Raw genomic sequence first — 946,001 nt, 5'->3', positions numbered from 1 at the left:
ATAGTAATTCGGTGTTACAGGTCGTTGCATTGTTAGTTGATAAATCTTAATTATTCTCGAGCAATTCGAAAGTTGGTAATCATGGTAGCTGACATGTTAGAAATGAAGGTTATGGATGTTAATTTTATCGTAGAGTGAACTTTTTTAAATATGGATGACGAGATATCTTAAACATGACTTGAAGAGATAAAGATTACTAAGTAGATAATTTGAAGATAAATGATATATGAAAATCTTTCTTCAAGCGTACGTTTCTATCTACGCCAAGCATATTTTACGATTATGTTTGCAAAACAGGCGTTTTAAATTTCAAATTCGTGAAAACACGTTGTATATTTGTATTTGTTAGTTGTGTTATTTCAACATCGCTTTGTGTAACGCGACGGAAACCTTTGAACGATTTCACTTTTCCCGAAGGGTAGTCATTGACACTCTATTAGCCAATATTTCATTTGCCGAGTGTCCAGTACATAAGCAGTCTTGATTGACGTCCGTCCTTCAATGGGTTTTTAATTAAATCTAATTGACTGCCGAAGTACCACGAATCGATCAGCGTATTGTTTCACCCGTTGGAAATAGTCACGCGCCCACGCAGTTGCCTCCCTTCCATCTTGGACCTCTCGTTGCCCCGTGTTTCACAAGCTTCCTATTCGATTACGTTAATGCGCGTCGCATTAATTTTTAATAATGGTTAGCAATTTCTGCGCAGCTGTACCGTTCCAATCGCATAATGGTCTAGATCGTACGGTTAAGAGGAGAAATGTTCGAAATGGAAGGCAAGGGAATGCAAGTATTAGTGAATCTTCGACGATGAAATTAATCATGAAAATTATGTATACCAGTAAGTTTATTAGTTATGAGTTGTGAGTGTTCTGAGTTGAAATTTCGTTGTATTGCTAGAACTATTAACTTGATTTGAATTTGAATTTAAATTTGAATTTCAGTTTAAAGTTGAAGTTGAAATTGAAGTTGAAGTTTGAGTTTGAGTTTAAAGTTGAAATTGAAAGTGAACTTGAAGTTTGAGTTAAATTTGAATTTGAGTTTGAGTTTAAAATTGAAGTTGTAGTTGAATTTGTGTTTGAATTTGAATTTGAGTTTAAAGTTGAAGGTGAAGTTGAATTTGTATTTGAATTTGAATTTGAATTTGAATTTAAGTTTAAAGTTGAAGTTGAAGTTGAAGTTGAATTCGAATTTGAATTCGACTTTGAACTTGAATTATAATTTGACTTCATAGAAAATAATATATAAAACAGTATCGTCAGCCAGAAAATAATCTTTTCCTTCCAATCCGGCAATCTGAAATCCAGAACGGTTGTTAAGACGAATTACGTTTGATTTCGTGGTAGCGCTCCGAACTAACGAGTTTCATGGCACGATTCGGCCGCGATCCTTTTCGAGAATTCTACGTAGACGCTGGCCGTGAGCTGAAATTCGTTCCAGGATGTATCTCACGATTCGCGGAGCGCAGGAAACGCGTGTGAAGACGACACCGGTAATCTTTCTTAATTCCGTTCCGCGGAGAGGCGTTCAATTAGCGTGCGGTTTTCGTGACGGACACGTGGACGCGTTATTTTGCTTCACGCGAGTTTTCCACGGTTAACAAAGGTCGAGCCACGGACACGCTGGATAAATTGTACCGTACTCCGTCCGTGTCCTTTACAAATGAACCGTTTACGGCGCCGACTCTAGCTTATCGATATCGTCAGTTCACGCAAAAATATGCAAATCAACATCGACAAACAACGTGAACAATGTAATCGAAACTTTTTATTCCACGGTTCATTACCTATCAAACTAATTAACTTGATTCTATCGAAATCCATCCCTTATCTTACCAATATTCCCTCATTATCTCAATCAATTACTATATCAAACACGCTATCGTCAACTCTTACAATTTTATCCTTTACAAATACTACACCTGCGATGAAGATTAACACGTTCACTGCTATAATAATCACCGGTGACCTCTTAATTACTTGAAAACAATTATAATAAGAAAATTGACATTGAATCGGAGTATTTAGTAACACAGGAAGCTAGATAATAGTGTAATATAAATACTGTAATACCAAAACTTTAATAATCATTTCCAATACTATTATCTTCTATCATAAATCTTACTATAACACAACATGTTACCATGTGTGAACAGGTTAATCAAAGAATAGAAGAAAGAAGTCACCCGAAAGTGAACCGAACTCCGACAGTTCACTCGTTTCCCCACTTACCAAGTGAACCCTCTATGGGCCGAATTTTTGTTCATAATCATACCAAAATCTATGCAGCACAAAATTAATAAATATCCACATATGAATACGAATTAACAATGTATTCAATAGTCCCAATAATTTCATCGAACAAATAAACTTTCACGCCTGAGCATATAAAAGTTGAAGTCAACAGGTTACTTAATTTCATTCACCACTTCGAGTGCAAAATGAGACAAATCAAAAAGATGCCGATACACTGATACGTGAGTTCAAAGTCGCATGGGCCTACAGAGAGCTAACGTCGCCGTGAATGTTTTCACGTTGGCCCCCAACAATGGGCGAAGGCAATTCACGTACCGCGTAACATCGAGTATCGTCACGCGGGCCCGGTTGGCAAACGGCATTGTCCGGCGCGGCCATTCATCGCGCGGCGCGCCGGTTGAACCCGCGCGTCCGCGAATGGTAGGATCGGTCGTTCGTTCGTCGAGGTTCCCCGGTCGCCACGGAAGGTCGCCGCAATTACGTTTCCCTGCGGTTCGGCTTTATTGGTCAGGCAATGTCAAGCAATATTAATTCGGAGCGGCGCGCTTCCTAGTGAAAACAGTGTCAGGGCCGACCGGTGACCTTCTTTGCACCGCGCATAACAATATTTCATAGGATTTCGTGGAACGCAACCGACGACGGGATGCAGTTCACCCCATGCGCTCCCCGTTCCAGCCGCTGTTTCACGAACACGTCCGATCCGGCGATCGGCAACGTTCCTTCCGCAGCTTTTCCGCGTGCCCGCGACGCACCAGTAACGGATCACTGGCTGCGACCTCTGTTTGCGGAAGGCGCGTCTGCTCGGCTCATTGTCGGCCGACAATGAGCGATCGATTGTTCCGGATTGGGTGTTCTCGGTTTTTCTAGGTGACCGCGGATCAAACGATCGCGCGATTCCTGTATTCCGGTACTCGGTTATTCAGGCAATGATCCTACTATTAGTTAAACTTGTGACGTTTCGTTGGACGTTAAAGGGAACTGTTCGATTTTCTGGTTTAGGGATCTGCGACCCTTATTCCTATCGCTATTGTATTTAATTAAGACAACGCGTTGACTGCCACGGAGCTCACCAGATAATGGCGTAACGTAAGAATTGAGATAACAAATAGCTAATCATTCTTCTTTATCTTTGCTACAGAGAGAATAATACATACTGTTTTTCATGGCAGTCGACGTGTTAAATCTTGAATTTGTAGAATTCTATGAGAATTAGGTATCCTGCGATAAACTGCGTTATGGTACAACATTAATTATAACAGATCCTATCGTGTAATAGTATAGCAGCGTATGCAGTATATATAGTATATAATGGTATAACAATAATCGATTCGAGTAGATTGAAGTGGCTAAATGAGGAAATAACTACAAACGATTCAGTTTCAACCGCAAGTTCACCGAGAACAATTGTTACCTCAAGCGTCTTTCAGGAACTCCTCTCAACAATGGGACAAGAAGACCGAATAGGTAGAACCCGACCTTGTTACCCCGAAGTGGTGTCAGACAGTATCCTTTGTGTCCCTAGGGAACAGCGGAGCGGAATGAACGGCGCGGACGGCGCCAGTCGTATTTTTAGTTTTAAGCGGTGACGGGCCAGGATGCACTTACGTAGCAGTGCATGCAACACAGCGCGCACACGCTGGAATGAATTCTTTCAGCGCTCGTTTCAGATGGCGACGCGCAACGTCCTAGCACGGGAAGGCGCTCGTTGCAAAACCGTCTCGATTAAGGTCACTGTTGATGAAATGTATTAAGCCAATATCTTTTGAAGAAACCAGCGGTCGCGGTGGCGCGCGCGAGCGCGAGCGCGTTATCAGAAGATAAAAGCGCGAAGCAGCGCCGGAATCCGGCAGAGCCGAAAATAATATCTGGGTCATTTTAGAATTGAAATCGTCGCGGTCGGGATCACCGACGATCCGGTTCGAGGACGAGAAGCGCTACCGGTTCCGAGACACTATCTCGAACACGTCTGATTTCGAAATTCGTCGCTTAATACGACGATCACGGGAGTTTCTGTAAGTCTTTGAGGTAAATACTTTATAATTCAACATGACCCAGATGCGTTCGTCCTGAAAATGTAATTATACGTTTTTCAGTCCGCCTGACATCCCGTCAGAAGAATTGGAGCTCTCGGCGGCCGAAGATAACGAATTTAATCAACTCGTCTCATTTAGGTTCCAAATGTGCGACGAATGACGTTGCATTAAAGAGAGATTACTAAAAATGCTCGGGATTGTTGATTGCAGGAGACAATAAGCGTGATATCCCAAGCGGTTTCTCTCGGCCACGAGGCAATAAACGGTAACGAAGACATCTCGCGGGAGAAAGCTGCTACGATTCGCGTTAAATTGACTTCGACGTTTTAATAATAGACAGCACAAACGCTAACTCGGTGTCGGATGAAGTGCAATCGATCAGCGTAACGCGGGAAGCGATCCTCTTATTATTAGAGCAAAGTAGGAAATCCTATTTGCGATGGAACCTTGGCCTTGCGGCGACGAGACGCGTCTAAGTACGGTAAACACGGGAATTAATCGTTCCGCGCGCAGCGACGTATAATGTTGTCTTATTATTATCATCGTTTAATCTTCACAATGATCCAAACGTGTAGCAAGTGCGAGGATAGATTACTTTCCTCGCAATGCCAGCGATAACGCGAATTCGTCGAGCGATTTCCCGAGAAAGGTTGCAGAGCGAGGGGCCAAGTAGCGCGTCTCGCTCGCCGTGCGTAAAGATGGCGGCGCGCGGCCGGATTTTAACGCGTGCTCCGCGCGCGGCCGGAAGACGGAGTTTTAAATTCTCGGCCGGCAACGTGTGCACGCGCACTGTTTGCCGAAGGCATTATGTAATTCCCGGGAACGGCAAACTTACCGAACCAGAACTGCTCCGTTCCGTCGTGATCGTTTCTAGCCTCCGTCTCGCGAGGGGCGACTATTGTTAACGCGGGGCAGTAACTATTTCTGGCACAGCGACGCGATAACCCCTGGACGGCTGGTTGTGTCAGTGTTCCACCGTCTGCCAGCGTAATCCGACGGAAGAGCTCCGATACAATCGGCCGGCGATCGATCGATTAGGAGATTCCCAGTTTTTCCTTTATCGCGATTCGAAGCACGGAACAATCCGGTGTTTTTCCGATCTTATTGTCAGGTACACATCCAGGTGCACGCGGAATGCTGTTTTTAATGAATTCCCCGTTTTCCGCGGCGCGATAACGCGAACTAGAACCAGATTCGATTATTACGCACCATGTTACGGGGATGGAAGCCTGCCGAGTTAATCGATTGCATGTTTATCGGCAATCTGCCGATGAGATAACACCGGAAACAACTGTCCAGTATTTTACGAATTATTGATTGCTTATTATTTCCGAAGCCGGCTAACAAGGAGCAGGAGGATAAATTAAGTTTCCACGCGAGTGGAACGCCGTTCGATTTGCTTGAACCGATGGAGCTGCTTTGTTACTTGCATCGATTACCTCGCGGTACAATATTTCATGAGCGATTCGAGGTTGGGTTTAGAACAGGATTTGGGGATGGTGAAGACAGTTATTGTATAAGACGACAATTAGGGGCGAAAGTGGAAGCCATCGTTTCTATTATACAAGCTATAGGCCAATATATTATGTTACGATGAATGCTCATTTTTCAATGTTCAGCGTTCTACAGGCTACGTTTGTGAACAGCAATTTGCGCATTAATACCTATTGAATCTTAGTCTCGCAGAACTAAATCTTACGTACCTAGTTAGAAGTATTATTCCGTCTTGTTACTTTCATTGTCCCAGATGTTTCGAAATTATTGTAATAACACGTGTATTAAATGTTTTTTATAATCGCACTGTTCAACCGACGAAGGATTCAGGATATTTCAGTGACACGTCTTTCGATATCTCAGAGATTAAATATAATAGGAGAGGATAATGGACATAATCGATAGCGAGAAATGAAATATAACAATATCCTGTATTACTGAACGATCGCATACCGATCTGCTCGCGTATTAGAGATTACAGTAAGGCGTCACATCGACACGGATCTCGAATCATAGGGAATCCCTATTCCTTCGATCCTCCGCCGAGACGTCATCATCTCCGCCGACATTCTTCGCGTCCGACAAAACGCGGAGACTATGAAACCAAGAGTCCGCGCGGACTAACGAGATCCGAGTGTAACGAGGCTAGTGGAACACTCGCAGAATGGTGTGATACGGCGCGATAGTTATGCCAATTGAGAAAACGAAGTTTCGAATGACTCGCGTGCCATCGACGCGTTTGATCGACGGGCAAACGACATTCCTTTGTGTATCGGTCGATTTCAAACAGCAATTAGGCCGACGGTGCGACGATCCCGGAACGTAATTAAGAACAGAGACGGTTGACGCGACAGCGAAGAAAAAAGAGACAGAAATTACGAAGCGCAATGTTTACAATAGCAGTTGATGCACTTAAAACCATCCGATGCATTCCCGTAATAATCGAGTTAGCAGAACGCCGAAGATTCGACACAAAAACTACCGAGCAATCGAATTAACTCTTCAAAATTCCTGTGGACACAAGACTGTATCTATTGAGACTTCAATTGATTTACAACTCAGAGTTCGTATCGCTAAATCAATTTCTTTAACGCGTTGAACGCCGCACGGTTTCATAGAGCAAAATACGCAAAATGGAAAAGATATAATATTATATAATAATTGCGTTATTATTATTGCGCATTCATCTAGCGGAACATCACCACATTAAGTAGCATTATTTGCAATATAGAAATATTTTTAAATAATCGTTTAGTTGATTGAATTACAGTAATTCGATTTGGTTGGGGGTCACCGGTGGCCCTCTCGACATAACCCTTTGCACTCGAGAGGTCACTCACAGTCACCACTTGATTTGATTTGAAAAATTATAAAATTTATATATGTTTCCTCATTAATTAACTTCAAAGAACATCGTCTGTATCTCATCGGGGAATATTGAATATTTCTAGTGAAAAACTGTTGAGTGTAAAGGGTTAATAATTCCTCAGAGAAACATTCGATATCTTCTTAATAATCGCAAAAATAGGACATCAGAGATAGGAAATTCCTATCACATTTGGTAGCTTTAGCGTTAAACGAGTCAATAATAACATGCTCGTTAGGAAAGCAACGGTAAGACGCAATTGTCGTTAGAGTTCAGATATATCGCGTCTGCATCTCGGTTGGACGTTGAATGACAGATGCTCAGGATCTGGAGAACGGCCACGCCTCGTTTGAAATTCACGGACCGTGGGCTCATTAGAGCACTGTTTCCTCTATTGCAAGGATGCTCGTGCATTATGCAAAGAACGCCGCCGGCCGACGCCGCGAACTCCCCGCGCGACTTTATCCGCCGCATATCTCGGTGTTATCGTGCCGGAAAGCGTTTCGACGGACGTACCGAACGTGCGCCGCTGCATCGCGCCGCGGCCGACGCCGACGGCGATGATCGTCGGATCCCCGTATCTAATTTTTTCATTAGCCTGGGACGCCGATCGGAAAACAAGCTCGCGGCTGACGCGCGAAATCGTTGGGATCGGGCGGTCCGTAAACACCGATGGAAAATAGGTTTTGCAACGGACACCGGACTATTATTCGAGTCCGCGTGGTAAACATAGATAGCGCGAAACGCGTTTTAAACTACTTAGTCACGAATCGACCGCGCGTGCTCGTGTAAATCGTAATTTCCGTGAGCCGATCTGCGAAAATTGGATTTGCACACCGGGAAATTGGAGATCGCAGGTATTGTCGGCGAAATGGTAATACGAAAATTGTTTCGAACCCGTGAATGGCGCGAACGCTGTAATCGGAAGACCAGCGATTACTAATATTGCATTTCTTACGGTGTCGCCTTCGCGAATCGCGGCCCTTCGCGGCAGGAATGTACTTCGTCGCTGTTTTATGAACCTGTCGCGAGCTCTCTGGCGACGAGAAGAATCTGACACTAATTTGATAAGGAACCACCGTACCAAGCGATATTCCTGATGTTTCGCTGCTACGCGAGTGGAGAATTAAGGGAAAACCTAATTATGTCACGGTGTTTCTATTGAAACATGCACAACATTCCAGATGTTACTCGATCGGAGTGCTGTTACATATTATGAAATCCCCGCGCGATGAATATGTATAACGAGCCAGTTTAAAGAGCGTAATTACCGTGTTACGGTGCGGTTATCTTCGCTTCCACGTGCGCGGTGTAACTTACATTCGGAATCGTTAAATGTTTTTCTTCGCCCGGAGATAAGGGATCAGTTGGAACGCCAACACCGCGGAACAGACATCGTCCGCGACGGTGCAGCGGAAGTCCTAAACGGATGAAGATTCCCAGAAATGTTGATAACAACGGCGGAATCGTTGGGATCGATGTGTGCACTGTCAATTCGAGTACCATAAAGGAGATTGGATTCGTTTGTAATTAAGTTTAATAACGGCGATTAAAAGAGGAAGCAGTTTTATCGCTTCTGACATGAAACCACCCAGGTTTCCTCGAGAGTGAGCGTTGTCTGATCCATGACCCCGGAATTAGCAGTCGGATCGTAGATATTTCTGGTGGATACGGGATTACGCAAGACCATCGCCGACGAGCGTTTCAAACGATTACAGATCTGTATTTCGTTCTCACAGGAAACGTTGCATTTATAGATCGAGAATTGAACCTCGGTTATCTAATGGGTGTTTCAGTGGTAGATAGCAGTATCGTTTCGATCGTCTCGCGACGCGACGCTTCGATCTAATTTTTCGAGCACGTGTTGTTCTGTACGAGGACTTTCCGGATTATAGAAATTGTGCATAAACAACGCGAAAATTATGTACTGTTTTGAATGAATTCATCGATCGCGTGACTTCAATGGAGTTTTTAATTACATCCGCGAAGGCTGCACTTTCGTAAGAGGTGGCTTGTTGACAATGAAGATTCATCGAGTGATGTTAAATCAGAGGCGTCTCTTATTAATGGGATATTATGAGAGATATAATCGCTAGGTTCAACCATAATCACAACTATCCGTCAAATGCAAATACAGAGAGAAAGAAAACGTTATATCAGTTTCCCCTCTGTTCGCGTATCAAAGTAAGAATCCTTTAATTAAAAGATAATCGATCGAACGATTTATGAGACTTATGTAGGACACTCAGACCGCAACGGAGGCACGTCATTTTAAAATTCCTTAGGTGATACATCATGAATCTCCGGGTTCGCAATTATTGCAGCCACCGTAACTAATATTTCCGTAAACTTAATGAGACGATTAAAATCAATATTACCTAATGAATGTATAGAATCCGCTGTTAAGAAACGAAGCTTCTATTGAATTGTAATTTTCATTAACAATCTTGATTTATAAATGCACTCCACTTCACAGTACACTTAGTACTGATTATAATAAATTCCTTTTTAAGAGATGTGGAGAATCTTTTGCCTAGTCCGATTACTTCAAATTAAAAGTGATCAATTACTAGAACCCATTGAAAATTGCATTCCAATGTCAAAGGTGGCTGACATCAAAATCAAACTCTGAATTGGAATCGATTTCGAAATGATCAAATCGAAATTCGTTCAATTTCCGATGATCCAACATGATAATAATATCAATCCCTACATTTCCAGCTGTAGATTAGTATCCTTAAGAAGGTAACTAATTTATTCTACAGCAGAACGTGTTGCACCGTTCTCTTGATAGATGGTGTCCCATGCATTTTCTAATCGATGAATAACGCGGAATACGATTTACTATAATCCAATATCCTTCGTCCCCGAACTGTCATTTTTCTAATGAATTGGATCTCTACTATTCGAATTTTGACTCGATTCTATCTAATTACTATCAAAACGCAAATTCCTTTCCATTTGCAAACGACTTTATAAAATGATTCTGGAATATTCCCGCTTCTCTTAATTTCTACATCTCTTCGAGTCCGTTTTTCGTTAAGTCCGTCGCCAATTAGTTCCCTTTCCAGATATTTGGAGATCGCTATAGAACTTCAAAGATTTGCTGACTACCTCTTATGCTAACGATAGGACTTCCAACCAAGTATTATAATTGTTAATTAGTTAAATGATCCAAAGTAACCCGCCGGAAGGAGTGTCGTTCCGGAGAAGTCTACGTGCTTTGTTAGCTCGACAGTTCCGAACTTCCCTTGCCGAGAATATTTATTTCCTCCCGACGATTTCCCTCACCGATGATCTCTCGGTTGATCGTCGGGAACGCGAATTCACGAACGAACGTTACCCGCGGAGTGCCACCGCGCGAAAGTACAGAGAAACGGGATTTTCTTTGAATAAAATCTCTCGCCCGTAAAGAATGACACTCGTTATTTGAACGGAGTCCTTAGAAAATTACAGTAACGCTGCTTGGTTCCCCCCAGAAAAAAAGAATTATAAAGTGAACTCGGAAAATTGACATCCTTTGCTCCACTCACCTGACAAGGGAGCACGTTCATCCCCTAATCGGTACAACTTCACTCCATTCCACGCATTCCTAATTTACACCTGCCATCATTAGTCCAATCATAATCTATTCTTACATGTCCGAAAAATAATCGTAATACTCAACTTATCAGCTTTCATCTCGAAACGTACCAAACATCCGCTGCGTTGAAATAATGAAATCACTCGAACGAACAAGAGAAAAGAATGATATCCTTCCGTTAGAAACATCGAGGCTCAACAAAACTCATTTCCCTAAAATTCTCTATCGCCCCGATAAACCGGTAATGGTGTCAACGAAAACGCGAGGGGCGAACCGACGATTTCCACGGCAGGTTTCGCGCGGACGCGGTCGGATCGTGACGGGGTGCGCGCCGGCCGGCCGCGTTTTATCGTTGGAAAAGCTGCGAAGGGCGGTTATTATTAATTGCTTCCAGAGGGTTTTACAACCTTGCCAGTTAAAGCCTGCAGTCTTTTTACGAGCGTCGAACGGGACGCGTTCGCCCGCCCTCCGACCCTCGCGCCGCCCCCGCTCCTCTTTGGCTCCATCCCGCTGGCTGGACACTCGACCGGAAACTTCATTTACATCGGCAACATCTATAAAATGGATTAATTGCTGCTGGCCGTGCAACGACCACCGGCATGCACGCCCGACGGACCTACGACAGATGGAATTTAACCGCGACGAGACTCGCCGGCGTTCACTTCTTTGCTGATCATGCGATGCGGTTTCACGAGCGACCGCTTATTTCACTCTGCGCGACCGTCTGCTCGCCTATTACGGTGACTAATGCAATTGATAACTAATATTACGCGACCAGTCGTGACCGCTTCGCCGCTACTTATCGTTTCGAACGTTCGCAATCTCCTTTCGTATATTCCTGTATCCATTTTAATGGAAATCTTATCTATCGCTGCGTTATTCGGACCTATACGATATTCTCGCTCTATCGTCGTGACGCCATTTTGTTTGCTTGGTTCTTTCCGAGTTCATTTTGTCCAGGATAGTTTGGATTTGAGAATTTCATGAAGACATTGTCGAGTGTTCATATGTTTTTCGGAATATCTCGAATGTAGGTGAACTGTGGAGTGTAGTTAACCCTTTGCGGACGAATGTCGGCATTTCGGCGAGACGAAACGTTCATATTTGGAATAAGTAGCAGGCAAATGATTTAATTACTCGGATAGTAAGAGTATGTAGTTTCTGTTTTTGATATTATTTAAGCAATGTATAATTTAGCTTCATCTGTTGAAGGTTTTCTACCTTTCAAAGAATCTTCGTAAAGGGTTAATCTGTGGATCTGTAATATTCTTAATGTAATGAAGATTTTGTGTTGTGATTGTTATTATCTCTAGCAATAACTGAAGCAAGTGTTTATGCGAGGTGAATGAAGAGTTCCAAATCGCAGTTCCTTTGTCGGTAGAATTAGGAAACGAAGATCTTACAGGAAAGGAGTGCATCACTCGAGTTCTACCTTGTTTAAGGAAACAAGTGTGTTTTCCCAGTTCAACGGCATCATTACGCGGCGAGCGACCTGGAGATCTGTTTTCTTTTCGACCCCATAAATGGATTCTTTACAAATTTGAATTCCGGCAAACATCTTCGGTGTACAGAACGCATTCGTCGCTATGAAAGACAAACACGCGGCCCGACCGCAGCGACCAAATGCGGCCGTTTTATCGATTCCGCCGGCGGGCGGTCCATCTCGAGATCTCTGCGGGAAGTTTCCGAACAGAGTTTCCCCGTTGATCGACTCGAAGTCGTTCCATGCAAACTGCCAGACTGCGGGATAGCTCGACGAAAGAAATTTCACCGTCGACGAGCTCCGCTGATTTCGTATTGTTACCCTTGTACCGCGAACTATCGCTCTGCCAGCCAATTAAATTATTTTACGCTTTCGAAACTCAACGTCTGCCCGTCAAGAGACACCGACATTTGTCACATCAATCCGTTATTGGACGAGCCAACCCGTGCCGCTGGATATTCTCACCGTCGATGTATGAAACACTGAAATTTAAGTCACCGAATCGTGATTATAATGATACCACGAAGGTAAATATTAACAAAACACAACCGCGAGCAATTATCAGCTACATAATCACAAGTTACACGATATTGTGCTTCAATAATTGCTTAAACCGATGCATCAGTAAACACGAGTGTACTCGTGGTCGATCACCGATGTATTAATATCGGGCATTGTTGACACAGAACCGTGCCTATCTTATTTCTTCGTTCTCCGTCGATATTTGCCTCGTTCGTTATCGGAATTGGTCGCCCGCGTATCGAAAATGATGACCTAACGAGTCATTAACTAGAAGACAAAATGTCTCATCTGAACCTACCATAAACGATACTCGTATCTATTAACCCTCAACAGACCAATGCCGCCACGTAATCGTCATGGCAAACATTTTATTGCTTTCGTCACTGTCATTGTTCACTTATTTACAATGAACACATTAAGTACTGTACTAACTCACTCCTATGAATTTCCTTCCACTTTTTATGAATCTGTTACAGTATTCTTTAGCGCAAGTAAATTTGAAATACTTCCACTCGAGACGTTTCTGTTGCAAAATTGTCTATATTTTTAAATAATCGTTTAGTTGATTGAATTACAGTAATTCGATTTGGTTGGGGGTTACCGGTGGTCCCCTCGGCATACAACGTGTTAACCCTTTGCACTCGAGAGGTGACTCACAGTCACAACTTGATTTGATTTGAAAAATTATAAAGTCTTATATATAATATCAAGCTTTGTACGATGCGTCAATATGTGGAATATTGAAATAAAATAACTATTCTCCTTAATCTATATATGTTTCCCGATGGTTGTTAAATTGGTCTAGAAATCTTCATCACGAGTCTCCCTCGTCATTGTACGGTAACTTCAACTCGCAATGTCCACCACGAGTTCGACTTAGTACACGATATTTCAAGTCCTAGCGACTGGTCGGAACATTATCTGTCCCGGAGCACGCGTGCACAGCGTGACTGGTTCCGCAGCGAAAATCGTTCGCGAGGGCAACAAGGTTGTGACTGTTGGATGCCCGGCGAACATGATCAAGTGTGTCGGGCTATCCGGCTGGATCTCGCGTGTGCGAATCATAACATCGTCGTTAAACGCTGCGGAAAGGTCTTTCCGATGGCTCGAACGCTTCCTTCATCGCGATCCCGGCGCGCTGCGTGCTTCTCAAGGTGATGGATGAGGGGACGCAGACCTCGCCGACAGCGCAATACCAGCCCGTCAACGGACGAGCCGGATGCAACACGTGCAATCCGAAACGTACGGGTACCGCGATATTGCCGGGAACAACCAAGACGCCCGGCGAGGCCAAGTTCTTGGCTGGCTCGACGAGAGCATGGCTGCGAGACCTAAAGGTACCGGGATTTTTCGGATAATTGAGGTTATCAGGAGATTCCTTGCGTTGTTCCCTTCACTACGGCCTTCCTCGTGTAGGTTAATTGATTGCTGCGGTGTGTTGATCGGATAAGGAAGCCACTACTGTATGATTCAATTTGCAGGTACACCGGTTTTAACGTTTACCCTCTTCCTCCTATAACGTGTTACCTTGTAAGACTCGAGATAAACACTTTTATATTGATCGTAATAGAATCGGGTAATGTTGAGTTGCGAACTTGTTATTTTTCTGTACATAGTTTAATACGAATTACTGGAGGTAGGAGATACTTTTTGAAAAATGTTTCTAGTATTACATGGCGATTGACAGGTCATGGGGTGACTTCAACTAAATCGAATTAGTTCAGTCAAGTAAACGATGATTATTGGAAAGATTTCTATGTTATAAATAATGCAGCAGTAATACAATGAAATGATTGAATATTATATTTGTTCCAATTTGTGTATTTCGCTGTATAAAATCGTGCGGCGTTCAACGTGTCGAAGACGAATCGCCACGTTTAATTGACGTCTGGTTTCAATTGGTAGCTTCAAAGAATGTCGCGTGAAGTATCGTCAACCTTCTCCAGTCTCCGGGTTTGATCAGCTGAATGCTGACTGCTTAAAGCATCTCCTCGACAAATATGATGTTTACCTTCAAGTATCGTTGCTAAGTAACTGCGGCCCGCCCGACGGAACGCACCAGAAGACGCTCATCTGCGAGCATTTAGGTGTCAAGTGGTAAATTTCCACTGTACAGTGATACCGTCTGCTCGCTACACACGAAGCATCTTATGTATGCCCGGCCCAGCAAGTATTTTCAGGGATTCTACACAGTTCGAGTATCGAGGAAATCTACCTATTGAAGGGGATTCCTCTAACGTTTTCACTCTCTCGGAACGCCGGTTTCTGTGTCTGTAGGTATCTCTGTTGTCAGTAAGCTCGCATTTTGCTTTGGATCTCCGGGATCTCCGCAGTTTCTGTCGCGCATACTTTCGCGACACCTATTCCAATGGTCAAAAGTGTTTGACCGTTCTTAAGACTAGAAATTCACAGGAGAAGGAAAGAACGACTGCGTCCAATCGTATTACAATTCTATCCTCGCCATTTTCCTTCGCAATGTTGAAATCCCGACGCAACCGAGAAAATTGTAAATCCTACGTGAAAATGTCGGTCCCAGGATAGAATATACCATGGAAAACTTCATTTCTCAAGCAAACCGATTTTGCAAGTTTGCGTCGTACGCAGACGTTGCTATTCAGAAAACTAAGAACAGAACGTGTCAGGAACAAACATCTCCGTTCTATAATTTATTTGTATTATCACACGTTTCCGATCGATCATCTAAACGATCAAGTATATACTTCCCAGTGCCAGCGTGCTATTCAGTAATTCTCATTTCTTTACGACAAACAAGCCAATGATTTTAATCTCTCACACTGGAGAGACTATATTATCTATGCTGGATTGTTCAGAAATACATCACTATATAAAATGATTAATAAACAAATCTAACACGTTCGCTACCAACGCACATTTCGATGACGGTCTCCTCAATCATACTTTCTTCAATCCACTAAATCTAAACAAAATATTAGAAAATTGATACAAAAACGAGTCATAGAGTTCCTAAATACAATGTCGTAGTTTATAATTTCTAATAACGATATCTGTAGGATTACCTTCATTTTCATTACGTAAACTATAGGATTACCACCGTCGCATATATGTGACGGTAGCGAACGTGTCAATGTGCATACCTACGTAAAACAGGTAAAAACAACGATCGCACGTTGCCAAATCTGAAGATTAATTTCCATCGCAAGAGGTTAAAGAGATCAAAAGACATCGAGATCCCTTAAATGAAACTCATCCACGTGCGGCCAGCGAGAAGTCCTCCGGGCGAAAAGGAAAACAAAGGTTGGAAAGGAAAAGAAAAATCACCTTGCCCGAGATACGTGGCCACATAATCCGCTCGAAGGTAATTGCGCGATCAAAAAGACATTCCGCGCGGCGCGGCGGCGGGAATGCAAATGGCGGACGGAACAAATGGAGTCCCCGTTCCTGCGGGCGGCGAGGCAATTGCCAACCGTAGGGAAAATCACATTTTTCACGGTAGCCGGCTAATGTAATGTAATTGATTAAGCCCCGGAGTCCCCCGTCCCGATTATGCGCCGCGCGGATTTCAAGGTATTCATCGTTGGCAAATTCCTCCGCGATTCCGCGCCGGCTCCCCACGCTGCGAAATATTCTAGCCGCTCTCGTCCGCGCCGCCTGTTTATTCTCAATTTACCACGCCAAGGCGGAAACGGTGGCACGAGTTTACCGTGCAATTTTCCGTTCATCCTTTTTTCCTCGTCCGCCGACGGCTCTCGGCCCGACCCGGCCCTCTCTGCACATCCACCGCCTGGAATCCGTTCGTCACCCTCCATTATTTACTACTGCGAAACGTCGAAGACGCTTCTTTCCGCTCCACCGTGTCCGTGAAATTTCGCCCCTCCCCCGGCCCCCCCGTCCCGCTCATAACATTCAACGTGGCCGTCTCCCGTTCCCACCCCTCCGCGGCGTCGCAAGTTCCTGAAACGGAGACGATCGGAACGAGCCCGGTTGGAACTGTTGACGCATAATTCATTAAGAGAACTACAAGTCAAATTAATTTTATACGATTTTCCTGGAGCTCTAACGGCAGTCGAGATTCCGAATGATTCGGAACTTCGCGTATTGCCGAATCATTCAGTAACTTCGTGCAGCGTTTTGCGAAAGGAGTCGGTCGATCGTTTCGATGCTTCCGGTGGTTCTAGTTTTAAGTGTTACGCTCAGTTGATGATGCTGGGAATATCAGCTAGAAACATTATATTAGTAACGTTCATCACATTCTCCTGAAACCATAAGGCATTTAAAACAACCTTCGAAAGATTCGACGAACAATTCCCCAACCGAAAACTTCAACTCACAGTGAAACCAACATCCCCCCTCTCGTCTCTCGAAAAACTGCCAGCACAAATCACGCATCAAGGGATTAAACCTGGATGATCCTCCTCTAATTTCGATCGGCACTGCATATTTCATTTCCGCCGTACATTCCCGAAAGCCCGCCGCAAAGGGAGAGCCCTCCATCAACCATTCAACCGTTGGGAGCCTTAATACAACACACTTCGGTTATAAATGTCGCATAAAACGGGACGGCACGCGGGGACGTCGAAGAATCCGGCGTCGAGTGGGGGATGAGATACGTTCCCCGCGTGTCAGTCCGCTTTCATGGGGCCGCGCGGATATTCCCGAGCAGCCCGGCGAGGGCCGGGCGGGGAGCATTGTCGCGCGCCTCGGTTCGCATGTCGAACTTATGAAAATTAATAAGAAAAATTGCCCATAAATCCGCAGTCTCGTTCCGTTCCCGGGACCCGCGGCGCGTAAGCCGCATCTTCGGTCGGCAATAAAATTAGAATTATGGCAGGCCCCCTTGTTCGGCGGTTCGACGAAGCGCGACAGGCCCTTGGCAGCGTTTGTTAGCGAGGCTGGAATGTGTCGTGCGGATCCTAACGTATGAGTTACCCCGCCAAGATTACATCCATGTCTTAGACGGCGCCGCCCCCGCGTCGGAACCTATGGTTATTAAATTCTACGCTTCTATGCCGCCCCCCGCGCCCCCCCGTTCCCGGGTCTAACCGTTCCCCCGGCGGGTTCCCGGCATCCCCTCGTCGGCGCCCGGTCGATTTTCTTCGTGGAGAGTTGACTTATCGCCCGACGGGGACAAGCCGCGGCTGAGTGACAGCGGTTTTGCTTATGGCTAGACCGACCGTTCCGCGTCCCCGTTTCCATGAATCTTTTAGGGGCGAGGAGTATTGCTCTTAAAGCAGACTCTTCAGACGATCGTAATAGTAAAATTGCGTTTACGGGTGGAGAGCGACTCGTTAAGCGATCGTCGAGATAAAAGGGCGTCTACGTTTACGACGGCGGAATTTCGTTGCGGGGAAACGAACCCCGTCGATTGGTGACGAAAGGTTTATGGGGCAGAAGTAGTTGGATTTCCGCGGGATGTGGGTCAACGGATGTTTGCCGGGATCGGGGAACACGTGTCGATCGGCGGGAATGAGGAACGACGGTGATTGTCTTGGAATATATAGTTTTCGCGAGGATTAAGTATTCTTGAGATTTGTACATTTTATCCTTGTAGAGAAAGTCTTGATGGCATCTTTCGTTGGTCTTCCGATGTCTACTCGTATCACGAATGATCTAATTCCATTGCGACTCTGACACTAGGTTTACGGAACGCGTCAAATTGACGTATATTGGATTTTAGAAATATTATTCTGTAAATATTTACGCCGACTTTGATTGCGATCACAGTGACATGTACCCCAATTACTATCAAATCTCCAGTTTCCACAATCTAAATAAACGAGCATCAATTCTTTTAGGAATAATAGAATGAAGTGTACAATAAATGCCCGTAAACCTAGTGCTAACTACCAATGTCTATTCTACTCATCCGAGCTGTGAACTCCTTATCAAGAATAATCTATTCTACCTTTCCTCGTAACCACGTTCAAAGTGTCTCAAGAACATCCTCTACTCCACTTATTTAATCGGAAACATACTGAAGCCTCGGAAGATATAATCCTCTATCGAACCCCATTCCCGTTCCACTTCCCCATAGTGTCCGTTCTACTTCCACTCCCGCCCTTTAACGCTTCAAGAACGACCATTCTACCTGTCGATCTCACAGGATTCCAAATACCACGTCCACATCCAGGGACAACGTTAATTCTACCCGTACCGCTGAGCGCGGTCGCTGTTCCGGCTACCAGACAAAGGGATATCCCCCCTCAAAACGTCTGACCAAAGACTACCCAATTCCAGGATCCACGAAGCGGACAGCGAAGCCTCCATCAGCGTTCCCAGGTAAACCGAATCGAGCGCTCTTTTGATATCCAGCCCCGTCCGCGGAGGGAACGCCGGGTGCCCACCTAAACCAGACCCCGAATTCGATTTCTCTGTCGGCCGGCGGGAAGATCGGGATCGGTGTAAAACCCCTGTAACCATTTCGTTTCGGTCGGGACGTCGTCCCGGCGTCGATTTCTGTTCCACCTGCCGCAGGTTTCGCGTCGAACCGCGTCCCCCCGCGGCACCGCCGACCGAAACGTCATTCCGCGCGGGGATCGTGTGCACCGGCCGCGCGGCGATGACGAAAAATATGCGGCCCGTGCGGTCTCGGTCCGTGTATCCGGTTGACCACAGACATCCCGGATAGTACGCGCACATATAATGATAACAGCGGTCGAGCATCGAATCGTTGACGGGCTGCCAATCGCGGAACGGCAATTTAGCCGTGAAACGCGGCGAGACGCGACCGCGGCCGCGCCCGGCCGCAGATCCCCGCCGAAATTTCTCCTCGTCCACTTAACCCGTGCGGCCTCGGGACCGGACAGATGAAAAAAGCCACCGTATCTGTGTCAACGTTCGGCCGGAAGGACTTTCATATTTAACGTATTCGATCGCAGCTCGAACGACTCCTCTTTCTGTCGCACGTGGAGAATCGGAATCGGCCCGGAGACGTGTTCTTTTTGCAGAGTGCACGTTGAAATTGTACTTCCGCGGGTTTCCAAGCGAGACACTGTTTCGAGGCATCGGGATAATGTTTTCGTGTTTGATTTCTCGCTGATCTTTTCCTTGCGTAACTTTAGGAAAGGATGTTAGATTCATTAGATTATTGTGTATTAATCTTCTTGCTATAAGGATGCGGAGTAATCGATACGATATCGAGTTTCGTAATTAATTAAATAATAACTGAGGTTCCGTGGAAAGTTTCATTGAAGCAATACGCAGTGGTTCGTAAATAAACTGATCGGGTAACTTCGAATTACCGAACTTTCGCGGTGTTGCGTTTTACGGGTTCGTTAACCCTGAGGCCGGGCATTTTGAATTAGCTGCGTCTGCGAGGGGGTCGCGGGATTCCTATTCGACGTCCTTTGATTGTCCATCGCGGGGCCACTATTACTCCCGAACAGCGTCATTAAAAATTCATGGGCCGGGATAATCCGGACACAGGAAATGACCGACTACTCGGAAAGTGGCGGCGGGATCATTTGGTAGGAAATTGGCAGCGCGGCCCGTCCTCGGTTGATTACTAATACATGAGAAAAGAAAACGAACCGTTCCGTTCTACGGGAACGTTTCGCTCTTCGTTCCGAAGCGTCTACATTGTCATCAGGGGTAAGCTTCTTAAGAGCCCCGCCCCCGCCGCCGTCCACCTTCCCTTATCCGCGATCGTTCTCTGGCAAAATGGTTGCCTCCGCCGTCGCTCTTTCTCTGGACCACTAACCTTCTAATCCGACCGTATCCTTCTTCATAGGAATCTCCTCTCCGGAAACGATGAACATCGGGGATACCCTTCTGCGCGAGGCTTTTCAATAACATTTTACGTATGCTCCGCAATCCCTAGTTACTCTTCCCTCCGCAGTTATCTCGAATGCTGCGCCATGTCCGTCGGTTAAACGATTCCTGACCCGTAGTTCCGCGAGCGGAACGGAAACAAACGGAAATAGACTGTGAAAGGAGCGTAAAACTTGAAATTTTCCGCGTGAATAGCTGCGCGGTGTCAAATTCAAATGTAAAACATATTCGAGAACATTTATTTTCTGAGGAATTCCAGTGATGTTTACGACATTCTTTTATAAGGTAGCACGTTCGCAACACAATGGCCGTCGGTGCTGGGCGCATATGACTTTTCTGCATCCGCTATACACTTCCCTTTTATAAGACGCTTGTGGATTTCAATTGTTGCAGTATCTACACATCGCAGCGTGTTGCCTTTCTAGGTATAATTTATTTTTCCCGGGGAAATTGCAAGACTGCACACTTCGTCCTCTGTGAATACCGACAAACTGATCGTTGAAGCGGAAGTAATCACCACGTGGAGGAATTCGAGAATAAATGTCTCTGCGAATTTGTTGCTCAATAAAATTCATTAAGTATATTGAAGATACGTGTACTGATCTGACGGAGTTTGAGATCACTCGATCCTCCTAGAAGAAAGTCGTGGAAAAAGAAGAAAGACATGGATAGAAAGAAAAATCTAGAAAGAGAGGAAAGCTAAAATTTACTAGAAATCCCCAGATAAAGACTCACAGTGGAAGAACATTGTAAAAGAGAAAGTGAAGAAATTCGCAAGCATCCAGAACAGGCCCTAAAACCATCGTTAGCACTAGAGAAGATTTCACTGATACGCATCCGCAAATCTGCACTTGGACACACTTGACATAGAGAAATGAAAAAGGAAACAGGAAACAATAGAAGAGAAGAAACAGTTTTCCGAGGCGCACGCAGCACCGTAACCGCTGCAATCATATAACAGTTACCATACCGCAACGGATGCCCATCGCGAGCGAGAAATAGAGAGTTTTCATTGGTTATTCCGCTGTAAATCCCTGAATCCGCTAACTTCTCTCCGCGTCGCGAGTGTTTTCTTGCCCCAATTGTTTCCGCGTCGCAAAGGAGGCAATCATTCAAAGCGTCCTAGGGAACGGACGCAAGAAAAATCTCATAATCCGCGGGCCCGGCAAACGGGAGCGGACGTTAAGTAGTCGGCGAAACGTAGCGGCGGCTAATTTTTTCCGAGGAAACGCGATTAAAACGTCGAGTGACCCCGCCCCTTCCCGCCGGCCCCGGTCGCGCGGAACGGTGAAAGTTTCCCGTGGCGGAAAGTCGAAAGAAAAGCGGCGTGCACGCGCGCCGCGTGGCGAACTTCAGAGGAGTCACGAGATTAAACTGATCTTCGAGCTTTGCCCGGAACGGGGAGCTCTTCGACGACGAGGACGACGACGTCGTTAAGAAATTAATTATTAAAACCCACCCGATAATCGCTGCCGAGGACCGAGTAGCCTTTAACCCTTTTTCGGTCGGACTCGCCGGGGAAAATTGTATTGGATTATCCTCAATGGTGTCTCGCGTCTCTCCTTTCTTCGGTGGGAGCACTCCGTCCGCGAAATTAATGGCCGGCAAGATCACAGAGCTTTCGGCAGTTGCTTCTAATTCGATCAGCCGTTGAAGTGATTTCTTGTTGACGATAATCGAGCGATGGACTGGAAGCTATCTTTGCGTGTCCCGGGAATTTTCGAAAATGAATGGAATCACCGTCGGTGCAAATGAAGCGCGGAGAATGAGGGAATCTCGGTACGTTGGGGGATTGAAGAATGTAATTGGGTAAAGTAGTCGATGCAATGCGAAGGTACTCTTTGCGCTTCACGTCGAGGGACGGGGAGGTTCCGGACGAACGGGGACAAATTAAACGCGATAAATCAAGGGTTTCGTTGCCTCTCTCGGATTTCCATTTATGGTGTTTTCTGTTTTCGCGTATGGGCGTAGCTCGCGCGGCAATCGAGTCGCGAGCGAGGATATTAAGGTAATCAACAAGTGAGATTGTTGGAACCGTTTCGTTCTCTCTTCTGTTGTTAAGATATGGGATGTATCGGTTGATTAATTATGTTCACGATATTCCAATGTGAAGTTTTTGAAGATGTCGCATGAGTGATTCGGAGGTGTTATAAACGTGGAACATTGGAATTGGAGATATTAATTTGGAAATATTAAAGGATACACAGGGTTTGATCGAAGTTTCTGACTCTTTTAATAAGCACACCTTTGTTTCCATCAATTAACAGGCCGAATTGTTCATTTAAAACTTTCGGCAGACGACGTAACGGCGAAACTGTTGGGAGATACGAGATGATTGAATTACCTGAAATCGAGTGGAGAGTTTTACCGGGAACAATGAACTGGCACACCTACCGTGCCATCGCAAGAAGTTCGATTCAAATACAGAAACAATTAAGCAGTCCTTTTCCGGTGGTACGGATACGGCGCTAGCTTCCACGGCCATAACGGCGCCATATTCCAATCGAAACTTGCGCGAACGACGCGGCCGGATCGTTTCCCGGACCTCGAGCGACGAAAATTCAATGGTCGACGGATTTTACAGCGTCCTCGCAAATTAATGGTTCATTCCCCATGCCTCCTTCTATGGGTCCTACCGTCGAACGTGAGCATCGTCGCATTTTAAAGTATTCAAGATTATTTAAACAACTCATCATTCGAACTGGTTCGAACCGATGTTGGCCGATGAAATTTTCTGCTAATCATAACACGTTCCAATTATCAATCCCCCTCTCCTTACACTCCAATCCGTTTAATCGTAACATAATAAGGAGACAAAGATTCTACATGACTATACTACTGATACTCCCATATACTGCAACAAAGTTAATACCAACAACACAGATTACAATAAATCACAGTTTATCCACTCCAACAAATTGCCTCGATAAATAAACACTCGCCTCGCCGCGCCCCGAAGTACATAAAATGAATGTCGCAAGGAAACACTCCGCATTCCAGAGACTTATCCCTCCGCGCAGGATCGCGTCGTCCCAGTTGAAACAATCCGGGACACTCTTTCAATTATTCCAGCGAAGGTAAAAAATGTAAAACGCCGTGGGAGGTGCGATACAACGTAACGGGGCCGTTCGGAACGCGATCGCTCCGTTCGGCGGCCTCTATGCGCGACCGGTCGCGAATCTCTCGAAAGCGTCGTTAACCAGGAGCGAAGAAGCGAGGAGTCCCGCCTGCAGGGGCGACCGGCGCGGAACCCGGGGGCTACGACGACGTTAACGGCGTTATTAGTACCATTTCACGGCCGGGAATGAGGGGAAGAGCGCGGCGGAGGGGTCGAACGCCGCGGCGCACGGTGAAATCGAGCTCGATCGTACTCAATCAATCAAACCGGGGCAAATCGAGTTGAGGGAAAGAAAAGGGTAGGCAGGGACGGGTAAAAAGAGGCCGTGGGGCGAAGGGGGGGGGCGGTGTGCGACGGCGAGGGGAGCCGGAAGGATCGAGCGGCAGAGAAAGAGACAAGATGAGGGGGTGGAGAAGCATCACAAATCAAAGAAGCAGTGACAGTTAATTCATAACTCGCAACCCCCTAGCTCTTTCGATGGTCCCCCGCCACCTTTCCTGCTCCACCCTCGCCGTCCCTCCTCCTAACCCCCCGTTTTTCAATCTGCACGCCCTCGGCAGGTTGCGTGCAACGTATGCACCTCGACGAACACCCTCCTCGCATTGATATACACGCCGGAACGGGGCGCATTGTTGCACTTTTGTTCCACGCTCCCTGTCTTTCGACGTGCCCGCGCCGCGCGCGCTCTGCCCGCTTCATCCCTTCTACCCCGGTTTTTTATGCTCCCTACTTCCTCCGCGTTCTTCTGTTGCTTTTTTTACCCCCGGTTCCGTTTTTGTTCGCCGCGTTTTGTTTTCCGGCTTTTATGTCGCCGCCACTACCGCCGCCACCGCCGCCGCCGCCGCTGCGTTTCTGCCGGGACAAATATTATAACGGATACCGTCGCGGCCGTTCCCGTTCCCGGATAGACGAGCCGTGGGAAACCGGCCAATTATTGCTCGCTCCGGAGTCATTCGGCAGCTTCCGGTACGCGAGTATGTCGGGAAACAGGTTTCTCCGGTTGAGATGTGTGCGGATCTTCTTTTTGGTGAGATGTTAGGGGTAAGGATGTTTTTACTCAGGATGCTTGGTTCGTCTTGGTTCTCAATGGATTGTCAGTAGTAGGATTGTCTCTCGTGTAGAATGGAGCGCCGTGCCAAAAGTAGGAACATTAAGCAGTCTTCGGTATTCGGGACACTTTTGTGTAAGAAACGCCGTTGTGACACTGATTTTAGAAGCAAAATGATTTGTGTTCGTAACAATGTGTCTATAGCTTTGTTGTTGTTTATATGTCTTAACTTTTGACCCTATTTTTGTGGTGACTATAGTTACTCGTAGTAACGAAAGGGTTAATGCGCGGCGATGATGCATGCGACGGAAGGAGACGGAAGTATAGAGAATTGTCTTGTCTGTAGTTACTCGGAGGTCTTACAGTCGACCTGACTTCTCACGAAGCTCGGGTTTCGGCGCACAGTGCGACCAAACGGCTGTTTTCTGGACTTAACTCAGTAACTTACAAAGTATGAGTGATAAAAAGATGCTTTAGACAAAGCTTGTAAGGTATAGAGCTAAGCAAAGTAAACTCATCTAGTAGCTAAGTAGAATAGAGGTTATCATAGTCAGCCCAATGGTGCGCAATTTTTGAACACGTTGGTACTGTGATCATTGAATAAATAATGCGAGGTACACTCTATATCTCTGTCATCTTCTATTCTCTAGAAACATGAATTTTCCAATTAACGACGTTATAAACTAAAAACAGCAGATGTTACGTAAATAAATTTCGATTGATTCGAAGGAGAACAAGTAGGTCGGTTAGCGTGTTATGCGTCAGATTTCCGGTGGTCCCCGGTAGTGTTGACACGCCACGAGAGCGCGAAACGTCACCGATAAAAATACCGCATCGTTAAAGATGCAGAAGATAGAGCGGCTGTCGAGCGATCGCGGCGCGGACTCGAGGCAGCAGCTCGCCGAACGACGAAAACGGAATTACAGAAGCGCGTACCGCTGTATCTTTCTGTCGATCTGCCCGACGGCCGAGAGTTTCGTGCGGCGTACGTGCAGCGAATGGGCGTTCGTAACTCATTTACATTAATACGGGGCGAACACGAATGTCTATCCTCGGATATCATCGTCCGCGATAAAAACCGGTGGAAATGAAATATAACAGCCGACGTTACATCGTTCCATACATCACCGTCGCCGGCGAGTTACACGTACCCGCGAAGAAATTCCGGTTTATTACATAAACCGTTCGAAACAGGCCGAAACGACACTAATTATGCTCCTCCGTTTCCCTTCTTTTTCCCGTAATTTTCGGTGCTGCGACACGGAATCGTGATCCTCTACGATCCGGCGCGTTGCTCGCGGCGATTAACGATTAACGGTTCGCGTCGGTAATTAAGGATTAGTTTCGCGAGGCAGGTTAGTTTTGGACACCGACGAAAACAGTGTCGTGTAATCGGTTCTTAAGTTCACGATAAATGAATTTTCTTCGCGAAAGAGTGCACGCGCCTGGAACGTTTAATCTTCATCCGAGCCCAGACGTTACGGGAATTATTTGACAAGATCTCTTATGAGTGACACCTTCTTTAGATTGCTTCCGCTTAATTAACCACTGCGCCGAGAATTTTTCCTCGAAAATTTTTGTGTTATTTCGTTACAGTTTGAAGGTACGCAACGGAAATGTCTTTGAATGAGGTTATCGACTAACTTTCTATGACCGTCGGTGTTAGGAATGAAATTCTGTTTCGTTCCACTTTATATTAATATACTTAACAAGTTTCAAAGAACACATAAGAGAAGAATCTCGACGTTTCGAACGTTCACGCAACCTAAAGCGACTCTGAAAATGAAAGTATAACGCGCTGTGATCCGCGTCGAAATCGTACGTCTTCGAGAAACGCCGCTAATAATCATCGAATAGTCAACGATGCTTCGACGTTCATCCACAACACGAAAGTGTAAACTTATGTAAACATCCGCAGTTCATTAAAAAGCAGCTAACAATCGTATACAAAGAGACTGCTAAGTACCGCGTTAAAAATTGCTTCCCCAATTCTCCCGCATCTCATAGATTGAATAGAATTTGATTTGCATCGTTGACGATCAATTTCGAAATTCATTCAACAGATTGTCCAAATCTACGAATGTTGAAGGGAGAAAAGGAAAAAACGAAATAAACTGTATTTTAGTTCCACAAGAATTTGAACGATAAGCGAACAATGTATCTGACCTATATAAAGGGCATCGCAGACTTCAACGACTATAGAACAGATTGACGAGGGCGAGTTCCCTTCGAGCGAGACGTCGAGCAACTCACCCTGGCCCGCGTAACTTCGGAATTCTCATCTAACGACGCGTTTCCCTGAAACGGAAGTTTGCCTAATCTATGGACCGGTAAGTAGTCAGAGCTAGCGCGCACCGTTGAAATATTTAACAGCCACTCACCAAGACCCCGAGCGCCGAACAACCGCGTTGCCACCTAATTCGTGCCGGATGATGGAAATCGATACGAGCCGCGTCGTTGGACATTCCGTTCGTGTGTCATCGCGTTCGATTTAATGATTTGATTGCGAAACTTTGGACAACTATCGCTCCACCGATATCCGCTACTTACACCTAGCTGCCACAGACGCATCTGCTCTTCGCGTTATTAACCCTTTGCACTCGAGAGGCGACTCTCAGTCATTTGATTTTACGCGAAACTGTGGAATCTGATATATAATGTTGAACTTTGAAAGACTGGAACAAAATAGCTTTGTTCTTCGATGCTCTTGTGATTTCTCTTCGAGTTAGTTTCAAGGAATACCGTCTTCGCCGAGAAATGTTAAAGATTTCTAGTGAGAAACTTCCGGTTCGTAAGAAACTCTTCCAAACTATATACAATTAACCCTAATGGGACCACGATGTGACTTTGAGTCACATTCGAACTTCTCAGATTTTTCGATTATTTCGTATTGCATTTCCAAAGTTTCTTTGGGCCCAACAAAAACAATATTTGAATCATTCCTTTCATTCTCATAAGTGAGTCACATCGTATGATTCGTTATAAAAACACGAGGTACGGTTAAAATCAACAGAAACTATCAACTATATTCACACGTTCCAAGTGACAATCTACTTTCTAGCAACCGAACGATATACTTCTAAAATATCGAAAACACTTTTCCAAAATGTCGAGTTCCATTGGATCACTTCGTTCGACTGCTCCAGAGCGCAACATTCAAAACCGCATCGAAAGTACCTTTCGTCTCCTGAATGCCAGCTCAAAGGGTTCCCTTTGAAGCGGAAGACAATTCCCAACTCCCCGGGTAAGAAGAGATCTCTAAGAGATCGCGGAGACAGTGTTCCTTTCATTCGGCAGCCGTTGACGCGCCGATCCCGCGATTCGAATAATTCCGCTAATGAAGGCTTGCTCGTGGAACGCAGCGATGCGCGATCGCGCGGCGCTTTAAAGAGCCTAATCGATGCTTGATACGGCAACATTATTACCCCGCCGAGGGCTTCCCGGCCGTGTCATTATCTCAGCCGTGCGTCATTACGCACACCGAAATCGCGCGCCGTCTCCTTTCGACACGCGGATTATGCGGCCGGATCACGCCAACCCGCGCAGCCCGTCGGCCGCGAGGCTTAGACTAATAAACGAAATTAAACTTACCGTCGGCTGGATGAATGACAGGAAGGAAGTGGGCGGCCGGGTGGGGGGAGGGCGAAAGGGAGCCGCTCGAGTGAAATTATTGTTGCCCCCAGGCATAATTACCGGGCCGCGCGATTCGAACGAGGAATGAGAAAGAAACGGCAATGGAACTCCCCGGCGAAAGTCGAAAGTCACGACACTACCCCATGAAACGATTAATCCCGGGGCCGGGTTAATACTATGATCGAATATGCACGATAATCTCGCGACAAACTCGGTTACGTTCGGGGGTCAGGCTTAATGACGGAAAATTCTTTCCCACTTCGCCCATTAAGGTCTCGTACGCGTATCTCTTCGTTATCGGGCCTCGTTGTCAACACGCAATCGTGTTTCACTGTTGCCGCTGTGCTCTGCATTCTTTAATAACCGCCCCGTTGCTGCTTTGTGATTCTTAAACGGTTCAAGTGGAAGGTTTATCGTGGAGGTTGATTTTAATGGGGATAGAGTTGAACTGTAACGAGACGCGATTTAAAGGGGGAACGATGCGTTCAGTTAATTAGCGCGATGATTTCTTCATCGGATCGCTGGATTAATTACGCGTCTTCCGTGCGGAATTTTTCACGCGATGCCGGTCAATAATCCGAATATAATCCCGGACAATATGTAGGGCGTTGATAAATAAAATGCTCCACTCCATCGAGTAGCTTGCTCGTCCATATGACAAATGCAGCGGCAGAAAATTTTAACGAATTGGAGCTCATGAATATTCCCGATTTATAGCGATGTAATGATTTATTGCGAAAGTCAGTCAAAATGTCCTGCCTCTGTTCCGCCAATCAAATGTTTTCCCCGTTTGACAAACGCGCGGCTCCCTTCGCTCGCGATAATGGCAAATGTTTGATTTAATCGATTTAATCATACGGAAAAAATGTTGCCCGCTTTATGATGCAGCGCACATAAGCGGCCCGAGCGCCGATCGATATCCGCTTCAACCCTATGTTCGTCACTCGCACGAACTCGGGACAGTAACGGGGAGGTAGCTAATTTGTCCGCGATGTCCCTCAAGATGCGTCTACAAAAATGTTCAGTCAAGATCGCGGAGGAATGCTGGGTATTCGGCTGGAAAATGGCAAGAACGAGCCAGTGTAAATTACTACTTCAATTTCAAGAAAATGAAATTTTTCCCTACAAAAGGAACCACCGAAACGAAGAGTATTTTCTTTCATTAGCACATGCCTTTGAAGATGTTACTCATTATTTCGTTCGCAGCCTTCGAATCAACTAAAAATTCAACGGAGACATTCACTCGTTCGCTTACCATCTTTCTCTTCAAATATACAATCTACTTCAAGTAAATAGTTCAACCCTTTCGCTCTCAACGGGTTATATATGTCTCAGAATTATGTCATACCCAGTGGAACACGCTACGTTATCAACGAGCTTACGAATCCTGAACTGTTCAAACTTTTTAAAATTTTCGTCTTGAAAAGGAGTGAAAGGGTTAACCCTTTGCACTGGCAAGTCATTGACTAGAAATATCACACATTTTCCGATGAGTTATAGGCGACATTCTTTCAGACTGATTGATAGAACACATAAGTTAAGAAGCAAAGTTACTGTCTCTATATTTCACATGTTCATGGATTATACGGAGTTCAACCAGAGGTTTTTCACTGGAAATATTCAGGATTTCTAATGAGATGTAGATAACAACTCATGGAATTAGAAATCGAACGACCATCGAGAAAGAAAGCTATTCTTTCGATGCTTGACATATCGATGAATAATACAAAATTTAACATTAAAAATCAAACTTGACAATTCTCCTGTGTCGAATCAATTAGCAACTAACCGGCGCCTCCAGAGAAAGGGTTGATATTGTATGCAAGGCTTTATAATGCCACTATATCAAACGAAACGGTGCAAAGGGTTCAATTCACCGTTGGTTTCATGTGTACTAAAGGAAACGTCGATTTCATTAATTCCCGCGATGCGAACGAGCGTTGCTGCCATCAAGACACGGAGCACAATGTTTCCGGCCATTCGGTGGTGCGTGAGGAAGGGGAAGACACGCGAAATCGACGCGCGCCAAATGAAAGTGAGGCGACGAGAATTTTCCAGCATTCTCCCGGGGGACTCTTGGCCGCGCGCGGCGAGATCGAATGCTAATTCCTTTAGGCGCCCCGGGACCGGAAATTTGAACGGGATTAGGTCGGGAGAGCGCGTCTCCCCCGAAAATGTTCCCCATGAATAACAAAAAAGCAGACTGTCCTAGCCGGCTCGGGCCGGGATTACCTATGCATCGGCCACTCGGAACGACATTCAATTAAGAGCCTACCTGGCTGTTCGAACCCTCGACTTTCACCGTACGCCACTGGCCCATTGACAATTACTTCGATCCAATTAGAAGCTGAGGGCTATTCTGCGATGGAAGGACATCGGGATCCGGTGTTCCTGGTTGCCAGCCTGTGGCGCAGGTGAAAAGAGACCGGCAAGATTTTATTCGAATGACTACGATTAATCCTTCGGAAACATCGGTGTATGGTATTGATTGTCATGTCGTTCTTAGTGGAGCTATTTAGTTTTTATTGTATAACACTTAGACGCTATGTGTGCCTTTAATTATGAAAATGGTCTAAGTCGAGAAATAATGAATTTATCAGTTATTTCATATCAGCCCTGTACAATGACGAGTAAGACTCGTGAAGATTTCTAGATCGATTTTACGGATCAAAGCAAACAACTATTTCAATGTGATCAATGTATCATCCAAATGAAATTTCCAGTTCAAGTAGAATGGAAAATTTTGTTGCATTTCCGAATTGTCGATAGTAAAATGTTACACGAGCTTAGTGACGAAAGTAAATACTACCGCAAGGGGTTAAATGGAATTGAAATGAAAAGAATATACTATTGAGTATAATTATTGAGTTCAATGTTATGTATATGGTAAGAATTGTTTATTAGTTTTTATCACTGTTATTGGTATGATATTTATAATCAACGCGTTAAGTACTGTGCTAGGTCGCTTCTGTGAATTTGAGTGGTCAACTTGAGAAGATGGCTGTAAGAAATGTTAAAGCATCTGAATTATCAACGAATCATGACAGGATAGCATATACAGAGTCTCTAGACTAAGGTACTCATCTGTGTATTTATTTTTGATACTTGTTTCATGAGAAGCAGTGTCTTTAGTGACTTTGTGCTTATGAATAGTTTAACTGTCTAGTTTCCAAAAGTTGCGTTATTGTCACTACTTTCTTTGTTTGTTGAACTGAGAGATAATTTATATTTATGGGATCCAGTTCAAAGTTGTGACGAGTCTGTCTGGATAATGTTGCGGTGCAACTGGAAATCGATTCTTCAATGCCAATATCGAATACATTAACGACGATACAGAGTTCTTTTCCTTTAATATTCCGAACGAGAGAAATGACATGTTTTTCATACTTTCTAACAGATTATCCCGAGCAGTCCTCTGTCTTCGTAATGTTAAAAGTTGGTTGATCAATGATCGATATTGGAGAGCTTTGTTTTATTTCGTAGGCCGGTCGTGTTTGAATTTCTGTTCATCATTCGCGGACCATCTACCGGATTGAAACTTTTTGTTTCCATTCGCGCAGGCGAAACTTTTGTGACGTTTCCGGTAGTATGGGATTTGGTATTGGTTCGATACAGATGGAGATCATGGAAACCGTGATACATGAAAGATTTTAGTTTTATTTTCGGGATTCGAATGTAATTGTCAATGGGATCAAAATAAAAATGTCCCCATACCAGTATTCGAAAACTACGGACCATCTGTATCGCTAATATCTAGGATCAGAGATAGTCGCAAAATGTAGAATTTGAGTGGCGCAACAATCACGTTTCCCCGTTACGATATGATTCACAAAGATGGTACGGAATGTTAAATAAATTTTCACACGTGGCGTCGGAGTTTATAAAGTAACATTATTGACGAGGATTATCATGTATCACGAAATTTCCATTAAAATTTCAATAACATCATGTATCACGAAATTTCCATTAAAATTTCAATAACTTCAGCAACAGTGTACCGCGATATTATTTTCCATTCCAAGAAAGAGTGAATTATCCCCATATTATGGCTTCTTTAATTCATTCATTTAACATTAACCATCACGCCTCGCACTTAACACAAATTTTAACGAATCACGATCTACTAAAATCAATAATAATTCAGATACCATAAAAACCAAGTAATATCAATTAATATCTCTCTATAACTCCGTCCTGCTTCAACTCTCACCCAATCTGCCCTCAGCGCCATTATCCACTCGTTTTCAAACAAACCGCATCCTTCCGCCAAAGACAACTTCAATCCAAGAATAACATCAAAAAGCTTCTCACCGCTCCACACGCTCCAGCTCCACAAACATCCCGACTACACAGACAAATTAAATAGAGTAGCAGCGAACGAATACCCGCAAACACCGAACCGCGAGATACTTTAATTATCCCTGACCGGCGTAGAGAGGGCGGCAGAGAGCGAAAGAGGAATCCGCGAGAAATCATCCGAAAAGGATAATTTCCGCGGGGCAGCGCGATTAGCATCGGAGCGGCGGCGTCGCGGCCACGAAGAAAGGGGACGCGGGATGAGTCTTCGGAATGCACGTGCCGCGGATTGCGCGCGGAGACTTAGCAGGTCCGGGAGTGGTTGCAGGGGTTTCCGTGCAAAAAGCGTCGCGGGAACACGTGCTTCGTCCTTTTCAGTTACCGCGACGATGAGGCGACCCGGAAAGAGGGAAAAGGGGCCGGCGGGTGAGCGACAATGGAAAGACCAAGATGGTAGAAGCTTTGCCTAATGGCCTGGATCACACACCACAGATCACCGGGTTCTCCTAGCCTCCGCGTCTCCCTTCAACCGAGGATTTCTTCCGATGGATCCTTCCTGCTCCCGCGACCCCCTCCCCTCCCGGCCACCCCCTCCGCCGGATCTTCCGTCGCTCCATCCGCTAACCCTGTCTCCCGATCCCTCAATACCGAGATTCCTGACGACAATTTGAATAATCATTATATGCGCGGTCGTATCTCGCAAACGAATCCGTTACTAGGGTCACGGGGGAGCAGTCCCTTCATCCCGCTCTTTTCTGCAGTCGCTCGCCGGATCGGGAACGGTGAATACGGAATGAACCGCACGAAAGACGCTCGGAAAGATGGACGACTCGTCGAATTACACGGCGTTAGGAAACCGTGTCGGTCTTTACGCGTCCGGCTCGTTCGAATGGATCCGCTTGGTTCTGGAGAGGATCGATGGCCGTTTTATCGCGCGTTCGATGGTTGCGGCCGGAAATTGTTGAGCTAGGGGTTTTCTTTTGCGATGATGTGTTTTATAGACTATGGAACAGTTAACGCTTTGCACTCGAAAGTTTTTTAATAGATATATTCGATATTCTCCGGTGAGATACAGACGATGTCTTTTGAGACTAGTTAGTGAGGAAACATATATAAATTAAGAAGGAGAGTTGTTTTATTTCGATATTCCATATATTGATGCATCATTCGAAGCTTAATATTGTATATAACACTTTATAATTTTGCAAAACGAATCAAGTGGTGACTGAGAGTCACTCGAGTGCAAAGGGTTAATTCACAGATGTCTGAAGGAATCATCTTTATCCTTTTCTTTGTTCTAGAGTTACATCTAGTATAGCAATTCTCTGCTCTCTTTCAATTCAAAGAACATTCATTTAAAACTACTCTTTCACCGATTTTTATTCGATTCACATCTCGGTGTACTAGAATGTTCGCTTCTCTATTAAAAGTTACATATAACAATCTATAATGTTTCTTAAATTCTTGTTTGGCAAAAGAAATGGCGACCTCGAGTTCGTCACTCGTAGATAATCCCCGATTATAAAGCTTCCGAACGAATGGAGCCGAGGTAAACAACGTCCCCAGCAACAGCTACACGAATCTGTGTATCGATGTAGGCGTCTGCGAGTTTATTGGAAAAAATTGGGTAAACGGAATCTTCATACAGCAGTGGCTTTCGCCGGACGACGGTCACACGATGCGTCGACAAAGATGACTGCCTCACCCCGGCGCGGCGGGTGTGCCCGCGCATACTCGCGTAAGCGATCGTGAACAAACAAACTCTTTTTATTTCTCTATTCCTGTTTGCTTCCCCGTCCCACCCTCCTCCGTCTGTAACCGTTCCCGTCACCTTTTTATTAGGCAAACTTACCCTCAGACCGTTTGCACAGGTAAACGGAGGGGCGAAAAACCGTTTCGTGTCTAATGGATACCCAGAGCGCGAATATTACCGCCGTAAATCGCCATATTGGTCGGCCGACGGTGCAGACTCTATCGTCGTCGCCGATACAACCACCGACGCTGACGCTTTTAGGCTCTCCGCTGATGCGACCCCGTTGACATCGCTACGCGCTGGATAATACGGGGATGATAGCTATTTGACGCGTAACGCGTGGAGCGGAGATGATTTAGCGAGTGTTGAATTTGGCTGACGTTTTTATTAAAATGCGAGAGAGAGTGTATTATGGCTAATTTAAAAAATTGAATGTTGTTTTCTTATGTGTGGGGAATTGAACGTTTTTCCGTTGTATTTGATGAATCGAATGTTGTTCTCCAGTGTTTGGAGAATTGGATAGTCTTTCTTATGTTTGAAAAATTGAGTGTTACTTTCCTATGTTTGGAGAATTTAATGTTCTTTTGTATTTGGAAAATTGAATATTTCTTTGTTATATTTGAGAAACTGAATATTCTCTCTTACGTTTATAGAATTGAATATTTTTTAAAAATTTTCTCGCTACAGAAAGGATTCACTAAATCGCAGTCGTTTGAAAGAAGGGAGAATGATTCTAGGTCTTTGATGTGCGATAAGGAAATGGATGGAAAATATGTTGGTTAGAGATACACGGTATTTTCTGAAACACACAAACGTGTCGACGTTGAAGCATCATCAGTTGGATATAACTCGTCCTCTCGTCCCTCTGTTTGCTTTATCTTTAATCCAGTATTTACCCTACCACTTGAACGCACGAAACCAGATTTCCCAGCTAATGAAAATGTGGAACGTTTATTTCATTAGAATTTAATTAGGGATATTAAAATATCAATCTCGTCACATCCTTGTTGAATAACATTTCTCATCATCGTGAATTGTTAGGGAGGCTCTCGTATTTTCCATCGGTACTGTGCACTGTAGCGGTGTTCGTAAGTATTGAAACATACGAAAAACGAAGTGAATAAAAATATTTGTCTTGTTTCAAGATCAAAAGTTAAAGGAATGAAATATATATTTTTTAATATACCGTTAATCAGAGATACTGCTTATAAAGATCGTTGCACCCAGAAGTAACCAGTGACGAACAATCAGGCGAGGTAAGTGCGCACGTGCCGGATAAAGTTGTAAATTCGATTTTCCCAGGGAATGGAAGTTCAAAAGGAAAAAACTTTATTCGACGCCAGCTGTGTCAACTCAGGTAGATATCGTAGTTTAGTCCGTGCAGTTTTTCGGGTTTCTCTCAGGAGCACGGTTGAAATTCGGCATGCTATAGGTTACTCCGACCCATTTCCTGTTTATATGCAAAATTGCGAGTCGATACGGTTTACCGGGGTACGCGCGATTAAATAATAAACAAACAAAGAAAACAGAGGCGCTCCATTCGTATTCGCGTTGGAAATGAATACGTTCGAATTCCAATTACACTTTTCAATTAAACTGAACTACATGATCTCGGAAAATTTCCGACGAAGAAACGTAAAACTGGAAATTACGCAGGTGTCATTGCCGACACAAAAGCTTTAAAGGAACCGACGAATAAAGACCCGGTCCCTCTATATGCCGTTCCCAAATAAAAGAACGTTAACATCCGTGCTTATTTTGAACAAAAGGGGTAGAAATTTAATTAGCCGAGGAGCCGCATTGAAGAGGAATCTGGTTTCCAAAACAAGCAGCAGTCGTTCGTCGAGATTCAAATTACTCATAGTACTCGCAAGTTGTCTGTCACAGAAGAGACGCTTTCATGTAATCATTCCTACGCGCATCTCCGTTAATACGTTCTCCGTTAAAGAACCCTACGCATTATTAAGCAACCACAATTTCATTATTAAAAGCACACATCCCAAACGTCCAAGTGCCGATCGTCGATCCTCCAACTCGTACAATAAGCGAGCCGCATAAAACTGTTTCAAAACATCCGGAAGCCAACGAAAATAATACCAAAGAATCCCAAAACAATCGAACGCTCGACAAAAACCTACCCCCGTTCAATAAAAAACAAGGCCCTCCACGTACGCGAAGTTGCATCCCCCCATTGAACCGCCCATCCCCATTCACCGTCCATCGCGCTCCGTTCTTCGCAACTCCCACCCGCGCCACAATCGACGGCCGGAAATCGATGTCGGCTCTCAGTCACGTGAAGGGTACGTCCCGGGATGCAAGAACTCAGCCGTTTCCCATCCGCTGCGAAATCCTCTTTCCCTGGCGAACGGACTCTTTCAACCGGAGACGCGAGTCGGGGGAACAAGCTTGTTGCTAGAACAGAGCGGTAGGGGGGCGGCATTGGTACTCCGCGAAGAAGGGGAGCAGAAGGGGCGGCTGGCGGGGTCGGAGGGTCGACGGAGGAAATAATGCGGGTGTTGCCGGAGAGCGGTGCCCGACAAAATTACAATTTGGGGGATGTAATTCCGTCCCCGAGAAATGGCTTGCACATACCGAGGCGCCGGTAGGGGAGAGGGAGGGGGTGCTAGGATGGGCCGGCGAGCGTAGCGCGGAGCGTGCACGTGCAGGAGCCGCCGGTGCGAAGCCATAGGTGGGCGAGTCGTAGCGCCGTGGGGTTGTAAAGGGGATGCGCGGGGGACCGCGGGAGGAGCGTAGGTGGGAGAGATTTATCAACAGCTCGTTCCGCACTAACTAGACGCCGGAAACTCGAAAGATATTGCATCAGCGAGGCGATGATAGCGCCACGACGACTGGCATTAAATTGCATCCGGTCGTTGCTGGAATTTAGCCGCCATTACTGCCTCTCTATTGCCGGAGCCCCATACCCGACCAGCTCCTCCGCCGCCAGAGCATACTTAGGCCACCCTGCGGCATCCTTCTCGCGTGTCCGTCCCTCCTTCTTCGCTGTAAGTCACCATTGAAGGGTGCCCCACGTGTACACACGGCCGAACCACGGCCAATCGAGCGTACCCCTCCTCCTAACGCTTTACTCTTCCTCTTCTACCCGTAGATAACGCATCTCGAAGTGGTTTACCGGCGCTCGACCGGATAAACGATCGATGCTGTCCGACCGGGCATTCGAGTGGCCGTTGTTCACCTGTCTTCGAATAGCTTTTCCTTCTCGGCTAGTTTCGCTTTCACGGCTCCCGACGAAGTCGCCGTGTTTCTCTTGTTCGCCCGCTCGGGCTAGGATACTTGAATCATTGAGGGAAGAGCGATGCTTCGACAGCGCTGCTCGATCCCCGTTCCCGCTACGGTGAATGTTTCAGAGCACGCTGGCTTCGGGAGGGTTCGGTGACATTTTTGTGGACCCTGCCGGACGCCGGAAATACTCGAAGTAGTTCGAGGTAATCGTTTCGTTGACCGTAATCGGACCACGATGTGAGTTTGAGTCACAACTGAACGTTTTACTTGAATTTTTTGATTATTTCATATTGCGTTTCCAAAAGGTTCTTTGGGCCTTTAAAATTTGGGCTCTATATATAAGAACAACAACATTTTATTCATTCCTTTTATTCTCATAAGTGACTGAGAGTCACATCGAGGTATGATTCGTTATGAAAACACGTGGTATTAGGGTTAAGGAACCTTCGATAAATTACCTTCAAAATATCTCTACAGAAGTTCGAAATATCTCCATTGCATATAATTCCAACAGAACACAACTCCTTCACACAAGTCTTCTTCAGCGGTTTCATCAAGTTACCATTCAGAAAACCGAAGACACCTCCGAAACCTTCCAATCGCCGCACGCCGGAGATCTCGACGCCCGCGGTGCTGGAACCGCGAGCGTCGCGCGGTCACCGACTTAATTTCCGCGGAACGCGCGATTAAAACCGTCGGCGGGTGTTCGCTCGTGAAACTTCCAACGGAATCGTTACGCTTCGGCCGCGAGTCGCACGGAAACGTAACGTTCGCCCGTTGCTTCGCCGCTGCCGTCGGACGGAAGCCACGGTTGGGTACGGGTCACCGTGAATCTTTTATCGCGTCCCATTTTCCCCGTGCCGTCTCGGCGAAGATGCGGGAGGGCCGCCGGGAAGGAAACGACCGGCAGTGCCTCGGAGTTTCTCACGTGACACACGTGAGCCGCACACTCAACAAGTCCTAGGAGCAACCTCGGAATCGTTCTTCGCTCCGGCTCCCGATGTGGCAGGATAATGTTATTTTTGTTCGGGCGCACCTGCCCTAAAATCGAATCCGGAGGGGTCGCGACCTTTGATCGACGCCGTCACCCGGCCAGCAGGGTCGCTGTAATTTATCCATTTGCGCCCGGGGTTCGATCGGGACGAGAGAGCCCTCCGGGCAACGATGTTTCGACCCCCAGACAATTCCGCTTCCCCTCCCCGCCCACGCCGAGAGCTACTCGCGATCCTTCTGCCACCCTCCCAATAGACACGCACAAACATACCTCGCCCCCACCACCGCCGACACAGCAATCTCCTTAGCTCGCAAACGTTTGCTCGATCCACCCTTCCAGCGTTCCCTTGTCCTTGCCCGCAAAGCAACAACCTGTTATAACGGGCCCGTAATTTACATTCACACGTTGAACAAACACGCGAGCCAATGACGACATCATAGCGACCTAAGGGAGCCCCGAAGACGCAGGGAGTCCTGTTTCCCTTTGTCCCCGGTTCTTCGCGGCTCGCCCCGCGACACGTTTACTTAACCGCGAGCGTCGCTGCGAGCCGACTGCTGCCTGAGATTTCGACGAACTCGACGGAGAATTTGATGAAACGACGAGCGAATCATCTTGCGATCGGAATAATATCAAAGGCGAAGTTCGCTGCGTTTCAAGGTAGCGTTCGATGAAATTTCATCCAGAGTTTTACGATACCACGTGATTATTTCTCGTATGAAACTTCCTCGAGATAACGCAATAAACTTCTAACGAAGCGATACAGCGGTAAACTGTGTTCACCGTATCCCTCGAACGATATCCCGAACGAACAGACGCGAAGAACCGCAACGAGCTCAAGGCGGGTATCTCCGCGAGATTCCACGTGAGGTGATTAAAATTATCTCCGGCTACAAACAACCCCCGCAAAGGGGCGCCGCCTTTTCGACGCGAAGCTGTCCAACTTTTCTACTCGGGGCGGGGCGGAAAAAAGGAAATAATTAAACAGAAGTTCCGCTGGACGAGCAGTCTCAAAGTAATAGAGGATAATTAATCCGGAATCTATTCGGGGAGCCCCGTCCTCTCGAAACCGGGGGCTGATTAATTAACCGGCCGCTTTGTTTACGTAGTCCCGAGACTATTACCGAGTACTTTGCCAGTTAAATTACTTGCGCGATGCTCCGGGTGACGCGACACGGTCGCAGTTTTCTATCCGCCGAAGCTAAGGCCGCCGCCTCCGACGACCCCGCGCGGGGTCGGGAGGGGGGCGGCGGGCGGCAATGGCTGTCAGATAGATTCCGTGAACCGTGAAATTGTCGCGCGGTGTGGCGGCGGGGCCGATAAACCTTTAAATACGAATTAGCGGCATTCGTGCCGCGCGAAACCTGGCGTCCCGCTACGTCATCCCGGCTCGCGCGCCGCGCTGTCTCCCCGGTATAATTAGTGCCCGGTTACCGGTGGTGTCCAAGAGGGACAGCGGTTCGGTCGCTGCCGATACCGTAATTAGTTTTACCCGCGCGGGGGGGGGGGGTCCGGGATTTCGTTGAAAATTCTCCGCGTTGCCGGCACGGCCGTTGGCCCGTTGCCCGCCGCGAATATTTGTCGCGCGCGTGCACGCGGATTACCCGGAAGAAATTAGAGGCCGGCGCGACTTCGATAATTGACCGCCCCTCTCCTAATTACGTATGTATTGGCTCGGTTTTTATGTACGTACGTACGCGAGGCTGATTATGTACCTATCCGTACACCAGATTTTAAGCAGATTGCGCGTCCAACCGACGCACGTGACCGCCATTCCCGAGCGGGGAATTTACAATTGCGTGCGCGATCTGTCGGCGATACGCGGATTCTGGTTCACAGGACGCGCGTGACCTCGTTTCTTTTCCGTCTTTATTCCAGGCTCTTTTTCGGTCGAGACTCGAGGGTTTCGCAGGTTTCTTTCTGTTCGCTTCGATCATTGTCTGCGCTCGTCGACGGCACAGCTCCGGGCACTAATTCATTAACGGCGAGTTCGGAGCACTTCCTCGCGTCTCGATAACAATTGACGTGTCGCGAGCCCGCGTGGACTCGGGACACAGCTACGAGCCGCGTCTTCGGTATCTTCCTCGAGGGGCTCTTCCATTTGAAAAGCGGGAATAATGGGCGGACCTTGCGATTCTCTTTTAATGCGGGAAAATATAAGGCGGTATTTAAGGTGCAATTATTATCGGTACAAGAACGTGTTCTCTTGGAACTGCTCGTGGAAAGACAGTGGGAGCTTCTTGGAGAGCGGATGATTATCGTTTTACTAGTTTCCTTGGGGTTGAGGAATTTAGAATTTTGCTTATAATCGTTGCCATTATAGTGAACGAGAATTTATCATTACGGAATGAATAGTAATCTTTAAAAGAAACTGTATTGTTCCTATTGTTCGACCGAAACTTCATTCGTCTGATTTATGGCGAACCTATACTACTCGTTTAGTCGTATTCCCAGTATTACTCGTCTTCTGTGACATTGCCTTCTCAAGGATTCTACGTAGCTCACCTAAACCCTAGGAATATCCAGAAAAGACCTCATTTTCCAAAATGATCCATTATATACACATTCTATAAAAAGGGAGAAAAGAAACAATTCTAACCTGAAACCCGACATTTTCCTCGATTCGAAGATTCACCACGTCGCCTTCGCGAATGAACGTTTAACCCCTTGACCTATGATTTCTTTCTCAACTATGATCGACGCACCTGCTTCGTTATTAAAAATTTATTGGAAAAAGACAAAAATCCTAGGCATATTCTACATCTGTTTGCTCTAAGCTGCAATAATTCGTAACAGAAGAGTAGTACGCAATTTGTATTAAATTCTGTTTAAAATCTTCACGAATCTGACACGTTGTTATAAGGCAAGGGCTTAAAACAACGCTCCCGCGTCTCGAAATATCAATAAATCAAATGTACAGCATATTTCAGTAATTTCCAAGCCTATCACAGCGCTCGCCCTTCGTCGCGCTTCATCCACCAATTGCAAAGAAACTATTCAATCAATCAACTGAAACTCCCTGAATCACCGATAATCTTACAGAACGAACGCAAAGGAACAACGCTGTCCGGAGCGTTATCTTTTCGAAAACCTTCAGCGGCGGCCTACCGTGTTCCGCCGATCCGCGCGTTTTAGGGTAATACGGTGGGATTCTACGAGCATTTTTCATCGTGGAAGTGTTGTTTTTTACTTGGCCGCTGCTAATTCACACCACCCGCGGTCCCCCCGGCCCGCTTGTTAGATTGCTCCGCTCCCTCCGCCCGCCGTAATCCCCGAGCCCTCCCGGCCGGCGTGGCTGAGGCCGCACTTTGTTCCCTTCCAAGCTGGATGCAATTTTAATCTCGAATTCCGAGAAAATTACCTTGCCGTCAGAGCCGTTTAAGGGGCTACTAGGTGAGATTGCCCCTGCTACCTGTCAGCCGGCTTGACGTATACTATATTATGCAGCGAGATCGGCTTCTCCCGAAACTATTTTCGTTTCGCCTAATTTCGTGTCCATTATCGTTTATCGCGCTCCCCGGTACGCCCGTGCGCCGACGGAACGGATAACCCCGGGCATCGCCGGTCCGTTCTTTCGTCGACGTCAAGAGCATCGGCATTAGCGAGCCAACTCTCCCTCCGTCTCGGTGGAAAAATCTTTCGGCGCCGGCCGAAGGTTCCTCTCCGTCTGCGCTGAATGATCAGGGGTTGAATGAAAATTAAATGACATTTGCTTAGCCTGCTGGGATCCCTTCGGGCGATGTTCGATGAGCGGACTGCGAATTTTTATGCGATTTTCTTTGGCTACAGAGGCAGACGGAAGGTTGGCGAGTGTTTTATACGATAATAGTTATAATCGAGACAGGAAAATCGTGATAAACTGTATAGGTATCTCGTACCGTGATCTCGGTAGATAAAAATCTGCAGTGGAATAAAGAAGAAATGACAGGACACTGCTGGAATTAATAATAATAGTAACAATAACGACTTTATTGCCACATACATAAATAGATGGACATGGCCGATGTACAGCGTACAAGCTGGATCACAACCTGATCCTTTACAATAACTACACACGCTTCTCCCGTTACCGTAACACACGCTCCAAAATAAACCTTTTCTAAACCATCACGCTTCCTCAATCGGCGCTCCGGAAGCGGGCGAACAGACATCGTCGCTGGAAATTCCGACAGGGAAACATAATATAGCTTGTCGAGGTCATTACGCGCGTCTATAATTATTATATCGTATCAACTGAAAATAAGAAGAAAACGTTCAAACGTATACTTATAGACTGCAAAAACGGAGCACAGATGAACAATGAAATATTTTTTCACTTATTGTAAAAATCAAAGTCATCGAACAGATCGGTAGCGACCTCGACAAGCCAACGATTTCCACTTAAGGAGTGTCTCCAGACCGCAAGAAATTACATGGACGCGTGCACACGCTTTCATTCCCGTTCGCTACACGAACGTTCACATTCCGGGCTCAAAGGAACTGCATATCGTTGCCTATCGACTGGCCACGCGAACGTTTGCGCAAAAAAACCAGAAGGCATGGTTAGGAGGGGGGGCAGGGGGGCACCGAGGGGAGAGAGATGGACGACTATAGCTTACGGGCGAGGATAGACAGGAGGTGACGATTCAATGATCAGTCGTTGCCTACCGGTGATCGGACAGTTTTATTGATATACAAGATATACATCACGGAGTAGCGCCGCCGACAATGCTACGTACACACACGATTGGCAGCTCGGAAGATGGCGACTGAAATGGACGTCATACTGGCCAATATCGAAACCTCTACGCGTACTTTTGCACCGTCAAAACTACTAACTGAGGGTATCAATCGATCGACAGTCTCCGGTTTGACGAAACTTAGGAGGCTGCTTCGTTGTAGACAAGACGAGTGTCTATTTGTCACCGCGCTTCTATTGCAGAAGCTCCTTTCATGCTAGTGAAAGCTGGAAATGAATGTTCGAGGTAAGATTTTAGCAATTTGCGTATCGTTCGTTAGTTGCGTTTAGTCACGGATTGATTAGTTTAGGAAAGATATGGATTGTTTGAACTCTGCATCAAGCACGAATCAAGCAAATGATTTTTAATATTTTCTGCGTATTTCTGTTGGGTGATTCATCGGAACGATCAATTGAGTGGTGTCTTGAAAGCGTTTCTGCTGCTTCTGGCGACAGCCGCGTTGACAGTATAAGAATTCTAAGTTCCAGAAGTTCGTATATACCTTCGCTCGTTCGTATATGAAAGTGGATTAACGATTGGATCGAACTGATTTCAGGAGCAACCAAGGAACCCTTGCTTGTACATGCAGACATGAGAAATGCGATCGACTATTATCGTAATGACTACTATTTCATTTCCTCGGAACAACCGTTGTTGCGTTCGAAGAATATCCAGGCGATATTTCTCCTCGACGCTTTACCAAGCGCCACTTAATTAAACCTTGAAAAGAAACAACGTTCCATAGGTAACAAATTCTCGCAGATCTACTGGATAACTAACATCTCGCAGCAACTAATAATTCTCACAATTACCATTAGAAATAAAATGAACTTACTCTTCACAAAATCTTACAAAAGCTTCTACTCTCATGACACAAAATAAAATGAAATCATTCAAGTCCCAATCTAAACTCATAAACCTCGTTCAAGAACCCAATGATCAATCTTTCCACAGTAAATCCATGAAATACACCATATGCAACGTGTTCTCCATCGCCTGTCCTTTCAGACGCCAGCTCGCGAGCTTCCTAGAGTACAAGGGACTCGCGTAGGAAACCTACTCCTCGTTCAGAGTCTGGAGTGTCCTTCGACGAGGCGCCAGCCGGACGCGCGTGCGGGTCCGGCGGGTCCGAAGGAGCACGAAAAGGACAGCACCGCGCCGCTCTAAAACGGAAACACCAGCGAAAAGCGGAAGGCCTCGGGCGATCTCGGGGCTTCGAGCTACTGTACACCGCGCGACCTGCTCGGATTTCTACGACAGTTTCACGCGACCCGGCGGACGCGCGCCCCGCAATCCGCGGACCACGCGGTAGGATTGCACGGGACCGCGGGATACCATTCAGTTCTCGATTAACTCGCGTCTAATTCGGGTCACGGGGTATTAGCAAATCGATTTGTCCGCCAGACAGCTGCCCTCGGACCTGGCTAGAAACAGTTTCCCGTTAGCACAGGCACACAACTGATAGATCGTCGTCTCCCTCTGACTCTGGTGGGAAGACGTCCTCGACGAGTGCTGCTGCTGCTGTTGCTGCTGTTGCTGCTGTTGCTGCTGCTCCCGCGACGGGTGGCCCTGGCCGGGGCTGGCCGTCTTCAGGCCCTTCATGAACACCGTCTTCGCGTCCAGCCTGATCGCGCCGTGCACGCTCTGCAGCTTCAGGTCGGTCAGACACGAGGCCGAGATCTCGTTTGCCCAGGATTCGATGACCACGCGCTGAGGAGCGCTGATCTTTAGGGACCTGGTCGCAGATTCGAGTCTGTTGACATAGGACACATCGTTCCGGTTAGATTTTACGAAGCAGCCGGCACTGGGGATCGTCGGAGAGGTTCTGGAAAGGTATTTTTGTTAGAATGTTGTGCACCGTCGCTAGCGGAGAGGATTCAACGGTGGAATATAATAACGGGTTCGCAGTGTAATATATTTTAATTGTTTAAATTTCACGTAGCAGTGAAGTAGCAAATCTGATTCACCAGGAGTGGACTCTGGCCGATTTAATTAGATTCGCCGGTGTTATTAAATTCTCGGCATTGGAGCACGCTTATACCTCCAGCCGAGCTTATTTGCGTTACTACCTTCAAACGGAATGAACTAATCAAGTGAGTAATTCTTCGAATAGATAGTTTCTTTAGAGACGCTCGAAATTTCGGCTTTTCGCGTCTGACCGGCGACATACAGTAATTAATTTAATTGGACGGATCAACGGGCTCGGCGTCTTGTTCAAATTTTGAATGTTCTTCGATTACTCGATCCCCCTCGGCGTTCTAAATAATCGAAATGCAATTAGTGTAATAACGTTTAAGCCGACTTCGCAATTTCATTTAATAAAGTGCTTCGCGGAGGCGAACTTTTCTTCCGTTTCGAATTAGCCCGAGGAACGTTGCGTGCTCCACAAATATTTGTCGTTCGGTAGTGTCCCGGAATCGTGGTGATCGGCTGGAAATCCGAATGCTTTGAATTATAACGCGCAAGCGGAAAGGAAGAGACCGGCTCGTGACTGTACCTGGAGAGGCGGGAATACCGGCATGAGAACCGGCGCAATATCGCGCGACAAAATAATGCATCCACTCGTTGCTGCCGAGTGACTCGCAATAATCGATCCTCCGTTCTAAGAAGTGGTGAAACGGCGTCTTCGACCATGCCTCTCTTCCAATACTAGCTCCCCCCGCCACCCGTCCCCCGCCGCAACCGCCGATCTATTGCATCGAACCCCATCGGCGTGCACGGGAATCCTCGGTATTTCATATCTGGCATAAATCCAATCCTATGAATATAATTTTCCGCGCGAGCTAAGTTTTATTGTAATCGTAAATCCGTCTGTAAATTGCTCGACACTATATCAATAACCGCGGAAACAGCGCGCCGCTGCCGGCGGTGTCGGGCCGTTTCGCCTTTTTTTCGCCGTGCCTTCGATATCCACCGTCGCGATACACCGATTCGGCATTCCGAGGCGCGCCGCCATTTTCGTTTACGCGCCGGGGCCCCCGCCATGTTTACGGCGACGCGCGCTAACGAAGGAACGAGAAACTGTTTCCTGATAACGGCGGAACGTTCTCGGACAGAACATTCTGCGGGAAAGAAAGTTTGATACGACTGAAGTCTGCCATGTGCGACTTACTTATAGATTTGACATTTTATTGAAATACTATCTCCATACGTAGAAATGTCTTAACAGGCTGTACACACTTTTGGAGAAGATAGAGAACCATGCTTTAATATTTACAGAAGCCTAAGATTCTCTTTAAACAGAAGAGAAAGACAGTTTCCCAACGCATCAACGCATGAAAGTACACGAGATTATTTCTCGAATCGTTCCAGGAGAGGTCTCGGTTGCACTCCGAACAAAACGTAAAGAAGCGTTCAAACTTTCAGGCCGCGCATTAGACGCGAATACCCGCCATTGTTCACCAGCGCGAAATTAAAGGAAGCTCGGTCCACTCCCTGAAATATCCTTCCCCGTTCCAGCCGCGGCGCGGATCGATATCCGAAGGCGGTTCCGATCTTCCGAAATCGTCCGGTGAATCGAGGCATCATCGACGCGAAACTCCGGCCCGATTATTTATAGCGGGGCGAAGCGCATCGGCGGAAAGGGGGGGATGGGGCCGACGAAACAAGCGAGGGAAACACGCCTCGGATCGCCCGGTTATTTGTGCACGTTCCTATCTGTGTCTCCATCAGGAGTGATTACCGAACAGATAGAGAAGCCGGGCCGAAAATGCACCGCAGATTTGTTGAACTGGGTCGAGCCTACTTTCAGTTCCAGAAATAAATGTATGCGGAACAAAGACACGCCGGACTCGTTCGCGAGATACGAGCCGTGCCCGGTTATGTGTAAAGCCGCCGCTTCGATATTCATGCACGGTAAAATATTCAGTGAATCATTACGGTTCCATCGTAGCGAACGGGGGACGGGGGAGGGAAGAATTCTTCTTTTGTCTCCCGATTACCTGAGACCACGGCCCGAATCCCCTCTGACCAGAGGCGTTTGGACGCTGCCCTGGAAAACGGCACCCCCGTCGCCAGTTACCCTCAGCATCTCCGCACCCACCACCACTTGCTCCCTGTCCGCCGAGAAGAGAATCCCTCCTTGAGGGTCAGTTATTCGGAAGCCCCTCGACACGCAGTCCACGCGGTCCTCGCCTGCGAACCAACAAAAGACAACCTTCTTATAGCTGCTCTTTCGAATCGCTTAAATCCTTGCATTAGATCAATGAGCCTCGATGGTTCGCCGTGATCATAACTGTGGATTGGACGAACGTCACGGATTAGACTAGAGGTCAGAGGGTCAGATTGAATATGAATACGAGATACGTTGCGATTGTAGCAGGAATTCGGCGCGGTTAGACGGTAGTAAGTTAAGAAAAATTGAATTAGCTTTCGGTGCATTTGGTTCAGTTTCTCATTTTCGATTGTTTGATCTTTTGTAATATATTGTTTTCGAAGGTTTCGTCGTATGGTTTTGAATTTGAGGATGGCGGGGGAAGATAGTAACTAGAATATGCTGCTTAGTTTGAGGTGTTCAGGGTTAAGAAAGCAAGGAATACAAAAGTTAAGCCAAAATTCACGTACATCAAATCAAACACTTCATCGAACGGACGCCAAAAAGGAACACGAAGCTCAAACACGAAACGGGGAAATGTTGCGAATTTTCATAATTTGGCATACTCGTATATGTACGTTATAAATGTGGAAACTACCGGACGCTTATTAATTACACGTCCATCACGCGAGTGATCTCAGGTCAGCGGTGCATTTCGTACACATAATTAGAAGTTAAACAAGTGTTGTTTATTCAGCGTTCGATGCCGAGTTAAATATATTTGTCCCTCATTACTGACCATCGCGCAACACGGATGCGATAAATAAAGTTCCAGTCTAACATTATGCAATCACTCGTTCCCCTGAAATTCCGTTCCGACTTCGCTGCCTATCTCTTTTTCGCCGTCAATGAAACGTGTCGCGTTTTCGTATTTATTATACGCGCCTCGCATTAATCCTCCGATCGATGTCGAATCTTCGCGCGGAGGACGCGGAATCGTAACGAACCGTTCGAATTCATCGGAATCGCTAAATATTTCCGCGCGAGTCGAAGCGTTCGGAAGGGAACGGTTAAATGTCTGGGAGATTCCCCAGGGACAGCGAGGTTCCAGCAAGGAGAAGCCTCGGGACACAGTGTTCTCGTCTTTCTATTTGTAGCTTGTCCTTTCACCTTGTGAAAGGACGAATCTAACGAGTCCCATTGTTTCGTAAAATTCAAGGGTTTTCTTAACACTAGAACCAATGGATCAAAATGACTTATTTCTGAGTTCATCGACTGAAAAGGCACAACTGGTTTTCTCGGACATTCGATGAGTTGACGCAACGGAAGTGTGAATCTATCGAAATCTTGATAAATACTCTCATGATCTCTATAAAAGAATAATAATTTCGAACAATAACTAATAAATAGAAGCTAAGACTCGAAGTCATGACTTTCAACTTTACTGTACATTACTTGATATCCCGACGAGTCTCATTATGAGTTAGTCTTCCCGAGATTTTAGCTCGAAACCGTTACAAGTTTCTAACTTTGCACTTTCATTAAGTCTTACTAGTAATTATTAAAGTAATCTAGACTTCGCTACTAACTAATAACAGGAATTCATCATCGTTCCACGCACAGCGATCAATCTTTTCGGCTAGGCAGTCCATTACACGCCGAGTGCGTAATTCGCGTGGAATAGGTTAAAATACCGACTCGACCGTCGACGTTAATACGTTTTAACCGGGGTCTCTAACTCGGGGATCGTTAAGCGATTCGATCTCGCCGCGGAACGCGGCACGCTCGCGTCCATTAACGGCCGCATCTAAAAACGTCACGCTGTTGCGTGTTATCGATATTCGAATTCGTCCTTTTGTCCCGTGCGGCGCGAGGACACGAGCCCGGGTGGTGGGGGGGGGGGGGCGGTTGCATTTTAAAAAACGAGCAAAAAACGCGGAAAATAAAATACCCGTTTAGCTCGAGCACTTTGTGTACGGCCGGTAGTCTTGACGGAGACAACCGTGCCGGTTAAAGTGGCGTCGTTGACAAGATTCTCTCGTTAATATTGTCGAAATTAATTTCATAACAGAAGCTTTTTAACTTGAAATTACTCCTTCGGAACGCTTTCAAAACCGAGCCCCCTCTGCGGACGACACTCTGTGATTAACGATCGCCGCGGAAGAATTTCCCCTCCCTTTTTCCGCGCGCACCGCGCGCGAACTCAATTAATACGCAGCTTCGATGCCGGCGAAGTAACCAAATGCACCGTACACTTTCGCACTACCAGCCGCATCAATTGGCTGGTAACCTAGTTTTTCTCTGGCCGTGCTGATTCAATAATACCGGCACTTGCTCCGCGGACTGTTCCACTATTTTCGAAATGGAAAACGGCGGAAAGGCGATCGAAAATTCAACATGAAACCATTTCAAATTGAAACCCCGGAATTTCGGAAAGTAACGCGCAGCGCCGGAACAATGGAACCGGTACGATTAAATATATCGCGTTTTCTTATCAGGAGCCTCCGTCAGTGTCCGCAAATGCATTTCGTACAGAATTTCATCATCGGTGTATAACATGCTACACGCTCCAACCGCATTTGTCCCTCTCGCGGAACTCCGCGAACAATTTCACCCCATTCATTACTTCCAAAGGTACGAATACTCGCGTTACCCGGCTTATGACCGCACCGTAAATGATCATCCGCGTAGCCGCAGAGTTCACGTGACCCGACCCAACGGGGCGTTATCAAAAGAAGCACGCGAAATCCTCACCGACTGTCAATCGCGCGAGCAGTCTGCCGTCGTGTGACCTGGCCGAGGCGGTGAAGTTGCTCCACGACTCCAGGATCAGATTCTTTCCGCGCCTGGATCGCAGGCTGGAGGCCACGAGGGCGTCTAGAATGGCTGCCTGACCTCTGAGCTCGATCCCTCCGGGCACCACCTTCAGGGAGCCGATTCCCTCCTGAAAGAAGAGGAAATGACTGACAGGAAATAAACGGGAGCATTCTGCCGGGCGGTTTCTGGGTCGCCGTCGATCGACGATGAAAGATAGAAGCCATAGGCCTCGGTATTAAAATTCGGTCGGCGAGGCCCCGGCCGCCGCTTCCGTTTCCTTCGCCCCGACCCCTTTTCATCCGACCCTTAACCTCGCCCGCCGCCAGACGGTCCCGCTCATCCATTTCCCGTATTTTTATGGTTTATACCCTTCGGGAAGATACATTTTGATGTAGTTCCCGGCCATGATTCAACAGGGCCGAAATTAAATACCAGCGGCGGACATTATTGCCGTTTCAGGCGGTTGAATAATAAATGCGGCGATGAGGCGAGCGCCGCGTCGCGCCGCGTCGCGCAGTACGCCCTCTACCCCTGGTTCCAGTAATGCCGAACCATCGCGGGCCCTGCTGCCCGTTGAAATATCTCTCGCATAATATTGGAACAGTGGCGTAGGCAGGATTTTATTTCCAAGCGCGGCCGACGTTTGCAACGGGATGTAAAAAGAGAGAGGAGGGTGGTCGATGGAGGACGGTAAGTCAGTCCGAGGGTGTATCGAGCGGAACGATGGGGACGAACGCAGAAACGCGCTATAAAGTTAGACGCATCGCTACTTCCTCGTATTCGTCTCGCGGATATTCTTCTATCGGACAGAAGTCGGATCGTACTCTGTCTCCGGTAGCATCGGGAACGCAATTCCGGTTGTGAAATTGAATTTCGCGTTACATTAATTGCACGCCGACCGTTCACGGTTCGCCGGTTACCCGCAGACCGATCTTTGTTCCTTCCGCCTCCTCTTCTTTCGAGGAAGCCCACGCCTCTGCTCCCCCGTGCCCATTCCGGGCCTTGATCGACCGTTCATTTTTTCCCGCCGGGCTGCCCGATAAACGTCGATAACGCGTAGTAATTGCATTTCAAGTATCGACGTCGAACTTATCGGCAGCGGGCGGGGGCTGGGGTAAAATTGTTGGAGGGCTCGGGCCAACCTTAAAAACCTGCTTGGAAACCGGCTTCCTTTCCGCGGCAACGGCCGGGCACCGGGTCTACATTGGTTTCCGATGATTAGCCACTCGGTTGGAAGCAATCGCCACGCATATACTGTCCCCGCCTCGCCCCGCTCCGCCCCACTCCGTCACGCCCCGGACGTTTCCACTTATTATTACGATTGTTCGGGACGAAATGTTGCAGTTGGGCAGACGCCAGTAGACCCCCGCCGGGTCCGCCCGGACCTCGCCGATGCCGGAGTCGGCCCCGAACAACCGCCTTTACGGTTTTACAGGGGCTGCGGGGGTGGCCGTCGGGAGAGGGCGAAACGTACTGCGCCAGCACCGCGAGACGCTTACAAACGGCCGGGTTTAAGCGGCCGATTCATTTCTCCGACATAATTCCGACCACCGGATCGCCGATCGCGATAGCGGGACACGTGTTACGTACCCGAGTACGTTAATTCGTTCTACTGACGTCGTGGGTTTTTTAATTGAGAGGCTTGTTCGTTTCGGTGACGGGACAGAGACTTTTCTTCGGTTGCGTAATGTTGGAGATGCGGTGATTGGAATGGTAGGAAGATGGATTTAGGTGGAGTTGGATGAATTTTTAGAATTGATTGAGTATGTGTATATTACTATAGATTTTTTAATTAGGAGGCTTGTTCGCTTCGGTGATGGGACAGAGACTTTTCTTCGGTTGCGTAATGTTGGAGATGCGGTGATTGGAATGGTAGGAAGATGGATTTAGGTGGAGTTGGATGAATTTTTAGAATTGATTGAGTATGTGTATATTACTATAGATTTTTTAATTGAGGGGCTTGTTCGTTTCGAAGGTAGAACAAATTTGAGTTTTCTTTGGTTGCGTAGTATTGGAGATACGATGATTGGAGTAGTAGGAAGATGGATTTAGGTGGAGTTCGATGAATTTGTCGAATTGATTGAGTACGTGTATATTACCATAGATTTTTTAATTGAGGGGCTTGTTCGTTTCGAAGGTGGAACGAATTTCAGTTCTATTTGGTTGCGTAGTGTTGAAATTTGGGATGCGAACATTGGAATATTAGAAAGATGGATTTAAATGTAGTTGGATGAATTTGTAGAATTGATTATGTTCGATATGTTACGATCAATTTTTTAATTGAGAGGCTTATTGATTTCGAAAGCGGAACATTAGAAAAATAGATTTAACTGGAGTTGGATGAACTCATAGAATCGATTGAATATATGCAGTGTACGCATTGTGATAGATTTTTTAACTGACAGATTTATTTACTGCGACATGATGACGAATTAAGCTTTCCTCTTTTTGTTTTATTGGAATATAGAATACCCGAATGGAATCCCAAAGGGATGCCAGGGGTACCAGTATTAAAATATTTATATTAATATTTCCTAAAGTTATTGAACAGCTACTGGCTCATGAAATTCATAGAATAGTGGGCGCATATATTTGATACTGTTCTATTGCGCTGCTATTTACTGGTATTGTTCGGAAGAACCACCTCTCGTCTTTATAGGAGCAAGCAGACGCGTTCTCATTGATCCACTGAATATTGGCAAGCTTATTCCTATCTCTGACAAATGATTCATTGATCTATCGTCTCCGACTATTCTCGCGCGAACGAGAAAGCGTCATTAACCGGATCAATAGACTTCTCTTATCAGGACATGAATATCCTCTCCTAAGACCTCGTAAATCCACGTATTACTACCGCAAATCATAATTTCAATACCGATGATTTTCATTGAATTAACAGGTACTACCTTGTAGAACACCGTTCACTCGTAGTATCGTTTCAATTGTTGCTCGTCAGTTTACTCGCGCAACACTCGAAATTCGTAAAATTTCGAACGATATCAACATTATTCCCATTTCCCTCGAAATGAAATTTTCCCAATTCGACACGATAATCCCATAAATAATTCACGAACGCGCCCCGGCGAGAGGAAAAATGTTTCTAAGTGAAAAATAATAATTCATTTCAATTGATACGATCCGGGTAATAATCAGATTTATTAAATCCCCAGTGAACTCTTTGTCGCGGTACGGGGGAAAGGGTTGGAGCCGGCAAGAGCCATTTAAGAAGATTAAATTAACAACCGTTTCTCAGCGTCTCGAGTGCCTGTTTCTTGATTCCGTGCGCGTCGAATGAAGTTCCACGCGCGGCCCAGCAAATTGAAACGGTCTCGGTCATTATCAGAAAAAGCCGGCGTCCTTGGTGGCCGTGGCGCTTGATCCTTGTTTAAATCCTCGCAGCCGGAAGTGCCGGCATTGGCCCGGACGCGCATAGCTGCGGCCGCGGTTGCTTTCCATCGCGCCGCCACTCGATTAGCCAAATCGTTCGGAAAACGATACGATCTCTTTGCCCTGTACTTAACCGTAATCGTAAACCCCAATGGCGTCGAGAGGGCCATAGTGGCGGCTACTTTTTAGGATCGTCGTACGGTCGAAAGGCGAGTCGGAACTAAAATCCGAAGGACCTCGAACAGCCTTCGACCGACCACGTACTACCGTACTTCATCGACCTGGTCGGACGTGATTGGATTTGGATAATAATTTCTGACGTGAACGCGCGTTATAAATCGAAAGATTCTATTAACTCTTTGCACTTGAAACTTTCTCAATGGAAATATTCAACTGTTTGAAACTAATTTAACGATAATTCATAGATAAATTGAACAACAGAGGTGTTTTATTTAATTATTTCACGTAGCAATGCAAACTTTAATTTGAAATATTAAATATTTAACTTCATAGTTTTGTTGAAAACTAAAATAGGGTTAACCCTTTGCACTCGAAAGTCTCTCGCTAGAAATATTCAATATTCTTCGATGAGATACAGACGATGTTCTTTGAAAATAATTAACGAGGAAACATTGGTGTATCATACAAAGCTTAATATTATATATAAGACTTTATAATTTTGCAAATCAAATCAAGTGGTGACTGAGGGTCACCTCTCGAGTGCAAAGGGTTAACTACTTTTATTCGTGATATTTTCTATTGTTCATCGAGTATATTTGTATCTTCCTGATTACTTATCTTTTTTTATTTAAAGTAGATATGAAATGAAGATGAAATTTTCTAAAATGGAACAAACAATCGTTAATCGATTCGATTGATCAGTGTTTACAATAAATTGTCGAATTGTTTTCGACAAGGAAAGCTGTTTAAATCATTTTACATGTTGATTTAAAGGTACCGGCGTGTTATAATAAGACCGGTCTACACATATTGATATGGGCGGGAAATTATTATCAAGATGGAGGTCGATTCGAATTCGTGAGGCGGGAGCAGAACGTTCGATTGAAATCCAAGCAATCGCAGTCGCGAAAATTAACGACCGGATATCCGACAGCGGACCAATTCAGTCGAACTTTCGCTCATCGCCGAACAAAATTAGGTCGGAATCGAATCCAATCGTTGGGACGGCCAGCGCCGATTCGGGACGACGTTATTTTCTGAAGCTTTCCAGCGGCATTATTTTGTGTCTCCTGTTTACTCGCTGATTTATTGTCCGCGTCCAGTTAAAAGGACCGCTTCGAAACTCGAGCGTGGACGCAATCTCGTCGGCGGTCGCTGAAATATACAGCAACCGTCGAATAAAGTTCAAAAAGAAGAGCGCTGCACCGGGTACAGCATTTTTCTGTTCGTCATTCTGAAGTCGATTTATATCGCCGCCGTCTTAGAAGACATTTTTCCTTCGAGAATTTGTCCGGGGATTACAAACAACTCGCGGACTGTTCACCGATTGAATCGTTTAACGCGTTGAATCGGCGCTCATCAAATCAGTCGGGACGGTTTCCTTAACGAAACGAAAAGTCAAGATTCTTCGCATCGATTGGTCTCTTAACCTTCTTGCGTTTCATAGACTCAACGGAATTCAGTTCGATCGGTGTCGTTGAGAAAGTTTATTTTTAAACTGACGCAAAAATTTGTCTCTCGAACCCGAGTGACACATCGAAGCGTTAAAAATCTTTCTCATCAATTTTCAGCGAGCTTTTAATTCATCCCCTGGTAACTTATACGAACGATATTATTCACAGACGATCGCTAAGCTGATTTATAATTTGTCTGTCGCTGATTAGAAGAATTTGGTAATTGATTGCTATTTCTTTATTGTGATTGTAGCACTGGACGTTGTTCTTTGTATTATACGAACAATATTATTCACAGACGATCGCTAATACAAAGAACAACGTCCATTGCTACAATCACAATAAAGAGACAGCAATCAATTATCAAATTTTTCTAATCGGCGACTCCAGAAATTCGCAGAATTCATCAAAGATTATTGCAACGACATTGTAAACATTTTTGTTACTAGAGGGCACAGTAAGAATACTTAAAGAAAAATAAAGGAATCAATCCGAACACCCAATACTAATTTAACAAGCGCTGAATCGCAGTATTCCAAGCCCACGAGCAATCAAGCCCGAGATTTACAGCCCGAAGGATCCCCGAAGAAAGAAAGCCCGGGATATCCGCGATCCTTCCTCAACCCTGGCCAATTCCCGCGCATCTAAATTCCAGGATCGTCCGGCGAGCACACGATAACATCGAGATTACCCTCGTAGTCATTGAAGCGTGGCGCAAACGGATCGCGCGCGTTCGATGCACATGCCTGCGCCCGTGCTTCGCGATCGGCCACGTCTTTTCGGCATCGGAGAGGGGTCGCGCTTCAAAATGGCGCGCATGTAATGCAACGTCGGCAGTCGCACCTACGAATTGTTCGCAGGTCAAACTGATTAACCCGTTCGCCTTACAAGGCAGTCGAGATCGACACAGTTTTCAAATCGAATTCAACTAATACAATACAACGAATTCTAACGCATTCCTCTTCTCTTTCAGAATTTATAATCCTCACCCTTTAATCCTCCATGATTCACGAGAATTCCTTCAATTACAACTTACCCTTCTACCAACACTTAATCTCTGAATGTAGAATTATTTGTCCCGGTTAATCGTTGAGCATAACAGAGCGTCAAAGAGAATAGCGGCGGAGCTAATCGTAGAGGAGTTAACTTGTCCGATCGTTCCCGGATTCCAACGTTGAAATACTTAATTCGTTCGCCTGTCTAAACTCGTCGGCTTCCTCTATTTTTCATTTCGCGTAGCCGGTCACTTTGTCCGGAGTGAACGGCGCATATACACACGCCGGGCCGGGTGGCACGCACACGAACTTAACGCGGCTCACGTAATTATCCCGAGCCGGACAGGAGTCGCCTAACTTTCCGCCGCGAGTAATCCGACTCGCGGCCCTGTCATCACCTACAATCCACCCCGCCCACTCGCCACTTTTCGTTTCACCGCCCCCGACGGTGCCCGAGAGATCAAGCGTCGCGACCCGGCGACATTGCAATTTCGTGTTATTTTACGTCGCGCCGCGGCGCGAGGATTAAATCGCGGAGTGTACTCGTGGCCCGGGAGTCCTGATATCCTGCCGGGGATTTAGGAACGTCGGGAATGCGGCGGCGTCGATGTCCTTCGGCGACAGGGATTAGTTTGTTCCGTTTCCCCGTCGGGAGGGCGCGGAATAAAAAGCTGCCCGGCTCACGGCACCTCGCGGTATACGCTGTTACCCGCCATCTTCCCGGGAGGATGATTCCAACGTATTGCTGCGGAAACTCGCGGATCCGCCGAGCTTTGAGGGTTCCTGGTTTTGCGGTGTTTGCGATTCGATTTGTCTCTGCTCCCCGCGAATGGACTACGTATGATGCAGCGTACGTCGCGGTAATTTGTTAGGGAGCTAATGCTACGCGTACCGGTACTTTGTACGTAATTACTCCTACCGGCAAGTAATTGCTTATGAAATAGGTAAGCGAGGTAGATAATACGTTTAGCGCGATGGAAACGAGAAGAATTGACGAACTGATTTACTGGGAGAATGTAAGAATCGATATCGAGTCGAATGGACGAAAGCAATGCAGAGTTTGTTGCTTGCGAAACTATTGTTTTATGAGTTTCTGTATGATCGATACTATCAGTGATTTAATTAGAATAAGGAAAATTCTAGGTAGAAGAATGTTTAATTTGCATTCAGGATTATGTAATGTTTATTCCGTTGAATTCTGCTTGAAACCTTCGTCCCGAGATTGAGTGTATAGAATTCCAAACGTCAACGTCTGATCTCGATAAAATGTCGACGTCCGTCCGCAAAGGGTTGAAGCTACTAATTTTTCCGCGTTTCCGATGGAATCACTATTCAGGTTTCAGTAGTTTATTTCAGAGGCATTAAAGATACCACGACGACGCGTAGCAGACGGAGGATTAAGAACAGACAAACATTTTATTCTGACGTCCGCGAGATGATTGCAGTTGATATTGCAACGCGCCGGCGGTTCATCTGCAGGAAAACGAGAAACTTCGAGATGGATTAGGTGCCAGTAATACTTGGAAACGTTTATCCTTGACAGGGATGAGCGATTTTTCTGTCGTATCTAAGTATAAATGTTTCGAGCGGCGCGGAGAACTCGAAGTCGAATTAAAATTTTAATCAACCAGAAATGTCATTTTCAAAGCGGAAAATATGGACCGTGGAATCAGTTGTTTTTACAGGCGAGTTAATGCCCGGGATTGGGAAAAAGACAAATCTCGAGGACGGAAGAAGTTCAGCGGAAAGGACGAGGTGTGTTCGAGCGTTAATATACGATTTAATCCTTCACAAACCGGAAATATCAAATCTCCGCGATTTCCATTACCGGTCTCGCGGAAATAAACTGTTAATCTGCTCGCAGGCCAATCGCGCCGGTTAACGGTCGGGAGGTTCCATTTTTAATATTCATTGTATTAGTAGCTCCGCGTTCCCAGCGTTAGTTATGCGCATGCAGTATTCACCGGGTCTCTATAATTTGCATTCAAGACTTTTACGGCGAAGATCAAACATTCAGAATCTGCAGCCGGCTCTCGGAATCATACGCGAATTAAGAGAAAACAGAATAATGTTTCTTAATGCTCGAATTTCGCGGAATTCCCGTCTGTAAAGATAAGCGTCCCAATTAGCACGCCGGAGAGCGATATCCAACATGAAATTTTAATGTTCATAAACATACTCGGTCCATTATTATAACCTTCCTTGTGTTCCTGGATTCATTAACTCCAATGGCTCGCTGAATAATTGAATATCATGTAAAATTACAATTCAATCTCCATTATCACGCTGTACAATTTAATCTGTCAAAAGTTTTTACTTTCATTCTGACGTCATTATTCGTAACTTACGAATATACCCCCATCGTAACTAAAGAAATCAGATGCTCAACGGAAAGTCGTTCGAAGCCGAGCAACGCGTAACTAAAAGTATTACAATTCTCTGCAGAATATTCGGCTCGTGGCGATAAGCAACAGTTATCGCGTGCGGATTACTCCGCTTAACGATGCAAATGGGCTAAGCATCGCCTAAGATTCTCGCGTAAGAATCGCTAACTGCGGGAACGCCAATCCTCGTGGATCTCTGAGCGCGCGTGCGCCATCAAGTAAAAAGAAAACGCGAAAGATAGCCCGAAGGAAAGGGTCGAGCTCTATAATGAGCGGTCCTTGCAGATCATTTTCCTAAGATAACGAGGCGGACGGGTAACCGATAGCTGCCTGTTTTTCGTCTTCATTGGTAACAATACACGCGCACAGTATTCCTGTGTATACGCATACAATTACATCGATACGCACACTCGCTAAAATTGAAAATACACTTTAACACGTACATTGTTTCGTATATACACGGTACGTGTATATATATATATATTATATATATATATATATATATTTTTTTTTTATACTAATGGGAACAATTCTTTATATAATTTACAAAGGAGATGCCAGGGAGACGGGACGCCCTAAGGGCATCATTAATGCCGGCACAGTCTCGACCGTGGCGTCCTCCTTTATAATGCTCTAGCCTTTTCCAGGTGTCTCCCGTTTTCCCCTTCGTCTCGGCCTCATCGGTTTCCATCAACGGCCTTGCCACTTTCTTCTTTCCTCGATATAATCATTTATTGTATTCTTCGCCCTCTAATTAATCTCTGCCTCGAAGGTACCGTCCCCGGAATCGCGGAGACAGAGGCCTCTCCTCCACCTCCGACCGCCCGCGACCGGATTTTACCTTCGAAGCAGCGCCGCGTTCTTTTCCGGAGGATTAAAAATGAGTCAGAGAAAGAGGTATACTCGGTGTTGCTGCTGCTATTGCTGCTGCTGCTGCTGTTGTTGCTGCTGGCCGAATTTTCGAAACGAGCGGCGAACCAAGAGGAACACGGATACACGGAGAAATCGTTGCGGAACGCGTGTTTCTAGGTTTAATGGGAGAAGTGTAACGCTCGCGAGGAACCGGCGGAATAATGGATGATTTTTGAGGGTGGAATCATTAGCGATCCTGCCTCTGAACCGGGATACAGACGGTACTGCTCCAATTTTTGAGAAATTCCTGGCATAATTGCGCACCGGTCGGGAATAAATTCGCGAATGTTTGTCTGCCGGCGCTCAATCGATTGCGAATGTTTGGTATAAATTTTTAAAACGTCGGAATAAGCGGCTTGCTTTCGATTCGTTTGCAATCTGATGAGTTGTGGGCTCGGTGCGTTAACGATGTTGACCGTGGTTTATATTTGAACTGCCGCGGTGTCGTTTTCTGGGGGATTAACCTCTTTTTCGCACGATGCCGTTAACTTTAAGTCAAATATTGGCCTTATTGCCATTCGATGATCAATATGAAATCGTTATCAGCTGATTGCTTGTGACAAAAGCTTCTCGTTTATGCGGAACAAGTAAATCACGGTAGTAGTCTAGCTTAATCCTTTGCATTATAACTGTTTCTCTAATTTATTCTCGTCTTAATTCTGTGGATTTGTTTTAATTCTTCTCGCTCTAATATCTCACGTTGAATACGAAGAAATTGCTTGTGGTTATTTAGAATTCATACTTTCATTAAAGAATCACAGCAAAAATTAATATTGATTTGGGTCCGAAAAGATCTCACGGTCTGATCAAGGTTAACAAAACGATTATCATCGATGACGAATATACAGAGGTGAGCTCGCAGCGCAAAACGGAGGAAAAATCAGAGCACACGGGATTCCGTTGCAACACGATGCCCGGGGTTGTTTATAATTTTCACTAACCCGACTTTGCGCCTACGCCGTCCTTTGATCCCGCCGACTCGTACCGTACTCCGCGCACGGTCCCGGTAATTACAGTATTTCGGAGGGGTTAATAAATTTCGCCGCGGTTAATTGGCCCCACGGTGCAACTCGCGCGGCTTAATGCATCGCGTAATGGCGATACGTCGAAAGCTTTTCTCCTCCTCTTTCTCCGCCGTACGTTCCTTTTTAAACGGATAGCCCGGGAGCTTTTAGCCGCGAGAAATTCGATTGAACCGCTGAAATCGAGAACAACCTACGCCAAGCTCTTTTCTCCCTCGACAAATTGAACAAACTAGGCCTCTGTCATTTGCATATAGTAATCTCACTAATGGAAACGATGACTAAATTCTAAACCGCTTCGGAGGAGCGTGCCCGAAACTTCAAGGTTCACGCGAATCGATGACAAGTAAGCGATAATCCAATAAATGGAAATCGGATACATACCGTCGATCGAATATATTCATTACGCGACCCTGCATTCGGCACATAATGCATAAAGCACGGTCCGCAGTGGACTTATTAGAAACTCTTATTGGAACGACCTATATTACAAGGTATGTCGTGCAGCGGAATATTGCCCAAACAAAAGTCCGCTCGATACCAGAGGCGATCAAGGGAAAATGATATAGAAACTTGAAGCGGGATTCATCCCGAAATCTCCGTAATCGATAAACTCGTTTCCCCGTTGTTTGACCCGGTTCAACCGGGCAACAACTATGGCACCGGTGTACGCTCAAAATTCATGGCGGCGTGCCCGGTATATTGCACTTGCACTTGCACCGGCCGACCGCTATAATAGATATCCATTAATACTAACACACGCACACCGGTTGTGTGTAATGTAGTGTACAGGTAGGCCCCGGCCATTTCTCACGCATTTATTGGCCGGTCCCGGCAACTTTTCCGATGAATCAAAATCGATCCGGCTGGTCCATTGACCTTAAGCCCGGACGGGCACGACGGATCGGCTTCCGTTCGTCGGTTGTTCATTGTTCCGACGACTTCAATCCGTTTCCGCGACGGTCGGGGCCGATCGCCGAGAGACACCCGACAACGTTCACGCGAATTTTTGTTTGTCCTCCGTGAACTATGGCTGGACGGAACGACCGTCGCGCGATCGATTGAATCGATGGAATCGCGCCTCGTATCGGATTCGAACGTTTCCATTTTTCTGGTTCGGTTTCGCTCGCCGCGCCGTATTTCTTCGACCGTGTAAATTTTAATCATTTATTTAATCCGCGGCCGCCGAATTATCGCCGACGCTTTGTTTTCTATTAACGTTCATCGATTCCCGCGACGCCGGTGACGCCGGCCGCCCGATGTTCAGCGGAAAAATCGCGTAACGCTCGCGAGGAATTGTCAGAGTAACGCGTATCGTGTGTTTTAACGATGAAACTAGTATCGCGGCGCTACGCTCCGCGATACAGACGGCGTTGTTCCAGTTTTTCAGGGATTCCGCGCATAAGTCGAGCCGCGCGGGTTACGGGCGTGCGTTCGCAAATATTTGGGAGTCGTTCAATTGATCGCGAATAATTGGCATAAACTTTGGGATCTTGAAAATAAGCGGCGAGCCGCTTGTTCCGAATTTGTTTACAATTCGGCGAATTCTGGTTTCAGTGGGCTAACGATGTTGACTGTGCATTCCTCGGGATCCGACGCGCGTAAATCCAGTCGGAAGCCTGTTTTATTTACGTATTCGTGCGGTTTCTACCCTTTGTTTCATAGTCTATAGGTTACCGATACTTGCTTTATAAAAAGTAACCTATACACACACGTTTATACATAAAATCTACACCAAAAAGTATTAACTATTCAAACAAAACACTTCAAAGAATACCACATTTATAGGATCACCCCCGAATCCTACATGTATTCACCTGCATTTCTTTTTCATTCATAACACAATATTCACATTATACCGTACAATGAACTGATCGAAAATAAATTAGCTAACACAGATATCGAATATTCTCTTCTACTCTACTAATCCTGAATATTCTTGAGAAACCAGTCACAAATACTCTAATTCCCATACTTCCCCAAATCCATACCTTCAACAAACCAAGGACATAAAATCAAAGAACCCCTAAAAACTAGAGCAACGTTAAAGAAATAAGGTGATAATTACGCGACAAAATTCCTAATCGCAATGAAATCAAAAGGTTTCGACGTGTCTAAAAATTCGCGAAATGCAGGCAGCGATCGGTTCTATATCGAAGCACACCGGTAACCGGCGAAACAACAAAACAAGGATATCAAATCAAAGAACCCCAGAAACTAGAGCAACGTTAAAGAAACAAGGTGATAATTACGCGACAAAATTCCTAATCGCAATGAAATCAAAAGGCTTCGATGTGTCTCGAAATTGATTTATTGATTTATTGATTCGAAATTCGCGAAATGCAGGCGGCGATCGGTTCTATATCGAGGCACACCGGTAACCGGCGAAACGAGGCGGAACAGCCGTGATACAGGAAGGGAAGAGAAATATATCGAGGGTTGATGTCGCGGGGGCTTCACCTTGACACACTCGCGAGCGTATGTAACCGGCGAGCGTGGTATACCCATCGCCGGGCAATATGTATACAGGCCGTACATAGGTGGGCCGACGTACATATACAGGTGAAATTCTCTATGGATAGGAGGGTTATAGGGGTCGGTTTCGTGAGCGATATTAGGTAGGTGGAGCATCTGTTCGGTACGGGCTGTATACGGTAAGCCGTTAGTGCCAATATAGTATCTGTATACTGTGCCGTCCGACATAACGTTTCAGGTTGTATTATATATTGTTCGTAATCGAAGATCTCGTAAGACCTCCCGATCCGAGCGAGATATTGGAAATGCTGCTAGTTATGAATTTCGTTCTACTCGGCGAACTTTACGACAGAGTTCGCGCAGTAAATTCTGTTTCGAGCGACGCGAAGATCCGCGATGTAAGGGAGCGAAATTTTACGACTGAATCGGCGGTGGAAAGCCGCGGGACTCGTGAAGACCAAGGAAGGGGTGTGTGTGTGTGTGTGTGTGTGTGCGTGGACGAGTAGGATCGATAAACTTTAACCATCGAATTATATGATTACTCTATCGCGAGATAGAATCTTCCTTGAAAAAAGGTCCCATAGTATCGACCGATGAATTTTGATGCTCGTGAATTAAGGTATAGTTTATATTTTCTCCCGTCGAATCGCGAATGTTAATAATACATTGTTTCGGGGGTGAATGAATATATTGAATGTAACATTGACGGGTTCTTTATGTTCGACTATTATATTCGTATTTTACTTCGGGTGTGTGAGTTTGCTACGAATAATTGATACGTTTCCGAATAGAATTTCATTGCGGACGGATTCATAGTTCATTATCCCGCGAGAATTGGGTTTTGAAAGAAGTTCGTTAATTTGGAGGAAACAATGCCTCGTCCGCCGGTTCGACTGGATATTCGATAAAATGAATAACACGGAATAAAACAGGGTAGACAACATTCGTTCCCCGAGTCACGGAGCTCCGGGCTCGGCGAGCGTTGCAAATTTCCCGGAGCTTCCATCGTCGGTTAACGCGCATTCCTCCATAATCGGTTGTTAATACAGTCCGCGATTTATTCGGCGGCGCGCGACGGAAAAACCGGATGCGGGGGTTCCGCGGTTGAACGGTATTGAATTAGTGGGTCATCAGCGGCGACCGCCGCCGCGACCGACAAGAGAATCTTTCCCGGTGGCCACCTATGCGTCAATCCATGAATCCTCGATTCCATTCGCGCGTTAAAAGCACCCATGGCACTCGTTACCTTAAGCGCGGACAATGATTCTGCCAGGCGGGGAATTCCGTCCGATCCCACTCGTCGTTAATAACAAATACCCGGGCTCTCAATTAATTTCACCGGGACAAAAGTTCCCTGCGTTCGACGATGCCTACGCTTGAAGAGCGTTACGCTCGCTCGCTCGCTCGCACGCTCGCGCGTGCATTCCAAGTTCTTAACCCGAGGAGAACGATTTAATTTCTCGAAGATCTTGCTCGCGATGGGATCGAGCAAATCCGGTGGGATTCGCGATGCCACGGCGAAGAGAGTTCCACGGAAGGAGAGGTCGAGACTCTCTCATCAAATATGAATAGGTGGAAAAGAATGGTGGATCAAGCTGTAGGATGGGAGGGCGGGGCGGAGGGCATAAAATATTTCCCGGGTCTCGCGAGTGCAACGCGCTCCCGCTCGGATAAGACGAGCGGAGAAACATCTGAATGGATATCAACCGCTCGTCTCGAGATACTCCGGGTATACGTGTCTACGCGTTCCGCTCCTCGCTCTCCCATTGTCATTTGTAACGACGCAATTTTTCGAAGGTATTCCGCTCCCCGCGGATAATAATGTCCATTATACGTCGACGACTCGCGGTTGCGCCGCGTTTAAAGGAGACACGCTTGATTTGGGTCAATTTGTAATTTATCGCAGGATAAACTGGGACGAATTCGATCGGTTTCTGCTCGACGGCGAAGAGACGAGAATACCCGAACGTGAATAATACAAAAGAATTTATGTAATTTGCGAGAGGACAAATGTAGGTTATTTTTATTTAATTCATCAGCTTCGGTATACACTATCAATGGACGCTATCTTGGGTATTATAGAGAAGTAAACGAATGCTATATATTTTTGATAATATTGTGTAAGTATATAATGTATATATTAACCCCGGAATGTCGGCATTTTGAGAGTTCATATTTTGAATAGCAAGTCGTGAACGAATGATTAAACTATTAAAACAGCAAATTAGTACAGTTTCCTTATTCTATGGTGTAAGCATTCAGTGTTTAATTCATCAGAATCCGCAGGTTTTTTATACTTTCAACAATCTTCGTTCGCAAAGTGTTAATTAAAGAATTAAAGGGGCAGAATATTCTCTATGCTTCGCCGAGTCTCTATAAATCGTAGGAATATTTAACGATATCCAGAAGCTTTATAGGACAATATTCTCAAGATCTGTTTCCATTGAATCGATATAAACGACGGCTAATGCAAAACCGCGTCGAATACAATAGCGATACCAATGCCCCAGGAAAGTGCCATCAAAACTCGCCGCAACGTCGACACGTTCCCCGCGTTCTTCAATCTAAAATCCCCGGGCAATCGCCTCGTCATTAAATCCCGCGAATCCGAAGCATCCCGGTCGAGTAAGAATCCGCCGTGAAATGAAGTAATAAACATTTATGTTGCCCGTCCGAATAACGAGGACGCGGTCGCGATCCGAATAATTCCAAGCGGACCGTTGCCGCCAGCCAAATCGGCCGGTTTCTCGCTCACCGAGACGCTGACCTCGATCGCGATCGCCGATTTTATTTAACATTCGAGGATAACAATGTAAACTTGTGGCCACGAGATATCTCGCGGCGGAGAGTTTTGGTACACACGCTTACTGCGAGATATTTCGTAGTTGGCAGTGAACGAGTTAAAATGTCCGCGCATCAAATTTATACATCCGGGAGATCTCTCTTTTCCTCGAAACTCGGACGGCTGCAGAGAGATATCATGACTCAAAGAGATAGTCCCTGGAACAACAGCCTTATCTAACCTACTCATCATTGTTCAACAAGAGCTCTGCATGGAATGCAGGTTTAATTACTTACTTTTCATCTTTTCTTGCCTCACTTTGGATACTAATTTGCTATTCGTCAATGCGTCGACACGTATCGAAATTAGGAACAAAACAGAAGACACCTCTTGCTCTACTGTCCCAGGCTTCTTCTGATAAGCAACGCTGATCTACAAGTATGTAGCTCCTTAGTCTTTCGTAACCCCTTTCTCTACCATTAACACGTTCCGCGCCACGTGTGTCATTCGTGGTACACGCGGAATTTTTGTAGGGAAACGTGTTTTGTGAGGCATGTGTCTTAAGAAATAATATTAAAAAATATATATATAAGTCAGTAACAACTTCAATGTAACTGAATATTTCATTTAGAAAATCAGTGCACTTTAAGAAAGATACAACCGAAATTTCCGTGGCACGGAATGTGTTAATGTAGGATTAGATCCCTTAACCCTAATCGTACCACGTGTTTTCATAACGAATCGTACCACGATGTGGCTCTCAGTCACTTATGAGAACAAAAGGAATGATTAAAATGTTTTTGTTTATAGGGCCCAAATTTTAAAAGCCCAGAGAAACTTTTGGAGATGCAATATGAAATAATAAAAAAATTTTAAAAGTTCCAATTGTGACTCAAAGTCATATATGGTCCGATTAGGGTCAAATACTGAAGAAGAACCTACAACAGTCAGTCTTTTGAAGCGATACCGCGACTCTCCGTCACTCCGTGCCCGGAATTGCCCCAATAAAGTCAAATTCAAGCAGTATGTCGAAGTCTTTTCCTCGCGGAGACGCTCTCGCAGAGTTGCTGAACGATACAGAGAACGAAGTCGGCGGGGAACGCGTCCGAAAGAACAGAGGAGAAGAGAGGCGGACGAGGAATCGGCGGCGAGCGTCAGATAGCGCGGCTTGGCTCGGTTTGCCGTCGAAAGACGACACGAGAGGGATGCTGGCAGCGGCTGGGAGGGGCGGCAGATGCGGCCGGGGGTCTTACATTTCCCACGGGGTATCCCCGTTGCTCGCAGACTCTTTACTTACGGATTGATACTCAATTTCCAGCGAGTTTAGCCCCTATCGAGGGATCGTTGCGCCTGATCGCGGAGGGCTCCTTTCGATTTCAAATAAATTCGATAATGGCGGATATAGGCGGGTTCAGTACTCTCGCGGAGGGATATAGAAAGGGATTTCTCTATCGTCTTTACCTTAATCGACAGGGTTAAAGTGGAAGCTGCCGCCGGGCCGGCTCGCCGGTGAATCCGCCGCGCGCGCCGCGCCAGTTATCGACGATTCACGGAGAACCAGCCTCGAACTCGTTGCCGCGCGCGGATTTTTTGATCGAATCCCCCTGGCGGGCTTTAGACACCGCGCTCGGGCATCGCGGGAGAGTGGTGCTCAGCGGATTCCGTTTCACGTTTGCTTTATGTTCCCGACAATGAGGCGCTAGACGCAATAAGGCCGCCGGATGATCGTGTTGCGTTTTACGGGCATCGGCGCGATGTATTATGCATTCGGGGAGATATACTCTCGTCAAACTTTTATTCGCTGATCTTTCAACTTCAAGGAAGGGAACAGCTTTTGTACTGCGAGTTGGTTATTGATACTGTTATTCTTCGTCACTGGTTTCTTCGTTAGCTCTTGATTTTAATTGATTACAGTGTTCTGCTATCCTACTATCGCCACTGTTATCATAGTATACATTACCGCTATAGATTTGAATAATTATGAAACTTATTCGACCCTACTCGAAGCTTGAAATTACCTCTTCACTTCTTCGTTACATTCGTTCGACCTTCTCCGATTCAACTCCATTCCCAAAAACCTCCGAATTCGAAGATACGAAGAAATCATTTATAAAGTGCACTCAGGAAAATTCGAAATAAATCGCAAGAGCAGCAAGGTTAACCATGAAACGCGACCGGTGACGTCCGAGGCGGAAACCGCGAACGATACGGAGAATGCTCGGCGCGCGACGGGAAGAATCGGATAACGGCAACGGTGTCGGAGGGTCGCGTCGCGTTCGATAATCGTTCACCGCGTGAATGAACGTGCAGCCGCGTTAATTACACCCGCGTCGAATTACGGCCGCGACATTCGCGCGCGGCCGCGATAAATCCGCGCGGCGCGGCGCGCAGGGCCAAAAGGTTGCGCGGCTCCCGGCGATATTACTCAACGCCGTTAAATATCGCGTTACCCGCGGCCGGATTTCGGCAATAACGATAATGAAACAACGAACGCCGCCGCGGCCGGCTTTTTCTAACGACCGGCCCGCTCGTTTCGACGCTTGTTATCAACCGGTGCCGCGGTAACGAGTCCTCGCGGCCCACCCCGAAAAGGTTAATTATAACCGTGCCACGAATTAAGCCCCCCACCCACTCGTCGTACACCCTCGCCGCCGACAAGAACCGCGAACTGCGAATAATGATTTTCTTCGGCGCGCACTTCTGTCCGTCGTCGCACCGTCCCGACGATTACGGGGAATCGTATTGTCATCGCGGTAAATAATGTAGTTAGTAAATTTGAATGACACGTTGACTCTCATGGTGGTCACCGGTGACCGGAGCTTCCAAATTGCTCGAAAACAATTGCAATGAAAAAATTGCCTCGAAATATTTAGAAACTCAAGATTCTAGATAATAGTGTAATATGAGCACTGTAATACCAAAACATTAATAATTATTTCTAATACTATTTTCCTATATTATAAAGGGATAAATCTTGCTATAACCAAACGCTCGAAATTCTCGTGGCAGTCAACGTGTTAAACTTCGATTGTATAGTGATCCCGGACGAGACACCAATTTTATAGTGGGGCTACTGTTATTATAGATATCGAAAAGGTGGATCTTCAGTAAAAAGAGAATTAGGAAACAATATGGACAACACGTAAAAATACAACTTAATGCCACGAAGGCCAACACACGACTCTCTATCACGCACAAAAATGTTCTCCGCTGTCTCTCACCAAAATGTCCTCGCACGCATTCCCACTCGCTTTTAACATACACCCCCATTCGCTCTGTCTTTCTCACCCTTGCACCCTTCTCACTCGCATCTCTCGTCCGTAGTCAAAATTCACGCAGTCACGTACACGCTTTTCTCACGGTCCAGTCGCTCAGTTCCAGACACTCTTCCTCGTATTCTTTCGGCCACTCGAGATTTTCTAAACGCATAAATGCATAAGAATCCGTAGTCTATTTATAAGAAAAGACAAAAATTTGCTGTTGAATGGTAGTCTATGTATGTATAGTAGATATCTAGAGATGAAAAACTTTTGTAGATTTTTTATGAGTTTCAAGTTTATGTTATTGTTGAATTATGCTGTGGAGTATAATTATTAATAGTATGGAGAGTGAGACGGCGTACTGCAATGCAGTGGATCAAGGTTTTTGAAAGATAAAAATGATTTTTGTTCAAGTTTTTAAAGGGAAGTCAATTAAAGTTTGCAGCCAAGTTAAATATTGGTTTTCTATTATCAATTGTGATGGTTTAGAGTTAATGTGGATATAGTTAATAAGCATGGGACGTGTTTTTCTCCTTACGAATTGTGAATAATGAAATAGTTCTCTTGAATGCAGCTGGGAAAGGAATCACAGTGCAAATTAACTTCATTTGAATGTATGAGATCTACCTGTACGAACTGGGTAAAATGGGTTATACATGGAAAGACTATTTAGCTTGATAGTGCGTTCCTAATATTGTTCGATGATAATTAATGTTACGCGACAGCTGGAATTATTGCGGTCTGGTGGTTGACTAGAATTTCCCGTTCCGCTTTTGGGAGGACAACAATATTAGCTTTGTCGAATTAAGATTCGTTCAATTATATGTTACTGATTCACATCGATTTATTGTATTCTCGTTGTATTCGTTCGATTATCTGTATTATTTAATCGTTGCATCAAACAATCCAGCTTACAATAGAATGCTTGTTTACTATTTTCAGCGGATCAACCGATATTTACTTTCATTCCCATGTTTATTCTTCACATGTAATAAAATAAGAATAATTTCAAAAATTCTCATCAATTATTATCCAGCAGCTTTCCATTTTCAGACAACAACATCGTTTCCTCGTTAAAATTTTCAGCGGATCAACAGATATTTATCTTCATTTCAACGTTTATTCTTCACACGCAATAAAATAAGAATAATTTCAGAAATTCCCATCGATTATCGTCCAACAGCTTTTCATTTTTAAAGAACAACGTCGTTTCCACGTTTACAATTTTCAGCGAATCAACTGATATTTACATTCATTCTTAAAATAAGAATAATTTCAGAAATTTCCATCGATTATCGTCCATCAGCTTCCCATTTCCAGACAACAACGTCGTTACCTCCTTGTTTCAGCGCGCATCGTACTGACAGCGAGGCAGAATCCGTTCCGTCTCGCGATCACGACGATACAACTCGACATTCCCGAACCTCGCGGCCTACTTTGCTCCGCGCCGCGGAAACTACCGCGAAACTAATTCCGCGCCGCGAGACACGAGTCGATATTAATGGCGGGTGGTTACGCGTGAACTGTGAACTCGAGTTAACGTGCCTGATCGGGAACGTTTCCAGCAATACCGACGGCATTCCCGCTTATAAATTCGATCAACAGATGCGCGCTGCTCGAGGAACAGACGACGACGCGACGCGACGCGGCAGCGGTTACCACCGTGTATTCGACTTGCCACAGTAGATTCAATCGTGACTAATCAAACGAACGGATAGTTGGGTAAGACAGCTTTAAGGTTCCCCGTTTAATGCGTTGCCGAATTTCTTGAATGCGTCTCGTGTATCGAGTAACTTCACTCCTTGCCCTATGATTACTTTCTGATCTGTGACTTATTTAATTACTCTGTTATTAACCGTTTGAGTGCTGAGGAGCGCCATAGCGCTCTTCTTGTGTTGTGCCAAAATTGCGGAGAGTTTATCAGTATCAATTATAATTTTCTTACTATGTTTTTCAAGAAATCAAAGTAAATTTATTTTTCTGTAATAACACAATATTCGTGGTCTCATAAGTACTCTTATTAATTTTTTTGTATACGCACCATGGTAAATATCTACAAAAGTTGTTTAGCGTCCAAACGGTTAACCCTTAGCACTCCAGATTGTTTTGTAATTTAACAACTGCAACTAATTTTTATAGTATTCCTGACGAAAATGAGAAATACTGTAACATTTCTTCAATCTTTTATTCTCCTTCTCAGTACAAAATTTGGATGTGTGGAAAATCTAATAATTTAGGGTATTCTAGGTCAACAGCTCTAACAATTCTTGATAACAGGAATAATATGTAATTTGTATTCAAACGAATTGAATAATATTTATGTATATTAAATACTGTTTGAAATCATTACGAGTCTGATATTATAAGATAAGGGGTTAAGGCTATTGATCGATGAATCTGCGTGTAAAACTCACTGGAAAATAAAGATCCAGATGTATCCTGTTCTCCGCGTGTAAAATTGCTGTCGCTCGCGTGATTTTGCCCATACAAACGGAACAAGTGAAAAATGTCAAATAAAATGTTCCTTAAACGAAGCCTGTTTTCCAATAAACTCGAGATTGGTCGGTTGCAGAGTAGAACGGGTTACTTTCCGTGAAAATACTACTGAAAAAACGTGGAATAAAATTGTTTCATTTCTGGCCTTGTTTTCGGGAACATTAGAGTATGAACATGTTCTGCTGGCAGTTAGCCAAATATAGTTGAGCTCGATAAAGTTTCAAGACGGTCTTTTTACGAGGGAAAGGTTTCAGACGAAGAAATTCGCCCTGTATTAAGTATCTTTGCGACGCGTATTTACTATTAGGGAAAAAAGTCGAGAGGTAGATCGTGGTACTTCAAATGCATTAATTAATTATCTAATTATTTAGATGACTCCTGTAGTTTTTTCCCCGAGTGCTGCATGTTCTCCCGGTTGCTGTGGTTTTCTCGTGCGGATGCGGTACCCAGTTTAAGTGCGTTGAATTATTTCGGCTTCATTTAATTCTTGCGTGCCGCCGAATGAATATTTCGAATTTTAATTGCGTCCTTATTCAACGGAGTTAAATAAATGACGAATAACAGACCGGAATGCTTAACTGTACAACAAACGTACACCGATTTCGACGTTACGCTCTGCAATGCATTAATTAGCCCGGTTTCGAATGCGAGCCTTTTAAAAGTCCGATTTGAAATCAATTAAAATTATTCGAGCCACCTATCGAAGAAGATGTTCCGCGGGATTCGTTCCGAATGGTTACATCCGAAGCGCAACAAGCGCGCACTCGGAATCATAAATATCACGGCATACGGTGCACACGGTAAAACCATAATATTTCGTAAATATCGCACGCCCCCGCGTGTTTGTTATCCGCCGCTACTCCAATTATCGTTCCGCGGCTTAAATTCGCCCTACATTCTCGATCACTTGAAAAGTTCGTTTGCGCAGTTACACGGCTTGCGTTACAGCGAGTCGTACAAGGAAAGAGCGGATCGTTCTGTTTGATAACCCAACTCGGGAAAGAACATTCGAACGTCGTTCGAGTGTTCGTTTCCGAGGCAAGAGAATTCGAAAAAACACCGCCGGCACCGTTAGGAACTTTCGCGATTACAATATTTTATCGAACAGGTACAAGGGGATATAATATTTCGCAAACCGACGCACAGTTCTCGCGAAACACAAAGTCTCAGGAAAAAATCCCAGCTTCGACGTTACGACTTCGAACGCGAGCTACGAAAGTAATTGCAATCCTCTTCCCTTCACACGAAATAAAACCCGATAACTGCCGCGAATACGTGAAACGCGAGCTAGACTCGTTCATTTCGAAGACACTCCGACCACTTGTCCGATACTTCCGTCGCATAGCTCTAACAGGTAAACGTCGTTCGGTATAATTACCCTTGTTTCCGCTTCGCGTTAACACTAAAACTCCCAGACGGGTCCAAACGACCCGTTCCTGGCTTCTGTTCGCAATTATTGAAAAGATAACAGCTGTTTCTCCGAGCAGTTATTAAAGGAATTGATTTGGCAGCGCGCAGATTGAATTCTAAACCAATTAAACTCTCAATAGATGCTAGTTAGAGTCTCCGCGGAGGAATTCCGAAAGGTCAACTTAACTACTCCGTAGTTTCAGCGCTAAATAAGTCCTGATCGGTTCGATCGAATATTCCTCAGTCGTTTAAAACGCGTTCTACTAAATGCTTTGTAGGAAAGAAAAACCGAAACGATGGGGATTCGGAGGATGTATTTTGGGGAACGCGGAAGAAGTGACAGTCTACGGTTTCTCAATCTAATCTTTCAATTTCTAAATGTACAATGAATATACCGGTTGGTCGGTGTACAATATATCTCTCCGCTAGTGGCGGGGAGTGACGGACGCGTGGATAGGATTCCCAAAAATTGGGAAAGCCCTACTTCCCCAGCGATCCGTCGGTTGGTTCCGTCAGCCGGAGACCCGGAAATTTCTAACGACCGTAGCAGCAATAGCCCCAAGGATCGCCTCGACTTTAAATTACATGCAGGTATAAAATTCGTAGCTATTGCCTACCTTGGGCTCAATCCACGGATTAACTAAAAACAAGCAATGGGTCCCTGGGCTTTATTGCTGCTAGGATAGGCTCGCAAAAGGGTTTTTTATATCCAAATGCCTACAGTTTATTCAATTCTGGTTCAAGAACAGAATTCCCAACCAACAGCATTTGAACCTTGTCTCCTAAAAAAACACACCACGAGAGAATTCTCGCCGAACCCGTACCGTGTAACGTATCCAAATGTGCCAACACTCTAGGCACATTCGCGGCGCGTCCTTGTAATCGCTTCGATTAACAGCAACGGGATCACCGAGCGGTGAACGGGAAGATTCGGATACGTCGACGGGTCGAGCTTCATTAACGAACAAAAGCTCTGTCAGGGGATTTTCAGTTACACTGATTGCTGGATTGCGTACTCTAAGCCAGCGTACTCTTGCTTGAATGTGTGCGTGCAGAGAGGGCAGATGTTCGTCGCCGTTTCTGCTTACAGATATCAAAGTCAGCGATCGCGGCGGGATCCCGCCGCGAGCGGCGTGCAGGAAATAACGCGAATGGACACGGCGCAGAGGCGATGCACTTGAAAAACCCGGGAACGGGGCGAACGGGAGTAAGGGAAATGACCGTGGCTGGATTCTACAAAGAACCCGTCGGCTCGCAGTTCCCGGAAATAATTCCGGGCCGGAAAAAGCCCACTTCGCCGCCAGAAGGATGTTGTGGTTATTAATTTTTCGGCGGCACGTGAAAACGAGCGTATAGTTTCATTTCCCTTGTCCTGCGAACTTGCTCCCGGACTCCGAGAGCTGGCCTGAATAAGTATTTACCGGGGAAGTGAGTTTTCCGGGAAGCGAGTTCGCGCGACGCGATTTTCCATCGATGCTGGAGATGATCTTTGATTTGTCGGAAGCCGTTGCGCACTTGAAAAACCAGTTCTGTGGAATCGTTCGAATACATTCTTGTACTTTTTGATTTATTCTGTGTACAAAGTTTTCGAGTGCACTGCCTGTTAGCACTCCAGATGGTTTTGTGATCTATCAGCAACTTATTTTTATAGTATCCATAGCGAAAATGGAAAATGCTGTAATATTTAGATCTTTTATTTTCCTGTTTAGTACGAAATTTGGATGTGTGGAGGATCGAATAATTATAGGGTAGTTTCTTAAGATTCATTGAAATATTTAATATTATAACTGGTGCAATATTGGAGCCTACAGAGTTCAAAGGGTTAATAATTTATTGAAAATAAAAGAAAATTCTAGTCTTATTCTAGGTCAACGTGTGCTCTAACAATCCTTGATAACAGGAATAATTTCTTTAAGATTCCTTGAAATATCTAATATTATTCCTAGTGCAATACTGGAGCCTACAGAGTTCAAAAGGTCAACCCTTTGCGGACGAATGTAGACATTTCGGAGATGAAATGGATACTTAGAAGACTAAGTCGCAAATTATGTCATAATTAGTCTGACAGTAAGAGATCGGCTCGTAGTTTCCTTTTTTCCTATTAATTGATATTTAATTTAACTCTGTACACTTCAAAGTATCTTCGTCCGCAAAAGGGTTGATCTACAACGAAACGTCTTCGATCCTCGCGGAGGTTGTCCTTGTTGCTTTAGCTTTATGTGTCGAAATGTGACAGAAACTGTAATTAGGGCAGTATGTAATGAACTTACGGAACTGAATCCCATGACTTTGAGTAGCCAGACGGTGAGAGCCAGGTTTAGGATCACGATGATCATCAGAGTCAACACTAACGAGTACAGACACCTTTTCCGCCAGCCGTAGACGCCTAACCTGAATCCACCTTTGCAGGTCGCGGAGCCGGATGTCCGGTCTTCGAGGATTGGGGGTGTCGTCCTGGAGGACGGTCCCGCTGACTGTCGCACGATATTTCGGGCACCGGCCGAGGTGCACGGCTCGTCGGACCAACCTCCTTGGCCTCTGGTCATCCTGAAATCGTGAATAAACCAAGATGAGAAACAGATCTCAGCATTGCGATCGATGTTTTAATCACTTCGAAGCTCGAGGTACACTGTATTGTACAAATTGTGTACTATCATGTAAGTTCCAACTGTTAACACATTGCATAGTGGTAACGAGAAATCTCTCATGTAAATACACTTAGCTGTGTAACTTCGCTAATTACAGCATTTAAAAGAATATTAGGACAAACATTAGTTCAATGAATTTGGGGAGGTTTTTCAATTAATAATGCTACCTTAAATCGATTTTATTCATTTCATTTTATTTTACCAATAATTCTTTTATTAATAGTAATTTTACATTTATTTTTTTTATATATTAGAGTTGTTGCGAACTGATTATTTATTTGGAATATATTATACAATATGATACTTGAGGTTATCTGTAGACAGTGATATAAGTTGATCTCACTGAAAATTAGCCGGTAGTGTTAAGGAGATAATTAGAGAGAGTAACGATAGAAAATGATTTTACGTAAAGTAGATATACTTTGAAGTAACGAGTGTCTCTGGTTAATTTGACGATTGAATAAATTACATATGTAACTCGTGGATTTGTTTTTCATTTAATGATGTACGCGTTGGACTGTACGGTGTGCTCGCATGTTCCACAGTGCAAATATTAAGTAAAATAAATATTGATCGACGCGGATAAATTACGGTAAGCGGTTTATCTCATTAAAGTGTTGGCGTAATCTCATTTCACAGCATACAAATGCTCCGATCTCGTGAACAGAGTGTCCGCGGGGACAAGGTCTGGACATTAAGGAATGATGTACGCACGGAAAATACTGCGAAGTACAATTGCCGGCAATTAATAATCCCGTAATTACGGTATCTCCCTGGGCTGACGATTTATACCTAATTCTTGCACGCCGGCTGTACGGAATTGTTCGTGGAAGAAAGAATACGTCAGGTAAGACCGATCTCCTTTTTTTAGCAGGCGCAACAGTCTCGAAACAGCTCGCTTGATACGTGCTCCGCGTTCAAAAGTCTAGTCGCTGAGTTTATACCGGCGTGGCACGACGAAGATACACAACGACGAGAAAAAATGGAAAATCAGTTTCTCGGTGAACAGAGCTGATAGGTAAGTCTTCGATGCCGTAATTATTTACGGTGTAAATTTAATCTTTTACGATAAATAAGTAACACCGAACAATTTCTGTACGGAGACATGAATCAGTAAGTAATTAGACGAAAGAACAGTCATCAATTATTGAATAACTCGTTAGGAAACATTTTCAGAAACGTGCTGTAAATCAATAGAAATAATATATCGATCGATTACTCTTAATCCGCGATTCAAACATTCGTTCCTCCCAAAGCAACATTTCCTCGAACACAACATTGAAAACTCGACGTCAAACAGTCCCCGACACAGACCGACAGAGAGCCAGAGCTAAAAATCCCTCTCCTCATCTATTTCTCATCGAGAAATTAATAGATCACCAACCGACGCGGCAAAAAGGAAACGATTAGAACCGTAAGAGGTCAGAGAGGAGCAAAAGGCACGAGGATGAGGGATGAAACGAATCCAGAATCAGCGAGGCAAATAGAGGACGATGAAATGTCCGCGCGGAGAATGTTGGAAGAGGGAAGATGGGAGGGGGCAAAACCGGAGGATTATCAAATGGCGGATAATTATCGACCGTACGGGGCGCACACATGAAAAATGGACGAACAAGGTGACGCGGGCCGAGGGGAGGTGGGACGATTAAAGGAGCGACGCGACGCGACGCGACGCGGCGCGGCGTTGCGTGGCGCCGGGGAAAAGCGGTCCGGAAAGAAATGCAAAATACCAGACGTAACTTTGCGTCCTAATCTCTAGCCGGTTACGCCAGTTACTCGAACCTCGGGATCGCCTTTTGCTTACGCTACCGCGGTGCTTTACCATCTCTCCGTTTTTCGCCCGGAATGCACTGTTTCTCCGCGCTTTTTATTTTCTCTCCGAGCAAACCGTCCGTGAGCGGGGACAGAGGTTGTAGCGAAAGGGGTGCAAAAGTGGAGGGAAAGTGGGAGGAAGAGAGGAAGAGGTGGAAAGGAGGAGAGCGCTGGCTAAAATATTCAATGCTACCTCTCTGCCTTCTTGCGGATAATTATACCTCTCGCAGATATAAAGAGCTCGGTCGCTCGAAATTAAAAGCTCCGAAGATAAGCCACCGCGCGCGGGTAGGGGACACCGCTGCCTTGCTTTTCAGGACTAGGAAGTGCACGATTTTCAGGGACTGCGACAGAGAGGTCGGCGCGGGAAGGGGAGGGATGTTAGCGGTTAGGTACCGGGTTAGGAACCCGCCGCAGCTGCACGCCTCATCGAAGATTGTATTTAACGGAGGTCTTTAATCCGGACGGCTTTTTCAGATTCCAGCCCGATTTTCGATATTAATTTCTGCCGCCTGTCCGACCCCGTGGGAACGGCTTCAGAGGGCTGCCGCGAAGACGCGGCGTCGGGGATATTTCGTACTTATCGGGGAATATTTTCCGTTGCGGCGACGCCGGCGAGGATAATGAATTATTAGGTCGAGCGGTTTCTGTTTTCAGCCGGAAGCTGTTCGGTATTGCTACGGTTTGCTTGGTTATTGGCTGTTTCTTTTCGCTTCGTTTTCTTTCGCTCTGACCGGTTGACTGTGTTCGACGAGTGTACACGTCGTCTTGAGATTTGGAACGATGCTAATTCTTTTAACGATGAATTCTTTACTTTTTGAGATGAACGTGTAATTCGTTTGCTTTGGTTTTTCAACACGTTCCGTGCCACGGAAACTTAGGGTATATTTTGCTTATGAACTGTATTGAGTTTTTCAATAAAATAATAAGTTATATTCAAGTTTCTGGTCACTTTTATATATTTTGATATTGTTTCTTTATGGTTTCACTGCTTTGTAACGTATACCGTGACCATATATCCATTAAAAATAGTTTCTTACATTGGCGTGTACCACATGTGGTACACGTGGCACGGAACGTGTTAAAATATACACCAGTTGCATTTGCCCCGCGTTTGACAAGTACACACTTCATTTTTCAATTTTATCGGGCGCTAAACAAAAGATTTCTGAAACTAAATTTGGATTGAGGCTGGTAAAGCTGTTATTGGATATTTGAGGAAATATCTTGAAGCTGTCTTATCGGAGATTCAAAGAAATATCTTGAAGACGTGTTATCGAATATTTAGGGAAATAGGTTGAAGCTATATTATTCGAGGAAGGAGAATATAAATTTCACTTTAATTTTCGACGTGACGGAAGAACTATTTTGAGAATTGAAATCTGAAATTAACGAATTCCTTGAAAGCTGTTCGACCTGATTCTTCCCGGGAATCTAGCTATCGTTAAATCGCTGAAACCAATGTAGCACTGTACCTGGGTCAGTTGCATCTTTAACGACCCAGTGATCGATACCTCGAGCAGTTTCTGCTGCTCTCTGTCCATTTTGAACGAATTGCGCACGGATTTGCATCTTTTCCATCGCTGCGACGTCGAGCTGCATAACGAACGAATGCAGAAAACAAAAGTGCTAACCAGTATAGAATGCCGCGATGTTCATACTTTAACCCTTTGCGGACGAATGTCGACGCTTTGCCGAGATCTAACTTTCATGTTTGTAATATTAAGTTGCAAATGATTCAAATACACTACGAAACCAGTACATAATTTCCTTATCTATATTATCTAGGCATTCAATGTGTGATTTGGTAGAATCTACAAAAGGTTTTGTATACTTTAGAGAATCTTCATCCGCAAAGGGTTAAAACGCGGCGTACGTAGCTAATAATATTGTACTACCTATACAAAACACAATTTAGAATTCGAATATTTCAAACGTTTATTCATTATATTTGTTTCGTGTCCGCCAAACGTTCACGTGTATCAGCGGAATCTCCATGGCGGTTATTGTAAATAACAAACGAAACATTCGTATAAGACTAAAACAATAAATACTACACCATCGAATACCATGATTTACTCGCTCGACAACTGAGCACGACAGCGATAAAGAAGACGAGAATGACATAATCCGAGGCATAAAGTGCTAACGCATTCGCGGGTAAACAAGATTCGGCAAACGTTGCGCGCGCTATTCTCCGCGTTCATCGGGGGAAGAGCCGCGGATGTTTAGGATTAGATTGAACATGTTGAATGCGAGCGACGCGCGTGACGGACAGGCGAAAGGAAGCGGGAACGGAACGGTAGCGCGATGGGCTCGGCTTCAAGAGGCAATTACAACGCGGATATATTTCCCGCGGTCGTAAATAGCGCGAGACATATGTTAAACGGTCGCCGGGAAGTTTTGACGTAACGCGAAGTTGCCACGGCCACCGTAATTCCACCGTTTCAACCCCAAAGAGCATTACAAGTTGCGAAATTATCACTGCACTAACGTACGGCCCCGCCGCGCGCTCTTTTTTCTCGTAACGGTCTGCGGCCGACCGCCGTGACGCAACTTCCCTGACAAATGGCCGGCTGTCCAAAACGAATGAAACGAGTATCGTGTTTACGCGAGAATTATTATGGAGCTGCGGACCTCGAACGCGCAGCCCGCCGAAGAGTGTTCCCCGAATTGAATTTCCGAGCGTCTTGTAATCCGTTTACTTACGCATCAACGAATTAAAGCTGTCCGGTGAACTTTCCCCCGCGGTTTTTGGGAAACTTCATTTTCCCGGGCGGCGAATGTTACTCGGTCCTTAATAATTCGCCGGGAATGGAATTAAGTAATCAGGGTAATTTCATTAATGAAATGAATAGAGACGTTTAGGCAAGTTCCCCCGGAAAAACTTGCGCGGACGGCGAGCCGCGACGTTGAAATTGTCCTGCAGGAACGAGTTCGCGGCGAAGCGGGCAGGATGAAAATAAATTAAACCCACAAAAACATAAACCCGTTTTAATGAGGGAATTTACCGAATCAAGACGCCCCGTTTATGAAGAATTAAGTAGCGACCGTTTACCAGAACCCTGCATGGCCGGCTTCGCTCGGAAGCGAACGCAAGCCGTTCCGAAGAATCGCCTGGAAAACCACTTTCGCTGCAAAAAATAAGCGAAAAATAATTTCAATTGCTTCCCTCCTCTCAACTTGAATTACCGAACCGCTGTCTCTTCCATTATACTTTCCTCCAATTTTAACCGTTCCCCGTTACGTTCAGAAACACCTTCGAACTCGACAGAGTAAGCTAACGAAATAATTAAACCAAAGATATCTATCAGCAGTCGAATATTAAACGAGACAAATCTAACCCACGAACGACCAGAGATTCCAAATTCGCTCCCGACTCGATCAGTTGAGCCGTCTCATTCATGAATTATCGAGTACGCTCTTGGAGGCGCTAAGAAAATAACTAAGATATTTATACAGCTGAATTAAGTATACCCGTTGCAGCCGAAGCCTGGAATAAAACAAAATCCGACCTACACCGACCGGAAATTCCAAATTTACTCCTGACTCGATCGACTGAGTTATCGTATCGGAATACCATTTCGGAGGACCTAAGATAATAACTAAGGTATCTATACAGTTAAGCCAAAAATACCTATTCTGACTGAAATTTTAAATAAGACGGATCTACGCTGACTCGCACCGACCAGAAGTTCCAAGTTTACTCCCAGCTAGATCAGTCGAACCGAATTGATCGGTTATCGAATGCGTCCGCGGGCGAGGCTGAAAATATCGTAACTAATGTCCCGGCAGCCCTCCGTCGAGGAGATTCGCTGTCGATTTCGATTCTACGAGAAGCACCGCTCTTCGGCGAGGGCTCGCCGCGAAAGTAACCGCGTATCCCCGCTTCCCAAAGAATTCCACAGACGAATTACCCCCCTCCGCGGCGTGGGTACACACCGTTCGAGTGTTTTAAAAGTTTCCGGACGAACATGCGCCCTCGAGAACGACGCGGATCCCCGGGCCTCGATGGGAGCCGAATGCGGCGGAGCCGCGGAATAATTCCTGCTCGTTGGCGAGCAAAAATTCGAAAGTCTACTTAATTCGATCCGAAAGGTCAATCTGCCCCGGGAACTCGGCCGGAAACGGAGCGGGAACAATGGGGGCTGCCTTTATTTGGCCGATTACGATCGACAGGATTCCCTTCGGAGGGCTTGGCGAGGCTCGAATAGGACCGGGAACGACTTTACCAGGGAATTTCGGCCTCCGCCGAAGTCCCGGAACTAGTTGGCCTGGTCATTGTTGCGGAGGACGCGGAAGAAACTCCGTGAAATATCTTCGGGCTAATGGCGGCTGCCCGATCGGACCTACATCGATATTACCGGTAATATTCGAGCGATTCTGCGACGATTGTTTTAGACATTGGGAATCCGGCTTATTTAGTGGAGAAGTATGATTGGACGGAGGATCTTAACGCGTTGCGTACTAGTAACGAGAAATCTCGTTTTTATATAAAGACACTTGTAATATAATGGTCACCTCTCGAGTGTAAAGGGTTAAAGTTCCATCCAGCTCAGTTACAAAAGAAATCTTAGCACATTGCGTACTGGTAACGAGAAATCTCGTTTTTATATAAAAACACTTATGGGATGGAAAATAGTCAACTAATAAGTATTATATAAAGTGATACGTGAATATTTCATGTATTTGTTGGTTTTATGCGGATTTTGTGTATTTTTGTAGTTTCAAAATTTCTATAAATCAGTGAACATTTGTAGTATATATTACCGATTAATCTATATTTTAAAATCCTGTGTCATTTTCAGTTGTGAATATGTTGAAGCGTTAGTTGGTTTTATAATATACTGAAAGTCTAATGAGAGTGAAATGTATCAATTGAATTGTCCATAAAAAATAATGCGAATCATGTTGCCTCCGGCCTCATTGTGTACAACCTTTCGCCGTGCAGAATGGAGAACCATAGGGTGAAAGTTTTTTATCCACTGGGATTACCTCTTTTAATGAAACCTTAAAGAGTCCAAGAAAATAGAAGAAGTCGAATGTTACGGAGAAAGGTTTTTAAAATGGAAATGTATGATATTTTCGCGTGGATCGATTCTCCTCGGCGCGGCACGTAAAAGCAGAAACTTCAGAGCTTAAACGCTCCTCCATTACTTTCTAAACACTTCGTGCGTCGGCCCAGTATTGTTTTCGTGACCGAATCGAGATTCTACGGTGATTACTGTAAAGTGTACTTTTACCCTGTCCTTTCCGCCGCGGGAAAAGAATAAACATTCGATCGTTTCGTTTGGAAAAGACACTTGTGCGAAACGTCTCGCAAACCATTCACTTTTCGGCCATCCGAGTTCACGTTGTTCCTGGCGAACCGCGAAATCGCTGAATAGAAATTAAATGTATAAAAACATAAACCTATTTTAATGAGCGAGCTCGCTGAATAAAGAAATCCCATTTGTGAAGAACTAAGCAGCGGTCATTTATTGAAATGCTTTATGTGCGCTCTCGCTGGAAGCGGTAAGGAATGTTTTGTTCAAAAAAACTGTTTAAAACCGCTTCGATATTTATTTATTTTCCGAGATTTCAATGAGCTATGTTTGTTTAAAATAACGCAGGTAAATGTTTCAATAATACGCTCACTTGTAATTGATGGCGGAACGCATAAACCACGACCCGTACGTTGATGGAGTGCTCGACGAGCCTAGATCCTCCGAAGCTGACGGACCGATCACGAATTAGATCGTACTGTGTGCAGGATAATCGTGATCAAACGAGATTCACCGATAGTTCAATTAACGGACTCGCTTGTTCGTTTGACCCGCATGCACGCAGTTATTTTTCATCCGCGATTGATCGAGTTACCGCGCCGTGACGTCTCAGAACTGCTGAAAGGAAATAACGAAAGACAGCGAATCACGGAGTGTTAGTCATCCTTAATCGACTGTACCAAAGCAAATCGATTTGACATTTCAAATATAGGCTGCCACCTTCCAGAACGGGAAATGTCATATAATGCAGAAGTATGAGAATATTTGATTTCCACGTTAAAAACGTCGTCATTTTAATGGAAATGTTCCATTACATTATCAATTTGCGCTCCTTAAAAGATTTATATAGTACTAGACTCCTATTATCGTAAGAACTGTGAAGATTGAACTGGAAACATCTCACGGAAATAGATTGTTACGCGTATTTTTGAAACTGAGTTTAGATATAGTATAATCGATGCACAATCAAACACTGAAACTACTTCCATCAATAATTAACACTAGAACTACCGAGCGTTTGATACGATTGATATGTAATCTCAATAAAAATTGTAACAATAGATTATTTTCAGTTTCTCTGGATACTCATACTCAAGTGAAACTATTTATTTCCACAATCATTTCAAATACTCAATGCTTTTAAGGTATTAGTAACTGCGAAACAAATCGAAACCAGTCATTTTACTGGTACGGTAGTTCTAGTGTTAACTCTAAATACAATAATAAAACACAAACTATTTTTGGACGTTCGGTGTCCCAAACTGAAACACTGTTACGTCAACGTTCCTCTAAATCTTTCAAGGGATCGTAGCTCAAATAACTTTATGAAGCCATCGACCATTACCTTCAACAACCACCCTCAGCTGTTCGAGGATTAGCATTTTTACATTTTAGATATTTCCATGACGTCACGCGAAGGTACTCTCGATACCTGCAGGTGACCGATGGACTCGGAGGCGGTCAACTTTCCGGTGACTGTCACCAATCAGGAAAAGCGGCCTCCTCCCTGTCCAAAACTTATAACTCTAGGAGACAACCAATCCGCGTGTCTCATCCCCCGACGCTACCCTTACAGCCACCTATTTAAGGGTAGATCTTAGCGCAAAACGCCGAATTTCTCATCAAGAGTTCCACAACAACATACATCCTCGGAATCTCGAATTCCACAACTTAACGTATCGACATCGATCCAATTACAATCGAAAATCTCATTATTTCATTCAGGCTTAGTATCACTAATCTGAAACTGAGCCAGAGCATCGCCGTAACTAACTGCGAAGTTCAACACTATCAAAACACTATCCAAAAAACACCCAATCCCTTCGCGAGTCCACCAAACATCCAAAACAGCTCCAAAATGCACTTAATTACACAAAGAAGGAAAAGCAAAACTCCAACGTAATCCGATTGCACGATAGCGCGGGCAGCAGACGTCCGAGGGGACAATGGAATCCGAATCCACGGTTTTCCATAATATCAAAGCGCAATCTCGGAGCGCCGGACGTTACGTCGGCCAGCGAGAGTGCCCCCAGGAAAAGGCCATCGAATTAGGTGGTTCGCGAACGAACGTACAGGTTAATTATTTCCCAGCCACCGTTGCTGTTGTTCTTGCTGTCCGAAAGCTCAGGGCTTATCGGGTGGTTAGTCGAAGACCGCAGCTCTGCGGCGCCCCGGGAAGGCCGGAAAGGGTGCGAAAGGGGTGATTTCGGAAGGGTCCGAGTAAGGAGACGGTCGGGCAACGCCGATCGAGGTTCTAACTCGTCCTGCGGTCGTGTCGACCTTGCCGCTCCACCTGGCCACGGCCAGCGGACCAGCCAATTGCCGCAAGCCAAACATAGTTTAGCTCGAATTGCCGCTAATAGACTCGTTCGTCATCGCATCGAGAAACACTCGGCAACGCGGCGGTCTGTGGCGCTAGACCCTTTCTACGTCTCCGCCTTTCCGGCCGTTCGCCGACTCTCTTGTTCTCCCCGTTCTCCCTCTTTCTTTCTTTCGTCCTTTCTTTTCGTCGCCAGCCAGTTCCTCCAGGACAGCGCGGAAATTGCTCGGCAATTTCCATGAAAAATGCCAGAGGTTTACAGTACGACCGCTCGAAGCGGGCTCTAGTTTGCCGCGGAAATTACGCTCCCCGCCCTTTTCAATTTTACCGCATCGGGCACTTCATTGAAATAAAATTGCGCCCCGCTGATATTTCGGCCGCGCGTGGATTATCGTCGCAGCGTAATCGAGCTGATCTCCCGCGTGATGTATTCTACGCTCGCCCTTATTCTTCGCCGCCCTTCACGCGTCTCGCTTTTGGATAATTCTCGGTGCCCTTTTATGACGCTTATGTATCTTTGACGAGCGGGGTTTCCTTGGGTTTGAGGATTAACAGATGAGTGGAGTAGCGTTTTGTGGTTGGGGGATTTTGTGATTAGTGTGATGGTTGAAGTTTGGGTGGTGAGGTGAAGGTTGGAGATGTGAAAAGTTTGGAAAGTGAGTCGTTTGTAGTTAATATTGTGAGATCGTTGAGGTTGTAGTGATTGAAGGTCTGGGAAACAATTGTAAGTTACTTAAGAAGTTAGTGGATTAATGCTCAGTTTCTGGTAATTGTGAGAACAGATTTTAGATTCTAATTTATGCAAGCATCGAAATGAAGCCAGTGGATATTCTGTTGCTGGGAGCTCATCGGAGATTGCAGTCCACGCGATGAGCACCTGATCTTCTCGCAGACTGTTCCAGTCGCGCTTCAATTTTGTCCGAAAATGTAATTCCATGATCAAAGATTAATGGGCCCGGAATGGATCGGAAATTTGCTTGGGTGTCGGTACTCGCCGGGGAATAATAACGTCATTTTTGTCATAAATTATGACATCGTTACAAGGCCAAGGAGAGAGCAAGAGGAAATGGAAGTCGGATTCTGAAAAGCTGATCATACTGTCATTTATTATTCAATAAAGAGAAATATTCACTGAGAATCACCATTGTAGTTTTCGCGATAATACCTTGAAACCATTTCATTATTTTATTAACCAAATCCTCGTGTACTCTTTATTTATAATAATTATCATTCCACAGAACTACTCACAAAACGAGATTTTTTAACACGTTCGCAGACAGTAACAATTTTAATGAGTTATAAATTAGACAGATTATTAAAAATTAGTTATTAAAAATAGACAGGCAATCTTAGTACTCCGAAGATTAAAACTGCATAATAATTTCCACAAACTAAGGATTTACTAAATTTAACTATAATAAATAAATTAAATTAAATTTAACCAGTCAACTGCGTTCGACGAGTATACACGTCATCTTAAAATCAAAATGATACTAATTCTCTCAACGACGAATTCTTTTTCAGATAAGCACGTAATTCTTTTTCGCTTTAGCTTTCCATTAAAATATACCCTAGGTGCATTCGTCCTGCGTTCGACAAATATACACTTCACCTTTTTACTTTATTGCGCGAAGCGAGAATTTTTTTAATTAAATTCCACAGTTAACAGGTTAAATTTACCTAATATTCCGTGACGCGGCAGAAAGAAGAGGAACGCTGATCGCGAATGCATTAAGTAGAACAAGACTCCCCGCGCGGACAGTGCATGCAACTCAACAAGGATACGTTTACACGGAAGTGTTAGCAATTCAATGTCCTTTTATCACTCCGCTCACGAACAGCGGGAAGAACATCCCGGAATCAAGACATCACGGGTCCCCGATATTTCTCGAGGGTCTCGCAAAACCCCTTAAGGGCGGTCAGTTATTGGCTGTGCGATTCAATCATGAGATCAAACATCGACTGGCTACGCGCACCCTACAAGAGAATCCGACGACCGTGATAACCCCTCGATTCACCATTATTCCGAAAATATGTTTTGCTGGATTGCACGGGGTAGACGGACAAATAACGTTTTCTCCCGGAAATCGTTTTCTTGTCAGTGCGATCCTGGAACATCGGTTCCTCTTCCCCCGTTGCTTAAGCTATCATCATCGCCGTAGCTGAATACAAATTTCCGAGCGTACTCTCCTCGCAAAGAAGCTGACGAACAAAACACAGGATACGTTTTAACGCTAGAATTACCAGACGAGTGGAAATCACTCATTCCTGATTTCTTCCTTTTGCAATTATTGAGAAGATAACAGCTGCTCCTCTGAGCAGTTATTAACGCTAGAACTACCGAGCATTTAATACGATTAATATGCAATTCCTATAAAAATTCTACCAATAGATTATTTTCGGTTTCTTCGGACTATTTATTTTCAAAATCATTTCGAATATTCAATGCTTTGAAGATATCAATAATTGCTGAACAAACAAATCGAAATCAGTCATTTTGACTGGTACGTAGTTCTAGTGTTAAAGAAATTGATATAGCGACAGGCAAACTGAATTGTGAATCAATTGAAGTCTCAATACTCAATAAACTCGAAAGTCAATGTAACTGCTTGGTAGTTTGTGTTAGAAAATTCTTGACAACCTGTTTAGGAACTACCAATCACTTGCGCTGGAAATGAATTCAGAAATTTGGCAGTCTCCTGCGATGAATTTTCTTTTTACCTATTTCACACTGATATGTACACTAATTTGTTTGTTAATCATTCTGTATAGACTGATACATTTCGAAGTAATCTAAATCATTGAGAATTTTTGGATAGAAACGTCTCGTGCATGTCACGTCTTTCCAGCGCAAGTGGTTAATAAAACCGAACGATTCCAACAAACACACTTCCAAACATTCACAATTACTTTCACTATCCTCCTACATATAATTACCCAATTTTCTAAAACCAATTTCACTCCGAAAACGAAGAAACACACAAAATATCACCGGTAAACGCAATTCACCAAACACACTACCCATCAATCTTAAACAGAAACGAATACCAGTGTTCAGGAAGCAACTAGAGTAACCGTTAAGAGAAGATCACGAAGCAAAGCGACATATGTGAGCACCGTATCGCGATCTCGAATGCCTCCTCGTCCCGTTCGCGTGCAGGTTAACGAGACCGTCCTATGCGGGCGACACGTTAACGTTCAACGGATAGATAAGCGTCCGCGGTAGGGAGATACGTCGAACGTATCGTCGATTCGTCGTTGAAACGGCCGATTAAGTAAATTAAAAGGGCAGATGCGCCGATTATTAACGCCCGCATATACACGGACGCGGAAACCGGTTCCTCTCGTTCATATCCCGCAAAGAGGCGAACACACAGAGAGAGAGAGGGAGGGAAAGATAAACGTAGAGAGACAGAGGAAGAGGCGCAGCCCCGTCATTAATATCAATCATCGTCATCGGCATTCCGCCGCGTTGTCCACCCGCGATAGTCTCTCCGATGATCGATCGCGGCTCGATACTGTGTCTTCGACAAGCTTGAAATGAACGTCGATTACCGTGCCTCGCTTGATACGTTCTATTTGCGAACGCCGCGCCGCGCCGATACAACAAATAACTCTCCGGTCGGTTTTAATAAACCGTCCGGCTCCTCGTCGCTCCCAACCCTCCGGGGAAGGGAGAGGGAGGATGAATGAAGGATAATGAAAATTATAATATCGCCCGGAGAAACTGCGGAAATCGTCGGAACAGAAGCGCGATCGGGTTAAATTGTTTGTCGTCCTTTTGCCCGGCCCGTCGATATTAATAAACGGGAGCCGCGTGCCGTTTAATAGCGTCGACGTGCTCTTGTACTCCGACAGAAGTAACGCAAGAAGCTTCCCTTACGGAATTGGCTGGGAGAAATCGGCACGGCGAGCCGGATCTGTTTGCCCGCCGGATAACTGAAACAGCGGATCAGCTGGCCGCGGTATTATGAAGTCTCGTTCTTTCCTTGGATTCGATATTTCCTTCCGGTGAATCGCGGAGTCGTTTTATATAACTCTTCACCTTTTCCTCGAGCACGATCAAGAAACCGGAATGATCGCCTATCGGATGAGCTAGTTTCTGCCGTTCGACGTGCTGCTGATTCGATGTGACTTGATATTCGAGTGTTCTTCCCGGATGCGGGGGAATTGTGGGTGTCGGGTTCGCGGGGGTTATTTGTGAATTCGGTTTTGTTTCAATGATTCTGCGTGGAGCATGATTCTTTGTGCTATTTATCGTTGTGTTGTAGATGATTCTTCGATTTTATACTCTTTGTACGAAGTAAGGTGATTGAGGGAGGTTATTTAAATATCTTTCTTCTTTTTGTTAATCGAAGTTTAACACGTTGACTGCCACGAGAATTTCGAGCGTTTGGTTATAGCAAAATTTATTCCTTTATAATATAGGAAAATGGAATTAGAAATAATTATTAATGTTTTGGTATTACAGTGCTCATATTACACTGTTATCTAGAATCTTGTGTTTCTGAATATTTTGATTCAATGGCAATTTTTTTATTGTAATTGTCTTCGAGCAATTTGGAAGCTCCGGCGATCACCGTAAGAGTCGTGTTAAGGTATTCAAATTAGCGTCATTCATTTATAGTGTAAGAGTTACAGTAATCTTTTTCCAGAGAGGTTTCTGGAAAATGAGAAAACAAAGTTTCGAATCGAAAAGAAGTTTCTGACGTAGCGTTCGAACAGGAGATCGTAGGAACAAGTAGAAAGAAACAGAAAATAACTTAACGAGAGTACAGCATTAAGTTTATTACAATGGCAGATAGTATTTCAAGTTTGTTAATCGCCGGCGAAGTGATTCGTAATGACACCGAACAGACAAAAACGTCGGCCGTCCGCCGTCTCCATTACGATTTCACTTTGGCCGCCTACCAGAATCTCGGGCTCGGAGCGTTTTCGAGTTATTGCGCTTCGTCAGATCTAACGACCGTGGGACAGCCCTTTTTTCCTCCGTCCAAAGATCCGGCCGAGCATGAACGAAAGCACGGCCGGAAGTTGCGGCGTGCGAGCAATTTCGCCCGGCGAATAGATCAAAGGGCAAAGGAAGTTTTCAAATTTAGGATCGCGGCGCCGCGGGAAAAAACGAAGTCGAAATGAGAAAGCCGCGCGTCGGACCGTGGAGAAATATCCTTTCTCCGAGCGGCCGCGGGATTAATCAGAAATCCAGAGAATCGATCTCGAGATTATCAATAAACCTGCGAATTGCATCGGCAATAAAGGGAAACTCGTTTAAACAGCGATTCGAATATAAATTTTATTTCATTTCTCGTTGATTTCCCTCGCTTCACTCGTTTCATTCAATTACCTTACATTAATTAACGAGTTGGAAGTCGACGAATACAATGTCCTCGTCCTCCCCGCCATCGCAAACGTCGCGAAATCAAATTATCAAGTGAGAATTCCTTTAGTCACACTCCGCGAACCCCGAGCGTCTAAGCAAGAAAATCGGGAAACGATAATTAGAGCGTCGCCCGCTAAAACGGGGGGGAATCCAAGCAAACAGCGCGGCGGAAATTGGTCAGGGAATGTCAATTAAAACGAAAATAACCGTGTTAACCGGCGATCGCGCTGCGTCCGTTAAAACACGTTCGCAACAATAACGGATTCCATTTATAATAATAATAAAACCGCGATGTAATGGCTTACTCGACAGGATTTCGATTACGCGGGTATTCAAAACGCGTTCTTCGATTAAGAATTAACGGCCGTCGCGTAAATTATCGATTAAACAACGAGCCCGGACAATTATCGATAAACGCAACGGAACGAGATAGCTCGGACCCACCCACACGTTCCCCCGAGCCATGGCGCCCTTCCTCCTCGTCACCCCTATTTCCGAGGTCAGATTTATAGAAAACGTTCATTGGTCGCCGGTTGAAATTTAAAATGTTGTTATCTTTATTCTGTTACATATATCACGGCCGGTCGCGGAGATAGTAAAGTAATTGATAGCAAGTCTTGGATAGGCGAAGGGAAAAGGAAGACGAGGAGGAGGAGGGAGGAAGAAGGGGCGAGAGAGAGAGAGAGAGAGAGGAAAGAGAAACGGACGAGAAGAGTGTTGCGGGCGAGGCAACGGAGAAAGCTCGCGGAAAAAGGAAGTTTCCGGGACGGTAGAAGGAAAATCCATCGACCCACGTGGTAGGTTTCTCCGAATCCAAGGAAATCGGTTTAGAGACCGGAAGGGAGCCGCTTTGATCGCGTTACCGGCTCGATCTCGCGGATTAGGGACGATCCTTTTCCTCCCTCGCCTTTACCCTTTTCCCTCGGCCACCGCCCGCGCCCCTATTTTCTTCTTATCCCACGACCGCCTTTTCTCACCAAACTCGATATTTCGACTTTGACCGTAACCTACCCCAACGAAACCTCCGTTTCCGCTTACCCTGCCCTCTTACAGCAGGAAGGAAATCAAAATAAACTTACCGGCCCTGTTCAATTGATTTCTGAATCCGTTCTACGTGTTACGCGGAAGACTTCTCAAAGATACCGCGGTACGTCACCTCGGTAACGATAATTATTCTTATCGATGAGAATACTAAAACTACAGAACCTGTCAAGTCGATACACTTCATGCTTATTTTGCAAGTGATTTAAGCATTATGGCGTTTCTCAAAAAGATTTTCTATTAACACGTTGAATGCACGATTTCATGGTACAGAATACTTGAAATGGAAAAATAATATTAAATCATTTGATTGAATTGCATTGTTATTATTGCAGGTTCATCTAGCTGAATGCCACCACATTAGCATTATTTATAATATAGAAATGTTTTCAAATAATCATGGTTTAATTGAGTGAACTATATTAATTCGATTTGGTTGGTCACCGGTGACCCCCATGGCAGTCAACGTGTTAAATTCGTGCATTCGCATAGCTGCTAGATATCCTTCGAATCTCTAGAAACTTATCGTAATTTTTATGCAAAATTGAGAATAAGTCACTATAGGTACGTGGTAGTTTTAGTGTGAATATTGTGAAGTGTAAATAACCCTTTTAACTGAGTCACTACTTGATTTGACACAGTAAAACTATAGAACGTGATATTTAATGTTAAACTTTCTATAATGCCTCGACACGTGAATAAAACAGCTTTGTTTTCCAATGTACTGGTGATTTCTCTTGGAATTAGTCTCAAAGAACATCGTCTTCGCCTCGTAAAGAAATATTTCTAAGAAACATCCGAGTGCAAAGGGTTAATGATTTCGATCGTGAACACACTGCTTTATTGTAGATGCGGAGGAATTTTATGTTTTATTAGTTTAGTTCGCAATAGAAGCGAATCAGAAGTTCCAGCGCTAGCTATTCCTAACGATATATCAATAGGACATTTGTCACGCGTACAATGTTATTGAAAATCGGCGAGCGGTCCGAAAGTTCCGGGCGCGGCGTGGTTCATAATTCATGGACCCGCGGAGTTTGGCCACGCGAAATTTCTTGATCAAAGGGAAATGGAATTTCTGAAAAGTCGTATACTTCTGTGAGCGCGGGAATATTTAGACGCGGTACATAAACACTTCCGCGGCCGTATACAGACCGATGCTCTCGAAATTACCTCTTTTCGGTTTACATCAATATTATTTCTTCCAGCGGGAAGCCGGTCGAATAAAAGATGCATGATTCGAGCGGAAAAGTAATTCGAATCGAAAACTTCTTAAGGTAGAAATCCGTCGAAAGTTTCAAACAGATTTTTCCCCGTTCCTCCTGTAAATAAAAGCGCATCAATCTTTCAGTACGAAGTTTACCTCTCCGAGGAACAATTACGGGCACGTCCGATCCAAAAAACATCCGGTTTTCCGAAAAACTTGCGAACTTAAGATCAAAAATACTTTTAACGTTAAAGATACCGGTAGTATGTATACCAATCTCTACCATAATCAGTCAAATAATTGGTTACAAAATTAAAGTAACATTAAACAGTAAATTTTCCTTAACACTAATATTACCGAGTCAAATTGATCTACTTCAGAATTTTTATTTTAAGTATTTAAATGATGAAGGTATTTTTACAAAAGATTTTCTATTAAATTTCTAACCCTTAGAATCTCAAGTATTTTTCATATTTTTATACAAAGTTGGAAATAAGTCATTTTAATTGCTCCGTAGTTTTAGCGTTAATGGAACAGAAGAAGAAATAAAGACAAAAGTGGAAGAACCGATTAATGCAATACTGGAATCGATGTAAAATTCAATGAAGGAAAACGTACAGTTGTAAATATCGAATATTTTGAAACTGGTCATTCGGTCTCGTCGCGTTCAGCGTTAAGCCCGTTTTAATTTATACATCGGTCGTCGCGGAGACGTTTCAGGCAGACGCAACGGCGAAGAACGACTTCAATCTTCGTCGCGGAGACGTTGCGCGCCATGAATAATAAACCGCAAAACCGTACCGCGGGCGACGGGTCCCCAACGCGTCCGTCAGACGAAGTAATAATTTTTGAGTCACGAAACCCGGAGCCGCGAAATACCACTGCGTGCCCCAGTATTCGGCAAACGAAACGCGACGTGTCCCAACACCGCGGCGCGGCAAATGCCCGTTGACTTTTGCCATCGACCTCGTTGACATTTCCCATTGGGCGGCTGGGTGGCCTGGCATTTCCTCTTCAAGACCGCAAATCCCGTGTACCGCGTCTGCGTCTCCCGTGGTATTCACTTGCTACGGAAACCGACTCGTTATCATACTTCAGCGTCAATCCGCGAGAGACTCGTTGTATCCGAACGAACGTCGAGTCTAATCTCCTAACATCGAAGCGTGATTTCTTCTCAGCGACGCCCATTAGATTTTTCTAGATTTCTCAACGTTGAAAACATCCCCACCGTACCAGAACGTTATATAATTTCGAGGAGACTCGAACTTTCCGCTTTGAGAGTTACTCGCGTGTTCATCGCGATAGTTATATAGCTGTTTCCCGGCAAAGTGGCGAGAAGTACAATCGACTCGTTCGAGGGAGAGAATAATTGTCTGTCGTGATCGAACTATTTCTACACGGGCGACTGATACCGCCTGAATGCCGGCGCGTTCAGGAATCCGAACGTAAGTTTCATTGACCGCGCTCGAGCGAGGGGAACTTAATTTATCAGGGATCGCGATTTCCATCGGAGTTAACCGCGTCGTAAACGTTATCTGGAATGTTACAGCTCGGTACGTGTTCGCACATAAGGTTACACGCGCGTGCGGAATTTAATACGGGCCGATCCGAAAGTAGTTCCGCGGGATTTACAGCCGCCGCCGCCGCGCCGGAACGATCGGGAAACGCTCGAACAAACGTAAACTCGTAAAAGTTGCGGACGCCTGAATAATCACGGGCAAAAACGCGATCGTTCCCGTGCATCGGTGTACGCTTCGGCCGGCGCGGCAGCGCTCGCGCGTGGAAAAAATCGCGAACGTGACCCCGCGGGATTCGCGCTCCGCCATGGCGCGCGCCGAAGCGATTTCCGCGAACCCGGGACGCCGTTCGACGGCGGACGCGTGAAATTTTCATAGACACGGACCCCGAGCTGTTTTTATTGCGCGCGGCGGACGAGAGATAAAAAAAATGGCCACCGGGGAACCGATGAGACCGTTTATGCGGAGAAGCGACGCGTTCCGCCGACTTTCGGGCTCTACGCGGAGAGAGCGCAGTTTTATTCGCGCACGATCGTGCGAACTGCGACACGTCGAAGGTACGGTGTGATCGATACCGGTCTCCGTCGCGTGATCGATGTAACCGTTATATTCATTGGGTTTCTATTCTATCAAGAGCTAATTCGGTTAACCTTTGAACGTTGAACTGTTATCTCATGATTTCCCTGTCACTGCTGTTACTCGTGTTAAATTGAAGATGGCATTAGAGGTGCCGGAAAGATCTGTCGAATAATGTCGTCTCGAGTTTCCAAAGATGGCTCATTCAACAGAAATGGAATCCGCAAATCGTCGTCACGCTGGAAAGAGGTTGCGAGCAGCAATGGAGATTCTATTATTTTTCTCTCTTCTGTGTCTTAGACTTCGTGATGCATTGAAAGAAACATTATTCTTTTACACGAAAGAGTCTACGACGTTTCCTTCGTTTCATTGATTATAATGAATTAGGAGGGAATGAGATTATATTCATTGAAATTTCATGTTTGATTCCATTTGAATCGTGGGTATGTTAAGGGTAATTTCAATGGTAACCGGAAGCATCTGGTTCGATCGTTCCGCGGGGCGATAGGAAATCGCTCGGCGAGAATCGTATCGGGCGCACGGAATTTGTCAAAAATGAAAACATCGAGCTGAATTGTCGGCGCGAGGTATTCTTAGTCGTGAGGCGGGCGAGCCGCGTAATTTGCACGTTAATTGAAATTTTAAGGGCGGTGTACCGGTGACACGTAACTTAACCCGCAAACTCACTTTAACTAGCTATCACACTTACAGTTTACGGTTCGCCATGCGGCCGCTCTCCTGCTACCATACTGATGCCTTCCTACGATTCGAGTTACATTACACAGCAAACTTAGGAAGCATTAAAGTATAGATCGTCGCCGTTACGTGCACTTTGCGTGTGTACCGGGTGATACAAACGCGGGGGCTGTTACGGTTAGACCGGGCTTCTGTGCATCTGAAATGGGCGAACCGTACTTAGACTCAAAGGCGAAATTATTTGTTCACTGTTCTACGCGCGCTGTTCGGAGTAACTCGAACGACAAAGTTTTCACACTTTGTCCTTCCTATTGATACACAGCGATAAACATCTCGTGTTTACCGTTACCTCGAACAATTCCCGAAACATTTCGACTTCCGATTGAAGTGATTCGTAGGGAAAATCTAAGATTTTTAAGCTCGGAATGATAATAGAATCGGTTGATTGTAAATTATATGAGAATACTACGGGTACTGTATTAACGCGAATGTTCATCAGTAGGAGAGTAAGTAGAATTCACCCAGTAATAAAATTCCACACGCGACTCGAGTATTAAAATTCCATTTGTCTAGACGAATGAAATATTGAAGCTGCATCGTTGATACATACCTACTCCGCTCTAATTGCTAACCGTGTAACAGTCTATTACTTATGAATCCCAAGATTTCACGAATTAACATTAACCAGTATATCCCAGTAATGAGAATCAAGCGGTTACTCTTTTGTCCCTGAATCATTGAACATTTTCATCGGACTTCGCCTGGGTTCAGACTTGAAACTGGAACGATGACACATCCCGCAACGGTGGCGATATATTTAAGTACTCAAACTACAATATACATAAACCTACAAATAAGAAATACGTAAAAACAAGATCTATTAATTTTCCACAAAAGTTCCCACAAGAAAACACCGCGACTTCCTCACAGCCTAATACCTCGCGATAACGCCTATCGAACCCAGTTCGTCCCACCACCTCCCAAAAGCGTGTCTTCGACCGGCAACCCTTTCTACGCGGAGCATCAATGGGTACTTCTGCGACCTGGCCCCCCGATAACGCTCCGGCAGCCGATCATACGCACACAAATCGGTGGATCGTAGTCGCCGACGCGTCGGTCCTCGTCTCCGGGTCCCGTAGTCAGTTTGGCTGCTCGTGTCCGACGAGGGTTGAATTTATAACGAGCAGCGGCGAATTTATGAGACGGTCTTTCCACCCGAAACGTATAGCGCGAGCCGCGGGACGGAGAGGGGCCGACGGTCGGATCGGAGGGAGCAGGATCGGGTGGCAGTATCGCCGGGGCCGAGAAAGGGGGTGGAGGAAAAGGGCGCGCCGGTGGGCCAGAGTAGGTGCAAATGTAGACTCTAATCCGAGCGGTGGTGAGCCATCGACAGGAAGATTTATCTCGACGAGGCCAACACCACCAGCCGCCCTCTTTCCTCCACCAGCCGGGCCCCTCGCTGCACACCACCCCTTTGAACCCGGCAATCCCTCTGCCGGTCGACGTTCTCCCCCGAGTTCAGCCCGGGGAATTAAATTCGGTCGCGAGGCGGTTAGCAATATTTTATGTTCCGATTCACCTGCCTCCACCTACGCCCCTCCTCTCCTTCTCCTGCTGCTGCTGCTGCTGCTGCCGTTCACCGACGCTTCCAACCCACCCCTACAATTCCATTCGCCCGTGCTACGCGTCGCGGCGAAGTTTACGCGTTAAATCCCAGCCGATTGAACAATCGTGATCTTTCCGGGTGCTAAACGATCGGAACCGAATACGCTGAAGGATCGTTGTTGTACGGAATGATTCGATGTTTTGAGTACGCTCGAACGTACTGTCTTCGCGTGTTAGGATTTTGAAATTTAGGAAACTGTTTTGGCGAACGTAGACATCTAGAGAATTCCGGTCGACAATCGAGCTAGCTACCGCGAGTCAACAGATACGGGCATGTCCCAATGCAAACATCCAAGAAAATTTCATCTCGCTCCGGTGGATGTTTCGACGAGAATTTTACTCGGAGGTTACAATATGCGGAAAAAGTAGAACAGTGGTACTCCGTAAAATCGACAATATCCGGAGCACTCCGGCGAGAGGAGCCCCGCGTCGGATTGCAGCCGAGGCGGCGCGCTATTAATTGTATTCCGAGGCATCGAAAATGGCGTTGCATCCTCGGCGTGTACGTGTGAGCCGGCGCACACGGAAAATCCGGCGTCGTGCCTTTACTCGCCGGCGGAAACTAATCGAATGAATAAAACAGCGGGCGTTAACGAACAGGTTGGTCCCTTTTGGTCATGGCGTCGGTACCCGAAACTTTGCTAATGGAATCGTGTCTGCTCGTAAAGGAAATATTAAATGCTCGTCCTGCGTCGCTCGTCGGCTTCGATCCTTTAGCGGCCGCGCGACCGTGTAGGACGCCGGACGAGGCCGCGGTCGCTGTTGCGCTTCGACGGGACCGGAAGTCCGACGCGCGGGCAAATGTGTATTTTGTTTCGCCGTGAACGTTTCACGGGCCGTCAATGGCGTAGCCGCGGCCGGCCGAGGCTCGCGCCGGCAGCGGACGTAAATTGTCTTCTGGTTTGCTAACTCCGCGACAAGAATGTTCCCGAGTTTCCACGTGCTCCGCCCGTTGTCGCGCCGTGTAAATGTCCGTGTCGCTTCCGACGATTCAGCGAAACTCCAGGTTGTTTGATCTGCGAGGAAACAAGTAGGCACGCACCGTTGGATCGTAAGTCCGCGATGTTTCCGGAATGAAACGCTGCTCGCGATAGGTCGGAATAAAAGGAAACGAAACTTTGTTTACAGCGAGCGGAGTGAAGAGAAAGAGAAGGAAGTTTCGTTTGCTGTGAGTCGGATAGAAAAGGGAGAATGAGATTTTGTTTACGAAGCTGCAGTGAATGATCTTAACTTCCTTCGATCACAAACGAGAAACGTTCGTTTGACAGTCGTCTGCCAATCCGAGCATCGTTTCCTTCCGAATGGCGCCACAATTTCGGACGTATAACGAAAACAATCCGGACCATCCCGACAGGCGTTCAATCGAAACCGGACACGCGTTCCCCGCCGAAAAACATTCGAGCACACGGCCGGCCGTATATAAATCATATAATTGAATTCAAACAAGTTTTAATCCGAGCGGGTCCACGCTCGGAAGCCGGGCGAGGCGAGCCGGGGGGTGGCGCTATCGCGCGCACGTATCCACCGACAGAATTCAATTAACCCGAAGTGAAGAGGCAGAAGATCAACAGTCGGGGAAAGCCAGGCTAATGCTTCTTTGCTCGTCGCGGAGGAAGATTTAGAGAGACTTTCCGCTAAAGGAATCGCGGCGACGCGTTTTCCCACGGATGCGATTATAATTACAAATTTCGCGGGTGCCGGTTGCCGACCGTTTCCCAGGGGAAAGGGTGCGGGCGGGGGGCGGGGAAATTAACTCGAGCGATTGTAATTATAATTCGAACGGGGGAAAGGAGTTGGGAAAGTAGCCGGAAGGGATCGGAGCGGAAGGAAAAGAAGGCGTTCCAGGGAAAAGTTCGCAGGAAGTGGCCGAGCGGGATCTTGTAGGGCGCGCAACAGCGAACCAGGACAGCGTTTGATTAATTTGCCGCGAGTTTACGTTCGCATCCGACGGAATTAGACTAAACGGATTGTCGTCCAGTTGGCGTGGCGGCAACGGCGGCTGATGCACAATGCGAGTACAATTCCGGGAGCACTAACGCGTTGCTGGTCGACGGGTAACGTGATTCGGTGCCGTGAGTCTGGGGTCAGCTGTCTACTACTAACTCGACGCGTCCCGCTCGACTAGCCCACTTCTGGCCCTAACGCCTGGAACAGCCACCGCCGCGCGTTGTACAGCATTATTACGGGACACGCTGCCGAGCCAAGTCGAATTTCAAACTGCTATACCTCGCTGCCACTTTATACACAGCCAACTGTCCGGCGTGGGACGCGCAAACGCCGCGGCGGCGGGAGTCGATAAACTTCGCACGAAAATTCCACGGGAACTTTAATCTTACTAATTACCGGCTCTACCTAATCCGATCGCCGCTTTGTGATTCCACCGATTCTCCAGCTCGAATCCATCGCTCGTTGCTGATCGATGGGCTGAGACGTGTCGAGTGGATCTTTCGACGCGTTCATTGCTACGAGGGTGTTGAGTAATTGATGTATCACGGAATCTTTAGTAATGAGGAATAGAAACTATTTTTTATTCGTTGTGTTTCAAGATTTTAATATTGATGTTGATATGTACTGAGGAGATCGAGTGCAAAGTGTTATTGATTGCTTATTGCAATGATGAATAGAAGCTATTTTTTCGTTGTATTTGGAAATATTAATATTGATGTTAATATGTACTCTCTGAAGAGACCGAGTGCAAAGTGTTATTGATTACTTATTGCAACGATGAATAGCAACTAGTTTTTATTTGTTGTATTTGGAGATTTTAATACTGATATTAATATGTACTCTCTGAGGAGACCGAGTGCAAAGTGTTATTGATTGCTTATTGCAATGATGAATAGAAACTACTTTTTATTCGTTGTATTTGGAGATTTTAATATTGATGTCGATATGTAGCGAGGAGACCGAGTGCAAAATATTGATTACTTATGATAGCAAACATTTTTGTTCGATATTAGTAATCGGCGATTATCATGGTAATCGAAGAATATGTGACTAACGATTGTTGAAGGGATTGACGTGATCTCGATGAGAAGTGGAAACTTTATAACAGGGGAATTGATTCTATGGATTCGTTCTTTTTTTATCTTCGTAAGCGATGCACGCGTGTTGGTCAATAAGTAAATTACTCCTCTTTCTCTTCTCTTTTCTGTGCACAGGAAAACAAGATGAATAAAACAGATGAATCAGTTTTATTGGCGATACATACACAGATTCATGTATTGCCTTTATACAAAGCTACTCGGCATTCGCAAACACTTGTCGTAACGGGAAACCAATTTACGTATTGCGGCGCATAAAAAAAGTTCCCGTACGAGTTTCCAATACTGTGTCAAGGTTGCTTCCGTTGTGGTGTTCGTCGATAAGTTAACATATTCGTCCATAAAATTTGATTTGAAATGGGATTATACGAAAGATACGCGTTGGGGAACGGAGTTTCTCCGGTGAAAGGTGGAAAAATATTGATAATACCGCGTTCGTCGAGTCCGATGCTTAATGAACTCGCTGGAATAAAACATGTTTAATCGATACTGGTATAAGGAGTAATCATCTCGACGGAAAATTAACTTCTATTATTCGCCAGCCTTTCGAATCCGACTTAATCGCCAGTGAAATTCAACTACCGGCGCGTGAATGGCAAGAAGTTGTACTCCATTATGGAAATACTCATCCATTCGGAGGACTCAATAACCAAGTGGAATTCTCGTCAATTTTGTCCTTCGTGGAATAGTAACGGAGGTTACCACACGGAATCCCCGTCTATTCTATTCCGAATTCTCTCGGTTATTCAATAGAACCTAGTATTCCCGCGCTCGCATCTAGAGTAGGTACACACCGGCTGACAAGGAAACATCGCGATCCCTTATTCGCCGATTCGGATGAAGCATTACGGATGCGCAGGCTGATCCGAGACAAAAACACCGAAACTCCCGTTCGTGCTTAATTAAAAACCACTTTCGAAATCAAGGAAGCACTCTCCCCGCTTTTCGTAAACCGTGGCTCCGCGAACCTTATTCGTAATACTGAAAGTACACGGAACAACGAGGAACGTTGCGAATAAAAGTTTTAAGATACAATAAGCATTACAAACTTACTTCGACGAAACTTCGAGGAAAGTCTTTTCCCCTGGGAATACACTTCTTAGGTTATATTTCATATAGATGTTATTATGAAACCGAAAGATCTACAATCTGTTAACAATCCATCCATCCACTAAGAACCGTATTAGAAACCGACGAATTCACCGAGAGTTCATTTAACCCTTGTACTATTTACTCTCGCTACTAAGCTGTAACGTTTTACATCACAATGAAAATGAATGCTACAGTATTCACGTCCGCGAACGTGTTAAATTATAAATCTTCATCACGAGTCTCGTCATTGCACGGCAAGGTTAACACTTTGCAGGCGAATATCGACACTTCGACGAGATGAAATGTTCATATTTGGAACGCTAAGTCGTAAACAGATGATTTAATTACTCGAACAGCGAGAAGTCAGTACGTGGATTCCTTTTCTCAATTATCTAAGCAATCGGTATATAATTTATCTTCTGCTGACCGTTTTCTGTGCTTCAAGGAAACTTCGTCCGCAAAGGATTAACTCTTTGCACTCGAGAGGTGACTCAGTCACCACTTGATTTGATACAGCAAAACTATGAAGTTGAATATTCAGTATTTTAAATGAAACTTTGTATCGCTATGTGAAATACTTAAATAAAATAGCTTTGTTGCTTAATTTATCTGTGGATTATCTTAAATTAGTTTCAAACAATGTCGTCTACATCTCGTCGGAAAACGTTGAATATTTCCAGTGAAAAACTTTCGAGTGCAAAGGGTTAACACTAGGTTTACGGAACGCGTCAATTTGACGCAGATTGAATTTTATAAACATTATTTGGTAAAAATTTCTACATCTGCAATTTCCAAAGTCTAAATGAACGAATATGAATTTATGTTAACACCGTGACTGCTGGATTCTTGGGCCTTCTAACCAAAAACGTCTCCTAAAGAAGCAATCGAGGACTATCAGGGTTGAACTCCTCCCAGCGGGGTCAGGATTTCTGGCGGTCAGATGACTAGGTAAGACAAGCAACCACTGCCGTGGAAACAGGGAAGGGAGGGGGCAGGCGCAGAAAGACAGAACGACAGTGCAGACGAGCAAAGCGACATCCGAGACGGAACTCAAACATTGGTGTAGCCTACGACCCCTACCCATCCTCTTCAGGGTCTACCCTGCGCCGGCTGCTGCTGCGTGTATACACATACTTAGGCACACATTTGCGCGGGCCACCGAAGTCAAACTGTGCCGCCTCTCTGTGCCCCGCAAGCTTATATTATCCAGTTACCCGTGAGGCTTACAAGCCAAACAAACGAACAAATAGCAGTTAGATTTTATGATTACGGGGCATCCTCCTTTCGGTGTACAGGGCTGTGCTGGATATTTCAAGCTCCACGGCCAAAATAGAAATAGCTCTTGGTGCTAATGGATCTCGCTGGCATGTTTAGAAACGGAATTGAAAGGAGATTGTTGCAGGAAATGAAGGGGTATTGTGTTGCGATACGAAGTGTCGATTCGAGCTGCAATCGAGTTAGAGTATTTACCTGGAAGAGGGTACTTGACGTTCTCCATAGAAAATTTGAGACTTTCCCCTTGTCTTGTATTATATTCTACAGCATATAGCCATGCGCGAATAGTGCATAAGTTTCAATATTAATTATTATTGTAACAAATTATTATATTATAGCCTTCGCCGTAAAGGCGCTATTGTATACCTACCTGCAACCAAACTCTGTAAGGCTGGGGGAACATTTTTTTTGGAAATAAAGCGCTTTTATCTAGAATTTTTAGCGTAGGTTAAGGTATTTTTAAGAAGAGCGAATGTAAGAATGAGTGTGAGTGAAGGACAGGCTGTAAAACAGTCGAGGGAAAGTGGCCAGCTTTCCACGGGTGCACCCGAATGTTTATGATGAGAAGTGAGAAGAATGCTTGTGGAGGAGAGAATGATTTTTGGGAGAGAATGTCTGTAAGAGAGTTACCGGAGCAGAGTCGTATCATTCGTCATTGCCTGTCGTGTCAGAGTCGTGTCATGTCAGAGTGTGTTGGCCTCCGTGGCATTGAGTTGTACTTTTTACGTGTTGTCCGTGTTGTTTCCATATTTTATTAAATACATATATTTATTCCTAGCTCTCGATTACTCAAGATCCACCTTTCCATTATCTATACTATAGTAACACTATAATATTTTTGTACGACTATCGTTAGATTACTAATCTCAGTGTGATGAGTATAATGAACGTCAAGGCAAATAGAAAGCTGGACTTTTCAAGTTGAAGTAGCGAAAGTGTCGAGGTTGAAACGTTTCAGAAAATTGATATAGCGTTCAGTGGCTGTCCAGGTTTATAGCATGAAACGTTTCTACAGTTTAATTCGTCGCTCTAATTGGCCGGCGAATCTCGTGAAACATTCGGTGCGGCGAGATCGTTGCCGGTTACTGTAAATAAGCCACGATTACTTACCACGGTGGGATCAATTTTCCACGTGATTCTCAAATTGCGGACTTTTAGATGGAATGCATATCCTCGTGGGCGCGGAGGGAAGTTTCCTTGTTAAAAATTAAGGGGATCCCGCAAGGTAGACCGTCCTTTGCAAAATGCACGACACCGAGAATTCGTTGTGACTTTGAGGAAAACTATTCGCGCTCGGTTCTAACTCGGCTCGCCTTACCTCAGGGGTCATTATCTCTCCACCGCAACCGGCAGTCCCGAGAGTGTCCCGACCGCGTCGTCCGTTGCCATCTTCATGCATTGAACCTTCAAACGGGAGATTAGTTTGGAGTCCGGAGCCTAACTCCGGCACCCGGCTCGTCACCAAGCGCACAGCTCGCCCGTTCTCCAACTAGCTTATCTTAATTCAAGATTACTATGCGAACCAGTCCCTGTCACGGCGCAAAAATCATTCCTGAAAGGGCACGATTGTTCGAAAATGTCCTGTCTCCGGGCTACCTCGATGGAATATTACGAAATACTCGAGCGAAACTTTCGGACTTGAAGATATCTTTCCTGCAAAACTTGCGAATGCAGTGTTTGAAACTTATTTTCGAGTTATTTGAAATTTATTCTTCTCTGAGAAATGGTATGTAATTGTGTAAAGTAATTTCGTAGACAGAGTAGTTTCTCGAGTGATTAATTTGGATTAACAATTTTTCCCTTTGTGCTGCAGTGGAATGTTTATACGTGTACCGTTTGGTGTTTTATTTGTTATTCGGTATAGCATCGATGAAACCGTTGTTTCAATTATTCTTTAAACGAGCGAAACAATAGATTTGTTAGAAGCACGCGCTGTTTTTGTTGCGTTGCCAATACGAAATTCCAATAATTGGTGGTTATTTAATTTTTCATAAACGGCGCGCACTTATCCAACGAGCTCGCTTGTTAAAGTCGATTTATATCGGCGCGCATTCAATTTCTTTGCAGGTCACATCCTTCGCCACGAATACCGCGAATCGTACGTTGAAATTTCGCGGCGAGGGATTGCTCGAATTTTGTAACCACCTTTCAGCGGTGAGTGTATCGATTGAATAATGACATTTCTATATATTCGAGCGTTTGATTGTTCACACATTAACAGGTTGCACCGCCGGCGGTGATTTCGTGTTACTATGGGAACAACAGGCTCGCCGATGGCCATTTCGGTTTTTGCCGTTACTACTGCGTGCCCGCTGCAGGGTCACTTATCTTATCGCTTCGGTCGCACGCGTGAGCTGTTATTTTCTTGTGCGTGCAACGCGTTAACCCGTTTCTTGCTGACCACAGTCGCCCCTTTCATTGAGTGCTCGCTGCGTTCCATCAGTCACTGCAGTTACCATCGAAATTGAAAATATGAATCAAAGTCTCTAGAAAAATAATGAAAAATGGTTAACCGAGTTGGCTACTGCATATGTTTGTTCACTGCTTTGTCACGAAAATTAGGTTTCTCGGAAACAGAAGAAAGTTGTAATATGTAAGTATACGAAAATTTCGTTTTAAAGGTAGATTATACATTGACATTTATAACATTATTTCGCTACAGACTTCTCATTTTCAAGAAGCCTACAAATTTCGCAACATATCTCACATCTAATCACTCAAAGCAATTTTAAAACTTATTTTTGATTATTCTTTAGAATAGTTTGAGGGGTACACTAATTTTTAGATAGTGGTCTGTAGTTTGCTAGCTTCGAAAGATGAAAGGAAACTACTGCGATTAATATTTAGTAAATGACACATACAAAGCTTTATTAACACATTGCGTTTCGGCTAATTTTCAGAAAACTGAATTGTGATGGCAATTTTCAGTGAGATCAACTTATATCGCTGTACATAGAAAAACTCAAATATTATATTGTTATGTAATATATTTTAAATACATAATCAATTCGAATCAAATTTTATATTTTTTTTAAGTGTCTTTATATAAAAACGAGATTTCTCGTTACCAGTACGCAATGTGTTAAGATTTCTTTTGTAACCGAGCTGGATGGAACTTTAACCCTTTGCACTCGAGAGGTGACCATTATATTATAAGTGTCTATATAAAAACGAGATTTCTCGTTATCACACAATGTGTTAACATTAAGCCATAGCTGTTATTAATCACCATGCAGACCTCACGAATACTTTAACACGTCTCCTTAAACATTCCAGTCTCCAACAACCCCCTCTCATCCAATCTTCATTCAAGTATACTTCAACAAAAGATCTCATCGCAAAGACAAGAATCTCCCATTATACATTTCATTCGTATCAACCGATTACCAACCACCTTGACAAACAGCAAATCCCCATCTTTCCTACGATAACTAACCAATCACACCGCCATACCTAGTCGAGCCATCGAGCGATCTCTACAGTGTCCGGCGCAGCTGCGATAGGCGACGGCAGAAGTCCACTCGCGTCGAAGCGTCGACGTAAATACCTGTCCGGCGTGCTTCCGAGCCGTCCAATCGGACGGTCGTCGAGGTGTAGTCGGACGTCGAAACTTCCTATCGCGGGATTGAAGAGGGCCGGCGTGGCTCGAATTACGATCGTCGCCGGTAAGGCAGTTAAAGCAGGTGGGTAAGTGGCGCGCGACGATTCCAGCCCGCGTCGGACCTCGTCAGGAATCTCGGGATTCGACTCGCGTACACGCGAACGCCGTCACGAAGGCTCCGTGGACGGTTCCAAGGACGCCGGATTCCCACGGCCGGGCATAACCCCGGCGCGAGGGTCCGGAGCTCGAGGCTTACGGCCGAGGACGAGCTCCCGCGGAACTTCCGTAATGCGTTAATCCGACAGGCACGTATCTACGGCGGAGATAAGGTCGTGCCGGTTGTTCCGTCGTAACGGAGCGATTCTCTCGCCGCTCCGATGGACTCTTCGTCCCCGTAGACCCTACGCGGCGCGCCGCGCCGGCCAGTTTCGCCCTACGTGACGTCTAGTTTGCTCGAGTCGACCCTTCAGCTGCGGGGAAACTAGATCGTCCTGTGAGAAATGGGACTACGCTGGAACCTGGGTTATCCGGTTTAATTGGGCGACTAACTGTTTCGATGGACATGGAAAAATTGGGAGGCTTCTGGAAGTCGAATATGGCGAATTCGACGGGGCACTGTTCGGGGTGTGTATAGGAATCAGTGAAGGGATTAACGAAGTCGTTAATAATGTGTTAGTAGTGTATTGACCCTTTGAACTCTGTAGCTCCAATATTGCACGTAATATTAAATATTTTAATGAATCTTAAAGGAACTACCCTGAAATGATTAGATTCTCCACACATACGAATTTTGTACTGAAAAGGAAAATAAAAGATCGAGGAAATGTTATAGTGCTAAGGGTTAACGCTGGAACTATTAAATGGATGAAAATGACCGATTTCAAGATTCTTATCTCAAATTATTATGATAAAGCTTCCGTGAGAAATTTCAGAATAAATTATTGCATTTGCGCAAGTGCAATAGGGAGCCCTTCAAGTCTTAAGGAATCTGCTTTCTTAATTCGTCTAACAAATTATATAGCTCAGTCTTATTGCTCGGTGGTTCTAGAGTTAATAATGCGAGTTTAACATTAGAACTACGTACCAGTCAAAATGACTGGTTTCCATATTTTTGTTTAGCAATAACTGATATCTTCGAAGCATTGAATATTCGAAATGATTTTGAAAATAGAAAGTGATGAATGTCTGAAGAAACTGAAAATAATCTATTGTTACGATTTTTATAGGAATTGCATATTAATCGAATTAAATGCTCGGTAGTTCTAGTGTTAAAGATGATTGCGAAGGTATCGCGCTAAAAGGGTTGGAAAAGGTAAACTTAAAGTTTCAGTTTTCTCAAGTAAAAAATTGACAATTCTCTCAAGAATTATTATTCTCGTGGAATATCATGTATGGATTTGTTTAAACAGTGCGGAGAGATATCTTTTCCGGGTTTATATTCTTCTTGGATTCTGAAGTACAAGGACTCGTTTCAAATTGCGAAATGTATCTATTCTCTGCACGTGAGTTGGTATCTCAGTACCTAAAGAGTTAATCGACTCTTTCTCTGTAAATTATACGGGCCGCATCCGTGCCACCGCCGCACCGTGCAACAAGCCTCCCGCCCCGGATCGTCCTTATCTTCATCCCCGTACCGCGGCCGACCTTTTTGCACGTGAACGAACGCCGGCTAACATCCAAACGCCACACAGAATGCGAATTATTCAACGAGATAGTTCATCCGGTAGGTGTAGAATTTAATTACGCTTCGATAATTTTCGCCTCATCCTCGCGGAGACATTCTACAAACGAAACGAGCCTTCGACTCACTTTCGCGATCGCTGACGAATTTCTCGCGTAAAAATCTTATAATTGCTTCGGTCCTGAAGAATTCCATCTCTACAATGACCATCTTCGCCAATTCGTCGAGCTATCATCTTAATCAGCCCCTTTTCTTTATAACTTTTAGATAGTAAAGCGAAAGTATTCATACTGTGCAAAGTAAGAACAGAATCCTGCACACAAGAATACAAACTTTAAATTCTTTCGTCTCCTATTGTAGTTGAAGTGAATTAATATTGCCAAGAGGACGTTGAAAGCGATTTGTTATCTTATGTTATTAGATTGTTACGGTGGTCGAGCGGCTGCAAGACACGCCACTAAAAATTGTCCGGCGCCCTTCTTCCCGTGGCTCCTCGAGAGAGTTTTTGTCGCGTCGGTTGCGCGGCCACGCGTCGCTGAGAACGAATAAACAACAGCGTAGAAGTAATCGAGTAAAATTAACGAGGACCGGCGAGGGACCAGTTTCAATGGACTCGCGGTCGCAATTTCGCGGAAAGAATGACACGGGTGTTGCTAAATTGCGGATCGTTCGCGAATCCTCTTTTTGCCAGGAAGAACTTTCCTCGGTTGCCAAGGGCACCGTATCACGGAGGTCAACCAACTCGACGCTTCCATAAGATTATCGCAATCGTGAACTATTCGAATTCATATTCGCCCATTCACTGAAACGACTTCGCACGCGAACGAATCGTACAAGCGGAAACAAACTGTAAACGAAAACAGTACGTTTCCAGCGCACACAAAAGCGAGGCTCCCGAAGAACCACTTTGCCCCGTGACCCGAGCGAAGAAAGCGAGTTACACACTTATAAATATAAAAAAGATTTCGCCGAGAAAATAACAACGCAGCATCGTCAGGTTGCGCTCCGACGAAAAATAGAAGAGCCGCCCCCGCGTACACTCGAGAGCACGAGACGAGCGGAAGCCGTGGGCGCACCTGAAATAAGTTGGGACCGCGCGCGACTTCCGGAAAATTCATAAAACCATCCCGGGGCGCGTCGCTTTGAAGCTTTCTCGAACAAATTAAGAAGAGCCGACGTGTCCTTAACGGAAGACATTCTCTCAGCTTTGCCGCGGGTAGCGGCATTAAACTACGTAATAAGGGAGCGCAGGGAAACGAAGCAATAAGTTGGGTAACCCATACGTCGCGCGCGCGTTCCCCCGCAGATTAACGACGATAGAGGTCGGAAGGGCGGGAAGGGGAAAGGAGCGGTTCGAGGGAGAACGATTTTAGGTCGGTCGATAGGAAAAACACCGGCCGGATGAAGATGCTCGGAAATGAGAGCGTTTAACCGGCGAGGCAGGTTAACCCGACGGGATGAGCGACGTCGGTTCGGTTTCAGCCGGGATTCGGTGGAAACTTTGTTTGTCACCAGACGCCATCCTGTTGCCTCTTTACTTTATCTTGCCTCTTCTGTCGCCCCCTCTTCCCCGGCTCACCACTCCGCTGTTCAACCCTCTGTCAACCAGCCGCGTTCATTCTTTACCCCGGCGCGGTGTCGCGTCGCGCGCGCACGGTGATTCTATTATCGTGGAGGGCGACGTCTCACGGCGAACCCCGTGGAATACACCTTGGACGAGAGTTCCGAGACAACTGATGGCTTACGTATATCACGCTGAAACTTTGTTACTTAAAGGACTCCCTTTGCGGGATGTAAGTGGCCCTAAACGGGGCCGCGATTCGACCGTGTTTGTTCCGGTCTGCGACGCGACTGCGTCTCGCTGGATTCCTGGGATGCTTGTACCACTGCTCGCGTTATTGCTATCGCTGGGCCAAGTAATTCCATGCTGCCGTCGCATTGTTCGGAAGTGAGGTCATTTGTGTTGTATCTTGTAATTGTATTACAATTAAAACGAACGGTCAATTGCTATCTCGTCGAGGTGAACTATGTTTAATCAAGCTGTAACGCGACACAAACGAGCTGCTGTTTGTACAAAGAAACAACACTTACAGCGAACTTGTCTCCCCTGAAACGAAGTCGCGGATAGAAACATTGCTATCTTGTCAAGCTAAACTATGTTTAACCAAGCTATGACATGACACAAACGAGCCAGTTTCTACAAGCATCGCTTAGAGCGAATTTGTTTCCCCTGACACGAAGTCGTAGAAATATTCCATCGTATGTTTTTGATTTATTCCTAAACTATCACCACTGCAGCGCACTTTCGACGCCGTCAAGTGTAACAGTTATTATATAACAGTTTATATTCGGAACGGCTCGAACCGCCGGCTGCTAGCCGCGCGGATATCGACCGAGGAACCTGCCGATCTGCCGATACCGAGCGCGAGGAGAGCCTTGACAGCCAGGGAAAAGAAGAGTGGCGGTTCGTGATAGGGCTAAAACTACTCCCGGCAAGAAAATACTCGTCCTTTTTCCTGCCGTCGCCAGGATGGAAAGAAACCACGGCCGGAGGGACGGAGGGGGGGCGGCGGGAGAGGATACAAAGCGTGGCTCCTTTCACTTCGCGGATCTCTCTAACGGACGCAAGTAGGAAAGCCCAGAAGAGCCGCTATACGACGTTTCAATTTTCACCCTCGTCCAGCGGGTTCGATCCTCGCCCGTCCGCCCCGGCCCCGTCTCCTCCCTCCGCCTCGACGAACTAATATTCCCGCCTTTGGAAACTTTCTAAAGCTCCTGCGCCTGTTCCACCCTCCTCGCAGCGTTGACGACACCGCCGGCGAGTGACTAAACGCCGTGTGTACACCGGCTCGCCGATGTCACATCGTCGAGATCGGACCCATCGAGTCTGCTGTCGTTCGAGCGCGCCGCTTGCAGGACGCCTGGCGTCGTTGCAGACGCCGCGGCGCTTGGCTGAAGCCTGGTGATTATTCTTCATTGGACGACGGAATTTGGAGAATAACGTTTGGTGTGTCGAGAACTATTTTTTCCTTTTGTGTTTCGTTTTTAGTGTTTTTATTCCTCTATTGCGAAAGACAATTTGCCTCGGTCTATTATTCTTGGACTTCGAATGAAGATTTTTTGACGCAGGCTGTTGAATAGTGAGATCGATAGTTTTATGTTTTTGGTATTACATTCATAGACGACGCAGAATTTCAAACGGAGAATTATAATGTTTATTAGTGTCTGTTTAACACTAGGTTTACGGAACTCGTCAATTTGACGGATATTGAATTTTTTAAACATTATCTAGTAATAGCTTAAGTTGATCTTGATTCGTGCATTAGGCGAATACGCATTGCACTACTCCGGTTTTGAAGCCACAATTTTCGCGATTTACATAAACGAACGTAGTTCTCTAGGAAGAATAGAATAAAGTATAGAATAAATGTCCGTAAATCTAGTGTTGAACGTATTAAACATAACACCGAAGGATCGCCGGGCTTTCAGCTCAGAGGAAGCAAGTTCTCAGCTTCGCAATCTCTTAAAATCTCATCCTCTCCTTTACAACATCAAAGTCCCGTATTCCCAAGCCCACAGCGCAATCTTGCCGAATCTTGCCGCAAGAGTAGACAAAAGACACAAAACGGCTAACTTTCCATTCGTTCAGGACCCCGTTGGAGTTTCCCTCCGGCTCTATTATCCGGAACACTCCGAGTAACCGTTCCCGCTAACAATTTCATGGGTCCGGTTAATTACCAGCCGCGGCGCACTGTCTCGCCGGGTACCGAAATGTTTTCTGCGCCGGCAGGTTCGGGAAGCCGCGAGGAATCCAGCCGTAGTCTCGTGAGTTCCCTGGCTCGCATCGGTGCTAGGAAGGGAAGAAAGAAGACCGGTCAGAGGGGTGGCGGTGGCGAACGCTTGTGGAGCGGGGACACAGGCTGCCGGGAGTACGTAGAGAACACGCAGGAAGGCTCCTATTTAGCCGGGGTCCCGGCAGGTTGCTCCCGGCGAAGGACAGTTTCCGGTCGACCAATTCGTTAGAAACTACCACCCACTCGGACAGTCCATGGTTCCCCCCTCCTTCGACTCTGTGCGGGCGCACAATGAAAATCTCGACAATGGCCATACGGTATCCAGGCCGGGGATGGGTCGGATGAGCGGGATAGTATCCGTGAAGAGGGAAGTTCGTTGTCTCGTATCGACGACGCCCAGAAACGTTTCGGCGGACCCAGGGAAGTCCGTGAAGGCCAGTTTGCCAGGGTGGTCGTCGAAGGTACGCGGGGCTGGGTGGAAGCGGTAGTTCGCCAGGGGATGAAAAGGGGGGCGGGGGAGGGCAGGCAGGCAGGCAGGAGGAGCAGCGGTGAGAATGGTCGACCGGGGGAACTTCATTTCGCAATAAATGCAATATAACTTTCAGTTGGTACGAGCGGAGCTCTTTTCTGTTCCACCCCGGGCCCGCTGAAAATATCTCGTGGTAAATGAAACGGACAAATTCCAGTATCGTCCAGCGAGCCGCGGCGCCTTTTCATGGCCCCGGGAACGCGAACTCTCCGGCGGCCAGCAAAGTGGAGAGACCCGGGGAGTCGTTGTTCGTTCGCGGATAAAGGCGAGTCACAAGCGTTTTTCGGTCGGAACGTTCGAGATGCCGTTTCACCGGTGACGCGATCCTTCCAGCATTCGGTTAACTTGCTCCTCGTCCCCGGCCGACCTCGCCGAGCGCCGGTCCAATGGAGCCCACGGCCGATTAAGTGATTACGAGCCCTCGACCGTTGTAATGTTCTCCTGGGTAAACGTGATAATTATAAGTCGGTTTTCATGGCAGTCGTTAAGCTTAGCCTCGCCTTCCGACAACCGTTTCCTTCGGCTTCTGGGCTTTTAACCTTCTTTGCTCCGTTTTATTATTCCTCTGCTTCTTATTTTGTTCCTTTTGTTGGTTTCTTTTATCGTTTTGATTGTATCGATGGTATTCGATGTTATTCTATGGTGTTCTGGAAAGCGGGTTTGAAATTAGGAATTAGGAATCCGTTGATTGCCATGAACGCGTGTTCGTATGGAGAGGAATATTATAATGTTCTCTTTCGATGGTATCTAATGATGCAATTTTCGGCTGTACACAATCAAAGTAAACCGAAGACGATAAAGCGATCATGTTCCACTTAATAAATTCGAATCGGTTTGCCAATCGTGGACGGGCTCGCGAATGGGGTCGATTTCGAACGCGATTATAGCTACGCTCAGGTTGATTTACATACCGGAGCAAATATTTCAACGATATTTCAATAAGCATACAGTCGATACACATTATTACGAGGGCCGGATGACGGTCGAGGGCTGTTGATACGGCGCAAAATGAATTTATGTTGTTTGCAGGGAAGATGGACGCTGATACTAACGCATAGCGAAAGCGCGCAGCTGTACCGCGACTAGGCGATGTGTGCGTTAAATGTTTAGATAATGTTTATAATCTGTACAATGGATGAATTTATCATTGAGAACTTAATTAAACCATCGTTGCAATCGACGGACGTTTCAAGTATTTCGAGAGTCTTCGAACCTTCTAAATAAAAAAGACAACGCTTGCAACGTTTTACGGAATTGATGATTCTTCTGGAATGAGCTATGATGAGAAATCAAAGTATACTCGCAGCTGAACCATCTCCAATTTTACGATAGTTCGCGAAGATTTTCAAAAATGAATATTAATTCCTCCCAATATTGCAGTAACAACGACAATTCTGTTATAATATTAATATCCCATTTCCACAATCGCGTACTATTTATCCATTCCCATTATGAAGGCAATTAATATATATCTGGTACAAGCAATTACGAAAATGAAGGATAATACGACAAGCCGACACTGCGTGGCATTATGAATTCCTACAAACAGAGTACACATAATAAACACAATCAATTTAGAATATTGTAGAGCTGTAATGAGTTTATGCATTATGCATGTCGATATGTTACACGATCAAAAAAGGTGTTGACAGTATCGAATGTAACGTTCGTTGTTTCAATCACAGCTACACGGTAGTATACACAGTACAGCGACTAACAGTTTCGAAGTTTCGCTTAGACGAGAGAACAAGGAGGATACTCAATGATAAACTAGTAAAAATATTCAAATTCGAATATCAGACACCGAAACTCGAAGATCAAAGCAGTTGGAAGGCTAGGAACACATATTCCTCGTCAATCTAGCACCGACGATGCTCCAAAGGCAAAGTCTCCTCAAGACGAGACCTCCATCTGAGAAACCAAGCAATGGAGAGGAATATTCCTGGTATCAGATAAGTCCAGACTATCAACCTCAATTGTCAAACACGAAAAACCAAGGATCCGAGTGTCCGAAGGGTGGTCAGGATCCGGGTCATCCCCCGTAACGACCATCGATTCCTTCCTACCTCGAATTCTTTCGAAATTGTCCTCGTTTCCGTGAAACTTCAAGACAGTCGAGGGTGTGGACCGTGCGGGTGTGTTTGGCAGTAAATAATTCGATCAGTCCCCGTATTTTTCACGATCGCGGCCGCTGCGTCGATCTTCGGCCGGGTTTTGACAGGAACGGTCGACGGAATCGGATTATCATGGAAAAGCGAAACCGCAGAAAAGAGTCCGTGGCTGCGTAGGACGCCACGGGCATGTGTATTGTTGATCGCGGCCGTTGTTTTTCACCCCACCCCTCCCCCAGCCACGTTCTCCTCACCGGCCATCGTGTTCTGTTTTGACAGGAGGCGATTGGATGGTTGCCGGAGCTGATACCTCAAAGCGGAACAGTTCATCGGGTTTTCTCTTTGCGATGACGTCGAGCGAAAAAGCACTTTTCTATTAGCGCAGCAGGGCCGCGTACCTCCGACGGGAAGGCTCAGGTATTTATTTAATAAAACGCGTCCAGGAAGGTTGAACCATGGAAAACAAGGAGGGCGGAGAGCGGGGGGCGGGCGGAACGGGGCAGATTTTCCAGATAAAGGGAAGCGTAAAGGCGATGCCGGTCACAAGCCCCGGATCCAACACCAAAGAAGTTCTCTGTGTCTTGTAAATTCTCTGCCTAACTCCCCAACCCTTCTCCTCGGTCCCTTGTGAGCCAACACTTCTGTTTTTCATCGTGCAGGAAACTTCGGAACGCGTGTCCCATTAAGGCCGCACTTTTACACGATGAAATTGCTGACTTTCCGCGTACATATTCATAAGGGATGCGGGTATTAATATATATATTCCAGACCGTCGACACGTTGCACGATGTTTAATACCTTTGAGAGATTTACTTGGTAGCTTGCGGATAACAGGTAATGGATGCACTTCCAACTTCGCGCGTTGTTTACGAAATTCTGAACGCCGGAAAGACCGCGGCGAGAGGACCCTTGGAATTAAATTTGTAAGTCCGCGTAAAAGTCGAAAGGCTCGCCGCGTTTCATTCGGAAAATTCCGATGCGCGGATAATTATGTTTCAGGATCGTTGAAGCTCCGGGAAACGAACTGTCGGATCGTTTCATTCTCGCGCTCATTAACGGCTCCGTCAATAATCAATCTCCGGCGTCCATTGAAACCGCGAGAAGTATAATAATTCTCGGGTAAGAGCGAAATCCACTGGCATACCGAGCGTGAACGCAACGTCAAAAACAAAGGGGGATCCTCCGGAGTGGAATCATACTCGAGAAAAGTCTCGGGAATTTCTCGGTCGTAGATCTCGAGGGCTTCTAATTAAGAGATCGCGGTTACCGGGAAAATGGTTACACAAAAGTAGAGGAGCGGCCTCCTCGCGGCTCCTATTGGTAACCGTTGCTTGTCCTCGGCGCATTCAATCTCGTCCCGGCGGCCCTAAATAATTCGGGGGGGGGAAATGAAACGGAATCCCGCGGATGGCGGTCGGTTCTTTGGCGGCGCGGCTTGGACCATTAACCTTTTAATGAGTTAACGAATTTATATACGCCACCTAATTACTGGCTCGCGCTGCGCCACGGGAAAAATAAAACGCGGCTTCCGCGGTAATTGAAAGGTCGACAGGGGGACGCAAAAAAGCACGGGAAACGTTCTCTAATCTGGATTACGAGGCTCGGCCGAATACTTTTTCCTGTCTCGTTTTTATCAGTGCGCGCTCCCTTCTGCCCGCGACTCGCGTCACAAAGTAAAATCGCCCGTCGAATATTAGCATCCGCGATAAAAATATTAATTTTCCTTTTCTACGGGCGTATTATTAACCTACCGAGCAGAACATGTGTACTCTGCACTATGATTCGTGCGGCTAATGATAGATGTAACGCTTTATACTGATCGTTAGATGAACTTTCACTGTAGTTTAAAAGCTGCCTCGAAGCGGGGAACTTTTTTCTCGAGCTTTCATCGATGCATTAATTTTATCAAGAGAACTGGTTCACATCATACAGAGGAAACGTTGAAGGAATAACAACCCTCTTCAACCTGATTACGAAATATTAAACACGTTACGTTTACGATTTAGATTACATTTGCAGAAAGACTACGAAAACCAGAACTGATGAGCAGTTTAAATGACCGACGCGCGAAATGACGTGCACGGTCTATCACAGAGCGCCGTCGACTCGTTAGAAGCTTCGTTCGCGAATCGAGTCGCAACCCACCGAATTAGACTGCTTTGTCGGCGCAGGAGCTGCTCTCTAATCGGCGGATCGCCGATCAATCACACGCCCCGCCGTCGCCCGCCGAGCGAAGGACAATGCCGAGCGTCGTCGCGATGGCGGAGTTGACGTATCGAAGGAAAAAGGAACGAGGCTGGGGGAAAAGGAACGCAGCACGCGGTCTCCGCGAACTATCGCGAAAGAAGGGGTCACGCGAGCCGAGGCGGAACAAAAGGGCGCACAATGGGCGCCTCTAATTTCCGGCCGGCCGCCGGAGAAATGGGAAAAGCGACGGAAAAAACATCGCAATCTCGGGGGACCGGTGTCCGGCAGTCGATCGGGGGCCGTGCATTATTAAAGGATCTCCGGCGCGACGACGGGCCGGGTTTCAAACTGTAGTTTATTTAGTTGAAAAGTTCGCCGCGAGACGAGCGGGATAGGCGGGGACGAGGAAACAAGGAGAACGTTGAAAATCGAGAGGAAAGGGGGCAGCGGCCGCGTATCGCGCGTGCGGCGTGAACCTGACGTATCAGCATACCGTGAAGTTTATCTCGTCTCCTGGTTCTAGCCGGACCAGCGTCGCCATCGACGCCAAAGACGACCGCGAGTCTTCTTTTCTAACTGTGCCGCAACTGGGAAGAGAGAGGGAGATACAGGTGAGACGGAGAGACGCACTCCACGGGGAATACCGGGTACAGATTATCCTCCACTTCCTTCTCGCGGAGATTCGAAAAGTTTGACGCCCACGCGTTACGTCTGCTGCTGACTTTCATTCGGACCTTGCCTAGACGTGGATGGTCTAAATATACGTGGAGAGTATTTCTCAATGAAATTTGAGAGATCTGTAGGGTTTGATTGGTTGTATTTTACAATGAAATAATTTTGCAATTGTGTTTGGTTATTTGGGAATTAGAGTATGTTCATTGGGAGTAGATTTATTATAAAGCTGAAGTGATGGTTGTAAGTTTAATATTAATTACGAGAATAAATATCTCCGTTAATTCTGTGATTTTCTATTCTCTGAGCTTAATCGCGCTAAACTCTAGCTATCTGAACTAAAGCCTGCATCCTCAGTGACGACAGATGTACAAAAAGTTATAACAGACACATCGATCGCTTAAATTTTCCGATTGGCAGTGAAAACACTTGATACAACGGTGTGTGTCTCGGTGGCAATTCGCGGAAATGTGCGAACGCAGGATAGAATGAGCAAACTAGACCATCCCTCGATACCCATGATCGGTTAAAACACGTGTAGCCGAGTATAGCCGATAGTATATCTGTCTTCCCCATCAAATCCGGGTCGTCGGAGCACGACGGGAATCGCGAATGATGGGTCTAGTAGCGGCGGTTTACGTGATCTCATAAAAATGTTAATGACAGGACGGAAACGTGTGCACATTCGGCTGAATCGTATGTATGGCTGGGTCGAATCCCAAGAATACCATTGTCCTCCATCATTAGACGACCCCACACAGGTTCCTTTCAGTTTTATAACGCCTCTTCTTCCACCCACTCTCTTTCCCCATTCGTTTCTTGCATCCTCCTCGACGTTGCTTTCCCCCAACGTCGGTCACCTAGTTCGCCTCCCTCCTACCCCGCCGACCGTGCCATCGCCGGCATCTTCCCGGTCTCCCGGAAACGATAAACTCTTAAACGCCATTTGTCTCGAGTTTATGGGGCCACCGTAAGACCACCGATATCAACACCATTGTTGATAGTGTCCATTTGTGCGCGGCGCATCATGACTCAGGAGCTTAAGCCGACCCTCGACCGGAAGTGTTTCATCGTTCTAGTCATCGCTTCGGGTACGAGCATCCTCGCGCGACTTATTTCTATATTATCCCACGCCCATGAAGCTGTTATTGGGTCGGAATTAATCCATGAATTATGTCTGATAAATGATAAGCGTTATCTTGCGGAAAAAGGTACAAAACATTCGCCATTAACCACTTGTCCTGCAACAACGAGTTAGACACGTGGTGAAGATTTTCAACGTGAGTCAACAAATATATATTACTCGGTTCATTCGAATTCGAAGCAAACATTATTCCTGTGCAATCGACTGTTATACTTAACCAGTTGAGTGTGGAATTTAGTTTGAAAAGTCTTTCATTGTGCACGCAATAAAATCAAATAACGAAGTGCATACTCGTTAAGTGCAGGCGAAATGCACTTAAAATGTATCCTAACGAAAAACTAAAGCGAAAGGGAGAAGAATTATGTGTTTATCTTAAAAAATAAATAATCCATCGTTGAAAAAGTTAGCACCATTAAGAGTCTTAAGATGACGTGTATACTCGTCAAACACAGTTGACTGGTTAAAAGGAAATTAGAATTTTTCTCTTTTCCCGATAAATCATTAGCGACAAAGTAGCCGTATCGATCAGAGTTGAGAAAGAAATCATAGTCAAGGGGTTAACAACAGTGGATGCTATATAAAACTGAGTACCGTTCCTCTAGATCTATATATTCGAAAGAAAAGATAGAATTCATTATATTCGAGTCTGAAATCAATTGTTAAAAGTTCCACAAGGAAATATCCGAGTTTACAATCCTAGAATCTATTCCGAACCAGGAACGAACCGTTGAAACTCCCATTGGATTATCCACTCCTCAAACATCGAGCACAATGTTGCTGCAACATCTTCCGTCGTAACTATGTCACCAGCCATGTCCGTCAAAATTCCGCCATTGTCTCGCCGCTGAAACTTGACTTCTCGATGTCCAAGGAAGCGACTTCCTCCAATCGCAAAATTGCTTCGGGACGGTCGCCGAAGGAACGGCGGCGAGCGAGGCAACAGGCAGCCCGCGATTTCGAGAATGGGCGGCCGGAATAATTGCGCCCGTTCGAAGCTCCCGCGAGTTTGATTCGAAAAGTTCGTTGGCGCGAGAAGCGGGTCGCGCGGGGGGCGGAGAGCCGTTAATGGCGCGGCGAAGAAATGAAAACGAAAACGAAACGCGGGCACGAGCGAGCGGCGCCGCCCGGCCGGTGTACGTATGCGCGTTTACGATGGGATTCGCAGCTGTGTGGAGCTCCGCTTATTTCGCCCGGCAGCCCGAGTACTTTGCAAGCATAATGAGTGGCATTAGGTCGGAACGCGTTTCACCCCGGGACAGCAACGAAGTTCCGTCTTGTCACGACTCGTCTGGCCGCGCGCGGAGACTCCGTTAAACGCCGGCGGAACGCTCGAGAGTTCCGCCGAGCGATTGTTACATCCGGAATCGAATCGACATCGACTGTTCGACGACGAAAATTCGAACAATGCTCGGCTGCAGATTGTTCTTACTTTTGTGCACTTGGTTCTCTGCTGTGTAACGCGAAATATTGTGCGATGCTTCTTGGGAAGTTTGGTTGTTGTAATAATAGGATTTCGAATTGTCTGATGTTTGATTAAGCTTTTATCTACGGCGGGATTAGAGAAGTTATGTGTACAAGGTTTGTAACACTGCGATTTGAGACTGATAGAATCGTCCACTGTGCAATTACGTTAAATCAGATTATAACGTCAGCTATTGATAACAGAAAGAATTGTGACGCTGTAGTGGCGTATCGTAGTAAAAGATGACATCAGCGAAAGCTATTATAGTAGCTAAGAGGTTAAAGACGGAAACATGTATAAATTATTGAGCGCGATGCTTGTGACTCCTTGAACAATGTGTTTAGGATATAAATTGTGGGGTAATTGTCCTTTTCAGAAATTGGTTTATGAATTTACATAGATTTTCCGCGGTCTAGTGATAAGCGAGGGAGGGAAATGCAAGCCACATAATACAGTAGATGGTAACAGCGATAGGTAGTCGACAAAGCGTGGTCATGAGCCGTTGTTACTGCAAATTGGAAGGAAAACACGCCACCGCGTTGTAGCTCATTTTTTGCTTCATTCGAGCCTCCTACCATCCACCGGGACGTGTCTACATATTTCTAAGGCATTCTGTATGTACCCTAATGCATAAAATATAGCGTCAGTGTTCATTAACGCGACTCGGTGTCGGGAAACCGACAGCATTCACATCCGGAATGCTTATAATCCAGCTCGATATATCCGCAAGATGCTTAAAGCATTACTCCGCGTAAACTCCACTAGAAAACTAAGAACTTAATCGATCCACTGACAATCCGCATAAATAGAAACTCAAAACGAAATTCTTTAAACTATAACCTAAGAATCTGAATTACTACCGCTAATCAAAGTCGCGCTGCGAATCGATTTCCTTCAGAATATCAGCGCCCGGTGGCCAATCCTCGCAAGCTCTCTCGAAACGTAGCAACGTTTCACCGAACGGAATATCAACCGGCTAAAGTGGGCAAAGCCCGAAATGCGATGTCCTAAACCGATCGTACGCCGGACAATCGACACTCGATTGTCCGGCGCATTCGGTAGCCCGGCCTAATGGGGATCGTGTCGCGCAAAATCTGCTTCAGTCCCACATGGATTTAATCGGGGCCGCGCGGCTGGGGATCCGCGCTCGGTGACAGTTTCCCCGGGAAATGATTGGCCCGTTGACACGGGGGACGCCGGTAATGCGAGGTGTTTCCGAGAGGTCGGCCGCCGCGAGAGAGAACGGAAGTCGGTGAGCGCGGGAGATAAAGAGGTACGCGCAACGGCAGGGTTCGCGGGACAGGGTGGAAACAGATTGAGACGTAGAAGGGGCGTCTAGGGTTATCTTTCGGATGCAAACCCGCCTCCGCTGGCCGCATTCCCATAGAAATCACACGTAATGCAGCTCGAATACACGTGTACCGGTGAATGCAGGTGCGCGCGCGCGCGCTCGCTCGCTCGCTCGCCTGTTACACACGTACGATCCTCTCCTGGCTCGAACAAGCTACCTAATGCCAGGGGATGATAATGCAGACCCGCGGGAGCCTTTTCGTCTCGCGCACCATGACTGCCGTTTGTATACATCCCTCTCTTACATCGCAACGCGGTAAATGCGTCCTCGCAGGAACACGCGACGGCCGGGAAATAAGGGATTCCTCGTGACCCGGAGATCCACCGTTGTGAATCGTTTTCTAGCCACCCACCCCGACAGGAACTTCTCGATACTCGACTTACAAGTTTACCGTCCCACCGAGGTTACTTAACGATCGACGCGACTTTTACTGCTGTCGTTCTGATTTGTTGCTTGTTCTAAATATGGGGGATGTAGACTGATAGGGGTTTGGAAGATTGCGGATGGTGAATGAGTGTTTTGTGAGAGTTGATTGGGATATGAGTGCGATGGTTGGGTATGATAGTATGTTCGACTTTGATAATTAGTAAACTATTATTTCACTATATCACTGTTTCTAATAGTTTATTAATTACCAAAGTCCAACATATTATTATTTCACTATATTAGAATTTCAAAGATGTACAGTAATTAACACGTTCACTGCCATGAGAATTTTAGGACTTCTATAGAATATTCCTTTATAACAATGACAAATCTTGTAGTAACCCATTCACTGCTAGCATAACATGTGTGATTTGTACTTTCAATTTATTTTGCTTCATATTGCGATACATTTCAGATACAACCAAGATTGTATCAAACTGGCAATCTCTTGCTACGAGTATATTCGTGACCGGCAGTGAATGGGTTAAGCTCTCAGCAGTAATGCTATCCTGATGAATCCTCGTTTCAGATATAAAACATAATAAAATAACGTTACAAAAGAATAGAATCGTAGAAACCAATTTTCCTAAGTTCACATTTGAAACACACCCTTCCACATCGTAGGTGCAATTCATTCCCCTCAAATTTCCCATACATAAAAATCTGTAGTCTATCGATCAGTCAGTGGGAATGTAAAGGAAGTCGTAAAACGGCGCCGAAGCATGCGCAGTTTTTAACGTGAAAGAACTTCGTCAGCCGTGAAAAAAGGCAGGTATTCGAAACGTCGGATACGACGGTCCCGTGTTTTCGTTTCTCCGTGACGTCGTTATGCCGAAGCGACGGGGCCACCACGGAACGAAACGGAACGGATCATCACTGCGTTACCGTCAGACATCAGGAACATGCCTGAGCGTACGTTTCCTGGCACGTCGATCCCGAAGATCGCGCCGTAAGGCGAGCAAACGTTTGAGCGACGCGACTCGAGCCCGGATCGAAGCCGGATTTCTATTTCCGGGAATATAAACGATCGTGTCTCAATAGAGGAGGAGAATAAATCTAACGGAAGCTGCTCTTCCTGGCAATGATCCTGAGCGTGCAGTCTCTCCTCCCCCGTTCCCATGTCATGGCGGTGCTGCGCCCGCTATCCCCCGCCATTTATTCCTCTCGTGTTTGTCGCGGAATGGTTTCACCGATACGGAAATCATTCCACTCGCTACCGTGAAGGGAAACAAATCTCCTAACCTACAGCTCGCCCGTTTATGCGCGTTTGTTACGCCATCTAACAAATTTTGACTCTTTCCCTGACGTTCGACAGGCGATCCCCGCAGAGCTTCGTGCTTCATATACGAAATTGAGAATTGCTTCTCTGCGTTATCACTGAATTTGCAATATTATCGAATATTTATCACTGAAACTTGATTTACTACTGTAATGTTACTACAGTATAGATAATGGAAAGGTGGATCTCAGTTAAATCGAATAACTTAATTCCATAGGATACCTATGCAACATCCCTCGTCCACTCACTTTAGATCAGTGTTTCCCAATGTGAGATCGTCGCCCCATAGGGGGCAATTTGAAACATGAAATATCACTTCATATATTTCATAATATTCAAGCTCGTAAACAAAACAGCAGAAATATTAGAATAAATATTATAAAAATGTTATATATAGTGCTACTACAGTATAGATAATGGAAAGGTGGATCTCAGTTAAATACCCCCAATAACTTAATTCCATAGGGTACCTATGCAACATCCTTCGTCCTCATTCATTCTTCTTAAAAATACCTTAACCTACGCTAAAAATTCTACATACTACATTACCGAAAACATGCAGGTGACAGTCTGAGAAATTAAATTGATACGTACGCATCCGAATTAGAGAACGAATTGAAATCTCTTTAAGTGTACTTCTATAATATTGAAATTTAAGTATTGAAGCATTTAGAGAAAGATATTAGATGGGCAGTTTTATTGTTTGGTAGTTCTAGTGTTACTAATTTGGATGTTTTGGTAAATCATTACGTTTGAGGGGTAACTTCTTCACAGCGATGAATATAGGAGTTACGTGTAGCGTACGTGCAACGTTGAATTTAATTAATTCTATTATCGTACTGGGTTGCAGAGAGTTGTAATATGTTGTAAGTGGATAAAATTCACAGTCTCTTAAACCCCCGTGTCAGAGGACGAAGTGCTTTATCAGAACGAAGCAACTGCAGTAACCACTCTCCGAATTAAACTGTGTCAAAGTTGGGGCCGAAATTTCGGAAACGTATTTATCTGTGTTCAAGTTGTAACGCGAATTAACGGTTAGAATTAAATTAATTCGTAATATTCGCTGGACGTCCGCGGCAGGAATGACGACTCAAATGTGCACTTCCCTGTGAAATATTCGACGAGATGATTAATTCTACGTTACATTAAGCGGCGAACAGCGATAGCGGTCGCGATAATAAAATGAGCGTAGAACAAATGGCAAACCAGGTGACGCGGTGTACAGCAAATACGTTCACGTGTTTGAAAGCATTGATACATTTAGAGATGAACTCCGGGCGTTTCAAACATTTAAGTGCTGTACATCTGGCGGCTACAGTCGCTCGTAGAATGCATAGATCGTTTCGCGGCGGGCGACTATAGTCAGCCGTCCCACTAACGCGACTAATGACGTTCCTAACCAGGCAGTTGTGTACAGGTCGTTTAAAAATTTGTGGTAGGCTCTGTAAATTAACGGTTGGAGGTAAAAACAAAAGTAAATCGAAAATATAGATTGCAAATTCAACGCTTCATTTAAAAAACATTGAATTTCTCTTCGATCACTGTATTTTATAACCCTTTGCATTCGAGACATCTCTCAGTTGCAGCTCGATTTAATGCAACAAAACTATGAAGTTGAATACTTAGTATTCTAAATTAAACTTTCAATTGCTCTAAATATTTAAATATAGCTTTATTGCTTAATTTATCTGTTTATTATCGTTAAACTTCAAACAGTGTCGTCTGTCTCGGAAAATGTTGAATATTTCCAGTGGAATTTCTAGAGTGCACTGGTTTAATTGCCATTTTAATAATTACTTTACTCATCAGTATTAACCCCTTGGCCTATGGTTTCTTTGTCGACTCTGATCGATACGGCTACTTTATCGTTAACAACTTATTGGAAAAGGAGAAAAATTCTAAGCATACGTTATGCCTGTATTTCCTTTCGAGTGTAATAGTTGATTACAGAGGAATAACATTTACTTTGAATTCGAGTGAACTGATATATACATTTGTTGAATCATGTTGAAAATCTTCACCACAAGACTCACTCGTTTGAAATTTTCACAATAATTTTCCTCAAAGATGCATGAAATCTCGTATATCTTCTTTAGAACGTTTCAAACATACGACAGAGCAAGGAGCACGCGTGTTCCGCGGAACATTAGCTTACACGCAAATATTTAAGCACTGTAAAATTTGGTATGTGCAGATTGAATACATTTTCTTGTAAGGTATCCGGTTTACGGGCCGACTCTTGTTTTCCAAATACATACAACGTAAACGTGGCCACGCGTTATGGCTACGTGGGCCTCGTACTGCTTACACAGTAAAATAAGCATTTTCGATCCAGCCGCGTTGTAGCGCAACTTCTCCGCCAGCTGCTCCGAAAAACATTAGGCTAACTCGCGAGCAGCGAGCGTTTTTATAATACACGGAAGAATTCGTTACCATACATTGTCATTTAAAGTGTTTAAAACAAGACCTCTATACAGCCGTTTCATAACTGTTGCCGTTATTATTAATCCCTCACCGGATGATTTATTTCTGATTTATTTCACACGCACATGCCGCACGGACACTCATCACGCGAGCATTCGTGACATCACATTCGTTAAATTCAATTTTAAATCTTCATCATGCGTCGCACTCGACGTTTCAGCGAGGCTGCAGGTTAATATAATTAAATTACGTTATTATCGTGTTAAATTCCCAGTAAAAATCACGAATTCGATAACACGATCGCGCGGGGATCGAGATTTGGCATTAACTCTCCGATGGAGGACGTTTCCGACTCTATGATCAACCGTCTCTGACTGAATTTTGTTTCATTAACAATTTTGGATACTCTACGAGATTCATCTGTCTTCTCATTCGATCTGACGAATGTCAATTAAAAGCGCAAGTTATATTCATCTCAGGAGTTAAACGAAACCTTCAGAAATCTAGATCAAAACGGACCAAAGCATTCCAGGATTAACACTAGAACTTCCAGCAGTCGATCATCTTTGCAAAATTCTCTTATAGAAACCTCAATAGTCCCACTATAGAGACCTCAATCGTTAACAATTCAATTTGTGTACTAAATTTCTCCACTAATTCTGCAGATCATCTATTACCTATTTGTAGTATCTAGAATATTTATTGTAGGATGAATGGTTTGTTGTGCGTGCGTAAGGGCGACCAGGTCGTATTGCGACGGACCGGCGCCGGGATGTTTGGAAAATAGTATGACTGCGTTTAGAAAATCTCGAGTGGCTGAAAGAATACGAGGAAGTGTCTGGAACTGACCGGCTGGACCGTGAGAAAAGCGTGTACGTGACTGCGTGAATTTTGACTATGGACGAAAGATGCGAGTGAGAAGGGTGCAAGGGTGAGAAAGACAGAGCGAATGGGGGTGTGTGTTAAAAGCGAGTGGGAATGCGTGCGAGGACATTTTGGTGAGAGACAGCGGAGAACATTTTTGTGCGTGATAGAGAGTCGTGTGTTGGCCTTCGTGGTATTAAGTTGTATTTCTACGTGTTGTCCATATTGTTTCTTTATCTCATTAAATATATATTGTTTCCTAATTGTCTTTTTACTGAAGATCCACATTTTCAATATCTATAATAATAGTAGCCCCACTATAAACTTGAGGGCTCGTCCGGGATCACTATATATTCAATAACTGAAAAGAAACTAGGCGTCGTTGTGACGCATAAAACATAACAACAACATTAAGAAACACAAAAACCGAACTACAAAGAGGAACGCGATGTTAAAACAGAGAATCCCCGGCTTAGAAGCCGATAGTATCGGTCGACCGGCGGACAACGCGAATTACTCAAGGGAGAAAGAAGTTCGGATCCACTCGGTTCCTCTCGGCGCGTTGTGATCCCCTTTTACGGGGATGCGGTTAGTCAGCACGGGGGAAATATTCAAATCTTCGGCTCGCCGGCGGTGGGACGAAGGAGAAGTTTCCGAGGGTCGGCGGAAGTGCGGCGGGAAAAAAGAAGGTGGATCCTTTATCCGATCCAATTTGTACAATTACGGTGAAATCGAGGAACGCAAATATCGGAGGGACTTAACGGGGGAGCCGGGCGCGGGGTGCAGCGAGTTCCGCGGTGATGGTAAGAGATCGGGAAGTGGATACGACCGGGGAACGTTAATTCGAGATTCCTCGCAGGACGTCTGCCGAGGATTTCGCCGGGATATCCGGTCCCCGCGATATCCGGGAAAAGCCCGGGCCGCAGACGTGCGGTAGGCTGCGCCGCGGAGGCTGTCGCCGAATCCCGAGGGCTAACCGATTTCCAATTCCCTGATATTCATGACGTCTCGACACTGTGTTTGCTGATTGAGGTTTTCCCGTCTCGCGACTTCCTTTTTATTTTCGACGTCTCCTCGGCGGAGGAGAGGCAGACGGGACACGCGACGGCAAAGAAGCAGCCGCACACCCCTTCCGCGCGGATAAGGGAAAGAAAGGGACGAGGGTAGAGAGAGAAAGAGAGAGAGAGTCGACGCTGATCAAACGGGAACGCCGTGCGTCGACTGCGGAACGCGACGGGTTACATAGTGCCTTTCGTTTTCCGCGTCGGGCCCGTTGTGACGTTGAAAGAGGGGAAACATCTGGCGCAACGCGCTCCAGACGTCTCCGAATGGGGAACGTGTCTGTTAACGGGGAACCGGGACTGATATCGTTCGGGTTTTTAGCATTGAGTAGCGTATCGAGTCGTTTCGCGAAGTAACGTCGTTTGTTGACGGCGACTTTCCGTGGGAAATATTTATTCGAGTGTAACGCGACGCCGCATATGGTGGATCCAATGTATCAACAATTGGCAGCTAGGTGCTTCTGTTTCGCACTGAAATCGCGGTAGTGTCGGAGGTCTTTTGACACTTGTTTCTGTCGATTCTTGGGGTCTGTGAAGAATAATCGAAATCTACTAATAGTTAACCCTTTGCACTCCGAAAATTTATCACTGGAAATATTCAATCTGTTTTTACGAGATATAGATGACATTTTTTTACACTAACTTAACGAGAAATCTACTTCATGTTCAATACAATTTTAGAATTTTGATGCACCAATCGTGTGGTGACTGAGAGGCACCTTTGGAGTGCAAAGGGTTAACGATGATCTGTATTCATGAATACCCGGGGATGATTTCAAGTATCAACATTTCGTAGTGAAAGTCGGTGTTAACCCCTTGCCGCACAATGACGAGTGAGACTCGCGATGAAGATTTCTAAACTAATTTAACAAGAATCAATGTTGTTCATTACCCATCAAAGCAAACTATTTTGCTATTATCAATGTGTTATCTTCAAATGAAATCTCCACCTGAGAATGGAACATTTTTTTGTATTTCTTACAAATTGTCGATAAAGTATTACACGAGCTTAGCAACGAAAGTAAATAGTACGCCAAGGGGTTAAGGATATGATTGGTAGGGTCAGCCCGGAGCAAGATTCTTGAAAACAGTCCAAACTCTTTGGCAAGCGAGCGTAGATCCACCAGTTGCCAAGGTATCGAACTCATTCATGGAAACCGAGAAATTCGCTGCGTCGGAATGAACGCGGAACGCAGCCAAGTCCAGGCGAATCTGCTCGCGAGCGGTGAACTCTTCCGGCGGGTCCGCGAAGACATACGTGTGTACGGCGCCCGCGGAAAAAAGGAGAATGTCGCGGCCATGGAAATGGAAACTGGGCTTTATTCCGCGAAGTCGTGGCGCGCATTGTAACAGCGGCGCGCGTAACGCGAAAGTAGAGAAGTATTGCATATTCATAGGGTCGTGAAGCCCTTTTACGCCCCGTCGTCGGATACCCAAATAGCGATCGCGTATTGTGGGTTATCAAAGCGTCAACAGTAAAATGTCGCTTGAATAAACGCCAGGGTTTTGAATGTCCATGCGTCGCGCGGAATGAAAAACTTCTCGCCCGCAACCTTTCACACGGTAGCCGTAAAACTGTGGTAACTTGGCTTTCCGCGTTTTTCGCCGCTCCGCGTTTCCGCAGAGGAACGCGGACAGGTTTGCGATTACCGCTGGCTGCAAGGGAACAGTGTCGATGATACTCGGGAACTGCATTTGACAATGCGCCCAATCCGAGTTACTATCGTAAACTGTGTCCCATAACCTGCAGATAGACGTCTACATGTATTGTAGAATGCAATGCAGAATGACCAAAACAGTGCAAGTCTTCCTGAGTTGATAATCTTCGCTTAACACGTTCAGTGCCACGTGTACAACGTATGGTACGTCAATTTTTGTAAGAAAATATTTTTAAGGGACACAAGGATAGTATACAAAGCAACGAAGACAAAGAAAGAATATCGAAATATATAGAAATGACCAGAAACTTGAATATAACTTAATATTTTATTGAAAAAATCAATGCAGTATAAGGAAAATATGACGTTAACATGGCACGTAACCTTTTGCACTCGGAAGTTTCTCACTAGAAATGTTTAACATTTTTTGACGAGGCGAAGACGATATTCTTGAAACTAACTCGAAGGGAAGTCACAAATACATTGAGGAACAAAGCTAATTTATTCGAATATTCCACGTATCAAGGCATTATACAAAAGTTCAACATTAAATATCAGATTCTATAGTCTTTTAGATTCTATAGGGTTAACTCTTTGAGAGGTGATTCTCAGTCACCACTTGATTTGATGCAGTGAAACTATAAAACATATTTAATATCGAACTGTATATAATGCAATGGTGTGTGAAATATTCAGCTAAAATTTGTTTCACAATTTCCTTGTGATTTCTCGTTAATTTCAAAAAATATCTTAGTGTAGTTAGAAAATGTTAAGTATTCCTAACGAAATACTTCCGAGTGCAAAGGGTTAATAGACTAGTTCTGAACACCTGATCCGATCATTTTCAATACAAGAACCCAAACATCCTTACACTATTACATCTACAAGAAAACTACCCTTCTCTTTCTTCATCCCACCCACTCTCACCCCCCGTTCCCCTCTGAACCCTCCCACAAATCAAACGCGTACGCACGGTTCATGCTCGATCGCGCGAAACATTCGGGGATGTTTGGGTCGGGAGTCATTGATTTCAGGCGTCGGCACACATTTTCTTGTCGTATCGGGAACGCCGTGCAACGAGCCGCCTCCCCCGACCCGTGGCGCGGCGTGTGCATTTGTTCCTGCGCGTAGCACGTCCTTACCTTCCGCCCTCGTGACTTTTTCATTTTCGTACAAAGCACCTACCCCGAGTCCATCTGCGAGTGCAGCCTACGTCGTCTGTTTACCGCGCCGCCTTTGCCCTCATCCCCCGCGCCGTTTCAGCCCCGCGGTTTCGTTAGCCGCGTCCGCCCTCCCCGCCCTATCCCGCCCCGCTCTCTGTATCAGTGTTCTCCTGCGAGGAACCAACGAGGCACGCGAGACGAGGGGAGAGAAAAAGAAAGAGGGACCAAGAACGGATGAACGTTGTTCGGCGCGGGGCTCAATGGGAGCGTGAACGAAGAGCCGGCGCGTTCCCCATTCGCGCGGCGGAAGTTCGAGGCTCGCTTTGCCCGGGATTTGTTTCATGACAAAGCCGAACTTTGATAGCTTGGCTTGGATAGTGGGCCACGCGGCAAACCGTAAATATCCCCGCTTCTTCCGCGGGTAAATGATTTCCTACCCCTTTTCGTGGCCGTTGCGGCGTTCGGAGATCGCGGTGATGAGAAGTGCGTAACCGGGGAGTGAATGTGGTATAGGTAGAATTATGTAGAATATTGAATAGTATGGTGCTACCGTTGAGTGTGATACTATTACACTCTGTTGTATTTTGTTGATATTGTTGCGCTGGGTCCAGGGGTGCTCGCCCGCGACGTAATTATTTACAACGTTCTTTTTACAGTTCTGTTTACAATTATATGCAAATGCTGTACAATGTAGTCTTTGGTTCGATACGTTTTTTACTCTTCGTTTAGTCTGACCAACTCCTTGGCCAGTTTATTTCGACCGCCTTCAGATCCTAAGGGTTGGTTCAGCCGTGCGTGCCGGATGGACGAGTTCGATACATCGCAACAATATTGTTACAGTAATTTGATTCGACGATGTCGAAATTTGTATTAAATCGCAGTTGAGACGTCAATGTAGAAACGAATTGCTCGAGTTGACGCGTGGAATGAAGTTTTGCAGGATTTTCGTAAGAAAGTTGAAAGGTGAAAGGCAACATAATTCTATGCACGATAAAGTAATGTAGTGTCGGTCGGGAAACTTGAAAGGCTGTAGGCGCTTTTTCTCTCAGTCTATGAAAAGACGGCGAAAATGAAATATCCGAGCCGAATTTGAGAACCGATGGTTAAACCGAGGATATTTAACGAGAGTGAAATTCGGTGTTTAATTAGTAGAAAGGATCGTAGAAAATTGAACGTAACCCAGGAATGTTAACTACAATTTTTCCACGGCCGAGCTGTTCTGAACTGCAACGATATCATGGACAGGCGCATGCAACGTGAAATTAATTGAGATACAGTGGCGGTAGCATAAATCTACTTGAACTTCGCGGTAACCACGATATGCACGCTACTTCAACAGCATGCTTTGCCGCCGAAACGAATGGTTGTGAAATTCAACGGGGCACCGGCGTTGCATTAAACAGCGACCCTCTGTTAACCGCACTGAACAATCCTCTGCGGTCTATTAACGCATTCGCCAGCGCGAAATAGTTCGGATTCCCGCCAAAATCTGAATCCTAAGCCACGTCGCGCGATGCTGAAATCGGTTAAATATTATCCGATCGAGGCTGAGAAAGTTCGGTGACTTTCGCTGTACCAGCTCGCGGGGAAATGTAATTCGCGATGATTGTATTCAAGAAGATCATTTTCCTTGAGAATGTTAACCCTTTGCGGACGAAGATTGTCGAAAGTGTACAAAATCTTTCGCAAATTCTGCTGAATTAAACACTGAGTGCTTAAATCATAGAGAATAAGGAAACTGTGCGCTGATTTCTTGCTGTTCGAACAGTTAAATCATCTGTTCGCAACTGGGTATTCCAAACATGGAAGTTTGATTTCAGCAAAATGCCGACGTTCGTCCGCAAAGGGTTAAAGCGTCGACATGATAGTAATGATATCGAATTTAACGCGAATGTTTATGGTTTCGCTAAAACACAACTGTATTGTGGTTTCATTTGATATTTAAATGATGCACGTCGTACGAATGATTTCCTGGTTTTTCGATTCATTTTTTCGAATACGTTTCAGCGACCGAATCCGTGATTTTTTTGAAAATGAAACTTTCCGGTCGAAGTAGTACAAGTTTTTTTTAACAGGTTGAACGCAACGCGATGGAAGTACATTTTCAACCTGCCGCCACATTTTTATTCATGTTCCCGTAAAAGGATACAAAAGAATTACATTCAACTCGCATATAAAATGTTTCTGAAAAATCGCATGCTCGCAAGTTTAAACGAGATTTGAATTCCTCGGGTAACGCGTAACGCAAGTGGCGCGTGGAAAGTGGCATAATAATTACTGACAATTGAGTAATATAATACATTCCGCGGTAACAAAAGTTTTTAATCCGTATTCGGGGCATTCATTACGAACAATTTGTATGGCCAATTTGAAGATGGCGGGTCGTTGTAACGCAATAATTCGAATCGGTTTTGTGCAATTGCATATTTCAAAGCGATCCAGGCATCGGCGTACATATATATATCATTAGTAACGTTTTTGTTTTACTTTATATCGCCGATTTTCTGCTATTCTGTTCAAATTGGATTTATGATTTAAATATGCATGAGTACGATTTTAAGCCGTATTTCAATACGAAAATTACCTTCACGTATTTACATCTCTTACTTAACAATGCTCGTTACGAGGTGTGCGTCCGTAACTGTTAATGCATATCGTTCTAGAATATCATTGTTCCATATTCATTATTAAGTACCGAACTCACTCCGAACTGACCCGAATGCAAATCGCAGTAACGAGTTTATTCTTATAATAAAATAGATCAATCATTTACAACAAATTCCCGTCCCCCCGGCGAGCCGGATAAATTTTATACATTATTGTCTCGCCGCCAGACTCGTCTCGTATTTATACAGAACTACTTTCACAATTCCGATCGCGCCGTGAATTACAAAAACCACTCGATACGCTCGGATATTTTCGCTCCTTTTCAAATATAAATGAAACGCCGGATAAAAGAACGAAACGGCCGAACAAGACATGGCGGCCGTTGTCGCGATTAATTTATAAAAACGTAAATTTGCATAAATATCGGATCGCGCGCGTTTACACAAAACTCGACCGTCCGCGCGACACGGTAATACGAGAATATAAACGAGTTCCGTTGGTCGATTTTATTTCAATTTTAGTACAACGGGACAACCCCGCCACTCAAGAACGACAGAGGGAAATAGGAAATAAATTTCAATTCGATTCCCGCTTTTGCGCAAGTTACTCTCCGGAAGGAACAAAAAAAAAGAGAGAGAAAAAAAAAGTAGTTGAATCCGCGATAGTGGGTAATCAAATCCGTTGACGTGAGCGGGTCGTTTTTAAATTTCCCGATTCGAGAGTGTATTTAACGGTCTCGCGACGGAATCACGCGTACGGTTGACGCTTCAAAAGCGGCCGATTATTCTGGAACGGTCACGATACTGCGCACGGTGGAATAAAATAATGAACCGTGACACGGCATGCAACGCCCGTCGAATTGATAAAGGACAGTTGACGGCGTTAATCGCGGGCGGGGGATGAACGGGGGCGGTGGCCTGGGGCGGGAGAAAACATCGAAAAACATCTGTCGCGGCGGTGGTACTCGAAAATCGGTTGCAGCGAGTCGCTTCGGGAAGCTAGGCTGAAACGAACGCACCGGAGAGAAATAGAATGAAATTCGAAAGAGAAAGACAGAGACAAGGACAGTTGAGAAAGAGTTGACGCGCAAAGCCGAGACTAATGCAATCTCGTCATCGTTTGCTCCCGGTTGTCGCCAGTAATAACGACCGGTTCCCGCGACCTCTTCGGGAAGCCGACTCGAGGATATAAATTGCGGGACGTCGATCGGTCGCGGATCCCGGCCGGGTCGAGTGGATAATAATATCCGCGAACGATTTCGCGGCGATGACGCGGCGGGAACAGGATCGATTAACGGTCTCGCGCGATCGCGGCGCGACGCGACGGCGGTGATTCTCGTCGGGCCGAAAATGCGCGAAGCCGCGACGCGCGAATCGATTAACATCGCCGGGGAAAGTAATTAACATTGATGAATCCGGCCTGTAGCCATGACTGGACGCTGAATACGAAGGAATCTAATTATCCCTCGGCTCTCGACCGAGTGCCGTTGAAAAGATCTCTCTCCCGCTGGCCGGCAGCGACCGAGGGAGGAAGTGGATTCGAGTGTATTCACCGCCGGGGAAGAAAGTTGTTTTCAAGGGAAATCGTCGGACCGATTTTTCCTCTTCTTCTTCTTCCTCCTCGTCTCCTCTTCCACCCCGCCGCTTTTTTCTCTTTTTTTTGTTTTCCCTTCGTTCGCCGGCTCGGAGCCGGGAAAACGGTGTAGCTTTCAATTGTCGATGAATTGGCAAACGATTCGATAATTACCGGCAAACTTTCGCGACAAGTTTTCTGGGACCAGCCGCGAGAGGGGAAAGGGAGAAGGGTGGGGGGCGAGTTGCGGAGAATGGAGCAGCGGGGATGCAGAACCGGATGGGGAACCCGGCTCCACGTTCGGGCGAGTTCGTCGGCTTATTTTCCGAATGCAAATGCCCGGAATAATCCATATTTTACGTCAAGATGACACCGCATCGCCGACCAGACCGACGATAGCTTTTTCTTTCGACTCTCTCTATCGTTCTTCACGCTGTCAGTCGTCCGCGTCCCCCGTTCCGCCCCCGCGGGACCAAAGTTTATTCGGAAAGTTTCCCCGCGGAGAGGTTCGTCGCGCTCGCCGATCGGCGGGAAAATCGACGCGCGGCGATTCACGGCGTCACGGTCGACCTTATCCCCGGACACGTTTGACGAATTTCCTGTTTGCAACGCGCGGATGTTTATGCAAATCTCCCGCGGGCCGAGCAAGTATTTGTACGCTCCGCTCTTTCGCGGCGACCGCCGGGGGACGCGAGCGGGAAATTATCTTTTTTGACACTTTGACCGCTCCATAGGTGATACGGTTTGCTGGATTGCTTTGGAAATTCATTTTTCATGGAATTTTGGGTCTGTCGGAGGCAACACTGTTGGGGCGATTCTCTACTTGACAGTTCTTCCGTATGTTCAACGATCAGTGATTCGAAATATTCGTAAATTAGGGAACGAAGGTATTTTGTTTCAATGTTTCGGATATTGGTGCGTTATAGAAAGCTTAATGTTATAAGTAAGACTTTATAATGTTGCTAAATCAAGTGGTGACTGAGATACTTTTCGAGTGCGATTAAAATTGAAAGTTTCTATGAAAATATTCTTTGGACTCTTACTTTCGATTTTTAAGCTTTTTCAAGTATGTTGAAAAGTTTTTTCATTTGAATCGATTGAAGGTTTCAATAGAGGAGATTTATTTCCCTCCAGTAATTTTCGAATCGCAAGTATCAATTCGGAAAGTATCACTTAAATCGTCGCGGGTGTTTCAATGATTGGAAACTCGACGATGTTCAATATCGCGGAAGTTGTTCGGCTAATCGTCTAAATCTCTCGAGCCGTTCGCGTTACGCCACGAATGAGACGCACTCGTTTTAAGTGTATTTCCTGAACGCAACCGCGCTAACTAAGGCACCATAAAACCGAGTTTTAAACTTTCGCGTTCCAGAAGAATGTACAACTCGGCGAAGTTTCCCGCGATTCATCACGCACTCTTGGAACTCCTCTTTCCACGATAAACTGGGGCTTTGACCCAAGTGCCTCACTCCCCTCGCGTGAAACGCAAAACCGAAAACACACAAGCCTTCAGCGAAGTGGCATACAGCAGTGGAATGTTGGCAGAAAGTTTTGCGAGCATATTCTACTTATCCAGACAAGAGTCGGCCTCTAACAAACACGGCTCGGCTCGGCGTGCAATTTTCTTTTATTTCACCGTCAGACGAATGTTTTCCCCGTGTCGAGTGAACCATTTAGGGTTAATCGGTTACACGACCGCGGAGGAGAAAAGCTTTGTAGAAAAGGTATTAATACACTGCGAGTATATTTTATATTTTACTCCTACGAAACTATATTACTCATTAATCTCCCTGATATACAATAAACGTTCACCCTATCGCTCACACTATAAAACACGTACACGTACGTAAATCACTAAATTGGAAAACTATTAACCCTTTGCACTCGAAAGTATTTCGTTAGAAATACTTAACATTTTCTAACTAGACGAAGATGATATTTTTTGAAATTAACTCAAAGAGAAATCACAAGTAAATTAAGGAACAAAGCTACTTTATCCCAATATTTCATGCACCGATGCGTTATAGACGGTCCAATATTAAATATCAAGTTTTATAATTTTATTAAATATCAAATTTTATAATTACACTTCATCAAATCAAGTGGTCACCTCTCGAGTGGAAGAGGATAACAAGCAAGAATTCGAATCTTAATTACAATCCCCACTACAAACTCATGATTACTATCCACCCCATTGCTACATAATCGAAACTATTACCAACTTAATTAACCCATTACGATAACACATTAATTCTCACAAACAATCCAAGACCACAAACGTCAGCTAAAAATACACCTCAACGATTCAACATGCAAGATCCCATCTCCTGATCCATCAACAACATAAGATACTCCACCTCCCAGTGGCAACATTACAGTATCCAAAGCAATACGCATTTGCGCGGCAACAGTCGTATTGTAAATCCCGGCGCGCCTCGAGGGGGTTGACACAACTACAAGTAGAACAGGTTATCGCGTAATGGAACTGAACAAGCTCAATAGCGCGTGCCCCTGCCCCGCGAGCCGGGGCCGGGCCTAAATTTACGTTTTGTTTATCCACGTATCTGTATTTCGGTCTAGCCCGCCGAACAGCGTAACGCGTCCGTGCTCGCGAAAACGTCTCCGAGTTTAACTTGGAAACAAGCCACGGCGGTCTCCCGTCGAGGGGGTAAATCCGGCGCGGCGCGGCGCGGAGCTTATTGTTCGCGGCAACGGTGCACGTGCACGGACACGTGCCCTTATTCCCCGCGAAATTATGGAGTGCCGTTTGCCGGGCTAATTGCTATTTTAATAATAGAGGGGGAACAACGAGGGGGGTGGCTGCGGGGAGGAAAAACTACTCGGCCGAAAACATAGACCGTTCGAATGCCGGGGAAAGTCGGCGGATTCGGGCTGGCAACGCGCCATCGGACGGTCAAATGCATTTCGAAGCAATATGGCTGATGCATGTACCGAGGCGTGTTGTTTGTTTGATACTTCCGCCGGCAACCCGTTCCCCCGGCGCAATTGGAATCGGAATGTCGCTTGGATGCTGGGTCTTGGTCTTATTAGCTGATGCGCGAGTGTTAGACGGGTTCATTCGGTAACTTAGTATTGTTGACTTTGCGGATCGGTTGGAGGTAGAAGCTAGTGGATTATTAGGGTGCATTGTTGAGTCATCGTCTTGACACGTTACCGGGTAATTTTCGGAAAACTGAATTGTGCGGATGGCAATTTTCACTGAGGTCAATTTATATCAATATACATAGAGAAACTCAGATATTATATTGTTATGTAATATATTTTAAATACATAATTAATTCGAATCAAATTTTATATTTTTTTCAATGCTGTGGTAATTAGCTAAGTTGCATAGCTGAGTGTCTTTTAAAACGAGATTTCTCGTTACCAGTACGCAATGTGTTAACCCCTTGAACTCTGAAAGCTCCAATATTGCATCAGTTCTGATATTAAATATTTTAATGAATTTTAAGAAAACTACCTTAAGATTATTAGATCCTCCAAATATACAAAGTTTGTACTGAGAAGGGAATTAAAGGCCTAAGAAATGTTATAACATTGTTAATTTTCAGTAGGACTACTATCAAAATTGATAGCAGTTGCTGACATATCACAAAACTATGTGAAGTGCAAAGGGTTAACCCTTTGCAGACGAAGATTGTTTTTAGTACACAAAACCTTTCGCAGATTCTGCTAAATTAAACGCTCAATATTTAAACCATAAAGAATAAGGTTGTATACTGATTTCTTGCTGTTCAAATAGTTAAATCACTTGTTTGCAACTTGGTATTTCAAACATGGAAGTTCGATCTCAGCAAAATGCCAACATTCGTCCGCAAAGGATTAATAACTTATTGGTGAAATTAAAGGATTCTATCATTGCTTCAGATAATAGAATACTAATATTAGATTTATATTTAGTGGTTTACTGGATTTATCGAAAGCAGTTTAAAATGTCCGAGTTAGACACGATATTATTGGGAAAGAGGTTAGAGTTGAACGTATTCGAAGAGTCAGCGTAGGAACTGTCGCGGGTGTTGATTATTTCATGGGAAATAATATATTTATAGTATGTGGAATATTAAAGGGAATCATTAAATTTCTGGATCAACGATATTCGCGTTAGTGTAAGCCATAATATTAGATAATAGCGAGTAACAGATTGACAGTGGTCTCCAGCCGCAATCCGATATTCCCGAGGGTCAATCGACTGATGCGGTAATCAGAGCGGCTCCTCAGGATCGATGAAGTATAATTGAAATAACATCGCGGTATTTTCTTTCAATCCGACGGGATAAGGAGCGGCGGAGCGCGCGATCTGTATCCGAGGATCAAGCAGATCGTTTTTCATCGGGACGGAAAATTACGACGACGAAACTCGATTCGGCGACGGGCGGTTTGCTATACAGAAACGAAAAAATACAGCTCTCCCAACCGCATTCACACAAGAATAAGAATTCCAGGAGTTATAATCGGTCACGCTATATCACGTGACTAGCATTATATCATAATATAACCAGCAATATCCAACAAAGAGTTTCAGTAATTCCACATGCGGAAAATATGTCCAGCGTCAACGATATTCGTTATACAGTAAGATCTCGATTAACCCAATCATTATAATTTCCATAAAATTCTCATGTTACAATCTAGATCGTTCAAAGTTTTGCTCCCTCAATTCAATAATTTCGTGCCCTTACATCGAATTTCATTAACACTTCGCCCAATTAAATCGACTACTCGAGACTCTACATTCAACACTCTTCGCGCGAAAGTAATATTTCATTCGATTCGAAAGAAACCGACAAAGAACAGAATTTCAAACCGCGTCGCGAGATCATCCCTTTAATCCTCCGAATAATAATCGCACATGATCCCCGCATTATTCCACCGTATCGTTATCAATAATTCCGCATTAATTGCAAGAGCCGTCGGCATAATTGCCGGAGCAACGGGCAAACCGCTCGCCGACGAGATCGATGCTGTCGATCGAGATAGGCGATCCCGAGCATCGTTTTTCCAGCGACGCGTCGCCGCTGATTCCGGGATTCCGCGACACGAGCTGTCTGCTTATTATTTTTTACGCCGATTCCCGGACGAGCGAAAATGAAAAATCATCGGAGCGTGGAGGGGCCGAGCGCGGCCGAGCGTCCCCGGTGAAACGTATGGCCGGAACCAATTAAAAGTTCGCGGCTGCCAGAGCCAATTACCTACGTCGGCGCGCCGCTAGGAAAGCTACCGGTTGATCGGAGGCGGAAAACGATCGAGCGCGCGTCTTTTGCGACGAATTTGCCGAACGGCACTCACCCCATCCCGAAACCTGTGCTTAATCGCGCGTCCGTAATTAACGCGTATTCTGCGAGCATCCTCCGCGACATCGGCGGAAGCTCGACATTTTTCGCGCAATTTGTCGGACGCTCCGCTTTATACGAGGACAACGTGACTTCCAAGCGATCAATGAACCGTTGATTTTTATGCGTTCATATTTCATCTGAAAATTAAAGACACAATTTAATTACGAACGAATGTACCAAGTGCTTGAAATACAGTGATTTTTATCATATTCGACGAGTAATGTTATTTTCCAGTAATTCTATTTCTCTACTTGTATTCTTAAAAATTTGAATTTACGTATCTCCGTTTTATTATATTTCTTATGAAATGTTCAAGCTTGATAATTCGCTTTGCATCGATTTAGATTCGAACAGAGTGAAAATTATTTATCTACTGTGAGATTCAAATGATGGATTCTCGTCGTTCGACCGGTGTGATTGACTGTGAAATGACGAGTTTTCGTTGTCAGTATTGATACGCGTTAATCGCTTGTCAGATACGTATAGATCGTCGTTGCCCGCTTAAGCATAGCGAACGCGTTCGTATTCCAACGCGTTTCTCTCTCGCGCAGACGAAGACGGAGCTGGCGCCAGTCATTTAAACATCGTTCAGTCATTCGCCGTTTCAAACGGGGGAATTCGGAAAGAAAATCCCCGAACGAGCGTTCGCCGTTAAACGACTCGAGCATCGGGATTCGCACGACTGGGAATTTTGTTTGCGCGCCAGTCAAACGCCGCGAATTCGTCGCGTTTTCTGCATCCCTGTCCCGATTCCGTTGCCTCGCCGCCCTACGAGCCCTCGGCGACTCGCGCGGAAGATTCTTTCGTTAATTTATAGAGCGTTAGAACAAACGGACTCGAAAGTTCGTGAATTCATGATCCGTATTAACGGGAACGAGGAATGTTTAATCGTCTCACTGTGTAATTAATCTCGCGCATTACAACGTCGGATGAAATAACGAAGGTTTCGCGATTTATAATTCAATTAAATTTAATCAAATTCGTGTGCATTTAATACGGCGGGAAAGAGTAAATAGTAAAGTGATATTGATTTTTATTCCTTCTCCGCAACGTCGCACGCTCTTTAATCATTATTTTAGTCGTTTATTATAGTTTAAGTTATTTGTTTCGACACTTTAACCCTTTGCACTCGAGAATATTTTTCTCGAATATTCATTATTCTCCGATGGAATATCAATGATATTTCTTACAACTAACACAAAGAAATGCATAAATTGACAGAACTATTTCATTTTTATGCTACATGTGTCGATACATTATATCAAATTTAACATTGAATCTTAAATTTTATCATTTTGCTCAAATCAAACGGCGACTGAAAGGCGCCTCTCGAGTGCAAAGGGTTTATTTCAAAGAAACGTTTTCGAAGACGCATTCCCTTTCGAAAGAATCTTCAGAAAATCCAGAAGCGAACGCAAAAAATCTTCATTGTTCAAGACAACCTCGGTGAAACGGAAGAATTCGCTTGAAATTATCCGCGGTTTCCATCCTTCCAATTGTTCGGGCGACCCAGTTCCGCCGGCTCCGGGCCGACTGGTTGTTAATAATTATACAAATCCCGACGTTCGGATAAACTGTTTAAAAAGTTCCCTATAATTCCGGTCGTTCCGTAATTAGTATCCGCGGTGCGGTACGTAATAAATCCTTGGCGAAGCCCGATTGTAATTCGTACTTCGGTAGTCGTTACGCTAACTTCCCGAGTTTCGGGATCACCCTGTGAATTAATCACTGTTACCGAAACACGACGCGCCGTTACGATAAAGATTCCGGCTCGAGGAGGGCAGGGCCGGAGGGTGGGGCTCGGGGTCGAACGGGCATCAGCCACGGGGGTAAAACATCGCGGGCGCAACGGCACCGTTGTCTCGTTGCGCCGTCTATTACGTCGTCGTCCGCGTGATAAATGGTCCGGCTGAAAAAATTGTAACGGAACCGCGCGATTCTTTCTGCCGCGGTTTTTTCTCCCTGAACGCTTCTTCCCAGGCAACGTATAATTTTTCCTGCTGCTCGCAAATAAATAGCGCGTCTGTCACCATTATCCTCGCCTAGACGCGTCTTCCCTTCGAATCGTTAATGTTCACGCCGCGTTCACCCGGGGATTAATTCCGTTCGCGGGATAAACCGGGAACCGAATTACGGGAACGGAACGGGCGGGGAACTACTGGCCGTTGAACGCGTATCAAATCGAAAATGATGGAAGAGGAAGATATTTTCTTTTCCAGCGGCGTAACAATTCATGTGGCCGAGTTTATAGGATTCGATGAAGGCGCGAGCAGTTTTATCACCTCCGTTTCCCGGAGATATCCGACGATGGAATGACCGTAGACGTTTCGGAATACGTTCGATTTAAGATATTTATAATTGGAATTTTTCTAAGTGGGAAATAGTTGTTCGTCTCGCGGTTGAGATCCCGTTGGAGAATAGAGAGCTAATGGACGTTAATGCTTGGAAAATACGTACTTCTTAGCTCGAGGTACGGAAACGGTAATTTCATATGGTACCTGATTCTAATAGGTGCTGGTCGATAGTGGTTGCCGCGAGCTGGCTATTTTCTTATGGGTAAGTGCAATGACATTAGACGCAGCACTTTACATTTATTATCTATTTAAGGCACTCGTCGGCGAAGGGAGCCTCGAACAATTTCGACCACGTTCGCGTATAATATCGTTCCCTACGACGCTGTTCCTTTAGAGGCAGCGTCTTCAATGATGTATTATAATAATATTAATAATAGCTGGTTATTTATATCCTTTCGCGAGTCGAAAGCGACGATAAGAATTTCAATGGAAAAGATAGTAATTACATTAAATCGCTATTTTATCGTTAAGACCACGCGTAGAAATATATACGCGGCGAGGAAATTCCATCGAAAAATTCCGACAAACTGATACACAATACGATTCCCGTATTTCGACACCGTCCATCAAATATCAATGAAACGAGCATTAGCGCGATTAATCGTAAAGAGATTCGAAACCCTTTGAAACGCGACACCTCGTGTCGCCATGGAACTTCGCGGAAATTCAATTGATCGCGATAAAATGAAAGATTAAATACGTCTCTGCCGGGGACGTCGGCTTTTTCCCGTGAGAAAAAAAAGGCGGTGGCCGGGTGAAAAAAATCAGCGGGAACTTAAAACAGTCGCGCTTAAATATACACCGGAAATTCAGCTTCATACGTTTCGCACAACGAGCCCGGCCGAATTGAATTCTACAATTTCGCCTACAAACAGCCGGGGCTCGTTAACAATTCTTATTCGGCGAATCGCGGCAGCGTTCCCATTCATTAAAATCCAGCGCGGCCGGCGGGGGCGGTTAAAATATTTTCAGCGTTCCGTCGCCGGAACAAACATTTCGGCCACGGATATCTAATATCTCCCGGAGAACGTCATCGCGCGATGGAAATTTCGCCGGCGCATAATCTACGTAGGCAACTGTCCGATGTTTTATAGCTCCGAAGCGATTTCCTAGCGGCGCGTTCCGAAGCGGCCGTTAACACGCGACAACCGCGTGATCGGCCGTGCACCCTACGTTGCACACGTACACGGCGCACGTGTACGTACCGCGGTGGTGCCCGTGCCAGAAATTATTATCGGCCGGATGAAACCCGACGCCGGGAATTCTATACGCGTATCGCGAGCACGTTTCACTTTTAGCGAATCCCGGTCGGAGCCGAGTCCGTGACCGACGTCCGGGGGTCTCGCAACTTCCGGCGTCTCGTGCCACGCCTGACCAGGCCCGCCGCCACGTCCCCGTGTTCGCGCCGACTCGAAACCCCCGCTAGTTCCGATTAATTGGAACACATTGCACCTGGGAATCGCAGGTGTAATGAAAGATAATCGCCCCCGTCTGCTCGCCCTTTCGCGGCAGTTACATCGCCGTCGACACGGAAGCCCCCGATTCTCTATTAAAAGTATTGCAATCGGCACTGGGAACGGGGACACGCCGTGGAAATCGTTCACGCCTTTGCAACTCTGCGGTGGGGATTATTATATCCGATTGACGCGTTGCAGTCGTGTTGATCGTATGAAGCGTATCACTGTGATCTTAATACTTTAATCAGATCTTAAGGTCTTTAATACTATCTTAATACATTGCTCCGCGATAATGCGGGATTTTCAGTCTATCGTTTAATTGCTAATCCTACGTTCGTGTAAGTTTAGATATGTATAACACAAATCCAAAGTGAAATCACAAGATTGAATTCGTTCTTTTTCGTAAGTTGGAACTTTCGGCTTGACTGATGTTTAAAAATGTATCAGTATAATGATTACCGGTGATTACCGACGCTCGCGTTTTTACTAGCTAATTTAGCCGGTGGACAATGTGTTAAGATTCTCACGTGTGTTCCTTTAGTAGTGTTGTTTTCTTTGGAAATTATACAAAATTAACAAGATAATTAAAATGTATTAGTCCATCTTATGGTGTTCATAAGGATTTTGTTTAATACGTTGACTGCCACGGTGGTCACCGGTGGCCAGAGCTTCTAAATGGCTTGAGAACAATTATAATTCATAAGACATGACGTCGTCAAAATGTTCAGTAGTGTAAATAACTAGATAAGAATGTAACGTTAGAATCGTGGTAGCAGATAATTAATAATTATCCTATTTCATCTTTGCTACAAAGGAATAAGTGACACGTAAGACTATTTTTCGTGGCAGTTAACGCGTTAACCCTTTACGGACGAATGCCGCCATAATGGCTCCGAGCTTTGATATCTAAACTCGAAAGCTGCAAATGAATAATTTAATTGTTCAAATAACCAGAGACAGATACGTGGCTTTCTTTTCTAGTGTTTGAGACTGATACATAACTCAACATTTTCGTGGACAAGTTCTCATAAGTTTCAAAAAGTCCATAAAGGGTTAAGCAGTTGCGAATAAGCAGATATAACTGATATCCGCATAAAACGCAATGGAAATAGAGGTACTGAATGCCAACGTTTATATTCAAGCTACATCGTCCTAAAATGAAATTCATTAGAAAATCAGGTATTCGCCACGACGAATCACCGAAAGATAATCCTTCACTTTCGCCCGCGAGCAAGCCAGTATCACAGCGAGCCGATACCCTAAAAAAGCTACAGGTCTACACATCGACTTCGAATTTTCGTTTCCGACCGGGACCGAGTACTTCCCAGCGCGGTCGTCGATTTAAGAGAACGTCGGGGCCAGCGATATCGCGAAACGGCGGTGCTGGTACTGTATATCGAGAATAGTCCCGGGAATGGGTATCACGGTTACGAGACGCGAATATACTCGGCCATCAGCAGGAACCGATATCGAACGTACAGTGGATGAGATTTCCTCAACGCGCAGGCCAAATCCTTCCGCCGTTCGGGCGAAACGCGGGAACGATGATATTTTTTCCATCCACTCATTCTTATGGGACACCGATCCGGCCCTATCCCGAGTAACATCGCGTCGCGTCGCGTTCCCATTCGCCCGCCGGAACGCGGAAGCAAAATATCAGCCTACCGTCGGAGGATAAAAACGCATTTCGAAAGTTCCGGATAAATGGAAACGGATCCAGGGTAAATTAAAACCACGGCAACTCGGCGCGCGGCTGGTCCGATTCGCGTTCAATTATTCCGCCTCCATGGCTGCTTAATTTCCCGGCTTGTAAATCGGAAATAAAATATTCTTCCGGCGAAATGGCCGCCGCCGGTCGAAACGCCCGCTAAATCTTCCCCGGCTACCCCCCTAATCGCTCGGACAACGAGGACTGACTTTCGTTGTCCAAAATTCATTAGCTTTTAGCGGAACGCGCGGCCGCCGATCGAACTCCCGTTTCTTCTCGGCGAGCAGCGACGCGAACGGAAGCTGATTTCACGGAGCGGCGACTCTCGCGCATATTGTTGACCGTGCAATCGCGCGGCACAATTTCGCGAGCATTCGTCGCGAGGCCGACATCCGCCGAGGCCGAGCGATCCTCAACCGTCGCATTATCCGAGGATCCAGGAGGCCGGCGGATGTTTAACGCGGAATTTCAGCTCGCGCCTCGAGCCCGGATTCTCTTTGAGCGCCGGCCGTCCCCCGTTGAACGTAATTAAACTTCGGTAAGTGTGCCGTAAAAAGCTGGGACTCACCTCAGCCTGGTGTTCTCCGAATGCGGCGACTCCTCGGGCGATTTGTAACTGTTCCCGGTCTGCAACACAAAAGAACCATCGTTCAGAAACCTTTCCACGGCACGCCCCCATTTTCCGTTCGGCTCGGACAAAAACCCGCGGGTTTTCGGATGCGGTGTCTTCTCCTGTGTTTTTCGCCGGCCGTATTGGTTCCGTCTTTCGCGAAGGAAACCCGAGAACGTTGATGACACCGTGCGCGCTATTTATTTCGAATTCTCTGCGAAACGCACGCGGAACACGTACGATTTTACATGTAACCGTTCGGATGCGCCACACGGAACGCATCGAAATTTCCGGCAATTGGGCTGTACTTCGAATTCTGTCGCGGATCGGAAAAAGCTGGTGCAGGATCTATTTTCGTGCGACTTCGCTTTTCGCGTAAGACCGTGTACGCGAAAAGTGCATTTCAATGGAACTGCAGGTGTTTTATGTAAATCGATCATTCCGGATATTCAGGGAGAAACCTGGAATCCGGACGATATCCTTTTCGATTAACTCTGCAAATTATCGCGGAGATTTTCAGCTTACCGGACTCTGATATCGAAATCGACGTGACTCGAGGCAACCGCGGACGAACTTCCGCGGGACTCGATAATCAGAAAACAAACGGCGGAGTTGTTAGTCGAAAATTTCCCGCAATCAAATGAACGACCCCGCGCGGTTACAGACGTCTGTTCCGCATTCGACGATGATTCCCTTCAAACGAAACACACCCGGCTGTGTAAGTCCGTGAGTAATTAGTTCCGTCTTCCGCGTAACCGAATTAATTACCGGTCAGCGCGACGGTATTCTACGGTGACCCGGCGGGGAATGCAATAATCCCGGGGAACGTAACGCTTAATTCCGTCAAAACGACGTTCGTGGGTCGCGACCGTCGCGGAATAACTGTCTCGGCGGCAATATAGTTTGTTCCTCCTCGGCGAGCCGGGCCACCGGAAATCGCGCAATAAATCGCTTTCCGGAGTCGTTGACGGCATCGGCCCGGCAATAAGGCCGCTAAAGAAAATCGACGATATAAATTTCCCTCGTATTTCCGCGGCAATACACGGGCGAATATCGAATTTGTAGTTAACCGGTCGCTGTATAACCGGCATAGACGGCCGGGGAGGAAACAAATGAAATCTAGGAATACCGGCCGGGAATATATCGCGCGGAGGGAATAACGAGAATTTACGCCGATTAAGCCGGCGAGAAAAAGGGGGCGGCTGCACGCCGGCTATTGGGAAGGGTTGGAATTTTTCCAGATGAGAAACGGGGATGGCAAGAATATATTCCTGCGTGTGGCTCCTGGTATTATGACGATAGATACTTATGGCGCAGAGAATTCCCCGCGTACGAATGAATGTACCAATAACGTTTTTCCTAACTTCTGTCTATCGTATCAATTCTCTGTGATTCGAATTCGATTAACGATAGAATTATGGAGATTTATTGCTTAGTTTGTTCTATTGTTCTCAGACGAACGTTTGTCCATTTAAACCTTGGAAATTAGAGGTTACTTAGATAATAAAATAATTAGATTAATAAATAGTTAGAGGTTAATAATTCCTAATAATTATGAATAAGAAATAATTAGAGGTTATATGCGGATGTAATCGTTCAATTAGAATTGACGTGAACATTTATCGAGTGTTTATAACGTCTAATGTATTAATGCGTTAACATCGAATTAAGAGAAGAATGATAATGTATACTACTTAATGTTACTCTCGATTTCAACGTTACACGATTGATCCTTAATTAAACACTGCCCTCGCAATAATCACTCTTCTCTCGTTTCAATCGCAGATCAGTTGCGACCACACATTAGACGATAATTAAAAGCGATGAAAACTCAACAGCAAACCAAATAAAAGCACACACCAGCGGCGAACGCGACGGCGCGGTTCACAGCGTGCGATTCAACGCGCGCAGATGTCTTCGTTAACGCGTGTCCACAGGATGTACGGTTCAACGAGGGGCGGGAGGACGTGTGCGCGAAACCAAACACAGAAGCCCGTGTTATCGACAATGTAATTACATTTCCGATCGACGGTGCGACCGCGCGCCAGTTATTAGCGGAATGATACAATTATCTCCGGAAGCGATTAGTGGGCTCCGATGAACGCGTCGTTCCTCCCTTTCGCTTTGTTCGAACGGAATGTACGCTACGGGCGCGGGTGCACCGTTGAAAACTTCCCCAACCCCCGTCCGGGTGGTCCCGGTTCGCGAGAGGGGCGACTTACGGCCCCGAAAATCCGGCGCGATCGCGTTTTCTAAATCGCGGTAACGACGCGGATCGCGGTAACGCCCATCCCGTATTAATCGCTATGGAAATTTCCGCGATCCGAGCGACAATGGTGGCTGGACGTTGGCGAGCGCGCGAGTCCCGGTGTCGCGGACAATAATAATTGTTTCGATTCATACGGAAATTGAATAGCTTCCCGGCCGGCCGGGCATTATCGAAGGATTGTTCGGCGGCGCCGGTTACGCGTCGTTATTACGAGTTCAATCTTTTTTGCTAATTGGCGAACGGAAGGGACGACCGCGGACACCCGCGGCCGGCGTCGCGGCGTCATTGTTCGCCGGAACTTTCTCGCGGACGGTTACACGGGCGCCGAAGAAAAGAGAGGAAACGTCAGCGACGACAACGCCGGGTGGCGACAGGGGGTCGGGGGGGTGGCACGAACGAGCTGGTATTGACAATTCCGAGTTTGAGTCGGGAGCGCCGAGCCGATTCCCGGCTATTATCCCCGTTCTCGTAACTCGTGCCACCTGGAGCGCAAACATTTACCTTGTAATCCGGCCCGAGCGCGTGGTAACTTTCATCCCCGCCCCCTGGATAGAATCACCACTCAGTCACCGTAAATTCCGCCCCCTGCAGCCTTATCCCGTACGCGTTCACGGAGTCTCCTTCGGCGCGCGCTCCTCCACTCAATTTGTCCTTATTTTCTTCCCGGCCGTCGACTTTCGCCCGGCTCGAGTTAAGCGTTCCCGGCCCGACTCGCCTCGACTTTCACTACGATCCGAGAGAGCCGGTCGAGTCGTCCGACCGACACGACCCGGTCCCGCCCGACCCGGCCCGGGCCGAGTGGCGGCGGCGTCGGTTCTTGGCACGAGATTCACTGTCCTCCACCACCACCACCCCGCGGCAGGAACGAGGAAGAACAAGGAAGCGAGTGGTGGGAGTCGAAGAAGTCGGTGAACCAAGAGGGAAACGTCGCCGGTGTCCCGGTACTGAAATACGCAACGGGAGTAAATGACGAGACACCATCCGAAGTTCGCGGGAGTTCGCGCCGGGAGACTGACGCGTGGAAATAGCAATGGAGATTTCCGTCGCGCTGGTCGTGCCCGTTTGACTTCGGGGTATATAAGTTTCTGCGGCTCGCGCGACTTCGCTTTCTCGTTCCTCGCGGGGTACGTGTCCGCCTTTTGCGGGGATTCTTCGCGTCGAGCGTGAATATTGAAATAACGGTGATTTCATCTATAGTTCTTGTATTTAATTGATCGAAGAGTTTTCTATGATTTTTCTCGATCGCGTATCGTGTTGTTCTAGGATTTATTACGTTGTCGTCGTCTTGCATTGTTTTACTCTTTATCCACCGGTAATTACGGATTTTCAGAAATGATATAATTTCTGCAAGAGTATCGATGCAAATTACAGCGTCGAGTTAAATGAATTAATGTTAATTAATTTGAATTAATTAATTATCGTGTCGTTTCTCCGATTTCAATACGGACTCCACTTCCAATATATTTTCATTCGTTCGCTTTAGTAATTCGATCCGATCCGTGTATTCCCTGTGTCATAGTAAAGTAACAATGAACGTAAGAAGATAACGGACAATCCGCTTGATATTCTTTTGTTCGAATCAACTCGACGCGGAATGCCTTTAAAGGCGTTCACGGATGCTGTTTACCCGGTGTTATGGCGTTGCGCCGCGAATCCGGGTTTGTAAGAAGCCGGGGAATAGACGTTCGCCATATGACAGGGCAAACGGCCAAAGAAGAAGAGTCTCTCTAAAGTGGCGTTGCGTTTACGGCGAAACCCGGGACGAGCGAAGCTCAGAAGAATTCTAGAAATCCGCGCGACAAGGCTGAACAGGCAGAAACTCGCCCGCGCGCTCGCCGCGCGAGTATTTTCACCCGGGATACATTCAACCCCGCTTCTTTCCCAGGAAGACAATTGTCCGGCGTGCGTCGACTGGCCTGAAATTCGTGGACGTCCCGCCGGGACCGGGAGAAATTGAATTTTCACGGTATCACGTCGCGTCCAGAACTTATCGACCGTTTTGAATAAATTCCAGCGCGAGCCGGATAGGTCGGGCCGCGGTGTCGTCGCTCGCGTGGAACGATAATTAACCCCTTGCCTCTGCCGAGCATTTCCCTCGGAAATTACAAGAGTACACACACTCGCCGACGTTTTCGGTGATTTATATTTCGGAATAAATCAATTCGTTTCAAGAATTTCGCAGTGCAGCCTATTTATCTCCGCATTAACCGCAGTAAGAGAAATCGGTAACGCTCCAAGCAGAAAATTTCATGGCATAAAAGAATATCATTCATCACGAAACAATATTCATGCGTTGTCCAGACCGTTCGCGTTACAATGCCAGCGTATGCACGAATAAATCAACACTAAGCACGACTGAAAACTCTGGGATCGGTAAGAATCGCGAAATTTGAAAATAATATCTCGCGTAACGCAGCATGCGCGTTGTAGTCTCAATATTCAGTACCGTAATTCTTCCGTGCCACGAGCTGAAATAAAAATCTCGAAATCCCTGCCTTCGAGTAATCAAGCAGCCGCGTGAATTCCGCGTTAAATCCCTTGCATAAATTAATTTCGATGTAACTCCTCGAATCGATCAACGGACATTCCCGACGTAAAAATCGCTACACCCGGGATCTGTCTTTAATCCGACTTTCAGCTGGGAAACTCGGGTTCAGGGGAGGATGGAAGAAAATGATGGGGAACGTCGAAATCCCGTAGGAAAGTAGATTGAAACCCGCGCAGCAGGCTAATGCGAATTGTACGCGGTGGAGGTTTGGTAGTCCATCGAACGGCAGCGTTGTAAGCGCGGGCTTAGAGTAGATGCGGAATCAGCCTAATCACCCGGAAGTGTCGCCACTGTTCACCGCTAATCCGATCGCAGATGTTTCTCTCTCCATTCAACCCTCTGGCGTTCTCTTCGCCCTTTCTCCGACCCTCCGCTGTCCCTTGCTGTCCGCTAGCGTGCCGCTGTTCGTCCCTGTTGCTCCGTCCGTCCGCTCGGCCACCCCCTCGCCGGCTGCTCCGCTCTCTGCTGTCCGCCATCGTTCCGACCGCAGTGTTTGTTTGCGGCTGCGTTAGCGAATCCTAATCGCGGTTGGCCCGTTTTCACCCTAAATCTGCCGCTGCGTGAGACCGGACCGCTTGAATCGAATAAAACGCGGCCCGCTCGACGAACTGTTCAATCTCGCTTCGTCGGAAGATGTTCGAGTTGAATCTTGCTGTTAATCCTGCGACGCGGAGAATCTAGCTTGTTCGATACTTAGGGGTTGCAATCGATGACAATGTAGCTTCGCGTTGTATGCCGATTATATTAGGTTTGCTAGTTGGTGTTTGTAATTATTCTTTCTTTGCAGTTGTTTCTTCGAGTTCCATTGATTATGTACACGATGAAGGTAACTGTTGCTGAACGGAACAAAGGAATTGTGAACTGAAAACACGAATAACGGATTGATCGAATTTAAGTCTCATTACAAAGGCGTCAATCAGGAATTAATCAGCCTTCCCGCTGACGCGTCCATTCCTACGAGACGGCGGCTTAACAAGAACAAATCCGCGCGGACAAAAAGTATAACCAACCGCCCGTAGAACGTCACCGGGCGAACGACAAATGCTGCTCTGGGGTTGACGTCGTCGCTACGAAATTATCCTGCAAGGCAGGGGGTGGTAATCATCGCGGAAAAGGGCTTCGTCAGACGTCTGCTCGCGCACGATGAGCTTTCGAACGCTCCGAAGGGGAAAGAGGCCGGGAAAAAAATATGCGAGAGGCGGAAAAATGGAAAGAGACGAACAAAAAACCGGGAAAATAGAAGAGAGACCGGGAGAAGAAAGAAATTGAAGGAAAATCCAGCGGTCGCGGCGCGGAAAGCACAGGACGGCGGCGGCGGCGGCGGCGGCGGCGGGATCGCTCTCTCGAGCGAAGAAGCAGGAGGAAAATATTTTTGAAGCGAAGAACGCCCGCCCGCCCGCCCGCTCGGTAAGAGAGAACCACTCTAATTAGCTTGGTATACGGGGTGGCTTTTTGTTTAATTAACACGCTCGTAGTAAACTACCCTTGTACCGTGCAACGAGTCGCACACCCACCGACTACGACCCTCCCGCCCAACGCGGTCCGTCCTCTCACCTACCTTTTCCCTGGCCCTCCCTCTGTCTCTCTGTGTCGAGCACTTTATAGTCCTTTTTTTCCGCTCCGCCCTCTTTGCTTTCCGCTCAGACCATTTTCCCTTCGTTTACCCGTGATACATTCGATAGGTGTTTGTTTGCTTAAAATCCGCGCTCAAGGGTGTCGGATTTAAAAGGCTGCGCGTCCACGGAGGGAAGAGGTGTCGGCGGGCAACGGCGTCGCCGCGTCTTTGTGTCAGATTTTTAGCGGCGTCGCGCGCCGTGCGCCAACCCGCTTTTAATATCGCGCAATGAGCATCGGCCCTGCTTCTCCTTTTTTTCCTTTAGATACCGACGAGTTCCTTTTTCTGTTTTTCTACCTTTCTCTCCCTCTCTTTCTTTCTTTCTTTCTTTCTCTTCCTCGTCACCCGCGAATTTTTGTTTGTTCCTTCACCCTCCTTTTTTCCTCTGTTTTATTATCCTTTTACCAGGACCAGGCGATATCGCGTGTACCACAAGCTTTTGCTACGGCGAGCATCGAGTAACCTTATACCGGTGTCTACCTCGCGATTCTCTCTGTGCCCGCGCTCCACCGATGAATAAAAGAAACCTTGATCCGGTGTCGTGTTGTTCGGCCGCGACGTTGACGCGCGGAACGTCACCCGGCGACCGGCGGAGCACTCGTAATTACCGGGGTCACCGGCGCAGGAAGTCCCGGGGTGTAGCGTGATGGCCCGAAGACTGCGGACGGCGATCGATACCTTGTAAATCGCTGCGATTCGTCGTTTATTTATGTCGCGATGCACGCAGAATCGCTGGTTCCGCTCGGAGAACGGTCGCTCGCCGGGAGAATTGCGAAGCGTTGCAGTTTCGGCGATACGAAGAAAACTGGGTGAGCTGGAAGCCGATTTTCATCTTTCTCCTACTGTTTAATGCGACGCACTCGTAAACATCTGTTCATCTATATCAATCAAATAAATTCGGAAATGTCATCATATAAACATCAAGTCACCTCTATTACCAAATAAGCCATCCTACACTTTCATATTCCATCTACAAACGGATACAAGATTCCCCGAAAACCAGAGTACAAATCGATATCATTCCCGGATGGAAACTAAATTAATAAAACGTCACCGGGTGATTGACGCAAACAGCCCCGAAGAGGGCAGCAAAGAACTGCTGTTTGTTCAAACCGTGGAATCCCGTTTCACGTGACTTTGGCGGATGAACGGGCGCAACATGTCTTTATTTCCGCGCGGCTCGCCCGCTGTTTCGCGGCCTTTAAGAAAGTCTTAAAAACAACCGGTTCGCTCAGGGGTGGTTTCGATCCTGCCGGAGTCGTATAAATGTTCGCCGACGCGCAACGGGCCGGAAGAAAAACAGTTTCATGCATTAATTCGGGGAGGAACGAGGCCGAGGAGCCGAGCCGGGCGAGGAGCAGAGGCGGCGTGTACCGTTCCGTTCCGTTCTGCGCCGGGGCCGAGCAACGAGGCACCACGATTCGGTTCTGTCTGGTCCGTACGTAGGTGGACGTTAGGTGCAGGTGGCGCAGCGTATTTATAGCCGCTCCGTGACTCCTCTTCCTCTTCGCCGAACAACACTCTTGGTCCTCTTGGTTTTCGTGCAGTCCCCCCTTCTTTCTCTTAGCCGGCCTCTCTTCTTCGCACGCGGCGCAGCTCGATCTTTTCGGTGGCTCGACCGGCGACTTTGAGCCTAAGGCTGGCTCCAACAACGTTCAACCGGCTGAAGCTGACTAATTGCGAGAGGAAGATGAATTTTATTGGTCAGCAGTGGACAGTTGGTACTACTTAAAAGATTCAGCGTAGATAAGGTTTATTGAGATCCGCTGCTCGATAACCGAATGAGCGGAGGTAAAAGTTTCAGGGGACAGAAGGAAGATGGTAATAGAGATTTTGGGGAATTTTTAATGGAAAGTTTCTTCTCGCGGGCTTAATGAGTGTAGAAACTAAGATGGATGGAACAGATAGATACTTCAATTTGCATTCGTTACCGGTTGCTCTGTACAATTAACAACAAACACACGATCGATCTGCCAACTAGCGACTAAAACCAGCACGTCACCCGGCGAACCTTTCTCCAATTATAAACCGTGGAACTAACGAGTTCTCTCGCCCTTCGAAATCATGTCCTAACGCAATCACCATTGTTTGATAAAGCAGTGCTCCAGAGGACAAGATACAAAGACGACAAAGTGACGCGCAGATATGACCTCCCGGCGCGGAAGTTTCTTACGCTTGAAATTCCCGGCGAACACTGCCCGGGGAGGTCATCGCGCGGCGGGGAAAATTCTGCTGAAGAAACTCGACGAGATCGACGCGGAGCTCTTGACCTGTTCCCCTCGCAACTTCATTCGGAATTTTCGGAACAGATCCTACTATCCAATTTCGCTGCACATCTTGTCAATGAACAGTTGGAAAACAAAATTTCTGTCGCCTTATAATGAATGAATTTGTGCAACAAACTTATGCACTATTTATTCATAGGCAAATGTTCTATATTATTCTACATTCTTCCAACATTTACAACATTTACCAAGAACGAGTACCAAGCTCGTTTCAATTTCACTTTCATTAAAATATCCAAATCATTGGATCTTTTCATTATTGCACGTTTATCTCGCCGAATGTCACCGCATTAACGTTACCCACAACATAAAACTTCGCAAATAATCACCGTTTACATCCCTGAATTATAATTCTACTTGATCAGTAACCCCCACGGCGTTCGTGTTAAGAACAAATCATTCCTTCAGTCGTTACGAACGCAAGAACGAACAATGGCGGCGAGCATTTACAAAAAATCATACACCTCGGACGCGTCACAATGAAATTTAGCGGCCGAAAGCTGCGGCGCGTCGGAGACGTCATAATGAGGGAAGGGGTTAACGAGTGGCCAGGTATTTACCCGTTCCGAAGAGAGCTCAGCGGCGCCTGGCATCGCGAGGGGCTAAAAGCAGTCGCGTTCAGTCAACACTTTTACACTGGCTCGGTTGCCCGGCATCAGATAACGCTCGGTGAACAGCGGCGCAGTCACTTTCAGCCGGAGGGGCGGCTGAAACGGCGCCCTCGCCCGCCGCAAAACGGTTAAAGTGTTGTCCAAACTCGGCGAAACTCGTTTGCCCGCCACCCGCCGCTATCTGCCGGGCAGGATCTTCCCTCTGTCCCAGCGCGCAGCGCCCTTTGTCCCTTCGCCCGGCTGGCCGGCCGGTCCTATTCCGCGGCGACCGAGAGACGTCGCCGGAGAGTCCTTTCACTTTGTTTCGATCTTGCCTCCGACCCTTAAGTGTTTTCCCCCGTTCTACTCCTCTGACCTTTGACTCGCCCGCCGAGCACCGGGGGTGCAACTCCGGCTCCGCGGGAACACGGTAACTTTTAAGTGTGTTTGATTAGACGCGCACCCCGCAGCGATGGCCGCCCCGGGGATCCGAGGCGAACACGGACCGCCTGGGATTTGTTTCAATGTTATGGGATTAATTGGCGAGCTCCTCTCAGCACGGTGATTTTCTTTTAACAGGGCGGAACGTGAACGAGGAAGAAATAATTGTGGTTTTCAGTGTTTAGGAAGTTTGACAGAGAGAGAATCACGATAATGTCTTTGATTTTGTTTGGTTATCTTGATTGGTCGCTGGTTGGATTGTAATTGATTTAATTGATGGGACGTAGGGATTGAGGCTTTAACTTGTTAACTATGCAGAGGATAAGGTAATAGTTGATGAAAGTTTGTGTTTGCGTAAGAAGCGAGACAGGATTCGAAATATAGGTTGAACGCGTGGTGTGATTTCTACATTAAAAGCGTGTCATGCTTCGCGTTTTATATATGGTCCTTTTTCAGAAATATAAATAAGCGTAATTTGTACCCGGAGAATCCTCGAATAACACGGCTGACTGGGCCCGCGTTATTCGAAAATGTATTATACAAATTTTCTGGAAAATTCCCGTTCTCGCGTGGCACTGAAAACCGTGCGCTAAACCGCCACAACAAATTGTTCGCTGCAGTAGCATTAAGAGCAAAACTAGACTGCGGATGTGTATGCAAATTCTCATTTCTATAGATAAACTCGATGGAAGTGGAACGAAGGAGAATTCTCTGTGATAAAAGTGCCGGTAGATCAAAAATAATTTCGACCTGTATGAAACCCGCCGGGGCTTTACCACTTGCTGTTTTCTGAGAGCTCTAATACTTTTCAGTAATTACGACAAGCATATGATTCTTGAATATGAATCTTTAAACTTGAATTTTCAAATTATAGTTTCTACATTTGAATTTTCAAATTAGAGTTTCTACATTTGAATTTTCAAATTTGATTGTCTAAATTTGTATTTTCAAACTTGATTGTCTAAATTTGAGTTTCTACATTTTAATTCTTAAATTGATTGTCTAAATTTGAATTCTTACATTTGAATTTTCAAATTTAATTATCTAAATTTAATTTCTACACTTTAGTTCTCAAATTTGCTCGTCTAAATTTGAATTTCCAAAGGATCAACGCACGGCAGCCAATTTCAACGCCCCAATTCTCAAATTCCCTTAAACTCACCTTCCCCGAGACGCCGCCCACACATCACCAGACGATAAAAATGATTTCTCAAACACGTCCAATCATTAGCGCTCATATCTCTAACCTAATCCAGCGAGCGATCAGTCCGCCGTTCCCGCGGCGTCCCCTCGAGCGCGAAACAAGCGCGGTTCCGCATTCAGAGCATGAATTCGAGTACGCTAGCGCACAAATCGGCCAACAATAACCATTATCTCGTACCAAACGGCACGACAGAAAAAGCAGAAAACCCCGGGAAATAATTGCACGCGCGTGCACGGCGCTCGCCGAAATTCCACTTTCATACGTGAAGGACATAATTCTTGCCGCGGCGGCCCGGGTTAAAAGTAGGACGTCGGGGACTATATTTACCCGGGATGCAGGGTAACAAGGTATTTGTAAACCGTGCATAGAAAGCGGCGGGTATAATGCCGCGCCTCACACGCGATGGGGGCTGGAAAGGGAGCCTGGAGCATACTTGACTCTAAGCTGGCAGTGACGACGATTTATCTTAGACGTATCCCGTACAGAGTGTCACGATCCCTTTTAAGTAGCGCGCGCCGGGTTGAGCCATTAAAAGGCAATGATCGATGATTTGCCGCGGCCGTGTTACGTGTACGTCTATCCATTATACGTTCTGGCAGTATATCTATCGTCGCGCCGAGGCTCATTCAAACGGGCACACTAAGCGTGGAAATAGCCGCGGCGAACGTTCCGAGTCGCCGCCCGCGCCGCGCCATTTTCGAAATGATGTTCATCGTAAATCTGGAATTCCGAGTCGCGAGCCCGGTTATGAAATACCCGCGAGCGCTGTTACGTTTTCGCGCTATTCATCGCGCGGCGTGTCGTTCGCAACAGCCGCTGAAAGGGGAACTCGCGCGGCGGGGGAAAAAGAACGGGAAGAAAACGCGAGCCATTGCGACGATCGGGAGCGAGAGGAACGCTGTCCGCGAGCGGCCGCGTTGAAACCCGACTTTTGAATGAACGCGCGCGGCGTCTACGCGCGTGTAATAGCCGTCGAGTCCCCCTCCGAGGGGGAGCATCCGGCCGGGTCGTTAAAGGCCAATGATCGACGATTCACCGCAACGGCATCGCTCCCGCGGGGCTACTTCCCGTTGAATTCACAATCAATGCACTTTCACGGACCGCGTCGGAGCGCCGAAACGTATTGCCCTGCGATTCGGACGGCACGCGCGCGTCGTTCGCGATACCGGCATAATTGAATGAGATCGATGCTTCCTTTATCGGTTCTTCCTGTTGCTCCGCCGCTGAGGAACCGCGCTTTGGTTCGCTCTTTTGAAGGCGAACCCTTTGTTCCTGTGATTCCGCGATGGAATTAGTTTTTGTAATTGACCGGAGATGGAGAATCGTATGTTCGTGTACTAATTAGATTTACTTTGAAGCATGAGGATTGATGAGAATAGATTCGAAGTTGAGTGACATTTTCATTTTCTGTTTCAGACCTTCGGGAGTTTAATATATTCGATGAGAGTTCGAGTTACGTGAAGCGTTGACAATTCGATCGCATTCGACGCGTTTCCTCTCGCTGCGACAGGAAATCTTGTAACCTGTGCTACCAACGTTTCCGCAGTCGTTGATGAAATAATTATAATGCGTTTACGTGGAAACATTGAATTCGCCGGTGGAATTATAAAACATCGCCTTAATTGGTATCGCAGTGAAAAATATCATTACATTGGCTAATTGATCAAAGAACATTCCGCCCGACGCAGACCGATAACCGTTGCCCACCGAGATCGTACGTGGTCGTTAAAGAAGAAACAAAGACAGATTCTCACCAAAGCAAACATATTAATAACAAATCCAACGTAATACCGTCTAAAAGGAAACGCGGGCTGTTAACGTCCGAAGCGAAATATTCAACGAAATAAATTCAATAAAGCCACGAAGGTTTCCGGTGCACTCGGTCGAGCTCTACTCGCGGAAGTGGCCGACAAAAATGGACGCGCGCCCCCGTGCCAATTATTTCCCGCGCGAACTCCCGCAAAGAACGTTTAACCCGTGAGGTGGGCGTCGATAAAACGCGATCGCGAAATTAGACAACGGAACGCCGGGCCCCCGGAATTCGCTCGATAATCCGTAGAATCCGGCCGGCTTTTAAAGGCCACGATTCGGCTCCGATAATGGCCGGGGAAACTTCCGCCCCGGTAGCCGGCGTAACGCGTCCATTTCCTAAGACCAACGGATATTGAATCCTTTGTTGCTGCGGCGTAATGATCAAGATAATATCCCGGTGATAACCGGTAAGCTCTGTGCCTGACCACTTTCTTTCTCTCTCTCTCTCTCTCGCTCTCCGTGTGCCTCGTTTTCGTAGAACGCGCCGAGGAGTGACGGGAAAATGGCGAACCATCGACGCTCGACCGGCGAGGGTGGACGGCGAACGACGCAAGCTACGAGCCACATAATCAAGCCCCGCGTCACAATGGTATTCCTCTAATACATTCAGGCGTCCCTCGCATTGGGGAGTCGCGCCCGCTGAATGGGACTATCCGCGCGCCGTACACCGCAATATAGGACGCGCAATATCAATGTTGAGCCCTCAGCTGATTATTCCGGCGACCGGCGCAAAGAGCGCGGGATTATGCCCTTTAACGTGGCGCTTGTGTTTGCACGTCGATCCGTCAGCGCGGTCGTCGCGACTGCTTTGCCGGCGGTCGCCGGATCATTAGGCAATAATCTTTCACGGGAACAAGTATTTCGAGATGTATCCGTGGACGTTGGACATTGGACTAATTGGACTCGGGGTTAGAGAGTTCGGTGAAACAAGGCTCTCAAATCGGTTTTCTACGTTTCTGTTGTGTTCTTCGCGGAGTCGTAGCAGTTCCAATTCGGTCGCGTGTTTCGGAAACAATGAAACAGTGAAGATCGTTAACTCTATGATTTCTTTCAAAATTCTGTTTGATAAACCAGCTTATCGTCGATGATTTAGTAGAAAATGAAAAGAATTTCGCGCTTATTTTGTATCTACGTTCACGCTGGAGATGAAAGGTTGACAGTGTACAAGTAATATTACATTTGTATGAGAAATATGAATAATATCTCAATTTGTCGAATCAGGTCGAAGATTTTCATCTCGAGTCCGACTCGATGTTACAAGAGAAGTTAAAAGATACTATTCATGAATGAATCGGTAAAATCTGATTTATCAGCAGAAACGATCTCATCTAGAGCGACGGTATCGCAAGCGTAATACCGCCCGACCGGTGTGCGGCCGCGTAAGTGGGTTTGAGAGTCGCGTTTCAACCTCCGGAGGTAGTTCTCGTCGCCATGAAAGAATTAGAGGAAACGGGCGCGGAGAAGAAGAAACAAGGGGAAAAACCGGAGGAGAATAGACAAATAATGAAAGAAAGAAAAAAAAAGGAGAAAGCGGTCGGAGGGCGACGGGGCAGCGAGGGGTGTGGGGAGCAGCGACTAGGGCCGACTGGAAAAGCAACAGGTGCCGACGTCTGGATAGCGAGCAACCCCTGCGCCTTCCTACCCTTTTCCATCCCCCGTCGCCGCTTCTGCCGTTCTTCTCTCTTTCCAGCCCTAGCTCCTCTTTCCCGTTTCAGCGTGCTCGCGCCCGCTCGCGCGCGCGAGAGTCTACCCTCGAACAGATCCCGGCGAGATAGCAAAAATGTTTAATGGGGTGAACTCGCCGGAAAATACCGGGCGACCCGCGTCTCCTTGTAACGCCGCCCCTGGAAAGTGTCGTTCTCTCCCTCGATCAGTTTCGCATTAACAACTCTCGCCTGCTTATCGGCGGCCTTTCCCTGTTTACCGAACCACCCCCGCGCCGCATCTCGATTTCCGCGTCTGGGGGCCGTGCTCGGCGCGCACGCCGGGACGCGGCCGGGGTAATTCGAGCGTCGGCTGCGCGTGGCAAACGAGCGCCGAGAAAACCGGGCGCCCCTTGATCCCCAAACGGGAAATGAGAACTGGAACGGCAGCTAGTCGTAAGGGAAATTATTCTGCACGCACGGATCCCGGGCGTCTCGGTGCGGAAAATTGACTTCTTCGGAGCAACCCCGAGCTCCGCCGCTTCCGACCAGACGCCCCTTATCGGCGCCGCCGAGTTTTTCACCGTTCGAGACCGCGCTGACTCACTTTGGACCGTTCGAGCTGTTTGCGGCGAACCCTCCATTAATGCTCGGTGTTTTGCGGGATCGGCGCTTGCATTTTGAGCAGCGTCTCACCGTCGCGTTGCTGGCTTGAGTTTCAGACGGGATATTTCGTTTTCATTTACTATTTCGAATATTTCGAAATCAATTTGAACGCTTCTGTAAATGTTATGTAAGTTTCTATGATTTAATCGACGTGTTTAATCTAGTAACTAGTTACTAGCCTAGGTATATCCAGAATCTACTCGTTCGAGCGACGCTTTAACTTCAACATTTAATTCCGATGATCTCAATTCAGAAGTTCAATTGCAAGTCGGCGCCGTGTATTCGATGGAACTTAATAGACCGCATTAGCGGAACGCGGATGGTTCAGGCGTTAATTAAATTTATAAATGAAAAAAGAATCGCGACACCGGTGCGCGCGGAGTGGCCGACGGGTCTTTTTCATTAACGCGCAGATGAATGGTTAGGCACTCGGTGAACAAGCCCGAACGATGATGAAAAGTAATTATTCCTCTCGCGTTTCCGTTCGCGGGAATCGGACGCCTCGCCCTTCACTGACACGGATATCATACGCGAGGAACACATCCGCGCCGCGGGTAATAAATTTTAATTAAAACAACCGCGATTTCGAAATTTACGTCCGACGTCGGCGGCTCCGCGGACTTAATGACTACGCTTGCTTCGAGTTCCGCGCAAAAGTCGACGGAGCCCCGTTCGCCGGGCAAATTGAAACGCCGGGACGCGTGAAATTTACATCTATAATTAACAATCCCAAACTGAAAACCAGCTGCATTTAAACCGCGCGCGTAATTATTTTCCCCTCGCTCCGGGAGCGCCGCAACTAGTTGCACACCCGGGTTCGTATCACGTACGCGATCGAGATATATTTCTCGCGTATGAATGTTGCATTATCGCCGAAATCGATGCGCCGCGTTACAAAAGCTAAACAACATTATAATCGTCCTCCGATCGCTTCGCCGTGAACGTCGTTTCGCCGGATCGCGTATTTTTCGATCGGATCAACGAATAACGAGACCAGTGATTAGCGATCAATGATTCACGACGCACCCGTGATATCCTCGTTATTGATTCAACGCGGGCACGCGCCGACATTAACGGAATCCTATTAAGTCCTGTTTTTAAATTACATTAGAAGTCGAGAAGACGCGTTCCGAAGCTTTAATAAACAACGAAGCAAGTCGCGAACGTTGCCCGGCACGGTCTCTTAGATGCCTCCATTATATAATTGTCAAAGTTTACCGCTGCAGAAGTTCCGTTGATCGAGCGTTTAAACTTGTTCAATCAATGGCCGCGATATAATTTCACGGATTCGACAGTGCCGAAGTTCCGAGCTTCCGATTTATCGTTCGGAGCTCTTGACTTTATCATTAGACCGGGGGACGGCGGGGATCTTTCGATGCAGCCGATGCCCCGCCGCGCGTCCCTCGTGGCTTACATTTTAAACAACTGACGTGGAACCGCGGTTTGCCAACCCCGAGGCATTCCGTATTAATACGATCTCGCGTGCCGGGCTCGCGAGCCGAGCGTTACGACTTCTTGGCCGCGATTAAACCTTCTTTCGAACCCTGTCCCGAAGCGGCAGTAAATACTGCGCTTCTAATTCAACAGGTACGCTCGCTCGATTAATCATTAATACTCGGCGCACTTGCCGGTTAGATTCTATCGGATCATCCCATAAGTTCACGCCGCGAAGTATTTATTGATTTCGATAGGTTTCGGGCTGGCCATCGATGGCCGATACTCGGTCAGCGAGAATCTCGTGTTACAATTCAACTTTTGTCTTTCATCGTTGTACTCTATTTGAAATTAATTAAATCCTTATTTGAAGACCCTTTCAAAATCAGTGAAACATCAATAACGTGTTAAGCAAATCGTGCAGAAACTCGCAATTCTTCGTTTCCATATGAGAAGTCTCACTTTTAAAGAGGAAAGAAAACAAATCGTTGATTCTAATCATTCCGGACTCGAAACGTGTAAATCAATCGCCACTTCAAATAGACTTCCATTGCCGAATGGGAACAAAAAAGTTGAAGCGTCAACGCGACACTCGGGTTTCCTATGTGCATTCTGCTATCGATTTACAACGCGTTCTCGAAATTCGATTCCAGCCGAACTTTCGAAAACATCCTGCGCTGTTATATAATCCACTCCGTTCCACCGGAGCCAGTGCACCAAGAAAATATGGCCGGCTCTTCCGGCAACAGGAATGTTTTGCCTGTCGCATTTCTCGGCTAATTTCGTTCCCGACGTGAGTCTCGTTCCTCGGAAAAGATCGCGTGGGTGTCGCGCGGCGACGGTGCTGCTGGGAGATCAGTCCGCCGCTACGCCGAGGAATGCGGGTCTGATTGGTTAGCTCTCAATTCGTTTACGACGCTAATTTCCTATTCGTTAGCACAGTCACGCGAAGCTTGTCGCGTTACTTACGATGTCTAGACATCGAGTCACGTCCGAACGTTACGACGTCTCTCACGTCTCGGCCATCTACAATCAAACTGAAGCTGCATAGGGCCAAAGGGAATCGTCCACTGGTAACGCTTGGTCGACTAGTAGCAACTTGTTCTTGGCGGATCCTTGCCATTGGTCGAGTGCAACAAAGAACACGAGCGAAACAAGAGACAAACTAAGATGTGAATCGCTCGAAAGCCAATTAAGTCCACCTTTGATATTCTCTGATTTTATCAATTTCAATGGAATAAGTAATATTCCCTTTATTATTCAAGGATTCATTCTTCGTTTTCGAATATGTAATATAGAGGTGACTCTCGATTTCAGTATGTAAGCCTATAAAATTTTATATTTAATATTACACCTTACATAACGCAATTAGAAACATTGAAACAAAATATCTTTGCTCCTCAATGTATTTCTCTACGAGTTCCACGAAACATCGTCTTTATCTCATCAGTAAATGTTCAATTTCTAGCGAACTTCCGAGTGCAAAGGGTTAATCTCAATTCTTCTCTGGACTTAACCTATTTACCCAGTAGGTACCACTTCCGAGGGATTCATGTAACGATAGAAAACGAACATCGGCGAATCTCATGAATACGATTTTACAAAATCAGATGAGACGAACGGTTCCCCTCGCCCTGCGCGCACTTTCAGCCCGCGAGTAGTCGGAGACGCGAGAGGCACGCCGTAGACCTACGAGCGGCGCGGCGCTCTCTTCCTATGCTAATGCCGGAGAGAGGCCCGACCGCTTTTCATAAAGGCGTCGGTGCTTTTCCCGGTTCGCAAAATAAGATCGTGAGTTTACGAAGAAGACAGGCGCGCACGGGGCGGTTGTAACGGAGGAGAGTCCGTGTTATGCTCGCGGCATCTGCCACCACCGTATCCGATATACGATACTTTGTTTGCCCGCCCTGACAGGCTTGTATACGCCAGACGCCTATATACCGGGCCCGGCTGGATGCGTGCAGCTCGGCCGTGAGGAGAAAGCGGCATTCAGCCGGGCAAGTTCACCGAATAAATCAGAATACGCGAGAGGGGCAGCATCGTCCGCGGACTCCGATATTTTCCGGGCTCGCGGAGAACCATTTCCGCGCGGGCTCTTCCTTCCCCGGCACGCCGCCGCGATTCCTTTCGGACGGACCATCATCCCCGGACACCCGGCATCCCAGCCGCGATTTCCTTAACGGCGCTTCAACGGGATTCCTTCCGTGCGGGAAATTCTAATTCCGGTTTCACTTCGGCTAATTGGGAACGGCGGTTTCCACGTATGGTTCGTTTATTTGCGGACGTTACTCGAAGATTACGCGGATCGATAGCGGATCCTGATGGGCGCGCGATGGGGATTTTACGGGATGAGCGAAGGTGCTGCGCAATTAACCCTTTGCGGACGAAGATTGTTGAAAATATACGAAACCTTCTGCAGACTCCGCTAAATTAAATTCTGAATGCTTGAATCATGGAGAATAAGAAAACTGTACTGATTTCTTGACGAATAGTTAAATCATTTTTTCGCAACTTGGTATTCCAAACATGGAAGTTTGATCTCAGCAAAACGACATTCGTCCGGAAAAGGTTAATCGGTGGAACTGGGGTGAGCGAATGGAAGGCGTTGGACACCGACAAATTGTAGGATTAATTTATTAAAAATAATAGCCGCGTGACATTAAGAGCCACCACAGATAGAGATCTGAAAATAGTGACAGACACTATAGATTTATATTAACTATTTTGCCTTCGCCGTAAAGGCGCTATTGTATATCTACCCCCGGCCTTACAAAGTTCGGCCGGGGAACATTTTTTGAAAATAAAGCGCTTTTATTAATTTATTGAAAATAATAGCCGCGTGACATTAATACGCACGTGATAACTACCTATTGTAAATTATAATTAATTAGCCTTCGCCATAAAGGCGCTCCTGTATAACTACCCCCGGCAAAACTGTAAGGCCGGGGGAGCATGTTTTGAAAATAAAGCGCTTATTTATTAAAAATCCCACGTGTTGCCGTGGTAGTGAATAGAAATAAAAGATACACTCACTGGGTAACAGTAACAAAAATGTGTAGAACACTATTTCAATATAACTCGCTGACTCGCTAAGGGTTACTCGCTAGCTTTCTTTCAAAATGTCTCTCACCGAATGTCTCTCTCGAAAAAGTCACGCTCAACTATCTCCCAGCCACGCATTCCCACTCGCTATTAATGCACACCCCCATTCGCTCTGTCTTTCTTACACTTGCACCCTTCTCACTCGCATCTTTCGTCCATAGTCAAAATTCACGCAATCACGTACACGCTTTTCCTCGCATTCTTTCAGCCACTAAAATTTACGCAGTCACACTATTTACCAAACATCGTGCCGGTCCGTCGCACTATGATCTGGTCGCATGCACGCACAACAAACCAATCATCCCACACTCAGTCACTCATCTGGAGAAATCCTAGAAAATTTACTGGAGATTCGTTGGAAGAAAGGAAATCAGTGGTCAGGATTTGCAATGGTGATTATTCTAGCATTTTTGCGTTTTGGAGGTTGTAGGGAGATATAAGTACACGGGTATGTTGTGTTGCAGAAGAATGAGTGTGGATTGAATAATTTGAGTGAAATTAACCCTTTGACTACGGGAGAATTTTGCATCAACGTGTATTTCTAAGAAAGTGTATTGAAGCTATGAAAACACTGAATTGAACTGAATTAAACCAGTCAAAAATAGTCACATTTATATAACATATGACTAACGGAAGATGTAATTGTTGAATTAAAATTCACGTACGTCAGATTTAAGCCAACTTTGCTGCAATTATTATCAATATTTTTCAAACGCCTTTAGGCGACAACAGTAGCCAAGGGGTTAAGAGAGAACTGAGTGGAATGTGAAAGGGGACGGTTTTAAGAGGAATGTTGTAATGGTCATGAGTAGATTATAGATCCATGACTTACTGTCAGAGAGAGTACTTGCTAACAAGACGGATAATCTATTTGAATGGGTCGAATGCCGGACATGGAACACAGAAGGAAATAGGAGTTCCATAATACGGTCCCAGAGTAAAGGAAGATGCATTAACGCAGGTGAATCATTTCTCTCCGCGTCTAATATTCCGAACGGCTGGAGTCTACGTTTGGTTCAGCATGCATAACGACGTTGATGCCGTGCTAACCTCGAAATTAGAAAATCGAGGAAATCAAGACGAAGTTTGACTCAGCAAACACTATGGAATTCAGGATATTATTAGATGCTAAATGTAGTAGAAAATAAGAAAAATGCTATAAACCTTTAAACCACAGTGGAGGATAACATGACACTGAAGTTTAACCCTTTGCACTCCAAAGGTGCCTCTCAGTCACCACTTGATTTCCTACAGTGAAGCTATAAAGTTTGATATTTAATATTATACTTCATACAATGCATCAGTCTAAGAAATATTGACGTAAAATAGCTTTGACCGTCAATTCACGTGAATTTCTCGTCGAGTTGGTTTTACGAAATATCGTCTTCATCTCGTCAGAAAATGTTGAAATATTTCTAGTGAAAAACTTCGTGCGAAGGGTTAACACTAGAACTACGTACCAGTCAAAATGACTGGCTTCAGTTTTTCTGTTTCGCAATTATTGATGTTTTCAAATTGAATATTCGAAATGATTTCGAAAATAAATAGTTTCACTTGAATACTACAATATTCATAGCGATAACATTTTAATCAAATGCTCGGTAGTTTCAGTGTTAAAGAACTGAAATACGAGTGGCGCGTTATTACCTATCACTCTTCATATTCGAAATCAGTTAATATCTCACGAAGGTTCAACAGAATACCGCCACGTTGAGCGTCTTCGGTGCTGGGAAGGTAGGAGCAAATTAATGGCTCGTTTCAGACCCTTTTGATATGCATTCTCACGGGTTTAGGTTAAACAGCGTTCCACGGTTTCCGGGAGAAACTCGAGCAACGGCTCGAAATCATGGGATCCCAGACGACGTTACTGAATAAGAGAAAGCAAGCCCCGGTGAATTCAAACGAACGCGCGGATCGATACGCGAATATATTGGCCTGCGGAATATGCAACGCGTGTAAATTGCCGTATTTACGGTGGGAAGAACAGGAAAAAAAAACAGTAAATTTTACGGTCGACCAGCCGAAGCATCCGCGCGCGATCGAATTATCGAGCCAGAAGGGGAGCTCGAATAAGGTTTATCAAATTCGGTGCCGGCGAGCTTTCGAAGCCTCTGTTCGCGCGAATTCGCGGGGAGCGTCGTGTCTGTTTATAATGCTTCGTACGGCAACAACCGTATAAGGAACCGCAGGTTCCGTAATATTGCGTAACACGGACAAAATCCGGGGGAAATCCCGGAACAGTGGAACACTTACTCGAATAACTCGAAGCCGGGCTCTGGCCAGATTCTGACAGTCACCGCTGACCGTACAATATCATGTTCCGTGCAATGTAATTTAGTTAGCTTACAACTGCGCGGGGTTTGATATTGGCGATTACAGTTCGAAGTTGATACGCGTCACGCTGCGTTCACGATTATTTCGAAGGAACGCCTCCCGTGGGTAAATGTTTCGAATTTAGTTACGTGCTTCGTGGTAATAAGAAAGAAGGGATATATGGAAAATCGAGCAATGAAAACAGAAAACTTGGGAATGACAGAAACTCTGACGAAAATATCAATTCAACGAGGACAGAGGAATTGCAAAGTTCATTCATCGCAACTGAACATTAAATAAAAGATTCATTTGCAACTCACGAAAAACCACGGATTTGACAATCTATTCCATCTTATTATTTCACCGCTATATATTAATAATAACCCATTACATACATTAATTAACACGTTATTAAGAACTGATTAATAACTAATACATAAAACGCTGTTTCTCATCACAGTCGAAGTGTTATCCAATTAATCACACTAAATAGTCTAAAATCCAAAACCTTCCACTCCCATGCAACAGAAAACACCCCAAAAAAAGCTCATCCCCATCAGTCCATCCCGATTCCTCGCGTCTCACAGAGGCCGAAGCGTCGATTGCGATTCAACCCGGTCGGCGAGCTTAAAAAATGATCGCGACGAGTCCGATGCAGGCGCTAAGACGTCGCTAATATAAATCGTTCATTGTTATCCGACCGGAGGCGAGGACGGTCGGTCGGCCAGCTTAAAAATCCTCGTCACGTTATTCGATACCTTTGGGCATTTCTTTTAGACTCGGTGCGCGGCGCGGAGAGGCGAGCGCGGGTGGCGAAGAGGGCACGATAAAAGATACCTCGAGCGAGATGAAACGAACAGGGGCGGGAGAGGATCAGGTAGACGCGAGAGAGAAATGGATAGAGTTAGGGGAGAGACTGTGCTGTGCCGAAGAGCATCATGCGCAATCTTGTATGCAAATCGTGTGGAACGAGGGGCGGCCGAGGGGAAACAAAGTAAAAGAGCGCGGAAGTAGGGAGGAAAGGGGAAAGGGGATGGAAGACGGAGGTGGTGCCGCAAGAAAAATTTGTTCTCTTAAGATTTCTATATGCAAATGCCCATCCCCTGGCACGGCCGGGGTTTACCGGGCGCCAGCGGCGCAGATTAGATTTGCATTCCGCATCTGCATTCATACACCGGCGACGGCGGGCGGCATGTAGCGTCTCTAGTTTTATTAATGATCCGTAAGTGTCGGCGGGAACGTTATCGCGCGAACGAGGGTCGCCCGGCGAAGGAGAAAAGCGCAAGGCCGCCGCTTCTCGTCGCGGCGCGGCGCGAGCGAGCGAGCGAGAGGCATGACTGCGCTCTAGCGGGCCAATTACCATTAGTCCATTAGGATCCATAATTTCCCTAATCGGACTTCTCTATGCATTACGCTGTTTACTTCAAGCCGTACACGCGATCCTTGCGTACGTCTTACCGCCGCCGCCGCCGCCGCCGCGCGCCGCTCGTTCTACCTCGTTTCAGACTGAATGGATGGAGACGAAGTGACGCTAATTTCCGACGAAACGCTGGCAAGAGGGATGCCGCGGGTAACCGTCGCCGTCGGTTCTATGGCGCCGCGAGAGGGAGACGGAGCCCGCGGATCCTTTTGTTTCGCGGGAACTAGTGTTTCGTGGTTTTGATAAATGGCACCGCGCACGGGGCAAAGTGACTAATTCCGCTTTTGAGTTTTTCGGGATTTTGGCGGTTAGAGGCTTGAATTGTTCTTCGCGTGTGCCATTCAGGGACGACGGTGCGCGTCTCTGTTTGCCGGAGTTAGTCCGTTTGGGAAGTGAAATGTGGATGCGGGTTATTCTGTTCCAGGTGAGTAATTGATCTTTTGATCGAGACTGTTTCGGAGGTTTTGAACATTTCTGCTGTGGTTTCTATGGGTTTGAAGGTACAACTTATTGTCTGATCTATTTTGTTAGAAGTATAGATTTGATAGTGTTGAGTATGTTTATCTGGAAGTAAATATAATAGGAATATTTTAGTTTTACCTTTCCATTGTTTCTTTCTGTAATGAATGTTTGCTCTGGTTTCAATGGGTTTGAAGGTATAACTCATTGTCTGACCTATTTTGTTAGATATATAGAGATTTGATAATGTCGAGTATGTTTATCTGTTAGTAAATATAATAGAAATATTTCAGTTTTACCTTTCCATTGTTTCGAAGTTACGAGCATAGTTTCGCGCGCCGAAGTGGCGGACATTGTAACCCCCATTGATAAGACACTTCTGTGTTTCACTGTCGAAACGCGATTTGTCTGTGACAACTGCCGCGAACGACTTTGTTCGGTAGAACGACGACGGTTGTTATGACGCAAAATGAATAATTGATAATCTCAGTGAACCACTTGTAAAAAACAATAGCACTGGATTGCACGATTTCCAGCAGCCGTCAGGTCGCACCGATTCGATCAGTGATCAATGGTCGCGGCTAAGCGGCGCCACCTGGCGGTGCTTATCGTAAGCGCGGCCAATTGCTACTCGCACGAAGTGGTCGGAAGAAAGTAAAACACAAAACGAGCAAACATTCGTGATAAATAGGTTGCACATTTTTGCGTATACGTATATATATAAAATAGGAGTGCCAGAAAGGCAATCTGATGTAAGAACGACGTTAAATATTGTTTTCGCTTAAATCTGAACGTGAAATTAAGATCGTTGATAGGGAATGTGAAATGTCTCCGTTGGATTAACCCCTTGACCTGCAATATCGTGTCAGGCTCGTGATGAAGACTTTGAATAGAATTTCACATATATAAATGTCACTTAATTCTTCCAAGGCTGACTTGAAGATTATTTTTTTTAATTAATCGTAATGCTTCTGAGTAAACGTAGACCAATAAGCGTACAACTCGACTCTTTTTCTATTGAATTATTAATAATAAAATAATTTGTTGAGCAGATTTGAGAAAGAAGGTCAAGGCGTTAACATTAACTGCACTGGGAACTGATCAAATGACCGGATTCAAAATTCGTTTGTTCATTTGTCACTAAAAGTATGGAGCAATTGAATTTTTTCTAATTTTTCTATAGAAACACCAAGTCTGTTGGGATTTCAATTGATTTATAACTCAATTTGCATATTTTTAAATCAGTTTCACTACTCATTTCCCTAAGAATCATCTGTTCCTTTTCGATAATTGCAAAAGAAGATTCAATAACTGCAAACATCAAATTTCCGAAAACCAGACTCACAAGGCAAGTGAACGAGAGACAAATGAGTATGCGTAATATAATTACAAAAGACAAATTGCATCACATTTTCACGTAGTCAGTGAAACAAGCATTTACACGGTACCATCTTACTCAATCACAATTCCTCCATGATCGACCGCAAGACAGCAGTAAGTCAATGACAACAAAATAGTTTCGCAAGCCCCGGTCGCCGCGGCGGTCCTCCCGAGTCACGCGACGTTACGGGGGGAACGTTGCACCGATTTCTTTAGAATTCCGTACAAATTCCACGGAAACGGAGACCCGCATAGCGTACGGTTCCTCGTACAAAACAATGAGCGAAATTCCTCAAACTAGACCTGCGACAAATTCTCGTCCAGCTTTTTGTCGCCAGACCGTGACGATCCGAGTGTGCTTCAGCGAAAAACTAGTTGTGGTTTTCGGAAACGCGAGGAAAAATGGCGTTACCTGGAGAAAATCCGCTCACCGTCCGATCTGTATCGAACGGAACGAGGATTTTCGAGCCGCGAATTGCCGCATCAAGAAAACGAAGCCGGCTGAGGGACAGGCGAACGAATTCAGGGGAACTCGTCGGGGGCGGGGGCGAGGAGCGAAACGTACGACGGATAATGCAATTCCGCTTCCGCGGATAGAATCACGTGAAAAAGTTTTCCCTGTCGTTGCTAACTTTCATTTCCTGTTCACCGCCCCGGAACCCCCCGCGTCCCGACGCCCCTTTCACCAATTCCGTTCGCATTCGCGGGAGAAGGGTCAACTGCGGGAACAACTCCGCTCGTTGTAAGCCGGCCAGGTTTCTTCCTGACTATACAATTACATGGTTAAACGCTAGAATGCGAGTCCTTGCGAATATTAAAACTCGAGTGGCGCGGTATTGCCTGCGACCCGGATCATTGGAGGAAAGTCCGCCGGAATTACGTCCGGCGGAACAGATTTTATTCACCGGCGGTACTCGCAACTTTCGCCGATTTATTCGACCGTATTGCGGGATTGTGTAGCGATTATTAGATCGGAGATTACGTGCTGTATTGGACTGTTCGAATACGGGGGCGTTCCCTGCTTATTTCGTTCCATTGGCAGCGATAGGCGAAGTTCAGCGTTTCGCAAAACGTCGTAATAGTAACGTTGATTTATCTTACTCGTTGATCCGCGGGCCGTTGTTTTGTCGGAAATACTAATTATCATTGTTTGGGATTAATCATGTACAAACGGAGAACGTAGTTTAATAAAGTACAAAATTAATATCTCCGCCCTCGGGGTAATGGGCGGAATTACTGTACAGTAATGAGGTCATAAGATGGTCGGGATAACGCACAAATAGGTCAATAAAGGGAACGCTGGAGCGAAGTTTACTTCGAGCGAAGTTCACAGTCTTCCCGTAAATAAACCGCATTCGAAAATTGACACGCTTAGAAAGCCGGAGGCGACAGTCTCAATAATGAATATTGTTATAATCACCGCAGAAGAGGTTCGTTTTCGGGACGTTGAACGTACATGTCCGATGCATTCGATAACTGGGTTAATTGCGTCGTGAATATTTCGTTCGGACCTTTTAAATTACGCAATAACCTCCATGCGTTCAACTCTACATTGTTAATGTTGCATAATGACTTTCGACCGTTTTAATCGTATATCGCAAATTCAGTTATTATAATCCGAGTATTAATAACCGATGATAAACCCGACGGAACAGTCGACAACAATGTGCGCCGAACGCGCGCGGAGATCAAGATAGACCGGCGCGATCGAAACGATCGCGGCGACGCGAGATTTCCGCGATTCGAGTGTCAGACGAGACCGAGGAGTTAACGCGTCGCTGGAGACGGCTCTTCATCGTGTAAAACGAGTGAACTCGTCGCAGACATTCGACGCTCTCGCGAAGCACGGTAACGGGAGTCGCGGGAACTCGGCGCGCGACAACAAGCGGCAAGAATTCCCCGCTCGACTTTGCGCGCTAACGCCCATTGACGATCCGCGAGGCTTCCAGGAACGAATCCTCGCGAGCGCGCCGAACGCCGTCGGGATTACGTGCCGTTAATCCCACGGGAACCGCGTAATTCATCCGTCCCCCGCCCTTTGCTTCCTTTCATGCATCACGCGGCGCCGGCATTAAGGGGAAATCGCGCCGGCAAAAGGAGGTCTGGTTCCATTAAAAGCATTTATTTTCAGTGTCTGCACTTAAGGGCGGCGAGACCGGTGTTAGAGGTGATTCCTGCCTGACCCAGATTTCCCTCTCGCCGGCTATTTTCGAAACGCGAGAAACCGGACGCGATCGATCCGTCGTTCGCACTTCTTCCCGGGCCGAGGGACGACGTCCTCCGCGAAGAAGGGAAACAACGAGACGAGGAGAAGGGAGGGAAAAAATTGAACGAGCAACGTTACGGCCGAAACAGATTCGCCAATTAAACGGCGCGAGGGGATGATAATGCGGCGGGCTCGCGCGGCAATATCTCAAAAAGTTCGCGCCGCGAATAAACTTGGGGCGAGACCGACGGGAGGGGCGGGCAGCGAAATTGCCTCGGGCGTGTTGGGGCCGAGCCGCGAGAGTAAGAAATCCTTGTTAATGCCTGTTTTACGTATGCGCGCGTTAGGGGGCGGCTGTTGCGCCGGCCAGCTCGTGCAGCCTCTCGGCCAACCTCCGACCCTCTCCTCGGGGCTCGTCTTTCGTGTAATTCCGAGCCGGGCGAAATTGATAGGAGGAAAGGAAGGGCGAGGTGGCGCGGAAACAGGGGCAGGGTCGAATGCCGGGTAGCCGGCATTGCAGGACACGAAGAGCGGCGAGGGGGGCGAGTTTAATTACGAGTAAAAATCGAGTTTGCTCGATCGGCGTCGAGATTGTCGCCTTGCGAAACGAAGTCTCACGATTATTAGATTTCCAGGTGGCGGCGGCGGCGGGCCCGGGCTCTGCATCTTCCCCGTGGGGAGGTCGACGGAGGAGCGGTCGGTGGTAGGGGGGTTGACTAAACAGTCCACGGTACGATCCGAGAAATGGCTGGTGCCCGGTCGACGGGGGTGGAGGAGGTTCGGCGGGGGTGGGGTTGAAACTATTTCTCTTGCTTCTCCCGGCACGGTCGGTTGTGATTTGAATACATCCAGTTAGCGGCGCGTGCCTCGAATTCTGGATGCTCCACGGAAATGGTTAAAGGAGCCACTCGTTACTTCGTTCCGCCGATATTATGCTTCGCGAGCGTCGTATCCTGTCCCGCGATCGCCGGCGCAGCTCGTTGGGGTCGTGAACGACGCCCGACCCTTTAGGGCGGCTTTCGCATCGTTCTCGCGATTTGTTTATTCGGTTTTTATGGTTTAGCTTTGGAGACGTTGCGTCTTTGTTCTTTCGATTGGTAGTGTGTCGGTGGATATCAACCCTTTGCAGTTGGAAGATTTTCGGTGGGAATGTTCAATATTCTGCGATGAGATGTAGAGGATGTTTTTGAAATAAATTGAGTTCAATATTATACATAAGGATTTATAATTTTGAATTTTTCAAGTGCAGAGTTAATAGAAGAGTTTTCATTTCTTTCGAGTTTGAAGAGGAAAGGGTACGTGTATATGTTACTGGATATTATTGTATTGTAAGTTTATTCTCCATTTTCATATTGTCGAGATGTAAATGTGTTCTCGCTTATAAAACCTGCGAACTACGATAGATGCATCCAATATGAAATTCGTTCCGTGCTCGGCGGTGTATTTAAATAAACCGACAGGCTGGTTATACCCGAGATTACGCGCAACAACCGTTCCCGGCGAACACGCATCTCTCGGGCCGAGACACGCGCGATAATCTTCCCCCCGCCGCCGACATAATTTGATATTTAAATGAGGTTAAAATAGTTGGGAACTGCAATTTGTCTTGCGGAGTTTCCTAGAGAACAGCTTTCTCGCGCTATCCCCCTTTCACACCCCTTTTCTCAGGCTCTTCTAACGCGAGCCGACTCGCCTCTTGGATTCGATCATTATAAACCTACCCCCGGTTGAATTATTTCAAACTGTACTATACCACCATTCTTTCAAACCATAGAAAACTGACCGTCGATCAAAGTATTTCAATGAAGAATCCATTAAACATCCAACGGGGTTATCAAACAATTTCAAAACAGATACGACAGTCTGCAATCAGAAGCCGCTCCGTTCCGCTAAACGCAGACGTCGACGATCATTTTCATCAAAGCCGTTGTAAATAAGATCAACGAACTTCCTCGCGCCAATCCCGGCCGCCCGTGGAGCGTTCCCGTAATACCGAAGGAGTGATTAAAATTTGCTCGACAAAAGGAACTTTCATTTGTCTAGCTGCGTTAATCTCGTTCCCAGCGGCGCGGAAACAGGTTGATCGCCTTAATATCCCCGCGAACGAGTCCGAAGGAACCCGGCCATCGTCTAGATTAACGGCGACGTACCCGAGATTACTCGCGGGAGGCAAAGGGACGCAGACGATCGGAGTAACAGGTTGCGATAATAGTCTCGAAATAGTTACCGGTCCCGTTTGCGTAATAACGGCCGTCGCTACTCGCCGCAATCTCGTAATTGCCACGAGAGCTAGGCGTGACACACGCGCCCGTTCGGGGGCCGGTGATTTCGGCGACGCGTCGCTCGGTTTCGACGGTGCGCACGGGGCGGCGACGGGCGGTACGGGACGGTTCGTCGCGAAAAGCCGGAAGTAAGCGAATTTCAACGGGTACGCTCGACTTTCCGGAATTAGCTAATAAGTCCCGAGACTGCGGCTGCTACTCCCCGTCAATTCCTTCCGCAACTAATCAAAACTTCCTTCCGTTTTCGGGGGATGTCGCGCCGAGATCGCTTTCCAATCTGCGGATGCCGCTCGGGATGTAACTCCCGCTCTGCGACCCGGATATCTGTCTAGCGAATGCACTCCTCGAAATTCGGATACTCCTCTCGGGATCCTTCGACGCGTGTGTCGTGCTCATTCCGTTCTTTCGATAACGCTGCTGACACGCCGTAGCATTTTTCTCTCGATTGATTCTTCATTCGTTTTCGCGACCTCGCGCTTAAATGCAGAATGTTTTGAAGCGATGGTTTTTGGTGTTGTTCGTTTCATTGATTTCCAATGACGCCGTCGAAGTAACTTTTCAGCCATGACTGATGGCGTGAATGCAGATATTGAAATTACAATAATGGAAATATTTCCAATTGCAGAATATTAAAGCGGAAATGTTTCCACGCGTCGATACTTATTCTTTTTACGAAGAGTATAGAAAGAAACGTTACTGTCGCGTTATTGAAATGGTCCGTTCCTCGAGCAAAATTCTTCGGGAACGGAACCCTACGGGAAACAGGCAGAATCATCGTCAGACCTCACTAATCCCCGGTAAACCGGTCTGTCTCCGAGAACCGGGATCGCTCCGTGTTCACGCGCGTAAAATTGGCTGACGCGCGAGAAGCAAACACGGCCGCCCGATGCCCGGTTATTATTAGTTAATAATATTGATTGGCGGCACGCGAGTTCGATCAATAGTTAATATGCTTTGCGTTCCACTTTGTTAACGGACCGGCCCGCCCGCCGGCTGTAATTCCGGCGTAATTTGTTAAAATAATACGCGACGGAAACGGGCAGTAATTTGACGCGCATCAAATTAATAAGTAATATCGCACGCGAAATGAAATATTAATTGCGACCGATTGGAAACTGTTAGAGGGACATCGGTTGGCCGGCCGTGGCCGCGATACACCGTGAATTATGAGGATTCGTTCGGCGGCGTATTTTTCGGTGGCCAGCCCGTAACGGGCCCGGATAAAATATCCACCCCCCGGCCGCCCCCTCTGACCGGATACCTTCGAAAATCCCGCCACGCAATAACAAACGTCCCGGCTATTGAATTATTAAGCGGCACGTGGTATCGACAGCGCATTAAAACGAACGGGCAAGAATGAACCGCGCAGGGATCGGTTACGCGCTGGTCACCGGATCGGTAATTTTTGCTGTTTATCGAGCCTGTCCACGTTCGAACTTTTCAATTAAACTCGATGGGAATAACATTCGCCGCGCCTTTGGACACCGTGTACAATTTTTATCCGTTCTATTTGCCCTCTCCATCGGTACACCTCTCCCCTTTCTCTCGGAAACGCATCAACGTAATTTGCTTGTCAGAGGGATCATCTGAAACATTCATCACCGTGGATTACATTCCAGGGATTTAAGGGCAGCAGTGAAAGGAACGCTTTATCCGGCCCTTTGTCTGCACACTTTCATGCTCGACTAATTAACGAGCGAGTTATTACTTTGCGGTGACTCCGGTATTTTTTGTCTGCAGCTATCGACTGACTTTAAGAAATATATCATTCGTAATATCTATTTTCTTCGGAACATATCTTTCCAATTTTGACAACTGAACATACGTAATAAATTCAATTTTAAATACCACCAGACTATCTCTAATCCTAACATTCTAATGGAAAAGAATTCGCAAGAATCGAATCGAATGCACGCGCCACCGCGAGAACTCCAAAGAAACAACTGAGAGACTCTCCGCTTATTCCAAAGGATGCCCCGGTTAGCTAACAATTAATATTCCGCGCGTGGAACGGGTACGTGTGACGGATGTCGCGACCGGTCGAGTTCCGGATGCGCGGAATAAAACAGCAGGCGTCTTCTTGCGGCGTCGCATGGCGCCGGGTCGACGCGGCGGGTCGCGGCGAGAAGGAAGAACCCGCGAAAGTGCCGCGGCCAGTAGTCGAGTTCGAGAACAAAGTCGATATTAAAATCAATCCAACTGTCGGGCAACGAGTTCGACTGAGTTTGTAACCTTAAAAGTTCCGCCTCCCAGGCCTGTGTAGCAGCCCCCGGTCCCGGGCCGCCCCTTCCGCGACCCCGACGATCCGCATATTGAACTTTAGTCAAGTTCGCGCTCCCATTTGCGTTCCGGCTTGCCGGCGCGGATGGTTAAGAAGGCTCGAACGGGGATGGGAGGGGAAACGAGGAAAGAAACGGTCGGTCCCCTGAACCGGAGTGAACCGCACCGGCGAGAGCAAAGGACGGGACGTCGGATAAATTGGAGAAGGACGGAAAAAACAAAAGGATCAAGGGGCGGGAGCAGAGAGGAAGCCGGAGAAGTGGAGGGGCAGAGAAGAATGGAAGAATGAAAGAAATGGTCGGAACTTGAGGCACTGATCTTCCGCGGCATCCGCTAAGTAGCACTCCCGAGGACGACATTGAAAGACTCCTATTTTATGCGGGCGTTCGTATATTTTTCCCGCGGAGGATGCCGCGGCGATGGAGAGAGAAACAGAGGGAAGGAGAGAGGGAGAGAGAGGGGAGAAGAATAAGGACGACCCGGTAGAGCCGCCGAGTGGAATTTGTACGCGACGCGTCTGCATTATGCATCGATACGCGGTCTTATCTACGTTTTCAATTATGAAACGAACAGTTTCGACGACGCCGTTGCGGCCGTCGGCGGAGGTGGAAGTTTTATCGGGCTCGTACGCCTGTAAAGCTCTCTGAATTCCTCGTAAACTTTTTGATTAAACGGTCCTCTCGTCGTTGTCGACGTCTTAACAATTTTTCTTGCTTTCCCCCGTTGCTTTCCCATTTACCCTTTTCCCTCGTCCGCCGGTTCGCTTCCTTTCCGCTCGCTAACTGATTTTTTCCACCCACGTCCGTCCGACCAGTTGTCGCTTTAACCCGGCCGAAACCAGCGGAACGGGGGTGCATTATAAGCTTCAAGGTAACGGGCAACTACGTTAATTAAAAATAAAGTACTACCGTGACCGGGTTCCCGGTCGTTCGATCGAGGGTGGCGAACGCTCGCCAGGGGTGGCTCGCTAGGATGAGGGAAAGGCGCGGGAACCGGCGGTCGAGGGAGGGCGGCGGGGCGCGCGCCGGGGAAGGGGGAGCTGCGAGGGCCGTCATTAAGGTTATACAAATCGCCGATTACGGCTGGCTGTTTAACGAGCGCCGAGTTTCGCGAATATTCACGACTCGAAACGGAAGCTCGAGACTAGCGGGCTGTAAGGCGGGTAAATTAAACATTTCGCTCGCGCTTTAAGCGACGCCCGGAATCCGCCCCCGTCGCTGAAAGGCTTTTACGCTTCTTATTCCTCTCGGCGCTCGTAGGCCTGGCCGCGGCGCGATCGACGCCGACGGTCTATGACCCCGTAATTATGACGTGACCGGCCAGGGCCCACCGCTCGGAACGCGAGTGACAAATTTCGATCGATGATAGGATCGCTCGTAACTCGCTCCCCTATTTGATACCGAGCCGAGATTCCATCGAGCATTTTTTCACACGAAAAAATGGCGAGTCGGACGATGATTTCGCGCTATCTGGATGACCCGAGTTTACGGGTGTTTCTGAATTTATTTCATTGCTGAGTTTCGTGATCGGAAAACAGCATATCTAATGGGGTGGTAACCAACAATTCTTTTCCTTCGAAAGAAATGTATAAGATATGTTAGACAACGAAGATAAAGGAAGATCTCCAATCGTCCCTTCCGAAAGAAACCACACCAGACAAAGAGATGCGGAGAATATCGGTGAAGGGACAGTAAAAAGGAAGAACAACCGAAAAATATCCTCGACGATAAGTTGAAATAAACCCGTTCGCGTTTTATAATTTCGTCGCGGACAAAAGGAAGCGGGGAAACAGCGTGAACCGTGCGACATACATTAAACCGCTGCGTGTTGTTGGCGTCAAAGCCTTAAACGAGCCCAGTAAGCCACGTTAAGTAATGCGGAAAATAAAAGGGTCCGACAGTTTTTTACGCGCGCCTGGAAAGTGTCCGCTCTCACGGAATTCCGCGCGTATGGGGGCCACGTTGGCTGTCTCCGGCGCGCGTCCCGCCGCCGGGGTCCATACACTGTGCAATTTATGGAGCGCGGTAGGTGCGCGCGGACTGGGAAGAAACCAGGTATCAAAGATGAACAAAAGGAGGGGGCAACGAGGGTTAAGGAGCGGTCGGGGGGGCGCGCGGGGCCGTGCTCGGGCATAAAACCTTTATTCTCGAAAGTCTCTTCTACTTTCAGCCGCGGCGACTCGAGCTGTGCCGTTTAATTACGGATTCTAAAGCCCCTTCGCCTGCTACCGAAACACAGCCGCGTTTTGTTTGTCTCCGGTCTTATTGCCACTTTTACGGCCCACCTTTCGGTGTCCGCAATGAAATCGGTTCGCGTTTCCCCCTCCGCCCCTCGCGCCGCGCGATGATATCGTTTCTCGATGATTCGCCGAGACAGCGGAAATAACGGCGCGGAAGTATTTCGCGAACGACTTTTCTAATTGCCCAATCGCCTCCGTTCCCCTATCGGCGGCAAAAACCGTAGGAATTTCTTAGTTTAAGAGCGAACGGCGATCATCGCGTGGCGTGATCAAGCTTCTAAAACGAGCACGTCGGAGGAATACATTCGCAGCGTTTCACGAGATCTCGGTGACGCGTCGAGCCATTAGATTTTTTAATATCGCAGTTAGGAAGCTTCGCCGTGTTTAGTATAAATCTACGATGCGTCGTTAAGCTTTCAAATAAATTCAACGCGGACCTAAGTGGAGAATGAAAACGCGATATCTCGGGCGAGGAGCACATCGAAATTAGCAATAGAATTTAATCATCCCCGCCTCGCAGCTGAAAACTCGCTCTAATTGAACCGGTGACAGGCCGAGGGTCGACGCTCGATTTCATCGCCACGCCTCGAACAGAGCAGCCAGCCGGCTCTGTCGTATCCCATTTTCGATGCTTGACATAGGAGGAATACATAAATTATGTGGCCGCGCGGCGGGGCCGGGACAACGTGACTACGAGTTGCTTCGTATTAAAGTTATGAATATAAATCACGGGTCGCTCGTTCTCCGTCCTTTCACAGCTCGCGCGACCGAGCGCCGCGGCGCCGATCTCTTTCCCCGTTTTCTTCCTGCCCCGGTCTCTCTCGCACCCTCCGCGAGCCAGCCAGCCCGGCCGGGCATGCATCGTCGCCTCCTTCTCCAACCCGATTTGTCTGCCGCCCTCCCCCGTGGCCGGCCGAGCCGAGCCAACAGCTCGACGGTGTCAAAGTCCCGGCCCATTATTCACCCCCCGTCAGAGTTCATGTCTCTCTGGCACGCACTCCGCTCGACAACCGACGCCTCCCCGCCCCCTAGGTCGCCGAGGTTTCTTGGGTGTTCTTCGAACTTACAATCCCTCTCGATGGTGTTCGAGGATAGGGGCAGCCGTTTATCAGGTCGGCCGGCCGACCGAGGAACGTCTTCGGCCGGGAATTCGCCGGGAAACCACTCCCGGAACGAGCCGGTTGCCGCTGCCCCGCCGGAGGTGGGATAGCACTTTGCGGGCCGATTTCATCAGGCCGATAGGCGAAATTAATTATTTCCGTCGATGCGAATCGCTGACAGACTTTACGATGGCTTTTTATTTGCCGGTTAACGTCCGACGATCTGATAACGGAAGCCACCCCCTCGGCCGAGGGGAAATCGTTTCGGGCGTGCATCGATCGGAGACTCCGCGATTTCGTTGAACCTTTTTTTGTGACACTTGGGGGATAGATGTCGTGTTTGAGTACCGTGTGGTTGAATCGTAATCTTGTGCGTTTTTGGGGATTGAATCTCGTGAAGTTGGTTCGAGTTAAATGTGTATTCTGCGTTGTTACAGCTTAGGGGAACTTTGGATACTCAGCTGCGGTGGGTAAAGTCAACCGAGTATGGACGCTTCGAAAAGTGTTATGATTAATCAGAACATTGCCTAGGAAAGCAGTTTACGGTACAGGGGTTTCTTAAGTCAGCTGGTCTCCGAACGGGCTGGCGATAAACACTGAACGGTGAGCATCCCAAGGCGAGCTCGGAAGCAGTTGCATCTTCCGGGCTTCAGGAGCCGCGCGCCGTGCCGGGTGTCGTATACATCAACGTGAAAAACTAGAATACTCCTCAGAAACATTCCCCTTTTTTTTAAACGAAGATTAACGTCCTCCTTTGCTCTAGATTCGCCGTGTTTGCCGGTGCTGAGTGCCGGAGACGCTCCGCAAACTCCGGAAAATATGAAGACAACTATGGTTTACGGGCAGCCTTTTATCCGGGGAATACAAATCATCGCGGGAATTGCGCGTGTATAGGGGCGGCGATTCGCGTCACGAATTCACGACTCGAAATTCACCCATTAAATACTTGAGAAGATACACTGGTCGCCGTAGAAATTCCGCCACTTTAAGGTACCGACGTTTATGGCCACGTAGGGACATAGCGAAGAAGGTTGAACGCAAACTCAGCTGAATGTCTCCAATTGTTAAATCAAAAGTGACTACTTAATCACAGCGACATTGTCAACCCTAGCAAACTCAGCTGAACAGTACCCAATCAATTCCATCTTCAAACGCAAAGTAACTCTTTCCTCATTGAAACTATCAAACGTAACCAAACCATATCCCAGAATCAATCTTACTACCAAAAGGCATCGAACAAACCCATACGAAACATGCACCATCCCTCTCAAATCCTGTTAACAACTCCGATAATCTCTCAAGCAATCTCTATTAAAAGTGGAACAACGAAGAAACAAAGGAAGCAAAGAAGAAAATGGAACTCCGTCTCGCGAAGGGGGAAAGAGAGAGACGGCAGAGTGACTCTCGACGATAACACCGGAGAGTAGGAGCGCATTCAGGGTCGCAGGCGAGTATACATGCAAGAAAGCCCGGGGGATGCCGGCGATCACGCACGGATGCTTGGCCGGATCCGATACATCGCCGATACGTATCCGAAACGTATCGGTAGCGCGACGTCATACATATCCGATGCCAGGAGCCACGGCGGCGGCCGCCGCCAGGCGTCGTCTCCCGTCGCCGGAGATTTTTGCCTCGGATTTCGCTGCTGCCGTCGCCGTCCCGTCCCCGAAAACCCTCGGGGACCAGCCCGGGGTCGCTCGGTATCATCTCCGGATCGGATTGGTCCTGCGGGCAACGGGAGAGGAAAAAATCGGGCGATCGGCCCCCGGCCCAACGTAAACGGAAGCCGGTGGCAAGCCACGGGCCGAGATTGGCAGCGGGCCGCGTTTACCTGCTGGGAGCGAGGCTTCTCCCCGCGGTAATTTCGCCTCGTCGGGACACGAAAGACTTCCCGACAAGTGTTTGCCGACCTGTAACGCTGCCGGATGGCGAACGTAGACCGATTCCCGATCCGCGGACCCCTGTGTACGCGACAACCGTTCCACGACCGGCTACGATGGGCTCGTGACTTGGCTAACAATACGGTGGACCGGTAAATATTACGGGGGAGTGTTTGAGCGCGTCGCCCTGTGATGGATTCGAGGCGAAAGGAGTGATTGGAATCCTTGGTTTTCGACTGGCTCCCTTCGGACGAGGGTTGTACTTGTGTGCCAGTGTGGAGACGATTGTGGGAATATCATAGTGTTACTATAGTATATAGTCAACTAACAACTGAGTCTCGTCCTCTCCTGGCACTCGTATTTAGCAACATTCACTCAGATTCTTTCATTCTTCATACACCAATCCTTCGCATCTTTCGCCTGTCGCTTTATCCCATTCGTTCTCGCTCATTCGGTACGCATCTCATACTCGTTCAAACATTCACTCGATACATATGTATTTAATAAAATATGGAAACGACACGGACAACACGTAAAGTACAGCTCAATGCCACGGAGGCCAACACACGAGTCTGCTCCCGCAACTCTCTTACGGATATTTTAATATTCTCTGTTAATGGCTTATTTTCTCAGAAGACAGTATCGGTTTCCAAATTAACTCGAAAGATATCGAATAAAATGAAATGCTACGGAAGTATATACTGTTCGATTAGCAAAATTTCCTCTTTTAAAAGCGAACCACTCAGTAACCAAATCCAAGAAAGAGAAATGGCTTTCAGATTCCCATTCAGCGAACGATAATCCACAAGAACTGCCCATTGAACGTTCGAGCGTGTAAAAAAAAGGGTGAGTTACACTTTGTTGGACTTTACAATCGGAATTTGTAATTGTCCCCGTACACGGCCGGCGTTGAACGTGAAACGGTTCCGCGCGAAGGAATTCTCTTTTCTCCTTAATTAACGGGGACTATTACGAACGATCAGTTTCTGGGATCGATCTCATTGCGAGCGGAGAGTGATCCGTTTATAGCGGCGCGAGGTCTCTCCCGTTGGAGTATCGGCATTGAGACGGATAAGAGGGCGGGGAGCAGGAAAAGCGACGGGCGAAGCGTTTCCCGATTTTCCGCTCGGCCGAGCGTGGCCGTTCCGCGGATTAAATTCGAATCGATATTTTTATCGGTCAGTCTCGTTACACCGGTTACAATAATGCCGGGCGCCTGTTACGATGCGCCGAGCCGGCCGGAACCCTCCGTCAGCCTATTCTCACCCTCCGCCTATCTGCGTTAATACCTGGTTTATTACGCTCCATTCACGCGTGAAACTTCATTGACTACTTTTCGCCGACCGGCGCGGGAGACACTCATTTTTAACCTTCACCTGGCAGATGCTGACTCCGAGTCAAACGTATCATTTCTGAGTCGTAACTGTTCGAAACGCAGAAATCTCGAACGATCTTTGAGTAAAGTTCGTCTTACAGAGTTATAGGATAAAGAGGTTTAACCCTTTGCGGACGAAGATTCTTTGAGATATAGAAAATCGTCAGCGGATGAAGCTAAATTATGTATCGATTACTTAGGTAATTGGAAAAGGGAAACTACGTACTGACCTCCAGCTGTTTTAGTAATTAAATCATTTGTTTGCGACTTAGTGTTGCAAATATGAGCATACAGTAAAGTACACGAAATGGAGGACGTATAATATTGACCCTTTGCACTCGAAAGTTTTCCATTAGAAATATCCAACATTTTCCAACGAGATACAGACGATATTGTTTGAAACTAATTTAACGATAATACAACTTCATTTTGTTTTCAACTTCAGTCACCTCTCGAGTGCAACGGGTTAAATTCTTTGATTGAACTGGATTATTGTTGTACGTTTGTATAGCTGAATATCACTGCATTCATTGGTATTATTTATAACATAGAAACGTTTTCGAATTATCGTTTAATTCAGTAAACTATAATAATTCGTGACATTCAACCTGTTAAAGTGGAGCTTACAAAGGTTGAAGTTCTAAATTCGAGTTATAGTAGTACACGCGTGTTAAACGAAATGAGTTTAAATTTTTGTATTTTGTCGTGGTTTTTATGTCGGAGCAGAAGAGGACGAGCTTTGTGAATTATAAGGATTCGAGTTATTGGGATCTGGTGTTACGAACGGATGAATGGTTATTTTTGTAGTATATTAAGAGCAACATTTCATTATGGGTCAGTTTGGAAGCAACATCCGCGCTGCAGGTCGCTAAAACCAGCTGCCGTTCTAGGGTTAATGTATGCGAGATACCATCTCGAGGAAAGCATCTCGTTCCGTTTAATACGACGAGGGGGAGGGCTGGGGTTGAAAAAAGCAGCTGCATGGGAAACGTAAAAGCTGCAAAGGAATCGCAGGAGAAACGAACCTTCGCTCTGGACGGGACGAAGCGAGAATTCGAAAGCGGCGTACAGTAGCCCGCAGAAATTCTCGTAGAAAACGTTATAGTTTCAGACTTCCACCGACAGGGCAACGGTATGTTTATTATAAGTCAGCGGTTAGGAACGCCTGAAATTTCAGATCGAACTATAAGCATCACAGTTTAAAAATGTACTGACAGTACGTCGATCATTATCGTTCTTAATGAACTGTTACTTAAATGGTAGTTACATTTGGAAGTGGCACGTCCGACATAGTTTTTCTCATAAGTAAAAATAAAGACTCGTTAAATATAATCGAATAAAAAGTTTATCGACCGATAGAATTAACCTGCTTCGAAAATACGTTTAAAGTGAACGATGACGTATGCAGGTAGATTCGTTTATTTTCGAATTTCTGCGATTAGCACCTCAACTTGCTGAAAAATCGTCGAAAGAAAATCCGAACTTAGCAAAAGACTCTCCATGCATAGTGTTCCCGAACTCCGGCACCCGAATAATTACCACCACCCTGCACCCTCGAGTATCCAACAAACCCAGCAGCGCGTACGTCGCGCGCTTCATCCCCGTCGCAAACCCGAGAAAAGTATTCTCTTCGAAATTGAAACGAGATTGTATGAATCCCGTAACACGCCGATCCGGCGACTCTATGCCCCAATCTTCCTTCCGGCAACTTCACCCCTATTACGTCTGGCCGTGAACGCGTCCTTCTTCCTCGGCGTTCCGTACGGCCACGCATCCGCCCTAAACTTCCCTCCCATCCTTTTAGCATCGACACGCGCCGGTAAAGTTTCATCTTCATTTCCGCGCAGCGTTCTCGCAATTTTACCGTCGACGTTTCGTTCTTTCCGACCGTTTCCTCGGCGCTTCCTTCCAGCGGGATGCACGTGGCCGTCGCGCCGGTGTCCGGCACGTGCGCGCGTTACGGTCTCGCGCATCAGCGTGGAACGCCGTGAAACCGGCGCGGTTCCGGTCGGTCGTTTATTAAATACACGTACCCTTATTATGCGGCCCGTACATGTTTCATCGCGGCCCGCGGCGGCCGGTCGACACGCGACCCACGACTCTATCGTTAATAATTGAGGGAAAAAGGTTAAGCGGTTCAATTAATGCGGCCGACGGGCCGGGGCGGAGAGAGGGATCGCGATGGAGCGTGGCTACGGCGCCGGCGACAGGAGAGGGCCGGCCGTATTTGCGAGGCCAAATAAATCCAGTGGACTCGTTAACACCGTCGCTGGTCAAATATTTGAGGATTGTTTGATCAACTGCGTCGGTGCCGATGAAAAACAACGCGACCTTGTTTCTCCTCTATCCCGTTTTCTTTCCGCGTTATACCGTTTCCCCGGATATCTCTTTTGCCCGTTTTTCGGTTGTTTTTTCCCGGATCACCGTTGTGTAACGATCGTACACCGGCGGTACCGTATCGGTGATGCTCGTTTGATGGGCGTCTCCGTTAACAAGAACGAGACTCTCCGGCGCACTTTCATCGCGGCGAACGTCAGACCGGCGTGTCACGGCGCGCCGTGCCGGCTCTCCTCCTTCCTTCCAGGTGTCAAACGCTGTGACACCCTCGAGAGGGGTAAGAAGAATAGGAACACGGCTCGCCGATCGTTTCGATACCCGTGACAGATACGTATCACTGGGCGTGCATCTGACGCATTTCCGGCTCGATCGAAATCCAGGCCACGCGCACACCGACCGACGCACACGCGAGCACCTGTATCGCAGGGGCCAGGTACGTGAGAACTCCACCGAAACACGCCGAGGCGCCGCGCCGCGTCGCGCCGCGCCGCGCCGGCCCGCGCGGCTGTAGCTGTACGGAGGCTTGATAATACAGTAGCATAATGCCCGGCAATATAGCATAACGGGGTTGACACGTTGACACTGTCACGTGCCACCGGCGTCCTAGAGGCTATTGACTACGTGACACCGAGCCGCTTTCTATGAAGAGGGCTGCTGCCCTCCCCTCTCTCTCTTCCGCCGCGCACTCGTTAAACACCGCCGGATTACGTCCACCGCGTCACCCTTTGGATTTCGCGACAAATTTCGCTCAAGGCGGGCCACGCCGAACCGCGCCCGCAATCTTCGACTTTGTTGACGGCCGCACGGATGAAAATGTTTTCCGCCGCGCACGGGATTTCGGCTGCGCTCGGAATATTTCGGATCGCTTACTGTTCGTGCACGCTGTCCAGGCAGTATTAGTGGACGTGGCGTAACACTTTCGCACGCCGAATTAACCTTGTGTGAAATAGATGTGATGGAAAAAGGGTTCTCCTTTGCTCGTTCGAAAGTGGACTGTATTTTGTTTAATATCGAGTGAAAGGAATGTGTGTGTTTACAAAGTTAAAGCGTGTGTGTTGTCCAGTGAGTACAGCGTGATTGTTGTGAACTTGTGATGTATGTCTGTCTGTCTCGTCTCTCAATGTCTCTGTATATATACAAAAATACTGAGATAGGGCGGTGTCCTTAGTGACAAATCAGAAGGCTAAAACGCTCGGGGTGTTGTTGGTTGTAGTTTTTTAACCTACGCCCACATTACTAGTAGTGGGGGTCAGGGGTACGTTGTCCCTTCTGACCTGCAAAGGTACCGGTGGCTGTGGGCTCGGGGTTTAGGTCGTTGAGCTGCCGTTTTTTTATGATATGTATCTTAACCAAATAAACCGTGCCGGAACAGATACTGTTCACTGAAAACGAGATTATCAACCCTTTGCACTCGGAAGGTTTTCACTTGCAACATTCAGTACTTCCTGATTAGGTATATAGAAGATTTTTTAAAATCGATTTATCAACTCACATAAATTAACAAAACTACTTTCTTCTAGTATTTGACGTATTAATGCAATATACAAAGTTTACAATTTTGCTGCATCAAATCACGTGGCGACTAGAAGACTCTCCAGTGTAAAGGGTTAAGATTGAACTTTGGAGAAAATTGTAGTTAGCTCGATAATCGGATGCTGTAGAACCGAAAAGGAGTGAAATTGGACGGTACAGTTTTCAGCAGGAATACATTTTGTAATTAGCGTTCATAGATTTTAAGATCTAAATTCCATGCATTTGCGACGAATGATTGATGTAAACGAGCCATCACGCGTCTTTTCTTTGTCGTCATGCTAATGTTTCCATTTCGCGAGCAGCGCAATTGACGCGACGATCTTTCAACATTAAATCTCAAGCATCGCCGGCGCCGATCTCGATAACGAGCGAAGACATCACCGTGGGAATGAATACGAACGCGGAACCGCTTCCGACACGCCATTTTTCGATCCCCATCCCGTCGCGCGGGACAGGACGAGCCGGCTCGCAGTTTTGTACCCCGGGATTGACGGTTTGATGCTCAACTGATGGATGATCCGCTTCTAGTGGTCTCTTTCCGCGGTCGATGGGAAGGGACTCCGCCGGTAAAGAGCGCGGGGGTTGAGCACAAAGAATGATTATATTGCGGCCGGAGCACGTAGTCCATCCTGCCGCCTGCATGAAGTCCGCTCGCGCCCTTCTAATCAAGCCCGGTCGCTTGCAAATTAATTTATCTCTGATAACACGCGACCACTGCCACAAATTGAAGGAGGCGAGTTGTAACTCAGCGATAAACATCGAACGACGTAAACGAACTCGCTTGAATTCGGAACGCGATTTCATCCATCAACGGCAATTTACATACCACGTTTGGAATGCAATTTTCTCAGATATCAGTTTCACTGGCTTTTTATCCTTACGCTACACCTCGCAGTCTATTACGTTTATTAACTTCAAAACACGGTAAACAAGCTCCGGGTCATTTAAAACCGTGTTACACGAGACGTAAAAGTCTCGCAAGACGATAAGAAGCCATACGGATGTAATAACTTAGTTCCGCAACATCGAAAACCATAGGATACTCCATAACCAAAAGAAACCGTGCAATTGCAGTTCGCATTGTACGAAGACTACCGTTTTCAGCCATGTTATTCGAGAGTCTGTAACCTAAACACCGCGTTCTTCGGTTTACTGTCTGTATTCCTCTTCGAGAACCGTTCCAACCTTTGATATAAGTATTAATACAGACATCGATAAAAATACGAAACTAAAACAGACCTTCCGGAGCACGAAAATCATGATAAAACGCGATCCCCGAAGGATTATTCCCCGTTGCACACGAGCAGAGGAATTTTCCGGGGAATTTCCAGTGGCGAGCGCAATTCGAGGAAAGATCGGTACACGTTGTATTAGCGCCGGCGAGTTTCCCGGAAAGATCTCATCGCGCATCCCCCGATAGGGAAACGTGCGCTCGCCTCGGAACGTCTTTAAACCCGCCTCCCGATCCTCCCCGCCGCCCACCCCCCGTTATGTGTATTTTGCGCGGGGGCGAAGATACGAGTGAATTATGGCCGACAATGTGCTCCGGGTACAGCCTGATGAATTACGACATCGAAGCGGCGTTAAATATACATGCAGCTAATGACGACGAAATTTACATAGTCGGCGATGATCGGCTCCATTATGAATGCGCCGGAGCAGCCGCGGGAGCGCGATAACCCGATGCGTACCCGTCCGTCCGCGTACCGTTCATTGTCGTGCGGCGAAACGAATGCCGCTCTGTCACCGGTTGCTCAAGATGCAACGGGGATCGATGACGCGCGACGGCCGCATAACTCCGCGTCGCCGGCGAGCCGGTCGGATTTCCCCGCGACGGCGAAGTTCGGCCGCCGACAAAATGGCGAAACGGTGTCCGCGCGTCCGGCGGCCGTCGGCGGATGAAAAAAAACTGGCCAACTTTCTCCATACATCAATTCGCGCGGCGGGAAACCTTCATCGACGCGGGAGCTGGTCGGCGCGCCCTTCGTTGGACGCAAGAACACCCGCGACGGGCCAGGCGCGAGTTAAATACCGGTAAATACCAATTAGCCCGGGTCAAGGTGATTTTTGTTCAACCTTTTTCCGGGTTTCTCGTGCTGGATGCGCTCGTTACCGGGGGAACACCGTCTCGGCATTGATCCCGTGAATTTACGGGCGCAGGGCCACCGTTAACGAGGACACTCGTGGATGGTCCTTGGGATTTTTATGGCCGTCTAGGGTGGCTCCGCGGAAGCGTTGCCGGTCGACCATATGCAGATGCGACCTTCGGGTCTAACTGCCGAGCGAGATAACTTCGATATTGTGAAATACGAGCGCCTCTATCGGGCTTGATTAGTGGCAACCTATGGAGAACGACGGCGACGCCGGCGTACGGATGCGCCGCGTGCACAGCCCGACCCACGGATACTTAGAGGCGGTCGCATCCATTACCAGCGCCGCCGCGTCATACTCGATTCCGCTTTATCGGGAATTTCTAAAGGCGCCGCGAACACATTTGGCGGCGCGCGGGGGGCGGAAAGCAATACGTACGCCGGAAAAGGTCGGCGCGGTTAATTGCCTCCGACCCGCCTGTTGCTACCCCTTTTGTCTTTCGTTTCGCAAAAGTTCCTTTATCGGGTTTCGTCCGCTCGTAGCGCTATGTCGCGATAGCCCGCGACGCCGCCTCGCGAATTAGACGTGACATTGATTCACTGCGGGAGATATTGCACCGACATTCGGGGATTTTGAAGCGTGGAAAATTTAATATTTAACTTGATATTAATTAACTCGGTATTTGTTTCGGTTAATATTTGACCAGCCATTTATTGTGTGTATCGGGGAATCAACGCGAGCGGGATATGAAAAATAGAATTAAGCGGAGATGTATTGTCAATCGGAATTGCAGTTCTTTTTAGGGAGAAATGGAGAGTACAATGAATTGTGTTATTTTACGAGTGGATTAATCTTTGTACGATAAATTTGAATGTAAATTGTAATACTAATTGGAGTATTATTTCCAGCGTCGGTTTGGTGATTCATTTATGTAGCGATGATAAAATTGTTTGTACAACAAATGCGACGGTAACGAGTTAGCCTCAAACGTGGTAATTACTTTCTTTCGACTCGGCACACTGGTTGCAACACTCCATCAGCACACTTCCCACCTAAAGGCTTACTCTAAAACTCTCTCCACGTTTTCTCAACCCGCTTTACTCGCAGCACTCTGTTCTCACGAAGCACTGACCGCCCTTAAGAACATTCTCACCCCCGCCGCACACGTACAAATACTTTCCGCCGACCCTGTTACCCGGCCATTCTGCAACACGCACGCACTCCTTGAATCCTTATCTTCTGTGTACGTTTCGCACATCTGGCGGACATTCTCGCGGCAACGGATATCCCGTCCGGGGTCATTGCGGCGTTGATAGCGTAATATAAACCATTATTTACACGTTACGGGAAACGTATGTATGTCAGGAATTTATGGAAAAATAGTGTACAGTAAATTTAACGAGTCCCTGCGAGCCGGTGACTATAAAACAGTGTACTTCATAGTGGTTAAACCCTTTATGTCCTAAAAGCACTGATAGCTTGCATTGTCATACTACGTCTTTCGCTTAATATAGACTTAATTCGGCGCTGGGACAGATCAGCTTGATGCACTTGCTATTTATATAAACATCGTCCGTTCTCAATTGCGATAATTAATTTTCAAGCAAACAGCAACTACAATTTCCTGCCGTGACAGCGCTAAAAACACGCGGCATTTAATATAACTGACACGTGATGCTTATAAAAATCATATAAACGGATTCTAAAATTTCCGTTGACTGACATTCGTTACGGCATGCAAATGAAATTATTAATTCCATTATTTAACACCTTCGCGACGCCAGCGGCGTTTGCAAAATAAAACCGGAACCTGTCACTTCGCGCGGGAGCTTCAGCGTTCATCGTCTCCAATCTCCGGATTAAAAAGCATCCCCCTCAAAATTCTCTCAAGCATTCCAAGCAGTCTCGACATCAAACGGACTCGGCCCCGGGTGAAACTGAAAAACAACAACGGGGAAACCGTCGTTTCCGTTTTGTTCACAAAGGTCACGAACAGACCTACTCGAAACGGATTAAGACGCGGCGAACAAGGATCCCAATAATCCAATTATTTCGTTATTCCAGGAGACGAGCTCGAAGTCCCTTTGTTCGCCGGGCCCACGTCACGTTCGACGCGCGAAACTGCGAGCCGGCGAACGGAAGGTGGAGAGGACAGTCGGCGGAGGGGCCGAAAAGAAAAAGGCTGCAAGAAACCCGATTAGGGAGTAGGTGGGAGAGCTCGTGGAAAAGGCGGACGGCGAATCAAAAAGTCAGGAGCCGTGTGTTCCCCGGGATCTTCGTCGAGTTCAGATGATCCCGATTCCCGACGATGAATTTCACTCGAGACCCACGCGGAGTCCCGACTTTATGCAGATTTCCGCTTTAACGTCCGGGCTTCTTCCGCTTTTTAACTTACCACCGTCCGTTGTTTTTTTGTTTCCCCTCGGGATGGGAGGGAGAGAAAGGGTGAGAGAGAGAGAGAGAGAGAGAGAGAGAAGAGTAGCGAAGCAGCGCGAAAAGGTTAAATCGGATTTGGCGCTCGGAGATCTCGACGTCCGGGGATGAAAAGTGCGCCTGGTTTAAATGCGGTTGGTGACCGTAACGAGCTGCTCTCGATCTTAGAACTCGGCTAATCTTTCACCCCTTCGCCTCCTACCCGCCGCCGTACCGAATAACTGTACCCGTGTACGGGTGGAAAAGGGGTTGAAACGCGTGCGGATACTTTAATCGCGAGAAAGCGGACGTAAAACGGCGCGGCCGTGAGTTTAAATTAGCCGCGTCGCCGATTAATTAATGTCGCTGTTCAAAGGGACTCGTTTAAAGCGGAAGTTTGACTAGTTAGTCTTGCGTAAGAAGTTATTTTCTGTATCTCCCATTTGTTCTCGCGTTTCATTCGAGACGAACGTTCACATTCAATTCCGAATTCCTATTTCCGCATGCGCGCGTGCAGGGAAAGTGAGGTTAACGGAGTTACGCGTTTCGCAGTAATGAAGCGCGCGGGACAGAATTAATAGAAAAAATTTCCACCGCTCGCCGGAAATTCCCGTTGAACCGCGGGCGCACGGAAATTCGCGGTTCGCTCTCTGACCTCTGGCCTTCTCGTGGCAGCCCCAGCATCCGGGCGGAGTTAATTCCGAAAAAGAAAGTAATTCAGCGAAATAAGGGGCTAACGGGGAACATTTCGGTGCTCGTGAAACGATCAGCGCAGCGGCTGGGACCTCGTTATCGAGTCAGACTCGAGCCATTACATGCAAATAAGTCACCGATCTGTCTTTACGGGGTCGTCCCCGTCTCCTCAGACCCGTCATCATCCCCCCTGCCCCCGTGTTTTCGCCGTAACCCCAGTTTTCATCGTTCCACCCTCTTCGCTCGGCGTCTCTCTCGTCCGTGAACTATCTATCGTCTGTTCGACTTCTCCCGGCCGGCCCCTAAGATCTCAAAGCCCGGGGTTCGTCTTAATTACAGTTGTCTCGAGTCAATCTCGATGGTAATTAAGGTGGCCGCGCCGGTAGCGTCGGCTCGCCTCAATCGAACGAGGATATGGACGGATCCGAGGAAGCGGTCGCCGTCCGCCCAGGAATCACGGTCCGGCCGTGAATCTCGGAAATCGCAGGCGGCCGGCCTCTCGTCGCTGGACGAAGGAAAAATCCGTCGCCGACTTGCGATCGCCGATGAATATTGACGCAACGGCCGACGTCGGGGCGTTGATTTGCATCCGGAACGCGTTAATTTGAAATTGAAATCAGCCGGCGAAATTGCTCAACATTCCGCGTTAGGCCGTTCGGGATCCGACGCTCAGCCCGGCTGCGAGACTCGGCGCCGCCTCGCGTCCCATTGTTCCGTCCCCGCGAGTCGTCGCGAATTACATTGTAATACGACACGCGAACCGAACAGACGGCGCGCCGCTCGCGCGATTTTCGCGGGGCGATCGTTTCCGTCGGTTTTCGCAGCGGGTCGATCGCGTCTGGCATTGTTCGAGCGGTTCCGCGTTGAAGATCACGCGCGGACACGTGGATCCCGTACAATGGACGCGGTTCGGCGGAAGAAACCGGAAATGTACGGGATACAACGAAATTGGTGTTATACGTTCGTCGCGTTCCCGGTGAATCGGATAATTTCCACGCGTGAATCGCGCAATCTCGCACCGGTGTTCTTCGCGGTTACTCATTAAATAATGATAATACACTTGTTGACGGCGATATCGAACTTCTCGCTTGAACTGTATAATATAGATTGGGAAATAGGAGGGCGGGCGATAATGAAATTGGTAATTAAATAGACGTCACTCAGCGACACACTCGTAGACAATACGAGGTTTAGTGGGAATTGGTTAGTCGTTAATGGGGTATTCAGTTGACGAGTGTGTGCTTTTGCAGACAGCTGTTCGGGAAGCACGTGTAGCTAGAATGCACAACATTCCGGGGAAAATGATGTGTAACCGCTTGCTTAATTCAGATTGGTCGAGTGATGGGCAGTATTAAATGACCGGCGGTTTCCACCTCGAAACCGGCGAACGAGAAGCAATTTTCTTCACAATCGGTTAAATGGTTGATCAATCCTCGCCGGCGGTCGTTTAACAACGTTCAATTAAGAAGATTGAATCCCGAACGAGCGGGTAAGTGACGGGTACACCCAGCAACGCGGACAAAAATGAAAACGATATCCCCGCGATTAATGAACAATTAATTTCACCGGCGAACATAAAGCATCCCATCGTTCGAATGCTTTCTGCGCTGAACGTCGCGTACCCATTCACGAAACGCGGAACGAGCCCCTATGCTCGTTACAATTTCCCGGGATTATTTTACAAATAGGGCCGCGGAATCAGAACCACTCGGATAATCACCAATTAGTCGGCCGTGTACGGCGCTAAATAAATGTGTTTACGCAGCGAATCGCCTGGAAATGAAACACACAGAGGTTTCCCGTCCCGCGTATTACCCGAAATATCCCGGAGGTGCTCGTTTCTCGCGCGTAAATATTCGTTTTTAATTTCTCCTGGCGATGAAACGGGGAGGGGAAAAAGAACGAGCAAGAAGGGAAGAACAGAGGGGAACGGATGTGAAAAAGAGAAGAAAGGGACGAAGGAGGAAAAGGGAAAAAGACCGACAGCCTCGCGTAAGGAACGCGAGAGAGAGACAGAGAGAAGGGGTGGGAAAAAAGGAACGGAGAAACGAGGGGGAAGCCGGTTAAATCATGGAAATTACGTATTTGCGCCGGGATACGTTTAAATTAAAAACTCGTTTTAAAGCTTGCACGCAACGGGCCGCTGATTTATTTTAACCGCACTTTAGTCGGAACTTCTTCGCCGGCCGGGGCGCGGAGCGGCGTGTGTTTCGCGCACCCCCGGCCGCCCAAGAATTCTTCGCCGGCCGCCGGACGCACGGGGACGCGACAGATTTAACGGCAGCGTTCCGTGAACGTCGAAACGAACGCGCTGAAAAGGTGGGAAGCGGTCGCAGCGGGACGCGGACGCGCGGGAGATCCGGCCGGGGGTGGGAAAAAAAGGAACGGGGGAGAGAGGACGAACAAAAAGCGATGAACGAGCGAAAAACTCGAGAACCTCCTTGTTTTTCGCCGGCTGAAATTCACGCGTCACGGGCACGGAGTGGAAGGAACGGGGACCCGCATTGAATTTGAGAAAATTTCGATCGTGAATGAACTTGAACAGGTTTTTTCGGCCGGGCTGCGCCAGCCCTGAAAATATTCGGACGCTAAATTAGTTTGGTTTTTCGGCAACTCGGTTCTCGGTTGATTCCAAAAGGATTGGAACGATTGGAACGGCTCTCTTTATGTAAGTTGTCCTTCGCTGTGGAATTATATGGCGACGCGTTCGGGGAATTACGTTGTGACGTCGACAAATCGTGACGAGATTCGAGATATTTAAGGGTGAGGAATATTAAGATGACTGTATTAAGTCTTTGCGGCCGAATGCCGCAGTATTGGCGACTCTGAGCTTTGATATCTGAATTCGAAGGCTGTGAATGAATAATATATAATAATATATATAATAACAATAATATATAATAATATATATAATAATAATAATATAATAATAATATATATAATAATAATAATATAATTATGTATATATGGTTTTCTTATTTTTTAGTGTTTAAGACTTTGCAAAGGGTAGAGATATATTTATGATTATCATATAAATTCGAGAGGAATATTCCAAATCATGATATATAGCAATGAAATCAAGGCATATAGTACAATATTATATACAATCCATCGCAACCGTTCGACGGAAATACCAATATTTCAGGTCAAAATAGCAAGATATCAAGAGAAACGGTTGAACTTCATATTCCCAACGAAAACGTTCGTTTCACTGTTACTGTTAATAAGGAATAGTTGCATTCCAGCGCAAACGGTACGGATAAAAAATAATAGAGTCCATGGAAGTGTGCGAATCCGGATCGATTTAAATGAGACGCGCGTAGAAAGGAGGAGAAGATGGGTCGGGCACCTACGGAGTCGCCAGAAAATTGATCCCGATCGAAGCTCCGAAGGGTCGCGCGAGTCTCTCGGCTTCGGGTCGTGGAATTGGCCATCGTTCGTACGTGGGGAGCTCGCGTGCCAAAGTACAGGTGCTGTTGCATAGGCCCATACATAATGCATAATATCAAGGCTTCTCTAGTCGTTCCACGGCGAGCTTTCAATCGCGTAAGTCCGCCTTCCGCCTCGTCCCTCCCCCGCGGCAACACGGCTCGGCGGGGATGCCGGCTTGCAGGTCAATAAAATTTTACTCTCGCGCCACTTCCCGTCTTCCTGCGGGATTTCCAACTCTGCGGGGACGGGAAAAAAAGCCAGCGATCGTGTCGGGACAATGAGGAGACGGAGAAACGGAGGCCGCGGAGATGCGAGGAAAATTCCGGTTTCCTTTCGGAAGACAGATTGCTCCCTTCGTTCTTCCGGGAAAAAGCTATTGAAACGATTCGTAAAAAGTTTCGCCGCCCTCCGAAATTTTTATTTGTCCAACAGGATTACGCTCCGACCGATTTCTCTCCTCGCGTCAGTTCGTTCCGCGGAATTTGTACAGTAGTACCTTTAGGTGCGAGCAACGGAATTCTTTACGACTGGAGGACTGAATGTTTCTCGGATCAGACTGTTGAACGTTCGAGAGATTAGGATTTCCAATTAATGCGATTGGTTAATCTTTTGCACTCGGAAGTTTTTCGCTAGAAATATTTCAAGATATCCTAATGAGATAAAGGCAACATTCTATGAAACTCGAAGAGAATCACACGTACATCGAGGAAGCTTTATTTCAATATTTCTCAAGCTGATGCATTATACAGGGTATAATATTAAATAACAAATTTCATAGTTTTACTGTATGAAATCAAATGGTGAGTGAGAGGCGCCTCTCGAGTGCAAAGGGTTAAGAAACCTTAAGGTAATGCTTAGAGGATCGATTCAGCAACGGATTAGTTTCTATAGATAAGGACAATGGAAAAATGAAAGAACTCGACACGAGGACATTTATCACGCGCAATTGGAAGGTCAATATTATGAAAGCCAGAATATTTTGCTCGCTCGTCTACAAGAAATTAATGAGAAATCCAGCCGGAATTTAATTAAGAAAGTTATCTTCCAACGGGCAAACGGAGTCAAAGGAAAATAGAAACTCAGTCGTTTGCAAGCCGAGCGTGGGCAACATTTAATTCATCGGTCATTCGCGGAAGTAGCCAATGTCGTGTGCCGTCTTGATTAGACCGCAAGTTTTCGTTGGGCTTAATGAAGCGGCGCCGGCGTCCGGCGGCTTCTGGCGCGCGACTTATTGGACAAACCGTATTCTAGCGTCTGATTACTTCGGGCGGCTTTCAAAGGAGCCTCAGCCGGTAGTTCCGGAGGCCGAAACTGCGAAATAATTACGCGATATCGCGTTCGCCGGCCGGCGATCCTCCTTTTTCCGCGGCTCGGCTCGGCTCGGCTCGCCGCGGCGCCGGGAAACTTCGGAGCGTCTACGGTGTCGTGATTCCGTAAAATAAACGCAATAATAAAAGTGGTGTTTCACGGCGAGAGTTTACGGCCAGCCTCCCTCTCCCGCCGCGGAAATATTTCAAACGGATGCTTCGGTGACTCGTACATTCTGTCTTATTTCACTTTCATGAGGCTCGAGGAGAGCGTGCTCGCCGCGCAGCCGCACGGGAGCGAGCCGGTCATATTTATTTTCGAAATGGTAATCGAGTTCCGACGGTCGCAACAATACACGGTCTATCCGTCAAATGCATTAAACTATCGGGCTGCACGAGTCGAACGGTTCCGCCGAAGATCATGAATATTTCGACCTAGAACAATATTTCCGGAACCGGGTGAACTAGGTCTTCGCTTTATCCGATGCGCATAGAAAAGAACGGGTACCCGTCGTACGGACGCATACCGATTTCAATGCAATTTGAACAAAAAACCTTACTAAAAGCATCTCACGATACTCCATTTCCTTCCTGGCCCATGTCCGCGTCGTTCGACACAAAGTGTCGAGAGGCGACTTCGGCCGTCAACGTTTCGAGTGGTATCTTCCGGGACACGTCGCGAACTGGAGCGTGAATTGTTAGATTAAAACAAGCCCGGGTAAGAATAAAGCAGCCCCGCTCGGATTCACGGACACGGATCCAATTTCTTTATCCGGCGCTTTTGAATCGGGCCGCTGGACGCGGCGCGGGGGGCGTTTCCGGCGCGGAGCACGGTAAATTTGCCGCGGGGCGGAGAAGTTAGAGGGTGCTCGCCTTTATTAGGTGAAATTCATTGAAATGATGGACGCGAGAGGCGCCGGCTCAATATTTGCATGTTTTCTCGCGCATCGGAATTTACGACTCGAGGGCAAATAGCGCTCGCCGCGGCGACATTCGCGGCTGGCGGTCGAGGCGAGGCGGGGGGCGGCGGGAACGTACAATTCGTCCCGGCGAAACGTTCACGACTCGTTTCTCCGCCGGCGGAACGTCCAACCAGCATTTTACTCTTAAGCGCCATTAAGAGGGATATTATTTTATTTCGTCTTTTTTTGTCATCAACCTCTCGCGCCGTCCCCGTTCAAGCGTCAGGACACGACGAGACTCGTTAATGGCGGCCCCCGGCAAAGATAAGCTTCCCTTTCTATTAACACGTACCGAGTTGTTACAGGAAATTTAATGACCGGGAATATTTGCTAAAATAATTCTGCGCCGCGCCTGGCCCCGCCGCGGACGCCTCGCAACGCGCGCGCGCGCTCGCTCGCGCCCTCGAATTAATACGCGGTACATTGATAACATTTACATGATAACAGCTTTTTCGTTCGTTGCCGGATCGCGCGTCGGCTACGCCTCGTTGTCGAGACTCCGTCGAGCCGCGCTTTTCACCGGAAATTCGGAGCTACCGGAATCCTAGGAGAGCGAACAGAGGCGAAGCTTCGTATCTCTCTCGGTTATCGTAAGAAAAAGCAGCCCGGCTATTGTTTCCGTATTCTTCTCCGCCCGTGGCGTTAACATTTGTTCAGCGCGGAACGGGGTTAACATCGTTGCGAGATAATTTCGCTGATGTTGTATAAGTAACAATTGATAATTTAATCCTCGCCGCTGGCACCGGCGAGAGCGGCCCTTTTACGGACACGTCTGCGAAGCTCTTCTCATTGTCTCCGGCTTACTTTGAATTCAACATACTTACTACGAGTTTGTATGAATTAACAGGGCGCGGGTTCGGTTCGGACAATGAAATCTTAACGACGGAAACGCTGCGCGAGTAACAATTAGCCCCTTGCGCTCGGAAGTTTTTCGATGGAAACACTCATCGCTCCCTAACAAGACGTAGAAGATGCTTAATACAACTTAGAGGAAAATCATATATAAATTGAGGAACAAAGCTATTTTCTTCGATATCTCACATATCTATTCTCTCTATTCTACATTATCCGATAAATCAACTTTTCAGTTTCCGTTTCTTCCTTTTCACTAAGGCAAATTTATTCAACTTGTTTACCTTTGTGTTAACCAATCATTCGACCAGTCACGGTAGGAGTAGGTGCATATAAGAAGCACGTTTAGCGTTAACCAAGAAAATAATTCCACTGGTCTCTTCCTCGCGAAATATTCGTCCGCGAGTCGGTACGCTGGCATCGCGGTTTCACCCTTCGCTGCTCCGTCATCGTTCGTCCATTTGGCGCGGGGTTCGCGGTCGAGCGGGGAAGACGACGGACGGGTAAATGGAAACACGGGATTTCGAGGAACTCGATCAACGGGGTCGTGACGGTCGGCCGCGGGATTGCGGCCCGCGAGCATTCCTCGAGCAGACGCGTCTCCCCGCGGAGGCGTGAACTTCCGAGATTTAGCGTGCTGTTTAAGAGCTCGACCGCTCGTCCCGCGATCCCTTCAAATTAGTTAGCGCCGCGCGAGAAGACAGATTAAATATTCATTTATTGCGGCCGTCCGCGGCGTCGGGATCCCACGCGCGCCGACCTTTTCCACCCTTTCCCTCTCGTTTCCCACGCCGAGAGCCCAGATTCTGGCTTCTTTCTCTCTCCGCGACCCCGAGCCGTTATACTCGCGTGCGTGGTTTATTGGCCATAACACCGGCGCAGCTACAAATCGCCCCCGGCCTCAACCCTGCCAGCCTGCCACCCCTCGCGGCATTAATGCCGGTACAGGGAGAAAGAGAACGGCGAGCGGTGGGGGTGGAAGGAGGGTTAGAAAGAGCGATGGTGAATGGAAGAAGTAAAGGGAAAAGGAGAGAGGGAGAGGTTGGAATGTGGGGCAGTAAGGGGAGGGAGAAAGAAGGGTTAGAGGGAAGAGCGATAGAGGGAGGCAAGAGAGAATAGCGGAAGAGAAGAGCAGGGGAGGAAGTTAGGAGAGACGAGTAGGAAAGAAAATCAAGGAAGGAGAGTAGGAGAGAAAATAAGAAAGGGGAGATAACAGAGGAGTAGAGTAAGAGATAGAGAGAGGGAAGAGTAAGAAAAAATTCAAGGGAGAAGAGTAAGAAAGAGAGAGGGGGAGAAGAGAAAGAAAAAAATTAAGGGAAAAAAGTAAGAAAGAAAATCAAGGGAAAAAAGTAAGAAAGAAAATCAAGGGAAAAGAATAAGAAAGCGAAAGAGGGGAAAAGGAGGGCAGTAGAAAAAGAGAAAGAAAGGTCAAGAGCGAAAGAAGAGCGAAGAAGAAAGGAGTTAAGGGCAGAAAGAATAAAAAACCCAAAATAAAGAGAGAGAAAAGAAATGAGTCTCTCAGAAGCCAACGCAATTAAGCTCAGAAAGCAAAAATCGAGAAAGTTAGAGTTTTGGCTTCTTAAATGATCATACACCTTTAGAAGTTATAAAAGGACTTTCTGACTTAGAAAAGCCAGAAAAACGAGTAATTCCTTAAATAACTAAAAAGAATATTATTTATTCCATCAGAATTTAGAAAAATCAGAAAATATCAAAAAATCGTCTGAACCGCATTAGCTTCTGAGCGACTCGAATAGAGAAAAGTACGAAAAGGAACGCGTGCAACGCGCGCAACACCGTGAACAGCGTTTCGTGCGTAATATTGTAGGCCTGCGAGCGCGCATGTGTCGAAAGGCTGGCTTGACCGGAAGCGACGACGATCGTGGAAATAGTACTGCGGCCACGCCACCCCGACCGTTCTCCTATAATCATATCGTTTTTACAGTAATTACGAGCGCGGCCCTTTAGCCGGCACTTACTGCCGACATTATTTTCCCATTTCGCCCGATGCCAAGATTACGCGCGCTCGCGCTCGCCCCCGTAATGCGTCCTATCTGCACGACAGCAGGATCGCAATACTTTAACGCGATTACGCGGCCCGCTACGTAACTAATCGCTCCCCGACCGTCCCCTAAAGCCGGGAATCGTTCCGCGGCCACTTTTTCTTTCCATTTCTTCCCGTGTTGCTTTTTGAGTTTATTCGTGTTGATTTAAGCGGTGTTCTCCGGAGTCTTCTCCAACTTGATCATACTTTCACTCTTTTCATACTGTCCCGTTTGTTCCGTTCTTCTCGATCGAGTTTCTCTCCCACTTTTTCCAGTATACTTTCCAATTGCAAAAGTACTAACGTAATGTATTTCAGTCTTCTATATGACGTTTCAAAGATATAGATAATCTAAAGACAAGATGAAAAATTTGATACTAAAGAAAACGTCCATATGACGTTTCACAGATATAGATAGTCTAAAGACAAGATGAAAAATTTGATACTAAGGAAAACGTCTATATGAAGTTTCAAAGATATAGATAATCTAAAGACGAGATGAAAAATTTGATACTAAGGAAAACGTTTCAAAGATATAAATAGTCTAAAGGCAAAATGAAAAATTTGATACTAAGGAAAACGTCTATATGACGTTTCGAAGATAATCTAAAGACAAGATGAAAAATTTGATACTAAGGAAAATTACAAACAAACTCTCGTTATTCTACCTTCCTTGAAATACAGACACCATTAAATTGAATGAAAGCGATGCTTCGACAGGAATTAAATCAAATTCGATACCCGCGACGGTTCGCAAGAAACCAGCTTCCGACACTTCAATTCGGGAGCACTGTGTACACCCGATAACGCTCGGTTCGTGTATTGTAAGCTGTTTGTCGTTCAATTAGCGAAACACGACGGGTATATACCTGTCAATGATGTGAATCTGCCTATTTCACATCGATTTTCTTCCCCTAACGAGTCTCGGACCCGCCGAAAGGAGCAATTAGAGAGATAACGCGGGTAATTGGCAACTAGCGATCACGCTGCGGTGAGTTCGGTGAAATGACGGCCTAGTGACGGTTTAACCAGCATCGAGAGACCGGCGGCGGGATGGGGGGGTTCAGGTGTGTTTAGAAAAGTCACGAGACGGTAATCTCGAGCGGACATAACCGTGTTACCCTCGTAGCCGCTTTACTCGCAATTCGGTTAAGCCGTGGTAACCGTAGCCATCCAACCCCCGCGTCCACTGCCACTCGCTTTCTCTCATCACGGGCAAATACGATGCATTTCATCCACGTACACTCGAAACTGCGGGCCGCTTTCATTCAATTTCGTGACGTTCCGAGTAATAATTTCGGTTACGCGGAAGTATCAACCACCCCGGGGCAATTTCGTACACGCGGATGACGCCGCGTTATCAAGATCCTCGGGTTTACTGCAAATGGACGATTAGCTTTAACGATGCTACCGTGATCCTTTGAAAAATCCGCTCGCCCAGCCGGAGACTTGTAAGTATCACATTTTTCGGGAACACTGTGATCCCCGCGCTGTATTCCTCTAAAAATACCTAATCAACCCTCTATTCGGTCTCTGCGGAGGATTTAAAATGCGCGAATCTCAGTGAAGTATAATACACAGATTTGTTATAAATATACCATTGGAATAGCATGTACGTTGTACTTATTACGTCCGTATCACTTTTTATCTGTACGACACGTTGAATGCCATGGTAGCCACCGGTGATCCCTAGTCACATCGAATTACTACAGTTCACTCAGTGAAATGATTTGAAAACAGTTTATTATAAGTAATGCTACCTAAGACGACGTTCAGCTAGATCACCGTGTAATAATAAAATAATACAATTCAACGATTTAATATTATATTCTTTTCATTTTGTGTATTTTACTGTATGAAATCGTGCGGCAAAGTGTTAAATGTCGGATGTATTAATTAACAGTTTATTGGTAGAATGCTTGACTGAAGTATGTTGGAACTTCAATTAATGGGACGTAGGAAGTTTGATGGCAAGTAATATTCTATTTTCGCAGTATTCGTGGTTTAAGTGTGAATAGTCTTGCATTCGCGAAGGTAAATGATCGCTTATCGTCGAATACGGACGAATGAGATCGCACAGTCCGGATATCGGCTGTCGCAGGCACGTTTGCCCGAAAGAAACGAGCGTTAGAAACGGCGAGAGACCGTTCGTTCCGTTACCTTAAAAATAAGGACATTGTTCTTGGAGGATCCGGCCACAGAATAGGAAAAGCATTTTGGTAAGAGGACGGCGTTAGACCGCTCGGCACTTACCCCGAGACCATTCTAAAAGAAAGTTCCTACCCCGACGGTATTCCCTGTAACGTATAAGAAGTTCAAGTGTGTAGGGCCATTCAATTTTTTAAAAGAAAAGATCCAAAGATTGCTTTAAAACGGCGCTCCAGGGCTGGAACGTTCCCTCAAGGGAGCGCGGCCAGCCCGAAACCTCGGGGAGGTACGGTTGTCCGACCGTTTTTACAATGCAACCGTCTTCGTGAATGTTTATCATTCCCGACAACGTTTCGCGACGCGAGCTTAACAAATTTCTCCCTTTCCGCGGAAGTTATAAGTGTATCCGCGAAGTTTGAGCTTCGCAACTGAAAGAACTGGCGGCATGCTAAAACTTATGATTTTCTTAAGGAACTATCCACTTCTTTCGAGTCCGCGATCTTACGAAGTTTACGGGCGGAGCCGACGTTTTAACAACAAACAACGAACAAGTTCTCTGCAGTAAGGGGAACGTTAATGTTTATATTTTCCAAGACTCGTCCACCTGCATCGGAAGATCGGTGGATCGTGGTCGCGCGTCTCAGCGATCAACGGTTCGAAGTCGCGAGCGTCGGAATCGTGCCGCGCCGTCGACGTGACGTTTATGAACCGACGGCCAGAGTATCGTGGAACACGGACGGTTTCATTAACGGCGCCGTGCGTCGAGGGGAAGGTGTGCGCGAATTTTCTGTTTTTTTTTCTCTTTCTTTTTGGAAAAACTTGAACCACCGCCGACGCCGCGGAGAGCTGAACGAGCACGCTGATACGAAAAAAACATTCCGCCCTGAAAATTTCAGAAGGAGTTATAATTACCGCGTTTTCCTTTTTCCTCCCGTTCCCGCGGATTTGTGTTTTCCAACGTGGATCCGCGGATTTCTTGCCGCGGCGTTAATTAAAGTAATAATTGAAAGCTGCCCGAACTTGCCCGCCACAATGGATTGAAATGATTTAATCCGAGCGATGCCTCGGCGTAAGGAAGCGTTGGGCGATTCCGCGGGCAAAAATAACGGGGAACTGTAACAGAAGATCTATCGCGGAGCTATTGTTTCCGGAAACTAGACTTTTCGTGTCGGAGTTGTCTGTGTTGCGACGCGTTCGTCATTCGCTCGTTCTAATTGCAGCGAGATTCTCGGATTTTTAGAGATACGTTAATTACAAAAGGTGATTGCTGTTTTACACAATGACGAGGAAGAGCCAATGCTAGAATAAATCGAAAGAACAAGGGAAAGTATAATTCGTTAAATGAAATATTATTAATTGCCGATGATTTTAATATGAATTCTAGACGCTTCCGCCGTTCTCATAAAACTGTTACATCTTTTAATTAAACCTTTATACTTAACGAAAGATTCTAGAGATAAAAACTAATCTGACACTTCAAACTCACCACCTCGAACAATCTCCTTGCACAAAGATTTCCGAAGGCAATCTGCCTTTACCGTTACACATTTTACTATAAACTTTCGCCGAGCCGCGCGGGATATTTACCATCCCCGCAAAAATAGCCCACAGAAGCAGCCGGAATACCTTACGGGGTAGAACGTCGGATAGACAGCGTCAAAAACTGTCTGAAATTTCCCGACGGCCGCGGGGAGAGCAGTTGCTCGGGGCGGTAAGATACAGGCTTCAATTATGGAAATTAATTATCCCCGTCACCGGTCGCGTAAAGCTTCAAGTGAAATCTTGCTTCCCCGGGATTTCAAGCTGGCACGGCGGCGCGGCGCGGCGCGCGAAGGAAAATGTTTTTCCCGCTCGCTCTACGCCCCGTTGGGAAAGAACGCTCTGTCTTTTCCCCTCCCTCTCTCTTTCCACCGCCCTTTGCTCCCTGGCCGCGTGCAAGGTTGACGTTCACGCTCGCGGAGGAACGCAAACGTCCTGCAGAGATCACCGGAATAGCGGGAAAGATCGCGTGAAGCGCGAATGAGAAGCGACCGAAGCGACGTAGAAGTAACGGAAGAGCGAGTTAATTGGGTTACGTGACTCGTCTCTTCAACTCGATTAAAGCATCCTCTCGCGCGGGCGTAAACATCTTTTGAGGACTGAGTGAGAAAGAGAGAGCAGAGAGAGAGAGAGAGAGAGAGAGGGTGAGAGAGAACAGTGAAGAGGTAAGAAAGACAGAGAGAAAAAGAGGAAGAGAGGGGTGAAAGAGAAAGCCGACGTGTCAGAGGCCGAAGGGTACTCGGAGCTGGTTAATTAGCACCCTCCCAGTCATTTTCCGTGTTCCTCGAGTAAGCGACGATAATCTTCCTCTTCGGCGCCGTCCGACTGCTTTCCAAGCAGTCCGCGCCCCTCGCCGCGTCGAGATTGCGCGCTTCCGATTCAGCCCCGTGATTATCATCAGTCACTTAAAACCCGCTCGCGAAACATTTCTCCTCCGCCCCGTGACTGACTGGCTCCGCGGCCGACCATCGTCGAATAAACGAACGACGACCTTTATTTTTATTCCACGGCTCCGACGTTCCGCGGACGCACGAGAGCTTTTGTCCCGCTCGTGACTCCGGCGATTGGTAGTGACGTGCGCGCGGAACATGTTCCTCCCACCTGGAAACGCTCGTCCGTCAGCGCTGTAGTGGTGCCGAGCGCGAAGTTATTGCATTAACGTGCGCATGAACATTTTTCTCCATCCGCGAGCCGCGCTCACCCCCGGCAGCAACTCGCGAATTGATTCCGTTCGTTCGTGCGAGGGCTTAACGAGGATTTAAAACTTCTTCCATTAGATAAGTCCGCGTAACGGGCAAGTACACAGCGTCATTGACTCCGCGAGGGGCGCGCGGCGGGCGGTCGGGGAGCTGGCAAACGCCCGGAATTTCACCCTCCGCAGCCGGATGGCCGTAACGATCATGACTGAAGCCGGCGGACCAGCTCTAACCACCGTCGGTGGCCCGTGCCATAGTAATTAGTTGGCTGGCGCATGGTTTTGCCAAGCAGCCCCTCCGCGCCGCCGCTCCCTTTCGCCCCTACTATATGCCACCACCGACGGTACTGCTGCTAGATTTCCTCGTGCAGCTAATCCATGATCACTTAGAGCGCGGCCCGCCGCGCTGTGGCCACTGTTAAACCTTCTCTAATTTCTCACTCGCCGCCAAGAACCAACGGTAACTGCCGTCAGAACGTCGCGGTTCCACGAAATCCGGGGAGACCGCGGCCTCTGCGAGAATCACCAGTCAACGGGGCTATCGATTATCGAGGGAACGTAACGGACGAATAGATTAGACCGCGTTTGTCAACTCGTTGTCGTGACTGGAATGCCAGGTTGACGGCCTTAACAGGTATTTACCTTGATAGCCGCTTTGATCTTCGTTGATCGCCAATGTCGCGTGATTACCGGGGAGCGGTGTGAATGTTCACTCTTCCGGGTCGCGTGGTTTTTGGACGTGAGCTTGGAAACATGTTTGCTGGAAGATCCAAGCCACTTACGGTATTACCGGCGAAGCTGGCTGTTCGTGGATATTCTAATTTCCGAGGGAATACGAAGAATGAAATTCGAAAATCGCGGTGCAACGGACAAACGTCTACGATATGGGGAATTTCGACTCGATCTGATTCGCGGTGGTAGCATTTCTGAAAACGATGCTTCTGCACACGATTGTAAAGCTTTTCCGGGCGATACGAATGGAATTTATTTATAAAAGAATTATTTGTACAATAACATCGGTTACTACGATAGTTGAAGGATTACCATGATCTCATGGAAATATATACGTTTGATTGAATGAAAAATGGAACAATTGAACGGCGGCAAAAGAGAGGTCCCGAAACCAATGGCTGTCAGAGAACGTACAAAATATATGAATCATGATAATTGTTGAAAGGTAAATCCAATCACCGTGGATCGACTGTATTGAAACGATCGTTACCGGAGGGCCAATTGTAGCAGCGCGTCGGCTACAAACGCTCCTGAAGTGGAAATAAATGTTAAAACCCGATATTTCCAGCGGCCCCTCGACGTTTCACTTTTTGATGTTGCGAATGCCACGAGTGCGTGTTACTCCAGGCAACGATCGAGAGACAACAAAGCTAACGTCGACGATAGGGTGGCGAGCACGCGAGCGCGCGCGCGCTCGCGGATGGACGGGCTGGGGATGAATTTTCAGCTTCCACCATTTAATAGCAGTGGATTATTGAATCCGCAATCTCGCGTCAAAACTGTCATTGCCACGGATCTTTTACCGGCAGCGCCGGCCTGCTTCCTTGTTTATTTATTTATCTATCGGTGTTCGGACGCTTTTTTATTTCGTGTTTGTTTTTTACGCCGCGCGATCCATCGCAATCACGCGGCGGCTCCCGTTCCTTTTTTTTTTTTTGTATTTTTGCAACCTGTTATTACAAGACGGCTATTATACGTGTAGCTGTAAATCCGCGTCGTCAAACACGACGATACACGAAGAGGGACGGAGAGACACGGCGAGAGGGGTGGGAGAGAGAAAGGGAGATGAAGAGAATCCGCGTACAATAGTCGATCCGTCGATTAAAACAGAAACTATGCGGGCTTGTATGGAAAAAGTTGATAACTTATTGGCGTTCCACTTCTGCTTAATGAGAATGAGTGACGTGTTTCGTTAACATATACAGGATACTCGAGAAATCTGTTGGAATATTTGCTTGGCGAATAGTTTACACCGTATAAAAAAGTAAAATCTTGGTGAATGTGGGTCGAAACAGCGACGCTTTTTCTGGACATCCTGTATATATATATGCATACGGGTATTTGTACGCACGTTCAGAAAGTGGGCATTCGCGCGAATTTCGTGCTTTTATTAATTGGCAAAAAGCGTGTAGCGTTTAAAAATGTATTTCCGCGGAGGTATTTCAATTATTTCCATTAAACCGGGAATGCGACACGATTTTGATTAATCATCGTTAAAAGTCGCATTTCGTTTATAATTCTAATGTCATCTGCATTCTAAATCCGTAATGAGCCGTCGCTTATTTTTAAGAGACGATATGAAATATCTCTTCTACGGTCGCGTTTCTTCTTCCTTCCATTACTGCTAATTTTGCTTCAATTGCGATGCCAGTCTGGAAAGAGGTCACCGTTGTCAGCCTTGAGTGGTTAAACGAGTGATAAAAAATTCGCAATTAAAGTTCGCTGAAATTCCACGGAAAGGGCGGAACCATGACGAGAACCTGACAAGAAGATACAACTGACAATCGCTAATATCGCTGCAAATGTACTCGTTAGCTACAATTTCTGAATAGATAAACTCTCAGCTTTCAAAAGTCTTCAACAACCGACACCACAATTTCATCACACTAAAGAACAACATCACCATAAACACCACCGATCAAATACATCACCTCACAACCTCCATTCCCACGAGATCACCATAATCACCCAATTACAAAATCCACAAAACCGTCGACACTCGACACAATTCACCGCGCGAGCCCACGGAACGTCACAATTTCATTAACCGGCGCGCCGGCAACAAACCGCCGGGAACAAGAAACCAGGAAGGAAGGTTACCTCAATCGAACAAGACACTCGCGGGGTAACGGCGTCGATGCGGCGCGCAGCGGAACGCAAAAAGGAGCGAATTCTCGTTCCGTTTTTCAGCCGGCGACGCTTCTGTCCCCGAGTCGCGAGCCAGACGTTTTATAATTCGCCGGGACGTTTCTCGGACTGATAAGACAAAGCGCGGGCTCGCCGGAGGTCGAAGGAATACCTCCGGAGACAACGGGATGACGGAATGAAGAGGACCGCGGCGGAGGCGAGGGGGTCGCAGGGAAAAAGAGTATCGCCGCAATAGGAGGACGATAATCAAATGCGAGCCGGCGGATACGGGGAGCGAGCTGTTATTAGATTCAAACAGGCCGGGCCCGGCGGAGCGGCGCGCGTCGCGAGGCTAATTGTTCGGGGATTCAAAAGCCCCGAATATTATTATTTTCCTGCCTTCTTCGGGAACCCGGACGTCCGACTCCCACCCCTTTTAACCGACATCTTCTCCGTGTTTTTGCTCACTCCCCTCCGCCGTTCCGCCCCTCGCCGCTTTCTCGCTCGCTCGTTTAGGTATGCCAGGATCGCGCTCGTTTCGGCCCTGCAATAATTCCAGAACCCCCGGGTTCTCGGCGTGTCGTGCACTCGTAATTATGCGCGGTGAACCGTGCATTTCGCATCGCGGCATTATTCGCGAGTGTTTTCCATGCTCGTTTTCCTTTTTTTTTTCGCTCTCCCGCTTTTTTTCCCCTCCGCTCTCCCGCTCTGTCCCGCTCTCGCTCGGTACGCTCGTTTTTTCTTCGTTGCTTTTTGCGTGTGCCGTTAACCAGCGCGCCCCCGGAACGAGAGTGCAGCGAAATATAAGGGCATAATGGATTTTCGGGCGGAGGGGGGATGCGGTTCGCGGGCCGCGATTAATTTGACGCTCGCCTAAACGCAGTTATTCGATGCCCGATCACTATTACGCGGCTGAACACGCCGACGCGTGTCGATTCCGCCACCGAAACCACCCTGCATCACACGCCAATCGTTTCCCTCCTCTCCCTCTAACGCACTCGCTCGCACTCTCCCTCTTTCTCTCTTTCTGCCGCTCTGTTTCCGATCGCTGTGGAAAACTGAACACGTTCGTTCCGCCCTTCGAGCTTGAAACTTTTTTATTTTTCGCGGAGAGTTGCCGCGATTTCTGAACTCTCCTTCGTGCCGCTCGTGGATTGTCTTGTCGTGTAATGGAACGCTTTGTTCCATGGAGATGCTTTTGTGCTCGAGAATTGCGGGACGAGACACTTGAATGTTTTTGTAAATCCTGTCGAATGTTTTTGTATATCGTTTGTTATACGACAGGATGCTCGGAGCGAAGCTTTGACGTTAAATGGATCGTTGAATGCGATAGTTGTAGGTGGATAAGGTTTTGAAAAGTGCTTCGCAAGCGTTGATGGGTTTTGAATTTTGTATAGTAAACGTATGCAGTCGGTCGAACGTTAATTAGATGGGGTAGTTTCCGTATTCTGTGCACCGTTTCGTTGTTACTCTGACGGATGTTCGTAAATGTTACTTTTCTGGGCGGGAAGATCTTCTCCGGAATGTTCCGGAACTTTTCTCTAGAATGATTGCGTCACATCCGTCAAAATAAGTGAAACCGGAGGCAGAATGTCAGGAAACTGCAGCGAGTTCGGTAGAATTTGTCAGGTGCGATTCTCTAGCAGCTTACGTTAGTGAATTACAGCAGTATTTGCGTTTGTTACTTGAACCGCAACACAGAGGAGTAACAAGTTGAAAAATAATTCGTGATTTATTAACGAATAAACGAAGTGTGCGAGTAAAGTTCTATGGCAGAAACTTAGCGTGGCCGTAAAAAGGCAACGAACCTCAGAGAAACGTCAAGCAATCGTTGACACTGAGAATCGCTGACAGTACTCCGTGTTCTCTCAGAAATATTTGATTTTCTCTATCGAAAACAATAGAGGTATTGTTTTCGATATAGAACGACACGGAAATGTTCTATTCTATCGCGTCACGCATTTAGATTTCCCGTCGCACCGTCAGTTCCCCGAATAAACCGAGCAGTCCTCAAAAAATCAGTGCACATGTACGATTCGCTCGCCTCGACAACCATTCAAACACGACTCATCAATTCAAAAAAATACAATTCAAACTTCATATTCCAACTAAGATCACTCCACAATAACTCAAAAACGTTTACAAAAATCCTTCAGAAGTCTATACTAACTACAACTCAAATCAACCCCTTATCCTGCGTTTCCTTTCACAACTGCGCTTGCCGAAGCTACTTCAATAATTAATTAGAAAAACGAATCACTTATTCCACCCATACCTCCACCTCAAAGATCAACTATACAGCTACCAAAAAATCAACACCTAACTCGCATTCGAAGCAATCGTTTCATCGAATTCCTTCAAAATGTTAGTCACGACTCTCGCATAACGAACGGTTAAAAGATACTACTTACAAAAGAAAGTCATAAATCTATTCTGATACGAAGCGAAGCACAGAAAGCCGATATAAAATTTTAGTTCGTAAATCTCCGCAACGCAACGACATCCGCATTTCGAGGAACGAGTCCGCGAACGAGCGTAGAATGGCAAACGCGAGAGGCTAAGGTCAGCCCGCGTGTCCGTTCTCGGATAGGAGAAACTTTCGCAGCGTGCGCGGTCCGTTGTTGCACGGGGAAGACGTTTACAACCGGCCGGGCACCATTGTATAACAATGTCTGATTCAGCTGTCCGGGCGAGCGAGCGGTGCGCCAGCAGCACGCGAATAAAACGGGCCGCGAACAAGCGAGGAGAGTGATGAGGATCAGACACGGTTTACGTTTGCCCGTTACCGTTTCCGGTCGATAGGGGCGAGAGCGGGATCTCCGCGGAAGGAGAACACCGATGCAACCGTGCACCGAGCACACCACGAGGGGCTAAGGCTTGCATCAGCGCTCGCGACGCAGAATATAAAGTGGACGGCCACTCTCTTGCACGGATTCCGAGCGAGCCCGATTGGCCGGTCGCGGCCGATCCGCTTTGACCACGGCCGGATTTTATGCGGCGCGTGGGATTTTTGCATTCGCCGCCGCTGGCTCGATTCCTATCCACGTCATTTACATTCGCGCTGGCCGTTGCTCAAATCAATGGGAAACGCGTCGTTATAAATGGATATGCAAAACCGGTGTCTTTCGGGTACTCGCCGGTGACCCGCGCGACGAAGAAAATTCGCCGGAGGCGACACCGTTGACATTGTTCTTCGGTTTGTAGCGTGCTAGAGATGTTTCGAGCATTGATACGAGAACATTCGTATAGGCGATTCGAATGATAGCTTTTGCGAAGAGACTAGGGGATACTTTAATTCCTTAGCATTATTATTTACTCTCTCGGTTAATCATAGTTGATCTGAAACACTTGGAAGTATTAAGGGATTATCTGAAATAAATACACGCGTAGAGTATGTCAGAGTAATAGTTACATTTATAAAGAGATGTTAAGCGGTGAAGAAACTGTTGGTAGAACTCGGTGGTTACAAGACGGGCGCACAGTTAGAACTGGCTAAGGAAAAAACTGCCACGACAGTACAGATATATTACTCAAATATTTCACATAACAATACAAAGTTTAATTTATAGTACTAAATATTTAACTTCATAGTTTTGCTGTATCAAATCAAATGGTGACTGAGAGTGACCTCTCGAGTGCAAAAGGTTAACTTTCTTAAAAACTGTCTCGACCTTTTCTGGAGTACTCGCAGGCCCCAGACCCTAATTAACCAATAACTGCAAAGGATGTGGGGTTTTCATAAAAACGGTATAAGCATGGTCAATTCAACTTCAACAGGAAGTTTCGAAACAGAAGTATCGTCCCAGTATTCCGAGTTCATCAATAATATTTCAAATTTCTGTACCAAGCAGCACTCAGCAGATGCATTATTTATACCAGCGAGACGCGCAGTTCTGGCGTCACGAAATGGCCTCCGCGATCTAATCATTCGTTCGGTCTCGTCCGCGGCCGAGTTAAATATTTGTCCTCGGTACGGGATCGGTACACCCAGTTTTCCGGCGCGCAATCGGCGGAAAGAAGCTGCGGGGATCGAGTGGAAACCCCGGGGAAGCCGTGAATGAACGAAACCGTAACTCGTCCGCGAATTGTCCGCGCGAGCTTTTCACGGAGAGCTCCTTCCCGCATGCCCGGGCCCTCTTTTCAGCGCGAGCCCCTTCCCCGTGTCTTCGTGTCGGCCGAGCGAGAGGTGTGCTGTCCGACATCGTGTAGCTTCCATGGCACACTCTATTCACGCCCCACCAGATAGGTTAACCGCTGCCACTGCCGCCTTTATACGTCTGTACGTGGATCCGGCACAAAGACGCACGGTAGCCCCGGGTCCGGCTATAACAGGGCTCGGTTACCCTAGCCCCGGCTATCGATGTACACAACGACGCTGGAAATTGCAAGGGACTCTGCCCCTATACAGGGCGCACCGTGGGTCGCGTGGAAATTGGGTCAGTGGGGTCCTACGACTCGGGAAAGACGAAAATTGAAAGCAAGGAATTTAGTTGCGAGCTTCGTTTCGGTGAATATGTATTTGGGAGTAGGATAAAGGTACGATCGAAGTTGATCTTCACTTTGATTCTTTCATGTATTATCTGTGGTTATGAAGAATTGGATGTTTAGAATTATGAAAGAGTTAAGTATATGAAGAACTCATTATTAGGTAATTATTGGAATGTTTACTAAAATTATTAATTTTACAACTGCACGAGCGCTCGATTTTCAAAAGTGTTTTTATCGAATGCTTAACTCTTGCCTTCATTCGCCTCGTGAAATCAGAATCATAATTTGACACGTTGGCTGCCACGTTGGTCTCCGATGACAGGAGGTTCCAAATTACAAGATAATAATCATAGCTCGTAAGAAAACTGATGTCGAACTAAAATGCTCAGTAACTAGGTAATGGTGTAACGTAAGAACTGAGATAAGATGTAATTAGTAATTCTTCCTCTTTGCCTTTGCAGAGAGAATAAGTAATAATGAAACGCTGATGTCTTTCGTTGGAAAAATTATCATTTTGCATTTTAAGATGACGTGTATACTCGTTAGACACAGTTAACTGGTTAACCCTTCGCTCTCGAGAATATTTTTCTCAATAAATATTTTCTACTGAAATGTCAATGATATCTTTGCAATTAACACGAAGAAATACCTTGCATAGATTAAGTGACAGAACTATTTTATATCGATGTTCCATGTGTTCCTACATTATATAAAATTTAATATTGAATTCTCAATTTTACAACATTCTTGGGTCAAATGAAACGGCGACTGGAAGGCGCCTCTCGAGCGCAAGGGGATAAATTCGTGCGCCTCCGTGCGTCCCGCGATCACGCACAGCAGAGAGAACTCCAAAGGATCCGGACCAACACGGCCGGTCCTCGCCGCGGGTACACGTTTAGATAACGCGAACGCACTCCCGCGCGCCGACTATCGTATACGTACTTCGAGGAAACACGGGGAGGTCTCCTCGACTACCGCCGACCCGTTAGATACCAAGTAATACCTCCCTGGCCAAACAACCGACACCTTGGCTCGTGCTCCGACTCTCGTCCCAGAAGTTGCCGATACGAGCGCGCGGCTGTCTCGCCGCGTTTCCGTAGACGCTCGTGACTGCTTAAGTAGAGCTGTTGGGAACTGGTCGTGTCGCGCGACGAAGTTTAATTGTTTCTCGCCCCTTCGATGTTTGATAGATGTTTCTTACGGATTTTCGAGAGACCGGTAGAGATCCGGGGCCGTTCTTCGTCGTTCGAAGTTTATCAGGGATCTCGATTTTATAAAATTCAATCTCGCGAATTTGAAGGTAGAGACTCGGGCGTTGCACCGTTCCGTTCGGTAGAACGGACTCTCGCGTAGCACGCGGTGCCGGAAGCTCGAGCGTAGACTTTGTTTTCTATCGGAACAAATATTTTTGAGAAACTCGAGGTTCAGTGATCCCAATAACGCTCGAATCTGGAAAATTCCGGAAACAACGGACTCTGCGTGTGGTTCAAGTATAAAGGGATGAATGGTGCGCAGACGGTTTCTATAGATTTATAGGAAACTTTGCAGTGGAAAATTCTGCAAAATTCCAACTGCAGTTTTTTGGAATATTTATTAAGAGAAATCTTTATCACAATTCTGTTTTTACAGTTACGTCGCTAAGTACTTGAATTTGAAGATCCCAGTCGAGCGATATACGTAGCCCAACGGCGATACGTCTTCGAACAGCATGATTTCGTTATGCGCGGTAACTCGTGTAATTTTCAATCACCGAGCAACCACGAGCAAACACCGTGGACTCGCGTCGCTAAGGAGAAATATCGGCAGCGATTGTTCGTTTGTTTGTCTACTCGAAGAAGCGTGCAAGCTGTTGCTCCGACGCGGCGCTCGGCCAGACGTTCGAAAAGCAGCGGCCCAAGACTTACCGTGGTTCGATACGTGAAAGCGCCGAACCTCTGAGGCTGTACAAGCATCGCCTCTGTACACCCAACTAAGCAGCTCGCAGAGAAGCAAAGAAGAGAGGAGACGAAGCCAAATGAGCTCGAGGGTTCGGGTTCTTTCGGCCGAAAGCTCTTTTCCTACCGTGCCCGACTATTATCGTTCCTCTCGCGACTCTTTTTCCCTCATATCCGGACTGTTCGCCGACTATTCTCGCTCCCCGCGGTAAAAGCTAAATGTTTTAGCGAGGAGAAGTCTTGCGGAAACAAAAAGAGACGATCGTCGGTGATTCAAAGGCCGCGGTTCCGCGAGCGACCGCGTCGCTCGGCCTCTGCAAATTAAACAATCGCGCGGAACTTTCCTCATAAACGGACGCTCTCGCGAAGATTTAATTTTCCTTCAAAAGTCTGTGAAAGCGCGATAACTTACTTTCCCTTCAACATCATAAATTTACGGAAACAATTGTCTTCCTCGTTTCAATCCCGGAGCATCGTCTTAATAAAAAGCGGTCGCGATACAGCATCGACTATATCCGCGAGCGATAACTTTCATTCGAAGGAACGAACGCCGCGGGGACAAAGTCTCGCGAGAAGACGGAAAAACCGGTATCATCGGCCGGGGCTAATCTCTCCGCGCGAAGCCGGCGTCAAGTTGCGTGTTACCGCGGCAACGCGGCGTTCGCAAGATTATTAATTGCACGCGGGGTGAAGAAAATCAACTGGTGGTTGCCTATCATGATTAAACGGGCGGCCGCGGCGGGCTAATGTTAAGCAAACTGAGACGGTAATCCGATTTCCGCTTTCCGCGGGCATCGCGCCGCGGCGGTCGCGCTCGCCGCTGCGCTGGCCGAATTTCCGCGGGACAAGGGTCAGCCGTGGATCGACTGGCATGTAAATTTTTCCTCGGAGTCGTTAACGCCGGCCACGGACAACGCGCGTCGCGTTGGGTCGAGTCGAGTCGAGTCGGGTCGAGTCGAGTCGCGTCGGCGCGGCGTGTTGTGTTAGGTTTCCAGCGCGGCGCGCGGACAAAGTGCCGGTCGCAGTGCCCGGCAGTTGCAGTTTTCATGCAATTTGTATTACAGCTGCGAGCACTCGGTAATTCGCTGCCGTGCGCGCAGCAGTACGTAGCTGCTCGCTAATGAGGCTACGAACGAACCACGCTACTAACGAATAGTTAATACGTGCAAAGCGACGTCGAAACTCGCGCAAACGAGGCAAACTCCGTCGCGAACGGTCGATCGTGCGAGAAAATTTTGCGGCGCGTTCACCCGGCCGGGGGCCCCGGTTGGCTCGATTAATTAAAGGAAAATTATTTTCATTCGTGCCAAGCGTTACCGTCGTTACCCGTGCGTTTTTCATTTTTTTTTCGCTATTTCTCCCCGGCTCTCGCTCCTTTTTCTCGTCCGCGCGGAATCCTGTCGCGGTCCCTTTGAAGCGACGCTCTACGTGATTCCGGCGGCGATCGTTTATCGACGGGATAACGAAGAAATCGATGAGACGGCAGGGTGCAACGGATTGTTACGAAAGATGGGAGATAGGAGGAAAGCCTCGGGAAGTTTCCACGCGACGACGATGTCGCGTTGACCGGCGAAAACACGGCTGAGTTGCGGGAAGCGAGGATACTGTTCGGTGGAAATGGAATAAAATAAAGACGAGGAGAGAGACTTTCGTTCCGAGTCTGCTAATTGGAGTCGTCAGCGAGGTTACCTAGCAAATCCCGTCTTAGACTCTATTCACGCGATTTTCAACTGCGCGCAGAGGAAAACCGGCCGAGACTAATACTCCGAGACAAGTGTCCGTGGTATTTGCAGAGCGAGTTGCAACGAACTTGAAAATAATACGACGGGAGATTGATAAAACGACAGATGCGAAAGGTGTGATGGAAACTGTAGAGGCTAACTCGATCTTTAATTGTAACTGCATGGCCCGGCAATTTGGCAAGATACTAATTGACGGTTTTACCATTTTCAAAGTCTCGTTACGGTCCAGCGAAATAACGACCGCTTTTATATTCCGATATCGGGGCGATTCCGCGTTTTTCGGTGGAATGAAATTTTCAAAATCAACGGGAATATTTATATAAATTTTTATAGATATCCCTGCTTTTCCGTTATTTCCGTTAAATGTAAACAATCACGAATGACATGCGTACAGTCGGCGGATCACAATAGAATTCTTTCGTTTCCGCGTTATCACTTTGTCAATATTTTAATTCTCCGGCGAAGCGAGCGCTTGAATAAATAAGAGAAATATAGTTGACAGTATTATGCGGCATATTTAATTATCGATTCGGTATGCAATATTAAGCGCGGCTCCCAGTGTGCTCCGTCGAGTGATCGGTTGTGCCTCGGCTAATTGAAACGCGAGTAAATGTAATTAATACAATTACGTCACAAGAATATCGGTGGCGGTGGTTCGACGTTAACCGGGACGCTCGCGCGGAGTCGCAAATGAAAACAGTCACGCGCCCCGGAGATAACCGACCGATAAGCCAAATTGCCAATTGTCGATGTTAATTGCTCGCGTGATTCAATAACTCCCCGGTGACGGTCCGCTAATAAACCATCGAGCACGGAAAAACAGAGGCGCGGCGGCGGGCAACGATTGTTGAAGTTTCCACGACGGAATTCCCTCTGGCGCTCCCATTCTTTTGATTTTCTTTGGAGGGCCGTAAGCATTCCATTCGAGAACAAAATGCTGAATCGTTTGTATCCCGTCCTTCGGAATGAAGAGACAATCGACGGCAACGATGGTATGCGCTTAATTAAAAAATCCTGTTCCACAATGAAAGACGATTCAAACGTTCCGCATTTCCGTACACAACTGCATCCAATATTCGAATAATTAATTCTCATGCATAATAATATATAAAAATAACGAATAAAAACGTTACTCCACGCGAATAATAATTAAACCTCGAATCCTTATCTCTCGATCAAAATGATTCTTCATCCACATTTGTATCCCAATATTATCATAATCACTTCCCAAAACTCCTCGATTTTCACGCAAGAAACACCACGAAAACCACCGAGCAACCTATCTAACTATTTCAATCCGCTTCTTTCATTTACAGTGTATCACCATAAACCACCCGCCAGACGAGGCAGCCGAGTGCGTAATTACACGCGATCATTCCTTCCCGCGTTATTTCCTCCGGCCGCGCGCGACTTCCTTTCCCCTATTTATTCCCCGTGTTCCAGTCGTCCTCTTTCGTTCCGCCTTTCCGCGGCCGGGCCCCGAATCCCGGCCTCCCTCGCCGCGAAGCCAGTGGTTGTTTGTGCGGAAATAAGCGATGAAAATAATGCCCGCGGCGATGAGAGAGGAGGAGACGTACAAAGAAGGACCCGGCCGTAGCGCCGCTAAAAGGGAAGTGAAAAAAGGTGCAGGCGAGCATACATACATCTGTAAGAGGAAATGAGGGTCGTAGAAAGAGGCAGGACAGAGGTAGAATAGACGGCTTAGAGGCACGAGGCCGGAGAGACAGAGACAATGAATGTCCCACGCACAGGCGACGCGAGCAGCCGCGCCGAGAGGGACGGAGACCGAGCGAGGGACACTGAGGGCCAGGTGGGCGGGAGGTCGGAAAGTAGTTTCAAAGGTAATGCGTACAAAGAACCCGATTCACGGGGGAAAGGTGCACGCGAGAAGGGGGCCGGAGTAGGGGGGACGAAACTAGAGCCGCCATAGGATGGAAACCGGAGCGAAGGGGGAGAGAGGAGCGTCGGCGTACAAACGGGACGAGTTATCCGCCGCGAGTAATTAATATCCGCGGCGGTATGGTCGAGCGAAGATGAACTCCGCGAATTACGGGTTAACGCGTCGCGCCACGGTTAAACGGCCGCGATACACGTGCTCAAGCAGCCGGGAAAGTTGCCGGGAACCGGCGCGCGCGCGCGCCGCGCCCGTCACGTACCCCCATGAATCGCGCGTCGCGGTTCAACGACCACGCGAGCTCGAGGGATCTTTTTCCAACGGCGAGGAATGTTTTTCCCCGCGAAATTGCTGCCACGCTTACACGCCCGCCGTCGCGGGAACACGGCTGAGGGTTCAACCTACTGATGGGGTCAAGTGTCCCGGGTGCATAGTCGAGTGATGCCGGTGCTGCGTGGAGAACGGTCGAATCTCTTGATGAAAGGGAGCATCGAGCTGAAGGTCTCGCGGATCGCGCGTGGATCTTTGGAGAGGCCGGTTATTCGTGTCTTGTCGCGGTGTGGATTGAAGTTGGAAGTTGAGGGAAGAATTCTTTGATGTGTTGTTGGGTTTCGTTGTAGTTTAATTGGAAGTTTGAATGGTGGAGGCTGAAGGACTTGCACTGGTGTTGTACAGTGGTTTGTTTGATCGAGATTTATGTGGTTTTGCTCCGGGAGGTTTCGAATCTGTTTTTATCCGTTAAATATGAACGTTAGGAACATGAAGGGAGAATGAATGTTCGTATGATGTGTTGTTGGGAGGGCTGTTTCTCGAAATTTCGTGACAATCTGCTGATTTGCCTTTGACGCGTTGAGGGTAGTTTAACCCTTTGCGGACGAATGTGGACACTTTATCGAGATCAAACTTTCATGTTTGTAATACTAAGTCGCAGACATATGATTCAACTGCTCAAACAGCGAGAAACCAGTGCATAATTTCCTTGTTCCATATTATTTAGGCGTTCGATGTGTGATTTGGCGGAATCTACAAAAGGTTTTGTATAGTTCAGAGAATCTTCGTCCGCAAAGGGTTAATCACCAGTCGTGTTATTCGTGTTATGACGAGTGCACAGCGCGAAAGCAAGGCGGCGCAAACGTAAACGTCGACATATCTGCTTCTAATTAGTTTTTGCTGTCTTCGTCGAGATAAACTTTCGCAATTACCTCATTACCGGCTGCTCTCCGCGTGCCTGGGGGATGGCTCCTCCATTGGTTCCCCGAGCAAGGGGGATAGCGATTCATTTTACAAATTCATATCCCCTCCCCTGGACCGAGGAGAACAAGAATACGCGCCTGTAAGGGGACGCTGATCTTGTAAGAGTCATAATTAATTAGCATTCCTGCTCGAGCGGAGTCCGGGACAATTACTGGTCTCGCTGTTTTCAGCGTTGTTAAACTTCCTTCTGTTCGAATGATACGCGAACGCGGAACACTTGTTTCTTGCTCGACGTTTTCGAGTTATTAGAAACAGTTACTTTCCTATTACGCGAATTTGATATGGTTTGTAGAAGATACATTCCTAGTGTCTCAATGGCTAATATACTATAGGTTAATGATACCTGTACGATTTTCTGCAAGTAATCCATGCAATAGAATAATTGAATTACAAATTACTCAGGAAGAAACTGTCTAAATTGTATGTTCCTGATTTTTCGATTTTCATAATTTCCCATGTACCTAACTAGAATATATTTCAAGACTTCGCAGGAAAAAGAGAGTTACTCGTAAACCCATAAGCCATTTAACAGATCGCCCTTTCACCGAGCACACGTGTAATTATCCCGAGCTTCGATGGATCGATCGGATCGACCGCCGCCTAACGAGCGGCGTTCCCCGCGCGTCGCCTTTAAACCGCGAGCAGCCGCGTCAAACTGACTGCCGACGTTTTAATAGCGGCGGTTTACACGCTCGGTTCGCATAATTGCGACATTGTAAGGCATGTAGGTGGTACATAGGAGAAAGTACTTAAGCTCACGGTCGCCTTCCACGGTCGAGAGTCTGGTAATTGCCTTAATTACGACGAAGTCCGACTTACCCGCTTATGCAAGCCCGTTAGTAAATCCCTTTCTCCGTGCTCATTTCTTTTCGCCGGGCGTGCGCGCGGCCGAGGGGTCGTCGTCGCGTCGCAACGTCAAAGGCGAGAAACAATTTACTGAACCCGAGAGGACGGAACACGCTCGCCTCCCCCGACGTTTGCGGATCGCGTTCGTCTCGTCCGATTTTCAAGAACGGAAACCGGCTCGGACAACGAACATTTTTTTCCGCGTTTCCGACGGCCCCGGCGATTGGCCGGAGAGAAACCAACGGCGAGATCTAACGCTGACCCGAAAGAATAACGCGGGATCGGCCGAGCAAACGACGGGAAGAAAGTTCGCGGTGTTTGCCGATGAGTCGAGCGTACCTAGCTCGAGTTCCTCGGAAATAAAAGCGACGTAATCTGGAAGCAAAAGGGAAGAAACCGGGGGGAAAAAGGAGGAACACCGGGGGAAGGAGCGGGAGGAGCACGGGGGAATGTAAAGTGTCTTCCCCGAGAGATAATGCGGCGATTATTTATGAACGGGCCCCTCGAACGGAAATTAAAACGTTCCGACCGGCCGGATCCTCTAATTTGCAGTGACTGTAACCCAGTGCAAACACCGGACCTCTAGACTCTAGACTCGCCGACTCGAAAATCTGCGAGGCCGATGAATATTTAATTCGACCAGAGGTTACGAATGTGCCCGGCAGGAATGCCACCGGCGAGGGAACGCGGCGATGTGACGATCTCCGATTTTACTGCGACCCTCGCGAAACCTACGTCTTCCGACAATATTACGTCCGTATTTTTGTACATCCACCGGCGTCTCTGTTGGTAGTGTCATTTCGATTGAAGGATATAGAATCCGTTGCGACGAACCATTGAATACAATTCGATTCGACCCTTGATAAATTTGTAAATTATATGTTTTCGTCTTGAACTATGGATACCTGTTTCTATAATGAATTATATTCAGTAACAACTGCATCTACGAATGTTATTCACTCCATTCTATAGTTCCTCGAAAGCAGCCGATTTTAGAAATTACAGCTTCAAAAGCAAAGAAACGCTACGTACATTGCCATAATCAAAATGAAGGAGCTTTTATTACACGAAGTTCATCGAACGTATCTGTGACCTAGTAATTATTTGAAAAAAGTATATGCTCAGCGATTTGATTCGTGAAAGCAAGTATACGAGTATCGTAGAAGGTTGATACCGAAGTTTCGTCATTTGCGCCCTTTATTCGACGAACCGCGCGTTGTAGCGAAACGCGACGACCCGTCGCGTAATAACCGCGGCCATTGAACGACAGCCCGCGGACGGGCGAAAAGTCGCGAGGGAGGAAGTTCATCATTCTCGCGAGCGAATCGGCCGACGAGCCGCGTTATCTTCGACGGAAGGGCATTAGTCCAGCCGGAAGTGACAATTTCCGATCGCGAACGTTTCCGTCGATCGACCGCTCGCTTGCTCGCTCGCATTCATCATCGGCGTCGATCCATCATCTTGCCGGACTGGATTAACGCCTAACCACTTCCATCGGTGACTTTTATTGGCAAACAGAGCGAGCGGAAACGAAATTCCACGGGAGCCCGGGCCGTTTGTAGCCGAAAGCCCGGCACTCCGCGCTGCGAAACGCTGAACGATGAAACATCGCGGAGCCAATTATTACGGAATCGGTCGCGATTATTCGCCCATAGAATTTCGCGTTGACTTCGTTTAATCGAGCCCGGCCCGTTGTAAACGGCCGATTTGAACTTTCACCGATTCATTAATCCTTCCGGTTCATTCGACAAATCGCTCGGTGAACGGGGGTTTTTAACGTATTTCAGCCGTTAATCCAATTTATCTCTTTGTTCGTTCGTGTATTTACGGTGCGAAGTTCAATAATAATTCCGAGCGGGAAGTACGGGGGAGTCGTAATAAAAACGAAATGCGGATGATCGTGTGCGAGAAATGAGGAAAAAATTTGTTACAAGATTTTTTCGCCCGAGGCTCCGTTCCCGGGAGAGCATCGATTTTGAAAATTCATCAGACGTGCGTACGACCGAACACGACTTGGCTATCAATCCTTCCTCTCGTCGGCCGTTACTGCCTGCCCAAAGGTTTTAATTTTCAATATAGACGACGAAGCTGTAAAAATGAAATGGACGTTCGGAATAGAAAGATCTGCTTCACTCGTCTGAATACACGAATCTCATCATTTAATCATAACATGTTATGAGGCGAGCTATTAAATTTCGTTGTAAACTACAGAAGTGCGCCAACATATTTACAGTTAAATACCCCGAATAACTTAATTCCATAGGATACCTATGCAACATCCCTCGTCCACTCACAGTTTAGATCAGTGTTTCCTAATGTGGGACTGTCGCCCCACAGGGGGCAATTTGAAACTTGAAATATCACTTCATATATTTCATAATATTTAAGCTCGTAAACAAAATAGCAGAAATATTAGAATAAATATTATAAAAATGTTATATATAGTGTTACTATAGTATAGGTAATGGAAAGGTGGATCTTGAGTAATCGAGAGCTAGGAATAAATATATGTGTCGCAATCTTTTCTCGACGCGTTATTCTGTTGTTTTTCGCTGGTCAACTAACAACTGACTCTCCTGGCACTCGTATTTAGTAACACTCACTCACATTCTTTCATTCTTCATACACCAATCCTTCGCATCTTTCGCCTGTCGCTTTATCCCATTCGTTCTCACTCATTCGGCACGCATCTCATACTCGTTCAAACATTCACTCGCTACATATGTATTTAATAAAATATGGAAACGACACGGACAACACGTAAAAAGTACAACTCAACGCCACGGAGGCCAACACACGACTCTTCTCCCACAAGTCTCTTACAGACATTCTCTCCCAAAAATCATTCTCTCCCCCACAAGCATTCTTCTCACTTCTTATCATAAACACTCGGATGCACCGCTGGAAAGCTAGCTCTGCAATCTTGGGTCCGCGACGTTGTGCAGGCCACTTTCCCTCGACCTTTTACAGCCTGTCCTTCACTCACACTCATTCTTACATTCACTCTTCTTAGAAATACCTTAACCTACGCTAAAAATTCCAGATACCACATATATGATATTAAAAATTATATATACGTTACATAGGGTGGCATAAGAATTTTAGAAAGGCTCATGGCAGAAAAAAGGTTGGGAAACACTGGTTCAGACATTAGAGCCCGAACCAGCACGAGAGCCGACCATTCGAAAACCTAAAAACCACGCCAAATGAAACCCGCTCCCTTTTCGCGGCTCGCGCGCGATTTCGGTACAGTAGAGCAGAGAAACGATCGAACAGATTGTTTTCAAAACTTTCCCGTCCACTTAGCGGAACTCTATAGAGTAGGAAGGGGGCGGGCGAGGGTGTGGCGCGGCGGAAAGAGGGCGACAAGTTCAAAAAACACCCGGGGGAGCGGCGGGACCCAGATCCTCGCGGGCAACTTTCCTTTCCGCGAGTGGATTATTTAATCAGTTGTACGCATAATTACTCCTTAAACTTGAGATATGCAATTCGGTTAACTTTCACGGTCCTCGTTCCCGGAAAGAGGAGGGCAGAAAAAAACCATGGGGAAAGGGACAGAGAGGAAGAGAGAGAGAGAGAAAGAAAAAGGATGTCCCGGGACTGCTTTCCGCAGGCTTTTTCCTGCGGAACTTTCCCATTAAAATCCCGGCTGAGATTCCTTTGTTCCCGCGGTAACAGCTTTCGGGCGTCTTCTTCGTTCAATTGTGCAACGGGGATCGCCGTGAATCGTGGATCGTGGATCGTGGATCGTGAATCGCTCGGGCGAAAGAGATAGGTCGTCGACGAGGTGGAGAATTGCCGGGAATCAGCTTGAAAACGTTAATAGGAAAATTATTCAGACTTCGAGCCCGCGATGCGAGTGCGATTCTGTGTACGAGGTCCACTCGGCGCCGTTATTAGCATAGTAGCTTAGTTCCGCGTGTACGCCGGCACGTACACCATCGTAAGAACACTAGCCGCACGTCCCAACTTGCCGGAACACGCACCTATGCACCTGTAGGGACCCATAACTGCCTAATAACGTCTCGTTCCTTATATCACGCGTAACGTCGCCCGCCACCAATCCGGAAACTTTGTATCACCCGGTAATTAACCGTGTCTACCGCGATCCTCTCAGCCACGAGCTCATTAACGCCGCTGAAAAATTATTACTCCCGTGGTCCAAGGCTGTTGACTTTCTTGTCACGTGTAATTGAGGCTGGCGTGAATTAACCGGCGATTGTGTTTCCAATTTTATCGTGTGTTCAGGGTTTCATTGCATATTGTAATGATTCCATCTTTGAGTACTTTAATTTTGTTCCATTTGCTGTGATCGTGGTAAAGGATTTGTCGAGTTTCAGTGAATATGAATTTTTGAGTTGGTGTTTCAGAGGAGATAGTATGTATGTGGAATGAAAATCGTATGGACCATAAAATTATGTTTTGTACATTTAACACTAAAATTATCGTGCCAATCGAAATGGCTAATTTGTTTGTTTGGAAATTATTGATATCTTAGAAGCATTCAATATTTGAAATATTCTTCAAAATAAATACTCTCATTTGACTACTATAATGAATATGTAAAGGAACAGAAAATAATCTGTTACAATTTTCATAGATATTTAATACATATTAATCGTACTAAATCCTCAGTAGCTGAAATACCAATAAAAGCAAGACAGAAACGCATACAACGTCCTAATCGCGGATGCTCGAAAGGACTCTCGACACAGATTAGTCGCCTCCGCTTCCCGGCAGTTCCCTGGGACTACGTTAACCGTAACAGCGGAGGAAGAACCGAACGGCGCAAAATCGGTGCTCGCCACCGGAATCAAACAGCCCAAGCAAATCGGGGGGGTCGAAGCTGACTGAACAAGTCCGAAGTTTGAACAGTGGAAATTAGAGTGGCGTAAAGGATCTCCGGAGTGCTATTTAAGCGGGGGGAGACAAGCCGGGCGTTCCTTTAATGACACTTCATCCCCCTCGGGGCAAAGAGATCGTCCGGGAACCACCTAACAGATCATCGTTACCGGGTGCTCGAAAATTTTACGCCGCGAAGGATCCGCCACAAATCATACACCGCTAGGCTACAAGCTGTTCGCCGAAATCCAGTGGAATCAACAGCCGGCCATAAACTTGCCTTAGAGCTGGTTCCCGAGATTACAGACGGTATCGTTATCAGTCTTCATTTATTAGCAACAAGACTCGTCAGGGGCGGGCGGGGCAGCGAAAGAATGCGCGCGTACACAGTCGGCTAACGAGCGGTTAACCGCCGAAGATTCATAACGCGGCCGTTAAGCGTCGAAGGGTTCGCCGTCAGCCGCCGGGGATAAAACCGCACGCGACTCTCGAAGGCGGATACGCGCAGGCACAGCTACTCGGCAGCCGAGCGCCGATGTTATTAAGTACCCGGTAACACAGAGAGAATGGGGAAAGGATGTTTGGCCGGGCGGAACCGAAACGGTGAATAACCGGGTTCCGACGTAGGGATATAGACACCGCGCCGGCGAAATTGGGTTAAGACGGCACCGCCGGGAACAGTTTCGGATTATCCCGCACATGTTGCCCCCCGCGCGCACAGCGTTCGCCGGTTAGAGTACGTTTACGGGGAAGCGGCGATACTCGATCGCGGAGCGAACCGTAGGAATACGTGGTTTTGTTATGCGATAGAGGCGTTAACGCTGCAGCCCGTGGAGGCCGCGTTTAGCAATTGATCAGTGATAGGAATGATAGTGCGATGGGAAGCTTTAGGACTCGACGCTTCGGGGCTCAGCTTTGGAGGCTAAATCTTGGAGGCTTGTAGGGCTGTAAGGTTGGGGTCATTGAACGCTCAAAGCTCCGGCTTCTGGATGAATCTATGAAGCTTCGGGCTCGACTTTGTAGCTTTGGAAGATTGATCTTAATTTTCGAAGGAAATAGCGAACGAGATCTGAAGAAATGAATATTTTTGACTAAAAGGACTTCCTGAAGTTCGAAGTGAGAGTTGAAATTCGAGACCTGTTCGATGTTAGGATTTAGCTTTATGGTGTTAATAGCGACGGACGGCTTAAGCGTAAAAGCTCAAACTTTGAAGAGCTTTCGTAGTTCAAGGTTCGAGTCTCGAGTGCTCGAGGCGCAGTTACAGCTTTCGATGTTCAAGGATCATTTTTACAGCGCTAAATGCAATACGCTTCCTGTTCCTGTTCAGAGTCGCTGGTATTACTCATCCTCGCGACAGTTTCAGTCCATCGGCTTCGCAGCGAACGCGTCAAAGAAAGGCATTTCATCGTCGCTCTGATCGGCGTTCTCTTAGCTTCCGTCGCATCTCCGCTGTAAACGTACCCAGCTAGCTAACGCGTCGCGTCGCGTCGCGCCGCTCGAACGCTCGCTCGCGATCGATGTCGCGGATAACTCGCCAGATGACATCCGGCGGGGGGATACACACGTCGGCCCCCCGGCAAACAACGGGGAAAAGAAATTTCGTGATTTATAGGGGACGGTACTGATTTATCGCGACCGCACGTCTGCGCCGCCTTCTGTTTTATTTCCTCTGTCGTTCACCCCTTCGTTTCGCCACTGAAATACGATCCCGAAAGCCACGATTTATTTGAATTTCGTTTCATTACCGGTCCCCGGCTCCGCGCGACTGCCGGAGGATTTAAACCGATAACGAAGGAATTCGAGCAAGTTTCCCTTTGTTTTTTTTTTTCGTGTTAGCTTCTTCGCTGTTCATCGTCGCGTCGCGCGGCGTAGCTCGTGACACTAGTTTCGGGCGAAATCGCGGGAACAGTGGATTTTTCGTTGGTTCAACGCGTGGCCGATGAATGAAGATTAATTGACGCGGATGATGCGAAGTATATTTTTCGAAGCTGCGAATTCGCTTTTCGAAACGCTGCGCGATAAAGCTTCATTTTTTTGGGGCAACTTTGACGTAGTACCGGCTATAAGTTTTTATTATCCGACTCGAGATTAGTTAGCATTCTCCTCGTGCTTGCCTCCTGAGTTTCGATCTGGTGAGCAACCTTTTTAGTTAGCCGCCGCCTATTAACGTTCCGATAAAATGAAAACGTCGGGTAATAAGTTACCGGAGTGTAACGTATCCGACGTAATTATTATTCAGTACAAGTACGTGTGTAATATATGTTGTACAAAAATTGATGTAGAAAGTTTGTAGTACACGGTACCCGGCACAAATAGTTTCGAACATATTGGAGCCTGTACTAACAATCTGCAACTGCTGAAACCTCGAGTTGACGCTCTCGGGCTTATTAGAGCGGGTAGTTCCCGATCCTGCGCTTGTTAGACCCACTACAGGTATCAGGAAAATTTCGAGACCTTAGTTATTGGTAACTAAGGAATTTCACATGTTTCACGTGAACGTAGGTCTCCGAATCCTCTAAGATCACCCAGAACTCCGGATGTCTTTGAACGTGAAAGGGTCCCCTGGCACTTTAGAATTACCCTTGCAGATAGTGAATACCTTCAGGAACACCCACACCACAAACACTCTCGAGTTCAGGCTATCAATAATGAGGAGCATTCTACATTTCCTGCCAAACAAATTAAACTCCTCGTTTCTCTCTGCGAAATCGTTTAGAAAAATTCCCTCAAATCTCAATTATACAAAATCTGTCTATCGATCGAACAAAACTATAACTTCTTCAGCTAACTAACACATTCGCTATCGCTATTCCTATCAGTACCAACCGTCACCACCAATGTTCCACCAAACACAAATAAAATTTACAAAACAGACTACATGAGCAACTTCCGTAAACGCCCAAAACATTACCGATTACCGATATTACCATGAAAATAATAATTACCCACAGCAAACCAGCTCGTAAAAAAATAATTCACCGTTCAGTTTGCGTGAAGGACACGCTTGCAAACACGTGACACCGGTGGCGAACGTGTTAATAAGCAAGAATCGCGCGCGTTCCGTTGAGAACGGAAACAAGCGACGTCGGTACGTGTACGAGCGTGAAATTTATGCATACTTGAGCGGACAGGTCGTGGGACGAGGGCAAAAAGCGAAGAAAGCCCGGCCGACGTTCTCCGTCGCGAATGAAGACGCGCGCGCCGCTACTCATCCCTCAGTTTGCGCCCCTCGCTCGAGTGAACCCACCCCAGCGCCGAAGTACCCGAAGTCGGGTCTGCGAACAGGCCGGGCGACCGAAAAGGGTGCGAGGGGGTGGGATGCGAGTTTGCTAAATGCGTCGGGCCAACCTATGCATGCTAATGCCTATCTTACGGACTTGGGGGCTGTAAGCTCCGCGACACCTGACCTGCGGATCCCTCCCACGGCTTCGATCGAATCGCCCACGAGCTAGATGAGAGGCTCGTCGTCAAAGAAACCGACGTTTCACCGTCGATTTCGGAGGTTTGCATGAAACGGCCCTCGCTCGGTCACGTATTACCTCGCGTCGCGAAAATAACGGCGATCGAACATGGAATAACTGTTAACCCTTTGCTCTCGAGAGATAACTTCAGCACTTGATTTGATTTGTAAAATTATAAAGTCTTATGTATAATATTAACCCTTTGCACTCCGAGCAATTTTTTATATGAGCTTTCAGCAACTCCGAATCAGTTTTAATATGAACTATCAGCTAGGAGCGTGCCTCTGTAAAAGATTTAAGACCCTGCTTTGTCATTAAAAAAACGCGTGTACATTTTAAAGTTATGCTTGACTAAAAACGAAGTTATAAACTTATTACTAGTATTATTATTATTATTATCTTACGGAGTGCAAAGGGTTAAGCTTTGCATGATGCATCAATATGTGCAATATTGAAATAAAATAACTGTCCTTCTTAATTTATATATGTTTTCTCGTTAATTAGCTTCAAAGAACATCGTCTGTGTCTCATCGGAGAATATTGAATATTTCTAGTGAAAAACTTGTGCAAAGGGTTAAGTTCGACTGCCCTTTGCGGTCGGGTCGTCGAAAATGACTTGTTTACGACATGGAATAATTGGAGGATCCCGTGCCTGAAATAATTAAACGAACCCGAATATCAGGAAAGTATTTGATATTCGATTGGTATCTTCGGTCGGGTGTCTAACGATATTTTTCCTTCGTTCGGAAGGGCGGTCGGCTGATAATTATTGTATGCGAACGAATTTATGGAAATGATGGAGGTAAGATAATATCTGGCATTGTTGCGATGTTGCCGTGGTAACTGTAGAACGCGGAATAGAGGAATTCGTACGGTAAAAACATTAACGAGCGTAGTTTGAATTTGTTTTGATGCGTATCTCGTAATATTCATATTATTTCTGAGCAAATGAATGCGCAAGAATGCAAGCCTCATACTGTGCCGTGCAGCGTTTAACATTCTGCAATTTTCGAAGTTCCCGCAGGTTTTAATTAAAATTTGCGACTGTACGTGCGCAATGAATCGTTGAACAAACGCGCGATGCTAGTTACGCGAACCGTAAAATTGTATAAAAATCAATTTCTCCAATTAGCAGTTACAGATCGTAACCTCGAAAGCGAAATCTCCGGCGATTCCCGGCTGTCCAGGTATCTAACGGATGTCCAGGTAGTCGGGCATCCAAGATACCGGGTTCTCGAGTCGGTAACCCTATCACGAATTCGTCCCTTAATCGTAGGATTATTCTATACGACGATAAGTCAGCGAACAGCTGCTATCTGTTAGAATTAGGGTCATTTGTCATGCGTCAACTGGATACAAATTTCAGGGTTGCAACTGTTCAAGGTGTGGGTGATGGGGGGCAGGGGGAAGTGGCGTCTCGCTATTCTATGGTGCGTGTGTAGCTATTCAAGGTGAGACGGTGAGACGGTTGATCGATAAAAGTACATGGAATCGTGTTACCTTGTACCGACGCTCCTCCTTCCGCGTGGGCGGCCGGAAGTACACGGGTTGGCGGAGCGAATTTTGAAACGGCCCCGGGATTGCGGTATAAGTAATGCGATGCGGGGATTCACGATAACCAGTCGTATTCTGGTAAGCCGGATTAAACGGATTAAGCGGCTGTCTTCGTCCCGGTCGTTCCTTAAGCTCACGCATGGGGTTTTGAGTTACACGGTAAGCATCGTCCCTTACGTCCAATAGGGCGGGACTGCGAGTCGCAACTGCGGTTGAGAAAAGCAGAAAAGAACAAACAACTGTCAGACACGTTATCGTTATCGGGTGTCGCTTCAACAGATTATCTTACCAACGAGTAGAACGGCTGCAAAGGAAGTACTCAGAAAAAAGAGAGAGGCAAGAAACAAGGAGAAAAGAGAGAACGCAGAGAGAAAGTGCAGGGGTAGAAACGCTACTCGAGCTCAACAACAACTAAAGACGCGAGCTACGTGTGTCGTTCATCTAAGAAGTGTTTATTAAGGGGGTGCAGTACTGAATGCAAAGAGATCGCGCCCGAGGTGATCTCTTGTAAAAACGATCGGTGAGTCCCGCTTTGAGATAGTGCACGTACACTTTCATTATTCCGCCGGTGCCGTTATTAATAACGAAACGGCGCGGGGTATTTAACGCTCGAGATAAAAGAACGGGCCGGCACGTTTTGATAGTTAATTCTCTACCGGCGGAATTCCGAAGATCACAGCCAGATCCAGCTCTTCTTGCGATCGTCTTTGTGCCTGGCCCATCAACCCTCCCACGCCATCCTCTTCCTGTCCCTGTCCCTTTACGTGAGAAGATTCTGCCATTTCGATGTCTCTGTCCCTCGACTGGCTTCTATCTTATTCCGTACATACATACATACATACATACATATATATATATATATACATACGTACGTAGCTAGATAAGTACATACATACGTCCTGGCCTGTATGTACGGGTCGAGACTCGAGTCTCGAGAAGAGATTCCCAAAGGACACTGCCGCCTCCTCCACTGTTTCCCTTCCACCCTGTCCCCCTTCCTCTCACGAGATCCCCGGCTAAGGAATTGGAACGCAGGGATTAATGTTTCGCAATTAGAGATCCCGACCGTGGATTCGCCAATGTCTCGGTCGAGGAGTACTCAAGAAAGCTCTTCGCATCGACGCAACCAGCGCCCGCGTGCGCGCGCGCGCTCGCGCCCCCGCACCTTTCTCCAATTCATCCGACCGACCCCGGAACCGGCTTATGCCCCTCGGCTTACACAGTTTCGTAAAATATTCATCGGAACTCCGTCGGAATGTGCCCGATGTTCTTCCAAGGGATGCTGTTATTAAACAAGACGTTTTTGCACCGCGCCCGCCTTCAACCCCCCGCCGCCTCGTCCTTTCGAGTTTTAAAACGAACCTCGCCGACGCTAATAAAAAGATAATAAATATTTCAGCGCAAAGCCCGACGAGGGGGGAAAACGTTTCCGATGATGCTCCGTCGCGGCATAACTCTGGATGTTGCACTTCCTAAAAGTACGTTTGCGACGGAGTTGCGGTGCTCGGTCGAATGACGAGAGAGAACGGTTGGAACGTGTGCTTTTGTTTTTTAATGGAAACGTTCACGTTGGAACGCCACATTGAGATATGTTTAACACGTTCGGTGTACCACATGCGGTACACGTTAATTTTTGTAACAAAATATTTTCAAGGGACATATGATCAAGAATAGCTGTATAAAACATCAAGAAACGATATCAAAATATATAAAATTTAAGAAAAAACTTGAATATAACTTAATATTTTATTTAAAAAATCAATACAGTCCATAAGCAAAATATGATAGAAATTTCCGTAGCACGAAACAGGTTAACGATCGGTTAGCGGTACAAGTGATTCATTTTCAGTTTCTCTGAAGTCACTCGTTACATCATTTGTTATTTTCCGAACAAGTTTAGGGGATGGACTATGCAATTGTTGTAGTTCCACTGTAGGTACATCGAAGCGAGGCATCGCAGTTCTGTTGTAAACGTACTGTATATATTTCACCTTGTTCGGTGTTGTCGAGTAGGTTTTGAAATGGAGATTTAATTGAATGAAAAACGATCGACAGTAAAATGCTCAAGAAGAATTGAGTATAAAGGAGAGTAGAGAAGATGGAGATTCGAGGGGTAGTAATTGTGTTCTACATTTTCCGTATTCAAAAATATTTTTGAAAGAACACAGTGGTGTCGAGGGAATGAGAGTGATTGAAATAAACGAGCCAGCTTGACATCGTCTGCACAGCAGTGTCTTGTGAAATGAATCATCCTCCAGATCGTCTTTAATAATCCATTATTCGTGGACGTTAAACGGGGACCGCGTTTGACCTACTGCCACCGCGTTATTCGTACACCATTAGCTCCTTGCCGTCCGATCGATCCCGACCGCAGATTTAATCGCGTATTCGTGTCGGCCACTGACGATCCACCGGCTAATTATTTTATTCCTTCTACTCTATTAATAATAACGGGTCATCGTCTATTTTTAATACCAGAATGGTCGGAATAATACATGTATTTCGCTTCGGATTTTTTCCAATTCACCCTGTGATCCGATTCGCCTCGGTCCATCCTATGCAAACTTCATGAAAGTAACGAAAAAAAAACATTCAACCAAAGTAACCTACTCATAGAACAGAAACAAATCAAAATCAGAAATATAATCTGCGATACAGACACGCGCTGGATTCTTATCTCAATCCGATTCACCCTGTGATCCGACCCGCCTCGGTCCAGCCTATACGAACTCCGTAGAAGCAACGACAAAGGAACATTCAACCAAAGTAATCGCTCAAACGAAATTCCCCCAGTTGATTACCCAATACTTTTTGTAATTAGCATTACCGTTCAGCGTATCGCGTCAGCCCCGCGACGACAGCGTGTTCGATGCGAAATTACAATTCCGACTCGTAAATTATTTACGAACACTCACGCTCGCGGGGTGATCGTCCTGGATATCTGGGGGGTGGGTTCGGCCGGGGTCAAATTGCAACAAATTAACCGCGTTAATCAAGCCCGCGGCAGGACCAGACTTTTCCCGGCGGTCGGGAGAACGGACGCGGGCCGGCCGCCATTAACGGAAGCGCAATTATTGACCGGTCCGGCGCCGAGGACTCGTCGTTCTTTTTTTTTTTTACATCCGACCGGACCGAACTTCGGCGTAGGCCGGCCGGGCTGAAATTTTTAAGTTTACAAGGCCGAGCCACAGTTACAGCCGCCCGTTAAAATCGGTCGACGGAGACCGCGCGTTCCTGTTCCGCGTCATTATTTCATTCCGCCCCCTTCTCCTACGGTTTTTTTCGTCCGCGAGCCCCGAACTTCCCGGGCTCGCTCTTTTTTCAACCATTTTTACACGGGCGTCCGTGAAACACTAGGCGATATTGAATTCATAAATACATCGGTGTGATATCGGGTAACCGCGTAAATAAAACACAAGGGCGCAAAGTTGCTCGTTCATAGCTCCCTCCGGTAAGGCAAAAACGAGACCGAGGAATTACAATGGTCGAGGAAACCATGATAAATGAAAGATCGGCCGTCCGACCGGCGCGCAACGCGAAATATTTCCGTTCCACTCGATCGTGCCAGACAACGGTCCGCTATTCTCTTTATTAAATAATATAACCCGGATGTAATACGACTCCGTCTGTGTACGGACGAAAATATTTGTTTTGTTTTATACAGTGCGCCGGTACGCGTGCACGCGTGTGTACGTTACAATACGCTGAGCGTGGTTGCAGCGCATACATGAAATTACGGTTTGAATAAAGTCCATTCCTCTCGCTCCCGCTCGCGGTCTCTATCTTCCAATTACATTTCAATAGTGAAACATATTTGAACGACAATCCTTTTTTTTCTATGCGACCGTTCCCTCTCGACCGGAGTATATTGTTAGGTAATTCTGCGCGCGATGACAAAGGGGGAGACGGAAAAATTCATTCGCGGGAAATTTAGTTGTCGACGGTTTTCTATCGAGAGCCCGTGGCGGCGTTGTTTAGCGTTTATTGGGGAGGGCGGCTAAGTACACGGGTTACTCGAGCGTCGAATGTATCCCGGTGCTAATGGCGGATCTACATCAGACGTACTTTGCGCCCGGTGGCTCGATGACGCAGTTTAATATTTTACCGGTTACATCGCCAAGCGACTTCATGTAAAATCGACGATCCTCCGGCCGGTGTCATGGCGTCGCGTCGCGTCGCATAGCGTCGAGTCGAGCCGAGTCGTCGCTCCCCGCCGCCGATGGCGCCGTTTACATCGGCAAATTATTGGCAAGCTGGCGCGGCTTACCAGGCGCGTCAATTGCACGGCAACATCGATAAAATTAACGATTACACGATACACGTACACGCTAAGCGTACCTACCTACGCGCGCATAGCCGTGTCCGCTGGCGAAAACTATTCGGGAAACAATCTTTGTCGCCGGAGAGTTGCACGATCACCGATACACGGTATAGGCAGCGGTTTGTGGTATTCCGGTGATAAATAAAAGAAAGAAAATTACGACGGAGCGTGAGATCAGGTGATACTCGATGGTTTTCATGGGATTTTTGTTAAAGGAAAATGATCGCAGATATTGCCTCGCGTTTGAGTTGTCTATTTTGGAGAGTGGGCGTTGATTTTAGCGCTGCGTTGGAAAATATGTTGGATTCAATGTTTGAGGAAACATCGATTGTAGCGGGGCACTTTTAGCGTATTGATTGTGTGTTTTCAATGACTCTGTTTGTAATTATTTTTCTGATTAAGGTCGCGGAAACGATTTGCTGTATTTTTAACGAACTTCCCGTGGGAGAGGTATTATTTATTCATGGGGAACAGTGTTTTCTTTCAATCGACGCGAAGTAAATGGTATTCGCGCTTGTCTAAAATCTGATTCGACGTTAGAAGACAATAGATTAAGTATTTCGGACTTACCAAATTTAAACCTCCTTCCCTCGAGCCGAAGAACAACCCGCTCTCACGCCGCGAAAAAAACCCCTATGCATCACTCAAATTTAATAAAAAAATCCGGTTACCGCGATAACTTATCAGCAGTCAGCGATTCCCGAATTTTCCGGCGATACTCGCGGCGCAAAATCCGTCGCGCTGCCGCGGGAAATATCCCGTGAAACTGGAACCGCGTAACCGGACGTGTTACGCTCTCGGTGTACGAATGAAATAGCGAGTCGGCTACACCGTGTCGGGGCCGGGGGGTATGACGCGATGGCTGGGTCTTTTCGTACGAAAAAGCGTCGCGATTACTTTCGGTTCGTTTCGCGTATCGAAATATCATGGCAAGGGTGTTCGAAGACTCGTGTGTCGCGACGTCACTGTACCAGTGGAACTGTAGTATCGTGAATAGTACAGTAGTACAGTGAATGCGCGATTGCGCGAGGGAAAGGAAGGGAAAGATAGAGGGAAAATGAGTGAGCGAATGAGCGACCGTGTTAGGGGAGGAAGAGTGAAAAGAATGTAGAAAAAGGGAGCAAACAGAGAAACAAGTGAGAGGAATGAAAGAGAGAAGCGAGTAAGCGAATGAATGAATAAATGAGTGATTAGAAAGATAGAGGTTAACACAAAGGGCAGAAGCGAGAGGGAAGAGAGAAATTAAGAGAATGAAGAGGGAGAAAGAGTGAAAGAGAGGAGAAGCAGAGAGGAAAGAGAGAAGAGAGAAAATGGGACGAGCAGCAGTCGCAGCCTCGTCGTTTGACCGTAAAGCCGGAATCGAAGAATGCGCCACTCCATCAGCAGTAAACTTTTGCGTACTTTCCGCCGCGTGAAACGCCCTAGGTCTCGTGCACATCCAACCGTCGACGGTGTACATCCGGTCGGCGCGCGCAACTACCGCTGCAAAACTTATACCAGAAGTTCGACTTACAGCGGCCGGGGACGAGGGGCCGCGGGGTCGCGTGTATATACACGTACGTACACACCGGCCGTTATTGAAGGGTGGAGAGAGGATCAAATAAGAGAAAGCAAGAAGCTCGGGTTCGAGAAGAGCGTGAAAGGTGCGCGGTGCCGGCCGGGATGGGGGTCGAGGGAAAAAAACCGGTGACAGAGAGGGATCGAGGAACAGAAAGTCAGCCGGGCGGGGTAGGAATGTCGCGGGGGCGATATATCGATAATCGATTCTCGCGAAATCGACTGGCAGGCCTCGCAGCACGGTGAACGACACCGCTTTATTACTTCGTGAACGTTTATATATTATTCAACCGCCTAATTTATCGTCGCGCGTTCTGCACGTTTCCGCCACTCAACCCCCGACCCTCGGAGCCGTTTCTTTCCCGAGTGAAACCGGCGACAAATCGCGCGGAGCGCCGAAACGTTTGTCGTCGGTCCGGGTTAATCGTCGGTGAACGTTTCCGATCACGATTTTCGGGAACTTACGTCGGAAGCTCGTTCCCTCGGCTGGCTACACTTATTCTTTCGCTGATTAATCGATTCATTTCGAAACGTTCCTACTAGGAACCTTGCTACAGATCATTATATCGGTTTAAGAGACACAGGAAGTTATGTTCTTAGTATCGTCGTACGCGAGCATGAAATTTATTAGACTACGGCGAATGTACACCAGAGTGGTTGAAGACTAACGGGTAATTTTAATTAGATTCACGAAGGACTTCAAAAGTTTCGAATTCATCCCCGCGGAAGGGTCCCGCTGGACAAGTCGGCAAAAAATCTGTGACATAGGTCTCGGAGTACTTTTACATTATAATGCGAGTGCATTAATGTGAAACTCGCCGAAGGCGGGAGAGTTGCTTGTAACGTTCAACTTAGGCGCAACACCTTTTACACGCGGCAGTATTAAATTAGGGGGTGGTTCCCTCGAAACGCAACGCGACTAAACAATCCCTTTGCAATTCCGATGCCGGCAACTTCGCAAACTCGTTCAAGTTTTCCGTGAGGTCTGCGGGAAAGTATCGGGGCAACGGTTCTCCCGTTCGAAACCGGCGAAACCTTTTTTTCCGGCGAGATTACGGCCGGTTCCCGTGTTCGCGGGCCCGCCGCGGAAAAACAGTTTCTTACGGAGGGAAATTCACTTCTCCGGCTGGAAAGTTGACGGCGGCGCGGCTTCCACCGGGCAGAAGCGAAATTCGAAGGGAATCAAAGGGACGGGACTCGCCGGTGCATAAGTAATGCGCATCGTTTGCGGATCGCGATGTAAACTGGCGCGCCGATATATCGCTCGCCGTATATCCTTGCTCCCGGGCTTAAAGGTTCTGTGTACGAAATGACTCCGGGGTCCCCCGGGATGATCCACCTCGTATTTTTCCCCGGCGAGGTTGACTCCCATGAATTTCAACAAATCGCGGACGCGAAAGAACTGCCGGCGCATAGGATTATCGCGAACGGAAATCGCATCAATTGGGCTAATGTCATTACGACCCGCTCTGGCGGAAAGGGTGCCAACTAATCGGGGATTACGCGGTAATAACCGCGACAATAATGCGAACATTTAAAATTCAATTAAAATGTTTCCGCGTTTACGCGATTTCACTATCAACCTAAAGGGTAACGGGTATCTATACGTTTCTCTAGATAATCCAGATCATAAAGTTAAATTATGTTTCCGGGTTACGTTGCATCGCGCCGCATTACTCGGGGCAATTCAATTTTGCTTTAATCATTACCCGAGCGTATTTCTCTTGCCCTACCCCCTTCGACAACGGCAATAAAAGCTTCATAACAATCGAAATCACGCTTAAACGACCTTATAATCCGCACCCCCCGTCGTTCCATCATCGCGTGTTCCAGCGCCGCTCAATTTCCGTGTCAACAAGGGTTCGCCCCGAAACGAAACGATGCGCGAATCCGGCGGCGAACTCGATAAAAGAAGCATAATAGCGGGCCGGCGTGGCGGCTAGATTCCGCTCAATTAACCTGCAAGAAACGGCCGGAACGGTAGAGCTAGTTACATAGTACCGTGAACCGGCGAAACAATTCGGGGTATCGGTGTGCCGGATGATCTGCGACAAAGGGAGAAATCAAGAGACAGGGAGAACAGGTGGATTGGGAAACAAATTGTCCATTCCCGATGGATTTTTGTTTCCCGCGATTCGCGCAGCCGTCACCGCCGCCGCGCCCTCGCCGCCCGTCCGCGTCGCGTCGTCTGTCCAATCTTTTTCGGCGACACGCGTCCGGCCCCGGGAAAACGGCGAATACGCTCCCTCGACCGAGAACGAGCGAATATATGTATAATGAAAAAACAAAAAACACGAGAAAATAATAAAACGAAAACCATAAAACGCGATACGGTGGCCGCGCGGCCGGAGGAGCGGAACAATGCCGATGTATACGCGAAGCACCGTAAATTTCGTCGTGGTCTGTATTCGCGCGTTGCGCAATCGAGCCGTTCGACATAATAACACTTGGATATGGTGACCGTAAATTCACTAGCCCGAATAGGCTCCCGTGGGTTAAACCGCTATTGCTATTCCCTTCGAGCAGAATCCCGGCGCGATCCCACTGTTCGTGCGTTTCCGGTTGGACCCGCTTCAAGGGACCGGTCGTACGTACTTAGCTACCGCCGCAGTTCGACGGGATCCCGCGATTTTCCTCCGCTAATCAGACGTTTCTCGGTTTCCAATTACCGCGAGACCGCCGGCGCCGCCGCGCAATGCATTCTTCGCCGCGAAGGATCCCGTCAGGAGGGCGGAACACGGTCGGGTAAATCGTTGAACGGGAACAAACGAGCCGCGGCTCTAATTGTCGACCGCGCGGAGCAATTTGTAAATGCGCGGCTGCCGGCGAAAACTCGGCCACCGTTCTCACTTGCCCGCTCGCGCTGTCTCCGTCTACCCAGCGGCGAGCGCGTGTACGCGTGCAGATTGTAACGAATCGATCGGCGCAATCAAGACCAATCGGGTATTGATTAAACTTCATTGCTCCGGCCCTTTTGGATTACTGGCGCCGGTTAATGCTGATTCGTCTCTTAACGCGCTCGCGAGCTACTTGCTTCGAGCTGTGTGTAAGCTCGAGGAGCTTACGAGAGGTGTCTTAACCCTTTATGATATATTTCTCAAGTGTAATTGGTACATCAGTTTGTAATGAATGATCGACTGAGGAGAGGTGAAAGATTCTGAGCATATTCTATGCATGTATTTGCTGCATAATATAATTATTGATACAGAGAGTAATAAGTCGTTTGAATTCAAAGGAATCGAGTAATAGTTATGTGTATTAACTCTTTGGGTATTCACCCTCGAGAGGTGACACAGTAAAACTATAGAATGTGATATTTAATGTTAAACTTTGTATAATGCCTCGATACGTGAAACATTGGAATAAAACAGCTTTGTTATGTACTGGTAATTTCTCTTCCAATTAGTCTCAAAGAACATCGTCTTTGCCTCGAAAAGAAATGGTAAATATTTCTAGTAAGAAACATCCGAGTGCAGAGGGTTGAACTCCGTTTAACCCTTTGCGGACGAATGTCGACACTACCGAGTTCAAACTCTCATGTTTGTGATATTAAGTTTCAAACAAATGATTTAATTACCAAAACAGCAAAAGATAAATTGTTTCCTGTTTGTCCATTATTTAAGCGTTCGACGCGTAATTCGGCAGGATCTGCCTTAATTTTTGTATATTTTCAGAGGTTATTGTAAGGCAAAGGGTTAAACGATAGTTCGATACTATCACCGGCTACATTAGCCCCACTAAATCACCACGCCACGGAGGTTTTACCGGCGAGTCCTCCCCCGAAAACCAACAGCCACTCGGAACGTCGCTCTCCCAGGGAACTACATCATTTTTTATATTTCTCGAACCCTTAAACCCGGCGAATGCATAAAAGCTGCAGTCTAGTTATAACAGGGGCCCCGTAAAAACGGCGGGGAATGATCGGGCATCGGGGCGGTAAAAGTTGCCGCGCCCCCCGGCCGATCGTCCACGGTGGCAATGATCGTAAACGAGCGGGAGTTGCCCGAACTTCCGCAGCAACACGGTGATTCATGACCGGGAACAACGGCAGCCGACCCGGGACAAGAAATCCGATCCCATCTGGATGAAGGGTTTTCGATGAGCCATTGATCGAACGAATCCTTCCGATAGACCGGTCGGCCAATGGATACTAAAGGCGAGCGAGCGAGCGCGAGCCGGGCGCGCGGTCCAGAAATCCCGAAGTCATCGGCGCCGGGGAATCGTCTTGGCTCTCGAAGACTTTGGTCCCGCTTGGCTAGATAATGCGGGCCGCGTCGTGTCGCCTGGTTAGAATCCCGGCGCAAGTTCTTGCTCGTTCGGTACTCGTAGGGTACTCTCGTACCGGGGCGGAATTCCCAAAATTGCCGGCGTTACCCACGGACAAAGACTCGACCGGCAAAGTTTCGATTTCCGTGCCGGTCGGGGGATTCGGGAACGACGCCGGCGTTCGTCCCCAATTAAGAATCTCACGGACACCGCTGTAAAACCGGATCGTTTTAATTCTACGCGGACGTCACGGTCCGCGGAGCCGGTTACGATATAATGAACGCGCGACGTAATCGACCGCTTCATCGAAGCGGGAGATATATTTCGAGTGGAAGCTGACGATGTAACTTTCGTCGGTGTGTTTATTCCATACATTCAAATGAAGCCGGGCGATATTTAAAATTCAGGCTCGCCGAGTTTCGGGAGAAAAAATCTCTCAGGAGACGGGACGCTTAGCTCCCGTGGCTCAAAAGACAAAGCCGGATTATTAAGGGGTATAAAATTTCCCGGGAGGCTAAGCTTTAAAAATTACAAAGGCAGAGTCCTTTTGGTAAAATAACTACCCCTGAAATAGAAAATCAATTTAGCCCCGCCTTCCGCCGGCGTTCGGTGTCTTTAAAAATACAAATTTTCAGTGTGACGTTTCACTCGATTATTTCAGCTCCTTGGGCGTTGTTTCGATGGCTAATACGGAAATAGTCGGGATGAGAATTTTATTAGGTGTCGGCTGAGCTGAACGACGATCGATTCGAAACGCGTGCGATCTTAACTTGCGCGATCTGAACTTACTAACGCCGAATAAAATGTACTTCTATCTCGCCAAGTGGCATTAGTATTATTTCTCTTATTCGGCTATTTGAAATAAACATGTGTTTCTAAAACTTACTCCAGCTTTTCTGCAGTATTCTATTGTCGTTCACCGTCTTATCACGGCAACATGCTAACTTGAAACTCATTTCCTCCGAAAACGAGGACCATGTCAAAACAACCAGAGTTTCTCATTTCTAGGTATATACTCATAATTATAAAAGTGGTCTAAGTCATACATCTTTCTTCTGTTTCAATTTAGTTTGAAATAACGCGATAACTAGTAAACTCATTTTTCTTAAATTTAGACTTAGACTTCCATAATTATTCGCACATATGTATTGTAACATAGGGATTCATTCGAAAATAAATTTTTGTCTTGCCCTCATTGCGATGGCGTCCGTGCGACGTCAGAGCGAAGTCCGCAAGCGACTCGATGACCTATTCTAAAATGTATCGTGGGAAGAGGAGCTTGACGCAGACGGTCGCAAAAACCGGGATCGATTGTTTTATATTCGACGGGTGAGACCGAGTTCTCATTCTCGCGACACACGAGTCAACATAAATTGAACTCGCTGCCGCCGCGTTTGCTCCCCAACCCCTTTCGGCCGGCCCCATATTGCCGCGTCAGGGATCGATCTACGGGGGGTTCGCGCAAAAGTGCAACACGCACGGACGCACTAGCGCGAAGAAAATTACGCCCCTCTTAACGCCGCCATTACCAACATCTCCGTTATTAGAAAACCGATCTGCCGATCTGCGTCGCGATTGGCCATTCCAATGCGCCATTCTTCATTCCGACGTAATGGAACGCGCTACACAGATCCCGGCTAGATAATCGGCCGTACACGGTCGAGCAATTTTCCTTCGACTTTGCATAAGTCGCGTAACAAAGTTTCAAAACGGCTCATTTCGACGGACGGTTCGTGCCGATTCGTTTCGTCGACCGCACGGGAACGGATTATAAATGTGATCTGGACTAGATACGCTCTTTAAAAGCGGCACTTAAGCTTCTTTCGTGAATTAAACGTACACGTTTTCGATTTTAATTACTTTGATATTCGTCGGCGATTTTTCAACGATTTAACAATTGGAAGCCTGTTAATAAACTTTTCGACGGCGACGCTTAACGAGCCGCAGCTATTAACCGGGTGTCCGATTTCTGAAGCTTATCGACCGATAGCTTGTTAAAATTACACTGTCCTGAAGCAACAGGAAACGGCGTAATGAATATTCGAGCAAAAATATCCGTTTAGACCTTATCGTAGATTCAAGTGATTTCTAAGTTAATCACAGTGGTCAATCTTTTCATAAATTCATATATTTTCTCGTACGCCAGCAGAATTCATAGGTCACCTCCGCTTTCCACAAGCTTCCAGAATATTACATTCCGCCAACGAAAATTTTCTCGCTTAATCTACCGATGGACACACTATCTACTGGAAGCCTATTAATCGATTTTCGATTTTAAATACGTAACAATCGGTAACTTATTAAAAGTACGCAGTAAAACAAAAGAAACAAGATAGACATTACGGGATCCCCGTGTACTTTGGTTTTAAACTATCTGAGCTTTGCAAGTGAAAACACACTTCCTTAACGAAAACCACATTGTCAAGTAGCGAATAGTTGCCTCCATCAAAAATGGTAGGTAAAGTATAAGATAATCTCGGCGAAGGAAAAGCTAACACTAGTCGCCTGCGTTTCGTCAATCGGTGTCTTCCCAACACTACAGCTACCGAGCAGTTAAATCGACTTCCCGAAATTCCTCTATGCAAACGTCAAGAGTGCATCTACCGAGACTTTAATTGATTTATAATTCAAATCAATGCCTTCAATAATTCCTCACAGAAACGTCTGTCATCTTTCCAATAATTTCCAAACTGAAGACATCAGGAATAGATCATTTTGACACATCCGGTAGTTTATTATTAAGCATCCCCAAGTTTTGGAGTGCAACAAACAGATCGAGAGTCACCCTGACAAGAAGATGTCCTCCAACTAAACAGTGCTCTCAGCACAGCCTTCGAGCGAAGAACATAGTATAGGGTTTTTCCAGATGAGTGACTGAGTATGGGATGATTGGTTTGTTGTGTGTGCGCGCAGGCGCGAAGTTTGGTAAATAGTGTGACTACGTTCGGAAAATCTTGATTGGCTGAAAGAATGCGAGGAAGAGTGTCTGGAACTGAGCGACTAGACCGTAAGAAAAGCGTGTACGTGACTGCGTGAATTTTGACCATGGATGAAAGACGCGAGTGAGAAGGGTGCAAGGGTAAGAAAGACAGAGCGAACGATGTGCATTTAAAGCGAGTGGGAATGCGTGGCCGGAAGATAGTTGAGCGTAATTTTTTCGAGCGAGACATTCGGTAAGACATTTTGAGAGAGAGTTGGCGAGTAACCCTTAGCGAGTTATATTGAAATAAAGAGTTCTGCACATTTTTGTTATTGTTACTCAGTGAGTGTATCTTTTCTTTTTATTCCCTACCACGGCAACACGTGGGATTTCGAATAAATTAATAAAAAGGCGTTTATTTTCAAAAAGTGTTCCCCCGACCTTACAAAGTTCGGTCGGGAGTAGATACATTACGCCTTTATGGCGAGGGTGACTTACATTATAATATTAATTTCGTATTCTAGATACTCTTATCAATTTGCTTCCTAAATGAGCGCGGCTATTTTAAATTAATACTACAATAGTAAAAAGAGTACCTGTCAAACAAGTTTCCATTTTATTTTTCACCCACAAAATCCTACGTTACAAAAGTGTTAAGTGATCATCACGAACGACCCGACACCGTTAGCGCGTCCGTCCATCCAGCAAATATTGCAGGGAACCGTCAGTCGGGGGTTCTATAAATGTAAAATGGCGTGGCGCGGTCGGACGAAGTAACACGTGTGGCCATGCGTACGCACGTACCGTGCGGTTAGACAGGAACGTAAGTCTGACGCAATGATACATCACCGTAATGAAACCGCGAGGCGACAAGCCCTCTGCCTCTTTCCTGCCGGCGCCGGTTCCCGCCTCCGGCTTCGCCCTGTGTATACGAATGTGATTTTCCTGCCGCGGCGGCGTTTCCTTCGTTCCCTCCGCGACGTCTGCGTAACCCGTAAACCATTGTCGGAGTTCCGCCGTCCCCGCTACATCTTATAAATCATGGTTTACCTTTGTTTCCGCGAACGGCGTGTCTCGAGGAGAACACGGGCCAATCGGATCCGCCGATACCGCGACGGTAACACGATGGAAATCCTATTCGTTAAAGCAGCCGTCGACTCGACGAAACCGGGGTATTACGGGTAATTGAACCGTCCCCGTGGCTGGGGAAACGTATCGCGGGACGACCAGCAGAATTTCCGCGAGCCCTATCGAGATCGGTTTCTTCGTTGACTAATTGTTGTCTCGGGTAACGTCCGATTCACACGTGAATGACTTGTTTTTGAGATTTCCAGTGAATGGTGGGATTTACAGGAGTGACTGATATGCTTCCGTTAGATGGTTAATCTTATTTAGAATTATTTATAGTAGTCTTCGTGGAGCTTAATGATTTTGAAATATATTATAAAGATATAGTCATAAATGTGAAAGTACATCGATACAGATATGATTTATCCATGAAGTTCTTTAAGGTATCCATTGTCCTGTCATATGCCAGAATCATCGTAAGACTTTTAATTGATTAAATTCGTCGCCGAACTCGATCAAAGATATTTATTTCGAACGAATGAATATTTTATTCGAGTAAAGCTGCCGAGAAGTTTCGCCTAGATTCCCATCCCGCTTCCAATTTAATTGAACATTCCCGAGGAAGTAAATTCCACTTTAATTTCATTTACCGCGACGAAAACGCACCTGAGCGTCGCGCGAGGCGCGAGCAAACTTTCGCCGAATGCCATTAATGAATTATCGCCCCGGCATCAGAGTTTGTCCGATCAAACGAACGTATCGCCGCCAGAGCAACACGGCAACTACGGTAAACCAGTTTTTCGACACCCACGGACGATGTAGATCGTCTTCGGCTCGTACGCGACCGCGACCCGGTTCAAGCGACCGCACAACTCAGCGAAATCCTTCGCAACTGCCGCGCCACAAATCATGATACGCCGGACAATGTTCCAATACACGGACACCTAGGATTCGTCTAGCGAGACCGTGTACAGGAGAATTCTAACCAGCACGCCGACACCGAAAGACCTCCGGAAAAATCAGATAGCCTGACCTTTCCTCTCACACATAAATTTCAAACAAACAACTTGGATAAGAAAACTTCAACTGTAAAAGACTAACCTAACCGTTGGCAACAAGAGACGTTAGAAATATTCAAAGCAAGATTCAGCTTCTAACAGAATCATTTCTAGACAATCGAAATCCCTCGCGAACCTCGATGATCATTTATAAGTGGCTTTCGAGAGCCGTGTCCAGTAGGAATTTGTTCCTGACGTTTCGCCATCACTGCAACTGTCTTCATCAGGCTTAACCCCTTAGGCACGACGTCTACTATAGTGGCTCCGTGGCTACCAATACACCATATATCATACCCAATTGTGTTACTAATTATTAAAGTAAATTGTTAAATTATGTGTATCATATCTTTAAGAAAAATTACAATTTAATCGTCAAAAACTTCATTCCAATGTACTCGCGTAGAAAACAGCATTGTCCGTGCAAAATTCAGCCTAAGAGGTTAAAGACACATACCGATGCGTGCCTAGGAAGACTGTCTTTAATTGTTCAAGTGAGCAATTAAAAGCTACCGGTGATTACTGATCCAGAACATGAACCAGGTACCTAATAAAGAGTCTAATAAAGAGTCTTCCCAGGCACACACCAGTATCAGTACTGAATAATCCCAATTACTCAAGGTCACTCAGGGTCATGTATACACCCGCAACAAGATAAAAGACGCTTGACAATAGACAGAGCACAATAGACCGAAAGCAGCAGGGACGAAAGGTCGAGTGGCAACATTCAAACAAGCGGCAACACTTTAGCCAGCCCGCCCTTCCATATTACAAAACCTTCTATTCATCAACTCGTCGAAGGCGGTCCCGCCGCGGTTGGCGTCGGGCGCACGCGAATCCCGCACGTTTCATCCGTGTAAACACGGGGATAATACGATTCCCCGGCTGCGACTTCGTTCAACCGCGCTGCAACTTCACGCAATAATGAACTCTTGCGATCCCGTAACCAGTCCTCGTTTCGAACTACTTGGAACTTAACAGCCCGAACTTAACCGTGAGGATCCTTTGGAAGTCGAGAGGATCAGCGGCGGGGTAGGGGGCGTGGATCGTCACCGTTCTAACGACACCTGGGTGCGTCGTTAAGAGTTCGCGACTGCGGGGACACCGCCGAATGCACAAACGACCGGAAAAGGACGGGAACCGGCGCGAAGGGTTAGGCTCGAGCCGCCGGCTGAAGCGCGGGGGGTGGGGGAGGAAGGATTGAGAGAATGGGAGCAGGGCGGAGGACGAGATCGAGAGGCGAGCCGGCACGATGGGAGATCCAGGGGCCAGGCTCATGCATATGCCACAATCTCATTTGACTGCATAATCACGTCGGGCCCCGGCGGGATCAGCCGTGTCAACAAGTTACATATTTTTTTCCCGTGCCGCGCGTCCCGCCTTTTCACGCGCACGGCCGCGCGACCCATTGTCCGGCAGCCCGTCGATTTGCTCGCCGCTAATTCGCCACGATTGTTTGATCCCCCTCCAGCCCCATTCTGCACCGAGAATAATCGGTCGCCGCTCGGCACCCGGGGACCCCGTGATACGAGATGCCTGCGGTCGTTTAGCCGTGATCCTTCGCACACCGTGCTGATGGGAGGACTATTTCGGCGGTTTCAAGGTGCGACGGATTCTGTGGCAATGATAAGCGGGAATTGTTGGCAGGAGCGAGGTTTGACAGGGTTTCATTATGGATGTTGATAAGTGTGGGAGGTTCGAGACTCGGAGATTTTGCTGTCGTTGGTTTCGATGGAGTTTTGTTTGGAATTAATATCGACGTGGCAAGCGGAAATCGGTGGTTGTCGATACTGGAGTTAATAGGGTTATTTTAGTAGACTGACGTTTGTTTTAATTAATTTTTAGTAAACGGAAATCTAAAAAAGTTTACTAGAAATTAATTAAAACAAACGTGAGGTGTGTAGAGGTCTATTAAAAGTCTTTGAAACTGTACTGTATTGGAAAAGTGGTTATGGAGTAATTCTTCTTTGGATTATAATTTGAGAAGCAATTATATTATGTCAGTCCAGGTGAGGTGGCGATTTGAAGTGGCAGCGGCTCTTGAGAAATTGATTAAGGAATCTCTGGTAAGGTTCTGAAAGCTGAGATATTAAATATGAGACTGGTTAGTGGTCGAGTAAACCAACATTCGCGAATGTTTCATTAAAAGAACTGGCGACTTAAAACACCTTATGACGATATACATTACGGACGGTAATGATCCCGAGAATAATTCGACACTGACCTCCTCCCTCGTAAAAATATATTAACCCTCTAAAAGAGGCAATTGCTGAAACTAGATGAAGCCTGATTTCCTCGGTCGTAATCGCGACAGCCCGTCCCATCAATTTCATTGTTTTATCGTACAGAATTTATTCACGGCGCGCGTAGTTGAGCGGATCCGGCGGTTTTATTCCGCGGACTGTTCATAGAATTTTCAAGGGGACAAAGGGCGAAAGCCGTTGCTTTAAATCCCTTTCCACTTACACGCGAAACCATTTATCAGGAATTTGAAACATTCATATTGGAACAGTTCCTCGGTGTCTAGGCAACTATCGATTTTCCTGCGAGCCAGATTTACCAGCTTTGTTTGCCGATTTCGAAATCTGACCGGTTGTAGCTTCCGGAAAATGAAGGACGAACGTTATTATTTTCACCGATACTTTCCATTTACCAACATTTGGCCAACAGTTCGCGAGCGATGAAAATTAGACTGTAACGTGTTAATATTAATCAGGTCAATCTCATACTTTTAAGAAGGAAGTTGATTACAATCGACTTTTCATAATCCCGATGACATAAGACGTGAACCTTCCTCAATACTTAGTTCCAAAAATGAGAAATTCTGTCTATCAATGGTTGACCAGTTTATGATCAAAAGAAAATAGATTATGATTATCTTTAATCAAGACCATCTATACAGAGAAAAGGAAGATAGCTCCACGAACTTAATGCCTTCCAGTCTACAGCAAATCGACAAGAAATGACACTTTTATTAAAAAAAAAACTACATCATAAACATCGTTAACACCTGAAAAAAACATATCTATGAAAATAAATACACATGACAAGAATAATTAGATCTCCATACAAGACTTGATAAGATTCAATATACCACTGAAAACAATTGAAGATCTACATATTTGACAATCTAAATAATCTCATTCGGCCGATCAATCCAACCCAGAATTGCCCTACTTTCGGAATAAGAATGTCTATTACCGAGTCACCGGTGTAGATCCAAAAACGTGACACTGTAAAGTCTAAAATCAGTGCACGAGACTGATATACTACCACGGACGATGACAACGGAAGCCTCGGATAACCCAGATCCGAGAAAGATGCAGGAACGGGGTCACCAGCGATCGCAGCGCGACTTTGATTCCGTTCATCCCCCGATGTCTACCATCCGCGCGATCCGGCAGCCGCCTCCTCGACAATCGTATTATCCGTCCGCTCGACTCGGCGCGAGACGCAACGCGATAAAAACACGATCAAACTTTTCTGTCCCCTTCCTTTTTTTCTCGTCCCATCGATCCCCCTGCCCAAGAACTGTGCACGGGAACGATGAATCCGTCGTCTCGGCCGTGTTCATTGAATTGTATTATATTTACAAGCCCCTCCCCCCCTGTATCGGATGGAAGATCGGAGATCCTCTTGTTGACGCGCAGACAATTCACATCCATTCAGAACGAAGAATCCCCTATGTATCGGGGTACTGTTATTAAATCCATATAGGTGAAACGTCGTTTTTGTGCGATACGAATTCTGTTACGTAATAAGCTGAATTCTTCGCGGGTTTTGTACGTTACGCACGAGAAATGATGGTTCGAGGTGTGTGGACTTTGGTTAATTTCATTTGTACGGTTTGTTTTTAATATGCTTTATGATAAATAGTTTTGCAACGGAGCTGATTATCGTGTGTTTGTTGTAGGCGACGGTTTATTGTTGGCGTAACGTTTAAATGAATTATTATTAATAACAGAGATCAGTTTTGGAATGTTCGTGTGTTTGTAATGTGCTTCGCACTGTCGATGATTGCGGTAAATTACAAATTTCGTAATGGTATCTATCAGTTTTCGGAATATACGTGTTGGTAAAACAACTAACGCAACGAATGAATTATCTATAGAGGCGAAACAAATGAATCATGATGTTCGTCTAGAAAACCAGCTCATTACCGGTTACAATAAATATATTATCAGTGATGTTTTATGTAGTCGCGGTGGGTTATTAGTACTTCATATTATTAGTACGTCCTACAATTAAAGGGAAGATCCAGCGAAAGGAATTTCGAAATTTTTGTACACCATACATTATTTACAAAGTAATTTACTTAATCCATATTGAATGCAGTATAAGAAGGATTATAAAAAATCTACTGTGAGTGCGACGCATCGTTTCAGGTTAACTTTTCAATCGATAGTGGCAATTTGAAAGAAATAACTATTATTGTATATTAGTAATACTTGAAGTATTAGTACTACCTACCAGTAATATTAGTAATATTTAAAATATTAGTAATATCTACTAGTAATATTAGTAATATTTAAAATATTAGTAATATCTACCAGTAATATTAGTAATATTAGTAATATTTAAAATATTAGTAACATCTACCAGTAATATTAGTAATATTTAAAATACTGGTAATACCTACTAGTAACATCACTAACGTCATATTTTATTAATATATTATCTACATAATCATCCTTAATTCGCACAGTTCGATAGAAAATTCTGAACCAAAATGGATCTGCGGCTGACGCAGGTTTTGCTCGTGATCGTTCAGTACTTACAGTGTTATTAGATCATCGGTATGTGACGTCTGGCAGATTTCAATACATAAGCAGTTTACACCGGAGGATTGCTGGTTCAGATTCCATTTGTTCCGCCTGTCACTTCATGACGTATGTCCCATCCAGCCCGACGTTCGCTCCACCCTTTCCGTAACGTATTACAACGCTTTATATATTACATGTATTACACGCACCGAGCGTGCTCCTCCGTTCGAGCGGCGCGCACGCGAATGCATATCCACGCACCCATTGCGCCGGACGTCCGGAAATATCGTTCGGGATTTTTCATCGCGACTTCGCCTCTCGCATAATACACGTAAACAGCGCGCGCCGCGCGATCGCGCGAATGTTCTTCGCCCGAGGGTGGTTGAATTGGATCCCGTTTAACTCTCGGTTGCTGCGCACACGGTTTCCACGGTGATGAACAAAAATGCTCGTGCACTGTGGAAATTGTGGAAGAGATCGTTGCGATCCGCAAACGAACGACTCGGCCACGGTGAATTTTCGCGTGATATTTAAAGTAATGTTCAATGGCAAGAAGTTATGTATCTATTTCCATGATTATTGCGTTTCGCTTGTTTCAAAATTACTATAGTAATATCCGACAACGATGCACGAAGAACGTGGATTAACGTTTAACCGGAAGAGTTCGGAATAAACCGTCGTTAACACGTCGAATGCCATGGGGTCAACCGAATCGAATTACTATAGTTCAATTGAACCATGATTATTTGAAAACATTTCTATATTATAAATAATGCTAGTAGATGAACCTGCAATAATAACAATTCAATCAAATGATTTAATATTATATTTTCTCCATTTCAATTATTCTGTACCATGAAATCATGCGGCGTTCAACGTGTTAATTCCGAAAATTGCAATCCTTGCAATTGTCTCAGTTCGCATCGTTTCTCCAGTATATTCCAAGATACTCCTCGCTAAATTCACTATTTTCACAAGCGTGAACATCGAATACGAACGATATAAAATAGAAAGACAATGCTAAACATGCATATGCGAACTGTAACGATCTACATTCAAATTTCATGGAATTCCGCCGATATTCGCACGTTAGAAGGTTTAACGCCAGGATGTAGAATAGCCAGGTTCCAGCCGAGTCTCCTTGCGAGCGGCCTAGTGTAATGAAATTTCGAAGATACTCGATCGGAGACGCCCGGGCGATAGCAGTCTTCCCGAACATCCCTCGTAACATAAACAAGGGTAGCTTCTCAGTCCCGGAGGGTTCCTGCGACACAGCGGCCGAGAGGAGAAGTAGAGTTTACTGGACGCGAGTCCTCCAACGACCTCGTCAAACATCGTTAATTAACCCCACTACATGGCCGGCGTACAAATAGCGTTTCCTACTGATTACGCCACTCCTGTGGAACTTCCAACAATGTGCATTAGACATTCCTTTTCCGAGTATGTGCATACCGTATGAAAGAGGAGCCGGGCGCGTTTGAACCGGAGGCATTAGTATTGAAGCGACGTAACCCTGAACATACACTCGCAGGCGCACGGTGACTCGCGAAAACACGCGACCGCTTACGGTTGCAACTTTTAACTAGCGACGTGCGCGCGCTCGACTGACATGTTCACAACAATGTAATATTAACAGCAACCAGAGGTTATTGAACCGTCCCTGGGAAATTACTAAATGCCTACAGTTACCGCGACAGCGATCACCATTCCCATGATCATCATCGCAATAATCAAATAATTCCGAATACTATTAGCAAACAAATTCGCTGCGAACGTATACATATTTCCATACAAACCAATCACGCTCCGTCGGTATTTACCTGAATTATTCAAACCATACTATCACTCATTAAGTTCGCAACTCGTTCTCGTTACTCGTACATTACTCGAACGAAACTGTTCCTCCTTACGTCAGCTGGAGGCGTCCCATGACCATCAGATTCGGCAATCGCGGTGCGCGAGATTCGAGGCAAAGGGCCACGAAATAAGGAAAAACGAGCAAGAGGCGGCGGCCTCCATTTCCCAGATATCAGCGTCGCGGGGAAGACATCGTGACGGGAAGGAGCGTTTCACTTATCTCGCGATCACTTAGAAAACGATCCCCCCAGCCGCTGTACCGCGGCCCTTCTTCATGGTAAGATTGCATATCTCCGTTGCGCGGCGTTTGCGAGCAAATCCCTTGACGTCGGCGTTAATAACGAACACCGCCGACGAGCGTGTGCTTACGTATGGTTGCCCCGGCTCCTCTTCCGACTGTCTTTCTTCCGTTTTCCCTGGCCGACATCAGGCGAACCGGCTCGAACGGCGCCCTTCCGCCTCCACCCCCCGCGTCAAGCCTTCTTCGTCCACTTCTGTTTCTTCCTCTTCCTTTTCCTCTATGGCGCGCACCGCATATCAGGACGTGAGTGCTCCACGGGCCACGTAGCTAATTATCCCCAAGAGCGGCGCGGCCCTGAAGGTGATCTATTCGCGGTGGGAAATTTCTGCGAGTGAGAGAACCCTGCCACCGTCTAGATGGCGAACCGTTGGAACGAGATAGCGCGAGGACCTGCTGGGAACGAGCGGCCAGGGGGAGCGAGACGGAGGCCAGAGGAGATACTCGTTTTCGCGGAATGCAAATGAGAGGTGGCAAGACGAGGAGGTGGGGGCCTGCCAGATGAAGGACGGAGAGGGAGCACGGTAAAAGGGAGGGATCCCGCTCGTTCTACCCCGTTCTCTCGAAGGACTCGAGCACGGCGAAGAACTAGAATCACTACCACCACCGACACCGCCGCCACCCCTTCTCAACGACCGGGACCCGGGGTACGGCGAGGGAGGAATGAGAGATGTAAGGTAATTAAAGCGAACGTGCACCACCTTGTAGGAGATTTAAAAGCTCGTAACTTTTTATGATTTACATTCCTTTCATTTAGTCGCACGTACCTACGGATAGACTCCTGCCCCCGTTCCGTCTACCTCCCCTCGTCATCCTGCGCTCCTCGACGTTTCTCCTGCGCTTCTCCTTTTTTTTCGCTCGTTCCTTCGTTTTCTCCTTCGTCTTCCTCCTCTTCTTCTTCGCCGGTTCGCCTCGTTTCGCCTCGCAATCTCGAGATTACGCGCGACAAGTTCGCCGGCCGCGCGCTCCGGGATGCGAGTTCTACCAACTTCAGCTCCGTTTCCTTTACCGACGTTGCTCGATTAAGCTTCCCCCGTGATCGCCGATTAATTGAATGTCTTTTCTCTTACCGCGGCGATCGATCGCGCCGCCGCGATGATGAACGTCGTCGGCGGAACCGGCCCGCGATTCGAGAATGAAACCCCGGGCTTCCTTGATATTTTCGCGTCCCGTGACAACGCGGTAGCTCGTTGTTCTACGTCGCGAGACGGGCTAATTAGGGGACCGCGTTTGTAGAATTCGTTATTTCGAACAGCGATTCGGTGAAGAGGAAGTTTCAATTGAATTTTCCTGCTTGCACAAAGGCTCTGTTTTTCGACGGTAATGACAGTGATACCTGTGTACGTCTGTTGGTAAATGTTGTAACCTTTGGTTCTCTGTAACGTCGGTTAAAGGAAGCTACGAACGCAACAGCCGCGATTAATTAAGTATTCAATGCTCAGTTACTGCAAACGGTACATCTAATTGTAAGCAATATTTACACTTCGGGGTTCGTGAACGCTAAATTCTTGTTTTAGAGCGTCTCGGAAACAGTTCGACAAAGAATATTTATTTTTTAGAAATGAATCGTCGACTTTTAATTTCCTGTCTCAGAAAAGTAACACTAAACCTACCGAGCAGTGAAATTGAAATTCTTCCATAGTCGAGACATCAATTATTCGCAATTAAATTTGCATATTGCTAAATCGGTTTCTTGAATAATTTCTCACGGACATATCTATCTTTTTAGTAACCGCGGAAAGAATAAATCATGAATCGATCATTTTTACCCGTCTGGTAGATTTATAGTTAATCACGCGCGAGGAAGATGTACGTTCTGGAAATGTTTCAAGTTCCACGTAGAAATCGTGAACCGTTCTCAAACTCGCTTTCCGAATTCGACAAGCGACGGAACGGCGAACGTAATCGCAGCAGTGAGCAAATTGCAGCTGGGTAGCGAACCCGGCGATATTTAATATCCCCGTGCAACGAAATCCACGCGAAGAGTCGTGAAATGACCTAATACACGTCGCATAAAACGTTTCGCGTCTCAGCAGCATCCCCCCGTTCCGTGATTCAATTTCTCAACTGGGGACGCCCGCCGTCGCGGTGCCCGGGACGTAAATAGGTGCTTATTGCAACGCTTAATCGCGACATCGGGCAACTAACGTCGTCTAACCGGATTCGCCGTCGCAACTCCGAAGTTTACCAACGGTGACGGTTGTCGGCATCGGTCTCTGTATCGCTTCTTCCACCAATACCAGCGAAACTTGGACTGGGGAGTCTCGTGATGATTTCACGACTCCTCCCATACAGCCGTGATTAATCATGAGCACGCTATGTGGCTGGAAACTTAGAGACCAAGACGGTATCGAGTTCTATTATATTATACGAGCGTGTACACAGATAAATCCCGGTGTTTCCCGGTACATGCGCAGTTATATACGGGGTGTCCTTCGCAACTGAAGCGAAGCGTGTCCTCGGAACGGTTGAAAGGGGAAAAGAATGTTCCAAGACGAAATTCAATATCAGGCGAAGAATTTGCAATAGAAACAAATAAAATTCCAGCTGTTCTCAAAGGGAACTCTACAATTCTCACGAAACCCTATAGATTTTTACTTTCTACGAGGAGGTACTAACACTTCTTTAAACTGATTCAGAAATCCTTACGATCTAGCTAGATGATTCACGGATGTTCAAGGTTACGCTACAACAATCCTACCCCATTAAACTTTATCTCGACAGTATCCATCTGATACGATCTAATTCCGTATATTTTATCCTGCCCCCAATCGTTTAAAACACACAACATTCCTTCGTACGGGACACCCTGTATACCTGCACAGGCCGATCCGCACAGTCGCGCGTACGAAATCGGTCGCGGAGTTCCGTCGTTTCACCTATATACACGCGGGGTACATAATAGAACGACACAGGCGAAATTAGGCGGGGACCAACTTCGGATGCCAACCTCCCACTTCCGACCTTGTCTTTTCTATCCCATAGAAAGCCCCCGGTTGTGCGTCGAAGACCAGCCCGGGGTACGTCTGTTCAAAGACAATGGGAATATTAGAGATGCTCTCTGAGCACGATTCGCGGCAGTTATCGATTAACTCGAGCGTGGAGCGGCGCTGACAATAAGCCGGCGCGCGGAACAGTGGCCAAGGGATGTGTGCCCGATCGCCGATTCACAGTATTACCGGCGCTGCCTACCATGTAAATGACCGTGCTAACGAATTTATCGTCTTCGACGGCGCATTGTTAATGCCACTGTGTGTTACGGATCAGAAGACGGCCAGCCCGTTTCTGCTTAATGGCGGCCGGCGCCGCGCGGGGGCCCACGGATGCCCGCGACGAACGCGGACCGCAATAACGGTCCTTGAATATTTAATCCCCGTCTCTATGGCCGGAATGCAGCCGCCCTCTCCTCGTCCTCTTTCGCTCTGCACACCCCCAGCCCCCTCGTTCGCCGGTCCATCAACCGACCGCCGCAAATCTCGTGCTCGCTCGACGGTGTCCCGTTATATAATTTCCACGGGCAACGATTTCACGCGTAATTACCGCGTAATTGTACATTTAAAGCGCGAAGAACAACACCGGCGTTCTTTTGTGGCGTTAATCGCCGTTGATCCACCCGCGTAATCGACTGTCACGCGTTACGATGCCGAGGCTTCGATGTATTACGATGTAATTCGATAATTGGATAGTCTCTATGCACCCGGTGGTTCTAGTGGAATTGGATGTATGGACGTTTGATCGATATTCGATTCGATAAAGGCTGTTTAGTGGAAGTTGTTAAGTAGTTCGGTGATTTTGACTGACGCAGGTATGGGAATGTTTATTCGGGTTCTTCGAGCTATTCCCAGGACCTGCGTGAATGGATAATAGACCTCGGGAAATCGGGTTTGAATTGCTACTTGATTATTGAATCCGGTTTAATCGAAATGGTACATCTAATTTCGACTCAACGGTGGCTACGTTCGTTAGAAATATGTATAGTAGTGACTTGTATAAATATTGAAACGTTCGTTTCAATGGAAAGATCGAGAATAGGCGAAGGTGGGTGACTATTTTTGAATCGGTGATTTGTAACATTTTTAACCCTTTGACGAATGTCGGCATTTTGCTGAGATCAAACTTCCATGTTTGGAATACCCAGTTGCGAACAAATGATTTAACTATTCGAACAGCAAGAAATCAGTACACAATTTCCTTATTCTCTATGATTTAAGCATTGAGTGTTCAATTTAGCAGAATTTGCAAAATACTTTCAACGATCCTCGTTCGCAAAGGGTTAAGAGTTTCCGAGTGAAGAAACAAACTCAGAGAGGAATAAAAGATACATCAGAGAAACGTGAGAAAGAAAAAGGAAGGGGAGAAAATTGGGACCGAGGAAATACGAAACAGGCGGACGGATTTGTCGCGGGGGCCACCGAACGATCCTGTCTTTCCATTCGTCATTAAAATATGCATCGATGCACGCCCGCCTGAATGGATCACCAATCGCGGATCCGTTTTTCCAATTTCCCACGACCCCGCGCGTCTGCCGAGATTTACGCGTGACGTCGGGCTCGCACCGTAAATTCGAGGAGGACGCCGGGAGATAGTAAAGAATGGAGTGACCCCGTCCACGTTCGCGGATATTGTCAGCAATCTTGTCGTGACTTATCGGAACCGATTAAAAAATTCAGCCAATTGCCCGTCCGATATTGTCGATAACTCATCCGCGTTGTTATAAATCGAAAGGCTCGACGAAGGAATAGCGCGATCAACGAAATCTTCGATCCGCGGGATCTTCGACGGAGTTGCGCGTCGGGAAAGGATCCGTCACTGAAATATCATGCCTGTTATTCGTTTCGCGAATGTCAGTCAACGAGGGGATATTAATAACTGCATGAATCCTCGAGAAGCTAAAGAAGCAAGGATCTCGCGAAAGCTTTCTAAAAATATTAACTCGGTTTCAGCGAAAATCGAGTTGCCGCTCTGTTAAGGAGCCTCGCGAAATGAAATGTCACTGGGCTGTACAAATAACAAGTGCCTCGAGATGATATCGAGGGAACATGAGTGATTTATTCAATTTCTCCTTATCGAAACTTATATTGCCATTAACGTGGCTCCTAATTCGATTGGATTGAAAACGATGCCGCGTGCGAGTGGCCGGGCCGAGCCCGCGCGAGCTCTAGCCTCCTCTTAAGGGTATTGGATGATAAATAAAGGAATTTTATACGTCCGTGAAGATACACTATCGTCTCCCGACGAAACGACGTATGACGGCCAACTACTTCGCCGGGGGAAGCCGGGACTCCGCGGAAACAGTTTTTGGAGATCGAACGGATAATAATTGACAGGGTTCCGTTCGAGGCTCGTTTCGAGGTCCTCGACTGTCGGGAGGTCGAGCAACAATCTTCTAACGAAGAGAACTGAATCAGATATGTTGTTGCCTTGTTTCGTCGATGTTCTCTACAATTACAATAATACGTCCAGAAATATTTCGTTTTCTGTTATTTGGTCTCCCTCGTTAGAAAATTCGTATCTTCATTTTCTAATAATTAACAATAAAACTACCAGACAGGTCAAATAACCCGTTCCTCATTTCCACATTTTGGAATTGTTAAGAAGATAACAGACGTTTCTCCGAGAAATGATTAAAGAAATTGATTTAACGATGCGCAAACTGAATTATCAATTAAAGTCTCGATTGATACACTCTTGAAGTTGCTATAGAGCAATTTCAAAAAGTCCAGTTAACTACTTGGCAGTTTTAGAGTTAAGATACATCGTCCTGTTTCTTCGCTTTTCATAACAAAAATAAACTGTCCGAAAATATTCAGTTCGTTCGTGATTAACACATTGCGTACCGGCTAATTTTCAGAAAACTGAATTGTGCAGGTGGTAATTTTCACTGAGGTCAACTTATATCGCTATACATACAAAAACTCAGATATCATACAGTTATGTAATATATTTGAAATAGATAATCAATTCGAATTAACCCTTAGCACTCCAGGTTGTTTTGTAATCTATCAGCAACTAATTTTTATAGTATTCCTAGCGAAAATTAGAAATGCTATAACATTTCTTCGATTTTTTATTTTCCTTCTTAGCACGAAATTTGGAACTGCGGAAAATCGAATAATTTTAGGGTACTTTCTTTGAGATTCGTCAAAATATTTAATATTATAACTGGTGCAATATTGGAGCTTACAGAGTTCAAAAGGTTAAATTTTATATTTTTTCAATGCTCTGGTAATTAAGTGTCTTTATACGAAAACGAGATTTCTCGTTACCAGTACGCAATGTGTTAACTTCGAGACTCTCGATTGTCGCAACGCGAACAGAGTAAATCTTATAACAAAGAAATTTCCGCGAGATACGTTGTCGGGGTATGTTATCGGTGTTTTTTTTATACTAACAGTAAAATGTTCGAAAATATCCGCGGTTCGCTCGACGAACGTAACCGGACGACGATAGCAAAAATTTTTAACCGGTCCGATACAGACATGTCAGCCGGATGCGCGCGGCTGTCAGCGGATTTAATCTCGTCAGATTGTCTGGAAATCTAAATAACCGGACGTGCCGTGCAAATATTCGTAGGTGAAATCACCGGATACTGGACACATAGATTGGGAATCGACTGCAGCCGCCTATGGCTCCCGACAATATTTAACTTTAATTCCATTTATAAATTGAGTACTTAAAAACCCGGCTAATTCAGGGGTTCGTTAATACCCGCCAAGAGGATAAATTCCTCGCGCCGGAAAGGGGGTAGCTGTGCGTCGAATGTTTCATCGATTTTATTGACACTCGCGAGTCGCGAGTCGCGCCGGAACTCGATGGACGACGATACTGCGGTGTACGCTGTTGCGTCTACGCGCTTGTCAAATGATTTACGCCGCCGTAATTATTCCGACGTTCTTGAACCCTTGAAAAATGGAATGCAACCCTTGATGCGAAGTACAATTGTGTACGCTGGCAACGACGATTGACGTGTAACTGTTAATTCGATTACAGGTACACTTGCCGGGACTGTTAAGTACCGTGCGTTGTAATTACCGTGTTCGTAATCGAGGGTCAGTGATGATTAATGCTTATAGAATGTCAGTTGTAATCCTCTGAACAGTTACACTGTAGATAACATCAAGAACGTGCAATTATATCGCAAGAGCTTGTGTAGCTTTCATTATTATGGAGAAACTGGGCGAATATTCTGTTTCGTAAACAAATTCAATTTTTTTTTGTAATTACATTACTCGTCTTATCTAGGATACTATACTAGCTCCTCTATATTTTCAATCGTTCGTATCTTGAAAACCAGTTTATAGAAAATGATTCCAAAGGAGATTCCCAACATAAACACAATATAATAAAAATTAATAAAATTCACTTTTTAATCAGCAAACATTATTACTCCCTTCGAATGTACAATCTAATCTCTCTTCACACTAGACCTTCCATACAGATCAAATTCACTCATCTGCGAATTCCTCAAGTATTCAAAACGCAAGACAAGTTTCTTCGACAAATGAAGAACCTAAGTAACTACTACTCAAACTAAATCATAAATCAATTAAAATTCTCAGTGGCCACAGTCTTAACAGTTCCAACAAGGAAATTCGAAGCCAATTTGACTGCTCGGTAGTTGGAGTATTAATGAAACCGTAGTTTTACTCACTCCCTCGTCCCGACAGTCGCGATCGCTGGGTCGTACGGAGATTCTTAAGTCGTAAGAATCGCGAACGGCGGAGAATCCGTCGTCCAGAGTCTAGTTCCTATCTGCTGACCCCGCCGGTTCGAATAACCGCCCCCGAGCATAAGAGAGGCCGAGGTATATTACGCCGGCTTAAAGCAAGCCCTTATACCGTCGGCGTAATCCCAATCTTCTCTCCTTTCCGTCGACCTGTCAGCCGGGTTAACCGACCGGCGAATTAATTAAACTTCTATTTACGATATCGATGAATCAGCGATATCGCGCCGCGCCGCGCCGCGCCGCGGCGTGTCTGTCTGTTACCAATGCTTAAGGAGGCAGCGCAATAAATTTTCGAAAAGTGCTACGCCCAGCCTGCTTACCTTTCCCTTTCCATCCCCACCCATCGACGAGCTCACGGCCCGCCTGATTATCGACGCTTGTTCCCTTCCTCGTTAACCCCTTTCGTACTACATCTGCGTCCCGAACTGATGGCTACTATTTTCTTTCGATGTTCCGCGTTGTTCGATTTTTTTATTAACCGTTTGCGCTCCTATCGCAGCTTAACACGTTCCGTGCTACGGAAACTTCGGTTATTTTGCTTATGAATTGTATTGAGTTTTTTAATAAAATAAGTTGTATTCAAGTTTCTGGTAATTTTTATATATTTTGATATTGTTTCTTTATGTTTTCACTGCTTTGTAACGTATACCGACCGTGACCATGTATCCATTAAAAATATTTTCTGAAACATTGGCGTGGACCATGAATGGTACGCGTGGCACGGAATGTATTAACCAGTTAACTGTGTTTGACGACCATACACGTCATCTTAAAACTCTTAATGGTGCTTTTTCAACGATGAATTATTTATTTTTTGAGACAAACATGTAATTCTTCGTTTCGCTTTAGCTTTTCGTTAAGATATTTTTTAAGTGCATTCGGCCTGCATTTAACGTATACACTTCATTATTTGATTTTATTGCGTGATGAGAGATTCTTCAGACTAAATTCCACTCTTAATTGGTTCATGGCAAAGGAAAATAGGAAAGTTGACCGTTAGGCTTCGAGGGGATGTTCGAGAGTGTCTTGAGAGTGTGAGTGAGAAAAATGATTTTAGGAGAGCATCCGAAAGTCCTATATAATAAAATTTGAATTCAAAATATTTCTGCCAATTATGGGTCCAGGTGGACCCAGGCGTTTAAGGTGTGTATACCAACAAGTAATCTCCGACATTCTTTTTAATTGACTCTTATGATGTACGCGAACGCAACAGAAACTAGCAGCAAATTGAATTCGTTCGAGATCGTTGGAAGACAAAGTAAATTTTGTTGCGAATAGTAAATGAATAATAATAATTAATGAAACAGAATCATTCAGACGAGTGGCTCGAATGAAATGTCGTCGATTGCTCGCCAGTGTATCCGCGCCGCGAGAAAAAGACGAACGCAAGGAAACGGGGCCGCGACCAGGCACTCGGCCGGACGATAAAACAGCGGTAAACGTCATATCGGGAGAAATAGCCGGCGCTCCTTATTGGTTCCCGAAGCGATTAACGACAATGAAAATCGAGTAAAATAGTTTCCGTCGTTCCGTGAATTACCTTAAGTTCCCGCGACCCTTGAACCGGGGTCCGCGGAAGTTTTATGGTGAAATTTTGCGTGCAGCCGGGAGATTCTGTTTGAGAAATTATTCACGTTTCAGGTGGATTATAAACGCGGCAGATTCAACATGGTTTTAATTGCGTTGCGCGTCGGAACTTGAATGTAGAACCCCGTCGAGTGTATAAACGTAATAGAATTCGAGTAATTTCTAAGACTGACTAATAAGATAACCTGAATCCGTTGAATGCTCGGATGTTCGTCGAGCGGTGCGTCTTAAAATTTCCTTAACCGGACTCCGGTGCTCCAGGGACTTTAATATAAATAATACCACAGATGGAACGGTGCAGCGGAACGGTTGTTAATCACCCTTGGCTCCTGTATAATACCGGCAAACAAGGATTCGTAGGTACGTATTTTACATTCGGAAGTATCTGCATCCTTGATGAACCGCCTTTTTTCTCGTATTACGAGACTCTCGAGAATTAGTTCCAACTATCCTTAAACGACTGAAAATTCCATATACAACAGCTAAAAAACAGGCAGAATTCAACAATATATAATAAACTCTCCTCTACCGATTTACAATCTTATTGAAATAATAATAAGTAAGTCAAATTCTACCCTTAATACGTCAAGAAACGATCTGAATGTTCGTAGAAAGTAAGCCATAAACTTCACCCGCACCGTGTACTCATTCCATTATACATTCAAATCTGAATCTAATTGACTGAAATCTTTAAAACACATAGGAAACTCGATGCAAGCAATTCTCCTCAATTATCCCGCAACATTCGTACCGGAAATCGTAAATTTCCCGTCCGACAAAGAATATTTCCAGTTCAAACGATTTTCGACGGGGAAATCCTTCAGGCTAGATTGTTCGGCGAGTGTATCGCCCGGAGTACCGATGATATCACCCGGGGATTTAATATTGAAAACGCTGAATCGATACCCGCCGACCGTGTTCCGATTGACAATAATAACAATAACGAATTTCCGTGACGGCGGGGCTAGGGGGACGGTATCGGGGGCGAGACCGGCGGCGCGGCAGGGGGAGCTGGGGGCGGTTCGCTTAAAACTCCGGCGTAGATCATCCGAATCGCGCGGCGGTAATTTATTTTCGCGGCAGCATTTTGCCACGGCGTGCAGTGCGGTCGGGTAAGCGGCGCGATGGGCGGGGGCGGATCGGCCGGGGGTTGGGTCGCGGCGAAAAATTTGTATCCGTCGGCCGGATTATAGGAATTGAAGTGGCGCGGCAAGATCGCCGGCACAGCTGGCTGAGACGAAGGGAAGGAAACCACTGGGAAATTTCGTGGGGCGGGGGAGAAAGGAGGAACACGGGACGGAGGGAATTTTTCTTACGGAGGAACGAAAGTGCCCTCGAGCGGGCAAACAAAGAAACTAGAAACAAGGGGAGTGTTTAACGTCTGCTAACCCTCTTAATAAAATCTCGCGTCTCGCGAGAGAACTGCGGTTCGAGGGAGACGAGGATACGGTTGAACTGTGACTTACAAACTACTGTTTTGTACGTTGTGTTCGTTGATACGCGATTAGAATTTGTTGCAGGATTTTTAGCTGTCGTGTGTAGTGGAACGTTGTTCGAGTGGTTACTGTACTTTAACCCTTCGCGGACGAAGATTGTTGAAAGTATACAAAAGCTTTCGAAAATTCTACTAAATTGAACATTGAATGCTTAAATCATGGAGAATGAGGAAACCATATACTGATTTCTTGCTGTTCGAATACTTAAATTATTTTTTCATAACTGAGTGTTCCGGACATGGAAGTTTGATCTCAGCAAAATGCCGACATTCGTCAGAGGGTTAATCGTGGATATGTATATTTTTATTAATAACGTATGAATTTTATGGAATATTGTAGATGGAACATCTCGCGTATTTATTTAGAATATTGGGAGATCCTTCATTGGAAAGTGGTTAATAAAATTATTTTTGTTATTTATTTATACCTTCCTACAAGTTCAGAGGACACTTCAAATCGAAGGAAATTGGATTGAATGGCTATAGATTTCGAGATTTGCGAATCATTAACCCTACGATCGCGCGGGCTAATTATTCCGAGTCTGGGTGAATATTATTAAAAATCTTTACGTAAGGAAACGAAACGCAGGAAAAAGCACGAGGATATCAGGCAAAACTATTGCTAGGAAAATGTTTTCCCCTATTCCAGGCTTTCGCTTCAGCCGGAGCACGATCTTCATAATAAAAATTATTGAACATTGATGCACCGTTGGCGATACAGAAACAGTTAGGGGCTGGAAGAGAAACGGGCGGAGAGGGGGCTGGTCGGGGTGGTGGCCGGAGGTAGGAAATGGGAAATCGTATCACGGGAAAAACTCGTTTCCCCGTTGCGTCGCTACAGCACGAACTTTTTGTATATTCATAAATTCACCCGTACGCATCGGTCTCCGTGTGTTGCGCGGTGGAAAGTTGTTAGCAACTTTTCGACCTGCCTGTCGCAGACTTAACTGTCTCAAGGTCGATTCCACATAGAAAAATAAACGGTTGAAACGTGTGTATTTAGAAAGTCTACAAAATCGCGATGTCCTGATAAGGTGCAAGAGTTGAGACTGAGCCTGTTGCCGAAGGTGGACGCGCGGATTGGTTAAAATGTACAAAAGACACTAGTGGTAGGATGGAAGAAGAGACACGACAAGAGATTTGAAAATCCACCCTAAGCACTCGTCTTCACTCCGACTCACGCCAGATGCGCGATGACCGCCCAACCCCAGATGTGGATCACAATCAAAAAACTCAAAAACCTGAGATTTTGAAACGTAATTTCAAAAGTCTTCACGGAGCACTGGTTTCATTTGCAGACGAAGATTGTTTATAGTATACGAACCTAAGGCAGATCCTGTCGAACTACACATCGAATGCTCAAACAATAGAGAAAAAAGAAACAATGTACTGATCTTTCGCTGTGTTAGTAATTAAATTATGTGCAACTTAGTATTAGAAATATGAGAGTTTGACAGCAGTCGACATTCGTCCGCAAAGGGTTAATAGCTAAGTGTTCCACAGAATGCAAAAGACATCCGTAGACCAAGCGAACCATAGAATCTACATGAAGAGTACCAGCATATTCCTTGCAAGACGCCGCTGTGTGTTTCCCGCGTGAAAGCGTCGCGTCGCCAGACCGGAAGTCAAGAAACCAAGATGCTTTCCAATCGGCCCGTTTCTCGTCGGACTCCGTTCCTCCTTTCCCCCGGGTCGATGCCGAGCAACCGGATCAGTTTTACAAAGCATAATAGCGCGTCGCGGGAACATATGGCGATTCGATGCCCGCTGCAAGTCGCGCACACGTGCAGCCCGCGCGCTCCGTTTCGCCGCTGCATCCCCGGCCACCGAGGCCGCGCGGCGGCGGGCGGCGCGCGCTATAGTAATAACATACCGGGTGTCCGTAAAATCCGCGAACCGCAGGCACCGCACGATCCGACACACGTGACGCGCGCGGCTCGCATTCGGCACGGCCGGCCAGTGTGCGCCGGCCAAACCGCCGAACGCTCGTTCCGTCCGGCTAATTTACTTTTTGTATTTTCCGTTTAAATTGACCAACCGTGCCGGATAGGTGCTTCCACCCTAGCCGCCCCTCCCGCCGCCCTGGCAACCAGCGTCGGTCGAAAACCTCGTTCTCCATTCGCGGCCAGCGAAGCTTCACTAACCGTGAATGCCAATCTCCTCGTCCACTGCGAGGCGATGCCTTTTTTTTTCGTTTTCGACCCCGTTCCATCCCCTCCGCTCGCTTCCGATCGCCCAACGGCGAGGACTCTATCCCTCTTTCGTTACGGTCGCGTTCTGTCGGCTTGATTCGCCCTTCCGCCCTCTCTGTTCCTCTCCATTTCGCTCTTCGTCTCGCTTGCCATCTGTTCCTTTCTTTCTCCGTCCTTCTTTCCACCTTTCACTGTGTCTAGCTCTTTCTTCGTTCCTCCCTCTCGCCAACTGCCTCTCACTCACTCACTCTCTCCTCTTTCTCTCTCTCGCTCTTTTCGCTCTTCGTCGCCCGAACACCCTTCACCTCCCTTTCTCGCCTGTTCTCGACCACGCGTCTCTCTTCAACCGTGCCGGACCACCGCGTTCCCAGTCAAATTTCCCCGGCGGACGTAATCGTTCCCGTTCGGAAAGAGCAGGGCGCGACTGCCTTTTGCCCTCTGATGGGAATCAACGGACCTCGTCCGTCCGTCCGTCCACTTGCTCGCTTGCTCCCTCGCACCACTCCACGCTTTTCCGACGCTGAACGGGCGACCCGTGACCGGCGCGCATCGACTGCCGAATAAAATACGGCCGGTTTTCCGCGAGCTGACAGATGCTGCGCGTTGCTTACCGCGATAAAGGAGAACGTTCACGGCCGGCTGTGATTCCGACGCCTGTAACGCACCACGATATCGTTTCCACGGACTCGCCGGTAATGACGCCACGCGGGCTACCCTCCGCGGCTGCGACTCGATCCGATTTTCCCGAAAACTCGAACCGTTCGTCCGGAAGGTTCCGAATGAAGCGAGCCCGCCTGCGCCGGCGAATTATGGGATGAACTTGTTTCGCTGTTAGTATCGAACTTCGGAGCCATCTTCCTCGTCGCGCGGAAGTTTCCGGGGATATTCTTCCGCGGGCAAAATCGACCGGTGATTCACCATATTTCCTCGAGCCCTCTATTGACTCTACGAATTCTTTCTCCTGCTGTTTCGGGGAAGTCTGCTGGTTTAACCCCTGGCCCCATGATTTATTTTTCATCTGTGATACGTACAATTCTGTCAGTAATAATTTATTGGTAAAGGAGGACAATTATGGGTATTCTATATCTACATTTGCTCTGCGATATAATAATTAATAACGGAAGAATAATATTTCAATTCAAAGGAATTGAGTAATGTTTATGTTTGTTAGATCCTATTTAACCGTTCACCACGAATCTCACACGTTATTGTAAGACAAGGGGTTAAGGACGGATGAGCTTGCTTAGAGAATTATCGCTGCCGATAGGACCCAATTTTATTAGGAAATTAATACTTGGACGAATCGTACACGAATTTGATTATCGAAATGGTTTCAAACTTGTCGCGCCAGGATTTTTCGATATCCTTATAACAGACCATGATTGATGAGTTTCACAAACGTGCGATCATTCCTGAATGACTGACGTTTAGTCTACTATTGTAAGACCAAACGGTTTCGGACGCTGTAGGGAGCCGATTCACTTAAAACCGGCGCGTATTCCTATCTAGCGCGGCTTTTAAATATTGCAAGACACCATTGGCAAGAGCGTTCGGCTCGAATTCGATTTGCTTGAGAAGTAACTGCTTTTATTATAGCACAGGGAGAAACTTCGCCGTCCCGATTTCGAGCAGCTCCTCGAAACGGATTTACGTGTCTTCAATTAACCACGGACGAAACAACGGGACTCGGTCACCGAGGCACCAGCCCCGAGACGACCGGGCGAAGCAAAGAAAGAAGAGTCGCGAAGTTGGGAGCGCGCTTTTCGATTTCGTTAAGTGTGTTTCTAAGTTTAGAGCGTCGGAACGAATGTCGGTCACAGTGTCGTTCTTAATTCTCCCGGACGACGCCGGAACGCTGAACAGGTAGAAATCTCGTAGCCTCCCGAGCGTCGTTATGCATTTTTCAACGAGCCTCGCGACCGATTTCATCGGGTTCCCGATCGACGCTCGCGGCATCGAAACACACGCGGCCGCAAGAACACTCCTCGAAATATCTCGACGATGCCCGTCGAAACTAATCGCCAAATTATTGTACTAATACCGGGCGGATTCCATTAGCGGAACGATTACACGGAACGGAAGTAATTCTGAATGGATCGACGCGGCGGCGGCACAGCGGCGGCGGCGGCGGCGAGTGCCCGTTCCAAAGATTAAACAATCGTAACGTGATTATATTTAATTACGCCCGGCAAGACAATCGGATTAATTACAAAACTTAATACCCCGTGGTAATTAACCGGTCCGGTTTAACGTTTCGATAACGCTTCAAAAATACGGCCGAGCGGTGATATTTGTTGGCCGCACCCGAACAGTCCGTTTACTCGTATAAAACATCGCACGCGTCGCGCTAGCCCTAGCCGCGCAACTGTTTCCTCGATGCGTTTTTCCCCGCGCGTTCACCTGCGCGTGTAACGCGCGTCCTGTCGAGGACCTTTCGAAAAAGTCAGCCGATCGGATAATTAGGGATATCGAGAATTTCCCTAACCGGACTTTATCTGTACAAGCGTTCACAACGCAGCTTGGCGATTTTCATGAGCCGCCGGCGGGTCAAGTGTGCGCTTGCCTTTAAGCGTCGGGACACGGCATGTGAAACTCGTCGTTTAATACAGTTGACTGCATTACTTGCTGCTGGAAATTCGGTTAATTGACTCTTGTAAATTTCCCCCGTCTTTTTTGTAGTTCTGTTTTGGTCTATTTGCCTTTTCCCCGTTGATATATCGATTTCTAAGAATTCCGCGTGGTACCGCGCGAGTGGGTTTCTTTTTCCGCGAAATTACTGCGTCTGTGGAAAAAGTGATCCAACGTTCCGCGTGAATGCGATATGCGGTTAGACACGAGACATTGAAGAACGTTCAACATTATTTCGAACAAAAGACGCGCGAGACAAAGGAGTATGAATCAATGCGCACTTTTGTGTAATGCGTGCCACAGGGAATACGATTTTCGATACAACGTTCCCGAGCGGAGATAATCAAACGAATGTTTCGCGCGTTGCTACTTTTACGAGTCGAGATTTGATTAACCCTCTCGTGGGTTTTGCAAGAAAATATTTTCACTATAACTGTGCAAAGGTGGAATAAAAGAAAATTGAGTTTCACAGTAATGAATATACAATTTCGTAAAGTTCTCGAAAAATGTTCTGTTTCGAGAGACGCGTGTATCGGTTAATGAACGAATTAATAAACGATTCAATTACGAAAATGCATTTCAGTTTCGTTCGTCTCTTTCCCAGCGGGGGGAAACGAGTGCGACAAAAATTCCCCGATGAAGCTAATAATTTTGGAAATATAGGGACACGGGGAAATTGAAAGGGACAAAATCGACCGGTCACTAATTTCGTTCGTGTCCCGTCACTATTATTAAACTCGGCTATTATTAATCTGCCGTTAACCGCGATCGCTGGTTTTGTAAATGAGGTCGGCAGGAGAAACGATTGCAAAATTTGCTGCGCTAACGTATACATTTGCGGCGAGCGGCGGGCCCGTCAGTTGTAAAATGCTAAACAAACCGAGGGTGTCCGTTCAAATAACGTAGCCGACCAGCGTCACTAAATAACCGCTCGAACAAGCAGTCCGGCCTTGTTTTCCCAAAATCCGTTCGACTTTTCCCGGCCCGGCTCCGCTGCGCCGAATGTCTATTTCCCGGATTTCTGAATTAACGCCCCGCCGTTCCGGGTTCAACGTTATTCGTCGCGTCCAACGTATCAATCCGCTCTGAATACTAATTTCGCGTCTGTCTCTAACGCCGGAAATTCTTCAATGACGCTCGTTCCCCTTTTCCTCTCTGTCCTCTTTTTCTGCCGGTCGCTTTCTTCCGCGCGAGCTATATCGTTTGGGAGTTAGTTAGACATAATCGTCGGTTTTTGAGTATCTCAGCTTAAAGTGAAAGAGACTATTCATTATTTTGTGGACGGATTAATTGTTTGATGGAGGTTTAAACAATGGATACCAAGTTTTTGACTATTAATCATTGATACGTGAGGTCGCAATTATAAGGCGGTGGAATTGGAGAGGAATAAATAATAATCATGTAAGTATTTCTATCGATTAGATTATTCGGAGATTATTTTGTGAGCTGGAAATGCGAGGGTGTATTGCGGAGATAGAAGGATAATAGCTATTTACACGTAACTAATCGTATTATTTGACGATAATAACCGAATGCTTCAAATGTATGCGTATGGAATGACGTTAACGAACGAATTAATCGATTATCTAAACGAGAAGTAGAAAATATCAATCTATAGTCAGATATATGAGGAAGACCTAAGTAGAACACACCAACGACTAGTCAGACATCTTAAGACCTGAGTAGAAAAGCGATGGTCAGACGCCCAACACAAACCTAATAAAAAACGTCAAACTATTTCCAGACCCATTCGCTAGACATAAGTAGAACACGCCATCCATTAGTCAGACATCTTAAAAAACTCAAGTAAAACAATACAAAGCGTTGAAGAACCACCTTATCCCAACCCAAGTAGAAAATACCAAGCTATGATCAGATTCAACCTCGCTAAGTACAAAACATCAATCTATAATCGAACATCTCAACTCATAAATGGAAAACGCTGAACAATCAGACATATCACTCGCAAACAAAACAGCAAACAATGTCCACATCCTCGACCACATTACTCCACACCAGCCATACTCCCGTATACACTAACTCCATGAGTTAGCAAACAAATCTTCCAGTTCCACGTCCGTTTCGTATCATCGGCCGTAATCCTCGCCCGATCACATACCATCTACACCTCTCTCGCTGAAAAACAAGAAGTCCGTGTCCCCGGTAACTCTTTAAACTTCCATCGACGCTGCCGCAGGCACTTTACGGATCGGTTGTCTCCGCAGCATCGACAACAACCCAAAACGCGGTACGTGATTCCATTTTATTTAGAGTGCGGCGAACGGGAGGGAGGCGCGGTCTCTCTATCAGCGCGAAGTTTCCTGTCGCGGCGCGGACTGTACCCAGCCGTCGTCGCAGGAAACTGAAACTTAACGTATCGCGAAGTTGCTGGGGAAATCTGGGAAGAGGGGAGGCACGCAGCCGACCCGTTTCCTCCTCACCCACTGGCATCCGGGACCCGACCGCGCCGGAAAGAACACGCCGAGACACTCGGGCTACTTTGTGACGGTCCATAGAGCGCGGGCGGAGATAGACAGATAGCAAGAGAGAAAAAGAGAGAGAGAGTGAGAGGGAAGAAACGCCACAGAAAAAGACAGAGAAGAAGAAGAAGAAGAAGAAGGAATGGTTAAGGTACACTCGTGTCTCACGCCGGGATCCCGAGACGTGACCAGATTTCTGACACGCGAGAGACCTCCCAAAGAGTTACCAACGAGCGTCCTTCCTCCAGTCTCGCTTTGACACCGTGCTTCGCCGACCCTCCGCCGCACTTTGCCAGTGACGCCGGCGGACTCAGGATTCGCGGTTTTTCATCCCCGCCCCGGAGCGACTTCAAAGACCCTCCGCTTCTTATTCCCGTCCCAGCCAGCGGGAACTGAGATTCTTCAATCGAATTACGGCCACTCGTTAGAGTTAACGATCATTCGTTTAACCGGCAGCAAAATGTTCAGAATAACATGCTCGTAATTAGTAAAGTGAAACAATTTAAGGCGAGGGAGGTTTCGTTCTGTTAATGGCTGAGCGATCTGCGGGGGGAAAGTTCGCTCGAGGATTTTCGAATTGTCCGTGTCGATGGAGTTGTACGTAATAGAAGCGGAACTGTTTACCGCGGGGAAAAAGGATCGTTACTGGAACGATAAGGATTTGTTTGCGTAATCGTGTTGGAATGTTTGAAATCGTTCGGGTAACATCTAACTCGGCCGGAGTTTCTCGGGCGGCTTCGGGACGTTAATCCTGTCCGTGTGTTGTGCCGTAATCCTGCTTACCGACACGCATCGATCGAACCGAGATCTTTGCAGCGCGTCGGTTACCGTCAAGCTTTATCCCGCGGAAACCATGAACCGGGGATCCGAATAATCGTTACCTTCCGGTATCCGTCATAATGTTGTTATCGTTCCTCGATCGAATACTAGGACGATTTCCCTAAGAGAGTCGTGCCCGCCGTATCGCTGTTTAAATCCGTTTCTGAATATTCCCGCAGTTTTATCGTCTACCGTTTGGTCAATCCGATTCGTCGCGACGCATCGGCTCCGTTGGTTCGCTGTTACGATCGTCAGTTAGCGATTATTTATGGAAATTGGCTGGCGACGTGTGCATACCTAGTCACATGTCATTCTCCTTGCATTACTTCGCGTTATACTCTCATCGTTTCGCGATGTCGCTGAACTGAGCTTTAGCTTTCAGATTATCGAGCTGCGAAGTGCAAATTTTGTTGTATTCGATTCTTCGTTTACTATTATGACCAACTTTGGGGAGCAGTGAAGTGGCAGTGTTAAGTTTAACACGTTCCATGCCACGTGTACCACCAATTTTTGTAAGAAAATATTTTTAATGGATACATGGTCACGGATAGTGGTATACGTTACAATGCAGTGAACACAACAAGAATTTACGAAAAATATCCTGTTTTAACCTTTCAGCTACGATGAGACTAACCACCTTTACAAGACGTAGTCTGCACATCATAAATATAATATTACTGTGTTTTAAGACTGACAGAATTCTCCACTGCCGAAGTATCTTAGATTAGACTATAACGTCCGCAACTACCGATGACAAAAAATACTACCGTTCGAAAAGATGATACACACGAAAGCCACAATAGTAGCGTACACCAGCTAAAAGATTAAACCGAACAAGAGTCGCGCTTCGTGGAAGGTTAAATAACATCGACTCGAACGACAGTCGAAGTATGTTCGATTCATGACATGCCAACGGAGGCAAGTACCTTCGAGTACCTGCGGAGGACGAAAAGTTCCAAGAGAAAGAAGAGTTTCCGTGGCAGCGTCTCGTTTGTCAGACTTTCCGGTCCTTCGGCGCGGGTATTTCCATCGGTCACGTTCGGATCAGTGTTCGAGCGTTCCTGGCTGACCGAGAATAAATCAGGATTTATTTACGAGCCCGACCGACCGACCGACCGAAAGGTCAACCGGCGTGTTCCTCGCCTTTTGGACGCGGAGAAAATTTTATAATACGTCCGACCTTACTCGCGGAACCTTTCCGCCAGCCTATTCCGTCGAGGCCGCGTCCCGCAGGACCCGGGCCACGACTGCATCCGAATTCTAATCTGGCTTCCCTGGCAGAAGCCATCTCGAGGCGATATTTCGTCGCTGCGGGATACCACTCCTCCGCCGCCCCCACATCACGCGGTTTATTTATAGCACCTGTATAATATTCGGAACGCGTCATGAGAACGGTGACCCAGCGCCCCGATATTCGAACCAGAATCAACATATCCCTTTGTTTCCGAGACTTTCAACTGTCAGAATGGCTCCGGGCTGAATGATCTATCCTTATCCTTGCTTGGGGAACGAGTTCCTGCTTTCGGGTGAACGTGTGTTTGTTCCTGCGATCTCGGTGCTTCGGTATATACGAGGTGTTCTTGAAATTGGGATAGTACGGATAAGACGATAAGAATTGTTTAGTGTCTATGAACGGTGGGAAGGATTCCATAAATGTTATTGGATTCTAGAAACATCGATCGGTACTTTTGTTCCAATGAGAGTGTTGGAATATAAAATATCGGAAGTGTACAATTATCGAAAGTTAAGTAGTAAAATTTGATAAAATATAGAATCCCTTTGCCGAGTGGCTTCGAGGACAATTGGAATTCTCAAATATCGAGCACGATTATGAACGGACTGAAATATTCAAAGCGCTGCGGAGTAATATTAGAAAAACCGTTGAACCACAGATTTAATACAACGTCCGTGGAATTATGATGAACAACGAGTTCGGAAACAATAACGTTAACCGCAGCCGCAGTCATTACTCAGCGCTTCCGCCGTGCCCGGAATATTGTAATTCGAAAAGGGAACACCATTGTCCAGATATCACTCCGTTATCCGCAATATCTTCCCCCGTCCCGTGGCTGCGGTGGATTCGCCGCGATCCCGCCGACACGGGAGACGATAAGGGCGGGCGGCGCGAATTCTTTCGGTCTGTGAAACGTAAAACCGTAGCACCGAACAAATGGCGGCTACGTCAAGTTACAGAGAAGATCGTGGCGCAACGCGCGGCGATTTATCTTCCACCTCAGATTGCAGGTTTTTGCGGCCGTTGTTAATAGCTGCCCCCGTATAGCCTCCGCGATAAGGATCGCCGCCATTCGTTCGATCGCGGTCGCGAATTTTTTAACGACGCGACGTCCGTCGGTCGATCATTCGCGAGCCGAACGGAAACGACGCGTTTCGCCACGGGATAAACATCTTTTTCAAACGATTTAATTATCCATCCCGGTACCCACCATCCTTTCTCTTGGAAATACTCCCTCGCTTCCGTTAGCCAGTATCCCGGCGATATTTCACGGAACCGTCTCTTGTTTCAGCGCAAATATTTTTCCGCTCCGGAGAAGACGGCTGGATCGACTCGCGAATTATTTCCGCGTGTTTGTGCTCCCCCTCCGCTTCCCCAGTAATTCGAGTAACTTCTGATCTTGTAAATCGAAGCATGCCCCGAACGGCTACGCGCCGCTCCTACGGCTCTCGGCAATTTTTCCCACGACCGTTGCCACTCCTCAATTAATTCCTTGAATCTCTGCAGGAACAAATGAGAAACTCGAGCGACTGCGCTGAATACTTATCGTTCGTAGGATTGAATAACTATAATCTGATACTTCTACAATTAGTCTTCCACGATTCCTGCGATCCTCTGATAATTCTCATAATTGTCGTAATACCTATAACTCTCCCCTACCCAAAAATTCTCCATCAAATTCCCAACTCGTTCATTCGAACCAACTGCCACAAGTTTCATCGCAGTAATGCCGCACCGATCAACCATGAACTAGTTCCTACTCGAATCCTTCCTCCCGTTCGTCGAATATCTCCCTCGATGAAACCGGCCAGGGGTAAATCTGCGTCGACGCGTCGTAACCCGAAGAAGGAGAAAAAATACAGCTTCGCGCGGAAAAGTTCTCCCCCGGCCGGTAACGTTATGGGACCCCGACAAGTGACAACGGAAGAAGGATTTCCATGGTCGCGGGCGTATCGCGTGAGGCATCGTCGTTTTAATACAACTTTCGATTGGCACCCTCGGCCTCGGACCTTCGACGAATCCGATACCCCCAAGAGCCAAAGACGAGGGTAGTAAATCAGTCGAGTGCAGCTCGGGGGTTGGTCGCCCAGGACAACACGTACCTGCCATCTATATTCGCAGCGCTCGGCCTGTCCCTCGAAACCCTCCTCCTCCTCCTCCGCCGTCCCGTGTGTCACGCCTCGTGTCGTTTCGACGCCGCAACCACCGCCGCCGTGTAACAGCGAACGAAGACTCCCTATAACCTTCTGGAAAAGCACGATACACCTTGTCGGGGCCTCCGAGATTTATATCCGGGCGAAATCGAGTTTGATGCTGATCGTACCTAAAGCGGCCGGGATATATACGGCCGCGGGAGAGTATCGCCGCCGATATTTTTTTACGTCGCGCGGAATAAGCGGAAACTTTCTTCCCGTGCCTCGAACCTTTCTGTTCACCAACAAGGGGAAGATTTGGTCGATTGGACGGTCGAATAAGAGCATTTCTGATCGATGCGGTCGAGCAAATCGCGTCTACGAGAGATTAATCGAGAGAATCAAGGCGGTAAGTGGTTTTGTTGGGGGATGAAGAATCAAAGCGGAGAATAGAGTTACGATGCGGATACATTAGAACTGTTTCGTAATTTTTCTCTAAAAGCAGAAGATATTTTATGTATAATTTGTGTGAATGTAGTCTGAGTTGGATTACTTGTTAAGTGACTAGTATTTCTGTTATTCGGATTCTGATCAAGTGAACTTTTTAATTTCCTTCCCAGCGACGTGGTCTAATTAAATCGAGATCCTGCAGGAAGCTAAACTGAACTTCCTCGAACGTACAGAACGCCTTGAAGTCCTTTCCACTGCAGATCCGCGTTACAAATAGCAGCGAGGGTAATTCCAAAAGCGATTTCCATATACAGGCGTCCTCCTTGCAAGATATTTCATAACGTCCGTGCCCGTCAAGCGATCCCATTGCATCGAGCGTCACGTAATCCAATAGGAACAAGATCCTCAGGCTTAAAATCGTAACGAGTCGCGACCTTTATCCGGCTGTTACACCGCGTATCGGTAAGTACAGCGAGCAGCGCGGACGACGTCGGAGTTTTATGCGCGGTAACTCGTCCGCGTAAAACGAGAGAGCCGCGAGTCGAGGATCGCTCGCCGGATTCCGCAAATGTTACGAATAATTCCCCGGCCTCTGTACAGCGTGCAGTAAGCAAACCGGGGAAACGCGGCCGGCGTGTCGCGCCGCGGAAACGATTGTACACACGCGCGCGTACGCTGCGACCGTTCAAACGATATCGATCGAGGGCGTCCACGGTCGTTACTCGAACGTAAATAAATCAGATTGTCGACTTTCGCCGAAAAAGGGGTGGCCGCGAGAGTGACGAATGAAAGCGGCGAAGCAGAAAAAGATAGTGGGGCGAGGGGAACGACAGAGAGGGAACCGGAGAAAGATGGATAGAGCGGTACGGCGGAAAGGACCGGGAAAGGGAGGGAAGGCGAAAGAGGAGGAACGAAAAAGTGAGAGAGCGAAATAGCAACGGGGGAGAAAGGAGCGAGGGAGCGAAGAATAAGAAGAGCAATAGGGTGGAAGGTAGAAGGAATAAAATAACGAAGAACAGAGGGAGAAAGAGAATGATGGATACAAGAATAAAATAATGAGAAGTAGAAAGAGCAACAGGGTGAGGGGTAGAAAGTATAAAATAATGAGGAACAGAAAAAGTGATAGGGTGGAAGAAAGAAGAAAATGATGGTAAATAGAAAGAGCAACAGAGTGGAGGATGGAGAGAATGAAATAATGCAGAATACAAAAAGCAATAAAGTGGAAGATAGAAGGAATAAAATAATGAAGAAGAGAGAGAGAGAGAGAGAGCAGAACAGCGAAACAGAAAAAGAGAGAAGAAGAAAGAGAAGAGGCTCGGAAAACAAAGAGCAACTGTGTGCAAGAGAGGGTAGCCGTATTCGCCGAAGCTGGCGAGGACAGAGAAGCGCAAAACAGTGAGCGGTACGCAGGGGGGATGGAAACGAGTTCCCTGTCCCGGCGAATCGTTTCGATTTCTCGCGTGCGATACACCAGGCCGCTTTGCCAGATAAGTAGAGGAGCTTGTTTACACGTGACTCGATTAAACGCTAGGAAAATCGTGCCTGTGGCGATCCTGCCAATTTGCACTCGCCTCCCGGCCCACGGAGTTGTCAGGATTTCCTGACTGAAGGCGCCGCTTCCCGCGACCCGTTCCATGATACATAATTAATTGAAATCCGGCGATAACCGCAATACGAGAGGAAGAAGATTAAATTCCGATTCTGTTGTTTTGAACGATCGGACGCGTGATCGACTCCGCTTGTAGCGAGGATTCTGATTTTTAGAATGTCGTAAATTCACCGAAATTCGAGTTCGATGTATATGAAAACGAAATATGAAAATTTAGCATTCTCGATTTAACTTTTCCTGTAGATTCAGTTTCTTTTAGGATGTTCCAATTCGCAGATAGTTCGCGTTGTTAATATTAAATTGTACATTGTTCGTAGTTTACATTTATTTCCTTATTATACCCGACAATCACCAGTCTCCCTATAGTTCTGGCTAAACGACGACGTTCAATTAGCACTGATAAGGTCAAACGACAAAATCGAATCTGCAGTTCATCGTGGAGCGTATTAAAATTGGCGTATGCGCCTTTGTTGGCAACGATTTTCCGCTTGATACATCGTTGCGTCTTCTCGATGAGAGAACGGACTGTATCTCAACGGTGACGCTGGATGGCCAGGTACGACGATCGGAGACAGTCGCAATTAAAGGCACTAAAGTCCACTAATTAATTAACTATTTGTCCGTAATTATTTCCGGCCTAGCGAACTTCATGGTTCCGTTGCTCGCGCAGCGTTCACTCTACAAGAATTTCGTTTCATTCCGCGGGGAACTGTCGAGCGACGAGACGCGTTTCGGAATTGTTCACACCAATTAGGAGGAGAAGCTCTTTCCGAGGACTGATGAATCGGAATACCAGCAGTAAATAAATAACCGTTCGTCAGTGCCATATTTATGATAACGACCAGTTGAACTAGAAGAGGTATGAAGAATTATCAGAATAGAGTACGATATAAAAATTGATAAGTAGTATGTAAGAAATGTACGCGATAAACGTTGTTCTATAGATTTATGTATAATTTGAATTCCAATTTTTGGTTGTTGGAAAATTGAGGTTCGCGAAATATTCGAACGTAACCTGATTACACATTACACATTGATCGTATGTAATTAGATATCAAAATTCGCTGATATTCACAATTTAGTTCCATTCGTGACTGTTTTCCATTATATAACATCAATGCATAATGCATGGAGCACTCAAGCCCCACAGTTAGTTCGGAAAAGGTATCAAAACTATCTGAAAATATAACATTTGGTTACTATAACTGTCCAATTAAGTATAACCTATTACACAAAATTAAAGCGCAACTCGCAGTATTTTAGCTCTATTACGGAACCCCGGTGAAACGTACGTCACTATTCTCAGTTAAAAATATCGACGCCTGCGATATCCACTTAACCTTACGTAACGAACTTCCCATGGAACGCAAACCAACGTACTATAAAATCAAAATCCAGAAACATCGGTTACCACGTCAGACACCCAAAAATTACCACGAACAGACAACCTTCCACTAAAAGGTCACGTGTCCAATTGTATTTCCTCTAACGACTCAACAACTTACCATTCATCAAGAATCGATTCAACAAAACCACAGCAGAAAGGAACGATGAGAAAGAAATTCGCCCGTGCACGTTACGCAAGAACAAACGCACGGTAATCTGGTTATCCCAAACAACCGGTTAATTGGACCGAGATACCATTATTGTAGTAATTAGCGTGAGCCGAACGAAAACGGTCCCGTGATCGATCCCATTCAGCCGTCGAAACGGCGTTCACGAGGCCTGGCATCGCGTCGATGGTACGGGGAAGAAAAAAAAAAAAAGCTGGAGGGGATCGCGGAGCCGAGCACGGGGAAGTGAGGAAAAAAAAATACGGCGGGGCTGCGGTTGATTGTAAAGCGCGCGCATTTTCGCGAGTCGCGCGAAGCACGTTACGTCGTGCGTGCATTGTAGCCGGTGCATAATGGCCACTAGTGGCGCGTGCAGCCCGTAGCCTCGCGCGGGACGAGCCGACAGCCCTTGGTTCGCTGAGTGACTCTCGCACACTCGAGAAATCGGTGTTCGTTATTGCCTGGGCTGTGTGTACCAGTGCACGCGCGGCCCGAGCGGCGTGCGGTCTGCCTCGATATCCGGAAAAATGCACTCACCGATATTGCACCGAGACGAAAGCAACGCTCGGCCCTACCTGGATCTGCTCCTCCTCCTCCGCGGCTGAATGCACCGAATTGTTATTGCCGAACAATCGATTTCTGATTCCGGCCCCGAAAGTCTCTTCCCCCTCGCGCTCCCCTCGTCTTTGCTGCCACCCCCGACTCTAACCGTTTCACCGTTACATCCTTTTTGGCGCATATCGTCTTCTGTGACGGAGAGTCGCGCGTGTTTCGCGAATCACTCGTTTAAGCTTGATCCTCGATACACGGAGTTAATTACGGGGAATTTGGATGTTAGTATCGCGGAAATGTGACTAGCGTATGTATTACTTGGGATTTGCTGACACGTTCAGCGTCACGTGTACCACATGTGGTACATGTTCATTTTTGTGACAAAATATTTTAAGGGACACATGGTCAAAAATAGATGTAAACGTTACAAAGCACCGAGACATCAAGGAACGATATCAAAGTATATAAAATTAAAAAAGAACTTGAATATAACTTAATATTTTATTTAAAAAATCAATACAGTTCATAAGTAAAATATGACCGAAATTTCCGTGGCACGGAACGTGTTGAATTTTTAGTATAAACGACGAGTGAGTCTAGAGGAATAAGAGGACATATGGGACTTTTTTCCTCGGAGACTTCATTTCTGAAATGTTCTACTTTCTTTACGTAGAGACTTCATTTCTGAAATGTTCTACTTTCTTTACGTAGATCCTTTTTACAGAAGCTCTTCCAGTTACGCAATTTCGAAAACACTATATTCCGAGTGCTCCATATACTCAAATCAGATGAAACGATCTGACATGCAAAGTTTACTCGATTTCCGATCTAATCGACCATTCTTCAAGCTCAATAATTACAAACTTCCCCTTGAATCTTCTGTTCAGCACGTTAGTCTCATAAGCGTATCGCCTGTATTATTTCCAAATCTTTCCTGTTCCAACATTCGTTCGACCTGAGACTATACGTTGTAACGCGCAGCCGAGCCCCATTAATTCCCAACAAACAAGTAGAGAAATAAATAAACGAACAGTTACGATGCACAAAACATCGCTGTCGTTCGCCCGCGAGAATGCCAACACTCACGCGAGCAGTAGCGCCGGCACAGCAGTATTTCAGGGACGTGCCACGCGACGAAAAATTACAGGGTGGCTGAGCGGCCGCGAAACGACGAGGCAACCACGTCCCGTACTTATCCGCGCCGGCGGTACACAAGATTCCTTGCATCGTAAAAGGCTCGTATCTTCCGATTCGGCTCGGCCCGGATACGGTGGGTTTTACAATCACGCGAAGCGCCCCTAAACAGCCACCGGACCGGCCGAATCACCCGATCTAACGATCCCCGAGACTACGGGACGACAATGGGTCCGCGCGGACGAGAGAACCATTACGCTTCTCGCTAAAAACCGCTGGTCCCATTGTTTCCCTGTTTTTGGACGTTTTTTTGCATAAACCGAACCGGACGCAATAGTCTATCGATACGAGCTTCGTGTTTCGGCGCGACGATTTCTAGATCATCGCGCGGCGATGGGACCCTCTGAAGTCGGTCCGCCATTTCCATTGGAAACTAATGCGTTTCGTTAGAAATATATTGACAAGGTGTCAGTAATGTGTATTTTCGAAGAACTCAAGGGAAAATGAAAATCTTCCGTTTTTGTCTTCGAGTTTCGTGTATGATCCAGATCTGGGTTAAGTAAACTGAGACAAATATTCAACCTTCGATCATAGTCATTGGAAACTAATGCGTTTCATTATAAATGTATTGACAACGTGCCAGCAATGTGCATTTTCGAAGAGCTCGAGGCAAAATGAAAATCTTCCGTTTTTGCCTTCGAGTTTCGTGTATGATCCAGATCTGGGTTAAGTAAACTGAGACAATTAGAAACCTTTGATTATAATAATTGGAAACTGATGCGTTCCAGTAGAAATATATTGACAACGTTAAGGCATATTTACGATAAGAACTAGTTGAATGAGAAGTAGGAATAACTATTAAAATAGAGTACGATATAAAGATTGATAAAAGGTATGCAAGAAATGTATGTGATAAACGTTGTTTCATAGATTTACGTACAATTTGAGTTCCAATTTTAAACCGATACACCCGTCTATTTTGAAAACTTCCTGCTCTACGAAAATTGAGGCTCACGAAATATTCAGACGTAACCTGATTATACATTGCACATTAATCGTATGTAATTACATATCAAAATTCGCTGATATTCACAGCTTAGTTCCATTCGTGACTGTTTCCCATTATATAACAGTAATGCATAATGCATCGAGCACTCAAGCCCCACAGTTAATTCGGAAAACGTATCAAAACTATCTGAAAATATAACATTTCGTTCCCATATAACTGTCCAATTAAGTACAACCTATTACGCCGAATTAAGGCGCAACTCGCAGTATTCTAGCTCTATCGCGGAACCGCAGTTCAACATGCCAGCGATGTGTATTTTTAAAGAACTATGTTTACAGATACTCTAAGACAATTATTAAACCTTCGATCTCCGTCCCATTTATACCGAGCACGTAATAGAACTGCTATATTCCACAACATCATCACGAGTGACTGTCTAAATAAATATCAAAGCACAACCGGTTATCAACTCCCTCGCAAACTCTTACAACAACCTCCAAGTATCAACTAAGCTTCCAGTGTCCACCCACGAGTCAACATTCCCTAACAAGCCACCAGCGCGTAAAACAGACCGGCAAAATCGGATCATTCCAATGGCAGCAACAAACATTAACGCAGCGGGAGATGTTACACGCCGTTAAAGCCCAGCGCTCCGTCGCGAGATCGTCCACTCTCTCCCTCTCTCTCTCTCTCCCTCTCTTTATTAATCCAGCGGTTCCGGCGTGTTATTACGAGAGCTTTGCGTGCCGTTCCGCGTCGCGTTCATTAAGCCGGCCACGTAAAAGCCGCGAAAGGCAAGTTCTTCGGGCAGGGATCCGCGACCGCGTTCCCGCAATCCGGCGCGACGGGGGTGGCTGAGCCGTCATTTTTACGGTCACGGCCAAATAATTCAGAAACAGGGGCTCGGCCCTCGGAGACGGAAGAGGACGAGCGGGCGTAAAAGCGAGAGGACGGCTCCGTTAGGGTCGGATAAGCGGCGGGGGAGACGGGAAAGGGTAACGGGCTGGAAGAAAGGGCAACAGAAGCTCGGGTCGCGCCGCGCCGCGGCGGAGGCTGGGACAGGGTTGAAACTGCTCGAGTGTCGGGACGGAGAATAACTAAGGGCGATGGCGGGCGCGCGGTGGCAGGAAGGCTGCGCAATGTTGGGCCGGGAGACGCGTAAACTTAATTGACAAGCACAGGTGGCGCTTAAACCTGACTACCCTTCGCTGGTACTTAACTACTCGCTGTCGAGCGAGTCCTTCTCCGACTTCTCACCCCGCCGCGAGTCTCCCTACCCTCTTTCGCTTCGGATCGAAACAGCGTTTCCGTTTTGTCGGATCCACCGGGAGAACTGCAGCCGCTCGTGTCGGGTCGAGTCTCGTTTGACGATCGAAGAAAGGAACGATCCCGCGGAACGATCGGAGGAGCTTCATCGCCGCATCGCCCGCGGTGAAACGGAGTTCGCGGGTCGATCGGTGATTGCAGTTTAGGGTTTGATGGCTGACTGCTGGCAGCCGATTAGCCTGCACCCCCGCGAGAAAGTATGGGAACGATGCCGGAGAGAGGAATTGCTGCGGTGTGTAGTCGTTGATGCGCTTGATCTGGGTGAACGGGAATGATGAAGTACCTGCGGCCGATTCTGCGATCGTTCTCGTGTTTCCCAGTGAAGAAATCGAGGTTACAATTAGCCGTTAAAGGAGCAGTGTCGCTATGTGTGCAGTATGGTAGTTTTAATTATGGAATTTAATGTCGTGTATGTGGCGACAGAAATCATTTTGCTATTCTTATCACTGTTACTGTTGTAATATTTATGATTAACACGTTAAGTATACTGGTAAGTCTATGAAGTAAACTTCTGTAAGTAAACTTGAAATACTTCCTGACCGTTGAGGGTTAAATTGTCATTCTCGTAGGGGTGGTTTATTAAAGAAAGTCTTAAAATATCGGAAGTTTCAATGAATCTTCAATTATCTAATCTGAAGAGTACAAACTAGAGAACAATGAATACGTACAAAGCTTACAGAGAAGTTCCAAGTTTCAATTACGAAACAAACAACGGAAGTACTTAATTCACGTACACAGCCACAATTCGTTATTCAATTAACCAAACGATCAATCCATCCATTCGCCTACCCACCCATCTATCAATTTATCCCTCGAATTTTCAAGCCATTACCAACAGTTCTAAATCACGAGGCAGCGCGGCTCAAAAATGAAATACCCTCCCATCCGACAATAACCGAACACCTATTTCTCGGTTCTGTTACCCGAGCAACACTCATCGATAAAGGCCCCGTCCATGCTTAACGGATGGAATTAATCAAGGGAACGGATTGGATTTCTTTTCCGAGCCGTTTCGAATTGCCGAATGATTTATGCCGCATCGCGCCACCCTCCGCGAGGCGAGGGTTCCCGCGGAGGCGCGCACCGGATAAGGTTCCGCGCGGAATTCTCCACGCGTCTCCGGCTATCACGCAGGACTTTGCATGTGCATCTTTAATCACCGCGGTTCACGGTACGTGAAAAGAGAGCGGGGGACGGTAACGGCGAGGTTAGGGCGGCTTGCATCGCAGTCTCGTTGGCCGGGGCGTGTAAAAAATTAACGACCTGTCTTCCGGGGTCAAGCACGGCGTCGATCGACACGCCTCTGTGTCGGGCGGCCGAAGCGGACACCGGCCGAGGAACATTACGTGCAAATAGCTGTTCGTCGTATCGCTTCTTTTTAGTTCTTCCGTTTTCCCCTTTCGCCGCCCGCTTTTCCCGTTCGTCTTCGTTTCCGCGGCACGTTCCGCCCTCCCCCGCGGACGCCTGCGTATCGACGATTTCGGGGAGGAATAATTCCGGCGCCGGCATTGGTAACGACGTATCAGGATAAAAATTAAGCGGATGATATACGAGAGAGATCGGGACTCGCCGGAAACAGAAACTACCAGGTCATTCCGGGGATTTATGGCCGCCCGGATGGGAAACGTCTGAATATTTTGCGTGGAAACCATTAACGCGCGCGACGCACCCGCCATCAGCCGGCGTGACTGATGGACGCGGGGCGAGCGCAACGCGTGGCAACAGGAACTTAATAATAATGACGGTGACGACGAGTTTATTGTGCCCCTTGCGGTGATGAATCGAGAACGTGCCGTTCTACAAAGGAACTGCCTTCGGTTTCCTTTGAGATACTTTGAACGAGTATATTGCGCGTCCAGTTGATAGCTGGGCGGAGAAATCTAACGGTCAGTTTGTAGTTCTTCTTATCTCATTTTTTGTACTACTTTCCTGTTCGTCGATGCGGTAGTATGTAATCAGTTCAAACTATGAAACTTTGCTGTTTCGACGGGTTAGTAGTATCATCCATCTGTCCTTTGATAGCTAGGCTTAGAAATGCTGGTCTAATTGGTCAACTTTCATTTATCCCATTTTCGATGCTAACTTGCTCGCCGACATTGCTACGCGAAAACAATCGAAACTACAAATAAAAGAAATAGCTGGGGATCCTTCTCGTCCCTGTGCCGTTCTCCCAACCATCAAGCGGTGGACAAACTGTAGAACAGGACTGTTTTATTCGTTAAATACTTTAGGCATGGCGCCCAGGGCTTGCGAAAACAGACAACAGACCGATATCCGCCTGTTCCTAGTGGCGCGTCAACGCGAGACGAGTAAACAAGAATGCCCGGGGCCTTCGAAAAGTTTAATGCGGCCCTGCAGCGCCGCCACCGAACGGACATCCTACTATTCCTCTCCGGTTTCTTCCGTTTCGGCGAGACAATCGGTGCGAACAACGCAAGCCGTACGGAGTTAATTAAAAATTCTTGTTCTTCGTGTCGACTTCAAAGAAGCATCGCGTCAAATTTTCCATGCGAGTGACTCGAACATTGTCATCGTCCCGTAGAAGGACCATTTAATTTTATTCCGAATCGGCCAATTCAACTTCGCATTTGGGGTAATATTTAGAAAGAAGAAACGTTCGCGGGATGGTGGATTTTAATCTGTTACCTCAACTATTTCGAGAAACGTAACGCTTAAAAGGTGGCGCAAATATTGAATCATTCATGGACGAAACACGTTAACCCGGAACCATGCTTTAAGCATCCCGCTGGATGCAGCTCGGAGAGCGAAATAAGAAGAAAGATAAACTTTAATTCAATATTTACGTTGGAACATCTCGGAGCGCAAAGTTACAGTGACTTCGTTATACGCTGACGAGAGATCCTCGTAGATTGAGAGGAGCTCTCCCCGCGATATTTTGATATTTTAATTAACCTTCGAGTACAATCGAGTTCCGGATGACTAATGGTTCGAATAATGTTTCCGAACGGACAAAAATGAATTACTCCGCGGGACGCGTCTCGTGCGTTGTTGTATCGTAGAAAAGTGAATTCTCCGGTGCCGGTCCTTCGCGCGGCGATTAACGAAAGCAATCAGAGCCCGAAATCATCGGCGACTTGCTCGTCCATTATGCAAACGATTGATATGTTTGGTCATCGGGGTATACTCCGGCCCGGCGGCGGCGTTCGAGAACAATTTTACGAATATCGGAAACGCGAGGATCCCAGACAACGCTCGATGGAAAGCAGAGAACCGGCTCGATGGAAGCCAATGTCGAGGTGTCGGCGATCATTTCCATTGTCAGCCGGGACGCAAATCGAATTGGTGGTTCGCGCTAAATGAAATTAACGATTCGCCCGTACCTGCCTGACCGCGATACTGAACGGCAGATGTTCCCGACCGTTCCTGCTCCAGTCCGCGCATTACCCGACCGGCATCCTGCGTGTTCAGTTATTCGCGCAATAACGGTATACGCGGTGGATTATCTAAGACCGTCATCTGAAATATCCCGGTCGCTCGGAAAAACACGGGAAACTTTCGAGTAAGAAATATATTTGCCCGCGTTACGGGTAAACATTTCGATGATAGAAGCGTTTGTTTCGTAGCTCTGTTTCCTGGATTATTAAAACATTCCGTTAGCAAAAATCACATGGATGAACAGCGTGCTTTTTAAAACTGTTATTCAAAATATTTCCGTCGGTTTCAAAAGAACGGTGGAATTTAATTACAACGACATTAATTAATGGAAAATATATCTGGTTCCAGTGCAGGCAGACAATTCCATGAAAGGCTCTTTGTTCCGCGATTATATTTGTTACCATGATATTTATCTGTTTTGAAGGAAGTATTCTTCTATATAGAAATTATACGAGCGTCCAAGCTCGAATGAAAATCAGTAACACTCGATAACTAGATATATTTCGAATAGAAACGAAACGTGAATATTCAGTATTCGATAAAAAGACAAAGTATCCCTGTTAACCGAAATCCCCCCACTTGCAGATTCCATTTACATGCATCTAAATGAAGCACCTAAGAAATCTAACCATATCGAAATTGTCTCGTTAGCGCAGGGAACAGACTCGTGACATCGTTGTCAACGACACAAGGCAGCGCGAGACGCGAACGCTCCCTTATTCCGAACAGGTGCAAGACGGATCGTTTCGCGACGCACATCGAGAATGTGAAATAAGTATCGCAACACGAAAACTGCGGGGCTGCAACACGGCGAGCGCATACGAAAAGATGGCCGTAAGTCGTAATAGGCCGGCGTGCTAACGACGCGGGCGATGAATTCCGTTTACGACGCCTAATTTTCCAGGCCCCGCCGCGCCCGGATACTTTATTATCGTCGCGGAATCGAGGGAAAGGTCGAAACGGAGAAAAAGAGAGGCAGGGAAAAAAGAGGAAGGGAAACGACGAGGGAGCGGGAGCCTGGCATGGACCGGCCACGCTACGGCCGAGTTTTTTCGTGTCGGTGCCGGGAGGAAAAAGAATCGACCGGGAGGTCCCGAGGCGAGAAACTCCATGGAGACGGGCCGGTGCTTCTGTCCTGACGTTTGATCGAATAAAATATGGTCGCTGGATACGAAAAACACCTGGACATTTTGCCCGGCCTCGTAAATTAAACCATTAGACAGGCTAATTTAAGACGACCCCGTCGCAAAGATGATCCTCCGAGGCGTCGGCGCGCGACACGTGAGATAAACACATTCCAGAAGCAGATTACTAGAGCCTCGGTATAACCTGATTAAACAATTATCGAGAAATAAGGATAAAGAGGTTCAAGGGAAAATACAGAGGAAAGAGTTAGACCGGTACGCGAAAGGCAATATCGTGAAACTTAATTCATCTGTGTCATTAGCGTCCGCAATTTTCCTGGCGATTATGTGGGCGCAATGCGAATAGCGATCGCGAACAAATGAAATTACTTGTCAACGTAATGCAAAATATTAAATAAGAATCGTGTTCCTAGCAGCAGTGGAGAGGTAGTTAAACCTGTGATACCGTTATTAATACATATACAACTATCATTCGAATGTCTGGCAACAGTGACGACACTAAAATTCAACAATAAAGGTGCATTCCTCGTTCCACCGTACGCCGCAAAAGGGTTCGCGGGAAATCCGTAAAAGTGAGTCCCTATAACACGGAACGCACCTCTGGCGTTATAGGTCGTCCTGGTATGCTCCTTTCCTACGTCCGCCGCGTCGTTTTTTTTTCCACCGACCCGGCAGGATTTTCTTTCTGCAGCCGCGCGGCGAACGAAAAAAAAAAAAATAATCCTTAGGTAAAATCGTTTTTAATTTTTCCCCGGTAGCCGTGAGTCGTTAGCGCGGCGGTAAAAAGAAAATGTGGCGCTCGTTAAAAAATACTTTCTTCAGGTGTACCGGGTGCGCGCGTGTGTTCACGCGGCCGCGGGGATGCTTGCGGGGGTGGGCGAAAGGTGCGGAGGCCGACAGGGTCTCGCACAGGCCGCGTTTAGCTGGTACGCACGTTACAACCATTAATAAATCACTTTGAAGCGTTTGTCGCGCTTAACGCGCGCGCTGCCCGCCCCTCCTGCCATCGGCTCAATGAATGCAAGGAGGCTGCGCATTGGCGTTTGATATTTATGCGGGTCCCCGGTTAAATGGACCGCCGATTTTCCGCGAACCTTTCCGACACGCCGCGCGCCCTATCGCGGCGTGATTGGTGTCGCATTTGCGGGACAGATGTTACGTCCGATCACGCTCCTAGATGAACAGTAGATTTGGACCGTGGTTCGAGGATTTCGTTCGTGTTTCTACCTTCTACCTACTAGGAATTGTTCCGTTATTAATGATTAGGTACTGGGAATTTTAGGTTTATTAGAGACAGTGCTGAATTTTGGTAGAATGATTATAGAATATTTATATCCGGAATTTCGGTCAACCACGTGGCGAGAAATCGTGCTTCGTTGCGGTAGAAGTGATAGGTTATCGATTCGTAGAATCAAATTAAGTTTATCTATTTTCCTTCGAGTTATTTACATCCTTTCTATTATTATTTGCTTGGAAATGCAGTAATGGTGATTGCACTATTTAGAATTTTCTTATGTAAAAATATCACAGCGTCATTCGGTTTTTTAGTTCAAACGCGGAGAGACGTAATCGCGTTGCTTGACATTTGATCTGGGATGATCTTAGATTAACCTTATGCATTTTATGCAATGTGCTTTCTGCTTTTAGGCGGAGTGCATAGGTTTGTCCGTGGAAACCTAATTACGTTACCAGCGTGCAGAAGCTTCGCGATACTTTGTCCTACATAAATGAGACGAATCGAGCCTACGAATTCGTGGTTCTTTCTGACAAATCGAATCCGAGTCCCTTACGCGAAAGGTTACGCTGTCACGCTGGTCCGCTCTGGTTCTACAATCGTCCGGTGGTAGCTGCGCGTTTACCGAAAAAACCGTGTAGCCGAGCAATCTGTGAAAAAGCGGCCGGCCGAGACTGAATCACGATGATCCATAGAGGAGAGGGAACGAAAAGGATAGGCGGAGAGAGCCGGGCAAAGTTATTAAGAAGATTATGGACGGGTCGTTGCTCGAACTTCAAAGGACCAATTCCCATTTTCAATTTGCCACGGGGGCAAGGGGCGCGAGGGTCAAAGCCGACTCATTCTACCCGGCTAGATACTTGCCGTCCGATCGTGGGGTTTCCCCGCGTATTCTCGGCCGCCGAGGAATTCCATTCCAAGACCGGTCGATCTCTTACGCTGCTCAAGAAGTTGCGACTTTGCTTGAAAAACCTATCTACTCTGGGAACGGGTCTTACCGGTTGTAAAGCTAAAAATCTATACGTCCGCCCGGCACGGTGAAACGGACCCAGTCCCCGCGGATCGGTTCTTTCAGAAATCTGTGCATCGTTATCTTTTGATCCCAACGATGACGAAGACAGGAACGGCGATGGCGGAGGCAAAGATGCCGATGAGAAACCTACCTAATCTGGGAACTGAGAACTGTGGAGCTAGAAATCTATGTTTTGGAGTCAAACATTGAATATATCCATGTGATGGATTAAAAGTCATTGTATTGTTTAGGAGATGAAAGAGATCGTGATTAAAAATATTTATAATGCATCTGTATGCTTTGTAAGTTTTTCCCACAATGATGTCTATAGAAAGATTAAAGATCATTATAGTCCTTTCTTGAATAGGAAGACGTCACGGTCAAGGACACCGATGTTGAACCTATCTGTAATGCTCCAGTTCCAAAGCTAAAAATCTACACATCGGAGCAGTACTATGAAACACCCCTAATATTCGCAGGACGGTTCTTTGTACAGTGATCTCGTTCGAATTTGACCATCGTTACATTGAATTTCGACATAAATGACAACGAAGAACAACGATGATAAGGCACGGACATCAATGGCGCAGTATACTCCGTGGCACGCGTTAATTTCGCGCGCCCCGCATGACCATCGCGGTACTTCTTCGAGTCTAGTATCTCTAAAGTTTGCCGAGTGAAGTATCGCAGTTTCACGAGCCGGACTGCCTTATGGCGATATTATTCGACGCGGTAAAAGGATCAATAAGACGCGTATGAACGCCACGGGAAGAAGACCCCGACGAAGGGAGGAGGAAAAGTGCTCGCCACCGAATGTGCCGCGGCGGCCGCGATAATAATGCTACAAGTTTACTGCCTCTCGCGGGAGAAAGAGGGTAATCCGCCATTGTTATCGGTATATAATTTCCGGGCTTTTCATGCGAGGCGTCCCTGTCGTTTCTTCTTTTTTTCCGCGCCCTCCTCTTTCTTCGACGCGTTTCGACCGAGCTACGAGCCGAGGAGTTCCTCACCGGAAAAATATTCCTGGTTGACCGACATTCCGTCTATCGGATCGAAATATTCGAAGAGAGCTAATTCTCCGTTAGACTAAATTGCACGATTATCTGCTTACGCTGGCTTCGAGAATGTTAACTGAAATGGTATCTCCACTTATGAAATCAAATTGTTTGCCTATTATGTATAGTTTATATAATCTAGAAATCCCAGAATGATATATACAAGAATATCTAATACTACTATCAATGGTTTCAATTGAAACAATTAAAAAGTATAATTAAAGTTAACGTATAAAGGATTAACCGAGTTCTCTATAGGAAACGATGAACAGCTTGCAGTCTTCAATCGCGCGTGATGTCTTGCGCGTTTATCACTGCACTATACGAACAGATCCAATCACAAAAGCACTTTCATGAACTTTCAAGGAATAGTGAATAATTCCGTCGAATTGCACGGGGGAAGGTCATGTGCGTGGTAGGCAAACGTTATACTACTCGAAATGTCGTTTCCTTTGATCGGCAGCTATTAAACGGCCAATTGTACGTCCCTGGGAGGTTCAATAACGGCGTGACGTTCGATCTTCGCGAAACGTCGATTTCCTTCGAGGGTTAGAAAACGGGCTGGGACAGGAGTGGAAGTGCGGGAGGAACGTTGCCCGCGACTCGCAATCATCAATCTCGCCGAGTTGTACTCGAGTGGCACTAATTCAGTACCCTTGTCCCTTGGTCTCCTCGTCAACCCCGAACTACGTGTAGCCCCGCCACTTAAGCAGCGTTGTACGGAAGACAGGACGTGGCCTTTCGTTCGACCGGGATCCAAATAAATAGTCTCCCATACATCAACGCCCCCGAAATCGCGCCGGCTCGATCGACTCGAGCGCACCTTACATTGTCTCTGCGTCGAGTTCTAGCGCCTCTAACTTCGACAAACTTCAACGCGCGACCCTTTGTTCGCTGAACAGTGGGACGAGCGCTCGTATAAACGGATGCATAGAGTATCACAGCTTCTTCTGGAGCAAGCTAGTGGTATATTCTATAGATATAAATTAGAGGCAGTGATAACAAAAGGTTTCGGGACATTATAGAATGGACACACGAGGTGTGACAACCTTCTTAAAATCAGAGATTCTCAAGTTTCATGAAAGAATTACAATAGAAATAAAAACAATATACGAAGAGAGCTTCACTATTTTCTTTCAAGTGATAATTACTGTCACCGATGCTACCTATAAAATAAGTTTATCGGTTGGAAGGTAAATCTCAAAACGGCAGCGAGTGACACGTCGAGTGGATGTTGACGATAAAATTTCACGCCGGGGAGCACAGATATTTTTTATCTCTTCCAAAGAACACGCACTGAAAAGTTCCGATAAGAAGGAAAGTTTTTATCTCGACGAGGAGAGTGCGGATCGAGTTACCTTCGAGAGGGACGCTAAACAGAGTTGCCCCGGTTATATCGGCCTGTAAAAGACCCGCGGAGACCGGCGACTCGAGGATGGATTTCGCGCGATTAACTTAACCGAAATATCCTCGGAGATGCGCGAGAATCGAATTATTATTCTTGCGTTAACGGCGCTCGGTGAGGCGGCAAGGAAGCGCCATCGAGCCGATAATTTCGACGACGGAGAAAAGAGACGGGGAAGAAGTTTAAGGAAAAGTCCCATTCATCGGCCGGTCGCGGCGAAAACTGACAAAACAGTTGATACCGCAGATATAGCTGTGCGAATACGAATGGACGTCGCCGAATATACGAGGACGGGCAGCGAAGGGGAAGACTCGAGCCTAGGGTCATGAAAAAAAGAGATATGAGAGGATTGTAAAAGGAGAAAAAATATCCGTGGAAGTGAGGGTAAAATCGGGACCAGCCGGGGGAAACGGGAGGAGGAAGAGGGCTGGAAAGAGGGAGGGAGACAGGCAGCGGAACATGCACGTGGAAAAATGTCATCGAGCGATCCTGATTTACAGCGTAGGGAAATCGGCGCGGCGAACTTCGTGTCCGCCGCGGAAACTCAGAAATTTTTACTCGTGGGAATCGGAACTTTCATTGACGTTCGCGGTGGATCGCCTCATTGGACGGAAAAAAGAGGAACTGGAACGGCGGTGAAGAGCGCGCGAGAGAAAGGGGATGAGAGGCCGAGACGGAGATAGACAAGGAGCCAGATGGAAACTGCGAATAGTTCGCAGGACGATTTCTAAGAGGGCGGGACTATTCGACGTGAGGAATTATTTCTGCGAGGAGCGTTACGCAACCGTTCTATTATGATTCTTCTGGAACTTCGCTGGTTCGCGAAATAGCTGGAAATAATGGGTGCGAACCTTTTTCATCGAGTATTCGCGTTTCAACTGTGGAACTGGTTCAACCGCCTGGAAAGGTATATGAAAATAGAAACGTCTACACTGTTCGAAATCTATCGAAGATAAAAAGTATATAATTTTATTAAAACTGAGAAATTATGGAATACGAAGAACTCTGATTCGTTACGACATCCTTCCATCTTCTACATCCCTCGGTACTCAAGAGACAAAAACGGCTTTCGATCTACAAACTCGAGTCCCTACCGATGAAAAAATGTCTCGTTACATTTCCGCACTCAACGAATCAGCGAACTCTCATCGAAACGACAAATGAGCTGGCTGATCAACATTCCTCGTGGGCGGGGCGGCGAATGGGCGGAAGATGGAACGTGCATTTCGTTAATGACGTCACCGATGGCTGTCGGGAATAGAAATGCGCACGGTTGCCTGGTTAACGACCGATTAGCGAAACAAGATTACACGGCTCACTTTAAAGCGCTTTACCGCGGCGGCGTGTCCGGCAAACAACATTTGTCTTTGATTATCATATACCCGTTCGCGCGACGCTATAAATAATGGCCGCCGTGCCATCAGCGGCCCGTTACGCGGCCGAAATTCTCCGCGATTTTTCTCCGGGCTCTTCCTTCTCGGTCTCATTACCATTCATACCAATTAAACGAGTCTAAATATCGCGGCTGCGCGCGCGTGTCCCGCGGCCCCGAGTAAATCATCCGTCGACGCCGTTGCGGAGGTACGTTTACCCGGTCGTAAAGGGACGGCCGAAAAAGCGCGGCGTATCAAATTTTTATATCGTTTTTACGAGTGAACACGGAATAAAAGCGAATCGGGTGTGGTGGGACGTATTGGATGACCGTGATCCGCCGCGGATCTCGCGTACCCGCGCATCACGCCGTTGAATTATGAACGACGGGGTGGGACTGCGCGGACGGTAAAGAGAGGACAGAAGAAAAAGGCAAAGAACGAGAGAGGGGACGCGCGAAACGAACGACGACACCGCGGGCACGGCACGCGGCCCGACAGCTCGCCATTATAACTTTCCGAGGGAAAGCGATTCGGCTATAGTGTGGCTAGGGAGAACGCGACGATCCGGTACGAGTAATTTTGCCTTTGGAATCCTCCAAGCTGACCTATAACAACCCACATCCTCTGCGGCGAATAACTATGCAAATTTCTGTATGGGTCGAGCGGAGACTTCTGATGGCACCCTATACCGTGGACGAGTTACGAGGAAACGTGGCCATAAAAGGCACACACGGTCAAGATTGACCCCTCGGTTCCTGCCTGCCTCTCACTCCATCGCTCTCTTTTTATCCGTCCCTCTGTCGCTTTCTTTCTGTACCGCTCTGTCTCTTTCTCTATCATTTCCTTTTTCTCTATCCGTGCCATCTCCCTGTTCCTTCGCGGAACAAGATGAAACCATTTCAAAATGCATATACACGACTTCCAGGGTAACTCGCGAGCATAAGACGAAGAGGCATAGTCTATCGATAACTTTCTTAACCCTTTGCGGACGAATGTCGACACTTTGCCGAGATCTAACTTTCATTTTTGTTATGTTAAGTTGCGAACAAATGATTCGAATACTCAAACAGCAAGAAACCAGTACATAATTTCCTTATATATTATTTAGGCATTCGATGTGTGATTTGGCAGAATCTACAAAAGGTTTTGTAATTTAAAGAATCTTCGTCCGCAAAGGGTTAATTTCTACCCTCTCTGCACCGGCAGATAACTGCAGTATCGCGACGTCTCGTTTATGACTTCCAGGAGAATAGGCTATGGCTTCTCGTAAATTCATTTGACACACGTCGAGACTTTCCCACCACACGGGGAAAATTTAAAATATTTACCTGACTGCCAACTGCCAGGAACAGTCAACTTGATCAGGAAAACATCCGACGTGGCAAATCATCCGGCAAAGGGAATAATCGTTTCCAATTCAACCAATCACAAAATTCCCTTCTACGCGAGTTCTCTCATTTCTTTTTCATCTCAATACTTTGTAACACAGTGCGCGAGCATCGTTCATTTCATATATCTCAATCCTGTAACTCATTACTCTACGTTTTTCCAAGAATCTAGCTTAAATGAATCAAATACAGTCCACTTAGATTTAAGTCTCATTTGAATCATCCTTAACACTTTCACCAGCCTTAACACTAGACTTACGGAACCCGTCAATTTGACGGATATCAAATTTTCTAAACGTTATTGTGCAATTGCGAATACGCATTGCAACACTCTGGTTTCGACGCTGCAATTTTAATAATTTATACAAACGAACGCATAGTTTTCTAGGAACGATAGAATAAAGTATATAATAAACATTCGTAAATCTAGTGTTAAGGAACGTACGAGCTCTCAATCACTTTCTCTCTACCTCTCCTTTTCTCTCTTCTCTTTTCTCTATTTGCCTCTTTCAATCTCATTCTATTTCTCTCTATCCCTCTCCGTCCTTGTAAACTATCGTGTTCCTCGTCAAACTCGTTACAAGACCTCTCTTTGGCCCAAGTATGATTCCTGTTCTCTGCGCCCGGATCGAACATCTTCTCGTATAACATCCGTTTCCTCTCCACCTTGGTCGCCCGACAAGGTGAGCTCGAATCATTTCATCCCCCCATTCCGTGGCCAGTTCCAGAGGGAACACGTCGGGAGGAAGGAAAAGAGAAAGAAATCACTTTTCCATCACGAGATCGTCTCCGAAGCGGTCAAGCCAGTAATTTCAATGAAATCTTCGATCTCTCGGTGGCATCTCTCCCGGCGATACGGCTGCGCGAACGCGCGGTCGTATTAAACCGGAACCCACCTCGAGCGGTTTTTCGAATTGACAGCGTAAGGACTACTTTTGCTCCATTTTCCGCGTCGGATCGGTGAAACTTCCGTTAATTGAAATTCGCCAGGGTTATGGATGATACACGGTACACCGGAACGTCTCGGGTCTAACGTAATCGCGGACTGTTTCCACACGAAACACGACTAAACGGAGGAGCTTTAGCGTTTATTAAACACTCGACGGTATAAGAGAAACACGAGTAGTCTGTATCCGTCTGCGAGCAACTTCGACGCGTTGATGATGTTTGACGTAGACCCGCCGGGGATTTGTATTATTATAATTCGTAGTTTTTTGGAAACTCGGTTCCATCGAGTTTCGGACTGTACATAGAATTGTTGGACACGCTGTTTTCGATCTGAATGACTGCATTGAAACCAGATATTCATATAGAAAACGATTTATAGAAGCAGATTTTAACAGATACAAGAGTATTCGTGTAACAGGATTAAAATACGATCTAAACAAAACATTTCTTCTCCTATATGCTTCGATATCGAAAATCTTCCGAGGAATATAACTTTAATCACCGATATTGTATATTATTCTCAGTAATCCATCAACTACGCACAGTTTAATCAAAGACGCGTTACATGTTTCCGCGAAAATTACCTCCTACCTGAATTTCATTAAGATCATCGTTATATCTATACAGGGTTCGCTGCGTTCCCTTGTCAGTTTCTAATAATCCAGACCCAGTTATTAATTATGAAGGAGCATCGAAGAACATTACATGCTTGTGTTTCCAGCATGAAGGGAAATTGTGCAGAATAGACAGTAGCTTCCGTAACGAGCGAGTGATCCTTGCAGCGAGTGCCACAAAGACGGCCAATTAGAATACAGTTCCGTTCCATCTGTTCGTTTGAGATCCTCATTGTCCGGACATTCGAAAGTACTCGGAAAAATACGGGATCTTAAGACAAATGGAAAGAGAATTTCGCCCGTAGGAGGCCATTGTTTTCGGTGGTGAGCGACGCAGGGGATGATCGTCTCCCAAACGACGCGTATGATCTCGAGCGTCAGCGAACATGCATCAATCGCGACTGGATCCGGCGTCCATTCTCGCCGTGTCGGCTGGCTTACACCGTACACACCACATATTTCCGCGTGCGCATTCGAGGGCTTACGAGAAGCGTGTCGATAGGTCAATCGTTCTAATTTCGATTGCGTTCGCCGACCTACATGTGGCCGAGCGTGAATCCCGAGCGGTTCTCACCAAAAGGTCTCTCGTTTACGCGGGGGTATAGAATCCAACCGCTTTGACTTTTAAAGGCGGATATATACGTCCTCGCAGGATCATTAATATGTATGTACGACAGGTGTACATATCCTGATAAAAAAGGGTTCAGAATTTTAAAGGTGGATAGTACTATGAGAGTCAAAAGGTTTTGATAAATATGGATCGAAAAATTAATATTACAATATTAATATAAATATTATACTGGGATGTATATAGAAGATGTCAGAGAAAGGTTCAAAGACTGTTAGGATAGATAGAACTCAAGTGGAAAAATAAAGTTTTAATAAATATGAATAGAAAGATTAATATTTCGATATTGATAGAAATGTTATAATATTACTATGACGATAATTTCGAAGTTATAAATAATTTTTTCAATCGAAGCAATCGACTTTCTTCCTTCGTGCGCTCTAAAAATAACGGATTATCTACCATTCAAGGTATATTATATTCTGAATATACAGAATTACTGTGCTAATAACATTATGATAACCGGGAGAGGAACAAACGATGAAGCAATTAATGGTTGTGAAAGCCAATCTCCGCAGCGTTTCTCGTATAAACGCTGCATCGCACAATGCTGATGATTCCGGTTTAGAACACGCCGTAGTCGAAGGGTTAAGCATTTTATGGAATCGGAATTTACTGTCTCGCCCGCTGCGTCGCGTCACGTTCCATTCGTGAGCGACGCTGAGCGAATCGGCGTCGATTCGAATGCCGTTCCGCGGAAAATAATTTCCCCCGTGCCGGTGAGATTGCGGCCGCGACGGTCGTTGCTTCGCGGAAGAGTATCGCCGCGGCTGAATATGAATGAAGAGCGTTCGGTATCGACGGAACCGTATCGACGCGACATTTAACTCCTCGCGTCCCGAGTGAACCGCGATTTCTCCGAGGATCAAGTGAGGAATTACTAGGCTACTTCTATGTGGGTTGCCCCTTGCACTCGGAACATTCGTATCGTTAAGACTTACAATTCCGGCTGTGGAAAATATGCAAATTCTGTCATGAATTTATATATTATATAAATACGTAATCGTACGGGAGAATTTCTAATTGATTTCCGAAGATATTAATTGCGAAACCGATCGTGAATTATTAATTTATTATATCGAAACGATAAAACACGCTATTACGAGCCGTAAGCGTTCATCGGAAGACCGATATAGAAACACTCGAATCTACAGCCTCTTACGCGTATCAAGTGAGTAATCCGATATTCCTCCCGGTAAATTCTGTTTCCAGTTACCGAGGGGATGGACGTGAAACGTTAAAATGTTTCCAGAGCGCAGAGGGGCTGAAAACTAGAAAGAGTATGCAGCGGAAGGGCAGTGCGTAGTCACGTCGAACGGAAAGCGTTACGAGCAGAGGATTTTCCTGTCTAATCCGGATGAAACGGCTTTATACTCAAGGAGCTCCCTCTCAAACGGGAACCCCGCAGTCTCGAAGCATTCTACAACAGTGATTCGCAAACGGTGCTAGAAATAGGTTTCTTTAATTCCCGAAGACGTCGAATTGCTCCGTACGGATCGGAAACGTGCTGCGACGGTCGACGCGTCGGAAAAGTAAGGCGCGCGACTCACCGTGTGCGGCGACCAGTGATGCGGCCAGGTCTTGGTCTCGTGGGTACTACCAACGGCCGGTTGGCTCGCTAAAAACACGACTCGCCTGTCGGTGCTTCCGCTTCCGGTGCCGGTAGTGGTCAGCAAAGCCGCCCTGGCCCTGGAGCCGCCGATGCTCAGCGTAGGCGACGTGTCCATGTTGTCCTGGAAAAAGGAAACGAAATTGAGGAATGACCGGTTCGAATCCTCCGGACGCGGCTCTCCTATCGGAGGAGCGTGGGGCGGTCGAGAAAAATACGTATTTCATTTTTCAGCGAATAGAAGCGAGAGAACTCGCTCAATTTCAATCTTATTCCGGCGAGTTTCAATTACGCGGGATGTTGGTACAGTGGGTGGTTAAGGGTGGCGGGTGGCCCTCGGCAAAGGGGGTCGTCGATTCAAGCAAATTCTGCTAGTTTAATGAACCCTGTTACCGGAACGATGAATGCTCCCGAAAGAATCTCTAGGCGAGCCGGCGGGGCGCGCGTCTTCCGAGCGGCGGCCGCCGCGAGAGATACTTATTAATTCCGGTTTCGTACGAGCGAGCAATTGCGAGCGTTGTCGGCCCGACAAGGGCGGAGGGACGCGGGGCGGCGAGGTTTTAGCGCAATTTTTCGCGGCGGCGCGCGCCGCGTCTATGAAAGAATTTTCTAGCACGTCATTAAGGCCGCGATATTTAAATGTAGGGTCGACCGGGGCGGCACGAGTGCTAGATTCTAATAATTGCCGGTAATGGCGGTGTCTATACCGCAATTAATTGCGTCGGCCGCGTGCCGGGAATACACTCGTTTTATTATCGAGCTTGTTATCGCGCGCTCCCGGAGAACCACCCGCGGCCCCCTAGCTCCTACCTGCGCCCGCCAGCCCTCTCTTCCCGTTAACAACGATTATCGCGATGCCCGTGACAACGCTAACGCGTCACCGACTCCGTCGCGCCATCGCGAACGGGGGAAGAGCGGGAAGAGGGGACGCCGGGATTCCCGCGGCTCGAAAACTTTCCGCCAGGCGAAGAAGGATCGCTGTGTGAACGGTGATTCGAGAAACACGGCCGCCGCGCCATCGTAAAGAAATCCGACGAGGGTAATCGGGCTCGTTAGCGCCGGGGATGAAAGCTTGTCGAGCCGCGGAAACGCGAGCGAACGAGAGAGAGAGGGAGAGAGAGAGAAGAAAGAGAGGGACGGTTCTCCGAACCGAAATAAACTACGGGAGCAAGGAACACGCAGATGAAAATAAAAGACGAGGAAGACGAGGAACGGATGAAGTGGCAGGCTACATTTTTCAGCGGGATTTACGGGTCGTCGTCGGATATTAAGGAGAATGATGCGCGGCCGCGGATCGAGACACGCGACGCGAGGACCGATGAGAAAGCATCCCCCGAGGAACGGGAGGGAGGATGAAACAAGAGTCTTTCGAAGAAACGATGAAAATGAAATTGAACTAGGTCGCATTGGGTGACTGGATATATATATACCTTCTAACCTCTGATATCGACACGTACCTCTTAATTAAATCTTCGAATCCTCCTCGATGCCTAACGCTGACCAAGGCAAGCCTCGGGCTATACGATCTACTGGACACCAGTGGATGCGACTTGTTTTTCCCAAGACTCCACTTACTATTCAGATACATCCACCGTGATCCCTTATCCCGGCCAGCCGCACTTCAACCGGGTAATCCCTGAAGTCGCGTGCACCTAATCGTCATGCCAGCCGGAGGCGGCTGGTGCGGCGGCCTGTTCCTTAAATCGTTCCAGTACGACGTTCGCTCCTCCTCCGGCGCAATTACGGGTCATTACGCGGGGGATTCCGCCGCGTGCACACACGTGAAGCGGGCGCGCCGGCGGCCGGCGGACGCGCCGCGATCCTCCGGTCAGCGAGGTCCGCGGACGATTCCGCGCGGCGGTAATCGCGGCGATGAAGATAATGGCAGGGATATTAGCCAGCGATGCTATCGGTAGCCCGGCTGGCTCTTTAATCGATTTAAAACCGCGCGTCACGGATCCCTCGCGCGTCCGGCTCTCGCATTCCGGCCGCGCGTTCTTTTTTCCCTCGATTTTTCGGGTCCGCCCGGCGAAGCTTCCGGCCGAGCGGTTCCGGCCGCCGCCGGGGGTGACCGCGCGGAAAAGTTCGAGCCGCCCCGGACCGGAATCACGAGCGGCACACTGCTCGCCTCGGCTGCTACAGGGTGAAATTACCCGCGCGCCGCGGATTCGGTTTAATCTGTCAGAAAATTTACTTTCGCCGCCGCGAGCCTCGCGGCTCGCTCACCGATTTTAATTACACGGACGCGTTACATCAATGCCCCTCGCTCCTGCTCGGCGCTCGCGGAAATTTTATCTCCATTCCGCAGGTTCTTTCTTTCCTCCGTTCGCGTCCCTCCTTTTATCTTTGTGCCCGTCTCTCGTTCGCTCACGGCAGACCGCTGGTCAGATATTTCATCGTGCTGCTCGGATAGTCCTCCGAGGGCTTCGTCATCCTGGTTAATAACTATCTTTCCGCGGGACGGATGCGTTCGTCGCGAGTTCACGGGCCGCGCGGCCGAACGTTGCGGAACTCGACGTTTCGACGGGCATGTTTCGCGAGTAAGTCGCGAGAACGCTCCGCTACCGCGCCGGTGTCTCGCGAATCGCTTCGCGGCGACTCCGACGGACGCGCGACGGATCGGAGATCGAGACGATCGGCCGTTGCCCGGGCCCGGCACGACGACACTCCGTCACGGCCAGAACCGGCCGAGCGCTGCGGACGAAATCGCGCACGACACTGAACCGCCAGGACGTCTGCCGGCCGAGGCGAGCCTCCTCGCGGATTCGCGGGCTCACGTGTGAAATTCTTGCGCATGCACCGACGCCTTCTCCCCCTCCCGCCGCCGCCGCTCTTCCCTTCCAATTTCCAACCCCTTCCCGGGCTTCCTTTCCAGGCTATATCTCGTCCTTTCTTCGGCCTCTCCTTTCATCCCCCGCTAAACAGTCTTCGCCTCGCTTCCCTCTTCTTGTTCCTCCGCCACCTGCCCCTCTCGAGATCCCCTCCTACGGCTCGCTCTATCTTATCACCGGCTATCGCTGTTCTTTTCCAACCCGCCGTCCCATTGTGCCTCCCACCCCGCGCGTTCCTTTCTCTCTCCCTGTCCGGATAAGCTCCTTTAGATGGCATCATGCGAGCGACAAGTATCTAGCGATAGCTCCCCGCTTGCCACGGAGCTTAAGCGAGTATCTCGCAAAGTAGATTCGTGTAGATTGACGAAGGGCACGGGAGACGGTGTTCCCGTGAGTATCGCGAATGGACGTACAAGGCACGGCGCGAGGACGACGGAATTATGGCTCCTGAGACGGTACGATGGGGATTGAATGATTTTTAAGTGGATAAGGGAGTGTTCCTTCGTTATGAGAAATGATCTCTGCAGTCTGTAAGGAAAGCCGACAGACTTGAGCGAAACATTGACGATCTAGGCACCACGATTGGTTATCGCGTCTCATTAGATAGTTTATATAATATTGACTAATACAGAGCAATAGATTTAGAAGTAGAAAGGATAAGCAAGATAAACAGTTTTTCTTCACTTTTATATACTTCATCGAACATTCGTCCAATCCAGTTTTCGTTCCCCCTTGACACATCCATCCGCATTACCGACCATCTAATTCAATGACGATCTTCTCGATTGTAACATTCTATTCAATCCAACGAATCCTCCAAACAAATTACTGGACGAATGAAACTAAAACCAGTCACCGAGTTCCTAAATACAACACCATATCTAACTGCATTAAATCACAAAATCTATAGAACTAATTTCATCTTTGCGCTGCAAATGTAGGATTCCGACCGTCACAAACATATGACGTTGGTAGCGAACACGCAAAGATCCCGGCTCACAGCTGGGACACCCTACGATCTTCCGTTCCTCCAGCCGCACAGTGCAGCCAAACGGTTTTCTGGGCAAAACTCAATAACTTCAAAAGTATGAGTGACACAAACAAATGTTTCAAACAAAAGTTGCAAGGTATAGAGCTAAACGTATGGTGGTTACATCTTCTTTACATTACGAGAATATTATGAAGTTTTTCCAATGACAATGGACATTCTGCGTTTCGATTCGAACGTTACATAAGCAAAGAAACAGAATTCATTTGCACAAAACTGTTATTTTTTAAATGAACATCATTTTATATAGCAGAAACTGCTTAGCAATGGTAACCTACAATGTTCGTTATGTGAATAGTCGAACTTCGGGATTCTGTCCACAGACGGCCGCACTGTGATCCAACGCGCTCCCCGTGGAATTCTCGGAGAATCGGTTTTTCATCACCGCGGGATAAATGTCCGGATGATTTTATACCCGCTAATAGAATCTTCGCCGAGGGTAATGACATCGGTGGGCGCTTGTAGAATTTATTAAGTGACCCGGGGATACGATCTTCCGCAAATATGACACTTGTCGCGCGCCAAGGTCGGCGAGGGGCGCGTGAACGGGGAAGTAAAACGTGGATGATAATGCGAGGGGAAAGGAGCCGCCGGGCCACGGCCCGTGGCCATAGGACGCACACGAGCGGTGAAAACAGAAAGTTTATGGAGAGAGGCGGACGCCGCCGGTGAAAAAGGTCCCGGGCGAGGGTGGAAAGCGTCGCAATATCGCGCGCGCAATTTTCTTGTTTAGGTGACAATCTTGTTTATCAGCGCAGTATTAACGGTTATTATTTAACACGTCGACTGCTACGGGAACCTCCAGCGTTTTCCGTATCGCTTATTCTTTCAGGTCGACGAGGAATTACGACGATTGTTGATTATATAGTAATTGTACTATCTAGTTGTTTTCACTGTTAACCCTGGGACATCGGATGTTTTTGACTACTTCACTAGAGATGTTTTGGATCAACATTATTGGTCATTGATTGTTATAAGTAGGTTCTTCAAACGTTTTTGTACGAAATACTTCGGTCTTGTTCGTTTAGTTGACATAATTAACTGGAAATACGAGCATAAGTGGAGGAGTTAAACGAAGTCGTTAATGATATGGATCGAAACAGATTTAGGTATAGTTTCCTTAAATCCCTGTTATGCAACATCGATTGGGTTATATGGTGACATTGTTTTCAACGAATTCGAAAGCGCTAATCATCGGTGGCTACTATGGCGGCCAACGTGTCGAAGATCGTCGCTGACACCCGCGACGAACGGATGGAAGAGCTTTTTTCATGGAAAATCGAGTATTTCTGGGTGAAGGAATTTAAGCGGGACCGATTCCTCCTTGGAAAGTGATCCCTTTTTTGCGAGACGCTGCGCGAAGAAGAAACGTGTCGGAGTTCGCCAAGTTCCTCAGTTCGCAAGAATCCGGAATGTCGAGAAGAAAATAAACTTGGGATTCTTCAAATTGATTATGAACGCGTAATCTGTAGTTTAGGAAGTGTTTCGAACGAGTTTTCATTCCTAGAGTAATACGTCGTATTGTGACAATTGATTTATCAACTTTTAGTTGCCAGCTAAAGAGAAAATTTGAGAAAAATTAATTTTCTCGCTGGCGTATGAATCAAATGAAATGAAATAATCAAATGCGTGACAATTAATCGACCAACATATTAACCCTTTGCGGACGAACGTCGACATTCTGCCGAGATTAGATGTTCATATTTGCAACATTAAGTCGCAACAAATGATTTAATTACTAAAACAGCTGGAGGTCAGTACGTAGTTTCCCTTTTCCAATTATCTAAGCGATCGATACATAATTTAGCTTCATCTGCTGACGATATTCTATATTTGAATGAATCTTCAAAGAGTTAAGAAACCTCTATGTGAGATCTTCATTTCTCAGTTTCCATATTCTCAGGAAAATTACCACTATCCTACAAGTAATCTAATAAGTCTAATTGCTCGGTCAACACGTCGGAAATCGCACAAGACTTCATCAAGGAATCCACAAGTGACAATTAATCGACCAACACATTAAGAAACCTCTACGCGAAATCTTCATTTCTCAGTTTCCATTTTCTCAGGAAAATTATCACGATTCTACAAGTAATCTAATAAGTCTAATTGTTCGGTCAACACGTCAGAAATCACACAAGACTCCATCAAAAAGCGAATCCATCTTCGAGAGGTACCGCGTGAACGTTGCAAGCGTTATTCCCCTCGGTTATATTATATTAAACACATTACCAAATCGTTTATCCGGCGCGCACGGGAAAAATGCTTCCTGCCGCGCGCCACCCGCATCATTATTCCATCCGGTTGTTATTCCGGCTCGTCGACCACGTTTGTTTCGCATCGATCCCGCATTGTTTGCGCATACGGGAGCACCGGCGGGGGAGCGAACGGATGCCGCGGCGCATCGCGGGTACGCGCGTGATCCTCTTTCCAAAATCCGTCTCATACACGTTAGTCAGATCACGAGGGAGACGGTACCTGTTGAAGATCGGTCCGCGGAACTGCCATTCAATCGGCCCTCGTAAAACGTGCGCGGCTTTCCCCGTCGCTCGATCGATCGATTATGTCAGCGGATAAATGGTACGCGAGTAATCGGGATCGGGGAGCCGAATGTGGAAGAAGGGCGAGCCGATTGCGACGGCAGAAGACTCGCCCCGTCGAGACAATGCCGGCCTGAAAATCGAATGGATCGCGCAAACACGCGGGATCGGACTCGAGCATTACGCGAGCCGTTCATTTGCCAAATCGATTGGGTCCACAAATAGAAGGCAGGGGAATCGGCGAAGGAAACGATGTGTCTTTGTTACAGCATCTCAATGGAATATTTGGGTGAGTTATATGATAATTATGAACAGCGTTGACGATTGTGTAGAGTGAGTGAGAACCAAGCGTGGGAATGGATGAATGAATGTGCAATAGATGAACGGCGGACGTGCGTGTGAATGTTCGTGAGGTTTGAAATATTCTAGGATATATTGATTGTCTAAAATATTCATTTTTAGATATTAACGCTGTTGAGTTTAATGAATATAGAATTTTCCAAATATACATAATATGCATGGCGACGAAAGAATGTTCTGGAAGTTGTGCGAGCGAGATGGAAGTATGGGAATGTATAAATGCAGCGAGGGATGCGACGTGAAACATCGCGTACCGTCAAAGTAGCTCGGCTAACAAAGTAGCTCTGCTGAACATAACCCCCCTGTTGGTAAACCAGTAATTCTCAAATTAAAAGGGTAGAGAGCACTATGCTCTAGGTATCTTTTAAAAACCCCCAGGCTCGATCCACAGGCCAGTCCTGTCCAAAAAGAAAAAAAAACGTGGAACATTACGCACCGAAACAGCGAGCGAACGTTGCGTATTGAAAGAGCGAGTGTGCATTACGTACCGAAATATAATTGATCCTACAATAATGACGATGATAATGAGGATGATAATGATAAACAAGCATACAGTGCGATCGATGAAAATAGCGGAGTTTACTCGAACTTGGCACGTGCTCGCATTCGGTTATGGACTTCTGTCGATTTGGGTTTTCAAATGAATATAGTATCATTCCGCGTTGAAAAAAGTTTCGGTAAGTTCGCGATGGTAGAAGAATTACTGAGGAAATTTATTTTAGATTGTGATAATAGATATTGACAGAAACCCGATGAGGTAATGTAAGAATTACCTGTGAATACGATAATTCGCCTTTCACAAATAACATTTAAAAGTTAAACTCACAGAGTATCGCTTTCTGTTAAAACTTTCTTGAGAATTCGTTCAATCATCTGAATTTTAAGTTCAGACTTGATAATAGACTAGTCAAGCTAACAGAAAAAATCTTTAACATTGAAAGGATTGCAAATGCAAGCCGAAACAAGCGAAAAGCCACTATCTAAGGTCATTAAGGTTCAATTTCAGCAATTTTTCAACAGAAACATTGTGATTCCTGAATTTTACTCGCTACTATAGAAAATTTCCAGAAAATCAATACATTAAACAAGTATATATTATTTATGATATATTATCACATAGTATGTATTATATTACTATATACTTCATCACGTAATATATGATATACGAATATACATTTGTCATGTAATTGCATATTATTGTACATTATTATACACCTAACCCTCAATTTACACGGTAGATTGGTTCCCCGAAAATGCCGTATAAATTAAAATCGTATAATTCGAGTCCATAATTCACATTGCAAAGAAATACACCTGAAATAAATTCAACAAATCCATATGAAACAGTAATATTCACTTTTCTGTACAATAAAACATCATATAAATATTTCGAAATAAGAATTCATTAACCCAACAAAATTACATACGTAATTCACAAAACAAACAAAAACTTAATATAGTTTCTCCATTTGTCAGAACTGGCCGCGTCAAAGTGAAATGCAAGTGCCACCTAAATTCTCTCGCTCTTTTTCAACCGTATTAAACCGAAATCGTGCAATTGTATTACAGTCTCATATTTTCTTGTAAACAGTCGATATACACCTGTCTCTAATTTTGGCAGCTCAGACCACGCAAATACCGCACCGCGCGACGGAACAACTGAAAGAAATTCTCGGACAGAACGATCGACGTCGTTTCTCCCCTATTCCGGCCATTTTCGAACCGTCTCGGAACGAAAGACCCGTATCGGCGGAGGTATTAGGTCTCGAGGACGCCACCTACGGTGAACGGAAGTGGGTACTCCGGGCCGATCACCGAATGCCTTTAGGCAGGCAACGATCACGACGCGTTTCGCGCGCGATCCCTCCCCCCGATCGCGCTCTCGTACCTGATTGTCACCGCGAGATACAGCCTGCGATAGTCACTTTCGCGACGACCGCTTCCGATTCCCTCGAGTTTTAGAGTCGCGACGGCGCGCGGTACGCTCCGCGAAATTCTGAACAATCCGGGAACCAGACTTCTTCGGTATGTACTGGAAACCACGGAGTTTCGTTCTATCTCTGATATATCGACCACGAATTATTTTCGTCGTTTTACGTAAGTTCTTTATCTAATTTAAACGTTAAATGCTTTAATGAGCTACATTTCGCGAATTATCCTTCGCAAAGGCTTCACGGATATGCATGTTAAATTTGAGTTAACCAGTTATTTTCGATATGAAAGGAAACGTTCGTTCGCGTTGAAATCTGTTGAGCGTGTAATTTATACGTTAGACTGTAGCATTAAATTATTGAGTTACATTTGTTTAATTAACCCGCGCAAAGGTTTCATGAATATGCTTGTTAAATTTGATTCGATCATTTATTGTGGATTTGAGAGGAATGATCTTGCGCTACATTTTGCTCGAGAGTTTCGGAATACTGTATTGTTGTTGTAAAAAATCAGACTAGCTTTGTTCGTTTCTGTCGGTTCTTTAAAGAACATATTCTGAACGAGATTTGGAACACTGGATAACGTTATTCGAGGGGAACGAATGCCCCGATTTTTCAGCGCGGCGTATTCATAAAGAGTATTCGAGCGTTGAAACGATTATTCTTCGGCGTCCTAGGGGAATAATTCGGAATTATCCTTCCCGACAATTGCGCGGCAAATATTTGTACCAATTTCGGTTCGGAAATGGCTGGATTTTACAGTTACACGGACAACAAGTCACTGTTTGCGTTTGGTTTTTTGCTTCACTTTCCGACTGACAACAACAGGATTTATTTACGATGCGTTACCGCCGGTTTATCTGCTGGTTTCACTGTAAATTTTCTTCTTCCGATATAATCTAGTAATTTATATCGTCGAGCAAATGAATAACGGCCGTGCTTTTTAATTGCGCTAATTACAAACTGGTTTCGCTCGATCTAAGGAGACCTTCGAAACGATTAGAAGGGATGTTAATTTTATAATCATGAAAGTTGTCATCCGATCGATACTTCGCACAAGTGTTAATAATTTTATCGTATTCATTGCGTTTCATATTTTTATGTTATTGTCATTTCACTAAATTATTTATACTGGCCGAATTTGCTTAATTCCGCTTGCGGTCACCTGGAGATCCAAATATACTCGGACCTGCCCGCTGGCGTCCGGCTTCCCAAATCTACCCAAATTTGCTCAGGGGCGCTTGCACTGTATATTGAATCGGTGGCAACGTACTATGAATTTTTGATCAAGATTGTATAACATTATTTTCTATTAATAGTTCATTTCAAATTTACGAGCTCACGGAATAGAATATAATCACACGAAACAGCATAAACTGTGCAATCTGTTCTACAAGCTAATAACAAGCTAATGAATTCAATTATGTTTCGTGTCAATCGGAAAGTTTCCACGATTTTCTAAAATTGTCTCACATCTGAATATCGGACTCAGCCGATGGTAACACATTCTACTCAATTTATTCATATTCAGTAAAACTGCCGCTTCAATATAAATCTAACAATGCCACACGCCTACGTCAAATGTCACAATGCTCATCAACAATGCGCAACACAGGTCGCACATTAAATAAAACAAACGACCACGAAAACTCCGAATCAATATTTCATCCCATCAGTCGGCCACAAACGGCAGCTTCAAAATACCCTCCATGACCCAGTGACCTTCCTGGCAACAAAAGACACGTCGAAATATCACGACTCGCTAATACACGACTATTTCCACGCGAAAATCCCTTTGGAATTCAAACACCGCGTCACAAATCTTCGCCAAACAGAAAACTAACACTACCTACCGACTCGACTATCATAAAAATCTCACAATCCAACCAATTTTCATAACAAAACAAGCCTCTCACAGAGACTCTCTCAACCTTTCTCCATAAAAGATTAACCCTCTATGCGTTAACCCTCAGAACTCCAAAGTTTCTCACCAAAAACATCCAACAGTTCCCAATGCCACACACGCATTCCTTCGAAACTAACCAAAAAACACCCATAAAGAAACACATCCCTTTCATTCCAATACGTCACACGTTAACAAAACGCCACAATTCCAGTACATCGAATCAAATAACAACAGCCACCCCTCGAACGAAGGTTAAACCCAGACCGGGCGCAAAGAATCGCGCGTTCCTACGGGGAGGAAGAGAGAAAGTGACGGTGGCCGTAAAGCGAAACCGGATACGCAAATTAATTCGCCAGGCAGTTACGGGAGCAGTTTACAGGAATCGACTCCGCCGGATCTACCCGCGGCGGGTAGTCGCTCGTAACGGGGGTCTATTAACGACGGGGGAAGAGAAAGGAAAAAATGGTCTCCACGGCGAGGAAACGAGGGTACTCGCCGGAAGGGGACGGTGTCCCGATGTCTCGTAAAACGCGATTTTATTCGAGGTTGAACAAATTGAAACATAAGCCGCTCGTAAGTCTGTTCCCTATCTGCAACAGCGCCGGTGCCCTCCGCCGCTCGAGCCGTTCGCTATACGCGCCTATCCGTCTTCCCCCGGCGCCGCTGCCCCCCGCACGGTGAATTCCGCGCGCGCGGATCTTTTATTACGGGCCGCGAACACGGACAAGGACAAGGTTGTGGCATTTACGCCACGGGGTTATCCGTATCGCGCACATCCCGGGGGCCGGGAGTGATACACCGATGCCATCCGGCTGAATTTATTCCTCGTCGTGGGGACCGGGCTATCTCGTTGCATAAAAATTTTACTCTCACCCGGCCCCGCGCGCTCTCGACCGGGAAATATAATATCACTGAAAATTGTATACGGCGAGTGACTCGAACCCGGCTTTTATAGTCCACGGGAACAGGTATGTGTGCCGGGGGGAGCGTGTTCGAACGGCTATCGGCCGGAATTAAAAGTCCGCGGGGGACTACCGGCGCTGTTTCGTAGGTCGTTACCGGGAGAGCCGAAGAAAATGAAAGGGAGCGGAAGGAGGGGAAGGTTCGAGTGGGAATTGCAGATGTAGAAATGTTGACGCCCCGGTAATATAGGGCGAGCCGTAAAGTGGAAACTTGAGGTACTGCTGGTTATAGAAGTTGAGAAAGAAAGGGGGCTTTGATTAGAAGTTTCGGCACGAGTCGGTGCTCCTGGGCTCTGAGTCGGAATTTTGAAGCGAATGGTCGTAGACATCAGCCAGTTTTCAATGTTTGTTTTACACTTTAAATATGCATATCGATTTCAAGATAATCTAATTTTTTCGATGTATTCTAACCATCGCCACGTTCGCTCCCCGCTCGCCCACCGTAGAATGAAGAACGGTGAACGCGGAAGATTCCTCGGGTCAGCGGAAAATAGAAAATTTTCAGATGAAACACTACGGAAGCAGCTGCCGCCGGGTAGAACGAAATTTCAAAACATGGAATTAGAGTCGGCCGCGGCGCCGAGGCGGCGACGGACGCGGGGTCGCGCAATTAAGAAGAGACGGCTCGGTCCCTGTGAATTAAAAGCGTCAGCTCGCTAAAAGATCAAGAATCCCCTTGTGTTCCTTGGCCCGTTGTTATTTCTATCCGCGCACGCTAACCACCCTCGAGTCGTCCCCTTTCCTCGCGCGACCTTCGCGCGACTTCTTCGAGTAATGCCATAACCTGGCCGCGACCGAGGCGGAAGCTCGCGCGCGACGGTAGAGAGGGAAGCGGGGAAATGGAACGATGGAGGAGAAGAAGAGGAAGAAGAAGCAGAAGGAGAAGGGTGGATATAGAGGGGAAAGAGGAGGGAGCCGGTTAAAAAGTGGAAAGACGGGAGGGAAGAAAACGGTGGCCCGTGAAAAGGGGTAGAAGGATGGAGGGAATTCTCATTCCGATTCTCCTATTCCTCCTCCCACCGGTCTGCCGCTCCTCGTTCCTGGATTGAAGAGGCCTTTATGATGGGATACCGCTTTATGGCGCACAGCTTCGCTGCTATTATGCGTGCATCGGCCGGTCGGAACGTCGATACAGGGCGGCGGAGGAGGAGGCCGAGAGAGTCAGAAGGGAGGAGAGATGCCGGAGATACGCGGCTGTATGGTTTTCGGCGCTCGAGGGTCGAAGGGAGGTGAGCAACGGCGGCGAAGAGGGAAAACGGAGGAGGGAAAGCTGCTGGTACGAGTCGGAAAGAGGGCTGCGGAGGGTTGCGCTTTGGACCGCGGCCTCGGCCATTGTCAGGATAATGAAGCCAAGGCGAGATTTCTCCCCTTTCAGTGGCGCGCCCCAAACGATATCTCGAATGACTGATTGTGAGGTTCCTTTGGAGCTGAAAAGCCGCGCGTACGTGCGGCTGTACGAGCGCGTGCACGCGAGCGAGCCGTATCTCGATCCGCCGCGTCGTCCCGGTGAAAACAGCGCGGCGAATCCTTTTCGAGGCACGACCGGCGACCCGCTGTGTTGAATCGACGCGGATTATAATTAATATTAAACGTGTGATTCGAGGGGATCGAATATTAATTCGCGAAACACGCCGGGAGAGGCGGGCCGGCGGGCGGGTTGGGAGGGTTCGGACGCGTCGCGCGGAAATGCTCTCGCAGGTAACCTGTTGATCGTTATAAAATTCGAAAACGCGGCTCGAGTTTCGACGCCGTGCGCCGAAACGGGGAACGTTCAGCGAGCGGAACGCCTTCGTGACTGGAACGTTTGATGCTCATCAACCGGTCAATCTTAATTAACGGCGCGGCGGGATCGGCGATCGGCTAAAAACAATCGACAACGGTGCCGCGGTGCAGCGCGCGTACGTTCCGCAAATATTGCCAGACTTAATCGGACTGGATGCGCCGATTATCCGCTTAACGTGCATTCTGGGCATTAAACTGCAACCATAAATGCGTTTCGTAGATGCGCCTGGAAATTGCTGGTTTCTAGATTATTCCGGTGAACGATGGGGAATCGTTTGAACTTCGAGCTGGGTAATTGTAACTCGTCGCAGACGGCGGAACGGCACGGACGAAAATGGTATCGATGGCTCGGAATGTCGTTTAATCTTCCGTGAATCTTGCGGAGCGGGACAATCTTCGTCGACTCGGCGGAGAAAGAGAGAGAGAGAGAGAGCGAGAGAGAGTGAGAAAGGGACTGGGAACGTCGACCGACTTATTACGCCTGTTGCGAGCTAGAGTTTCACCTATCGCCGGCCGTACACTCTCGCATATTTTAAGCCGGCCATTTTTCAGCATTTACGCTATACGTCTACGTCGAATTTGCATGAACCAACGATTCCGGCCTTGTTCCCGGAAAACTTTCGGTGTTTCTATGCGGCGCCGCTCGAAAGTCGTTTGAGTACCGCCGCCCGTCTCTCTATCTCCGCTCCGCAACTCGTGATTGACCGTCTTTCGGCCGGATCATAATCTCTCTAATACTACTTCCTCCTCTCGCCGTCTACGAGAACCGGCTCTTCCCCGTGTAGTTCCCGACGCGTCCAATTCCTGGCCAGTCGACGTGAATTAACGCTGTGAACGCTTTGCTCTTGTGTGAGTGAAAAATATAGATATACACCGGTTGGAATAATTAATGGTAAATCTGCTGAATCGTCCACGTTACTCAAATCTTCGTCTGAATATCAAAGTGCACTTTCAAAAATGATTTTTGTTAAACGCGTTTTACCTCTCTTTATCATTCAACTATGAATCTTCATTTTATACAAATTTCTTATCATTTGAACTTTGCGAAATTCGGAAGTAGCTAGAAATTTAGTTAAACGTTCGTTGCGACACGTATTTCCACCACTCTTGCAGTCAATATGTAAAATTGAATGAAACGAATATTTTAATGTCGCTGAATACAATTAACACAGTTTGAAGTTCGAAGATTTCATGAGTAGTACGAGTCGAAACCTCGAGGAACAACTCGTTCGAGCGATGAGAGACACTGGCCTAATCCTAATACACGTCGTCTTATTTATGCAGCACCGCCGTTTCGCGGCGCAACGCTGAAGACCTTAACGGCTTTCAATTTCCGTTGGCCATCAATATTATTTAGTTTAGTTTGGACCACCTTCTCGCGCTCAACCCACCCCTTCGGCATGCTTCTCACGCTTTCGCCAAGGAAATTACTTGTCCTCTCCTACCCTCCCACCAATCCAACCTTTACTGCTCCCTTTGCGCTTCTGCACCCCTCAAGGTACGAAGATACTTCCTTTAAGGGCGTTTGTCTCCCGACCCTCCCGCCTCCCGTTCGTCTCCCAGCAATACATGATCGAAGATTCCCAAAGAGGTATCTCTACGAGAAAAACTTTCTCACTTAACGCGCCCCGACATCGCGACACGATCGACAGCGACTGTTACAAATTGCTCGGGTGCACTCGCACACTCCCAACCTTTCATACTTTAGCATCCGACACGATTTCTCTTGGACGAAATAAACATTCAGTACTTATCTTGCAATTTATCACTCCGAGACTGTAATACTTTATCATTAACACGAAATCTACCGAGCAAACAGAGTGACTATTTTTCAATTTCATATCAAAATTAGAACACGTTTGATGAGACCCGAAGAGTTTCCTAGTCTTGCATCTGTACAAATATACAAATTCAATTATAAATCCTTCTTCGCTTTCGTAATCTGAATACTTGTAAATTAAATATTCTGAAGTGGGTCAATTTGATTCGTTCGGTAGTTTAGTGTTAAACTGAAGAAATTTTTCGATAACTGACAATTCTGGGCAATGAATTATGAATGGAGTTAGACAGAACTCGTATTCAGAAGATATCTAAACGAACGTTTTCACAATTGCATGTAACTACCGTTTGGTCTTGTAATTAAATATGCACACGAACGGATCGCAGTGGAGAGATCAGGTAACTCGAACTCCAGAAAATTCTCGTTCTAGCGGTAGCCAGATAAAAATTTCACGTACCACCCTCTTACTACCCAAACCCCGCGCCTAAAGTTCAGTGGGGATCGAAACAACATGGCAAACGAAACGATCTCGTTGGCGAACACGAGCGGTTTGTAAATGGAAATCCTTCGAACAGAAATAGAGCTTCGAATTTCCTATAGAGATACGATTTACCGCGCGCCATGTTCGCGTTCCCATTAACCGGGGAAGTACGATATCCGTGAACGGGTTGGTTAATCTCGCGCGAACTCCACACAACAGGCCAAGTAAACGGACGAACGCTGGAGTTGAACAGTTTCGGGTGCTAATATCGCATTCGCTGCGTCTTGATTCCTGAACAAACTCTGTGTCTTACATTCAGCTTTCGACGGAGTCTACGTTTTCAAAATACCGTATGTTTCCATGTAAATCCAAGTACAACTTCTTACAACATATATAACCTCCACTAGTTCGTTGTATTCTTTTGTACTGCGACTGACCAGTGATGCTCTCAATATTACACAAAAATCAAGCAAATAATCTATCGTCATTATATTACACAAATTATAAATAATATATATCCCAACTTATATACTAATATTTTGAAACGAGAAGAACAATTAATTCTCACGAATAAATCAATTTAGAATACCGGATTGTTAGAGGTCAAACCTAAATAGCGAATTCTAGACAATTTTCATTCACCAGCGGTTACAGTGTTTAATAAAAAAAATAGATACACGTAATCGTTCTATATGCAATTACCAAATTCCCCGGAAAGTAACCTACAATTCTTTCTTAAAACCTCGAACCGAAACTCCATTAGAAATGAAAATGTCCAGTCATATGAGGGTCAACCGAATTTCCCTCGGCTTTCTCACGCTCGCGCGGAGCAATCGGCAAGCGCGGCGAACGAAACGAAATTACAAACCGATTCGCCGGGCCTGTGTCCACAGGGAAACCGGAACGTTTTACAAGTTCCCGGTTAGAGAGGATCGCTCGATCGCGCGCCTAACGCGTTCCTCGTGCACCTAACCCCCGCGCCGTCCGCCTTTTACCCGCGTTTACGTTTTACGTCACGTATGTCCTCTATTTGCTGTACGATTTACGTTCTCGATTTTGCGTCCGTTGATTTTGCACGCGTAACTCGCGCCGCGCCGCGCCGCGCCACGCCGCGTCGCGCCGGGAATCGGGGATTCGAGACACGCGCTCGATCGGAAAGCGGACACGGCCGTTCGTTGTCGTCGTCGATCGCGCGGACGATGGAACGTGAACAACGGGAACGAGGTCGGCCGCGCGAGGGGTTGTTCCGCGTCGAAACGAGGAAATTTAATGAAACGCCCGTGGGAACAACGATTTCGCTCCCCCAAGCCCCCCCTGCCGCCACCCTTTTATGTTTGATCTGGTCGGATTACCCCGTCGGTGGCGGCCGCAAAGAAACAGGTGCACCCTAGGCGATGAGCCAACCGGTTTCCCAGACGGATTTTTCTACAATCTGCCGCAGCCGGACCCGCGCGCATAGAGATGGCCGCCGCGCCGCGCGGCCGTTCCTGAGATACTTCCTCAGACCGATACTGGCAAGACAATGGCGTACTTTGTGGCGCCGTGATTAAAACAAGAGGCCGGAGCCGAACCGGGAGAACGAGTGGCGGGCTTGGAGAGCCGGCCACTCTCGCCTCTCTTCTTTCTCCCCGGGCTGGCCCGGGATAATGGCCGGCCAAGAGGGAAAAAGAAAAACCCCCGGGCGAAGGAGGGAGCACCAGTTACGGAAAACACGGGTACGATGGAATCGGTGGGCGGCGGCCGGGCGGACGGACGAGGGAGAACGGGAAAGGGCGAAGCACAGAAAGACAGAGTTTCGAGTTCTTTTCATTACCAGCGAGGCTCACCTCGGCAACAATGCGGACCTTCGTCCCCGTGCGCGCCGCTGTTCTAGCCTCGACCGACTGTTTAATACGCGCGCGTATGTAGGCTACGTATCCATGCAGCTAGATGTACAGTGCACCACACCAACGGATGCTAACCTATATTATGCCGAAAAGTTCCCGTCGCTGTACAACTGACTGGAACTTCGGATATCGTGATCGTTCATGGCTGAAACAGATGACCTTCCTAGCGAGGATTCGAACGGTATCTTGTCGCGGGTGAATGTTGGACGGCGTGGATTCAGGGAAGTGTATGGGGAGCTGGAAATTTGAATTGTGGGTGGATAGTGATTGCCGAATGTTTTAGGATGTGTGTTGTTGAACTGAAGATTTTGAGATTTTAGACTTGGGGACTGTATTTTGTGTAGGTTCCTTGTGTTGGGATTTGTTGAAGTTTTGTCGGTGTTGAGGTTGCTTGGGTCCTTTTTGATTAGTATTAGATTCATTTTTCTATGAAGTTAGGGGATCATTGTTTCGAAGATATTGCAGGGAAAATTGTTATTCGTGTACCTGCTCCTTTTTTAGCAGAATCTTGAATGTATAGATAAACTGAAGGTCGCAGCAGGATTGATATAGTTCGTTGCATTCGAAAGACGCTCGTGATAAGCGTACACAGCGCCGAAAATTAAACTAATTGGATACAACGAATAGACCGAATTCGTTGAACCATTAACATATACAGCCCTCGCCCTCCAACGCCCCAACAGTTTCCCCATCCCCTTTACTACATCATCAGAGCTCGCTGATGGTGCAGCGGATACCGCACGATTGGATCGGTGATCGGCGCAGACACGATAACGCGGGGAACGGTCTGAATAATGATCAGCTGGTGATTATGCACTATCTATTAACTTGGTTCATGCTAAATCCATGAAAAGGAACGACGACGAATGACACGCGCATCATTCATGGCGTTCGCGCGTGCAACGCATACCTAAACATTCGCAACGCGTCGATCGGATCTCCTATAGAATCGTATCGTGTCCAGTAATCGAGCAAGATTCATCATCCTCGTTTTTTTTTATTTGTTTGCAACGTTTCACAACAGAGACCCGTCTGGAAAGTTGGAAAACGTGACATTGAACGGGAGTTCTGGAAAGTGCGACGTTGACGAGGATTCCCGAAAATAACGTTGGAAAACGTGATATTAGAGAGGAATCCCAGAAATCACCGAATATTTTAGGAAGTCATAGAATTTTCGAATGCTTCGAATAGTTGAAGGACCCCGGAAAGTTTCGGGGACTTGGAGAGCTTCGGAAGTTCCTCAGGTTTCGAAGATACCTGGCGGTTCCAGGGATTTCAGGGTCGCGCGAAGATTTCCGTAGATCGAAGGTCTACGGAGGGCTCCAAAGGATTTGTGGTCTCCATGGATCCCAAAAATCCAGGAACCTTCGACACACCCGGGATCTTTGGAATTCGGCGCGACCTCTGAACCCTCTGAAACTCTCGGAGACTTCGAGACCCTTTGGCACATTGATCACACGCAATCTCTTGTACCCCACTGGGACCGTTGTATGTCTCGGTATCTGCTCGAGTCCAATGGAACCCTTGAAATCTTTAGAAATACTCTGGACCATTAAAATTACACGATCACTTACAAATTTTGTTACTGCGTGTACCATTGCAAAGTGTTGCCTCGAATAATTGCTTCGTCGTATTTGTAAATTAATAATACCACAATTAAATTACATACCGTTCATTTTTACAAATTTACCGTTTACTATTATTACTGTGTTCAATATTTATGTACTTGGATTAAAATATTTTAGAAAAAACAAGAAGACGTACCCTTAAACAAAATGACACAGCAGCACCGAGAAAGTCTAAAAACTCGATTGAAGCGACAAGTACCGCAAAAATGCAGAATCAATTAACCGCGTTCGTCAAGCACACCCATCATATTTCAACTCAAAATAACACTACTTTTCTCAACAATTAAGAGTGACCTAAATGCCGCAACACTCGTGAATGTAAATGCCAATAACAGCAATGGCCGTCCCATATTCTTAGTATTATAAATAAAAAATATACTAACGCTATTCTGAAAGTATGAAATCTCGACCGATCTACGTAAGAATCGACTAATTAACACAAATAAAAGAACTCCTTCCGTTCTCCATTGCCAATTTCAAAGTAGTTATTCATTTTTGCCGGTAAACACGTCATTCTCTCCAATCTCGCATTATACATTCGAATATAAAACTCCATTCGTCCCATTCAACGCGATTTCATTACCCGCGGGAGACTTTTAAAATGAAATTCCACAGTTCACTGTTTAAAGAACCGTTTATCCGCGCGCCAGATATTATTTGTCCCAATACCAGCGACGAACACACAGGCCATTCCCGGAAGCCGTGCGAACACGCGGGGAGATACCGTTCGCAGGAAAAAAAAGGATCAACGGTGCGGTTGGTCGCCGGCCCATAGCCGTTCCCGCCGTTGAGGGCGCAAGTTGTCCCGCGGAAGTAGCGAAGAGAGGTTTAAGTCCGACTTACACGATATCTACTCCGCACACTCACCGGGCACTCTATTTCGCGACGCGATACTGTCCCCCGCGGTTCACAGTCTGTATTAAAATTCGCCGCAACGGCGAGGCTGTCTCTCGCAGCGAGCCGCCCCGAAAACGGGCGCAAAAACGTACTCGCAGGCCCGCGATTAGATTATATAGCGCATTGTGGGAATTCGTGTAAGAAGCTTGTAGGATGAAGATATAATCGTCCAGGGCGAATATCGATTCCACCGCCGACGCGAGGAAAAACCGTGCATATTCAGGCGATCGAATCATGCCGGAACGAATATTATATCCGAAAGACCTCGAATAAAATCGGTACACTATCGCACCGATCAATTCGCGATCAAGAAACAGTAAAGAACCAGGGAACGATGAGAAGAAGCATTTCGCGTAGAAAGAAAGCGAGAATAATATTCCTTTTTTCGTTAGAAAGGGTCCTATCGTTACCCTTTTTCAAAATAGATCTCGTGATAATTTAAAGTAATTTATGCACAGAACAATTCGCGATTAAGAAATAAAGAATAAGAACGGTAAGAAGAAGCGTTTGGCGTAGAAAGAAAGGGAGAGTAATGTTTCTTTTTTTTTTTTTAAATGTTCTTTCTTTACCTTTTTTCAAATCAATAGTTTTCGCGGCCGAGCGCGCGTTGTAATTTATGTACAGCCGATAAAGCCGTGTCGAAGCGTTTCCAAGGCGCGTCATCTTCGTTGTCAAACTGATTTCATTTTGCGGTAACAAATGTAGGATGGACTGCGCACGCGGGCAGTTACACGCGTCAAATTAGCTCGGCCGGCTCGTCCATTAGCCCCGCTCCGTAGTATTATGTCGTTCATCGGCACGGATTTATCGCAAATCCATCGTGAATTACGCGTTCCCATCGGTTTTTCAATGTCCGTGCGAGCGGCGGTCGCGCACCCCCGCCTACCGGTTGCCTACGTCAACTTCCAAATTTCCGGGCGAGCGGCGACGCGCGCGGGGCGCAGACTATTTGTGATATCTACGAGGAATTGGACCTTTCTGGCCGAGGGCTATGTTCGGCCGGGACAGCTATTTCCGATGTTGATAAACGCCCAAGACAGAGACGCGCTCTCCGACTACACGCCGTTTAATACGGCGAAGTGTTTCGGCGCTGGGTCGCGTCGCCGTTTAACCTCTCGGGTTTAAAGGTCGTTGTTCCTTCAGTATACTAAAAATCCGTGAACTTGAATATTCGTTGATATCAGTGTTGGTATTAGAAGACAAACGTAGTAAAGAAAAATGGAGAACACTGTAATTAACGCTAAAACTACCGAGCGGTTAAATTGACTTTATCAAATTCCTTTATTTGAAAGAGATTTCCAATTTCCTTAATAATTTCTTGTAGAAACATCTGCTGTCTTTCTAATGATTGCAGAAAGAAGGAAGCAGGGATGAGTGATTTTGATTTAGTTTCAGTGTTCAGAATATAAACTGTTCCGGCACAAATACGAAATTACTTCAGAAAAGACGTCAGCAAAGTACTTCCCAGACACAGCAAATTAAAAGAGATAAATACACCGATCCCCGAGAAATAAAACAAAAGAATCGCCATTGACGAAATGGCGATCCATACGACACACAGGAATTGTCGTCGAGAGGTGAATACACGCAAGCGACCTTCGACCGATTGTTCCTCACTCCCGCTTCGAAGGAGAGAACTGAAACTAGTGGGTAAACGGTGAAACAATTTTCGCATAGCCGACTTTATACCAGCGCGAACCGCGGGAACGTCTAGCGAAAGGCGGAGAGACGACGGAACAAGAAAGAAGAAAACGAAGAACGAGGAGAAGGAATCGATGTTTCATTTCGTCGGCGCGAAATTAAAGCCGAGCGTGTTCCGTCGTGTTTCGACGCGCGGTATTATTAATTCCTCCGCGCCTTCCTTTTCAAAAGCGTGATACGCGAGCACGTTCCGGTCACGTCGCTTTCGTAAGTGAGGGCGGCCGAAAAGAAAAGCCCGCGGGGGAGGGGGGTGGGGGACAAAAACGACGGAGAAGATAAAAGGAGGAACGTACGGGAAGCATTGCGGAGAGAAATTCCATCGGTGTCGCGATCGAATCGTCCCCGCAAACGGAGTCGCCGTAATATTTGGTCCACCCCCTGCCCCAGCCACCCTCCGCGCCGGATCGAACCTCGTCCCATCGCGCTGTTCCGGGAATCGATTTACGCGAGAAACCGACATGCATCTTGCACCTTCGACGCAGTGACAATCAATTTAGAGCGTACACGGGGCATCGGGGGTCGTAGACCAGACGCAGTGGCTCTCATTTCTGCCCGGCGCGCCGCTGGTAAGACACACCGACCGGCCGCGACCCCGGAAATTGAAAGTCAGTGACGTGACATCCGGCCAAGCCTCCCGGTAGCTTCCCTCAGAAATCTCGCGCTAACGAGTCAAGCGAAAAAAGCCTGGCTCGCGGGTACCGCGACTTCGTCATAGACACCGCCCCTCTTTTTCCCACTTTCCAGGCCGGTTTCCTCATTTTCATCTACCGAGCGGCGCGTTCCCCGAGCTTCTCCCTCTTGCAGAAAGCCGTACCCTTATCGTAGGAACGCGACTTCACGAGTCGGCGACGGTGAACGATGTCGGGACGGGCTCGATCGCGACGCGACGCGACGGGGCGAGTTTTCCATTAAATTCCCCTTGTCGATTCGTGCTATCTCCAGCCGACGATCCGACCGTTATAATCGATTCGGCCTGATTTCGGTTAACTGCCGTCATCCAAAGTTTACCTGCGCATCCCCGGACGGCCGAGCAAGCCGTACCCTATTTGCGTCAAACATCAACTCGTTTTCGAGCCGCGCGAAACAGCGTAAACCTCCGGCGCGTGCGGGAAAACGTTCGCGGTGAAAATTTCGCGTGGCACAAAAGCGTCTAACTGAAATGGAATTTCAGTGGCGTGTCTCCGTTCAACGTTTCTCCGGCGAGAGCGAGCGGTACACGGAATCGAAGGACGCTTCAGCTTTTTTTTTCCCGCCGACCGAGCCGGTCTCGTGTTCCGCGTCGGACGCGCTTAGGGTTCGCCGATTTTCTTAGTTCCACGGCCGATTGTACGGAGGGAAAAAGTGCGAACGCAGGCAACGTGGAAATTTCGAGCGTCCGGACACCGGCTCCAATCGGAGCCTGTCCTATCGGGCCGACATACGGGGAATCTTTCGCGGTTTTGCTGACCGTGGTTTAATTATTTGATCGGGGACTCCCGATTAGACATTTTAATGGAGCCGAATGGTCGGTCGATCAGTTGTGTGTCGTTTGCATACGATTGACGCGGTCACGGAAACCCGCGTTATATTGCTAACGAATTCTCGGCCGATGACGCGGTTCTACGTCATTATACGTTTCCACCGGTCTGCCGGGGGTTTTATGCTCCCCGGGACGTTATCATTCGCGTTTATGGTCGCCGCGGCAGTTTGAAAGTAAATTAATGCTGCCACGTGTGGACACTTTATTAGATGTTTATTGTGTAATTAATTAAGTGGTTTTATTGCTTGTAAGATTTATGCTCGAGTCTTGCGTCTGACGCTGTCACCGGGGATTGATGTGAATTTCGCCTTTGCGTCACTTTGTTTCATCGGCTGCAAGAGTCTGCAATTTATCTTCACCTGCTTCGTCTAATTTCGACCGAGTAAGAGTCCGACAAGTGTTCCCCAACGAGATCGTCGACACAATCGAAAGTTAATCCTCGAGCTCGACTCGTCGCGAGTATGTTTTCAGATTAAATTCCACGTTTGTACGGTATCACATCGAAATATCCTTGCCTCGTCGATAAAGAATGCGACCCGGGAAAGTGGCAGAAACGAAGAATTGTTTGAAAACCCGATGAAAGATAAGCGTGATAATCGATTTAGCACTGGATTCGACAGAGACGCGCAACGAGAATAGAAACGACGATGTTTCCAAAGAGAAGTGTTGTTCCCTGACATTTCTATCCCTTCGTATGGGCCGTCAAAGATGAAAAAGCTTTCTCGCCGGGTAACTATTTTCGAGTTGCAGCGGGCATGTAACGGGTGACCCGCGGTGAACGACTTAGGAGTACGTCGAGAACGGAACACGGGCGCACAGCGTGTGGAATCACCGTGGAACGTGTGTTAGAGGCTGATTGCGTCCGGCCGAGATGATTGCTTTTCCCGTGACTATGGCAGCGTACACGCGCACACAGGGAAACCGGGAACGTAGACGGCGCTCGGCTACACGGCCGTTTGCGCACGTGCACGTTTATCCACCGACGATTACCGCGCCCGCACACACCGCCGATGTTTCAATATTCCGATAGTTTATTCGTCTGGATCGTTGGACGCCTCCTACTGGCGCAAAATCACTTCGATTTTAGTTAACGCTGCCGCTCCGCGCGCGTCTACTACCAAATGACAAACAACAAGCCCCTCACGCTCTCCGTGCGTGGAAAACGATTCCTTCTGTTCGCGGATTTTTTTCATTTAAACGTATCGGACGCAACGAACGAAACCTTCCTCGAATTTTGCGCTATCGCGTCAATCGAAGTTTGCTCAACATTCGACGGACTAACGGATATTTTGAATTATAGAGATCGACCGATGCCCCCTGAATAATATTGAAATTAGGGAAAACCGTTGGGGAATATTTTGAATTAATAATATGTGTTGTTTAATATTTGGCTTCGAAAGATTGATGTTTTTGACGAACAGCTTGAACGTACGTCCGTTTCGTTGAATTTAATAAGTACCACTGTTTACAGTTCGTGCGCTGCACCGTGAATTATCCCCAGGTCTACTTTTCGATCTCATTTTCCTCGCAAACATCCGAGAATTTACGGGAAGCGTTGTCAAGAACGCAACTCCGAGTTGACTATGTATTTTGTATTCCATGTAAAGCTGAATCATGTCGAACCATCTCGGTTGTTTAAGTGTTAAAGCAGATGGGATTTCTGCGTCCCTTAATACACGGAATGATCTCAAACTTTTACCCAGCGAAACGTGGCAGCTAACTTTGAATTCCCTGCACCACTTCGCTTGAACCTATAAAACGAACCGTTCTCCCTTCCACTAACGAAGGGGTAAAATCGATGGAAGATCATGCATTTACCTTCACTCGTAATAAAACATTCGTATATAATATTCTACCGAAAACAGATATCAATGAACTACACAAGCCAAATTCCTCGCAGATATTTTAATTACAATCAAAGAATTTACTAAAATGAAATAGAATCAAAGAATTCATCAACACCAGATTCACAGAATCAAATCAAACATTACTCACTAACAGTTCAACTCGACTTTGATTCGTGCAGTTATACGAACACACGTTGCAATACTCTAGTTTCGAAGCTACAATTTCCACGATCTATATATCCGAACACATAGTTTCCTAAGAACAATACAATAAATCGTGCAATGAACGTCCACGAATCTGTTAAACAAAAACGAACGTAACGCTTAACTTCCAGAATTCCCGGCGTTCCGAGGAAATTTTCGTCGCGGAAGTAACACGGTCCGACGGTTGTTCGAGAAAAGAGGCTCGATTCCTCGAACTTGAGACACGGGAATATTTCCTTAAGGCGACGGGATTCGTTGCCGGCAGGAGAGCCCGGTGGCCGCGTTTAAAAGCGGCGCGGAGACGCGCGGGAATGAATTCGGCGCGAGCCAAGGGCGAGACAGTGCATATCCCTGAACTACTCGAAATTGATCCTAATCCGTAATCCGGCTTGTTCAGCCTCCTCCGTCTGTTCTCTCCCAAGGTACTTAGCACCCGGGACGACGAGTCGGCAGGGAATAGAGGAAGGAAACACCGGGTCTCCTGGCCGTAGCCCGGGACGACTGGAAAGCTCGCGTTTCAAACGGGAGCCACTTATATTCGGGGAGGCCAGCCGGCGCGCGATGTTCCGTGCATTATGCATGATACGACGATGCTTAACGCTCGTCCAAATTGTAGCCGGTCGATCTGAAATTTCCTGGTGGCACGGACACGCTGCGACGTCGCCGTGGAAATGCTAATCGGGACGTTAATTAACGCGCGATACTTTACCGGCGCCGCAATTCGCAATTCTTAACAGCCACCGGCGACCGCGAGAGACACATCACAAGTGTACTGCAGATTATCGGATTTATATTCAAATCAATCGATGTATCCCTAATATGAATCGCTCGGAAGCCAACGCGATTAAGTTTACAGAAGAAAAATTGAGAAAATTAATGTTACGGCTTCTGAAGTTATTATACAACATATTTGGAAGGTATAAAAAGGAGGGCTTCGTAATCTAGAAGAACGTAGAAACGAGTAAATTCTTTAATAACTGAAAAGAGTATTATTTATTCGATTAGAATTCAGAGAAATGAGGAAATGAAAGAATCGACTTAACGCGGCTTTTGAGAGAGTCGCGTAGGTTCCTTCGAGAAAAGAATGAATTAATGTTATCATTAAAGTGAATTGATCGAATACGTGTAGATTCGTTTAACCAGCGACTTTGAAAATTGTACCCGTTGTTTGAAAACATAACAGGTTAAGACAATAATTAATTAGTATTGGTATTCCTCATACACTTTTGTCGTATTTCCGTTATTTAGGTGATCTGGTAGCTTGAAACATGAACACAGTGTACATTCAATCTCTTCGGGTAATCAATAATTATTTCGATCAGCTGTGCACGAACCACTGACGGACATCTTGGTTTCGAATCCACGTTACTAAAACGACAAACATAACAGGCAATAAACGATATCATTACTTAACGTGTCATTTCATCAGTGATTCTCACATTGCCGAACGTCCCTACATCACCCACTGATTGCATCGATACGTCAGTCGCTCGTGCCGACGAGACGTTAGCCGGCGAACCGAACACGACCTTGATCACGGTGACCGGAAGAATAAAAACTTTAATCTGGATTTGGTCGGTGGTTCCCGTGCGTTTTTTATGAGTCCCAGCAAACGGTGGCCGCTTTTATCTCGCCGGCGAGTCCCGCCCGTTTATCACCGGGACCATATTGGATTCTCCGATCGGCGCGCGCGCGTCGCCGTCGGCCGTGTCCGATGGGACAAGAGAAACAAGGGAGCCCGTCAAGTAGGGGATAATTAATCGCGCAATTCGCCGCGAAGACGCGTCGGAATTATTCGTCGATTAATCGCGATCGTTAGCGGGCCGTTTACAACGCCAATACTCGCCGGTTCAAAGGCGGCGCGCGGGGCGGCGCGGGGTGTTTCGAACTTCGGAAAGTCCTCGCAAAATTCCAGCCGCGTTTTCGCCGGCAGCCGACGGAGCCAACAGACGAACGGCCTTAATTAATCCGGACTTCCCCAATCGCTTTCCGCGCAACGTTTAACCGCCCTCCCCCTCCTCCCCGCGCCGAATCTATCGTTCGGTTCGACGCGAATTATTTGCCGGGAAAGTCGGGCGTTCGCCTCCTGTCGAATCGAAGCGACGACCGGATTGTTGCCGTTCAGCAAGTTCCCAGGGCGGGAAGCGTTTTCGTCGCCGATGAACAAGTTGTTCGGGATCGGTTACTAAACAGAACGAGAAACAAATTAATTATTCATGGGCGTCCGACGTCCGACGGCAAACACGGTACCCCCGTCACTTTGTGACGCCCTCGCCGGCGCGGTCGCTTGAACGTGTTGTTTAGCATGACTATAGGGAGGCCGGCGGACTTCGTTACCATGCGTAAATAAGCCCCGATCCAATTGCACCTCTCTCCGGGCGCGCGGTCTCTGTCGCACGCCTCTTTGCGACACGTACCTAACAGATATAATTATCGTCCTGCAAGGAGCCCCGTCGAGGAGCCCCTTGTTTGGTCTACGGTGCCTCCTTCCCGCCCTTTACACCGTAGTCCAGCTTACAGCGATTCCAGCATTAGGGACCGACCGGCCTTGGTACAATGGAAATTCTGTTGTCACTGCCGCGCCGTGTGTTTAAGAGAGATTATTCGAAAGTGGAATAAACATTGCGTCGGAGTATTCCGTTTGAGCTCGAGCGTGGATTCGGACTTTGAAGTGCGACGGGAACGGAGCGTGTCTCGCCGGAGGAACCGAGGGGAGGATTGCTTCGAAATTTCCTAGATTTCTTGATCACTGGGGTAGATCTTTCAAAGGTTACGATCGTTTCGAATGTAGACTGAGAGCTGTAAATTATCATTTTCGTGGGATATTTAAAATGAATAACTCCTTGTTTAACAATATCGTGTCAGACTCGTGAAGATTTCGAATAGACTTTGACGAACATTATTCAATTTGTTCGAATGCAAACTACATTTTATTCCTGTTATCAATGATTATACCTCAGAGCACACGTTGACGTAGAGTAAGATTAGAATTTTCCCTTATTTACAATGAATTATTAATGACAAGGGAGTTAGATCAATCACAGTTCAGAAAGAAATCGTAAGGCAAGGGGTTAATGACACGATAAGAAGAAACGGATTGTATGAAAGCAGCAAAATGTCGAGTGCGACGTCCAATTGAAAGAATAGTTGTATCTAGGTCGAGCGATGTCACGTAACATTGAACGGTCGTTCGTTAGATCGTGGTTAACTCGCGTGGAGCGGCGTAGATTTAGTTGCGTGCAACAATTTGCCGGGAAGTTTGTAGGTAGAAAGGTGGAAAGTTAAGCGATAAACTCTGCGGGGCCGGGAATCGTTTAGCAATCTCGCGGTATATTCTTCTCAAGCGACGCTTTAGGGGAGCCGAGGTAACAATGAAATTAGTTTTATCTGTTTCGCGAAAGCGCTGCCTTGCATAATGTATCTACGGGTAACACGTTCGTCGCTGTTCCCGTTCGGATCTGGCCCCGCGCTCCATCAATATCGCCGGGAACAAGGGACACATCTGTAATAAACTGTTCGGATCTCTCTTATCTCATCTGTACAAGCATATCGATCATCCCCGGCGACCCCAATTACCTCCAGCTACAAATCGCATTAGCTAGATTTATTTCAACTACAGGATCGAGTCGGGACTGTCCGCCGTCCGTAATTATAGAAGACGTTCGATGGGTCGAGTTCCCCTCATAATAGTGAGCGATCGGACTTTGATCGTGAATCACGAATCGCGAAGGAGCTCGAGTCAAGATTTCGTATCTGTTTCTGTTGATGCAAGAATATTTCAGCGACGCGAGCGTTACGCTCCATGTGACAACGAAAAATAGATCACTTCCCAAAGCGCTCGAAGAAACAAGACACAATTAGATTCTCTTGTTCGACAAAATGAAAACAATATTACAGGCTACGTACAGCGCTATATAGAGAATATATTTTCAATCCTCAATTTTATTTTCTACATTCTGCCTTTGTAGAAAATACTCTAAATGGAAAAATATAATATTACATCATTTGATTGAATTTCAGTGTTATTATTGCACATTCATCTAGTTGAATGTTACTGCATTAGCTATCATTATTGATAATACAGAAATATTTTCAAATAATCATGATTTCATTGAGTGAACTACAGTAATTCCGTTTTGGTTGGTAGCCACCAATGACACCCATTAATATCTGTCAAATATTTCTCCGAAAACAACCTTCCACGACAATTTCACAAAAATCACGTTTCCTTCTCGCCTCTAATCCCATAAATTCTCGTTCAATCTCCTTCGAAAATTTCGAAAGAATTTCATGCATGCACCCTGATTCCCGCGTTGCGGAAGCAGGACTCGGAAGAGTTAATTTCGAACCGGCCACGGAACGGGGGGCCTGTCCGAGCCCGGACTGCCGATAGAATTTCGATATTCCTTAAACAACGGTTGCCTGATAACGGACCGGTAGCTACGAGTCTGCGGATAGTGTCTGTGCAACGTTGTTCGCAGGAAGGAGGCGGATTGCGCTCGAGTAGAAATACGGACGAGAGCAGCAGGAGGAAAAGCAGAAGGAGGTGTTAGAGGATCCTTATCCCTCTTATCCGTGAGCTCGTACTGTTTCCATTCCGAATCCACGAGCAGGGATTACTTAACTGGAGAGATTCATCCGAGCGAAAAGGGACCGGGCGTCCTTCTTCGGCGTCGGCGCCGGTTCCACGAACCGATCGACGCTCGCGCCGCGCAGCCGGCAGCGCCGCGGAATAGGAAGCCTCGCAGACAGCACTCGAAAAACGGAAGAATCATTATTTTCCGAAGAAACGAGGAATTCGAGGCGACCATCCGTCCGTGAACCTACATTTTCTTTCTCGCCATTATATCCCCCGCCGTCCCTCCGCCTCTTTTTTCCCCTCCTTTGCATCCCCGAGATCGGGGTTCGTTGCTTCGCGTCGCGCTCGAGTCTCCCCGGGGAACGTTTCGCGCACACAGCGACCGCGTTTGTCTTCCTCGACGGAGGAGAACGAGAGGTCAGTTCGATTCCCGCGGACAATTCTGACGAATTCCCTTGTAACGGGTCATGCGCGACAGCGATGGGGTGCTCCGGGGGGCGGGGGGGTTGGACAACGAGAATGTTTCGAGTGGAAAAAGAAACGTAGACGGGGCATGTCAAAGAGTTATTGGTAATTGCGTCGGCCTTTTCGGACCATTGGCTTTGATAGCTTCATACTTTACGGAATCGAATGGGAGACCGCATTCGTGTCTAGCCCCTCTTATATACTGCCCCACTAAAATCTTGGCCCGAACAATAGATAATAGAAGGAATACCGTGCCGGGCCGCCTCCGGAGAAGGATCGTCCGTCGTGATATTTAGGCGGTGGCCACGCTTCCACGGGCCTTCACTTCCAAACCTGCTCCCCATAAATCAACGCGGAACGGCCGGCGGACCACCTTCCGGGACAGTCTCTCTTGTCCGACCCCGGGAAACTGACGACTCGCGGTTCCTTGGAGCATGATGTTTTCGAGTCAATACTTGCCGATAAAGAGAACGTTCAATGTCGCACCTCGAATTACTCGCTTGAGACGGCCTGTGAAACATCGTTTTCGAAACAGTGGGGAACGCCGAGCGAAATGCATCCGATGGGAATCTACGGTTGAGACTCGATTGTGTTTGGAATTATAATTGTGACCTTTGAGTTATTGCTTCGAGAAAGACCGATTGTTTCCGCTGGATATTATTTGGAGCTTCGCAGGCTTCGAATTTTCCCAATTTTTCGACGCAAGTTGAGTACAGTTTTGTCGCAGTACGTATCTTTATCTGTTAAACCTGTGAAGAACTCTATCGTCAAAGTCTAGTTTTTGTATTATACTACGTTCATCCGAGATGTTTCAAGAGCGTTAAGCGTCCGTGTTGATCGGACACTTAATTCCATTAACTTCTTCAAGTAGACTGGCACATATATGTATTTGATTTCAGTTTAAAAAAAGGAAACTAAAATCATGTTTTCTCTCGAAAAGAATTCGCCTCTGATGAAGTTAAACATTCCACTCAACGTTAGCATAAACCCATTCACAATATTTTTTTCCGTACGCGCCGACCCGGCTCAACTAAACGCAAACACTTTCGCGGGAGCTTGTGGTATTCGCAATATATTCAGCCAGCACGCAGCGTGCAAGACGCACAATTCCGCGGAAGCCGGGCCATAAACTTTCCTTAATCCGTCCTTTTTTCCCCGAGATAGAGGCGAGCAGCCAGCGAGATACTAAATAATTAGTGAACGGTGCAGGTTTCGAGGCGGCAGTTAAGCAGGTCGGTAGGTTACACAGTAGCTAAGCAGAGGGTTGATGGAAGCTGGGAGCACTAAGCGCGTCGCTATGTAAGAACCGCCCCCGCCTCTCCCCACTAAGTAGATGCTTGTCAGCGGAAACTTAATTAAATATCCAAAGTGGATGCCGGGAATTACTACAATTAGTATGACGGCTCTCCTAGCCAACCCTTATTACCCGGCTAGTCCCGTCCGACCCATTCGCGGGTATTACTACTTAATGTCTAATAAATGTCACACCAGCCTGAATGTCGTACGTTATTTCTTTCCTACTTTCCTCGCTCTACTTCTCTCTCTCTCTCTCTCTCTCTCTCTCTCTCTCTCTCTCTCTCTCTCTCTCTCTCTCTCTCTCTCTCTCTCTCTCTCTCTCTCTCTCTCTCTCTCTCTCTCTCTCTCTCTCTTTCTCTCTCTCTCTCTCTCTCTCTCTCTCTCACTCTTTCTCTCATCAGCCATGGAAAGGAATTTGCGAGGCCTCGCGGGATGAGGATCACGCGCAAGGGGGATGAGTAACGAACAACGGACGCAAAAGTTGGCCCACAGTTGTCGACGCCCTTACCCCTGAATTTTTCGACTCGGCGAACTCTCCCCGTCGCTGGGAGCGGCGGAAGGCGCGTGGGAGGGAGAATTAGCTGAAACGTTTGAAACTTTCCGCGGAAGTAACTGCAGCGATAGCATCTTTGAATGAAATTTTAATTAATTATCCGCGGCCGGGGGTTGTCGAATTGTTTGATTAATCCACAGGCCTCGGCGCGCCTTTAACGGGACCGTTTAAAAAATCGAACGAGTCGGCTGCGGCGGCGGCAGCAGCGCGCAGAGATGACGCGGAGCAGGGCGATTCAGCCACGGATGATTCACTCTCGTCGCTCGAGTGGGCGCTCAGAGACATTTGATCGCTCGATGGTGTTACAAGCACGAACCGGGTACTTTGCTGAACTGGCACGTAAATACGAGCCCGGAGGACTTTTCTTTCTGCGTTCCAAGTGGTACTCCATCATCCCGGCCAGTCGATAGAGAGAGAGAGAGAGAAGAGAGAGACGGGAACCGGCCGACGAGGAGAGCAAATTACAAAGAAGGAATGTAGAAAGCCGGACGCCTTTTGTCTCGCCCGAGATTTTTCCCTGGGATTTAATTGCGGGGAGAGAATCGTCAGCCGGCGGCCGGGTAACGGGCGGCGGACGAAGACGGAGGGAAGGACGGCCGAGCGACGAAGAGAGATGTCCGGCCGTTTATTGCAAATCGAAGAAGAATCGTCGTACCGATGAATGGTCCTCGAGATATTCGGAACGATCTCGACAAACGGATGAAATTACGAGCGAACGATCTATAATCGAATGTCTACCCAACGAGGACGAAGAAAAAAGATGATAAGGAAAGGGGGGAAAAAACGGGAGGCTGAGCTGAAACGAAAAACGGAGAAAAATCGCCGTCTCGGAAAATTCGCCCGACAACAAGGGACAACGTAACTCCGGGTGATCGGCTTTATCGTCTCAGATTTTCGTCTAGACAAATTGCACGCTCGAACGGGGAGTTCCCGGGATTCGAATTCCCGAGTTCTTTAATGACGCTTTGTTTCGCGCGACTCGATGGATCCCCGAATCGATGCCGCAACGGAGACGGCGCTCGCCGACAAGATGGCGAAGTGGAGGGATGACGCGGGAGTGCGTGTAGCGCGCTTCCTATATAACGATGTCTATTGGCGCGGGAAAAGAACGGTTTACAACGGAATATTGTCCCGCCTAAGCCGCTCTCCAATATTTCATCAACTTTCTTATTCCTCCTTTTCGGCCTCCCCCGGCCGCGTCCCGTCGTCTCTCCGTGCTCGATTCTTCTTACTACATTGTTGTCTCCGCCCGGGGAAGACGGTCCGCACGGGTCCCTGGGTGACGAAGACGATAACGAAGCGCACACCCCCGCACGTATCTAAAGTATTTTATCAAAAATTTAACTGCGCAGGCGGTACATTCTTCACACCGAACACATGGAAATTATTCTTTCGCGGCAAGTGCCTGTTCTGGCGAGATTAAAGGACCCCGCCGCTGCGACAGTAAAAAAATACACAGATTTTCGTAAACCTTTTAAAACGAAGGTTATCAGTGGGCGCATGAGCTTCGGATTTTATGGATTCGTTGATTCGCCTCTCGAAAATGTTTCGTTTCTCGGGATGTACGTTTAGAATTTTTCGATGGTTAATTTCATTTTAATTATAATCGTAATTGGACGCTTGGTGGGTTTTCTTGCGAGATTTTAGATAAGACAGTCGGTTCGTGATATGAAAATGTTAGTTCGCGAATGGAGGGTCGGAAGTTTTATCGACAGTTTTATGGCGTATGAACGCAAAATACGATGCTCACAGTTAATTAGTTATTCCACGGCAATATTGTTTACCGTCCGCTTCGTCGTAGAGATCGTTTTAATACGTATTAGCTTTTCATCAAACAATTCTTGCCTCCTTTGCCGCTTGATTGTGTTTTCTCTCGGCACTCATAATTCCCTTGACAATTTAAAGCACTCCGCCCAATTACCACTTCTATTGTTCGAAATACGTTAAAAATAGAACAGTACTCAGCGATCGAAATTATTCTTATGAAATGATTAACAAATCGGTTCATTTTGAAACGCAAACATTTCGTGTCAGTAAGCCGAGTAAATATATTGCGAATTTCAGGAAAAAATTCTTTTAGAGACACTCGTGTCTCAATTTCAAACATTGGTATACTATCGAAAAGCTATTGTTTCAAGAAATACTGCGAACATTATTTGAAAACAACGTTTGTAAAACATCTCTCAAAACCCATTGAGAATGATGCATCGATTAATCTGTAAACTGGGGACACGTATTCGAATTTTCCCACTCCCTGTTCAATCGCAATGATATGAAAAACAGTCCGCTCGTTTCAGCTGATATATTTATTAAATTTTCAAACGGAGCACGTATTGTACGGTTATAATATAAGATATCCGATCTGTCCAGTGCTTCGTCGACAGAAATATTCTAAAGAACGTATCGCGCCTCCCGTGAACAAATGAATAAATGGATAAATGTAATCATGTGAAGCAGTGCGAACCATCGGAGCCATCACAATCCTCTTGGATCAAAATTTCAACGTACCATCACGATCGCGTAATTTCGATATTACAGAACTTCACAATATTCACGAGGCAACAGAGCAGTGGACGAATTTAATGAAACGAGAAAAATTACAACTGCCCGCGACGCGATACAAGGGAACATTAATTCCTTTCAAATAAAATTCCACAGCAAAATATTTCTATTCGAGTCCGGCTTATTCTCCGCGGGTCCTCCTTTCCCGATCCCTTCGCGGCTCCTCGTAACCGGACGATTCCATTTCCACGAGCGAAGGGAACTAAAAAGAAAGTGATCAACAAGCAAATCGTCGGGGACATTAAATGTTGCCGCCATTTCGCTCGTGAATCCGGCGTGTCACCGCGAACGCCGCGTCGATTCGTTCCGGGCGTTCGCGACCCAAACGTTTCGTCGACAGAAGAGAAAGAACGTTTCGTTACTCCCGCCCACTTTCCCCGTCCCTCTCCCACTGCCGCCCTTTTCCTTGTCAGTTCTCGTTGCGCGTAACTTCACCGGGAACAATAAAAATTTTAGTACAGCCGGCCGGGTTATTGTATGGACAGAGAACCGTCTACTTGCGGCCGGAACGGCTGCGTTACGTAAGCGCGACGGGAAAAAAGTTTCTCTGTGGCGTAAATTTTGTATATATATTTTATACGTACACGGATACACATACATCTCGACCTGTACGACGCGCCCGTTGCCTTCCGAAAACATCCTGTAACGAATCTCCCGCGGTATCGTGTAAGTTCAGCGCGGAATCGCTCGATACACGCGTGCACGCGCGTGAGCTAGAACGAAAAGGACAGACGCGGAGGGAGGACGGAGGAGAACGGACTAAAGAAAGACAGAGAGAAAGTGAGAGCGCCGGATACGCGGCGCGATGGCGGTTAGCGCGCAGTGTAAAAAAAAACCCGAGCTCCGCGGGGCCGATATTAAAGGCCGCTTTTAGCAGGAGTAATGAATTTTAACGGTGGATGAGCCCCCATAGCTGTTCAGGCAACGGTGCCGCATACTCGACGTAAGAAATTGCGCCCGCGAAATTATTTCCTTTATAAATCAGCGGCCATACGTTCCCGGGTCGTACCGTCGCCCTCCGAACCGGCCCGCATACCGCGGGCCATCTTCCTCCGACACTAGGGGGACGCGACGTCTCCATCCGCCGAACGTAGTCGTGGAGAAATGGTTAGGGTTTATTAACAATACGTTGGCCGGTTGAAAAATTTCCGGTCGTTCCCGCGAGATATTGCGACGGATACCGACGATAGCTATGGCGGCAACCGGTGGTAATCCGTAGCGGCGAAGAAAAAGACAAGGAGAAGGATTACCGTTGCTCTATTGTCGCTGGGAATCCTGTTTTTCCGGCTCGCTGATACCCGGGGATGGCCGCTTTGTTCCGCGGCCAGCCGGACCGAACGAGACCGCGGGCGGAAACGTTCCGGGCTACGGGCATATTAGTGCCCCGGCTCGTAGATTCCGTACCGTATCAGCGGGCGCGAACGCTCGACGAACGGCAGACGATAAGATACGTGCGCAGCTCGTGCATCTTCGTTGGTTTTAGGGGCGCTCTGCAGGATGCCTAGGTGTCTGTAGCTGTAAATTGAGGCGCGATCGCTCGCTATGCGAGAGAACTTCGCATTCCTCGGGTGTAGTTCGTTGTGATTGACGAGTATACTTGTCATTGAGAAGTGGCAAGGTTTTATGTTACGAGTATACTCGTTATCGCTCTATTTCCGCGACACAATTTGAATTCGTAGGAGGCACACTATCGCGTTGTTCATTTCGGAAAGCTCTATCGAGCGGAATGTAGAAATGCTAGTAGACACCGACGTAATCGCTGGTAGATGTAAGAAGCTTCAACGGAATAAACCTCGATTGTTTGACATCTTCGTCTCGACTCGCGGAGGAGGTATCAACGAGCGGGGCAGGCGGGGGTGAATCTTTCACCGGCGAGCAGGGAGGACACGAAGAGACATGGGCGTCCGGTATGGGGCTTGATTTGGTAGCAGAATGGCGATGGTGGGGATGTAGTAATTTGTCGGCTTGGGAAGGCGGCTGGCTCCAAGCTGATAACAGGGGGTGGTCCATTCTCCTCTGATTCTGCCACCCCGTTTCTCCTCGTCCTCCGGTTCAAACCCGACCTACCACCCCCTGCTCCTGCCTCAGCATCGACCCTGTCTGTTCCACTTGCGAGTATGCCAACCCATGGATCCGCGTAAGACGTCCGGTCCTCTCTCGCTATGTCTCGGATGTGTACGAGGACAGGGGGGTAGGGTTTCGAGGGGATGAAACCGGAGGGGGTGGTAAAGGCGACAATATCAGAAGCGAGGAACGAGACACCAGGGGATTTTCCATAATCGAGCGGCGTACTCCTCCTCGTTTATGACTCGCGCCAACTTCCAGCCGAGATCTCGCCTGGCCCTCCTACGGACGCCGGCCGCGATAAAAGTAATTTCTGCTGGAATCCTATAATAACGTCGCGGCTCGTCGATACGGCGGTCCGACGCGACGCCTCGGGAAACGAGTGGCCGTAGGAAAGTCGCAAACCGTTGGAGGTCGGAAACGAAAGCGGCGCCGGTAATTCCGCGAAACCGAGAACGGAATCGTAATTCGGCGGAACGGCTCTGTGGGATGGGGCGCGCGCGGAATAACGAACGCAGCGTGTAAACGGGCCGAAACAAATCGAAGCCCGTGACGTGACGCGCTCGTTCATTCGATTTACCCTGCGCGCCGGTGAATTATTTCGATCGAGACAAACGGGTCGTGTAACAGGGAGTTGCCCTCAACTCGTCCAGGAATCCGGCGCGGCCGAGTTGGAATTCTTGAGCCAGGCCCGATCGCCGAACGAAGTTACCCTTCTAACCTCGTTCGCCGCGCCGCAGACTGTTCTCAAATTTATTCCACGGTGTTGCGCCCCTCCGCCCGAGCCAATCGGTTCGGCATTACCGCGGAAAAGTTCTAATTACCGGATGCGCCGTGAATAATTATTCGATCAATGGGCTTAAGCGCGCGCACGTTCGACGCGACGGGACCGGATTAATGAGAATAACGTTAAGAATATTTCCGCTGGCCCTTCGCGCCACTGAATTTTATTCGTCTGTCGGTCCGTGTGTCAGATTTCAGAGCCACGAAGAGGAAGGAACGGAGAGGGTCCAACATTTCGCGCGGGCGAGCGAAGCGTAACGGAGCCTGCTCTTGAAGAGGGCCCTCTGATTTACACGTAGCATGTGAGCAGAGAATAAAGGGTTATGAAATTCTCGTAAACAAAGAACACGGCTCTAGCGTTCTTGGCTTTAGTTCGGTCTTTTTCGCGACGATGATGCTCCGCTAGACTGGCAAATTACAGTAAGACCCTTGAATATCTGAGTGTTCGTGAAGTTGTTTTCAGGACTTGCGACATCCTATGCTTGATAATTGGTTTTTCAGTCTTTTGATGCATTTTTCTTAGAAAGTATCTATTTTATGTTTCCGAAACATGTTCTATATAATTGTCATTGTTGGGACACAACTATATCTATGCACGTCAATATCGATAAATAATATACTATTCTAAAAATATGTCTGTAATATCAAAGACACAAATGTCAAAGACAAATCGATAAAAATTTGATTCCATTGACAAATTAATGAAAAGACAAACAAAGCGAATGTCAGAAGAGTATTTACGTTTGTTCAACTACTTAGAAAAAGGACATGAATCGCAGATTTAGGGATGCCTCTAAATGATGCCTCTTTTATATTCTGCGTGTGCTGGACAAAGGGTTGCTCACAGGTGGAACAGCACTTGTTGTAAAATTTCATAAGGCGCTCCGAGGAGAGCCGGCTTCAAGGAGGTACGGGACCGGTTAACACGGATGAGGCTCCGCGAGTCGGAGAGTTAGTATCTCTAATATGTCTGACGTATGCAGCAGTTAAATTAAAGCTTCCCGGGAGCTCCGGAAGCACTCGTCTTGTTTCAGCGCCCCGTACGGTAACTCGGGCTCCCATGGTAACATCGCATACCAAAGACCCCAGACTACTTACCTTCACTTTTCCCGTTGTTTTATTCGGGCTAACTGCTTTAGCCGAGTTCTCGAACGCAACAAATGTTCCCTTTCCTTCTATCCATTCCCATTTTCTACTTTCATTCCCAACGACGACTATTAGCATTGAAACTACAGTCGAATTGACCACCTAACTTCCCTGTAGAAAGTCTAAGAGCGCATCTATTTAGATTTCGAACGATTTATAGACCATTCTGCATTACTGAACCAACCTATTTAGTAACTCAGAAAAGCATTTATTACCTGTTCAATAACTGTAAGAAAGAAAAGTCATTTCAATCTATCTGGTGGTTCTAATATTAATAGATTGAGGTTAACCAAGTCGCTATTCTTCGATTTAGACTGTCCAGAGACTGCTTGAATTGGAACTCAATCATTCGTATTCTTAGATTCCACGCTCGAATGTATACCATCGAATGCCACAAATATACTTGAAACAATTACTACACAACACTCCGTTCGCCTGAACCGTTAGACACCCGATCTAATCGGATACTCGAGGTCTCGCTGTACACGACGAAAGAAAAGTCTCTAGCTGAGACGAGACCGTTGCCCCGCATCGCGTGTCCCTGTTGATCTTTGTTTGCCGAATCGAACGCCACGGAAAGTTGCCCGGGCAAAGTTCAGAGTCGATCCCAGAAAGAGTGGCAAGTTACGATTGCAAAGTTACCCGTGACTCGAACCCCTTCCTCGGCTTCCCGTCAGTTCGACGGCGAGCGGGCGCAGGAACGAAGTAATGTCGCTTCACGGCGCACGCTCTTCGCCGCGTTATTGTTGTCATCGGGTTGGTTTGGGTCCGCCAAACTGCCTTCCACGCGATATCCTTAGCTGTTAGTGCACGACTCACACCCTACCGACCTGATGCAACCGATGCTGAAATTGGGAGATCCCCTAATGTCTGGGCTGAGAAATGCGGGTCTGATTGGTCAGCTTTCATCTATTTTCATCCATTTTCATTTGATTTTCGATACTCATTAACCCTGTTGTCATTTTACTCTCTTGCTAGACCCTTACATGGTCGATCTTCGTAAAACCGAAACAACAGATAGCTCTCAAAAAAATAATTACAGAATTAGAAACGTATTATCTTCAAGATATTCTAAGAAAAATACATTTTCAAGCTTCACCTTCGAGGACTATTTCCTCAGAAGTTACCGTAAAAAAGACGGGCATCGAATATTATTCTGAAAATAGTCTTTCACGGAAATTTCATCAAAATCGGTGTGCAAGGGTTCAGTATGTATCCGCGCTAGACATGCACTGCTCAGATATTCCTGGGATCTTGGCTGTGTTTGCGTCCCAAGTGTGCATTCACGGACAAGGCGAGACGCGTGCACCAAAATGTTTAAGCCGCGTTCCCACGGCCCGTCAACCGCCGTAGACGACGCTGCGACCCGAAAAACCTTTCTTGCTGCCTCGTAACTAATCGATGCGTCGTCAATAGACGAATATCCTGGCGGTGCCGTGAGCGGTACTCGGTAATTAATAATACATCGATATTGATGAGGTCCAAGTGCATTAGTTTAATCATCGTTCGATTATATTACACCGAATACAGCTGTTAATTAATTACACGGGTCTAGCAATTTACGTCGACGGTATTACACGATACGCGGCGAACGTGGGCACTGATTGCCATGCGGCTTTTTTATGGACTCGCGAACGTTAGCTTGCAAGTAGGATAGATCGATTTATTATTGAAACGCTATCTGACGGGAGAATAATCAACGAGAATTTAGTGGGTCTAGGCAGCATCGGTTTAAACCTCGTATATTTCGGTGAACGCGTGTTTCAGCCCTTTCTATGGTTTATATTTAACACGTTCGCTGGCAACGTCGTATACTTGTAACGATCTGCTATTCATCATTTCGATTTCCTTTGTATACCATTTATCTTGATGATATATCTGTGAGATTCTCAGAATTCAAAATTATCATTCCAAGAGCTAATTATTCGATAGAACGTGATGTTACAGATTGAAAAAGATTCTGATACACCTTAAATTCCATTATTCCCCGGTGCAATCATCGTTAAATAACTCTTCGGCTCTCTAAATTCTAGGGCAGTGGAAACTACAGAGAAAAATAGTCCGCATCGAAGCGATTATCAATCCGTAAATTGTCGGATCGGACGGAAGTGTCGAAAGTAATCGACAGACGAATTAGGAATCGTCGAGTTCCGCGCGTTAATGGGCTCCGTGCGGTCGAGGGCCGCGATCCGTGCGAACACGTTGTTGAAGCGGGGTCGGTCGGATATAGGGTCCCGCGCAGAAAGCACACGGACACGAGCCAGCCCACAGATACACAAGCATAACGCATTCTCCTGACTGCCAGCCACCTCCTGCGGGTACAGAGAGCTTTTTAGCGAACTGTCAAACTCCGCCGAACCACGAATTACTCATTCCGGTACGTATCCCGATGCAGTCCCGCAGCGCGCGCGCCGTTGTGGATCAAAGAGCCAGCCGGGCGGTGGATATACCGCGGTCGAGAATTTGGAAATATCGATCTTGGTCAGCGACACGTTCGAGAATTGCCGAGCCACGTGAATGAACGAGTGAATGGAGAAGATTGATTGACCGATAGATGAGGCCGCGTTAGAATACCGATCTCGGGCAAATTCGCGAACAGCCCGCACGAATATGTTTTGTCAGCCAGTCCCGAGTACCGAGCCGGGATTTGTTCGCAGCCGCTTGCGAACCACTTGCCGCGTGTTTCGCTGTCGCGGAAGGTAACGACGACGATGCGAGATCAACACTGGAACGATACTAGAAGCTGTTTCAACGGAAACGACGCAGAGTGGAGTATTTGCTCATATGCATGAGGAACAATGTACTACAAAATTGTTATCCATAGAGCACTCCAAAAGTATTGAGATATAACGAAAGTTGGACATTCTTCGACTACGCGTATTACTTTTAACATTTCTCGCAACACTTTCCGTGTTTTGGAAAAGTTTGGTGAGGAGTCAGAAATCAATGTTGAGGTCAGAAATAGTTTGACAAATTATCGACACATGGTTCGACTGAAAATAGAATGTAACATTTCATCTGTTATCCAACGATCTGTAATTAACAGTTTATGCGATATCGTTTCTATGGTAATATGATATGAACGTTTAGAATTAATATGCTATGAATATTTGCAGTACTCTCAGTTTCCTGCGCTGCACGCAAGAATCCTAGCGAAGCGGAAATGGTGGCAGCTGAGAAGCCGGAAGCAAGATGGTAGCAATGTCAACTTGCCCCCGCGCGGACCGCCATTGACCAGCGTCCGAACGAGGTCGGCTGGAAGCGTTGCTTACCGAAATTTCCGTATCGTTTGGGAGTATTTATACGTGTCACGCATCGTGTAGTGTACACACCTTCGCGCTGTCACGTGTTCCGTGTCCCAGGATGGGCAGCCGTCCAAAATGTTGGAATTCTACGGAGTCCGAAACAACGACGACCGCAACTACGACGTTTCCATTTACACGAAATGGCGAACGGTGTGTGACACATGGTCCGTGTAAAGTACACCGTAATTTTCGAGTCGGGCCCGCGTTTCCGCGGCGCGTTCTTGATAAATTATGAAAATACACGGAGTACACTTTCACCGTATCGCCGGCCGCCGTTAAATATGCGCGTCGAAAGGCATACGTCACGCGCGCGAACGACCATTAGAAATTTCAAATACGACGGCATAATTCCCCGTACTATCACGGTTAATTTCCTAGAACTGCCCGCGAAATGAAACACCGTGCACGCGTGAAACAGTAACTGTATAATACAGGGAAATCTCAACAAAGCGGCGACGTGTGTCACAAACTCATTAACAGTCTACGAGTCTTATACATTTATAGCGCAATGAGATATTTCATAAATGCATCTCAATTAAGAGCTTGTTAATTTCGAATGGAGTTCGCCGATTTATGCCGATTTATGACATAACACTGCGGAGAACATGCGAAATTCCACTTTGATTCCAGCATCGGTCCAATTAGTTTAAATTTGCCCGTGCAGATTCATGTCCGAATAAATCTCGGTAGTTTGTTCGTGACACAGAAATAGAAGATTCGAGTTTTAGGATTATAAAGTGAGATAATTTGCTTCTAAATGGTTATTTCTTATGGCGATATGTACTGATATTTAACGACAGGAAAAGACTATAGGAACATTACGATAATTGTATAAAAGGAAAGATAAAAAATTACTTCAATACATAACTAGAAATTTCTATATTACTTACTAAAATGAGGATTATTATGTTCCTGATACATGATCTTATTAATGCGTACGAACAAAATATATTAAAATCTTCAACAACCAGAAATTACTCTCAAACCTTACAAACCAAATAAACCAAACAACGAAGTTAGTTTTGTAGTAGACTTATACTGAAGAAAGAATTCGTTGAACAATACTTTGATATTCAATGGTGAAAAATTAATTTGAAAATGACTTCAAGCATCTGTCACGTCATCTACGATAAACAGTCTAAGCTACTAGCCACAGACACAACTGGAAATGTTAGAATTAAGCATTCCCTCATTTTGGTCTTGTTGAATCAGACTTTTTCCTTGATTCGTGTCATGCATGAATCAAAAACTTCTTCCTTGATTAGCAACCTTTATCACTGCGATGAATGTGCGCCATGTAAAAAGAGGTCATGGTACAATGAAATAGCAATTATAACGCTGATACAAGTCCGCGACCTACACAGTGTGTTCGGGAACATGGAATTCGTACGACCCGCCCGCATTTCGGCGACATCTGTGTCGATTGATCCAAGCATCTCGTAAGCTGCGGGTGGAATCTCTTAGTGAGTTATCGACAAAGGGTTATTTAAAAAATAAGAACCTTGATTACCGATGGCTGAGGAGGACCTTGGTTACCGACAGCTGAGGAGAACCTTGATTACCGACAGCTGAGGAAGACCTTGATTACGAACAGCTGAAGAGAGTCTTGGTTACCGACAGCTGAAGAGGACCATGTTCACCAACAGCTGAGGAGGACCTTCTTTATCGACGAACTATGATTGGTTGTTTGCTTTCGACACAGTCTTAAGGTACAGCCTGCTCAAAAAATACATCTTTTAAATACTACTGTTCTGGAAAACCGACACAATAAAAAATTCCACGTCAAACAGCACTCAAATACGTTCATTATGAACTGTTACCAGGCTCCTTTAAAATTACGATGGACGTTGTCAAGGACGTTATTACAGAGTGACATGAGATTATTCTCCACGAACTTCACTCCGATCTCTGAAACAGAAACTACAACAAAAGTTAACATCGATTGCAGAACATTAAATTTTTCGCAGCTATTCGCACGGCAGAATCCTTGGTATAGAATATTAATGTTGAATAAAACAATATCCTATTCCAAGGAAAATTCCGACCCAGGTCTCACCACGAGGAGGTTGCTGCGACGAGACCCGCCCACCCTCATGTTCTGCAATCGGCCCACCCAGCGGAATACAAATAAAAATTTGGACTAAACCCCAAATTAAAAAATTTATAAAATTAAGCATCTCCGTCTGGAACACATTTGTTAATCAAATGCATTACAGAAGGAGCTGCTTTGCAAGAACCTACCCGGCCGAATATCAACCTACCTATACTAGTACTTAATATAATACTATATAATACTATCCTAAATATCAATACCTATTACTAACATAAATATGACTATTCAACTTTAAATGTTTCAGTTTAAATTTGAATATTAATTCACTAATGTTCATGAACCTGTGAGCTTCTAAAGCTCAATAAATTTCCTACCTAACCATGGTATTTTAACACGTGTTTACATATGTATTGCGTTGTGTTGAGACTGTCCCACGAAGTTACCTAACTGAAAAGGGAACAAAATTCGATACACACAAAACAATATAATTAGTAACAATATGAATATAATTAGTACTCATATTAGTATAAATAATATAATAATATAATTAGACAAAAATTATATAAGTTCAACTGTGAAAGAAAGAAACAATGCATTGTACAAGGAACAGAACAACATAAAATATACAATATTATATTAATTCCTAAACTTTGTTCATGAACTTTTGAGCTTCTAAAGCCCAATAAATCCCCCTACCTAACCATGCATGGCATTCTAATGTGTGTAATCTATGTATACATGTATATATACATGTATAGGCTGAATATTCATGTTGATTGTTGATATCCCACGATGATACCTAGCTGAAAAGGGAACTGAATTGGTTATATACAAAATAATGCAATAATAATCATATAATTTATAACATGAAATAATATAGATGAAGATAATATACAATTAAACAAATATACAATTAAGTGAAATATCAATCAAAATTCAATGTATGATCAACAATATTCCTGTTTAATACGATTCCTTCTTTTTTTTTAATATATGTTCTCATATGAACAAATATATAACCTGAAACAAAAAAGTATTTATTCGATTAGTAGCGGCAAAGAAACGGAGTAGTAATACATAAATATATAAAACATTAGCAATCACATTTGAATGCTGAATTCATTTTATCTGAATGCAAAGCAAAAGAAGAGTAGCTTCTTAAAAAATCGCGTGAGAACTGACAAATACAAACTCTAAACTTTAATATTTTAGGAAGATATTAAAATTATATTTCAAATGTATATTTGTAAATATTTATTATTATAATTTACTTGCTTTTAGGAGCAATATAAAAAAGACAATATAAACCTGACTGTACGAATGTGAGCTATAGATGCAAAAGACAGAGAAGTGCGTGAGAGAGTGAGAGAAAGAGTAATCGAAAAAACGAGAAAGCGAATGAGAATGGATGTAAAGCGTGAAAGATAAAGATAAAGTCAGCGAAGCAGAAAGCGTTAGAAGGAAGCATTCGTATAAAGCGTGACATGTAAAACAAGTGAAGGAGAAAGCAAGCGAATAAGAATGCGTAGATATAAAGCAGGAAAGGTAAAGCAAGTGAATGAGTTAACACATTGCGTACTGATTAATTCTTAGAAAACTAGTTGATTTTGCAATGAGATCAATTAAACAAGTAATCACTTCTAATAAAATTTAATAATTTTGTAAATAGTATGATAGTTAGCAAAGTTACAAAGGTAGGTTTAAATAAAAAGCGAGATGTCCCGTTTCTGGTACGCAATGTGTCAAGGGCCCCACACGCTGAACATGCGGCGATGCAAACAACGGCCCCTAAGTCCCATAAAACCCGCCACCGGAGTCAAGCCCACTGCACACATTGAAACAAACAACGACTCCTACAGTTTCACGGTCCTACTTTAACATTAAGCCTTCGATCGGTCAGTTCTCTTCTATAGCCCTATTTTGCCCCTAAAGTACCATTTTGACACTTCAGCTTAAGAGGTCAGTAAGTCAACCCTGTGGATTCCTTTCAGTTTGCTGTGTGACACGAACGTTTAAACAAAGAACACAAAATGTCCCATAAACATCCATTACCCATATTATTAGACTTACCCAAGAGAGTATTCAATTTAAAAAAGTTTCAGTATCAAAGTTTCATACAATACATTATTCACGCAATCAGAGAAAACGATCAACAAGTAACAAACAGCAAACGCAGAATTAATTGGCCATGCAGTATCAAAATAGACACCCCGCAAATTAATTGGAACCTTCATTATAAATGGATATCAAATATACGAAGAAAACCATAAACCTTTCGTTATAAAGGCGTTGACTCCGCCGAAATAAAATATCTACCAATTGAATAACATTGCTCATTACCTAATCGACATTTCCAACACAATGGTTTCTCTAAACTAATGTTATTCATCTTTTGATAAATATTTTATTATCAATAAAAACCTTATTTACAATTTAGAAAATAGCATTTATACCATTGAATAATTATAATTTTAGGAAGATAATGAATAATTTTCGAGCATTACTAAAGATAAACAATCCAACATCCACACCTATTTTTATAGCTCTCACGCCATCGCCGAGGTAAACAAATCGACACGATTGATGCAATAAAGCATGCAGAATATTATACATGTAACAAATGAAAGTATCCAGATTCTAAACCGTACAATTTTTAACATTAACGATTGAAGGTGAAAAAACGGAATTACGTTCAACGTACCGTATCATTATCATGAAACGGAAAATATTTTTGACGATTATTTACGACACTGATTCCGCAAGAATTTGAATAATCTCGAAATACATATTGTGAGAGACTTAATTCTAAGCTTTCCCCTACAACTATTACTGCAACTCGGACTTAGTTTTCCAGATATTCGTCCAAAAATGGCCGGGAATAAGGAATATTTATACTTATTCCAAAAAAATAGTAACCATCGTACAACCTTGATTTCCATATATATTATTAACGTCAAAGCTCTGCACACCCCGGACTTCAAACTTTTTAGCAGCGACAATCGACACAAATTTTATGACGTATTAAAGCTTCACACGCAGCTGAAATTACCGTCATCATTTTCATTGATTGATATTATGTTTCATATAATATGTATAAATGAAGTTTTCATCGGATAACAAAGATTTGCATTAGAGAGGCTTTTACAGACTAACTAACAGTAATCATTATTATCTAACTAACTTTCAAGTATACATATTATAAGGAACACAACTTCAACAAATGAGAATAAAGACTAAAATTTATTCCGCAATGCGAAACTTTAATCCTTCATAACATTTGAATCAACACACACTACTAAAACCTTTAACGTTCTGAATGAACAAAACACAGACAATAACAACATATATCAAGATCAGGATCATAACGGCGTTTACTATTTTTGCAAACGAGTACAAAAACGCCCAATTACCGAATATTTTTGCGATTATTTGTAAAATTAAGGTCGGGCGGCAATAATGCGTATCGAGCTCGTAACCAAGGCCCCCGCAGTACATATCCGGTCCATCCAAACCGATGATGAAGCAGCGTCAACAACAATGGCCAAGAATGTGTTCTCCGTCGCAGGATAATGACACAGCATTTGTAACGTGCGCTCATTTTTTACCTGCAAAGGTTAATGATAGAAATTGGCCGACCTCTAATCTTGGTTACCAATCAAATCTGTTACTCGATAGTAGCCTGATGTTTTATAGTATACGACGCGGATATTATTTAACTTGAAAATGGTGATCAAGGTACAAAAACATGGCTTAAACGTAGGAAAGGTTGTCCTCGGCAAAACTCGAGAATTAAATACCTTGATAAACTTATAATCATTAAATGGGATAAATAAAATTTCCCAAAATTATAAATAATTTTAATATCAGTAATAGAATATTTAACGAAAAATTAGAAACAATAATTTATCAAAAACATTGCATTAAATCTGTCTTTTAAACAACAAACAATATCAAACAATGGGAAGGTGATTCTACTTCTACAGACTAAAACTCCTCATAACATAAAACTTTATGGTACCTTAGGTACAGTCAATATCAATCTATAAGGAATCTTCCAACTAATGCCTGGAATGAATATTTTAATATTGAATGACAAATTAGTTCTACATTTACATTTTGCAACTTGTCCACCACCTCCGCTGACAACGAGAACAATGCACCGTACAGACCCTTATGATTCTAAAAATTTTCGAAACTAAATGCAACCCCTGTTAAAGTTAACAACACGAATAACAAAAGCTCATCGAACATTCACAATCCCTAGTTTACCCGTTTATATCATACAACAAACTGAGCAGAACCCAACGAATTGACCGACTAAACCTTCAAACTAAAGACCCAAAATGACACTACTAGGACAAAATAGTGCTGTAAAAGGGGACTGGACAATGTCAAGTTTAATGCTGAAGCAGAATTCGCGAAACCTAGAATCATAGTTTCCTTCAACATGTGTAGAGAGTCCAATTCTGATGACAGGCTGCATGACACTTAGGAAACGCCACTTACGTCGCTACATGTTTCAGTATGTTACGAACCCTTTCTAACTACACTACCGCGACCGCGACAACACCAGTACTACGACTACTCCCAGTTAGTTTGTTAATATTGTTAGTTCTACTCATGATACGACGATATTTTGTTAGTAGTCTATTATGAGGTTAGTTGCGCCCAGCGATACTACGATTTCTAGTAAGCCCCATGTTAGTTAGTTAGTAATTCCTGCGATGTTGCGAGTTTGTGTTAGCTTTCTATTGTGGAGGAGTTAGTAAAAGCAGCGGTGAAGCAGTTAGTTTGAACATCTCAACTAATATGGGAATGTCGGTTTCTAACTACAGTGGCCGCGCCCTACCCAATTGAGATTTACGTTCGACCAATTGGGCAGATCTAACTACTAGGGCATGCAAGTTCTCCGCCAAGTGAGATTATGCGCTCGACCAATCGGCGATCATTCAAACCAATTGAGATTTTTGCGCTCGACCAAGTGGCGGATCTAACTACACAAGTCTGGGACTCCAACCAAGTGGGCAATTATGCGCATTGCTGCGCTCAACCACATGGAGGTTCTAACTACATAGACATGCAAGATTAGGGTGGTTCCCTCCAAGTGGGCAATTATGCGCATTGCTGCGCTCAACCAAATGGAGGATCTAACTACTAGGCATGCGTTGGGATTCCAGCCAACTGGGATTCTACGCATTGCTGCGTTCGACCAAATGGCGGATTTAACTACGTATGTAGGCATGCATGGATGGGGTCATACAGATCTAACTACTACACACTCAGGCATGCAAGGTTGGGGCTCCAGCCAACTGGGATTCTACGCACTGCGTTCGACCAAATGGTGGATCTAACTACTTAGGCATGCTAGGTTGGGATCCCATAAGTTGAGATGTGTTGCGGTTACGCGTTTGGCGGGTTATGGGTTGGAAGTCTACATGGTACCGTGGATGAATCCCATGATGAATATACTACGAACTATGTAAGCGTCTCGGGACTTCCGATTATCCTTTCACTACATTCTCTGCGAACTTCCCTGTTTTCATATTTTATCCTATAATAAAAACGAATTTAATCATGTGAGATTTTCAATGCTACATAATTGAAAGGCTAGTAATTATATGCATTCAAATACCTGATTCTAGTAAGAGTATAAATAAACAGCACTCAAATACGTTCATTATGAACTGTTACCAGGCTCCTTTAAAATTGCGATGGACGTTGTGAAGGACGTTATTACAGAACGGCGTGAGATTATTCTCCACGAACTTCAGTCCGATCTCTGAAACAGAAACTACAACAAAAGTTAACATCGATTGCAGAACATTAAATTTTTCGCAGCTATTCGCACGGGCATGATCCTTGGTAAAGAATATCAATTTTGAAAAGAACAATATCCTATTCCAAGGAAAATTCCGACCCAGGTCTCACCACGAGGAGGTTGCTGCGACGAGACCCGCCCACCCTCATGTTCTGCAATCGGCCCACCCAGCGGAATACAAATAAAAATTTGGACTAAACCCCAAATTAAAAAATTTATAAAATTAAGCATCTCCGTCTGGAACACATTTGTGAATCAAATGCATTACAGAAGGAGCTGCTTTGCAAGAACCTACCCGGCCGAATATCAACCTACCTATACTAGTACTTAATATAATACTATATAATACTATCCTAAATATCAATACCTATTACTAACATAAATATGACTATTCAACTTTAAATGTTTCAGTTTAAATTTGAATATTAATTCACTAATGTTCATGAACCTGTGAGCTTCTAAAGCTCAATAAATTTCCTACCTAACCATGGTATTTTAACACGTGTTTACATATGTATTGCGTTGTGTTGAGACTGTCCCACGAAGTTACCTAACTGAAAAGGGAACAAAATTCGATACACACAAACAATATAATTAGTAACAATATGAATATAATTAGTACTCATATTAGTATAAATAATATAATAATATAATTAGACAAAAATTATATAAGAAGTACAACTCTGAAAGAAAGAAACCATACATTATATAAGAAGCAAAAGAACATAAAATATACATTATCATATTAATTCCTAAACTTTGTTTATGAACCTTTGAGCTTCTAAAGCCCAATAAATCCCCCTACCTAACCATGCATGGCATTCTAATATGTGTAACCTATGTGTACATGTATATATACATGTATAGGCTGAATATTCATGTTGAATGTTGATATCCCACGATGATACCTAGCTGAAAAGGGAATTGAATTGATTATACACCTGAAAATAATACACAACCAATATAAACACCTGAAAGAAATACATAAACAATATAGACACCTGAAAATAATACACAATTAAATAATACACCTCTCTTCTTTTTGATTTATACCATAATTGATTCCCTCCTACGATTTTATTGTAGTTGTCTCGTCCTTAAGTTGTACTTCAACTTCTTTCTTGTATTTCCATCAGAATTCCTTTCCTAATTAGAACGCCTGTCCTGAAACAAAAATGCAAAGAATTAAATAGTATTGTATATATATGTTAATGTGAATCGAATTCCATATTTAGATTCAATAAAAAATATGTTTCTAGCTACTTACCATTGTCACCTTCTCCATTATATTATTACATTTATTTACACTTTCATCTTAGTCCTGGCTCAGTTTTCTTGATACATTTTCCTTGACACAAGAAATGAATACCTAAACAAACAGAAAACTTTCTATTCGATTAATAGCTGAAAAGAAACTAATTAATATCACATAAATATACCAGATATGAACAATCAAATTTAAACAATCAATTTATTCAATTTCAATGCAAAAATGAAGAGGAATAGATACTTGAAATTAAGAACTCAACAACTCATTATAAATTTAAATATTGAAATCATTTAACTTTTAATTCTGAACTTGTACTTGTAACTCTTTCTTACATTTGCGTTCAATTATTAATATGATCAATTTATTATACATCATACATTTTATTTCAAAATCAAATAATGAACGTCAAAGGAATTTAAGATGTTCAAATTGAAATATTTGCATTTTACTGTATTTAGAACTAAATGTTTTAATCGTGAAAAATACAAACGAATTTGTAGCGGTTTCGGGAAGTTAACTATCAATATGAAAAGTCGAATTACATTCATATGCCTTTTCAGAGCAAGCTTCTAAGTATCATGAAAACTACTTTCTAGTTAGTGTCTAGAATTTGAAAAGTACAGTTGAAAAATTTTAAAAATCGTAACTCTAGAAACAAATAAACAAATCTACTTTTAAATATTAAATACCAACATTTATAAATACTGATACTATTTTGAACCGGCAGGTAGCAGTAACAAAAACGGAATTACAGACAATGATAAAAAAACACGAACGGTGCATCATTGATCGCAACACTAATTTACTAATATATAAAATGATTAATATGTAAAATATTATTAATACATTATGTAATAATTAATACATAAAAACAAGAAAATACCGGGCACCTGCATTTTTTTATACGCAACACTGGGGAGAAGGATTAGGAGGATTATGGATGGAAGGTACCCTAACATTGTCAGCCAATTTGGCTATGACGAATCTCCATTTTTAGCCATTGGCTGTTATGGTTTAGATATACTTTCAATAAAAAGTTGGGCATTGACATTTCGCAACACTACAGAAAACATGACATTTCAAAGTCACAACAACAATGAAAAATATACAATTTACAATCAATCGTGCTTAATACACAGTGCATCATAATCGCACGTTCAACAAAACGAACAGTGAGAAGCTATGTATCAACAATCAACAAACTCGTATAAAAAATATATATATCAGAAATCCAGAATTTAGTGTTTCAAAACTAGGGTCTCTCACACTGAAACTTTAAACTCAAAAAGTAATCGAAACTTAACACTTGGAGCTACAGAAAATTTATTCAATAACTAATTCTCTCATGATTATTATATATATTATACATTAGAGCAACCTCGTGAGGAACTGTATACAGAATAATTCTTAAAAAATCAATTCCAAAAGAATCATACTTTATTAGACTCTACTACAGACTGTTCCATTCAAAAGTACAACTTTCATTTAAGAAAAAATTGTGGTCATTGCTAATACCATTTACTTCAACTTCCATAGCAAAACTGCAAAGAAAATTTCACAAACAACTTGTATGAACGTCAAGCGTCCACCATGTCCACAGCAAAATGCGTTTCGCAACATCCAATCCACATTAAACTCACCGAGCAATTAATCGACAACGTGGCAACACCATTGTCTTTTTTTTTTAGGGCGACATGGTACCACCGCGTGTTTCATCTTCCACTATAAGTGGTGCTGACTCTACTTTAATATCGGCGCGAGGGAACCAGTACCTTCGAAATACACTATGCATGCCGTGAAACGCATTAGCAGATTCCCGTGCATTTAACGCTCACACACCATCAAATGGCTAAGGCTGCACGCCGCTACGTTCCAGACTCTACTGTGTAGACTCCGCGGATAGCACGACACGTCGATGTCCATCTAATTGCGATGGACAAACTCGGTGCCGATACCGTCGCAGGTGACGTAACTTAATACGTCTTCTTTTTGCAAACGGTACCGTTTTCATGCGATCCGCGGTACACAAGTTCCAGGACGGAACTGCAAATCGCGACATGTGGGAACGGGGTAATTGAACGTAGCAACGTACACCGTGGTATTGCGCTAACTGCTATAACATGCGCCTGTGAGAACGAGCCAACACGTTTTCTCCGCTATATTAAATTGAACGTACTGGTTCCGCAATGGTTCAATGATACGTTACGCGATACAAGACCAAAATTGCTTGAGAGTCGAATGCTTCTTGACTATTACATTTCCCATTCTGCAGTCGGTTCTATCATACATTAATTTCATTTTATATTTGACGAAGTTTGAAGTTTAACAACCACCACAACTTTACTCTAGATCACTACAGTCTAAAATCAGCATTTATTTTCTGCATTGGCAGCTATAATACGTTTGACTATTTTTCCTGATTCTCGCTTTACTCGACGTACGCTCGATATTATCATATATGAATTATATTTCCTGTTTAATAAAGTTAGGGATTAAGTCTTAATCCATTCTGTGCGATACTGAACGACGATTTGATACAAGCAATTGTGCAAGAGACAACATTCATTCACGAAAACATTGAGGTCATTGTTAGTAACATTCACTTCACCTTAAATAGTAAAATAGTAATCAAAATTTCTCAAACAACTTGTATGAACGTCAAGCGTCCACCATGTCCACAGCAAAATGCGTTTCGCAACACCCAATCCACATTAAACTCACCGAGCAATTAATCGACAACGTGGCAACACCATTGTCTTTTTTTTTTAGGGCGACATGGTACCACCGCGTGTTTCATCTTCCACTATAAGTGGTGCTGACTCTACTTTAATATCGGCGCGAGGGAACCAGTACCTTCGAAATACACTATGCATGCCGTGAAACGCATTAGCAGATTCCCGTGCATTTAACGCTCACACACCATCAAATGGCTAAGGCTGCACGCCGCTACGTTCCAGACTCTACTGTGTAGACTCCGCGGATAGCACGACACGTCGATGTCCATCTAATTGCGATGGACAAACTCGGTGCCGATACCGTCGCAGGTGACGTAACTTAATACGTCTTCTTTTTGCAAACAGTACCGTTTTCATGCGATCCGCGGTACACAAGTTCCAGGACGGAACTGCAAATCGCGACATGTGGGAACGGAGTAATTGAACGTAGCAACGTACACCGTGGTATTGCGCTAACTGCTATAACATGCGCCTGTGAGAACGAGCCAATACGTTTTCTCCGCTATATTAAATTGAATGTACTGGTTCCGCATTGGTTCAATGATACGTTACGCGATACAAGACCAAAATTGCTTGAGAGTCGAATGCTTCTTGACTATTACATTTCCCATTCTGCAGTCGGTTCTATCATACACTAATTTTATTTTATGTTTTATTAAGTTCCACATTGAGATTTAGTCTATCTCGTGCGATTTTGTAGAACCATTTGATAGTGAACATTGACTAACAGACCACCTCAAGTTATAGAAGAATTGCAATATTCTAAATCTGGTTAATTAAGCTATAACATGGATTAAAAGAATTTTGTGAGGACTTAAATATTTGCAGATTAATTATTTCATTACTATATTCAATTAAGAGATAGTTATGTATATGAAATGTACGTTTTAGTTACTGAATAAATTATTCTGTATTATTTCAACTAATCTAAAATATGAATTAAAAGCAATTGAGATTTGGTTTAAATCTTGAACTATTAATTACCTCATTGAAATATTAAATTTAGAATTTAAATCATTTGACAAAAATTTATGAACGAAGTACACGTTTCTATCATGATTTCATGAACATATTCTTCATACTGTTCGTTTTGTTCAATGGCGTTATATTTATATCTGTATTCAGGAAATCAGTAAATCATGTAATAACTGGTAGTTCCAAATTTATATACATTGAAAGTTAACTCTACTTCACTTACAAGACCAAAATTCAAACTGTAATTGTATAATTACTTAAACCGTAATCATTTTGTTCGCAACACTAATTAAAAACCACGATCTGCCCTCATAAGAAATAGGTTGACAGAAGGCCAACCTAGGAAACAAATAAAAAAAATTATAAATCAGCAAAAAGAAACGAAAAGAAAATATAAGAAATACGTGAAGATAAATATAAAATAAAGAGTAAATAAATAAAAGATAAAAATTAATATATATATATAATAAATAAATGAAAAATATTAAGACGATAATACAACAGTGAGCACAATGACAATGTAGTAACAAGAATGACGCCCAATCGCATACGTGATGGAGCGTCATTAATAGTTGCCCTCTTGAACGACATTTGTCTGGGCCTCTTCAGCATATAGCCTCTTCTTTTCTTCTGCGGTCCGCCACATATCTGAAACCCTACACTTGCTCGTTAGTCAACAGACAATGACTCCCTATCGTTGTCGTTCACCGTTCGTGCAATGAGCAAGTTGCGCAACGTTTCGAGGCCCTAACCGAAATCGCGAACGCGACCGCGATCGCGGAAGCTAGCCCACAGAAACCCTAAAACTTGAAGAGTTTAAATCGGTGCTAGCAGCAAACGGCATTCTCCGTTTGGGCCAGCCTCGAATTAACTCCACAAGTTTTTCCAGTAGCTGACCACCACCGCGAAAGGGGGGCCTACCCGAAGAGAAAAGATGGCAGCCAGCCCCGGCCCCTGCCTACTTATAATTAAAGCACACACACCAGAAGGTAAGTTACCTGTCCTACCTAGCCCTATATTTAAGAAAAATGCAAAGACATTCTCGCCAACACACATCACTCCACGGTTCTCATTCATACACCCAGGCGCAAAATTAGCCTAACACCTAGAGAGACGTCCCGGGACGCCTCCGACACCTGAGCGTCAACCAACAAACACACTCTAAGGGTACGTACCGTTTCCTGGAACCGACTGATAACGCTAGTGACCATTGCGAACTGATTTAATTCAAATATACTATGGTTTACTATTATTGATATCATTATTTAAGTATGAAGTTAATATTATATTATATTATGTATATTATACATTGTATTCTGAAATTATTGTTATATGGTATTTGTGACATCAAGTTGTTAATTATTCCAATTGAATAATACTGTATTCTGAAGTTATTGTTATATGGTATTTATGAAATCAAGTTGTTAATTATTTCAAGTGAATAATATTCTTCTTTGAATTTTATTTTACTGTTATTGTCAAAATTCCGACGCAATGCCACTGCCTAATCACACATACAAAGTGGAAATTACGTCGTGCACGATACACAAAACGTCATCAGTCGCCAAACATTTTTAATTATAATATATTTCATCGTACCCATTGCTCTCACCCTCCCAAGTAGCACCTGGGCACGTGAGAGGACTTGAGCAATGAACACGGAATAAGAAACCTGAAAAAGCCTAACTAAAAACCAAGTATTTGTTAGTGTTTTAACGGACTGGAATTCGCTTAACCCTTTGCACTCAACAGGTGACTCTTAGTCAGCATTTAATTTAATACAGCAAAATCATAAAGTTCAATATGTAACATTAAGTTCTGTAAAAAGCATCAGTATATGAAATATTGAAATAAAATATCTTTGATTCTCAGTTTATGCGTGATTCTTAATAAATTAGTTTAAAAAATTGTCTATATCTCATCACAAATTGAAATAAAATATCTTTGTTTCTCAGTTTATGCATGATTTCTTAATAAATTAGTTTAAAAAATTGTCTATATCTCATCACAAATTGAAATAAAATATCTTTGTTTCTCAGTTTATATGTGATTTCTCAATAAATTAGTTTAAAAAATGTGGTATATGTTCCATCAGAAAGTGTTCAAGATTTCTAGTGAAAAACTTTCGAGTGCAATTGATTAATAATGGAATTCTTTAAAAACCCTCGGGCGATCCTCTGATCAAAGCACATTTTCTAAAACATACTACAATGAAGCAAACCTGTTGCTTTGACTCAAGGATCTACCCGTCGCGAATTATCTTCTTGCACTTTGTCTCTAATATATTCATATTATTTAACGAACTTTAATTGAAAAAATATTATTCAGTTATTATCATTAAAAATAGGGAAAAAGCTAAATTGAATTTATTGATTCAATCAACGTATCAATATATATACTCAAATATTTCATTTGACATTTAAATTTAACAATTATTTAAAGTTATTTTAATGCTATTCAACTTTTATTTAATCATTTACGGAAGACTTCAGATTCCTTTGATTTAAAAACAATCGATACTTAAAAACCACGATATACAAGAAGATTCCTGCCTATCTAAGAGTTAAACGTTACTACTCACAGGTACGCTTGGCGTACCTGCGTTCATTGTGCTCACAGAATAAAATGACAGAACAACCAGTTACCTGTGTCGCAATTGGACCTTTCGTCCTACGACATAAGTGACCAGAAGTATTAAACAAAACAAAAAAAGAAAAAAGAAATGATTTGAACATGAGGTTTTGTTCCTCTTTTTGTGTACTCACGGAACCGATGGACGTCGAAGGGGATCAATAGCAGCAAACTAAAAATGAAAAAAGCACAGAAAAATAAGAAACTGTTTATGGCTTAATCCAAAATAAATAATAATTTTACAAAAACTGGAATTATTCATTGGTAATGTAAGATAACACTTACACTGATCCACCAACAACGACGCCAGATGCCCATCCTACGGGCTGCGGCAGTCAACTGCTTCATTAAGAAAAGCTGTCACCTAGAATAAAAAAGAAAAACATGCGTTAAAATTAATTAAAAAGAGCAGTAATAAATTTTCATTTTTTATTTTCAACAAATAATAAATAGTAAATAATAAATAAATAATTGAACAGTTAACAATGAACAATATTAATAAATAAATAATTGGACAGTAAGCAATGAACAATATTAACAAATAAATAATTGATAACTAATAGTTTAATACGAATAGTTAATTAGTAATTAATATTAAATAATAATTAAAAATAATTATAGAAACAAAATCAAAAGGAACCTACCCAAATAAAACGGGAACAGCACCCACAAGTTGTCCTCTTCCTCGATACAGTGACTCTAATTCCACGTCAACGGTCAATTTCATTTGTCAAAAAAAAGAATTAAAAAAAAACAATATTTATCGCGACCGAGAATAATTTCCGGCGAACAAATGTGACTCTAATGCGGCAAGTATAAAAACTTAGAGCCACGATGCTCCAGAAACAATTTGACATAGATCGCGAAAAAACACTGACTCTACTACCGAATGCCCTACACCAGTTACATAAACGGAAAATTACTGAAAACTTCTATACTCTGTATATATTTAAAACATAATATGTCTATCGATACATAGCAACACTGACTCTACTGACTTCGCTCCCTGAAGTCTCAAATGCCTGTAAAAAACGATTAGAGGGTGGAGGGTGGGGTGAGGGGGGCTTGGCTTTTATTACGCCTAACCGTTACCCGGAAATATTGCTCGATATTCTAAAAATTTGTAATTAACAATGTCATTTTATTTATATATGCTTCGATGAGCATGTCAAATGCAAAAAAGTTTAAATAATAAAGCTTGCAGCCGAAAATGTTTATAAATTTAATTGTTTATAAAAAATTGCGTTGAAATGATTGAATTAGAGATAATGTCGCGACCGAAATACAATGAAGTGCAAATACGTTTAATTTCAATATCTGAAGAAAATGAAGCTAATATAAGAAACAAATGAATAAATAAATAAATGAACAAATGTCACCCAAATGTGATACGTGTCAGTCAGATTTCCTTGTGGGTGTTCAATGGCGTCGTTACGTGCCGGCTTTGCATCCGCAATAAATGTCGATCAGATCTCTGGAACAGACAATACAACAGAAATTATATTAATTCTGTTAAAATAATAATGTTGCTCGCGTTAAGATCACTAACAAGTCAAATTCGGTTCAAGAATTTAGTTATTAACGCCGAAATAGAATTATTTGAGTGAATTGTAAATTTAAGCAAATCGTGAAATTTGAACTGATGGACGCCATAATGGCCGTTACTCTTCTACGCAGTTACTAACTCCCGAATTTCGCGAACTGAAATAAATCGGCAAAAAGAGAATGACCGATAGACACCGAAGGAAAAATCAAATAAATTCTTTGAAAATAATAATAGCACCCAAATTAAAATCATTTCCAAATAAAATTCGATTAAAAAAGTTACTTATTATCACCGAAATCGAATTATTTAACTGAATTATAAATTAAAGCAAATCGGGAAATTTGAACTAATGGACGCCATAACGGCCGTTACTTTTTTACGCAGTTACAAAATCTCGAATTTCGCGAAAAATATATGATATAATCAAATATCTGTAAGAAAAAGTGTTAAAACAAAAATAAATCAACGTAAATGTTAACAAACAACGATTGAAAAACTGGAATAAACCGGTAAAAACAGAATAACCGATAGACGCCAATAAATCAAATAAATTTGTTGAAAACAATAATAGCACCCGAATTACAATCATTATCAAGTGAAATTCGATTCAAAAAGTTACTTATTATCACCGAAATCGAATTATTTAACTGAATTATAAATTGAAGCAAATCGGGAAATTTGAACTGATGGACGCCATGTGGCCGTTATCCTTTCACGCAGTTACAAAATCTCGAATTTCGCGAAAAATATATGATATAATCAAATATATGTAAGAAAAAGTGTTAAAACAGAAAGAAAACACTGTAAATGTTAACAAATTACGATTGAAAAATTGAAATAAAACGGCGAAAAGAGAATAACCGATAGACGCCAAAGGATAAATCAAATGAATTTTTTGAAAATTATAACAGCACCCGAATTAAAATGATTTTCAAGTAAAATTCTATTCAAAATTTACTTATTAACGTCAAAACCGAATTATTTAGCTGAATTATATTGAAGCAAATCGGAAAATTTCAACTGATGCACGCCATGTGGCCGTTATTCTTTCACGCAGTTACTAAATCTCGAATTTCGCGAAAAATATCTGACAAAATCAAAAATGTGTACGAAAAAGTGTTAAAACAAAAAGAAAGCAGTAGAAATATTACCAAACGATGGTTGAGAAGCTCAGGATGAGACAGCAACAGGAGGATGCCCGATAGACGCCACAACAAATTTTAAATATGGAGAATAATTAATTCACGAAAGTTAAAAACACGTCCAACCCTTTCAGTCGTCCAGAAAAGAATGACGCCGGTCGCGTCTTCAACCGGTAACGAACCGTTGGAGTGGGGGAAGGCCCAGGCTTCTGAGCATGCGTGAAAATCGCGATATGTGACGTCACGTCTCAATAAATTAACAATTTTTAATTTTCTGAAGATAATACTTTGTTTTTAAATGATTTGTTAATTGCACACATATAGAATTATTTTATAGCAAAATACTGAAATCAACTTTTCATTACATTTGATACGGTTCTAACTAATTAAAGTGGCGGGATTAAAACATCCCAGAACATTCTAGAACAATTCATGTATCGACTGTCACCACTCGATCGACATGATAAGTGCAGTGAAGTAGCACCTTCTTTCTTTTAAGGAATAATCCTTCTTGCTCTTATTAATTTTCCCTAGAGACAATCATGGGTACCACTAAACAAAATTGCAACTACCGATGTGACCTCTAAGATCGGAAAAGAAGGTAGAGATGTTCCACCCTAGCATTGTTTTCTACACTTAGCTGCAGACTAAAGAAGAAGGACTTCGATCATTTATCGTAGGATACATGGATTTATGTACAGTTACATTGGCAGAAAATGACATGGATCATCGAGGGATGGTCTCCTTTATTTAGGTTTCAATCTCAAATAAGAGGACATGTAGGGAGATCAGCATACGTTACGATCGTTAGCATTCCGATCGCTAATAGGTTAGGAAAAGCGGGTAAGTGCATCAAACTTAGCTAAGCCCGGTTTTCTTTAACGTAATTTCTCTTAATCTTATTATTACACCCATAAAACCGTGTTCTATTCACCTGTTTGGTTCTACAATAGCAGGTACTTCAGGTGCTTTGATCCGGTTAATCCGTATTGTCGTTGACGGAGTATCCTCTATGAAGGATCATGCCGAGCTAATGATTGTGGATTCAGAATCTATTGTCAGAACATTGAACACTTTGAAATGAGGCTTTAGCTGTCACAGGTGAATTGTATTCCTTTGTAAAGTAGAAGATCTAGCATCAGTCTTTTGACACTTGACATACACTTTTGACTTTGCAGGCTAGTGTAGTTCAGCAGCTGACTGTTTTGTGGTTAGTGTACTGATATATCGATATTTCGAAGTATCAGATAGAAAAGTATGTTTTATCATCAAGGAAGGATAGGATGAACAATGAGTTAAATCTGAATCAATAGAAAATCTTATTGGAAAAATGTTTGTATGGATTTCGTGAGTGTATCACGATGTTATTAAATTGTTAGCGCCTTCAAGATTTTTACAGAGATGGCGCCACTATTTTACTGCTTTAATTTCGTAAGTTAAATTAATCATTCCTATGGAAATATTCTTTCACTTTATTGTAGAATTACATCTTATTTTTAATTCATTGATTACATAGTTAACGATTTTCAGAGAACTCTTGAAAATTAATGTTGTCATGGCACATTCCCGATTACACGAAGTTATTCATAATTTCAAGATACATTGAGATCTATCTTCAGCTGCTCAACTAGAACGTCTGCCACCACCTCTGCTGAAACATTGTCTCATCTGAGAAGTATTCGTCTGGACTTTTTCGGAAAGTTTATTTTCTTTTGTTTGCAATGCTAGCTGCGAATTGATCTGCTGAAGCATTGGAAGGAATTTGACGAAGTTCAATTCTTTGTTGACTAGCTTGAGAACGTCTTGCGATCGAATTCCTTCTCGACAGTTACACGATTGCTTCCATTGCTTCGGCGATCTCAATTCTTCAGACGCAAACCTGTATTTAATATTATGTTAATTATACTCCGCCCCTTGCGTTAGCTGCATCGGCGTTTGCTTTCAAGGTGCACATAGAAAAGGGGACTCTTCCACTCACAACGCTCGGGACTCGACGCGCACCAATGACCATGCGCCAAAAGCTGGGGCGGTTCGAGCGACGTGAAAGGAAGAGTTCCCTTTGCTTCTGAGCACTTCCTTTCAAACCCAAGGCCAATGGAACTAACGTGAGGGGCGTATAGTAAATACCTGTTTGCTAACCTGTCGCCCACTTTTTCGAATTCATGTCTTATAAATAATCTTTTCTGGGTAAAAGTATTTTATAAATATGATATACAAATGAACTAAACATTTTTAACTTCTATAATATCTTTCTTAGCCTTCAATATTCAATGATAACATTCATAACTAAATCTTATTTTCTTACAGGCTTTGTTAAGCATCCAGACAGCTACTCAAGACAAGTTTTCAACAATTTGGAGAACAAAAATAAGTCCCTGGCAATTCCTTGATATCATGGGTCAAGGAGTCTCTGATTCTCCCACCGTTGCTGCTTTCTTAGGTAAGTAGCAATTCGACAAATGCCAAGACCTGGCTAGCACTTTTTGGAATTTGGTCCAAAAAGAACAATTCTTCCCTCAAAGTCAATATCACTTCAACAGTTTTCTCTTTCAGACTGAACTGTTCTTTGATGGATGTCTTTTAGGAAGGAAAAATCTTCACCTTCATTTTTATCCCTGGATTTAAGCAACAAAGAGTTACTTACGTTGTTCTGTGAAGGTATATGTTTATTAAAAAGATTCTTCGTTATTTATTAGAAGAACATTTGGAATAAGATTAACTAATCCTTAAATGTCTTTGTAGATGTTCCATGTAACGAATGCGTTTGTAATTCTTCGATAAATTGGCAGATCATTAGGGGATAATACGAGGTCAACGAGCGATTTAATTCTACGTCAGTACGTTTCTTTGTGCACAATTCTCATGTAAGTATTTTATTTAACAAGATAACATTCTGAATTGGTCGAACTTCGATTTACAATATTGAATTTCACAATTACAATATTCTATAACATCTTCATTACAAGTATGCCATTGTTCACTGACAAAAACTCCGAGCTGTAGAGCCAAAATGGAGTTTCGAATGCTTCGAAGAAAAGAAATCGTAAAACCGATTGAATTGAATAGCAGCTGTCGGCGAAATGGTAGACATATACCACTGGAACATCTTTATGCAGTAGTGTGGAGTGTGTTACCCAACTTGGCGACGACAAATGGATGCGGCGGGGATGTTTGAACGATGGGAAGAATTTTCATCGAATATTATAAAACATAATTTCCATTAATTCGCGGACATAAATCAATCAACATCTTCTTATAGATGGATTTATCCTGTAAATTATCATACAACGTAATAATGTACATATTTCTGTCTGAAACTAGTTTTATTAATTATATATTTATATAAATGACCAAAAAGATTGTACAGATTGTTAAATGATGTAATATGGAAACATTTAATCTTACAAACACATTAATGTATGCTATTTTTACTTGATGATTTACGGAAAACTTGCTTTTTGAACAATTTATTTTTTCCTCTGGTACGACCGAAATACTACTCCATAAAAATGTGATCCGGTAAACGTGTTTTTTACGCTCTCAGGTGTTAATTTATCGTCACAAGTAAAAAATTCCTATAATATCATCAAATTCAAACGGTTAAACAAAAGAGTGTTTGCGAAAACGACGTCAATAACATCCCCCCTAACATCGGGGACCTTAACGACCTCAGGAACATCCCCACTAACATCGGGGACCTTCGACCTTATAAGGACGGTCTTGACAGCCGAGGGCTCAGTTCGTCGCGAACTCCTGAACTGGGAGGATCGGAGAGGACCAGTAGACCCTCCTGAGCTCGCCTGGTGCTTCCTGGACTATCCTGGACTATCCTGGACTATCCTGGACTACCTTCGACCACCTTCGACCACCTTCGACCACCTTCGACCACCTTCGACCACCTTCGACCACCTTCGACCACCTTCGACCACCTTCGACCACCTTCGACCACCTTCGACCACCTTCGACCACCTTCGACCACCTTCGACCACCTTCGACCACCTTCGACCACCCTGGACCTCTCTGGGCATCAGTGGTCTACTGCTACCTTCACTCTGGGGCACTGGTGACCAGTACTACCACCGATCAGTAGAGAGTAATGCAGTTCCATGGTGGCCAGTACTGATGAATACCAATTGTCCTCGGCTCTTCCTAAGCTACGTACCGATTGCGAACAGCGATCGGTGAGTCGCATGCTCTTTCTTTTTAAATCCGGTCACCGATCATGTCGTAGGACGAATGCTCCGTAACGGCACCGGTGACTGGTGGTACCATTTTAGTAGTTTTTGATTTTGTGAGTGCAGTGGCCTCGGATATGCCTCTCGGGGCATACCCGAGAGTAGTAACATTTTTTGGTTTATTTATTAGATAGGATAGGGTTTTCTTGTACGTCGCGTTTAAAGTTAACTGCAAATATTAGCAACCATACTCTGACTTTTTATCGCATTACGAGTAGCATAACTTTACTTTGTAGTTTCGTATATAAGATATAAACAACCTTCAACATTGAATATTAAGATAATATGACTGAGAACTTAGTGGTACATTAATTGTATCAATAGGTTCGGTCTAATTCTCGATTCCTACATTTCGACTAAGATACAATCGATTGAAATGATTGACTATTCGCGTTAAAGTTCATTTAATCGCTGGAATATCATAGTAACTATCGTACAAGAAAACATTTCGCGGTGGGTAGGTCTCTGAATCGAAGCAACTACCTTGTAATACATTCTTCTGATATTAGAAACAGCTGCTTCGACAAAGGGATCACCTGAGGATTTTTGAAAATGTGTTAAAAGTTTAAAATAGATTCATTCTTGTTGAAATTTTACTTAAAGTCTCATTTCCATTAAATTTCAATTTCTCTTATTCTTTTTTTGCATATTACAATATTCATATATTAGTAGACTTACCATTTATAAAATTAGACAATTAAATTCTTAATTTTGAGTCAATTATGTTGAAAAGCAAAGAACTTTAGTCCGTCAGAAAAATTAGAAGCTAACATGATTTTATAGCTAGGATTTTCAGGATATTGTTTCCATGTTCCTTGCTCGATCTCTCTCACGTGCCCAGGTGCTACTTGGGAGGGTGAGAGCAATGGGCATGATGAAATTGTTATTATTTAAACATGTGAGCGATTGACAATGGTTAACGTATTATGCACGACGTATTATCCACTTGTGTGTGTGTGTGGTTAGGAAGTGGAAATGCGTCGGACTTCATAATATCATGAATACTCTTTATACGTATATATTCCAGTTACTGTAAATGAAATAAATAAATTATTTGTGGAATATATACACACTTTTCCTTATTCCCTTACTCAGTAGAGTACGAATATTAACATATTAGAATACTTTGATCGTCCATACGTTACCAAACGACATAAAGAAGGGTAGAATTATATTAATTTCAATTAATTGTTCGTGCCAAGTAAAATATTTTCTCAAAGATCGTTAACCATTGCCAGTCGATTTCAGGAATTGATATACTAGAGTATGAATGTGGTTGTTAGTGAACGTCCCGGGACGTTCTCTCTGGACGTTAGGTTCATTCGCACCCGGGTGCATCAGAGACAATCGTGGAGTGATGTGTGTTTGTGAGAATGAGTCTCTTGCCCCTTTTTTAAATATAGCTATAGGTAGGCAGGTAGCATACTCTCTGGAATGAATGTTAGATTTAAGTAGGCAGGGGCCGGTGCTGGCCTTCGTTTCTGCACGATGGTCAGTTACCGGGGAACTTGAAAAATTAGTTCAAAGTTGATAGTAAAACGGAGCATGCCGTTTGCTGATCAATCTTGATCTCGACTTTTCAAGTTCCACATAGATACCGCGATCGCGATCGGTATTAGGCGCGAATAGGCGAAACGTTCGAACTTGCTCGATTGCACTGTCGAATGGTCAATGACCGATTCCGAGTCATTGGTCATTCGCTATCGAGCAAGCTTAGGGTTTCAGAAATGGCGGACTGCCGAAGAAAAGAAGAGGCGTATGCCGAAGAGGCCCCGACAAAATGTCGCTCAAGAGGGCAACTATTAATGGCGCTCGATCTTAGCATGGAGATGGAGCGTCATTTTATGTTACTACTTTGTCACTGCACTCACTTTAGCTTCAGTAGAAATGGTGGTGGTAGTAGTAGAAGTAGGCGTAGATGTATCGGGCTGGCCATAGCCGCCCCAACGTCCAACAATGAGCATTTCGCGATTTTTAATTAGCGTTGCGAGACAAGCATTACGGTTTGAATTAGAGTTGCGAATGATATATTCGCGATTTCGATTAGAATTGATTTTTACACTTGTTTTTTCAAATTGCTTTAACGATAGCTTTGCGTATGACAAACATCGATCGTCTGATTTTAATATTACTGAATATAAAGCGCAATTATATTAACTAGCACGTAGTTCTTTCTATTTTAAAGTAGCGTTGCGAATAATTGAATAAACGCGTTTGATAGAACATAATTTATTCAATACTATGTTCATTTATTAAAGTAGCGTCACGATATCAATACATCGCGTTCTTCTTAGTGTCGCGACAATATATTTTTCGCGTTGACTTAGAGTTGCGTTATATTAAATGCTCAATAATATGCTGGAACCATAAGAACCAAAACGCAGTTTGCGGTACTGCGAACAGTGGTTCTTTGCAGTCAAAACGGCTGCTCCGTGTTCTCAAATGTAGCGTTGCGTATAATGAAACAGGTGCACGCAAGTTATTCACTTCATATTAAACAAATTAGAGTTGCGATTGATACTGACACCCTCGCGTAGTTATTTTATTATATTTCTAAAGCAGCGTTGCGATTAATCATACACTTTTCGCGTATCTTATTGAGATCTTTGAATATTACATTATTTAATGCAGCGAACAGTAACGCACCTCTCGCGTTTATTATTGAAATATTTGTAAACTTTGTAAATTAGTGTCGCGAATGAATTAGTCCACTCTCGGGATTTTGATAGCACGTGATATACAGAGTGGACAGTCCCAATTTTTAAACATACCTCCTTCTATTCAAATTCATGTAATTGATCAAAATTTACTATGTAATGAAGTAAGTTTCTGTTGCAGAAATACTTGAGAGGAATATGGGATGATATTCTACGGGGAAAATGGTATACTTTCATTTTTATTTAAGGTAACTGTAAAAATTGTACCCCATATTCTAGACTACATTTCTTAAATTATATTCATCTACTAATCCAATAAGGCAGTTTCTGTTGCAGAAAGAACTGAGAGGGATAGAAGATGGCATTCTGTGAAGGTAGAAGCTGCAGCCATTTAACATGGAACCCTCCTGTTGGAAGAGTACATCATGTCTATGGGATCCATCTAATGGGATCCCGTCCGCGAAATGGGATCCCGTCTTTGGGATCTTAAATTTCTCTAATCCTAGGCTCATCTCCATTAATATTATTTTCGTTGAAAAACAATCACATTGTAATAATTTTTGTTACAGGTGGCAACATGTGTTACTACACAAACACTCTTTAATTTTCTAATTTAAGTTTACTTGTTTCAGCTGTAACTCTAATCTACTTTTAATATAATTTCAGTCTAGTTTTACTCTAATCTTAATATAATTTTACTTTAACATTGACACACTAATTTATTCATAATACAATTTTTATTTAATGTTGTTGCAGCTCATTTACAATTAACCATTTTACAAATATGTTGGTTTTGTTTTTCAGTACAGGTTCAAGAAACAGTGTATCATTAAATTTGATAGTTCTAAGTGCGCTAATGATAAGTTTCAGAATTAAGGCCGGAGGTCGATGGAATTAAAGCTCGGGACTGTGGTCTGGCTGGTTTGATCATGGTTTGCTCGCGTCACCCTCTCCCGCTCCCTTTGCTTCTTGTTCCGATAATTGCTCGGCATATCTGCGACCAATGCGTAGTCTTATAAGGCGAAACTATGTTAGAATCGAGATTGTATCCCCTCATTTTGCGCCTGCTGAATCAGAGACTTCTTCTCTGATTCGCCTGATGCGGGAATCAAGGACTTCTTCCTTGATTCACTCCCTATACTGCGATGATTGTGTAATAAAACTTATGCGTCGCGACTGAACTGCGTTAGAATTAAGCGTGTGAAAGAAGACGTCGATCGTCCGCCGTGGGATACATCGTTTCATTTACTAATTACGCTGTATTAATCCCATATTACTAATTATTTCTATGTATTCCTTCATTTCAGTACAGACTCAAGAAAGAAGACAGCCGCCGAGGGATTATTATTAAGTGCGATACCTATAAGTGCGTTTAAAATAAGATGTAGAATTAGAACGGGAGGTCGGTGGAATTGTATTTTCCACCCACCTCCCAGGGTCTCCTCGCAGCAACCTCCACGTGGTGAGACCTGGGCAATCGGTGTTATTCTTAATACGGTATCAAAATATGGAGAATAATGCCGAGCTAATGGCTGCGAATGTAAGATTCGGTTTATGTCTGTTGTACGATGTAATGCAAGATCGAATATCTTAGAATAATGTTCTATCTTACATGGTGGTGATGATATACGGTATTTCGGAAGGGTAGAAATGAAATTCGTGTTTTTATTACTTTATTCGCTTGTATTTAACTGTTACAATACATTGATAGTATTTATTATTATAATAAATGCTTGAAGTTTACAGGTCTTAATAATAAGTAAACTCAAGTGAGTGGATTGAATTCCTTTTATTTCAATTTTTCAAAACTATGGTTCTTTTAAACTATAGTAAGACATATTCCTGCAATGGAACATTATTATGTATCGATACATAAAAGATGTTTTTTTTTTCAAAATATCTTTATTACAATACATCGAGATGAAGATTTTCAGTAAACATTATATATTAACATCTAATTGAAAGTTGTCAAAAAACTTTTTGCTATACCAGAATTTCACTGAGTTAATACTTTTTACTTCCCCTGTCAAAAGATTTGCTGACGTTTTTGGCTACTATTTTCCACAATACTCTGCTGGAATGTTAGAAATACTTAAGTATCATCACGTAGCGATCACGTACATTAGATAAGTTTCTAAATATGTTTCAATGAGTTTGAAGCTTGAATAGTTTATATAAATACATTGTTAGGTATACGATTTCAATTATAAATAACATTAAAATAAAAATGAATAAGACCAAAAGAAAAAAGAATTTATCTCTTTCATAATATTTGCATGATCTGTGCTGCACCAGCAACAGGGAAAAATAAAAGTACAATGTTCCGAAATAAAACTACCACATAATTCATTAAATTCTCCCTAAATTGATCTCTCGACACCGCTCGATTTCTGACAGGTAACTGCATCGCTACGTAATCGAAACATCTTCGGTTTCCTATTTCTCAGCATCAGGCTGCTGCTCTGTTATCAGAAGATTTTCTAACTTCCCAAGAAAATGTTGCAGATTCCTTTGTAGCAGTTCATTTTCATCGCTGAGTTTTAAGCGAAGGAAATTAGCTACGATCACTTTACTCTTTAGGTCGTTCAGCTGCGACGACACATTCTTCATCTCGCTTTCTGTTCTTGATCTTTCTTGCAGTTCTGTGGCCAGCAATGCTTTGTTATCCATCCACTCTTTCATTAATTTAGTGTTAGAATCAATTATATCCAGTAATTGTCCTTCCAGGATACGCAAGTTCTTCTTCTTCAAAATAGGTTCTCTTTTCGTGTTCTTGATCCGTTTTAATTGGTTTGATCTTTCTCGAATTCTTGGAAATCTCTTGAACGGATAATTTTTTGATAGAGTATTCCGGTTATGTTTACTCTGAAACAATAATGAAATGCGTACTTTATTAAATTTCATAGAACGTATGCCACATATATTCATTTATTTCCAAGTAAATAAAATTCCAACTCAATATTCAGATACCGAAGAAACATACCGATGCATTTAACAATTGCTTCGCATTCCTAGATGCAGATCCTCGGATATTATTTTTCTGAAACATCTGCTTAATGGACGCTTTCTTCCAGTTTACGAAACACCGTTTCTTCAATAGTTTATCCTCCACCGTCTCCTGCCTCTTCTTCAAAATCTTCCGAAGTACTTGGAAAGTATTGATAGGAATACGATTCTGAGTAAGGTCTACCTTTTTCAGAACACTGTTCGATTGCAAAACATTAATTATATTCTCCGCGCCCTGTTTCGTTATTCCGCAGTGTCTAAAACTCAATGACTTCAACCAACAATCGAATTTCACTGCGTACATTAACTGTTGCACGCCATTGTCGCCAAATTTTGGATTTTGATTTAAAATTAATTTCTGTAGCCCTTGGACCTGAAACAAGAACAATCATTCTCGTTAATCAACGATACATAAAGCATAATTAAAACAAAAATGACAAGGAATTAGAAACAAACTATAGTTTTAGAACTACCGAGCATTTGATACGATTGAAATGTAATCAGACATTCATTTTTTCAGACATTCATTATAGTAATCAAGTGAAACTATTTTCAAAATCATTTCGAATATTCAATGCTTTGAAGATACCAATAATTACGAAACTCAAAAACTGAAACCAGTCATTTTAACCGGTACGTAGTTCTAGCGTTAATTACCGATTCATATTACAACATAAAGTGAAACTTCACAATTTCCCAAAATTCTCAAAAGAAACAGTCTAGAAGATTTACCTTCCCAGCAGAATGGTACTCTCTCGTCTCCGCAGATGTCTCCACCCACACGTTCTGCAGCAAGTCAGCTCCCCTCCTTTTCAAGAACAGGTACAGGCTCATGGCGCTCCTCCTGGTCAATCGACACCCCGACAGGTTCAGGATGCAGAGGTTCGGATTGTTCCCCAGACTCTCCAGCACGCTGTTGCAACCTATATAATAAAAATATAACGTAACTAAAAAAGACTTCATAAGAAACGAACACGCGAGAAACATATACAAGGAACATAGAGACGAGAAGAAACGTGGTCAAAATACATTAGACACCCTAAATCATACAACGAAGTTAATCTAAAAATTAAAAAAAGTAAACGTACGTTTAAAGCTTGAACATAATACTAACCGACGTCACCTATACGACATCTCGTTAACGACAGGTGTGTCAGCGTCTCGTTGTTCCTCAGACCCAAGCAAAGGATGTTCAGGTATCTGGACGACAGCGGGATCCCGTCGATCGTGATCGAAGTGATCCTCGCATCCCTCGCGCAGACGGCCATCGCGTCGACGAGGCAGCGCAGCAGGATGTTCGTGTACACGATCGGCCATGCTCGATCCTTCCCACATCGCCTGGACGATCGAAACTCTCGTGTTCTTCCACTTTCTTTGACAGCGTGATGTTTACGGTCTGTCCCAGTTTATCTTTGCTACCAGTCCGCGATCTCCCTTCTCTCTCATCCCTCGGTCCAGACAATCCGATCTGCAAGCTTAAACTTTCCGCGAGTAGTATCCGAAAGGCGAACATGGGGAAGTTCTTTTTTTTTTGTGAGAGAGTAATTTATATATTTGAGATAATTAAACCGTGTATGTAGAAATTTTGACGATAATTTGTTAGATACGAAGAACTCAGATGTAACAGGTGTAACTGGATTATGATTTGTGGAGGAACTGGTGAGATTTTGTCGATTTAGATGCATTAATATCGTGTTACATGAAAGGTTGTCATAGAGTATTAAATTGTTGCACATAAAATGCAATTTTGTCGACAGGTTCGGTGTTACTTCTATGGAAGGGAATTATTAATGGAGATAGCTGTTACAAGTAATTAGAAATAAATGATTCAACTATTTCCTTCGGATGTACTAGAACGGAAACTTGAATCGAAGCTTTCAATGGAGCGTTGCAAGACTTTATTAAATTTTCTGATAGATACACAATAAGGAAAGCATTTTATAAAACATGAGAAATTAAAAATTACGAACTAACGAACGGGTGAAGAATCATTTGAATTTTGGAATCAGCTTTCTCATGCGCAACAATCTAATGAATGTTTCAATTAACGGAAAGGGTGCTAAAGTTTAAGCTTGGGGAAGCAACACATTCAAAAGTCCCTTCTCCTAGTCGCTTCTCATGGAATTATTTTCGTTTTCAGAAGCTGCTCGGTAGCTATAGAATTTACACTCGCGCGATTTTGTTCTAACATAAAGACGTAATATGATTTTCTTCTCGAGTGTCGTATTCGCTAATTAATATTAAAATTCGAACGAATCTATAGGTCTCTGCAAGCAATTACCATAAATGTTCTAGCTTCTCTTCGGTATTTACTTTCTCTCGTATCTTTCGGCAGTTACTGCGACTGTACACATTGATTTTTAATAGACTCCGATTCTCAGCGATACTGTTCAAAATGGACGACCAATGTTTTATATCCACACGGTCCACGCACAAACGCAAAGATCTTCCTTTAAAGCGAGCTGGTATGGCAGGCACAGGTTTTACTGACTTTTGCGCGCGGAGAACCTTGTTAGAAAATGCTGTTATTGTGCAGCGAGTTTTGGAAACGCTAAATCTTTGGTGGAATCATACGCAAGATTATTCGCTAGAATCAGAAGCACATTTAAACGATCAAAAAGGTCCGCTAAGGTGTCTTCCTACTCTAGGGACCTGGAAAGATCCAATTTCATTTTCCTCGATTTTGTGAAGTATGTAGAATAGATCTGCTGGATTTTCTGAAGTCTCTAAAAATGTACTTGCGAGACTTTGAACAATAAAATGTTAATCAGAGACCTGAAATTTATTTCTTTTTAATGTAGATCTTAGATGGTGTATCAATATTGCAAATGCTACTCTATAGTTCATTACTAGAGGTAAGGAAATTCACAAAGTATTGAACGCAATTTTTCAAGTTATTTTTTATTTAATTACGTTTTTGATTTTATTCGAATTGTGAAAAATGTCTCTTTCTATATCAACGTTTTAATTGTCCTCTACGAATTTGGCAATTCAATTTAATCGATTATCATGGAAATTGAAATTCTACATTATTAATGTGTACATTTTCTTCTGAGTACTAAAGTAGGAAGACGAAAATACTAATAAGTATCATGCTGCATTAATTAACCATCACATTATACAGTTATAAATTTTTGTTTAAAAATAAGAAATGTGATTACGGTTAGACACTACACTAATACTGATTATAGTAAGTGCGTTCTAGGCAGAATCGAGAACTGTACAATATAGCATAAAAATGTAGGGATTTTGGGAAAATTAGAGGCTTCAAATAATTAGAATAAACTATAATAAATTCGGAAATAATATACATGTACAGAATCAGAGAAATTTTAAACTATGTTATTGTAGGTATAATTTCTATTTCATTGTTGACGAACCTTATATAACCAACCAAACTGTCTGTGACTTTTTTTCCTGGTATCTTTGATATTTCGCATTGTCATTTTTCAAGTTTCGTGTACCGTGCTCATCGATCCTTCGACTTATCAGATTTCATCGCTCGGCGAAACGTTTGTACGTAATGTAAATAATACAAATAAAAATTCAAAACATCACGTTACATTAAAATACATCGAAAATTGACACTCTCAGATTACTGGAAACGTGAGAGAACATTTGACTACTGTTTCCTTCTCGGTCGATACTTCGTGCTACTGGAAAATTCAATTCGATGGACGCTACTCGATTATTGATACCCTTCGTAAATTATGTTTTCCTGGAACAGTCGAAAATTCTCAACAAAAAGACACACTAACATTCGTCGTAAAATATTTCAGTGTGTCAATAATGCATCAAGTATTTACATAGAAATCAATATCACATTAAAATAATTATATTTTTAAATACAGATAAATTGACATTTGATATTTAAGAGTAGATAATGCAAACTTACTGTCTGTTGCTATTTTATATTTCATCGTATTAGAAAATGCCGAGCGAAGATAACCACGATTTATAAACGTGAAATTTTACTGCAATTTTTTTGTAAAGTCTATGTGTCCTTCATCATTGATTAATTTTTCCTCGATCAACAAATATTTCCTCTTTATTTAATTTTTCCTCCTTAATCAACAAATATTTCTTCTTTATTTGTTAGTATATTTATTCGCTCAAAAATCTCGCTACTTTTAGTTTAAGAATACACAAACGTCACGTGTTCCTGGGTAAGTATCTTTTTCAGAGTACCTAATTCGAATTCTTAAAACATTATCATCAATTCCTGAAATCTAATTAGTGAATTGGAAGTCCCTAAAATGAACGGTTCTCAAAGATAGGTAGTACTGGATTAATATGCAATCTTAAATTCATACCTCGATTATCGATGCTTAATCGTTTAACTTATACATAAATTTAGTTTAATTTAAAATTATCATAATACATTTGAAATGTGGGGTCAGTGTTTAAAAATAGTTCAATGTTGACTTACTTCCTTCTATTATTACAATCTTAGAGACAAAATCGAAAACAATGGGCGCTAAACATTATCTGTTCATCAAATGATAAATCGTGTCATTAATTTTACCAGAATTTACATTTTCAATTCGGTTTCCAATTTCTTTTCTTCGTATGTTCTTTACAACAATAATACAGGTTTCATTCTTAATTTATATTACAAGTTTTTCAAGTTTTCCTTTTTACATTATACTTGCTAAATATTCTTATTAATGCTATGACCGCCATACTGATTCCATCGAGCGCAATAAATTTTATTAAAATTAAATTGTTAAGTAATTCCCTGCGAATTCAGAATCGAAATTATGTACATACGTATTTACGAAGGTGGACAATAAAATGCTTTAATAATGTTAATGTTATGAACGAAACTTACAATCAGAAATCGAGGAACAAGCGGCGATTATTATAAATAGTCGTGGATGTATTTTTCTTTTTAAGGTCTCCCAAAATGCAAAAAACTTTATTTTTCCCAATTTGAATTCTGGCAGAACTGAATTTCCTTTCTCATTTGCAAATCAATTTTAACCTTTACGAAATAATCGTCGTACAATGTTTCAAAATTGTTGCCAAGCCACTTCAAGTTGTTGTGATCCCACAGATTTATAAAATAAATTTTCCTCTGTTTATTACTTTTTATGGCTGCATTTAATATTTCCAGAAAAATATGGACGCGACACATTTCTTATTTAAATAAGGGGAATGACAAGAAGTATTTTTAGGTTTTTTTTAGCAGCTTTATTTGTTTGCTGAGCTTCGACTCACATTTAAACATTTTAAATACTGAATTAATATCCTTGTTTTTCGTATACTTGTTCTTCGATGATGTTTCAGAAATCTTCGAAAGTTGTTCGTCAATAGTATCCTGATCGTTAGTGTTCTTTGTTATTAATGATATAGTATTAGAAGTATTACAGTTTATTCGATCTATTTTTATATTTCAAATCTTTTAAAAGTTTAAATTAGAAACTCAAAAGTTTGAGATTAATCAAATGCGAACATCAGTTCCAAAGTTTCAAATTATTTAATTCGCAATTTCTGATTTGCATTGCGATTTTACCTTTTCAATCCTGGCCCTTATCCAACTTCCCACCCAAAAAACGAACGAATGAAATTAATAAAATAATATTCAATAATTTCACAAACCTGTTAGTTCCATGGGTCACCAAAGTTATACATACACATGTCCATACGATTCCTTTCACTGTTTGACTGTTAAAAACTCATGAAATATCCATTGCAGATCTACCATAAATAATCACGTACTAGGAGCAGTGTTTCAATTTTAAGAGTAAAAATACACGCGTGCAACATTTTACCGTGTGCATCTGGAGTAATTTAGCATTGAATAGATGTGTAACACAAAATTTCCTGTAAGACGCGCTTAGAGGCACAATTACAAGCGCACGATAAGCTCACACACAGACGAAAGTAATTTACGCCAAAGAAACAGAAGCGCCTCTACACAAATAATCGCTTTGTATCACCGCGGCCTGTGCAAACTGGCAATTAAAATTGTTAGATCTTCCTTGTATTTGCCACGAGCAAATTCTAGATATCTCCTATTCTCTTTGACTATCACCGAGCGTACATTCTCGCTTTCACAAAGGTCGCCTTTCATTAAAGACATTCATTTTACACGCCGAATTCGTGAATTTTCGTGAGTTGCTTCGAATTCGAGAATAACGAATAGTTTCTTTTAACTATTCTGTTTGCAGCTACGTTCGCACGTTTCGAATCACTATGATTTCACAACATCATCAAATTTCGAGTTAATAATGATTCTGATCTGAAATGATGATTATTCGTTAAAGCAGGCAAGATCATTCTTCCTATTACAAATTGAATTTCAAATAGAACTTACCATATCTAATGTTTTAAATATGTTTAAAATTGTTCAAACATTCAAGATTCAAACATTTTAGATTACCAAATATTCTGACTCCTATATACTGTTGGATATTCGAATATTTAATTGTTTGAGCAATTAATTATCAGCAATTCTCAAGCTTAAGCCTTTCAATGTTACGAGCTTCTGCGTGTTGCATTATTTTTGTATTGTTTCGGCCATAAAAATTTGTCTGTATGGAAAGAGGCTAAGAGGTTCTACAATTTCTGTGCTGACTTTTGATTTCGTTGGTTCCTCGAAAATAACCGGGTCCCGACGTGCAAACTGCGCGCTGATCGCAATTCAGTGAGCATACCGTGTTATTAGCCTTTCAAATCGAATAATACTCTCAAGGAGATCCTCCTGAATGTTTCATAACTTGTTGTTCGGTATCGAAGTGCAAACTTATCACACGTCGTTGCGCCTCGTTGTCTCGATTACGATTATTCCCAGAAAGTATACGGTACAATCACGACGAAATTATATCACTGCTGCGAATTGTATCGAATTGATGCTAAAAGATTCCGAGTAATTCGAAACATTGTCATAATTTCTACCAAGCAGCAGCCATCAATATTAACCGCAATTCTCACAGGCATCGTAACTCTCCTTTTTCTCTTTCCACGTAGTTCTATTTGGAAATTCTTTACAAACTCATACGAACACTTTGCCTAAAACTAAGCAAACATGCTTAGTCAGATTTGCCACAATAACAAGCCGCAGTGAGCATCGTAATTTCGATAATCATGAAAACGTACGAGCAGAATCATATTTTTCTACTATTTTCAATTCTGAAAGTATCCTTCGCAAAACGAGAACGCGACAAGTAAACAATCGAGAAACTCGAAAAAGTCAATCAAACCGGCGTGAACATTAAATTCACAGAATCCGTAAATTTGACGGATATTCAATGTTACGATCATTATTCGGTAAAAGTCGATTAACAATTGATGCAACTATACGAACGCATATTCCAATCATCAGTTCCTCAATGTCCAAGAGAATATAAAATGAACATTGATTTTTCTGGGAATAATACAACGAAGCATACAATGAACTATATACCATGAATCTACAGTTAAGGAAACGGAAAGACGATTGGATCAGAAAAGGTCCGAGAAACTGGGGTTAAAATAACGCGTTACCGAATCGCTGAAAGCTCGAAGATACGCGGCGCGAATTTTGTTTTATGTTTATCGGTACCCTCGGAAAACGATCGGCGCTCTCCCAGTGCAAATAAAATATTTGGCGAGGCGATCGGAGAAGGAAGTGGGGCGCGACCGGTGGCATCAACACGTCGCCCCGCGTCGTCCTCGCGAAATCGGAAACTTTAGTCAGTGGTTTCGAGGCCAGCATGCCATCTACAACTGGGTCTAGCTTTATTAAAACATCGCGCACATCTCGGAGCACCGTGTCGCCTAACAATGGATCGACAGTCGCGCGACTGTGCGTCGGTCCGTCGGTGAAAATATCGTCGATTCGTCCTGTTGTCGCTCGAACGCGACCATCGAACTGTCTCACCCTGTCAGTGCAGTGATCTTCCGAAGGGAAACCGGTACACGGATCACGGATTGGGGATTTTTCGATCGCGCGAGGCCACTTTGTCTAAATGGTAATATAAATGGTAATACATCGAATCTCTGGGGACATCGATTAACCCTTTGCAATCCTACGTTAGACTCGGTGTTCAATTTATTCCATTACAATGCTAACCGTTTTACCTATGGATACTTCGAGAGCTTTGTTATCGAAATTCTGAAGCTTCAAATGGATAATTTAGTTATTCGAATAACGAGGATTGATGTAAGGATTGATAACTCAGCTTTTTGATGGAAAAGGTTCTCCAGAGTTTCAAGAATTTGAAAGGGTTGAACTAGACTGGACGTTCAAGTTATTTGAAGTAGTTGAAGTTTTGCTACAATTATTATGTAAGTAGAATTTCGGTGCTTTTCGAATGTGCTCTGAATGGTTAAAATGGTATATTGAACTGTACTTGACTTGAGCATTGATGCAAGTGCTAGAGTGACAACTTTTCGGAGCGCAAAGGGTTAAAACTACGGCATTCGACTACTAGCATTCGACGAATGATTAAAATACAGCAATTTTCACGAGTCTAGTCGTGAGATGAATTATAAGGAAAGAAAATGAAGAGGATGGAGTTTTATTAAGAATGATATGCTTCAGGATATTAGAGGTTGCTGAAAGAATCATTGTGGTTTTTTGTGGTTTCTTGTTGTTAATTGTTGTCCAAACTCTGGAAGAAATTGTTACGATAGTTGTGCAATATTCGTATCTAACGATATCGATGCATTAACTTCTTGACGGGAAACGAGTCTTGCGTTCTAACATTCTCTGCGTCAGATTCAATGTTAACTACTTCTAATTAGCATACCGCCAAGCGAAATGGTTTACATACTTAGAGAACTAAATTCGATAAAAACTGAAATATTTTAATTGAAGTAGTAAAATAATTCTTACTCAAACATTCAAATCAATGAGTTAAGAAGTCATGAGGCAAGGGATTAATAAAGCGACTTGCATGCTCAATTCCTCCAAACAATTACGATTTTCTAAGTCCATCCAAGATCCGTCTAATTATCTCTTGAAACAGATGGCCTGTCTAACACAATCTGAACGATTTTCTCTTGATCAACACAATGATGTCTCGAAAGTTGCTCCGGTTTCTCGAAGGGATCTTGATGTTTCACTGACAGGTTCGGATGAGCGTTTATGATCGATTGATAGTGGCGTGTTGACATTTCTCTACTCGTTTCTGCTGGTATCGGAGCATCAACGATAGGCGTACGCAATGACGCGTGTTTACAGTCGAGTTTCGTGTAATCTTGGATACGTCGTTCAAGGCGAGCAGAGAAATTCCGCGTGAAACGCGGGGGACGGGCCGGTTCTATCCAGTGAACTTGAGGAAGCGGAGGAGGAGCCGGCGGTTCCTCCGGAGAATACCGAGTTTCAGATACGACGTAAGGCTTTTTGAATTACGCGGAGACACACATTCACAGCCGAGCACGATAAGATAAAGCGAATGACGGAGGTGCGTCGTGGAGCTGAACGCGTGCCTTGCAATTTCCAATCTTTCGTGTGTATGCTCCACCGATGAAAACGTGTTGCACCACTTTGCCAATTTATTTCTCTCTTGATTAAAAGCTTCCGTCGACTTTCGATGATGAATAATATTTTAAACTACGAACTTATATTATTAATTCATATTATAAAGCAATACAATGCAATTAATTCAAAATTTATTCAATTCTGAAAAAGTGCAATAAGAATTTCATATTCTTGTTAGTGTATTGCATTTCTATATTCGAAGTAGATTGGTGTCTGAAAATTTGGAATTTGTTACTTAGCGAACTTGGACTTTTAATAAGATATGAGAATTTTTATATAATTTCTTACTTTGCTACAATCAGCTATAAGTACCTTTGAAATTGGAACATTCATAAATGCCAAGAATCGTTACCCTTAATTCAATTAAGTGCTTTTTCAAATTTTTAAATAATTCTGCTTCCTTTTCTTTGAACGGTGTTTCTTTTAGACTAAATGTCAACACTACCGATAATATTGTAAATGTTTAAATTACTTCTCTAGTTGCTCCAGTTTACTGTCTCATTTACGAAATGATTCCAAACTCTTGGTCGGTAATGTAGGGAACCATGCGAATGTAACCTTGCAGGCGTTGAAATCTCCTACCAGGATCCTTAATGAAAAAGCTGATAAAATCTAACAGTTCTTTTTATGCATACGTCCTTTCACATTGCCCCATCAATGGTATCGTATATTGTCATTTTACAGTATGCAAATCGAATTCATCGTGTAGGGCTGCAACGAGTGCAGGATATAATTTTTACGCCGGTACCACGTACCGGGATCGATTTACAAATAATACCTCGTGATTTCTCGGCAGCCAACAGGACTGCGACATTCGAGAATATTTATAACTTCGCGTTATGGTTGTCACTGATCGTGTCTCTTCCTCGCAAGGAATGCTTCCTGCACCAACATGTGCACTCTCTGAAACTCGTCTAGATGACATTGAAACGGGACGTTCAACTTTTTCGCGACACACGGGAGATATACTACCGTTCATGAATATTTAAATTATTATAACTTATTTCTTCAATATATATGAGATAATTGTATCGATCGTTTCATGAATATTTGAATGAATATTCGAATAATTATTTCTCCCAACAAAATAGGAAACAATTGTGTCGATTCTTTTAGTTGGTAGATATTTTTGTAGAAAGTACTTTTATACGAATATTTGTTTTTCGAATTGTGCGATATTTAATACTGAATAGAACACCAAATGTTCTAAACACAAGTCTATGTTTTAACAGCGCGTTTGAAAAGATAGGGCCTAACGAGGTAATGCAACTTGGATGATTAAACATATGAGTTTCGAACGTTTGTGTGGATGAAAGAGTAAATGGTGATTTTTCTATCATTAGAATGTAACTTGTTTTTATATTTCTTTAGACCCCCTTTATTAATTTGCAATTCTAAATATGTAGAGCATGCGAGCATGTGTACACAAACGTAATCAAAACGAGTCAACGATTAGTTGATTGCATCTAATTCATTCAAGAAGTTCTGTTCCAAATTTCCTTTATTCCAATTAGAAATTGTCAACGATCAGCGTTCGTTCCTTAGCGTCAACATCCAAAAAGAAAATGCAATAACAGTAACATGAATAAATAGAACACAACCTGTCGATAGTAAATAATTGACGATCGAACCACAGAAACGAACCTTCTTTACCGATTTTAATAATTTTAATAAGGAAATTCTGTAACATTGAATTTTTGTACAGAACCAAAGTCGACGAACTTTCGACTATGTGGAAGTGGACTGAAGGATTCCATGGGAAGTGAAACCTTGCTTCAAGAATGGGATGCAAGTCTAGTGTGCTGGAGTGCTTAGAGGACAAAGGGGATGCCGAAAAGAGCAAGTCGCTGGAAACACTAGCCGAGGAACATCGTATCAATGGCGGTAAGTTTGTTACTAATGCACGATAGTTTGTTGCTAAATGCATGAAACTTTAAGGTCTTAATTTAAGTCCAAAACTTTGGAACTATTTAAAATCCTGCTACTTCTTTATAACTTTAAAGTAATTTTCACTCTGAAATCAATGATATATTTCAATGACCGTAATTTTTTTCTATTACATTCGCCAACATTCTACCAGTGTTTATTATTATATTAATTTACTAGTTTACTAGTTTCTCGAATGTATTATTTCGGTAAAAAGTGAAAAGAGTATCGACACAGTTAAAACCTAACCTCGTCAATTATTAATATTCCAACTTCATTATTTCATTCTAATATATTCATCGAATAAGTTCAATCACATTCTCCCTGACCTCTCATTCTGCAACCGAACCATTCATCATATTTTCTGATCAACATTTTCATCTCATAAATAATTCACAACCGTAAAGATCACGCATCTCGCTGATACAACGTACCAATCCCTCGAGTCAAATTATAATTCACGATCAAAGACACTGTAGTCAGAATCTGCTTCTATCTTTCTCTCTGGCAATCAAACATTCTAACTTTTCATCTCGTTAAAAGACAATACAACATCACAAAAATAATTTTCATTGCATACATCTCTTACATTCCGAATCACTGTTTATTAACTTCCTTTAGATCACTCTCCACCACACATTTAACAATTTCTCTCCACTTTCAACTTCATCCAAACTTTACACGTATCAATTTCCTATAAATCAAGCATTCTCCTTGTGCATCAATCTTTTCTTGCCAATTATTCAATCTCTTCCGATCAAAGTTTCATTTAATTCAATAAAAATAGCGCCTCATTTTACATATTTTACTCTTGAAATTTAAATTTATATAGAAAAAATATATATATAATATGTGCAAAATGGAGCTATTAACGGTTATTATCATTCCAACAGGTTCTGAATTTGATATATTAACTTCGAGACATGTTGTAATTCGAACTCCCGAATTCTTTTTTAAAACCGGGAAAAGTAATGCGCGTTGCAGTGTATGGCAGATCTGAAGGGGTTTAATATAAACAGGTCCACTAACACGTGTTCTCTCAATAAAAATTTTGCATACAAGTTTCACATCGCCGCTCTGTCAACTGGCCCGACAGTCTTTTAAAAACCATCCGCAGTATCGGACCGAATCGTTTCCACGTAATGAGCCTCTCGTAAATCTGATATTCAACTACACAGTCAAAAATTATACACACCGGGTGCATGGATAGCGCACTTTAAATTTTCTTTTCCTTTTCTCGAGATCCGATACACGTCTCGCGGTAAGTAGGCATGATATCATTATGGAAATATTTCTCGATCGGCTTCTGTCCCGATTATGATGAGAATTATCGTTTACGATCTCCGGGGAATGAACCAGTGAACAGTATGAATCGATCGGATCAGTTTGAACATATTTAAATGTACACCGATTAACAGTAGCACCGATATATATCTTGTGTATTGTTTCCTTACATACGAGCATACTTTCTATTCTCCTTACATTATTAAAACTGTGGCTTGAGAAGAACAAATTTTCCTGGATATACACAAAAACGACTTCTAATGTGTTTTAACTAGATACCGGAGTATCTTATAACTAAAATACTAACATCTAACGTCAAGGGATACATCGACATAGTGTTTAAATTATTTTCTAGTTAATACAATTTTTAAGAATAAAGTTCAACTTGCAACTTGTTTACTCAATTATACATCAATAAGAGCACCTTTGTTACATTATTTTACGTATTCTATCAAGATCCATTATTTTACATATTCTACTACAATTTAATTCATTAATCACTTCACGTATTGTATCAAGATAAAATTCATTATTCCACTTTACATATACTATCAAGATATAATTCATTATTCCACTTTACATATACTATCAAGATATAATTCATTATTCACTTTACATATACTATCAAGATTTAATTCATCATTCACTTTACATATACTATCAAGATTTAATTCATCATTCACTTTACATGTAATATCAAGATTCAATCCACTGTTCGTTTCACATATTACATCAAAATTGATTTCATTATCCATTTTATGTATTCCATTAAGATTTATTCAACTCTTACTCTACAAAGAACCTATCTATCAGCAAACTCTTACGTGACTAAATATACAAAGTAACACTAAACTAGTATGAAAATTATGTTGTACATTATTTATCATGAGCAATGATACGTGATGTATGATGCACGTTCGAACATGTTCAAAGCTGACCACCCGCGAACCGGTCGTACTCCCGCCGAAGCGAGAAAGCGGATTCTTTGTATTTCGCCCAGCAGGCATTAATCGAGTAGTAAAAATAAATTACAACCGGCCTGGGGCGTAGCTGCGTCACTGATGCGTACGTTTTCGCGAAGGAGAGTACACATCGGGCAAACACTGATTCTCCTTGACCTAGTCTACGGCTCTGACCGCGCCGTGGTAGACTTCATTCGAGCGAATTGTCCGCGACGTGAATTAATCCGGCGAGCGAGCGAGCGAGCGTGTGTGTGGCGTTTGTGCTTTTTAAAAACCGAACGGCCAACTCTATCGGCCCTCGGATCGAACGGTTCAAACGGAACGTCGCGAATTGGCTCATTATGCGTCTAAGAGATATCCTGCCGTCAAGGACCAATAGAAGCAGCAGTTACTTGGCCCCAGGGAATTTTTAATGAGGCCATGAAGAATCTATGGACCTATTCGAAAATATTTTTTTTATTTTACGGCCGTGATCGGAAATGCTCGTTTTATTCATGAATCTATTCGAAAATTTTTTTATCGACGGATCCATTCGAAAATATTTTTAATCGATCGATATCCATTCGAAAGTAATTTTTTAATTGATAGATCCATTCGAAAATTTTTGTTTAGTTTATAAATATTCTTTTCTCTTCATAGGTGTCTTTTTAATTTGATAAATAACATCCTTTCTCGAGTGTGCGTTTGCAAGGAACTGTTTTTCGTACTCGTGTATGATTCGATACTCGAAGTTTGTAATTCTGATAAAATGTAACATGAATGTGAGGTAGATATCTAAAATTTATAGCTTAAATTGATTAAAAAGGAATTTCCTCTCTTTCTCTATAGTCATTACTTATGAATATGTAACTTTAGGAATTGCTGACTTGCTTAATTTTGAAACTTCAGCCAGAGTCGCGTTAATTATATGCAGGTATATGCATTAATCAATTTTAACTACATCTATGAATATGTATTAATCGATCGTGACTGTATTACATGAATACGCATTAATTAATCTAGATTACCATATTTTCACCCCTATTTAAAAAATATGTAAGCCTCTTTTTCTACTATAATTTACGAGCGTACTAACTGCGAATTAGATATTGAGTAAAAATATTCCACTGTAATAAAATCTTTGATAAGAAAGTGTACCATTTTGAATTTATATTTAAGCTACATTTGAGTTCTACTTATCTTTAATATACTTTATCCATAAACATGTTACTTTGTATAATATCATCCATAAAATATTCATACTTTTTGCTAAACATATCAATTATTTTCTTTCAATCTTACTGACCACAACAGGAAATAGAACGTTCAGAATCTTTCATACTCTTCCACTTTCAAACTTTCTGCCAACATTCACATTAATGTTGCATCAAACCAATCAGCAATTTACTTCAGCATACTTTCATAAGCACAATAGAAAATCTACACTCTCCCATGCTCTTCAAAGAAATCCTGTTTCAACATTATTTTCACAGTGACATGAAAATTAACAAGAATCTCTCAAATACACAAGTTCCTGAAAACAATATTCAATTATATATTTTAAACCCGTGGAAGATAAAATTATAGTAATTGTATACCGATCTATTCCAAATACTTCACATGAACGAAAATTTACCATTTCCGTCTTTCAAATGACAATCCTCCCCAGTAATCAACAAAATCGTTAATTATCGTTTAAATTTTCCATTTCTCTGCTTTTCAAATGACCCACTCAAATGATCAACACAATCGTTAACTGTCCTTCAAATTTTCCATTTCTCTGCTTTTCAAATAACGATCCGTACAAATGATCAACAGAATCGTTAATTACCGTTTAAATTTTCCATTTCTCTGCTTTTCAAAATAACGATCCACACAAATGATCAACAGAATCGTCAACTACCCTTCAAAAAATTTTCCATTTCTCCGCTTTTCAAAGAACGATCCGCACAAATGATCAACAGACTCGTTAACTATCGTTTAAATTTGCCAGTTCTTTGTCTTTCAAATAACAATCCACACAAATGCTCTACAAAATCGTGAACTATCCATCAAATTCGCCATATCTCTCTCTCTCAAAAAGCACTTAAATCACGGAAAGATACATTTCACGTTAAAGTTGATGCTCTTATCAGGTGTCCCTAATTATGAGATATTGTTCGACCACGGATTCCTCCGAGCGTGTACGGATTTAACGAGCGTTGTAAGTAGGTATTGTACTGCAAGTTTCTCTGACGACCCTATCTCGCTCCCTGGAGGCCACTCACTCACGAGCAGAATTTTAACCTGTACAATTCGGTTCTCTCGACCAGTCGCCGTCTTTGAGTCGCTTACAACGCGTCGTACGCCGTGCGTGCCGGCGATCTTCTATCAGCGCTTTCGCGCCCGTGATTTCAATACAGAACGTGCACCGTCCGTTCGCCGCCGTTAAACGTATTCCCGGTACTGTTATTCCCGAAGAGAGAGCGCGTTTCGTGAAACAATCATCGTCCACCTGTTACTCGGCCAAGTGATCTTCAAAAAGAAAGAAAAAAATAACATTCTTCTCGACGCATCATGATCGTTCTACGAACGCTAAAACTTCCAGTGAAAATCGCACAAATTTTCTATTCCATGTAGCGCGTTCCTCGAATCACGATCTCGGTGATTTGTGAATCGTCGGACTGTACTGTGAAATTATGAGATTTCGTTTCAATACTTTCATCGTAATTGATCCTAGTGTTTTAATACTATCAACGTACCGATCCGAGAGTGTTTCGGTAATTCCACCGTACCGATCCAAGTGGTTTTAATATAGAAACGTACTCGCGTTCCACATGTCCGAGGAAAGATCGAGAGAACCGACGGTAACCACTTCAACGCGAAGCAGTGCAGTGTGCTCCCGTCGTACGTGTGCGTTGCGCGTTTCCTCGGGATCGCTTTCGGTAGAATCGGACCGATATGAAGGGACGATCGGCGAGTGATCGACGCGCATTGCAATAGCGAGGCTCGCTTAGGAAATTCCTATATGGCATCCCCTCCGAACAAGTATTTCTTTCCGAACGAAGATGAAGAGACCCTCCTGCAGGACACCTTGCTCAGCAATGGTGGGTAAAGATGAGAATGGTAACACTCTAAACTCTCCCGTGTCGACTAAATATAATTTTTACTGGTTCGCTAACATCCGTTCCACTTCGTTGGTCGATGAGAATTCTTTCAAGTTGTCGCGGCACGAAGGTTTCGTCGGTCGTAAAAGCGTTAAAGGTCTCTTCGATTCTGTCGTTGGGCCATTAAATTTACATCGGTATCTCCGAAGATCGTTCTTTAATACGATCGCGCACGAATGGACTCGTGAATAACTTTATTGCCGCGACTTTGAAGATTGACGAAAAAAAGAAAGAAGCAGCCGGAGAGAGATCCATTTAACCGGTGCTCGTAAACGCGGGACACGCGATTTAAAAATGGCAGGAAGAGATCTTTTGAGACGTGCCCCGTCCGCGTCGTCGTCACTCGTCCCTACGGTGCACGCTATGCCCAATTAAGGTGCCCCACTTTCGATCAATTATCTTTAAACCTCTGATCCATACGAATCGAACGATAAACGTTGAATTATGCCGCCGTAAACGGGAAAAGTGAGCTCTCGGCGGTCGCAATCTCGAGCGAGTCAACCCTTTGCGGCCGGGAGGCGAATTCTCTTGGTCGCCGTTACATTCGACGCAGATCAATTGTAAAATTTCGAATTCGACGTTCGATTCTCCGTGAGGTATCAACCTATAACGTAGAATTCAAATTGCTTTGTCTTTTAAAACTTAGCCAACCGAATGGACCTCCCACATTTCTCACTTTGCAACGCGCTATTTGTTTCTTTCGTGGTTTAAGTCTTGAACTGGGGATACTTGCAATTTAATACCTTTCTTGCTTTCGTAAATAACTTAGAATCAAACCTTTTGTGCGAGATGCATTAAAGTTAGGTTATAGTTCTTTTAGGCGGTTGCCTAAGTGTTGGTCTATGCAAGATTTTATATTTGTTGCAAATGACGTTATCGATGTCTTATTGGAAGATAGGGAATATTTGTAATGAAAAGTATTGCCACTTTTCTATCGGATCGTTGAGTTGCATTGGTAACTTTACTTAGGGAACATCCTTTCTATTCATTCTATTCCAAAGTCGCTCGTGAAGGATTTATTATAAGTAAAATTGTGGACAAAATCGTGGGTGTTAGTGTAGCGCTAAAAAACGAATTTACATGAATTAAAGCACTCGATTAGCGAGATAAAGTACTGACATAAGTTAATTTTATTATGCGTACCCGTTCAATCGAACAATTCAATTACATCGGTTCGATTGTATCGAGACGTATAATTTTATTCGATAAAACATTGACGACTCTTCTTATCAGTGGCGTACTGGAATCAATCTTCGTTCCGAATTAGAAATTAAAAGCTACGGGTGGATTCACTCGGCAAACGAGTCTTAATTGCCAGTTCAATAAGTCTTGATCCATTGACCCATATTTATCGTGACGATCTAGGTTATCCGGTTCTTAACGAGCCTTCCTTTTATTATTATCAAGATATCGATTAATTGCTTAAGTAATAAAAGCGTATGTTGCCGATCAAGCTTCTCAATTGACAACTCTGTTGCTCCGAAGTGAATTAATCTTCTACATGTCAACAAGCATAAAATTATTCGTTTTTCAGAATTTTCCAATTTCCCCTGAAAATACGTACACTGAGAAAACATGTAAACGTTGGTACCTCCTCTGTTTCAGGGAACACGGATTACGACATTTTGGATGAGAAATCACCGTTCGAAGAAACTTCTGGTATAGACGATGACATAGATTTTTTGACAGCGGTAGGTCGATTTTTAATATTTTTATTATCCAACCGACTATTCTTTGTCTTCGAGTTACTCAAAGTTTTCAATCTTAATTCATACGTTGAATCTGGAAACCTAGTCTTTAGAAAATGATCATTGGCGATGGAATGTTATTATATAAATTTACATTATGTAAGTAAATTATTCAAATAACGCATTATTCGAACAGATGTAATTAATATACCGTGAACAATGAATATTTATTATCTGTATAAAATATTAGAATAGGAATTCAGTTGTCTAATCATCTTAGAGAAATCTTGATCAGGAACTATTTCGAATAATGATCCATCATTATGATCTGATTCCTGCCTCACGGGATGTACTGAAAATCCATTGTTCCGCGATGCGGACGATAAATCTAATCTAATCTAGTAGTAGTCGTAGGTGCAACGCTTTAAAGATAAATAACGCAAAAATGTTGTGTACGTATCGTTATCTCGATTCTTGCTAGCTGCAATCAAAGATAACAGTCTTGAAAACAGCGATTCACTTCGTATTGTTGAAGACAAAACAAGAGGCAATCGAAATTGCACGTCCGTCGCTTACATCTCTCTCGAGACGTGTTGAAAGCACTTATATTTCAGAAAAATAAGTAATACGATAACACTATTTAGCTGCAAGAGCTTTTTCTTTCATCTTGTCTTCGTGTGGTGTCCCGTTTTATTCTTACTTCGTATGGAGTCCTTTTCGCTTCTTTCCTTTTGATTTATTAAGAATTTAATAATAATTTTAATAGTAAATAGTTCCTTTAAACAATGCCAACGAATAGTATTCTCAATAGTTGATATAGATGCAGTCTTTCTAGAATTGTTTACTTAAAATATTTTAGCATCTGCCTCATTCTCACGTTTCACTTCTTACAGAAACTTTTTGTTCGACCTCTTCAATTGAATTCACGGCAATTAATATTCCTGCGAACCTCCTTATCACATCTCTCTTCTTTTCCACGTGTAATTTTGCATTCCAGCTCCTTATCATTTCCAATACAATGTAACGCAGAACATGTTTCCATTACCTTATAAACTTTTATCTTCCACGCTCATTAATATCTTCGTATCGTTTATCAAACTTCAACTACCCTTTTCAATGTTAACACGGAGAGAACCAGTTTTTATGGGAAAACAAGATAAGCGTGGAAAGCAATTCAGAAGACCCCTAATGTATCTATAGCAGTGGCTCGCATCCTGAGGTGACAACACCAAGCATATTGTAGTATGCAAAGAAAATTATACAATGAAACAAAAGAACACGTTTGTGAGAAGAGTGTAATGAAATATAAACAATTGTTTTACAAAGGATTTTTTGTTACTTACAAATATCATAATTCTAGTTAATCAGTACAGCATATATTAGTAAGCTAAATTCGGTTTTACATTTAAAACTGGCATATCTTGCGTCTGTTGGCTGTAATTTGAAAACACATAACACCCATATCGGAAATGTTTCATAATCAAAAGGAACACTGGGACACTAATAATATCAATAACACACCAAAGGTACACAATTCAAAGGAATTGTCAAGTGTGACACACAAGCGAGTGAAAGTTGAGAAACGCTGTTCTGTAGCAGGAGTGTAAAGCCGAGGAAGCTTCAATATATATCGATTGTCAACTAACGCAGCGGATTAAACGGTCACTGAAACGAAAGGATAGAATAGAAAAAAATCGATCAGTCAGTCCGTCCTCTTCTCACGGAGTTTAAACCCGCAATTAACCCCTTCGCCGCGCTAGTAGAAAACACGTGTGTAGTTCCCAACATCACAATCGCGAGTCACGTGAAAAATTCATCGGATGTTTTGATTGAAGTTCCTCGGAAGGAGGAACAATAAAGGATTACACACGGTGAACTATAAAGCAATTACCTAACCAATTACCGATCAAATATGAATCCCATCAACTATTAATGGCTTGACTACGCGAACCGTGAAGGAAAGACCGAGGAGAATTGCACGTTATTTCAGATCATTTTCTCTCTCGTTCACAATGACATAGGCTACACCGTGCTTTTCTTGCTGTCATTCTCGATACCGTCTATAGACAGGGAATAAAGAAAGCTGCTGTCTATAGACGGTCTATGGGCACAGGCGAAGCGCAGCCAGAAAAGCCGGATGAGAGAGAGAAGGAAAGAAAAACAATGCTACAAGAATGGATTTCGTTCGAAGAAAGTTTTAAACAACTTCGGTATTACACATTATTAACTGATTATTAGACATAACATTAGTTATTGTTTGAATTTGCGAAAGATTGGTTTTCTCTATATTCCACTATGAAAATTGATGTTCAAGTTTGGCCAAGGGAATGTATTCATATATGACTCACGCGGTGAAAGTGTTAAACACAATGTAACGGTTCACGACTAAGGACTTCTCCATAAATTGCAATAAGAATCGTGATTCTACGAGTCATCTCGGGGGATTAGAGAAATTTATAGTTAATTCTTTCCGAGATACTGGAAAATTATTACGCTGGCTTTCTTGCGTAAAGATTAAGTTCGCTAGTAAGCTTCCAGGGAAAATATCAAATCGTATCTTTACGATGAATTCTCTTTTTTTTATGAAGACCTGTTAACGTTAATTAATTAATCGGAATCTTTGCTCGGAGTGGGAGGATCGAGGTGATGGATTTTTAGCGTTGATTTCCGTTGTTTCCAAGGCTTCGTGTGAAGGCGTCTCATTAGAATTCTAACATCATGATCGATTTTACGGGCCAAGCGCTACTTTTCATGCATAGCGTATGAACTATCGACAACTGGCCAGCTGAATAATTGTTATTCTCGCTACTCGGTTCTAGTGTCTACCAACATTGAAACGTTTACTAATAGGGTGATTTGAGATTTTAAAGGAATGTTAAAATAAATTAAGGATATTCATTTTCGTTGGCGCTAAACAATCAATTAAGTAATTTTCTTAATTTTCTTAATTTCCTCTCTGTTCAAATCCAAGATATTTCTAGTATTAACATTTCGTATCTGTCCATGAATAAATATGAACGTGTTGAATTAGAGCCTTATCTTCGTTTTCTTTTTTCATCTTTAAAGATTAAATGAAATTTAGTATTCCGTGTTGATCTTCTAGAGATTCGAATTGAAAATATTTCGCACGAACCGTATCGTGATTATCTTTATTCACGTTATTTACGGATTTCATATAATTTTATAAGAATTTCGAAGAACGAACTGTTCTAATGAACGTTTTTAATAAACATTTCGCATGGACCGTATCGTGATTATTTTATTTATGTAACTCATGGATTCCACAACAAAATTTTATAATTTCGAAGAATGAACATTGAACAAATTTTAAAGAGATTTTCCTAAGGATATCTTGATCTTCTGAATCAGTTTTTCTTGACACGAAACCTAGGCGTTAGTAGTTCTCCATTCTCTAAAGCGAAGTGGGAGAATGACTTGAAAGAATGAGGATAAAGATCCATTTCCCTGAACAAAATCCATAGTTCCTTTTTCCATGTCACTGATAAGTTTTTAATCGCACTGTTTTAAGAGCTTTGATTTTCCGTCGGTTTCGCTTTCGAAACGTTGTCGATTCACCGCGGTATCGATCCTCGGCAAAAATCACGATGATATCGTATATTTATATCGATTCTGGTGACGTTTTATCAACTGTTTATAGAATTATCACTACCAATAACTATGTTGTCGACGAGTTCTCGGTTCCACAGAGTAGCTCTGTTATCGATAAAATCGAGAAAGGACAATCTCGCCGCGTGACGACGACCGATCAGTATCACGTCGGACGTTCGCGAATCCGTTTTCCGATTGCTGTGTACCGAAATCATTTGCGAATCAATTTCACTGTTTTGATAATGAAGTAGGACCTCGATTGACCTCGATTGACCTCGATTGACCTCTCGCTGGATATCGTGTTAGATTCGTGGTAAAAATTTCGAACGGAATTTGAACAGCAAAATTACTCGATTCTTTTGAAAACAATTGAAACATTGTTCTTTTGTTATCAATTATACTTTATATCAAATGGACGTAGAAGATACCTAGATTCTTCCTTTTCTTTCAATAAATTAACAGTCGTGTCTATAGTCCAGATAGAAATTTGGGACAACACCTATTATCAAGGCAGCAGTCTATTATTCAATGTTCGTTAAATTAAACCTCGATAATTTATATCCTCACATTACACCCGGAAATGATTGAATTCGAATTTTACAAATCGAAAAACTTCTGGATTCGCCACTTGTCTCAACTGTTCGCCCAACTGAATCGGATAATCGAGGTTACTATTTTACAAATCATACTTCCAAAATTATGATCCAAGTTCTTTGAATTCATAGAATATCCAAAAAAATTCGCGGAACACTAAAGAACTCCGAATTTCGACAGTGACCAAACGTAACCGCAATTAACGATGTTTACATCAAGAGAACGGGTTTAATCAACGGAAAGTAATCTCGAGTGGCGAGGATCAATTCGATCAGTTTCTACAATCAACCCTGGTGCTTGTTCCCTACACGATAAATTATGCGTTATTCCTGATCGGTCGATTAAATTTGATTGAGTGGCACGCTCTCTCGACCGGGAGAAACTTCGAACGCGCGGTTCGGTTAATCGAATAAGGGATGATGGAGAAAAGGCAATCGACGCAACCGCGGATTTTCATCTGCCCCGCCATCGACTACACCCAGCAGGATGTGTGCAGGGAACCGACGAGGTCTTGGTACAACTGGATTTTGGACGTAATATGCGGCTCGGGTCAGAAAAAATGGCACGCCAGTGAAAGCAGAATGTACGTAAACGCGGCGCCTCCGTCGTTTGTGTTGACCGCACAGGTACGTGGTGCCGAACCGTCGAGAAAATTCAACACGGAAAAGTAATAATGCAACTCCGTCCATGATTTATGAGTAGAAAGTTTTTATGTGTTCTTTACCATCGATCAAATTTTGGGCCGGACCCGATGCCGATTTTGGAGAATGTTTCATCGTGTTACGAACGTTACGACCTGTCGCGAGGTTTCGAAATTTTGTTTCTTGAAAAATAAATTGAAATTTGTGTATTCTACCATCGATCCGATTTTTTATTCGATGGATCGACTTTGGAGAATGGCTTCGTTTCGTTACGTTATAATATTCTCGCGAGGTTTCGAAATTTTGTTTCTCAAAAAATGAATAGATCCTTTATGTATTTTACCATCGATCAATTTTTGAATGGTGTTCGAGGCTGATTTTAGGAAATATGTTTTGTCACGTTGTTAAAGTTGGTTTCGATATATACTGTTTCGTAAAAATACCATCCACTTGTGTCTCGTAATATAAGAACGCACTTTAGAATGTTTATTTCTAACGTCAAAAATACAATTTGAAAAAGCCACGTTTCTTCAGTGTCAAGGGAGATAATTTAATTTTGAGAGGCTACGTTTTAAGTAAGAATAATTTTTGCTTTCTTACTGTCAATTATTTCTACAGGATAATTGCTTTTCTTCACTCGGTGCTCAGCTCGTCCAATAATTTAAAGAAATGAAATCGAAACGACTCTAGGTATAACAATCGAAGATCAATTGTTGAAATAATTCACTGTTTCGTAGGTGAGAATGAACTATACATAAATCGAGAATAAATTTTATTTGGAATACAGAAATGTACAAAGAGCGTTTACAGATTCGAAATTTAGCTCCCGTTTCTAACGGGAAAACAGAGATATTTCAAGTTACCGAACAAAATTGAAAGGTAGGACGAGAAAACATGTCCCTGACGTCAGTTTATCATCATTGCACACGCGTATCCCGTGTTCGAGACGTGTTCGTAAACAACACTGACGATGATTCAGGATCATTTCAATATTGTTTGAACCCCGCTCCGGACTAGGAACGTTTCATGTGCTCAGAAGGGCGAATAAGAAGTGAGACGTCGTTATTTTCCAGTATTGTAAAAGGAAGAATTTAGTACAAATAATTTAAGCATTTTCTTTTGGAATTTGAACTTCAAAAGAGTGAATAAAAAGTGAAACATTATTATCTTTCCAATATGTTCATGAGAATAATATAACACAAATAATTTAAGCATCTTTTTTTAAATTTGAGCCTCAGAAGGGTTAATAAAAAGTGAAACATTATTTTTCCAGTAATTTCATGAGACTAATGTAATACAAATAATTTGACCATATTCTTTTTAAATTTGAGCTTCAGAAGGGTTAATAAAAAGTGAAACATTATTTTTCCAGTAATTTCATGAGACTAATGTAATACAAATAAATAATTTAAGCATGTTCTTTTTGAATTTGAGCCTCAGAAGGGTTAACAGAGCGAGACACTGTTGATTTTATATTCCAAACAAAAAAATATAATAATACGAATACTTTTAGGATGTCTTTTTAATTTGAATTGTTAACCATCGAGAAGTAATCAATATAACCGAGATCGTTGTAATTTCGTATTATTCAAACTTCATTTCTCAGCGAATTAACCAGCCAGCACCAAATTCGTTTGTCTATTTCAAGTAGCTTTAACATGTATAGGTTATTATATCAACGAGGACGCAGCTTTTCAAATCGGACACCGTAGTTAAGACGAATGAAAAGCTCGAGACCACAATATGGGAAGAATAAAAGTGTGAAGGAATCCCCGCGTGCTCGACGACGAGCTAAAGTTTATAAAACGACCCCGACAGCGGAACTATCTAATAACAGTGATCACTCAGAATTAGTAGGTCCTTACAATCGAATCAGAACGAATATGATCGAATTTAATTAATCTTTCATCGCGTAACTACTTTATGATTGTTCTACTTATACAAAGAAACTAGAAAGAAATCAAATAATAATGAATCCTGCTTCCGTTAATCAATCATTCGAAGAACAACGATTACACAGTGGATCTCTAAATTTCTTTACTCAGTAATGCGTTCATATTTTCTTGTAGCATGTACTTATTTCACTTCGTTTATAATTAGTCAGAAAAATAAAATTGAAGTTTGTACTTTGAGTAAAGAATCATTTTTACAGAATATCTTTCAAGGTAGTCAAAGTTTCAACTTCTCCCTTGGTTATCATTGAAGTATCAATTATTCTAATCATCTGCCTTGTATCAGTAGTACAATGTTCATACAGAATTAAAGAAACGAAATTAATCCTTTACAATACACCGATGAACGCATTAACATTAATGTCAAAAGAGCTGGTTCAATTTTGATGGTTCCAAACATTTTCAATTTTGATTTCAATCCATCAGTTCTCGAAAGAATCACCAAAAAATCACGTTGTCCGATCAAAAATGTTCCAAATCAGAATGGGAGATTCGTTTGCATCGGTAAACATTTTTTGTTACAGAAGGGGCCGCAGGATATCGACGCTTATCCGTTAACGAACAGTGTTCCTAGTCTCATCAAAGTAAGTAGGCCTAGTTGTTTCCGACCTATCGGCTCGCGATCGAACAAAACCGATAGATAATTCTGTTGACACACGTAAGATTTATCGTGGCATTTATTATTTCTTTCGTATCGAATCCCTCGAACGTCAGATATTGTTGGTCTTCCCCAAAGATGATCAGCAAATGGATATACTCGCTACCACTTCGAGGCGGTTGGGGTGGAGCGTGTCGGTGGCGAAGGACAGAGAAAAGGCGGTGGAGTTTTTCCAAAGTCGGGGTCACGAGCTAATAATCATCGATCATCGTGGGCAACGCGCCGCGGAAGCTGATTCGATTTGTAGGTATGGCCGGAAATTACTTTACAAATGCCCAGAACTTCACGCGTCAGTTTATTCGATATATTCTTATGAATCGATGGACGAAAATTCGATTTTATTCGCGTACGACCGAAATTCTTGAAGGTATGGGTCGGAAATTGCGTTACAAATGTTCAGAAACTTAACGCATTTAGTTTGTTTGATATATTCTTATGAATCAATCGACAAATTTGTTATTTTATTTATGTACGACCCAAATTCTTGGAGGTATGACCGGAAATTATATAAATGTCCATAATTTAATTGAACTTTTGTGTTCTTAAATTGAGTACTATATATAATTGTTTTGATTTATTTACGAGTCAAAGAATGTTTGACGAAAGAGACGCGTTTCTATTGAATCAGCAATTTTCCGAGATAATAGTAAAAAGAAATGTTTCGATTGTGATGTTTGTTTGAATATTATTTTCAATAGGAACTTATCAATGAGTCCGAAAACGATTTTGATTTCAGGGCGATTAGGTCTAGTCCCGTTTACCACAATTCCGTTATCATAGCTCTAGTAAAAAAATCGTAAGTTAATTTGTTCTTTAAAACAATTCTTATTGTTTACACGTTTCGATATCGTTTGGAATGTTTATTCTCGTGGGCTTCGACAGGTACTTCATGTATGGCGAGAAAGATAAAATCGTGGCACTGGACTTGTTAGAAACAGGGTTTAACAGAGTAAGTTATTGGCATCTCTATAATCTGTGGAAGACGTTGATTGAACGGCAATTATCTTTTGTTTCTTTTTAAACTCATACTGATTGAAGTAAGATTGAATACAATGCATTTGCAGAGAACATTATTGAAGCCACCGTTAAACTTTGCAACAATTTTGTAGCCCAACCTTTGGTCAAAGTAGAAACTTTATAGTGTAACTTCAGTTTTTGTCAAAATAGAAACTTTATAGTGTAACTTCAGTTTTTGTCAAAATAGAAACTTTATAGTGTAACTTCAGTTTTTGTCAAAATAGAAACTTTATAGTGTAACTTTAATTTTTGTCAAAATAGAAACTTTATAGTGTAACTTCACTTTTCTTCATTAATGGATTCTTATTCATTTAATGGAAGAATCTTGATTTCCTTTACTGTTTCGTACGTTTCAGGCACTGATGGAGTGCTCCCACGAGGGAATATTGATAAACGAATTGGTAGGGATATACACGAGCGCGTTGCTGCCAAGGACTCAGCTCGCGGCTGCCAATGCACTGTATCTGGCTCTTGATAGATGCCGCGATATGGTACATGTAACCAACGATAAGCACATTGTACAGGTAACGTGAGTAATTGTGAAATTATTGATTGCTATCAGTATTACTTCCATCTGCGAAATAAATTCCATACCTCATACGTCGAGTACTCATTGCAACTAATTGCAAGTATTATCAGAAATACATAATATTTTCAAGTTTAGAACATCTGTTCCAATTACGTTCAAGTGTTAAAATTCTTGATTACAACACGGTCTAGACTGTATTAACAATCACCATTACTGCTGAATATACTCAATGTAATATAAATCGAAGTCCCAATCATTTATTAGAGAAATACTTGTTATTGTCGTCTCTCATCTTCGATTAATTTTTACTATAAGATTGACATCTATGTACATCTTTTCTGTGAAACATCTTATACGAACTCTGACTCTACGTATTCACTGGTACTACTGTCGATCACATTTTCTGTGAGTTCATGTAAATTCAGTTGAACGCTATCGTTCATTCTCCGACACGTTCGTCTTAATAGAATAAATATTAATTACAATTATTTTAGATTCCTTATGAATATCATTGTAGAATATTTCTCTCGTTAGCGAATGAAACCATACACTGAACTACGAACTATTCGAATTTTAATTACTTCCGACACAGTAAATCTCTGTTTTAATTTATTACAGTTTGTTAATAAAATCAGCGAGAAGTTATTAGGCTATAAGACGACCGACATGTTGGGTAAGAGCATCGGGGAGTTGGTGCACTACGAGAACTTCGTGGTCATGGAACAACAGATCAGCAAGGGGCGCGAGTTCGAGGGGAACATGAATTGCAGACGACAGAACAATCAAATGATCACTATCAACTGCAGGGTGATACCTTTCTGCACGACGTTAAAGTGAGTCAGCTCAATTTCCCTTCGGTAATTAATCCACTGTAATCGAACAGCCGTGTTTTTCTCACTCTCGGATAATTTGTTTGTTTTTTTTCTTTTTCGTAACTTTTGTTCAGGAAACCGACTCATTACATATACATATATGACACGACCTACTTGTCGGAGAACATCGACCCGCTGAGTTCAATGAGTCCACTGCCCAGCCCTTTGCAACCACCCTTCTCGAAAGTGGGTCCTTTAACTACAACGCCAAGGAGGCCTTCGGATGTTAAATCCAACGCCACCGAGGGTGATCCAATTTTGACTTAGTTCTATATGTTACTTAACCCTTTAAGCCCTAACAAATTTGTCTGATTTTTTCCCTTTATGTGATCATGTTTCTAAATACTTCAAGAATATTCAAGTAACTATACTTTTATTTAACCCTTTTTAAGCCTTAAAATGTTGTCTTGTTTCTTTCATGTGATCATATTTCTAAATATTTTAAAAATATTCGAGTAACAACCAGTGTTCAGCGCGAACTTTTTTTCTATACTTTTACTTAACCCTTAAGCTATAAAATTTTGTCTCATTTATTTCTTATATGCGATCGTATTTCTAAATATTTCAAGAATATTCAAGTAACAGGTGTTCCAGCGCGAATCTTTTTTCTATACTTTTACCTAACCCTTAAGCCATAAAATTTTGTCTCATTTATTTCTTATATGCGATCGTATTTCTAAATATTTTTAAAATATTCAAGTAACACCGGTGTTCAGCGCGAACCTTTTTTCTATACTTTTACTTAACCCTTAAGCCATAAAATGTCTGAATTGTTTCTTTCATGTGATCATATTTGTAAATATTTTAAAAGTATTCAAGTAATAGGTGTTCCAGAGCGAACCTCTTTTTCTATACTTTTACTTAACCCTTAGACCTTAAAATTTTGTCTCATTTATTTCTTATATGCGATCATATTTCTAAATATTTCAAGAATATTCAAGTAACACGGGAGTTCAGCGTGAACTATTTTTCTATTTTATAGTTTTACTTAGTCCTTTAAACCTTCAAATTTAATTTTTTTCGTTTATGTCATTGTGTTTCTAAATGCTTCAGGAATATTCAATTTACACACGTATCTTGCATGATCATTTTTTCTATACTTAACCCTTTTTGAACCTTAAAATTTAAGCTTACAATCTAAGCACATTTAGGCCATAGCAGTATTTTAATCGAATTGTTCGAGCTTCGAAGCAATCAAATATTTTCTTTCGAGGCGGATAAAAAACTACTCTTTTTATAATGAAATTTCAGTATCCAACGGAATATTACTTCGACTTTCATAGTATTTCACATTCAAATTTAGACGTATTAAAGACATTATAGAATTCTATTGTTAATTCCTTAGACTGTTGCTTTCTTAAATTGATAAATACTTCGAGAGCTAGAATCTAGGTTATCGGAAACGTCTATCAACGATTGCAAACATATCGAACAAGTAATCAGAATTTTTATAGTTTAACCGGTATCGACCAACAATCGAAAGATAAAGACATAAGATTCTCAAGTGTAACCTGTTTGCAGTATTTGAAAATTGTGTTTTGAATTTAGGCCGCAGGCGGTCCAGTTTGCAGAAGTTGCACGCGTTGCAATTAGAGGCGCCTATCACGAAAGTCATCACCCTCCTATCGAACGCCATTACGGAAGCCACAAGTGCCGAGACAGCAGCGCAGATCGACAAAGTAAGGTTTTCGTATTTATTTAAAAAAGCAAGACGTAATCATTAAACAAACCCTTTGTTTCAGCTTTTAATTCAAAATCAATTTGTACTATATTTTTCCTACAATCACTTTCAAAAACATCAGAATTTTTTTAAATGTACTCTACATTTCAGAAGTTTACAATTTTTGTCTTACTTGCAACGTCGAACTTCAATTATTCTCTTACAAAACCTCGGTACTTTAAATCATTTCTTTATGCCCTTTCAAATAATGTTTCTCATTTTACCACTAACATTTCACTAAAAGCTAGTCACCTCAGGAATCATTGAAATAGTGCTTTACTTTCTGAAATGAATAATATTACAGTCACCTGCAGGTGTAAATATATGCACGAACTTTGATTATTTCAGGCAATAGAAATGCTCAAAACCACGGAACTGTACGTGCCATATCTTAAAGATGACAGGAATTACAACGACCCCGTAGCGTCAGATCTGCTTGGTGCTTTGCTTTCTGTAAGAATTTCTCATTTTTCTCTACTTAACCCATTCGCCCAGAATAACGTGTCAAATTCGTATGCATTTCAAAATTCTACCGTGGTGTATTAATAATCATTGATACATCATATTTTTCGTTTTCCTCTGTGATACCGTATTTCCAGTTTCTAAGTATTCTTTGAATTTTTACACTGCATCGTCTACGCGCATCTTGTCCACGAAATTTAAAAACCGACTGCTACGCGAATGAGTCAACCCTTTACAGTTAAAAGTGGTCACCAGATATAACATTTTCCGACGAGATATAGACATTTTTTGGAACGAAGCAATGAGAAAACATAAGCTAAATAAGGAAGTTTTGTTTCAATATTTCACACATTGATGCATCATACGAAATTTGATATTATAGAATTTTATAATTTTTTATATCGAATTAAGTGGCAAGCGAGTCACCTCTCGAGTGCAGAGGGTTAAAACAAATTTCAACGTTCATAAATGTCTTCTATTAAATGGAAACGCAGTCACCGAGACGAACATGGGAATCCAGAAGATCCTCCGCGGAATCGACGCGGTTGTCGACTCTACGAGCGGTCACGACAGCGCCGAGCAGTTCGCGTATGCAGATCAAAGGATTCAGGGGACCTCAAGAGATCGCGGAGATACTCGAAAGATCTATGGAATGGAATTTCGACATATTCAAGCTCGAAGTTCTAACAGAGAAAAGGTAATCTTTGTGAAAGTAACATTTCTTACTAAATTCCTGTGGCGTTGGATTTAAGCGAAAGTAGCGGCAAATTAATGTCAACTTCAGAACCGTTCATCTTCTTCATTTTTCGAGCACACCGTCGTACTTACAAATTTAAACTTTGTTCAAAGCGTGATCAGATTAACACTAACTGCCACGTCACCCGAATACGGGTGACATTTTTAACGTAATCTTGAATTCATTTTCTTGGTTACGTATCGAACTAAGTTTTATTGAATGTGTGAGATATAAGTAGTAAAGTAATCGTTAAGAATCTTGCCTCTTTAGTTTTTGCTTTAAGAAAACTGTTTCGATTGCATGGTAGTTTTAATGGTTTACTTGGCAGTCGAAGCGTTAAAAAAGATATTTCCTTTTATGCAGCAGACCACCCTAATTATAGCTAGAGTTTTCTTCAGAATTTTATCGGATTAGAATATTGTTTTCAAAGAGCATGTACTATTTCTTCGGAATTTTAGCAGATTAAAAGATGTTTTCAGATTTCATTGAAGTATCTATCAGTTTCCCTTCCTTATTTTTAATCCCCATTGGTTTTAGGCCGCTGCTTTTCCTGGGGATGACGATCATGAATCTTTACCGAGTGCCAGCAAGATTAGGCTGCGACGAGAAAATCGTACAGAACTGGCTGGCCGTGATCGAGATGAATTACAGATCTCAAAACAGTTATCACAATTCAACTCATGCCGCGGACGTCCTTCAAGCAACCGCCAGATTTATGCAGTCGGAGAGACTCAAGCAAATTCTGGAACCTCTGGACGAGGTCTCGGCTCTACTCGCGTCTGCTGCTCATGACGTAGATCATCCGGGCAAATCAAGGTAAACTCAGAATTTAATTTCCCTCTTGTAGCGTGACTACAGATACTGGATATTTCTTTCTAATTTTACATCTGGTGCCAGGCGGAATAAAATTTTCGTCCGAACAAAATTCGTAACATTGAAAATAGAATAGACTGACATTTTTGTTGTCTACAGTTCCACCGAACGAATTTACATCGTAACTTTATAATAAATATCATTGAATTGTTGACTTAAGTTTCATTTTTGAAATTTCAACTGCAACAGTAAATTGATTTTATATTTGAAATCGAACTGATCTGAGAAGAAAGGTATCACTGATGATGTAAGTAATTAATATTCGACAGAAGTATTCATTTATTTCATTGAACAGTGAACTTACTTTGCTAAACTGGTTACAAAATAATCGTATTCCGAAAATAGTCTGTAAAAACTCGTTCCAGCCAGTTTCTTTGCAACGCCGACAACAAATTGGCAATACTTTATAACGATATATCTGTGCTTGAGTCACACCATGCAGCTCTGACGTTTAAGTTAACATTATCCGACGACAACGTGAATATCTTTAAGGTGAGTCGAATAGAATAGATTTAGAGTTCATTTGCTTGGAAATAGAAAAATGTATATAGTAAGGTATATACCTGTACTTGTGTTCTAGAATTTGGAACGAGATACGTACAAGCATGTTCGTCAGACAGTGGTGGACATGATCTTAGCAACAGAGATGACAAAACACTTCGAACACTTGGCCAAGTTCATGAACATTTGCAGCTTGAAGGTTGGAGACCCAGCAGATGTACGAATCACTAATACTTTTTTAACAACTTACTTTTCTATTAATCCCCTCGAGTAATTTTACCGTTTACACAGTTACGTGCTCTTAGGTGTGTACCAAAATAGTTCTCGTATTTCGTAAAATAATCTTTCTTCCGATAACTATACAACTTTCTATCGTTCTTAACCTTAACATCAACTAACTTATGTTTTACTTCATAAGGATTATTTCGCTCTTAAACTTGTAAATTTCATGTATTTACTAAAATACTATTAACTTTTCCTTTCCTTAGAAAAATGTATCTTTTTCCGGTTGTTTCTCGTATAAACTATGTTAGATTTCGATAGTGATCGAAAATTTGATGAGTCATCTGATGTTTGAATGTTTCTTATAGTTTTATTGAAACCAGAACAAAGAAAGTAAATGTTTTAGGTAGAAAACTCTTAATACTCAGTGTAGTACTGTATACCGTGTTTTTAAATCGGTAATACTATTTGAAGTTCCTTAAAACGTTGAATGCCGCACCATTTTAAGGTGCAGAATAAGCGAAATGAAAAAACTACAATATTAACTCCTTTGCCGTACAATGACGAGTGAGACTCGTGATGAAGATTTCTAAACTAATTTAATAAGAATCAATGTTGTTCATTACTCACGGATCAAAGCAAATAACTATTTTGCTATTATCAATGTATTGTCTTCGAATGAAATTTCCACCTGAAGTAGAATGGAAAATTTTGTTGTATTTCTTACAAATTGTCGATAGTAAAATATTACACGATCTTATTAACGAAAGTAAGTAACGCCAAGGGGTTAAATGATTTCATTATTATCGCAGGTTTGTTTTGCTGAATGTCCCTGAATTAGAGGCAGCGTTATTTATAATATAGGAATGTTTTCATATAATTATCATTTAATTGAATTACAGTGACTGAAATTTGGGCGGGGGTCACCGATGACCCCCCATACGGCATTCAATGTGTTAAAGTAGTTTTTAGCAGTCTAACAGAATTTCTAACATTAATTTCAAAGAATTGGAAATTTAAATGCAGGGATACATCGACTCCCTGGACATGTCCGTAGTGTTGCAACCGGAGAACGTAGCACTGGTCAAACGGATGATGATCAAATGCGCGGATGTGTCGAACCCGACCAGACCAATGAAATGCTGTATCGAATGGACCAGGCGAATAGCCGAGGAGTACTTTAGTCAGGTAGAATTTCACTTACTTGAAAATATTGTGTAGTCATCCCTGGAGCATCCTTTCATCAACTCATCTAATTTTTCCATGGTTATTAATATACAATTGTTCGTATCAAGAATTAATCAAAATTGAACCCTTCATAATTTACTTCTGTCTACTGAAAAGTTTCGCTCAGCAACCTCGAACGTAATTTTTAATTAAAATTGTCTAATGATAAAGAATAGTGGTTAACTGCTAATGTAACTCTAGCAACTGTTGCAACTCAAAACTATGTATAGGAAGACTATTTTTCTTGTACAATGTAAAGTAATCAATCTTAGAATTTCCGATTAACAAATATTCAGTGAAAGTAACACGTTACTCAAGAATATTTCATCACTGTCAAAACGAGATTGAATTGTACAAACCATTTTCTAAGATCTTCGATCGTCCTTTCAGACCGACGAGGAGAAAAGATTAAAACTGCCCGTTCTGATGCCAATGTTCGACAGGTTAACGTGCTCGATTCCGAAATCACAAATCGGTTTCATCGATTTCATCATCAACGACATGATCGAAGCCTGGGATGGTTAGTATCTGGATTATTTATTATTTTCTTTGTTTGTTATTTTTATTTCTTTACAAGAGGGTTCTCTGATTTTCTAGCATTCATCGATATGCCGGAAATGGTCGGCCACATGAGACATAATTACGAGAAATGGAAAGAATACAATGTGAGTAACTTTTTCTAAAATACTCGAATCGTCACACATTGAATTTCTTTTACTTTCATATTTCTAATTTCCTTTGAAAATATTGGAATCATATTACGTGTTTCTTTTCCTTTTATATTTTCAAACTGTCTTTCGAAATATTTAAGTAGTTTCTCACGCATTTCATTACTTCATGTTTTAACTGTTTTTGATTTAATGTTAATAGGAGAAGGGTATAACGACTCTACAAGACATCGAGAAAATACAACAGAATCCTGAACTGCATATATACAGATTCACGTGACCCATGGAATCTATTGGAAATTCTCCCAGCCCTCCCCCCCATTTTAACCCCTTTTATTCTCGTCCGTCCCTGAATCTTGAACGCTGCGAATTGTGCAACGATTTGTAAAATATTTGTAATATTTAATAGAGTAATATGACACGTCGTACGCTTGTAAGTTCTTTTTTTAGAAAATATACTGTAATTCATTCACGTTCGCTGCACAGTTACTCCAATTTTCCACCGTCTCCCCACCCTGTGTCGACGCCCACATTTCTCGAGGTCTAATTTTGAACTCGTGACAAGGCAATGTGAAAAGGCGCGTTGTATAAATACACTGTTTAGTCATTTTAGCTGTAGCTCGAATTTGAGTATCAGTCAGGTACTTTGTTTTATTATGACGTGGAAATTACACTAGAATATTTAAAATACTGCAAACTGTAATGTAATCCATTAGATTCAATCATACAATTGTGAATCAAATTTCCAATGTTACACATTTATTCATAGAATTTTAACCAAACCTTGCTATACTGGAGCAATCATTTTCAATTAACAGCTGCTTCGTTTAAATTAATTGAAGCTACAAGAAAGGTCCACTTACACAAGAGTCTATAATCTCGAAAATTCTTAATACAGAATAATTCAAAATATACAATTTGAACTGAATAAAGGTGTGCCCCTATATTCTTAAAAAATGAACGTTTCTTATGTAGTAGTTTCAAAAAATTCATACATCGAATTTTCTTCTCTCCCTGTTATATACTTTCCAATCTACGTTCCCTGAAATCGTCGAAGATTTAAAGAAAATAATTAAAAATTCCTTCAGACTTACACTTTCACGTTCTCCGTATCCCCGAACTATCCTCTCCCGCTAGATCATCGTTTATCCTAAGATGGGACTGGTAATCTCGTTCGAATTGAAAAGAACTCATTTGATTACGGTAATGATTTTCATTTCACTTTATTGTTTCTCAGCCAAAAAGAGATGTGTGTGTGAGTGTACGAGCCTATCGCTAGGCGTTGCAGAAATGTTACACAGAATATGGAACAAGAGATGGTTTTTTTCGTGTTAAATGGGTAATGGTGTGTGTACGACGTATGTAATGATAATATTTATATATATAATCTATAATTTAATCTTTGGATCGGTAAAATTTCGTAGAATTTCACATATAATAAATGCTTTTTCAAAATGAAGAACACACGCTTCTTCTGTGGTTACACAGCTGATTTTTTTTCCTGAACGATACACGAATTTCCGTATTCATGAGCAACTGAACGACAAGAATAGAAAACAAACATTCAAAATGCTCTCGGATTTTGAAAACCGGTGTTCGTCGCATACAACGTAACGACGTTTCGTGTACGAAACTACTTGGTTGAGCGCAATGTCGGTGAGAAAGCCATTATATATCCATTTTTCCGTTACGAATAGTTACAAGAATCGGTACGAACTCGTTACTAAGTCACAGAGTACAAGTGGAGATTTTACACAAACCCGCTAAAAATTGTTTGGAGTTTCTTTTTTCCTTTTAAGTATATTATATCATATCGTTTGCACGTTTCTTGTTTCCTTCGTGCGTGAAACAGCACACACACAGAGAGGATTCGACGAAACGTCTCTCTCGAAATGTAGCGTCGGTTGTCAAACGCTATACCGAAATCGAAGTCGTTTTTATCCAGTAATCAAAGAGACACGTAGTTTTAAATAGTAATGTCTAACATTTCCAAAGCCTATCCTGACGACAGAAACGGACCGTTGTTGTTAGTTTTGCGTGCGTATCTTACTCTCGTTATAAAATGTAAACACTATATGAAACGTCCCTCTCCCTCCGCGGAGGGAGGGTGCCTGACACGTGCGGATATCGAACAGAAAAACACAACACAATTAAGAGGATACAATAAAATTTAGCGTTTATCGATTATTTGTAGTCAATATATAGACGAATTACGCGTTACCTAACCGTTAGCTTAAACGTTAAGCCTATAATTTATAATGCCGCACAGTAATATATTTAAATCTTCGTGTGTTAAAGAGAACTTAAAAGTAACAGTTACGCAACACGAGTACGTATAATATTAAAAAAGACGTGTAATAATAATATATACCCTGCGCTACTAGTAAAGTTGCTCCTCTCCTCACCAAAATGAAAACGCTGTTCCCAGCTGTTCGAAATACAAGATACAGAAAACTCTAAAACCGTTCTTCGGTAATTATAAACGATAAACTCAGTGATAAAGTGAAAAAGTTATTGTCAAGCAACAGAGAATTCTCGATTATTACTCGCACTCGCCGCTAAATAGGAAGAAAATTCGCCAAGTAAACACGTATCAACTAGTTAGAATAACATACACTACAATTTTATAGTAAATCCTGCTGCACGTAAATAGTAGAGATAAATCGATTAAAAACATATATAGACTACACGAATGTATTTTTCTTTTTTTTTTTTGGTGACGAGACACGCGATACGTTCGAGCATGGGGCTCGAGAGCAAGCGCGCGTCGCGTCGATTTTTTTTTCTTTTGATTCTTTTCACGTTTATTCCCTTACGAAAATTAACGTACCATGTAAACTCGTCGTTACCCTAGACGAGGAGTTCTCTTTCTCCTTATCGCAATGCAAACGTGTAACGTTATGTACAATGCGCGTTCGGATGTTCACGAAGGGTATCCCCTCTCGCTCGAAGTGCATGAGACGCACCCCGACTCATGCCACACGTGATTGTTCGATTAAACGATCATCGGAATGGCGTATGGTGCGCGACGACGTTAACGATAAACTCGTTCCCCGGGAACGGAGACGATCGTCGCGTATCCTCGGAAAGGATATTGCTGGGAAAACTTCTCGCTCGAGAATCCTCGAACGTAAATCGTAGCAAACCGGCGCCGAGAATGCTTCGTTTAGCAGACACGATTTGAAAGAGATGTACAACCCCATTAAAGGACTCAACGCCGTTTCTCGTTCGGGCGGTAAAAGCAAGCGAAGCGAATTTGCGATTCGTGTTGGGTGGGTGCGAAACGTGCGATTCGAGGGGAACATCGAAAGTGTATGTTCATTAGGTTCTCAAAGGTTTCGTTGATCTGTTCGCGAAGCAGCGCTCGAGACCAGTTCCTAAATGGACTGTTAGAAACTTCGATGACCGATCCCCGCGTTCACCTGTTCTCTCGTCAGTGTCTACAGCGGTGGATGACACGGGAAATGGCGATGGGAAAGATAATTCACAAAGGAATGCGGTCGTGCAAAGCTCCTGCGCCCTCCTGGATCGAGGCGTATCAGCCAAAGAAGGTGATTCGTGCGTGCCAGGAATTACCGGAACACCGAATTAATCTCGTTTCGGTTCCGACGCGTGAAATCAGCCCCTCCTCTCGTCCTTCGTGCACTCCGTATTTTTAGACGGTAAAGTCAGTGGTACACGTGACGGCGAAGAATCTCACCGGTGGGAGAGTACGGATGTGTACGGTGGTGGGTCCAGGACGCGTGGGCGTGTAGCGCGCGCCGCCGAATCCCCGAGAGACCGGCTATTTAAGCGTCTCGCGTTTCCGCGGCTGAATCAGATAGTCCCGAAAGATTCCTCCCCGAATCAGCGTGGAAATTCCACTCTTCTCGATCGGAAACAGCGATCAGCGAGGTGTTCCCGCAAGTCTCCCTCTACGAAGCAGCGCAACGTTCCCGAAAACTCGCACGGTAGTAACAGAAAATCGGTAGAAGTGTGTTCGCTACGAGAATCGCGGGATGTGTGATGGTGCATGTACAAAGATCGGTCGGTCAATCGTGGTGTTCTCGCTTCCGTCGGGCGAAACAAACGCGCAACAACGCCCCAAAACGGTGAAACCTAAAAATAGTGGTGAATCCTAAGCATTACTTAGAGACTAGTACAACATCTAACGATACTATCCGATAACTCGAACTGACCGTGCGTGTAACCTAACCCCGAAGGAATCGAACCCTTAAGCCTAGAAAGACGGTGTTGAATCTTCGAAACTTTCAATCCCCAAAACGCGAAAGCCGTTCGACCCGCAACGTGTAATCAAATTTCCGCGAAGCGCCAACAAACCTCAAACAACCCTTTTAAACCACCGATTGTCCGTGAAACTAATTCCAATCGTGCACGTTGCGAACGGTTCCCGCATCTCGTGTCTAACCCTAAGTTCCGCGCGAAGATAGCGATGATATATCGGCGATATACGTTTGTAAGGTGTGGATCCCTTTAAAACTTGATTCCGTGTTAATTCGTAGAGCGTTCGAAGAACTTAGCTTGCTAAACTTACAAACATCCATGGTTACATACGAAAAGCATGCTCGATAAATATTTGAAATATATCCTCCCCGTTTCTCCCGAATCTATTCGAATTGGTGGAATATATCGCCGTCGTGCGACCGACGACGAAGAATCCCAAAAAACATCTCGGAGCGTTTAACTGTCCCTCAACCTGGCCGCGCTGTTTCCCGTGAATAGGAGAGAGGCGGAAAAACCGGATACTCAGAATGAAACTGTCCAAAAGATATATCACACCAAGGAACGATCCGATGGGAGAACATTGGGAGACTATGGGATAGATTGTGGATAGGCTGTGGAGTCTGCGTGGAGCAGCGCAATTCACGAGTGTATCGCGTGTCCACTTAGAGGACCAATTAACAGCCGGGGCATTAAGTATAGTTCCCGCGGCCAGCCCTACGCCTAACGATTACGAGATTGTGTCCTTTAGGTGGTGGTCCGAATCCATTCCCTAAACCTAGCTAGCCCGATAAACCTATAGCTAGCGCGAGATTAATTGTGCGTATTAGATGGAAAATGCAACGTCCGTTCACGGTTGGTTAACGCAATTCGCGTATCCTGCGTTCCGTATTTTTTTTTGGTTTTTTTTGTTTTTTTTTGTTTCCTCTCCAAGCAACATTATCAAAATCCGTCGCTCGACACGCGATCCTGGATATCGAAGCTCCGTTTCCGCGCTCGGTTCGCACGGATTCGGTTTCCTATGTGTCTCTAGTCACAAGAAATAGTTCAGCGATCGATCAAAGGGTTTTTCCTCGTGGTTTTCATGAATGAGCGTCATTTCTCTTGAATCGTTTCGGCAAATTGTTCGCGTCATACTACCATCGATGAATAAATACAAATACTCGGGTTTCCCACGTGTTCTCATTGAATTTCGTCGATCGCGTATCGCAGCAGCGAGCGATCATCGATGGAAATCGATCGTCCTGCGCTTACACGCTACAGCGAAGGATATACTCGTCTCTGTGATAATGGAAAAGAAAGGATATCGCTAACGGACTACTAACCCTAGCCTTCCTAAACGGTCCCGCGTCTGCCTCTAAACACGAATTATGTATTGTCGTTACTTCCCGAAACGCGCGAAAACAATAAGATTTAGAATATCCCCTTACGATAAACGATACATGTAATTACAGCGAAAAACACTCATACATCCGCGCCTCTTAATTAAATCGTCCGGTGCCGGATACTTCCGTCCTCGCGTCGATCCGAGCGGACTTGCGAGAGATCGGAAGATATCGCGAGAACATCCGAAATTTTCCTTGATCCGTTCTTCGGTCGTGTGTTATGGAATTCTCATCATCAGTGTAAAACGTTACTCGAAATACGTAGATCTGCAAGTTTCGATGTCCCTTATACAAGTAAACGCGAGAAACGCGCGCGATTAATATGCGTAAAACGTGGGTTAAGCTCAAAGAACTATCGATCTCAAACGTCCCTTAAAAACACACTTACAGCCTAAAACTCTTAATACCTCCTCCCTCTACTTTCCCCCTTTCGTCTCGTCAGGGTATGTCCCGCCGTATGCACCTTTCGTCTCTCGCCGGCTATGTCCCGTAAAATACCTGCACAGCCCTCCTCTAACGTTGCTCATCCGGGTAATGTTCTGTATGCATGCAGTCCCCTTTCGTCTCTCGTCCGGGTTTGTCCCGTATACGCATGTAGCTCCCTTTTGTCTCTCGTCCGGGTTTGTCCCGTATACGCGCATGCAGGCTCCCTTCCGTCTCGTCCGGGCTATGTCCCGCACATGCGCACGTAGCATACGAAACAACCCTTTCGTCTCTAGTCCGGGTTTGTCCCCTATATCCAGGTGTATCTCCCTTTTGTCCCTCGTCCGGGTTATGTTCCAGTAATGCATGTAGCCCCCCACTTCGTCTCTCGTCCAGGTATGTCCCGTATGCATACAGAACGCTTAATTTGTTTACTCTCATCACACAATGCTTCACGTAATCCCGAGCAATTTTCTCATTGTTCCCATCCCTTCCCTCCTATCATCCCCCTAATCTGTTTCCGTATACGTCTAATCTCTCGCCCCCCCCCCCCCTCCGCCCGAACGAAAAGCAAGAACTCTGACCGACGATTTCGCGTTCTTACAATGTCATCATCGATTCCACAGACATGCCTGTGGTGCCTTTAATGTTCCACGACTGGTGGGACGACTTCAACCGACCCGTGTCCAGGATCATGGACCAACACTTCGGCAGAGCGCTCGATCGGGACGACCTGGTGTCGAGGTTCTCCGATCTTGGATTCGACCGACCAGCCCGCTCGATTTTCAACCGATATTACCGACCGTGGAGGAACGTCGTGCCGACGCGGCCGCTAGCTAGCGGCTCCAGCACGATTCAGTTCGACAACAAGGATAACTTTCAGGTTAGAGGATAACTCCCGTTTTGCATGAGAAAAAATCAATGAGTCTCTTGGTCTTGTATGGTTTTTGGCCGTAGCTGGCTGAAACTCGGAACTTGCTAAGCCCAGATGTGTAACATGGTCAGGGACTTTTTAAGCTCTATGGTTTCTCGGTGGTGGGCTTTCAACGTTGTCTATGATCTTTAGGATAGTCGAGAGTAGCGCGGATGGTGGTAAGAGCGAAAAAGGATGATGGTTCTCACTTTGTTCCCAGATTGTTTCTTTGTTCGGAGAAACGCGAGCCGTGTATCCATAGTTATCACTCGATGGTGCGAATCATGCTCATTGTCGAGGACAACGGGGGTGATTGCAGCCACCTTCGGGTCGAGTGGTAACTATGGATACGGGCCTGGTGCGTCTATGAATTACAAGATTATGCCAATACTATGCCAAATGACAAGATACAACTACTGAATTCCGCTGAATTTGAGAATCGTTTCGAGGCGATCTCTAATTTTCGAGAACGATTTGGAAGATTTTAGGATGGAGCTTTTTCCCGGTCAAACTTCAGGATGGAGGTTTTTTCTCGGTCAAATTTCAGGATTAATGGAAGGTCGAGTAGTTCTAAATTCCCGAATGGCTGATTTTGATGGCACGCGTTCTCTGGTGTCTCTGGTTACTGTCCGAGTCATTGAGTGGAATTTTGCTTGCAGTTGGAAAGGGCTAAGCAAGCGATAGTAGATATGCTTCCTCGATCATTTAGACGTTATTTTACGCACTGATTTTGTTCATGCAGTTGTTGACGGTCCTTGAATGTGTCGGGTGGTTGAGTGTTGTGCAAGGTTTGTTATTTCGAGGAAGGGCATTCGCAACGATCTAATCGACGTTTTGCGTGGAAATTCTTTGAATCTAACGATTTACTGTTAAGAACCTTATTCGATAGTAAAGGATGAAAGATGGTCGAGCTCGAAGCTTCCGTTATTATCAACATACACAGTAATGATGATTCGTTTACGTCCCTCGCGATTTTCCTGACGGTTTCAACCGGACGGTCAAAATCTCGCAAAAAGGTGTTAAGGTTAACGAAATTTTGAAGTGCCGATATGCTAGGATATTTTCGTCTTCCGCAGGATTCTATCCTTTCCGGGACGAGCAACGAGCTTGTGATCGCTCTTCGGAGTACCTGGGCTATTTTTTTTATTCCCTTAACCTCCGCGCTCGCCCCGGAGGGATGGAATCTCGCAGAAGAAGAATTAACGAGAAAACAGAATTACGAAATTGAATAAGGGAAACTTGGAAATTAAAAAAAAGGTGTTGAAATAAAAAAAGGGATTGGAAATCGAGGGAAAGGAGATTGGAAATTGAAGGGAAAGGAATTGAAAATTTAGGAAGGAATTGAAAATTTAGGAAGGAATTGAAAATGTAGGGAGGAGGGATTGGAAATTGACGGAGAAGGGATTGGAAATTGACGGAGAAGGGATTGGAAATTGATGGAGAAGGGATTGGAAATTGATGGAGAAGGGATTGGAAATTGATGGAGAAGGGATTGGAAATTGATGGAGAAGGGATTGGAAATTGAAGGACAAGAGGACTAGAATCCAAAGGAAAAAGGATTGAAAATAAGAGACTTGAAAATCAAAGAGAAAAACTACAAAGAACCGATCAAACTTAAGGCCTCATCGCAGTTTATAATGTTCACCCACACGAATCAATCAATTTTTGAAGTCTGTCCTTCCGTGGATAAACTCGTCGCCTCTAACTCTAAAGCTTGCGCACGCGATGTTAAAGTGTCCTTCGGATGTTAAATTTTGAAAATTTTCAACGTTTACGCCTAATTTTAAGTTTACACTATATATCGCGTATCGGTGTATCGAATTGTTGTTTCGTGTCTCGCCAAAAAGATCTCGCAACGACTATCCTACGACTTCTCTCTCTTCGGAAAGAGAGTTGTAGGATAGTCGTTGCTCGAACAGGAACGTTTACAAATGAATCGAAAAAACTGCGAGACGATTTCCTGGTGGATGGATCGAAACGGTACCGTAAATACTTGGTCTTTATCAGGTAATTATTGCTAACCGAACTATTCAACGCCGAATATGTATCAGACACCTATACGCGAGAAAAGGCTTCTTCGAACGTGCAAGTTTTCAGTAAAATTTCCAAGAGTTTCGAGTCGAGGGAAGCGTAAAGAAATCGATTAAAAACTTTGATCCGAAAGAAAGCCAAAGAAAACGTGGGTCCCTTCGCGAAGTCCGAAGACGGGACTTAAACGCGAGTGGGTGGCTCCCAGAAATTAAATTTACAAAAGGCACTAACCTCTATATATATAAATACAAATTTGTCGCGCGCAGTGAAAGTTAATCACAAAAGCCGTCTCTTTGATTACGCGAGAATTACGAACTGGATAAAACGTTTGGAATCTTTATATTCTACTCTACACACAATCGGGTAAATATATCTTTCTCTGTCCGTACCTGTTCAACGCTCATCGGCAGTGGGCCAGGTGCAACTTAGTAACTGGGTGTTGACATTCAGTTTGCCGATATCATGGTGGACACGCGTCTAAATTGTTTACAATATAGTCGGAAAAGCGGTTACATGATGTACTGGCCCATGAAAACGGTCTCTGGTGACAATGGTTCAGTGTTTGTTTTTTTTTTCCGTTTAGGCAGCGAGAGAATGTTGTTTTCTGTTCGACTATCCGGCTAATAGATGGATGCAGTTTTCCGAGTAGGCTTTTTATAGAGATCTTCCGAGATTACGGTTTTAGCGGGAGCTCATTCGCGCGAAAGATTTATACGTATCGTCGATTTGAAAATATAAATTTATGAGAAAGCACTCAACTCAAGTGGGATTGATATGTCGAAGAATGAAACAACGTTTCCGAACAAAGGGAAAGAAAATTTAAAGCGAAAGAACAGTACCTATAAAACGACATAAAGAAGCGGTGCGTCCTCCCGAATCAAAAACTCGAACGAAATGATTATTATTCACAACCGAGGGAACGTAAACTTAGGGAAATAAAGACTACGAATAAAAAGGAAAAGGCCAAAATGTTCGCGTGAAACAGAACTAAGGAAACGTACGAAGGAACTGGAACACCAGAAGGCCCGAAAACAGGTTTCTGTTTCTGCTACTACTGCTGCTACTGCTACATCCGATGTTTCTCGTGGACATTTTCTCTATAGGCTGCATAATCGAAAGAATCTGTGTTTTTCCGCCGAGCGCGCGTGGCTGGTGCGCGCGGAACAGTCGTGAGGAAAATTACGTTTTCTTGCTAATTTTGCCTTTCACCTCCGCTCTCTTTACAAATGGTTCACAGCACCGCGGTTGTAGTAATGCATAGAAAAAAATTATGCGGATAAAATCGTCGAAAAAACGACTCGAAGGGGGGGTGGGGTATATCGGTGTGTGTGTCAAGGATCAACCCCCTTGAAGGGGATGTGGTCCGCGGGGAATATAATCAGGTCTCGTTATCAACCACTATAATTACTACTCCGTCGGAAGCAACTCTGGTATCTGTAAAATTCTCCAAACTAAAAGGTACATTCCGATATTGCGGCAACGTGGTACATTTCTCTTTTTGTTTATCGTCGTCTCAGACACGCTTTGCACCGGAAGTACGTTCCTTAAAAAACAAAAATCACAGTTTGACCGGTCTTTCCAGTTTAGTCTCGAAAAGAACCTCTTTTTTTTTTGTATCTTCTCTTTTTTTATCGTGTAGGTACAAACGACGCCCGAACGACGCTATCTTTTTAAAAAACCCGAAAAATGATAAATTCGCGTGTCTCTCTCGCAAGGATCAGTCTTCTTTCACAGAAAGAACCGAAAGTTTTCTCTTGTGGATTTTGTGTAGAATGGCGTTCACAATTTTGCCGGCGGAGCACCCCCCCGCCGCCCCTGGGTAAGGGGCGCCTTACTCCCGGGGCAAAACGGTTCCGTTTAAAGCTTTTCGGATCTCTCCCTTTCTTGGTTCGCTATAATATATTAATAATCTCTATATAAAAATAAATGCTCCTCGAATCGTCAACGATAAAGATCATAAAAAACAATTCAGATGTACGAAAATCTCTATGTACAAAAATGCAGACGCGGCTGTATTTTTCTCTGTGTTACGTAGCGGCACTCGAGATACCAAAATATCTTCACCGTTTCTATTGGTTCTGCTGTTTCGTGTGTGGTATGTGTGTGCAAAGATAAACGTGTCGAAAATGATTTTTTAGAAAATCCTGCACTCCAACACCCCGCCGTTCTCTCCCTTTCTCTCGCGAAATCGCTCGCCGGGTCTCCCCGGGATCACGTGGGCACACGATCACCCGAAGGAACCGCGGTTCGCTCTTTCTTCCCTATCGCTTTTTATTCCTTGTTCTCGTATCTGAGTTTTCTTTTTGTCGGTCTAATCCTTTTGTGTCCCAAGTGAAGCTGCTAGCCACGAGACGACCGAATCTCCTCCATCGTCGAAAGAAAGAGAAAAGGAAAATCCGGCCAGCGCGCGGATCAGCGCGCTCGTTCGCGTGCACGCATGTGTGTGGCTTATATAAATGTGTGTGTGGTTATCTCACCTACTTGCATGTAATGCTCGCGTCTTTTCTCGGTTGGCGGAAAAAATGGGAACAACGTCACACAAGTAGGCGCGCCCGGCAGCTACATCTTTCCGGTTTTGTTACCTTTGCGGCCGCTACGTAGGCCGGAGCAAGCGCGGTGCGTTACATGAAATACGGCGGAACGAAATGGAGGATCGTGTTCTAGAAAACCTAGCCTTTCTCTCCTCGACGAATTTACATTTTTTTTTATCCCGTTTTCGGTTTCAACCAGATTCTCGTGATCGGGTTGCTACGAAGATCGGACGTGTTCGGTTTCAACCCGATTCTAGCGATCGGGAGGCTGCCACGATCGGACGTGTTCGACATAGATTCTCGTGATCGGGAGACTGCCACGATGGAACGTGTTCGTTGGCCGGAAGGTGGTGGTGGTGGTGGTGGTGGTGGTGACGCGCAATGTCGCCACGGTACGGTTCAGACGAAGCCAGCTAACGTATGTAAGCCTCTAAAACGGTTTTACAGTGCCAAGGGTTGCGACGTGGGGTGTTGTAATTGTATATCGTGCGTACGTTAGGCTAAGGAATTCTAACTTGATCTTCACCCAGATGCGATCTTCCGGAAGAACCTGCTCTGTCAGAGAAATTAGCGCGTGGGTGGTGGTCGGCGGTGGTAGCTTAAATAAATGCGTTTCGAAAGCCGGCGAAGCCGCCTTCGCCCGCCAGTGCGGGCAGACTTCGTTTGCGGGAAGCTTTTCCGGATCCTAACCTTTTGCGCTCGGCTCTGTTTTTCGCGATAAGTGTGGCACGTTTGCGGTTCGTTTGCTATTTCGAGTAGCCAGAGGGAAAAGATTCGTCGGCGGATGGTGTGTAGTTGTGGTTTTCTCGTTTAGGCTAGGTCTCCACGCTCAGAGGCTATTCAAACATATTTGCGACTCGACGTTTTGCGGATACTCAAATTCGATGGTCCTATTTTGTATGCGTATGTTTCCGGTCTGCAGGTAATACTGGACGTTCAACAATTCTCGCCGGAAGAGATCACGGTGAAGACGGCCGGCAATAACGTAATCATCGAAGCCAAACACGAGGAGAGGCAAGACGAGCACGGATTCGTCAGCAGACACTTTGTACGCAGATACGCGTTGCCCCCATCTCACGATGTGATCAACATTACCTCGAGCCTTTCTTCCGATGGTGTATTAACTATCACGGCACCCAAAAAGGTGAGGAAGAGAAGCAGCGGAGGCCCGACGAATCCGAAAGGGGATTCGTCCGTCGCCGTCAACCAACTGATCCTCTCCTGACTTTTGTTGTTTTTTTTTGTTTTTTCTTTTCTTAGCGTTTTTTGCCGTTGTTCTGTATTTTTTTTTTTTGTATGGTTTTGTTTTACTTTTGGTACTTTCGGTTTATGACTCTCGATTCCAATGATCCGGTTCGGCCGTTGTGGTAGTTTTAGAGAAGATGGAGTGCCGACGATTTATCTCGATCAAACTACGAGTCTGCTCTAAACTATAAAAAGAACGTCTGGCTGGATTAAAGATTTTCACGTGGATGAGGCGCACTCGTGCAGTAACTATGCCTTTTATCGACTTCAACTCGACACTCTTAACGGATCGTACGATTAAAAGTGCTTGCAATGGAATTTATTAATCGTAGAAGTGGACCAAGCATTCGAGAGCCTATTTAATTTCTGAATATTTCGAATATTTTGCTCGAAAACAATTTTTCAGTACAAAGTTCGCGGACGAGTATTCAATTCTAATGTAAAAATAATTTTAAGTCTAAGACACTTCGCAATCCCCAGTTTTTCTACAGCTAACAAAATTGAAGATCGGTTAAAATCGATAAAACCGACTACAAAGTGTTCCTCATCGAAATATTAACGAATTGGTACTTTCAGATTCTCTCAATATCGAGCAGACATCGTGAAAATACACGGTAGAACCTAACTTAAAGAACGGAGACAAACGACATCTACGGTCGGATCTACGAAGCTGAAAGTGACGCTACCATTATATCTTGACTTCATTAATCAAACTTTTAAGCCGCGTCTCGTAGAAAAATAGCATTTAAATCATTCGAAAACGTAGTTGAAAACGTAGACCTTGACGCCAAGTTCAAGTGAAACGTTAAGTAGCGACACCGGAAGCCGTGATCACTAATAAGGAAAGGTCACGACCTCTCGGCCATCTTGCAAATGCAACCTGATTTCAAACATCGGGATCGATTGACATAAACGAACCCCCAAATTTTCATCCTTAATGGTCAATTGTTATAAAAAATGGCTTTGAACGTTGTCACTGATATATATATATACACACATTATATATTACATATTTATACATATAAATAATTCAATTAAGTATAACATTGTATTTCGATTACTAGAGCTATCGAGCATTTAATAAGACATTCAGATATTCATTATAGTATTCAAAAGAAATTATTTTCAAGATTTCGAATATTCTATGCTTTTAAAATATCAATTGCAAAACAAGAATATCGAAATCAGTCGTTTCGACTGGTACGGTAGTTCTAGTGATATACATGCAGCACAATTATGATTTCATCGTTTAAAGACCTTTTTCTATGAACAACAATTTTCCAGTAATGTTTAATGTTATAGAGTCTGTTTATAGTCAACGATCCTCTCACATTTCGAATAGGGTTTCACTCGAAAGAAGCTAAACCCGGCAAATCGTGATCTTCCTTGACATCGTATATTTTCCGAAAATACATTCTCCTCGCGGTAACGAGAACGTAACAAGATAATTGAAATGCATCGGTGCAATGACCGCTTACCTAATGGCATGTATCTCGAAGTGCTCTTCTCAAACTGTTCGAAATGTGAGGAAATTTCAAACTCTAGTCAGACCAAATTATCGTTGCGTACGGACTGTTCAAGCACCGACCCCGTAGGGTGCACTATAAAAATACAAATACAATAAAAGTCTGGTTTCTTTATTTTTTGCCCCGTTAGAATTTGACGTTATTACTGAAAATTTCTCTTCGTTTCAGATCGAGCTGCCCAGCGGGGGCGAACGAATGATAGAAATCGTCAAAACCGGGGAACCCGCGAGCAAACCGGTCAAAGTGGAAACTACTACGGAATAAAAAAATTGGTATCAGCCCCCCCAAAAAGTTGATAAATTCATATACCATTTTTTTCATCGTATTTTTATATACAAATTTTTAAGAGATCGTTCGTACAGCATAATGTAAAAAAAATACCATTTCATAAATTTTGTGATACGATATCGTTGTATTAAAAGAAATATAAAGATCTTTATAAATTTCGAGTAATAGTGAATTATTTTCTTAAATTTATTCCCTAACAATATACAATATTACATCATAAAAATATTTCAAATGTATTCACCACTCGGTGTCACTTCTGATTCAATACTAAACCTCAAAATATTCAGTACTAAGTAACTTCAAAATATTCAATAGTCAATTTCAAAGTATTCAATACTCGGTAATCTCATTATATTCAATGCTTAATAACTTTAAAATATTCAATACTCAATATGCAACCAGATAATTCTATACATTCAGTTCAACTGTTAAATTCAAATAAATACTCCAATATTTATAGAACTGCAAATATTAACTCTGAACTATTTAAAACATCTGAATACCATCAATATCAATTCTCAAAGACTGAACAGTAGCTTCGGACCAAAACAAACGTAGTATTTCCGGATACACTGTTGCCATTTCGAAACTATCAGAAGTGACGCCGTAGCGGACGATCATCAATATAGATAAAACCAAACAAGAGAGGCACAGCAAACAGAAAGAGGATTCAGAAAAAAAAAATATTTGAAAGATTTAAAAAATGTTAAAAAAAAATCAAAACCATGTAAAAATAATACCCACGTAAACTGTCACGCTCCGCACCGGACCTCCTCGTCTACATTTTCTCGTCCTGTTGGTCAGCAGCCTCGTGGACCACGTAAAAGAAGCGGAGGGGTATGGTTCACTGGTTGGTGGGTCTTCGGGTGTTCGTCACGTCCGAACTGAACGAAGGAAAATTTACGAATGCGCCGACCAGACCCAGCCGGCGCTCTTATATAGCCCGGCAACGTCGCAGTGTGGAACGTTCTAGAAGTTGTACCGGCAACCGGCGCCCGAAACCTAATGCGCACTTCCTTGTAACCGGTCATTTCAGCTCGATTCCCGTTGTATATTCGGCCGGTAACGAGACAAACGTGTTCAACGCGTCGAGAGCTAACGTACGACACCATCATCGAGGTGATTCTTAACGTTTTCCATGGGAAATAAGGAAAATACAGATTATTGATCGACCGAGCCCCGGACGAGCATTCTAGCACGTTCTCTCCTCCTTCGATCCCCACCATAACCTAACCCACACGACTCTGCATTTCCTCCTTCTCTTTTTCAGATGATGAAACGGTCGCAACGCGTTCCCTGCCGTGTTGGTACACAAACGGCGTTCGCCGGTCGGCTCGCTGTGTATGCATTTTGTTTGTTTTGATCGTGCCAGCCAACGCGAAGGGCCGCTCCCAGGGATCTGCGTAGTTTCTAGAATCAAGGGCGAATTTCGTTCGCCCTTCGTTGCACGCTTCTAGAGCGCAGTTTTTTCTAGAACCTTCTCCAACGCGTCTGAGAGCCGTTGTTTTCGACTGCTCGAGGCGTGGGTGGATTTCGCTCGACGCTTCTGGGAGAAATGAATATAAGGACACGTTGTTCCCTTTGTTTGTTGTTATTTTACCATACTGGGAAGGTTTGGGCGTTCGTTGCGACATCCATTAAGGGAAACGCGGAGAAATAGACGGTTTTATTAACGTTTTAGTGCTGTCCGCTGTGGACGTAGAGTTTTCAAGGGAAATGGAATTATACCTGACTCCCTTTGCTGCTGGTTACTGTCTAACATTGTGAAATTCCGTGGCTCGGTTCTATCGAACAGCTGTCAATTGGAGCGTACATTTTGCGTCCTACAGTACACGAGAAAACGAGACACTGATACCGAAACTCGAAGACAGTTTCGTGTTACTAACATTTATAGACAGCTTTACGGCTGTCATCAGTTTCATATCGAACTTTACAAGCATTATTCGCTAAGTGTTTACATAGACTTTGATCAATGCAGTTACGAATGGTATTCATCTATTCGCAAGCCTCGAATTTCCAAGATCCGAGTAAGCGAACTAATTCTCCTAGAAACAAACTATACGATAAATCTCGGTAAACCTAGTGCTGCAGTTGGTAGTTGAAAACCATAAAAGGCGAACGTCAATACAAGTTACTACAGTTTCGTTTCGAATTTCATCCATTCAGAGTCAATAACGGACATAAGATCCCTTTCCCTCCACTCTCATTAAACCCGATCCATAAAAACCCCGCAGCCAGTAATAACTTTCTATTTAACATCTGTTCAGACCTCATTTCATTCAAATACGAATTAATATCCTCGGTCCGCCGATTGCATTGAATTGCACGGTGACACCGCGCGAGCATCACCGTGGAACACACACGCGTATGGTTCTTTTGTTCTGCTTGTTATCTGATATCCGACATCGTTAATGCTCGGTATCAAGTGTCGAGCCGCGGATAGGTCCTGATTCCCGTTATTAGTACACACGCCTGTACTTTCTCCGTTCCCTCGGTATCCTGACAATTCCGAGATAATGCTGTTTTCGTCGAGATATACTGTCAACCTGGCCGGTCGATGGAAAACAATGTGATAACGTTGCGTAACCGCGACCGGCGATACCGTTCGCATGCGGCGAGCGAGACGCAATTTTTCCAGGTGGCACGTGTTCCCGAATCTACGCAGCAGTCCTACGAAACCCCTCTAGGGTCCACCGCTGGTAACCGAATTCTGATGAAGTCAGCGTTAGGAGGAAGAGGACAGCGGCCACTTGAAGGTCACCGGGAGGCACGCCCGTGATACGAACGGATGACGCAACGGCCTGGCTACGTGTTTACAAACACGCTCAGCAACCGCCAAATGAACGACACGTATGGCCAATGCGAAGCAATTAACCGAAATCGCCGGGAAAAGAATGGCGAGCACGCGCGAGTTCGTTAAATGTTTCGCCGTCGAACGAATTCGGACCGTTTCTTGGGGCGTTGAGAAACATTCCAACCGTGCAACCGTTACGTTTCGCGTTTGTGTTATCATGTATATTCATTACTTATTAGATCATACGTGAATGACTCCTTTCGCGATCGATACAAGTTGTCACGGTAACGAGCATGATTGGATTATACGATCGAATAAGAACGCTTGTATTCTACCGTTGCCGAATCCGTAGCGGTGCAGCCTTTGTCGAATTGCTGCTTAGCATGTGAAAAACACTGCAACGTTATCGAACGCCTTCGTTATCTGTACGATGGCTATCAATGTCACTTTCGTGCTCGACATAATCATTCGCACACTTGTACGCGTGACAACTGAACCTAATAATCGATTCGCATCGTACTCTACTAAAATCATTATATCATAATCTTCATTATCGAATTATAATCGATCGTTACGTATTACAGTAACGTCTCGCGTAAAGTACAAACGGTCGAAACATAAAATACTACATTATATAACGGATTCTCTAACATATTTCTTTGTTGTCTAATCGTATCGTTGTCTACTCTCGAAAGGCTCGCTCTAATTGTCAGATAAATTTTGAAGGACCGGTTCAAAACAAATCACGGCCTCCACTCGAAGATAAAAGAAATTCAAACACCGGCGAGAACGAGACGCGACGCGTCGGTTATCTGCGCTTCAAAATCCCGAGCCACCCCTTCGGAAAAGTAACGCATTATTGCGCAACACACGCTCCCCGGGGCAGCTGAAGGATTATCGAATTTTCTTCGCGAGCCTACCGGTTCCGAGAGGCGTGCATCTGGAAGATGCGCAATTGATGCGATTTCATTCGAGGGAACGCGGGCCCTCCCTTGAAATCCTGGGCCTCCCCTGGAAGCGGAGCTCTTTGTGCGCCGCGCACAATGCCTCTCGCGGGGAAACGGGATTAACTTTCCTTCTCGAGGGTAGGTAAGGAGCTAGGTGCCGGTCTGCAAGGGACAATGATGCGCCAGATGCTTCGACGAATCCATTCGTCGGCGGACAAAAAAAAAAAGAAATGGGAACGCTCGGGTCCAGGCAGATGGAAACCGGGCTCGCTCGCGGCGTCCCGGATCCGTTCGCCCGCGGACACGTGAAATTCCTGGGACGAGAGGATTTCATTCTAACGCGCCGCGCCGCGTCGATGCGTGCACGCCGCGTCGAATACAGTAAATTTAGCGACGTCGGTTTGTGCAACCGCGAGGCCGACGGGTATATTTAGAATGTAGGATGCAGGCGAGCGATGGACATCTTCGCGTGACCCGGCCGATGCATCGTGACGTTCATAACGTTCATCCACCTCCCGGCTCTTTAAATCGCGTTTCGCCGGCCGGCGTCACGTACGGCGGTCTGCGGCCGCACTGTACGCTTCATTATGTTGATTATTCGGGGAATTATGGTTCGAACGGAGTCGACGCGGCTAAGTAATTAGATGCGTGTACAGTGGTAACCTCGATCGTCGGATCCAATTGGCTGATTAGAGGCTCATGCATATGGAAAGTCGAGGAGGCATTGTTCGGAGGATGTTTCCAAGATTCTGTTACATATACCGTGAGTTCTGAATACAAGGATTCGAAGTGTTAGGTTCGCGGACGGTCGGAACTCCGAATTGTTTGGATTATGAGAAACGGTGACTCGGTTCTGCGAGATCCTACTGTATAAATTCCGACGTCTGTATGCATGTATTCAAACGTAATTCGTGAGAACGACAGTTTGTCGGACAATGTATTCAGCGCAACTGCAGCTTTAGGCTTAAGCTGGGCGCACACGACAGAAATGTCGCGGTTCAGTTTGTTTTGCAGTTCCGTCTGGCAGAAAGAAGGATAAAAGAACTTTATGTAAGTACGTATGAATTTTATTTTGACCGGCGATTGAAGTGCAGAGTAATTGAAAATGGATGAGAACGTGGAATGGCTTTCTTTTCGGTCTAGTTTCTGCTCGCGCATGAAATTGACTGCGTCTTAACGTGTCGCGAAACGTGAGCGTCGTCAATAGACACGTGACTGCCGGCTCCTGACAGATGGGATATTTGTAAGTGAATACGTGGAAACTTCTCTGTGCGTTTCCATGAATCGATTGAAAAGTGAAAACAATGGCCCCTTGGTAAGATAATTGCGTAAGGAATGATGCAACTGATTGATCGAATCCTTTCGTGAAAACCGAACTTTGACATTCTACTCGATGTCCGTTGTTTACTGAACAGGTGAACTGCTATCTTTCATAAAATAAATACACAAGTCGATCGTTTAATGATCGTAGCAGAAGGAAACAGAAAATATGCACTCGGAATGCTCCGGGAGGTTGAATTCCAGAGTGTTCCACAGATGGATACAGCAGGTAATCAATAGTCGGAGCAGACGAGTTTTATACGCGTGCATGTATGCAAGCGGGTATATATAAACTCGTGTTTTCGTTACTGGAAAACGAAAATGAGTGCAGCACACTGGGAGAAATATGTCTCGTAAATATGTATTCGATTCGACCTAGATTCCTCCAAAGTTTCTTCGTCTTCGATAATCATTAGAGTATTCTGTATTCGAGGATAAACACCGTTCGTCTCGGTCGTTGAAAACAAACACGCCCGACAGTTTCGAATGTGTACGTGACAGCTTTGGTTTTATGCAAGCCGACGTGCCGCGGATCACGTATCTCGGAATCGGCTGTTTCTAATGCAAGAGCACTAAACACGCGATCATCCCTGACCTAGGTTCACCGAGATTCTTGTAGAATGTCAAAGCTATATTAAGCATGGAAACGAATTAAGACAGAGTGCGTTTATCCGCTTCAGTCCGTACTGCACTCGACAAAAAATATTCAACCCTTCGTCGGAAACTTGTAATGCTAGGGTGTGTACTTTCAGCGTTCGCAGTTCGCGTGTTGCGCAATCGTGTGTAATTATCGGGGGAAATAAGTTTTACATCGCGTTCGTTTGAAACGCGGTGCATCTAGCGACATGCATCATTTTTCTCCGTAATCAACGCAAATAAATAATGTGACTACGAAAGGAATTGTGTAAATCGTTGCATATCTTGCGACCAGTGGTTCGCGTGTTCCTCGAATTCATCGCGTTGAGAGAGGTTTAAGGGTTGCATGGACTTTCTCGCTAACTTTTCTCTTGCTTTCTTTCTTCATTGTCATTTTTTGTGTACATTCGTATTTAGAATGAACTAGTATTACTGCTTTCATTATGTTGAAGATACGGTAGAAATTTCTTCGTTATTTTATGGTAAAAAAGATTTTCGAGCTTCTGATATCAGAGACGTTGATTTATTCGAGAATTAGAAAATACGTTGTTTAAATGGTACTGGTTATTTCTATTGATCATGCAGATGTTTTTCTGCTAAACTCCACTACGGAGATTCGTGTATAAGTGTGACTGCAGCTTAACGTTCTAGATGCATCTATGGACCGTCCTACTATCGATTCGGTTTCTGACCAAGTTATACCTGCGAGATCATCTGCGCAGTACACCCAGGTCTAAAATAGTCACGGCGGTGTACTGAGAGAGATCTGCTCTTTCACTGAATATTTACTAATCATATCGCGGAGCGTTTTGGTAGGCTGACGAAAAGAAACGACAGAATAAAGTTCATAAACAGAGTAATATTTAAATAGAACCTCAGCATGGGACACAAAGGGTTTCGAAATAAAATGATCCTTGGGAGACGCATGACTGTTATAAATAACACTCCCAACGCAGAGTTACAAGCGTTGTCACGAAAAATAGTATCCCTTTCGTTGCTATAAATAGCACCGTTTCAGTGTCTGAAATATTGTTTAGCCATTCTGATCCAAACATAAATACAACATAATCTACCAACTCAATCACGAGCTGTAATAAAGGATCGCCAATAAAAACGATTTAAAACTTTCGATTTATTTAGAACTTCATAATATTCACAGGATGACAAATAAATTATTTCAAACATGATTTTACATAAAGCTTCGTAGTATACCTACTAAATACACATGACAATAAATTACGAAGAGGATCATTCAATTTATTTTGCAATATAATAATGCAACGAAATAATTATCCTAAAAGTTCACTTTCGTAAACATAAATAGAATATCGGCAGTGAAAGTGCGAGCAGCCTGGCCCTCGAAATGATTCAAGAAAGTATGAGATGATCGTAATGGAGGAGGAATATGAATCGCGCGCCATTTTGTGTCGCGCAGCGACATCTCCGGAGGTTCCGCGAACCCTTTCGTACATCGCGGAAGACTATTACTGACGGACGATAAATGAATGCGAATGTTCCGTACCTGGCGACTCTCTACGAAGCTACCTTATAAACGAGTTGCAGCCTCCGATTTGGCATTCCGTTTCTGGAGGAGTCCGGATGCTCGTCGCTCTCCAACGCGACCGGCTCCAAAACGTTGATCGTTTTCATCTCGGTGAAGTCATGCTTGTCGTGCACAACCTCGGTGTACTCTTCCTTCTTCAGCGCGAAGAGGAGTTGATAAGTGTACGTGCCGAGCAGAGCGCCGAAGGTCGGTCCGATCCAGTAAATCTGAAGAAAGGCCGGTTTAAAAATGATTATCGGGGATTGGAATGCAATCTAATCTCTGCAATGCCGAGCAAATGTTTGCACGCCTCTCTCCCTAAGCATGTGAAGAAACAATATCATCTATGCCGATAACGTTAGCCTTAGAAAGCATAAGGTTATCCACGGGTATAAGCTTCTTATCTCAAATGACAAAGATTAGATCGTAAAGCGACCGGATTATGCAACACACTCCGCAACGAGAAGCTGTAAATCAGCTGAAGGTTCAATAAATTCAGCTATTAGAAAGGTTTACCGACTTACCCACTGATTCTTCCAGTAGCCGTGGAAGAGCGCTGGGGCAAACGTGCGAGCCGGGTTCATGCTGCAGCCGGTGTAGGGACTCTGCAGAAATGTTATCATTTCAGTTTTAATTATCATTCGGTATTCGTGATAATATTCATTAACACGTTAAGCGTCAGTCACTGGTGAAACGCTTCCGAATGACTAAAAAGCAATTGTAATATACAAGACAATCGATGTGAAATAAAAATGTTTAATGCAACTAAGTCGATAATAATGTAACGTAAATATTGCAACACCAAACAATTAATAATTGTTCTTGCTTTTCTTTGTTACAAAAGAAAGATTTTCGTGGCGTTTAATGTGTTAACCTTTTGCACTCCGAAGTTTCTCACTAGAAATATTTCAACATTTTCTGATGAGATGAAGACGATATTTTGTAAAACCATGAAATTCACGTGAATTGACGGACAAAGCTAATTTTTCTCAGATTGATGCATTATATGAAGTATAACATTAATTATTAGACTTTATAGCTTCACTGTAGGAAATCAAGTGATGACTGAGAGTCACCTCCCGAGTGCAAAGGGTTAATAGTAGTACTATTTACTACTCTATAATCAATGTCAATATTTATTTAAAAATCCGAAACTTTTTCCTCTATTTCCCGTAACAAAGAATAACAAGCCCGCTTGGATAACACGAATTTCAACTTTGATTTTAGAATTTGAAAATTGTCAATTTTAAAATAGCCGTGAGAGAATATGTACCGCTGCACAGGAAATTCCGACGACTGCGAAACCGAATTTGAGCGCCATGGAGTCTCCCATGTTCGAGCATCTGGGGTCCCAGGTCGCGCAAGCCGTGCAAAGTATGACGGCGGTGCACAGTATTTCGATTAAAATTGCTTGAGCGGTCCCGACACCTTCGTGGACAACTGTTACGCAGAGTCCGATGGTTGAATTCGGGTTTCCGGCGTGGAACAGCTCGGGTGGAGTTATCATCTGTTCTAATAGAATCAGGGTTAAGCGTGTGTATCGTCGAAAGCTATTGGGAGCAATCGAAATCGTACCATTAGTATGCCGTATCCCAGAGTGGCGCCGAGGAATTGGGCTAAAGCATACAGAATTCCTGTCGGAATCGTTTTAATTCCAACAATCACCGCCCCGATCGTGACAGCTGGGTTCAGATGTGCACCACTTACGTGGCCTAACATCTGCGGAGAAGTTGAATATATTAAAGAGACAGGCGCGATAATATATCTCATATTAATTCTGAAGAATAATATCTTGAATAAAACGGAAATGGTATTTTCACTGTACTAAGAATTATTAACTTGAAGAAAGAACTATCAATTTGATTAGTAATACTTTATTTTACCATATTCACGTGAAAAATTACTACTTCATTTGAAATATTTTACATTCATAGATTTTCTGTATTGATTACGAATGAAATTACCCAAAATGGCGGATAGAGCTAACTGCAGGAGACGTAAAGGCAAGTGTTTCTGTTCATGTAGTGAGGGTTCTTTCTCGAGTGCGTTCAAGGTGTTAATTTATTAAATAAAATATTCTTACCATGATCAGAACGTTAACCGTCATACCAAACGCAATGGAGGATTGCAACTGAGGTGGCGGCCCGGCCCCCATGGAACCGATGGAGCCCATGCACCCAATGAACAAAAGTATTCCCGTGCCCACCACTTCCGCGATGAACATCGTGGTCGTACCTTTCTGCAGGACCCATCTTGATGCTAGAAAAATACAGAATTCCGTTTCGCGTGCTGCAATTTCCAAGAGAATAACTTGACACCCACTTGTCGATTCGTCCGCCATGGTAGACCAGCAATCCTCTCGCTTAAACTAAACAGTAACTATTGCTCTAGCCGCGGTAGTAATCAGCACTTGAATTGTTTTAACAATACTAATCAGCGGCTATCGCGTTCCTCCAATTCCCTTAAAAAGGAACTGCCTTATCGATCAGCGATACGCTACACACTTCTGTCGAATCAGTGCTCGATCGCGAACCTCAAGAGGAATTACAAGAAATTTCATCCGCCGTCGTCTCCGTGACCACCGATGTGAACAATATCACGCATCGTGCGATTCCGAATCGTTTTGTAATCTCGACTCGCCGCGAGCCGTTTCTATCGTTCTTACAAAATCCCCGGCGTCTTGATAGCACGTACGACCATTCCATCCGTAGCTCTCTATCATCAAAGAAATTATGGAAAATCCCGCAAACGCTGCTCGAATTACAGAAACTTGCGCAAACGCCGACGAAATTGTAGAAAATCGGGGAGGAATCAGCTTCCTGGGCCATAAATAGCGACGTGTGCATCAGAAGTGGCACGTTTATTCATGCAAATTCGGCTCGAACGTCCACTTCGAAACAACCGCCGCGTATCTCGCTCGTGCCTCCTGCTCTTTAGATATTCCAGCATGATCGAGTTTAAATTTCCATGGTATCTTACCGCTTGTCCCAGCTTTTCAATATTGCAATCCGCCGGTATGCAGCGGATTGTTCCCTAGAACATTTGACGCAAGCGCTGTTCGATGTTCGCCCGTCAATGTGACACTGCTCCTTGATCCCAGTCATCGAGAAGACGTTCATCATCGTTCGGAGACATGTCCAACGTCAAAGATTCTCGATACCGGAACGTCCACTACAAAGAGGACACCGAGTTCACAGTTTGGGTAGCTAAAACCCTGCTGACGCCGGTAGGCGTCTGGCCGTTGCGTACAACCGAATCGCTCCTGGACACCGTGAAGCTGGTCGTTCACATCGGTATAATCTTCTGCCTGATGTGTTTCCTGCTGGTACCCCATGTAATTTACACCTATCACGACGCGGAAGACCTGGCTCGGTATATGAAGGTGATCGCCGCGCAGGTGTTCAGCCTGCTGGCGATCATCAAGTTCTGGACGGTGATCATCAAGAAGAGATACATCAGATACTGCCTGATGGAAATGGAGACGCAGTACAGAGACGTCGAATGCGAAGAGGACAGAGCGGTGATGAAGAAATCGGCTGGAATCGGAAGACTGTTCACTATCGTCTATCTGAGCCTGTCTTACGGCGGCGCGTTGCCCTATCACATCATACTGCCGCTCATGTCCGAGAGAGTCGTCAAATCGGACAATACCACGCAGATACCGCTGCCATACCTGAGCAACTACGTTTTCTTCGTAATCGAGGACTCGCCGGCCTATGAGATCACCTTCGTCTCGCAAATACTGATCAGCAGCATCATATTGTCCACCAATTGCGGGATTTACAGTATGATCGCGACCATCTCGATGCATTGTTGCGGATTGTTCCAAGTCGTCAGCAGGCAGATCAAAACTCTGTTTGAGTACGACGATCATGAACTGTGTCAGCGTCTTAGGGACATCGTTATGTTTCATCTGAAGGCTATCAAGTAAGAGGTGTATAGTATGTACGTTTTCCTTGGGGCAAGACAGGTTAACGCTTTGATCGCCATGTCATTTGGGTAACGTAACTTTATGTATACGGTGGAAAATCAGTTCTATTAGCGATGTATGGATCAAACCAGATTCTCTTGGATCCATCAGGTGCTAGAAGATTAAAAGAATGGCTTTGAAAAATCGTGACTTTTTGTGTATCGTTAGGAAAATTGGTGTATCTTCATTTTTTTAAAGAGGGTTTGTGCTTGAAAAGGTTTGATGAATTTGTTCATGAAGTTTCACGCGATTCGAAAATGCAGTATGGAAGCGATCCGTGTTACAATTTCAATGAATTCGTCTTGCAGATATGCCGAAGCGATCGAGAATGCTTTAAGCACGGTGTTCCTGACGGAAATGCTTGGCTGTACAATCATCATATGCTTCCTCGAATACGGAGTGATTCTGGTACTAGAAAAATATATGAAAAGAGAAAGACTAATATCGGTTGCAATGCATTCACCGTTTTTCTAGGAATGGGCTGACTACAAGATACTCAGCACAATGACGTACGTCGTCCTCATGATCTCCACGTTTGTAAATGTGTTTATAATAGCGTACATCGGCGATTGCCTTAGACAAGAGGTGCCATTTCCAACTCAAACTGTAATATGCCGATTAACTTGACTGCGGAGGTTGTTTATAAATGTAGAAGCGATCTCGATCGTTTTCATATTCGAATCTCAAACATTTTGGAATAATGAAAGTTTGTATTTCGAAGTTTGGTAGATACTGAAAATATCTCTTTTAATTTTTATCTAGAACAAAAGGAAGCAGACCATTGTTTTAACACTTGCCTTGGGCGATTTTGAAAGTTCTATTCTTATCTGATAGTCGAATTGTCATTTTTATGCGATATATTTTTGAAAAATCAATATTTTAGCCTTCCTAGGCACACTTTACCTGTCTCCGAAAGAGAGAAAAAACTGATCCTTCCACTCGGTTCACCACTTGTTACAAATATTCCACGAAAATGGTGCAAACAGAGACTTGCGATTCTCCCGACGAAAATGAGCGAACACTCGACGTCATACTGTATTTGCACTCATTCTTATCCACATGTCCTCCCTAATGCGCTGACTAAACGTTGATAAAGGAACCACGAAAAACACGAGCATTTTTATTTCATACTAATGGCCGGTTTATCGATATACGTAAAACGTTCTGTTATCGTTACATCTCGCGTGACAGTAACGAAATCATAATTTCATAATTTTTATAGCGATCGTTATCTACACTCTCCGCAGTTAAGATGTCCAAGTGTCCGTTATCGTGATTTTCAAATAACATGTCGCTTTTTATTAAGAGCGAGAGAGTGGGAGAAACGTCATACTTCGTATCGTGGTACGATCTTCCTGACGACTTGGTTAAGAACTTGAAGATGATCATGCTCAGAACAAATCGGCCGACTAATTTCACCGCCGCCAAGGTGTTCGATGTCTCGCTTCTAGCATTTTGCGACGTGAGTTGCTAATACATTCATTAATTACATGGAACACGATAAAATTATACTTCAAATTATTGGGTGATCTCATAAATAATGCAATTTTTCATATTTCTGTTACTTCCGAAATTCCGATGAACAAGGCTTTTCAAAATCTGATTAAAATCTATAAATCGATAACGTACAGTTAATGAAAGAGAACATATTCTCCTAAATATACAAAAGTTGAGCACTTTGTAGTAGAAAATGTAATGCTGCAGGTTTGCAAGACATCGGCGGCGTACCTGAACTTCCTACGAACAATGACATCATGATGAAGATTCATCGGTTGTACTAGAGAAAGAAAGCTACTTGTTGCACGAGAGACAAGAAGTTGTTCATACAAGAAAAAACATGATACCGATCGTACACTTGATAGAATCTCAGCTGATTGTATAGAATAATAGCGAAACAAAAATGTTGGGTATGCCACTTACAAAGGTTATATAATATTCTCCTGTAGGAATATTGATAAAAAGCAATCCGACGTATCTTACCATGTTACACTCTTTTCCATCGCCATAAGATCTTAATTTATAAATAATAAATGAATTTATATGCGTGATTCGTTTCTTACCGATTCAAAATTCTACCGGACGAAGCCAGTAATTTGTTCGAGACATCCGACGTTGCTCACGCGAACCTGCTGATAGAACTTCAACGGAGTTCAATGGCGGCGCAATTCAGCCATTACTCCTATCCTGCGCGCAACGTCTCTGCGCCACAGGGCGCCATCAACGATTCAATGGCTCTTTCCCAGATCCATTACAGGAAACCGCAGCGCAACGACTTAATACTAGTATACATTGCAGAAAACAACCGAAATACGTATAGACGTACACGAAACGTCGGTTCACTGCTTATTCATGCGCAACCCGTTCGATGGCGGCCATAGCACCGCTCGCATGGTGCATCAAGATGGGCGCACCGGCATTAGCTGCATTCAACTCCAGTCTTTATCGTACGTTCAACCTGTTTAACAATGCAAAGAATCCGAGGGTGCATCCGCGAAACGATTCGCGCAAGCGTAAACGCGGCTCCGCAGATTTACGATGTCGCAGCGGCATCCAGTCGCATGAGATACTCTTTGGGGATTGGCTAAGAAGATGACTGTCGCCGAATATCCTCAGGACTATGAGAATCTGCGTCACAAGACTGATTTCGTGTTCACCGTTCGAATACCTAGGATACTGTTGACGCCGATTGGCATTTGGCCGTTGGACAGAAGCGACTCGATCCACGGGGACGTCAGATCGGTTGTCCAGGTCGGGATGATCTTTGTTTTGATGTGTTTTCTACTGGTACCCCATGTGATATACACATTCCACGACTGCGAAGACCTGACCAGGTACATGAAGGTGATCGCCGCGCAGGTGTTCAGCCTCCTGGGGATCATCAAGTTCTGGACGATGATCTTCAGGAAGAAGAGGATGCGTGCTTGCTTGGCGCAGATGCAGCTGCAGTACATGTACGTCGAATGCGAGGAGGATAGGCTGGTGATGAAGAACGCGGCTAAAATTGCCAGATTCTTCACGACCGTTTATTTGAGCCTCTGCTTCGGCGGCGCTTTGCCGTATCATATGATCTTGCCATTGTTGTCCGAGAAGGTCGTCAAATCGGACAACACGACGCAAATACCTTTGCCCTATCTGAGTAACTACGTTTTCTTCGTGATCGAGGACTCGCCTCTCTACGAGATCACTTTCGTCACGCAAATTGTGATCAGCACTATTATACTGTTCATCAACTGCGGAACCAACAGCCTGATCGCCAGCATGACGATGCACTCTTGCGGAATGTTCGAAGTTGTGAACAGGCAGCTGAGATCGCTTTTCGATCGCGACAAAGACGAGATGAAAGGGTGCCTTAGGGATATTGTTCGGCATCATCTGAAAGCAATTGCGTAAGCATCCTTTGCTGTGCGATGTATCGGTTTGTATTCGAATTCTATTGTTTGAGTGATATGATTGTTCAGTCGGGGACAATCGTTTTCGAAACAGTAAGTGAAGTTGGCTTTCACTTTTTACAAATTTATGCGATTGTTTCTAGGTGCGAACTGTTTTTAATTTTAAACTCCCGGCTGCATAAATATAATATATATACAAATACAATAATTATAATTTTATATAATATATATACATATACAAAAAGACACAAATTGTGAATTCTACGGTTCTATAAATATTACACCTCTCTTGCAGCAGTTCAGTTCAACTGAAAAATATTAAGACACATTAACTCTTCTTCACATATACCTGCAGTTTCTTATCACCATTACGAAAATAATACTGGATTATAGGTTTGCAGAATTGATCGAGACAAATTTAAACGCAGTGTTCCTCACGGAAATGGTCGGCTGCACTCTCATCATATGTTTCCTCGAGTACGGAGTCATTATGGTACTGAAAAGAGCAAATAGAACGAAACGAAACGCAGAAACACTGAAATTACATTTCGTTAAAAATCATTCTAGGAGTGGGAAGATAAAAATATGTTCAGTATGGTGACGTATTTCCTTCTGATGACGTGGATGTTCTTAAATGTGTACATATTATCGTATATCGGCGATTATCTGAAACGAGAGGTACTTGTAATTATAACTACTCTACTTATCATCAGTCTTCATTGTGTCTCTTAGTAATACGTCCGTTATTCAAGTTTTTCATTAATTTATTTTCTTCATTAATCTTAAAATGAATTGTTTAACCGACAATACATTACACATGTTCTCTTCGTTTCTTTCAAAATGGCGGACGCGAATCGTCAGCCAATGGAACGATCCGAAATAGTATCCATGCCTCTCTATATTAGCCGGCTGGAACTGCACGGTCATATGGGGGAGCATTCTGCATCCCCACTCTACAAGGTCATGAACTCTAACACCATACTTATCTTTTAAAGAGCGAGAAAGTGAAATTCACTTCGTACAGCATGCCCTGGTACAACTATTCTAAAGACGTAAACGAGAATTTAAGGTTAATAATGCTTCGACCTCTTCGACCGACGTGCTTCACCGCCGCTAAGTTCTTCGACCTCTCGTTCCACGGATTCTGCGAAGTGAGTATCAATCTCGGTGTAAGCTCTTCAGAGCGAAAGAAACAGAAAGTGAAGTGTTACAGGTTGTCAAAACTTCTGCGGCCTATTTGAACTTTCTTCGAACGATGACAGGATGAACAGTTAGACAGTTGTGTTTGGAAATAAAAAGACTAAACTTGTACGTGCGAGGTTTACTATTTCTATAAAGTAAAACAGAAATTGTCTGGTCAGTGTTTTTTACTTACAACCACTGCAGAAGATTGATCTTGAATATTTTGTTCCTCTTCGTATCTCATAGTATTTGTACGCGTAATATCACGTCGACAGTTAAGCAGTTAACTGTGTTTGACGAGTATACACGTCACCGTAAAGCTTGACATGATACTAATTCTTTCAGCGATGAATTCTTTATTTTTTCACATATACATGTAATTCTCCTTGTTTCGCTTTGATCTTTCATTAAAATATATTCTACGTGCATTCGTCCTGCGTTCGACGAGTACACGCTCCACTTTTTTATTTTATTGCGCGCAGAACGAAAGGTTTTTCCAACTAAATTCCACAGTTAACTGGTTAAATGACGGGTTAAATGTTTGTTTAAACAGAACTAAGGAACGTTTAGAAATGGTGCGAGTTCAAAAAGACCCGACGACGGTTGCTGGTTCGAGTGACCATGCGGCGGTTGTGCGAGTATTAAAGGGTAGAAAATTTCCGAACGGTAGAACTCGCGAATTTATATTGAAACTCGTCTCAATACAGAGTATAATTACAGTTACGACTATAGTTCTCGATGCAACTCTTTCGCGATCCATGCAAACTTTTCAGGCAGAAAAAATATACGCCTGGAAGCAAAAGTTTAAAGCATTTATCCGATATGAAGTTTCTTGTACATTCGAGGGTGAATTGAAGCTTGTATTTTCGCAAGAAAACTGCATGTACAAGGTACGCATATTAAGACGGTTATCGTCGTGATTTATTTCGAGGAATTTTCATGGACTCAGTGTTCCATTAAACACAGTGTTCCATTAAATTGGTTAATTTCTTTAATATCATACGGTAATTATACGATCAATTTAATTTTCCTTAGACAATATAGGAACATACATTACAAATCAACAATAAGCACAAAGAATGTATTCCTTCCATCTAACACGAAAATTCCTATAGAATCCTCTATACTTTATGAAAGCATTTGAAGCTTAAAAATAACCCCACAAAAATATCCACACTGTCGATCTAATCAGTATTTACACCAACAGATACCACAAATATTTCATTCGAATTACAATTGCAAATCGCGTTCACGATCGCAATGCAAGATTAGTCATCCCCGATCCAACCCCAGCACGCGACGAACAAAATAGAACCGCTGGCGCAGTGCATCCGCCATTATAGAATTCGATTGATCGTCGAGGTGCAATCATCTCCCCAATTATCACTCATAATGCATAGACGGTAAAATGCTCCGAGGAGAAGGGTTAAGAATTTACCTCGATCCCGTACCGCAACACTGCAGCTCAGGGAACAGTGAAGAGTCCCGCAGCTGTTAGTATCAATTTAGATTCTTTCAACCTCAACAATGGCCGAGGAGGAGACGATCGATCGAAACCCTTTACAGAAAGATTACCTGATAAATCTGAACCTGAGCCTACAGTGGAACCGCTGGATCCTCGAGCCGTTCGGCGTTTGGCCCAGATCGTCCAATATTTCCAGCATCAAACGATGCTTTAACTGGCTGCGAAGAGTCGTCTCAATCTTACTGATAACATTCATCGTCGTGCCTTTCGCCGTGTACAGCATGGTAGAGGTGGAAGACGCCTACAACAGGCTGAAACTCTTCGGCCCGATGAGCTTCTTCTTGATGGTGTACATGAAATTCTATTCCCTGGTGAACAGCGCGAGCCAGTTCTGCCTGTGCATGGATCAGATCGAGTGGGACTGGAAGAACATGAAGTATCCGAAGGACCGTGACATCATGGTGGCGAACGCGAACTTCGGCAGGCGATTAGTGAAAACCTGTGTCCTCTTCACGTACTGCGGTTTCGTGTTTTACTACGTCGCCTCGCCGATCGCCGTCGGCAGGGTCACCATGGAGAACATAACGTTCGTGCCGACGCCGTTCCCGGTAGCGAGACTGATAGCGGACATCCGTTACAGTCCCGCGAACGAGATTTTCATTTGCGGACAATTCTTCTCCGGCTTCGTTCTCCACGGTGTCGCGATCGGAGCTTGCAGCTTCGCGGCCGTGTTCGCGGTGCACGCCTGCGGACAGGTGGGCATCCTGATCGACTGGCTGGAACATTTGACCACGGGTCGCACGGACATGAGCGCGTCCGTCGACGAGAGGATCGCGAACGTCGTGAGTCAACACGTTCGAGTATTGAAGTGTGTAAGATGCATCTTCCGTCTGATATACACGTGACCGTTAGAGCCTGTGCACGCGAGCGACGCGATCTCGCCGCTGTCGCGTTGGAACAGAGAAAGTTCTTCCGTCTCGCGGAGGAAGGATAAGAGAACTGCGTCTTTGTTTCTTCGAAATCGTTTTACGTACGTGTACTAGATATACAGAGCAAATTTTATCTTATACGATATGTGTAATCGAAGAAAGAGATATGTATTTGTCACCTTTGTAATTTGAGGTCCGCGAGATCGCGGCGGGTTCGCCAGTGTTAATCTATTGTCGTTGAGAATTTACTAGGAAAACGGGAATTCTACGTTCATTCCAGTGCATTTACATTTGCTTCAGAGATTAACCCTTTGCACTCGAGAGGTGACTCTCAGTCACCATTTGATTTGATATAATGAAATTACAAAGCGTTACGTATAGTATTAAGTTTCGTATGATGCATCGATATGTGAAACGTTTATATGAAATAGATTTGTTTCTTAATTTACGTATGATTTCTTATAACTTCGTTTCAAATGTCGTCTATGTCTCTTTAGAAAGTGTCGAATATTTCTAGTGAAAAGCTTTCGAGTGCAAAGGGTTAACAATTGAATATAGAGGAATATTGTTGAATTTTTATTCAAATGAATATAACCTTTACGTTTATGTTAATCGAGCGAGTCTACGAAATTATATTCGTCAATTCAAAATCAACTTAAAATTGATTTAGAAAGGGTTGAGAATTTCATATTTTGCCACCGCGTATGTACGAGAATGTATTATTAACGGAATTCTGTAATTTCTAGTATAATGAGCGTACTGATTGAAAGCAGTATTTATTCGTGTCTCAGAAGGTTCGTCTGCATGAAAAAGGATACACACTCTACCATTTTGGAATTCCAGATTTCTGTCCATCACAGAGGAAGCCCTGCAGCAAATATCTTTCGTAGAATTCATAGGATGTACCTTGAACTTGTGTTTATTAGGATATTACATTATAAGGGTACGCATACTCCCTGCAAAGATGAATCAAATACCACGAACTAGATTCTCTTCATCGAACATTAACATGAATTTTCCTTCTCCAGGAATGGGACACGAGCGTCGCCGCCTCTGTAACTTACTTCATAATATTCATATCTTTTGGCTTCAATATCTTCATATTTTGTTACATAGGAGAGCTCGTATCTGAACAGGTGAGGTTCCACAAAATATCCTATAACCCTGGACGTCGCTTCAAAAGCGTTCGTAGAGATGTCGGGCGAAGGTAAATTCCTAAAAAATAAAGACAGAAGCATGCGATAGAAATTGTTCGTTAAAACTTGGAGAACTCGATAGAAAATTAAGTCGGTTCGATTCAAGGGCGCTTCTGATCCTCTTATCTAGGTACAGCTCTCCAAGAAATTCCAAAATACCGTGTATCATTCCGAATAGATTTCAGTGATACTCACGATTAATCGTGTATAGTCGAAACGCGAATTTCAAGTATAATTATTTTTCACAGTGTACCAAAGTCGGTGAAGTGGCGTACATGATTGATTGGTATCGACTGCGGGGGAAGAGGAAGCACTGCGTGATTTTGATAATGGCGATGTCCAACGCCTCGACGAAACTTACCGCAGGGAACATGGTCGAGTTGTCGCTCAGCACGTTCGGCGACGTACGTTGACACACCTAATTAAATCTCTCGATTGCATATCTTGTAACCGACAGAATTCTATGAAAATCGTTTGAACGAACAGGTTGTAAAGACAGCGGTCGGATACATGAATATGCTGCTGGCATTAACATGATCCTCATCAGCGGCGTTCATTGCGGACACAGCTCTGACGTGCAGCACTAACAAGACGTATCTAGTATTCTTATACATTCTTATTATCATAGTGGATATCGGGTAAGAGAGACGCGCTTAAATATAACAACACGATTTCTCCGTTCTGCTTCGAAGGATCGTGAAACCTTTAACCTTCATAGTTGCGCAATGTATGCTTCGATTTTGAATAAAAATTTGCTCCGGTTACCTGTTGCGCAAATTTAGCGAACAAGTTCCGTCTTTCAATGACCTCTGTTTATTCATCGACATACAAAAAACCCGCGAACGCACGGCTAAGAGGAATAAATAATAATCCAGTGGCATTGCGCACAATGGTATTCACAGAAAATAACCCTTGCTCGAGACATCGGAAACTTCATAATGTCAAGCCGAGGTACAAGAAGAAGTACGCACGAATATTCAATGATTCCCTGTATCTCCTACCCGCCGGTGTTGATAATCGATTCATCGGACGATCGCAATTCCTTAGTCCCTTCGCGCAATGCATAAATCAACAAAATGGGCACGCAAGACCGTTTCACGAGCAGGCAGATTTTTTTTTCTCACAATGTTGCGTGCTCGACCCCTTCCATCGGGAATCAAAAAACAGGCGCAAGCGTAGCATCGCGCGGAGCGGAACCGGCGTCATTCGGTCTTCTAGTTTCAATTGGACGTTCGAGCTAAAACAATGGCGAAACCGAAAACCGCCGCCGGAAGCTCCTCGCGAAACGAAAACGAGTACCAGAGGAACTTCAACCTTAGCATCCAGTGGAACCGCTGGACTCTGAAAGCGATGGGCGTTTGGCCGAGCTCGAGCGAAGTCTCGAGACTCCAGAAATCCTTCAACGTGCTGATAATCGTCGTCTATTACTTTCTAATTACCTTCATGTTCCTGCCTACCTACCTGTTCATGCTGTTCGAGGTGGAGAACACTTACGACAAGGTGAAGGTCTGCGGCCCGATGAGCTTCTGCGTGATGGTGTATCTGAAGTATCTCTCGCTGATTGTTCACGCGAAACAGATTCGCGAGTGCTTCGAGTGTATCGAGCGGGACTGGAAGATTATGGAGTACTCCAAGGACAAGGAGATCATGGTGGCCAATGCCAACTTCGGCAGGAGATTGGTGAAGATCTGTATATTCTTCATGTACAGCGGTTTCGCGTTCTATTACATCACCTTGCCGATCAAAACCGGCAGGGTCACCGTGGGGAACGTGACCTTTATCCCGACGGTGTTCCCCGTGTCGAAGCTGCTCGCAGATGTCCGTTACAGCCCTGCCAATGAAATATTTCTCGGGATCCAGTTCATGGGAGGAATCGTGGTTCATGGAATAACGGCCGGCGCTTGTAGCCTGGCCGTAGCGTTCGCCGTGCACGCCTGCGGACAGGTGAAAGTCCTGATCGGCTGGATGGATAATTTGCTAGAGGGTCGCGCGGACATGAGCTCGTCGGTGGACGACAGGATCTCGAGCATCGTTAGTCAACACGTCCGTGTACTGAAGTGTGTAAGAGACACCTTCTAGATGGTAAATACGCGGATTGTAGTGGAGCTAGACACGCCTGGGAAACGTAATGCGGAGGTTTTAGTTGGAAGTTGCTTGATATTGGTTTTATTACTAATTTGGGAAACGGAATTACGACGGAACATGGGGTTTTTTGACAATAGCACTACCGGATGCCTCAAAATGAGCCATTCCGGATTTCATTTTTCCCAGTTCTTCAGATAACAGATGCTTCTTTGAAGAAGTACTAGAGGAACTGATTTATGCAAACTGAATTGCAAACTGAAGTCTCAATAATTGCACTGTTGAGGTTTCTACAGAGCAATTTCAAAAAGGCAATTTAGCTCGGTAGTTCTAGTGTTAATGGACTCTGCGAAGAACGCTTTGGATATTTTATATATTTTCTTGAATAATACGCGTTATTGGCAATTCTGTACTTTCAGATTTTTTATGAAATGTGATAAATGCATGTCCTAATTATCGTGTTTGAAATTTGTTTACTTGCTACTTGAAATTGTATAAGTTTCAAAGAAATTCGAGGTGACGAAATTTACCAGTTTTTAAATTCACGAAACGTGATGAAGCGTGACGATAGATTCTTTTAGTTAAATTCACCTGATCGATGCAGGGGGTTTTAACGTTGTTTTTCGTTGCACTAGTTATTGAAGATATTGAGTAAAAGTATGTTAGAAGCATTTTTCTGCTTCAAATAATAACAGAAAAGGGTACAGGCATTCGGAATCCACCGCACTGCGATTTCAGGTTCATATCCGTCACGGAGGAAGCCCTGGTGCAAATATCTTTCATAGAATTCACGGGATGCACGTTGAATTTATGCCTCCTGGGTTATTACACGATAATGGTACGCATGAGTGGTGACAATGGAGTTCCGCTGAAACATGTGCACATCTTGAACAGCAATGTTCGAAAAGAACGTCAAGACAAAAAATATATCGTTAACCCTAACAGAGAGAGTAATTACATTTTTTCAGGAATGGGATACGAACGATCTTACCGCACCTATAACGTACATCATAATACTTGGATCTCTCATGTTCAACATTTTTATATTCTGTTACATAGGAGAACTTGTCGCTAAATATGTAAGCCTTGAAACCATGTGCGCGATTCTCTTTAACACGTTGAATGCCGCACGATTTTAAAGAGCAAAATACACAAAATGGAAACATACTATTAAATCATTTAATTGAATTGCGTTATTACTATTACATGTTCGTCTAGCTGAATATCACCGCATCAGGTAGCATTGTCTATGATATAGAAATATCTTCAAATAATCGTTTAATTCAGTGAACTATAGTAATTCAATTTGGTTGGGGGTCACCGGTAACCCCCATGGCATTCAACGTGTTAAATATAGAGAACATAAGCATGTTAGACATTCGTATTAAAAAAGAATAATGGTTACATGACGCTAGACTGAACGAAGCGAAACAGAAAAGATTTTTGTTGCAGAGCAGTAAGATCGGCGATGTTGCGTACATGATTGACTGGTACAATCTACAGGGTAGCAGAAAGCGTTCCATCGTTCTGATGATCGCGATGGCTAATACCGAGACGAGACTCACGGCGGGTAACATAGTTGAACTGTCTCTGAGCACATTCGGTGACGTACGTATTGAACTCTGCAATTATTAAACTGACAGATCTTTATGAAAATTCGAATCGTTTGCTCTATGTCTGATTAGAAAAATAGAATTAATATGGAAATTAATTCTACTCGATAAATTCGCATATTTTTCACATAATTCTCGTATCGCGTGCATGGAATGCTGTTTCGTATTTTCAAGTTTATCATGAATGCATATAGATCTGCAGTCTAAAGAATATTCACCGCAATGCGAACAGTAAATAAATTTTCCAAATGAACAGGTTATCAAAACGGCAGTCGGATATTTGAACATGCTGCTGGCGTTATTGTAATCGTCTTCTGAATAATTAACTTATCTATTGTTAATACTGCTTTGTTATACAACGTTGAAAACGAGTCGTGTATTGTTATCCTTGTAGTGTATATCGAATAAAAACATTGTTTCCTTATTTAACTCTGAATGTATGCTAATTGTTTTATCATGTTACGTTATTTTACTCGGAGCAGAAGCAAAAAATTGTGTGCCACCATTTAGAAACCGCTGAATTAAGTTCAGAACTTTTCAGATTAAATAGGACAATCATTTACTCATTCTTGCTTTATCGGCGATACGTAATAAATTTGCGCAGTAAAAGTGATGAATGAACTAATTATACGATATAAAAAGGTCCCCCTCTCAATGACCCGATCTTTTTTTATCATCACGCTAAAAACCCACACGCGCGACTAAAAATAATAGCCGACAATCTGCTGACAGTTCACACGATGGTATCGCGTTCGCGTTGAAACGACTATTGCTCGGAATATTCGCAACTTTATAATCTGTGACCACTAAACCACAAAAAAAAAGTACGTACCCATATTCAATGATGATTGCCGGGATTTGCTGCCCACCGGTAGTGACAATCGATTCATCGGGCGATCGCAATTCCCTCGACCCTCCTCGCCATGCATAAATCAACAAAATGGGCATGCAAGAGGAAAGGGTCGACTGTTTCACGAACAGATTTCTTTTCTCACGATGTTGCGTGTTCAACCCCTTCCATCGGGGATCAAAAAACAGGCGCAAGCGCAACATTGCGCGGAGCGGAACCGGCGTCATCCCGTCTTTTAGTCTCAACAGGACGTCCGAGCTGAAACAATGACGAAACCGAGGATCATCTCCAGAAGCTCCTTGCAAAAAGAGAACGAGTATCGGAGGAACATTAACCTGAGCATCCAACTGAACCGCTGGACCCTGAAAGCGATGAGGGTCTGGCCATGCTCGAGCGAAGTCTCGAGACTCGAGAAATACTTCGACGCGCTGATGCACGTCGTTTATTACTTTCTGATTAGCTGCTTGTTCGTGCCGTCCTTCCTGTACATGTTGCTCGACGTGCACAACACTCCCGGCAAGCTGAAGGTGTTCGGCCCGCTGAGCTTCTGCGTGATGGCGTACCTCAAGTATTTCTCGCTGGCGATCCACGCGGACGAGATCCGCGAATGCTTCGAGCGCATCGAATGGGACTGGAAGAATAAGAGATACTCCAAGGACACGGACATCATGGTGGCCGACGCCATCTTCGGCAGGAGATTAGTGAAGATCTGTATATTCTTCATGTACAGCGGTTTCGCGTTCTATTACATCACCCTGCCGATCAACAGGGGCAAGGTCACCGTGGGGAACGTCACCTTCATCCCGATGGTGTTCCCCGTGTCGAATCTGTTCCCAGACGTCCGTCACAGCCCTGTCAATGAAATATTCTTCGGGATCCAGTTCATGGGAGGAATCGTGATCCATGGAGTAGCGGCCACCGCTTGCAGCCTGGCCGCAGCGTTCGCGGTGCACGCCTGCGGACAGGTGAAAGTCCTGATCGGCTGGATGGATAATTTGCTAGAGGGCCGCGCGGATATGAGCTCGTCGGTGGACGACAGGATCTCGAGCATCGTTAGTCAACACGTCCGTGTACTGAAGTGTGTAAGAGACACCTTGTAGATGGTAAATACGCGGATTGTAGTGGAGCTAGACACGCCTGGGAAACGTAATGCGGAGGTTTTATTTGGAAGTTGCTTGATATTGGTTTTATTACTAATTTGGGAAACGGAATTACGACGGAACATGGGGTTTTTTAACAATAGCACTACCGGATGCCTCAAAATGAGCCATTCCGGATTTCATTTTTTACAGTTCTTCAGATAACAGATGCTTCTTTGAAAAAGTACTAGAGGAACTGATTTATGCAAACTGAATTGCAAAGTGAAGTCTCAGTAATTACGCTGTTGAGGTTTCTGCAGAACAATTTCAAAAAGGCAATTTAGCTCGGTAGTTCTAGTGTTAATGAACACTGCGAAAAACACTTTGGATATTTTATATATTTTCTTGAGTAATACGCGTTCTTTGGAATTTTGTACTTTGAGATATTCTATGAATGCATGTGATAAATGCATGTCCTGATTATCGTGTTTGAAATTTGTTTACTCGCTACTTGAAATTGTATAGGTTTCAAAGAAACTGGGGGTACGAGATTTACCTGTTTTTAGATTCACGAAGTGCGATGAGGACTGACGATAGATTTTTCTAGTTCAATTTGCCTGATCGATGCATGAAGTTTTAATGTTGTTTTGCATTGCAGTACGGGAAGTCGGAATCTACTGTCTTTACGATTATAGGTTCTTATCGGTCACGGAGGAAGCTCTGCAATCGATATCTTTTGTAGAATTCACAGGATGCACCTTGAATCTATGTCTCCTGGGATATCACGTTATAAAGGTACGCGGTTTTGCGTCGAAACACGCGCATACCTTATATAATAATATTTATACATTATTAACAGATTTATAGATCATAGAACATAACCAGCAACAAAGAAATTTCATTTTTTTAGGAATGGGACCCGAATGATATCACTGAATCTCTGACGTTCTTCATACTGCTTATATCTCTCACCTTCAACATCTTCATATTTTGTTACATAGGAGAACTTGTCGCTAAATATGTAAGCCTCGAAACCACGTGCACGTCGCTGTATAAACACAGAGAACACAAACATGTTAGACATTCGCATCATAAAAGAATAAAGGTTACATGACGCTGGACTGAATGAAGCGAAACAGAAAACTTTGTTGTTGCAGTGCAGTAAGATCGGCGAAGTTGCGTACATGATTGATTGGTACAAACTACAGGGTAGCAGAAAGCGTTCCGTCGTTCTGATGATCGCGATGGCTAATACCGAGACGAGACTCACGGCGGGTAATATGGTTGAACTGTCTCTAAGCACATTCGGTGACGTACGTATTGAACACATCACTGCAATTATTAAACTGACAGATCTTTATGAAAATTCGAATTGTTTACTCCATGCCTGATTAGAAAAATAGAATTAATATGGAAATTGATTCTACTCGATAAATTCGCATTAGAAAAAGCAATTCACTTTAGATGTTCCATATATTTATCGTATCGCGTGCATTGAATGCCATTTCGTATTTTCAAGTTTATCGTAAATGCATACAGATCTACAGTTTGACAACTACATTATCTAGCGATGCAAGGAATAAACATGAATCTTCCAATCAAACAGGTGGTCAAAACGGCTGTCGGATTTTTGAACATGTTGCTAGCGGTATCATAAGTTTTCTGAAGTATTTATCGTAAATACAGCTCTGTTACTCAAGTCCCGAGACGTGACTTGTATGGTGATGCACTTTGTAATGTATATTGTACAAAAACATTATTTCGTTACCTTACTGCGAGACGTGAATTTAACTAATGTATTGGTATTCATATTAATATATGACGATTAATGTTTCTTGGACGAGCTCCTTTAATAAAGAAGCTTCTATTTTCATTTCGATTCCAAATTCTTAATCGCAAGCAGGAATCTTTAACACTAGATTTCCGAAGCCCAATTTGGTGGGTATTGAATTTTTTTAAACATTACTCCGTAATAATTTAAGTCGACTTTGATTGGTGCAATTAAGCGAACACACATTATAATTCTCCGTCCTTGAAACTCTACTTTCCACGACCTGAACAAACATGCAGTCTAGAAGCGATAGTATAAATTGTAGAAAAACGTACGTGAATCTAGCGTTAATTGTAAAACTTACAATTACAAATGTCCCCACGTTGCGGCACTGGTTCCAAAATAGCTGCCAAGTTGATCCTTCCCTTTTTCTCCTTCTAATAAAACTCTGACGTCATTTTCGAATAACTCTTGAATCATAACTCATATTACATCTTCAAACTTATGTACTCAACCGTTGCGAAGTCATCCTGCAACACAAGTTACACATTTCAATTAAAGTCTCGCGTCCGAACTCCTCTCAGTAGGGTAAGCGAACCCCCAACCTGCAAAACGTACCATCACTAATCCTCCCACGCTTGAATTTCGTCGCGTCACGCGATTCAAACTGTAAAACCGCAAAGGGACTGCTCCGCCATTCACCGGTGCCTCGAATCGTCTGACGCCGATAATCAATTCGTCGAAGCACGCCAGCCATCATCCGCTTGCCCTCGCTTATAATGCATAAACCGACCCTCCCCTGCGAATGGAGAGCAAGAAGGGTTAAGGCTGTCCGCGGAGGAACAGTTTCCCCGCAACACTGTTGCGCGTTCTGTCCCCTACCAGCCGGGATCAGGAAACGCAGGCGCAGCATCGTCTCTCACAATGTCGGCAGCCGCGTGCGCTTAGTATGAAGCGGACATTCGAGGAAAAACGATGTCGAAGCGGAAGACGATCGCCGGAAGCTGTCAGGACGACGGCTACCAGGAGTACGTGAACCTGAGCATCGAATGGAACCGGTGGATCCTGAAGCCGATGGGCGTCTGGCCGCGTTCGAGCAACATGTCGAGGCTCAGGCGATGTTTCACGCGAATGACGAACGCTCTCTGCTACTCCCTGATCACCTTCCTGTTCGTACCCTGCGGCCTCTACGTGTTCCTCGAGGTGGAGGACATCTACGACAAGCTGAAGCTGTTCGGTCCGCTGATATTCTGCGTGATGGCGTTCATGAAGTACTCCTCGCTGATAGTCCACGAGAACGAGATCCGCGAGTGCATGAGGCTGATCGAGTGGGACTGGAGGAACGCCAGGCACCGCGAGGACAGGAGGATCATGGTGGCCAACGCGACTTTCGGACGGCGTCTGGTGAAAATCTGCGCGTTCTTCATGTTCAGCGGCTTCGTGTTCTACTACATCGCGGTGCCTATCAGTGTCGGGAGGATCGCGCACGCGGGAACCAACAGGACGTTCCTTCCTTTGATGTTCCCCTTCCCGAAGCTGATCGCTAACACGCACGTCAGCCCCGCGAACGAGATCATCGTGTCGATACAGTTCGTCGCGGGCATGGTGCTGCACGTGGTCGCCGTGGGCAGCTGCAGCCTGGCTGCCGTCTTCGCCGCTCATCTCTGCGGCCAGATGGAAATACTGATATGCTGGCTGGGACACTTGGTGGACGGTCGCGACGACATGAGCAGCACCATGAACGGCAGGGTCGCGAGCATCGTGAGTCAACACGTTCGAATACTGAAGTATGTAAACGAACGCGAGCCGGCCGGGGTAATGAGTTCTGTTTCAGACGCGACAGTAAGCTGATTCCTATTGGATGAAATTTTTGTAATCCCTTTACGCGTCTACTACTTCAACGATTGGGAGCGTATTAACTCTTTCGGATGAATGTATCGGTACTGAGGTTTCAGGTCTAGAATGTAAAGTTGCAAAGTAATGTAATTATTCGGGTAATCAGTCTGCTTTCTTGTAGCGTTTAAGGGTTCGGTGTAGAATTTGGCTTTTGATTTTGGATACTTTGAGAAATGTTCGTCTGCGACGGGTTAATACGCTTTTCGATCCCAGTGCCGACCGGAAGCCAGTTAATTGATTTTTCGGTTTCCAAAGCTCATTCAGTGGTAGCCGGTTGAAATTGTATTGTTTTGAAATGAAAGAATACAGAATGACATTACGGGTATTTATTGTACTTCATTTTGAAGTTGTAGAAAATGGAACGGATACTTCAATGTCGCAGGAATACTGTGCGCATGTTAGTTAAGTTTGACTTCTGTATTCACGATTACAGATTCCTAACTCTCGTGGAAAGGACAATAACTCAAATATCTCTCGTGGAATTTTTTGGGTCCACACTGGACGTGTGCCTGCTTGGATATTACGTTATTGTGGTATGAATATGACGTTCAAGCGTAACGACCGGGATCTGTACAAGGTGTATCCAAAATTTTCATGTTAAAACGCATCGAAATTGTTAATATCTCTATTAATTGTCAACGAGAAAATAAAATCAATTTTCGTATGAATTACCTTTTCTTCGTTTACACCTCGATTTCGGATATATTCTATATACATCCGGTACATCAGCGTACACGTTTAACTTCGTGATTCTTCTATTACAGGAATGGACGTCGAAGGAAATGACGGCTACCGTGACGTACATGGTGCTACTCATATCTCTCACGTTCAATATTTTCATATTCTGTTACATAGGCGAGCTGGTCGCTGAACAAGTAAGACTTCACACGTGTCTTTGTACTTAAACGTTCGACTCGTTCCAACAAAACGATGTTCCTTCTATTAACCGCCTGAACATGAAGTGATCTACACATTGTTCGGAGCAGACACTTCATAAGGAAACTTTGTTCTTCGATGTTCCAATGTGTAAAGTAACGCGACGCGAGATTGATACGAATGAAACCAACGAATAACGTTATAACAGTGCAGAAAAGTTGGCGTGATGTCTTACATGATTGATTGGTATCGATTGCCAGAGAACGATAAGCTCAGTTTGGTCCTGATAATGGCGATGTCGAACTCCTCCATGAAACTTACTGCCGGAAGCCTCGTTCAATTATCACTGACCACGTTCAGCGACGTAAGTATCCTATAAAAAGGTATAAAAAGTGAATGTGAGGATTAAAGAGCACACGTTGGACTAACAGGTTGTTAAAACGTCAGTTGCATTCCTGAATATGCTGCGAACATTGGCTTGAGAAGCGTGAATAATGCAGCCGAAACACCTGTTGCGCCATATTGCTCCAGGAAGTGAATTATATGATGGCATACCGTCATTTGTTGGTAGTTCCACCGGAGAGATGCCTCGAAACTCGAAGGAGTTATTCCTTATTCAATTATGAAATATTTAAGAATCTTTGTGAGTAGAAAATGAAATATTTATTTTGAATATATCGAAAAATGTTTATCATCTTAGACAAGTTTCCTGCGAAATCCCTTGTCCAAGGAAATTGTTCTGTAGTTCCTTACGGCGATGATAATTATTTCCTAGCGTTCTTAAGTCAAATAACAAATTTAATTCTTAAGGTATTCGAGTGATTAAAATTTGGACGTTATTTCTACTGGACGATGCAAATTTCCGAAGTATTGTCTTCTTTCGACGTAGTATCTTACAATTGGCTCACAAATTCATTTGCAACAACTTGAAACATAATCTACCATATACTTCGATCCTACAACTTCAAGATATTCAAACCAATCCCTTATTTCACCTCGAAATACGTGACCATGCTTTTCGCAATTGCCGAGCATTAAGTAAAGTAGTTTCATAACAGAAACCATCGTTCCACGTCAACTCCAACACTCCAGAAGCAATAATTCGAAAAACTCCACCGGTTCACAAAGTTGCCCAAAGTATTTCGCACAAAATTCAGGACCTAAGTCCAATATATCCGTCGTAGCGCACTGTACGATCGCAACTGGCGTCGTCATATGTCCCTCGCGCAGCGTTCGATCCACCTCCCCTAGCGGTACCGATTGATGAGTGGCAATAATTATATCTTTAACGAATCACGATACGGTGGGTAGCTGGAAGTAAAGAAAAAAACAAAAACATAACGCATGCGCCAGCCATTGCGGTTGGGGTGGTCGGCGAGCGTGCAACTTCATCGATCACTCAACAACCAACCACCCCGTGACGACCATGGCGAACGTGCGTCGCGAGGAGTCGGTTAGCAACGTCCATCACGCTAAGGACTACAACTATACGGTGGAGGTGAACCGTTGGTTCCTGAAGCCAATTGGAGTCTGGCCGAATGGGGACGAGGCAACTAGAATCGAGAGATCGTTCTCTAAGCTGTTGAATGTCACGTGCCACTTGCTGATCACTTTCACCTTCGGTCCGTGCTTATTGTACATCATGTTCGAAGACGTCAGTTTGTACGCCAAGATGCAGGCGATAGGTCCCATGAGTCACTGGCTGATGGGCGAGCTGAATTACTGCAGCCTGTCCATGAAGACCACCGAGATCCTCCAATGCATGAGTTACGTCAAGATGGACTGGAAGACGGTCACGCGATCGAAGGACCGGCAGCTGATGCTGAAGAACGCGAGAGTCGGCCGCATGATCGCCCTTGTCGCCGCACTGTGCATGAACGTAGGCATCGTCTCCTACAACCTCGTCACGGGCTTCCAGAAAACCGTGTTCATCGAAGGGAACCAGACCTACCAAATGCTCCGGCTGCCCTGTCCGTTCTATACCAAGCTGATCGACGTCAGGCACAGCCCCATGAACGAGATCGTCTACACCATACAAATACTGTCCTCCTTCATGGTCAACTTCGTCACTGTCGGAGCTTGCGGATTGGCCGCAGTCCTTGCTACGCACGCCTGCGGCCAACTGAGCGTCGTCAGGTCGCAACTGGAGAGCCTGGTGGAGCAGGACCATGGGACCACCGCGCACAAGAAGCTGGCGGCCATCGTGGAACGGCATAGTCGAGCGTTGAAGTATTGCATTACTTTGTTTGAGGTTTGAGGAATGTTTGTGAGTTACGGGAATGGATTTTTGAGCGATGGGAAATTTGGAGGATAGGCTGTGCTGGGTTGAATTAGTATCGGTTACTTCAAAGCATTTGTTCTGAAGTGAGATTTTCTTGTTATACCATTGTGTTTGGGTTTGGTTTGTAAAAGGTGGATTAGCTAATTGGAGTTAAGTTGTTCGAATAAACGGTAAGAATTATATATTGAGAGAAATTTGTAGTGTAACGAGTAGTTTGCTTGCTTCGCTGTCGAAATATGAACGTTATTTGGAGCTTTTTTAATTCATTTACGTTGAAATAAATACTATAGAACTTACTGTTGGGCGGCGAAGTCGAAGCCGCCATTTTTACGCGTGACCGTGCAAGATGGCGCTGAACGTTTCCCGCTTCGCGGACATATTAGTCTGAGCCGAACGTGTTTAGCTATTGCACACTGATGGTATGTAAGCAAATTTATGTTCATTGATGAAAATATTCATTTCAGTTTTGTGTCGTATATAGAGAACATTATGCATCTTATATGTCTCGTTGAGTTAACGGGGTGCACGTTGAACATGTGTATGCTTGAATACTATATGCTCACGGTACGTTCAATGTTTGGCAATATGAATACAATGAAATTGTTTGTTGCAAGATATTTTTGAAAATGAAATTTTAGCACTTGCTTTAGTTTTCTATGGTTTAAAATACTTACATATAAAATTGCACAAATATTAAAATATCGAGCAATTGTATAGCGTTTTCGCTAAAAGTTTCGATTATTTCTTTGTCTAAATGTACATTGACTTCACAGGAAAACTCGAAACAAACCTTAGCTACGTACACCATTGTTTACGCGTCTATGGTTTGTAACATTTTCATCTTTTGTTACATTGGCGAGAAGCTGACGGAACAGGTAAAAGATTGTTGATACGAAAGAGCCGAATATTTAATCTTTGCAAGTGAATGGAAACCATTTTGCCATTCGAAAAAATTTCATTCTGTCTTTTCGTGCAGTGCAGACAGGTGGGAGAGAAGGCATATATGACAGACTGGTATCGTTTACCTTACAAAACTGCCAACGGATTAGTTTTGGTGATCCTAAGGTCCGGATTGGTAACCAGACTCACCGCCGGAAAGTTGTTGCCGATGACAATTACAACGTTCGGCGACGTGAGTACGATAACAGCCATGGGAATCCGCTGTTTTTCAACTTTCAATCTGAAACACTAACATTTTCATCATTCTCGCGTTGTTTTGCAGGTGTACAAAACGTCTTTCGTGTACTTCAATATGCTTCGCACAGTTGCAATATAACTTGCGTTGTTCCAGAAAAGACATGGCATACATGCGTCTGTAAGTTCTTAATACACTACGACTAAGTGAGTATCCAGGATACTTTTAAAAATTTCTGTTGGTAGGACAATATCATGTGATCTTAATAAAACGTAATATTTAGCCTCTTCTTAATCTTGTGTAACGACAAATATGTCCAGATGTCAAATTTAAGCTCACTTACCCTCTACACAGATGTTAGAAAAATAAAATACGAGGACACTGCCAGCAGCTCGGTGTAGTTGTTCAAATTCCCAAAAGCGATCTATCGGTGTGCATTCGTCAAAAGGCCACTACATCCGAATGCGCGTCCAATATATCATCACACGAATGCACAGAGTCCCACAGTTTACCGATCAAAATACAAATGCCCAAACATCTCTCACCAAATCTTCGAACATCTTACAGTTTCAATTGCTCTCATGTGACCACATCACCGGTTAGCAAATTACCATCCTTATAAATCTCAGCCTAGCCATCAGGCGATCGCCCTACACCACACAACGTAAACGCGCTGCAAGCAGAGACCCGTTCACCGTCGCAACAAATTACACTCTGCAAACTGATCGATCAGCCGAAGAGGCAGAGCTTGATTCGCCGGATTCGCGCAAGCGTTCTCAGTTCGCTTTTGCAACCGGCGCACACCGACCACTCGTCCCGCCGCAGACCTTTGTAACTTTAGTAGCATCTGCGACTTCGATCAGCGACCACGATGGTCGGGAAATCGGTGTCGGCCGAGGCGATAAGGAGAGGTGTCAACCTGGGCGACTACAGTCTGCAGTTCTGCCGGTGGTTCATGCTGCCGATCGGCGCTTGGCCGGCGACCGCGGAGACTAGTAAACGCGAGCGTTTCTTCTCGATCGCGTTGGTCGTCCTGTGTCTCAGTCTGGTAGGGTTCACGGTGTTCTGCGGCTTTCTGAACCTCATGCTGTCGGACGACGACATACGGCGCAAGCTGAAGATGTTCGGCCCGTGCGTCCACTGGACCGCGGGCGGTTGCAACTTGACGTTGCTGTTGTTGCGCGGCAAGGACATCCAGATCTGCATCGACCACATAAGAACGGATTGGCGCATCGTGACCAGGGTCAAGGACCAGGAGATAATGCTGAGGAACGCTAAAATTGGCAGGTTCATCTCGGTCACCTGTGGTGTTTGGCTGCAGTTCGGTGTCCTTGGCTTCTGCGTTGTCACCTCTATGGACCCCATACCCGTGCAGGTTGGCAACGAGACCAGACTCGTTCATCCCATGCCTTGCGGCGCTTACAAGAAAATACTGAACGTCGACGAAAGCCCGACCAACGAGATCGTGCTCGCTTCGCAGTTCTTTTCTGGCGCGATCGTCAACACCGTTGCTGTAGCCGCGTACAGCGTTGCTGCGGTATTTGCAGCACACGCGTGCGGCCAGTTAGATGTTCTCATGACGTGGATCAACGAGTTCGTGAATAAAACGGAAACGACACGGAAGGTGGTGGATTACTCTGAGATCGGGATAATCGTGGAGCATCATCTACGTGTTCTGAGGTAATTTTCTTTCTTATTTTACAGGTTTCGTTTCGCGTTTGATAGATATCTTGGATTGGGAATGTGCAAATAACTTTTGATTAAGAATGTTGATCAGCTTTGATCTATGAAATATTTTCTGTATAATATCTATATTAATATGCTTTGAATTAGTCTATATCGTTGATGAACGTGTATTATGGCTGGTATAACAGTATTTTATTTACCGAACTAATATTTCTGCTACAAAATTGTATAACCTTTCTAACTATCGAATTGTGGAAATTTCATACCGATGTTAATTACAGCTTCATATCGCGTATCGAAGACATAATGCAAAGGATATGTTTTATGATATTGGGCGCGTGCACAACGGACATATGCATGCTTTGCTATTACATTCTAACGGTACGCCAATGACGCTGGGAAACGCTTACATATTAAACGCACGGTGTTCTTCATCTCACAAGCAGAATTTCATGTTTCCACTGTGGGTATCGATAATGAAACCATATCAAATTAATTCCATTGCGAATACAGTGTTCATAATATTTTCAAATTTTCTCGGTACAAAAGTGTTCCTTAATAATCTTAGGTACTGCCATTAATTCGATACTGATGATTTTTAATTTCATTTGTAAACATGGCTACAATCTCCCCAGAGCATTGCGATTGTACCGAGGAAAGGAAAACTGTTTAAAATAATTAAACAGTTTTTAAATCGGTTTATAATACATTGGTCACCATAATGGCGGCGTTCGACTGTACCGACAAATATGCAGAAAATGTATGTACTTTTAGGAATGGCCCGACCGCAATTTTCAAAAGTTGTCCATATATACCGTTATTCTAGTGGCTTTTACGTTCAATGTATTCATAATGTGTTACATCGGCGAAATACTATCGGAACAGGTAAGCGAATTCGATCACGTTTAATACGAAGGCTTCATCGAATTGATCCTCAACAGTGCTTGAAAGTTGGGGAAGTGGTGTACATGACTAACTGGTATCACTTACCCGACAAAACAGTTCTCGATCTGATACTGATCATTAAAAGGTCGAGCGTGACGATCAAACTTACCGCCGGGAAGATTATCTACACGTCCATTTCCACGTTCGGCAGTGTAAGTACCGATTTATCGCCAACGGAAATAGAAATCCCCCGATTCTACTTAAACTTTTCGTTTCAGGTGATGAAAACTGCATTCGCTTACGTGAACTTTCTACGGAGGACAGCGTGATGTGAATAACGTTCGAGCAACACTCACACTATCTATAAATTTGTAGCTTTTTGCCAGGATTTGTATGATTTATTTCAAATAGCAGGATTCGAGAGCAGTACGGTATTCCTTTCGTGCTATCACATCACTTGTTGCACATAATACACACACAGAAAGCTGCCAGGGCAATTTGCGATTATTTCATTGGTTTTATATTTGCACGACCTATACGAAGAGGGATTCTAATGAATGAACGATAAATTACGTTACACGAGAGTGAGCAGCGTGATTTCAAGCCGGGTATGATGCACGATATATATATAGTGTACGATATATTATAGTACTTCTAAGTTTCGTCGTTACTTTTTATAAATATTCTATGTTTGCAATAAATAACCGATCAATTTATATTGACCGTGACTTCAGACACCCATAAATTCACGTACTCGTGTACTAGCAGGTATGAACTGATATTCTGTACATGAAATACGAAATTTGGATGGTTTGCAAACATCAAGAACTTCCGAATTTAAATATGCCATGCGCGTTCATTAATCTATAATAATTACCGCAGAACGAGTGTAATTAAATGGGTTTTAACAAACACGAAATTATAGTGCCTCAAAGAAAATATCACATTTCCTTATAAACATTGGAAGCTTTGAAGAATTTCATAACCATAAATATCTCTCAACTTTTACACACTTACGATGATTTCCCCCGTAAGAAACGCACCAACGATTCTTCTCTTTCTGGGCCGCATGGCGTTTGTCATCCAGTGATCAGCAACTCAATAAATCCCTCTTCAGCCAATAACTCAATCCTAAGGGCGAACGCGACAATTGCACCGAAGACACCAAGCGCAGAGCCGTAGTCTGCCAATTATTACCAATGACAATTACACCGTTCGGCCACGTGAGTACTATAACAGTCATGGGAATCCGTTGTTTTTCAAATGTAAATCTGAAACACTATTATTTTCATCATTCTCTCGATGTTTTCCAGGTGTACAAAACGTCTTTCGTGTACTTCAATATGCTTCGCACAGTTGCAATATAACTTGCATTGTTCCAGAAAAGACATGGCATACATGCATTTGTAAGTTCTTAATACACTACGACTAAGTGAGTATCCAGGATACTTTTAAAAATTTCTGTTGGTAGGACAATATCATGTGATCTTAATAAAACGTAATATTTAGCCTCCTTTTAATCTTGTGTAACGACAAATATATGCAGATGTCAAATTTAAGCTCACTTACCCTCTATACAGATGTTAGAAAAGTAAAACACAAGGACACTGCCAGCAGCACATTCAAAAAAACGATCTTCAGATGTATATTCGTTAAAAGGCCAGTTCGTTCAAATACGCGTCCAATGTAACATCACACGAATCCACAGAGTCCCACAGTTTACCGATCAAAATACAAATACCCAAACATCTCTCACCAAATCTTCAAACATCTTACAGTTTCAATTGCTCTCATGTGGCCACATCACCGGTTAGCAAATTACCATCCTTATAAATCTCAGCCTAGCCATCAGGCGATCGCCCTACACCACACAACGTAAACGCGCTGCAAGCAGAGACCCGTTCACCCTCGCAACAAATTACACTCTGCAAAGTGATCGATCAACCGAAGAGGCAGAGCTTGATTCGTCGGATTCGCGCAAGCGTTCTCAGTTCGCATTTGCAACCGGCGCACACCGACCATTCGTCCCGCCGCCGACCTGTGCAACTTTAGTAGCATCTCCGACATCGGTCAGCAACCACGATGGTCGGGAAATCGGTGTCGGCCGAGGCGATAAGGAGAGGTGTCAACTTAAGCGACTACAGTCTGCAGTTCTGTCGGTGGTTCCTGCTGCCGATCGGCGCTTGGCCGGCGTCCGCGGCGGCCAGCAAACGCGAGCGTTTTTACTCGCTCCTGTTGGTCGTCCTGTCTTTCAGTCTGGTAGGGTTCACGGTGTTCTGCAGCCTGCTGAACATGATGCTGTCGGACGACAGCATACGACTCAAGCTGAAGACGTTCGGCCCGTTCGTCCACTGGACCGTGGGCGGTTGCAACTTGATGTTGCTGTTGTCGCGCGGCAAGGACATCCAGCTCTGCATCGACCACATGAGAACGGACTGGCGCACTGTGAACAGGGTCAAGGACCAGGAGATCATGCTGAGGAACGCCAAAATTGGCAGGTTCATCTCGGTTACCTGTGCTGTCTGGCTGCAGGGCGGTGTCCTTGGCTTCTGCGCTGTCACCGCTCTGAGCACCGTGGCCGTGCAGGTCGGCAACGAGACCAGACTCGTTCATCCCATGCCCTGTTCCGTTTACAAGAAAATGCTCAACGTCGACGAAAGCCCCACCAACGAGATCGTGCTCGTCTCGCAGTTCCTTTCCGGCGCTGTGGTTAACACCGTTTCTGTAGGGGTGTACAGCATGGCCGCGGTGTTCGCAGCACACGCGTGCGGTCAGTTGGATGTTATCATGACGTGGATCGCGGAGTTTGTGAATAAAACGGAAAAGATACGGAAGGTGGTGCGTTACTCCGAGATCGGGATAATCGTGAAGCATCATCTACGTACTCTGAGGTAAGTTCCTTCTGAGATTGAACGTTTGTATCTGGAGCAGAAAGTTGCGAACGAAGGATTGAATTGTTGAAACAGCTCTTGTGTTCAATATTTAAGAGTTTCATGTATGAACCATCTTCCGCTGCTGAATATCTTAGGAAATTCGTTATTTGCAATGGGTTAATGAGCTTCGATCTATGAAATATATTCTTTATAATAACCATGTTAATACGCTTTATATTAATTTATATCGTCGATGAAAGTGTATTATGGCCGATACAAGAGTGTTTTATTTATCGAACTGATATTCGAATTTGTCTTTACTTGTGAACATTTTATGCTGATGTTAATTACAGCTTCATATCGCATATCGAAGAGATAATGCAATGGATATGTTTTATGATATTGGCCGCGTGCACAACGGACATATGCATGCTTTGCTATTACATTCTTACGGTACGCCAATGACGCTGGGAAACGCTTACATACTAAACGCACGGTGTACTTCATCTCACAAGCAGAATTTCATGTTTCCACTGTGGGTATCGATAATGAAACCATATCAAATCAATTCCATTGCGAATACAGTGTTCATAATATTTTCAAATTTTCTCGGTACAAAAGTTTTCCTTGATAATCTCATGTACTGCCATTAATTCGGTAGTGATGATTTTTAATTTCAATTGTAAACATGGCTATAATCTCCCCAGATTCTTGCAATTGTACCGAGGAAAGGAAAACTGTTTAAAATGAATAAACAGTTTCCAAATCATTTAATAATACACTGGTCACCATAATGGCGACTGTATCGACAAATATGCAGAATATGTTTGTACTTTTAGGAATGGACCGAACACAATATTCAAAATTTGTCCACATATATCGTTATTCTACTGGCTTATACATTCAATGTATTCGTAATGTGCTATATCGGTGATATACTGTCGGAACAGGTAAGCGAATCCGATCACGCTTAAGGCGTCGGCTTCATCGAATTGATTCTCAACAGTGCTTGAAAGTCGGGGAAGTGGTGTACATGACTAACTGGTATTACTTACCTGACAAAACAGTTCTCGATCTGATACTGATCATTAAAAGGTCGAGCGTGACGATCAAAATTACCGCCGGGAAGATTATTGAAATGTCCATTTCCACGTTCGGCAGTGTAAGTACCGATTTATCGCCAACGGAAATAGAATTCCCTCGATTCTACTAAAACTTTTCGTTTCAGGTGATGAAAACTGCATTCGCTTATGTGAACTTTCTGCGGCAGACCACGTGATGTGAATAACGCTCGAGCAACACTCATAGTACCTATAAATTTGTAGACATTCTGCTAGAACTTATGCGATTCCTTTCAAATTCGGGAGAAGTAACACACATAATACACGCACAGAAAGCTGCCAGTGCAATTTCCAATTATTTCATTGGTTTTATATTTGCACGACCTAAACAAAGAGAAATTGTACTTTTTATAAATATTCTACGTTTGCAATAAATGATCGATCAAATTATATTGACCGTTACTTCAGGCAGCCAGAAATTCACTCATACACTAGCACGTATGAACTGATTCAGTACTGAAATTTTACTAATTATTTCATAGAAACATAGTAAAATTCAGTACATGAAACACGAAATTTCAAGCGTTTGCAAACATTAAGAACTTTCGCGCTTAAGTATGCCATGTGCGTTCATTAATCTACAATAACGACCGTAAATCGAGTGCAATTAAACAGGTTTTAACAAACACGAGGTTAAAGTGCCTCAAAGAAAACACATTTCCTTACAAACACAAGAAGCTTTGAAATATCTCATAACCACAAATATCTCCCAACTTCACGCACTTACGATTCACGCGTACGAGACGCACCAATGATTCAATTCTTCCGCATGATCTTCGTCAACCAGTGATCAGCAACTCAACGAATCCCTTCTGAACCAGTAACCAGTAACTCAGCACATCCCTCTTTAGCCAATAACTCAACTCGAATGTCGAACGCGACGAATGCACCGAAGTCACCAGTCAGCCAAGCGCACAGCCGCAGTCTGCCAAACATGTTAGCACCGTCCGCTGCAACAAGTTGCACTGACTACGCGAATCGATCGGCGAACAGCCGCGGCGGTTCCCGAAATCACCGCGCAAGCGTTGAGCTACACGGTTCATCGACTCGTCAGTTTTTTAAAACACGCGACTCAGTTGCTGGCTGGTCTTTGATGAGCGACCATGACGTTCGAGAAAACCACGATCGAGTTGGACAATCCGAGCGATTACAGTCTACAGTTGAACAGATGGTACCTGAAACCGATCGGTGCCTGGCCGGCGTCGTCGTCTAGCTCCAGGCTCGAGCATATCGTGTCGATAGTGTTGATCGTGATCAGTTACTTCGCCATATCTTTCACCGTGATCCCGTGCATAATGCACATTGTCCTCGAGGACGAGGACACTCAGAAGAAGCTGAGAGGGCTGGGACCGCTGAGCCATTGGCTGGTCGGCGGTATCAATTACACGACGCTGCTGGTGCGCAGCAAGCAGATACGCCGCTGCGTGGAACACCTGCAGGTCAACTCGTAGATTAACCCTTTGTTTCATGATTTCTTTCACAACCGTGCTTAATCGCACTACTTTGTCGTTAACACTTTGTGTCTACGTTTACTTTAAATGTCGGAGATCGATAATGGACGAGTAATATTCCATTTAACATGTTCTTTGCTACTCTCGTGTTTAGTGCGCGTCGCGACGCTCGTGTTTAACTCGCTGGTTTCCATGATTTCTTTCTATAGTCGCAGAACGCAATTTGACACATGATATTTTAGAAACAACAATTTCGAAACATGAAAGTTTCGAAAAGTTGACGAAACGTTCGTGATTTTTCTTAGTGTATCTACTTCATCAGTTGCAGCGGAAACGAAAGTTTAATCAGTATTATCCATTAGTTTCCTTCAGACATGTTTCATTACTAAATATCCCATCTTTCTCCCTGGGACCAACGTCGGAGGGTTAATCTACAAGTTCACCACCCGCAGGTCGACTGGCAGATCGTGTCTAGGGTGAAGTATCAAGAGATGATGCTGAAGAACGCGAGGCTCGGCCGATACGTGTGCATCTTCTGCGCAGCGTTCATGCAGGGCGGCGTGCTCGGCTACTGTTTGGTCACCGCGCTGTCCACGGAGCTCGTGGAGTCCGAGAATGGGACCAGGGTCGTGCACATATTGCCCTGCGTGTTCTACAAGAAGGTACTGAACACAGACACCAGCCCCACGAACGAGCTCGTGCTCGCGTCGCAATTTCTGTCTGGGTTTATCGTCAACTCCAGCGCCGTCGGAGCGTTCAGCCTGGCCGCGGTCTTCGCGGCGCACGCTTACGGCCAGCTGGACATCGTAATGATAAACATCACCGAGTTGGTGAATAGGTACGAAGAGAGAAACACCAGGATCTACGTCAGCGAGATTAGAATGGCCGTGGCGAGCCACATGAGGGCTCTAAGGTAATGGGTTCGTTCTTGTAATCGAGATCATCGTGTCCGTTACCATTTACTTGTTTTATAGTGTTCTTTCTCTTTCTCACTTTTGAGCCACAAGCTGGCTCGACTAATGCGAGATTTCTATGGTACGCGCATCTCATTTCATCGCACTTCGTTTCACTTGCGTTCTTTGTCGCGCGATTTAGGTCGAAAGAGGCGAACAGTAAAGTATCGACTGCGCGCGGTAGAGAGGGATTTTGTCAGATCGATTTGATTTGAATAAACAGGTGATCTTGCAGATGATATTTTATTAATTGCAGTCTCATATCGTATATCGACGACATGATGAGCCGGATATGTTTCTCGGAATTGTTCCACTGTACCATCGGTGTATGCTTCCTTGGATATTATATACTTACGGTACGCGAATGATATTACAAGCACACGAAATAGATGATAATTAACGTTTTTGCCAGGCGAATCTGTTAACGTGCCCGCGATCTAGATTCCTAGCGAAATGTACGTACATCATTTTAGGTACGTAATCATTGAACATTTGTTACCTCGTACAGATTATAAGAATTTGAATAATGTTGATATTTGTATTAATATATTACAGTCTTTAGTATGGAAGATGAATTTTTATGTTATTTTCATTTTTAAGAAGTAGCGTCGAAGAATAATATCTTAATGGGATAATCTCTAACCAAAAACCGATATGGCGGTGAACGTTTTGTCTAATTACAGCTATAACATGACTTTCAGGTTTAAACAGAATCGAAATATTTATGAAAAGAACGGTTTATATACATTTATTTCATAACTTCTCTAGATATATACATAACTGTCGTACTTACTCGAGGCGTCGAGCGTCACTACCTTACCACGCATTGAAATCACCGACGCGAAGTTCGCGCGGATCACGTTCGCGACTGATTACGAAAGTCTACTATTTAAATCCCTTTGTTTCACACACGGAGGAACCGTGTTAGAACCAAAGCTGCATTTTTCATTAATTTTACATGTATAACAACACGAGAGAAATCTACAAAGAATTATCTTAGAAGAAGCTATTCATAACTGTATCGTATCGACAACTTGTGTATTCTCTGTCGACTGCTTGAAAAGATGAGAGTGTTGTTCTTTTAGGAATGGAGCGATCACGATTTTCAAAATCTGGCCACCTACTTCATGATACTGTGTTCGATGACGTTCAACATATTCGTACTCTGTTATATCGGTGAAATACTGACGGAACAGGTAACGAAGGCACGCTCTGGCGCAATCGAGTAAGACCAAGAGATTCACCGAGTGCATTCCCAACAGTGCAAGAAAGTCGGCGAGACGGTGTACATGACAGACTGGCATTGCTTACCTTATAAATACAGCCACGACCTGTTAATGATCATCTCGAGGTCGACCGTGATGATGAAAATCACCGCCGGCAAAATGGTTCACATGTCCATTTACACGTTCGGCCAAGTGAGTATCTCTGAATTGAACTTCGCGTCGGAATCGAACGGCGGCGATCACTGTTCTCGATGAATCCGTATCGTTTCAGGTAATGAAATCTTCCTTCGCGTACTTGAATTTGTTGCGGCAAACCACGTAACACGCGAACTCGCGTTAAATCGTTGTTGGTACCACGTGTGCAGACTTCCGGATAAATTTACGTAGATCCTGAAATAGAATTACCAATGTATCGCTGTACTAATGTACTAATGTACCGATATACCGATGTACCTACTAATGTACTAATGTACTAATATGCCGGTGTACATTAGTTGGTACTAATATACCATATACATTAACAGGTGCTATTGTACCAACGTACTAATGTAGTTCCACGTGGAATACATTCTTTAAAGCATTATACACGAACATGCTGTTTTACTTTATTCTTGCATGGAGGTAAGTAAGTTCTGTTTACAAATCTTCTCAACAGATTTCATATGGTTGTGAATTTTGACAATTCTAAATCTACAATATTCAAATGCTATGTCATCCAACTATGCGAATACCCTTGGATATGCGTTTTAGAGAGGGACAGAGAGAGTTGTAACGAAGAGAATATATCTCTAATAATTAGTTTATTCTGTAATAAAATGCACTCCGTAAAACTACCAGGGGATTTCTTCGTAGATAATCAGAACAAAAATTCCTACAATACCTATTACGTATAATTACGTAATTGTCAAACCACAGAATCGCAATATTTTTTATCCTACAAAAACAAGGGAAGATAGGTAAAATTATACTAACACGTAAACAGAATTTCCTCTGTCTGATTTTCTAAAGCCCTCCAATAGAGACCCCAAAAGAGAACAAGAATATTTCGAAATTAGCACAAAATGGCACGCAAAAAAATTCTTTTCCACTTCACAAAATGAATATCATCCGAACCAGAACATTCACGCAATCCATTCTTTTCCTACCTACCTTCTATACCTCGAGCTCTTCACAAACGAATGAACAGGTCCCAAGAGCCCGACCCGCGTTTACCCTATCCAGTTCCAGCGATACGATTCTACTCGATGTCCCCTCTCACGCGATCGCGAAAAAAATACAACCGACGAACAGAAAAAAATACAAGTTCTCGGAATTGCGATTAAAGTTTCAAAGGCACGACCTTTGCATCGAGCATCGCGCGGTGGCAAACTTTAATTCATCATGCCACAATGATCGAGGGTCAAAGTGGTGAGCACATGCGCGACCCCGACGGTTCGTCAATCAATGTAACGCATTATTCAGGGTTCGTCTGTCAGTTGTGCGTGCAACCAGCGCAATGATTGCACCAGCGGACATGACTGAGCTGGAGGAGATCGATTGGATGTACAGCGTCCAGATAAACCGTTGGCTGATGAGGCCGATCGGTGTCTGGCCGATTTCTTTATGCCTCGGCATCGTGGAGAAACTCAGCACGGTGACGCTGGCTTTAATCAGTACCTTTCTAATAGGATTTCTCCTCGTCCCGTGCGCGCTGTGCACCATCCTCGATAAAACCGGCGACCTGGACGCTAAGATCAAGATGATCGGCCCGCTCAGCTTCTGCGTGATGGCCGCCGTCAAGTACTACATCCTCGTGTCTCGCAGCGGCAAGATCAGCAGCTGCATATGGACCATCAGGTCCGACTGGGCGCAATGCGCCGCGGGGATAATGAACGAGAGCAAAGAGATCATGATCGAGAGCGCGAAGTTCGGCAGATCGCTGGCTGTGTTCTGCGCCGCGTTCATGTACTCCGGGGGGTTTTTCTATACCACCGTGATGCCATTAGCTTCTAAGAGGACGGAGATCATCGACAACGAGACGGTTAGGTCCCAAGCTTTCCCGATCTACCGCGGCCTCCTCGATCCTAGGACCAGCCCGTCGTTCGAGATCGTGCAACTGATGCAGTGCTTGGCTGGGTTCGTCATATACTCCGTCACCGTCGGCGCCTGCAGTCTGGCTGCGGTGTTCGTCACCCACGCCTGCGGCCAGTTCAAGATCCTGACGGCGAAGCTCGACCGATTCGTGAACAACTCGCTGGAGAAGGTTAACGCGAAGATCAGGGAGGAAAGTTTAGGGGATATCGTTGAGCATCATTTGAAGATACTACGGTAAATTTTGGAATTCTTTTTGCTAACGTGGAAATGATGATGTTGGGATGTCTGGGGTTGCTCGTTGAGTTCGCGGTTGCCGCCGTGAGATTATTGTGGCAGCGTTGATGCTCTGGTGGAAGATTGAAGGGTGCTTTGTGGGATGGAGTAGAGATGATTGTGGTTAATGGGTATACACGCGAAGCTGGTGCGATCGTTTGAATAAGCTGATTTCCTCCGTGCAGCGCAGACAGACAAACTTGAGGAATTTTTAGTTTTATACAGCAGGTTGAAGAACTTCTGAACGAGGTGTGCTTCGTGGAACTCATTGGATGCACGCTGAACATATGCTTCTTAGGGTATTATTTGCTGACGGTGAGATTATGAGTTATGCTGAGAGTGGTACAATAAAGTGAGAAATTTTGAAAATGCTATCATAATTCATTGCTAAAACAGCAATATGTTTATACGTATATTTGTATATATTTCTGTGGATATTAATGTGTCTCGAATGAATGATCAAAATGTTCCACTTTACTGGAAACTCCTTCGCCACTAACATTACGTTCAATCGTATTAACCTTGAAACTACGTCAGTCTTCTAGGAATGGGAGCAAAGCGATGCTATCGGGACACTGACCTATTGCACGTTATTAATATCGTTTACATTCAATATTTTTATACTGTGCTACATCGGCGAAATTCTCTCCGAAGAGGTATATGCTTCAGTGTAGTAGCAGTTAACACTGGAACTACCGTAGTTAAAATGATCGGTTTTCATATTTCTATTCTGTAATTTCTGAAAGCATAAAAGAGTTAAATGCCTAAGGCCGTTCTCAAAGTTAATAATTTTTAAACGGTTTAAGGAATGTCAGTGAAAATGAAAAAATATGTATCCTTACAATTTTTATCAGAATTACGAAGTAATTGTATCGAATGTTCGGTAGTTCCAGTGTTAATCTCGCCTGAGGTGGTACATGAAATATCAATGTCTTTTTTTCAGTGCATAAAACTCGGCTTGGCAGCTTACATGATCGACTGGTACCGTTTACCTGGAAAGGACGCTCTCGGTTTGATACTGATATTCGCCATATCCAACAGTTCCATAAAATTGACTGCTGGAAAGCTCGCTGAGCTGTCGTTGGCCAGTTTTTGCAGCGTAAGTAGGCATCGCGTTATTCTACGGTTTCTTCTTCGTTCGTTGATTGAGGTTGAATACATTTCAGGTGCTAAAATCGGCTCTGGCTTACTTGAGCTTGCTTCGTACGCTCACTACATAAATAAATGTACCATTCGTTTAATCTGGAAATAAATATATTTTGAAGAATGGTTTTTCTGCAACAATCGAGGTTCAATTTAATAGATTATATAATATGTATATATATACCTGAACAAGTACAGGACAGGGAATAAGAATAGGCATTTGAAAAATTACTAGACATTAGTAGAATGTAAGTATACACATATTAAGAATTTTTGATAACGAGAAACTTATTGCCAAACACATATCGTGATTTTCCAAAAGTACAGAAATAAAATAGTAGCAGAATTGAATACTAATCTAAATACTAAGGCTATAATTACAAAAAGATTGAAAGCAAACGTGAAAAACAAGTGCTCACCACTATAACTCGCGTTCCAAGAAAAAGACAATAGTCCCGCCAACAGACTGTCAGACAGTTTCAAAAATGAATACCAGCATAGAACAGTACTTCAAAGAAGTTTTCGCCAACTCTTGCATTCAGGAAAAAAACAGTCTATAACCCGCCGTAAACTTTGTCTAACCCCTTGTCGCTGTAACATCCCCCGCTTGATCATTTAGTATTCTCAGAGCCTATAGACCGCGTGATTTTTAATTTATTCTGAACGGAGGGTCACAGGACTCTTGTTCATAAACTTCTATAAATTCTTCAGTTATCATCAACATTTACTAACAATAGTTCACGCCTTTCACCACTTCGTCAGAATTACATTCTTCCTATACAACTATACAAGCAAACAAAAAGGAAAAAGGAACCGAAAAATCTCTTCCATCTAATTAACAGCACTAACCCGTAATTTCTATTAATAAATTACCTCTTTCAGACACTCAAGCTTGATTAATCGTAGCAACAAACCAACCATTTACCCTTTTCTATTCGTCCTCTCGTCCCCGACTGTCTACAATACAGCAACTTCAATAACTTCCACCTTACGAGAGAATGGAAACCCATATCTATTATTCCTCGTGCATTATTGGTCTCCCCCTTTGAAACTCGATTCACAGCGCAAACACGCGATTTGTCAAAAAAAATTCAATGTTACTTTGTGCGCGCTTGCGTTCTGACGATACCAATGCCAGCTTCGAATAGCGGCGCGTTCAGTCTGCGACGTGCGCCTATATGGTCACCATGTACGATCGAACAGCCAGCGTAGAGGGGAGCTACCCGAAAAACTACAATCATGAGGACGATCTGAAATACACACTGGAGATGTGCCAGTGGCTGCTGAAGCCGCTCGGCGTGTGGACCCTGATTTACCGGCGCGTTAGCAAACTGGGGCGAGTTGCCTCGATCGTGATGCTGTTCCTTTGCTCCTCGTGTTTCCTATTCGTCATCGTACCGTCGTTCAACAATATTTTCTTCGTGGAGAAGAACGTGGCGAATAAAGTGAAGCTGTTCGGTCCCGCCGGTTTCTGCGTGTTCTCCACGGTAAAATACTGTTATCTGGGAGCGAGGGGCAAGATCTTGGGTCAATGCATCGAGCACGTGGAGCAGGATTGGAGGATGGTGCAACACCAGGACTACCGAGCCATCATGCTGAAACAGGCGGGCATCAGTAGACGCCTGATCGTCGTATGCGTGGTTTTCCTTTACACCGGTGGCATGTCCTATCACACGGTGTTGCAGTTCCTGTCGAAAAAGACGGTCAAGCAGAACGTTACCGTGAGACCGCTCGCTTATCCTGCCTTCGAGTTCCTCGACCCTCAGTCCACTCCCGCGTACGAGATCATCTTCGTTCTCCACTGCATTTCAGCGATGATGATGTACACCGCCACGTCGGCAGCGTACAGTCTGGCCGCGACCTTCGTCATGCATATCTGCGGGCAGATCCAGATACAGATCATACGATTGGAGAACTTGATCGACGAAAGTCGGGGGAGGAATAACTTTCACGAGCGTATGGCGATCATTGTTCGGGATCACGTCAAGGTGCTCAGGTAAAGTGATGGGGTGGCTTGGAAGTGGTGTGCTGGTGGAAACCAAACTTTGGTAAATCGTAATGTAAGAAGGTTATGGAAAAAGGACAGTTCAGCTGTGCTTATTGGAGAAGGTAGGAAGATGTAGATCGGTAACAACCCTTTCTATGTAAATGTTAAACTTATATTGTCCTGGACAAAATGAAATCATGGGTAGATCCAGAAAGGCTGAAAGGAAATGATGAAAGGGGTACGGAAATGAGTAAAGAAAAATGGTATTTTGAACATTTCGGGGATACTGACCTGGTGGACTGAATTTATGAATGCTTAAAACTCTTGTGCTAATGCAATATGCAGTATCCCTTCCAGCATCGTCCTTTACGGACCCCTTTATACCTGTGATTGCGTGCAGTGCACGCCGGTTGGGTTTGTACACCGAGGTTACCTGGTTCCATTTGGAAACACATTTTTAAAGACAACGAATTTAATGAGACGTTGCCAGTCATTTAAAATCATTCTGTTAATGTGTATGTATTTTGATTTCTATGTAATCTGGTACTATCATGTCTTTTGTATCGAATATTCTAGGTTTTCTAAGAACGTCGACGAAGGTTTGCGCGAGATATGCTTGACAGAGATCGCGGACTCAACGTTGTCCATGAGTCTGCTTGAATACTATTGCATGACGGTAAAAGATTGTCCATCAGTATATCATTAGAACCGCATGTTATACTTGTAATATCATTTACTGTTACTGCTCTGCTTTCAGGAGTGGCAGAATAACGACACGGTTGCGATAGCCACGTATTTTATGTTGTTGACCTCCTTCACTTTCATTCTATTCATTTATTGTTACGTCGGTGAGCTCCTGTCCGAACAGGTATTTATCAACAATATCCATCCATTAGGTGCACTCATTACATATTTACCGGAATCAGTTTCTGAAAAAAAGTGTCGAGAATTTCATTCTGTGTCGTTTGTGAAATGAAAAAATGAATGGATAGTTCTCCGATAGTAAGTTTACATATCCCAAGTTAAAAATTTAAAGTATCATGGTTTTGGTAAATGAGATTAATTTCAAATAATACCGAGATGATGCTTCGTCAGACTATACCATTATTGTTTCTTAGAATGTGTACTTTTGTTGAATGTTTTAATGTTTTATTAGTGCAGTCAAATTGGCCGAGTTTCCTACAATATTCATTGGTACAATTTATCAGCGAGGGAGGCCTATAATTTCGTCCTACTGGATGCCATATCACTTTATCCGCCTAAACTAACCGCTGGAAAAATTATTGAACTCTCTATGAACACGTTCGGCATTGTAGGTGATTTCATTGATGTTTTTCATGTTTTTTTTTAAATTACATATTTCCAATGTGCAGCGGATTTTTAAAGGTATGTTGTCTTTCAGGTGGTGAAGACATCTGTGGTGTACTTGAACTTACTTCGAACGGTTACTTAGTAATATACTGTATAATCATTCTCATTGTTACTGTTATCTGATTGCCATGTTACGATCAAATGAATATTTTTTCAGATTTTCTACGATACTTATTGACAGAACGCCTTTAGTGGAACATATTCACTCGGATGGAATGTTTCCACCAAGCAGGTTTGTAAATTAGGTAGAAGGAAGAACTATGCCTGAATTAGAATGTTTGATCAGGACAACAGCTCGAAAATACTATTCATAAAAGAACCGGTTTGTTTAAATAAAACTTTAATAAAAGTTTCAAAATTCGTACATTTTTTCTCTAAGGAATGGAAACAAAAAGTACTACTAACGAATAATAAAGGATAATGTACTAGCTCTATGAAATCTTTACTAACCTTGACCAGTCACACAATTGCGGTTGATACAATTTGGTTAGCACAAGTAAAGCACAGGACAAAAAACAATCTAAACAAACTGTGCCCTCCTCTTGATAATAACCATTTGTAATTTCAGCATGCACCTTCATCTGTCTTACCCAAGCTTGATTTACCGTAGTTGTAAATCTACAGATACGCATGTCTATCTTCCCTTCGTCCTGGACTCCCGACGCAAACTCGAGCCCCTAGAAAGAACGAACGTACTTATCTATTATTGACCTCCCCCTTTAGAGCCCGATTTATAGCGTGAACACGCGATTCGTCAAAGAAAGTTTTATCGCTTCCCTCTACACAACACCAGACGCAAACCCTCCCCGCCGGCCAATACAATGCTACCTTACGTGCGCTTGCGTTCTGACAATACCAATGCCAGCTTCGAACATCGGCGCGTTCAGTCTGCGACGCGCATCTATATGGTCACCATGTACGATCGAACATCCAGCGTAAAGACGAGCTACCCGAAAAACTACAATCATGAGGACGATCTGAAATACACACTGGAGATGTGCCAGTGGCTGCTGAAGCCGCTCGGCGTGTGGACTCTGATCTACCATCGCGTCAGCAAATTGGGGAGAGCTGCCTCGATCGTGATGCTGTTCCTTTGCTTCTCGTGTTTCCTATTCGTCATCATACCGTCGTTCAACAATATATTCTTCGTTGAGAAGAATGTGGCAAATAAAGTGAAGGTGTTCGGTCCGGCCGTTTTCTGCGTGTTCTCCACTGTGAAATACTGTTATCTGGGAGCTAGGGGCAAGATCTTGGGTCAATGCATCGAGCACGTGGAGCAGGATTGGAGGATGGTGCAGCACCAGGATTACCGAGCCATCATGCTGAAACAAGCGAGCATCAGCAGACGCCTGATCGTCGTATGCGTGGTTTTCCTTTACACCGGGGGCATGTCCTATCACACGGTGTTGCAGTTCCTGTCGAAAAAGACGGTCAAGCTGAACGTTACCGTGCGACCGCTCGCTTATCCTGCCTTCGAGTTCCTCGACCCGCAGTCCACTCCCGCGTACGAGATCATCTTCGTTCTCCACTGCATTTCAGCGATGATGATGTACACCGCCACGTCGGCAGCGTACAGTCTGGCCGCGACCTTCGTCATGCATATCTGCGGGCAGATCCAGATACAGATCATACGATTGGAGAACTTGATCGACGAAAGTCGGGAGAAGAATAACTTTCACGAGCGTATGGCGATCATTGTTCGGGATCACGTCAAGGTGCTCAGGTAAGGTGTGTGGTGGTTTGGATGTAGTGTGCTGGTGGAAATCGAACTATTGATAAATCGTAAGGTAAGAAGGTTAATGAAAAGGGGTAGTTCAGCTGTGCTTAGTGGAGAATGCAGGAAGATTTAGATTTGCAATAACCCTTTCTATGTAAATGTTACACTTATATTGTCTTGGACAAAATAAAAGCATGATTAGATCCAGAAAGGCTAAGACGACGAATTTAATGAAACGTTGCCAGTCATTCAAAACCATTCTGTTAATGTGTATGTATTCGGCTTTCTATGTCATCAGGTACTATCATGTCCTTTGTATTGAATATTCTAGGTTTTCCAAGAACGTCGACGAAGGGTTGCGCGAAATATGCTTGACAGAGATAGCAGACTCAACGTTGTCCATGTGTATGCTTGAATACTATTGCATGGCGGTAAAAGATTGTCCATCAGTATATCATTAAAACCGCATATTGTACTTGTAACATCATTTACTGTTACTGCTCTGCTTCTAGGGGTGGAAGAATAATGACACGGTTGCGATAGCCACGTATTTTATGTTGTTGACCTCCTTCACTTTCAGTATATTCATTTATTGTTACGTCGGTGAACTCCTATCCGAACAGGTATTTATCACTTAAAAAGAATGAATGAATGGCTAATTTTTCTATCACGTAATAAAAATTGATATTCTTATGGTTTTCGTAAATGTGGTTCATTTCAAATAATGTCGAGATGATGCTTCGGTCAGACTATACCATTATTGTTTCTTAGAATCTGTATTTTGTTAAACATTTTAATGTTTTATCAGTGTAGTCAAATCGGCCGAGTTTCCTACAACATTCATTGGTACAATTTATCTGCGAGGGAGGCCTATAATTTCGTCCTACTAGAAGCTATATCACTTTATCCGCCTAAACTCACCGCTGGAAAAATTATTGAACTCTCTATGAACACGTTCGGCACTGTAGGTAATTTCATGGTTGTTTTTTGTTTTTTTGAAATTTCATTTTTCCAACTTGTAGCTGATTTTATGTTGTCTTTCAGGTGGTGAAGACATCTGTAGTGTACTTGAACTTACTTCGAACGGTTGCTTGGTAATATACTGTATAATCGTTCTCATTGTTACTGTCACCTGATTGTCATTTCACGATCAAATGTATATTTTTCCAGATTTTCTACGATAACTATTGCTAGAACTATTGCTTAGTGGAACGTATTTACTCGGATGGAATGTTGCCACCAGGCAGCTTTGTAAATTATGTAGAAGGACGCAACATTCCTGAATTAGAATTTTTGACTACAAAAATAGCTCATAAATACCATTCGTAAAAGCACCGGTTTGTTTACATAAAACTTTAATAAAAGTCATTTCGATCTTCGTTCATAATTTTTGTAAGGAATGGTGATATTCATTGTATACGTGCGTGCATGCGTAATGTCTCCGAAAAGTACTACTAACCAATAATAAAGGATAGTGTACTAGTTGTATCAAATCTTCTTTACTAACCTTAATCAGTCACACAATCGCGGGTGATACAATTCGGTTTACACAAATAAACCAAAGGACAAAAGACAATCTAAACAAACTGTCCCCTCCACCTAATAACAATTTGTAATTTCAGCATGCACCTTCAGCCGTCATGCACAAGCTCGATTTACCATAGTTGTAGATCTACCGATACACATGTCCATCTTCCCTTCGTCCTGGACTCCCAATGCAAACTCGAGTCTCTGGAAAGAACGAACGTACTTATTTATTATTGATCTCCCCCTTTACAGCCCGATTCAAATCGTGAACACGCGATTCGCCAGAAAAAATCCGATCGCTTCCCTCTACACGACGCCAGACGCAAACCGTTGCAGTCGACCTATCCAATGTTACTTTGTGCGCGCTTGCGTTCTGACGACACCAATGCCAGCTTCGAACAGCAGCGCGTTCAGTCTGCGACGCGCGCCTATATGGTCACCATGTACGATCGAATAGCCAGCGTAGAGAAGAGCTACACGAAAAACTACAATCATGAGGACGATTTGAAATACACACTGGAGATGTGCCAGTGGCTGCTGAAGCCGCTCGGCGTGTGGACGCTGATCTACCACCGCGTCAGCAAATTGGGGAGAGCTGCCTCGGTCGTGATGCTGTTCCTTTGCTTATCGTGTTTCCTATTCGTCATCATACCGTCGTTCAACAATATATTCTTCGCGGAGAAGAACGTGGCGAACAAAGTGCAGCTGTTCGGTCCGGCCATTTTCTGTGTGTTCTCCACGGTGAAGTACTGTTACCTGGGAGTGAAGGGCAAGACCTTGGGTCGCTGCATCCAGCACGTGGAGCGGGATTGGAGGATGGTGCAACACCAGCACTACCGAGCCATCATGCTGAAGCAGGCGGGCATCAGCAGGCGCCTGATCACCGTATGCGCGGCTTTCCTTTATATAGGGGCCATATCCTACCTCACGTTGTTGCAGTTCTTGTCGAACGAAATGGACACGCTGAACGTTACCGCGAGATCGCTCGCTTACCCTTGCTTCGAGTTCCTCGACGTTCAGTCCAGTCCTACCTACGAGATCGTGTTCTTCCTTCACTGCCTCGCGGGGATCATCATGTGCACCGCCACGATGGCCGCGTACAGTCTGGCCGCGACCTTTGTCACGCACATCTGCGGGCAGATCCAGATACAGATCATACGACTGGAGAACTTGATCGATGAGAGTCGGGAGAAGAATAACTTTCACGAGCGTATGGCGATCATTGTTCGGGATCACGTCAAGGTGCTCAGGTAAGGTGATGGGGAGGTTTGGAACTGTGCTGGTGGAAATCAAACTTTTGACGAATAATAATGTAGGAAGGTGCTTCTCGGTTTATTTGTACGTTTGACGCGTTATTGGAGAAGGTAGGAAGATGTAAGTGTTAAGCTTATAATCTCTTGGACAAAATGAGAATATGGTTAGGTCCAAGAAGGTTAAGAGGAAATTATGAAAGGGGTACGAAATTCAGTAAAGAAAACTGGTATTATGAACATTTCTGGTGATACTGACCTAGTGGATTGAATCTATGTCTTAAGGTTGCAAATGGGTTGTCGATATATACACGATTATTGTATCGTGTAGGTCAATATCAGGTTTTCTGATATGTTATTAAAGAGAAACTTCTATGATTGCTGCGTAGGACAGTGAGTTTCTACGTGACATAGTCGCTTGATAGCAAGACAGTTATTCGTTGGTCACATGCAAGTTGGTAAAACTTGCTAAAGCAATATGCAGTATCCCTTTTAGCATCGTCCTTTACGGATCCCTTTATACCTATGGTTGCGTGCAACGCACACCTGTTGGTTTGTACATCGAGGTTACCCGGTTGCATTTGAAAACACATTTTCAAAGAGCACGAATTTAATGAAACGTTACCAGTCATTCGAAACTATTCTGTTAATGTGCATGTATTTTTCTTCCTATGTGATCAGGTACTATAATGTCCTTTGTATTGAATATGGTAGGTTTTCTAGGGACGTCGACGAAGGCTTGCGCGAGATATGCTTGACAGAGATCGCGGACTCAACGTTGTCCATGTGTATGCTTGAATACTATTGCATGCTGGTAAAAGATTGTCGATCAGTATATCGTTAAAACCGCGTATTATGCCTGTAATATCATTTACTGTTACTGATCTGCTTCCAGGGGTGGAAGAATAATGACAAGATCGCGATGGTCACGTATCTTATGTTGTTAACCTCCTTCACTTTCACTGCATTAATCTATTGTTACGTGGGTGAGCTGCTATCCGAACAGGTATTTATAAATAATATTCATGCATTAGGTGCACACATTAGATATTTGACAGAATCAGTCTGTGAAAAAAAGTGTTAAGAATTTCATTCTGTGTCGTTTGTAAAATGAGAAGAACGAATGAATAATTCTCCATGAGCAGGATTATCTATCACACATGAAAAATTTTAAATATCATGGTTTTGGTAAATGAGATTAATTTTAAATAATATCGAGATGATGCTTCGTCGGACTATGCCATTATTGTTTCTTATAATCTGTGCTTTTGTTAAACAGTTTGATATTTTGTCAGTTTAGTCAAATTGGACGAGTTTCCTACAATATTCATTGGTACAATTTATCAGCGAGGGAGGCCTATAATTTCGTCCTACTGGAAGCCATATCACTTTATCCGCCTAAACTCACGGCGGGAAAAATGATTGAACTCTCTATAAATACATTCGGCATTGTAGGTGATTTCGTGGCTAATAATGTTTCCAATGTGTAGCGGATGTTTTAAGATATATATTTTTGTAGGTGGTGAAGACATCTGTAGTGTACCTGAACTTACTTCGAACGGTTGCAACTTGGTAATATACTGTATAATCGTTCTCATTGTTACTGTTACCCGATTGTCATTTTACTATCAAATGAACATTTTTTTCAGATTTTTTACGATACCTATTGCTAGAACGCCTTTAGTGTAACATATTCACTCGGATGGAATGTTCCCATCAGGCAGTCTTGTAAATTATGTAGAATAATTACCCCTAATACTATTTATACCAGAACCGGTTTGTTTAAATAAAACTTTAATAATAGTTATTTAAAAATTCCTACATTATTTTTCTAAGTACCACTACCCAATAATGAAGGATAGTGCACTGGTTGTATGAAATCTTATTTACTAACTTTGAATAGTTACAGAATTGTAGGTGATACAATAGCTGTGCTTCTCTATTTATATATTTAATTTGACAAATATGTTACAAAATAACACAAATCTGATCGTACTTACATTCCGTATGAGAGCTGAGTAGCTTTTGGACTGTACAGATCGTTATTTTTCAGCTTCCGATACTCCTTCCTACCGATACACGTGCCCATCTTCCCTTCGTCCTGGACTGCCGACGCAAACTCGAGCCTCTGGAAAGAACGAACGTACTTATCTATTATTGACCTCCCCCTTGGCAATCCGATTTATAGCATAAACACGCGATTCGCCAGAAAAAGTTCGATCGCTTCCCTCTACACGACGCCAGACGCAAACCGTTGCAGTCGACCTATCCAATGTTACTTTGTGCGCGCTTGCGTTCTGACGATACCAATGCCAGCTTCGAACAACGGCGCGTTCAGTCTGCGACGCGCGCCTATATGGTCACCATGTACGATCGAACATCCAGCGTGAAGAGGAGCTACCCGAGAAACTACAATCATGAGGACGATCTGAAATACACGCTGGAGATGTGCCAATGGCTGCTGAAGCCGCTCGGCGTGTGGACGCTGATCTACCATCGCGTCAGCAATTTGGAGAGAGCTGTCTCGATGATAGTGCTGTTCCTCTGCTTCTTCACTCTATTCTTCCTGATTGTGCCGACAATCTACAATGTCTGCTATGTGGAGGAAAACGTGGAGGTCAAAGTGAAGCTCTTGGGTCCAATCGGTTTCTGCGTGTTCTCCACGGTGAAATACTGTTACATCTGTGCGAAGAGAAATCCCTTGGGCCGGTGCATCGAACACGTGGAGAGGGATTGGAGAACGGTGGGGGACAAGGACCACCGTGCCATCATGCTGAAGCAAGCGGGCATCAGCAGACGCCTGATCATCATCTGCATCGTCTTCTTCTATTCCGGAGGCATGTCCTATCAGACGCTGATGCAGTTCTCCTCGAAGCTCACGCAGCAATCCAACGTTACCGTGCGACCGCTCTCTTACCCTGCCTTCGAGTTCCTCGACGTCCAGTCCAGTCCTACCTACGAGATCGTGTTCTTTCTTCAGACCGTCGCAGCGTTGATCGTGCTCAACGCCACGATAGCTGCGTACAGTATGACTGCGACCTTCGTCACGCATATCTGCGGACAGATTCAGATCCAGATATCACGGTTGGAGAACTTGATCGGGGAAAGACCGGGGAAGAAGAGTTTCCAGGAACGTATGACGGTCATCGTTAACGATCACGTCGAGGTGTTGAGGTAACTTGGTGTGGTCTGAAAGTGCTTCGACTGTTTGCTGAAATCTAGCTTTTGTAGCGTAATGATATCAGATGCTTGTGGAATCTTTAGAAAGTAACTGAAAAAGTTTCCTATTTGCTAAAATTCTGCAAACTGTGTGGTTGTTACTCGCGAAATGAAATATGGAATTTCAAGGGTGTTCATAAGCTGTTATCCTAGTTTATGTGGTTATCGTGATGTGCGTAATTCTGTTCCAATTTTCGGATTTATTATTGAAAAGGGTCTTCTGTGCTTACTAGATAGAAGTGCAGCAAGTTTTTGTCATAGTTGGTGGATAACTTTATTTATACCAGCATAGTAATTTGTAGGCGACGTAAAAGTAGTGGAACTATTGTACGTTCATGCATCACGTAGCAGTTCCCTTTAAACATAGCTCTTTACCAGTCCCTGTAGTACTGTGTTTAGCTTCCACGCAACCCTTTGAGGATTTCGTATCGAAGTTTCAGGGTTGCATCGAATATGAAATTAACCTTGCAGAATTTAATGAAATTTATTCATTGACTTATATGATTTCTGTTGTATCATTCATATTCGTTGCTACTTATATAATTAGGTACTATAATATTTTTTGTAATGGATGTTCTAGGTTTTCTAAGAACGTTGACGAAGCTTTGTGCGAAATATGCTTGACAGAAATCGTTGCGTCAACACTTGTTATGTGTTGTGCTGAGTACTACTGTCTGTTGGTAAAATATTCTCGATCAGCACATTGTCAAAATTATACATAATACTCTTTACACTCATTGTTTGTACCGTGTTTCAGGAATGGAGGAATAGTGACATGATCGCGGCAGCCACGTATTTCATGCTGTTGACATCCTTCACATTCAATGTATTAATATATTGTTACGCAGGTCAACTTCTAACCGATCAGGTATTTATCAATATGCAACCATGACATAGTTTCTAAATTCAGTTCCTCAAAGGAAATGTCAACAATTTCGCTCTACATTGTCTGTAAAATGAAAAGAATCAGTGATTAATTACACAACGTTGGAGTTTTCAATCAAGTAATAATAATTCAAAATAAAACCATTCGCGTGAATCAGGGCAATTAAAACAATTGCGAGATGTTGCCTCATAAGACTATATTATTTGTGTTCCTTATCAACTTTCTCAAATTTTATTAGTGCAGTCAAGTGGGTGGAGCTTCCTACAACGTACAGTGGTACAATTTACCAGCCAGGAAGGCTAACAGTTTCGTCCTACTGGAGGCCATATCCCTCTACCCTCCTAAACTCACCGCTGGCAAAATAATTAACCTCACTATAAACACGTTCGGTGTTGTAGGTGATTTCAGGGTTAACAATCTTTCCAATGTGCAGCTGAGTTTTTAAGAATTTATTCCTTCCAGGTGGTGAAGACATCTGTAGTTTACTTCAATCTGCTTCGGGCGGTTACCGATTGGTAATAAGATGTCCATTTCTTTTTAATTATTACAGTACACTAAATAAAATCACCAAATGAACGTTTTCGTAGATTTCCGCTGCGACGTATTCATAGAACATTTAGTGAAACGTATTCATCCTGAGAAGGCGTTCCCACCAGGGTTTGTAAATTAGGTTGAAGGAACAATTCCAAATTAGAGTATTTTACAAGAGTATAGTAGTTGATAAATACCATTTGTTGAAATAAAATTTTAAGAAAACTTATCTTGAAATTTATACATTATTTTTCTAAGGTGTCCTAATGTTGTTCAGTGCATCTATGCATGTATATATAATGTATCTAGGTGTTTCTAGTACTTAATAATAAATAATAGTATACGAGTTCATCAAATTTCAGTTCTTAATATTCACCAGTTTTGTATGGATAATACAATAATTGTGCTTGTCTCGGACGCGTGAAATCATTTGCATATCTAATGTATCTAGTATACTACAAACAACACACCATTGATCGTACTTACATCCTGACACCGTTGAATTATTGCTAACTTGTATCAGGTCGTTATTTTCTCATCTTCGTATTGCTGGTGATGGTAAAAAACAGCAACACCAATTACACATATCTCAATGAAAAAAAATAAAACCTTCCACATTACATTCTTCCATTTTTATCTTTACTTCCCTCCAGCACAAGTAAACCACAGTAGAAAACAACTGAAACAACTGTCCCGCCCTCAATAACGATAACTCAACATTTTAGGCTCCGCAGACCCCATAGTCAAAGTTGATTAACCGTATCTATAGACCAACCGACACACGTTCCCATCCTTCCTCCATGCCGGACTGCCAACGCAAACAAATCAACCCCCGGAACGAAGAACGTGCCAATCTATTATTCATCTCCCCCTTTGCAACTCGATTTACAGAATAAACGCAGGATTCGCCAGAAAAAATTCCCCCTACACTGGATTCTAGACGCGAACCCTCGACGACGACTTATCCAGTGCAACCGAGTACGCGTTCGCGTTCTGACGACGATGTCTCCGAAGAGCGATCCGCCCAGTCGGCGGCGCGCATCCGTATGGTCACCATGTACGACCGAACACCGGACGCAGAGACGAGCTGCCTGAAAAACATCGATCATGAGAACGACCTGAAGTACACGTTGGAGATGTGCCAATGGGTGTTGAAGCCGCTCGGCGTGTGGACTCTGATCTACCACCGCGTCAGCAACGCGGAGAGAGTTGTCTCGGTGTTGCTGGCGTTGCTCTGCCTTTTCGGTCTCCTCTTCATGATCGTGCCGTCACTGTACAACATCTTTTTCATAGAGAAGAACATACAGACTAAAGTGAAGCTGATCGGCCCGATCGGCGTCTGCATGTTCTCCACGGTGAAGTACTGCTACATCGGCGCGAACCGGAAGCTCTTGGGCCGGTGCATCGAGCACGTGGAGAAGGATTGGAGAACGGTGGACGAGCAGGACCACCGAGCCATCATGCTGAAGCAGGCGGGCATCAGCAGACACCTGATCATCGTGTGCATGGTCTTCTTCTACTCCGGAGGCATGTCCTATCAGACGCTGATGCAGTTCTCGTCGAAGCTGACGCGCAAACCGAACGTCACCGTGAAACCGCTCCCTTATCCCAGCTTCGAGTTCCTCGACGTTCAGAACAGCCCCACCTACGAGATCGTGTTTTGCCTTCAGGCGTTCGGGGCGATGATCATGTTCACCGCCACGATCGCTGCGTACAGTCTGGCCGCGACCTTCGTCACGCACATATGCGGACAGATCCAGATACAGATATTGCGATTGGAGAGATTGATCGGTGAAAGGCAGGGGTGGAACAGTTTCCAGGAACGCATGACGGTCATCGTTAGGGACCACGTCCAGGTGCTGAGGTAACGTGTTACGGTGGTTTCGAAGTGCTCTAGTTTCAGTCGACATGAAGCTTTCGGTGCGGAATGTTATTAGAGGCTCGTGAACCTGAGGGAGTAAATGAGAATGTTCGGGAATTCTGTGGTTGCAATTTGGGAAATGAAATTTGTAATTGCGAGGGTGCAAAGTAGTTGTTATTCTTAATGCTATGATTACCGTGATGTGCGTTATTATGTCCGCTATTTCCGGATGGCTTCAAAGTGCTCGAGTTTTAGTTGACATGAAGCTTTTCATACGGAATGTTATTAGAGGCTCGTGAACCTGAGGGAGTAAATGAGAATGTTTGGGAATTCTGTGGTTGCAATTTGGGAAATGAAATTTGTAATTGCGAGGGTGCAAAGTAGTTGTTATTCTTAATGCTACGATTACCGTGACGTGCGTAATTATGTCCGCCATTTTCGGATTCGTTATTGAACGGAAGCTTTTGTGGTTATTATGTGGAATTACTGCGAGTTTCTGCTCGTCTTCGCTTATAGGAATATAGTTTGGCATCGTAAAAGTTGGTAGAACTTCTACTTCTACGCAACGTGTAGTAGTTCTTTGTAATCATTGTTTTCTGACCCCTCTAGTATTGCGGTTCTGTTGCACGCAATGATGGACTTTCAGGTTTCCGGGTTGCATCGAATATCAAATTAATGATGCAGAATGTAATGGAACTCTGCCGGTTGTTTGTAACATTTTCATGAACATATGTGTTTGTTGTTACTTATAGAATTGGGTACTATAATGTCCTTTGTTATGGGTATTCCAGGTTTTCTAAGAATGTCGACGAAGCCTTCCGGGAGATATGCTTGACAGAGCTCATGTCATCAACGTTTGCCATGTGTTTGCTCGAATACTACTGTCTAATGGTAAAAGATTGTCGATGAGCACATTGTCAGAATCTCGTATGGTGCAGCTGACATGATTCGATCGTTTCATGGTGTTTCTAGGAATGGAGGAACAGCGACACGATCGCGACAGTCACGTATTTTATGTTGTTGATCTCCTTCACTTTCAATGTACTAATATATTGTTACGTGGGTGAACTGCTATCCGATCAGGTATTTATCAGCAATAACTATTCATTAGATCCGCTGATTACATATTCACCAGAATCAGTTCAATTGAAAAGAATGAATGAATGGCAAGCTTTTCTATCGCGTAATAAACATTGATGTTATTACGGTTTTCGTAAATGTGGTTCATTTCAAACAATTTCGAGGTGTCACTTCGTCAAACTATATTATTGCTTCTTAGGATACGTGCTTTTGTTAAATGTTTTAATATTTTATCAGTGTAGTCAAATCGGTCAAGCTTCCTACAACATTTGTTGGTACAGTTTGCCAGCGAAGAAGGCCTACAGTTTCGTCCTGCTGGAAGCCATATCCCTCTACCCGCCAAAACTCACAGCTGGAAAAATAATTGAACTCTCTATAAACACATTCGGCGTCGTACGTGATTTCATGGTTAAGAATTTCCTCAGTGTGCAGGAGGGTGTTTAAAACTTGGCTCCTTTCAGGTGGTGAAGACATCTGTAGTTTACTTCAACCTGCTTCGAACTGTTACCATTTGGTAAGAAGATGTCTGACCGTTTTGATTATTACAGCACGTCAAGTCAAAATAACCTAATAGAATTTTTTGCAGATTATCTATGCGACGTATTCATCGGACGTAATTAGTGAAACGTATTTATCCTAATGAAGCGATCCCGCCAGGTACGCTTGTAATATACGTAGAACGGAGAAGCATTTCCAAATGAAAATGTTATATTGAAGTAGTTGCTCATAAATACCATTTATAATAGAACTTGTTTGTTTAAATACAATTTTAATAAAAATGTTTTCACAATTCATTGTAAACAATTGAAATTCAAACATTCAAAGCATTCCAACTATTTAATAACAAAGCATAGTAACAAGTTTATTAAATGCTTATAAATATTAACCAGTTATAAGGCTACAATACATCTGCACATTAGTCTAATATATTACAAACAACACACATTTATCGTACTTACATTCTATATGACAGTTGAGTTGCATCCTTATTTTTCTTCCAATCGATGTTCATAGTCAACAAATCATCAGCACATCAAGATTACGTTCTTCGTGCACACGTAAACTAAAAGACAAAAAACAATCGAAAAACTGTTTCCTGCACTTTGTAACAATATTTTGTAACTGTAACACTCCTCCATACGCCATATTCAAGCTAGATCACTCGTAGCTATAGACCAACTGATGCCCATTTCCATCTTCCCTTCGTCCCGGACTGCCGAAGCAAACCCGATCCCCTGGAACGAACGAACGTACCTGTCTATTATTGGTCGCCCCCTTCGAGGCTCGATCCCCAAGACAAACACACGATCCGGCAGAAAAAAATTCGATCGCTTCCCTCTACATAATTCTAAACGAAAATCCTCGCCGCCGACCTATCCGACGTGATTTTGTGCGCGCTTGCGTTCTGACGATACCAATGTCGACTTCGACTAGAGACGCGCTCAGTCGGCGACGCGCACCCACATGGTCACCATGTACGACCAGCCATCCGACCCGAGGAAGAACGACCTGAAAGACTACAATCATGAGAACGACCTGAAATACACGCTGGAGATGTGCCAGTGGCTGCTGAAGCCGCTCGGGCTGTGGGGCATAATTTACCATCGCGTCAGCAGCCTGGAGAGAGCTGTCTCGTTCGCGCTGCTGCTCCTCTGCTTCTCCACGCTACTCTTCCTGATCGTGCCGACGCTATACAATATGTTCTACGTGGAGAAGAACGTGCAGGTCAAAGTGAAGCTGATAGGTCCGGTCGCCTTCTGCGTCTTCTCCACGGTGAAATACTGTTACATGTGCGCGAAGAGGAACCTCCTGGGCCACTGCATCCATCACGTGGAGAAGGACTGGAGAACGGTGGGGGAACAGGACCACCGTGCCATCATGCTGAAGCAAGCCGGCATCAGCAGACGCCTGATCGTCATCTGCATCGTCTTCTTCTATTCCGGAGGAATGTTCTACCAGACGCTGATGCAGTACTCGTTCCAGCTGACGCACAAATCCAACATCACCGTGAAACCGCTCACCTATCCCAGTTTCGAGTTCCTCGACGTCCAGTCCAGTCCCACCTACGAGATCGTGTTCTCCCTTCAGGCCGCCGCAGCGGTGATACTGCTCAACTCCACGATAGCCGCGTACAGTATGACCGCGACCTTCGTCACGCATATCTGCGGACAGATTCAGATCCAGATACTGCGACTGGAGAACTTGATCCAGGAAAAGCAGGCGAAGAGCAGCTTCCACGAACGTATGACGGTCATCGTTCACGATCACGTCGAGGTGCTGAGGTAACCTGTTGGTGTGGTTTGAAAGTGTTTCGACTGTTTGCTGAAATCAAGCTTTCGAAGCGGGGTGATGTGAGAGGCTTATGAGATCTTTTGACGGTAACTGGTAAAGTTTCGTGTTTTCTTAAATGCTGCAATTTTTAAAGGCTGTTGTTCATGATATACAGTGTGTGACGAAAGTTAGTGGAACTTTTATGTTCATGCGACGTGTATTTCCCTTTCAACGTTGCCCTTTACTGACCCCTCTAGCATTGTGGTTGGGTTGCACGCAACCCTTTCAGAGTTTGCTATCAAGGTTACCGGGTTGCATCGAATATTAAATTAAAAATGCAGAGTTTCATGAAACTTTACCATTTACTTGTACCTGTTCTGTTATAACGTACATGTTTGTTGCTGCTTGTATAATGGGATACTATGATGCCTTTTGTAACGAATATTCTAGGTTTTCTAAGAACGTTGACAAAGCTTTGTCGGAGATATTCTTGATAGAGGTCGTTGCTTCAACATTCATCATGTGTATGCTCGAATTCTACTGTTTAACGGTAAACGATTATAGATCAGCGTATTATTAAAATCGTGTGTTATTCCTATAATATTATTCACTGATATTATTCTGTTTCTAGGAATGGAGGAACAGCGACATGATCGCGGTAGCAACGTATTTTATGTTGTTGACATCCATCACATTCAATGTTTTAATATATTGTTACGTGGGTGATCTTCTATCCGAACAGGTATTTATCAACAATATCCATACATTAGATGCACTCATTACATATTCACCAGAATCAGTTTCTGAAAAAAAGTATCAACAATTTCATTCTGACTCGTTTGTAAAATGAGAGGAATGAAAGAATAATTCTCTAATAGCAGGTTTATTTATCGCATATTAAAAATTCAGAGGTTCATCAGATCATACTATTATTGTTTCTTAGAATGTCTATTTTTGTTAAACGTTTTAATGTTTCATTAGTGCAGCCAAATCGGTCGAGTTTCCTACAACATTAATTGGTACAATTTACCAGCGAAGAAAGCCTACAATTTCGTCCTGTTGGAAGCCATATCTCACTATCCGCCGAAACTCACCGCTGGCAAATTAATTGACCTCACCATAAACACGTTCGGCGTTGTTGGTGATTTCGTGGTTAAGAATGTTCCCAAAGTGCTGGAGAGTTTTTAAGATTTGACTATTTTCAGGTGTTGAAGACATCTGTAGTGTATTTGAACCTACTTCGAACGGTTACCAATTGGTAATAAGATTCATAATCGTTTCCCTTATCACCGTTACGTGAATGTTATTTTACCATCGAATGAATATTTTTGCAGATTTTCCATGCGGCGTATAGATAGAACGCATTTAATGAGGCGCATTCATCCTGATGGAGCGTTGTCATCAAGTAGGTTTCTAAATTACATAGAATGAAGAAACATTTCCAAATTAGAATATTTTAATAGGATAGTATCTCGTAAATACTACTTATAACAGAATCTGTTCGTGTAAATAAAACTTGAACGAATCTTATTTTGAAATTCATACATTATGCTAAGATATGCTAATGTTATGCAATGCACATATGCATGTATAATAGTGTATCAAAGTTTTACTAGTACTTAATAGTAAAGTATGATGTACGAGTTTATTAAATTTTATTTCTAAATATTAACCAGTTACGTGATCATAGATAATACAATAGGTGTGCCTGTCTCATATGTATGACATAATGTGCATATTTAAAGCAACTAATATATTATAAATAACACACAATTGATTGTACTTACATTCTGCGCGAAAGTTGTGTTGCTGTTGTACCGAATCATTACGTCTCATCTTTGTACCAATCGTCACAGAAACATATAACAATATCAATTACCCACATCTCGACGGAAGAAAATAAAATCTTTCTACATAACACTCTCTCCACGACTTTCTCAAAATTACCTTCTTCTTTCACACTCGTAAACTAAAATAGAAAGAATACATTCCGGGAAACTGGCACTTGCACTTTATAAGAACAAGTTAGATGAACCGTAGCTATACACCAACTGATACCCATTTCCATTCTCCCTTCGTCGCAGACTGCCGCTGCAATTACGAACCCCTGTGACGAAGGAACGTATTTACTTATTATTGGACTCCCTCCTCGAGACTCGCTTCGCAGGACAAACACACGATTAGCCTGAAAAAACTTCGATCGCTTCCCTGAACATAATAGTATACGCAAGTCCTCGCCGTCGACTTATACAATGTGATTTTGTGCGCGCTTGCGTTCTGACGATATCAATGTCGGCTTCGACTAGCGACGCGCTCAGTCGGCGACGCGCGCTCACATGGTCACCATGCACGACCAGACATCCGACCCAAGGAATAACGACCTGAGAGACTACAATCATGAGAATGACCTGAAATACACGTTGGAGATTTGCCAGTGGTTGCTGAAGCCGCTCGGGCTGTGGGGCATAGTTTACCATCGTGTCAGCAGTCTGGAGAGAGCTGTCGCGATCATACTGCTGTTCCTTTGCTTCTTCACTCTATTCTTCCTGATCGTGCCGACAATCTACAATGTCTGCTACGTGGAGAAAAACATGGAGGCCAAAGTGAAGCTCATGGGTCCGATCGCTTTCTGCTTGTTCTCCACGGTGCAATACTGCTACATCTGCGCGAAGAGAAGCCTCTTGGGAAAGTGCTTCGAACACGTGGAGAACGATTGGAGAACGATAGGGGACCAGGACCACCGTGCCATCATGCTGAAACAAGCGGCCATCAGCAGACGCCTGGTCATCATCTGCATCGTCTTCTTCTATTCCGGAGGCATGTCCTATCAGACGCTGATGCAGTTCTCGTCGAAGCCGACGCAGCAATCCAACGTTACCCTGAAACCGCTTACTTATCCCAGTTTCGAGTTCCTCGACGTCCAGTCCAGTCCTACCTACGAGATCGTGTTCTTTCTTCAGACCGTCGCAGCGATAATCCTGCTCAACGCCACGATAGCTGCGTACAGTATGACCGCGACATTCGTCACGCATATCTGCGGACAGATTCAGATCCAGATATTACGGTTGGAGAACTTGATCGGGGAAAGACCGGGGAAGAACAGTTTCCAGGAACGTATGACGGTCATCGTTCACGATCACGTCGAGGTGTTGAGGTAACTTGGTGTGGTCTGAAGGTGCTTCGACTGTTTGTTGAAATCTGACTTTTGTAGCGTAATGATATCAGATGCTTGTGGAATCTTTAGAAAGTAACTGAAAAAGTTTCATATTTGCTAAAATTCTGCAAACTGTGTGGTTGTTATTCGCGAAATGAAATATGGAATTTCAAGGGTGTTCACAAGCTGTTATCCTAGTTTATGTGGTTATCGTGATGTGCGTAATTCTGTTCCAATTTTCGGATTTATTATTGAAAAGGATCTTCTGTGCTTACTAGACAGAAGTGCAGCAAGTTTTTGCCATAGTTGGTGGATAACTTTATTTATACCGGCATAGTAATTTGTTGGAGACGTAAAAGGTAGTGGTATTACGTTCACGCATCAGGTAGCATTTCCATTTAAACATAGCTCTTTACCAATCCCTCTAGTACTGTGTTTAGCTTCCATGCAACCCTTTGAGGATTTTGTATCAATGTTTCTGGGTTGCATCGAATATGAAATTGACCTTGCAGAATTTAATGAAATTTATTCACTTACTTATATGATTTCCGTTATATCATTCGTATTGGTTGCTACTTATATCATTAGGTACTATAATGTTCTTTGTAATGGATGTTCTAGGTTTTCTAAGAACGTTGATAAAGCTTTGTCAGAGATATTCTTGATAGAGATCGCTGCGTCAACGTTCATCATGTGTATGCTCGAATACTACTGTTTAATGGTAAAAAATTGTCGATAAGCGTATTATTAAAATTATATGTTATACCTATAATATTATTTACTGATATTATCGTGTTCCTAGGAATGGAGGAACAGCGACATGATCGCGGTGGCAACGTACTTTATGTTGTTGACCTCCATGACATTCAATGTTTTAATATATTGTTACGTGGGTGAACTTCTATCCGAACAGGTATTTATCAACAATATCCATACACTAGGTGTACTCGTTACATATTCACCAGAATCGGTTTCTGAAAAAAAGTATTCACAATTTCATTCTGTATCGTTCATAAAATGAAAGGAATGAATGAATAATTCTCCAGCAGCAGGTTTATTTATCACACATTAAAAATTTAAAATATCACGGTTTTCGTAAATGAGGTTCATTTAAAACAATTTCGAGATGTTGCTTCATTGTTGTTTCTTAAGATATGTGCTTTTGTTAAACGTTTTAATGTTTTGTTAGTGTAGTCAAATCGGCGGAACTTCCTACAACATTCATTGGTATAATTTACCAGCGAGGAAGGCCTACAATTTCATCCTACTGGAAGCTATATCTCTCTATCCGCCAAAACTCACCGCTGGCAGAATAATTGACCTCACTATAAACACGTTCGGTGTTGTTGGTGATTTCGTGGTTAAGAATGTTTCCAATGTGCAGGAGAGTTTTTTAAGATTTGACTATTTTCAGGTGTTGAAGACATCTGTAGTGTACTTGAACCTGCTTCGAACGGTTACCAATTGGTAATAAGATTCATAATCGTTTACATTATTACCGTTACGTGAAGGTCACTTTACGATCAAATGAATATTTTTGCAGATTTTCTATGAGACCTATTGATAGAACGCATTTAGTGAAACGTATTCTTCCTGATGGAGCGTTGCCATCAGGCAGCTTTGTAAATTAGGTAGAACGAAGAAGCACTTCCAGTTGGAATATTTTACTAGAATAGTAGCTCATAAATACTATTTATAACAGAATCTGTTCGTGTAAATAAAACATGAACAAATCTGATTTTGAAATTCATATATTATGCTCCTCAGGTATGCTAATGTTATACGAGTCTATTAAATTTTATTTCCAAACATTGACTAGTTACGTGATTATAGATAATACAATAGATTTACCCACTCGTATGTGTACTAATTATAAATAACACAAAATTGATTGTACTCACATTCTGTGTGAAAGTTGAGTTGCTCTTGAGTTGTACCGAATCATTATGTTTCATATTCGTGTTGGCCATAGAAACATATAACAATACTCTTCTTTCACACTCGTAAACTAAGATAGAAACATTCCAAAAACTGTTTCCTGCACTTCGTAACAATATTTTGTAACTTTAACAAACTCCTCCATACGCCATATTCAAGCTAGATCAATCAAAACTATAGACCAACTGATACCCATGTCCATCTTCCCTTCGTCGCAGACTGCCGCTACAGTTCCGAACCCCTGCGACGAAGGAACGCATCTACCTATTATTAGTCTCCCCCTTTGCAACCAGGTTCACAGGACAAAACACACTATTCGCCATAAAATATTCCATCGCTTCCCCCTACAGACTTCCAGACGCACATCTTCGCCGCCGACCTATCCAATGTCATCTTGCGCGCTTGCGTTCTGACGATACCAATGTCGGCGTCGAACAGCGTCGCGTTCAGTCGACGACGCGCGCTTATATGGTCACCATGTACGACCGAACGCCGGTCCCAACGATGAGCTACCTGAAGAACATCGATCACGAGACCGATCTGCAATACACGTTGGAGATGTGCCAATGGGTGTTGAAGCCGCTCGGAGTATGGGGCCTGATTTACCATCGCGTCAGCAACGTGGAGAGAGTTATCTCGATCTTACTGGTGTCCTCTTGCCTCATCGGTCTTCTTCTGATCATCGTCCCGTCAGTGCACAATATCTTCTTCGTGGAGAAGAACGTGCAGGTCAAAGTGAAGCTGATCGGTCCAGTCGGTTTTTGCATGTTCTCTACGGTGAAGTACTGTTACATGTGCGGGAAGAGAAAGCTGTTGAGTCGCTGCATGCGACACGTGGAGAAGGATTGGCGAACGGTGGACGAGCAGGACCACCGAGCGATAATGCTGAAGCAAGCGGGCATCAGTAGACACCTGATCACCATATGCATGGTCTTCCTCTATTCCGGGGGCATGTCCTATCAGGTACTGATGCCGTTCTCGTCGAAGCAGAAGCACAAGCTGAACGTCACCGACAAACCGCTCGCTTATCCCACCTTCGAGTTCCTCGACGCCCAGTCCAGCCCCACCTACGAGATCGTGTTCCTTCTCCAGACCTTCGGGGCGATGATCATGTACACCGCCACCATAGCCGCGTACAGTCTCGCTGCGACCTTCGTGTCGCATATCTGCGGGCAGATCCAGATTCAGATACTACGGTTGGAGAACTTGATCGACGAACACGAGGGGAAGAACACATTTCGACAGCGTCTGACGGTTATCGTTAGGGATCATGTCCAGGTGCTAAGGTAACGTGGCGGCGTGGTATGAAAGTGTTGTGGTAATAATTAAGATCAAGATCTTGGTGTTAAAACTTTAAATGGGAGGATTGATGTGTTTAAAATTCTACAATTTCTGTAGTAGTCACTGTATTCATTTCGGTGATGACGATGCAGGAAATGAAAGATATAATTGCTTCAAGTATGGAAATAGATCGGCATGTTTAATTATGGTGACGTGCGAGGTTCTATCAGGTATTTTCGGATTTATTATTGAACGCAAACTTTTGCGGTTGCTGTGTGAAAGTACAGGTAGTTTCTATTTGCCTTACGTGGCGTGCAGCAACATAGTAATTTGTGGGCGACAAAATGTTGGTGGAACTTCTAGTTTCAGGCAACATGTAGTATCTCTGTAATCATTGTTTTTCACGGATCCCTCTAGCATTGTGGTTTCGTTGCACGCAACCCTGATGCGCAACTAGGTTACCGGGTTGCATCGAATGTCAAATTGAATACGCAGAATTTATTGAAACTTTGCGATTTTTTCAAAGTATTTCTATCAGCATGCTATAATGTCGTTTGTAATGGATATTTTAGGTTTTCCAAGGACGTTGATGAAGCTTTGCGCGAGATATGTTTGTCAGAGATCATGGCATCCACGTACGCCATGTGTCTGCTCGAATACTATTGTTTAGCGGTAAAAGAATATCGATCGACACGTTGTATTAATATCGTGTATTATACTTATTACATCGTTCACAGCTTTTATCGTGTTTTTAGGAATGGCGGAACAGCGACACGGTCGCGATAGTAACGTATTTCATGTTGCTGATCTCCTGCACTTTCAATGTGTTAATCTATTGTTCCGTAGGTGAAGTTCTATCCGATCAGGTATTTATCTACAATATCCATCCATTAAGTGCACTCATTACTTATTCGCCATAATCAGTGTCTGAAAAAAATATCAACAAATTTATTTCATGTCGTTTGTAAAACGAAAATGAATGAATTCTCTAATAGTAGGTTTATATCTCCCAAGTTAAAAATTTCAAATATAATTGTTTTCATAAACGAGGTCGATTTAAAACAATTTAGAGGTGTTGTTTTGATGATACTATCTTTGTTTCTTATGACCTTTAGTTTCATTGAATATAAAATGTTATTAGTGCAGTCGAGTGGGCGGAGCTTCGTACAACATACTTTGGTACAATTTACCAGCGAGGAAGGCATACAATTTTATCCTGCTGGATGTCATATCTCTCTATCCGCCTAAACTCACGGCCGGAAAAATAATTGAACTCTCTATAAACACGTTCGGCGCGGTATGTGATTTTTCTTTGAATAATATACCTAGTGCCGGAAGATTCATTACTAATATGTCTAGTGTGGAGAAGAATTTTTAAGATTTTACTTTTCCAGGTGGTAAAGACATCTGTGGTTTACTTCAATCTGCTTCGAACGGTTACGTCTTGGTAATCATTAGACTTCCAACCGTTTTAGGGTCTATGCACACTGTTTTGAAGTAACAGGAAACAAAGTTCTGTCTGAAAGAAGGATAAGAAAACTTTAACTGTGTAGCGAAGGATTCCGTCGCTGTTCCGTCGCGATTGACAAAACGGCGACGGACAAAGATAAACATATTTATTTCTCTCTATTTTAATTGTGTATGTTGTGTAAGATGAAATTTGCTTTATATATGTGGCAGATGTACGTGAAATCGCTAGCGTCACCGACATGTCGCTCGTGTGCATAGGCCCTTATTGTTGCGATGTAACTGCTATTTCACAACGAAACAAAAATTCTTGCAGATTGTCTATGCGACGTACACATTGAACGCACTTAGTGAAACTTATTCATCTGACGGTGCGTTCCCACCAGGCAGGTTTGTAAATTAGAATGAAGAAACATTTCCAAATTAGAATATTTTACTAGAATAGCGTCTCAGAAATATTGTTTATAGCAGCATTTGTATAAATAAAGACTTATCAAAATTTATTTCCAAATTTATATATTACCTTCTTATGGTATCATTACGTTACTCAATATACATACATGAACACAGCATATCGAAGCATGAACAATACCTAAGAATGAATACTGCCTATATATTCATTCCATAGAAATTACCTTTACTCACGTGTAACACTGCATTTCATTAACACTAGGTTTACGGAACGCGTCAAATTTACGCACATTGGATTTTAGAAATATTATTTTGTAAACGTTTCCGTCGATTTTTACTGATGCGATCACACTGACATGTGCCCCAATTACCTACTATCAAATCTCCAGTTTCCACAATCTAAACAAACGAGCGTCAATTCTTTTAGGAATAATAGAACGAAGTGTACAATGAATGCCCGTAAACCTAGTGTTAACAACTTCAACAAACGATTCACATATCTCACCATAAGACAACGAAACCAAGAACAAAATAATTACAAAGCCACCTCACGACTCGAGTTACCTCCAGTACGAAGGGAGCATTCGAACATTGTTTCAACGTCACCACCGGCAAACAACTGCAATCTGCAAGCACGTTTCCCCATCTCGCTCCCCTTCCAGGAAAAAAAGGTGCCCGTAAAAAACAGTTTCCCCGAGCACTATAATCTGGCAGTCTCCTGGTCTATAGAGCAAGTTATATTAAATTCATTCGGATCCGAGGAACACGTGACTCCCCTGTTCTTAACGTTCAGTCGGCAATCGTTCCTCGGCGAAATCACTTTGCCCGATCAATCACACGCACGCTCGCCATCAAAGGCAACGGAATCGCCGCGATGAACAAGAACTACGAGGAGGACATGCAGTACACGGTGAAGTACTCCCGTTTCTTTCTGAAGGCGATCGGCGTGTGGCCTCTGATCGCCGAGCACACGAGCACGCGCGAGAAGATCGTCTCGATATTTTTGATAATCTTCTTCAGCTTCTGTGTGCTGTTCGTCCTGATCCCCAGCAGTTATTATTGCTTCTTCTACGTGACCGACGTCACCGTTATGATCGAACTGTACGGCCCCATCAGCTACTGCGCGCTCATCGGGGTGAAGTATTGCTACCTCGGCGTGAAGGCGACCACCTACGGCCGCTGCATGAAGCACATGGAGAAACACTGGATATCCGTGGAGGACGCGGAGCAACGAGGCATCCTGAAGGGCAACACCTCCGTTGCCAGGAAGATAACCACCGTCTGCGCGGTGTTGTTCTACTCGTCCACGGGCTCCTATTACATCGCCATGCCGCTATGGTCGCCCGTGTTCCGGCGGAGCGAGACCGACCGACCATTGGTCCATCCCGGCTACGAATTCTTCGTCGACGAACAGGCCACGCCCACATACGAGTTTATATTCATCATGCACTGTTGCTACTGCTTCGTCACGTGCAGCGTCAGCACTGCGAATTGCAGTCTGATCGCTTTGTTCAGCAGTCACGCCCGCGGATTGATACAGGTGCAAGTCGCGCGGCTCAGGGATCTGGTAGAGCACGAGGGGAAGGATATTAAGAGCCAGAGTCGGCTGTCGGTTATTGTAAAGAATCACGTGGAAATACTAACGTGAGTATCCTAGTTTTGTTAACTACTGATCCGTGTTTTTATCGTGTACGAATTTTCTGGGGAGAATGTTAAATGTGTTCGTGATTCATGAGTTATTTGTGGATCTTTCGATTGACAGTGTTGTTAACCGGTTAACTGTGTTTGACGGGTGTACACGTCATCGTAAAGCTTGACATGACACTAATTCTTTATTTTCTCACATAAACATGTGATTCTTCTTTGTTTCGCTTTGATCTTCCATTAAAATGCACTCTACGTGCATTCCTGCGTTCGACGAGTATACGCTCCATTTTTCGACTTTATTGCGCGCAGAACCAGAGGTTTTTCCAACTAAATTCCACAGTTAACTGGTCAATGGCTGTTTTTGAGAAGGAACATTGTGTTTGAGTTGTGGAGCAAGGATGATCTAGAGATTCTCTAATTTTGGCACTTGTGTGTAGAACTCTGTCGTTTCTACTTTTAACACGTTCACTGCCATGAGAATTTTAGGCATTCTGTAGAATATTCCTTATTCTTTTATAACAATGACAAATCTTGTAACCCATTCACTGCTAGCATGTGTGATTTCATTTGTACTTTCAATCTATTTTGCTTTATATCACGATACATTTCAAATACAACCGAGATTGTACCAAACTGGCAATCTCTCGCTACGAGTACATTCGTGACGCAGCGAATGGGTTAAGAATAGAGAATTTCTGAAGGAGATTCTATTATGTGCACGATGTGCGTGACAGCATAGCAATGGGGTTACAGGAATAGGGTAGCAGACCGAGACTTGAACCGTATCGTTAGATGATTACCGTTCTACAGGTGGTTTCGCTCGTTTCTGAACATTGAGAAAACCTTATAACGGAAGGGAAGTTGAGGTCGAATAAGTTTGTAGGGTTGATTAATATTCAGTGCTCGCGTGATATACATCGACGTTTTAGATAGTACAAAAAATAATCTGATTAAAGATATAAATATTTAATAGAATGACACTGAATTTATAGGTTTACTAAAAACGTCGCGCAAGCGTTGCAAGAGGTCTGCTTCGCAGAAGTGCTGGCTTCCGTTATCGTGACGTGCGCCGCTGAATATCTTTGCGTACTGGTAAAAGCTATGATTTTCTGTCGCTGCCTGGCGCGTTCGAATATTAAGGAAGCTTGCTTTCAGGAATTCAAGAATCACAACACTATAGCGACAGGAACTTATCTGGGACTGATATTCTCTTTCGTTTTTAATATATTCATTATCTGCTACGCGGGTCAGCTTTTAGTTGACGAGGTACGCATTGTATAATACGGATACGCGATTTGATAAGTCGAAACAGAATTTTCAGTTGAAAATTATATCACACTATGACTATTCGTCGGAAATTTATGCGACAAATTTTGTTTCTACCGCTAATTATGAACCTTTGACAGGGTGAGAGGCTTGGAGATGCGTATTACGATATCAAATGGTACAATTTACCGAAAAAGAAGAGCGCCAGTTTAATTCTTATAATCGCTGCGTCCAAGAAATCGCCGAAACTCACCGGAGGAAAGATTTTCGAAATCTCGATACCTACGTTCAGCAGTGTGGGTAACAATAAGAGAACAATCGTATGGGAAACAGTTTTTTTTAATAAGATTTCCGATACTTTCAGGTGCTCAGGTCGTCGGTAGTGTATATGAACTTGTGTCAAGCTGTGTCTGCATGGTAAACAATTCTTTCGTAAGCATTTGTCATGTGTATATGACTATAAGGTAAAAGAAGTATTTCTTTACAGATTGTCTTCGAATATAAGGAAGGAACAGAGAATGTATATGATTCTATATTTTATATGTTTACTTTGCTTTCATCGATGGAAAACAATCATACGCGTGACATCTGTGACACATAATACATGTTAAAGTTAGCACGAAAAGGTAAAAAATACTTGGTTCAAGAATAAACTGGTTGAGAATAAATATCATTTTATTTTAACATAACGACAATAGTAAATACGATGCATATTTCGTTCTACTTACATTCTCTGCTGGATAAGTCGCTGTGCGTCATCATTATTCATTTAAAACAGTTTCCATACTGAACACCGACAAATCATTCAGTTCACTGTGTATACCTACACAAAGGAAATGAAAATATTCATTCAATGTTACGTCACAGATCCGGCTCGAAGGACCAAAAAATGTTCCGTAGCAGATCCGGCTCGAAGGACCAAAAATTTAACTTTAGGCCTCGTTAATACTCGCGACGCTTCGATTTCCAAATTTCTTCAGAAATCGACTGATTCGATTCTGATCTCCGAATGATTGAGATCAGACCACCGGTTTCTCACGATACCGAGAACTCGTTTTGATGTTGCGCGTTTCGAGACGAACGAATTCTCGAATTTCGAGTTCGATGCTTCTTCGGAGTGTGAAGCTGGAGTGTAGTTGTCCCAAACGATGGACTGAATGTTTTTCTGTTTCGTAACTATTCGTTTCTGATTCGTTAACTGATTTGTTTGTCCCGAACGATAGACTGAATGTGTTTGTTTGTTCCGAACGATGGACTTAACTGAATGTGTGAATGAATGATATCTCGTCACTCCGAACGGTTGAGTATCTGAGAATATCGTCACTCCGAACGGTTGAGTGATTCTGAACTATTCTGATTGATGTTAACTGCATAACTGATGCGAGTGCGATCCTGTAGGTGTTTTTATACAACAAACCGAAAATTCCCGGTTTATGATATGGTCGGTTGTCTGTACAAACGAAGTAGAAAGTCCAAACTGTTGTCTGGACATGCGCGGATTAACTAAATGATTTTATCATGGTTTAGGGTGAAATTTCCCCTCTCGTGTGTTGAGACAAGTTCTAAAAAGCTATATATATACAGCATGCATGTAAAAAACAGTTCACTAACATCCAATGCATGCATACCAAACATACTTTTCAACCTATGTATTAACTCAGATATTTCATTTTCACTTCATCCAACTTAGGTATCTTAAAATTTCGAAATTACACGAGACAACGATGAATACCCTATCAATTTATACAGACAAATCTAGCATACACAAATCAAATATATACGAAAGAAAACAACTAGCTCTCCTATTTACCTAACAAACCCCCCTCAATCTTCTATCCTCTCGCAGCACACGCAGAACCCAGCTAACCAACCACAACACGAACACTGTCGCAGTGCACGTACCTCCATTCCGCCTCCGATTACCCACGCAGACAGGAGTCTCCGGAGTGAACGACAGCCAGCATTAATATTCCCGCGATCGGTCTCCCCCTTTCAGCTCGATAAAAACCCGACAAAAAATCGTTTCCCTGAACATAATCCCAGCCGCGAATGCTTAACACGATCCTCTGACATCGGATTCGCGCTTGCGTCCTGACAGTATCGCAGGCCGGCTTCCGACCGCTTCGTCCAGTCTACGTCGTGCTTCTGCCTGGTCATCATGTGGGATCGATCGTGGAGTCCAACGAGAAGCTACCTGCGCAACCACGATCACGAGACCGACGTGAATTACACGCTGGAGATGTGCCGATGGCTGCTGAAGCCGATCGGCGTGTGGACGCTGATCTACCATCGCGCCAGCAACCTGGAGAGGGCCGTTTCCATGCTGCTGCAGGTCGCCTGCTTCTCGTGCCTCCTCTTCATCATCCTGCCGTCGGCCAACAATATCTTCTTCGTGGAGAAGGACATACAGGTCAAAGTGAAGCTGCTGGGCCCGGTCGGTTTCTGCATGTTCTCGGCGGTCAAGTATTGCTACATCGGCGCGAAGGGCAAGATCCTGGGTCGCTGCATCCAGCACGTCGAGAAGGACTGGAGAACGGTGGACGAGCAGGGTCACCGGGCCATCATGCTGAAGCACGCGTCCGTCAGCAGACACCTGATCACCGTGTGCATCATCTTCCTCTATACGGGAGGCATGTCCTATCACACGGTCGTGCAGTTCCTGTCGAAGGCGACGCGCAGACAGAACGTCACCGCGCGACCGCTAACCTACCCCTGCTTCAACTTCCTCGACGTTCAGTCCACTCCTACCTACGAGATCGTCTTCTTCCTCCACTGCGCCGCGGCGATGATCATGTACACCGTCACGTCGGCCGCGTACAGTCTGGCCGCGACCTTTGTCATGCACATCTGCGGGCAGATACAGATCCAGATAGTGCGGCTGGAGAACTTGATCGGCGGACACAGGGAGAAGGACGGGTTTCACGAGCGTATGGCGGTCATTGTTCGGGACCATGTCCAGATACTGAGGTACGCGATTAACCCCTTGGCGCACTGTTTACTTTCGCTGCCGACAATTTGGGAGAAATGTAAGAATTTTCTGTTCTACTTGAAGTTGACATTTGAAGATAATAAATTGATAATAGGAAAATAGTTCGCTTCGATCTGTGGGTAATGGACAATATTGATTGTTATGCAATTGGTCTAAAAATCTTCATCACGAGCCTGAGTCGTTATTGTGCAAGGGGTTAATCAGACAATTGGCTGTGTTCTGGAAATTTTTCGGCTGTGTAACGTAGTAGATTAACCACTTGCGCTGGAAAGACGTGTTACGCACGCACGTTTTTGTCCGAAAATTACCAACGACATATTGTACACGTCGATAGTTTTATTGGATTGTATATTTCAGATTCTTCTGAAATCTACCGTTTCGTACAAAATTATTGGTAAACGACATTTGTGTACATATCTGTATACAATATGCGAAGACAAATTTCTTCGCACGAGATCCTGTCGAGTTTCTCAATTCGTTGCCAGCGCAAGTGGTTAACGACGAGTAAATACGTCGGAGGTAGCGGGGATGTAGTTGATATATATTGTAATGGAAGATTAAAGTGAGATGTTTAGTCGAAGAAAGAAGTAATTAATCGTTGCAGAAATTAGGATTGCTTCGGGTCTTGGGTGACGAGTATACTCGTCAGACGCGGTTTGAAATATGGTTCCTTTTGTTGGTTGCTAAGGCTGCTAAGCTAATTCGACTTGACAAATAGATTAACACATTGTTGACCGGCAGTTTTTCGCAGAAGCTGTGCTACGTCACCAGTTATTATTCCGTAATTAAATACGAAAGTTTATTAACACTTTATTGTATGTAACGAATTGAAACGAAACTTCGGGCATATCTTTCAAATAAATTTCAACATTTTGCTTCTGCAATATTCTACACTGCCTTCCACTTCAAAAATTGAAGCAGCCAATGCTAGTGCGAGCACGAGTTAACTCGTGACCGGTCAACAATGTGTTAAGGATTTTGATACTGTGATGAATGGATATTCTAGGTTCTCCAAGGATGTCGAAGAAGCTTTGCGCGAAGTTTGCTTGACAGAGATAGTTGAATCCACGTTAATTATATGCATGCTCGAGTATTACTGCATGATGGTAAAACATTGTCGATCGATGAGATTTCAAATGAAATGGAATTACTTTCGTTTACATGATCCTACTTTTAGGAATGGTCGAACAGCGATGCCATCGCGATACTGACGTACTTCACCTTGTTGATCTCCTTCACGTTCAATATATTAATATTTTGTTATATAGGTGAAATTCTATCTGAACAGGTATTTATCAACATACCGCTTCCTGTTTAGCCCTTTGGCGGGCGTATACAATACACAGACAGAACAATGACTGTCCAATGATGGAATATACGTATGAGGTGATTGAACGTCTGTTTGAATCAGATAAATGTTATAAATTGTTGCATTCAAGGCAATTTTATCTTTCCAGATTAAACAAATTTGCATACTTTCACCTGACAACAAACAAATTTCGATTATCTGCTATTTAAAGTACCTTGAAAATTGGTGGAATTGTTGCAATGAAAATAAGGACACTGCAATGCGTGTAAAATCGTGATACAAGAAAATCAAAGGTAATACTATATGTATAATCAAACAGAAATGTACAAAATATTTTCACGAAAAGTTTCACTTTAAAATATATTTTCTGGTAGCTTTTCATTCGGTACGTATTCGCGTCCGCTAAAGGGTTAAGTGTGCAGGATACTTCATAACACGTGGGCACAACTTCGAAAATGAATCGTACGTATTTCAATGATAAATAATCTCCATGCGATATATATGCAAAACTTTGAATATTTTTGTTTCAGTGTAAGTACCGTTACAAATTGATTCAGCGTAACATGTTCACAGACTGATTTCCCGAAGACAGATTTTAGATTCTTTATTTATATCCTTTCCGTTTAATAAAACGTGTTTAACGTCTTAGCTCCGATAGAGTCAAGTCGAATCAATTATTTTTATTATTTCCAATTTAATTTCGAAGTGCTGTCCATGTTTTATGAAATAACACGCGACGTCGAGAAAATTATATTTATGTTTCTCACGACAGTTTGTTTTGTTGAAACGTTTCAATAGTGCAGTCGAATGGGAGCAGCCTCTTATAATATCCGTTGGTACAATTTACCGGCGAAAAAGGCCTACAATCTCGTCCTGCTGAGCGCCATATCTCTTTATCCGCCTAAACTCACGGCCGGCAAAATAATTGAACTGTCCTTAAACACGTTCGGCGTTGTACGTAACTTTTCCTTAAATAACATACCCGGTGTCAGAAGATTCATTAAGATCAAGCAATTTTCAGGTGTTAAGGACGTCGGTGATTTACTTGAATCTGCTCCGAACAGTTACCACTTGGTAATTAGACGTTCAAATTGTTCTTATCGTTACTGTTAAGCAACCATTATTCTACGATCAAATCAATATTTTTACAGATCTCTACACCGTATACGCGGAGCGTGTTTAGTGAGAATAACTTCTAGATTAGGGACAAAGAACACTTCCAACTAAAATATTTCGAAATGATACTAATTTACAAATGTTAATAGTACGAATCCTGTTGAATAAAGTGTTACCAAAATTTATCTTTCGATTCATGTATTCTTTCAATCGAACGAGTAACAAAAATTTAATATATTTTACCTTTTCATATATCATTTTTACTCTTCTAACGTCGTATTTCATAGATAATTATCGCTTTTCTTTTTCGACACTCCTTTTCTCACATGCAGATGCGTCTGTTCTCGGTTCGACGTATATACTCGCCATTAGTTGATTTTATTCCACACGAAATATTTCTCAAACTGAATTTCATGGTTACCTGGCTAATACTCAGCTTACCAGTACCTGTTTCAGTCTTCTTGTTCTACAATTGTGTTCCATCTTCATCATTTTACCATCATGTAGCCAACTTTTCGTAAAGAATACCGTGAATACCACAGTCACGTAGGATTTTGATTAACACTAGATTTACCCGTCAGTTTGTCAGATATTGAACTTTTTAAACATTATTCGGTAACAATTTAATTCGATTTCGATTGAAGCAATTTTGCGAATGCTCATTGTAATTCTCTGTTCTTGACACACTAATTTTCGTAATCTATATAAACAAACATATACTCTCTTAGGAACGACAGAATGAAGTATAGAATACATATCCGTAAATCTAGTGTTAATTGAAACAGTTCATTAATACATAAACAGATTCTCTCCACTTGCCTCCCCCTCACTTACACCCCAACCCTTCAATCCATCGCGATAACTCACGCACTCTCGCATACCGTTCGCTAATCCTTTAATTCCAACTGTCCCGTCGTCCGGTTTCAAACCCACCCCTATCCGAAACTTTCGAAACTCAGCCACCCCCCTTCCCTGTCGCCCCGCGGCGCAATTAAATCTCCTAGCCAGGTAGATCCGAACATTCGCTAGAACAAAAAGTACTTCCAGAGTCTATAGTTACAATTTCAGTCGTATAAGTTTTACCCCTTCGATCACGAGGAGTAGTTCGCGCAAGCAATTACGTACAATTGCGCCGGGTTCCTGTCCCTCGGGGTTCGCCGATGCGGGTAACATCGCGCGGAAATAAAAGACGCGCGCCCGTGGCTGCGTTGAGGCAATACCGCTCCCGAAATTTCGGCCGCATCAATCAATGAGTACACTGCGCTCGTCGAGTCGAGATGTCCGCGAAGCACACACACGACGAGCTGGTAAATTCCGCGAAGAACTCGAACTCCGTGGACGATATAAATTACGCTCTGGGCTGGTGTCGGCGTATATTGCGGCTGATCGGAGTTTGGTCGTTGATCGAGAAACGGACCAGCAGGCTGGAGAAGCTGCTGTCGTTCCTCTTGAGGGCGGCGATCCTCTGCATACAGCTGTTCTTCATCGTCCCCATCACTATCTACATATTCGACGTGGAGCAGGACACGAACATGAAGATCAAAATCGCCGGTATGCCGATTAACTCTGCACTTTCAGCGGTGAAGTTCGTCTACCTGGGCCTGAAGGGGACCGCGTTCCGAAGCTGCATCGAGCACATAGAGAACGACTGGCGGAGGGTGCGCGATTCCCAGCACCGAGACATCATGCTGAAGCAGATATCCTTCAGCAGGAATCTCCTCGCTCTGTGCTTCATCTTCGTGTACAGTGCCAGTCTGTCGTACTACACGATCATACCGATGCTGGCCAAACGTCAGCAGAAAGGGAATTACACTGGCAGGAAGCTGATGCATCCTGGTTACGATAGATACTTCGACGTGCACTCCAGCCCCACCTTCGAGCTCATCTATTTGTCTAACTGTCTGACGGCGTTCTTTAGATACACCGTGATAACGGCGGAGATCAGTTTGACCGTGATCATCGTCACGCACATCTGCGCGCAGATGCAGATACAGATATTGCGGTTGCAGGAGCTGTGCGACAGGAAGGACAAGGACAGTGTCCGGGAGCAATTGTCCGTTATCGTTTACGACCACAGTGAAGTCTTAAGGTCTGGTACTTTTTATTTCGGATGAATTGTTAAGGATTATCGCAGTTTTTCCAATTAGAATTATTTCGGATAACTTCAATCGTAGCACGTTCGCTATCAGCGCTAATTTCGATGGTCTTCTCAATTGTATTTTCTTTGATTCGATAATTCTTCGAAGCAAAATATTACAGAAATGAAACTGGGAACGTGTCATTGAGTTCGTAAATGTAATGTAGTTTGTAATTTCTAATAACAATATCCATAGGACTTATTTCGTTTTCATTGTGTAATTAATGCCAGTATTTTGAGTGCAAGGGTTGATTATTTTCCTGAACGAATTTTTCATTCGGATTTATAACGGTTTTGTTATTGCTATGAATGAATGGATCGTACGTTGAGAACAAGCAAGGAGATTTCTTTTTCGACGAATGTTTCAGATTCTCGAGGCTTGCCAGGGAAGCCTCCACCGGGATTCTCTTAATAGAGATCTTTACTTCAGTTTTTCTTCTGTGCCACGTCATGTACGCTTGGCTGATGGTAAGGGTACTTAGTTTAACCAGTTAACTGTGGAATTTAGTTAGAAAAATCGAAAAATGGAGCGTGTACTCGTCGAACGCAGAACGAATGCACATATATTTTAATGAAAGATCAAAGCGAAACAAAGAAGAGTCACATGTTTACGTGAAAAAATAAGGAACTCATCGCTGAAAGAATAATTATCCTCTCAAGCTTTACGATGACGTGTATACTCGTCAAACACAGTTAACTGGTTAATTGAATATTTCCAGTTTCCCTCGTCGTAAACGATAAAATCCATCGGATTCATCTGGTTCCAGGAATGGAATGATAGCAATCCAGCCGCAATGACGACATACAGCATGTACTTGACGTCTTTCACTTTCAACGCGTTCATCTTTTGTTATATTGGGGAAGTTCTCACTGAACAGGTACTACGATTATCCTCATTTTTATGACTTAATTAAATTCCTGCCACATGTACTAATCATCATGCATATTCTAAATTTAACAGAAAAATTTATACATATTTCGAACATTTGTTATATTAATATCCAAATACGCCTAACATAATCTCTAACTAAATTGATGCATAAACAGTGTGCGCAGATCGGATACGCTAGCTACGAAGTCGATTGGTACAACATATCCGGAAGAAAGGGACGCGACTTTGCACTACTCAACGTGATGTCACTCTATCCACCGAAACTTTCGGGCGGCAAAATAGTCGATTTATCACTAAATATGTTCACCATTGTGCGTAACTTTTTTCGAAATATTCAGTGCAGCAATACGTTCTTCTCGACTTTTCGATGAACGTAGCATTTTATTTAACACTAGAACTACCGTCCCAGTCAAAATGACCGATTTCGTTCTCTTTGTTTCGTAATTATTGATATCTTAAAAGCGTTGGATGTCCGAAATAATCTTGAAAATAAATAGTTTCACTTGAATAATATAACGAATGCCTGAAGAAACTGAAAATAATCTATTATTACAATTTTTATAGGAACTGCATATTAATCGTATTAAATGATCGGTAGTTCTAGTGTTAAGACACTATACGAATACTTTATTGTTATTTAAAATGTTTCGCTATTTTTCTGAGAATCTCTGAATACCACTGTAATAGAAATTCGGTGGCTTTGGTGAAATGAATTTTTCCAGTCAATATAAGCTCGTCGGAAAGAACTGTTCGCTACACCAAATAGATCGCACGATACAGAGGATAAAGTATCTCTTCGTATTTTACAGATCGTGAAGACGTCGGTTGTTTACCTGAACCTGTTACGCACAGTCACTACCTTTTAGTATAATGACAATTATCTACAACCGTTACTTCGCTGTGTTATTGAATGAATTTATTCGAATCTTCATACGGATGCCCAACTCGTTATACATCATACGTGGCTAAATCTTCAGCTATGTATATTAAAATGTGATGGTCTTAATTTTAATGTATGGAAACATTTTTATACATTAATTACAGAATTAAAAGGTTAATTATTCTAAATTAGGGGAGAAGAGTATCTTATAAGAAAGACACAAATAGGTAAGCTGTATTACACGATACGTTCCCACGGCACATACATTTTTCTAAAACTTTTATAAAACCAGTAGTTTAGTTAATAAAAAGTCATTGAGAAAGTAAAAAAATGGTAAGAAGTATAATGATGAACAGATTTGGAAATTTCAATTTTTGTAAATGTACCTAATCGTTAATGTTCCATTTCAGTCGATAGTTTATCAAAAATAAAACTGTTGGGAAACATTATCGTTATTCTAATCGAGCAGCAATAGCAAGTGTAGTACATATTTCGTTCTACTCACATTCTCAGCTGGATACGCTGCATCGTACCACTTTATTCAAATGATAGATCGTTTCCCTCTACACGCTGCAGTCACGTGTGTCCAGCACACTCGCCTCAGTGACATCAAATTCAAACTTGAATCCTAAATATATTATTCACTGTCACTCAATTTCTCTTTCGTCCAATTGATCGTGAAGTTCAATGAAAAACTACCTCCGCGATGACGATCATGACTTTAACCGTTTGGATGCTAAACAACTTTTATGGATATTTACCAAAAATGCGGAAATGATTAGGTGTATACGTAAAAAAATTAATAAGAGTAGTCATCTAATGAGATCACAAATATTGTGTTATTACAAAAAAATATCAAAAAATAACATTTATTCAAATAAATTTACTTTGATCTATTTCTTGAAGAACATACTAAGAAAATTATAATTGATACTGAAAAACAGCGCTATACCGCTCCTCAGCACTCAAACGGTTAAATCAGGCATTGAGGATATGCCAGTGGTTGCTGAAGTTGATCAGTGTACAGACCTTCATTCATGAAATCTGCTTTAGTCTTATACTCGTTCCTTTCTTCTCTTGTCTTGCCTTTAATATCTTTCCGTTTATCTATAGCTTACTTTCAACGAGTCTGTTAGGTAAGGTCAGTTTCTCCTCCACGGTTAGATCTGCGGACACAACTGCCCATCCGATATGGGAAAAACAACCTGCGCCAAGTGTATAGTTAGAATATCCACCCTCTTCAGTTCAACCCCTCGATCATGAGGAGCGGTTCGCACATGAAATTATGTATAATTATACTGGATTGCTTCCCTTCGGGGTTCGCCGATGGAATCTGTCATCGCGTGGCAAAAAAACAGACGTGTACCTGCGCTTGCGTTGTGGCAATATGGCTCAGCAAAGTTCAGTCGCGTCAATCAGTGAGTAAACTACCCCCGAGAAGTCGAGATGTCTGAGAACTGCATACGCGACGAACTGGTAAACTCCGCGAAGAACTCGAACTACGTGCACGACATAAATCACGCTCTAGGCTGGTGTCGGCGTATGTTGCGGCTGATCGGAGTGTGGTCGCTGATTCAGAAACGGACCACCAGGCTGGAGAAAGTTGTGTCGTTTCTCTGGAGAATAGTGATCCTCTGTATACAATTGTTCTTCATCGTTCCCATCACTCTTTACATATGCTACGCGGAGCAGGACACGAATATGAAGATCAAAATTGCCGGTCAGCCGATCAACTCTGCACTTTCGGTGGTGAAATTCGTCTATCTGGGGCTGAAGGGAACCGCGTTCAGAAGCTGCATCGAGCACATGGAGAACGATTGGCGGAGGGTGCGAGATCCCCAGCACCGAGACATCATGCTGAAGCAGATTTCGATCAGCAGGAATCTCATCGCTCTGTGTATTATTTTTGTATATACCGCCGGCATATCGTATTACACGGTCATACCGTTGCTGGTTAAACGCCAACAGAAAGGGAATTATACTGGCAGAAGGCTGATGCATCCTGGTTTCGATAGATTCTTCGACGTCCACTCTAGCCCTACCTTCGAGCTGCTCTATTCAGTTCATTGTCTGTCGGCTTTCTACAGATACAGTGTGACGACAGCGGAGATCTGTTTGACCGTGACTTTCGTCACGCATATCTGCGGACAGATGCAGATTCAAATGTTGCGACTGCGGGAATTGTGCAAGAGGAAGGAGGAGTACAGTGCCCGCGAGCAGTTGTCTGTCATTGTTCACGATCACGCTGAGGTCTTAAGGTCTGATACACTTTTCCTTAAGTTAATAGTTAAGGATCGTCATAGCATTCTTTTCCAATTGTCAGAATTATTTGAACAATTTCAATGTAATTGACATCGATATTTTGAGCGCGAAGGGTTAATTATTCTTTCGAACGAATTTTTAATTCTGATTTAGACCGACGGATTTATTACTGTTATAAATAAATAATGAATTTTTACTATTTCGACAAATGTTTGCAGATTGTCGAGGCTTGCCAAGGATGCCTTTACCGGAATCCTCTTAATAGAAATCTTTAATTGTGTTTTTCTCTTATGTCATATCGAGTACTCTTCCCTGATGGTAAAAATTATTACTTTAATCAAAAGTTTTCGGTTTAGCTTGTTATAGACAATGAAATCCATCGGATTAACCTGCTTCCAGGTATGGAATGATAGGAATCCAGTTATAATAACGACGTACAGCATTTTTATAACATCTTTTACTTTCAATGCGTTCATCTTTTGCTATATTGGAGAAATCCTCACTGAACAGGTATTGCGATTCTCCTCATTCTTATGACTCAATTAAATTCCTTCAACATGTACTAATCGTCATGCACATTGTAAATTTAACAGAAAAATTTATACCGGCTGAAGTAATATAGTTGTTAATATAGTACGATTTGAACATTTGTCATATTAACATCCAAACACGTCTAACATAATCTCAATTTATATTATCACATCGACAGTGTTCGGAGATCGGATTCGCCAGCTACGAAGTCGATTGGTACAACATACCTGGAAGAAGAGGTCGCGATTTTGCACTACTCAATGTGATGTCACTCTATCCACCCAAACTTTCGGGCGGAAAAATTATCGAGCTATCCCTGAACATGTTCAGCATTGTGAGTAATTTTTTCGAAATATTCAGTGTAGTAAAATGTTCCCCTCGACTTTTCGATGAACGTAACGTTTTATTTAAGGCACTATACGAATACTTTAACATTGAAGTATTCGTTATTGTCATTTAAAATGTTTTGCTATTTTTCCGAGAGTCTGCGAATGCCACTGCGATGAATTTTCGGTGATTCCGATGAAATGAATTCCTCTAGCCAACTGAAGTTCACCGGAAAGAACCTTTTGCTACACTTAATAGAATGGACAATAGAGAAGACAAAGTATCTTTTCATATTTTCCAGATTCTGAAGACATCGGTCGTTTACCTGAACATGTTACGCACAGTTACTAACTTTTAGTATAATATCAATGATCTACAACCGTCACTTTGGTGTGCAATGAATGAATTTATACGAATCTCCTTACAGATGTCCAACTTGTTATACAACATAATACGTGGTTAACAGTTAAGCTGTGTATATTACAAGGAAATGGTCTTAATTATACTGCATGTAAACATTTTTTAAACATTAAATACAAAACTTAAAATTTAATTACTTGAAATTAAAGAAAGGGAGTTCCCTATAAGACAGACACAAATAGGTAAGTTGTATTACACAGTACGATCCTATAGCACGTAAGTTTTGCTAAAAATTGTTTAAAAATTAGTAGTTCAATCATTAAAAAATCATGAAAAAAGAGAAGAAGCTTCAAGAAGTACACCGATAAGCAAAGTTGACAGATTACAAATTCTGTAAATATGCCTAGTATTTAATGTAATTGTTATTCTAATTGCCTAATCTTTAACTTTATTCAAATTAAGTAGCAACAGCAAGCACAGTACATATTTCGTTATACTCACATTATCTGGATAAGTTGCTTCGTACTATTACACAAAAGACAGGTTGTTTCCCTCTACTAGGCACGTGTGTTCAGCACAATCGTCCCAATGATATCAAACTCAAACTTGCATCCAAATTATATCATCCACTGTCACCCAATTCCTCTTCCGTCCAATTGATTGATCTTTACATTCGATTAAGCTCAATGAAAAGCTACCTCTGCGATGACGATCATGATAATAATTTAAATCAGACATGGAGGACCTGCCAGTGGTTGCTGAAGTTGATCAGCCTCTAGACCTTGATTACAGAAGGCTGCTTTAGTCTTATTATTCGTTTCTCCTCTTGTCTTCCCTTCAGCATCGTACCGTTCACCTATAGCTCAATTCCACCGAGACTGTCAGGTAACGTCAGTCCCTCAACCGCGCAACAAATGGTAAAAACGAGCTGTGCGAAGTGTATAACCGCAACATCTACCCCATTCGCTTCACCCTTTCGATCATGAGAAGTAGTCTGCACACGAAATTACGTACAATTATGTTGTACCGCTTCCCCTTGGGGTTCGCCGATGGAATCTATAATCGCGCGGAAAAAACACGCGCCCCTGCGCTTGCGTTGTGGCGATATGGCTCAGCAGGGTTCAGCGGTATCAATCAGTGAGTAAACTGCGCCCGAGAAGTCGAGATGTCTGGGAAGCACACACCCGACGACCTGGTAAAACCCGCGAAGAACTCGAACTACGCGCACGACATAGATTACGCTCTGGGCTGGTGTCGGCGCATGTTGCGGCTGATCGGAGTCTGGTCGCTGATCGAGCAACGGACCAGCTGGCTGGAGAAAGTGTTGTCGTTCCTCTTGAGGACAGTGATCCTCGGCGTGCAGCTCTTCTTCATCGTTCCCATCACTCTTCACATATGCCAAACGGAGAAGAATCCGATGATGAAGATCAAATTGCTCGGCCCGCCGAGCAACTGTGCGTTCTCAGTGATCAAGTTCTTCTACCTCGTGCTGAGGGGAACCGCGTTCAGAAGCTGCATCGAGCACATGGAGAACGATTGGAGAAGGGTAAAGGATCCCCAGCATCGAAGCATCATGCTGAAGCAGATATCGATCAGCAGGAATCTCATTGCTTTGTGCTTGTTCTTTATTTATGCTGCCGGGATATCGTACTACACGATCATACCGCTGCTCGCGAAGCTTCAACGCAAGGGGAATCACACCGGCAGGAGGCTGATGCATCCCGGTTACGACAGATTCTTCGACGTGCGTTCCAGCCCTGTCTTCGAGCTGATCTACTCTGCTCACTGTGCGTCGGGTTTCTTCAGATTCAACGTGACCGCGGCGGCGTTCACTTTGGCCGTGATCTTCGTCACGCATATCTGCGGACAGATGCAGATACAGATGCTGCGGTTGCGGGAGCTGTGCAACAGGAAGGACAAAGAGACCGTTCGCGGGCAGTTGTCTGTTATTATTCACGATCACGTTGAGGTCTTAAGGTCAGATCAAATTAATAATTAAGGATTATCGTCGTCCTTTTCGATTGTTCGATCGCTCTGGGTAGGATTAATCCGTTGTAAATGGATCTGTTGTATGACGGAAGATGAATATATAGGTAAATGATACGTTGATGATGCGCGTGAAGGTTTCTTTTCCGATGAATATTTCAGATTCTCGAAGATCGCCAGGGGCGCCTTTATCGAAATCGTTTTAATTGAAATCTTTGGTTCCACTTTTCTCCTGTGTTTGGTCGAGTACTGTTGTCTTCTGGTAAAAACGATTTGTTTCACTGAAAGTTTTCGGTTCTACTCGTTGTGGTCAATGAACTTCATCGGATTCGTCTTTCCTTCAGGAATGGAAGGCCAGCAATGCAATTGCAATGACGACGTACACCATTTATATGACGTCTTTCACCTTCAACGCGATGATCTTTTGTTACATTGGCGAAATTCTCACTGAACAGGTATTACGATTATACTTACTGTCTCACCTCGCGTTTCAGGAAGCCCTACGAAATTAACACTAGAACTACCGAGCATTTAATACGATTAATATGCAATTCCTATAAAAATTGTAACAATAGATTATTTTCAGTTTCTTCAGGCACTCATCATAGTACTGAAATCAAGCTATTTATTTTCAAAATCATTTCGAATATTCAATGCTTCGAAGATATCAATAATTGTCGAACAAAAAAATCAAAACCAGTCGTTTTGATATAATCGTCACGTGTATTCTGAACTTAACAGGAACATTTATTTACCCACTCTGTTTAGCACGATACCGATCGTAGCAACGTAATAGTCAATATCGTTTAGACTAAATATTTATCACGTGTACGTCAAAATACACTTACTGTTCACAGACGACGTTTATTCTGATTCTCAACGAACTGAAAGATGGACGTTGACAAGATACGACAAAATGAGATAGAACGATAGGGAATATAGGTGCCAATTTTTTATTTGTACCTCACTTAATCGTATTCTATTTTATCAGCGATCTTCATTTACGCGAATCAGCTAATAAAAGTTCGTTGAAGATGAGAATAAACTTTGTCTATGACCAGTAACTAGATTTCAATCTAAATCATGACACTGACACTAATAAATTAAAATTATTTTACAAAAACGTTACCTCTGTTCACATTTTCATCTAAAAATGCATGAACTCTTTCCAGTATCTAATTGTTTCTTCAATATTGTCTGGTATATTGTTAATTTACATGTATGAAATTAAATCGTGTGGTTTGAACAGTTATCACGTGAATATCCGAATACTCCTATCATAATCTGACTTTGAATTGTACTGACAGTGTTCGCAGATCGGATTCGCCGGCTACGACGTCGATTGGTACAACTTACCAGGAAAAAGGGGATGCGACTTCATACTGTTGAACATGATATCGCTCTATCCACCGAAACTCTCGGGCGGCAAGATAATCGAATTGTCTCTAAACACGTTCAGCGTCGTGAGTAATTATTTCTTAGGTTTAGGTGTGGTATCAAGTTCATTCCGATTTTCCGTTAAAGTCAGTTTTGTGTAAAAGAATATAGCGATTTCTTCGTCATCGAAGTAATCGGCATTATTTCTTGTAACGTTCCGTTGTTTCTCTGAGAACCTATCATCGCGTTAGAAATTTCTTGGCTTCGATGAAACGAATTTTTCTAAGCAACCGAAGCTCGGCAGAGTTTTATACTACACCTAATGGAATCCACAATGGAAAAGGTAAAGTGTCCATGCTTTCCAGATCCTGAAGACGTCAGTTGTGTACCTGAATTTGTTGCGTACGATCACTACCTTTTAGTGCCTGTTTAGTCATCGATTCAATTTTCATTGTATTATTGAACAGAAGTTGGAGGAAGGAAGAAGACACGTTCCCGAAAACTCCGTATTGACTTGAAATTACAAACATTAATTTAGTAACGAATTCTTTATCTGAATTGAAACTTTTGTGAAATTAGTAACCTGACGATGAAAAGGTCTTCGAAGACGCGAAGAAATGTAACTCACCGCGTTGAACAGATCTGGGACAGCATTATCGGTGTACCAAAAATAAAATTCTTTGGAATATTCGACATTTTATTTTAATTGAGTAATAGTAGTAAGTACAATGCTCTGTATCATTATTATGCGTTTAGAACAATGTTCGTATTGAACACTGGCAGACCATTCAGTTAATTAACCATGCCTAACTAAGAAAATGAAACTGCTTACTCAACATTCATTCAGTATAGAGATTTTCCAAGATACACTGTAAAATCTCGTATATCGAGGAAAGGTTTCGATAATATGACCATAAAATTTATACATTTCCAACCTACACGAAGAAACAATAGTGATTCACTGAAATCAAACAGATTCGCATCGAATATATCTTTCATTCGTGTACTTTTAACTTTCAAAGTTGTGCAAGTCGACAAAATATACCTTCTCAATTTACACAGGTAAATCTGGTACACATAAACTAAATATGTAACAAAGAAACCAAAAGATTGCCTACTTACCTTAGAAAATTGATCCCCATTCTCTATCTTCTCAAGACATTATATCCAGAACCCAGCTCAGTGATCACAATGCGTACAAAACTTTCGTATAGTCGACGCGATTATCTTCGATCGATCCTGAACACTAATGAAAAGCAATCATCGCAATGCAGACCATGAGAATAATATGAATTACATACTGAAGACGTACCAATGACTGACGTAGACACTGATCGCAAAGAGCTGCTTCAGTCTTATTACTGTCCTTCCCCCTTCTCTTCACGATCCCAAGAATTTCTTTATTAAGCACGGTTTCATCGTGTGCTCCGCGATTAAATCCATCAACCCAACACGACTGCCCATGGGAACAACCACCGCGAAGTCTATAGCCGGAATATCCATCGCGTCTGTTTCAACCCCTCGATCGAGGTACTCGTTCATGAAATAACGTACAATCATTCCGATTTGCATCCTCTTGGGGTTCGCGCAAAAAAAGAGTACAACCTCAACAAAGTCTATAGTCAGAGTATCCATCCGCTCGTTTCACCCTCGGACAACAAAGTTGCGCATGAAATTGTAATCAGTTCCCGTGGATCGCTTCCTCGTGGGGTTCGCCGAGTGCACGGCCATCCTCGCGCGAAAAGAAGGGAAGAGCGCAGGCGCGTTCGCGTTGCGGCATCATGGCCTTCGCGTTCATTCAGCCGTATTATTCAGTGGGCAATCTGCGCTCGAGAGGTCGACATGTCTGGGAAGAACGCGCTCGAGGAAGCGGTTAAGGGCGCGATAAACTCGGACTACCTGGAGGACAGGGATTACGCTTTGGGCTCGTGTCGGCGTCTGTTGAAGCTGATCGGGGTCTGGTCGCTGATTCAGAAACGGCCCAGCAGGCTGGAGAAAGCTCTGTCGTTCCTCCTGAGAACAATGATCTTCTGCATACAACTGTTCTTCATCATTCCCATCGCCATTCACGTGTTCTACGTGGAGCAGAATCCGAACATGAAAATAAAGCACATCGGTTCGCCGAGTAACTGTGCGTTCTCAGTGATCAAGTTCATCTACCTCGGGCTGAGGGGGACTGAGTTCAGGAGCTGCATCGAGCACATAGAGAGCGACTGGAGGAGGGTGCGGGATCCCCAGCACCGGAGCATCATGCTCAAGCAGATATCGACGAGCAGCAATCTCATCGTGCTGTGCTTGTTCTTCTTCTACGCCGCCGGGATATCGTACTACACGATTATACCGCTGGTGACTAGGCGTATACAGAAAGAGAATTACACTGGCAGGAAGCTGATGCACCCTGGTTACGACAGATACTTCGACGTGCACTCCAGCCCCACGTTCGAGCTCATCTACTCGGCTCACTGTCTGTCGGGTTTCTTCAGGTACAGCGTGACGATAGCGGCGTTCAGCCTGGCAGTGATCTTTGTCACGCACATCAGCGGCCAGATGCAGATACAGATATTGCGACTGAGGGAACTGTGCTCGAGGAAGGACAGGAACAGCGTTCGTGAGCAGCTGTCTGTTATTATTCACGATCACGCGAAGGTCTTGAGGTCTGGTGATTAATCATTTCGATCGTCGGAGTAATTCCTCACGATCTCAATCCGTAGTTGATATTCATTTCTCTATGAGGGATCCTGTTTTACTTGTTGCATTGTAAATGGAAATCGAATGTTTTTTTATGGAAATTTTAATTATGTTTTCATGCGAGTTGTTTTGTAGTAAAGGTTTGTCTTTATATTGAGTTCCTTCGTTTACGGTTGTATATACTTTGGTAATATGTTTCTCTTTGAAGAACGAAAGTGAATTTTCTGTTCTGATTTAGGGCGACGGGATTATTATTGTTGTAAATGGTTTTATTGCCTGAGTGGAAGAGAATAGATAGGTAAACCTAAATAGTAAGTACTTCAAATGTTTCAAAGCGAGGTAAATATTTCAGATTTTCGAAGATTGTCAGAGACGCCTTTACCGAGATCCTCTTAATAGAAATCCTTAATTCCGCTTTGCTCATGTGTTTTATCGAGTACTGTTGTCTACTGGTAAAATCGATTAGTTTAATTAAAAGTTCTTAGTTTCTCAGGTTGTGGTCAATAAAATCGATCAAATCATCTGGTTCTAGGAATGGAAAGCTAGCAATGCAGTCGCAGCCACGACGTACATCATTTACATGATATCTTTCACTTTCAATGCGATGATCTTTTGTTACATTGGTGAAATCCTCTCTCAACAGGTATCACGATTATCCTTTTTTCACAACATTACGTCTTTCGCATGCTGACGAAATATATTAGGTGCCGGAAATGCTTGTTTCTTATTACCTATTGTTATTTCAATCAGTACGTCACTAGTTTAACGAATGAAATTAGTATTAGCAACAAGTTACGTTTAGACCGTCAGTATCATGTAAACTAAAATTTACAAAAACGTCATCTCTGTTTACAGTTTCATCTTAGAAACTTATGAACTTTTTCCAGTATCTAATTGTCTCTTCAATATTGTCTTCAATATTGTTAATTTACATCTGTGAAATAAAATCACGTGGTTCGAACAGTTATCACATGAATATCTGAATACTCCTAACATAATCTGATTTTAAAATGTCGTGTTGACAGTGTTCAAAGATCGGATTAGCTAGCTACGAAGTCGATTGGTACAACTTACCAGGAACAAGGGGAAGCGACTTCATTTTGCTGAACGTTATATCACTCTATCCACCGAAACTTTCGGGTGGCAAAATAATCGAGCTGTCTTTAAACACGTTCAGCATCGTGAGTAATTATTTTTCAGGCGTTAGTTGCAGTAAACAGTTCTTTCCTACTTTTCGTGAAAATCAAAGTTTCGGTTAATATAATACAGAAATGGTTAAGACGTTCGTGAATTCGTGAAGCTCGTCGGAAATTACTCTTTATTACACCTAATAAAATGCTCAATGGAAAAGATAAAGTACCTTTCCATGTATTCCAGATCTTGAAGACGTCGGTTGTTTACCTGAATTTGTTTCGCACAGTATCTACGGTTTAATGTGACATTCATGTTTTGCAAGTATTACTTCACTGTGTTATTGTGTGAAATTGTATTAATCTCTCTACTGATGTTCAATTAAGTAAGCTACGATTAAGAAAAGCACGAGTGGGTAATCTGAATAACAGATTATGCTTCTTTAACAATAACCCGGAAATTTTTCTGAAACTTTTCTAGAACTAATACGCTCATAATTATAGGATCTTTACAGAAAAGTAACAAAAGTAACGCATGGAGCAGTAAAGAGATTTAGAATGGTTAACATTTTGTACATGTGCCTAATTAATAATGTAATACAGAATACTACTATTTTACTTTTACGAATAATAATAATAATTACAACACATATATCATTGTACTTACATTCTCATACGTTGATTCATATTACCATTATCCCTATGCGATTCGATTTCGAGCGTAAGAAAACCAAACATTGATAAAACAATTGATCGTTTCTTTCGTCTCTTCGATTCAGTTGACATGCACCTTACTGATCGTCATGTACGATTGATCGTAGAGTTCAATGAAAGCTACTTCCGTGCTAACAATCAAAAGATTCGTGTCAACTAGGTGTTGAAGATGTTTTCAGTGGCTGTTTCACGACAACAAACTAAACAGAACTGTTTCACTCTTACTGCTGCTCGCTATTTTCCTCTGTTCTCTCTTCATCGTCTCATCGTTCACTCACAGCCAAATTTCAGTGAGTCTGTTAGGTACGGTAAGTTTCTCCGTGTCCTCTAAAATTAAATCTGCTAACACAACACGACTGTCCATCCGATACGGGGAAGAAGAAACTCTGCGAAGTGTATAGCCAGAATATCCACTCCATTCGTTTCAACCCTTCCATCAGGAGAAATAGTTTGGACAAGCAATCATATATAATTATACTGGATTGCTTTCCCTTCGGGTTCGCCGATGGAACTTCTAATCGCACGGAAAGAACGGACCCGCTTTTGCGCTTGCGTTGCGGCAATATGGCCGAGCAAAGTTCAGCCGCACCAATCAGTGAATAAACTGCGCCCGAGAAGTCGAGATGGCTGGGAACCACACACCTGGCGAACTGGTAAACACCGCGAAGAACCTGAATTACGAGGACGATGCGAATTACGCTCTGGGCTGGTGCCGGCGTATGTTGCGGCTGATCGGAGTGTGGTCGCTAATTCAGAAACGGACCAACAGGCTGGAGAAAGTGGTGTCGTTTCTCTGGAGAATAGTGATCCTCTGTGTACAATTGTTCTTCATCGTTCCCATCACTCTTCACATATGCTACGTGGAACAGAACTCGAACATGAAGATCAAAATTGCCGGTCAGCCGATTAACTCTGCACTTTCGGTGGTGAAATTCGTCTATCTGGGGCTGAAGGGAACCGCGTTCAGAAGCTGCATCGAGCACATGGAGAACGATTGGCGGAGGGTGCGAGATCCCCAGCACCGAGACATCATGCTGAAGCAGATTTCGATCAGCAGGAATCTCATCACTATGTGCATTATTTTTGTATATACCGCCGGCATATCGTATTACACGGTCATACCGTTGCTGGTTAAACGCCAACAGAAAGGGAATTACACTGGCAGAAGGCTGATGCATGCTGGTTTCGATAGATTCTTCGACGTCCACTCTAGCCCTACCTTCGAGCTGCTCTATTCAGTTCATTGTCTGTCTGCTTTCTACAGATACAGTGTAACGACAGCGGAGATCTGTTTGACTGTGACTTTTGTCACGCATATTTGCGGGCAGATGCAGATACAAATGCTGCGGTTGCAGGAACTGTGCAACAGGAAGAAGAAGGACACTGTTCGCGAACAGTTGTCTGTCATTGTTCACGACCACGCTGAGGCCTTAAGGTCTGATACCCTTTATCTCAAATTGATAGTCATCCACTTGTGCTGGAAAGACGTGCCACGTCGAGACGTTTCTATCACAAAATTCTCAATGATGTCTTTCAGACATTGATTATCTTGTTGCATTACACCTATTATACTACTTCGAAATGTATCACTCTATACAGAATGATTAACAAACAAAGATAGGTAAAACCAAATTCATCCGAGGAGACTTTTCCAAATGTCTGAACTCATTTCCAGCGCAAGTGGTTAAGGATCATCGTAGTTTTATTTTCCAATTGTCAGAATTATTTGAACAATTTCAGTCTGTAATTGACATCAATATTTTCAGTGCAAAGGGTTAATTATTTTTCAGCACGTATTTTTCTTTCAAGATTTCTTCTTCGACAAATGTTTCAGATTCTCGAGGCTTGCCAAGGATGCCTTTACCGGGATCCTCTTAATAGAAATCTTTAATTCAGTTTTTCTCCTGTGTCATGTCGAGTACGCTTGTCTGATGGTAAGAATGACTAGTTCGATTGAATGTTTTCAGCTTCCCTCTCTATAGACAATAAAATCCATCGGATTCACCCGGTTCTAGGAATGGAATGATAGCAATCCAGTTGCAATGACGACGTACAGCATTTTTATGACATCTTTTACTTTCAATGCGTTGATCTTTTGTTATATTGGGGAAATCCTGACTGAACAGGTACTACGATTATCCTCATTTTTATAACTTAATTAAATTCCTTCAACATGTACCAATCGTCATGCATATTATAAATTTAATAGAAAAATTTATACCGGCTGAAGTAATGTAGTAGTTAACATAATACGGTTTGAACATTTGTCATATTAATATCCAAATCCGCCTGACATAATATCGGTTTTAATTGTTACACTGACAGTGTGCGGAGATCGGATACGCTAGCTACGAAGTCGATTGGTACAACATACCTGGCAGAAGGGGTCGCGATTTTGCACTACTCAATGTGATGTCACTCTATCCTCCCAAACTTTCGGGCGGCAAAATTATCGAGCTATCCCTGAACATGTTCAGCATTGTGAGTAATTTTTTCGAAATATTCAGTGTAGTAAAATGTTCCCCTCGACTTTTCGATGAACGTAACGTTTTATTTAAGGGACTATACGAATACTTCAACATTAAAGTATTCGTTATTGTCATTTAAAATGTTTTGTTATTTTTCTGAGAGTCTGCGAATGCCACTGCGATGAATTTTCGGTGGCTCCGATGAAATGAATTCCTCTAGCCAACTGAAGTTCACCCGAAAGAACTTTTTGCTACGCTTAATAGAATGGACAATAGAGAAGACAAAGTATCTTTTCATATTTTCCAGATCCTGAAGACGTCGGTCGTTTACCTGAACATGTTACGCACAGTTACTAACTTTTAGTATAATATCAATGATCTGCAACCGTCACTTTGATGTGTTACTGAATGAATTCATATGAATCTCCTTACGGATGTCTAACTTGTTGTACAGCATCATGCGTGACTAAGAGTTAAGCTATGTGTATTAAAGTGTGATAGTCTTAATTCTAATGTATGTAAACGTTTTTCATAGATTAATCAGAAAATTAAAAACTCAATTATTCCAGTTTAGGGAAAGAGAATGTCTTTTAAGAAAGACACAAATAGGTAAGCTGTATTTCCTGAAACATTTATAAAATAATGGTTTAGGTGATGAAAGATCGTTACAAAAGTAAAGAAATGGTGAGAAATACAATGATGTGTTTTGTTCTACTCACATTCTCAGCCGGATGCGTCGCGTCATACCACTATCATTCAAAAGATAGATCATTTCCCTCTACAAAGTCTAGCACAGTCGTCCCAGTGACATCAAATTCTCACTTCTGTTTTAACCCTTAGCACTCCATGTTGTTTTGTAATCTTTCAGCAACTGCAACTAATTTTTGTAGTATTCCCAGCGAAAATGAGAAATGCTATAACATTTCTGCGAACTTTTATTTTCCTTTTTAGTACAAAATTTGGATGTGTGGTAGTTTCTTTAAGATTCATTAAAATATTCAGTTCAAAGGTTAATAATATTATTCACTGGTACCAAATTTTTCTTCCGTCACTAGTCATCCCATTCTATTTTTCGTAAAGCTCAATGAAAAACTATCCGCGCAATGACGATCATGACAGTAACTTAAATGAGATGTCGAGGACCTGCCAGTGGCTGCTGAAGTTGAACTCTGCTTTAGTCTCATAGTCCGTTTCTTCTCTTGTCCTCTCTGGGTCATCTCACCGTTTACCCATAGCCAACTTTCAGCGCGTCTGTTAGGTAAGGTCAGTGTCCGCACGTCCTCCACGGTTAGCTCTCCCAGCACAACACTGCCCATTCGATATGGGAAAAGCAACCTGTGCCAAACGTATAGCTACAGTATCCACCCCACTCAGTTTACCTCTTCGATCACGGAGTAGTCTCAAATGAAATTATCAGCAATTATGCTGGATCGCTTCCCCTTGAGTTTCTTCGACGGGATATACCATCGCGCGGAAAAAAATGCGCGTTCCTGCGCTTGCGTTGTGTCATTACTGTTCCGCGAAGTGGACCCGCATCAGTCAGTGAGAAAATTGCGCTCGGGAAGTCAGGATGTCTGGGAAGCACACACGTGACGAACCGGTAAAGACCGCGAAGAACTTGAACTACGAGGACGACATAAATTACGCTCTGGGCTGGTGTCGGCGTCTGTTGAAGCTGATCGGAGTTTGGTCGCTGATCGAGGAACGGACCAGCTGGCTGGAGAAAGTGTCGTCGTTTCTCTGGAGAATAGTGATCCTATGCGTACAGTTCTTCTTCATCGTTCCTATCGCTCTTTACATATGCCTCGTGGAAGAGAACACGAACATGAAGATAAAACTGATCGGTCCACCGAGCAATTGTGCGTTCTCGGTGTTCAAGTTCTTCTATCTCGTGTCGAGGGGAACCGCGTTCAGAAACTGCATCGAGCACATGGAGAACGACTGGAGAAGGGTGCGAGATCCCCAGCATCGAAGCATCATGCTCAGGCAATTATCGATCAGCAGGAATCTGCTCACTCTGTGCTTGTTCTTCATTTACACCGCCGGTGTCACGTACTACACGATCATACCGCTGGTGACTAGGCGTCTGCAGAAAGGGAATTACACTGGCAGGAAGCTGATGCATCCTGGTTACGATAGATTCTTCGATGTGCACTCCAGCCCTACGTTCGAGCTGATCTATTCGGCTCACTGTGTGTCGGCTTTCTTCAGGTTCAACGTGACCTCGGCGGCGTTCAGCTTGGTCGTCGCCTTCGTCACGCATATCTGCGGACAGATGCAGATTCAAATATTGCGGTTGCAGGAACTGTGCAACAGGAAGGATAGAAACAGCGTTCGCGAACAGCTGTCGGTCGTTGTGCGGGATCATGCTGAGATCTTAAGGTATGGTGCTGTTTGTTTGAAATTGATAGTTAAGAAGCAGTTTTCTTTTTCAAGTGTTGATAGTTATTTCTGTCGATGATAATAAGATAGTTACTTCGCGTTGTTTGAATCCATCTGAATTTTTAGTGAATGTTTGTTTCTGATTTATGAGGACGGTTTTGTTATCGCTATAAATGGATCTGTCACTTAAAGCGAAATAGATAAATAGATAAGTAATCAGTTGGACAAATATTTCAGATTTTCGATGGATGCCAGGGATGCCTTCACCGAGATCCTGTTATTAGAAATCCTTAATTCTGTCGTAGTCCTGTGTCAGATCGAGTACTGTTTCCTCATGGTAAAAGTGACTACTTTAATTGAATATTTCCAGTTTCCCTCGTTACGGTTAACAGAAATCGATCGAATTGCTCTGGTTCCAGGAATGGAATGATAGCAATCCAGTTGCAATGACGATATACTGCATGTACCTGACATCTTTCACTTTCAATGCGCTGATCCTTTGCTATATTGGCGAAGTTCTCTCTGAACAGGTACTACCGTTATCCTTAATTTAACACGTTAATTTATCACATTACGTTCCTTCGTACATATTCTAAATTGAATAAAAAAATTGATTTACCCGATGTGTCTGATATTCCATCGATTGAAATATGGTCAATATTTTGTTACCTGATAGAGTATTTATCGCATATACCTTAGAATACGCTTAACACAAACTTGTTTTTAATTGTTTCTTTAATATTGGCAGGTATATTGTTAATTTACACGTATGAAATAAAATCGTGTGGTTTGAACAGTTATCTGAATATCTGAATATTCCTAACATAATCTGACTGAATTGTGCTGACAGTGTTCGCAGATCGGATTCGCCGGCTACGATGTCGACTGGTACAACTTACCAGGAAAAAGGGGATGCGACTTTATATTACTCAACATGATATCACTCTATCCACCGAAACTCTCGGGCGGCAAGATAATCGAATTTTCTCTAAACACGTTCAGCATTGTGAGTAATCGTGTTTCAGGTGGAACACATAATGGGAAGGATAAAGTATCTTTCCGTATTTTCCAGATCCTGAAGACCTCGGTTGTTTACCTCAACTTGTTACGCTCGGTTACTACCATTTAGTATAACATCCATGTTACGCAATTATCACTTCGCTTTGTTACTGTACGAAATTCTGTCAATCTCCCTACTGATGTTCAATTAGCTAAGCAACGTAATTCGTAGCTGACGTTTAAGGTGTATATATAATGTTAGTGTTGCCGTATGTATTATAATTAATATGTGATACCTTTACATATATTATAATTGATATCGTCGTATTTTATATATAAAAATATACATAAATTAATTATTCCACGTTACAGATGGAGAGAATCGGATAACGAATAGGTAAGACCTATAGCTTCTAAATTTTGGTTCTATTAGAAAGAAAGAGGAATAGGAGATACTTCAGAAAATCTGATTTTATGTCCCTGCTTGCTTTTAAACATCGATCCCCTTTCCGTTACCCTCTCAAGCGACTACATGGTGTGTTCAATGAATATCACAAAACGATCAAAACAGAAGACACAATCAATTTACCTTTACTGCCTCTCAGTGATCTACATCCGCCGCAATACCCTTTCGACAACGTGTATAGAGCTTCTAGAAACTGTCAGCAAAGGCTTTTCTAGGAATCCATCGAGTACCGCTGTCAAATCTTCTTGGACACCCGACAGGACCAAGGAACGCTTCAAATCTAAAACATATTAACAAAATAGTAGCTTGCATATGTTGTTAATAGTACCAATCCTTTCGAATAAAGTGTTAGCAATGTTTCTCTTCTGATTCGTACAACATTCCCCCATCGAGTAAGAAAAAGAAGCTACTTACTTTGTAACTCTTTCATTCTCGTCCATCGTATTCGCCATTATTTCACCATCACAATGTCCGCCCGAAAAACAGTTGATCTTCACAAAGTTCCAACATGAAACTTACACAACACAATTACAGAAAACTTGAACAACATTCGAGCATCGAATCAGTGTAACATCCTATAGTCCCGTATTCGTTACATTGTTACAAGCCCACTCAAGAGCGACAGTACATGTCCATCCAGCGCAAGGAGGGTAATACCTATGACTCGAGTCTATAACCAGAATCATCTCCCGGCACGATCCGTCCTGATCACGCGACATGCATGCAAAATCGAGGACAATTATCGTTCTCCTCCATCGATGCACCGAGCGCTCGCGTGTCACGCGAATCGACGATGCGTGACCGCGCTTGCGTTCTAGAAGTATCGTCCCTTGACACTGGAAAACGGCGATCAGTCGGCAGCGTGCACCCGAGGGGACAACATGCGCGAGCAATTGCACCGCAGGATCAGGAAGCACTCGAACCAGTTCAACCGCGACGAGGACTTCGAGTACGCTCTGGAACTGTGCCGTTGGTTGCTGAAACCGCTCGGGATCTGGTGGTTCATTTACAGCAAGGCTAAGAGAACGGAGAAAGTGCTCTCGATCCTGCTGATGATCATGTGCTTCGCCAGTTTAATGTTCCTCCTGGTGCCGGTGTCCTGTCATCTGTTGCTCGAGGACCTGGACGCGAGGACGAAGATAAAGCTGATCGGGCCGACCTGCAATTGCTCGCTGTCCGTGATCAAGTATTGCTACCTGGTCTTCAGAGGGAAGACCTTCGTGCGCTTCATCGGGCAGGTGGAGAACGATTGGAGGATGGCGACCAATCGGCATCACCGGGTGATCATGCTGAAGCAGGCGTGTTTCAGCCGGAATCTCATCATGCTGTGCATCATCTTCATTTACTCCGCGAACATATCGTACCTCATGATCCCGTTGTCCATGCGACGAGCGACGGGGAACGCGACCGTGAAGGTGCTCGCTTATCCGGGCTACAACCGGTTCTTCGACGTCCAGTCGAGTCCGACCTACGAGATCCTCTATTTCGGCCAATGTTTCGTGGGATTCGTCAGGCACGGCGTGACCATCGCGTCGTTCAGCTTGGTCGTGGTCTTCGTCACTCACATCTGCGGACAGATGCAGATACAGTTACTGAGGTTGGAGGAACTGAACTGCGAGGCGGAGGAGAAGGACTCCGATCGCGATCCTTTGGGTGATATTATACGGAATCACACGGAGATATTAAGGTTAGGCGATCGGTGTCTCGATTTAACGTATCGACGCGTTCTCTTTGGTTGAGATTGGCTTCGGGAGATTAATGATACTCGCGGATATACTAATTAATACGAAAATAGAATTAGATTGTTTTCTTTTAATTGGTCCTTTGACCCTTTGCGGACGAAGATTGTTGAAAGTGTACAAAACCTTTTGCAGATTCTGCTAAATTAAACACTGGATGCTTAAGTTATAGAGAATAAGGAGACGACTGATTTCTTGCTTTTCGAATAGTTAAATCATTTGTTCGCGATTTGGTATTCCAAACGTGGGAGTTGGTCTCAGAAATGCCGACATTCGTCCGCAAAGGGTTAATATTATAAAAATATAGATGCAAATGCAGTGATTTTAAGAAGAATTTCATACGGTTTTTACTGGTTTTTGAAAAAGTTTATGATTCCTATCACTGTCATTTGTTAGTATTAGACTGACATTGGATGGGCGTAGCCGACACTTGCAACAACGGGTTAATAATGTTTCATTAGTTTGATTGTTTGTTTTTTGAGGAAGGAAACTTTGAGATCGATTGTTGGTAAAAATAACGTTGCATTGGCAGGTGCAATTGCTGCCCGCTGCACCTTAATAATTAAAAAAAAATGGTACTTGTGTGTTTGGGTATAATGTGGATAAATATTGTGGTTGTCAATGGATCTAAGAGCTCTTCTTTCGGAACACAAATTCTAATATCAATTATTCAAGCATGAACATGAAAATCTCACTGGTAATGTACATTTCAGATTTACCAAGAAAGTCGGGAATGCATTTAGCGAGATTATTTTTATGGAGGTCATCGGTAGTACGTTCCTCATGTGCATGTCCGAATACTGTTTCCTGTTGGTAAATATTAACGTCCGACTAAGAAGGTGCACTTTTTTAATACTATTAGTAATGTCCGCTAAGACCATTCGATTCTAGGAGTGGGCGAATAACAATACTGTGGCAATAACAACCTACATTGTTTATATGATCTCCTTTAGTTTCATCGCGCTGATCTTTTGTTGCATAGGCGAAATCCTCACTGACCAGGTACCGAACTTTGCTCATGTTACCAATCACTATGTTAAACATTCAAAGCGACAATAAATTTTGCTGATGCATTGTCAGCAATATTTATTAATCAATAATATTTGATACTGATCAGTTTGACGAATTCTAGATTTCATATACAATTCGACTAAAAATATAATAAAGTGTACTATTTAGTCCAGTTCACCGATATTTTCAAATGCCTTATACAGATTTCAATGCATTAAAACTAATCTCCGCTTTAATTGAAACGCTATCAGTGTTCGCAGATCGGTCACGTCAGCTACGAAATCAATTGGTACAACTTACCACCGAAGAAGGCGCACAGTCTTGTGCTACTCAACGCTATATCACAATATCCGCCTAAACTCACGGGTGGCAAAATAACTGTGCTATCTTTAAACACGTTCAGCCTTGTAAGTGTACCTGATACACACTAGTACCGTCAGTTTCTGGCAACCTGGCAGTCGTGACGTCATAGGGGCGGAGTCAGTTGCTCCGAATCCAATTGCGAGTCCAAGAATGGCTCTTCGCGCTCTTCGTCGCGCGTCCCGGTTGGTGGGCGTGAGCGCCTCAGCCAATCAGGCGCGCGCCTTTGAATCTGACTACTCAGACGCGAGTGCCAGGTTATCTGCAACGGACAGTACACGTCGCCTCTTCCTATATGGAACCTGTTGTGCTGATTATCCGAGTTGGGAGGCAAGGAGTGACATTCATTCATCGTTGTGAGATCGATTGTTATGGAGACACAGTTTCGACACGTCTTTGTTATTGGTTGAGCAGCAGGATGGAGAAAGACGGCCAATAACAGTGAGTTGACGTTTCCCCTTGCTCTCCGGTTAGGAAGTCGACGGAGGAAGTTTCAAATGGAAAGAGGCGAAGTGTATGTGGATGCATCATACTTGAAGACAATACACGCCTTTGTAATTTACAGATCGTGAAGTCGTCGGTAGTTTACTTGAACGTGCTACGGACAATGACTTACTAATATATTCATCTGTCAATATTGTCGCGATGCTACCGCCAACGTGTACGATCAAATTAATCTCCCCATAGATCGTCTATTTTGAAATATAATGTTGTTGTTCAAGTAACTCGAAATATAATATTTCTGTAAAGTTCTTAAGGCTGCGTGGGACAATAGAACGGAAAGTATTAAATTCCGTTCACGAGTTTTTATATTAAGTGTTTTGATAAGATTTTATAAATATATATAACCATTATCGTTTTGATGGAAATTTAAACAATTGTTACAAGTACATTGTTTGATAGAATTTCATGGATTTATGATTATTCGCAAATGAAGACGTGCGAGTCGCGTTAAAGCTGAGTAAGGCGACGCCCATCTGAGCGAAGGGCTTAGTTAATTCAATTCGTAATTCTATCTACAAACCCACAAAAATTTCCTTAGATCATTTACTTTACACTTAACACTAAAACTACCGTACCAGTCAGAATGACAGGTTTCGGATCTTTTGTTTCGCAATTATCGATATCTCTAAAGGATTGAATATTCGAAATGATCTTGAAAATAAATAGTGTCACTCGAGTACTATAATAAATGTCTTAAGAACCTGAGAATAATTTATTGTTACAATTTTTATACAGATTACATATCAATCGTATTAAATGCTCGGTAGTTCTAGTGTTAATATATTAAACTCATCACAGTACCAAGATACGACTGTCATAATGAACACGTTCCGTGTCACGTGTGCCATTTATGGGCAATTTCTGTAAAACGTGAAAACGTAAAGAAATAATATCAAAATATACTAAAAGTCAACAGAAGCTTGAACGTAACTTAGTCTATCATTGAAGAAACCAGTGCACTTTATAAGCAAGATATAACCGAAATTTCCAGTGGCACGGAATGTGTTAATTAATCTTACAGAAAAATGGTCCTTAACATCGTGTTGTCAAATTTCAGTTACCCTCACGACTCACTGTACATATCCAGAACCACGAACAAACATTAACCATGAACCACCATCTAATGCACTTCCTTTTACGACTATCCCTGCACAGGTTCTCCAGAAGAATGACAGCATCTACACATTTTTCCTTCTCCCTCTATACAATTATACCCCTAATACTAACCGACGACTCTATGGAAAACCAATCATTCGTGCAACATCACGATTCCGTTTTTTTCAATACGGCGTCGATCAATTGAAAGCTGCAATCAAAAAAAGGACGCAACAACCCTATGCCTCTATAATCAACCCCTTTCTCCAGCCGCACACCGGCCGAGAATACCAACCGGCTATACCACAGACGGCCAATCATTTGTGCAATTTCATGCCGCTTTTTCAATGCGCCGTCGATCAATTGAAAGCTGCAATTAAAAAAGGGACGCACGCGACATGCATCGGCGCAAGCTCAGTGACTCTGCACAATCAATTCCCCCTGGTACCTCTCGGCGAACAGTCGCTTCCAAGTTTCCCGCACGTGAACACGATGCGCACTCCCGTCGTTCGAGAGCAGAGCGCGGACAGGCCGCGCAACCCCAACTACAAGAAAGACATTGTCCACATTTTGAAGCACCCCAGGTGGATCCTGAGATCCATCGGCATCTGGCCGACCTTCTTGGAGGATGACAACGGGATACTACCTAAACTAGTGATCGGACTCTGCAACCTGACGCTACTTTTCACGGTGGTACCGTTCATTTTCTACATCACGCTCGAGGAGCAGAACATCGAGATAAAGATGAAGCTTCTCGGACTGTTAAGCTACAGCACGGTGTCGGTGTTGAAGTACTGGGCGCTCACAGCGTGCAAGCCGAGGCTGAAGCATTGCATTGTAAGCTTGGAGAACGATTGGAAAGAGGTCAGTCACGTGATTCATTACTACGCATTGACGATTTAAGTGAAAGCGACAATGAAGTTGAATATGTTCAACTACAAGATCGACCTATAAGTCGTTTGTCTCGTAATACAACATTTTTATATTTTGTATTGCTAGTTCAATGTTCTGACTTGTGTTGTTATTGAGTTATAATGAACGACAGCAGCGTCGAGCCTTGAAATATGTTCCGCGGATATATGAGAAACTAAACAATTAGGAACGATACTGCAGGTAAAACACCACGAGGACCGCGAGTTCATGCTGAAGTACGGGAACGTCGGTCGAAGCCTGACCATGCTTTGCATGGGGTTCATGTACACGGGCGGTTTCATGTTCCACACCGTGCTACAATTCGCTGGCGGTACACAGCTCGACGAATGGAATCGCACCGTGAAACCGCTGATTTATCCGGTGTACAGTGGCATGTATAATCCGCAGGAGAGTCCTGTCTACGAAATGGTGTACGTCGCGCACTGTATGTGCGGATACGTGACACATTCCGCGACTGTGGCCACCTGCGGATTGGCCGCGACGTTCGCCACACACGTCTGCGGCCAGGTTGAGGTGATCATGCTCAAGTTGAAGAACCTCGTCGATTTCGAGAGCAAGGCGGACCTCGATCGCGGAATGATACAGATCGTCAAGCATCATACACGAACGTTAAGGTATGTGTTGCTAGAAAGAAGGCGCTCGGGAGGAATGTTGGCCTCGTTAATCAGCGTGGAAGATGTATTGTTACGAAGCGGCTGATTTTTCGGAGACGTTCACGAGCCGAGCACGGCGATTGGTACAACGTTTGTCATAGTTCTAAATTAGCATCTGAATTAACCACTCGCGGTGGGAAGACGTGCCACGCACGTCGAGATGCTTCTGTTACAGGAACGTCAGCGACGTTGTACACGTCGACAGGCAATTGTGATGGAAATGTGTTTTCAAATTGTTTTAAAAAATATCGTAATATGCGAGATTATTAATAAACAAATTTAGTATTTATACATGTGTAATTTTATCACCTGTTGATGCGTCTTTATATTCTTTTATAGAACGCTCTTCTTTACACGCAAGTGGTTAATTGTCGATTATCGAGTTTTGTCAACGTTTACTGCCCTGTGCCATTGAATAAACTGCAGTCCTGGACTGATCGGAAATGAAAATATGTGTATCACGATACTTGTTCCAGACTTTCTGCAATGACAGAGGCACTGCTGCAGGAAGTATGCTTCTTGGAATTCCTTGGTTCCACTTTTAACATATGTCTCATCGAATATTATATTATAATGGTAGAGCCAGTCCTCCTTCCTTCTTACAAGTCTTTGATTATGTGCCTCGAACGATGTTTTCCTCTGAAAAATGAAATGAAAACAGTAGAATACGTAGAATATAGAAGTGAATTAATAATAGTAAATATTTAGAAAGATGTTGAAGGTTATTTTTCGAGGCATATTTTTAGATACTAATACATTTGTTTACAATTTATCTAGTCTATCCAAGCTTTCTTTATATTTTCTCACGGCTTGATAACGTCTGCAATAGGATTGGGGTACTAACATGTTGAGCTTCGTTACGTATTTTGCGCTACTGACGTCTTTGATGTTCAATATATTCATATTGTGCTACATTGGCGATCTTCTGGTAGAAAAGGTACGTACCGCTACACTTTTGTTTGAATGATACACGCATATTATAATTAACACTATTTGGTGCAACATAATTTTTGTACTTATATTCTTTAGGTGAATTTAATTATATATTCTTCAAGTATAGGCATTTGTAACATTTCATGTCGCACTTTGCACACTTCTTCCAAATAGAAAATATTGAAATTAACGTGGTACTCGAAAGTTCAAAAAACATTTGGTTGAATCGTGTATAAAATAATTACAATCTTCTGCGTTCCACAGACTGGTAAAGTTGGAATATCGTGTTTCATGATCGATTGGTACAAGTTTCCCAATGAAACGATTCGCGGCTTAATCCTGATAATCGTCAGGTCAAGTAATCCAGCGAAAATCTCCGCCGGCAAGATAGCTGTCTTAGACTTGTCTACTTTTGCAAATGTGAGTAACGCCTCGCAGACTGAATTACGTTGTACAAAGTCTGTGACTGACGCGAGTCTTTGCAGATTCTCAAAACGTCACTGGGATATTTAAGCCTGCTTCGAACCGTGGTGTAACGAGAAAGCTTCGGCTTAGATAGCCGTTTGTAGATCAAACGAATAGAGAAGTTTCCATAGAAACGCTGGGACGTGTCAATGCGTTATCTATACTTCATTATACTTGTCTCATTTTGCCGTGATTTAGAAGGAAAGGAATTTTATACGTGTATACAATATAATAAAAAATAAGGGTGAAAAAATACTTCTTAACACTTTACCTACCGTGAACCTGTTAATCGGTTTTTCGATTTCGAATACTTAACAGTCTAGCGATTTTTTTGAATCGGAAGAACCAATTATCGCAGTGGCGATTCACAAGGGAACATGTTAATTAGTTTACCTAATGAAGAATCACGTTCTTAGTGTCACATTCGTGCAAAGGTGACATATGTCGCTAGAGCCAATGATCAACAAGGCAATCCGAGGGGTTTGGCTGCGCCTGCGTGGTTTCAGTAGGCGTGTCCGTCTATTACTGCAGTCATCTACTTGCGTCCTCGATCTCCAGCCTCTAAACCTGTAGAATAAAAGGCAACGGTGTATTAAGCTATAAAGATAGCTTAATTCATCAATCCTATGCAAAATAAGTTAACAAACCTAAAGTCATTGAAGTAAATATGTGTACAGCTGCATAGGTTTGTATCCTCACGAATGACAACGTGAAAGTAGTATCAATGAGTTAAGAAAAAGAAACATACTCAAATAACTTGGCTCTGCATTTTCCTTGTCATTTGAAATGCATCAGTGAAGTTGAAATATTCTACAATATTCTACATGGCTCGAGTCAGAGAATGAAACTTTCTATTTAACACTCTAAATTTTATTTTCAACCTGTCTTTCGAACTTATATATTACAAAAATTCTTCGAAATAACAGCTCACGGATTCCACAGAACATCTAACAGTCTTCACCCATTTACGAACGATCACAGATTTCTATTCCTTGCTCCGTTCACTATATCCAGAACCACTGCAACTATAAACCATCACTTAACACATCGAGCGCCGGCGACCTACGAGACATTTAAAGCTCAAACGCCGGCCTCGTTCGCTTGTATCTGATCAATGAGTAGCCAAATAGATACTCAAAACATTATACACTTTCGTCAAATAGTACATTTTAATTTCGTCATATACAATTTAACGGAAATCCAGAAATCCGCACTATTGCGGGACCGGCGCTCAACGTGTTAACACTATGCCCTCCGGCGACAGCACTTTAGTATCGTTTGCATTCTGTTGGAGTTTTGTTAGGTAACAACAAGTTACACACGTCAACAAGTTTTCGTCGACGACAAGCGAAGTAATCCGAATTAGTGCTGCCGACGCCAAAAAATTTTTACGAGACGTGCGGACGGCAAAGTGTTAATACATACTATGTACCTATTCCTCTGCAACTGCTCACTCCACGAGTCTCCCAAACGAATGAAACTCCACGCATTACCCTCTCAGCTGGTTTCCCCCTTTCGATGCCCAAGAAGATTACCTTTCGATTCGTCGAAAAAAGTCCCTACATAATTCCACCAACGCGTACCGGACACGACGCAAGGTGCATCGAATTCGCGCTTGCGTCCTGGCAATGCTGCCCGCCGGCTTCCAACCGTATCCCGTCCAGTCGGCGACGTGCACCGGCGTGGTTACCATGCACGATCGATCACGGACTCTGTCGAAGTTCTGCATCCGCAACCGCGACCACGAGGACGACGTCAACTACACGCTGGAGATGTGTCGGTGGCTGTTGAAGCCGCTCGGCGTGTGGACCCTGATCTACCGTCGCTCCAGCGGACCGCAGAAAGCGCTGTCCGTGCTGCTGCTGCTGTCCTGCGTCTCCTGTCTGCTGTTCATCATGCTGCCCTCGGCGAACAACATCTTCTTCGGGGAGCAGGACATAGACACCAAAGTGAAGCTGCTGGGGCCGGTCAGCTTCTGCGTGTTCTCGATGATCAAGTACGGCTACCTGAGCGCGAAAGGCGAAATCCTGGGTCGCTGCGTCCAGCACGTGGAGAGGGATTGGAGGACGGTGGAGCGGCAGGACCACCGGACCATCATGCTGAAGCAAGCCGCCATCAGCAGACACCTGATCACCATATGCGTGGTTTTCCTGTACACCGGTGGCATGTCCTATCACACGGTGATGCAGTTCCTGTCGAAGGAGACGCGACAGCGGAACGTCACCGTCAGGCCTCTCACCTATCCCTGCTTCAACTTCCTCGACGCACAGTCCAGCCCCACCTACGAGATCGTGTTCTTCTTTCACTGCGCCGCGGCGATGGTCATGCAGACCATCACCACCGCAGCGTACAGTCTGGCCGCCACCTTCGTCACCCACATCTGCGGACAGATTCAGATACAAATCGTGCGGCTGCAGAACTTGATCGACGAGGGTCAGGACAAGGACGCTTTCCACCAGCAGATGGCTACCATTGTGAGCAACCACGTGGAGATACTGAGGTGAGCATGGTCTCGGTATTCTGGAATCTGGGTTGGCTGGGGTGAAGGTTTACCGTCGCTGTCGCGGAACTCTAGCTGGGTCTTGTAAATTTAAGTTGGAGAAGTTTTGTTTGCAAAGGCATTTGATTATGGTGAGAGTTTTGTAAAATTTGGATTAGTTGGATATTGTAATGTTGTAATTAGTGATAGCATTGATTAGTTGTTAGTAATGTTCGTAACTGTAATTTTCTCGAGAACTCTGGAATAGGAGTAGAGATGGTATTATATTGTTGAAGTCGACAGAAGTATGAAATTTCGAATTTTGAATTCTCGATTCTTGTATTATTTTAACTTGTAAAGTCCACCCTTAAAGTACGTACCGCCGGGACATGGAGTTGCTGTTAATTAATGTTAAACAGTTTCAAATGAACATTTTAGGTTCTCGAAAGACGTGGAAAAGGCGTTACGCGAAGTGTGCTTAATAGAAATCGTGGAGTCAACTTTGATTATTTGTCTCCTCGAATACTATTGCTTGACGGTAAAGGGCTGTCGATTGGGAGATAATTGGTACAGCAGATAACAGGACTGATTGCTTGTAGGAATGGCAGAAGAGCGACGCCGTCGCGATACTCACGTATTTCATGCTGCTGACGTCCTTCACCTTCAACGTATTAATATACTGTTACGTAGGTGAAATTCTATCTGAACAGGTACGTATAAATAATAATTTACAGCTGTCTCGTTGGTATTTATGTGAAAAAATTAAATAATCATACGACATACATGTCTAATATTGCCAATACTTAGTAGTCCAGCAGAATATGTTTATAACGTCACATCCTGGAAAAAGATTCAAAGATTTATCACTTATCTTACATTAACACGTTGAATGCCGATGTCATGGTACAAAATACTTGAAATGGAAGAAATATAATATTAAATCATTTGATTGAATTACATTGTTATTACTGCAGGTTTATCTAGTTGAATGTCACCACATTAGTTAGTATTATTTATAATATAGAAATTTTCTCAAATAATGGTTTAATTGAGTGAGCTATAGTAATTCGATTTGGTCATTCCCATGGCATTCAACGTGTTAATTATCAAGAAGTATCATTGCTAGAACTTTGAATCTATACTAGACTTCATGATATAAATTAATTACTTGTGTATCAAATTCAATTCGAAGTATCCTCTATTTTTCTCCAAGTGCAATTAACTGCATAGACCATAGTGCTCTTGATTCTTATAATCCTTCACTTCGTTAATGCGTTTCACCAGTGCAGTAGAGTGGGCCCAGCATCTTACAATGTGTACTGGTACAATTTACCAGCGAAGAAGGCCTACAATCTGATCCTGTTGAACGCTGTGTCCCTTTACCCGCCCAAGCTGACGGCTGGAAAAATAATCCAGTTGTCTTTTACCACGTTCAGTGCTGTAAGTAATTCGTTGCTGCAGGGAACGGTTCCATTGTACATGGGAGACCATCTGTTTTAGGTGGTAAAGACGTCGGTTATGTACTTGAATCTGCTTCGGACAGTTACTACATGGTGAGTGTAACTAACGCTCTAACCCTTTGAGCGCTATGGACGCATATATGCGTCTGGCGAAAGCTATCGGCGTGGACTAACGATGCATAAATGCGTTCGTCAATTTTTTCGATCACCTACATAGAAGTAATACAGTTACTTTGTGTGAGATGAATACAAATGTAATATACAAATGAATATACAATCTACTATTACTATAACTTGTTACTATTTGAATAGTTAATCAACAGAGTTCAGTCTAGCGAAAAATTATTCCGTCCATAGCGATCGTCGATTCAGCACTCAAAGGGTTAATTATTCTCGTACTTACTGTTAATTGTTGTCTTACAAGGGGATGACGTTTGTAGATCTCCTGTGTGCTGTACGTATGAGGTGTAGCAAGTAACACCAATTTCCACGAGCATTCCCAACAGATAACCTTGCAAGTTAGTGAGAAGAAACACTTCCAAGCTAGAGTATTTTATAAGAACAGCAGCTTACGTTTTCTTCAATGAATAACGGTCCATATTTATCTACAGACAGGTATATTTTCTTCGAAGGACATTGCGTACATATTGTATCGTAGATATAGGAATACTGATAATAAAAATGTCTATATCTGTTGTCCTGTTAATAGAGGTGCAATTACTTCATTTCCTTGCAACGATTTTTGAACAGTGAGAATAAATACGAATATTCTTCAGGAAAAAATACTTTCATACTAAGTTCAATAAAAACTCAATTTATCACAGTTCCGAACACAAAAATTTAAATTAACAGTCACTCGAATACACATACTTTGCAGCGTGAAGCTAAATAACATGTCTTGCCCCTTCAAATTTATTCTCCGCGTAAGCATATGCGAATCGTTGAAAATAAAATTATAAATTCTTATTCACTAACATTCACGAAGAGTTAATACACTTTACCTTGTCATATTATTCTCCTGTTTCACAAATAACCCTCACTGCGATCAAACTTCTACCATCGAAACATTGCCCTCCTATAACACAGTCAATCAACAATTAACCCTTTGCGCTCGAGAAACTCTTTGACTCTCATTCACCACTTGATTTCGTACAGTGAAACTATAAAACTTAATATTTAATATTATACCTCGTGTAACGCGCCAATTTGGAAATATTGAAACAAAATAGCTTTGCTCCTCAATGTACGCGTGATTCCTCTTGGAGTTAGTTTCACAAAATATCGTCCTCACCTCGTCAGAAAATGTTCAAATATTTCTAGCGAGAAACGTCCGAGTGCAAAGGGTTAAGTCAGCACCGACAGTGCAACATATCTGTCCAGCGAAAGTAATCTCCGCGACCCAAGTCTATACCCAGAATCCTTCGATCCGTCCTGATCACGCGACGTCCATATAAAATCGAGAACAATTATCGTTTTCCCCTTTCGATGCACCGAGTGCACGCGAATCGACGATGCACAACCGCGCTTGCGTTCTGGGAAAATCGTCCCTTAACGCTGGAAGTCGCCGATCAGTCGTCAGCGTGCCACCGAGTGGACAACATGCACGAGCGATCGCGCGACCAGGTCGCAAAGCTCGCCGATCAGGATGACGGCCTAGATTACGCTCTGGAGATGTGTCGCTGGCTGCTGAAACCGCTCGGAATCTGGTCGCTGATATACAGCCACGCGAACAGGAAGGAGAAAGCGCTCTCGATCCTGTTGCTGATCGCCGGCTTCTCCAGCATGGTGTACATCATGGTGCCCCTCGTCTGCCGCCTGGTCCTCGACGACATAACCGGAAAGATCAAGATGCAGCTGCTGGGCACGGCGACCAACTGCTCGCTGTCCGTGATCAAGTACCTCTGCCTGGTCCTCAGGAGAAAGACTTTCGCGCGTTGCATGCGGCACATGGAGAACGACTGGAGGATCGTGAAGGACCGGCATCACAGGGCCATCATGCTGAAGCAGGCGACTTTCAGCCGGAGTCTCGTCATGCTGTGCATCGTTTTCATTTATTCCAGCTGCATATCGTTCCACGTGATGATGCCGTGGTCCAGGCGACGGGTGGTAGGGAACGTCACCCTGAAACCGCTCGTGTACCCGAGTTACGACCGATTCTTCGACGTGCAGGCCAGTCCGGTCTACGAGCTCATCTATCTCGCTCAGTGTTTCGCGGGGTTCGTCAGGCACACCGTGACCACGGCGACTTTTAGCTTGGTCGTGGTCTTCGTGACGCACGTCTGCGGACAGATGCAGATACAGATATCGCGGCTGGAGGAATTTAATTGCCAGATCGGGAAGGACACCGGTTACGACCCTCTGGGTGATATTATTCGGGGTCACGCGGAGATATTAAGGTCGAGTGATCGTTACCTCGATTCGGAGCGTTGACAGTTGTGTCTGGATATTGGTATCGTAATCGTGTTGTTTTGATTTTAATTGTTGCTGCTGCTGTCACCGCTTGTGATGCGTTGATGATTTTGTGTTGGGTTGTCTCGTGAGCTCGTAATTCAGTGTTTATAGTGTTCTGTTTTGGAATTATGGGGAGATACGAGGTTTTGGGTGTCGTTTGTGCTTCAGTTTAGTCAGCAGATGCAGTTATGAGAATTTTGTATTTTGTATATTAGTTTATGTGGTAGATAAATGGGCGAGCTTATGGGACGACCGAATATTTGCGTGTTGGGAATAATGTGAATAATTTTCATTCGGTTAATGAAATGTGAACACGAGAATTTCATTGATAATATATATTTCAGGTTTGCCAAGAAAATGGGGGATGGCCTGAGCGAGATTATTCTGATAGAGATCATTGGCGGCACGCTCATCATGTGCCTAGCTGAATACTTGTTCCTGAGGGTAAATATTCACGTTCGATTGAAAAGGTTTACTTTTCTTTTTGTATTGCAAATATCTTTTAACATCGCCTGATTCCAGGAATGGATTGATAACAATGCTATAGGAATTACCACCTATATTGTTTATTTGATTTCCTTTATTTTCACCGCGTTGATCTTTTGTTATATAGGCGAAATCCTCACTGAACAGGTATTGAACCTTGCTCGTATTACCAATCACTATATTAAACATTGAACGAGAAAATATATTTCCTAATACATTAATAGCAATGTTTATTTATCAATAATATTTAATACTTACGGATCCCGTCAATTTTATCGATTTTAGATTTCATATGCATATTTCACTGAAAATGATAAAGTTTATTATCGTTCAGATAGTACTATATTAAACACTGAACAAGAAAACAAATTTTCCTAATACATTAATAGCAATATTTACTTATCAATAAAATTTACTTACGGATCCCATCAATTCGACGAATTTTAGATTTCATATGTATATTCGACTAAAAATATAATAAAGTCCATTATCGTTCAAATAGTACTGTATTAAACATTGAACGAGAAAATATATTTTCCTAATGCAGTAATAACAATATTTACTAATCAATAATATTCAATACTCACTCTCGTAAATTTGTCTCATTTATTTCGTTCACATATTTCACTAAAAATGATACAATAAAGTATCTATAGTTCACACCAGAAGTTATTAAATATTTTTCTGCTCATCTGATGATCAACGAATTATGTTAACTCATACGATTAATTAAGTTTGTCTGCCACGTAAACACCGATGAAAACTACCATCTACTCGAAACAGTTTTTTTCATTAACCAGAAACTGAGAAATTAAAATTCTTCTTAATAATCGTTCCACCATCTTCCTTATATCTCATGTATCCAATAAAATTCGGTTTGTTCGGTACGTCATCAAAAAAATTAATGTCCAAGTTTCTGTAAGAAATGTCACCCGAATTCGGGTGACGTGGCAGTCAAAGTGTTAAATTGTAATTAAATTGTAATTGTAATTCCTCAGTTTCACCAGATCGAATAACGCTAAGAAACACGTATATTAATCACATACACTTATAATTATCACCACGGCACGTACGAGATTGAAATGATCGAGAAACACATGCGCCCACAGTTCTCAGCGATGACTCTCGCTAGACGCGTATGTGCGTCCACGGCATTCAAAGGGCTAATTGAAACACCACCAGTGTTCGCAGATCGGTCTCGTTTGCTACGAAGTCAGCTGGTACAACTTACCACCGAAGAGGGCATGCAATTTTATACTAGTCAACGCCATATCGCTCTACCCGCCCACACTCGCTGGCGGTAAAGTAACCGTACTATCTTTGAACACGTTCAGCGTCGTAAGTAGTTGCCTAATTCTTCTGAACGTGACGCACCATACTTGCAGTGGGCGATACACGTGTTTGAAATTTACAGATCTTGAAATCGTCTGTAGTTTACTTGAACATACTGCGGACAGTGACTGCGTATTAACACGTCATTCATCCGTCACGTTGCTACTGTGACCGTATAGAGAAGATCCAGATCTGTGCTAGTAGTTTGATTTGAAAAATTACCGTCGAGTTTGTTGAGTATCTCTGAAATGTATCAATGTGTATCTGTAACATGCATGTTTTATGGTGCCGAGTTCATGCAGAATAGAAGTAATGTTTATGTTTAATTTAATGACGTTTGAAATGAAGTGCAAATGTTCGGTTTCGGAAGTGTGGTCCTAATAGGGGCCTGCAGTATGCTAACGTGAAAGTAAAGGTTGTAGGTTTTCATAGTGAAATGTTTTTAACGAGTGTTTGAATTATTAGTGAAACGAGACTTAAATTTTAGTTTTTTATTTACTGTAGAGACGAATGTATATTTTATTTTCAACATCTAAGCATCAGACACATCTACAGCTAGCTCGGTAGCCCATATTTGGACCACGTGGTTTAATGGGGAACACCATTCAGAGACGTCCTAAACATAGGTAAATTGGAGGAACTTGTAATAATTATTAGCGAAAATATAAATTCACCAAAATGTTTCTTCGGATGTGTCAGTTGTTTGCAATCAAATCCAACAATGGATGTTGAATGTTACAAATTTACCTATATTTAGGACGTCTCTAAATGGCGTCACCCATTAAGAAATTAAAGATTGAAGACAATCATTGCGTGACGCTATTTATTAAAAAAAAGTCTAAACACTATCTCTCTATATCAATAATGTAGTGCTTGAAGCAAACTAGTTGTTAGTTCAGTAGATTGTCCTTAAAAAAAAATAAAGCAGATATATCTGTAACACTGTTGAACATGGTGAAATGTGCAACGTGATACTTCTTGCGGCACAGTTTTCTATAATTTTTTATATCCTTAATAGATACAAAGAACGATTCACATAAACTTCCGCAGGATGAAGTACCTAATATAACCCTATAATTCCACTAGCCCACTTTTTGAACGATGAAATTAATTTTCTTAGAAATGATCCATTATTCACGAAATATATTAAACTCATCACACTACCAAGATACCACTCTGTCATAACGAACACATTCTTATTACAATTGAACTTGAGTATAGAAATATTTTTGTCTTCCTAACGTCTGCCAACACTCCTCCAGTATATTTCCATGAAACCTAAGATAACCGAACAGCCGAAATTCAACGAAATTCACGAACCATCTTCCTATAGAGAACAATACCCATTCTTTTGAACAATACTTTAATTACTAATCTCTAAAGTACAGAGATTCCCGTTGACAGCCAAAGTGAGCTGCGTTTGAACAGTACACATATAAGCAAGTATACATTTTACGAGAAAATGCTTTAACAGAAATGTTAACTGTTATTATGTTATGTTATTTAAAATGTTTAACAGAAGCTCTATTTATTACTATTCCTAACAACATCGCTTCATATTCCTTTCAATACACACCTTCTACTGCACGAAGCTGAACAGCGACAGGTCTCTGCAATCGCACAACACTATGCACCTATAGTCAACCCTTTCTAATCGTCCCACACTCGCGGTGAATGCTACCCAGCTAGTCTATAGGAGACCGGTCATTTCTGTAATTTCACGTTGCCGTTTTTTCGATGGACACCAGATGAATTAGAAACTGCAGTATAAAAAAGGGTTGCGCGAGACATGCAGCGGCGCAAACTCAGCGACCCTGTGCGATCAATTCCACCTGGTTCCTCTCGGTCAACAGTCGCTTCCAAGCTCCCTGCACGCGAACACGATGCGCACCGTCGACGTCCGTGGTCGGGACACAGACAGACCGCGGAATCCGTACTACGAGCAAGACATCATTCTCGTGTTGAAACATCCCAGATGGATCCTGAGATCCATCGGTATCTGGCCGAGCTTCTTGGAGAACGACAGCCGGATATTCCCGATACTTCTGATCGGGCTCTGCAATCTGATAATGTTTTTCTCGGTGGTGCCGTTCTATCTGTACATTACGATCGAGGAGGAGGACATCACGATGAAGCTGAAGCTCATCGGCCTGCTAAGCTTCTGCGTGGTGTCGCTGATGAAGTACTGGACACTCGCGGCGTGCAAGCCGAGGCTGAAGGACTGCCTGGAGAGCTTGGAGAATGATTGGAAAGAGGTCAGTCGCGTAGTTCGTTAGTAGCTCGGCTTGATGATCTAACGTGTTTAAGTGAGACGAAATTTCAATGTACATATCTCAGTGCGTACAGCCTGGTAGAAATTCACATACATTTATTTCCATCGAACTCTATTTTTCACTGTCAGTTCGATCCACATACTCGTGTTAGAATTCACGCATCGTGCAATGTACCAGAGTGGATCAAGCCTTGAAATATGTAAGAAAAACTGAAAGAGAACTAGGAACGATGCGACAGGTGGAGCACCAGGAGGACCGCCAGCTGATGCTGAAGTACGGCAACGCCGGCCGAAGTGTGATCCTGCTTTGCCTGGTGTTCATGTACTCGGGCGGCTTCATGTACCACACCATAGTGCAATTCGCGGCCGGTTCCTACGTCGACGAACAGAACCGCACGATCAAGCCGCTCAGTTATCCCGTGTACAGCGCGCTGTACAACCCGCAGAGGAGTCCCGTGTACGAAATCGTGTTCGCCACGCACGTCGTTTGCGGCTACCTGATCTATTCCGTGGCGCTAGGCGTCTGCGGATTGGCCACGACGTTCGCCTCGCACGTCTGCGGCCAGATCGACGTGATGATGCTCAGATTGGAGCACCTCGTCGAACTCGAGAACAAGACGGAACTCGATCAACGACTGATACAGATCGTCGAGCATCATATACGAACGTTAAGGTATGCCGCGTTGGCTGGAAAGAAGGCACCTGATAGGAATGCGGGTATAATTAGCTGAAGTGAAATGAGGCAAATTATATGCATTTTGGACAGTGATATAAAGTACAGTTCTATAATGTCTCTTAAGCTAGACCAACTACCCACGAGTTGAGTGCACCGAGATAGAGGATTGGTTTGATCATTGCTACTGAAGTTGGATCATTACATCTCTGGGGTTTAGCGATATCGTTGCATCATGATTTTGTAATATTTTCGGTCAATAAGGAGAAACTTTTGAAATGAATATTCTATTGTACTACTGTGAACGTCCCATGTTAGCCAGGTCGATGTTCAAGAGTGATGAGACGAGAGACTTCGGCTTTCGATGCATGATCATTGACGCATGAAGAGAATTGAGGGTCATGGTAGAATCCTCTTGCCTCTCTTTACTAGTGAATCAGCATTATTAACGTGGGATCTCCACAATAGGAGGCTATTGTGCATTGGCAGTCTTCTCAGAGTAGAATAGGTGGATCCTTTTATCCTTATATCGTGTTATCATTACTGTGTCGTGCGACGCTGTGTGATTTTGGAAGAACATTGACGTAAAGTTCTTTATCCGTTTCTTGTCAGACAGAGGACTTTGTTTCTCTGTTACTCTAAAGCAATTGTTACGACACCGAAGTAGAATGGCGTCCCTTTTGTACATAGACTTATGAAGTTGTACCTTGTAGGTAGTCGGCTAACTTTTCAGAGGCGTAGTTTACTGTCTGTCAGCGCAGTTATATGATAGATACATAGATAAATACTTCCTGCCCGTATGCCGTCTCAGGTGCCATTCTTTCATCAACGCACGGTACGCATAGCCTCGATCCACGTGTTCCGGGACTGATCGGAGACGAACCCGTTCCAGATTCTCGGCAACGGTAGAGACACTTCTGCAAGAAGTATGCCTCATGGAATTCATTGGTTCCACTTTTTTGATATGTCTCCTCGAATATTATATTCTAATGGTGGGCTCAGTCTCATGTTCTTCGCCCTCTTTAGGCTCCTAATGATAATGCCTCGAACGACGTTTTCAACTGAAAAATGAAAAGAAAGAGATATAGAGATTTCTTTTTTCTTTCTTCGTCGCGAACAGCGGAGAATCTACTCAGAATTCATTGAAATTTGAAATAATTTGCATATCGGTGAGGGAATTTTTCTTGTATTCATTTAGAATTGTGGCGAACGCATAGTGAGTCGAGATGGAGCCAATTTCAATTGAATGCTTTAGAAGTTACTAATTTTTATAGTATATTTTCATCTCGAATCGAGAATTGTCTTTCGAGGCATATTGTAGGTACTAATACGCTTGTTACTAATGCATCCAGTATGTCGAATCTCCTCGCAAATTTTCTTACCACTTGATAACCTCTACGATAGGATTGGGGCACCAACACCTTGACTTTTGTTACATATTTTACGCTACTGGTGTCTTTGTTGTTCAATGTATTTATTCTGTGCTACGTTGGCGACCTTCTGATAGAGAAGGTACGTTCTACTTTTATTGTGTGCATACGTACGTATAATTATTATCACGGTCGCTATTGGTATTTTCTCGCAAACGAATTGTCACACTTGCAACACATTCTTGACACCTTCGTTTGCTGCGATATGATTGGTTTATCATGTCCTTTAGCGATGCGATTTTGTGGCAGAAAATTGGATACTCAGTGCAAAATGAATTCTTAATAAATAATAGAAATTACAGTTCCTATTAAGAATTTTTTATAAAAAGAAGCATTGTGCATTTCTTTAAGAAATCTTGAATTTCACCCAGTAATGAAAACATAGAGACATCAAAATTTTATGTGACATAATTGTACGTAATCTGCTACATTCCACAGACCAGTAACGTTGGACTATCGTGTTTTATGATGGATTGGTACAAGTTCCCCACTGACACGATACGCGCCATAATCCTGATCATTACTATGTCAAGTAGTCCAGCGAAAATCTCCGCCGGTCAGATAGCTGTTTTAGACTTGTCCACATTTGGCAACGTGAGTAAAACCCTACACCCTTAGTTACATTATCCGAGGATTACAAATGACTCGAGTCTTTGCAGGTCGTCAAGACGTCACTCGCTTATCTAAGCTTACTCCGGACAGTTGTGTAACGAGAAAACTGAGACATAGTCGTTTGTAGATCAAATGAATAACGAACTTTTCATTGACACACTCGGACGTCGATGTATATATGTTTATTATCAGCGTTAATTACGTGTTACTACAATTATTTTATCTCGGAGTGGATCGAACAGAGGACAGTGTAAATATATTTAACTCACAATTACTATATTTATTTTTCTATGCATAAATAGTTCACTTACTGAACATTACTTACCGAAAGACTTTTCGCCAGCACATTGCAATTCGCTAACACAATTTTACTTCATATGAAAACGTTTCCTTTCACTCATCAGAATTTTAACGTTTCACTCAAATGCTTTCTTCAAAAATTCAGGAAAAGCTCAGATTAACACAGCACTGCACAGTCATTCGAGTACATATGTTTTACTTCGCGAAGCTAAACAGCGACACTTCTCGTCTCTGCAATCACGCAACACTACTCTGCACACATGATAAACCCCTCTTTACAACTTCACAACCGCGGTGAATACTAACGAACGACCCTACAGGAGACCGTTCATTTCTACAATTTCATATATGTTTTTTCAATCCACCGTGGATCAATTGGAAATTGCAATAAAAAAAAGGGATGCACGCGACATGCATCTGCGCAAACTCAGTGACCCTGCACAATCAATTCCGCCTGGTTCCTCTTGGCGACCAGTCGCTTCCAAGCTTCCTGCACGTGAACACGATGCGCACTCCCGTTGTTCGAGCGCAGATTACAGAGAAACCGCGCAACCCTTACTACGAGCAAGACATAGGTCACGTTTTGAAGCACCCCAGGTGGATCCTGAGGTCCATCGGTATCTGGCCGATACTGTTGGAGAGTGACAACAGGATATTTCCGAGATTCCTGATCGGATTCAGCGATCTGGTATTGCTCTTCACGGTGGTGCCGTTTTCCTTGTACGTCACGTTCGAAGAGAAGGATATCACGATGAAGCTGAAGCTCTTGGGGCTGTTAACCTTCTGCACTCTGTCCTTGCTGAAACACTGGGCACTTGCCGCGTGCATGCCGAGAATCAAGGACTGCGTGGAGAACTTGGAGAACGATTGGAAAGAGGTCAGTAACATAAGTTATTACTACTTCAGTTTGGAGATTTAACGTGTTCAAGTGAAATGACGATAACAAGGCTGAATATATATATGGACCTGTAAACTGGTAGAAATTGTAAATTGTATCTTTCATTTATTTTCATCAAATTGAACAACACACTTGGAAATTTATATATGTTCGTCGGATGAATGAACCCATTCACGATCATGTGCAAATTTTTCTATTTTAAATTGTCAACTCAATCTCCTATTTACAAGTGATATATTAGAAATGTAACGAACGATGCAACAGAGTGGACAAGCCTAGAAATACGTGCTCCGTAACTAAACGAGAAAAATTAGAAACAATTAGTAACGATTCGGCAGGTGAAGCACCACGAGGACCGCGAACTGATGCTGAAGTACAGCAACGTCGGCCGAAGTCTGACGTTGCTTAGCCTGGTGTTCATGTACACTGGCGGTTTCATGTACCACACTGTCCTGCAGTTCGCTGGCGGGACGTCCGTCGACGAAAGGAACCGCACCATCAAGCCGCTGGTTTACCCGACGTACAGCGGGATGTACAACCCGCAAGAGAGTCCTGTGTACGAAATGGTGTACACCGTGCACTGCATGTGCGGCTACGTGATCTACTCCGTGACGGTGGGCGCCTGTGGATTGGCAGCGACGTTCGCCTCGCATATCTGCGGCCAGATCGACGTGATGATACTCAGACTGAAGAACCTCGTCGATCTAGAGAACAAGACTGAACGCGATCAGCGACTGATACAGATCGTCGAGCATCATATACGAACGTTAAGGTATGCCGCGTTGCTAGAATGAAGGCATCCAATAGGAATGCGGATCTGATTGGCGAGAGTGAATAGCCTCCATCCAGGTGTTTCGGGACTGATCAGCGACGAACCCGTTCCAGATTCTCAGCAACAGTAGAGACGCTCCTGCAAGAAGTATGCTTCTTGGAATTCGTTGGTTCCATTTTTTTGATATGTCTCCTCGAATATTATATTCTAACGGTGGGCTCAGTCTCATATTCTTCGTCCTTCTTGGGCTTCCATGATTATGCCTCGAGCGACATTCTTCACTGGAATAGTGAGACAGAAGCGAAATATATAGAATATTTGAAATTTCTTTTTGTAACTTCGTCTCGAACGCCAGAGACTCTTGGTCTGTATAGACCCTAATTAGAATTATTTTGCAATACTCGTTCAATTTAACGATTTACAGACTTTTGAAATTTAATAGCATATTCAGTCACAATCAGTGGTTGTCTTTCGAGGCATATTGTAGGTAGTACATGCTAGTTAACAATGCATTCAATCTGTCTTTTTTTCCGTTACCTTTTCTCACTACTTGATAACGTTCATGACAGGATTGGGGTAGCAACACCTGGAGCTTCGTTACGTATTTTGCGCTGCTGATGTCTTTGATGTTCAATATATTTATACTGTGCTACATTGGGGACCTTCTGGTAGAGAAGGTACGTTTAGAAAACTTAAAGGAATGGAAATTCTGTTTCACACATTTATATATTGTTCTACATTTCACAGACCAGTGACGTTGGGTTATCGTGTTTTATGACCGATTGGTATAAGTTCCCCACTGACACGATACGCGCCTTAATCATGATTATTGGTATGTCAAGTTGTCCAGCGAAAATTTCTGCCGGTCAGATAGTTGTTCTAAACTTATCCACTTTTGGAAACGTGAGTAATATTTTATAGATTTGAGTCTATTATACGCAAACCGTAATTGATATTGGTCTTTGCAGATTCTCAAAACGTCACTGGGCTATTTAAGCTTACTCCGGACATTGGTGTGACGAGAAAGATAAGATGGAGATAGAGGTTTGTAGATCAAATGGATAAAGAAGATTTCATTGAAACGCTGGAACGTCAATGTATGTATCTTTACTATGTGCGGTAATTACGTATTATAAAAAGAGATTAATGTAAATATATTTAAATCACAAATACTATGTTCATTTCCATACCCATAGATTGTCAACTAATTACTAACTGTAATACATTTCCATCAACGTATTTCATTGCAACACATAAACACAATATTCCGTTCCTATTACAATCTCATTTTTGCTCAAACTATAATCTACGAAACATGCGAAATAGTAAATACTTATTTTCTTACTATTAGATGCAATTCGTGTTGATCCAATGTCACGTTAGATCCAATAACCAGCAAGGCAATGCAAGGGGTTTGGCCGCGCCTGCGTGGTGTCAGTGGGTGTGTCCTCCATTACTAGAGTCATCCCCTTGACTATTGATCTTCACTCCCTAAATCTGTGGAGCAAAAGGCAACATTCCATATGTAAATTAATATTCCAATTTTATATAAAATACATTAGTAGATCACAAATGGCAAAGTAAATATTTATATCGCCGCGTAGGTTCGTGTCACTTGCTCAGAACAATATGTAAGCTGTTCAGTATCAAAGAGTTAGGAGAAAGAAGCGTATAGTCCAAATGTTAACTTTGCAAGTGCCGAAGAAAAGACATACGTCATTTTTACCTGCACCAACGTGGAAAAGATTTATTTATTTATTTATTTTATTGTTTTATCGATTTATTTATTTTAACGTTTCACTGTGGAAAGCCCAAGTATAAACGAGTATAAATTTCGCTAACACGCTTTCACCAAAAGTTCAACAAAAGCTCAACTTATCACGGCTCCGATCAACATAAAAATTTGTAGCGCTACACAGTCATCCGAGTACACACGTTTCACTTCAACAAGCTAGACAGCGACACTTCTTGTCTCTGCAATCACGCAACACTACACTGCACCCATGATCAACCCCTCTTTACAACTTTACAACTGCGGTGAATACTAACGAACGACTCTACAGGAGACCGTTCATTTCTGCAACTTCATGTTTCCGTTTTTTCAATACACTGTCGATCAATTGGAAACTGCAACGGAAAAAAGGGACGCACGCGACATTAAACTGCGCAAACTCAGTGACTATGCACAATCAATTGTGTCTGGTTCCTCTTGGCGACCAGTCGCTCCGAAGCGTTCTGCACGTGAGCACGATGCGCACTCTCATTGTTCAAGAGCACAGCTCAAGGAAACCGCGCAACCCTTTCTACGAACAAGACATAGTTCACGTTTTGAGGCACCCCAGATGGATCCTGAGATCCATCGGCATCTGGCCGACCTTCTTAACCAGTCGCAGAAGGATATTGCCGAGTTTCCTAATCGGACTTTGCAACCTGTTACTGCTTTATGCACTGATACCGCTGTCTTTGCACATCACGCTGGAGGAGAAGAACACCACGGTAAGATTGCACCTTTGCGGACCGTTAATATTCAGCGTGGTGTCGCTGATGAAGTACTGGGCATTGGCCGCGTGCAAGCCGAGAATCAAGCACTGCGTTGAGAGATTGGAAAATGATTGGAAACAGGTGAGTAACACAGATTCATATTACTTATGTTTCACGATTTGTTGTTCAACGGAGACGATGGTAAGAAAGATAATAGTGATAATAATAATAACTAGGTAGAGTTATCATCTTAACGATTCTGCACTGTCGACAAGTGCATTAATCTGATACTTCAATATTTCAATTTCTTCTGGTTACCCACAGTGAGAATACTCTAATAATCTTTAAAAGCGTCAGCAGAGAAGGAGTATTGAAACTTTGTCCACCAACATTTATTGAACAGTCTATAGAATATTATTTAATTAAGAAGGGAAGGTTTTGATCGAATAGAAAGGTGTGCGTTCGAACGATCCAACAGCATGCATATAATCTTGAAACGTCACGTTCTGCGAGTAAATGAGAAAAACTGAGGATAATACCTAGGAACGACACCGCAGGTGAAACACCATGAGGACCGCGAACTGATGCTGAAGTACGGCAACATCGGTCGAAGTCTGACGTTGCATTGCATGGGGTTCATGTACACTGGTGGCTTCATGTACCATGCTGTCCTGCAGATCGCCAGCGGTTCGCACGTTGATGAAAGGAATCGCACCATCAAGCCGATGATTTATCCAACGTACAGCGGGATCTACAACTCCCAAGAGAGTCCTGTGTACGAAATGGTGTACGCTTCGCACCTGATGTGTGGGTATGTAGCCTACACCGTGACCGCAGGGGCCTGCGGATTGGCCGCGACGTTCGCCACACACGTCTGCGGCCAGATCGACGTGATGATGCACAGATTGAACAACCTCGTCGATCTGAAGAACAAGGGCGAAATTGATCGGCGAATGATACAGATCGTCGAGCATCATATTCGAACCTTAAGGTATGCCGTGTTGCTAGTATGGAGGCTCCTGATAGGGATGCTGGTCCGATTGGCGAGAGTGAATAGTCTCCGTTCAGCTGTTCCGGGACTGATCAGCGACGAACCCGTTCCAGATTCTCAGCAACGGTAGAGACGCTTCTGCAAGAAGTATGCTTCTTGGAATTCGTTGGTTCCATTTTTTTGATGTGTCTCCTCGAATATTATATTCTGATGGTGGGCTCAGTCTTATGTTCTTCGTCCTTTTTGGGCTTCCATGATTATGCCTCGAATGACACACTTCACTGGAATATTAAGAAAAAAGCGAAATATATAGAATATTTGAAATTCCTTTTTATAACTTCGTCTCGAATGCCAGAGACTCCCGGTTTGCATAGAACCCAATCAGAATTATTTTGCAATACTCATTCAATTTAACACTTTACAGATTTTTGAAATTTAATAGCATATTCAGTCGCAATTAGTGTTTTTCATTCAAGGCATATTGTAGGCAGTAAATGCTTGTTAATAATCAATCAAATCTCTCTAATTTGCCGTTACTTTTTCTCACCGCTTGATAACGTCCACGACAGGATTGGGGTAGCAATACGTTGAGCTTCGTTACATATTTTGCGCTACTGATATCACTGATGTTCAATATATTTATACTGTGCTACATTGGTGATCTTCTAGTGGAAAAGGTGCGTTTAGAAAATTTTGAAATTAATGCAGTAATGAATACTCAGAGGAATGAAAATGCTATTTGAAATAATTATACGTTCTTCTGCATTCCACAGACTGGTAACGTTGGGATATCATGTTTTATGATGGATTGGTACAAATTCCCCACTGATACGATACGGGCATTAATCATGATCATCGGTACGTCAAGTAATCCAGCGAAAATCTCCGCTGGTCAAATAATTGTTTTAAACTTGGCCACTTTTGTAAATGTGAGTCACAGTTTAGAGTATAGTTTATATTATAAAGAAACTGCAATTAACGTTAGTGGTTACAGATTCTCAAAACGTCACTGGGTTATCTAAGCTTACTCCGGACAGTCGCGTAACAGGAAACATAAGACGGAAATAGTGGCTTATAGAGTAAATGGTTAAAGAAGTTTTCATTGAAACCTTGGGAAGTCAATGTATGTATCTTTATTACGTGCGCTAATTACGTATTATAAAAAGAGATCAATGCAAATATATTTAATTCACAAATAATATATTCATTTTCATACCCATAGATTATCAACTAATTACTATCTGCAATACGCATATTTCCATCGACGTGTTTCACTGCAACTCATAATCACAATACTCTATTCCTATTATAATTTCTTTTATGCACAAACTATAATCTACGCAACATCCTATCGTTGCAGCTCAACGCCGTTTCCTATTAATAGTATCCTCCTGTATTTTCGGTAGACTCTACACGTGGATACTAAAAGCATATTCATATAAGAACGAAAAGAACGGCAATACTGTCTCGTAGGCTAAATTTCTTAAATCAAAAAAATTAACTACTAGAATGGTAGTTAAAAAGGTCGGAAATACTGCAAACGCGGTGATCATCCGCGAACATACAAAATAGTGAATACTTATGTTCTTACTGTTGCATCCGTACAAACGACGCATGTGTCGAGTTAGAGCCAATAACCAGGAAGGCAGTGCGAGGGGTTGGGCCGCGCCTGCGTCGTGTCAGTGGGCGTGTCCTCTATTACTAGAGTCATCCACTTGTACTATCGACTTTCGTCTCCCAAATCTGTGCAGGAAAAGGCTATGTTATTTATGTAAATTAATACATCAATTTATACAAAATAAATTCGTAGATCACAAATTATGGATGTAGATATTTACATAGTCGCAGATTCGTATCAATTACTAGGAACAATATGTAAGCAGTTCAGTATTAAAGAATTAAGAGAAAGAAGCATATAGTCGAAATGTTACCTTCGCAAGTGCCGATGAAAGTGCACACTACTTTCATACCTTCACCTGCACCAACGTGGAAAAGATTCGTCAGAATTTTATTGTTCGACTGAGCAAAGTACAAGTATAAGCAAGTATAAATTTCACTAAAATGCTTTCATCAAAGGTTGAATAAAAGCTCAACTTATCACAGCACTCCGCAGTCATCCGAATGCACATGTTTTACTTCAGTAAGCTAAGCAGCAACAGTTCTCGTCTCTGCAATCACGCAACAAGACTCTGCACCCATGATCAACCCCTCTTTACAACTTTACAACTGCGGTGAATACTAACGAACGACTCTATAGCAGACCGTTCATTTCTGCAATTTCATGTCTGTTTTTTCAATGCACTGTCGATCAATTGGAAGCTGCAATAATAAAAAGAGCTGCAGGCGACATGTATCTGCGCAGGCTCAGTGACCCTGTACAATCAATTTCGCCTGGATCCTCCTGGCGAGCAGTCGCTGCCAGGCTTCCTGCACGTGAACACGATGCGCGCGCTCTCCGCTCAAGAACAGAAGACAGAAAAACCGCGCAACCCTTATTACGAGCAAGACATAGTTCACGTTTTGAAGCATACCAAGTGGATCCTGAGATCCATCGGCATCTGGCCGACCTTCTTGGAGAATGGCAACATGATATTGCCGGGTTTTCTGATCGGAGCCTGCAGCCTGTCACTGTGTTTCGCGGTGGTACCGTTGTCTTTGCACATCACGCTGGAGGAGAAGGACACCACGGTAAGGTTGCACCTCCTCGGACCGTTAATCTTCTGCGTGGTGTCGCTGATGAAGTACTGGGCATTAGCCGCGTGCAAGCACAGAATCAAACACTGCGTTGTGAGTTTGGAAAATGATTGGAAAGAGGTCAGTAACATAATTTCATACTACTTATGTTTGACGATTTGGTATATTCAATCGAGACGATGGTAAGAAACTGGTTCGAAAATATTCAAGCAGAAGGCAGACTTGTAAACGCGTTGACTCGCCCTGCAGCCGGTAGAGATTTTCAACCGTATTTTCCGTTTATTTTCGTCAAATAAATCTGTTTATGATCAGTGACTGTTGATTTAATTTCCAGTTTACTGGCGTTATAATTTAAATTCGAAGCAAGTGTCACTCAAAAGAGTCATCATTTTAATCTCATACTTCACTACTTAAATTTCTTCTAATTACCCATGGTTCGAATACTTCGATAATCTTTAAAAGCTTCAGAAAAGATCAAATTTTGACACTTTATCTACCAACACATATTGTACAGTTTATAGAATATTAGTTAATTGGGAAAGGAAGGTTTTGATCGAATAGAAAGGGGTGCGCGATCGAACGATCCAACAGCATGCATATAATCTCGAAACGTTGCGTTCTGCGAGTAAATGAGGAAAACCGAGGATAATACGTAGGAACGACACCACAGGTGGAACACCACAAGGACCGCGAACTGATGCTGAAGTACGGCAACTTCGGTCGAAGCCTGACGTTGCATTGCATGGGGTTCATGTACACCGGCGGTTTCATGTACGACGCTGTCCTGCAGCTCGTTACCGGTGGGTACGTCGACGAAAGGAATCGCACCGTCAAGCCGCTGATTTACCCAACGTACAGTGGAATGTACAACCCGCAAGAGAGTCCTATGTACGAAATGGTGTACGCTTCGCACCTGATGTGCGGGTACGTGTCTTATAGCGTGACCGCTGGCGCCTGCGGACTGGCCGCGATGTTCGCCACGCACGTCTGCGGCCAGATCGACGTGATGATGTTCAGATTGAACAACCTCGTCGATCTCAAGAACAAGACTGAACTCGATCGACGAATGATACAGATCGTCGAGCAACATATACGAACGATAAGGTACGCCGCGTTGCTAGAAAGAAGGCACCCGATGGGAATGCGGGTCTGATTGAGAGTGAATGGAGGCAAGCCTCTACTTGTACGCATTTTCGACAATGTAAAGTACAGTTCTATAGTAGCACTCTGAGGTGTTGGCCAACTACCCAGAAGCTGAAAATCCACAGAGGCAAAGGGAATACGCTTGCTCCATGTTATCTCACCGGAAGTTAGACCTCCGTGTCTTTTAGATTTAAAAATGATCGTTCCCTATCGTTACATGTCAATTTGTACCATTCTGAGACAATAGAGTCTGTCAAAATGAGAATTTTGTTAGAGAGGTTTAAGTGAGATATCTTTTGTCCTGTGCAGTTTCAGCTTTGGGGTAGTGGACTACCTTCTCAGAGGTGTATTTTAATCTTTGTCGATGCAGTTAGACGATAACTAACACTATGTTTACGTATCAATTGAACGAATATTAAGTTTCATAAACGTTTCCAAATGAGCAAACGTCACTGCGTCTAAGGACAACTCGATAGAGTTAAGAATGAACGGTACGCTGTCTCGGGTGCCATCCTTCCATCAACGTATGATACGCATAGCCTTCATCCAGGTGTTTTGGGACTGATCAGCGACGAACCCGTTCCAGATTCTCGGCAACGGTAGAGACGCTTCTGCAAGAAGTATGCTTCTTGGAATTCATTGGTTCCATTTTTTTGATATGTCTGGTCGAATATTATATTCTAATGGTGGGCTCAGTCTCATGTTCTTCGTCCTTTTTGGGCTTCCATGACTATGCCTCGAACGATATTCTTCACTGGAATATTAAGAAAAAAGAGAAATATATAGAATGTTCGAAAGTTCTTGTTCATAATTTTTTCTTGTACACCAGAGTCGCTTGGTCTACGTAGATCCATATCGGAATTACTTTGTAATACTCATTCAATTTAACACGTTACAGATTTTTGAAATTCGATAGTATATTCAGTCGCAATTAGTGTTTTTCTTTCGAGGCATATTGTAGGTAGTAAGTGCTTGTTAATAATGCATCAAATCTCTCTAATTTGCCGTTACATTTTCTCACTGCTTGATAACGTCCACGGCAGGATTGGGGCAGCAACACGTTGAGCTTCGTTACATATTTCGTGCTACTGATGTCTTTTATTTTCAATATATTTATACTGTGCTACATTGGTGACCTTCTGGTAGAGAAGGTACGTTTAGAAGACTTAAAGGAATGTTCTATCTGAAATAATTATACATTCTTCTACATTCCATAGACCAGTAACGTTGGGATATCATGTTTTACGATAGATTGGTACAAGTTCCCCACTGATACGATACGCGCCTTAATCATGATCATTGGTACGTCAAGTAATCCAGCGAAAATCTCCGCTGGTCAGATAGTTGTTTTAAATTTGGCCACTTTTGTAAACGTGAGTTGCACTTTGCAGTTTGAGTATATTCCATCGAAACTGTAATTAACATTAGTCTTTGCAGATACTCAAGACATCACTGGGCTATTTGAGTTTACTCAGGACATTCGTGTAACGGCAAAGATAAGACGGAAATAGTGGTTTGTAGATCAAATGGATAAAGAAGCTTTCATTGAAACGCTGGGACGTCAATGTATGTATCTTTATTATGTGCATTAATTTAGGTATTATAAAGAGAGAGCAATCTAAATATACTTAAATGACAAATACTGTATTTATTTTAATATCCATGGACTATCGTCTAAGTACTAACTGTATTACTCAGATTTCCATCGACGTGTTTCATTGCAACACAGAAACACAATGCTTCATTCCTATCACAATTTCATTTTTGCTCAAATTATAATCTACGTAACATGCGAAATATTGAATACTTATTTTCTTACTATTGCATCCGTACAAAGAACGCATGTGTCGCGTTAGAGCCAATAACCAGCAAGGAAGTGCAAGGGGTTTGGCTGCGCCTGCGTGGTTTCGAAGGGCGTGTCTTCTTTTACTGGGGTCACCTACTCGCGCCATCGATCTTCATTCCCTAAACCTGTGGAGCAAAAGGCAACATTCCTTATATAAATTCATGCATCAATTTTATATAAAATAACACGAGTAATTATTTATGTCGTCGCATAAGTTCGTATCACTCACTAAGAATAATATGAACACAGCTGAGTTTCAAGAAGAACCATATAATCCAAACTTTAACTTTGTAAGTACCGATGGAAATACATATGACTTTATCATTTATAACTGCATCGTCGATAATGAAATCTAACAATTCAAAGATTCACATGACTTGATTCATGCAATGAAACTTCCCAGTTCAAATTTCAAACTTAATTTTCGAACAATCTTTCGACGTTATCGTCGCAAGAAAATACTTTCACCGGAAGTTCATTAAAACCTCACTGTGCCACGGTTCCGAGCAACTCGAAAATATAAAGGAAGTGCATCATAGTCATTCGAATACAAATCTTTCACTACACGAAGCCGGACCGCGACTTTCCGTCTCCGCAGTCACGCAACACCACACTGCACCTATAATGAAGCCCTCTTCGCGGCCCTACATTCGAGCAACCCTACAATCCTAATCGGCAACTCTATAGGAGACCGATCATTTTTATAATTGCACGTTGCCGTTTTTTCAATGGGCAGTCGATCAATTGGAAACCGCAATAAAAAAAAAGGGCTGCACGCGACATGCAGCGGCGCAAGCTCAGTGACCTTGCGCCATCAATGCCGCACGGTTCCTCTCGACGGACAGTCGTTCCTGAGCTTCCTATATCTGAACACGATGCGCGCAGTCAATGTTCCACGACGGAACACCGACGAACCGCGCAATCCACACTACGAGCAAGACATTGTTCACATTCTGAAGCACACCAGCTGGATCCTGAGATCCATCGGCATCTGGCCGACCTTCTTGGAGGATGGCAACGGGATCATTGCGAAACTCCTCATTGGACTTTGCAATCTGATACTGCTTTTCGCGGTGATACCGTTCTCATTGTACATCACGGTCGAGGAGAAGAACATCACGATGAAATTGAAACTCATTGGACTGTTAAGCTTCTGCGTGGTGTCGCTGATGAAGTACTGGGCACTCACAGCGTGCAAGCCGAGGTTGAAGCATTGCGTTGAAGACTTGGAGAACGATTGGAAACAGGTCAGTAACGTAATTCATTGCTACTTCGCTTTGACGATTCAATGTGTTTAACTGGAATAATGACAATACTGTTGAATATATACGTTCAACTACAAGATTGACCTGTAAATAGTCGTTCATCTCGTTATTGTCATTGTTTGTCTCGTTATTAATTCAGACTTGTGAACTCGCGCTTGTTTCCTAAGAGTCTAGAATCCTTAGATTCATAGATTCTTAGATTCTTAGATTCTTAGATTCTTAAATTCTTAGATTCTTAGATTCCTATCGAATCGAACATTTTTCTATTCCTTATTATTAGCGCCATCTCCCATTTACTTTAAATTTATCGAACGATGTACCAGAGTGGATCAATCCTCGGAACATTCCGATTAATAATAACTGCGAAAAACTGAGAAAAAACAGTAACTATACGACAGGTAGAACGTGACGAGGACCGCGAACTGATGCTGAAGTACGGCAACGTCGGTCGAAGGTTGACAATGCTTTGCCTGGGTTTCATGTACTCGGGCGGATTCATGTACCACACTGTCCTGCAGTTCGTTAGCGGTACGTATGTCGACGACAGGAATCGCACCATCAAGCCGCTGGTTTATCCGACGTACAGTGGAATGTACAACCCGCAAGAGAGTCCTGTGTACGAAATGGTGTACACCGTGCACTGCATGTGCGGCTACGTGATCTACTCCGTGACGGTGGGCGCCTGTGGATTGGCAGCGACGTTCGCCTCGCATATCTGCGGCCAGATCGACGTGATGATACTCAGACTGAAGAACCTCGTCGATCTAGAGAACAAGACTGAACGCGATCAGCGACTGATACAGATCGTCGAGCATCATATACGAACGTTAAGGTATGCCGCGTTGCTAGAATGAAGGCATCCGATAGGAATGCAGCTCCGATTGGCGAGAGTGAATAGCCTCCATCCAGGTGTTTCGAGATTGATCAGCGACGAACCCGTTCCAGATTCTCAGCAACGGTAGAGACGCTTCTGCAAGAAGTATGCTTTGTGGAATTCATTGGTTCCACTTTTATGATATGTCTCCTCGAATATTATATTCTAATGGTGGGCTCAGTCTTATGTTCTTCGTTCTCTTTAGGCTTCCATGATTATGCCTCGAATGACGTTTCCCATTGAAATATAAAGAAAGATGCAAGATATATAGAATATTTGAGATCCTCTTTCTTCTTACTCTTTTGTTTGAACTTAAATCAGAGTTTCTTTGCATTGCGAAGGCAAGTTAACGCTTTAGATATTATTGGAATTTAATGGTGTATTCATTCCCGATCAACGATTGTCTTTCGGGGCATATTGTAGATACTGATATGCTTGGTAATAATTCACTCAATCTGTCGAATTTTTGTTTACATTTTGTCTATAACGTCTGCGATAGGATTGGGGTGTCAACGCGTTCGGTGTTGCCACATATATTATGCTACTGATGTCTCTCATGTTCAATGTATTTATACTGTGCTACATCGGAGACATTCTGGTGGAGAAGGTACGTTTCACTTCACTTTATTTCATTAACACGATTACGATTGATACTTCGTTACGAATGAATTGTCATACGTGTAAGATATTTTTGAAGATTTCTGTTCACTGTGATGTGATTAATTTATCGTGTAGAAAATTGAAATCCACGTGCCACCTACACTGTTCAGACACAACAGAAATTAGACTTTGAATCAAAAATTGCCTCTAACAACTGAATAATAATTATATTCAACCTTCTACAATCCACAGACTGTTAACGTTGGATTATCGTGTTTCCTGATGGATTGGTACAAGTTCCCCACTGATACGATACGCGCCTTAATCATGATCATTGCTAGGTCGAGTAGCCCAGCGAAAATCTCCGCCGGTCAGATAGTTGTTCTAAACCTGTCCACTTTTGGAAGCGTGAGTAGACTTTACAGATTTAATTATGTTACCTAGAGACTGTAATCAAAGTGAGTAATTGCAGATCCTCAAAACGTCACTGGGCTATCTAAGCTTACTTCGAACAGTTATATAACTGGAGCGTAGACATGAATGCTCATTTCTACATAAAATTAATGGAGTTTTCGTTGAAACCCTGGAACGTCAATATATGTATCTTTATCATCTGCGTTAACTGCATATCGTTACAATTACTTTAACTTGCAGTGATTTAGGAGAATGATAATTTTATAGCTACATATAGAGTAATAAAACAAAGGTGCAACAGTTTAGATGCTCACAGTACTCATCGACGAGAGTAAGCTTCAAATTCCATAGTACTTAACCAGTTAACTGTCTTAAAACTCTTAATGGTGCTGACTTTTTCAACGATGGATTATTTATTTTTTGAGACAAACATGTAATTCTTCTTCGTTTCGCTTTAGTTTTTCGTTAGGATATATTTTAAGTTCATTTGGCCTGCATTTAACGAGTATACACTTGATTATTTGATTTTATTGCGCGCACAATGAGAGATTTTTCAAACTAAATTCGACACTTAACTGGTTAAATAGCAACTACAATATTTCTTTCGATATCTACAAATCCTTAACTAGTTACACACTGGAATACTCACATTTCCATCCACGTATTACGTTGTAATGTAAAAGCCTGGTTCTATCACCATTTCAATTTAGCTTGAACACGTTTCTTTTTTGTTTCATACCACGTAATATTCTATTCCCTCTGAAGTTCAACCCCATTCGGTGCCACTATTGTCCTCCAGTATATTTCCATCGGATCTAACGCAACAGCACTGTCAACGAAATTCACGGCCAATTCCTCCTACAGAGAACGATACCCTTTTTTCCACCAACTCGATAAATGAAAAATGTGCCATGGTCGTCGCACTGCTGACCCCTCGCCAAAAATTCCACCTTACGTTTCAGTGTAAAGTGTCTCGTTGCAGCCAAGCAAGCTGACGACTGTCTGGCACACGCCAATTACAGAAACGACGTGAAATACACGCTAGTGGTGTGTGGTCGGCGACGAAACCAAGACAACCGATTGATGTTCGATTTACACTTTGACCGAAAACTTTTTACTGTTCCGAACGAAACCTTTATAGATTTCATTCAACAGCTAACATTTCCTCAAATCACTACTGATCAATATTTATCTAGAGATACATATATATTTTCAAAGAACATTGCGATGCTAATACATACACGTTTTCTCGCATCAATCGTTTCATCCTCTCAACCCTTTGCGGACGAATGTTGACGACGGCGAGATCAGATGTTCACATTTGGAAGACTAAGTCGCGAACAAATGATTCAATTAGTGAAACAGCAAGAGATATAATTTCACTTCATCCGCCGAAGGTTTTGTACATTTCCAAGAATCTTCGTCCGCGAAGGGTTAAAACGTTAGTATGCCACTCAGAACGGTACAAGTACAAAGAAGTATACGTTTCACGGTAAAACGCTTTCATCAAAGGTTCGCTAACAACTCACCACTGTTCCGAGCAACACGTAAATTCAAAGGACCTTACAGTCATTTCAATACACGTGTTTCACTACACGGAGCTAGACAGCGACACGCCATGTCCCTTCAATCGCGCAACAACACTGTGCACCTATAATCAACCCTTTCCAACGACCCCGGACTCGCGGTGAATACTAATCGGCGAGTCTATAGGAGGCCGGTCGTTTCTGTAATTGCACACTGCCGTTTTTTCCACGGATTGTGAATCAGTTGGAGAGTGCATTAAAAAAACGAGCTGCACGCGACATACGCCGGCGCAAGACCGATGACCCTCTGTAATCAATTTCACCTGGTTGCTCTCGGCGAACAGTTGCTTCCGAGCGTTCTGCACGTGAACACGATGCGCGCCGTCGCCGGCAAAGAGCAGGACATAGAGAAACCGCGCAACCCGCACTACCAGCAAGACATCGTTCGCGTTTTGAAGCACACCAAGTGGATACTGAGGTCCATCGGCATCTGGCCGATCTTCCTGGAGAGCGACAACAGGATAGTCCCGAGGTTCCTGATCGGATTCAGCGACCTGGTACTGATCTTCACCTTGGTGCCGTTTTCCTTGTACATCACGTTCGAAGAGAAGAACATCACGGTGAAGCTGAAGTCGTTCGGACTGTTGACCTTCTGCACGCTGTCTTTGCTGAAGCACTGGGCACTCGCCGCGTGCATGCCCAGAATCAAGCACTGCGTCGAGAGCTTGGACCATGATTGGAGACAGGTGAATATCATTTATTGCTACGGTAGGACCTTGATTAACACTAGGTTTACGGGCATTTATTGTACAGTTTATTCTATTGTTCCTGGGAAAGTTGATACTCGTTCGTTTAGATTTTGGAAATTTTAGGTGTAGAAATAGACAATCAGGACTCATATTCGTGTAATTGGATCAAGGAAAACCGATTACAACATTTACCAAATAATGTTTATAAAATTCAATCTGCGTCAAATTGACGCGTTCCGTAAACCTAGTGTCAATCGAGTCATTGTTGTTCAGAGTATGCTGTTTGTATGCTGCTTTAGAGCAGAGCTGTTCGACCCTTTAGCTATCTTAGGCTTCATTGGAGGAAGACGTTTTGTTACAGGTTGCACATAAATTAACCCTTTGACTATTGGTACCTGAAGACGATCAGAAAACTTGTGATACTATAGGCGCCTGAAGGAGCTTAAAAATATTGCTTAAAAAGTCAAAGCGTTAATGTCATATTAAACATGTATTTGTACTATTGTTAATAGGTTCTTTTAATTTTAATAAGAGCAGTTACTGTCAACTAAAGCTTTCGGGTGTAAGTCGTGGCTGACAGTACAGTTATCCCAACGTTTCATCATTGCAGTTGACATCAGTGGTTGACACACTTACACCCCTTACACCCGAAAGCCTCAAATCAGCTCGAAACAAATATAGAATAGAACGATTAGCGATAAATGAGAAGAATACTAAAAAATAACTGGAGACTATACAACAGGTGGAACACCTCGAAGACCGGAAACTAATGCTGAAGTACGGCAACGTCGGTCGAAGCCTGACGCTGCTTAGCCTGGGGTTCATGTACACCGGCGGTTTCACGTACCACACTATCCTGCAATACGCCACCGGCACCCACCTCGACGAATGGAATCGCACCGTCAAACCGCTGGTTTATCCGGTGTACAGTGGCATGTACAACCCGCAGGCGAGTCCTGTCTACGAGTTGGTGTACGTCGCGCACTGTCTGTGCGGGTACGTGACCTGTGCCATGACGGCGGGCGCCTGCGGATTGGCAGCGACGTTCGCCACGCACGTCTGCGGCCAGATCGACGTGATGATACTTCGATTTGGGAACCTTGTTAATTTCAATAACAAGATGGATCTGAATCGGGGACTGGTACAAATCGTCGAGCACCATATACGAACGTTAAGGTATGCCGCGTTGCTAGATAGAAGGCATCTGGAAGGAACGCGGGACTGATTAGTTGGCGTGAAGGGACGCGTTTCTTGATACGTGAACTTTGGACAGTATTTATATGGATGAGAAGTTGGCCGACTAAATTAAAATTGCATCATTCTCAATCTTATTTCTGTCAATGTCGGGCCTCGTGTCTCTGAGATACACTCATGCTCGTTTTTTATAGTTACGTCTCACTGTATGGCATTTCGTTTCGCTTGCGTACTTTGCATGACTGTGTTTGTTAGGTGAATCGGTCGTTTGTGTATTATCATACTGAAACAATGTGTTAGTAGTGTCCTTAGAGGTTATTGTTGGCCTCTTTCGTCAGAGGCAGGGGATACGTCCAGTCGCAGCTCGGTAGTTATGGCGACAGTGACGCCTCAGTTTCGGTACGTTCTTCTTATTGGCCGAATCGCGCAACGGAGACGCAAGCGAAAGGAAATGCAATGGAGGAAGACGTTACGATCATTGTCCTGGGTTATGTTTATCGAATCTTGAGGAACGGAGCCTCGGATACTGTGTTTACTGGAAGGACCGACATTTCTTGCTTAACCATCGCAGTTTTAGGCGTCAGAACGGGGTTCATGGCAAAAGTGGCGAACAGTAGGTGTATACTATTTATCCTTGTGCAGTTTTAACTATCTACAATGGATGTTCCACGTTAGACAAGAAATTCAGTTCAGAAGGGAAGAGAAGCAAGGACTCTTCACTTTTGAACCAATGAGCTTGAAGGTAGTCGGCTAACTTCTCAGACGTCTTTCGAGACGTATTATATCAGACAAGTTATATCATTGGAAGTAACAGTAAGAAAGTTGTATCGTTAAAAGTCCCGGGTGCCAGCTTTCCAGCAACGCACGACACGTATAGTCTCGATGTATGTCTCGGGACTAATCAGCGACGAAAGTATGTACATCACGACACCCGTTCCAGATTTTCGGCAATGGTAGAGGCACTTCTGCAAGAAGTATGCTTCTTGGAATTCATTGGTTCTACTTTTTTGATATGTCTCCTCGAATATTATATTCTAATGGTGGGCTCAGTCTCATGTTCTTCGTCCTCTTTAGGCTTCCAATAATTATGCCTCGAACGACATTCTCAGATGGAAAATGTAAGAAATGCGGGAGATATAGAATATTTGAAATTTCTTTTACCTTCTTCTGGAACAGAGGAAAATCTACTGTGAATCCAATTAAATTTGAATTACTTTACATTTCGGTGTGGAATTTTTGCGTATATTAGTTTGTAATTATAGCGAACGCATGACGAGTTGAAATGGATCCAATTCGATTTAATGGTTTAGAAATTGTCAAATTTCGATAGCATATTCATCGACGGTTGTCTTTCGAGGCATATTGTAGGTACTAATATACTTGTCAGTAATGCGTCCAGTTTGTCGAATTTTCCTTTATATTTGCTGACCGCTTGATAACCTCTACGATAGGATTGGGGCAGTAACACGTTGAGTTTTGTTACATATTTTATGCTACTGACGTCTTTGATGTTCAATATATTTATACTGTGCTACATTGGCGACCTTCTGGTAGAGAAGGTACGTTCTAATCCACTTCTCTTTAATGCACACGTACATATCATCATTAACACGTTCGCTATCAGTATTCTCTGGCAAATGAATTATCACACATGTAACATATTTCTGATACTTCTGTTTGCTGCGGTATGATTGGTTCATCGTCGCCTCTAACAATCCTACTAAATGATAGAAAATTGAAATTCGAGTGCAATGTAAACGTTCAATAAATAACAGACATTAGACCTTTAATAAGTATTTCTTATAAAAAGAAGCATTATATGTATGTTTCTTTAATTAATCTTTAATTCTCATCCTAAGTATAAAATGAGGAATTTAACGCAGTAATGAGAAATCACCCAAAATTCTATATGAAATAATCATACCTAATTTTTTACGCTCCACAGACTGGTAACGTTGGACTATTATGTTTTATGACGGATTGGTACAAACTCCCCACTGAGACGATGCGTGGCTTAGTCCTGATCATTGCTATGTCCAGTAATCCAGCGAAAATCTCCGCCGGTCAGTTAGTTGTCCTAGATCTGTCCACTTTTGGAAACGTGAGTAAGGTTTTACAGACTCGATTATACCATACGAAGACTGTGACTGACGCGAGTCTTTGCAGATCCTCAAAACGTCACTGGGCTATTTAAGCTTACTTCGAACAGTTGTATAAAAAAGAACCTTAGACACGAATAGTCGTTTATAGCTCAAATGAATAAAGAAGTTTCCTTAAAACTGCAGAGACGTCAATGTATGTACCTCCACAATCCGCGTTAATTACACACCGCCAGAATTCAACTCAAATCGCAAATACAATGTTCATTCCAATATCTACAAATCCGTGACTAGGTTCAAACTGAAATACTCACACTTTCATCCATACATTGTTATCGCAATCCATCATCAACGAACACGTTTCTTCCCAACTATAAACTACATGACATCCTCTCCACTAATAGTCAACTCCATTCGCCAGCACTGTCTTCCAGTATATTTCCATCAGCCATCAACCAAACATACTGTCAATGAAATTCACGATCCATCCTTCCTACACAGAACAATACCCTTTCTTTCCAGCCACTCATTAAATAAACGATGCGCAAAAAACGCTGCACAACCCGTTGCTCCAAGCTAGATCCCACGAAGTTCCTTTCTGGCAATCAAGACACGGCAAAAACGAGTAGCAAGACGCGCTTGCGTCCTGACGAGGTCGTTCGGCAGGTGTCTGCCGCGTCAGTCGACACCGTGCAGAGTAGTAGTCATCATGCGTGATCGATCAGCTGAGCGGTCTGGCAACTACCTGGAGAACGCCAATTACAGGGACGATTTGAAGTACACTCTGGAGATGTGCCGATGGGTGATGAAGCCCATCGGCGTCTGGTCGTTCGTCTACACGAGGACCAGCAGATCGGAAAGATTGGTCTCGATCGTCCTGTTCGTAGCTTGCTTCTCCGATCTGATGTTCGCGACCATCCCTCCGTGTCATTATCTCTTCTTCGTGGAGAAAAACGTGTACTCCATAGTGAAGCTGATCGGACCTATCGGATTCTGCGTCGCCTCGGCGGTCAAGTTCCTTTACCTCGCTCTGAAGGGGAGCGCGTTTAGACGTTGCATCGTCCACGTGGAGAAGGACTGGCAGACAGTCGCTGATGAACGCCATCGCAGGATCATGCTGCGACAGTCGTACGTCAGCCGCCAGCTGATCGTCCTCTGCGCGGTCTTCCTCTACACCGGCGGCATGTCCTATCACACGATAATGCCTTTCGTCTCGAAGCCGAAGATGAGGGGCAACCAAACACTGAAGCCGCTGATTTATCCAGGCTACGACGCGTTCTTCGACTCACAGGCCAGTCCCACTTACGAGATCATCTTCTCCATGCATTGCTTCTCGGGATTCATCAAGTACAGCATCACCACTGCTGCGTGCAGCTTGGCTGCTACGTTTGTCACTCATATATGCGGCCAGATACAGATACAGATCTTGAGATTGGAGGATCTCGTGGAGGACGTTGAGGCTAAGGACGCGCGGTTTCATCCGCTGAGTATTATCATCCGCGATCATGTGAAGATTTTAAGGTGAGCTGATGGACTTCTGTGATTTATCTGTTTTGAAATCTTGTGCGTTCTTGGGATTGTGCGTGTTATGGTTGTATGTGTTTTGTTCGTTGCATTCGTAGGTTTTTCAGTCTTGGAGTGGTTTCTGTTTGAGTGGAGTGTTTTGTCACCGAATTGTTGCGGTGACGGAAAATTGCTTTTTTCATGGTTGATTCTACGTTTTGTGGGATTTTAGGATTTTGTGGTTTCAAGATTTCGTCTGTGACTTTGTTTTGTATGTTACAGGTTTTCTAAGAATGTCGAGAACGCTTTGCGCGAGATATGCTTGACAGAGATCGTGGAGTCCACGTTCATTTTGTGCATTTTGGAGTACTATTGTCTGGTGGTAACGAAACATTCATTAAACACTTACTTTGTATTCAACGCGATAAGCTCTTGCGTTCCTTAGTGATTTATTATTGGAAATAAAAATTCGAATAGTGAAATTCTTCTTCGCGTTATTCAATTCCTGCATGTCAATTGAAGTAAAATGGCAGGCCTTAGTAAGTTTCAAAATTAATACAGATGAATTGAACCAGGTTCTTTGTTTCTAGGAATGGCAAAACAGCGACGTTGTCGCGATACTAACATATTTCGTGCTGCTGGTATCCTTCACGTTCAATATAACCATATTTTGTTACATAGGCGAACTTCTGACTGAACAGGTATTTATAAATCTGCCTCGTTTTATTTCCATTTCTTGTATAATGTCTAGGGCAACATAGTTTCTTCTGAAATTCACTAATTAGACAATACCGACAAATACAGTACAGTACATAATAACGTATATAATAAGTTTATACAGTAAGAAAGGAAATAATGAATAAATGATTAAACCCTTAATTTAATCCATTCAATTGATAACTGAAAGATGCCAAAAAAATTGAACGTTCAATAAAAGTAGCACACTATCGTTGAAGAATGAATAATAAACCAACGTGCTTCATCCGACATATCTGACTATCATTAATCATTTTTATGCACAAGTGCAGCAAGATCGGGCCAGCAGCGTATAAGATCGATTGGTACAAGTTACCACCGACGAAAGCGCGTGATCTAATTCTTCTAAGCGTTGTGTCCAACTATCCGCCGAAACTGTCAGCTGGGAAAATATTCACCTTGTCTCTGAACATGTTCAGCTCTGTGGGTGTCCATTGAAACGATTGTACGCCACGTAAGAGACGATGAGGTTTAACGTTTGCTCTAACTGCAGGTGATGCAGTCTTCGGTAATTTATTTAAATTTACTGCGCACAGTTATGGATTGAAAGAAAGAGTTCGACCAAGAGTAGCAATCCCGATTTAATGAAACATCATCAACGGTTGGTAAATTTTGCGCTTTGCGAGCAACACACCTGCTTTGCATCGACATCTTCACTGTGCATTTGAAAACACTATGTGTTTTAATCCCTGGAATCTATCAGCCTGAATATTGTAATAGCATTAAACGACGAATGACACATATTTGTTAACTAATATTACGTACATCGTCTCCAATGCATAGGTACTGTGTTATAATTCGATGATATTACAGCATGAAAATATGAAAATATTGATTGTTCTTCAATAAAAATGGTACTGAATAATCATGCCACTTTCTGCAGAGGGTGCAGTAATTCTAATTTATTTTCTGTAAGGCTGCTCGAGTATTATATTATTCTGATGCTCTACATTTCATATTATCAAATTAAATGTAAATATCAATGAAATATCGTGTTATTAATGTAACTGTTACAAATACCTCGAAATTATCAGTTTTCTATGAGCTATCGGATTCGAAAGAAATCGCTAGAATGACTTTAATAGATAAATAACAGTGTCGCTGGAAAATCTAAAGTTGGATAGATTAGACGAAAAATGGGAGGTCTCCGTTATAAACCCGAGGAAGCATTTTAAAACCGACTAACACCAGAATGATAACGTTTTGGCAGGGATTCCTTCATATATATTGCAAATTTAATTTCTGCATCCGAATATTTTCGATGCACGATATTCTTCGCCGATTTCAGAAAGTGAGTATCAAGAAATGATTTCACTTTTTACACAACGTATCCAGCCGGCCGACAAAAATTTGGTAATGAACTCATATTTTCTTCAAGATTCAGTACTAAACCTTTGAAATGATACATTCGATGGACTAATTACAAGAAAAGAGAAATGCTTATATGAAACATATACTTGATAAAAATGATATTACTTTAAATGCAAAATTAAAAACTTCTTGTATGTTGTCAATGTTGGTGTAATAAATGCCTGCTGGATGTGTGTTTAGGATGAATAAAATTGTAAACTTATCTATCCATTCACATTTACCACAAATCTACGAAACCCACAGATTCATTATGGAATGTGCATTAATCACCATCAAAGGAAGCGATTCTACGTTTCACTTACCTGACATCGAAGAGCGAGGAACAGCTACCGAAGAAGCAACGAGCACAACAGACGCGTTCATTCTCCACGCTCAACCCGTTCGAAATGGGGAAAACAGGGTTGCGTGCGATCTACCCGATCGATCGGTCGCTCCCTCAAAAATATTAAACATGCACGTACGAGTGGAGACAAACACTTTTTTCCACTGTTCGAAAGTTTAATGGGTAAACGATGTAGTTACCGTTTGTTCAAAACTACCCTGCCACTTGACGAAACGGAAATTACACGACAAAACGATAATGTAGCAGAATTTTAAAGGCTCACGATGCTTCGGCATGAAATATTCAACGGTTCTTCCATCCCTTTATACTTGCTGCAGGGTTCAAACTTTCCGCAGAACCCTTGCAACCTGTACTTATCAGTTTTATTAAAACACTAGCAGCTGGAGGAGAGCAACAGTAAGTTCGACGTCGTACGTGTCGCGACATGAGTTCTTCGAAATCGGTAAAACGAGCAGGTGCTGTTCGCACGATACTTGTCGGGAGAATAGAAATTTTTGTTTATCCGTTGTTCCCAACTTTGCAGGTTACGAGTGGGCTGTCGGAGTTAGTCGGTTCTTCCTGAAACTGATATGTCTTTGGCCAGAAGACACTCACGGTGTCAGGAGATTCATGGAAAACCTGTTTATAAATACGCTCGTGGTCTTGTTCATTTGTTTCATGATGATTCCTACCATGTTGTTCGTGCGCAAACTGGAACAGTTCACGGCAATCGTAGATAATCTCGTGTACCCGTGCACGGTGTTCACTATAACGTGGAAAGTGTTCATTTTTCATAGAAATCGGGATGGTAAGTCGATTGATTCAGCGAATATGCTTCTTAACGAATTGAATGTGAAATGCTTTTTACTTTGAAATTTATCAGAATATGCGTTCCTATGCTATTCAATGTTGAATATTGATGCGTAATTATGTAATATCGAATATTCTTCAATATTTGAAACATACTTTTATTGCGTGATCGAAGCTAGAGATTTTAATTTTAACGAGAGAATTATAATTCTTTAGAAGCAAGTTTAGTAATTTGAATTTTCGTGAATGCTTAATCTGTGTTTTTATTCCAATGTCTTGTTGAAGCGTTCCTGCCGATTTTAGATATGATGGCGGAGGATTGGTCAAAACCTAGAACCGACGAGGAAACGAGCGTGATGTTACACTACGCGAACATCGTTCGAGTAGTCAACGTGTGCGCTTTCGCAGTCGTGTTCTTCGCAGTGTTGTGTGCAGACCTTTTCCCAATTTTTGGTGTAAACTTTCGTTACACGTCACCTCTAAGCGACGTATTCCCGATTCCGACTTACTACGAATACGATGTTTACCACAGTCCTTATTACGAAATGATATACGTTGTTCAAGTTATCCTAATGTGGTTCTTGTTGTTGGGTTACTGCAGTGTCGATATGGTTTTTGGAATGGTAGTCTTTCATATTTGCGGCCAAGTGAAGAATTTCCGAACTCGAATCGCCAGGGAAAAGGAATTCGAGAATTTCAAGCATACATTAACGGCCATAGTAACGGATCACATACGGCTTAGCAGGTACTTCATGTAGACACTTTTGTTTCGATTAGGCTAACGAAACGCATGATACATTTTTTTGTTCGAGTACTCTTTTTCAAGTATTTTTATTGAAGAAATTCTGTTCGAGGACTCTTGTTCAAGGTCTCTTGTTCAAGGACTTTTGTTCAAGGACCCTTGTTCAAGGACAAGCGTCGAATTTAAGAAACTCATTTTTAACGTCAACTCGTTCTAGAGCTGTGGATAAGATCGAAAATTTGTTCAAACTGATACTCCTTGCGCAAATGCTATTGTTTGGGATAATGCTGTGTGTTTACGGTTCAGGAGTAATGGCTGTACGTAATTAGCTGTTCAGTGAATTTAAAAGAAACTTCTTCGAGACAATATGTCAATCGAGTATTAATTTTCTAGGCGATAACTGAAAATAGCAAGCCTTCACTGACGCGAATTATCTATCTCATCTGTCTTGTAACCAGCTGTATAATGCAAATATCATTTTATTTTATTACTGGACAAATATTGGCTAATCAAGTGAGTAAGTAAGTTTAATCTGTATGTAAATTGCTATTTAAGATTATAAACAATGCGATTTAAGTCTGAAGCACTTTACTATGCTGTCTACGAATGCGAATGGATAAAATTAAAGTCAAATGAAGTAAGAAGCTTGATCCTCGTTATGATGAGAGCTAAGCAGCCGTTCCTGATTACCACGGAAAAATTATTTCCTATGACCTTGATGACGTTTGGTAATGTAAGTTTAACATGGTTCTTCTATACTTGTCGTTTTCATTCACGGCACTTTCATTTGACATTTCACACTGTTTCAGATAATCAAGATATGCTTCAGTTATGTATCATTTATACTAGCAAGGCTCTAATTGCAAGACCGTTTAATACTAGATTTACGTGATCACTCATATAGATACTGGAAATTAGAGCTTTAACGACAGAATTATCAAACAATGTTTAAAAAATATAATACCTGACAAAAAAATGGTTTTCCTAAATGTAGTGTTAAAACATAGATAATCTTTGTAGTAATAGAAAGATAATTAGAACAGAATCACCGTATTTATGCAAGCACAGCACATAATACTCATTAGTGATTAGAAGTGAACATCTGTAATCATTCTGTAACTATTCCCATACAATATACAAGGATGAATAATATTTATCACTTCAAAGATAATCAGTAACCCACATAACGCCAAGAATTATTTAATTAGCAACAGCCGAGTCTTAAAGAACTTCAGTTTCCGGCACAACAGCAGTTTGGTCGCCACTTTCAACATAACAACGTTCCTTTTAATTCCGATCATTTACACGTTAAAGTGCAGTTGTCAGACATCAATTTCACGCATCAAAAGATGGAAAAACTTTGGGCTGATCATTTGGAAAATCTACCAAAATCCAAGGGTTGAATCGCGACCTCGAACACCCTTAAATTACAATCATTATTTTCAATGGATCCTCGCGATAAACAGAAATTTTTGAATCAAACTACTTTCACGCTAAAATGCAGACTTCAAGCTTCAATTTTATGTACCAAAGGTTAGTGACTCTTCAACTTAATTTTTTAGAAAATGAATATTCTGTTAGCATCGCTAATACATCCTGTGTACAGATCTTCTGTCGGTGTAGTCGCGTTTTGAGTAGATGCCGTCGTGTTGTGATAGATTGCGCCAGTGTAGTATGACTTTATTAACTCTATCGGTATTTCCGAACAATGTTTCCCACAAATGATACAATGTCATGTATTGTCACAGGAATATAGACATTGCATACCATACGAGTACGGAAAATATGAAATTGTATCACTTGCAAGTAATATTGTTCTGAAGTACCGACAAGGTTAAGAATGCAGATATCAGAAGATCTACGTTACCAACGCTACGTGCCTGTCCGACGTATGGTGGACGTGCACTACGCGTCCGTGGGAACGGAGCTACTCTACTTGACCCACCGTTCCCTACTTTAACCTTGCGATTTTTCAACCCCGAACAATACCACGCAGCGGCGATGGTACGCGCGGGTGGACTGGTGTCTTCAAATAGACCGGTCTACTTTTTATAGAACTCGATATCCCGAAATCCTCTATCCTCGAAATTCAATCCATGCTTTAACGTTTCCATTATTAGAGAGTGACACCGGTGAAAATCTTCACGGCGGCTTCAAAATAAACTGGACGAATTTTGAAACGCGACAAAGACGAGTCCGCGGAGGATGAAAGAACGGTTTGCCCGTTAACCGGTCCTGAACGACAGGAAATAAACAAATTTACGATGCACGATGGTTTTACGGCGCGAACGCCGCTTCGCTACTGGTCGCAGATAACGCGAAAATTTGGGAAAGATATTACATCGGGGGCAATCGTAAACGTTACGTTTAGCCGGCGATGTTTCCGTCAGCGTTACCGCGTTTAGTGCCAAACAGCTGCCCCACGAAATCCAGAACGATCCGTTAATAATATCTTCGTTCTGCCTTGACGCGCTCGCAGATACTCCTACGATCTCTGTCGCTTCTAAGTTACACTTATTTTCTGTTTAAACGCCCAATTAGCGGGCAGTCCTGCAGACATCGTGCTCGAGAATGTAGAACAATACCATCTCTTCCTCGCTGAAGAGTATTCTTCCTTGATCCTGCGAAATCTTAGAAGAAAATGGAAGTTCTGACTTGAACTTTTGACTTGTCTACTTCTGCTTCTTCTTCTCTTGCTCTCTACACTTATATTGTAGAAAATGCAGAATCATTAGTAGTAAATTATTGCTATTATCGTTCGAAACGCTGTCTATGGTTTAGGAAAGTTTTACTTTGAAATGGTCACTGCAAGTTTGCGGTCGACAATATGTTAATATGCTACAATGAACATCAAAACAAAGAGTGCACTCTCTTTATGATATTAAGATAACGTGTCAGGCATCATGGTATAGGAATGATGAAGGGATTTGTTAAGCAGCATACACAATGCCAGGAAATATTGAATATTTCAATTAAAGGAAGTAACAGGGACACTGTTTTCTATGGGCAGTCGAAACCTGAAACCGTGAGACTCGAGCATCGAAATTGCCTCGAATTCGTGAGCACATATTGAACTTGATCCCATCCGTACCTCCAACACACTCGATTAAGTGTGTTAATCCGGGCGCTCGTTCAGTGCGTGCCACGAAGAAAGTGGACTTCCTCAGTTTCCCTTTCATTCGAGTAATGAAGATCGATCGGGAAGAGAAAACAGGGGGGAGCGTTGCCATTTAATTGGCACCGTTCTCACACTTCACGGATAATCTTTCAGAATGCTCCGCCGCGGAACAATGGAACCCAATTTCGCCGATCATTAATGGCTTAATCACTGAATAGGAACTCGAACGTGGAAATATGGGGAATGGAGCCTACACAGGTGCAAAATAATAAAGAGATTCTAATGGTAATCGCGTTCCTCGTCTAACTAGACGGGTCGTTAACTTTTGTTTCAATCTGCCCCTAAAATCATTTCACGGGTTGAACCACGAACGATCGCGCAATTTACGTTTGTGTTATTATATCTTTTAAACGTGAAAATTAATTAGTAACTGATACTTTTCGTTGTACACATCTGTTTACAATTAAAATGAAACATTTCGTTGAAATGTATTTCCCGGTTCAATCTGACAGACTGAATAATGATTATTTCGTTTCTCTCATTGCATTTACAAATTAAATTACTAACTTAACAATTATACTATCAATCATAGCGACTAAAGTTACTAAAGAATCTAGACTACAGAAACATCTAACAATCTCACGTGTCTCCAAACACGATACTTCTTCCAAATAAAATCGCACCAAGACCAAATACTTTCCCAGACTGTATACAATAGTACACCTGTAATCAACCATTTACATAGCTCACGACATCGCGGCCCAAGAAGTCGTCAAAAACGCCACTCAACATTCGAACATTAGCTATAAAAGTGACGCTCTTCATAAGAGAGTAACACAAACAGAAGAAGTTACATCGAAAGAAGTAACTAATCAACTAACAAGTTACAAAACAAAGCTGAACAACTTAAACGATAAACATTTCTTATCAGAAACAGGAACAGGAGCAAAGGAAACAGATGAAAACCTTACTCGGATAACAGAAATGAAATCGACTGTTAAATGAACGCTGAAAACGAAAGAATTCTAAATCAAATTCGAGAAACCAGCTTGACCATTCGCAGTATCTTCAGTATGAACGCAAATCTGATAAACTCGAGATCGGAATATCTTTCAATCCCATTCTATGGGGTACATACATCCTTTCCATGCATCGGGCTCGATAGACCCCGCATCTCGTGCGTGGCGTGCTCGCCCGCTCGCGAAGTAGCGTACGCGAGTAGCAGGCCCGGCTCCGTTTTCAGTTTCCGATTATTTTTGGCAGCAAGCGGAGCGGGCAGAGCTCTCGCCTAAAAATGCTTACGACCGAGGGCGTGCCGCCATTGGTCGGCCGGCACCACGTGAACACCCTACGATGGAGGTTCACGAAGTCGGCTAGGGATCCACGATGGCACAGTCAGCTGCCTAAGGTCCGGTTGGCCAGTCGCAGCCAGCAAAGTTCTTTCTCAAGGTAAGCAAAAGCCGTCGGTCCGCGCTGGAACCGCGCGTCCACGCCCGCCGTCCTCTTCAGGATCCGTGTCCCGAGGGAAACACGAAGCCAGAAAACCTTAGCCGCGTCGAGTGCAATCAGTGTGCGTGTGAGAGAGAAAGAGAGAGAGAGAAAGAGAGCGTCTGAGAGAGAGAGAGAGAGCGAGAGAAAGGTGTGCTTCCACGGAACCGATTTCTCAAGGTCACGAGTGCGAGAAGTCGAATCGATCCCGTTAAACGCTTAAACCTCGGCTTGGCCTGTGATGTTTCGGAAAGGACATCCGAGGACGCAACCCGCGTTGTCATCCGAGTGACACCTCGTGCTTACGACCATTTCCCGACAGGCTTTTGCTCCGTTGCTGAACATCCTCCCTCGAGGGAGATACTTGTGCCGACGAACTTAACTGGAGAGACTAGATTAGTGCGCTCGTCTACATTACGACGCGTTCGCAGCGATCATAAAGCTACAGTCAAGCTAGAAAGGAGCAGGAATGCGTCTATGTCGCTTCAGTTGCAATCGAAACGGAATTAAAAGTAACGTTCGTACGTTCGGCGAGTAACGCTTTCGTCTCTAAGGTCTTGGTTAGCGTTTATCGAGAGTGGATGAACGGTTCGAACTTCCCGTCGAATTCAGGAACGAATGAACATGTTCGCTTGGTTAGTGTGAACGTACCGTTGTCCTAGTCAGTCGTAGTCGCGTTGGTTCTTCGGGGTTGAGATCGGTATCGGTTCGAGAGGACGATTCTGGCGTAGGCGGGTAGAAGTTGTTGGAAGGGACTCGAGGTGGTTTGGACTCGTCGCAACGCGATCCGCACGCGGATACACGCAAACAGCCTTGTAACAGTATTCGCGGCGGCTACCGATACCTCTTCGACAATTATAGCTTCCTCAGACGCGTCTGAATCGACGCGCTCGGCCGTCTGTCTTTTTTTAAGACGCACCTTGGCGCGCGACTTCGATCAGAAATCGATACGCAGGCTGCTCCGGTGCGAACGGTTTTTGTTAATGATGTCAGCATGCTAGAATGAACCGCGGGGAAACGGTAATAACGCTCCCGAACGGTCCGCGTTGCTTCTTTTCGATCCGGTGACACTGAAATCGACGTTATAAATAGGGTACGCGCTGAAAGATGGCGGAAAGTGGAGAACGGGTAATGAAGTTCGATTCAATCGTCGGGTAACTGGTCTCTAGATGTTCTTCGGTAAACTTTCGTAAGCTTCCGACATTACAACTTGGACCGTGAATCGGTTGATCGTGCAACAATCAATATGAAACTCGCCTTGAAACTTTCTTAATAGACTTTCTAGCTAATTCGATAGTAATGGCTTATTTAACGTTAGTGGTAGCTATCGATTGAAGTTCAGTAGAACATTCTTTTGAAGAACGAAGGTTCGCTGTAGGTGAAGAACGATTTTAACGCTAGAACTACCGAGCATTTGATACGATTGAAATGTAATCGCCATGAATATTGTAGTAATTGATTATTTCTGGTTTCTTCAGACATTCATTATAGTATTCAAGTGAAACTATTTATTTTCAAAATCATTTCGAATATTCGACGCTTCGAAGATATCAATAATTGCGAAACAGGAAAACTGAAACCAGTCATTTTGACTGGTACGGTAGTTCTAGTGTCGAGCTACCATTTAACGGGCTGAGAGTTCCAAGGAAATTCCTTTCGTTCTACAATAGAATAGCCCAGTGAGATTCGCTTTCGAGTCAACCGGACGCGTTTCAGGAAGAAACGTCCCCGCGATCACCTGGCGCGCTCCTCGATTTACTCGGACGATCGAGGCGGTGGATCGAACGAGTTCGATCCTCCCCGTAGGGGGGAGATCGTTCGCTAGGCAGATCGTCCGCGGTGGACTCGACGTGTTTTCTATTTTTACGGTGTCGGGATCTTCTTTGACATCGGAGACGGGACACACATCGGCGAGTCTTCTCGGCGGGACGTGTCTTGGAATGGCTCGAGTGAGAGGGAATCTATACTTAGCGAAGGCGATCGTCCATTACAAATATAAAAGGCGACGCTCGCCAGTGATCCAATGAAATTCTCGCGGACGGATACTTTCCCGATTTTCCAATGGATGCTAGACGATGTATTTCCATTTATTCTCGCCCGTTTAACACCTCACCTTGTTGCACGATGTTGATTTTATCGTCCAGGGGGAACTCGGGATCCCGGGTTGTCCGACATCTTGAACTTAACCCTTCGAGGACGGACATGTTGGCGACATTAGCATTCATCCGAAATTCAAAGGAACAATTGAATTATTTAGATTAAGGGAAATTATTATCTCTCTCGTCTAATTCGGTGGAAGATACAAGATTAGTGATCGTGTGAACTCAAACTCTTATCTGTGTGCTCGGCTAAATTTTAGCTTTCTTGCGTGTTCACCCGATGACTCTTCAATTGGCTCTTTTGATTATTTTGTGTGAAATATTTTAGTAAATCCGACGAGAGGAATGAGAAAAAGAGAAATTCAATGGGTTTCGGAAGGTCGACAGAATTTCGAGATAGAGTCGAACGTCAGCTCTCGTGCGGCGAACGGTGTACGCGAGCCGGTTACACAATCGATGGATGCAGTAAATTTGGAAGCTATTTTGAAACATTGTAGCTGACTCATTGCCGTCGTTCGAACGTCGCTGCACAAGAAACAGCGGCCAAAGAAATGAATTAATGCAGTCCACGGACGTAACGCGATCCGCTGGCCAACGTTTCTTTAATAATTGATAATTCCTTTCCGTCGAGGGACTCACGGCTCTCGCGTTTAAATTCATCCCCCGTTGCTCGAGCGCGAGCCTTAATTAATCCCGCGACACACGATTATTGTTTCTACCTCGGAAAACAACCGTATCCTACTTTCTATATTTAAACAGTTATTTCTACCGGCTGGCGGGAGCGTTTCAAGAGCTTCTCCTTTCATGGTCTCGGGGATCAGGAAAATGTCCTCTATCTACAACTAAAGATACTAATTTTGAATGCCTTTTGTCGCTGGTCTTTTGTATTTACTGCCAGATGTTTGAACTATCTTTGGAGAAATAGAAGCGTTCAATTTCTTGGAACATTCGTTGTTTACTGTTTGCCGTTCACCGTTTAAGGCAATATATTATTTCAGACAATCATCGTATCATGTGACTTCGAATTGAACGAGTCGGATGCCACTCGTACAAGTATCGATTTGTAATCCGTTTCATCCAAGTACCATTTTATTCATCACTACTATCTTCATTCGGGATAGTTTCGAGATTATTTAAATAACATCCCTGATAACTTCAAGACACGCAAGTTTAGGAAGGTCGAGTTCTAATTCTTCATTGATCATAGGAGACTCAATCGAACGTCGATAATACAGTATCATCTGCCAATACGATTTCTCGATCTACGTGACCGTTCGTTCGCCAAATCAAGTTCGCAAAACAAAAACCAGAGAAAACCTTTGCACTCCGTAGACCAGTTTCAATCACCTACATTCACATTGTAATTAATCAAATTGTAGTTTCATATTTACTCTAATCTTCATATAACGCAACAACACAAAACATTCAAATAAAATAGCTTCGATCCTTAACATTAACCGTACCAGCACTTTCTATACACCTATCCCAATCATAACCAGTAAAATAACTGGTCACAAGATAAAGGTGAAAACGTATAGGAAAAATTAGTGAAAACAGAAACAAGGGGAAAGATAAACCATGGACAACCGATTAACCGTACAATATAAAAATCAAGATAAGGTGAAACGAACAAAAGGAAACATCGAATATTCGATCAAATTTTAACCCTTTGCACTCGACAATGTTTTTCTACTTGCAACTTACATAAATCTTGCATAAATTATGGGGCAGAATTTTATTTCTATGTTTCACGTGTTAATACTTCACTGAACATTTTATATTGAATTTTTCATTTTACAATTTTACTGCGTTCAATCAAATGGCGACTCGGAGTCGCCTCTCGAGTGCTAAGGGTTAAAATCGGTCGTCTGTCCGGTCGCGTTGCGTTTAAAGAAATGTCGAACGTTTCTAGTGAAAATCTTCCGAGTGCAAAGGGTTAATCATGATTTGGCCTGCGTGCAGCTCGTGCCGCAATCCAGCGCTGGCACGAGTGGCTTCCCTTATCGCGTCCTTTTCTCCAGATTCGATTCGGCTCTCGGTTCCCGGCGTCGGATCGGGTCGGAGTCGGGAGCATCTACCGGGTCGTTGCGTCCAAATTTGGATCGTCGACGGCATCGACGTCGTCGTCGGCGACCGTTCGGAAAGTGGGGCCGCGGAGTCCGGCGCGTGTCTATTTTCGAGCACCGGATATTCTACACCGTCGCGGGCGCGCGCGCGCGCGCGCGCGAACGAGGAGGCGGCTGACGCCGAGAATTTACGCGCGGGACCGACGATTTATCGCGCGAAATCCACCGGAATGCCTGTCACTGACCGAACGGCCGGAAACAGAAATTTATCCGAATGACGTAACCGACGATCCTCCCCAGTACGACCCACCCCTGCCCTTCCATCCCCTTGCACGAGTCTATGGTTGGCGGTAGAACATAGGGGATCAGTAAAAATCACGAATGTCAAGTTTCCGATCGTTTTCTTTCGGTTGTCGCTTAATCTTTGATGCTAGACGTAATTTAAGAGTGTCAGTAGGGATTTCTAAGTATCGGGGTTATGAAGGGTGTAACTGCGGAGAAGAAGGAATATGAATGTAGGTTAGGTATCGAAACTCGTCGCGAAAGTTTCGATTTAGAAGATTCTTAGGTGTTTGTACGGAGAACGTGAATATTGTTGATTTACTTGCAGTTACGATGAATGTAGAGCTTCTATCGTTTTTTTATTGGATTGATCGGTGGTTTCTATTAGTGAGATTTTTGGGAAGTCTAGGAATTTAGACAGGAAAAATTCTAATGAGAAATATCGAACGATGCTTCAAGGACTGAGATACAATTGAACTAAATTCTCGAGTTTTAGTCGCGTGTAACAGTTTCTAGCACTCGAAAAAGATTATTTCGACTGTTGCACGGTCGTCACGTGACCTTGTCGTGTTCGAAAACATTTAGAAACTGACGTTGGTCGGGCATGCAATCCCATCGAGACGAAACTCCCAAGAAAATAAATGAAACTCGGTCGAGTTACTTATTCCGAGAAAAGTTAGAACGGTTTAGGAACGCCTCGAAATAGTTGAAAAGAATGCGAACGGTTCGCGAAGTTCGCGCGATTCCGAGTTCATTCCACTGCTGCTGCAATGCTCGAGCGAATCGCACCGTTCGTATAATTCCGACGTGAAATGGAAAATAAATGATATTTAAAAAGAGTCACGCGAGACAAAAGAAATTACGTGACGCAACGTTGATATCGTTTTGGCAGGAATATTACATCTATTTTTCTGTTTGCTTTATTTTTAGGTAGACGCGTGTAGCAGCCAGATACCAAGATGGCGGACGATGAGGTTAGGTGGGTACTGGAAACGTCTCCTTTAATAGGAACACGCTTATTTCATTATTTCCGCGCGAAACGTTCACGCGAAACCGCGTTTCCCTTCGCAATGGGTTTTACGCTGGGAATATAAGGTAAAATCTTTTTTAATGTTATGAATAGACTGCGGGCGTTCATTTTAACGTGGATCTTTAACGCGCAGCGGCATACGGGAATCCTGAAAAAATACGTTAGCCCTTGAAGCTACAATTTTCCAGGAAGCTTTCATTTAAAATGTCCAGATCAAGGCCACTTATTCTATTAAGTCTCTTATCTCCCCGGTCGCTCTTGATTAAATCTCATTTGATTCGGTACGAAGATTCATTTTGTAATTCCGGTTGGAAAATCGCGCTCCGCGGGATCCCGGGTAGCAGGGAAATTTCATTAAACATTCTACTTTCAGTTTTCGACTCGACGCGAGTGCCCGCGACCGCATAAAAAACCGCGATCTAATTATCAAAGTTTTCGGCTGATTGAGTTCTGGCCGGAGTTACCGCGACCCGCCGGAGAATTCGCGGTGTATTTATAAATTAATTTCATGATTTTCCGGTGGGCTAATCGAGGCGCCGGGCCCGCTGGAAAAAAACTTTTCGTTCGATCCGTCCGCGATTTAATATGTTTTTTTCTCTCTTTCCCTCTCTCTCTCTCTATTTGCTCCCATCATGCCTCGTCGGCCACGGATACACGGCGCACTTGACTCTTGACTTCACGCGGGAATGGCGAACAAATGGATCTTCCCGTCCCCGTTCGGATCGTGCAGTGTAATTAATTATTCCGAAAGGTACGCATCATTTGTGCTGTTTCTGCTTGCGAACACCCTGTCGGAGATAAAACCTCCTACGAACATTTTTGTATAAACAATCGAAGCTGTGAATTCCGAAACAAATTCGATGAATAAATTTCTCGAAGAAAATCAATCTTCTCTTTGTCTTTGGTATATTCTACAGTAAAGTAACAGTGATACAACATTGATTAGATATATCTTCGTTATGTAGATATTTTTATTAAATGATAATATTACTATTATCATTATATTTTCGTTTATCGACAATATCGTTGCATCGTAATGTGAACACAAGAGATTCGGAATTCACGACTGCAATCGACCCGACCAAAAAGACCATCGACCCGCGCGCGGCTAGAATTTTTGCGTCGCCGATTTTTGTACTTTTTGATTTTTTTCCTTCTAGACTAGTTTTCGTTTTTGCTCGGTAGTAGCTGCTTAGACGGAACGACAGCTTCCGAAACTAAAGAAGCTTCGGTCCAGTCGGGGCTCCGAATCGACCGAGCACCCTGTTTTTGTCCTCATCCTTTTTGTCATACGTTTTAGTTTTTTCTTCTCAAAACGGACGCTCGACGCGGCCGCGCAAAGTTTGCGGTCCGCGACGAGGCCACGATATTCATTTTAATGGCACAGTAGAACCTCGATTGTCCGAATCAATTGAATTCCAGATATACAGACGATCGAATTGTACAAATGATCCATCAACTGAATTTCACAATTGTGTTCCGCGGGAAAAATGATGTCTCTTTAGTATATAACGATTTGTTTGAATTTATATGATTCATTAGCATTTTCTTGATACGATCCAAATATCAGTTGACAATAATATATATAGACAATATTTTAACACTAAAACTACCAGCAATTATAAAAAAGCTAATAGATGTTTCTATTATTAATACGCAAACTGAATCAATTAAAGTCTGAATAGATACACTATCGTTTCTATAGAGAAATCCTAAAAAAGTCTTAACTGCTCGGTAGTTGTGTTAATATGCGTCTAATGGATACGTAATAATATATCCAAAAAATTAGCTCAGTTCACTGATTCTCAGATAACAGAACGTTCGAGAAATCAAACGTTCAGACGATCAAACATCGAGACGATCAAGCCCTCGGGCAAACAAACATCGAGACGATCGAACGCTTAGATAATCAAATATTCAGATAATCAAGGCTCTACTGTGCTTTCATGTGTACCACAATCGAATAACGAGGAGATCATAGAAGTTTATCCTCGCCGCAGCGATCCGCGATACTTCCCTTTTCCCGCGACGGAACTAAGGATCCTCTTCTCCTGATTTTTCTATCCGACCCGCCAGTAACCCTCCTTATCTCTTCATTTCTTATGGAATACCGGATTACCTTACTGCGGCTCCATCCCGCCGGAGGAAAGTCGTGGAATCCTTCGGGATCGCTCTGCATTCGGTTGCCTCCGATGTTTCGTCGAGTAATAATCTTTTCGCCGCGCGCCAGGCAACCGCTGTTCGAGGCAAATAAATAAGGGATACGCCGCGGATGCTTCTGCAAACAGAGAAACGGGATGTTTGCTCGTTTATTTATTTATTGTGCCATCCTGCCGGAGGAATTCTATTGAAGGCAACAAAAATGTTAGCTGAACCGATAAGTAACACGCACAGGATCCTCCACCGGCTTGAGATCGCTGTGCAAACACTTTGATAATGTTTCCCAACATTTTTAATTCATCTATTTCACTTTATTTATTCATATATTATTTTATATTCAACTGATGCAGGAAATCTAATTTAACGCTAAAACTACCAGATGAGTCAAACTGACCTATTCCTGATGTCTTGCAATTATTAAGATAGATGTTTTTTTGAGAACTGAAGAAATTGATTTAGCAATACAAAAACTAAATTGTAAATCAATTGAGTCTCAATAGATGAACTCGTGGAGTTTCTATAAAGGAATTTGAACAGTCAATTCAACTTTCCTCCGAACATTTATTATTCGCGACATTTGCTTCGAATCGCAGAATCGTCGAAATTCGCGAGAAACAGTTATTGATAAAAGAGAAAACTCATTGAACACATCGAGAACGTGTTTCGGTTTCACGGGACTCGACGTGTATTTCCGGGAACATAAACGTAAAATTCGCTTCGCCTCGGAGAGTAAGAGATAGACCCGGAAGTATTACAGACCGACGCGTCCGTTGCCTCCGCGGGGTGGACTTTACCTCTGATTTATCGGGCCACTCACGTCCTTATTTCGACATTATTTACCGCCCCGCGCAGCACACTCTATCTGTTCTTTATTCCCGTTTTTTCCTTTTTGCCGCTGGCCAACTTCCTCCGTGTAGCCCGGTTTTCCACGTAGACCACGGTTGTAAAAATGTTTCATTAACCCCTTGCCGCACGGTTTTCTTCGAGACTACGCTTGTCGGACTTGCGTTACTGTTCACGCTAGAACTACCGGTCAAAACGACTGGTTTCGATATCTATGCTTCGAAATTATTCATATCCTGGAAGCATTGAATACATGGAATGATTTGAAAATAATTTCACTTGAATACTATGAATGTTTGCAGAAACTGAGAGTAAAAGGGTTTATATACTAATCGTAATTTATGAAATGTAATAAGGACTGTATTGAATGCTCGGCAGTTCTAGTGTCAACCAATTAGTTGATTAAATCTCGTTTTTGACACGTGATTGCAATCGCGGGATAAAAGTCTACAGAAATCCTTCAACGATTTTTATATGTTATTTATACTATATATTATTTATATTATTATTTACATTTATATGAAATATAAATATAACGTCATTGTTATAATATTATTATTACAAGAATAAAAGACATTTATCGGTGTATCGAAGATCGTTCCCTATGAGTTGAGAAATTATATATAAATAGATTAAATTCCAAGTAGTTAATAATTTACGAAAACGAGGTACTATGAAGAAAAAAATTGATGATAGAAAAATAATCTTTTACGTGTACGTAACTGCAACGGGATAAAATCGATTTTTATTATACTGAACTGGAAATCCGAAGGACGTCTCGGATATCATTGTACACGAAGGGGTTAATATCCACCCCGTAACGACCCCTCTCCACTTCCGGTCCCGTTCCTCCTCTACTCGAATCGCAACAGGAGATATCCTTGCTGGCACACGAAAATATTAGAATCCCATCAGCGTTCCTTTTCATGCGCCTCCCGACGGAAGTTCATTCCGCGCGGGAAAGTTTTTATACCCCGCAGGAGAACGTATTTCCGACCCACCCCGTTCCTTCTGTTTCGCGGGAACATTTCCGTGGTGGTACGGTGGAACGGCGTAAGTCGCATCCAAGGAAAATTTCAGTTTCCATTGTTATCGTGATTCCGGAAGGTTGAATTAAGTTTTGATAAGAATACGGTATCGACTGTACACGAAGCTTTTGTTGGTTCCCTTGGAGAATTAAATAACTGTTTATTTGTGGGATCGAAGTTGGTAGAATCTTGTACTGATTCCGGTAACGTAAGTTACAGAAATTCTCACTGTAGAATAAAAATCTAAGTTTTAAGAACTTATCGAGTGTTACAGAATAAAGATTGGAATTCAGTTGAATCAAAGTGGAATAAAAAATACATTTAAGGATATCTTTCGTTTCCAATGAAATTACAATGAAGTATTTAATTAGCAAAACAGTTGAAGTAGCTGTCAATGGTGCTATTCATGTAACTCGTGAACACTGGATTAAGTTGTAACGCTTAGGTTCAAACGAGATATCCACGACTTACGACGTTCCGTCAGAGAGCCACTTTAATGAATCCACCTTGCGTCCTCTAATCTCACCAACAAGTCAAAGTGAGACATGTAAGACCAGAACCGTAGTGAGCGAATGTAGCGGTAGAATATAGTTCCAAGCACGAGCCACGTAGATAACCAGAGAAACCTGGGGTAATGTAGAAACTACGGTCGCATGAAAGACAAAATATTTCTGTGTCCTGCGGCGTGAAGCGTCCTTTATGTGTTCGCAGCATGCTCCTCACGCTTTCGTTTATTAGCGCGTGTTCGATGTAATATCCGACGATTCAAACGCTGGAATTTCAATCACGTTTCGAATTGCCAGCACGCGTGTCAACCAATTATTGCATGCCACGCCGAACTCTGTAATCCGCCGTTCGCGACTCGTAGATACGTACGTCCGAAATGATTCACTGAGATTGAGAATTGCCGGCCATCTCGCTGCAAGCCACGCGAAAACTACGGCTTTCTGTACGCTTTGCGCTATTCTCAAGACGGAACTCGAAACACGATGCTCTTCCTATGCGTATCATTCGCGTTACGCGTACGAAAAGAATTATTTCGTTTCTTTTCGATTAGAAATGAGTAACGAATAGAGATACGAAGTTACGAATGTTTCGTTGGATCAATATGAAAATTTCAAATATAAAGTAACTTTTTAAATACAATTGCTTCTTTCTTAATCTTTATAAATCTTTGTTCAGTTCTGAAAATTTCAAATATAAAGTTACTTTTTAAATACAATTGCTTTTTTCCTAATCTGTATAAATCTTTGTTCTGAAAATTTCAAATTGCGTTCATCCCCATTTCTACGTCGATTTTTCCTTCGAGAACGAATTTACGCGAAGATATTGTAAAATTTGGATATAGATATTTCAGTTGCCAATATAAAGATTAAATGTAAAGCAATGGTTAATATTCGCGTGAGAAATGATTGATCAGTCGAGATACCAAATAGTCGATTAAAATAGGAAAATCGTAGGATACTAAACAGAAAAATTGTTCATTTCCGAACGTTGTTTCGCGTTCCGTCTACACGAAGTCAAGCGAAGTTCGATCACTCACGATCCCCGTCTCTTTTTCTTTACAGAGGAAACGTCTCGAGGATGTACGTAAGAGGGGAAACTATCGGTGAACCTTAAACTCAAGCAGAACAGGACGATCGCTCGCGAAACTTTTTCAATAACTTGTCCAGCGGTGCTAATTGAAAGGGTTATTCGCGGCGGGCTTTCTCGCGAATGCCCCGCCGCGACGGAGCTCTTCAGCTTATTTTAGAATTTTCTTTTTCCATGAATCTTACGACGGAGAATAACGATACTTGTATTTTTCATTCTTTTTTTTCTCGCCGCTTCAGTCTGCTTTTTCACTTTTCCAAGATTTATTCCTTAAGATTCTCGTTCGACGCTGAACGCCGCGTTCCGCGGCATTGTTAGATAAGATGTTTTAAGGGAGTTTCACACGGAAAATGTAGGAAAAGAAGAGGAAACAGGCGGAGACCGACAGAAAGAGGGCGGAGGTCCGCGCCCGCCTCGAAGAGGCTTCCAAAGCCAAGAAGGCGAAGAAGGGTTTCATGACCCCTGACAGGAAGAAGAAGCTTAGGGTGAGTTTACGCCGCATTCTTTGGTAATTCCCTGTCCCGCTACACATGTTCCATCGTCAACCCTCTGTTTTCACCCTTCCAACACTTCAGAAATTTCCTCAGAAATTCCGAATCCTCTTTTTCCCCTTTCTTAACCCTCTGAAAATTTTCTAGAAAATTGTGTATCCTCTTTTTTCATCTCTTCAACATTCCTCAAGAATTTCAAACGAAATTATTTGCAAGATACTACATCCTAACACTCTACAAAGTGTTCGATCATTAAAAAAGTACAATAGAAATAGTTTCCTTTTTACTAAATGTAACATAACCTATTTACAACAGTATTCGATTTCCTACTGCGAAATGAAATAAACTCTCGTGATTCTTTATTTCTAAAGTATTGCAACAGTAATAAAGTATTATCGTGTGTTACAAAATCAAGTAATAAAGAGGTAAATGAATAAAATATTCCTGTGTCTCTATCGAATAAACAAGGAGACAACGTAGAAAACACGAAACTAAGGGTTGCACGAGTATTTCATACGTGCATCGTACGAATAATTACCACGACACACGAACAACACATGCTATTAAACACTTCTTGCGGTGGCAGTAGAATCCCGACACTATTGCCATTGTTTTACACTCGCTGGAACAACTTTTCGCGTTCGCTCGACTCTACACGGCGCGCTTTATCGTCGTCTTAGATCTTCATTTCGCCGGGCAACGCCGTTCAAAGCGCCGTATTTCTTTATTACGTTGTCACACTTCAACGCGCGGAACTTCCGCCGGTTTCGAAGCCTTTCCGCCGCGAATGTTCCTGTCCTCCCCGCGGATATCTCGGAACAAGCTTATCCACCCGCCCTTTGCATAATATTCTCGGAGAGGTCGCGTCGCGGGAAAATTTATCCGTCGGTTTTACGATTCCCTGAATCCCCCTTACTTTGTTCTCCTAGGTCAGTGTTTCTCAAAGTGCGCCCGCGTTATGGAGTACGGTTCAAACTTCAATTCAATTTTGGACAATTGTGCGAAATATTCCCATTGCATTTTCATCGGAAATTCATGTTTATTGGCAGTAAATTATTGACACTGCAATTTTGATGCTGGGAGAAAAAGATGTCGACGCTATAGTCGTATATATCGGGTTGTTCCATAGGTTTCTTTCGCAGTTCGCATTTGATCTAGTGAAGGTTCGGAAAGATGACATTTCTGAAGCTTCCAGATGGAAAGTTAATACGATAGAACCTCGATTATGTGATTATATCAAATGTTTAACACCGCAGATAATTTTTCAAATCTTTTTGATCAAATTTGATCGTATATTTCGAGTAACGTAAGAATCTGAATGATCAAGTTCGAAATTTAACGAGAACACGATTGTCTTCTTGTAAACCGGGATTGATCGCGCATGACTCAGGAATATTACATAAAACGTAGATGATTGATTCGAGGAAGGTTAAGAAACACTGCTCCAGATTCTCTTTCTCTTTCATTCGATCAATGGTTCCTGTCTGATAATAACCAACGTTCGTGTGTGTCTGCAGCTGTTGCTGCGTAAGAAAGCTGCCGAGGAATTGAAGAAGGAACAGGAGAGAAAAGCCGCGGAAAGGAGGCGCATCATCGAAGAACGTTGCGGAAAGCCGAAGAACACCGACGACGCGAGCGAAGGTACTTTCACGCCATTCAAAACGTTCTCGTGGATTATTTAATACATGTAATCGCGTTCGGGTTACGGTGAACTTATCGCCGCGAGGCTCGAGTGTACTGATTTTCGTTGACGAGGATTTATCGAAGCCAAGTATGACATAAGCATTGAGGATTGACAGTGTTTCTTGTTGGTGAAAGATGATTGAACGTTTGAAAGTTATTTACTTGTCACCTTTCTAGTTCTAATTGTAAATCTTGAGTCAATTATAATAGTTTGCATAATTTAACTTCCTAATTTTGATTCTGTTAACCGAATGATAATTAATAGGAGTTTGTTCACGCGAATAGGTTTCAACATACTACGATCTTAATCTATATTATTATTATCTATTAAAAGAACTTTCAAAAGTAATCATTCACTTCTCCATTAGACGTAGCAATTCTCTATGAAAAAAGTACGAAACTGTTTCTGCCCAAAAGCAATCAACTTAAGGTACACCATAATTTCGATATAATGAAACGACAACATCAAGTGACTCACTCAACAAGCAAGTATCTATCAAACTTAACATCAGTCAATATTATCGTCTATTAATATCCATTATCATACTCGCTTTCGATATGTCTTCATCAATCAAAACAGCAACGCCGAAGCCCGCGCCGATGATTTCATTGCAACCGATTCCTCGGGGTTCATTGCTCTTGTTAGCCAACGTTCGAGTATTGCATCAGGGTCGAAGATCGAACGAAAGTTCACACCGTCGCAAGAGAGTTCACTGAAATCGCAGTCAGGATTCACGTATCTCGCCGACTCGTCCCGAAACCATTTTTTTTTTCCAAATCGAGAGACATGTGAGCAGCGAACCGGACGCGTGGTCTGTTTCGCCCCGTGATAGCAATTTTCGCAGCATCGTCGTCCCGAGTTGATCGTGTTTCCCCCGTGCAGTTCGATCCATCGTCGACGGTAACGTCGTCAGAACCGAGGTTCGATCGCCTTAAACGCTCGTTAACATACGTATGCACGTGCATACCGTGAAACGACATCCCAAGAATGCAGTCCCTGCAGTGGACGGATACACAACGCTGAGAGAAGTCTTACACGAACTCGAGACACGACGGTAGCTTTAAGAGGATACTGCGGTGTAAACACGGCCAGGGATACGGACGCCTGGAAATTTTATTTAAGGAGAGGCTGCTGGGGGATATCGATCGAGTTTCGAGCACCTGTGCTTCTGTACCGGATTTCCCGAGAAAGGAAATATACGGAAATTACATGGATTTGATAAGATTACTGATTGATGGGGCAAATTGAACGGAGGGGATGAGTTTAGTAGATGTTGCCTTGGAAAATGACTGTTCCAGAAGTAGATTGATTGCGTCGGGAGTTTTGTACGTGAGCTTTGGGAAAGAATTTCAAGTGGAAATTTTGTAACTTTGTTGGAATGTGATTGGGAGTATTTTAAGGGATGTTGACTGTAATTAATGTAATAGTAGGTGAATGAGTATAGTTGTTTGAATTCCAAAAGGAATTGATTGCGTCGGGAGTTTTGTACATGAGCTTTTGGAAAGAATTTTAAGTGGAAATTTTGTAATTTTGTTGAAATGTGATTAGGTGTATTTTAAGGGATGTTGATTGTAATTAGTGTAATAGTAGGTAAACGAGTATAGTTGTTGTTTAAGTTAGGAAGGGAAGAGATGAGAAAGCAGTAATATTGAAGAAGATGAATTGCGCTTTGTTCACGAATTTTCACGGCGGATATTGAAATGATAATCCAAACATGACACATGGTAGTCAGTCTGCATCAAGTGTACAAGCCTCTAAGAGCATGTTTACGTTCGTTTATAAGATGACGCTCGAATGACTCGCTAAAATATTCATATACAAACAGGTGCAAGATTTAAGATTAATATTCCCAGCAGCTTCTCTTAGATATAATTCCAAAGGTGTTGCACACAGGGTGTCCAGTAATTCGTAGTACAACTGAGAAAGGTGTGCTTCTACGTTCAGAATCAAAACTGAAATGTACAGTACCATTTTCCATCTATAAATCATCGTTTATTAGAAAACACGTTATCAGTTTCTCGAAATAAGTAGAGAAGATTTTTAATAGAATTGACATAGATTCTAAATAAATTTGAAACAGATTTCAAACAAATTTTAAACAAATTTCGGATAGATTCTAAGTAAATCTTAAACAAATTCCAGGTAGATCCTAAATAAATCTTAAACAGATTTCAGGTAGATTGTAGATAAATTTTAAACAGATTCCAGAGAGATTTCAAACAAATTCTAAGCAAATTCCGGATAGATTCTAAATAAATCTTAATCAAATTCCAGGTAGATCCTAAATAAATCTTAAACAGATTTCAGGTAGATTGTAGATAAATTTTAAACAGATTTTCGATAGATTCAGATAGATTTCAATTAGATTTCACATAGATTTCGAACAGATTCCAGACTATAGATCAATTTCAAATTCGTTTCTGCGACAGAAGCACAACGATTTCTCAGTAGTATCGCGATGACCAGCGCACCCTGTATATTCTGAACTGTTGGCCGTGTTATAAAACGCGCGACGAGGCTCGCCCCTCGGGGCGATCAAAGAGAACGATCGGTTCTTCCCCCGTCGTGCCTGAATGCGAAAATGATGAATTCTGTCCGATCTTTTTCACCTTGATCCGCACAGATACCGTGAAGCGCGTGCTGCGCGAGTACCACAATAGGATCACAGCATTGGAGGATCAAAAATTCGACCTCGAATATGTTGTTAAGAAGAAGGACTTCGAGGTACTTGAGAACGAACGGTTGCGAGAAACGTAACGAGACGTGCGAATAACGAGGCATTCACGATACACACACACACACACACGAACAGATCAATACACACGAATCACATGTACACACATGTACACACACACACACACTTATATATACACACAAGTTTAACAACGATGCTCAATGTTGTTGCACTTGAGCAACGGAACGCGCTTGCCCGGTCGGTCGCGATTCACGTTCGATCGAAATGGAGGGAGGGCACGCGTATCCTCGGCTGCGTTTTGGCAAACCGCTCGGATCGCCGACGTTACGCAACAGTTAACATTGCTGGTCGTTTATAAACGGCGATGGTACATTCGTGTTGCCACGGTGACGCCGCGAGTCTTATTTTAACCTTAAGTATAGACGTGAATTCAACCTTTGACGGTAAACGTACCGCACGGTTTTCAAATTTCATTGAAAATTCTGCGCTCTCTTAACGTTTAATTGACTTCATATCGATTATATTGTTCAATTAATCGGGTTTTCATTGTCTTTACTGTTTACGCGAAGAAAAAACATATCGTACAACTTGTTTGCCTTTATCTTGTAATCAGTTGAATTACTGGCTATGGTAGAGATGAGTATATACAAAGTGCCGAGCGATTAATGTTAAATATTCTGGTTTTTTGCGACTAATGAAACAGTTTATTGTATTGATTTTCTTTTGCTTATTTAAATATTGTCAATCGTATAACGAAAATTTCGCTAGTTTCAGAATTTTCGATATTTTATATAGAGGTCCGTGACACCGCACGTCCATACTTAAGAGTTGATCGTTCCTTTCAATCCAGAAGCTCTTCGAACGAGACACTTTCGGCAGCTAAATAGTTCCAAGAGGCACACAGACATACACGTTATATTCTGATTGTTAGTTACCCGATTTTTTCTTTCTTACAGTCGAACTGTGAAGTCTGCGCATCCGTAGGATAAATTGATTAGAATTCGATTCAGAGAAAAAGTTCAACGCTCGAATCACGAATAACTCTTCTTACTTTCTCATTTTCTTTGTGTCTCGGTATTGTTTAAATGACGTGTCGCACGTTCGATATAAATAGGATCATTAACTGTTCGGTGAACGATAGAGTTCGTTCGTTTAGGAAATTGGATATTTCATGCATCGGTTAGCTAACTTCAATGCAGACGACTCAAGAGAAATGGTAAAACGAAAGACTGCGGTTCGATCTATTCTCTTTCAAGCTACGAATATTATAATCACTTGAATATCAGTTTAAGATATCAATGAACATCCAACGTGAATCGTGCCCCAAATGCCACAACCAAATGTCGCGTCTGCGCAGAACCGGGCAAGCGTCGCGAGCTTCGCATTTCGTCTCTCCGTTTTATTTTCTTTCTTACAAGTATACCATATTTTTTTACTTTGTCATATCTGTTCACTGACTATCTGATATAACACGGCTACTCTGCCTTTTTTCTCTCTCTCTATCTCTCTATCTCTCGCTCTGTCTCGCTGTCTATCTCTGTCTGTCACTCTTTCACGCACACCTTTTATTATCTGTACGCTCGTTTTCGTGTGCGCGCGATTCCACGTGGATTTGCTCTTCGTTTAATGCTATCTACGTCGTCTGTCACACCGTGTTACCGTTTTTTTTCTTTCTTTCATTTTCTCTTTGATTTGACTATCATTGTTGTAACTGGTGATCCGACAAAGCAACGCAAAAGAAAAAGAACAACCACAAAAAAAAGCAGCAACAACAACAGCAACAACAACAACATCACGTGGATCACTCATCAGCAGATTACTGATATCATTAACTTACTTTTGTGCTCTCGCAGATTTTGTTCACGCTGTACACTGACAACGGAGCAGAAACCATCTGTTTACCATTTTTCATTCAGTTTTGGTTTTACTCTTCTGTTTCGTTGTTGTTTAACGGTACATAATCGTCCGGTCTCGAGGCGGACGTCCGTTTCGTCGTTTACAGCAGATCATTTTGCTTTCTATGTTACTTATGCGCCAAAAGCCAACCCCCGCCCGCCCGCCCGCCGCCCCCCGCCCCCCAGCAACCGTTCGAGAGCGTTCGATTCGCGCGACGCGTGTCGCGATCGATCCCCGTTCCCTGTTGCCCAGGATCCAACTGGATCCGACACGACACACTAGCAACGCGCAGCGTTTACTTTCTGTTTTGATTCAGCTTGGACACCGGATTCTACCGCATACCGTCACGGGCCACGTTGAAATCACCGGGGCTGTTTTCACCGACGAGAATTCACTGACAATTGCATTAACCGGCGATAACATTGATCGACGCGCGTCCCCTGAATTGCTTGCACTTCACCGGTGAAAAACACGTGTACAGTTTCAGGCGGAGAAGCTTCTTTCACGGATTCATTCGACACAGTTCCATTTGACAGACTTTTCAATCTTTCCTCCGTTAGAGGTAAATTAATTCAGTATTTGTAGCAGCTTCGGACATAGTTCGTAAAATTCAAATTCGTAAAATTCAATTCAAACTTCTCTGAATAGAAACGATTCACTCGACTCGGTAATACGATCTCTGGAATTTGAATTTAAATTGATACCGATCGATGGAATAACATGAAGATTGTATTACGAACTCGAAAACTCTTGGACAACTCGGGCTCCCAGCTGATTGCAATGTAAGTTAATCGAATGTTCGTAAAAGTGGCGATCGATCAGTATTACGTCCACTCAATGCAATCGTCGATCAAATCCGTCGACGGTCGAGACAGGCGCTCGTAACATCTGTTAAACCGCCGCCAATGATTTCAACGGAACCCGTTTTTCGCACTGTTCTAACCCTATTCACGCCGACGAACCGGTAGACCGGTTTCTCGCTTATCGGTACGCTCGCCACGCGATAAACGAAGCGTCCGAGGGGGGAGTAAAAAAGAGCAACTAGAAAGCTAAGCGTGCCGACGGAAACGAAATATGTTCTTTCAAAGGTGACTTCGAATTTTGACAGCTAACGTGAAGTCCGTTCTGACCCAGTATCATAAGAGGATCATCGTTCTCGAGGGGCAGAAGTACGACCTTGAGTACGAAGTCGCCAAGAAGGATTTCGAGGTCGAAATGTTTTTCGATGCACAAACGACGACAGTTGCAATTAACATTACAAAAGAAACAGAAATAGAACAGAACCATTTTTTTCTTCTGTATTTTTTTTCTTTTTTTTTGCTCTCCACCTATCGTTCTCTGTTAGTCTATTTCGTTGCCTTCCACATTCTTTTCTATTATCTTTTTATTTTCGTATTTTGTTCGAAAGTCAGTTCCATTGTGGAGTTCGAAATACTTGTTTGTCCATAGATATTCTTACATTAGAACGCAAAGGAGGTTTTCTCGCTAAACCGCAGTGCTGAGTAACAAACAAACAAACGTTTCTTTTTGTTTCTTTCTTTTTCTTTTTGTACGTTTGCGTACAGAGATTTTGAGAGGTTTTGCGGCTAACGTATGTACTTACGTTGAGTTTAGGCATCGAGGCTGAATCACCGTTTCTAATTCGCATCAGAAAATCTAACGTAGCGTATGGCCAATCGTCTGACCCGTAGCGTAGATCTACTATCATAGAGCGTGCGTACATATTTAGAGTGAAAAACAAACCAACATACGAACAAGCAGACAAACAAAACGAATGCGAACACGTAGAAAGCAAAGCGAGAGCGATGTAAAGAATACATACGCACAGGTACACACAAACAACCGATGCAGGCACGCCGCGGATCGTAGAATCGCAGCCAAGTAGATAATGAAATAATACAGTGTATAATACATAACGCTGATACCTATAGATCCTTTCGTGAGCAGTTTGTAGTAGAACAACAGTCTTTCATATCCTTTTTCTATCTCTCTCATTCTCTCTCTCTCACTCTCACTCTCTATCAATCTATCTCTCACTCTCTCTCTTTCTCTTTCTCTCTCTCATACTCTACCTATTTATCTCTATCTCTCTTTCACTTTCTCTCTTTCTTTTTCTCGTTTCTTTGCGCGTAGGCAAATAGTCCACACGTCCCATTTTCTCCGACACAAAAATCTCCGTGAATACGACTCCCATCATTCACTCTGCCCTCCTTCGTGTCAGGTTAACGTTCACGCAATTGTCAGCTTCGTGCTTCTTGCTTATAAACGCGAGAATCTCTATTTTTCTCTCTCTTTCTATCTCATTATTTTTCTATCACTCTCTCTTTCTCTCTCTATCTTTCTCTCTCTTTCTCTCTCTCTCTCTCTCTCTCTCTCTCTCTCTCTCTCTCTCTCTCTCTGTCTCTTTCACTCTTTCTTTCTCTCTTTATCCCATGATTCTTCTCCCCTGTCCGCGATCAACCTTTCGATACAGAATAGCAATCTTCACACTTCAGCAACCGAGTTGGGGTTCTTTCTCATCTTAGAATTCCGAATGAACTACTCCGGAGATTTACGTTCAGGGTACGCGTTGGTCGATGATTTTTCTTAACGGACGAGTTCCGCTTCATTGGCTCGGAATTTTACAAGATTTACGATTACTTCGGTTTAATGTGATGTCATCTGGAAACTGAATGTTTCGCAACGTTCGCTGTGATTTAACTGGTTCGGTTGCTGGGGTGTTCACGCGTTGACTGCCACGCGATTTGATTGTGCATCTATTTTTTCTTCGCGCGATTTTGTCACTTTAGGCGAGGGAATCATTTTTAGCACTTGGAACATTCCATGTTCATTTGAATTCATGAACATTTCATATCGGAACGTTACAAATAGCAAGGCAGTCAACGTCTCATTGAAATTCAAAGATAACAATGAAGTTGTTCCAAAGAACAAAGACGAGGGTATCAGAAGTAGAAAATATACATGTCTCGATCGATCGATCCAACAACTACCATCTAGAGAAACATTTTTTTCGAGGATCATATGTTTTTTGGCTCGGAAAACTGTTCGCGCAGTGGTAGGACACCAGCGTAGCCGTAACAGCCACAAGATGGCCGTCAGCGTGCCCCGGCCCAAGCGAATTCCACCCGATCCCAGTAACCCCTTATTGCTCTCTCTTCTGTGAGAAACTTTTGTTCTTCTAGCCGAGCTCCAGACGATCTGTTCGGCATATTGGAACAGAGTACACGCGCTCGAGGGCGATAAGTTTGACCTCGAGAGGCAAATTAGGTTGAAAGAATTCGAGGTAAATACGATCGGCTCGCCTGAAAGAAAAGCCTTAACGTGTCTCTCCCGCAACAGACTATTTTTGTCTGGCCTCCCACCACGTGATTCATTTTTGGATTTCGTTTTTAACTTGTGCCGCAATTGTCGTCGACCGTGTGCCGTTGCGATTGCGAATTTTGGCCGATGATGTTGTTCTTCCGCCGTTCTAGCGCCGCGGCTCCGGCGCGCCTTCGACACTTCTGCCGCCTCGCCATCTTGTCGCACGTCTCCCGCGCATTTTTCAAACGTCTCTCGTCACTTTTTGTTCGATTTTCGCGCGCGAAGGCGACGCATCTTCTCGCGCGGATAGATCTGCGCGCCAGATTCTAGAGGATCGCCGAGCAGCGAAGTCTCGAGGGTGTGCCGACCCAGTGTATCGTTTCACCCGATACAAATGGAGGCCGATAGGACGATTTCCATTTGAACGGAAAGGAGATATTTCAGAGCAGGTCACGTTCGTGTCGGTTCTCGGGTTTGTTTTTTGCGCACCGATAGCGCCATAAATGTACCATTCGAATTTCCCAGGATTTTTGTCAACGAGCGGAGTGGGAAAGAGGGGAAGAATCCGACAAACGAATAGGAAGATTTCGCAATCCTTTTGCCAGGCCGTCCGCTTCAGAGACTATTTTTTCTCGATTGACGAGCCTTCTTTTTGATCTTTTTGAGAACCGCCGATGATTCTTCGACTTTTTGGAGAATTTTTCGTTCTCCCTCTCTATCCCTCTCTCTCTCGTTCACCCTGCCTCCTGGCTATTTAGTGAAGACAACGTATTCCGCGAATGGAAGATATCTGAGACACTCCATGTTCTTTGTAGACGATTTGAAGGAGATTTGCCAAATGTATTACGACCGCGTCTACCTTTGTGAGGGTCAGAAGTGGGATTTGGAGCGTGAAGTTCGGAAAAGGGACTACGAGGTACAGGAGACAATAAGAAAAACAAGAAACAACCACAAAAAAAAGAGAATGAGCAAAGCCCTTACTCCAACCCCCGAACCGTCTTTCTTTCAGACGGAAAAAAGGGAAAGGGAACCGGTGAAAAACGTCGGGTACAATGCGAGGGGAAGGGGGAACGCTAGCCAGCGTGTCGCACGTTACTGTTTTACATAATTTTTTTTCCGTGCAACCCCGCTGACTGTCTCCCCTCGCGTTGCGCTCCCTGCGATTTCGCCGCACCCCTTCCCTTTCTGTACATACACGTCTCTATTTGAGTTCTTTCTCTCTTTCACGATGTTTCTCTTAGAGAACACGTTGAGTGGCTTTCCAGCAATCAAAAATCGAACAAGAGAAATAGAAAAAACGCAAGGAAAAGAAACGACCGGGAGTTTCTTTTCCTGTATCCGTCGGTTTATCTTTAATCTTTCTCTCTGTTTCTGTATCTATCTCTCTCTCTCTCTGTCTTTATCTTTCTCTTTGACTCTCTCTGTGTCTCTCTCTGACGTTGATAGCTAAGTGGAAAATAAAACGAACGCGGGAAAGGGAACACGATTTTTGTTTCTTTTTTCGTATTCTCTACGTTCCCGTCTCGGGTAGACGTTTAATGTCGTCGACCGTTCCAGTTTCTACTGTATAATCTTGGTCAGTCCTGCGATTCGGTGAGATCCAACCACCGCCTTTTTCTTTCAGTCCGTTCTTTGTGTACACTGCGGACGGAGGAATTTGGACCGCTTGAACGTTCTCGACGATTTGTGGATCGAGGACAATTGAGCGACTCGTTTCAATGAGCCTTGGATTCATTGAAATTACGAATACTTGTATTAATCGTTCGACGAAGATTTCGTTGAAAATTTCTCGGTATCTTCATTGGGAAATGAGGTTTCACATTGTTTAGTTCCTCGAGTGTTTCACGAGTAAATAGAATTGTAAATGTTCCGCGAGAGATCTCGGATCTTTTTGGAGTCTGACTTTAGAATATTTTCGAGAAGGGGGAAAAGTGGTCTGAAACTTTCAGACAGCAGTGTACACACTCCTTTTGTTTTCTACGAAATGTTCATTTCCTATGAAACGACGATCACGCGTGGATCCTCTACGAGAGATCAACACCGCAGCCGAACAGACGAATTTTTTCTTTTTTTCGCGTGGATATGAAGTGCCGCAATGCAAAACTTTTCTCGCCCATCGCTCGCCATATGCTCACTCCTTATTTTTGATCTTTTTTTGAATTTTTTTACCTCGGCGACCCGTCGCCGACCTCTTTGCCCGCTATTTTTCTCTCTCTATCTCTGCCTCTCTATCTTCTTCTCTGTTTCTTCGCTGTTCTCTATTCTCTATCGCTGTTTTTTTTCTTCCAGTCTGTCTCTTTCTCTATTCTCGCATATATTCTATATAGACACATAGAAAATATATCTGCTTGTACTGTGATGGGTAGTCGATACATTCTCCGGTACCATTCCAAACGACGCGATCGCGTTTCAACCATTTTTGAAAGCCTTGACAATTTTGAAAGAATCGATGTAACAGCTAACAACGGTAATACCGTCTAATTGACTCGAGCAAAGAAAAAAACATGATCTATTGAAATACTTTCAAGAATTTCGGAGCTGAAATCAAATTGTTACTGAAATTGTCGAAATTGTTTAGCTTTCTGTCTCCACGAACATATCTATCATACCCATACTTCGATCATCTCCGTCTAATCGTTCAACAAGCTTTCTACTAACTAACTCGCCAGTCGAGCAACATCAGTAGATGCTTCTCGCGAGTTTCGAATACCAGGGCTGGGCAAGCTTATGGAGGAGACGTTCAACAGGGTCGAGTCGATCCATCGTGAAATCCTGGGGGCGCACTGTATCTTCTCTCGTGTCTGTTTTTTTTTCACACTTTCTCTCGCTATCTCTATCTCTCTTTCGTTATTACTCACGTGTCCCGACGTAAACGCGTCGATAGTATACGCCAGTATTATTTTCAAACACGGGACACACCGCATAACGCGTTCTCGCCGGAGAAAACGAATCGTGAAATGAGAAGGGCGCGACGTCCCCCAACCCCCAAGATGAAACATAGATCGTATGCACATATATAAACTCGCATAACCAAACGGACGAATATATATATGTGTATATAGAGATATAAATAGCCTGGACTCGTATGGATTTTTCGATTTTCTTTTTTTTTTCCCCCACCCCTTTTTTTCTCTCTTCACATCATCTTTGCCATGAAACACCACTGCCACCAACCGCCAAGAGTACCAACCCCCCGAAAGACTTTTTTTCCTCTCGTCTTTTTGCCCGTCGCACGAGAAAAGACAAGACCAAAAAAAGAATTTACAAGTGACGAACGAACAGTCATGGGAGCAGAATGTACACACCGAGGGGAAGGGGGCCGGCTGAACGCGGCCCCCTCGTTTCTTTCTTTCTTTCTTTCTTTCTTTCATTTTTTTTTTCCAATTCTTTTCTTTCCCTTTTCTTCGATCTCACGCGGGAATTAAACGCGTGCGTGAGATCGCCGCGCGTGTGTGTGCGCGAGAGTGCGTGCGTGGGTGTGCGGTGCAAAATCGGGACGACAAAGGAATGTAGAAAAAGGGGACCGGGGAAAAAATGGGGAAGAAGGAACAGATTGTCTCTCGGGACAGAGGTGGGAACCGGGAAATAAAACGACCGAGGAAAACGGGAAGCCGAACGGGAAGTATCGTATCGAATCGATCGCCAACGGCTACCATTGTACATTTCACGTCTTCTTCGTGTTTTTCTCCGCTCGTTTCACCACCTATCTTTCGAGACCTCTCTCTTTTATTTCTTCAACACGTCTCTTTCACGTCTCTCTCTCTCTCTCTATCTATCTATCTATCTGTCTATCTCTATTTCTCTCTTTTCTATCTCTTTCTCTCTATTTCTATTTCATTCTCTATATCTTTCTCTCTGTATATTTTTCTGCCTTTACTATCTATCTCTGCATCTGGCTTTTTTACCACCTGAACCAACCCTGTTGCAGCTTGCCGGCTTGATTGTAAGGATAGATTGATGTATCTACCCGCTGCTTCTCACGCTTTAACCATGCATGTACGGCTTGCAGTACCTACTAACACTGTTAGGAATTGATTTAGAGAATTTCGAAGGAAATTTGGTGAACTGTGGAACCTCCGTTATTCGAATTAGGGAATTTTATGGTAAATTATTGTTGCGGTATATGTAGGATGTGAGTGTAGTAGAAGTACCATAGGGATAATGAGTTATTTGACACTAAAGTTCGTTAACGTGAGTAGAGATGTATATAATTCTTTCAACTGTATTCATTTTTATTTGAGTCTATCGTTTTGGAAGATTAAAATGTTTTCAACATAAGTAATTGAAGGGAGTAGCATATTAAATTGCTCAAAAGTTGATCAAGATTCATTTAACTGAAGTATCTTTTGTTTGAATAGTATGGGTAATACTGTATAGATAATAAAACATTCGAATAAGGGTGGTTACACAGTGATCAATACAGAATAAACGGTTTAAAGATCTTTCTAACGATCTAGAATAAAGAACTCAATCGTTAAACAAATTATCGATTTCAAGCATCGAGGTTTCCGAAGTTCGTCGTTTAATTTTCGAATTTTTTGAATTTTTCAACAAACTCGGTGTTCAAGGAGAACGATCAGGATATTTTTGAGCCATCCTATCGAATAATTTGCAATCGAATGAAATTAACCGTCGCATCGGTACGCTCGCGATTATTCGACGGAAAGGCCAATCGTTCTTTTCTTCGAACGACACTGGCGCGAATTCACTTGCGCAGCTGATGTCGAGATTAACAGCATGGAACGATTGTTCACGCTACAGCGAAGCCATCGCAATTTCTCTATTAACTTCGTTTCGGCCAATTCGCGTGGCATATCAGCGCCGCGAATGATCGATCGATCCGCGCGCCGTGGAGATCGCGGAAGGGAAGTATGGCACTTCATATTCCCCGCGGGGGAGGAAAAAAGGAACGAACGATCCGTTCTCGCGGCTTTTGTTCCGTTAATGATTTTCAAACGATGAAAGACCGAAAGGAAAAAGAACGGAAACAATGATATAGACATCAAACAACAAGTTCCGCGTTCGAATCCGTGAATCGTCACGCACGAGAGAGATTTTCATTTGAGAAATGGGGACCAAACCGAGGGGATGCGCCGAAGAAATTTTCTGCACGAAGTGCAAAGCGCACGGTGTTCTCACGAAAAGTCTTTTTTCGTTAGAGAAATTGTAAGTAGAACCGTCTACCCGCCTTGTTAGAACCGTTGCTGCCCCTCTTATTTTCAGCGACCAACCCCCCAGCCACCCTCTGTAGCATTTTGATCACTCGTTTGAACCAGAACAGAGAAAGAAAACATAAAAGAAGTATTTCTTGTTTGATGATAATACCGTGTCTCTCCAAAAACCCCGTAAACGTAGCTGGTTGTATTATATTCACCCCCTTTTTCTCCACGCTTTTCTATCTCTTCTGTGCCACTGTTTAACTCTCACGAAGGTGGACTGTCTGGAGACCCGGATTGAAACGACATCACGAGACCGAAGTGCCATGCTGTGAAATTCTCCGAGCCAACGCCCCCGAACCCACCCTCTTTGTCACCAGCCCCCTTTTTTCGACCACTTGTATCTGTCTCTCTTTTTCACGTTCTTTGTTCTTCTTTTCTGTTTTGTTCGTTTCGTTTCGTCTGACCAAATCCCCTTGTACATTACTGTCAACTCCCCACAGTTGTTCGCACAAGTAACCGCCCATTCATTTGCATGATATATTTCACCAAGTTCGGTAATGTTCCTTTGATAAACTGCTCGTGATTCTAGTCGAGTATATCATAACTTGACACTGGAACTTTTCGACACTACAGATTCTTCTTTTATTATTATCGAAAAGATACAAATGATTTGTTTAGAATTTTTTTCGATTTAGTAATAAGTTGATTTTAATGTTTCAATATTTGAATTTGAATTTTTAATCTAATTACTCGATAGTTCTACGTAGCGTTGAAATATACGAATCCGTGACAACATAAATTATACCGAGATACTCCGATTAATTCTAATATTCGTTGAATACGTGAAATATATCAAATAAACAGGAGAGCGGTTAATTTTGCAAATATTTGTACATACACACAATCTAGTACTGTGATGCGAAAAGGAAGAAACGACATACGAATTCTCTTCTTTCCACCCCACTTTGTCTATGTTTTGTATCGTAACCAACCTTCCAACCTCAAAACATCCCCCACGTTCAAGCCCCATGTGTCCCCGTGAAAGAGACGTGAAAGCGAACACGTACACGCGTCTACGATGTCGAAATGGGAACGAGCGAAATTGATTTTGCACCGATTCGCACGCACCACCGACTGTCAGTGTCCCCCCTCTTGTCATGGTGTTCAATTGGGCCTGTAAATAGCGGATCCTTTCTGGCGGAAATCTGTTCCTCCTACCAGCGCACCCCGAAAAACGCGTACTGATCTATTCTTGTCGCGCGATCGCCGCGATAAACTGGCCGCGCGCGTTCTAATTGAACGGTATCGACTAATAGAAACACTTCTATCATCGAGAAACCATCGATCATAGAGACACCGAGCAACCGTTGAATTTTTCGGTCTCAAAAATCAGACACAGTACTTTTATTAACTGGTCGAATCGAAATCTTAGACACCCAACGAATCAGCGAGAGGAACAGAGTTCCATCGATCCAGGAAAGGGATTGTAGTGGACGTTTTACAGTTTCTCTTTACTTTTTTTCTCTTCACCCTCTGTGGACAAAGAGCTGATCGTGACCAGCCCGCCCCCTGATTGGCCAGAATGAAATTCACATCCCATCATCGCTGATCCCCTCTCCCGACCAACCTGGAACCTCTATCTTCCAACCCTTTTCTTTCAATCTATGTGCAACGCATAATGTCTCTCTCTCTTACTTTACTTTCTCCCTCCACGTCTCGAGTCCTCTCGAATTTTCCCTCTCCGTTCCGCGAGCGGAGTATCGACGGAACGGGGGAAGGTAGGGGAGGCTCGAGGCGGGGTAGGAGAGAATCCGACAAGTGGCTTTCCGGAGGAAGTTTTACCTTTGAGGAAGACATCCCGAAGACACTGGAAAATCAATTCGTTTGAGAGACCCTCGGAGAAAGCCGGCCACTTCTCCGGGAGACTTGGGCGGTTGCACCGTTTCCCGCGAATCGGAGTTCGGTAAAATGCGATCTAATTACGTGTTGCTGACGATGATTTGAATTGTAGCGGTCGATTCGATAACGCGTCGGTGTTGCCGACATTGTATTATTCTCTGTGATCCTCAACTGTCATCGGTGTACGATTGAAGTCGAGCAGATCACAGGGAATTCTTAATTAACCCTTTGTAGATGAGGATTCTCGGAAACATTAGAAACTAAATGAAGAACTAAATGAAATCTGTAGCTCTAGAATGGCAGAAATTAAGAAAACTATGGAACTTTCGTTATGTATATAAACTCTTTGGTTCCAGCTTTCGATTGTAATGATGTGAAGCTGATGTTGCAAATACGATGGAACTCATCCTCAAAGCGTTAACAATTCCAGATTGGTAACTTGCGATCGAATAAAAGCTGCGTTTCAGTCATCGGTCTTAATAAGTGATCAAACGATATTTTGCTGAATTCTGCCGCGGAGCTAGATCGTTCCGGTGCATCCCCTAACGGCTGCCGGATCGGTGGCGGTGCACAGCTGACGTATCGTTGGGACATTAATTCGCGTTATTCCGTTCCGCTGGCTCGGACACGCCTGTCGATGTTAAACGATGACGGCGTCGTCGCAACGGGACGTCTCCGCGAGCACGGGGCAACGGTTTCTTACGCGACGCCGCGTTCCGATGGCCTCTAAGCTCGATCGATGCGCTGGGACAGATACATTGTGATCGGTGCCCCGTGGATCGATCACGGGAACGATGTTTCACTTTGAAGAGCGACTGCTCTCTATGTCCAGACGGAAAGAAAAACGACCGTGGAAAGGGAGGAACGTGGCTTTCAATTGAAAACGCTCGGAATGTCTTATAACCTGTTTTTCGGAGGGAAAACGTATCGAGTAGACTGCAGTCGTAATAGGTGTCCGTACCATTCTCGTCACGTTGTCAGTTTAAACTGATTGGAATGGGTTGGGCAGTTATTAAGATTAGACTATGGATCTTTATGAACACTTTGATGAAATGTTTTATAAACATTTAGATAGAAAAAAGATATTTGTATATTCGGTTGACGTTTATGATATAATCACTTGTAATCACAGTATACATTGCACTCGTTTAATTTCTATTTTAACTGAGAACTTCCTAATTGCAATCCGATCATTCAAATTTTAATACTTTGTACTTCAATGATACGAATGATTGCTGAATAATATATTCAAAGCAAAGTATAAAAATATATTGGAAAAATATTGCTCAACGATACCCTGAAATCATCACAGATATCACCTATTTCAGAATCGACACACAAATTCTGCAAAGCTGTAGAGTACAACAAATGCATAAAGATCCCTAGCCACTGAAACCATTATCGGTATCTCGAATCACCTTCGAAAAACCAGGCTATAACACCGGTCACGTGTGTAACAATCACTTTACTTGTCAGCTATAGCTTCGTTGTGTTGTCCTTTTGTTTCACACACTCGTAATTTGTTGATACGTGGGTGGGACGTTCGGGAAATACATGTGTAAGATTGATCTAGCCGCTGATCCCTCCCGACAATCTTTCATTCGCCATTTATTCCCATCTTCCTCATATCCCCTATCTCCGCCGGTGCGTCCACTTTGTCTCCATTTTCCGTCGCGGCCATCTCCCCAGAATCCGGTCGCGAGCATTTTTCCCGTCCCGTTCCCGATCCTATCGCAGTTACCTGGCATTGCAGTTAATCAGCAAGCCAATTTACTGTCAATCTCGACCCGTCGAGTGGCTCGCTAACCGAACATCTCTGTACTCGCAGCGAACCCATGTGTACAACAACCACCACCCTCCCACCCTAGTCCGCCTGCTTTCCGCACGCAGGTAGCATGCTAATGTTCTGCTCGTGTACCGTGCACTCTCATTCTCTCTTTCTCTCTCTTTATCTATCTCTCTATCTCTCTGTCTCTCTCTTTCTATCTATCTGTCTATCTGTCTCTCTCTCTCTCTCTCTCTCTCTATTTCTATTTCTCTACTGTCTCTGTCTCGTTCTTTCGTCAGCTAATCGATTGCTGCCCGTTCATTTTCAATCAGTGTTTGTGTGTCCTCGAGCGTGTGCGTGTGTGCGTTCCGCCCAGTTCGCGTGTGCCCGTGCGCGTACATGCATACACGCGTTTCTTTTTTTCTCTGGTTAACACCCCGTTTTCTGTTCTTTGGTTTGCCCGCCGGTGTTCCTAGTGTTTCTTCTGGCTTTTGTTGGTTTCCCGCATTCTTTGCTGTGTGTGCACCGTTTGTTTTCCGTCGTGATTAAAGGAAACGTCGACGCGCCGTCCGCGTTTCGACGTTTCGCGGCGTGCTCGCGCGATAATCCTCGGAGGATGACGAGCGAACGCTATCTACGCGCGAGCACGACCCTCTTCTCCAGCCACGTCTAGCCACCGTGGAAACTTCCGGTCCAGTTGGAACCCCGATTAAGTCGCGAGCTGTCCCGGCGATCGGATTAATCCAATTTAAAAGCGCCCGCCGTAGATAACCGTCAAGAGTTTCCAATGGACGGAGTTTCGACGGTGCAACCTTATACCCTCTATCCCTTCGTCCCCTATTTTTCCCCGCCCCCAGCTCCTCCGACCAGCTTTCCGCGATGAAAATTCGCTGGAAAGTTCAAGCATGATTAGAACCGCTTATAGATTGATCGGGGCGTAACACTAATGGAAATTTCGATCGCTGCCTGCAGATCGCGGACTTGAACAGCCAGGTGAACGACCTCCGAGGTAAATTGTAAGTAAACCTTTCGGATCTTGCTAGTTTACCATTTATCGAATTGTTGATCTTGGGTTTGATCGATTGAAGAGCTCTTGTAGAGGACACTGCTAGCGCAAAAATTGGGGAATGTACTTTTTTTATTCTTGTTCTGTAGTATAGAATTTAAGTGCGGTATTCCTTTTCAAATAGTTATCGATAGTAGCGGTCATCCATAATGTTGATAATATTGAACGATGATATCATTATGACTTATAGAAAATATCCAAAATGATTTTTAGGGTATTTTTTAGGAAAAATTATATTAATGACGTTCTGCGTAACGTTGAATATCTTTCTCTTGAAAAATTTGATGTTGACATTTAAATACTTTTCTGCAAATGCTCTTCAGTTATCTTTGTTAAAATCACGGTGAATGAGGCACGGTGATAACGATCTGTTGACATTCGCAGCATGAAGCCCACGCTGAAGAAAGTCTCCAAGTACGAGAACAAGTTCGCCAAGCTGCAGAAGAAAGCAGCTGAGTTCAACTTCCGTAACCAGCTGAAACAGGTGAAGAAGAAGGAGTTCACCCTTGAAGAGGAGGACAAGGAGGTAAGGACGATCGTTTTCGATAAGAGCAATCGTTGCTCGTTTATTTTTCACGTAGACATCACTTTTTGGCCCCCCAACACCCACTCGTCCATGGCTGGGTCCGTTTTTCGTTTTTGGGCCCTGGGACGGATTGTTCCGTCCACTGGATTGGATTCGCGAAAACGCAAGACTTTACGATTCACTTTTGAAAAGCTAAGAAACATTTTTCCTCTACCAAATTCCGAGGAATTTATGTATCGTCTTCTGTATCTTCAAAATTGGTACTGAAGAATTTGCGTTCAATTCGAAGGAAATATTAGTTTAATCATTAAAATGACTTTTAATCTCGTCTTAAGTTGAAGGTCTGATCTCTGATTTACGAGAAAGAGTGGAATTCTTGCATTTTCGTGGGTCGAGGAGACAAAGAATTTTTAGGTCAGACGTTTTGAATTTTTCCGCCGTGCGACGGGCGGGCCTGTACTCATGTTTTTTTTCCAGCCATTGAGAAAGACAGTTTTTGTGGCTCTGGTTTTCTTTCCGTGTACAAAAAACCCGAACGGCAGGTTTTTTCACCTTGTATCAGTAGTTATTTTGTGCGACGATTGGTCGGCGTCCCTTTATGGAGATCACGCGGACACGTTCATCCTCGTGTCAATTGTAGGTTACACCTTCAGATCATTCGAAATTGGTTCTCGAGCAACATAATCAGACCTTCGTCATCCCCTAACAACAGTGATCACCTCTGATCGCTGTACACGATCGCCGAATCGCAACTTCGTATCGCCGAAGCTGCAAAAATCGCAGTAGGTTTCTAAGAAACGAATCTGCTACGAGTCATCAGTCAGCAAAATCTGCTCGAGACACAATAAGAGAAACATAGGAATGATCGTTGTCCAGGAAAACGAAATTCCTTCGGATCTCCTTGGAGGGACTCGTATTTTTTGATCGTTTTTTCTTCTTTTCTCTTTTTTTTTGGTATACGTATATAGACCCCACCCCGAGCCCCAGTAGTAGCGATAGTTGACTAGGCAATTGTGTTGTTCTCCACAGCCCAAGAAGTCCGAGAAGGCAGAGTGGCAGACGAAGAAGTAGATTTACGATTAAAAAAGAAATTTAAAGAACAAAAAACATCATACAAAACACAAAAACCGACGATAAAAAAACAAACGAAAAGCACAAAAAAAAAACAAAATAAGAAACAGAACAGATAAGAGAATCACCACGATCGCGCGTGCGCGTACACAGAACAGATGTAAACAGTTGAACAGAACACCGTCCGCGAGAGAGCGTCCGATGATATTGTACCTACACGTGTAATAGACGTATAGCCCGCGTGATCGCGTTCCCGCGCTCGAAACGAATTTGTCAGGACAATAATCGCGGGGAACGCGCCTCGTCGGGGCACGTACCCGTTCTTTTTTTTTTCTCTCTCTTTTGTTTCGCTCGTTGTCACAACCGTGGCTTGTTCGCCAATTTTTTCTCTGCCCCCCCCGCCCGTCCGCCCCCTCACAAACTCACCCCATTTCAGAATCCCCATACAAGCAAATCCGTTGACGTTCCTGGTTTTACTATGATTTGTACGAACGATCGTTGCGTTAGGATACCATGAACCGAAATATTTTCGTCGACGAACGGAGGTTGAGATCTTTGTGTCAATAAACGATCGAAGAAAGTGCATGTAAACGGAGGCAGATGTGTTTTTCCTCGCGTCTCATTTCACCATCCTTACTCGTACTCGAAACCTGCCGCGTCTCCTCTGATTTTGCGCGAGCGCCTCTTTTCACTTCGTTTTTTGTTTTTTTGGTTTATTATCTTCAACGATTTTTCGGACGGAACCATGCTCGATTGTAAGCACGACCGGTAGTGGGGTCGATGTTGAGCGAAGTGTAACTATCAGATATCGTTGAGAAAGATTCGGATGGAATGGTTGACTCGATATCGAGTTATTTCGATTAAATCGTCACTCGAGTTGAAACTGAATTAGTCCTGATTAATCAATTACAAACATCCAAGCTCTATTACAGAAGATTTTACAGTTGGCTACTGTCTATTTAGTTATTTGCTTATTCAGTAATTGAATGTTAAACGCCAATTAAAATTATGACAAGCTGTACACGATTATCAGCTACAGAAGGAAAACAGGAATAAATGATAATTGATTCACTACAGTGGAAGTACAGCTAATAGCCGTAGGCAGCAACCTGCAATTGATTCAAATTTGTATTTAAATTACACGTCCTAACGTACAATCAGATTGCATTTCGCCCAACTCGGACCAGACACGATGATTCCGGTAATCGGGTGCAACCAATAAAAGGGAATCATCAGACGATTACTCGAAGCATCCGGATAAAACGAATGGTCCGGACATTATCGAGGATCGTTCCGTTCCGCTCCACTAATTTTTTATTTCTCCGAGATCTCTGGTTCCTTCTCTGTCTCTTTCTCTCACTCACTCTCACGCTCTATCTTTATTTTCTACTTTTCTGTTCATTTTTTCTCTCCTTCCCTCGTGTCCGCCCGACGTTACGGGGCACGCGGGAATATAGCCGTTCAAGGATCGTCGGTCCAATTTGCTTTCGAACGCGCGCGTTCGACCATCGTTTCCTCGATTCACTTTTCATTCACTGTTAACGCCGCTTCGGTAATCGCGCGGCGATAGACAGGCAATTTGCTCGGCTCGAGAAGGTAAAAAAAGGGAACGAAATGGCCGGGAAAGAAAGAATAGTATGACAATAAAAGATTAACGATTCAAATAGAAAACCGAAAAAAATATAAGAAACGAAATAGAATAACATGTATAAAGAAGCGATGAAAAGGTGAGCATGGCTTACAAAGTTATATTTAAGAAACTCACTGACTTTCTTCCTCATCTCGTACGTAATAGCAGAAGCGCTTTACTCACAAGTGCCTTTTCATTTCTCTCACACTCTCTATCTTCTCCTCTTTCTCTCTCTCTCTCACACACACTCTCTGTATCTCTCTCTCTCTCTCTCTCTTTCTCTCTATCTTTCTATCTCTGTCCGCCACTGTCTCTAATTCTACATTCATTCACTGTGTCTGCGCTCATACTCGTTCATTCGACTCTGTCTCTGCCACTCTTACACCACGAAACCGATAAAACCGATAAAAAGAAAAGCAAAAGGAGAAGGAATTAAAAAAAAAAAAAAAGAAACGTATCGCGGACACGATAAAACGAGACTTTCGAAACGCGAACCGTGTGCACACTTTTTCCCGACTCGGGGATGTGTTTTTTATTCGAGACACGCGATAAAGCTCATTTGCAGCTTGCCTCTTTGCCGCCAGTTCGTTCGGCTGCCATGCTTCCAGGCTGTACATGTGTAGGATTGTTGTCCCGTCCGAAGTTTTTCGTCCGGCAATCGCAGCCGTGCATCGATCATCGTTCGCTCTTATTTATTTGGACCCGTCCGGGAACCAGGTCACTGGTAACGAGACGCTGTTATTCGAATCGCGTGTCAGACAATAGCCTTGTGCCCCGATAACGTAAACTCGAACGCGAATGTGGTCCACGGATTCACGGACGCTAATGTGGTCTTCTGTTGATCTACAGTCGATGGGAGAAGTTTTTGGAATTAGCGATCGATTTTCGGAAATTCGACAAAATGACGGGTATTTTTTTCATTTCTATTTGACGCAGTAACTTCGGAATATTCATAGTAATGTACAGTGATATAGCAACGCGGTGATGTTTAGAGTATAGTAACATATAAGTAGTAATATAGGAAAATAGTAATATATGTAGCAGTTTAGTAAAACGATAATATCTAAAATAGAGTAACATCAAGTAATATAGTTCCATAGTGGTATAATAATACCGTGACATAATAATATACTATATTTGTTATTCGCGAAAAAGATTTTGCTAGCATCACAGTAGCGTAAATGAAATTTTCGAATTGTGTGTCAAAGTATAAGTAGACCTGCGATCTACTTACCAGTTAAAATTAAACGAATTTTTAATTTTGTCTAGGCAAACAGAGTGCTGTAGTGCAGAACGACGATAATTAGTGATAACGGGACTGGCATGGCTCGCGAAGAAATTAGAATGATCGATGCACGGTTCGATCACGCCACCGCGTTCGATCGTGACTCATGGCGGCGGATCGAGGCACGCGAAGGGGTCGCTTGGATCGCGGTCCCTCGGGGCCGCCGCATGAATCACGAGCGGCGCGATTGTTAATCGTTAAGTTTATTAATTAGTATGTACGCTCTAATAATTGTCCACGTCTTATCTTGTTGACTAATGATGTTGCTCTTGCATTATGTTCGCAGAACGCGTCAAAAGATAAGGTAAAGCTTTAAACGATCAACTCGTAGATCGGCATGCTTCCGTAGGGGAGAGTGTGCGTGTGCGTGCGTGTGTTAGAAAATACATAGATCTCAACGGATGGTGTGAACGGAAACGATGCAACAGGATCGATAGGATAGATTGAGAAACGCTTATCCTCCTTAACGATTTCGGGACCGCAATTACGTTTTTTCCGGCACACTCACTTCATACGACTCACGTTTTTTCTCATTTTTCTACATTCACGCTCGACGCATTTCTTTTCTGTGTCTTCCGAATCATTTTTTCTCGAACGCGGACTCTTCTCTCACTTCTTTTTGTCTCGCTAACACTTTTTTCACTTGCACGGCTTTCTGGATGACGTTACGGGGAGAGAAGATCGATGAAATCCGGCGAAACGTTCGACACGAAATTCTCGATTACACGAGACCGATGATTTTTTGAAGATCTTTCGATTTTTCACGGTTCCATAGTGCGCGATTTTTAGCCACGCGAGGACACGAAATGGATTTTTAGCAATCAACGACCTAATTTCTCGCGCAAGTGCGGAGCAGCGGTTTTCAACTTCCGATCCGCGGAAACCTGGTCCCGTCAATCGAGTTTTCTGATTTCCAGTCGAACCCGATTCGTAAATTCCAATTGGCAATCGAAAATCTATAGGAAACTTCAATTCAACCCTTGCGTTGGGTACTTGACTATCCATTTTTATATTCTCTTCCGTGAAGTTTGCTATTTTCCCGTGCAAAATTTAACGAAATTGCCTTGGATCTCAAATTTTAGAATACACTTGTAACCGCTTGTCTTCTTGCGGCTCTACATAAACAAAATTTATACAGAAATGTAATATCGACGTTCGTGTATTCGAACGGTAAACGTTTCGGTTGCCGGAAGAAGGGTTGAATGAAACAGAAAAAAGAAACAGAAAGGATTCCGCGAATAAAATCGGGAATCGCTGCCGCAGATAATCCCCGCGCGAAAATGTCCACTGCGCGTTAGCCCGCTTTGCGAAGGTTTCACCTTGACCTGGCTAACCCGGCGTGTGCGAATTTGAGCCACGTTGCCACGAACAATCAAAAGACAGCGGCGTTCTCACGCGTGTTCTCTGAATTTTGCAGAAGAAACCCGACTGGTCGAAGAAGGGCGAGGAAAAGAAGGTAAAGGAAGAAGAGGTGGAGGCATGAGAGACACGGTGACTCGGTCTCGACATATTCGAGAAGGGATCGTCCATCCGTCTACCCGATACCATCTCTCGACGCAAGAAACTCCAAAAACCGCCAAAAAAAACCAAAAAAAAAAACACAAGCGAACCGCAAAGATACTTCCCTGACCACCACTTCTCTTGTCTCTTTCGCGTTTCCTCATTTGTTTCCTTTTCTCTTATTTTACTTTTTTTCCCCCCCGCTGGAACACCAATTAATTAATCGAACGTCCACCGCTCCCGAATTGCACGCAAGACGTCACGTTGATCAACTGTCTTGCCCGCTACGACTCCTGTACATTGTATGTTTCTCGTTTTTTTCTGTTCTTTTGTCTGGGAATGCATCATCGGCACACGTTTTGTCTTCCGACTCCAGAATTCAGAATCACACGACTGATTGTACCGTTCACTCATCCAAATGACGCACGTGTATATATACATATATATATATATATATTTTTGTAAAGAAATGTAAACAAGCACCGGAAGAAAGGGAAGTAGTAGAAGAAGAAGATGAAGACGAAGACGAAGAAGAAGAAGAAACACGACCGCCTTACCGTCGTTCATTCCCGTTTGTCACACGTTTTGGTTCATTCTCTCTTTTCTCTCTCTCTCTCTCTCTCTCACTCTCTTTTTTTTTCTACTCTCGTCAATCCCGATTGTATACGTCACGCCAATTCACTGTGAACCGGACGCGAAGGGAGAAACGAAGCTTCACGAGATAGCAGCAAAGGGAACCGTTAATTAAGGACTATTGTAAAGGAAAATATTTAACGACAATGATAAAACAATTGTACCCTTGTGTGTTCATTATACTGTCCACCCCCGACCGCCCATCTTGTACACTACATTTTGTGCTCCTCTCATTGTGATATATTCCGTTCCCGTATCGTTCCGTGCAACCCGTGAACCGGAGAGTTAACTCGTCGGTCGTGTTTGGTATCACCTTTTTATCTCCAGTTTGACGTCACTTTTTGTTTTCTTTCTCCGTAAACTAATTTTTGTTGTAATTTGTCACGTAGTAGTATATATATATTTCATTCTCACCTATATACATATCTACCAAACCTAAATATGTATTATAGTTGCATTTAAAGTACCTGGTAAAAAAGATTCACGACTGACGCATCGAAGACGACTCGCAACGTTGAAGCAGAAACCGAGCAATTTCTATATTAATAATACTCTGACAACAGATAATATTAACCCTTTGCACTCTATAGACTCGACAGTACCATTTATAGTATTAAACATATTAATAAAGAAAGGAAACTACCCTAAGATCATTGCATTCGCTACAAATGCAAACTTCGACCTAAAAAAGAGCATAGAAAGTCTAAATATTCTAACGTGACGCTGTTACAGCAAAAATCTTAGAACAAACGTTATAATGTAACATCTCTCAATTCTCATTAGATATAGAAGAGTAAGGTAAAACGGATCACCAATGTTTTCCGTAGATAAGGAGCTCGTAGAAGCTGATGCACGACGTAGACCTCATAAGTCTCCCCTACAGTTTGCAATCGACTGTAGATCAGCGTACGAGTATTATCTACGAAAAACATAGGTGTCTTACCCTACTCTTCGTTATTATGAAAATAACTTCCAGTTACCGATAGGTTAAAAAGTCAGTTAGGGTGTCAAGGGTTAAAAGAAATTCGAACATTATTAAATTGCATATTCGAGCAGTATAACGTTAAATTGCTGATGCAAGACCTTGCGTAAACGGCATCCACGGATGAAAGGTCACGAAGTATCGGTCGTCGTTAGCCTTTCGCTAGAGAAATGATCGATGACGGGTGTACCGATCTAGTCACGGAATTATACGCGGCATTATCGTCGGATCGGCTCGTTTCAGATTTTACGAGCGTCGTCGTCTTCGGGCGGCAATCAGTTGTGCTCGCTAGGCGGTAATAACAGACCTGTCGTGTTCGCGGCGGCGTAAAGAGCGAAGCGTCTTAATACGCTGTTAATTCCGCGAACGGCTCAATTACATCGTGATTATCAGGCAACGAGCAAGAAGCGAAACTTTTACCATGCCCGTACCTTTGCTCCGCGAGGAGGCCGCGATCCCGTCGAACGCTCAATGAGCCGTATCAAATGGTAGAGCGTACAGTCGACCGTGTACAATCTGCCGAGAAATTTTACGCCACGTCCTATAAATAACAGCCCCGGTCGGGTCGAACGAAACTTCGGGATTAAACTCGGTACTCAAACTTTTTGCACCGATTTCCTTTTACATTTCCCTCGAATCTGGAAAGGTTTCGTTTACGAGCACGATATTCACTGGTATAATTCGATTTTATGGGGACGTTAAGCTTGAAATCTCCGATGTTAATCTGCTAGGCGTGTAAAGATAAGGGGAATGGTCTCGGTAATAGGATAACTTGGACATTTTGTAATTCATCGGGGACGGCTTAATTGAATTCGACTTAGATTCGCGCAAGGAAATGTTGAACGATTCCGAGGCACTTCTTCGAATCGAATTGTCATCCTTATTTCCCTTTACTCTTCTCAGTCGAGGATACGTTGAATCTAGATAATCTAACTTCGAATGGAACCGAGGAGAATGAAATGTCTAAACGTAAATTATGTAATATACAAAGTGACGTTCGATTGGAAGTGATTTTTCAAATTTCCGACGAGGGGTTGGGAAATAAAGGACGTGGCGCGGCGCGACGAATCAGTCGTATTTCACGGCACATTGTCGCAAAATGATTCTATTCGCAGCCGAACAGACAAGCACGGTAGGTGCTTCGTTAATAAACTTCCGCTTGATCACGATTCGCTACAGAGTGCCGCCTCTATCGGCGAGCTTTTTTGCCGCGTGTCCGTCACGAGCCTCGCATTGTTTGCCATTCGACGTCGGTCACACGGAAACGGGACGTTCACGGAAAATTATTCGCTCGTAAGGTTATCGTATATGCCTATTGTCCGCTTCGCGCGATCGTTATTGATTATCCAGCTCGATTTTTCTATGGAGATCCGCGTCCGTTCGTGGGAATTATTCGCGGAAGAGCAGCTGACCGTGGACTGCTCGCAGAAATCATTCGGTCGTCGCGCATTGAAATTACTCGGGCCGGTGTTTATCATCGCGTCATTGTTGTTTAATTACCCTGACAATATTCGGCATCGTGAATGGCCGTTGATTTACGCCTTGGAGCGTACGCGAGGGTATTCTCCTGAGAGGGCCGCGCGCGTCGCGTCTTGAACGTCACGTAGAGGGTTGTTAACACTTGAATAACCGGCAATGCGTTTTTTCAATGTTTCTCGACGATTGTTCAATAACCGATGTTGCATTTTTGCAGTCTGTAATATTGTATATTTAGTATTTCGGTACGAGATGCGTGTGTTTTAAATTATCATGTTTGACATGAGTTTTCGATGTGAAATCGGCGTCAAACGAGTATGTCTTAAATTACTACATTTCATTCGATTTTCCTTTGAAGCGTCATATTCTGAGAATTCGCAAATTACTGGTGGTCGCGTAAAGCGTACCTATAGCTGCAAATTAAATAGTCGGTTACTTAAGTATTAATATTCGGCTCGGGCGTATAATGCATCTATAAATGCTCGAGTCTATGCTTTATGATCTCTATCGCAGGTGCGTTGATTGATATGCTCAAGATGCTTTATTATTGATAACTTTCCAGGCAGAAAGGGAATCTCTAATTACACTGAGCCTTTACGTTATTACTGGTAATTCACCAGGAAAAAGGGAAAATCTGTAATCGTACTAAGCTGTACATACTTATTCCAAAGAGGAACAGTACATCACTTCGACTTAAACCCTTGTCCTGTTATTTATTTTACAAGTGCGCTTGGTAAAACTGCTTTATCATTGAGATTTTGTTAGAAAAAGGGAAGAAATTGATAATTCTCCTATGTCTACATTTACTCTAATGGTTAACAAATTGGTAATATAAAAGTAACATGTAACTTCTATTTTAAAAAAACACTAAGTGAGAGAGACATTTAGATTCATGGAATTCAGTTAAAAATTTTCACAGCAAGACATGACATTTTCAGGCAAGGGGTTAAGAAAACGAAGTGACTTTGATACTTATTTGTTCCTGTGTGGAATCTATCTGTACATTCTGCGTCGACATCATAAGGCGAGTGCATAATGCGAGAACGTGCGCGGCCCCGTCGTAAATCAGCCAATTTAACAGCGCGCGTGCCGCCGACGTGCCACGCAGGTGCGAATGAAAATTTTATCTCGTGCACGTGCATCAAATTAAACTGTGCCTGTCGCGTTTTGAGCACAAACGACCGTGCCGCGCGTCGAAATGCAAACGGTACGAGCGTTTTTTCGGCTGCTGTTCGCTTCCGCCCAAAAGAGAGATCAAATATGCACACTGCCGTTAACAAGTTGAAAATGTCCTTTGGGTTTTAGAGAGTGCCGCTGTTAGAAACTCACGGGCCGTTTCATGTTGAATTGATCGGATGTTCAACACTGTGCCATAGATTTTGGTGGAACTTTGATCTCTAACTAGCAGTTCGCATGAAACTGTCCGAGTTTCAAGTGCATTTTAGCGTTTTGTTTAATATTTCAGTCAGCACGTGCACTAGAATGGGTATTAGCATTTTATTCGCAGGCTGCATTCGCTGTGACAAGATTCACAAATTAATCTGTACCTGTTAAGCTAATAGCAGCAGTATTTTCATTTTTTTTCGCTTAATCATAGGGAACTGAGTTTTATTAAGTGACTAAACGATAGTGTTTTCAATTTTTTAACGGCAGTCCAAACGTACGCTAAATGCTACAGACATCGTTGCATTCGCGCTGCCTATTAGCCATTGCATGCGATGTGCTGTATCCATTACTTTCGCCTAGGAGGAACCCGCCCCGGAACCACCACCAGAGGCTGCACCAACGCCATCTCCGGAACCACCAGCAGCGCCTGCAGAAGCACCGCCAGCAGCACCTGCGGAAGCACCGCCAGCAGCACCTCCTGCGGAGGGTGCGCCGCCGGCTGGTCAGTATACAGTCTTTAAAGCAATGTGTCAGATTTCTTTAATCGGTATTCGTCATGTTTCACGATGTACGTTATCATAACAATAGTATATTCCTGTGCAAAAAGGCTGCGACGTCAGAAATAACCGAATTAACCTTTCAACTATGTCGGGGCTATCCCCGAAGATTAACATTCAGTTCACAATCTATACAACTTCCTGAACATCGCAGTTTCGTTCGCACAGTTACGTTCATGAATGTTGCACGTTGTCTTTAACATAATTTCTGTGTTTCAACGAGTTTCACAAACATGCGAGCAAGTCGATTTTTCGGCGACGTGAAGAACGATAATTGGAAGAGAATAAAACGCTCGTTGTCATGGTAGACGTGTAATACAGTAGATTTAGAAAGTGCAAGGAGCATGTGATTGTCCAGAGGGTGCGCCAGCAGCAGCACCTGCGGAAGGAGCACCAGCAGCGCCTCCTGCAGAAGGAGCACCAGCAGCACCTCCTGCGGAAGGAGCACCAGCGGCACCTCCCGCGGAGGGTGCACCAGCGGCACCTCCTGCGGAAGGTGCTCCAGCAGCACCTCCTGCGGAAGGTGCACCAGCGGCACCTCCTGCAGAAGGAGCACCAGCAGCACCTCCTGCGGAGGGTGCACCAGCGGCACCTCCTGCGGAAGGTGCTCCAGCAGCACCCCCTGCGGAGGGTGCACCAGTAGCACCTCCAACGGAGGGTGCGCCGCCGGCTGGTTAGTATACCGGCTTTAAAGTAATGTATCAAATTTTTTTTACCGGTATTCGTCTCTCGGTACATGTTACAGTAACAATAATACACGGTAGAGCCACTATTATTCGAGTCAATCGGACGACTAACAATCCAGATACATGAAGACTCGAGGAAAAATCCTTGAAAGCTCCTTTATAAAATTCTTGAGAATAAACACTGACAAATTATTGAGACTCTAGATAACCGAAATTTTGAATTCCAGATCGCGAGAAATACCTATTGACTCTATAATCGAGGTTCTATTGTACGTTCATTAATGCTGCACGTTGTCTCTAACGTAATCTCTGTGTTTCAACGTTTTTAACGAGAACGCGTTAACGAATGTCGCAAACTGTCTTTAACGTAGTGTACTTGAACGTTCTCTAAAAGCATCGCGAGCAATTTCTTCTTCGGCGACAAGAAGAGCGCAGTCGGAAGAGAATATAACGACGGTTGTCATGGTAGACGTGTAATAGAGTAGATTTAGAAAGTGCAACGAGCATGTGATTGTCCAGAGGGTGCGCCAGCAGCTGCACCTGCACCTGCGGAAGGCGCGGCACCACCAGCGGAAGGTCAAGCGCCTGCTGCTCCCGCGGACGGATCGGCACCGCCGCCAGCGGAAGGAGCGCCCGCCGCACCTCCTGCTGAAGGTGCACCACCAGCCGAAGGTGCACCTCCTGCGGAAGGTGCACCGCCAGCGGAAGGTGCACCACCAGCGGAAGGAGCACCGCCAGCGGCTGCGCCTGCGGAGGGTGCACCGCCAGCGGAAGGTGCTCCACCAGCGGCTGCCCCTGCGGAAGGTGCACCACCAGCGGAAGGCGCACCGGCGGCTGCGCCCGCGGAAGGTGCACCGCCCGCTGAGGGCGCGCCTGCGGCTCCACCGGCAGAAGGTGATCTTAAGAGACACTTGTCACTGCAAATTGCTTGATCCTGGCGTGATTTGTAATCCCCAGATGCTTGCAGACATCTCTTTCACTGCGCAGACTGTGGATTTTGGTGCATTCTTGTTGGCCGAGCTGGCAAATTATGGGAATGGGGACAATTGTCAGGATGTCCAGTGTCATTAGTTTCAACATAGTTTTCTGAATAGCAGAAAATCCACGGTCTACCTGTCACATGGTATCCTTATGCTTTGCACCCTTCAATTATTGAATAGCTTGATACCTTCAGGAATGCGGAATTGTAATTATTCCTGGATTGCATCCGTGATGACTCAATGGTATTGCATACGCTTGACAGAACCATCAATCCAAAAGAAAAGTTCGTTTCCCTACCGATGAATCAGTCCACACAGATATATATCTCTACACAACAACCTAATTATGAGCTTCTAATCTATTGCGTTAGAGAGCCCAGGTAATATCCACGTAAAGAATGGCCTCAAAGACCTCAGCTGTAAGAAAACCAAGAAAGGAATTTGTTGTTCTAAATTGACCATGATCCTCCTTGAAGAATACGAACCTTTGACCGACCACTGGGAATGTAATCCGATTTAATCTCCCATTTTCTTGATTTTATTTCATCCCCTTTGACGTGACTACGGTCTTTCCGAGAGGATTTACTAAGAACGTAACTGTACTTCCAAAGGCGCACCTGCAGCACCACCAGCGGAGGGAGCTCCTGCTGCACCACCAGCCGAGGGAGCCCCCGCTGCACCGCCAGCCGAGGGTGCCCCTGCTGCACCGCCAGCGGAGGGAGCACCTGCTGCTGCGCCGGCAGCCGAAGCGCCAGCAGCCCCAGCAGAAGCACCAGCGCCAGCGCCCGCTGAAGGAGGTAAAACCCTTTGTTTCCCTTCACTTCTATCGGACTTATTTGCCGCAACATTGCAGGATTGACCGTCTCTCGTCGCCATTTCCGCGTTCATCATGTCGCAATTCAATTTCTCTTTCTTTCACGCTCTAACGAACCGCGCTGCAGGTTCTGCTCATTCCACTTGGATCGTCCGGTTCAACGGCACATCATTCTTGATCAACGACGGTCTTTCTAATTTAATGCACTCTATTGTTTTCAACTTGATTTCTAGATAAGGTACTTATGGTTTTGAAAGTCACAATGGTCATCAGTCCTCCCGGTGCTCCTATACCGAGAATCCGAACTATACGCCCTATACCCCGATCAAAATTTATTACGTTAGGTACGTTGTCGTGGTGATTGTCCGTACAGTAGAGGACTAAAAATCTAGTCGTCGGTAGCGATTGAAGAAATAATCGACTAATCGCGTCATCGACCTGTCGTGCATCCGATGACGTACGACGCTGGAGGAATCGACGAGAATGTTCAACGATTCTCATTTGTTCCGCGGTTGATTCTGTTTTATCGTCTTTATGTCGCAAGAGTGGTTGCGATTCGAACACTTGTCTTTGTCTAGCTCTCAGATAGCCATCCAGATCCTCAAAGGACTTCCATTTTCTTAACAAACTTCCAAGGTGTTCATAAATAATTCAACATACGCCATACGAGGGTTAACGTGTCGTCTTAGTGATAGCGATATTTGTGTAGCAGTAGCTTTAACATTAACACCAAAGCCATTACCGAAACTTGGACAAGAACACGAGAAGGTGGCGGGGACCAGTCAACTTCCCCCTAAAAATTCGACCTAAGAGCACTGAAAGAATCGATTAATCTAAATAATAGATACTAAATGATTATAATAATAATAAGTAATATATAATATTCTAATAATAGGAATAGATTAATCCAAAAAAATTCAGTTCCCTCAGCTCTCAGCGCGAGAGTTACGATCGAATGAGGGAAACATGGAGTGTCCGCAGTCTAAAGCAATGCCGCTTCTTTTTTCTATTTCCAGCGCCCGCATCGTAACTTCGTCGAAGTTGGAACGGACGAAGGGTCACCTCGCTATATAATTTCCACTCGTTGACGTCAGAATTTGCATAAAACGTACACGGATAAGCATAGAGAGCACGGGCTACGTAACGCGTCGAGCCATATTATTCTCGCCGCGACGGTTCATGCGTTGGTAATCATCGTCGTCATCGTCCTCGTCGTCGACGCCGTCACCGTCGCCGCAGTCGTCATCGTCATCGTCGTCGTCGTCATCGTCATCTTGATCATTGTTCTTTCCGTCATGCACATGCGTCATGTTTACGCGTCACGCGTGCCTCGGGGAGCGCGAACGGGAACAGAGGTAACAAAAAAACCAAAAACAAAAAAGGAAAGAAAAACAGGGAAACAAAAAAACCAGGAAAACCTAGAGGAAGATTAACAAGCAAACAAAAAACAGGGGCACACTCGTCACGTGACACGTTTCGCCTCGTTCCTTCGTGGGTTTCACGGCGCGCTGTTCTTATCATTCATAGCCAATCGAAGAGTACCTTTCACGGGATCGGCCGACCAGCTCTTCTTTTCCCGGGATGTTAGCTAATTACACGAAAAAAAAAAGAAATGGCAACGATAAACCTTACCCCCTTCGAGGCGACCGGGCCCCGTGATTGTTCGAATCGTGTCGCGTAATCACGATCCACGATTCTACCGGGTGTGTTCCGTCGATCGATAAAGCCGAACAGGTCCGCGGAACGTACCCGAGATCACGACACACCGTAAACGATTTGTATATATAATTTACGACGCGTTCTACCGAATGTAATGCGAATGTTCACCGAACCATACCATACACGAATTGGATTTCGTAATAAAAACATTTCTGCGACTATCAACTGAGTGTCCCGTGGCTGGTGATCGAATCGATACCGATGCTATCGGTGATAGTCGAACAACTCGACGACAAAGTGTTCCAAGGGAGATGTTCAAATTCAGAATTCGAACAACTGGAGATTGCAGCTCTACCAAATCAGGGAGCTATCCGAATTTCAAATGTTCAATACTGGTTCGGTATTATTCCGATCACTATCCAAGGTAGATTAAGTAACACCGACCCCCTTCCCGCCGATCAAAGGAACGCTGTTTCCGGGTGTGTAATTACGCTCCGTTTCGCGATTAATATTCGATGCCCGGAGCCCTTGATTTTCTCGCGCGGCGCCTTTATTTGGGATCGTTCATTGTCGCCCAACCCCCACCCCATGTCCCAGCGCCGCGCCGTGCCAAGGGGTTGACGGGACTCATTTGTTTATGTTGCTCGCTGTCGCCCTGCCACGTGTTTTGCTAATCCCTTTGTCGCTTTGTTTCGTTACACGTACCGCACAGCCGACACGGGAACAATAGACGATCCTTCGTAATGGAATTTACGTGGGTCAGTCTTATTGTCAGCGAGTCTCCTCCCACCCCCGGTGTCCCGTGGCGGCCGTGTAATCGATCTTCCAGCTATCAAACTAAATTACGGCCGTTGAACGCGTCCGGTATTCGAATTAACGAGAAAAAGGAATTTCTGTTAACACGAACGATCGTCGCCTGTTGTTTGATTCCTACAGAGATTATAATAATGATTGTTATTACGCCGTCTGCAACATTCTCACTCGATGATGGAAAAGTCGATGGTTTCAATTGGAAATTGTAAAGAACGAATGAAACGAGGGGAAGGAAACTTTCCCGTTGAACAGATAAGAAAATTCGAAACGATTGATTAATATAATTGTATAAGTTAGAAGAGGAAACTTTTCGAGAAAGTTGTTCGAATACAATTGTGTCTAGTAACAGTTTTCTTCGACGGTTTGATTACCATAAAACTGCTGTACTTTAGGCAAACGTTTACTTAAGTCCATTCGTTTTATCGCACTTCGACTGCAAAAGTATGATACAATCGAAGAAAACTCACAATCGGAAGCGTATCTATCTCAGCACGTTCACCGTTCTGTGATTCATGCATGTGTCATAATTAAACTGTCGATTTCATGCGTTTTGCATCCTACACGATTCTAGAATATTCCGTATTATTGAATGTTTAACATGTTTTAACAATCCTCTCGCTTCGCACGCAGTCTAATCGAACTTCACAGTTACGAAAATCAATTTTCAACCCTACTTTCTGTAAACCGATAGTTTCAAATCTATCTCCAATCATCCCGGTCGCAATGTCAATTGAAAAAATTGTAAACCAAACCCGGCGGAACACTTGATCCGGAAGCCATATTGGATCTGGCGAAAAGATATTGCGTAACCTTTGAAATGAGGTTATGTCGCTGTATATACTATTACGCAATAAAAGTTACTCGGAATCTCAAGGAATTTCAAAAATTCTTACCACGTTCAACACCGTGTCAGTCACCGATGACTGGCATCACTGAATTACTTGAAAACAATCGTAACGTGCAAAATAACCATGTCCAATGAATATGGTTAATAACCTAACTTGACAATACCGTAATGCAAGGATTGCAACTAACAATTAATAACCGTCCCTCCTTTCCTTTGCTACAAAAGAATAACCAGAAAAAATTAGTCAAGATTTTCATGGCGCTTACGTTGAAGAACATCAATCTCCACGCTCACCGTTCAGCAATTCCAGTGTCAGCGCGACGAGAAGTCCCTGAGACTTTTCATACGGGAATACCTCTGAATTCTTCGCGGAGGACCGTTGGCTCCTGTGTTTCTAGCGTGAATACACGACAGCTCGAAAACGGCCGCGTAATATCCACGTATTCATCTCGGCCGGCAAGACTGACAGATGCAGAATGTAGTGTCGTTAAGCCGCGCGTAATTCGAAACCCGAGGCCGTGCGGTACGCGCGCGGTGAGCCGGCTCAGTGAAGTCAGTCGCGCTCCAGCCGTCACGGTGGAAGGTGCTCGTCGCCTGTCTTTCCTCCCCTCCACGCTCTGGTCTCGTTTACAAACGTCCACGCGCGAACAAACGGACGGATTTTTATCGTTGTCCTCCCTGGTGTCCTGTGACATTTCTGTGCGATCGAACCAGTGGTACCAATACTGTGTCCAATTTCACCCCGTGCCCGTTCCGAGAAGGGCCGAGCACGTTGTGCGCGAACAAGTTGCCGCTGTTACGCAACTCCGGTGATTCGCTGCACGCGGGAAACGCGGTGAACTTGCGGTGCATCCTCTCTTGTTTGCCTCCTTTTGTTTTTCTCTTCACTCTGCACGCCGTCACGCGGTCGCCTTCAGGACTGTTCGGTAAGTTTATCTATGTTGCTTCACGGATGTTTACGCAATCCCGCGCGTTTAACCTCACATTTCAGCGATCGTGGAGTTGAAGTTCTTTTTCCATCTCGGCCGTGACGTTTCGTTGGACATTAAGCTTCTTTTTTATTGTTTTTCGCCGTTGTTGTTTCGCGAGATACGGCCGCACGAAGGTCCGCGGTTTATTTAGTAGGAGGTTTGATTGATAGATCGACCGGTTGGGATTTGACAGTGGGGGGCACGGGGGCCGTGAAAAATGGCGTCATTTGTTTTGACGGGCACACGGATCATTGCGAATGAGGGACGCTGATTCTTTCTTTCTGATTAATTGTTGTGTAATATTTTAGGCGCTTTCTTTTAGTTTATTCTGGAATTGAATGTCGGTTGACACGTTGAATGGGTCACCGGTGACCCCAAATCGAATTACTATAATTCACTCGATTAAACGATTGGTTGGAAATTTTTCTATGTTATAAATAATGCTAGTTAATGCGGTAAATTCAGCTCGATGAACTTGCGATAACAATGCAATTCAATCGAATGATTTTATATTATATTTTTATTATTCTGAGTATTTCGCTTTATACAATCATGCGGTCAACGTGTTCGTTGTTCCGTAGGTATTGAATTTCTGTGGAAATCAAACAATTTTGCTTTTTACACGGGACCGCGCATATATGAATGTTACTTGTTTCGCATGGCTAACCCCAGAGGGAAGTTGTGTTGTTATTAATTAAATTTTGAAATTTAATACGAGTGATATAACGTGATCATTAAGCTTGCAGAGAGTTTAATTAAAACGAATAGTTGGCGAGCTCATTCTGCTTGTTTCAAATTTTCCGCATTTCGCCGAGGATTGTTTATGCCGTGTCACTTGTTGTTTTTTCCGCAATTTACTCGTTCATATTGGACACCGTGGCCGGACACATGTGACCCCCACTTCCGTTATCGTCCCGCGGAAAAGTGTCCGATACGGATCGGTAAAATACGATAATCGAAGAAAATAATACCGAATAATAACGAAATAAAGTCAATAATTAACCGGTGTATTCGTCGATTTTAAAATCCCCCGTTAAACGGAATAATCGATGCGACCGGTACCCTCGGATTTCCAAATCATTTATTTCCCGGCGTGCCGTTCGCAGAATTTACAACCGTCGAGCAACGATTTTCGCGCGAAGATACAAATCAGTTGAAATAACCCCCCGACTCGCGTTCGCGTGCGATACCTCCTAGCACCGTTTGAAAGAGATCGTTTCGACCGTTGCGTGGGCGTCACGTGACCTTGCCGCGTCCGCTAATATTTAGGAATTAACATCGTCAGAGCATGTGATCCTAGCTCGGCCAGCGTGCGACGGAATGACTGAAACTCCGGTGCGATCCAGTTGCCCGTATAACGTATTCCGCAAAAAGTTTTAAGTGTCTGGAAACGCCTCGGAATAGTTCCGAAGAATGCGAACGGTCCGCGAAGTTTACGCGCTCCCCTGATTTCACTCTTGCGCCTGTGGCACGCAACGCCCGAATGAAACTTGCCGGTCGTAACCGGGCAATTTATGCGTCGGACGGCAGGAATCATCTGCGTAGAGTGTGTGCCTGGCTAATCATTTCAACTTGTCGACTGCCAGGCTCGTTACATATAACTACCTTCGCTAAACTATTCCAAAACGGCTACGACAACTTGAATTCCATCGAGTAACATTTCTAAAGGATATCAATAATTAACTGATAATTAACACCTTGCATCTATCTAATTATTCAGCCGTTTGAATATTCATGACTGTAACGTTTTATTGTAATGTCGGAAATGTTGGTCGATGTAACTAATTTGTTATTAATGATTTATCGAAACTCAGAAAATTCCAGTTTTATTCTATGTCAACGTGTGCTATAAAGTATAATCATTGAGAACAGAGGAATAATATGCAATTTGTCGAACAAATTGAATAATATTCGTGTTAAATTCTGTTTGAAATCTTCGCCACGAGTCTGAGCTTCGATAGCTCCCAAGATAAGATCAGTCGGGACAAGTTGTTTCATAACTTTTCCATCGAATTCACGCATTCGCGTCAATCCTCGTAGTTTCGTTCATTAGTGCCGCAACGCGCAATCCATTCGCAGCGACACTGTTTTACTTCCCATTAATTCTTTCATCGCCGCATGTCTGAAATAGCTCCCTGAAGTCCCCGAGTCCCCCGGCGCGGTTCAATCCGCGTTACCTAAGCAAAGACTTGTTGCACTCGTTCGCCGGTCGAGCGGCCGACGAAATGCAGATAAATCGTGCGTGATCGATTACGGTCGGAGTAGTAACGAGTTCGTTAAATCGCTCGCCGTTGCGGCGGCGGACTTGTTTTGACAGTCATAGAAAGAATTCCGCCTGGTTCTTTCCGGTCATACCGGTTCCCATCGTGTAAAGCCTATTGGAGGAGGCGTAGGACAGGACAAGAGGAGCGAGCGAGAGAAGACCCAGTGATCGGTCCATCCGCGGATGGGGTGGGAAACGAGAACGATAAAGGCCGGCGCGCACTTAACACTTAGCCAACCTGGTAGTTTTCGCGAGCGTCTTGTTACCTTTTCTAATTAGTACTCCCGTAAAGCGTGGAGGATATTTGAAATAATAACCGACGATTCGATGGGAACGAATCTTTCTTTTCCTCAGTTGGCTATGAAAATGATAAGGGGACAAAGAGGAGAAAGTAAACAAGTCGAAAGATGACGCGTTGGAGACACGCGAAAGAAATGGGAGATTCTTTGTTCATTGTTAGCGAAGTATTAATAGCACCGGGCCTGAAGGACATCTATGTCAACGTTTACTTCTTACTAATTCAAATGGGAATGTGTCCACCTACTCGCAAGAATTCCGACGTTGCTTTGTTGCGGCTAAGTGGACGCATCCCCATTTGAGCTACGTATAAGAAATTGAACACTGACGTAGGTCTGGTTTCGTCGGACTGACGATGTTAACACTTTGAAAGTCTTCTGCTGGAAATATTCAACGATCTTTGATAAAATATAGACGATGTTTGCCGGGGCCAATGTAATTTAAATTACGGGACAAAAGTGTTTTATTTCAATATTTGACATAGTAATGCGTTATACGAATTCAATATTAAACATCAAACTTTATAATTTTACTATATCAAACCAAGTGGTGGCTGAGAGTCACTTCCGAGAGCAAAAGGTTAATACAGCTGTAGATTTTCTAATGAGACGTTTAGGGAAGTGAACGCTCCGCATAATTTCCAAAAACCTTAGTTAAATACCACAAGGATATACTATTTAAATGCGTGTAAATGTAATGAATAAATTATAGAATTTATCAATATTTAACTACAGCTTATGAAATGACCTGGAATTAACCGGAATTCTTGTTAGAAATTCGAAAGTATTACATCACGGGTACATTAGGTAAATAATTTAATTTACTGTAAATAATATAAATCGTATAAGGCTATGGTACTAATGTTCGACTAAAGAATTTCGAATAGAACTACGTTGCTGGTCTCGAATGCACAAAGCGTGCGCCAGCCTTAAGGAGGATAGGAACAGGACGGGTCAACCGACAAGAAATCCTGACGCGTGACACTGTGCGCGTTCGCCTCGCCGTTCGTCCCCCGAGATCAGCGTGCTATATCGGCTACCGTACCGACACAATTTCACGTTAATTCTCCTCCGTTTTTTGCCCCGTCGTTGATCGTGCCTCGCTCCGATTCGTAACGGAATTCCTTCGGCGTTTTGCGGCACCGCGTCTCTCCTGTGTTCGGTTTTATTAAAAGTTTTAGTTGATATTGGCTTTTCGCGCGGAGATATCGAGGATGAATTTCAATTTTGCGGTTTCAACGCGCCGACCGACTATATTGGTCACCGGTGACTTTCCAGTTATTTGGATTTTTTGGGTTCCACTGTAGGGTTATCGAATCGTCGATCGAATTCGTTGGATAAAGTATTGGTAACGTGTTTGTTAACTCTTCGATATCGTTTGAGACTCTCCAGTTATTCGGATTTTTTGGGTTCCACTGTAGGGTCATTGAATCGTTAATCGAACTTTTTGGATAAAGTTTTGGTAATGCGATTTTTAACTCTTCGATATTGTTAATGATGCAGCAGCTCCATTAGGTCGCTTGGTTTGTCTTTATCACTAGCGATCTAGGAAGTGTACAACAGTGTTCGGCATTGCGCATAATCATGTATTAGTGCCGGGTCAAAAGTGAATTGACAACGGCTGAGCGAAGGTTAATTACGCTTTCGCAATTATTCCTTTGCGAACGGTGCAGCGCAAAGGTAAACCGACCGCGAGGCTGGAGCCCCCATTGGGAGACCGATAAAAAGTTGTTCGGTAAACTCCCTGTCAGTCGTGAATAAGTTTTATCCGCGATGACAGCGTTAGCTAAATGTTTATTAACTGTTTGTTTGAATAAGCAGCACTGACCTTTGCCAACAGTAAATAAAGTTGACTGTAGTTGCTTAATAAACTCCACTGTAAATAGATTGAAAGGAAATGAAGAAGAATGAAAATAATTGTGAACGCATTAATAAGAATTGTGTTCAGACGTGCAGTCGCTGATTCATAGTAACAAGCCGAGAGTAAACACACACACATGCGTCGGTATTTTTAAACCGATTAATAATTTTCGAAACTTGCTATCGATCACACGGTTATTTTCCGAACGAATTCACGAATTCATCAGCCGGTACAATTATTTTTACTGTATGGATATACCGTTTTATCGTTGAAAATATTCATTTATGCGTTATTCATTTTCATTATACAATATCCACTATCGCCGTACAATATCAATTTTTTTTTTCATTTTCGGAATTGATTCTCAATTTCCAGTGATTCTCGACGTGATTGATGACGAACTTCAACTATTCATGTAGCTCCTCGTCATATAACAAAGCGATATACAATACGTTCGAAATAAATTAGAGAAGTTTAACCGATTCGTGCCAGTGTGCACGGTGAAATATGTAGTTCGTTATGTTGGTTTGGTAAATATGAAAATTAATTAATTTATCGATAATTTTAATATTTCCAAAAGCGTAAAGAATTTCACCGTTAGGCGAGAGAAAAATGTGAATTACAGCGCCAGCGTGAACGTGTCAAACGAATTTGAAGTGTAGCATACAAAATGATGTGCTTTGCATTTCTAACACACATCGAAGAAACCCGTTACACGCTCAAACGGTCGGGAAAAAGCTTCGATTCTGTTTGATTCCTGAAGTAGAAACGCATTTTGCAAACACTAATGGGACCGAAGCGAGCTTTTAAACGATTCGAGCGCAGTTGTTTTATAGCCAGAACCGAGCCAAGCCGAACCGTTCGCTGCGAGACTCCCGCGCTCGCGGTACTAAAACTCCGGATAACAGATCGAAATGACATTTCGGTCCTTTGATAACGTTGTTTGGGGTTTGATCGAAATATACGCTCGCTTCAAGTAACGCCGATTTCAAATATTGAAATTACATGATCCGCGTGCGCGCGCACGAAGGGAAAATACTCCGTTCCGTCGACCGCCTATCAAAAACGGCCAATTTCGACAGTTTAAACGGAATTTAATTTCCTGGCGCAGTCGGAACAAAATATACCCGGTAGAATGTTAAACTGAACTCGGTTCGCGCGTGCGTCGTTTAGAATTCGAATATTAAAATTCATAACATGTTCGAATTGATTATTAACCATCGATAAGAATGCTTTGAAGAGATATGGTCGAAGTAATAGAAACTTGCTTTAAATAATTTCGAAACCATACTTAATAATTATCTATGGAGAACACTAAAAAGTGTTGTGAGCTGTTTTTTTTCTATATTAAAGCAACGCTAGATCATCGATGAATATTAATTAATTAAATAATCCTTGTATTTCATAATTCTAAACTATTCGATCTTAATCCTTAAATACCAGTGTTCAAGCTTAGAGCTCTAACTTGGAGACTCTAAAAACGTGTCCCTAATGGAATTGAGTTTGATCAACCTCCAAGATTTACGCTTTCATTCTAACGTTAACTAACGAAGTCTTTCGTATTACAATCCAAACCAATTCGAGCTGTATAATCCTCAGATAACGGTGCTCTAATTTGGAGCTCTAACTTGGAAACTTAAAAAGCGGTCTCTAATGGAATTGAATTTGATCAATCTCCAAAACTAACGTTTTTGTCCTAACGCTGGCAATAAGAAAGCGGCGCCGCAGCTCCGCACTCGACCGATGCCATTCAGTCATCGCCGGATATACAAGCTATCGTTAGCCAGACGAAACAGTTTGGATCGTTTCCTCGGTTAGGCATCCTCCCCCCCGTCTCCTATCCCGCAACCAAGGTAGTTTGAATTCCAGACAGATTGTTGCGGTTTCGCGATGCCGGGCTAAGCGAATCGCGTGCTCGCGCGCGCGTAGAGCCAAGGCTGAAGTACTTTTCTCGTTACGAAAAGTACCGGCGAATGTTTGCCGTCGAAAGATTTAACGCGAGTGCTCTTTCCCTTCTTTCGTATTCAAGCAGACTCGTCGCTGGCTGAAGAAAGAAGCGACCGCCATGAATATTTCCGCTTTGATTTGTCCCGCGATTCGTCTGACCCTCGGTTCGCGCGAGGACTTCGACAAACTATGATCGTCTCTATAATACTGCCTCCCGCATTATCGATTTCTTTTTTATAACATAGAAGCAGTTCGCTGCTTTTAGTAGTGGGTATTAAAAACGTTGGCTGGCAATTAGCGACCTAATGCTTTAACGACTTAACGGTTTAAAATTTACACGTTTAATAGCTGACGGTAGTTATGCTTGATTTTGCTGGCGTTACTGTTGGATTTTTAAATTACTATTAATAGCAACGTCACGTCTAGTAATATTTAAGTGTGTTTAAAAGTTTAGCTTGTTAAGTGGCAAGAAATGTTCCTTAGTTTCTTAATTGATACTAAAAACGAAACTTAGGAGAATGTGTATAATGGTCATTGGAGGTAGTCAGAGGAATCGGAGTGTATGTACAAAGATTGAAAAGGTAATACAGAACAATAATGATGAATCAGAATGCAAACGAGCCATTGGCAACAAATAATTGCGGAAGATGACGTGTCCGTAGATAAAGAATCCGAAGGTTGTTCGAAGAATCCGTACTACGGTTTCAAAATTAGGGAAAACGATTGCGTAAATGTGTGATCTACGATGACCGCTGACTAACTCCGTCAATTTGGCGTGCCGTGTTTTACGAACGGAGAGAAAGGGACCAATCCAAACAAGCCCGAAAGAGGAGACAGTCGTAAAAATCCCTTGACGCCAACGTTGTGTTTGAGTTCCGGTTTACTACTTTAAGGTTCCAGCAATTTGTATGTACCTGTTTATCTTGCCATCGAATTTCGAGGCGATTGCCAGTCCCTATGACCCATCCGACGGGTTCGAAAAGTAAATGTGTCTTTTCACGTTCACAAATTTCACGTTCACGAATCTCTCGTTAAATCCCCTTTTTGTAATATCCAACTCTGCTTGTATTATTTTCCTCTGAAAAATCTCACTTCTATCGTTATTTTTCAATAGTTTTTTAATCTCGCTAACGAGGTTTTATTGTAATTCGTGAAGTAGTTAACAGTTGATAAGGATAGAACTGTTTTATCGTGAAGTACGTCAGAGATTTCGGCAGCTTTCATAGTGTGCCGCGTTAGGAATTCAGTGGTGCTTACCAAATGTTCCGCGAAGATCCTCTTATCCATAGGCGACGCAAGAACCGTTTTATCGATCCGATTGTTAGAAACTGTGTCAATATTTCATCTGATAGCGAAGTGCTTCAAGAATAATTATCTTTCGCCAGTTACGCATTCATGTATGTAGAACTGTCTTAACGTCTTCGAAAGTAGACGATACTTTCGATTTCTTATGAATGAAAAAATGAAAACTTTTATCGTGTTCAATAATTTTCTTGTAGTACAGATATACAATAAATAAACCAAGGAAGAATAGAGATTATAATTCATGTGGTCATTAAAAAAATGGCAAATATTGCCTGGTATCGAGAGCAAAGAAGAAACATGCAGTTTTGAGAGAATTTCTCTCATTAATGGCTTGGCAGTGTGAACGAACCTTAATATTTTGCTACTGTCGGACAGCCATTGATCGCCCACGTAAAATCAGTAAGGGTCCGAGTCACGTTCCGGGTTAGTGTTTTCAATTTAGGATTAAGAGCGCGCAGGTTGTAATCGACGACCGGAGATTCGGACTGCTCGAACGTTTTCAGGTTTCGAGGCCCCGATGATTCCCCAATTACTTCGAGCGATGGTCACCCGAGTGTCTCCCAAGCTGAATATGTATACCACGTATACCGATTGTAGGCAAGAATCGAATCGATGAATATACATGCACTCGAGCACGGTCATTTCGCCTTTGGGCTCGGTATTAATTGGAATTTACCTTTGTACAGTTCGCAGGCCGGCTTTCTTGGCTTTCCCTTACGCGAATCATGAATACTTGTTAGCACGAGATCTGAAGGTATCACTATCAATTAGTTTCGTTCAGTTATTGACCATCCGACTAAGGATTTTTCTATAAATCCGCGTTTTTCGTCACGATATAATTGACAACGGAATCAGATGCAAACTTCCCGATAAAAATACGGCGTTATTTTTAAACTTCGTCAATGCTGATGTTCCGATAGTAGGAATAGATAGAAACAACATGGAATAATAAATTCTCATCGATCTTCAGACGAGCAAGAAAATATTCCGTCCACACAGAACGTTTCGGCTACAAACATTCAATACTCAAAGGGTTAACGAATGGGTTCGGTGTTGGCAACAAGTTATATGTATGCCGTTAGTGTCAGAAATAAACTAATTTTACAAAAACATTCTCCGTGTTCAAATTTCAGTCTGAGAACCCGCACGAACATTTTTCGACGTCTAATATGTATCTTGTCAGCAAACGAGGCGTAGTAAGGAATATGACGTTGGGTATGTATATGGGTTAACGATTTCTGCGAGTACACGCACGGATGTTCCCATTCTGGGCGTCAGGTATTGCGTTATCACCGTTATCGCTCAGTGTATGCGGTCGCCGAGCGCGGCCGTACGAAGCCCGTAGGTACGTACCTGCGCCGCTTCTGTTCTGCATTCGGAAGTGGTCGTTGCAGTAGCTGGATCGTATGAGTTACAACTATACGCGCGCGTTGAATCTAAACCGGCACCGTCGACAATATTTACTTGCGGCCGTAACGAGGATAACAATAATGGCGAATGGCGCAGTAAAGCACTTATTTCGCAAGATAAACGAAAAGAGCACCGAACCTCCGCGCGCCGCTCGCAACGCGCCGGGGATTCTAACCGTTCGATTTTATTACACGAGCGCAGTTGATACCGGACTATGGATTTTTATGAATTTATCTCGCATAAATGTCCTCCGAAAATTAAGGGACGCGGGCGTCAAAGAAATTTAACGGAATTTTAGATTGGTTTTCATGTGGCGAGTAACATTCGATTTTCTTGGAATTGTGTTTGCGACTATTGGAATTTTCTTGTGTAAAGTAGTTATAGGTACACCATGGATTTTTCTGTATTTAATGATTGAAATCTTTGAAATTTAATCAGTTTGGAAGAAAGTAATGAAACTGTTTATTTATATGAAACTTAGCGAGAATATGTAATTGACAGTAGAGTTATTAGAACAAACAGCAGGAATATGAGGTATTTTATTGGCAGATCTTATCTCGGTAAATGATGCATGGGCCAATGCAGCTATCGCTTTACTGTAACATAGATAGATGTTCGATCAGATTAAATCAGTGAATAAATTTGTCTAAATAATTTTTTCTTTCCCCTCGCAGAGTGATAATACGTTTGATGGCTGGTTCTAAAAATAAAAAGCCTCCAGGTAATAATCGCGAATCCCCGTCGAACTCAACTAGTTCAGCATTGAATTTAATAAGCCACCATTAAATTTAACCCCGAACGACCGTTCTATCAACAGAATGGTTACCACGCTAACAGACGCGATTACCGCACGACTCTGTGATCGGTATATTACTAATTAATGTTTCGTGACGCATTGTGCTCTAGCGATCACGATCCGCAAACACGTATTATTGGAGCGTCGTGACCAAGTGTGGTAACTAAGCGATAGCATCGATTATCGCCGTCTTCTTTGTTCCTGTTTTCGTCCATTTGCATTCGGAAAGAGTGCATTAGTTCACGCTCGTATCGGAAACTTACAGTTACATGTTCCAGAGTTACCGATTCCATCCTTTTTCGATATCGTCTTTGGAAATCGCGTGTATCGCTTTGGAATTGTCAAAAGTTGAATATTTTCACGGTTAAATTAATGAATTTACAATGTTAGAATGGAACATAAAAGTTACTTTCCCCGGTTAAATCGGTAAGTGTAAAATATCGGGATGGAGTATATAAATGAAGAATGGTTACTGTGATATTGAGAAGTCATGGGGAAGCATGATTTAAACAAGTATTCGTCATCCAGAGTCTTTCCAGTGTTCGCCAAACGCGTGACTAACAGCGATATTGTTCGCGTCCCGAAGATGACGACGCGCAAAGAGTCCCATGGTCAAGACTCTGCTTGAAAATTCAGGGGTCAATAAACATGTCGACCCTGTGACTGACGGAGGTGCGAGCTGGCACCTTGAACAGCGGTCAAACGCGTTTTTAATTGTCACGAACGAGCGTGGAACGTCTTGTTAATCTTTCCTTATTACACAATACATCGAAACGACAGAGTTTAACGAAGCTTGAATTTAAACAAAACTCTACGGTTTGGTTTCAAGGATTCAAGAATTTAAGTTTCAAGAATTTAAGAATAGCTTATTTAAGTATCGAGGAGTTCAAATGAAACATTTTCTCGTTTCTATTATTTCGACTAGCTCAAGGACAGCGCGAAAGATAATGATATTCCACGAGATCTCTCATTCGATTTCACAACACAGTACAATTACGTCGCTGATGTTATCTCGAAATTAAAAGCAGCAAAATAATTAAAATAATTTCTTACTTGAAATGCTGAAATTACATCATTCTTTATCTACATTTTAACTAAAATTTCCGCGAGCCAGGGACACCGGATAGAAGGATCCAGAGGAAGCGTGTTATTAGAGACTTTTGTGGTGAAAGTTTGCGCGGATCGTCTGAAGGGTGGCCAGAATCTGCTAAGAAAGGCAACAAAAGACGCACAACGGTCCCGGGGGGGATGATCCTTAATGAAAGCATTAAAATTAAAAACAGCCGGCCCCCGGTGCTCCAATTTCGGTGTGACGGGCCGAGCCTGTTTGCACAGCGGGATTGCGCGTCGTCGCGCCGGAATTTTCCGTCCAAGCTCTGCCATCCGATTCGACGATTTTCCGGGTTATTAACCCTTTAAGAACGACGCCGGCACGGCGTACCGAGTCATTATATTCAGCCAAGTTTTCGTCTTCATACTAAAATGTAAATACATTATTTATATTAAGACATGTATTATTTATATCATTTGAATTAAGGTACAAATATATTATTTATATTCTTTATATCAAGGTAAAAATAGTATGGTAATAATATTTCAGCGTCCCATACCGTAGACTGAGGCAAATCGGGTTAGAGTAAATCGGATCGACATAAAAATCCGGTTTATATTCATCACATCGTAAATCACATTTTCCACTTCTTGCTGTTTATTTGCGGAAGGAAAATTTAAAAATTCTTTTTCACTTTTATTAGCAATGTTCCAGTTCCTTTACTTCCTGCCTGTTAACCTCAAAATGCTCCAATTCATCCCCATCTACTATACAGTTAGTTTCTTATTTTATTTTCTCAAATATGAAACTAGGTTGTCCGTAATTTTATGCCGCGCTGGGTATATTTCTCGTGACATATTTTGTAATCAGTATTTCACATACATTTTGAGATTCCTCCATAGAATCTCCAAGAGTGCGTCTATTGTGATTTTAATTAATTTAGAATTCGGTCTTCGTATTGCTAAGTCAATTGCTTTAATAATTTCTTAGAGAATAAGTAATATTATATGTAAGACTTCGTAATTTTCTCATCTCAAGCGGTGACTGACAATTATCTTTCGATTCCAAGGGTTAATAAAATATCATTTTACACGATAGAAAACTGAACGTCACGAAGTTACGGGAGGATCTGATGCAAAAGAAATTATTTCCACATGTCGTCCGCGCATGAAGACGTGCAGGCTACTTACGTCCTCGGAGTCAAAGGGTTGAACCCGCGGTTCTCGCCCCCGCGGCGCACACTGCCGGCGATTCCGTCGAGTAAAAGGGTGAAGGGAAGTCGGCCGGCGACGATGCATATTTAAACGCGCGCCGCGCGTGAAACGGCGAGGTTTCAGTGATGTAATCTTTGATTGGTCGCGGTTCAGCTTAGAAAACCAGACGCGGTACTATTTATAAACGCGAGCGGTGGACTTTGCCGCGTTTCTTTTCCGCCGTACATGGACGAGTCGTGTCGCCGCCTTATCGCGACACGCGGGATCGTATCGAGCGATCGATCAAGCTGTTTGAGCGTAGCGATCGGAAGTGTATCGGGTAGAACGAAACGTTCGATAAGTTATTTTCAAGCTGAAGAATCGCGATAGAAAATATTTGAACAATTCGAAGCGGTGTATCTTCCTTTTATTTCGAAACTTTAATCCCAGGCGTGGAAGTACATCAATCCGAGCTTGCGCAGAAATCAATGAACTGCAATATCTCGTCTATAAATTCCCTCTGTAAATAATGTTTATTGCGTGTTTGCTATATTTTATATTTCCACTGTTCACTTTTAAAATTCCGCCTTCGTAACCGTCGACGCTGAATATTTCATAGCGGAATTTCATCTCTCGGTTTCTGGCGCACCGGTGTAATTCAAAGCGTAATCAATTACGCGGCTTTCGTTTCTTAGACGCTACTTTAATCGAAAGAGTCAGATCGCTTGAAAAACATGCATAAGAAGTAACGAAGCGAACTGTCGAGCGCTAATCCGCGGAACGGCGTTCCTCGGCCGCAAGGACGTTCCAGTCACGCGAGAGAGGCGATGAAAAATTATCGCGTGCAATGAAAGCGTTCGCGGTAGTATCGCTCGTTCCCAGAGCGGAACGGGTTGCAGCGTAGGTCGGCGGGCACGTGCACGCGCGACGCCACGCGTTCTCGCCTTTTTTTTCTCTGTGATATACAACAACGATTTATTAACAAAGTATACGTACGGTCGGACAATTACGATTCGGCCTATTAGAGTCTAACAGCCGTGTATTGTTGGTATTTATTGGTTTTGTGAGTTTCGCGAAAGCTGCCGCTGTATACTTGATTTCCCCTTTCGGTTTCTGAACCTATATAATAAAATTAGAAACACACCTGTGCCACGAAATTGCTGTCACGCGATGCTAATATTCTTTTTCTTTTGAACAAACTTTTAATCTTCAATTGAGTTGCCCTTGAACTGTTCTCGTAATTTCGATGTAACACTAGTAAGTTAATTACTTCAACCCCTCGCCCTGCGATCTCATTTCTAAAGTATAGAAATTGTTAACGAGAAAGATGTTACATTCAAACTCGGAAGAGTTTGTCATATCAGAAATGTTAGCCACGTGACACGATATTATAAGGAAAGAGGTTAAGTAAATTGGGACAAGTTGTGTAAGATTCTTACGTAGAGTTCAGCATGTCTGTTGAATAAATTGACGAAAATTCGAACGACCTTCGAACTAGGTTGACAGAAGAAACATGAACAGGCAGCATCAACAGAGGATTCTGGTTCGAAAGGTGAATATTCCTCGAGAGAATTACACGCGTACGGCTGGTGCAATTATATCCCTTCAGTGAAAACAATCGAACGTTTCTTACGACCACATGTCGGCTTTGCAAAAACAGACGTCCCACAATTGAAACCCAGCTCCGACCGGCGGACGAAAAATATTATTTCTCATAATCCGAACAATGCGACGCGGTGGTCGCCATGTAAGGGGCGAAGGGTGGGAATCGATAGTAATTGTCAGGAGCGGCGCGTTTCTCCCACGCGGGGCAGTATCAATTAATTCAATTACGCGATCGTTCATGCGCCATTAAGCCTGTCATTTCTTGAGTATCGGCCGCATTGCCCCTGGTGACGAGACCGCGGCGGCGGCGGCGGCGGCCCGTTAATTACGCTAATAAGTCCCCGGTATCTCTAGCGTCGGTCGCGGGACGGTTTCGCCTTAAATCTCGCCGATTCCCCGAGCATTGCCTTAAAAAGCTTCGTGGCCGCCCTCTTCCTCGCCGCTCCCTGTCTCTCTTTCTTTTCCCCGAATGCAAATTTGCCGCAGGAACGAGCGGACCAGTTCCCTTCTACCTATGCCGCCAATTAAAACGCTCCTTTTCAAGCCGGAGCAACCAGAATATCTCCGGGATTCGGCGTGCGCACAGAAAACCGCCGAGAAACCACGGGAGAAAGCGAGACCGAGCTTCGTTCCGCGAATCAAACGGAACAAAAAGGAAAAGAATGTTGATAAAAAGGCTGAAAAAAGCCGCGGAGAGGCGGGAAAGGGGGACAGGCATCGACAGAATGTTGCCTTTTTAACTCGGGAGAGAGAACGCGCCCGGTAAACGTTGCCGAACGAGCCGTTTGATGGAAATTAGAGAGGCCTCGCCGAATAAATACCTTATTTAGCGCCGCGAATCCTTTCACCAACCACCGTGCGCTTCCACCCTCTTGAGAAATGCTTGGACAAAGAATTCGCGTGCGCGGGGAACGTTGAACGCGAAGATACTCACCCCCGTGGCGTCCGCGCGAGAACTTTTCGCGAGCTGCTAGAAAGGGGTTGCGTTTTTTAAACTTTAGAGGATTGAACACACTTTTAATGTTTTTTTTCGGGAATCTTCAAACTTCGCGTACTGTGTAAAAACGAATTTGATTGTTTGAAGGTTTCTCAACTTCTGAATGATTGTTCTTTTTGTGAATGGAGTTTTATCTAATTTCAGGTATCTTTCGCGAAGGAAATCACTTTGATCGTATCGGTCATTTTTATTCTGATCGTATCGATCGGAATTTCACAGTTAACGGTTAATAATAACGTAAAACAAGGAACTCGAGATCCGTCATTTCGACGGGTTTGGTTGTTCCAGCGTTAATAGCGAATCCAGCACGCCTTTTCGCGTGGGCCGCGTGCGCGGCAATGTTTGCTCGCGCGCCGGGATTTCGCTGCCGCCAGCAGGGTGGCCGATGAAAGGACCTTCCTCCTCTTCTTCGCTCGCGTAAGCACCTTTTACCAACCCCTGCCGCCCTCGAGCGAGTTTATCGAACTTGCACATCGCCGATCGCGCCGTTTTTACGCCGCGGGAAGAGTTCCGGAAACTTTCCGCCAGGGAAAGTTGACCTCCACCCTGGGAATTAATTGTTCGGGGGGTGAGTTTCGCAGGTATCGCGCCTGGGAAAAAGGAGCCGGGTAATTGTTAAACTGTTCGAGGATCTTGGCTCCTCTTTTTGCAGTCAGATTCGCGGAAAAAGTTTCGGCTGCCGGAAATTCTTTGTTTGGGATGTTGAGCAGGAGCGCCTGGCAATATTTCGTTTCCTGTTGTTTATTGAATCTTTCACTGGAAACGTTCTGTTTCCTTTAATTCAATGCATGTTTTACTACTTTTTCATTTGAAGAACAATTGGGAAAGATAGAAGAGAAACGGTTAAAGAGATCGAATTATTGTGAATGACATTAAATCATGTTTAAAGATTGACATCGTTTAAGATTTACATTTTACGACGTGGCAAGCCACGCTTTCCCCGACGACAGGTTCGTTTAAGCCGCAGCGAGGGGGAACAAAAAGCTGTGCGAGTTCTAAGGGTTTGCCATAAAGGGGAACTTCAATCTCTAAATCCATAGTAATTTCAGTTGGAAAGAAAATCGTTCAAACTCCGTAACGACGTTTGAATTCGTAAAATTCTCGGGAGATGGAACCGTCATCTCTCAATCCTCCGTCCGATGCAAACGAGTCCTTTACATTCTAATACAGTGACAACAGATTGTCGAAGTTATGACATTTCGAATACGAATAAGTTTCCGTGGCGAATTGAATAATTCTCCGATTTGACCGTCCGGCATCTAACAAAAACCGCGATTGGTTCCCGTTCGAGATCAATCTCGCAATAAAATCCACATAAACGTCAGCCGCGTAAACTAATTAATTTTTCACGGAGTCCAATTTCGTAAACAATCCACGCCGAGGGATAATTTTCCGCGTGCACGGTCAGCCGGAATTCTTTATTTCCAGGCCGCGTTCGAAAGCTCCATAAATAATTCCCGCGGAATAATTCCGAGGCGCGCGTGGGCGCGCTAAACGAAAGCAGAGGCCACGCTCCCGTTCACGAGGAAACAAGGAACGCCGTTGTAATTGATTCGCTTGATAGATGTGACATCGACGAGCGCAGCCTGCTCGCGTAACCGGTCGACGCTTATCGCTCCTCTAAAAATAATTATGTACAGATATCCTATTGACATACGAATATTAGAAGTCTAACATTTTACGAGGCAAACATGCGCAAGATCTTGACAACTACTTAAGATCATTACCAAAGATTATAACGAAAATTACCTAACAACTATCTACAAATAACAACATTGGACTGACAGAAATGAATAATCTATATTAACTTTTAACGGTCCTTTAAGGGTTGAAGATTCGTAAAATGGCGAATGTTTAAACTGTAAGTTCCAGAACTTTTCTTTTTCAATGATTTTATAAAACAACGATGAACTGAGTATAAGGATATTTTTCCAATTTGCCCAATAACGACAGGCATATTAGTTCAGAATAATTCTATCATTTTCGTTTATCTGTAATACTCAAATCATTTGCAACGATTTTTCAGATGTATTTATTTCGAACGAGGCAGCACCGAGAGAAATTTAATTAACGGTATATAAAAGATTATGTTTCACCGGGAAGCAACAAAATAAGCTATTAAAATATCTGAAAGCATTATTCGAACCATTACGGCGAACAGAAACTCATGAACATCGATCATTTTTTCAAGTTAATTATATTCTACGGGGTATTACAATTATTTAATGACCGTTCCCGTTTCTGCGCGGCGCGCGCCCGCGGATTCGCGATGAAACGCGATCTCCTTCTCTCTCTCTCTCGCTCGAAACAGTACACTCGGCCGCGGACCGCAGATTGCAGCGGCAAATCGCGCTATATTAAAAAAAAACATCGCTGCTGAAACGGCCGACACGCTGCAGTTCGGTTTAAAAATATCCGCCGGCGGAGCCGTGTCGCAATTTCCGACGTAACGGCGTCAATTATTTTAGTAGGCTCGTTAGCTTGCGATATTATCCTTGAGAGCCTGTTCCCGATGAAAATGTTGCGTCGGAGAAGCGAATTCGAGCGATGCGTCGAACGAACGATGAGACTTTTCCGCGAGTTCTCGTCTCCGTTCGCGCTATTCAAGGGAAACTGAATGTTGCGTTTGTTTCGACGACGGGGCTGGGTTGCGAACAGGCTCCGACGTTTTGAGATTTAACTTAGTAGCTCAACTGTTCGCTGGTTAAAACGAAGAAAAAAGTGTACTTTATAAGTATTCACTTGTTACAGTAGTCTAGAAACAAATATTTGTTTGGAAGGAAAATTCGTTGGTTAACCGCGCACTGAAAAGGTCGAAATTTTCGCGTCAACCCTATATATTCGTTTCATCGAATTGATTGTGCATGAATGAATTGGCTTATTCTAACGAGAGTGTCCCATTCATTCAATCGAGTCGAATATGCGGGAGACTGATGGATATATTGAAAATGTCGCGAATGGAACGTGAATGGTTTTGATAGATGAATGTGTAGATAACATTCATATGTCAATTGTGCTTTTCAAACGCTGTCATATATTAGACCATCCCATAAGTGATATCTTTTTCTCATAATAACTTTCGGTATAAAAAATTAACGCTTAAAATGAAATTCAATAATCACTTCGCTTAACCCTTAGCACTCTAGGTTGTTTTGTAATCCATCAGCAATTGCAACTAATTTTTATAGTATTCACAGCGAAAATGAGAAATGCTATAACATTTCTTCGATCTTTCATTTTCCTTCACAGTACAAAATTTGGATCAAAATCGAATAATTTTAGGGTAGTTCCTTTAAGATTCATTAAAATATTTAATATTATTGCGCGTGAAAGTTCAATGTCATTGTAATTTCATAAATTACAAGCTACATTCGTCTTAATGCAATCATTCAAGCTATTGAATACATTGCTAATTTACATTTACATATTTATTCGTTTTATGCTACATACATCTTTTTATAGTCACGAGAAAAGATCGATTTATAGAGGGTTACGATCGTTTATCTCCAGTAGTCTAAATACAGAGATTTATTCTGCCTGTTCACGATCAGTCAACCCTTTCTAGCATTTCTATAAAAGACCATTTGTGAAGCACTTTGTAAAGTATTTGCATTTCATTCGAGTTGCAACTCGACGTGCATACAGGAGCTTGCTTGGGATTCATTCTGGTGAAGAGAACGGTAGGACGGACATTCTTTCTTGAATGTCTTACATCTCGCATGCCGTGGCAAAGGGACCCAAAGATTTGCTCGGCCGGGACAGGGGGTCCTTTGCCTGGCAGGCACGCACGTGCGTGGGCGCGTGCCCGTGCACCTTTTAAGGTTCTCTAGAAGCCCGATCCGATCCATTCAAGCCGCACGATTCGAAAATCTAAGGCTGCTTCACGGGGCTCCGCTCGCTTACGCAACATCCTGGAGATTTCTTGGAAATGTGAAATAAAAATACCAGCGGACTGGATATTCCACGTGAAATCGTAGCTTGAGAACATTGAGTAATATTTGTATCAGAAGGCAATGCGGTTAAGTCGAGTTTTTGATATTTCCTAATTTTAATAGGATAAATAATATTCTTTGTAGCTATGTAAGGATTTACTGGTTGCTTCGTTTTTTCTAGGTCAGAGAGCACTTCTTTGTATGGCTTCGGAACATGTATGAGAATTTCAGAACATGGATTTTCTCAATTTTTCTTTTCTGGGCTCAACTCATTTCATTTGTAAATGTGAAAGTAGATGTACGAAGGATTTGAAAATGTTCTGTTGTAAGGACTGTAGGAAAACCTAATTCATGTTTCGTAGATGAATAATACACTAATAGGTTTCAGTGGAGTATCCAGGATTCAAATGAATATTAAAGTTCTTTCTAATAACCCTTTGCACTCGAGAGGTGACTCTAAGTCACCACTCAACATTGAACTTTGTATAATTCCTCAGTACGTGAAATATTGGAATAAAATAGCTTTGTTCCTCAATATACTTGCGATTTCCCTTCGAGTTAATTTCAAAGAATATCGTCTTCGCCTCGTCAAAAAATATTAAATATTTCTAGTGAGAAACTTCCGAGTGTAAAGGGTTAATAATTTCAATACTTCAAAAACTATAATAATTCATCGTACATTCTTTCACTTCCAATTTCACATAAATCTTACGAACCTATATAATCACACTAGCACGATCCTCTAAACAACCTAACCAAAACCTTTTCTAACACGGTGATACCTATTCAAAACTTATTAAAAAATTGCATCGACCCTCTACACCCACACGTTTCTCGAAGATCGACAAATCCGTTTTTCCCTTGTCTCGTAACACAAATACTTACCGCGATCCCCAATTACTCGGACTCGACGTTCCAGCAGTGATTCCCCGCAAATGAACGGGAACTGGATCGCGAGCAATTGCTCTCATTGTCGCGGAAGGCCCGCGCGATTCCGCGTTTGCCCCTTCCGCAGCGGTATTCTCGTCCGTATGGCAGGTATATAAGCGCATACGTCTCGTAACGGGCAACGTGGTCGAATATCCCGGTCGCGTATAAATGCGGGAACACGTGTGCCACGTCGCGTGCCTGCCTTTTGTCTTCCTTCGTCCCAGCGACGATACTTCCCGCCCTCTTCCCGCCGGGACATTAATCGCAACGTTGAACGCGGTATACAACACACGGCTGCAAGACGTCAGCTGTACGCGATCGCTCCGAAACTTGTCCCATCGGTGAACAACATCTCGAGCGATCTGGCATTTCTTCGTTTTTCCGCGCGGGCAGGCTGCGGAAATTGCGCGGCGTCATCTTTCGTTGAAGAACTTTGGCGCGGGTCGCCGTGTAAATTCCTCCTGATCCATGGGAACGGTTTACCTCGTAATATTATAGTTGAAATAACTGTGCAGCGGGAAATAGGGCTGGTAATTATTACTTTGAGGATTGTAGATGCAAGAGATGTTATTTAGTATTAGTGAAGTTGAGGATATGGAAGTTCATGGAATAATAGTAGAATTTGAACTCTGCGTAGTTGTTTCGTGATTTTTGGGTTCTCGTCTTGGCAATGTATACTGCAATGTTGTAGTAAAAATAATTACAGCGAGAAATGATACTGGTAATTATTATTTTGAGAATTGTAGATGTCGGAGATGTTATTTATAATTAGTGAGGTTGAAGGTATGGAGCAAAGTTAATGAAATAGTGTTCGAAAATTGAGTTCTTTAGCATTCATTTCGAAGATTAGGTTTATTGGTGATCAATCATTTTTATGTAGAAATTGATAATTATTTGTATTTTTAAGAACTCTTTACGATCGAATTAGCGCGACAAGACGCGGCAAGGCGACAACATGCGACGCCACTCGAAGCTATTTCGTGCAAAAGTGAACGGACCAATTACGACGGGTTCGACTTTCAATTACTCGAGACCCGAAATCGCCATCGTTCGCTATTCGATGAATTCCCACGATCCGCGAGCTGATTTCTGCCCCGAGGATTCCGCCTTTTCTTTTTCCCCGTTTTTTACATGCCGATAACGATCGCTTGTTATTTCTAACCGCTATCTGCGTTCCCGCGGATTGCGGAACGCGAGGAATCATGTGCAATAAAGCGCGCTCGAATATGGATCCCCGAGGAATACGCGGCGCGCCGGAAAAACGGACGGAGTTTCCCGCCGGCCCATTTGTACAGTTTCGGGGATCGATAATTTATAATTGCGATCCGGCCGCGGGGAAATTTAATATCGGGCTTTTTCGCAACGATGGGAACAGATGGCGATTCAATGTCCCGGCTTGAAGTTTTTAATTGAAGGGCGGGATTTTTGAAAACTATTCCATTAATTAATTTCCGCGACATTGCTCCCTCTCGCGGGGCTACCCTCGACGCAGCCGTGCAAGTTATTCAATTAAAACAACGGTTTTATTTCGATTTTATTCAAATTTCACTCATACTTCATCCCCCGATCATTCAAATTCCTCTTGTATACAGAACTCAATTCCAGATATTTAATTATAAACGAACGCCTATTTATCATACGCCCACTCTGCATGCTGAAAATCATTCCGCATCGTATCGATAAACAGTTTCAACTGAAACATCTGTGGCACAGTTAACATCCTACGGACAGGATAAGAACAATCGCCCGACATTTTGTCAAGACACCACGGAACAAGGGACAATCCTTTGGAATGCAATAGCCGGCAGAACGATTCCTAGTATTCTTCAGACGGTTCCCCCGGCCCGTCGTAAATAAACTGCAGAAATAATACCTGCACATGAAATCGAGCTGGCTAGGCTACCGAAACAAGTGTCGGATTCGCCTAACAAATCGTTTTACGATGTTCGTAAAAGACGGTGTCGTATCTCGCGCGGCTCGCTAAAAACCGTGAGATCGAAGAATGGGATAGCAGGGAAGGCAAGCTGCTTACCGCGAATATCGGTATTATTTATGGCTATTACCGGGCAACGGGAAAGCGATACTTTCATCGGGGAACGCTCGGCGGGCGCCGGTTGCAATTCTCCTCCTAGAAATCGTGCGGGGCATTTGTACCTGCCCTGGAAATAAAACCTGCCGAGATTTCTTAGGAAGGACAGAGAATTACGTGCCCTGGCTCTGGCCCACGCCGGGTCCACCCATAATCTGCAGGTACCACGCGAACGAGGGTACGTCCGAGCGGAGCAACCGTGGGAGCACTGGTCCAGAGTCGCGGTTATGGGCAGAGGAAAATTCAAATGAACGCCAGAATTTCGATGGTGAACTGGGGAATTATGATAGAGTGTAATCTCTGGACTGTGGGCTTCTATACATTTTTGTAGATATTCGGGAATATTGTAAAAGGCTTTTTTTAGAACTGGTCTTTGTGAAATATGGGATTTCATTGAATTCATTTGGTATAGTTAAAGATCCTCTCTTTCATTTGATGCGAAAGCTTTGTTTGAAATAATGAATGTTTAATCATCAATGTAACTGCTATTGTTGTATATGACATTTTGATAGTTCTGTGGGAGTTTAGGAACACTGGAGAGATTCGATGGATTCGGGGATGATTTCGATTTAGTAAATTGAAGCTCGTTGAAATGAAATTGTTGGTTATGCATGATGATAGTATACTTGATTGTGACTTTTTTGTTTTATGTTATTTTAAGTGTAGTTAATAAGTCGTCTATCGATCGGTAGATCGTGGACGCTTGTGATCTTCGTTTTCTTATTTTTGAAAGATTCAGGAGGAAAGTGATTGAATTAAAGTTCCCTTTGTGAAAAATTCTGTCCCTGGATGTTCCCGATTTCTGGAGGTGTCGCGTGATCCAGGACGAGAAAGAATTACTTGTTACGCTTTACAAGTCCCCGGGGAAATTCTCGCTCGCAGCGAGACCTCTTCCAGTCCCTCTTCTTGAAACGCTTCTACCTGGTACAGACTGATTTCCAAAGTTGCAGATTAAATACGGCAACGTTTGCAGAGGCAGCGAGCCAGTGAACAGTGTTACCCGTGTCGGATCAAAGTTCCTCCCGGGAAACAATTTTAATTTAGCAAATTAGGGAGAATTCGTGCAGCTTTGTAACTGCGTCTGTGATCTGTACAGGACGAGTCAAAGGGTTGGTCGAGGACGGGACGGCTCATTGGATTGTAAAGTAAATAATTTCGAATTTAATATTCATTTGTATTACGAGTTTCAAGAAACAACGATGTAACTTAGAATTGATAACGAGTAATGTTTTATTAATACTCTAACGACAGGATCATTATTGTGTGAATTCTCACGTTTATCATTGGACATAATAGTTAGCTAACACTTCATTATAATGAATATAAAAATAATCTATAATTTGGAACCTCTTTTTGCACTTCCTTATTCCAGTAGTTTCATATATGTACACTGTAAAAAGAGAAATGTCCTATCTCAACTATAAAACTGCATTTGCATCCTTCAACACTAATGCTTCATTCATACATTGGAAATTAGAGGTTTAATAGTAGACAATTACGTATTCAAGTAATCGCGTCAACCAAACTCGACGTAAATATTAACTGAATTGTATTTATAAGATTCTCTTAATTTAATTAAAGAAAACTCTGTTAATTGAATTGACAAAATTTTAATGAATCGCTGGTAAACGCGGCGTTAGAGTGAAATGAAGTCGTAAGAGGGTAGAGATTTTCATGGCATTCAACTCTTTTCCATTTTAATCAACCTGGAGACGCGACCTGCAGTTGACTCACCGTGTATAGAAGCCGGGGACTCGTTTACGCGGAACGGTGCCGTAGAAGCGCGAATAGTCGCGCGTCTCACGGGCTGATCCAGTTACACAATGATCGGGGCGAGCGTCTCTCGCGAGGGCAGCCGTGAAAGTAGCTCGTTAAACGGCCGAATCACGTACGAGCCACGGCGATTTTTATCATCGAATCCACACTTCCATTCAGACGGACTCGTCCCGGCGCACGATCCGTTGTCTATACGACGAAAATAGATAAACCGACTTTCTTGTTGACACCGGTCTACCACGCGCACGTGTTCAAAGACAGTTATCAGAATCGGATAAAAGGTTTCTGGGCAAATAAAGGATCACTCGTGTTGAACATGTGCTGTTTATCGCGTGATGGAAATGTTGGGAGGAATTTGACTTTTAGAACGATATGCATGAATATATAATAATTTATATCCTTAATAGAATTCGTTAATGAAAGCGAGCAGTCTTTATTTCAACGAAATTTTTTCATTTCGAAATGCTTTTTATTTGGCGCTAAATTATTATCTAGGTTATATATTAGTATCTATCTCGTACTATTGTTCCAACTTATCTAACATTGTTGTTACTATCTAGCACTATTTTTACTACGTGTCTAGAACAACTGTTACTATTTAACTATTCTTACTATCTAGAAACAAACTTTCTCTTAATTTTCAGTTCTCCAATATAAAAAGCCTAATTCTGTTTCCTCTTCACTATCTAATATTTCGTAAACTAGCTCAGAACAACTATCTACTATTCTTATTATCCACTTAAAAACAAACTTTGTCTTAATTTTCCAATATCAAAAATCTAATTCCGTTTCTGCTTCGCCATCCAATATCTTGTAAACGAGCGCCTAGATCGCTTTAATTCGTTAAAGCGCGCGCGAACGAATTACGGAGACTGGAAGCCGCGATTTTTGTCGTCGAACCTCTTCCACTCGATGCACGATGACGTCGCGGTGCAGTGTCGAATGATTCCAGTACTCGCAACATGTAGTAGACGTACCGACCCAGGACGCGTCCCGAGCCACGCAGCAGGAAGCCGTTTCTCATCCTTCGAGCGGAGAGAAAACTGACTCGGTTCTGCCAGTTCCCGTTTATAGACGGTCGTTGGCTTCATTAGCTCCGCGTTGCATATGTTAAATCCTAATTAGCCTCGTTCGTCGTGGCCCGTCAGCGATTAAGATCTCTCTCTTTCGCTTTCTCCCTCCCTTCAGCTGGAGTATCTAGTTCGAAAGTCTGCGAACACGAGCGGAACACGGAACACTGATCGCGTCTCGTAGATAGTGGCTCGGTTTAACCCTTCCGAGGTAATCTTTTAACCCTTCAGCTATCTACGGGAACTGTACTCACGCATTCAGATTCAAGAACTTTCGTTGAACTTTGAAAATTTCGTTTTGGAAGATGTATTGTATCTTATTACATATAATTCTCATTTTAAGTCAGCTTTAGGAAGGAGAATAACTATAATTCGCAAGGTAACTGATAAAACGTGAAAATTGTATCGACATGTAATTAATAATTCTTCCTTTTCATCTCTGCTGGAATTGGTAATAAAAAACGAAGTCTTTCGTACCAGTCGACGCGTTAACCGCGCATACTGCAATTAATCCGGTATCAAACGCTAACTACAAAATATCAGAGAATATTATTACAGACTAAACTATGTTTAACACGGAAACGGTTACTGCTCATGCAAGCCAGCCCTCCATCAATCGCACAAGGATCACTTGGATCCTCCCTTCGACACAGTTTCACGAGAAGAGTTCCAATAAAACCACTTCGCGAACCCAACCTTAAAACGTCGCTTTAATCACAGAAAAGCACATTAAACCGTTCTCGAAACGTCCGAGCCTCGATACGCGGTGCTCTCATCTCGAACCTATTAATAACGTTTGAACGCATTCCCCTCGGTTATCTCCTTCTTAGAATATTACTCTCGAGCCTCCTCGACGCATACCAGCCGCGGGGCAGTTCGTATCTCGATTTTACCTCGTTTCGCGCGATCCCCGCCGTTTTTCCACGGGCGGGCCGCGTTTTTCAGCGCGCCGTTTCCGTTTCAGAAGCCATTCACGCGCGCAGAAGTCGATTCGGGCACGGGGATCGCCGCGCGATACGTTTTCCGTGCTCGTCCCCGATGCATCGCCGATACTCGACGGGCTTTCCGGTCTCTAATTAGTGTAACGAGCCAACATACCAGGTTAAAACGGCGGCCAACCGCGCGGACAAGAATCTATCTACGCGCCTGCTGCAACGCTCGCGCCCCGGAATGATACCTGTTACCGGCGGCATTAAGCCGCCGCCGATCTTGAGGAATTAATTTAATCGGCGATGTTACCTGCCAGCCTGCTCGTTGACATTTCTCTGCGCGACGCTGATGAGAATCGTTCGCGGAAAATCTTGTAGTTGAGCGAGGACTTGGCGATCCTTTTTGGATTCGCTATATTCTTCGTCTTTTTTGGGTGACTGGGCTCTGTAAAGTGTAACGCGTCGCGTCACAGTTGGGTACTCGAGCGACCGAAATTGAAGAGAGGTTTATATCGACTCTTTACAAGAAAATATGAGAATGTAATGTAATAATATACAATACGCAAGTATATGGCATATGAAAATTAATTTATTAATATATATAATCATATAAAAAATTATATAAAAGGAATTGAGGATTTTGATTTGCCGCGCTGCGTTATGAACTGATCTATAGAACAGTTAGACGATAAAAGTCTTTCTTCAGATTTGCTACTATATTTTCAGCGAAACTATCGCGGTTTATTGCGTTCATCACTATATTAATTACCGTCAATCACCGCCAATTACCGTCAAAGAAATACTTCTACAAGAGACAAAAATTAATCGTAAAACGCAAAATTAGTTACCAATGCTCATCGCGGATAACTGAATCCCCTCGATCCCACCGGCAGCTCAACCACGCACTCGGAAACGCGGAATAAAGTTCCTGCGTCGTTGCCTTGGTATCTTCGAGAAATATTTGATCAAGAATTATCGGTTCTCTACGCGGACACGGGATCGTGGCTGGGATCGCAGCCGCTTCGCAAGCAGCACGGTGCTTCCCGCGTCTCCCTTCCGCCGCGAAAACAATTTTATCGAGCCGCACGTTCATAGATCGTCCGTGAAAACAAAGAGGGACGGTCCGGTTTTTTGCACGGGCGTTTATGGGAACGCGGTGCTGCGCGATCGACGTTCGATCCTTCGATCCGCGTGGAAGATAATGGCGCTTCCGCCTACGCGCCGATAGAGGAAGAGAGGAACGCGCGCCGGCGACTGATTATTTGTTGTGGACGGGAGGCTGCTCTCGCCGGGTCTAATATTTTACGAGCCTGGTCCCGCGGGTCGCCGGGAAAGAGAAGAGGGCGCACAGTAGAATCGAAAAATAGGTGACATTTTGTTACAGCTCTTCAGCCACGGAAAGTATCGGAAATGAAATTTGTACTAAAATTCGTGGAAAAATTACCATTCTATAACGACAATCGTTCTAATATACTTTCGGTTTTTTTAGGTAAGTTTTTAATCACTTGCTTAAAGAATATCATACAATATTCTCAAAATAGTTTGTATAGTTTACAAAGTATGTGTAACTTAGTATTGAATCAGTGTTTTCCTGCAACTTTGAATGATGATTTTTGATTTAGGACGAGTCGGGAAATGACTCTTTCGTAAAGAAAACTGCTGAATATATTCGAATTTGTTTGATCCTAGGATCTTGGGAAAAGTTATTCCTTGACAAATGTAAAGAATTTTGAGTTTTCATCAGTTTATTGAACTTTATTGTTTTAATAGGTAACAAACAGTATTACAGGTGTATAGTACAGGTGTAATTCTAATCAGAGAAGTATGCCGTAAAAATATTGGATACAATGGTCATGGTATGATGTAAGAGTGAAGCAATTTTTTTGTAAGAAGTGGTCTAACAGGTTTATATACATTTAAGAACCACGATGCATTCAGTGGATATCGATTTTGGGAAGTTGACTTTCGGCGAAATGTCACCTAGTTTGCCTATCCGGCGCACTGTGCGCCGGCGGATGTTGAAGAAAGGCCTAGATGAAAAGGGAGCCGCGACCAAAGAGAGGCGAAGCGGAGCCTCGAGACCCGCGGGACTCTAGGATGTTCGAGGTTATGTCACGGTTCACGTCGTGACTCACGATGTATTATTAGTCACCGTTCGTTCTCGTGACTTCCAGGACGAGCAGAACCGCTTCCAACTGACGGCGCCTTCGCCAGGACCTCCTCGTTCCCGCGCAGATACGAGATCTTTTCGGCGGAGTATTTGCTCGACAGCTTGTCGACGATGTCAAGTCGACTTTTATTTGCTCTTTTTCTTGGAGGAACTGTTGGAAAAGACAGAACGTACAGTTTTAAATTCCTCGGTTCACTGCTATTCGAATGGTAAAATATCGTAGAGAGTAACTGAACAATTTCATACGTTTGTCTAGATAATGAAATGAAAGTCAGTGGGAATCTCGGGCAATGCATCTCTGAGATTTCTGTAAATTTCAAATTTGCTTATCTGAATTGTATCCAGCGTTAACCTGTGATTTATCGATTAATCAGAAATGTATTTTAACAGATGAGCGAAAAATCTGTTGTTTCCGAATGAAGCTTCTTCAAATAAATCGGTGTTAAAATTTGATGCCAACACAATTACCATAATACGAGCGCCACGAGAATGTAGAGCGTTTCGTATATCGTTTCATAACACAAATGGTATTAGAATGAGTAGGCAATGATTCGGTATGGTAGCTCTTAAGTTTTACTATAATTTAGCTACCGTAACTGAACATTTTCATACATCGATGTTCTTATAATTATTTTCAAGTAATTCGAACGCTTCGGTCACCAGTGACCACCGTCAACGTATTAACAGCAGATTAATCGTTGCATTAATGTAGGTACGTAATAAATGCAGGTAGAATTTTACACAAATTGAACGTCTTCCTTGGCAGCAACGAAAGCGATCGAGAACGCAAATTATTTTCCATGGAAGGGTCGCGCGACAGCGGGATGAGACATTGTAGAAGGAAGCGTGCAATTTGCCGTTGCGCCGGTAAGGGAATAGAAAGGGGCGATTGTGGCCGGGTAGAATGCGAATTGGAAGTATGAAAGGATAATTGAACCAGTCGTGATCACCGCCATTCACGATGAAGACATTAATCCTTTAACGCGCATCCCCGTGACATATAACGGCGCGCCCGTTTGCCGGGGAACGGTGTTAAACTCGAAGCATCGAATTCAATCGTAGATTACCTTCCGATGATAATAATAATCGGTCTTTACTGCCCGCGCGATCATTAAATCCCTGCCGAAAAGGAAGAACGGCAGCAACATTTGCAGGTATTAAGTGTAGAACGACGGGAATAATGGCGGCGCGATCCCTTAATGTCTCAAATTATGGCGTCCTCGTCTCGTATTACCATCGTTACCGCGGATAATTCGAGACTGTTTAAATAACGCGAGTCTCCAGTGTAAAACGGTTCTCGCGGCGATAAACGCTCGCGGCGATCCATTTAATTAAATTCGATCGAACGAAAATCTAAACGTATTTCACCTGCAACACCGTTTCAATGGAAACGGTACTTCAGCGTATTTTCTGGATTGTATAAAGAGTTTATTAAAACTGGCCCCTCTGTTCGCCGCGTGCGCGCGCGGAGAGCTGTTCCCGCAAGAATCGATTGTGCTTTTTTACAAAGTGGTATTATTACAAGGTGGACATTATTTATGATTCGATTGTGGATTTATTCACGGCCCGCTCTCGCTGAATTTATTTGCTTTTAACCCACTCAAGATAGTAACACGGCGAATAAGCTCTCGCTTCGGTTTACTGAAAAATGAATTACAACCGCTCGCTCGTTATAAAGTTCGCGATTTCAAATTAATTTCAGGTAAACACTGCGTTACAGGCCAACATCCAACAATGGATAACGTAAACTGAACTTTCTGCGAGCGAACGGTAAACTTTTTGCGACCGAAGTAATTTGCCTGCTGAAACGAGCCCTCTATCAATCCATCATCACGCAGCCGAATAATACAACCGACCGATAACGTCTCATCGGAAAATATCGTCTCGGCGTGGGAGACATTACGCGCAATTTATGAGCCAGCAATGATCGTTCCGAGCTCGTTAACGAATGTTTTTCTCTCGGCGCTGCGTCGCGCGATATCGCGCGCCCAATAAGGACGCGCTCGGGACTGCGAAACGATTTCCATCGGTGCATCCATCGGACGTGCCGCGCTCTCGACCGCTCGCTCGCTCGCTCGCTCGCTCGCGCGCGCGTAGAATCGCGACAGGAAATCTAATCCATTCGTCCCACTTCGCAAATGGTTCGTGGCCTTTGCTCTTATTTAATAAACGGGTCGTGAACGTCGGTGCCCGGCGGGGACTCGGCCCGGCAAAGTGACTGCGATTAGGCCAATTGAAGCGCCGTTAACCGTCGTGTCTCGCTCGCGAATCCGTCATGCAATCTGCCATAATTGACTCGTTCGTAAATTTTCCGACTCTCTTTCTTCCTACCCCGGTTTTCCCTTCTTTCACCCTTTCCTCGCGGGGATTCGGAACGTCCCGAAAATAACGGTTCCGAACTGTTACGCATCGACACCGATCGGAACAGTTGTGGATAACTATGAACGAGCTATGTAGTCGTTAGACACTTCCATGCGTTTTTGTGTATCCGGGGATAGAAGGTTATCAATAACGTATCAAATTTTATCGAGTTTATCGAGTGTGGCGAACTGTTTTCTCTCAGTATTTCAGCGAAATCGATGGTTTATTGAAAATAACTGGACTACGGATTTTCACGTGTTTATGAGAAACTCGCGAATGCAAAATTGCAGGTAATCCACAGAACGCGAGAAAATATGCGAAATATTCAGAGTGTTATGCTTTTTGTAGCGTGTATTAGGGGGATCGTTTTTCATTGGAGTTCTTTCGTTGTGATCGTATCTTTGAAAATTTTGTATTTTCTCGTTGCACGAAGATTCGCTGTCTAGCCGCGACTGTTTCGAAAACCGAAAGCGACGTCATAATCGTTCGCGACCCTCGCTGTTCTTTGTTCCCGTCGACCGAAATCCGTGAAAAATGGCGGACGCCGGCAGAAACGGGCGTCGGGGAACGAAAGAAAGCGTGGAAATCGTCGAGCCAATTTGTTAAGAATTCCCCAGCTGCCCGGGAACAATAGAAACAAAGTGCTCGCCGAGGAGTGCTCTATCGTGAAACGCGAGGAGGTGAAAGAGTTACGAGCCCTCGCGGCGGGCGCAACGAGGATTCTAACTGGGCTTTCAAAGTGGCCCGGAATTTTAATCGTTATTAAGCTGGGGATGATTACGCGAATTCGCGTTCACGCGGGTCGGATTTCGAAGTGGCGCAGAATGAAGAATTCGCTGCCGCTGAACGTGTTTCCCAGAATTACCTCGCTTTTTGTCCACTTATTGATAAGCGGTATGAAAATTCTCGCTACGACGCGTACGTTTTGTGAAGTAGTTCGCGAGAACGTTTTATTCGAATCGAGTGAAAGCTTCGTTTCTATTGTTCACGTGTTTTCATTATAGTAATTGCTTTAAATTGTAAGGGAATATTTTATATTTGTCTTCATTGTTTCCTGGTATGTTTGAAAATGTTACAAATGTAAGGAAGTGTGTTCAATTATCATTTTAAAGTCAGATTAGGATTAGCTTAACCGGTTTCGTTACTCAATTATTCTTCATTATGGAAATTGACGTTTTTGCACCTAACTGTTACCTTGAAACACTCGATGTTATATAAGGGGTCAACGAATAATATTCGATGCTACACGAAATGGGTCAGATGATATCACAATATTGTCGTTTCCACGCGCATCCAGTTATCGCTAATTACACGCCATAATTTCTTCTTATGATCCTCGTACCATCGATTATATGCGTATATCGATGTATGTACATTTACGTTATGCCGATTATTTTTTAGTGATTCATTACGGAACAAATCGTCCGACTTTGTTATAGTTTTTATATTGCCGGTGTTGGAACGTTGCTCCCGGAGCGGTGAAAGCGCCATTAGGTGCTAATATTCTTTTAAGAAGGGGAGCAAATTAAACTGAAATTTTAGGAGATCATTTCGCTGTTACAGCTCTTTCTATTACACTTTATTCCGTATTAACCCGTATTCTCTCGCTAGACCGCTTCCAGAAAAAATGGCTTCCAGCGTTAAAAAATGTAGCGGCATCGAGCGAAATCGATTTCACGCGAGAATGAAGGCTTTAGGTAATACGATTGCGAATGACTTTTCGCCTTAGAAGTAATGGTCTCTTTAAAGAATTGAATTTTTCATTGCAGTCGACGTTAGGAACTGCTGGAAACGTTCGCACGGTTCACACAGGTGACGTTCTCGATGCGAAAGGCGTGAAGTTCGGGTTATATTTCTGAAACTGCACTATTCAATTCCTGTCCATTGAATTTATAATACACTGCCAACTATCAAACTTTCAGATACTTTCCCGTTAAGCACGATAAACAGCGAAACTTTTAAGCTGTAGTTTCGCGAACTATATTGCTATATTTGAATCGGTAACTGCGTAGCTTATAAACGTCGAAATTTAGAGGAATATTCGCACGGTTAGACTGTAGACCTTTTTTCAGAAAGGTTTGCCATTTGTTTTACAATCTCTCGCGAAATCAACTACATCGTTTTAATACTTACGAAATAAACATTTTGGAATGGTTCATTTTCACGCTTCTAGTAACTCCTATATTAAGGCATCAATTAATAATGCCGCGTGGGACAAACTTCACTCAGTGATCTAGAAAATCAATCACCAATGCACCCAAGAAAGCAGAATATCGGCTCTTTCCATATCTAGGATGAACCATTCGAAGACAATCGATGCAAACATCCTACGCGAAAAGGGTTGCAAAAGGTAAAATCATTGACCCTTCTAGTACCTCCAATATAAAAAGATTAATCAATAACAAAACTCCACGTGCAACAAGCTTCACTCAGTGATCCAGAAAATCCATCACAAATACACCCAAGAAAGCAGAATATCGGCTGGTCGCGTGTGTAGGATGAACCATTCCTCCAAGACGTTCGATGCGAATATCCTGCGCGGAGAGGGTGAGCGGACCGGCAGGGGGTTGTAGCTGATAAGATGGTCTGGCGTGCCTTAATAGAATCGCCCCGTCCCGACCGGTGTTCGGCTGACGGCACTAGGTATTAGCTATGTAAGTGGATTGCACCCCAGAGACAGCTCGCGCCGCCCCCGCCCGCCCCCCTGAAATTTGCCACCCCTCGCCGAGCATAGGTGGCCAAGAAGCTCCGGTGTAACGTGGTTATCTAGCCGCGCGCCCTTGGGCCTGACCGGTCGAATCGCACCCGGGTGTCCGCTGTATTGTTAGACGGTGAACCTTGGTCGGTCGGGTCCCCGTGTACGGGCAATTTTCAAAATTGACTTAGTTTGCGCGGCCACGGGATTGACGCGATCTTGTCGCGCGTCGGCATCCGGGAGACCGAGCCTCGTTAGCGACCATGCCTGCGGGATTCCGGGATCGATGGCCGGACTTTGGAGCTCGCTGCGCTTTGGGGATAGACGTGCCTGGTGTCTGAGCACGCAAATTGGAGTTGTTGCCGGTAGATCGTTGCCAAGGGGATTTTGAAGGTTTTTTTCGGGGGAAGTTGGACTCTCACCTGGGACTACTAGCGCGTTATTGTTTGACTATGAGCATCCTTGTGTTCTGGGGATACAGGTATGATACGTAAGTTTGCAGATGGCAGTCGAGCTATCGGTAGATTGTTCGAGAGTGATTGTATCGTTTGTTGGATTGAACCAGTTGGGATATTATCTGTTTGTAATTAAGTACCTACTTTGAGGATAGAGGATGCAGTGATTAAATAGCAGATGGATTGTCGAGGGTAGTTCCGAAACTTCTTCTGAAGCCTATCGGTTCGTATAATGAAGTTTATTTTTCTCTCTAATTATTTGTTCTCATTTCTGTTATTGCCTGCTTAGAAATGGCAAAACGATCGCGTTATGTGGAATCTCTTCATGTGAAAAATTATGGAATCAAAAGTACCTGTTTACAATCCCATAGCGCAGAACGAGAAATCTCGGAGACCATTGCTGCAGCCTAAATCCAATCTACTTCTAAAATCTTGCCAGTGCCCATAACACATTCGCGAAGCGATATCAAAATCCCCAAGGATCTATGCGATACGCTAGAACTCACAGTTGTTCGGCTTTGTTCCCGTGCTCGCGGAACGAGTCTCATCGTTGATTCATAAGTAGACCATCTAAAACAACTAGCACTAAGGCACCTATACGTATCCTGTGCAATATGCATCACGCGCATTATGCAGCTGCACCGTTCGAAACATATAAAACGTTTGCGTCGCGCGAAATGGAAAATGCATTTTCTTAATAGTCTCCTATGCAGGTCTCACGTCTTCAACTTTCCGCCGTAAAAGTATGCATTTGCGTGAACATCCGCGGCGCATTCATAAGGAATAACCTTCCCCCGGGTCTTAAAAGATATACAACGCGCCTTATACTCGGCGGGTTCGGCGTATCGATTGAGAAAAGTCTCGAGGAGACGGGCTGGTCGATATTCCACGGTCGTTCGTTTCCAAGGCAAAGAAAGCCATCGCATCGGTTAAAAGCGTTCGGAAATAGCGCGGCGCACGGCAACCGGAAAAATTGGAAGTGGTCCACGAAAGTTTCGGGACCGCTCGAAACGAGCTGCCGACCACGCGAAACATGTACAAATTTTTAAGAATCGCGCTACGCCCTTTGCACCGCGACCTTTTCGCATTGTGACGGTTGCGCCGGTGAAACGAGCTGGCCGTTCAATGGAAACTTGCGCAGCCGTGGAGGGTTACTCGTAGAAATTCTTAGTTTAACGGAGATTCCGGTAAGCTGGCGCATCGAAAGTTCGGTCTTTAAATTTCATCCTTTGCGGTTGGATTTATGTTCGGAGTTCCTTTGCGAGGTTCGGCTGAATACTTTGTAATTTCCTCGAATACCATTGCAACCGTGTGTTTTTATGTTTAAGGTATCCTAGAAGTTTCGAAGATTGCGCTTGCATGCGGTGTGTACATTGTAGATTGCGTTCGATGTGAACGCGGATTGGAAGAATAAGGAAGTAGGTTTAATTAACTGATTAGTATGGAGAGAGTATGGTGATAGAAGTGATGGAATAACTGGAGGATGACAGAATTGTACGTAGGTTTGAGGTATGAAGGTTACGAAGGATGGAAAATAAAAATGGGAAAGGAACGAATTGAGTTGGAATTGTTTCGCGTGCTTTCTTCGATTCTTCGCGCAATTTTTTATTCAGAACAGATACGATACCAATTAAAATGGTCTCGGTTCTTAACCGTTGCCAACAAATGCCTGCACGAGGAGGTGTTCCGCCTGCATAATAATAGATAAACGAGGACTGCACGTATGGAAGATTCACGCTGCATTGTGATAAGGAAGCGAGACATTAATATTAATAAAATAGGGAATGGAACGCTAGGTCACGATGCGCCATCATTCCATCATCGTTTGATCACTCGTATGTATATCTTGAAGTGCATTATCCATGGACTTCGAATATAAATATCTTTGGAATCACTGGATTCAGAACAGAATCACACAAAATTCAAACAAGATCGAAGCTTATTCGATATTTTAATACTTATTAAATAATTAACATTAATATTCCATCATTCTGAGACCACTCGTCCAATCATAACTTATTTCAATCACCAATCCGGTGAAACATTGAATAAAATTCAAACAAAATCAAAGCTTATTCGATATTCTAATAATGATTAAAAGCTAATATTAATATTAGTAAAAGACCAAAAGCTTAAATCATCGTTCCACCGTTCCATCATTCTTATATCACTCGTCGAATCTATTCCATAAATTATTTCGACCCCCAACACGATGAAAGATTAAATAAAATCCAAACGAAACGGAGGCTTCTCCGGCGCGGTATTTCAATCGAAAATGTTATGCTTCCGGAGCACAGATGGTTAAAATTGTCGAGTACACGGAAAACTTGCGTGGATAATCCAGCGATCAAGGGACATCAGAATTATTCACGACTACTGCTCCGTGCTCGGTGGAACGTGCATTGTTCGCATCCGGGTCGGTCGTGTTCCGTAGGAAACGAGTAACGCCGGGAGGACGAGAAATACACATGCGTGCGCGGCGCAGCTTAAAGAGACGAGGGATTGTTCGTGCGAGCGATGGAATGTTATCGTTTGAAGGAGCGTACACCATCGAGACGCCAATAGTTGTCGCGGGAGGAGCCGCGAGGAACACGTTTCAATTTGATTAATGGAACCGCCAGGAGTGGCCGCTCGACGCGCACTCACTATCTCGCCCCGAGCGTTAATTACGGTTACTAAAAATAATTAGACACCCTCGTGTTCGATGAACGAGGAAATCAGTGTACAATCAACGACAATGTCTCGCGTCGGCGGGAATTAATTATCTTCTTATTAATTACGTCCTTCGGGGTTCGAGTGTGGAGGTCATTGATAAGTTTAATGATCGTTGTGGAAGCGGCATCGGCCGATGAAATTTTCTGTCTCCTTTTTGATCGAACGTTTGTTGTTTATTCGGGGTTCGATGGAATGAAGATTGAATGACGGTATCAATGAAATGAAATCGAGACCGGAAATATGTTGAGGTAGATATATGTATATAGGTGTAATTAGTATGTAAATACGCTCTGTAGCATAATGCAGTGGGAAATGTAAATTTAAGTTTCTACCACTTTCTAGAATATTCGGATTTTGATTGATAGAATTGTGTTGCTTAGATACAAATAATGTGTCATTAATTAGGATGGATTGTATGCGGTGAATAACTCAAGTGTAGGAAAAGATGGAAACCACATTATCAGAGTAACGAGTGAGCGGATAAACAGTTAATTACGCGTGGTTCATTATACGATCTATAAACGCAGTGAATGTAGGTCTCGTCATGGTTTCAATGGGGATAATGTTTGAAATATTAATTGTTATTGTCTCATTCTGTTTATCTGCTGAAGCGGTCTACCGTGCGATTGCTTTCGATGCGTTTCTGTAAAATGAAATTCTCGTTTTCTCTCTAATTCTAATTTCCCTTGAAGCTCAATTCGAATAACACGAATTTCTGTTGTCCACTGAATTTCATCTATTTGTACTACTCGCGATTATTCAGAATACAATTCGAACAATTCAGAAAATTATAGTTTCTGTTTCCAGTGTCGAGGAAATTATCTCGTGAACATCCGTGTAATCGTTCGCGGACCAATCACAAGTTTTAACGAGTTCACGCGGAATGGCATTTCTTCGCTCACCATGAAACGCGTGGCTTTCGCTCGACCGGGCCAATATTGATCAGCTCATCTTCAGTTATTTCGGACCGCGCGTGTAACTGTGTCCCGTCGATGGTTTGTACGGGCTCGAAGTCACTCGACCAATTTTGGGAAAGTTAACCCTTTGCTACAACTGTATCCAGTACATGCAAATTTTGCCTTAACCCTTTGCTACAACTGTATCCAGTACATGCAAATTTTGTCTTAACCCTTTGTCCTATGATATATATCACAACCGTGATCGATACAACTGCTTTGTCGTTAATAATTTATCGGAAAAAGAGAAAAGTTTTAGGCATACTCTGTCTCTACATATATTTACTCTAGAGTATAATAAATAATATCATAATTATGTAATGTTTATACATGATAAATTCTGTTAAAAATCTTCACCGCGTGTCCAACACGATATTATAAGACAGAGTTAAGGAAAATAAATCTAAGAAATGTTGACCTTTTAATTTTCACCAAGGATATAAAAATAATTGAAGTTACTGGGAGATCAGAGAATCGACTAGACTTATCGTATAGATCAAAATGACTCATTCTTAACTTTTCTGTTTGCAATTATTGAAAAGATAAATGCTTTGGAAAATTACTAAAAATATTGATCTAGTACATCAAACTGAATTGTAGATCGATTGAAGTATTAATAGGTACACTCTTCGAGTTTCTGTAGAGAAATTTCAAAAAGTCAATTTGACTGCTCCGTAGTTTTAGTGTTAATTACCGACCAGTGATGCGGGATAGCCGCCTTCTAATTAACGACGTCGCCGGCGCGGTCTTCTTCGGTATATATGGGACCGGTGCCGCGGCAGAGTTTCATTTCCTTTTCTTTCCCCGCGATTTACGAAAGAAACGACACCGTTAACCGTGTTTCGCTACGTCCACCGACGCAGTTGTACCGGGTGTCACGTAATAGATTGCGTCTGGGCAGGTGGGTTCATATTTTAACCTAATTTCCGACTTCTTTCGATTCCTCTGTTCCTTTCGGATACTGCTTTCTCCGTTGCAAATGTCTCCATACTTTCTCGACAATATAGACGTCTTAATACTTTTGCAGTGATTCTTTAATTCTAGGAAATATAATTAAATGATAGTTCAACAACGAAAGGAAACAGGGGTTGAAGGAATAAACGGCTGAGGTTTGATTTCGAGTCAACAAGGTATATAGGTCATTTTCATATAGAATTCCAAAAGAAATTCAGCAAGTGATTTATCAAAGCTTTTCTTAAATTTTCTTAGTTTCGTTTAATTCTAATATAATCTATAAAAACAGGTTTATTTAGAGAAACGTTGTATTTAAAAGAGCTTCTTTTTCGATTCAGTAATGTTTTCACTGAATTTAATAGCTAAATGATGTATAGTATTTTAAGAAATCCGATTAGGAATGAAAATTTGAATGTTACAAACTCGTCAATCCTTTTTTTATCGTTTTGAAAGTAAGTACTCGTCCAGTAATCCTTTGTGATTCGGTTTAGTCAGTGAAGGTATTCGACAGCAACAGGTCGTAAAATTATAAGAATTTTATATTTCATCGAATATTATTTTATACAGTAGAAGAATAAACGGCGGAGACTTATGGGACGATCTAATATTTATCACCGGATACCCGGTACATTCTTTCCGACGTTCCGTTTCACCGCGCGTTTCGCTGAGGAAGTGGCTGCAGATTCGCCGAAACGTCGCGTCCGCCATAGTGACGGTCCGTTTTCGATGACAAACGCCAGCGGAACCATTTAATTGGTTGTCCCGTAGAGGAATTGATCGGTGTTTGATTAATTAACGCGACACTGCGTGGATTTATTATATCCGTACCACCGGCGACAGATAGATTTTCATTTATAAATATTCATGTATCTTGTAACCGTGCGTCCCCCCCTCAAATAAAGTATTAATTAACGCCCGCTCGAAAATGATTACTTAATAATTAGAGCCGCGCGAGCGTACAATATCGTTTAAATTTAATCCGTCCCCGTTGCCGTGTTGCAAACAATTTTGTGGAAACGAGTCCTCTACGAGCCACGTAGCGAAACTCATGTTTCATCGGTGAACGTTTTGAAATAGAATTCATAAATTTCTGGCGCGACGAATAATTTCGACAGCATCTGATAATTCAAGTTTTCCACTGTTTCTCATTGCTCCTGAATAGATTAACATTTCATTCGCGCAGAGTTCGTCCGGCTCTCTCGCAACGTTTACCAAGAATTAAATCGGACACTTCATTATCATTATCGATTATTACATTTTACTTTTTCACGCATCAAACGTTGAATTTCATAATCCATTACACCGGCGAATTAATCACCGATGCATAATTAAACAAATTTCCCGCGAACGGAGAGGAGCCATTGGCGCATTACATTGAATAAATACATGTTGATTCGGTGCATAATCGTCCGGAATTGTGTTTATGGTTGTTCGCATAGGTAAAAGCGAAAAATCGGTAATTATTGTACCGATGAAATATTCGGCTGCTAAGAATCTCGTTCACTTTTTCGGGTAAATATCCGTTCGAAATACTTCTCGAAATAATGTGATCGAAATGATTGATGAAATAATTCCCAAGTCTGGTTTTTCTGGTACTCGTATTTCTTCGTTACGCGGAAAATTCATTCAAATTGAATTCATTATATTCATTTCAATCGGTATAATTTCTTTCAAACGACTTCAATATGGCGGAAGAGCGTAGCGACTTTCAGAGCTCACGGGAAGTAAATTATGCAGCTGGCCCGCTAATGAACGGCGACTTAGCGACTTTAAATGGAGGGTCTCTCGAAGATTCGCTCGGGCCCGTGTACCGCAGAAATTTAAAACTCCGTTGAGCATTGTCGAGGGGCAGGCTAAAAAACGCGGGAAAATGTGAAATACTGGTCCGTCGAAATGCAAAACGGAAATTCCGTTACCGGCGTCGGTAAATATCTGCGAGATTCGTGAAGTTTTTGATTGAAAGCTCGGATATTCTTCGCGACTCGAGGATGAAACTTGGCTCGACGAACTGCGGAAGATTGCTGCGGGAACGCTTTCAGTTGCTGCACACTTTTCTTTTATTTCCCCTCGCTCGGCTTTTCCGACTTGCTTGAAGACGTGTAAGCCGCCGATTTTATTTACAGTTGAAGGGCGGGATTGATGAGGCGAGAATTCGAGATGGAAGAGTTCGGTTATATTTACAGTACTACATTGTGGACCTCGTACAAATGGAGAACTTCGGAATCCTCGAAATTTTGAACTTCTCAGGTTTGAATTCTTTGGAACTTTGAATTTTCGAGGTTTGTATTTCTTGAAATTATGAACTTTTGAAGCTTGAGTTCTCCGGAACTTTGAACTTTCGAGGTTTGAATTTCTTGAAATTTTTAACTCTTGAAGTTTGAATTCTCCGGAACTTTGAACTTTCGAGGTTTGAATTTCTTGAAATTTTTAACTCTTGAAGTTTGAGTTCTTCGGAACTTTTGAATTTCGTATTTTCCGAATCTCTGAAGCATTGAACTTTGAATCGTCCAATGTTTGAAACTTTCAAAGCTAGAATTTTCCAACATTTCAAGCTTCTTAATATTCAAATAACCACAGTTCCTCATTTTCCAACAACACTACAAACTCTAATAAACGATCGTAAGATACATAAGAATGAAACATCAACACTACACAAATTACACCACTGTCTCCCAGAAAAAGAGGAGTACGAATTTTTTCAGCGGCTGCAAAGTTCATCAACTGGATTTCCCGATTGAGCAATAATCGACGTCCGTTGTCTGCTCATTGGAATTCGATTCCGCGTGGCCGTAGGTAGCTGACGTCGCGATCGCGGAGGTAAAAAATTCTTTCATCGTCGCGGCAAAAAGTTCCGCGATCGTGTTTATTGGCTCCCTGGGGGTTTCAGCTTTTTATCGTCGTCTCTCTCGGTGTGCTTTTCATGGATGACATATGGAACGTGCTTAACCTCTTAGTCACAGTAGAATTTTGCGTCAGCGTGCATTCATAAAAAGGTACACTGAAACCATCGGAACACTGAATCGAACTAAATTAAACCAATATAAAATAATCACATTTATGCAATATATATCTAACGGAAGATCTAATTGTCTTGAGTTAGAATTCATTTATATTTGATCTAAGCTTTGATATAAGCGCCAACAGTACACCGAAACCAAATGTTTAAAACCCCTTTAGGCGTCAATATTAGTAACCAAGGGTTTAGTATTGCGAAACCCGGCTGCAGGCGTGTAACACGACAGGAACTGACCCAGGAGAATCGTCTTCTGTCTCCCGTTCCTTCCTCGCCGCGAGGTCTTTGATCGAAAGCTCGGATATTGTTGACAACTGAGGGATGAAAGCCGACTTAGCGGGCTCCGGGGGATTCTCAAGAGAAAAGCTTCAATCACCGCACTGCTATCTTTCACGTTTTTTTCGCCGATTCCCCGGTTCCCTCTTTAAAGCGAGAAACTTCTGGGACACGAAGGGAATTTCTGTTCCATTGAACACCGTTGATCGAGAACCGAGGAAAATTAATTGGTTACCTTCTATATCCTCAAAAGAGTCTTGCCCTTTCAACTTCGGAAGAAAAATGAAGCCTCCAGCTTCGAGACTTTTGCCTTATAAAAGTTTCAGTTCTGAACATCTGGAGTATACTGATAAATACGTAACGGCGACTTTACTATTCTCAAACGAGTTTCGAGGCTTTACGAGTAATGATATTTTTAACGACTAATAATAATCCTATTTTAGTGAGAAATAAAACTTTTCACTCGGAACACGCGTAAATGATTTTAACAATGAAAATCTGTGGGTTTGTTTATTCTCCAGTATTATAGTATTTCTGTATATATTTCTTCTTACATTATTTGACGTAATGTTCGAAGAACAGAGATTTTGCCAAATTTTCACGAGAACGTGGCAGAATGCTTAAAGGTGTAAAAATCGGTATTTCGGGACTTGATCGTTAAAGTGAAAACTGTGTCGTAATTAAAAACCTTTGGAATAATACTCGCATAATGCAGAGTCGCGAAGTAATGAGTTTCAATTTGTCAGCGTCGCTATAATGAAACTTCGTGCGCCGGAAGGTGGCTGACACCGCGTCGACGAAAGCAAGAATCCTTTTATCGGCATGAATAAAAGTTTCACAGCCGTATTCATTGGTTCCCCGCGGGTTTCAATTTTATCGCTGCCTCTCGCGTCGTTTTTCGGGGAGAGGAACACGCTTAATATTGCAAAACGAGGCTGGAGGCGTGTAACGCGACCGGAACTGACCCCAAGAGAGTCGTCCCCTGTTTCTCGTTTCTTCAAGCGCGTAGCTACGCAGAAAATATAGACGTTCTAGTCGCCGTACAGTGCAGCCGAGCGGCTGTTTTCTGGACAAAACTCGATAACTCAAAAAGTGCTACAGACAAAAGTTGTGAGGTACAGAGCTAAACATATGGTGGACATATTTTTTTTACATTATGGGGATACAAAGTTTCTTCAATGACAATGGATATTCTGCGTTTCGATTTCAACGTTATATAAATTGACACGAAATTTATTTAGATGAAATTTTGATTTTTCACGTGAAAATAATTTCGCGTAGCAGGGGCTGCTTAGAGACACTGGTAATCTTCAATTTTCGTTATGCAAGTAGTCGAATTTTGGGGTTTCGTCCACAGGCGATCGCACTATGGGAAACAGTCAGCTTAAAAATAATGGACACTCTGCATTCAATAATTTCCTATTAATTCTTCCTTACTTTTATTACCGTTACCAATTAACAGCGCTCTCAAGCCATACGAAACTTCCACGGAACCAAACATTATTATTCGACGCGTCGCAATCAAATATTACATTCAATTAAAATTCCATTGCTTATCAAACGTTCCGAACTCGATTAAAAAAACCGTCGTGTCGAACTACAATTCAATTAACACGCTCAACGGCTCGATGTCACGGAGCAAAATACACAAAGTGAATGAAAGTGGTAACATGGAAATGTTTTCAAAAAATCGCCATTTTAAGTGACAATCAACATGTTGAAAAGAAATTCGTACAAACGGTTCCACGCCGAAACCCCGGAAGGGAACTTCGTTTCCCAGTCGCAAATACCAACATTCGCGAACTTCGAAGCTTCAAAGAGCCAGGAAACCTTCGAAACAAACAAACCTTCAACGAACCAAGAAACTTCGAAACAAATGGAGCCCGAAAAAACTGAAAAGAGTTCGAAACGAATGGAAGTTCAACGAACTATGAAACTTCGAAACAAATGAAACTTCAGCGAAAATAAGGAACTCGAAGAACTTGCTTGTCTTCGACGTTTAAGGACTCGCGAGAGCCCACGTGCCACGCGTGAAATACTTCTATACCCACCTACACCGTGGCGCATTATTCCAAACAAGCACGTCCCGCGATAATCGAACGGCGACTTAAGCCTCCCAGGTAGTTTAGAATTTACCGGCGGTGGGCGGGCGAGCGAGAGGGTGGGCCGGTGAAAATGGCAGTTCCACGGCAGCCGTCGTCGTCTGAATGCCCATAGAAAAGTTTGGCGAACGTGGCGTGCTTAGCGCTCAATCCCCCAGACGGTTCGCATTAGTAGGTCGTGGCTTATCGCGGTAAACGCCGGCCCTCGTAAATCTGATCGCGTTTGCACGCCGCGCCCAGCGAGCGCCCAAGTTTACGGTGTTCCGCGCGTCGTTCGTCGCGTTAGGCTGTTCGCGCAACCGGCCGGGCCGCCGAGGAATCGCCCGGAACCCCGCGGAGAAACTTCCGACCCGTTAATTCGAAGACAAACAGATTCCTCGAGGAACGATCGATCGCCTTACCCAGTTCACTTCCGGCCCGAGATCGTCTCGAGAGGCGCAAATGGCACGCCGAGATGATCGGATATTGGATCTTCGCGCATTTGCGGGATTCGAGAGTTTGTAAGAGAGTGCTTACGCGAATGAACATTGACGGTAGAATGCTCAGAACCTGATGAATTGTTGCGCGAGGATTTTCACTGGGGCGTAGTTTAGAGTATAACGTAGGTAGCTAAGTAGTTAGCACTGAAAGGATTAACGATAGTTGTGATTTTCCTTGGATTTTACTAGAAGAGATCTCTTGGTCATCGATATAAGTGTTTCCCACATTCTAGTTTCTGTAAAGAATTTTAAAACTAAATGTCTTTGAAACATTCCACAGAATATTCGTTTCCTTCTAAGGACACTCTAAAAATCCTAGGCAACCGAATGCCTGATTAAAAGACAGCGTCCCTCCGCGACGAAGCTTCTACGACTCGTTGCGAGATATTCCTAGGTAAAGTTCCCATTGGAAATCATCGAGAATCTCGATCGTGCCGAGAAGTCATAATAATTCAGGGGGATTGATGAACGAGTCGCTTACCTTCGGATGGTTCCGAGTGGTTTATCGTTATTGCAGTCTCGCCGCGGCGCGCGCCGCCCGTGTTTGTCTTCTTCTGACCCGCGCTCGCAGCATTGTTTGCCTTTAACTACTTTTCAACTAAGTTCGCCGTCTCCCGCTGAACGCTATCCGTTTCACGGAAATTGGCTGCGCCGTCCAATTTAACGGAGCCGAAGGTGGACGGTTTCCATGGGTGGGGCGGGCGACGTAACACTGTTAGACGGTGTCCTTTGCATGGGAATGGCCCTGGGAAGCGTGTTCAATCACGCGTGGAAGATGGACGCGCTGATGAGCGGGACGACTGAGTTGTTTAAACGAGATCCCCGAGGATCCGGGGGACACGCACGCTCTGGAGCTCGCTCGCTGGAAAAGGGAGACACAGGGGTTAAATGCTGATGAATGTAAATCTTGCACGTGGATTTCAATCTCCTCGGGTGTCCTGACATTTTAATTAAGCTCCGCAGGATTTTCTACTGAATATTTTCACTTTCCTGGATACCTCCTCGTGCGAAGACTATGTTCATCGCAAAATATTATATAACATATATTATTAACCCTTTGCACTCGAGAGGTAACTCTCAGTCACCACTTGATTTGATTTGGAAAATTGTAAATTCTTATATATTATATTAAGCTTTGTATGATGCATCGATATATGGAATATTCAAATAAAATAACTTTTCTTAATTTTATATATGTTTTCTCATTAATTAGTTTCAAAGAACATCGTCTATATCTCTTTGGAGAATAGTGAATATTTCTAGTGAAAAACTTTCGAGCAGTACAATTTCTATAAGACAAATAAATTTAGACTTCGAACGTTAGTTTCAGCTTACCCTTAGATTTCTAGGAAAGATTCACAATGTCACATGGTTGTTTGTATTGTTTATCATTGTCAAAATGTAGGAAAAATGAATTGAGCCCTAAATATGTAGAAGTAAAGTGAAAAACAGCTTATCGGCGCGTCGAGTATTAAAATTCGTGGAAATTCAGTCGCGCCGCCACTCGTTTCTCCTCACTGGACGATAAGAATTTCATCGTGGAAACGAGTTTTCCTCTGAAATCGAAGATTCCCCGCTGGTCCCCCGATCGCTCGACGAAGATACTTCGCACAGATTCGACGAGGGCGGAGGAGGAAGAGGGGAGAAGGAGATTCTATTACACGGAATCGTTCGAATCGCAGGAAAAGGAGAACACGGTGCGGCTTTCGTTGAGCGTGGCCGCGTGCCTCCGGTTCATTTGTCGAACGGGCCGAGACGTCTGGTAATTGCGTGGCTATTCCCCTTGTTCTCGGCGAGAAATACTGGACAAGCTGGAAAATATGAGGGAAACTGCGGAAACTCGTGCCCCGGGCGTCGGAAAAAAAGCAGAATTCGCCGCTGGAGGATTAGTCGTTTTCACCTTGCCGCCGACTTTGATAAAGCTTCGCCGTGGACGGACTTTACTTTCATCTCCGCGGAAATAATTACACTGCAGTTTATTAGGATTCTTCGTGCCTCATACGTGAACGATGGTGCTAAGATAGTTCCTCGTCGGCGTCGCTGTTAGAAGATTAATGGGAACGTTTCTAAAGGGATTGGTAGCTTTGGCAAGACGCATCGAGAGGTCGCATAAGGTTAAATGGGGAACTCATTACTTCTACGGCGATAAGTTGGTAACTCTGCTGTCAATTTAAAACAACTTTCGTGGTACATAACCTGTTATCGATTTCACGATGACAAGTCACCTCGAATATCGCCGTTTTCAAAAAGAGGGTTCAGCGATCAAATTACTGGATTTTTAGGGTACAGATGTCTGGAAACATGTGGTGCCATTGATTAGAAATCTTAACAGCGTGCGAAATGAATAAGCGACAAAGGTTCCACTGTTTCTTTACTTCAAACGTCCTTTTAGTTTCTCGCATACATGATGCAATTCCCGATGAAATGGAGAAGATTGACATACCAATAGAAATCTTCAATGATCCATTTTCTCAGATCTTCTAACCAACGACTTCCTCTGTTCCAGGAAACAATTGGCCAGTAACGGGGCACTTTCAAAAATTCTAAAGTGGACATGCGTGTCGAAGAACGAACCGAAGGTGAACACCGATGACGTACGGTGAGTATCATACGACATCATATCTAATATGATAGACATTCGAATTTGAAAAATTTGAAATCTCCATGCTTCAACGCCAAACTACCGGACAGGTCAAATTGACCCACTTCAGAATGTTTATTTCTCAAGTATTTTAATTCTACAGATATTTATGCGACAGATTTCCAATTAAATCTCTGTATTTGTACAAATACAAGACTAACCCCGAATCTCATGAAACGTGTTCTGATTCTGATAAAAAGTTTGAAATAAGTCATTCCAATTGCACAACAGTTTCAGTGTTAACACGTTGAATGCCATGGGGTTCACCGGTGACACCAAAATCGAATTACTATAGTTCACTCAGTTATACTATGATTATTTGAAAAGATTTCTATATTATCAATAATGCTACCTAATGCGGCGACATTCAGCTAGAGGAACGTGCAGTAATAACAATGCAGTTCAATCGGATGATTTAATATTATATTTCCTCCATTTTGTAGATTTTGCACTGCGAAGTCGTGCGGCATTCAACGCGTTAAAGCTGACAAAAAGAGGATGCGCCCGAGCATCGTCGCGGGGTCGTCGAAAATCGTTGGGCACGCGAGGCCCGCGGCCGCGTTACCATAAATGGCCCTGGCGCGGGCCAAACGAGCGCGTTTCTCAAACCATTAGGTGAAAGGGCCCCCCTCCTCGTCGCGTCTCTTTTCCGCCCCAATGATCGGCTCGCTCCTCTTTCCTCATTAACTTGATTGCCCGATACCTCTCGCGGTGGTAACAAACCTCTGCGCGCGCGCGCGCGAGCCACTTCCTGCTCCGGTACCGCGGCCCGCTGCCACGTCGAGCTGAGTGGAACATGAAAAATGGCCCAATTAATTTTTCACCGTCCCCTCCCACGCGAGTCCCTGCGATTATTGTACCGTTAATTGCTTCCGTGACCCCGGCCCGTTCTCTCCAGTGTCATTGTAAATTTTAATTGCGCCGTCTCGATCAACGGGCCGTTTTTGTTTGAGGGCCAGAAGGGGACGGGAGTTCGTAAATGGAACAGGTTAACGAAACCACCGGCGGAACCTTGGAGAGGGATTGACCGTTCCTGGGCCCTCCGTGATCCCGTTTCACTTTTGTTGATTGCGGTCGGGTAGATTTGTTGACACCGTTCGATTCGGATTTGGTGTCTTGCAAAGACAAGGCGTTTTGTTGTTGCGATTATTGTCTGTTGCTGTTGCTTCAGTCTTGATTTTTGAAAGTCAGTAATGCGTTTAATCTATTTAACCCCTTGCTCTATGATGTCTTCCATAACAGTTGCTAGAGATATTTTACCGTTAGTACTTAACAGATTGAGTGCCGCACGATTTTGCCGAGAAAAATGTACAAAATGAAGATAATGTAATATCAACTTGTATAATTGAATTAGGTTTTTATTGCAGGTTTGAATTGTTGAATGTCAGTGCATTAAGTAGTATTATAATATAGGAAAGTTTTCAAATAATCATCGTTTAATCGAATGAATTATAGTAATTCGATGTGGTTGAGCTCACCGATGACCCCCATGGCATTCAACGTGTTAATTAAGGAATAGGAAGATTTCTGTTCAAGATAAAGAATAACAATTGATGATATTAAAATGAGAATTGAATTCAACTTCGATTTATTGAATTCATAAAAAAAATTGTAAGGGGCAGTTGAATGATCGGTGGTATTTGTATTTTTGGACGTTATACGGCCAACAAAATGGAGAAAAGCGAACACTGGTGCGCATCAAAATTCCAGTGTGCTGGGAATAATGAAATTGAATTCGGAAATTTTATCGTATATGGGGCGAATGAAAAACTACGATAAAACATTCGCTTTATTCGGATCAAAAAGTTCCCATTGGTGCCGGTAGTTTCGTGGGCGTACTCGGTACGTACCACATGTTTGTGTTCGTCTATTATTGTATGCATATGTTCGTTAGTATTGTTAGCTATCTTTTGTTTCCTTGATTTATGAGGCATTCTACAAAAACTGGTAAAATGTCCATTCTGATGCTACGTTCAAAAACCAAAATCTAAAATTCTACATTCAAAATCCTACCATTTCACCGAGTGATCTACAATTAAACTGATTAATCTACTTCATTTCACAATATTCGCTTATAAAAAGATATTACTGTACTCCTACCAAAATTCCTTAGCAATTAATTTTCTATACCCGTCAGGCCTTTCTCTCGACAGCAGAAAAAATTCTTATCACAATAGCTTAAAACTCTCGACCCGCGTTTCCGTATTTCGGAACGGTTCACCGGAACAATGATTGGGTTACCGGTGACCAAAAGCGTCCCAACATTCGCCTGTACGTCGAATGTTTCCCGGGGCGAGATTACTCGTTAATGGAACACGGCGACCCGCCGAAAAACACGGGAAATTCGACGTGCGGGGTGTTTTCCGAGAAAGTCGCCGCTCCCGTCGCGAAACATTCCGATTACCGGCGTTAAATGAAAAATCGCCGATCCAGTTGTTTCCTCTACTTTCGTCCCGCGAGTTGCCGAACCGTGCGGGCAGCGGTAAATAATTAAAGAGCGTGCGCGCATTGCGCGGCTTACGCTAAAAAATTCATCGAGCAAACTGGCGCGCGCCGGACAGGGAAAGCTAATGAAATACACCGGGAACTAATGAACAGACTCGCGTGACCGTTCACGGAACACTAGGGGCGGAATCTGCGTAATTATGCAGCGAGTTAGAAAAGTGAGGAGGAAGTGATTTTTCCTTTATTCACGGAACCTTTCCGGGTTCCGAATGGTAACATTCGGAAAACAGAATGTTGAATTCCTGATTGTGTAACCAGCAGGAAATGCCATTTTAATGCAAGCTGGTGAAAGTAGAATTTTCCATTTTTTTATATTAGGAAATGTAGTGGCGTTCGTGTTAGTGCAACAATTTTATATATTAATTACTCTGAAACGCAAGACGTAACTATACTGGTAAACAAGATAAACTAAAGGCAATTTGTAAACTGCAGTTCGATCAATTCACAATTGAATAGCTCGAAACATCTCGGTTCACGTTGAATCGTGTAATTATGTTTCGAATGAAAGTTAATTATAATTTCGTCTACACTCGGAGAGACATAATTACCTTTACGAGTCACATTGACCGTGTTTTCGCCGATGCCGCTGCCCCAGCGTCCGTCGTTCAGGGGTTAACGTTCATTACGCTTCCGCGCTCGGTTTGTTATCTTTATTTCAGAAGTTAAACATTTTGAACAGCCGGGGAGCACGACGTGGATGGCTTTATTGTTTCCAACGAGCAAGGGAAAAAGAGAAAATACACCGCGCGAGTAAAGGGCGGCGGTGGAGCTACGCGAGAGGAATTCATCAGAGGCCGGGATCTTCCGTGCGCGCCCGGCGTCGCTCGCCTCTTTGTTTGCGCTGTACTGTCTCCTTGAAAAAGCTCCGACTTCGTTCTAACCTCAGAACGTAATAAAACGACCACCTTTTTCCTCTACCTCTACCTTCTGTCTCTTTCGTCCCCTTGCTCTTCGGTGTTCTCCTTTTTCTTCTCTTATCCTTCAATTCTGCCTTTATTTGTCTTTTACACTTTATTCCTCCATTTTCTCTCTCGCGTTTCGTTTCAATGTTTCCATCCGCTTTACACTTTGTTTCCCTCTGCTTCCACTTTGTTTCCGTATTTCCCCTCTTCCTCTTCGCTACACTCTTTCCCACTATTCTAGACTTTACCTCTCTTATCTTGCACTTTATTTCTCTGTTTTCTCCTTTCCTAAACTCTTCCCTTATTTTACATTTTACTTCTCTCACCTTGCACTTCATTTCCCTATTTTCTTTCTAAACTTCCTAAACAAAATTCTATACTCTATACTCCTCCCTCCCTTTTCATCTTCGTTGCAGTCTTCCTCTCGCGTCACAATTTCTCTTCTCCGAACCCCTCCCTCTCTCCGAATTTCATATTTCCTTCCCCATCATTCTCTCGCGTCGCTCTCTTCGTCCCTCCTCTCGCTCTCTTACCGTTTCCTCCGAAATCGCTCGCGTAAAAATTCATCTTTGCCTTCGTCACACGGCGAGCGAAATTTACGCGGGAACAAGATGAGGCTGAAAAGCCGCTTTTATTTTCCAAGTCGCGGGCGGTGAATGGTCGCGCGGCGAGGGGCGGAATTCTTTCAATTTCCCGGCAGTGATTTTTTGCCCACCTCTAAAATTCCATTTACCCAGGTCCGCGCGGAACTGCGCTCGTTCGTTCGTGCCCCACCGCGTAATTCGGACTTCAATCCTCGTCCCCACGGTTCCTCTCTCTTCTCTCCCGATCCCTCTCGCCGCTTTTTTCCCTTTACTTCTGCCAAACGGAGCGGCTCGCAGCTCTCCGCGCCGCGTGCATCGCGAATAACGCATGCCGCCGTGAAATTTTCACCTGGAAAATTCCGCCGGCTGTCTTCCGGCCGCGCCGCGTCGCGCCGGCCCGCGAGGATCGCCGGGGAGCCGAGCTCTCGAGCGTTTTACGATCGCGCGGAACGTTTATGCGCGCGCGTGATCTCGTGCCGGACGCGATTCCAGGGGAAAACATCGTGTGTTGCAAGCCATGATTTTCCGTCGTTCCGTTTTTACGCCGAATTCTCGAGCGGATGCGTTCCATTCTCGCCGCGGATGCTTCGAGCGATTATTAACCCTTCGCGCTGAAATATCTTTCTCGGTGTGCGTGCGTGTTCGTCGCTGTTGAATGAAATATCGACGATTTTTATTGCTGCGAAGATGCATTTATGTAGAAATTGAAGAACAGAATTGGTGACGCTCTGATTCGAATATCTTCGTCGCTGTGGACTATATTATTATTATTATTATTATTATTATTATTATTATTATTATTATTATTATATAATATATATATATAACTTTTATACGAAAGGAATATAGGAATTAAAGAATAGAATTATTAGCTATTCGTAGTTGAAAATCTTCGTCACTGTAAATATTCGTCGCTGCCAGATGAATTGTCGGTGACGTCTTTTTATAATTGATAATTTTATAGCTACACAATGGACTAAGATTATTGCTATCAAATTTAATACAGAAACTGTGAGAATGATTTTGAAAAAATCTGGTTCATAATTAAATTGATTAATTTAATATCTCGGTAATTTTCGAGTGAAATCAAATGTATGGGTTTGAATAAAATAAGTATGGAAACTAATGAATAGCTGAAATATTAATGAATGTACGATATATCGGTAATTTAATTTATCTATGGTAGCCCCTGTTTATTATTGCCAACGAATACAGGCTCCCGCGCGGGGAAACAAGTCAAAAAGAGAACGAATGCATCTCGCACGAGGCCTCATTAACGAGCAAATCAAATTTGTCAATCCGTCGGACACGCTAGATGCGCATCGAATAATTTCCCGTACTAATGTGACTGACAATCGTTCACCACTCCCATTTATAATGAATACAAATCAGAGAAAATTATCTGTTTCCCATTTATCAAATTATCCCCGGCTAATTGATTTACATTAAATTGTACGAGACGATACTGTCGTTATTAACAAACATTATTAGCTGTAGAAATGCCCCGCGATAGACGGGCACATTAACCGACGCTCGAGCGCTTTAATTAGAACCTTCATAAAACCGGAAAACTTCATTTTCCGTTTCTTTCGCGTGTAATTAAAAATACTCCATCATCTAAGTAGTCTCCAAGATATCTTACCGAGCACATTTCTACCTCTCATCTTCAAACGCTAGTCCCATCCCTTCGACGCGAATAATATTCAATTAAACAACATGCATATAATAATCCTCCAGCTTCGATACAATACTTCCAAATTTCCAAAATTTAACCCATTTCCCACCAACGTTCAAAACCCTCCCACGTTACCACCACAAAACGCAACGAAAAAAAGAAATACATCTCTAAGGAAAAACCAAAATCTCTGAATACTTCATTAAAAAAAAAGGAGAAAAAAAATGAATCCGTCAATTCTAAATCCTCCGCACGAATCTGAACCTTTTCACATCGTAAGCTGAATGAAATTCCATTTCGCCGTCCGACGCGCGTGGTCTCTGTCGCCGGCCGAAACAATCGTTCCACTTCATCCCCCCGATATCACTCGAAATCGTCAGCTTGAACGGTCTCCGGGTTTTCCCTGCGGGAAAGTTCACCGGCTGGAGGGCTTCTTTCGCGGGGAAACCGTGCGACGGACGGCTGGAAAGGTGTTCCGACGGCTGAATGGCGCATTATCGCGGCGGTCGCGTAATAAGCCCGCGAATTCAATAACTCTTGCGGCGCGGGTCTCGCGGGCGGACGTCGACGGCGCGAGACTTGTGCCGCGTCGCCTCTGCGGAACCCCGTCGAACCGTGTCAAAGCGAGTGGAGGATGTTTACCGCGCGCTAAAGCGTGAATGTGCACTGGTATCTTTCTGGGCTGGGGTCTCTTTCAATGATGATATCGCGGTTTCACGCTACGAGGTTCAGCTTAGAGAAGATTACTTCATATTGGCGATGGGGAAACTCTCTTTCCTTAGGGGATGGAATCCAGGGATTTTTAGGAATATTACTGAAGCTGTGGAACCTGCGATTGATTAATTCGAGGATCTATGGAAAAATTTGTTGCATTCCTGTTTGAGCTTTTCTCGTGATATGTCAGCAACTCCTACCAATTTTGATAGTAGTCCTACTGAAAATTAACAATGTTATAACATTTCTTAGACCTTTCATTCCCTTCTCAGTACAAACTTTCTTAAGATCTAATAATCTTAAAGTAGTTTTCTTAAAATTCATTAAAATATTTAATATTAGAACTGGTGCAGTATTGGAGGCTACAGAGTTCAAAGGGTTAACACTAGGTTTACGGGCGGATCATTTTAACTCGTTTGGAACTGAAGGTTAGAGAAACCGTTTACAGTTTTTTCCGTCACTTGTATTGACTTTTATCATTGAGTATGATTATATGGGTTTTTAAGTTGTTTTTTTTTAAATCTGTGACTTTCTTCGTAGATAAAACTGACTCGATTCGGTAGAGAAGGTATATAAAAATGTAAGTGAACCCAGTGTTAAATTCGTGGAGACGTAAAGACAATGGAGGTCAAGAATCGCGTTAAAAACGGGAATGTGATTGAAATACGGCGTAGGAGTGAATTCTGACTGTTAACGTTCGAGTACAGTGGAAGTAAAAGCAGATAATGGCTGGTATAAGTGAACAAGTACCGCATCAGCGATAACATTTATGATTTTAGCTTTGCCCAGCGACAGCTGTAGGTAGCAAAATAAATTATTCCGACGCCAACAGCATTTGCCACCCGTATTCAGCGCGGAAATTACACGGCCCGGCTTTACAGAACATGTCTGTGACGTTTATTCAAAGAGTTTATTCGAATAATTGAGGATCTCTCTGTACGTGTTCACCGTTCGCGTTACCACAGTTAACATATTTTGCTTTCATCCCGCTCCGCGTTTTCTTTCGCCGCTATCCCTCCGCGGCATTCCTCGCGCAGAACACCTATCGTTTCGCATTATTATCGTTAATTCTGCATCCTTCGCGCACCATTAAACGCTACATTCGCGTAGTTTTAATCTAATTTCACTAATCCAAACATTACACTTCCATCTCGCTCGATTTTCCTAAAGCAAACTAAACATTTCACTTAATCTCCCCGGAACGACCGGTAAGCTTCCGTTTCGCTTGATTTTCCCCAACTCAATTTCCTCCGCATCAACGCCGTACAATTATTAAACAATATATTTTCAGAGGAAAGCCAACGGATCATCGAGGAACAAGAAGACCGTTGATTCTAGAATTGTCTCTTTCACCGTGCAATTAATATAGAATTAATATAGAACTCTGACAAAGGAAATTATCGAATCCGGAAATTCTAGAAATTATGAACCTTTGTGTTTAAGTAGAATAAGTCAAGCCTAATGGCAATTTTGATTCCTACCAAATTTCACTTCCAATGAAACCCTTACAAACAAAATTTCAAATAAATTTTCTATATTTCAATAAATAAATATATCTTAACTGCGATTCGGCACGATCAAAATTGCAATGTATTCCTACGCTACTCACAAAGTTTCATTTTGAGAATTTCCTGTTTCGACGACACTCCTTGCGAGTATCGAAGCTGAATCTCCACGTCGACGTCGTATAACACAATAAGACCACCTGCCACAATTCCAATACACTATCGCCTAAGAAATCCCAGGTTTTCGGACAGCAATACGCTTCCAGCGAACGGCCCTTTGCCGCGTTGCCCGCAATAATCCAGCATCGCGGCGTGACTTCAATATCTCCGGCGTCGTGTTCACCGTTTCCCCGTGAAACCGCGGCGTGCACGGTGTGTCAAAGCTGCAGAATGTTTACCGCGAGTTAGCGCGCGCGGATCGGCGCCAGAAGCTCTAGGGATTCGGGCGACGGTGTTCAAAGAGCGGCGATAAATGATCGCTGGGAAGGATATTACGAACGGTTCCCGGAAATTACGCGATATTCCTCGGCGCTCGCCGGCTGGAAAAGGAATTCGAAGACGAGCCGCGAGGAGCGAAGAGGAATTGCGGGAGGAATCGCGATTCCGAGGCGTCCGCGCGACAGAGGAAAAGTTGGCGACGGCCAATTAAAAAGTTCGTAAGCCGACCCGGCTGGGGAAACTTTCGAACGGTGAACGACACAACGGTCGACGCCGAACTTCCTAATTGGGAATAAACAAATGGAACAGAACGATTCGAGAGGACGCGGCCCTGTTGCGCGATTCTGCATGCAGATTACTTACCGATTACTTTGAGCCATTCGCTACTGGCGTTTCTTTCCATAACAGTTTCCGTAATTATAACACGTTGAATGCCGATTTCATGGAGCGAAATACACAAAATGGAGAAAATATGATGTTAGATCATTGATTGAAATGAATTTTTGATTGAATCGCATACTTTATAAATGAGTATTAATTTAGTTATAATATTGTATGATTCATTAATGTTCGAGTTAATTTGTGTATGAATAAGATATCGTCTTTATAAGGTACAAATATTAATGAAAAATGCGTTGAATATGAGTATTTACTCTTCTTCGTGGAAAATGTGGAACATTGGTCGTCGCAAGTATGCGATGCAGGTGGCGAACGTGTTAATTTATTCCGCGGAACGGGCTCAAGGTGTCGAGATAACGAATGAGAATGAAATTTTGTTGGGTTATGTGGAAGTAGAAACGTAATAGCGTGTAATCGGGTAACCTCAGGAATGTTAATCTATCGGGATGCAATGTGGGAATAGAATGCAACGGAACGTTCGCACCTCGGAACCTCCGAAATTTTATTTATAAGAACATTTTCTTAAATTTCTTGGATAATGTAAATTCCTCGGATTATTTGTCACGTGTTTCATACAGAAACATCGATATTCCCTCGCGTTGAGCTCGCTAATTAATACATTGTTATATATCGTGGTCTAGCTTCAATGAAGCTACGTAACATCGGCACGTAACGTTTTCGCGGAATTCGAGTTGCAAGAGAAATATTTCGGATAACAAAGTTACGGTGCATTTTGCGGGTATTTGCATTGTTCCGCCGCGGAATGATTCGAAAAGCAAACCGACGAAACTTCTTCCGCGTCGTCCAACGAAATCGCACACGGCGCAACAGTTTTCCGGGACGCCGAGAGGAATTCGCCGAGTAATTAAGCATCCTCGTCGGGTCTTTCAGCCCGTGTTCGCTCGGTAAACAGGAACAAGGGTCCTCTCCATCTTCCGCGAAGTGTAAATTGTGCGCAAGACGCGACGGGCTTCCTTATTGGTTGTCAAACTCGACGGCAAAAAAGGGACGGGCTCCGGAAAAAGGACAAAAGGATCTCGCGAGGCATCGAAGTCCTCGGACCCTCACGTCAATCTTTCTTCCTTAATGTTTCTCCTTCCGCGCGGAGTTTTATTCTCTTTTCGCCTCCTTCGCCGGTTCTTCCAGCAGAATTTTTATCCCGGAAAATAGCGGCAGGAAAATGGGAGGAAAGTTTCGCGCTTTTGTCTCCCCTCGCGAGACGCCGTTTTTGTTTAGCGACCATGAAAACCGCCGAGCCCGATTCTCCGTAAACTTTAAACCTTTTAACACCTGCTTTGACCGAAGCGGCAGGAAATTATGGGCTTCTTTCTAAGTGGCGTAGTGTTTTAACCTTTTCCTCGTTGTTTTATCCCTCGTTCCGAATATGTTGCTTTCATAATGGAACGATGAATCAGTTTTATTTAACCAAGACGATTAAACACAGGTAAACATTCTATTCGGTTCGGTAAGTTCAGTGTTAATTGCTTTGGCGCATTAAGTTTCTTAGAACGTCGATTCGACCGGATACAGTATTAATTGATACAATACTGATTCAAGCACAACGATCGCGCAACGTTTTCGGAGTGTTTTATTCTTTGTTCATTCACCGTCGTCATTGGCACCGCGATGCCATTGCAAGATAGACAGTGCCATTTGGGTCGAGACTAATTTTCTCGTTTTACGGAAAGTTGCACAAAGCGCTTTGTATTTATCCCTGCGGAATTCTGTATTCGAATAACTTTGTATTGCTCGAATTCTACTATAACGACAGGCGAAATTCGCGCGAGGAAATATTGTCGTGAATTGTGCGAGACTACTGTGAAACGATGCTTCGTGATTTTAAATGAAGATCACAATTGATTTATGGAATCTAAGGAATCTAAAAACTTTTCTATCGTGAACAGTGGATGATGACCTAATAAAATGCTTTTTTCAATTATAAGTGAGTAGGAGAAAATTTTGTTTTACATTTTTAATTTATTTTTTTTACATTGATTTGTCTGTTGTTTTATTTTCAGTGAAAAGTCACCGCCAGTTTAGAGATACTCCGTACAAAACAGAATCCCCTGTTTCTAATGTCTGCTCGCAACATTTCTGTTATAATATCCGTCAGCTGCACACTAATTACAATGTCTGTCTGCAACATACTTATTACGATGGCTAGCTGGCGCACCTCGTTAACTTGTAAACCCTTTGAACCGACCTGTTCCAGATTTTGCATAACTACTACGATGCCATAGAAAATATAGGTTACCTTGATACCTGCGCGAACAGTCCCTTTTCACCGTTTCCGTTGACATGTTCTAATAATCTCGAGCTAGCAAATTGTTACTACAGTAATTCGAAAGCAAATCCGAAGCTAATACTCACTATCGACGACATATTCCTTTATACTCATAAATCAATTGTAAACGAATCTAATTGTAATCACGTTGAATCTGAAATTACCAAACTTTACACTTAGCAAACCAAATGAGGAGATCTCGCACTTTCCACTGAGCAACTATAGCCTTATATTCTGTTAATCTTTTCTTTTGTTGCAATTCATCAAATATGGTTTTTTTGAAACGAAGTTTCCAACCAAATTAATTGAATGAGTTCAATTGAAGATAATGGAAGAGGTAGTTATAATTCTTCTCAGGCTGCCTAAGTGTTAACATCAAATTGCCAACCGTCTTTATCAATTTTCTGTGAACCCTTATCGATTCCCCTCTGTACAAACTGTATTATTATTTTATTTGAAATGCATTTTGAAAAATAGTTTTCTCTGAGATAAACTCTGTATTATTATTTTACTTGAAATGCATTTTGAAAAATAGAGTTTTCGGGGGAAAGATGCAAAAGAAATTCCTAGTGCAGAGGGTTAACATAACAGTATAATGAAGGTCCATTTAATTCAAGAGAAACCTCGGCGCAACACGAATTTGTTTAACGCAACGATGATCGACCTGCGACGCGATCGCGGAAACGAGACCGAGTTGATTGATCCCGCCGGATGCATCGATTCGGAGTCCGTTTGCCAACAGTGTTGGCCCGAACCAAGATTGAGCCGCGCGTCAACAGCGCTTTGACGCGCTGTGATTGTCGATCGGCTTTCAGAAGGCGGTTCCCGCGCCCCGGGATCGGGTTATTCGATCGCTTTCGAAACGCGGCCACGTGCGCCGGTGCCCGGCGAAACCCGACGCTGTGTACGTTAATCAGATTTTCGACGAAGGATAACGTTTGCCCGCGGAAATACTGTAATAACCAATGATTGATCCCATGTCAATATCGCGCGTGCACCGGGGGAACGAAACGCAATTGTCTACGAGAAACGTAAACCAGAGCTTCCGCTCCCGAGGAAAGAGGAAATAATTGAATTTGATCTGTTATCCGGGGGAAATGGACTGACCCGACAATTCTGTTTTCCTATTGTGCTCCTACTTTCTTATTTATTTATCAGAAGACTGTTCCGTCGAATTGTATCGCGAAACAGTGACATGGCGAAAGTAATATAGAATGATACAATAGTCTTCAAATGGTTATTCACTTTCCTATTGCTCAATATACAATTAGAAGTAATAACTAATAACTAGAATAATCCAATAAACTAGTAACCTAAACCTAACTATAACTACAAGGAACTCAACATAATTCTCAAAAAGCGAAACAGCACAGAAAGGAAACGAAAAATCCATAACAAAGTACAATAGAAGAAACACAAAATTATACGGATTTATGTGGTCAGTAATAATTTATTTCGTCAGCACAAAGTTCATCTCGATACAAACGCTGATTACCAACTGCCCTTGCACCTTTATTTTTCGTCGTTCGTTCAGAAACAACGCAGCATCGCAGAGCAGTCTCCCTTCTCGAATACACAACGCATACACACACACTCACACATCCTTATAATAAGCACGTTGCATATTTTCTTTAAAAATTCAAACATGGAACTCCACGTACACGAACAAACACAGCATCGATACCGGAGAATAAAAGGGCCCAAGAAATTCAGAGAACAAACTCAATTATACAACAATCCCCATAATTAAACCGCGTTCATCCTTCAAGCTACTTTCCTACCGCTTAGGCGAACGCGTCCCGTTGCCGGTCTCAAGAAGATTAAGCTGTTTTCATGCTCGATGGGGAGACACTTTCATAAGGGGCGAGCGCGAATAGAATCCGACACAAAGAGGGAAAAGGAGACGACGGGTAGGAGGAGTGGAGAGGTGGAAACCATTCCCAGTCGGATGAATATCCACGTGCAAGCGGTGATCCTCCGCTGATGAATGCCAAGGTGCAAGGGCCCTGGGGACCGACGCGGCGGCGGTGTTCCGTTCAGAACTCGAGGGGGATTATTTTCTTACCTACGTTTATTCCGGCTCCTCCTAAACCTTTATCCCCCGTGGCTCACGGCCGGGTCAACTCCCTGCCGGCCGGATTCTTTTCAAATCGAAGACCTCCCTCGCTCGCAGTCGCCGCGATACAGCTGGACCCTGTTCACGAGCACCGGGCTCGGACGATAGTTTCCAGCCAAGTGGAATTTCAAAATCTGGATCTTGTATTCCACTTCGGATTTCCGCGGCGGTGCTACCCGGCGAATCCGAGATAAATCGATGGAGGATGCGCGAGAACGTGCCGACACGTTGACGGAGGATGACTCGGTATTGTCGGATGGAATACTTTATTTGAGAATGCTTCTGCATTGAATGGTGCTCGGGGAAGTGTTCTAACCCTTTGAACTCTGTAGGCTCCAATATTGCACCAGTTATATGAAATATTTTAGCGAATCAAAGGAACTACCCTAAGATTATTAGATTTTCCACGTATTCAAATTGTGTAGTGAGAAGGAAAATGAAGGATCGAAGGAATGTTATAGCGTTTTCCATTTTCACTAGAGATATTATAAAAATACACGATAATTATAATAACAATAATAAATTTCAGAATAAACTTGAAATACTTTCGATACGTTAAGGGTTAACCCTTAGCGCTCCAGATTTTGTAATTTATCAGCAATTGTAACTAATTACAAAACCATTTGGAGGGTTAACCCTTAACGTATCGAAAGTATTTCGAGTTTATTGTGAAGAATACTGTAACAGATGAGCTGAAAGAAATGCAGGGAAGTGATCTAGCACATTCGATGTGTTCATTGAAAATATTAGAAGAATAACAGTAAAAATGATAAACTGATTTTTGGTTTAAGGGTTAATGTATAAATATTTGAAGGTTAATCGTTTGTTCGGTGATCGAAATTGAAAGGTGTAATTGTAATAGGTACGATGAAATTGATTAAAATCGTTGGATTTGTTATTGACTTCTTTGAGTTGTTAAAGGCTAATTAGCGAAGTAATGAAATAATGTTTGAGCGTTTATCAGGTTCGTTTTCTTTGATAAGCAGATACGTCGAGCTAAAGACACGCAGCGACGTCTGCGAATTATGGCGAGCGGTTCATTAATAGAATTTTCTTTGATGTCCGATCGAATAACGCGTTCAGGAGCATAGTATCACGTGATACATAGTAACCTTAACGAAGAGCGCGAGTACTCGCGGACCTGTGTTTCCTTTGAAACCCTAATCTCCCCCGTTGTTTGCAGACAATATCGTCGAAATTGGAAGTAAACGAAGCGCGGACCACCCGAACCCCTCCCGACCGTGCGCGATCCGCCTTCCGTTTTTTTCTCGCCGGGCTTGTCTCGACCCGCGCACCGTGAAAGTATAATTTCCTCGTTGTCGATCAAGCCGAGCGTCGTCGCCTCCCCGTTGCTGGCATGGAACTTCTTATTTCTGCCCGATCGACGGTTTCTTTGATGCCTCGCCCCGTCACCTGCAGGAAGATATTGTCCTCGACTCGCTTTATTGTTTCTCATTACATCCCACGGGGTGACTCTTCGATATCGAAGTGCAAAATTCAGCTGTTTCGATCCACTCGACGGGAAACAGTGCTTCCAAAATTTATCACTCATTGCTCGCGACACTCTATTACGAAACCAAAGAAATCTTGGTCTGTGGTACTATTTCCAATCAAGTGTGCGCCAGTTGCTGCAGAAGGGGAACGAACTTTTTCTATTTAGTTACGAAATAGACGAAAGACACTAATCCTTTGCGCTTCTATGTCGAGCATAATTCGACATCAGTTTTATTGTCTTTGTCAGGATATTTTTGAAATAGATTGTATTATGTTACTGTCGATATTATCAGTAAGGAGAATCGTTTAGACTGCTCTATATAAGCTATCTATTTTTTAAAATGCATATTAAATAAAATATCGTAACAATAGAGTTATCGAGGAGAGAATACAAACGAAATTCGGAGTGCAAAGGGTTAGACACCTCAAATCTTAGCCAAGAGGTTAAGAAATAAATGGTTGAGATTACTAACTATATTTTATATTACATGATAAAAACGGTTAATTTGGGAGAAGTGGAATTTTAGGGATTTAGACGAGATATTAGCTTCTCTGTAGTAGCTATTTTGCTTACCTAGCGCATTTAGAGATCTCTCGAATAGAGTACGAAAGGTTAGAGGATCTTGCTATTAGGCTCTTCTCGAATGCAGCCACTCGGGGAACTTTCATCGCAGAATCCTTTACGCCCGTTTCACCACGATCAGCCAGGAAGCTAAAAACCCAAAGAAAACAGAATCCTCGGAAGTTGCCCGATCGCGTCCATTTTTCTCGACAAAGAAACCAGCCGTCAGCCGCACGCCTATCACCGAGTCAATTTGAAATCGATCGTCAGCAGGAGGCGCGAAAGTTTCACACTAGGTCTACGGACACTTACAGTTTCTGTCCTTCTCAGAAAAATTGATACTCGTTCGTTTAGATCTCCGAAATTAGAGGTTTTTATGTGATATCAGTGACAATATTCATTGTGAATATATAGACTGTTTATTGACGTAGAATGTAACAGAAATAGAACTTTCTATGTCAAAACAATCGCACTCAATAACTTCAAAAGTGATACAAAAAAACACTACAAAAGTTGTGAGACATAAACATACAGTGGTTATATCTTTTTACATTACGGAAATATTCTCAAGTTCTTTAAATGACAATGAATATTTCGCGTGTCGATTCAAGCGTTATATAAACAGAAAAATACGGTTCATTCGCACAAGATCTCTATTTCGAATTGAAAATCATTTATATAGCAAGAACTACTTAGAAATACATTGGTAACCTTCCATTTCCCTTGTATGAAAAATCAAATTCAGTGGTTTTGCCCATAAACGGCCGCAACGTGCAGCACGTTTCGACTCAAGCGTTATATAAATATGAAAACACGGTTCATCCGCACAAGATCTTTATTTCAAAGCGAAAATCATTTTGTACAGCAAGAACTACTTAGAAACACATTGGTAGTCTTGCATTTCTCTTGTATGAAAAGTCAAATTTAGCAGTTTTGCCTGTAAACAGCCGCAATGCGTGGCACGTTTCGACTCAAGCGTTATATAAATAGGAAAACACAGTTCATTCGCACAAGATCTTTATTTCGAAGCCAAAAATCATTTTGTACAGCAAGAACTACTTAGAAACACATTGGTAGTCTTGCATTTCCCTTGTATGAACAGTCAGATTTAGCGGTTTTGCCCGTAGACGGCCGCAACGTGCGGCGCCGCGGCTAGATCGCGTCGGTCGCAGTTCCTCGGTGGAAACTGTAGCGAGGATGACCGGAAAGAAGAAGCCGGAGCCCGGGACCCGTTCTTCCGGCGCGCGACATCGGTCGTTTGCTCTTTTTGTCGGCGATCCGCGGCCGTTCATCCGTCACGAGTTTCTTCTGCGCCGCGGCGAGTCGAACAAATTGTACCTGACAGCCGGGACACGGCCGGTGAGTAATGAGCCGCGGAGGGGTGGCACTCCAACCCCGTTGTCGCTTGTCGAAAGTCACGGGATATCGCGCTCTCTTCTGTTCCCGCGGCACGCCCCTCCGATGAATACACATACCGCATCGTTGTCGCTGCGCATTTTATTGCGGCCATTTTCTGTGCGCGTACGCGCGCGTGTGCGGCCGTCGGTCGAGGTACGAATGGAAATATCAGCATTTGAATACAGACCGGGAGGTTGGTTATTTATTCTGTGTCCTAATAGTCGTAACGGGACGAATCCTGGCCGGATGACTCGGCGAAAGCAGTGTTTTGTGATTGAGAGGGGCTGGCCCGGTACCAGCGGGACAGGCGTCGGGGAGGTTCGTATAATTACCGGGGAATGTAAATACAGGATGTCCTGCGAGTGTTTGAGTTCCGCTGATTATTTGAGCTGTTCTTTTGAAGTGTTCTGTCAGTATTTTTATCGTTAGATATTTGGAGGTTTTTAGTCGGATTCGTTGATATCTGCGTCAAAGAATTTTATGATTAGTGATGTATTTATTGTAATTAGTATTTTGCTTCAAAGAACTCTGCTAATAAGAGACTCTTATGATTGAGATTTCCAGCTTACAATAGATATCATCCTATTTGCTTAATAATTAGGAATCATTCACGAAATAACTCTAGTTATTCAGATAGAAACACGAATGAAGTTCATACAATTTACTTCCCACGCCAGAAAATCTCTCGTGTTGTAATCCCTCTAATCGTCATTCTTCCACTTCGCGATAATCGCTCTAAAACGACACGATTATCGCTATTATCGCAAACGAGAAGAAATTATCCTGTCGCAACATATGCGCGTTGCCTGACACCGAAAGCCATGCATCAGGCATATGATTCTCTGATTATAGAGGCGGAACAATTTCAGGGCATAATAGATCGGATTAAATGACCGTAGAACAACGTGCAGCGGCGGCGAAGTGGGAATGGAATTCTCCGGGTTTTAGACTGCGTTTGCGGTGGACGTCGGATGGAAAACGCTGGGGGTGGCGGAGCGGCAGCTAAGTAGGCGGGGGAGAACCGGAACCGTAATCCTCGATTACATTGCCAATCGGATTTTCGTTCTTTTGGCCCGTGTAATCCGGCCGGCAGCCGGGATCTTCCGCGAGGGAAGTCGATAGTTAACAAGTTTCCAGCTCCGGCGGCTGGACCGGCTAATTATGTGGGCATTGATTCGCAATCGAAGTTTCCTCTCGTTAAGGACGGCGATTCTGTGCCGATGGCCACGGGAATACGCTTCGTTCTCGCCAATCCGGCCCGCTGATTTCCCTCAGCTACCGGTTATCCGGGATCGCACCGTTTCCCGCGCGATAAAAGGATTGCGGTTGAAGGTTTCCTCGCGTCTTGGATCCCCGAGCCTTTTTGCTCGCGAGTGGACAGTGAAATTGAGGGATTCTGTCCTTTACAAGCGTGAAACGTAGCGTCGGGATCTTGATTTGATCATTTGGGAATTTATAAATATAAGGTGATACTTGAATATATGTATGACAACTGCTTATTCTCGAGATATAGGAACTATGAATTTATTATCGTTGCTATGGGCTTTGGAACTTGAATTTTGAAAGTTTTCATAAAGCAATAACTAAGTACCAGTATTAAATATTGGTTACAGTGAGAATCAAAGGTAACGAGAAATCTCGTTTTTATATAAAGACACTTAGCTATGCAACTTCGCTAATTACAACATTGAAGAAATATAAAATTTCATTCGAATTGATTATCTATGTAAAATATATTACATAACAATATATCTGAGTTTTCGTATCTATAGTGATACAAGTGACCTCAGTGAAAATTGCCATCCTATTCAGTTTTCTGGAAATTAGCCGGTACGCAATGCGTTAAACAGAAGAATAATACGCAATTCAGCTTCAAATATAATATTCGGTCACCGAATAGTTTTAGTATTTTCCTTCCTTCTCGAAATCTTCGTAAGGATACTTATCCTCCTCGATGTTCCAAATCGAAAGATTAACAAGCTGCGAATGTAACGCTTTTTCTCGCCTTTCCGCGGGAAATGGAAAAATCAGCCGCGCCGCTGCAACTGACGCGCGGTTCCCAAGTTTCCACGGCTTAATTCGGCTCTTCGCGGCCTTGATACGCCGAGTTTCAAGATTATTCATTCTATCGAGTTTCGTTCTCGCGCGGACCGGGGGGCGGGCTGGGGTGGGTTCTCGGCCGTTCGCCGAAGTTTGCGCGCGAAGCCGGAAATCGAGTGCAATTCGCGCGGGCCGGAACTTCGAGCCCGACGAAACGAGACTGATCCGCTTATGAAACGGGAAGCGGTCGTGGAGATTTTAATTCCCCTCTTCGCCGGGAACTTACTGCCGTTGCGACGACGAATTGGGAGGAGATGGGAAATGGCGGATGTCGTATTGGTTTTGGTTCCGAAACGAGTTTCCTCCTGCTGGAGGGATCTTTGTGTTTTTATGGCGACTTCTTCAACTGTTATCTTGGAAAATGTTCGAAAATATTGGTAGAAGACGCTTTACGTTATTTTTCTTGAATTTGTCAATAGTAAATATAAAGAATGAGTTTGATCATTTCATAAGCGATACTTTGTCATTGAACAATTGTCAAATGATAAAGAATAATTTTGATCTACAAATTAGATCTACTTATTTATTAACATGTAAATGTAATAAAGAATAATTTTTTCGATGAATTAGATCATTTCAAATTTATATTTTAACCCTTTGCGGACGAAGATTCTTCAAAGAACCCAAAACCTTCAGCAGGTTCGGCCAAATTGTATATCGGATGCTTCAATAATAGAGAAAAAGGAAACTGCACTGATCCCTTGCTATTCGAGTTATTAACCCCTTGCACTCGAGAGGTGACTCTCACTCACCGCTTGACTTCATACAGTAAAACTATAAAATTTGATATTTAATATTATACCTCGTACAATGCATCAATTTGTGAAATATTGAAATAAAATAGCTTTCTTCCTCGATGTACCTGTGATTTCTCTTCGAGTTAGTTTCACAAAATATCGTTTTAATCTCATCAGAGTATGTTCAAATATTTCTATTGGAAAACTTCCGAGTGAAAATAGTTAAATCATTCGTTCGCAACTCAATATTCGAAACATGAAAGATCCCAGCGAAACGTCGACACGTCGCAAAGGGTTAATCATGGAAACCATAAATCAGATATAATTTTCCATTGTCCATTTCCGTGAAGCCAATGAATAATATCGATCCTCTTTCGTTTAATCGTTATATTCATATAGCACAGAAGCACCTAATTTTGACGAAAATCCTACAATTCCACGTATAGAAGTGAAAACAAAGGATCGCCCCGTATTACTCCCCAATCCAATAACTATAATTCCCCAATATCGCGGCTGGCATCTATGGCTAGCGTCCCTTCGTCCCCTTTACTCGATCAATGAACCGAAAGCGGGTCAAAGGGATAAAGAAAAGGGAAATCCGGGGAACCGAAGTGCACAAGGTAGATACGCGGTCCAATCTGACTAAAACGAGCCTCTCAGGCCGCGTCGCGGCGAAAGAACACGCCTCCGCAGCGGCGCTCCTCGCGCGGCGGTCTCATCCCCCCGAAAATAAAAATCTCCGATTTCCGTCCGCTTTTATTTCTCATTTGTTTCCTTTCCTCCTTTGATAGCGCGGCTGGCGGTCCATTCCATCATCCTTGAAACGGATCTCTATACGCGGAATGTTCGTTTCCATTCTGCGAAGGAGATGTGTCCGCGGTCGACGAGGTAGAACGACGTACCCGGGGGAACGCGTACAATGTTTTCACAATGAAAACACCGGCTAAATTGAATCCACGTTCGCTGTGTTATTAATTGAACTTGGCGTATGTAAATACGTACATCCCTGTATTGATTCGTGAGCATTCGTTTTTAATTTACAGTGTTCTCGATAAAAGTTTCGATAAGGCTTCGCGAATCCTTTGATTTGCTTTTGAACAGAAGCATATTGAAGCTTGTAATTACCTGCTTCGGTTTCCTAGATTTTCCTATTCGTTATTATCAATACGAATGTTTGAGTAATTACAGGCAGTCTGTTAATTGTTTCATGGTGATTGAATTAAAGTTTTGTTCTACGATTTCTTAACTATGATTGGTATAACTGCTGCATCAGTAGTAATTAATTGGGAAAAATGTTGATGCTTGTTCTGTCTGCATTTTTAATTTAATTTATATTATAATATTTAATTGAAACGAAACACTTAGGCTCCTCAAATTTGGGTTCAAATTCTCATCAAGAGCATTACCTTATCGCTATTCAATTGTTCTAGTAATATCCAGCTTCCAGATAACATTTCCACAATACAATATGGATAATGTTTCAATCCAAAACCGATTTCGATCAGTCAGTAGATATTGCAGTTAATGCATGAAAATTTTATTAACCCTTAACACTCCAGGTTGTTTTGTGATCTATCAGCTACTGCGACTAATTTTTATAGTATTCCTAGGGAAAATGAGGAATGTTACATTTCTTGAATCTTTTATTTTCCTTCTCAATGCAAAATTTGGATGTGTGGAGAATCTAATAATTTTAGGGTAGTTTCTCTAAGATTCATTAATACATTTAATATTATAACTGCAATATTGGAGTCTATAGAGTTCAAAGGGTTAACACTAAAACTACCGAGCGCTTCAATTGACTTTCAAAAATTTCGCTATAGAAACTCCAAGAGTGCATCTATTCAGACTTCAATTGATTTACAATTCAATTTGCGTAGTGCTAAATAAATTTCTTTAATAATTTCTCATAGAAACATTAACACTGAAACTACCAGAGAGGTCAAATGAACCATGCCTGATGTCTTCTTTCTGCAATGATTAGAAAGGTAACAAATGTTTCTCATAAGGGTAACAAAAGTATATCAACCACTCGCATCGTCTTCATCCTATAAATTATCATTACGCCATAATAACTCCAAAGACAGGAAAATAGTCAATGCATGTATAAGTGAATGACAGAGAAAGGAAAGACATGTCATCGTTGTCATCCAGTAGCCAGTGCAAAGGAGCCAGCAGCTATTCGTGCACTCGGATCCTATAGCAGTATTCAAACTACAGATCTTAATGGATTCGACGAACTCGGCAAGGCTGCTTTCAAGGAGCTGTCTCGATGCTGTTCTGTTTGCTCCCTCGCCGTACTTTCTTTCCCCCGGGCCGAGCAAAAACCATAGAGACGCTCCGCGCGCCCGATTTCCGGTTAAGTAATTGCTGCTCGTCGCGGAAATATATTGTATCGTTCGCCGATGCGACACACGCGACCAGCTTCCATCGAGTGACTCGTTCCTCCTCCATCTATGACCGTCTCTAATTGAAACGCAAGCTTGTGATCCTTTTAGCTTCGATCGCAGCATTGATCCCTCGCCGATGAAATATTACTATAAATCTTTTTCGCCTCGCTGTTTCGAATATTGACGGTTCCAGCTTGAAAATGGTTTTCCAGGATTCCGAAGGAGATGGGGAAATAGTTTATAATTGAAGCGCGAGAGATTGAAACTTGTGAGATGGTTGAATAGTTCAGTAGTATTACCGGAAGTTGACATAAATGAAGCTTGCAAAGGAATAATTCAACTTTGCACTCGAGAGATGACCCTCACTTGACTTAATACAGTAAAACTCTAAAGTTTCATATTTAACTTCAAACCTCGCATAATGCATCAATATGTGAAATATTGAAATAAAATAGTTGTTCCTTAACCTTTAGCACTCCAGGTTGTTTTATAATCTATGAGCAACTGCAACTGATTTTTATAGTATTCCTAGCGAAAATGAGAAATGCTAACATTTCTTGGACCTTTTATTCTCCTTCTAAATGCAAAATTTGGATGCGTAGAAAGTCTAATAATTTTAGGATAGTTTCTTTAAGATTCATTAAAATATTTAATATTATCACTGGTGCAATATTGGAGCCTACAGAGTTCAAAGAGTTAAAGTATAGAGGATTCTATAGAAATTGTTAATTTGTATTGTTGATTTGTTTGTAATGTATATTCTTCTATTGTCTAAGGAAAATTAAATTGATCGTATAATTACAGTATGATATTAAGGAAATCAACCAATTTCTGTGTATCTTGTACATGCAGTTTTCTTGAAAATTTTCAATTCTCTTCAAGATAGTTTCAAATATCTCTCATAATAAAATGTTAAATATGTCTAGTAAAGAACTTTCGAGTGCAAATAGTTAACCAAACAGTGCTATCAGAAACACAAAACTATAACAAAGTTTAATAAATAAAATCGTGAAGAATACGAGCAACCTCAGCAATCTATAAAACATACTGCACAAGTGATCTCTAAATTGCATCGCAACAGTTCATTGAAAGTCGGACACCGAATTGCATGGCTTCGCTTGATACTTTTTTCCGAGCACACGTAAATACAGAGACGGTGCTGAAGGGTGCCAAACACGGTCGCCGAATTTAGTGCCGCCACGTAGCCGTCTACTGAAACATTTCGTTTCCCGGTGAGAAGTCTCGTCCACCTGCGATCGTTCAAGTTCACGATCAACGATCGCTGAAATCAATTCAGTCGTGGATCCCATCGGCAGCGACGTCTATAGGCGGTGGGTAGTACGTGTTCGCTGGTCGGCTCAAATATTTGCGCAACGTGTCATCGGCTTATTGATCCTCCGACGCTTTAGAAAGTCACTTACACGCTGATCCCTTTCTCAGCTCCCACAAGTTAACCCTTTCGATCCGGGGAACGGAAGTGGTTACAGGTTCCCGAAAAATAGAGATTTCTCTGTGTACTTGCTTAACACGTAAATAGTACGCTAAAGGGTTAACCCTTTGCACTCGAAAGTATTTTACCGGAAATATTCGAGATTTTCCGACGAGACAGACGACGTTGTTTGAACCTAATCTAACGATAATTCGCAGATAAATTAAGCAACAAAGATTTCACGTAACAATACAAAATTTAATTTAAAGCACTAAATATTTAACTTCATAGTTTTGCTGTATCAGATCAAATGATGACTGAGAGTCACCTCTCAGTTAACCCTTTGCACTCGAAAGGTAACTCTCAGTCACCACTTGATACAGGAAAACTATGAAGTTGAATATTCAGTATTTTAAATTAAAATTATATTTCACAGCGTGAAACATTTAAATAAAATAGCTATATTGCTTAATTTATCTGTGAATTATCGTTAGATCAGTTTCAAACAATGTCGCCTATATTTCATCAGAAAATGTCCAAATATTTCTACCGAGAAACTTCCGAGTGCAAAGAGTTAATTGTTCCTGTTGTTCTTTGCTACGAAGGAATAACTCTACGGAAAAGGGGGTCAAGATTCTCGTCGCTTTGAACGTGTTAATCAAAAACAGTTCCGTAACGAACCTATTCTCAACGCAGCCCCTCTCCCTCCCAGCGAATCTGGCCCGAAGAAAAATGCCGGTGAGAAAAACATCCGTCAGTCAACGGCGTAAACACGCTTAACGACCCGGTACACCTGCCGGTGGTCGCGTGCACCTCGGTTTACATTTCTTTTTTCAGTTGCAACCGAAAGAAAAAGTGCGCGAACGCAGTCGGGAAACCGTGAAGCCGCAGAGTGCCGAAACAAAACAGGAAAATCCAATTTGTTTGCGTTTATCGTTGCTCCGCGGGGATGCGTGTAGAAGGGAGAGGGTAGGACGAGGGATGAAAATAATTCCATGGTGTTTATTTACCGCGGGAAACCTGTTAGTGCCCCTACGATTTCAGCGAGATCCATATCGACGATGTTTCACCGAAAATCTATCGCTGAACGGCGGAAATTCGAACTCTGGGAACGAGAGTTGTTTGAACTGCTAGGAGTTCGACCTGTTTGTATGGTAAGGCAGAGTGAAAAACATTTCATTCTTCTCCGATTTATTTGTTTTGATTACATTCGAATGATCGAGAATTAGAAAGATAGATTATGTAATATAGTAAATAATGGGAATAGTAATATAATATAGTAATATTGATTAAACAAGTGAACTGAAACTAGAAATCTTAACACTAGAACCACCGAGCATTTAATACGATTAATATGTAATCCCTATAAAAATTGTAACAATTGATCATTATCAATTTCTTTAGACATTCATTATAGTATTCAAGTGAAACTATTCACTTTCAAGATCATTTCGAATATTCAATGCTATTAAGATATCAATAATTACGAAATAAAAACGTTGAAATTTTAACTGGTACGGTTCTAGTGTTAAGTATCAAAAAAATAGGACTACATATTAATCTTTTATCAATTGAATAATTAGATTATCCATTAGCAATTTTCGATTTTAGGTACTAAAGCTAGAAGTCGCCATTACAGCGGCGTTCGATCGTAAAAGGCCGGCGCATATGGACGCGAAATATTCCATTGTCATTATCTACTATCATACCGACATCCGATTTATTGATAGTCAGTAGATCACGCAATATTATGCAATAAACAATGCATTAAATCAATACGGCAGACAAACACAGCGATAAACCCCGCTCGCCCCTATTCTGTCCTAGTTGACTTCTTCCTATCAGCGTAGTTTGTTGTTTATGCAAATCGGTAACCAACAATCTCGTGAATATTGCAGTTGTTGGCCCAGCTGGGATCGCAACCATTCGCGAAACAAATGCGCACGGTTACATCGCCGGCGAACGTCCTGTCGGTGTTCACGAATTATCTGAAAGCACACAATCGCAGCTTCGTTAATTATCGCTAACTCGGTTGCTCCCCAGGTAACTCGCAAATTGATTCGAATCTATTAGTTTCGTAACTTGCACAAATATTTCGGGAGTCGATACTTACGTTTCAGTTTCGTACACTGCAAGATACGTTGCAAAGAAACATCCATTAGGCGCGTTGCATTGAACTTCGAAAGAAGTGAATGAAACTTCAAATATCTCTTCTTTCGAATACCATTCGAAACCCATGAAATAAACATCGAGTATTACATTCAATTCGGATTCGGACGTATCAAAAGAAATATTAGCTATGTGTTCCTACGAATTCCATTAAAAGATTTCAACCACTCGGACTAAGATTCTTTGAAATATGCAAAACTTTCAGCAGACGAAGCTAAATTATATACAAATTGCTTAAATAATAGAAAAACCAGAAAGAACGCGCTGATCTCTTGCTGTTTGAATGATTAAATCATTCGTCGGCGACTTAGTCTTTGGAATATCGACATTTCATTTCGCCGAAATGTCGACATTCGTCCTCAAAGGGTTGAGAAAATGATTACAGCTCCAGAAGAATGTTGAAATATTGGAAATATGCTAATAATGAGAACTACATAAATATAATTAATATAAATTACGTGATTTCAATCTTTTGTACTTGTCAGGTGTTACACAGAACATTATGCTCTATACAATGCATCGATATATGTCCAAATAAAGTAGCTTCGTTTCTGAATCGATGTACAGTTCCTCATTACCTAGATTCAAAGAATATCATTTATGTTTCATTGAGAAGCGTTGAATATTTCTAGAGAAAAACTTTCGACTGCAAAGGGTTATACTCGAACTCTTCTGCAAATCGCCAAGAACTTTTTCACATGCCCAATATTATATTGAACTTAATCCCATCCCTGGCAGGGAAGCATCTGCACGGCAACGTTTCGTGTCCGTTCGCCATAATCTCTTCCCGCAACTTCCCCCGCTTTAACTTGCTAGTACCCTCCCCCCCTGGAAGTCCTAAACTGTGCAGAGAAAAAGGGAACAGGGATGAACTCCGTAAACCGAAGCAGAGATTGCAGTCTCCTTCTCATTCTCTTTCTCTCGTCGCGTCGTTGCGCCAGCGATTTTCCACGGCGTGATTGCGCGGAGCCGCTGCAACTTTTAACCCCGTCACGCCAAAGATACTCGTGACATCCGTCCGCCGTCTGCACCTTGTCGCGCAGATGTTACGCGTGGTACGCGATTTTTCCGCGCACTTAGAATGGAAACTAGGGAAGACGCGGCTGGCTGAGCCGCGGAAGTCGTGCGTGGTTTGTGGGCTAAGAGGTTGTCTTCGCGGTTTCTTGGTGGCTGGACGGTGTTTCACGGTGGCTAATGCTTTAGCGGACGGGTATTTTTGATAGAGTTAATGGTTTGCGGTTGAGTTTTTCGTGAATGATCGATAGACTGATGTTCAAGCTGTGTTTCTAAGTAGGTTTTCAATTTAGTTTTTAAGAAAGTTACAATTGTATGTAACGATGTGGTTCTTTTATTGGGGTTGTCGAAGTTGAAGGTGCATTTTGGAAGATGTTATCAGTCGAGACTTTTAACAATGGGAAATTGAAAAATTGAAAACATGTAAAATTAAACAATTGAGAAATTGAGTAGTTGGGAGATTGAGAGATTGAGAGATTGAGAGATTGAGAGATTGAAAGAGTGAAAGAGTGAAAAACTGAAAAACTGAGGACTGAAAAATTGAAAAATTGAAAAATTGAAAAAATGGAGAAATTAAACAATTGAGAAATTGAGAAGTTGAGAGATTCAGAGATTGAGAGATTGAAAGATTGAAAGATTGAAAGATTCAGAAACTGAAAGATTGAGAACTGAAAAATTAAAAAATTGAGAAATTGAAAAATTGAAAGATTGAAAGGATGAAAAAAATAAACAATTGAGAAATTGAGAAGTTGAGAGATTCAGAGATTGAGAGATTGAAAGATTGAAAGATTGAAAGATTGAAAGATTGAGAACTGAAAAATTGAAAGATTGAAAAGATGAAATAATTAAACAATTGAGAAATTGAGAAGTTGAGAGATTGAGGGATTGAAAGATTGAAAGATTGAAAAACTGAAAGATCAAGAACTGAAAAATTGAAAAAATTGATAAATTATAGATCTCAAAATTTCAAACTACAAATCGGTAGAGTTCAGCTGAACTATTAACACTGAATACCTAGTAAAACAATAAAAAAATATCCTACTCGCATTTATCAAAGCTGGATGAAAATCTTCACGTGAAATCTGCTGCTCGGTGTCGCAAGCCGATAGATCGAGCGCGATATCTCGCGCGGCTGATGAATAATCACGAAGTCGAGTCGATTATTAAAATTAATCGGGTACGACGCGCTGTTGCCATACGACACGATGCATTTTTTTAATTGAACCGGTCCTCGTCGGGGGAAATGCCGGCGGATTAAAAATGGGCTTACAAGTTCCCTCGGTAAGGTAAACGACTGTTGTCCTTCCCCGTAATTACGGGCTGGCAGTTATTTAACAAGTATTAGTAGCACGCAGGACGTTTTAATTAAATTAGTAGTCGCCGCATCCTGTGGTGGGAGAGACCTGCGGCCTGAACTCGACCGAGCGACGATATTATCAAACTCGGAGTTTCCTCCGGCGAGTATTGTTTGCTGCTTGCGCTTGCCCGTTGATTTCTCTTCCAATTTTGAGTAATTAGCCGACAACTTGTCGTCTATAATGCCTTAAACTGTTATTCGGCCACTCTAATCTTTAATCGCTCTAATAAAAAATCATTCTTCTCATTCTTAACTTGCAGCATATAAAATTCACCGAAGTACCGTGACTTCAAGAAATGAAGTACTAAATCCTCAAACTAACCCAAACTTCAACAATTAGCAAGCTAACTGAGCGGTTTTCGAAAATTATTAATTAACCAAGTACGTTACGAAACACTCTATATATTCGACGGGAGTTAACACTAACGAAATTTCCTGCTGCGAGATACTTTATAAACCCATTCCATTATCAAACTTCATCGTCAAAATTCCACAGTACTTTCTGGAACCACTACATTTCCCAAAGATTCAAGTGCAATTAAATTTCTACCAATATTCCAATCGCAATCACTCCTTAACCGGAGTGTTGAGCGCTATAGCGCTGTTTATCAGTATCAATTATAATTTTCTTACTATATTTTCCAAGAAATAAATCAAAGTAAATTTATTTCAATGTTATTTTTTGTAATAACACAATATTTGTCATTAGATTGGGTGTGTATGCAAAAGAATTAATAAGAGTCTAATTTTTCCAACGATTAATTATCCACTTTTTCGAGTGAATTATATATTCCTCTTGATTTTGTTTTAGTTTTATATTTTAATATATGTTAGACGCAAAAAATTAGACTCTTATTAATTCTTTTACACACCCAATCACTTCTGCATTTTTGTTAAATATCCACAAAAGTTGTTCAGCATCCAAACGGTTAAACTGTTTCAACCCTTCGGTACGCAGCTAGTGAAACACACCACGAAGATTTCTACTTCAGTTTAACAGGAGTAAGTGTCATTAGTTGATGAGTCGAAGTAAGGGACAAGGGATAACGAGATGAAAAGCGTTGCGCCACAACGTTAAGCCGCATCCCTTCGGCGAGCGGATGATCCCTTGGCCACCGTGTTCATCGTTTTTAATTAGGAAGACCTACGTCTTAATCGATCCATTTAAAACGAAACGGTGTCCCGGGTGAGGAGAGAGGTCGCGTAACTCCCGACCGAACCGGTTTACGGGGGTAAAAATAAATCGAGATATTCCTGCCGGCTGTACACCGGGGGCAAGACTTTCCCGTGTCATCGGGATTTTTCCTCCGCGCCCATGCGGTTATCGCGATCACGCTCGCGCGCTGGCGGTAGTAATGGGAACGAGCGGAACGGTTGCTTCGCTATCGATTGGGAAACTTGTTATTCGATGGTTCAGTGGCAGGTGAAACGGTCAGATTCTACGACGGAATCAGCCGGATGTGGCGTGTCATTTTCGAGAACTGAGAATTAGGTGCAATAAATAATAGTAGTGATAGCAATGCTAATATATTGACTGTAACAGTTTTTGTAATCCGCTTCAGTTGTTTGTTGTTTTCGTGAAACTTCATATTAGGCTTAGAAAACTGCTGACAACGCGAAAATGTGTTAACACGTTGACTGCCGATTTTGCCGAGATAAATATAGAAAATGAAGATAATTGTAACATCAACTTATGAATTACGTTGTTATTGTTACAGGTTTAAATTGTTGAATGTTGGTGCATTGAGTTGTATCGCTTATGATATAGAAAAGTTTTCAAATAATCATCGTTTAATCGAATGAATTATAGTAATTCGATTATGTTAATATTGAAGGAGAATATTTTGAAACATAAAACCACTGGTTTAAATTTATTTGTAACTTTTCTGATTTTGTAGCGAACCATGTTAGTACCTTGTAGTAGTTGCACTATTGATTAACTTTTACTAAATTAAGTAACCATTGAGTAACTAGATTGAGACTCATACATTAGGAACTGAACGAAATAAATTTCTACTGCGTGTAAAATGTACATAATTTATTTTCCTCGGAAGATCGTCTTTTTCCAAGACTAAACTGGGAATACTTCGCCTTGTCGGCGATAAATTATTCTACCTTGATCTTATTGCTCTCTGCTTTCCACAAAGGGTTGCTGTAACTTCAAATTAAATAGAAAACCAGCAGAACGATGGAAAAAAGGGACTGTGACTCTGAAATTACGCTGATAACGTATTTCTCTTTCCGAAAACGTTACATTCCCCCATTCACCTATAAATCGGATTTAATTGAGAATTAACGGGCGCCATTTCTAGTATCTCGTGGTTCCATTAAGTCTCAAGTGTAACTGGATTAACCTACGTTTAATTCCACGTGAATGATAGTTAACTTTCCAGCGGCAACTGCTGAAAACCATTGTGCCCTTGCTCTGCGCAGGGCAAGTGCGTCTAACGTATATTAAAATATAAAGCTAAAACAAAATCAAGAAGAATGTATAATTCACTCGAAAAAGTGGATAATTAATCGTTGGAAAAATTAGTATTATAAAAGACTATAAACTTCTGTTTGAACTTATGAGGAATATAAAATATTCTTTATAATTTAAAACAGAAAAATGACAAAAATTTACAAAATAATGTTTATAAAATTATTCGTTGACGTGTTCCGTGAACCTAGTCGTAAGCAATACTTCATTAGAAACATAATGAACGTAGGACTAATTTTCAGAGAACTGAATCGTGCGGATGGCAATTCTCACTGAGGTCAACTTATATCACTATCCATAGAAAAACTCAGATATCATATTGTTATGTAACGTATTTTAAACAGATAATCAATTCGAATCAAATTTTATATTTTTTCAATGCTGTGGTAATTAGCGAAGTTGCATAGCTAAGTGTCTTTATATAAAAACGAGATTTCTCGTTATATTCAGTATTTTAAATTAAAATTATATTTTACAATGTGAAATATTTAAATAACATAGCTTAATTTATCTGTGAATAATCGTTAAATTAGTTTCAAACAATGTCGTCTTTATCTCATCAGAAAATATCCAACTATTTCTACTGAGAAACTTCCGAGTGCAAAGGGTTAATACGTATCAGTTACATTTCTCTTTTCGACGTGAACACTCTTCGATAGTTGACTTCACAATCGACAGTTGAACTCATAAGAGATTTCCCACGGTGAACTGGTAAACAGAGGACACTACAAGCCGCGCGTACGATCGATCACTGCGAATCGAACCGTTCCTCCCGGGACCGTTCGCGGAAGACGAAATCCAGGCGACAGCACGTTCCTATTAGCGCGTCGAAATAAATTCAATCTCTTTTGAGAATCGAATCGGTTCACAATATTCGCACTCGCTCGACGGGCGAACCGGGTCGCGGGGCGGGGTGAGAACCGAACGGCAAAAAAAAAAGAGAGAGAGCGAGTAGCCGCGTGCCCGGGCGATTTGTTCGGCGATCGTTCGGGTCGACGTGAAAAAAATCACGCAACAGCTGTTCCCCCGGCGAAGGCTGGACGCCGATCAATTTGTCGTCTGGTCCGCGGCTCGCTATTAACTTAATCCGATCACGGGCCTGAATATTTCATCGGGACAGGAGCACGTAGCGTTCGCAGAGGACATTTCTGTTCGAATGAATGTAGTCCCGTGGCAGTTGTCGGCCAATGAAAACCACCGTGAACCCTTTTCCCAATTTCAAAGTTGTCCGCGGATGCTCTTTGGGTGTTCGCCGCGTTGATCCGAGTTCGAGCTGTGGTTTTATGAGAGGTTCAAGGAACCGGGGCAAAGATAAAGAGACTCTGAGTAATCAAGTGTTGCGCAATGTTTGTTCTCGTGAAAGAGATCATAGACGGCTTAGTGTTGAATGAGACTTTGCTTGTTGGAGATCGAATGGGGGCTCGATAGAAAACTATGTAGCAGTAATTGAAATGTATTTACAGTTTTCTGGTTGTTGTAGCGTTGTAGGATTTTTTAACTCTGAACTTCCGTTGGTGTTCTGTAAGGTATTTCGTGAGTGGTTTACGAGGAAATTTTGATTTTGGAAGCGTTGCACGATGTTTCGTCGCGACTTCGAATCGCCGCATGGATGATTTGGAAGTTGCTACTTTTGATTTTCGAAGCATTGCAAAAGAAATGCTTTATTGTAACTTCCAATCGCCTCATGAATGACTTGGAAATTGCAACTTTTGATTTTCGAAGTATTGCAAGAGAAATATTTTATTGTAACTTCTTCGAATCGCCTCATGAATGATTTGGAAGTTGCAACTTCCGATTTTCGAAGCATTGCGAAAGAAATGCTTTATTGTAACTTCTTCCAATCGCCCCATGAATGACTTAGAAATAGCAACTTTTAATTTTCAAAGCCTCGCACGATGCGAGTACTACACCTAGAACACAAAATGCAAATTCCAATCTCGAAAACACTACAAAAGAAATCCTTCACGAGACATGTAAAACAGACACAACACCCGACAATTCGAGATATCGTGGAATTTCAGTTCCATCGCGTCTACTCCATAGACAACAGGGGTAAAACTATTTGCCTTCCCCAAAGCCAAACATTTTAGAACTGTTGATCTTCAATTTGCCGAATCAGACGCGCCGTTCGCCATTAAAAACGCGAAGCGTACATAAACTGCGCCCGCTACGCTTAGAAAAGAGCCTCGCCCGCGAATTCCGTGAAGTGTGTTGACACGATCCTCGAGGCATCCGCTGCGTACATAATAATAAAAACAGAGCAGCCTGGAAACGTCGGATCGATAGTTTTCGAGGCTCCGGCAGATTTCCCTGCACGGCCGGCGATGATTGCGCTGATCGACTCGGAGAGTAAACGAATCGGCCGCGCGGCGTAACGAAGCCGATGGAACGGGCGACGATAAAACTCGCGGGCCATCTGCTCGCCGTTGTTCCTATCTCTTTTATCGCGCTGTAAAATTATACATCGCTCGCTCCGTTCCTCCCCGTGGGCCCATAAAAGGTGACATTCTTTTATAAAGAGCGCCGAAAATATGGCGCGAGCGGCCACTTTCGCGACTCCTTACGCGAGGAACGGACGACGGGCTGCGGGGAGAATTTGTTCCTGTCTCGACGCCGCGTTCCCGAGATAATCGGATCTGACGATTCGCCGGTTACGAGTGCGAATAAACGAGGACTCGCTGATACTCCCCGTCCTTAGCTTGCTATTTCTACAAGTCTTCTTTTATCGGAGAGTTACGCCAGTTGTAAAATTGAACCTGCCTTTTATTTTTTTGTTATTCTTAGGAAGAGGAGTTGTCGAGATATGTCTTAGCAGTGGAACTCGAAATAGGTTGAGGAAAATTTGTAAGTGTCGAATGAGTTATACTCAATTCTTCGATCGAAGGAGAAAATTCAATAGGGAATACAGTAGCAGCATGTTGATAGAATAACTTTTCCAGAGTAATAAAAAAATTAACACGTCGAATACCACGATTTATTTTTCTCGTTTTATTTTTATTGCGCGTTTATCTGGCCGAATATCACCACATTAGGCAGTATTACTTATAGGGTAGTTTCTTTAAGATTCATTAACACGTTGAACGCCGCACGATTTCATAGAGCAGAATACATAAATTGGAGAAAATACAATATTAAATCATTTGACTGAATTGGATTATTATCATTGTACGTTCATCGAGCTGAACGTCACTGCGATGGATAGCATTACTTATAATATAAAACTTTGCAAATAATCATCGTTGAATTGATTGAATAATAGTAATTCGATCTGGCCGGGGTCACCGGTGACCCCTATAGCATTCGTGTCTTAGTCATGTTCATTTCACTTCGTTCCCTCAACTTTCATATCGCGGCTGCCAAAAAATACTATCGTCTTGGCAAGCACGATTACATTGTAAAATCGCAGAACCGAACGCACCATAATTGCATGAATATTCACAGAGAACACACAAGGCTCCATTTCCCACAAAATCAGATTCGAATATTCATAGCCCAGGCGCGGCCGCGATAGGAGCCAATCCAACACGTCTTGCCGATCGCTTACAATTTCGACTTACCCCGAACAACGTGGATGCATATAGAATAAACTTCGAATAAACTTCGGGATTCGATTCCCCGGCGAAAGGAGTCTTATATGGTCTCCGTTTTATTGAATTCGGATATTCACTCCAGCCCCCGTTCGCGTAGGTACCCATTCCGTCCGAAAAAATCGTGCGGTGGAAATTGGACAAATACGATTAGCCTCTTCAGCGACGAATTTCTTTTCAGGATAGGAAAAGATGATTTTAGTTCTCGTTCGACTGCGATTTATTTTTTTCGAAGTGATATAACATACGGAACAAAGCAAATAAATAATTTTACAATGTACACCATTTTATTATTTCAATATCTGAGAAAACATTGAAACTGTGACAGGTAATTATACGAGCCCATAATTCTGAGTGGTCTAAGTGAAAACTTAAAAAGTTTATCAGTTACTTCATTACTTCACAACTAAATTAAAACAAGAAATATGTGACTTAGATCACTTTCATAATTATGACATATATACACCTTTGCCTTGAGCCGTTTTTTATCAGACAAGTAGTACTCTACTATTTCATTCGGAATAATGGTCCATTGTTGAGTCGCTTTCGAGTACCAAGGATTAACCTGCACTCGACAATATTTTATACGTTCATTATTCTCTGACGAAATATTGACAATATTATTTGCAACTTATACAAAGAAACATTGTGCATAAATTATGGGGCAAAGTTTTATTTCTGTTCCATGTGTTAATACCTCCAACGTTGTATATCGAATTTTCCATTTGATAATTTTGTTGTCAATCTTCGAGCACTAAGGATCAACCTGCACTCGACAATATTTTTTACATTCATTATTCTCTGACGAAATGCTAACAATATTATTTGCAACTTATACAAAGAAACATCTTGCATAAATTATGGGGCAAAGTTTTATTTCTGTTCCATGTGTTAATACCTCCAACGTTGTATATCGAATTTTCCATTTGATAATTTTGTTGTCAATCAAATGGCGACTATGCGTCGCCTTCGAGTGCCAAGGATAAACCACAATCAAATGTACAGATATGCGCCAGTATCTTTAAAGAGGTTAGGCACGATGTATTCTACGGGGTGGCGCGAGAAGTGTCCGCGGAGGTGGCGAGGCGCGAACGAAGTTTACGAGCGAGCAGCGTGCACGTAACAACTCGCCTTCGCACCCCGACCTCGTCTCGCGATCCTCGTATTTCGGGGCAAAAGTGACGTAAAGACGAAACGAGTGTCCTTTACGATCGCTTAAACGGCCCTCGGCGTTAGGTCCAGGTGGCAAGAGCGATATTCGGCCGTAATAACGCGATAAATAACGGCTCGTAACTTCCGTGTAACGGAGGACGTAACGCGCGGATTCGGCCGGGCCACTTTATCCCGCGGCGATCCGGTTTATTAACGTTAATTAGGCCAGCCGCGTGACTGGCCTTAGCTGCCGTAAGTTCGCGGGGATGAATGGAAACGGAAATGGAAAGATTTCGGTGAATCTGAGAATTTTACGACGTTTCTTTGTTCAAATTAAGGTCTTGTTAGTGTGTATTTATTTTCGATTGTTTAGAGAATGTGGTAATTTTGGGGATGACGATGATAGTGGACTTTAATAGAACTGTGATCATAAAAGATTATGTTATGTTGTTAACCCTTTGCACTCGAGAGGTGACTCTCAGTCATTTGATTCGATATAACAAAATTAAGTGTTATATATAATATTAAGTTTCGTATAATGCATCAATATGCTAAATATTTCTGTAAATAGCTTTGTTTCTTAATTTACGTATGTTTTGTCATTAGTTCATTTCAGATGTCATACACGTCTTATAGGAAAGTGTCGAATGTTTCTAGTGAAAAGCTTCTGAATGCAAAGGGTTAACTTCTGTTATATTGATTTATGCTTATGATTATATTGCTTTCTAAATGAATTCTGAATTCTTAATATTTAGAAGGTATGTTTTGAAGAGCTTTTTATTATAAAACATCTCAGATTTACAATAAATCAATTGTTCAACATACCTGTATAGTATACATAAGAACCAAAAACAATTACCACGACTGCCTTAACATTAAAACTACCGAGAAGTTGATTTTTTAAAATTCCTCTATAGAAACTCTAAGGACCTCCATTGAGACTTTAATAGATTTAAAATTCAATGTATATGCTAGATCAATTTCTTTAATAATTCCTCAGAGAAACATATCTTTCTAATCGTCAAAAAAAGAAGTCAGGAACAAATCGTTTCGACTCATCCGGTAATTTTATTAATTCATAAAACATCTACCTGTTTAACACGTTCACCGGTGGCTCACAATAAGATATCACATTAGAGAGTGTATATATGTGGCACGTCAAATGGTTTGGTAATTAGGAAACATTGCCATATAGTTGAGAATTAATTTACTCATTGATCGTTTCAATATTTTCATCAATCTTGATAATTCAGCCGCCAAATGGGAAAGAGTAGAAATTACAGCGCCGGTGTGTTAACATTTATTTCGCTAGAAAACGAAGAATTCGAACAATTCGCCAATTAACCCGTACCGAGTTACACCCACCGTTCGAAACACACCGTAATCCGCAGCGTGGGTTGAATTCCCCCGAGTGCGAAGTGTCGACTATGACCATAAAAATGGCGTTTTCACGCGGGTGAAAAATGGTGTCTTTAACCCCGCTTCCGGCCGGCCGTGATTAAACCGGGTCTACCTTCTCCGGCGGTGTACTTTGCATTTTAGAACCCCTCCGCGGAAGATAACTCGGCGGCGGTGATCCAGCCGGATGGCCGGCTGGCTGGCTAACCATAAATCGGCGAAATTATAGACCAACATCTGGTCGCGTCGCTATCTTCGCTAACTGTCGCGGTTTATGTCTTCTAAACCTGCCGGTATAGGTAAATCAGAGAGGAATCCCGGCGATCAGTTCCGGTTACGTCCACTTACCGGGGTAATCGTCGCAATTCCCTCCCCCCTGCGGGACAATTAGCGAGGCGTGCTTTTTTTATTAGCCAAGAAAGTTTCAGCGAGGATTATCTTCATTCGTGAAATGGAAATATCGTCTCTTTAGTGACAGTAACTGTTGTTACTGGCTGAATGTAAGAAGCTGCATGGTTATTGGATACTCAACCTTTTATGATCCGTATACCTTATGTCTCACTGTTATCTTTGTATTGAATAGTTGGAGAATGAGTGTTAAGTGAGAACATATTGTATGACTGTTAGATGATATGAGGATACAGTGATTTCATTGAGAAGTTAGGGTTCCTTATATTTTCTGGAAGTACTCTAGAATATGGTTTCTATGGTTAAAACGCTTTGGCTTATGAAGCTTGACACGAACTACCGTACCAGTCAAAATGACTGGTTTCAGTTTAAGTACAATAATCATCCAAATCGACTAATCCATTTTCCTTAAGAACTGAAGAAAAAAACCATTTATCGATCTCCTTTCTAGCAGTAAATCACTTAAATGATGGCTCCAAAATGTTTAACCCTTTGCACTCGGAAATTTCTCACTAGAAATACTTGAACATTTTCTGATGAGATAAAGACGATATCTTGTGAAACTAACTCGACGAAAAATCACACGTGTTAACCCTTTGAACTCTGTAGGCTCCAATATTGCGCCAGTTCTAATATCGAATATTTTAATGATTCAAAGAAACTACCCTAAAATTATTAGATTCTCCACACCTCCAAATTTTGTACTGAGAAGGAAAATAAAAGATTGAAGGAATGTTATAGCATTTTCCATTTTCATTAGAGATACTATAAAAATTAGTCGCAGCTGCTGATAGATTACAAAACCATCTGGAGTGCTAAGGGTTAACACTAGAACTACGTAACAGTCAAAATGACTGGTTTCAGTTTTTCTGTTTCAATTATTGATATCTTCGAAGCACTGAATATTCGAAATGATTTTGAGAATAGTTTCACTTGAATACTATAAAGAACGTCTGAAGAAACAGAAAATAATCTATTACTACAATATTAGCGATTACATGTCAATCATTGCTCGGTAGTTCTAGTGTTAAGATAAAAAGGAGATCCACAGGAAATGAGAATGAAATTTAATTTAATTACTGGATTAGAAGAGTGTGTAAAAATAAAGAAGCGGTTCCAGAGCGCGGGGAGATTGAGTGATTAGAAGAGGTCGGTCTTCCAGGGATAAAGGTAGAATCCGCGTGGCTTAAGGTTCGGTCCTCATTTGCGTACCGAAGGGTAAACTTGAACTACGCGAGGTGTGATACAGCGCGAGATAAATAGCGTGCATTGTTACTTGCGATTCAATGCGACAACTGTATCATCAATTCGTCTGTAGTATCATCGTCCAATTGACAGTGTACTCCAAGGTGAGTTTCATTCTCCGTCCCCTCATTTGAATATTGAAAGCCAAGCACGAGAGAGCCAGCCTGAAGGAACACTACAACGTCGCGAACCCATTATGACACGTGACGCCGTTACGCGTCCAAACAAAATCATTTCAGCGTACGTGTTAAGCGTGTAAGAATACGTAAACCGTGTCTGGCAAGAGAAATCGCCTTAAATCACTCTCGCGTTTATTAAAGAGCCCTTTGTTGCGCGGACATCCATCATCACCCACATAAGATCGTAAATCCAGGATCGCGTGAAACGCGCGCAACGCCGTTGAGCGTTCTTTGTTCTACGGCGGGACACGAATATTTCGCGTGGCGCGGCGTCAATCGGACTGCGCGCCGCGAGATTCGCTACGCGGGGCAGTTAGCAATTGAGCGTGATTTGAAAATTTACTACTGGAACCGCTTAAATGGTTCCTTCCTCTTTGCCGGCGGAGTCGTCAAAGCCGAACGTACATCAATGGAATCATCTGAGAATGGACCGTATAATGAACTGAATCAGAATAAAATGATTCCTTCTTCTTTGTCGAGAGTTTTCAAAGTCGAACGTAGATCAATGAATACACCGGAATCTGATGAAAATTTCATTTGAATGAAAAAGGAGTAAGATTTAAAGTAGTTTACAATATAACCTACAACATAAAAGGCGTGTAACTATTGAAGTCAAGAGAAATTAAGATTCAAAAGACAATATTCCTTATCAACTAGTATATTATTCTACAGTAACTCATTATATAATGAGTATTATTAATTAACGAGCAACGTAACCAAATCTCAACTATGGTCGATACTAGTTTGTTCTTTTTCAAATAAATTATTAATAACAGATTTAGAGGCATATTCTCCAAAGTATAATAATTGATAATAGAGGAATAATATTAAACTTGAATTCAAAGGGATCGAATGATATTCATTATTCGATTCTGTTTAACACTAGATTTTCGGAACGAGTCAATTCGGCTCATACTTAATTTTATCAGCATTATTTATTAAATGTTTGAGTCGACTGTTGTTACACGAATACATATTCTAATTGTCTACTCTTAAACCTCTAATATCTAACATCTAAATGAACAAATAATTTTTCTAACAATAGATAAAAACTGTCCAGTAAATCTCAATAAATCTATTGTTAAAATCTACACTATGTATCTAATACGTTATTGTAAGAGGTTAATTCTTTTAACCTATTATTATTATTGTTATTTTTCTGTAGTAAAGATAAAGAACAGTAGTTATTTATTAGTTGGTATCGAAACGCTTACGTCACACTGCCATCTAATTATTTACGCTATTAGACATTCTCATTCAACATTAGGTGCCTGACAAATTAACATTGTTACCAAGAAATTTGGATATTCCGGTCATCGGTGACCACCGTGGCAGTCAACGTGTTAACACACTGAATTGAAGGAAATATTAAATTTCATTCGAATTGATTATTTATTTAAAATATATTACACAACAATATATCCGAATTCTCGTATCTATAGCGATATAAGTTGATCTCACTGAAAATCGCCATCCGCACAATTCAATTTTCGGAGAATTAGCCGGTACATAATGTATTAACACGTTGAATACCGTGGGGGTCACCGGTGACCCTCAACCAAAGCGAATTACTATGGTCCACTCAATTAAACGACGACCATTTGAAAATATTTCTATATTCTAAATAATGTTACCTAATGCGGCGACGTACAGCTAGACGAACGTGCAATGATACTGCAATTCGATCAAATGATTCAATATTTGATTTTTTCCATTTACATCAAACCGTACATCGTTCAACGCGTTAACGCTGAAAACGAACTGAAATCAAACGAAACTGAAATATCCAACAAGAAACAAACGAACCGTCGCGAAAAGCTCCGCGACAACTCGTAGTAACCCCGACAATTGAAAGGGAAGCCGTCCGCCGATGGGTTCCCCCGTTTATTCTGTTGCGGTCGCATTATCCAATTTTCCGTGGAGAACGGCGACGGGTAGCGGCGGGTGCGGTGTGCGATCGCGACGCAGAGGCGTGCGGCGTGGGCCGTCGAACGGGTAACCCACAACGAGGGCCGGGTCCCCGCGTCGCGTTTCGTCGCGTCGCGTCGCAGTTTTCCCCGCCGCACGGTGCACGATTCAGCTGGTGCACGCTGCAACCTGCAGTCGAGCGGACCGTTCGCCGCGCAATCGGAACCGGCGGCGATGAAACCGATACCGTGTCTGTCTGGATATTTCCACCCCCGCCGAGCATAATGATGTGCGAGAGGTAACCGAAAATTCCGCTGCCAAACGAAATCCGTCCGCGATTCTCGTAATCCGATTTCGAACGTAACTGCGAATCCCGCGAACAACGGTTTATCGCGACGCGCGCTCCCACGCTGGGAAAATTGGACGAGTGTTCTCTCCCTCTTTCTCCTATTTTTCTACTTTTCGATTTTGTTGGGGATCGAACGACGGTGATTGTCGCGCGCCGCTTTTTCCGTTGGTGGTTATCGAGTGAGAATTTTATGAGTTCGGTTCGTACGGCCCTCGTGGCTCCTGTCGAGTGATACTCCTTTGTGCGCGACTCTTTACGTTGGGAAGTAAGAGTAAATCGGTTTACTATAGTCGCGTTTCAGTGTTTGTAGAAGTTTGATTAGATCAATTGTTTTCAGTGCGTTTAGCGTTCGAACTACCGAGCTAAATTCATTTCGAAAATCCTCTATGGAAACTCTAAGGGTACGTCTATAACTAATTGGTTTAAAATTCAGTTTACGTATTGATAGTTTCTTGAATAACTTCTCGGAGAAACGTGTAACCTTTTAAATTACTGCCAAAAGAAATCAGGATCATTTTGACTCGTCTAGTGTTAATGAGAAGTTTAAGAGCTTTGTGCAGATATTTTTCGAATATTTATATAATATTCTTCTGCATGTATAATTGTAAAAGGAACGTTTCCAAGATCTAAGCGTCGGTTCATTTCAAATTAAACACTAATTGATTAAAGCGTACAGTAAATATTAACTTCCTCTCATCGTACTGTTCCACGACGCGATCAATCAAACGAAACGGCGACACCATAGTAAACAGATTTACTTTCGCAACGTCCATGGAAAACAGGTATTGTTACAGAAGAAAGATCTGCAGATATTACTTACTACAATAGGAAAGTTCAATCACATATTTCACTGCCTGCCGATACAGCGTCGGAAAATCCGTTTCTTGACGATCGCAGTTGTATCTGACACGAGCAGTATATCGCGAGCACAGTGTTTGATAGCGAGGGTGATCCCTGCGCCGGCTCCCTTTTTTCCGGACGTTCCGACCGAAGGAATTTTCGATCAGCGATTTAACGACCGATCGCGTAAAATCGGCCAATCTTCTTGACGTTCTCTCTCCCCCCACATCATTCCACCTTTATCGGGCGAATTTTACGGGTCGGAGTTCACGGGATAAAGGGGGACGGAGGGGAGAAGGATCGTTCGGATTACGGTTCCGTCTTAAATCGACCGTACGAGAAACTGCCGCCTTTATGTTCCCCGTCGATACGTGACGGTGTGCCGAGTGATCGGTGACGCGCACGTGTCGCGCCGAAGCAGTCGACCCGGGGAACGTTTGCTCGACATTCGCAGTTTTAACGCTAAAACTACCAGAGGATCGAAATCACCCATGACTCCTCCTTTTTGCAATTATCGAAAAGGTAACATTTTTTTTACGGACTGCTCTCTACCCTTTTAATTATTTGCGGACGAAGATTCTTTGAAGTATATAAAACCTTCAGCAGATATGTTTAATTATTATAAAAGGAAATTACATGATGATCTCTTGCTGTTCGAGTAACTAAATCATTTGTCCGCGACTTAGTCTTCCAAGTAGGAAAATTTCATCTCGTCGAAATGTCGATATTCGTTCGCAGAGAGTTAATTTGAGAATTAATGGTTTACATGGGGTTCTGTTTAGCAGAGGTAAATGTAAGAGAAGTTTCAAAAAACTTATAAAAATCGTCTGCAAGTCAATTGCAACATTAGCCTAATTTGAAATTATCGAAAAGGTAACAAATGTTTCTTTGAGATATTATTAACCCTAATCGTATCACGTGTTTTTATAACGAATACGTCTCTCGGTCACTTATGAGGATAAAAAGAGTGATTAAAGTGTTATAGTTCTCGTTTATAGGGTCCAAATTTTAAAAGCTCGAAGAAACTTTTGGAAATGCAATATGAAATAATCAAAAAATTTAAGTAAAGTTCCACTGTGACTCAAAGTCACTTCGTGGTTTGATTAGGGTTAAGGAAATTGATTTAGTGATACGTGAACTGAAGTTTAAATCTATTAAATTCTCGATAGATACACCCTTGGAGTTTCTGCAGAGGAATTAATATTAAAGTTCTAATGAAAGTTTAACTCGGTAGTTTTAGTGTTAAATTTTTACACGTGTGCGATGGGAATTCGAATGATTCCAACTTCGCGCTGTTTTTGCACGGTACACAGTGTATAATGTAATACTTTGTATAGGATGTTCTATGGGTTAGTTAATAGGGAAAAAGGATAAGTCATCATAGAAATATATAAGAATTTTTCATGAAGTCACTGTTTTCAGTAAAATTTGGAGGTGCTGAGTGCTACTAATAAGTTTATGCCGGAATTTTGAATAGGCAAGAATAGGTACTAACAAAAAGAGGAATAAATTTCCATAAGCCTCCTGCGATCTTCGACGAAATTCCAAGTTGCTTCACGATCTAACAATAACCCTCGATCCAGTTTCTCACTTTGAATTTCACGTCGACGTTAGTTCATTCAATTGCATACAATTTATTCAAGAATATTCGGGAGTCATTGAAATGTCACCTTTAAACGGTACAATCGTGATACTATAAATAGAAAAAATTGTTAAAACAGGTAGAGGTTGCAATAAAATAGAATGTCGAGTCTAACACAGGACTGCTAAGAGATTAACTGAAAATTAACGTAGTATTTAACGTCGCAAAGTCAGAAATTTCAGCTCCAAGTTTCCATCTAGTAAACTATCCTCGCAAAAGTTCGCAATCACAGGAACATCAGAATCCCACGAGTATCGCGTCAAGTAGAATCAGCGAGCAATAGGCAGACACGTTGGCCGGCGCACGTTGGGTGAATTTTTCCGTTCGACGTTCCCTGAACCGTTCGCGAAAGAGTCGTAAAGGTGGCTTCCATTCTCCGTGTTCCTGGAAACATCAGCGTCGCCGCTAACGCCTCTCGCCTGCCGTTCCCAAGCCTACCAGCGGCGTTTTGCACCTCGACGGAGAGGCCTGTTTCGCGGATCGGTGTAACCTGTGCGCAGGAACCGTCCAATAAAAGGAGACCGGGGCCTCTGAGTGGCCGGCAAGGTTAATGTGATTGGATGATTGGCTCGATTAGCAAATTGGCTGTGGACGTGTAGGACATTGGGATAAATGAGGATATGTCTATGCTGGGAACATGGCACCGCTGCAAATTGATGGGAAGGGATCGAACGACAAGCCCCCGATGTCGCCGCTGATATATTATGAGACATGGTTTTCGATAGGAGGGCTCTAGCGCGTGTATCAGGACGCGCGATTAACGCGAGCCTTCGAAACTTATGGGTTTCCCTTCGAAAAATGAGCCGAGTTCGCTCCTTCGGCCAGTTCTCTGGTGGGAGTCAATAAAGTTGATGGAATACTTCGACTCCCACGGGAATTTCGAGGATTTTGTGTGTAATATTGCTCGTTCTTTCGTAGGAAAGGGGGATGGTATTAGAAATTCATGATTTTGTATTATAATTCTTCTCTAGGTTCTCATCTAGCTTGTATTACTACATATTTTTACTCTATAGTAAAGGAATAAGTGAAACTTGCTTCATTAACCAGTTTTGTACAAGTCACTGATGAAGTTACTTGGATCCTTTGCTTTAATAAGTAAGCTTTCGATTGGTATTTTCTGCGATCTAGAACAATGATTGTAACTAGTAACCCTTTGCGGACGAAGATTGTATATAAAACCTTTTGCAAATTCTGCTAAATTAAACACTGAATGCTTAAATCATAGAGGATAAGGAAACTGTGTACTGATTTCTTGCTGTTCGGACAGTTAAATCATTTGTTCACAATTAGGTATTGCAAACATGAAAGTTTGATCTTAGCAAAATGCCGACATTCGTTCGCAAAGGGTTAATAAGCTTTCGATTGGTCGAGTATTTCCTGCGATCTAGAACAATGATTCCATCAATCATCGAAATTCTAGTACATTAGAGGTGATAGAATTTTAGTGAAAAGTGATAGGTATTTCCTAGATCCTAGACTGTATAATCTTCTACTTGTACAAGTCTTCTAATTCCATGCTCGTTAGAGTCTTAAAATGTTGCTCGCTTTGTCTCGAATATCCGAAAGATATTATTTGTCGTCGTCTGTTCCCAAGATCGTTAGATAAACTCCGATTATTGTCGGATCAGCGAGGCGAATCGTGGAAACGTACAATTTGCTTTCATTGTGGAGAGCAAATGGCAGGGTTTATTTCTTCTAGACCGTCTGTAAAAACAGTTTCAAGATGCATATCGATGCGTCATCGCGAACGTGGGCCGGCGTGGGCGTACGATGTACCTTAAGTTCGTGGCACGTGGGTCGTCGGAAGAGCCGTATTGGGTGAGCGGCGCGTGGCGAATGAATTTTTCTCCTGTCACCGGCGTTGATTATTTTCACGTCCGTTAGCCACGCCGGGGATAGCTACACGTGTAGCCGGTTAGGAAATTTCCATTTTGACGATTCTGTCGAAACCTTTGGCTCGCGCTGAAAGCCGCTACCAACGCGATGTCAGTTGTTACACATTCAAACGAAATTGTAGGATGTCGGGAGAAAATTCGGCGGAACCAGTTTTCAATTTTTGTAGGGATTCTTTGGGTGACGGGAGAAGTTGATTCTCCAATGACACTTTCGCTGGTTATAATATTAAATATGTATTGTGACTGATATTAATAAAGTATATTTAGAAACTGAATAATGAAGCAAAACGCGGGGCGAACGCGTCCCGGTTCACATGAACGCTTCAACACTTTGCACCTCTTACAGTTAAACGTGTTTCATAGGAATTCGTATATAGAAATTAACCTGTTACATTAATATTCTCCATTGTAACCTTCTATAGACTGATGTTTCCTCGGTCATTATTCAATTAAAATTTTCTATAGCTATCAGTAGCTATTCCAAACTTCCCTTGTGTCGATACAGTGATAAATTGATCTTCTCAGTAGTAAGTGCTTAAAAATATAAATTATACGATTTAGGTCATTGACTTGGTAAGTTGAATTATTCCAAGCTTCCTTTACGTCGATACAATGATAAATTGATCTCACTTGTAAGTGCTTGAAAATATAAATTGCACGATTCAGGTCATTGACTTGGTAGCTTGCATTATTCCAAGCTTCCCTTATGTCGATGGAATGTTAAATTGACAGTTTCTCACTCGCGAGTGCTTGAAAATATAAAATATACGATTTCAGGTTGATCTAGCAGCATGAAAACAGACTGTTCAATTTAATTCTGAAGATTCTTTGAAGTGTACAAAACTTTCGACACATGAAGCTTATATATTAATTGCTTAAATAACAGCAAAAATAGAAACATACTAATCTTTTGCTGCCGAGTAATTGAATCATTTGCCAGTCCAAATATGAACGTTTCATTTCATCGAAACCTCGACATTCGTCCGCAAATGGTTAATCGAACAGATAACTGATAAATAATTTCCACAACTGAGATCTTTACTGAATCCACGAGTCCCTAAGACGCACGACCAGTTTCTCGGATCAAACGGCTCGATGGTTATCGTCGAGGCCAAGAGGTACGCAGGAAAGTTCGCAGAAGTCCTGTATTTTCGCGGCGCAGAAGTACCATAGATTTTAATATCTCCAGAAGCTATCCGCTCGGCGAAGATGCACGTTCCCCGGCGCGCCCTGACGCGGACCGGAAGCAGTAAGTTTCCCCCGCTCGAGATTTCCCTGCTCGATGCATCTTACCGCCTCCCTCGTTGATCTATTCGAGTTTTTCGTCCGGCGGGGACCCGTTGTTTACCGCGCTGTTCCGTGATCCATATCTGCATTCTCCGAGCGGGACACCCGCGTAATGGACGGTACTTGCCGGGAACTTTACCACTAGCCATCCTCCTTCTTGCGAGAGCATTCCCGGCGAAGCCGCGCGCGAGAACCATCCTCACGGAATTTCCACCTTGCGACGATGTCTTCTCGGCTGTAAACAGTGTGATGTCTTCATCCGATTCTCCCTGGTTTCTGGAATGGAAAAGAATCGGGTTTGATTTAACCGATTTTTTCGGACATATGCCAAAACTGCACTAATTGCGCGTGTATGGGAAAAAATGGGAAACACTTTTCATACAATAAACTCATATTGCATTGCAATAACACACATTTTTAGAAATACTATTCATTTAAATTTGTTTTAATTCGTTTTGTGGATGAAATTAGTAAAAACGCAGTCTTGGCATAACAAGAAAGGAGCTTTATCGCACTCTTTACAATTCTGGCAAAACATAAGTAGTTAGACGGATAATAAATATTTTCGTTTTTCAAGAAGGAAAATTGAATCTTTCTTTGAAATGAAACCAAGTGAATCATTGAATGCAAATGAATATTGTAACGAATGTCTCAAGAAACTGAAAGTAATCTATTGTTACAATTTTTATAGGAATTGCATATTGATCGTATTAAATGCTCGGTAGTTCTAATATTAATATAAAGAAATACCTCGCATAAATTAAATGACGAAACTATTTCATTTCAATATTCCACGTATTGGTAGATCATAAAATAATTTAACCCTTTGCACTCGAGAGGTGACTCTCAACTCGATTCGATCCAACAAAGGTATAAAGTTATTTAATATTTCAAATTAAACTTCGCATTGTTACGCGAAACATTGAAACAAAACACCTTCGCTTAATTTATCTATAAATTACCCTTAAATCAGTTTCAAACAATATCACCCATATCTCGTCGAAAAATGAATATCTCCACTGAAAAACTGTCGAGTGCAAAGAGTTAATATAAAATTTTCAATTTTATAATTTCGTTGGGTTCGATCAAACGCCGAGCGAAAGGCGCCTCTCGAGTAAAAGGTTAACTGGTTAATAAATCCGTGAAAACCATCGATCACATTTTCAAGGGTGAGCGTACATTCACAGAAGATACCGAGATACTCCAATCGGAGTGGCAGTCAACCTGTTAATCCAAATCGTCGTGTCGCGGGGAAACGACCGACGGTCGTCCCGTTTCGAAAACCGTTCGCCCCGCTCGCGCGCGAGCAGAGGAGATAACCAATAACCGTTGCGGGGGCCAATAACCGCAGGGACGTTATCCAGCCTACCGTTTATTAAACGTTTCAGGCTCGCAACTCGCCGCCCGCAGAAAAAGAGGACTGGCTGCAGCGCAACGCCGGGGACCGGTACATCCGGGCGGGAACTTTCCTTTATGCTCGGTCTCTCGCGGTCGAAACTACTTCGCCCACACGAAAGAGACGGACGGACGGACGGGTCACACCCATTTAATTTCGCGGTTTCTCTTCTTTCATCTTCCCTGCTCAGGTTTCTCCGGGGCACCGTTGCAATCGCCTCCGAACCCCCTCCCCGGCCGCCTTACGACCTACGGTCTGTCTAGCCTGAACCCCGTACGCCGTAATCTCGACCTGTGTTACTGCGTCGTTAAAACTACCGAGCAGACGGAGCGACTTTATTTCATTTTCTCGTGGAAAATTTCGGAGCGGACTTATTGGAACTTCGAATCGTTCTGTCCGCGCGGCGTTGGATCGATTGTTCTAGGTAACCCTTTGCACTCGAGAGGTGACTGTCGTTTGATTTGATGTAACGTGTTGGGTATAATATTGAGTTTTTTGTATCGATAGGTGAAATGTTTGTATGAAATTGCTTTGTTTAACTTGTGGTTTCTCATTGGTTCGTTTTGAGTAGTGTCATTTGTTTTATAAAATGTTGAATGTTTATAGTGGAAGGATTTAGAGTGCAGAGGGTTAACTATAATCTCTTTCATTGTCTTCTTGAACTTATTCGATTAATTTTTGAGTTGGAGTTGGAGTTGCTAAACTATAGAAGGAAATAGAAACGAAATGGAAGGCAATACGTTGGTGAGTGGAAAGTGGGAGATCTCTTCGTTCGATTAGCTAAGTGTTTGATCTCCGCTACAAAAGAATAAGTGATACATAAAACTCTGAAGGTTTCCATGGCAGTCAACGTGTTAACACTAAAACTACCGGACGGGTCAAATGACTCATGCCTGATATCTTCCTTTTGCAATTATTAGAGAGGTGACAAATGTTTCTCTGAGAAATTATTAAAGAGATTCATTTAGCACTACGCGAATTGAATTGTAAATCAATTAAACTCCGAACAGATGCACTCTTGGAGTCTCTATAGCGAAATTTTAAAAAGTCAATTGAACTGCTCGGTAGTTTTAGTGTTACATTGCGTACTGGTAACGAGAAATCTCGTTTTCATATAAATACACTTAGCTATGCAATTGCACTAATTACCACAACATTGAAAAAAATGTAAAATTTAATTGGAATTGATTATCTATTTAAAATATATTACATAACAGTATATCTGAGTTTTTCTATGTACAGGGATATAAGTTGACCTCAGTGGAAATTGCCATCACAATTCAGTTTTCCGAAAATCAGCCGGTACGCAATGTGTTGATAGAGAAGCATTGATTACCTTTAGTAATTGTGAGAGAAGGAAAGAGGAATGATGCAGTTTGAAATATTTAATAGGTATAGTGTTGGGATTGTAAGGAGTGTAAACCGGTAGCTTGATCGTTCGTGAAGAATTGAGGATAGAGTTATGGTGTTTGAAAGGATTCGGGAGATAGGTTCTTCGAGTGATCTCCGAGTTCATTGTGAGTTGCGGTTTGACGGTGGGATTATGGGATATTTCGAACGATGCGGTGGACAGTTTCTTCGCGTGATTTGTGACTTTATTGTGAATTGCGGTTTAACGATGGGATTATGGGATATCTCAAGCGATTTGGGAGCGAGGTTCTGCGTTTGATTAGTGACGTTTATTATGCGGTGGGAGCTTGTACGGTGGGGTTAAAGAATTGCTGCCATTCTTGTAACGCGATTGAGAGATGGATTAGAAAGTTTGTACGGGTGTTTGCGACGGTAAATGTTAGAGGTGCGATATTATATTGTTGTGTTAATGCGTTTGAGTCTATATACTCGGTTAAATCACGATCGTGACGTGTAGGAGCAGATCGTGAGTTTCTTTTGTGTTACTGAGACTGGAGGGAATGAAAGGACGATAATTGAAAATATGAAGCAACAGAATTGACTTAGTTAGTTTGTCGCTAATATGACTGACGATGAACGAACGGTTAAAGTACTTAGGAGAGGTGCTTGGTATAAATGGAAGTCATTCAAAAATGCAAAAACTTTTAATATTTATTCATATATTCAGACATTCAGATATTTAAATATTCAAAAATTCAAGTATGTAAACGTTTAAATATTTGAATATTCAGAAATTCAGATATTCAAAAATTCAAATATTCAAACACTCAACAATTCAACCATTTAACCCTTTGCACTCGAAAGGCGCCTCTCAGTCACTCGATTGGTGCATCAAAATTGTAAAATTGTATTTAACATTAAGTCTTGAGTAAGCTATATCTCATAAAAATAGATTGAATATTTCTAGCGACAAATTTCAAGTGCAAAGGGTTAAAAACTCAAAACCTTTAAACTCCAAAGACACAACGAAATACCGCAGCAAGATCAACAAAAAACAATGATCATCTCATCGCGACGACCACTAATTAGAAGCATTTCCAGCGGAAACATCGAAAATTTTTTACGCTACCAGCCACGAAACTTCCCTTACAACTTGCTCTTACTATGCCGACTGTACTTCCGTTTGCCCGCTGCCACCCCTTTCCCTTTCTTCCCGGTCGCCGCGTGTCCGCCGCTCCTCGCCTCCCCCTCGTTCTCATTAGCCCGGCATTTATCCTTTTGAATCGGGCGGCCGCGGTTTACCAAAAATCCGGTTCGCCCGGCGAGAGCCTCGCTCTCTCCGGCACAATTAAGTCTTTATTCGCCGGTTCGCGGATTCTCGATCGCGCACGCTCTAATTGCGGACACACAATTAACGGACGTAAATAAGCGACTCTCCACCCTGCCGCCCCCTATCCCGCCGAACCCCGTTGCTCGCCGGTTACCGTGCTACCGGTTCCTAATTAATTCTCGGCTCGTCGTTATCCCGGGCAAACGAATCGTAGCCCGGCGCCGCGCGAAATTTTCGCCGCCGCCGTGTAACGAACCACACTAACGCGGGATCGGGTGGTCGATCTTGTCGAGAGATTTGAATAACGTGCTCGTTGAGCTAGGTCCGGTTAAATACAATGTGGCCAGCGTGGCACGAGCTATGGTCTGGAAATAGGCGGAAGATGGAGAGAATTTCCATTCGTTGCGGAAAACAAACGAATGTTCGTGGTTTATTCTGTTATTGTCTATAAAATTATTATGTACACTCGAAGGAAGTCTATACACGGTTGTTACCTGTTTATTCCATCCAATTGATTTAACCCCTTGGCAGAATTTTGCGTTAGCGACCGTTCGTAAGGAAGTGTATTCAAACTGTCGAAACACTGAGTTGAACTAAATTAAACCAAATAAAATAACAACATGACTAACGAAAGATGTAATTGTTGAACTAGAATTCACTGATCTAGCGAGCCTTGCTGCAATTATTATCAATAACACATCATCGACGCCTAATTTCTAAAAAAACCAAATTTCTGAAGCGCCTTTAGCCGTCAACAGTAACCAAGAATTAATCTAGGATGATGAAATTTTCTTTCTGATTTTTTCACGATTAGATATCAACGATCATACTATCATCATTGCAATGCACTAACTAGAGAAGAATGCATTTCATTATAGTTTCCATCGCCAATACTCTCCACAGTACCAGACTCGCGTAGCTCTCCACTAGGAAAAGTTCACTTACAAAACGGATACCCGTGTCACTCGCGAAATTCCATAGGAAATTAGCTGAAGCCTGTCTTTTCGAAAGACGGGAGATCAAAGCGGAAAGTCCCTCGTTCCACGGGCATCCGAGGAAACTGCAAAACGGAAGAAAAGGTTTCGAGAGGCGAGTTAAATCTTCGCGAATGTAAAACCGACCGCTTTCAGGAGTCTTTGCACGCAACGGGGGTTAGGGTGAAGGGTTACCGCAGCGCTCTAGACACCGGGGGGAGGGGGATAGGCAAAGGGACGTCGGAAAAAGAAGCGGTCGATCGTTCGCGGCAGCGCGTTCGACCCGAGGAAGCTCCTCCGACATTCCTTGGCAACGTGGAACGATGTTAGCGATGGGCTCGTGCCAACGCGTGTCGCTTATCCTTTGAACTGCGACGAAGTTACTTCCGGTTCCTTGATCGTCCCTCCCCCCACGGCGTTACCATTCGATTTCATTCGATTTTGGTGGCTCCGAGCCGCGATGCGGCTGCTCTATTTTTCCATGGAGTTTCATTCGCTCACACTTACACACTCTCGATTTTCTCGCTGGTATTCACTGCTTACTGGAATTTTATAATTCTCTTCGGCATTTCGACTACCATACATTTTCCTGAATGGAAAGCTAGAATGGATGAGGAAGGAACTTTCCTATACAGAATATGGAAACGTCTTTTTTAGCAAACTCGGTCACTCCAAACAGTGAAACGAACAGAACATACACAACGATAGTATTTCTTTATCATCACTTCAGAACGATGTGTTGAATCAGTACTAAATTCTAGCAAAAGCAAGAATGCAGCGTTCATATATCTTTAGTCTAAACAAAGGCGATATAAATGCAACCAGATGTGTCTATTTTGTCACACGAAGTCAAGAGACTTTTCTTCTTACTTTGTTTGTTCCGAGTCATTCGCATTCGAGAACTTGAAGGAGCTAGAGTTCTTCAAAGCTTTATAATAAAGTCACATTATTTAATCATCCATCTCCAACACGATGAAACAGCGATGCCAATCGGAAATTTGTCTTCAAACAAGTGTCTCCCGTCGAATCAAGTTCCCACACTCGCGACGACTCGATTATACTTTCCTAATTAGAGAATATTACCATTCGCAGCTCGATTGGCATGCATCGAGGTCCATCAGACGCGTAAATCAATCCGTATCCCTTACCTACGCGCGATGTTCCGACGGCGGAGCGCGGGACGGGCCTCGTCCGTTGGCCGGTTACCAAGGAGTCGGAGCGGGCGGCGCGGAGATAGATTTACTCGAATTATATAGAATTCGAGCGAAAGACACCCGGTCGGTATTCGAAACGCGAGGAAAATCGACTGGAGGCGGCGCGCTACGGGAAACGCAATTTCGCCGAGACCGGGATCGAATTCCGCCGGGCGATTCAATCCTTCCGCTCCGTCCCGCGGGACAGGGGCTATCCTCTAACCGTGCGAATGTCTTGCTGCTCGCAGAGTCGGTGACGACGTGACGACCACGATCACGGAGACACGCGAAGACACGAGCGAACGAATCATGGCCAAGAGCGCTGAGAGGCTGCCCGGTACCTCCACCAGGCTGAGGACCAGGGACGACGGTTGCTGCTCCGTCAATTTCCTCAAATATGTCCTACACATCTACAACGTGGTGTTGTTCGTAAGTACCAGTACTTCGTAATCTTAGTTGATTGTCGGTTTCCAGTGATATAAGGTGCTTGCTGATTGAGATTGCTAATTGGGGTTCACTGGGATTGTTTCGGTTAAATTTAAGCTTTTGCACTTGTCAGTTTTTGAGAATATTAAGAATTATGATATAGGAATATTAACCCATTCACTGGCACGAATATACTCGTGGCAAGAGATTGCCAGTTTGGTACAATGTTGGTTGTATTTGAAATGTAGCGTAATATAAAGCAAAATCAATTGAAAGTAAAAATGAAGTCATACGTTTTATGCTAGCAGTGAATGGGTTACTACAAGATTTGTCGTTGTTGTAAAAGAATAAGGAATATTGTATAGAATGCCTAAAATTCTCATGGCAGTAGTATAGATTAGTTATAGTAATGGATTATTTTCGGTTTCTTCGGATATTCATTATAGTATTCAAGTGAAACTATTTTTTTTCAAAATCATCTCGAATATTCAATGGTTTGAAGATATCAATAATTGCGAAACAAGAACTGAAATCATTTTGACTGGTACGGTAGTTTTAGTGTTAACCCTTTGCACTCGGAAGTTTTTCATGGGAAATATTTTAACGTCTCCTGATGAGATAGAGAGAATATTTTGTGAAACTAACTCGTTGGGAAATCACACTTGCATCAAGGGACAAAGCTATTTTGTTCGAATATTTCTCAAATTGATGCATTGTACGAAGTTTAATATTGAGTATCAGATTTTATAGTTTTACTGTATGAAATCAATTGGTGAGTGAGAGGCAACGCTGGAGTGCAAAGGGTTAATGTAAGGGATAAATATATAATATACGAATATTAAGAATTAAGGATACTTAATATTCTTCTGGTTAGATGTAGGTGACATTCTGTTGGAACTAATGAGAAGGGATACGTGAATTCAGAGATATTTTATTTCAATATTCCTTATGTTAATGCTTTATACGAAGCTTAATCTTATATATAAGATTTTATAGTTTTGATGTGTCAAAACAAGCGGTGAATCACTTCTCGAGTACAAAAGGTCAATATAGGAACGTTTAGATGCATCAGTTTGCAATCAGATGCATTAGACACATCAATTGCTGTATTGTAATGCTGCACCCATTTGATTAAGTAATCACGAAGTGTATACTACCAGATTTCCAATCTGAATTTATAAGTACTCAAAATACACAAATCATCCCAACAAAACAATAGAATACACACTCGACTAAAATCCAAGTCGCCCACGTTAACCCTTCGCGGACGGATGTCGGCATTTCGATAAGCTGAAAAGTTTAGATTTGGAAGAATAAGTCATAGACAAATGATCTAATTAGTCGAACAGCAAGAGATAATTTAGCTTCATATGAAATAAGAATCCTCGTCCGCAGAGTTAAAAACTCCCCATAAATCAGCTAAACCGCAGTAACAGCTTATCAGCGAGGCATCCGCGCAACAAGTATCCAAAGAAAAACCACCCAGGCTGCTTCCAATTAGCCGCCGCCCACACCGAGGGAACAAATCGGAATTTTCAAGCCGTGGAGCTACTAAGAGACTTTTAATCCGGTGTGTAACAAGCTTTCGCTCTTCGCAAACGTTGTAAGCGCGCCGCGCCGCGCTCGCTCACGACGCGTCCCGTAAAATGCAAATGAAGTCGGACTCGCGAGCAACCGTTAGCGTGCAGCCGCGGCGACGAAAGGTAAGGGTGCGAATCGATCGGTAGCCGTGAGCGCGCGGCGCATCGCGATTTAATGCACAAAACGTCGGCGCCTCGTTTCGGGAGCAGCAGGGACAGAGGCGCAACGTCTGCGCGCGAGATTAAAAGCGGCGAGCTGGGGGGGGGGAGCCGTTCGAGCCTTGTACCCTGTTATTGCCGCCGCCTTTCCGTGAACGATCATTTTTCATAATTCCAACCGATCGTCGCCGACGGCGAGGGCCCGGATACGTTTAATAACGGCCGAACGGTTATAGAAACGTTCGCGGGGCCCTTCAACGTCGCCACTAAATCTTCCCGGTGTGTTATATAGGGTCGTTTCTTATTCGACGGACTCCGAGCGACTCGCGCGATAATGTATGAGTGTATTTTCGTTCTTAGAATGATTATTTTAAACGCCCTCCCGCGTTTCCGTCGGATTCGCAGGACTTTCGATTGAATCTTTTTGCATCGGAGTTGAAAGGTGCAATTTCGTGACGCGATTCGTGAGATATATCGTGGGAGGATTGTTTTAATATTCAAATTCAGTTGGAAATGAATAACCACGTTTCATCGAGAGATTTATATAGGGTCGTTTCTTATTCAAGTTTCGAGGGATTCCTGCGATGATGTACGAGTGTATTATCGTTTTTAGAATGATTATTTTAAACGTTCTTTCGTGTTTTTCGTTGGATTTGTAGGATTTTCGAGTGAATCTTTTTGTATTGGCGTTGAGAGGTGCAATTTGGTGGCGTGGTTTATGTGAGGTATATGGCGGAGGGATTGTTTTAGTATTCAAATTTAGTTGGAAATGAATAACCATACTTCATCGAGGAGACCCTTCGACAGCACGTAATTAGAACCGTATTTCATTCGGAATGTTAACAGGTCTTTCATTAAGCGCGATAGATCTTTAACGGCGCTGCACGTAACAAACAGCCAAATTGGCTGGTTCGCATCTTCTGATACGAGCTATGGTTAATTTATATAAATAAACTGAACCAATCACGGATTTCTTAAGGAAACCCTGTTACTCCAGATGAAGAAATGATACATTGTACTTCATCCATTAATCCCGAAGTCAAAGTTCCCTACAACTAAACTTTCCAAATCAGAGACAGTGGAGCACAATACCAAATGATCCATCTCCACCGGATCACATCATTTCTCTGTCATGTATTATTATATTATACGGCAAATATAGACATAGAATAGCCATTGAATTTTTCTCTTACAAAAACTTATTACTACCAAAGTTGTATCGATCACAGTTAAAATATCATAGGGCAAGGGGTCAACCCTTTACACTCACTCACCACCTAATTTCATACAGTAAAACTATAAAATTTAATATTTAATATTAAACCTTGTACAACTCATGAATTTAAAAAGTATTGAAATAAAATAGCTTTGCTCAGTATATGTATAGTATCTCTTCGAGTTAGTCTCACAAAATATCGTCTTTATCTCATCGGAAAATGCTAAAATATTTCTAGTGAAAAACTTCCGAGTGCAAAAGGTTAACACTAGATATGGAATATGGTTTCTATGGTTAAAACGCTTTGGCTTGTGAAGCTTAACACGAACTACCGTACCAGTCAAAACGACTGGTTTCTCTGTTTCGTAATTATCAATATCTTCAAAGCATTGAATATTCGAAATGATTTCGAAAATAAAGTTTCACTCGAATACCATAACGAATATCCAAAGAAACCGAAAATAATCTATTACTACAATATTCACAGCGATTACATTTCAATCGTATCAAACGCTAGGTAGCTCTAGTGTTAACTGCGCTAGCTTCTAAGCGACTCAACCACAAAACAATCTTCCAACAAAAAAAGAAGACAATCTCGCAGATAAAACTCCCTAACAATCGGGTCCCCGATCGAGGCGTCCGATCGCAGGAATCGGCTGGACGTCAGCCAATCTGAATGGAACAGACTTTAAACTCCGTCCGGTAATAAGACTCGATAATGCGGGGATAATGCAACAATAACCCGGCCGGGGAACAATGGCCGCGCAACAATGCCGGACGGCGAACGCGTGCGTTTACCAGCGTTGATTGCGCTCGCAAGTGCAGTCACCCGGCCCAGGTCGATGTCGGAGGTTTCAATGCTGCTGCTCGCGGGGCTGCGTGGCATCGAGCCTGCGTTCACCGCGAGCATGTAATTACAGGATTCCTTGGCTCGAAGCCTTTCTTGCTGCCAGAAGTTCGCCGGGAAGCTAGCTTAGGCCCCCGTCCCGTCGGCTGTTAGGCCCGTTAGCCTCTTCGCGGATGCAACGCGACGACCGTTTCGCGGGAAGATGGAACGTGCAACTTGTTGCGACGCGAACGACGCGTTTTTGCCGGGGTTTCAGCGCTGGCAGGTTTATCGCGCCTGGAATATGGAATAGTTGCACGGACATAGTTGTTGGTTGTTGCAGGGCGGTAGAGATGGCTCGGTTCTTTGGGAGGAATAGATCGTGAATGTTAGTGGCGAGTAATAAGGGAAATTTGTGAGAATGATTGTCACTAATTACGGAACGCGTCAAATTGACGCATATTGGATTTTAGAAATATTATTTTGTAAATGTTCACGCCGATTTTGATTACACTGACATGTGCTCCAATTACCTACTTTTTATCTAAATTTTACCTGTTTATCTAAATAAACGAGCTTCAATTCTTTTAGGAATAATAGAATGAAGTGTACGATAAATGCTCGTAAACCTAGTGTTATACTTGTGTATGGAGGATAGAATAGTACGAGAGTCAGTGTACTGAATGAATGGGAAATGTTTGAGAATTTTAACCCTTTGAACTCTGTAGGCTCCGATATTGCACCAGGAACGATATTAGACATTTCAATGAATCTTAAAGAAACTACAATTATTAGATATTCCCCACATCCAGATTTTACACTAAGGAAAATAAAAGATCTGAGAAATGTTATAGCATTCTTCATTTTCGCTGGGGATAATATAAAAATTAGTTGCAGTTGCTGATAGATTACAAAACTATCTGGAGTGTTAAAGGTTAATGAGTATCTCACTTGGAATTAGCATGTCCTGTTTTTCTTGTTGGCTGTTTTGTGATCATTTGTGTTCTGAGTGGTAATACTGTTTGATAGTTATTTGTGGTGAATTGATAGTGGCTTGGTATTTCGGTATTTGCGCGAAGAATGAGTTTTTTATGGGATTAATATTGAGTTTGCAGTTGAGTATGTAGTCTTTCATGTGTTAGGAAAGGTTGAGTTTGAATTTTGGTTGGATATGCGTGTTATTCGATGGCTTGATTCGTGTAGTTAGGCTTGCCACTGTATATTGTTCAATTATTTTTTACGCGAAGATTTTTATTTACATATTCACGTCACGTAGACTGTAATATATGCTACGGAGAAGCTTTCCAAACAGTCGATCTCGAGTGTTTCAACGTTCGCGTGACATTAATTTAGGCAACTTAGAAGTGGTTGGTAACTTGGAATATTAATTAACAGCCCGACAAAGGTTCCGGTGGATGAACAGATAAATTTCATGCGGAACTAATGGACGCAGTAGCGTTAAGACGTGAAACTCCGTCGATTCTCCTTATCTCGTTAAGACAGAAGCTCAATCTCTCGGTTGAACCGTGAACCGAACGGAGATTCCGAGAAGCGGAGGAGCGAAAATTAAGTAATTAGCCGTTCCTCCGCGAGCGACGAGTTCGATTTCTTAACAATCGGCAATCACGCGACACAAAAAGCGAACGCTCGCTTTCCCCCGTGCCCGGCGATACTCTGTGTCGGTTAATTAATCGTTTCGTCGATGATTTAATTACTAGACGGGATCGAGCTGTAGCGCCCGGCGCTGTCAAAGGTTCAAAGTTGATGTCGCCTCTAGCCGACTACAATTGCTCACATTTAATCTTTCGTCTCGATGGACGAACCGTCGGCTTTGTAGTATGCAAATTACAAGCGTTACGTTCATTTTTAACGAGGCACGTCCTTCCCGAACTTTCCGAAGATCGGCGAGAACGCTGAAAGCTTCTTTCCGATTTACATATTCCGCGGCCGGTATAACAAGTGTACTTCGTTATTGTAATTATCATTCTGCATTTGTGGATATTCAACCAAATTATAATCAAGCAGTCATCGGAGATTATTTGCTGAATTATTATTTTCCTTCGATTGATTTTCTAAACTTCTCTATCGTTCATAGAAAAATAATTTAACCAATTGTCATTTCAATAATTCAGGTAAAGGCACCAATTAATTGATTAATCAGTAATTGCCCATTTTTCAGGGAAACGTGAGAAATAAATTTTGTAAATGTAATAATCTTGATACAAGCGCAATAGATATGCTGCATCTACCGACATTTATAACTATTCCTTTATTTCCTCCTATCTTTTAATCTATAAAATAAAAAATCTTAACACATTGCGCGCCGGCCCCGCGATAATGGATTTTTATGTAACACTTTAGATATGTATAACACAAATCCAAACTAAAATGACAAAATCGAATTCCTCATTCTTTTCGCAAGTTACAAATTTCGGTTCGATCGATGTTTAAAAATATATTAATATAATTACCGACACTCTCGTTTCTAGTAGCTGAAATTTAGCCGGTGTTCAATGTGTTAATCAGTCAACTACCAATGCTTTTACCTTAATAATAACCTTCATCAAGATTGACGAATAATTTCATATCATCTTCTACAAGTACAAATCTCGCGCTATACTTTAAACCTACAATTTTCTCCGATGTTCTCAGAATTGAAACGACTCCACAATTATTTCGTTTGATGCTCGCGCTCGAGAATAACCGCGCGAGACAAAAGGGGTCGAAAAGTTCACTAAAAATAGCACGGATACCGCGGTTAACATGTTAATTACACAGCCGCCGGGATCCTCGGGGCGAGCTACTAATTAGCTATTGACAATAGGACGATGTAAGCGTCGATTTTCATTGTAGCAACGCGCCGCCATTCAGAAATTTCGCGTAACACATTATTAACGCCGGCTTTCGAGATCCGACCGCCGAGTGTTTTCTTCCTGTCCGCTTCCGCGCGTAATAATACACGATTTAAACCTCGCCGGGCATGAAAAAAATGGGTTGAAAAGGTTTTCCCCTTTCCGTTTTCCATTGTGGCGCGCCCGCCTCTCGTACAGCCGCGAGAAAAAGAAGCGTATCCCCGCGTCGCTGTCATTCGTCTTCAACCGGCAACCGTATTTTTCGGCAGCGAGAGCACGTCGCTGGTTTGCAAGAGATTTTCAAGTACGCGCTGTCTGCGAATCGACTCGAATTTTCGGTTGAGCTGTGAATTTCGCGTTGAAACGATGAATAGGATTGTACGATGATTGCGTTTACAGCGTAGAGAAAGCTTCAAAGAATTATGATATGGTGATTCTACCGGAATTCAGTAAGGAGAATTCAGAACAAGTCGAAATTAGACATTTGATTGTCTTTTTGCATTTATTAAAAGGGTAACATGGTTCTCTGAGAATTTATTAAATAAATTGGATCTACAATATGCAAATATAGTTACCAATTAGTAGAAACCTCAGTAGATGCGCTCTTAGGGTCTCTCTAGGAAGATTTCTGAAAGTCGGTTCGAGCTCGGTAGTTTTAACGTTAATTGATCGAAATCAAAGAATTTTTAAGAATGCCAAGAAAGATTTTTTTCTTGGCATCTTTTAGTATTATCTAGCTAACGAAAACCCGTTGTAAGGTTCCACAATTAACCCTTTGCACTCGAGAGGTGACTCGTCACCGCTTGATCTAATACAACAAAACGAAGTTGAATATTTAGTATTTTAAATTAAAATTTCTGTTGCTAGTGAAATATTTAAATAAAATAGCTCTGTTCCTTAATTTGTCTGTGAACTACCGTTAAATTAGTTTCAGACAATGTCGTCCGTCTCACCGGAAAATGTTGAATATTTCTACGTATTTCTACGTATTTTAATCGCATTACAGAGAAGCCTGTATAACATTAAATTTCCCGAAGTGATACTACGTAGTTAATATTCCGCAATTAACACTCAGTAATCGCGTTAAGCGTTTCACGGAAATTAACGTTACACCGAATACTTTCTTCTCGCACTGTACATTGTCGCGGTAAGTTTGTTCGTCGAGGACGTTGCTCGCGTGATGCTGCATCCCGAACTTTTTATCGTTTCCCACGTTTTTTCTCCTTCCTGTGGGATTCGCATTACGCTGACAAGAAAAAGGAAGACATCCGTTTGATGCCACCCACTTTTTTTTTCGCCATTCTCTGTCGGTTAGCGCCGCGCAGCGATATTTGTCGCGCCGGTCGGGTAACAGAACGCCCGAATTTGTATGGGCAGCCGGTTAATGAACGATCGCGCGCGGGAATTGCTTTGTGTTTTCGGTTTAATTATTAGCCGGGCGGATCAGCAATTTACCCTTTTCGGAATAGTGATATGATTCCGTTTAAATTGAAGCGGAACGAGTCGTATTGCGTGTATCGGTTACCGGCCACCGATTTCCCCAGTTTACCGTCCGTTTCGATGGAAACTGGACACCTTCGTTATTTCCAGTGTTCTCTGTCGTTTATCCATTTTTCGCCCGTTGACCTACACTATCGTGTCACTCGTGGCGAAACTTTTTAACTGAATTTGAGCGTAAGTGTCCTTTAATCATTTTTTATTAGCAATCGTTAACACGTTGACTGCCACGGTGGTCACCGATGACTGGAGCTTCCAAAGTGCTGAAGAACAATTACAATAAAACTTGATTCTAAATAAAAATATTTAGTAAGTAGCTAGATCATAGTGTAATATTACTACCGTGATACTAAACCGTTAATAATTATTTTCAATATCATTTGCCTTTGTTGTTAAAGAATCGCTGTTACTATTCAAAGCGCTAGAAATTCTCGTGACAGTCAACGTGTTAACCTTTGGAGTAAACGTGGAAGTAGAATAGACATCAGCATTTATTCTTTTTCTAATAAATTGTTAACCCGAAGTAATTGTATCGTAGATATAAGAAATGAATCGTGCTACGTTTCATTTTTCTAGTCGCATAATTCAAAATTGTTTCAAATCCTGTTGCGAATCACCTAAAATACAAAAATACCTCATCTATAATCTCATCTTAAACTAACATAATTGTCTCTAATTCAAAAATTGACCACGTTGAAAATACACATCAGCTGATACATTCGCACAGAATTCATTCCTTCCGACAGAATCCAATCAATTTTTTTAACACTCTATTTACAGACATTTACTGCACAGATTATTCTATCGCGCTAAGAAAAATTAATATCCATTCGTTTAAATACACATTCGCATAACTGCATCAAAATCGACTCAAACCTTTACCAAACAACGTTTATAAGATTCGGTATCGGTCGAATTGGCTCGTTCCATGAAACTGGTGTTAATTCTTTAAATTCCTGTTTTAACGCATCAAAATCCGATTTTAATCTGCCCGCATTGTTCGAGCAGTGGAACTCTCCTCGTTAAAGAAAGAATAACACATACCCGTTAACACTTTGTCGAAGAAAATTGCCGGCGGGCCGATCCTCTTAGCAGTCCCTTAAGCCGGATTAATTTTAACGATCGGTAATAACGAATATCAAGCCACTTCCGCCGTGAACGGCGCGTTGGTGTACGCGGGGGTGGTTCGCGTAATAAAATACGATTATCTCACCGCGTGGTCCAATCGCATTACCAACCGGGTCTCATTACTGTTCTAATTCCCGCGTTTCGCGCTCGATCTCTTTAACCGCACGCCGAAAGGGGTGCCGCGGAATACCGTTCGATCAGCCCCTTCGATTATAATAACGATTGAGAACCGCTGTAAATATTGGAAAGCGCTTCGATTTAACGTGCTCAGCCGAAATATCCGCCGTTTCGCGGCGTGCATGTGTATCGTTGTGAAATCGGAACCTCGCGGATTTTTCAATCCTTTAGTTTATTCGTCACTGAAATTCCGATCAATATGGATTGTATAATTAGTTCAGTATATTACTTTCATATCGAATAATGTATAGTTAATAATTATTTAATATTAAAATTGACTATTATTATAATAATAGTAATATAATAATAATAATAATAGTAATAATAGTAATATAATAATAATAATAATAATAATAATAGTCACTAATAAGTAATAATTGTTTAACCCTTTGCACTCGAGAGGCGACTCTTAATCGCCATTTGATCGAACGCAAAATTATAAATTGAATAAGGTATTAACACATAAAACAAATAAAACAATTCTGTCCCATAATTTATGCAAGATGTTCCTTCACGTAAGTTGCAAATAATAATTTCGTCAGGAAACAATGAATGTTTGTAATGAAGAATATTGTCGAGTGCAAAGGGTGAATATTAAATAACGTAACATTTGACAACATTCGGGGACATTTTTATTAAAAACAAAATTCTGTTTTTGGGGGATAATGAAAAGCAACCCCATTTGATATAAAAAAATCGAGTTGTTGGTGGCAAATGTAAAAAAGATTGCCAAGTGGAAAGGGTTGATCGGTATAATATTATGGTCAGTTTCTATTCAGTTTTCTCTTATTCCCATTTAATTTTTTAAGTAAACTTATATAATGTGTATAGCTCAAGAAGTCATCTTTGCACAAAATTATCGAATACAAAATAGTTTCAAGGAATGCGATTGCTGAAGAACTGCAAGGCGAAGGGTTAATATTGCAAGACTCCCTTCCTTCGGTCCGAGACGAACGAGAAATCGTTCGCCGATCGTTCATCGACGTCACCGACACGAGTTAATCCGTCCGGAACCCTGTTCACGCTACCGGCGCCGCGTTAATCAGTTATTTACGGGCATTAGCATCGTAGAAGCAGGTGCGAGCTCAAGTTCCGCGCGATTTAAATGAACGAGCTTCGTAGAAACTCGAACAACGCGTATTTATGCGTCGAGTCGATGCCTTTAAACGGAAATTAGCGCTCATTCCCGGTGATGCTTAACTGTCCTGGCTGGAAAGAAGCTCAATATCAAATTATATTGCCGTATACTTCACGATAGACTCATTTAAAGTTAATTCAACGTGAACATGTGATAAATAAATTGCATCTAACCACGTCGGTAACTTCTATGTGCATTAATATACTTATAAATCCTCTCTAACCTACTGTACATCGTACAAACATAGATCTTCTATGTTAACTATTCGTCAAGAATAAAGCTGATAAAAATAAAATAAAAATTCAAAATGTGCATGTGATAAGGAGATTCCATCTAACCACTCTTCTATATGTTAATACAATTACAAATTATCTTTTAGTCTAGTGATCATTATAAAAGTACAGATCTTCCAACACAATTTTATCCACCTCAAGAATAAAACAAAAATAAAAATGCCGTTGCATCACTCAAGTTTCTGCATCACTATACTCACAGACGCTACAAGTATACAGTACCCCCATCCAATTATCACATCTCGTACCTAGCATTGAGATTATTAAACCTCTCCACATACAAAATTATCTCATTTTTTGTATACCTCCACTATACTTTACAATTTTTATAGGGGTTGCATATCAATCATATTAGATGATCGGTAATTCCAGTGTTAAACTATAGATACCTATACCTGCTTTCTCAGCAGCATCTAAATATATCATCTCATAAAGCTACCATAGAATAAGCACCCAAAACACATCATCAACCGAAACGTTCAACAGCAATGAACCCTAACAAAAATTCCGCTGTTTCCCTTCATACACCGCGTCGGAAAAGAATCGACAATTGTGAGCGACGTGTTCAATCCACAATCGAATCGAGTCCTTAAACTATTATAGTATCATAGTTTTAAGACAGTGCGACAGCGAGTGTTCTGAGGATCATAAAAGAGAAGGGGACTCGTGGAGACCAGGCCTAAGGGTTGGTGAGTTTCCCCGAGGGATGCGTAAGTAAGGATGAGTGCGTGGTGGTGGGAGTAGGGTGTGTTTGAGAATTTGTTGGAAGTGTGAGTAAGAATGCTTGTGGGGGAGAAAATGAATGTTAAGTGCGGATGGCGAGAGATTTATATCGTTTCTATTTATTTGTATTTTATTCGATTATCTATTCCTATGTTTCTTTCAAATAAAACATATTTAAATTCCATTAATATCACACTATAGATGCCTATAAATCTCAGCAGCATCTATACAGTATCATCCCATAAATACTGCTAACATAGAATAAACACCCAAAACACATCATCGTCAACCGAAACGTTCAACATCAATGAACTCCAACAAAAATTCCGCTGTTTCCCTTCATGCCGTTCACCGGGTCGGAAAAGAATCGACGACAATTGCGAGCGACGTGTTCAATCCATAATCGAAACGAGTCCTTAAACGGACGAAATGATCGGCATCCGGCTTGTTTCCCGGCGAACGATCGCCGGTCCGACGGATAATGGTCGTCCGTCCTACGGACGGGACACCTAATCGCATTCCCAGGGGCGGCGCGCGCCGTTGCCGCCATCGACGGGCAGAGGAACGCCGGCACGTAGCCGCCGGTGGCCGGCGCGGTGCATGCCGGTGCGTCGCTCGCCGACAGATCACACTTGACGCGTTTGTCGATCGTGTAACATCGAGATGCACCGCCGGCAACCGCACCACCACGCACGCAATACTGTAGCGCAGGACCCTCTGATCCACGGAAATCCCTTTCACGCGCGCGGCGATCGTGCCTCGAATCGAGCGGAGACCCGGCGACGTTCCTGCGCGGCGTTTAATTACAATGTGGGATCGTTGCGTCGAATGACAGTCGTTTCGGCGCTGGATCTGTTGTTCTCTATTATTGTTAGGTTTTCGATGATTAACTGAGAGGCAGCGGATGAAGTTTGGGGTTGATGGCCTTGTGATCTAGAGGTAATAGTCGCTGGATTTGAAGATTGTTTGGTGGCTAGTAGTTTAATGCGGGAAAGTTTTGGATAGTAGTTGTGGTAGTTGCGGAATTTGGGGAACTTGTGTGGTAGGTGTTATAGTTGCTGAATTTGGAGACCGCCTTGTATAGTTGTGGTGGCTGTTGACATTGGGAATGTTTTGTATGGTAGGTGTAATAGTTGATGAATTTGGGGAACGTCTTGTATAGTTGTGGTGGTTGTTGACATTGAGAATGTTTTGTATAGTAGGTGTAATAGTTGCTGAATTTGAGAAACGTTTTGTATAGTAGCTGTAATAGTTACTGAATTTGGGAAACGTATGCTAGTTGTGATGGTTGTTGAAATTGGCAAACGTATTATATACTAGTTATAGTAGTTGCGGAATTTGAGGAGCGTGTTGTGTGGTAGGTGTTATAGTTGCTGAATTTGGGAAACGTGTTGTATAGTAGTTATGATAGTTGCTAAATTTCGGGAACGTGTTTTATGGTAGTTGTGATAGTTGCTGAATTTGGGAAACGTCTTGTATAGTAGGTGTAATAGTTGCTGAATTAGGAAAATGCCTTGTACAGTAGCTGTAATAGTCGTTATCTCAAACAGCTCCTGTTTTAAACGTAACAATTGTTAGATCAGACGAACGTCTCGTGTTTCAGCTGCAATAGTTGCGCAGTTTGCTGCTGCATATATTCATCTTACGAAATGAGAGCTATCAATTGACACCGCGTCAATTATCATCGCGTTTGGAATAAGTAAAGACGCTCGATCACTTATTAAAACGAAAAGGACACTCAGAGTTCGTGAATTTTTAAGCTGCAAGCTTAAAGCAAGCTCATTTCGTATAACACAAATTTCAATGTTTAACAATTCATGATTTCCGTCGCATATAGACGCCTCTCATTTCACCGGCTGACTGCGTCGCCTAATCTAAACTCGTCGCTGCCAAGAAATAGACGTCTCCAATTTGTCCCGGCGTCAGCCCGTAAATTTCCATCGGCACCGTCGTCGAACGCGCGTCGCGGTGGGACGCCGAGACTTTCGCACGCGGAAATTCCCGCTAATTTGCAGCGGCCCGGCGAAACCGCGCGCGTTCACGCGTCGCGTGTCAAACGCAATTTACCAGTCGCTCGTGTCCCGAAGAAGTCGACGCGGGACGGGGAAAAAAACGAGGCGAACGAATCCGACGCGGAGAATCTAGACGCTTCCGCGAAATCGCTCGAACGCCGAACCGGGACGACTCGCGAACGAACGGAGAAAGGAATCTCGAAGCTTCCGTCGATCTTCCAATACAGACCTTGCGACATATTGCATATCGAAAGAAATTTTATCGGCATTCCGACGATATCCAACTTCGATCGCTACAATCTTCAGCATTCCGTTGGAATGCAACCATTCGGTAAAGACGTTTAACATCTGGAACAAATCTTTGCACCTCCATTTCAACCTAACTCCAAACTTGTTAACACATGACCGGTCACGAGTTAACTCGTGTTTGCCTTAGCTGTTTAAATTTTTGAAAAGCAAAATATTCAAAATTATATTGCAGTTCATCATATACAAAGTATATTGAAGTTTATTTGAATTGTTTCGCGTTCATATTTAATTACGAAATAACAACCGGTGATGAGGTAGCTTCTGCATGGAATTACCAGTCGACAATGTGTTAAAAGCAAAACGGAAAATAGTATCAATTACAAATCAACACGTGGGGTCCACGCAATTTCACTTTCATTTTTCCATAAAATACACAAAATTAAGGAAATATAGTATCCGATTCAACTGAATTATCATTGTCAGGTGTTATTTATAATATAGAAATGTTCTCAAATAATCATGGTTTAATCCAGTGAATAATATTCCATTTGACCACGAGTAATCCTCGTGGCATTCAACGTGTTGATATAGAAGCATACCTAGGTATATACATAGATACATACATACCGGACAATCTATTATTATATATCAATCGAATATCCGCTACAAACTGTTAGCACCTACTAAAATACATATCACTGCTAAATAGTTTTTACCTTTAACTGAAATTCATTGCTTACAATTACCACATAGTAATAATTAATGAAACTCATTATTCACATTTACCACATACTAATATCCTACCTAAACCTATACCTATTCCTACCGCGACCAGTCAACTGGTCTTTAGCACAACTTATATTTTTTAACATAGAACGATGATAATAGCCAATTTGGCAGTATACGATTATAGTTTCTTTCATTTAGAAGTATATAATTTACATTTTATTCGTTTTCACTTTCCAGCTAAAATCATGCCACAACTGCATTACCTTTCGTTTGTAACGACTTTATAGTTTCGGAATTGAGTCTTTGAGAGAATACTATTACAAAAAGATATAAATCGTTCTACCGGTCAAATGACGGTAGGTAAGACAGACTACAAATTTTTCTCAGAAAATAAACTATAAGAAAAGGAGTGAATATTGAAAAATGTTTTACACATATATTTTAGGAAAAGTGAAGTATAAAAGCGATTCGATTGCGTTGTCTATAGGAAATTCTATTCGAAATTTTAAAGTCATTTGACTGGTCGCGGTGGGAATAGCGTTAATTGCGAAATAACAACCGGTGAAATGAGATAGGTTCTGCAACAATGTACTGAAACTACTTTCCAACGGATCAAATCTATCCGCGCGACTTCTCAATACAGGGGACAGGTCGGCGAACGATTGCAACGGGATAAAGCTATTGAGCAGCGTTTTAAAGGACGATAAAGACCGACGGAGAGGCTCCGCAGCCGCGAACGAGATTCTCGTCGCTTCTCGTCGGCGCATAAAGATTACTGTTCCGCGATTGCGAGCGTGAAACTGGCCCTGCAGCCGCTCCTGGAATATACCGGCAGATCCAATCTCGCCGCGGCACGTAAATCCCGCGGGGAGCCGCCGTATCCTGAGGCGGAATTAGAATAATTACGTCTTACATCCTGTATGGACTGTTAAGAGAATCCAGAAGCTCCTCGGCCATCGACGATTCGGCTGTGGGATCTGGTTCGACGCGTGCTCGCCGATCACGCTTTTTGCAACGAACGTGTTTCGATTTTTTACGGGTTTCGAATGTCACTCGTTGGCGAGACTAAATATTGCTCTATTTGAGAGCAGCAGTTTGTTGAGGATCTTTCGTGATTCATTGGTGAATTTCATTGCTTAGTGTAGTATCTAGAATTTTTAGTGTAACATAGCCACAAATGAACATTTAGCTAATATGTACACGAGTTATACCAAAAATTATAAGATATTGCCTTCGCCATAAAGGCGCTTCTGTATACCTTACATAGCCTTACATAGTTTGGCTAGAGGAACATTCGTTGAAAATAAACGCGTTGTTTCTAGAATTTTTAGTGTAGGTTAAGGTATTTTTAAGAAGAGTGAATGCAAGAATGAGTGTGAGTGAAGGACAGATTGCGGTAAATATTCGAAAACATGTTAACACATTGTGCGCCAGTCCCATAATGCGGGATTTTTAGTCTATCGTTTAATTGCTAATCCTACGTTCGTGTAACATTTCAGGTATTTACAACACAAATCCAAAGTAAAATTAACAAAATCGAATTCCTTATTCTCTTCCGTAAGATAGAAATGTCGATTTTTTGCGGGTTCCGAATGTCGCTCGTTGGCGAGACTAAATATTGCTCTATTTGAGAGCAACAATTTGGCTTTCGTAATTCATTGATAAAATTCATTGCTTATTATTGCAGTATCTAGAATTTCTAGTGTTAATTATTCTCCATTGAATAAGTAGAAAAGTTTCGATAATTAAACGGAATCTCTTCCAGTAGATCGTTCAAAGAAAGTCGAGCTTCGAGATCATGTACGCTCGATGAATGTTATTTCATCGAATGATTTCGGTCGTAATTGTACCACAGATCACAGCGCAGCCTATAGTTATCATTCGAGGGACACGGACATCCCGAGAGCATGCAACTCCGCAGCATCCTCGTGTTTGATCGGCGCGCAGGGTAAACCCGCGAGTAGAATGATTATCCTTGACACGCTGTAAATAAGGGACCGGCTATCTTCGAGCGGGGATCTTCTCGGTTCTTATGCTAATGGATGCCCACCTTCGGATCGCTCGAATAGAGGCTCGCTTTCTAGCTTAACGCGCTTGCGCCGCGCGTCCTTCGGCCGATTAAATACCGTCGATGTACCCGGAAAGATCCGCGATGCACGCGCCGATGATCTGCATCGAGTTCCTCCATCGAGACGGCTGGGATCTATTGAACTTTAACGCCTTGGCCTGTGATTTCTTTTACAGCTCCGATCGATACGGCCACTTTGTCGTGAATAATTTATTTGAAAAATAGAGGAATTCTAAGTATATGTTACGCCTATATTACTTTTTAATATTAATTATTTACTTTGCATTCGAATGAACTGAGTAATATATATTTTTGTTGAATCATGTTGAAAATCTTCACCATGAGTGGACTTGACTTATGATTTTTATTATTTATATTATTACTTATTTTTATTTTTATTAAGATTATGCCTGGTATTGGTTGGAGTAATTTAGAGGTTCTTTAAGTATTGTTTCTTTCGTTGAAATAATGGGTAGTGTAGGATCTTAGTAGATAGGATCTGAATTTTCTAAGATTAAAGTATTTAATGTTGTAAGTAAATTTGTAACGAGAATTTTGTAACGTAAGAATCGTGTTAGCGAATATGTTAGTAATTGTTCGTTTCCATCTTTGCTATGGAGGAATAAGTATATAAATAAGGTTTTTCGTGGGAGTCAATGTGTTGAAGTATGAAGTAACACACAGTTGAAGCTGAACTAACTGAAAGTAATGTTGATATAGATTCCAATATAAATACTAAAAATATCAAACACATGTTCTAATATAAAAAAAGTTCTAATATAAAAATATTGAACGCTATAAAATACTAAGAACATCAAACACAAATTCCAATATAAAAAAATTCCAATATAAAAATATTGAACACTATAGGTATTAAACACAAGTTCCAATATAAAAAGATTCTAATATAAAAATATTGAACACTATAAACACTGAGGATACCAAACACAAATTCCAATATAAAAAGATTCTAATATAAAAATATTGAACACTATAACTACTAAGAATATCAAACACAAGTTCCAATATAAAAAACTTCTAATATCAAAATATTGAACACTAAAGGTATTAAACACAATTTCCAATATAAAAAACATAACAACAATAAAACCATAAAGGGTTAAACTCAACAGCATTACCATTTCTATTACAACATACGCGTGCTATAGATTTGCGTCCCGTCTTTCGATTAGGACCACAGATGGTCCGCGATCGACGAATCGTACCGATACGAATGGAATGCCTTCCCTGATAAGTAATTCCGCGTCGTTTCTCGCTCGAAATTCCTGACGTCGATCACGGGGACAGATTAAGCCGCGACGGGAAAAAGAATCGTTTAAACGATTTAATATCCGGCAGGGAATTTGAATACTTCGGACCGGGTGAATAATTGAATCGTCAAGCTTGCTGACAAATTCCATCTCCGATGGAAGTTCACTCGGCGCGTTGAGTAATTCGGGAACACGTGGGGTCTCGTCGATATTCGTGGAACCATTTTATTCGGAAGATTTTGCAAGGTGAATTGCTGCTAGTGACGCAACCTTCGGTTCGACGAAGTTTTCGGGTGAATTTTAGGCACGCGTGATGTTCGTGTTTCATGGTGAATAGCTCTTAGCATTGAACTTTGAACTATTATAGGAATTAACCCTTTGCACTCGACGATATTTTTCATTACAAATATTCATTATTCTCTGATAAAATATCAGTATTATTTGCAACGTGCATAAAGAAAAATCTCGCATAAATTATGGGGCAGAATTGTTTTATTTCTGTGTTTCGTGTATTAATACCTTATTCGACATTTTATGTTGAATTTTTTATTTTATAATTTTGTTGCGTTCCATCAAGTGGCGACTGAGTCGCCGCTCGAGTGCAAAGGGTTAATTATTCCGCTTACTTTTGAAGATTAAGATTTTCTTTTTGAGATGTTTTCTTTCGAGATTTGACATCTTAAGGATTATACACGTGTGAAACGTGATAAGAGAAATAGCGAAGCTCGAAGCGAACTTTATAATATCGTGACAATCTTTTATAATACAAAATAAATAGATAAAACAAGATATATTCATCTATTATTTACATTATATATAAGATAAATATAATATAAATATTCAGCCCAAGTTAACTAAATTTCAAGAAAACTTCGCTAGCAGCGTAAATCAAAGTATCAATGAAATATCCTCAATTTCAACAACATAATCAAACATTGATTTATGCTAGCGAAGTTTTCGTGAAATTTTTGTGAACATTTGTATTATATCTATCTTATATTCATTTATTACTTATATTATATTCAATGTTCTCCTTGAAACTGATATTTAATTGACGCATTTATATATACCACCAACAAAGTTTTCGCGAAATTTTGACTCGCAAAGGCCAAGCGATCAATCCCTTGCGTACGTAGAAAATTTCCTAAAAGATCATCGCATCAGGTGAATTCTTCGGTACACGAATGCCAAGCCACACTTTCCTCGAGGAACTGTCCAATGGAATTCTAATGCACGGCCGATTGAGTTGTTCCCGTAGGACGGTTCAGAACGTCGAGCACGCCGGCTCTATTGTATTGTTCTGTTCGGAGAAGTGGAGATAGCGGCGGAACGAGGCATTTCCCGAGGCGGCCGATTATCATAAAGCTCTCTCTCTCGCCGCAAATGATTCCATTAAATTAGCCGGGCCCGTTCTAAGTCGGCGTTCGCGGTTAAGTCCCGGTGGCTCGTACACGGGCACGCACCAGCGTCGAAAATGTTTATCATTAATGCCATTACACGGCGGCGAGCGACGGTGGCCTTAAAACGCCTGCTGTAAATCATGCGAGCGCAAGCTACGTGTATACGCGAATGGTACATCTGTATACGCGTGTACTCGGTGTCCCGAAATTCAGCGTTCCTCGTCAGCCTATCTTCTGCAGCTAGACGTTCGAATGAAATTTACTTTGTTACCGGACCTCGGATCTTAATGGTAATTCAAATGTTTAACTCTTTGCGGTACCTTTGGTTTCTCGCTTTGAGGTTCGACGTTAGTTCATTCGATTGTAGCTTAATGTGACGTTGTATTTATTTATTTAAGAATATTCGGGAGTCATTGGAATGTTACCTTTGAATGGTACAATTGTGATACTATAGATGAATATAGAAAAAATTGTTGAAACAGGTAGAGGTTGCAATAAAATAGAATGGTTAAGAACAGAATTAAGGACATAGAATTAATCCTTAACATATTAAGTATGGTGTCAGTCATTGACTGACGCTTCTGAGTGACTAGAAAATTTTTAATAACGTAACGAAGTTGATAATAGTGTAATGCAATTGTAACGGTGAATGATTAATAATTGCTTTTCTTTGCTACGAAAGAACTCTACGGGAAAACGCTTAAGATTTTCATGGCTTAACCCCTTGTACGAGTGAAGATTGTCAACGTGATTCAACAAACATATATATTACTCAGTTCATTCGAATTTAACACATAGAGCAAAATACACAAAATGAAAAATATAGTATTACATCATTTGATTGAATTGCATTGTCATTATTGCACGTTCTTCTAGCTAAATGTCATAAAATTAAGTAGCATTATTTGTAATATAGAAATGTTTACAAACGATCGTCGTTTAATTGAGTAAACTATAGTAATTCAATTTGGTTGGGGGTCACCGGTGACCCCACGGCAGTCAACGTGTTAAAGTGAACATTATTCCCCTGTAATCGACTATTATACTTAAAAGAAAATATAAGCATATGCTTAGAATTTTTCTGTTTTTCTAATAAATCATTAATGACAAAGTAGACGTGCCTATCAGAGTTGAGAAAGAAATCATAGGCCAAGGGGTTAACGTGTTAACGGTCGTAAGTCACCTCTCACGTGACATCAGTTCCTCGTCGCTGCGGTCGAATGTCACGTGGGAGGTGACAAGACGGATCCTGTCGAAACTCGCTGTCTGTAAAATGTGGGCGCGATTGCCTTGTCAGTTAAGCGTCAGCAACGGAGCAATTAACACATTGAACGGGTAAATTTCAGCTACTAAAAACGCGAGCGTCGATGATTGTATTGATACATTTTTAAACATCGATCAAACCAAAATTTGTAACTTACGGAAGAGAATAAGGAATTTTGTAAATTTTACTTTGGATTTGCGTTGTATATATCTAAAATATTACATGGGCGTAGGATTAGCAATTAAACGATATTTACCGAAATCTGCCTAGTGAGAATCTTGTCTGAAAAAACGTCCGATAAGACTAAAAATAGAAAATAGTTTGATGAATATAAGAAACCCTACGTTCTTGGATACTTCGTATATTTCTCTTTATATTGACTGTACTCTCTAGAATCTTTCATTCTCAAGTTTCCTATACAGAAAATCTAACGAAGATTTAATTAGGTTGTTAGATAATTATTGCAGTAACTTCAGTTATCGATGAATCCACGAATTACATTACTATATTCAATTTTATTATATTATGTATTACTACATTTAATATGAATATCATCTACAAATTAAATTACTAGAGTCGAATCGGACAAAGAAATTAACACGAATGGCTACATACGTTCAATTATCAACACTAAACCTACCGAGCAGAATTGTCTTTCTGAAATTCCTCTGTAGCAACTTCATTCATCTATCGAAAATCAATTTCTTGAATAATTTCTGAGAGAAGTATCCGTTGTATCTTCAATAATCGCAGAAAGAAGAAATCAGGAATGGGTCGTTTCGACCCGTCCGATAAGTTTAGCGTTAATATTCGTATTTTTTTCAAGTTTCTAATGAAGCTTTATAAGTTATTCGCTACGCGACGGTTCAGTCTTATTTTTAGCCGCGGAACGCAAACTGGCGAAGTTTGAATACCAAACTCCGGAACACCCCGTGTACACAGACACGGGTATTATGCCAAGAGAGTGGAACAAACACGCCACGGTGGTACCGATGATATCTCGGTGCCGCGGTTGCGGCAGCTGCAGCGGGCGACCGGAAAATATCACGGCGACGACGGCCCGCCGCCGCGGAAATCGCTGAACGACCGGACATCGATCAGAGATCGGCGAAACCGTGATTTAAATAAAACGCTTCGGACGATGAATAAAACATTAGCCACTCTCCGGGATACGGATCTACGCGCAAGCATTATTGCGATGAACGCTGCGCGAGGATCTTTCGACGTCTGTAGCTTTGTCGTGTTCTCCTTTCTGCGGACCCTTCGTTAAAAGCAGTTTAATCTTCTGTACTAATGCCAATATTATTATGCAGCAATCGTTGCGCTGATTCGTTCTTTGATCGTTGCACGCGGGGATGAGAGAAATGAGAATATTTTACTGAGTATTTTCTTTTGGTTAAAATTCAAATGACAGAGAAATTAGAATATTTTATTGATTTCTCTTTTTAGTTAGAATTGAAATGACGGAGAAATGAGAATATTTTATTGAGTTTTCCTTTTAGTGAAATTGAAATAATGGTAAACAAATAAGAATATTTTATTGAGTTTTCTTTTTAGGTAAAATTGAAATGACAGAGAAATTAGAATATTTTATTGAGTTCTCTTTTTAGTTAGAATTGAAACGACAGAGAAATGAGAATATTTTATTGAGTTTTCCTTTTAGTGAAATTGAAATAATAGTAAACAAATAAGAATATTTTATTGAGTTTTCCTTTTAGTTAACATTGAAATAATGACAGAGAACTAAGAATATTTTATTGAGTTTTATTTTTAGTGAAATTGAAATAATGACAAAGAAATAAGAATATTTTATTGAGTTTTCCTTTTAGTTAAAGTTGAAATAATGTTTTTAAACTTGATAGTTCCTTAACTACTTGCCTTACGATTTATTTCTCAACGATGATCGGTACAACTACTTTGTTATTAGTAATTTATCAAGAAACAGAAGATATCAATCTTTGCTCCACAGAATAATAATTGATAAAAGAAGCATAATATTAAATTTGAATTCAAAGGGATCGAGTAATATCCATGCTTGTTCAATTCTGTTTAAAATCTACTCTACGTATCTGACATGTTATTGTAAGACAACAGGTTAATAGTCTATTCTAAATTCCATTTCGAAGTACCATATTAACATTTCAATATTCGCAGCTAATTTCCTCCAAGAACACAATCCAACTCGCAAATCTCAAGAAAACTCGCAAAAAATTCAATACACCTATCCCCACGAGCCAATTCGACTCACATCGACATTTACAATTATTCTCCAAATATCGTATCAATCTTAACCCTTTGCGGACGAAGCTACTTTGAAATATACAAATTCTCCAAGAAACGAAGTGAAATTAAACATGAATTACTTAATTAACAGGAAGAAAGGCAACTACGAGCTCTCTTGCTGTCACACTAATTAAATCATTTCCCTGCGTCTTACTCTTCCAAGTTATTCATCCTTAAACCCTTAATTGACGCAGATACACAAACATCTCAATCCTCTTTCAAACCTGCAGTTCCCACAATCCGAATTCACCGCGATTGCCCTAAAAGCGACAGGACAAAGCTACAAACGTCGGTGAATCCAGCGCCGCGCGATCCGAAGTTTCGTAACGCGCACCGACGGTTAATTAGAAATTTCATATAACACGCGAAAGTCCGTCGGGCCGAAGTTCGCGGAGCTAGAAACATTCCACACGCCGAGATAAAAACTTTTAATCAAGCTGAAACGGGCTGCCCGATTAGAGCACGCCCGAAATAGCTTGGACCTCGGATACTTTGGAAACGTGTCTTATCTTTTTGTTTTACAATCGCAGATATGTCTCGCTGAAATTGAAACCGTATCAGGGTTAATGGCGGCGCGATACGATCGCGCGGGATGGCGTTCGCGGCGCTGTACGTGAGATAAGAAGGAGCCTACACGGAGAGTGTCCGCGGACGACGGCCAACGGGAGAAACCGAATGCTAGTGTATTTCTAGTGCCAAGAGGCCGAGCCCGTGCGGCGGAGCTTCTCTGCCCACAGTTTGACCGACATTCGATGCATTCTTGTTTCGAACAGGGGAAGCTCTCGCGGAATACCTCGCCGCGGTCGGGAACGGGGAAACGTACAATTGCGAAATTCTGCGCGACCGTCTATGTATTTATACGTATCGTGTTTACGAGCGCGGTACTTCTCTGCCTCCGCTCTAAGAATACACTTCACTTCCCGCGACACTGGGTGTATTGGATAACGGATGGAAGTAAGAAATTTCCGGGAGATACCGGAATTCGCGTCCGTTGGATTTTGGGGGTGTTTCTGGCTCTCGGTTAGCTTGGGGGATGATTAACACTTTGCTGCGGCGGTCACCGATGTCTGGAGGTTTTCAAATTATAAGACAATAATTATGACTTGGAAGGTTGATTTGGAGTAGAAGTTTTCTGTGACGTTAATAACTAGGTAATAGGTAATATGAGAATTTTCGTAGCAAAGAATTAATAATCCTTGCTTTGTTTCTTTTGTACAAAGTTTCTTTGTTCATTATTCGATACATAATGATGAACGGTTCAAGTATACATTAGAAACGACAACGATGATATTGAAGATCCATCGAGATCGACGGCTCGATGGTGTTCATAATATCATAGATAAGAATTTATTTCTCTTGTAATAAAATAATTTCCATTATTCGATACATAATGAACGATTCAAATATACATTAGAAATGGCAACGATGATACTGAAAATCCATCGAGCTCGATGGCTCGATAGTGTTTATGATATCGTAGATAAGAATTTATTTCTCCCATAATAAAATAGTGTTCATTATTCGATTCAAGTACACATTAGAAATGACAACGATGATATCGAAGATCCATCGAGCTCGATGGCTCGATGGTGTTTATAATATCGTAGAATTTATTTCTCCTGTAATAAAATAATGTTCATTATTCGATACATAATGACGAACGATTCATATCGAAGATCCGTCGAGCTCGATGGTGTTTATAATATCGTAGAATTTATTTCTCCTATAATAAAATAATAATTATTCGATGCATAATGAACGGTTCAAGTATACATTAGAAACGACAACGATGATATCGAAGATCCATCGAGCTCGATCACTGGATGGTGTTTATAATATCGTAGAATTTATTTCTCCTATAATAAAATAATAATTATTCGATACATAATGAACGGTTCAAGTATACATTAGAAACGACAACGACGATATCGAAGATCCGTCGAGCTCGATGGCTCGATGAAAAGTGAGAGTTTTCAACGGCCGGTCTTTCTCGGTAGCCGTTCGCGCATGGATTCCCCCACCGAAGGTTCGCTGCGCGAGCAGCTCGGCGGGAACTCGTAAAAGCGCTTGCCAAAACGGAGTCGCATAAAATCCGGCATTTGTAACAAAGTATTACTTGCCTTAATCTGTTTCCTTAGTGTCCTACGGTACTTCGTCGCTATTTTGGTATACCGGTGGCTTGCCTCCGCTCCATTTGTAATAGAATCGCCTAAACCTATCTCCTCAGCTCTTTAAATTATTTTCAGCATTCTAGGTTGAGACCCTGATCCACTTTTCAATTCTAAGAACCTGTCGAATAAATCTGAATCCATTTTAATAGCACATTTCAATATTTCACCTATAATTTTAGATAGATAAAATAATTGAAATTGTAAGAGTGTAAACAAAGTGAAGGCTACGAGCATACTTCAAAGTTCTAATTAACGTGGCATATTACCTGATAATATCTGAGTTTTCGTATGTATAATATATATAACATATAATCCCACTGAAAAAATTGCCATCCGCACAATTCGGTTTTTTGAAAATCAGCCGGTACGCGATGCGTTAATCGCAAAAGAGTGTAAATAAAATGAATGCTACAAGCATACTTCAAAGTTCTAATTAACGTGGCATATTACCTGACAATATATCTGAGTTTTCGTACGTATAATATATATCGCATATAATCTCGCTGAAAAAATTGCCATCCGCAGAATTTATTTTTTTTGTTACGCGATGCGTTGATCGCAAAACGAAGAAATCAGGAACGGGTGATTTCGTCCCGTACGTTAGTTTCAGTGTCAACAAACAGGTTTACAGTTGTTTAATATTGATGTTTGTTTTTAATCCAGCCGAACGGTGAAACTGGCAGGATTAAAAACAACATGCGACAGATGATATTCCGTCGCGCGCGCACTTATTTACGTGGTAGTCCGTGATACCCGGACCAGCCTGCAAACAGAATTTAAAATTAGATGCATCCCGGACATAGGTTTCAGCCAGCGCGTAATCCCACAGCGAAAACGGTGATTACGTAACCACGGGAATTTCGCTGCAATTAAAATGCGCTGAACGCGACAGAATAAATCCTTGCGTCCGCCGATCCGCGTAAATGCGCGGGGAGGGGAAAAAAAGAAACAGAAAGAGACGTTCCATTGCGGGGTTCGCTTGAACCGTCCGCTTTTTATCCAGTACATTTTTCCCGGGCATATTCTTCTGCGAGGGAATACGTAATTTTGTTAATTTCGAGCCGTTCTGTCGGGAAGTTCGATGGAAAAACGAGACACCGAGTCTGTAGTAACCCGGTGCACTCGGAAGTATTTCGTTATAAATACTTAACACATCGTTGATCGGTCACTAGTTAACTCTTGTTTAGACTGGTATTAGATATTTCAATTTTTGAAACGCAGAACAATGTAGAATATTGCAATATGTCCAAAGTTTCATTTTAATTCATTATGTATAAATGAGGTATAGTGGAGATTATTTAGATTGTCTCACTTCCGTATTTAATTACAAAATAACCGGTGAAATGGGACGGCTTCTGCGTGAAATTACCGGTCATCGATGTGTTAACATTTCTTAACTAGACGAAGATATTTTTTGAAATTAACCCATAGAGAAATCGCAAGTAAATTGAGAAATGAAGCTTTTTCCCAATATTTCACGCATCGATGCATTATACGCGGTTCAATGTTAATCCTTTGAACTCTCTAGGCTCCAATATTGCACCAGTTATAATATCGAATATTTTAATGAATCGAAACTACCCTAAAATTATTCGATTTTCCACACATCCAAATTTTGTACTGAGAAGGAAAATAAAAGATCGAAGGAATGTTATAGCGTTTTTCATTTTCACTAGAGATACTATAAAAATTAGTTGCAGTTGCTGATAGATTACGATACCATCTGGAGTGCTAAGGGTTAAATATCAAATTTTATAATTTTACTTCATCGAATCACTGAGAGTCACCTCTCGAGTGCAAAGGGTTAATATGTATTGGTTCGATTTGCAGCTTCGGAACAAGGATTAAAACAATAGTTCGACCTTTTGAGTGCCATTTGTAATTGCTAAAATTCCTTCGGAAATTGTTACGCAATTTCACCGAGAAATGGTTGGTTTACAGAAAATGTCTGTAAAAATTTTACTGCTTCTATCAATGTGCTAAAACATTTACAAGGTATAGTGAACATTCGTCTTTCGATGATCATGTTATTTGCAGAAATTTTCAGCGTCACAGCGTCGTTGGCACTCTAAGGGTTAAGATGTCTCGCGAAGTCTTCGAGAATCGTCAATATTCAACTGATATTGAATGACTGTTAACACATTGCGTACTGGTAACGAGAAACCTCGTTTTTATATAAAGACACTTATCTATACAACTTCGCATTGAAAAAAATATAAAATTTGATTCGAATTGATTATTTAAAATATATTACACAACAATATGATACCTGAGTTTTTCTATGTATAGCGATATATGTTGACCTCACTGAAAATTTAGGTTTTTGAAAATTAGCCGGTACGCAATGTACTAATAAAGCTTTACATGTGTCATTTACTAAATATTAATTGCAGTAGTTTCTTTTATCTTTCGAAGCTAGCAAAATACAGACTATCTAAAAATTAGTAAACCCCTCAAACTATTCTAAAAAATAATCAAAAATAATCTAAAAAATAAGGTTTGTGTTAAATTGCCGATTAACAATTCGAACCGAAGAATGAACGAAGTCTATAGATATCTTAGATTAAACTAAAATGTCATATCTCCATTATACACCACGCAGACCGAACACATTATCCAACAACGCCTGCACTGTAGCAGGTGTTGCAACGTAGTCACCGGAGTCCGTTGAAACAAAGCTGGCGTATGGGACATTCCATTTTCTATCGCGACGTCGGACGGAAAAAAGGGATGTACAGCAATGCCTCGCCGGCCCGTAATCGTATCTCACGCGTTATACGACTCGTGCCTCGTTACCGTTCCCATAAATCTTGGCAAAAATTCGAGAGAGGCTATGCCAGGATTTATGGAATTAGCGGCGCAATATTTTATGCTCGCTGGACGGGAAGATCTCTAGGAGGCGTCGGAGTTTTGAGGCTGCGAGCTCTTAACTGATCTTAAAAATTCGCCCCTTTCTTTGCGACGATGTTGAAACTAACTCGGAGAAAAATCACACGTGTATTAACACTAGAACCACGTTCCGTTCAAAATGACTGGTTCCGACCTTTTTGTTTCGCAATTATTGGTACCTTAGAAGCATTGAACATTCGAAGTGATTTTGAAAATAAATAGTTTCACTTGAATACTGTAATAAATGTCTGAAGAAGTTCAAAATAATTTATTGCTACAATTTTTATAGGCATCACATAGTATTCGTATTAAATGCTCAGTTTTAGTGTTAAGGAACAGAGGTATTTTACTCCAACATTTCTCAGATTGATGCACTATACGAAGTATAATATTAAATATCAAATTTCATAGTTTGCATGAAATCGAATGTTGCCATCGCAATTCAGTTTCCTGAAAATTAGCCGGCACGCAATGTGTTAACACGTTGAAAGCCGCACGATTTCATAGAGCGAAATACACAAAACGGAAGAACTAAAATATTCAATCATTCGTTTGAATCGCATTATTATTATTGCACATTAACACAGCTGAACAGCACCGCATTAGGTAGCATTATTCATAATACAGAAATGTCTTCAAATAATCATCGTTCAATCGAACGAACCACAGTAATCCGATTCGGTTGGGGGTCACTGGTGACCCCATGGCATTGAACATATATATTACTCAGTTCATTCGAATTCAACACGTTGAATATCACACGATTTCATAGAGAAAAATACACAAAATGAAAAATATAATATTACATCATTTGATTGATGAAAAATATAATACTACATCATCAATTGCATTGTTATTATTGCACGTTCTCCTAGCCAAATGTCACAAAACTAAGTAGCATTATTCATAATACAGAAATGTCTTCAAATAATCATCGTTCAATCGAACGAACCACAGTAATCCGATTCGGTTGGGGGTCACTGGTGACCCCATGGCGTTGAACACATATATTACTCAGTTCATTCGAATTCAACACGTTGAATATCACACGATTTCATAGAGAAAAATACACAAAATGAAAAATATAATATTACATCATTTGATTGAATTGCATTGTTATTATTGCACGTTCGTCTAGCTAAATGTCACAAAACTAAGTAGCATTATTTGTAATATAGAAATGTTTCCAAATGATCGTCGTTTAATTAAGTAAGCTATAGTAATTCAATTCGGTTGGGGGTCACCGGTGACCCCACGGCGTTGAACGTGTTAAAACGTCGCAGTCGAAACGGCGCGCGAAGGTGCTCAATTTTCCGGCCAATCGAGCGTGTCGCGTGTCGTATAAAACGCGGCGAAAGGATGGCCGTGCAGCACCGTTAGACGCTCGGCTCTATTTGCTCTTCGAATTCATAACCTCCGGCGGAAGATAAGCGAGAACCGCGCGGTTGAAGGAATCAGATGACCGGCCAGAGCGGAGCTGCGGGGGCGGCCGTGGGAGAGCGATCGTCACGAAATTCCAGAAAACCTGTCCGAACCGAGGCTTTTAGGGTCGAGACGGATGTCTTACCTGGTGCCCAGCTCGATTGTTGAGAAAGGGTTCCGCCGTCACTAATTGAAGGGACAGATAAACGCGTCGCCGTTGGCCCGCTTTTTATTCTCGGCGTCGGAGCTCAATGGGAACCGAGGCGAACCGATTTATTCGGCACCGCGATCGTAACTTGTCGCGCGAACCACCCCCGTCGATAAATTATGAAGTCTTGCCGCTCGCGCTCGTAAAATCGGTATGAACTTGCTGTCGCGGCGATTATTTATTATGCAATTTGGAGAGGAACTTTACTAACCGGAGAACGTCTACCATTTGTTGTTACTGTTGTTGTTGTTGTTCTTTTAGATTCGACTTTTGTGGCTAACGGTCGAGCTGGAACATAGTGTACGTAGATTTCGAGAGGTGAAATTAGAAATGAAATTGTTCGTGCGATTGGAACGTTAAGGCAGACCAATAGTTGCCGGTTCATTAAATCCTTGCGGGGATTATGTAGTCGCTGGTTAATGAAATTACGACAGCATGCGCGAAGTAATTCCGATTGCGGATGTTCACGTTGCAGTTCGATTACAGGTAATATTGTTCTATTAATTGGATGTTAACTTCGATCGACCTTCATGCGTGGAACGTTATATGTGATCATTGTTTGGATATTTTCACTTATGAGGTCGGTAAATGTAGTGGTATAGTAATCGTGGTTAACGATAATTAGATTACATATTCTATGTGTTGAGTGTAGTTGTAATGGAATTAATGCTGTTACTTTGCTTTCCTCGATAGAAGGAATCAGCGAATTGCTTCATAAAATTTTTATTTCTCTCAGAGATTCACAGCCTGCTATGATATATATTTATTTAAATTCCTTGAAATTCCTGAAGGGAATTGGTTATTCATCCATCCTCCGCTTAAACGACTTCATGAAATGTTCATTTCTCTCGAAGTCCGCTAATGTATACTTATTTAATTTCCTTAAAATTCCTGAGAGAGGGAATTGGTTCATGTTTATCCTTCGTTTCTTTAAATTGCCTCATGAAATTTTCATTTCGTACAGAGATGTACAGGTCTACTAATGGAACCAACAATGAACGGCGTTTCTTTCGCTCGTCGCGCATCTCTCGTCGGGACGGGATCGCGACCGCCACGGCGGAATGAAACGAAAGCAGTCATCGAATCACCGTTGCGCGAATCTACTGTGTCGCTACTCAGTCTTCGACGTTTCTTACGCGTTTCCCCCGTGACGTTTCAAAGAGGACGGGAAAATTTATGGGCGAGTCGTGTCGCGGAGCGTTCGTAACGCGCGCGATAGCGAACGGTTTTTGCTCGGCCCCGGGCACTTGGAATTGTTTACACTTACGAGCGCCGTGTATCGCGGCTTTGTGCGGCGAGTTTGTTCCGGAACATCTTTCTTCTCCCACCGTCTATCAAATAAATGGTAATACGCGTCGGGCGCAGTTTTTTCTCGAGATTCTGCGAGCGCGTCGCACAGCTCCGATTATGACGCGAGTGGGAGCAAATAGTTCGGATTATAAGAATGCAGGAAATAGATTTGTATATAATTTGGAGAGAAGTTTCTATTGGTAGATGTGCAGATTTGTAATTATCGGATTTTTTATTAGAACCATTGAGAAAATGAGAGCACTGAGAGCAAATAATTAGGATTATAAGAATTTAGAAAATGAGAGCAGTGAGAGCAAATAATTCGGATTATAAGAATTTAGGAAATGAGAGCACTGAGAGCAAATAATTAGGATTATAAGAATTTAGAAAATGAGAGCAGTGAGAGCAAATAGTTCGGATTATAAGAATTTAGAAAATAGATCTGTGTATAATTTGGAGTGAAGCTTTCATTGGTAGATGTGCAAATTTGTAATCATTAGATTTTTTATTAGAACAATTGAGAAAATAAGAGCGCTGAGAGTAGATCGTTCGGATTATAAGAATTTAGAAAATAGAATTATATATAATTTGGAGAAGTTTTTATTGGTAGATGTGCCAATTTATAATTACCGGATTTTTTATTAGAACAATTAAGAAAATAAGAGATGTATGTATAATTTAGTTACCTTGCATGTTACGTTTACTTTCAAGTAATTCAGCAGCGTCGGTCATCGGTGACAGTCTTAACACTTAACTCGTTAATACGACGTAACAATACAACCAAACTCAAACTACCATCATCTACCAAGCTCAAATCAGAGTACTATCCCCAAACACTCTAACTAACTCAACCAGCACAAAGTAGTAACATTTAACATCAACCAAACGAAGGGCAACAGCAAAGCCGCTTAATTCTTCAAAATCAATTATCCCAAGTACCAGACACCTCGTCCCAAAGTTCCGTCCAAACAAAGCAAGGTCCCGCATACCACGACCTAACGCGATTACGCGTGTAGCGAGAAAAGGATTACCGGGGCGCGGTTTAGTGGCGCAAGGGATTAGGACCTGGAATTTTATAGCTGCCGGATGACTGCACCGGCCGGTGTAGCAATGCATTTAAAGGTGCGACGTCGGCTGCGATCGGGCAGATCGTTTCCCCGATCGTAGACCCGAGTCCTCGTCCAGGTTGGAGTTTTGACGGAGGTTGGGAAAAAGAAAAGTTCTTTTCGTAGGTGATCAACTGTATTTCCTAGGAAGCGAAGTTAATCGGTCAACGATCCGAACAAGTCTACAGTGCAACTCTCACGTTTTAACCCTTTGCGGACGAAGATCCTTCGAAATATATGAAACCTTTAGCAGATGAAGCTAAATTATATATCGATTGTTTAAATAATTAAAAGGAGAAAACTACGTACTGATCACTTGCTGTTTGAGTAATTAAATCATTTATCTGCTACGTACTGTTCCAAATATGAAAATTTGATCTCTACTAAAAATTAACCCTTTGCACTCGGAAGTTTTTCACTAGAAATATTTTAACATTTTCTGATGAGATAAAGACGATATTTTGTGACACTAACTAGAAGAGAAATCACGCGTACATTGAGGAACTATTTTATTTCGATATTTCTCAAATTGATACATTATACGAGGTATAATATTAAATATCTGTGTGAAATTAAGTGCAGAGTGAGAGTCACCTCTCGAGTGCAAAGGGTTAAGGAAATGTACGCCTATAATTATGAAATTAGTCGAATCATTGGTCTAAGACAAAATTTGTTTGTAAATATCGTTTAACGCATAATATGTCTCGCTTATTCTTTCGTATCAAAGATAGTCACTTAATATTTGGTATCAGAGTGCTTACGTTACACTATTATCTAGTAATTTACGCTATGAAGTATTTCCATTCGACATTAGTTATCTGACAAATTGCAATTATTGTCAAGTAATTTGGAAGCTCCCAGTTGTGAAGTTCACCAGTGACCTCAACCAAATCGAATTACTGTAATTCATTCGATCAAACGATTATTCGAAAACTTTTCTATATTTCAAGTAACACTACCTAACGCAGGAATATTCAAGATAAACCTGCAGTGATAACCACGCAATTCAATTCACTCATACATTACATTATTTTCATTCCGTATAATTTCCCCCGAATCGGGCAACGTGTTAATAAACCAAATACTCTTGTTACATTTCCATATATGTAAACATGCTACACACAACTCCCAATGCTCACAATACAATTATAATAATAACGATGGTACTTTCCTCAACAAAATGATGCAACGTGTTAATAAACCAAATGCTCTTGTTACATTTTCACACATGTAAACACGCTGTATGCACGACTCCTGAGTTGATCCTCGTAATACTAATTACGATAATAATGTTGATGACGGTAATAACAATAGTAATAATACCGACGAACCAGAAACGGAGGTAGCAGGATGTAACAGAGGATTTTTCCCGGTGCCGGGGCAGCAGACACAACAAAAAGGGAACGGGACTCGCACGCGTCGTTTCCCAACACGTACGACACGTCCGAGTCTAGGGAGCCGGCTATTGTATCTGCACCGTTCACGGTTCACGCTGACCGTGTAGGTACCGGCCGCGCATACCTCGATACCGTAAATATCACGCGCGTCGAACGATATCTACGGCCGCGCGGCTCGTATATTTCCCGATACCTTCGGCCGGTGCTCCCGCGAGAGGTGCACCGCGAACCACCATGGCAGGCGGAGTCGAATGCGTGAGAACGAAGGAAGATGGATCGTGGGTGGACCCGAGATGCTCGAATTGTTGACCCTTAGCGGTCCTATTTCGGGTCGAACTCGGCATTTGATTTTATTCCAGCTTCTACTTATTTTTACCAGTTTTTCTATATTTGTTTGTATCACAATTGTAGCATTGAACACGTTAATGCCACGAAAATCTTGATCAGTTTTCTGTGCAGCATTTTTAGCAGCAAGCTTGCTGGATCTGGGGATAGAAATTTATGGTGTTTCTTTGTCTGTGTAGGTTTCTTGGCCATTTTTCTGTAGTTATTCTTTTTAGCAGAGGAAAATAGCAATTATTCGCTATTTGGCGTTACAATCTTTGTATTGCGATATTATCCACTTGCGTTATTAAACATTTTGATTCGATATCGATTGTCTTCCATGCTACGATTGTTTTCAAGTAATTCACAATTCAAGTATCATCACAGTTGTACCATGGAACACGTTAATGCCACGAAAATCTTGATCAGTTTTCTATACAGCATTTTTAGCAGCGATAATTGAGAAATCTATGGAAGCGTAGGAGTTTCTGAATAAAGGTTGAGATCCGTGAGAGTTGAACCTATGGGAACTACGGAGTCTATGGAAATTAGAGTTTAGGATCTGAAGAATTGAGAAATCTGTAAAATCTAATGGAATCTAATGGAATCTGTTGGTCTATGAAATTAGAATCAGAACATTAATTATTGTAAGAATTTGAAAGGAAGATGGATGTTTGCAACAAAGGTACCCTATAAATCAATGGAACACTCCCTTTTGTTACCGAACAAGCAGAACGTTTCCAAGAGTCCAAGAATTATGAAGAATGGCAGAAAAATGCAATTTTGAAACGACGGCATCTTATAAATCGATGGAACACTCCCTTTTGTTACCGAACAAGCAGAACGTTCTCAAAAGTCCAAGAATTATGAAGAATCTTACTTCGTAACGGTGCCACAAGTTACAAAGAAAACTTTCTCCATAGAACTTCCGTTGATCTTGGACCAATTAGCGTTCACATCGTTAACGTTCTCCCCGAAACAGCTAACACACACACGAGTACAATCAATTACACAAACCGCCCAACTTCCGTGGCAAACAGTTGCCCGAAGTTTCAATCGGAATGAAAATATTCCAAGCGATCGAACAACGTGTCCAAGAGCTTCGTATAACAATGAAATAAAACGATCGGCAAAGCGTACTAAAAGTTCAGCTCGGTACGAAACGCGGCAAAAACTGCTCGGGGAAGAAAAAAGAACTAGATAAATCACCGTGGGAGGGTAGATACCGAAGGACGTTTGACGCGGCCGCGAGTTATCGACAACGTTTGTCGCGACAGCTGTCCTCCGTGGGCGGAAACGATATCTAAGCCGGTTCGCTGTGGAATTCATCGTGTTCGGATGCCTCGATATGCAGCTGAACTATCTGTTCAGACACGTAACGTTTCAGTTCAGCGATTCTCGTGGACAATAAAATGGGACCGTTTATAGGTTAACACGTAGACGCCGCACAGTGGCCGCCTGTGGACAAAACCCCAAAATTCGACTATTCCTATAAGAAACACTAAAAATCACCAAGGTATTGCTAAATAGTCTCTGCTATACGAAATGATTCTCATATGAAAAATCAAAATTTTGTCCAAATAAATTCCGTTTCTGTTTATATAACTTTGGAATCGGAACACAAAATATCCATTGTCATTTGAAACGATATTACGAAGTTTCAATGACAATGGATATTTTGCGTTTCAATTCCAACGTTATATAAAAGTATATTTTCACTTCAAAAATAATTTACATAACATTGGAACCGAAACACAAAATATATTGTCATCGAAGAAACTTCATAATACCCCATAATGTAAAAAAATGTACCATATTAAACTCTATGCTTTACAACTTTCTGAAGCATTTCTTTGTATTACTCATATTTTTCAAGTCATTGAGTTTTGTCCAGAAAAAGGCCTGTTTTCCGTAAATATGTTACACCGAAATCGATGTTCCTCTCTTTCAATCTTGCGAGACTGTTTCCCAAGAAAATATCTCGAAAAACAATGGAACAAGAATCTACATAAACCTAGTCCAAGCCTAGTATCCACTTATTCGTCAACTGATCCACCAGCTGAATTCCTTAACCACTAAGTGATCTCTGTAGGTTCTTTGAGTCTAAGGCATTCTGTCCACTGGTCGTAGTGTACGCTGCAAAATGGTGTTTGCTTGTACGTTTCAGTGTCGTGGGCAATGTAAAACAATGGACCTTCGAGTTGATTGGTTTACAGTGGTTGCAGCACTGCAGCGCACGGCAGGCGCCATTTTGTCGCTCACGCCGCGACCTGTGGACAGAGTGTCTAATCCTTAGCCTCTCGCGCTATGATTTATTTCTCAACCATGACCACTGCACTTCTATTGCCATTAATAATTAATTAAAAAACAGTGATCCTAACAATGATCCTACAACCACGTCTAACACGTTGAATGCCGTGCGATTTTAAAGTGCAGAATATGCGAAATAAAAATGAATATTAAATTATTTAATCGAATTGCGTTCTTATTATCGCAGGATTGTCTTGCTGAATACCACCGCACTATTTACAATATAGGAATGTTTTCAAATAATCATCGTTTCATTAATAACCTCCATAGCATTCAACGTTCTAAAGAATAGTTAACAGAAGATTAGCGTTTCACTTAAATCCAGAATAGTCAAGTAATATCCATGCTTGTTAAACTTTGTTCAAACGGAATTTACTTGCACAAAATTTTAATTTTTCAAATGAAAATCATTCTGCATAGCAGAGACTACTTAGCGACGCATTGGTAACCAATTTTCGATACGCGAATAGTCGAATTTGGGAATTTTGTCCACACTATGCCAGACATCGAGCCATGTCGCAACCGAGTAAACAGGATCTTCGTCTCTAAAGATGGCGTAAACGCCACCATGGAAGGTTTTTGTCCGCGCGATCGTATGGGAAGGCGTCGCGCGGCGTCTTGGAGTGGCCAGATTACATACAGCGCGTCTCGTTATTCGAGTCGCGCGTGTTCCGGACGCGGCAGCGCGTGCTGGCCCCATCGAGCGACACGTGTTTCGAATCCGGATGAATTAATTGGAACGGAACGATATTGTCGGGCTTTTTATGCGTATGAATACTTAATCGCGCGCTCCGGGATTAATATGGCCGCTGTTGATGCCGGTTACGCTCGTTAGGGGATTGGCTCGTTGCCGCTTGTCCCCGGTGTATACGCTCGGTTTTAATTCTTCCCGACCGGCTATTAAAACAGAGGAGAGTGGTTTAAAAGCTGTTGAATTTTTATCCGCGGCTTTATCCATGCGTGCTCTAATTAATAGACACGATAATGGGTTTGAAAGTTGCCACGCCTCGGCTGTCGAATCTTCGTCGCGTTTTATGGGATGACTGTAAAATTCGGGTTCGACACTGGTTGAATTCAACACTTACGAGTCTGTCATATCTTATTCGAGATGATACTTCATTTGGTATTTTATGGTTATATTTGTTTGGGGTCTGCTGAATGATCTGAAGGAATCTGGTTTGAAAGGTTAATGATCTGTGAACGATAGAAAAATTTATGAATCAAGTTCTCTTTGAAATACCTAACTTTTGGTTCACATTGTACTATACTATATTATAAGATAATACGTTAAAATATAACAGTACAAATAAAATCATCTTCAAAATGGCACTTAACTTTTGAATCACCTTGTACTATACCACATTATAATATAACACGTTAATACAATACCAAAAGCTAATAACCTACAGAAAATAGACCAATACAAATAAAATAATTTTCCTGAAAATAGCACCTAACTTCCGAATCACCTTATACTATACCACATAACATAACACGTCAATACAATACAAAAAACTACTAACCTACAGAAAATAGAACGCAAATCAAATGATATTCCTGAAAATAGCACCTAACTTTCGAATCACCTTATACCATACCATAAATTAATACCTTCGCCACACATGCTGAATAAACCAAAGCAGATTCAAATTAATCGTATTCTTATCGCGCACAGACCATCCACAGTAATTAGGGGTTAACAGAGTGCAGAGTCTCATCGTCGACACGGTTTATTTTTGTTGCAGCTGTCCGGACTGGTCGTAGGCGGGATCGGTATCTGGACCGTGATTGCGAAGCACAGCTACGTATCTCTGATGACGACCTCCACGTATCCGTCTCTGGCCTACGCTTTGATCGTCGCAGGTGTCCTGGCTGTGGTCGGTAGCTGGCTCGGCTGCGGCGGTGTAACTTCTGAAAATAGATGCGTACTCCTCATAGTGAGTAACCAACGAATCCGTGCATCCCGTTTCCCCGACGCTAGAACAAACTCATTCTTATTAATAGACTATCAAATATCTCTTGCAAACTTGCTGTTGCAACCGCGAACAATAGACCGAAGTATAAATATACTCCATTAACCCCTTCACGTATTACCTACTTTCTCTACTGAGCTTTTGCAACATTTTACTATCGACGATTTGGAAGAAGAGCAGCAGAATTTTCCGTTCTACTTCTTGCAGAAATTTAATTTGAAGATAGTACGTTGATAATAGTGAAATTGTTTTATGAAGATAAAAATGAAATTGTTATTTGAAGATAACACATTGATAATAGTAAAATTGTTAAATTAATCTAGAAATCACCTGTCGAAATCACTGGTTTGAAGTAGCTTAACTAATAAGTGAAATTCTGAGACTATCCACATTCGAGATTGGAACATTCATATCCTCATTTACATATTATAATGAACGAGGATTTAAAGACTGAACCCCTTTCGAACCCTTTGCACTCCGACTTTTCAAGACCTTAACCATTTGCACTCGAGAGGCGACTCCTAATTGTCAGATGATTTGGTACAGCAAAATTATAAATTTTTGAGATTTACCATTAACCTGGATTTATATGATTCCTTGTTAAGTTCATTCTAAAGAACCTTGTCTACACCTAATTAGAAAGTGTAGAATATTTCAAGTGAAAAACTGTCGACTGCAAAGGGTTAATAGTTCATTTCTATAGAGGAACCTTCAAGAACCCAAAATTTCGCGTCGGAAAAGACAAAAGAGATTTCAAGAATCCACGAACATCTGTAATTTCCTTTATTTTAATAAAAAGAGGAATTTATAATTTGAAAGGAACCATATATCTACGAAACTACCTCTATAGCAGAGCCAGCGGAGTGCAAAAGGTATATCCTTTCCTAACGAACGAGAATATTAAGTCTGCTTTCAATCTCATTAAAGCTTTCATTTCCCTAAGTATATTCGATCAATTTTATTCTAAATTCATGGAGTTTCGTTTATAAACGAATAATACTCACGCATTCATGAAATTTAAAATCAATTTCGATTCTCTTTCGCTCGTTTAAACCTCACGTTGTAAGTCTCCGATGAAAGACCTGTATAAGAACATAATTAACAATTGATTTTCCCGAGTGCACCGTTACGCTGCCACCAACGTTGCACACGTACACGTCGGTCAGCGCACACCAGTCCGATGACAAAGAGATTTTACGATACCCACGTTCAATCGCAATGACCAATAACGCGCGCCTAGTCGATCAAACAGAAAACGTTGGCCATTCGTCTCTCGTTGTCGGGGACGTGTAACACGGTTGACGGTGGCGCGGTGTGTCTTATCGATCATGCAGTTCCGTGCTGGCCATTTATCAGGGTCCGGCTATTGTCTGATTAATTAATTCGCTCGTTCTGAGGGAACACGCGCTCGCAGACGGAGAAGGATTTCGGCTAATGCCGGCGATAAAGGGGGATGAACCGGTGCCGCGAGGCTGCCGGAGAAAGTAACGAGCCACTCGGTTAACTCCGACGATCACTTTTGGAATTACCTGTAGCCTGGGAACCAGCTGCGCTCTGAATTGTTCTCGGAACTTTCGTAAATTCGGTTCGAGAAGCGACGCGACCGTTTCGCTTATTAATAGCCGATCGATCTATCCTCCGACTTATGTGCGGCTGTTCTCTGCTCAAGATCAACTTTCTTTCTTATTATTAGTTTAAAAGTAATTTAACGATAATTCGTAGATAAATTAAGCAACAGAGGTGTTTCATTTAAATATTTCACGTAGCAGAATTTTAGTTTGAAATATTAAATATTCAACTTCATTGTTTCGTTGTATCGAATCATGTGACTGAGAGTCACCTCTCGAGTGCAAAGGGTTAAACCGTTAATAATTATTTTCAATATCATTCACCTTTGTCATTAAAGAATAAGTATCACTAATCGACACGCTAGAAATTCTCGTGGCAGTCTGCAAAGTGCAGAAAACTTGCAACGTACGAAGCCAAATTCCACATCGAATGCTTAAACGATAGAAAACTGGGATCTATACACTCTCTTACTGTTCAAGTAATTAAATCATTCGTTTACAACTTAGTATCTCAAATATGAACATTTCATCTGGCACAACTGACAAATGGAACATCGAAATAAAATAGTGTCGTCACTTAACTTATGCAAGGTATTATTTACATTAATTGTAAAAACTACCATTGATATTTCATCAAAAAACAAGGAATATTTGCTGTAAAAAATATTCTCGAGTGCAAATGGTTAATTCACCATTCAAATTCTATAGAAACCAACAAACTGTCCAATTCCACTCTACGTTCTTATAAACCCTTATAAATGTTTCCACCGCATTTTCTCCACTCCAAGTATCGAGGGGTTGCATTCGAAGAGAAATCCGCGAGGATAATTAAAATGATAAATCGCCGTAGAGGGTATCCATCCCTCAGCCGTCGCGAGAGCGCGTTGCAAAAATGGTTTCGCGAGGTTCTGTTCCCGGAACAGTTTCAGCGTGAATCAACGAGCTCGTTTCTTTCCCGAGCGAGGGCTGCTCGGGCCGAGTTTCCCTTTGACTTGGTCGACTGCCTCCGACATCGTCGCCCCGGGCTCGGAGACTTTGTCCACCGCTATAGTCCGCCTCCGCGGCGAAAACGGTGGACGAAAAGTGTAACGGAGCGGCGCGTTTTAAAGAGTGTCCTCCGCATTTAAATATCCCGACCGGCCAGCTCTTCGCCGGCCGGCGATTGTTTGTGATTTTACGTGATTAAAATCCCTCGCCGTGGTGGAAATTTCAATGGGCAACATTGTGCGCCCTGGGAAACGGTCAGAATTTTATTTAGCGTTTTAACGCGGACACCGTCTCACCTGCTTCCCAGCCCGAAAGTTTCATTTCCTGGTCGCTTGCCGGGTCCGGGTTCGATTGTTTGGTTAACCCTTTCATGCCTGAGGCTAATTTTATTTCGAGATGAATAAGTGGACGCTGGGTTTTGGGGTGTTTCTATATGAATTCCTGTTTCATTGGTTTCGTTCGAGATATTCTCTTGGGAAACGGCTTGTATTTGAGAGGATTGAGTTTGGTGTATGTATTTAGAGAAAACTGTTTTTTGACGAAACTCGGTAACTGGAAATATTGGGCATTGATTGTACTAATTAAGTGAAAGGTACTTTTGGGATAAGCTAATGTCACTCATATTTTTCTCACAAACATATTCTACTCAATAACTTGAAAAATATCACTCATATTTTTCTCATAAACATATTCTACTCAATAACTTGAAAAACTCATATTTTTCTCACAAACATATTCTACTCAATAAATTGAAAAATGTCACTCATACTTTTCTCACAAACATATTCTACTCAATAACTTGAAAAACTCATATTTTTCTCACAAACATATTCTACTCAATAAATTGAAAAACTCATATTTTTCTCACAAACATATCCTACTCAATAAATTGAAAAATTCATATTTTTCTCACAAACATATCCTACTCAATAACTTGAAAAACTCATATTTTTCTCGCAAACATATTCTACTCAATAACTTGGAAACTATGAATGACATTACCTCGTCCCAAAAGTACCTTTCATTTTACTGGTATAATCAAATCGGCATTCAACCTATCAACCACTTAACTGTGTTTGACGAGTATACACGTCATCGTGAAGCTTGACACGATACTAATTCTTTCAGCGATGAATTCTTCATTTTTTCACATAAACATGTACTCCTTCTTTACTCAACTAAACTCCACAGTTAAGTTATCGAGTTTCGTTGAGAAAACGGCCGTTCGGCCGCGCCGTGGGACGCAATGAAAATTCTTCTCACGCAGCGAGACGGATTATTCTCATCGGGGAGGCCGATTTTGCCTTGAACGCACAATCGATTGCCGTCACCGTGATCGCCTGAACTCTCCGGCAAAGTCTCCCCCTTTATTTTCCCCGTAGCTCGCTCGCCACCGAATGGCGGCTTTTTCACCGCCGCGGCTAAATGAGGTGAAGAGGTGTCCAAGGGTGCACCGTTAAAAATATATCGATCTTACCAAGAACGGAATTAGCCGTCGCGATGACACAGTTTCCCGACTGTTGTCGACAAGTCTGTTCCGGAGGCTTAGCTTTTCGCCACCCGGAAAATTAACGGTCCGGATAGACATGGTCCGCTTCTTTCGAAGAAAAAACTTGGGGTCGGAGAGGTTGACAGTGTTCGTTGAAAGAAATGTTTATTAGATACTAATTTTAACTTTTAATTAACGATATTTTTAATGTGATCGATAATAGCTTTTAGAAGTTTTCAGTAGCCTCTGTTATTAACTGACTTGTGAATGCTTCATTCAATTTTTAATTTAAAATTAGGTGTGATGATTATAGAGTAAATATGAATTGAGTTATCGAGAGAAAAGCTGATTTTGTTAATATTATGTTTTCAAGTATCTTAGAGATATAATTGTGTAATTTAATAGAATATTGAAGAAGTGTCAATATTGAATATCGACGTTTCGGCGACATGGAATTTTCATATTTCTAACACAGTCGCAAACAAATGATCGAATTACTGAAATAGTAAGAGATCAACACGTTTTCTGGTTTTCCTATTATTTAAGCAATTGATGTATCATTTAGCTTCATCTGCTGAAGGTTTTATATATTTCAAAGAATCTTCGTCCGCAAAGGGTTAATACGTAGGTAGAAAAATATTATTCAACGGAAAGGGGATGCACGTCTGTGCATCTTAGTGGATATTAATTCAAATTCCTGGAATCAGCCGTGAAAGAAAGACATCCCACTTTATTCTTATCTGCGCGGTGAAAATTTACAATATCCTTTTCCCTGGAAACGTCGGAGCCAGAATACACCTTGCTCGCGCTGGGAAAGAAACGTATGAAGTATGTCTTCATATGAGCTGTTCTTTATTCGTTTGATGTTCGGAATCCATCCATAATTTTTCCTTTACATGCTGCGAGACATTCTACACATCAAACTGAACAAAATCGATGGGCACTGTACGTAGTAAGGTTCCCTTTAAGGTATTCTGCTCGATATCTTGATGATGAAAAATAAGATGTGATTTATTCGATCCATCATAGTATTGTAGAGATTCCAAACATTACGTACATTTTAAAATAATGCCACAAATATTTTTATCACTTTATTCTAAGTTTTGTATTTTATACTTTATATTCTGTATTCTATATTCTACATTCTATGTTATACGTTCTATATTCTATATGCTATAGACATTCTATGTTCAACATTCTACATTCTACATTCTGTTCTACATTCTATATTCTACAATCTCTATTATACATTCTATATTCCATATGCTATAGATATTCTACATACTGCATTCTGCATTCTGCATTCTGCATTCTGCATTCTGTGTTCCACGTTCTATATTCTACAACATAAACCTAAATCGAAAACAAACACCCTCAGCATCGATAAACTCTCCTATCTCCATTTTATCGTTCTCTTCCCTTCCCCGAAGTCTAGTTACATAAAACTAAACAGAAAACACTTTGTTTTAGCATCGATAAGTTATCCTACCGTCATTTTATCGCTCTCTTCTCCATCCCAAGGGTTTGTCGCATAAAACTAAACAGAAAATACTTTATTTCTCTACCATTCCCTTACCCAATACACTCGGGCAACTTCGGGAAACTTTATATGACATCATCGAACGGAACTCTCCGGTAGATCTAACATAATATCAAATTATCTCATTTCACTGTTATCATCGAATTATATTATTTCACTCTTCGAGTTCCTACAGAGAAATTTCAAATACTACCTTGATCAAAAAGTTTTAGGACTTTATTCATAAAATCGAAAATACAAGTTTATTCGTCCAAATCGATATGGTCCCCTTCAAAGTACTCCCCATTGACTGCAATGCACTTGCGCCAGCGCTTGATCCAATCCTCGAAACACCGCTGGTACTCAATTTTCGGTATGTCCATCAGAGCCGTCTTCGATTTTGTCATGACCTCCTCTCGGGTACTGTAACGCGTTCCACGAAGCGGTTTTTTAAGTCGGTTGAACAGGAAAAAGTCGCAGGGAGCCAGGTCTGGTGAATTTGAAGGCTGCTGGATAGTGTTCGTGTTGTTTTTGGTCAAAAACTCACGGATAAGGATCGCATTGTGCGCCGGTGCGTTATCGTGGTGCAAAATCCACGAGTTGTTTGCCCACAAATCCGGTCTTTTTTGACGAATTGCTTCGCGCAAACGTCTCAAAACTCCCAAATAATACTCTTTGTTGACTCTCTGTTTTTCTGGCAAGAATTCTTGATGCACAACACCACTGTAATCCATGAAAACCGTAAGCATCGCCTTCTTTGTTGACTGAAAACGACGTGGTTTTTTCGGTCTCGGCTCTTTCGGTGCACGCCATTCACTCGCTTGATGTCTGGATTGTGTGTCATACTCATAAATCCACGTCTCATCTCCAGTGATGATACGTTTAATAAATGTTAGGTCGGATTCGGCCTTGGAAATCATGTCTTTCGCGATTTCAACGCGGTCCTTTTTTTGCATGAAATTGAGGTCTTTCGGCACCAGTTTTGCAGCGACACGTCTGAGTCCCAAATCACTAACCAAAACGTCTTGAACGGATCCATAAGCAATGTTCAAGTCCTCTGCCAGCTCTCTGATGGTCAATTTGCGGTTTTCGGACAACATTTCTTGAATTTTATCGATGTTTTCATCGGTTTTCGACGTTGACGGCCTGCCACTGCGTTTGTCATCCTCGACCGACTCACGACCACGTCTGAAGCGTTCGTGCCATCGAAAAACGTTTGATCTCGAAAGAGTATCGTTGCCGAAACACTTCTCCAACATATCCAAGGTCTGCGGACCGTTAAATCCGTTTTTTACACAAAATTTAATGCAAACTCGTTGATGCTCAAATGATGCCATTTTCAAAGTCGAAAACACGAACAAAGGAGATGTGCTCAGCACAGCGTAACTTTTACAAATATCAAGCTATGACGCTGAAATTGGAAGGAAGTGCTAATAACAGATATGGTAACCTTACAAAAAAAAAAAGAAGCAATCGGGTGATTGACAGCAACACACGGTGGACAGTCCTAGAACTTTTTGATCAAGGTAGTATTTCAATACAACTCCTCGGCAATTTCAATATTAACATGTCAAGCAACTACCTCTCACTCCAACCAGTGTATCAATTCAATATTAAAAAAAAAATTATATTTAAAATTCAATAAAGGTATCAACCACTCTACTACATTATCTTGAACAAATAATGAAAAATAAACAAATAACGATTAGAACTACCGAGCATTGAATACGCTTAACATGTAATCCGTATATAAATTGTAACAATAGATCACTGTCAGTTTTTTCACATTCATTGTAGTATTCAAATGAAACTATTTTCAAGATCATTTATTGAATGCTTTTAAGATATTAATAATTGCGAAACAGAAAGATCAAAACCAGTCATTTTAACCGTTACGGTAGTTTCAGTGTTAAAGACATCAACCAGATAAGAAGTCGAAAGAAACGTCGTCGATGCGTTCGAATGGCGCGTTCCTCTTTCTATCGAATTAGAAGCATCTCTCAACCAGATAAAAGGTGCAATTACTTCGGGTCGCGAATGACTGAAACGTCGTCGATGCGTTCGGACGGCGCATTTCTCTTTCCGGGAACGAACGCCACGTTGTTGAACTATAAATCGGACTTAATCGAGAATTAGCGGGGCGCCGTGTCTGGTATCTCGCGGTTCCATTGAGACCGGGGAGCGCGACTGGACTGGCTTACGTTTAATTCCACGTAAATGATAGTTAAATTCCAACAACAACCGCAGCAGACCGCCGGGTCCTTGCTGCCGCGCAGATCCTTCTTAATTTAGGATCCGTCCGGTGCACCGAATCGCAGTCCGATCGCGCAATATCGTCGTGTAAATCACGATCCGGCTGCGGAGCTACACCGCCGGCCGATTCTAACGAACCGGAACGGCGGAAGTTTCAATCGAGATGAGGAACAGATAAAAGACCATTCGCGTTACGGTTTGCCGTTTGATGGGTCGTGCAACTTTGTTGCTGCAGTTCGGAGGATAACTGTAGCGTTTGTTCGGAATCCATTTTGCCGCGAGTTCGGCTATTGGTCACCTGCGGTGATCTTTGTTTCAATTGAACTTTGACGATTCGCGGTTTGTAACCCTTTGACTGCGAAAGGCGTATATATATTCTGGTATTATATCAGGTATTAACACACGAACCTTAGAGATAAATTACCTCCAAGCAATTTAGGGAAGATTCTCCTTTATTACTTGCTAACAGTTATCAGTATTCCTACAGAAAATAAATATTTCTAAAAACTATCGTCGAATACAAAGAGTTAAAATTACCTAGCATTTCGCGAATGCCTGAAAACTTCCCCTGACACTCAAAGGGTTAACCCTTTGCGGACGAAGATTCTTCAAACAATACGGAACTTTCAGCAGATTCGGCCAAATTACATAACGGATGCTTAAATAATAGAGAGAAAGGAAAGTACGCATTGATCCCTTGCTATTTGAGTTGTCAAATCATTCGTCCGCAACTCGGTACTCGAAATATGAAAGTTCGATCTCGGCGAACCGTCGCAAAGTCAAATCATTCGTCGGCAACTCGGTATTCGAAATATGAAACTCTGACCTCGGCAAACCGTCGCAAAGTCAAATCATTCCTCGCCAAAGGGTTAAAAATCGAAACGAAAGGAAGGAAACTTTCCGATACATACCTCCAAATCCTGCAATCAGTTCAATCGCCGATTCCCAAAGCTAACATATTAAACCCAGCAGGAACGAAGTCTACAATCCCATAGAGTCCGAAGGATCGATAAATATCCTTCAGCGTCGGTGTCCCTCTAATTCCGTAAAATCGCTTTTATTTATCCTCGTCTTCCAGTGACGCGTAAGTATCCGATGATTTATGTACCGGCGCGTATATCATCGTTCCCCGGGTAGTTAGAGCCGAGCTCCGAGCAGCCATATTACACGCGTCCTTTTTGCTCGAGCGTTCCTGTCGTCGGGAGAGTTCCTTCCGCGAGGAGCGCGGCCGACCGATCGCGGCGGTTCGGATTTAATGTCTTCATAATTGCACGGCCCCGACCGGTGGTCGTTCGGGACCGTTTCTTGCGGCGGACGACCGTTCCGAGCGGCGAGAACGATTCCCGTAGCCGCTCTCGCGACTTTGAGATCGGCCACTCGCCGCTGACCGGCTCGAGAGTCCACGGCAATCTTCTTGTTAAGGTCCGTCCGAGGAGGGTGTTTTCTGGCGGACCGAGAATTTGCGTTTAATTAAAGATGAGCCGGCCGCGAGCGTTTCTTTCCTCTTCGTCCTCGGATCGCTGGTGGACGTGGACGCGCTGGCACGCCGCAGGCGATTCGGCGAACGACTTCAACAGCGGTTCGGGTGGATGCTTGATTATTAAACAGCAGGTGCGAATAGGGGAGAAGGGCGGAAGAAGGGTTTGAATGGTGCTTGATGCTTGAGTTTTTATTTTTCTTGGCGTGCGCGAGATTTTCTCGGTTTCTGTTAAAGTTGCAGCGATCGTCTTGGTTAGTTTCTTAAAGGATTAGTGGTGGAGGATGCTTGATGTTTGAGTTTTTATTTTTCTTGGTGTGTGTGAGATTTTCTCGGTTTCTATTAAAGTTGCGCCGATTGTAAGTGGTTAGGTTCTTAAAGAATTAGTGGTGGAGGATGCTTGATGTTTAACCTTTAATTTTTCTTGATATCTGTGACATTTTCTCGGTTCCTGTTAAAGTTGCAGCGATTTTAATTGGTTAGTTTCTTAAAGAATCAGAGGTGGAGGATGCTTGATGTTTAAGTTTTTACTTTTCTTGGTATCTGTGAGATTTTCTCAGTTTCTATTAAAATTGCGCCGATTATAATTGGATAGTTTCTTAAAGAATCAGAGGTGGAGGATGCTTGATGTTGAAGTTTTTACTTTTCTTGGTATCTGTGAGATTTTCTCGGTTTCTATTAAAGTTGCACCAATTGTAAATAGTTAATGTCTTAAAGAGCAATCACCGGTTCAAGTGGACACTTGATTATTAAATAGCAGATGCCAGTCGAGGAAAGTCAGAAGAAAGAAGGGTTTGAACGGTGCTTAATGATTAATCTTTAATTCTTCTCGACATCTGCGAAGTTTTCTCGGCTTTTCGTTATTAAAGTTACACTAATTATAAGTAGGAGTGATGTCTTAGCTGCACACCTCAACTGTAGCCACCCCTTCTTTAAAACTGAGAAGAATTCAGTGAAAGAACTCGATGTTACCAATTGAATATAACTACAAAGTTCAACCAACAATAGATTTGAATCTGCTTCAGATCTACGTCAGAGGAAAGTATAATTACAGCTATAGATTTCAAATTACAACTTCGAATAATTATAGACGTAGAACGACAACCTCGAATGATTATACATGTAGAACTACGTCAGTGGCAATCGGTTATAGATCTACAATGATGTAGATCCACGTCAGCAACTGTCGAAGTATTAATTAAATGTTTGAATGTCCTTCGACGATAGTATTCATCAACTACTATTAAGTGAATTTTGCAATTATTTTCTTTTCAATGGAACTGTGAATTTTTAGAAGAATATTTAATACACAGGTTATCAATGAAGCTACTGTATTACTACTCCTACTTAGAATAGTTCGTTATTGAGTTTCAAATAGGATTGAAGAGACGGGAAATCAGCACCGGTCTAAATTAGGAATTAAGCGGCCCGGTTATTTTAGATATATAAGTTCATCAAGAATTCAGCGAAGGTTCAACTTTTAAAGCGAAGGGGTTAAAGAGGAATCATTAGACCGTGGAAGTTACAAACTCCGAAGACTTTAATGTAATTATTAAAGTTCAAGCTGTAACACGATATCATCGGCTTTAATAATATTAAAAAAGTTTCCCTCGACCTGTCCATCAGACTTTCCGTCTTACATATCGCTAAACATGTAACAGAAACACATTTCATCATCTTTAAAAGCCACATATCGATAGAGAAGACTAAGATCTCAACCGAGTTTTTCACTTGAGATTCTAATTCGAAAATATTCGATATCCAATCTCTTTTCTACCTAATCGAATACTAATAAAAATAGTAATGACAGTGATAAAACAATAATCCTACTAATAATTCTAATAAAACCATTCAAAGAACAGTTACATAAGAAATTTCAAAACTAGATCTCAGTGAACCAAATTTAAAATCAAATTCGAAAATACATTCATTTACAAGTATCTAGATTTAATTGAATACCAAACGTTCATCGTAACTTACCAATCAAACTATTCTCATCTACTCAGTCTATCAATCAACTGTCGCAATACTTTCGTCCAAATTTCAAGTCAATCAACAACCGCAATACTTTCTTCCAAATTTCAAATCAATCTACAACCGCAATACTTTCATCCAAATTTCAAATCAATCTACAACCGCAATACTTTCATCCAAATTTCAAATCAATCTACAACCGCAATACTTTCGTCTAAATTTCAAATCAATCAACAACCGCAATACTTTCCTCTAAATTTTAAATCAATCAACAACCGCAATACTTTCCTCTAAATTTTAAATCAATCAACAACCGCAATACTTTCCTCTAAATTTTAAATCAATCAACTATCACGATACTTTCCTCTAAATTTTAAATCAATCAACTATCACGATACTTTCGTCTAAATTTCAAATCAATCAACAACCGCAATACTTTCCTCTAAATTTTAAATCAATCAACTATCACGATACTTTCGTCTAAATTTCAAATCAATCAACAACCGCAATATTTTCGTCCAAATTTCAAATCAATCTACAACCGCAATACTTTCGTCCAAATTTCATTACCAAAGCACAAATCACACCTCAATAAGTGTCAAAGCACCTAAACATCTAAATTCCAGAGATTTCCTTGAGAACACAACAAGAAAAACAAATCGCACGAAATAAAATCGAAAAGTAATCGCCGAGTGCCAACGTGAGAATTCAAACGAGGACAGGAGTGGTTCAAAATCATCGTGAACGACGTTTCCGAGGCTCGCCCTTATCAAATCCCATTGCGCGTTCCGGCGCGAGCATAAATTGGCTGCGAGCGCGGCGATCGGCCGTCGGATACTTAGGAAGTAATGCGGTCTCGCCCGGAGCATTCGTATCGGGTCGGAGGACCGCGGGAAACTGGTTCGGAACGAGTCCGAGGCGTCGAAGAGCCGTCCGACGATTCCTCGCTCGCGATACGTCATTCGGGGCACGAAAAAAACGGAGGAAAAGAGGGAACGCCGGGACGGATGTTCCGCTATAAACGCTAATTGGACCACGGCGCGGCGACGTCGTCAATAATGCATACGTAATTATCGCGGCGAGACCTGAAATATGCATCGCGCGTGCTGCAATGATTTTCAGATTAGCGTGACGCTGTTAATCCGCGGACAATAGAGGGAATAACGTTACGTTACGTTCTACTCTGCTCTCTTTCTGTATATACAGCGACGTTCGAAAGTTCACGGCTAGATCGCTCGTGGAATCGTGGAATTAACCTCTCGCCTTGTGATCTCTTTTTCAAGAGAAGGCGACTCTCGGTTGCCATTTGATTTGACGCGGTAAAACTATAAAATTTGATATTTAGCGTTGAACTTCGTATAATACCTTGATACGTGAAATATTAAAATAAAATAGAATATAGAAATATTCTATTAAATATAGAATATAAAAATATTCTATTAAATATGGAATATAAAAATGTTGAAATAAAATAGAAAATAGAAATTAAGCGTTTATAGTGAGAAACCTTCGAGTGGAAAGGGTTAAATAAACTTGAATAATGAATTGAAACGAAACTTTGGACGTGTCTTTTATATAACATTGAATATTTCACTTGCTCAATATTCTATATTTTCTGCGTCTCGACAATTGAAATAGCTAATGCAGATGCGAACACGAATTAACTCTCTTAACCTCTTGCCTTGTGATCTCTTTTCCAACTCTGATCGATACGACTGCTTTCGAATTAATAATTTAGGAACAAGGGAAACATTGTAAGCTTATATGTCTATCTTCGCTCATAAGTATAATTGATTACAGAAGAATAATAGTTACTTTGAATTCCAATGAATCGAGCAGTATTTATGTCTGTTAACCCTTTGAACTTTATAGGCTCCAATATTGCATAATATTAAATATTCTAATGAATCTTAACACGTTGAATGCCATGGTCACCCCCAAGAAAATCGAATTACTATAATTCACTCAATTGAACGATGATTATTCGCGAACGTTTCTGTCTTATAAATAATGATAAAATAGAAGAACAGCGACGAAGATTGTAGCAATTTTTTGTCGCGCTCATAATCAAATAAAACCTGAGCTCCCGAGAGGAGCCAGGTAGCAGCTTTGGAAGTTCGCAATTAGTACCCGCATAGAGACCGCGGCCTAGTGATTAATTAAGAGATCGTGTCGCGATCTCCAATTTCGCGCGGGGAAAAATGGGGGTTCGCGATTAATAAAGGAAAAAGTATTGAATCCGTAATTAAATCCCGGGATTTTAACGGAGTTTACAACGTTTAAACCCGATATGCCGGGGCAAATAGAGATTTAATGAGATTCCCGCTTTATTTCGTGCATCCCGGTATACTGAATAAAGTAAATAAATTGTTCGCTGCTTCCAGTTTCTGTGAATAATTATACGAACGTCCGTTCGCGCGTGAATATCTGCGTCGTCGTGAGATACCCAATGAATCAACGTCTCCTCTGTGACGTGTTTCCTTCGTTTTTATCGTATTTCATAACGTTACAATATTCATCGTCGCGAAGTGGCGTTGAAATACTTTTAGACGATCGTTCACGGAACATACGTATTCGAATCCAGCCAATAGGACGGATGTTTCTAGCAAGCGTACCTACTATCGAACTCGATTAAAATCTTTATTCCACTTCGTTTTTTCAGGTTACGGGGATACCGTAAATATATCAAACGTCCGTACTCTGCCCATAACTATTTATCGGTGCTTCGGTATTATCGGGACAGCGATCCGTTAGAACCAATCGCTTCCCCCGTAATTCACAACACCATATCGCCTCTCTTTCCGGCTCATTTTTTCTTATTTTCCCTCTTTTCTCTCTTACACTCTCATTCTCTCGCGTACTCTTTCCTCTCTCACATTCTTCCTGTGACACCTCTATCAATGTTAATTATTGACACTTCTCTCACTGTTAATTATTAACACCTCTGTTACTATTAATTATTAATACCTTGCTCACTGTTCATTATTAACACCTCTGTTACTATTAATTATTAATACCTCGCTCACTGTTAATTATTAACGCCTCTATCAATTCTAATTATTAACATCTCTATCAATGCCAATTATTAGCACCTCTGTTACTATTAATTATTAACACTTCTCTCACTGTTCATTATTAACACCTCTGTTACTATTAATTATTAATACCTTGCTCACTGTTCATTATTAACTACTCTCTCAATGTCAATTATTAACACATTAACGCAGCAATGTAAAACAATTAGAAAATTCTATTATCGAAAATTGATTAGTACCAAAATCGACAATACACTCGTATCAAATTTCAAACGACTCGCGAAAAGTATATTCGGCGGTAAAAATAGGAAGACCCTTTAATACGTTCGTTACCAGCGCTTATTTCGATGACGACTTTGCGATTGTCCTTCGTTCGGTTAATGTTAACCCTTTGCAGTCGGAGATTTTTTGAAACGTACAAAACCTTCAATAGATGAAGCTAAATTATATATCAATTGCTTAAATAATACACAAAAAGGAAACTAAGTGATCTCTTGCTGTCCGAGTAATTAAATCATTTCTTTGCGATTTAGTCTTCCAAATATAAAAATTCTATCTCGCCAAAATCTCAACATTCGTCCGCAAAGGGTTAAATGTTGCTCCTTTATACTAGTTAACTTAGTTCGAGTGTTTGGAGCTAATACTTTGATTTAAACTCGGTAGATACTGGTACTTTGAGTTTGGTTGCGTTATGTCGTATTAACACGTTATCTTCCGAATTACTTAAAAAAAATCGTAACATGCACGACAATCGATATCCAATCAAAACATTCAATAACACAACTAAATCGATAATATCGCAATACAAAAATTATAACACCAAACAGCGAATAATTGCCACTCCTCTGCTAAGAATACAGAGAAATGGCCAAGAAACCTACACAGACAAAGAAACACCATAAATTTCTCTCCAGGTCGAGCAAATTCGCTGCTATAATCTTCTCATTGATAACCATTCTTCCACATTACCGTTGATATCCTCGACTTACCTCATGCTCCTGCTCGTTTACCCAGAAAACACGCATATCGAGTGCAGGCCACGATAACAGAACACGAACGCGCGGTCCTCTCTTTTCTCGTCGCAACTCGCTTCCCTCGCCCTCCTTCTCCCACAGTCTCTTCTCCGATGCTACTGCCCCCCCTCTCTCTTTTTCTCCCTTTCTAATCAATATTCAAATTGGAAGGCAGCGAGCGATACGGATGACCGGCACCGAGGGAAGGCGCATCGCGTCGCAAGGCGGCGACTCGTTAAAGGTTGCGCCGGGCGCAACGTAAAAGGCGATCCTCCACCTCCGGGAGAGGATCATCGGCGATATCTCCTTGTTAAAACGTGTCCACGTCGCGGAGTAACGAGCCGGGGCCTCGATAGCGAATCTCCCGGCGTCATTCGTCGCTCCATTTACCTTCTAGACGCAACGGGAACGGTCCCGATGCCCCTCGATCGCGGCCAACGGCCGTATACGGCCGGAAAATATATACGCTCGCCTCGCTTATCCACCGCCTTTTATATTTATTTACATGAAATACGCTCCCGCGGGAAGATAAATGCCCGGCGCGGACCGCACGCGCCCGCGACTAGCCCATTTTGCGCGCGACCGAGAACAAAGCGCAGCGGCGATATCCTTTCTCAGGATCGAGGCCTCGTTACCGCCGAGAATCCTCCTACGAGTACGCCCGTGCACGCTCCGAGCGCGTAAAACGTGCAGCCGGATAACGCCGGATCACTCGGGAGTTCCGCGTTTCTTTCCCGGAAACCGGCGATCGCTGGATTTCGAAAGTTGCGCTGTTTCGATCGCCGTGGACTCCTTTGGTTGCTTGTCGCTGCGATGTTCTGTGATCGTTGCTGGTTTCTTGGTTTGGTGAGAATTAACCCTTTGCGGACGAATGTTGATACTTAGCAACGTAAACGTTAGATTCCTCGTATTAACACGTTGAATGAAAAATATACAATATTATTTTACTGAATTGGATTATTACCGTTGCACGTTCATCAAACTGTCACCGCAATGGGTAGCATATCATTTTCAGCGCAAGTAGTTAAATGAACTATAGTAATTCGATTTGGTTGGGGGTCACCGGTGACCCCCATCGCATGATTTCATGGTACAGAATACTTGAAATAGAAAAAATATAATATTAAATCATTTGATTGAGTTGCATTGTTATTCTTGCAGGTTCATCTAGCTGAATGTCACCACATTAGTTAGCATTATTTATAATATAGAAATGTTTTCAAATAATCGTGGTTTAACTGAGTGAACTATAGTAACTCAATTAGGTTGGAGGTCACCGGTAACCCGGCATTCAACGTGTTAACCCTTTGCACTCGAGAGGCTTTCAGTCGCCACCTGATTCGAGCAAACTTACAACATTTCGATATTAAACCGTGCGTAACGTATCAACGCATAAAACGAAATAAAATAGTGCCGACTCTTAATTTATACAAGATAAGCAATCGCGTTAGTTGCGAGAAATATCGTTAATATTTAATCAGAAAGTAATGAGTATTTTCAAATAAATCCTCTATCTTACAACTACCGCAACATTCCCGATCGCTAAATTCCCCAACCCTTCTCAACAAAGTAATTACCCCTCTGCTTTTCAAGTCCCATAAAATGATGCAACCACCGTAACGAACACTCCCGCGGAATTACGTTGTCAACGGAAGAATTTCAAGCGACGAAGTGGAGTGGTAGACCCTGTGCAATAAAATCAGAACTAATCACGAAATATGCATCTCAGGACCGTTGATAGCGCGCATAACCAGTCTACAAGCTCCCCGGGTATGCATAATAAAGTAACAGGAAGCAGCCTCGTAATTGCAACCCGTCCGGTCCCATAAGGCTGAAATCGAAGATACAGACCGCGCCGCAGCGGCGGCGGCGGCAGCGCCGCGAACAGTTCCCGTCTCCCGTTCCGGCGAACGTAATGAATTTTTCTGCTTATCGGCGCTTCGAGTAGCGATAATATCAGCTCCCATTTCCCAGGGATTCCCGGCCCTCGTCCCGCTTTATCTCATCGACGCGCACAGGATTCCCGTGGCCCGGCTAGAAGAGTTACCTCTGCCACGCGAACCGAAATCATTATCGATTCCGCTCGGCCGGAGGATCTTGATCCCTTCGAATCGCTAACGAAGATCTCGATCCGACGTTCTACTCGCCAATTATACACCGTGGACAATTTGCTTCACGCTTGCGAGCGCCGGCCGTTTCGTCGTTCGGTGATTAATGATGTCCGGAGGAACGGAGATCTGTTTTGTTACTTTCGCCGAGTTACGAGCGTGGAAGTTGCGGAACGGAACCGTTTTAATAACATTAATTATTGAACTTCGTCGTTTCGCTGCACTGTGAGTAAGAGTGAACTCTCGAGCGAAAAGACGTAACAAGTGTATGATAAATAGATCGATCGCGCAGCTGTTCGACGTTTTACCGCTTTCTTACTCGATTAACTAACTTTTTAATATTTAACATTATACAAAGCTCAATACTACATGCTAAACTTCATCAGTTTACTGCAATATGACTAACTTAACCTGCTGAGTGTAAAAACTTAACAACTGTATGATAAATAGATCAATCACGCAACTGTTACACATTTCACCGCCTTCTTACTCGATTAACTAATTTCTTAGTACTTAACATTATACAAAGCTCAATATTAAATACTAACCTTCTTATTTTACTGCAATATGACTAACTTAACCTCCCGAATGCAAAAACCTAACGACTATACGATAAATAGATCAATAACTCAACAATTGCACATTTCACCGCTTTCGTACTCGCCGAACTAACTTTCTAATATTTAACATTATACAAAGCTCAATACTACATGCTAAACTTCATCAGTTTACTGCAATGTCACTAAGAATCACCTCCCAAGTGCAAAGACCTAACGACTGTATGATAAATAGATCAATCACGCAACTGTTCCACGTTTTACCACCTTCTTACTCGGTTAACTAATTTCTTAGTACTTAACATTATACAAAACTCAATACTAAATGCTAAACTTCATGATTTTGCTGCAATGTGACTAACTTAACCTCCCGAATGCAAAAACCTAACAACGCTATGATAAATAGGCCGCGAATACCGTAAGAGTTCCCCATTTTATCGCTTTATCGCGCGTCTAACTAACAGTGACAGCCAGTAAAGATACTCCAGTTGCGACAGAACTCGCGAGACGGCTCAATAAAAGAAACTCCGAAGCCGCGGCGTTGTTCTCGGGCAATCTTCTCGCCGATTGGCCAGCCGATCGCGAGACTATCAACGATCTTCGCCGCAAAAGGTCCTCGCCGGTTCTTTCGGGCAACCTTTGCCTCTCCTTTCCCATAAGTCTTTTGCTCCCTTTCACCACCTGCACACGATGGCACGAGCGAATCGTCTCATTAGCCGTGCCCGTATACGGCGGTCAATTAAAATTTTTGCCCGCGGTGGCGGGTAAGTAAATCCCGGTAATGAACACGCCGCGGTTCCTTAAGGGTACCGCCGCCGCAGTGGGCCACGCGTCGCCACCGAGAGAAAGTACGTAAACGCGGACGACGGTGATCGGTGGACACAATCTAGCCAGGAGTTTGCCAATCAAATCAACCGCGACTGGACAAAGATTGTTTACCGAACAATGAAGTTTGATGGGTCATACGAGATTGGGAGGAAAGTTCTAGAGAGTTTCTTGAGAGATTTGGGAGTTTCACTTGGTTTGATGGAGGTTTGCTGGAGTATGTTGTTGTTAAGTTGTCGCTCTGTTTGCCAATCAAATCAACCGCGACTGGACTAAGATTGTTTACCGGACAATGGAGATTGATGGGTCATACGAGATTGGGAAGAAAGTTCAAAAGAGTTTCTTGAGAGATTTGGGAATTTCACTTGGTTTGATGGAGGTTTGTTAGAGTATGTTGCTGTGAAGTTGTGGATTTTCTCTCTGTTTGCCAATCAAATCAACCGCGACTGGATATTCAAACATTTTTGTCGCGACTGGATATTCAAACATTTTTGTCGCGACTGGATATTCAAACGTTTTTGTCGCGACTGGACAAAGATTGTTTACCGGACAATGAAGTTTGATGGGTCATAGGAGATTGGGAGGAAAGTTCTAGAGAGTTTCTTGAGAGATTTGGGAGTTTCACTTGGTTTGATGGAGGTTTGCTGGAGTATGTTGCTCTGGAGTTGTCTCTCTGTTTGTCAATCAAATCAGCGGCGACTGAATATTCAAACGTTTTTGTCGCGACTGAACAAAAATTGTTTACGGGATTGGGAAGAAAGTTCGAGAGAGTTTCTCGAGAGATTTGGGAGTTTCACTTGGTTTGATGGGAGTTTATTGGAGTATGTTGCTGTGGAATTGTGAAATTGTGTAGTTGTCGCTCTGTTGTTTACATATTTCTTTAGAAATAAATAATTCGGCACGTTCAAAGGCTCTCTGCCTTCGAAAGGGGAAACAATGCTTGTTTCCTATTGCAATAACAGTTGAATGTATATTACTTGACACGTTGACTGCCACGGTGGTCACCGATGACCGGAGCTTTGAAATTACTCAAAAACAATTAAAATCCTAAGATAACTAACAAGTATAAGTAAGATAACTAGCGTCGAATGAAAATGTTTAATAACGCAAATAACTGGATCATACTGTAACCGAATAATTATATATCGAAGATATAATGGATTGTATAACATAGTAGATGAGTTATCATATATTATAACATCTCTCACATTTCGAAGTTCGCTCTAATATTCTCACAAATTGCAACAATCTCGAAGCTCCGATAAAACCGCCGTTTCAGTTCGAAATCGCGGACCTTTGAAGATCGCGAAGCTCCATCGCGTTCCAAGTGAAACGTAAACCGTTAAGTGGAACTTTATTACGTCTCTGCATTCAGCGCTAATAAACGCAGCTAATAAATCCATGAAATCCACCGTTTACCCACTAAGATTTCCGTCTTTCCGCGTTGCGACGTAGGTCAAGGTGCATCGTTGAATCGTCGGTTCGTTCGTATATCGATTCGAAGCGTGTGTCACGTTGCACGGACATTTCTGCCCATAAAATCGATTTATTTGCATTGTCCGGGGATATCGGCTGTGATTGCTGCGACCGCAGTCAGTGTTCATGATCGACCGTCTATTCGCTGTCAGCGGTCCCGTCCAATTCTAAACTGTCAATTGTCGTTCCTGACCGGACGCTGCGGCCAGTGTAATGTACATATCGCGGCGTGTTGTGCATCGGATTTAAATTGGTCAGCGACCGTCTCGTAATTTCGCTGGCGATTTGAACGGACGTCCCACCGAGAGATCCCGCAAAGTCGTTATTTCGAGCAACCGTCGTTGGATCGTCCCATCGTCGTTCACTTGCCGATCGTTACTTCTTTCGTGTAGCTTGTTGATAGCATTTAGGATTAAAATCAAATTGTCGTGGTAGTTTCGTAGGAGTTAGAAGATTGCAGTGATCGTTTATTTAAGAAATAGATCGGTAGGAGTTAGAAAATTGCAATGATCGTTTGTTTAGAAAATAGATTAGTAAGAGTCGATAGAAGATTGCGAAGATCATTTATTTATAAAATAGATTAACAGGAGTTAGAAGATTGCAATGATCGTTTGCTTAGAAAATAGATTAGTAAGAGTTGATGGAAGATTGCAAAGATCATTTATTTATAAAATAGATTAGTAAGAGTCGATAGAAGATTGCGAAGATCATTTATTTATAAAATAGATTAATAGGAGTTGGTGGAAGATTGCAATGATCGTTTGTTTAGAAAATAGATTAATACGTGTTAAGAGAAGATTGCGAAGATCATTTATTTATAAAATAGATTGATAGAAGTAGGTGAAAGATTGCAATGGTTTATCTAGAAAATAGATTAATAGGAGTTGGTGAAAGATTGCAATGATCGCTCATTTAGAAAATAGATAAATAGAAGTTAATAGAAGATTGCGATGATCGTTGATCTAGCAAATAGATTAATAGAACTTAATAGAAGATTGCAGAGACCGTTTACCTAGAAAACAGTTCAGTGAAAGTTCGAAAATTATAATCATCACTTTCCTAAATAGTTTAGTAAAAGTTAGTACAAGATCGCAATGATTTACCTGTGTCTTCTATTTTCGTTTTCTAAAACAATCTCTTCACATAAAATTAACATCACTATTATCACGTTTTACTCGCAAATCGCGACAGTAGAAAACTGTACTCACTAGTAACACAAAAATTAGCAAAATCAAGTACCTACTTAAATTCGCCTCTACTAATTAATCTCTCTGTTCAACGTTATCCCTATCAATTACACTGTGGAACAAATTTTAACCTATTCTGCTTTTTACAATAACCACTAGATAATTCTTATAGAGTTCCTTACCCTAAATACCAATTCGAAAACCAAATTGCTGGATCACGTCCAGTTTCCGAAAAATCTAGATTCTTGTAAAAACGGTCGAATTTTTCAGAAAACCAAGTGTTACGTGAAAACTAAAAACGACATGCAGTTAAAATTTATCGCAGAAAATAAAGGAGACTTGCTCGAACACGTAGCTATAAACATTTTGAATGGTGGTTATTATAAAAAACAAAATAGGTTAAAATTTGTTCCACAGTGTTGTCTTTCCAACTATTTTCCCCATCAATTATCTTCCTATTTTCCCCGTCAATTATCTTCCTAACTATTTTCCCTCTTAATTATTTTCTCAATTATATTCCCTAACAAACAACAATCCTCTCTTTCCATTCTTCCCATCAAAAAATTCACCCTCTCTCTCCATCACTCTTCCTCCGAGCACCAAATAAATCTAAACACCGTTTCTTCCAAAATCCCATAGCTCCACCGGGCAGCTCCTTGTCCGAACGATCGGACCTCTCCAACTCGGCGTTTGAATATTCATGCGGCAAAGCCTGCCGACGCGTTCCGGATTTCTATTCATGAAAATTCTAAAACGCTTCGCGCGGCGTTTCGCCGGTTTCACGCGCGCCCGGGCTTCCTCCGCGAGAAAGCGACTTCCTAATTATTCCGTCGCGCGCTCCGCGCCCGTGGATCATCCGACGATCGTCGAACGAAGACTCCGTCGCCGACCGCTTTGCAACTTGTTACCGAATCCTTCGTTCGTTCGCAGCTCGTAGATTCGATTACCGGCGACGCTCGAGACGCGGCTTTAATTAGTCCTTAAATCGAAGTTCGGGATTCTTGAAAGGAACTCGAGTAATAAACCGTCTAACGAATTATCCTCGCTGAAAGTTGCTCCCCTTTGACGATCTGCGATTTCTTTCGGTTGCAACCAACGGAATGGCTAACCGAGATGTTTACAAGCTGCAATTGCTGGCTGAGGAGCTTTTAGGTTCCTGTTCTTTGAGGAAGTTTCGCATTCGGTGGAATTATTTCTTTGTAGAAGTGATAGAATGTGGAATGCGATCAACGATTGTGAAAATTATTCACTTGTTCGATCAAGATGATTATGTGGACCTCTGTCTTTAACACGTTGACTGCCACGAGAATTTCGAACGTTTCGTGTAACAATACATATTCTTTCGTAACAAAGGCAAATGGTGAGAAATAATTATTAATGACTTGGTATCACAGAACACGTGTTACACTATCATCTAGCTGTTTGTATTATATTATATTATATTATATTATATTATATTATATTATATTATATTATATTATGTACATTTAACATTATAAATGGTACGATATTGGAACCTACAGAGTTCAAAGGATTAAATATTTCCAGTGAGAAACTACCGAGTGCAAAGGGTTAACCATTCGACCGCGCGGAATTAACGAGATTCATCGCGTTTTAACGGTGAAATCGAAGGGTCGCCGGTAAACCAGCGAAAATTGCCGGATCGGAACGGCGGGCGCGGCGACATCGCAGGAAAATTAGAGACGGCACGGTTGTTTGCGGGACAATTCGGGAAACTCGATTCGCCGGCCGACAAGGGACGCATAATTTATCGCGGCCGTTGCGAAGGAAACGGGTCGACGGCCGCGTTTTCACCGAGCCAGTAGATTTCACGTGTAACCAGCCGTTGATCGATCGTCGCCCGCGAATTACAGGGCGCCCGCGGACGAGACACGCGGCGAAAATACGATCGGGGATCGTTTAATCGCGGAAGAGGAGGACGGCCGTGAACGACGCCGCGCGAAGAGGGATGGGCTTTACGGAGGATTCATGGTATTTCCCGGGCCAGTATTAGCCGCGATCATCTGATTTTAGAGAGAGGGAACCGTTCGCGCCGGATAGGATCGTATTCGCGATCGCGATAATGGGCTCGCGGGGAATTTCGTTCGGTATTTTCGGAATAGACGGCTTCCCGACGCGTTTTAATAGGTTGAATGCCGTGGGGGTCACCGGTGACCCCCAACCAAATTACTATAGTTCACTCAATTAAACCATTTTTATTTGAAAACATTTCTATGTTATAAATAATGCTGACTAATGTGGTGACATTCGGCTAGATGAACCTGCAAGAATAACAATGCTACTTAATCAAATTATTTAATATAATCACCGGTGACCCCCAACCAAATCGAATTACTACAGTTCATTTAACCACTTGCGCTGAAAATGAATTCAGAAATTTGGCAAAGTCTCTTGCGAAGAATTTTCTTTTTACCTATTTCACACTGATATGTACACAAATTTTGTTAATCATTCTGTGTTTAGACTCTATTTAGTGGTTCACCGCTAGTCGGATTGCGGCCAGTAAGTTGCTGTAATAAATAAACCTTTCAAATTTGTAAACTTGATCGCGCAAACAGGTATAGGACAATAGAGTTTCAGTTTATTGAAACTAAAGTAGAAGCGTTTTCAAATAAACGTTTAATTAAGTGAACTATAGTAATTCGATCTGGTCGGGGTCACCGGTGACCCGTGGCATTCAACGTGTTAACACTGGAACTACCGAGCAATTGAGTTTTTGATATTTCTCTACAGCTGTTGAGACTTTAATTGATTTATAATTTAGTTTGCTGACTTAGTATCGTGTCAAGCTTCACGATGACGTGTATACTCGTCAAACGCAGTTAACCGGTTAAGTGGACTCAAGTCACTCCAAAAATAAACGGTTCAATTAACGCTATCATAAACACTACGATATAATTCAATGCAAAAGTTTCCAAAGCGAACAGATAAAAAATCTCTACATTACTCACGAGTGAGTGCAACTGGCATGTTCACTGGTTTTACCTAATTAGCAGATCAACCCTTTGACTGTGTGCAGCGGCAACGAAATCGGTTTGTACGCCGCGAACGCGTGAATGTGTTTGTGGGATACTCTGTGCCACAAAGACCGTCTTGCTCCTCTACAACCCCCAAACATGGAAAACTTTCAGATACCACACAGGAACAGTGTTTACAAACAAAAAATTCATCGAATCCGATGGAAGTTCCCGAGATGAGTTTCATTTCATAATGTGTGCTCAACACTTTTCACTTAACAACGTATTGCCGTTTGTTCTGTTTATCTTCCCCTTTACTGTTTAGCAAGTCTCGAAGTGGATTATTTGTAATTCATCGAACACGGTTTTTAACCAAACTAATCGAATGGGCTTAATCGAAGATAATGAAAGAGTTTGTAGTTATAGTTTCTTTTAAGGCTTCAAACAGAAATTGACAAATATAAATATTGGCCGATTTTTGTAAATTCAAATTAACCCCTTAACGCACAGTTTTTTTTTTAAAAACCGGCCAAAAAAATTAATTTTGATATACTGCGCTTTTGTTCCATGGAAAAAGGCTATATTTTATTCTTGAATCAATAAAACGATTCTTTTTCTTTGCTTTCACATTGTTATTTTCACAGTTTGGCCTGTTTGGCGCGCTCGAATTAACTCGAGCGTTAAGGGGTTAAATATATCCTTTTGTTATCAATTATTACAATTCAAAGCAAACATAGGCATAGAATGTACCTAAAATTTGTCTCTCTCTTCAACAATTATTAATGGCAAAGTAGTTGCGTCGATCACAGTTGAGAAATAAATCGTAGAGCAAGGGGTTGATGGAGAAAGAAGTTAGCTCGCGTTTTTAACACGTTCACGCCGTGTAATTCACATTCTTCCCCACCCGACGGCTGAATTCCCGAAATTGAAAATATTGAAATTAATCAGTAAGTAAATTAATTTTCAAGTATATGGAAATTTGTTCTAACTACCACACCATTCGACGAACCACATATTTGATGGTACACGCCTAATATGATATCTGTCTGTGAGCCGTCGGCGGCACACGCCAGTGTGAACGGGTTAATCCGACTGAACCGAATTTCCCCGATTTCCACTAATCGACGTTCATTTTCCCGCGCAGTACGTGTTCGTGGTGATGCTGGTGTTCGTGCTGGAGGCGGGAGTCGGCGCGCTGGCGCGGCTCTACGAGGAACAGGTCGGCCCCGAATTGAAGACGAATCTTAATCGCACCTTCCTCGAGAACTACTCCGTGTGGAACAGGGAAACAGCTGCGATCGACCAGATGCAGATAGAGGTGAGTGATAGTAGAATTCTAGATAACTTAACACATTGAGCGCCGGCCCTGCGATAGCTACTGCACACTATACGCTAAGAAAACATTACGCGAGAGTCCATTCTCGCGATCCACAAGATTAGATTCTCTTCGTTTAATCATTTTCTTTTAATATACATTTTCTGTATTCGTTTAACAATATAATGAATCCTACATTCGATATACAGACCGCATCAAACCTCGCAGCTAGTCCAGCCATAGCTAAAACGTTAAAACGAAGCAGTATGCAAGTAACCAAATAACTCCCCCGACTTAACACATTAGTCTATCGTTTAACTGCTAATCCTACGTTCATGTAACATGTTAGATATGTATAACACACATCCAGAGTAAAATTTACAAAATCGAATTCCTTATTCTCTTCCGTAAGTTAGAAATTCTGATTTAATCGATGTTTAAGAATGTATCAATATAACAGTTTTGTTTCGATGAAATGTTTGAAATTGAGAAATTAAAAATTGGAAGTTTCCAATTGAGAAACTCGCTAAATTAAAAATTTCAAACTTTGAAACATCAGACTTGAGAATTACAAATCAGAGGTTTCAAAATGAAGAAACATCAAAGTTGAAAATCCCAAATTGCGAACACGATGACAGAAAATTTCAAACCGAAAAATTCACAGTCGCAAACTTCTAACGGAGAAACACAAAATTCAAACTTTCAAACTTAGAAACGTCGGACTTAAGAATTACAATTCAAAGATTTCAAAATGAAGAAACATCAAAATGGGAAATCCCAACTTGCGAACTCAATAATTGGAAATTTCAAGCGAAGATACTCATAACTGCAAACTTCCGATCGAGAAACTCACAAAATTCAAACGATCAAACTTCGAAACGTCGCGTCTAGAATCCCAAACGCTCGTCGCTCGCCTATTATTTCCCGTGGAAGCAAAACAATACTCGAAAAACCCAAGGCGAGCGTTCCGCGGTGAACACAGAATCGCCGCGATATCGCAAGGCCCGAAAACAACTTTGCCCGGAATGCGCCCCGGGAGTGGCGTTTCCCGCGCCCGTAGGAACCCGGAAGTCGCATCCTGCTAGGGAAACTCGGAAGGAAAGGGATCGATGAAGGAGTCCTCGGCGTTAATCGATTTACAGGAGCCGCGCCGGGAGCATTTCCCGCCGCGATAACGATGATTTGCTTTTGCCCGGTACACTCGCGCGACCGGCATAAAGAAAAATATAGTCGGTAGATATCGCGGATCCGCGAGCGAGCGCAGCCAGCCCGCAGCTATTCCGCGCGTAGCGGAATTTAACGGCGGAACCTCTTTCCCCCGACGCTTCGGTGATACCGTGAGAAATAAAGGGAACGAGGGGGCAGGCACAGGGAGGGAAAGCCGGGACCGATAAGCAGGAATTGCGAACAGATGTCTTCTTAAACTGTCTCGCTCCAGTTGCTTCTACCTCGAGTAGCACGGTTAGGATCGATTACGAATGCTCGGACCACGTAGTGTTGAACACTAGGTTTACGGAACGCGTCGTATTGACCAATATTGGATTTTACAAATATTATTTACTATTATGTAGTATTATTTACTACTAATGAAATATTATTTTGTAAATGTTTACGCCGATTTTGATTGATGCGATCATATGTACCCCAATTACCTACTATCGAATTTCCAGTTACCACGATCTAAATAAACGAGCATCAATGCTTTTAGGAATAATAGAATGAAGTACAGTAAATACCCGTAAACCTAGTGTTGACACGTTGAATGCTATGGGGGTCACCGGTGACCCCCGACCAAATCTAATTACTATAGTTCACTCAATTAAACCATTTTTATTTGAAAATTTTTATATATTATAAATAATGCTAACTAATGTGGTGACGTTCAGCTAGATGAACCTGCAATAATAACAATGCAATTCAATCAAATTATTTAATATTATATTTTTTCTATTTCAAGTATTTTGTACCGTGAAATCGTGCGGCATTCGACGTGTTAAATCATTTGTTCGCAAGTTAGTCTTCCAAATTTGAATATTTCATTTTATCGAAATGAAGAGTTAAGGGTTATGAAGGGTTAACCTTTCGTTTTCCATTTCGTGCATTTTGTTCTATGAAATCGTGCGGCGTTCAACGCGTTAAACCATCTTCGCTCACTGCAAATACTAATATTTATCAAAGCTGATTGTCTAAAGAACGAAGTGTGCTCTCCACCATTCCATATCCCCGAAATTTCTACACAAAGAGCATCTACGTTTGTCATCCGAGATATTCCGGTGTGTACTCGGTCGCCAAAGGTTCCTCGGAGACGGTTTCCCCTCGCGAAAGTCGATTGAAAGCGACGCGACCCCGGAGCAACAATCGAGAACCGAACCGTGCCCGAAGAGACTGGCTCTGTATCCTCGTTAAATTTTCAGTTCAAATGCTGCGGAGCCCTGAGATTCGAGGATTGGCTGGTGAGCGAGTGGCACAAGGACGAGGACGTCCTTAAGGACTTCAGCCTCGTCCCGGACAGCTGCTGCAAGACCCCGACGCATCTCTGCGGGAGGAGGGATCACCCGTCGAACATCCATTACACGGTATTTATCGATCGCGTCCCCGTCGTTGGCCTCGATGGGGGCCATTTTTCTTTTTTTTTTTTTCTCTTATTTGTTCCAATTTAATTCGTCGAGGACCCGGCGTCCGGATAACGACGCGGCACGCTCGCGATTCAATGGCGCCCGTAAACACGGGCGGAGGCGAGCGGGGCTCGAAGAAAAAGATGCCTCGTTATCGAGGCCTCTTGATTTCATTGCGCGAACCTGCCGCCGCCGCCAGCGGGATCGATCCTCGAGTCGGACTAATGGAAAACGGGCCTCGCCACTCGAGACACGGGTTCCATTAGGCTCCGACCGACGTTTGTCGCGGGTTTGCGGGCCACGTTTCAGGCTGATAGTCGGATGAAAGGGACGGTGTATTGTACGGGTAACGTCTGTAGTACGGGACTAGAAATTAACCCCTTCGCGTACCATTTACTCCTTTACAGTATAAAGAAACCTCTGATCGGTGAGTTTGAATAATATAATATATAAGTAGACAGGAACCCCGAGTTGAGCGTCGTCCTCGAAGGATCGATAGAAGGAGCGAAGGATCGATAAATGCGACACAACCCGTGGAGTTTAATCAATTTCAATGTTTAACCCCTTGGCGTATTTACTTTCGTTACTTAGTTCGTGTAATATTTTATTGTCGACATTGTAAGAGATACAAGAAAATTTTCTATTCTATTTCGGGTGGAAATTTCAATTTGAAGATAATACATTGATAATGGCAAGATAGTTGTGTGCTTTGATCCGTGGGTAATGGACAACATTGATGCTTGTTAAATTAGTTTAGAAATCTTCATCGCGAGTCTCACCCGTCATTGTACGCAAGGGGTTAATCTGTTGATCGATGTTATGTATTTGTTTGACGTTCCGTACCGCGTGGGGTGTACACGAAATTTTCGGAAGTTTATTGCAGAGTCAAGTATAGGCATCTTAGTATCACGTACTGGAGATTCTTTTCTGAAACTTGCCGGCACTTTGAAATTCAAACGTTTTCTCGGATCTCATGTTTGAAGTAAAACGTGACTAAATCAGCGATTTCCAACCTGGGAGGCGCAGAAATTGTTCACCCTTTGCACTCGAGAGGTGTCACTCACCGTTCGATTTCATACGAACTATAAAATTTGATATTAACCCTTTATCTATATCTATATCTATTAACACGTTGCGTACCGGCTAATTTTCAGAAAATTGTGCTGATGGCAATTTTCTGAGGTCAACTTACATTACTAGGAAAACTCAGATATATTGTTATGTAATATATTTTAAACAAATCAATTCGAATGAAATTTTATATTTTTGTCAATGCTGTGGTAATTAGAAAGGCGCAGAAAAGAAATCTTTCTTAACACTAGGTTTACGGGCATTTACTGTACACTTCATTCTATTATTCCTAAAAGAATTGATGCTCGTTTATTTAGATTGTGGAAACTGGAGATTTGATAGTATCGGTGTAAACATTTACAAAATAATATTTCTAAAATCCAATATGCGTCAATTTGACGCGTTCCGTAAACCTAGTGTTAAAGAGGCGTGGCATAAAGATTGCAAACCCAGACAATACGCTCAAAACAATGCTCAAAAAGACAAAAGACTGAATTGCATCGTTGCATACACCGCGTTATAAGAAACCTACTATAAGAAAATTCTCGCTTCACTTAAAAAAGCCAGTATCATTTCACGAAAACGATAATCCTTCCCGCGCAGGGTTGCATCTACAAGTTCCTGGAGACGACGAAGGACCACCTGATCATCCTCGGCGCAGTGGGCCTGGGCCTGTCCGTTCTCGAGCTGTTCGGCATCGTGCTCGGCTCGTGCCTCTACATAAAGCTCAGACACGACTTCGACGACTGAGGTTTGCTTCAAGTCCGCGAGAGCAACAACAACGGCCGCTCGTGGTGCAGATACATGCAGAACGACGCCGGTGCCGTTTGATCGCCGCCGCGGAAGGAGGAGGACGGAACGGCCGGCGTCATCCTTCGTTCCTGACTCTTCCTCCGCGACCCGTCTCAAAAGCGCCAGACTGCGACAAGATGCATGCCCCTCGTCACTTTTCCCCCCGACCACCCCCCGTCCCGACCGCCGTAACCTGACAAAGGGGTTCGACGGGTGAAAGCCGGCCGGAAAGGGGTTGGGAGCGGCGCGAGCGGCCGAGGAAGCGTCTTCAAAGAGCGTCCGCCATCCCCTAACCCCGGCTGGAAACCCCTAGCGCCGCGAGATCTCGCGGAAACCGAGGGTTCTGAAAGAAGGACCGGATCAACGGGATCTAAAGGATCGATGGGCAGCACGCGCGAGCTACCGTCCTCCTCGTCCTCCCCTCGTCGTTCTCGTCTCGAACAGACGTCCTTCCTTTCTGAACCCCTTTTGTCTCCCTTTCGCCGCGAGGAAAAGGGGCCAATTCCCGCGAAAGAGGAAGCCCCCCGCCCCTCGGGGACGCCATTGTGCCCCCGACGACGTCCCTAGACCCATGACGAATTTAGATGAAAAGGTGTTCGCGACTGTAAACGCTGATCCTGCGCAGGGGATTGTGGAGGATTCTGTAGTCTGTGTAAAGAGACGGGGCAACAGTAACCGAAACATTGAGATCGAGTGTTTTGCGGTGGTTGGTCTTCGATGGCAGTGGGAAGAGTTTGGTAATTGTCTGTCAGGTATGCGGATCAGTTCGGTTGCTGACGTGCACGTGATCTGGGAATTGAATTGTAAGGGAATGTGTGAGATTGAAGCTACTTTTGGCATGTTCGAGTAGTGTTGTTCCATTGTGTGAAACTAGTAGCGAGGAATGGTCGATGTATTCGAAGGAGTTTACGATGTAGTTGGTTTTGTGCGACTCGAGCACCGGTGATCATTGCGAAGAGTAATGCGGTAATGAGTTGCCCATTAACTGTGACGAGTTACCAATGTTGTTGCTCGTGTTTAACGCCTCGTCTCGTTGGACAGACTGAACAGACCAGTGATCGAGAACTATTCCGTGTTGCTCCCTCGACAAGGGACGCGCTGTCTTTTTGGAGGAATGTATTCGCGACGGGTGCGACCCGGTTTTACTAGCGGCGACTAATCGCCTGTACAAATATTAAGCTGTCTCTTTGTATACTGCCGTCACCAATCCGCGCACAAACTGTTTCTAAAATGTGTAGATACGAGGAGCATGGTAGGTTGAGGATTTTCCGGGCGAGACGCACGCGAGTGCAGCGTCGGCTCGTTCGTTCAAGCGATTGGTCGAGGGTCTGGGTTCTCGCGTTTGGTAGGTGAGTACCAGTTTCGTTGAAACGCTGTTGGGAATCGAACGCTGCTCGATTTCCCTGCGAGAAAGGGGAATCGATATCTGTTATCACGAAGTTTACGTTGCGTAACGCGACTTGTTGTTTTGCACTTCAGTTTTCGAATCTTTGTGTCTTACGCGATTCTAATTGTTTTAGCACCTTTATCCTAGACACTTCAGGATGTTATGATATGTACATTAAGTGTAAGGTATTTTTTAAAATCGTCCTTTGAGTCGAATTAAATTTAATTTAAATATTTATCAGCCACTTCTCGTTCGTAATATTTTAATGAAACTGGTGCTTCGAAGTACCTTTGGGAAATATGGGATCGAATGTCAACTTGAAACTAACCGGAAACTAAGGATATTAATTAACTGGAGAATGTACAGTGTGTCCTGGTACAATCAGAATGGAGATCATTTTTTAATGTACTTGCAGAAGGCTGCATCAGAGAGAAACAGTTAAAAATCAATCGATGCGATGGGGAATATTTCATTCTGGGTATCGAACTTTGCATGATAAAGATACTCCCTTCCTGAAGTGAATGACCATGGCGACGAAGACACTCTGTACAAGTCTCCCAGATCTTTGGAGCTGCAATCTCTTAGCAACACTGTCGACGCGTTAACACCATTAAGACCGATGACGCCGCCCTGGCGTCGAACGCCTCAACGTCAGGCTGCCGTGATCCCGATATTATCTCTTCACCGTTAAGTGTTGCTAGACGTCAATTAGTTCGTTTTGTACACGCGTTTGTTCATTCCCCACCGTATCTCGCACTCGAACTTTCGAAAACGGAGGCACTACCTTGCAGACTTTCTCAGTGCCTCGCCCGAGAGAGTCCTCAGCGGATGAGATCGCGATCAACGTTCGCGATTCCATACGGGACTCTGTTCCTCAGGGACTGATCCCACATTTGTCGTTAAACGGACCACCGAATCGTCCCGACGTTTTACACGAAAAGGAAAATGACGAAAAAAAAAGAAGAAAAAGAAAAGACAAAAGAGAGAAATTTGACCGATCGAACAATCGAAATCCCCTCTCGTTCGCGCGTCCCTGAAACTGAAATGCCACGTTCCGTTTCTCATCCACCCCCGAAATCGCGAGATCGTATTCGATAATCGTTCGATCCGCGGACGAGAGCGGATCACCCGTCAAAGGTCGATCGTCAACCTCGGACAGAACTGTAAACAGTGCCTTGATGAAATTAATAGCGTTGTTAAGGTCCAGAGATATTTTAAATTATCGGCGATGTATATTCGCGGAGAGACGCGTCTAGCGTTGTAAATGTACGTACAGTATTTATATATTTATCTGTTGCTTCGCAGGTTAATACGAGCCTTCGCACATTATTTATGACAAGTTTGTCGTGCAACGAGAGCGACGGCTGCGCCCCGTCGACGACTCCGCTGGAGATTCGCGTCGCCGCTTGTACGATAAGGGATTTATACCTCGAGCGTTAAATTTCTCGCCGAAAGATACGCTCTCGCGTGCACGAATCCCCGTTTGACGTTTCGGCGTACCGTTTCTTCTTGTTGTTTATCGCTCGGGGGAATTTCTGCGGTACAGGGTGGTTCGTGTTTTTTCACGAAACTCTGGCAACGCGTTCTATGCATCGAAAGGGAAACTGTGGCATGCGGTAACTTGACGATTTCCTTAAAACGCGTGAGATCTTTTATATTCCGCTCGTTCGTCGCGCGAGGATGTGGCTTCGAATCCCGTGGATCAGCGGACCCGTCGACTGATGCTCGCGCCGTGCTTGAGACGAAGTCTAAGAACATATTTTACTATTGTACGATCGCGCCATATGTTATATTTTATTCTTAATGTTATTGTCTTCATTGGTATTACATGTACGTGTATTATCTGTTAGAGTCTAGAGGAACTTTATAAATATTGTATTCCCTATTCTGTTACGAATAAACATTAAAATCGTATGCGGTGCGTATTCCCCTGTTTCCTAACTGGAACACGAGAGAAATGAAGTGTTCTGTATGTGCGACGTCTGCTCTTCTTCTGACGCAAGGTAAGAGAACATGATTATCACAGGTTTAACACGCAAGATGATGTTAACCCTCTATGGGCCGAATTTTCGTTCATGATTATAACAAAATCTATGCAGTACAAAATTAATAAATATCCACGTATGAATACAAATGAACAATGTGTTCGATACTCTCAATAATTTCATCAAACGAATATGTTTTGTCACTTTGAGCGTACAAAAGTTTAAGTTAACTGATTACTTAATTTTATTCGCCACTTCCGGTGCAAAATGAAATAAATCAGCAAGACGCCAATATACTGATATGTGACTTCAAAGACACACGAGCCTACAGAGGGTTAAATGATGATTCACTGCTTAGGCTCTTCGTTGCTGGCGTATTTCTCCATGGACTGTAAGTGGATCAGAAACGCGTCATCCTTGGTGTCCAGGGAAATGAAGAACCAGGCCAGCACCGCGAGGACGTCTTTGGATATGGATATCTTTTGCCAGCTGTTCAAATCGGTTAACAAAGTTTGAACATCCGTAGCCTAGAATGGAAAACGGATGGAGGATTATCTAGTGTCCCAAGATTGAAGGGAATTTGGAAGTGTTAGATCATTCTATAGATAATGTCGCTTTTCATAAACTTTTTAATGAGCAAAATAGGAGTTCCTCGATAATGGAATCTAACACGTTTGCTGCACGATTTTGCCGAGAAAAATATGCAAAATGGAAATAATGTAATATCAAATTATGTAATAGTTATTATTATTGCAGGTTCATCTTGTTGAATGTCACTGCATTAGGTAGTATTGTTTGTAAAGAGGAAAGTTTCCGAATAATCATCGTTCGATTGAATAAATTATAGTAATTCGATGTGGTTGACGTGTTAATGATTAATCAGAAAATGGCGAAAGGTCGTACACTAAATAGTCGATATGTCAACCATTGACACTAGATTCACTTGTTTCATATTGAATTTTATAAACATTATTTGGTAAATATTTGGGTCGATGTTGATTGATTCAAAAAATACATTTTTAAACATTTGATTTTCTATCTAAACGAACATCAATCTTTCTAGAAACAATAGAATAAACTGTATAATAAATATCCGTAAATCTAGTGATAAAAAAATATAAGTATTCACTTATCGCAATAGAAGTTAGCGTTGAAGGACGATATTACTTATGGGACGAGCTAATATTTTACTCACGTTCTCCCATAAACTATAGTTCGATCTGTAATAGTGTACCAAAGACAGCCGATTGTCTGTGTTGACGCAAACTTGATGGAGACAGAAGACCACCAAATACAATGGAACAGCGAGTACAGCTCTGTTGTAGTCGAAATAGATCTCGCGCAGGTGATCCAAGTCGAAGCGAGCTAAATCGAACCTAACGGAAGTTGTACAGACAATTTATAATAACTGCATTTCAAGTACAGCGTCAGTTCCCTGTAGACATCCAGATTCGCTTTAATTCAAACGTCTAAATACGTTTCATTCGCAGACCATAAACATCAAAAACATTTGCTCGCCGCTATACTCGTATCGTTGCACGAATCGAAATTGCAATTATAAAATTCGAACAGCACATCTATAGGGAAGAAACGCTATAAATCATCGCAAGGTTCCAAACTATGCATCATACTTATCGAGAGCAGAGACGATGCACAGAGTAACGAGGAAAGAAAAGATGTTCGTATAAATCTCGCAAATCGTCGAGTGGCCTTCGACGAACTCTACGGAAGCATCGAAGAATACCTGCAACTGGAACGTGAGAAAATATTCAGGAAAGTGTAAAGACGTTATCGAAAAGAGAATCATTAACCCTTTGCACTCGAGAGGTGACTCTCAGTCGCCACTTGATACAGCAAAACTATAAAATTGAATATTTAGTATTTCGACCCTTCGCGGACGAAGGTTCTTAGGAATGTACAAAATCTTTAACAGACGAAACTAAGTGATACCAATCGCTTAATCAATAGACAAAAAGGAAACTGTGCAGATCTCTAGATGTTAGTAATTAACTCACTCGTTTGCTTGATCTTCCAAATATGAACATTTCTCGTCGAAATGTCGACAGTCGTCTGCAAAGGGTTAAATGAAACTTTGCATTGCTATAGGAAATATTTCAATAAAATTACTTCGTCGCTTAATTGATCTGTGAATTATCGTTAAATTAGTTTCAGTGTCGTCTGTATCTCGTCGGAAAATGTTAAATATTTCCAGTGAATAACCTCCGAGTGCAAAGGGTGAATAAAATAGTTGCTTGCCATTATGAAATGCATGAGGGCCATGCCGCCCAAAAGACCTTGAAACACGAGACCTGAACTCTTCCAAAGCTGTTGGACCATAATGGCAACCTTTATGGGCGGGGTGTCCCGGTGTTCGGCGTCATCATCGTTTCCCGTCGCTTTTAGCTTCTGCCCTAACTGTGAACTTCTCGATCTAATTTTCATCGCGCTGAAACCTCCTCTGTGCTGAACGTAGATCTTGTCCGTGGTCAGTTCCGGAAGCGGCAGCTGATGCTCGTATTTCATGCGCGGGTTCTCTTGGCTCCTCTTCAGAATCTCGGTGATCGGCAACTCGTCGTCCCCTGTGTAACAACGGTGTTCCTCGTGTATCTCGGTTTATTTCGTTCATTCTTTCTGGACGCAGTTTTTCATTAACACAATTTCTTAAAAATTCATCATGCAGTCAATTATGGGTATCTTAACCCTCTATGGGCCGACTTTTTGTTCGTGATTATAACAAAATCTATGCAGTACAAAATTAATAAATATTCACACATGAGTACGAATTAAGAATGTATTCAATAGTTTCAATAATTTCATCAAACGAGTATATTTTGCAACTTTCAAGTTACAATGACGCGAAACTTTCACGCCTGAGCCTATAAAAGTTTAAGTCAACTGATTACTTAATTTTATTCACCACTTTCAGTGGAAAATGAAATAAACCAACAAGATGCCAATATACTGATATGTGACTTCAAAGTTACTCGGGCCCACAGAGGGTTAACAAATATACATTTAGCTTTTCAAACTATGTTGTTTATTTCTACAAATAAATATTCAACAGGTTTAGTATCACGAGATTTCAACCCTGAAAGTGGTTCGTTAAATTATATTCAAGTTAGCTGTCAATAGTGTTTAAGAAATTAGATCGAAATGTTGCATTTCTAATTCGATTTCTGACGATGAGTTTCATGTTTTCGAATGGTTAAGCAAATATATAGCAGCAGGATTGTTCGATAGAAGTCGCAAAAAACGGTCTGGCAGGGAACGTGTTAATGAACTTCCGGAATGCTAAGGGTTAAACCCTGCAGCTTCAAAGACTCGAGCATTCAACGTTATATTCGCGTTAAACCACTGTTATAGACACGAGCGAATAATTCTTGCCGCTCGAGCTATAATCCGTAATGCTTATAAGGGTAAGAATCATCTGTACGTAAGATGTGATTTCGAGAGAGTAATGCTTGTTCACTGGCTCTGTGAGCATGCGTACGAGTTGCATTAAGAGTGGGTGGCCTATAAGTACATGGTGGAACGCAAAATATCTTCAGTCTCCCTCGAGCCGCAGGGTACAGAGGATAGTCATTGATTCTCCTCTCACATGAATAATTGACTTAGACTAAACTCGTATCACCCTTTCTTCAAAATTCTGATCTCTCTTTGCTTCATTTCTTTTGTATCAGTATTTCTTTCAGTTTTTTATATATCATGTTTCTTTAAAATCTGTACTTTAATTTTTTTGAAATACGTACGTCCGAGTTTTACAGTTTCACTTTGGACCTCTCATCTCATCCATCAATCCCTAAATAATCGAGTCTACTATAAATTTACCTTGATGTTTCCTTTTCGAACGATCACCGTCTCCTTCGCCGTGGCGTTTACTAGAAGAGCTCGAGGTCTTTTGCTTTCTGCTATCAGACTCCTCGTGGCGTCGGTCCTGTCTTTGTTTCCCGCGGGACTTGCGTCTTCGCTTCTGCCTACTGGCGAATCTTTCTTGATCATCTTGACGCTTCCCCCGATTACTAAGGATTGGATAAAGTGTAATCTGTAATTCTACCTTGGAAGTAACGATGAGTTCGATAATTCTTTTTAGAGTAACTCACAATAATTTTAGTCTCTCTAAATAATGAATTTTTAAAAAATTCTTCATTTTCTAATAATTCCAAATGGCTTGAACGGAAAGTTCAGCGTACGCCCCACGCGGCAGGGGACGTGTTAACGAAAAAAACTTTCGAGTGCAAAGATTAAAATTATTCGTCTCTACCGATTGCCACGCGCTTCGTCGTGACCCTTCGACCTCCCGGATTCCTCCTCTTCGGACTCCTCTTCCGAGACTTCGCTCGCGTCCCGTTGATTCTGCGAGGACCTGTTGATCTCTTCAGAGTCCGACCACCTGTTTCGCAAAGGTGTGCTAGCGTTCTTCGCGTACACTGGCCCCTCTACGCTCCCAGCGACTAACGAGGACTCCTCGGAGCTGCTGGAGTTCCTCCGAGGAACGTTCACGGTACTCCATCGTTTCGAAAGTCTCTCGCCCGAACGACTCATTAGCGAGGCTGATAGAAATGAGTGAAAAACTGCTTTAAACACTGTTCAAACTATTGTATACCGTCCCGTTCAAATAAACTGATCGATGTTGACAAAAAAAGGAAGTAACATTTTGCAGAATATTTTTATTCCAATAACGTAAGGTATAAAGTTTAACCCTTTGCACTCGGAAGGTGACGGTCACCACTTGATTCGCAGTAAAACTATAAAATCTGATAATGTTGAACTTCGTATAATGCCTCGTTGCGTGAAATATTGAAGTAAAATAGCTTTGTTCCTCAATTTGTGATTTCCCTTCGAGTTTGTTTCAAGTATCGTCTTTGCCTAGGCAAAAAATGTTAGATATTTGTAGTGAGAAACTTCCGAGTGCAAAGGGTTAATATTTAATCTTGTGTTTCATATTTGAACTTGTTTATGAAAATAGATTGAAGGAATAATATTGTGACGTTACAGAGTACGACCATAAAGTAATATTTTTCAGTATCGTTGGAATGAAATATTGTCTTCAGGTATTGTTTCAAAAGTGGAATAAAGTAATTACTGAAAGTTGAAGATACACGTACGGTTTAAAGCAAAATGGATTGTTTAGTATTTACTGTGTGAAATAATGATTTACTCAACACTGCTCATCTGATCGTCTCGGCGATCGCGTAAAAACGTTCGACCCTCCTAACGACGCGAATGGGCCAGCTCATATCTGACGCTATCCACGAGGAACACAAGGGAACCGAGCTGCAGGTGCTTCCCTCGTAAATAGCCGGAAAGTATCCATGGTAACCGTTTGTTGTCGTTTGTAATCCAACGTTGACTGCGACGAGAAAGAATCGATAATTCGAGGGAACGAAGAAGCGACGATGGCGCAGTGTCCAATCACAGATTGGTGCTTCTTGAATTTCACAATCGCTTTACATGCTCACAATGATACGAGCGTTACAATAGTAGTCGTATTACAATCAGGGAATGAGTGGCCGCGTCAACACTTTGATACCCGAGGGTTTTGTACAAAATCGACACGTGTACTGCGTGATTTCATGAAAAATTGGAATAGTAATCGGTTATTTATTAATTGTCACGTTAATGATCAACCAGGGACCAAAACAAGACTAGGAATAATATTTCAGGGAAACTAAAAATAGAAAGTCTTAAATGAAATTAATGGTGGAATCATAGAACACGAGTTTCGCACCTAGTGCTTTATTTGTTTTGTCGGTCATCAGTGTGGACACATTCACTATTTCTATATAAATAGTAGTACAGCGATATATTGGCTTATTGTCAATATTACATAATATTTACATCAGAATTCTTATCACGGTCGCATCCGTATCCCCGTAGAAAAGCAAGTTTATAGGATCTCCAGATCGCAGTGTCGAATCCGCGGATGCTTCTTCTGCAAGTGTCGTGAAAATAAAATCGTAAATGCTAATGGGAAAAAAATGTCGAAGGTGAGACAAGCGAATTTGTAATACCTTCAGTCTGAGCTCCACTCTATCCACCTCACCACCGACCATATCGACGATACCTTCGCCGGTCTTCAACATGAACACTTCCAAATCATTGGCAGTTTGCACAGCTTTCACTTCCTAAAAGTACGATATTTTTCATGGAGCTCGTCAAAGTGGTGTTTTATAAAAATTTTATACCTTTAACATCATGTTAAGATCGTTCTTGTCCAAGTAGGCTTTTGTCAATTCCCTCCCGTCGAAATCTATTTCGGCTTTGTATCGAATTAAATTATTGCCCATGTCGATACCTTTGACATCATAAATTGCTCGTACCTAATATACAGACGATTAATGAAATAACATGTTCCACGTTACAGTAATAATGAAGATCATTACCATTATGTCCGATTCCAACTCAGCATTTATCTTACGAAGTTCGATCTGGGATATACTTCTGCCGATTAAGGCGGCAGTGTTTGTATAAATTATAAATGCTGCTACACCGGCGAGAAGAAAACCGCCTAAGATAGATCCGGTAGCGTCGAATATCGTATTCCCTGTGTATGAAGTCAAACTCATGCAGATGGTTGCAATAGAAATACCAACAACCTAATAAAAAACGCTTATGATAAACTCGGAAAAGAGCCCGATACGATTTCTTTTTTTACAATTATTAAATATTTACGGATGCCATGTCTTCTAGAAGTACAACATTCACAGAAGGATCTTGTCCCGCCAATAAATATTCTTTAAATGTTTGTTGCCTCTCTTCGGCTCCCCTTTTTAAAGTCTGAATTGCAACCAACAACGTTGCACCCTCAGATACCAAAGAACCAGCTAACACACAGTACGCCCAATAAAACGGTTCTATAGTTGTAGGATTGACAAGACCACTTATTCCATGATAAATTGACAGACCCGCCCCAACACAGAAGATACCAACACCAGATATCAAGGAGGAAACATATTTCATATTCGTGTAACCATATGGATGGTCAGGATTAGGATTCTGAAACATTTTTTATATGAATTTCAATATATATTAATATATACTGTACTGTACATTATACTCACTTGTACTGATTTATGAATACCATATAATAATATTAATTGATTGCAAGTATCTGCAGCAGAATGTACACTTTCCGCGAACATACTGTGTGAACCAGTGAATAACCAAGCAATCAGTTTACATATGAAATTGCTCATATTGCTGAAAAAGAAGTAATTTATTGTTTAAGTAGGCATCACAAAACTCAGTTAAGAAGATAAAACTTACATCGCAATTGCAGTTAGGACTACTTTACCGGCTCTTCCGAAAAGACCTTCTTGCTCTTGGTTAATCTCAGACTTGCTACCAATTTCTCGCCTATAATCTCTCAGTCTCTGTTTCAAAGCAAATACATCTACGACGAAAAGCAGGTAGCAATGTTTATACCAAAGAATTTATCAAGTGGATATTCATATTATATTAATAAATGTATGAAAATAATCCCTGCAATATGGAGAGACACCTTACAACAATGATGATGATCAAATTTCTAGTTGGATTGGCTGTACTCCATGCACAACATTGTCAAGTGCTACTTTCAATTATAAATTTTATCCAAGAAAACTTATAAATCTTACTTTGCTGATAAACTTTCTGCTCAAATTTCTTTTTACGAAGTTCCCTGGAGAGTGCTTCTTGTGATCCCCAAACTTCTATGGCTCTAAAGATAAACCAAGCTTACTGAACATTATTGTAAATATTGTAGATTTTAAACAATACAACGACATAATTTTATCAGTATATGTTGTCTTACTTGGCTTCAACATCTTTCCTCCAATACACAGTGATTGGTGGTTCAAAATCATAAGGTGATCTTCTTTTGGTCTTTGGTAAATTTTCAAGATCAGCTGGCTTTAATAAAAAATCAGTCATAGCTCTAACTGGTGTAATAAAATTACGCTCTAAGGATGATGTACCTCTTTCAACTTTTTTCTTCTTGGCTACAAATTAAAAGTACTTAATTAGGAAAGGTATTTTAAAAAAAGAAATGCATAAAAACTCAATAAACCACAAATTCAATGAATAAAAAAACATAACTTTTGTACCTTCTTTTGTACCATCTTTCTCTGATTTTTCCTGCTTAGCTTGATCATCGGTAGTAGAAACAGGTTTTACATTTAATGTTACCTCCTTCAACTGACCTAAATCATCTTCCTTCAACTCTATTACCCTTTGCTTTAGTTCTTCTGAATTCTTCCCCTTGTTGCCAGATTCTTCTTTCTGAGTTCTTGCAAAAATAGAAATTGGTTTGCACATTGGAATAAATATCCATCTCTGATCATGCATCTGTCCTCTCTCTTTTAATCCAACAGTGTTAGTTATGTTTTGTAATTTGTATCTGGCATTATGATTGCATGTTATCATAGTACTAGCACATCTTTTCACATATCCTACTTGAAATATATACAGACAGTCATTGTTGTGACGGCTAATGTTATGGAGAAGCCTCAATAGTTTAGAAGATCGTTGTATCATTGTGCCAAATCTTAACTGCCACCAAACACACCTTTCTGACGACTTCCTAACCTACCAAAGAATATTGTATAAATATTGTTTTACTGGAGTACAACAATCACTTTTATTCACAGTTTAGTTTTCCATCATTTCTTTTTATCTGTATGCAAACATAAAATTGTTGAAACATATTTTTTTTAATGCAAAACATACTTACCGAAAAGGAAATCGAAGAAATTCTTTACCTTATCTATGAAATCACTAATTGCACAGTACTGAACTCATTATGAACAGTTTGGTAATAAATTATGTTCAAACAAGAGATCCGGTGGATCTTATTCCAACTGTCAAAATTACTAATCTACTCCTACCTAGGAGCAGAGAGATTACTGATGCATCAATAGTCATCGGTAAAAACATTAACTTTTTTCATGGCGAAGCGTACTGTAGGTGACGTTTACACAAGCCGAAGTATAAAAGTACGCAAACTGTATATGATTACTATATTAGTTAATAACGTTCTTATAAGAATAATTTACAATGATATACTTGAATAATTCTATTCTGACCAGTATATTGGAGATTTACAAATTAGTAGGTAAATTCTAATTGGTTTTCACAATTCTCAAATTAGTCTAAAATGGAACAAGATTTAATGAATTTTTACCTATTAATCCCTAATTGTGTAATGTAAAAGAAGAGGATTTAAAACAATATTGCCATTGATTCCTGACCTGTATTACCTTCAGTGGTACAATCCTATTAACAAAAAATTGGATCAGTGATTGTAGATGGTTCTGACCGTGATAGGCTGATTATCAACGGAGTCGTGGCAGCGTGTAGAATTTTGCGATGCGTATATGTCTGACAGTTGTCAAATAAGCAAAGAAAGGTTTGAAACAAGTAGCCATGGACGGGAATCAGGCACAACCGAGTGAATCACAGTTCATCTCGTTCCAAGATTTTCCTTCAATAAACCACGGAGGGAATAATGATCAAGCGCAATTACATGTCCACACTTCTAGTCATCAGGGTTTCAATAACCTATCAAATGACTCAACGGGTATCGGCATTATTGAGGACCTCCAAGAAATGCCTGATAAAAGCGAAGGTTCTTGCTTCTGCAATATTTTTAACATTGATCAGTTATCCAGAGTCACTGTTGTCACTGTGACAGTCTCTCAAACTGTCAACTGTTTGTATACTGGTCTCCAACTTCATTTCTGTTTTCTTTTCTAGCCACATCATCACACAGTTTTTGGACGATAGAATATTATCAAAAGTTCTTTAATGTGAATACAGATGATGTTGTGCAGAGAATAAAACGTTCTATGGTTCCTCATGATAGTGAGAACTATTTGATATCTCACATACGACCCAATCCAGATCTTTATGGACCATTTTGGATTTGCATCACATTGGTATTCTCTATAGCTGTTAGCGGGAACATAGCTGATTACTTACAAACAGCAAATTCAAGCAAATATCATTGGAGGTACGATTTTCATATTGTATCTCATGCAGCTACCTGCATATTTTTATATGCATGGTTGCTACCAATTACACTGTGGGGTGCATTAAAGTGGACCACAAGTGCAAGAAACACAGAAGAGGAATTAATCGAGGTAAAGTATAACTTCTTATGACTTTTTAAATACGGTATATAACAATAGATCTAAAAGAGAATAACTCTGTTTAGTCATATGCAACCCCAGGCCTCTTAGAAATCCTTTGTCTTTATGGGTATTCTTTAGCCATCTATATTCCAGTAGCTTTTCTGTGGACCATACAAATTCAATGGTTACAGTGGAGTTTAGTAATTGTAGCAACATTTCTGTCTGGAGGAGTTTTGCTAAGATCTCTATTGCCTGTTATTGCAGGTAAGTCGTAGAGATAAAATAACTGATCCCATTACCAAACATACAAAAATGTGATCATTGAAACAATAGATATTTTTCTTTTACCTTATATTCCCATTGAATAAATGAAGAAAAAATAATCAACTGGTTGCTAATGGGATCATTTACTGTTTTTATTTATTACAAGTTGTTGTGTATGAAGGGTTCACAAATCAAAACAATTTTAATTAACTTACAGGAAGATACAGAGTTATATATGTAGCGGTAATCCTTGGATTGCATGTCCTCCTGGCAGTGGGATTCAGATTGTATTTCTTCCACATGCCAAACAAGACGAGTGTTCCTTTAGGTCTTGTCGAAGCACAACAGTTAACTACCCAGGCTACTGTAAACAAATTGATGGTCCAGGAACATTTGCCAAGCACAACAATAGGTTAAGATAACCATTGTGTCTATCTAATAAGATTAATTACTCGTCTTCGTGCTGGTAGAAACAGTATTTATACTATATCTGTGAAACAAGAAATAAATGAGGATAACCGAAATTTTATGATACTCGAGGCACTAATGTTTCTTAAGAAAGGAATATCATTCATGCGATCCATATATACATATATATATATATATATATATATTGAATAATCTAATACATAGATCGCATATATTGACCATGCGTGTGTGACGGGAAAATATAGTAAGCCAAAAAAGTGTATGGCTGATTTATTTTCACAACCCCCACATTAATGTAGGGACGCGTTACATATCAACGCAACACATATCATTTACAATCGTACGAATCTTCATGTACACAGTAGTCGTTAATTAGTACTCGTAATACAATGGATAGTAATTGTTATTTAGTCATCGTTAATATAATCGTACGTACTTTATCATTATTTATCTTTTATTTCATTCATCGTTTACAATTAACCAATATGACAAAAGGCAACATTCACTTTGTAGTAGTATCATTACATTATTATCGTCAATCTATCAATATATAATAATATACATATATATATACATGTATATATATATATATATATATATATACCATGACAGTAGTAATTCTCTCGCCGTTCAACATTATTATACTATATTATATGTATATATGTATATATATATTTACAAAGAATGCGACATTCACGTCTTGGCGAATGTAAAATGCGGAATTGATTTTCAAATCTTAATAGGCGCCTGGTATCCGAAAGTAAAACGGGTGCATCACGAAAGTCATTACATCCGCTAAGAAGGATCATTGTGTCGCGGCCTCGTGTTCGGAACTAATTTTGCAAATTCTTTCTCTTCGTGTCGAAACGTGAAGAAAGCGACTCGCGGTAGGTAACTTTGGTAAGAGTCAGCAAATACTTTGACGTCTACAAAGTGTATCTTCCGGTTTTCGAGCGTTGCTGATGTGAGCATCGCGGATACGAAATTCGCCAAGTTCTAGCTGAGCTTAATTTCATCGCGCGCCTCCAATAGCTTGCATCGTTTAGACAACGTCGTTCACACAATTCCTAAAATTACTGAAAATGAAGCCACGTTGTTGCACGTTTCACTAACGCGAGTTGGAGTCATCCTAATCAAATACATCCAATGAGAAAGCTCGTATCGCACCTATACAGAAAAATAGACGCTAGTGTTTGGAATTCCTACGAACATCGTGAGTATATTTAAATATTAGATCAACAAGGTCTCTTCTTACTTAATCTTAGCATTTTCGCCAAGTTTCATCCGAGGGATCGCTGTCTTACATTTCTGGTTACAATTTTGCGACTTACAACAAAGAAATCGAACGTCTACCTAATTTTTAATATCATTTATTACAATTCTTTTATAGATTTCAATGGCTAAAGGGATTGTAAAGAGATTGTGTTAATAGAATACATAGCAACGAATTCATTGTTTTAATCAGATAAACATATTGGAGCCGTTTATAAAGTGAAAATAAGTAATTAGTGTGTTCTGCTGTCTGTGACGTGCAGATCGAAATAAGAACAAGGTGTTCCGGGGATTATAATTCATCTGCTAATCAGCTTTCATTGAGTGCCAAGAGGAACAAACGCGAAACGATCAGTATTTCACTGGAATTACAGCTGATCCATTGACGCACATCAATAAACTTCAGAACTTTATGCAATTACGACCCATTGAAGTCTTTAAGAGGAACCACTATTCCAGTATTCATGATTCGAGTGAATTTAATTCAAATCGAACGTCTACATTCAATTATTTGATACTTACAAGGTACAGTTTCATTAGAAAATAATACATTCCCTTAATTATGTTCGGAACTCGACTAAAAGGACAGAGAATATCAAAGTACCAATTACTCGAACGGTACACGTGTCGATTAATTCGCTGAAACCGTTCACTAACAAGCTGAAATTTCGTTCGATCTCGTTATCATTACGATGATTTGCATAAACTTCCGTGATTCTACTTTAATCAACGATACAAGCTACCGGAAAACTTTCGAGACGGCGAACGAAATCGGCCGGAAGCGACTTCTAGTTTACGGCCTAGTGCTCACAACGACTTTGGTCCAACTTGTGTGTCGCAAGAATATTACAGTCACAAGATTCGCGAATAGGCAGGAGCAGTAACGAGTGATATAAATCTACGACAGTCTACGGAGTTTTATTGAGTTGGACGGAAGGTTTTGTCGACGAAACTCCTATGAATTTGTGAAATATTCCTGATTACTTCATCCTTTTGCACTTCCTGCCAGAAAGTTGGAGAACAGTTGTATTAAACCGAGGAACATATATTTTAGATGTTCGAATTAATTATTTTATATCATAAATTATGTTATATCATAAATTATAATTATAAATTATGTTACATCATAACTAATAATCACAAATTATGTTATATCATAACTTATAATCACAAATTCTGTTACATTAGAAATTATAATTATAAATTATGTTACATCATAACTCATAATCACAAATTATGTTATAACTCATAATCATAAATTCTGTTATACCATAACTTATAATCATAAATTCTGTTATATCATAAATTATAATCATAAATTACAATTCCAAATTATTCTGTCTCAAACAAATGCCCGTTCACTCCTAAAATTTCTCGACAAAACTCTCCGTTCACCCCAACACTTGCGTTTCGCTTCCCTTTAGGTATTTCTTTTCCACCCCCCAATTTTTTCTCCTTGGCTTTCCTCGAGTTTTCTTTTCATCTGTAGTCTTGATTCTCTCAGCACGTTAACGCGATGGCGTTCGAGCCAGCCACACGGAACCGGAGTCGGCAAATATTGCTGGATCGGTGGAGAAGCGAGCGGTATCAGTTTCGATCGCGCGATATCTAGACTGCGGACACCGTGCATCAACAGCGTAAGCGATTCCCCGGAATTCGCTGTCGTACGCTTAAAAACTGTAAGCCTCCCTCACGCGCGTCGCACGAGTCCCCTCTCGACGGCCCGTTTCTATAAATTGAACGCGTAAAAATCTACATTCGCCTGCGAAATCCGCAGCCCAGTAACGTCCGACGTTGTTGAACTTCGAAACCGTTCGAAATTTGTACAAATCACTTGTAAACCTTAATGTACACCGCTGTTGAAAAATATCTGATCCACCCGAGAAACGAAATAAAGACGTCGATGCTGATCATTTCACGACTGTCGCTCAATTCCCCCAATAAACCGATCTCCGTTCGCTCCATCAAACAGATCTACGTCCTAATTCATCCGATCGAAAGAAGAAGAAGAGGCATTTCGTCAAATATCTTCGAACAGCGGCGCACGTTCAGTGGCTATATACATGCAAGAATGGATATTGTACAAGTTAGCTGGATTTATTTCCTCAGTTAAAAGTCAGTCAACGCGATAGGTCGATAAAGGGACATCACCCTATTGTATACATCTAAACCACTAGAACATCCGGCCCGCCTGAACCAACGCGAACGTTCAGACGGGGGGACAAGCGTTTTACAAAACACACACTTGTTCGCCTAATAAAATTCGATTTATCGTAAAGAGTTAGGAATCCGAGATCGTCCCCGGCGATCGAGCGGCGCCCGGGAACGAGACGTTTCGTTTACTTTCTCACCGATCCAACAGAGCTTCTCTATGAAACGTTATGTTTTATTTACAATCGAAACACGTGTCGCAGCTATCGTTATTATCGTCGTATGATCGCACACGTCCCACCTTCGATAAGTGACAAACACGCGTTACATCGAATCGAAACGAAGAAGAGAAAGGAAACGGAAAAAAAAACGAAGAACCTACGCGTTCCTTACACGTTACACGTAGGACAATAGTTGTATTGTTTACCCTGGTTTTATCAATCGTTACGTGTGTACATGTACATAGATACATATCGTATATATATTTATATTTATACATATATAGAGACTTTTCGCTTTTTTTCTCTTTTCATATAACAATGCTCGTACAACTTTATACAATCGTTGACTATCGTCTTCTACCGTGTGCTTACGCGATATTACGATAATATTCAGGTTTGATTATTCAGTCGCATGCTTAGACGTTACGTAATCCGTTTTACCATAGATCGTTTCGCGATCACGTGTACTTTTAGTCGGATGAAAGCAACGGGTTAACTCAAGCGGACGAGGATGCTCGTTACTTTTAACACTAACCGTATCGCCGCGTTCCATATACAGTGGCGTTCAAAAGTTCCCGGCTGGATCGTTCTTGCAACGAAGTGTCATCGATGCGTTGCTATTGATAGAGAGAGTACAACCGTAACACACTAAGTGTAACACGTTGAATGCTATACATATTAAATTATTATTACAATAGAAAACAAGCGTTACTTTCTTTTTTAAACACTCTGCCCGAAATCCTTTGAATATACTGAATTATTTAGTACGAAAGAATGTGTATAAAAAATACATGGTGTATAATAACGAAATGTTCTTAAAGCGTTCACTGCCTAAGGAAAATTCCAAAAATGATCTGACCACTTTTGAACGCAACTGTATATATTCCTACCGTAACCAGTCGAATAACTGGATAAAGGTTGTTTACCTTTATCAAGTTTGATGACAAATTTGTCCTTGGTGGAAGTAGATAAAAAAAGAGAGAAATGATGGGGAAAAAACGATCGATCGGGTAATTGACGTTTACAAAGTGAAGGTCAATGAACGAATCGGGACGCGGAATTTTCAAATTTGATGAACCGGTCGGTACGATTAGTGTCAACGTTCCCTCCTCGAAATTCTACTTCCTTCTTTGTCGGATTATTAATCTACCGGATGCTTCCTGCACTTCTTACATTTCTGCTTACAAGTTTCCGCGTTATAGGTTTCTAAGGACGCGAAGTGATCAGCCGGTTTTCTAAACGAATTTTCTAAACGGAACGTTCCAGCGAGCCGACGCCGAACGTCCATCGTAGACTATTGCGAAATCGTTTCTGATCGGCTCTAATTGTCGCGGTTCGCTACTCCCTACTTAATTAACTCCGCTTCCTTAACACGCCGCCGAGGAACTTCTACTCCTGTTGTACTATCTAGGTGAACAGTAGTCTTCCGAGAAACGAGCAACGATCACGGGAACGTAAAACCGGAGACGCGTTTGATTTCACTGTGTTCATCTACGCGGCCGTTCGCAATGGTTGTGATATGTCATCCCCTCGTTTCGGGGAACAATGGAATTCAACCGACCGATCGGAAGATCGATTCGTTACGATCACGGTTTTCGAATTTTAGAAAGGAGCCGGCGTTCTCTAGGCGCTCTACTTGCCGATTGACGAGTAATTCCGAAATAGTCGCATTTAACGCAGTCGAGGCAACAAGATTTTCGAAATGATCTTCGCCGATAACGTTTCTAGCAAAAATTACCTAGCAACAATCGTTTCATCGTTGATATTACGGATTTCGATGGAAAGAATGTGCTCTGCCTTCGGTGAAATATTGTTGTTAGAAAGACTTGTCAATGTTAATAGCCAACGTAATTAGCGCGCTTCGATGCGACGTTCACGTCGAAATACGCGAGTGAATCGGTAAAAATTACGAATACGTGATCATATCGAAAGATGGCGCAGAAGTTGTCAAACGGATTTAACAATGATTTAGTAACGCCTAATTAGACAAAGCGGAAGTCGTGAGTTTCAATTCTTTGGATAATTAATAATCCCTCGTCTCGCGACTGATCGGTATTTCTTATATTCCTGATTAAAAATGATCCTGAATTACGATGAATCCCGATTTAATCTGAACTCTAATCAATTCTGATCCGAACTGGGACAGAGGAAGAGTAACCCTCGGCATCCTAACGATGAAAAACTACCTGTAAGACTATAGTTTAACGTCAACTGTCAACGTCTCCTATCTATTATCGTTAACAGTGTACAACGACGCACTAACTGTACCCTAAGGAATCTATGTTACCTGTCAACATTCGAAACGGTGCGTGTCGCGCTAAAAGCATGCCCGCAAGGAAAACAGACACGAACGGGGCGCGTTTAAACGTCTAAAACCTCTCGCGCGCGGTTACTATTTAAAACTTCAGTTCCGAAGGTTCTTATAAAAAGGGGACGTACGTCGTGCCATCTTGTCCGCCGTCCGCCATTGGAACGCGTTTACGCGTGTCGGCATGGAAACGGCGAGGCTCGTTCTTTTGATCAATGTTCCGCGCCGATCGCGTGTGTCGGTTGCTTTGATTGCGTACTTAATTAGTAAGTGACAGGTACGGTAAATTACGCGCGGATCAAATCGTTGCCCAAAGATTTTACATTCCCGGGCCTGCGCGACGACGAACGACTCGCGGTCCTCGAAACGATTCAGCAGATTGCGGATCATTGTTTAATTATAGATCTATATAGAGCAGTTTATAGAAATTTTCTTTGTTCGGAAGTTTCTCTTACCGAACGTTTTGCTATTTCGAAGAAAAGAGAAATCTGGGATTGCATTTGAAGTGTCTGCGCGAGTCTAATTCGATGATTCGAAGAGACAGAGGTACTCAAGCAATGATGCACGATTCATATAGAATAATTCGTGGAAATTGGAATGTTCTTTATTCAGAAGTTTCAATGTTTTGTTGTATTTCGAAGAAAATAGAGATGCGAGATTGCATTTGAAGTCTTGGATGCTCTTCGAAGTGTTTGATTTGGTAATTAGAAGAGAGAAAGGTAATTAAGCAACGACGTACAATGAAATCGCGCGTGTTCTTGTCGGTTCTGAATTGTCATCGGTGTTTCAGGGGATCGAGAAGGCTTTGGAGCCATAAAATCCGCAGTCTACAGATAACGGACGAGGCGAGTCGTTCACTGCGATCGAACCTGTTCTCGCGTGACACCGATCGTTCCCTGCCGCAACGCCGTGACAAATCGACGTCGCGCGAATCAACCGCGACAGAAACTAAAGAATGCAGGAAGTGCTAGCGCGCGTTGGTACACGGTAATTTTAGAAATCGGTGCGAAAGACGGTATACCGTGAAACATTAGGAAAGAGATGAGATTTGAATATTTTGATTGGAAGTAAAAAGTTCAGTAGTCTTTTCTTTTGTTCGTAAAAATCTATGTACAGAATGTGAAGAGAACAGAGGAGCTACCTTTCCGTATCGTTAATCTTGTAAAGAGACGTTGTTATAATAAATGTTCGATCTTTTACACTTGTTACTACTAGTGCCAAGCCCATCTACTTTAATATAGAAATCATAGCTCTGCTCGCATTTATATTCTCAGTGAGCGAATACTTCTGCGCCTTACTGTACACTCGGAGGTAACAATATAGACAATGTTTATTAGTGTCTCCATAATAAAACATACAATTAACTCTTCTAATACCGTATATAATATTAAATAGATTCCAATAGAAGCCTCTCGTTTCCGAAATTTCTGCAGGTCGAATCGAAGTCACGGTTTTTCCCAAGCAAACGGTAATTTCACGAGTTACGCTTCGTTAATTGATCACTTATGCGGTTACCCCGCGGTACACACCCGTGACAGGAAAAAGACTCGCGTAGCGAGAAGTATCCAGAAATACTATAAACGACGCGACAACAGACAGACGTGTACGTAGATCGGATAGTATTTTGGAAATGGGACGCGCGGTGCGTGTGCGTGAAGCGTAAAAAATATGAAGGAGAACAAACGCAATGATAAAGAATGGATCCGTAACACAGCGAACTCAGTTCAAAAAAGTGTCCGAGCTGGTGACACGGACATCTGCATTTATTAACCATTTAAAACACAGTAAGACGCCTGTACCGCTGCGTGTACCTCTCTCTCTCTCAAACACTCTCTCTTTCTCTCACACACCCACGCACACTCTCTCTCTCTCTCTCTCTCTCTCTTTCTCTCGTTCCTTTCTCTGTCGCTCTGTAGCAAAACGTGTTTTTTTATATTTTATCTCGCATTCGTACTTCTTTTTTTTTCTGTAATTTTCTTTTCTTCTTTTTCCCCTCGTACTCGATCTTTCAGGTTTCTTGCATATAGTTAATATCTCAAATACACTTATACGCGGCTTCGAAGAGGCATCGAGGCTCTCCGACGATCACCTTAAGCATTAGTCTTTAGTGTTTGATTATTATACTACAGTAATATACAGAAAATCGTGGTTCTTAACGCCGGCGTGGCCGCTCGCCCATCGAACGCCGGCCGCCGTCTAGTTAGTCCTCCATTCTGTTCGGCCGTTGCCCGACAAAATGGCGGCGACGCGGTCACGAGCACGCGCCCGGGGCACGCTGGACGAGCGGCGGCCGGGGCTATCAGTTAATATTCAATAATTACAATACACTAAATATAATCGGCCCGTGTATATTAAAATATAAATATCAAATAGACTTCTTGCCCCCAAGGATATATGCACCATCTAAATGCCGGTGCGCGACTTAAAAATTCAGAGACGTTTCGTTTAAGTAAGTCGTCACCGATTAGTTGTAAGACCCCTGTTGTCGGAAGAACGCGGAGCTCGCCGCTACCAAAACCGAGGGAAACGAGATCCACTCCCCAGAGGGATTCTTTCAATATGTTCTTTCGATTTCATTCGTCGCGTTTCTTTCGTCCTCGGCGCGGACTTCGAATCCTGCGAGCAGGATTTTCGTCTGACCGAGGGACACCGGTTTTCATGGATCGTCCCGGCGAGTTTGTAGTAGCCGCGAGCTACGCCGCGATGAGATTAGAATTTTTTGGTTACCTAGATGTTTACGTGTTCCGTGTGTTCTCTAGTAGACAAGGATTCATTCGGACAGGACACTCGGTAGCGACGCGTTGAGCGATTGTACCTTATACGCGGCTCAAAAGCAGTTGGTTTGCTCAAGGATACCCGGTACTTGGTTATTTCTTCGCAACGCGGTTCACAGCGTATCGTTCAATCGGATTCGCTTCGAGTCATTGAAATTTCTTCGAGTCGCTGCATTTAAACGAGCGGGCGGGCCGAAGGCCGCGCGAAGGATAACGAAATTGTCGTCGGCCGCGGTTTGCGTCGTTCGTAATTGGATGAAGCAGCCTTGAGAGAGCAACTGAGTTTGATCGAATTGTGCTGCGAGCAAGTACAAGCTACTCTACCGTGTCTGAATCTTCTTATAGGAACAATTTTCTCGAAACTGTAGCGTAGCGTGTTTATCGGAAGACCATTGGGATCCTGTATACACTCAAAAACAATGGTTAATACGGTATTAAGTAATCGGATAGAATAATAAACGTGTGAACAACTATCGTTCCCGATCTCCACCGTTTCAGGATAGTATGCGGACTTTCGTGAAAATCCGGAATTTTAGGAACTCGTTCTACCTAGTTTTGAAGATCAACCGAAACTCACAGGAACGATATAGGATACACGAGATACAGACGTCAGATCGATATATTAGAATCAAATGGGAACGATTAATTCCTAGTTATTTCATTACCGCTTCGTACAAGCAAATATACATTGTCAATGTTTTATTATAAATATTATTTCCACTGGGAATAGAAGTTAGTATCGTGAACGTTTAAGTGAACCCTCAATGTCTGAGGTAGAATGAGTTACCAAACAACCCAGCTCTCACATGTCCTCCAAATATCCGCCATATTATTTCTCCCTCCGTCCCTCTACATATATTTAATGTACACTTTTATCTCAGCCTACTTTCACATTTACACGCTACCTTATCCGTTCTCTGTTCTATTCGTTATAATTACAATTATGCTATACAATAATACTCGAGTGTGCCCAACGATTCTTCAGCCTACTAGTCGACGATAACAACGATAACATTGTGTCCAAGCGTATACCAGACGTTTCGGCAAATACAAAATGCGTCTTCCAATATTTACAGATACCACATCCACCGAGTGTCTCGTCCGCGTAAGAAAGAAATCAAGAAACTCCGTTTGGTGGACGTTGCGTGGACCGAAAGACGAGCCGTTGGTTTATCATCGATTCTGTGTGCTGCTCGCCGATACAGTGCTGGAATTGATTCCCGCTGACACGGCGGTCGGTCGCGATTATTACATTTAAAGCCTAAGTACTTTTGATTTGTCTCTGGTTAATTGATTCGCGGCGTGGCTCGCGACCACCCCCCCTTTTCTGCCTCAAGCCATTCAAAGATCGATTCGTATCATTCGATTGCATTATATACACTGAATCGATTCGTTACAGTTCAATCGAATTTACCATTGACTTTCATTGAAATCAATTTAATATTAATCTTAGCGTAATCAATTTAATATTAATTTAACGTTAATTCTAATCTAACCCACCTACACCCACCGCGACCCATACGTGGAACACAACGTTTAGAATGAAAATATCGAAGTAATCACTTCAATCCTTACATCAGCAACCGAAACGTTCGCTATTGTTACAGAAATCCCTTAGTTCCGAAGCACAAACTAATACTCGTGTTACTTAAATTATTAAATTATTCGTCCGCGATTATACATGCTATTCGAGAGATTTCGAACACTCGTCAGAGCGTTCGTTCTCGAAGGGTTAAAATATCAACAGTGATAAGAATGTTTCGTCAGAATGACACAGTGTCGCGTCTAATCGAACAATAGAAATCGATCTCAATTCATTCCTGCACCGTCCCGTTCTTTTTCCTCATTTCTTTCTTCACCCCCTTCGCATTTGTTTCGTTTTTTTCTTTTTTGGTAATTTATTGTCGGATACAAAAGAAGCCGAACAAAACGGGACCCGAGAGCTTTCGGTCGACGCAACGCCGGAAACGCGGCAGCGTTCATTCCTTTTATTTTCATTTTTCCGGTTACTCGAACGCAACGAATCGTTCTCGCTATTTCATCTTTACGCCCCGTTTTTTCTTTCTTTTACAACTTTCGCGTTCGGCTTTCGGTGTGTTTTCTTTCTCTCATCCCCCACAGTGTGTTTCTTTGTTTGTGTATGTACGTGTATGTGTGTGTGCGTGTACCTGTGTGTGTGTGTTTTCGTTTTGTTTTAAAACGTTTGGATTGCAATCGGTTCGCTGTTAACGTTTGACGACGACGATGACGACGACAATCGATCTCCGGAGTCGCGTGCGCGAACTATTTCCGGGACCAAACTAAACCTACGCTTTGTACTCTGGTCGGCCCCTGAAATAATTCGTCGCACGCTCTAGCAAATGGATATTTTCTGTTTTCTTTTTTCCTTTTTCTTTTCTTTAATTACATAATATTCGTATATGTATACATATATATACATATAAGTGTAAATATACACGTGTACACATTACTGCTGTGAAAATTGGTCCTGACCGTCGAGCTTTGAAAACCGAAGGCTTCAACGTTTGAGTCTTTGTGCTCGACCACTCGAGCTATGCTTTAAGACTCAACCTTAAAGACTGAGAAGCTTCAAGGCTCAACCTAGAAACTCTGAAAGTTGGGTCTGAGTTTTGAGAGCCTTCTTTCAGTAGTTTATACTTTGAAAATCGTATGGTCTGCCGCTGTTCTTAATTTGTTGCAGAAGCTTTAATCATTGAAATTGATTATGGTGTTACGAATAACTATAGTAAAAACGAATGAAATAGGTAAATAGATATTAGAATAAAAATAGATAATTTCTCATTGAACAATCGAATAACCCAATAATCGAGTAAGTGAATTAACTGGAGAAATTACAAAATGGAATAATCGAATAGATTGAATAAATTGTAAAATCGAATGATTGGAATAAAATTGCCTTGACACAGGGTCACAAAGGGATTAACTCTCGAACCTCAGATTCGACATTCGAAGTTTCAAGGCTGAAGGTTTCGAAATTTCGAGGACTCGACCGTTTCACAGCACTAGTATATACATTTATATATTTATTTATATAATATGTATATGCATGTATGTATATATCTATGTATAGATATATATGTATATTCATATTTATACGATGGTGTTCAAGGAGATCGTCGGGCACGAATGGGCGAGACGATGGAACCTCGGGAAACGAATGGATTCCGTCTGATCGAAAGAAGTCCAGGAAAAACGATCCTCGGCTGGGATCCTCGATATATAAGGCACGCTCTACTGGTAAACAAATCGATCGACTAGTACAAGAAAATTGCGTCTCGTTCTAATTGCAGGCCGTATCTAGAATCGAAATTTCAATCGGGAAATTGAACAATTGGGGAATCCAATCGAGTCGTTTAACCCCTTGCCGTGAAACAAGCGAAGCTTACTTCGAAGCTTCCTATATTAATTGAATAAAAATCAAGGAAGTCGAAGATTATTTTACTACCTCCAATATCTCGTGAATTTACATTTACAACGAACGAAGGACTTCTTTGTTTTTCAGGCGAACTGTTGATAACGAAATTATACGAACTTCAGAAGCAAAGAAATATGCTTAAACTTCCTCGCTGTCTTTCTTTCCCTTTTTTCCCTTATAGTCAAAGTTATAGAAAATAAAGATTGCCGTTAAATCATCTCTACTATCACTTAAAACATCTATACTTCACAAGGATTTTCATTCGAAAAGATCAGATTTTTGCGAAAAGAGAAAGAATACGCAAACGCGGATGTAAATGAACACGAGAATTTTCGTTCCGTAACGAAATAATTATAGTCGTGAAACCAGTTTGAGAACATATTAGAAGGCAAGAGGTTAAACACAGGGGAGAGGGTAGAAATCGCGACCGTGCGAAGGAACTCGAAGAAAGCGGCGACAAGTGTGTCCCGGTTTGATCGTTCGACGCTCGGATGTCGTTGAACACCATCCCTTGATCCGACGACTCCGCGACTGTGCGCCTTGTGTACCCTACGTGTTGCACGCGGCGAAGACAATCGGCGCAGCCTGAGAGCTTTAATACTTTGTGAGACAGACTTACTGCGAAAGCTTAAAAAACATTTTTTTTTCCCCCGTTTCATTCATCTCGTGTTTCCTTTTGCTCTTTTTTTCCACCCCCTTCCAACCTCCCGCAACTCCCTCCGCGCCACCACATTTTTCTCTGTTTCCTTACGTTGTCGCTGCTCTTTTTTGTTTGTTTTCCCCTTTTTACACTAAATACCGCCTTTTAGAAACTTCACTTTACTCGCGCCGCCCGCCGGCCACGAACGGCGCCGGGCGACCGGGGTTAACTAATATATGTTCGCTAGATGCGTGGTCGTACGAAGTGGCCGCGATGGCCCGAGCTCGCCGCGGCACGGGACACGCTTCGGAAATTGACTTTTTCACAGAAAAAATTACGTCGAATGCTCGGATAGTGTACGCTGACGCCTCAGCGGTCGGAGACGTTCGAGCGTTCGCTCCGGGACTCTGGGAAATCCGTTCTGACGAGACTGGGGAACCTGTGTCCGATTCGATGACGCGCTGTCCCGGCAGAAGCTTGGAATCGGTTCTCATTTCCGGGAAAGTGATACCACTGACTTGTCAACTACACCGTGCTACCGTGTCGAATGGGATCGTAATAATCCTTGCATCGAATAATGATCGCGATAGGAATTATTGATGATGGTTTTGAAAGTGTCGGGAGCATTAAGCGCAGACTTAACGCGAGCATATTTCTATGTTCAATTTGTGGAGTGATTCCAAGCCTCGTGCCAGTAACGCGTTCAGAATAGTTTCCGTTTCGAATCTGAAGATTGAAGAGACACTTTCAATTCGGTAGTTAAAAATCGATGCAGTGTCACTCGTAAAAACGTACAACCTCGGCGAAGGTCAGATCAATGCAACGTTCGACGGAACCTGTACGCATTCACAGGAACCGGGGCGATCTACGTCCATCCCCGGATTAGCGTTCGAGTCTTGTCGCACTAAACCGAGCCTCGCCGTTTTCTTCGAAATTTACAGTCGACCCGCACACATTGGGGCACTATCAATTGATCGGGTTCGTAAAAATCGTTAAAACATCGTCAGACGAGGTGCTGGAATCGTTCGAGTCTCCGAGACACGGTCAACGGTTCGTTAGGCATTTGATTCGACAAAAGTGGTCGCGTGACAATGGCGAGCCCGAGGCCTGCGCGGCGGATTATAATTTATACATTTATACAGCTGTGTCCGTACGTATAACTGGATAAAGAAGGTTTTGGCAAACAGTATATTTAATCGACGGCACGAACGACTTATTTACTCGACGTGTGTCACGTGTACTGTACGCTTCCCGTGTGTGTGTGTGTGTGTGTGTGTGTCTTTACGTGTGTAGAACGTGTGTACGCGTGTCAATTATTATACATATCGATAGTAATATACCGGTAAGGCAATGCTACGAAAATTCTTCGCAGAAAGACATTCGGAAACCGATCAGAAGAAGGAAACAAGAGACTCGGCCGTGCAACGATTCGGCCTCGGAGAAGAACGATCGTTTGTGTTTTAGAATGTACACCGCGAATCGGTTTGAGATTTCATTGAATCGGGGACGAAGAAAACCAAGAAACGAATGCCTTCGAAGAAGAACGATACACGTAAATCACTGTCGTCGTGGATGATCGGAGGGAGCGGCGATCGAATCCCCTGGGAAAATCGGAGAGCACCGATCGGTTCGGATCGGCAACGACAGAATCGAAAGGGAAAAGAATAACCGTTGGAACCGGTCGTAACTGAAAAACAGCCCCCGCACGACGTCGACGTGAAACAATAGTATACTCGTAACCACAACGTTTGTTAGAACGATTATTAGTAATAATAGTATAAATGGCGCTACTACTATCATAGTATAATGAAAATACACAAAAAGACGAACATTCATTATTATGGTACAAATATATAGTATAGCCGTACAGCGATAGTTTACCAGTACAACAGCAAGGTCCGGCTTAAATCCGTACAATCCGTATAAACTTCTAAATTACGAGGAGTTTTTTGTTGTTGTTGTTGTTGTTGTTTTGTTGTTGTTGTTAGATAGACCTGCGAGTTAACCTTCGTTACGATTCATCCTCTTAATTGCTCAACCCCTTATCCCTTCGTTTCTTTTCCCGTATTTTTCCCCCGCATCTCCCTTTCGCATTCGTTTTATTCCGCCACGCTATCGAAACGTGTAAGAAGAGACTGTTCTCTCGATCGAAGTTCGACGTACTTGCGAAAGAAGCGCGCGTGGCCTACCGGGGTAACTCATGGAAAGAACGAAGGAGAAACAATCGAAGAAGAAAGTATTCTTTGTTCGTAATCGGCCGGTCGTATTGGTACGACGGATACACGGAACGAAGCGAGAGTATCATTAGGCGGCACGGTAAGCAATCGAAACGTCTGCCGGGCGTCGCCAAGGAGAACAAGAAGAACAAGAAAGAAGAACGAAGAGAACAGAGAAGAAAAATAAAAACACTAATACCGTTGACTAATCGTGCGAACGATCGTACGTAACGAGAGAAACACCAAATTTTCGTTCCTAGATCCTTTCACAGCGAAGAATAGACTACCGATAGAAAACAAAACCACCTACATGCCAAGGCTCGTCTAATTACCGATCTAAAGAAAGAACAAATAAAAATCCGTCACCCATAAAAGATGAAAAACTCGATTAACGATCAACAACGTCTAAGCGGTGATGTGTGTTCGCGTACGTCTCGTATCGTTACTATCCCTCCTTATATCCTTTAACCCTTCATTCACTTTACTCGTTTATGCCCCCCATCTCTTTTCCCCCTTATCTTCCATTTTTTTTCTGCATCTTTTCTGTTTAACACGAGTGTCCGCCGCCCCGTATCATCGTTAACCACTAAATCGTTTAATAAATCGCTTAACCGTTTACAGCGTGACGCGTTAAGTCGACCGAACGTATTTTTAATTATAATACAAGTACCACCGTTTAATATTAAACCTGCGACATTACCGTTAAGTGTAATAGTGAACATTAAGAACATCGAAGAACAGTCAGATAGGTTTGTGAATCATCGATTCTATCCCTAGATTTATTTTACCCGCGCGATCTGTCGTTCACGAGCTTGCTTCCCCTAATCGGACTTCATTTACGGTTCCACCGTTCAAATTTGATTTGCAATCGACAGGCAAACAGTCAGGATAAATGAGTTCATTGAAAACATAGACAGGCTCGCGCCACGATCGACGATCCGTCCCGAGGAAAACGATAGACGGACCGTCGGACGCACGAGCGTCGGAAGATATCGAAGAGAAGCGACAAAATGGCGTAACGCGAACTACGGAGTATTTTGACATTTGTTTTTTCCTGAATGTACGCAAGAGTTTGTTGAAATTTTCATCGAAATATCGATAACCACGTTGGGATCTGTAACAATCACGTTGAAATTTCTATCAGTGACACGATAATCACGTCGAGATTTGTATTAATGACGGTAACTCTCGCGTGGGCGCGACAACATCTCGATTCTCGTTCCCTACTGTTCTCACGCGGGCTAAATAGTAAATGTGGTCCGATCGTGATGAGCAATTCCGACGATTTCAACGGACGAAGAGAAACGCAAGAAGACAGACCGGTTAGTCGTTCGTTTTCCACCTCCCTCCCCATTCTTCTTCTTCTTCTCACCCCCTCCGCCCACTATCTCCCACGTCACTCGAAAAAACTCACAGAGCACGATACAATTATCAATTCTCTAGTAGTAACTCCAAAAATATGTTATTCTCTCCCTATTTATATTTATTAACTAAATTATCTAATCCTCGCGAAAAATGTCAGTTACTTTGTTTACAGTGATAATAGAATCGTTTCGCACGAACTAACCCACCCTCCTCAATGCGACGCGACCGAACGTTCTCTAAACTCTACGATCCACTGAAACATCGAACGATTCTCGAGAAATCCTCGTTAACAGTGGACGCTCCCTTTGATTCGTCGTTTCTGCCATTATTCATGCGTTTTATTATTCCACTCTTTCCACATTTTTCTCTCTCACTCACACACACTCTCTCTCTCTCTCTCTCGCTCTTTCTCTCTCTCTCTCTCTCTTTCGTCTTCGTTTTCTGGCCATTTCGAAACGCGAACGGCACGCGTTTCAATGCAGTACTTTGTTTCATTTAAACAACCGTTCGTCGAACGCCATTCGCTTCGTGACGCGGGGTGCGCGTACAAGAGAATTCGTCGGCCATCTTTCTTCAATTCCGTCCCCGTTTCCCCACGTTCGAATACGCGTCCCGTCGTCCCCGCTTCAGTCGAAACCAAGATTACATGCGCTGCTTGCACGCGCACCCTGACTAACCGTTAGAGATTCCACGCTAAATAAATTCACTATTGGACACAATCTCATTATAACATTTTAGGCACTACACCTAGACTACTAAATCACTCCGCTGAATTACCCCCCTCCCTGCCCTGATGCGATAAGAAAAAACGTATGTACAAATTTAAAAACGATTAAAATAATTCTACCTCTACAGCAGTTTTTCCATCTTTCGGCACGTGTACGTGTGTATCCGTGTGTTTCGTATGAGTGTACACGCGCACGTGGGCACGGCTCGTGTTCCGCGCGGAAACTACGAATCATCGTGATCGCCCGTCACGAGAGGGATCACCGGTTACGCTCGCCGTCGAAAAGTGAATCCTTTCGGTGTCTCGTTTAATCCGAACAATACAAAGCGAGGATCTATCGTAATCTATAATCTACGATTGTTACGCGAGTTAGCAAAACGCTGGACAATTAGGTGATACGAATATTACAATATTAGTCGATTTCGATGGTAATATTTCCTCTTGATACCGAACACCAATCGAATCGTCGCCGAACGGTCAACGACAACGGACGTCGTCTTTCAAATTAGAAACAATCGATTCACCGAGTCCCACGTGCGCGTTTGGCCATCCCGAGAAGCCTAACCAAAGAAAAAAGAAAAACAAAACGCCGCCAATATATATGTATATATATTGACACTATACAATAATTAATAAAATATCACAACTAGAACCATCGATACAGTATACGGTATACTTGCGTTTCAATATTTTTTTTTTATACAATTTCTTCTCCCGTACCTACGTACATATATATATATACACACATATAATACATACATATATAATATATTATAAAATATATATGTAATGTATATACCATATAATATATTATACTTATACATATATGCATATACATACATATATTTATCTATATATCTCTATAGCTTCTACGATTTCCCTTTTAATTAGACACACTCACTCCCTCCCATTCACTCTGTCTCCCTTTCATTCTTCCTCTACCGTTCGAACGAACGCGCTTTACCCTCTCACCGATCCCGTACAGAGGACGATGCGTGTTCGATAAAAGTTAAACGAATGACTGCGTCGCGCATGACTGACGAGCTTGTACTGACTGACGATCTACAGATCTATTAAGAGCAACCTAACACCCCGATAAACAAGAGACAAACTACTAATAAAACAATAGAAACATAGGACACCGTTGAAATTCGCAACACGTTCGAGAAAGACCTCCCCCCCGGGGAATCCCAGGAGGAGCTTGTCAGCGATCGGCGGAAACTTATCGACGTTTTGTTCGTCTGTCCGTTAACGATTGTCCATTAAGCAATCGGCGATCTAACTGCGGCGGAACGGATATAGAAAATAAAACTGCAGAAGACACGCTCCTACCGGTAAAAGCTAGATGAATCTACACCCAACGCGAATACTTTGTAATACGAGGGGTTCCGCAGCCCCACACTACTTTGTTCAACGCAGGAAACAACGTGCAACGTTAAAAATAATCTAATCGACCGCCATCGAACCCTTACTTTCCCACAGAATCGTTAATACGTGACGCGTCGTCAGTCAAAACTTGCTCTTTGGATGAGAACGAGAAAACCTGACTGGAAAAATGGGGTTCACCTACGTATATACGTGTACATCCGTTTTATATATATGTATATATATGTATACATGTGTATATATAATATATATAAAACTACCGACACGTATATACCTAGGATATACGCTCGAACGCGTATACAGGCTCGAATAAACGAAAATGAAGCATACGGAGAAATGACTATGTGTACGACTGTCGTATCCGTGTACACTTGTGTGTAACGATGTGTATATGTACGTGTACGTGTGTTTTGTGCATGCGATATATCCGCGAAACGAACTAACTAAGTTAAACGAAAGTTAATAATGATAAGAAAGAACAGATTCTGTTCCTGTACATACACCCGCGCATATATTAAATCGTTATTACTACGTGTACGTGTGTGTAGATGTCTCGAGTGATTTGTTTTGTTATTAACAACGGTAGTAGAATGTGTGAAATCTAAGGATATGACTTTTTCTCGCGACCAGCGAGAAGAGAAGGTAGCTTTTCTTCGTCTACGCGAAATACAACCCCTACGACCTAATATGGAAGCATACATACATACATATATATATATACACATAGTAGGCGCGCAAAGTGCTCGTGTGTACAATTGTGTGTCTGTATATTTGTCGATTGAATCCACTTGCAACACTTCACGCTGATTGTAACACCTATTTCTCTCCCAACCTCGTTACACTATCCATTTCGCTGCAGCAACCCCGTCTTTTTTTTTCACCTCGATCGACTCGACAATTAAGAACAAAAAACAAAACGAAGGAAACGATAAAATAAAATAAAAAAGGAAAGAAAAGAAAACGAGACGCTGGTGCCTCTATCGTCGCCTCGACCCCTTCACCATATCCCCGTTTCATTTTTTTGTTTGTTTGTTTGTTTGTTAAATTGTTTGCGGTAAATATTTAAACGTTAAGTATGAATATTCGTTAAACAGGCACATCGACTTGGTTACATGTAATAATATAACGTTTCCTTTCCTTTCGTCCCCCCCCCCCTCTTGCGCGCCACCCTTAAAATGTTCTTCGGTAGAAGACGACTTTTCCTGGTTCGAATTGTTCCGATGGACGCGCGAATTTCGAATTGTCGAGAGATTATCTTCTACCCTTTTCCCTTTTTTTCAGCTTCCTTCGGGTTGTGAACGTGTCCATTGATCGACGTAAGCAACGAATTTAGCGGCGACGTCGCTTGAAGTTACATCGTTCCGTTACGAACGTTGGAAATTCTCGTCTCGCATATCTCCGTGGTAACGTATCTAAAAACTTCACCCCTCATCATCCTCTATCCATCTCGTCTTTATATCTCATTACTCGATTCATCTTTGTCTCTCTCTATATCTCTCTTTCTCTCTCTCTCTCTCTATCTCTCTCTCTCTCTTTCTCTCTCTCGCTGTGATCTCGTTCACTCCCTCCCATTCGCTCGGTCCCACTCGCCCCACTAACTCGTGTAAAATACTTCTAGTTAAACTCTGGACATGGATCACTCTAATTCAACATACCGCAGCTACTACTTCTCCGTACGTTTATCATACAGCTATCGTATATAAAATAATTAGCAAAAAACAATGCCTAAGCGTCATTCCGTTAAAATCCGCGCGGCGCGAAAAGAATATAGTCGCCCGTTTCATCCTCCTCCCGGCCCGCAATCTCGTCCCCTCTTATCCCTTTCCTCCCCTTGTGCGCGTCGTTCGCGTGAAAGTCCATCGAAATCGTTTCCGCGCGCGTTCGTCCTCGGTCCTTCTTGTTTCCAACGACGAAGAGCAACTCGCGAAGAGATGCCGTTCGTGAATGATCATTATGTACAATTCGTTTCCGCGCGCGTTCGTCCTCGGTCCTTCTTGTTCGCAACGACGAAAATCAACTCGGGAAGAGAGCTGTTCGTTAATAATTATTATGTACAATTCGTTTCCCATTTCGTCTCCCGAGCATGCGTGTTCTCGCTGGGAAATTCTCCTCGCGTCCTTGCAGTCGCCCGTTTTCCTTCGCGTGGGAACGATGCGAGAGGGAAGAACATGATTCCGCGATCGTGGGAGGGGGGCACGAAGATCGAACGCGGACGTTTGAAAAGCAAACGGAGAAAGCAACGGGGGGAGAAAGAAAGAAAGAAGAAAAGAGGGAAACTTCGATGAACTTCGTCGAACGTACGCCGAGGAAAGAGTTATTCGGCTCTTTCCGCGAGCGCAGCTCTTTCGTTCGATCGAATCGGTTCACGGTCCGGCGATCGAACCTTTGTGCAACGGGTACGCACCCCTCGAGCGTGCGTTCTCGAGGAACGAACAGGTTCAATGAGAACGCGAACGGGACAAAGACAGAACAAAAGAAACGAAGCAGGAGAGAAGGAAACCGACTCCCGACGAAAAACCGACCAACAAGGAGAACAAAGGACGACGATGAACGGGCGCACGACGCGAAACCGTTGATTCTCGGTTGTTCACGCGAATCTCGATCCCGGACAAGCCTGAACGCCACGGTGATCCGCGAAACGTCGCGGGAAACCGTTCCCTCGTCTCGAGTACAGCCTAAACTCGCGATGATCGTAATCCTAAGAGTAATCGATAATAATAATAGTAGTAGTAGTAGTAGTAATAGTAATAATAATAGTAATAATAATAATAATATTAATAATAATAGCGATAATAATCGTAATTAATAGTAGCATAATGATAGCGTTAAATGATATTAATAACGGTAAGTCGTAAATAGCGGATAGCCACGGTGATCGATACGAATAAGGACAGAAGTTACGCGAAGGTTAAAATAAATAGTGTGAGGCTGCTGCGAGGAGGCACAGCTTTTGTCAAATACACGAGTGAACCGTGGTGCACGATCAACTTTCGCCGTCGCGATTCCGCGTGTCGAGTTCGACACGCGGAATCGGTACCGACGGAACAAATAGAACAGCTCGATATGGTGTGTGTCATACCCCTCCCTCCCTCCCTCCCTTCCCCTCCCCGACTCCCTACAGAATTAAAGAGAGACACACGCGAGCGTGCCATCGCGTGTGCTTCGAACGACAACCCCGCGAAGAACGGCTGCTTCGGGAATCGTTGCGAAAACGGAACTGTACTCGAACACAGCTCCCTTGGAACGATGAACCCTAACCACGAATTAAAACCTCGGAAACACATTATGCAAGCTGAACCTACGTGTCGCGAGTGCGTCCATCCTATTCTCTCTTCATCTCCGTCTCCCTACCTCTCTCTCTCTCTCTGTATTCGCGTGTGTGTATGCGCGTGTGTACGTGTACATGTCGTGTGCTACGCGTGCGTGTGAACCAACCCCCTTTCCGGTCAGAGATATATCTGTTTTCGAGAAGAAACGACTTCTCGATCGAGTCGCTCTCTTTCCCCGGAGAGAGGAGGGGAGGATGCTCGGTTAAAAGGTTCCAGCGGTTCGCTCGGCGACGGGATCCTCCGTCGGTCGGTTTCCAGAATTCGACGACAACGTTAGAATCGGTAACACCCGACCGACGACGATCCGCCGACCGTTCGAACCGGCGAAGTGCATGATACGCGAGCGACATATCATAAAAAGAAATGCAAACTCGCATCCTCCCCTCGTTGCAAACGTCGCGGGTCGATTTTCATCGTGAAAGAAACAGAAACCGGGAACGAATCTAGACTGCCCGACGCGAACTGTTCCACGCGGTACAATCTCACCGAGAGATCCCGGCTGCGAAGTTTCGTTCGCTTGAACCGCGCGTGAACCGTCCGCCTCTCGACGCTCGTCGAGATTCATCCCCTAATCGTGTCCCCTGGTGTACGCGCTCGGAATTTTCTTTGGCGACCATACTCTCTCACCCCCTCGGTATTTCGTTTCTCGCTCTTTCCTGCGGAGACTCGCGCGACGCGGGGTATATTACGTGTATACCGTCGCGCGAGCAACGCTGACATACGGTACGCGTAGGTATGCGCTGTCTAAGCTGAACAAAATTAGCATGTACATATGTGTATGTGTATGTGCCTGCGCGCGAGTGTGTGTGTGTGTGAGTGTGTTCGATACTAAAGCAACGTTTTTACGGGAACGAATGATACAAACAATATATACGGGATTTGATGGTTCACTGAGGAAACGGTTGCGCCGTGTTTCCATTCCTCTTTTCCCCGATTCCGCGACGTTTCCTCTTTCTCTCCTCTTGCTTCCCTCGGCGTCGCGCTCCGCTCCGCGATCGAACGAAACGAAAAACGCTGGAAGCTCGCGTCGAACGTCGGCGGCCGTTCCCGCACCGGAACACTCGTTCTCTCGCGGGGTTCTTCTAGCCTCGTCCCTCTTCCGTGTGTCTGCTGACTCTTCGACACCGAATCGGCGATTCCATGCGGGCAGTTCGAAGGGAGCGATCGCTGCTTAGGACGGATTGTCAGAAAGTTGAAACGTTCAGGAACGACTCGATGATAGTGTCTTGCCTGTCTCCCCGGGTTACGAGGCGTCGATTCGTTTCCATTGTCTTCGTTCCCTTTCGCTTCATCCTCTTCGTCGAACGGCACGCTTAGAGACCTGGCCAGTGGGTTTTCTATGATAATATTCGTATGCGAGTGTGCAATTGCGTTTTTCCCCCCCGTGTTTTTTTTGTTTAGTTTCTCATTAGTCGACAGCAGCATCAGTGAATGGCCCCCTTCGTTCGTAGTAAAAAGTGCGACGCGAGGACTCGAGCACGCGTAAGTAGGATCTGTGGAACCGGTGGCCGTCTTTCATTTCGTTCGATCGGCCGGAGAGAGAACGTTTCGTGTATCCGGCGAGAGGTCTGTCTCGTGCGTCGGTCAGAATTCTTCCCCTCTTCTCTTTTTGTTCATCACTCTCTTTCTCTCTCTCTCTCTCTATCTCTCTTTTTCTCTTCCTCTCTTTCTTTCTCGATCTCTTTCTGTTTCTATTTTGCTTTCTCCCCCGCTTTCTCTTTGCCCCGTTCACTCTCTTTCGTTTGTTTGCAAGCTTGCTCCGAGCCGAGCAGAGGTACAATTTACTCGGTGAACCACAAACCGGAAGGTTGATATTGATGTTTGGCCGGTGATAGCGGGGCCAATCCGTATACGGCCGTTGGCTGCATATGTGCAGGCAGTGGATGCGCTGCATGACTCGCGAGCAACGGTCTGGCCGAGCTGTGATGTGCTGGTGGTGGCAACGCTCGACTAGAATCATACAACGTTAATGGAGACGAGCTGGAAAAAACGGGATAATCAACGTTAGAAACTCTCCGTAAAGCTCTATAAAAAAAGGGAAATGAAACATATTGCAGACCACGCGTTACAATGGACACACTGAGATCTCTGCGTGTAATTAATGCGACTATCTCTCGTTCGCAGCGTGAAATGTAGACGCGCTGTTAACGTGAAATTATGTTTACTACGGGAAATCGCGAATGGCGATACAATTTCGATAAAGGCAGTCGGCAAGAAATTATTTTAAAGTATAAGAAGATGGCGTTTTCGAAAGCACGCTACACATTGAAATTCCCGTCAAGCCGCGCGGAGTTCTTCCAGCGAAATTCAAAAATAAAGTTCAATGTTTTCATTGTAACACGCTGTATATTGTTTTCTATCTTTGGTTCTTTGTTATTTTTTTCTTTCAATTGAGACGACAGGCTTGTCCGTTCTACACGCATACCACGGGCTTTATCGAGAACAGACGTGTACGGTGCAGAGATGAGCGACTTTCGGACTTGCAATGATAAATAAACGGAACGATAAAAGAACCGTTTCTTTTTTCGTTTTGTTTATCATCTTTGAAATATTTGGAATCTCTTTCTATTTCTGTAACACTCGCGCTCATCTCTTATACAGTCCGAGACGTCGAAAATGGCACACCTAAGTATTTCTGTTAATACGAGGAGCATTATTAAGAAGAAATTTCTGTAACACGAGTAGATCAATCCTTATTAACGCGTGATAACCTTCAGATAATCTTGGTATCTCTGTACAAGCGTGACATCAAATTTTATCGGTATCATTGCACTTAGCCCGCTGAATTATGTGGCGTTTCTGCCGCTTCTTTCTTAGCACCGAAGATAATTCGAATACTTAAGTGTACCCTGTTAATTGTTCAACACGAGGACCGAATGATCGACAGACTTTTCTTTTCGACGAGATAACCGTGGATCGTTTACGATTACGACAGGCCTTAATTGTCTAAACTAGCGATAATATGTATTTCGTACGAGGTGCGTGTAACGAGTCGTTCTGAATAATAATGCCGTTCTCGCGTCGCGTGTCTTATCTAATTCTAACTTATTACTCCTATCGTTTTCGCACGACGCCATATCTCGTGCAATTTGCGAGAAGCATCGCCTCCGAAACCTGTATTCGCACCGAACTCGACCTCGAAATAAATGAAATTTAAACAATGCGGTGACACAGCTATTCAAATTTCGAAATTATCGGATTGTATTCTTTGACACCGGGAGAATTCGAATTGAAATCGAAACTTCGGCCGCGACGACCTTCAGGTAACCGAACAGTACGAGGCAGCTGTAAACAGATCGCGAACTTTATGGATTTAGAGCGCGCGCGATAAAACGGACCGCGGATACACTTCAATAAAGCCGCTAATTTACTTTCTGCTCGGGAAGGAACACTGATAAAGACGATCACCTCCTACCGGAGGTTTCTCTCTCGAAAACAAACCCGTAAAGCTTCGGAGCCTCGTAAACATCCGCGACCGAACGACAACAAAAAACCATAGCGTTCCCCGTGATCGTCGCATAAAACACAAAGAGACGTGAAACGAAAACGACATTGTCGAACGACTCGATACATTCGAATCTACGCTACTACGCGTTACGCAATCATCGTCGAACAGTATCACAAGTAAATCGCTCGATGATTGTTGCCGCTGGTACCGTATCACCGGCCGGCAAGAATCACGCGAACGTCGTGCATATAATCTTTAGAGGATCGAACAAATGTCTGACTTTTAGAGGTCCGTACAAATCTTGAAATTCCACGCGATATCTACATTCTATCAGGTTTAGACATTAATTTAGTTCCCTTTGAATTTCAATGATGCATTCATTTGAAATCTAAACGATTCTTGATTCCCACATGGAAAACAAAAACTGAATAACGAATGTTTTATGGATTCAAAGATATGTAAACTCTATTTCTGAACAGACGATAAATTTCCTTTGGTAAATTAATGTCTACACCTAACGTATGTACAAACATTTAGAAGGACAGTACAACTATGTTCCGAAGAAACATCAGCGAACCTCTGAAGATTAAAGGTAACCGACACGAACAACGAGGGGTGCATCGATTATCGGATCGAACGGTTCTCTACGTGCATGCGATTGAGATAAATGTGTACAAGATACAGGGGGTGCGTGTCGCGGGCCCGACACACGTTCAAACTCTAAGGCCGCCGCCAACGAACATTCTAGAACTACGTAATCGCACGATCACAGCGAGGGCGGGCGGGCGGGGTTGGTGATGGACAAACAACATACTGAGAGAGAACGTAACGACTAAACGCTAAAACGAAAATATAATAAATGGTACACACATGCATGCATCAACTAGGTGTCTAGGTACCCACCCGGGTGTGAATCCCTGATAGGTGGGCACTTGTTGCTGCTGGATAGCAGTAGGAGCCTGAGAAGGCGCGGCGGTTACGTACACCGGGGGTGGCACGGCATGGGCTCTCGAGCGCACATGGGCGTACTCCTGGTACAGGGGTTGTCCCAGGTGCTGGGCACTTCCTATTACAGGCCCCCCTGCAGGACTTCTGCCCCCGCCACCGCCCCCAGGACTGAGGTGGGCCGGATGCCCATGATGGCTGTGGGTATGACCCGGATGGGCTGCCGTACCCACCACCTGGCTCGGCCTACAAAACCCAAAACAAAATCCAACCCTTCGTTATGCAATTCCCATGCGTCCTCTTTACTTACTGGTTAAGTGAAGTCGCTCTGTAACAGAGGACCCAGAGACCAAACCGACACCGTACTCAACGAACTTTTCCTGATCCTGATTTAGAATTTTCACGTGTCATTTTCATTCGTTCTTTCTGTGTTTGTTTTTCATTTTGTTTTTGGTTTTATGTACTTGGTTCGTGTTCGTTGGTTTCTTTGACTCTTTCGGATGCAACATAGAGATGATATCATGCTGTATTACTTGCCCTGATACCGTGTACTCAGTCCGTCTGGACAGCGTGCGACAGCTAGCTGCCAAGGGTCATCATCGGTTTGGTCCTTTCGAAAATTCGATAGAGACGATAAACCTGCATGCGATCTCGATAACTACGTGCATACGAATTCTCACTCGTTGTTCTAATCTAACCTTGTCTCTAGGGGATGGTCTAGGTGTGTATGCGTGTGTCGAGAGTGTACGGTGCATGCTTTCAAGATAGATTGGTTTCTCGGAGTCTTTTACTTTGGGGAACTGTGTTTCTGTGTGATCGTGTGAATGACTGAGCGCTCGGCATGCTTCTGTTTCTCACCTGTATTGGTGCACGGTGTTCGCCACCGCCCATTTCTGGTGGTCCCGCGAATGAGCAGCGGGTGGTTGAACGTACTCGTGCTTGTATTCGGCCCTCTTGCCAGGCCACGATACCCGCTTGTCCGTGCCGGTTGTGTACACGATATGCTGCTCTTGGAGGTGAGGATGCGCGCTACTCGTGGTCACATACTGCAAGAAGTAGTCATGCATGTCATAGGCATCATCCTAGAAAAGAATTTACCAAAAAGAAAGATTACTAAAACAGGGGAAGGGGATGAAACCAAATTTTCTGGGCAGAATCTTGTTGGCGGTGTTGACTCTCTTCGACGAATGTAGTGGCTTGAAGGATGTAACCAATAAAAGATAATGATAGAAAGAAAAAGATACAAGGAACGTGGAGAATTTATTTGTCGAGTTGCACCGGAGGAAGTCACGGTGCTTTTTGAATTGGTGTTCGATGTAAATATGAAAGCATTCGCAGTTTAAGATCACCGTCACTTCATCTGTGTCAACAACGCGGCAGCGAAAAGAAAAAAAAAAGAGAAGAAACGAGTTGGAAGAGAAAGTTAGATTTAAATAAAATTCAACCTGATAGGTCGGTGGCTCTTTGCAAGCTGGCGCGTGACACGGATGTGGGGCGAGGTACTCCACGCCGGGCTCTGGTTTCGTCGCAACGTTCACCATATTGCACTCGGACTGTACTTTTGCCAATAACCGTTTCTTTTGCGACTGCGAAGAATATCCAGAGCTACTGCTGCAACAAACAGTGAACTGAGTTTACATGGTGCTCAGACTTTATTTCAACATCATTTTCATCAGCCATGAAGGAGTTAAAATTCTACTCTAAATGAAACATTTTAACTGACAAAGTGTAAATATAAATTAAAAATTGACCCATGTGGTTACCTGCTGACGTGATGTTGCTGTTGAGGTTCATGTTTAATTAACTGCGTGGTCTGTTGATGTTGCGGATGCTGAGGTAAGTGTTGGTAAAGGTGAGTATGCGCTCGGCCTGGACTAGCTTCTCCGTCGCTGTCGCCGACAGTCACGCAACTGATAATATTCTTCCGTTGCGTTCTCTGGGAGGTACTGTGCGCCGCCACGTGTCCGTTCGTGTGGGACTGACTGGTCGAGTGGGTTTGCTGCATCGGCTGGACCACCCGAGGCGTCGACTGCGTACTGAAAATGGAAAATAGGCCGATTAATGAACAATACCACGATCTGAGGACATGGTGAGAACCCGGCCAGATCTCATGTGACAGGTTACAACGTGTACGAGAAATGGTATTAAACGCTCGAGCTGCAAGACATGGTGTTAGTCTGTGATCGGAACAATGTCGATTATCTCCAAGCACCGCAACCGTATTATTATGATTTACCCAGATTTCTTTAGGTATCGATAGTGCACAATTTTGTTTGGCCAGCAAACACCGTCCAACTCGCGGCAAATCACAAGCGCGTTAATGCTCAATACCACAAATACAAGGACATTTACAAGCGTTATTATGCTGCGTTCTCAGCGGTTGTTACCATCAGATGATGTGATAAGGTCGTGTGATTGGCGGTGTGCTTCTTATTACGTTACGATATAATGTACCTTCGAATGACTTCCTCGCGGACTGGACGTCCATCGCCAGACAGGCGAGTTGCCAAATTTTGACAGGCTCCGCACTGGCGATCTCCACAGCTGTCAATGATATTCATGCATGATTCCACTACGTCCTATTCTACTAGTAAGGATACTAAGTAAAATTATATTCGATAGCCGGTCCCGTCGGTACACAGAACTCTTATACACGGTATTCAAGATACGGAACAGCAAAATTACAATCTGTACATGATACACGTTCGCAAAGCTGTACAATATCTCTTGGACGAAGCAAAATAACAGCGAAACTAATTCGGCTTGGTGTCACGAACTCGTTCAACCGACAAACAAGAAGCTGTCTCTCGGTCGATTTCATTGCAACGAGCTCTAGCTATATTCTAATCGTGTGTTCTACTTTAACAGAATTCGGACACTCACCATTTGCCAGGAGTTTCGTCCTCGCTATCACTGATCGTGATAACAGAGACTGCCGGCGAGGGTGTATCGTGGATCGTGATGGTTTGCTGTCGACCGGATGTGACCTGATGGTGCTCTACATTATGACTACTGCTGTGCTTGCTGCTATGGTGGTGTTGTTGCATCGTCTGTTGCTGCCAATGACCGCCACTCGGCGAATGTCGTCTCATGTTGCTCGGCGGTGTGCTCTCTTTCACCCTCTTCTTTACCGGGCTCAACTGTTGCGTCTCTTTTTTATGCTCATGCCTGTGCTGAGACTGCTGGGGCACCGTTACGTGGTGTTGGTGGTGTTTCACGCTACGTTTACCCCAGCTCTGAGACGGATGTTCAACGAGGGCACTGGTGTTGTATACCTCCGTGACAGGAAATACTGGCCGCTGATCCTTCCCCAAAACAAGGGAGATTAGTTAAAACACCGTCCGGTAAATAACAGGGTTTCATCTTTCTTGGCGGGCCTACCTGCAGGATGGCGGAACTATCCACGATAAGGGGTCTTCCCCAATCCCCAGCGTCGCTTAACAATGGCTGCTGTATAGCTGCGTGTTGCGGTGGCAACTGCTGCCATGATGGCACGATGGCAGCCATCTGGCGACTTCCGCCAGGCCAAGACGTCTGTACAGCGTTCTATAATTAACAAGTTATGTTGTTCCATGTTACGTACACGTGAGTTTTTTTTCTATCCTTAACAGAAAAGCAGTAAAATAAAATATTCCCCACTACACGAGTCGAACGTTAATATAGCATATCTTTATTTGCGCGAACGATACGGAACAAGACGGGCGACTATATTATTTCGTCCTTGACTGAATATTTTCTGCTAAGGGTAGCATTGTATCGGTAATATGGTTAATCTTCAGTGCGTTACCGTCAGCAACATTTGACGTCCAGTTTCTACCATAGACACAGGTACTGCCGCATATTGCTGTTGAGCGGCTGCAGCCGCTGCGGCAACAGCTTGCTGCGATATGATGGATGGTTGTATCTGCAGCGGACCCTGCTGCGCTTGCGGGGGCTGTGGAGAACGTGGAACATGATTAAACGATCACGAACGAATGCTTGGGAACGTGACGAATCAGAATGAAAAAATCAGTATATCGCATTTACTTGAGCAACAACTACGTGTTTTGCAGGACTTGGCATCGTCTGATAACTGGGTGGATGACAAAGTAGACCAGGCACCAACTGATGCGGAAAATCGTGCACTCCGCTTCGTCCACTATTCGATCCGCTAGACGAGCTACTGTACTGAGTCGCGCGACGAGTACTGTTACTGTATATTTGATACTACAAAAAAGAATAACAATGTGACATACAAACAAAATCCTCGTGTGACATACATATGGGAGAACAGAAATCATGTTGATGATGAGACAACAAAAGGGCAACAGTCAACGAAACGTGTCGAACTAAATTTTTGTTTGAAATGATATGTAGTATGGAACGCGTTGCAATTTGTTCGGGTTGGCAGGGGTGAGGGGAAGTCCGTCTACCAACCAGATTGTCGTATCCTGTTTGCGCCGTGCGATGCTCCCTGACCAATCGTTGTACCTGATTGGTCAGCTGGTTGTTAAAGGTGAAAGTGACAGCACTGCCGTTCGTCGTCGGCACGAAGTTAGCTACCAACGACGTCGGCGGGGGTGGTTGAGGCGCTGGAGGAGCTTGGTGATGCGCTGGGCTTGCCGTAAAGTCACCCGCTCGTCGGCAAACCTCCATCATTTGGACGGAAGCCTTAACATTGTTACAGTGTGCATAATCGACTAAATGGGCCAGAGTGACAAATGCGTGGTTCAGAGCCTCCCCGGGTGTTATTCGGCGCTCCTGTAGGATGGAAATACGTAAAGAATACCCTCCTTCATCCACGTTTCATCGAATAAGGTAGACAAGCTGATATTTACTAAATAAATAGATAAACATCAGCTTGATAAGTAAAATAGCCTGAATATTAAGAAGGAATGATTGCATCACGAAGTGACAACATGAATTAGATATTACTACCTGGTCCATTGTGAGCATCCTCTTCAAGAGGTCAATGAACTCTCTCCTATCTGCTTTCTCAGCCAAAAGTTGACCACCTTCCAAATCAGTCGGGACATTAACCTGACCAATATCATCGAGACAGTTAAAAATATATTTTCTCGCCTCCTTCGATTTGATACCAGTCTCAGCCTCGTGCTCTTCCGGTGTTTTTAACCGCCAAAATGGATATGTGCCTGGAAATAACGGTCACGTGAACGGATTGCACGGAAACTTTAACCTTTCGTCACTCCATTGAACGAGTATGTTATTAAGAACATTTATACCGCATACAATTGATACAATGCAAATGCAATCGTTAAATGCGGCACGCTGTTGCATATGTTATTAAACCGACTGTGAATGACGGAAGGTTAAAGGTGACTGGGATCCGACTGTACCCCGACACTTACTGTCCATGTCCCTGTAAAAGAATTTTGTGGTTTTGCTGGCGTTGTTTAACATGTGCTCCGTCGGTAGGCCTTGTGTCTGACTTATGTATCGAATCTGATCGTATTCCGAGCTACCAGGGTATAAAGGCCATCCTAAAAACAACTCTGCAACCACACAGCCGAGCGACCACATATCTATCGCTTCACAATACGGAAGTCCAAGTATAATTTCGGGCGCACGGTAGTATCGCGATTGCAAATACGTGTTGCAGACAGCTTTCGACACATGGGAGGCTGACCCAAAGTCGATAACTTTCACACGGTAAGGCTGACGTACTGGATCCACCAACATGATGTTCTCTGGCTTAAGGTCCGCGTGAATCAACCCCAATTGCTGCAAACAGAATCGTTTCGAATGAATATTCACCCAATACCATTAACACTAGAACTACCAGATAAGTCAACATGACCCATTTCCTGACATTTTCTTTCGTGATTACTGAAATGGCGCGAACACCTCTTTGAGGAATTACTAAAGAAGCTGATTAAGTGATATCTAAGCTGAAATTTGAAGCCATTCGAATCTTAATAAATCCACGTTTGCAGTTTTTATAAAGAAATTGTCAAGCGTCAGTTTAAGTGCTCGGTGGTTCTAGTGTTAACCAATTATTTCATCCAGATTATAATTATTCATAATTCGCAGCGGATCATTCGATCCGTTTTTAATCCCCTCGCGTAAAAGAAGCTTCATTGGAATATTCTCTGCTATTTTTCGAGTTGCGTGTCTTACCTTGAGCTTCAGTAGAGCAGTGAGTACTTGTTGGAGAATCGGTCGGATGTATTTCAACGGCAGGGGTGAGAATTTGTTTTGCTTCAAAAAATCATACAGATTCTGCTCTAGCATCTCGAAGACCAAGCAGGTGTGGGATTTGTGCTGGAAGCACTCGTAGGCGCGCACAAAGTTGAACTCATCCGCGTTTTCCTGACTGAGTCGAGACAGGATGGAGACCTGTTCAGGATTCAAAGCAGCCGGTTAGAATGTCCCGATAATCGTGTAATTTATTCGCAGATTAATAGGATGCGTGTCTCACCTCAATCTGTCCTTGGCGCGCATACGATGGATGGTTCTTCAAAATTTTGATGGCCACTATCTCGTTGGTTCCCTTCTTCCAGCATTTCACGACCTGCCGGCAGAACACGTGAGGATCGTTGAAACCACAGGGAAAAATACCAAACGAGGAACCCGCGCCCTCGAACGCGCAATCATTTTTATAGAAATCCCCTCCGGTGTTTAGACATGCATTTATTCCACCTGTAAACTAGTTTTTTGAATCCACGTCCACGGCAACTGGAAATCTCCGCGATTCATTGCCACGCGCACGCGTCACCTTCTCCTTTGAAGGCGGAATTAAAGCAGCGGAACTGATAGATGGAATCAGTATAGATTCATGAGAATGCATATAGCGTTGTTGGCGCGAAGGAAAAATTTTATTAAAAGACTACCCTTTGAGTTCACGGGGAATTACTTTTCAATCTTCCCTCCAACACTTTTCTCTGCCCCCGCTATGGTTCGTGATTCATGAAAATCCGTGTCACCGTAGTCCAAAACCGTATCCGCCAAAAGAAAATGAATTTTAATCGCGTTGCCGTTCCCGTTCCTAATGGAATTCATTTTAGAAAGTCGCCTAAACGTTTACTGCGTAAACGTACAGCTCAGTGCTTGTACCAAAGTAGGTTGTACACTTAAAAAATGATGTTAACCATTTGATTCGAAGTTCTACCATACGGCCTCAACACTGACAGAATAAATGAGTCGCTCGGAGTCCGATGCGGTTAAATCCAGAAAAGAAAAATTCCGAAAATTAATGTTCCGCTTCTAATATTATCACACAACATATTCAGAAGCTATAAAAAGAATAGCCCAGAAGAAACGAAGAACCGAGTAAATTCTTTGATAACTACAAAGGATTATTCCATTAAAATTGAAAATCAGAAAATATCAAGAAATCGACTTATCCGCATTCTGAGCGACTCGAATATCTCCCATACTGTAGATAAAAAGGAAGCCAAAGGATTCCAGTAGTTTCGAAGAAACGAAGATATGATTGGATCGAAAAAGATTGGAAGATCAAGCGCGAAGATAACTGGTGATACGGAGGAAGAGGTCTCACCTGTCCAAAGGTACCTCTGCCAAGGAACTCGAGGACCTCGTACTGATTAGTCATCGAATAGAGAACTTCGTGCTGGACCAACTGATAATCTCCATCCCCCTGGGGGTTGCTGCCACCACCGCCCCCATTGGCAGCGTTGGTCACCTGCTTGCTGTGCGCCGTCATGCCTGTCTGCTTGTGCTGATGCTGCTGCTGTTGTTGTTGCTGCTGCTGCTGCTGTTGTTGTTGCAGCTGTTGTTGCTGTTGCGTGTGGTGTTGCGAGACTACAGTACTACCCACTGCGTTCGTCGCGTTGGCGGAGTGGACTGCCAGGCCGTCACCATTACCTTCCCTCGACCAAGTCTTTCTCTGTAGGAGGAATACACCTTATACAAAAATTTTTGGACGTTAAGAAAATCGTAGGTAGTTTCCACAGCTTTAGTTAGTAAGGGATGATCCTAGCCTCTTTCTCTCTTCCTCTCTCTCTCTCTCTCTTTCTTTCTTTCTCTCTGTCTCTCTCTCTCTCTCACTCACTGCAGAAGGAGTGCACGTTGGACGAGTGTTTGGTTAAGATTGTTAAGAAGACCGCTAGTAGCTTACGCTGCATTGGTTAATAAGGGAATGGGCACACGATATTCTCCACATGGGAATGAAAAACGTTACGAAATGACTACAGCCGCGGCCGCTTTTTCGAGGAAACCTGACATCGTTCGCCGACTTTCGCGATAATTATCCAGCCCCTACGCTGTCGCTTCAGACTGACATTTGGACGGACAATTACCGCGACCGTCGGTCGATCTCAGATCCTTTTCTTCCTCGGAAAACGGATCGCGGCGTAGGACAATCGAGATTCCGGAGAATCCTCTGTGAAAACGTGCGGACAGGATCGTGAATAGTTCCCATGAATTTAGTAATGGATGAATTCATCTGTTCTCTCTGCGGGAGTATCAAAAAAAAAACGTTGTCAAATGTTAAAGAACACATCATACAAAACAAAAATTGTTAGATGTTAAGAAGATCCTAGCTAGTTGCCACAGCCTTGGTTAGTAAGGGGTGATTTCGTATAATTCTCTGCAGAAGGAGCTCATTCCGACAGGAACTGAATTTCCGAGCGTCAAAATGCTACTTCAGTTAACAACGGGACGATCAAGTTTCTCTCCGTAGGAGGAGTACGCCTGACGGAAACAAAAAATTTGTCCAACGCTAAGAAGATCGTAGGTGAAGGATCGATAGCCATAATTGGCAGGGGACGATGGATGCGCGAGGTGCGCGCGTAGGAGCAGGCCTCGGAGCCGACGCCGAGGCTGCCTGGACACGATAACGGGCTCCGAATCGCGCGGATGAAACTTCATCGATCGCGGGATCCCCCGACGGACGGACGCGTTCGCGTGGCGAACAACCGGAAACGGAACGCCGGCGGAGCTACCCTCTTTCGCGGCGAGGCGGGAATCGCGATAGGCCGGGTGTATCGATCATCGGTTCGCGGAAAATCTTTGGCATTAAGACACCGAGCGGCGGTTAGCGGAACGTTAACTGAACGGAAAGTGCATCGCGATGACCGACATGAAATATGAAATGGAAGCCTTGAAGCGAATCGATACGTAACTACGCCGCACGGAAAAGTTGCCCGGCGAAAGACCGTCCGCGTCCCGTGGCCATCGCGCGCGCCTCTGATCGACGGCCGGCCCGAAACGATTCCTCGGCGCGTAATTACTCCCCGAGGACACCGAACGCAGATACAAACGCGGAGTCGTTAAAGGTACGCGGGCATGGACAAAGGACGGAGGTGCTTTACGACTCAGCTCGACTGAAAGTCGCTTCGGCGAACCGCACTAGCGCACCTATGCTACCGGATGCTACTGATTATGTCTGCGCGGGCTGTCGCTTCAGGTGCGATTCGGAACGGGGAACCTGTCTTCGACTGGTTTTATCTACTTCCAGGTCGTTCTTAACCATGGGATATCGAATTGACGAATTCTGGTACAATCTATCGAAAAGGTAACGGATTCTCCGAGAAATTGAATTGATCTGGCGGTGACTGAATGAGTCGACTGATATGTCCATGCTTTTAGAGATTCTATAGGAAAATTGGGAGAAGTCAGTTTGACTTCTCGGTAGTTCTAGCGTCGAGGAGACTGAGTTATCTCTGATTTCTACGATCTCAGAAACGGAGCGACATTGGGCTAGCTGTAACAAAGTTCAAGCATCGTCAATAGTAACTCCAAACAATCTTTGGCTAAGCCTTGTCAATCTTTACTGTCACACTGAAAAACCTCGTATCGGTTCGGCGCGAATCGGATCAACCTCAAGGTGACGTTGTTCCAATGAAAAGGTGCCGATTCTCGAATATCAGACTATTTTTAGTCGGGGCCTGGATCAGCTTCCAGCTGCACTGTACCAAGAAAAGGAAACTCGGGTTACAGACGTGGAAAACACAATATTTTTAGCGATAGGATCGCACGTGGAGGCGTACGGCGACGAGCCACGGGGGACGATGTCGAGAACGAGAAAGAGGAGAGGCGCGCTGGAAAATTCGAGAGGCTCGTTATCGCGCAAAGCAACCAGATGAGTCTCGAAATCGAATGTACGCAGCGCCGGTATCGACTGCGCGCTGTCGTTGCTAACGTATCGCGCGGTCGGTGCACTCGTCGCATCGAAGAAACACTGGAACAAATGGCACAAAGAGATGCGCTACACCTGCCAGGATTGGTCCTCGGGATGTGGAGACCAACGTAGGTACATATCTCGACGCGACGGAGGCTACGGATCCGATGACTGCCTCTCAGGATCGGTTGTCATGGAAGCATTAACCCTTCTGCAGCTTTGGCGCGAAAGAAACTGGAGCAGTGTCAGCTATTCAAGCTGCATCCTCGAAAAGTGAATAAGAAAACGCATTGAACCTGATTAAATTCCAGGTCTCCGCGTGTATATATCTTTATACGCGGACTGTGAATGATTATGCGCTTAATAAGAGACTGAATGAATCAGTGAAACGCAGGATTCAATTGAATTCAGCGCAGCTTTAGAATATTCTGAATCGCTGATATGGGAAATAATGTTTTATTGATGCGTACACCATTCTTTAACGCCTGGTTCACTTGTGACTTTCATTATGGTGGTGTACAGTCTGGTTTACCTTTGAATTACGCGATGAACAGAGGTGTTATTTTGTTGTTTCGAAACAAGATAGAGCATTGAGTTTGTCTGCTTTGTCGCGAACAAAATTCGTCCTTGAAGAGGTTAATGTTTTAAACAAACGTTTATTGATTTCCATTCCTGCAGTATCGACATTACAATTGTATCGTGCAGTAAAGGCATCGTAAATTTCGATCACGAAAATAAACAATAGTGCATCTCGCGTATGAAACAAAATTCAGTTTGTTTTCTTTTCTCGGTATGATACAGTTTGTTCTTCGAAAGAAAATATGCGGGTCGTATCGACAATCGCAACAACTATTCACCCCATCTATGTTGCTCTCCGCGAATAATAGACCGTAGCGCATAAAGTTGTTATCCGCATAAATATCCGCAGCGATGAGTCATTGCGTATGTTATGAATTCATAATATTCATGAAACTCTAAGGCCATAAATAACGGCGAGGGATTTAATAAACCTCGACTAGGTATTAATGTTTACTCGATGCCTGAAAGGTCTTCCAATTATCAGTTTCCATATTCGTAAATTAATTAATAAGAATCTACACACTCGTAAACATCTGCAGTCTAGCACTTAATCGTTACAGTAGGAAATTCTCAAGTGACTAAACGCGATCGCTAAGATTCTGCAGGAAATCAATAACCAAGTGTGCAAAATCGCCTAATAAATTGTCCGGTATCATCAACCTCCTCTGACGTGACACAATCGCTAAAAATTCGATCAACTCCCCTCAACCTATCAAACTGCATCAGACGTGCACTCTACATTAAACTTGACAAACACAATACAAAATTCAAGCTTAACATTAAATTCTCTCGAGAACATACACATCGTTGCAACTTCTCCAATCTCCCTTGTACCCTTACGACCGAAACAAAGTGGTCTGATCCCGTTTGAATAAAATCTACTGAAATCACAGGGCAAGGGGTGAATACCCTGGCCGCAGATAAATCGTTACCGGATCCAGAGCCTACTCCTTTCGGCTCTATATCGCAGACGTAAGTGGCTCCAAGCATAAACAAGAAGGTGTACACATCTATCCCCATCGCGTTGCATATCGTTCTATCCCGCTGCAGAAGCGTTAAATATGCAAACGACCGCGGGGCGCGCGACTTCTTCGGTTCCTAGCCGAGATACGTCGAACGGAACGAACGATCGCGTTCGAGCGGAACCGTGGAGGAAGAGGGAAGGTCTCCCATTCGACTGGCTGCCGATCGAGGAAAACGGGGCGTTCGGCGTTAACGCTTATTTATAGCCGTTTCGAGCGGTCCCATCGAGCGTGTAGTATCGATAACAGCCGAGAATGCATGTATGTATGTATGTATCAATGTATCTATGTATCCATGTACGTATCATCTATGTATGTATATATCCTGTTCCGCGATTATTAACTGTCTAATCGTAACCGCGACCAATAATAATCACCGACGTCCATCTCCGAGGCGAGATGGGCCGAAGCGTTAACGTCGGCCTGGCCCGAAATGGTCGCAGCGCGTAAGGGGAGCGCAACGATCGAGGCTTACCCCGACAACCGATCGTGCGATCGCGGATCCCCAGTGTTTCAACGTTCTAAAGCAGTTTCTTATTATTCTCAATTCTTTCTAATATCTTTTTCGTTTGGTTTCTGATTGTTGTTTTTTTTTTCTTTATTTAAACATCTACATGTTACGTTACTGTCTCGTTTTCTCTTTGCTTCATATATATATATACTTTTATTTTTCTTTTATCAGTTATCGACATTTTGTTCGGTTGATATGTTTGTTTGAATCGTTTCGTGAGTCTTTTTATCAACGCGATGAGATCGCAGGAAGCGGCACCAACCTTCTGGCTACAGCGTTGGTACGTGTCTAAGAGCTTGATCGTCGAGGCTCGTACCAGGGTCTGTTGGTTCGGGCTACTCTTCTGCAGCGCATTATTATTGTTGTGCAGCGAGCTAAACGCGGTATTAGCACCGTTCACGGAGTACCGTTGCTGCAGCCCGGTATTGTCTAATTGGTAGTCGCCGGTCGATTGGACCAATGCGTGCTGGATCACCGGCTGGCTCACGTTGTACTCCAACTTCCGTTTCTTGCTGTGGTGGTGAACGGTGTTGTTACTGCTGCTGCTGCTGCTGCTGCTGCTGCTGCCGTTGACGCTACTCGTCTGCTGTGTTTGGATGAACATGTCACACATTCCCTGCAATCATAAAACCGGACGCGGTGCTTATTAATTCTGTTGCCTGTGCGCTAACTATTTCGTTCGGGGACATTTATTATTGGCCGCGGGTATTATAATGCCGCCTCTTGTTACGCAAAACTGGGAGGCGCGACGTTATAGGGACACAATCCGCGGCAGTGGTTTTCAAACGTTTCTCCGGTAGAGGGACGTCGTTTGATCGCAGTCGGTCCGCGACGGCCGGGAATCCCCGCGACTGGAAAACCTGTATGGTTCGAATAGCGAGAACTATGTAACTCGAGCTATTCCGCTTGCGTTTAATGTGCATTTGAACTTGACAACTTGAACTCGAAAGAAAGGTAAGCTCCACGAATAGGAATTCATATTTACGTGTACGTTGGAATGTTTAAAACATGCCTGTAACTCGAGTGCGCGCTTGTTAAGGCTCTTTTAGTCGAAAACTCGATAAGACGGTACTTCTGTAGTTCAAGATCTTGTACGTCCCCTTACGATTCGATTATGTATATCTTCTACCGATATAGAACAATCATTTCATACATCCAGAATTTACCGAAATCCTTAATGAATTATTAAATATTCGAAAATGAAAGTGAAGCTTCGTTGATCGCGATCGGTAGCGAGTGAAACGAGTAAAAGCCAGTTCACAGGAGATTCTCGGACGATCATCGATCTTTCGGTTATCCGGATATCTTTGCCAAAAGCTGCCGTTACCAACAGCGGAGCCACCATCCTTGAAATTGTGATATAGGTAGCACGAAATTTGAAATAGAGTCTGGATGAACGCAATCAACTGAAACGCAGACCGTCGAACAAAGGAATGTAGCATTACACAGCAGTTATTCAGAGGCTAGATCGATCGAACGAGACGTATAAATCCCGCGTTAAGAGAAAATTGGAGCACAGATCAAGTCCTGCTCCTCGGAGCAAGGGGCGCGAAGCCTAGATCTGTTTATCAAACATCCGGCCCGGCCATCGAGCCATTAGAACGATCGGAGGTTTCCCTTTTCCTATGCGTAACACACGAAATCCGTCAACGCCTACGCGGAACTACGAGATCGCTTCGAACTGCGTTCTTTGCGTGGCACTAGTGTGTCGCCCGTTGAGAAAAACAGCGGCGGCGATCCGAAAATAAGCCACAGAAACGAGGGAAATAATATTCGTGGCTGCGCGCGCATCGGCGCGCCCGTTATCTAATGATTAACGATTACATTGAAGACGTCCCTATTATCAATCACGATTACAAACGAGACGTTCCATTCGACCGATGTGTAAATGCAGTTAATAACAGCTGGAATATCCATATAAGTATTCCATTAAGTACATAAACTAACAGAACGCGGAACCAAGTTCTTCGGAATAATACATCTTCACGCGAGAAAGTAACCTGAGTTTTCATATTTTTTCCAACTAATGACCCACCCACTAATTTTATCCTTAGAAGCCTACTTCCTCGTGCAAAATAATCAGCGGCTGGTGGACGTCCACGCGTTCCCACCGAACAAAACAACGATCTCAAATTTAGCGCAACACGCGCGTTCATTGCGAACGCAATAAAACCACGGACGGAGCAGATAAAACCGTGCCAACTTCTTGTTCGCGTGAACCGCCGGCCAAACATTGAATTTGCATGAGGTTGCGCGGAGTCTAGCAATGATTACGGAAAAAAACCGAGTGTCAAAACATTCTTGCCCGCTCTTTTCGTTCACATAGGCGCGGAGGGGGGCGGGGCGGGTGGACCGAGAAGTTGAGAACACGAATCACCGGCGACGGAGTGGGGGCCGGAGGGGAGGGGCGAAGCGCTCGCTCGCTCGCGCGTGCGTTGTTCTGATTTAGGCGAACGGAGAACCGACGCGCGGAACCTTTCGCCGCGCGATATAGTACGACAATGCTTCGCGTTTTCATGGTTTCACGTCTCGACAGAACCTGCTATGTCAATAGATGTAAATGCAAAGACAACTATTCGACGACTGGATTCAGGAAATTAAACTTAAGACACGGAAGTCGAGTAAAAACTCATTTTCCTCAGAAACGAATGCAGTATATTATATTGAACTTTGTTGATTTATTGTGATTCGGAAATGGGATACTTAAGGGAGAAGCGAGGGATCGAACGGTAATAATTTTCACACTTGACTTGAAGCTCGTTAATTTCATTGTGTACCGAGGAAACTTATGCATTAAAATAAACTTCGGCGGACCCCCCTAGTCTCGGCTTCGTTTCAAGTTCCTTCTTTCCGTCAACGCAGGCTAGGTCCCAGATGTTCTGTTACATTTCGTATAAAAAGTGTATACGCGACGGAACACAGCAACGGAGCGTGTACCGCGGCTACTATGAATATTTCAGAGTCTGGTTCGGCGTACCCAGTGTGCGCCGGCTTTGTATGGCTCCGCGGTGATTCGGGCCAGCGGCTCTCATAGGCGGAGCCGCAGCTGGGCGCCGCGGCGCCACGCGGTGATCTGCAGCGTATAATTAGGAGTTAAAGAGTCCGAAATTGACGGTGATGAGTGTTTCGGGTACTGTACACTCTACTCGAACATATAGAAATTTGCGGTGTTACATTAATCAACAGTGACGAAACTGATGCTAAATATACGACTATAACGAAGTCGCTAAAAGTACCATAAATTTTGCAAATGAAACTTGCGACGCAGATCCTACGTCGAATTCCCTAAACACGATAAAGTTCAACCCCCACGCTAAATTTGCTTTCCACCGTGGAAACCACACCCTCTCAACTCCAAGTTACGATCTTTTAAGTACAACACTCCTACTATGAAACCACTATAATCCCGCCCACCTGATTTTCGTTCGATGCAATCCAAGATACAAGAATACGTCGAGGATAGTATACCGTGGCCAATAAAGCGCAGATCATCTTACAATTTTTTCCCTAATTCAATAATCTAGCTATACCACCGTGCGCCAGATCTCGCGCCGAGAGAGTTCACTACGGAAATTCGCCGGTAGGAGGAGCAAAGCGGGGGAAAGTGGGAGGGGCGAGCGAGTACTCGATTACGCGAGCATAATGCCTGGTCTCGGAGGTGGTACGCGGAATATATCGGAGTACTCGGCCGTTCGAAATATTCCGAGTCGAGCCACGTTGGCCCTACTCGAAAACCATCCGGCGAATGGATCAGGTTTCCGCCGCAGCGCGTTGTGTGACGGTCGAAATAGCTGCGACACGGGAAGACGCTCGACCGCCGGCGCTGTCCGACCGTTTACCCCACCACTGATCGCGAGTACCGTGATTTTTGTCACGCGTAAACACTTGACGTAAGTCGAGACGAATGTGATTAGCCCCGATGCAATCTACGGTTCATCTGCGCGTTTCGAGCGCGGAGATTAGTAAGATACCATCGAGAAAGTAGGTATAGCGTGATTCTCCTGTACTTCGCCTGAATTTGAGTACACTCGAAGAAATTGAAGTGCGAGTATTCATGGAGGAACGTGTGTCTGTTTAGAACTACCGATCACTTGAACTGACTTTGACCAATTTCTGTATAAAAACCATAAGCGTGCGTTCATTCAGACTTCAATTGAGTTGTACTTCAGTTTTACTATTACTGAATTAGTTTCGTTAATAATTTTGTATAGAAGTATCCGTACCTTCTCAGTAATTGTGAAATAAGAAATCAGAAATAAGTCATTTTGACTTATTTGGTAATTATAGTGTTTCTGTAAGAGTAAGTGGTAATAATTTGTATAGGTAGCAAGTTGGTTTTACATTGACTTGTTTGTTAATGGTGTTTGAAACTTATGTGTCCCAGGGCAATTGTAGTTTGTTAATTAGCATTGGATTGAGTGAACTGATTAGTAATAGGATTGTAGTTGGATTACAATATGTTTTGTTCTAATCTCAGTGTACTGAAAATAGAGAGAATAATATTGAAAAATAATACAGAAATATAGTATCTATTAATCAACATTTAGCTGATCTCCGAAAGGCATCGGACTACTTTCGCTACCATCAGAAATAGAACAGAAAAATGGGGCTGTCTCGTTTCTTGGGAGAAACGGTTTCCAAGCAGCCGTTAAGATCGTCAATCAGGAATCACATGTGTCTCAATGAAAATGTCATTCATTCAGGAACAATGTGACTGCTACAAGTAGTACTATCAACCGGAAAAGGCGACATGACCTCATACATATTCAATTTGACTTTTCATTCATTTTGTCATCTTCACCACTGGTTCTTGTATTTACGGTACCTGATTCTACGAATTACATCACTGGAATATCAAACGTATTAACGTGTTTACAGTAGAATAATATTCCAGAATTTTCTGGTAAATAATCTACAATATATTATTCGCAATATCGCAATATTCCATTTCATATTCCATTCACCCACGTAAAACATTGGCCTCTCGAACAATCCTGGCAATTCCATTTCATCAATTTTATCTTAATCATTTATCTCTAAACAACCCTGGCAATCCCAGTTCATCAATTTTATCTTAATCATTCATCACTAAAATAATTACCTTCCACCCATATTTCCTTCCTATCATATAATATTATAATTCGCCATTCACCGACTGTCCGCGCGACTCTCGGCATTACCCGTGCAACCAAAAATGGCCCCGTCCATCACCGTGTAATCCCGCGATTAGAATCTTTCCTCGGAAATATACCCCATCGTTTATCGCGGGAACAAAGCTTTCTAAGCGCTCGATAAATTTCTCGATCGCACGATCCCGCAGCGGTGGAGCCTAAACTGGCCGAAACCGAGACGCTGCTTTCGAGAGCTGGCCGAAGACGTTCCCCGCTGACGCGAGACCTAATCTCCGCCGTTTACCGGGGTGATACCGCATTTACGAAATTAAACGGCCACGATAAGATAGCGGTGCGCGTCTTCGGGCTTAACGATCGCGAAAAACGGTGCGCGCGTGGCGCGTGGAATCGCGCGAACGCGAGCAGAACCGTCTGCCCTTTTGCATCCCTTCGAAGCAAACTCGACATTCAATTTTGTTCCAATGGTATTCTGTATTTAATCACTTTTTCCTGTAATCATTCACAATATCATAATCGCATTACGTGTAAATACGATTTTAACGATTCTCCAAGATTCCTCGACAAATTAGAAAAGTGACGTCAATTACGGGTAAATTACTTTTTAATTGTCGAGGACGAGATACTCCGCGATACAGTAGTAGGAATGCAAGCTATTTCCTTTTCCATGTTTGCGTGTTATTTCCATATTCCCAGCGTTATACGAACAATATTTTGTCGAGATTGTTCGACGACGTATCTCGTCTATAACATCTCGCGAAGGAAATTGAGTCGCGAGTTATCTCGTCCATGGAGCGAAGAGGTTAAATATTCTTGCAGATTCCAGAATGGATAAGGAAAGTACCTTTAAGAAGAAAAAGTCCAAAAGTGAAGGTAAAGGAATAGAAACGTAAAATTCTGGAGTTCTGATACTGGATTAATCGGCGATAGTGAAAGTGAAATTAAAACGGATACACGAGCGTATTACCGAGTTACAAATTCCTGAAATAAAATAATTCTACTATGAAGCTACTACAGTTCTGTCGACTTCATTTCAGTTATCTCCGATCTAGAATGCAAAACTACACAGAAAACAGTACCGCGACCAGTACGAAAAACGGTTTTAGAATTTTTTTCCGCTTTATCCGACAATCCAGACCACTGCGCGCCGAGGACAGAGAGAAGTTTGTCGGTTGAGCCTTCGGACGACGGAAAGGCGGTGAAATTTCGGGGAGCGGTTCACCGGGGATCGATACACGTTACTGTCCGCTTTGACGAATGTTTTGGAAAGTTTTCGATAGCTCCGATTCACGCGGCAACGCCCCCACGGGCGATCGCATGCCTTGCTTGGTTAGCAGTCGCTTTCCGCCCCCAATGTTCCTTAAAAAATGTCGGCAAGGCCTCCTCGCGTTTCATTCGTACGGTGAATAGTAGATATAATAACAGAGACTTTGTTAAACTTCTAAATATGGACGTAGATTTGTTTCATACGCGGTCTCGCATAAAATATCAATTTTGAAACCAGTGGAATTTTCGTGATATAATTGATACTATTGCTATGCAGAGACATTTAAAGCAGACATTGCACCATTGTTAGCATAACTGAAACTAAAGCTACTGAAAAGATGGTCTGTCAGACTGCACGACCATAACTTAACCGTTTCCCGCGGGTTTTTGCAAAAACTCGCTCGAAAAATGCCAAGCGGCGCGATGGCGGTTTTCGTTCCAATTCGGAAACTGAATTACGCCCTTCTATTTTTACAAAAATAAATGTCACATAGTGCGATCGTTACATTTTTCCAGTTCTAAGCGAGTGATAATAAAAATAAAAATGAACAATTAGAAAGAAAGGAAACAAACGATCTTCATCTGATTCTATGAAACGATACTGGCATGTCCAGGCAGTGTAACGTTAAAGGTTAAAAATGATGGAATTTCAATTTTGTTGGGGTGCGAAAGATTGAAAAATATTTGACACTGTTAGGGTAGAACGCGATAGTTGCGCGAAAGTGCATGCAAGTTTCAAGGTTCACGTTCAATTAACGAGATAACCAATCAGCCGCGCGAGGCCTTCAACTTCTGCCGATTGCAGTGAAACTGAAATCCGCGCTTTTCCGTCTGCTCTCGTTTCTTTTTGTTCCTCGTTCGGGTCGTTCGCGAATGAACATTTTAATGGGCACTCCTGTGTTGATGGAACTATTTAGGTTCTATCGCGCGAACGTTCACTCTCGATTCATTATCTCCGGATGTTAACTGTGTAATATAATATACACACTGCTATGAAGGGGGTAAGAAAAATAGAAGCCATGGTGTGCTCATAAAGGTCTTCCACGGGAGTTCATTATCACCATTAATTAGCGCGGAGCAGAGCATTGCAATGTAAATGCACCGCTTGCTCCCGCGGGAATTGTTAATGATCGAGAATGTGAGCGCAACAATAAAATTTCAAGCCATCAATCGTTGTTCAGCAACGTCGCCTTTATAATTCGCAACGCGCAAAGTTAAATCATCAACCGTGCCGAACGTGATCATCCATGTTAATCGCTGCATCGCGTTAATCAAATTAATGCATCGCCTAAATGTATACAGTCGACGCGAAAATAAAAGAAATCATTCGCTCCCTAGAACGGTAACGAGCAACCCCTCATCGAACGATTGAATCATAAAAATTTTACTCAGAGCTCCGTGCACATCACAATTTTTTATAACTATACCTCAATATTCCATTATGAACCGTTTGCACTCGCAAGTTTTTCATAGAAATATTTGAACATTTTCCGATGAGGTAAATACTTCGTGAAGTATACTAACTCGAAGAGAAATCACACGTGCATTGAGGAACAAAGCTACTATTCCAACATTTCTCAAATTGATGCATTACACGGATAACATTAAATATCAAATTTTATAGTTTTGCTGCATGAAATCAAGTGGTGAGCGAGAGTGCGAAGGGTTAATCATTTCATATTGTATTCATCGTGACCCGTACAGGTTTTCAATCGGATCAACTGCGAAACAAAGGTACCGCATCAGGTGACAGAATAATTACAATAATTCCACCGAATCAGACTATCAGTATCGATCATACTGTCGCGCATAACTGCTCGTTTAATTAGTCAAATTAGCGTGCCGACCACCTACACGCGGCTAATATTGAAACTACTCTGAAAAAGGAGCAAATCATTCTCTCCCCAGAACAATGTCCCCGACGTCTACAACTAGCCGATCCGTGACTACAAAATGGTCACTACGTTGTCCCGCCCCCGCGTCGCGGTCCCTCTTTGTCCCTCCAGCGTGGCCACGGCCAAGTCTCCGTTCATCCGCGTGCACGACGTGCTCTAATTATAGTGCTGGCTTGTCAGAAATAGTGTTGCGAGGTATTATGAACGATCTACGGTACCACGAAGTACAGTTACGTTTACGTTGGCCGTCGCCGCGGCACTCGGTCAGGGGGCAGGGGGGACGGAGTTCTGTTAAACTGGTACACGACAGTCTCGGGCGCGGATAACGTGATGCATATCGTTCTAATGGATTCCAAATTATACCGCGGGGACGGACACTCGCCGGATCAGACTGGAGAAACAACATCTCCGAATGGAGCCGGAGGGTATACTCCATCTACCATTTGCCTAAGCTGAGAAATGTGGGTCTAATTGGTTACTTCTAATCGTATCTCGTGTTATCTTCGATAAGCTTGCTAATCGTCAGCATAGTTAACCCTTTGCGGACGAATGACGACATTCCGACGAGATCAGATGTTCGTATTTGGAAGACTAATTCGCGAACAAATGATTGAATTACTCGAACAGTAAGAGATCAGCAAGTGGTCTTCCCCTTTTTTCTATTAATTAAGCATTCGATATATAATTTAGCTTTATCTGCTGATAGTTTCGTACATTTCAGGGAACCTTCGTCCGAAGAATTAATAACCGATTGAAACTAGAAACCAAACTTGTCAGTGAACGATCCTTCTCGTTACACTGACTCTTGTGCAACGAAGAACATGTTCGCGACCAGGGTTTCAGTGTTCATCTTGACCGTTACGATGTTTTATTAGACGCAACAAATCATCTTCGTGAAATGCAATGAATATAAAGAAGGAAATTTCAACCTCACGCGCCTTATATCACGCGTTATGGCGTTACGGACACGTGAAAGTAATTAAATTTTCTTCGTGTGGAATACTAAATGTTCAGCGTCATGAATCTGTGGATTGAAATAAGGAGTCAATATATATTTGTCGATTTAAAGATTCTTTTCAACTTGCTATTATTAACCCTTTGCACTCGAGAGACGCCTTTCAGTCGCCAGATTGGATCCAACGAAGTTATAAAGTTTAAAATTCAATATTATATTTTATATGATGTATCGACACATGGAACATCGAAGTAAAATAGTTCTGTCGATTTATGCAAGTTGTAACAAATATCATTGATATTTCATCGGAAAGCAATGAATATTTAACGAGAAAAATACTCTCGAGTGCAAAGGGTTAATATTCAAGCGTTTCTATCTTTGTACTGTCAAAGAAAAGGCGTTCCGATTCGCCTAAGTTTAACCTACGAGTAGCTATTGTAGCCTACTGCCGAGTTCTGTTCGTATTGGTGACCCGCGGCCCACAAACTCACGACCAAACGAATCAGCCTTGTCACTGTCGCGTCGCTCGTCTGCCAAACTCGTTTTATATAGAGGGTGCTTCGATAAGCGAGCCAAGTTGTAGCTTAGAAATGGTAGAAAGTCGAAAACAACAATTTCCTTGGATACAATTCACTACATCTTACGCTAACTCGTTACTGTCTTTATTATAGATGTTTTCCATACTTTCAATACCGTTTCAGTCAGTTTCAAGATTCAACGTTCGATCAAGATTAAATCGTTGTATCGTAAATTCTTGAATTCATGTATTTCGTTGCCATTAAGTCGCACCGTGCATTCCTACGACTTTATGAACCGAAGAAGTGATTTCGTTTTTGCCGGTTTACATCTATTCAATGATATTCACCTGCGTAAAATCGACACGACAGGGCGGATTAAACTACATAATAAATAAATTATGCGAGACTTGTCACTTGAGTCATTGTTTTCACTCCGAAACCAGAGGTTCACCGAGAACGACGATGGCCCCGCGAGAACCGTTGCTCGAAACGTGTCCCCCGGTAATATGAATTATTTATACGACACGCATTATTACGTCTCCGCTTTGATCTTTTGCTGCATAATATGCATTGCATAAATGTTAAGCAATTTATCTAATTGCCCTTTCCACGTATTTCCACGATCCGCCGATGATGTACTTTCGGACGAATTCGAAAAGCACGATTTTGTTTTCGGCTACATAGAGGTATGCGGAATCATTTTAACGAAGTCTGGCAACTGGACGGTATAACGCAGGAACTGTACCGCTAATAAATAATCTACCATTATTAGTAATAACATTTATCTCTGTTAACCAATGGAAAAAATAAGATTTGCACAGGAAACGCGTGGAATTCGCGCAGTTATCGACACGTTGGTCGATTACAGAATCAGCAGAGGAAATTATTGAATACGATTAAAACCTTTGGGGCAGCCAAGCAGTTCTAATTAACGGAATTCCAGTTTATTCTAGTACATCGGTAAGATTAAAGGAACTCTTACGAGCGCAGCTGACAAGATCATAAAGCTGGAGATTAATTACGTTCGTTACGCGCGATCAATCCATGATATTACCAAGATTATATTTTTCCGATTTACTCTCATTTAACGAGTCGGCTCTCGTTGACATTCCCCGCTTGTAAACTTGCCCTAATCAAGTTCGCCACTTCGATGCTATTTCTCGTGTACAATTTCCACCGAACGATCAATAAAAATTAATTTTTGGCAGGACAATGTTCGCGCGAGTTACCTCGTAGCTGGCGCGTGAAACAAAATTGTTTCCCCAGTCGCCAAGTACGATTTAATTCGTATTTGGCAGTCGAAGTGTTCACCGAAATGAATTTTCCGTTCCTATTTCTCAAGAACATGCACTGTCTGCAGCCTTCGCTAGAATGCATGTAAATCATTTTGTAACTCATCGTGAACCGTTGCAATTGTTTGTCTAAACGTTTCATTACTTTGATCGTGCTTTGCGTCAGACGTTCATTGCTCACAATTTCTACAGTCTACAAAGAAATTAACGTTGCTATAACCACGGAACCGATCGTGGCGAATGAACGTCTTCCCCTTGCTAACATCTTAGCTTGTCGGAGTCGGCCAAGACGCGAGAGCTGCACTGTACACGGTGCAATGGTCGCTGGTTTTCGATGAGAAATCTGCACAGTACAGTGCAGCTCTCGCTGCTGTCAGCCTTAAAAGCTAAAAAGTCACAGGGGCAAAGAGACTTCTCCGCTCGGGATAGATCTTCAATAGCTACAGACCAAGTGAAGTTATAGGCCGAGCAGCGCGACGAAGAAAACTGACGGAACACAATGCGACGGAGTGATATCTAACGAGCATTGTCATGGAATTTCATTTCTGGGCAGCGATGACTTTTCATATTTACTAAATCCCGGGGTCACAGAGAAGAGCCTCGTTAGTCAGCTTTCATCTTATCTCGCCTCATTTTCAATACTAATTCGCTGTTAGTCAGTATCTTACACTTAACCGATCAAAACCATAAAGAAAATCCCTGGCAACGGACTCTTCCGTCGTCTCAGGCTCTTCTCATGAACATGATAGAACATGCGGCTGATTACTCGCGTCCCTGTGCAGTTTCAGTTTTTTGAATTGACTGAGGACATGAGAGCTGCCAGTATATTCAGTTGCTGGCGACTTGGCACTCTCGTCTAAGTGGTCAGATTCGAAAGCGCACGCCTTGCCCGCACGGATTTTCGGTTCTAGCATATGATTGGCTGAAGCGCTCACGCACACTGATCGGGTCGCGCGAAAAGCCGTTTCCGGACTCGCGATTGGATTTCTCGGAGCGACTGTTTCTGCCCCTATGACGTCACCAGTGCCAGGTTCCCAGCAACTGACGGTACGTACAACCGATCCCAACCAGACTCGGCTGGTTCTCGATCCCATAGGACAGCCCAAGACCGACCGACCGACCGCAGAAAGGGTTGAGTTACCGCGAGTATAGTCAGCGATTTTTCCAGCGCGACTAGTTCCCCAGCAATAATAAGCGGCGAGGCCTCGCCCATCGTCGCCGACCGGCGCCGCTTCTTCTTCTTCTTCTTCTTCTTCTTCTCGACTGATTATCCGGCCGCCGCCGCCGCCACCGCACGAATCGGCCGCGGCTTTTTACGGACAGGCCGTCCGCGGATCCGCCGCGGTGAGTTTCTAAACACGGGCCGGCAATTGTTTCCATTGCGATGGGAGAAGCAAGCCTCGCTCGTCGCTGGCACGATGACTCAGACCCCGGAACGCGAGGTTGCGCGGAACAACGAAAGTTCCAGCCGCGGGGAGAGGCTTCCGGTACTTGCGACCCACGGGGTTTCCGCTCGAGACGCGACTACGCGACGCGTTTTTTAATCCTGCGTGGAATGTTTCGAGAAGTCGGTGTGGTTTTTTGGGATTCTTTGGAACCGTGGACCTTTGGGGAGGTGCTGTTCAATTTTGGCAACGGAAGTCGACGTGCGTCGTCTGCGAGAGAATTTTGAAGGGAGAGAGGCGAGTTTCTTGTAGGGAAGAGTTTGCTTGCTCGCGGATGTTTTGCAGTATGCTTCTATCGTACGCTGTTGTGGATGGCAAGAGAGGATGTGAATTAGTTTTGGGATCGATTTAGGTTTGTTTTGTATCATCAGTTTGTTGCAGAAATGTCTGTGGCGTATGCTACGGAGCAATAATGCGAGCTCGGGGACGAGCGCGACATATTTCTAAGCATATCCTCGGTGATGAGCAATTTCGTGGATAGTGAATGATGCCGCGGTTTGTTGGATTAATGAGATCGCTTTCAAACTCAAGTTAATGGATTCTCGGAAAAAGGACAATGTAGTATGTTCAATCGAAGTTGTTAGTGGCGCTGTTGTTGGATCCCCTTCACAACCTATTTATAATGAGCACTAAAATATATAATCTCGCCGACTGTGAAGTTCGAGCTGCAATTCCGTTCTCGCGGGCGAAAAACAATAATGCTGCTGAAATTCGCGAAACCTGATTTCACGCTCAGTGGCGACCGCCGCTCCCAGCGTTTCGAACAATAGCTTGCGTTAAACGGATCTAAAAACCATAAAGCGTCGAAGGAAAACAGGTTAAAGCCAATTCGAATGGAACTAGATTAAACTATCTCATAACTACGCGATCCGAACTGTTTTCTTAATCGAATGAAGATTAATCGTCCACTTTCATAGTGTTTACGCGAAAGAAGTCGTAAACGCGGAACGCATCAGCCGCGTTACAATGGTTCCCAACGCGAAAACGTCCGAGGCTGTCCGCCAGAATTCGAATCCACTTACAATGCGGCCCGTTCTCATTTCTGCGGCTAATGTCGAACCGTTCGTTGGATAAACGGGAAAGCCCAAAAGTGGGCGAGATGGTCGAAGGCTTTCGTGGAAATTCGCGCGGCGGCAACCGTGACGACCGGGAACAATGCGCCCCGACGATGAATCACGGTGAAATTCGCCGGCGAGCACCGTCCGACGACGGGCACGGGAATTATTCGTATTGAAACGCGCGCGCGGGCCAGGGTCCCCGCCGGATCGCGAGCTTTCGTGTATTTTGAATTCCCGGCGGAAGATAAGAACCGCCGGCGGACGATCACGATGCGCAAACTGCGACCCGAGCGATGATAAATCTGCGCCGGATCGAGATAAACTGTTCGCCGCGCTGTGTGCGGCGGGCGACTCTTTTCCGCCTCGCGAATGAAAAAAAACAAGTGCGGAAACGTTGATAAACTTTGTACAGTTAAGCGCTGTGCTATGTACGAAGTGGAACGAATGTGGCTGCAACCGTTCGTGCTAATTACTTTTGAATGATATTTCAGGAACGTCGAAAGCTCGCAGCTTGCGAGCGACTATATCGGTTGTAACATGACTTTGCAACGGGTTTGAGCAAAACGTAACGCTACAGTGCCAATAACGATTAAAACCTAACAAATCCCATTACTCCCTGCAACGGTTAATAATTACTGACCTACATATATAAGCGCGGCAATCGCGCCAGGCTGAAATTAACCGAGGAACGTTGCGTTAATTCTTGCAGAATTCCATAGCGTAGATCCTCGGTATCTACGCCACGACCATTCTGTTTCCAGAATACCAGTGCATCGATCGCAGTTAACACTGAAACCAAATCTGTCGCAACAACGCATTCCCAATTCTTCCAATTACCGAAGAGACACGTGCTTCTAGGAATCTCACCAAACGTCAGAATACGCAAGCTAAGTAGTAGCTAAATCGAATTTAGAAACATCAGAATTTCCACGAAGAACTAACGAAAAGTGATTTCGGCTACTCGGTAGTTCCAGTCGAACAATTTCAACCGTGCAAACAGTAAATTCCTCCGTTGCAACGTCAACCGGATAATATCCCCGGCAGAAACTCGCGACTCTCCGCGGCGGTTCCGTTACTATCGCAACATGAAATTTTAAAGAGTGTAAATCTGCGCGAGCGCGCACACAGCGCTGGCGCAAGAAACTTCGAAGGCCGTAAAGCTCGCGAAATAAAACTCTCGCGTGCGTGCGTGCGTGCCTTCTCACGAGCGCCGAGCGGAGCCGGCCGGTCGATCGGGGAGATGTGCAACAAGGTATCGAGTTCTGCGGGCAGATGCACACGGGGTGCAGCGGCTCGGCCGCGTGCAGTCGGTCCCCGATGAAAGAGGCATTACGGAGGGGTCCCGCGCGCGCGCGAGAGAGGCACTGTCGTCGTAAATTAAGCGTCTAGTATCGCGATCATAAACGTCTGCTGTTACGGGGCCCCGTATTTATAACCCGCAATCGCGCGCACAAAAGTTTCGCCGACAAATTGGATGATCCAAGGAGCGGGATAATCGGACGGTTAATAACCGATCTTTGCGCAGTCGCGCGTGAACAAACAGCGCTGTTTAATTCTTCGCTGGAACGGTGAGTTATCCTCATAGCGTCGAAACGTTCTTAACAGGCCGCTGTCGAATATGAAATATCCTCAGCTACGGAGCGTGTCTTTCTTGCAATTGTTTCGCGCGATATGTTATTCGTATGATTACGACGCATTTAACACGTTGACTGCCACGAAAATTCGGAGTATCTTATGCAATGTTACTTGTTCCTTCGTAATGGAGACAAACGGTACTGGAATTGGTTATTAATAGTTTCGTTCCATAGTTCTCGTGGTATACTATTGTTTAGTTACTTGTGTTATTGAACATTTTCATTCGACATCAGTTTCCTTTGATTGTTTTCAAAGGTTTTAATAGCTGGTGACCACCGTGGCGATCAACGTGGTAACTGGTTAGCTGTGGCGACCTCTGAAAAGTGTGGACGTAAATTTGCGCTATATGTCGTTTTTTTGTATAATATATTCTTTTATTTCGTTTTGTTCTCCGAATATTTTAAACGTATGGAAATTTACGAATGTATTTCGGTATTCGTTAAAATTGCCATTTAAATAGTAATTACTTTTAGATAATTACTTTTTCCGAGTACACTCGTCGACCACGGCTAACTAATTAAAACATAGTACATAAATTAAACGGAACGTATGAACGTTATGTATTATACAATATTTTAATGTAGCCGAAGCAACGATCGACAATCAAACAGGGTATACCATACGATAAATACAGCGGAAATTCTTGTTTCCAATTGTTCATATTATTTCCAATTTGAAAATAAACGATTTAATGTTGTATTACTGTAATGCAGGCGTACAATAAATAGATACATGAATAATTCGCTTCGACTTAAGAAAAGATAAATAAATTCTGCCTACTTTTATCAAGTCACTTGAATGCACAATGAACGATTAAGCTTGATTCCCACCGTCTTAGCATTGCCAAAAGGACTTCGAGAGCTGCTTGGAACAGCTGCATAGCCTGAAAATCTGCTGGTGCAAACTGCACCGCACTTGTCCCTGCATCGAATCCATACGGTTCAGCCATATGGCAGAAGCCAAGGTATTGTGGACACGACTTCAGTACAATGGAGGACAACGGAGAGTTTCGAATTGCGAATTATGCAAAATTACTATAATTTATGCTCTGACTATAGTACAATCTACGAATGTAATGCACACATTCGCTCAACATATTTTCGTTTAAGTTTCGAAAGAAATTACTTTGTAAGGAAATTCGAGATTTTTTAATTAAAAGGATTCAATGGACTGACAACGACAATATCTTCGGCACCAGACGTTAAATTTCAATTTTTAATAACACGACGAAAGAGCCGGGTCGCCGGGTGACAGGGACATTTATCTTGGAAGCACGGAAGAAAAATTGTTCGCGGATGCTTGGTTTCGGAAAGAATCGACGATCCTCGAGATTCTATGGTGAATGAGACACGAATTGATCGCGGAAGATGAGTGAGGCACTTGATTCTCAAAAGAATGGGCACCGGACTCGTTCTACTTTGAACAATGTATGAAAGATGCGTATGAAAATGCGGTCGTTGATCGCGTGGCACTGAAAGGAAACCGAGTCGGCCGACGTTTCATTCCGAGCGTTCTACGCGAATTTCACCACAAGAGATTCGTGGAATACCTGATTCTACAAGGAACTGATCCTGCAATTAGTTCACTCTAAATTGAACACACACGCCGGTAACGTGTACGAGAATGCGGTCGTTGTAGCGCAGAAGAGAATTGACGTCCTTCCAGTGACGGCGAAAAGAATTTATCACGGCAGATTTGTAAAACTGTTCGATTGTCGAGAGAAAAATATATTACGTTTATCTGGTAGTGAACAATTCCTGCAAAAACCTATGAAACATTGATGCTGGGCAGTTAATCTCGGAAGAAATCGATGTTGTTCCATCCTACGTTGAAAGTTGCATGAGAACTGGGTTTTAGGAGACCCGTATTTCGGAAATATCGATAACGCCTGCTGCCACGTTGAAGAATAAATGGAGCAATGCACGAAAACACGGCACTAGGCAGCACATTTTGAGAATAAATCGCTGTCATTCCATCGCGAGCCAGGGGATGCATGAGAATTGGGTTTTAGGACAGTCGAATATCGAAAATAGCGATACCGGTTCATTCTACCTCGAGCGGCGCGTGAATTGTTGTACGCGAGAATACGGTCATTGAACACTTAACATTGAAAATAATTGGAGGCAGTCCAATTCGGTTTCGAGTGATGAGCGAAAAAGCGATTGTGGAAGTCTGGTAGAACGTTCGCTCTTTTAAAGAACCGACGCTGTTTCGTTCGGAGCGCAACAATGTACGCTACACGTAAGACTATATAGCGATAGAACGTTTGCCACTCGGAGGTATCGATGTTATCTATTCTGGGCTGAACGACGGGAGAATTTTAATTGCAAGACACTTCGTTTCGAAAGAATCGATCCTACTGACTACTAATGGAAAATATGTAGTAAAATATACACGCGAGACCATCGGCTTTTTCTCAAGCATCGGTGGAAGACCATTCTACGCTTAACGACGCTTGAAAGACTGATGAGTATAGATTCAACTTTCAAAAGAAGTTACACGATTTTATTCTGCGTCGAACAATATAGAAAAAGTTGGCTTAGCGACCAATTAAATTTGTAGGGCTAATATTCGGCCCGTTCCAACGACGAATAATGAAAATTAATCTGCGAGCACCTGTGGAAAGTTCTGTTCTAAAGGTGCTTCAAAGCACCGCTGTCGCCGAAGTATTACTACAGTTATTTTAATAGTCATTTGATGCACACTACAGATTACAGAGGAATCCAGAAATCAAATAATTTTTACTTTCCCATAGAGAATAACTTCTCCATAAATTCTCAATTCCTCAAAATTACACCTCTACAAAAATCCCCAATTCCTCAGAGTTACACCCTCTTAAAAATTCTCAATCCCTCAAAATTACACCTCCCAAAAATCCCCAGTTCCTCAAACTTACACCCCCTCACTCATTCCCAATTCCTCAAAATTACACCTCTCCCTGAATTTCCTTTAAAACAAGAATTCCAACGAAAACGGATCTTACCCAACACTTCGAATTCATTTTTCCACCGTCGAAATCATTCCGCCGACACTTCAACCACTACGGACCACCCTCTGCTCGAAACCGCGATCGCGAAACGGTATAGAGGATCGCCGGCAAGCCATCTCGCGCGGCGTTCGCCGCGGCGGTTCTCCTTTCACGTTCGATTCGAAAGTTCTCTTTCCAGGATCGGCGACGAGCCGTACTTTCGGTACCCCCGTTCCCGAGGCCTGCTGCATTTTCCAATCCACGTTCGCGATTCGAATTGCACTCGCGTCGTCCCCGCGAGGGTCCCGATACGCCCGGCCCTCTGTCGCCGTCTAATTAGAATTTTCGCGTGAAATCGGCCCGCGGCGCGTGCAACTCGTATGTCGCACGCCGAACCGTGTAGTAACGAGTCGTTCGTTGCCTAACATTATGTAACACAGACGAGCGGAGCGCGGCTCCAGCTGTGTATTTACGCGGCGGCAGAGCTTTTTCGCGAAATCGTGGGGACCCGTGGCCGCGATCGATCCATCGAGATTGCCACGCAATAAATACGCCGCACGTTTCCTCGGTCCCACCCCGTGTAAACTTCCCCACGCACTCTCCCCGACCGTGCTGTGACAACCCAGATAACGTCACGGAATTTTCCGATTAAACCCCCTGACGTGAACAGTTCTGACGGATTCGTTAAGCAACGTCGCTTAGGTCCGCCGAGGCGTTTAATCGTAGGTGGACTTCGAGACGTTCGTGCTCGTCGTGTCGCAGAAAAATGTTGCTACACTTTATTGGCTTCGAAGTTCGTTAACGTAGTTCCTCGTGAACACTGGAAGTTAATTATACGACATTTAATAAACGCCTTGTAAACGATCAAAGTGTGGAAACACTTTTGACACCCTGTGTTTACGTTTGAACCAGTGGAGTGATTAAAATTATCGACTGCAACGGGGATTCTTTGTTCTTATTTGAGACTTAGCGTGTTTAATGAAAGCAGTTTTATTTCGTTTGGGTTTGTCACTGTGAACCAATTAGCCGTGTTCAACCCTTAACTCTTGGAGAATCGGTATTTTTCTCGTACGGAACGGTGATTCATCTTTTCCGAATTTCGAGATTTATGCGAAGCTCCGAAGGAAGCCTCGTTGATCTAGAGATTAATGGATCGCAAAATGGTTGTCACAATTTTTAAATGAAAACGGTTATCGTAGCTTCAAAAAATAAAACTCCGTTTATACAGAGAGGTTTTCATGCAACCGAGCCCACGTTATCTGAACCCAGACCACGTGATGTCCTACTTACACGAATTCCTTCCACCGAAACATGAAAACGAAAGATAGCATACTGGGAAAAAGAATGCACTCGTGAGAAGGAATCCAATTATATGAAAACAAAACGCAGCGAGAAAACGCGTGTGCACCGGCAGAAATCCAGTTACACGAACATCAGCTTCTATTACACGAACTAATAAACAGTAATGGAAGAGGGAGAATTAGCGGACTCCTGTTATTCGAACGATCCAGATACCCGAACCGAGCAGTCTGCTAACATAAATAAATTGGAACAAATAGAATCCAGCTGTAATTAGCGTGTATTAAATTCTAATAACGTCTCGGAATGTGTATAAAGTAATACGAGTATCTAGGCACCTAATGCGCATAATAATATGCATAACAATATCATAACACACGTTCAATAAAGTAGCGAGCTACTTACGTGATCGATAAAACTACTTTATCGTTAATAACTCAGTATCATCATAGTTAATAATTATATCTCGTACAATTTTATGATTACTTTCAATAATTCAAATTATTTCAGGATTATTTTAATCTCTCCATTATCGTCTAAATATCAATGAACTTTTAGCAAAGTAATTCATATTATAAAAGATGTACAATTAGAATAATTTATTAGATTAATTCATGGCGCATCATTCTTTTTATAAATATATATATACATATTTCTCAAGGAATTTATTATTCCTCTTTTCGTTCGTTAAAAGTTCGAAGAATTGGTATTTGAATTTTAATAATTATATCTCGTATAATTGCTATAGTTAACGATTACAGTCTCTACAGTTAATAATGAGTATTTCCCTTCAGAAAAGGAAAAGAATTCGATCATTATATCCATGTGTACTTACTCTAAAGATTAAAGATCGGTAACAAACGAGCAATATTTCATTTGCATGAAAAATAAATAATATTCACGTGTATCGAATTCAGTTGAAAATTTTCATCGCGAGTCCGACTCGACGTTACATGAAAACGGGTTAACGGTACGCACTCCGCGCGTCCGTACGTGGTATTTCCCCGGTTCGCAGCGAGAGAGCGCGCGGAAAATATAATATTTTTCAATTTCGATCCGTTGACGAGGATCCGGCGAATGTGGAACGAAGGGGCGGGGTCGCCCTCGAAGAACGCAGACAACGGAAGTTCGAAAGTTGATCGCTGCCCTCCAGGCACGCGAGAGAAATTGGTGCTCGAAGACCTACGTGGGGGTAAATTTTACCAGGAACGAAGTCGAGCCGAAGAGTGCCGAGAGAGCATTCCTCTCGCAATTTTACTCCGAGCGAACGGGGCTCGAAGAGGTTGCGATGCAACGCGGGGGCGGTGTTCCGGGGAATCCGGTGCACCGTGTGAATCCCTCTGCTAATCCGATGAGGCGCGGTTCCTATTCCTTGCTTCTAATCGATTTCGCCGATTCCCTCTCGCGAAATAAGGGTAATCTGAACAAAGTATTGAACTGTTCCAGGACCTTTCGAGCAGCTTCGCGAGTGAACATTATTGTAGAAGGAAGTACAGTGGATGTTTGGAATTTTTATTTTCTGTATTCAATGTGATTTTAAATATTTTCAATTTCGGTACATTATTTTAAGGTGATATTGATTTCTATTCTATAATTCTTATGTTTTCTTGAAGTGTCATCTTGTTCGCAGAAACGAACAAATTTGTGCAGATCAAGTTTGATTAATTAGCATTACAGACTTTGCGACGAGTGCGGCTTGTTGTACACTTTGACACTGATTTACAATGACGAGACGCATAGGCGAGGTGAAAGGGTCAATCAGTTTCCATTTAACAATATTTTCTTGTTTCTACGAGTTTCGATCTACATGTGACAACCTTCGCGACACGTAGCGCGTTATGTGCATTTCCTAACGAGCGATCGTCGCAGGAACAAAAAACCGTTAATCAGTTTCAGCCGACTCGGTTCACTAAGCGAGCGCGCTGCCGTTCGAAGACAAAGACAAACACCGAAATGATGTAAACAGAATGCGGACAGATAAAGTGCGTCACCGCTTACAAAACACGATACGTCGCGTATAACGTCCAACGGGCGATTCTTCGAACGGTCCGCCTACGATGATCCACTGACGAAACATTATTTCGCGTGCGGTTCGATCGTTATCAACCCCTCGTCCTACGACAACGAGCGAGACTCGTGGTGAAGATTTTCAACACGATTCGACAAATAAATATATTACTCAGTTCATTCGAATTCAAAGTAAATATTATTCCTCTGTAATCAACTATTACGCTTGAAGGGAAATGCAGGCATAACGTATGCTTAGAATTTTCCTCTTTTTCCAATAAATTATTAATGTCAAAGTAGCCGTATCGATCAGAGTCGAGAAAGATATCATAGGCCAACGGGGTTAAACCGCGGATCGTATGCATTTATGACAATTACGAATGCGTGGACTGCGAGACGGAAAAACGCGCATAAGAATTCGAGAATGACGTTGGTTCGTGCCCGACTTGTTGCGATTCTTGCGAGAACAAATTAGTCCGCGCGTAACCCTCGCGAACGACGATTCTTTGAACTTCTGAAAACACTTTCCACTGAAAACTGAATTATGCATGAAGGTCTTAAATACTAGAACACAAGAAGCCCATATATCGATCTCCCTTTATGGAGTTATTTAAATTATTCATTCGTAGCTGCCAAGTTTAGATATCGAAGTTCATAGTCTCCATGACGGCGGCGTTTGGTCGCAGAGGAATAAATTATTTAAGGAACTTTCGTTTTCGCGTGAATCCGCAGTCCAATTATTACCGTACTCTTACGATAGGAATAAGATGCAGGGAAGAAAGGGTTATTCAGGAAATCATAAGGAAGAGAAAACGCGCAGACCTGTGCTGGCGAGTGGAAGGTTCCATTCCGTATTTTTTTCGATAGACGACACCGCAGTTGCCACGACTATAATTTATGGCTTACTCGATCTTCCTCAACCCTCTCGCTCCGCGCGACGGAGAATAAAGGCGAGCTGCATAAATCGATACGAAATAAACTGGTGTCTGACTGGGAGATTTTACAAGAGAAAAAGCTCCACGTGATTGAACCTACGCGTCAATTGCAAAATTACTGGCGGGGATATCTTTGTAATCGCCGATCGAAGATTAAAGGCCTGCTAATACGAGGAACTATAACGTTACCGTCCTTGTAATGAACGTACGCACACATTATCTTTTATCGACGAGGAGTATTCGGTGTAATTAACCCTCTGACTTATGGTACTGAGAGACACGCGTAATCAAAACTTGAAATTCAGTGTACAGACACTATCTCTAAAATATAATAAAACACAAATTATTCAAATATATTAACTACTATCTACAGAAATATACAGTATTAAATCTAAAAAAAATCACACGAACAATCATTCGAGTTTGAATAAATCGTGAAACGACGAACGGCAAACTAGAAAAGTTCAATGATTATCATTAGCTGCGAATGCATTGACTACTAATATCACTGCAGAATGTAACCACGCTCCTCGTACTCCAAAATCAGTATCGATCATTCGCCGATGTCAAAACCAACGGAACCTAGAGCATCCGATTTCTGAATCCCAAGTTCGAAAATCCACGCGACGTCAGGCCACGGGAACAACCAAAACGAAAACGATCCCGCAGAAAACGGTTCGATCGAGGAACTCGTCCCCGTCCGTCCGCGCGTGGATCACGGACTCGTCACTCGAACCCGTCCCGGGCTCACATGTGGGTCACGTAACAGTGAACGAGTTAATAATCGGCAAAGAGTTCCCCGCCGTCCTGCGCGCCGCTCGCGCAGGAACGCCTTAACAAGATCCTACAATAATTCTATCGACCAAACGACGTTGCACGCGGTCGCCGCGCCGGCACCGTGTTTCCAACCCCGCGACACGTGTACTTATTTCCGGAAACGAACGCGCGGAATCGAGCGGAGCTGAATTCGCGATGATGAGCGCGCGCGACGTTCTCGAGAACGATCTCCCGGGGTGCAGCAGAGGACGGATCGGCTCCGTAATTGGATCAGCGGAAGAAGGCGAAACCGTGCCGGCGCGCTTTCACCCGGAAACGAACGTGTTCGGGATCTGCGCGAAGTTCACGGCGATTTTTCGAACGAGTGGATGGCATCTTTCAAACTACCCCCACTCGGAACACGTCGTTTCTCTTATTTCCCGTCGTGCTCTGAGTTAAGACGTCGCCTAATGATCGTGATTTGTACACGGAAGATGTTTCAAATAATTATATTATTCTTATGTGTGGGGGAACAGTGAATAGGCCCTTAGTGAAAGTAACAAACACGCAAATGAGGGGCGTGTCGATCTTTTCACTCGGCAAGTATCGAGTTCCAAAGATGGCTGATTTTTGAATCGATTTGTTCCTACAACTATTCCTATTCGCGAGCTTCCTTCGCAATCCAGATTATTTATAGAGTAATGCGAATATAGTATGAATTTTGTAAATATACACGGTTTCTTATGTTTTACAAAGTTGGACGTGTTACTGATGTATGGAGATACATTCCTTTGGACCTGATTTTTAGACAGAATTATATGAAATATAATATAAATCAAATGTTACTTGTTTATTACCAATCTTTAACCTTTAGAGTAAATTATTTTTTAATCAATGATAAAATAGATCTATCAAGTACAGTCGTAAACTGATCGGACAAAGGGTTGACTCTATAGGCTCGTGTGACTTTGAAGTCACCTGCAAATATATTGACACTTAATCTATTTCATTTCGCATAGCAAAGTGGCGAATAGAATTTATTAATCTCAAGTTTTGATACGCTCAGGCGTAAAATTTCAACGTCACTGTTTCAAAGATTACAAAGTACATCAGCTTCGATACAATTATTAAAACCATCGAATACATTGTTCAATTGTATTTACCGGTTGATACTTATTAATTTTCTACTCCACACATTTTTTAATAATCATCAACAAAAGCTCACCCTGTAGAGGGTTAAATCACCTATACAATCGGCGACTAGGAACCGCCTCGAACCTTCCCGATCTATATTCTCCCTCGAGTTTATTGCTGAAACGGAGCCGCGCCGCGGAGCGTGGAAAGTTCCAGCGAACGAAACATTTTTGTGGGACGCGTCGTAGACCGTTCCCTTTCCAGCGGGACAACGCAATTCGTTCATTGCCTGACGGACCGGAACCGAGACACCCTCCTTTTTCTGATTCAACCCCCGAAGGGTACCATAGACGACGGACGGCCATTTTTTCTTTTACGAATCCGAGGAATGGAAAAGGAAGAAAAGCGCCCGGGGAGGCTGGATCTCTCAATCGTCGGATCCTCCGGGTGCGGATCTTCAGCCGGCGATTGGGTCGGCCTGCGATCCTTTTCTTGCCCCCGCGGAGCCTTCGGAAAGGGGACACCGGGTCCTCTTTTACGACCCGACTCCCCGGGCGCGTCCCGAACACTCGGCCGAGTCCCGAAGGATCAGGGATCCACGCAGCGCACCGGGATCCCTGTTTTCTTTATGCCAGTGGTTCGCAAACAGTTGATTTTTATTTATTTATTCATTGATTTATTCAGTTGACGACCGGCTGCCCTTTGGTAATCCCTTTAGTAAAAAATTTAAGTTAAAAATTCGAGATCAATACACACTCGGTGTGTCAATTAAATCGGATAATCAAGGTTCTACCGTACTCCCGCGTGAGTTTTCTCATTTTTGAAGCATAGAAAGGTGCGGAAATCTTCGAGAAACGGAGATCTGAAGCGATTTTATCGAACTTTCACGGGAACGATGGAAACTGCGAAGTGAAGGATTCCGAAACGGATGGTCGGGTATCTTGTCGATGACGCAAAGGTTGAAAATATAGTTTACTTCTGCGTTGAGAGCTGCTCGTCGATGATACGCCGAGTCGGTACGCGCACTACAATTACGTTAAGTTAATTGCAGCGAGGTTGATAAGCGGATGAGTCAGAAATGATGACTGTTTTCACGAGAGCTTGGGAACCACTGCTGCATGCGGCACGGGCAGCGACGAGGAACGAAAATACGCAGTCCGGAATTATTAGAAGGCCTCAGGTAGGCGATCGTAACATTGTGCGCTACCGGGCAAACGACGCCCGATTTCAATGGCCCCGGAGATTCAATGCGTTCAACGTGTAATTTCAGCAGCAGTTTCCGCGCGAGTTTAGGGAATGCGCCTGTGAGCGAGAGGTTCGTGTGTTGGGTTGGCAGATGCGAGAAATGGAATGGGATTCTTAACACTGGGTTCACGGACATTTATTTCGCAGTTTATTGTATTGGCCTTAAAACATTCGATGTTCCGTTCGTTTAGATTTTGGGAACTAGAGGTTCGAAGATTACACCATTAAAACATTCGCGGACGCGAATACCATAGCATTCATTTTCATAGTGATGCAAAATGACACGAATGTTATAACATTCATATTTATCAGCTACATTATACGTTTAATTCTATGTAACTTTAATTTTTGAAGGTTATTATGAACTTTAACCCTCGGAGTACTGCAATTGCATTTTTTCCATCTTTGCGGCTGCGTACAATTTTTACTGTCCGTGATAAAATACACATTTGCGTTAATCCATTAATCGGAATCGACAAAAACGTTTACTAAATAATTCTTCGTAAAATTCCGTAGGAAACGCATTAATTTAACGCGTTCCGTGAACCTAATATTAAGAGGCACTTGAAAATCTTGTTACGATTTCATGAATATGCTTGCGACTCTTCTACAGTCGTTTATTCTACGTGCGAGTATTTTGCATTTAATACGCACCCTCCGTTGAATCTACAGTTACGATGCTCTCTAATAACTTAATCGATGCATAATTAAATAATCTCTCAGCGAAAAACACGCGACTATACAATTACACGGAAGAAATGCATCCTCGAAGCAAAAAGACGATGATTCAAGATTATCCGCGGCGTCGTTAAACGGACGAAGACAAATTATTCCGCGAAGCAGAAGGTATAATTTTCTTCGAACAAGAAACAGTTATACTCTCTGGATCAAGAATTCAAATAACAAGAACACAATCATTGTCTACCGAGTAGATCGGCTTCGCCGTCTTATAAACGCTTCTCGAAAGCAACTCGGTGTAATTCCGAGGACCGCAAATCATTAGAAAACTCGGCGCAACCGGCTGGAAAACGCAGAATCAGGTTACGGTGTCCTTTCCTCGAGAAATGAAGACGGGGCAAATCAAAAATATACTCCGCGTATTAATACTCGGCCGCGTTAAAAAAAGAGAGGACGAGACAGGAGTTGAAGAGAGGGAGACGGCGAGAAGTCGCTTGAAAATGCGGCAACGGGTACGGGCCGGGACGTGTCCTTCTGAAAAAGTCCACACGTGTCGAGTCATGAAGCAAGGCTTTGCCCGAAAGGCCAGTCGGAAGGCCAAGCGTGTCAGAAAACCTACTATATATACGAGACGCCTCCGAAATCGTAGTACAACCGCGGTAGAAACGAATCTACGCGAAGAAACGAATCAAAAACGAAGAAAAAAGGAAACCTTATTTCATGTCCTAACAGACGTTTGTTCAATCAAAATACGCTCCGTTCGATTCGATGCGCATCTGCCAACGTGTTTTTAATGAATACATTCCTTTTTCGAAGAATTCTGAATGTTTGGAGTGTACAAATACTGAAGATATCGTTATAAGCTACTACCTCGCGTTCACCGAGCAGCTCGTTTCGCAAAGAACCGTCACCGACACGAAATTTTGCAAATCAACGACCGCACTGTTCTTTCGTTCACAGTGAAACGCAATTATCTCAGAAGCGTCGCACATAGAAATGTTATTCCATCTCTTCCGCGCGACCTTTTACACAGAATGATTTTCTCTTCGGTTATATCACGATTTCGATGACACTGTACTGTTTCCGAGGATACTATAGCATATCCGAGTCCGACGAAACAGAGATAAACCCGGCGCACTGCTCGATCGCTTCCGATTATGCCCGCGATACGTACTCGGACCGCGGCGGACGCCGGCCAGTAATTAGAAAACGATAATCAGTCGCGAAAATATAGAGCGCGCGATCGATAGAAGGCGCGCGGGACGCGGGAGGGGCGCGCGCGCGGGGGAAAGGGATGAAACTAATTGGATTTTGAATCGCAGTTCCGCGGGAAAACGATTCGATTCCGGGATTCGCTCCTCGTTTTTCCCTCTTTCCCCGTCTCGAAATTGCTTTCGCCGGCGTCGCGGCTGTTTTTTTCGGTTTCACCGGTGCGTGTAAGACGCTTAACCCCTTCCGGTCCTGCGGTCGGGCAAGACCGACGGCCGATTTTACTCCGATCGCCGCGTGTTTCGCTGATTTACGCCGCGTTCCACTGAAACGCCGCGATCGCATTAGATCGGATGTGGAATTTTAGTGCTCGTTAAATGTTAGGCATGAATTAGTAACGCGATACGGTGGATTGCAGCTGGTTCAAATAAGTCCGACACGTTCCGGAATGAGAGAGAATGATACGAACAACAGGTTCGGCGTTATCGTTAGAAACTTCGGGAAACAGCCATGCTTCTGGATTTCTTCCTAACGGTTTCGTATAATTCGCTCACAATTATTTGAATTTTACACAGTGAACGTGACGAAATCTTGGTTAAACAAGATAGAGTATTTACTGCGACGTATCGTACCGCTTGAGAATGATAGCGCTTTCTTTCGCCTCTTAATCGAAACATTTTTTCACCAAAAATGGATAAGCAGGCGTCACTGGGAATGAAGAAAGACAATCTGACGCAGATCCTGGCGCAACGTAAATGCAATTACATTAACACGAACGAAGATATCGCGATAGCTGGGAACGAAAGTATCGTCAGATACGCGTGATAACGGGACGAAAAGTCACCGAGCCATCAAGCGGCATACAACCTACGAATTAACTTGTCTCTCCCGATCAACGGTGCAAGCAATGCCTCGTTCGATTCTGTCGTAGTTGGAATCGACGATCTAATTTTCGATCTACAAACTTTCTTGATTCGCAAACTCATTCCGGAAATTCGGTACAGCTTTCTCGAATCCGACCGTTGCGAAATATGAAACTACGATCGTTCCCCTCTCGCGAAATACTAAAAAAAACTTCGTCGAAGAAACTCGTATCTTTAAGATTGATACCGAATAAACATATTTACTTTGACGAAGATATCGTACGTTCAATAAAATTGCCAGAAGCGAACAGTTTCGTGCGCGAGGAATTCCGTTCAGTCCCGAGACTCGACTTTCCCAGATTCGCCGGCATTTTTGGTCCGCGAGCTGAAACGGAGTCCGCGGAACAGGGATCCCCGCGAAACGGTCGCGTGAGAATCACGGTTTCATTGTGTCTAAACAAAGCGAAACTTTCACGGAGCTTCGGCTAAGCTCGTCAAAGCAGAGAAACGTGCCAGATGAGGGAAAAGGAGACGCGAGTAAATAATCCGCGCGTCTCGAGGCGAACAGTGCTGGAAAAGAAAGAATCAAATTTCTCCCGCGTCTCCGCTATCGGCCATTTTTTCCCCGCTCGCGATTTAAAGGAACGCCTAGAAAGTTGAATCGCCACACGAGCGCGTGTTCTGTTGTCCCTCGTCGAACCTCCGCGACTCCGCTGAAATTGGTAATAAAGCCGCGCTACACGGCGTCGATTGCTTTCTAATGAATCGTGTCGCTTCGGCGGGTCGTCGATCCCATAGAAATTCTGGCACCGGTCGATCGACCGTCGATTAATTAACACGTTGCCCGCCGCGAGAATTCCCAGCGTTTTGTCGTAGAAATATTCACTCCCCCGCGACGAAGGTAAACGGTATTAGAAATAATTATCAATCATTTGGTATTACAGTACTCGCATTACACTGTTATCCAACTGCTCATCGAAATATTTTTATTCGATGTCAATGTTCTTATTGTAATCCTTTCAAGCGATTTCAAAGCTCCGGTAATCAGTAACCATCATGGCAGTCGACGTGTTAATTAAAAAAAAACCAAAGAGGAACGAAGCAGAATTGTTTGCCTAAACACTGTTATTGCTCCACCGTTGGAAAAGTTAGCACCATTTAGTTTTAAGATGACGTATACTCGAACGCAGTTCACTCATCATCCGTCGCATCGACGTCGTTAGTTCCTGTGCGAACGAAACGCGAGTAACGACGAAACGTAGCGACGCGACTCGTCGGGAAGCGTCGAATCAAGGAGAAAGTCGCCGCGATGCGAATGATCGGATTCCTTGAAAATGATTCCGCCGCTGTTATTCAATGCCTCTCGTTTTTCGACACGCCCGAGCAACCTTGTTGCACGCGCCGCGGCGACTTAAGGCGACGAGTACTCCTAGTTCTCTCGCCTCCGGGGTGATTCATTCGAAAACGCTGCGCCGAAATCCGCACGCCTAGACTCCTATTCGCGAACGTCGTCTGAACATTTTCTTGTCGAACCAATTCGTTTGAATTGCTCCGAAATTCTCGCTGGCAAAGCCGCCGCCGCCGCCGCCGTTCCCATTCGCATTTACGTTTAAGAAGATTGTCCCGGACACTTCGGATCGCTCGTGTTTTCGGTTCCGGTGCTTATCTTGCTGGAAAGAGTTTTTAATGTTTTAGGAGACGTTACGGTCCAATCTCTCTTCGCTCGCTGCTGCTCTGCGGTTGAATAACGATTCTCCACGATTTTACCAGAATTTATTAGAGGGAGGAATTGACTGGTGTTTAATAAACAATTCAACTGCACGGAAGGTGGAGGGGACGTTGTTCAGCAACAGTGTACGCCATGTATTTCGAGCGAATCGTGATGTTTCGGTGGTCATCGAGCATATGAACACATTGTGGATTAGAGTACCGCGCTGCACAATCATATTACGCAATATTTTGCCACTATATGCGTGTAATCGATAAGCTCCACTTTGATGTACGCCGTAGAGCACACAAAGTGTCCGGCCCGCGCATTCAGTTTCGTGTGTTTTGTAAAATCGTACGAGCTCCAGCGAATAAAATGAACTCTCCGTGCGATTCTAATGGAGTTATCGGTGTCCCATAAAAGTTGAATTGAAAAATCAGTGGAAGAATCAACGGAATATTTTCCAAGATTTCTTTTATCTATTGTTATATAAACGACGCTTCAAATTTTTTAGGAATTCAGGCGAACAAGCGGATTATTAATGCTCCGATAAATACATTAAATCCTTCGAGATAATATACAGATTACACATACAAATATTACTATATTTCACGCGAAACAGGCTTCGACCGTCCTCTCGGTATTTTTACTGGCACCTTAACCCGTTGCCCGGCGCTTCCTTTCGCAGTTACGCTCAACCAGAGAGTACTTTGTCGTTAATACGATACTAGAAGGAAAAGGGATCGTGTAAATATTCCATTTCATCTCGAGAGAGTCGAACGATATTCATGCTCGTATTCCGTTTGAAATCTTCGTCGCGAGCTCGACACAATAACGCGAAACGAGTGTATGCTTCAAAACAGAATTATTATGCTGAAAACTCGCGTCTGGTTAATACACCCGACTCTTCGTTAGAAATGCGCAAAGTAATTTCTAATTTATCTGACACCTGTCTCCTAGGAAATATTCATCCGATACACTGCGTCTAAACTCCGCAACCGTACTAGATTTGACGCAATATTGAGTCACCAGCGTGTAAATCGCTAACTCCGAGTTCAAAAAGAGTCGCTGCAACGTTTAACGATACCGTGGCAGAAAACGATCTTACGCGTTCAATGCGAAAGTAATACGTTCATCGGGAACGTTTCCTTCGTTTCCGAATGCGAACCGACGCGGCCCGCCCATCGAAGTCGACCGAATAATATTCATATTCATTAAACTCGATTCAAACGGTTCGCCGCGGTGCTGCGCCGCGAGCCAAAAGCTGAAGGACCGTTCGTTAGATGCCAAGTAACAGAAACGTTTAATTAAGTTCCGGTAAAATCTCCGCTTCGCAAGCTCGCGCGAACGAGCTCGCAAACAAACGCCGCGAAATTATCGTGATTATCGCGCGGGCGACGATATTCGGTGTAAATCGAATCCGAGCTGTTCCCCGCAAGTTCTAACCGAATCCCCCGTAGCTCTGATCGAAGCGTAATTCGACGTCGACCGAGTTACGTTCGGACGCGAAACGCTCGGTAACCGTACCACCAGTCGATGAAGTGTAATTCCAATTTCAGGAGCGAGAGTTCCAGGCGGGGCTTCCCGTTCTTTCACTTCTCTCTTTTTCTCTCTCTCTCTCTCTCTCCCACCCTCCCTCCTCTCTCGACCCTTCCGTTGCGTTGAAACACTTTTACAACGAGTTCGAGAGAGTCGGCGGCGTGCGCGTGACCGTTTCGAGTGCACACGCGGCAACGAAATATCGTTCGTAACCGTGACAATGCCTCTTACCGTGGAAAAATGGACGCGGCTCTCGACGTATTGGTGGATGGTAATGCGGCTCGACTAACGAAACATCCACGCCGAACCCCTATCGCCACTCTAAGCGCGCCGGACGGGGGTTCAAGTGACATCGCGATCAAGCTATCGAAAGCTCTAGGTTTTTTAACCGTGCATACAAACGCGCGATTTTTTTTCGAATCATTTATCCGAAAAGCTGGGATACACGCGACTGCAACTCGGGATCACGATTTTTTCGCGAAATTCGCTGCGCGATCGCTCGTGCCCTGAATTATATGCCATCCACGGTTTTTACTGTTAACTCCGGTGTATGTGTGTACTTGGAGTTTCTTTAAACGATACGCGCATCAAATATGCAAACTGCTCTTGCAGTTGCTGGCCAGCGTTTCTTCTCGTAGGTGGTTGGTGTACGGAAACAATGAAACGGGAGAAAGTTCTGTCGATTTTATGGGCGATAAGCGTATGTAAATCTCTCGTGTACACAGTTCTTTTGGGTGTAACGGTGATTTTCAATTGTTTTAATTGGTTTGTGCGAAGTTTGCGCCGAGGCGAATTTCATTATGTCTTCTAGACTCCGAAAGGACTTATTTCTGTGTTTCTACTTTTAACGTTCATCGTCTTCCGTGGCCTTCGAATCTATTCGGAGCACGATCGTCTGGTCTCATATTTCTGAAATAATTCCCTAAATCGAGTTATTTAGAGAGATCTTACACGAGCGGGACTTGTCATTTTCACTTAGGGAATCGATACACTTCCCATCGAAGCGGCGTTCTAAGGCGTCGTTCACTGATCCTAGTCCGTCATTAAAAAAGGAGAAAAAAAAATGGCAAATCCCCGTTGAAAGCCTCTCTTTCCCTATCGACCGATTCCCGGAATATTCAGGTAAATATGTTTTCTACCTCCAAAAGAATTTTTATCTTTTCGATACGGACTAGCGGCGATAAAAGAAAAAAATGCGCGTCGGACATTCTGTCAACTACAGTTTCTACAAAATATTTGCGCGCGGCAACGTGTTTTCCCAGAATCCTGTTATTGCTCGCCGCAAACGTTATTTACAACACAAGCCAATAGTGTCGTGCACGAACACATCGAACCCGAGGCGAAACTTTCGCGTCGGTGGCCAGGTAGACGGCGAGCAGATGATTCGTGCCGCCCGGCACGTAAGCCGGCTACGTCGCGACGGCACGAATCATCCGCGCGACGCTCCGAGGCTCGATGGAAAGTTTCCAGGCGGGCTTGTGCGCGCATTAATCGTCGACGGAACGAACGGAACTCGAGAACCGTGTCGTCCGTCGCGAACGCCGCCGGTGCCGTCCGCGATCGACGTGCAATACCGACGGACCACGCAAACATCGCGATCGGAGAAACGTGTACTTATGTATATCTCTGACGCGACGCTCGGTTTCAGCTGGCTGCCAGCGGCCACTGACAGATGGTTCTCGTCGTCCCGCAGAACGTCTCCGATACCATGGAAACTTTTCCACTCGGAAACCCGATTCCGTTGGGAAAAATTCTAGAACGCGACGATGTCCGACGGCGGGACGCATCGTCGAGAATCATCGGACCGATGACTGTTAGAATTAGGAAAGTTTCCGCCGAGTTTACGACAGTTGTTTATTGGGTTTTAACGCTAAGTCACGTACGCGACGAATATTAACCGTTTGAACTCGATGGTTTTTCACTAGACATATTCAATATTCTTCGATGGGATACAGACGATGTTCTTTGAAACTAATTAACGGGGAGACGTAAATAAATTAAGAAGGAAAGTTATTTTATTTCAATATTTCATGTATTGATGCATCGTACAAAGCTTAATATTATATATAAGATTTTATAATTTTGCAAATCAAATCAAGTGGTGACTGAGAGTCACCTCTCGAGTGCAAACGGTTAACCCTTAGCACTTCAGATGGTTTTGTAATCTAGCAACTGCAACTAATTTTTATAGTATCCTTATCGAAAATGAAAAATGCTGGAACATTTCTTAGATATTTTCCTTCTTAGTGGAAAATTTGGATGTGTGAAAAATCTAATGGTTGTAGGTTTCTTTAAGATTCGTTAAAATATTTAATATTATAACTGGTGCAATATTGGAGCCTACAGAGTTCATAAGGGTTAAGGAATTATGATTATTACGACTACAGGACAGGTACCATTTTAGATGTCCAACAGCAGCGAACGCGTCGAGAATCATCGAAATGATGACTGTTAGAATTAGGAAAGTTTCCGCCGAGTTTACAATGACAGTTGTTTATTAGGTTCTAACGCTACGTCATGCACGAGATGAATATTTAGAAGTTTATGACTTTTATGATTGAGACGTGGACAGGAACCATTTTTTATGGTTTCTGGCGTGGATGTAGGTTTTCATAGGATGCGAATTGTGGAGAAATATATTTTAATAACACTAGATTTACGGAACGAGTAAATTCGACTCAGTTTATAAACATTGTTTGCTGAATGTTTGTGTCTGTCTTGATTAATGCAGGTACGCTACTATGAATACCAATTGTTCTAAAAACAACAAGCAATAAATGTCCGTAAATCTAGTGTTAACACTAGAAATACCAGATGGGTCAAAATGATTTGTTCTGTTAAAATTATTGAAAAAGTAGATGCTTCTGTGAGAAATCGTTAAAGTTGATTTAGTAATAGTTATACTGAAATATGAGCCAACTGAAATCTTAATAAATACACAGAAGTTTTATAAAAGAGTTTAGAAAAGTCAGTTTAAGTGATTGATAGTTCTAGCACAAACTGCGTTATTATAATTTATAAAAGAGTATAGTTGGAGCGTTACGTGCAAAGGGCGTGAGATAACCTCACTTTTCCTGGCACCGAGTGAATGTGTTCTAACGATCAAGCACTGTGGAAGTTTAGTTCCGGTATCTTTACAATTGAAGGGAATGTAACATTCTGGAATAATTATAATAGATGTTACCGCTACTTTGAGTGATCGCTGTATGCTCATGGGTATTGGAGTGAATAAGTGTACATTCTAGATAAAACACACTCTACGCCTAAAAATAAGACGATGACTACGGAAGAATGTGATATTCAAAGTTTGTTTTGTTTCCTCGTCGCTTTCATTTCGCCTGCTATCTCGGTGCCGCTTTTCTATAAATATTTCGCGGGTGAGACTAAAAATTGAAATGTATATTTGACTCGCAGAAATTTATAAACATTGGTGCTCAAAGTTTAAAGAGCACCGTATTCTCCGTACATTGTATTCTTACGATCAATTATTTACAATTACGCCCCCCCTGCTCCAAAATGTATATCCACAATTTTCTAATTTACCCTACGATTCAATTCATCTAGGACACGGTTGATAAACGGAAATCTTAACAAATAAATACCGGCGAATACGTTTAGCCGTCGAAAGCACGGGAAACGCACGTACACATAACGCGCGACAGGTTTTGAGGTTAGGTTCGCAGCGTCGAGGCTTTCGGCAACAGATGTTCCCGTTTCGTTGGTCGGACTTGAACGTTCGTATGAACAACTGTCGGGTGGACGCGACGGGGCCCGCTCCGAAACCGAAACGTAAACTGTCACACCGTCAACGTGCTCGTATCGAGTGTAAACCGACGTCGATCATACGACACAACGCACACGATCGTCTGTCTCGTTCCGACGACGACGTCTCGACGTACGGAGCACGCGGCGATCGCGTGCAACCGTCTAGAAAAATATTCATCGAGGCATAACCTCATCGTGTTTACGTTATCGCGTCCAGAAGCTCCGTGTACGTATTAAAACTCATACGAAGGAAAACCCGGACGGTAGAGTCCACATACGCAACCGACGCGAAAGCAACGCGGCGTACGTCCGGCGACCTGTCAATCGGCGAATCGACGAGAAAGATCCGCGAAAGTTCTTTCGTCCAGGGTGTATCGTATCGGGGGGTTGGAAAACACGCGATCAGTCGCGAATAGAACGAAAACGGAAACAAAGCCGCGCCGACGGGTAAACGCGTGTGTGTTAGAGAAAGGTGGTAACGCGAAGAAGCGTGAACGTACCTCTCGTTTCTTGGCCAGTGTCTCTCTCTTCAGGGACGGGCCCGACGTTCACGTAGCAGCATGTTCCGTTTATCCCCGGGTTGTCTTTTCCCCGTCTGGTTTGTCGGCCTCTCGTTAGCGACACACAGCCATCTTGCGTAGTGGCTGGCCTGGCTCGGTCGGTCGGTTTCGGTACGATGGCCTCCGTGCGAGCGACAAAGAGGTGGATAGTCGCGGTGAATAGAGGGCCTCGGGACAGAGTGAGAGGGGACGAGAGCGACGGGTACAGGAGCGAAAGAGAGAGCGAGAAACCACGGCCCCGGCGAAGTGCGTGTCCCACCGATACACGCGCGCATACACACCGACGTAGCACCAGCAACGCCACACAGCCGCCGCCACCGCCACCACCACCACCACCGCCACGACCACCACACACCAGCAGCACCACTACTACCAACACCAACGCCGCCACTGCCACCGACGTGGAGGCACTGCTGCACCTCTCTCACAGTTTTCGCCACTTTTTCGCACGGCCCTCGCCCACCTCCGCGGCGTACATATTCCGTAGAGCAGCCAGCGTTCGCATCCAGAACAACCCGTTCTCCCCGCGACGACGTTCTCCTCGTCTCGTTTCTCACCTCTGATCGGTTATCTGGCAACGACGACGGCCCCGTTATTTACTCGCGCGACGATGTCTCCTCCCGTCGTCGGCCGTTCGAGCGATCATAACTAAAAATCCGCTCCGCTCTTTTCTTCTTTCCCCTTTTCCACGACAACGCTTCGTTCCTTCCCTTTCTCGTGTATTAGCACTGCGCCACCGTCGCCGTCGCTGTTGCCACTGCTGATGCTGCTGCTGCCGCTGCTGCTACTCCCGTTGCTGCTAATCCACTACTGACTGCCCATCCGTACCTGCCGCTCCAGCACGCACGACCGCGATCGGGGGATCGCTCGGGCTCGACTGTCGCACGACCGCCACCCTTCGGCCATCTTCGGCATCGCTCGCCGGCTTACGCTCACTTTCCGCGCAGGGACGACGATACCGTGGGCGCGTCAGGCGCCCCGTCCCCGTTTCCTCGCGGTATGACTCATGTGTGCCAGGCACTGACGTACACGCGCGCCTTGGCCCGACGTCCTTTAACCCTTTATGTCCTGAATTATGTCATTTTTATTTTCTACCGCTGTCTCCGGACTCTAGATAACTAACAGGGGATCCCGTTCGAACACGCGACGCGGATGGGTGTATTGAGATAATTTCTTTTTTTTATATTTGTTACTACGCATATGGTTAAGTACCGGATCGAATCGAAGTTTACCGGTGATCGAAACGAATTTTGATTCTAGGTAGTTCGGTGGGGGAGAAAGAGAGAGAGAGAGAGAGAGAGAGAGAGTGAGAGAGTGAGAAAGAGAGAGAAAGAGAGAAATGATGATCGCTAAAGCGCCTTTAAGACACGAAGGATTAAGAACACCGTTTTATTGCATGAAACACGTACAATGTTGGCTCCGCCACGGCGTACGCCTCTTCCTCTCGAACGGAACAATACGTCTCGGCTGCTAGCCCCGTCCAAGCGGCCGATTTCGCCAGATATTTTCCCTGAAATTACATAAGCCGACGTTACGATTTATTTATAAAGCGGCGTCGCTTCTTTCGGAGTTCAACCTGTCAGCCAGGTGTTCCCTCGATCGTAAACACTCGAGAGGAGCGTAATGCACGGCGATAAGAAACTTTTCCGCGATAAACTGTTGCACGAAACGGATACCGTGATGTAAATAAAATGTGTATGAAATTTATTTACCGGTTAGAAATGCGTGAGAGAAGAATATCGAACAGTTAAGGAGCAACGAGTTTCGCGAGGCATCGACGAGTTAACTCGGTCTGGCGCGACGTTTTATTCGTTTCCAAGAACTCGAACGCGTAAGCCGATCGTAACAAAGTTCGCGCGACAAACGAGCTGAATTTTCGATATCGTCTTAGATGGTTTAACACGTTGACTGCCTTGAGAATCTTCAATATTTTCTATAAATCTTAGACTTTATTTGCAAAGATCAATAGAAACGATCGTCGAGTATCTGTTGTCTCATTTGTTGCGTTGCACGATTATGGTCTTACATCGTTAACCCTTCGCAGACGAAAATTCTTGAAAACTTTCGAAAACTCTTTCCATGAAAAACTGCACTATGAATCGTGGTTATAAACACTAAGAGATGAGGAAACCACGTACGAATCCCACATTTGAATGATTCAATTACTCGTCCGTAGCCTTCGGTTTTAAATACGGAACCTCGAAGTCGCCATTACGTCGGCGTTCGTCCGCAAAGGGTAAATACATTTCTATACGCCATTAATCATCTTACGTTATCGGCATTGTTTTCGAGCAACTCGGAAGCGCCGGTGATCGGCGACCACTATGGCAGTAACTTGTTAATCGGCTCGGTTATAAACGGACTTCGTGGCCCGATTTCAGGAGCCCGATGTTTCGCCGTCGCAGCCGCCTTGCCCGCTCGTTCGAGGCGGAATTCTCGCTGACGTCGACGAATGACGACAGCCGGCTGTAATACTCTTTCGGTATTAAACGAGCGATCCGCGAGAATTTGTTTGTCATTTGCGGGGATCTAGACCGCGGGTCAACGGAGCGGGGCGCAAACTGCCGTCGCCCGGACTCGCGCGTTCGCCTTGTTCGTTAACGCTAGCGAATGTCTTCGTTTTGCCGACATCGAACTTGCATATTTAGAACATAGAGTTGTGAAGAAAGAATCGAATCGTTCAAAGAACGAGAGATCAGCGCGTAGTTCTCTTTTTCTCTGGAATTTGAGAGTTCAACGTACAATTTGTCTTCATCTGCGAAAGGTTTCGAATACTTCAAAAATTACTGGTTCCTGAATTCTTCTGCTAGGATTATTGCAAAGATAACAGATGCTTCACTGAGAAACGACTAAAGAAATTGACTTACTAACTGAATTATAAGTCAATCCAAGTTTCAATGTATGCACTGTTAGAGTTGCTCTAGAGAAAATTAAAGTCAATTTGATTTTCCGGCAGTTCTGGCGTTAATTTTGCAACGTCCGCAAGATCGTTTCCATCCACAGATTTCTCGTTCTACGGTTTCCCGGTTTACAGTTCGGAAAAACGAGCCTGCAACGGGATGCGAGAGCGGATGGACCATCCGGCGGCAATTTGTAAGCGTCCCGCGCCGCGATACTTTAGCACGCTGGTTAGAGACATAATTGAATTTAGATAATGAGGCGAGGAAACGCGTCGCGTATCAATTATGAAATGTCTCATTCACTGGGAGACTTAAGTGTTTGTTCCTGGAAAGTGGCTTGTTATAATGGATCGTGAATCTTGAGCATGACAACGGACAATTCCACTGGAAATTTAACTTTAATCTGTGGTCAGACACGACGTTCGCAAATTTCATCACGAAAATGAACTAATAACTCCGTTTGGCGTACATAGCTACTCGAAACGTGTAAAACCGTGTTCAACAAAGTACGACATCAACCTTTGTTCCCTTTGTTTCCGCAATAACTGTCTCAACCACGCGTCGATCGATCAGCGACGCAGCTATGTCTCACCGGTCCCACCGATACAGAACTATCAGAAGCCTCCGTCAACTTCGAATTCAAGCACGCAAGCTAGGTCACCTAAACTATCGCATTGCGTACCGCGGACGAAAACCAAGCGGACGAAAATTCCGAATAGACCGCACTTTCACGGTCTCCGGGAGTCGCGTCACGATTAATCTTCAAGCTAGTCGTCCGGGAAAAAGGTCGAAAGTCTTCCTCTCGCGTGACGGCGCGGGTACGGTCGATCGAAACGAAAGGCAGAGCCAGCTCGTCAATGCCGGGGACGTTTCACCGGGTGTGCGCGGAGGATCGAAGGCACCGAGGACGAGGTTACCTCTTCGCGCAGCCTCGGCGAGGATCTATCGCGCATCCGATCGCGGCGCGGCTCGGTGGACCCGTGTCGGTCCGTCGGAGATGCCGATGCGTCCACGACTGGCCCGTCGCGGTGACGGAGTATTAATAACAGCCGCTCCGCGGTCTTTTTGTAAATTGTAAAAATAGCAGCGGCCGCCTCGCGTATTTACCGATCCGCCTGTATCCGGGAGCTGCCCCCGTTGATCGCGCACGCGCGCGCGCGCGCGAGCAAGATTCGAGAGGGGTCTCGCTGGATCGACTCGCGCCGCCGGATTGATCGGCGGCCTATCGTTTGCAGGCCGTAGATTGGCACGATGTTCGGGAAAGTAGGCGATAACGCGGTGAAAAATTTCGGGCCGCTAGATTAGAAGATAATCTGCTTGGCAGTCGAGCCAAGTGAAACCGGATCTTTCTGCGTCGGTCGTCGGCTAAAGATACGGACGCGCTTTTCCTTCCGTTCGGACAAAACGCGGGGCGATCGGAGTTTATCACTGTATTGTCGATGAAAGTCTCAAATCTTCTTACGATTAGAGTTCTATAGAAATGAGACGAAACAGAACGGTATCTATAATGAATAATTTTCTACGAAAAACGTCTTTCGGCTGAACATACAGGTTTAGCAGTGCATTATTAGTAAATCTATTATTAATACGCGTGAGGATGTTATTTAGCTACAAGTTAAATAGTAATAAGCTATAAGTGGTCCACACTATTCCAAGCCAATCTCATGTTTCAGTCTGAATTCTGATCATATAGTTTCAACTCGAAAATAGAAGCTTTTCGAAGGACACCAAGGACTCATTTCTAACGAACCCGCCGCAACGCGATTCGCCAACTACGGCGTTAACCGGCCATTCTAATGCCGCGTAGGTACCGCTTGCGTGACGTCAGCGGCCATTAAAGGACACCGGTCGTCGACCGTTTCTTATTTGATAATTCGAATCAGAAAATCCCCGGCGACAATGCGTTACGGTACACGCCAGTAACGCCGGCGAGGTCTCGGAGCGAATTGGGTCCACCGCGGCGACCCAGAGGAGGGTGCAATAAAGAGAGACCAAGCCGTCGACGGTACGCCCCACCCAGAGCAACCGGCGTGCACCCTACTTAAAAGTCCCTCAACGGTTTCACGGGAAGTGCCTTCGAAAATGGACAAAAAGGACCGCGAGGGAAAGAGAGAAAGAGAGAGAGAGAGAGAGAGAGAGAGAGATAGGTAGAGTGAAAGGTTGGCCACCAGGGGGGCGGGCAGAGGAGCAGGGAGGGGGCCAGAAGCCCGAGGGCAGCCATTTTCGTACGAAAATCCACGCGCTCGACGGGCATGGCCTGGAAACGCAATAAACGGTGCACCCGGCCCGTTATTATTGCTCATACTTATCGATGCCCGGTCCCTTTTGTCCATTAACTCCGCTACCTATGTTAATTGTCCGCTCTCTATACTCCGCCGGGTATTATCCTTTACCCGGCGGTTTCGTTTTTGCCCGAGTCGCTCTCCTTTGTCCGACGGGCCGCGAAACGGTAACGCGAGTGTACTCTTTTGTACATCCTCGGACACGTAAGCAGTTGGATTTCTACCCGGTAGTTTCCAGCATCCGCGGGAATACGCGGTTCAAACGTGATTTTAATTACAGCGGGGGACAAAGGTGAGCTTCCTGGCTGAAGCAGGAGCGCGGGTCTCCCGCCGAGACTTCACGGTTCATCAAAGTCGATCTTCGAGGATTCGGGCGGGACTGTTTGTGAAATTTGTATCCGCGGACTGGTCGATTTGTCACGTGGATAGGCGTTTGACGTCGCGGGCACGGGGGTTTCGCGGAGGGACGCTTTTTGCGGGAGCGCGCGGCCACGGGCGATTCTGCGCGCTTCGAAAACAAGGAAAACATGACAGTTTGATGTCAATGACGGAGCAGGGAACAGTTGTAACGTGAAAGAACTTTGAAATTCGAAGTTGCCTGACGGTCGGTTCGAACTGCGCTCGGTGAAAGCCTCAGCGAATTCCTACCGAATGTACTTCACAGTTAATTATACTACACGGTCAAGCTTCGCTCGTTAGGGTACACGTATTTTATTGCTCTACAAATTAGCCGTGTTCCAGTGAAACTCGGAACACTTTCGTTCTACAAACCGATCTTACGCGAATGATATATGCTGATTCTCAAGATCAACAGATGATCTTTTGACCGTTTAATCCGGACAATAGACGAAACGACGCGAACATCCTCCCTCTTTCGATTTAACGCGTCGACTGCCAAATAAACACTCATCGCAATCCCTGTACAGTCGAAACAGTTTCCTTGATAAACCAGGACAAGTCAGGAGGAAGATTCCTCGTAACGGTTGCTATGCTGTCCTCATATTTCATACATACGATCACAATACGCCACGAAGAAAGTTAATGTTCAAGTTTCCGTAAAAGGTGGTTTCACCCGAATTCGGTTGACGCGGCAGTCGAAGTGTTAATACCGATTGCACGATTCATTCGTCGGGTTTCCGTTAATCCGTTTCCGCGTCCCATTCTCGTTCGTTCTTTCATTGCGCCAGCCTGTTATTCCCCGACGTCCCCGCGTTTTCCAAGAAAAACCTGAGCGCACGGATAAAATCGTCTTCGACCCGGTCCCGGGTGGAAAAGGTCCGATCGACCGACGAACCGGTCGTTTCACCATTTCTCGCAGTCGTTCTCTTTTTCCGGCGGCGCGACACGCGACGGATCGGCCGAGTGTATCGCCGAGTGTATCGAGGAGAAGCTACCCGAGGATTGGAAAGTCGAACGCGACGACCGAAACCGAGGCCTCGAGTGCACGCGAGCGGAGACGGATCGTGCAGGTGCGTTTGAAATTAACGCTAGAACTGCAATTGGAATGACTCATTTGGAGTTTCTCATAAAAATTAGACGAGTACACCTCTCGGGACTTGGAGTTGATATACAAGCTATATTGGGCATCGGAGTGAATCATTTATAATCTCTTAGGAAAGATGAAAGAGTATGTTTCTCGAGGCTTGAAGTTCTATCGAGACTGGAAGCCAAGTTGAGATTGGAAGCTGAATCGAGGATTGGAGTTACAATATCTTACAGAAACTAGAAGAAAACGTTCCCTGTGATTTAAAGGTGAAATCGAAACAGAATTCAGGCTGACAGTCAAATTCAGATTCCAAATGAAAGCGGAACATCCAAGAAACACACGAACTTACTTGACGATACCTCGCAAAACCAGCTTCCTAATTTCAACGCGTAGCCGCAGAATTCAAATTCTTCCATGGAAATGGGTCATTTCGTCGTATACCTTTACCGTTAAAACCGTCGCTCGCGTTGCGCCCGTGGCGCCTTCTCTTATAATCACGGCCCAACCACGTGGGACCCCTGTCCTCTGGCCAAAAAGCGGACGCGTGCCTGTCCGTCGATCGTCATCGTCGATATTAGTCGCGCGAGTGTAAAAGAGCGGAACGAAGAAGAACCGCGCGCGGACTCGTCTCCCGAAGCACCTCGGGGCAGGCGCGCGAGCGGCGGACGAGATTTTCCACGTGTCACTGGGTCACTGCACTTGCCGCACTGCCCGAGAACGTGAATACAGATCGCTCTCTAAATATCAGAGTACCGTGGCTCTCCGTATTCACCGGGCCGCGTCTAAGCCTCGCCCGGTTAACGCTGAACACGTCCGACCCGGCGAATATTCCGTCGAACATCGACGAACGATCCTCGTCGACGGGGCGACGACGGTCGGGAGACGTCACGGTTCGTTCGTCGGGCGGTCCGACCGACGCGTCGAGCGCTTCGTTTCGAAAACGAATGACGGGAATCGAGGAGCCGAATGATTTTTGCGAGAAGTCCGCGCTGACTTCGGCGCATCGTTGCGAAAAATCATCGCCGATGGCGGTCCTCTCTCTCTCTTTCCCTCGTTCCCCCTCGTTCGCCGTCTTTCTCTCACCTTCGGCGTGCGCCCGCCCGCCCACCGTTCCTTTTCCTCCTGGCAATACGAAACGAGTTTCCAACGATTCAATGCCTCGGTCTTGCAAATGTGAAAGTACATTACTGCGGGCTCTGAAAGTCGTTTTGCTCGAAGGTTCGCCTCTCTCGAGCGGTGGCCCTGGACCGTTCACCGAGAAAAGAATCTCGAGTGAGGACGAAGCGCGCGGCCACGAAGAAAAATCGCCGGGGAATACCGAAACCCGTCGAACTTCCACCGAACCGGCCAACGACAACGTGGAAATCTTTCGTATGGCTTTCGAATGAAACCGCGCGCTCTGGCCGAGCGTTCATTTTATCGGGACGAGGAGGACCGGCTCTCTTTCTCTGTTTCCCTATTTCTCTTCGCTTGTCGGGACTATCAATAGGTTAATCCCTTCGTGACCGTAAGATTCGATTTCCTTTCGGCCGCAGGTAAAACCCGCGCCGCCGATCCACAAAACCGACTCTATTGCAACCGAACTTTCGGGACCCCGTGTTTGTTACCTGATCTCGCGTTCGGATACTTTTATCGTGTTCGCGTTTTATTGCAGCGAAACTTCGGTCCTTTCTTCTTGGGAAAAAGGTTCTCCTTTTGTGTTCTTCGTAATTTTTGCCATGGGTAATTGAACAGCCGTTTGTCCGTAAAATCATTAATTACTATAACGATGTGTACATAAACAATAATAATATACTTGATATGCTCGATCCCAGGAAAGTAAATAGAAATTTCGATGCGATGATTCAATTGAATGCTCGCTACTTCAAGACTCCCCGGCATCCTCCGCAATTAAAATAATAGTTGATACCTAACTGCTCCGCAGTCACGGTTAAGAAGTTCTTAACCAGCTGATTTTCCAGGGATAATCCCGGCACGAATGAGAATGATTCCGAGTGAGTCACTCTCCTGTGAACTTGAAGGCGTTCGCGTAGTTGAAATAGAGGACTATCGATCGACGAAGGTCTAGTTGCCCCTGAAATGGGGGACCATCGATTGGCCGGAGAACCGTACGTTTTACCCAGAAATTCATCCGAGCCGACTCTCCCTCTACGGAAAATATTCGAAAGTTCGCGTGGACGGAAATCGAAGCTTTCGGGCTTTCCTGGAAAATTACGGGGGAACGTCTGATAGCGGCGCGACGCCGGTAATTTCACCCGGGAAGGGCGGACGCGGTGCGCGCGCACCGTCCGAGCTGCGATCTAATTTCGATTAGCTTCCCGTCGATCGCGATGAGCAGTCGCGGGGCAAGCCTTGGTTTCCGCACCAGCGGAAAAGTACCTGGGCAACCTCGAAAAGACGGGAGGGTGGGTTTCGCGGCGGGAAAAGCGTGGGAGGCAAGGTTTAACTCTTCGGTGTCCTATATCGAGGCAGACTCGAGATTGATTTAACTTTATTTGAATATCTACTGTTAGTGCTTCATCAAGTTTTGTTATAATTATTAACGATATTACGATGCTACCATATGTAAGTCGTTTACAGATCGAAGCCATCTCTATTTCTCGAGCTATCCAAATATCATTGTTTGTATACGTAATACGTGTTTCGTATAGTTTCATTAAATTTGTTTACTTTTCATTTTACTTTCCCAACCGACTCATCATTATATTTTCTAGGATACTTCCACGGCGATATTGGGAAATGAACAATTTCTTTAAAGGGTTGAACTACAGTTGAACTAGGGATCATTGATACAAGCTCCGGAGTACAGAACCGAGAGAGCGATGGATCTGAGACTTTTAAGGTTTCATAATACATGTCCAACCCAATGGAAACGTCTCAAACCCATTGCTTGCAACGATGCACAGCCCCATGCCTGAGCGTGTGTGCACAGTGGCTTTCAGAACCATGGAGTCCCGGGAAGGCTCGACGTCGTGCTACGTGTCGTAGGGAACGAAAAATGTATGTACGGGACTCCCCGCTACGTAAATAGAAGTTTCGTTCGTATCGAGATTAACGTCGTTCCCTCCGGAGAATGAGGCGGGACACGAAATCCGATTGAGCCGAACGGCGCGTCACGACTTCTCGAGCTTGTGCGTCGCAGCGCCGTGTCCCGTGACGTTTCCCACTGGTTAAGGTACGGAGTTCGATTAGAATCGACTGGATCGTCTCGGGGGACAAAAATCAACGGTCGTCTAATGTCGCACAGTATTCGGGGACGAATCCCGTTGTTTCGCGACGAAAGTTGACTCGAGACTGCCGGTGAAAGTTCCCGGCTCAATTTGATTAATACGAATGTTGTTAATTTCTTGCGGTCGAAACGCGTTACCATTTTTCAGTTGCTAATGCTCGGTGTCGGGAATACACGCACAGTGAAAGTAGAATCCTTTCTCTTCCAATAAATTATTAACGGTAAAATAATTCTGGTGAGCGCGAAGTTGCGAGGAATAGCAAGGGGTTGAATGGAGCACGGTGTTTCGAGGGATCCTAAAGCGATTCCGCAAGGGAGACGTATAAATGGATCTTTGGCGTGGCTTTCGAGTCGCCGATAAAAATCTGCCAATTGTGAATCAGACGTCGTTTCCGTCTCTGACCGATGCGTCATAGTCAGCGCTTCTGACCTACCACTAGCACGCCATTATTGTACCATAGTTCAAGGACACTTTTAATCGTTAATAACTTAAGAACAAGATCAAATTTACCATTTCCGCGCTTCTAGTTCTCGTAATTTTTCACCTCCTAAAATATCTCCTATCCTTTAAATTATTTACTGCTACGCAAAGTTCGAGGCTCTATATAACCGTTCTATAGCACACAAATTTCCCATCGGTCTGTTTAATAAATTGGCAATAGACTTTTCAAACCGTTTGCTATACGTTCGAAGTGACTTCATAGGATTATATAAACTCGTTTACTCGCGACTGGAACGGAGGAACTGCATTACAAAGAAAGCCAGACAAAATAACTCGGGAACGAATTGTTTCAAAGAAACCGTCACGGTCCCCTTACTTCCGAAGTTTTTCAATGCGACGCTGCACAAGCAACGGTTCGAGTACCGTCAGGCATTGGGCGCAGTAAAAATCGTGCCTCGAGTATCAACGTCTCGAGGAAATTGATAAGGTCCGTTTCCGTTCGAAGCCGGCGGCCCGGTAGATTGCCGGGCGTCGCAAATCCGACATCCTATCCGGAAGAATCGGAATCGCGTCGGTTTTATCCGTAATAAAATTATATACTGCTCCCCTGTGTAACGCGATTAACCCCCGGTATCGATCGGCCGGGCGCGTCAAAAGTGTCCGTCCTGGGCAGGCATTAAAAACTGTTATGATATCAGGTTCGATTCCGGAAGCGGTTACCAGAGAATTCAAAAGAGGCTATAACTATTCGAAACGGTTCAATGCCCTCGTATTAGCTTTTAGTTTCTATTCTTCAGAAGCAATATTATCCCGCCTCCACAATTGCCATTCTTCAGTTTCCTATTGGTTATTACAACATATAACCTAACAATAACCGATATTATATTTACACTTATAGATACCTTTCCAGTCCTTATACCGGTTTCAGGCAAAACCGACACGGAATGCTCAGAACTCAAACACTGTATTCCCATCTGAGATGTTCGAACAATGTTCTCATTACTGAAACTTTCAGATAATAATACGATTACGTTACCATCACCGTTGAAACTTAGTTGTTCGAGCAGTGCAATTGCTCCGTCAACCCAAGTTCAATTGAATTCAGCGATAAAAACTCGATCTAGGTAAAACGAATGCTTGACTTACACCGATCGATCCCCGAGTTTTCCATGCAACGCTTCGTAACAGTTATTCTCGGAACCGTTTCAATCTCCGATCCTGAACCGCGATCGCACGGGAGCCGCGTGTCTTCGGAATGAGAAATGGGTCGATCCGTGCGGTCCGATTGCCTCCCCCAGAAACGACCGCGTCCGAAACCGGTGGACATCTCGTGGGCCGAAAACCATGGCGCGCTTTGTCACCGGGCAACGTCACCGTGACCGGTTCACTGGCCCCGTCCGTGCGCCTATGGAGGACACGGGGAAACAAATTGTTATCAATTGCGGCAATAATTCGCCGTTGCCCGGCCGTTCGCCACCGAATCGCCGCCGTTCACCCTGCGAAGCTCCGGCAAAGCACGACAAGGTGGATCGCGGACCGTTCATCGAAGAATCAAATGCTCAGCGTACAAATCGGTGGATCCGAGATTTTGTCGAGAGAAAAAGATCGTGCAGGTTTTTGAAGTTCTTCCATAGGAACCGCGCTGTTGCAAAGACCTTTGCTAATCGGTGACTTTGATGTCGATGAATCCCCTAACGAGCATGCGGACTAATTAGTGTTGAAATTGATGAATGGATAGACGCGGGAGATTGCTTTGAAATTTGTTAATAACGGTGCGCGTATTTTGAACACGATCGTTACGTATTACGGAAAGTTACAAAGGACTGGATATAATTAAGTGTGATATCAATGTGCAATATTTAAGTAGAAATGTATCGCGAGTTCGATGCCGTCTTTGTTGGTAGGCTGCGGGAGCCTTTGAACGAGTTGTTAATATTAGCCGCATGAACATCAGTTGCACAGAGGATTTCGGCCTGTTCGAAGCAATGCGCTTCACGTTAGCGGCGCATAAAGTTATGGAAACGCTTTCATGCTTATTTGCGACGCAGTAGATGCAATCGGGTGGAATATTTTATAGCCCGGTGTCCCAGTTTATTGTTACGGGCCCTTTCCGAAAGGACCGAGAAAGGGTGTGACGCAAGAACAATAAAGAAGTGCCTCGAAGACTACGCGAGAAGCTTATCCTATTGCCACGCATTTATTTTCAACGGCGGTGCACGCACAGCTTATAAAAACCGTCGAGATACACCGAAGCGTAAACCGTGGAAGCATTTAATACATTTTATCTTGAACACATCGAGGCCGGCGGCGGGGGAAATAAAATTCCATTGAGCACCGCTTTTACATTTCTTCGGAAAAATGACGGTTTACGTAAACATCGAGCAATATTACGATTAATAATATAAACGCATTCTCGACGCGTGCGTTTCACGAGTACAGATAAACTTCCATATCGGGAGACGATGTTCAATCAATTGTTACGCATAATCCAAGGAAACGTAAAAAAAACGCTGGAACGTGACACCTGTCATTGAATATAAATGACGCTTCGAAATGCATATATTCTATTGGTCATACCGTTGAGGAATGGTATCTTAGAAAATAAACGAAATAAATGATGCGATAGGGGCGGAGCAGGTGTCCGCCACGGATAGCGCACACGTCTACGACCCGCATCAAGCCATCCGCCGCACAACGAGGTATTCGCACGATCTGGGTGGCCAAAGGTCGATTTTCAAAATTTCACCGAAACCGAACAAGTTTCGCTGCTGGGATAGCTGAATATCCAAGGAGCAGTATCCTACAAATCTTTTCCTCCTCGAAGCACTCGAAACGTGAACTATCCCCGAAGTTAGACACTTACGCGTTTTACACCGAAAATTTCCCGCGAGATTTTCCATATAAAAACAATCGAGAATATAGGTATTTGACGATCTAAATGCGATCAGACCGCCTCGCTTGGGATTATCCTGCAAAGTGATCGATGAACATGATATAGTATAGTAAAGAAGTAATTAATGTCTCATCGTAAAAGAACATTTTCCCAAAAGTTCCGTTCTAACATTGAAGTACAGCAAGAGAAAGAAACCTTCAGTTTTGGATCACTATTTTGCAAGCATAGTATTGAAGTAAACTGTACAACAAGGAGTTAATAATTCCACAATTTCCGTCGATCGACCGATGATTCCAAGCAGTAAAGGACAAAGGGATGATTCCGAATGACAATCGACCCCATGCGCGCGCGCCTGCGAGTGTGAACGTGTATAGATCCGCTTGCACACGTTCAGCCGGGCTCTGGCAAGCGGCGCGTACGCACACCTCCGCACGTAGGATGGACGCGGAAGCGGTGACCCTGCCTGACCGAGACAGTCGCGATCACCAAGTCGGTCGTATACTAGAGCTGTTACTTACTTATGGGACACCCGGGTGGTCGGGTTTACCCATGAGATGCACGGTTAAACAGAAGTTTCCCGGATATCTCATAATATCTATCATTTCTTGATCAGTTAGACACCTGAACAGCCGATAAGTTTCATCCGAGTATATACCTATATACTCCGATCATGTTACTCGGATGTGACTTATGTTTTCCAATAAACAATAATTCCTATGAAATAGATACTTTCAGTGAAATGTTTTTATTTTCGTACATAACTGTTAACCCTTAACGGTCGTATGGCATGTGTGAGATGGCAAGACCGGTCATGTCGAAACTCATACATTTGTAATACTGCTTCATAACATAAATCGTTTCTAACAAAAATGTTACAGTACTGAATATTTTTCACATATTTGCTGACAACAACTATAACTCTGAGAATCATGTATATAAAGCTAGCCTCCGATAAGGGTTAATAAATCTACATTCTCTGATAGCAAGCTCGTCCTTTTTGGAAGTAACTCTAGCCCCGATTGTCTTATAAGGTACTTAGGTATATAGTCAAGTACATACTCGGATGTCCCATGAAATACTCAGGTAATTTCGCTCTACCCGGGTGCACGAGTATGTCACATATCCAGTTAAGGGTATTAGCTCTATCGTATGCGCTCCGCGTACCATTTATCTGTTGTTTTACAACCGGGAACGATAAGCGGAGCCGTGGAAGCTAGGCCAATGGTTTCCGTCGGACACGGGCCGCCATTTCGTTTCGGGGTTGCGCCACGATTCCGAGGCCAGAGGTTTATGAACTCCTCGGCTAGGCAAAGCCCGGACGAAAACCGCTGCCGCGGAACGCGACAGGATTTCGACGCAATATTGCGCCGGCTAATGCTCATCTGTCGTAACAGCGGCTGGTTCTTGTGCACGTGGCCTGTTCCATTTGGCCGACGGAGGATAAGAGCAGGCAAATATAGTCACCTTGCGTGGTTGTCAAGATCGATGATTCAGAGGGTGGTCTGATTCGTTGAAGGTGAAAAGCATCGACTTAAATAGTAATTAATACCAAGTTTAAGGACACTTATCGCGCAGTTACTGTTTCTAGAAAAATTCACATTTATTCGTTTCATTTCGACTGCATCAGTCGAAAGCGGCGTGATGAATTACTAAATAATGTTTATAAAATTCAATATATGTCAAGTTACCGTGAACCTAGTGTTAAATAAGAATCCCGCGCGGTTAATAACGTAGAAAGAATCGCTTCAGAATATTTTGGAAGGATACTTTGAACAGGCTGAGACGTCAGAACACTCCTTCACCGTTAAGGCCCCCTGATAGCGATATTATACGCCAACGGGCTTCTCGTTGAATCATACTCCTCTTTGCCAACAACGGTCGTCCATATCACTCGGCCAAACGCGAAAACATATTATTCATCGTTTCGCTATTGAACCCTTACTCACCAACCCCCACACCTACTTAGCGTGAGCCGTGGTAGTTGTAACAACGGTTCTTAAGAAATTAGTTCCGGTTCTTAGAAGTTTGCTCAGTGACGATCGTGGCCTACGGTATCTCAAATACGAAAGAAGCCCTCGTGCACAAAGAAATGCAATCCGATGGTATCGGTGAGTCCACTTCGCGGATTGTGCAGGAATTAGGACAGAAATTTGCTAAGATTATTCTGTTCCCCGTTCGTACGGGTTTTCAGCCGCTTTATCCCGTAAAGCTCGGGTCAACCTTGCCGCCTGATGACGATTAATAGAGGGAACGATAACGACTGCCCGGATGTTTACTGTCAGAGAGTATATTCTAAAGAAAGGAGCAGTTTCGGAAATCCCGGCCTCGGTTCGGTAATCTCGGTTTTCCTTCCTGACGCGCCGTTCCGGCCTTGCTAATCCCGGCTCAAAAAGACACGGGCAAATTTTCGGTTCCGCCCGAGGAGGGCCGAAAACAAACGGGTTTTGTTGCCAGGCCGGGCGAACGCGGAAAGCTTCGACGGTTTCTACCGCTGCGAGAGGGACGGCGTGACGGAAAGCGGAGGTCGAAGGGCAAGGGGATGTTTCGTGAGGTCGAGGAGCGAGCGCGAGGAGAATGATAACTCCGAATGACGACACCTGGCGGCACCGTGACGGGAACCGGTGTGTCCTCGGGAAAGAAAGAGAGAACGAGTCGATCGTTCCTTTCGATCATATTCTTATGGACTTCGTGATACGATCGTCTTACTCGAACAGAGTTTCTTCCGGGTCGGAATCGACGCTATAGCTACCGAGCATTTCTCGTAATTGATAGAGAACTTTTTCAAGAGAATTATAAGAGTAGACTTTCACAAGGTCCCTCGCGTTACTCGTTGTAAATACGAATTTTTCCGATAATTTTGAACCTAAGCACGCCCAAGATTTCAATGAAGTTCAAAGGTACACGATACATTTATAATCCATAATCCTTGTTTCATCATACGGTCGTATTGATCTGTTTATTTGCAGCAACCGATGCAAGAAGGGGTGGGCAAAAACTGTGTTGCATGTTGTTCCGAATGAATAAAAGAGAACACCCGGTATTTTAAGGTTTGCGACGCGGAGGACCAGAATTTCCCGTGCAACTCCATGAAACTTGCATTGGAACGTTCAGCGTGATGCTCGGGTGCAGCGGAGGGCATTACGTTTTCGCATTCATTAGCCGCTCATCGTCATTGGATTCATTCGTATAGTCTCGAGTAAAAGCGCCGAGCGTCATTAATCAACGGGCAAGTGCTTAAAGGGCAACAATCAATAAACCGAATTACAAATAAAAACTCAAGAACAAGGAACTAATTACTGCTTAATGAGCAACTAATGGAACCAGCGTCAAGGTACTTCAAATCCCAGGTGAAACACACCCGGCGATCTAAAGGTCCGAAAATCATTAGCGACCACGATTCGAATCTACGGACAGTATGAAACCGCTAAATATCTACCAGACCTAATCTCCTTAATTGCCGATAAATATCTCGAACGTATTACAGAATGAACGATCCCCGTCGAAGGGAAAACCGAGTTACTTGTTAGAATAGCGCTCGCCGCGATTAGCCCGCCTAATGAACGCTGCGCCGCATTAACATTCGATAAAAGAATCAATTAACATTCGCGATCGCATATTGAACTTGATCCCGCTAATGGATTCGTGAGGCATGCCCGAACACGTTCACGTTCCGCGTTCGCGTGTGTGCACCGCGGCCGAGAGGTGCGCCCATGGCATCGATTATCGATTTGGATGTAAATAGACGGGAATGATAAATTTATCGGCGGCGTGTACCCGCTCCCAGTGTGCGCCGACGGTTTCCCTCCACCTAATTTTCCCTGGTGACACCGCGCGCCGCCGCCTCGTCCAGGGAGGATCGCGGACGGAAGGATCCGGCGGCACGCGTAAACAGTCGCCGCCGGTTCGGTACGCGACGTCCGTCGCTGGTGTGTATCGATCAAACGGACCCCGGCCCCGCGCTGTTTTCCTTGGCGCGACGTCACCAACGCAGCCGAACGTTATTGCCTGTTTCGTGCAATTGTTTCTTTAACGGCGCTCCTTGAATCTTTTTATAAAGCAATCGATAACACCGGGCGATTCGCTAACCGAACCCAGGTCCTTGAAACACGCTGCGAGGCATGATTTGCAGATTCGCCGGTGGATAGATTGGCCAGCTTCGATGCTATCGAGTTTCCGATGGAACTATTCATCTACCGCATATTTATGTCTGCGGAGAGGATAACGGTTCCTACGTTCGATTGGTTTACTGTGTACTCGTTTCGCGAACGCTTCGACGCTCAAGTTCGAACATGATTGCGGGCTTTCAGGTTTGGGGAACGGTAATCCTTCGCGGTCCTTTTCATCATGAAAATCGAATGCTGGCGCTATCTGTGAGCTGGATTGCTGATCTGCATCGAGTTGGGACCTGTACGATGATCGTTTATATTGTGAGATCGCGTGAATATTAAAATGGTACTTGGACATTAAGATCCTGGGATGTAAGTGAATTGTTATTGGGATGTACTTATCTCAAGACTGTAGTTGTTCTTTTCTACTTCCAAACAGGTCAGTGCCGGGTCGGTAACCGGAGGAGAATATTCCCGCTATGCCGATAACTGTTCTCTTTACCATACCAATTGGCCAGTTTCGACATAGTTGGACGAACTGTGGATTAAGTCCGGCGTTGTGAGCGTACTGTTTACAATTTTAAACCTGTAAAGACATGTTCAAACTTGTTGAGTCTGTGTTGCTTTGCGTCACGTAATTCTCTTGGAGAAGTCGAATAGTTTAACAGAAGAATCATGGATTTACTGCCGTAAGTAATATATTTTGGTTTCGCGATACTGTGACGAAGTGTAGAACAAATATTTGGACAACGCATCTTGATCGACGATTTTATGGACGTTGTAACCTCTTTGTTAACATACCTTTCACTTGAATGCATTCGCTTTTCCTCAGGCAGTCGAGTTCAACATTCTGGAAAGGCGGCAGATTGCAAACATTCGAACATTGGCCCTTTCAATCAGCCGATAATCCGTGCAACCCGGAACGAATGGCTGCTGCTGGATTTATTGCCATTGGTAACAAAGAAGAACCAGATTTGGCCGAATGTTTCATCTGTTCGAAGCAACTCGACGGTTGGGATCCGGACGATGATCCTTGGTATGTTTGTTTGTCATTTTACCTGTTTTATAAAAACATACACATACAGAGATGTATATGTATATGTGCAATCGCTTCCACTGAATTCATGTATTTCAGGATTGAACACAAAAAGCATAATGCACAGTGTCCATTTGTAAAATTAAATAAACTCGATGAGACGACATGGACTGTACAAGATCTGTTTGATTTGTTTAAAAAGTATGAGGTGAAAGAATGTGTAAGTATCATGTATGATCATATTCTGGAAAGCCTCTGTTAAAAGAAATGTGTTTAGGAAGTACGTTTTAGCATTTGTGTTTCTTATTAAAATATATGTGTTGTATTGTCACAGATGCGCGAATTGGATAAAGGTAAAGCCAAAATGAAAGAAGAAACCACTAAAATGGCAAATGATATCCCTGAAATTTATAAAGGCTGGAGGAAAAGTTGCAGAGACTGAAATTAATGTAAAGTGTCTATCAATCTCTCATCTCGGTTTCAAGTCTTATTAACATTGTTGTCGTCGATCTGTCGTTTTTATATTTTTATATTTCATCCGCTTCTCTTTTCATTATTCCAGTCAGAAATGGAAAGTTGGTTTTCATCGACATAGACAAAGGAATATATACGGTTCAGAACGAAAATGATAATCGTTCCGATACCGATCTAAGATTAGCATTCGGTGACGCATGTGAATTACAAATGAACACATAAATTATCAAATATCGTGTTTAACCAATTTGCGCTGTCTATTCGTCTCACACTTGTTCGATTTCATCGTCTTCATTTGATGGTATTAAAAGTGAAAGCGGTTCATTATCATCGATCTCGTGTGATATCAACACACAAATGTTTGAATACTAAAAGTTTTCCTATAATTATAACATTACTCTATCGCACGTGCCTTTTCCGAATACGACATATCTCTTAATCATAGAAATAAATTCATATATGCTGCCCGTTATGTATCGGCTAGCGTTGTTAATAAAAACTGTATTTTTAATGAAAACAATTTATATCATTTACGTAGTCATATTCAATTGTAAGCTGTTTCTATTATGCGGAAAAGAAACCTTGCGATTTCTATGTTTAGGTATGCACCTATCAGAATTGGTTTCTCATACCAGTAATTAATACACGCGTGCATAAGCTGAGAAAAGAAATGTTGTTTACCGCATTTTTTAAGCGGGTTATTACGCGGGTGGAACGATGAAGATTCGTTATGCTTTCGATTCTTCGATGAGTTACGAAATGATGGAAACCTTGTCTTCAAAGTCGTGCAATCGGTGTAATTTGTCAATGGATTTCTCTGTTTGACTCGTCGAATTCAATACCTGCTAATAGATATTGAATATTGAATCATGAACAATCGCGAAATACGAAAAATTAATATTCGTTCTTACGAATAAGAATAAGAGAGTTAACTAATATCCTTCGAAGTTTTATTCCTAATGAATCTTCTATATGATTTAGTATCAAACGGTCATTGTTGAAGAAGAGAAAGGTAATGTGGAAAACACTATAGTTCTTACTAAATATTTATATTTGTATTAAATCGCTATTCGTATATTTGCATTTTGTCAATAAATCACTATGTCACAGCATCATTTTCCTCTTTAAACAAATCAGCAACATTACACGCAAAGCTTCGGTAAAACATAAAAATATCCTTATCCCCGCAGGAAACGTTTAAATGTAAATTATATCATATGCATATGTATACATACATATGCATATACGATACATTTAAAATACGTTCGAAATCGATCGACATTCTTTTTAAACGTACAGCAGTGTGGTACTAAAAAAGAAAAATAAAGTTAGTGGACACAGGCTGATTGCTTTTTATCACCATGACTTCTAAGTCAAGTAGATTATCCATCCAGCGTTGCTGGATTCAATCTCAAATCCGAGTTTTGTCGAACTCGAGATTGATTTTAAGTCCAGCTTCATTTGTTTTCGCATGTTCACAGTTGAAATCACATTGAAATTCAGTATGGTCGGATTGAACGATACAAAAGTTCAAGATACACGTTACTGTGTATAGTACCTATAAAAATAAAGTTTATCACGCGTTTGTAATTAAGCATCACTAATTTAATTATACAGTCAATGTGAAAGAAACGTTTCTTTGATCAATCAATGACTTTGTAAGTTGCGTCGCTGTTGCTTTCGTTCAAAGCACTAACAACTTGATACGCAGGTAATATTTCCTACGGTTACGCGTGAATCTCGTTCAACAGAACTACTGAACGTAAACATCTCAGTGACATGGATACAGTGTAACAAATATGTATACATGTATAAAAAGAATATACAGGCGGTATCTGGTAAATAATAATGTAAAAGTACGTTTACAAGCAGCCCATTGTTTACACGCGGTATAATTCGAAATATAAAATAACAACCTCTCCCAATTTTTTTGGTTTCTTTAGATCACGTTATATTCAGTTATCGAGGAAATGATCGATTACATGTTTTACGATATATCTACGTTAAAATAAGAAACACGGTATTTGAAAATAACGTGATTAACTTTGTACGTCGAAAGATATAATCTGAAAATATGTTTTTAGTATCTGAAAATATGAAACGAGTGGAATTATAGTTAAAAATATACATAGTGTGATATTTTGTAGTACATCGTTATCGTTTACGATATTCGCAATATGTGTATACGTACGTGTGTTGTGTATGTATATGCGTGTTTGTATCTCTGTGTGGTATGTATGTATGTATATATATGTATATATATATATGTATATAATTTATATATATATAAATATATATATTTATATAATCGTCTATCGCTACTTCACCAAATAACAATGGTCAAGTAGGTACTACTTCATTTAACTTAAAATAGCCTTAGCAACACACCGTTACATTCTTTTTAGTTACTCAGCTCACTTGAGCATAAAATAGAATATCTTTTCAGCAGTAAGAAAACAAAAATCTAGTTTAGATTTCACAGGAAACTAACAGACTATGGCGATTGCTTTTTGACTGTAAATACACCATATTCTTATTGCAATGATCCACGTGGAGAACATCACCCTGTAAGAGGGAATGACCTATACAGAAGACATTTGCAACTCTTTATAATACAAGTATTATTATTACTCAGCACGTGCGTGGATACGTTGAATACAATGGCAAATATAATTGGCCATTAATGAGAGAAGGCCCCTTCACTAGTTTGGAAGCCATTATATGCAATAGTAATATTAACGGTTCTTCCCAGCTGCACTGTTTACCATGATAGAATAATTTGATTACCCATTAGCTACTCCAATTTTCGGTTTTTCGGCGTTAAGTGGTTGGATGATACGAGCTAATCAAGGCAGCGTCTAATGGTTCCATACATGATGGACACGTTAGGGAACGTTGTAACCAATCGTCGATACAGATTGCATGATAAGTGTGCATACAGGGTAAATAACGCACTTCTTGTCCAGCCAATAAATCCATCATACATATTACACACTCTTCCTTTTTAGCTCCATCGTATTCTCGCAGTGGCAGCTGTTGAATGAGTCCCAGACGTTTTCTAATTCGTACACGTAGCACTTCTTCCCTTAACAATCTGTGCTCATTGGTTGGTTCTACCGTGATGCCAATACCAATTCCATAGCCCCTGTTCAAAGTGACCGATTGTGGATGGCCACCGGTTGGTGGGTAATAAGAACTCAACAACTCCTATAAAATCAAGAACAACTATTTTAAACTGGTCTAAAACGTAAAACGAAATATTTTAATCTTCTACATGAAGTACGTACTTCAAATATTTTTTGAAAACAAAATGATGCGAAAGAAAGAATGACAGTGTAATACACAGAAAAAAGAACCATAAATTTGAAGTAAACTATTCATTGTCTACCATTCTAAGTAGTATCCAATCGGTGAAATGAACACATCAACTTTAACGTCATTCTTGCTATCATAAAAACAAAGAGAAATCGGGGACGTACAAGATACTGCCCGTGCCCAATGCATTCGTAGGTTCGGCGAAGATAAAGCGATGAATGACATAGCCAGAGATTAGACGTAATTAAAAGAAATGAAAATTACATTGTAAGGTATTGGTAGTCCATGGTCTTCCCGCGATGAGCCGATGGGCAACGCAGGATCGGAACTGTTGCTCACCAACGTAGTATTGTCTTGTTGACTGTCACTAGCACGCTTTAAACAATTTCCCATTTTGATGGGAACGTTATCTCTAATCTCCCGTTCCTCGAACAACACCGTACAATTTGTGAATATCCCAGCATCGATTAAAGAATCGCGATAACACCGACGTGGGATATTAAGAGTTCTGTCCCCATGGTAAATCGCGTTGTTTTTGCGCTGATTCTCGTTACGCGATCCGTCTTCGCTCGAACGGATGACAGTTCGCGTTCCTCGCGTCAAAATAAGGTGGCGCAGAGGCCTTTACTAGTGAAACATCATCCGTCACGTACTCGTAACCACAGCTGACTCTCTACGCATCTATCGAGACGCGATCGAAAGAAAAACAGGCCAGTTATATTCGCCAGGTTGTGCGTGCGAAAGAAAAAAAGCACTTTTCACATCTCTCGCGACGTTCTTCAAACGTTTAGTACACACTGCTCAGCTTGCATCCTGCTGCGTAAAAGATACCTCGCCGCGATTCGTCGCCGTGACCGTATCGCATTTTCCGACGTCCAATCAGTGAAAAACGACTGTCAGCGATACAAAGACTTCATGGAAGCATCACGCATACACCTCGTTCGGAAGACACCCGGCAACTAACCTGCGATTGGCTCCTCGTCACACCGACATCGCGTGAAGCGACATTTGAAATGCAGTTCGCTAGAATTTAGAGAAACGCCGTTTCAGCTGCCATTTATATCATTAGGTATTGTACATGATAGATGAAGTAACATTTTAAAGACAATACAACATTTCTGCGGTAAGACATGTGTAATTTTGTATTTGGAACATGAATGTCTAATGTTTCTCGATTATAACAGTCAATCGAGGAAAGAACTGATATTATCATGGACGAAACTATCGTATTCAATAAAATAGATTTGTTTTTAGAAATGTTCGTCGTTTAGGTTATTTTTTCGAGGATACAATCCATCGAAGGGAGAGTATGCAGAAATATTTTGAAACAAAATTGAGACCATTTTCGGTATTCCCATTTTTGAAATTGATAATGGTTTAAAATAAAGTAGGCTATTTACTGTTCATTTGAAAGAATTTATCCATCTTTGCTTTCAGAAGTCATTGCCCGCCTAACTTAAGATTAAAGTGAAGGATAACAACAATGGCGGCGTAGTTGATCACATGATGGACTTCTCATTGGTCCATTTTGTGCTGGACAAGACTGTACCCATATGCAATATGATAGAACAAAAGATTTTCCTGACTCCCATTCTTGAAAGTACAGGTATTAAAAAGATGCAATTAAAAATAAGAACAATCTGTTACTTTTCTTAAGAAGCAATTGCTATTTAAGGAAATGTAAGATGAACCTCAATAGAGATTATAAATTTTAAAGATATTCTAAAATAAGATTCTTCATTTTAAGAGATAAAAATGCAACTTTGTATTTACACAAAATCCATAAAAATTGCTCCACAGATTATTCGATTAAACTTTTCAAATGGAACACAGTTGAAAGTATCCCAAGAATTTGTCACTCAGCCGGCAATGTTTTTATGCGCGAAAAAAATTGTTCGTTTGCGTCAGTTGTCGCGAACACAAAGTTCTGAACTTTGTCCGCTCTTTTTTTCACGTATTTTAAACCGGTCAATCTTGATCTTAAATGATCTTCAACATTTGTCCAATATTACTCCACGCGATAATTGCATAATATTTATAACTCATTCTCTATCGTAAATATAAATTACCAGTAACTCCGGAATAAAATAAGAAATCTCCGGAACTTCGTTTAACGAGTCATTCCATTTCACAATTCCCTTCGGAAGCACCTTTACGATATTAATCAATTCAACTCGCAATTAGTCAACGGAGCGATCCATGCACAGACGAATTACTTCACTAAACCGGATCTCCTTTATATAATAAAGATTAGTAATTGGTTTCGAGCGAAAGTAATGGGGGAAGATAAAAAGAGCATCAACATTAAAAAAGAGCCGGTCGGTAGACGCGGATGAATGAATGAATCAAATCGCGAGGGGTCTGCTCGTACATTTGCATTACCATCACAAACATTTTCTTATTACACTTTACGTTCAAATGAACAATATATTTAAAACAATAATTTTAAGTCTCCACCGCATATGCAATCGTCAAACCTACGCAAGCAGAATGATTCGTTTAACCAAAAAGGATAACAATTTTCTCATAACGATTGCCCTCTTCGTTTTTCCAAAGGTCACAGTCCTAACGTTACCACGTTGACTGATATTAAAAACAATAATTAACAGTCGCTATTAGAATATTACCTCGTTTATACATTATCAAATATTTCTATTCGTCAATTTCCATACTACAATAGTATGCGAACAATTCGGGAACTCCGGTTATCGGTAACCGGCATGGCGGTCGTGTTAATTCGTACGCGGGATGCTCTACAGTAATAAAGTCGGCCATTTGAACGGTAACGTAAGAATTCATACGGATGGCGTATCGTCATAAGGGTCTTTTTCGCGTTTATCTTATCGCCCGGCGACCCCTGGCCCCGTACAAATACGAAAAGCGAGGAGACCTTTGGCACCGGCCCTCTCCCCCGTCGAAGAGGAGAGTATTCCCGGTTGATTCGGTGTCGTTATCCATTCGGTCGGCGAGCTCTGTCCGGGCAGGAAGCACTTACTTAAACTATACACCGCGTACACAGGCCGCTTCCCATCCGAGGGCCAACCGTTTCTCCTCTTTCGCACCCCAATCGTCGCTCTCAGTGCGATCTATTCGCTCGGCCAGCGATCCGTCCACTGCGGTTCAACGCGGCCACGGCGAATCATTTTTATCGGTGCACTCCGCAGGCGGTACGAGTGACTCGGTGATTAAGCTCCGCGGAATCGGGAATTTCTTTTTACATTTTCCTTTTGTTACCGCGGCGATCTTGCTTTCGCCCTCGTTTCGTGTATCAATTTGTGCGCGATCTCGGACGGCCGTTCGTGTTGTCGAGTGTGTGTGTTCGGTGATCCTTTGCCGTAAACCTGTTGACCGGAGGGGGAACGAGTCGACTAGTTTTTCGTCTGTTAACGACTATTCATAATTATTCGTTCGTCTAGTTTGTATTTCGTATACTGTGGAATCTCGGGGATAACGTTCGCGATTGTTTCGGTCCTCTAAAAGAGGGATGAGCGTAACGAGAATATGTTTATAAATTGATTTTAACGCTGGAGATGACGTTCCTTTGAAACCATATAATATTATTAAGCCACGGGGATCAGCATACTCGTGTCGTTCTCCAGATTGCGAAATACGGTGTAAGAAAGATATCAATAGAATAAATTAACGCGGTGCATTTCTGCGAAGACGATAAAATTCCGCAGAAGAAGAATGAAGTTTCTCTTCTGCGAATCGATATCTGAAATTGCTAGTACGCATAAACATCCTGCGAAACGTTTTGCAACCGTTCAAATTACGTGAACTCCCGTTTATCGTGAGATCTTGGGTCGCGTCGATCCTCTTCGCCGTCGGTCGCCGTTTCTATTCGTGTTTACGATGAAAGAATCGCCCGGTTAACAGGTCAAATTCATTCGATACGGATAAGAAAATTGTACTCGCGAGTGCGGAATGCAAGGGAACCGAGCGAACCTTCTACTTTTGCGTTGCAGTGGTACATTCGGCGGCGGAATGGAATAGGAGCGTGCCCCGTGGACGAGGGGATGAAGAGCGCATCGAGACAGGAGCAACGTCCTTGACCTCGGTGACCATAAGACAAGATGGATTTGGATAAGGGAACGTGGAAACGCGCCGCGATTTTCGTTATCGCGGCCTGCGTCGTGATCGGCACGGTGCATTCAGGTAATCCTCTTCGTTGAACGAGTTTCCTCGGTAGTTTGTCGGATGAAAGATGACGGACACTTGCGTTTTTGTGTCTTCATACGATAGTTTTCTCGAATTTATCTAGAGAAATCGGAATTTGTATAAGTTCTCGTAACTCTAGACTGGAGGATTGATATTAAAACAGCAAGTTAACGCAGCAACGGCACAAAAGAAACGTATAAGTAGCAATAAATAATAAGCTCTTTTGGTTATTGAATGTTTTTATTGTCATTATTAACTTATTATACAGCACAAATCGATTAGAGACACAGAGACAGATAAAGTAAGCAGAAAAGTTATCGAAGAAAATGCAAGCTGACACTTTCGGTGCTCCAAGATCAGATTTTTTAATCGCAATAAAGTGGAAAACTGAAGTTGTTGCGTTTATGCTTCAGTTAGAGAGTAGTTTTAAGTTGCGTTATTCTCCTTACGATTAAATCTAACTATTACAATTATCTCTCGTGCGTGTTGTTCGACGCTGCTTTCCGAGAAACGGCGCGAAGTGCACAGTTCGCGTATCGTCCCCGCTATCATCAACGCGTAACGTCCATTCATAACGAGTTGTCGACCGACACCCGAGCCGATTTCCAAGAACAGTGATTTTTCGCCATGTTCTTAACGAGATATCGTTTATCTCATTTCAGAAATCATCAAGGACTCGACATCCTGCAGCCGAACGAAATGCAAGGGTAAGCGACCCGACAAAATAATTCGCAGCCGATGAATGAAAAAATGTTGTCGGTTTCGAGCAATAAATACAATAGCGATAGTAATTTAAAAAAAAATTAATTCATCCACTGTCAATGTAAAAATCGACAGATTTATCGCGCATATTCAAAATCACTTATCTCTTACAAACCGATCGCTTTCTATATATTATTACACGCAACAAATAAGCATTCAAGATAATACAACAATTTTCCTCATAAATTTTCTTATTACTAATTACTAATTAGTCGTTACAGTGAAAACTGCGTGCGATAAACACACAACCTTCAGATTATTGCATTCCTAAAGATCAGACAGACGCTAATAAGTTCACGAATAAAGGTCGAAGTTCAATACAAACGACGAAACCGTAGTGACATTGATTCACAGGAATCAGTGAACGTCTCAAACACAACATTCCCTATTTTCAGTGCCAGCGAGCAGGAAGTTCAAGTACGAGGAGGGCGTTCAGTACAGGTACAGGTATTCCGTGAACGTGAGCACGAACCTGGGCAGCGAGAGTCTCTCAAGTCCTCGGAACGAATCCACGCTGTACCTCGATGCGTACGTCGTAGTCCATTTCACCAGCCCCTGCGAGGGTAACCTAAGGTTCTACGACGCGAGACTGGGACACGAGCCCGGAGAAAGGATCGCTGACGCAGAGTTCAATCCGAACTTGGCTCGCTACAACCTGCGATTCGCGTTTGACGATGGCAGGATCGACGAGTTGTGTCCTCACAAGCACGAGCCAGCCTGGGCGCTGAACCTGAAGCGAGGTGTCCTCTCGATGCTTCAGAACAACATGCGCAGATTCGACGTGGACCATCGAATAGAAGAGCTAGACGTGAACGGCCTGTGCGAGACGAACTACCGGCTGCACGAGGCTAGGCACACCAGCTTGGTAGTGAAGAAGTCGAAGAACCTCTCGAACTGCGCGTACGGCTCGAAACACTTCTCCGTGATCCAGTCGAACATGTACAGAAGCCCTAAGTCATATCCATCGAGGTATCCTCTAGTAGAGTCCCGCAGCGATTGCGAGCTGATCATCGATCACAACGTGTACGAGCAGGTCGTGTGCAAGGATTTGCACCGGTTGCAACCCCTGTCCAGCGGGAAGACTGGCGCGAGAACGGAGTCGACCGCTGAACTTCGGTTGCTGAAGGAAACCAAAGACAACTACTCGAACGAATACGGCAACGAGGCTGAAGAAGAGGATGAAGAGGAGGAGGACGTGCAGATGGATCGCGCGAGGAGGACGACGCTGCTGTACGATTACTCGAAGACCGCGAAGAACGCGTACTGGGAGCGAAGATCGGCCAGGGATCTGCTGAGGACCATGTGCAGGCTAGGGGTGGGCGCCGAAGAGCTGCAGCATCGGTTCTCTGAAACGTTCACTGCGTTCATACACTCTGCTAGGCTGTTGGACTACCCGTGGCTCTCGCAGTTGTTCGCCAGGGCGAACACTTACTGTAAGACTGGAAAGTGAGTGAAAGAGGAATGCTGGTTTATGGAAGTTATATCCACCTTGGGCAGGTTGAAATTTTCGGCTGACCCTGATCATTGTTAGGATAGAGTCTTTCAGATCGACCCGTTTATTTAGGAACGTAACGGATTTGGGGATTACCAGATTGGCTTGTCGGTGATTGGGAGTTTGTAGAGATTCCGCGCTGTGTACCTGAATTGTTAGGGGAGCAGGTACCTGGTGACTGACTGGGGCGAAAATATTTATTTAGAATTTGTCGGGTCGCGAAATCTATTGTCCGGGTTTATGAAATCCATTCTTAACTCTTCTATAGAATCACCCGGTGCTGAAGAATAAATATTCCTCGTAGAGCACAAGTTTCCATTCAGTGTGTTATTTGTATTTATCGAAAGGAGTAACGAAGAAACAAGTTAGAATATTTAATTACACTTGTCTTTTATTTTTGATGAAATAGAATGGCAATGCTGTTTCATGGTGTTTCATGATTTTCACAGGAAACACATAGTAGACGCTCTGCCCTTCATAGGCAGCAATGCGGCCGTGAGCGTGATGAAGGATTTGATTATGGAAAAATACGTGGATCAGAAGATGGTGAACGACTGGGTGACAGCGTTCGCGTTGATCCCTCGGCCAAATCAGGAGACGATCAAAGCTTTGTCACCTTTGTTGGATTTCCAGCAACAAATCCCGGATGCTCAGTTCGTCCTGAGTTACTCGGCAACGATCCACGCTTTCTGCACCAATTATGGGACCTCGTGCAGCGACGTCCAACCTGTGTCTCAGTTTCTCACGTACTTGGAGCAGAAGATCCAAAAGGGTTGCATGCCTCAACCGCATTCTCCTTCTGCGATTAAGGACGTATGTAAATCAATATTATTATTATTGTCTCTATAATCGTCGAAACAAAATGTTTGCATTATCATTAAAAATAGTAAAGTAATTACTTTGGGTAATAATAGTTGGATGTCATTATGACATTATAGATTTTATATACAGCTTTCCCCCTATAAGGTGACGTTTTTACTACCCCTTAGCGACTGTTTCCTATCTTTGCCATCTCCTGTTGGTACTCAATGAACAGACGACGATAAATTATGTCTACTGTTCCTGAGCAATTCTTAACACTTGATTAATTATTTTAAACCTCGTTTTAGACAATGGAAGCCCTGAAAGCGATAGGAAACATGGGTTTGGAAACAGATAGCTTGTTGGGAAGCCTGAAACAGTGCATAGACGAGTCAAGCGGATTCGTTCCGATGGAGATTCGCGTAGCAGCTGTTGAGGCTCATCGCAGGATGCAGTCCTGTGAGAAGACCCGCGATCTATTCTTCTTGGATTACTACCGGAACTTCACCTTGAATGCAGAAATACGTATCGCCTCCTACTTGCAGGTGATACGTTGTCCCGATTACAATGTCATTAAAACCATCAAGCACACATTAAAAACGGAGGAATTCAATCAAGGTAAAGCTTTATAGTTTTTTTAATATTTTCCCTCGGCAAACATGATGTTAATATGAATATAATATTAATATAAATATACAAAATAAATATGTATATTTATGTTTAAAAAATACACTTCACGGTGGGGAATCTCGTAAATAGATTGTTTAAAAATTAAAAGATCACAGCAACGTTGATTTTACTATCTCGCTTGCAGTCGGAACGTTTGTCTGGAGCCACCTGACGAATCTCTACCGTTCCGCGTCACCGACGAAGGTCGAGGTCCAGAGTCTGCTCACCGACGACGATCTCGGGAACAAATTCAACGGAGACAGAAGAAAATTCTCCCGCAATTACGATGGATCGTTCTTCTCCGAGGAGTACAACGTCGGCGCGAATTACCAAGGGAACCTGATTTTCTCACCGGACTCGTATATACCGCGTTCAGCGACATTTAACGTCACGTTCGACCTCTTCAGCGAGTCCGTGAACGTTTTCGAGTTGACAACTCGGTTCGAGGGGCTCGAGTACTACGCGGAAAAGTTCTTCGGGCCCGATGGGCCGTACAGTAACGAAAAAGTGTCGGGATTCTTTAAAACATTGCTGAGGACCGTTAGACAGGCGCCAGAAGAGGAAGATGACTACTGGAAGCGGGTGAAGAAATTGCCGAATGTCATTGAAAATAACTTCGACAATCCGAGGATCAGTCTTAGTTACAAAGTACGTCAAAATGATGAATATAATACGTACGATACCATTGATTTGTTATGAACATTATAATTAAAATCAAAGGTGTAACTATTAACATTATTTCTAGAGCTAGTTATTGAAAAAATAGAGATATCTCTCTAATGTATACTCTAAAATATCAGTTAATCGAAATATCAATGAAGGAACTGTTTTAGTTTAGATCAGAAAATAGAAAATGGTCCCAGGCAATTTAGTTCTTAATGTTCAATTCAACAGTATCGTTTTTTTCACAGGTATTTGGAAATGATTTGAAGTACTCTGTCTTAAACGGCGACAAGGAAATCAGAGAAGCCTTGATGCGTTTAAATCCGTGGGAGAAATTCAAGCAAATGGCTTCTGGAAAGGAAATTCATTACGAGAACGCGGCGATGTTCTTAGATTCCACTTACGTGGTACCGATGGCATCCGGCCTGCCGGTGCGTCTAGATTTCACTGGATCCGTGGCGTGCAATTTCACGATATCAGGGTTACTCGATAGCAAGGGAATTTCGAACAATAATATTGAGATCGTCAGCAATATCATGCCCAGGTACTGCACGTGTTCTGTACTTAATATTTACGTTCAACAATTCATCTAATGATTCGATCTATTTGATCCGACTAGACAAATCCTTCGCTTTTAATTACATTTTTCATTCCACAAATATATAAGTTGATATAGTATTGAAAGTTCGAATGCATAAGAAAAATGTTGAAGATCATTTAACCCTTCTTAAAGCTAGTTCGATGAACTTCGTAATTCACATACACCTGCTACGAATGCATAATATTCATCGTCAAATGGTTGTGCATTTAATAAATAAAATAAGATAAAAATTTTATGGATTTATAATAAAAATATGATAAAAACGAGTGCAAACAGACAGAATAAGAAACTGTAAGGGGACCAATCAAATCTTCATTTCATATTTGATTCAAAGAATTGGATTTATTAAATGAACTTCTTAGATATTCATTTTCGTAGAATAATTTACAAATTGTTACTACATTTTCTACCTTTTTTGGACAGTGTTAGCGTCAACGTCGTCGGCAGCATGGCCGTAGACGCGTTCTACACCACCGCGGGCGTAAAATTGCGTTCGAACGTCTACTTATCCGGCGGAGTTCAGCTTCACTTGGACGTAAAGGGGTTGCGCTCGGTTCAATTGAGCTTGGGCCTGCCGAATAAGAAGATGGAGGTGTTTTCTATCGGCACCGACATTTTATTTACATCAGGGAACGCCGAGAAATACGAAGAAAAGCCGCTCGGCGTTTTAATCGCCGGTCAAAACGACAATTCGAAGAAAACTGTCGTGCCTGCGAACGTAATCAGCAACACGACTTGTTCATGGACCGCCCTCGACAGACTCGTGGGGTTGAAATTGTGCGTTGATTATCAGTTGTCGAACGTAACGAAGGATCCTAACGCGCCGTACTTCGTTCTAAGCGGTCCCACATTGTTCAAGATCTCTTTATTGAAAGCTGACCCCACTGCCAAGAACTACGTATTGGAATACAAGTGGAATAAAACGGAGGTATCGTCAATGTTTTTCTTCCTCCATTTTTAAGAATCAAAGAGGTTCAAGAGGTCAAGGATTAGCCCCAAGTGTTGGATGCAGCTACTTTTTAACTGTTAATACAATAAATAACTCACAGAACAAAACACACAATGTGATAAAGTATAGCATAAGTTTTTACAGAACTTCATATTTTAATTGAATTTTCATACTCCCGTTGGCTTCAATTACAGAAACAGAACGTCTTTAGAGCTGCGTTCGACACACCGGGATCGCAGGTGAACAGAGAGTTAAGCGCGACCGTCTCCTTCGACAGGACATCTCACAATGTCACCGTTGTCCTGCGATCTGCTGGGAATTCTATAATGGCGGAAGGTAGCGCTATTACATAGTTTACGTTCTAACTGCATCGAAAACAACTATCTGGTTCGAAGCCATAAACTAATGACTTTTGTCTTAGGTACCTACAAGAGCACCGAGAACGAGACGTTCATAGACATAAGCTTTGACATAAACGGCACGAAACACTTTGACGCCAGTTTAGGGTACACGACCAAGAACTTCAGCTACGGCTACACGTTCAGCCCGGAGATGCACCTGATCGTCAACAACGAACGGATAGCGGCTCTAACGGGTATGTTGTCTGTCGGACGAGACGAATTTCTCCTATTCGCTGCCAGACCGACATTACATGATTTCATTCGTATTGGCATTCATGTACTCAGTGCTTGCATTTATCTGAGTTCCATTATTCCTTCGTCAGTGTACTTATAGTTTGTCATAGATAATTATTTGCATGCATAATATTAACTATAGCAAGATATACATATTCAAAAAGAAATAACGGAACTTACACAAATGCATACACTCAAAACGGATTGGGTTATACTGCTGATATAACTCACACAGAATAATTGTTCATCAAGGTACAATAAGGAACGCGTGGAAGAACGACGTGCTGCAGTGCGACGTAGACTTGTTCTATCGAACGAAGAGGATCTGGAGCAAGCTGGTTGGCTACGTGGTAAAGAGGAACGCGAGTCTGGCAAGCGACTTCCAGCTGGATTATCAGATGCAGAAGATGCCGAGGAAAGAGACTCTGAGATTCGAGATATCGCTAGCGAACCGTTCCTCGAAGACGCTGACGTACAAGTCGGCTGACATGAAGCTGCACTCCACTGCCTATCCACAATTGAACAGCGTGGTGACCGCCTGGTATCAGCAGGCGCTGGGTCACCTGGAACTGCACGCAGAGGTGAACTCAAAGCCTCACTTGATGGACGACCGTCACAAGCTCACGATTCAGTTGATCCTCTCGTACTCGAAGATGTACTTCCGGAATCAGGACACGAAATTCAGCGCATTGATCGCTATCACGAAACCTATACAGAACTTGGACATCAGACTGGGGCTCAAGCACTACGCCATGGGACCCGAATCGAAGAGCAGCTTGCTGATAGGATACGCTCCAGGTTGGTTTTAATGAAACATTTAATGAATTTTTCGATGAAGAACTAGTGGCCATGTCACATTTGAGTCTTCCGTTTAGTGACTATTATTTTCTACGGTTAATTGACGTTCGTTTGAAAAAATGTTTCCACTCTAGTCGATTCGAATCAAAGAGAAACATCTATGATTTACTAAGAATCCCATCGTGTGCTCAATAGAATAAAACGTCTTTACAATAAAACTCTCGACCATATTGATTGTTCAAATATCGTTTCCTTCGTATCAATCCTACAAATGAAACTTTGACGAATAAACAAATGTGTATATAGGAAAAGAAGTCGTGCTGACGGTGAATCTGCTGATGCCACGTGGACTGATGTTCGCCATGGAGGGTCACGCGAATCTATCGATTCCCAACTTCAAATCGATGCTGATGGACGTGCGGATCACGGAGAGGTCGAAGCGTTTTTACGACCTTGAGTTCAGGGAGATCTCGTTCACCGGGTACAACGTGACGGCCAAGGGCACCTACGCGGACAAATCGGTCACGTCCACTATGAATCACAGTCTGAAGCTGATCCTGAAATCTCCGACGTTCGCCAGCGACATTCTGCTACAGTGCAAGCTCTACCGTAACTACAACGATTTCAGCCTGATCGTGTCCGTGGAGCAGGTCGAACGCGACAAATACGCGTTCATCTTGAACCACACGGTCAAGTCGCCTACGAACTTCGTTTCGTACATCGAGGGCAGGTACAAGGGCAACGTGTACTGGGTCATGGCAAACGTCAACTCGGAAGGATCTAGGTTGACCGAGATCCAGATGGACGTGCATTTGGATAAATGGAGGGACATCCGGTTAGAGTTGACCGGCGCTAACGTTGAGAACAAGAAAAGATTCGGCGCCATGGTGAAATGGGACGCTAACCGAGATCCCATGCAGAAGCTAGGGATCACGTTCTCGTTCGAAAAGACGGTTCCAGTGCTGACCGAAGACGGTTTCCCGTCGAAGAACATCAGCACCGAGCTCACTTTCATTTATCCCGGTCGCTTCATTACCAGCTTCTGCCTGTTGTCTCTTAGAAGAGATTACAACTACGTCGTGGACGCTGGGATCGACTGGGACCCTGATCGAGTGAATAAGATTGGACTGTTCATTGCTACGCAGTACGACGTGACGCCGGATACGAGGCTGATGATGGTCGAGGGCCACTTCCTCACGCCCTTCGAGAACTGGAGGAAAACTGCTTTAAGCGCCAAGTAAGATACACAAATTATAGGGTGTGTGGAACATTTTGTATGTATTGCATCAGGTTCAACCCTTTCAAGCCCATAACTTTAGGATTTGAAGTTAGACATGCAATTTTGTTGATAGAACTTTAATATCTTAAGAATTAGGATTACTTAGCAATAAGTATTGACTACATTAGTAAATATTATAATGACATCAATTAATCAGTGCAGTAATGAACCAGAGCCAGAAAGGGTTAAACCGTCTTGTATTCATTGAATATCACCATTTCGCTGTTTTCGTCTGTTATATCATATTATACCTTCACTCCGCGTTTTTACTTTACAATTCTTTAAACCCTCCGATCTCGGTTGCAAACGGAATATCACCGCAATCGTCACTGTTGCAGATACCTGCGGGAACAAAGCAACATCAAGCTAAGCGGAAGCGCCCATTGGAAGGATTCTCAGGTGTTGAAGGCGGAATTCGACGGCAGCACCTCGGAGCACGACAGAGTTAAAGAATGGAAAGCGAACTGCGCGATCTCGAGCTCGATTCATTCCATCACGTGGGTAATCATGAACGTCACCCACAAGATAGTCGAATCCCAGGTCGCGGACACTCGTCTGTTAGTGAAATACAACCCAGACAAAGTGATCGAGGCGTGGAGCATCTGGTTCCTGGACAAGAAATCCGACAGCGTGTTCAATCTAACAGGGAACCTCCACCTCGAGTCCCCCGTGACCAGTTATAAGAAGACGGACATGAAGTGTCAGCTGCAGATCCTGCCCGACTGGAAGTTCCTGGGCATGGCGAATCTAGACCTGGACAAGAGGACCTATACGACAAGATTGATCGGCGACGTGCGTCGCATCAAAGAGTCCATGGTGCAGTTCAATGTGACCACGCCGCTCGAGAAGCTGTCGTTCGTCCGTGGACGGTTCGGCTTGTCGGAGAGCAACCGGCACGCGGTCGCCGAGGTCGTGATACCCAGTGGCCCCATAGGCGTGGAGGCTCTAGCGCAGTTCTTCACGTCGGAGTACGACTGCAACGTGAAGCTTTCCCTCGCGACGCCGCTGGAGTTGCTCCAGCGGATCCTCCTGATAGCGAAGCTGAACAACCGGGAAGCGGATTTCAGGGCGGCGTACAACAACATGACCGCCGGCTTCCAAGGTGTCTGGCACTACAGGAACATCACCGATTTCCACTACACTTATCTACTGTTCACACCTGTCTCCGAGCTAGAGGAGATCGGGATGGTGGCGAAACTGATCGTCGCGACCACGGACGAGGGCAAGCTGGACGTAGACACGGAGTTCTCAATCAGGCTAGTCGAGGTGCAGCTCGGCGTCCGAGCGAAGGCTGGCCCGAAACCGCCGCCAGTTAGCATACCCATCAAGCCTCCCATTAGCGTGACGAACGATTCGCAAATCGAGGACGAGAAGAGCCCGGATTATCTGGAGGAGTACGAAGAGGACACCAGCCTCTATTGGCACGGCGAGATGGAGCTGCATCCGGCAATCGTCGAGCCGGTCGTCGCGGAGCTGGACATAGATCACGAGGGACCGAATTACAAGATCTACGGGCACTTGGACTGCTTCTCTAGGAGGATTCTTCTCGATGACACCTTCTACTTAGAGGATTTGTTCAATATGAAGAACGAATTAAGCATAGTGACGCCGTTCGCGTTCGCGAACGAGATCGTCTGCGTGAACGCATTCCTGATGGACATGGAGACGCCCAGCTGTACTATGCAGTTAGCCGTGAACATCAGACGGAACGAGGTCTGGCACGAGTCAGGCATGAACCTGTACTACACCTACAACGAAAGCGAGACCGACGACTCGCAGACTCGGTTCCTCAAGGTTGACTTCAAGACTCCTCTAAAGTTCCTCAAGTATCTAAACACGAACACTGTGATGGTGGTGGATGAAAATTTCTATAAAACGACCGTCAAGATACACGCGCCGAACGCGATGATCCATCTGTCGGGATCTTTGGAGACCGAGGACGCGTTGATCGACACGGTCCTCGTAGCTGTGGTCGACACGCCACTGTTGAAGCTGCCGCAGACGACGGTGGTCGTGAAGAGAGACTTCACCGCGAAGGAGAAATACGTGAAAGTCAGCGTGGATGTCGTGGAGCCAGTATCCAAGTCTTTGTTCTTCCAGTCGGAGTGGTACGCGATGGAGGACCGCTTGAGAGCCTCCGTAGCGCTGAGGACTTGGATCGAGTCCTTGAAGAACGTCGAGGCGGACGTCGCTTACGAGAACGTGCCAACGAACGACACGGCGTACCTGACGGCTCAACTGAAGCACTTGGAGGATCGATTGTACAAGCTCGTTGGCAATTACAGCGGAGGAACTGTCGAAGGTGAATTGTACACGCCGACGGTGCCCAAGCCGCATTTCGTGTTCCACGGGGATTTGAAGAAGGAAAATGACACTGCGCATCACTTAGAGGGCGAGCTCGTGAACACCGTAACCGCGGAGAAGAAAGCGGTGTCGGCTACTTTCGTCTCGAAGGGTATGGTCGATGGCCAACCATCCTCGAAGATGCTTGCGTCCATGAAGCTGCAGTCTAGATCGAACAACGAGGTTACACTTGTGAAGCTAGTTAAGGAGAATTATGGATTAAAGATAGGCGTGGATGGGCCAGCAGCGAACGGGACGCTAGAGATGAACTTCATCAACTCGTTGAACTGGGACCTGAGGTTGGACGGGGACTTACTCGAGGAGTCAGGCGAGAAGGGACGCTACCAGGTGGCCACGTTTATGAACGTCCAAGTGAACGGGGACGCGAATCTGTATATTCACGCCGCGACGCCTACGAAAGATTTGAGAGACCTCACGCTGAAGGGGAATATGTGGCTGCGCAAAGAAGGCAACAAAATTGGAATCTCCAACGAGTTGAACGGGGACAGACAGTACATGAACGTCGAGTGGAAACTGATTCACATGGTGGACATGTTCGGCTCGGTCGTCGGTGGCTACCAGATACGGGATTACGGTAGTAAAGATGTAGTCACCAAGTTGTACTTCAAGAACCCTGGTCGGGTGTACCGCAATGTCGATTTGGGTTTCGATGTGGACCTCGATAAAGAAGCATGGAAATTCGGAGCGAACGCGACCATCGGTTTCCTGAACACCGACAACATCGACGGAGTGTTCATGGTCAGACTGCCGCCGCCTGACAACGATGATCATCGGTTTCTGATCAGCTATCACGCGAGGTCCGGTATTCAGGACGTTTCTTACGTGATAGGATACAACACTGTGAAGGCTAAGACGAACTACGCCTCCGATGGCACGGTTTGTATTTAGATGCTTCCTTCGTATTCGTTAATATTAATTGATTCATTAAATTCCTTCATTTGATGGACGAGTATTTATTTCAGCTTCGATTTAACAGAGGAAACCTTATGAACTCGTCATTTGCGTTCACTTGAAAATAAAATCACATCAGAATCAAACGTAGAAGACATGTCTGGATTAATGTTATTAGTGATTGATGTTAATAGGTTAACACGTTGAATGCCACCGGTGACCAACCAAATCGAATTACTGTAGTTCATTCAATTAAACCATGATTATTTGAAAACATTTCTATATTATAAACAATGCTAGCTAAAGTGATGACATTCAACTAGATGAACCTGCAATAATAACAATGCAATTTAATCAAGTGATTTAATATTATATTTTTTCCATTTCGAGTATTTTGTACTATGAAACCGTGCGGCATTCAACGTGTTAATATTCATTTTATTCATGTTTTCAAACACATCGTTTTATTACAGTTATTCATGGGCAGACGTGAAATCAGTGGACATCTGAGGGCATCTTGGGGGATGCTGCCTATTCAGTCCATCAACAACCTCTTCAATGTCACCATCGACAACAAAGAAATCGACCTAAGATACTCATTGTTCACTCCGAAGTTCCAACAACAAGAGACACTGGTGTTCGTGTTCAATTACGACGCGACGCTGGACACCGACAGACGACTGATAAACGCGGAAGTGTATTACCCAGCCAGCACGCGCTTCGGTTCAGCGAATGTATCCTACGAGAGCCTAGTGAACGTTAACGGGACCTTGAACGCAGTTTTGCCCATGGGGAACATCACGCAAATCGGATGTCAATTCGTGGTGTTCACTACATTGTAAGTGAAATGTCAGATAAACATTTAACCCTTGTGCACTGTGCAGGCGACCATTGAATGGACATTTGAATCAGCTTGTATTAAAGTTGACACTAGATTAAAAATGTCGAATCGTCTAGAATCTCGATTGTGACATTAGTATTTTAACACATTGTACGCCGGCTAAATTTCAGCTACTAAAAACGCGAGCGTCGCTGATTATATTAATATATTTTTAAACATCAATCCAACTGAAATTCGTAACTTACGGAAACGAATAAGGAATTCGATTTTGTAATTTCATTTTGTGTTATACATATCTAAAATGTTACATTAACGTAGGACTAGCAATTAAACGATAGACTAAAAATCCCGCGTTATCGCGCAACGTGCTAAGTTACATGTTCCTACAACGAATAATTTTAATTACTCATTCAACGTATACTTAATACAATTACCCAAGCTGCCGAACAATGCACGTATCTTCTCCCCTTAACATTACGCGCATGAACGGATCTGTTCCAGGCAGCACAACAAGAGATACGTGAAGGTATTTTGGCCCCAGAATACCGCCATCTTGAATTCGGACTACACCTACCGCAGCGAAAAGCTAGATTCCGATCTCGACGGGCTGCTGCACGTAGAGGTTCCCCTGCAAACTCGCCACATCGGTCACTTGACGTACGGTTACCAGAAACGACCGCAGGTGACCACGGGTTACTCGGATTTGAAGTACAACGAGAACAAGGTCCTCCAAGGCCGCTACAACTCGAAGAGCGAGTCCAGGGCCGGGTTCGAGAAGGACCACATTCAGATCACGGTCGAGAACTCGTTCAAGCCGATTGGCATCGTCTACGTGAACCAGTACGAGTACAGCGCCGGGAACGAGGGTACCAACTACCCAACAGTGGAGTACAAGCACGTGAACGTTTACCAGCTGAACAACAAGACCGCGTTCAACGTGGCCGGCGAGTCGCGTATAAAGACGTTGCACACCGGCAGGGAGATCCACCTGAAGGCCATCCACTCGAACAGGACCGTAGAGCTGAAGACGGATTACCAGGTGCTGCCTGGCGAGTTCCTGCAGAACTCAACTCTCAGCTTAGCGAAGGACGTTTGGCTGTCGTACGAGATCAACATCGTGAACGAGACCACGGAGGACATGGATCACCAGACCATGCTGCTCAGCGTGTCCTACCCTCAAAGGGAGTTCATCCTGAACGGCTCGTACTTCATCCAAAGCAACTCGATCCGGTCGTTCCTACAGCTCGACTGGGACCAACAAACGGATCAACCCAGGAACATCGGCGCCTTGTTCAACTGGGAGAACAGTACCTATATTGTACCGCAGCAGACAGCCACGATCGGCCTGACGCATCCCAGTTTCTTCAAATCCGTGTTCTTGAAAGGCAGGTTGATGAAGCGGAATCCCAGGGATCTGCTGAACGCTGACGTAACCGTGGATTATTCCGAGGACCAGAGCAAAGTATTCACGCTGTCCGCGTTGCTGCGGGACGAGAGTAAGGCGCCTAGCACTAGGAAATACTCTTACAAGATAACTGGAAGGCACCCGAGCACCAAGTTCGAGCTCGACCTACAGGGGTCCGTTCGAAAGTACGAGAACACCTGCTTCGAGATCGTCAACAACGCCAACTACAAGCGTAGCTATTTAGCGGGCGAAGCTGGACAACTGAACTCTCGTTTGGATGTCATCAAGAAGGAGGTGATGTTCCAACGTGAGTACAACGAGGCGAAGAAATACTTGTACGTCAGGTATTATCCGTCCGAGAGGACGTACGTTGTGAACGGCAGCGTGGTTAACACGCCGGATCTTAACGCTACCGGAGACTTCCTGTTCGACCCTGGGGAGAAGTTGACGCAGATGATGGTAAACTACACTCCGGACGCCGTGGAGAGTTTGCGCATGTACGGGAAAATTCCGGACGCCCGGTACGCCGTCTTCAACATCTGGAGGACCTACGAGGATGATTATTCTATATCCGACGTGTCTTTCTACTTGAAACTGAATCACTCCAGATTAGTCACCTCGACCCTCCGCTGGAGACCCGAGCTGAGGGGCGACGTCACGAATGGCATAAAGAATACAGCGATGGATTTGTACAACAGCATAAACAACGACGTCGATTACTGGAAGCAGTACGTGAAAAGCGAAACGGTGAACGTGATCTCGGACGTTTGGGACGACGCTCAAGAGGATCTCCAGCAGTTCCTCGACGACTGGAACGACCTGAAGGAGCTGCAGACCGACTTCGACGAGCTGAAGACGTACTTGAACAACTCGTACAACGCGAACGACTTCTACATCAAGGACATGGTCACCTGCGCGATCTACGTGATCGACGAGCTGTCGCTGCGACACCACATCGAGTCGCTGCCGAACATCTTGAACGAGATATGGGCAATAATGGGCGAGTCGGGTAAGGCGATCAGACACCTGCTGCTCTACGTGGTGAACGCCGTTAAGAATGCGTTCAACAACGTCTCCGAGATAATCGCGGCGATTCTGCGAGGCGACTCGTTGACGCAGGTAGCGAACATCATCGAGAAGCTGATCGAGCAGTACGACAAGATCGTGAAGGACCTCCACGTGTCGTTCATAAAATACATGGAGAAGCTCTGGCGCAACGTCTCGCAGTCGATCTCCCAACAATGGAATCGGTTCCTGTTGTTCATCGAGCCGCTGTTCATCCGTTGTATACATTACTTGGAGACGCTGGCGTGGAAGGTGAGCAAAGAGGTCGTCGACTTCCTGTACGATCGCCGGAACGATCTGATCTCTTCCCCCTACTTCGACCGGTTTACGAACCTCACCCAAGACGTGGACAAGTTCTATCGGGACATCAAGTCGAACGACATCGTGACGAACGTTCAGAAGTACACCGGTCTGGTGATACAGTTCTTGAAGGACAGGTACGTCATGTTCGTGCCGTTCGGCAAGGAGCTGAAAGACGTCGTCGACGAGATCGTCACGGAGCTGAAGGAGCTGCAGAAGTTGCCCTCCATCCACTACGCTATGGAGAAAATGCAACAGCTGTTGGACAGAGCGTACTACGTCTATGACTACCTCGAGATACGCTGGAAACTGGAGGCCGTTGCTCGGCTGATTCACTCGAAGCTGATGGACATCGGCCAGTCGGCCCTGCAATCCGAGAACCAGTATCGCGAGGCTAAAACGAAGTTCATCTTCGACCCGAATCAGGGACTCATGTGCCTGGAACAGAAGCTGCCGATGTCCTGGCACGCGTTCAACCAGACCCCGGAGTTCCACGAGATTCCGGAATTCAAGGCCGTCTCAGACATCAAATCCTACTTCGCGTCATCGAACGTCACCTTCTGGAGCCTGTATCGGTACAAGCTGTACATGGAGCCTATTAATTGGCTACCACCGTTTAGAGGTGAACTCTTTTGCTTCTTCAACGGACGGCGTGCTTGCGTCTATTCTTGCGCGATTTTTCGAAGGCTTCATTTATCTTCTTAATCCCTTGCCATACAATGACGAGTGAGTTCTTCATTCCCCACGAATCGAAGCAACAAGCTAGTTCGTTATTATGAACGCATTGTTTTCAAATGAAATCTTTGCTTAACGTAGAATGGAAAATTTTGTTGTTTCTCTTCCAAATTGTCAGTAGTAAAACGCTGCGCGAGCTCAGTAGCGAAAGTAAATAATACGGCAAGGGGTTAATCCTTAGTGGCTTACTTGAATCAATTATGAATTGTAGATTTCACGTGTGAAAATTGAGAAACGAGTATTCGGATAGATCTAAGCATCGCTGTTTGTTGGTAAAATCTATTATATGAATGTGTATTGACTCCAGAGGCTAGAAGACATTGAATATTCAAATATTTTGTTATCTTCCAGCTCAAGCGATGATCATTGGACCGCAAGACTTCGTCACTTTTGACGGTCGTCACGTGGTGTTCGCGAGACCTGGCACGTATTTGTTAGCCCGCGACTTTGTTCGGGATACGTTCACCATTCTTATAAAATATGACCTTCAATCGGACCAAGTTACGCACAAAATCATTATCCTGATGGGAAAGAAAGCTATCGAGCTGAATATCTTCGACGACGTTAGTACCGGTATCAACTGTTAATCAGTTGTTACCTTGTTGTTCTTTAATCTCCGACGATCCGAGTATTCAAGCCCGATTCGCAACACTGAACAATACAATTCCTTTTTTAGTCCATCAAGATTATGTCCGAGGATTCGCCAAACACACTGACCAACCTTAAGCTTCCCATCGAACTGGAGAACGGGACCACGTACGTTTACCAAGCGGAGAACGTGATCACCGTGGAACGCAAGCAAAATCAGCTGCGACTGGAGTGCAACTTGAAGTTCGACCTATGCACCCTGGAGCTGTCCGGCTGGTACCACGGCAAGACCGCTGGAATCCTCGGAACGATGAACAACGAGCCAATGGACGACACGATCGACTCGATTTACAAGAACATCACCTACGGGGTAGAAAACCGAGGCGCAAAGCCAAAAGACGAAGACGACGAGGTCGCGCTCTTCTGCGAAGATCTGTTTGTCAACAGAAGCTCCGAGTTCGCGTCTTGTTACGACGTCGTAGGGCCCGGGGAGTACCACAGGATGTGCGAGCTAAGTAAGAGCAAACCAGAAGCCTGCACGGTGGCGTTGAGCTACATACAGATCTGCACGTTCCGCGACACGTATCTGAGGATACCGGACGCGTGTACCAGCTGCAACATGGTGAACGGCAGCGAAGTGGCGGAGGGTCAGTTCAAGAGGTTGGAAGGCGATAACGTGCCAATGTCGACCGACGTGGTATTCATCGTCGAAGGCAAAGAGTGCAATCGCGGGATCGCGCAAAACCGCAGCATGGAGCAGCTGGTCACGCAGCTGAGCAAGGAGTTCAAGGATCAAGGACTGGCGAACAGCCGGTGGTCGCTAGTCGTTTTCGGGGCGGACGGTGTTTTCGATCAGCCGAGGAGCGTCATTTTCGATGGGCAGATCTTCACGAAGAACGCAGTGCGGTTCATAGATTACTTCGACCATGTGCCGATCGGCAATGGCAACCGCGACGTCTTCGCGGCGATCGTGTTCGCCACGAAGCTCGTCTTCAGGGCTGGAGTCTCGAAGACGTTCATACTGATGCCTTGCTCGCACTGCGAGCCGGAGAACCAAACAGTAAGGCTTCCTTCCTTTCCGATAGGTCATGTTTAACCTTGCAATTTGATAAGTCTTCAGCGTGTTATATTTTATTTTGTGAACCTAATGTTCACAGTCGAGGTTGATTCTGTCTGAGTTAACACTAGATTCACGGAACGAGTCAGGGGTTAACTGTGTATTCACTCTTGGGTCTAATAAGAGTCATGTTTCAGCTGGATTACACAGTACTCCAAGAAGCCCTACTCGAGCACGACGTCACGCTCCACATATTGATGGACGGTGACTTCGAATTCGAGAAGGAGAGGCTGAACAAGATTTTCTACGGATTGGACGCGACCAAGTCGTACACGAAGAAGGATTCCAGAACGTTGACCGGCGACGTTGATCTGAGGAGGCAGGTGAAACTCTCGAAGAATGCGTTGGGTTATTGCACTCCCTTGTCGTTGGAGATCAACGGGACTATATTCAGCGGCGACAAACTGCGTTACGACAAGCTGACCTCGGTCAAGAAGTTCGTCAGCGTGTTCTCGAAGAGGGTGGCGTTGACCGCGCTGCCGAATCCTTGCCAGAACTGCGAATGCACCGCGAACAATAACGGAGTCACGCAAATGGAGTGCATACCCTGCATTTATCCGACCTCAGTCATGGTAGATTACGTAAGTGTTCATATCTGATATTCAGTGTTAGCCCTTTGCACTCAGAAGGTGACTCTCGGTAACCACTTGGTCTAATATAGTAAAATTATAAAATTCAAAATTTACAATTTAGATTTAACGTAACGTAACTGTTCCTTAATTTATGTATTTTCTATTTCTACTGTAAAAAGTATTATCGATATTTCATAGGAAACTGATTATTTATAGTGCGACACCTTTTGTGTGCTAAGTGTTTAATTATACGAACCTCAAACGATTTACCCGATCTTTGAATCGATAAAATTATGTACGCATGAACGGTTTAAAAATGGCAACTTCTTGGTACATTGTTATTTTAGTGTCTCTTTTTTTGAATTTTATCATTGTTCTTTGTTTAGCAGGATGCATTTAATCTGAACGATTCACTGACAGCCCTACATCCGTTGAACATTGATTACGGGCAGATCGACATCGACGACAATTGAGAGTACTAACGAAGGTATATACATAGTAGACTAAGGAATGTGTATCTGAGAAATGTGTATCGACGAACGGAGCACTCACCTTTCGATGATAAGTATTTAAGAGACACATCTTCGCGCAACGTTGCGCCGCAACGTGAACTATCGTACGTGTCATGTATTGTAAGTTCAATGTAGTTAACATTACATATTTGTAAAATAGTATTCTATTCGATGTTTATTTGATAATAACACGAGAGGAATAATACGTGTACGCATAGATAAGATAGAGCCAGTCTCTTTTATTAATTAACGACGTTACGCACCTCTTCAATTTCTTTCTTTTTTTTTCTGCGAATCTCGTACAATCGACGAGACGAAATCATCGCTTCGTTAAGAGAATTTTTATCCAGATGAAAAGAAACGTAACAATATCGATGAAATTAACATAAATCCGTCGCATGTTACGAATAACTTACAATAGGAGTCGCATTTGTCATTATTTCTTTTCGTTTTTCTTTTTTATACAATTTTTGATTGGTCCTTTTCGAAGTACTAATTACCGACATTTTACAAATCGATTAAATTGTGGTGTTTTAAACGCGATGCCATTCGTTCGTTTATTACTCGGATCGTTAACAACGAATAAAATATTATGTCTCGTAACCATTATATAAGATGGCTATAAAATAATTAAGATTATTTAATATACAGACATTTTAAAGGTATTTACAACCTTTATTTCTCGTTATATACTATGGCAATGCGTAAGCATGGCAAACACTACGCCGAAGTCTCGACGCGAGATTCTCATTTTCGAACAACACGATGACCATCATTCAAGAGTATAATGTACCAGTGTAATCGATACAAAAACGAAAACATTATCATTCTATTGTAAATATTATACCTATACAAAGCAGATAATAATAATAATAATAATAATAATAATAATAATAATAATAAAAATAAAAATAAAAGTTGGAGTAAGTTTAATAGATGAAAGTTTAAAAAGGTATTCGTGTTGGGAAAGAAAAATCACCGTTCAAGTATGTACCGATAACTTACGCGTATACAGGAAACTTTGTATACAATTACATAAAAGAACAACCATACAGTCACAGTTGATTTATAAAACCTTTTTGCTTATGTGTATATATATATATATTCATATCCATATATATATATACACATAACTATTATACACAGATAATATTATCCATATATAATAATTCGAAACATACTATACAAATATAACATGAATCAGACGTAGAAATCAATTCGTGTTACATTTCTCATGTCACGGCTTGCGCCTACATCTTTGGCAAGCCGAAAGATGGCGGGAAAACATATCATGTCAATAATAATTCTGTTTATCTTAAAAAGAAATAATAATATTAATAATAATAATATAATAATATAATAATAATAATAATAATAATATTAATAAAATCTATAAAGATCGGTAGAGCCGTAAAACGTAACGAAAAATATAAGACATTCATCGATTAAAGAAAGTATGATATAAAATCATCAGGTTCAAAACAACCAAAAGCGGCCATGAATCATGTAATTGTATGATATACATGACGACCATATAACACAGAAGGAACAACTTAGCACAAAGTTATTTGTGACAAAGTTATTTGGCCACTATTACGATACCGTTATCTAGACGCATCACAAAATGGTCACCTGGTATCGTGTGCCTGTAAATGATTAGGGGCATCGGCAAACGTGAATTTTAACTTGTATGCCTCCGCGACCAATATACCTATCTCTGAGTCTGTCCAATTTTGAGTAGGCAGGTTTTGTAGCATTAACATCAGTCCCTAAGTGAAGAAAATAATGGATCATTTGTAATTTCTTTCTCTCCTGCTTTCCTTATGAAAATCTATAAAAATATATAATGCTTACTTGAAAATCAGGTTGTAAAAGTAGATGACGTCTCCAACGTAGAAGAAATGCGGCGCAAACGTACAATTGAAATGAAGCGAATCGGTCCGATTCCGCTAAGTAAGTGTCCCACAATCGAATCGTACAATGAAGAGGAATTTCTCTGGTTAGTAAATTATTCATCCATCGGAATGAGAACTGTAGATAATCTACACCATGTTTATGAAGATGCTGATGCAACGGAGCTGAAGAAAAGGGTATAAAGTGAAACTTCGAGTTACTTTTATATTTATCAACTGTTAATGCTGTCTAGGTGAAGAGAACATATTACGTACCATCTATTCTTTGAATAAGTTCCTTCAACTGGATCACTTTGTGCTGAATCCCTAATTGAGCAAAGATATAATTATCTTGAATACCGTCGAGAAATTTAGACAAGCACCAGAAGCTATCTGCTTCTATAATATCTCTCTGCTCTTTCTGTAATGACGCGACGTCATAATTTTCCAGGTCTTGCCACGCGGATACAGGAACTGCTTCTTGTAAAAATACCAGGAAAAACGGTGTCACTAGATCATTCATCCCCTAGGGAAACAACAGGTTCAATAAATAATATAGACAAAATTATTATCTTAAATATGATGTAATATCTTTGAAATAATGCAATATTACATACTTGGACATATCCAGAAGCAGGATGACGAATTGCCCATATATAGAGTATTCTTTCAAAGATTAATTGTACTGTTGTTTGTTGAAATAATGAGATGAGGGGTGACATTCTTGGAATGTCAATGTGAATTTGACGATATGTATCTTGAAATCCTTCATCTCTTTCAGTATCATAATACTGTTTTACTAAATTCCAATAATCAAGACGTTTACGTTCTAATACACTTTGCCTTCGTTCTAAATTAGCTGGCAAATATTCCTACATTAAAGGAAGCAAACCAGTTTTATATTTATAATCAAATGTTTGTGTGCAGCACAAAAATGTGGTATGTTTTACCTTTCTTACTTACAGACAATAACCTCCAAGTAACAGAACGCAGTCTTGCAGGTACACCTGACCAAGATAGTTGTCTTAATTCATCTAAATTTAATACAGATGCTTCCAAAAGGGATTGAAATTTATCTACTTTACTTTCACCATCTATAAGTATTAATAAATCAGAAACAAGGACATGCCAAGACAAATATGGCATAAAAAATTATTCCATATGCACCTTGTTCTTTAGAAGGTATAAAAAATTTGGTAGGAGCATTTGTCTGTCTTAATGGCTGAGGCCTGCCTGGGAGTGTTGGTCTATGCTGTGGGGAAGCACCATATTTTATATCTGCTTCATCTGTGGAATGTTGACTGTTATTTACTTGCGAATTCATGGACAAATTAGCATTTCGCAAATGCAAAGGTTGGACAGCTAATCTTTGAAGAGCCTCTGCCTTTTTTTCTTCAGGTATGATTTCTTGAACCCGTTGGGATGGCTTTGAATTTGTTCCAGAGTCTAAGAATGACTTCCTCGACCGATGACTGTTAATGACGCTGATAGCAGCAGAGTGACTAACTCGTTTTGATATCTTTACATCAGAAACAGTGCAGAATTCATCATCTCCTGAGTCCCATGCATCATCAATACTTTCTTGAAAGTCTTGAAAAGATGTAGATCCCCCGCTACTGCTTGACATAACTCCACTGGTGGACACTGCATTAGTTGAACTACCAGACATGAGCGTTGTAGCACCCATTTTACCATGCTTACCATCTTGTTTTGGACTTGGTCTTTTAATATGCATTTAACATATACATATATATATATAAATACATAACTGTTCAAAATTATTGTTATAAGTTAAAGTGTAACATGTGTTGTACATACCTGCCTGGTACAGCATGAGTATTTTTTTTCCAAAAGGACTGATGAGTCTGATAAGTTTGACCATGGTGGCTTTGATTTTCCATAATTATTAAAAACTATGTTAACTGGCACCTGCCACTTTTCCGAGATAATTAAAAAAGCAATACAAGTTCCTCATTCCCTTGTGAACAGTCACTGAAACAAGAATCGATACTGTTAACACTAATATTATATCCAAATGAACTTGTACCTAATGCTTCTCTGCGATTGTGATAAAAAAAGAATTACACTGACCGTATTAGAACATAAGACAAGCGATTGGAATAACAGACATTAATGAAGTTATATAACTGGGCCATTCTTCATACTCATATTTGTTTGCAATAGATAAAGGTAAACTTACAACATCAATTGTCTTTGCAGTCATCATTGATAAAAGAGCCAGCAATTCCAAATATTTACATAAGAATATATATAACGATCTTTGGTTAAAGTGCCTTTTAACTAAAAGCAAATGGCAATCGAAATTAAACGTACATCATCAACCCCACATAAGAAGGCATTCGAAAACAACTAAGAAAAAAGTGATAATATAAACTCATACACCTTGGTATCGCTTGTTATAAGTAGGTTATGTTACACGTCATATGTACCTAAATCACAATAAACAGAAAGTGAACGGGAGAAGCTACTTCCACAAAAGAAGAATATTTACGTAATAGTATAATTACGTCAACATTAAAGAAGCTACAGAAGTATTTAAATCGTTCTACAGCTTATAAGATTATAGATTATTGCATGCATAAGGCAAATAGTTTTTGTTCTTAATGCGTTCGAAATTGTGTACATTTTGGGAAAAAATAATCGTGCAACGAAGTATGCGATCAAATGATGATTGTCTTTTCAAATTTACCAAATCTAAACTTAACACGTAACGGTTAAACTTTTTGGAGTAAACCTTCACTGTTTTTGACGTATGAGAAGCTATTTACTAGTGCTGCCACCAAAGGAATGGTTAGATTAAATTTACATTACGTACTGTAATCTGCATAGGTGCCGACTTAAATTACATTTTAAAATTTATATGTTACTATGTTTCGCAAACATTTAGAATCTTCCGAAAGTATATCTCCTTGTGTAGTTACGAAAATACTTCAAATTAAACACATAAATACCTATTAAAAAGTTCATTTATCTGTTAGAACATAATGAAAAATGTTTTGTTAATAAATATAGTAGTATTTAATGCAGTTTCCCTCGAATCTAAGAAAAACTGGTTTGCAAGCTAAAGTTTCACGTCGGGGAAAGTAACTTTTCTAGAATTCAGTGATCCTCAATTATTAGAAATTTTTTTTATATTCAAAGCAATCATTAAATTGCTCGAAAATTACATTTAAAGTTCTATTTACATTTAAAGAGAAAAATTAATTTCTGCAAGAAATATAAATATTACTCATTGTAAAACAAAACTGCCATGCAAATTTTTCCTAATTACCATTCATTAAGCTAATATTGCGTCTATTTAACACCCACGGTGTAAAAACAAAACTGATACAAACTAGATCTACATTAATAGCTCTAGTTCCTGTTGCACGCATAATATACGTGCTCTAATTTATCTCTCAGTATTTACGTATCTTCGCTTTAAGGTTGTTCTTTTTCTTCATATTAGCTTTGATTAATGAAACATAAATTAACGATAGAATAATGAAATGGTTTGTCAGCAACACAAGCCTATAGGCTGAGAATCTATAATAAAAATGTGAAACGGTACAACACGTGAACAACAGTGACACTCCTTACTTGATAATTCGTCATTATTTTTAACAAGATTGTAATGTTTAATAACCTTGATTTTTTCCGACACAGTTGCAAAGAAATGCCTTTTTTATTGTTTTATTTCACTTCTATTTGAATTAAAGCGTATCAATTAGATATAATATGATGTGATTTATATGTTAGTTGTTAACCAGTATGTTGAGTATCACTGCTGACGTGAAGACGAAGTCACGTGTACACCGACGCAATTCATCCCACTCTAATCACTCCAAGTTCTATAATATTTGAGTAGTCGAAGTGGGATGGACGCATATTGTGTCTTACGATATAGTAATATTGCAAATAGGTATCTTGATGGAACATAATCCGTTCACCGTCAGTCGATAGTGTACGTTCCTGACTGTAATGTCTATCGAAACATTTTAGACTATTCTTACAATTGTTTCGCGTTAAAATATACAAACATATTATTTCGTATATTTTATTGTTAATTTTAATTGTATCATATTTGAATTTCATTATAATTTATAACATAAGGTATAAAAGAATGTAAAATTTAATATGAAATGATTTCGATAACATGACAGTGTCTCTTTAAATTTTGTTCCAATTTGACTATCGATATCACGATCTTCTTCGGAGCTAAATTCACTGTAGTATTACTTAGAAACGCATGCGCATTGATCAACGAATTAATGGTGAGTAATTTTTTTAGAACGTCAACTTTTCATATTTGTTTGTAAACAATTCGTCGTCTAATTAATCAATAGTTTAAGTCAATTAAAATTTTTACTATGTTTCTATTGTAGATGGTAAGATCTATCACGTTACTTTCCTATAATTTGATTATACGTTCTTCATAACAGTTTAGACAACTTCTAAATTCTTTTTACTGTACATTTGATTTTCCATTGTTTATTATTATAACCATACAGGAGTAAGGTTTGTTTTTATATTTCATGTTTATATTTTGTTTGTATTTGATAACATTTGTAACAACAACGATGGGGATAAAATATTCATTAATTTATTCAATGTGTTTCGCAGTTACTTGTTTTATAATTAATAAGTGAATGTTGCACATTATTTATGTATAGAATGGTAGTAAAATAAAAAAGGGGGTACATTGATCCAATTTAAAATTAATTAAAGACGGGATTATATCTGGAAACTGCATAGATATGTTGAATTTTTTATTGCAATTTTTGTTTGTTACTTTTTATTTATTATTATTATAAACCTACTTATCTGTTGCATAATTTTTATTGTTAATTAAAAGTGTTTGAACTTAATACACTTACTTAAATTTATCTTACAGTAGATGTAGTAAGTTCATTAACTAATTAAAAGTAAAAGAAATTAGATTTTAAATTTTATAAGTCTCATGTGAAATGTGTTCTCATTTCAAGACTAGAGAAGTAATGACCTAAAACTGAAGGAGCACACTTGAGAAATCTGTGTTGAAGAATAACTTTCACCTATAGTGGTTAAACATTTTTGTGAATAAAAGAATGAAATTAAAAAAATGTATAAAATACTTTAAAAACACTGTTATCATATAAGATAATATTTTATTTGAATGTGTATATGTTATATATAACTAAAACATCAGCGCACTAAAAGACTACAGTGTTACTTTTTCAAACATAGCTGAACATTCATTCAAGATGTCAGACATTGAAGAAGACGAGGTATGCGCATAAATGCATAACAAATAAAAATATTAATATCTATATTATTTATGTTTATATTAAATTTTAAATTTGTTCATATCTTAGTTTCAAGATGCCCAGGAGTCCATACCAGAGTAAGTGCCTATAGTTATTTTACATGTATAAGTACTTACATATACAGACATATTTATTTGTATAAAAATTATTATTATATTTTTATAGACCTATTTCCATGGATTTGGATACAGCAATAATGGAAGCAAAGAAAGCTATACATTGGTTTTTCAATAATGAGTTTGAAGAAGCAAGAAAAATTATGCTATCATGGGCAAACAGCAGTATATACCACTCCTTAGGGACATGTGTTTTTGCATTCCTTGAGGCCGTTATTACATTTGAACAAGTATTACATCATAATAAACTGAAATATATAGAAAGTATTTTGTCTAATAATATATTACAATATATATTGCTTAGCCATACATTAAAAAGGCATCTGCAGCTGTGAAGCAGTGCACGAGCTTATGTTCAAAGCAACGTAAATGTGTCACATTAACACAAAATATTGGTAAAATGGTTAAGAAGGCAAATTATGATGCTTATACACTTGGTAAGTATATATGGATAGGTATACTGATACAATATGTGTTTGAATGGCAAAAATTTCTTCTTTACTAGATTGTAAATTAGCAACTTGTCTAATGTCTTACAAATTTCACGTCTCCATGATATCAGCAATTTATAACAGAATTATTTTCATTTTGTAATAACATTAATTATATGAACAAGCTCAAAACTTAAGGCATGAAAGAATGACATAGACTTAATATTACAGAGGAAGTGCATGCAGAACTCTGTTATGCAGAGTCACTCCTTTTTAAATCAATACTTACATTTGTGGAAGATGAGACTTTGGTCAGCTTTGTCAAAGCTGGATTGAAAATTCGTTCCTGCTTTCTGTCGTATAAGTAAATAAACCAAATTGATTTCACGAATTTCAAATTTTTATTGAAAATTTATACATAGTTTCATGTATGTCATCTTTTGTTTCAGGGAATGTTTAACAATTTTGAATAATCGTAAGTGGGAAAATGAAGTTCATAGAATTCATTTTGAAAGTGGCGTTCGCACAGGAATTGGAGCATTTAATTTGGTACATACTATTGCCTCTGTTGGATAAAGTTACGTAAGTAGTATGATACCATAACAAGTTCTTGATATTTTTTAGATGATCTCATTGTTACCAGCAAGAATTATCAAACTACTAGAGTTTATAGGCTTTTCAGGTGATAAGGTAGGAATAATAAAACAGTATTTTTAATAGAAATATGTCCATACTATAGCGCATATAATAATAATTTGATATCTCTTTCATTAATAGGAATATGGTTTATCAGAATTAGAAGCAGGATATAGGGAAAAAAGAGGATTACGGCACATTTTATGTGCAATGATTCTCTTATTTTACAATTTGATGATATCTTTTATTCTAAGTAACACGGATGGTGACCTAGAATGGTGTGAAAGAGTATTAGAGGAGGAATTAAGCCATCATCCAAACAGTGTATGGTTTTTGTTTTTTAAAGGAAGATTAGAGTTAACAAGAGGAAATTTTGAAAATGCAATAGAATGGTATACAAAATCTTGGAAGAGCCAAGACTTATGGCCTCGATTTCATCTTGTTTGTTTTTGGGAATTAATGTGGGTCCATTGTGCTCTGCAACAATGGGAAGAAGCTGCTACGTTTGCTTACATTTTAGTCAAAGAATCAAAGTGGACCTGTACTGTTTCTTTATACCAGCAAGCAGCGATACTTCTTATGGAGAAACCACCGCCAAAAAGTGAGAAAAAACAGTGTATTGACTTCATGATGATGCAAGCGCCTACGTTTAAACAACGTATAGCAGGAAAGTCGTTGCCAATAGAAAAGTTTGTTATTAAAAAGACAGAACGTTATTTTGCTCAAAAAGATAAATTAGTTCTTCCTGTATTTGAACTTATGTACGTGTGGAACTTATTCCGAATTATCGGCAAACGGCAAGATTTAACATTAAATATATTTAAACAGATCGAAGAAAGTGAAAGAGAACTTATGAGTGGCCCGTGAGTTTTTTTTTCATTAATTACATAATGAATATTAAGCGCACGCTATTGAATGTCATCATTAACAGTTTTAATTTTCTGTAGTAAAAGTGAGTTTCATGGAGATAATGAAGCTCTTCTGCTGCTTCTAAAAGGTGCCTGTTTACGGCAATTAAAGCGTCCTTTATTAGCTGAGGATTGTTTAACTCGTGTCCTTAGCTTAGATAAATCAATTAAGGAAGATACTTACATACTTCCTTTTGCAACAGTGGAATTAGCTTTATTAGCAAAAGACCAAGGAAATATTCCACTTGCTATTGAGTTTCTGAAAGATGCTAAGTAAGTTGCATTTTCCTTTTCAATTAAATGTTTTTTCTCAAATATTGCCCTTGATTAATTCACGATTAACTGAGATTATTTGATACTATTACAGAAACAATTATACTGGATATCTTCTTGAAACCAGACTGCATTTTAGGATTCACTCTGACTTAATGAACTTGACAGGAAAGAAGGTTGAAGATGTTGCAGTATAATGATATCTAAAAGATGATTAATTTTTTTTTTTAATGTTGATTACTGCCAATAGACATACTATTGCAGGTTTAAGCACTGACAATTTTCTTGATTATTCACTTTTATGAAAGCTATTGTTATGTAGTTTTTAATTTCTTTGTTTTAGATTCATTAATTTATTTTAATATTTTATCTTTCTGTCATGTAGTATACTTTTTTTGTTAGTTTTTATATGTAAAGTATTATTGCTAGAGATTGACATTTATTAACTGTTACGCATATACCTACGGCACACACCACATATAGTTTGAAAGGTCTAAAAAAGATATAGGAATAATTATTTTTTAAATTTAAATTATTTTTACTACAAAAAGTATTAATAAATATTTGTAAACATCAATTTAAGTGATGTCAGCGGAAATCTAATATAAGTGTCATGTATGTGTACACCTGAATGCACATATTGACACACATGTTGTATTTATACTGTTTAATAAATTGTAAATCAAATGAAACACTGGGAGAAAACGGGAAACGGGAATAAACGGATGATTTATTAATAAGTTTACCAATTCAAATTATTTTGTGATGTCTAAAGGTAAGACTTTGAAGAAAAAATAGCAGAGATAAGGTAGTTTAGTTTTTTAATACAGATTATGAAAATAATTGTTAAATAAGAATTCGTTTTCCTCCATGAGGAGCATGCCATTAATACAAATGCAAAAATCTAAATAATTTGAGATAAGATTAAATTGACTGCATAATTTTTAACATATTAAACTGTTAAGTCGTTTTTAATCATTAGTATAGATTATGAGATATATTAGACATAAACATTGAACTAAGTTTCAATTACATGTTTGTAACAAGTAAATTACACTACATGTATTACGGTAAATGCAAGTTTTCAAAATAAGACTGGCGATAGAGTGATCTATTGATATGTAAAAAATATTCAAATGTAATTTGGAAATTGTATTGAATAAGGACAGTAATTGTTTTGTAATGATAAATGTATCATTTATTTCGAACATAACGTTCTCACCAGTGACGCCATTGAATAAATCGAACCAGCTTTGCTTATTGGAGTACATACTATACAAAAGTTACTAGATTTCTATACATACTTATTAAAATACATTTGAAGTAATTAATTTTTCGGTTGTAAATAAAACTATTGTAAGAAAACCCTTGTAACTAAATATAGGAAATTTGAAAAACAAGTTATTACATGTTTACCTTTTTTTTCTTATATGTAATGTATAAATTATTTAGATCCACAAAGACTGCGTTTCAGTAGGTATGGTCTAACGTAAATTTAATTCAAATTTATCAACAATATGTTTAATTTTTTTATGAAGTAATTGAAGTTCAGATGAAGTTACAGAAAGTATAGTATATATTTGGTAGTATTAAAAAGAAGAATATCCGGATTCGTACACGTTGGTTTAACCTTCTTTGTCGTTTTTATTAAACCGGCTTTGTTGAATTGTAACGTTCACAAAGCGAAAATAATTATATACTCACTTCAATTCATTGTTACTTTCATGTGCTGTACAGAATAACTATAATTTATATATCTTTACATGCTTATTTTATCAAAATTTATAGTTTTAATAATTCGATGTAGGTAACCTTTAATGTCTTTTAGTTATACTTAATACTATTTATCGCAATGTGCTTCGTCGTTTTTTAACTCTGATTCAGCTATTTTGATTGCAGAAAATTTAATTTAAGAAAGGAGGATACTGTAATGTAAGAGTCTTCAATCAAAAAATTAGTGTTACAATAAGTACTTCATAGGGATATGCGTACAGGTAAATAAATAATTTATTAGTAACAGCATAGGTAGATCAGTGTGTTAATTAAATATTTGATTGATAACAGGTGCAAAGTAAAAACATAGAAGATTGTTATAATGAGTGCAATGGGATGTGATGTACAAGGGTCTCTGAGAGAGGCCTTGTACGAAACATTGACTGGAATTTTGTCTCCTCACCACGATACTCGTCAAGCAGCAGAACAGAGGATTCAAGCTTTAGAAGTTACAGAAGAATTTGGTATTCATTTAACAGAATTTGTGGTAGATCAAAATGGACATTTACCTATTAGGCAACTTGCTTCAGTATTGTTAAAGCAATATGTAGAAACACATTGGTGTTCAGTTGCTGAAAAATTTAGGCCACCAGAAATAAAGCATACTACAAAAGAAAGAATTAAAGAATTATTACCACTAGCACTTAGAGAATCTATTAGTAAAGTAAGTAGTCATAAAGAATTTTTATTTATCGATAATATATGTATGCAGTAATAGTTACATTATTTACATGTATTTATTTCAGGTACGTACAGCTGTAGCATATGCAATATCTGCCATTGCTCATTGGGATTGGCCAGAAAATTGGCCAGGTTTATTTGATATACTTGTCAGTTGTTTAAGTGGTGAAAGTGAATATGCTGTGCATGGAGCAATGAGAGTTTTAACAGAATTCACTTCTGACCTTAGCGATACTCAGTTGCCAAATGTGGGACCAGTTATCCTTCAAGAAATGTATAGAATATTTCAAAGTGAAAATGTATGTTCTCCCCACTATGAAATGTTATCATTATAATCATATGGATTCAATTTTCAGCAATACTCTATTCGAATTCGTGGACGTGCAGTTGAAATATTCACTACAATTACATCATTGGTAGCTGCTACAGAACTTTATCAAAAGGGATTTACAGAGCAATATTTGCAACCAGTTATTCCCATGTTTTGTGAAAAATTTGTTCAATGTTTACAAGTGCCTGATGGCCCAACCAGTGATAGTGGGCTTAAAACTAATATTATCAAAGCTATAAATTGTCTTGTAACTAAATTACCTAAATATGTATCGAACTTTTTACCACAAATGCTACCACCTGTGTGGAAAACTTTAACTCAAAGCGCAAAAATTTATCAGGAAGGAACTGTAAATGGAGAAAGAGAGGAAAACGATAAAGAAGTTGATTCTGATGGTGATTCTCTATAAAACACTTTATTTGAACTTCTGGTTTTGAAAGTTTTGAGTAATTTTAAATGTTTCTTCTCGTTTATAGGTGAAGTAATTAACTTTAATAATTTGATTATTGCGATATTCGAATTTGTCAGTTCCATTCTGGACCGCAAACGATTCTCAAATCTTTTGGATAATTTGTTGCAAGATGTTATGTATTATTTGATTATTTTTATGCAAATAACCGAGGATCAGATCGAATTATGGTCTTCAAGTCCTAATCAGTTTGTAGAAGAAGAAGATGTGTCCTACAATGTCCGTATTTCTGCTCAAGAGCTTCTAACAGTAAGTTTCCTGAACAAATCTTTCAATTTTTTCAGGACAATTCATTTTTTATATCTTATATTAATTTTCAATGCAGGCTCTTGTAAATTATTCTGCAGAGAAGGCAGTGAATGCTCTTTGTAAAGTAGTTACACGCCACATTGAAGCAACAAGTAGACTACAGAACGGTGCCGGAGAAAATAATGATTCCTGGTGGAAGATACGTGAATCTTCTATTTTAGCTTTATGTAAAGTCAAATCCGCTGTCGTAGAGAAATATACTTCTGGAATGCTTCAGTTCGATATGATACAGTTTTTAGCAACAGTTGTGTTAGCTACTCTCAACGATTCAGGTATATTGTATTTTTGTTTTCTTCTCATCTTTCAACGACTAGATTCTATATTTACATGTAACATAGGAGCTCCACCATTACTTCTTGGCCGTTGTTTATGCGTCGGCGGGAAATATGCCGAAATAATGCCATCAGCGTTGAGTTCACAATTCTTGGAAGCAACGGTTAATGGTTTGCAAGAAAATCAGCCAGCTTGCATTCGTATCAGCGCAGTGAAATCCATTTATTGGTTTTGTGAGGCATCAACCACGGAAACCAGTGGAGCTCTTGTTAACAATATACGGTCTCATTTACCTAAAATATTCCAAGGACTTTTCAATTTAGCCAGTCAGCCGTCCACAGAAGTTCTGACCTTAGTCATAGAAACCTTCCAAGTGGTGGTTGAGGTAATATATTTTTTGCTACTTGCTTTAAGTGTTACCATTTCAAATTAATTTATGTTTCTGTTTTTAACTTTCACAGCTGGATAAAGCATTCACCGCTTCAGTGGAAAATAAAATATGTCCACTAACAATTGCCGTGTTCTTGAAGTTTTATACCGATCCAACTATATTTTGTCTGTGCCAAGACATATTCAAAAGTCTCACGCAAAATCCACTTTGCATAGGTCCATTACAGACTCGTCTGATACCCACATTGACAAGCATGATGGCTGTAACGTCTATGGACAAATCGAAAGATGGTAAACTGTTGTTGATTCTTGAGTATTATCTACCCTTGAGCAAATTTTAATAAATGTTTTTCTTCTTTACTTTCAGAGGGGTGCCGAGATGTAGCTTTAGATGTGCTACAGGTATTAGTTCAGTACTCTCCAACACCTTTAAGCAGTGCGCTGGTCGAGACTGCTTTCCCTGCTGCGTGCCACTGTATACTTAATTCAGAAGAAAACGAAACGTTGCAAAGCGGGAGCGAAGTGATACGCACCTACTTGTCCGTTGCAGCGCAACAAGTCACAGTTCATCGCGACAGTGATGGTCAAACCGGCCTGCAGTACATATTGCAGATAGTTGCACAGCTTCTGAACCCACAGGTGGTTTATTCCTTTTAGGTTTTCTTAACATGACCGTTATTAGCATTTAACGTAGAAATCATTCGCGAAATAACGGCCTAAATTTCCGACACGTTCGATACAAGTTTTAATAACATTTTCTTAAAGAACGCAATTTTTAACTTGCTCTGCTTTTCAGTCGAGTGAGTTCACTGCCACTTTCGTTGGTCGACTGGTGACAACGTTGATTAGGAAAGCAGGTGACAAGCTAGGCGAGAATCTAGACCTTCTGCTGAAGGCTGTGTTGAGTAAAATGCAAAGGGCGGAAACGTTAATTGTGGTACAGAGTTTGCTCATGATATACGCCCACCTGATAAACACGGAATTCGACGCCGTCCTAAACTTCCTATCTACCGTGCCCGGTCCAACAGGACAGAGCGCGCTCGCGTTCGTGCTCACCGAGTGGGTCAGCAGACAGCACCTGTTCTTCGGCAGGTACGAGCGTAAGGTGGCCACGATCGCACTGTGCAAGATACTCGAGTACGGCGTTACTCATGATGATAGTCGGCTGAACCAAATCACCGTCAAGGGCGATCAAATATTTTCAGGTTCGTAGACTCAAAGGTGCTAATCGTGTATCGAACGCCATATCAACATCTATTACATTGTTTCCGAATTATTGAGTTCTTAACCCTTTGTCACTAGAAACATTTAACATTTTTCGACGAGACAAAGACAATATTCTTTGAAACTAACTTGAACAGAAATCACAAGTACGTTGAGGAACAAAGCTATTTTATTCCAATATTTCACGCATCGAGGCGTTATACAGAGTTAAATATTAAATATCAGACTTTATAGTTTTATTACGTCAAATCAAGCGATTGAGAGCCGCCTTCTCAGTGCAAAGGGTTAATTAAATCCGAGACTTTATACAGGAAATGAGGTGGGTGTAAGGACTAGGAGTAAAACCGAATCACAGCCTTATCAGTGGACCACGATACCGGTACTGGTTAAGATTTTCAAACTGATCATTAACGAACTGTCGAACGATATGGAAGCAGTCACTGCGAATCAAGAGTCGGACGTTAGTAACAATTAAATATCTATTTAACACGTTGAATGCCGTGAGGGTCACCGGTGACCCCCAACCAGACCGAATGACTACAGTTCACTCAATTAGACGATGATTGTAAACATTTCTATATTATTAATACTACTATCTAATGCGGTGACATTCAGTTTGACGAATATGCAGTAGTAATGCAATGCAATCGAATGATTTAATATTATATTTTTCCCATTTCGTGTATTTTGCTCTATGGAATCGTGCGGCGTTCAGCGTGTTAACAGTGATTGGCAAACAAAAGTTACAGATAGTAAATAGATATGTTTGCCTATTAGGAATCTGACGATGACGACGAGGGTGACGATAACAATACCTTCCTAGATCCAGGCTACGAGACCATGTTACGTAAGTATAATTTCTTATTCTCATTGGTTCTCTATTCGTAGTATATCAAATGTGTCCGATCAGTGTTAGAGGAAGTTTCGAACGAAGCGGAGGAAGGCGAGGAAGATCCAGAATTACTGGAAGACTCGATCTACCACCTGAACCTTGGTCAATACCTGCGGGACTTCTTACTCAACTTCTCATCTCATCATTGCTTTCCTGCTTACGTTCAGCACTTAAACATTCCGGAACGGAAAGTGTTGAGCAGTTTAAATGTTAACGCATCGTTTATGTAATGAGTAGATAGATATATCGATAATCAGATTTTTGATTTTCGTAATAAAACACGTAATGTTTTTTGTACGACTATTTCTTTCCACTATGTTTATAAGCTGCTCTCTCGCCTACCGCACAGTGATACTTGTGTAAGTGTGTATACAAATAAATCAATTCGAAGCTCTACCAACTTTCGGTTAACTTCAACATACAATTGACGTCCGACGCTTCCACTTTAGCAAGTGGTTCATATAAATAGTGATGACTACGGTCTTGACTGCTAGGATTCGAACTGAGGACAAGGGATGCTACCGAAGATCATCGTTATCATACCGTTCCACGAGTCAATACATCATGGACGATCGGTATATATAATCATTTCGAGATCTTATATCAGCGGAAGGTTATCGAAAGTCCAACGAAAGACATATTGACTTATGGTAAGAAAGAAGTCTGTTTCATTGTCACACGTTCCGCCACAATCATTTGAAATCTAACCGTTGTACACCTTCTGTATACTTTAATGTTTTAATTTAACCGTCCAAATTGTTTAATACGCTCCCTAGCAGCACAAATCTGTGACGGCCGTAATCCCATATTTTACAGAATGAAAATGAAATGAATCCTATAGGTACTGTTGTTAGAAATTACAAACTACATTACGTTTAGCAACTCGGTGACTCGTTTCAGATTCATTTTTCTAATATTTTGTTTAGCTTTATTGGATTGAAGAAAATATAATTGAGGAGACCGTCACCGATATATTATCTTTTTCGGACTTTAGATACCTATCGATAATCCCTAAGAATTTTAATCGTTTGCGGACGAATGTCGACATTTTGTCGAGACCAAGCTTCCGCGTGTGGAACACCAAGATACAAGTGATTTAACTATTCAAACAGCAAGAAATCGGTACATAGTTTCCTTATTCTCTATGATTTAATCATTCAGTGTCTAATCTAGCAGCATTTACGAAAGGTTCTGTATAGTTTAAACATTCTTCGTCCGTAAAGGGTTAACCCTTTGAACTCTGGTCCAATATTGCACCAGTTACGATATTGAATATTTTAATGAATCAAAGGAACTACCCTAAAATTATTCGATTTTCCACACATCCAAATTTTGTACTGAGAAGGAAAATAAAAGATCGAAGGAATGTTATAGCATTTTTCATTTTCACTAGAGATACTATAAAAATTATTTGCAGTTGCTGACAGATTACAATACCATCTTCAGTGCTAAGGGTTAATATTTACAGCGGCACATACTGGCAACGTGACAAGTCAAAGGTACACACTTTCCTCGGTAAAAGTTCCCAGACGAAACGATCCATCAGTTAATTCCTGTTCCGCATCGAGTGTAGCTCCGAACACGTATTTGCAGTGTTTACTGGACACGGTGCACGCGTGAGAGTACAGGAAAGCACAGGTGAAGCATATACACGGGGGAGTTCTTCCGCTTTTAGCAATCGTAAAGCGCAGGTGCAGCTCGTTGCACAATGAACAATGCACGGAACGCCTCGCACGATTGCCGCTCTCGTAACGGTCGAAGTCGACAAATTTTATACGACTCCAAAAAAAAGAAGAAAAGGAAAGAAGAGGGTGTGGAGGTAGTAAAAAATAAGCAAGCTTGTTAAAAGACGTCAAACGCGTTACATTGGCAAGCGTGAAACAATCCTTTAATCGTCTTGAACCCGTGACGCTCTTTTCGTAATTCGTACTTTTGATTCGGAAAGTTTCTTTGAAAATTGTTCATCATTAGTAATGTTTTAAAACTATTGCCATATCGACTTGTATAATATTGCTGAACACTTTCTGATAAACAGGACTCACCGAAGCAAGTTTCGTCGAATCGGTAAACTGAAATAAAGATCATCTAAGTCTTAATCCTTTAACCCCTTGCACTCGAGAGGTGATTCTCAGTCACCACTTGATTTGACACAGCAAAATGGAAGTGGAATATTTAGTGTTGTAAATTAAACTTTGTATTACTATGTGACATATTCAACTAAAATAGCTTTGTTGCTTAAAATTTCTGTCATGAATATTGTATATTGTGAATATTTCTAGAGAAAGACTTTCGAGTGCAAATGGTTGTGTTCTCGCGTTTTCACTGTGAAGTTTCCATCGACGTCGTTTAATTCAACTATGAATTAGTATGGGACTTTAGTCATTATATAAATAGTACTTCTGTACGACATAATTGCAGTATGGACAATTAGTGTAAGTAATAAAATACAGTAGAATCGAACAAAATTTTAACGCCTAGTTCGACTGTATATGGCGACGAAAAGGGTTGAAGGATCAAGCACCCCAATTTCCACTTGATATCATCAATAACATTTCATACAACGAATCCTTATTTTTTTAATTCTTTCTTTATACTTGCACAATATATAATTCTTAAGCTCATGAATCTTGTACAATATACAATCCTTAGTCCTCATGAAAAACATACAAACATTTCAACCGTTTGGATGCCGAACAACTTTTGTGGACATTCACCAAAAATGCGGAAGTGATGTGCATGCAAAAAAATTAATAAGAGTACTTATCTAATGAGATCACGAATATTGTGTTATTCCAAAAAAATATCAAAAAATCACGTTTATTCAAATAAATTTACTTTGATTTATTTCTGGAAAAACATAGTAAGGAAATTATAATCGACACTGATAAACAGAAGCGCCTCCGCGCTCTCCGCAATTTTGCGCTCCTTAGCACTCAAACGGTTAAAACAAAGGCTAGAAATTGTCTAGAACAGCATCCCCACTGATTAAACTACGAGCCGCCACCGAGCGATCCAGCAAAACGTAAACAAAATTAAAGAACGCGTCGCGGCGCCAGCGAGTGGAAACAGTTTCGCGCGGTTCCTATTTGTCGTGGTCCCGGTCGCATAAATATTCAACGCCACGGGTTGCTGAACCCCCGGCTAATTGCAATGCGTTGACGGCTAGGACACGGCGTATATTAAATTGCGCGGGACAATCACGAGACATTTGAATACTAATCGTCGCGTACGTACGAGTCGGTTCGGGCGCGGGAATTCGAAATCGGCCGGGCAGGACCGGAGTTCCGAGCGCGGCGTTCCGGGGAGCGGAAGAAGTTAAAAAAAGACAAAAAAGAGAGAGAGAGCGAGGAATAAAAGGAAAGGGCGGGCAGGGACACGGGACGGCGAGCGTCGTTTCCCATGAAGCCGTCGAAGCGCGGACGAGGAACCGATCGCGCGTGCAAAGTTTAAATTTCGTGAACTCGATAGCTCGATACCGGGAACACGTGCATCGCCGGCCACGTGGACCATATGGTTCACGTGCCCCCAGCATGGAAGTAATGGGTCACGGTTACACGAAAGAAGACCCAGCTGAACGACGGACACGGACGGCACGCACTTCTCGTCATCGATTCGGTTACGGCCGAGCGCAGGGTGGCCCGCGCGATTAGCGGACGCGACCGTGGCGAATTCGATTTCGCGCGCGGAAACTGACCGGCGATTCAATGGAAGCTTCCACGATCGACGGCTGATCGTGAAACTGTCGATGACGAGACGTTATTTGCGATACGCGCGGTGGAGGGAAGCGAACGATTTGGATAACCGAGATAAGGCCATTTCGACGCGACCAAAATTTCGCGTTGCGACGCTAACAGAAGTTTGTACAGTTCTGTAGATGAGTGCTCGAGTACCGAGCTACCTAAGTATATGAGTACCTAAGTATCTAAGCAACAACAAAGTACCTACGTTCCTAAGCACCTAGGTACCTAGTTAGGTACCTAATTTCAAAAATATTGGAATGCTGTTCTTTGCTGCACCATCTGCTGTTAAGTGCTCGAGTACTGAGGTACCTAAGTATCTAAGAAACAACAAAGTAGCCTGCCTGAGTTATAAAACACCTAGGTACTTAATTCGGTACCTAATTTCAAAATATTGAAATGCTATACCTTTTGGTGAACCATTTGCTGCTAAGTGCTCGAGTACTGAGGTACCTAAGTATATGAGTACCTAAGTATCTAAGCAACAACAAAGTAGCGTGCCTGAGTTCTAAGACACCTAGGTACTTAATTCGGTACCTAATTTCAAAATATTGAAATGCTATACTCCTTTGCTGAACCATCTACAGCTGAGTACTCGCGTACTGGAGCACCTAAGTATCCAAGCAACAACAAAGTACCTACGTGCCTAGGCACCTAGGTACCTAACTAGGTACTCAGCTTCAAAAAAACATTGAAACGCTATAGTTCTTCGTTGAACCATCGTTTCCATGAAACAAGGCAGACATCCTCGAAACCTTTCCAGGTCGACGGAGACACGTGCCCGTCGACGGTTCGATGATCCGGAAGTAATCGCCGGAGGAAACGTCTTCGAAGGATTCCCTCAACCGTTTCCCGTCTCGACGCTGGACGCTTCGAAAAGCGCGCGATGGAAATGTCGCGTCGGTTAGCCCGCGGGAATGTTGTCAACGGTTTACGATGCGACCAGCGAGGAAAGCGGCGAGAGGAACGAAACGAGTGGCTAGTTTTCACGCGGCTGATACGAGGGGAAAGGCTCTAGTAAGGCAGCTCGTTCACGGGACATAAAGTTCACGCGTGAAACCTGCTCCGCGTGGATGGGACGGTTTGCGCGTCTCCGCAGGTGTCTCCTGCGAACGGGAGAACGGGCCGCGCGATTTCCTCGACCCGTGACCGGCCACGGTTTTATGGTGAACCGGCGCGTTCGCCGGCGAGGGTGACGCGAAATTTAGTTAACGCCGCAGTTAACGGCCGCGTAATTGCGCGCGGACGGTGAAGAACATTAACCGGTTTCTCGCTGAACGAATGTGTTCTGGCGACTGACCTCATTGCGCACATTGGTCACATTGTGTAAAAGATCGGACTTTCTTTGGATCTGCGTTTGAGCTCATTGCGCAGGTTTTCGGTTTTATGCAATTGCACCGTGCAAAAGATTGAAGTTTTCTTTGGAACTGCATTTGATCTCATTGCGGAGATTTTTGGTTTTATGCAATTGCACCGTGCAAAAGATTGAAGTTTCCTTTGGAACTGCATTTTATGTCATTGCGCAAGTTTGCGGTTTTAAGCAATTGCACTGTGCAAAAGACTGAAGTTTTCTTTGGAACTGCAATTGATCTCATTGAGAAGCTTTCTGGTTTTATATAAAATACTGTCCATAAAATCGAAGTTTTCATTGGAACTGCAACTGATCTCATTGCGGGGCTTCCTCGTTTTATGCAAAAGCACTGTGCAAAGGATTGAAATTCCCCTCCTGATCTACGATCGATCTCATTACACAGCTTTTCGATTGAACATAATTACACTGTCCAGCAAACTGAACTCCTTTCGATCTGCGACTTCTATCGAACAATCCTGCTGCAATATATTTGCTTAACCATTCGAAAACATGAAACTCATCGTCAGAAATCGAATTAGAAATGCAACATTTCGATCTAATTTCTTAAACACCATTGACAGCTAACTCGAATATAATTTAACGAACCACTTTCAGGGTTGAAATCTCTTGTCAAAATTTACCGATGGTATCTGGATGACATCAACCGATAAGATATCGACGCTGTACAGGGAAAACACGTTACTTAATTAGGGACGCCTTAATTATCACGTTATGACAAAGCGAACGAGCCTTTAGTCATTCTAAAAAAATCCATTTTTAACCCTCCGTGGACGAAGATTCTTCGAAACGTACAAAACCTTCAACACATTAAGCTAAATCACACATCACTTAATTAATAGGAAGAAAAGGAAACTACGTTCTAATCTCTTGCTGTTCAACTAATCATTTGTTTGTCAGTTAGTCTTCCAAATACAAACATTTCATTTTACTTTCCTCCGTTAACACGTTGACTGCCACGATGGTCACCGATCACCGGAGCTTCCAAATTGCTGGAGAACAATTATAATAAGAAACTTGATTCTCAATAAAAACATTTAGTAACATAAGTAGCTAGATCGCAGCGTAATACGACTACCGTGATACTAAACCTGTCGAATATTTATTTGTAGAAATAAACAACACAGTTTGAAAAGCTAAATGTATATTCATTAACCCTCTGTGGGCCCGAGTAACCTTGAAGCCACATATCAGTATATTGGCATCTTGTTGATTTATTTCATTTTGCACTCAAACCGGTGAATGGGGCAATTGGTTAACTGCAACTTTTATAGTCTCAGGCGTGAAAGTTTAACGTCATTGTAACTTGAAAGTTACGAAATATATACGTTCGATGAAATTATGGAAACTATTGAATACATTATTTATTCGCGTTCATATGTGCATATTTATTAATTTCGTACTGCGAAGATTTTATTATAATCGTGAACAAAAATTCGGCCTATAGAGGGTTAAAGTATGTAGTACGGTGCAAAATGATGGCTGTCCTCGGGAAAAACAACTGACCGCGAAACAGAGGATAACCAATTGATACCTTGCAGTCGTTAAAAATATACCTCATGCTCATTCTCAACGAAACCATTACTATTTATTCCCAAATCATTTGCCTTTGCCATTAAAGAAAACGTATTACTATTCGAAACGCTAGAAATTCCCGTGGCAGTCAACGCGTTGAACGAATACCATCGGTTCGAATCGTTCGAAACGCGAAGCGAGTCGAAACGAATTGAAACGAAACGAGTGAAACAACGGAACTCCGTTGTTCTGCCTGTCCACCAGCAACACAAAGTGTTGAGCGAAGCTAGAGGCGCGTCGGCGTAATTACACAACAGGAGTAAGCAACCGACACGGATCCGGGACATCGCGGAAAGAAAAATAATGCAATGTAACGTTCTTATCTGATTGCGACTTTCGTTCCGGTAAATTTCACCGGGCCGCCCTTGCGGTGATACGCGGCCGCGAAGCGTTATTACGGATTTGCATATTACAGATACGCGCTCGCTGATTTCGTTTCGTGCTCGGGAAACTCCGCGCTGTAATTCAACTTCCTTCGAGCAGGACGCGTGCACTCCTCGCGGACGCAGACACAGCGAAGGATAGATTTCACGGTGGCGGTGATTTCACTGATTAACACTAACTACCGAGTATTTAACCCTCGATAGGCTCGTGCGACTTTGAAGTCACACATCAATATACCGAGTTAAATCGACGTATTTAATTTTTTATTGCAAAATGACAAACGACATTAAATGATTGACCAATTTAACTTACGTTCATCGTCATTGTAATTTCAAAGTTACAAAATATATTCGTTTCAATAAAATTGTTGAAGCTATGGAACGCATTGTTAACTTGTGTTCATATGTTCATATTTATTAATTTCATACTGCATAAATTTTGTTATAATCACGAAACAAAATTCGGCCCATAGGGGGTTAATACGATTCATACGTAATCTCTATACAAATTGTAACAATAGATTGTTTTCAGTTTCTTCAGACATTCATTATAGTACTGAAATGAAACTATATATTTTCAAAATCGTTTCAAATATTCGATGCTTTGAAGATATCAATAGTTACGAAACAGAAAAATAGAAACCAGTCAGAATGACTGGTACGGTGGTTCTAGTGTTAACGGACGAATTTCTTGGACGAATTTGGACAAATGATTTATTCGAACAATAGAATTTTCTTATTCTCTATGATTTAAGCATTCAGTGTTTAACCCATAGCATCTCAGATTGTTTTGTAATCTCTAATAGCAAAAATGAGAAATGCTACATTTCTTCGATCTGTTATTTTCCTTGTTAGTACGAAATTTGGATGCGTGGAAAATCGAATAACTTTGGGGTAGTTTCTTTAAGATCCTTTGAAATATTTAATATTGTAACTGGTGCGATATTGGAGCCTACAGAGTTCAAAGGGTTAACTCTTTGCACTCGACAACATTTTTCGTT

General features: G+C 43.3%; 51 protein-coding genes and 13 long non-coding RNA genes across 203 annotated transcripts; 46 read left to right on the top strand and 18 right to left on the bottom strand.

Moving 5' to 3' along the window:
* Positions 1–42,508: 42,508 nt before the first annotated feature.
* On the bottom strand, positions 42,509–303,093 carry Scgdelta (sarcoglycan delta). 6 transcript variants are annotated; one of them, XM_076368311.1, is made up of 7 exons: positions 300,753–303,093; positions 299,237–299,419; positions 145,454–145,512; positions 75,163–75,439; positions 50,073–50,262; positions 47,227–47,419; positions 42,509–45,038 (listed from the first exon to the last, which is right to left on the bottom strand). In XM_076368311.1, exons 2-7 carry the CDS (start codon positions 299,411–299,413, stop codon positions 44,666–44,668), a joined length of 1,269 nt encoding a protein of 422 aa, XP_076224426.1. In that variant the 5' UTR covers positions 299,414–299,419; positions 300,753–303,093; the 3' UTR covers positions 42,509–44,665. The 6 variants fall into 6 exon arrangements, with proteins under 6 accessions (XP_076224426.1, XP_076224425.1, XP_076224428.1 ...); XM_076368310.1 differs by lacking the exon at positions 300,753–303,093 and adding an exon at positions 231,404–231,663 and having other exon boundaries at positions 299,237–299,355; XM_076368313.1 differs by lacking the exons at positions 299,237–299,419; positions 300,753–303,093 and adding an exon at positions 148,266–148,547.
* Positions 70,612–80,146, top strand: LOC143174597 (uncharacterized). Its single transcript, XR_012998773.1, has 3 exons — positions 70,612–70,708; positions 75,302–75,549; positions 76,180–80,146. It is a non-coding gene; the product is annotated as an uncharacterized LOC143174597 (long non-coding RNA).
* Positions 303,094–368,189: 65,096 nt separating the features above from the next.
* Positions 368,190–377,054, bottom strand: LOC116434101 (uncharacterized). Of its 4 annotated transcripts, none has more exons than XM_031992841.2 (6): positions 373,315–377,054; positions 372,800–373,137; positions 370,534–372,006; positions 370,152–370,342; positions 369,397–369,792; positions 368,190–369,278 (listed from the first exon to the last, which is right to left on the bottom strand). In XM_031992841.2, exons 3-6 carry the CDS (start codon positions 370,685–370,687, stop codon positions 368,850–368,852), a joined length of 1,170 nt encoding a protein of 389 aa, XP_031848701.2. In that variant the 5' UTR covers positions 370,688–372,006; positions 372,800–373,137; positions 373,315–377,054; the 3' UTR covers positions 368,190–368,849. The 4 variants fall into 4 exon arrangements, with proteins under 4 accessions (XP_031848701.2, XP_031848693.2, XP_076224672.1 ...); XM_031992833.2 differs by having other exon boundaries at positions 370,534–373,137; positions 373,315–374,157; positions 374,251–377,054; XM_076368557.1 differs by having other exon boundaries at positions 370,534–373,137; positions 373,315–375,119; positions 375,194–377,054.
* Positions 377,055–380,626: 3,572 nt separating this feature from the next.
* Positions 380,627–405,616, top strand: Pde8 (phosphodiesterase 8). Of its 6 annotated transcripts, none has more exons than XM_076368554.1 (19): positions 380,627–380,772; positions 387,791–387,876; positions 395,194–395,253; positions 395,384–395,574; positions 396,064–396,123; positions 396,210–396,276; positions 396,701–396,868; positions 397,492–397,706; positions 397,820–397,992; positions 399,294–399,424; positions 399,814–399,918; positions 400,422–400,624; positions 401,201–401,479; positions 401,902–402,028; positions 402,117–402,236; positions 403,286–403,447; positions 403,877–404,006; positions 404,084–404,151; positions 404,357–405,616. In XM_076368554.1, the coding sequence occupies exons 1-19, from the start codon at positions 380,670–380,672 to the stop codon at positions 404,432–404,434; spliced, it is 2,526 nt and encodes an 841-aa protein (XP_076224669.1). In that variant the 5' UTR covers positions 380,627–380,669; the 3' UTR covers positions 404,435–405,616. The 6 variants fall into 6 exon arrangements, with proteins under 6 accessions (XP_076224669.1, XP_031848685.1, XP_076224670.1 ...); XM_031992825.2 differs by having other exon boundaries at positions 402,117–402,254; XM_031992827.2 differs by lacking the exon at positions 380,627–380,772 and having other exon boundaries at positions 387,776–387,876; positions 395,406–395,574; positions 402,117–402,254.
* A 2,317-nt stretch (positions 405,617–407,933) lies between these two features.
* Positions 407,934–418,876, top strand: LOC116434324 (protein lethal(2)essential for life). Of its 3 annotated transcripts, none has more exons than XM_076368559.1 (4): positions 407,934–408,104; positions 410,810–411,066; positions 416,581–416,802; positions 418,598–418,876. In XM_076368559.1, exons 2-4 carry the CDS (start codon positions 410,812–410,814, stop codon positions 418,691–418,693), a joined length of 573 nt encoding a protein of 190 aa, XP_076224674.1. In that variant the 5' UTR covers positions 407,934–408,104; positions 410,810–410,811; the 3' UTR covers positions 418,694–418,876. The 3 variants fall into 3 exon arrangements, with proteins under 3 accessions (XP_076224674.1, XP_076224676.1, XP_076224675.1); XM_076368561.1 differs by lacking the exon at positions 418,598–418,876 and adding an exon at positions 417,480–418,198; XM_076368560.1 differs by lacking the exon at positions 407,934–408,104 and having other exon boundaries at positions 410,755–411,066.
* Positions 418,377–420,011, bottom strand: LOC116427892 (uncharacterized). Its single transcript, XR_004235172.2, has 2 exons — positions 419,462–420,011; positions 418,377–418,504 (listed from the first exon to the last, which is right to left on the bottom strand). It is a non-coding gene; the product is annotated as an uncharacterized LOC116427892 (long non-coding RNA).
* A 2,895-nt stretch (positions 420,012–422,906) lies between these two features.
* LOC116427911 (uncharacterized) lies at positions 422,907–424,920 on the top strand. Its single transcript, XR_004235177.2, has 3 exons — positions 422,907–423,508; positions 423,602–423,773; positions 423,874–424,920. It is a non-coding gene; the product is annotated as an uncharacterized LOC116427911 (long non-coding RNA).
* A 1,027-nt stretch (positions 424,921–425,947) lies between these two features.
* On the bottom strand, positions 425,948–428,427 carry LOC116427910 (aquaporin AQPAe.a). Its single transcript, XM_031978756.2, has 6 exons — positions 428,280–428,427; positions 428,041–428,216; positions 427,533–427,676; positions 427,231–427,464; positions 426,482–426,562; positions 425,948–426,184 (listed from the first exon to the last, which is right to left on the bottom strand). Exons 1-6 carry the CDS (start codon positions 428,296–428,298, stop codon positions 425,948–425,950), a joined length of 891 nt encoding a protein of 296 aa, XP_031834616.1. The 5' UTR covers positions 428,299–428,427.
* Positions 428,428–429,087: 660 nt separating this feature from the next.
* On the top strand, positions 429,088–432,431 carry LOC116427908 (odorant receptor 43a-like). Of its 3 annotated transcripts, none has more exons than XR_012998850.1 (5): positions 429,088–429,884; positions 430,236–430,335; positions 430,402–430,436; positions 431,234–431,389; positions 431,632–431,776. XR_012998850.1 is itself a non-coding variant. In XM_031978755.2 (5 exons), exons 1-5 carry the CDS (start codon positions 429,091–429,093, stop codon positions 431,683–431,685), a joined length of 1,215 nt encoding a protein of 404 aa, XP_031834615.1. In that variant the 5' UTR covers positions 429,088–429,090; the 3' UTR covers positions 431,686–432,431. The 3 variants fall into 3 exon arrangements, 1 of the variants encoding a protein (XP_031834615.1); XR_012998849.1 differs by having other exon boundaries at positions 431,150–431,389; XM_031978755.2 differs by having other exon boundaries at positions 430,402–430,512; positions 431,632–432,431.
* Positions 432,432–432,516: 85 nt separating this feature from the next.
* On the top strand, positions 432,517–434,670 carry LOC116427957 (odorant receptor 82a-like). 4 transcript variants are annotated; one of them, XM_031978910.2, is made up of 5 exons: positions 432,517–433,313; positions 433,710–433,809; positions 433,884–433,994; positions 434,312–434,467; positions 434,530–434,670. In XM_031978910.2, exons 1-5 carry the CDS (start codon positions 432,517–432,519, stop codon positions 434,581–434,583), a joined length of 1,218 nt encoding a protein of 405 aa, XP_031834770.2. In that variant the 3' UTR covers positions 434,584–434,670. The 4 variants fall into 4 exon arrangements, with proteins under 4 accessions (XP_031834770.2, XP_076224793.1, XP_076224792.1 ...); XM_076368678.1 differs by having other exon boundaries at positions 434,522–434,636; XM_076368677.1 differs by having other exon boundaries at positions 434,513–434,635.
* Positions 434,671–436,022: 1,352 nt separating this feature from the next.
* LOC116427993 (uncharacterized) lies at positions 436,023–438,708 on the top strand. 3 transcript variants are annotated; one of them, XM_031979011.2, is made up of 5 exons: positions 436,023–436,831; positions 437,736–437,835; positions 437,921–438,028; positions 438,337–438,492; positions 438,575–438,708. In XM_031979011.2, exons 1-5 carry the CDS (start codon positions 436,026–436,028, stop codon positions 438,623–438,625), a joined length of 1,221 nt encoding a protein of 406 aa, XP_031834871.2. In that variant the 5' UTR covers positions 436,023–436,025; the 3' UTR covers positions 438,626–438,708. The 3 variants fall into 3 exon arrangements, with proteins under 3 accessions (XP_031834871.2, XP_076224804.1, XP_076224805.1); XM_076368689.1 differs by lacking the exon at positions 438,575–438,708 and having other exon boundaries at positions 436,023–436,835; positions 438,337–438,472; XM_076368690.1 differs by lacking the exons at positions 438,337–438,492; positions 438,575–438,708 and having other exon boundaries at positions 436,023–436,835; positions 437,921–438,141.
* On the bottom strand, positions 437,651–438,643 carry LOC143174644 (uncharacterized). The gene is made up of 3 exons (XR_012998859.1): positions 438,450–438,643; positions 437,957–438,107; positions 437,651–437,848 (listed from the first exon to the last, which is right to left on the bottom strand). It is a non-coding gene; the product is annotated as an uncharacterized LOC143174644 (long non-coding RNA).
* A 624-nt stretch (positions 438,709–439,332) lies between the features above and the next one.
* Positions 439,333–442,542, top strand: LOC116427994 (odorant receptor 10-like). 3 transcript variants are annotated; one of them, XM_031979012.2, is made up of 5 exons: positions 439,333–440,145; positions 440,909–441,008; positions 441,139–441,249; positions 441,623–441,778; positions 442,040–442,542. In XM_031979012.2, exons 1-5 carry the CDS (start codon positions 439,334–439,336, stop codon positions 442,088–442,090), a joined length of 1,230 nt encoding a protein of 409 aa, XP_031834872.2. In that variant the 5' UTR covers position 439,333; the 3' UTR covers positions 442,091–442,542. The 3 variants fall into 3 exon arrangements, with proteins under 3 accessions (XP_031834872.2, XP_076224798.1, XP_076224799.1); XM_076368683.1 differs by lacking the exon at positions 440,909–441,008 and having other exon boundaries at positions 439,333–440,149; positions 442,040–442,536; XM_076368684.1 differs by lacking the exon at positions 442,040–442,542 and having other exon boundaries at positions 439,333–440,149; positions 441,623–441,761.
* Positions 442,543–442,611: 69 nt separating this feature from the next.
* LOC116427865 (odorant receptor 4-like) lies at positions 442,612–445,585 on the top strand. Of its 4 annotated transcripts, none has more exons than XM_076368667.1 (5): positions 442,614–443,711; positions 444,408–444,507; positions 444,623–444,733; positions 444,852–445,025; positions 445,319–445,585. In XM_076368667.1, the coding sequence occupies exons 1-5, from the start codon at positions 442,900–442,902 to the stop codon at positions 445,367–445,369; spliced, it is 1,248 nt and encodes a 415-aa protein (XP_076224782.1). In that variant the 5' UTR covers positions 442,614–442,899; the 3' UTR covers positions 445,370–445,585. The 4 variants fall into 4 exon arrangements, with proteins under 4 accessions (XP_076224780.1, XP_076224782.1, XP_076224781.1 ...); XM_031978677.2 differs by having other exon boundaries at positions 442,616–443,711; positions 444,870–445,025; XM_076368665.1 differs by lacking the exon at positions 445,319–445,585 and having other exon boundaries at positions 442,612–443,711; positions 444,852–445,290.
* On the bottom strand, positions 443,449–446,504 carry LOC143174640 (uncharacterized). Of its 3 annotated transcripts, XR_012998854.1 has the most exons (6): positions 446,366–446,504; positions 446,102–446,282; positions 445,819–446,013; positions 444,685–444,760; positions 444,269–444,432; positions 443,653–443,770 (listed from the first exon to the last, which is right to left on the bottom strand). It is a non-coding gene; the product is annotated as an uncharacterized LOC143174640 (long non-coding RNA). The 3 variants fall into 3 exon arrangements; XR_012998853.1 differs by lacking the exons at positions 443,653–443,770; positions 444,269–444,432 and adding an exon at positions 443,449–443,588 and having other exon boundaries at positions 445,848–446,013; XR_012998855.1 differs by lacking the exon at positions 444,269–444,432 and having other exon boundaries at positions 443,632–443,770; positions 445,848–446,013.
* On the top strand, positions 446,088–448,825 carry LOC116427995 (uncharacterized). 3 transcript variants are annotated; one of them, XM_031979013.2, is made up of 5 exons: positions 446,088–447,270; positions 447,813–447,912; positions 448,144–448,254; positions 448,464–448,619; positions 448,687–448,825. In XM_031979013.2, exons 1-5 carry the CDS (start codon positions 446,459–446,461, stop codon positions 448,735–448,737), a joined length of 1,230 nt encoding a protein of 409 aa, XP_031834873.2. In that variant the 5' UTR covers positions 446,088–446,458; the 3' UTR covers positions 448,738–448,825. The 3 variants fall into 3 exon arrangements, with proteins under 3 accessions (XP_031834873.2, XP_076224800.1, XP_076224801.1); XM_076368685.1 differs by lacking the exon at positions 448,687–448,825 and having other exon boundaries at positions 446,088–447,244; positions 448,464–448,592; XM_076368686.1 differs by lacking the exon at positions 448,687–448,825 and having other exon boundaries at positions 446,088–447,244; positions 448,144–448,469.
* On the bottom strand, positions 446,946–455,933 carry LOC143174639 (uncharacterized). Of its 2 annotated transcripts, none has more exons than XR_012998851.1 (5): positions 455,812–455,933; positions 455,260–455,521; positions 451,562–451,724; positions 448,491–448,628; positions 446,946–447,147 (listed from the first exon to the last, which is right to left on the bottom strand). It is a non-coding gene; the product is annotated as an uncharacterized LOC143174639 (long non-coding RNA). The 2 variants fall into 2 exon arrangements; XR_012998852.1 differs by lacking the exon at positions 446,946–447,147 and adding an exon at positions 448,246–448,345.
* On the top strand, positions 449,667–451,966 carry Or26 (odorant receptor 26). 2 transcript variants are annotated; one of them, XM_031979014.2, is made up of 5 exons: positions 449,667–450,484; positions 451,001–451,100; positions 451,310–451,411; positions 451,513–451,668; positions 451,759–451,966. In XM_031979014.2, exons 1-5 carry the CDS (start codon positions 449,682–449,684, stop codon positions 451,810–451,812), a joined length of 1,215 nt encoding a protein of 404 aa, XP_031834874.1. In that variant the 5' UTR covers positions 449,667–449,681; the 3' UTR covers positions 451,813–451,966. The 2 variants fall into 2 exon arrangements, with proteins under 2 accessions (XP_031834874.1, XP_076224779.1); XM_076368664.1 differs by having other exon boundaries at positions 451,518–451,668; positions 451,759–451,891.
* On the top strand, positions 452,454–455,266 carry LOC116427997 (uncharacterized). Its single transcript, XM_031979015.2, has 5 exons — positions 452,454–453,351; positions 453,639–453,738; positions 454,132–454,242; positions 454,299–454,454; positions 454,521–455,266. The coding sequence occupies exons 1-5, from the start codon at positions 452,543–452,545 to the stop codon at positions 454,569–454,571; spliced, it is 1,227 nt and encodes a 408-aa protein (XP_031834875.2). The 5' UTR covers positions 452,454–452,542; the 3' UTR covers positions 454,572–455,266.
* LOC116427998 (uncharacterized) lies at positions 455,334–458,883 on the top strand. Its single transcript, XM_031979016.2, has 6 exons — positions 455,334–455,465; positions 455,556–457,133; positions 457,469–457,568; positions 457,955–458,065; positions 458,122–458,277; positions 458,344–458,883. The coding sequence occupies exons 2-6, from the start codon at positions 456,325–456,327 to the stop codon at positions 458,392–458,394; spliced, it is 1,227 nt and encodes a 408-aa protein (XP_031834876.1). The 5' UTR covers positions 455,334–455,465; positions 455,556–456,324; the 3' UTR covers positions 458,395–458,883.
* Positions 458,884–459,236: 353 nt separating this feature from the next.
* On the top strand, positions 459,237–462,272 carry LOC116428000 (odorant receptor 4-like). 2 transcript variants are annotated; one of them, XM_031979017.2, is made up of 6 exons: positions 459,237–459,675; positions 460,140–460,600; positions 460,897–460,996; positions 461,726–461,836; positions 461,903–462,058; positions 462,138–462,272. In XM_031979017.2, the coding sequence occupies exons 1-6, from the start codon at positions 459,340–459,342 to the stop codon at positions 462,186–462,188; spliced, it is 1,215 nt and encodes a 404-aa protein (XP_031834877.1). In that variant the 5' UTR covers positions 459,237–459,339; the 3' UTR covers positions 462,189–462,272. The 2 variants fall into 2 exon arrangements, with proteins under 2 accessions (XP_031834877.1, XP_076224802.1); XM_076368687.1 differs by lacking the exon at positions 462,138–462,272 and having other exon boundaries at positions 461,903–462,121.
* Positions 462,273–463,348: 1,076 nt separating this feature from the next.
* On the top strand, positions 463,349–465,502 carry LOC116428001 (odorant receptor 10-like). Of its 3 annotated transcripts, XM_031979018.2 has the most exons (5): positions 463,349–464,173; positions 464,428–464,527; positions 464,758–464,868; positions 465,156–465,311; positions 465,379–465,493. In XM_031979018.2, exons 1-5 carry the CDS (start codon positions 463,362–463,364, stop codon positions 465,430–465,432), a joined length of 1,233 nt encoding a protein of 410 aa, XP_031834878.2. In that variant the 5' UTR covers positions 463,349–463,361; the 3' UTR covers positions 465,433–465,493. The 3 variants fall into 3 exon arrangements, with proteins under 3 accessions (XP_031834878.2, XP_076224768.1, XP_076224767.1); XM_076368653.1 differs by lacking the exon at positions 464,428–464,527 and having other exon boundaries at positions 464,750–464,868; positions 465,379–465,502; XM_076368652.1 differs by having other exon boundaries at positions 465,156–465,464.
* A 1,026-nt stretch (positions 465,503–466,528) lies between these two features.
* Positions 466,529–469,137, top strand: LOC116427866 (odorant receptor 13a-like). Of its 3 annotated transcripts, none has more exons than XM_076368672.1 (6): positions 466,529–467,351; positions 467,919–468,018; positions 468,100–468,210; positions 468,499–468,654; positions 468,745–468,794; positions 468,871–469,137. In XM_076368672.1, coding segments are annotated over exons 1-6 (1,236 nt in total). In that variant the 5' UTR covers positions 466,529–466,533; the 3' UTR covers positions 468,872–469,137. The 3 variants fall into 3 exon arrangements, with proteins under 3 accessions (XP_076224787.1, XP_076224786.1, XP_031834538.2); XM_076368671.1 differs by having other exon boundaries at positions 468,499–468,658; XM_031978678.2 differs by lacking the exon at positions 468,871–469,137 and having other exon boundaries at positions 468,745–468,795.
* LOC143174646 (uncharacterized) lies at positions 466,880–467,912 on the bottom strand. Its single transcript, XR_012998862.1, has 3 exons — positions 467,634–467,912; positions 467,010–467,231; positions 466,880–466,950 (listed from the first exon to the last, which is right to left on the bottom strand). It is a non-coding gene; the product is annotated as an uncharacterized LOC143174646 (long non-coding RNA).
* Positions 469,138–469,411: 274 nt separating the features above from the next.
* LOC116428002 (odorant receptor 13a-like) lies at positions 469,412–471,887 on the top strand. 2 transcript variants are annotated; one of them, XM_076368651.1, is made up of 6 exons: positions 469,412–470,436; positions 470,762–470,861; positions 470,943–471,053; positions 471,239–471,398; positions 471,475–471,524; positions 471,601–471,887. In XM_076368651.1, exons 1-6 carry the CDS (start codon positions 469,535–469,537, stop codon positions 471,622–471,624), a joined length of 1,347 nt encoding a protein of 448 aa, XP_076224766.1. In that variant the 5' UTR covers positions 469,412–469,534; the 3' UTR covers positions 471,625–471,887. The 2 variants fall into 2 exon arrangements, with proteins under 2 accessions (XP_076224766.1, XP_031834879.2); XM_031979019.2 differs by having other exon boundaries at positions 471,239–471,394; positions 471,601–471,884.
* A 316-nt stretch (positions 471,888–472,203) lies between these two features.
* On the top strand, positions 472,204–475,010 carry LOC116428003 (odorant receptor 13a-like). 2 transcript variants are annotated; one of them, XM_076368659.1, is made up of 7 exons: positions 472,204–472,842; positions 472,897–473,207; positions 473,922–474,021; positions 474,103–474,213; positions 474,503–474,658; positions 474,727–474,779; positions 474,857–475,010. In XM_076368659.1, coding segments are annotated over exons 1-7 (1,269 nt in total). In that variant the 5' UTR covers positions 472,204–472,305; the 3' UTR covers positions 474,858–475,010. The 2 variants fall into 2 exon arrangements, with proteins under 2 accessions (XP_076224774.1, XP_031834881.2); XM_031979021.2 differs by having other exon boundaries at positions 472,204–473,207; positions 474,857–475,009.
* Positions 475,011–475,351: 341 nt separating this feature from the next.
* On the top strand, positions 475,352–478,072 carry LOC116428004 (odorant receptor 13a-like). Of its 3 annotated transcripts, none has more exons than XM_031979022.2 (6): positions 475,352–476,381; positions 477,007–477,106; positions 477,184–477,294; positions 477,551–477,706; positions 477,775–477,827; positions 477,900–478,072. In XM_031979022.2, coding segments are annotated over exons 1-6 (1,323 nt in total). In that variant the 5' UTR covers positions 475,352–475,479; the 3' UTR covers positions 477,901–478,072. The 3 variants fall into 3 exon arrangements, with proteins under 3 accessions (XP_031834882.2, XP_076224773.1, XP_076224772.1); XM_076368658.1 differs by having other exon boundaries at positions 477,551–477,710; positions 477,759–477,827; XM_076368657.1 differs by having other exon boundaries at positions 477,775–478,072.
* LOC143174645 (uncharacterized) lies at positions 476,672–478,470 on the bottom strand. Of its 2 annotated transcripts, none has more exons than XR_012998860.1 (3): positions 478,330–478,470; positions 477,174–477,375; positions 476,672–477,100 (listed from the first exon to the last, which is right to left on the bottom strand). It is a non-coding gene; the product is annotated as an uncharacterized LOC143174645 (long non-coding RNA). The 2 variants fall into 2 exon arrangements; XR_012998861.1 differs by lacking the exon at positions 478,330–478,470 and adding an exon at positions 477,585–477,688.
* A 215-nt stretch (positions 478,471–478,685) lies between these two features.
* Positions 478,686–481,554, top strand: LOC116428005 (odorant receptor 13a-like). Its single transcript, XM_031979023.2, has 6 exons — positions 478,686–479,707; positions 480,496–480,595; positions 480,677–480,787; positions 481,022–481,177; positions 481,246–481,298; positions 481,371–481,554. Coding segments are annotated over exons 1-6 (1,239 nt in total). The 5' UTR covers positions 478,686–478,889; the 3' UTR covers positions 481,372–481,554.
* A 688-nt stretch (positions 481,555–482,242) lies between these two features.
* LOC116428006 (odorant receptor 13a-like) lies at positions 482,243–484,846 on the top strand. 4 transcript variants are annotated; one of them, XM_031979024.2, is made up of 6 exons: positions 482,243–483,066; positions 483,506–483,605; positions 483,687–483,797; positions 484,037–484,192; positions 484,261–484,313; positions 484,390–484,846. In XM_031979024.2, coding segments are annotated over exons 1-6 (1,239 nt in total). In that variant the 5' UTR covers positions 482,243–482,248; the 3' UTR covers positions 484,391–484,846. The 4 variants fall into 4 exon arrangements, 3 of the variants coding, with proteins under 3 accessions (XP_031834884.2, XP_076224783.1, XP_076224785.1); XM_076368668.1 differs by having other exon boundaries at positions 484,037–484,196; XR_012998845.1 differs by lacking the exon at positions 484,390–484,846 and having other exon boundaries at positions 484,042–484,192.
* Positions 484,847–484,848: 2 nt separating this feature from the next.
* Positions 484,849–488,117, top strand: LOC116427863 (odorant receptor 43a-like). Of its 3 annotated transcripts, none has more exons than XM_031978675.2 (6): positions 484,849–486,209; positions 486,831–486,930; positions 487,012–487,122; positions 487,399–487,544; positions 487,624–487,676; positions 487,753–488,117. In XM_031978675.2, the coding sequence occupies exons 1-5, from the start codon at positions 485,392–485,394 to the stop codon at positions 487,628–487,630; spliced, it is 1,182 nt and encodes a 393-aa protein (XP_031834535.2). In that variant the 5' UTR covers positions 484,849–485,391; the 3' UTR covers positions 487,631–487,676; positions 487,753–488,117. The 3 variants fall into 3 exon arrangements, with proteins under 3 accessions (XP_031834535.2, XP_031834534.2, XP_031834533.2); XM_031978674.2 differs by having other exon boundaries at positions 487,399–487,554; XM_031978673.2 differs by having other exon boundaries at positions 487,399–487,676.
* On the bottom strand, positions 486,413–488,246 carry LOC143174642 (uncharacterized). The gene is made up of 3 exons (XR_012998857.1): positions 488,111–488,246; positions 487,051–487,183; positions 486,413–486,920 (listed from the first exon to the last, which is right to left on the bottom strand). It is a non-coding gene; the product is annotated as an uncharacterized LOC143174642 (long non-coding RNA).
* A 243-nt stretch (positions 488,247–488,489) lies between these two features.
* On the top strand, positions 488,490–491,501 carry LOC116428007 (odorant receptor 43a-like). The gene is made up of 6 exons (XM_031979025.2): positions 488,490–489,433; positions 490,001–490,100; positions 490,184–490,294; positions 490,570–490,725; positions 490,823–490,875; positions 491,212–491,501. Coding segments are annotated over exons 1-6 (1,239 nt in total). The 5' UTR covers positions 488,490–488,615; the 3' UTR covers positions 491,213–491,501.
* Positions 490,232–491,976, bottom strand: LOC143174641 (uncharacterized). Its single transcript, XR_012998856.1, has 3 exons — positions 491,871–491,976; positions 490,815–490,947; positions 490,232–490,355 (listed from the first exon to the last, which is right to left on the bottom strand). It is a non-coding gene; the product is annotated as an uncharacterized LOC143174641 (long non-coding RNA).
* A 197-nt stretch (positions 491,977–492,173) lies between these two features.
* Positions 492,174–494,863, top strand: LOC116428008 (odorant receptor Or2-like). Its single transcript, XM_031979026.2, has 6 exons — positions 492,174–492,950; positions 493,946–494,045; positions 494,109–494,219; positions 494,360–494,515; positions 494,584–494,636; positions 494,707–494,863. Coding segments are annotated over exons 1-6 (1,191 nt in total). The 5' UTR covers positions 492,174–492,180; the 3' UTR covers positions 494,708–494,863.
* A 1,514-nt stretch (positions 494,864–496,377) lies between these two features.
* On the top strand, positions 496,378–499,849 carry LOC116427864 (odorant receptor 43a-like). Of its 5 annotated transcripts, XM_076368682.1 has the most exons (6): positions 496,378–497,186; positions 498,215–498,314; positions 498,386–498,496; positions 499,316–499,471; positions 499,539–499,591; positions 499,669–499,849. In XM_076368682.1, coding segments are annotated over exons 1-6 (1,230 nt in total). In that variant the 3' UTR covers positions 499,670–499,849. The 5 variants fall into 5 exon arrangements, 2 of the variants coding, with proteins under 2 accessions (XP_076224797.1, XP_076224795.1); XM_076368680.1 differs by lacking the exon at positions 499,669–499,849 and having other exon boundaries at positions 499,539–499,595; XR_012998846.1 differs by lacking the exons at positions 499,316–499,471; positions 499,539–499,591; positions 499,669–499,849 and adding an exon at positions 498,666–499,263 and having other exon boundaries at positions 498,386–498,594.
* Positions 499,850–500,682: 833 nt separating this feature from the next.
* Positions 500,683–507,208, top strand: LOC143174610 (uncharacterized). Its single transcript, XM_076368371.1, has 11 exons — positions 500,683–501,722; positions 502,139–502,238; positions 502,538–502,648; positions 502,818–502,973; positions 503,472–503,527; positions 504,487–504,563; positions 504,966–505,800; positions 506,023–506,122; positions 506,204–506,314; positions 506,514–506,669; positions 506,964–507,208. The coding sequence occupies exons 1-11, from the start codon at positions 500,911–500,913 to the stop codon at positions 507,018–507,020; spliced, it is 2,571 nt and encodes an 856-aa protein (XP_076224486.1). The 5' UTR covers positions 500,683–500,910; the 3' UTR covers positions 507,021–507,208.
* Positions 507,209–507,536: 328 nt separating this feature from the next.
* Positions 507,537–511,045, top strand: LOC116428009 (odorant receptor 4-like). 2 transcript variants are annotated; one of them, XM_076368679.1, is made up of 6 exons: positions 507,537–508,568; positions 508,701–508,999; positions 509,171–509,270; positions 509,353–509,463; positions 510,316–510,471; positions 510,751–511,045. In XM_076368679.1, exons 1-6 carry the CDS (start codon positions 508,188–508,190, stop codon positions 510,805–510,807), a joined length of 1,104 nt encoding a protein of 367 aa, XP_076224794.1. In that variant the 5' UTR covers positions 507,537–508,187; the 3' UTR covers positions 510,808–511,045. The 2 variants fall into 2 exon arrangements, with proteins under 2 accessions (XP_076224794.1, XP_031834887.2); XM_031979027.2 differs by having other exon boundaries at positions 507,539–508,999; positions 510,751–511,043.
* A 148-nt stretch (positions 511,046–511,193) lies between these two features.
* On the bottom strand, positions 511,194–511,837 carry LOC143174643 (uncharacterized). The gene is made up of 3 exons (XR_012998858.1): positions 511,698–511,837; positions 511,508–511,631; positions 511,194–511,320 (listed from the first exon to the last, which is right to left on the bottom strand). It is a non-coding gene; the product is annotated as an uncharacterized LOC143174643 (long non-coding RNA).
* Positions 511,838–512,227: 390 nt separating this feature from the next.
* On the top strand, positions 512,228–514,590 carry LOC116428011 (odorant receptor 13a-like). Of its 2 annotated transcripts, XM_076368674.1 has the most exons (5): positions 512,228–513,039; positions 513,426–513,525; positions 513,606–513,716; positions 514,099–514,254; positions 514,451–514,590. In XM_076368674.1, the coding sequence occupies exons 1-5, from the start codon at positions 512,228–512,230 to the stop codon at positions 514,505–514,507; spliced, it is 1,236 nt and encodes a 411-aa protein (XP_076224789.1). In that variant the 3' UTR covers positions 514,508–514,590. The 2 variants fall into 2 exon arrangements, with proteins under 2 accessions (XP_076224789.1, XP_076224788.1); XM_076368673.1 differs by lacking the exon at positions 514,451–514,590 and having other exon boundaries at positions 514,099–514,353.
* Positions 514,591–515,525: 935 nt separating this feature from the next.
* Positions 515,526–521,511, top strand: LOC116428012 (uncharacterized). The gene is made up of 11 exons (XM_076368370.1): positions 515,526–516,352; positions 516,752–516,851; positions 516,933–517,043; positions 517,243–517,398; positions 517,955–517,994; positions 518,933–519,767; positions 520,005–520,104; positions 520,187–520,297; positions 520,618–520,773; positions 520,840–521,023; positions 521,139–521,511. The coding sequence occupies exons 1-10, from the start codon at positions 515,541–515,543 to the stop codon at positions 520,894–520,896; spliced, it is 2,478 nt and encodes an 825-aa protein (XP_076224485.1). The 5' UTR covers positions 515,526–515,540; the 3' UTR covers positions 520,897–521,023; positions 521,139–521,511.
* A 150-nt stretch (positions 521,512–521,661) lies between these two features.
* Positions 521,662–529,180, top strand: LOC143174608 (uncharacterized). The gene is made up of 11 exons (XM_076368369.1): positions 521,662–522,919; positions 523,685–523,784; positions 523,863–523,973; positions 524,234–524,389; positions 524,908–524,958; positions 525,828–526,805; positions 527,055–527,488; positions 528,004–528,103; positions 528,357–528,464; positions 528,725–528,880; positions 528,946–529,180. Exons 1-11 carry the CDS (start codon positions 522,114–522,116, stop codon positions 528,994–528,996), a joined length of 3,051 nt encoding a protein of 1,016 aa, XP_076224484.1. The 5' UTR covers positions 521,662–522,113; the 3' UTR covers positions 528,997–529,180.
* A 512-nt stretch (positions 529,181–529,692) lies between these two features.
* LOC116427976 (odorant receptor 13a-like) lies at positions 529,693–533,590 on the top strand. Of its 4 annotated transcripts, XM_076368662.1 has the most exons (6): positions 529,693–531,425; positions 531,843–531,942; positions 532,004–532,114; positions 532,689–532,844; positions 532,905–532,957; positions 533,305–533,588. In XM_076368662.1, coding segments are annotated over exons 1-6 (1,293 nt in total). In that variant the 5' UTR covers positions 529,693–530,553; the 3' UTR covers positions 533,306–533,588. The 4 variants fall into 4 exon arrangements, 3 of the variants coding, with proteins under 3 accessions (XP_076224777.1, XP_031834824.2, XP_076224776.1); XR_012998844.1 differs by having other exon boundaries at positions 532,689–532,957; positions 533,305–533,590; XM_031978964.2 differs by lacking the exon at positions 533,305–533,588 and having other exon boundaries at positions 532,905–533,061.
* A 643-nt stretch (positions 533,591–534,233) lies between these two features.
* On the top strand, positions 534,234–542,303 carry LOC116428015 (uncharacterized). The gene is made up of 11 exons (XM_076368368.1): positions 534,234–535,260; positions 535,660–535,759; positions 535,838–535,948; positions 536,984–537,300; positions 537,518–537,551; positions 538,900–539,388; positions 539,645–540,078; positions 540,971–541,070; positions 541,483–541,590; positions 541,947–542,102; positions 542,168–542,303. The coding sequence occupies exons 1-11, from the start codon at positions 534,350–534,352 to the stop codon at positions 542,216–542,218; spliced, it is 2,811 nt and encodes a 936-aa protein (XP_076224483.1). The 5' UTR covers positions 534,234–534,349; the 3' UTR covers positions 542,219–542,303.
* Positions 542,304–542,817: 514 nt separating this feature from the next.
* Positions 542,818–545,428, top strand: LOC143174638 (odorant receptor 4-like). Of its 2 annotated transcripts, none has more exons than XM_076368656.1 (6): positions 542,818–543,297; positions 543,777–544,090; positions 544,204–544,303; positions 544,660–544,767; positions 544,838–544,993; positions 545,059–545,428. In XM_076368656.1, exons 1-6 carry the CDS (start codon positions 542,821–542,823, stop codon positions 545,107–545,109), a joined length of 1,206 nt encoding a protein of 401 aa, XP_076224771.1. In that variant the 5' UTR covers positions 542,818–542,820; the 3' UTR covers positions 545,110–545,428. The 2 variants fall into 2 exon arrangements, with proteins under 2 accessions (XP_076224771.1, XP_076224769.1); XM_076368654.1 differs by having other exon boundaries at positions 543,657–544,090; positions 545,059–545,424.
* A 239-nt stretch (positions 545,429–545,667) lies between these two features.
* On the top strand, positions 545,668–548,922 carry LOC116428016 (odorant receptor 4-like). Of its 2 annotated transcripts, none has more exons than XM_076368663.1 (6): positions 545,668–546,712; positions 547,129–547,562; positions 547,676–547,775; positions 548,132–548,239; positions 548,336–548,420; positions 548,557–548,922. In XM_076368663.1, exons 1-6 carry the CDS (start codon positions 546,272–546,274, stop codon positions 548,628–548,630), a joined length of 1,242 nt encoding a protein of 413 aa, XP_076224778.1. In that variant the 5' UTR covers positions 545,668–546,271; the 3' UTR covers positions 548,631–548,922. The 2 variants fall into 2 exon arrangements, with proteins under 2 accessions (XP_076224778.1, XP_031834894.1); XM_031979034.2 differs by having other exon boundaries at positions 545,671–546,712; positions 548,336–548,491; positions 548,557–548,917.
* Positions 548,923–548,962: 40 nt separating this feature from the next.
* On the top strand, positions 548,963–553,017 carry LOC116428017 (odorant receptor 4-like). The gene is made up of 7 exons (XM_076368688.1): positions 548,963–549,590; positions 549,925–550,376; positions 550,927–551,360; positions 551,986–552,085; positions 552,443–552,550; positions 552,617–552,772; positions 552,837–553,017. Exons 2-7 carry the CDS (start codon positions 550,005–550,007, stop codon positions 552,885–552,887), a joined length of 1,221 nt encoding a protein of 406 aa, XP_076224803.1. The 5' UTR covers positions 548,963–549,590; positions 549,925–550,004; the 3' UTR covers positions 552,888–553,017.
* Positions 553,018–553,547: 530 nt separating this feature from the next.
* LOC116428018 (odorant receptor 4-like) lies at positions 553,548–557,041 on the top strand. Of its 2 annotated transcripts, XM_031979036.2 has the most exons (6): positions 553,551–554,492; positions 554,909–555,342; positions 555,456–555,555; positions 555,884–555,991; positions 556,237–556,392; positions 556,457–557,041. In XM_031979036.2, exons 1-6 carry the CDS (start codon positions 553,974–553,976, stop codon positions 556,505–556,507), a joined length of 1,368 nt encoding a protein of 455 aa, XP_031834896.2. In that variant the 5' UTR covers positions 553,551–553,973; the 3' UTR covers positions 556,508–557,041. The 2 variants fall into 2 exon arrangements, with proteins under 2 accessions (XP_076224765.1, XP_031834896.2); XM_076368650.1 differs by lacking the exon at positions 555,884–555,991 and having other exon boundaries at positions 553,548–554,492.
* A 613-nt stretch (positions 557,042–557,654) lies between these two features.
* LOC116428019 (uncharacterized) lies at positions 557,655–565,109 on the top strand. The gene is made up of 11 exons (XM_076368367.1): positions 557,655–558,670; positions 559,416–559,849; positions 560,808–560,907; positions 561,319–561,426; positions 561,813–561,968; positions 562,034–562,078; positions 562,547–563,487; positions 563,752–563,851; positions 564,060–564,170; positions 564,493–564,648; positions 564,719–565,109. Exons 1-11 carry the CDS (start codon positions 558,224–558,226, stop codon positions 564,770–564,772), a joined length of 2,652 nt encoding a protein of 883 aa, XP_076224482.1. The 5' UTR covers positions 557,655–558,223; the 3' UTR covers positions 564,773–565,109.
* Positions 565,110–565,236: 127 nt separating this feature from the next.
* Positions 565,237–568,758, top strand: LOC116428021 (odorant receptor 10-like). 3 transcript variants are annotated; one of them, XM_076368694.1, is made up of 8 exons: positions 565,237–565,516; positions 565,840–566,381; positions 566,463–566,726; positions 567,014–567,473; positions 567,688–567,787; positions 567,864–567,983; positions 568,048–568,203; positions 568,280–568,758. In XM_076368694.1, the coding sequence occupies exons 3-8, from the start codon at positions 566,549–566,551 to the stop codon at positions 568,328–568,330; spliced, it is 1,065 nt and encodes a 354-aa protein (XP_076224809.1). In that variant the 5' UTR covers positions 565,237–565,516; positions 565,840–566,381; positions 566,463–566,548; the 3' UTR covers positions 568,331–568,758. The 3 variants fall into 3 exon arrangements, with proteins under 3 accessions (XP_076224809.1, XP_076224808.1, XP_076224807.1); XM_076368693.1 differs by having other exon boundaries at positions 565,840–566,394; positions 567,032–567,473; XM_076368692.1 differs by having other exon boundaries at positions 565,840–566,394.
* A 3,118-nt stretch (positions 568,759–571,876) lies between these two features.
* wupA (troponin wings up A) lies at positions 571,877–618,548 on the top strand. Of its 19 annotated transcripts, none has more exons than XM_076368635.1 (15): positions 571,877–572,037; positions 577,454–577,497; positions 583,153–583,170; positions 583,534–583,662; positions 585,186–585,309; positions 594,062–594,162; positions 603,045–603,088; positions 603,523–603,664; positions 607,937–607,954; positions 609,068–609,106; positions 613,988–614,129; positions 615,390–615,764; positions 616,462–616,647; positions 616,898–617,008; positions 617,681–618,548. In XM_076368635.1, exons 2-15 carry the CDS (start codon positions 577,483–577,485, stop codon positions 617,692–617,694), a joined length of 1,458 nt encoding a protein of 485 aa, XP_076224750.1. In that variant the 5' UTR covers positions 571,877–572,037; positions 577,454–577,482; the 3' UTR covers positions 617,695–618,548. The 19 variants fall into 19 exon arrangements, with proteins under 19 accessions (XP_076224750.1, XP_076224749.1, XP_076224751.1 ...); XM_076368634.1 differs by lacking the exon at positions 594,062–594,162 and adding an exon at positions 593,126–593,226; XM_076368636.1 differs by lacking the exon at positions 594,062–594,162 and adding an exon at positions 591,052–591,152.
* A 1,974-nt stretch (positions 618,549–620,522) lies between these two features.
* Positions 620,523–791,529, top strand: LOC116428022 (CD151 antigen). 2 transcript variants are annotated; one of them, XM_076368697.1, is made up of 7 exons: positions 620,523–620,909; positions 667,087–667,179; positions 719,857–720,037; positions 757,762–757,953; positions 783,580–783,753; positions 786,165–786,326; positions 788,040–791,529. In XM_076368697.1, exons 3-7 carry the CDS (start codon positions 719,918–719,920, stop codon positions 788,184–788,186), a joined length of 795 nt encoding a protein of 264 aa, XP_076224812.1. In that variant the 5' UTR covers positions 620,523–620,909; positions 667,087–667,179; positions 719,857–719,917; the 3' UTR covers positions 788,187–791,529. The 2 variants fall into 2 exon arrangements, with proteins under 2 accessions (XP_076224812.1, XP_076224811.1); XM_076368696.1 differs by lacking the exons at positions 620,523–620,909; positions 667,087–667,179 and adding an exon at positions 707,404–707,650.
* On the bottom strand, positions 631,898–633,230 carry LOC143174600 (uncharacterized). Its single transcript, XR_012998776.1, has 3 exons — positions 633,074–633,230; positions 632,443–632,650; positions 631,898–632,309 (listed from the first exon to the last, which is right to left on the bottom strand). It is a non-coding gene; the product is annotated as an uncharacterized LOC143174600 (long non-coding RNA).
* Positions 791,530–791,812: 283 nt separating the features above from the next.
* Positions 791,813–796,851, bottom strand: LOC116427954 (uncharacterized). 4 transcript variants are annotated; one of them, XM_076368162.1, is made up of 7 exons: positions 796,739–796,851; positions 795,862–796,150; positions 795,429–795,619; positions 793,857–794,179; positions 793,232–793,350; positions 792,796–792,976; positions 791,813–792,127 (listed from the first exon to the last, which is right to left on the bottom strand). In XM_076368162.1, the coding sequence occupies exons 2-7, from the start codon at positions 796,140–796,142 to the stop codon at positions 791,948–791,950; spliced, it is 1,275 nt and encodes a 424-aa protein (XP_076224277.1). In that variant the 5' UTR covers positions 796,143–796,150; positions 796,739–796,851; the 3' UTR covers positions 791,813–791,947. The 4 variants fall into 4 exon arrangements, with proteins under 4 accessions (XP_076224277.1, XP_076224278.1, XP_076224279.1 ...); XM_076368163.1 differs by having other exon boundaries at positions 796,706–796,845; XM_076368164.1 differs by having other exon boundaries at positions 796,759–796,844.
* Positions 796,852–797,385: 534 nt separating this feature from the next.
* Positions 797,386–800,976, bottom strand: ZnT49B (solute carrier family 30 member 9). 5 transcript variants are annotated; one of them, XM_076368184.1, is made up of 12 exons: positions 800,828–800,976; positions 800,311–800,728; positions 799,685–800,165; positions 799,393–799,579; positions 799,217–799,299; positions 798,867–798,993; positions 798,662–798,800; positions 798,273–798,596; positions 797,984–798,196; positions 797,786–797,920; positions 797,612–797,725; positions 797,386–797,532 (listed from the first exon to the last, which is right to left on the bottom strand). In XM_076368184.1, the coding sequence occupies exons 3-12, from the start codon at positions 800,112–800,114 to the stop codon at positions 797,488–797,490; spliced, it is 1,797 nt and encodes a 598-aa protein (XP_076224299.1). In that variant the 5' UTR covers positions 800,115–800,165; positions 800,311–800,728; positions 800,828–800,976; the 3' UTR covers positions 797,386–797,487. The 5 variants fall into 5 exon arrangements, with proteins under 5 accessions (XP_076224299.1, XP_031834580.1, XP_031834581.1 ...); XM_031978720.2 differs by having other exon boundaries at positions 800,311–800,884; XM_031978721.2 differs by having other exon boundaries at positions 799,685–800,160; positions 800,311–800,884.
* Positions 800,977–801,002: 26 nt separating this feature from the next.
* LOC116427889 (protein YIPF1) lies at positions 801,003–802,507 on the top strand. The gene is made up of 4 exons (XM_031978725.2): positions 801,003–801,204; positions 801,333–801,718; positions 801,793–801,973; positions 802,191–802,507. Exons 1-4 carry the CDS (start codon positions 801,003–801,005, stop codon positions 802,388–802,390), a joined length of 969 nt encoding a protein of 322 aa, XP_031834585.1. The 3' UTR covers positions 802,391–802,507.
* Positions 802,508–810,073: 7,566 nt separating this feature from the next.
* Positions 810,074–883,893, bottom strand: Hipk (Homeodomain interacting protein kinase). Of its 25 annotated transcripts, none has more exons than XM_076368176.1 (20): positions 880,490–880,625; positions 878,082–878,182; positions 876,613–877,740; positions 841,076–841,429; positions 836,119–836,466; positions 835,039–835,131; positions 834,738–834,956; positions 833,969–834,341; positions 833,535–833,752; positions 833,037–833,360; positions 832,647–832,826; positions 832,408–832,554; positions 832,002–832,166; positions 831,504–831,925; positions 831,075–831,164; positions 830,384–830,656; positions 830,066–830,231; positions 829,479–829,702; positions 828,546–828,866; positions 810,074–826,207 (listed from the first exon to the last, which is right to left on the bottom strand). In XM_076368176.1, the coding sequence occupies exons 4-20, from the start codon at positions 841,424–841,426 to the stop codon at positions 826,009–826,011; spliced, it is 4,113 nt and encodes a 1,370-aa protein (XP_076224291.1). In that variant the 5' UTR covers positions 841,427–841,429; positions 876,613–877,740; positions 878,082–878,182; positions 880,490–880,625; the 3' UTR covers positions 810,074–826,008. The 25 variants fall into 25 exon arrangements, with proteins under 25 accessions (XP_076224291.1, XP_076224292.1, XP_076224298.1 ...); XM_076368177.1 differs by having other exon boundaries at positions 876,613–877,731; XM_076368183.1 differs by lacking the exon at positions 876,613–877,740 and adding an exon at positions 878,944–879,390 and having other exon boundaries at positions 880,255–880,616.
* A 10,575-nt stretch (positions 883,894–894,468) lies between these two features.
* Positions 894,469–896,635, top strand: Det (baculoviral IAP repeat containing deterin). The gene is made up of 5 exons (XM_031978855.2): positions 894,469–894,699; positions 894,843–895,046; positions 895,146–895,266; positions 895,381–895,495; positions 895,609–896,635. The coding sequence occupies exons 1-4, from the start codon at positions 894,686–894,688 to the stop codon at positions 895,486–895,488; spliced, it is 447 nt and encodes a 148-aa protein (XP_031834715.1). The 5' UTR covers positions 894,469–894,685; the 3' UTR covers positions 895,489–895,495; positions 895,609–896,635.
* Positions 896,554–901,947, bottom strand: Rnf11 (Ring finger protein 11). 2 transcript variants are annotated; one of them, XM_031978853.2, is made up of 4 exons: positions 901,831–901,947; positions 899,100–899,858; positions 898,308–898,727; positions 896,554–897,078 (listed from the first exon to the last, which is right to left on the bottom strand). In XM_031978853.2, exons 2-3 carry the CDS (start codon positions 899,226–899,228, stop codon positions 898,341–898,343), a joined length of 516 nt encoding a protein of 171 aa, XP_031834713.1. In that variant the 5' UTR covers positions 899,229–899,858; positions 901,831–901,947; the 3' UTR covers positions 896,554–897,078; positions 898,308–898,340. The 2 variants fall into 2 exon arrangements, with proteins under 2 accessions (XP_031834713.1, XP_031834712.1); XM_031978852.2 differs by having other exon boundaries at positions 896,554–898,727.
* LOC116427934 (uncharacterized) lies at positions 899,829–900,589 on the top strand. The gene is made up of 3 exons (XR_004235181.2): positions 899,829–899,958; positions 900,090–900,183; positions 900,273–900,589. It is a non-coding gene; the product is annotated as an uncharacterized LOC116427934 (long non-coding RNA).
* Apoltp (Apolipoprotein lipid transfer particle) lies at positions 901,770–922,949 on the top strand. 6 transcript variants are annotated; one of them, XM_031978795.2, is made up of 20 exons: positions 901,770–902,002; positions 902,801–902,990; positions 903,656–903,700; positions 904,151–905,201; positions 905,697–906,060; positions 906,357–906,666; positions 906,863–907,365; positions 907,629–907,924; positions 908,405–908,909; positions 909,125–909,266; positions 909,352–909,525; positions 909,818–910,363; positions 910,670–911,600; positions 911,981–914,882; positions 915,371–915,735; positions 916,240–919,130; positions 919,595–919,806; positions 919,920–920,891; positions 921,086–921,529; positions 921,910–922,949. In XM_031978795.2, the coding sequence occupies exons 2-20, from the start codon at positions 902,909–902,911 to the stop codon at positions 921,991–921,993; spliced, it is 12,819 nt and encodes a 4,272-aa protein (XP_031834655.2). In that variant the 5' UTR covers positions 901,770–902,002; positions 902,801–902,908; the 3' UTR covers positions 921,994–922,949. The 6 variants fall into 6 exon arrangements, with proteins under 6 accessions (XP_031834655.2, XP_031834650.2, XP_031834652.2 ...); XM_031978790.2 differs by having other exon boundaries at positions 921,907–922,949; XM_031978792.2 differs by having other exon boundaries at positions 901,770–902,016; positions 921,907–922,949.
* On the bottom strand, positions 922,252–927,739 carry Tbc1d22 (TBC1 domain family member 22). 14 transcript variants are annotated; one of them, XM_031978842.2, is made up of 9 exons: positions 927,571–927,737; positions 926,125–926,294; positions 925,743–925,916; positions 925,092–925,645; positions 924,888–925,018; positions 924,542–924,796; positions 924,201–924,450; positions 923,887–924,110; positions 922,252–923,801 (listed from the first exon to the last, which is right to left on the bottom strand). In XM_031978842.2, exons 3-9 carry the CDS (start codon positions 925,823–925,825, stop codon positions 923,661–923,663), a joined length of 1,638 nt encoding a protein of 545 aa, XP_031834702.1. In that variant the 5' UTR covers positions 925,826–925,916; positions 926,125–926,294; positions 927,571–927,737; the 3' UTR covers positions 922,252–923,660. The 14 variants fall into 14 exon arrangements, with proteins under 14 accessions (XP_031834702.1, XP_031834705.1, XP_031834704.1 ...); XM_031978845.2 differs by having other exon boundaries at positions 926,125–926,225; XM_031978844.2 differs by lacking the exon at positions 927,571–927,737 and adding an exon at positions 927,217–927,495 and having other exon boundaries at positions 926,125–926,225.
* A 51-nt stretch (positions 927,740–927,790) lies between these two features.
* LOC116427930 (tetratricopeptide repeat protein 39B-like) lies at positions 927,791–932,286 on the top strand. 6 transcript variants are annotated; one of them, XM_031978825.2, is made up of 11 exons: positions 927,791–928,198; positions 929,151–929,191; positions 929,279–929,307; positions 929,396–929,576; positions 929,651–929,783; positions 930,009–930,141; positions 930,227–930,326; positions 930,402–930,467; positions 930,555–931,276; positions 931,361–931,594; positions 931,689–932,286. In XM_031978825.2, exons 1-11 carry the CDS (start codon positions 928,174–928,176, stop codon positions 931,789–931,791), a joined length of 1,767 nt encoding a protein of 588 aa, XP_031834685.1. In that variant the 5' UTR covers positions 927,791–928,173; the 3' UTR covers positions 931,792–932,286. The 6 variants fall into 6 exon arrangements, with proteins under 6 accessions (XP_031834685.1, XP_031834689.1, XP_031834690.1 ...); XM_031978829.2 differs by having other exon boundaries at positions 928,910–929,191; XM_031978830.2 differs by having other exon boundaries at positions 927,791–928,312.
* A 145-nt stretch (positions 932,287–932,431) lies between these two features.
* Ipo9 (Importin 9) lies at positions 932,432–938,233 on the top strand. 4 transcript variants are annotated; one of them, XM_031978857.2, is made up of 14 exons: positions 932,432–933,071; positions 933,494–933,588; positions 933,659–934,031; positions 934,114–934,347; positions 934,405–934,774; positions 934,856–935,097; positions 935,174–935,429; positions 935,496–935,815; positions 935,892–936,111; positions 936,188–936,459; positions 936,617–937,025; positions 937,356–937,504; positions 937,822–937,891; positions 937,955–938,233. In XM_031978857.2, the coding sequence occupies exons 3-14, from the start codon at positions 933,690–933,692 to the stop codon at positions 938,164–938,166; spliced, it is 3,096 nt and encodes a 1,031-aa protein (XP_031834717.1). In that variant the 5' UTR covers positions 932,432–933,071; positions 933,494–933,588; positions 933,659–933,689; the 3' UTR covers positions 938,167–938,233. The 4 variants fall into 4 exon arrangements, with proteins under 4 accessions (XP_031834717.1, XP_031834720.1, XP_031834718.1 ...); XM_031978860.2 differs by lacking the exon at positions 932,432–933,071 and adding an exon at positions 933,076–933,213; XM_031978858.2 differs by lacking the exon at positions 932,432–933,071 and adding an exon at positions 933,078–933,397.
* The last annotated feature ends 7,768 nt before the right edge of the window (positions 938,234–946,001 follow it).

This window comes from Nomia melanderi, chromosome 6 (assembly GCF_051020985.1).
Source record: "Nomia melanderi isolate GNS246 chromosome 6, iyNomMela1, whole genome shotgun sequence".
Lineage (NCBI taxonomy): Eukaryota > Metazoa > Arthropoda > Insecta > Hymenoptera > Halictidae > Nomia > Nomia melanderi.
The sequence above is the reverse complement of the archived record's forward strand: the minus strand, read 5'-3'. Positions and strand labels throughout refer to the sequence as shown.

Bases quoted from the DNA above. Each gene is read 5' to 3' on its own strand.
- LOC116428018 (XM_031979036.2), top strand. From the start codon at position 553,974: ATGGGCAGTCGATCAATTGGAAACCGCAATAAAAAAAAAGGGCTGCAC. The intron at 554,493-554,908 runs GTCAGTAACGTA...ACTATACGACAG, and splicing joins TGGAGAACGATTGGAAACAG to GTAGAACGTGACGAGGACCG. The intron at 555,992-556,236 runs GTACGTTTCACT...TACAATCCACAG, and splicing joins GAGACATTCTGGTGGAGAAG to ACTGTTAACGTTGGATTATC.
- LOC116427864 (XM_076368680.1), top strand. From the start codon at position 496,378: ATGTGGGATCGATCGTGGAGTCCAACGAGAAGCTACCTGCGCAACCAC. The intron at 497,187-498,214 runs GTACGCGATTAA...TGGATATTCTAG, and splicing joins GACCATGTCCAGATACTGAG to GTTCTCCAAGGATGTCGAAG. The intron at 498,497-499,315 runs GTATTTATCAAC...ACGTTTCAATAG, and splicing joins GTGAAATTCTATCTGAACAG to TGCAGTCGAATGGGAGCAGC.
- LOC116427865 (XM_076368665.1), top strand. From the start codon at position 442,900: ATGACGAAACCGAGGATCATCTCCAGAAGCTCCTTGCAAAAAGAGAAC. The intron at 444,508-444,622 runs GTACGCGGTTTT...TCATTTTTTTAG, and splicing joins TGGGATATCACGTTATAAAG to GAATGGGACCCGAATGATAT. The intron at 444,734-444,851 runs GTAAGCCTCGAA...GAAGCGAAACAG, and splicing joins GAGAACTTGTCGCTAAATAT to AAAACTTTGTTGTTGCAGTG.
- Apoltp (XM_031978790.2), top strand. From the start codon at position 902,909: ATGGATTTGGATAAGGGAACGTGGAAACGCGCCGCGATTTTCGTTATC. The intron at 909,267-909,351 runs GTAGCGCTATTA...CTTTTGTCTTAG, and splicing joins GAATTCTATAATGGCGGAAG to GTACCTACAAGAGCACCGAG. The intron at 909,526-909,817 runs GTATGTTGTCTG...TTGTTCATCAAG, and splicing joins ACGGATAGCGGCTCTAACGG to GTACAATAAGGAACGCGTGG.
- LOC116427957 (XM_076368675.1), top strand. From the start codon at position 432,517: ATGACTGTCGCCGAATATCCTCAGGACTATGAGAATCTGCGTCACAAG. The intron at 433,314-433,709 runs GTAAGCATCCTT...ACTGGATTATAG, and splicing joins CATCATCTGAAAGCAATTGC to GTTTGCAGAATTGATCGAGA. The intron at 433,810-433,883 runs GTACTGAAAAGA...AAATCATTCTAG, and splicing joins TCGAGTACGGAGTCATTATG to GAGTGGGAAGATAAAAATAT.
- Rnf11 (XM_031978852.2), bottom strand. From the start codon at position 899,228: ATGGGAAATTGTTTAAAGCGTGCTAGTGACAGTCAACAAGACAATACT. The intron at 898,728-899,099 runs GTAATTTTCATT...TTGATTTTATAG, and splicing joins GACTACCAATACCTTACAAT to GAGTTGTTGAGTTCTTATTA.
- LOC116427997 (XM_031979015.2), top strand. From the start codon at position 452,543: ATGGTCGGGAAATCGGTGTCGGCCGAGGCGATAAGGAGAGGTGTCAAC. The intron at 453,352-453,638 runs GTAATTTTCTTT...TGTTAATTACAG, and splicing joins CATCATCTACGTGTTCTGAG to CTTCATATCGCGTATCGAAG. The intron at 453,739-454,131 runs GTACGCCAATGA...ATGTACTTTTAG, and splicing joins TTTGCTATTACATTCTAACG to GAATGGCCCGACCGCAATTT.
- Det (XM_031978855.2), top strand. The intron at 895,047-895,145 runs GTATGTTTGTTT...CATGTATTTCAG, and splicing joins GATCCGGACGATGATCCTTG to GATTGAACACAAAAAGCATA. The intron at 895,267-895,380 runs GTAAGTATCATG...GTATTGTCACAG, and splicing joins AGTATGAGGTGAAAGAATGT to ATGCGCGAATTGGATAAAGG.
- LOC143174610 (XM_076368371.1), top strand. From the start codon at position 500,911: ATGTCCGCGAAGCACACACACGACGAGCTGGTAAATTCCGCGAAGAAC. The intron at 502,239-502,537 runs GTAAGGGTACTT...ATCTGGTTCCAG, and splicing joins TCATGTACGCTTGGCTGATG to GAATGGAATGATAGCAATCC. The intron at 502,974-503,471 runs GTGCGTAACTTT...CGTATTTTACAG, and splicing joins CACTAAATATGTTCACCATT to ATCGTGAAGACGTCGGTTGT.
- Tbc1d22 (XM_031978849.2), bottom strand. From the start codon at position 925,825: ATGGAAAATCAAAGCCACCATGGTCAAACTTATCAGACTCATCAGTCC. The intron at 924,111-924,200 runs GTACGTAATATG...CCTTTTCTTCAG, and splicing joins ACTTATTCAAAGAATAGATG to CTCCGTTGCATCAGCATCTT. The intron at 923,802-923,886 runs GTAAGCATTATA...TTCTTCACTTAG, and splicing joins TTTTACAACCTGATTTTCAA to GGACTGATGTTAATGCTACA.
- LOC116428022 (XM_076368696.1), top strand. The intron at 783,754-786,164 runs GTGAGTGATAGT...TTAAATTTTCAG, and splicing joins TCGACCAGATGCAGATAGAG to TTCAAATGCTGCGGAGCCCT. The intron at 786,327-788,039 runs GTATTTATCGAT...CTTCCCGCGCAG, and splicing joins CGTCGAACATCCATTACACG to GGTTGCATCTACAAGTTCCT.
- LOC116428012 (XM_076368370.1), top strand. From the start codon at position 515,541: ATGGCTGGGAACCACACACCTGGCGAACTGGTAAACACCGCGAAGAAC. The intron at 519,768-520,004 runs GTATGGTGCTGT...CAAATATTTCAG, and splicing joins GATCATGCTGAGATCTTAAG to ATTTTCGATGGATGCCAGGG. The intron at 520,105-520,186 runs GTAAAAGTGACT...CTCTGGTTCCAG, and splicing joins TCGAGTACTGTTTCCTCATG to GAATGGAATGATAGCAATCC.
- Pde8 (XM_031992825.2), top strand. From the start codon at position 380,670: ATGGGATGCAAGTCTAGTGTGCTGGAGTGCTTAGAGGACAAAGGGGAT. The intron at 399,425-399,813 runs GTAAGGTTTTCG...TGATTATTTCAG, and splicing joins CAGCAGCGCAGATCGACAAA to GCAATAGAAATGCTCAAAAC. The intron at 401,480-401,901 runs GTAAACTCAGAA...AACTCGTTCCAG, and splicing joins GATCATCCGGGCAAATCAAG to CCAGTTTCTTTGCAACGCCG.
- Hipk (XM_031978796.2), bottom strand. From the start codon at position 883,756: ATGGAAGAATTTGAATTCTGCGGCTACGCGTTGAAATTAGGAAGCTGG. The intron at 835,132-836,118 runs GTGAGACCTCTT...TTCTGCCGGCAG, and splicing joins GCAGAGGTACCTTTGGACAG to GTCGTGAAATGCTGGAAGAA. The intron at 834,957-835,038 runs GTGAGACACGCA...AATCCTGAACAG, and splicing joins CGCGCCAAGGACAGATTGAG to GTCTCCATCCTGTCTCGACT.
- ZnT49B (XM_076368184.1), bottom strand. From the start codon at position 800,114: ATGATACAACGATCTTCTAAACTATTGAGGCTTCTCCATAACATTAGC. The intron at 799,580-799,684 runs GTACAAAAGTTA...TTTAATTTGTAG, and splicing joins GAAAGATGGTACAAAAGAAG to CCAAGAAGAAAAAAGTTGAA. The intron at 798,801-798,866 runs GTAAGTTTTATC...CTTCTTTTTCAG, and splicing joins GTCCTAACTGCAATTGCGAT to CAATATGAGCAATTTCATAT.
- LOC116428002 (XM_076368651.1), top strand. From the start codon at position 469,535: ATGCTACCTTACGTGCGCTTGCGTTCTGACAATACCAATGCCAGCTTC. The intron at 471,054-471,238 runs GTATTTATCACT...ATGTTTTATCAG, and splicing joins GTGAACTCCTATCCGAACAG to TGTAGTCAAATCGGCCGAGT. The intron at 471,525-471,600 runs GTAATATACTGT...ATATTTTTCCAG, and splicing joins TTACTTCGAACGGTTGCTTG to ATTTTCTACGATAACTATTG.
- LOC116428015 (XM_076368368.1), top strand. From the start codon at position 534,350: ATGCACCGAGTGCACGCGAATCGACGATGCACAACCGCGCTTGCGTTC. The intron at 537,552-538,899 runs GTAGGTTTTCAT...TAGAAACTGCAG, and splicing joins CTAACGTGAAAGTAAAGGTT to TATAAAAAAGGGTTGCGCGA. The intron at 541,071-541,482 runs GTGGGCTCAGTC...CCTCTACGATAG, and splicing joins TCGAATATTATATTCTAATG to GATTGGGGCACCAACACCTT.
- LOC116428021 (XM_076368692.1), top strand. From the start codon at position 566,364: ATGAGTTCTTCGAAATCGGTAAAACGAGCAG. The intron at 566,395-566,462 runs GTGCTGTTCGCA...CCAACTTTGCAG, and splicing joins GAAATCGGTAAAACGAGCAG to GTTACGAGTGGGCTGTCGGA. The intron at 567,474-567,687 runs GTACTTCATGTA...AACTCGTTCTAG, and splicing joins GATCACATACGGCTTAGCAG to AGCTGTGGATAAGATCGAAA.
- LOC116427976 (XM_076368661.1), top strand. From the start codon at position 530,554: ATGCTGCCCGCCGGCTTCCAACCGTATCCCGTCCAGTCGGCGACGTGC. The intron at 531,426-531,842 runs GTGAGCATGGTC...TGAACATTTTAG, and splicing joins AACCACGTGGAGATACTGAG to GTTCTCGAAAGACGTGGAAA. The intron at 532,115-532,688 runs GTACGTATAAAT...GCGTTTCACCAG, and splicing joins GTGAAATTCTATCTGAACAG to TGCAGTAGAGTGGGCCCAGC.
- LOC116428004 (XM_076368657.1), top strand. From the start codon at position 475,480: ATGTTACTTTGTGCGCGCTTGCGTTCTGACGATACCAATGCCAGCTTC. The intron at 477,107-477,183 runs GTAAAATATTCT...ACCGTGTTTCAG, and splicing joins CTGAGTACTACTGTCTGTTG to GAATGGAGGAATAGTGACAT. The intron at 477,707-477,774 runs GTAGGTGATTTC...TATTCCTTCCAG, and splicing joins CTATAAACACGTTCGGTGTT to GTGGTGAAGACATCTGTAGT.
- LOC143174638 (XM_076368654.1), top strand. From the start codon at position 542,821: ATGCACGCGACATGCATCTGCGCAAACTCAGTGACCCTGCACAATCAA. The intron at 543,298-543,656 runs GTCAGTAACATA...ACGATTCGGCAG, and splicing joins TGGAGAACGATTGGAAAGAG to GTGAAGCACCACGAGGACCG. The intron at 544,768-544,837 runs GTACGTTTAGAA...TACATTTCACAG, and splicing joins GGGACCTTCTGGTAGAGAAG to ACCAGTGACGTTGGGTTATC.
- LOC116428007 (XM_031979025.2), top strand. From the start codon at position 488,616: ATGGTCACCATGTACGACCGAACGCCGGTCCCAACGATGAGCTACCTG. The intron at 490,101-490,183 runs GTAAAAGAATAT...TCGTGTTTTTAG, and splicing joins TCGAATACTATTGTTTAGCG to GAATGGCGGAACAGCGACAC. The intron at 490,726-490,822 runs GTATGTGATTTT...TTACTTTTCCAG, and splicing joins CTATAAACACGTTCGGCGCG to GTGGTAAAGACATCTGTGGT.
- LOC116428003 (XM_031979021.2), top strand. From the start codon at position 472,306: ATGTTACTTTGTGCGCGCTTGCGTTCTGACGACACCAATGCCAGCTTC. The intron at 473,208-473,921 runs GTAAGGTGATGG...TGAATATGGTAG, and splicing joins GATCACGTCAAGGTGCTCAG to GTTTTCTAGGGACGTCGACG. The intron at 474,214-474,502 runs GTATTTATAAAT...ATATTTTGTCAG, and splicing joins GTGAGCTGCTATCCGAACAG to TTTAGTCAAATTGGACGAGT.
- LOC116428009 (XM_031979027.2), top strand. From the start codon at position 508,188: ATGTCTGGGAAGCACACACCCGACGACCTGGTAAAACCCGCGAAGAAC. The intron at 509,000-509,170 runs GTCAGATCAAAT...TGAATATTTCAG, and splicing joins GATCACGTTGAGGTCTTAAG to ATTCTCGAAGATCGCCAGGG. The intron at 510,472-510,750 runs GTGAGTAATTAT...CATGCTTTCCAG, and splicing joins CTCTAAACACGTTCAGCGTC to ATCCTGAAGACGTCAGTTGT.
- LOC116428008 (XM_031979026.2), top strand. From the start codon at position 492,181: ATGAACAAGAACTACGAGGAGGACATGCAGTACACGGTGAAGTACTCC. The intron at 492,951-493,945 runs GTGAGTATCCTA...CTGAATTTATAG, and splicing joins AATCACGTGGAAATACTAAC to GTTTACTAAAAACGTCGCGC. The intron at 494,046-494,108 runs GTAAAAGCTATG...GCTTGCTTTCAG, and splicing joins CTGAATATCTTTGCGTACTG to GAATTCAAGAATCACAACAC.
- LOC116428005 (XM_031979023.2), top strand. From the start codon at position 478,890: ATGGTCACCATGTACGACCGAACACCGGACGCAGAGACGAGCTGCCTG. The intron at 479,708-480,495 runs GTAACGTGTTAC...TGGGTATTCCAG, and splicing joins GACCACGTCCAGGTGCTGAG to GTTTTCTAAGAATGTCGACG. The intron at 480,788-481,021 runs GTATTTATCAGC...ATATTTTATCAG, and splicing joins GTGAACTGCTATCCGATCAG to TGTAGTCAAATCGGTCAAGC.
- LOC116427995 (XM_031979013.2), top strand. From the start codon at position 446,459: ATGTCGAAGCGGAAGACGATCGCCGGAAGCTGTCAGGACGACGGCTAC. The intron at 447,271-447,812 runs GTATGTAAACGA...TCACGATTACAG, and splicing joins CAACACGTTCGAATACTGAA to ATTCCTAACTCTCGTGGAAA. The intron at 448,255-448,463 runs GTAAGACTTCAC...ACGTTATAACAG, and splicing joins GCGAGCTGGTCGCTGAACAA to TGCAGAAAAGTTGGCGTGAT.
- wupA (XM_076368635.1), top strand. The intron at 609,107-613,987 runs GTAAAGGAAGAA...ACTTTCGCCTAG, and splicing joins AGAAGGGCGAGGAAAAGAAG to GAGGAACCCGCCCCGGAACC. The intron at 615,765-616,461 runs GTGATCTTAAGA...GTACTTCCAAAG, and splicing joins TGCGGCTCCACCGGCAGAAG to GCGCACCTGCAGCACCACCA.
- LOC116428006 (XM_076368668.1), top strand. From the start codon at position 482,249: ATGGTCACCATGTACGACCAGCCATCCGACCCGAGGAAGAACGACCTG. The intron at 483,067-483,505 runs GTAACCTGTTGG...CGAATATTCTAG, and splicing joins GATCACGTCGAGGTGCTGAG to GTTTTCTAAGAACGTTGACA. The intron at 484,314-484,389 runs GTAATAAGATTC...ATATTTTTGCAG, and splicing joins CTTCGAACGGTTACCAATTG to ATTTTCCATGCGGCGTATAG.
- LOC116427954 (XM_076368162.1), bottom strand. From the start codon at position 796,142: ATGAGTCGTTCGGGCGAGAGACTTTCGAAACGATGGAGTACCGTGAAC. The intron at 794,180-795,428 runs GTAAATTTATAG...GTTGTTACACAG, and splicing joins TTCGAAAAGGAAACATCAAG to GGGACGACGAGTTGCCGATC. The intron at 792,128-792,795 runs GTGAGTAAAATA...TTTCCATTCTAG, and splicing joins ACTATAGTTTATGGGAGAAC to GCTACGGATGTTCAAACTTT.
- LOC116427889 (XM_031978725.2), top strand. From the start codon at position 801,003: ATGGACGGGAATCAGGCACAACCGAGTGAATCACAGTTCATCTCGTTC. The intron at 801,205-801,332 runs GTTCTTGCTTCT...TTTCTTTTCTAG, and splicing joins AATGCCTGATAAAAGCGAAG to CCACATCATCACACAGTTTT. The intron at 801,974-802,190 runs GTAAGTCGTAGA...ATTAACTTACAG, and splicing joins TCTATTGCCTGTTATTGCAG to GAAGATACAGAGTTATATAT.
- LOC116427863 (XM_031978673.2), top strand. From the start codon at position 485,392: ATGGTCACCATGCACGACCAGACATCCGACCCAAGGAATAACGACCTG. The intron at 486,210-486,830 runs GTAACTTGGTGT...TGGATGTTCTAG, and splicing joins GATCACGTCGAGGTGTTGAG to GTTTTCTAAGAACGTTGATA. The intron at 487,123-487,398 runs GTATTTATCAAC...ATGTTTTGTTAG, and splicing joins GTGAACTTCTATCCGAACAG to TGTAGTCAAATCGGCGGAAC.
- LOC116427910 (XM_031978756.2), bottom strand. The intron at 427,465-427,532 runs GTACGATTTCGA...CTATTAGAACAG, and splicing joins TGGGATACGGCATACTAATG to ATGATAACTCCACCCGAGCT. The intron at 426,563-427,230 runs GTACATATTCTC...ACATTTCTGCAG, and splicing joins TCGGAATTTCCTGTGCAGCG to AGTCCCTACACCGGCTGCAG.
- LOC116428000 (XM_076368687.1), top strand. From the start codon at position 459,340: ATGACGTTCGAGAAAACCACGATCGAGTTGGACAATCCGAGCGATTAC. The intron at 459,676-460,139 runs GTCAACTCGTAG...CACCACCCGCAG, and splicing joins GCTGCGTGGAACACCTGCAG to GTCGACTGGCAGATCGTGTC. The intron at 460,997-461,725 runs GTACGCGAATGA...TTGTTCTTTTAG, and splicing joins TTGGATATTATATACTTACG to GAATGGAGCGATCACGATTT.
- Ipo9 (XM_031978857.2), top strand. From the start codon at position 933,690: ATGAGTGCAATGGGATGTGATGTACAAGGGTCTCTGAGAGAGGCCTTG. The intron at 936,112-936,187 runs GTAAACTGTTGT...CTTTACTTTCAG, and splicing joins TATGGACAAATCGAAAGATG to AGGGGTGCCGAGATGTAGCT. The intron at 937,892-937,954 runs GTAAGTATAATT...GTGTCCGATCAG, and splicing joins AGGCTACGAGACCATGTTAC to TGTTAGAGGAAGTTTCGAAC.
- LOC116428001 (XM_076368652.1), top strand. From the start codon at position 463,362: ATGATTGCACCAGCGGACATGACTGAGCTGGAGGAGATCGATTGGATG. The intron at 464,174-464,427 runs GTAAATTTTGGA...AGGAATTTTTAG, and splicing joins CATCATTTGAAGATACTACG to TTTTATACAGCAGGTTGAAG. The intron at 464,869-465,155 runs GTATATGCTTCA...TCTTTTTTTCAG, and splicing joins GCGAAATTCTCTCCGAAGAG to TGCATAAAACTCGGCTTGGC.
- LOC116434101 (XM_031992841.2), bottom strand. From the start codon at position 370,687: ATGGCCGTCTGCGCGAGGGATGCGAGGATCACTTCGATCACGATCGAC. The intron at 370,343-370,533 runs GTTAGTATTATG...TTTATTATATAG, and splicing joins ATGTCGTATAGGTGACGTCG to GTTGCAACAGCGTGCTGGAG. The intron at 369,793-370,151 runs GTAAATCTTCTA...TTCTTGTTTCAG, and splicing joins AGTACCATTCTGCTGGGAAG to GTCCAAGGGCTACAGAAATT.
- Or26 (XM_076368664.1), top strand. From the start codon at position 449,682: ATGGCGAACGTGCGTCGCGAGGAGTCGGTTAGCAACGTCCATCACGCT. The intron at 450,485-451,000 runs GTATTGCATTAC...TATTCATTTCAG, and splicing joins CGGCATAGTCGAGCGTTGAA to TTTTGTGTCGTATATAGAGA. The intron at 451,101-451,309 runs GTACGTTCAATG...TTGACTTCACAG, and splicing joins TTGAATACTATATGCTCACG to GAAAACTCGAAACAAACCTT.
- LOC116428011 (XM_076368673.1), top strand. From the start codon at position 512,228: ATGTCTGGGAAGAACGCGCTCGAGGAAGCGGTTAAGGGCGCGATAAAC. The intron at 513,526-513,605 runs GTAAAATCGATT...ATCTGGTTCTAG, and splicing joins TCGAGTACTGTTGTCTACTG to GAATGGAAAGCTAGCAATGC. The intron at 513,717-514,098 runs GTATCACGATTA...TCGTGTTGACAG, and splicing joins GTGAAATCCTCTCTCAACAG to TGTTCAAAGATCGGATTAGC.
- LOC116428016 (XM_031979034.2), top strand. From the start codon at position 546,272: ATGCACAATCAATTGTGTCTGGTTCCTCTTGGCGACCAGTCGCTCCGA. The intron at 546,713-547,128 runs GTGAGTAACACA...ACGACACCGCAG, and splicing joins TGGAAAATGATTGGAAACAG to GTGAAACACCATGAGGACCG. The intron at 548,492-548,556 runs GTGAGTCACAGT...TAGTGGTTACAG, and splicing joins ACTTGGCCACTTTTGTAAAT to ATTCTCAAAACGTCACTGGG.
- LOC116427908 (XM_031978755.2), top strand. From the start codon at position 429,091: ATGTCCAACGTCAAAGATTCTCGATACCGGAACGTCCACTACAAAGAG. The intron at 429,885-430,235 runs GTAAGAGGTGTA...TTCGTCTTGCAG, and splicing joins TTTCATCTGAAGGCTATCAA to ATATGCCGAAGCGATCGAGA. The intron at 430,513-431,233 runs GTGCCATTTCCA...CTTTTTATTAAG, and splicing joins GCGATTGCCTTAGACAAGAG to AGCGAGAGAGTGGGAGAAAC.
- LOC116428019 (XM_076368367.1), top strand. From the start codon at position 558,224: ATGACCCTCTGTAATCAATTTCACCTGGTTGCTCTCGGCGAACAGTTG. The intron at 561,427-561,812 runs GTACGTTCTAAT...TACGCTCCACAG, and splicing joins GCGACCTTCTGGTAGAGAAG to ACTGGTAACGTTGGACTATT. The intron at 563,488-563,751 runs GTGAGCTGATGG...TGTATGTTACAG, and splicing joins GATCATGTGAAGATTTTAAG to GTTTTCTAAGAATGTCGAGA.
- LOC116427930 (XM_031978825.2), top strand. From the start codon at position 928,174: ATGCGCATTGATCAACGAATTAATG. The intron at 929,784-930,008 runs GTAAGTATATAT...TTAATATTACAG, and splicing joins TTATGATGCTTATACACTTG to AGGAAGTGCATGCAGAACTC. The intron at 930,327-930,401 runs GTACATACTATT...GATATTTTTTAG, and splicing joins GAATTGGAGCATTTAATTTG to ATGATCTCATTGTTACCAGC.
- LOC116427998 (XM_031979016.2), top strand. From the start codon at position 456,325: ATGGTCGGGAAATCGGTGTCGGCCGAGGCGATAAGGAGAGGTGTCAAC. The intron at 457,134-457,468 runs GTAAGTTCCTTC...TGTTAATTACAG, and splicing joins CATCATCTACGTACTCTGAG to CTTCATATCGCATATCGAAG. The intron at 457,569-457,954 runs GTACGCCAATGA...TTGTACTTTTAG, and splicing joins TTTGCTATTACATTCTTACG to GAATGGACCGAACACAATAT.
- LOC116427994 (XM_031979012.2), top strand. From the start codon at position 439,334: ATGGCGAAACCGAAAACCGCCGCCGGAAGCTCCTCGCGAAACGAAAAC. The intron at 441,250-441,622 runs GTAAGCCTTGAA...TTTTTGTTGCAG, and splicing joins GAGAACTTGTCGCTAAATAT to AGCAGTAAGATCGGCGATGT. The intron at 441,779-442,039 runs GTACGTATTGAA...CCAAATGAACAG, and splicing joins CTCTGAGCACATTCGGTGAC to GTTATCAAAACGGCAGTCGG.
- Scgdelta (XM_076368310.1), bottom strand. From the start codon at position 231,598: ATGCGTGAGCTTAAGGAACGACCGGGACGAAGACAGCCGCTTAATCCG. The intron at 75,440-145,453 runs GTGAGTCCCAGC...TCACGATTTCAG, and splicing joins TCGGAGAACACCAGGCTGAG to GATGACCAGAGGCCAAGGAG. The intron at 47,420-50,072 runs GTGAGGATTTCG...GTTGGTTCGCAG, and splicing joins GCTCGCGCGATTGACAGTCG to GCGAGGACCGCGTGGACTGC.
- LOC116428017 (XM_076368688.1), top strand. From the start codon at position 550,005: ATGCGCGCGCTCTCCGCTCAAGAACAGAAGACAGAAAAACCGCGCAAC. The intron at 552,086-552,442 runs GTGGGCTCAGTC...CGTCCACGGCAG, and splicing joins TCGAATATTATATTCTAATG to GATTGGGGCAGCAACACGTT. The intron at 552,551-552,616 runs GTACGTTTAGAA...TACATTCCATAG, and splicing joins GTGACCTTCTGGTAGAGAAG to ACCAGTAACGTTGGGATATC.
- LOC116427993 (XM_031979011.2), top strand. From the start codon at position 436,026: ATGGCCGAGGAGGAGACGATCGATCGAAACCCTTTACAGAAAGATTAC. The intron at 436,832-437,735 runs GTGTGTAAGATG...TTGGAATTCCAG, and splicing joins CAACACGTTCGAGTATTGAA to ATTTCTGTCCATCACAGAGG. The intron at 437,836-437,920 runs GTACGCATACTC...TTCCTTCTCCAG, and splicing joins TAGGATATTACATTATAAGG to GAATGGGACACGAGCGTCGC.
- LOC143174608 (XM_076368369.1), top strand. From the start codon at position 522,114: ATGCGCGAGCAATTGCACCGCAGGATCAGGAAGCACTCGAACCAGTTC. The intron at 523,785-523,862 runs GTAAATATTAAC...ATTCGATTCTAG, and splicing joins CCGAATACTGTTTCCTGTTG to GAGTGGGCGAATAACAATAC. The intron at 524,390-524,907 runs GTAAGTGTACCT...TGTAATTTACAG, and splicing joins CTTTAAACACGTTCAGCCTT to ATCGTGAAGTCGTCGGTAGT.
- LOC116434324 (XM_076368559.1), top strand. From the start codon at position 410,812: ATGCCTGTGGTGCCTTTAATGTTCCACGACTGGTGGGACGACTTCAAC. The intron at 411,067-416,580 runs GTTAGAGGATAA...TCCGGTCTGCAG, and splicing joins ACAACAAGGATAACTTTCAG to GTAATACTGGACGTTCAACA. The intron at 416,803-418,597 runs GTGAGGAAGAGA...TCTTCGTTTCAG, and splicing joins CTATCACGGCACCCAAAAAG to ATCGAGCTGCCCAGCGGGGG.
- LOC116427866 (XM_076368671.1), top strand. From the start codon at position 466,534: ATGGTCACCATGTACGATCGAACAGCCAGCGTAGAGGGGAGCTACCCG. The intron at 467,352-467,918 runs GTAAAGTGATGG...CGAATATTCTAG, and splicing joins GATCACGTCAAGGTGCTCAG to GTTTTCTAAGAACGTCGACG. The intron at 468,795-468,870 runs GTAATATACTGT...ATATTTTTTCAG, and splicing joins TTACTTCGAACGGTTACTTA to ATTTTCTACGATACTTATTG.